Source organism: Bos mutus, chromosome 29 (assembly GCF_027580195.1).
Source record: "Bos mutus isolate GX-2022 chromosome 29, NWIPB_WYAK_1.1, whole genome shotgun sequence".
Lineage (NCBI taxonomy): Eukaryota > Metazoa > Chordata > Mammalia > Artiodactyla > Bovidae > Bos > Bos mutus.
This window is the reverse complement of record NC_091645.1, coordinates 1,692,651-2,846,083: the sequence shown is the minus strand read 5'-3', so window position 1 is coordinate 2,846,083 and position 1,153,433 is coordinate 1,692,651. Positions and strand designations below refer to the sequence as shown.

Here is a 1,153,433-nt window from a genome sequence, read left to right as displayed (position 1 = left end):
TGCTTATTGACAGAAGGCCTCAGTGCTCTCCCAGATGAGCCTCTCCATGGGACTGCTTGAGGGTGTACACAGCAATGGCAGCTGATTTCCCCCGGACAGAGCAATCTAACGTGTTCTATAACAAATCCTTGGGGATCATATGCAGTCACTCTGCCACATTCGACCAAACAGAAAGACCCTGAAACAAGGTAGAAGGAGACTATGTAAAGGCCTGGAGATTGGAAGCAGAAATTGTTGTAGCTCAACTTGGAGGCTGGCAGCCATAAGTTTAAAAAAAAAAAACACTGCCCCAAATTCACAAAGGCTACAAGCTTCAAAACACAAAGAGATACAAAAATTAAACAAAACTCCCTAACAATTTTTAAGAATAAATACTGTGAATAATATTTGCCATATGGTAAAAAAAAAAAAAATTATGTCTGAAAAACCAAGTGTTGAGAATTAGGAGCAATAGAACCCTTACCTTTCTGTGCTGCTGTGCTGTCTTTAGTCACTCAGTCGTGTCTGACTTTTCACGACCCCACGGACTATCTAGTCCATGGAACTCTCCAGGCCAGAATACTGGAGCGGGTAACCTTTCCCTTCTCCAGGGGATCTTCCCAACCCAGGGATCGAACCCAGGTCTCCTGCATTGCGGGTGGATTCTTTACAAGCTAAGCCATAAGGGAAGCCCAAGAGCACTGCAGTGGGTTGCCTATCCCTTCACTAGCAGATTTTTCTGACCCAGGAATCTAACTGGAGTCTCCTGCATTGCAGGTAGATTCATTACCAGTTGAGCTATCAGGGAAGCCAGTATTATCTACTAAAGTTCTGAATCTCCTAATACCCAGTAATACTGCTGCATAGAATTTCTTGCTCTACCCTATATAGCTTCTTTCATATACACAACAGAGGATATGTCCAAGGATTACTTTAGCCACATGATTTATAATTGTAAAAAAGCTAGAAATATGATCATTTGCGTTTGTTTAGTCATCTCTCAGTATATTGAATGGTGAAACATCAAAATTTTATTTTTCTAGTTTTTTATTTCTCAAGTGTACTATTATGAGTTATATCAGAAACAAAAAGCCCAATGGGTAAAACAAAACATGCCTAAAAATAAATTAATAAAAATAAAATAATATGAGCCTAGAAGTAAAGTGAGTGAAAGGAAGAAAGGACTGGAAATAAGTGTTTAATATGAAGTGATTCAGAGACAATGCAGACAATGCTATCCCTTAGCCTTCTGATCCCATGCTAAAATGCAAGAAAAAAGGACCAAGTTTAAATCCAACTTCTTAGAGCTTGGGTGGCAACCATGACCCTTGTCAGTGTCAGTTCTGGGGATTAAAAGGGCAAGATTGAAGTGCAGTTTTCTGATGGCCCTGGGCCTAATGATGGAGTTGATACTAAACAATAGAACCTTCCCAGAAGGTGTATCATTTCCAAAGCTTATGATTCTCTGGAGCAACTTTGACTTGGGCTTCCTGGAATTTAGAATACACACAGCCATTATTCCAAAAATAAGTTTCAAAACCTCAGTGGCTTATAAAGGGTAGTACCTTTCAGGCACCACACGTCTGTTGCTGCCATTGTGAACTGACTGGATGGGAAGCAGTGGTCGGGGATGGAGGGACAGAGACTGGGAGATATGTTCGGCTGCGTCTTCCTTTCTCAGCAGCCTCACTTCCCAGGCCTTTTCCCATGGTCTCTGCCCGGTCCCACCTTCGCTGGCAAGGCCTCCAGGAGGTTCAGCCAATAGAGCGCCTGCTCTGTGTAATGCTGGCCTGGTCTCCTGGATGCTCTTGGCATGGACACACTGGTTCACGAGTGAACATCAGGCTCTGGCATGACTTGACATTAGAGGATGCCAGGCTCAGGTCCTCTCTGGGTCTCAGCCACCTGCGTCCGAGACCAGGATTGCTTCCGTCTTTTGAAGGACAATGGGCATTCTTCACTACTTGTCAGAGTGAACCCTAAGTTTTCACTTTCCTGTAGTTTCTCTAGGGATATATATCTTGTTTCAGATATGTTCTTCAAAATAAATCTGCTTGGAATCTAACAGTGGATATAAACAGTCAGCCTCACAATTATAGTATATGGTTGTGATCATCTAAAATAAAAGCTAACACTTGTAGAGCATCTGTTCTGGTCATTGCTATAAGGGCTTACATAAATCAGATCAGTTAAGCCATACAAAAGTATCCTATTTTATAGATGACAAACAGAAGGCACAGAAAGACCTCACCTCTGAGTTTCTGCTCTTACATCCTACTTGACATTACACTGAGTGCTAGGGAAGCACAGACAAGGTACATTAATGCCTGCTTCAGAAGCTGGGAGAAGGAAATACAAACAGCAGCATTTGAAAAGCATCATTCAGTCATTCAGCTCTTCTGATTGGCTGAACAGAGACCCTCTCCTTTCTCACTCTTTACTCCCACTGATGCACTCTCAAAAATAATAATAATAATAATAATAATAATCTCCTTGTAGATAAAAAGGCTGCTCTTATATCACAAAGGTAAGATGACCTGGTACTCTCCAAATTAGCCCTTGTTTTCCATTTACAGAAAAATGGGGCAGGAAGTTCTCAATACAAGGATGTTGTACATGATAGAAGCTCAGAAACCTCAGTCACAGTTACTACGTTCACTGTGTCTAGACTCAGCTCTCTCTCCATGCTGACCATTACCTATGAGATTAACCACAACACATCAACAACACCAAAAATTATTTTCTTCACTTACTGAGCACTTACTGTGAGCCAAGTGCCAAGCACTTTATATGAATGATGTCTTAAATCCTCAAAACAATAGAGTCAATAGGGTTTGATTATTATAATTTTACAGATGAAGAGTCTTAAATAAGAGAACAAGTGATTTGCTTTAAATCACACAGAGAGGAAACAGTACATCTCCTCTGGGTTATAAGTCCCATCTCCAAAGCCTTTGCTCATGACCATTTCATTTCCTCCCTCCTTTTGCCCCTTGACTGACTCCAGCACTCCTTGTTTGAGGGCGTCATGCCTGGGGCCAGCCTTCCACTTCAAGGAAGCCATCATTCTTGCATACATGGATCCTTTGAGCCTTAGGGCAGCCAATTCAGATAAACTGCAATCCCAAAGGAAGGCACAAACGTATTTTGTGCAAATCAGCTCCCAAGCATTTCCCAAGTAGATGATTACACTGATTTCACTGCGTCTTATTTCTTGTGGCTTTTCACTTGAAGTTTTCCCTGTTTTCCAGGAAAACAAATCTTCCAAATAACTAAATAAATATCTCAAAGGAAAAGCGTTATAAACACCTTCAAATACCAGCAATGGGCGTGTGCGGGGCTCTGAACATCTATAAGCTGTAGTCTCATGTCTTCAGTATCAAGGCTTTTCCATCAACTCCACTCATGACCTGCAAGTCCAAGGTCCAGGAATGCTGATGTATTTCACACTCACCTCCAATAATGGGCATTTTCTCTCTTGTGTAAGTTTTTCTTGCTGTGCCTTCTATTTAGAGTGCCCTTCTCCTTTTTTTGTACATCTTCTGTTTGCCTGAACCAACTCATTTTAAAGACCAGCTTAAATTCATCCCTCTCTATGATGCCTCTATCAATAGTCCCATTTTGAAAGTGATTGCTTTCTATTTCACAGAACCATTGCATTTTGTGTAAGCCTCTTTTTTACCCTTATAACCCTGGGATATGTGTACTGGTCTAGAGTTGTGTATAAGCATGCCTGTATGTATCCCTGGATTTTAATGTCTTTATATGAATCTCTATGTGTGTGTGTGTCTTTACATTTATGATTTTACTCCAGGACTTGCCCCTTCTACAGTTTCTACCACATAGTAGAGGCTAAAATAGATTCATTGAATCAAAGAATAAATGAATGAAAATTTTTCCCCAGTGACCCTTATTAAGGTTAAGAATATAAATCTTGCTTTAACAAATTGGCTAAAAGATGAAAAATTTCACACACACACACACACACACTCACACAGAAGCAAAGAACGGAAGTAGGGAGGGAGGAGTGATATTGATATGAATGCATGCAGCTGCTCTTTAGATTACTAACATGTGATGATTGGCAGATATGGGACACTGTTCTAAATACTTCACCCATATTAGCTCATTTAATCCCTACAAAACCCTAAAAGATAGAGACTAGTAATATTCACAGTGTGCAGATGAGAAAATTGAGTTGCAAAGAGGTTACTAGTTTGTTCAAAGGTAGAAGATGGTGGAGTGAGTGGAGGCCTGCATGTTACAGGCACTGTTGATCCCTAGCATACTAAATGTATAAACCTTTAGTTAAAACACTGATAAACAGAAAAAAAGTACTATTTACAATACATTTGATTTCTCATTCCTGTCACAGGAAGCCTGCTTGAGGCCCTTGACTCTTGTTAATCTCTGTCATCCACCATCACCCAAAACAAAGACTCATTATAATAGTATAACAGAGAAAAGGAACAACAGAGTTAATAAGGAAGACGGGCTTCCCCGATGGCTCAGCTGGTAAAGAATCTGCCTGCAATGCAGGAGACCTGGGTCGGGAAGATCCCCTGGAGAAGGGAACGGCTACCCGCTCCAGTATTCTGGCCTGGAGAATTCCATGAACTGTATAGTCCATGGGGTCGCAAAAAGTCAGACATGACTGAGCGACTTTCACTTTACTTAATAAGGAAGACCCTTCAAGACACCTCTAGTAAAGCAGACTCGTGGACTGGCTTTATATCCTACCATGTATGATTTAGCTTCAAAGGAATATGATTGAAGTCACTCAATGGATGTTTATATTTGTTTAAAAGTATCAATTCTCTTTTTTCTAGGCTGAACTGAGTTAAAAAAAAAATTATCAGGCTTTCCTTTTGGATAGTTTAAGAAATGTCACTTTTTTAGCTCCCCCCCCAAAAAAAACCCTGATTATTTAGGTCGTGACATGAGCTCCCTAGAGAGAATAAGGAAAATTTAATTACATGCTTAATTCAGAATAAAAGAATTATGACTGCCTAATTCCACAGTACTTAGGAGAAGTCTTCTTTTCCCCTGCATCTTTCTTTGAGTCCCTCTTTATCACACACACAGTAGCCCTCAGACTCTTTCAGTGTTCAGAGCTGAGGGACATTCTGCTTTAGGGACATTCTGAATGCACTATACAAATAGCTTTACTTTTACCATATGTGGTAGCCTGTGTCAAAGATGATCTCCAATGACCTCTGCCTCATAGTATTTTTGCTCTTGTATAGCCGTTCTCCTACACACTTACTAGGGCTGATTTTGTAAGCATTAGGATATCACGGAAACGGTAGCTGGTGACTTCTAAGGCTAGGTCATCAAAGACACGGTGGCTATCTTCTTGCTCTCTTTCGGTCACTTGTTCTGGCAGAAGCCAGCTGCCATGTGGCGAGGACGCTCAAGCAGCCCGCCGGAGAGGCCAACGTGGCAAGAGACTGAGCCTCCTGCCATCAGCCAGTAAAGCAGCCAAAGCCTCGTGCCAACAGCCGTGTGAGTGAGCTCTCTTGGAACTGGATTTTCCCATCCCAGTCAAGTCTTCAGATGCCTGCATCCCTGGCCAACATCATGGCTGTAATCTCATTGAAGATCCAAGACAGAACCATCCAGAGGAGCTGTTCCTAAATTTCTGATCTATGGAAACTGCAATAATAAATGTTTATTTTTAAGCCACTAAATTTTGAAATACTTTGTTACACAGCAGTAGGTAGCTAATTTCAGAACTGATGATACTTTTTCCCAATGTCTTTTTACCCATTGTCACATGTTTTTGTCTTCCCAAGAAGTCTTGATGAAAATGCTTTTATAGTATTGATAAATCAAGGTTAAAAATAATCACATAGCTATGAAGTGCTTGAATTTTCCTTGAACCCAGATCTGTCTGCATTCAAATTCCAGTTTCTCAGTCTACTGAAGCATCTCCCAATGCTTGTTGGTGCTACTGTTGTTATTATTGTTGTTCAGTTGCTAAGTCATATCCAGCTCTTTGCCCCCTCATGGACTGCAGCACACCAGGCTTCACTTGTCCTCCACTATCTCCCGGAGCTTTTTCAAGCTCACGTCCATTGAGTAGGTGATACGATTTAACCATCTCATCCTCTGTTGACCCCTTCTCCAGCCCTCAATCTTTCCCAGCATCAGGATCTTTTTCAATGAGTTGGACTCTTCACATCAGGTGTGAAGGCCAATGCCTTATTTTTGTTAAATCATCAAAGTAACCGTCAGGACCAGTAGCTTATCGGTCCAGCTACTGGTCTACAGGAGTTTCCCATACCAGGAAATAAAACCTCTCAGCCAGAGTGTTCAGTGTTTCAAAAGATTGCCTTTGTTTTTTCACTAGCTTATTAACTACTGTGGGGGGAAAAAAGTATTTAAAACAGCCAGCATAAAATTCATACAGTCTGTGTTATGTGGTAGGTTACCCCATAACCTTCTCTCCTGATAGTCACTATAAGGCTGCTATTTAAGGAAGTCATTATTCCAATGCTTTACATTAAACTGGATAGATTTATGAATTGATACTTAGCTGCCAATAGAAGGATTCTTTTTCTCCCCACATTTTCTCTTCTTTAGGCCCAAAGCAACACCAACTGGTAATCTTCTCAAGCAATGTACAGTCATCCCAGGTGAGAGAGACAGAACTATCCGGCAAAATGACAAGACTTCCAAAAAGAATACTTTTTAGGTTCTGCATTTCTAGTTCACTGCCATCTGTGGATAGGGTTGCAAAGTCCCAGGAAAGGCTGACTGATAGAGGAGCAACTTGTCAAATAGCACATGAGATGAGATGAAGGTGGTTTTAAAATAGCAATGATAATGAGTAGCCTTATATAGCTTTTAATTTTATAAAATCTCTTTACATGCATTTGCTTTCAGGATTCTTAACATTCTATAAGAAATTATGATGATGTCAAAGAGGATGACAGTGTCAACTATTATTATCTCTATCTTACAGATCAGGAAATTGAGGTTCAGAGAAATCAGGTAAATCACTCAAAGTCATGAAGCTGGTAATAGGACCTGGGATTCAAACCCCAGGCTTGATTTCATCCCCAGTGGCCTTTTGTGAACCTGACTTATGGATCAATCATCTTTGGGCATGTCGTTCGGGGGCACCTTGACTCGGCAATAGTAGATCCTCAATGTATTTTATTTAGACCACTGAAAATCGGATGGAGCTTACATTGCAAGTGAAGGAGGAAGGAAAAACTGAGTTCACAGGGAGCCAGTCCTATTGTTGCTTTCCTTCCCTTCTTCCTTCTGTGAATATCGAGCAAGCAAACAAAAGATGAGATGCAAATGAACTGTATTGCAACTAGATTCCAGAATGACACCCTAAATGGAGACATTTTCTCATCTGCCTTGTATCATTCTGCTTCCTGACAAATGGTGTGACTCTTCTCTGGAAAACAGCATGCAGTCACTTCTAGGCATGAGGGTCATATACCCTTTCCCCCCTCACCTCCTGCACACTGTCATTTGAATAATCAGAGTGAAACGTGGGCAGTGGTAGCCTGGTTTTCCCCAGAAGGTCTGGCTCGGTTGTGCCTTCGGGACTGTTCTCATTTCAGTTCAGCACAGTTTAGGTGGTAAACAGCTCACCTAAAAAATGTTGCTTCCACGCGATTCAGCCAGGGACATCCAGGCCCATTAATTAAAGCCAGATTCGCAGATAATCTTAGGATACGTATGTGAGGTCTAGGTGAGACCTATTTACGTCTATTTTAAGAGGTAAATAGCAATTTCAGGGCCAGTGTGAGTCCCTGGTTCTTGCCTCCCCCTCCCTCCCAACCTCTCCCTCTCTCTCTCCCCAGAAGCAGCACAGTTCAATGCCTCACCCCAAACAGCAAAACCATCCCATCCAGGGTGCTTGCTCAGTGATTTGCTTGTCCTGGTTGATCTGTTTATCCTGAGTTAAGGCTTTGTGAGGACTTGATGAACACTTTATCTGTGTTCTTTTCATAGGAAAAATAACATCTGAGCCTCAACACGATGGATGTCTCAGGAGTTTTATTTGTGTGAGTCTGTGTGTGTCTGTGTGTATTGTTGTGTTCCTTTGAGACTTCACCAAATTTTGTATCCATTTCACTAAATAAATTATAGAGTGTTATGGTTGATCTTTTTATTCCTTTCCTTACTTTAGAAGGTAAAATTTAAATGCATTCTTTTTCTTAAAAAGAAAAGTCACACTGTGAGAGACCATTGATTTACATTACTTTGTGTGGATGGAAACATATGCTGATGAAGAAAAAGAAAAACCAAATCACCTGTCCATGAAAATATAAGCTTAGATGTGAGCTAATTTGCCCAGCTTTACAGCTTCAGTATTATTTCTCATTGATCAGTGTGCTTTAGTTTTCTTTCACATTAAACAACTATGCCTTTTCTCCCAGGGATTTAGAGTTTTAGAACTATGTGTTCAAACAGTTAATATCTGAGGGACTTGTGGTGACTGCAACAGGCAGCTCTGATGTAAATTGTACTCTCCATGTAAAAATACAGTCTTCAGCTATTAAGTACAATGGATATGGTTTCTGAGTGCCTGTCTAAAATGATTTAAATGCCTTATATGTCCAAACTCAAATAACTACACTTTAAAATACTGCAAGCACATTCATTAATTAGATTAGCCTTTAAACTTCTATTGTTAACTAGAACCCCATTTTGAAATTTGGACTGAATTTTCCATGGCTTATTATAGTCATTACAGCTTATCACTAAGATGTGATTCGCCAGAATTCCAGAAGCATATACCAATCATATGTCCCTAATTTTCTCAATGAACGCCAGCCTTGCTTAGTATTTTCATATATTTTTATATAGCCATTATAAAAGCACAGGATTATTGACAAATGGTTACTTTCTAACTATAGAACTAAAACAAGATTCTAATAAGGGTGTTCTGTTTGCACATGCTAGTATACATTCTGCCCTACGGGTTAAGGGTGTCAGATTATTACCACTAAAGTTAGCTGGCACTTTTAATTGCACCAAATGGTGTTATAATTGTGGGAAAGTCTCCTATTAAAAATGCTATTTTCCTGAGTTTCCATTGTGTGTAAACCAATGGGTATTTGAAGAGTTCTTGCAGAATTAGAATTGATCATGAGGGATCAGTAGAAAATGGGACTAGAGTCTGTGGCAGGGTGACTGGCTCTGTGATTTCAGGTCTCAGCTGTTCTCACCAAAGAATTGTAAAAATGAAATTCACAAAGACAAGTTATCCTGGGCTTCAAAACAAGATTTCAAAAGATCAGGGGTCATTCATTTGCAATACTTTATTTGAGTTGATTGACTTAAAATCAATGCAATAACTTTGAAAACTCATCTTTTTAAATCTTCGCACTATTTTTTTTTAAAGTAAGACAACTTTATAGCTTTAATAATTGCCTGTCACTGAAACATTCTGTGAGGATTTTGCTTCCTTCATTATTAGGTATCTGGCCTTTGGAATTAGCCAGATCCCACTCACACTGTAACTCTTCCACACAAGCACAGTACACTTGGAGCAAGCTGCTTATCCTTCCTCGGCCTTCATTTCTTCGTCAGCCACGTGTGGATACAGTGAATTTCACAGTCTTTGTAAGGCTTAAATGAAGCAGGCTGTTCAAAGGCTCCAAGCAGACTTCTTAGCACATAGTAAAATCCAAAATGATAAAAATGACTATAATGACAGTGAGTCTACTTACCAATTTGCAAGTGGCCTGAATCATTAACAAATATTTAAATATGGACATTTTTATTTTATTTCATAAATAGCATTATTTCATGAATCACAGTATCCGTCACAGAACTGTGAAAAGGTACTATGTGATTCATTAAGAAGATACCCAAAATATAAATCCAAAAGCTCTCTTTTTTAGAATAATATATCACACATACATACACACACACCCCCTCTGGAAAAGAGTAATTCCTAATTTCCTGTAAATGCAGTTCTTCCCAGAGGAGACTCTGAAGAGCCCACAGCCTGGTCCTGGGGAGGGGGTTAAAACTGCAGATTCCCCTCCTCTACTTCTTTTTTCCTATCTGCTCAAAAGGCAGCTTAGCTAAGGCCCAACCAGTACTGTTTTCTCCTCTACCACAAGTTCCATCACAACTTAAGAGGTAGTTTGAGGTGATTTCCTACTGCTTTTAAATATGTGGTCTTCAGGGTCAGCTCTGACTTCTAATTGTAGTTATCATACTAGCTTGCTTTGTGACTTGGGCTAGTTATTTAAACCACTGGAGCCTCTATGTTCTCACTCATAAAATGGCAATAACATTTCAAGGGCTACTGTGAGAGTTAACTATTTAATAAAAAGAAGCTCATATTAAAATGTGTCCCAGTTCCAGGTATAGTAAATGGCAGTCTTTATTTTAAAAATATCCCCAATGACTTTGAAGTGTCTCAAGTTGACTAAGCTAAACTACATTCTTTAGAATGCCCCCTTCCAGTATGTTTTCAGATAGGGTGAGCCACAGGAGATGATTTTTCAGGACAGTGAGAGAATGGAATGTAGCAGTCATTTTGTAGCGTACCTTCTCTTGACGGTTTAATTAAATTCCAGTTGCTGTTGTGAAGATATTTTACTGATGTAATTAAAGTCCTAACTGACTTTAAATGAGATAGATTGTCCTGGTGGGCCTCACTTAATCAGTTGGAAGCCTTTAAAGAGTGTATTGCTCTCTAAGAGAGAGAGAGAGATAGACAGACAGACACTCCCACCTGTGGATAACAAACTCTGCCTTGTGTCCATGGGGTTTTAGTTTACTCATGAATGTCCTGTGGACTGCAGATTTGCTTAGCCATCAAAATTAATTACATAAAATAGTGTACTGTTAGCTCATGATAGAAAGATTCACAATATATCTGTATGTAGGCATATAGGTATGTAAATGTATATACACATTACTGGTTCTGCTTCTCTGGTTGAACTTTGATTGATACAATACTTAATTTGATGGCTATCCTTTCCATTTTATTTTGATCCTAATCATATGTAGATTTTGTTCCTATATTTGACCACGCTGAATAAAATTCAAAAAAAAAAAAATAGATTCAGATTTAAGATAGAAGAATGCTCCAAGCTCACCACTTTTTAGCAGCATGTAAATGTGGGCAAAAATTTAATCTCCCATGTATATATGTGAGTGAAATTGTCACCACATTGTCTACTCCATCATAAAGACTCAGTAAGGGTTATATCCCTTAGCTTCTCTCTCTCTCTAGCTCACAAGATTTAAGAAGAATGAAATGAACTAAGATATATGCTCTTTTTTATTAATTTAAGAAATAACTTTTAAAAATTAACTATATGCTGAGCAGTGTTAAAATAATTTAAAACATTAGCTAGCTTAATTCAAACAGTAATCCTATGGAGGGGGCTTCCCTGATAGCTCAGTTGGTAAAGAATCTGCCTGCAATACAGAAGACCCCAGTTTGATTCCTGAGTGGGGAAGCTCCTCTGGAGAAGCAACAGGCTACCCACTCCAGTATTCGTGGGCTTTCCTTGTGGCTCAGCTGGTAAAAGAGTAATCCTATGGAGTAGATAATTTTATAACCATTTCCATTATATAGATGAAGAAACTGAACAAAGAGGTTAGGTACCTTGCCTAAGGCCACACAAGTGATAATTTGAATCTAGTTTCAGAGTCAATGCTTTTGGCAAATTATGCTATATACTATGAATGTGAAGACAACATGAAAGTTAGAGAATTGTAAATATAGTACAAATTTAAAATATTGCTCTTTTAGTTTGCTACAGCTACTATAACAAAATATCACAGGCTGATGGGGAGAGTAAATAACCATGGGCTGATGGGGAGTGTAAATAACAGGAATACACTTTATCAGTTTGAGGTAAGACCTAGGCGTCAGCAAGTAGCTTCTGCTGAGGTCTCTGTCCTTGGCTTGCAGACGGCCACCTCCTCACTGTGTCTCCACTCGGTCATTTTTCGCTGTGTCAGTACCCCACTGTCTCTCGGTGTTGCCAGATTTTCTCCTCTTATAAAAACACCAGTTAGATTGTATTAGGGCCCATGAGAACAGCCTCATTTTAATTCAGTTACCTCTTTAAAGGCTATATCTCCAAATACAGTCACACTCTGAAGCACTGAGTTCATTCAACGTGAATTTTTGGAGAGCACAATTCAATCCATAACAATTACTGTTCTAAACAGTCATTGTACAGTATTATGTCTCTAACATCGTACCTACATTAGGTAGCTAGTAACTATACAGTGAGAGATTGAGCAGATGAGTAGATAAATGTGGAATGGTTCATCCTGAACTGTGCTAGGATCTCTGCTCTATCTTCTACATTCTGACTTCTGGAAAAATTTTAAAGCATTTTTGTTATTTCCTACCTTATTTATGTCATATCTTATTTATAGAGGATTTCAGGTGGTAAAGGATCTGCTTACAATGCAGGAGATCCAGGTTCAATCTCTGGGTCGGGAAGACCCCTGGAGAAGAGAATGGCTACCCACTCCAGTATTCTTGCCTGGAGAATTCCATGGACAGAGGAGTCTGAAGTACTATATAGTCCATGGGGTCACAAAGAGTTGGACATGACTGAGTGGCTAACACTAGGAAACTGCAGAACTGATTATTTATTTCTTTGATATTACATTCTTAACATTACTAGCCAAAATGCTTTAAGCCCAAAGAAAATGGGCTCTACAGAAACCGACAAATTTCAGAGTTGTCATAAGAAAAATCAGTGCCTAGAGGAACTGAGAAATGTTCTCATAAGAAAGGGGGAAGTGAGGCAAAGGATAACTAAAAAGAAAGATAGCACCTGGAGGGTTTTTTAAAAATATCTTGCAAGCTAGGACAATAGACAGGGGATAGCCAGAGTAACTTAAAATTTCAATAACTAGAAGACTGCACACATTCATAGCCGCTTTAAAGAAAGGAGACTCTTCAGCTCAGAGTTCCCAATCCTTATATTCAAAACAAGTCAGAAGCTAAAATCAACGAACGATCTCTTTTGTAAATTAACAGCACAACGTCAGGGTTTTTTTTCTCCAATATTCTAAGAATTGTTTTGCTTAATACATGGAAGAGAAACCCTGAAGGATTATTAAGGAGGAAAATGAGAGAAGCTTCCTTTTACTGAGCCCCTACTATGTACTAATTGAAATAGCTATTAACAACATTTACTGGATATTTAATATTATCCAGTCACTATGTTCTTTGCGGTTTTGCTTATTCACCATCATAAGAAGCTTATAAAACAGGTATTACTATAATCCTCATTTTATGGATGAGGAAAGGACTGTAAAGATGTAAAATATCTTGACCAGAGTATAATCGGCTTTGGGCCCATGAAGTAAAACTAGAATCTCAAGGCTTAGGCTTCCCTGGCGGCACAGTAGTAAGTAAAGAATCCGCCTGCAATACAGGAGATGCAAGAGAGGCAGGTTCAATCCCTGGGTCAGGAATATCGCCTGCAGCAGGAAATGGAAAACTGCTTCAGTATTCTTGCCTGGAAAATCCCGTGGACAGAGGTGACTGGTGGGCTGTCCAGTCTGTGGGGCTACAGAGAGGCGGACACAATTGAATGATAAGCATACACACACACAGGGCTTAAAGACCTTAGGACAAAGGTTACCATTATTCCACTTGATCCTATCAACACTAGGGTGTTCAGGTCTTAACCTATCATGTCAGTGAAAAAACAAAAACAAGGAAACGCTGGGTGACCATTTGCCTTAGGTCACACAGCTAGTAAGTCACAAAGTCAGAATGGAATTCCAGGTTTCTATCCCTCCAGATTCCTTCCAAGTATGTCATACTGCCTTTCTCTGTGGTATCTCTCAGAATGGTTGATAGAGGGAAATAACAGGAATATTAAAACATTATTTGTTTCTTTATCTAAGAAAGCACTGTATCCTAAATAGAAGGGTATTTCCGACTAGAATATTTATAAAGGTTAATGAGAAACAAAATGAACCAAAAACCAGCAGGGAGATATTCTCAGCTATAAATATCAAACTTATACATTTCTAATTATATAAGAAAATATCCCAGGCAGAAAGTCAAATTTTTCCATCAGATGCAGGTGAATCATCTGAGCAACACTTTCACCATTTTCTATCTCTATTTTGAGGTTAACTCTGACTGAACATTGGCAGCATCACTCTACTCAATCAAATGTTGCTGAATTACAATGTAGGTGCTTAAAAGGGGAATTGAGGACTCAACTGTCTCAGTGAGGAACTTCTCACAAAGTCAAAGAAGATTATCTGTGATTGCGCTTGTCTTTATCTATGGAAATTATGAAGGTGTTTTATATTTTTACTAAAAGTTGAGAAAGGGGTACAAAGTGATGCAGTGAATTGGGCCTTTTTTTTTTTTTAATGGAAGTAGACTTTTGCACATTTGACAGCATGCATCTTGTGAAGGCCTCCTTTTTCACCAACAAGATTCATGATTCATAAGACAGAGGCCCTGGTAACATCTATGAGCATCAATTTGGACAGCTTTGATGACCTCAGTGACAGCAAATCTCCAAGTTTGGGGAGGAGCCATAGGGGGATAACAGCCATGATCCGAAGTGAGTAGAGAATCCAGGGCAAATTCCCTTGGCCCACAAGGAATCTCTTAACAGGTTCCCAATCACTTCATACTTGCCAGGAATTCATCATATGTTAAGCTAGCTTTTATTAAAGCCAGTTCTTTCTGATACTAACAAGGAAAATGAAAAATAGAGGGGGTCAGATGATAAATTGTCTTAGGTCACAGAGCTGGCAACTAACAAGATGCCTTATCCATCAGACTAATGGCATCTTCTTTGTTAGCCTTATCCACCCTCATGTATTACAACTTACTAGACACAGGAGGTTTCACAGTGTTCAAAACACCTAGAACACTGACATCCACAATCACCATCTTTTTCTGATTGCTTCCTGTGGCATTCATCATCCTGCCTTCCCTATTTCTTTTAATGTCATCAGTTCTTCTTTCCAAGTCATACAGGCTCAAAACCAGAGTCATGTTAAACTCCTCTGTTTACCAAGTCCTGCAAATTCTGCTTCCACAGCATTTCTAGAAAGATACCATCACCTTGTGTTCAGTCTTTCACACGTGTCTGACATTTTGCAACCCCATGGAGCACAGCATGCCAGGCTTCCCTGCCCTTCACCATCTCCTGGAGTTTATTCAAACTCATGTCCATTGAGTTCACGATGTCATCCAACCATCTCATATTCTGGGTCCCCCTTCTTCTCTGGCCCTCAAATCTTTCCGAGCATCAGGTTATTTTCCAGTGAATCAACTCTTTATGTTAGGTGGCCAAAGTATTGGAGCTTCAGCTTCAGCATTGATTTCTTTTAGGATTGACTATCTCCTTGCTGTCCAAGGACTCTCAGGAGTCTTCTCCAACACCACAGTTTGAAAACATTAATTCTTCAGTGCTCAGCCTTCTTTATGGTGCAACTCTCACATCCATACATGACTACGAGGAAAACCGTAGCTTTGACTATGTGGACCTTTGTCAGCAGAGTGATGTCTCTGCTTTTTAATATGCTGTCTGGGTTTGTCATAACTTTTTTTCATCCAAATTAAGCTTTCTAACAAGTCATGTCACTTCCCTAATCAAAAAACTTTTCTCCCAAGTTATCCTATGTGAGTTTTACTGTATCCTACTTCATTTAGAAAGCCTTACATCAAACATTCCATGTCATACAAGTTCAGTATGATCCTTTTAAATTCATTAATTTTTAAAAATAACTTTTAGGTGGCACATCTTATTTCTCTTAGTCTTCTTATCTTCCACTCTAGTATTTGGAATTTTTCAAAGGACAGAAACCACATCACATTTTCCATCTTTTGTAATTGCCAAGTAGGTAATCCATAAATGTTCATTTCAGCATAGTCCAACCCAATAAAATAAACTGGAATTAAAGTGTCAAGGCTTGCCTAGAGCTAAACTCTCAAGTTGAAGTGAAATAAAACAAATCCATAAGAACATTAACCTACTACTACACATGATGGTGCATCTATTAACTGTTAGGCACCGACTTAGATGCTTAGGACAAAGAGGAAAAGATGACCCCTGAATGGGTCCTGCTCTCAGCAGCATCCACTCTAAGGGAAAATGAGTGAAAAAATGAATGTTAGACAACACAGAAGTGCTAACTCACACTTGAGGAAAGAAAACCAAGATGGACCAGAAGAATGACACAAATCAATGTCATGGTAAGTACAACTTGGTTTCCTTTAAGCCAGCTCCCTGGTGAGCACCTGGTCCATTATTTTTTAAGGACCTGGAAATAAATAGTACCAGCTCTCTGCCTGATGTTCACTTGTGATGAAGTACACACAGCTTATATCTTCCCCTATTTTTTTCTTTCACGTCAGCAGTATAAAAATGACCTTCCCGCTATCATTGTAAGCAACATGCCTTTACCACATGGGCTTACTAGAAGAAGAAGTCATGAGCCTGGGGTGGGGGAGGGGTGAGCAACAGTTTTTTAATGTAGGGAATCTCACTCTTTCCTGGTGAGAATTGTAGGGGCAGGATAGGAAAGGGAGCACATTACAAAGGCTGGAGTATTACAAGCAATTCAAATGGCTGTGTTAAAATGGAAATCACATAAATATTAGAAGCGTGCTTTTCTGGCTAGAGGCTCTGCAGACCCAATTGCCAACAGGAATGAATTTTAATGACTAGTTTATAACCTCTGAGATGCTTGAAAATCTACCACAGTTGTAGTTAAAATGTAATACTATTATAGACTTGTGCAATTAACAATTCTTCAGGGAATGTACCCTGCTGGAAATTTTAAGTTGGCCTCGCATTGGAAAACGAAGCTATTTCTGATCATTTAAGATGGAATGTGTCTAATTTATTGATCTGTAAATGTTACCAAAATATCTGAACCCCAAATATTGAATCACATTACTACACAATTCAGTCTCTCCATGGGATAAATGTAAATATCAACATAAAAACGGACATTTATGTTGGTTTATAGTTTCCCATTTTTATGAACACAGTCACTTCTTTTTAAATCGCTTGGGTCTTGAAAGCACAGTGAGGAAAACATTACAGACTCCAAATGCAGGTGCCAATAGAAGTGTTATGTCACGGAGCCGCTGCTTTGTGGCCTAAGTAAGCTTCGTTTTCCACGTTCTAATGTATTGCCATGAACTCCCTGGGCAGCATTTCCATTAAAAAGTATGGTTTGGGTAATGGTTGCTTATTAGGAGGAGAGCAGCTCCTAATATTATAAAGACTTAGTCACGACCCCTTGTAGCTTTCACTAAGATCTAAAACTTTATCTCATAAGCTCTCGGATGATAGGGAGGGAAAAGGAAATGGCTTTTAAATCTATACCTCAAAATATCCTTTTTCCTTTTCAGAGAACACAAAAACCAATGCTTCATATAAAATCAAACTAAATATATCCCTGAGATCCAGGGCTCACCATACACAGAGCAAACATATGGAGTTGTATATATAGTCTTGAAATCCCAAATTCCCACCATTCAAATGATTCCTTGGCTAAAGTATGTCTTCACAAGGTCTCTCTTAAAATTTTTTGTTCTCTGATGAGCCACCCTTCTATACATGAACATATTTTAATTTCCATTTTTTTCTCAGTGACCCTTTTACAAGTGAGAAGAGTTCTAAGAAAATGGCCATAGAATGGGTAAATTTTGTTTCAGGACAAAGAAGGAAAAGAAATGAGCTGAATGTGGCATGGGCTCAGGCCAAGAAAATGGACATTCAAAGATCAGATTAGAGCCATTAAAATGTAAGTCGTGAATGTGGGAATTTGTGCAAGGAAAAGAGGTTTCCACAGGAAGATAGGGGTACAAACAAAATGGGCCCAATTTATAACACTGCCCAGAGGCAACCCTGTTAAAAGGAGTAAGACATACACAGAACATTAGCTACATAGTGATCTACCAGGAAACACTGCCCAATTAAAGCATTTGGCATTGTTCCTAGAACCAGTGTTGAGAAAGGCAATCTGCCTTGAGTCCCAACCCCTGCACCTCTTGCTGGATGTACCAAGAATGCAAAGCCCAAATTGTTTTTGCCCAAACATTTCTCCGAATTGTATTTGCAGGGAGCAACTTTGAAGGATGAAGAACTGTCTCCCTCTGTATCTAAGAGAACGCTGTTTACTGTTAGCTGCAAAATGATGAGGTCCCCAAATGTAATATTCCTCAGCTGCAACAAAATTTGAAGATGCACAGAGCATCCACGGGACCCTTAGCACTTCATCTCTGTGAGACTCGGCAAAGGGTGAGGAGAACCACTGCATTTGATGATGCTCATGATGCTTGCTGTACCACAAGCAATAAAAAGTCCTTTATGCTTGATCCAGGAGTCTGTGTCTTCTCAGCATCCATAACACACGCTAATCCATTTAACTAACAAGTAGAGCTAAATCCCTGACCTGATACCTAGGAACTGCTCAACAAAAGTAGCCATTATTATTAGTAAAAAGTACGCATCTGAACAACTCTGCCAGAAGAACACATAACATGGAACAACTAGGGATACATTCAAAGATTTTAAATCAAGGATGAAGGTTTTAAAATAAAATCATGGAACTGTTGTGAAGTACAAAGCAATAAAGTAATCAATGACTAAGCATCAATCCTTTATCTGGTCAGTCTAAAAGTACAAGATCAGTTTTACCTTAAAATATACCTTCATGTGAAGTCCTTATACAAGTCAAGACTTTCTATTACTCTACCTTTATTAGCTTACATAAGATTTCTAACAGTTCTTAGAAATACCGATAATAACAGCACACACTAATAAGGTTTCCCATTCTGTTCTAAGCAACTTATATAGATATTAATATTTCAAATCATACAGTAGCTCTATGAGGTAGGTGCTATTATCATCCCTATTTTACAGACAAAAAAGAAGAGAGACAAGAGGTTAAATAACTTGGTCTAAGCACCCAGCTTGTAAATGGTGGATCAGGGATTTAAACTCTGGTATCATAGTCCCAAAGACTGCACTCTTAAGTAGTACATTATAAGTCTTCCTAGAAAATAATGGTCATTTGTGGGCTAGAAAAAATGGAACTAGCATTTTTGAACCCCTCTTATTGCCAGATGCTTTCATGCTTTCACAAGATTATTTCACATATTAATAATTTTCTCCTTACAGGAAAAATAATGTCACCATTTTTATAGACAAAGAAACTAGGGTTCAGAGAAGATACACAATTCTGTTAAGAACATACAAATAGGCTATTTGGAAAAACAAAAATTTTTGAAGTAAGGTTTGACTTAATCCAAATCCCATGTTCTTTCTATTATGCAATGGCTTAGAGGACGTTTAAAGAAAAGGCTATGGATATATAGCACATTTTTCCAAATAAGTAATCTTGTCTATTATAAGTCCTTTTTAATTTAATCAAAAATAGAAACAAATAAAAACTGTTCAAATGACAAGTTTCCGTCATCACTAGATACTTCCCATATTATTTGAAAGTCTTTGTTTAATGTGACTAAATTTATATAGGACTTCCCTGGTAGTTTAACTGGTAAAGAGTCCACCTGCAAAGCAGGAGACCCCAGTTCAATTCCTGGGTCAGGAAGATCCCCTAAGAAGGGATAGGCTACCCACTCCAGTGTTCTTGGGCTTCCTTGGTGGCTCTGCTGGTAAAAAATCAGCTTGCAATGAGGGACACCTGGGTTTGAACCCTGGTTGGGAAGATCCCCTGGAGGAGGAAACGGCTACCCACTCCAGTATTCTGGCCTGGAGAATTCCACGGACAGAGGAGCCTGACGCGCTACATAGTCCACGGGGTCACAAAGAGTCAGACACGACTGAGCGACTTTCACTTTCACTTTGTACAGAGGATCTCCTTCCCTGGGATATTTGTCAATCAAGTTATCGTTGTTCTTTCATTTCTTGGGTGCCTTTTTTTAACTCTATACTTAAGTATCATATGACTAACACTGGACTGGATTCTAAGACTAAATCTCTCCTAAATATCTAAATTAAATGGCTCCTGTCTTGGGTTAATGTAAAATGACAGAATAGCAGAGCTGGAAGAGGTTCTTGAGGCAATATGGTCTTCCTTATTTGAGGAAATTAAGGCCCTGAGAGGCAAGTGGCCAGTTTTCAAATCTAAAAGCATTTTGGTAAGTATAGTACAATAAACAGCCATATATATGGTATCCAAATCCACCAGCTGCTAATATTTCATTTATGCTCACTAGCTTTTGTTTTATGCTTTTGTATATGGGTGTGTGTGTGTGTATACCTATGCATGTGTGTGTATATATATATGTATACATACATATCACATACATGTTCATGTACCATTGAAAAGGAGAGGAGTGTGGCAAGAGATAAGATGGTCGGATGGCATCACACTCAGTGGTCATGAGTCTGATCAAACTCTGGGAGATAGTGAAGGACAGAGAAGCCTGGCATGCTGCAGTCCATGGGGTTGTAAAGAGTCGGACTCAATTTAGCAACTAAACAATAACAACATTACTCAAGATGATTACGTTCCAAAAAGTCACCTTAAATGCTGAATTAGTAAATACTGAACCATTACTCCAAGGAAAAACACGGGATTCAGTGTCTGAGAGTCTCTGGTCACCATGTTTTTGATCAACCAATCAATATATATGCTTGTTTCATGTGTATTTCTGTTTAAGGATACTTTATTTAATATTCCTGTTAAGAGATTTCCTGGCATCCAGTAGTTAAGAGATGCCTTCATTTCTGTGGGCATCAGTTTGATCCCTGGTCAGGGAACTAAGATCCCACAAGCCTCACAGCATGCCCCCACTCCCCCCAAAAATAGTAAAAAACATTCTTGATCATTCAGTAACAGTGAACTCACAGCTAACAGCACTATAGCTCATGCCTGAAGAAAGTTTATCAATGCAAACATTTTTCTCTTAAGGCATATCACAGCTTTTTTGCATTCAGAACCTAGACAAAGTGTCAGTATTATGCTTGGGGCCATTTTAAGTAGGGAAATCACCAACAAAGAGGACAAAAAAATATTAAAAAGTACTACTAATACAGCTGCAGAAAGAATACTTGTTTACAGGATGAGAAATGAAAAAAGAAGGAAGAGATGCCTTGTCTGACCTCCGCTGGGAGCACGCATGTCAGGCAACTGAAATTTTTCATCACTCTGCACTTGGTTTCGAATGACCATGAAAGCACCATGAGTATTGATCTAAGGGTTACAAATAAATTATCTAGTAGGCAAATTTTCAAATACAGAATCCATGAATAATGAGGCTTGGCTGCATATATTTAAATTGAATCATTTAAATTAAGAAGCTAACCTCATGACATTTCACATTAAATGCATCAAAGCTGGTGGATTTTGAGTACTATGGAGCTGAATCAAAAGTGAAAATCAATACACAAAAACATTTTGGAAATGTTTATAGCCTGAGGGCCCACAGGCTTCCCATTTTGGGGAATCATATCTATCCTTTTCAGGCCTCCCTGACCCACCCAAGCTCCAGCACACCCATCCCAAGTTCATGGTCAGTCAAAACAAGTAAGGCCAACTGTAGATCATGTCCTCATAGTGCTGGAGTTACCAGCAAAACAGTCAAATATCTCGGTTACCTCTACGTGCATGCAGCAGAGTTATCTGTCAACGTCCTTTTTATGTCAATTATGGATTTCACTCTCTGATATACAGCATTTCCCTGAGCAATCCCCAGAGACCATGGACCTGACATTTCCACAAACACCCTAAAGCATATCGCAGACATAGCAGCAATGCTGCGAGACTGCAGTGAAGCAGAAAGAAAGCACACTCCGTGCCTCAGGCTTGAGCACTGTGTTTCCATCTGTGCGGAACTGCCTGGGTGACCAGATGTCTCAGAAGCTAGAGCCAAAAGCAGGCACACAGGTGTCAACTTTAGCTTTTAATCAAGGCCATGCTTTCGTTTCACAAGGACCATCCCATCCCTGAACTCACCAAGCTTCCGTATTTGCCCCCAGCCATTATTGTTGGAAAAGAGGGATGCTGATGAATGAAGAAATAAAATGAGGAGATGAATCCTTGACCTTGAATGAGTAGCACACATATTACAAAGAGAGAAAAAAGGACTGTGGGATTTGAGATGAGCTGGATGGTTACTGTCGATGGTAACAAAAGTCGCATGATTCCTAAATGCTGTGTACTTGGTTTAGCTGGTTTGGAGGAAGTTTCTGATGGTGGCTTGCACCATTAATAAAAGCTATCTTTCCCCAAAGACTTTACTGAGAGGAACTCCACCTAGCCGCTGCCTCTGCCAACAGCGTCTCTCGTAGTTTCCCCATCACACCCTTGGAGGTAGACACACTGCTGTTGTCTTCAGTTCTGTGGTCCTGACGGTGCTGAGTCCTTGCACACGGCTTTTCCAAGCCCCCGGAAGGCCTTCCTCACCCTCCATCAACCGGCTACCTCATCTTCCTCTTTCCAGTCCTGGTTCCTCCACCACTTTCTCATGGAAGACCCTCTGAATGACTCCTTGGAATTATTTACCTTTCCTTCCCCTATCATTCACTAGGGCCCCCTGGCTCCCCTCAACCTAGATTTCTTGCTTGCCCTCGGTCCTGGCACCCACACCGTGAGCCTTTCGGCTCCTGGCAGAGACTCTCCTGTGTCTCGTTTGTCATCGTCTGTGGCTTGCATAGTACCTACTAGGATAAGAGTTCAAAGAATACTTGTTGCCTTAAAAATTGAATAAATGAGTGTGTGAGTGTCAGTTTTCACTTGCTCTCATTAGAAATACTATTTACCCCTGTAAAAGGCCTAACTCTTATTTTATACGTTTAGAATTCCTATAATGAATTCATAAGTGTGCTTTTTCTCTAAATGCCTCCATACATCCCCAGTCTTCCTTATTCAGGAAGGAGTTATTAAATTGCTAAGTTGTGTCCAACTCTTTGCGACCCCATGGATGGCAGCACACCAGGTTCCTCTGTCCTTCACTGTCTCCTGGAGTTTGCTTAAATCCATGTCCGTTGAGTTAGTGATACTATCTAGCCATCTCCTCCTCTGCCACCCACTTCTCCTTTTGCCTTCATCTTCCCTAACATCAGGGTCTATTCCAGTGAGTTGGCTCTTGGCATCAGTTGGCCAAATTATTGCACTTTCAGCTTCAGCATCAGGCCTTCACATGAATATTCAGAGTTGATTTCCTTTAGGATTTACTAGTTTGATCTCTTTCAGGATGGATACTAGGTATTAATTTAAACCGATGTATTTTTAATTATCTGCCAAGTGCAATTTTTCCACGGTCTCGTAATCTCCCTGTAGGGGAGATGTTGCTATACCAAGCACAGCCCCTGGGATGCTCAGGAAAGAAGTGTAAGAAAATGGCCGCTCAGCAATGTCCACAAGCCCATCACTCCTTTCCCAACTCAAAGGGCAATGCTCCAAGCTGACTTCTCCTCCCGAGCGGTTACATATGTCCTCTCCATCCTCTGAGCATCTGAGCACATGTGTCCTTCTTAGGAGAAGTTGACACAGGTCCTAATAAATCTGTGACTGAGTGAGGTCTGGGTCCCATCATTTGAATTCAACCACACTTCATCTTTCATGTAGCACAAGTGAGCAACACCAGGCTTATTTTTTTCCAAAGGAATGAAATGCCTTTAACCATCCCGAACAAATCAGTCTCACCAGGCTCCAAAATGTTCAAACATTTAGCTCATTTCTCATAATCCATAATTAAACCCAAGACCTACTTGGAATGATAAAGAATGATATTTTCACATGCTCAGCAACATTAGTATGGGAAGAGTAAACAAGAAAATTGGGTACAGCAAACTGGGCTTCTCAAGGTGAATAAACATATGGAATGGTTTTTTTAAGACCAAGCATTTGCAGCCAAGGCAGTTAAAATTTAAAAAAAAAAAAAAAACAACTTCTGGTTACATTTGCCTGGTTTCCAGAAACACAGAGGTGAGAATTAGATAGACTAAATAAAAATAATACTGAAAAATAAGCAAATTAGACCCAGCTTCTCCATCATAGCTTACACCATATATATTTTCACAGTATGAGTTTCAATAGGTAATTGATTATAGTCACCATCCACTTAAACTAACATTTATTTGAGGGCCTCCAAGCACGAGGTGCTATGCAAGGAAACTGTGTAAATGCTATCTTGTGTGATCCTTAAAATAACTCCATGAAGTAGGTGTTGTTATTATTCTCATTTTACAGATGATGAAACAAGCTCTGAAAGGTGATTGTCTTGCCCCTGATTAAAACTATCTGGATTGCTCTGTCTTTTGTATTGCATGTCCTTTATCAACTTGGGTTACAAACTATCTTATAATTTCTAAGGATCGGAGAAGATTATTTCATGACGCTAAGTCACTTCAGTTGTGTCCGACTCTGTGCAACCCCACAGATGGCAGCCCACTAGGCTCCCCCATCCCTGGGATTCTCCAGGCAAGAACACTGGAGTGGGTTGCCATTTCCTTCTCCAATGCATGAAAGTGAAAAGTGAAAGTGAAGTCGCTCAGTGGTATCCGACCCTCAGCGACCCCATGGACTGCAGCCTTCCAGGCTCCTCCGTCCATGGGATTTTCCAGGCAAGAGTACTGGAGTGGGGTGCCATTGCCTTACAAAATGAGAATTTCTGAGAGATACAGACACCTGAATGCATTAATGCATAGTGAGCTCAGCCAATACTAAATACCCACCAACACCTATAAACCGACCTCTCCTTGCCACCAGCTACATCTCCAGCTGAGTTCTAACTGCTCATAAAACATCTCTACTTGTGTATTTGTCCATTGCCTGGAGTTTGACATCCTCAATGGGGTGACCTTCTTAACCTCCTCATCTTGAAGAAATATCTGTGTATATGAGGATCAACCCATAATCCAGGGCAGACAAAGAGAAGCAGTGCATGGGGATACAGGTATTTAAAATGTAAGGCTTACTTCCTGGGATAGAGAAATCCCGCCTCAAGCCTGACCTGTTTCTGCCACTTATCTTGAAAAAGCAATAAATTACCTATATTTCCAGTCTGACCTGTGCTGCTTCTGACCTTGGAAATGACTTTGCTGTTTCAGGCTCCAACCTCATTTGCATCTGCAGTATTTCCTCCTACTCTAACCTGATGACTTGACCATGTCTTGACTGTCCCCTCCCCAGACAGTTTTGAAGTTTTCAGTTTGGACTTCAACTCCCTCCAATTAAACCCATAAAAGAATTAATAGATTGTTGTTGTTTAGGGCTTCTTCTCTGTCTCTTCCAGTCAAGCAACAACATATGTAAATATATATATATATATATATACACACACACACACACATATATATGTATATACATGTATATATAATGATATTATGATATAATGATACATGTATATACATGTATATATAATGATATATCATTATATATAATATTTATCATAATATTATGTTTTATAGGTGATAAAATCAAGATACTAATATGCCATGTAATTTGCCCAGTGTCATATAACGTAAGTGTTAAATCCAGAATTTGAATCTCCCGTCACTCTGCCACTAAGAATTCATGCTCTTAACCACTATACCAAGATACTTCTTGCTAAGAAAAAAAATGCCAAACCTCCCTCTCAGAAATTGATGGTTACAAAAGAATCATTCTTCCAGTATCCCAGGCCAGAGCTATGGGATATCTTTGAATCACATCTTTTCTTTATCTCAAATGGCCATTTGTCCACTAGTTATCAATCCTTCCATCTAAAACTTCATTTTTCATTTCCTTTCCACTTTTCTCTAATTGCTATCATTGTAATAGTATTCCAACTAGTCTCCCCAAAGGTAGTTTTCTTCCTGATTTAACATGTCTTACACAGGTTTGCCAAACTAATTTTAAATATCACGCTCACCAGAAAAGACTGAAGCCTGAAGATAGTATTTAAGGAGAATACTTAAGTGGAATATGTTTAAGCAGCTATAGGACTATCAAGCAAAAAAAGGATAAGCTTTGTTTTATGTTCCCAGAGAACCAAAATCATGATGATATACATGGGATGGGAAGGTAGAAGCTTTTTAAAATTAATCTTGATATGAGGAAGTACTTTTTATCAATTAGAGCCATTTAACAATGGAATAGTTTGCATATCCACTCTGGTCCACCCACTAATATGTTCAAGCACAAACTAAATGACCACATGACAGGGTTTGGGGATGTATAGAGGTTGGACTCAATCAGCTCCAATATTTCTTTGGGTTTTTAAAATTCTGTAATGAGTCCCTGTGCAAAGGCCAACAATGACCCTCAAATTCCTATCTCATTATCCATCTAACCTTGCATCTCAATGCTTCCAATTTTGAATCTCTGTCCCAGGCTGGTGAATTAGTACCCACACAGCAAGCTTACTGCCCTACTCTCTGCTTTTGTTCAAGCAAGTTGACCCAGCCAGAATCCCTGTCTCCTAAGTCTCCCCCTAATCAAATCTTCTTGCTTTAGAAATGTAAAACTCCTCTAGAATTTCACCAAAATTACAAAAGCTATCTCAATTTTTATTCTCTCACCTTCCATTTCTTCAAGTCCTAATTCATCCACACAGCCTACCTTGGTGAAAGTATTTTATATGAAATAGGTTTATATGGACACCTATTGGGATCCCCTGGTGGCTCAGCTGGTAAAGAATCTGCCTGCAATGCGGGAGACTTGGGTTCAATCCCTGGGTTGGGAAGATTCCCTGGAGAAGTGAAAGGCTACCCATTACAATATTCTGGCCTGGAGAATTCCAAGGGTTGCAAAGATTCGGACACTTATTACATGAGCTCCTATTTTTGGTGTCATCAATGTGTTTGTTTCCCTGAAGTTGTATTCAAAATTTTATGTGTGAGTGCTCATGTTCTGTTTTCCAGTAAATACAATTTTCTTTGTGTTTTATTGGAAACAAAGATATCTTTGTACCCAAAAATGTTTAAGAAAAATTCTGTTTGCCTTTTTAATCACCCATCAGTTCAGTTCAGTTCAGTCGCTCAGTCGTGTCTGACTCTGTGACTCCATGAATTGCAGCATGCCAGGCCTCCATGTCCATCACCAACTCCAAGAGTCCGCCCAAACCCATGTCCATCAAGTCGGTGATGCCACCCAACCATCTCTTCCTCTGTCGTCCCCTTCTCCTACCCACAATCTTTCCCAGCATCAGGGTCTTTTCAAATAAGTCAGCTCTTCTCATCAGGTGGTCAAAGCTAATCTGTGGCAGAAATTTGACAAAACATAGTAAGATATTTACATATCTCAGGTGTGTGTTAGGAACTAAGAAACTACCTTCTTATTGATTACCCAAATCTAGACTGTTCAAAGAACTTCTAAAGGAAACTGAACACTATTTTAGGAGAAGATGTGGCATCTATTCTTCCAGGCCCTTGTTCACAAACATTTCTAAAATTCCTGCTACACCCAGCTACTTGAGATATAGACATGGTGCTCTTCTCTCATAAAGGCATTCACAAAAATTAATAAAGAAAAAAAATGAATAAGCAAAAAATATAGTCTCTACCCTTAAAGAATTTACAATCTAAGAGAAAAAACAAGTGAAAAATATGAAACAGAGAGAATAGTTAAGCTAAGTTGCCTCAGCTTCAACATCAGTCCTCCCAATGAACACCCAGGACTGATCTCCTTTAGGATGGACTGGTTGGATCCCCTTGCAGTCCAAGGGACTCTCAAGAGTCTTCTGCAACACCACAGTTCAAAAGCATCAATTCTTTGGCACTCAGCTTTCTTCACAGTCCAACTCTCACATCTATACATGACCACTGGAAAGGACCACAGCCTTGACTAGATGGACCTTTGTTGACAAAGTAATGTCTCTGCTTTTTAATATGCTCTCTAGGTTGGTCATAACTTTCCTTCCAAGGAGTAAGCATCTTTTAATTTCATGGCTGCAGTCACCATCTGCACCCATATGACTTAAATATTCTCTCTGTTTCATATTTTTCCACTTGTTTTCTCTCTTAGATTGTAAATTCTTTAAGGGTAGAGACTACGTTTTTTGCTTATTCATTTTTTTTGTCTATTATTTTTTGTGAATGCCTTTATGAGAGGATAGGACCATGTCTATATCTCAAGTACCTGGGGTGTAGTGGGAATTTTAGAAATGTTTGTGAATAAAGGCCTGAAAGAATACATGCCACATCTTCTCCTATAACAGTGTTCAGTTTCCTTTGGAAGTTCTCTGAATAGTCTGCTGCTGCTGCTGCTGCTGCTAAGTCACTTCAGTCGTGTCCAACTCTGTGCGACCCCATAGACAGCAGCCCACCAGGCTCCCCCATCCCTGGGATTCTCCAGGCAAGAATACTGGAGTGGGTTGCCATTTCCTTCTCCAATGCATGAAAGTGAAAAGTGAAAGTGAAGTCGCTCCGTCATATCCGACTCCTACTGACCCCATGGACTGCAGCCTACTAGGATCCTCCATCCATGGGATTTTCCAGGCAAGAGTACTGGAGTGGGCTGCCATTGCCTTCTCCCTGAATAGTCTAGATTTGGGTAATCAATAAGAAGGCAGCTTCTTAATTCCTAACACACACCTGAGATATGTAAATATCTTATCATGTTTTGTCAAATTTCTGCACAGATTAGCTGAGACTCTGCCATTCTAGAGATAACTGTATCCACTGAATTTCCTATTTCTGGAGCTCACAAAGAAACATCTTGAAAAAAAAAGAAACATCTTGGCTATACTACTGATCATTACATGCCTGTCCTGTTCCCATTCTGCAGAGAAAGACCTGGATGCCAAAGGGGGTGAAGGCGCTGCAAAGGAGTCTCCAGTGGTTGCTCCCCAAGGCCACAGGAAGGCTTCCATGGGCACAGCCCTGGGAGAAAGGCTGGTGGGACCAGGACTGCCTTCCGTTTAACCTGGATCAGTTTGACTCTCTCATTTACCGGTTAAAAATAATCACAACGAAAAGTAATGTAGCTCTCCATTCTTACATACATGTTCAGTGGAAGATCAATTACTTAGTTGCCCTGACAGCAACTAAGAGTTCTGGGCAGCTTTGTTTTTATGGTGAATGATGAACTGAATGAAATCAGGTTCCTTAACATTATCAGTGAAACTCTGTGCTAAGTACCCCCACGCAAGTTTGTAAAGGGTACTCACTCTTCACAGGGAACATGCAAGGTACTGAACTCATTTTAGTAGCAATTCTCTGTCTGTGTTAACAAGTAGAATGGCTAACTTATGTTAAATGCTTTCTCTCCTTACCATAGGAGTTGTTCTATTTTAGGTATCTAATATTAGCATTCATTAAACACCAACAGTGAGCTTGAGACTGTGTTGCATAGGGACGCATTTTCCTTCTCAGTTGCTGCACTATATTGGTCAACAATGGAAAAATTAAGCATGTGGCAGACTTATAAGCTGTATTATATAAAAAGACACAGACCTGGTTATGGCTGGGAATTCCCTAAAGAGAAAGCAAACTCTCTAGCATCAAAACGCACATGTTTGAGCACTTAACCTATGCCTGGGAACCTCCTGAGATTTTTTTTCTTTCTTTTCAGCTGATTTTTAGCATCTGTTACTGGCTTCGTAGGGACCAGATGCCTCAATGCAATATATGTTTATTGATGATGAACTCAAGTCTTGTCTTTTATTTCAGAGTGATAACAAAAAACAAAACAAAACAAAAAAAAACCCCTATCATTGCAATTAATAAACTTTGAATTACACTCTCTATATATTATTACACTGAACTTAAGAAGTTAAGTTCAGATGCATTAGGCTAAAGGGGACAGAACCTGATTGGCTAGAGCTTAACACCTCAAAGAACAAGAAATCTTCATTTTCTACATAGAAGTTTAAATATAGTTGATCCTTCCAACTCTCATTTGAGATAATAAGTTATTAATATTAATAATAATAATGGATGAGGATGAGGAATCTGAGGTCCACTAAAAGAAGTAACTTGCAAGGATCACACAATAGCAGAGATGGAAATTTGCTTGGGTCTCATGAGTCCAAATCCTATCCAGTTTTCCCAACTTTAAGGAGTCTCAAGAAGCATATATTTGGTTTGAGGCCTTGTATGATCAAAACACAGATTTTGTTTGGAACAGAAAAGCATAAAATTGGATAATACATAATGGCTCCTCTCAAGAACCTTAGAATTGGGTAGGAGTCGTAAGAAAAATAAGCACGATTGTAAATATCCATGACACGGAGTAGTGTGGAGCAAGTGACACATGAGCTCTTCAGACCAGGAATCACGTGTGTTCAGAAGAAGGCAGGGCTGTCAGAGCCTTCCTGGAGAAGATGCTGGGCAAACTGAATGTTCAGTAAATGTGAAGACAAACAGGATGGGAATATAAAACAAAACTTAACAGATGTCAGAGAATAATGAAAACTTTTTGCTGGCTAATGTGGAGAGTTGTCGGGGAAAAAAAAAAAAAAAGAAACACATAAGGTATCATCTCTGTGCTCAAGGACCTAACAATTAAATTGAGTAGAAAAGAATCTCCCATTCAAAATAATGAAGAGCTATCTAGAGTAGCACATCCCACATAGTAATTGAATGGTGACTTTTGCAGCACAGGCAACAGAATACTGATGGTGCTCAGAGAAAGAGCTCTGCAGGTCTCAAGTCAAGTTCGTCCACAAAGAAGAAAGAAACGGAGCAAATATTGCCAAAGGCAAAGAGAAAAGAGCAAGAGAATAAGGGCTAAAATACTTTGGGGATTATTTGTCTGAATATTTATCAAATTTCTGTGTACTCAATTCACACAGGGCTAATTATTCACCTAGAAATCACAGAGGGAAAGTGTGACTGAAGAAAGAAAAAAAAAGCCAAGAAACCATGGTGACCAGTAAACCTAGAGAGGGTGGTGCACATCTGAGCTGAATGGGCGAGCCCTCAGGAGGAGGCAGCACCCTACCACTAGTTAAGCGGCCTTGAGTAATTCATGTAGTCTCTAGTTCTGCTTTCTCATCTATCAGGTGGATCTAATAATACCTCCCTTGCCTCAATCACAAGTTTGTAGGGAGAATATCATAAGCCTTATTGATTTCATTGACCAAGTGTCCAAGAAATTTGAAGCCCTACCTACAGTGCAAGGCCAATGCCGGATGCTAGGTGAAAAATGCAGAGATAGGAAAACACTGCAACCCATGCCCACACAGTCTGGCCAGCCATTCCAATGCACCCAACGTTAGTGCAACCAAAAATGTGAGAATCTATTAGGTTCCAGATAGCATGCTTTTCATTAAGGATCCTAAGTCAAAAGAGGCAAAGTTTGAGAACACACAAGTATAATAAATCTTCATGACCTCGGATTGGCAATGGTTTCTTAGATATGACACCTAAACTATAAGACATGACATAAAAGTACAAGGTAAACAGATAAAGTGAACTTCCTCAAAGTTTAAAACTTTTGTTTTTCAAAGAACTCTATCTAAAGTGATAAGGCAATGCAAACAATGGAATAAAATATTTGCAAATCATATATCTGATTAAGAATAATATTGAAATACACAATGAACTATTATACCTCTATAATAAAATAGCAAATAACCCAATTAAAAATGAGCAAAAGAATTGAATGGACATTTTTACATAGAATACATACAAATGGTCAATAGCATAAGGAAAGATTCTCAACATTATTAGTTATTACAGAATGCAAGTCAAAATCTCAATGAGACACTGCTTCATAAGCACTAGGTTAACTATGTTGATGTATGGCAGAAACGAACACAATACCATAAGAAAATTATCATCAAATTAAAAATTAAACACACAAAGATAGACAATAAAGATTGTTGGCAAGGATGTGGAGAAATTGGAATCATTATATTTGACAGTGGGAATATAAAATGATACAGCCATTTTGGAAAACCATTAAAGAGTTCCTCAAAAAGTTAAATATAAAGTTATCGTGCTATGTAGTGTGATTAGTTGCTCAGTTATGTCTGACTCTTTGTGACCCTATGGACTGTATTTAGCCTGCCAGGATCCTCTGTCCCTGGAATTCTCCAGGCAAAATTACTGGAGTCAGCTGCCATGCCCTTCTCCAGGGGATTTTTCCAACTCAGGGATCAAATCTGGGTGTCCCACATTGCAGGCAGATTCTTTACCTTCTGAGCCAGCAGGGAAGCCCAAGATTACTGGCGTGGGTAGCCTGTCACTTCTCCAGAGGATCTTCCTGACCCAGGAATCAAAAGAGGGTCTCTCACATTGCAGGCAGATTCCTTATCAGCTGAGCTACCAGGGAAGCTCATAAAGTTATCATAAGACCCAATAATTCCATTTCTGGGCAAATAACCAATAGAACTGGAAACATATATTTACACAAAAACATGCACTCAGGTGGTTCTTAGTAGCATTGTTTATAATAGACAAAAAGTGGGGGGAAATGTTCACCAACTAGTGAATATATAAACAGATCATGGAATACTATTTGGCTATTAAAATGAATGAAGTACTGGTACATGTTATAATATGAATGAACCTGAAGAATATTATGATAAATGTCTGTCACAAAAGACCACTTATTATGTTCCCATTTATACAAAATATCTGAAACAGTCAAATCCATAGACACAGAAGGTGGATTAGCTGTTGCCAGGGGATTGAAGGACAGGGCAATGTGAAGTGACTATTAACAGCCATAAGTTCTGTTTAAGGTGGAAAAAATATTAAGGGATTATATAGTAGAGAGGGTTGCATGGCCTTGTGAATATCTTAAAAGTCATAGAAGGGTACAATTCAAAAGACCAAATTTTATGGTATGTAAATTATACCTAAATTTTCTTACAAATTCAGAGTTCCTTCCAAACAAGGAATTTACAATATGGTAAAAAGGCATCACTGACTCGGTGGACATGAGTTTGAGCAACTCAGGGAGATAGTGAAGGACAGGGAGGTCTGGCGCCATGCAGTCCACGGGGTCGCAACGAGTAGGACACAACTTAGCAACTGAACAGCAACAACAAAGAAGGAAAAAGAGAAATCACTCACAGTACAAACCAAACATATTCACTAGTCAATACAACAAGCATTGCTGAGTTTTTTCACACATACAGAGAGATATAAAGCAACAGCGAACATGCATTGAGCACCTATTATATGCCACTTATTTTTCTAAGCATTTCCCATGTTAGCAGCTTATTTAATCCCCGTGATAGGTACAACTGCATCTTCATTTTTCAAATAAGGAAACTAAGGCATACAGAGGTAAAGAAATTTGTCCAAGGTTATACTGCACATAAATAACAGAGTTAGGATTTGAATCCAAGAAGTGAGAGTACAGTATTTATTTTCTTAATCGTGAGGCTACACAATTTCTAGGAAAAATATAAGGCTGAAACACATAAAAAAGGCATCACCATCAAATGTCAGCTCATGGAAAGATTGACTCTTGATGTAGTTCCTCCTCCTAGTGCCTGCCTGAAGTGCCTACAAAATGCCCTGTCCAGATCTTGGACCCAGGGAGTCCTGTATCCTTCCTAATAAAGGGAGCTTAGCATTGACCCAGACCACTGGTTCCATCTTTAAATGGCACTGTTTTGAAAGTTTTTTCTTATATTTAAGATTGCATGACTCTTCATTGATCAGGTTGCCTAGAAGCACAGCCTGAGATGAGGATTTAGCTGCTGCTGCTGCTGCTGCTAAGTCGCTTCAGTCGTATCCGACTTTGTGCGACCCCATAGACAGCAGCCCACCAGGCTCCTCCGTCCATGGGATTCTCCAGGCAAGAACACTGGAGTGGGTTGCCATTGCCTTCTCCAATGCATGAAAGTGAAAAGTGAAAGTGAAGCCGCTCAGTCCTATCTGACTCTTAGAGACCCCATGGACTGCAGCCCACCAGACTCCTCCGTCCATGGGATTTTCCAGGCAAGAGTACTGGAGTGGGTTGCCATTGCCTTCTAGACAAGCTTTATTAACAAAGTGCTGTTAAGGATGAGTTTGTAACAGGGAAGGAGCAGGGGATAGGAAAGTGGTAAGTGGTCCAGTCAAGTACATTCTTGGTCCTGTGCATGGAGTAAGACTCTCAAGGACAAAAACAATGGCACAAAGATGCCCGCCTTGAAACACCGATGTGCAGCAAGCTGCAATCGTGGGGAAGAACTAGCAAGCCCATGAAGGGGACTCAGGACCGGGTGGGGCATCTGCAACCCACGAGCATCTGCCCAGCAGCTGCGGCAGGGGCACAGCCTGGTGCAGGAGAGTTTGTGGACACCACTGCATCTCCCGCCTTCCCACGGTGCCTAGCCAAGGGGTTGAGGGCGAGAACAGAGCCAGTTTTAAAAGACTGGCTAAATTGACTCTTAAGGCTCCTCTCTTTGCACCTATGAGCTATTTACACCTAGGTGTAAACAGCACCAGGTGGCGCTAGTAGTAAAGAACCCATCTGGCAATGCAGGAGACATGATTCAGGTTCAATCTCCATTCTTTTTTTTTTTTTTTTTTAATTAGAGGCTAATTATTTTACAATATTGTATTGGTTTTGCCATACATTAACATGAATCCGCCACGGGTATGCACGTGTTCCCAATCCTGAACCGCCCTCCCATCTCCCTCCCCATACCATCCCATCTCCATTCTTAACCAGTCAGGAAGATCCTCTGGAGGAGGAAATGGCAGCCACTCTAGGATTCTTGCCTGGGAAATCTCATGGACAGAGGAGCCTGGCAGGCTACACTGATGGAGTTGCAAAAGAGTTGGACACAACTTAGCAACTAAACAACAGGAAAAACAGCAATGCCTGTAGCAATGTCATAGGGGTGGAATGAGAATAAAGAGAAATGACCAACAAAAAACATTTAGCACTATGCTTAGCACATAAGTAATGGTCAAGCAATTATTACCACAGTAAGTATAGTCTCAGTGAACTCCAGGAGTTGGTGATGGACAGGGAGGCCTGGCGTGCTGCGATTCATGAGGTCGCAAAGAGTCGGACATGACTGAGCGACTGATCTGATATGATCTGATATATCAAATGCTTGTTAACATGAAGTTTTCCCCATTTCCTTCCAAAATGAAAGAAGCTGAATTACTTGTTTAACCCACCAACAATTTCATATCTTAAAATTTCCAGTTCTTGTGGTAGAATTTTTAGCATTTTCTCACCATTGTTTGAATTCGCAGAGTGAAATTTTAAATTTTGTCCTGTTGCTATTCACTGAAGTCATCACCTTCAGAACAGGCTTTCTTTCAGCTTTACCTCTTCATCCTACTGGATTAAGCTTTCCTTCTGGACTATCATAAATTCATCAGTATCTGATGTTTCCCTTTGTGGCTGTGAATACCAAACCTGCCTATGAATCCAAGTCCTGCTCTAATGATTTCAAACGCATGAATCCATGTTAAACATACTTGTATTAGAATCTGGCACTTTGCCAGGAGAAGACTTGCCGTCCAACTGCCAAAACTTGAGGGCAAGCATCGGACAGCAATTCAGTGATGGTTTGTTGACTTCCAGAATGGCAGTTCCATCAGTGATAGTAGAACTGGTCAGACTGCACTTTGATCCTGAGCTGCTTAAAAAAAAATGGTGCTATACCATGATCAGTACAGAGCATCCTGCGGAAAGCCTTCTCATCTGCTGAGGGTTGAAAGGCCCTTGCATTGAGGAAGCAGCTGTCCGCACACAGCATTGGGGGGTACATATGTCATTCATAAAGTTGCTCAGTAACTCCACAGAGATGGCAACAGGAAGCTCTTTCTACCAAAACATGCCCTGGAATTCCATGGCATGTCAGGTAGTGAACTGACTAGACATTTTTAACATCCTCCCACGCCAAGCCTCTCTGCTCCGTACATATGCCGAGGGATGCATTCTTAACCAGTGCTCTTTCGATGGAGGCTGGTCATATTCTTTTGTTCATGCATTCAGCCATTCAATTACTCATCAGTGAGCAATGAGTGCTTAGTAGGTACTAGGGATACCTAGGTGAAGATGGATATAAAGCAAAGGAAACCAAAGGCTGGGTCTCAGTGTTAATCCTTGCACACTATAAACTGTGTTCCACCCATGTAACATATGAAGATTTCAAAGAGAAATTTTGGAGGAAAAGTTCCTTACTTCAAATCCTAGATCAGCAATGGTGGAAATGCAGGCACTGCTGCATAGAGAGACAGTAGGGGACTTTCCTGGCCCTTCTTGAACCAAACCACAAAAGCAGCTGGCTACGCAGCTGCAGAAAGTCTGGGCTTGTCTCTGCTTAGACAAGGTAGAAAGCAGCTTCAGATCCCAGTGCCTTGAAAGAACACTTGATGTTGTCCATCTACATCCAAGAGGCCCTGTGCAATCAGTATCCGATGGCTCCATCTCCCATTCTGTGAAATGCGAATGCTGTCACGTACGAGGCTGGTAGGTGCCTGGACAGCAGAAAAATACTATTTTCATATATAAAGGATTCTTTTCAAGTTGTTTGTTTTCTTTGTATGTTTGAAATATCCAGCTAATAATAATGAAATGGGATGTGATGATGAAAACTCTTTCATTTAGCAAGATTCATTTTTCACAATCATCCCAGAGCATCTGAATCACTGCCTAGCAGAGGAGAACAACAGCTGGCAAACAAGTGGTGATGTATTACAATGTTTTTAGCACCATATGGCAATATGTCTTCAAAGTCACCTGCTGGGTGGAAGGAAAACCCTTTTTACAACTACCCCAAGAGAATAGGGGATCGAGGAATCAAGAGGTACATTGGAGTAATACTGTATGGTCACCAAATCATGTGTTGCTAAATATTAAAGTAAATATTGAAGCAGCAACATGCTATTAAGAAGCTAAAATGACAAGTTGTCTAAAGCCTTTAATTGCCATAAAGTGTAACAAAACAAAGCCTCATCTATTGAAGCACAAGATGGTTTTATCTAAGTTCAATTAAAAGTGATTAATAGTTATTGTGGTAGGCCTTAATTAGGATTCTCGCCCTTTAATATGAGAAATGAAATCAAGAAGTTGGTGTCAAATAGGATCTAAGTGTTAGTTAAAGGTTTTTTTTTTTTTTTTCCTGTCATTTTTGTTAAAGAAATAGACCTAGCTGATCTAACATTTTCTTTCCTCTGACAATGAAATGTCTTGCCCACATTCTTGGGAGGAGAATCCAGCTTGAAGAATCAGAGGAAACTGTCTGCTCCAATCTCTCCCCCAGGCTCTTCCCCTGCACCCTGCTATCCTCCCAAACCTGGTTCTGTTCTCCCACCTCAATGTAACGAGTGTTACCCTACATCACATCAGCTTGGGGCAATAGCTGGGGTTGGGGGTCAGGGTGGAAGGCACAGAGGTAAAAGAGGCCCAGAGTAGTCACTAAATAGTAACTGACTACCTCCTAGCCTAGCTTCCTCAGATTTCTCCCTGAATGTCCCTAAGTCCTCAGAGACATGATGGACATACCATCTCTCAAATTCTCCCCTAAGCAATAGGCTCCCTTCCACCCTTTTTCCCTCCTTCTTTTCTGGATCTCTGAAACGCTGCTGCTGTAGGCGCCATCTATGGCTGTCACAGAGGGGCCACTGCACTGTATCATGCTCTTCGTTCTAAACATATTGTGTGCGCTCGGTGGCTTTGACGGCTGGTTGCCGGGTTCAGTGGGCTCCAGCAGCCTTCACCCGTGAGCACCCCATCAGTCTGCCTCGTGGACTGGTGTGAGTGCTCCCTCGTGAGCCTCTCAGATTCACTCTCCTCATTTTCACCCACTGTACTATTGCCACACCTCTCCCTGGATCTCAGGCATAACTCCACGGCACTGCATTAACCAGAAAATACAGCTGACTGGTACCTCTGCACCCCAACCCTGCCCCTGTCCTGAAAGCAAGCATAAAAATAATGGTAACACTAAAAGCATTAATGATACTCCTAATTTATTGAACTTGTGATAGCTGCTAGGCATTCTATTAAGCATTTGAAGTACATTAATCATTACGTCATTTACACCAATCATTATCTCCATCCCTGAGAGAAATTGCTTAGCTTATCAGCACTAAGGAGTCAAGATTCAAGCCCAGGTTTGACTTCAGAGTGTGTACTCTTATCCACAGCATATACTGCCTTTCATTCCTCAACCCTTTCTTCCTTTAGAACATGTTGTTTTCCTGATAACTCTTTGGGGGCACTCAGAAATACATTTCAGGAACCAAAGCATGGCAAGAAACACATGACTGAATTCTAGTTGAAAAACATAGCTGAGTTTCTCCAGCTGAGACCCTCCCAACATACAAAAAATCATTTTTATGTGTGTGTTTCTTTAATCTTTACATTTGCTCCCAACACCAACTCTCTGCTCCACTTATTCCTTCTTTCTAGAATGCTTCCTGCTCCACTGCAGACCCGAAACCCCAGTGGCCATGAAGGAAGTCTCGACTTGACCCTACATGAGGTCCCCCAGTTGTACATTTTAGGGCATTGTATATACCCCTCAGGAGATAGTTCTAAATTTTTGGTCACTGAAGTTACTTGAATAGTTTTCTTATCACCACCATTTTGGATTGTAAATTCCCTTAATGGAAAGACTTGGCCTTGCATCCTGTATGCTTTGCACTAGCTGAGAGAGCTTTCCATGTTCTGAAGAGGCACTTAATAACCATTTGTTGAATTAAAATAACTTTAATTTTTGCTCCTTTATTAACAGATCATATTTATTGTTAACTATTCTACATTCCATTTCCACTTGTGGGTCTCCATGTTCTCCCTCGAAACAAGGGCACTTTGAAGTCATTCTGAGCTTTTAATTTAATCTTCTTTTAATGGAGTTTGCCTCCCAGTTAGTTCAATATATTCTCTAGCAGTCTATTTCCTTATAGATTTATAGCCCTGAAAAACTTATTTTTCTACCTTAAAAATCTCCTGGATTATTTATTGGGGCTGATTCATATCGAGTGCATTTATATTGTTTTCTTATCAAAAGAGAACGTCCTATTACATTTCAGCCAAACTATCTCCGTTTTTCTCAAGCCTCAAGTGATTTATGGTATATAATATACATTGGGGAAAATTAAAAATTTTTATAGATCAAACAAATATATTGGGCATGGCTCTTTTGTAAGCCTTGAATGTGAGAATTTTTCTGGACAAGGTTTGGTTTTCTGTGCTGCACCCAGTAGTAGCAGATTGCGGTTCACAGCCAGTGCTACTGAGTGAGCTAAATAGGAGATTCCTGTTCCGGCACCAATGTTTCTCCAGTGGATCCATCAGTGCTTCTGTTGAGAGCTCTTGGTTTGCCAACAGATAGAAAGAGTTTAGATAAAGACAATGTGTGGGAATGTGCAGCCTTTTAAAATCACCTTGCCAGAGGGTTTTTTTTTTTTTTTTAATACTTTTTGTCTTTATTTACAATTTTATTCCTGTACATAGTAAATTATTTACACCAAAGGTATACAAAGGAAAACATGCTCCCCTCCCACCTGGTTTCCATTCTCCGACTCCAGAGATCACCACTGTTAGTGTTCTTGCCACATTCTAGACTGGGGGTTTAAAGAGAGAGCAGAGAAATTACAATCCGACTCAACCACAGTTGGGCTTCCCTGGTGGCTCAGTGGTAAAGAATCCACCTGCCTATGCAGGAGAGGCAGGTTTGATCTCTGGGTTGAGAAGATCCCTTGGAGAAGGAAATGGCAACCCACCCAAGTATTCTTGCCTGGGAAATCCCATAGACAGTGGAGCCTGGTGGGCTACAGTCCATGGGGTCACAAAGAGTTGGATGGGACTTAGCGACTGAGCACGCATTCACGCATGCAACCACAGCCAATCAGTGGTCTGCTCTGAGCACTTATTAGGCTCCAGGTGCTATCCTGGGTGCTACAGATAACCCCTCCCTCCTTCACAAGGTTTACAGCTATGGATAATACAGTAAGCAGGGCTTTAGGATGCATGTAATTAGCACCATAACTGTAGAAGTACCAGGTGCTAAGGGAAATTGCAGACTTCCCAGAGGTAGTTAAAACTTTTCTGATGGCTCCAGTAGGGAGAACTTTATCAGACACTGTGAAAGGAAGTAGTGATCTCTGATAACAACCTGTGCAAAGCCAGGAGGTGTGAGAGAAGGCATGATAAATTTAACAAACTGGAAAACGGTCAATGCAGTTAAAACTCATGTTTGAAGGAAAACAGACAAACCAAAAGCCATAGAAAGGGAAAAGTCACTCAGAGGCCACTGACCACTTTTCCCAGAGTCCTTCCTGTCATTTTATAAAAAGAATACTGCACATGAACGAACAAGAAAATCTGATTTCAAATACTGGTTAATTACCTGAACATCTCGGTTGCCTCATGTGTAAAAGAAGAGAAATCAAAGCTACTTCGCTACTTCACATGGTAACTGAGAGAATTAGTCAATTATCTAATTCATGCAAAGCTGCCTTAGCAGAGTGCCAAGCATATACAAATAACAGAACAAAAAAAAATGTCAAAAAAAGGGGGGGGATTATTCTAGGTCATTGTGGTCACTGTGTATCTAGGTCACTGTGCATTAGCATTATCATCTCTGCAAGATTCTGAATTACCAGGGCACGAATCAAGAGGGATATTTATTTTTTTAACTATTTTATGCAATTGGAGGCTAATAACACCCCCTCCCATCCCAGATCATGGGAGATCCTAGAGCTCACACTCTCCTCCACCACCCTGGTTCCACTTTGAAGACTGGAACACTTTGAAGAATTTCCAAAGCATATTAAGATACATATTGCTTGCCTCCTAAGACCTGATATTCTTTAAGATATTTTTAATATTAATTGCATCCTGCCTCCTGAGAAATCTGTATGCGGGTCAAGAAGCAACAGTTAGAACCAGACATGGAACAATGGTCTGGTTCCAAATTGGGAAAGGAGTACGTCAAGGCTGAATATTGTCACCCTGCTTATTTAACTTATGTGCAGAGTACTGCATGTGAAATTCTGGGCTGGAGGAAGCACAAGCTGGAATCAAGATTGCCGGGAGAAATATCAATAACCTCAGATATGCAGATGACACCACGCTTATGGCAGAAAGCGAAGAAGAACTAAAGAGCCTCTTGATGAAAGTGACAGAGGAGACAGAAAAAGCTGACTTAAAACTCAACATTCAGAAAACTAAAGTCATGCCATCCAGTCCCATCACTTCATGGCAAATAGATGGGAAAACAATGGAAACAGTGACAAACTTTATTTTTCTGGGCTCCAAAATCACTGCAGATGGTGACTGCAGGCATGAAATTAAAAGAAACTTGCTCCTTGGAAGAAAAGCTATGACCAACCTAGATAGCATATTAGAAAGCAGAGACATTGCTTTGCTGACAAAGGTCCATCTAGTTAAAGCTATGATATTTCCAGTGGTCATGTATGGATGTGAGAGTTGGACCATAGAAAAGGCTGAGCGCTGAAGAACTGATGCTTTTGAACTGTGGTATTGGAGAAGACTCTTGAGAGTCCCTTGGACTGCAAGGAGATCCAACCAGTCCATCCTAAAGGAAATCAGTCCTGAATATTCTTTGGAAAGACTGACAGTGAAGCTGAAACTCCAATACTTTAGCCACCTGAAGTGAAGAACTGACTCATTGGAAAAGACCCTGATGCTGGGAAGATTGAGGTCAGGGGGAGAATGAGGTCAGAGGATGATATGGTTGGATGGCATTGCCAACACGATGGACATGAGTTTGAGCAAACTCTGGAAGTTGGTGATGGACAGGGAAGCTGGGCGTGCTTGGTGTCACAAAGACTCAGACAAGACTGAGTCACTGAACTGAATTGAATATTAATTGGATAAATGAATCTACTCTTACATTTGTGGGGTGGAAAACTATCTCAATTGCCTGGGAAGCAAATTCAGATCTTAGTCACTGACATAACTCTCCTGTTTTTCAGGGTTAAGTTGTGAAATTGGCAAAGTAGTTACTTGTTAAAGATTGCTTGTATTCTTCTTGCTTACTTGCTTTTGTAGCCATGGATAAACAGAAATTCTGGCAGAAAGGTTATTTTTAAATGGATCACCTTGAGAGTGACAGAAAACTCAAATTCTTTGAATGGTGGTGCTTGCTTTAGCATCTTTACTGAGAATTTCAGTGGAGCAACTGGTATTGTACAGAAGACTGAAGAATTGTGTAGCTGTATATTATTACCCCCTAATTACTATTTAATTTGCACTTCAGTGCTTGCAAAATGAGTGTGAAAAATGAAAATTGAGTAACAATTAGAGGGTAAGAGACATAATTGTGTGATTTTTGACATCCAGCACAGACTTTCAATAGTAAGAGCAAATTAACTATGACAGTTCAGGCGTCTGACCCACTTTGGGCCTATAGCTCAAGAACTTGAAATGCCAGGAGCTATGGCTTTGAAAGAGTTGAAGAGATCATACTTGACATGGGAATATATGAACCTATTGTCAAGTCCATAGGCTTTCTCTGGTAGAACTGTATAACTCCTTTAAAGAATTCTCTAGGTATTGCCTAGGCATACCAAGGAAAATGCAGACCTCTGTCTAATACAGTGTATTATCTCTAGCATGCTAAAAGTCATTTAGTATTCAATCCTGGCTATGCTACAGAGAATTATCCATTTATTCATTTATCCACTCAATTTGTAAGCAATTCTAGAGCACCTACTAAAAAGTCAGGAAGAACACTAGACCTTGAAGATTTAAAGGGGCTTCCCAAGTGGCTCAGTGGTAAAGAACCCACCTGCCAATGCAGGAGCCGCAGGAGAGGCAGGTTTGATGCTGGGGTCATGTAGATCCTTTGGAGGAGGAAATGGCAACTCACTCCAGTATTCAAAGATAAATAAGTCATACTATCTGACTTCAAGGTATTCATAGTGTAGTGTATTGGGTACCATAGAGAATAATAATCATTACAGAAAATAATTTTGTGTATAGAGGTGGGGAGGGTTAAGATTGATCTGCTTTAGGTGTCAAATACTCTAATATGCACTTGGTAGAGATATAAAACTAAATAAATAATGATACATGCAAAGTGAAAATGTTAGTCACTCAGTCATTTCCAATTCTTTGCCACCCCATGGATTACAGCCTGCCAGGCACCTCTGTCCATGGAATTTTCCAGGCAAGAATTAGTGAAGTGGGTTGTTATTTCCTCCTCCAGGGGATCGTCCATACCTTGGGATTGAACCCAGGTCTCCAGCATTGCAGGCAGATTCTTTACCACCTGAGCCACCATGGAAGCCCAATAAATGTGTAGTTACTGTCATTGTGATCCTTTAATTAGAACATCAAGGCCATTTCCCACCTACCCTGACCAACAGAAAAAAAAACAGATGATTGAGGTGGATTAAAGGTCTAGTGATTGTTGCAATTTCAACAACACAGTTGATCTGAATTAGTCAAGGAAAAACTTTATTTACTCTTTAAAAGAGAGTGTTTGGTGCTTAGGATCCAATATTCAGTTCTGCAGCATTGCTCCCACTGCAGTTCTTTGATCTCTGTAGCCCAAGCTTGCGACCTCTATATATATGGCCAGTGCTGGGGAAGAAGGCTCCTGATTTTCAAAAGCTAAGATGAAAGACAATGAAGAGCCCCTGTGCTGGATAAACACAGTTTTATTTTTTAAAGCCAGTATGACTGCAATAAATATCATCACTTATGACTGCGGCCACTCACCTTTGGTCTTTCCCTGGAATCAGAAAAAACGTCTCTGACCACCAGTCAGAAAGTCATAGTCTGGGGAAACCCTAAATTAGGCTCTGTATCACAGCACATCTTCCCTTAGATTAAGAAGAAAAAAATCAATTGTACTTTTTTCTGATTTATTTTTTCTTAATTTTCTTGCCATAGTTTGGATTCCAAAAATTCCTTTGAAGCTCTTTCAGGGTCTCTTAGAGCTCTTTTTCCCACTTTGAATCAGAATATATCTTTTCCCAAGATGGAAGGAAATTCCTACTTCAAAAAGAAGGTTTGAAGATTCAATCTGGCCTTCTTTCTAAAGGATAGACTCGTTATGTTATAGGGATGAATCCATGAGATTCATTAACCACACATAACTCATGGTGTAATCTAGAGATTTGAAGTTGTAAAAAAAAAATATAATGATTATGTTAACCCTCTGTTACATCATTCTTTCACACAATCTCTGGAGGTGATGCTTAGAGTTCACTAAGTTTACTAAGCACTCTTTTTATGTAGATATTAAGATGTATAGTCAGTGACCCACAGACAAAAGAGATTGCAGCACAAAATATCTCCTGCATGCAAAATATTCAGTGTGATTTTAAAAGTGAAATATATGAGATGTAATATGGAAAAGAATTAAAGACATCAGTGTCATGTAGTCTTTTAACAGGCAGGTACCTTAAAGATTGTATAGATCCCTCATTTTCAAAATTAGAAAATTTAAACCAAGAGGGAAAAAGAAATCAATATTTTGCCCAGGGCCACACATTTAGTTCATAGCAGAGTAAAACTAAAAGAAGCTCTTCTGACTCTTTTCCCAGCGTACTGTACCCCTCATTGTATTTTATATTTAAAGCATAACAGTGATTGAGGCATGATATATTTCAAAGCCACCTCTAAATTAACACACAATGCTAAAAACACACACTAGCAATAAAGAAATTCAAGCAGAAGACCATTCATGATGATGGAGATAATAAAGCAAGATTATATAAAGAGATTGTCTTTGAGAGTAACCTTAAGAGAATAATAAGATAAGTTAGAGAGAGGGAGAAGAGTATTCTAGATAAGAACACTTCAATTTAATTCAGCAAGCATTTTATCTAGTGCTTCTTATATGCCACAGTAATGTGCTTTAAGCTGCAAATATACAGTCGATTAAGACAAAATCTCTGCCTTCAAATTTTCCAACAAGTAAACACACAAAGGATTAAAACTCTATTGAGGGAAGGTGGGTTAGAAGACGATCCAAGCTATTCTCAAACCACAAGATGGGAATCAATAGATGAAGAATCGGAGAAGACTTCATCAGGGTAGTAATATTTGAACCAAGTTTTGAAGGACGAGTTGTCTTTAGCTAGACAAAGACAGCAAGAAGGAATTCCCAGCAGAGGAGACACAAAGTTTGCAGGCACCAAAGAAGCCACCCATCGCTGAAGAACTCCCAAGCATCTGCATGACCAGAGCCCAGCGTCTGTGTGAGGAACTGCAGGGAGGAAGGCTTGAAGAGCGACCGCAAATGTGGTCCCAAAAGGTGGCAGGGCTGAGCTTCAGGAGCAAATAACCATTTGGTCGCAAATCTTTACCTAGAAATTTCTGTTTCCTCAAATCCGTACATGAGTTCAAGGCCTAAAAAGGGCCCATCCCAGTAGGGAAAGGGATAGGTGGGGGAAGACCGTGGTGAGGTTTGTGCGCTGCTGTGCTATGTTTGAACTTCATTCTAAAATTAAACTCTTAATTCTAAAAGTTATTGAAGCATCCAAAGCAGGGGAAGGACATGATCAGATTTGCTTCTTCAAAACATCAGTTTGGCAGTAGAGTGGAAGATATACTGGCAGGAAAACAGACTGGAAATAGGGAATCTGATCAGTAAATTGTGACAATAATCCAAAGTATCAGAGATTTGGGCCCAGAGAAAAACAGTGCCAACAATACGGAGATTCAGGAGATAGAGGCGATAAGACCTGATGTCTAAGGAAATGTTGAGGATGAGAGAAAGGATTAAGGAAAGGGAAAGATTTCATCCTGTCTAACTTCCAGTGGTGGGGTGGTGTTGTCAGTAAATGTGAAATGAGAAGAGCTTATCAGCCTGTAGATGCTAGCTGATGCACAGGAGGAGATGCCACTTCCCATGGACTGCTCTAAATAAGAAGGGGGCTGAGTGGGGAGGCGTGCAGAGCCAACTTTCAGACATAGGGTGGGGCTGTGAGGAGAACTGAAAAAGAGTTAGGAGGAAACTAGAAACAAAATACAGAAAATGTGTACATGGGGATGAGCAAAATGTGGTGTGGAAAGAAATGTCATGGGAATAGCTTTGCTTATCAATCCCAGGCAAGGGATTGATAACAGTTCCTCCTAAAGTCAAGTCCAGTTGAAAGAAGGATTTGGAAGCCTGGATGAGAAGTTCATATTTGGTAGAGAGACTATTCTGTTGCTAGTGAGTTAGTTGATAATACTATCCTTTTCTTTTGCTCTATAAAGCTTTCAAAGTTCTTCTTCATTCATTAATGTTCTCATTTGGTACTTGTCATAATCTCTTTGAGGGAGATAGGGCAGGACTAATTATCCCTACTTCACAGATAAGGAAACCAACTCCCACAGAAGGCTGAATGATTAGACCTCACTTACATAGCAATTAAGGCAAAGCTAGGACTGGAATCTTGATTTCATGTTCCTCCATAAAGACTCCTTTGAACTTGCAATCTTGCCCAAGCTCAGGCCTTCTGATGCTCAGCAGGATGCATGTAACTGTCTCGGACCGCAGACAGAAGCACTTCCTCTCTGTCACGGTCCTGACACTTATGTGGTTGTCCTAACCCCGCTTGGTGTCTTGAGAGAAATCCTATGGATTCTCCTGCATCTCTGTACTTTCCCCCCACCTCCCTGCCCACCGCAGCTGCTCTGGATATCCTTCAGAACAGTTGAGTTCTGTTCAGTTCAGTCGCTCAGTCATGTCCAACCCTTTGTGACCCCATGGACGGCAGCACACCAGGACTCCCTGTCCATCACCAACTGCCGGAGTCTACCCAAACCCATGTCCATTGAGTCAGTGATGCCATCCAACCATCTCATCCTCTGTCATCCCCTTCTCCTCCTGCCCTCAATCTTTCCCAGCATCAGGGTCTTTTCCAATGAGTCAGCTCTTCACATCAGGTGGCCAAAGTAGGAGTTTCAGCTTCAACATCAGTCCTTCCAATGAACACTCAGGACTGATCTCCTTTAGGATGGACCAGTTGGATCTCCTTGCTGGCCAAGGGACTCTCAAGAGTCTTCTCCAACACCACAGTTCAAAAGCATTAATTCTTTGGCACTCAGCTTTCTTCACAGTCCAACTCTCACATCGATACATGACTACTGGAAAAACCATAGCCTCGACTAGACAGACCTTTGTTGGCAAAGTAACGTCTCTGCTTTTTCATGTGCTGTCTAGGTTGGTCACAGCTTTCCTTCCAAAGAGTAAGCGTAGGCGGCCACTGCTGCTGGTTTTCACATTCTGCCTTACGAATGGCAAGCAGCCACTAGACTAGATGGGTGATGAGCAGGTCTGCTTTTAAGATCACACCAGGCTGACTCACAATTCTGCCTAGTCCAATTCATAAGGTGAAAACAAAGCTCAGTTCTTCCCGCACTGGCCTGTTATCACAGCTGTACCATGTGGCTACACTCTCAGATCAACCCCTTTCACTGGAAGGCACACCACTGGTCAGAAAGACTGACAGTCGAGGGACTGAGGAAAAGTCATTGTGTGTGTGTGTGTGTGTGTGCATGCTCAGCTGTGTTGGACTCTTTTGCAACCCAATGGACTGTTGCCCACCAGGCTCTTCTATCCTTGGAAATATCCAGGCAAGAATAATGGAGTGGGTAGCCATTTCCTTCTCCAGGGGATCTTCCCAACCCAGGAATCAAACCAGAGTCTCTTGCATCTCCGCATTGGCAGGTGGATTGTTCATGACTGCACCATCGGGAAAGTCGTTATGTGCCTGGAAATCTATTCCCTCCTCTATAGAAGAAAATGGCATATTTTTTTTCAAGTGTCAGAACTTTTGGACAAACTCCAGAACTCTACACAATCAAGTGTGTGAATCTGGAGCTAAAAGCCCTGAACTGTGTCTTCTCTATGTTGAAGCCACATTGAAGTAACTCAAATCTGGATGAGAACACTCCGATGTTCTGGTTTCTGCTGTGTGTGATTTAGAGGCTAATAAATCTGGAAGTCCAAATGGATTTCATTCCTGATCTCCAATTAGAGTTTTTAATGGCTTAAAAATATAGGCACCAAGTCCAGGTCCATTTTAAAAATAACCAATAATATAAAACCAAAGCTTTAGCTATGAGAGTAAATGAAAAAATATCTATATACAAGATACAAGCTGGAAATGAAGCAATTTTAATCTATGTTCTGCCTAACCCACACTAGTCAAATAAAGAAAAGCTAGAATCTGGAGAGCAAGCCCTCTGTTCTGAGACCCAAGAATGAGCAGTAGATTGAATGAGGGAAGCCTAAGTACAAGAACGTACAGGGAAGAGTCTGGTAGGAGAGGGAGGCTCGTGCAGGGGTCTTAGAAGCCCATTGGAGCAGGGCAGTTGCATCTGTATGTTTCTGAAAAGTCAAGGGTGCCTCCTACCTAGAGCCTTGGTGCCACTGGGTTCCTGAACCAAACCTAACTAGAAAAACAGCATCAACCTTATAGCCAAGGAGATCAGAAATTAATCTTGTGACCATAGACTCACTGCTTTGAGTCATTTTGATGAGGTAAAACCTGAGTATGTAATTATACTGACTGATTCCCTCCATTCACCAACTATTGTTGGGTTAGTCCAGTCTACATAATGAGCTTCTAATTCAATGTTCTGTTCCTGATTCAAGCTTCTGTAGAGTAGGGGTCTGGAAACCACGGCCCCTGAGCCAAATCCTGTCCCCAATCTAATTTGTAAATAAGGTTTTATAAGAACCTGGTCACATCCATTTGCTTAGGTGTTGCCTATGGCTGCTTTTGAGCTATGATGAGAGTTAAGCAGTTGTGACAAAGACCATCTGACCTGCAAAATCTAAAATATTTATTATGTAGCATTTTGCATAAAGTTTGCCAGCCCCTGCTATAATGGCTAAAATCCTGTCCTAACTATCAGAACATAGAGTGAACGCACTAACACATCAAGGGTTGTCCTTGGAGGCACTCCCCTCAGGAGCTCGCCCCATTTCCTGTCCCTCCAGCCTCTCTCTAGGTGACAGCATGAAGTGCATAGATGGTTGAAGTCAAGTCCTGGATTTCAACCGTTTAAGAGAGTAAGTCCAGCCCAATCAAGCTAGAATATACCTCAAGATGAAAACTTAGCCTTTCCATCTCCACAGCCCACTCAAGAGAAATCCCCTGCACTCCAGAAGGCTGATTTATAAAGATTATAGCAATGAGTTCCTTTGTCTTTTAGTTAAGTTTAATCCATGAGGAACCCCTACAGGGGATCAAAATAAGGGCTAAAGATGAGATAAGGGTATTTATTTTCCTGCTGTTACTAATAGCCCTGGCAGCTGGCTCTGGTCCACAGCCAAAGGTCCCAGATTCTGTTAAATGATCTTTTTCCAGAGTTTTTTGTCTCCAGGTTCTGCTAACTGTTCCCACTCCTTACTGTTTCAGAGTTAGAAATGGTAACAACCTCCACTATTACTAGCCTTGTGAACTGCTTTATCCTTTGTCATTTTTCTACACTAGGCACTTATTTTTAGAAATAGCTTATTAAAATTTTCTCTAATTACCCAATTTTAAATAATTTGTTTCAGGATGCCATTTTAAGATGCTAACTTTGGTTTGTCATTTATCTCCTGCCCTTGTGGCTCAGCTGGTAAAGAATCTGCCTGCTATGTGGGAGACCTGGTTTTGATCCCTGGGTTGGGAAGATCCCCCAGAGAAGGGAAAGGCTCCCCACTCTAGTATTCTGGCCTGGAGAACTCCATGGACTGTATTGTCCATGGGGTCACAAAGAGTCGGATGCGACTGACTGACTTTCACTTTCAGACTTGGGAATCCCATGTATGTTTTGTACTTTTTGATGCCTTGACATCTTAGAGTCTTGTAGGCCTAGGGAGAAATTGCCCTTCTGAGGGTTAAGTCATTCCTAGAAACAGCGAAAAATTTGACTTTGCGCATACCTTTGATATGCAAACCAAACAATACAGAAGCCATAGACTCCCAACCACCTCCTTTTATCAAATTCTCACACATGAAACCAATATTGCCCCTGCCCAAAATCACCCCAGAACTGAGTACCCAACACCTAGGAACTGCCCCTAAAGGCCAGCGCCTCAGAAAATGTGCAAACTCTCCAAACATAAGTTTACTCAGCATACCTACCCTACTTTGTCTATTTTCTTCCCTTACAAAAATATCATAAAGCCTTGGGTCCAAGCTTCCCTTTGGTCCCTTTGCCTCCTGACTGACTCAGGTGCTTCCTCATACAGCCTCACACGGCATGACCTGCCCGTCCTCTCAGGAGCCGTGAGTAATAACCCTTCTTTCAAGATAGTAGTCTCATATCTGTCGTCTTCTCATATTTGATTAAAACAAAAGCTCAGGTATGTTTTAGAGTGAAGACAGAAGGCTTCAGGAAAGGGAAGCAGTGGAGTGAATCATCTTTGTTCTCATCAATCCCCTAAACTATATCTCATTTGGAAATTCAGAAAGCAGGTCTTTCTTATTATGAAAAATAATGTTAGTGTTAGGGAAGACTGAGTGCCCAGTTTCCTGAAGAGCTCTGTTTAGTAGACTGAAGAGAATGGTGGTAACTGCTGCACTGTAACTGCTGCACTGAATGGTCCCTGGCCTCAAAGGGACTAATGAGGTGCTAGTGAAGTAAACCGAATGACTGTGAGTATAAGTGGTAGTAGCTCAGCACTGTCTGGCTCTTTCAGACCCCATGGGCTATAGCCCACCAGGCTCCTCTGTTCATGGAATTCTCCAGCCAAGAATACTGGAGTGAGTAGCCATTCCCTTCTCCAGGGGATCTTCCTGACTCAGGGATTGAACCGTGATCTCCCACATTGCAGGCAGATTCTTTACCATCTGAACCACCAGGGAAGCCCAAATAGTGGCACTTAACTCTTAGAGTAAAGGTGCATGCAATTGCTACAATAAGATATGGAGTATTGGTGATCAGAGTGTTTTGGTTCTGATTAACTGCCATAGGGTTCTACGACAATAGTTAACTGATCACAAGTTTCCTAGAAATAAAATGGATGTGCAGTCCACAATGATATAGCTTGGCACATAGAAGTCTGGTAGACGGAAATATAATTTAAGCATCAGTAGTGAGGATCTGTGGGCTTGTCTGCCAATGTAGACATGAGACACAGATTCAGTTCCTGAAGATTCCCTGAAGGAGAGCATGGCAACCCTCTTCAGTATTCTTGCCTGGAGAATCTCATGGACAGAGGAGCCTGGAGGGCTAAAGTCCAGAGTCACAAAGAGTCAGACATAATTGAAGCAACTCAGCAGGCAGGCAGGCAGTTAGGATCTATACCCTATAAAGCACAGTCTAAAGATTTAAGCCAGTTCATACACTTGGGGCTATTCAACTAAGGGAAAACTGGATACTTTATTCAACAAGAACTAACAGCTTTGACTTCAGGTCCTTTATCTGTTGAGTGTTGGAGCTTAGCTGAAGTTCAGATATGGTTAATTCTCTTATAGTTTCTGAAGATGGTTAGTTTAACTGTGCTCTTAAGCATCCATTTAAAAATGCTAGCTTCTTTACCTGCTAACATGATATTCCGTTTAAAAAGAAATACAAAGCTATAAGTGTACTGGAGTTCTTTGGATGCTGAATACAACCATGCTATCGGATCTGTTCCTTGGTTCAGTTGGGTGTTTGTTTCTACTCCTCTTTCAACCCCCAAATTGTTAATGTCTATCTCAAAATTTAATACCAGTGATTTTTTAAAGTGATGGTAGAAATACCAAAAGTATGAGATATTTCAATATATGGTAGGTTTCTTACATTTTATTACACTCTAGTCAATCCATTTTTTTATTTTAGGAGGCTTGATTGATTGCAAGAGAAAGGATCAACTTTATCAGCTAACTGGTCTAATTTTCTTTGAGTCAGATGTATATAATAAAGTTTTGATAACAAAACCTTATCATGGCTTTAATAATTTAAAAAAGAAAGAAAAAAGAAGAGATGCCAGTGACAAGTGTGTGCTTAAATGTAAAACTTTTGGCAAATGAATCAACGCAATCTCTGGAATTTTCCGTGTAACTTTTAAGTTAATAAACGCATTTTTCCTAATTCCCATCAGTTTTATGAAACAGTCAAAAAACACTTTTCCGTTACATGCCAAGGATAAGAGTATATGCTTACTATCTTGCTTTAGGGCTCACCAACTTCCCTGTTTTCTAAAGTGACTTAGCAGCAGCAGCAGCAGCAGCAAGGTGAAAAGAACTTTATCTTAAAATTCATGAAACAGTAAGTGAGCCAATCAAGCAATGACACTATACTAACTGGACCTGTGGAAATTACTACAAACTTTCTCAAGTGCAACTTGGCAATAATATATACCAAAGCTAAAATACTGTAGGTACCTTGTGATCCAAGAATCCTAATTATAGGACTTTATCTTTGAATTTATGCTAATATAATAATTGATTGCATGCAATTAGATATCTGACAAGAAGCATTATTGTATCATTGCTCCTAAATGTGACAATTTGAAAAAACTTAGATATTCTAAAGCAGAAAATCATTTAAATAAACTGGAATATTCTTATTTTGGAATGCTATACAGGCATGATAAAAAAGATTGTATAAGTATATGTTTATTAACCTGGAGAGGATTTCTTAGTATGTCATACGGAAAAGTATGTTATAAATTAGTTTTAGTACTGTGATAATATTTTGCCATAAAATGTTTGCTTTTTTAAGTCTGAAAGAGGTATATTTAATAGGTCATATTTAGATTTATTATGGCTGATTTTGCATTATCCCTGTTTTACCTGAATTTTTATAATAAATATAATTGACATTTATAATTTAATAAAACTAATTCCAATTTGGAAAAACAATAGTCACCTTCCAGAATTTGAGTCAATATGTGAGAAAGGCTTTACATCAACTGAGCATGCTGAACCTATGGAGAATTTCACCAAGCTTTCTATAATCTCCTGAACAACAGACTTAGGCCATCACTGGGGCTGCATTGCACCTGTACATAATGACTAAGTGAACCCCCAGGGATGATTGGAGGCCTACAGGAGCAAAGAGGGAACAAGGCCATCATAAGTCCTCTCATTAGAGTCCCTAAGGCGTATGCATTGGCCAAAGCTCTCCCAAGATGAACAGAACCATGAGCACTGGAAACCAAATACACAGGAAGCAAACAAGATGTGCCTCCATGATTCTGGGACCCCTGGTTCCCAAAGAAATTAGATATCAAGTTATTTAAACCTTTGTACCTACCTTATTAAGCTTAATTTGATCTTACTATGTATCAAATGCTGTACTAGACACCAGGTATAACAAGATGAGTAAGACAGAAGGTGAAGGGATGGATAAATTAGAAGTTTGGTTAACAGGCACACAATACTATATATAAAGTAGATAAACAAATTCTTACTGCATAGCACAGGGAATTATGTTCATATCTTATAATAACCTATAGATAGATATATATTTGAATCACTTTGCTGTATACCTGAAACTAACACAACATTGTAAATCAACCATACTTCAGTTAAAAAAAAAAAAAAGATAGAAGGATAGAGCTTGCATAAAGCTTGCATCCTAGTGGAGGACATCCTAGTGGAGGACAGTCAGGTAAAAGGAAAATTAAAATGCACTCTAAGTGACAAGAAGAGAAAAGTGAGATGGCTGTAAGAGCCATAAACAAAAACCAGTGTTCGATGAGTAGTTGGGGAAGTGCTCTAGAGAGAAGTAACATCAGAATGGCATCTGAAAGTAAGAAGGAGTAGCTCACACTGAAAGGAGAGAAGATGTAGACGGTGATGTTGGGGAGGAAGGGGAGGCGAGCCTGCTTAGCAGAGAAAATCTGCACTTAAACCCAGGCAGGGTCTTATTCTGCATTATGGATCTTTCTATAATTAATTTTGCTTGAACATTTTTAGCCATAGTGAGTTGCTTATCATCAAGGGAGTCAAATCCATTTTGGATAGCTAAAGTTGTTTTAAAGTAGTTCTTTAAATAGAGCCTGCACAGTTCCTTTCTATAAATTGCATCCACAGATCTATTTCTTCACTTAGAAGTTGTACAGAATGAATAAAATCCCTCTTCCCATGTTCAAAGCCAGTTATCAGATCCTTTGCTGGCTGCTCCTCCAAGAGTTCTTCTATCATGCTTTTTCATGACATAAGTTCAAATTCCTCAACATTCTAGTCACTCTTCTCTAGACACGCTCTAAGGTGCCAAGGTCCTTGATAAATTAAAAAAAAATGATATCCAGCATTCAACAAACATTTATTGACTACATACTACAAGATTGCTGGGAGAAATATCAGTAACTTCAGATATGCAGATGATACCACCCTTATGGCAGAAAGCAAAGAACTAAAGAACCTTTTGATGAAGGTGAGAGAGGAGACTGAAAAGCTGGCTTAAAACTCAACATTCAAAAAAGAAGATCATGGCATCTGGTCCCATCATTTTATGGCAAATAGATAAGGAAACAATGGATACAGTGACAGACTTCACATTCTTGGGCTCCAAAATCACTGCAGATGGTGATTACAGCCATGAAATTAAAAGACACTTGCTCCTTGGAAGAAAATCTTTGACAAACCTAGAGAGCATATTAAAAAGCAGAGACATTACTTTGTTGACAAAGGTCCATATAGTCAACCTATGATTTTTCCAGTTCATGTATGGATGTGAGAGTTGGACTATAAGGAAGGCTGAGTGCTGAAGAATTGATCCTTCTGAACTATTTGAGAAGACTCTTGAGACTCCCTTGGACTGCAAGGAGATCAAACCAGTCAATTGTAAGGGAAATCAACCCTGAATATTCATTGGAAGGACTGATGCTGAAGCTGAAACTATACTTTGGCCACCTGATGAGAAGAGCTGACTCATTAGAAAAGACCCTGATGCTGGGAAAGATTGAAGGCAGGAGGAGAGGGGGAAGATAGAATACAAGATGGTTGGATGGCATCATCGACTCGATGGACAGAAGTTTGAGCAAATTTTGGGAGATGGTGAAGGACAGGGAAGCCTAGCATGCTGCAGTCCATGGATCACAAAGAGTCGGACATGACCAATGACTGAACAACAGCAAAACTATATGACAGACAGTTTTCTAGGATCAAGTAAAAGCATCAGTTCAGTCACTCAGTTGTGTCTGGTTCTTTGCGACCCCATAGATGTAGCCTACCAGGCTCCACTGTCCATGGATTTCTGCAGGCAAGAATACTGGAGTGGGTAATACACCTGGATTCGATTCCCTGGCTCAGGAAGATTCCCTGGAAGAAGAAATAGCAACCCGCTCCAGTATTCTTGCCTGGAAAATTTCATTGACAAAGGAGCCTGCCAGTTTTACTTGCAAAAAGTCAGACATGACTGACCAATCTTAGGGTAGATTCTGAGAAGCAAAAAAGCAAAATTCTTGTATCAAACAGCAAGCAAGCTTTTAAGTCTGTCAATACATCTTACCAAATTACCTTCTGAAATTTTTTCTCAAACTGATTCCCCACCAACAAGGAATGTGATTTGTAATTTCCCACTGCCTCAGCCTTCTACTTGCCATTTATTTGTTTTTGTTTTTTTAATTCATTTATTTTTAATTGGAGGATAATTGCTTTACAATATTGTGTTGGTTTCTGTGATACATCAACATGAATCAGCCACAGGTGTACATATGTCCCTTCCCTCTTGAACCTCCCTCCACCCTCCCACCCCATCCCACCACATCCCCCGCCTCATCCCAGTGCTCTCGGCTGTCACAGAGCACTGGGTCTGCCCTGCATCATACAGCAAATTCCCACAGGCTGTCTGTTTCACATACGGTAATGTGCATGTTTCAGTGCTGTTCTCTCTATTCATCCCACCCTCGCCTTCCCCCACTGCTACTTATCATTTTAAAATATTTCCAATTTAGTTGGTAAATAATTACATTTTAATTTGAAAGTTATATTACCTGTGAGCCTAAACAATTTTGTGTTTTCCTGAACTGCTTCCTTATATCCTTTCCCCATTATTATGAAAGTATTTTTTCTTTAGGAAAAATAGTTGTAAATATTTTACCATGTAATAAGAATATTAACCTGTTCTCTCTTATATGTCTAAAATAGTTTACCATCATTTCATGATTATCTCAAAGTTGTGTTTTTGCCAAAAGCTGTTTTTAAGCTTTAGATTTTTAGTAGTCAAATCTATCCACCAGTTTCTTCATGCTTTCTGATTTGGGGCTTTGATATAGTTCTTGGAGATTTCCTTCCCTTCGAGTCATATAAATCTTCTTCATCTATAGTGATTTCTGGTCTTAATATGAATTTTAAAATGTAATAATATTTAGGTATGTATTTATTTTGGTGAATGGAGTAATCTAGAGATCTTTATTGTTTCCACTTACAAAAGAATCCAATCATTTCACTAACATTATATCCTCATTCATGTTTTTTAAAAAATTTTATTTTGTATTGGGGTAATCAATTTGAACCAGAGGTCACATTGCTAACATTTGCTATGATTTCTCTATAATTTGGATCCTAGAGAAAATTAGGGAATTCCAGCAAAACATCTAACTCTGTTTGATTGACTACGCCAAAGCCTTTGACTGTGTGGATCATAATAAACTGAAGAATGCTCTTAAAGAGATCAGAATACCAAATTGTTCTACCTGTCTCCTGAGAAACCTGTATGTGGGTCAAGAAGCAAGAACCTTGTATGGAACCAACTGATTGGTTTAAGATTGAGAAACGACTGTTTAATCTCTACACTGTGCACATCATGAGAAATGCCTGGCTGGATGAGTTACAAGCTGGAATCAAGACAGGTGGGAGAAACATCAACAACCTCAGATATGCAGATACCACTCTAATGGCAGAAAGCAAAGAGGAAATAAAGAGCCTCTTGATGAGGGTGAAGGAGGAAAATGAAAAAGATGGGTTAAAACTAAACGTTAAAAAACCAAGATCATGGCATCCATCCCCATTCAGTTCAGTTCAGTTTAGTCGCTGAGTCCTGTTCAACTCTTTGCGACCCCATGAATCACAGCACGCCAGGCGTCCCTGTCCATCACCAACTCCCAGAGTTCACTCAGACTCATGTCTATTGAGTCAGTGATGCTATCCAGCCATCTCATTCTCTGTCGTCCCCTTCTCCTCCTGCCCCCAATCCCTCCCAGCATCAGAGTCTTTTCCAATGAGTCAACTCTTCGCACAAGGTGGCCAAAGTACTGGAGTTTCAGGTTTAGCATCATTCCTTCCAAAGAAATCCCAGGGCTGCTCTCCTTCAGAATGGACTGGTTGGATCTCCTTGCAGTCCAAGGGACTCTGAAGAGTCTTCTCCAACACCACAGTTCAAAAGCATCAATTCTTCGGTGCTCAGCCTTCTTCACAGTCCAACTCTCACATCCATACATGACCACAGGAAAAACCATAGCCTTGACTAGACGGACCTTTGTTGGCAAAGTAATGTCTCTGCTTTTGAATATGCTATCCAGGTTGGTCTTAACTTTCCTTCCAAGGAGTAAGCGTCTTTTAATTTCATAGCTGCAGTCACCATCTGCAGTGATTTTGGAGCCCAGAAAAATAAAGTCTGACACTGTTTCCACTGTTTCCCCATCTATTTCCCATGTAGTGATGGGACCAGATGCCATGATCTTTGTTTTCTGAATGTTGAGCTTTAAGCCAACTTTTTCACTCTCCACTTTCACTTTCATCAAGAGGCTTTTTAGTTCCTCTTCACTTTCTGCCATAAGGGTGGTGTCATCTGCATATCTGAGGTTATTGATATTTCTCCAGTCCCCATTACTTCATGGCAAATAGAGGAGGGAAGGGTGGAAACAGTGGCAGGTTTTCTCTTCTTGGGCTCGAAAATCACTGCTGATGGTGACTGTAGCCATGAAATCAAAAGACATTTGCTCCTTGGCAGGAAAGCTACAACAAACCTAGACAGTGTGTTGAAAAGCAGAGACATTACTGTATCAACAAAGGTCTGTATAGTCAAGGCTATGGTCTTCCGAGGGGTCATGCACAGTTGTGAGAGCTGGACTGTAAAGAAGGCAGAGTGCCAAAGAATTGGTGCCTTCAAACTGTGGTGCTGGAGTAGACTCCTGAGAGTCCCTTGGACTGCAAGGAGATCAAACCAGTCAATCTTAAGGGAAATCAAACCTGAATACTCATTGGAAGGACTGATGCTGAAGCTGAAACTCCAAAGATTGAAGGCAAAAGGAGAAGAGGGCATCAGAAGATGAGATGTCTGGATGGCATCACCCACACAATGGACATGAACTTGGGCAAACTTTGGGAGATGGTGAGTGACAGGGAAGCCTGGCGTGTTGCAGTCCTTGGGGGTTACAAAGAGTCAGACATGACTGGGCAGCTCAACAACAACAACAATAATTTGGATAATCAGCAATATCCCATTAAAAAAAAACAAACTTATTTTGTATTGGAGTAGTCAGCTATACCCCAATACAAAATAAATTTTAAAAAATGAATGAAGATACAATGTTAGTGAAATTATTGGATTTTTTTAAATAAGGTAAAGCAATAAATATCTCCACGCGCACACACACACACACATAGCTGATTAACAATGTTGTGACAGTTTCAGGTGAACAGCGAAGGGAGTCAGCTGCACATACACATATACCCATTCTCCCCTAGACTCCCCTCCCATCCAGGCTGCCGCTAAACATCCAACAGAGTTCCATATGCTATAGAGTAAGTCCTTGTTGGTTATCCACTTTAAATATAGCACTGTATACATGTCATCCCAAACTCCCTAACTACCCCTTCCCCCCAGACAATCCTAACTACATCCTCTAAGTCTGTGAGTCTCTATCTAAATAGTGACTGCCTCCATTAGAGGAAGCATAAGCTCCCCAACTTGCCAAGTCCTTCTCATATTGGACACATCTACTTACCATTCCGGCTTCGTATATGAGTTTGGAATCCTGTCACAGTTGGACATTCTCCTGATAATCAATGCTTGTACCTCTGCTAAACATTCATTTAGCCTCCCAAACATATCTCACAGATATTAGGAAGAATGCCAAAACCTCTGGCAGCATCAGCAACATCTATAAATCTGGGGAAGAACACCTCATGCCTCAGGGTGTACAGCTTGGTCCCATATGGAAGTAGATATGCCCAATGTTTAAGAGGTTTCCAAACAGAAGGGAAGGAGTCCAGGCTGCCACACAATGCATGTGTCTAATTCAGTCTTACAGAATAAATTGGAGAATAAACCTAGATGAGAATTGCAAGTGGGTGATTTTTTTCTCTTATTTGTTATGTCTTTCCTGTATGTATGCACCTGGAAGCTACTCCTCTGAGGCACTCTGATAAAGAGTGCCAGCCCAGTCACAAAAGTGACTCACTCAATACAGGCAAACATTTCTAAGTTCTAGGGAGACCCAGAGAGACATCAGAGAAAGTTAGTGACCTATGCAGTGATAATTCTGGAGACTGAGGAAAAATCCCTTACTCAAAAATCCCTTTTATTGACTTTCCAATAGGTTAATTATTATCCCTCTTGAAATGCATTATTCAGGAATGACTGGTAAAAGGACATGATGGTTAATATTATAAATCAATATGGAAAGTTTTTTGAATGATATTAACAGTTGTATCTGTTAACTTTGAGAAAGCCGATTGCCCTACATACCGTGGGTGAGCCTCATCCAATCAGTTGAAGACCCGAATGAAACAAAAAGTCCAACCTCCCTGAGCAAGAGGGACTACCCCAGCATATTGCCTTCAGACTTCATCTGCAGCATCAGCTAATCTGGGTCTTTACCTGCAGCCCTTCAGACTGGAGCCACACCATTGGCTCTCCCGGTCTCCATCTGCCAGGCAACAGTGCATATTTGGATTTTTCAGACTCCATAATTGTAGGAGGCAATTCCTTATAACAAATCATATATAATCATATATATGTGTACACACACACACACACACACATCTCTTTGCTTAAATTTCTCTGAAGAATCATGAGTAATATGGTCAAATTTTAATAGGAAAAGCAAAAAAAAAAAAAAGGCATCATATTGCAATACCAAATTACCTAGTCATCTCTCTAGATTCTGAAAGAATGATATACAAGATACATACATTTTATGGAGATGATACATGATAGAAAAGAATAGAGTAGAACAAGATAGAATAAAACTGATTTTCACCCAGTGCAGATATCTGAGCATCAGAAGGGCATCAAGGAAATGATGGACATGGTTAATGAAACAGAACACTAAAAGCAAACTGTTTTATATTATTTTTCCAGGAGCAGGACCTGAAGGTGGTGAATAAGAAGCTGAAATGCCTCAGAGGCAAGTGTTACTGGGCTGTGCCACGGCCCAGTGATAAGAGTTATGTGAGCCACAGACCAGAGAATTCATAGGCATTTGGTATGTGTCAGAGTGGGACCACTGGGCAAGAACAGGACTGCGGAAGAAACCAGAGCAAGTGCTCAACCTTTAAAAAATCACCTTTTTAAGTAAAAAAGAAAAATGTAGGAAAAAGCAACATTGGCCTCTTTGGTGGTCTGAAATGCACTGAAATTAAAGTCAGAAGATGTCTCTGTCATTTGCCATCTGTGTGACCAGGGATAAATTACTTTCCTCATCTATATATGATAACTGGAAAATAACTCCAAGTCAGGTCAATAAGTATTATGAACTACGTAAATTTATTGAACACTTTAGACTTGCAACAGACATCACATTCCTGGTTTTTGATCCTAATGTTAAAATGGATATCATGATATTTTCGTTCTGGAAATAGCTGGGACTAATTCTGAACTCATTTTCTCCTCACATATTCCTCACATAGGATCAAGTCCATTTTGGGCCTTTCAGTAATCCAATGACTGGTGCGTCATAACCTTTCTTGGTGAGTAGCCTGCTGTATCTCCAACCCATATCAACTCAAGGGTACAAATACAAATAGCTGGTAGAATTTAGTTTTTAGCTATGAATCAGTCTTCTCTCTCCAGTTCCCTAGGTTTACAAGCCCAAGGAGACTAATGGTATCTGGCCCCCAGGTGTCCTCTGTATTTTCTTGGTGATTAAGTCATGTGAGTGTTGCCTCCACAGAGGCGCCCACAGCTGTCCTCTTTCTTTACTTCATTCCTAAACCAATTCAGGCTTTCCCTATCTGTTCTTTTGACTACAACTTCAAATTTTGGCTCCAAGATGTCGTCTTTCAGTCACTCAGTCTTGTCCAACTCTTTGTGACCCCATGGACTGCAGCACGCCAGGCCTCCGCATCCATCACCAACCCCCAGAGTTTACCCAAACTCATGTCCATCAAGTTGGTGATGCCATCCATCCATCTCATCCTCTGTCGTCCCCTTCTCCCGCCTTCAATCTTTCCCAGCATCAGGGTCTTTTCTAATGAGTTGGCTCTTCCCATCAGGTGGCTAAAGTATTGGAATTTCAGCTTCAGCATCAGTCCTTCCAATGAATATTCAGGATTGATTTCCTCTAGTATTGACTGGCTCCCAGATAAACCTTTCTAAAACATTGGTCAAATAATGTCACCCTGTTGCTCAGTCTCCCCTTTAAAATGGAGTGCTTATCTCATGGGGCTTTTGTGAGGATTGATTGAGGGGGTTTTTTTGGCTGTGCTGGGTCTTCACTACTGTGTGTGGACTTCTCCAGTTGCAGCGAGTGAGGACCGCCCTTTGCTGCGGTGTGCGGCTTCTCGCCGTGCTGACTTCTCTGGTTGCAGAGCATGGGTTCTAGGCCACACAGGTGTCAGTAGCTGTGGCTCCAGGGCTCTGAAACATAAGCTCAGGAGTAGTGGTGATGGGCTTAGCTGAATTCACACACTGATTCATTTACTGAGCTACCTTTTGCCAACTACAAACTGAAATGACTACCCTGTGTTTGGCATTATTCAAAAACAAAGGAAGGTGTAAATACATCACCTGCCCTCAAAGGAAATGATAATAGCAGCACACAATGACACAACCAGAATATAGGTCTCACTATTACCTCCCAGGATGGTGCCCACTGTGGATCCCAGTCTTTGCATCAAACGAAACTTCAGGTCACATATGACAACCTTACATCATAAGAGTCTGCCGAGACCCCCTCAAAATACATGAATGCTATGGAAAGAGTTATTCTAGGGAAAATAAAGAAAACAAAAATAGGACAAATTTTTGGATCAGGGGACAATAAAAAGCCAGATTTCTGAAAGTTCTGTGATGCCTCCCTTTTCTCTCAATTTCTCACCAGGATTATCACTTATCATTTGACATTGCCTCTTGAGGGTCTCAAGCGTATTTCAGACCTATGTGTCCAAAGTCCTATCATTACCAGATAGCCTCCTGGCCCCAGCCTTGGGTGCTGACCGATATTCCTTTCCTCGAAGGGTGGTACCAACACTGTCAGTACTGATGCAGGCAAAACCGTAGTCATCTTCTTTGAGCCTCCTCTCCATCAGCCCCACATCCACTTCATCACCACACTGATCGCTCTTTATTGAAGTATATTCAAATTACAATGTTGTGTTAGTTTCATGCATATGGAAAAGGGTTTCATATTCTTTTTCAGATGTTTTTCCATTATAGATTATTACAAGCTATTGAATATGGTTTTCTATGCTGTACAGTAGATCTTTACTGTTTATCTATTTTATTCATAGCAATGTGTATATTTTAATACCAAAGTCTTCATTTGCCCCTCACTCCCACTTTTCCCTTTGGCAACCAAAGTTTGTTTTCTATACCTATGCAACTCTCCCTGCTTCGTAAATAAGTTCATTTGTATCACTGACATCATACGTTTGTCTCTCTCTGACTTACTTCATTTAGTATGAAAATCTGTGGGTCCATCCATGTTGCTGCAAATGGCAATATTTCATTCTTTTTTATGGCTGAGTAATATTCCTTTGTATATTGTCACCCTGCTTATTTAACTTCTATGCAGAGTACATCATGAGAAACACTGGACTGGAAGAAGCACAAGCTGGAATCAAGATTGCCGGGAGAAATATCAATAACGTCAGATATGCAGATGACACCACCCTTATGGCAGAAAGTGAAGAGGAACTAAAAAGCCTCTTGATGAAAGTGAAAGTGGAGAGTGAAAAAGTTGGCTTAAAGCTCAACATTCAGAAAACAAAGATCATGGCATCTGGTCCCATCACTACATGGGAAATAGATGGGGAAACAGTGGAAACAGTGTCAGACTTTATTTTTTGGTCTGCAAAATCACTGCAGATGGTGACTGCAGCCATGAAATTAAAAGACGCTTACTCCTTGGAAAGAAAGTTATGACCAACCTAGACAGCATATTCAAAAGCAGAGACATTACTTTGCTGACAAAGGTTCGTCTAGTCAAGGCTATGGTTTTTCCTGTGGTCATGTATGGATGTGAGAGTTGGACTGTGAAGAAGGCTGAGCACCGAAGAATTGATGCTTTTGAACTGTGGTGTTGGAGAAGACTCTTGAGAGTCCCTTGGACTGCAAGGAGATCCAACCAGTGCATTCTGAAGGAGATCAGCCCTGGGATTTCTTTGGAAGGAATGATGCTAAACCTGAAACTCCAGTACTTTGGCCACCTCATGCGAAGAGTTGACTCATTGGAAAAGACTCTGATGCTGGGAGGGATTGGGGGCAGGAGGAGAAGGGGACGACAGAGGATGAGATGGCTGGATGGCATCACTGACTCAGACGTGAGTCTGGGTGAACTCCGGGAGTTGGTGATGGACAGGGAGGCCTGGCGTGCTGTGATTCACGGGATCGCAAAGAGTCGGACACGACTGAGTGACTGAAGTGAACTGAATATTCCTTTGAATATATGTACCACATATTCTTTACCCATTCCTCTGTCAATTAACATTTTTGTTGCTTCCATATTCTAACTATTATAAAAAGTGCTGCTATGAACATTGAGGGACATGTATTTTTTTCAAATTAGAGTTTATATTATTTCTGGATATGTGCCCAGGAGTAGTGCTGTTGGATCATGTGGTAGCTCTGATTTTAGGTTTTTAATGAGCCTCTGTACTAAATTAACTTCTCAAATAACGTTCAAGTGGAATTCCCTTTCTCCCTCTCCACTGCCATCACCATGTGGTTCAAGGAAAGCTCCTCTCCTACCTCTCTACTTCCTCTTATTTTCATAAGATTATAATTTTTATATCTGCATCCATTCAGGCCTTTCTCTGCTGTGTCTTCTGCAAGAGTCAGAATTACCTTTTCAAAAGGCAATTATTCACATCTATGCCTGAAAGCACTGAAAGCTTCCCATGGTTCTTAGGAGGGGGCTGGGAGGGAAGAAAATTTCCTGCATCCTTCTAGGTTACTCTAGTTGGTGTAGAATTAATTTGACATGAGATGGATTAACAGAAGAAAATCAAGCAAAATTTTAATAACATGTGTACATAGGAGAGATCCAGTAGAACTAAGTAACTTGTCAAATGGCAGAAAACCTCACCCTAATACCATCTTCAGCTAAGTATTTCTATGGGGAGGAAGGTAATGCACAGGGAGATGGAGAAGCAAATGTTTGGTAAATGAGTGTTCACTGGGCCAGGCAGTGACAGGCACAGAGCAGAAATTCTGATCCTAAGCCCTGCCTAGATTCTCCCCACCACAGAAGGCCAATGTTCCTCGCAGATATGCTTGGCTACAGCTCTATTAGTGAACAGGCCCTCTGTCTAAATTCTTTTAGGCAGTTAGGGTAGAGTCAAAGTTTCTTCCTGAGTCTTTTAGACTCTTGTTGTTTTCAGTCTGAAATAATCCACATGCCAAAGAGATGGTATGAAGTGGCAAATTTTGCTCCCCTACAAGGGATTGAGGCAAATGTTAAAACGGACTTCAAGGACCTATACTATCCATTTCTCTTACCTATCTGTGGGCCTACACTTGGCATAATAGCCCCTCATTTGCTGCACTTTATCTACTCTCCCTTCCCTCCAATAGCCCTCTGCACCCATCCTAATTCTCTCTGACAGGCTCACTGTCTCTCTTATACACACTTGCCATGGTGGCAATTTTTTGTATGGGCGATTACAGGGTTGTTCATCTCCCTGTGTTAACTGTAAGCCTCACTAAGGCAGGACCTACGTTTTTTCCCAGCTTTACTGAGACATACTTGACGTATAATATTATGTAAGCTTAAGGCCTAAAACATGCTGATTTGATACACTTATACTTTGCAAAATGATTAGTTCCTTAATGTTAGCTAACACCTGCATCATATCACATAATTATTATTTTTTGTGTTGAGAACACTTAAAATTAACTCTCTTAGCAACTTTCAAGTATACAATACAGTATTAATAACTGTAATCACTATGTGTGCATCAAGTTCCTAGAAGGGAACATATTCCTTTTCACTGCTGTATATTTAGTGCCTACCCCATAGTAGGTGCTCAGAATATACTGCTAGAAAACAAGTAAATGAATAAATCATTAAAAGAGATTGTTCTCAAATATGCTGCACCATTTCCTATCGTTTTTAAACTAGAATATGCTCATATAGTAGTTCCATGATGGCTCAAGATGGTAAAAGATGGTAAAAGTATCCACCTGCAATGCAGACAGCACTGAAGACTTGCATTGATCCCTGGGTTGGGAAGATCACTGGAGAAGGAGATGGCAACCCACTCTAGTATTCCTGCCTTGGAAACCCCATGGACAGGGGAGCCTGGAAGGCTACAGTCTATGGGGTCCAGAGTCAGGCATGAGTGAACAACTGAGCATGCATGCTCATACAACCGGTCTGTCTTTCTTTTTAATGCTTTCCTTATAAAATACATAGAATTCACTGACAAATGTTTACCATCATTTGAACCTTTATTCCATTTTAACACATAAGTATTATCTGTTCTGTCAAAAAGGAAAATAATTTTTAAAAAAGCATTGAAAATATAAAAGCCAGTCAAATCCAGTACTCAAAGATTATTAGTAGTATTTTGATATATATGTTTCTATTTTCTGTGTTTTTTTGAAGGCCAAAGAGGAGGGTGAAAAAGCTGGCTTGAAACTCAACATTCAAAAAATGAAGATCATGGCATCCTGTCCAACCACTTCATGGCAAATAGATGGGGGAAAAATGAAAACAGTGACAGCCTTTATTTTCTTGGGCTAGAAAATCACTGTGGATGGTGGCTGCAACCATGAAATTAAAAGGCACTTGCTCCTTGGAAGAAAAGCTGTAACAAACCTAGACAGCATACTGAAAAGCAGAGATCAAATGCTGACAAAGGTCCATCTAGTCAAAGCTATGGTTCTTCGAGTAGTCCTGTATGGATATGAGAGGCTGAGCACCGAAGAATTGATGCTTTCATATTGTGATGCTGAAGAAGACTTCTGAGATTCCCTTGGACAGCAGTAAGATCAAACCAGTCCATCCTAAAGGAAATCAATCCTGAATATTCATTGGAAGGACTAATGCTGAAGCTGAAGCTCCAATACTTTGGCCACCTGATGCGAAGAGCTGACTCATTGGAATAGACCCTGATGCTGGGAAAGATTGAAGGCAGGAGGAGAAGGGGATGAAAGAGGATCAGATGGTTGGATGGCATCACCAATTCAGTGGACATGAGTTTGAGCAAACTCCGGGAGATTGTGAAGGACAGGGAAGCCTGGCATGTTGCAGTTTTGGGGTCACAAAGAGTCAGACATGACTGAGCTACTGGACAATAACAAAGCAGAACTTGAGCTATACTAGTAAATTTCTTGTGACTTGTTTGTTTTTTCCACTTAATTATCAGGAAAATCTTTCCATATCAATAAATAATTTCTTTCATATTTAGTAGTGACTTTGCATTATTTTACTTGGCTAGATTCAGAATATTTTTCTTTTGCAACAAGAAATTCTCTGCTAACAATCTTTGAAGTCAAATTTTCATGTTTTAATTTTGCTAAATCAACATTTGTTAAGAGGAGAATAGGCTCTGAATGGTGAACTGGGGTTCCACAAAAGATCACAGGAGAATTTGAAACTGAGAAGATTATTACTCACCAATCCTGGAGGAAGTTCAGGCACACCTAAAGGGTCCCACAGGGAAACAAAGGTAGAGTGTACACAGATGGAGGGGCAGGACTGGGGTGCCTGCTTTTACTGGGGTCCACAGATGAAGCGCCTCAGGGTTCTCAAACTAAGGCAGCGTTCAGCAATCCAAAAAGAAGGGGATTTGATTAAGCTCCAAGGGAGGTCTTACCTAGGGGATGCACCTGGCCCTGGGAGGTGGGTAAACTGTGGATCACAAGGGCTATTGGGAAGGTCAGATCAGGAACTTAGGGCTCGTGGCTCTGTGGACTGTGTGATCTAGGGTATCAGCTTGCCCAGGGGGGCTAGAGTTGTGTGAAGGCCCCCAGGGGTCACTTGGCTAACTAAATGGATGCTGAGGCAGCAATACCATGATGTAGCTCAGCTGAATTCCTGACACATTATGAACACACTTAATGTTTAGGGGAATGAAGTCTTACATTTACTGGGTCAAAAGATTACACATTTTAAAGGTTTTCCCAACCGCTGCCAAAGCACCCACTAGCAAGCTTCACTCTGTGCCCAAGACAGCTGAGAACGCCTGCTTCTTTGCCCCTTGGGCAACCTTGGCTATCATCTGTTTTTTAGAGTTTTGTCCATTTGACAGATAAATAAATACGTTTTTCAGAGTTAATTTGCATTTCTTTGGTTACCTGTGGCAAACATCTCTTTGTTGGCCATTTGGGAATTCTTCTTTTGTGAACTAAATCGATACTGTTCTTGACGATACAAGGCTGTGGTTCAGAATGTGGAGTACTCTCTGCTGAGCTCTCTTGAGGGGGAGGGCGGGTTTTTGCCTCCATGTTCTCAGTGGTTGAGCCACGGCTCTCAGACCTGCTGCTGTGTCTGCTTATTCTCATCTCTCTTAACGGCGTCAGTGAGCCCTTCTGACCCCTGTCTTTACACATCTCTAGCAGTTGCACTGTACTTACCATCTTCACATTTTCTAATCTTCCCTGGGCTCAAATGAGTGAGTAAATAAACAGCTTGGGGGGAAAATAGACCAGTTAGAACTTTGCCAAATGAACGCAAAATTAACTTGGAAATTTGCTCCAGGGAGATCATTTAGCTCCTCAGAGAACTTTGTGTTCTGCTTCCGGGTGTTGACTGTGCTGCAGAGAATGGACTGTTGTTGTTCAGTCACTAAAATCGTAAGACTCTTTTGTGACCCCATGGACTGTAGTCCACCAGCTCCCCCTTCCGTGGAATTCTCCAGGCAAGAATACTAGAGGGAGTTGCCACCTCCTTCTCCAGGGGATCTTCCTGACCCAGAGATGGAACCCACACCTTCTGCTTTGGCTGGTGGGTATTTTACCAACTGAGCCACCAGGGAAGCCCACAGAGAATGGATATTTCCAAGTAAATTCATCTGAATGACTAAGAATCCGCTGCACTGGCATTTTATTTATTTTTGTCTTTTCAATGGGAACTATCTGAGCTCTTGCGTCCCACAAGACTCTGGGAAGTTTTGAGTCAATAATTATTGGGGAAAAGGCCCAGGTAGAGCCAAGAAGTCCTGGGAATCCCCTAACAGCTTGTTCACAAGAGCCATCTGGCCAAAACAGGGGAAATCAAAACAATTCCTCTCTGCCTTCACCAAGGGCCCAGGTTAGCAAAGAAGAAGAAAAAAATTTTTTTTCTTCTAAAGAGGATTTACCACTAAATTTAGTCCCTGACTTTCAAACACCTTCAGTGCATTAAGTAGGCTAAGACAGATTGTTCTGAGAGCTTCCCAAAAAGAAAGTCAGATAAACTGTAACAAATTTGAAAAGAAGCCAAAATAATTAATAGAAACTGTTTTATTGCTGTCTTGTTTCTCCTCCTAATTAATATTTATGCACACACAGTCCAGAGAAGTTGCTGTTTGCTTAAGAATACGCTATTGCAATATTGTTGGCTACAGCTGTTTTTGCAATAGGAATTCACTGAACAGCCTGAAATTGACGGGCTAACACTGGGGCAATTAAATTTCCTAAAGAGGAGAAGCTGTATCTCTCTTTCTAGAAAATAAACAAAATGATTATAGAAACCATGATAGAGGTAGAGAGCTACCACAGATCCTAAAATGGCAAAAGGAGTTTTAGGAATCAAAAGTGTGTTGCTTTTTCCTCTTCAAAGAGCTGTCATGGGTGAAGAATGACCAGACTGTGAGCTCTTGTTCCTAGGGGAAAGGACAGATGTCTACGGAAAGCCGCAGCCTTTTGCAAAAGGAGGTAGGGCTTGAGTTGGTAGTAAATGCTAGCTGTCTTGACAGTGAGTTTATTGTGACAGCTCTACGTGGATAAATCATAGCCAGTGCAGCCTCTAATAGGGAAGTTTCATTCATACCAACGAGACACGTGAGCTTGTCCCTGGAGCAGGCCAGTTTGAATGCAGTGACAAAGAACCCAGGAGAGTAACAGTGCCCCCTGGAGTGCAATACCCCTAATGAAACCACAGTCAATTTGCCCCCGAACTCAACACCACTTTCAGCTGCAAGCCTAAGGAAACCAGTTGTGATTTATACACTGAGAGTCTTAGAGTCATACACACCCTTCCCAAAGCGAATAACCTTCCTAGCTTTCCCTGGCAGGCTAGATTTGGCTGCAGTCCTGAACCAAATTCCTGCATTTTTTTGTTATTTAGCATTTGTAGAAAACTTACTAGTTTCCAAGGGCTTTGCAATCATCGATTAGTTATTAGCCAGCCCGTGATGGGTGAATGTGCAGTTCCTAAATTATACTCTGTACCAAATGCAGCATGTGTCTTTCCCAGCATCTCCTTTCCCCCACCCTCCCCTCTCCATGTCTCTCTGTCTTTCTCCCCAGGGTGGGATTGATTAGGTCCTCCCTAATCAGTCCAGATCACACTCCTGTGACCAAGCTCTCCATTCCAGCAAAGCTAGGGCTCCCAGAGCTCTAACCACCTCCCTTCAGCTGCTCCTTGATGCTGCACAGTCACGCCCCTTTTCTTCTTCAGCCTGTCACTCATACGGAATCACTGAATCGTTTCTCTCATCAGAGGTTTCAGCTGGGCCTCTCCTGCCCTCCCAGACTCAGAAAGTTGGGAACAAATAGTGCTCTAACTGCCCGTTTATTAATAAAACATTTGCCTCCCCTAATGCAAGCAGTAAGCAATTTGAAGTGACATTGCTGTTACATTCACAGTTATTTTTCGGGGCTGCTGAGAAATGCATGTATTTATCTCTGTTTGGGGAAGCCCACATCGACACCCTGGGTTTTTCATTAAAGGCACACCGTCTCCCCTTTCTAGTTTGCCTGCCTCATTCAGCTGCCTGTTCTGGTTGTGTGACGTCCATAGGTACCTGTCGCTAGGGAGACCAGAGTCATGCCAAAGAGGGACACTGGGCATTCTGGAAACTTGCTACCAGCACCGTGCCATCTTTCACAGGGTGTTTAAATGGAATTCTTTAATCACATAAAGATGCCAAATCCTAGTCAAGGTGTTATTTTGTTATGTACCCTGATGGTCTTTGATCTAATTTCACACTTTGTCTAAAAATTGCGTTAGCACCGATTGCAGTTGTTTGTAGCAGTATCCAGGGAGCATACTGGCTGCAAGCCCATCCCCAAGTCTCAGCAGTCAGATGGGTCTCTGCGACGTGCCAGGTAGCCCACCTTGGTTCAGTCATCATTGCCTCCAGATGGGGAGGAGATAAACCCCCTGCCCAGTGAAGCTTAATGCCAGAAGCACTACCTTTTACCAAACTGCCAGACTTTCATTTTCCCCCTCTCTTGCTAGATAACACCGTGTGTTTAATTCAAGGAAGCCTTCCTGCAGTATTCCCACTGACTCCAATTAATGTACATCCATAAGGGGCTTATTTTCTGGCATCCTGACTAATTGCTTATACCCAGTCTCCACTTGAACCAGGCGAAGAGGAAAAAAAAAAAAAACTTATTAGGAAAGCTTCATCAATGCTCTCTGTTTGAATTTTTAGCTTCCTTGAAATTTCTGAATACTCTTTTCCCAGAAGGCTTCCAGACCAAAGAGATCACCCTTGAAGCAGAGATGGGTTGCATCCATAATATTCCCAATAATGCATGTGTTAGCAGTGCTGTCAACTAATTAGCCAGGGTTGCACGGCAAGAGCACATCTTGTTGCTTCACCTGCACACCGAGTAAGCAGCTCAGCTCAGCTAGGAAAACTGATTAACCTTTATCCTCCAATTTGAAAGTCCAGAATGTTACAAACAATTACCCCTCAAATCAATCATTATTAGTCCATTTGTGTTCAGGGAAACACCACCTCCAAATTCTGGTATTCTAGCACCTTTATGCGTGTATGTACTCAGTCATGTCCAACTCTTTGTGACCCCATGAACTGTAGCCCACCAGGCTCCTCTGCCCATGGGATTTTCCAAGCACGAGTACTGGAGTGTGTTGCCATTTCCTTCTCCAGGGGATCTTCCCCATCCAGGGATCGAACCTGCATCTCCTGTGTTGCAAGTGGATTCTTTACCTCTGGGCCACCTGGAGCCCTTAGTATCTTTATACATTTACTCAAAAATATTTATTGAGTATTCACCATCTGTCAGGAATAGGTCAGATGCTAGAAATGTCACAGAATTTATGAAGCAAGGCTAGTCTGGAACAATAAGTTTATGGAAATAGGATCAAAAGGAGGGGTGCTCTGCAGAGTAATGTCCCCATATGTTTGTGTTCCAGTCCCAGGAACTTGTTACTATGATATGTTACACGGCAAAGGGACTCTGCAGATGTGGTTCAGTTAAGAAGCTTGAGATGCAGAGATTCTCTCAGGCCCAATCCTCCTACTAGGCCCCTAAAATCCGAGAAACTTTCCTAGCTGTGGAGAGAAAGAAGCGCTATAATGGAAACAGAGTCAGAGACGTTCAGAGATGCTAGCTTGAAGATAAAAAAAGAAAGCCACAAGTCAAGAAATGCAGGTGGTCTCTAGAAGCTGGAAAAGGCAAGGAAACCAATTTTCCCAGAGAGTCTTCAGAAAGCAAAGTTCTGTGGATACCTTGACTTTAGCCCAATGGGGACCATGTTGGATTTCTGACCTACAGTACTGTAAGATGGTAAGTTTTATTTTCTTAAGCCATTCAGTTTGTGTAATTTGTTATGACAGCCCTAAAAACTAATATAGGAGTTTGTGTTTAAGAATAACTGTGCCACTCATTAGCAACTTAATTTGAGCCCACTGTTTAACCTTCTCAGCACCTCAGTTTCTTTACCTGTAAACTGAAGGTAATAACGCTTACTTTACTGGTTAGTGATGAAAAAATAAGATGAAGCTTTTGGCATTGTGCCAGGGACAACAGGTATGCAGTGAATGGTTGCTGGACATACTGTTGACAGACAGCTCTGAAAGCCATCCCTACCAAGTTAGCCAAGGGTTTACTATCACATCCTGCCGAGCAGACTAAGAACCCCACCAGCTCCAAGCAAGCAGTGTAGATGTGGAGATACTACATGGATGGAGGAAGAGCACCCAACCACAAGTCCAATATGTTTCAACATCCTGCCTGATAAAATCCTGTTGTAGCTTTCCTCATTTTCCAGAAGGTGCTAGCATGTCCTGTGGCTTGTGCCAGGAGCACTACTATTGATCAGAGCTGGCAGTTCATATTTAGCTGCAGCCCTGAGCGCTTAAAGCATGTGTCTAGCTATATTGTGGTTGATGATTTCTCTCTATTCATGTTTCATTCTGACCAATCACAGAGAGGGAGCGGAGGAAGCGTCCCAAACAGAAGAACCCATAGGAAAGAGCGAGCTCTGGATCTCTCAGTAACGAATGAGGATCTCTCAACATTGGTTGATCTGCCAACACAGCTAGAGCAGAGGTCTGCTGACATCAAAGTTTCAGCATACTCCCAAACCACTGGCTTCCAAATAACCAGAGAGTTTTTGATTAGGCAGTGATCTTAAAGGTCGCTGACTTTAACTTCCTGTTTAAAAAAAAAAAAGGAGGAAAGTTCCTAACTGTTCAGAGGAGACTGCTAAGTTGCTAAAGGGGGCAAGGTGGTTGTAAAGTTCATCAGGGCCTTCTTTGTATGGAATTTGAAGATAAATCGCTTAAACTTCAGAAAGTTCATAACTTTTCAGTTCAGTTCAGTTCAGTCGCTCACTTGTGTCCGACTCTTTGTGACCCCATGGGCTGCAGTACAACAGGCCTCCCTGTCCATCACCAACTTGTGGAGTTTATTCAAACTTATGCCCATTGAGTTGGTGATGCCACCCAACTATCTTATCCTCTGTTTTCCCCTTCTCCTCCTGCCTTCAATCATTCCCAGCATCAGGGTCTTTTCAAATGAGTCAGTTCTTCACATCAGGTGGCCAAAGTATTAGAGTTTCAGCTTCAGCATCAGTCCTTCCAATGAATATTCAGGACTGATTTCCTTTAGGATGGACTGGTTGGATCTCCTTGCAGTCCAAGGGACTCTCAGGAGTCTTCTCCAGCACCACAGTTCAAAAGCACCAATTTTTCGACACTCAGCTTTCTTTATAGTCCAACTGTCACATCCATACATGACTACTGGAAAAAACATAGCTTTGACTAGACAGACCTTTGTTGGCAAAGTAACGTCTCTGCTTTTTAATATGCTGCCTAAGTTGGTCATAACTTTTCTTCCAAGGAGTAAGCATCTTTTAATTTCATGGCTGTAGTCACCATCTGCAGTGATTTAGGAGCCCCCAAAAATAAAGTCAGCCACTGTTTCCACTGTTTCCCATCTATTTGCCATGAAGTCACGGGACCAGATGCCATGATCTTAGTTTTCTGAATGTTGAGCTTTAAGCCAACTTTTTCACTCTCCTCTTTCACTTTCATCAAGAGGCTGTTTATTTCTTCTTTGCTTTCTGCCATAAGGGTCATGTCATCTGCATATCTGAGGTTATTGATATTTCTTCTAGCAATGTTGATTCCAGCTTGTGCTTCACCCAGGCCAATGTTTCTCATGATTTCTGCATATAAGTTAAATAAGCAGGGTGACAATATAAAGCCTTGATGTACCCCTTTCCATATTTGGAAAAGTCAAATGTGCTAGAATTGTCTCAAATGGTGTTACTTACAAGAAATAAGAACATTTAAACAGAAGTATTAGATATAATGTAGAAAATATTCCTGATTGGTTAAGAGGATCAGACAAGATGACATCTAAGAGAATTCCCAAAGAGAAAAGGTTATTTTATCCTTAATATTCTTCAGCTATTTGAGATCCTGTACCTAGAAGAGAGCCATTAAAATAAGAGGTTTAACCTACTGAGATATTTTCTTGAGAGACAATGTGGAACCTTAAGCAGTCTTTGTAATTCTCTTTGTTTAATGTTAAACCCTACAAGTAAAAGGTGACCAACTTCCTGATGCTTTAGTGCGTCGTGTTAGCCACTCAGTCGTGTCTGACTCTGCCACCCCATGGTCTGCAGCCCAGCAGGCTCCTCTGTCCATGGAACTCTCCAGGCAAGAATACTGCAGTGGGTAGCCATTCCCTTCTCCGGGGGATCTTCCCAACCAAGGGTACTGGGTCTGCTGCACTGCTGGCAGTTTCTTTACCCTTTGAGCCACCAGGATTTAATGCACATAAGAATGCTAACACAGGATTTCCTGGTGGTCCAGTGGTTAAGACTCCATGCTTCCAATGCAAGGGATGCGACTTGGATCCCCGGACAGGGAACTAAGATTCCCCCATGCCATGTGTTGCAACCAAAAGATTAAAAAAACAGAATTTTTTTTTTTAAAAGAATGCTGACGCAAATGTTTATTTCAAATTCTGATGGAAAGAAAGGAAAATAATTGATATTGGCCAAATGAACCAGTACATCCTTGCTGGACGAATACCATCACAGACACTAGATGGTAAATGATTAAAGGATAATGAACAAACTTTAGCTTTTTTAAAGTAATATTAGTGGTGGATTCATTTTGATATTTGGCAAAACTAATACAATTATGTAAAGTTTAAAAATAAAATAAAATTTAAAAAATAAAGTAATATTAATTACACAACTCAAATGCTTCAAATGTGTACCTTCTCTTTAGCTCAAATATCTTTGCAAACTGTATTCTATGACTTTCACCGAAGAGCTGCTCTGAAATCTCCTCTCCCACCTGCACCCATGCTCCTAGCATAGATATGAAAGTCCTGCCATTCCATTTCTTTGGTCTTTTCTTCCCACTCTAACTTGTTCATATGCATTTCCAAATTTGCAAAATTATTTTCCTAGTGGCAAGGATTACGAGTATTTATGATCTTGCTTAAAATACTCCACTTTGAAGATTGACATAAAATATATTAACTATTTTTTATAACTGAACTATTTGAGTTTTCTGAATTCTTTCTATAAATACTCATGACAATTCAAAACAGCCTATGTGTAATTCAAGTTCCAAAAGTAAGAGCCTCCATTGCCTTCCTTGCTGGTAACTGGCAGATTCACAGCTTTGTCAGCGACTTCCATGACACTGTCTCCAGAAAAACGCGTCTGTGTCCTTTCAGCCCAGCTCTTCTCCCCTTCCTGATGGGCCGCCGCTGATTGCTTTTGCTGCCAAAACCTCTGAGAGCTCACTGCTTCAGTGTCCCCAGCTGTCCTTGCTGGTTACCTAGGTGTGATTGCTACTCTTGTCTCTGGAGAAACACTGTTAACTACTCCTTTCTTATATTCTTCCAAGGATGAAATATGCCCTTCTCCTTAATCTCTCACAAAATAAGACAGATTCTTCTATTACTCTTTTTTAAACTTATTTCTTTTTAATTGGAAGATAATTTCTTTGCAATATTGTATTGCTCTCTGCTGTACATCGACATGAGTCAGTCCTCTGTAGATGTGTCCTCTGGAACCTCCCTTCCATCTCCTGTCCTATCCCACTCCTCTAGGTGGTCTCGGAGCACTGGGTTGAGCTCCCTGCATCATACAGCAAGTCCCCTGGCTGTCTGTTTTACATACGGTAACGTGTATATTCCCATGCTGCTCTCTCAACCCGTCCCACCCTCTCCTTCCCCTATTGTGACCTCAAGTCTGTTCTATCTGTCTGCATCTCCAGCACTGCCCTGCAAACAGGTTCATCAGCACCGTCTTTCTAGATTCCGTGAAGTGGAGGAGCAGTTCAGTCGTGTCCAACTTTTTGTAAACCCATGGACTGTGACCCGCCAGGCTCCTCTGTCCATGGGATTTTTCTAGGCAAGAATACCAGAGTGGATTGCCATTCCCTTCTCCATGGGATCTTTCTGACCCAGGGATCGAACCCAGGTCTCTTGCATTGCAGGCACATTCTGTACCATCTGAGCCACCAGGGAAGCCCTCTAGATTCTATATATATGCATTAATATACAATAAAGGTTTTTCTCTTGACCTACTTCACTTCATGGATGGTCCAGGGATAATGCAAAAGCAACAAGCAAAACACAGAATAATTTACAACAAACTGCCAAAGTGTAGGCAAATCCCAATGTTCCTTTAAGAGCCATCTTCTTTTTATGGTAGTATTCTGTTGTATTACCATAAAAAAAGGAGATGGCTCTTTGAAACAACAGTACAGATGAACCTATCTTCAAAGTAGAAATAGAAACACAGACATAGAGAACAAGTTTATAGACACTGAGTGGGAAAAGGGGAGGAGTGGAACAAATTGGGAGATTGGAATTGACATATACACTCTACTAGCATGTATAAAATAGAGAGCTAATGAGAACCTTCTATATGGCACAGGGAACTCTACTTAATGCTCTCTGATGACCTAATTGGGAAGGAAATCCAAAAAAGAGGATATACGCATCCTCTTTGCTGTACAGCTGAAGATAACACAACAGTGTAAAGCAACTGTAGGTGGCGCTAGTGGTCATGACTGAGCATCTGCTGCTGGTGTTGCTGCTAAGTCCCTTCAGTCCTGTCTGACTCTGTGAGTGAGTGAAGTTGCTCAGTCATGTCCGACCCTTTGCGACCCCATGGACACCAGGCTCCTCCGTCCATAGGATTTTCTAGGCAAAGAGTACTGGAGTGGGTTGCCATTTCCTTCTCCAGACTGAGCATCTGAGCAGTCTTTAACAACACTCCAATTAAAAAAAAAAGAGCCGGTCAAGGTTCGAGCGGGCACTCCGTGGTGGCGGTTGCTGGGAAACCGCGTAGACACCAGAGAGCCCTGCTGGTGTTTAGGTTTGCCGCTGGAGGTTGTAGCCGCCCCAAAAAAAAAAAAAAAAAAAGAGCCATCTCTTGCACCATCTGGGCTGCCTCCCTGGAACAAGTGCACGTTCCCATCCCCGTTGTCAGAAAGGCTCTGGTCATCTCTATGGCTCCATATGTAGACCAAACTGTCATTCAGCTCCAGGAAAAAGAAATAACTTTTCTCTTATTTTATAACAAAACCCGTCTCTTATGTAAGATTTCCCATGCTAAAATTCACTTCCTTTTAGAATGATTAACATGGTTTGACCCCTTGGAATACCCAAGATAGGTAAACAATAATCTCAAACTTTACATTTATCAAGGTATTCAATATTGTAGTTTAAGTAATAAAGCCTAATTGGGGCCAGCCAGTAAGAGCCCTAAGAGAAATCCAGGTTTTTTGCATTTTCTCCTTATGACTGATTCAAAAACTTTGTGCCCTGATGTTATACATATCACACAGGGCATCTTGATATGTGAGTAAGGATCCCAAGTATGTGGCCAAAAGGAGTGGAGATAGTTTGTTGGGCTTCACAGTTTGCAATGAAAGTATTCTTTTTAATAACATTAAGAGAAATGCCACAATGGCATACATAGTTTAAGTGAAAAATGTTTTAAAATTATTCTATTTATGCAGTTTCAATCACTGCAGAGATCTAGTTTTCATGCTAAAACTTTAAATTAAAATTCAGATTCAGAAATTGTATGGATTGTTAGACCAACACAAATGACCAAAATTTGTTGTTGGTGTTGCTGTTTAATTGCTCAGTCCTCTTTTGCAACCCCATGGACCTTAGCCCACCAGGTTCCTTTGTCCATGGGATTTTCCAGGCAAGAATACTGGAGTGGGTTGTCATTTCTTTCTCCAGAGGATCTTCCCAACCCTGGGACTGAATCTGCATCTCCTGCATTGAAAGGCAGACTCTTTACCACCACGCCAGGGAAGCCCAACCAAAATGCAAGATACATTTTTTTTTTGGTCATAAGACTGAGCACATTGGTTTCTAAATTCCAGGAAATCTTTCAAGTTGTTATTCAGTAACATAGATCAGAGGTGGAAGAGAAAAGTGGAAAGGCAGTTAATATTTGATTGACAATCAAGGGTGAACATTTTTACATAGGCTACCTCTTTTAATCACGACAAACATCCTGCAAGGCAAGTGATGTTATTCCTATTTAATGAGGAAGAAAGATGAGATTCATGAAGAATAGGTAACTTGAGTGATGGCATGCGGCTAGGAAGTAGAAAGATTGGGAATTTTATTCTGTTTCCCTCTGGCTTTAGAGCCTGTGGTCTGTCTTTAAAAATGGCTTAAAAAAGCCTACTAAAATGTGACCTTTGAATGAGATCTATAGCAGAGTAAAGAATTCAGACATTTGCAAAACAAACTTCTGTTTTCCTTTGAGAAATGCCAAATGTCACTCCCACATGACTTGGTTAATATGAGATAGCCCGCTGGCTCCAATTACCTAAAGGGTGGCATGGGCTCTCTTCTCAAGACAACATTAATTATTTGGAAAAAAAGAAGAGTTTGTTTGATAAATCAACTCCAGTGAAAAGAGAATCTATTACTTCCAGGTTTCCTGATAGTTAAGTGACTAGATTTTATAAAGAATTACAAATATTATACACTTACTAAGAGCTCCTACCTTGGGTCATAAATTCTTCAAGGTATGTACCTGTGTAGGATATATGAATGATATTTATGATTTGAATCTTACTAGTGAGAAATCTCGGAGAAGGCAATGGTACCCCACTCCATTACTCTTGCCTGGAAAATCCAGACGGAGGAGCCTGGTAGGCTGCAGTCCATGAGGTCGCAAAGAGTCGGACACAACTGAGCGACTTCACTTTCACTTTCATGCATTGGAGAAGGAAATGGCAACCCACTGCAGTGTTCTTGCCTGGAGAATCCCAGGGACGGGGGAGCCTGGTGGGCTGCTGTCTATGGGGGTCCCACAGAGTCGGACACAACTGAAGCGACTTAGCAGCAGCAGCAGCAGCAGTGAAAAATCTATGGTTTATAGGGTCTACAAAGCTTGCAAGCAATGAAGCCAAGAACCAAATCCAAGTTTATCTGATTCCATGTTCCGTGCACTTTCCACTGTTTCTTACTGTATCAGAAGTTTCAGGCACCATTTAAAATTTGATATGACTGAGAATAGGAGCTGTGTAAAAGTGTATCTGAGAGAAGAATTTAGTCATGAAGCTAAATGATCAGTGGTGCAGCGTTGAGTCAATGTCCCATGAATAGATCTTTCCAGGAGTATTTCAGGATGGGAAGGCTCGCTGGTATGTCTGTTGACAGACCTCGGATTATTTTTCTTCCTCAAATGGGAAAATTGCCAAAATGGGTAGTGTGCAGAGAAACTAAAGGCAAAAGAATTGTATTAAAATTAGTAACTCAAACTTTTGTGTTTTGATGCCCCATTGCCAGGAGACTGATGGGCAAATATCCAAAGTATTATAATATGAAACAATAAATATAAAAATTCAAAAAGAGTAAAATTTCTCTATAAATGTCTGAAAGTGTCCCACAACAATAACAAATAGGTATATTGTGCTATGAAAGTCATACTGAAAATCAATTGCATAGTTAAGAATTGCTTGATTTAACATTTTAAAATAAAGACATCTTTCTTTTTTCAGGCATTGCTCTTCCAGATCTGACTCAGAGGCTTAAATAGATGGATGCTTCCTATAACTTGTCAAAAGGAAGACCATTTCACTGTTGATTTAGAAACTGATTTAGATATTTTAAAACGTCTTTAGTTATACCCTGATATAGTGGTTAAAGGTCGAATAAAGTATATAACCACTATATCAGGGTATAACTAAAGACGTTTTAAAACATCTAAATCAGTTTCTAAATCAACAGTGAAATGGTCTTCCTTTTGACAAGTTATAGGAAGCATCCATTTATTTAAGCCTCTGAGTCAGCCTGGAGAATCCCAGGGACAGAGGAGCCTAGCGGGCTGTCTATGGGGTCGCACAGAGTCGGACACGACTGAAGCGACTTAGCAGCAGCAGCAGCAGCAGAGTATATAAAGCAAGGAGAAATAGAGCAAAGACTAGATGTATATCCAATGATTAACATTAAAGACAAAAGAAAAAATAAACACATAAAATGAAGGAAAGAATTAGAGGGAAAGTGGGAGAGGGGATAAGAAAAGGATTGTTTGGTTCATATAGATGGGCAGTTTAAAACGCTTACTACAACATTTCTTTTTTATTTTTTTCCTAACCATTCACAGAGAACACAATAAAATCAATTTTCCTGTTATAGGGTTAACACAGGCTGGCCATTTCCTGCCTTGATCCTGAGCTATCCATGAAAATCTCTGTCACACTCTGAAGATAATTGTATAATCTGGGAATAACAGAGAAAGAATCTGAATTCAGAAATAAAATTCATATCAACATAAAAAATTGTCAGTGCTGCAGACCCATATCTCTGAACGAATACTGATTTCTCGACTTTGCAACTCAAGGCTCTCCTATAACCAAGTGGCATATGCACTAAAGTTTAATAAAGCTGACGTAGATTCCTATCATCAAAGATAGTACCCAACTGAGAAATGCAAATCAAAACTCAATAAGATATCACCTCACACCAGTCAGAATGGCCATCATTTAAAAAATTGACAAGTAATAAATAATAAATGTTGGAGAGGATGTGGAGAAAAGGGAACCCTCTACAGTTAGTGGGATTGTAAATTAATGCAGCCACTATGGAAAATACTATGGAGTTTCCTTAAAAAATGAAAACTAAAGTTGCCATATGATCTAGCAGTCCCACTCCTGGGCATATGTCAGGACAAAGCTATAATTCAAAAAGATACATAGCATTGAAACATGTATGTTACCATATGTGAAATAGATCACCAGTCCAGGTTCAATGCATGAGACAGGGTGCTCAGGGCTAGTGCACTGTGATGACCCTGAGGGATGGGATGGGGAGGGAAGTGGGAGGGGGTTTCAGGATGGGGAACATGTGTACACCCATGGCTGATTCATGTCAGTGTATGGCAAAAACCACCACAATATTGTAAAGTAATTAGCCTCCAATTAAAATAAAATTTTTAAAAAGGATACATGCACCCAAATATTCACAACAGCACTATTCACAGTAGGCAGACATGGAAGCAACCTAAATGTCCATCAACAAATGAATGGACAAAGAAGATGTGGTACACACACACACACACACACAACAGAATACTGCTGCTGCTAAGTCGCTTCAGTCATGTCCAACTCTGCGCGACCCCATAGACGGTAGCCCACCAGGCTCCCCAGTCCCTGGGATTCTCCAGGCAAGAACACGGGAGTGGGTTGCCATTTCCTTCTCCAATGCATGAAGGTGAAAAGTGAACGTGAAGTCGCTCAGTCCTGTCCGACTCTGAGCGACCCCATGGACTGCAGCCTACAGGGCTCCTCCGTCCATGGGATTTTCCAGGCAAGAGTACTGGAGTGGGGTGCCATCTCAGCCATAAAAATAAATGAAATAATGCCATTTGCAACAACATAGAAGGACTGAGAGATCGTCATACTAAGTGAAGTAAGTCAGAATGGGAAAGACAAATACCATATGATATCACTTACATGTGGGATCTAAAATATTACACAAAATATTACACAAAATTTATTTACAAAACAGAAACAGATTCACAGACATAGAGAAGAGACTTGTGATTACCAAGGGGGAAGAGAGTGAGGAAGGAATACAGTGATATTCAGGGTTAGCAGATGTCAACTATCATATATAGAACGATAAACAACAAGGTCCTACTGTGTAGCACAGGGAACTATATTCAATGTCCTTAGATAAATAACAATGGGAAAGAATATGAAAAACAGTATATGTGTATGTGTGTTTGTGTGTGTGTATCACTTCACTAAGTAGCAAAAATTAACACACCATTGTAAATTAACCATACTTCAATAAAATAAATTTCTAAAAGTAATACTCAGTTGAAAAATTCCTCCTTCCTGCATGTTAGATTAACAGGTACCAGACTTACCTTTCTGCATTAAATAAAAACTGGACAAAATATATAAGGCTACCACTTTTAGGCACTGGATGACAAGCCATATGTGTGCGTGCTCAGTCACTTCAGTCCTGTCCAACTCTGTGCGACCTTATGGACTGTAGCCCTCCAGGCTCTTCTGTCCATGGGATTCTCCATCAAAGAATACTGGAGTGGGTTGCTGTGCCCTTCTCCAGGGGATCTTCTCAACCCAGGGATCAAACTTGCATCTCTTCTGTCTCCTGCAGTGGCAAGTAGGTTCTTTACCACTAGCGCCACCTGGGAAGCCCAGAATAGGCCACAGAGTACTGCAATTCTTGACCCAGAGGGGGAAAAAAGGTAAGCCCCAAGATTTACAGTGCTCTCTGCAAAGTATGGTCTGTAAACCATTTAATATCACAGTAACCCAAGTCTATGCCCCAATCACTAATGTTGAAGAAGCTAAAGTTGAACAGTTCTATGAAGACCCATAAGACTTTCTAGAAGTAACACCAAAAAAGTTGTCCTTTTCATCATAGGGGACTGGAAAGCAAAGTAGGAAGTCAAGAGATACCTGGAGTAACAGGCAAGTTTGAGCTTGGCGTACAAAATCAAGCAGGGAAAAGGCTAACAGAGTTTTGCCAAGAGAACTCACTGGTCATAACAAACACCCTCTACCAACAACACAAGAGAAGACTCTACACATGGATACAGCCTGGCGTGCTGCAGTCCATGGGGTCGCAAATAGTCGGACATGCCTGAGCAACTGAACTGAACTAATCTGATAGATATGGATACATAAAACTTCTTTCAAAACCACAGCACAGGGAATTAGAACCCAAGCACAGTTCAGTGGTCCCTCTAATGAGGAGGCAAAGGTCCGAGCGCAGGGCTGCAGAAGCACCTGAATAGTAGCAAAGAAAAGCAGAGAGGAAGAGGTAACCGAGTACCACATGTAGGTGATTAAGTGCTAGTCACTCAGTCGTGTCCAATTCTTTGTGACCCCAGGGACTGTATCCCGCCAGGCTCCTCTGTCCATGGAATTCTCCAAGCAAGAATACTGGAGTGGGTTGCCATTTCCTTCTCCAAGGAGTCTTCCTGACCCTGGAACTGAACCCAGGTCTCCTGCATTGCAGGTAGATTCTTTACAGTCTAAGCCACCAGGGAAGTCCCAGACCCCTGGACAAGTCCTAGCCTGTGTATGTTCAGTGTGAGATTCTGTAATGTCTATCCAAGTGACTGCTATTGGGTTGATAGTGTTATGGAGATATTTTAGAATAATATGAAACATTGGCCAGTGAGAGCAAAAAGGCATTGTTAATATACTGAACACATAGCTTAAACCACAGAATGGCAACATTTCAGGAGTTTCTTAAGAACCATGTCTTAGTTTAAAGCTACTCTAGACACACCTTTACAAACACTAAGCAGAGCTTCAGTAAGATGAATGAAACCTTCCAGTAATCAATTGCCTGTCAGAAAAAACTCAATGTTCTATAACGGAAGACAACATAGCCCAAACTCTACAATATGTACTCCAGAACGTCCAGCTTACAATTTAAAATTTTTTCTATGCATACAAAATGCAGGAACAATATTGTCCATGATCATGGGAAATGTCAATCCAAGAGAAATGACCCTGCATTAAAATTGGCAGACAATGACTTTAAAGCAGCTGTGAAATATGTTGAAGGATTTAACCAAAAATAGCTCTTAATAAGTGACCTGGAGAAGAATTGCAGCCAAGAAACGGAAATTATCTTTTTAAGATGAATAGAAATATACCAATGGAAAATTATAGCTTCTGAAATTTTAAAATAGTCACTATTTGACATTAATAAAAGATTAGAAATAGTAATAGGAAAAGTCAATAAACTTTAAGTCATTCATAGAAATAAGCCACTGGAAAAAGCAGAGAAATAGGGTAGAAAAAAAAAAAATCTTCACTGACCTATGGACATAGTCTCGTAATAAGAGGAGAGAGAAAATGGGGCAGAAAAAATATTTAAAGGAGCTGTGACCAAATTTTTCCCAAATTTGGTGAAAAACATCAATGAACAGACCCTACAAGTTTAGTAACTTTCAAGAGAATAAGTACAAATGAAACCAAATCTATTCACATCACAGTCATGCTGCTAAAAATCAATCAAAGCAAAAGAAAACCTTAGAAGCCCCCAGAGGTAAACGGCATGTCATGTACAAAAGGAAAAAAAAAAGGAACAATTGATTCTTCGTTAGAAACAATGGCGGTCAGAAGACAAAAAGAGTGTCCATATTTAAAGAACTGGAATTTGGGGAAGGGGAAAGGGAACAGAGGGAAAGACTGTCCACAAAGAACTTTAAGTTTAGTGAACATATTTCAGGGGCTTCACAGGTGGCTCAGTGGTAAATAATCTGCCTGCCAATGCAAGAGACGCAGGTTCAATCCCTGGGTGGGGAAGATCCCCTGGAGGAGGAAACGGCAACCCACTCCAGTGTTCCTGCCTGGAGAATCCCATGGACAGAGTAGCCTGACGGGCTACAGTCCATAGGGTCCCAAAGAGTCAGACAGGACTTAATAACACATCAAACGCACATATTCTACAAAGTGAGAAGAAAACAATTTCGTGTTTAGAGGGATGAGACCTGAAGGGCGTGCCGCCAGCATATCTTTTTCATATGGATGTTAGAGGGATACTCTTCCAGGCTGAAAGAAAATAGTGCAGGGTAGGGACTGATTACATAAAGAATAGAAAAGCCCAGGAAAAAGTAACCTGTGCCTAATAAAAAAGACTGGTATTTTTCTTATTTTAATTTTTTAAAAAGAAAAGTGAAGGTTTGAAACAAAAATAATAGCACTGTAATATCCGTCTATAACCTATAAAGAATTAAAATATATGGAAACCACAGCATAAAGAATGGAGCAAATGAAATTAAACTATTACAAGATTTATAGCATTTATACGTTTGTGAAATATGATTTTTGTAGAGTGACATGTAACATGTTTCAATATAATTCTGACTGTAATAATTTAAAATGTCATATATTAATACTAGTATCTAGAGGAACTAATTAAAATGAATTTTAAATGCTATTTAGCAATCAAATATCCTTTAATAGGTGAATAGATGAACTATATAGTTGAATACTAGCTAGAAACTTTTTAAAATGAATTTCTGATACAGAAAACAACATGAATAAATTTCATAGACTTTATTTTGCCCAAAGAAGCCAAACAAATTCTGCAAAGTTTATGGTGCTAGAAATCACATCAATGTTTGAGGCAGAAGGTATATTTCAAATCCAAAGGCACACAAGCAAATATTGTATGACATTAATAAAGGTGATGTTTCTATGGCTTTATACATTTGTAAAAACTGATTGAACTGTGTACCTAAAATCTCTGCCCTTCATTATATGTAAATCATATTTTGATATAATTGATTTTAAATAACACCTTTTAAATGTATAGGAAGCTAAAAGAATCATGGAGGAAAAATTACTCATAATGCCATCACCTACAGGTCATGATTTAAACTTTGATGTATACATTTTTGTACTGTTTCTTTCCACAAAATTTTCATGCTATAGAAAATATTCCATGGCCTCCTTTCCATTATAAACTTTAAAGGTGACAAAGTGTTTTATATCAATGTGCTCTGTTCCAGCATTTAAAAAAAGATTACATAATATAAATGCAGCTGGATTAAAGGTTTACACAGATATACAAAAATATTAAATATATCAATAAATGCCCAAAATTTTCTTTTCCTTCACAGATCTCTATGCATCATTGAGCTCTCATGCCCACTGAGGATTAAGCATTAAATTTGCCAAGTGAAGGTATCCCTATGGCTTCTTGTTTAAAACATGCATGCATGCTAAGTTGCTTCGGTTGTGTCTAATTCTTGTGACCCTATTAACTATATCATGCTTCTGTCTCCATGGGATTCTCAAGGCAAGAATACAGGAGTGGGTTGCCATGCCCTCCTCCAGGGGATCTTCCTGACCCAGGGGTCAAAGCCAAGCCTCTTATGTCTACCTGCATTGTAACAAGGAAGCCACCATGACATTTGGGTCCCTGGTTTTTATCTCATCTTCTTCTCTCTCTTGGTTTTATCCTACCCACTCACAATTTTACAAAGCAATTTCCTCTTTAATAAATAACAAACATCTTTTTATCACATCCTCCTCTTGGCTTTTCTTTGACTTTCGGTAAAATCAGGAGGAGAAGGGGATGACAGAGGATGAGATGGCTGGATGGTATCACCGACTCGATGGACATGGGTTTGGGTGAACTTCGGGAGTTGGTGATGGACAGGCAGGCCTGGCATGCTGCGATTCATGGGGCCACAAAGAGTCAGACAGGACTGATCGACTGAACTAAACTGAACTGAAAATCAAGTTTCTACGTAATTTATTTTTGTATGTAAAATCTTACCTGTCTGAGTTGAAAGTCTACCTACTAACTTTAAAATAGAATTGTTTGAAACTCAAAGAAATGATGTCTGATGTCTCTGTTGTCTTTTAAAGAGACATAACCTCAACCTGAAAGCCCAGTTGTAATTGAAGTAGGACAGGGGCAGACACAACAAGGAAAGAAAATGCATTTAGTTCCATGTCAAACAGCATTTACTTTCAGTAGCAGCATTTCACTGCCTTCGTGTGCCAATATGCGTTCACATATCCCATGCTGTTGAACACAGGTTGCTACTATTTTTTCATTATTTTCTGAAGTTCATAAAGGGAATTTTTAAGAAGACTTGAGAATGAGGCTTAGTAAGAGGAGATACAGAGATTTGGGTAGAAGAAAAAGCCTGTTACTGCTCAGCCTCCATTCTCTTCCAAACCACTTGCTGTCTTTATTGTAGGAGCCTGATTTGCTGCACAGTTAAGAGTTCAGTGTAGAAATATGTTCATCCAGAGTCCATCATAACTTCCTTTAATGAGCGCATCCGTCCATGCTCCAGATGTGTGTGCCTGCATCTTCAGATACGGTGCTTGAAGTATCTTGGCAGCTTTAATCAGCAGTTGTCTACCAGGGGAAAAAATAAATCCACTATCCATGATAATTTACTATTTTTAATAAAGTAAAAGTCAGGCATGGAACCTATAGACATTTTTGAAGGCATTTCAATCATTTACACTTCTTTTATTGAAAACAATTTCTATTGAACATACTCAACCTCTCATCCCCACAGCTAATCCATCATTGAGTCCTACCAGCACTGTTTTCAAAAGCCTTCTCGCATCTTGTCCACTGCTCTTCATACCCTGTTCCATTATGCTAATGTCAGTCACATCCATTTCTTCCCTGAACCTTTGCAAAACCTGAGGATGGCTTTTCTCTTACCCCCCACTCCCTCACATGTAGCAGCCAGTCATCCTTCAAAATGTGAAGTAGGGACTTCCCAGGGGCCCAGTGGTTGAGATTTGACCTTCTAATGCAGGGGGTGAGAGTTGATCCCTTACCAAAGAGATAGGATCCCACATGCCTGCAGACAAAATGCAAAACATAAAATAGAAGCAATATTCTAACAATCCAATAAAGACGTTAAAAAACAATCCACATCAAAAATACCTAAAAAAATTTTTTTTAATTTAAATAATAAAATGTAAAGTAGATGACATCCCTCTTCCACTCCAGTGTTCTTGCCTGGAGAATCCCATGGAGAGAGGAGCCTAGGGAGCTACACTCCATGGGGTCACAAAGAGTTGAACATGACTGAAGCAGCTTAGTATATATACACACACTTGGAATAAAATTCAAACAGCTCACCATCGGTAAGTCAGTAAGGTGGTCTGGCTCCTGCCTTCTGACTTCAGATCATCTTCCCTTTGCACATACTGTCCCTTAGCAAGATGGGTTCTTTTCTGTCCCTTGAGCAAGCCAGGCTCTTCCCTGCTCTGAAACTTTATACTTACTTTCCCCTCTGCCTACAAACCTTGTTACCATGTTATCAACAGAGCAGATTCTTCTATCCTCAGGCCTCAAATCAAATATCACTTCCTCAGAGAGGACTTTCCTCACCGATCTAATTAAAAACTCTTCACAAAGCTGTCTTCTCACATTGATCATCTGAAGTTATTTTGGTTGGCTTCATTGTTTATTTATTGTTGTTTTCCATCTGTTTCCAACAGAGATTTTTATGGTCTCTAAGAAAATAAACTGACTGACTTACTATTGCTTCCCTAACGTCGATCTGGAATCTGACTTATAAAGATACCTAGCAAATATGTATTAAATGAATATATGAGTCACTTTGTTGTGAATTTCAGACAGCCATGATTCTCACAGTTGATCCCTTGACCATCTTCCTGAGCTCCTCATTCAGACCGACTAAATCCTTAATTCTGGTGTGGTCCAGCCATCTGTGTTTTACCAAGTCCTCCAGTCACAATTAACCTTGTTATCATGCCCATTTTACAGATGAAGAAACTAGGGAAGGTTGAATACTTTGTGTGAGTTCTTGCTCAGCTGCTCAGTCCTGTCTAACTCTTTGGGACCTCATGGGCTGCAGCACTCCAGACTTCCCTGTTCTTCACCGTCTCCTGGCGTTTGCTCAAGCTCAGGTTCGTTGCGTTGATGATGCCATCCCACCGTCTCATCCTGTTGTCTCCTTCTCTGGGGTAGTCTTTGTTTGTATATGTGGCTGCTCCATGTCCTAGCTGTGGCACTGGGATCTTCAGTCATGGCATGCGGAATCCTCAGCTGTGGCCTGTGAGCTCTGAGCTGTGGCGTGCAGGACCTAGTTCCCTGACCAAGGACTGAAGCCAGGCCCTCTGCACTGGGACCATGGAGTCTTAGCCCCTGGACCACGAGGGAAGCCCCTTGTCCAAGTTAATCACTGAGAGATCTATAGGTGTTGAGACCGAAGTCCCAGACCTTGACCCCTGAACCATGGTTCCCTAGGAGTCCAGAGAATTTAAATACCAATAGAACGGTATGGACCTAACAGAAGCAAAGGATATTAAGAAGAGGTGGCAAAAATACACAGAAGAACTGTACAGAAAAGATCCTCATGACCCAGATAACCATGATGGTGTGATCACTCACCTAGAGCCAGACATCCTGGAATAGGAAGTCAGCGGGGCCTTAGGAAGCATCACTACAAACTGAGAGAATGGAGGTGATGAAATTCCAGTTGAGCTACTTCAAGTCCTAAAATATGATGCTGTTAAAGTGCTGAATTCAATATGCCATCAAATTTGGAAACTTGGCAATGGCCACAGTACTGGAAATGCTCAATTTTAATTCCATTCCCAAAGAAAGGCAATGCCAAAGAATGTTCAAACTACTGCACAATTGCATTCATCTCACATGCTAGCAAAGTAATGCTCAAAATTTTCCAAGCAAGGTTTCAACAGTGCGTGAACCAGGAATTTTCAGATGTCCAAGCTGGATTCAGACAAGACAGAAGAACCAGAGATCAAATTGCCAACATCTGTTGGATCATCAACAAAGCAAGAGAGTTTCAGAAAAAACATCTAATTCTGCTTTATTGCCTATGCCAAAGCCTTTGATTGCGTGGATCCCAGTAAACAGTGGAAAATGCTTCAAGAGATGGGAATACCAGACCACCTTACCTGCCTCCTGATAAACCTGTATGCAGGTCAATAAGCAACAGTTAGAACCAGACATGGAACAACAGACTAGTTCCAAATAGGGAAAGGAGTACGTCAAGGCTGTGTATTGTCACCCTGCTTATTTAACTTATATGCAGAGTACATCATGTGAAATGCTGGACTGGATGAAGCACCAGCTGGAATCAAGATTGCCAGAAGAAATATCAATAACCTTAGATATGCAGGTGACACCACTCTTATGGCAGAAAGCAAAGAGGAACTAAAGAATCTCTTAATGAAAGTGAAAAAAGAGAGTGAAAAAGCTGGCTGAAAACTCAGCATTCAAAAACAAAAATCATGGCATCCAGTCCCATCACTTCATGTCAAGTAGATGGGGAAACAATGGAAACAGTGACAGATTTTATTTTCTTTGGCTTCAAAATCACTGCACATGGTGACTGCAGCCATGAAATTAAAAGACACTTGCTTTTGGAAGAAAACCTATGACCAATCCTGAAAGCATATTAAAAAGCAGAGACATTACTTTGCTGACAAAGGTCCATCTAGTCAAAGCTATGGTTTTTCCAGGAGTCATGTAGGGATGTGAGAGTTGGACCATAAAGAAAGCTGAGCACTGAAGAACTGATGCTTCTGAACTGTGGTGTTGGATAAGACTCTTGAGAGCCCCTTGGACTGCAAGGAGATCAAACCAGTCCATCCTAAAGGAAAGCAGTCCTCAATACTAATTGGAAGGACTGATGCTAAAGCTAAAGCTCCAATACCTTGGCCCCTAATGGGAAGAGCTGACTCATTGGAAAAGACTGTGATGCTGGGAAAGACTGAAGGCAGGAGGAGACAAGGACGACAGAGGATGAGATGGTTGGATGGCATCACCGACTCAGCAGACGTGAGTTTGAGTAAACTCTGGGAGTTGGTGATGGACAGGGAGGCCTGGCGTGCTGCAGTCCAGAGGGTCACAAAGAGTCAGACATGACTGAGCGACTGAACTGAACTGAACTGACAATCAAGTTTTACCTTCATGATCAGTATAGTGAGTCAAATACTTGAATCAATAATTGTATAACTGTGTGAAAAATGACTATCATCTGAGTTATGTGTAAAGCTCGAAGGGAACATGGCAGCATGATACAAGTCTTCTGTCTGGAGTGAGGAGGGAAATCTGCTACAAGTTACATGTCAGATGTGCCTCCCATTACAGGTGAGAATGAACTAAAATAGAAAAAAATAGCATGGATAAATCCAGCCTCCTGGAGGTGGGGTTAAAGGTGAAAGGGTAAGGGGGGCAGGATACATTTGAGAGGCTACAAATGTAGTCCGAACGGTCCTAATCCATATTACTCAGAAAGAACTGCCACAAAGAATACCCCATCTGGGGTGGCTAAAACAAGAGAAACTTATTTTCTCACATTTCTAGAAGCTGGAATTCCAAGACCAGGGTACCAGTGAGGCCAGGTTATTTTACCTGACACACCAATGTCCACCTTCTCTCTGTTTGCTAACAGAGCCTTTCCTCAGTACGTGAGCATGCAGAGTGATCTCTGATCTCTCTTTCCCTTCTTATAAGGACAACAATTCTGTCAGAATAAAATCCCGCTCATTGGGGTATAGGATTTCATGTATAAACGTACAGGGGACACAATTAGGTTCATAGCATTCTGCCCCTGGCCCCCCAGAATTCATACCCTTGCTGCAAAATTCATTCATTCTATCCCTACAACCCCCAAAGTCTTAACTCATTTCAGCATAAAGCATTTCAGTCTAAAGCCTTATCTAAATACGGTCTATACAACATTGAAAAGTAATCTTCCTCCAAGTAAAAAAAAACAAATATGATCTAAATCAACAGCTTCCATTATAACTCAGTCGGTAAAGAGTCTGCCTGCAATGCAGGAGACCTGGGTTTGATTCCTGGGTCGGGAAGATCCCCGGGAGAAGGGCATGGCAACCCACTCCAATATTCTTGCCTGGAGAATCCCATGGACAGAGGAGCCTGGCGGGCTACATTCCATGGGGTTGCAAGAGTCGGACACAACTTAGTGACTAAATCAGCACCACCTATGATCTAAATCAGGAAGGATGAGACTCAAGGTCCAATTCACCCTCAGGTATAATTCCTCTCCACTTGTGAACCTGTGAAAACAAGCAAGTTCTGTGCTTTCAACATACAATGATGGGAAGGACACAGGATAGACATTCCAATCCCAAAAGAGAGAAAGAAGAAACAGGTGACAGGTCCCAGGCAAACCCAAAACCCAGTAAGACAAATTCCAGTAGATCTTAAGGTTTGGGAATAACCTCCTTTGGCCCAGTGCCCCTCCTCCCTGGCCCGGGGTGGCAGCGTCACCCTGAAGCTCTCAGTGGTGGCCCTTCCCTCTGAAACCAAGATGGAAGCCCTCTTACCCCAGGTCACAGTAGACAAGGCAGCTTTGATGATCTCTGAATTAACTGTGGGGTCCTTCCTCCCTTTTCCTGGAGAACAGTGCATGTTCCCAGTGGACTAGGCAGATGACTGGGTCCTGTACAATCCAAGAAGCCTGACAGCTTTCTTTCATTCTGTCCCACTGTCTCTGTCCCCGGTGGTCCACACTGGCAGTTTCTCTGCTGGCATCGTCCCATCTTTATCCCTGGCTTCTGCTGAGAAGGCTGATGAACATCATGGGTGATCTCTCTGTGGAGCGATTAGCCAGCTCCATCTTTGGTGCTCTCTCCAGAACAAAATGCTCTCTCTTCTTCATTTTTCTCACAGTAAGGATCAGCTGATAATTTTGTAAATCTTTCATCCCAGTTCCTTTTTGCTTAACAATTCTTTCTTCAATCCATTTCTCTCCTGTACATTTTCCTAAACTGATCAGGAGGAACCAAATTGCTCCTTCAACACTTTGCTTGGAAATTTCTTCAGCTAAATATTTCATTTCATGGCTTGCAAGTTCTATTTTCCACAAACTACTAGACCATGATTTAACCAAGTCCTTTGCCACTTTGTGGCAAGAATCACTTTTTTTCCAGTTTCTGATAAGCTGCTCCTCATTTCTACCTGAGATCCCTCCAGAAAAGCCTTTAATATTGTATTTATATCAATATTCTGTTCTAGGATTTTTCCAGCATGCACCTCCAAACTCCTCCAGCCTCTACCCATCACCCAGCCCCAAAGCCCTTTCTACCTTTTTAGTTACTTGCTACAACAGTACCCAGACTTCCTGGTGGCTCACAAAGTAAAGTGTCTGTCTACAATGCGGGAGATCCAGGTTCAGTCCCTGGATTGGGACAATCTCCTGGAGAAGGAAATGGCAGCCCACTCAGTACTCCCATGGATGGACGATCCTGGTAGGCTATACAACATGAGGTCCCAAAGAGTCGGACACGACTGAGCAACTTCACTTTCACTTTCACAACAGTACCCAACTTCTTGATTTTAGTATTAGTCTGCTAAAGCTGTCACAGCAAACATGCACCAAAGACTGGGCAGCTTAAATAACTAAAATTTACTTCTAACAGTCTGGAAGCGGTGAAGTCTAAGATCAAAGTGTAGGTTAAGTAGGTGTCTCCTCTTATAAGGATATCAGTCTTATTAAGTGAGAGTCCAACCTGCGTGACCTCATTTGATTTTAATTACCTCCTAAAGTTCCTCTATCCAAATGCAGGCACATTGAGTGTTAGGGCTTCCACAAAGGAATTCCACAAATCCACCATTTTGTCCACAGCACCTTGCTATAGGGGCTTCTCTGTGGCTCAGAGGTTAAAGCGTCTGCCTGCAATGCAGGAGACCCGGGTTCGATCCCTGGTTCGGGAAGACTCCCAGGAGAAGGAAATGGCAATCCAGTCCAGTATTCTCGCCTGCAGAATCCCATGGAGGGAGGAGCCTGGTGGGCTACAGTCCACTGAGTCGCAAAGAGTCGGACTCGACTGAGCGACTTAACGTTCACTTTCTCACCTTGCTGTAGTTTGCCTTTTACCCTAAGGAATATAAAAAGTAGTTTTAAAAATTTTTAATAAAAACATGAGACCAAGAACTTTCTATTCTTTTCCGCCAAGCACATAACATTTACATATTTTAAAGAGGGATTCAGAATACTTTTTTTTTTAAATGATGTCAGCAATGCAATCAAAGGCACTTTTATCCAACCAGAGTGTGAAGTAAAGTTTGCTCCATGGCACCTGTCAGTGGCACCTTCAGTCACTGGATTTCGCTCGGGCTCCTCTATTAATTTTTAATCGTGCCCCGCTCCTAATTGGGATTTGTGTGGTATTTGAGCCTTAAGCTTGAATTAAATATTATTTCACACATACACACACACAAAAACCTGACAACTGATAATAAAGGGAGAGGAACCACTCTAAATTACCTGTGACAAAGGCAGACACTGGAGGCTGACTTTTCCAAGTGAGTTGGGTAGAAGATTCAGCATTTTTGCCTTGTGGCCATGGGATACTATTTTGAAATAGGTTTGCATAAAGAATTACATGTCATTTGCAAATAATCTGACAGACACTTAAGTTTGTATGGATAGCTAAAGCTTTCTATGTCTATTTCTAGTGTTTAATGTTCCATCTATGCTTAATATTCTATCTATGTTCAATCTATTTGGAACATGTTGTATGTGTTCCAAATTAAAGAAATAGCAAGCCATTATATACAGGACGGATAAACAGCAAGGTCCCACTGTACAGCCCAGGGAACTATATTCAATGTCCTATGAGTAACCATAATTGGAAAGAATATGAAAAAGAATATATATACATATATATATATATATGAACTGAATTGCATTGCTGTACGCAGAAATTAACAACATTGCAAATCAGCTATACTTCAATAAAATCTTTTTAAATTGAGGAACTATTACACTATCCAGAAAGTGTCTTGAAAAGAGTCTGAAAAACCTCTATACACACAAGGGTGTTTTAATATCAGGCTTTTCTGGGCTGAATGTTATCTTCTTAGATCACAGAGCTCTTTGATGCATGGTGATTATGGGTCTGTGCAAGTTGAGAAAATGAGTCACATCATTGGATTGGAGTATGAACATCTATATAGAGATTCAATTCAGATGTGAAGAGAACACAATGAAAGACATTAATGAGCTCTGGTACTCATGGCTGCACTGCAGACTGGAACACAACCGTGCAACTCCTTAAAAGTTAAAACAAGTTTAACCTTCACATGCTGCAAAATGTATGGTTCATCATGGGCCCTTTTTCTCCCAAGATGCTCTTTTCATTCATTCCGAGTTTCAGTGAAGCATGCTCTTAAACCTAGTATTGCAGAGTTAGAATCAATTTGTACATGGACCTTCTTGGGAATTTGATGTGAGCAATTGCTGGTCCCTTGTACATTTTTCCCATGCTATCTAGACAACTTTGTACTTTGAGCAAATATAGACTTACTGAAAAAGATTATATAAGCAAATTGCTAATTTTCAAATTTTACACATAGTTAAGTGGGGATATACTAACTGAAGAAAATTATGTTTTCTCCCCTAAATTTAAAATCAATAAGGTATTGATTCTTTGGAAAAGACCCTGATGCTTGTCAAGATTGAAGGAGGAGAAGGGGACAACAGAGGATGAGATGGTTGGATAGCATCACCAACTCAATAGACATGAGTTTGAGCAAGCACCAGGACTTGGTGATGGACAGGGAGGCCTGGTGTGCTGCAGTCCATGGGGTCGCAAAGAGTCAGACACAACAGAGTGACTGAACTGAACTATTGGTTTAAAGAATCTTTTAAAAACCTGATAAGACAGGCCTTAAAAGCTCTGACTACATCCAGGGCAGGTAATAAGGATGGTACAAGTTGAAGAACAAACAGTCTAGCTTTTGCTTTCCTGTCAAGTTCTTTTCATCAGTCCTAAAGCTTTATTTTTCCCTATCACCTTATCTTAAACTTTTTCTATCTCTATAGATTTTTGAGAATAATAATCATAATCTTATAGCAAGAATTAAAATTTAATAACAACTTGCTGTGTGTCAGACTCAGTGCTAAGCTCATTTAGTCTGTAACCCTAAGAAGTCAGTGCTAATATTAAGGCGTTTAACTCCATCTGAGATACCATCTTAGCTTGTTTGTGTCTCTATACTGGGTCCAGTTGCATTCTTCATCATGTCTACTCAGTCTCACTAGTCTTCACAACAAATAGAGTGATGAACACACAACAGATACAGTGACAAATGAATACGCTGTAAGTATGCCAAAAAAATATAGTAAGGGGGAAGAAGGGCTTTCCAGGTGGCAGAGTAGTCAAGAATCCACCTGCCAATGCAGGAGATACAAGAGACATGAATTCAACCCCGCAGCCCGGGAAGATCCCCTGGAGGAGGAAGTGGTAATCCACTCCAGTAGTCTTGCCTGGGAAATTTCATGGACAGAGGAGCTTGGCAGACTATATAGTTCATGAGGTCACAAAGAGTGGGACATGACTGAGCCACAGAACACCCAGGAAACAGGGAAGGAAAGTTATTTTATTGCAATGTTGATTCTCCTACTTACATATTTTTTTCTGGGGCTTTATTTTTTAATCTTCTAAACTTGACCTCTCTGGTCACTTTTCCAGCGTAAATAGAAATTCTTGGAAGGGTTCAGTATGTAACTATTTCATTATTTTTTACCCTCTTATGGAAATTTTGCTCAGAATTCTTACACTTAGATATAGCAGCCAGTCCCTCAGACTGTGGAGAATAATTTCCACATTTACTATAGCACATAAACACTAAAAAGGACTCGATAGAGAAACATTTATAAGTAATTCATTATCAAAACAAGTCTATGGATGTCAAGGTACAGCTGATGAATGAATTATTTGGATTTTTAAAATCAAACCAGAATTTGGACTCTCAATCTTTTAAATCCAATCATAATCCCTTAAGACACTAGACCAACCGTTCTCAAACCTCTTGGTCTTGGCCATGTACACAAAACCCTAAATCTACTTAATTGCCAGCTGGCATTCGGATGTATGCACAGCGCTGGTGGGCTCACGTTGAGTTTCTCCTACGGAAATTGATCTGTTTTTACACAGAATAAGTTTATTCCTTTGCCTCTAATCACTAGGGAAATGCAAGTTACTTACTCCAGAAAAGATTAATTTATTCTTTTCTCTTTCATTTTTGTTAACTACCAAGTCATTTTCAACGCATTAAATGATACACATAGCTGTGGAATGAGACGTCCCAGAGATAAAATTGCAAATTCTGCAGGCCTGTCTCCCACCAAACTGGCAGCTTCTCCAACACTACAGAAAAATCTGGGGGAGGTGGGCTGCATAAATTGATGAAAATGGAATAGCAGTAGATGAAAAAGAATAATAGTATTTTTTTAAAGATATTAGATTATATCTCAAATAGTGTGGCACTTAAGCTAGTCTCCTTAGCCAAAAATAGCATGAGCTTATTTTGCTTGCCCATTACAAGTCCAAATCTAATTTATCATCTACTAGCAAGACTGTAAGGTTTTGTTTTTTTTTTCCGCCGTCAATGCTCCCTGGGTTTTTCTAACCCATTTAATACCTGTAGTTCACCTGATTTTTAGCCCCATCCATATCAGATCTCATTTACCAAGACTGAATCTCATTCTACCAGTTCCTACTTCTGTTACAGACTTTTCAGGGTCTTTCATGTAACTTTCCCTACCGCACTTCAGCACAAAGCCCTTGTCCTTTCTGACGCATGGCAACGTGCTTGATGAAGAGCGGCCCTGGGTGGCAGTGAGTATAACAGCCGTTCAGCCTCCACACCAGCGCGGAAGTAATTCAGGTCCCTGGGCACACATCAGACACAGAGCAATCCATGCCAAGGGACTTCCTCCTGAAGGTATGCATGGGTATGCCCTGGAGTGAATTCTCTGCCAAACCATGGGCATTATCAGACACTGCAGTGTTCAGTAACAATCATTGACCTTGCAGACACATTAAGCTGAAGACATAAAATGACTTTACTATAAATTCCCAAATCCTAAAATTAAATATTTTACAAACTTTCCAATTTAGTTCTCAAGTATTAGTCAAGTTCTAAGCATTAGCTTAAATATTTTCTTCTCAACTCAAATCAAATATTAATTCTATAACCCTGATACAAGCTACATGATATAGCAATCGCAATAACGTGTAAGTGTAGCAGAATGATTCAGGTGACCTGAAACACTGATACTCCATTAGCGCTCTAAACAGAGGGATTGATGCTGAATCCTTCCTTTGTATAAATGTGTATGCCCACTCTGAGTCGAGTTAATTTTCTAGTTGCTAATTATAATATTAAGTCCAATAGTCATGTATGGATGTGAGAATTGTATCATAACGAAGGCTGAGCGCCAAAGAATTGATGCTTTTGAACTGTGGTTTTGGAGAAGACTCTTGAGAGTCTCTTGGACAATAAGGAGATCAAACCGGTCAATCCTAAAGGAGATCAACCCTGAATATTCATTGGAAGGACTGATGCTAAAGCTGAAGCTCCAATACTTTGGCCACCTCATGTGAAGAGGTGACTCATTGGAAAAGACCCTGATGCTGGGAAATATTGAAGGCAGGAGGAGAACGGGGACAGAGGATGAGATGTTTGGATGGCATCACCGACTCAATGGACATCAGTTTGAGCAAATTCCAGGAGATAAGGAAGGACAGAGAAGCCTGGCGTGCTGCAGTCCATGGGGTCACAAAGAATCTGACACAATTCAGCAACTGAACGAGAACAACAAGGTTCAAAACATTTCACAATTAGCAGGTACCTTGATGGAAGGAGACTGAACACCATCATTTAGACAAAAAAGAAAGGGATCCTAAATCTAGCATATATTCCCACCCCGAACATGAACCCACTATCTTTTTGGCCAAGTTAACACTTCTCTGGGCTGTGTTTTCACCACTAAGTACTGAGAGGGGCTAGACCATCATAAAAACAGACAAAAGTGTAGCATTATACAAAGTATTTTCAATCTACTACTTTCCAGAATAACTCAGTAATACTGGATAATTAATTTTTCATATACTTGACCAATGAGAAGCAAAAGTACTTCAGAAATGTGGGTCTATTATCCACTTTCTAAAGGTTTTTGGCTTTTTGAATTAATCATATTTTATAATGGTAAATAATATTCATCTTATAACCAGAGAGTAATGAGCCCTCATTATATAGAAATAAATCTTAATTTTGAAATGTCTCCACTGGGGAAATTTTCATGTAAAACTCTGAGCAAGGTTGATCTTATGGTTGGGGGCAGGTAAAACAGCAAACAATATACTGTGTGTCTGGTTTATTTTAGTTAATGACAATAAAAATTCTCTAATTATACTCTCTGTGAATTACATGAAATGAAATCAATTGATACATATATATTCTACAGCTCTAATTATACAGTTATTCCAATAACTATAACCCATGTTGTTTTGAATTGAGTCATTGCATAGTCTCTTAGTAAAATAATACTTAAAAAAGACAAAAGACTATCTGGCTGTTGTTGTTCAGTCGTGTGTCCAGAACTTTGCAACCCTGTGTGTTACGCACACCAGCCTTCCCTGTCCTTCACTATCTCCCAGTTTACTCAAGTTCATGTCCATTGAGTCGGTGATGCCATTGGTAGAGAGATACAAAAAGCATCTTGCTGTTGTTTTATATTTTCAAAATAAAACTTAGTAGAAGGCGGATCACATCGGCTGTCAGATTGTGTATTAGGTTGTGTGTTTTGGAAGCAGACCTGTGGTTGGTGTTGCGATGTTCCTTATTGCCAACGGAAGGTAGTGCTGAGCCAAGGATGACTCTGGTGAAGAGGCCTCTTGGGGGTCTTCATCTTCCCTTGCTAGAACAGACGAGAGGGTAGGGTGTTCTCCACCCAGGACCTTCCTCCTGGTGTCCTCTCCGGCATCTGATCTCTGATGGGAGGATACTGTGGGGGACAAGCATTCATGCCGCCTCTTCCTCTATCACATGGGAGAATTAAACAGATTGCTACGTGAGGATCGCCAAGACAAGCTCCGTCTTGTGGGGACCTGCCAACCGAGGATGAGGTCGGTCACACTGGAGGGACTCTGGGGAGCAGTCCACTTCCCTATCCTCAGCAAGACTCACCTACAAGTTTGACCTGGCTTTCTTTATTATGAAAAACTCTCCTCAAAGACAGTTTAGGGCTTTCTGAACCTTTACCCACCACTTTAATAAATCCGCCCACTCTTTCCTTCCATTTTTCAGATTCTTGTGAAAGTAACTTTCTTTCTCTGAAGATGGAAACTCTCTTCCCAAGCCCCTGTTAGTGATGTCCAAACCAGGTATCCATTCTTCTGATTGGCTTTTAAACATATTTGATGCAAATAATGAGTCTCCGAGGGATAAGTCTCACCTGTAACGTTAGTCACCAGCCAAACTTGTCATAAACTTTAGATTTCTCTTATTTCTATAAGAATTGAATTAAGACAAAGTAAAGTGGTTTCACTTTCAAGCACTTTATTAACAGTCTTTCTGTTTCCTAGGTCTGAGAGATTTTTCACAGTCTAACTCCTAGAACAGTGAATTTAAGGTCTCTCCAAATCCTCTTTAATGTGGCTGTGTGAGTGTGTGTGTGTGTGCATGGGCCCTCAGTTGTGCCCAACTCTTTGTGATCCTATGGACTGTAGCCTGCCAGGCTCCTCTGTCCATCGGATTTTCCAGGCAAGAATACTAGAGTGGGTTGCCATTTCCTTCTCCAGGGTAATCTTCCTGACCCAAGGATCAAACCCATGTCTCCTGCGTCTCCTATTTTGCCGGTGGATTCTTTACTGCTGAAGCACCAGGGAAGCCCTTTAACATGCCTAAGCATACCAAAATATTAAGTTTTCCTTTACAAGGGCAGAGACTCCAGTGGCCAATTCTGTCTTTCCTTGCATAGCAACATAAAGCTTTAAGCACAAACCCGTCGGGTGACTATAAAATCACTGCTGTCCCCGCCCTCTTTGGGGATCAGACACTGGGCTAAGCTACCTAGCAACACTGCCAACACGGGCTCAGGCTGTCCATAACTGACAGCAAAGGAAGCCTCTGAGCCCTCAGCGGGCCCTCAGTGTCTCTCAAGGCCACTGCGAAGTCACCTCGTATTCCCAGGATCCTGTGGCCACAACAGACAACAGAGGTTATGGTAAACATCCTTTTCAGAGCCTCCCTGGTGTTTGATGGACTTCCCAGGTGACGCTAGTGGTAAAGAACATGTCTGCCAATGCTGGAGACATAAGAGACCAGGATTCAATCCTTGGGTCAGGAAGACCCCCTGGAGGAGGCCATGGCAACCCACTCCAGTATTATTGCCTAGAGAATCCCATGGACAGAGGAGCCTGGCAGGACAGTCCATAGGGTCGCAAAGAGTCAGATCCAACTGAAGTGACTTAGCACAAGTGCACACTCAGTGCCTGATGACCAGGACAGAACTCAGCGGAGGGGAGTGAGGGAGGAAGAGGAACAAAAGCAGCATCTCTTGTAGCTTTTTCACAGCTTGATCTGCAAAAACGGGGATCATAACCCATGACCCCAGGGCATGGACTCGGCTCTGTGGGCCAAGGAGGATGCCTGTGGCTCTGGCCATCCTCAGCGCATCCCGGCTGCTGTAAGAATAGAGAAGGTCAAGGGGTGTCCATGCCCGTAATTAACCCAGGTCACTGGTTGGAAGCTCCAGGGTGGAGCCTTTGCAGGCCCCCAACACTGACAACTGCACTTCTTTCTCTTCAGTAAACTTTTTATTCTACAACCTAGGTGACCTAACCCAGATGGTGATGGTCAGAAAGTCTTGCATGAGTTTCAACTCTCTTTGCTAATTTCACCATAAAAAATAAAGAAATAATCAGAATTTTCAAGTCCCTATTTTTCTTTAATAGACTTTGTTTTTTAAAACAGTTTCAGATTCACAGAAATACTGAGCAGTGGGAGGAAGGTCCAAGATGGAAGGGATACATGTATACGTAGAGCTGATTCACTTCTCTGTACAGTGGAAACTGACACAGTGTTGTAAATCAATTATACTCCAATAAAAAAGAGATATTGAGCAGAGGGTACAGAGATTTCCCGTATGCCTCCTGCTCCTGTACATACATAGCCTCCCCCACTACCAACATCCCCACTAAAGTGGTACCTTTGCTACAACTGAAGAACCTACATTAATAATTCCTTATCACCCAGAGTTCATAGTTTATCTCAGGTTCAGTCTTGGGTGGTGTCTATTCTATGGGTTTGGACAAATGTATAATGCCATATATTCACCATTACAATGCCATGCAAAGTAATTTCATTGCTCTGTCCTTTGCTTCTCAATCCTCCTTGCCCCCTAGTCCTTGACAACTACTGTTTCCATAATTGTGCCTTTTTCAGAATGGCATCTAGCTGGAATCATACATTATGAAGCCTATTCAGATTAGTTCTTTTGCTTAGTAATAGGCATTTAAGTTTCTTCCATGTCTTATCATAGCTTGATAGTTCATTACTTTTTAATGTGAAATGATAAGCCATTGTCTGGATGTACCACAATTTATTTATCTATTCACTTACTAAAGGACATCTTGGTTGCTTTTAAGTTTTGACAATTATAAATAAAGCAATTTTTGACAATTATAAATAAATACCGTGCAAAAGATTTTCTCTGGGCATTTTCTCTTGTCCTTTTATAGCTGAGGAGTGGAAGGCTCAGATGCTAAGCAACCTGTCTAAGACCATCTGGGTCAAACATAATAGGAGCAGAATCTGTACTGACATCTGACTCCCAGGCCTCTACTGAGTCGAATAACCACCCACTGTCAGCTGTAATCTCCTCTTAGCTGCGTGATAATGGGGGAAAAAACAGCAAATACTGTATAATGCTCACCTGCTTTCTTCCTGCAGGGCTTAATCCAAAATTTAACAGGAAGAGCACTTCTGAAAGAATCCAAACACCAGTCCATAAGACTAGCCTAAAAAGAGTATGGATGCAACCTGCAACAGAAACTGCATTGATTGACATTTGGTGGCCCTGCATTAGCATTCTAGCTCCACAACACCCTACTTTAACTCCCTGAACCCCTCAGTTTGCTCACCCATTAAATGGGAATATTGTGAGAAGCACCAGGCATGATAGGTCTTAAGTATAATTTAACTTCTTCCCATCATTCATTTTTATCCAGATACAATCTGCACAAGATGAAATTTTATGGGCTAATAATAGATTTTAACAGTAGTTCTCATCCTTGGCCACACATTAGAATCACCAAGGGACATGTTAAAAATTATTGATATCTAACACCAGACATTCAGATTTAATTGATTTGGGGTGTGGCCTGGCCACTGGGATTTTTAAAAGCTCCCGGGATAATTCTCATGTGTAACCAATATTGAGACTATAATATGTTAAAGGCTAGTAAGAATGAATGCTTATGGATGCTAAGTAAACATGGTCACATCATTAAGCATTTAATCCTCTCAGCTCTACATGGCAAGCACTATTATTTCACTCATGAAGAAACAGAATCAAAGAGATGAATAGTTCCCCAAAGTCCTACAGCTATAAAATGGGAATGTAGAGATTTGAATTTGGGTGTCCGTCTTTGAAGCCCAAGCCGGTAGCCCCAGCTAAGGCTGGGAAGACATGACTTCCACGGGTCATTCCTGTTGTCTTTGTGCTGGGTCTTCATTGCTGTGGGCGGGCTTCCTCTAGTTTCTAGGAGCAGGAGCTACTCTTTGCTGCAGAGCACAGGTTTCTTTCAGTGGCTTCTCTTGTTGCAGGGCACAGGCTCTAGGTGCTTGGGCTCAGCAGCTGTGGCTGTCAAGCCCTAGAACTCAGAAGTTGTGGCACACAGGCTTAGTTGCCCCAACTCGTGTGGAATCTTCCTGGACCAGGGATCGAACCCATGTGCCCTGCATTGGCAGGGAGATTCTTATCCCCTGTGCCACCAGGGAAGTCCCCACAGGTCATTTTAATTATAGCACATGGTACACCCTTGCTTCTCTAGAGTCACATCCACTGTCTCTCTGAATTTTTAGCATCATATTCACACTGCACTGTTAACCGTCATCCCACTTGGTTTGGAAAAGGAGCTAAGCCAGACAACAGAGATCAAAATTCCAGGCCAGCTAAAAGTGGGAGGTGGCAAAAATCTTAGCTAACTCACTTGCAGAGTAGATTTCCTTCTAGTCTTCTCACCTTTGCCCACCAGCCCATTCCTCTCCCAACCACATTGACAAAGGGATCAATGGGAAATCAGCCTTTGGAAACACTCACCATCCCTCCAAATATACCTGGCAAGAGGGAGGGCAGGTGGAATGAAACTGGTGGCAAATGAGGTTGAATGACAGTCGTCTTGTCAGAGAGACCAGAACCTGAAGGCAAGTGATAAATGCCCAGTCCTGGCAAGAGTCAGGTAGAAGACATGTTTCCTGATGGTAAGTGGCAGGTCTCCCTATTTCCACCGCCTCCCACTAAGCATCTGAAGTCCCCACTGGTTCCACTCTAACTCCTGTTCAATGTCTAAAACAGATATGGGCAGGGAATAAGGACTCAACCACATTCAGAAAGCTTTCTCTTTGAGCTTTCTTTTGGAAGATTCTGAGTTTCTGTGTCATTAGTCTCCATCATAAGACTAAATTAAAAACTTAATAAGAGACAGAAACCTCAGAGCAGTCAGGCAGTAGATTAAGCCCCGAGTTACTCAGGCTTCTGCCTCATTAATATGTGAATCCATCAATGAAGGGAGGAGGAAGACCAGGATTCATGAGAGCACTGAATCCATCCATCTGAAGACTGACATTGTTTAGCTACTTTTATTGGGGAAGGGAGGTGACATGGTGAAACAGTCTTCATCTTTGTCACTGGGAGATGGGGCTGTGCATTCCAGTGACTCTTTGTTAGGTCTACTTCTGCGTACTGAGTCACTTCAGTTGTGTCCAGCTCTTTGCAACCCTATGACCCCTAGCCCACCCCTAGGATCCTCTGTCCACAGGATTCTCCAGGCAAGAATACTGGAGTGGGTTGCCATGCCCTCCTCCGGGGGATCTTCCCGACCTAGAAATTGAACCCACATCTCTATGTCTCCTGCATTGGCAAGCGGGTTCTTTCCAACTAGTGCCCCCCGTGGGCTCAGGCAAGTCACTTAAACTTTCTGAGCCTCAGCTTCGTCACTAAATTGAGGGTGAAATAACTTCCTCACAGTTATTGGGAGGAGCAAATGGATTAATATATATATATATATATATATATATATATAATATAAGAAGGTATTTGTAAAGCAGTTGCCATCATGAAAATTAGCTGGCTGTCTCCTGTTGCTAGAGAGAATCACTAACCTGTAGTTAAATTAAAAATCCCTGCTGCTCATTGTCCTGGAGCAGGCAACGCAGGGATGCCCTGACCTGCACCCAAGAAGCAGCCTGGACACCAATCAGTGCTGACAGTTCAAAGCACCTACCCCAGTGACTCAGCTTTGGGGATCTGTTTGAAAGCACAGCGTAATTTCTCATACATGTGCCGTGTTTCTCTGGGTCTAAAGCATCAAGGGCTCTTCACTTTCAGTTTCAGGTACTCCAGAGACCAACTCTGACTTCCTTCCTGGGGCTCCTGCAAAAATAACTCTTGCATGTGTGTGTGCACATTCAGTCACTCAGTCATGACTGACTCTTTGCGACCCCGTGTGTCAGTGGAATTTCCAGGCAATAATACTGGAGCAGGTTACCATTTCCTCCTCCCGTGAATCTTCTTGAGTTAGGGATCAAACCCATGTTTATTGCATCGGCAGCTAGATTCTTTACCACTGCACCGCCTGGGAAGCCCAAGTCTTGCATACACTACATATATATATTTTTAATTTATATAATACGTGGCAACCCACTCCAGTATTCTTACCTGTTGAACCCCACAGACAGAGGAGCTTGACAGAATACAATCCACGGGGTCCCAAAGAGTGGAACACAATTTAGTGACTGAACCACACAACAGCAACAAACACATTTCCAAACACAGGATCGAACAAATGGTAAAAATCTATTCAGCCATTTCGTATATACTCTGACAATTGTCAAAGAAATAAAATTAATGTCAATTAGTAGACATTCAATTAATTTTAATAAACTGTAATTGATTATTCTGTACCAGACTTTGTGATATGTGCTAGAAATACAATGAGAAATAGTTTTAATCCCCAGAGGCTCCCCAAATAGTAGGAGATACAGACAAAAAGATAACTTTTCTACCATGGTATAGTCTAGATTGACATTTGTCCAAGAAGCTATGGGATCACTCAGGTGGATGGAAAACAGTAGGACAGTCAACAAGCCAGCCTGAATTAATACATTTTGATTGAACTATTTTTGAATCCTAGAGTGAGTGACTTCACTTTCACTTTTCACTTTCCTGCATTGGAGAAGGAAATGGCAACCCACTCTAGTGTTCTTGCCTGGAGAATCCCAGGGATGGGGGAGCCTGGTGGGCTGCCGTCTATGAGGTCGCAGAGTCGGACACGACTGAAGCGACTTAGCAGCAGTAGCAGCAGAGTGAATCTATGCCTATAGTACAAATACCTAGGTACATCTAGATTCTGGCAAAGTAATCCTCTTACACAAGTTCATGCATTTCTTTGCAACTCCTTTCATCCATTAAACAAGTGATATTAAATATCCACTAGGGCTTCCCTGGTGGCTCAGTTGGTAAAAGAATCTGCCTGCAGTTTAAGAGACCAGGGTTCCATCCCTGTGTTGGGAAGATCCCCTGGAGGAGGAAATGGCAAGCCACTCCAGTATTCTTGCCTGGGAAGTCCCATGGACAGAGGAGCTTGGTGGACTATAGTCCATGCGGTCACAAAGAATCAGACATGACTGAGCAATTAATATTTTCACTTTTCAGGTGCTAGACACTGTGCTAAAAATTGACGATAAGGAGAAACACAACACTTGTCTTGCCCTTGAGGTAATTACTGTTGAAGGGCAGAGTCAGACACACATTTTAATATCAGAAATACAATGCAATAAGTGAAATCATCGAGAAACATACAAAGTGCATAGGTGACCTGGATTATCTTAAGAACAGGTCTACTTTGGTAGGTCAGGAAAGGCATCCCTAAGGAATAGAATTTTCACTGGTTCTCTGAGCTAGGGTTGGACAGAGAATGGGGCAGGAAGCATCAGGCGGAGAAGTGCAAGGAGCAGAAACAATGCTTCACAGCATCTCCCAGAAAATTTGAGCCTGCGCTCCAAGAGGGAATGTTCGACTGCTTACCTTCTATGTCCTGCTTCTCTCAGTGTGTGACAGTAGGTTCTTCCACAAAGCCTAGAAAAGTAAGAGCGGACACTCCGACACGTGAGATGGGGTCCCTGCTTTGACCTGGACAGTCACGTGCCATGTGTAAGTCTGTTTCTCCTTTTAAGCCTCGGTGTAGCTGACGGTCTCTGAGACATCTCCAACTTCTGAAGTGTTTCATAGCACTCTTCCCAGCATCCCAAAGAGACTAAGGCACAAATAGGATGCTGGAGAGTCTGTTCTTCTTTGACCATCCTGCTCCACTCTGCTCTCTTCAAGGAGGCTGTTTTCTATGGATTGTATCAACCAGTCTCTTCTGAGGCCAAGCTTCCCGCTGGATTCATCGGGAACTGTGGGGAATGGCTCAGAAGGTGAACGGACACAGAGGGCCGAGTTTCACACCCTAGGCTCCCTTCCTGTGGGGCCATTCCTCTGTCAGACCCTCTTGCACTGCCAAGTGGCTCCCTCCTTTGGCTGCATCTAGAGCTCCAGCTATCTCCCTGTCCCAGTGCTGCTGTGATGCTTCTGTCCTAGTGATGCTAATGGTTCTGCATCATCGCTGGCAAAAAGATGCCTATGTTACTTTCTTGTGGCTGCCCCAATCTTAGCACAAAATCAGGTGACTTAAAACAACAGACCTTTATTTTCTCAGCTTCAGAGGTAAGAGTGTGAAGTCAAGGTGCCAACAAGGTCACACTCAGAGGCTCGAGGGGAAAACCCTTCCTCTGCCTTTGTGAACTTGGATGGCTGTCCACATTCCTTGGCTTATGGCCTCATCACTCTGATTTCTGCCTCTGCCTTCACATTGCCTCCTCCTCCTCTGTTATCTCCCTTCTGTGTTGTCTCTTTCTTCCAAGGACACTTGAGAAGGCAATTAGGGTCTGACTGAGAGTTTAGGGTGTGGACATATACTGATATTTGGGGGGAGGCTTCCATTCACTTTCATGCATTGGAGAGGGAAATGGCAACCCACTCCAGTGTTCTTGCCTGGAGGATCTCAGGGATGGCGGGGCCTGGTGGGCTGCCATCTATGGGGTTGCACAGAGTTGGACACGACTGAAGCGACTTAGCATAGCACCATTCAACCCACTATAGTACGTCACTATTCTATGTTGGTTTTCCTTAACTCTGCCTGTCTGCATTAAAAATGATGCCTTCATGGGACATTCTTCAATTCCTGTTTGTCTGCATTGTCTTTTGATTCAATTTAATACAAATGCTTTCTGGTTACCCATGCAGCATACATGAGGGTACAGGAAGCCACACACAAAAAATAATATATCAATCTTCAGTTCAGTCACTCAGCCATTTCCAACTCTTTGTGACCCCATGGACTGCAGCACGCCAGGCCTACCTGTCCATCACCAATGCTTGGAGCTTACTCAAACTCATGTCCATCGAGTAAGAGAAATCATCCAACCATCTCATTCTCTGTCATCCCCTTCTCCTCCTGCCTTCAGTCTTTTCCAGCATCAGGGTCTTTTCCAATAGGTCAGTTCTACACATCAGGTGGCCAGAGTATTGGAGTTTCAGCTTCAACATCAGTCCTTCCAATGAATATTCAGGTTTGATTTCCTTTAGGATGAACTGGTTGGATCTCCTTTCAGTCCAAGGGACTCTCAAGAGTCTTCTGCAACACCACAGTTCAAAAGTATCCATTCTTTGGCACTCAGCTTTCTTTATAGTTCAACTCTCACATCCATACATGACTACTGGAAAAACTAGCTTTGACTAAGCGGACCTTTGTTGGCAAAATAATGTCTCTGCTTTTTAATATGCTATCTAGGTTGGTCAGAGCTTTTCTTCCAAGGAGCAAGCAGCTTTTAATTTCATGGCTGAAGTCACCATCTACAGTGATTTTGTACCCCCCAAAAAGAAAATCTGTTGCTGTTTCCACTGTTTCCCCTTCTATTTGCCATGAAGCAATGGGACCAGATGCCATGGTCTTAGTTTTTTTAATGTTGAGCTTTAAGCCAACTTTTTCACTCTCCTCTGTCACTCTCATCAAGAGGCTCTTTAGTTCTTCTTCACTTTATGCTGTAAGGGTGGTGTCATCTGCATATCTGATGTTATTGATATTTCTCCCAGCAATCTTGATTCCAGCTTGTGCTTCATCCAGTCCAGCGTTTCTCATGATGTACTCTACATATAAATTAAATAAGGAGGGTGACAATATACAACCTTGACATACTCCTTTCCCTATTTGGAACCAGTCTGTTGTTCCATGTCTGGTTCTAACTGTTGCTTATTGACCTGCATACAGATTTATCAGGAGGCAGGTAAGGTGGTCTGGTATTCCCATCTCTTGAAGAATTTTCTACAGTTTGTTGTGATCCACACAATCAAAGGCTTTGGCGTAGACAATGAAGCAGAAGTAAATGTTTTTTTCTGGAACTCTCTTGCTTTGTCGATGATCCAACAGATATTGGCAACTTGATCTCTGGTTCCTCTACCTTTTCTAAATCCGGTTTGAACATCTGGAAGTTTAGGTTCACATACTGTTGAAGCCGGGCTTGAAGAATTTTGAGCAGTACTTTACTAGCTTGTGAGTTTAGTGCAATTGTGTGGTATTTTGAACATTCTTTGGCATTGCCTTTTTTGGGGATTGGAATGAAAACTGACATTTTCCAGTCCTGTGGCCACAGGTGAGTTTTTCAAATTTTCTGACATATTGAGTTCAGCACTTTAACAGCATCATCTTTTGGATTTGAAATAGCTCAACTGGAATTTCATCACCTCCACTAGCTTTTTTTGAAGTGATGCTTCCTGAGGCCCACTTGACTTTGCATTCCAGGATGCCTGGCTCTAGGTGAATGATCACACCATCGTGGTTATCTGGGTCATGAAGATCTTTTTTGTATAGCTATGTATTCTTGCCACCTCTTCTTAGTATCTCCTGCTTCTTTTAGGTCCATACCGCTTTTGTCTTTTATTGTGCCCATTTTTGCATGAAATGTTGCCTTGGTATCACTACTTTTCTTTATTTTTTTCTCCTTATTTATGAATTTATTTTTTAATTAATTAATTAATTTATTTTACTTTACAATATTGTATTGGTTTTGCCATACATTGACTTGAATCTCCCATGAATGTACATGTGTTCCCCATCCTGAACCCCCCTCCCACCTCTCTCCCCATCCCATCCCTCTGGGTCATCCCAGTGCACCAGCCCTGAGCACCCTGTCTCATGCATCGAACCTGGACTGGCAATTTGTTTCACATGTGATAATTTACATGTTTCAATGCCATTCTCCCATATTATCTCACCCTCGCCCTCTTCCACAGAGTCCAAAAGACTGCTCAGTACATCTCTGTCTCTTTTGCTGTCTCGCATACAGGGTTATCGTTACTTTTTCTTGAAGAGCTCTCTAGTCTTTCCCATTCTATTGTTTTCCTCTTTTTCTTTGCATTGATCACTGAGGTAGGCTTTCTTATCTCTCCTTGCTGTTCTTTTGAACTGTGCATTCAAATGGGTATATATTTCCTTTTCTCCTTTGTCTTTCATTTCTCTTCTTTTCTCAGTTATTTGTAACGCCTCCTCAGACAACCATTTTTCCCTTTTCCATTTCTTTTTCTTGGGGATGGTCTTGATCCCTGTCTCCTGTACAATGTCACAAACATCCATCCATAGTTCTTCAGGCACTCTGTCAGATCTAATCCCTTGAATCTATTTGTCATTTCCACTATATAATAGTAAGGGATTCTGTTTAGGTTGTACATGAATAGTCTGGTGATTTTCCCTACTTTCTTCAATTAAAGTCTGAATTTGGCAATAAGGAGTTCATGATCTGAGACACATTCAGCTCCCAGTCTTGTTTTTGCTGACTATACAGAGCTTCTCCATCTTTGGCTGCAAAGAATATAATCAATCTGATTTTGGTGTTGACCATCTGGTGATGTCCATGTGTAGAGTCTTCTCTTGTGTTATTGGAAGAGGATGTTTGCTATGGCCAGTGCATTCTCTTGGCAAAACTTTGTTAGCCTTTGCCCTACTTCAATTTGTATTCCAAGGCCAAATTTGCCTGTTACTCCAGGTATCTCTTGACTTCCTACTTTTGCATTACAGTCCCCTATAATGAAAAGGATATCTTTTGGGGTGTTAGTGCTAGAAAGCCTTGTAAGTCTTCATAGAACCATTCAACCTCAACTTCTTCAGCATTACTGGTGGGGGCATAGATTTGGATTACTGTCATATTGAATGATTTGCCTTGGAAATAAACAGGGATCATTCGGAAGTTTTGGGGATTGTACCTAAGAACTGCATTTCAGACTCTTTTGTTGACTATGATGGCTACTCCATTTCTGCTAAGGACATCTAGCCCACAGTAGTAGATATGATGGTCATCTGAGTTAAATTCACCCATTCCAGTCCATTTTAGTTCACTGATTCCTAAAATGCTGATGTTCACTCTGCCGTCTCCTATTTGGCCACGACCCATTTACCTTGATTCATGGACCTACCATTCCAGGTTCCTATGCAGTATTGCTCTTTACAGCACTGGACTTTACTTTGTCACCAGTCACATCCACAACTGGGTGTTGTTTTCACTTTGGCTCCATCTCTTCATTCTTTCTGGTGCTATTTCTCTATCACATGGACCACAGCCTTGTCTATCCCAATGAATCTTTGAGCCATACCCTGTAGTGCCACCCACAATGGGCAGATCATGGTAGAGAGTTCTGACAAAATGTGGTCCTCTGGAGAATGCATTGGCAAACCACTTCAGTGTTCTTGCCTTGAGAACCCCATGGAGAGTATGAAAAGGAAAAAAGATACAACACTGAAAGATGAACTCCCCAGGTTGGTAGTGTCCAACATGCTCCTGGAGATCAGTAGAGAAATAACTCCAGAAAGAATGAAGAGATGGAGCCAAAGCAAAAACATCAATCTTACTTAATAGCAAATCATTTACAACATTACTTTTTGGTTGTTAGAAAGCATAAAAATAATGTGGAGTAGAATACAAAATTCACATGAATTTTATAGACAAAACATAAGATTTTAAGGAACTTTATTACCCACTGAAGGCCATTTTAGATTCAGTCCCTGATTCTTTCATCCAGCTGCTAGATCATGTTGATTCCTCACTGCTGTAAGATTTGAGAGTTTTAAAATATTGCCCTATAATAGCTTTATTTTTTTAATTTTGATTGGCATATAGTTGATTTATAATATTTTGTTAGTTTCAAGTGTACAGCAAACTGAATCAGTTAGACAAATACATACATCCACTCTTTTTTAGATTCTTTTCCCACATAGGTCATTACAGAGAAGTAAGTAGAGTTCCCTGTGGTATACAGTAGGTCTTTATTAGTTATCTATTTTATATGTAATAATATGTATATGTCAATCCAAATTTGACTTCTGTTTTTAGTGCTTAGCCTCTAGACTTGAAGGATATTGTTCATGAAAAGCAGAGGTTTTGTGTTGATTTGACCTCTTCCCCTGAGGGCTGGAACACTCATCTCACCTCTTTCTCCAGTTTCCCGGCTGTGCATGAGTAAGATGATCAGGTAGTAGAGTGACGTTATGTTGGTCAGGATAATGAGATTTGCAGTTTGGGACCACACCTAGGCCTTCATTAAAGGAACTCTAGATGAGTACACATTTTAATATTCTAGTCATAGCTCTGGTCTCCATGGATAGCAACTGACAAGTCAATGGCAAAAATGAAGGACTTATAACCTAGCAGATGAGTGACAAGCAAATGGTGTATCTTTGCAAAATCTGACAATGTACGATTAGCCTCCATGCCAACAAAGATGGAGAAAAGAATCACGGACAATGTGTTCAAACACCACCTCAGAAAACTCTAATACCTCATTCTCAATCCATCCCTTTTTTATTATTTTCACATGCAATTCATCAGCAAATTCTGCTACATTAAAAAAAAAAAACAAACGTATGCAGTTTCCAGCCACTTCTCACTGACACCGTGAGAGGCAGCTGTCCTGGCTGATCACAGAACCCCTGAACAAAACTTCTGCATCTGCCCTTCCTTTCTACAGCCTGTTGTCAACACAGTCTTCTTTTAAAACGTCAGTCAAATCATATTATTCTCCTGATGGAACTCTTCCAGTGGCTTTCCATAGCAGTCCCTAGAAATGCCAAAAACCTTTAAAATGGCTTTCAAGGCCTTCAGTCAGTATTTCTCAATGGAGGTGTAAGGCAATGAAACTGTCCTTTTGTAAATTTCTCCAGGGTGTTTCTGCTAAGACCATGAGTGGCCTTCTCCTTCATCTAGGGAGCAGGGCACCGCTACTGAATGATAGGAAATGCATGGACAGCCCACACAATGAGAGTCTCCTTGCCTCCTGCCTGGCTTCCTGGCATTTTCTCTGGATATTATGCATCACTTCCTTCAGAATTTTACCAAGAATTGTTCTTTTCACAAAGCCATGTCATCAGTGGCATTGCCATTCATGATATTTGAGTTACCATTGTATCAGGTCTGTATCAATATACATTTTCATGTCATGTTTATAGATATTTTGACCAAAGGTGAAGTATTTGACTGCTTCATTATGTCCTGTTTTTTTAATACTCATTTTGATTTATTTATTTGGCTACACTATTGGCTGCAGAACGTGGGATCTTCAGTCTTCACTGTGGCCTGCAGAATCTTCATTTGTGGCATATGTGGAATCTTTTTTCAGTTGCAGGATGTGAACTCTTAGCTGCAGCACATGGGGTCTAGTTCCGCAACGAGGGATCGAACCTGAGCCCCCTGCATTGGGAGCGTGGAGTCTTAGCCACTAGACCACCAGGGAATTACCCATTATGTCTTATGAGGTAATCATGCACTAGAATTTACATATATTTTTAGAAATTTCTCACATATTTTCCTATCAGAGAATTACAGAAGCTTTTTTGAAATTATGTACGAAGTCATGAGTGTGAGTGTGTGATCAGTTAGGTCCAACTTTTTATGACACCATGGACTGTAGCCCTCCAGACTCTTCTGCCCATGAAATTTTCCAGGCAAGAATACTGGAGTGTGTTGCCATTTCCTCCTCCAGGGAATCTTCCTGATCGAGGGATCAAACCCAAGTCTCTTGTGTCTCCTGCATTGGCAGGTGGGTTCTTTACTACTGCTCGACATGGGAAGACCACTGTTATCATATTATCTATGAATTTAGTTTCAGGAAAGTATAGGAGGTATTCCAAAACATTTGCTATGGTATAAGTCACTGGGTCTAATAGGTGCACTTTATATAATCTGGTCAATGTCACCTCTGAGGTCATCAAGGCCCAGTCACTTACATCCCTACTTCACCTCCTCACCTAGCAATCCAAGCATGGTTGTGCCTCAGGGCCTTTGCATAGACATTCCTTTTCCCTGACTATCTCCTCTCATATGTTCACATGACTCTACATCAGAGTTTTGTGGGGTTTTTGATGGGATTTTTTGTTTTTTCTAACAATTCCATTTAATTTTATTTTATTTTAATATTTTCTCGGCCACAGCACATGGCTTGCAGGATCTTAGTTTCTCAACCAGGAATTGACTCTGAGCCCCTTGCTTAGGAATCTTATCCACTGGGCCACCAGGGAAGTCCCCTTCCATCAGTTACTTCAGATCTCTGCACAGATGTCACCTGGGCAGTAAGGACTTCCCTGATCACCCTTTATAAAAGAGCAACCTCCCCCATTCCTGGTGTTTTCTCCCTTACCCCATCTTACTTCTCCCATGCACTTCTTATCCAGCTGATCACCCCTGTGTTTTACTTGTATTTTCTTATTATCTGTCTCTGCCAACTGGAATGCAGGCTGCTAGAGAACAATGCCTTCCATCCATCTGTGCCTAGACAGGTGCCAGGCACATAATAAGCACTCCAAACATGTTTTCTGCATAAATAAATGGCCTTTCACTTTAATTTAAAATGTTAATTTAAAACCCCAAAATTTTAATTTTCAGGAGTCCTTTTTTTCATTTGTTAAATAATATATTTAACATTTCACTCTTGTTTTATGAATGCAATATATATTCATGACTCTTCAAAGATATTAGTGGTAATCTTATTTGTTTGTGATATTTTCTTCTTCCTGCATTTGCTATCACTCCAACCTTCCCTTTTATTATCTATTTCACTATTTATTTAGTTTTTTAATATCCTTGTTTCTTGGACTGCCTCAAATGTCAATGACCCTTGCTATTCTACGTTTTCCTGAGTGGAACACAGAAACACTGACCAGCAGTTCTGCGGGAGGAGGTGAAGTAATGCCATCGGCCAGTGTTTGTCTGTGAGAAGTGATCGGGTGATCAAATCAGGTGGCCAGCAGCCCTTCTCAATGGTGTGGTCAAAAGCAAGTACACGCTAGAATTTTCTCAGTGGTGGTGCCAGTTTTCCAGGGAAGGTCTCTCTCAACTCTCCCTGAGAAATATCAGGCTGGCTGCTAAGATCTGGAAAGGGGCCCTGCTCAACAAGAAGACCTGTACTTAGTCCCTCTACTAATACATGCTGTTCCAGGCCTCAGTTCCTCATTTCTCCATGCATACCATTCACTCTCATCTCTCTTGTTCCATTCTACTGGAGCCATTGCTTCTTCTGGGTAAGGAGTCAGCATCTAGGGATCTCAGTCAGTTCAGTCACTCAGTCATATCCAACTCTTTGTGACCCCATGGACTGCAGCATGCCAGGCTTTCCTGTCCATCACCAAGTCCCAGAGCTTGCTCAAACTCATGTCCATTGCGTCAGTGATGCCATCCAACCATCTCATCCTCTGTCCTCCCCTTCTCCTCCCACTTACAATCTTTCCCAGCATCAGGGTCTTTTCAAATGAGTCAGTTCTTCACATCAGGTGGTCAAAGTATTGGAGTTTCAGCTTCAGCATCAGTCCTTCCAATGTACATTCAGGACTGATTTCCTTTAGAATGGACTGGTTGGATCTCCCTACAGTCCAAGGGACTCTCAAGAGTCTTCTCCAACACCACAGTTCAAAAGCATCAACTCTTCAGCACTCAGCTTTCTTTATAGCTCAGTTCTCACATCCATACATGACTGCTGGAAAAACCATAGTTTTGACTACACAGACCTTTGTTGGCAAAGTAATGTCTCGGCTCTTTAATATGCTCTCTACATTGGTCATAGCTTTTCTTCCAAGGAGCAAGCATCTTTTAATTTCATGGCTGTAGTCCACATCTGCAGTGATTTTGGAGCCTAAAAAAATTAAGTCTGTCACTGTTTCCACTGTTTCCCAGTCTGTTTGCTATGAAGCGATGGGACCGGATGCCATGATTTTCATTTTCTGAATGTTGAGTTTTCAGCCAAGTTTTTCACTCTTCTTATTCACTTTCATCAATAGGCTCTTTAGTTCTTCGCTTTCTGCCATAAGGGTGGTGTCATCTGCATATGTGGATTATTGACATTTCTCCTGGCAATCTTGATTCCAGCTTGTGCTTCATTCAGCCCAGCATTTCTCATGATGTACTCTGCTTATAAGTTAAATAAGCAGGGTGACAATATACAACTGTGAAGTAATTCTTTCCCTATTTAGAACCAGTTTGTTGTTCCATGTCCAGTTCTAACTGTTGATTCTTGACCTGCATACAGATTTCTCAAGAGGCAGGTCAGAGATGATATTCCCATCTCTTTAAGAATTTTCTACAGTTTGTTGTGATCCACACAGTCAAAGCCTTTGACACAGCCAATAAAGTAGAAGTAGATGTTTTTCTCAGAGAAGTCAATGCACCCCAGTCCAGTACTCTTGCCTGAACAATCCCATGGATGGAGGAGCTTGGTAGGCTGCAGTCCATGGGGTCGCTAAGAGTCTGACACAACTGAGCATCTTCACTTTCACTTTCCACTTTCCTGCACTGGAGAAGAAAATGGCAACCCACTCCAGTGTTCTTACCTGGAGAATCCCAGGGACAGGGGAGCCTAGTGGGCTGCCGTCTATGGGGTCCCACAGAGTCAGACATGACTGAACTGACTTAGCAGCAGCAGCAGCAGCAGCAGCAGCAGATGTTTTTCTGGAACTCTCTTGCTTTGTTGATGATCCAACAGATGTTGAAATTTGATCTCTGGTTCCTCTGCCTTTTCTAAATCCAAATTGAGCATCTGGAAGTTCACTGTTCATGTACTATGGAAGCCTGACTTGGAGAATTTTGAGCATTATTTTACTAGAACGTGAGATGAGTGCAATTGTGCGGTAGTTTGAACATTCTTTGGCATTGTTTTCTTTGGGATTGGGATGGAAACTGACCTTTTCCAGTCCTGTGGCCACTGCTGAATTTTCCAAATTTGCTGGCATGTTGAATGTAGCACTTTGAATGCACTAGGTATCTCATTGCTTCTAAAAAGACTTCAAGCAAATCCTCTGTTCCCAAAAAGTCCCTCCTTAACCTCCCCCACCACACACATACACCCCCATACACTCTCTTTATCCATAACTTATGCTTGGTGCCTTATTGATGTTTGTGGATTAAATCAGTTCCAGGGCCTTATCACAAGTTCCAGGGTCTTATTATAAATAAGTTCCAGAGCCTTATGAAAGTTTGTGGATTAAATCAGAATGGTTCCAGGACTTCCCTGGTTGGCCAGTGGTTAAGAACCCACCTGCCAATGCAGGGAACACGGGTTCCATCCCTAGTACAAGAAGATGCCACAAACCGCAGCTAAGCCTGTGCATTGCAACTACTGAAGCTTGAATTCTACAGCCCATGCTCTGCAACAAGAGAAGCCCCCACAATGAGAATCCCACGCACTGCAGCCAAGAGTGGCCCCCACTGGTTGTAACTAGAGAAAGCCCATGTGCAGCAACAAAGAGCCAGTTCAGCCAATAATAAAGCACAAAAGAAATCTGACAAAAAAGGCAGAATGTTTCTCACTGCTGCCGTAATCCGTAGGCATTTAACTTTCATTTTCCTCTGTGCCATGGATTAACTTACCATTCTTTCATTTGTCAGAGTTTCATTGCAGATGGTATTTGTGTTTTGCCTTTAGTTCTTGTTTTTGGGGTGATTTATGAGTAGAGGAAAAAACAGTGGAAAGGTCTTTACCATTTGAAATCATTTTTCTTCTCCAATGATTTATAATGGCATGAAAGGTTTTCTTGTTTATTTTCATTTTGATCTACTCAAATCTCTGTTTGCCTTGGTTTCTTCCCTTGATCTAGTCTTCAAGTGCCATCATATAACATCAAGCAATGGTTAAAGTAGCAACAGCAGTGAGCCAGACCAACCTGGGCTCTGCTCTCATGTAACTTTTAATTACACATATGAGGATCCTAAGAAAGGAAACATTCAGAATACTGCACAATCACACCCCCCAAATGGTATTTAACATTATATAAAGTATAAGGTGTGATAGCTAAGCTGACTAAAACAAGGTTTAGGGGCTGGGGAGTAGGGGTGAGGGTAGAGAGGAGAAATAGAGCATCCAGACAAAGTAACCACCAAGTTAGGATATTTGAGGGACTGAGAGAAGTCCCCTGAGAAGGATCACAGAGTAGGGTGGCAGAATGATTTTGATTAAGAGCGTTAAGTTAGGATATTTGAGGGACTGAGAGAAGTCCCCTGAGAAGGATCACAGAGTAGGGTGGCAGAATGATTTTGATTAAGAGCGAAGTACCAGGCAGAGCTGAAAGAGTCTCTTAAGCTGTATTAAAAAGTTTAGACTTTGGTCTAAAAGCAGTGGGAAATCATCTCTCTAACCAAAGAGCAAGGATTTGGTCATACGTGTTTTGTGAGTATGTGTGTGTATTTCATATTTAGACCTTAATTCACAGGGGGTGCATTTTTATATAGTCTTCAAAAAGGGGTATATGTTGATTTCACTTTCCAAATAGCCAACTTCCCAACACAATTTACACAGTTCATTCTTTATTAATTTGCAATGTCTCTTTTTTCATATATAAAGTTGTATAAACTAAAGTTATGTCTGAATTGTCTATTCTATTTAGTCATCTGTCCAATTATTCTTTTACCAACATCATGAATTTAAATGGTTTTGGCTTTATAATATCTCTTCATGTTGACAGAGCAAATTCTCTTTAATTACTCTTCCATACAGCTTGGAATTGAATTAGAACATACTGACTTGACAAAAAATTATGAATTTTCATACTGTCATGAGAAAATCCTGAATCTAAATATACAATTAAGTTCTGTCAAAATCTGTCCCATTGCAAAAAAATGCAGGGGCCAATACACTTCAAAGAATTATCTCAGGTTTGGATACGTACAGCAATAGGAAACACTTACTCAACATTTATCACTGTGCCAAGTGTTCTGCAGGCATCGGATTATGTATCCAGTTCTCTTGCTGCTTGGCATATGGTTGCAGTCAACTCCATTCACAGAGACAAGTACTTTAATTATCCCCATTTTGCAGTTGAAGAACACAAGGTTTGGTGGTGGTGGTGGTTTTGTCGCTAAGTCGTGTCCAACTCTTGCGACCCCCTGGGCTGTAGCCGGCCAGGTTCTGTCCACAGGACTCTCCAGGCTAGAAGACCGGAGTGGGTTGCTGTCCCCATTTTGCAATTGAAGAACACAAGGTTTAGACGGGTTATTTCATCTCCTCATGGCTACCTGGCCAAGAAGAGATAGAGCCTTGTGATTTTTCTGTTTTGACTTTTATCAAATACACAACTACTAACCATCCTTACTCTATCATTCCACACCTATCTGTACCCGGCAACACTCCTGGTATTGCACATTTGTCCATCTCTCGTACCACACGTGAGAGGACGGGCCACTTCTTGCTCACGTCTGTGCCTGAAAGCCTAACACAGTGACACCAATATCAGTGGAATAAGTAAACACTTGGGGCTTTTTTTCCATTCTATTTTGAATTTTAAAAAAAGAATTACAGTAGGTTCTCATTAGTGATCTATTTTATGTGTGTGCCGAGTCGCTCAGTCGTGTCTGACTTTTTGTGACCCCAGAGACTATAGCCTGCCAGGCTCCTCTGTCCTTGGAATTTTTCAGGCAAGACTACTGGAGTGTGGTGCCATTTCCTCCTTCAGGGGATCTTCCTGACCCGGAGGTTGAACCTGCATTTCCTGCTTATCCTGCATTGGCAGGCAGATTCTTTACCACTATGCCACCTGAGAAGTCCTTTCTATTTTATTCATATCAATAGTGCACACATGTCAATCCCAGTCTCGAAATCCATCTCACCTCTCTCCACCCCTCGGCACCCATACATCTGTTCTCTGTATCTGTCTCTATTCCTGCTTTGCAAATAAGTTCATCTATACCATTTTTTTCTAGATTCCATACATACATGTGCTAATATACACTGTGTTTTTCTTTCTGACTTAATTCATTCTGTATAATAGTCTCCAGGTTCAGCCAGGCCTCTGCAAATGTCACAATTTTGTTCCTTTTTATGGCTGAGTAATATTCCAGTGTATATATGTACCAAATCTTATTTCTTGATTCCTCCAGTGATGGGCATTTAGGTTCCTTCCATGTCCTGCTTGTTGTAAACAGTGCTGCAATGGACATTGGGGTGCATGTATCTTTTTGAGTTATAGCTTTTTGTTGATTGCACTATTTACTAATACTTTCACTTAAACTATACAGGAAGACTGAGAAAATAGAAATGAAAGTCAAGAGCAGGTATAATGAACAGCAAAAAAAAAAAGTTAACATCTTTCACACAATCTGGAGACACATAAAACTGACTGGACTGATACCAGAAATGATGACCTCAGTCCCATGGCCACATTATCTGATAAAAGTAAAGGAATAACATTAGCCCCAGAAAGGGAAGCTTCTTGGGGCCAAAACTGATGTGCCCCACAGGGCCAAACCCTAGAAGCAGAAGCAGATTTGTGTGACAGCTCCACTCTGCCCAGCGCTGGGAATGTTCTGTGATTGGCAGCTGCAGATTTGGAGTTTATCTAAGTTTAAATCCTTGGTAACTATACACCCTTCATGAACTAGCTGGTGCCCTACACAGCTGTGACCCACGATGGAAAAGGAACATATTATCCTCAGTTTAAATGTGTTGTTTATATTAGTTTCAGTGGCTTTTTACAAAGTTTCCATCATCTAGCACTCATGAACACTTTGTCCTCTCCTCGGGGCCCGTAACTGTCATATTAAAACTGGTTATGAGTTTTAATATCTCAAGAAATCTCTATCAGACCAATAAATGTTTGAGAGGAAACTCATGGCTGACAGCATATTTATCATGACAGCATATTTATATCTAAGAGCAGTTCAGAATAGAAAAGCAAGCCATCAAGATCTCTTCTGGAAAAGATCTCAGCCTCCTATGCTACAAAGAAATGGATGTATTTACTTATTATATATTAAAAATGTACTGAGCGCTTACTTCCTACCAGTGAATGTGTGGCACATCACGAAGGATCCTTGGATAAAGAGACAGTGCCCCTGAAGTTGTGTGGGGGCTTACAATCTGCTAGAAAATGAAAACACAAAAATCTTTATGTTATAATGTGATGAGGAATTTTAAAAGAATGAACTAACTTTTGTGAGAAAACATAAGAAAAAGTTCCTATGGATTTGATTAGAAAGGAGGAAGGCTTCAAAGGGAGCCTCTGTGAGATGGGTATTAAAATGTGGCTAAAAGTTTGGCCATGAGACATGAGGGGGGATATATCTACTGAATCATTTTAATGTCTAGACATGATCATAGTAACAGCAATTGCTCGTTTTTATTGAAGAGATTCCATGTATCATACCCTGGGCTAAGGACATTCAGTTCAGTTCAGTTCAGTTCAGTTCAGTCGCTCAGTCGTGTCCAACTCTTTGCGACCCCATGAATTGCAGCACGCCAGGCCTTCCTGTCCATCACCAACTCCCAGAGTTCACTCAGACTCACATCCATCGAGTCAGTGATGCCATCCAACCATCTCATCCTCTGTCGTCCCCTTCTCCTCCTGCCCCCAATCCCTCCCAGCATCAGAGTCTTTTCCAATGAGTCAACTCTTCGCACGAGGTGGCCAAAGTACTGGAGTTTCAGCTTTAGCATCATTCCTTCCAAAGAAATCCCAGGGCTGATCTCCTTCAGAATGGACTGGTTGGATCTCCTTGCAGTCCAAGGGACTCTCAAGAGTCTTCTCCAACACCACAGTTTAAAAGCATCAATTCTTCAGTGCTCAGCCTTCTTCACAGTCCAATTCTCACATCCATACATGACCACAGGAAAAACCATAGCCTTGACTAGACGGACCTTTGTTGGCAAAGTAATGTCTCTGCTTTTGAATATGCTATCTAGGTTGGTCATAACTTTTCTTCCAAGGAGTAAGCGTCTTTTAATTTCATGGCTGCAGTCACCATCTGCAGTGATTTTGGAGCCCCAAAATATAAAGTCTGACACTGTTTCCACTGTTTCCCCATCTATTTCCCATGAAGTAATGGGACCGGATGCCATGATCTTCGTTTTCTGAATGTTGAGCTTTAAGCCAACTTTTTCACTCTCCACTTTCACTTTCATCAAGAGACTTTCATGATCTCAATCAACCCTCAAACAACCATCTATGAAAAGTACTTTCACTCATTGAACAAATGCCTTTTGAATGCATAATGTGTGCCAAGTAGTCTCATTATCATTATTATGTGTGAAGATGAAGTTGAGGCATGGAGAATCAGTAAAGCTGGGATTTGAACCCACAGGATTCAGAATCTGCTAGCAGAGAGCTATGTCACCTTGACAATGAAGTGATCTAGATTTCAGCTGTCCAAGAGAAAAGCCAGTAGCCACATGTAACTATTGAACACTTGAAATCCAACTTGTCTGAATTGAAATGTACCACAAGTGTAAAATACAAGTATACCACAAGTATAAAATACATACAAGATGTTGAAGACCTTCATTTTTTTTTTTTAAATGTGAGACATCTATAATAGTTTCTTATATTGATCTCAGGTGGGCTCAGCCTACAGTGACTTGAAGCAGACTTTAGATTCCCAGCCAGAGATTGAGGTCGGGTCATGGCAGAGAGAGAGCTGAATCCCAGCCCCTAAATCAGTGGTCAGTGACAAGGCCCCTGGTCCTTCAGTTTTGCAGAAAATAATTCCTACAAAGATAGAAAGCAGTGAAAAAAGTAAAGTGTTTATTAGGAGGAAAAAGTACAGCACGTGCAGACAGACACAGGGCTGGACTCAGAGTTGCGCCCTTGCGGTAGTTTGAATCACTTTAACGGGGCGTTTCCTCCAGGTCTCCTCTGGCCAATCATCTTGCTTTGCCTGGTTCTAAGTCCGTGTTTGGTGTATTTCAGGATCCTCCCATCTAGGCGAGTGCCTCTCTCAGCCAAGATGGATTCCAGAGAAGAGACCTATGGGTAGAGTTGGCATCATTCCCCGTTTGACCTCCAAGGAGATTTGTAGTTAGGAGGGTTTCCTTGACTTCAAGAAGGAGAAATGAGTGGTCTCTTCCCTCTAATCTGGGCAGGGCCCAGCGTCCTCTCTCTGTTCCCCTGCTGTTGATACTTTGGAGTTTCTGCCCACAGGGAATGAACTCCAGCTGCTTACCCTGGGCGGGCGAGGCGGGGGCAGGGGGAGGCTCATCTACTTCGTGCCTCAATATCACTTACATGTTATAATGATAAGAATTTGGATGGACTGGCTTAAGCAAATATATTGTCAAAATTAATTTCATCTGTTCTTCTATTTTTATTTTAATTAATGTGACTACTAGGAAATGGTAAATTACAGATGGGGCTGACATGATAGTCTTCCTGGAGATGACGAATACGAGATGCCGTCAGGGTGCCAGCACTACAGTCCAGTGGGGGAGATGCTCTGTGTCCAAAACAGTATAACGCAGGGCATGTGGGAATTGCCAAAGGAAGACACACAAATATTTATTGCTAGTTAATAAGAGTCCAGAGCAATCGGAAGCTTCTTCTGACTAAGATAATTGGATATCTCTCCTGGTTTGGTTACAATTGAATTTTCACAAAACTCCAAATCTGAATATTTTCTCTAACCCATGGGCTATCATGAAAATACAAAGAGCCCAAAGGAAAACCTCTAATTATGACTTCTAAGGGCTCAGTTACCTATATAGGGAGTGAGAATAAAATGGATTAGCAAACTTCATGGCAACCCCAGAATCTAATTAATTCAGAACTGCTCAGAAGTAGCAGATTTCCTTCATCTAGTATATATCTCATAAGTGCATACCTGCTGCTGAGACAAAGCTGTTAGATTATAGTAATAGTTCACTTCCTCGGTCCCCTCTGCCTTCTCTACCCACACATTCCAGAAGATAGCGTTAGGCAGAGAACTGACAAATACATCAACAACTGGATGTAAAAGGGGAAAGTAAGGGTCTTGGAAAATCTACAGAGGCTAAGTAGCCTCTGAATAAAGAGAATTAATTATATCATCATAGCCTCATTGGGGTGCCACTGGTTTTTCGTTTTGATTAGTTTAAGGAACACAATCTAATTTATGAACCAGCAGGATGTTTTGAAAGATAAACAAAGCTGTCTGCAATTTGAATTTCTCCTGACTTTGTCCGGCTTGAATTTCACATTTACCTCATTTTCTCCACTGTTATGGACTACTTACTCCTTGACAACTCAAAGAACCAGATGTGCTTCAAACCGGGAGGCCAAATTCTTCTCCTGAGAATTCTCCTCCTCGGGAATTCCTATAAAAAGTGCTATAAAAAGTGAATCTTCCTGGCAGTGTTTTGAAGGCGAGCTTCTTACTCCAAACAGCATCAAGTTACCTGGAGACCTTTCAGCATTTATGGATCCGGAGCTGTAACTTTCAAATGCAAATGTGATACAAGCAAGACTACTTGAGACATAAAAACATATTGAGATGTCATTGTAATTACAGAGGACTCAGTCCTGGCCAGCCAGCCAGGACTCTGTACATGCGAGGATGGTTTGCCTCAAGCCAGTTCCTCTCTCTCCTCAATTCCCAGAGGCTGAGCCAAAAATAGAGACAAACCAAAATGGTGTGAGCACCTTTCTGGAATCGTAAACACTGACCACAAATCTCCACTGTGTGATCCAGCCTTGAGTCTCTCCCAGCTTCCATATACCAGACACAATATTGACTTCAGTTCTTAAAACAGTGCTAATTAGAAGTTATCCATGCCCAAATGAAAAATTAGGACACTGAGCTATAGAAGGATGAGAAACTAGGATCAAAACCAGAAGAGCTGGGACTTTCCGGCAGTCCAGTGGCTAAGGCTTTGCCTTCCAATGCTAGAGGTGAAGGTTCAGTCCCAGGTCAGGGAGCTGAGACCCCACATGACTCACAGCCAAAAAACCAAAACATAATGCAGCAGAAGTGTTGTATTGTTACAAAGCCTTTTAAAATGATCCACATCAAAAAAAATTCTTAAAAAACAAAAAAACAGAAGAGTTAAGTTCTTCTATAGGAGAATAAGGATTCAAAAAGGCTTTTCACCCATGTCCATGCCCCCAAATCCATGACATACTTCCTTCCACAATCATTTTATTCTAACAATGCACAAATGCATCTACTCCATCACTCTGAAAAGTATTTGATATAATTGGGCAAATTAAGGCAGGATTGTTAGCCATGTTTTCTCATCTGTGAAATGGGTTGATGGTAAAAGTCCTACCATACATCTGGCTGTTAAGTGATCATATGTGTTTCCTACTATTTAATGCATGTGTATTATTTTGCTTGGTTACTTCCTGTTTCATTCAGCAAAATGTTTGGAATGGCTTGAAAAGTTACCCAACATCTTTAAGATAATAACACCAGCCACGTGCTGACACATGCAGACACTGGAATGAAACAGTGCATCTGAAAACACCATATTTATTGCAGGGTGCTGGGAGAAGGCAATGGCACCCCACTCCAGTACTCTTGCCTGGAAAATCCCATGGACGGAGGAGCCTGGTAGGCTGCAGTCCATGGGGTCGGGAAGAGTCGGACACGACTGAGCGACTTCACTTTCACTTTCCACTTTCATGCATTGGAGAAGGAAATGGCAACCCACTCCAGTGTTCTTGCCTGGAGAATCCCAGGGATGGCGGAGCCTGGTGGGCTGCCGTCTATGGGGTCACACAGAGTTGGACACGACTGAAGCGACTTAGCAGCAGCAGCAGCACAAAGATGACTTTGCAAATGGGTGTTGAAGCTGAAAAGGCTTCCCAGGTGGTGCTTGTGGTGAAGAACCCTCCTGCCAAGGCAGGAGATGTAAGAGACCTGAGTTCAATCCCTGGGTCGGGAAGATCCCCTGGAGGAGGGCATGGGAACCCCTCTCCAGTATTCTTGCCTGGAGAATCACATGGACAGAGGAGCCTGGTGGGCTACAGTCCACAGGGTTAAAAAGAGTCGAACACATGACCCCTCATGCACATGCTGAGTCGCTCAGTCATGTCCAACTCTTTGTGACCCCGTGGACTGTATCCCACCAGGTCCTCTGTCCATGGGGTTCTCCAGGCAAGAACACTGGAGTCGGTTGCCATTTCCTTCTCCAGGGATCTTTGCAACCCAGTGATCAAACCTGCATCTCCAGCACTGCAGGCAGATTCTTTACTGACTGAGCTACCAGGGAAGCCTATTGAAGCTGAAAAAGAGTTGAAGAGTCAAAGAGTTTTGTTTTATTCTCTGACTCATAAGAGTATATAGTGAGGCCAATAAAACTACCATCCCTTTGTTTCTAACTTTCAGTTACCCACACACTTACATGCTTCTTTGCATTAGTTCACCACGTGCCTGGTGTTCACAGCTCCAAGACTCCAAGGGGAAGTGGCGGCAGACTTTATTTCAGAGCCTGCTACCTGGAAGAATGTTTCTGGAAAGACAAGTGAATCCTTAGTGTTCAGCTTTGGGATTACTTTGTAGCAATCCCCAAGGTGGCATCATCCAGACAGCTCCCATTCTGTGACTAAGGTCAGAGAGAAAAGTGAAGCCCTCACAGGTAAATATTGAACCAGGTGTTAAAACACCAGCAGACACCATACATTAACAGCAGCTGCTGGAAAGAACGTGGAGACCTCATTCCTGGGCAACAGCTCGGATTAAGGCTTCCTCAAGAGACATGGTAGGAGAAGGAAAATCTAACATCCCTGGTGTGTGGCCAGGACTGTGTCCACACACATCAAACTTTCCTCAAAAAGTGCAGGGAGGATTACTCAGAGACTGTTAGAAAACAGAAAGCCAAGAGAAAGGAATGTTGGGGGGCTTCTGGAACAGGAGGTGGGAATGGAGACAGTCTAGACCCCTCTCTGCAACTCTGATCTTCCTGGAATTGTTTGATGGTCCGGAGATATCACCTGGGGAATTTGGTACCAACGTGGCTCAGATTTTAACGTGCAAAGTTTGTGCCAGTGTCACACACATAGGAGAGAAGAGGAGGAAGCTGGCGCTCATAGAACCAACCATGATCTGTGTCACGGGCAAGGTGGTTCCTTCCAGGGACCTCACTTCATTCTCACATGAGCTTCACGGTCACTCCCAAAACACAGAGCAGGGAACTGAGATGCAGAATTGTGCTCAGGTTATACGACTAGTAATTGATCACATCAGGGTTCAAAGCCAGGTATCTGTTCTTCCATGCTCTTTCTACCGTACCACAGTCTGACACAGTCTCAACAGTAGCTCATCCCAGTGAACGTTCCATTTCCACTCACCCACCGTGAAGCCCATGACACTCCAATCAGACTGGCTAGTTCCAACCCCATTAAGCCAGGAACTCTACTTCCTAAAGTTTTCCCCTTGTGCTATTCAGGTCTATTGATTCTAACATTTTTGTCCTCAAGTATAACTTTATAACCTTGGAATCAGAGATTGGTATGTGAAAGGGTTATAGAAAGAAAGTGGCCCAAATCCTCTAATATGGCAGATTAGAAAACTGATATTTGTTTAATGTCACACAGTTAGTAGTGGGGACAGTAACAGAGTCCAGGTTGGTGTCTGTCTCAGGGTATCTTGAGATTGTGAGCCCTGTAATCTAAGAATCTAAGAGCCATAGAAACAAATGGGAAAATGCATATATATGTATTTATATGTATACATATATGTCCCCATTTGTTTCTATCCATTATATATATATGTGTGTGTGTATATTATATATACGTGCTTCCCTGATGGCTCAGTGGTAAAGAAACCACACGTCAATGCAGGAGATGTGAGTTCAATCCCTGTGTCAGGAAGATCCCCTAGAGAAGGAAATGGCAACCCACTCCTGTATTCTTGCTTGAGAAATCCCATGGGCAGAAGAACCTGGCAGGTTGCAGTTAATGCAGTTGCAAAAGAGTCAGGCACGACTTAGTTACTAAATATATATAAATATTATATATACATATACATATATGTGTGTGTGTATTCTAAGCAACCTATATTTAAAACTTATTTTCAGTTGCTTTGTGATCTTAAAAATCTTATTCAAACCCTCAAAACTTTGGTTTCTTTATCTATAAAATGGAAATGTTAATCTCTACCTTCATGATTTTGAGAATTTAATGAAACAACATGGGTAAAATACTGGGTACAACCTGGCACATAGCAGCTATGTAGTAAAAATAAACTTTTCCTCATACTTTTTACAAACTTGAGAAAAGAATAGAAAATAGTAAGAGCACTGTTATATGTGTGTGTTTTTTTTTCCTTTAGCATACTTAAACTCTAGAACTGTAGGTCAAACTTGAGTGAAACAAAGACCCAAGACATTAGACCTATAAACAAACAAACAAAAAAATGTAGCCCAGTGACTTCTCTGGCAGAAACATCCACAGTCATTACATAATTTATCTAGCTGTCGTCTGCCCCTCACCACCACATTTCTGCACGATTGAAATTGTTCACTGCGTAACTGCTCGTCTCACACTCACAGGCCAGGTTCTCATGTAATCCAATCAATGCCGCTCTTCTAGTACCAGCCCGGCCTCACACTCTGTCTCTTCTTTTTGCAGTAGACTGCTCTCCTCCTATACCATATTCCCCAACTTCCTAAGACATTATATGTACTCAGTTGCAGCAAAGATTGATGTGAATGAACTAAAATGTGGCGCACACCTATGAGAGCACCCCGGTGCATGCCCATGAGCAGCCTGCTCCCGGCTCCATCTGCGACTGGACTCCAACAGACCACAGGTCTACATCCGCTCTCCCATCCTAAAATCCCCAAGTCATCTGAGTCCTACGTACACAGGCTACATCCTAGGAAATGCACCTCTTTCTCACTTCCTATTTCCCTTCAAAGTGAACAAGGGTTTGTTGGATGATAAATGAGTATTCCAAGAATGAAGCCTTTTCAGGACACATGTTAGGGATCAAGATTTAAGGTGTTTTCAGTTTTTTTTTTAATTTATGGATTACGTCTCTAATTTAGTACTGTCTTCTTCAATCAGAATCACTGCATTTAACTTACAGAAAGCGGCAGGTCACTTTCCATTCTAGGACATTAGTTCAAATCTGTCAGCGCCGATAGTGACAGACAATTGTCTTCATCCGTGTGTGCTCTGTCTGTTGGTTTTAACTGAGTGTATATTGAACAAATAGACATTGTCACTAAATTAGCTTTGCTAGATCTTTCTGGAATTTTCATCTGAGAGAATGAAGATCAAAAAAGAAGGAAGAGGAGAGAGATGGAGGGAGAAAGAAGGAAAGAAGGAAGGGAAGGAGGAAGAGGAAGGGAGGGAGGGAGGAAGGGAAGGGGAGAGAGCGGGGAAGGTGGGAGGGAAGGAGAGATGGAGGCAGGAAGAATCTCAGGTCCTAAGACCCACAGAGCACTGGGTGTCAGCAGGAAGTACAGCAGAAACACAGTGGAAAGCACAGCATCACACTTTAAGCAGGTCCCTGCAGGTCACCCCAGACGGGTGCGATTTGCTCTCCAGCTCTGCACCATCTGCGCATCTCCCACTTGGGGCCACTGGAGTCAGTCCACAGTAGCTTCAGTTCAGAGACCTCAGCATCATGACTGGTCACAGGGAATCCTCTAATGCTACATCTTAGTTCGAATTATTAGGCTTCTTTACTTTCCGTGATGAAGCCTCACCCCTGCCTTCCAACTCTAGAATTTGGATTCATATCACTTTCCATGGTTAATATTTCTGCCCCTTGCCTTGATTACCTCCCAATGTACTGTTTCCCTTTAGAACAAAACTGAGTCATTGTTATGAATTAAACATCATGTGAGCTAAACCTTCAGAGTCCAGATGGAGATGATGGAGGCTTACCCGGTCTGTTGTAGCCAGTAGTCGAGGGGAACAATCAGAAGGGAAGATTTAAAGTTCTATAATTGGTGGGCAATTGGGTGCTGAGGATTGAGAGCAAAGATTAGTTGAAGATTCCAAAAATCTTATCATCCTCAACCTAAGAGATACTCCTTGAAGGACTGAAAAGTGAAGTTAGAACAATGTGAGAGAAATCACTTCTTGGCCTTTTGGCTAAGAACAACTATAGAACACTGTGACGAACTACCAAACCATAGAGCATGCTTATAAAATGTGTAATATCAAGAGTAGATACTTTAAAAGAGAGATTTTCAGATTTTAATGTGCATAGAAATCATTTGGAGATTTTATTAAAATGGGGGCTCTGGCTGAGCAGGTCTGTTCTGAGTCTAAGCATTTCTAACAAACTCCCTCTGATGCTGATTCTGGTCCACAGACCACACTTTGAGTACCAAGGTTGTAAAATACAAAAGGAGGCTTTCAAGATTTTACTCAGATGGGCATGATTTTTTATTAACTACAGATCAGTAAAGAAAAGTGGCGGTGGGAGTTTCGGCGGAGAGCGAGGGTGGGAAGAACAGGTCTTATCTTCTGAGAGTGCTGCATGATGGCCCCCCGTGTGGCCACAAAGGTCCTAGTGTTGCTTGAGGCGTCCACGTGTGCTGTGGACATCTTGGCAGCTCTTCCTGGGAGGTCTTTTCAATGTATGAGATGGAAATAATGAGCCCCATGTAACTGCAGAGTTACCTCGATCACAGCCAAGAACATTCACCTTCTGCAGAGTAAAGGTTCCCCTGGCTTCTTCCTTTGCCAAGACTTAAGACTCAAGCTGGAGCTGGAGAGAAAAACATTCAGCATCAGTTCCCTTAAAGAATGTCGGAAACACACACCAGGGATTTTCCTCCAAAAGTAAATAATTATTGTTTGGCAAATGTTTAGAACAGTGAACGGAATTGTACATAAATCCTGTTCTCTCCATACCGACTACTTGCCTGCTTTAACTTGCAGCCGTGTTGTTGTTACTTGTTTCTGTTTAAATCTAGTTCCATAATGAAAGTATTCGATAAAATTACCTTTTAAGAAAGGTGTGCTAACACCCACTCTGTAAATACATGGCAGTTTCTATAATATTAAAGACTCCAAACACTGAAAGGAAATTTAAAAGTTAGCTGAGACTACCAGTGATTTTATACTGGTTTCCAACTAAGCGATCAGCTACCTTCTACTTGAATACCTCCAGTGCCTGTCAGCTCACCACTACGCAGAGATTCCAGTACACTTTCCAACAGCTCTGTTGGAAAAATTTAACTTATGCTATGCAAGCCGGCTTCATGATACTTTAAATTATTAGTCTTAGTTCCATTCTGTGCAGTCACAGAGGAAAATGTATCCTCTCTTTCATATAATAGTTCTTCAAATGTTAAGCTACCATGGGCTCAGTTGTTCAATCAAAAATTCTTAGTTCTTTGGATTATTCCTCATGTAAAGTAAATTCAAATTTCTTCTTCATCTTGTTACTCTAGAAATCCAGCTTTCTTCTTAAATTGCAATGTTCTCAATCAAAGGGAAAACTCCAAATGGAACTCTAAATAGTTTAAATTAAAATGTGCCTATTACATCCTTTATTTTAATTATTTTTTCTACCTTACTGCTCAGTTGTGTCCGACTCTTTGTGACCCCATGGACTATAACCCACCAGGCTCCTCTGTCCATGAAATTCTCCAGGCAAGAATACTGGAGCAGGTAGTCATTCCTTTTTCCAGGGGATCTTCCCAATCTGAGGATTGAACCTGGGTCTCCTGCGTTGCAAGCAGATTCTTTACCATCTAAATTCTCACTTTAATATGGTATTTTTCTGTGACGGTTCAGAAGGTTAAGAATCTGCCTGCATTGCAGGAGACCCAGGTTCAATCCCTAGATTGGGAAGATCCCCTGGAGAAGGGAGTGACTACCGCTCCAGTATTTTTGCCTAGAGAATTTCATGGACAGAGGAGCCTGGTGGGTTACAGTCCATGGGGTCACAAAGAGTCGGATATGACTGAGCGACTAACACACGCACACCTTAATGCACTCTGCAATCACAGTAATGAGGTGGAAAGAAAAAAAGAATCTTGTGAAAAAAAGAATCTGGGATCAGTAATCTTAGTCCCTACTCTCATTAGCTTTGTGAGCAACTTATTTCATTTCTCTGAATTTAATATCTTAATTTATAAAATTGCAAAACTTAACCTTAAAAATTAAAGATGGACATAAAACTGACAGGCAAATGTATCCAAAATTGATCTAATAACGCTTGGCATATGATAGACATTCAATAAACTATAACTATTACTACAAATTTTGGTATTTTGGAGAGGCATATCAATGATTAATATATATTCCATTTTCAATTACCTTAAAATCCTTAAGTATTTTTATATGTCACATTTCACTAGTACAATAATTTCATTGTGAAACCAGTGGCATGAATTCACCTTTGCCTATTTACTTTTATTTCTTTCAAATGTTCACCTGTTATTTAAGAGTAACTTGAATTTCTTATGGATAACAATTTCAGAACCAAATATTTTAACTATCCTCCTCAATTTTGAACCATATGAAATTCTAGTCAGCATGACCCTGGGCTTCCCTTGTGGCTCAGCTGGTAAAGAATCCGCCTGCAATGCAGGAGACCTGGGTTTGATCCCTGGGTTGGATGATCCCCTGGAGAAGGGAAAAGCTACCCACTCCAGTATTCTGCCCTAGAGAATTCCATGGACTGTATAGTCCAGTGTCACAAAGAGTTGGACACAATTGGGTAATTTTCACTTCACTTTCACTCTGAAATTATTTAAAATATCATATTTAAATAATAAGTCCTTGTGTAAAGTATTTTCTACGAATAGAAGAACTTGTTTAAAAAAACAACCTGACATTGTTTAAAATGCAAAAAAAAAAAAAAAAGGCAAATAAAAATTACACACACAAGGTTAAATGAAGGGCCCCATGTCTCTAGAAATATCCCCATTCAGATAAACATTGATCCTTTGAATCTAGCCCTTGGACTTCCTATGAATTACTCTATTTATACTAAATTATCTTCTTACTGTTCCGTCTATTCAAAGATATCATAGGGGACTCCAACATCATGCTGAAATTTAAACAAGTACTGTATATACCTACCTCTCCAAAGAAGGAAATGATTCTACCGTGGGTGATTTACTCTTGGACAATCCCTGAATTCTAATAATAGGCACTGCTTCCTTTTCTAAATGCTTATAACATCTCCTTTTATTGAAATTTGTTCTTTCTTCATAATGATTTAACCTCTTAATCATTAGCAAAATTCCCTTATTATCATGGGTAATATTTGTTATTTTAGAGAACACTTGGCCTGATACTAATATAGCTATTCCTATTTTCTTCTAATACATGTTTGCTTTGCATTAATTTACTTTTAATTTATTCAGGGATTCATATTTAATTAGACTTTTTTTTAATCCAGTCCAATCATCTCAGCTTTTAAATGCCATGTTTAGACAACATATAATGTAGTTATCAATATGACTGATTTCAATCTATTATACTGTTATTTCAGTTATTTCTATTTGTAATAAAATAATCTATTATTTTATATTCTCTGTCTTCTTTGGTTTAAGTGAATTTTTAATCGTAGGACTTCTTTTTTTTTTTTTTTTTTTTTTTCTTCCAATTTTATTTTATTTTTAAACTTTACATAATTGTATTAGTTTTGCCAAATATCAAAATGAATCCGCCACAGGTATACATGTGTTCCCCATCCCGAACCCTCCTCCTCCTCCTCCCTCCCATACCATCCCTCTGGGCCGTCCCAGTGCACCAGCCCCAAGCATCCAGCATCATGCATCGAACCTGGACTGGCAACTCGTTTCCTACATGATATTTTACATGTTTCATTGCCATTCACCCAAATCTTCCCACCCTCTCCCTCTCCCACAGAGTCCATAAGACTGTTCTATACTTCTTTTTAAAAAACTTTATTGCCACGTTGCTTGTGGGATCTTAGTTCCCCATGGGCTGAACCCTGGCCCCAAGCAGTGAAAGCCCACCAAGTCCTAATCAATCACTGAATCACTAGGGAATTTTTGAATTACGTAAAATTAAATTATAAAATGCTGCTAATAAGACAGTATTCCTCTTCTTACCAACAAGAAATTAAGTTTCTATAGAAAGAGATTCACAGGCTTAAAGAACAGACTTGTAGTTGAAAAAAAAATTCCATTTTATGTATGCTATAAGTTTATTAGCTGTATATTCCCTTTTTTCCTTCAAGCAAGTGTCCTGGGGTGTACATCCTAAGCAGATCGAATATTCCGCCACTTCACATTTAATGTAAAAAATGTGTTTTCCCTGTCCTGCTCTGTGACTTACAATTTACTATGATATAAACCCTATCTTATTTTATTAGAGATAAACACTGAAGTATTTTTTAAAGAGATAAAAAGAAAAATCTCTAATGCCTGTATTTCTACTTTTTATTTTTTTACACAGATCTATAATTCCATCTGGTATTGTTTTCCATCTGTCTGAAGAACTTCCTTTAATATTTTTTATAATGCAGATCTTCCAGCCACGGAATCTCTCAGATTTGGTTGTCTGAAGAAGCTTTCATTTTTGCCTTCATGTTTGAAATACGATTTCACTGGCTATAGTTTTCTAGGTTGAATTTTTTTCTCTAATCATTTTCAATATGTTTTTCTATTGCTTCCTGCCTTCCCTGATTTTGAATAGAATCTGAAGACATTTTTATCTTTCTTTCTTCTCTATGTAATTTGTCTTTGGTCTGTTTTTTGGAGTATACCCTGCTTGAAATTCATTGAAATTTATGGATTTGTGTATCAAAAACTATAGAAGTGTTCTTCAAATATGGAAATTTTTAAACTATTTTTTCCTTCTCCCCTTGTCCTTAGAATTCAATTACATATTAGCAAAGGTAAATTCCTTGTTACTGCCCACCAGGTTACTGCTGCTGCTGCTGCTGCTGCTGCTAAGTTTGACTCTGTGCAACCCCATAGAAGGCAGCCCACCAGGCTCCTCCGTCCATGGGATTTTCCAGGCAAGAGTGCTGGAGTGGGGTGCCATTGCCCTCTCCAACCAGGTTACTGAGGTGTTCTTAAAATTCCTCATTCTTTTTCTCTCTGTTCTGCATTGTCCAGGTTTTCTACTGCAATGGTTTCCAGTTCAGCAATCATTTCTTCAGTAGAATCTAATCTTCTACTACATTCATCTACTAAAGTTTTATTTCACAGTTTACAAGGCACCATGCTCTACCTGACTTCTTCCTCCTTGCACAATGGACCATAAACTGCTTCCAGGTAGAAAGCCAGAGCGATCACAGGACACTCCTCAGCACGCTTCTCTAGGCTGGGGAGAGGGGGGTGGGCTGAAGGGGGTGGTGGAGGGTGGGGTGGAGGGGGGGTGGAGGCGGGGGAGGGTAGGGTGGAGAGGGGGTGGGGTGGAGGGGGCATGCAGGGAAGGGTGGCTGCGGGGGTCACAGCCCGCACAGCCTCTTTCTGTTCCAGTGTCTGAACCTAGTTGCATCATGGGTTTTGCCCAGTGTGCTAGTTCCTCACATTGGAAGAGCAATTCCTTATCAGTTTGTCCTTCTTTTGTGTGTGTGTGTGCTCAACCACTTAGTTGTATCTGACTTTTTGTGACCCCATGGACTGAAGCCCACCAGGCTCCTGTGTCCATGGATTCTCCAGGCAAGAATACTCGAGTGGGTTGTCATTTCCTCCTCCAGGGGATCTTTCCCACCCAGGGATCGAACCTGCGTCTCTTTTTACCACTGCTTCACTTGGGAAGTCCTTCACAGCCTGTAGCAAAAATTTCATCCTGTGTAATTTGGGGAAATAAAAACTAGAGAATTTATCTAGATCCTTTAGTTTGTTTTTATATTTCTGGGCCATTACCTTGCTGCTGCTGCTGCTGCTGCTGTGTCGCTTCAGTCGTGTCCGACTCCGTGCAACCCCATAGATGGCAGCCCACCAGGCTCCCCCGTCCCTGGGATTCTCCAGGCAAGAACACTGGAGTGGGTTGCCATTTCCTTCTCCAGTGCATGAAAGTGAAAAGTGGAAGTGAAGTCGCTCAGTCCTGTCCGACTCTAGCGACCCCATGGACTGCAGCCCACCAGGCTCCTCCGTCCATGGGATTTTCCAGGCAAGAGTACTGGACCATTACCTTACTAACAATTAATTAAGAGAATGATAATTAATTCATAGGAATTTTAAAAATGAGAACTCTCTAACTCAAATTGGTATTTAATAACCAGAAGACAAATTGCATGAGTATCATTTGAGAAGGAAAAATCTGAAATGAAGTCAGAATATTTTAAGTACCATTGATACAGGACACACAATAAGTAAGACTATATTGTGCTTAATTTATCAGGAATTCTTACTTGTATATTAAAGAAATGGTTCTTGCCTATTTCAGCAATTAAAGCATTAAAATCAGGCATCAAAAAAGCCATTCAATATTAGAAAGAAAGTATATTACCTTTTCCAACCTTCAAATTGTATAGCTTTGGAGCGGGAAGTCAAAGAAGTTAAGTAACTTTTTCATTTTCTCAAGACAACATAGCTTATAATTGGAAGAGCTGATGTTATCTGATTCCCAGTTCCATGAGCCTCACTGTTAATGTTGCCTCCTTCCTCAGAATTGAGAGTGTACTGAAATATATAGTGTTGTAAAACTAATCAATATAAACAAATAGGGTGTTATCTTTTGAAACTTAGAATTATTTTTTCAATTATTTTCATGCCGTATTGTCTTTAAATTGTTAATTAAGTAAATAGATTAAATTAAGCAAACTAGATTAAGCAAACTAGATTAAATTCTACTATGACACGACTGAGCAACTAAGCATATAACTCACATAAGTGCATGGGTTTAAATTCTACTACATATTATCCTTTATAGCCATTTATTGCTTTTATAAAAATCAAGCAACCAAATTATGGTGCAAAGGAAGTGAGATCTTTAGCTTATAGAATATTATATTGAGTTAAAGTTTTAAAAAATAGTTATTCTTTGAACCCATGGAAAAAATTTTATTTTATTTTTTTAAATTTTATTTTATTTTTAAACTTTACATAATTGTATTAGTTTTGCCAAATATCAAAATGAATCCGCCACAGGTATACACATTCTTTATCAAGAATCCTGTTATCATTTAGCTGCTAAGTCTTATCTGACTCTTTGAGACTGTGTTGACTGTAGCCTGCCAAGCTCCACTGTCTGTAGGATTTCCCAGGCAAGAACACTGGAGTGGGTTGCCATTTCCTTCTCCAAGAGATCGTCCCAGCTCAGGGATTGAACCCATGTGTCCAGCATTGGCAGGCAGATTCTTTACCACTGAGCCACCAGAGAAGCCCAAGCAAGAATCCCAAGTCCTTGTAAAATATCTTATCCCCTCAAGAGTTCTCTTAAGGTTTTATTTTTACACTTGTACTTAGCAAGCATTTAACCAAATAATTCATCTAAGTTTTCTACATGTTGAATTTAGTCTTCAGCAAGCTTGTATTTAATTAAATAATGACCTGAATTATGTTCAAGCAATTCATAATTCCATTCACTTATTAACACTGTATTATCTCACTTGTTTGAAAAATGGACCTTAATTCAAAGAGAGGAGATGCTATAATAAAGTGAAAGCTAAAAGGTGACCCAAGGTTTCTGAGCCCCAGCTTCAAACTGGCTCTACCAATGCTCCATTTCAGTGTCGCATTTTGGTTCAGTGTTAACCAAAGTTCTGCTGAAATGCACATTTAGGACAACATATGTTGGTTCAACTAAGTTATCTGTTGAAAAAAAGCAGAGTGTTGAACTCTGAGGAAATGAGTTTCTAGGTATCCATTTATATGTTTTGGTCAACAGATAATTGTTGTACCTACTACAGACCTACTACACACTAGACTTCGTGCTAAGGAATACATCAATGTACATAGGCCACAGTGATAATTAGCAATCTGTATTATCTCATCCACTTGTTTATTTAGTGGTTGACTGCTTCCCCATTCACCACCACCAGCAAACACTGGAATGGAAACTCCTTCAGCACTCGTAGTCTTATTCATCATTGTATCACTAGCCACTTGACTGGTTCCTGCCATACACTTGAAGTTCAGTTCAGTCGCTCAGTCACGTCTGACTCTGGAACTCCATGGAATGCAGCACGCCAGGCCTCCCCGACCATCACCAACTCCTGGAGTTTACTCAAACTCACGTCCATTGAGTCAGTGATGACATCCAACCAGGTCATCCTTTGTCATCCCCTTCTCCTCCCACCTTCAGTCTTTCCCAGCATCAGGGTCTTCTCCAGTTAGTCAGTTCTTCACATCAGGTGGCCAAAGTATTGGAGTTTCAGCTTCAGCATCAGTCCTTTTAAGGAATATTCAGAACTGATTTCCTTTAGAATGGACTGGTTGGATCTCCTTGCAGTCCAAGGGACTCTCAAGAGTCTTCTCCAACACCACAGTTCAAAAGCATCAATTCTTTGGTACTCAGCTTTCTTTATAGTCCAACTCTCACATCCATACATGATTACTGGAAAAACCATAGCCTTGACTAGACAGACCTTTGTCAGCAAAGTAATGTCTCTGCTTTTTAATATGCAGTCTAGGTTGGTCATAACTTTTCTTCCAAGGAGTAAGCATCTTTTAATTTCATGGCTGCAGTCACCATCCACAGTGATTTTGGAGCCCAAATATGTAGTAGGCACTCAATTAATATTTGTTTATTGATTGAATGAATGACACGTCCCTGCCCTTATGGTGTTCCATTGCCCAGTTGTATCCGTTTATGCAACCCCATGGACTGCAGCACGCCAGGCCTCTCTGTCCCTCACCATCTCCCAAAGTTTGCCCAAGTACATGTCTGTGGCATCGGTGATGTCATCCAGCCATCTCATCCTCTGACCCCCTCTTCTCCTTCTGCTCTCAATCTTTCCCAGCATCAGGGATTTTCCCAATGAGTCAACTGTTCACATCAGGTGACCAAAATACTGGAGCTTTAGCTTCAGCTTCAGCATCAGTCCTTCCAGCAAGTATTCAGGGTTGATTTCCCTTAAGATTGACTGGTTTGATCTCCTTGCTGTCCAAGGAACTTTCAGGAGTCTGATATTAGGGAAATGCCTGATAGCAAAATATGTGGTTCAAATGAGGGAAGGATTGGAAAAATTTCAGAATGTTTCTATCATGATCTATCAGTATTTTATGACTCTGAATTTTTTGGTTTTCAGATAAGCATTTAAAAATAATTATATATATATATATACAAATAAATATAAATAATATATATATATAAATATTATATATATAATATAAATATATAAAAATAAATATATAAATATAAATATAAAATATAAATATTATATATATATAATTATTATATATATATTTAACACTGCATATTTTAGTGGTTTTTCTGCTTCTGTGTGCTTCACCTTTCTCTCATAGCAAAAATAATGCCAAACAGATATTAAAATCTCAGAACCTAAGGATTAGAAGGGGAAGCAGGACAAAGAATCTTGTGCTATTTGCATGGTGCAAGGCCCTCGGGCAATCTTTGCTCTTACTTTGAGTGTAGCTTGAAGCCAGATTCACCAGTGTGCTGCTCCTCAGAAAAAAATTAAATTCGAAACAATTGGTGAATAATACAAAAAGTAGACAGATCTCTTTGTGCAGCAGAATTCCAAATAATTTATGTGGATGCTCTGCCCTTACAGAAGTGGAATGTAATTCCCAGTGATCTGAACTGCCCATAGAGACTTCCTTCTGAAGAGTTCAGTAAGGAAAGATGAAAAAGAAGAACTTTACAGAATAGGAACCTGGAAAATACCACCTCAGCTAGGTGATCAAGGTCAACACTGACAGAGCTAGGTCATACGGGTAGCATATGGCCTTGACACGGAATCACGAGAATGGCACTTTACTTCCATGGCCTTCCTTGCAAAAACTCATATCCCCACTCTAATCATGAAAAAATGTCACACAAACCCCAATAGAAGAACATTTTACCAAATACCTGACCATACAGTAGTGCCTCAAAAGTGTCACAGTCTTAAAAAACAAAGAGTCAGAGAAAGTATCACAGCCAAGAGGAGCTTAAGAGACAGGATAAGTTAATATCATTTGGTCTCCTCTCCAGAAGGCTTCCCTGGTGGCTCAGCAGTAAATGCAGGAGCCACACAAGATGTGGGTTCATCCCTGGGTGAGGAAGGTCTCCTGGAGGAGGCCATGGCAACCCGCTCCAGTATTCTTGCCTGGAGAGTCCCATGGACAGAGGAGCCTGGAGTCTATAGTCCATGGGGTTGCAAAGAGTCAGACAGGACTGAAGTGACTTAGCATGCACTCATGCATCCTACACAGAATCCTGTAAGAGACAAAAATGATGTAAGGTACCAACTAAGGAAATCTGAATAAAGTATGAACTTTTGTTAATAATAATGCATCACAATTGGTACAGTTAATTGTTACAAATGTTTGGTACTAATGTAAAATATTACTATTAGGGGATATTTCATGTGAAGTGTATGTGAACTCTGTACTATTTTTCCAACTTTTCTGAAAATTTAAAACTATTCTAAGATGTTTTCAAAAAATAAATAAAAAGAAGCCCTTATCTGAAGCTGCAGATCTGGTCTTAAGAGTATTTCCATCAGAAAACTCTGCAGTAGGAAGAAGATACCCATTTGTTTCTCTATCTTTCAGCTCCCTGAGCAACCTCATCATCCCTGTAAGTGATTTTCCAGAAACATCCTAGCCTCACAATCTGTGAACTTGCTGACCTTCAGAGATCTTCCCTCAGCTTCCAGCTGGCCTCACACATTGCCCTGTGTCACAGGAAATATCTGCTGTTGTTGCTGTTCAGCTTCTAAGTCATGTCCAACTCTTTGTAAACCCATAAACTACAGCATACCAGCTTTTCCTATCCTTGACTATCTCTTGGAGTTTTCTCAAACACATGTCCATTAAGTCTATGATGCCATCCAACCATCTCATCCCCTGTTGTCCCCTTCTCCTCCTGCCCTCAATCTTTCCCAGCATCAGGGTCTTTTCAAATAAGTCAGCTCTTTGCATCAGGTGGCCAAATACTGGAGTTTCAGCTTCAGCATCAGTCCTTCCAATGAACAGCCAGGGCTGATCTCCTTTAGGATGGACTGGTTTGATTGCCTTGCTGTCCAAGGGACTCTCAAGAGTCTTCTCCAACATCACAGTTCAAAAGCATCAAGTCTTTAGTACTTAGTTGTCTTTATGGTCCACTCTCACTTTCGTACCTAACTTCTGGGAAAACCATAGCTTTGACTATAAGGACCTTTGTCAGCAAAGTAATGTGTCTGGTTTTTAGTACCTTGTCTAGACTGGTCATAGCTTTTCTTCCAAGGAGCAAGCGTCTTTTAATTTTGTGGCTGCATCCATCGTCCACAGTGATTTTTGAGCCCAAGAAAAAACCTGTCACTGTTTCCACTTTTCCCTGTGCTGCAGGTGTCCCTGACATCCTGTTCTCCTTCTTCTGCTCACTGAGTCTGACCTTTGGCACCGTGGTGAATTCCTAGTCCTCGCCACTTCCCCTGCCATCCCAATGTATCACCTGTCTTCCTTACACTGCGCCTCTCAGGAACTCGCCTGGCTCCAAGACCCCCAATTACCTGTAAACACCCCGTATTCTTTTAGGCCCTTTGCATTCGGCACCTGCTGCTTCCCTGGCCCCTAACTCAGCCGGTCTTTCAGTCTTATTTCCAGAATGCTCGGGGCTGCTGGCAAAAATCAAAGTACTCAGTTGATTTGCCCGAGAGCAACCGTATGCCATTTCTGCCGCACTTCTAGCGGAGTCCACTGATCCCTCTTCTTTTTCCTAAATACCCTCGTACCAAGTGCTCTCACGCCTTCCCAACCCTTGTCCACCGCCTCTGACGCCCTTGCTGGTGCTCCCGTTCCTTCATCTCCTGAGGCAGAATGGCCTCCTGCCTTAGAAGAGTGCGATCTCCCCCCTCTAACCTCCTCAGCTTCCTTTCTCCTCCTGCGGCAGAAGCACCCTTTCCGACTCTTACCCTTCCAGCCTCCCCACCCTAGCCCTGACAGCTCTTCACCCTCTCTCCATCCCCTCACCTGTCCTCAAGGAAGAACTAACTGCCAACCCTTGTTTCCAACCCCTCTCACGCCATAAGGGGCCTTGTCTTCTTACTTCTCTTGCTCTCTCCCTCTCTTACGACTTTACTGCCTTCACTGTTCACTTCTCCTCCTTGGCTTTCCAATATTTCCCCATCCAACAAACAAGCTTTGCTTAACTGTACTTCTGATCGCCAGGCAATAACACTGCATTCATTAATCACTTGTAAATAATCCTGTTTGATAGGCAAATTTTTTCTAAAGTATTAGTGGAGGCAAAGAAAAAGCAGAATAAGGAAGTGCATCACTGGCACAGAAGATTTGAGCGTGACCAGTGGGGATGGTTTTGGCTCCATCTCGGTCAAGTTGTACGGTTCTCAGTTCATCTGCCACTGCCCCGTGTTTCCAGAGCTTCTGCACAGGGATTCTGTTTCAGAGTTTACTTTATCCTGTCTTCTGTTATACTCAGTTGTTGACTTGTCTAAAAAATTTCTTGAGGGAAGAGTTCACATTTTACTTATCTCTAACATAATGTTTTGTAAATCATAGGTATTCATCTTTATTAAAAGAAAAGGGGGGTGAACTGGCTTTTTCCAGGCTCACTGTAAATGTTAGCTTTTTAAAGATAAGTTCCAATATTGTTTTCCTAAAAGGATTTGAGGTTTCTCTTTTCCTTGTTAAAGACAAAAAGTAAAGATAAGGAACGCAGCCTGAGGACCTAGGGGACATGGAAAATCACACCTACAATTCATTTGATACAGATTCTGCCTGCTGCCAAGGTAGGTCCTTGCAAGCAGGGTCCCATTTTGATGTATGTTTTGTACAGTGCCTAGGTCAGTGGGAATTCATGGTGAATAAATTGAGGGTGAAAGCTAAGTGACATGGATACAGCGAGGAACGAGAGTCCCAGCATCTATTTTCAGCTCTGGAATTACATAGATAGCCTTTGGCCTCTAACACGAGCCTTTGAAAGTTAAATTCTTCAGCCTTGGAATCAGAAATAATACCCACACACCTAGATGGCTTCAAAAAGGTTTTGCTTAATAAAATGGCCACAAAAGATGAAAGTATTGCTCTTTACTGAGGAGAATAAATCAATAGCACAGCATTCCAGAGAGTTCTGCATTAATATGACAAAAATACATTCTAGCCATTCTCCTAGATTCTCTCCTTCCAAATAATTGTATTTGTGTCCCTCCTTAATTAGAGCTACTGGGTTTTCATAGTTGCTTAATTAAATTTGGGGAATATCAATTTTACGATGCCTTAAGGAAAGTGATTCCAATTATAGGGCCAGTCTGTCAGTAAAAGTGAAGAGGCCAAAACATTTTCATAGCAAAGTTATAGCGAACAGAAGGTAACTATAATAAGGAGGCAACTTAATAATTAGTCTTTCTACTACTTAAGTTTTACTCTGAGCTCAGATAGCTCAAGTAGTTATTTGGTCTCTTTTAGGGACAATATTCGGAGAAGGCAATGGCACCCCACTCCAGTACTCTTGCCTGGAAAATCCCATGGATGGAGGAGCCTGGTAGGCTGCAGTCCATGGGGTCACTGAGGGTTGGACACGACTGAGCCACTTCACTTTCACTTTTCACTTTCATGCACTGGAGAAGGAAATGGCAACCCACTCCAATGTTCTTGCCTGGAAAATCCCAGGGACAGGGGAGCCTGGTGGGCTGCTGTGTATGGGGTTGCAGAGTCGGACACAACTGAAGCGATTTAGCAGCAGCAGCAGCAGCAGGAACAATATTGTGGATTTTCCTGGAGGTTCAGTGATAAAGATCTGACTGCCAATGCAGCAAATGCAGGTTCAATCCCTGGCTCTGGAAGATTCCCTGGAGAAGGAAATGGCAACCCACTCAAGGATTCTTGCCTGGGAAATCTCACGGACAGAGGAGCCTAGAGGGCTATGGCCTATGGAGTCACAAAGGAGTCGAACATGACTAGACAACTAAACAGCAGCAGGGACATATTGAAGAGTCCGCGCTGCCTCTGCTGTGACAGGTCGCACATCCAGCAGCAGAAGTAGCCAGGTCAGCCGCGGCAAGAGGGGGCCCCTGCTGTGGACATGCATGATCCCTGTCTGTGCCGCTCAGACTGCCCTGTCACTGATGTGCTGTGAGATTCTGGGGAGTGGAGGACCAAACCTGGCTGGCATTACCTGGATGAGTTACCAACTCACCTGGCTTTTCAATACTTCTTCTGTCATACATGCTCTCTGTACTAGTTGCTGAGTGTTGCATAACGAATTGCCCTAAAGTTAGTAATTTAAAACCATACATGCTTATTACATCAGCTTCCATGGGCTAGGTATCTGGGTGCTGATTTTGTGGGTCCCTTACTTCCAGTATCTCACAAAGTCACAACAAGGTTTCTACTGGGGCTGGGATTCATCCCATGTGAAGGCTCACCTGGGAAAGGATCTGCTTCCAAACAAGGGATTGTTGGCAGGGCTCAATTCCTTGCAGGATTTTACACTGAGAGACACAGTTCCTTCCTGGCTATTGGTTAGAAATAGCCTTCAGCTCTTGCTAAGTGGGTCCCCTCACTATGGTTGTTTATTTCACCAAAGCCAGCAAGAAAGATGGACATAGAGAGATAGAGATAAGTGTGGGGAGAGAAACTGCCAGCAAGATGGAAATAGCTATCTTATGTAACAAAATCTGGAAAGAACATTACAGTCTTTGCTACAATATATCAGATATAGTAGCTGGGTCAGCCCACAACAAAGAGAAGGGTGTTTGTTACACAGGGCATAGATAACAGGCAGACAAGGATCAGACAAGGATCATTGGAGCCATCTTAGCATCTGTTTGCCACAGTCTGATGGGCATTGTCATGAGACTCAGAGACCCACACGTCTGTGGATCCACACTCTCCCAGGCCCGTCTACTTGCCCCTTCCCCAGGCCTTCCTGACTCTTGTCTTCCAATACTGCTCCTTCCAGGCTTCAGACCGACCAGCCAAGCCACCTTCCACTTCCCAGGAGTATGTGCATCATTATTCTTATCTCTGACTACCCTTCACAGAAGGACAACTCTTCAGATCTCCGTCCACTAGGAAAAGTCCCCTTCACCATGTCTTTCACCTCGGAGTTGGGAAGAGCACTATCTTTTAGTTCATACTAGCATATTAAGTTGGAGAAGGAAATGGCACCCCACTCCAGTGTTCTTGCCTGGAGAATCCCATGGACAGAGGAGCCTGGTAGGCTGCAGTCCATGGGGTCGAGAAGAGTCAGACACAACTGAGCGACTTCACTTTCACTTTTCAATTTCATGCATTGGGGAAGGAAATGGCAACCCACTCCGGTGTTCTTGCCTGGAGAATCCCAGGGACGGGGGAGCCTGGTGAGCTGCCGTCTATGGAGTTGCACAGAGTCAGATATGACCGAAGTGACTTAGCAGCAGCAGCAGCAGCATATTAAGTTAATGTATTCATGAACTGGGCCCTAGCTTTATTTGGGGCTTTGTGATTTTTGCTTGTTTTAATTTTAAAAGTGCATTTTTTGCTTTATTCCTGATTGTAAAGAATTTGTCAGTTACAAAAATGAGAAAAATAAGCCTGAAGCAATGTTATTACTTCTAGAGATAATTATGTTTGCTTATACAAATATATATAAGTATGTATTTAGACATACATAAGCATACTTCCTATACACGCACATATGTAGACATACATATGTCACGTATACACGTCACTGGATCTGGCGTTTGATTTGCCTGCTGCTGCTGTTTAATGGGCACAAGCAGAAGATACCTAATTCCTGGACCAGAGACCAAGAGCTTTATCATTCAAGGCACAGCAAGCAGCATGAACATCAAAATCATTGCATTAGTTCCCGTTGCCCCCAGAGCCCATGAAGATAATGTGTAAAAACCGAGATTTTTACTTTCCATCAGGCCATAGAGAGAACACCATGGGACTTCAGGCATGAGCTGAAGGAAAGATGCCAGTGCACCAGATATAGGTAATTTGGAATTCTTTGCTACCTATCCAAGTAAATCACCTTGCCCTCCTGCTCAGGTCTGATGTCTCATTACCATATCCATCATAAGTGAAAGTGAAGTCGCTCAGTCGTGTTCGACTCTGCGACCCTGGGGACTGCAGCCCACCAGGCTCCTCTGTCCATGGGATTCTCCAGGCAAGAATACTGGAGTGGGTTGCCATTCCCTTCTCCAGGGGATCTTTCCAACTCAGGAATCGAACCCAGGTCTCCCGTATTGCAGGCAGACACAGGCAGACGCTTTAACCTCTGAGCCACCAGGAAGCCCATATCCATCATATAGGCATCATTTAATGGATTACTACTCCGCTTTCCCAAACTGATGACTTGTTTGTTCTGACAACACTCTTAACAGGCAACTCCAGCTGCACAGTCACTGACGGTCCCCTGGTCAGTCATTTCATCTCTGTTAAGACTCAACATCACAGTAGGAACTGCCTTTGAGCAGTGACTAGCTCTTGCTGTGGACGCCCTGCCCTTGCTCTACGACTTAGCAGTATGTGTTATGATTTTGGAGAAGGCACTGGCAACCCACTCCAGTACTCTTGCCTGGAAAATCCCATGGACAGAGGAGCCTGGTAGGCTGCAATCCATGGGGTCGCTAAGAGTCGGACACGACTGAGCAACTTCACTTTCACTTTTCACTTTTCACTTTCATGCACTGGAGAAGGAAATGGCAACCCACTCCAGTGTTCTTGCCTGGAGAATCCCAGGGACGGGGGAGCCTGGTGGGCAGCCGTCTATGGGATTGCACAGAGTCGGACATGACTGACGCAACTTAGCAGTTATGATTTTGCCCTCAGCCTTGCCAGAGATTCCACTCAACCTTCTCATCTAAGACAGATACCTTTAGCACCATTGCATCTACTAGGTTTTATGGTCCAAAAGGCAGAATTCCTCTTACCCTGTTGCTCTGAGGCTGACTCAAAACTGGTGGCCTTCTAAGAGTCACTTTAAAATAGGTTGGAATAATATTTTCAAGTATGGCATATATATGTATACAATCCAGAAATATTCTCTAAGCTTCTGTATGTGTCTCTAGTGGTTAAAGGTGCACATGTGCTCAGTCGTTAAGTCATGTCTGATTCTTTGGGACCTCATGGACTGTAGCCCACCAGGGTCCTCTGTCCATAGGAATTTCCAAGCAAGAACACTGGAGTGGGTCACCATTTTTTCTTCTGGGGGATCTTCCCAACCCAGGAGTCAAACCCACATCTCCTGTGGCTCTGGCATTGACAGGAAGATTCTTTACCACTGAACCGCCTAGAAAGTACAATGTTAAAAGTGCAGGACCAGGAAGTTTATCTTAAAAAGGAGCATCCTGACTTGCCCTAGACTACTTTACTAAAGCACAGACCCCTGAAACATTATACGTTTTATCCTCCACACTTTAGTGCCTTATATAGGACTTTATAGTGCTTGCCACTTCCTACTCATCAAGTCAGATTAGCTTGGTATCACCAACATAGTAGACCAGCACGATATTGGATTGGAATGAATAAGAATGGTGAATGCCAAAAGGGTATGGTTAGGGCCCTGGAGATAGACTAGCCCTAAGCTACTTTATCTGGGGGGGGGGGGAATATATAAAAATCAAATAACAATAGATTTTATGCAGTATTTATCAACTTTGTGGTAGGGACAAAAAAAAGTGCTGTAAGAGTTTTGTTGCTGTTCAGTCGAGTTCAACTCTTCTCCAACCCCATGAACTGCAGCACAAGAGAGATAAAAGAATTGCAAGCCAGATGGTTACTATGGCCCCATTACACATGGGCTGAAACATGAATTGGTGTGTGTATATTTTTCATGTATGTTCTGCATACTGTCCAAACTGTGTCCAAATCAGTTGGAGGACTTGTTACCAAAACAGCACTTAGGAATCTAAACACATAGAGGCTTTGTCATCTTGAATATGTGCTTTCCTAGGGCTTCCCTGACTAAGCTGGTAAAGAATCCGCCTGCAATGTGGGAGACCCTAGTTTGATCCCTGGGTTGGGAAGATCCCCTGAAGAAACAAATGAACAGCTACCCACTCCACTATTCTGGCCTGGAGAATTCCATAGACTGTATAGTCCCTGGGGTTGCAAAGAGTCAGGCACAACTGAGGGACTTTCCCTTTCAGGACGCCTGGAACTTTGATAGGCCATTCGCAGGTTCAGAGGGTCTCTCAAGGTGCTCTCTCAAGCGGGAAAGGAAGAGTTTCGTGTGTGTAATAAATAACAGTTTTACGAACTTGAAAGCAACACCCATCCCTTTCTTTCATATTCTACCGGTGGGAACTCAGTCACAGAGCTGTACCAAACTACAGTCAAAACTGAAAAATGGATTCTAGCCTGTTCAAAATGAAAAGGTGGGGACCTTTTTTGAAAAAGCAGGAAAATATGCTGTAAAAGATACCAAAATATGAAGCTTTTACTTTTCTTCTGTGCTCTCTTTTTCATAATGTTTTTTTAAATTTGATTTCCTTTGACAGTTGTTCTAAGGAAAGAATATAAATTCTAGATTAGTAGCATGAATTTTCCATTCACCTCTGTATTGTACAATACCAGCTCTCTGTGCAAATATGATAGTTAATTCATATGTGGAGTCCCTGAGATTCCCAATTTGGTTTTGGTAGCTTGCACACATGTGCATGTATGCATATTCTGTTCTTGTCAGAACAGTGGAACCAGTGCACAGAATGAATTCAACTCTTTTTATTTCACTTCCTGATACATTCTGCCAACACTCTCTACCTTTGACTTTGTGAGGAGTAAGGAAGAACTGCAAGGAAAAGGAAGTATAGGTTAATCTATCTTTCCCTTTCTTTCTATGTTGTCATTTTCAGAGTAAGCTAATAACAGGAAGTAAGAAAGGATATGATAGTGTTTCTTGGTCATTTTTCTTAGATCATCACTGGCTTCTGTTTTCAAAACAAGCTCAGGTTCTAAAGGTCTCTCAAGGCGGTCTCATCAGGCTCTCAGTGACTTCTTTTACATACAGCACATTGGCCTTGCACTTGCTTTGAGTCTCACTGAAGTCCCAGGCGTGGTCAGTGAATCAGAATTCTGTGCTCGTGAGGCACTGCAAAAGCCATAGGCACACGGGACAGCAGAGAGCAGCGGGCATGCCAGGTACAGGTAGTCCCCCTGCTTGTGCACATGCTCTGCTTTCCCACTGGACTTGACTTACAAAACACAAGATCAAAAACAACATCATCAGGAATTTTTAGGCCAGCCACAGCAGAGAGGTGACTGAGCACAGGGCCCTCTGAGCAAGGCATTCGATAACACATCCCAGGCTGCACACCCTGTCTAACTGTGCACCCAGAGAGAGGCAAAGAAGAAAGCAGGTTTATGAAAGGAAAGTCTTGTGAAAGAGTTAGTTTTTAATAAAATCTAAGTGTGTAAACAGTATGGTTTCTGTGGTTTAACTATTTACCATTTTAATTGTGTTAGTCATATGCCAATATAATATATTGGTCTATGTCAGGGACTTCCCTGGTTGTTCAGTGGTAAAGAATCAGCCTGCAAATGCAGGAAACACGGGTTCAATCCCTGGGTCGGGAAGATCACCTGGAGAAGGAAATGGCTATCTACTTGTTTCCTTGCCTGGAGAATCCCATGAACAGAGGAGTCTAGTAGGCTACAGTCCATGGGGTCACAAAGAGTCAGACATGACTTAGCAACTAATCAACAACAACAACATATGCTAAGTATCAGACCTTTGCAGGAATTATGTCTAACTAAACAATTATTCTGAAAGGCATATTAGTATTATTCCCAACTTGCAATTCAGAAATTAAGGCTCAAAGAGGGTAAATGCTTCCCCAGGGCCACTAAAGTATGTCTGCTGCTGCTGCTAAGTCGCTTCAGTCGTGTCCGACTCTGTGATACCCCAGAGATGGCAGCCTACCAGGTCCCCCCATCCCTGGGATTCTCCAGGCAAGAACACTGGAATGGGTTGCCATTTCCTTCTCCAAGGCATGAAAGTGAAAAGTGAAAGTGAAGTCGCTCAATCGTGTCCAACTCCTAGCGACCCCACGGACTGCAGCCTACCAGGCTCCTCATCCATGGGATTTGCCAGGCAAGAGTACTGGAGTGGGGTGCCATTTCTACTTCACTCCCAAAGTCATATTCTTTATGCTGCTATATCCACTCCATATAGATTACTAGTGGCCAAATTAAATCATTTTTAAAAGATCTTTTTTACTACCTACAACATATTCATTCTCCATATCATTTTTTCCTAATCTGTATGTAACTGGCCCAAGATCACCTCACTAAAGCTTATGGATGAAGCATTGAGGGTAATGGAACCCAACTTCAGTCATGAAATACAATGTTCTATAACATCACTAAGTGGATATCTATCTGTTGTTCCAATGTTCCAAGTGTCATTTATTCCATTTGCAGTAAGTCCTCAGCAAAGTAAATCTGAATCAAATCAAATGCAATAAAAATACCAGATTGCACATTTTCATGACATAAAGCACTGTTGCATGATAAAATTAAACAAATATTATATTTAGGAAACCTCTAGGCAATGCTATTGTTTGTGAGCATGAAAAATTTATCTTCCACTCATTATTACACATATACAATCTAGTAATTTCCCAGTGAGAAAATATCCTGACTAGCAGACAGCTGGGGGACAGGTGAGGGAGGCTGCAAAGACTTCGGTCTCTGGTACGTCCTGTCTTGCATTTTGATGAGCTGATGGGAGACAATGTGAGCAATAGGAAAAGACAGTGTGTAGAGTTTTAAAAACATCTGGATTCAAATCTCAGTTACACAACTTGTTCCAGGTCTCACCAGATATATGAAGTTAAAGTGGAAGCTTAAGCTCCCTGAGTCTCTGCCTCATCTGGAAGCTGAGAACAATAATAACTACTTCGCAGAATTGTTAAGAGTATCAGACAAGTCATGTGAGCTAATACAGGTAAATGTTCTTTATAAAAAAGAACTATGTGCTATGCAAATAGAAGAGGGTGTTTGCTATGATCAGTACACTCTCTTGGTAAAATTCTGTTAGCCTTTGCACTGCTTCATTTTGTACTCCAAGGCCAAATTTGCCTGTCACTCCAGGTATCTCTCAAATTCCTACTTTTGCATTCCAGTCCCCTATAATAAAAAGGACATCTTTTTTGGGTGTTAGTTCTAGAAGGTCTTATAGGTCTTCATAGACCCATTCAATTTCAGCTTCTTCAGCATTACTGGTTGGAACATAGACAGATTACTGTGACATTGAATGGTTTGCCTTGGAAGCCAACAGAGATCATTCTGTCATTTTTGAGATTGCATCCAAGTACTGCATTTCAGACTCTTTTGTTGACTATAATGGCTACTCCATTTCTTCTAAGGGATTCTTGCACACAGTAGTAGATATAGTGGTCATCTGAGTTAAATTCACCCATTCCACTCCATTTTATTTCACAGATTGCTAAAATGTAGATGTTCACTCTTGCCATCTCCTGTTTGACCACTTCCAATTTGCCTTGATTCGTGGACCTAACATTCCAGGTTCCTATAAAATATTGCTCTTTATAACATCGGACTTTAGTTCCATCACCAGTCACATCCACAGCTGGGTGTTGTTTTGGCTTTGGTTCCATCTCTTCATTCTTTCTAGAGTTATTTCTCCACTGTTCTCCAGTAGCACATTGGGCACCTACCTACCTGGGGAGTTCATCTTTCAGTTACTGGAAAAGGTCAGTTTTCATTCTAATCCCAAGAAAGGCAATGCCAAAGAATGCTCAAACTACCACACAAGGCTCAAAATTCTCCAAGCCAGACTTCAACAGTACGTGAACTGTGAAATTCCAGATGTTCAAGCTGGATTTAGAAAAGGCAGAGGAACCAGAGACCAAATTGCCAACATTGGTAAGATCATCAAAAAAGCAAGAGAGTTCCAGAAAAGCATCTATTTCTTCTTTATTGATTGCGTCAAAGCCTTTAACTGTGTGGATCACAACAAACTGGAAAATCCTTCAAGAGATGGGAATACCAGACCATCTTATCTGCCTTCTGAGAAATCTGTATGCACGTCAAGAAGCAACATGGACATGGAACAACAAACCGGTTCCAAATTAGGAAAGGAGTACATCAGGGTTGTATATTCTCACCCTACTTATTTAATTTATATGCAGAGTACATCATGTGAAATGCCAGGCTGGATGAAGCACAGCCTGGAATCAAGATTGCTGGGAGAAATACCAAAAACCTCAGATATGGAGATGACACCACCCTTATGGCAGAAAGCAAAGGAGAACTAAAGAGACTCTTGATGAAAGTGAAAGAAGAGAATAAAACAGCTGGCTTAAAACTCAACAGTCAGAAAACTAAGATCACGGCATCCAGTCCCATCACTTCATGGCAAATAGATGGGGAAACAATGGAAACAGTGACAGACTTTATTTGGGGGGCTCCAAAATCATTGCAGATGGTGACTGCAGCTATGAAATTACAAGGTAGACAGTACATTAAAAAGCAGAGATATTACTTTGCCAACAAAGGTCCATCTAGTCAAAGCTATGGTTTTTCCAGTAGTCATGTATCAATGTGAGAGTTGGACTAGAAAGAAAGCTGAGCGCCAAAGAATTGATGCTTTTGAACTGTGGTGTTGGAGAAGACTCTTGAGAGTCTTCTCCTTGGACTGCAAGGAAATCCAACCAGTCAATCCTAAAGGAAATCAGTCCTAAGTATTCATTGGAAGGACTGATGCTGAACCTGAAACTCCAATACTTTGGCCACCTGATGTGAAGAACTGACTCCTTGGAAAAGACCCTGATGCTGGGAAAGATTGAAGGCAGGAGGATAAGGGGAGGACAGAGGATGAGATGGTTGGATGATTTCACTTACTCAATGGATATGAGTTTGCGTGAGCTCCAGGAGTTGGTGATGGACAGGAAAGCCTGGCATGCAGCAGTCAATGGGGTCACCAATAGTCAGACATGACTGAGCGACTGAACTGAACGGATGCAAATAGAGATATCATTATGCCCTCCAGTATTTAAAAAACATGAGTGAATGTAAACTAAGCTGAGAATGATTGAGAAATTGACTAAAAACATAGCAAGATATAAAAGGAATGAAGGAAAAAGTGAATAAGAGGAAAAAAATGATCACTAGGAGAGTATAAAATCTGTTCTTCCCTCTGCATTTGTTCAGAGTAACATCTTTTTATCCACCATCATACTCCATGTTATCAGAAATTTTAAAAAGTAATAATTTAAGGCAGTAGAAAAGATGATTCTCACTTGAGCAAGTGTTGCCTATTACAATTTAGAAGCAAGAGACCTGGCCTTATCATTTACTTGACTTGTTCTGTGATTTTGGTTAAAGACATGGCCAATCTGAGCCTCATTTCCTCATCTGTAAGATGGGAATGGTAAATCTCTCTCTTCCCAGATTTTGTTTAATACTTTAATTTATTTATATTAGTTGGCGGACAATGACTTTACAGTATTGTGATGGCCTCTGCCATCCACATGAATTGGCCATAGGCACACCTGTGCCCCCTCCCTCCTGAAGTCCCCTCCCATCTCCCTCCCTGGCCCCCATCCCTCCAGGCTGTCACAGGGCACAGGCTTCGGGTTCCCTGCATCATACATCAAACTCCCCCTGGCTGTCAGTTTTACATATGGTAATATATACGCTTCAATGTTATTCTCTCAAATCATCCCACCCTCTCCTCACACTGTGTCCAAAAGTCTTTTTGTCTGTGTTCCTTTGCTGCCCTGCATGTAGGATTTCCCAGATTTTTTATGAGAATTGACTGAGAAAGCAACTGTTCATACGCTGTGAACGTGTGAGCTACTGGTGTGGTTCTGTTCATCAGCAAAGATAATAGGAGAGGATGATGATTATTGATAGGATAACAATTCAGTAGACTTTGCAAGGAGCTGCAAAGCTGTGCTACTGCCTATGGATATTTGAAGCATGACCTAGGGAACAGCAGAACAATAATCAGGATGAAGACTTTTTAGGAAAGCCTATTTATTTTCCTACTGAAATCACTATTACACACTGTAGATCAAGGAGAGAGACCAAGAGCTCATGCCATCAGGCTATGATCCAGAGTTTCAGATCTCCATATACACTCGGAACTCAACAGCTCTGTTTGATAAAAATGGCCATAAACCTGAAACAGGACAGTCTAACATAGCTAAAGACTAAATGACTATTCTGCAATGAGAAACAAGTTTTTTCTCTTTTAACTCTTAACAGCCTCAAGTGTTGTGGTAGGGCTCAAGGAGACTAACATAGGAATACAATTCAGGTGAAAAACAGCAACTTCAAAGACATCTGTACCACTTTTTACATTTCTTTTGGATCCAGTTCTTGGATCTCAGATTCTCCCCATGAAGAGGTGATAATTGCTAATTCACAGCATGTGGACTTGGGTTGGTTGGTTTGATGTGTTTGTGTGTTTGCTGCATAGTGAGTTCCCTTTCACTGTAAAGAGCACTTTATTCCCTTTGGTAGAAAGAGGTCTTGAACCTTGGTCTTGGTGGATCCTAAATAAAGATATCATTTCTTTCTTGAAGGGAAGACTGGGAGATGCACGATTCATTCTTGGCCAATACAACCTTGAGTGTAGAGACGGAGGACTCGAATAGGTGACTGGAGCTGACTGGTCCTCAGTGTTTTCTGATGAGACAGGAGTTAACTCTTGCTACCTGATTTCCCAAGAGCTCCCTTGTTTCCAAACCTTTCCCACAGTGGATCCTCAAATGTCCTTTTGCTTCTGTGAGGCAACTCATATGCTATTAGTATAGCTTAAATTATTCAGAAACCAAAGCCTAAGAACACTCCAAAACAACCAAAAACAGAAAATGCAATGATACCCCAACTTTGCAGGGCTTAGAGGGAATAATTTCAGTCAACTGTAAGATTTGTGGGAAGGGGTGCTGTTCAGATGTATTTTGCCATTGTGAAGTCAGCACAGGAGACAGTGTGTGTGTCCACCCATGCTTGCAAGGCACAAACCCCAGCTTAGTAATATGAAAGAGGAACCCTTGATAGTATTTAGACCTGTCACAAATAGAAATTTCGATGTAGCCCAATTTATTTTTTTGCTGTTTTATTGCCAGTGCTTTAGATGTCATATTCAAGAAACCATTGCAAAATCCCATGTCATGAAGCTTTGTCCTTGTTTTCTTCTAAGAGTTTTGTAGTTTTTGGTCTTACATTTAGGTCTTTGGTTCATTTGGAATTACTTTTTTTCATATTATGTAAGGTCACAAGTAGAAAGGTAAACATTATTATTACTCAAGACATCCTGCCATCACTGAGTAGAATTCTAATAAAGGTGGTTTACTGAATTAGGATTCCCGAGTAGGAGGGGACACTGGCGATTCGGGTAGTGCTTCAGGCCCAATGTAAGGAAAACTGTGGGTCTGGTAAAGCGTGGTTTGGGTTTCTCCCCACATCCTTTACAACAGCTCTTTGCCCTTTGACCACCCAAGGCCTGTCCTGCTCTGTGTATTTCCAGATTCCACTCTCCTCAGAATTCAACCAAACCCCCACCAAGGTATGCGGTGGAAAGAGAGCTGGCCTCTGGGTGGCACCTGCCGTGTGCCAGACACGTTGCTGGGTTATCTCATTTCCTAGCACCTGAAAACATGTGTTCATATCTGCACCAGGAAAGACTCCATCTGCCCTCGTATGAGGAATTCGAAGACTCAAAACTTTTCAAATCCATTTATTCCTTCAGCCACTTGTTTATTTATTCTTGTGTTTTATTTTTTAATAAATGTGCATGTGCTAAACTGCTTCACTCATGTCTAGCTCTTTGTGATCCTATGGACTGTAACCCACCAGGCTTCTCTATCAGTGGGATTCTCCAAACAAGAATACTGGAGTGGGTTGCCATGCCCTCCTCTAGGGGATGTTTCCAACTCAGGGATCATGTCTCTTGTCTTCTGCCTTGGTAGTTTGTTTCTTTATCACTAGCGCCACCTGGGAAGCCCTCCTTTTCATATGTGCTGCTGCTGCTGCTAAGTCGCTTCAGTTGTGTCTGACTCTGTGCGACCCCATAGACGGCAGCCCACCAGGCTCCCCTGTCCCTGGGATTCTCCAGGCAAGAACACTGGAGTGGGTTGTCATTTCCTTCTCCAATGCATGAAAGTGAAAAGTGAAAGTGAAGTCACTCAATCATATCTGACTCTTAGCGACCCCATGGACTGCAGCCCACCAGGCTCCTCCATCCATGAGATTTTCCAGGCAAAAGTACTGTAGTGGGGTGCCATTGCCTTCTCCATTTCATATATAACTATTGATAAAAAAATAAATATGGATACATGAATAACTCTTAAGTACCTATTCAGCCTACACCATGCTTAGATCTTGAAATATAATTAACAAGCCCTAAAAGATTGTTAACAAGCCTTCCAAGTCTTCCAACTGTTAACTAACCTTCCAAGCCTTCCAACTGTTAACAAGCCTTCTACTGTGGAAGGCAGAGATAATGCAAGTGAGTCATTAAATGATTCCAAAGAAATCATGGACAAGGGTAGGTTCCCAATTTGGTATTTTGCATGTGTGCTAAGTTGCTTCAGTCGTGTCTGACACTTTGAGACGCAATGGCTGTAGCCCAACAGGCAACTCTGTCCATGGGATTCTCCAGGCAAGAATACTGGAGTGGGTTGTCATGCCTTCCGCCAGAATATCTTCCCAACCCAGGGATCAAACCTGTGTCTCTTATGTCTCCAGAATTGGCAGGCGGATTCTTCACCACTGTTGCTGCTGCTGCTGCTAAGTCGCTTCAGTCGTGTCTGACTCTGTGCAACCCCATAGACAGCAGCCCACTAGGCTTCACCGTCCCTGGGATTCTCTAGGCAAGAACACTAGAGTGGGTTGCCATTTCCTCCTCCAATGCATGAAAGTGAAAAGTGAAAGTGAAGTCGTGTAGTCCTTCGTGACCACATGGACTGCAGCCTACCAGGCTCCTCCGTCCATGGGATTCTCCAGACAAGAGTACTGGACTGGGGTGCCATCCCCTTCTCTGTTCTTCACACTACTGCCAAACAAATCCTTAACCAGGAAATTTTGGACTCAAACCTCACAGGATCTGATTCATGAGGCCAGTGCACCTTCTGTTGAGATTATTTATAAAAGAGCCAGATTTGAAGCCACAGTTTTAGAATTTTGATCAGATGTGAGACTATATGGCATAGGCATGAGCAGAGGGAATGACACCACATTGTCTAGTGACAATTCAGTAGTATCTCACTGTCCCTCTTTTTCTCTTCAAGAGATGACTGCTCATTAAAATCCAATGGAAAACATTATAGAAATCCATTTCTTTGCTAACAATCATAGATGCTACTTGCAAGAATGGCTGATAAATTGCCAATTTTGTGCAATTATGGTACCCTGACTGCCCAGACACTTTTCAGTTGCAATCTCAGACATTATAAGAACATGTCCTTATCCCCCTATTTTAAAGCAGAAGTAAATTTATTATGTAGACTGCATAAGGTTTCATGAAGACTGTTGTCTGAGATAGAGGATGAAAATCACCCTTTCAGATCAGATCAGATCAGATCATTCGCTCAGTCGTGTCTGACATTTTGTGACCCCATGAATCTCAGCACGCCAGGCTTCCCTGTCCATCACCAACTCCCGGAGTTCACTCAGACTTATGTCCATCGAGTCAGCAATGCCATCCAGCCATCTCATCCTCTGTCGTCCCCTTCTCCTCCTGCTCCCAATCCCTCCCAGCATCAGAGTCTTTTCCAGTGAGTCAACTCTTCACATGAGGTGGCCAAAGTACTGGAGTTTCAGCTTTAGCATCATTCCTTCCAAAGAAATCCCAAGGCTGATCTCCTTCAGAATAGGGGTTTTAATTTTTTAATTGGGATTTGTTTTTGTTCTTGTTCCTCCACTTTTTATTTTCGGGGTTTTGTTTTTTATTTGTTTGGTTATTTATTTATTTATTTTTGTGGTGGAGGTTTGGTTTTAGTTTGCTAAAGGTGAGGGTTTTTTCCTCAGAAATCTCATTGTCTAACTCCAGGAGGTAGTATCTGTGAGGATTTTCCTGTTAGAAAAGACAAGAAATTAAAACTGAACCAGATGACACTTTCATCAGCTACTGAGCTACACTAAAAGCCTCACTGCTCTGTAACCACTGAGAAAGAAGGTGAAGTCACTCAGTTGTGTCCAATGTTTTTCGACCCCATGGACCGTAGCCTGCCAGGCTCCTCAATCCTTGGGATTTTCCAGGCAAGAGTACTGGAGTGGGTTACCATTTCCTCCTCCAAGGGGTCTTCCTGATCCAGGAGTCGAACCCGGGTCTCCCGAATTGCAGGCAGGCTCTTTACCATCTGAGCCACCAGGGAATCTGCAACCACTGAGAATGAGAAGGTAAAAGGTTTGTGATGAAAGGTTCTTTACAGACAGTGGAAAGGTATCTAGAGTGGATCAACAGGACAGACTCACTCAGACTTCGTGTTTTACGACACTGACAGTTTAGCAACACAATAGCTTGCATTCACAAGAAGTCTGGCTATTGAAAGCTTTCTTTAGACTTTTTGAAATATCTCTGTAATGAGAAATTAAAGCTAAAAGAGTGATGGTATCAGAGAGATTTTCTCCCCTACTTTCTTTCTATTGAGAAACAAAATCCCTGAATACTCTTTTGTGACTGGACGTATTGCCCATTTCTGGAGTCTTGGAGGAATGACTCTATGTGGGTAGTTAGAAGACTCAATTCAGGTGGGAAAGGTTGGGACCTGTCAACTAACCCGTCCTCCCTTGGGGAGAGTTAAAAAGGAAGAGGAGAGTGAACAGTGATACGCAGTACTTAGGAAGTGCCATTCACCTGAGTTCAGAGGTCTCTTTACCTTGACAATATCCTATTTTCATTTATTGAGCAACTGCATTCCACTAGGCACCTGAGGAAGCACTGATCCAACTAGGATTTCAGCTCCTAAGTTATAAAAAGAAGACAGAAAGCAAAGGTGGAGAAAGATGAGACTTGCAAATTCAACCCACCTAATCACGTAGGAATTCTGGGTAAGTCATGGAGAGCCAGGCTTTTGTCTGCTTCCTGAAGAAGCAAGAAGCATAAATGACCCAGGATGGAAGTACAGCCATTCAAAAATTCAAATCACATTTCTTCCAACTAGGTAAGCTGATTCCCACATGGCATCCCAATTGGTATAAATCTAACACTTTAAAAGTCAAATTCACAGGTACTCTCAGAATCTGTGAGAGTATGAGTGAGAGAAATGAATCAGAATACATTTAAGACTTGGAGGCCACTCGTCTTTGAAGTAGTGGTATGACCTAGTGTCTGGGGCTTACTTTGTGCCCGGCAGAGAGTCTGACTGACTCATTAATCATTGTGTCCCCAGACTTGGCATTGTGCCTGAAACACAGCAAATGCTGAATAAACAGGTGATGAATGATGGAAAGAATAAAAGGGAGAGTAAAAATATTAAACCTCAAATTATCAATATGTACTTGTAGGGAGAAATATCAATAACCACAGATATGCATATGACACAACCCTTACAGCAAAAAATGAAGAGGAACTAATGGCTCTTGATGAAGGTGAAAGAGGAGAGTGAAAAAGCTGGCTTAAAATTCTACATTCAAAAACTAAGATCATAGTATCCAGTCCCATGACTTCATGGCAAATAGATGGGGAAACAATGGAAGCAGTATTTTATTTTCTTGTGTTCCAAAGTCACCTCGGATGGTGACTACAACCATGAAATTAAGAGATGCTTGCTTCTTGGAAGAAAAACTATAACAAAGCTAGACAGCATTTTAAAAAGCAGAAACATTACTTTTCCAACAAAGGTCCATCCAGTCAAAGCTATGGTTTTTCCACTAGTCATGCATGTGTGTGAGAATTGGACCATAAAGAAGGCTGAGTACCTCACAATTGATATTTTTGAACTATGGTGCTAGAGAAGACTCTTGAGAGTTCCTTGGACAGCAAGGAGATAAATCTAGTCTATCCTAAAGGAAATCAACCCTGAATATCCATTGGAAGGACCGATGCTGAAAGTGAAGCTCCAATACTTTGGCCACCAGATGCGAAGAGCCGACTTATTAGAAAAGACCTTGGTGGTGGGAAAGATAGAAGGCAGGAGGAGAAGGGGACAACAGAGGATGAGATGGTTGGATGGCATCACCCACTCAATGGACGTGAGTTTGAGCAAGCTCTGGGAAATGGTGATGGACAGGAAAGCCTGGTATGCTGCTGTCCATGGGGTTGCAAAGACTCAGAGATGGCTGAACGACTGCACTGAATTGAACTGTGCCGTATGTCACTAACGTCTGTTTAATTAGGATTTTGGGTTTTATTGTTGTTGTTGTTCTGAATTTCCATGTGTCTAACCTGATAAACTAGCAGTCCTGAGGTTAAGTGTTCCTACTCTTTTTGAATTTTTAGATTAAAGCCCAGGACCGATGCCATGAATGTGTTATTTTTGTCCTTCCTGCTGTTAGTTTCCAGCAGAATCTGGGCCTTCTCTTTATTTCTCTTCCCATATTATCCCCTCTCTCTGTCCCAAAGATGTGGACAGACCCAGGTTTCCAGGGGAAGAGTCTTCTAGAGTAACATAGCAATCAGCCTCTAATGGGCAAATACCTCCATGGGTCAAAGCCATAACAGAACACAAAGGATGCTCTGGCCACCTGCTTCTGCACCCTGGGGACTGTCCCACTCTTAGACCCAAGGGAAGTAAGGCAAAGAGCAGAGCCTGCTTCTCCTTTTTCCCATTCACGCCCCCTACCCTTCTCCACCCCACTCCAACTTTTCAGTCTGTCTTTCTTTTTTCTTGCTTTTCCTCCTGGCTAGATGAGTGTACCTTTCATCCTGTCCTCAGACACTCTCTCCTCCCAGGAGGTGGGAAGCACAGAGCGGTGCAGCTCTCTCCCCAGCTCTCTGGTGCTGACATGCCCGAAGCTGCTCAGCCCACTCAGAGCTAACCCTGGGTGAACTGGATGGCTGTCCTCAGGTGGTAAAGGATCTACCCGCCAATGCAGGAGACCCAAGGGACTCAAGTTTGATTCCTGGGTCGGGAAGATCCCCTGGAGGAGGAAATGACTACCCACTCCAGTATTCTTGCCTGGAAAATCCCATAGACAGAGAAGCGTGGCAGGCTACAGTCCATGAGATCTCAAAGAGTCAGACATGACTGAGCACACACACACACATGCACACACCTCAAGATGAAAGTTATATTCTCTTAAATCTCTTCTTCACAAAAAAAATCCCTTCCCATCAGGCTTCCATATCAGGAACTTGCTTTCTTTGTAACTAGTTCAATATTCTATCACTCCTGCACTGAAACAGCAGTGTGGAAGGTCATTATAGAAAGGTCCAGGCTACCTGTGATGCAAGGATGAAATACCTAACAGACGACTTCATTGTCAACCAGTACAGGAGAGCGATGACTCACGTGGACTTCGGCATCAGACTTCCTGAGACTGAATCCCAGGTCTTTATGTGTTAGCAGAAGGCTTTGAGCACATTACTTCTCTCTGCTTCTTGATTTCATCATCTATAAAATGGAAATAACTATAATACCTATCCCAGAGAGTTGTTGTGATTATTAAATGAGCATAGATAGATGACTGACAGATTGATTGATAATAGAAAAGAACCATCCATAACATGTGGACTCTGGCCAGGCACTCACAGCCAGGCCATGTTAGTCTCCCGTTGGGCACTAAAAATTCTCATGAAATACCAACCCCAGCCAAAGTTACTCTGAGACCATGAGAGAGTAAGAGAAAGAAAAGCCACTATATAATTTTGTCTGTGCTTTGTCACTTCAGTCATGTCCAACTCTTTACGACCCTATGGACTGTTCCCCACCAGTCTCCTCTGTCCAAGAGATTCTCCAGGCAAGAATAACAAACTGGGTTGCCATTTCCTCCTCCAGGGAATCTTCCTGACCCAGGGATTGAACGCACGTCTCAAGTCTCCTGCTGCCTGCTTTGACAAGTGGATTCTTTACCACTCAGTTCAGTTCAGTTCAGTCACTCAGTCGTGTCCGACTCTTTGCGACCCCATGAATCACAGCACGCCAGCCCTCCCTGTCCATCACCAACTCCCAGAGTTCACTCAGACTCACATCCATCGAGTCAGTGATGCCATCTCATCTTCTGTCGTCCCCTTCTCCTCCTGCCCCCAATCCCTCCCAGCATCAGAGTCTTTTCCAATGAGTCAACTCTTCGCACAAGGTGGCCAAAGTACTGGAGTTTCAGCTTTAGCATCATTCCTTCCAAAGAAATCCCAGGGCTGATCTCCTTCAGAATGGACTGGTTGGATCTCCTTGCAGTCCAAGGGACTCTCAAGAGTCTTCTCCAACACCACAGTTCAAAAGCATCAGTTCTCTGGCGCTCTTCTTTACCACTAACTTTGCCTGGGAGGCACAGACAAAATCAAGGTGACTGAACTGCCTAGAAAAATGCTACACACAGCACCCTCTTGACTAAAATGAGTAGCTTTACCACAACTTGATTCTGCCTCTAAAATCCCCACTCTGTATAAGATTTAAAGAGATCCTCCATCATAAGTATGACCTTGTTTTTTGACAGCATCCAATTTAGGAAAAATTCCTGCTTCTTTAGACCTTCCCCCTAAATCCCTCAATTAGATCCTCAGTTCAGTCAGTTCAGTCTCTCACTCATGTCCAAATCTTTGTGACCCCATGGACTGCAGCATTCCAGGCTTCTGTACTTTACCAACTCCTGGAGCTTGCCCAAATTCATGTCCATTGAGTTGGTGATACCATCCAACCATCTCATCTTCTGTCATCCCCTTCTCCTCCCACCGTCAAACTTTCCCAGAATCAGGGTCTTTTCCAATGAGTCAATTATTTGCATCAGGTGGCCAAAATATTGGAGTTTTAACTTCAGCATCAGTCCTTCCAATGAATATTCAGGACTGATTTCCTTTAGGAGGGACTGGATGGATCTCCTTGCAGCCCAAGGGACTCTCAAGAGTCTTCAACACCACAGTTCAAAAGCATCAATTCTTCGGCACTAAACTTTCTTTATAGTCCAACTCTCACATCCATACATGACTACTGGAAAAACCATAGCTTTGACTAGATGGACCTCTGTTGGCAAAGTAATGTCTCTGCTTTTTAATATGCTGTCTAGGTTGGTCATAGCTTTTCTTCCAAGGAGAAAACATCTTTTAATTTCATGGCTGCAGTCACCATCTGCAGTGATTTGGAGCCCCCAAAATAAAGTCTGTCACTGTTTCCATTGTTTCCCCATCTATTGGCCATAAAGTGATGGGACCAGATGCCATGATCTTAGTTTTCTGAATGTTGAGTTTTAAGCCAACTTTTTCACTCTCCTCTTTCACTCTCATCAAGACGCTCTTTAGTTTGTCTTCACTTTCTGCCATAAGGGCGATGTCATCTGCATATCTGAGGTTATTGGTACTTCTCCTGGCAATCTTGATTTCAGCTTGTGCTTCATCCAGCCCAGCATTTCACATGATGTACTCTGCATATAATTTAAATAAGCAGGGTGACAATACACAGCCTTGACGTACTCCTTTCCTGATTTGGAACCCGTCTGTTGTTCCATGTCCAGTTCTAACTGTTGCTTCTTGACTGGCATACAGATTTCTCAGGAGTCAGGTCAGGCAACCTGGTATTCCCATTTCTTTCAGAATTTTCCAGTTTGTTGTGATACACACAGTCAAAGGCTTTGGTGTGTCAATAAAGCAGATGTTTTCCTGGAACTCTTGCTCTTTCAATGATCATATAGATGTTGGCAATTTGATCTCTGATTCCTCTGCTTTTTCTAATCCAGCTTGAACATCTGGAAGTTCACAATTCACGTACTGTTGAAGCCTGGCTTGGAGAATTTTGAGCAATTAGATCCTAAATACTTTATAAGTACTTTCTAACATCCTATAATTGAGACACCCCACCGTTCCCTTCTCCTGTTCCCCTGTGTTCTCCCTCTAGATAACTTTAATAAACTCCACTTGGTCAATTTTGGGGTTCATGAGGATTTTGACTGAAGTGCATTGATGATAGATTAAAGAGAGAGAATAATTCTCAGTGGCATGTAGTAAGCATCTGAGTAGTCTTTCCTATCAGGATTATTATACGTACCTTGGGAGTATTAAGCACAGGACAGAGAAATCACGTGAGAAATAAGAACTGAGAAGGAGATCCAGAAGGTCAGACCTATCAGCCAAACAATAAGAATAAAGTATGTGTCTAGGACAGAAAGTCAGTCCGGAAATAATGAGATAACCATTGAAGAGCTCACGTGAATTTGAGGTCAGTAAACAAGGCATATTAAAATCATTAGCACAATGCTTAGGAAACATGCAAAAATGTATCTATATTTTTTGTCATCATCAAATGCTTCAGAAGCCACCTGCCAATAAGATGATGCCTGCTCTCTTTGTACAGTGTGAGTCCATGGTGGACAAGAACACTCCTACTCTGAAATAGCACATGACAAAGTACTCAAAGCTTCTACATTCTTGCTGAAAGCTCTTGGCATTCTGTCTGTAACTGGAAAGCACAAATATGTTTTTTCACAGCCATCATGTCAGCATCATTTGCCACTTGGTAGTACGGCCCCGTGACAGTCATTTGCAGTGTAAATTCAAGTCACATCCCAGCAATTTTGCTATCATTCTTACTGTGAAGTCACCTTGTAGGTTTCTTCTATGAGGCTGTGATTATTTTTCAACTTTATTGCTATGCTGATTTGTTTTCCACTTGCTTATTGATGAATTTTGCTGTTAACCAGAAATATGTGTTCAGTGGCTAGTAGCATGCCCAGGGAAACTTACAGGACAAATCTTACAAGCTGGCAGGAATAATAGGGGAAACTAATGTGGATCTAGCTCACACAGTTTATTCTACAACCTGGGTTCCAGGAATTTCTCAGTTTATCCCACTGATAAGAACAGCATGCTCACAACAAAGTCTCAGAGAGACCAAACAGTATATCTGCGTCCATTATTTATTCATGCCCAAGTCACATAGACAAAAAGTACTAACTGCTAAGACCAAAACTAACCAAATACTAACCGCTAAGACCAAATACTAATGCTAAGACCAGATAGAAGGAGAAATGTCAATAACCTCAGTTATGCAGATGACACCACCTTTATGGCAGAAAGCGAAGAAGAACCAAAGAGCCTCTTGATGAAAGTAAAAGAGGAGAGTGAAAAAGTTGGATTAAAACTCAACGTTCAGAAAACTAAGGTCATGACATCCGGTTCCATCACTTCATGGCAAATAGATGGGGTAACAATGGAAACAGTGACAGACTATGTTTTGGAGCTCCAAAATCACTGCAAATGGTGACTGCATCCATGAAATGAAAAGATGTTTCCTCCGTGGAAGAAAAACTATGACTAACCTAGACAATATATTAAAAAGCAGAGACATTACTTTGTCAACAAAGGTCCATCTAGTCAGGGCTATGTTTTTTTCCAGTAGTCATGTATGGATGTGAAAGTTGGACCATACAGAAAGCTGAGTGCCAAAGAATTGATGCTTTTAAACTGTGGTGTTGGAGAAGACTCTTGAGAGTCTCTTGGACTGCAAGGAGATCCAACCAGTCCATCCTAAAGGAAATCAGTCCTGAATATACATTGGAAGGACTGATGATAAAACTGAAACTCCAATACTTTGGCCACCTGATGAGAAGAACTGACTCATTGGAAAAGACCCTGATTCTGGGAAAGATTGAAGGCGGGAGGAGAAGGGGATGACAGAAGATGAGATGGTTGGATGGCATCACCCACTCAATGGGCATGAGTTTGAGTAAACTCCGGGAGTTGGTGAGGGACAAGGAGGCCTGGCATGCTGCAGTCGATGGTGTCACAAAGAACTGAACATGACTAAGCAATTGAACTGACTGAAGACCAGAATAGCAATCCTTTATCTTATTTGTACTATATCTTTCTTTATGTTCACCCCCGTGCTGTGTTACATGCAGCAAAGGGGAGTTTGGTAATTAGTTCTGAGTGACCCCTCCTCCAGAGGATGTGGGTATCAGAGCATGTAGCACCAGACTTCCGATGTCCATCTAGTTGGGCCTAACACGTACAGAGTACAAGTCAGTCCAAACACCTTGCCACGGTTTATATCCTAGGTTTGTAAAGTTATGTGTCATTCTAATGTGACATAGTATATTGAGAAAACAAAGTAGAAAAACATTAATTGTTTTATTGTTTCACATTATTCCAAAAAATAGTCATCATTAATATCTTAATGTATGTTGCCTTTTTCTAATGCCCAGGGTTTGTTTTACACATATACATAAACATACACATGTATATGTATGTTTGTATGTTTACATATGTGTAGGAAATGGCAACCCACTCCAGTATTCTTGCCTGGAGTACAGAGTCAGACACGACTGTAGCAACTTAGCACAGTTGTCTTCATAAGTAACCACGTAAGTGTTAGTGGCCCATAAACTGTAGCTCACTGGGCTCCTCTGTCCATGGGATTCTCCAGGCAAGAATACGAGAGTGGGTAGCCATTCCTTTCATCAGGGGATCTTCCAGACTCAGGGATCGAACCTGGGTCTCCTGCATTACAGGCAGATTCTTTAGCATTTGAGCCACCAGAGAAGACCAGTTGCCTTTATGTTGTTACTGAATTCAAGTTTGTGTGCCTGATGCACAGTGAGGCCAGACAATACACTGAGACATCACAGTTTGGAGCAAAAAAAGTTTATTGCCGGACCATAAATCCTGCACTCCCTAAAGGAGCGCCAAAGGGTTTTAAAGGCGAGGTGACAGAGGGCTGGCAAGGTGACCAACGTTGCTGCAAACTCCCTGGTGTCAGAATCGTCGGTTCTTGCAGCTGTCCACGGAGGTCAGGTCATGATGTTCCTAAACCTTCCATAAGACAAGTGTTAGTCTGTATTCTGCAACTTTTATCGCTATTGGATGGAAAAGTGTTACACCCTTAAAGATGAGAGCCTTGAGAATGGGCTGTCATGTATGTTTCAGGTCATTCTTAAAGAAAAAGCCATAGAATACCAAAGTTAAAGAAACAGATCTAATATGGATTCAGATTTGTTTTTTCATATTAGGTTATTATACATACAATTTTAAGAAAAAAAATATGGTCTGGTGTATTCTGGTCATACCTTCCAAGTGTTTGACTGGAGATGCAGGGGATATAAGTATTCAACCCAGATCTTTTTAAATTAAAAAAAAAAATTTCTTCATGTTTATTCTTATTATTATATAAATAATGCAATAGAATTTTACTATGTCCCTTTAATTTTCTGTTATGTCCCCCAAACACATGTTGTCTTGTTTTTTAAAAAACAGACATAATTCTCACATTGCTTTTATGTCCTGTTTCTCCAAAAGCATTAACAACATTATGGGGGGATTATTCGTATAATTTTCTACACAGCAGTGGTAATTTCAACACTGAAATTTTGTACTTCTGTGTGCCATAGTTGAAAGGCAGCAAGTGTTGTCTAAGTCTCTGCATGGGTAGGCACTCCCAAGACTTCAGAGCTCCTGTGACAAACACGTGGAGAATCACTTGTATCATTAAGCTAGAGATCACACGGCAGATGACGCCCAAAGAACAGGGGAGAGTGCAAAGAAAAAGGTATAACCAAAGAATCATTTCTCAAAAAGAAATCCATCCACCCAAAGGAGTGCTGTAGCTTGTCACACAGCTTCCCAGGGCTGGAAAGGATTAGAAAAGTTTCTGTATAATGAGGGGGCAATTACAGTGAGTTGAAAGCAGCCTTGTTATTTATGATGGAGCAAGGTCAACGTGATTAAGTCTCTTCCATTATTTATAAGTTTGTTTGTAATTACTCTAAATCCTAGACGTTTCATATGATATAATAGAACTCATGGTAATGTTATTTCAGGTTCTCTTGATGCATGCATCTGTTTCCCCCAAATTTCAGTCATTAAACCAAAAATGCACACAGTATACTCTGACATTAATCAAGAGGAAAAGCAAAATAATTTTGGACACACTGAAATTTTGTTTAAATAACGTAGAATCATGAAAAGCATAGTCATTTTATTTCCTAGCATTTGCTTATGGAAAGCAATTTTAAAAAGAGTTTATATCACACTATTGGCTTAAATCATTTTTTAAAATGTCTTTTGGTAGCCACTTATAGTTAAACACACAACTCTTATGAGTAATGTCAGTGTTTGTGGTTAAATGAGTCAATTGTTAAATCAGCTATAGCCCTGAAATGCAGGAATGAACAATGAGGGAACTCTGTCCTCTAAATTTGCATGACTAACATTTCCACTTTGATGGGGGAGTTGGCTTATAGCATCTGTTTCAGACACATGAAAATTCAATTAAACTATCAGCTCTCAGAATTACCGTGGAGCAAATATCAACATAGGAAACCATGACCTAATTATATTATGAATTTTAAGCTGGAGATAAAAGCTACATTCCAAGTTAGTCACATTGACTGACTCATTCTCCAGAAAGCTAATAAATATATATTTTTTAATAAGATATAAAGGCAAAGGAGAAATCTCTTATTTATTACTCATTTTTGTCAGATGCTTCTAAAATGCAATTTAATGATACCTCAAAATATAAAAGTTTAGTAAAAGAAGATGTGACTTAGAATAAGAGACAGAAATTTACTTCAGAAGGTAGGACTGAAGTTTCTTCAGTTCTGCCCTAGGAAATAAGCAGGAAGTTGAGTGAAAAATGTCATAGCCTTGGAACTCTATTCCCACTTGCTCTCTGATGACCAAGGAGAGAAGTGCTCTGTGATTGGAACAGAGATCAGGTCAGAGAAAAAGTAGGTTCTGCCATGAGGGACTCTGCCCATGCAGAGCTAAAGGCAGACAGCCAGTGAGAAGACATGCCACGACATCAGGAGCTTCTCTCGCTGGAACTGAACAAAAGAATGTCTGAGTAGGACCCTGTGGGGCTCCTGGGCACAAAAACCTTTATGGTTACAAGAAATAGCCTTCATTCAGCTTCCACAAACTTCTCTGAGTTCCAACAGGCAGGTTCAAAGAGTTGCTAATCAGGGAAGGGAGGGGATACAGAAATCAGGGAAAAATAATCAAGAAACGCTAGTGCAGCCTTGGGGCAAGGTCCCAGTGTCCCATCAAGGGACACACTCAACAGAATTTTTGAGTGTTTTGCAGATACTGAAACCCCCACCAGGTGGGAGAAATTACCTGTATGCTGCTCAGAAGCCTGCAGACGCCAAATCACTTGAAAACAAAAGGTTGAGATTGCTGACTCCCACTTACTACACCATCAACCAATCAGAAGAATGTCCATGAGCTGATCACACCCTCACTGAACCGTTACTATAAGACTCTTCATTACCCATCCAGGTCAGGACCCCTCGTTTGGAGGGTATTAGCTTGCTCTGGCCCCCTTTGCTGGGCAATGGAACAAAGCTGTTCTTTTCTACTTCACCCAAAACTCTGAGATTTAATTCAGTGTTGGAGTACAGAGGCTGGATTTGGCTTCAAAGGATATTAAAAAGAGGTCATCTGTCACTCTTCCTATTTAAATTTTAAACTTGTAGTCATGGTCACAGAGGCATGGAGAAACTCTGGGAGATGAAAGTGTCATGCCAAGGCAGAGCCCCAGAAGCCAGCTGCCATCTTTAGAGAATATGCCAAGGAGGATGGCTCCTCCCAGTCCTCAGGTATGATGTCCTTTCATTCTGCCTGACCCATAGAACTGATGAATTCTATCTTCTTTGCTAATTGATGCTCAGAGTTGATTAGCCTCTTATTAAAGAAACGACCAAAATAGTTAACTGAAGACAAAACCTTTGATGAAGTGACGTCTCGTGTGTCTCGGTTCAGTAGTAATCCAGCAATAAGACGATAAGCCTCACTGCATGCACGTCCATCCTGCACACCCACTGTCCCAGCACATATGTCTGGCGCCACCTCCAAGCCTCTGTTCGTGCTTGCTGTCAGTCCCATCGCCACATGTGCTATGACTCTTGTCCATCTGGTCAACTACTAGCCTTGCTTGAATATCTAGTTCAAATGTCTGATGGTATTTGTTGCCTTCCTTTATGTCCCCACAGCCTTTTCACATACAAACTCAATCACAGTTTTTAACACAATATATTCCAACTTACATATGCATCCCTGGGCTCTTTTGCTTATGAACTTGATGACAAAAAAGACCGACACACAAAGATGAGTCAGTTACTGTAATAAGGTTCCCAACAGAGGTACCTTGAACTGCTCTGGCCTTTAATTAGAGGAGGTATATCTGAGGGAAGGAAAAGAAATTTCTATATCCTTGCTGAGATCCTTTGCTTGGGCATGAGTAGATCAAGCTGCCATTCTAGCATGGAATGAAAGTGAACCCACAGGACAGTCCACTAAATGGACTAGACACACTTGGGGGCAATGCTCACAGAGGCACTTGTGTGTTCAATTTACTTCCAAGGACCCTACACAGTAGAAATAGCGAGTTTCAGACTAATACCCGATCATTCACTATGGGCAGCTACTTAGAGCTATAAGAGATTGATACTTATAGCACTAATCTAAGGAAGAGATCCCATCCTTGGGTCAAATACAATCTCTTAACTTTGTGACCATGACACAGACAGCAGGCTAATGAAAAGCATGCCTATTTCAGAACTGCCACAATAGCTAATGAAACTCAGGGCATTTTTCCATTCTTACACTGGTCCATAAGGTCCTCTTTAAGCCCAATAAGCATAACAGGAGCCTTTTATATAATGTGAAAGATATTAAAATAGCTGAACTGACACTGAACAAAGCAGTTAGATACCAGATTTCAGGGGAAATAGACTAGGAAAACCAGGAGACCCACAGTCTTCATGAAGACACTTGATATATTTCTGCCAATATGTTCATGGCAAATGCCATTTAAAATAAAATTCTTCTAACCAGCAAGCTTGTAGGTGGGTTGTAGTATTCTTAGCAATCATTAAAACCCATATGCTTCTTCACTGCTGCTCACGTACATTGTATTTTTGTTACTAGGGAATTGTTTTCATTGAAAAAAGAGTGATTCTAGTTCCATGGAACATTTAATATGTAAAAACTCAGAAAAATATCATTCAGAATTAAGTCAAAAATGCTTTTAAATACATGCTACAAGGATTATAGAAAGTGGTCTACACTTCCGGTCTAAAGTTCCTTTTTTCCCAGTCTCTCTTCAACCCACTCTACTCAGAGTCTTGTTCTGTCTTCCTTCATTCCTCCCAAACTCACCAGTGACTCCACACTGCTAACCTAATGGTAAGTTCTCAGCCTTCATCCCATGGCTCTACAAACAATACACATATTAAGCACAGAAAATCACTTGCTGCTCCTCAATACACTTTCTTCACTTGACTTCCCAGACACCACTCTCTCCTGGTGGTTCCTACTCCCTCACTGGTCCTCCCATCTCACTCTCTTTGACTGTTTCCTCCTCCCCTACCTTTAACATCGGAACATTCCCAACTCCCTCCTTATTCCTCCCCCCTTCTCTATCTACCCTCATTTCCTTGGGTGATCTTACCTAGAGCTGCAGGTATCATTTGTATGCCTGTGAGTCTCAAACATGTAGAATGTTGTACTCAAGGCACAGATTTATTTCCCCAAATCCAGACTCATCTATCCCCTGCCTACTCAACATCTCCATTTGCATGTATCTTAGCATAACCGCAGCTGAATTTCTGATCTTCTCCCCCAAATCTGTTTTATCTTCAGCCTTTTTTCTCCCTTTGGTTAGCAATGCCATCTGTCCATTTGCTCAGGCCAGAACTTATAGGCATCTTTGACTGATTTCTTTTTCTCTGACACCCACATCCAATTAATCAGCCAATCCCTTTGGCTCTAATTTCAAAGTATTAAACCAGAGAACCAACCATTCCAAAAATATTGATAGATTAAAAAAAAATACAGTTCAAGTTCCTGAAAGATAATTTAAGTATTGCCCCATGCCAATCCTCACATGGATTTCTGTACAATGTCACAAACCTACTAAACAATCAGCATATGTCATCTGAAACTATGTTTTTGAGTTTCTTCTCTGAACATATTAAACAAAATAAAATTATGTTTTGGTTTAATCTCAGCTTTATTTTTTTCTAAATCTCTTTCTCCACAGATGCTGATGTCTCACAGCTAGTTCATTATTAGAAAGTAGCTATTTTTCCCCCAGAAGCACATAAGAGAGCCCTCCAGAGAGCCTATTAATACAATTCAAGGATGTACCATTTTTAGCTTACTGTGCCTGTATGGTAATTAGTGAAAAAAGAAATCATTCGTTTATTACCATCTCTTAATACTCACATATTTCTCTCTTCTGTTTCTGTTTCCTATTTTCTCTGTATGTATAAAATGCATTTTACAGGAGACAGTATAAAATTGAAAACAGTACAAAGTAGCACAGTCACCTTCATGTTCTATAGATAAAGAATGAAGGAGCCTAGTGGGCTTGCCTGGTGGCTCAGTGGTAAAGATTCTGCCTGCAAATGCAGGAGACATGGGCCCAGTCCCTAGTCTGGGAAGATCCCTCATGCCCCAGAGCAGCACAGGCTGTGATCCAGAGCCCAGGAGCCCCCACGGGCCTTGACTACTGAGGCACGCGCCCTCTAGAGCTTGAACTCTGGAGCGAAAAGCAGCCCCCCGTCACTGCAACAAGAGAAAAGCCCATGCAGCCACAAGGACCCAGCAGAGCCAAAATTTAATTAATCATTTTTTTTTAAAAAAAGAACCTAGCAACATCCTCCCCTCTAGTGCATGTATTAATATGTTTCACAAATATACATAGCATGCCAGGCACTTTGCTAGGGACTAGTGATTCCACAATGGTCAAGACGAATGTAGCTCCTATCCTTTGTACAGTCTAGGGATTGTTATAGATAAAGAAGTGGGCTATTGCCCTCCAATGTAAAGCCTGCTGAGATAGGTGAGGAAGAGAAGACGAATGTATCTCCTATCCTTTGTACAGTCTAGGGATTGTTATAGATAAAGAAGTGGGCTATTGCCCTCCAATGTAAAGCCTGCTGAGATAGGTGAGGAAGAGAGGGCCACAACAACACTAAATTCAGCACATCGGCAATGGCTTACTAGAGAAAACAAGTTGCAAGGTCTGGCCTAGGATGAGTAGGAAGAGTCAGTTTGTCAGGGAAGAGAGACTAGCATTTTGTAGAGAAAGAATGTCACATGAAATAGGTGAGAGAACATCTGAAAATTTCTAGAAGTTCAAAGTGTTCAAAGAGGAAAGGAGGAGTGAGGAAATGAAGCTTGAGAAGTAACCTGGAGCCAATGTTTTTTGTGGTTTTTTAGTACTTTCCTTGTCTTAGCTGGGGCACACGGGATCCTCACAGTGCTCAGGGTGGGCCCCGATCTGTGGCACAGGCTCTGGAGAGCGCAGGTCCAGTGGCTGCGGCAGAGGAGCTTAGTTATCCAGAGGCACTTGGTTTCTTGCTCAGGGATTGAACTGTGTCCCCTGCACTGGTGTGTGGATTCTTAACCACTGGACTGCCAAAGAAGTCCCTGGAGCTAATTCTAAGCGATGGCAAAGAACCTGCAGCTTTTAGTAAGGGAAGTAGAGGAAGAAAGCCGTAGACTGAGCGGCCTGAACACCAACGTCTACTCCTCACAGCTCTAGAGGCTGGAGCAGACTCTGTGTTTGGGGACGGCCCGGTTCCTGTTCCATAGATGACCCTCTTCCTTGTGTGACCTCACGTGGCAGAAGAGGTGGAGGAGCTCCTTGGGTGCCTTTGATAAGGGCACTAACCCCACTCGTGAAGGTTCCATCCTCCAGCCCTAATCACCTCCTGGAGGCCCCAGCTCCAAATAACATCACACTGGGTTTAGGACTTCAACATACAGAGTGGGGGGTCGGGTGGGGAAGGGAGAGAGAAATTCAGTCTATGGCAAAAACTTCAATCTTGAAAATGACAATCAAGTGTGTGCTTCAGAAAAATCACTCTTACTGTGCTGTGGAAAAGATATAAACAGAGGGGTAAGATCAGAAGTAGGAAAACAGGCAAGTTGACATAATCATAGAGTGTGATGATAGTGATTTGAACTAAAAGAATGAGAAGAGAAATAGAGCGAACAATTTTATTTGTATGGTTGCCAAATAAAATTTTGGCTGCACAGAAGATTTTACATTCTACTGCACTCATTGAACAGTACTTGCTGATCTTCTATTATCAAAGAATTCGAACCAACATCTGAAAACTAAGACCCAAAGAAGTTAATTTAATTAATTAAGGTCACAGGTAATTACTGATACAACTGAGTCTTCCAGTCCAGCATTAGTTATAGCTCAATGTTTTACACAGAAGGACGTTCTAGTTATCTCAGTAAAATGAATTCAGACTCATCCCTCTAAAATGCTACAAAAATAAGGCTATGGACTACAGTGTTTAAAATGAGCTTAATTCTGATCCTTAAAATTCACACTGTAGAAACGTAATTTGCTTGAGCACCTTCCCTCGAATAGTTTAGGTCCCCTTGAATTAGTCTGTACTTAAAATTGCATCACCAACCAAGAGCCTAATACTGTTTGCCAGAGACTGCTGTAGCCATACCAGTCAATTGTTAGAGCCACCGGCAGAGAAAGTTACCATACGCATTAACCTGAAGCCTTTGAGTGGAAGGTTACTGGAAATAATGACTGGGAGTATCAAAATCATGAATAAAATATGGGAATCAGGGTTGCAAGTTATAAAACTCTCTTATCAAGGCTGCAGACCAAATGTGCTCTCAGAGGCAGTTCTCCCACCTTGGGTGACATAGATGAATGATGATGCTGATTAAAAAAAGGAGGCAAGAGCAAATTAGCACCTGAGGATGAATTCTGTTGATGTTGTTATCAGTAGGATCCAAATAAAATGTGTTAATTTTTCTGTGTTTTCTCAGAGTTCAGCTGTGAAAATAGAGGTGTCTCTTGGAGTAGAAGATAAGAAAAAAGTGAAGATAAAGTAGGTCCTTTCAAGAGATAATAAGAAGTATGGCAAGAGCCAAAGGAGACAATATTTTGATTAAAATCAAATACTTCTTAGGACTAAGATATATTCTCAGTTTGCTTAGGGAGAGTGAGGAACGGAAATTCCAAGGTACTTTGTTGGAATTACACGTGGTGAGTGGAGGAAAAGCGTAGCATAGGCCTATAAAAAGGGCAGGGATTTGTGTCAAGTTTAACATATAGAATATGTGTTGAGACTCCTGGGATGAATGATCAAGGCAATCCTTGATGAAGCCGTCAGTATTTTTGAGTGGTTCTGACAAATCTCTCCAAATTTAAGTGATTTAAACACAGAGAAGCTAGTGATTTCAAAAAGGCACCAAGTATTACTGAAAAAGTTCCAAGTAGAAGGTAGTGTCCGGGTTTTCCGGGTGGTGCTAATGGTAAAAAACCCACCTGCCAATGCAGGAGACCTAAAAGGTGCTGGTTCGATCCCTAGGTTGGGAAGACCCCCTGGAAAAGGGAATGGCTACCCACTCCAGTGTTTCTAGTTTGGAGAATCCCATGGACAGAGGAGCCTGGTGGACTGGGTCCACTGGGTCGCAAAGAGTCAGACACAAGTGAAGTGAGTGAGCACATGGGCAGAGGGTACAGTCCAGGGGTCTCAAATATCACAAGTCTTACTTCAGATGAAAACGTCACCAGAGGGCTGGCTTGCGAGTAACTCAGGTGATCCGTGGTTCTTCATCGGGTATCTGGGTGAACTTGTGTTTACACAGGGAGGAAAAATTCACTAATTCTTTACTTATTTTGAAAATGGGATTATTCATCTTTGAATTGGTGTGTTTGTACTTAGCAAAGAAAAGAAGCAGACAGGTAAAATAATCATGCACATAAAATAGTGAGGAAGAACTTTTCTATTTCTTTGGGGAACTAAGTGCTTGAAAGCACTTTAAAAGCACCTATTGTACATGAACATAAGAATATCAGAGTGGTCGTAGCCAATCAGAGGACTGCACAGTCTCACTCTTCATTAGATTACTGACAATAGATAGCAAAAGAACTTGCTCCTTCTGCCATGTACCTCAACATTATCAATTAAGAACAAAATGTCCTAGCAAGCCTTTTTTCATCAGTCAGAATTTATTTCAGCCCTTTAAGAGTCTTACTATACACCCACCTATCACTTATCTTTTATCTATATCATTTAATCTTTACAGCAACCCTAGGAAGTAGGGATTACTTATTCTTGGGCTAGGAAACCTGTTAACTTCATCTGGGACTTTACTCATCCAATAGCTTTTTATTCATCTGCTTTGCTGGAGGTCAAGCAATGAATCATTGGTGGCACTGGAATTATTGCCAAATCTGGTTTGGGAGTCAGACTTGTGGTAGAATCTCCATGGCTTACTGATTCTATGAATTGGGCAAATTTCCCCAATTCATTGAAGTTCAGTTTGCTGCTGCTGCTGCTAAGTCACTTCAGTCATGTCCAACTCTGTGCAACCCCATAGATGGCAGCCCACCAGGCTCCCCCATCCCTGGGATTCTCCAGGCAAGAACACTGGAGTGGGTTGCCATTTCCTTCTCCAATGCATGAAAGTGAAAAGTGAAAGTGAAGTCGCTCAGTCCTGTCCGACTCTGAGTGACCCCATGGACTGCAGCCTACCAGGCTCTGCCGCCCATGGGATTTTCCAGGCAAGAGTACTGGAGTGGGGTGCCATTGCCTTCTCCGTAAATGTTGTCACTTAGTAGAATTAAACGATCCTTGTTCCTAGTAGGAATTCATTCTCTTCTCTAGCTTTTCCATTGCATCTGAGTGGGAAGAATATCCAGGGCTTATTAGCTTTTGTTCTCTTTCTCTCTGTCTGTCCCTCTGTCTGTCTTGCTCTCTCTCCCCAGCACGGCAGGGCAGAGGAAACAAGCCTGGGCCACTTCAGCCCACACATGAGGGAAGCCACCTTGCCCCTCTGTCCTAGCTCCCCTTGCTGTCTCTGATTTGCTTCAGATGGCTTCTTTTCCCACTAAGAGGAAAGATGGAAAACTCCTCTTTGCACTTAAAAAGTAGCAAGACTAGGTCTTACATTTCACCTTCTGTGTACTTTTAATCCTAAATATCCTAGGAAAAAGAAACCCTCCTTATGGTTCCAGCTTAACTTACTGGACCAAAATCCTAAGTAATAAAGGGTAGTGTCCCCTGCAAAAGGGGGCATGCCCTTTGTACATGGACCTCCGCAGAGACTTCCAACCAAGGAAGCAAAGCTGGGCCAAGACCGGACTCGTGCGATCCTTAGTGCTTGGCCCAAGGCCACTGTGATACTTTCTCCCTATAAGTTTGATATCTGTTATCATGATTAATCAACTATTCCTCCCTTATTTTTAATTTCTATGAAATGTGGGGAAACTCAGTAGTTTAGCTTAGAATTTTAGTGACTGCTCTCACTTATAGGATCAATGTTGCATAAAATCAATTTTAATTCCAACTCCCTCTGTCTTATTATCAAATAATTTGCTAAGTAGAACATATCAAGGAAGATTTTCTCTGCATAATTTTATGTCACTGGAAATAATAATCTTGTACTTTTGTAATACATATTCAGATTTCACTAATTTACACAGACCTTTCCCCTTCATTAATCCAAAATAATATTGTATGGATGCCTGGGCTTCTCTTTGACCTATACTCATTTTAGTCTCAGTCTCATTTTTCTTTTACCCCTAAAATAGAAATAATGGAGCAATGTACATTTCCCCATCCTTGGAATTCACTAAATTTTTTAAATCCTGTGTTTGAGTAAGATGTTTTACAGTAAGGCTTTAATGTGATTGAATGAAGCATGAAGAAATGGTCACACACTTAGACCTCAAGTAAACAAAACAATGTAGACATTTCAGTTCAAATCACCTTCTCATTAGAGAAACTCTGCTGACACAAGCTCTGTTGCAATTGTAGCAAACGTGATTTTATAATCGAGTATGAGCCGTATGGGTTTTCCAAGAAAGCTGCAGGCTTTCACAGTACCACTTTTGGCTATATAATCAAATGGCTATAACCCAAGACAGTCAAGCGGTTTGAAATGACATTCTTAATACAAAGTCTTTCTAAATTATTGTTTTCTAAGCAGATAACAGCTCTGGAAATGAAGGAGACTCGGGAGATAAGATCTAATCTGATGGTGAAGAAATTCAAATGCCATCATAAAGATAAAGTCATTGAGGTGCTTGGCATATAGCAGTGGGGTTCTGAGATTGAGACATCCTTTAACATAGCAAGCATTTAGGAAGTGCCCATAACATGGCAAACCAGAACTGAGCTAAAGATACAAGAATAAATTGACTATGACTCTAGCCCCTCAGGATTCCCAGTCTGGTGGACAGAGCTGGCTGATCATTCACTCGCTCCTTGTGAGGGTAGAGGATAAACTGGGCCCAGTTCAGAAGGATTTTTTTCTATCTTGAGTCAAATATTTCCAAACATGCTTTCCTGGGGAGCAAAAGAACTGCTGTGAAACTAAGTAATTGCTTGAGGTGTGGGCGATGAACATTTATTTCCTTTATCGCATTAATCCTCCCACCTGACCTCAGGGGCAAAGTTTACCCTTTTTTACAGAGGAAGTAATCCCTGTGGCTGAGAGATTGTCCTTCATCGCTGACTAACATGTGGCAAGCCTAAGATGCATTCTCAGATATGTAGGCTTTCTGTCACATCACATTGCCTAATAAGGGTGTGAATATCCAATATCCCGTGATTTGATTACTTAGTAAAGGACCCTGCAGTGTGAGGTATATGAAGGAGGTTGGCTGATAACAGATGGACCATGTGTACTGAATCATTATCCCTCCTTGTGCAGAGTGTTGCAATTTTGTGTGTGTGTCTGTGCTCAGTTGTGTCTGGCGCTTTGCGACCTCACAGACCATAGCCCGCCAGGCTCCTCAGTCCTTGGGATTCTCCAGGCCAGAATACTGGAGTTGGGTTGCAGTGCCCTCCTCCAGGGGAACTTCCCAACCCAGGAACGGAACACACGTCTCTCGCGTTTCTTGCACTGGAAAGTGGATTCTTCACCACTGAGCTCTCTGGGAAGCGTAACTCACTGAAGAACTCTAATTATACACAGAAGCAGAGCAATGACAGTCACTGTGCCCAAGACTGTCATCACGTGAGTGAGGACAGATGAAAGGCAGTGATGCTTTGTATCTCAACAGACACACCTGTATTCAAGTCCTTCCCAGGTTTGTATCTGGTTCAATGGTGTCAGCTCACCACTTAACATAGACTCTCAATGCTTGTTAAAGAAATGAATGAATAGGGACTTCCCTGGCGGTTCAGTGGTTAAGACTTTGCGCTACCAATGCAGAGGGCCTGGGTTCAGTCCCTGGTCAGGGAACTAGATCCTGCATGCCATGGCACAACCAAATACTCTACTGAAAAAAGAGAAATGAATGAACGACAAAATAAATAAATGAATGACCACGGCATCTACCTCATTGCAAGTTACAAGCCACACTTTTCTCAGTCTGATGATGTGAGGCCAGAAGATAGGCCTGAGTGTGAGCCCTGGACACTGATGGAGAAGCTCCTATTTACCACCTGGGACCCCCACAGGCTTCTGGGTGCACTCGGCGTCTTCTTGTAATTCCTCCAGGACTGAGCTGCAGCCCCTGTTCACGGGGCAGCCTGATGCTTGCCTCAGAATTTAAATGCCCAGTGGAGTACACTCTGCAAGCTTAGCTGGGTTTTATTACAAGGAGTCCCCACTTTGTCTCAATGCACATCTAGCTTAGAGATCAGCGTAGATGAATCGATGGTGTAGTGCATTAGGGCAGTGATTCGGAACCTCCGTCAGCACGTACTGATCTGGAACCTCCAGCTTCGTCAGTTCCTAAGAATCAGTCTATCATGGTGAAGAATCACAGGATAATTGTAGGGCCCACCCAATGTGAAAGATGACGGGGATGCAGTCTGCGGGTGTTATACGCAGGGTGTGGCGGGGGAGAGGTATGCAGGGGCACTGGGGAGTGTGCATTGGCCTCTGTGTGGTCAGGAGAGGTAACAATGTGAAAACAAACATTTCAAGATGCTAGTGTGATAGGGGAGAGCACAGACCTTGGTGACCAACAGACTTCAGTTTCCGTCTTCCTCTCACATTGAGTATGTCGTATGACCTTGGGCTTGTGGCTTCACTTCTCTGTGCTTAAGTGAACTTCTCAGTGAAACAGAACAGTCCCATGTACCTTCATGCTGATGGTGAGATTTAACAGAGAGAATCACGCAAATCAAATGGCAAGGTACTTGACCTACAGCCAGCACCTCACAAACTTTAGTGTCTTTTCTCTTTCTCCCTTCTGAAGGGGGAAGCATCTCTCAGAAGTATACTCCTTAGTTTGAGAGACCTCTCCCCATTCACCCAAGGCCACTTTGCCATTACAGTCATTAAGAACCCAAACAGCCAGGGTTAGTTATTAGGAATGTCACCATCTAGCTGAGATTGTTTCAGAGATACTGACACAGCCCTTACCATAAAGCAATGTCATTATCATTTAGATTGTCAGATACCTTTGTGTGGATCTGGTCATGACAGTGTGTCTTCCCTGTACAGAGCACCAATGATGGAGGGAGAATTTTAGAGAGATTGGGTATGTGGATTTTGAAGTCAGAAATCTATAAAATTTCACTCCACTACCTTTCAATTATATGTACACTGGGAAATTCATTTAATCCTTTTAAGCTTTGGTTAGGATATCTACGACTATCAATTTTGCAGGGTTGTTGTGAAGATTAAGTGAGATACTTATATAAGTCAACAATCAGAGTAGTACTTGCCCATAGTAAGGGCCGGTATGTGCCAACTCTGTGACCCCATGGACTGTAGCCCACCAGCGCCTTTGTCCATGGGACTCTCCAGGCAAGAATCCTGGAGTGGGTTGCCATTTCCTACTCCAGGGGATCTTGCTGACCCAGGGATGGAACCCTGGTCTCACGTCTCCCGTCTCCCACATCGGCAGGCAGGTTCTTTACTACTAGTACCACCTGGGGAGCCCAGTGAGGGCCCAGCTTTTGCTACTTTTGCTACTTTTTATTGCTATCTAGCTGCTGTCATGGAGACTTTTCTAATGGAATCTTTCCAGCCCAGTGCAGCTGAGGCAGTGGAAATTCAGAGAGGTTAAGGAACTGTCCTAGGTTCCCATACCATCTTCATTTCTTTATGGATTGCGTGCCCCTCTAAGAAATTTCTTCAAAACTACCTGTAGGTGGGAGGTTCCCACAGAGTGGAAAGGGCAGAAGACTGGAGCTGTAAGAGCAAGTTTAAGCAGGAGCAGCTCCACTTATCAGCTGCATAAAAGGGCAACTCACCTCCCCACGCTGTGAAGGAGGAGGTTTGACAAGGTGTCTGCTAGGGTAACTCTGGGTGCTGACACCTGGGTTCCGTGTGACAGGCTCGGAGGCCTAGACCCGCGCGTGCATCTCCTGGGACCTCTGTGGACCTATGAGATAGTGCTGGCGTTACCGGGGTCGCCACCCTGCTTCCTTACTTTTCCATTCACAAGGCGTGGAATGGGGTTCTCTTCATAATTCAGTGTCCTTATCTGCAAATGAATATTCCCAAACACCAGTCACGGCTCCAAACATACAAAGACCAGTTCATTCCCTCTTTTCCCTTCCTTTGATTTGTCATCTTCAGTCTGGGGTTGTCACAAGATAGACTTCCTCAGCTGTTTTTCAGGCTGTTAAAAATGATCACAAGAGTCATGGGCATAAATATTGAAATCATAAATAGAGTTCTTAAGTTCTCTTTGTTTTCTTTTTCCTTGACATATAGTTGATATATAATGTTATGACAATCTATGCTGTACAGCAAGGTGATTCACTTAGACATGTACATGCACTCTTTTTTATATTCTTTTCCACTGTGGCTTATCCCAGGATACTGGATGCATTTCCCTGTGCTGCAGAGTAGAAGCGTGTTGTTAATCCTTTCTACATCCAGCGGTTTGCATCGCTCCTCCCAGACGCTCAGTCCTCCCCGCGTCCACTCCTGGCTCAGCCTGGGCAACCACACATCTCTTCTTTGTGTCTGTGAGGCTGTTTCTGTTCCCTGGATAGGTCCTTTTATGATAAATATCCTACTGAATCCTCATTCTAAGGGCAGACTTTGGTTGCATTGATTCTAGGGAGAGAAGTTTTCTACTTTTTGACTGAGATTACATGTGTAAAGATAGTATTAAGAGTAGATAAATTCTATTTAAATTTAAAATGCTGATAAGCTCATCACACTAGCACAACTATACTTCTTGCCTTGCAATATTTATTATGTGTTGGTCTTTTGTTATGTGTCAGACACTGGGCTTAGACCTTTATAGAACTTATCTCATTTAATCTTTAGAGCACCCTGAAGATATTAAAACTATAATTAACTCCATTTTACAAACTGGAAAACTGAGGCTTAGCATGGTTAAGGAAAAAATCCTCAAGATCACGTAGAGATGAGACGGATCAAGTTTTGAACCCAGACGTGTCAGACTTAAAGGCAAGTCTATATGGCCAAACTATTCTGCCTTCATTTGTAATCATTTTTGTGACTTTTCAACAGTAGTGGATATCACCTTTTACTATTTTTGCTTAACAATTTTGTAAATATCTTCTGGAATCACTTGAAAGAGTTTTTAAAAATAAAAGGAACAATCAACAGCAACAGTCCCAGGTGCTGTGGCTAAGTGCATAAACATTACTCTTTCATTTGACCTTCAAAATAATCCTATATGGTAAGGAATTACAAACATCTTCATTTTACACACAAAGGCACAAGTTCAGGAAGGTTAAACAACTTACCATGGTCACAGAATCCAGACTTGGCAGAGCCACACTTTAATCTCAGATCTGCCTGAATATAGAGTCCAAGCTGTTAACTAAAGAGATGCACCGAGTACCAGCCTGATAAAACTGAAACATTCTCAGTTTTCTCAAGGAGATGACAAGAAGTAGCAGGACTCTTCAGAAGTAGCATTTCTTTCCATTGTCACCTCATTATTCAGAGACTCTGAGCTTTCAGTAAAAGCCCAGGTTCTCTGCAAAGCTACAGATGAGATATTGAGCAGCCATGGTTGGAAAGGGGGCTTCCCAGCTGGCACAGTGGTAAAGAATCTACCTGCCAACGCAGGAGACACAAAGACATGGGTTCAATCCCTGGGTCGGGAAGATCCCCTGGAGAAGGAAATGGTAACCCACTCCAGTATTCTTGCTTGGAAAAGTCCATGGACACAGGAATCTAGTGAGCTACAGACCATGGGGTCACAAAGAGTCAGACATGACTAAGCGACTGAACACACACACACACACACAGTTGGAAAGAGGTTTGTGATGAAACCACTTCCAGCAATGCTCCAAACAAGTCCACCACCAACCATCCACATGGAAGCCCCTGGTAGGTGGGAAAATGTGTGATTCCTTTAGTTTGGGCCCCCAGTGACATCAGTTCAGTTCAGTTCAGTTCAGTCGCTCAGTCGTGTCCGACTCTTTGCAACCCCATGAACTGCAGCACACCAAGCCTCCCTGTCCATCACCAACTCCCGGAGTTCACTCAAACTCACGTCCATCATCTACCCCCAAGCCAGCAGCTGCTCCATGAATCGCCACGTGGTCTTTTCACATGTACCGGTTCTCTTCGTTGGTGGAGATGGCGTTCCAATCCCTCGCTCTAGCAGTTGGACAGAAGAAAAAGGTCAACAGGGATCATCTCACACCTGTCAGAATGACTGTCATCAAAAACACAAATAACAAATGTTGACAAAGACGTGGAGAAAAGGGAACCCTCATACACTACTGGTGTGAGTGCAAATTGGTGCAATCACTGCAGAAAACAGTACGGAGGTTTCTCAGAAAAGTAAGAGTAGAGCTATCACATGACCCAGTACTCCACTCCAAGTTATGTGTCCAGAAAAAGAAGAAAACACTACTTCAAAAATATAACACACCCCAATGTTCATACGACATTATTTACAATAGCAAGATATGGGAGAAACCTAAATGTCCATCCACAGATGTGTAGATAAAGAAGTCGTTGTATAGATACACAATGGAATACTACTCAAGCATAAAAAAGAATGAACAATTTGTAGCAACATGGATGGAATTGAAGGGCATTTTGCTAAGTGAAATAAATCAGACAGAGAAAGACAAATACTGTACAATAATTTCATTTATATGTGAAATTCTAAAAATAACAATAGAGAATATAACAAAAAAGAAGCAGACTCACAGATATAGAGAATCATGTAGTAGACCAAAAAAAGTCAGCATATGTGCATTGGTGGAGTCTTGAGTTCCACAAGCGATATGTAGAGGAAACTTATGAAGTTATAAGGTCTTCAGTATCTGCCATAACACTTCCTAGGTATGTCACTGCATCCTTTGACCGTCAGTTTTGTCATCTATAAATCTGGGCAACAATGCCTCTCTTGAAGGTGGCTCAGACACTAAATAATCTCGCTGCAATGCAGGAGACCTGGGTTCGATCCCTAGGTTGGGAAGAGCCCCTGAAGGAGGGTATGGCAACCCCCTTTAGTATTCTTGCCTGGAGAATCCCCATGGACAGAGGAGCCTGGCGGGCTACAGTCCCCTGGGGTCACAGAGTCAGACACAACTGAGTGAGTAAGCACACGTGCATACAAGACTCTGTAGGGATTATTTGAGATAACCTAAAACAGACAACTGGACCACTCTGTGTCCGTGATGCGTAAGGAAAACAAAGTCTAGACCTTTGTGCTATACCTGCCCTTCCTTGTGGACACACACCCTTGTAATTAGAAGACTTCCTAATCCAAATTGACCACAAAAGCTGACTCAGAGCTTTGAAAGCCACTGAGATATCCAGCAGTGCTAACCAGCCTATACAATATTATTGCAAGAAGCATGGCCACATTCTTTGTAAAATCAGCCGTCTAGGGTCTCTTTCCTAGCTCCTATTCATTTTCTTGGGCAGATGATAAAACTTCAAGAAAGAAAGCTCAGTAGTACCAGGGCTTCAGACAGTAAAAGCCAAAAGGCAAACTCCCTCTCAGCTGAATTCACTTACACACAGATTATGCTTAAACACTGGTCATTACACAGGCCTAGATAATATTTCCAGATGTGCACATTTGGGAGACCAATCCTGTGTGTGAGAAGACGGAAGTGAATTGTGTTTTCACTGATGATGAATGGTCTGTTCGCCCATGGAATAACTTTCAGGAAAGATAAAGATGAGCATGTCTGGTCTCCCCACGGCTAATCCCCTGTTTTTAGCCACACATGAGCCTCCTACCCTGGCTAAGGCAAGACCCCCATCCATCAGTGAGGGAAAACCTGTGCTCTTTAATACTTCGAGACACTTCCAAGGCTTGGCATGCAGACCTCAGAGGTGGGACACTAGAATTCTGCATCAGACCCTAATGTTCCCTTTCCTTGGGCAGACTCTGAATCATTCCAGAAACAAAACCCTACCCTTTATCTCCTTTGCTACTTTTTAATCCTGCTAATAAAACTGGAGTTGTAACAGTGATACCTGTGTCTAATCATAGCAAGGGAGAGGATTATGTAGCACAGTTCAGTGAAGATGGTAAAAGCACTTTTCAAAATACAGCCTAGCCATTCTCTCAAGTTTCTTCCATTCTCATAAGCCAGCTCCTGAATGCTAAAATTATTTTAACAGGCACAGCACATGATACATTAATAAATGATCAAAGGGTGTGCATTTGCTAATGTCCCTTTGGCCTTGATAAAGCAACCAGCAAATATTCCATTAACCACAACCCATGAAGTCATTTTTTTAGACTTGAAATATATTTTCCCCATCTCATGCTGGAGGTGGGTCACCAGGATTGCTTAGTTTATGCACTTGAAAACTGAATCCTTAAAGAAAAATGTTGAGATGGATTATTTATGAACATGCCTAAATTATGTAGTGATTTCATTGAGATTTCTGGGACTTGTATGAAGTAGAATGTCCCCTGAGGTGGCCACATCTCATTTAATCTGTCCGTTTCATCTTTTCCTCCACTTCAGAGACTTCCCATATTTTGAGGTTCACTTTGAAACAATAGCTCATTTTGAAATGTAATTTAGAAATATATTTATTATGTATTGCAGTGTAGCACAAAATATTGCCTTATAAAAAAAGAAAGCAAGCCACAGGACACAGACAAACAGAAAAGAAATTATACTTTAGAGTCACCACTCATTCATAAGATGGGAGGGGCCGCAAAAATACCCCAAAATTACAGTATAAAAGAACAATAAGAAAAATTTTAAAAATAATAATCATGAAAACTCTATGTAGCAACATACTCCTCTGTGCTTTAATACACTCTCCTGTCTTCCACAAAAGTTGGAGACAAGTATATTAGTAGTTCCATTGTATGAGTAAAACATTGAGAAACATAAAGTTATGTTCCTTACTAATCTTGCACAAATGAATCACTTACAAATCACCACCAGGAATCTGCAAGGAAGTATTATTTTCATCTGAGCTACAAAATTGGAAATATGTATCATCAGGGGCCCCTTTTGGTCAACGTTCCAAAACACTCATCAGTGTAAACAAGAGAAGATTTTAAACTGTACTTGCATGGTTAAACTCTATTTTCATATGTATATGTAAGTACCCCAGCACACAAAAATATCTAAATAGGTATAGCAAAAGTATGTGGATAAAATTTGTATTACAATTTTTAGAAAAGCTTCAATGTTTAATAATAAAGGATTTAATATTTAATAAAAAGGATTATATCCACACAATAAAATAGTTTTAAAAAGTAGAAATTTTAAAATAGCATTATAGCCAAATCTCTATTGACATGGAAAAAATGTTTTTGTTATATTGCTAAGAGAAAAATAAAACAGACTACAGGACAATTCTTAAATCATAGTACTTATACAGAGAAAAGTTATGGAAAATCCTGATAGATCATGAAGCAAATTTTAACATTTCAAGTATCTTTGTGGTAGAATTGTAGCTAATTTTTGTTTTCTTTCTCTGTGAATTTCCATGCTTTCTATGTATAATTTTACATATTGAACTTTCCAATCATTGTAATTAGGGGAAAATGCAAACCACAATTTTTACAAGTAAAAATAAAAAATACTTTACAGTCTACACTTTATAGTACTTACTGGTAAATATAAGGATTCTGGGGATTCTAGTCTAGAATCTGTTGAATTTTGAACCAGATACTTTGTTCTACGTACTTTGATGTCTTGTTCGTCAAGTTGAAAATGGAAAGATCAGCATCTGAAAAGACATCCTCCTTAATTTTCAAAATACACATAGAATCCAACAGAAAGAAAATTTAATGGAGATCTATCTGTGGTTCTATAACTTAAAAGAGTTCAGTTCTGAAACATTTGAGGAGACACGGCACAAGGTCTCGAGGTTATCACTTAGTATTTAAACTGAATCAATAGTTTAGTTTAATCCAGCTAGTATTTGTTGTATATACAGTATATGCCAGGCACTCCACTGAGTGAAACGCAAACAAAGATGAGTAAGACATAGTCCTTGAAACTCACAATCCAATGTAGAAGGCTGTGTGTGATACAAGACAGCTTGGGACATTTTGCTGAAACAGAGAATAAAGATCCAAATCATTTGGATTAGGATTAGGAGACTGAAGATTCTTGAAGAACATGAGGCTGAACTATGTGAAGAATCAACAGAAAATGAAGCAGGTAAAGAAAGAAAGGAAGAGGGCTCTAGGCATAGGCGCACAAGAAAAGAGAGAGAGGGAATTTTAAAATTCTCAAATAAGTTAGTCCTCCTAGAACAAACTTCACGAAGCAGGGAGTGGTAGGAGAGAAGGATGGGCAGGCAGGCAGAGGCCAGATTTCGCAGCTGTTGGGTTATGAGGGAGAAAGAGAGGCTTGGGGAAGATGGGGAAACTCGTGATGGCCTTCGATATTCAGGCTGGAGTATGTGGTCCCGGGATACCACTAGGCAAGACAAGAATCAGTCAGTTCAGTTCAGTCGCTCAGTCATGTCTGATTCTGCGACCCCATGAATTGCAGCACACCAGGCCTCCCTGTCCATCACCAACTCCCGGAGTTCACTCAAACTCACGTCCATTGAGTCAGTGATGCCATCCAGCCATCTCATCCTCTGTTGTCCCCTTTTCCTCTTGCCCCCAATCCCTCCCAGCATCAGAGTCTTTTCCAATGAGTCAACTCTTTGCATGAGGTGGCCAAAGTACTGGAGTTTCAGCTTTAGCATCATTCCTTCCAAAGAACACCCAGGACTGATCTCCTTCAGAATGGACTGGTTGGATCTCCTTGCAGTCCAAGGGACTCTCAAGAGTCTTCTCCAACACCACAGTTCAAAAGCATCAATTCTCTGGCGCTCAGCCTTCTTCACAGTCCAACTCTCACATTGATACACAACCACTGGAAAAACCATAGCCTTGACTAGATGGACCTTTGTTGGCAAAGTAATGTCTCTGCTTTTCAATATGCTATCCAGGTTGGTCATAACTTTCCTTCCAAGGAGTAAGTGTCTTTTAATTTCATGGCTGCAGTCACCATCTGCAGTGATTTTGGAGCCCAGAAAAATAAAGTCTGACACTGTTTCCACTGTTTCCCCATCTATTTGCCATGAAGTGATGGGACCAGATGCCATGATCTTCGTTATCTGAATGTTGAGCTTTAAGCCAACTTTTTCACTCTCCTCTTTCACTTTCATCAAGAGGCTTTTTAGTTCCTCTTGACTTTCTGCCATAAGGGTGATGTCATCTGCATATCTGAGGTTATTGATATTTCTCCTGGCAATCTTGATTCCAGCTTGTGCTTCTTCCAGTCCAGCGCTTCTCATGATGTACTCTGCATATAAGTTAAATAATCAGGGTGACAATATACAGCCTTGACATACTCCTTTTCCTATTTGGAACCAGTCTGTTGTTCCATGTCCAGTTCTAACTGTTGCTTCCTGACCTGCATACAGATTTCTCAAGAGGCAGGTCAGGTGGCCCTGGTATTCCCATCTCTTTCAGAATTTTCCACAGTTTATTGTGATCCACACAGTCAAAGGCTTTGGAATAATAACACAGTAAATCCCCTACATGCCTACCCTCAAGTTTCAAACTCTCACAGATGCGAACAGGCATCACTGGATTGTTTTTCCAGAGTCTCGGTAGAATGGAGCCCAGCAAGCCACGGGAGCCTGCGCCATTACCAGGCGCGAGTGAAACTGCAGCAGCGCTCCGCCTCCTACCGCGACGATCCTCCAGCTTCACCCTGCTCCAGGCGGTACCTCTTCTTGCCTGTTCGCTCAGTGCCGGCTGCTATACTCTTAACTTTTTTTATGTACTGTTCTGTAAGAACTAAAATGTTTTCTGTATTTTTTGTTTGTTTTTTTCTGTATTATCTGTTGGAAAAGTATTATAAGCCTACTAGGGTACAGGACTATATAGTCAATTGTGTTAGTTTTTACCTAGGCTAACTTTGCTGGACTTTTACAAACAAATTGGACTTATGAACATCCTCTCAGGACAGAAATTGTTCGTAGGTAGGGGATTTACTTCCCTCATAGCTCAGCTGGTAAAGAATCCACCTGCAATGCAGGAGACCTGGGTTCCATCCCTGGGTTGGGAAGATCCCCTGGAGAAGGGAAAGCTCCCCACTCCAGTATTCTTGCCTGGATAATTCCATGGCCTGTATGGTCCATGGGGTCACAAAGAGTCAGACATGACTGAGCGACCTTCACTTTCACTTTCAGGGGACTTGCTGTAGCAATAATAGACCACATTTGTTCAGATGCAAATATATGCCAGGCCCTGTGATAAACACGATCACATATTGACTCACTTTACGCCCACTAGAAGCCTGTGAGCCAGAGAGTGACACTGAGAAGTTAGGAGATGGTGAATAAAGGGAGGTGAAGAGGCTGGGGTCAGAGGAGCAGACAGTGAAATCAATTTTTTCAGTTAATCTATTAATTTTCGGCTGTGCTGGGTTTTTGCTGTGTGCGCAGGCTTTCTCTAGCAGTGGCGGCGGCAGCTCCTCTTCGCTTTGGTGCATGAGGCTTCACTCCAGCAGCTTCTCTTGCAGAGGAGCATGGGCTCTCGGTGCACAGGCTCAGTGGCTGTGGCGCAGGGGCCCAGCTGCTCTCTGACATGGGGAATCTCCCAGGCCAGGGGTCAAACCAGGGTCCCTTGAATTACCAGGTGGACTCCCAACCACTGGACCACCAGGGAAGGCCCCAGTTTTAAACGTGTTGAATTCAGAGTAAACCTGCAGGCGCCAAATGGAGATTCATCATCAGAAAGGAGCTGGAGTCTTCAGGTAAGAGGAGAGATCAGGGGCAGTGATGTAGACTTGGGAATCATTTGCATACAAGAATTTTTTCAAACTCACGCCCCAGTTGCTGCTACTTCAGGATTAATAGGTAGTATGAAGAAAGGTGGGTTACAGACAGAGCCTTGCTGGGGATGGGGGCATCAACCCTGGAGGGAATGAGAAGAGTGTCCTGGAAGGTATTGTGCAGGAGGGGTAAGGAGCTGGGGAAAAGAAGGTGCCACAAAAATCAAGACGAAAAGAGTTCTAGAAGATCAGCACAGTGTGCCAATGCTGCAAGAAGTCCAATGAGATGAGGATCAAAATGCGCCTGTTACATTTGACAACGTGAAGTCACTGTTGACTGCATTGTCAGTTCACAATGTTGCTGATGACTTAGGGTTGGAAACAAAAGGACGAAGTGAAACTAACAAGGTTTATAGAGATTCACACTTCTGAAATGCTTGCTTAAGGAATACGGAGTGAGATAAACTGGTAGAGACAGGCTAGCAGTAGCTAAGTTAAAGACAGAGAGCAAGGGTTTGCTTGTCTGTCTTACTAGACAAGCAGAAAACTGAAGAGGTTCTTGTTGGGAAGAGCTAGTATAGACACATAGAGTGGAGGCTGAAATGAAGTAATGTTTTAACAGATTTTATTTTTCAGTTTTAGGTTCACAGCCATACTGAGCAGAAGTACAGCACATTCCCATATATTCCTGGCCACCACATGTACAAAGCCTCCCTCAATATCAAAATCCCAAGCCAGACTAGTTCATTTGTTGTAATTTGTGAAACCACACATCATTATCACTCCAAAGTCCATAGTTGGTGTTGCATATGCTATCGGTTTTCATAAATGTATAATGACATATATCTATCATTATAGATACCTTTTTTTGAATATTCATTTATTTGGCACTCGGGCTTAGTTGCCCCAAAGCATGTGGGATCTTAGTTCCCTGACCATGGATCAGCCCTGCCACCCCTTCACTGGAAGGCGGATTCTTAACCACCAGACCACCAGGGAAGTCCCCGATCGTTATAGCATCTTACACAGTAGTTAAAAGTCCCCTGTGAAACAAAGTATGAGGAATTCTCAGAAACACGTGGAGTTCCATATAGATAGTCACCACCAGACGTGACTTAAGGAATGACTGTAGAAAAAGGCAAAAAACATTCATGAACATAATGAGCTTGTTTCCTCACAATAATAAGATATTTTGAAGAATGTGTGCTTTAGAAACATGATTTTGTTACAAAGAATAGAATGGAGGAAAACCTGGCATGTAGGCCTTTGTAAATATTTAATACAATAATCCATTTGGTTAATAAAGCTTGACCTAGAGCAAGAAAGATGACCTAAGGTGGAAATGAGCAAAAGTAGACAAATGGGACCTAAACAAACTTATAAGCTTTTGCACAGAAAGGGAAACCATAAACCAAATGAAAAGACAACCTTTGGAATGGGAGAATATATTTGCAAACAATGCAATTGATAAGGTCTTAATTTCAAAGATATAAAAACAGCTCATACAACTCAATAACAAAAAAACCAACCATCCAATCAAAAACAAAAAAACAAAAAGGGCAGAAAACCTAAATAGACATTTAAGTCTACAAAATGAATGCTGGAGATGATGTGGAATAAAGGGAGTTCCTTTTCCACAAAGAAATGGGGTACAAGGTAGATTAACTGAGATTGAAGAATAACTAAGTGAGGAAGAAAAGACAACTTAGAAGTCAAGGGGAATATAAAAGGCAAGAGATGGAGATCTCTGTTAAAAGGTGAAGGATTTTCTAATGATATTATTTTATATTAATGGAAGGAAATGAACATTTTTTAGGCAGAGAGACAGGCAGTGGCCGAGCTTGAAGAAACAGGACAGAGGAATAGCTGATGAGTTGAGTCTCTGGGGAATAGAAGTGCCAGAGCCCAGATGGGCTTCACGGGTTGAGAAGCGGTAAAGAATCTCCCTGCCAATGCAAGAGATGCAGGTTCGATCCCTGAGTCCGGAAGATCCCCTGGGGGAAGAAATGGCAACCCACTGCAGTGTTCTTGCCTGGAAAATCCCATGGACAGAAGAGTCTGGCGGGATACAGTTCATGGGGTCGCAGGGTCAGACATGACTGGGCACACACAGACGGCAGATTTAATTAACCTCCACCTCTTGGAGCCACTGCTCATCTACCAAGATGAGAATGAGGTAAAGAAAGGGGAGGTGGCATGTGAGACTTTCCCCCCAGTTTACAAGTTAATCACTCTACATGCTGCATGGATTATGCCATGCTCACCAGACCCTGTGGGCTTTATAATTACTTTAAAATGAAAAGAGGTCTCAGCATTATATTTCTTAAAGGCTTTAACATGTTTAAATGAATTTATTAAACTACTTCCCCACCGCAGTGTATTATTTTAATTGCTAATAGTCTAAGGAAAAAAAAAAAGTCAACAAGTCAACATATCAAGTCTCTCATGAACCCTGCTGATCTTTATAAAACAGACACTTTCTGAGGCCAAAACAATAATTAAAATCATAAATATGTATTGCTACATCAAGTGAAACAATTGGAAAATGCAAGCTCATTAAGAATATTTTAATCATCTCATTACTTCTGTGGCATGGTTGTAGATAAATAATTTTAATTGTCCTACAGTTTAAGTAAAACATTTGAAAAGACAAGTTATTTTTGTGTGTCTTCTTTCCCCAAGGCAAAATCAGAACTTGACTGAAACTGGGCTACTTCCTATGGGATAAACCTTTCAACAAGAAAATAAGATATGGAAAGGCATATGGATCTAGTGACATTTTGGTTTAATTATTGAGACCACTGTACAAACAAGTGTTGTGAATAACAAAACAAGTCTAATTCCAGGTTGCTGTAAACAAAGAAATGAAAAACCCCATCCACAGATGATACCTCTAATATGAGATGCTGAAAGTGGCCTCCTCAGAATACACAATTAAACTGGGTAAGGAAGATTCTCTTACAGAAGACTCACAAGCCTCCAGGAAAGGAGTGGAAAATAGACTCATTCATCCAAACTGCATCAGAACCAGGAGATGGATCAAGGCATATATATACAACCCAACTATCTCTCTTCTCCCTCCTCATCACCGCACTTTCAGTTGATCATCAGTCTTGCTTTCCAGCCTCGGCCACAGGAAAAAGGAGCAGCTTTGCAAAATGCAAATAAATATTCATGTTAGAGTGTCAGTGTTTAACGTTGGAAGATGCTGGTTATTTTGCATTATTGGCCTCCAGTCTGGTTCGACAAGAAGTATGTTCAGAGCTGGTAGGCAACAGCAATACTGGGAACAAGAGGCTTGCCTGGTGGTCCGGTGGTTAGGAGTCCGCCTTGCAATGCAGGGGTCATGAGTTGGATCCCTGGTCCAGGAAGATCTCACACGCCAAGCCTGAGCACAACTGCTGAAGCGCATGCGCTCAGAGCGCCTGCTCCGCAACAAGGGAAGCTGCCACAGTGAGAAGCCTGCGCGTTGCCCGTAGCGAGGAGTGCTTGTTCTTCGCAACTAGAGATAGTCCACAGCCAGCAACAGAGACACAGCGAAGCTAAATAAATAGGTAAAAGACTGGGAGCAAGGCCTTGCTTCACACTTAACCAGGGAAACGAGCAAGATTCTTTGCGAACCCAACAGTGCCGTTGTCACAAAGCAGCAGGCTCTCAGTCTGTGCCAAGTGAGGCATTCATTCATAGGTGACGAGAGGTCAATATTTCACAGGACACATTGCCAACCCAGGTGAAGGCTGCTTCCTCTCATTTATGTAATCAGAAAAATTAAAAAAAAAAAATTTAAGCTATTCTCCTGAGCGGCCCAAGGACTGTTTAACAAATAAGCATATTTTAAATTTGCAGATTATAGGCTTAGAGAATGGGCCCCCAGGTGGCAGTAAAGAACCCACCTGCCAATGCAGGAGACATAAGAGGTACCAGTTCAGTCCCTTGTTCCAGAAGATCCCCTGGAGGAGGGTATGGCAACCCACTCCAGTATTCTTGCGTGGAGAATCCCAAGAACAGAGGAGCCTGGCGAGCCACAGTCCATGGGCTTCCAAAGACTGAGAAAGTGAGCACAAGCCTAGAGAATGAATTCTTTGTACATTGAGAACATAGTTGACCATCCCAATGATCATACCTAGTACTAACAAGCCAAAAGAAACACAAAGGCTACCCGATTTCTGACCAGACTATGGAAAGTTGCTTGGCATAGAAAACTGTGTTCAAAAATGAAGGATCTCTACTTCCTAGGGAAAAAGAAAAAAAGAAAGATGATGACATAGGATTTTAGCTTCAAGTGATGAAAACAGAGTGCATGTGTCAAGTGGAGAGCAAAGGGAGGACTTTTTCTTATGGCTAAAGTCACTGCAATGCTTGAGGTAAAGATGGCAGCTCTGCCCTGAAATGACTTTCAGTTCAGTTCAGCCGCTCAGTCATGTCCGACTCTGCAACCCCATGTACTGCATGCAGCATGCCAGGCCTCCCTGTCCATCACCAACTCCTGGAGTTTACTCGAACTCATGTCCATTGAGTCGGTGATGCCATCCAACCATCTCATCCTCTGTCATCTCCTTCTCCTCCCGCCTTCAATCTTTCCCAGGGTCTTTTCTAATGAGTCAGACTTTAGGCCCAACTTTAATAGAAGCCCAGGCCCTCTGCCCATCCCTTCCCAAGCCTGTCTCTCCCTTTGTCCTACCATCAGAAGACACTCACTGATCAGCCTTAGACAACCTGCCCAGCAAGGGCTCATCACTCCTGAGACAGGTGAAAGTCACCATCATGTCCATCATTTTTTAAGAAAAGCCAGAAAAAACCTAGCCAGTGCCTAACACTTGTTCATTCATTCCATCAGCCAGTCAGCAGAAAACTGGTTTGAAAATATTTACCAAATACTTACATGCTTGGCTCTGTGCTGAGAAGTGATGGGAAAAAATGGACACAACTGCCTCCTTGATAGGGCTCAGAGTTTAGTGGGATTCACAGGAACTAAAGCAATAAAATAATCCAGGGGTTTCGAGTGCTTACTCTGTGGGCTCTGCTTTAATCTAGGATGAAGTGTCAGTGGTTGTAGCTTTGAAAGTGCTAAATTTGAACTGCAGTCTCAACAATGAACAGGAGTGAACTAGAATAAGTGTTCCAGGCTGAGGACAGAAAATATGGAAAAGCCTTGAGACAGGAGGGAGCAGGCAACAGTCAAAGAAATAACCCAAGTGACTGGAGAGCAGAAGGGCAGAAAGGGATCTAGACCAGACAGTCGGTAAATCTTTCTTATGAACAAACAATGGATGAGTGAACACGCGAGTGAACAGGTGTCCGGTTCCACAACCATCCAGCATTCCAGCCATGCATTCACAGACGGATACTCAGAAAAAGCCCGCTTCTTCATTCCTTATGCTTTCTCCCAGTTTACTATTTTACAATTCAAGTTTAGCAAAAGAGAAGACATGAGAGGAAAGTAAAACCCCAGAGTCATCCTCTCCAGGAATTTCAAACTGAGATCCAAGGCTTCCTGAATGGCCTTCATTACAGTATGAGAGAGAAGTGCCCCCCAGCATTCATGAGGGGGTCCTGTATGCTTATCTTGTTTAACCCATACACTAGACCTCTAAGGTAGCTAGTATCAGTTCTATTTTTTGAAGATAAATATCAGAAAGATTCAGCTACCTCTCCAACATCCTGAAACCTGGATCCTGCCTAAGCACTTGCTCTAAACTCTCGGCCAGTGATTCTCAGCCAGGACTAATGTTGCTCCAGGGAAATATTTGGCTGTGTTTGGAGACACTTTTGGATGTCACAGTTGGAGGGGTTCTCTTGACACAAAGCGAATGGAAGCCAGAGATGCTGATAAACATCCCGCAACGCTTAGGACAGCCACTTGCAATATAGATTCATCAGACGAGGAATACCAATTGCTGAAGTTTAAAAGCTCTGCTTTATATCACTCTGTCTTTGAAAATATATATTCTTTTGTAGCATTTATCAGTGCCCATGGGGAATTGTGAAACCTTTGAATGGTAGTTTGGTGTCAGACCTCTTACTCTCTCCAGGAATAGATATATTACATGGCACAAAGTAGACACTCACTTATCCTATGTTCTTATTGCTATTGAAATTAGATAGTGCAAATGTGACAAAGAGAACTGGAGAGTTCCCAGTGGAGGAAGAATATGGGAAATAATTTCAAGGTTGAGTGGTGTGCAGTAGCCGAAGGCCTTGTCTCACTCTCTGGCTTAGGCCTTTTCTCAATATAATCGGACTGCCTATAAATGTTTATGAGGGGGACTCTGCCAAGGCAGAGGGAAGAGAGCCAGAATGGGTGAGGTTTAATACCCTCAAAATGTGATGGATTTTTTAAAAAGACACAGTTCTAGGACAACATGGTCTCCAGGGCAGAATAAACTTCTTCATCTACACAGGAGATTAAAAAGACATTATGTATTTATGTAAAATGGTGCAGTCATTTCAATGAAAACGGTTTGTCAGTTTCTCAAAAAGTTAAACATAGAGTTATCATGTGACCCAGTAATATCACTTCTATATATATATATATATATATGTATATACACCCAAGAGAATTGAAAAAACTTATGTATGCACAAAAACTTGTACATAAATGTCCACAGCAGCTCTACTCAAATAGCCAAAAAAGTAGAAGCAAAAAACAAGGTTTCCATTAACTGGTGAATGGATTTTTTGAAATATCGTATATCCACATAACTAAATATGTTTAGCCATATAAAGGGAAAATGTACTGTGTATGCTACAACATTGATGAACCTTGAAAATATTATGCTAATTGAAAGAAGCCAGACACAAAAGGCCAGGGATTGTATGGCTCCATTTATATGAAATGTCTGGAATAGGTATATCCACAAAGACAGAAAATAGGTTTGTGGCTGCCAGGCGCTGGCAGCAGACAAGATGAGGAACAACTGAACGTGGCTGTGCGTTTCTTTCGGGGGTGAGTGAAACTGTTCTAAAATTAGGTAGTGCCGGTGGTTGTACAACTTTGTAAATACACCAAAACACACTGAATCGTACACTTTCAAAGGGTAAATTTTGTTGTATGTGAATTATATATCATTAAAACTGTTATTTTTAAAAAGACACTTTAAAATGTTTGACTTTCTTCAGTGGTGAGATCCACTAACTTTATTATTCACATCATTCTTGGTCCTGGATCTTAAAAGTGCTATTGCAAATACTTTGAGACTGAATTCATTTAGAGATTTCATTCCTTCTGAAGATGACCTTGCCTGACACTTAGGTCTGCAAATCCTGCAAAAACTTCTCTCACTGCCATGTATGGAATTAAGTATTCACTTGCTTTCTTCAGGAAGTTCACATCTCCAGTGATATTACCCATCATGAACTGGCCTGGGGATGTTACAGGATCAGAGCAGATAGAACAGAAAGCTGAACAACGGAGGATTTTATGTTATTTGATCAAATGTCATTACATTTTGCCTGCTTGAGAATACCTTCGCCTACAATAAGAGTTTCTGTTTTATTTTCTGGTGACATCAATGCTCAAATCCTTTCAGGATCACCAGAAAGATTGTATTATGAGAAAAAGCCCATCTAGTCTCAATTTCAAACCAGCTCTAATTTCTTGATGTTCCCATCTTAGTTTTTCTTAACTACATCAGTGAGGAGAGCTTTAAAGATTAAAATTTGAAGGATGCTATGATCCTTCCAATCTTCACTCTTTCTCAGGACCAGAGCTCTCCCTTCATTTTCCTCCCCTTACATTTGTCAGCTGAAGCCTGCCAGGAAGGGTAGAAAGAAGAAAGAGACTCTGCGACGTTCCCTTAGGTCCTTACGTGGGCCCAGAAGGTTCGATTCTTTTACCCAGGGAGAAGTGGATTTTGACATTTCCATAGCCAAGAGAGTTCCAAATAGGAGGTTCCAAATAGGAAAAGGAGTACATCAAGGCTGTATATTGTCACCCTGCTTATTTAACTTATATGCAGAGTACATCATGAGAAACGCTGGACTGGAAGAAGCACAAGCTGGAATCAAGATTGCCGGGAGAAATATCAATAACCTCAGATATGCAGATGACACCACCCTTATGGCAGAAAGTGAAGAAGAACTAAAGAGCCTCTTGATGAAAGTGAAAGAGGAGAGTGGAAAAGTTGGCTTAAAGCTCAGCACTCAGAAAACGAAGATCATGGCATCTGGTCCCATCACTTCATGGCAGATAGATGGGGAAATAGTGGAAACAGTGGCTGACTTAATTTTTCTGGGCTCCAAAATCACTGCAGATGGTGACTTCAGCCATGAAATTAAAAAATGCTTACTCCTTGGAAGGAAAGTTATGACCAACCTAGATAGCATATTGAAAAGCAGAGACATTACTTTGCCAACAAAGGTCCATCTAGTCAAGGCTATGGTTTTTCCAGTGGTCATGTATGGTTGTGAGAGTTGGACTATAAAGAAAGCTGAGCGCTGAAGAATTGATGCTTTTGAACTGTGGTTTTGGAGAAGACTCTTGAGAGTCCTTTGGACTGCAAGGAGATCCAACCAGTCCATCCTAAAGGAGATCAGTCCTGGGCGTTCATTGGAAGGACTGATGTTGAAGCTGAAACTCCAATACTTTGGCCACCTGATGTGAAGAGCTGACTCATTTCAAAAGACCCTGATGCTGGGAAAGATTGAGGGCAGGAGGAAAAGGGGATGACAAAGGATGAGATAGTTGGATGGCATCATCGACTCAATGGACATGGGTTTGGGTGGACTCTGGGAGTTGGTGATGGACAGGGAGGCCTGTAGTGCTGCGGTTCATGGGGTCACAGAGAGTCAGGCATGACTGAGCGACTGGACTGAACTGAACTGATAGCCAAGAGAATGACCATGGATAGACATCACGGGCAGTGGGAGTTGCAGTCCCTTGGGCAGCTCCGTGCTACCACCTGGACCTCTGGAGTCCTTATCACACCTGTGGTCTCACAGACGTCTGCAGATGTAGGGGCTCATGAGAGTTGTGGTCATCTCTTCATGAAAATACAGACTCTCACAACTGAGATAAAACTAATTATGAGATTCCATTGTGTCTCCTCCAAAAGTCTTTGCCATGTGCATGCCACCATTAATGAGGAGCTCATTACATGGAAAACAATGACTTGAATTTTATACCGTATTTCAGGATTAATGCAACCAAAATACAGAGCCTGTTTCGGCATAGACTTTAATGGCAGTTTTATCTTTTACCAACTGTGTCATTGACGTCACTATTATAATTCTCTGCCCTCCCTTCCCATCTTTACCCCCATCTTCGCTCTCAGCAAAACATCAGGAACCAGAGAGAAGAGACAGAAAGGCTGTTAGACTCACCTCTCCCTTCACGTGCAGGATGCGTCAGCTCTCTTATATACAAGCCTTCCGGTTGTGAACCTTCAAACATGTGAACATGCAGCTGGTTCCAGCACAGGGCCAGAACCTGTGCCATCAGTGTCAGGCGTGAGTGAAGCTACAGCTCACCCCCGTCTCCTGTCACTGACGACTCCCGGTTCCATGAGCTCCCACGTCCGCTCCCTCCTCCATCGGTCGCTCTTCTCCCCTGTTCCCTCAATGCCTGCCCCTGTGTGCCAGCTGTTGCACTGGGCTACTGTACTTTTCAAGGCCCTGCACTGTAAAATTAAAAATGTTTTCTTTATTTTTTGAGGTTTTTTCTTTTTTATGTATTATTTGTGTTAAAATATTACAAGCCTATTACAGTACAGTATAAGATAGCTGATTGCATTAGTTGGGTACCTAGGCTAATTTTGTTGGCCTTACGAACAAACAGGGACTTCCAAACGTACTCTTGGCACAGAACTCATCTGTATTTAAGGGACTTACTGTAACAGAGCAGAGCAGCTGATTAGCAAACACTAGAGAGAAATACACATCCCGAAGAAAACCAAGCAGGGAATTTTCTCCCAACTAAAACGTATCCAAGAAATGAAGCCACCAGGCTGATGTTGCCTGGTAGTTTGTGGGCCACTCTTCAGAAGCCAGAATGTGATCCAGCCATCGACCTTGAGAAGGAGGCCTTGAGTGGGTATGGAGCAGACGATGCTTGAGGCTGTAGAGCGGACCTGAAGTATGGCAGTGGCACATTCCAACCACTGTGTCTCAAGATTTCATGCACGTTTTTGGAGAGAGAGATTATTCTTTAACTATATATGCTATTAATATGCAACCAGTCCTAAACTGGTTGAGTGGTGGGAAAGGAAAGAGGGTAGTCTCAGTTTTATTGAGAAACTATGATATTCCAGACCTGATGCCAGACACACCACTATTTAGCGCTTACAAAGACAATGACAAAACCTATCAGGTGAAACGGGAGCCTGGGCATGGAGCCCAAAGCCAGGAGTCTGCTCAGTTCCTGAAGAGCTCCCCAGTGCTCACTGCCCCCAGAGGGACTGCCACCCCACGGCTCCCTCAAGGTTTCTGGTTTTAGAGCCCATTGCAAGCAAAATGACTTATGCAAGCCACCTAACAAGAGCTCTAATTCTGAGATGAAGAAACCCAAGAGGAATTCGTTCCACTTGCTCATAACACTGAAATGAGGCACAGAACCCCAAACAAGCCACATCTTGAATCAGCGAAAAAAACACCACATTGAAAACCACTGTTCTGTCCCCAGGACATGCTGTGCTCGTGAAGTCATTCCGTTAACATCTACTGAGCCCCAGTATGTGACAGGTCATCTACTGATAAATAACAGTTAGTCAGTGTCTTAAGGAATTCATATCCTTTGAAGGAAGGTAGGAACATACAGCTAGCTATGTGTGTTGAGAGGTCGCTGAGTACTGTAATAGAATATAAATGAGGTGTTGGAAGGATGGATGAGATCAATTCTGTTGAGGCATTTCAGAAAGCCTCCACAGATCTGACCACTAAAAAGACCAAAGATCTTGAAGCAGTGTAGAACATTCCATGTGGAGAAGAGAGTGTGAAGAAAGCACAAAAGTACACAGCATGCTTGGGAAATCATGGGGATGACTTGGTTATAAAGACTGCAGCCCGCCAGGTTCCTCTGTCCATGGGATTTCCCAGGCAAGAATCCTGGAGTGGGTTGCCATTTCCTTCTCCAGGGGATTTTTCTCATCCAGAGATCAAACCCAAGTACCCTGCACTGCAGACAGATTTTTTTTACGGTCTGAGCCACCAGGGAAGTCTGATTATAAAGGGCATGTCTGTTAAAATGCTTAGACTTGATTCACCAGGGAAGGAAAACCCAACAAAGTTCTTGAGCAGTATTTTAACATGATCAATACTATATCCGAAAAAGAGTGATGAGGCAGCAGAATCAGGGAGGGCTTACCAGAAGAGGTGACATTTCAGCTAGGTCTTGAATATTATTTCAGGAAATAAGAATACTAATCAAAGGAAAGGTAAAGATCGTTTTCCCTCAAAGATGTCTAAAGACACAAAGGCAGCAGAACCCAGGAAACATTTACACAACATCCTGGAATATGGTTTATTCAGAAACTAGGCAGTACAAATCATAAAATGGTTAGAAACAGGTTATGATACACCTTGAATATAAAAGCAAAGTATTCAGAGTTTCTCAAGAGATGCTGAAAAGCTAACAAATGTTTTCTTAGATTTTGTTCAGTAAAATTTTGCTTAATGAGATTGAAACTGACAGCCAGAGATAAGAGAGCTTAGAAAAAGACAAAGAAAGAGAGGAGCTCAATGGAATTTTAAAATAACAATAGCTAACTTTTTTTGAGTACATAATTCCTTTTATGTGCATTATTTCATTCACTATTCACCTATGAGCTCAAAACTTATTTTATCTGAGTTGAGGAAGCGGAGCATTTGAGAGATTAAATAATTTTTACTAAAGCTCACAACCATAAAACAGCAAAGCTGATATACGATCTCATTCCCTCTGAAACTGTATCCCTAGGACTTAGGATAGCCCCTGACGTCTGGTAAGGATATAATGGAAAACACTTGAGCTACTTTTGCTGGATCATCTTAACTCTGGCCTGAACTCAGCATCATCTTCTCAAAGAATATTTTCCTGACACTTTCAGCTCAAAATTGATATATTTTCCGCATCCCAAATTCTATGGAATATATTCATTTAGGAGTATTCTGTACTCCAAATTTTGGAAGGAAGTCAGGGAATTCATCTCATTTATCCTGTTATCTCTCACAAGATGTCCAGCAAAGCATCTACCACATGAGATGAATGAATGGATGAATAAATGAGTTATATTTTCTAAGCGGTCTCTTCTCCATTTCAGCACAGGTAAATTTCAGTGACTTCTCGTGGAACACACAAGGCATGTAATTGACTCAGAGTTCTCAATCAGATAACTCCTTCCATTTTCTTTTCTGATGAGAATCTTTATTGGCTGTGACTTAATTTAATCATTGCATTCATATTCTCTTTAGAGAAGCCCAGGAGCTCTAAGGTGGTGGGTTCTGTTTAATTAAATTTGATCAAATAATAATGATCTTTAATTTCCTAAAACTCAGGATCATTGAGGATATGAGAGGCATTATTTAATGCACTATTATGATAATGTTCTTATTTCTGTGTTAACAGAAACACAGATGGACTAGGTGTGACATTTAGTGAAACTGGAGTGTCTCCTGACTTAAAAATAATTCTCACAGTAATTCTCACTCCAGTCTGCCTTCCTCTCTAAAACTCCACGGTCAATATTTTATTCCTTTTGGTTTACAAGGGATCCCTTTTAATTTGCATCAAGATAAGAGAAACATTTGTGTATAAGAGATTCATTGCATCTCTTATACACAAAGAAAAAATAATCAATATTTACTGACCAACAGCTATATACTAGGCATTGTAGTAGGAATTTTGCACTCATTATTTAATTTAACATTCACAGCTCTGTGAAATGTGTGTAGTATATCTTTATCTACAGATGAGAAACCCCAAAAGTCAAAGGAGATAAGCAATTGAACAAAATCAAACAGGAAAGAGCAGAGTTGAAACTCAGGCTTTAGTTTCTCCGATTAAGTTGCTCTTTCTACGTTTTTATGTAGAAAATGGAGCTGTGAGGGTAGATGGGGTATCTAATGCTGGAATACAAAGAAGACGGTGCACACCGAAATGAGTGTCAGGGCAGCATGAGAGACTCTGACTGCCACTGGACAACTGTGGGGATTCATGGGATTCTATGAGAATGGGAAGTGGCCATAGGACTCACTGGCCTTAGACCTACTCTAGTGCAGCTGATTTTATAGGCTGGCTAATGGACTGTTAACTTTTACACATGCAAAAAAAAATCATAAATTGGAAAATACATTTAGTAAGGTACTTTAGCCATTTAATCTCTGTTTTTGAAGCCATATACTGAGAGATTTTCCAACATTGTTAACATGTTTGCCATCATCCATGATGAAATAAGTGTATGGGGAGAAAAAAATCTTTAGAGATTCACAGTGTGGATTGTGAAAAGACACAACTGAAAACTCTCCAGCCATATGAAAAAGTCACCATGCTTTTGACTTGACTCAGAGTCATGGACCTCTTAACCTATTTCTGAAAGATTATGACATTTGGTCTGAGTCTTACAGATTAAACATGACCCCCAAAAGACTGGCCTGGGTAAAGCTCATAAGATGTTATAACTCTGTGTTCTCTTTAATGCCTGTAGAGCCATGAGTTAAATCAGTCTACATTTCTACCAATTGCAATTTCTTGGTGGCTTTTCACCTTTCATTTTAGAAAAAGTCACTTTGGAAAAGCTGTGATTTTGTTTTTCAGTGTAAATTAATTCTTCACTCTTAATTTTTATACTCACCAATAATTGTTGTAGGACTTTTGGGAGGGATTGTTAAGAAACTAGTGAAATCAGCAAATTTAAAAGAAAAGGAGAGCATGGATAAAATGCAGTATAATTTCATCCTTGACTTACATTCTACATCCGAATGGACTGCGTCAGCTCAAGCCCTCCTACAACCTAGCCCACTGAGTGGGAGAGGGCTCTGCTGAAAAAGCACGTCCATCATTTGGTGGCAAATGCACTGTGAGCTCTTGCTTATAGAAACACCACAGGATCGATGCAACAGGGCACCCCATGTACTGCAGTATTGTTAACATCCTGCTGGCTAGAATTCAGATTTCCATTTAATTGTGTTCTTATTTAAACTGTCTGCTGCACCTGCAGTCAACACGATCAGTATTAGCTATTTGTCTGGTGTCAAGTACATTTATGAACAATGAAAACTTTAGAAAAAAATGTCAGCCGAGATGCATAGTTCACAAATAACAAGATGATAATATCTCACGTGGAAAAAAAAAGGCTCACATGAAAACAGCCCCAGTGACATAAATATTGAGTTTACCAGCAACGCCATTTCCTTACAGAGGCCGGACAATAGGCCATTTCTTAAATGGCAAAAGGGATGAGCTCTCTTCTTTATCTGTATTCACTTTTCCTTTTATTTCATTCCTGGGAAAGAGAAATGCCAGAGGAGAAGCTTAAAACAGATTAGGCTGTGAGTACTGTATATAGGCTATTACATCATAACTGTCTTTGAAAACTCTCAAACAGCTGACCTGTTTATATTACAAGACAGGGTCAATTTCCATTCTAGCGACTCTTTTGATGTTTGTGAATACTAATGCTCTCCCCAGAATGCTGGCTTTAGGATAGCAGCAATTGAACCATTCAGCCTTCTCTGATGCAATCTTTCTGCAGCTAGATAGGATTCTATACATGGATTTCATTGAGCCACACAGCTTGGCATGATCAAAAGCTTTGCCGGAGCCGTCAGTAAATGATGTTTCAAATAATAGAGTCACGTTAATACCTACAGTTTCTACACTAGTCACTGTGGCTGTGTGTATGAATGTGTGTGTGTGTGTGTGTGTGTGTGGATATATGTAACACAAGCCACAGTTTTGCTTCCATTGGAACTCAGAATGGTTAAACATCAAAATGAAATAACAGGGTCATTTTAAAGGCAAACGTCTGAGAAAACAAGAAAGGATGCTACATCCACATGGAATACCAAAGAATCTGGAGGCTTTGGTATGAGAAAGACGTAGTCAAACACTTTCATTGCTACATCTTTCTAACTACAGGAACTCAAGCAGTTTATTTGACGTAGAGGCCTCTACTGCCTTATTTTTTAAAAGGTGATAACATCATCAAGCTCACAAGGTTATAACGCAGAATAAATTTACGTATAATAGCAGCAACAATAATAATAGTTAGCACTTATTAGTGAATTATGATGTGCCAGGTTCTGAACACTTGACATGTGTCATCTCAAATTCCCAATCGCCTTTTGAAGGATGCACAGTGGTTTTCCCATTCTATGTATAAAGAATCTGAGACTTAGAAAGCAGATTTTTAGAAAGGAGTAAAACGGCTTTAATGGGCTTCCCTAGTGGCTCAGCAGTAAAGAATCTGCCTGCAATGCAGGACCCACAGGAGACATGAGTTTGATCCCTAGGTCGAGAAGATCCCCTGGAGGAGGAAATGGCAACCCACTCCAGTGTTCTTACCTGGAGAATCCCTTGGAGACAGGAGCCTAGTGGGCTACAGTGCACAAGGTCACAAGGAGTCAGACACAACTGAAGCGACTTAGTACAACACAGCACAGAAGGTCTTTAATATATTGGAGGAGGCAATGGCATCCCACTCCCGTACTCTTGCCTGGAAAATCCCATGGCCGGAGGAGCCTGGTGGGCTGCAGTCCACGGGGTCGCTAAGAGTCGGACACGACTGAGCGACTTCACTTTCACTTTTCACTTTCATGCATTGGAGAAGGAAATGGCAACCCACTCCAGTGTTCTTGCCTGGAGAATCCCAGGGACGGGGAGCCTGGTGGGCTGCCGTCTCTGGGGTCGCACAGAGTCGGACACGACTGAAGAGACTTAGCAGCAGCAGCAGCAGTTACTCTTGAGACAAGTTAAATGAGCAAGCCATTGCGTTCTGCTTAAATGGATTCAATCCTGTCTATTTTAAATGGAAAGACAATTCCTATCAACATGTTATCTTTGAACATTAACAATAGAAGAGACCTTAAATTTGGGATAGTCCAAGAAATGGCAACTCCAGTGTTCTTGCCTGGAGAATTCCACAGACAGAGGAGCCTGGCAGTTTGCAGTCCATGGGGTCGCAAAGAGTTGGACACGGCTGAGAGACTAACACAGTGACACCACACACTGGAAAGCAAGATTCAGACATCAACACCACTGGTCCCCACCTTTAGCCCACGGAGCCCCACGTCACTAACCAACCCGTTTCATGCTTGGGTAACGCTCCTTGTTACTAAGGGTTTTTAACTGCTTTCCTTTTACAGTCTCCTCACGGGCCCTCTGAAGGTAAATATTTACCCTTCAGATACTGAAAAATCATTTATTTCCTCTGAGCCCTCCTCAGGCTGATCATCACCAGCTCCTCAGCTGTGACTCTTACAACAGGGTCTTCACAATCCTAAAATGTTGCTCTGGTTTGTCAATACCATGCTGAAACTATGGTAACCAATTTCTAGTCTCAATACAAACTGCATTCTCTGCGCACTTTAATTTTAAGTTAAAGCCGTTTGTAAGCCGTTAGTTTAGAGATTCAGAAAGGAAAGATATCAGGTCCCCTTGTCTGCCAGTCTACTTGGAAAATCAGATTCCAAATAGTCTTCCTCTCCTAACTCAACCTTCTATTGAAGACTTTGCCACTACTTCTTGCACTAGAGAAGCTTTGCTATTCAGAGGGAGGCAAATTATGAATTATTTAAATTTTATTTAAATACCTTTCCGGAGTTTAATCTTCCTCAGCCAGCTGGGCACCAAATGTTTGATAGCTTCAGTTATGTACTGGCAGGTGAATCAGACACAGAGTCTTCCAATGGAAATACTGACTCTAAAAGCTTAATCACTGAAATTATAATTTGCTCCCTTTAGGGCAGTAAGGGGATTTGAATTAAAAACATTTCTTCCTGCAAGGTAAGGGATTCTTTTTAATGGCAATGGTTCCAGGGTTCAAATTGATTAAATTTTTATAATTTTTTCTTCCACTTCGATATAGTAAAAGAATACTCCAACTCTATTGTTAACTGGATATATTATTTTGAACACCTCTGTGTGTCAATTCCTCATCTGTGAAATGGGCATAATATGTATATAACCAAGCATGGTCCGATGATTAAACAAAATATTGTATATGAGAACACAAATGTTTTAGCATAATACCACTGGAAAGGAAAAGGAACCGTGAAGCGGGCAAAAGAGGAGGAAGAGATTAACACTCAGGAAAAGGGAAAAGCAGTTCTTTCTTTGCAAAAAGTCATGAAGTTCATTTCTTCCTTAACAATGAGTTATATTTGTAGAGTTGTTTTGCTTTCACCCACTTCTCTCACTGAACCTTAAAACAGTCCAGGGGATGGGTTTAAATCAAGAGCCATTGCTACCACACTTGACACATGAGGAAAGGGAAAATGTGGGAGGCTGGGACCAAACCTCTAAGACCCCTTTACCCAAAGAGACAAGGTTGGACTAAAGAGGCTTTCTGACTCAGAAAGAGTCAGCATTGCAGAGCAGAGAGCAAGATCTGTTTACCGACCTGGTCTAACACTTACCTCCTGGGTGTTCTGAGATCAGTTACTTGCTAACCTTGTCTATTTTCCATAAAATACTAATGATTGCTACCTTTTCCAGTCAGGGTGCTCCACAGAAATAGAACCAACAATATAATGTTACAGGGTGTATGTGTGTGTGTGTGTGTGAGTGTGTACACTGAAAGGCAGAGATAGAAAAAGATTTATTTTAATGACCTGGCTCATAAAACTGTGGGGGCCAGCACGTCTTACAGCCACAGGGCAGTTCAGTGTGCTGGAAACTCAGAATTTTTATATTATACTCTTTTTGCTTATTTTAACCATTTAAAAATCAAAATATAGTTAATTTACCATGTTCTGTTAATTTTAGGTGTATGGCCAAGTGATTCAATTATATGTATATATATCAGTCAGTTCAGTTCAGTCACTCAGCCATGTCAGACTCTTTGAGACCCCATGCACGCCAGGTTTCCTGTCCATCACCAACTCCCAGAGCTCACTCAAACTCATGTCCATCGAGTTGGTGATGCCATCCAGCCATCTCATCCTCTGTTGTCCCCTTCCCCTCCTGCCTTCAATCTTTCCCAGTATCAGGTATGTATGTATATATCTAGATATAGATACATGAATAGTGAGAAAGCCAGTCACTCAGTCACGTCCAGCTCTTTGCGATCCCATGGACTGTAAGTCGCCAGACCCTCTATCCGTGGAATTCTCCAGGCAAGAACACTGGAGTGGGTAGCCCTTCCCTTCTTCAGGGGATCTTCCTGACCCAGAGACTGAACCCCAGTCTTCTGCAGATTCTTTACCATCTGAGCCACATGGCAAGCTATATATCTTTTATTTATATATTTATATATATTATTTTTAAGATTCTTTTGCATTCTAGGTTATTCCAAGATACTGAATATAGTACCCTGTGCTATACAGTAGCTTATATTACACTTGAGGCAGAATTCCTTCATAGCCAGAAAACCTTACTTTTGCCTTGAAAATATTCAGCTGATTACATGAGGTCCACTTACATTAATCTCCTTTACTTAAAGACAAGTGATCATAGATACTAATCACATCTACAATGTACCTTCAGAGTGACATTCAGGTTAACATTGAGCAAACGACTAGGCGCCACATCCCAGCGAAGTTGACACATAAAACTGTGTATCACACCACCTCATAGAATTGTTGTAAGCTTTAGGAGAAAAAGTCTGCATCTGGTTTGGAGTGGTGAGCTCTAGAAATCAGCGCAGGACAATTTGGAAATCAAGAGTGCTCAACCTGGGCTTAAGAGCCCCTCTCCCCCACGTCCTGACAGGAATAAATCCAGTTAGGAATGAGACCTAAAGCTTCTGTAATTTGGATGTCCTTCTTTCTTTAATAAAAGGAAGCATTCAAAATTTAGGTATATTTTTTATAATTTCAAGATACTTTATTTTTTTAAAGATGAGCTGCATCACTAAGTTTCTGGCCCATTCTCCCAATAGACAAGCTGTGAGTGTGCTTCCTTGCTCGGCAGTTGAGGGGCGCTCTTTAGCAGCAGGTTTGAAAAGTGAGTGAAAATCCATATAAAACAAACATTCAAATAATTTCTATGGAAACACAGTTAAGTGTGACCGCATCTCCCAGTCTTCCACATTGTTGCATCTGGGCCAATCCTACGCACATAGGCATATCAAAACTCGCAGTAATTAAGTGGTCTCCCCAAAACCCTACTGCTGTGAATAAAAGCATTCAAAATTAGATATTTTTTCTTTCTTCTCTACAATGAGAAAAACATCACGATCATTAAAAATTTAAATCAAGTGAAAAATTACGTGGAAGCATACCTTCTTTGTTGTCTTATATTTACTTATTAACGATTGGAGAAAAAATCAAATTAAAAGTTAATGAAATATGAAAGGAAAGCAAACAAGATAAGCACTGAAATCAATAGAAACTGTTTTGACATGAAGAGGAAAATTGTAAAAATAATTTTGTCAAATCGTACCCAAGGCAATAATTTATGAAAAGGATGAGATGGATTTTGAATAGCGTTAATAAATAGACTTCGGTGTTGTTTGGTAATCTAGTTAATGAAGAGGAGTGAATCATATAAAAACATTGCAAATGAGTTTAATTTCTTGCTGACTTGATGCTTAAATAATAAAACAATCATGTTATTCTTCTTGATTTTGAAATGCTTGAGCTATTTGTCAACTTTTAATCGTATGCATTTAGATTTGTATACACTGGATTGAGAATTGAGTATCCCCCTGATGGAAGAGTATTTCTCTTTTGACCAGGTATCAGTGAGAATGGAATCCAGGGCTTGCAATTCCATGTCTTAGATTGAGAAGAATTTTCCACAGATCAGCTCCTGGCCCCATGCATATTAAACATGCTTCTCTCTAACTGCTAATGAACTTCCAGTGCAAACTATCTCACAACTTCAAGTTCTGAACTTTTGTTTCACGACTTTGGTTGAGTCAGGACAGTGGGTAGCAGGAGTATTCCTGGAAACCATTCCCACACCAGGGTAACTAGCAATAATTTAACTGGAATCCATGTTCACATGACCCACTAATGTCAAATCAAAAGCCTCCTCTTAGAGGATACCATAAAGGTCATGACGCCTCCAACACCACCCAACAGGAGGGGAGGAACAATGAGGGAGAAACCGGAGCAGAAAGAAACATGAGCTGTGAGGATGAAAAATGTCACCTGCCACGTCAATAAACAAAGGATGCTGCCGTCATCAAGCCAAAGACACTGTAGCCTCTGCCAACATTGAGCCCTGAGGGGACCCAGGACGGAAAACAACAGGATGGGACACTGGGCCTCGAAGGTTATGGTGTCTCAAAAGAATGATTTCAACGAGCCCAAACTCTTCCCGCACAGAAAAAAGCACTGAAATCCTTAACTTGAGGTATCTGGTTTTCCTTAATTAACCGTAACCTTCTGATGTTCCAACCACCTGGTTTTTGTTGCAAAAACTGTGTATCCTAACGCCTTTCTTACCTCATCAGAGCAGTCCCTCAGAGCTATCTGAGAGGCTGTCTTCCAGGCTTACATGCTCGGAAAGTCCATGGAATAAAGCACACTTCTCAGCTTTTAAGTCGTACATCTTTTTTTCAGTTAGCAATTTCAAATGCTTTCAGCTACAATATCTTACTTTTGCAAATTATACTGTGTATATATATATACATAAATATAGGCATATATACATATGTACATAGTTATATATATATATATATATTTTTTTTTTTCCCCAAAGGGAAAGAATAGCTTGGTAAATGGATGGCATCTTTGTACCACGTGGCTCTTCTTTATATACCTGTAAGCCTGTCATCCCAGGTAGGCTCCAAGTGTCATGACGTCAGGGACTGTTTTTGTTTCTTCATACCCCTTGCAATTAGATCAGTTTGGGCAATGAGTAGGCACTCAATAAATATTTTATTTATTAACAAAGTGATTAAAGCTAAACGTTCTAAGCAAAATGGAATAAAACACTTTTAAAAACAGCTGCCATGATAGTCTTATATCAAAGCACCTGGGGCTCCACAGATGTTCTAGTTTTTATAGCTGAAAACAAAATTCCCCTAAACTTAGCAGCATAAAGCAACAATAATCATTTCTTTTCATTCATGATTACTGTGGGCTGGCAAGCTGTGTAGACCAGCTCCGTGGTTCTGTTCTCTCATAAGGCTGCAGTCAGCGATGGTGGCTGGGGGTCATTTCAGAGTCTTCTTATCTCAAGTGTCTGGGGCCTGAAGTGGAAGATTCCAGTAGCAAGGGTTGAAACAGCTCAGACTCAGGTCTGTCCACATCGTCTCTCCAATAGGCAGCTTCTGGAGGGCTAGACTTCTAATATTAGATCAGATTCTCAAGATGCATGTGCCGAGAGGGGGAGTATTTTGCCTTTTATCACCCAGTCTGGGGGGGAAAAATGCAGCATCACTTCCACTGTGCCCTATTGGGTGAGGCAGTTACAAAGTCCCTCCCCGAGTTTTAAGGGGTAGACTCTACCTCCTTATGGAGGAGTATCACGATTACACGGTAAGTAGGTCATCTGAGATAAGATATACATTAGTGTGGCCATCATACTATAGGAGATAGAGGTTTCTAAATTTATAAGCATTTGTTTAAATAATGTACAATATAATTCTTGCTCCTGCTAGTAGCTCCCAGCTACTGTTCTTCATGTGCCAGACCACTAAGTTCCCCTGCTAAGGAAATGAACGTCACACTTGAATACCTGTAATGGCCTTGCCTTCAGAAACACATTGGTAGATGATTTTGTTTCTCAGAGGATCTAATACACGTCAGCTTTTGTGATTTTGAAAGTGCCTTCTAGAGTTCCACTCAGCAGTCTGTCTTCCTGTTGCCACCACTATTCAATCCAGGATGGATGAAATTTACTAACTAATATTAGTACAGCCCACCTATTATAGACCGTACTGTATTTTGTGTGTCCCCAAATTCATATGTTGAAATCCAGTCCCCAGTGTGACGGTGTTGGGCTGTGGGGCCATGAGAGGTGATTAAGTCATGAGGCTGAGTTCTTATAAATGGGATTAGAGCCTGTTTAGAGACCCCAGAGAGTTCCCTTGTCTCTTCTGCCTTGTGAGCCGACAAGAAGACGACCATCCTCTATGAAGCAGGAGATGAACCCTTACCAAACTGAATCTACTGAAGCTTTGATCTTGGGCTTCTCAACCTTAAAAAAAGCTATGAACAGATAACAAAGCTGTCAACAGGTAACAGTACTCTTGCCGGGAATATCCTATGGATGGAGGAGCCTGGTAGGCTGCAGTCCATAGGGTCGTCAAGAGTCGGACACGACTGAGTGACTTCACTTTAACTTTTCACTTTCCACTTTCATGCATTGGAGAAGGAAATGGCAACCCACTCCAGTGTTCTTGCCTGGAGAATCCCAGGGACAGGGGAGCCTGGTGGGCTGCCGTCTATGGGGTCACACAGAGTTGGACACGACTGAAGCGACTTAGCAGCAGCAGCAGCAACAGCCTATTCTGTCGGCAATAGGAATAGCAGCCCATACTAAGCAAGCCCTGTTGCCCTCTGTGGATGTAACAGGCCCATCTGGAGACCCTCCCCAGACCCCTGGACCCCTGGCTGCTTTGCCCTCACTTGGGACAGCCAGGGCAGAGACCGCTGTGTGGGCCTTGGAGATGCTGCCTCCACACACTGACGAGTCGCATTCCCGTAGCTGCTCTCTCTTCCACCACTTCTGCTTCCAGACTCTGCTATGCTGCCAAGTGAAAGAAGGTGAGCTCTGATTCTCTGAGCAGCTGTCAGAGTTCGCTCCCTGTGGGATAAGGTGTGGCCAGCTGCAGACAAGCTACCCCTCTCCCTCCTCTCACCGATGGCAGGTCTGGAAGCACAGTGCTGTTTGTCTGGAGACATCCTACAAGGCACACCTTCCAAGTGACTGGCTGGGTCTGTGTCGATCATGCCAGAGGGGCAGGCATGCTGCTTCACCCTGTTGCCTATTTTAATTTCACTTTCTTACCTGCTTATACTTCTTTTTTCACTGGGAGTGCCCTGGGATGGCATCAAGCAATTAATCCTTTACTCAGGCTCTGCATTTTAAAGCACCGAGGCTAAACCTGAAACCATCCATACTGTCATCACTACCTTCATTTTAAACATGAGGAAACCAAGATTCACAGGTTTCCAACTTCTTACAGATTCCTAAAAAACCTAAATTTGCAAACAAGGATTATTTTTTTTTCTCAGCTACAATGCCTACATTTTTTCCTTCTCTCCACACTACTTTCTCAAGAAATATAGGATTCAGGAAAGCTGGAAACAGGGTTGTAGTCTTACCACCACCAGTGGATTAAATAAACCTTGAAAGTTAAGAAATATAATAACAGCTAATATTTGTTGATTCCTTACTATGTGCCAGGCTCTGTTCAAAGTAATTTATATGTAATTTCTTTAATGAATTGCATAAATTCCCTTCTGATTTAATAGTATCCTCATCACTACTTTATAAATAAAGAAACTGAGCCATAGGTTTATAGCCAAAAGTTCCACAGGTACTATGTGGTGGAGTCTATTTCCTTTTCTCTTTTTCTTAAATTAAATATACTTAAATTAAATTTTTTCTTGGGAAGGTATTTTATTTTGAATACAGTGGTGTGTACATGTCAATCCCAAACTCCCAATCTATCCTTCCCTCTCCACTAATAACCATATGTTCACTCTCTAAATCTGTGTCTCTGTTTCTGGCTTGTAAATTAAGTTCATTTGTATCATTTGCTTTTTAGATTCCAAGTTTATAATAGCCAAGACACAGAAACAACCTAAATGTCCATTAAAGATTAATGGATAAAGAAGATGTGGTACATATATTCAGTGGAATATTATTCAGTTATTAAAATGAATGAAAAATGCCATTTGCTGCAATATGAATGGACCTGGAGATGATCATACTCAGAGAAGTAAGTCAGATAGAGAAAGGCAAATATCATATGATGCCATTTATATGTGGAATCCTTGTCTCCTAAATGTATATAACTCTGTGTCTACCTCACAGTATTCTCATAAAGACTGATGATGATATAAAATGCTCAGAAAAGAGCAAGTGTGAAGTAAGTTTAATATTATATCTGCCTTTTTGATAAATGAAGGGAAAACCAAGTCAATACATACGCAGCATTGGAAAAAACTCCTAAAACATGAGCCTCAGCAAAAGACAGGCTCTAGCAATGACAGCTACACGCTTAGTGGTCCAGATGCCCATGCCTGTGATGAGGACAGGGTCACTACCCTCCTTTCCACCTTCAGATCACACATACTTGGGCAGCAGAACTCTTGAGCCTTCTGCTCCTTCTCCAGCTCATCCTACCCATTTCCTGAGATTTTTAGGTATTCTAAAAATTACCTTATATTCTTGGAGTAGGAAATGGCAACCCACTCTGGTAGTCTTGACTGGAGAATTCGATGGACAGAAGAGTCTGACGGGCTACAGTCCATGGGGTTGAATAGAGTCAAACACAACTGAGCAACCAACACTTTTCTAACTCCCCTTAATCTGATGTCATCATTATCCTGTTTTCCCAGCTTTGCAAGTTAATTATTTCTTAATTATGCTCACTGTAATTTCTATGAGAACAAGAAAGTCTTGTTTTGTCCTACCTATGCTTTTACAAAACACCTGAATATGTCTGATACTCAAAAAATCACTTCTCTAAACCTTAGAAATCACTGAAAATCTCATTGAGCCATGTTTCACATGGAATTTCCCTATTAGGTGCATCACCCAAGAGCACTCAGGGCGATGATTAGTTCACATTAAAATAAATACGTGGGCTGATTATATAAGAAAAGAAATTAACTTGAAATCACTGCTTAGTTGCATCTCCAAGTCCATGATCTGGCTTTGGTGGCAGTTAACTACAGTTTTCCATCCAAAAATTGAAAATATAACATTCTAACAACATGAAAATTGTTATTTACATTATTGTAAGCCTTTGTGTGGATCAAAATAAACTGTGGAAAATTCTGAAAGAGGTGGGAATACCAGATCACCTGACCCGCCTCTTGAGAAATCTGTATGCAGGTCAGGAAGCAACAGTTAGAACTGGACATGGAACAACAGACTGGTTCCAAATAGGAAAAGGAATACGTCAAGGTTGTATATTGTCACCCTGATTATTTAACTTATATGCAGAGTACATCATGAGAAACGCTGGACTGGAAGAAGCACAAGCTGGAATCAAGATTGCCGAGAGAAATATCAATAACCTCAGATATGCAGATGACACCACCCTTATGGCAGAAAGTCAAGAGGAACTCAAAAGCCTCTTGATGAAAGTGAAAGAGGAGAGTGAAAAAGTTGGCTTAAAGCTCAACATTCAGAAAACGAAGATCATGGCATCCAGTCCCATCACTTCATGGGAAATAGATGGGGAAACAGTGTCAGACTTTATTTTTTGGGGCTCCAAAATCACTACAGATGGTGACTGCAGCCATGAAATTAAAAGACACTTACTCCTTGGAAGGAAAGTTATGACCAACCTAGATAGCATATTCAAAAGCAGAGACATTACTTTGCCAACAAAGGTCCGTCTAGTCAGGGCTATGGTTTTTCCTGTGGTCATGTATGGATGTGAGTTGGACTGTGAAGAAATCTGAGCACCGAAGAACTGATGGTTTTGAACTGTGGTGTTGGAGAAGACTCTTGAGAGTCCCTTGGACTGCAAGGAGATCCAACCAGTCCATTCTGAAGGAGATCAGTCCTGGGTGTTCTTTGGAAGGAATGATGCTAAAGCTGAAACTCCAGTACTTTGGCCACCTCATGGAAAGAGTTGACTCATTGGAAAAGACTCTGATGCTGGGAGGGATTGGGAGCAGGAGGAGAAGGGGACGACAGAGGATGAGATGGCTGGATGGCATCACTGACTCGATGGACGTGAGTCTGAGTGAACTCCAGGAGTTGGTGATGGACAGGGAGGCCTGGCGTGCTGAGATTTATGGGGTCGCAAAGAGTCGGACAGGACTGAGTGACTGAACTGAACTGAACCGAACTGTTATTACATTGCAGAGACTGTTTCTCTACTCTAAAATCTACTTTATCTAATATTGGAACCTCTCCTGATTCTTTTTTAAATTATGGTTTGCATAGTGTTAATTTTTCCATTCTTTCACTTTCAGTACACCACTGTTGTTATATTTGAAGTGAATTTCTTGTGGACAGTATATTCTTGGATCTTGTTGCTGTTTTTGGTTGTTGTTGTTTTTTTTTTTTTTTTGTCCACCTGGCTATTTTTTTCTTGTATTTTAATTAATTCAGAAACTTTTATGGTCATTATTAAAAAGCAGAGATATTATACTACTTGGCCAACAAAGGTCCAACTAGTCAAAGCTATGGTTTTTCCAGGAGTCATGTATGGATGTGAGAGTTGGACTATAAGGAAAGCTGAGTGCCAAACAACTGATGCTTTTGAACTGTGGTGTTGGAGAAGACTCTTGACAGTCAAGGAGATCCAACCAGTCCATCCTAAAGGAAATCAGTCCTGAATATTCATTGGAAGGACTGATGCTAAAACTCCAATACTTTGGCCACCTGATGCGAAGAACCAACTCATTGGAAAACACCCTAATACTGGGAAGAATTGAAGGTGGGAGGAGTAGGGGATGACAGAGGATGAGATGGTTGGATGGCATCACCAATTCAATGGACATGAGTTTGAGTAAACTCCAGAGATTGGTGATGGACGGGGAGGCCTGGCGTGCTGCAGCCCATGGGGTCCCAAAGAATCAGACAGGACTGAGCAACTGAACTGAAACTGAAACTGATAGGGTCTGACGGTCATTATTGATACAGCAAGGTTTAAGTCTACTGTTTTATGTTGGATGGTTTGTTTCCTCTGTTTCCTCCGTTCCCCATTCTTGCTTCCTGTTTCTACCTTCCTAGGAGTTATTTGAACATTTTTCACTACGTTTTGATTTATTTTTAGTGTTTTTGAGGATATCACTTTGTATAGTTTTCTTAGTGGTTGTTCTAGGTACTTCAATATACCTACATATATATTGCTGTCTGTGACAGTGATATCAGTGCTTCAGCACTTCAAGTAAACTGTGGAAACCTGTTCCCATATAGGTGTCTTTACATTTCCTACTTTTAACATATAATTATCCTCAGTATTTCCTCTCCATACATTGAAAGCCACAACAGATGTTTATAATTTTTGCTTCAGTCATCAAATGTTCATTTAAGAAACTCTCGCAAGAAGTAAGATGACCTGTTACATTTTTGCCTATGTGTACCCATTATGGTGTTCTTTTTTTCTTTCTGAAATTTCAAGCCTCTTTCTGCTATCATTTTCTTTCTGCTCAGAGAATTTTCTTTAACTATTCTTCAGGTTTCCTAGCAACTAATTCTCTGTGTTTCTCTTCATCTGAAAGATGTCTTTTCCCTCCCCTTCACACCTGAAGGCTATTTTCGCTGAATACGGAACTCAGACATGACCCTGCTTTTCCATCGGTCCTCAGAGAATGCTGCGCCACTTCCTACTGGGTCAAGGTAAGAATCATGGGTCGAGATAAGAAATGTACTTCCATTCTAACTGGTGTTCTCCTAAAAAGGAATGCATCACTTCTATTTCTTTTTTTTTTTTTTGGTTTCAGAAGCTCAATTTTGATGTGCCTTTCAAGGATTTCATGCTTTGACAAACTCGGAAAGTTTTCGGTCATTATTTCTTCACATACTTCTTAAGTACCACTCTTTCCTCCCCTTCAAGCTCTCCAATGGTGAATGTTAGCAATTTTTTTATGGCCTCACAGGTCCCTGAGACTGTTCATTTTTGTTTCAATCTGTTTTCTCTCTCATATATATCCAGAATGGGTAAATTGTATTGATCTATCTTCAAGTTCACTGCTTCTATCTCTTTCATCTCCATTCTATTTTGTGAGCTCATTCAGTGAGGTTTTATTTTTTTACTTCAAATATTGTACATTTCAATTAAATTATTTATATCTGGTTCTTTATAACATTCATTTCTTTGCTTAGATTTTCTAATTTTTATTCTGTTCCAAGATCACTGTTGAATCATTTCTATGATAACTGCTTTAAAATACTTGTCTGATAATTTTGACTTCTGATTCGGATTGTCATTGGTTTCTGTTTATTATCTCCTATCATTCTTGTGGTTTTCCTCATCCTTGGTGTAATAAGTGATTTACCTGAGCATATGAGATATTATGAGACTGGACCTTATTTAATCTTTTCCTTGTTTTATCAGTTTGCCCTTCTACTGAGCTGTTGCATGAGGGCCAGGAGGCCCACAGCACCATCCAGCAACAGAGGAGTGCTGACTCACCCCGCCCACTTCAGGGTGGAGAAGACAGTCAGCCCCCTCTTTGCTCCTCTTTTAAAAACACGGCATCGATGATCATACTCCCTTGTTGTCTCCAAGGAGGAGTGAAATTTAGGTCCTGCCTCTGGGCTGCATACAGGACAAGCAGAGGGTTGACTCCCAACACTTGGTTGCTGCAGGTCAGGCTTGGAGGCTCAGGTCCCCAGCAGGCCCCACTGACATGGGCTGGGAGTGGGGAAATCAAGTGGCTACTCTCCACTTTGACCACCTTGTCAGCTTTGTTGACGCCAGGTAGGGGTGGAGGCTCAGCTCACCAACAGACAGGCAACAACATTAAGCTGGTGCGAGAGTCAGATACTGCCAGGTCTGCTGGGATGTGGATGGAGGGCCAGCTTCCCACTCAGCCTGCCAGTGTCAGCTGGTGGGGAAGCTGGGCTGTTGCCACCAGCTTCTGGCAAGCAGGAAATGGAGAGGCAGGTCCCTGCCCCACCTGTGACATCAGCCAGTGGGGGATTGGGGCACACCTTCTACTCCCAGAGGATAAGGACTAAGAGGGAGCATTAAAGATCAGCTCTTGGCTGGCCAGCAGAAGTGGAGGGAAAGCATGACAGGATTTTTTTGTTAGTATTTGACTGGACTAATGTCAATATTGCCACAAGGCTTTCTATTGTTAGGACACTTTTTCCCCTGTCCTTTGACTAAAGGGAATAAGACTTTCTTATTGAATTTTATTTGTGTTTGTTGATGTATCTGGAACAGAGGCTTCTTCAAAACTCTGTTGGGGATATATTGGAGGCAATAAGGAAATCTTAGGAACTTATCATTGTGCTCCTTCCCAAATCCCAATATTAATATGCAGGTCACCTTTTTCTTTCAATCTTTCAGAATCTCTCTGGTCTTTTTGTTGTTTTATAACCTGGGAGGACTAGGGTTACTCCATCTTGACAGAACCCAGGAAACTATTCACTATTCTGTGGGTTTTCCTATCTTTTATGAAAGTGCCTGGTACAGATAGTTTAAAACTATCCAAGGCAATCTGTAGATTCAATGAAATCCCTATAAAAATACCAACGGCATTTTTCACATAACTAGAACAAATAATCCTAAATTTTGTACAGAAACACAAAAGACTCAGAATAGCCAAAGTAATCCTGAGAAAAACAGAGCTGAAGATATCACATTCCTTGACTTCAAACTGTACTACAAAGCTACAGTAATCAAAGCAATATTGTCCTGGCACAAAAACAGACACATAGATCAACAGAACAAAACAGAGCCCATAAATAAACCCATGCTTATAGATCAATTAAGCTATCACAAAGTAGGCAAGAACTTACAATGGACAAAAGACAGCCTCCTCAGTAAATGGTGTTGGTAATATTGGACAGCTACCCTCAAAAGAACGAAACTGGACCACTTCCTCATACCAGACACAAAAATAAATTCAGGATGGAGAAATGCAAACCTTGAAACAATAAAACTTTTAGAAGAAAGCATAGGCAATACCTCTTTGACATTAGAAACAGCATTTTGGATATGTTTCCTCAGTCAAGTGAAACAAAAGCAAAAATAAGCAAATGGTACTATATCAAACTAAAAAGCTTTTCTACAGAGAAGGAAACTATCAGCAAAACAAAAAGACAACCTGCTGAATGGAGAAGATACCCAATGAAGTGCTAATATTCTAAATATACAAAGAACTCGTACAACTCAATAGCATAAAAGCAAAGAAACTGATTAAAAATCGGGCAATGGAATATTATGGGGCCATAAAAATGATGAGATCTTACCTTTTGTCACTATATAGATGAATTCAGGATGTATTATAGTAAATGAAATAAGTCAGAGATAGACAAATACAGTAGGATTTCACTTAAACTGTGGAATCTAAAAAATGCAGCAAAACAAAATGAAAACACAATCATAAATACAGAGAACAAATGAGTGGTTGCCAAGGAGAAGGGGGCGGGGGGGTTGTGTGAAATATGAGAAGAGAATTAGGATGTTCACACTTCCAATTAGAAATCGAATGTCTTAGGGATGCATCATACAGTATAAGCAATGCCATCAGTAATACTGTGAGAACTCTGTGTGGGGACAGGCGATTGATGACTAGACTTATGGTAATACGTTCATACTTTATTTAAATGTTGAATCACTATGCTATACACTTGAAATCAATATGATATTGTTTATCAACTATATTTCAATTTTTTATAAACTTCATGTAGCTCTATTTTGGGTTTCTTGAATACCATTATGAATAAGAACTGTCAACTCCAGTCCAAATTAACTATACCTTTCAAAAATGTAATAATATTTCAGATATTTTTCATGGCCTCTCTTCTACTAAACAGTAGATAGTTATTACAACGTGTGCCTGTCTGATGTTCTGAATATACAGACTTTGGGCCAAAGTATATGTGCTGTTTTTCTTTTTAACTGTATTCATTCCCTCATCCCCACTTGCTTTCGGAATGAGGATATCAAATGACACTAAAGTTCTTAGCAAATGACAAAGGAGTTGATGAGCGATCTTCAAATGTTCCATTTGTCCTCATGCTAACAGACCTAGAGCACCCCAAGATTGAGTATTTTAGTCAGAAGATGATGTTATCAGCTTCTTCCTACTCCTCCCACTCCAATTCACCCGATCCTCTCCATCCACTTCCTATTTGTCTCCTTAAAAGAAGGTTGCGCTGTTTTCTAAAGCTCTGCTTTCCAGTACAGTAGACTCAGGTCACAAACGTCTATTTAAATTTAAACTAGTTAAGGCACTTCCCTGGTTCTGCACTGGTTAAAACCTTGCCTTCTGATATAGGCGATGCAACTTCAATCCCCGGTCGAGGATCTAAGATCCCACTGGCCTCGCAGCCAAATAACCAAAACATGAAACAGCAATATGGTAACAAATGCAATAAAGACTTTAAAATACTAAAAAAAAAAAAAACTGAAAAATAAACACTAAAAATTTAGTTCAGTTCAGTCACTCAGTCATGTCTGACTCTTTGGGGCCCCATGGACTGCAGCACGCCAGGCCTCCCTGTCCATCACCAACTCCAGGAGTTTACTCAAACTCATGTCCATCGAGTCTGTGATGCCACCCAACCATCTCATCCTCTGTCGTCCCCTTCTCCTCCTGCCATCAATCTTTCCCAGCATCAGGGTCTTTTCAAATGAGTCAGCTGTCTGCATCAGGTGGCCAAAGTATTGGAGTTTCAGCTTCAGCATCAGTCCTTCCAATGAATATTCAGGACTGATCTCCTTTAGGATGGACTGGTTGGATCTTTTTGCTGTTCAAGGGACTCTCAAGAGTCTTCTCCACCACCACAGTTCAAAGTCACCATTAAATAAAAATCAGTGCCTCCTTCCCACCTACCACATATCTACTGCCCCCTGGCCACACATGGCCCTGGTGATTATAGTGGACTGCACAAACAAAGAACATCATCCTCACAGAAAGTGCTCTTGCACAGTGCTGGTCGAAAGGCCTTCTTCTGCCCCCACCTCCAAAGGCAACAACTTCCTCTAGAGTCTGATTCAAGCTTCCTTCCGCATGCATCTATGTTTTAAAATTCACCAACAGGAAGGCAACAATCTTTTCAGAATAAGCAACAGGCAGGCACGGAGCTGGTGGGAAATGTCCGGTATCTATTGTCAAAGGCGCAGACTGATGAACGCGTCTGGAGTGTGGCTGTGCTCCACATGAAAATCAGTTCTCTAGGACCGGTGTTATTGGAGCAATTACACGTCCAGGGTTAGATGATTTGCATTCTGATGGGGTTGAGAGGTCAGGTCAAAGAACAGTGCATCTCTCCATTCTTCTCCTAGATAAGAGGGATTTGTGTGTGAATCATTTATATACTCTCCATAAATATTCATGGAAGATTATATGTGTGTATGGATGTGTGTATATATTTATTCTATGCATACGGTTAAAATTCATCTACATTAGACTCGAAAGACCCAATGTTTGCTATCCTAGAACAACTGTTATGCAACTAGAAATCACTCTGAAGACAGGAGGGCAGGGAGGCTGCGTTTGCTGAGGCAGAGAGGACAAGGGTGGGCAGCTTGGGAGCAAGATACATTTTCCCAGCCATTTTTTTCCCATCCTGCCACTGCTGATATAAGGACTCGCTGCCTTAACATTATGAATGTGGCTGACAACTCCATCAGGGGCTCTCTCTGGTGGTCAGGCTGTTCCCTCCCATCCCTTCTCACTGTGGGAATGAACCACACCACTTCTTTCTATCCACTCATTTAAACATTGCTGCAATGAAAAAAAAAAAATTCTTTGTTAAAATGGACTGTTTCCAACATGCTTTTATCTATCTCCAATTGAAACTCTGCTTCATTAGTATTAATGTATCAAATGATTACTGTAAACTAAGCTTACTATACCCATTAGTTTATTTGATCATAACAATATTCCATGAGGGCTGGATCAGTAAGAGACCCATTTTAGAGATGAAGATACTGAAGGTAAGTTCAGGTTTTTCCAAGAGCACACACACAGCAGGTAAGTTTTAAGAATCTGATTCACCATGAAATCCATCATTTCAAAGAAGTTGGGGAAGTAGATGAGTTAGGATGGAGAGATGATCTGCTGTTGTGTATCTTAGTGATTTATGTTTGCAACAGAATTGCCCCTGTCTCGGGACACCTGCCTAATGTGGTAAGGCCATCTTTGCCTTAAACTTGACACTCAGTAGTGTGCTTTCCTGCTGTGTTATTCCCCCAAAGACATGTTCATTTTCCAAACATGGTCTTCCTTCTTTGCTCTAAAATTGGGACTACACAGTAGCAGAGCAGGACACCAGGTTTTTAGATTGGTGAATTCCCTGTGGGCATCCCTTAATTTCCTCAGCCTTCATTTTCAACATCCCTAGAAAGAGGCGCTGACAGATACCCAGACAGAGCAACCAAGAACAGGACCGTCTCTGGTTTCAGATAAGATTATTCACAAAGACAAAAGCCTGGAACATTTAACAAATGCAAGTGCAAGCAGGCAGTTCAGCCTACCAGGGGCAGAGAAAATAGATTGCAGTGTCAACTTAATCAATGGTTCATCGCTGTACTTTTTCAGTGCTTGAACCTTATTAGGATTGAGGCTGTACTGCTCGGCTGAAAATCAATCTGGAGTTTTTCAAACAGCTGCAAAATGCAGAAATACAATTGCAAATAATATTATGAGTCTTCCAACTGCCTTGGAAAAACCCATGCAGAGCTAAGTGGGGCTGGTACACGGATGTGCTTCTGGCTGGGGATCAGGGTCCAAAAAAGAGGATGAGGAAGAGAGGCGAGGGCATAGGAGAGTTTCAAATCCAGGGTGGACTGACTGAACTCATGTCTCAGGTTGGTTTTGAAGATGCAGTGACTGAATACAGCAGTATGAGAATTAGGCTTTCTTCATACAAAAACTAACTTCAGGCTAAAGTTGGAGTCCAGGCAAGATTCATTGAGTTTCTCTTTGACACCTGACCTAGCATTTAGAAATGGCTTCAGGGATGATATGGATTACCAAGACAAAGGGAAGATGAGTAGAGAGGCTGATGGATGAGCTGACCTAAAGAAGGAGCAAGATAGACTCTTAAAGAACTTAATCAGGCAACAGATAATCTGTGTACCTGACCTCTGTTAGGTTGTGGCTGAATATATGATGGAATAATTCTCAAGGCAGACATTAGAAAAAGAGTTCTTTAAGTTTTAAGACAAGGAATCCCAAAATGGTTTATAAGGTTGTTGTTTTTGCTGTTGTTTAAAGAAAAAATGCTTGCATTTGAGGTTAAAACCTACAAATTAGTGAGGGCTTAGTTAAATACTGGCTTTACCATTAGTATAGGGCCTCATATGAGGTATTCAACAGCTTTAACAATGTGAGTATTTCCCATCTCTCAGGTTTATTGAGAAGAAGTGTATGTGTGTGTGTGTGTGTGTGTGTGGGTGTGCGCATGTGCGCACGTGCATGCGTGCGTATGTTCAGTCATGTCTGACTCTTTGTGACCCCATGGACTGCAGTCCTCCAGGCTCCTCTGTCCATGGGATTCTCCAGGCAAGAATACTGGAGTGGGCTGCCATTTCCTCCTCCAGGAGATCTTCCTGACCCCGAAGTGAACCCACATCTCCTGTCTCCTGCATTGCAGGCAAATTCTTTACCACTGAGCCATGAGGGAAGACCCTGATTTTCAGTATAGATATAATGCAAAAAAATATGATTTAGTATTTTGTATTAATCAGTTCAGGCTGCTGAAACGAATACAGATTAGATGGCCTAAAAACACAGAAATTTATTTTGTCACAGTTTTGGAGGCTGGAAGTCTGAGATCAGGGTACCAATACAGTCAGGTCCTGGGGAAGGCTCTGTGACTTTCACGTGTCTGCCTTCTTGTTGGGACTTCACATGGTCTTTTCCCAGTGCCACGGGCGAGGAGGAGAAGAGGAGGGAGGGGCAGGGAGGAGAAGAAGAAGAAGAGAGAGAGCTCTGTGCTGCTAAGTCACTTCAGTCGTGTCCGACTCTGTGTGACCCCATAGACAGCAGCCCACCAGGCTTCTCTGTCCCTGGGATTCTCCAGGCAAGAACACTGGAGTGGGTTGCCATTTCCTCTCTTCTTATAAGGGCACTAATCTCATCAGACTAGGGCTCCACCCTCATAACCTCATTTCACCTTAATTACCTTCCAGAGGTCCCATCTCCAAATGCCATCACACTGAGGCCTAGGGCTTTAGAATTCGTGTGTGTGTGGAGGGGAGAGGTCAGAAAACATTCAGTCCATAACATATTGTATTAAACCAGCAACCTATATATAATTTACTTTCTCCCTGGAATAGCAGATCAAATAACTTGGGACATGGGGGAAAGGGACAGGATGTGTCCAGTGATTAGAGTCTGTGCCCTCAAGTGTCTTTCAGACTCACAAAAGGGAGGGATGGTCAACAGGACACTACAGAGTAACATGGCAGTCATACTGCTGGAGGTGAGCCCAAGGCAGCAGAGGAGGTTCAGGGGAATCTGCAGATGACGGAGGAGTCAGGGGAAGGGGCTGTGTGATCCTTCTGTTTCATCCATGGGAAAGGCTGTCAAATTTCAACAGCTATGACATGTACTTAATACTCGTGCTCAAGAATGAATGAATAGATTAACCATATTGCCATTAATAAGAACACCCAAATTCCTTCTCATGGTCAAGGATTCTTTGTGTTAGAATGCCATTATAAAACTCGAAAATGTAAGTTGAGGTATTGTAAAGGAAAAAACATTTAATTAGGAGTCTAAAGAAAGAAAAGAATTTTAGAAATCTAAAATCTAACTGCTTTCAGCCCTAGGACCTTGGGTAAGAGAGGAAGAAGACATTTAAGAGTTAAGGGGGTTTGTCTGGCCCCTGTCAACTCTCAAACTATTATTCTGGGATTCCCTCCTTGGATTTCATCTAAGGAACATTATTAATAACATCTGGAGTGCTAAAAGGAACTCATTACACTGTGTAAGGTGGTAACCTCTGGAAAAAGCCTCAATAATCCAAATAATAGCCATGAAATGAACATATGTTTAAGGTGTAAGTAGTATAATGTAGCAGCTCTAAGTGGATTTTATTCATTCATTCAAAAGGGTTTATTCAACTACTACTAAATGTCAGGCTAGGGGCAAGTTAATGATACATTCATCTATATCTCAAGAAGTGTATATATACATATATTTATATAAATTTTTAAACACTAAAATCTATTTCTCCCAAGTAACTTTCTAAAACACTCTTTAAACTTTTCAACCTAAGTTCTCTGTTGCCATAATCTCATGTTAGCAAAGCTCTGTGGAAAGAAATTCCCCCTAATGCTTTTAGTGCTTGGCTCTTATAGCTGAACCATGTGGTTATTGCACTTGACAAAAGCCAAAAATAGCTTTATAAAGTGCAGCCTCTTTATTCCCCTTAGAATTTGAAAAGTATTAATAAAGTTTATACTTCACTTCCAGTTTGAGGGGAAAGTAGGTGTAATCTGCAATTCTTTCTGAATTCAAGTCCACTTCTGTATCATTCCAGGTTCCTTTCCCAGACGTTCCTACATCCTAAAGAGATAATAGAATGTCATTTTATCAAGCTAATATCAGGCCAGGCCTTGCCTCCTCTCTGCCCTAGCCTTCAGTTCCAAAGAATCATAGACCATTGGCGATTGAATGACCATAGGACTGATTTGATCCAGCTCCTTCATTTTGCAGATAAGTAAGTTTGCCTAGAGGAACAGAGTGATTACCCAAGGTCATTCAGCTAACTGCTAGAGAGGGTGAGACTGTCACCCAGGTCTCCTGACTTTAAGTTCATAGCCTCTCCACTAACCCACGCAGTGCAATGACTTTGTTTCTCTTTTCTCCTTCATGTACCTTTGCTTACAGATGTAGACATTCTGAGATGTACATCATGCACCCAACTGGCTCATATCTGTTTATATCAGGAGACAGCCAACTCTTTATATAAAAGGCAAGATATCAAATCTGGCTTTATGTCTTTTGCGGCAATGACACAACTCTCATTGTAATGTAAAAGCAGCCATAGGCAATGTGGAAATGAACAATCATGCCTGTGGTCTGATAAAACTTTATTTACAAAATCTGGAAGTGGAGTGATTGGCCAGTGGACTGGAGTTTGCCAAGCCCTGGTTTAGATCTGCATTCACTATCCTGATACCAGGAGCCCTCTTCCTCACATTATCAGGGTTGTGAATAAAAGATACCATCTTTCCTCCCTTATTGTAACAATAGGAGCTTGTAGATTTTATATACTCAGTCAACAGAAATCTACTGAATACTCACTTTATGGAAAAAGAACAAGGGATTAAATTCACTGTAATAACAATCAGCTTCCTTGGTAGCTCAGATGGTAAAAAAAAAAAAAAAAATCTGCCTGCAATGCAGAAGACCAGAATTCAATCCCTGGGTTGGGAAGATTCCCTGGAGAAAGGAATAGCAACCCACTCTGGCATTCTTGTCTGGAGAATTCCATGGACAGAGGAGCCTGGCGGGCTACAGTCCATGGGGTCACAAAGAGTTGGACATGACTGAGTGACTAAGACTTTCACTTTCAATAATAATAATAATAGGGTATGTTATTTACTGAGTACTTACTATGTCCCAGTTGCCAAGCAAAGTACTTTTATGTACATGTTTCTCATTATCCTTACAAAATCTTATTTTACAGCTAAGGAACGTAAGGCCAAGCAGGAGTGGGAAACTCTTTCAAGTATAAAGTTCTAGAAGCAAGGTTTGAATCCAGATTTGCCATCTGCAATCTCTTATCACTGCCATGCTTCTTGAGGTCATGAAGGTCTGGTCTCATGTTACAGAGGAAGTGTAGCTCTAATCCTGGGCCTTCACTGGGGACCCTTCCATCTGTTCCTCCACGCCAGCTCTCTTATTTAACAATAATTCGTGTCCACATAGATAACTGTGAATGATGTGAGTTACTGAGTAAAAAGAGCAGAGAATTACACAGAAAAATTAGTCTGGGTTTCCAAAGAAGGGTAAAGGCCAGGCTAAAGACTAGATAAAAAGATAGACAAGGATCCAGGTCTCAGTCTTGTGGGGTTTTGATATGTGTGGTTGGCCTGCTGTGATCAGCACAGCACCAGGCACTGCTGTTCACCAGGCAGTGTTTTGGAGTCCTGAGACTAGGGCTGACTCTTCAGCTCCTTACCCGAGAGAAGTTGGGCCATCACCTCACACTGTGGTCCTGATATCCCCTTTAATAAAATAAGAGACTTATTTAACACTCACTCTGAAACTCCAGTACTTTGGCTACCTCATGCGAAGAGTTGACTCATTGGAAAAGAATCTGATGCTGAGATGGATTGGGGGCAGGAGGAGAAGGGGACAACAGAGGATGAGATGGCTGGATGGCATCACCTACTCGATGGACGTGAGTTTGAGTGAACTCCGAGAGCTGGTGATGGACAGGGAGGCCTGGCGTGGTGCGATTCATGGGGTTGCAAAGAGTCGGACACGACTGAGCAACTGAACTGAACTGAATAACCCTTCTGGCCTGGACAGTCTAGTTAAGGAGTCTGCAAGGAAGGTGAATTACCACATAAACATCCCTCCTGGGGTCTGTGAGCTCTGAGGAACTACATCTGCTCCATGAGGCTCATGTGAAAGACATTTCTAGGGACTGAAATTTAACAAGGAGCACCTGACTTGATGGAAAGATAAACAACATGGTGTGAGCACACGAATGCACATTTTTGGCCCAACACTATAAATGTCATGGTTGGGAGTCCAGGCTTGGGACTTCAAACAACCCTGGGATCCCATCTTGGTTTTATCACTTGTTAATGACACGGTCCCTCACAAAGGGAGGGTTAAAGTGAACTGGATAACAGATCTTCTCTAGAGAAGATTTAAGAAGGGGGAGGAAAGAAGATGAGGAAACTGGGGGCTCCATGGAGCAATAAATCAAAACACTGATAACTCCTGGGGAGAGGTGATATCATAATAAATTAAAAAAGGAATGCAGTGACTAGGAAGGTAGTGAGCTCCTTGATTCAAATAATAGCGGGACAGTAAATTCTGAGACCTTAATGCTGGGAAAGATTGAAGGCAGGAGGAGACGGGGGCGACAGAGGATGAGACGGTTGCATGGCATCACTGGACATGAGTTTAAATGAACTCCAGGAGACAGTGAAGGACAGGAAAAGCTGGTGTGCTGCAGTCCCTGGTGTGGCAAAGAGTTGGACATGACTTAGTGGCTGAAAAACAACAACAACTTCTTGAAAATTATAAAAAGGAATTTCAGGTACCAGACAAGAGTACGGCCAGAAAGTCTCCAAGAGTCTTTCTGATTCTAAAATTCTGTGACCCTAGGAAATGTGAAAGAGATCTGTTTGCTTATCTTCTGCCAAGTGTAAAGGGAACCCCAAGGTCCTCAGACTTAAGCTCCTGCTCTCTCAAAGCATCACAGAGAACACTTAGCATAGCCTTTCAGTATTCCCAAAGGGGATATTCTTCCTTCCACAGAGCCTATACATCCCCTCATGTCATTTATTTGCTCAGCATCTGTGCAGTGACCTTGAATTCACTGTTTTTTCAGGTACGATAAACTGCTCAAGAGCTGCCCAGGTGGAACCATGAAGTCTACACCTCAGTGTTCCCTCACCTTCATGGTCACAATCCCCAAAAACTTGAAAGGCTATTTGGAGTTTGCAATCAGAATCCTCAGTGGAATAAACTGCCCCTAGAAGCTGTGGGGCTTTGACATTGAAGCATAGCTGTTGGATTAAATAGTCTTTCATTTATGTAACAAATCATACAATTGCACTTTCTACATGACAGGCACAGTACAAACCACTGGAAATACAGGAGCGACCTGTAATTTGCCTTTTCTACTCTTAGTTCCCGACACTAGTGTTGTGAGAATATCCTGTATCTAGATCTCTGTGGACAATGCCAGCACCGAGAGGCTGGTCCTGAGTGTGGCAGGGAGAAGCCTGACTGCCGGAGGCAAATGTGATGAGATGACATGGGATGTAGCATCAGCAATAAAAGCCCCAGAGATGATGTTCTCTACAGGATAATCTCTGTTTCTGACATTTTTATCAGTTTTGAGAGGCTTAGCAATATATTGCCCAAGAACATCCATAACAAGGCTTTTGGCATGTCTTCATTAGACAACCATGTCAGCTCTATTTCTGAGCTTGCTCATTCCTCTCTGCAGATCAGCCAACTATGTAACCACTCAGAATCCTCTAGGAAGGTTCTGGTGCTCACTTCCAATTATCACATCCTCTGACTTCCATCTCAGGTTTCCCTTTACATGACTTCTAACACATTAAAACTGGAGAAGCAATCATTTTAAAAACACCAACACCACCACCACCACCAACAACAACAACAACAAAAACTGTGGCATTTATTATCTATTGATCCTTAGCACCATCCATGCATTTCTTAGCACCCCTGTATTGCAAGGACTGAAAACTTAGAAGCTATGATTTTTCATGATTCTTCCTTCAAGATTTATACTCTTCCAGTGAGGTACTTGCATAAGATTCATAAAAGAGAAAAGAAAAAAGTCATTTTTTCAGCTATATATGGGCATATGGGCATTGAGAAGTAGAGCACTTTTCCAGAAACTTCTTAGCAAACACCTGACAGTCACTGTCACCCACTTCCTTGAGGCTGGCTTCCACAGGCGGTGGCTGCTCTGTGGTTCCTAAACATCAGTGTGTTCTGAAATTTAGCAGTAGCAGCTAAATCTTCTTGCCCCAGGTCCTTCAACGTGGTAAAAGCCTCTTTCTCAGTGTGTCAAATTTCCTTCTGCTTGAAATTCCTAAGGTGGCTTTTGTTCTCCTGACAGACCCGCACCATAGATTGTAACAACTAATTCACAAGAATAATTCCCACTATTGAGTGATGCTATGTTAGGCACCTTTCTGGAAGCTTTATGAATATTTTCTTGTTTATTCTCCATAAATTGTCAGTCCTACTTATTCTTTAGATGAGGAGATGGGGAACTGAGATGTTGAGTAACATTCACAAGATCATATAAAACTGAGTGAAAAAGCCAAGGAGGGACAAAGGGTTTCTGAAATCTAAGCAGCACCCATAGGGATGAGCCAGTCCTTGGACAAGGTGCCTGCAGGGAGCCCAGGCAGGCAGGTGGGACACAGGACCCAGAAAAATATGCTGTAGTGATAGGATGGTCTAAGAAGTGGCACAAGGGCTGGTTTCAGAGGAGGTGAAACGAGAGATCCAGGCACACAACAGTTAGCATCAGTGCAGCTGTGTGTCATGAAGACAGACATCACAGCTCAAATAGGATTCAAAGCCAGGGCTGTGGAAGCAAGCAGGACTCATCTAAACTATGGCACTTCTCAGTCTTGAGGGAACATAAGTACCAGGCAAGGTAGAAAAGCAGGAACTTAAGTTTTAGCGGTGAGACTCAGATACAGTGATTTGAAGTAGAAGGTGAGGAACCCTCAAAATGTGAAATATGATGGCATGCCTTAGTAGCTTCTTAACTATCCCTCCTTAAGCCATTCTAGAATTAAACCAGGTTGTTCTGAGAGACTAGTAAGGAAATGAGTTTAGAGGTGGGTGTCAAGAGGCCTCAGTTTGGGAGTTTGTAAAAGTGAAAAGCTGGAAAATTTATTATGACCATATCATGCTTTACTTTTCCCCTTATATTTTAGCACAAAGAGTTACCATTCTTTTGTATTTGATTAGCCAAATATTTCCTTTGATTTTTAAGTAAAAATAAAAGACACATTTTTCATTTTTACCAAGAACTTTATTGAACAGCATATTCACCATTTTGTTCCAATACTTTCTGCCATTTTCCAGGCAACTTCATAATTTCATCTTCCCAAAACTTTTTGTCTTTTTGAGCAAAGAAATGTTCCAGATGCCTTTTACAGTCTTTCAGGGAATTGATTGTCTTTCCATTAAAAGAATTTTGTAAAGGCCAAAATAAATGGACATCCAAATGTGCAATGTCTGTCTGAAGGTGCAATGTCTGGTGAATATGGCAGATGAAATCAGAACTTCTCAGCCAGGTTGTAACAGTTTTTTCCTGGTAATCAAAGAAACATGTGGTCTTGTCTTATCCTGATGGAAAATTATATGTTTTCCTTTGACAAATTCTGGGTGCTTTGCATTGAATGCTGCCTTCAATTGGGAGCAATACTTTTTGGGATTAATTTTTTGGTTTTCCAGAATAAATTCATAATAAGAGACTGCCTTCCAATTCAACCATACACAGAACATCACTTGATTAGGATGAAGACTGGACTTTGGTGTGATTGGTTACGATTCATTTTGCTTACCCCATGGTCTCTTCCATTCCACAGTATTGTACAATACCCACTTTTCATCACCCATCACAGCTTGTTTTAAAAATGGAACATTTTCATTACCTTTAAGTAGGGAATCATATGTAGAAACATGGTCAAGAAGATTTTTTTGCATAACTTATATGGAACCAAACACCAAAGTGATTAACATAATCAAGCTGGTACAAATGATTTTTAATGCCTGATTTGGATATTTTGAGTATATGCACATGGCAGAACGTTGACTGTTCTCAGTTAATGTCTTCATTTGATTGCTGTCAACTCCAAATGGTCCACCCCACCATGGAGCATCATCCAAAGAAATCTCCAGCATGAAACATCACAAACTACTTTTGACATGTTCGATCAGTTATAGCACCTTCTCTACTCTTCTGCACAAATCTGTCAGGTGGAGGGGGAGGGGTGGGTTAGAGTTTCAGTTGAACTTGTACTTTTCTTGAAGAAAGTGTACTATGCCAAAACGTTGCTTTTTACTTCCATCTTCAATATTAAAATGGCTACACAAAAATTAACTAATTTTGATGTTTTTTTTTTGAATGCATGTTGATATGAGAGCTGTCATAATATAATCTAACAAAGTCATGTCAAATGGAGTTAAAGACAACTAAGTGCTTCTAGAGCCACCTTATGAGAAAACACACACACACACACACACACACTTTGGCCAGCCCAATACAATGAACAAGGAGTGAAAGTTATAGGACGTGTTGCTGCTGCTGCTAAGTCGCTTCAGTCGTGTCCGATTCCGTGCGACCCCTGAGACAGCAGCCCACCAGGCTTCCCCATCCCTGGGATTCTCCAGGCAAGAACACTGGAGTGGGTTGCCATTTCCTTCTCCAATAGGATGTGTTAGGGTCCCCCAAAAATATATTCAAGTGATTTATTCAAGAAGTATTTTCAGGACAGGGAGTAGACTGTGGCTCAGATCATGAACTCCTTATTGCTAAATTCAGGCTTAAATTGAAGAAAGTAGGGAAAATCACTAGACCATTCAAATATGACCTAAATCAAATCCCTTATGATTATACAGTGGAAATGACAACTAGATCCAAGGGATTAGATATGATAGACTGCCTGAAGAACTTTGGACAGAGGTTAGTAACATTGATGAGGTGGTGATCAAAACCATCCCCAAGAAAAAGAAATGCAAAAAGGCAAAATGGTTGTCTGAGACCTAAAAATTACCTAAGAAAATAATAGAAGTGAGGGCAAAGGAGAAAAGGAAAGATATAAGCATCTGAATGCACATTTCCACAGAACAGCAAGGAGAGATAAGAAAGCTTTTTTAAGTGAACAATGCAAAGAAATAGAGGAAAACAATATAATGGGAAAGGCTAGAGATCACTTCAAGAAAATTAAAGCTACCAAGGGAAAAGTTCATGCAATGATAAGTACAATAAAGGACAGAAATGGTATGGACCTAACAGAAGCAGAGGATATTAAGAAGAGGTGACAAGAACACACAGAAGAACTGTACAAAAAAAGATCTTCATGACCCAGATAATCATGATGGTGTGCTCACTCACCTAGAGCCAGACATCCTGGAATGCAAAGCCAAGTGGGCCTGAGGAAGCATCACTATGAACAAAGCTAGTGGAGGTGATGGAATTCCAGTTGAGCTACTTCAAATCCTAAAAGATGATGCTGTGAAAGTGCTGCACTCAATATGTCAGCAAATTTGGAAAACTCAGCAGTGGCCAAAGGACTGGAAAAGGTCAGTTTTCATTCCAATCCCAAAGAAGGGCAATGCCAAAGAAAGTTCAAATTACTGAACAATGGCACTCATTTCACCTGCTAGTAAAGTAACACTCACAATTCTTCAAACTAGGCTTCAACAGTTTGTGAACCATGAACTTCCAGATGTTCAAGCTGGATTTAGAAAAGGCAGAGGAACCAGAGATCAAATTGCCAACATCTGTTGGATTATAGAAAAAGCTAGAGAGTTCCAGAAAAACATCTACTTCTGCTTCATTGACTATACTAAATCCTTTGACTGTGTAGATCACAACTGTGGAAAATTCTTCAAGAGATGGAAATACCAGACCATCTTACCTGCCTCCTGAGAAATCTGTGTGCAGGTCAAGAAGCAACAGTGAGAACTGGACATGGAACAATGGACTGGTTCCAAATTGGGAAAGGAGCACATCAAGGCTTCTTTAATTTATATGCAGAGTACATCATGTGAAATGCTGGGCTGTATGAAGCACAAGCTAGAATCAAGATTGCCAGAAGAAATATCAGTAACCTCAGATATGCAGATGACACCACCCTTATGGTAGAAAGTGAAGAAGAACTAAAGAGCCTCTTGATGAAGGTGAAAGAGAAGAGTGAAAATGCTGGCTTAAAGCTCAACATTCAAAAAACAAAGATCATGGCATCCAGTCCCATCACTTCATGGCAAATAGATGGGGAAACAGTGGAAACAGTGAGAGACTTAATTTTTCTGGGCTCCAAAATCACTGCAGATGGTTATTGCAGCCATGAAATGAGAAGACACTTGCTCCTTGGAAGAAAAGTTATGACAAACCTAGACAGCATATTAAAAAGCAGAGACATTACTTTGCCAACAAAGGTCCATCTAGTCAAAGCTATGGTTTTTCCAGTAGTCATGTGAGAGCTGGACAATAAAAAATGCTGAGTGCTGAAAAACTGATGCCTTCGAACTGTGGTGCTGGAGAAGATGCTTGAGAGTCCCTTGGACATCAAGGAGATCAAACCAGTCAGTCCTCAGCTCAGTTCAGTTGCTCAGTCATGTCCAACTCTCTGCAACCCCATGAACCGCAGCACGCCAGGCCTCCCTGTCCAACACTAGCTCCGGGAGTTTACCCAAACTCATGTCCATTGACTTAGTGATGCCATCCAGCCATCTCATTCTCTGTCGTCCTCTTCTCCTCCTGCCCCCAATTCCTCCCAGCATCAGGGTCTTTTTCAGTGAGTCAACTCTTCGCATGAGGTAGCCAAAGTTGGAGTTTCAGCTTCAGCATCAGTCTTTCCAATGAACACCCAGGACTGATCTCGTTTAGGATGGACTGGTTGGATCTCCTTCCAGTCCAAGGGACTCTCAAGAGTCTTCTCTAACACCACAGTTCAAAAGCCTCAATTCTTCGGTGCTCAGCCTTTTTCACAGTCCAACTCTCACATCCATGCATGACCACTGGAAAAACCAGTCAGTCTTAAAGAATATCAAACCTGAATATTCACTGAAAGGACTGATGGTGAAGCTGAAGCTCCAATACTTTGGCCACCTGATACAAAGAACTGACTCATTAGAAAAGACCCTGATGCTGGGAAAGATTGAAGGCGGGAAAAGAAGGGTACGACAGAGGACGAGATGGTTGGATGACATCACCGACTCAATGGACATGAGTTTGAGCAAGCTCTGGGAAATGGTAATGGACAGGGAGGCCTGGCGTGCTGCAGTCCATGGGGTCACAAAGAGTCAGACAGGACTGAGCGGGTAAACAACAGCACATTCTCAAGCGAAACGAGCACATGACCCCAGATGAGGCAGGGAGAGCAAACGGTCTCATCTAGATGTCTCATCATTCAGACGTCACAGGGAAGCTCTGGAGAACAAATTGCATCATGTTGTTAGTCCCACCTTGAGGCAAGTGGGCTGGCTGACCTTTTATAACACTATGCCAGTGAGTCTTTTGTCTCAGAAGAGGGAAGGAGAGATAGCCTCCAAGGTGAGGTGATCCTTTGGCAATTCTCCTAGAAAGAGAATATCTGTGCAGTATTCTCAGGCCGCCATGAGTGTACTGGTTGACTTTTTTAAATCTAGGCAAAGTAAAAAGCATCCACTATAGTTCACCCCTTGCACCACTTGTATTCATGTGATTCTTATGTTAAGTTTACTCCTTCTGAGTATAGTTTCTCAGGATTCTCATTGGTCTCGATTTCTTGGAAAAATTTCCAAGATGAACTATATCTCCACCTGCTGCTGAGGCATAACGGAAATTGTCATCATCCCTAAACTCTAAAACCCAGGAGACTTCCCTCCCCTTGGGCCAGTGCTTCTACTAGGGGCTTGTCTGATGAGTTGCCACAAATGCTTAACCCTATACAGTCCATGGAATTCTCCAGGCCAGAATACTGGAGTGAGTAGCCTTTCCCTTCTCCAGGGCATCTTCTCAACCCAGGGATTGAAACCAGGTGCCCTGCATTGCAGGTGGATTCTTCACCAGCCAAGCACCAGGGAAGCTCTTTCTCAGCCCTGCTGCTGCTGCTGCTAAGTCGCTTCAGTCGTGTCCGACTCTGTGCAACACGATAGACGGCAGCCCACCAGGCTCCCCTGTCCCTGGGATTCTCCAGGCAAGGACACTGGAGTGGGTTGCCATTTCCTTCTCCAATGCATGAAAATGAAAAGTGAAAGTGAAGTCGCTCAGTCGTGTCCAACTCTTAGCAACCCCATGGACTGCTGCCTACCAGGCTCCTCTGTCCATGGGATTTTCCAGGCAAGAGTACTGGAGTGGGTGCCATTGCCTTCTCCTTCTTAGCCCTAGAGGGTCTGAAATCTTGATTACTATGCTACTATTAGGATGTCATTATTCTAATTGTCAACTTGAATTTACAAATGGGCATGAAAGCAGCGAGAGATACCTATGGGGATTGTCTCTATGTTATGTGTATTCTCCTTACCTTAATTATCTATGAGCAATCCTACCACTTCATGATTAGCCATTATGGTTACTCCTTTATTTTGTTGATGGTCACCCGGCTTGAGGATCCCAAAGTGAGCAGATGACAACCACAGCTTTAGATGAGAAGTACTTTAGCAGTCTACAGATGGAAGGAGCCCCCTTAGCAATCTGAAACCTCAGAGCTCAAATTTGCAGAAAAGGTTTTCAAAAAAGTCCTTGGGTTATAGGGAGTCAAAATGTGCCTTTACCACTTCCACTTTTTTGGTTTTCAGAGCCATATATTCCATAATAACTATTCGAAAGACAATATGTAATGCTTAACGGGATAAGTACATGCTGTTAGCACTCCATCTTTGCATGAGGTCTTCTCAATACTTATGATCCAGCTATAGTAACAAGAGTTTATTTTCCTTGCTCTACTTAGGCTATAAGCTTCTGGATGGTACGGTATGAGGTAAGACCCATGAATGCCATAACCATGTGCGGCCAGCCCCATCTCCTTTGCTGTAAAGTGAATCCAAGGAATGTCACAGGAGATTCCACGTTGGTAAGTCAGATACTCTATGAGGTCTTGGATAGTGGCACTGCCTAAGGCATGGCAGACAGGCAAAGGCAAATCTAGATTATTATCAATCCCAGTAAACATGAATTACTGGCCTTTTCAAGATGAAAGCGGTCCAGTCTGTCAATTTGCCAACTTGTTGGTCTCTATTAAAGATGACACAGTCTCAGGTTTTCTGTTGCTGGAAGGTTGGACATTCAGCGGTAGTAATAGCTACATCAGCCTTGGTGAACCCGTGAATTGCCTCCATCTCTGCCATCAGGACTAATCTGGTTACTGGAGTCCTTGATGATAGAGGCTGCTTCACACCTACTGACTGTATTAGCTCATCTGCTTGGAAGTTTAATCCTCTTCCACCATGTATGTTTTCTAATAGGTGATGACATGTGAAACATATTTTCCCCACTTTCTTGGGATTATCTATATACTCTTTCTAGGACTCTGTCTGCAGGTATCCAACCTTGCACTTTCAAACTCCACCTCTGACCAACTAAGATATTCACTGCGTAAGTCTACATATACCCTTGCTCCAAACTGTTTCTCTCAACACAATATGGATAACAGGGTTCAAAGCCCAAAGCTCTGCCCATTGTCCTTACAGAACAGCAGTACCGTTGCATATATAGGCCACTGGGCGATTTGTCTAACTTTTCAGTAACGTTTTAAGATTTTCATGTGTTTTCAACGTGTGTGTGTGTGTGTGTGTGTGTGTGTGTGTGTGTGTTTCTCTCTCTCTGCTTCTCCTTTTCCTTCTTTCTCTCATTTCCTTCAAATATAGTACATTGGAAAGATGGTTATGTAGCGCTCTCTTTTAAGGGCACTTCTGAGCAAGGCTGTAGTGAAGCAGCAGTCTCCGTATGATTCATGCTTCACATACACAAAGCCAGTCCGTTCATGAACTGAACTGGGGCTTTTTCTTCTGCCACCAGCTGATCCTGTGGAGTCCCCACCTTGCGGATCTGGTGTGAGTTGAGGGAAAGGTGACATATAATAAGTGACATTTGCATCTTTGATCCCTCTAGGCCTTCTGGAACCTGATCCTGGATGCACCACTTCTATGTACTGATGGATTGCTGCTGGAACTTCTCATTCTTACACCACGGTGGGTTTGACAGGACACATCGCTGAATCTACCGCTCTGGTCACATGGTCAGTTGATAATTCACAGTCAGGGGATCAATTTCAATCAGGGCCCAGAAGCACATCAGAGAGATTTTAGAATGATATGTAGTGCTCTGCTGCAGATGGCAGAGCCTTGTTCCAGAACAAGACTCTGTGACTCTCCTACTGGGTTCTGCCAGAGATTGCACATGAGTCTCAGCTCCATCTCCAGTCAAAGCTAAAAGACTTCTGAGTCACCTGGTGAGCCGGTTGTGCCAGAATTCCCATGTGTGAAATGGATTGGCTCCAAAATCCAAAGAATGCTATTAAGTGCTGTACCTCTCTCTTTGTGGTAGAAAGAGCAAGGTGAAATAACTTGTCCTTTCCTGTGAAAGAGACATCCTGGCATATTACAGAACACTCAGTCCCTAAAATCTCCAATGTGGCAGGCCTTGAATCTTTGTAAGGCTTATCACCCACCTTCCGCAGTGCCTATGTCTTTTCAAGGCATCCAACGTACTTGCTACTTAATGATTATCGGGTCAAATAACATGATGTCATCAATTTTGTAGACTAATGTGATGCTCTGAATCGTCCAGACAGTCAAGGCCCTTTTGGAATATATTATGGCAGAGAACAGAAGAGTTCATGGTGCTGTCACTAGACCATGAATGTGTGTTTCTACTTGTCCCTTGTGAATGTGAACCGCTCCTAATCATACTTCTTGATGAGTATGGACAATTAGTTAATTAGCAGCATCATACCATGTACCTAAGTCTGTGTGGGCTTTTTTAACTAATTGAAGTATATTTGATTTATAGTTTTGTATTAATTTCTGCTGTACAGCAGTGACTCTGCTGCTGCTGCTGCTGCTAAGTCGCTTCAGTCGTGTCCGACTCTGTGCGACCCCATAGACGGCAGCCCACCAGGCTCCCCTGTCCCTGGGATTCTCCAGGCAAGAACACTGGAGTGGGTTGCCATTTCCTTCTCCAATGCATGAAAGTGGAAAGTGAAAGTGAAGTCGCTCAGTCCTGTCCGACCCCCAGCGACCCCATGGACTGCAGCCTTCCAGGCTCCTCCATCCACGGGATTTTCCAGGCAAGAGTACTGGAGTGGGGTGCCATTGCCTTCTCCACAGCAGTGACTCAGTTATACGTACATGTACATTCTTTCTTACACTGTTTTCCATTACAGTTTATCCCAGAACACTGACTACAGTTCCCTGTGCTGCACAGTAGAACCTTGCTGTCCATCCATTCTATATGTAACAGTTTGCATCTGCTAACCCCAGCTCCCAGTCCACCCCTCCCCCACCCCGTCTCCTCCGCAACCGCAAATCCTTTCTCTACGTCTGTGAGTATGCTTCTGCTTTATAATAGGTTTGTTTGTGGCATATTTTAGATTCCACATGTAAGTGCCATCATATTGTATTTGTCTTTGTCTGGCTTACTTCACTCTGTATGATTATTTCCAGTTGCTTCCGTGTTGCTGGAAATGGCCCTATTTTGTTCTTTTTAATGGCTGAGTAGTATACTGTGTTAGGCTCTAGGAAAGTTACCATACCAGTATAGAGTTGCCATTGGCACTAACATTTGGTTATATTTGAATGATCCACCATGATCCACTTGGATTTTGCAGGGTTCAGACTGGTGAAGCAAACGGGGATAAGACAGGGACCACCAATGGTGAGGGTGGCGTGACTAGCTAACATTACAACATGTGTAAGGACACATGTGCGAACAATTTCATTTCCTCGAGGGGAAGTTTGGAGAGCTTCAGTTTGGCCTATTTCACTGTACAGAACTAGAAACCAATGCCCAGGTTCTGCTGAGTGCCAACCACATCTATTACACTACGCACTTGGAACCAGGATCACAGCCCCAGCAATAAGCCATCCTTTTGCCACCTGTATCTTGACTCTGATTATAGTGAAAGGAAGTTCAAATTTGGGGAGAAAATTACGAGGAGAGCAAGGAGGAATCACCTCAGAGGACAGAAAGGTCCTACCATAGAGACACCATGTTTCTCTAGAACCCAGTAAACCTCAGCTTCATGTCAGCAGCTCAGAAACAAAAGAAAAGGCACCCAGCCCCTGTTACTCATGGACTGAATGGTGAGGGTGGGCCTGACCTGCAGGAGATGCCCTGATGCGATTGTTTATTATGACTGCATTGATGTGCTCTGTTGGATAGAGCCAAGGAAAGGGCTTCATGCTTTGTCCAAATGACTTCCTCACTTGCCAATTAACAAGCTGGGGGCCCAGAGCAGAGAAGTGTCCTGCTTGAGGGCGGCCTCGGTTAATCCTGTGCAGAACAGAAAGCAGAGAGTCTTGAACCAGGTTGCCTGGGGCCAAATCCTGACTCTGCCAGGTACCTGTTGACCTGCAGTTAGACAGGTAACCTCGCAGTTCACTTGCACATAAAATGGGGAGAGTGTTATTATGAACATGAAGAGCTGGTATGGAACGGCTTAGCACAGGCCTAGTGCATGGATAAGGTTCAGGCAATATTACCTCCTCCATGGTCATGTGAACAAAAGTCATGCCAAATCTGGTGTTTTCTTCAACAAAGAACACAGCGTTCAAAGTCTGAATCCTTCATCTACCAACTAGGTGGGGGCACTCCAGACTCATGACTTACACTCTCTGCAGGCTCTATGGAGTAGATAAAGATGACAGTACCCACTTCATGGATAAAACAAAACAATGCATGTGAGGATAAAGCAAAATAATGAGTGTAAAGCACTCTACATTTTAAACTATCCCACCTTCCATGACCCTTTCCCTAAAGGCCTGTGGTTTAGAACTTCATAATATAAGAGTGTCAATGGTAGAGAACTCACTGAGCAGCAATGATTTTTTTTTTTTTTTTTTTTTTACTATTTGGCTGCACCATGTGGCCTGTGGATTTCATTTTCCCAACCAGGGATAGAACTCACACCCCTTGCCTTGGAAGGTGGACTCTTAACCACTGAACCACCAGAGAGGTCCATGAAATAATTTTTATACAGATTTTCTATATGCACTTTTACCTGTAGCATCTTCATTGTCTTTAATCCAAAACTGTCTACTAATATCCCCATTTGACAGATGAGGAGAAGAGTCAGGGAACTCATCAAGATTAAGGCCGCAGTGCTAACACAGAGTCGGGAGTCCCAGCAAGGTGCTGGGTAGAGGAGCCCACACCAGGCTTCTGCTCTGCACTCAGGCAGTGGGGAGCCACAGACGAAGGAAGAGGAAGGGATCCTTTACTGGATGGGCAGAGCCCAGGCTCTACGGATGCTAACACATTTCAGAAGACATGGCAGCCTGCAAGCCTGGAGATGCTCTTGAAGAAGACAGTACAGTGGCTCGTAGTCTTGTCTTTCATTCACCACTGTTTGATTTTTTTTTTTTCCTTAAACAGGAAGGTAAACAACACCGGTGAAGGGGCTCCCAGGTCTGTGCACACGGATGTTTACTCAGACATCATTCCTCAAACAACTGCATTAAGTGGACTTCAAGTTGAGGAATGAACAGCCAAAATCAATTGCAGTTGCTGACTCCCTGTGGATTATCTGCACAAATATTAAAATGCCATTCATGAATTTAGAACTACTTCAATTCCAATAAAGAGTGATGTCCAGAATTTACTGGCCGTCAGTGCAGAAGCCATGAGCTGGAAACACCAGCACCCACTCAGATCTGGCTGTGGAGAATTAAGGCATTGAAAGTCAAATTATCTGAGCTATGCTGCTGCTGCTGCTGCTAAGTCACTTCAGTCATGTCCTACTCTGTGCGACCCCAGAGATGACAGCCCACCAGGCTCCCCCGTCCCTGGGATTCTCCAGGCAAGAACACTGGAGTGGGCTGCCATTTCCTTCTCCAAAGCATGAAGGTGAAAAGTGAAAGTGAAGTCGCTCAGTCGTGTCTGACTCTTAGCGACCCCATGGACTGCAGACTACCAGGCTCCTCTGTCCATGGGATTTTCCAGGCAAGAGTACTGGAGTGGGGTGCCATTAACATTGCTAATTTGGCCATTTCTTGAAGAAATCACAGTTGTTATAAACGCAATGATACAGCTGTTGTGCTCCTAGGCAGCTCTTCTCATAACTGTGTCCATAGATTGCCAAAATGGGACTTTAAAAGGGAAAAAGATGATTATACCCACATCATTGGTGGTCATTTTAGCTACATATCTGTATAACTGACTTACTGCCATATTTATAATAATTAGTACTTGTGTGTTATTTTTCTAAAGGACATTTGAAAGTCTTAATTTATCCTCACAACTCTGGGAAGTGGGCTTGAATTATTATTCCCAATTTACAGAGAAGGTAGCAAAAATGTAAAGAAATTCCTCAAGATTACACACTGGAAAATTCAGATGTGCTTAAAGTAGTTCTGAGTGTTTCTACCTAAAATGTTAAGTGACTATGTTAAGAGACTAGATACTAATGTTTAAACGTCAGTTTGTTCATCTGTACAATGGAGAAATAAGAGGACCTGAATCAAAGTATTGTAAGAATTAAATGAGATCATAGATGTAAATCACATCAAACGGTGCTTTGTGCATTGTAAGGACTCACTGCATTTTAAACATAATATAAATATTTCATAAGTGTAGCAATGGACTAAGAAAGCACTGACCTTCAAGCCTGACCTAGTGTTTTCTAACTGCATGATTTTGGGTAAGTGTCTAAACATAATGTGTTAAGGGAGATTAGGTTATTCTTGCCCTATCAGCTTCACAGGACGCATGATGTGATGAAAGCGGAAATGTTTTGAAATTTTCAAAATGCTATGAAAGTATCAGAAGTTATTATGTTGGTGTCAAACAAACTCTTCCAGCAGCAGAAATAATATTAGTCAATATAACATGGACTCCTCACATGCCTGCCAGACTCAGCCTGCTCAGGGTTTTACAAGCTGACCCCATGCTACTCTCACTGTCATCGGGGGCAAGGGTTAATACCCCCATCTTATGGATGAATATGCCAAGGCTCAGAGAAATGAGGCGATGTGCCCAAAGTCACTCAACTAATACAATAATGGATAGATGAGAACCCAAAAGAAAATCCAGCTTTCGAGCTTAAGCTCTTTGCCATTGCCTTCTCCGAAGCTCTTAAGCACTATACGATAAACATGAGCTAGTAAACTTTATGGCTTCCCTAGTGGCGCAGTGGCAAAGAATCCACCTGCCAATGCAGAAGATGTGTGTTCCATCCCTGGGTCAAGAAGATCCCCTGAAAAAGGAGATGTAACCCACTCAGGATTCTAGCCTGAGAAATTCCATGGACAGAGGTGCCTGGTGGGCTAAAGTCCATGGGGTCGGAAGAGAGTTGGACACAACTTTGCCACTAAACAACAGCAGTCAGTACATTTATAACGGTGAAGACAGGACCAAAAGGAAAAGAGTAGCATACTTTTTAAATGAAGACAAATTGGCTTCGTGTGAGTGAGACTGAGAAGACGGGCTTTGCCCAGCCCTGAGTGCACTATCAGAAAATAATAAACTACGCTGAGCTAATAGTTGCACCATCTTCACATATGGACACTGCTCCCATCTTGGGCTGTTACTGGGAAATCCCAAAGTGATTTCTAACTTAATCTACCTAAGTATTTGTATCTCTTGCAACTAGAGCCTACCACTTGGGGTGGTGGGGGGAAGCAAAAGAAGAAACGATTAAAAGACAGTGACCCCTCCCCACCCTGGAGTAGTCTAGGAAAAGAAATTAAACTAAATTTAAAAATTAAATTTAAATGAAAAATAAATTTAAATAAAAAATTAAAATAAAATAGTTTAAAAATCAAAAATAAAGATTTTGCAATTCAAAAGAAATTAAAATGGAAAAAATTTTTTGAATTTTTAATCCTGAGTAATTCAATCTGTTCTTCTGGAACTTGGCAGTATTCAAATTTATTGGCATCTTTTTTAAGGAAAATACTGTTGGAAGTCCTATTGGATTTATTTTTAAATAGCCATGCCCCTACTGACCCTATTAGGAGAGGCCAGTCTTGAGAGATATTTACTTTTTGTAGCTTAAAAACAAATCAGATTAATTTTTCCTGCTATTTACAAAAAAAAAAAGTTTTTCAATGCATTTTAATAAGGCTCAAACTGTCTCCCTGTGTGTGTTCCCTCAATTTATCCATTTTTAATTGTCTTTGCGTCTTGGCATCTTGCTGCCACGGGAAGGAACTGTGGTTCTCTTCTGCCAGTCTCTCCCACCCCCTTCCCTCTCTGCTCCCTGAAATAGGCTAGGCAGCCATCTGCATCTCCGGGTGGAGGCAAGCTGAATGTCAACCGTCCTGTGGGTCTCCGCAGAGAGCAGAGCTCCAGAAGACCTGCTGGGCTCGCACCCAACGTGTGTGCCCTCGCCTTTCTGTCTTTTCCTATTAATATTTCAGCAGGCGGCTTGCATGGGCTTGGGGAGCCCTTTTGTCTCAGTGGGGAGCAGAAGACAAGCTCCATAAGGAGTCTTTTTCCCGCAGGCAGTTGAGAACTGGTATTTAAACCTCAGGAGCACAGTCTCCATCACCTGTCTTTCAGTGGGCGAGAAGATCTAGGTGTTTAAATAAAACCTTCAGAAAGGCAGAGGAGCCAGGTACAGGGTGAGCTGAATGTGAAGTAAAAAGAAAGTCAGAATAGAGGTGCTGAAGAGAGAGGCTAAGGGAGAAAAGGCTGAGGAAGAAGGAAGCATTGGAGGATGAGGAAAGAAGAGAAGACTGTGGGTCCTGTGTTGAGTGCTGAGGTGGCAATGACAGGTAAATGGCCAGTAGGAGGGAGGGCCTGGGACAGGGCAGGAAGGAGGAAGAGAGAAATAGAGAGACCTGCAGTGCCTACGTACCCAGTGTGTGCCGGGGCTTTGGTACCACTCTCTCATTTGACCTTGGTTGTTGTTGTTTAGTCACTAAGTCGTGTCTGACTCTTTGTGACTTCATGGACTGCAGCCCGCCAGGCTCCTCTGTCCGTGGATTCTCCAGGCAAGTATACCAGGATGGGTTGCCATTTCCTTCTCCAGGGGATCTTCCTGACCCAGGGATCGAACCCACATCTCTTGGATTGGCAGGCAGGTTCCTTACCACTGAGCCATCAGGGCAGTCCTCATTTGATGTTTACCACAATCTTATATGTCACTTCCCTGGTGGCTCAGACCGTAAAGCATCTGTCTACAATGCAGGAGACCTGGGTTCGATCCCTGGGTCATGAAGATTCCCTGGAGAAGGAAATGGCAACCCACTCCAGTACTCTTGCCTAGAAAATCACATGGATGGAGGAACCTGGTGCAGGCTACTGTCCATGGGGTCACAAAGAGTTGGACACGACTGAGCAAATTCACTTCACTTCACTTCAAAATCCTATATAGTAGGTGTCAAGAAAGTTAATTCAGTGTCATTTTCAAAGTTGCCTAAATCTCAAAGCTAATAGCAGGGTCCAATCCTCACAGGCCATTATGTCATCAAGCAAATATTTGTTGGATCAGTTATAAGAGGTGCCTGTGTGGTGCCATTTGTTCAAGAAAGTGATGGATAGTCTCTGCTCTCCAGAACCCCACAACAAATTATAAGATTTATATGACAATAGGGGGCCTCAGGGTGACCCGACAGGGCTGACACTCTGGAAAAGTCTATATGATACGATGTGCTCTTGAGTTTCAGAATCACATTAGGAGTTAGAGTTCATTCCAGCTTGGCTAGAGCATCTCTCAACTCTAGACTGTTGAGGGAAGTTGCTAGGCTGTAGGTCTGTGTTGCTCATTTTTTCCTCAAGCTGGAAGGATGTTCCTGAGGTGAATGCTTCCAACAGTAGTAGGGTCTATCTTTTCAAGACAGATCTTTTCCAGATCTTGGACAGATGTCAAAAAGATGGTGGGCCAGAAGGTCCCAATGTTTGTCTCCCTCAGATCAGATCAGATCAGATCAATCGCTCAGTCGTGTCCGACTCTTTTAGACCCCATGAATCGCAGCACGCCAGGCCTCCCTGTCCATCACCAACTCCCGGAGTTCACTCAGACTCACGTCCATCAAGTCAGTGATGCCATCCAGCCATCTCATCCTCTGCCGTCCCCTTCTCCTCCTGCCCCCAATCCCTCCCAGCATCAGTCTTTTCCAATGAGTCAACTCTTCGCATGAGGTAGCCAAAGTACTGGAGTTTCAGCTTTAGCATCATTCCTTCCAAAGAAATCCCAGGGCTGATCTCCTTCAGAATGGACTGGCTGGATCTCCTTGCAGTCCAAGGGACTCTCAAGAGTCTCCTCCAACACCACAGTTCAAAAGCATCAATTCTTCGGCACTCAGCCTTCTTCACAGTCCAACTCTCACATCCATACATGACCACAGGAAAAACCATAGCCTTGACTAGACGGAACTTTGTTGGCAAAGTAATGTCTCTGCTTTTGAATATGCTATCTAGGTTGGTCATAACTTTCCTTCCAAGGAGTAAGCGTCTTTTAATTTCATGGCTGCAGTCACCATCTGTAGTGATTTTGGAGCCCAGAAAAATTAAGTCTGACACTGTTTCCACTGTTTCCCCATCTATTTGCCATGAAGTGGTGGGACTAGATGCCAAGATCTTCATTTTCTGAATGCTGAGCTTTAAGCCAACTTTTTCACTCTCCACTTTAACTTTCATCAAGAGGCTTTTGAGTTCCTCTTCACTTTCTGCCATAAGGGTGTTGTCATCTGCATATGTGAGGTTATTGATATTTCTCCTGGCAATCTTGATTCCAGCTTGTGTTTCTTCCAGTCCAGCGTTTCTCATGATGTACTCTGCATAGAAGTTAAATAAACAGGGTGACAATATACAGTCTCGACGAACTCCTTTTCCTGTTTGGGACCAGTCTGTTGTTCCATGTCCAGTTCTAACTGTTGCTTCCTGACCTGCATACAAATTTCTCAAGAGGCAGATCAGGTGTTCTGGTATTTCCATCTCTTTCAGAATTTTCCACAGTTTATTGTGATCCACACAGTCAAAGGCTTTGGCATAGTCAATAAAGCAGAAATAGATGTTTTTCTGGAACTCTCTTGCTTTTTCCATGATCCAGTGGATGTTGGCAATTTGATCTCTGGTTCCTCTGCCTTTTCTAAAACCAGCTTGAACATCAGGAAGTTCACGGTTCACATATTGCTGAAGCCTGGCTTGGAGAATTTTGAGCATTACTTTACTAGCATGTGAGATGAGTGCAATTGTGCGGTAGTTTGAGCATTCTTTGGCATTGCCTTTCTTTGGGATTGGAATGAAAACTGACCTTTTCCAGTCCTGTAGCCACTGCTGAGTTTTCCAAATAGCTCTGAGAAAGTTCTAGATTACAATGAAGCAGCAGCAGAAACCCAGCTGAGCTCAAAAACCAAAGATGGCCACATGGAAAAGGGTAGGGAAGACTTTTCCTGCTTCACCCCACCCCGGTCTAGAGCAGCTGGGTACCGAGAGGGAGCCCCTCAGGGAGCTTCTGCCCTTCACAGGGAAGGAGAGCGGGAAAAGCACAGCAAGCCTCGTCACTCCGCAGCGAGCGTCGCCTCCCTACAGAGGACCCTGCAGCTCTCACCAACACTGCACCCAGCAGGCAGAGCTGCCCAGGGCCCCGTTGCTGCGCCTCCTCCCTGGGGCTGGAGCTGCAGACCGGGACGTGAGTGGGAGGCTCACAGATACACAGGAAAAGGAAGAAGGGCTGGGAAGGGTGAAGAAGGGAAGATGAGAAGAATGCAGTCTAAAAGATGGCTGTCCCCTCCTGAAGGACCTTTCAGTGGAAACCTGGCCTGTTCCCTTTGGGGAACCTGTTTCTATTGTAAAGCATGGGATTGCAGTCCGAATACATTTACTGAGCACCTGCTACGTGCTTGTCATGAATCTCAGGGTTGTACAGTATGATTTGCAAGCAGGCAGTGAATGTCTGGACCTTCCTGCACTAAACTGTGTGATTTCCTTAATAGGCATAAACTTATATATAATACAAAAACAAAAATTAGAGAGTACTGAAAGGCTTTAATCGTGCCTTCCATATCCATGCAACAATGACCTGATTTAACCTCAAGCCCTGAGTACTTACCTGGAGTTCAGCAGAAAGCCAATGGTTTCTTTCTTTCTGTCTCTGACCTGAAATAAAGATTTTGCAATTCAAACTCTGATGACAATTTGGTTGTTGGTCTGAGTGAGATAATGGATTCTTCCCCTCCCACTGTTCTATTGATGGAAGAAGAATATAACTAACACCCACAACTTGCAGGAAGACGCAAAAGGATTATGCAAGCCAATTTCATATACCCACACCACCAGCTCTAAACACACATTCAGTCCCCAGCATCGGCGTTCTGCTTAGTGACGAGATTACAGAGATGAATAAGATACATCCCTGCCTTTGAAAGCTGGACAAAATCCAAAGATAACAGAGAAACATGTCACACCAGCAAACATCAACTTATAATTATGTGAATCCAGCCTCATCTCTCTTCTACCCTAAGAGAATTGCTCATTAGCGTTTATGCGGAGCAAGATTGTGACAATAAAGAATCCTTATACTCACTTTGTGATATCTCCCTCCTTCTCCAAAGCCAGGACTGTCGATGTATTTTAAAACCTCATGTCCTTAAACAAGTTTTTCAAACTGACAATGCTAGAGTGGTGGCCATAAGCTCCAGAACAGCTCTAGCCTATCTTAAGCCCCAGCTCCACAAATACCCTCGTTTCTAGGGCACCTCAGATTCAGGGTGTGCGAAGCATGTGCGCAGCCCTCTCTTTCTGTCAGTCTCCAGGCACAGCCTCAGGGTAGCTTCACATGACGGGGTATTTCATCACAGTGAAGTGCGTGGACGTCATTAGAAGAAAGGACGGTCTACTGCTGTGTTAAGTGAATTGTCTCAGGGAGTAACCTGAGCCAGCATTATTCAGAACTGTCACCTGAAGGCTCCTTCAGCCTGCAGACAGCGTGGAGTTCTGTGGCTACCACTGCCCTGTACGGGAAGCAGGGCCCCTTCCAGGGCCTGAAAGGGGGCTCCGGTCTAACACTCAGAAGCGAATTGCCCAAGGAGACACACGTGCTGACAAAGCAAGAGGCTTTACTGGGAACACGCGGCCGGGCAGAGAGCAGGAGGCTGAGGGACGAAGAACCAGGGGGACTGCTCCTGCCACACGGAGCTCTCAGGCCCTGCGCTGACGGGATTCATTTCCGGGTTGTCTCTGACCCGTCATCCTGATTCAGGGTCCTTCCTGGTGGCCAGCGCGCTGCTCAGCCAAGATGGAGTCCAGCAAGGAGGATTCTGGGAGGTGGCCGGACACATGGCGCCTCCTTTTGACCTTTCCTGAACTCTAATGGTTGGTACTGGCTTGTTAGCTCCCTGTTCCTTACAGGACCTCTTGTTTTAAAATAACTAATGCAGACGGCGACTCTGGTGCCTGGTCAGGACAGGGGTTTCAGTCAGTGTGCTTCCCCCAGCATCCCCACTTCAGAACTCAGGCTCACCCAGCACGGCTCTCCAGAGCACAGAGCTGTTGAAGTTCCCCAGGGCCACTGTAACCAAGTATCACAAACAAACTAGGCAGCTTAAACAAAAGAAATTGATTGTTTCAAAGTTCTAGGGGCCGGAAGGCTAAAATCAAGACGTTAGCAAGCAGGTTCCTTCTGAGGGTTGTAACGGAAAATGTGGTCCGTGTCTCCTGAACTCTGGTAGCCTCAAGCATTCTGTGGTTTGTAGATGTCACTCTGCCTGGGTCTTCACCTTATTTTCCCTCTGCACGTGTACCTGTGTGCTCAGTCCCTTTAGTCATGTCCAACTCTTTGCAACTCTCTGGACTGGCCCTCCAGGCTCTTCTCTCCATGGGATTCTCCAGGTAAGAATACTGGAGTGGGTTGCCATGCCCTCCTCCAGGGGTTCTTTCTGACCCAGGGATGAAACCCGGGTCTCATGTCTCCTGTGTTGGTGGGTGGATTCTTTGCCACTAGCACCACCTGGGAAGCCCTGTTTTCCCTCTGAAAGTGAAGTCACTCAGTCATGTCTGACTCTTTGCGACCCCATGGACTGTAGCCTACCAGGCTTCTCTGTCCATGGGATTTTCCTGGCAACAGTACTGGAGTGGATTGCCATTTCCTTCTCCAGGGGATCTTCCCAACCCAGGGATTGAACCCAGGTCTCCCACATTATAGACAGACGCTTTACCGTCTGAACCACCGAGGAAGTCCTAGACCCTCATTTCTGTCAAAATTTCCCCCTTTTGATAACATCATATTGGATTAGGACTCACCCTAGTGATTTCATCTAACCTTGATCATCTTGATCAGCTGCAAAAACCCATTTCCAAATAAGGTCACATTCACAGGTGTCGAGGGGTCAGAACTTCAACATCTTCTGGAGGGACAAAATTCTACCCATCGCAGCCACTGAGAGCAACAGCTAAACCCCTCCTGAGACTGTCCTCTGCTGAGGAAAGCCACCTCTCCCAAGTCACACCCCCTCCCTGTAACCCACAATCCATGGTGGTCGATGAAGGGAGTGTAAAGGGTCTGAATCCTTTGCCCCAAGTCAGAACAACTTTGTAAAGTTATCCCAGGGACGAAACTCCCTGCAATATTGGCAGAGATCTCTGCCTAAGCCTTCTTCCTTCACTTCCCCTGCAGGCATTAAACTGGAAAACACACCCTTATAAACTCCCGCATGCAAATAGTTGAATCAAAGGCTGCTTCCCAGGTCGTGCCACTTGTAGCAAGTGCTGCCTGCCCTGGACCAGCTGGTGGGGAATCAAAAGCAACACGATATGTTCCTACCCTCCAAGCTTCCTCAGAATCAGAAAATGTTGGAAGGTATAGAAAGAAAGGCTTCCCCCAAACACAACCTGCCTTTGAGACCTTCACTATTTTATGGTTTGTCCCCCTTAACCTGCTCCACCCCCAAATCTCAACCAGTGACCACACTCTCCTTCTCCTCATGAACTGAACTTCTATGAGGAAAAAGAAAAGAGGAGAGACTGTCGTTTATTAGGTAGGATCGTGAGTTAGACATTTTGTATATGTGGTCTCTTATTTAATTCTCTCAACGACTCTATCGCCTTTACACTGTGTGCGTGCCTGCTAAGTCACTCAGCCGCGTCCGACTCTTTGTGACCCATTGGACTGTAGTCTGCCATTCTCCTCTCTCCAGGGGAATTCTCCAGCAAGAATACTAGAGGGTGTTGCCATGCCCTCCTCCAGGGGATCTTCCCAACTGGGGACTGAACCTGTGTCTTCTGCAGCTCCTGCATTGCAGGTAGACTCTTTACCACTCTGCCAGGAAGGAAGCCCTCACCTTTACATGACCACTGGAGAAACTGGAATTCACAAAGAACCAGTAAGGACTCAGCTCATCTGGTCTTAGCAAATCCAACAAGGAAGGAAACAGAGGGGCTTCTACTTTCAAAACCTATGCTCTTTTTACCACACCAATGATTTCTGCTGCTGCTAAGTCACTTCAGTCATATCCGACTCTGTGTGACCCCATAGACGGCAGCCCACCAGGCTCCCCTGTCCCTGGGATTCTCCAGGCAAGAACACTGGAGTGGGTTGCCATTTCCTTCTCCAATGCATGAAAGTGAAAAGTGAAAGGGAAGTCACTCAATCATGTCCAACTCTCAGCGACCCCATGGACTGCAGCCCACCAGGTTCCTCCATCCATGGGATTTTCCAGGCAAGAGTACTGGAGTGGGGTGCCATTGCCTTCTCTGATGATTTCTAGATTTGCATTATACAGGCCAGTAAATTAACAATAACAAGAAAAATGGCAGACAGAAATAGAGATAGCAACTTTGGATATTGCCAAAAACATGAGAAGCAAAAACTTAAGTCTACTAATACTACCATTTCATAATAAAATACTACCATTTCATTACAACACAAAGTATTTTGCAAAGTCAGTTCTCAAAATAGAGGTCAGCACTTTCACTGATGTATTTAGCATCATGGAAAATCTGCCACATCACCCTTCTTTTTTATTTTTTTTCATTTTGCCAAAGATTTGTGAAAATTTGTCTAGGACTAGTACAGATATGGGAGGAAAAAGATTGGCAATTACTTCTAATAGATCTAGATTTTATTCACACTAAAATAAATGACCTCTCTAGGTTATTCAGCAAAATGTTTTGAGAGTTTCAAAAGATGTATCCAAGCCAGCTTTGATGTGATCAAATGTAACTGAGAACTACATGGGTATGTTACGTTTGAAGAAACAAAGTGAAAGCAAACAGAAATCATATTTTATATCTTGGCTATTTTTTCCCCCAGGTCTTAGATCTCTCTCAGAACTCAAGAGCTGGCAAGGGGCCAGTTTCCAATCAGAAGATTCTGCTCTGGTGTTATCCATTCGCATTTGAATGTTGAAGTTATAGTCAACGATTTTTATTCTGCTATCTGTTACCTCCAGCAGGGAGCAAGAGTTCAAATTCACATGTTAATAACTGGATGCTTGTAAAATGCCAGCTCAGGGTGTGAAATGGATGCATGTTGCAACGTTCATTGTACATGTGCTCTCAGTATTCCAGGTAAACAGGATGAACTAATACATTCAGTATTAGTGGGAACAGTAGAGGGAACACAGTCGTCTTGTGCAGAAATACTGACTTCCATTTGCAGCCATCCTTCATCCAGAGAGCTGTCAGAGCACCTCATAGATGGTATAGAGATCAGCCACCCACTCGTGAAATGCAGATGCCTCGGGGCAAGAACCCTGCTGTCTGAGGCGTGAGCAGTGCAGAGAGCACACTGCAACATTACATGAGATGAGACTCTAATTCCCCAAGTATTACAGATTTAGAACTGACGTGAGGGATTTCGTTTAAAGAACAGAAGTATTTTAAGAAGGCTGAGTGCCATTCTGAAGTGGCAATCATTCCTTACAGGCAGCTTGTCATAGTGGCAAGAATGAAACCTCAGAAGTTCATCAGAGCTAAGTCTGAATTCCCGCTCCACTGCTCACCCAGCTGGGTGACTGCAAATACAGCCTGGTTGCTCTTGGAGAAAGCAGGGGTGATCACCATGCCTCCCCACAAGCCTTTTGTAAAAATTCAACAAAAGATTGCACCCAATAAATGATAGTGGCTGGTGTTACTTTATTTGTAAAATGAAGGTATCATGACTCTCAAAATATTGTGAGAATAGAAGTAATAATAAGTGAGGAGTTATTATGTGCTGGGGTGTGTGCTCATGGCTTTACCCCACAGAATCCTCACAATTAGCATATTTTACAGATAAAGAAACTGAGTTACTGAGAGAGAAGGTAACTCATCCAAAATCGTTCATGCCTGCTTAGTTGCTCCGTCCAACTCTTTGCAAACCGATGGACTGTAGCCCACCAGGCTTTTCTGTCCATGGGATTCTCCAGGCAAGAATACTGGAGTGGGTTGCCATTTCCTTCTCCAGGGGATCTTCCGGACCCAGGGACTGAATCTATGTCTCCTTCATCTCCTGCATTGGCAGGCGGATTCTTTACCCCTGCGCCACCTAGTAAGGGACAGTCTATCCAAATTCACATTGTTTAAGTGTACGGTCAGGACCAAACAATGACATTTACTTGATGTCTTTATAGTTTCTTTGCTTGTTTTTTTGGCCACACTATGCAGCATGGGGGATCTTAGCTCCTTGCCCAGGGATCAAAACCCATTCTCTCTGCAGTCTTAACCCCTGAACCAGCAGGGGAAGCCCAGCCGATTTCTTTAGAGAACGACTTGGAAAGCCCAACTCTTCTCCCTGCACCTATTTACATCATTGGCAAGTGATTCTGAATGGACGCAAAGTCAAGTTCACACTCTTTTAACTTGCCCTCTCTCAGAATGACTCCTTCAGTTCCATTCAGCACACCAAACCATGGTGGAGCTCCTGCAAAGACTGCTGTAGCCTCTACTTGTGTTCAAATGTTTCCAAGATGCAAGTCCAGTGCTGTCCAATGGCAAGGCCATGATAACAACTGATTATCAAACAGGTGACGCTATGATAAGCATTGGTATTAGCAGAAGTTTATGGACTCAAAGGAAAAAAGTAACTAATTCTGCTTGGGAGAAGAGGAAATCTGTAGAGTGGAAGGGACAGTGGAGTGAACGTCAGAGACTGCACCCTCTCTCAGCCATCCTTGACAGGGGTCAGTCCTTTGGGCTCAGCTGTGCCCTTTTCAGGTGTTAGAGAAGACTCTTGAGAGTCCCTTGGATTGCAAGGAGATCCAACCAGTCCATTCTAAAGGAAATCAGCCCTGAATATTCATCGGAAGGACTGATGCTGAAGCTGAAACTCCAGTACTTTGGCTACCTGATGCAAAGAACCGACTCATGAGAAAAGACTCTGATGCTGGGAAAGATTGAAGGCAGGAGGAGAAGGGGATGACAGAGGATGAGATGGTTGGATGGCATCACCGACTCAATGGACATGAGTTTGAGAAAACTCCGGGAATTGGTGATCGACAGGTAAGCCTGGCATGCTACAGTCCATGGGATCACAAAGAGCTGGGCACGACTGAGCAACTCACCTGAACTGAACTGTACTCTCTTCTAAAATGCAAAAACTGGAAAATAGAAATATCACATGTCTTACACAGTCATTTTTAAGATCATATTCTGCTGCATCTGAAAGGCTCTGGGAATACCAGTACACTGGGTTGTCAGAGAAAAGAGAGGGTGGGATGGAAAGGAAACAGGAAATAGTAATCCTGAAAGCCCAGCTTCTCTTACACTGGTGACGAATTGAAGCCTGGAGACAGGGTTTTGAATGAAGTAGAAAAGAATAGCTTCACTACTTTGCCAGGCAAGGCGGGGCACAGCAGTCTTCTGCCTTGGGAAACTGAGTGCCCCAACTTGAAGAGGGTAATGAGAAGGTTTATATTAATGGTCCAAAGAGGGTGTGATCATCTTGTGAACACTTTGATGGGCTGGAAGGGAGGTAAGTAGGAATCAGCATAATCGACCCTCAGGTTCCAACTGTTCTGTGATCTATATGCTTGTGGGCAGTTAGTCATCATCTCCTCCCACCTGGAGGGTGTTTCAGTATCTGCAAAACAGCTCAAAGATATTGTCATGTGTATCCCTTGATGGGGAACCGAGACCTTGCCCCAAGGTTGCACTATTGGTTCTCCTGACTGTTTATTCCTCCCTGGTCTTACATCCCCTTCCTTCCCTAACTAACAACTGCTTGAATCTGCCCATTGGAACTCAGGGAAGATCATGGAGGCTACTGCTGCTGCTGCTGCTGCTAAGTCGCTTCAGTCGTGTCCGACTCTGTGCGACCCCACAGATGGCAGCCCATCAGGCTCCTCTGGCTAAATGAAGGCTATTTCCTGTAATCAAAGAAATAGAGGCACAGAAAGGCCTTGCCCTCAAGAGCCCCACAGGGCTGGGCTAGGTATCAGTAGCGTGTGAGTGAGAGGTTGGGAGGATAACTTTTCAGCTACTTGAACAACATGCAGGACTTTTAACGTGGAGCAGGTTGGCTGCTTTATAGGCAGGTGTGCAAAACTCTTCCCAAAAGAAATGGGGAGAAATGTCAGAGACAGGAGTGTGTTTTAGATACTAGACATGTCCAAACACCATGTAAGTTTCCAGTTCAACTCGGTTTCTAAGAAATTAACTGGAGTCTTGATTTCCACACAGGGTGCAAGAGACGGAGTGATCCCTTGTTTGGCACCTTCTCAGTTCTTCACATTACCTAAAGGCAGTTTTTGAAGAAATTCACTTCGATTCCAAAGGGTGACCAACATATCAAGAGAAAATCAACACACAGAAATCCCTTGCATTCCTATACACTAATAATGAGAAAACAGAAAGAGAAATTAAGGAAACAATTTCATTCACCATTGCAACGGAAAGAATAAAATACTTAGGAATATATCTACCTAAAGAAACTAAAGACCTATATATAGAAAACTATATAACACTGGTGAAAGAAATCAAAGAGGACACTAATAGATGGAGAAATATACCATGTTCATGGATTGGAAGAATCAATATAGTGAAAATGAGTATACTACCCAAAGCAATTTATAGATTCAACGCAATCCCTATCAAGCTACCAACAGTATTCTTCACAGAGCTAGAACAAATAATTTCACAATTTGTATGGAAATAAAAAACCTCAATAGCCAAAGCGATCTTGAGAAAGAAGAATGGAACTGGAGGAATCAACCTACCTGACTTCAGGCTCTACTACAAAGCCACAGTTATCAAGACAGTATGGTACTGGCACAAAGACAGAAATATTGATCAATGGAATAAAATAGAAAGCCCAGAGATAAATCCACGCACATATGGACACCTTATCTTTGACAAAGGAGGCAAGAATATACAATGGATTAAAGACAATCTCTTTAACAAGTGGTGCTGGGAAATCTGGTCAACCACGTGTAAAAGAATGAAACTGGACCACTTTCTAACACCATACACAAAAATAAACTCAAAATGGATTAAAGATCTAAATGTAAGACCAGAAACTATAAAACTCCTAGAGGAGAACATAGGCAAAACACTCTCCGACATACATCACAGCAGGATCCTCTATGACCCACCTCCCAGAATATTGGAAATAAAAGCAAAAATAAACAAATGGGACCTAATTAACCTTAAAAGCTTCTGCACATCAAAGGAAACTATTAGCAAGGTGAAAAGACAGCCTTCAGAATGGGAGAAAATAATAGCAAATGAAGCAACCGACAAACAACTAATCTCAAAAATATACAAGCAACTCCTACAGCTCAACTCCAGAAAATAAACGACCCAATCAAAAAATGGGCCAAAGAACTAAATAGACATTTCTCCAAAGAAGACATACAGATGGCTAACAAACACATGAAAAGATGCTCAACATCACTCATTATCAGAGAAATGCAAATCAAAACCACTATGAGGTACCATTTCACACCAGTCAGAATGGCTGCGATCCAAAAGTCTACAAATAATAAATGCTGGAGAGGGTGTGGAGAAAAGGGAACCCTCTTACACTGTTGGTGGAATGCAAACTAGTACAGCCACTATGGAGAACAGTGTGAGATTCCTTAAAAACTGGAAATAGAACTGCCTTATGATCCAGCAATCCCACTGCTGGGCATACACACTGAGGAAACCAGAAGGGAAAGAGACACGTGTACCCCAATGTTCATCACAGCACTGTTTATAATAGCCAAGACATGGAAGCAACCTAGATGTCCATCAGCAGATGAATGGATAAGAAAGCTGTGGTACATATACACAATGGAGTATTACTCAGCCATTAAAAAGAATACATTTGAATCAGTTCTAATGAGGTGGATGAAACTGGAGCCTATTATACAGAGTGAAGTAAGCCAGAAGGAAAAACATAAATACAGTATACTAACGCATATATATGGAATTTAGAAAGATGGTAACAATAACCCGGTGTACGAGACAGCAAAAGAGACACTGATGTATAGAACAGTCTTATGGACTCTGTGGGAGAGGGAGAGGGTGGGAAGATTTGGGAGAATGGCAATGAAACATGTAAAATATCATGTAGGAAACGAGTTGCCAGTCCAGGTTCAATGCACGATGCTGGATGCTTGGGGCTGGTGCACTGGGACGGCCCAGAGGGATGGTATGGGGAGGGAGGAGGGAGGAGGGTTCGGGATGGGGAACACATGTATACCTGTGGCGGATTCATTTTGATATTTGGCAAAACTAATACAAGTATGTAAAGTTTAAAAAATAAAATAAAATTAGGAAAAAAAAAATCGGCCTGAGGCTGTAATGATGTCATAGAAAATATATGAGTTTGGAAGCCAAACAGATGTGGGAATCTGTCTCCTACAGACTTCACAAATTCCTAGCTGTCTGACCTCTAGCAAGCTGACTTTTCCAAGCTCCAGTTTCTCATCTGTCAAATGGAGATTATATTATCCACCTAGAGTTGACATAAAATAACAGGCAGCACTAGAAGATAAGCTACATGAGGGCAGGGATTTGTTTTTTGTTCCTTGCTGCATCTCCTGTGCCTGGAACATTGCTTAGTGTTCACTGATTGATTAACTGAATGAGTCTGTCAACAACAGTCTTCATTCAAGGACTTTCCTGCTGGTCCAGTGGCTAAGACTGCACTCCCAGTGCAGAAGGCCCAGGTTTGATCCCTGATCAAGGAACTAGATTCCACTTGCCATAACTAAAGATCCCACAGGCTGCAACCAAAAAAAAAAAATCCTGCATGCCAACTAAGACTCAGCAAAGCCAAATAAATAAAAAATAAAATATTTTAAAATATTTATTCAAACCTTACTGTGTGCTTGGTATTATTCTAGTAATAAGATGCTATCTATAAAACATGAGCTATGTTAAATAAGTGCTGTTTCTCTTTATGATATCTCAAACAAAGCAAGACTGGTGAATAAGGGGAGAGAGAACCAATCCAAGCATTGCTAACTGGCTCTGCCTACTCACTGAGGTTCTGAGTTAATCTGAAGGAGACTCTCTTACCCTGACCACTGTCATTTCATTTCACCAGCTGCTGTCCCTTTATCAACAGCCAAAATTTTTTAGATATTCCTGACTCAAGTCTTACCAGGCTTGCAAATCAAAGTCAGCCTTACTCAAAGCAAATGCTAAACAACTTTTCCATAAAAGGCTCACCCTGAAATAGCACTGATTTTCTGCCAATGCTTATTTGGAACAGACACATATTCTAAGACCTTCAGGTATGTCTTTAAGCCTACAGTGTCCGTGAAAAACATTCAGCGGCGTTCTGCACACATAGGTGCTCAACAAGGGAAGTGTTTCTTGAGTCAGAGAAGACAGAGGAAGAGAAACAGAATTTGGAAAATGAAAGGAAAAGGAAGAGATGATCAAGAAAAAAGATGATCAAGTCTTACCCATAAACTCTGCATCTATCTGTTCATTTAAGCATTCCTCAAGGCAGTGGTTTATGAATATTTGTGCACAAAAGAATCACTTAGGGAAATTGTTACAAATGCAGAGTCCTGCCCCCACTCCCAAAGATTCTAATTCTGTAGAGCCCTCAGAAGATGCATTTTAACAAATCTCCCCAGTTACTTCCAGTGCCAGCAGCCTTGTGAAGCTCTTTTTAGAAACCCTGCCCTAGGGAAAGCGGGCTGGAGACTGCTCTGAGGAAGGCGAGTAGTTAGGAAGAGACTAGCCACAGGCTGAATCAGAAAGCACCAGAAACCAGGAAAGGCATGGGCGCTTCTGAAAACACCATGCAAAGAGCAGAGTTGAAAACAGTGCTATTATTGCTGTGCTAAGGGCTTCCCAGGTGGCTCAGGGGGAAGACCATGACCTGCCAAGCAGGAGATAGAGTCGATCCCCGGGTCAGGAAGAAGGAGATGGCAAACCACTCCAGTAGGCTTGCCTGGGAAATCCCACAGACAGAAGAGCCTGGCAGGCTACAGTCCATGGAGTCACAAAAGAGTCGGACATGACTTAGCAACTAGACAATAACAACAACTCTTGCTAAACTTGCCAAATAGCTCCCCAGTTAGTAAGATAATTTCAAGAAGGCACTCCACAATCTGGCTCCTACTTTACCAACTTGATCTCTCTCCTTAAGAATCTGCCTAAAATGCAAGAGACCTGGGTTCCATTGAACGCAATGGCAACCCACTCCAGTATTCTTACCTGGAGGATCCCATGGACAGAGTGTTGCAGAAACTGGCTGTCGAGAAACCAAGGGACACTCTGAGAGTTGGAGAACTCAGGTTTATTATGCTGGTGGGCCCAGAGGAGTTAATACTCCAAGCTCTGAGCCCTGACCGTTGGGTGCACAGTTCCTTCTTAGGGTCCTATTCCAGGTTTGCGTTCTGTATGTTGTATTGGATACTTTAGGCATGCAGGATGGGGAGGGGCCAGGGAACTACCTGACCTTCACACAGACAAGCATGGCTAAGCAAGACTACAGAGGCTGGGTAATTGCAAGAGGCAGGGTGAGTGAAGTAAGTTTAAGCTCCTGGTATTGCTGTTTTTCCCCAAAACTATAGTGAGGATCTATAGTGATCATGCAAGAGGCAAGCTGAGTTACAGAGGCAGAAAGCATATATTAGACTCTATTTTGTTTTTATAAGGGCCTCTACTCTTGAGAAGACTCCTGAGAGTCCCTTGGACTACAAGGAGATCCAACCAGTCCATTCTAAGGAGATCAGCCCTGGGTGTTCTTCAGAAGGAATGATGCTAAAGCTGAAACTCCAGTACTTTGGCCACCTCATGTGAAGAGTTGACTCATTGGAAAAGACTCTGATGCTGGGAGGGATTGGGGGCAGGAGGAAAAGGGGACGACAGAGGATGAGATGGCTGGATGGCATCACCGACTCGATGGATGTGAGTTGGAGTGAACTCTGGGAGTTGGTGATGGACAGGGAGACCTGGCGTGCTGCAATTCATGGGGTCGCAAAGAGTCAGACAGTACTTGGTGACTGAACTGACTGACTGACTCTTGCCTGGAAAATCCCATGGATGGAGGAGCCTGGTAGGCTGCAGTCCATGGGGTCGCTAAGAGTCAGACACGACTGAGCAACTTCACCTCCACTTTTCACTTTCATGCATTGGAGAAGGAAATGGCAACCCACTCCAGTGTTCTTGCCTGGAGAATCCCAGGGATGGGGGAGCCTGGTGGGCTGCCATCTATGGGGTCACACAGAGTCGGACACAACTGATGCGACTTAGCAGCAGCAGCAGCAGCAGCCACAAGAGGAGCCTGGTGGGCAACAGTCTACAGGGTCGCAAAGAATCAGACACAACTGAGCACCTAACACTTTCCAAGCAAAAGGAACTCTGCCTCATTCCAAGAATACAAGCAACATCATTTCTACACCTCTGGTGGAATATAAAAATGTTTTAAATCATTTCCACCATTTAGAGTGATCTAACATGTAATTTCTTCAACTCCCAGGACTGATGACACCCTCAGATTTCTGGACGGCTCCTGCAAGGCTGCTTTCTAAGCCCTCCCAAGCTTGATGTCCAAGGCCTCCAAGCAAGACTCGATACTTCCTGACAAATCTGTAAGTTCCTTGCTGTTTTTCAGCTGCTCAGTCGTGTCTGATTCTGTGAGTTCCTAAAATTCTTCAAATAAATTATCTTTTGCTCAAGTAAAGAGCATTATTGTTGATTTGAATCAAAGAACCTTAACTCATACCCCCTCTTCCCTGTAACCTCTCTTCCCCTGTCTTTCACTTGGCACTTTCCAGATACTGCCTTGCCCCATTCATTTTTCATCCACTTCTGAATTTTTCTGCAAATAAATGCAAGCTCTTTGGCCACAGAGACTGTGTCTTATAATTCTTAAGGTGCCTCTCTAAAGGCCTAGGGTGGTGTCTTGAATAAAACAGCTGAGGTGTGGTTAGGTAATTGGCTACCCCCAGAGGTTCAAAGTCATCTTTCTGACCTCAGCATAAAGTGTTCCTAACACCAAATTCTGGAATTTCCCAAATCCTTAGTAATTCTTTGCCAAACCAATCTATCTGATGGACAAGAAGCATTCCTATCTATAACAATTCCCTAGTGCTGGTGTTTAACAAGATTGTAGTCCTGTGAGCATCTCCTTAAAAATAAAAACAAAATTCCTCTAGGGTAACTTGATATCTGAAATTCATCAAGAAATATCCTGGACTCCAGAATGCATCAGATCACTAGTGAGACCCAGGCTGTAATTACAGAATGAGATCCTACCCTTTTCCCTCTGTTGAGGTGGTGAATGGGTGGGCTTTGAGGAACCCACGCCCCCAGCAGCTCACCGAGCTCCATCCCCTTGCTCCCTTCTGCCTAATTTTCCAAAATATCTACTCTTCTATCCATGGCTGCTTTCCATGAGCAAAAGAACATTGCCAAATCAAATGAATTTACTGTGGATGTCTGTTAGTTGCTCAGTCAAGTCCAACCCTTTGTAACCTCATGGGATGTAGCCCACTAGGCTCCTCTGTCCATGGGATTCTCCAGGCAAGAACATTTGAGTGGGTTGCCATGTCCTTCTCCAAGGTATCTTCCTGACCCAGGGATCGAACCCCATTCTCCTGCATGGCAGGCAGTCTGTATACCATCTGAGCCACCAGGGAAGCCCTGTCAATGTTGCCTTTCTAATTTCCACAGAGAAAATACACAGAAAACATGCCATACAGAGAAAATACTTTTACTTTGCCCTTTGCAATAATGTCACATTACCCACAAAGTAATTCATATGTAATTTCATATATACTTAAAAAGTACCTGTTCCTAAAATAGACTGATATTTGGAGAGGAAATGGTAAAAGTAGTTGCATATAAACAATTGTGGATCCTGTCTGCAAAGCTAAAAGCTTAAAACATTTCTTTGCAGTGACTCAGGGATACAGACTCAAGCAGGTATACAAACATCTTTCATGTACTCAGACTTGGAAAATGCTATCGGCCAATTTATTTATGGTTTTTTCTTAAGGTAAAAGTCACATAATATAAAACATACCCTTTAACCATATTTGACTGTACAGTTAAGTGGCACTAAGTACATTCACATTGTTGGACACTTCTTATCAATCGTCTCCTGAATTTTTCACTTTCCTAGACCAAAACTCTATCCCCACTAAATACATTCACTCCCATTCCCCTATCCCCCCGCCCTGGCATCTACCAATGCACTTCCTGACTCTATGAGTTTGACTCTATCAACCAATTTTTAGTATTTTTCAATATAAGAATAATCTTTCCTCCCACTTCTCCTCGGTCTTTCAGTCCCAGGGAAATGGAAAGAAGAGGGGGATATATGCAAACACTGATAACCTTCAAGATTGGACTTAATTTTTTGACAAGAAATTTTGTGCTCAAGCCTGAAGCAATCTCCAGGATATTTTCTGCTTTGGGGTAACATTTCTTCTGTGATAACCTGAGAGAATTCAGCCTGAGGTTACATGAAGAATCAACAAATTATCTTCTAAAGATCTGAATGCAAAAACTCAGACAGTGAGTGACACAATTTAGACTTCCTGTGAAGTCTGTCTCCATCAAGAATTCCTCAGACAACCAAGCACCGCATTTAGAGCTCTCTTCTCCCCACACAATTGAAAGTGTCATGTGCACAAGAGAGCCAAAGTTGTTTTTTTTTTAATTCTAGGGAAACAATGTGACAGTGTCTCGCCTTCAGCTTCTTCAGCTGAATCCCTCACTGCTTATTACTATTATTATTGATAATAGGCATTTCTGTGCCACTGAAATATTCACAGGGCTCAGCAGCATCATTTTCTCTCTAAGCTGCGCTTTAACCCCTGCGTGAGGTGAAACAGTTGTACTCTGATTTTGTTAACAGCAACAACTAAGACCTCAAGTAAATAAGGAGATTGCTCCTTCTGAAATTCTTTTACTTAAAGACAATCAACATGGATAATTTTTTTTTATCACACATCACGTTCTTAAATGCTATGTAGATAAAAGCAGGCTTCCCTGATGGCTCATGAGGTATAGACTCTGCCTGCAACGCAAGAGACGAGGGTTCAATCCCTGGGGCAGGAAGAGCCCCTGGAGGAGGAAAGGGCAACCCACTCCAGTATTCCCACCTGGAGAATCCCAGAACCAGAGGAGCCTGGTGGGCTACAGTCCAGGGGGTCGCAAGAAGAGACAGACACAACAGCACGTAATGGACGGGTGGATGGGTACAGATAAAAGCACCAAAACTTCCTACCAATTATGGGGATAATGATTATTTTACAAATCCTCCAAGGTCATCCTGTGAGTCTACAGCTTTATTTTCTTTGAAATTTTATCAAAGGAAACATATTAACCTTGCACTGAGTCGTAATTTAACCTGCTCCAAGCAACTGCTAAAAAACTTCCTTGGAAATGCTGTTTCTTGTTCTAAGAATTATGATGTCTGAAGTCATGTGTGACAGAAACCTTGTTTTACTAAGATCAAGGGAGCAATCTAGCTGTGAAACCAACTGTCCTGCCAATGCATCACCAAAATACGGCCACCGGCCAGAGAGGGCAGGTCAGCAATATATAATGTGCAATTGTTGGGCTACAGTAGATTTGTCAATTGCATATTCCTAATGAACCCCTCAATGCTAAGAGCAGAACTACTGAGTTATTTTCCCCTCTTTTATAGATCAACTCTATTTCCTTTAAATATAAAATGCTGAAAGAGAGAGAGAGGAAAAAGAAGGGAAGCAGCTTTGCTGTGGATCTCTCCTGCAAAGATGGTGAGCAGTTTCCTCCAGGAAGAAATTATTAAGCATCTAAGACAGTCTATGGCTCACCGACAGAGGTAAATAATTGATAGATAATTAAAATTAAGATGAAAAGGTCAGCGAGCCCCTCCTCCAACAGGCATTGGCTGATGTAAATGAGATAGGCACTTACTCTTCTTGTCCTGTAAGTGGTTGCTTCTAGCTGGAGTCACAGAAAGGCTGACTGTACCTAACTGAGTTGTTTGCAGACACTCTGTTTATGTTTTCTCTAATTTACCTGTTTCAAACAAGGTAAGCAATGTGTCATGCTTATATTTTAAAAGGGGGGAAAGAGGCTTATTATTTGGAGTTGGGATAAAAGGAAGGAGTCACACCGCCTCCACGATTGCCATGTGTCCAGTCCTGCACCCCCCAGGGAAGGTCAGGGCTGCCCGTGGCCACACTGCTCCCTGAGCCTCCAAGCAATGCTCCAGTGGTCAGCAATGGGAACGGCCCTTCCCGGAAGCTTGGCACGTGGTTATGCTATAAACCCTGGCCACCAAGCATGAGACCGTCATGGTAGACACAGGTCAAAGCAGACGCAGCTCCGACGACCCCTTCTGGACTAGGGTTCACTGTGCTGTCTGGCTTTTCCTGCCCTGGAAAGAAATGGAGACGGAGAGTTGGGTCTCAAGGGGCCATTTGAACAAACGTGATGACAACTGTGAACGTCAGTCCCAGGCTGTGACAAGCGCTTAGAGCTTTGTAGAGTGTTCAATGACCACTTCCTTACCAGCTCACTTAGCTGTCTCCTTCCACCGAGGCCGTTACCTTAAATATGAGGGCTTCCCTTCTGCTTCTGTTGTCTCTTCTGAAACCTACAGCAAAGGGTTAGGGTCTTACTGCTATTGGCTTAACTGCTCTGTCTTAACTAGAGAACTATAGTAAGCTAAAACACTTTTCTAGCTGGGTCATGCTGACTGATATGAATAAATTGTGGGGGGTGCTGGGTCACGCTGACTGATATGAATAAATTGTGTGTGGGGCGGGGCAGTTGCTCTGTTTATTTTAAGTCAAGATACACTATCTGAAACCTATAATGTTCATGACTTCTGCTACTCTTTGCTTCCAAGGGGAGATCACAAGAATATAAGAAAATTTCTGGTATATAGACTGATATCTACCTTGTTTTTTGTTATTCTCTGGAGAAGGCAATGGCACCCTACTCCAGTACTCTTGCTTGGAAAATCCCATGGACGGAGGAGCCTGGTAGGCTGCAGTCCATGGGGTCTCTAAGAGTCAGACACAACTGAGCGACTTCATTTTCATTTTTCACTTTCATGCATTGGAGGAGGAAATGGCAACCCACTCCAGTGTTCTTGTCTGGAGAATCCCAGGGACGAGGGAGCCTGGTGGGCTCCCATCTATGGGGTCACACAGAGTCGGACACGACTGAAGCAACTTAGCAGCAGCAACAGCAGCAAGTTTAAATAACAGAACTTTAAATATTTATAAGAAAAATTTTAGATAACACTATCCAAGAAGTCTTTTTTTTTAATTCAAAAATAGTAAACACTTTTGGAAGTGCCACGTAAATACAACTGAACAAGAGACAGCCACTGTCCTCAACAAGCAATAGAATGTCCCCAGGATCTTGAAAGGACAAAGAGATTTTGCCAACTAGAATTCCTTCTACAAGGAATACTCATCCCAACCAGTGTTAATCCCATCTTAGGCATTCAGCAGGGGTTAATTGATGAAGAACAATCAGTCCCTTGTGAAACTGACTCAGTACTCCAGAAATGCCACTATTAAATGTGGCTCACATTTTTCCTTCTCACAAAAGTGACATTTTGTCTGAGTACGTTGTCTGCAGGCTGCACACAGGTACCTTCCTGAAAGTGTAGACGTGAACCCCTCAGCATGCTGAGGATGCAGAGGCTGACATTTATTTTGCCTGTTCTCTCAGGATAGCGTTAGAGCCCCACAGACAAGGAGAAATGAGGTCTGGGTTGCATTGCAGATAGACATAAGCCTGAAAGTCACGAGCAACTGATGCTCCACCTACTGCATTAACCCAGGACTTGAAGTTTACTTAAGGAAAAACTGGGTCCTTGTTGATCTTCAGCGCAGGACCTCAACAGACTTAGGACCCAGATGTTTCAGACTCAGATGTCTATTATCATTGAAGATATTGCTCAGTAAGTCATAATCTTACACACTGGAAATTTCTTAGGCTTTCCAAGAGGGCTCCAGGAGCTGAAACTGATTGAGGTCCAACTGTCCAGCTAAAATGAACTAGGATGGGCCTCCGTCTCTGGCCCAACACTCAAGGCTTCAATAGCACTTTATCTTCTCAGTATACCATTTCCTCTTGTACTCAAGACACAGTTGGGGTTTGTGAAAACCCATTCCATTTCCAAATTCAGGAATACACACAACAATGACCCCTCCACACACACAGACACTTTTCTCCATATGGAAAATTTTTAATTATGATCAAATGCTCAGACTAAATATCCATTTCTCCATGTCAGTGTCCTAGAGGCAGGGCTTCTGTAGCACACTATTCATAATCCGATTGTGAAATTTAATACACTACATTATAAGATATGTATTTACATTTACTACACATTCCGCAATCAGTGAATCCATCCTCAAGGATTGAAACTTCTTTATACTTTATCCACAAAACCTTACAGGGTGCTTAGAATGCTCTAAGTGCTTAATAAATACCATACTGCTAGGTCACTTCAGTCATGTCCAACTCTGTGCGACCCCATAGATGGCAGCCCACCAGGCTCCCCTGTCCCTGGGATTCTCAAGGCAAGAACACTGGAGTGGATTGCCATCTCCTTCTCCAATGCATGAAAGTGAAAAGTGAAAGTGAAGTCACTCAGTCATATCCGACTCTTAGCGACCTCATGGACTGCAGCCCACCAGGTTCCTCCATCCATAGGATTTTCCAGGTAAGAGTACTGGAGTGGGGTGCCATTGCCTTCTCTGATAAATATCATAAGTGCTTACTAAATGCTGAATGGTTAAAAGCACAGTTGAATGGAGCAAACTCGCCCCATCATTGATTATTCCATCACTCCACCACTGCTGGGTCACCTGCCAGGGCAACTACTCTCAAGGAGAGCACTTTGAATCTAAAATGAGTCCTTAGAAGGACACTCAGAACTTCTGGCCTTCTGTGAGATATAGGATGTTAGGTGAAGCCATTGGGGTGTTTTTTTTTTTTAATAACAGCTGAAATATATATAAATATTAACAGATATTCCAAGAAGCTCTGGAGCTTTGGGCAAAAATATGTGGTTTTCAAGGAAAAGAAATATCCCATCTCTGGCACAACTTCAAGTACCAAGAGCCCCGACTCTTCTTAATGAAGTGTTAATGAAATGTCAGCACAGACTAGACCAGTGTTGATTTGCATACTTCTTAGTTAATAGTGTGAAAATAGCATTGTGTGGATGTTAAATCCTGTTTATGTTATAGAGCTAAAATGCCTGTTAAGATTATTGATTCTTTTTTTGGAGTCTTTTCATACAGAGCAGTCTAGTAAGTTAAAACAGGATTCATTTGATTACTCTGGAATGGTTACACTTTTCAAACAGAACACATTTCTTTGTTAGAAAATAAAAGGATGGGAGACCTGGAATTTTACAGACAACCCCTTGTTCCTAAAATGTGAGGAGGGTCTGTGAACTAGAGGAAGGGTTAACAACCACTGGGCCCGAACTCACTAAGCCCAACCATTCACTCTTGGCTGAAGGAGTATTAGAAGTGAAGCATAGGGCCAAGGACCACATTGCATCCCCGTTTGGGGGGAATATAGAGTAATTTCCTTCTAAAATATGCCCCATCAGAAAAGTAGCTTAAGTGTAAATACAAAAATGTAAATATTAAACATATATATATATATATATATATGCGTTTAACATACAAACATGAGCTTCTCTCGTGGCTCAGTGGGTCAAAAATCTGCCTGCAATGCAGGAGACCTGAGTTCCATCCCTGGTTTGGGAGGATCCCCTGGAGAAGGGAATGGCAACCCACTGGAGTATTCTTGGCTGGACAAAGGAGCCTGGTGGGCTGCAGTCCATGGGGTCACAAAGAATCAGACATGACTGAGTGACGACTACACACAGACATACAATATACAAATATATATAATCCACAAATCCATATTGTATTATAATATATTCATTTAGTACTGACAATATTACATGTGAATATATAAATATTACTTCTGACATAAATATAGCAAATTATATACTATAATATACAAGTATTTAATATGTACAATATAAAACAGTGTACAAGGTTGTTCTTCTGGTGATTTCAAACTGTATACTGATGGCATATATAAATATATATGTTTTCTTCCTCATCTGTTAATATTACTCCCATATATTCAGCAGGAACGTCAGACTTCTCTGTTCAACAGCCACAAACTACACTCACCCTCTTCTCTGTCCTCCTCCTGTCGCTCCCCGTTCATGTCAACATCTACCCTCGGAACCAGCAGCAGGCATCCACACCTCTACTTTCCTCTCATCCCCACATTACAGTGAGTTATAAATACTTCCAGCTGGACGTCTGCAGTGTCTCCCAGAAGATGCCCTTGTGTTCCATTCCTACAACCACTTCCCAGGCCTACACCCTCATCCCTTCTCTCAGGACCACTTGCACATCTCCTTATCTTCACTATTTTTTCTCTGGTGTCCATCGTCCAAACAGTCACCACCCCCAAATATGCTTATGTAACATCCAAATATGTTTCTATGGTTTAAAACCCTTCAATGACTCCGCATGATTTACATTGTCATGAGGAGTCACTGCTCTAACATCCGGATCTATTTTCGTGGTTTAAAACATCCAGATAAGTTTCTGTGGTTTAACACCCTTCAATTCTCTATGACTTACACTGTAGGTACAAGATCCTATCACGGTAACAAAGAAGTGACTCTGCTTGCCCTTCAATCTCATCTCCAATAACTCCATGTCTTGATCCTTACTTTCCAAAACATTGGACGTCACATTTTCTGCTCTCTGATCTTTCAAGATGCAGTGTTTCCCTTCTATGTACTATTTTATGCTTAAAGTAAAAAAGTCTTATTAGCCTTGCTTTACTACTTACTTTCTGATTTTGTTTTAGTTTTGTCTGTTCCTTTCTAGACAATGCACTCCATGAAGCCTTAATTACTCTTTTTAAATCCCCCGAACCTAACACATTGCCTGGAAAATAGTTGTTGAATGAACGAATGAAGACATTATTCTTCACTTTAACTTCTCTTGAGAAGGGAATTTGTGAACTCCAAGAAGGAGTTTGTGAACTAAAGTTCTCTGACCTGATCTTGCTTCATTCTTTTTTGCACCGTTCACTGATTTTACCAATTCCCATAAGGAAACCTTTCCCCTTTCTTTATGGTTTTTGAAACTAATTCTAGAAATTAACAATGTCAGGAGAGTCTCTATTTCTATTTCTGTAGCTCTCAGTATAGTGATGGTGGTGGTTTAGTCACTAAGTCATGCCCAACTCTTGTGACCCCATGGACTGTAGCCTGCCAGACTCCTCTGTCCATGGGATTTTCCTGGCAAGAATACTGGAGTGGGAGGCCATTTCCTTCTCTAGGGGAGTTTTCCAACCCAGGGATGGAACCTGGGTTTCCTGCATTGCAGGCAGATTCTTTACCACTGAGCCACTGGGAAGTATGGTTGTACTTAATTGTATATGGTTGTACTTAATTGGATATGTCTGTGCAGTGCAAGAACCTGGGTACAAGCTCTCCAGCACATACCTGGTGACACCTCAATTCACTTCAGGCACTCAGTTGTGTCCGTCTCTTTGTGACCTCATGAACTACAGCACGCCAGGCCTCCCTGTCCATCACCAACTCCCAGAGTTTTCCCAAACCCATGTCCACTGAGTTGGTGATGCCATCCAACCATCTCATCCTCTGTCGTCCCCTGCTCCTCCTGCCCTCAATCTTTCCAGCATCAGGGTCTTTTCAAATGAGTCAGCTGTCCGCATCAGGTGGCCAAAGTATTGGAGTTTCAGCTTCAACATCAGTCCTTCCAATGAACACCCAGGACTGATCTCCTTTAGGATGGACTGATTGGATCTCCTGCAGTCCAAGGGACTCTCAAGAGTCTTCTCCAAAACCACAGTTCAGAAGCATCAATTCTTTGGCACTCAGCCCTCTTTATAGTCCAACTCTCACATCCATACATGACCACTGGAAAAACCATAGCCTTGACTAGACGGACGTTGGTTGACAAAGTAACATCTCTGCTTTTTAATCTAGGTTGGTCATAACTTTCCTTCCAAGGAATAAGCATCTTCTAATTTCATGGCTGCAATCACCATCTGCAGTGATTTGGGAGCCCCAGAAAACAAAGTCAGCCACTGTTTCCACTGTTTCCCCATCTATTTCCCATGAAGTGATGGGACCGGATGCCATGATCTTAGTTTACTGAATGTTGAGCTTTAAGCCAACTTTTTCAGTCTTCTCTTTCACTTTCATCAAGAGGCTCCTTAGTTCCTCTTCACTTTCTGCCATAAGGGTGGTGTCATCTGCATATCTGAGGTTGCTGATATTTCTGGTGACACTGCCTGCTATAATTTTTTGTTTCTGCTTAGTTACAGAAGGATAAGGACGTGTTCTTGGCTTCATCATCTTCCTGATATAACTTCCAAGTTTAATATTACCTGAGAAATCTCCCATGCTGAGCAGAAATAATCACTTTACATTACTTCTTGTATTACATCAATGCATGCGGAGCTAAATCACAACAATGAGCAGGATAAAATCATGGTTCAAGGGGTTTGTCACTTCATGAAGAAATAAGACAAGTAACCAGGCAATTATAATTCAGTTGCAGGAAATAGTGTTAACTCTTACTGAAAACTTACTTTTTGAGTGGAGGTCCAAAGGACAGGCAGGTGAAGTGCGAGGGGCCCGCCCATCTCCCACAGCAGCAGCACGGCTGCCACTCAGAGGCCGTGTTCTGCCTTGTGCCCCATACAGGGGATGCCCACCAGCGTCCAGGCAGTGATCAGCAGGTTCTTTCTGTCTCCAACCTCAAAGCAAAATAAGCCAGGTTCTGGCCCTTCCTTAATAGCATTGCCTGTTAAGAGGATATGCAGCTCTTGAGACAGAGTTCTACATGATACAAATGAGAGGCACCCTCTTAAATTCTTACATGTGTTTGTTTAGAAGGGTGTCAACTCAGTACATAGCTCAGAACAATAGCCCCCCCTCTCTGAGAATCCTCAAAGTCATGACAACTGAGACGTGTCTCAGAAGACAGCAAGCTAGCCTTCTTAAGCATGTTTAGTGACCAGTGTTAACAGTTTACAAAACCCTGAAGCTAGAGCTTGGAAGCTATTCATGAGGTTGGAAGTTTTAGTAAACATTTATTTGTGTGTTTATATATTTATTTTCTTGGTAAATACTTATGGAGATACCACTATGGGTCAAGAAATGTGTTAAGAGATGGGGAGACAATCATTAATAAGACAAAATTCTTACCTTCAAAGGGCTTACAGTTTGGAAATTCAAGTAACCTGCAGTGATTATAGAGTGTTCTCTGTGCACAGGATACCATGGAAACTAGGAGATGCAGTTAACCCAGGCCTAAGGGATCCTGGAAAACTTCTCAGTCTCTACACTCAATCGAAAACGAATTACAAAAGGATTTAGAGACCTTAGCTTGCATTTGTCCCTGATTAACTCAGACCTTCATCACACACCTCTGTGTTTTCTTTTTGTGCTGTAGGGGTCCTGCTGATCCTATCCTGAGATAAATGGAGATGTTTTGCAAAGGCTCAGAGCAGGGCTATATGTCATTAACTCACTGTGCTCAATCTTGCTAAGTGAATGCCCGTCCCAGTTGAAACGTTTACAGAGTAGATAAAAATATGCAGATGATTCATCTGCACAAGCTTATTAGTGAAGACATTCTTCTTAAAGACCAGAAAACTATTCTCTAAATTTCTAAGGCAGAAGTTTTTATTTCAGCCCTCGAAAACTCCATCTACTTGTGCCTGATGGAGTGAGCCTGCAAAAAGGAAGAATAAAATTCCTTCTCAATGACTTTGCTGATTGGTTCTGGAATGGAGAGTTGTTGGAATGGAGATTCTTCATGTTTTACTATTGGAGGGTTTTCACATTATTTTTATTTGATATATTGGTTTTTAATCAGAGCTTAAAAATCAAACACTCACCTATAAAAATACTTCACTAACCAGCTATCATTGTTCCAAGCACAAAATATTTTATGATATTTTATGTAATCTATTGAGTGAAAATATTTATGAACATATTCTTTTTGTGATAAATCCTTAAACTGAGACAAAATATTAATCAAAAAATTTCAAGGGATGGTATTGGAGTAAGAACTATTAATAGCTCCATATTTCACTTTGAACATTTCAGAACGTGGACTTTCATGTTTGCAATAAAAAACCATAAAGATGGAGGCAATAACTGCTAAATTTTAATTCTGTGATGAGACTCAGGAGAATATATTTTGCATGCCTGGGAAATTTTCTCTTACAAAAGACAGATAACAATAAAGAAATACTTCGTTAACTAGGAATCCAGGTGCAACACTGGATAGAAAATTAAGCTCATGTATTATTGCCATAATCCCACTTTGCATTGCATGTCAGTATTAGCATATGGAAGTTGCAACACCATCAGGTAAAGAACCTTACAAATAAGTGAGCAGATATTGTACAAACATCAGTTTATTCTTTCAGACAAATGCCACCTGCACTGACATAATTCCACTTGTGTCATACATGTGCATGAAGTGGCTGCCTTTAAACTTCCAAAGCACGTCCTGTCCTGCAAATCTTGGAATTACCATCTCTTGAAAGAGAAATCATAAAAATACTTGGCAATATTTATAGGAGTGGGCGCCCCGATGACTCAGTGATAAAGAATCTGCCTGCAATGCAGGAGACACTGGAGACGTGGGTTGGATCACTGGGTCAGGAAGATCCCCTGGAGGAGGGCATGGCAACCCACTCCAGTACTCTTGCTTGGAAAATCCCATGGACAGAGGAGCCTGACAGGCTATATAGTCCATGGGGTCACAAAGGGTTGGGCACACTAGAGCTTGCATACACACACACACACACACACATTTATAAGAGCAACAGAAATAGGTTTTTTTTTTTTTTTTTCAATTGGGTCTCATTCTATTGTTTTCTTCAATTTCTTTACACTGATCACTGAAGAAGGCTTTCCTATCTCTCCTTGCTATTCTTTGGAACTCTGCATTCAAATGAGTGTATCTTTCCTTTTCTCCTTTGCCTTTCACTTCTCTTCTTTCACAGCTATTTGTAAGGCCTCCTCAGACAACCATTTGGCCTTTTTGCATTTCTTTTCATTGGGGATGGTCTTGATCACTGCCTCCTGTAAAATGTCATGAACCTCCATCCATAGTTCTTCAGTCACTCAGTATATCAGATCTAATCCCTTGAATCTATTTGTCACTTTCACTGTATAATCATAAGTGATTTGATTTAGGTCATACCTGAATGGCCTAGTGCTTTTTCCTATTTTCTTCAATTTAAGTCTGAATTTGGCAATAAGGAGTTCATGATCTGAGCCACAGTCAAAAATATACCCATTGAAAGCAGAGTTCCAAAGAATAACAAGGAGAGATAAGAAAAACTTCCTCAGTGACCAATGCAAAGAAATAGAGAAAAACAATAGGATGGGAAAGACTAGAGATCTCTTCAAGAAAATTAGAGGTACCAAGGGAACATTTCATGCAAAGATGGGCTCAAAAAAGCACAGAAATTGTAGGGACCTAACAGAAGCAGAAAATATTAAGAAGAGATGGCAAGAATACACAGAAGAATTATACAGAAAAGGACTCCATGACCCAGATAACCAGGATGGTGTGATCACTCACCTAGAGCCAGACATCCTGCAGTATGAAGTCAAGTGGGCCTTGGGAAGCATCACTATGAACAAAGCTAGTAGAGGTGATGGAATTCCAGTTGTGCTATTTCAAATCCTAAAAGGTAATATTGCTGTTAAAGTGCTGCACTCAATATGCCAGCAAATTTGGAAAACTCAGTAGCACCCACAGGACTGGAAAGGTCAGTTTTCATTCAATCACAAAGAAGGGCAATGCCAAAGAATGATCGAACTACCACACAATTGAACTCATCTCACATGCTAGCAAACTGATGCTCAAAATTCTCCAAGTCAGGCTTCAGCAGTACGCGAACCATGAAATTCTAGGTGTTCAAACTGCATTTAGAAAAGGCAGAGGAACCAGAAATCAAATTGCCAACATCCGCTGGATCATAGAAAAAAACAAGAGAATTTCAGGAAAACATCTACTTCTGCTTTATTGATTAAGCCAAAGGCTTTGACTATGTGGATCACAACAAACTCTAGAAAGTTCTTCAAGAGATGGGAATACTAGACTACCTTACCTGCCTCCTGCGAAATCTGTATGCAGGTCAGGAAGCAACAGTTAGAACCAGACATGGAACAACAGACTGGTTCCGCATTGGGAAAGGAGTATGTCAAGACTGTATGTTGTCACCCTGCTTATTTAACTTATATGCAGAATATGTCATGTGAAATGCCTGGCTGGATTAAGCACAAGCTGGAATCAAGATTGTCGGGAGAAATATCAATAACCTCAGATATGCAGATAACACCACCCTTATGACAGAAAGTGAAGAAGAGCTAAAAAGCCTCTTGATGAAAATGAAAGAGGAGAGTGAAAATGTTGGCTTAAAATTCAACATTCAAATAACTAAGATCATGGCATCCGGTCCCATCACTCCATGGCAAATAGACAGGGAAACAGTGAAAACAGTGACAGACTTTATATCTTGGGCTCCAAAATCACTGCAGATGGTGACTGCAGCCATGAAATAAAAAGACGCTTGCTCCTTGGGAGAAAAGCTATGACCAACCTAGACAGCATATTAAAAAGCAGAGACATTACTTTACCAACAAAGGTCTGTCTAGTCAAAACTATGGTTTTTTTCAGTAGTCATGTATGGATGTGAGAGTTGGACTGTAAAGAAAGCTGAATGCCAAAGAATTTGATGCTTTTGAACTGTGGTGTTGGAGAAGACTCTTGAGAATCCCTTGGATTACAAGGAGATCCAACCAGTCAATTCTAAAGGAAATTAGTCCTGAATATTCATTGTAAGGACTGATGTTGAAGCTCAAACTCCAATACTTTGGCCACCTGATGCTAAGAACTGACTCCTTGGAAAAGACCCTGATGCTGGGAAAGATTGAGGGCAGGAGGAGAAGGGGACAACAGAAGATGAGATGGTTGGATGGCATCACCGATTCAAGGGACATGAGTTTGAGTAAACTCCGGGAATTGGTGATGGACAGGAAGGCCTGGCATGCTGCAGTTCATGGGCTCAAAAAGAGTAGGACATGACTGAGCAACTGAACTGAATTGGGTCCTCCCTACATGACTGGACCAAAGTCCTTGAAAACATATACTGACACCAGGGTAACCAGCCAAGTATGAAAAATATCATCCGTGGAAACACACATCCCAAGCAAGCAGAATTTTAGGACATGAAACAGAATTATTGAGAATTTGATCTGAAATGGATTAAACCAGAAGGAATGCCAGAGCAATAAACTGAAGTCTTCATAATTGGGTTGTTTCCACAGCTTTACCCAGTGTCTACTACTGTAAACCCCTCTGGTCCAGGGAATCGGAGAAGGAAAATTCTAGTAACACCTATGCTGCTGGTGTATGAAGATGATACTTGTCTTTCCTGCACTGTAAGTCACAGAACTTGAGGAATGCAAGCCCACAGGGAAAAGTCAGTGCTTTCTTGTAAGGGAAAGAGTAACCTTACCTATAAATCCACCCACTTTCCAAGCAGCTACTGAAATGGGTTGGTCCTCCAACTTGGCCAAAATGTAAGTAAAGCTCTTAACATTCATGACATAACGATAATGCTGCCTCCCTCATGTCTGGTGTCTAAAGCACACAAGCCAGTAGTGTAGAACAGCTGTGTCACAGGCAGTTGTTCAGTCAGGGTTTGTCTGTGAGCCAGTACCTGCCCAGGGCTGCCCAGGTAATGCCGTTGTAAAGAATCCACCAGCCAAAGCAGGAGATGCAAGAGATGTGGGTTCGATCCCTGGATTGGGAAGATCCCCTGGAGGAGGAAAGGGCAACCCACTCCAGTGTTCTTGCTTGGAGAATCCCATGGACAGAGGAGCCTGGTGGGCTACAGTCCATGGGGTCATACAGAGTTGGACACAACTGAGCGTCTACACACAACACCTGCCAAGGGCTGACTTAAGGCATCTGATATTTGAAAGAGAAAGTGTAATGGACATGCTAAGTACCCTTTCTTCTAGACTCTCTAAATCTTGCTGCTTTTTAAGTTAGATCATCAAGAAGTCACGTACTTGGACCAAATCATCTCAGTTCTCCATAGAAATGCCTTCACTGATTGATGATGGAAGGTTTTGCCTGAGCTGTTGCAGAGGGTCGATAGGAAAGTTGTCTCATCTGTATTTCTGTTGAATTTTCAAAGCTGGAGCCAAGCAATGTCCACTACACTTGCAAACATCAATTTTCAAAAGGCCCATGGAAATGTACTTCATTTAACATAATTCCAAGCTTTATTTCTTGCAGTAAATGTGTGCTTTCTTTTGTCTGAAGAGAACATTAGGTAACTAATGAGCTTCCTTTCAGATATCAGGAAACTCAGAGCTAAATCCATACATACCTCAGGAATTAACTCATCTTCAGTTGATGGCACTATCTATTTGGTGGTGGCTCTTTTTTAGATAGTGTTTCTTCTGTTTCAGTCATACCCATTTTACACAAGGTTTATCTTGGAAGCTGTCTTTTATCTTTTTTAAATTTGGGAGGCATATAACTGAAAGTAAGTAGAAAAGTCACTCAAATTTGCTAAACATTAGGATGAATTGATGCTTTTGAACTGTGGTGTTGGAGAAGTCTCTTGAGAGTCCCTTGGACTGCAAGGAGATCCAACCAGTCCATTCTGAAGGAGATCAGCCCTGGGATTTCTTTGGAAGGAATGATGCTAAAGCAGAAACTCCAGTACTTTGGCCACCTCATGCGAAGAGTTGATTCGTTGGAAAGACTCTGATGCTGGGAGGGCTTGGGGGCAGGAGGAGAAGGGGATGACAGAGGATGAGATGGCTGGATGGCATCACTGACTTGATGGATGTGAGTCTGAGTTAACTCCGGGAGTTGGTGATGGACAGGGAGGCCTGACATGCTGCAATTCATGGGGTTGCAAAGAGTCGGACAAGACTGAGCGACTGAACTGAACTGAACTGAACTGAACTTTGGGTCAGGTAGTTCGCATTCACAGCCTTAGGTGGTATTCATTAAGACCATATTCATTTTAAATTCCTCATTTTAAAATGAGGTTCAGGTGTGTCCAACAGCATCCTCAATGTTACCAAACCAGTAAGAGTCAGGATCAGTGCTTGAGCCCAAATATTTTTTCTAATTTTGTCCAAAGTACATGCTCATATTTGTGACTCAACTATGTATCTGTTTAACAGCATTAATTATATAGAATACATATATGTTAATTTTTATAACAAGCTTATTTTGAGCTTGATTATTAAGTTCATTAATGAATTAAATACCTATTCCCCTTTGCAATATTACTGTGAGGGTAAAATAAAATTAAAAACACGGAAGTACATTGAAAGAATTCTAGAGTAATGTACAAATGTGAAGCGTATTATTGTATGCTACACCATCATATTGGTCATTGGAAGGTTTGAATTACTATCTTAAAATTGAATGGCTGTATGTGAGTATCTAATTCCGAATCTTGAGTCCCCCTCTATTCACCTATTAGCACTCAGCAATGATTTTTAATCAACTGGAAAACTGAAAAGGGCTTTGGTAAATGTCCCTTAGATATAAAATATTTTGCTGAAGTTCATCAACAAATGACATTCTAAATTAACTTTCTGCTCATAAAATTCCTGTTCTGGTAAAGAGATTATTCTTATGCCAAACATACAGCACTTTCCTACAAGCTGAATGAAACCACCCATTTGAAAATCCTCCAGTGGGCCACTGACCTGAAAACACGCATTTCAGAAAAGAGACTCTGCACCTCCCCTGTGTCCTGAGAAGCAGCCTTAGCCTTTCTGAAACGATCCACTGTCTCTGCACACATACATGAACAGTCCCTGCCTCGCTCATCCCAGCTCAGATCCTCAGCCAATATTAAAATGCAACCTCAGCACACCTGATCCTACTTCATTAATAAGTTTCTCTCTTTCTCCTCATTCCCCTCTTTATCCTTTCAGAAAATGACTTTGTTTCAACTCTTGATGGTAATTATATTTTTCATTTTCTGTGTTAGCCCTACTTCTTCCTTTATTTTCTCAGTAAGAAGAAAAATTTAAGCATACTGCATTAGAAACCATGAATATCTTTCTAAGCATCAACTGCAAGTAATCACGAAAGGAAGACACCCCCATCATGGGAAGATTTCAGTGCTGTTTCATTAGCATAAAGGCAGGCAACTCAGGAGGGAGGTGGCAGGACTGGGTGCTACTTAAACAAAACTTCATTCTTTCTGTGTGATGCTTGACAAATGGTAGACAAAATATTTTCTCCTTCTTATTTTTAATATAATTAATTGCAACAATATCCTTACCTAATTCTTGCCCATACTTTATCATTGGGCTTCCCTGGTGGCTCAGTGGTAAAGAATCTGCCTGCCAATTCCAGAGACATGGGTTCAATCCCTGGGTCAGGAAGATGCCCTGGAGAAGGAAATGGCAACCCACTCCAGGATTCTTGACTGGGAAATCACATGGACAGAGGAGCCTGGCAGGCTATAGTCCACGGGGTCGCAAGAGTTGCACACGACTTAGCGACTAAACAACAACAACTTAATCATTACTGGCAGTTGGGGTGAGAAATTTATATTCCCAGAGGTCTTTGGACATGGGCTATAGCATGCATCATATGATGATAAATGCCATGGAGGCTCCCGGTGATCTGAAAAATATTATAAATGCAAATGAAATAATAATAATCTGTGATTCTTGAAACCAGGGTAACAAAGATCATTCTGGGCAATGAGTGTCACTCTATCAGAGAAGCTGTAGAAAGAAAAGTTAAGTTTGCAGAAATGATGAGCACTTTCCCTTTCTGAGAAGAGCATCACTGATTCAAAAAACCAATTGGGAGGGAGCTGATTGCTGAGCAATGTCAGCACGTGGGTCTGGGACACTCCCCTTAGAGCCAATGGAGACACAAAGAAAATAGCAGGAAAATGAAGAAGCGTATGAGTACATGTGTTAGTCTCCCTTGTCAGAAAGCAGAGCCTGACGACGAGATTTGGGTGCAACCTGTGAGGGCGGAGAGGAAGCAGGACAATAGAGGAGGGAGCCAAGCGAGAGTGTGGGTGTCTGGTGGGGTCTTCGATTGGGAATAAAGCTCTAGAACAAGAGTCAGCAGGTTTCATCATCTCGCAGCTTCTCAGCTCCACCTTTGTAGCACATTAGTAACTGTAGGCAATAAAATAAAGGAGCCTTGCTTTGTTCCAATAGAACTTTGTTTACAAAAGCAATCAGATTCGGCCAAGGGGCCATGGTTTGCTGACTCCTTCTCTAGAGTATGAATCACATCACAGAGTTGCTGCCTTCTCCCTGCTCCAGAGGCAAGAAGTTCGGCCGTCTGTGCCCTGTATCAGCCAGTCATCGGTCAGTCATCAGGTGTGGACCTGGCCTGGGGGTGGTGCCAGGACCTCCAAGATCACATGGTTTCTCACAGCTAGGAGGAGTTCTCCAAGTTCACTGTGAATCTGTGAATTCCGTGAAAAAATCTTAATTTGTGTTTTATGAAGCAAGTTCTCTGAGTCACCTACAGTGTGAAGGGGGACAAAAAAAAAAAACCACCAAGTCCTAAACTGTCTAAACCTCAATTTTATCTTTCTTAATATCCTTGAAGACTAAGAAGAGAAATGCAGTTGGGAGTTGTGAATAGTTAATTACTTAAACCGGTTTCCAGAACAAAATTAAGTCTACCTAAAGGACAGTAATTGGTAGAGTTATTTCAACTTCATGTGTTTGGATAAGAATACACACGCGTGCACATGCACAAACGCATGCCCTCCCCACCAACACACACACAGGAGGCCAAAGGGTAAATACTAGGTCGGGATGCTGGCTCCGCTACCGAGAGCTGGGGATGGGGATCAGGGGCTGAGTAAAATGAGGGCTATTACAATCTATAGCTCAACACATATTAGCTATTTCAATGTTAGCAGATTCAAGCAAATGTTAGCAAATACAAGCAAAAATATGTTTAAAAAAACTAAGAGATAAAAATCAAGACGTGAAGTAATAGCATTAATATGGGGGCTTCCTGGTGGTCCAGTGGTTAAGAATCTGCCCTGCAATGCAGGGGACATGGTTTGACCCCTAGTCAAGGAACTAAGGGAGAAGGCAATGGCACCTCACTCCAGTACTCTTGCCTGGAAAATCCCATGGACGGAGGAGCCTGGTTGGCTGCAGTCCACGGGGTCTCTAAGAGTCAGACACGACTGAGCGACTTTACTTTCACTTTTCACTTTCATGCATTGGAGAAGGAAATGGCAACCCACTTCAGTGTTCTTGCCTGGAGAATCCCAGGGACAGGGGAGCCTGGTGGGCTACTGTCTATGGGGTCGCACAGAGTCAGACACGACTGACTCGACTTAGCAGTAGAAGCAGCAGGGAACTAAGCTCCCACACATGTGTGTGTGTGTGCATATGCCACAGAGCAGCTAAGCCCATGCACTGCAGCTACTGAGCCTGTGCGCCACGTCTAAATAATTCATGCGCTGCAATGACAGACCCTGCATGCCGCAACTAAGACTTGATGCAGGCAAATAAAAAAGTAAAATAGCATTAAGATGAAATAAGAGCTGAGTCCTAGGCTGCATGAACCAAATAGAAAAACAGAAGGAATTAGAAATCCAAGAGATCGTAAGGAAAGGAAGGGAAGACATAGGTGATGACAAAAAGAGAAAAGGATACGTGTCAGTGATGCACGCAGGTTTGCTTTATTGTTCAGAAGGTGTGGGGGGTAAATTTTTAAAAAGCATTGTTTTGTAAGGTTGAACAAATAGCTTACATACATGCATACATGAACAAATAACTTCCATGCATGCATAATTTACAATCCAGTAGCACCCTACTCTAGTACTCTTGCCTGGAGAGTCCCATGGACGGAGGAGCCTGGTAGGCTGCAATCCATGGGGTCGATAAGAGTCGGACACAACTGAGTGACTTCACTTTCACTTCTCACTTTTATGCATTGGAGAAGGAAATGGCAGCCCACTCCAGTGTTCTTGCCTGGAGAATCCGAGACGGGGGAGCCTGGTGGGCTGCTGTCTATGGGGTCGCACAGAGTCGGACACGACTGAAGTGACTTAGCATAGCATAGCAGAGCACCCCTTATACAGGCTAGAGAAACTTGCAAAGGTAGATCAACAGACAGGACTAAGAGTGTTCAAAGCAATGTTGTTTATAAAAATAAATTACTGGAAACAATTCAAATGCCTATTTACAGGAGAATTTGTAATATATATATCCATAGTAATTTGTAATATATATACATAGTAGAATATTATACATCAGGAGAAAGAAATGAACTGCAGCTACATGCATTAACATAAATCTTAAAACTTTGCTACTGAGTGAAGAAAATAAGCTTTATAAACCCCATTTCTGCATAAGCTATAGAAAGTTGCAAGAGAATGTTTCTCCCATCCTAATAACAACAAAAAAAAAGATAATATGTAAAATTATAACTTATCTTGAACCCATCAGGGAGCTGAGGTCACAAGGCAGCCATAAGAACTGAATTTCAAAACCAGACAAGTCTCTTTAAAGAAAGACAAGACATGGAAATTATTTCACCTTTGCAGAGATCAAGAAATATAGGAGATCACTCCAGCAGAGGGTAAGGCATCAGCTAAAATTTTAACAAATTCCTAAAGTCCAAATGTGGCCTAGGATATAAGTTTAGAATAACTAGGAGCCCCAGATCCAGGGTAGTTCTCAGTCACACACCAGCTCTTCTCCATGGTGCCAGTGACGCCCTCAAGAAAGATTAGGGGCGGGACAGGAGACCAGAGAGATCTCCCTTCAGGGGTGTACATGGATGGAGAGCAGCTTCTGCTTGATTCAGGGGCAAATCCATCTCTCATCAAAAACAAAAGCTGCTTTGGGAAGAACAGAAAATCATCTGGTGTCCAGGGTCACTGGAGAAGAGATGGCAGCAAAAGCCATCAGCCTCTTGAGGCAGAGTATGACACTCCCCTTCCTGCCACCAGAAAGCTTCTTCGGGAAGGGTAGGAACAATTGAAAATCTCTGTGTCCGTGCTTTGCACCAACGCAGAGCAGAAGGCTGATACCCTAGGCGGGGGCAGGAATTCTTCTGGATGCCTGCCGCAGATCCAAGGCAGAGCTCTATTGCCACAGGTGGGACTGATGGAAACACCAAGCATGCCCTATCCCCAAGGCCCAGGCACAAGGGCACTGACTAAAACTGAGATGACTGCTTAATCCCATTTTTTCATAGTTATTTCATTTATTTTATCTTAAAAATTTGTATTGATGTATAGATGATTTACAATATCATGTAAGTTTCAGATGTACAGCACAGCTATCCAATTATACACAGACTGTGAAGAAAGTTAAGCGCCGAAGAATTGATACTTTTGAACTGTGGTGTTGGAGAAGACTCTTGAGAGTCCCTTGGACTGCAAGGAGATCCAACCAGTCCATTCTGAAGGAGATCAGCCCTGGGATTTCTTTGGAGGGAATGATGCTAAAGCTGAAACTCCAGTACTTTGGCCACCTCATGTGAAGAGTTGACTCATTGGAAAAGACTCTGATGCTGGGAGGGATTGGGGGCAGGAGGAGAAGGGGACGACAGAGGATGAGATGGCTGGATGGCATCACCGACTCCATGGACGTGAGTTTGAGTGAACTCCAGGAGTTGGTGATGGACAGAGAGGCCTGGCGTGCTTCGATTCATGGGGTCGCAAAGAGTCAGACACGACTGAACGACTGAACTGAACTGAACTGAACTGTATATGTGCTATATATATACATAATGAAGTATTATTCAACCATTAAAAAAGATTGAAATAATTCCATTTGTATCAACATAGATGGACCTAATGATTATGATACTAAGTAAGCCAGACAGAGAAGGACATATCATATGATGTCATAAAGAAATCTCATATGATACCACTTATATGTGGACTCTAAGACAAAAAAGGCACAGGTGAACTTATTTCCAAAACAGACAGGGACTGAGAGACACAGGAAACAAACTTTCAGATACCAAAAGGAAAAGGGGAACAGGTAGAGAAATTTTTTCTTATTCTTAATAGTTTTAAGAGAAACATGTTGTCTAAAGCATAAGTTCAGTTCAGTTCAGTCGCTCAGTCATGTCCGACTCTTTGCAATCCCGTGAACTGCAGCACACCAGGCCTCCCTGCCCATCACCAACTCCCAGAGTTTACCCAAACTCAGGTCCATTGAGTCGGTGATGCCATCCAACCATCTCATCCTCTGTCGGCCCCTTCTCCTCCTGCCCCCAATCCCTCCCAGCATCAGGGTCTTTTCCAATGAGTCAACTCTTCCCATGAGGTGGCCAAAGTGTTGGTAGTAACACTGTATTACAAACTTTATAATATATGAGAAGTAAAACATATGACAATAGTACAAAGGATGGGAGGGAAGAAAGGGAAGAATCCTGTTACAAGGCTCACATAATCTGTATGAAGTGATATAATAAATGTGAAGATAGACTATAGTAAGTTAAAACACATATTTTAAACCTTAGCTGCTGCTTCTGCTGCTAAGTCGAGTCAGTCGTGTCCGACTCTGTGCAACCCCAGAGACGGCAGCCCACCCGGCTCCCCTGTCCCTGGGATTCCCCAGGCAAGAACACTGGAGTGGGTTGCCATTTCCTTCTCCAACGCATGAGAGTGAAAAGTGAAAGTGAAGTCGCTCAGTCGTGTCCAACTCCTAGCGACCCCATGGACTGCAGCGCACCAGGCCCCTCTGTCCATGGGATTTTCCAGGCAAGAGTACTGGAGTGGGGTGCCATTGCCTTCTCCCTTAAACCTTAGAGCTATCACCAAATATTATAAAGGAAATTTAATTAGAAGAAACAAATGGAAGTGAAAGAGAATCTCAAAAATATTCTATTAATCCAAAAGAAGTCAACAAAAGCCAAAAAAGAAACAAAGAACAGATCAGACAAACAGAAAGCAATTATGGTACACTTAAGGCAAATGATACCAATAATTATATAAAATGAAATTGTCTGAATGGCATTATTTCAAAAATCATTTGCAGACTCTTAACTATATGATACCATTTTTACAAGCTTCAAAAATGAGCAAAATTATATAGCAGAAACTAATACAGCATTATAAAGCAATTAAACTAATAAAAATGGGCAAAACTAAACAGTGTGTTTCTTAAAGATGCTTCTAAAAATATCTAACAACATCATGGACTGACAAAGATACAGAGTCTACTTATGTATATAGCTATTAAAAATACGAATGATAAAATTCACTATAGAGATTCCTTCTAGAAGGAGATAAGGAGTACAGAACCCCCAGTAATCTTGTGAAATCCTGGTTCCTGAGTTGGGTGTTGAGTGTACATGGCATTACTATGCTTTGATACATATGCATTAATATGTTTTGTCATGAGTTTTAAATAAAATATTTTCAAAACGATTATATAAGCAACTAAATATAGGAAAGGACCTCAAAGTAAACTAGATGGATTTTCAGAAAACAAAGGGAGAAAGGGCATTTAGAACTATACTGAAGTGAGAGATTCCACAAAAATTTAGTTCAACAATAATATCTTGAAAATATACTCCATGTGCAAGGTGTTGAGCTCTATAGTGGATATAAAATTATAAGTAAGACAGCATTCCTTACTTTGGATAGCTTATAGCATAGTGGAGGTGTTCACTATAGTATCTCTATCTGAACACACTATGCTGTTTAAAATTACCCAACGGTAAGCACACAAAGAGGAAGCCAGTGACGGTATAGAAGAAGCAAGAGTGGCCACGGGTTGGTAACTTTTGATGCTTTCTGATTGGAGTGACGTGTTCGTTGTACTGTTTCCGCATAGCTATAGATGCTTTCTGGAGAAGGGAACAGCAATCCACTCCAGTATTCTTGCCTGGAGAATTCCATGAACTGAGGAGCCTGGCGGGCTACAGTCCACGGGGTCACAGAATCGGACACGATTGAGTGACCGACACACACATAGAGGCTTTAGGGCTTCCCTGTGGCTCAGTGGCCAAGAATCCACTTGCCATGCAGAAGACAAATTTTCAATCCCTGGGTCAGGAAGATCCCCTGGAGAAGGAAATGGCAACCCACTCCAGTATCCTTGCCCGGGAAATCCCAAGGACAGTGGAGACTGGTGGGCTACAGTCTATGGGGTCACAAAGAGTCAGACACGACTTAGAGACCAAACAACAACAACATAGATACTTCAAATGTCTCCTAATAAAAAGCAAATCTATTTTGTTTACAAAAATTATCTAGTTTGGTACTTTAAAAACTACAATGGGAACTGGTGAACTTTCTGGTCAACAGTAAAAAAATTAGGTGCCAGTTTCATGATTCCAAGATTCTTAGCAGGCTAGTGCATTCATGCTCAGTCATGTTGGACTCTTTTCGATCCCATGGACTGAAGCCCACCAGAATCTTCAGTTCATGGGATTCTCCAGGAAAAATACTGGAGTGGGTAGCCATTCCCTTCTCTGGGGGATCTTCCTGATCCAAGTATCAAAACTGTGTCTTCTGTATTGCCTGCATTGGCAGACAGGTTCTTTACCACTGAGCCACCTGGGAAGCCCACTTAACAGGTCAGAACAATGGGCTAAATATGTAAACAGATATAGATACGGGTATGGATGGGCTTCCCTGGGAGCTCAGCTGGTCAAGCATCTGCAATTCAAGAGACCCTGGTTCAATTCCTGGGTTGGAAAGATCCCCTGGAGAAAGGATATGTTACCCACCCTGTATTCTTGGGCTTCCCAGGTGGCTAGGTCAGTAAGGAATCCACCTGCAATGCAGGAAACCTAAGTCCAGTCCCTGGGTTGAGAAGATCCCCTGGAGGAGGGCATGGCAACCCACTCCAGTATTCTTGCCTACAGAATCCCCATGGAGAGGAGCCTGGTGGGCTACCGTTCGTGGGGACGCAAAGAGTCAGACACGACTGAGCAACTAAGTACAGCACAGCACGTGGATATGGATACGGATATACAGATATAGATAAAACAGATGCAAGGAAAAGTAAAAGGCATAAAGATGGGAAAGAAAGACATAAAACTGTCTCTATTTGCAAATGGCATAACTGTATAGAGACGTTATAGAAAACTCAAAGGCCTTTTAAAAAGCTGTTAAAACTAATTAGTGAGTATCATACTTGAAGAATATAATATCAATATAAAAATTTAATGGTACTTCTATATACTAGAAGTAAATAATGAGAAGTTTAAATTTTTTGAAGCACCATTTTCAGTAGTACCAGAAATGAAATATTTGTAAAAAATATCACCAAGTAATTATGTTAAAAGCTATATGTATGTTAAATGTATGTTAAAAACTATAAAATATTAATGAATGAAACCAAGAGGATCTAAATAAATGCAATGATATACTATTTCAAGGATGGAAAGATTCAAAGTTGTTATGTCAGTTCTCTCCAAATTGGTCTACAAAGTTAATGGAGTCCTAATCAAAATTCCAAGAGGATTATTTTTAAAAAATAAACATTCTAAAATTTATATATACAGGCAAAGAAATTAGAATAATCCAAAAGTTTTCGGAAGTTGGAAGTTTCACATTACCTGATTTCCAAGCTTACTATAAAACTACAGAAGTCAAGACAATCTGATGTTGGTGAGAAGAAATACATAGAAATAAATGGAACAAAATAAAGACTCCAGAAACAGGTGCACACATGTACTATCACTTAATTTTTTATGAAGATGCAAAGGTAATTCAATAGAGAAAGGAAAATAAGTTCAACAAATGGTCCCGGGACAATTAGGTAACAGTGGGGAATTCCGTTTTGTTTTTTTTAAATGAACCTCAATCCATACCTCTCACTATACAAAAATTATCTCAAAGTAGATAATAGACCTAAATGTAAAACCTAAAGCTATAAAACTTCTAAAAGAAAATGTATGACAGAAATCAAACCAATATTGTAAACTTATCATCAATCAATTAAAAATAAATACATATTTTTTAAAAAGAATTATAATAAAAGGCAATCAAATAGAAAAAAAAACAAAAATGTAAAAAAAATGCTGTTTTGTTGAGCTAAACAATGATTTCTTAGATACAACACCTAAAGCACAATCCATAAAGAAAATACTCAATAAATTGGACTTCATCAAAATTAAGAACATTTACTCTTTGGAAGCCAATATCAAAATGAGAAGCCTTAGAGAGGGAGAAAATATTTGTAAATCATATTTCTAATAAAGAGTTTGTATCCAGCTTATAAATAGAACTCTCAACATTCAAAAATAGCCAATTTAAAATAGGGAGATATCTGAGTAGACACTTCATATAAGAAGATACAAGTATGGCAACTAAGTACATAAAAAGATGCTCAACATCAATAGTCTCTAGAGAAGTGAAGATTAAGACCACAATAAAATACAACCATTGATATATACCTATTACATGGAACAACAGACTGGTTCCAAATAGGAAAAGGAGTATGTCGAGGCTGTATATTGTCACCCTGCTTATTTAACTTATATGCAGAGTACCTCAGGAGAAAAGCTGGACCAGAGGAAGCACAAGCTGGAATCAAGATTGCAGGGAGAAATATCAATAACCTCACATATGCAGATGACAACACCCTTATGGCAGAAAGTGAAGAGGAACTCAAAAGCCTCTTGATGAAAGTGAAAGTGTAGAGTGAAAAGGTTGGCTTAAAGCTCAACATTCAGAAATGAAGATCATGGCATCCGGTCCCATCACTTCATGGGAAATAGATGGGGAAACAGTGGAAACAGTGTCAGACTTTATTTTTGGGGGCTCCAAAATCATTGCAGATGTTGATTGCAGCCATAAAATTAAAAGACACTTGCTCCTTGGAAGGAAAGTTATGACCAACCTAGATAGCATATTCAAAAGCAGAGACATTACTTTGCCAACAAAGGTCCGTCTAGTCAAGGCTATGGTTTTTCCTGTGGTCATGTATGGATGTGAGAGTTGGACTGTAAAGAAGGCTGAGCGCTGAAGAATTGATGCTTCTGAACTGTGGTGTTGGAGAAGACTCTTGAGAGTCCCTTGGACTGCAAGGAGATCCAACCAGTCCATTCTGAAGGAGATCAGCCCTGGGATTTCTTTGGAGGGAATGATGCTAAAGCTGAAACTCCAGTACTTTGGCCACCTCATGCGAAGAGTTGCCTCACTGGAAAAGACTCTGATGCTGGGAGGGATTAGGGGCGAGAGGAGAAGGGGACAACAGAGGATGAGATGGCTGGATGGCATCACTGACTCGATGGACGTGAGTCTGAGTGAACTCCGGGAGTTGGTAATGGACAGGGAGGCCTGGCGTGCTGCGATTCATGGGGTCGAAAAGAGTCCAACACGACTGAACGACTGATCTAATCTGATCTGATTAGAATCAAATCTAATTTTTTAAAAATATCTGACATCAGGTACTGATGAAGATGCAGAGTAAGTGGTACTCTCAAACATTTCTCAGAGGAATGCAAAATGGTACTTCATGTTTGGGAAACATTTTGACAGTTCCTTACAAAGTTAAACATAGACTTACAATGCAACTTAGAAATTCCACTACCAAATATTAACCCAAGTAAGTAAAAACTTATGTTTTAACAAAAAGATATGCACAGATGTTTAGAACAACTTTATCTGTAAATTGCCAAAATCTAGAAATAGCTCAAGTGTCTCTCAGCTGAGGAATACATAAACTCCCAGTATATCTGTAAAATGGAATACTGCTGCTAAGTCGCTTCAGTCGTGTCCGACTCTGTGCAACCCCAGAGACGGCAGCCCGCCAGGCTCCCCTGTCCCTGGGGTTCTCCAGACCAGAAAACTGGAGTGGGTTGCCATTTCCTTCTCCAATGCATGACAGTGAAAGTGAAGTGGCTCAGTAGTGTCTGACTCTCAGCGACCCCATGGACTGCAGCCTACCAGGCTCCTCCATCCATGGGATTTTCCAGGCAAGAGTACTGGAGTGGGGTGCCAATGGAATACTGCTGCTGCTGCTGCTGCTGCTAAGTCGCTTCAGTCGTGTCCGACTCTGTGTGACCCCAGAGACGGCAGACCACCCGGCTCCCCCGTCCCTGGGATTCTCCAGACCAGAACACTGGAGTGGGTTGCCATTTCCTTCTCCAATGCATGAAAGTGAAAAGTGAAAGTGAAGTCGCTCAGTCGTGTCTGACTCCTAGTGACCCCCTGGACTGCAGCCTACCCGGCTCCTCCGTTCATGGGATTTTCCAGGCAAGAGTACTGGAGTGGGAGTGCCATTGCCTTCTCCAAATGGAATACTACTCAACAGCAAAAAAGAAACAAACACACACGATGCACACAACAATATTATTTAATGTTAAGTGAATTCTACTGTGTGAAAAAAGCTATAATCAAAAGCATACATACTATATGATTTCACTGAAAAGACATTCTTGCAAAGGCAAAATTGTAGGAACTGAAAATAGATCGGTGATTGCAGACGTGAGAATGGGAGAATGGTTGGCTACAAAACTGTAATGGGAAAAATTTTGGAGCAACAAAATTCTTTATCTTGATAATGGTAGTAGTGGCTGCATGGCTGTATAAATTTGTCAAAACTCAAAGAATTGTACAGTGAAGGCAGTAAATTTTACTATATGCAAAATACACTGAAATTTTTTAAATGAAAAATATTTCCCTTCAAAAATATAACATGGGTAACCATGGACTATTTTACTTCATTTACAAAATTCATAAATACAAAATGAGAAAGATATTATTGCATACATGCAGAAGAATGAGAAATAATTATGAATTCAGTATGAATAAACTCCTTGGCATGAAGGACCAAAAGTCAGTACACTCTTAATAGACACACAGAATTCAAAAAAAGGCAGGGGAGACTTCCCTGTGCTCCAGTGGTTAAGAATCCACCTGCCAGTGCAGAGGACATGGGTTTGATCCCTGGTACGGGAAGATCCCACAACACCACGAGGCACCTAAACCAGGCACCACAGCCACTGAGCCCGAGTGCCCTGGAACCCAAGCGCTGCACCAAGAGAAAGCACAACAGTGAGGGGCCGGCACGCCATGCTCAGAGAGCAGCCCCCGCTCCCCACGCACAGCAGTCAGAAGCCAATACAGCCCAAAGTAAAAGCAAATATGCAGATAAGTAAACAAGCCGTTTTTATTTGTTTTTAAGGCAGGGAGCAGTGCCTTGTTTTCTACTGCAGAGGTCATCTGGGGCAGTAATTTGGATCTGGGCCCACAACATAGGAAGGGTAATGACTCATGTATCACCATCTACAAATAGGATCTCCTTTCTTCAGCCAGTGTGAATTCACCATCATTGAAGGGGCTCAGAGAACAGTGAGATCAATTCTGAAGTGAATTAATAAGTCAGAATTTCAGCATTTGTCTTCTCTTCCTAAAACGCTATTGATCAATCACCTGCTCTGGGCCAAGAACTGTATAGCCTGGAAATATGCTAGTAAACAGGTACATGTGTTTCCAGCCTGAGAAAGACCTGGTTAAAGTTATCAAATGAAGTGTTCTTTCCTCCGAAATGCAAAACGTATAGTTGAGAAAGTAGAAATGCAGAGAGCATCCTGACTTATTTTACTTAATTATGTCCAGGAAACTCTCAGGTAGTCATGATCATGAGAAGACAGCCAAATTCTAATTGACTGCCTCTGCTTAGAATTCAGTTCTGTTCTTGTTTTGTTTCTGTATCCTGGATACTAAATCTGGACTTCCTCAGCATGGTTGCTTATTACCTTACCTTAAACCTCTTTCCAATTAGTATCTGAAATGATGTGAGTACAAAGGGCAGAGACAAGTCATTCATCACATACCTCTGTTTTTACTGAGCCTTATGTGCACTCTGTGATTTATAGAACACGAAGCTGATAATGGCCGTGTCCTATAGCTTTGGCATTCAGTGGGGGGGCTTTTTCCACTCTATGAGCCCATTTGTCATATGGTATGTTGATGTATTTTATATATCAAGCCTGGAGAAGGAAATGGCAACCCACTCCAGTATTCTTGCCTGGAAAATTCCATGGACAGCGGAGTCTGGAGGGCCACAGTCCACAGGGTCGCTAAGAGTCAGACACGACTGAGAAACTGAGCACAGCACATATATCAAGCCGTGACTTTGTTGCTGTACATTTGCACACTTTCCTAAAGTAATTCCTTAATCACAAGTGATTCATTCACTCATTTATTAATAATTGCCTCACCTGTACTTACCAAGCAGCCACTGTGTCACTCAACTTGCTAGGTGTTAGAGGTACAAAAATGGTCATTTTTAATTATTTCACTACAGTTTAACTGCATTTGATTTTTACAGCTGTCTCTGACCAAAGGACAACACATTGTTTATTTCGTTCTCAAGGCAACGGTTTTTGTTAGTGTAATTATTACATACACATCTCGCTGTGGGTACACACACCCCCCTAAAATGGCTTGATCCTAAATTTTTCTTCTTAAAAGAAAGAAATTACCTTGGTTTAAAACTCCTTACTTCCTGAAAGTTTCTCGAATTCTCTTAGTCCTGATGATCGCTCCCCGATTGATTCCTCAAGCATATTTTACTGTTTGTCTCTCACTTCATAACGTGTCTCATTGTATTTCTTTGTGCGTACCTTTCAAACGGTTTTATTTTATTTTGTGTCAAGACAACTAAATCAAATAATATAAACATATAATGATGATTTTAAAATCATACAAAATGAGTCCTCATGAAAAGCAACAGTGTTTGATCCTCCTTATCTTACTAGGCAACCCCCCAAACCTTGCCAATGCCTGCTGCTGCTGCTGCTGCTAAGTCACTTCAGTCGTATCCGACTCTGGGAGACACCACGAACGGCAGCCCACCAGGCTCCCCGTCCCTGGGATTCTCCAGGCAAGAACACTGGAGGGGGTTGCCACTTCCTTCTCCAATGCATGAAAGCGAAAAGTGAAAGTGAAGTCGCTCAGTCGTGTCAGACTCTTATCGACCCCATGGACTGCAGCCTACCACGCTCCTCCATCCATGGGATTTTCCCAATGCCTAAAGGTAACCATTTTTCAGGACTTGTATACTAGTACTTCTAGATATTAGCTATCATATTTTTTGAGTTATAAGCTTAGAATATTGTATGTTAGTTCCTGCCATGAGAGAATAAATTTCAACTTACTTACCTTGTTTTCCATATTCTTACTCTCTCCCAGTTTTTTTATTTTTGCTAATCTTTTTTCATCAACTTTGGGAAGTACACCTTGACTCTCCGTTATGTGCAGTGAAAATAATGCGTTCCTGGCATCGGAGTCAGTTCTAATGAGGTGGATGAACCTAGAGCCTATTATACAGAGTGAAGTAAGTCAGAAAGAGAAAAACAAATATGCATTAACCCCTGTACGTGGAATCTAGAACAATGGTACTGATGACCCTCTTTGCAGACTGAGACGCAGAGGTAGAGGACAGACTTACGGACACGGTAGGGAGGGGGCAGGGAAGGTGAGTGGAGAGAGCGCCGGGACTCCTCTTCACGGCCCCAGAGCCCATGGAGACCTGCTGCGTGCCTCGGGGACTCCGACTGGGACTCTGAACCAGCCTAAATGGGTGGGAAAGAGTGGGAGGTGGGGGAAGTCGCAGGGAGGTTCCAGAGGGAAGGCACACGTACACCTACGGCTGATTCCTATCCATACATGGTGGAAATGAAACCAAGATCGTAAAGCATTTATTCTTTAGCTAAAAATAAATACATTTTTACAAATATTAATGTTCCTACCTTTGATTCTGCTGGATCATGGAAAAAGCAACAGAGTTCCAGAAAAGCATCTATTTCTGCTTTATTGACTATGCCAAAGCCTTTGACTGTGTGGATCACAATAAACTGTGGAAAATTCTGAAAGAGATGGGAATACCAGACCACCTGACCTGCCTCTTGAGAAATTTGTATGCAGGTCAGGAAGCAACAGTTAGAACTGGACATGGAACAACAGACTGGTTCCAAATAGGAAAAAGAGTACGTCAAGGCTGTACATTGTCACCCTGCTTATTTAACTTATATGCAGAGTACATCATGAGAAACGCTGGACTGGAAGAAACACAAGCTGAAATCAAGATTGCCAGGAGAAATCTCAATAACCTCAGATATGCAGATGATACCACCCTTATGGCAGAAAGTGAAGAGGAACTAAAAACCCTCTTGATGAAAGTGAAAGTGGAGAGTGAAAAAGTTGGCTTAAAGCTCAACATTCAGAAAACGAAGATCATGGCATCCGGTCCCATCACTTCATGGGAAATAGATGGGGAAACAGTGGAAACAGTGTCAGACCTTATTTTTGGGGGCTCCAAAATCACTGCAGATGGTGACTGCAGCCATGAAATTAAAAGACGCTTACTCCTTGGAAGGAAAGTTATGACCAACCTAGATAGCATATTCAAAAGCAGAGACATTACTTTGCCAACAAAGATTCGTCTAGTCAAGGCTATGGTTTTTCCTGTGGTCATGTATGGATGTGAGAGTTGGACTGTGAAGAAAGCTGAGTGCTGAAGAATTGATGCTTTTGAACTGTGGTGTTGGAGAAGACTCTTGAGAGTCCCTTGGACTGCAAGGAGATCCAACCAGTCCATTCTGAAGGAGATCAGCCCTGGGTATTCTTTGGAAGGAATGATGCTAAAGCTGAAACTCCAGTACTTTGGCCACCTCATGGGAAGAGTTGACTCATTGGAAAAGACTCTGATGCTGGGAGGGATTGGGGGCAGGAGGAGAAGGGGACGGCAGAGGATGAGATGGCTGGATGGCATCACCGACTCGACGAACATGAGTCTGAGTGAACTCCGGGAGTTGGTGATGGACAGGAAGGCCTGGTGTGCTGTGATTCACGGGGTTGCAAAGAGTCGGACACGACTGAGCGACTAAACTGAACTGAACTGAACCTTTGATTCCACCTCACCTCCCTTCTGAGGAGAATGCTTCCACTATCCAGATCAAGTTGATGCACTCATGTTTACCCCATATGTTTTTAATTCATCTAATACCTTTTATTTCCTTCACGTTCGGACCATGACTTTCAACACAACCCTCTATTTAATTTTCCCATAAGTTTCTAATTGCCTGTCATTTTTCTTCTTGACAAAATAGTTCATAGTTTCACTAATATTGCCAATTTTCAGCTCCTTGATTATTCCCTCTGCGGCTTATAATCCACTACATTTTTTTCATGAGGACTTTCTTCATGGAAACTTCTATCTTTGCCATTTACAACTTTTCTTTTTAGACCTCTGCACAAATTATCATTACAGGGTAAGTTTTAATCATACCCTGGTTTAGTCCCACAATATTTTGAATTCTTTATCTTCTTTCTTGGTTTTCACCTAAGTTTCCCTAGAGTCTCACTCTCTGCAAAGGGTGCATGGAGATGTGATAGGAAAAACTGATCACATGTATGAGTATATGAAATGTTTTTATTTTGCCCTCAAAATAGCTTGGCTGGGAACAGAATTCCAGATTTAAAATAGTTTTCCCTCAGAATAATATTTAAGGCATCTTTCTGCTGTCATCTCTCAGCCAGTGTTGTTGAGAATTTTGGCTAATTTGTCTCTCATTCTTTTGTAGATACCTACCATAGGTTTTTTCCTTTCTGAAGCTTTCAAGTCCTTCTCTGTTTCCTTGATATTTTGAAATTTCATGACAATTGACCTAAGCTTATCAGTCAGGATTCTCATAAGAACAGATGACCGTTGTGTGTAACCTGAGGAGTTCTCCTGTACAAAGAAGAGACCAAAGAAAGAGGCTCACCACTCCAGACTGGTAGGTGGTAGGTTTAATAAGCAAGGGAACTCACATACAAGGCTCATCCTGGGCGGCCAAAAGATGCATAGACTTCCCCTCCCACCCACTGGAGTCTTACACGTTTATTTAGTGTCCTTACCCTGGTTCAGTCACATAGACTGTCTCAACAACATGTTGCTCCCTCAAGTCTGTGCCTTGTCTTGAAATGAGTCCAGAGATGTGGATGGGGGGCGGGAAACATACACTCCAAGGACCGGGAAGGGTAAAGAGCCTTAGGTTGCCTGGGCCCAGGTCTCCGGTGACTTTGCAGCCATGCCTTCTCAGTGACCTCCTCCAGCAACGGCCCATTCAAGTTAATAAAGAAGTATTGAGGAGGAGTAGTCTGGAGGATGGGCTTCCCAGGCAGTGCTAGTGGTAAAGAACCCGCCTGCCAGTGCAGGAGACATAAGAGACTATGGGTCAGGAAGATCCCCTGGAGGAGAGCATGCAATCCACTCCAGGATTCTTGCCTGGAGAATCCCATGGACAGAGAAGCCTGGCAGGCTGCAGTCCATGTGATTGCACAGAGTCGGACAGGACTGAAGCAGCTTGGCAAGCATGCACACAGCCTGGAGAATATTTACGACAGTATTGGATAAGGGAGATGCGGGAGAGTCACAGAGGATGCTGTCGTGACTTAGGATCATTACAGAGCTGCTACCGCTCCTGAGCTCAATGGGACAAGGAAGGACAGGAAGGCCAGGGAATCCCAGAAAAGCATCCTGACGGCAGGCTGGTCGAGGGACAGAATCAGCCTGAAGAGACTCCACACAGAGGCAGCCTCAGATAAACACCCCAAGCTTACCTTCTTCCCCTCTGCATCTCTCACTAGGACTCCCACTGGCCAAACCCACCCACGAGCCAAGGGCTGGGGACCAGATGGTGTTATCCATCATGTTAGAAAGTGGTGAATAGTGGAGAGTGAATATAGAGAGACGAACAGGTAGTCAGCACATCATTATGGTGCTTTTCTTTTTCCTTCCTCTGTACTGATGGGCTTTCAATCAAAAGTCTTGCCCTAACTCGGCTCTAAGTTTACTTCTATTGTTTCTTTACAACTTCCTCCTCTCCTCATTTCCCCCCTTACTTTCTGAACTCAACTTTCTTCTTCTGTAGCGCTTCACTTTTTGTTATCTTCACCAAATCATAAACTTCTTGAGGTCAGAGAATCCACAGATTATTTACTTTTTGTCCCTTACAGTACCTGGCACAGCGGCCTGAACATGAATGGTGTTAAGAAAATGAGTTCTAAATTAAGTATAAAAAATGTTCACCTTAAGTGTTGGTTGCTATACAATGTTTGAATCATGAGAACTTAGATGAGAAAGGCTTTCCATAGCCTTTGCATTTCTTTAACTGTGGCTGCAGTTATGCTTTGATATCCACCTTGACATAGAAAAGAACCCCGAGGGGTTTGTTACATTTCTGAATTAGGATGAGGAATGAATGTATATTCTATTTTGACTTAAAATGTAAAAAACATAAAAACATTTAGCTCTTTAATAAAGAAGAGTTAAATAGCAATCACCAACAAATCATTGAATTTAGATAGGAAATGGCAACCTACTCCAGCACTCTAGCCTGGAAAATTCCAAGCACAGAGGAGCCCAGGCTACAGTCCATGGGGTCTCAAAAGAGATGGACACGACTAAGCAGATATGCAGATGCCACCACCCTTACGGCAGGAAGTGAAGAGGAACTAAAAAGCCTCTTGATGAAAGTGAAAGAGGAGAGAGAAAAAGTTGGCTTAAAGCTCAACATTCAGAAAACGAAGATCATGGCATCTGGTCCCATCACTTCATGGGAAATAGATGGGCAAACAGTGGAAACAGTGTCAGACTTTATTTTTGGGGGCTCCAAAATCACTGCAGATGGTGACTGTAGCCATGAAGTTAAAAGATGCTTGCTTACTCCTTGGAAGGAAAGTTATGACCAACCTAGATAGTATATTGAAAAGCAGAGATATTACTTTGTCAACACAGGTCCGTCTAGTCAAGGTTATGGTTTTTCCTGTGGTCATGTATGGATGTGAGAGTTGGACTGTGAAGAAAGCTGAACACTGAAGAATTGATGCTTTTGAACTGTGGTGTTGGAGAAGACTCTTGAGAGTCCCTTGGACAGCAAGAAGATGCAACTAAAGGAGATCAGTCCTGGGTGTTCATTGGAAGGACTGATGCTGAAGCTGAAACTCCAATACTTTGGCCACCTCATGTGAAGAGTTGACTCACTGGAAGACAGTGATGCGTGGAGGGACTGGGGGCAGGATGAGAAGGGGACGACAGAGGATGAGATGGCTGGATGGCATCACTGACTCGATGGACGTGAGTTTGAGTAGACTCCATGAGTTGGTGATGGACAGGGAGGCCTGGCGTGCTGTGATTCATGGGATCACAGAGAGTTGGACACGACTGAGTGACTGAACTGAACTGAACTGAGCAGAGAAAGCATAACAGTACCATAACCCTTGAATTTCTTGCTTTTCATTTACCTTTTAATTGGGGTATTTGCTTTACAATGCTGTTAGTTTCTGCTGTACAACAGTGTGAAGCAGATACATATATAAACTCTAAGTGTGTGTCCCCTCCCTCTGGAAGTCCCCTCCCATTGCCCTGTCCCACCCGCTACATCATCACACAGCACCGAGCTGACAAATTTGTTAAAAGAATTTTCTGGGATTCTGCATTACAATTTGAGGTAACATGATGATATTAATGGGTAGAGTCCTTTACGGTTACTTCTGTTAAAATCTTCATTTTTTTTTTACACCAAGAGATGTTTAGACAACAAAATGAGATATGAGAGAAAATGCCTCAGAACTCTGACAGCTTTTCCACACACTTTCTCTACTTTTCTCCCTCAAAAGCAGGTGTTTATTCAAGGACTACAAAACTGGACTTCAAAACCTTTTTAGTAAACCTTGCCTAGATAGCTTGGTACCTCACTCTATTATAGAAGAGTGTTTGTATAATAGGGAAGAACAAGCCTGAGTCCATATTGGATATGTTTCCTTTAATTTAACCTCTATAGTCGATTGCTTTTGCTAAAGGTGAGAATGTTGCCTATATCCTGAAATATACAGGATAGCCCATTCTGAAGGCTCTGACCATTAAAGGTATAGCACTTATCCCATTCATACAGAGATAAAAAATTGCAGAACAGAGAATAACATTTGTCTCATTGGAGGTTTACAGGAACCTGAACACTGTGACCTGACCCTGATGAACAGATGCAAGAACAGAGGATTCTGACACCGAGAAGTTTGAAACAACCAATCATATCCTATCTTCTTTTAGTAAAAGACGCCTAAATTCTAATTCAAGGAGATTTGTTCTTTGGGACCCTACTCCATCATTTTCTTGGTCTGCTGACTTCCCAAATAAAGCTGCTATTTCATGCTCCAACAGCTCATCTCTCAATTTGTTGGACTGTCATCTGACAGACAGTCTGGGCTTGGACTCTGTAACACTCACACCTACTGATCTGGGGCCCCGGCTCAAACTGAGGCAGGAATGGTCCATTTGAAACATCCTCTAACGCATGGTAGTGACTCAGTAAGTGACAGCCTTGCAGCAATGTGTGCAGAAGAAAATTCCAACACAAGATAAGCAGACATTATGGAATAAAGTGACAAAAAGATCAAACTCTAGTAATGCTTAGAAAACAAGGGTTTTAACAAGTCCTTATTGAGAAAAATTTGAGATAAAAGAATGACAACACAGACCTCAGTAAATAAAATAATAATAGTTACTAGTTATTAAGGGTTTACTCTTTGCCAAGCACAGTGAGAAACACTTTATAAACAAGATCTCCTTTGATCCTCAAGTAACCTTATGAATTACATATTACTGTCCATACAATTCATATAAGGAAACCCAGTCTGAGACAAGCCAAGCAACTCGTCCAGGAACATAGCTCTGTGATATTATGTGTATTTTCCTGAACACTTGTATATTTATTTTTATATATTGGATGTCTTCCTGAAGTCCCCCATAAAAAAACATTTTAAGATATTGTTTGAGGGAAGACTTTGAATCTGTGGGACCCAAATAGCAATCACAACCAATGTTCTAGAGCCCAGAGCAGACAGATCAGCTTAGAAGTACCAGTAACCACAGAGTAACCAAATCTGTTGCTGCTGCTGCTAAGTCACTTCAGTCGTGTCTGACTCTGTGTGACCCTATAGACGGCAGCCCACCAGGCTCCCCCGTCCCTTGGATTCTCCAGGCAAGAACACTGGAGTGGGTTGCCACTTCCTTCTCCAATGCATGAAAGGGAAAAGTGAAAGTGAAGTCACGCAGACGTCTCTGACCCTCAGCAACCCCATGGACTGCAGCCCACCAGGCTCCTCCATCCATGGGATTTTCCAGGCACGAGTACTGGAGTGGGGTGCCGTTGCCTTCTCCAAATCTAGTCTGTTCATATTTGTGGTATTACTCTGTAGAAGGGCTTTTATTTTTAGAAAAGAAACTGAAAGTATCCTTGCAATTTATTCAAAGTTCTTATAACTCAGATCATCTTAGATATAACTTCAATATAAGCTAAATCACTTTTAAGGAGTTTTTCCCTTTTTATGACACTATGTAACTCTTTTACGGTTTAAGCAAAAGCCAACTTTATTAAGTAGGAAAAATTACATGCAAGAAACTTATAAGCTGCCAATCACTGTATGCCAATAACAAGCTGGTTCTTACAGAATTTCATAACACAGTATATTTCTGATGATTCTTTGTGATTTGACAGAAACTTTCAAACTTTTTTCTTCTTTCTTCTCTCTAGTAGTTTTCTACGCTCTTTTGCTTCTTGTATATCTTATTGCCTTTAAGATGTATCCTTTAATTTGCTCTCTGAGACTCTAAGTTTACTTTATATGTTAGTCATCAGAAAAGAAAACAGGTAGAGAGATTAACCTCATCTTGCCAAAATTTGAAGTAGCAAATATGCTTAAATTAAAAACAAACACCGTGAGTCCTTGACCCTCCACTGCCAATGATCGCAGCCCCTGAAGTGTGATCCTACCCCGCTTTCTCTGAATTCTGAACGGCTCCTTCCACATAGCTCCTCGAACCCCTCTGTCACATCGCTTCCACATCCCGTCAGTGCTAACCCCAGAGGACACGTCAGTTAACTCCGCCTCCTTCCAGCCTTGCCCCAGACCACAGCTCTCCCCAGCCTCCAGAGTGATCCCTTCACTTACGTTCTTGCTCCTCTCCCATTCTCCAAAGGACAGCCACAGAGAGCTTTCAAGATGTAAACTGCATTCCATCTAATCTCTACTAAAATGCTTCAAACAGAAGGGGAAAAATGAAGATGAAGAAGAGGAATATGCACTATTAAAATATGTTTTTATAAAGGCTTTTTAATGTTATGAAAGAACACTTGTGAACATTTACATCCATATGTATAATGCAAGTTAGACATATGGTTTACTCTTAACTATGTGAAACAATATTCAACAAAAAAAGACTAGAAGGAAATAAATCAAAACATTGAGTATTAAAAAAAAAAAACCTTCAAAGACTTCCCATAATACTCAGAATAAATAAAATTTAATCTTCTTAAAATGGTCTGCAACCCTACATGGTCTTGTCTCTGCTATTCCTTCCGAACATGTGCTGAACTTTCCACTCAGCTTTCAGGCCAATTTCTAAGTAGTTGTGTGTTTGCTACAATGTCTCTCTCCTCCACTAGACTGTGAGTTGCAGGAAGGGGGATCATGGGACTTTTATGCCTCATTCATGATTTGCCTGCATCAAAAGACTGGCACATAGGTCCTCCATAAATTTTTTGCTAAATGAATAAATGAACTTCAGTTACTATAATAAGTAGGAAACATTCTATATTATATACAGCCAGTGAAATGGAAATTGCAAACCCAATAGGTAAATGTATACAATACATTATGTATGTAAGTCAAGCAAAATAGGAAATGTTATGTAAATTACAGTTGTATATTACATTTACAATGTGATTAACATAATGTTTACAATATATATACCTTTAGGTACACAGAACGCTTACAGTGCAATTGAGTCCATTAGAACATAGAATTCTCTTGCATATTTTTAAAGCCAATCCTGATTGTAAAGAGAGGAAGATCTATTTTAAAAGTTCTAAGCAGGGTCCGCCTTCTAAGATGAAAGGAAAGTTTGCCTTTGGAGCAGATGATTCATTTGTCCATAAAGGAATGTTTTGGTGGAGATTTTAGTTACACAGAGTGAAGCAAAAATCCTTCTGTGAAATGGGAAGATGTGTGGAGGTTAACTGCTCTGTGTAATAATGATCTGGTCGTTAATGCAAGTAGAGACGTATGTATCTCTGTAGATTTTATTTCCTTTTTTAATAACATCCTGAGCCTCCCATCCCCTCTCCTCCATCGGGTAGCTGTGGAAGAGAGGGTCTTTCAAAGAAGCTGGAGTTTAACCTCTGTGTAGAAGCATGGGTTAGGGAATAATGCACTGAAGCCAGCTCATGGTGGCTCCAAAAACCCACTTGCTAAATTCTCAGGAATCTTGTGAGATCATTGTTAAAAGCAGCCATTATTGAAAATTCATGATATAATTATCCAGTTAAATGTTGTCATATAATCTTACAATTTAACACAATTAAATTACATTATATACTCTTACAATTAAATAAATTTTATTAAAAATAAAGTTAGGAAATTCCCTGGTGGTCCAGTGGTTGGTACTCCTCACTTTCACTGTCGAGGGACTGGGTTCAATCCCTGGTCGGGGAACTAGCATCTGGCAAGTTGTGCAGTGCAGCAAAAAAAAAAAAAAAAAAAAGATATAAATGAATAAATAAAGTTAACAAATACTCAAAACTCATCACTTCCTATTTTGTTATATTTTACTACCACCTGTGCTCTTGAAGTTACTTACACTCCCAGTATCTGTATGGTGGAAATAACGTATAATAGATAATGCTTCCCAGGTGGTGCCAGTGGTGAAGAACCCACCTGCCAATGCAGGAGACAGAAGACAGCAGGGTTCAGTCCTTGGGTGGGGAAGATCCCCTGGAGGAGGGCATGGCAACCCACTCAGTATTCTTGCCTAGAGCATCCCATGGACAGAGGAGCCTGGCAGGCTACAGTCCATGGGGTTGCACAGAGTCGATCATGACTGAAGTGACTTAGCACACACTCACACTGCACACAGCTCTCTCCAACTCACGTTTGATGGTGTCTTGTTAATAGCTTGAAATCAGCCATGGTGGTTCCATTTACACCACGAAATTGGCAACTTCTATAAAATAGGGTTTGATTTATTGTTTTGTTGACTTGCAGACCGAAGAAAGTGATACAGAAAATATTTTAAAATCCAGATTAACCTTTAAATTGTGTTATGTCTGTAGCCATTACATTGTGAATAGCTCCAAACATTGCCAAAAACGAAATGATTGAAGCTCAGCCTATGTTTTCATTGTTTCACTTTTGCTATATTCCTTAATATAACCCAAAATGTCAACCACTTATGTTAGAAGTACACTTGTAAATTGCAAGCATATGTTATCTAGGGCACAACAGTTCTGCAAAAATCAATGAAATCATTCCTTGAGAACCAATTGTGATATGGAATTTACTATAAAAATATTGCATATTTTATTGTTATTGTAAATTGTGTTACATCCTTTATATCAGTAAAATTAATAATAAACTTATGTACATACAAGCTTCCTGCATAGCTCAGTCGGCAAATCATCTGCCTGCAATGTGGGAGACCTGAGTTCAATTTCTGGGTCGGTAAGTTCCCCTGGAGAAGGAAATGGCAACCCATTCCAGTATTCTTGCCTGGAGAATCCTATGGACAGAGGAGCCTGGCGGGCTACAGTCCATGGGGTCGCAAGAGTCGAACACGACTTAGTGCTATCTTTATGTACATATGTATGAACACATTTTTTTTTTCTCCAGCAACCCAGTTGTTGATACAAAACATCACTGGGTCTGGGCCATTTCTGTAGCAGAATGGAATTTGTGGAACACTTTTGAACTGTGGTATTGGAGAAGACTCTGGAGAGTCCCTTGGACTGCAAGGGGATCCAACCAGTCCATCCTAAAGGAGATTGGTCCTGCGTGTTCATTGGTAGAACTGATGTTGAAGCTGAAACTCCAATACTTGGCCACCTGATGTGGAGAGTTGATTCATTTGAAAAGACCCTGATGCTGGGAAAGATTGAGGGCAGGAGGAGAAGGGGACAACAGAGGATGAGATGGTTGGATGGCATCACCGACTCAATGGACATGGGTTTGGGTGGACTCCAGGAGTTGGTGATGGACAGGGAGGCCTGGGGTGCTGCGGTTCATGGGGTTGCAAAGAGTAGGACACGACTGAGTGACTGAACTGAACTGAACTGAAGCCTTCTTTGGGATTCCCAGATGTGATAGTGGTAACGAACCTGCCTGCCAATGCAGGAGACATAAGATCCCTGGGTCAAGAAAATCCCCTGGAGCAGGGCATGGCAACCCACTCCAATATTCTTGCCTGTAGAATCCCATGGATAGAGGAGCCTGGCGGGCTATAGTCCATAGCGTTGCACAGAGTTGGACATGAATGAGCATGCACATGCAAGCTTTCTTTGGGATATGTAGAAACTTTGGAGAAAAAGAACCTAAAAACAGACTTCTATTCCTGGGATATAGTAGGAATTAGTATTGGCTAATACTAATATATAGTATTAGTATATGGATATGTAGAAACTTTAGAGAAAAAGAACCTAAAAACAGATTGCTATTCCTGGAATATAGTAGGAATTACTAATCTGGCTATTAGTATTTGGGAATTAAAAATGAGAGTAGGACCTAAAAGCTGGACTGTCAAATACACATGTATAAGATATTTATTCATGCAAGGACTAGCATGTTTATTAAGCAAGGACTAGCAAGTGATAACTATCATTAAATATAAAGTGATATGTTTATTAGTCATGTTTTCCATTATATTAAATATTTTTAATTCTCTTGTAAATATATACATGATTGTGAAGAGAAGCAATTGGCTTAAAGAAAGAAATATTCAAATTCAGGTTTTACACCCAGCTCTCACCTTGTAACTGACATGAGTTACATAGTCTGGCCTCACCGATTCTGTTTCTCACCTCCAAGGACTGAAATAGCAACCTGGCTCACCAGGTATCCGTGAGAAATAAGCAATTCTGTAGCTTGTCATCATAGTTTCTTGAAAGAGTGATAGATGGAACAAAGCTCAGTCTGCATTGTAGAAAGGCTACAGATAAAGCTAAACAGTGCTTAAATAGATTACACTTCCTTGGGTGGTCAGCTGACATCCTTTATCAAATCTGATGTTTTGAAATAGCTATGGTCAGTCTCTGAACATTCCTTCTTTAATCCCCTTGAGTGTCATCTCTGTCATTAACTAGGAAAAGTGAAAAATACGTTCTAGTGAGGCTGTTAATTAAATAGAAAATGCTTTATTTCTAACTTGGGTATGCTTATAAATTAAATGTTTTTCCTTCTATAGGGACAGAAATAAACAGTTGTTCTTTTTACAAGGCCAAAAGTAACAAGCAAAATTTCTGAAAATGCCGCCAGATGATAATGGTTCCTAAGACTGCCCCCATTAAACCTGGAAGAGCTCTCCTGTTGTAATGACATGGCTTCTCGCATGCCAATTTACATAAAATAAATTGATGGTAATATTTAAAGATAATTGCTATGCTAGGGGAAGATAGTGTCAAATCGACATTCCTATAGGTAAAAGAAAGTTGCAATTCGTCAGGGGAAAATGTTATTTCCTTTAATAAGTAGCCTTTTACCCTCTCATTGTTTTTGTCTCCTCTAATTGGTGTCAAAATGAGATCAATATCCTATCCTTACTTCTTGTGAGGTCTCTTGTGAGAATTACCTGATACATGCAGTGCTCAGTATAGGCATACAATGCATGCTATAGAAATGCAGCTATTTTTAAATCATCTTTAAGGCTGTTATTAGATTCTTGAAAATGTGAATTCAACTCTGTTCCTGCCTGGGATCCATTCCCCAGATACTGCTTCAGCATCTCTTTGCTGCCTTTCCTGCCATCTCCTTGAGTCACGTTCACACGTCTGACTTCTTTCTTGTTGCTTCATCCAGATTTCTCCAGGATTATCTGGCCACCTTATAGAAATCAGAGACAGATATTCACCCCACTAGATGCATCCACGCAGCAGATCTCCTATGATTTTGTGCAGTTAGATGTTCATAAAGCCCAAAAGATAGCCTGTGATAGTTTCTCAGGCTTTTATCTCATGGTCCAGTTATCCCAGATAATTTATTTTTCCCTATTGCATTTTATTTTATTCATTCTTCTTAATACTAAATACACAATATTATTTCTACTTGGTGTGTTTTTAGAACAAATGGCCAGTTGCTTTTGAATGATGAAATTAAAGGAATGGGAAGAACCTTAAGATTAGGAGGTCAAAGGGCTCATTGAAAGCTGGGTCTAGCCTAGCAGGGCTTCCATCCTGTATCTTTCCCATCAGGTGTAAATGAATAGGGAGTTTACACTTGAATAAGGAGTTGTTTTTTATCTGTCTACGCTGCCTACCACAGGAGTGGTCAAATGATGTAGGCTGCTCCAAGTGCCTCTTCACTCTAGTCACTGTCTTGGTCTGAGGGTAGACATGCGAGCAAAACAGGACTGGTCAGTGTGCTCTGAAGATTGATGTCGATACCAAGAGATGGGCCACCCTCTTGTCTGTGGGATCACTAGCACTGAGGACAGATCACGGCCGGAGCCGTCTTCCTCACCAAGTGGAGAAGGCCTTTCCAGAGAACTCAAGTTAAATGAACTAAATGTAATTTCTAATTTAATGATGTAATTAGCATTTGTTTCATTCATTGGGTATGCTAGGCAATGTGCCTGGTGAAAAAAGTGAAAATGTTAGTCTCTCAGTTGTGTCCAGCTCTTTGCAACCCCACGGACTGTAGAGTCCACCTGACTTCTCTGAACATGGAATTCTCCAGGCAGGAATACTGGAGTGCGTAGGCATTCTCTTCTCCAGGGGATCTTACCAACCAAGGGATCCAACCTGGGTCACCCGCATTGCAGGCAGATTCCTTACCCTCTGAAATGAAGCAATTAGCATTGGTTGCATTCTTCGGATATGCCAGCCACTGTGCCTGGTACTTGAAACATACTGTTTTATTCAGTCTTTGCAACAATTCTTTTAGATGGGTATTGTTTTCCCACTTGTAGATGAGAAATTTAAGGCTCTGAAAAGTTAGGTAATTTGCCCAAAACCAAATCCTCTGTACTTGGTGGAGCAGGGACAAAAAGAACTCTTTCCATCACACCACATGCGGATAAGCCTTCTTCATGGAAGTGAAAAGTGTACAGTGGCTAGAACCAACATTCTTTGATCCAACAGAAAAAAAATGGGTATTCCTATGAAAAGGGCAGATTTGGGGAGAGGACATATATAACCCTATTGCTACCTAGAAGAGACATGTTCCTCTGAAATGTACTGAAGGTGAGAGATGCCTCCATCTAATTACTAGCTCATGTCACCAGACATACATACAAGGATAAGAGCCTGAACATTGCAGACAAGGACTTAAGGCAAATTCAGGCTGGTGGGCATTCCCTGTGTCTTTCAACCTGTACCCTCTAGAAGCTGCTGAAACAGACAAAGGTCAAGATGGTCTTGTGAATAAAACAATAACAACAACACGAGGAAATGATGCAATTGAGTAACAACCCTCTGTGAAGCTGAGAACTCTACCTCCTATTTTGATTTCTAACGTTCTTTTGAGTTAATTTTTCCTGACCTAGACCGACGGAATTCTCTTCCAGTGATTTCCTCAACAGAGTAGAACAAAACATCCTTCCCTTTAGGCAAACACACACACACACCAGCTCTATCTCTCCCGTCTTTTGTTCCCCTTTCTTTTTTTGGTGATAGAAATTCTTCCCAGACGTTGCTTTGTCTACGATGCCACTAACTGTGCTTCCATGCCTGCCTCAGAGCATTGCTGAAGACACACGACAGGAAGAGACAAGTCCCAGCCCTGAGTGCAGAGCCTGGCAGCAGTGTATGCCAGATTTTCCTTCCGAAGAGATGGGAGAAGCGTCATTTTTCTCCCAGTTCAAAATGCTCTTTTCCCAGAGAGTTTCTCCAAGTGCTTTCTTACCTCCATCAACACTCCATTCCATCCCAACACAATTCATCGAAAGGTCTCTTCCTTGCCCCTCATTTTTTTCATCTATTACCTTACAGCACTGAAGGCTTCTTTCTACACCATGCGAGGTTCAGGGCAGAATGTGCCAGCAAAAAGTGTCCTCAATGGCAGTGCAATCTGCAGGGTGCCCCTGGTGGGTCTGGACCACTGCTGCCTCCCCACATGAACATTTCCTAGAAAATCCTTACCACCTACAGCAATCACCCAACATTGGACACAGGCCAGCCATGGTGTTAAGTAAGAGCACAGCATCTCTAGTGATGCTCAAAGTGATCCTGTGAGATAGGTATGATTACTACCATTTGCAGATGAAGCGTCCATGGTCATCAAAGAGAATCAATGGAAGTTCACGGAACAAGTGGCAGAGCTTGGGCTCAAACTTCGGTCTGTCTGACACTAAAGCCTGTGTGTGTCTTTTTTATTTTTTTTTTTCTTTGTTAAGCCTGTATGTTTTATTCCTTCCCAAGGGAAACACTGAAAATTTGACATCAGTGTGACTCACAACAGAACACTTCAAGTCTGCTACGCCCTTGCTGATTTTGCTTTTTCTGCCTGGAATGCCCTCCATGCCCTCTGTGCTTGGCTCTGAATTATCTGTCCTTTGGCTCTCACCCTTGACTTCCTCTAAGCTGGATTGGGTGCTTGCATGCTAAATTGCCTCAGTCATTTCCAACTCTTTGCAACCCTATGGACTATAGCTTGCTGGGCTCCTCTGTCTGTGGGATTCTCCAGGCAAGAATACTGGATTGGGTTGCCATGCCCTCCTCCAGGGAACATTTCCAACACAGGGATCGAACTTGCATCTTCTGCACTGGTAGGCGAGTTGTTTACCACCAGTGCCATGTGGGCGGAGAAGGCAATGGCACCCCACTCCAGTACTCTTGCCTGGAAAATCCCATGGACAGAAAAGCCTGGTAGGCTGCAGTCCATGGGGTTGTGAAGGGTGGGGCACAACTGAGCAACTTCACTTTCACTTTTCACTTTCAGGCATTGGATAAAGAAATGGCAACCCACTCCAGTGTTCTTGCCTGGAGAATCCCAGGGACGGGAAAGCCTGGTGGGCTGCCGTCTCTGGAGTTGCACAGAGTCCGACACGACTGAAAAGACTTAGCAGGAGCACTTAGCAGAGGAGACTGAGCAGCAGCAGAAGCAGCAGCAGTGCCGCCTGGGAAGCCCTCTAGGCTGGACTACTTCTCCTCAAATGGGCTTCCCTTGTGCCTCTTCACCCACCTGTGTCAAGTGCCCCATCACTTTGCACCATAAGCATCTCCTCCATGGCATGGTCTCCACCTTTATTTGATACCAGCCTCCTATCAGTGAACCACACTTGAAGTAGAAGTTGAATATATGTATATGTGTTTGCAATATACTTGCAATGCTATTTTTCTGAAAAATAGCATATGTTGTAAATCTACATGTAGTATAGATCCCTTACGATTATACAGTGGAAGTGGGAAATAGATTTAAGGGACTAGATCTGATAGACGGAGTGTCTGATGAGCTCCTTCTGATGACAGAAGTTCGTGACATTGTGCAAGAGACAGGGATCAAGACCATCCCCAAGAAAAAGAAATGCAAAAACGCAAAATGGCTGTCTGAGGAGGCCTTACAAATAGCTGTGGGTATACCTGTGGCGGATTCATTTCGATATTTGGCAAAATTAATACAATATTGTAAAGTTTAAAAATAAAATAAAATAAAAAAAAAAAAAGAAAGCAAAGCAGAAAAGGAAAGATATTCCCATTTGAATGCAGAGTTCCAAAGAATAGCAAGGAGAGATAAGAAAGCCTTCTTCAGTGATCAGTGCAAAGAAATAGAGGAAAACAGTAGAATGGGAAAGACTAGAGATCTCATCAAGAAAATTAGAGATACCAAGGGAACATTTCATGCAAAGATGGGCTCAATAAAGGACAGAAATGGTATGGACCTAACAGAAGCAGAAGATATTAAGAGGGACAAAAATACACAGAAAAACTGTACAAAAAAGATCTTCATAACCCAGATTATCATGATGGTGTGATCACTCACCTAGAGTGGGCCTTAGAAAACACACTACGAACAAAGCTAATGGAGGTGATGGAATTCCAGCTGAGCTACTGCAAATCCTGAAAGATGATGCTGTGAAAGTGCTGCACTCAATATGCCAGCAAATTTGGAAAACTCAGCAGTGCCCACAGGACCGGAAAAGGTCAATTTTCATTCCAATCACAAAGAAAGGCAGTGCCAAAGAATGTGAAAATGACCACACAGTTGCACTCATCTCACACGCTAGTAAAGTAATGCTCAAAATTCTCCAAGCCAGGCTTCAGCAATACGTGAACTGTGAAATTCCAGATGTTCAAGCTGGTTTTAGCAAAGGCAGAGGAACAAGAGATCAAATTGCCAACATCCATTGGATCATCAAAAAAGCAAAAGAATTCCAGAAAGACAATTATTTCTACTTTATTGACTTTGCAAAGCCTTTACTGTCTGGATCACAACAAACTGTGGAAAATTTTGAAAGAGATGGGAATACCAGACCACCTGACCTGCCTCCTGAGAAATCTGTCTGCAGGTCAGAAAGCAACAGTTAGAACTGGATATGGAACAACAGACTGGTTCACAATAGGAAAAGGAGTAGGTCAAGGCTGTATATTGTCACCCTGCTTATTTAATTTATATGCAGAGTACATCATGAGAAACTCCAGGCTGGATGGAGCACAAGCTGGAATCAAGACTGCCAGGAAAAATATCAATAAAGTCAGATATGCAGATGACACGACCCTTATGGCAGAAAGTGAAGAAGAACTAAAGAGCCTCTTTATGAAAGTGAAAGAGGAGAGTGAAAAAGTTGGCTTAAAACTCAACATTCAGAAAACAAAGATCATGGCATTCAGTCCCATCACATCATGGCAAATAGATGGGGAAACAGTGGCAGATTTTATTTTTGGAGGCTCCGAAATCACTGCAGATGGTGACTGCAGCCATGAAATTAAAAGACACTCACTCCTTGGAAGGAAAGTTATAACCAACCTAGATGGTGGATTAAAAAGCAGAGACATTACCTTGCCAACAAATGTCTGTCTATTCAAAGCTATGGTTTTTCCAGTGGTCATGTATGGATGTGAGAGTTGGACTATAAAGAAAACTGAACACCAAAGAACTGATGCTTTTGAACTGTGGTGTTGGAGAAGACTCTTGAGAGTCCCTTGGACTGCAAGGAGATCCAAACATTCCATCCTAAAGGAAATCAGTCTTGGGTGTTCATTGGAAGGACTGATGCTAAAGCTGGAGCTCCAATACTTTGGCCACATGATGTGAAGTGCTGAGTCATTTGAAAAGACCCTGATGCTAGGAAAGTTTGAAAGCAGGAGAAGGGGATGACAGAGGATGAGAAGGTTGGATGGCATCACCGACTCAATGGACACGAGTTTGAGTAAGCTCCGGGAGTTGGTGATGGACAAGGAGGCCTGGTGTGCTGCAGTCTATGGAGTTACAAAGAGTCAGACATGACTAAGCAATTGAACTGACCATGTAATACAAAAAAATTTAATATATCATTTTCAATAATTTTCTCAGTATCTTGATGATTACAATGGCTTCCAGCTACCATAGTGTTAGATTTTCAGACACAATTTATACTTAGTGTTCATCATTAACAGAATAGAAACAGATCAATATTTTAAGTCATCTTGATTTTTACATTTTTCTCTGGCTTCTCAGCAGATCCAGTTCAAATTGGCACTGCTTGGACCTCCTAATGTGATAATGTGTCCTTCAGTTTCCATAACTATACAGCTATATAGGGACTCCAGTCTAGAAAGCAGTTGACAATTCCTTTTGCACATGTTTTCACCAGTGGGGGATGCCAGTGGGATTTCTCCTGCCCCTTATCAAGTAGTGAAGCTGGCTCAGGTCCCCACCTCCTGGAGAAGCACTTTCAGTCCAGTCGTCCTCCATGATCTGGCCTCCTGATGGGTTCTGCCTATTTGTGGACAGGCGGCCAGGAGGCCAACAGGACAGTCTCTCAGCCTTGCTCCTGATTTTGCACTTACATTTCATTTCTGGTCCTTGGGGATAATTGTCTTATTTTTTAAAGATTTATTGTTTTGCATGTAGATCATTTTTAAAGTCTTTATTGAGTTTGTTACAACATTGCTTCTGTTTTATGTTTTGGTTTTTTGGGGTCTTAGTTCCCCAACCATGCAGGTATGGAGCCCGCACCCCCCTGCGTTGGAAGGCAGAGGCCCAATCACTGGACCACCAGGCAAGTCCCTAATCATCTTGTTTTAAAACACAAAATCTCTTCTAAAAGTTCTCATTCTATGTTTCTTTTTTTTTTCTATCTGGAAGAGAGAATGGCACTTAAACGCACAATTCACAGCATTATGTCAACATAAGGTCTCTTATCTCTGTATTCCCAGTGATGAACACAGCTTATCCATGAGTCAGTGCAGGCATGAAGGACTCCCTTCAAGGAGAAGGTCATTCCTGCTTACAGGACTATCTTGAGGCTTGAAGTAGTTGGGGCTGACCCTTGCCTTTCATGTTTGAATTTCTCAGCTAGTTTTATACCATCGGAGTTAGTACCCTGAGGAATATCTGATTATTAGGAGCTCTTGGGAGGAAGGAGATTGCACGAAACCCTCCTAATCTGAGCTGGCTTCTGCCTGAGGACAGATTTTGGGAGATGAATCAAGTGACTTCATAATTGGAAAGGCGGCGTGAACGCCAGATTTACAAAGGAAACCACTTGGCTGGGAGAAGGCAGTGTGGGAAGACTAAAGCCAGATCTTCTGGGTTAGAGTAAAGTGAGATGCACTGTGAAAGAATTCGAAAAAGTGTAATCTTAAACTTGTAATATGGGGATTAACAATCAGGAAACTCAGTCAACCTCTCTATGGTCTGGTCGCCTTCTACACAAATCAGGAGAAATAAGTTCTGTGTTTTCCACACCCTGTAGCATGTGTTAACGTTTGGCTAATAGTATCCGTGAAACAGTTTCAGCTTCCTGGAGGAAAAAGGGCAGCACTATGTAGGTATATAACGTTAACTGTCTTATATTAATATTAATAGCAAAAGCTTCAAATATTATTTTTATGAGCCCTTCTGATTTAGAGGTGTTTATTTTATATGCTCTGCAACTCTGTTATTTACATTGCTTTTCTTTAATTTTATTTTTCTCATATGTAATTTAAAGAATTTAATAGGAGATCCTGGTTAGGAAAGGCACTAAAACTCACATTCTCTTTTTTATACACAGTAAAACTTAAACCTCCGGGGATAAATATATTTTAAATATATTTGTAGTCACCATAAAGCAAAGCTTGGTCTCTACCCCTTCTTTGAGGCTGAGAGCAATCCGCATTTGGAAGGTGCCTCTGGAGTGACCCTGTTGAGTAGAGGTTGACCCAAGGCTATAAGGACACTCAAGCACCTGGCATATCTGCCAACCTGTTGCTGAGTCTGTATTTGACTGTCAGAAAATCTCTTCTAATAAATAAAAATAAATGAGCACACGAAGGAACCAGATGCTACGGAAATAATTTTGCTCAGTTTGAAAATAGGTTTCATGAACTGCAATTTTTAAGAACAAGATTTGCCCCTGAACAGGCTTTTATAATGGAAATGGAAACTCTTCTAAAGACGAAAGGAAGGTTGGTGTGTTTGAGTACCCACAGAAAGATGTATTTCCTAATGCAAGGTGACAGGTATGAAATGAGACCACAAAATTGTTGGCATTTATAAATATATTATTTATACTCTTTCCTGAGTCCAGGTACCATACAGCGGTTTTTTTTATCCAGCAGTGAAAAACCTGTGAACCCTGATAAAGTTTAACCAAGGGTTACTGTGCTTATATCATTACAAAAAGAGGCCCCTTTTATTGCTTGAGTTAGAAGTCTGTCCATTTTCATTTTAACCTTGATTTCTGTAAGTTTTCATCTGTAAAACTGTATCAAGGGTTGAACTTGATGTAAATTATTCAGAATTGTAGGGTTAGCACACATTTTCTTTTCTGTTCTCTAATCACTTTCATATATTTTACTGTGAAAGGCACAGGATAAAGCAATGTGATCTAAAGATCAGAACATTCTAGTGGCTTGTTCTTGTTGCCAAAGAGGCAACATTCCTGTTCCGGATTGAATTATTCATTGATTAGGCCTAAAACAGGCAAACTGATGTTGAAGAATACCGTCTATGCTCCCATCTCTTTCAGATGCTGTGTATACTTTGATCCTTACAGTGGCTTTATGAAGCAGAAAGTAACATCTCCATTTTTATAAATAAGGAAACAGAGGCTCAGAGAGGTTAAAGAACTTGATCAAAGTCACACAGCAGACAAGTGATACAAAGGAAATTCCAACCCCTGTCTTCCTGACTTCAAAGGCCCTGCTTGCTGTTTATTCCTTCATGACTGTGTATTCTAATAGGAGACCTCCAAGAAGGGGCATGCAGCCCCCTTCATTTTTTTCTCTTCAGTGAGAAACTTCCATCAGCAACAATCAGGTGATAAATGTACAGACGAGAACCAGAAGTGCCCCTTTACTCACACTTTGCTGTGGGGAGAGTTGGACTCTCCCTTAAGAAAAAGCTTGAGTAGCCAGCCTGTATGTTCCTTTTTGTCCACCTCTCCAGCCCCATGGAATGCCTTCTCCCCATGGACACCAGGCTCCCTGGCCACCATGTAGGTGTCCTGTGGCCACTCCTAGCCTTTGTTCCCAAAGGAAACCTCATTCTGTAAGCCTTTGTGGTCAGTCAGCAAGTATATAACAAGGACTTATGTTGGAAACTATAGCAGATCTGGAAGATGTAAGGAGAGATAAATATGCATAGGTCCTGCTCTACAGGAGTTCAGTCTTTGGGGTTGTGGCTTGTAGTTAAGTTGTGTCCAACTTTTTTTGCAATCCTATGGACTTGGGTAGTCCATCAGGTTCTTCTCTCCATGGGATTTCCCAGGCAAGAATACTGAATGGGTTGCCATGCCCTCCTCCAGGGATCTTCTCCACCTAGGGATCAAACCCACGTCTCCTACATAGGCAGGCAGATTCTCTACCACTAAGCCAACAGGGAAGCCCCGTTTACAGTCTTACAAGGGGAAAAATTCATTCACAGATAATGAACTACAGTATGACAAATATTGCAAGACAGTTATGAAGCCAAAAAAAAAAAAAATAGTAGACAGACTTCCCTGGTGGTCCAGAGGATAAGATTTCACCTTCCACTGCAGGGGGTATGGGTTCAATCCCTGGTCAAGGAGCTAAGACACTCCATGTCTCCTGGCCAAAACACCAAAACATAAAAGAGAAACAATATTTTAACACATTCAATAAAGGCTTTAAAAATGGTCCATATCAAAAGAAAAAAAACAAAAAGGACATAGGGTGAGAAATGAACTATCCCTGCAGTAGATCAGGTTTCACAGTGGAGGTGAGCTTTCTGTTGAGTTTGAAAGCTGAATAGGAAGTTAAATAGCTGAGGAAGACAAAGAGTAAAATTCCAAAACCAGAATTTCATGTATTCAATAAAAGGGCAGAGAGGACTGCATGGATGGGTTTCCTGTGGCTGTTCTAAGAAAGTATCAAACCTTGGATGTCCTAAACAGTAGAAATGTATTGTCTCACAGTTCTGGAGGCTAAACATCTGAAATCAAGGTGTTCCCAGGGCCGCACTCCTTTGAAAGCCCTAGGAGAGAATCCTGCTTTGTATTCTTCAAGTTTCTAGAGGTTGCTGGCAGTTCTTAGTATGGTGGCTCAGCTGGTGAAGAACCCGCCTGCCAATGCAGGAGATCCAAGAGACATGGGTTTGACTCCTGGGTCAGGAAGGTCCCCTGGAGAAGGCAATGGCAACCTGCTCCAGTATTCTTTCCTGGAGAATTCCATGGACAGAGGAGCCTGGTGGACTACAGTCCACGGGGTCGCAAAGAGTCGAACAAGACTGAGCACATACTCACACTTAGCTTGTAGATGCTTCAGTCTAGTCACCTGGCCATCTTCTTACCAGTGTCTTCATATCTCTTTTCTCTTGATGTGTCTGCCTCTGTACCCAAATGTCCCCTTTTCATATAACATCAGTCATATGGCATTAGGGTCCACCCTTCTGATCTCACTTTAACTTGATTACACTGTATAGACCCTATATCCAAATAAGTTTTCATTCTAAAGTACCAGGAGCTGTTACTTCACCATTTATTTAGGGGTACTCAGTTTAACCTATAATATAAAGTTAAGGTTGAAAAGGTCAATTGGGAACTATTGTAAAGAATCATTCATTCAACAGACAGTCATCAATCACATAACAAGTGCCAAACACTGTGCAGGAGGGAAAAAAAGTGGTTCCTGTCCACATGATGCTCAGTGTCATTTGAGCTATGAGCCAGTGGACTTAGGATGTAAGGGGAAAAAAAAGAGCACTGTATCACCCAGCTGCTGCTGTGTAATTGATCACTTCAAACTTGGGGGCTGAAAATAACGGTCATTAATTACTGATCATCCCAGGGACAGAGGTGCCTGGCAGGCTACATTCCAGGGGGTCGTAAAGAGTTGGACACAACTGAGCATACCCCCATGCACGCTTGCACCTGTGGCTCGGCTGGGCAAGCTGATCCAGGCTGTGCTTCTCTGCACAGGCTCTGCTTCAGACAGCTCTCATCCTGGTTCCGTCGGCCGGTTGCTGCATACTCTTATCTTGACAACGGCAGAAGAGAAGGAGAGCAAGTGAAATAAGGGAGGGTTGCCACATCTGTTCATACATCCTTGGTCAAAACAAGATTTGTCACCTAGTTCAGAGTTTCAAGGGAGCAACTGTAAAGTCACATGGCAAAGGGAACAAATAAAGAAATGGTGAAGAATTGGGGGCAATCTACCCTATGGGGTTTACAGTCAAATAGGCATTAGGGTATGTGTGGATAGATTTATGATCCATAGATTGGTAGATAGATAGATAGAGTGATGTAGAAATATGTGCAATTATTACTTTGGTAATATATAGTCCCTTGGGTCTCTTTACAGTAGGCAATAGCTTGCTCCTATGCAGCAGTCCCCAACTCTTATGGCACCAGGGTCTGGTTTCATGGAAGACAATTTTTCCATGGACTGGGGTGGTGGGGGGATGGTTTTAGGATGATTAAAGCACATTACACTTATTGTGCCTTTTATTTCTATTATTATTACATCAGCTCCACCTCAGTTCACCAGCATGAGTTCACAAGCTGGAGACCCATACATGGAGTATGTGACGTCAGACTCCCTCCTTTTTTCACTCTTTGTCCTTTTAATCTGCTCTTAATTTGCTGTCCGAGATGAAAAAAGCTGATATTCAGTATAAAACATGAACTGATGATGAGATAATATGATGTCTTCTCAGGACTACACTGAGGCACTCTGTCTCAGCTGACAGTGGATACCTCTCAGCCTCTCACAAAGGGGTAGTAATGGAGGGGTTTGGCACCTGTGAGGGACTGAGGGCTTAGGCACAACCCCGCCACCGCCCTACATGCATGTGTGCATGCTGAGCCACTCTGCTGCTGCTGCTGCTGCTGCTAAGTTGCTTCAGTCGTGTCCGACTCTGTGCGACCCCATAGCCGGCAGCCCACCAGGCTCCCCTGTCCCTGGGATTCTCCAGGCAAGAACACTGGAGTGGGTTGCCATTTCCTTCTCCAGTGCAGGAAAGTGAAAAGTGAAAGTGAAGTCGCTCAGTCGTGTCCGACTCTTAGCGATCCCATGGACTGCAGCCTACCAGGCTCCTCCGTCCCTGGGATTTTCCAGGCAAGAGTACTGGAGTGGGGTGCCATTGCCTTCTCCAGCTCAGTCACTCAGTCCTGTCCAACTCTTTGTGACCCCATGGACTGTAGCCCACCAGGCTTCTCTGTCCGTGGGATTTTTGCAGACAAGAATACTGGCGTGGGTTGCCATGCCCTCTTCCAGCGGATCTTCCCAACCCAGGGATCCAACCTGAGTCTCCTGCATTGCAGGCAAATTCTTCAGCACGAGCCCCCAGAGAAGCCCCCACTCTCCTTGGGCAGCCACCTATTTTACCCATATATAAAGGGATTAAGATGCTAAAGGCCCCAAAAAGTCTCTGTACCTATGTCTCCTCATAAATCTTCAGCAACTGAGGGTGGCCCTCGGGGCTGTCAGGATGTCCTGTGTAAACGTAAATTAAGTTTAGACCTCAGACCATCTGCCTGTGCTCTGAACACATCCTCATGCCGTCCACACTCACTCCGCGTGTCTTTCCCCACATCACTGTCATTAGCATTACCCTCCCACCCGCACACGTGCTGTCCGCCTCCCTGCCATGGAGGCTCCCACACACCCCAAGGGTGACGCCATCTCTAGGCTTCCACCGGCAACTGAAGTATCACATAAACCGTATCAACTCTCGACCTGGAAAAAAAGAAGGCTCTGGAATGCTCCCTGTGGCAGAAACACACATTTGTTTTTATGGAGAAAAAAATCTTAAATGAAGGAATAAAGGATTCTTTAGGCTCACTTCTACTAACAAGATGTTTTTTGCTCTAATTTTAAAGATAAAGGGAATTCCCTGGTGGTCCAGTGGTTGGGACTCAGCACTTTCACTGAGGAGGCCCTGGTCAGGAAACAGATCCCACAAGTCCTGTGGGGCAACCAAAGACAAATAAAAAATAAGAGGAGAGCACATCATAAACATTAGGGAAAATTATAAAAAGACTAAATAAATCATCAGCCCTAATGCTATCACCCAGAGATAACCATAAGTAAAGCATTGGCATCCTTCTTTCATGTTACTCTGGCATACACATAAATGCATATTTTATAGAAAAGATAGCTTACTTTTTACTCATCTTTTTAAAATTATTTAATTTATTTTAATTGGAGGCTAATTACTTTATAATATTGTAGTGGTTTTGCCATACAGTGACATGAATCAGCCATGGGTATACATCTGTTCCCCATCCTGAACCCCCCTCCCACCTCCCTCCCCATCCCATCCCTCTGGGTCATCCCAGTGCACCAGCCCTGAGAGCCCTGTCTCATGCATCAGACCTGGACTGGTGATCTGTTTCACATATGGTAATATACATGTTTCAATGCTATCTCTCAAATCATCCCACCCTTGCCTTCTCCCACAGAGTCCAAAAGTCTGTTCTTTATATTTGTGTCTCTTTTGCTATCTCGCATATAGGGTCATTGTTACCATCTTTCTAAATTCTGTATACATATGTTAATATACTCTATTGGTGTTTTTCTTTCTGACTTACTTCACTCTGTATAATAGGCTCCAGTTTCATCTGCCTCATTAGAACTGATGCAAATGCATTATTTTTAATAGCTGTGTAATATTCCATTGTGTACATGTACCACAGCTTTCTTATCCATTTGTCTGCTGATGGACATCTAGGTTGCTTCCATGTCCTGGCTATTGCAAACAGTGCCATGATGAACATTGGGGTACACGTGTCTCATTCAATTCTGGCTTCCTCAGTGTGTATGCCCAGCAGTGGGATTGCTGGGTTATAAGGCAGTTCTATTTCCAGTTTTTAAGGAATCTCCACACTGTTATCCATAGTGGCTGTACTAGTTTGCATTCCCACCAACAGTGTAAGAGGTTTCCCTTTTCTCCACACCCTCTCCAGCATTTATTGTTTGTAGACTTTCTGGTAGCAGCCATTCTGACTGGCGTGAGAGGCTACTTCATTGTGGTTTTAATTTGCATTTCTGTGATAATGAGTGATGTTGAGTATCTTTTCATGTGTTTGTTAGCCATCTGTATGTCTTCTTTGGAGAAATGTCTGTTTAGTTCTTTGGGCCATTTTTTGATTGGGTCATTTATTTTTCTGGAATCAAGCTACAGGAGTTGCTTGTATATTTTTGAGATTAATTCTTTGCCCGTTGCTTCATTTGCTATTATTTTCTCTTATTCTGAAGGCTGTCTTTTCACCTTGCTTATAGTTTCCTTCACTGTGAAAAAGCTTTTAAGTGTAATTAGGTCCCATTTGTTTATTTTTGCTTTTATTTCCATTACTCTGGGAGGTGGGTCATAGAGGATCCTGCTGTGATTTATATCAGAGAATGTTTTTCCTATATTTTCCTCTAGGAGTTTTATAGTTTCTGGTCTTATGTTTAGATCTTAAACCATTTTGAGTTTATTTTTGTGTATGGTATTAGAAAGTGTTCTAGTTTTATTCTTTTACAAGTGGTTGATCAGTTTTCCCAGCACCACTTGTTGAAGAGATTGTCTTTTCTCCATTGGATATTCTTGCCTCCTTTGTCAAAAATAAGGTGTCCATAGGTGCATGGATTTATCTCTGGGCTTTCTATTTTGTTCCATTGATCTACATTTCTGTCTTTGTGCCAGTACCATACTGTCTTGGTGACTGTAGCTGTGTTGTATAGTCTGAAGTCAGGCAGGTTGAGTCCACAGTTCCATTCTTCTTTCTCAAGATTGCTTTGGCTATTCAAGGTTTTTTTGTATTTCCATACAAATTGTGAAATTATTTGTTCTAGTTCTCTGAAAACTGCCATTGGTAGCCTGATAGGGATTGCATTGAATCTATAGATTGCTTTGAGTAGTATACTCATTTTCATCATATTGATTCTTCCGATCCATGAACATGGTATATTTCTCCATCTATTTGTGTCATCTTTGATTTCTTTCATCAGTACTTTATAGTTTTCTATATATTGGTCTTTTGTTTCTTTAGGTAGATTTATTCCTAAGTATTTTATTCTTTTCATTGCAATGGTGAATGGAATTGTTTTCTTAATTTCTCTTTCTGTTTTCTCATTGCTAGTGTGTAGGAATACAAAGGATTTCTGTGTGTTAATTTTATATCCTGCAACTTTACTATATTCATTGATTAGCTCTAGTAATTTTCTGGTAGTGTCTTTAGGGTTTTCTACATAGAGGATCATTGGAGAAGGCAATGGCACCCCACTCCAGTACTCTTGCCTGGAAAATCCCAGGGACGGAGGAGCCTGGTAGGCTGCAGTCCATGGGGTCGCTAGAGTCGGACACGACTGAGCGACTTCACTTTCACTTTTCACTTTCCTGCACTGGAGAAGGAAATGGCAACCCACTCCAGTGTTCTTGCCTGGAGAATCCCAGGGACAGGAGAGCCTGGTGGGCTGCCATCTATGGGGTTGCACAGAGTCGGACACGACTGAAGTGACTCAGCAGCAGCACATAGAGGATCATGTCATCTGCAAACAGTGAGAGTTTTGCTTCTTCTTTTCCAATCTGGATTCCTTTTATTTTTTTTTTCTTCTCTGATTTCTGTGGCTAAAACTTCCAAAACTATGATGAATAGTAGTGGTGAGAGTGGACACCCTTGTCTTGTTTCTGACTTCAGGGAAAATGCTTTCAGTTTTTCCCCATTGAGGATAATGTTTGCTGTGGGTTTATCATATATGGCTTTTATTATGTTGAGGTATGTTCCTTCTATGCCTGCTTTCTGGAGGGTTTTTATCATAGATGGCTGTTGATTTTTGTCAAAGGCTTCCTCAGGATCTATTGAGATAATCATATGGTTTTTATCTTTCAATTTGTTAATGTGGTGTATCACAATGATTGATTTGTGAATATTGAAAAATTTTACTCACCTTTAATGTTGTCAGTGTTAACCCAGATCATTTTCACTAAATATTCTTGAAGGGGATGATTTTTATGCTTTTAATTCAACAAACTAAAGAATTCCTTTTCACGTCTACACCTCTCATGGTCACATTTGGTATTCATCAGTCAAAAAAATAAAGATCCCATTTTAAGGATATTCATGGCTAAGATACTGACCTCCCATTCTTGATATTTGTTATAAACTGAGTCTCTCAGAAAGCAGAGTCAGTGACAGAGTGTATATATTCTCTCAACTTACTGGGAGGGAGGGGAAGAGGAGTAGAGGAGTGGGGGAGGAAAAAGAGCCAACATGAGGAGGCATCATCAAGTTGGCCATCACAGGACAGTTCAGCAAGCTATACACCAAGAATCCCAACGTTATCCATAGGACAGAGGAAGAGCCTTTATCCACGAGTACCCATCTCCCATGGGATGCAGTTCAGTCCTCAGAGCATTAATCCTGCACTTTGGGTTTGCACATACATGGACACCAGGTGAATCCCTGGTCATCAGCCAAAGGCAAGGCATGGTCAGCTGGGACCACATGAGGTCCCAGCAGCTGGTGCTGAGTGGAAAAAGACAGGGAAGTGGGGCAGCGTCTGATCTAATGCCTTGTCTACTCTGTCGGCGACTTCACCACCGTTTAAAATACAAAACAAGATCAAACACCAGTAAATGTTTAAAAGACCGACCAGTTTTACAGTTAGTCTTAACAACGTTAGGAGGCCAAGAGAGGTATGAGTTAAGAAAACCAGGGAAGAGGGGTTTGTGTGTCATATCCCAAGCGGACAGTCGTTCCTGCCATTCCAGCCTCCAGCCATTCCTTCAAATTCCTCCTAAAAACAACCGCACTGGGATGCCTTTCATCATTTATTCCCCCTGAATGATCATCGCTTGCTTGGTTCTCCCCTGGCATTTTTGTGCTCTCTTCATACTGCAGTCATGACAGTCTTGTAGGGTGGATTCTCAGTTTGACAAGGTAGAAATTCCTAACTCTGACAGCTTAGCCTTCTACAGATATGCATGTCCTCAAAATTGAGTAGGAATTTAAAATAGAATTTGAGAGCTAGGGACACTTCATTTCAGTATGTAAATGACATCCACTCTCCATTCTGTAAATAGCAATGTTTGGGGCAGTTCGGTGGACATGGAGATTAATTTGATATGGCAGTGGGGCTGGGAATAAGGTAACACAGGTATACAAATATTTTGTCCATCCAGTACGCCTTGACCACCCACTGGTTCACACCAAGAATGGATAAAATACACATAGGAATCAGATACAACCCTTTCTTTCAAAGCTTTTACAGTTGAAAAAAAAAAGCATTTTCTACACTGGTTACAAGCTCCAAGTACACTTTTATATATATTAACTGGCTAGATGTTTATAATAACCCTGGGGAATGAAGGCTAAGCCTCAGGGCTCTGGATTTAGAGGGACATAGTTTCAACTTTGGTCTTTCCATTAGTGGTCGTGGGGTTGTGGGGGGAGGGGGGAGGTGTGTGTTCCAAGCCTCACTTCTCTAATGTATAAAAAAAGAATAATGATAATATGCACTTCATCCGGTTGCTGTGAGAATAAGATAAGATAATATATGTAAAGCACTTAGTACTTCAAGCATATAGTAATTCAACGAATGTTAACTGTTTTTACATTGTTCAGATTTCACAGTGAATTTAAATGCATTGTTCAGGACCATGCCATAGCCAGGGCTAGAACCCTTGTTGTTGTTGTTGTTGTTGTTGTTTTTTGCCTCTGAGTCTACTGATACTTCCTTTGAAGTATAACAATGAGGAATCCGGACTTTTCCATACTTTCAACCCTAACATCCAGCACAATATTCTGCACATAATGGACAGTGAGGAAATGTTGTTTAATAACTCACTGGCAGCCGACTCCAAGTCAAATTATAGAGCTGCAAATGCAGAATAAAAATAAAATGTATTTCAGTGCTTTCCTTGGCATCGCTTTGGGGGATATCAAAGATATCAAACATAGCTTGTTCTTTTGGTCCACCAGCTGGCGAGGGAAAATATAGGTGCTCACATCATGAACAGATCCTTTAAGGATACATCTTGCTTTAGCAGAGTTGGCCTGACCACAGGGATGTTGAGGAGATAATCCCAGTTCTCATCCTCTTCTCAGGTGGAATGCAGGAGGTGATGGGGCTGTCCAAGGGAAAGAAGGGCTCTGGGCTTGGGGCTGAGGGAAGGCCTGTGGCTGATTCCACAGCCCAGGCATCCAGAGAGGGGAAACGCTTCCTGGATCACTGGTCTCACACAGTGGGTTTGCGACGAGCAAGATAAGTCCATGCAAATGTGAGAGGTTCAAGTGGTTGAAGTCCAGCCCAGATGGAATAAAAGGATCAAGGCTTCCTTGAGAAACAGCAAGGGCCGTGGAATCCAGATCCTGAAAGGTATACACGTGTTTGTTCCCTGGCAACCAATGGCTCTAGAAAAGCACGCTGTGAAGTTTTCCTGCTTCATTACCAGCCTTCAAGCACCAGGGAGTTTCTTGTCACCACTTACTGAGCATCTACTGTACCCCATGGACACCACATAACCTCGTATCATCCTCCAAGTTCTACAGCCGTGGAAAGCTGGAGCTCAGGGTAGGGGAATCTGTTCATCTTCCCTCCACTGTATTCCCAGCGTCCCAGGCTTCCCAGGTGGCACAGTGGTAAAGAATCTGCCTACCATTGCAGGAGACACAGGAGACCTGGGTTCAATCCCTAGGTCGGGAAGATCTCCTGGAGAGGGAAATGGCAACCCACTCTAGTACTCTTGCCTGGAGAACCCCATGGACAGAGGAGCCTGGCGGGCTACAGTCCATGGGGTTGCAACGAGTCAGACATGATTGAGCCCATACACCCACATATCCCCAGTGCCCAGAAAAGTACTTGGCAGAGCAGGTTCTCAGGACTTTTCACTGAATGTATGATGAGGACACAGGTGATTACACACACCTGAGTTTCAGAAGGGTGAAGTAGCCTGCACAGCTAGGACGTGAAGCGGCTGAGGCTGAACCCAGACCCACTGAGTGCCAGGCCCCCTCTCCCGGCCGCTGCCCTCCTCACTGCCGCCAGCTTCCCTGACTGTGGGCTCGTCCCTTCTCCAAGCAGGGCACGCATACCACCACTGGGGCCCTGAAACGCTGTCTTCCTGTCATTCTGTAACTAAAAATCCTCAGTGTCTCTCAGCTGCCTTACGATGATGTTCAGACTCCCTTGCCCACCTTCCCACGATCTTTAAAATCTGAACTTCACGTTATTATTTTCCACTAAAACTCCCACAGAAAAGCACTAGCCTGGTACTCTCACCACCCTCCATACTGATCCTTTCATCCAGGCCATTTGAAATGATCCATTTGTCCTGCCCATCTCTTTGAATCCCCTCTCATCCTTTAGGATTTGCCCATGCTGCACCTCTTCAATGAAGCTTCTGACTGTCTCAGCATGCAGTAATTTCTCATTTCCCAGAAAGGACAAATCTCTCATTAAGTGTCCTACTCTCTAGGCAGCTAGGAAATGTTCCTTGTGATTGTTGGTCTTTGTTAGGAGTCTAACACATGTCTCTACAACTAGAGGCTAAGCATATTGAGAGTCAGGAATACAGCCAGCAACAAACAAAACTATTTCTATCTTCTAAGAACAATTGGTTAAATGGTTAAGGCAACTAAATATTTTAGGTTAAGCTAGCTAGATGGCATATAATGAAAATAGCTCTGAAGTTTTGATTAAGAACAAAAAAAGACTGTAAAAGGTCCCTCCCCTCCTCTCTTTCTCTGCCTCTTTGCTCTTTTTGGTTGGGTGGGCGCTTCTGTGTCTCTGTTGCAGGGCAGAGACTGTCAATGCTGGGAGACAGCCATTAAGGAGACAAATCCAAGTTCACGGTAGCCTGGAGGCCAGTCTGGAGTTCAAAGATCCTGGGCAAGATTTCAAATTGGCTCCATTCAAGAGCTATGGACTTGTGAGTGGCAGACTCTGCTTCCAGGTCACTGCTGATGCAGTTTCTCAGTGTCTTCCCCAGCAATGTGACGGAGGACCACCGACGATGTTTGACCAAGTTAGGGAACAGCACCGGCAAAAGCAAGAACTGGGAAAGACTGTTATTCAGCAAGACTTGTTAATGCAAAACCACAATGATCCACTGTTTCTACTTAGGATGAAAGGATCATTCAGACTAAACACTAGTCTTCCTTCCAAGTTAATCAGTTGTTGCTTAGTCACTAAGTCGTGTTTGACTCTTTGTGACTTTATGAACTGTAGTCCGCCAGGCTCCTCGGTCCATGGGATTTCCCAGGCAGGAATACTGGAGCCGGTTGCCATTTCCCTCTCCAGGGGATCTTCCTGACACAGGGATCAAACCCAATTTTCCTACGTTGGCAGTGGGTTCTTTACCACTGAGCCACCTGGGAAGCCCCAGTCAATTGTTAGGGAAATGCTAAGGAAACTGACCAAGGAGGTGCCCTGTCAGAGTGGATGTAACCACACGTGCCACCTCAATAAAGAGGCTGCCAAGTCCATTCTCTGAAGGGCTATTTCTAACCCCTCGGGGGCAAGACAATGGTTTGCGCTGAGCAGTCGCCCATCACTAGCTCTTTCTGTTTCACGGCGATCACTACTGGGAATAATCCCCTGGGGACTGTGCAGGACCCAACCCTGGGGCTTCCAAACCACATGAAGTAGTGACACACACCTGAGACCCTAGTAGCTGCTCTGGATGTTTTTTTATTTTTTTTTTTTATTTTTATTTTTTTTAAATTTACTTAAGATTTTAATTTGGCCACACACAAATAAAACAATCATAGTTCAGAGAAGCTACTGTCTATCTGAAGACAGATGTCAAATTTTGTTTTGATGTAGTCAAGTTCAAGGTCAAGGTGCCCTTTACAATAAGCAGCCTTTATTCAACTTGGAACAATGCTACACAAAAATGCTACTGGACAAAAAAAAAAAAAAATGCTACTGGATAAATTGCCCCAGTGCTAGTAATATGGTCAAAACACCAAAAAACCTTAACATTGACACTGATTACCTAATATCAGTTAGCACTTCAGAGGAGCTTTTATCAGAACGGGAAACTGGTAAACCTATCTTTCCACCCCCTTTCCTTCCTTCCTAATCTAGCTGTTGAAGGGCCTTCATCAATTTCAAAGCCCTTCTACCGGTCTCCCCTCATTCAGGCGGCTGCCGTCTCCATGTGCCCCGAGGTCCCCACTCGGGGACATCCCACCAGGCTTTCCAGACACACACCTGGGGCCTAGGAGCTGTGCTCAGCTGCAGACTACCGATGGTAACACTGTGCTATAGCCTCCTGCTGCTGCTGCTGCTAAGTCACTTCAGTCGTGTCCAACTCTGTGTGACCCCATAGACGGCAGCCCACCAGCCTTCCCCGTCCCTGGGATTCTCCAGGCAAGAACACTGGAGTGGGTTGCCATTTCCTTCTCCAATGCATGAAAGTGAAAAGTGAAAGTGAAGTTGCTCAGTCATGTCCGACTCTAGCGACCCCATGGACTGCAGCCTGCCAGGCTCCTCCATCCATGGGATTTTCCAGGCAAGAGTACTGGAGTGGGGTGCCATTGCCTTCTCCGTGGAGGTTTTTTTTAAAATAGTAAGCAAGTTAGGGACTTAGAGATACTCTGAAAAGGACAGGACCCTGCGGAGGAAGCAAGCATAAGCTTAATTAAAATCCCTGTTAACATGTTCCGGGACACAGAAAAGGTGAGCAGATACAGTTAGAGTAGGATGCAAGCTCCTTGAGGCAGGAACTCTGTCCCATTAACCTCTGGGCTCTCTGCTTCTGAAGCACAACAGAAGCTCAGCGATGTGTATAGCATGCATTTATGTTTGCACAAGGGAACACATGGCTAGTAAATGGATACAAGTAGTAGTCTTTTCCCTTCTTGGTTCTTCTGGAGCTTATTAGTCCAGTCTTAACCTTGTTGTTGTTTAGTCACTAAGTCATGTCTGACTCTTTTGCTACCCTATGGACTGTAGTCCACCAGGCTCCTTTGTCTTTGGGATTTTCCGGGCAAGAATACTGGAATGGGTTGCCATTTCATTCTCCAGGGGATCTTCCTTGATCTAGGAATAGAATATGTGTCTCCTGCTTGGTAGGCAAATTCATTACCTCTGAGCCACGTGGGAAGCTCCAACCTTAACCTTATCAGAATCCTCTATCAGAATTAACACTCAAACTTCCAGTAATTAATGCTGGTGTTTCATGAATTCTCTAGCGCTTCCAAATATGCTAGCCATCATGGGCTACAGCATGCATATCCACTAGAGTTAAAACAAAAACAATACTCTGTCTCCACTTCAAAAATACTAAGCAAAAATCTGACGTGATCTCTAAATGTTGTTTGTCAATAGCAAGAGGGGGCCAGCTTCTGTGAAAATCACTCTGTGCTGCCCTCATGAGCTGGAGGACATTCCGCAGATCCGCTGATTTCCACACCGCTCCGGCCTGTCCTCCTGCTTCCAGGAGCAGCGCTTCAATACCTTGTAATGCCATTACTGTCACTCCCAAACAAGCTTAGAAATATGTCCTGAGGAATGAAATTTTCTTCAGACATTTCTTCACCTAAGCCTTCCAACTTGGAAAGATAGAAAGCTCTATAAAGTGAGTCAATTTTGTCTTAAAGGCAAATAAAAAGTTATTGGCACCAGGTTTCCAATATCTCAAGGAAGGTAATACCTGCAGCAGGGCTAAAAAAAAGTTACTGATTTTAGGCACAACTTGAAGAAAATGAAAATAGTTTCCATGTAACTCCTGAAACAGTCTTTCAGTTTTTTTTTTTTCAGGTGTCTAATCCATGTAACTAATCCGACTGCTTCTTAAAACCAACCAGGATTACTTGTAATTACCTGCCTCAAAACTGTCGTCTCAAAAATTCACAAATCCAGTGACTATTATGGCTACAGCATTCATAAGGTACAGAGACAAATTCAGGTTCATATCCATGCAAAACTGCACTTAACATTGACAGGAAAATCAAAGCTGCTGAGGCAGCAGCAATTTCCCCAGTCTAGTCCATTTCCCCTCTTTTGATTCTAATGGTGGGGGAGATGCACCCGAATTGTACATGATTCCATACAGGAAAGCACTTCCTTCCATCATTCAGGTGCCAGACCCTGGTAGCATAAAATCGAATGAATCAGGGTGTAAAGGAGAGAAACGTGTAAACAGGGCCAAGTAAGGGCAGACAGAAGTTCTGTTCTCTCTGCAGATGGGGCGTGCATATCCCCTTCCCAGAAGCTCTGCAGCTGGCTCCAACCTGAAGAGAACGGGCTAGAACACTTTTCAGTTCAGTTCAGGTGCTCAGTCATATCCAGCTCTTTGCGACCCCATGGACCAGGCTTCCCTGTCGATCAACAATTCCCAGAGGTTACTCAGACTCATGTCCATTGAGTCGGTGATGCCATCCAACCATCTCATCCTCTGTTGTCCCCTTCTCCTCCTGCCCCCAATCCCTCCCAACATCAGGGTCTTTTCCAATGAGTCAGCTCTTCACATCAGGTGGCCAAATTATTGGAGTTTCAGCTTCAGCATCAGTCCTTCCAATCAATATTCAGGACTGATTTCCTTTAGGATGGACTGGATGGATCTCCTTGCAGTCCAAGTGACTCTCAAGAGTATTCTCCAACACCACAGTTCAAAAGCATCAATCCTTTGGCGCTCAGCTTTCTTTATGATCCAAGCCTCACATCCATGACTACTGGAAAAACCATAGCTTTGACTAGACGGATCTTTGTTGGCAAAGTAATGTCTCTGCTTTTCAAAATGCTGTCTAGGTTGGTCATAGCTTTTCTTCCAAGGAGCAATCATCTTTTATTTCATGTCTGCAGTCACCATCTGCAGTGATTTTGGAGCCCCCCAAAAATGAAGTCTCTCACTGTTTCCATTTTTCCCCTTCTATTTGCCATGAAATGATGGGATTGGATATCATGATCTTAGTCTTCTGGATGTTGAGTTTTAAGCCAACTTTTTCACTCTCCTCTTTCACTTTCATCAAGAGGCTCTTTAGTTCTTCTTCACTTTCTGCCATAAGGGTGGTATCATCTGCATATCTGAGGTTATTGATATTTCTCCTGGCAATCTTGATTCCAGCTTGTGCTTCATCCAGTCCAGCATTTCTCATGATGTACACTGCATACAAGTTAAGTAAGCAAGGTGACGATACACAACCTTGATGCACTTCTTTCCCAATGTGGAACCAGTCTGTTTTTCCATATCTGGTTCTAACTGTTGCTTCTTGACCTGCATACAGATTTCTCAGGAGGCAGGTCAGGTGGTCCGGTATTCCCATCTCTTGAAGAATTTTCCACAGTTTGTTGTGAACTGTAGATGGTTTCTCTACCAGCTGTGCCTGCCTAAGCAAGATGAATTGGTTAACTGAAGCAATTACCTGGCAATTCAACTGCAAACACTTCCCCATCATTGGGAGCAGAGAGAATAATGTGGAGCTTTGCCAAATGAGTCAGACTAACTGACTGCAGCCTGTGCACTGATTTCCAGATAAAGGGGCGTGGCACTTCCATCCTTGAGGATGCAAGATCAGTCTTCACATGGGCTTATTCTGATCTCTGAACCCTTGTGTGCATGTGAAGAACAGTGGTTCTCAAGTTTTAAAAAGCATCAGAAGAGTGAAACAACAGGAGGGTTTGTTAAAACTCAGATCCCTAGGCTCCACATCCAGAATTTCTGGTTCACTAGGTCTGGCATGATGGTGAAGAACGGGGAAGCCTGGATGAACAGGAAAGCCTGGCATGCTGCAGTCCACGGGTTGCAAAGAGTCTGACACAACTGAGCCACTGAACTAAGCTGAGGTCTGGCGTGGGGCCTGGGAATGTGCATTTCTAATACATCCTTTTACCAATTGATGTGAATGCCCCTGGTCCAGGGACCACATTTTGAGAAACACTGATCTAGGCCTCTGTCTCAGAAAAATGACAACTCCATGCTCTCCCACATCCTGGAAACCCGAACAAACAAGGCTGAGATGATTCATTCAACTTGCAAACATTCTCAATGAGCACGCACCATGTGATGCCCACCTTGGTGATGCAGAGAGAGATAAACACCACTCTTTATCCTCAAGAGTCTCCCTTTCTGGTGGAGAGATGGAGACAAAACCAGAGGAAGGTGAGAATGAGGCAGAGTGAGAAGTGGTTTCATAGAGGTAAAGACCAGTTGCTGCTGGGAACACAGACCACAGACACTCCACTGGGATTGGAGGTTCATTAGGAAACGCTTCCGGGTTGGTGTGGTAGCAAAGAACTGAGAACAAATGTGCTCAAGTCTCAGTCGCTCAGTCGTGTCCAAGTCTTTGTGACCCCATGGACTGTAGCCCACCAGGCTCCTCTGTCCATGGAATTCCACAGGCAGGATTACTGTAGTGGGTGAACAATCCCTTCTCCAGGGGATCTTCCTGACCCAGGGATTGAACCTGCATCTCCTGCAATGAAGGTAGATTCTTTATCAGGGAAATTAAGAAACAGAGATTCCCATTTCTGTTGACATCCAAAAACATCAGCCTTACTGAATCCAAGGGCTGGTTGCCATGGGTAAGCTTCCTGATATCAGGAACCATTTACGCCACAAAGACTTCCAACATCTGCCCCTCAGCACATAGTAGGGTTTCAGTGTGTTAATGAGTTGCTCTCAATGCTGCGATGACTCAATCTACTCAATGAAAATGTACGGAGAGAAGCAGCTTGCTTCAAATTGATCCTTGAATCAGAATCTAGGGAAAAGAACATTTAATCACCACAAATCTGGTGTGAATTTGGACTGGCAGATTTTGAAATTTGAAAACAAAAACAAAACAGCTGGGACTTCCCCGGTGTCGCAGTGAATAAGATTCCGCCTGCCGATGCAGGGGACACAGGTTCGATCCCTAGTCCGGAAAGATTGCCTATACCACAGAGCAGCTAAGCCCCTGCGCGGCAACTACTGAAGCCTGGTGCTCTAGGGCCCGTGCTCCGCACCAAGCGGAGCCAACACAGTGAGAAGTTTGCGCACCCCGACTAGAGATCGGCCCCGGCGTCACAGCTGGAGAAACGCTCACGCAGCAGCAAAGACCCAGCACCGCCAAAAGTAAATTAATTAATCAATTTTAAAAAACCAACCTAATCCTACGATCAAATCCTTGAACCTGCTACTTCCTCAGAGTCAGTAGTTTTCATTTTTTTTTCACTTTACTGAAAATTAACTGTATTTGACAAGTAGTTATTTGGGGATGAACAAAGTTATCAGATATAAAAATAGATGATGCTCTTACAGCTTCCTCTGACAATACCAGGGGCAGCAAGGTGCTGGTTCACAGTGACATTTTTGTTATGCAAATAGTTTGATGCAGTTCATTTTTGAAAAATTATGCTAACATTCATGGCTAACATTCCGCCCAGTGAAATGAAATAGGTATTAATTTGTTGAGCTAAAGTATTCCAAAAATAAGAGTAAGTAGATCTCTTCATGAATTCAAAATGAAAAGGGGGTCTATGTTCCTTAATTTAAGGCAATATGCCAACATTTATTTTTAATAATACTGTGCTGATTCAATTAAGATCAGGTAATAAAATCAATTGCTATAATTTGTTCACTAACTTCTTGAAAAGGCTTTTTCCTTTTCTTTGGTTCAGGGACCCCTGAGTTTAGATGGATTTCTTTTTCACATTCCTTTTTGCATTAGTCAGTGAATGGGTAGAAGATAGTATATTTCTTCCTTTTAGCAAGTAGACAAAAGTCTTTCTTTGTTCTGCACCTAGACTGCTTTTTTCTGAGATGCACTAGAGGCGAAGCAATAAGACGCTATGACTTACAGGTAAATTAAAAGACATAAGAGAAAACTCTACTTTTCCAACTTTTAAGACTTTATGGAACTTGTAATAAATGATTACCTCACTTTTATGTTATATAGCAACTATGGGAATGGGACATCTTTTATAAACAAGCCATGTGCAAAAGTTTGTAAACCAGTTGTTTTGAATGTGAAATACTTTTCCCACAGAAAAATATTATAAATAGTCATCTGATTAGATTAGTGCACATAAGCATATTTTATTTATAATATAAAGTATGTATTTTATTGAAATACAGGGGAAGACAATATGTACCAATACTGTATAATTTGAAAGGGAGTGGTTTTGAATAAGAAACCTCTGAAATTAAAAAAAACTCTAATATCTTAGTGTTTGATGACATTTATCATGTATTACAATCTCAAAACATAAATCAGATGTAGCATTGAATATCCTGTTTGCTTATTAGCCATAGTTAGTGTTCAACTTTAATTTATGAATAAAGAAAAAGGATAAATGAAAGTTCCCTCTAAGTGGCAGTGATCATTAAACAAACAACTTGAAGTATTCATTTGCAGTTTTTCTGTTACATTTTTTGTATCATCCATTTAATAAAGAGTGACTTCTCCAGTGGCCCAAAGATCCAAGGAGGCAGATATTGCATTATTTTTTCTTAACCATTAAAATCTTAGTACTTAGCAGACAGCCAACTGTGTAGAACTTTTTGAAATGAAATTTTTGAATTAACAAAAAAGAAAGAGGGAGTGGTCTAAAAAATGTAGAATTGTAGATGTGTTAAAAATTAGTGTCTGATATTTCATTTATTATTAGTCTCCATGTAGCCAAAGAGGGGATAGCTGCAGCTAAAGACAGATGTATAAAAAGAAATTTCCAAAGGATAAGGAGAATAAGACAGTTTGCTTGGTGAAAGCCAAGTGGTTAGGACTGCCCAAGTTTTCTTTGGTTGTTGTTCCAAAATAAGGGAGATTGGGATTAGTCAGCTTTAGAATAGTTCTGGCAAAAAAAGGACCCCTGCAAGAATAATCAGTGGCTTGTGTTCAAAAGGTGGGGCAGTAGGAGAGATCTGACCCGCGTGCAGGTGTTGGATTGAATGGAAGTGCTAGCTGTATGGAGAGAATTTGAAAAAAGAATTCAGCCTTCTCTTTCTCTCCTCATACGTGCTCACTTGTGTCCAACTCTACGGACTGTGGCCTGCCAGGTGCCTCTGTCCATGGAATTTTCCAGAAAACAACACTGGAGTGGGTTGCTATTTCCTCCTCCAGGTGATCCTCCTGACCTAGGGATCACACCTGAGTCTCCTGCATCCCCTGTGTTGGCAGATGGATTCTTTACCTCTGCACTACCTGGGAAGTCCTGTCTGTTCTTCAGTATTACTATAGACATGCAACTCGAAAAACATCAGTGATAAAATATTCTTCTGTAACAAGATCTCTCTTTTTCTAAATTCTGAAAAAACCCTGCAGTTAAATTATTGTAGTTTAGTTACTGTTGAGTTTTAATTTGGAGTTTGTAAACTCCAAATTAGCCCATTTTAATTCCTTGTCTTTTAATAAGCTTTTTTGTCTAAGTGGAAGTTAATTCAGATAACTTCTTGTTGCACAGTGGGTCCCCCAACACACGTGGCCTTGGGTATACATGTATATCTTAAGAGTCAGTTCTTAAGAGTTTGAAATAATCCAAGTTCATTTCAGGTACAGTTTATGCCTCCAAACCCTGGAGCTAAAGTGAAGTCACTCGGTCGTGTAGGACTCTCTGTGACCCCATGGACTGTAGCCTACCAGGCTCCTCCATCCATGGAGTTTTCCAGGCAAGAATACTGGTGTGGGTTTCCATTTCCAAACCCTGAGATATTACATATTACTTCTAGTAAATCTGCAGGAGCAATGCTAGCTCAGTGACTAAAATCTTGAAGAAACAGAACTTGAATTTCAGGACAATTTTTTCATGCACAACCTTTCCCTTAATCTGGATTCTTTGGAGGGACCTTAGAGGGACTCATAAACTACTGAAACAGAAAGCAAGATGCATATGTGTGTGTACGTGTATTTTTAAAAAGAGGTTCTGTAAGTTTAATCAAAGATGTGCGTGACTCAAAAAGCATAACATGTATCCAAAAATCTCGTCTGTATTCTTTGATGTTTATAATACGCAGAGTCAAATGAGGAAACGTTTTTCTATGATAATACTTGAATTATAATTAGTCATATATGCACTATATGATGGCCACTTCCCAGGTGGCTCAGTGGTGAAGAATCCACTGGCCAACGCAGGAGACTCAGGTTCATCCCTGGGTCAGGAAGATCCCATGGAGGAGGAAATGGCAACCCACTCCAGTACTCTTCCCTGGGAAATCCCATGGACAGAGGAGCCTGGCGGACCACGGTCCACAGCATCACAAAGAATCAGACACAACTGAGTGACTGAGCACTCATGCATGCACTGTATGTCATTGTTAATTATAATATATAATCTTGCAAAAGGTGAATTTGAAATCTAAGGAAGATGAGCTGTCCATGGTGGTCCAGTAGTTGAGAATTCACCTGCTAATGCAGGGGATATGGATTTGATCCCTGGTCTGAGAAGATCTCACACGCCATGGAGTAAGTAAGCCCAAGGGCCAGAGCCACTGAGCCTCCATTCTAGAGCCCCGAGCTGGAACTACTGGAGCTCACATGTCCACAGAGCCCACATTCTGAAACAAGGGAAGCCAGCCCAATGAGGAGCCCATGCGCCACAACTAGAGTGGCCCCTGCTCGTCAGAGGTAAGGACAGCCTGTGCAGCAGCAGAGACCCAGCACGGCAAGCCCCACCAAAAGAAACCTGAGCAAGTCTGTTTATCAATGAGGTGCAAACTATCCACAGATGTCCTCATCCACCTGTGAGTGATCCCCTTATACACACAGTTTATGGACTGCATGATACTGAATATCTGGAACATCATTTTGCTGTATTTAAATAAAATTTTGGCCTTCACTGGCAAGGTGAATAGTAAGATACCCTTCCAGGTCTGAAGTGAGTATCACAGAATTTTAGCATAGTAAGTCTGAACTTTGTTCTGGCTTCTAGCACTGACTTTAAGCTCAGATGCTATAAAATAGTTGCCTAATGATTTGTCTCTAAAAGAACAATAATAGCTAAGATTTTTTGGGTACTTATTACAGACTGAGTACATGCTGTTATGAATTATCTTATTTATTCTTACAATTAGAGAAGGAAATGTCAACCCACTCCAGTGTTCTTGCCTGGAGAATCCCAGGGACAGAGGATCCTGGTGGGTTGCCGTCTATGGGGTCACACAGAGTTGGACACGACTGAAGTGACTTAGCAGCAGCAGCAGCAGCATTCTTACAATAATTTTATCATTGTACTGCTCCAAGCTGTATATGAAGGAACTAAAATCTAGGGAAATTAGGTAACTTATCCAAGATAATACAGAAGATAAAGATGGGAAGCCAGGATCCTAACTCAGTCTTTCTGCCTCCCTCCAGGGCCTGCTCATTTCACACCTCCCTGAACTGACTCCCTGCCATCGCATAACTTGACTTTATCTGTTTCCAAAACATCCTAGTACCACAGTTTCTGGACAGATCCACTCCTATCCCAAGTTGATAAACACCTATCCTTTGATTAAATACTTCCAGGGAAGAAATTCCATCACGTTTCTCAGTAGTCCAATAGGCAAACTGTTGTGAAATGTTTATGGAAGGTTAGCAATGAGACAGACAAGTTCCTCTGCAGGTTTTTATGAGCACAGAAACAAAGTGAATGGGGTTATTAAGAACAGGTCTGTGTGGGATTTAATTGATCACAAAGAGGAGCCAGTGTAAGTGTGTGTGTGTGTGTGTGTGTGTGTGTGTGGGCGCGCGCGCGCATGCGCTACAGCACATTTGGAAACTCATTTGCTCCTTAATGTAAATATTTAAGATTGATGGTGAGTGATTCTCTGGGATCATGATAAACAAAGAGCCTGATAACAAAGACTGACTTGAAGTACTTTATTGGGGTGTGTGACCTCAGGGAGCATGTGCGGGACAGCGGAAGGGACCCAGCTAAGGATGGAGAGCCAGTACAAGGATGCGTTATCAAGCTGGCCACTGCTTCGGAAGACTGCCTCTTCGGGAAGACCACCCGGGAAGCTCTATGGAATACATTTCAGGATCCTTTGTTGGAGGATGGTAAAGGGAACATTTATCTATGGGCTCCCATTGGTCAAAGATTTATCACAAGTGTTTAAGTTCTCACACTTCTTTTGGGGCTTCAGTCTACACCAAAACTTCAACCAAAAAGCCTCTGGGTGGGAGGAAAGATGTAAGAGAGGTTGAGGGTCAGACACTGTCAGACTAAACCTAGCTGGAGCCCGTTTAGAACTTGGCTAAAAGACACGTGTGGAGCCCAAAGGATAGGAAGTGGCAAATGGGAGATGTGATATAGCAAGTAACATAACATTATTTTCTTATAGGTTTACATTTTTTCAATTATATCCTATGTCTCATATTCGTTGGGTCTAACAGGCGATTATCAAGCTTTCATTATCTGTTTACCCTTTGAATATTTATTGAGTTTTATTAATATTCATTGAGTATGTTGGGCCTCGTTGTAGGGAACTGGGGATAGAAACATAATTATTATAAACAGATTCCCCACTGTCATAAAGCTTACTATGTTATCAACACTGAGCCTACTACAGTACTATCACACAGTAGGCACTTTTTAAAGAAATAAAACAGCCTTTTAAGAATGAGTATTTAATGTTATGCAGATCTTAAATGACCAGAGGGGTGTCCCACTAGATGAAACATTTTATCATTCTTGTAGGAAGTGTCTCACCCCCTGCTGTAATGGCTTATGTCTTCCAAGGGAGTGAAGACTATTTACTTTATTATCTATGTACTGCCTGGGGATAGGAGAAGTTGAAACCTAGACAGATTTCTGTACTTATCTGTAAGGTGCCTCTGAGGCATAAGTGAACATTCTGAGGAGCTGAAATCCAGGAAGGGTAGCAGCTGTAGCAGTAGCCACACCTATATTCACCTGGCAGTCTTCCCAGGCAGAGGGTGGAAGATGCTTTGTCTCCTTGCCAGCACTCTTTCCTTGAGCATCCTAGTGGCCAAACAACTGCTAGCTGACCAAAGTGCCTGGTTTCAGGAGCCAACTTGTTTCAACACTTCCATAGAAGTACCTGGGTGGGAAATGCACTGATTTGTTAAAACCTCTGACGCAGTTAGCTGAACTCTGCTGGTCACAAGAAAGATGTCATGCCAGGGACAAGTATACCCACTATATATATATATCTTTGTTATCCTTGTTTAGTTGCTAAGTCGGGTCCAACTCTTTGCGACCACATGGACTGTAGCCTGCCAGGTTCCTCTGTCCATGGAATTTTCCAGGCAAGAATACTGGAGTGAGTTGCTCTTTCCTTCTCCAGGGCACCTTCCCCACTCAGGGATGGAACCTGGGTCTTCTGCATTGCAGGCAAATTCTTTACCATCTGAGCCACCAGGGAAGCCACCAGGAAAGCCCCTTACATATACATACACATATATATGTTTGTATATGTACATATGTATATGTTCATATATATCACACACATGTAATAAACTTCCCAACGCCTTAGAAAGGTAGTGAAATAAACATAAAATCAGAACTAAATTATTCAATTGATAATATTTTGGAGGACTGGAACGTTTTCCTAGCCACGTTGGTGGTTTTCCCTCCCTCCAGACCCATCTTCCAGCCTTCCGAGACAAGGAAGCCCTAGGTAACATCATGCTGATGGCCTCAGAGTTAGCTGATGTAAGGAGAGCCCTCCCTGTTCTTCAGTATTCACATTAAACTCTCCAGGCGATGACCAGAGCGTGCTGGTACTTTATGGGACAGTCAAGGCGGCGAGGCTGCTGCAGGCCTTCGCGGGAAGTCCTCCACCTGCGGAGGGCGGTGGGGCCACTGTGCAGCTGCGACAAAGCAGAGGTCACAGGCCGAGAGCTGGAAGGGCAGAAAGGCAGACTCAGCTGATTCTTCCAAGGGCTCGCTCTCGTGACTGAGCACAAAGTCCCCAGTGGCTACCCCTACCTCATTCCCCAAGGAGAATTTTATGGTTTTTAAAAAAGTAACGATTTCTTTTGGAGAATAGATCCGCAGGCCTGGGGCACCTCCCTATGATGCCAGCGGTAGTCAGTGGGGAAACTGCCTGGCAGAGAGCATCCCAGGGAAGGCGCCAGCTTGTGCGCCTGCCGAAGGGACAGACATGCGCTGCTGCGTGTGGGGAGTGGGAAAGGGGCCCGGGGCTGGAGGTTCTCAGGTGGCTGCTCAGTTTTGAGGGGAAGAAAGGCCGGGATACACAGAACAGGGGTGAGTTAGGCCCCGTAGCAACAGGGCGTGCGTGGCAGTGGGGTGAGAGCGTGGGCTGGGATCCTAGGAAGGGTGAGGGCGCAGAAGTTACTGGAACAGGCGGACTGATGGATTGGCCTTGCAAATCACCAAGCCCCAAGTCACTCCCTCACTCCACCGAGAGTACCTCTCCTCCATTTCGACCGAAATGATTTAAAACGATTTGGGGAAAGGGAAGAAGATGGGCCACGGAAAAATACCCTTCCTCCACAGGGGAACCCCAGGATCCAAAAATGTGTGGGCAAGTACCAGGAGCCCAGTCTGGGAAGCAATATAAAATCAAAATGCGCAACATCTTATGGTTTCCAGTTACAAAGTCACCTCAGGATCTTAGATAAGCTGTGTAAACCTCGACGTGCCTCAGTTTCCTCCCCGGTCTCGTGAGAGCAGCACGTGTGAGACCTCGGCGCAGGGCTGTGGCGGGGCTGAGATAGCGATGAGGGTGAGCTTCCTGGAGCCAGCATCACCAACACCACCCGCGCCAGGAAGACACGTTCGCGGTGTCCTGGAGCCCCAGGGAGCGGCTGGGGAAGCCAAGATCTAAAATTAGTCCCGCTTCCAGGCCGGGCGCCGGGAGCACCCTCCGGCTCGCCGCGCCGCCCCCGGGCCCCTCCCCCGTCCCCCCGCCCGCGGCGCTCCGAGCCCGCGAGTCATCCGGGCTGCCGCGGCTTCTCCCCCCTCGCCCTTTGCGCTGGCGGTTTGGGAGGAGGAGACAGCGGGAGAGAAGCGCGAGGGGGGCGGCGAGGGAGAGGGGCTTGGCCGCGCGTCGGCGTCGGCGGTGATGGGGAGCGCGGAGCAGCCGGGCGGCAGGCACTAGCGGCGGCGGCGGCGGCTCGGAGCAGACGCGGAGCCGGCGCTCCTCCCGGCAGCTGCGCCGCGAGCTGCGCTGCGGATCGGGGTCTGGCGCCCCCGGCCCCCTCCTCCCGGCTTCGCCCCTCCGCCCGGGAGCCCCCGCGGCGGCGGCGGCGTCCCGAGCGCCTCTGCTAGCGGCTCCAGCCCCGGCGGGCGCGCGGCGGGCACTGCGGCGGCCGCGGCCGGGTGGCCGGCTCGGCCCGGACCGGAGCGCCGGCCGAGGAAGAGCTCGCGGACAGCGCCTGGTGGAGCGGAGCGTCGCCGGCGGAGGCAAGGGTGCGTGGGCATCTTGAACGCGATGCTTTGGCTGCCGGGTGCCTCGGCTGGAGGGCGCCGCCAGACACACAGCTGCAGCTGCCGGATTGGAACGGGGGGCTTGGGGGTCTCGGGGAGGCGAGAGCCGGCGGGGCGCGCGGGGGAAACTTTTCACCTGGTAAAGTTCCTGCCTCGGCACGGCTCGGAGCAGCCTTGGCTGCCGCCGCGAGGAGGAGGGGAAGGAGGCTCGGTCTGGCGGCGGTAGCCGGGAGGTTGGCATGGAGAGTTGGCCAAGTTTGGGGCTCAGGATTTGGAAAAGGGGGCGGGGGGCGGCTTTCAGAACGGTGCACCCGGCCCCCGACTCCCGGCCGCCCGCCCGCTGCAGGTGGATCGGAGGGCCAGGCGGCGAGCCTGCTCGGTGGCCGCTGCCGGTGGGGCGCTGTAGGGACATTCAGAAGCCAAAGGATGCACTTCGGGACCCGAGGCTCAAGTTGGGTCGTCGCCTGGCGAGGCGCCGGCTGTAGCAGAGCCCAGACTCCACTCTGAGCAGGGAGGGGAAAGGGTTACGAGACATTCTGCGGGTCCGCTCCGCGTGTGACTCTGGTGTGCGGGGGTCACGGGCGGGGTGAGGTGTACCGAGCGGCAGAGACTCTGGGACTGGGGCGACAGATTTTTTTGTGGAGTGGCGGGGAGGTGGGACTTTCCTTGCTCTCCTGGGGACAGGCAAACGGAGTGCCTTGGGAGAGCACGGGTTTTGGCGGGCGTGCGTGAAGGTGGCTTGTCTTTGAAAAGAAAGCCGCGCGGGTTTGGGCGTCCTAGCGGGTGCGCTGCGGTCCGCCCTGGATTGCCGAGTGGGATCGAATGCAAGCGTGCGCCAGCTCCACTCTCAAGGCCCCTTCCCGGGCGGTGCCGGGTGGACGCCTGCGCCGGGACCAGTGTGGGTGCGGGGTCCCGGCGGGGGTCTGCGGAGCGCGGGCGCGGCGGCGGAGGTGGCCGGGAGTGTGTTCGCCCGGCGCGCTCGTGCGCCGCCAGTGGGGGTCGCTGAGCTAAAGTGCATCGGGCTCCCAGGCCGGCGCAGGGCGCAGAGCCCGGGTGTTTTTAGCCTTGCTGTGGTCTGCACGCCTCTCTCGCCTACTCGCGTCGCGCGTGCTTTCCGAGACAGTTAAACAGAGACGGCGATGAGGCTTCGCGGAAAGCAACTTTCATTGTTCGCTTTTCCTAGCCCCGCTTTCGTGGGCTGGGGATCGCTGGGGGCAAGGACGCGGGGGTGGCGGGAGTGTGGCTGCGGGCTCAGCGAGCCTCGGGGTAGCTTGCAACGAGAGGAGAGGAGCCCCCCACCCCCCCGCCCCCGGTGTGTGTGTATGTGCTGGCGGCATCCTGCGGCTGTAGCTCCACGTAATAATAGGGGCAGAGCTGGCAGTGGAAGGGGATCCCTGGAAGGCTGAGGACGGAGGGGGCGAGCCTGCAGGGACGTGGCGTGGGGCTCGGGGAGGCTCCCGGGAGCTAGAGGTGCCGGTGGCCTGGAGAGCGGGCGCTCGGTAGCCTCGGCTCGCCCCCTCTGCCGGCCCAGCCCGCCCCGGCCCCGCGCCCCGCTCCCCGCGCGCCGGTCCCGGCTCGGCCTTGGGGCCGGGTAACCTGCAGCCGCTGCGGCGAGAGGCCGGCGGGGAGCTCGCAGCGCGCCGCCGGATGAAGAGGCTTTTCTTCTCCTCTCCCCGGTCTCCCGCCCCTCCCCGTCCCAAGACCCCGGCGCGTTTGTTTCCCAAGTTGGATCCCACTTCCATTTACAAGTGTCAGACAAACCCGCGCGAGCCTCCTCGTTCACCCCGGGCCCGCCAGACGGGCGGTGGGCGAGGGGCGAGCGGTCTGCGCAGCGCCCGGGGCGGTGAGGCTCCCGTGGGGCGCCCGACTCGCCGGGCTCACCTCCGTGGGTCCTGGGTGTTTAAGAGACACGTAAACAAACCACGACCCCCAGACCACTCAGGCCACTTGTGTCCCGCTGCTTCCGTCCTCCTCGCCTCGGACGTATTCCTTTTCTGGCCCCAACGCCTGTCTTTTCAAAGGCAAGTCGGGGAGGGAGGAGGCAGGGGTTGGGGGGCAGGCCGACCGGTTCATCACGGCGGGTTTGCGCCCCCGGCTTTGTTGCTGGGATTCGATTCTGAGCCCGGGCTGAGTTACAACACAGGCAGAGGCTGAGAACCGGCCTGAAAGACTGCGGACGACTTTGCCCCGGATCCGGGCGGCAGGGCTAGGTGGTGGACCGAGCAAACCCGCCATCTAGGAACGCAGGACTGAGGTACCCCCTTCTCGGTGTCGATCAAAGTCAGCCCGGATTTCGCTTCCCCTGGCAGGCGCGGAACTTCTCTTAACGTTTATGGAAGGCTTGAATGGCGTTCTGGTTTGTGACGTGGAGATTTGAATCTGAGAAGGAAAGAAAGGGAGGGGATGGAAGAGAGGGAAGGAAAGAGATGGAGAGACTGAGATTCTGCAGAATCCTGGAAACAGCACCAAGCCAGCTGCTCCTTTTTTTTTTTTTTTTTTTTTTTTTTTTCTTATTCCTAAATTGGAGCAGCTGAGCAGTGAGAGAATAAAGGACAGCCAAGAAAACCAGGGCACCAAGAGACAAAGGCCAAAAAAAATGCATAGTAACTTTAGCGCTTTGATGTGCATTTTTTCCCTCTTGGATTGGAGTGGGGGAAGGGCATTTCACGTTTTACCAGGAGAAAAGTTGCCTCTCAGAATTAGGGGATGCTGGTCTTCAATCATGGATCCCTGTTGCCTTTTTGGAACTCGGACAGTGAATGGTGCTGGGGCCAGTTTCTGAACACAGTGAACCGCGATGAGAAAGTTCCCAGCACTGCCCAGTTATAATGTCTTCATATTGGAGGCACACGGAGAACTTCACATCAAAGGCAGCTGGTTCGGAGATCAGAAATCGCTCAGCTGCTAGGCTGGCTTCCTGTCTTGGAGTCCCGGGATTTTCACAGCCAGTGTTTGTTGACCAGTGACTGGCTGGGTGTCTCCCCACCCCCCACCACCGCCCTTTTTCAAATTTATTTATTCTGCCTCCTGGCAGAGTCATTTTGAGAATTTTTTTTTTTTTTTTTGATAGTTAGGACCCAGTCTATCTGTTAACTAGCAATTACAGTTGTGCTGAGCTACTCAAAAATGAAATGAGTAGCAATAAACAGACTGACTGCCCACTGACCTGTAGGCAGACTATATGGTTATTTTGCTTGCTCACAGCTTTTTGTAAACAACAGCTCTTCAGGCTGTTCGCAGAAGAATATTTTTGATGTGTCAGGTTATGTTATCAGCCTTGCTTTCTTCATATGCTGCAGAATGACCTACTCTAATCTGGCTGATGAATTACGTTAAATAGAAAGCAGTAGGCAGTTACCAGAGAGAAGATACTTAGGCATTAGCAGCTGGTCTGAGGCTGCTCCCCATGGCTCTTGTGTTGTTATGCTATCTTAATGGAGGCCAGGAGGACCAGGGTGGCTTTATTTTCCTGTTGGCAGAGTTAAGTGTGGCATTCCTTCTGTGCAGCTGACTGTAGGTTGGCTTTTTCCTGCGAGCACAGAGGGAAAGGGCCACATTGAAGGGTTTGGTTTCTTGCATTGGGGTCACTCCTTGGCCCTTTCCTTCTGCAAGAGCACTCAGTGGGGATCTTCTGATGGGATCAGGTGGGACCATACATTTGGGATTGATTTCCTTTGATTGCTGGGGAAGGGCTATTGATGAACCCTTGTCTTTGCTGATTGTGACAGACACCAGGAAGGAATGATAATTAAACAGAAAGAGCCCTGCCAGACCTAGTGGAGGGTATGTCTGCCCCTCAGCTCCTTCCTGAGGAAAAGACAGCCCCGATTTCCCCAGATGTGCAGGGTCTTAAAGAATTAAAGACAGCCAACCCCAGTGTGAATTGTTTTGCTTATTGATAAAATTTTCTGAAATGCTTTTCAATCTCTAATTGTTGAGTGTATCTTTATAAGCATCTTTCTCCTACATTTCGAGGGTTGGGTCTCTTTTTATAGTCCGTCGTTTGAGAATGACCACAGTCCCTACTGCCTAATAGACTCAGAAGAAGCATTGTGGCTTGGGTGACTTCCTCTATGATGACCCCAATGGTACACATCTTTCTGTATTTCACTCAATTTGATTCTGCATCCTTCTCAAACTTAGTGATTTTTTTCTGTCGGTTGAAGAGTATCTGCTTCTTTAATGAGCTTTTTTCTTCCCTTGTTTACACTGACCCTTTCCCCCAAATTTCTTTCCAAGAATAACTTTAGGAAAGCTAACCTTTCCTTAAAGAAATTAAAACATAAAGATTCAGTTTAATGCCACAGATTGAATTTATTGAGAACGTATTTGACACTTGTCTAGTGGCTGTGAGCCAGTTCCTGATCTACTAGAATAGGCTATCTGCTACATAACAGTAACAAATGACCATTCTAGTAGTTCTGGATTGGAATGGCACTCCCCGGTTAGTCTTAATATTAGTCAATTCTAGGATTGAGATATTTTTGTATTAAAGTAGAAAGGATGAAAATTTGAGAATGGATTTCCTGCCATGATGATGGTTGGGGAAAATAGAGAACAGATTTCAAAACTTAATGATCACACTTTTCATATAACTAATGTGTTGCTTCCTTTGCTAGATAGATATGTGTGAATGTGGAGGCCTTGGAGGCGATCTGGGGAGGGTTGTGAATTGTCCTTCTTTAGAAAATGCTTTATGAAAGAATATTGCCTTGCCTGAACAGATAAGTCAAGGTCCCTCACGAGACCCTGAAAGGGATCTGTGAGCAGATTTTAGTACTTCATCTTTCTGATCTTCCAGGTTCCAAGATTGTGGATTACAACCTCTATTTAATAAAGTGAAGTGAAATTCACCCAGTCTTGTCTGACTCCTTGCGCATGGACTGTAGTTTGCTAGGCTCCTCTGTCCATGGGATTTCCCAGGCAAGGATACTGGAGTGGGTTGCCATTCTCTTCTCCAGAGGATCTTCCCAACCCAGGAATCAAACTCTGCATTGCAGGTGGATTCTTAACTGTTGGAGCCACCAGGGAAGCCAGTATTTAATAAAGAAGATTCGTTCAATTAATTCTTGCTCTTCTATGTCTTAAATTTATCCCTCAATTTTTATTCTGTTAAATCACATTGAATTTAAAGTTCTTTCAGTTTTTCTCTTTTAAAAAAAACTTTACGTTTTTGATATTTGATCAATTTTTATTCTCTTTCACGTGCTACTTTTTCTCTGAGCTCTAGCTCCATGTCTCTACCTGTCTTCAGAACCTCTCTTTCTTAACTGCAATGTCATCTTCTGAAACTCAACATGTTCTATACTGAAGTGAACATGAGGCTCCTCATATCCATTTAGTTCTCAAGTGTTAGAAATTAGTGACAGTACATCATTTATGTTGAAAAGGGGTAGAAGCTAACATCGACAACCTTCCCTGGTGGCTTAGAATCTGCCTGTCGATGCATGAGATGTGGGTTCGATCCCTGTGTTGGAAGGATCCCCCACCCCTGGCTCCGAGAAGGGAATGGCAACCCACTCCATTATTTTTGCCTGGAAAATTCCATGGACAGAGGAGCCTGGTGGGCTGCAGTCCATGGATTCACAAACCGTAGATATGATGTAGGGACTGAGCATACATGCATTAAAGTTGAGAAAGTAGGAGGTGAAGTTACGGAGAACTTAGAATGTCAGGCTGAATATAAAAATGGAGTCACTGGGAGGGTTGGGTTGAGACAGGATAAAACTGCTTTATTCTGATTAATTCTGGAGTAGAACTCACTGTGGAAATGTGGGAAGAAAAATAATGCAGAGAAACCGGTTAGGAGTTTCTAGTACTAGTCGGAAAGTCAGTGATGGTGAAGGAAATAGAAAAAAGAATTGCAATTCTTTATTTTTTTAAGGAATTTATTTCACTGAATTCTTTTCAGTAGTATTTACTGACCCTACGTCCCTTTGAAGGCATCACACAGGATTCAGATATACCCTTTGTCAAAGTAAAATATATCCTTTGCTTCTTTGTATTGTTGGGGAAATGGGAGATACCCCTGTGTGCAAACCAGAAATCAACACCAGGACATATTACTTGACAAAATAGTGTCGCTGAACAGGGTCCTGGAGGAAGAGAGATTAATGTGAGCTGGAGCAAAGTTTTAGGAGGAGTATTGTTTCTGTTTAGTCGCTCTGTAGTGTCTGACTCCTTGCAACCCCGTGGATGCCAGGCTTCCCTCTCCTTCACCATCTCCCAGAACTTGCTCAAACTCATGTCCACTGAGTGGGTGATGCCATCCAACCATCTCGTCCTAGGTTGAGGAGAAGGTCTCCTCTGCCTTCAATCTTTCCCAGCATCAGGGTCTTTCCTGATGAGTCAGCTCTTAGCATCAAGTGGCCAAAGTATTAGAGCTTCAGCTTCAGCATCAGTCCTTCCAATGAATATTCAAAATTGATTTCCTTTAGGATTAACTGATTTGAGGACTATAAAGTGAATCAGTTCAGTTCAGTTCAGTTCAGTCACTCAGTCATGTCCGACTCTTTGTGACCCCATGAATCGTAGCATGCCAGGCCTCCCTGTCCATCACCATCTCCCAGAGTTCACTCAAACTCACATCCATTCAGTCGGTGATGCCATCCAGCCATCTCATCCTCTGTCATCCCCTTCTCCTCCTACCCCCAATCCCTCCCAGCATCAGAGTCTTTTCCAATGAGTCAGCTCTTCCCATGAGGTGGCCAAAGAACTGGAGTTTCAGCGTTAGCATCATTCCTTCCAAAGAACACCCAGGACTGATCTCCTTCAGAATGGACTGGTTGGATCTCCTTGCAGTCCAAGGGACTCTCGAGTCTTCTCCAACACCGTAGTTCAAAAGCATCAATTCTTCAGTGCTCAGCTTTCTTCACATAAAGTGAATATAATCCAATTTAATAATTCTTAGTAAAACTCTAATGTAGTCAAGACAGTACAGAATTAATCAAGTCTTTGATTTCCTTAGGACAGTGCTCCTTTTGGGAAGAACATACTCATGGATCAGGCCAAATAGACTGTTGGAATGTTTTTCAGTATTTTGGTAAGACACCTGAATTATTCAGGCCCTTTTCTCCATTATCCTTTTGTGGTATCCCCACCCCCAGCTTCAGAGAAGAGCTGCAGGTGTTTGAAGCATGTCTGGGAGCCTGTACACCAGTGCCCACGTGGGCCCCTGCTTCCAGCCCTACCTGCACACACTGGCTTCCTTGTGTTTCTGTCACCAATTCTGGGGTTTTTTGAGTTTTTTCCCTGTTGATAGTGTTTAAAAAGTATGGGTGCAAATAAAGGACAAAAGGACTGCCCTTTAGGGGGTCCTTTAAAGAATCATTCATTTTTGCTGTTTGCATCAAACTGACTGGGTCCTCTATCACAGTCTGTTGCTGTTCAACAGTTAACTGGGAGACTTCTCATACCACCCAAAGCTACCCCGAGGGATCCTAAAGTGAGAGTCTTTGACCTCGATTGCGCTTTTGGAATCCCCCAGGGGCTTTTAAAACAAATGACTCACAAGTCTCGACCATTTTTTTAATTAACGGTTAATTGTATTTTATTTTTTATTTTTAATTGGAGGATAATTGCTTTATAATGTGTTGGTTTCTGCCGTACATCAATGTGAATCAGCCACGTGTCCCCTCGCTCTTGGACCTCCCTCCCACCCCTGCTCCATCCCACCCCTCTGTTGAAACGTGTGTTACCACAGTAAAACAGACAGCCTGTGGGAATTTGCTGTGTGTCGCAGAGACCTCAGCCTGGAGCTCAGCCTTGGCCACCCAGTGGCATCCAAACCATTCAAACCGGACTCTCTGGGGGTAGGACCCAGGCACCGGTATTTTTAAAGCCTCCCGGTGGATTTTGCTGGTAGCCAAGGTCGAGGACCACTGCTATAAAGGCTGTGCCTCCTATTTGGAGTTAGAGTTCACTCTTTCAGGAAGCTCCCAGGCCCCGGGGAGTTTGAATGAAAATCATAAACACATGGTCTGCCTTCTCCTGCTGTGAATGTAACCCCTGGGACTCTGCACAAAGTTGAAGTTAAGCGGGACTCGCGCTGGAGGAGGTGGCTGGGAAGGTTCATGGCTTCTTACTCCAGTGTTCTTTTGGTTCTCTGCTTTGCTGGCGTTTAACGCTTTCTGTTGCCTAATGTGGCTTTGTCCTCAGTTTGACTCTAGTTGGCCAAGATGCCGTCTCCAGCTACTAGTCATGATATGGTCCAGGAACTGGTAAATGATATTTGCAAAGTTTGAAACATCTTCAGGAGCAGAAATTCTTCCCGTTTTTATATTGGACTCATCATATCTGGAGTCTTTATGTAAGTCTGAATTTGAAAAACGACTGAAATGCAGTCCATTGATACATGCTCAGTTTTCTTTTTATTTGTGAGGAGTATAAGAAATACACTGCACAAAAAAAAAAAATGAATCATGCCTTCAAGAAGCTTACAGTTGTTAGAGCTCAAAATGTGTACACTTAAGGAAAAACAATCACAGCACTGTTTAATATTGGGGGTCAGAGGCATGCATGCTTCTGGCATGTGTGGGGAAGATACTTAATTCCCATGCATCTTGTAATTGACATCTTCTTATTTCCATTTCCCTCTGCCCCTTAGTCATCTCACAGTTACCTCTAGCATAGAGAACATTGAGGTGTTCGGTCCTTTAGAAATTCAGCATTCAGGTCTGTTTCTGGCTTTTTAATGTTCAAAAAAAAAAAAAAATTAAAATAAATGGTAAGCCTTGTAATGCTAGCTTTCAGAAGATGGGTGAAAAGGCCAGAACTTTTACCTTGGAGGTTCAGCATGAGTTGCTGATATTTTTACTTTGCAAAGCAGTTGCAAATACTGTTTCAGTTATTCTTTATTTCTTTTCTTTTTCAAGATGTCAGAGATAAGCCCAGCTGTTGAGTGATGCACAGATAGGAAAGGTTAACTAGAAGTTTAAATGTAACTTTAGGACTTCGACTAAATTAAATTCCCAACAATCTGATAAAAATTATAGCCTTTACAGTAGAAAGGTTAAAAAGTGAGCGCACTGGAGCAGCTATTACATTTCACATTTTGAAATAAACTCAAAATTATTAGTGCTACTAAATATCGTTGAACAGTACTTAACACGGGTAAACATCTGAAAGCACGCCCCATAATACAGATTACATCTAGTGACAAATGCGCTTAATGACAGTATAAATATCACTTTTTTCTATCAGATAAACAGTGAGTGTGTACATTTTCTTCAAAAGCAGGAGGAGGCTGTATCTCGGGAGAAGAGGTAGCTCGGCCTTTTTTGATACCTAGAGCATCTATTACAAATGACGTTTTGTTGATGTTTCCAGAATCTGAGCGTCTGATTAATATTTTGCGGCATCTGAAGTCTGTTTTAAAGACTGTGGCTTGAAATTCTCTGGCTCTACGTGGTGGCTAAATGATGGCCCTTAGCGCCACGATTGGTTGAGAAGGGCCTTGTGGGATGCGTGTGGCGTGGTCCCATACCAGGCTGGAGCATGTGGCTACGGTTTCATCAGATTGGCCTGGCTGTAGAGAGCCTCTCCATAAAGAAATGTACACAGGAAAGTGGGCCAAATGCAGACGACTTTAACGTTGCTGGAGTTAGGGAGAAAAACGTGAATCTTTCCCACATTTCAAAAAAGAAAGTTTCATACTAATCATTTCAATCAGATGAGCCAAAAGTCAGAAGTGTGTCGTAATATCCCTTGAGAACTTGGTACCTATCTGATAGGACTGTAAAGGCATTTCAGGATGTCAATTAAATGGAAAGATATGCCTGGAATTGAATATAATTAAGAAATGTTGAAGTCTGGTGTCTACGTATTCAGACACTGTATTCGATGGTTCAATTAGTGAAGCAAGGCTTGGATTTATTGACAAAAGGTCTCTTTCTCATGGCATGCTTCACTCATTAAAAGCTCATAATGTCTTGGATCTTTTTAGCTGTTGGAACTTGACCATTTGCCATTTTGTGCTTCTCGACTTTATTATTTTTTTTTTTAACTTTGCAACTGATTCAGATGATGTTGCTTCTCCCAGTGGATGCGTATTCCTGAGGACTGAACCTGTGATATTTCCTAACATTATGAAGTGTCACCAGACCATCACACAGGGCTTCATACTGAAAAACAAGGATGGGAAAGTGAAATTATTACAGTGGGATGTGCGCTCTAGCAGTTTGAAAGTAATTTGTGAATTTGTTGAGATGAATTTCTTCCTCATACTGTCAGCTCTGTATTATATTTATCTAATAGTGAAATTCACACTTCTCTGTATCCTTCTCAGTTTTATGGTTGGTCAGTTGGTAGGACAATCCTTTCTACTCCAGATTGTGGCTGGAGTTTCCCCAGACATGTAGGAGAATGGGACTTTTTTTTTTCTTTTTTCATATCCTTGCTGTGTGATCTATTTCTTTTTCAGCTGCATTTGATGATTCTAAATGCTTGAAAATACTGCAAATAATAAATAATTTGGGAATGTTGACACTGAGTGAGGAAGAGGGCGAAACACAGTTCACCTGATCCTTGAGGATTTGTTGCTACCTGTTTACAGTTCAGATTTTAGCTGCCTCCTGTACTGGTATGAATGTGAACAGCTAGTTTGACACGATTTCTTAATTCCTTGTCTTCATGGGTTATGTTCTCTAACTAGGAGCAGTTTAGCATACTCTAGCATTCCATCTTTCCTGTAGACATAGCAGATCACGCACAGTCTGGGAAAACTAAGTACACATTCCATTGTTAGCCTTTCTGATGGCCTGTGCCGAGTTCTTCAGATTCATGTCATTGTTGGCAAACGTGCATTGACGTGCTCTTATTACCTTGGACTGATTTTACATGGAGCATATTAAACAAATGTGGTGCCTGATCCTTCGAAAGTTAGCTTTTTCAATTGACTCTTATTTCTCTAGATAGGCCCAGAAAAGAGCAAAATGCATGTGCTACCCAAGTCAGAAAGATGGCACCAACATCTTTTATTGAGATGAAGTGATGTCACCTACTTGGAAATGCCCGCATTAGCAAGGGGACAGAATGCCTTCCATTTATATTTAGAAGACAGTGACTACAGTGAGGAAATTATGCAATCTAGGCGATTGATTAGGAAATGTAAGACAAAAACATACTACCTTGCCAAATCAATTTCCTAGATCTCCTTGAATTATCCAATAATTAGATAATCTTTTACTTTGGAAGTGCAAATTTTATATGTGTAATTATTTGTCTTAATCACTGCATTCCCAAGTTGTATTCAGTGGTAACACACAGCCTGTTCAATTTATACTCTATTTCTGTTAACTAGATAGGATTAATATCATACTTCCTCTCAAAAGAGAGAGAGGGAGATACAGGTATTTTATAAGATTTGCCACTGTCATAGAGCTCATCAGTGGTTATTATAATAATCAAAGTGAATAAACTTAGATTGCTCTTATACAATACATATGTTTTAAGTGGAAGTGTAAAACCCATTTTTTAAAGCAAATCACATTTTAACTGCATTCAATTAGGGAAAACTCTCCACTATTTGAGCAGATCCTGTGTCACATTCTTTTATAAAGTAAAGAATATTTTGTTTCTCCTTAATTTATGTATGTTTCAACTTTAAATGTTTGTATATCAGAGTTCTCAGAGGCAAGAGCATATACCTATGGGAAATATATTTGCTTTTAAACATGTGATGAACTGAAAGTTTGACCTTCTCCCTCTGCACTGCTTTGAAGAGAGGCATCACAGGGGAAGCTAAATAGGGAAGACACGCCAGGATTTAGAGAGGGTGGGGACATCCATGTCAATCGTGGAGGTTGAGGAAATGTTAGAAAGCTTGAGGATTTCTGTGCCATAGAGCCAGGCCAGTGCAACCCAGAGTTACACCTCTGATGATACCTGCTCCTTTGTGACATTGGCTGAAACAAACAAAAAAAATCACAACCTAAAATTTGAGAGTTATGTTTTATTCGGTGGACAAAACTGAGGACTTAAACCTGGGATCCAGCATCTCAGGTAACTCTGAGAGACTGTTCTGAAAGGTGAAGGAGGAAGTCAGGATATACAGGGGTGTTTGTAACAGAGCCCAAGTAGTCAGAATGTCAAAATATGACTATTAATAAAACAGAACCAGATATCTCAAGGAATTTAGAGCTTTTCTCTGTGTGGGAAGATGCAGGAGTCTGGGCTCACTGAAATCACACCTTTGATGTGGACCTCGGCTCTCTGGGGCAGGTATCCTGTGCCTTTTCATCCTCAGTCTTCCCAGGGCATGCATGCTGGGCTGAGGGGTGCAGCGTCTGACAGCTTGATGACTGGCATCCTCTTCCCAGCCTCAGCTCTCACCTTCGGGGGCAGCTGTGGCGTCTGATGGCTGCAGCGTCCATCCCAGCACAGTAAGGATGCCGAGTGGGACCAGCCCCCTCCCCAGCCTTTGGAGCATCCGGAGAAGGGTCCCTTGGCTCAGGGCTCCTCAGCTGCCACGGTCCCTTCTCCTGGCTTTTGTTCTCTGTGCTTGTTGGTGTCTTTGTCCCTGCCCAGCTCCTGCAGCCACTGTTTAGAGCCCTGTGCCATCCTGAACGTCTTGTTTCAACCTAACCTGCTGTACTGCTTTTTAATATTTCTATAGGCAGTTGCCCACTACAGTTGGCGTTACTATCATGACAACTACTACAACTAATACTGCCTTGCAATGAACTTACCTGTGTTGGTGTCTCTTGTCTCCTGCAGACCTGCATTCCACGGGCTCAGTGACATAACACGAATCTTTGAACCACCACTCTTATCACTGCTGTAGCTTATCAGTGCTTACTATTTTAAACTATATGACCATATCTGTTGATGTTCCAGCTTGAATAATGTATCATTGACTTTCACAGTGGAACATCTAAGACCAAACCTTGAAAATCATCCCCTGAGTGTTGAGACTTCCTTATGATTCTTGTAGGATTTACAGTCGGCCCTCCATATCCATGGGTGTTGTATCTGTGGATTCTACCAACCACAGAGAGAAAATATTTTTTTTTTCTAATTTTATTTTATTTTTAAACTTTACATAATTGTATTAGTTTTGCCAAATATCAAAATGAATCCGCCACAGGTATACATGTGTTCCCCATCCCGAACCCTCCTCCTCCTCCCTCCCCCATACCATCCCCTCTGGGCCGTCCCAGTGCACCAGCCCCAAGCATCCAGCATCGTGCATCGAACCTGGACTGGCAACTCGTTTCCTACATGATATTTTACATGTTTCATTGCCATTCTCCCAAATCTTCCCACCCTCTCCCTCTCCCACAGAGTCCATAAGACTGTTCTATACATCAGTGTCTCTTTTGCTGTCTCATACACCGGGTTATTGTTACCATCTTTCTAAATTCCATATATATGCATTAGTATACTGTATTTATGTTTTTCCTTCTGGCTTACTTCACTCTGTATAATAGGCTCCAGTTTCATCCACCTCATTAGAACTGATTCAAATGTATTCTTTTTAATGGCTGAGTAATACTCCATTGTGTATATGTACCACAGCTTTCTTATCCATTCATCTGCTGATGGACATCTAGGTTGCTTCCATGTCTTGGCTATTATAAACAGTGCTGCGATGAACATTGGGGTACACGTGTCTCTTTCCCTTCTGGTTTCCTCAGTGTGTATGCCCAGCAGTGGGGTTGTTGGATCATAAGGCAGTTCTATTTCCAGTTTTTTAAGGAATCTCCACACTGTTCTCCATAGTGGCTGTACTAGTTTGCATTACTATCAACAATTATATGCCAATAAAATGGACAACGTGGAAGAAATGGACAAATTCTTAGAAAAGTACAACTTTCCAAAACTGGACCAGGAAGAAATAGAAAATCTTAACAGACCCATCACAAGCATGGAAATTGAAACTGTAATCAAAAATCTTCCAGCAAACAAAAGCCCCGGTCCAGACGGCTTCACAGCTGAATTCTACCAAAAATTTAGAGAAGAGCTGACACCTATCCTGCTCAAACTCTTCCAGAAAATTGCAGAGGAAGGTAAACTTCCAAACTCATTCTATGAGGCCACCATCACCCTAATACCAAAACCTGACAAAGATGCCACAAAAAAAAGAAAACTACAGGCGATATCACTGATGAACATAGATGCAAAAATCCTTAACAAAATTCTAGCAATCAGAATCCAACAACACATTAAAAGATCATACACCATGACCAAGTGGGCTTTATCCCAGGGATGCAAGGATTCTTCAATATCCGCAAATCAATCAATGTAATACACCACATTAACAAATTGAAAAATAAAAACCAAATGATTATCTCAATAGATGCAGAGAAAGCCTTTGACAAAATTCAACACCCATTTATGATAAGAACTCTCAGAAAGCAGGAATAGAAGGAACATACCTCAACATAATAAAAGCTGTATATGACAAACCCACAGCAAACATTATCCTCAATGGTGAAAAATTGAAAGCATTTCCTCTAAAGTCAGGAACAAGACAAGGGTGCCCACTCTCACCACTACTATTCAACATAGTTTTGGAAGTTTTGGCCACAGCAATCAGAGCAGAAAAAGAAATAAAAGGAATCCAAATTGGAAGAGAAAATATTTTTTTTAAATTCCAAATGATTTCAAAAAGCAAAATTTGAATTTGCTACACTGCGTGTGTGCTAAGTCGCTTCAGTCATGTTCGACTCTTTGCAACCCTATGGACTGTAGCCCACCAGGGTCCACTGTCTGTGGGATATTCTAGGGAAGAATACTGGAGTGGGGTGCCATGCCCTTCTCCAGGGGACCTTCCCAACCCAGGGATCAAACCCATGTTTCCTGTGGCTCCTGCATTGCAAGTGGATTATTTACCACTGAACCACCTGGGAAGCCCATGCCACACTGCTAAGTCGCTTCAGTCGTGTCCAACTCTGTGTGACCCCATAGACGGCAGCCCATGAGGCTGCCCCGTCCATGAGATTCTCCAGGCAAGAACACTGGAGTGGGTTGCCATTTCCTTCTCCAGTGCATGAAAGTGAAAAGTGAAAGTGAAGTCGCTCAGTCTTGCCGACTCTTAGCGACCCTATGGACTACAGCCCACCAGGCTCCTCCGTCCATGGGATTTTCCAGGCAAGAGTACTGGAGTGGGGTGCCATTGCCTTGTCCGATGCCACACTGGCAACTGTTTATTATGCATTGCATTTACATCACATTTATAATTGTTTACATAGCTTTTGGGGCTTCCCAGGTGGGTGCTAGTGGTAAAGAACCCACCTGCCAATGCAGGAGAGTTAAGAGACCCAAGTTCGATCCCTGACTTGGGAAGATCCCCTGGAGGAGGGCATGCAACCCACTCCAGCATTCTTGCCTGGAGAATCCCACCAACAGAGGAGCCTGGTGGGCTACAGTCCATAGGGTTATAAAGAGTCAGACATGACTGAAGATACTTAGCACAACACAACCTAGCTTTTACATTTTATTAGGTATTATAAGTCAGAGAAGGCAATGGCACCCCACTCCAGTACCCTTGCCTGGAAAATCCCATGGACAGAGGAGCCTGGTGGGCTGCAGTCCATGGGGTCGCTAAGAGTTGGACACAACTGAGTGACTTCACTTTCACTTTTCACTTTCATCCATTGGAGAAGGAAATGGCAACCCACTCTAGTGTTCTTGCCTGGAGAATCCCAGGGACAGGGGAGCCTGGTGGGCTGCCGTCTATGGGGTCGCACAGAGTCGGACACGACTGAAGTGACTTAGTAGCAGCAGCTGGTATTATAAGTAATGTAGAGATGATTTAAAGTATTTGGGAGGATGGTATGTAGGTTACACGCAATCACTATGCTATATTATATAAGGCATTTGAGCACCTACGGATTTTGGTGCTCAGGGAAGCCTTGGAGCCAACCCCCTGTGGTTTCTGAGGGAAGGCTGTAGTAGACTTGAGGTCCTTCTTGTCTAGTTGAAGAAAAAACCCTCCAGGCATGTATACCCAAGTTCTTGATTGGCTTATCAATCTGTGACTCTTTCCAATAAGTTCTCAGCGAGTGTAATAAAGACACTGAAAAGGCATGTATATCCAAATGTTTGTCACTTTTTAGGAGCATCACTTTGTTTTCCAGGAGGTTCTGATAGGCAGTTACTTAGCCTAATGGTACATACACGTGAATATTGATGTACACAGTCAAAGGTCAAATTTATGGGGAGGTGGAGACTTCTTAGTGCTGAGTCTTCTAAGGACAGCATAGACTACATATGTGAGAATGTTTTTATTGCAAGAACATTTGGAGACTTTTACATTTATATTTAAAATGAAATTATTTGTAAACCTTTTTGCTGTAACTCTTGTTATACTCAATTATAATCAATGCACCATTCCAGTGAGTACCGAGATACAGAGCTTCCCCAGGGATATCGCTCACCCCGTTCTGACCATCCTGGGTAAGAGAATCCTACTTTAAGGGCTGAATTTACAGTGTCCGAGACATAATAAAGCTTGTGCGTGTATACATGAATGCACAAGGTTACCTGGCAGTTAGAATAGATTAAAAGCAAGTCTTGTAAAATTCCAAGTATTTTTTCTTTTTTAAACTACATTGCACTAGAAAGCATTCTTTGAGGAGCTGGCCGGTAAAATCAACATGTGACCAGATGTGCATCTCAGGAATGTCATATTACAAAACATGTTCACTAACTATATCTTGAATCAATGGAAAAAAGGCTGTGTCTGTCTTTTAGACACTCCATCATTCTGTGAGCTTAACAAACAAAATCTCATTAACACCGAATGCATGGGAGCATGAGAAATGTGTAATGCTTTTAATTTCTTATTAAGTGATTTGTGTTTATTGAAAATTGGCTTGAAGGTACACTGAACATAATTCATAATATTGGATTTAGGTGAGTCTAGATATCTGAGTCTTTTCTGTACTTAGAATGTGCTTACAAGTGCACTATTGTTATAGGGGGTGGAAAGAGTGATAGCTTATTCCTGGAAGGATTTGCTGAAATGAGAAGATGAGTCAGACTTGGGGCATCTTTTTCTGAGGCTCCTGTGCCTTTTAGGTCTGTGTGAATTGTGCAAGGCCCTTATTCGTGCAGGCACACTCCGTACGTGTCTACAAGCAGATGAGAGGCAGCGAGGGCACTTGGGGGCTGGTAGAGGCAAATGTGAATCCCGTTTTTTCGCTGGTAACTCACGAGACCTGCTGGGTAGCAGCAGGCACTAGCAGACATTTAATTGTGTGCTAGGTAAGGCTGGCACAGCTCCAGCATCACGGTGGAGTCAGAATTACCCTAATCAGCTGGGATATACTGCATATATTGATTAGAGTTGGATTTTGTTATGCAAAAAAAAAAAATCTTTATAAATAGTGGGAAAGTAATTGAGAGTAATTAAAAGGCAGAGAGTTTAACTCACAGTTCTTTAGATGAAAAGGCATTTTGATCCTTTGCTTCCATGCAGATTTCCGGGCAGGCTGGAGCAGTTTGTGAGGGCCACGTCTGAATGGTGGGATGACTGTCCCGCTGCCCCGGAAAGAGACTGAATGGGCAGGCTGTGTAGTTAAGGCACGGGGGACCAAGTTCCAGCAGCTTCCTCTCGGTGGCTCTTTGCTGTGGGAAGCCTTCTTCTTTATTTGGGTCTGGGGCCTTTTCTTTTTCTTGGCCTCACTAATAGCTTTTGGTTATTACTAATATCCCTGATGAGAACTGAATTGAGATCCCAGTGTCCTAGTGAACACTGATGGGAACATTAACCACACTGGAATTACCTAGAATTTCAGCATGTTTTGTCATTGCTTCCCTCTTTCCTTAAACTGAGAAGGCTCTGTAGCCATTTGGTATCATGGAAGCTACTTCATCTCTGGAGTGATGACCTGAATAGTTATATGCCTGGGGAATTCCATGGACAGAGGAATCTGGCAGGCTACAGCCCATAGCTTCGCACAGAGTCTAATATGACTGAAGCGACTTGGCATGCACACACACACACATCCTTTCTTGCTTCCTAGTCCTTTCTTTCATATGCAATGTCTGCCACAAAATGTATGCACAAAATACCTGCCGGCTGGATGGGTGAATGGTAGCTGCTGTATACGTTTGGGATGCTGGCATGATGTAGCATCTTTGTGAGAAATTGTAGATCATGTATTGTGGAGTTCCAAGATCATTATGATCAGAGATCAAGAATAACAAGGAGGCAAGGGGAATGGGGTATGAAAGAAGAAAGGGCTACGATTTATTGAGCATTTACTATTTCGGGCTCTTTGCATGTGTACTTTCCTTCCATCATCCGTCATCTTCTTGGAGGTGGTTGTTACCATCATCTCACAGGTGACAAATACGTGACCAGGAATTGAACCAAGGCGACAGACCTTAACCGGCAGGGTCAGGATTTGAACCAACAGCCCTAGTTGATAAGCAGGGTTCTCAAATGAAGCTGTACAAGTCCCCTTACCAGCAGAGGAGGATGTCGGAGCTTGGTGGTGCAGCCCAGAGATAGGCCATGAGCACCAGGCAGATTTCTTTCAAGGCCGAGTGTTTTTCTACAAATATTTATGGGAATTTTATAGTCTCTTCCATACTGTGTTTGGTTAAATGTGAAATCATATTTTAAATTACTTGGTTATCAAAGTACCAGTACTTAATTTTTCTGTCCCAAGTCTTAACTTACAATGAACCCACCTAAAGTTGCTCCTCCTGTGTCCTCTGGGACTCCTATGGGCGTTCCATGAAGAGAGAATCAGAGCTGGCAGTTTGGTTGGAAGAGCGATTGAGGAACCTATCTTGAAATTTTGTTCCATTAAAGTGTGGTTTTTTACTTAGACTGCATGTGTATTTGCAGTGACCTGGGGCTGTTAGTGAGGAGAAGGGTGCTAAAACTTCCCGTGACTTTGTCTTATTTATCCAGGAGCTTTAAGCTTCCTGATGTAACTGCTGTGGATCCAAGTTTGAGAAGCAGGCACAGAACCCTACTTCCCTGCATTATTTGAGTGATAATTATGATGCCCCAAACAATTGCTGTGCCTGTGATTAATTGGTTAGTTATAAATGGCATTTTATCCTAGTTTTACTGTATGGATGATAAAACTTATAGGAGACACTTGAGAAAAGGAGAATCTGGATTAACAATCCTTGAAAAACAGAATACTCCTAAAGTTCCACTGGTCAGCAGGCACTGAATTCATGGAAGATTCTTAGAAAGTAATTCTTGACAATATTAATAATAACTGCATTTTTTAGAACTTTACTATTTATAATTCATCATTCATTTTTGCATTTGCTTGCAACAGCTAACATTGATAAGAGATTTATATATAGTATCTCATTTGCCTATCAGCAACTCCTTGAGGCAGGTATCATTATTTTCTCTACAGATGAAGAAATCGGGGCACAGAGTTGACAAGTGACTTGCCCAGGATGACAGACTTTGGCAGGTGTCAGGGTCAGGATTCAAATTCAGCTTTATCTAACTGTGTAATCTGTGCTCTTTATCCCTCCACTGGGCTACCAGCTGTTTCTTTCCTTGGTGGAGTTCTGAGTCGCTGGCCTGTCCTCAGCCTCGGTCATTGTTTATAGTGACCCTTAGTGATCCTGGGCTTCCCTGGTGACTCAGATGGTAAAGAATCTGCCTGCAATGTGAGGGACCTGGGTTTGATCCCTGGCTCAAGAAGACCCTCTGAAGAAGGGAATGGCATCCCATTCCAGTATTCTTGCTTGGAGAATCCCCACGGACAGAGGAGCCTGATGGGCTACAGTCCATGGGGTCACAGAGAGTCGGACAGGACTGAACCACTAACACACAGAGATCTGTGGAAACATCCAGATGTCTCCAGGCTACAGTATCCTTGAAAACATCTGCCGGTGCATGCAAATCTGGTTTGAGTTTCTAAAACTTGAGAATGCAACTCAGGACAGAGGAAGCAAATTGAGTCTGGGTCTGGGTGAACTCTGGGAGTTGGTGATGGACAGGGAGGCCTGGCGTGCTGCGATTCATGGGGTCGCAAAGAGTCAGACACGACTGAGCGACTGAACTGAACTGAACTGAACTGAGAGGGTCATAGGAAGAGCTGAGATGTTCCCTCTTGAAAATTAGTTTTCCCTTCCAGGATAATAGGGCAACACAAGCGGAAACAGAAAGGTTAACCAGTACCTGTAAATGTGGGTTGTTGCAACCTTGCTGGAACTAACCAGAATTTCTGTGCTGATCTGAGTTGATCTGACTCCTGGGAGTTGGGCGATTAGATTCCTGGTGACCGTCATACAGTTATCCATGGCTGTTGCTTACCCAGGACGGTTTGCATCAAGAAGCTGGAAATCTGCTATTTTCTAATTTTGATTTCTCAGCTGAATGTAAATAAAAAGATGGAAGATAAAAATGCAGGAAATTGCATTAGCTTGATTAGGGGCTTTATTTGCATAAAAGAGTCTCTGAATTACAATTACCCTCTGGCTTTGGACCCCAGCTCTTCTCGCTTTTTTATTATCCGGTCCAAGGTCGTTACTAAAAGGCTTCCCGTTTCATGGACGAAGACTTACTGAAATATTAATTTCATTGCCCAAAGTAGATTCATATGGTCTGTTGAATAACTCGAGGTTCTGTCAAAATCACCAAGTGGAAGAGTTATTCTTATGCCTTTGGAAAGGTGGTTCAGAAATTTAACAGGCAGCTAAAACCCCACTCTCATTTTGCCTGTGTTGTTGACAGAAACGGGTAAAACTCTTTATGTTCTTTGGTAATTATAGCAGTGAAACAACCGTCTCTGGGTAAGTTGCATCTTTAAGGCATCACGCAGGAAATGTTTTTGTTTATTTTCCTTTAATTGCACTGTGACTGGATTTAGATTTGCTGCTTAAGACTCTAAGAGGGAAATGAACTTGTGACATTTGAAGTTTGGAAGTATTTTTTTTAAAGTACAGGTAGAGCTTCAATATTCATTATTTTAATGCATGCCTTTTCAGTTTGTATCTGTTTTAACACAAAAACTTGACTTCAGTACTGTTTTTTTTTTCCATTGTTCTTTTGCAGCTTTGACTGTATATGTAATTTAATCCAATGTATTTAAAAGAAGTTGCATTCTTAAGTGGTAAAGAGCCCTTCAGTCTCCCTTAGTGGTAGCTAATGATAATAATACTTGCAAGCACAATTCTTTAAAGCAAACTAAGGCAAAACAAAAACAAACCTCAAACTGCAATTGAAGGTTTTTGCATCATTACAGGCAATAGCCTAAGGCTGTAACAGATAAGCTTGGTGAGAGTTTGGCTTGTTTTATTGACTTGTTGTTTTGTCTGTTGTGAGCAGACAGGCATTATTCTTGGCCCAAGTAATACACATCGGTTGACAGAAGCCAGCAACTTACCTGGTCTCACTTTGGAAATATGCTTGGAAGCTACTATTTTATTGTTCTTTTCAGCTGGTTTTGCTCACAGAGTGACTCAGTAGCTCTTTCCATAGCTGTTTTCCAGCCTGTTTTATAATCCATACTTGTTCCCTCGCTGCCCCCCCAGCCCATCCTTGCACTGCTGGAATCATTTCTGTTTTACTTTAAAAACCAGTGTGCTAAATGTCACAACAAAATAAAGCATGGATTAGAAACAGCATTGCAGTTGCAGACTTAATGCCTTTGTGACATCTCATTGCTATGTAAATGAGATTCAAGGAGGTCATCTCTTTAGCAGTCACTCTAGCCCTGGTATCTACTTGATATTCCTTGGCCAAACTTACTAAGCATTCATTACTGAACTGGCCTAGGTGTTTAACTGTTTGTTGACTCTGAACCTGCTAGTCCAGGCTGCTGAGTTCAACAGCTCCTTCTTTCCTGGATGTTTTCATTTTAAGGACCTCTTTGCATCTCCACGCTGCTTCTCAGTCTGTGGGTACCTCAGGAAACCCATACTTCTGTTCGCAAGATACACTTGTTTTTATGCCAAGACAGTATTGGGAAAGCTCATTTGTGGTGTTTCCTTTACTGTCTCAGGTATTTTTATCTTTGCTAACTGCTATATATTTAGGTAGATGTTTTATTCACTTGCATCTGTCACAAATTCTTGCATATACTCTGTAGAAAAATGTGTCTGGGCTGGTAACTGTTCACATAATACTTCCTTTAAAATTGATTGTTCACAATTCAAACTTGATTTCGTCTGATTTTGCAGATGCGTTAATAGTAAGTACACTTGTTACTGAAGGCAGTGGAATCTGATTTTAATTCCGTAAGAAACTTTAATGAGTACAGATTATTGCTGGTATTACATTTGCTTGGTTAAAGGGAGGCTTTAATTCACTACTGTGATTTGTTTTTTTAAATATGATTATAAAAGTATGATCAATTTGTCTCATAATTCCAGTTTTGAAGGAGCCTTTTGCAGTTTGAGCAACTGGCTATATTTTAAATGGCTGATTCATTAAGTCATTATTCTCTCAGTGGTTATTTCAATATAGTGGGTTTTCTTTACACACAGGCAGATGCTGAGCTGTGTAAACACTGAGTTCTGAGATTTTGGCTAGAATAACTGCTAACTCAAAGAAAGCACACCTTACACTCTGTGTTTGAAGGCCTAGGCATCTGGAGAAGAGCATTCATTTGGCACCTCGCTCCCCTCCACATTAAGAATTGAAATGTTGACACTGATGAGAGGGGTGATTTGAGCAGCTCTGTGTTCACATGAGGATTCCAGAATGAGGATTTGACCCCTTTCATGGATTAACACATGTCTTTGGATTAAGGTACTGAATCAACTACAATAATTTTTTAAAAGCTATTTTGGCCTTTTATAAACCAGTACCTTTCAAACTGTCATATCTGACTGCCTACTGGCGTGAAGGACTGCTCAGACGTCTGATAATGACAGGTTATCTGGAATTCTGCTGAGAGTGGCATTACACCTTCATGATTTTGATCAAGGGCAGTAGGAAGTACTAGTAGTTAAAATAGTGGAACAGTATTTCAAGGGGTGGTTCAATGCAGGATTAGAGTGAAAGCTTAGAACCACCCTTCTCTGTGCTTTTCCACCTCCTCTCCTGTTCTTTACTGGATCCTAAACATTCATGGTGACCCTGTTACACTCTGCATCTTACTGGGTGCTGGGAGAGTTGAGGATGTAAATACAACACTGTTCTTGGCCTCTGGAAAGCTAAGATATGGGGGTGAGATAAGGCCTACCAGTAACCATCAAGGAGTAAGTCATGGTTTTGCTACAGTGGCTGTGCTCTGCTGGTTTGGACACAGAAGTGTTTTCTCTGAACCTCCCCTGGCAGTTGATTTCTCATCTGTCTCTTGTGACCACCTCTGAAGACAGCAGGAGAAGGGGACAACAGGATGAGATGGTTGGATGGCATCACCGACTCGATGGACATGAGTTTGGGTAAACTCCAGGAGTTGGTGATGGATAGGGAGGCCTGGTGTGCTGCAATTCATGGGGTCTCAAAGAGTCAGACACAACTGAGCGACTGAACTGAACTGAAGGCAGGACTCCCTGTTCAATGCTGAAAGATTCTGATACAGAAACTATGGGTGGCCAGTTATCTAATAACTAATGCTTGAAGAGTCCAATTTCTCAACTTGATGTTCCTGATCTATCCTGACAATTGCTGTTTATTCAAGGAGCACTTAGAAGGAAATCTTATTTAGGAGGTGTGTTATGAAAAGTATTAGTTGCTCAGTCATGTCTGACTCTTTGCAACCCCATGGAACCCCTACCAGGTTCCTCTGTCCGTGGAATTCTCCAGGCAAAAATACTGGAGTGGGTGGCCATTCTCTTCTCCAAGGGATTTTCCTGGTTCAGGGATTGAACCCAGGTCTCCTGCATTGCAGGCAAATTATTTACTGTCTGAACCACCAGGGAAGCTAGGGAACAGAATATGTCATTTTCAGAGATTTTTTTTTAATTTTAAAAAATTTTTAAAATTTAAAATTTTTTAATTTAATTTAAAAATTAAATTAAAAATTTTAATTGTTTTTGTTATGAAATCTTTTTATGTAAAGAGGCCCTCCAAGTTATTGTTTTATCAAGAGACAGATATCATTTATGAGTTGTAAATTTGGGTTTACCAAACAGTGTTCCATATTTTAAAATCCGGGGATAACCTGAGTTGGTCTGCAGACCATCTTGCTGCCTGGCAGCTGCCCCTTCTCCATAGCCATCATTCTTCTGCCTCAGCCAGGTGCTGAGTGTAGGACCTGTTGAATTGAAATCAGCCAATATTGATTAAAATGAAAAGAGGAGACAGGGCTAGAGAATGTAGAAGCTAAAATGAGATAAAGTCTGAATATCATTTGTTTCTGCTGTCATTGTTTCCATTAGCACAGATGATTCAATGGAATGCTTTCAGGCATGGGTGAATTATCACAGTATAAGTTTTCTTCTGGGGCTTTTGAGGAAAGTTTTAAAAATGAGTTCGCTCGGAGTTAAGAGTTAGACAGAGATGTTCTTTGCTGGAAACCCGGGTTTTTGTTGTTTGTTGTTGTTGTTTTAATTGCCTTGCTCTATGTTTTAGAAAACTGTCAGAAAATAAAAAATTAGCAGGTCAAACATTTTGCATCCTCCCCAATCCATTGTTTCAGAAATCGGCTTTCTTTTTGCCAGAGATGCTGGTTGATAGACTGTTCTACGTTCACTGTTGTCATCAGGGTTCGTAAACCCAACGTCAAAGAGCTCTCCCTGGATCCTTGGCCTGCTAATAGGGAAAAATGCTACCAGATGAGCCACAAGGCTTCAGTCTGTGGTCCGAACCGTAAGCCAAGGACTTTAACTTTAGATCCAAATTCCAAATCATGAAGTTTTCACTGGGTATGATTTTTTTAAACTATGGATCCAATCTTTATTAAAATGCCTTTAACATATAGTAAATAACAGCTCTGTTACTGTTCATTATATATAACAATGGATAAAGATCAGAGTTTAAAGAAATGAGCACCCGAGTTAATTTAAGGCCTTTATCTTTCCACTGTGATTCATATGTCAACCCTTTTCTTATACACACACTTGATTAGAATGCTCCTCTCTGCCTTACAATTTTTCCCTCAATTCTAGGGTCAGAATCTCTTTTTGGGGAAAATTTAGAAGAGGCCTTTGAAGTAGCTTAGCCCAAAAAGACCTTGGAACTGTTAACCTCTTCCCCCATAAGAAGAGGGGAGGAATATTTTTGAAATGTGAGAATTTGAGGGTAACTGTATTTTTTATACTGTGTTTATGTCATTGAGTTCCTGATTGAACTCTGTACTACTCGAGTAAAAATTTACTCTTTTATGTTCACTTTATAGCTCCTGCTAGGTGGAGTAAATAAAAGCACAAATCTCTCATTGAATTTGAATTGAACAACCAGCAATTCTTTTGCATAAGTATATCCCCAATATTACATGAAACATATTTGTATCTGTCCATTCAACTCCTGCACAGATCACAGTTCATCCTATAGAGAGTATTGAGAAGGGGTTTGTTGAATGACTGAATGAGCCTCCAAGGGGAAATATCCAGGCGTTAGTTCAAAATGCTAACTTAGAGCACAGTAGAGCTTGACTCAAGAGTTGCTGGCACATGCAGGGGTGGTACTTGAAGCCCTGGAGATTGCCTAGGGTCATTGTGTTGATCTAAGGTTCCTAAGGGGCTTCCCAGGGTGGCATTAGTGGTAAGGAACCTGGCTGCCAGTGCAGTAGGCTTAAGAGACATGGGTTTGATCCCTGGATCAGGAAGATCCCCTCAAAGAGGGCATGGCAACCCATGCCAGTATTCTTGCCTGGAGAATCCCATGGACACAGGAGCCTGGTGGGCTACAGTCCATGGGGTCTCAAAGAGTCAGACACGACTGAAGTGACTTCTCGCACGTGCACACAAGGTTCTTAAACTGCAGTTTGTATCAGAATCTCTGGGAGGGTTTGTAACGCATAGATTCCTGTGACCCACTCCATAATTCACGATTTTGTAAACTTGCGGTGGGGTTCAAGGACTGCTTATCTGGCAGGTTTTCAGTTTACATCAGTGCTCCTCATCTGGAACCACACCTTAGGAGCTACAGCCTAGACTCTTAGACAGGGAACTGCAAATGTTTAGGTAAAGGCCCGATTGTAAAGAGTTTAGGCTCTGTCGGCTGGACTGTCTCACCCTGACTCTGCCTCCTGCAGCTGCTGTAGGTGGTGTGTAAGTGAATGAATAGGGGTGTGGCTCTGTTTCAGTCAAGCTTTCTTTACCAGACTTGGATGCTGGCCTGACTGGGCCCCTGGGTCAGCCTCAGTTTGCAGCCCCTGCTCTAGGCTGCAAGAAAGGTAAGCACTGAGGATGTCCAGGTTTAAAAGCCAAGTGGAAGAAAAGGAGATTGAGGACAAATGATCTGAGCCATGGTAGGATACCCAGGCAAGTGGAGTAGTCCCAAAGCCAAGGAAGCCGAGCTTTTCAAGAATGGACGCCTGATCACCCTTGTCTGTTGTCTCTGGGCAGCTGAGGCTGTGGGAGGAGATGGATGCTGGAAGAGGCCTCTGGATGGGCGGTTAGGCTGTAATGACACTGCTAGCTGAGTAGTCTGAATGGAACGGTGGGAGGGATGCACCAGATGGCGGTGGGGGGAAGTGCAGGAGGTGGAGGCAACAAGTGCTGAGTCCCCTTTTAGGAAATTTGGCCGTGAAGGACATGAGGGCATCGAGGCCAAAGCTTCAGGAAAAAATTGGGTCCGAGAAGCTTTTTCTGAGCATAAGAGAAAAACAAGTATGTTTGTGGGCAGAGAGGAAAGGGCCAATAGAAGAGTCAACCTGGGCTGCAAACACAGGGTGTCCTCAGAAGATGGTGCCCGCCGGGTTGTGCAGAGGGAGTGAACAGGGAGCGGATGAAAATCCAAGAGAGGAGAGAGCGTTCATGGAGGAAAGTTGTCAAGGCAGCAGTAGGAAGGCAGTGAGAGAGCCCGCGGAGACTGCCCTGGACTGGAGAAGGGAAATGCTTCCTCCAGGACAGGAGTGGGTGAGCTCGCTTCTTTCCCAGGAAGGAAAGAGACTTCCCAACCCACAGCCTTGGTTTCCTTGGAAAGGCTGGGAGCTCCGCGAGAGTGAAAAGACTGTGGGAAGCAGGGATTTTAAGGAAATTGTGATGGTTTGGAGTAGGCAGTAAGGCAGAAAGTACCACATTTACCATGCAGCGTGGAGACTCTGCTGGGATGGAAGCTTATTTGTGTACATCTAGAGTCGGACATGACTAAGCAACTAATACACACACATACACACACACACACACACACGTCACTCTGATACATGGGACTCTCCTGTAGTCTTAGCTGCCTGGAAAATGCAGAACATGTAACAGATGGAGGGTTATGCAGAAATTGCAGGTTGTCAAGAGATGTTGGTCAGAAAGGCATGAGCTGATAGAACTGAGATGCTTGTGAATGGGAATATGAAGAAAAATGAAGTGGAAGTGGAAAGGAAAGGAAACCGAGAGTGTCACAGGCTGAAGTCTTGGTGAAGATGAAGAAGAGCAGGTGTGGAGGGAGACGAGAGGGGGTTGAGGCGGGTTGGAAGTTACTGGAGACGCTGGGGTTTCTTAGTGGTTTCGGGGATGGACAAGGGTTTGGGGTGTGGCTGTGGAATCAGGCTCTGAAGCTGAGCTGAAGGGTGTATCTTCAGGGATTGAGGTGAGTATGCTGGGTAGGTTAGCACGGTGGATTTCTTTTTTAAGCATTTACTTATTTTAGTATTTGGCTGGGCCAGGTCTCAGTTGCCTCATGTGGGATCTTGCACTGAGGCTGTGGGCTCAGTGGTTGAAGGGCATAGGAACGTGGGATCTTAGTTCAGTGACCAGGAATCGAAGCTGGGTCCCTGCACTGACTGGAGCACTGTTTAACCACTGGACCACCAGAGAAGCCCCAGCAAGGTGGATCTTAAAGTCACAAAAGATCCTGGCGGGAGAGGAGGCAGCTCTTTCTCCAGCAGGGGGGACCTGCCTCCTCTTGGACCTGAGGGAGCCCGCAGACGGCCTTCTTCTGATCTTTGTGAGGCTCCGCAGCCCTTGCTCTTCTGGGCTGTCTCTGCCCTTGCTGGGTGTGGCGTGTCTTCTCTGTGGCCACTGAAGCGACTCACTGCACATTTTCCTGTTTCTTCATCCCCACCCTGGCAGAAGCATGAAGAAAGATGATAGACTAACACTGCCCCACCTCTCGGGTGCTTCTCTCTTGGACACTTGAACTTCCATCACTATTTTTTGCAAATCAGAAGAGAGCTGCTTTCCAGGTTCCTCTGTGAAAGAGAGAGCACTCTTTCTCCCTAAGTTGTTGCTAAGTTTTGGGGCATTGTTGAACACTTACTGATACCTTCGAGTCTGTGTTGTGACTGCCTTCTTTGAGGAAGCCTGTCTGTTGTAAAATATTTGGGCTCACTTATCTTTTTACCAGCTTTTGGTTGCAAATTACCCTCTAAAAGGAACTGGATCCTTTTCTACTAAAAAATGCAAGTTCATGTATGATAACTTTAGTAAACTAAATAAAAATAACACTTAAATGAAAATTTAAGAGGAACCTAAAAGAAATAATTAAATGGTTTCTCTCTATAGAGAAGTTTCTCCCCATTGGCCCCAATCCTTCCCCTTTTCTCCTCTTTTTCTATACAACCATTATTTTTTCACCTACAGAAAAGAGGACTGTGTTTTAAATTTACCTTTGTTTCTGAAGTTTTTCTTTTTTTTCCTACAGGAATGGCTTGATTTATATCTCATGCTGTCTCCTCTATCAGTTGAAAAATCAGAGAAAATGAATTGAAGAGTATATCATTTTTTAATATTTGAATCATCACATCTCACACTAGATTTCATATCTTATACAGATAGCATTATCCTTTGCATATTTTCCCTCCAGTTTGGAATTGCCAAAGGAAAGACTTGAATATGAAAGGTAATGAATGTTGGGGAAAGATTATTAGAATAGCTGTCAGATGTTATGAATGCCCTATCTGTTTGGCTGGAACGTATAAATGTTTTCCCTTTGACGAAATCTGTGCAGAAAATTTTACACTGCACTTGACATCCATCAGTATTTTCAGAACTAAAGCATTAAAAATAAATTTAAAGTTTTCTTTCAATACTCTCTCCCAACTTTATTTATATTGTCATCGGGGGAAATAATAGATATTGGAAGAAAAGAAAAACAACTGATGTTTTTCTGACTGTATTCAACAGACAAATAGGATCCCAAAACTGACTACATGATGATGACATTTCGACACACATTTTGATAAGGCATAGAGTTTGTTTGGCATTTGAATAATCTGTATTAGATAGGCAATTCCTAAGAGACAGAGTGAGTTCTAACACCATAGTTCCATTAGCGTCCTGAAGAGATGTAACAAGTGTGGCGTTTTAGGACTGAAAGAAACTTTGGAGAGAGTCTGACTTAATCTCCTTTCTTTACAGATCAACTGAAATTTTGAGGGCTAATAAATTTCCCAGGATCGTGAAACTAGTTTGGGACCTAGTGAGGGGCTAGACTCGAATATTCTAAAATACAAATTCTGCACTCCATCTAGGTCCTGTATTAGTTCCCTGATTAGTCATCTAGGTTTAAGCACTTTAGCACTTGCAGGCTGAATTTCAAGTTGTGGTGGGCATGTTACAGGGCTTACTTGTGATTTGAAAATAAGTTAAAGTACCTGCATTTAGCTCACAAAATACGGAAACATTTTGACAGTTCCAATCATTCTGGAAACAAACTCTATCCCCTCAGATGAACTTGAAGGGAGTATATGAGATGAATGTGATGCTCAGATGGGGAATGGGAGACAGGAACAAGGCAGCCTGTGTCTGTGACCACCGAGCCACCACCTGCAACTTAGAGGAAAAGTGAAAACGCAGAGGCACGTGTCATCCAAGATGTGCTTCTCACTCATCAATCCGTGTTTATCAGAACTGGAGGTCTTCGTAAGAGAACTGAATGTTTTCAATCCAGACATGTCAGTAATTGCGATCGACCGAGCGTTCTGTCACACCTGCCTGCTTTTCTTTCTCTTTCTCTTTACTTCATTACATATTGATTGACTTCTTGGGTTTTACAAGTTCATAAATCACCTTCTTTAAAAGGCTTTTTGGCTTTTGTGTGTGCAGACTGAGAGTACTAGAAAAGATTGATACTTGAATCAGAGTAACAAAGAACTTCATCTTTCCTCTTTCAGCTTCATATGCAAAAGGGAAGCATCAAAAGACAGTGTCATTATGATGAAACTGATTTAAAAGCAGTGGAAACACCTTGTAAAAACCTGGATTCGTAGCAACCAGCCCTCCTGAGTTTAGTGGAAGTTTACACTCACTGAGAGATTAGACAGATCTGGAGAGACTTCACAACCAAGAAAAGAATTCAGCACTAATCATGTCATGAAGTGCCCCCCTTGCAAATAATAGCAGATATTCTTGGGTACATACTCAAGAATGCTCAGTCAAGTCCGACTCTTTGCTACCCCATGGACTGTAACCCACCAAGTTCCTCTGTCCATGGAGTTTTCCTGGTAAGGATACTGGCATGGGTTGCCATGATGTCTTCCAGGGCATCTTCCTGACCCAGGGATTGAACCTGTGTCTCATGCATTGCAGGCGGATTCTTTACCACGGAGCCACCAGGGAAACCTGCAGGTATTTCTACTTGATTGCAAATCCATAATCCTGGTACAGGATAAAATGGATTTTTGTATGTCATGGAGGGTTATGTGCCCTCTGTCTGTCATGTGCCTGCAATAGAATAATAAAAGGCTTGATACTTGTGGTCTCGTCTGCTCCTAAAATTTTTTCAAATTCATAAATCTTAGAAATCAAAGTTTGTTACTATGCTTTTCGCGAAAAAAACAGTCCTTGTTCTCTTTGCTGTGAACATTTTAAATTTCTGTTTCATCCTAAAACATTCACTTCTATTTCTGGATACAAACAGATATTTAAACTCTGTAAGAATTTTTTTTTTCTTTTTTAGCACCTGTTTTTCATTATAATATAAAGTTATTTAAAATTCTTATTTTGCAGATGAATCCTAAAATACTCTTTTTTAAAAAATGTACTGATACAAAGTGGGATGTTAACACTGAAGGTATAGTTTCATGTTTTTGGCATCTAAGCATTTTTTATGCTAATATAAAACAGGCATGTGGAACTTTTATGGAAAGGCCTATGAGGTTGTATAATAATAATACCTATTGTCCTCTTAAATAACAAGGAAGTCTACTCTGTAGATTGGTCGCCCAGCATTAGCAACAAAAAAATCATATTCCAGGCATTCTTTCATAGCTGATTTAATTTGGAGATATTCAGTCATTCCTTTCTGAATTAATTTAATTTCTGACAGCCAGTTTAATGCATCAAAAGGGAAAAAGAAAGCAAAAACTGCCATTGAGGTTGTCTGTAATTAATAGAGCTGACTTCTGAAGCACTCCAGACCACTAAGCCCTCACATGTGAGAAGTGGCTTATTCTGAAGGGACCGTAATTTGAAAGAGCAAAACAATTGAGGCTGGAGAAGAGAGGCTGGGAACCAGTGTATTCTTTGGTGATTCAGAGCCACGGCTTCTATTTTCTCTGTGAGGCGGAGGCAGAAGGAGGATGGGAAATGTTCTGGGAATGGCTGTCTTTTCTTCACAGCATTTGCAAAGAGCATTTACAGGCAGAAGTGTGTCTTCCGCACTAGGTTAGTAAAATGACATGAGCCCTCACCAGGTTGCTATGGAAGGGCCCATCGTGAAGTGAGGTGATAAATGGTGGCCACGTTTACTGTGGATCAGTGTCTGCAGTTCACGTGGCTTTTTCTTGAGATGGTTTTTAGTAAATAAACAGAGCCAGAGGAATTCCCTTGAAACCAGAATCTGAAAAACCAAAATAGAGTGTGTTTCAAGACTTTAGTACAAATCAGCATCCTTGTTACCTGAAGGGCAGCACAGTTACCTGAAGGATGTGGTGGTCCAGGTGGTCTCACGTAAGCATCCTCGCCTCTGGCTGCTGCTGGTGATCCTGTCCTTCATCTTTATAGATGAGGAAACCGAACCTGAGGTAGGCACCTGAGTTCCACATGTGATAAGTAATGGAAACCAGGTATGCTGCAATCACAGTCTTTCTTCAAAATCTGTAGGATAGATACTTACCTGGTGGTCCCAGTGGTTAAGAACTCACCTTGCAATGCAAGGGATGCAGGTTCGATCCCTGCTCCAGAAACTAAGATCCCACATCCTGTGAAGCGACTATGCCTGACTACTGCAACTAGAGAGTCTTGAGTGCCGCAGCCAAATAAATGTTTTAAAAAAAAACTGTAGAATGTATCAGGTTATACTATTTGAATTCATCCAATTATTCATCTTAATTTTTTTTTAATTTTATTTTATTTTTAAACTTTATATAATTGTATTAGTTTTGCCAAATATCAAAATGAATCCGCCACAGGTATACATGTGTTCCCCATCCTGAACCCTCCTCCCTCCTCCCTCCCCATACCATCCCTCTGGGTCGTCCCAGTGCTCTAGCCCCAAGCATCCAGTATCGTGCATGGAACCTGGACTGGCATCTCGTTTCATACATGATATTTTACATGATTCAATGCCATTTTCCCAAATCTTCCCACCCTCTCCCTCTCCCATAGAGTCCATAAGACTGTTCTATACATCAGTGTCTCTTTTGCCTTAATTTTTAATGAACTTTTAGACATTTAGGAACCTTTAACATTTAAGGAGGCATCAGAGGATGAGATGGCTGGATGGCATCACTGATGCAATGGACGTGAACTTGGGCAAACTTCGGGAGTTGGTGAGGGACAGGGAGGCCTGGCATGCTGCAGTCCATGTGGTCGCAAAGAGTCGGACACGACTGGGTGACTGAACAACAACAGCATTTAGACATAAAAGCAGGCATTCAGTTGTTAAAACAAAGAAAAAGAACTGACGGAGTAACTGAAGTACAATGACTTCATGGTTTTCCACAACCAGATATTTTGTCTACCCTGGTTTTCTTACCTCTTATGTCTCCAGTAACATGTTTAAGGAATTCATATTTATTTTAGTATTAATCAAAGTAGAAATTAATTTAAAAGAGATGAATCTGTGGGAAAAGGCCACAAATTATATTTCATAATTAAAAGTTGCCTTTTCAGTAATTCATTGAATGAACATGAAATTTGAGTGCCTACTTTGTTCCAGGCTTTCTGACGCTGCCAGGGATACATGGGGATGAGACAGACAAAGTCTTGTCCTCATGAAACTTACAGTTTTTTGAGGGAAAAGATAGCTAATAACTAGATTTGATTTTTTTTATCCATTTGAATTAACTGTCATTTGGAAAGACTCTGCTGCTGCTAAGTCGCTTCAGTCGTGTCTGACTCTATGCAACTGATGTATTGATAAGTATTATTAGTTTACTTGGGAAAATCTTCTCTCCCATTTTGCTTTAACAAACTTGAAAGGTCCATATAAGTAATTCATTGGTTACTTTTAAAAATGTGATTAGATTATCTGGAGTTGCATAATACTCTTTTTTTTTTAATTGAAGTATAGTTGATTTAATGTTGTGTTAGTTTCAGATATATAGCAAAGTGATTCAGTGACATCTATGTGTTTACACACACACACACACACGCACACATACACACACACATATATATATGTCTTCTTTTTCAGATTTTTTTTCTCCCTTATAGGTTATTACAAAATATTGAGTAGAGGACCTTGTGCTATATAGTAGGTCCTTGTTCGTTATCTATTTTATTTATTTTTAAAATTATTTATGTATTCATTTAGCTACAGCTCAGCACTTGTGGCGTGCAGGCCCCACAGCATGTGGGATCTTAGTTCCCCAACCAGGGATGACCCCCAAGTTGCGTGCGTTGCAAGGCGGATTCTTTACCACTGGCCTATCAGGCAAGTGCTATAGGAGTGTGTATATGTTAATCCCAAACTCCTGATTTTTTCCTCGTCTCTTTCAACAACTAACACTGGATGGATTAACAAGGCTTTGAGTGTTGATCATAAATGTGTAAATGCATCAGAAGCCACTCGGTCAGGTGGTGCTTCTAGAAGGCCCTGGGGTGTCAGCGACCGCTTATCTGAGGAAAGGAAGTGCCGAGGAAAGAACGCAGAAAATACATTTAGCGACTTTGCCAAAAACCAGCTTTTCACAGTCTTTGGAGCTGAGAGCTCTTTCTCCTAGGTTGTGTATCCACGTCAGGGCTGGGCAGAGACAGGCTGGACTGGAGGGGATCCTGTGGATCCCCTGCCCACTGTGGCCCCGGCGGCTGCACTGCCCTGAGGGACACAGGCACACAGCTGCCGGGCCGGGGGCTCTAGACCGTCTCTCAGGGACCCTGTGCTGTGGTTCTTCTTGGAGGGGACATCAAGGAGAAGTAAACCATGTTACTGAACATCTCAAACAGTCTACTGGGCTGCAAGAGCTGCGTCGGAGCCTCAGGTCACTCCCTTTCCTTCCACAGTTTCTTGGCCCCATCGCCTGAGGTCTCTAACCATCTCTGACAGCGTGTTAGTGTCAGAGCTGTTTCGTAAGCCATGGTTCCCAGACTTGGCTATGAGTTAGAATCAGGGGAGCTCTACGATTGAGATTCCTGGGTCCTGCTGTCTCAAGTCAATTTCCTTGGCAAGGAATAGCAAGTAAGTACAGGTAATCTTTCCAATGCATGCTAAGTTGCTTCAGTTGTATCCAATTCTTTGTGACCCTACGGACTGTAGGCTCCCACCAGGCTCCTCTGTCCATGGAATTCTCCAGACAGGAATACTGGAGTGCATTGCCATGCCCTCCTCCAGGGGATCTTCCCTACCCAGGGATCAAACTCACCATCTCTTACGTTTCCTGCATTGGCAGGCAGATTCTTTACCATCTGAGCCACCAGGAAAGCCCAATCTTCCAATAGCAATAAGTAACTCTCTTTCTCTCAACTCCTATGTCAAATTTGCAGGAAGGGCATCTTCTCTTCACCTCCCTCCTCTACTCCTGCCTGTAAAATGTTGGATGTGGAGTAAGTTGTATAAGTCACACATACTCCATCTTGCTCTTCCCAGGGGATTTGACTGTCACTCTGAGATCAGTACTCAAGCCCAGGTACCTCCTGCTCTTTCTAAAATCATTGCATATTTTCCTTCTGCTGCTGCCTTTTTGCAAGCAGTATTTTGCAGGCACCTGGGCCTGTTGCATAAATTCAGTCACTCCCAACCCCTCCACCCACCTCACCTCCCCCAGCCCCGCTCCAGGGAGCAACCTGGAGGTGTGTCTTTTATTCCCTCTGGGCAGTTGCGAATGGCCCTGAGCAGGACCTTCACACGTGTGCCCAAGGTTCTCACTATGATGCTCAAGGGCTCTCCCTGTCCCATGTTGCAGAGTGGATCTGGGTAATACATCCACTGAGAGGGAGGAAAATTGGTCCATCACACCATAAAGGAGCTACCCCTTTTCTTCGCCTCCCTGCATCCTAGATGGCTTCTATTTGTCTTTTTCCCACCGATACATTTCAGATTTGGTCCTTCCTCTTTTTGGGGAGAGCTCTCTTCAACTGATATGTCAATTGGTATATTTAAACCTATAATGTTAAAACACCAGCTTAATAGTTAAAAGCATTGCCCTTCAGTCTTGCTTCCCTGGTATCAGTGGGTAAAGAATCTACCTGCAGTGCAGGAGACCCTGGTTAGATCCCTGGGTTGGGAAGATCCCCTGGAGCAGGGAAAGGCTCCCCACTCCAGTATTCTGGCCTTGAGAGTTCCACGGCTGTATGGTCTGTGGGGTTGCAGAGAGTTGGTGACTTTCCCTTCACTCCTCTTCCTTCTTGCTAGGTTTTCCTGCTTCTTTCCTTGGTTTCTACTCTGAGTTGGGATTTTTTTTTCCCCCAGGTGACAGGACCTGGTGCCTTTGCTTGCTAAGGGCACCTAGGACATATTTATTGGCTCTTTGAAAAGGAAACCAGCTGGAAAGGTTGAGGATAATTACTTAGTACTTGGAATTTATAGAGACCATTTTTTAATAGTAATTCAGTTTCTTTTAATGTGAAGTAATAGTGTTCTCAGATGGGAAGAACCTTAAATTGCAACTGTGAGTTAGCCATATTTTTTCTTCCTAGTAGTTTTTTTAAAGGAAACTTTTAAGAAAGTCAGCCTTTGTGGGGATTTTTTTTTTTTTGAACTGCAGAAAAGTCCAAGGTAAGTGGTCCAGGCTGACAACAGATTCGAGTCATGGAATCTCAAGTTCGAAGAGATTTAAGAAAGATTGTCTGTCTTCTACTGTTGAATTCTGGACTGAAAAGATCACATTGCAAATTCCTAGATCAGTCTGAGAGTTAATTCATTTGGGTTTGGACACTTGAACTAATTCCAGTCAGGTATTGATAGTTTTCTAACCCCTGAAAGCAGTGGCCTCCTTACTTAACATTGAAATTCTCCCTGGAAGCTCCAGATTTGAAATAGATGAAAACAAAATTCCCTAACTGCAGAGGAAGAGGGCTCTGAACTAAGGCTTCTTACATCATCCCCTGGTGCTTTCTGCCTTGTATGTGTGCTTCTGACTGAAAGATGGAGGGCGGAGGACAAGTGGAAATCCAGCAACTCTGCCTGCTCACTGTCATCTAGTAAACTATACCATCTTTCCCATGCCAAAGGTCCTATTCTGCACACCCAAATATGGTCATGAGACAAGATTTAAGAAATGTTGACATCCTGAGAAATCCCACAGAAGAATCCAAGATCCTGAGTTAATCAGATATCAGTTTTATTTTAGTCACCAGACTGTTACTAAGATACAGCACTGTGTTAATGCAAAAGAAGGATCTTAAAGGACAAAGTGTAAAAGAAAGTTTCAAAGAGTGAAGACCTTGACGGCTAGAAATATTAACCCTGTTCACAAAGCATTTGGGAAAAATAGGGCATTGCAATATTTTAAAGCCATTATATATTGAAACTTCCAAATCCTTAGCTAGGGAGGAGCCTTAGATAAAGTCCAAACTAGTGATGGATTCCAGGCTAGATGGTAGAGAGCTACTTGAAATTTTAGGGCTGGGGAAAGCATTTTATGACCAACTATTTTATCAGACTTTTAGAGGAACTTATCTAATCTCTAGGCATGTATAGACAACCAGAAAGGAGGGGGGGAGGTTGGCATTTTGAAGTTTTATTGACAGCCATCCTATATTTTTTTTTATTTTTTAATTTATTTTTCTTATTTATTTATTTTTTTTTCCTTTTCTTTTTTAAATTTTATTTTATTTTTTTAACTTTACATAATTGTATTAGTTTTGCCAAATATTTTTAAAAATTAGCAAATGACTGAACAATTCTACTGGACTGGAATCAGGAATCCAGGTGTTCCAGAGACAAATCCAGTGCTACTTTGCTTTTGTTGATGCTGTGGCTGAAGTTAGACCTGACATCAGAAATCTGTGTTTCCTGGCCCTCCAGACCAGGGTGGTGCCCTCCATCCTGGGTGTATGCATCCTTTCTCAGGGTCCTCCCAGGCTTGTAGCAATGATTTTGACTGTATTTAATTAGTTACTTACATAATTCTTAATTTTAGGGCTTTCTTGGTTAAGTTTTATTTAATTATTTGTTAAATTTTAATATTAGAGGTTTTGAATAAAATTTCTCAGTAGTTGCCTTGAGGGCAGATACAGTGTTTGTCTTCTTCGTTATTGGAACCTTGTTATCTTGCACGGCTCCTGCCATATAATAGAAACTTAATCAAATGAGCATATTGAATGAATGAACGAGTGAGTGCTGAAACAATCAGATTTCTACATTTTTATTTGGGCAAAGGAGCTGATGTGGGCATTTTGGATACAAAGGAGGCGGGCTACCGGAGTAGTTATAGGCATTGTGCTCAAAGCAGGAGGCACAGGAGACGCGGGTTCAATCCCTGGGTCAGGAAGACACCCTGGAGGAGGAAAGGGCAACCCACTCCAGTATTCTTGCCTGGGAAATCCCATGGACAGAGGAGCCTGGCGGGCTACAGCCCACAGGGTCACAAAGAGTCGGGCACGACCGAACACATAGGCACATGCACTCTGGATTGAGTCTGACTCTGCCACTCCCCAGCTTTCAGGGCTTTGGAAATTAACTTAACCTTACCGTGTCTTAATGTTCTGTGTAAATAGGTGAGAATAATAGCCCCGTATCCTGTAGAGTTTTATGAATAGGAAGTGGGACCTGACACATAGAGAGTGCTCGAGAGGATTGGGGTAAGGATGAATGAATGGGCTCTTGACTAAGCAGGGACAAGCTTCCCTGCCATGTGTGTTTCAGACTGGCACTAATTAGAAACAGGGCCTTTACTAGGACAGGGACGTCAGGAGTGGGTGAAACCAGAGAAGGCATTCGTTGCCCAAGTAATTAATATGGAGGTGACAGCTACCCCATTACAACAGGGAAAATCAAGTACAGTTGACCCTTGGACAATATGGGGGTCAGGGGCACAGTGGGAAATCAGGATATAACTTATCCCTCTGTTTCAGCAGTTCCTCCCTATTTGAGGTTTTTCATCCATGGATTCAACCAACTGCAGACCACGTGGTACTGTAATATTTGCTATTGAAAAAAGTAAGTGGGCCCATGCAGTTCAAACCCATATTTGTTGTTCAAGTGAAAGTTAAACAGTGAACATGTTACTTGATCGGCCATATCCAACTGTTTGCCACCCCAGGCTCCTCTGTCTGCCAGACTCCTCTGTCCATGGGATTTTCTAGACAAGAATACTGGAGTGGGTAGCCATTCCCTTCTCTAGGGGATCTTCCCGACCGACCCAGGGATCAAACCCACGTCTCCTGCGTTGCAGGCAGTTTCTTTCTTTACTGTCTGAGCCACCAGGGAAGCCTCTTTGGGGTTGATTGTAAAACTAGAAAGTTGAGCTCCTATGCAAATACCCTTCAGTTCAGTTCAGTCACTCAGTGTCTGACTCTTCGCAACCCCATGGACTGCAGCATGCCAGGCCTCCCTGTCCATCACCAACTCCCGGAGTCCACCCAAACCCATGTCCATTGAGTCAGTGATGCCATCCAACCATCTCATCCTTTGTCATCCCCTTCTCCTCCTGCCTTCAATCTTTCCCAGCATCAGGGTCTTTTCCAATTAGTCAGCTCTTCGCATCACGTAGCCAAAGTATTGGAGTTTCAGCTTCAACATCAGTCCTTCCAATGAACACTCAGGACTGATCTCCCTTAGGATGGACTAGCTGGGTCTCCTTACAGTCCAAGGGACTCTCAAGAGTCTTTTCCAACACCACAGTTGAAAGCATCAATTCTTCGGCGCTCAGCTTTCTTTATAGTCCAAGTCTCACATCCATACATGACCACTGGAAAAACCATAGCCTTGACTAGACAGACCTTTGTTAGCAAAGTAATGTCTCTGCTTTTTAATATGCTGTCTAGGTTGGTCATAACTTTCCTTCCAAGGAGTAAGCGTCTTTTAATTTCATGGCTGCAATCACCATCTGCAGTGATTTTGGAGCCCAGAAAAATAAAGTCAGCCACTGTTTCCACTGTTTCCCCATCTATTTTCTCATGAAGTGATGTGACCAGATGCCATGATCTTCGTTTTCTGAATGTTGAGCTTTAAGCCAACTTTTTCACTCTTCTCTTTCACTTTCATTAAGAGGATCTTTATTTCTTCTTCACTTTCATAAGGGTGGTTCATCTGCATATGTGAGGTTATTGAGATTTCTCCCGGCAATCTTGATTCCAGCTTGTGCTTCCTCAAGCCCAGCGTTTCTCATGATGTACTCAGCATATAAGTTAAATAAGCAGGGTGACAATATACAGCCTTGACATACTCCTTTTCCTATTTGGAACCAGTCAGTTGTTCCATGTCCAGTTCTAACTGTTGCTTCCTGACCTGCATATAGGTTTCTCAAGAGGCAGGTCAGGTGGTCTGGTATTCCCATCTCTTTCAGAATTTTCCACAGTTTATTGTGATCCACACAGTTAAAGACTTTGGCATAGTCAATAAAGCAGAAATAGATGTCTTTCTGGAACTCTCTTGCTTTTTCAATGATCCAGCAGATGTTGGCAATTTGATCTCTTGTTCCTCTGCCTTTTCTAAAACTAGCTTGAACATCTGGAAGTTCATGGTTCACGTATTGCTGAAGCCTGGCTTGGAAAATTTTGAGCATTACTTTACTAGTATGTGAGATGAGTGCAGATACCCTTAACTTTTGTGAAAAACTGATGTACAGTATACAAAAACCCATGATTCATATCTGGATATTGAAGTGTGCTAATGGTTACCTTTTTGTCCCCTAACCTAAGTGACACTGAGTATCTGTTCTGACACTGAGTGACTGTTCTGTCTGAGTGACACTGAGTGACTGTTCTGTCTCATTGTTGCTGAGTTTCACTTTGAAAGGATTTGGCATCCATTTGTTAGCACAGCGGTAGGTGCTTCGTGGAGCAGGGCGTGTTGCTCTGGGAAGAGGAGGGCGTCCAGAGGAGACCACCTGGGAAAAGTGCACACTCAGTTCACACACACTCATGGTTTCCTTCAGTGACATAGGAATGCTTTAAATGTTTGGAATTTATGATCAACGGGTTTCCAAGTGAGCAAGGTTGTACATGACTCATCTGTAAAGGTTATAAAGCACTGTTGATCATAAGATACAGAAGCCCTCCAAATTTAAGATTGCTAATATTATGAACAAACAAGGAGACAAATAAATAAAAAGGAGATAGTGAGTTAGAAAACCAAAGTACGAAGCCAAAAGAAAATCCAGGCGTCATTTAGCATGTATGAATCAAGCCTTTTCTTCCTTTTTAAAAAATAATCAGGAGTGTATTTGATTTACAATATTGTGTTTCAGGTGTATAGCAGAGCGACTCAATTATATATATTTGTATTTTTCAGATTATTTTTCATTATGTGTTAGTAAAAGAATAATAGTTCCCTGCATAATCTTTGTTGCTTATCTATGTTATATATAGTATGTGTATCTGTTAATCCCATACACCTAATTTACCTCTTCTCTCCTCCCTTTCCTCTTTGGTAACTGTAAGTTTGTTTTCTGTCTGTGAATCTGTTTCTGTTTTATATGTAGATTCATTTGTGTTACTTTTTAGAGTCCACATATAAGTGATACATAATACTTGTCTTTCTCTGTCTGACTTCACTAAGTATCTCTACGTCTATCCATGTTGCTGCAAATGCCAGTATTCCTTCCTTCTTACATTTTTAAAATTAAATAAAAATGATTTATTTGGCTTCCCAGGGTCTTAGTTGTGGCATGTGGAACCTTCACTCTTCCTCCAAGCATGGGCTCTTTGGTTGTGCCGTGTGAATTTGTGGTTGTGTCCTGTGGGATCTAGTTCCCTAACCAGGGATTGAACCCAGACCCCCTGCACTGGGAGCGTGGAGTCTTAGCTACTGGGCCACCAAGGAAGTCCCATATTTCATTCTTTTTATGATCAAGCCTTTTCTAGGTGTAAGATACTGTGATTCTTTTGGGTTTAATAGTCATTGAGAAGCCTATATGCAGGTCAGGAGGCAACAGTTAGAACTGGACATGGAACAACAGACTGGTTCCAAACAAGAAAAGGAGCATGTCAAGGCTGTATACTGTCACCCTGCTTATTTAACTTCTATGCAGAGTACATCATTAGAAACTCTGGGCTGGAAGAAGCACAAGCTGAAATCAAGATTGCTGGGAGAAATATCAATAACCTCAGATATGCAGATGACACCACCCTTATGGCAGAAAGTGAAGAGGAACTAAAAAGCCTCTTGGTGAGAGTGAAAGAGGAGAGTGAAAAAGTTGGCTTAAAGCTCAACATTCAGAAAACGAAGATAATGGCATCTGGTCCCATCACTTCATGGCAAATAGATGGCGAAACAGGGGAAACAGTGTCAGACTTTATTTTTTTGGGCTCCAAAATCACTGCAGATGGTGACTTCAGCCATGAAATTAAAAGATGTTTACTCCTTGGAAGGAAAGTTATGATCAGCCTAGATAGCATATTGAAAAGCAGAGACATTACTTTGCCAACAAAGTTCCGTCTAGTCAAGGCTATGGTTTTTCCTGTGGTCATGTATGGATGTGAGAGTTGGACTGTGAAGAAAGCTGAGCGCTGAAGAATTGATGCTTTTGAACTGTGGTGTTGGAGAAGACTCTTGAGAGTCCCTTGGACTGCAAGAAGATCCAACCAGTCCATCCTAAAGGAGATCAGCCTTGGGTGTTCTTTGGAAGGAATGATGCTGAAGCTGAAACTCCAGTACTTTGGCCACCTCATGCGAAGAGTTGACTCATTGGAAAAGACTGATGCTGGGAGGGATTGGGGGCAGGAGGAGAAGGGGATGGCAGAGGATGAGATGGCTGGATGGCATCACTGACTCGATGGACATGAGTCTGAGTGAACTCCAGGAGTTGGTGATGGACAGGGAGGCCTGGCGTGCTGCAATTCATGGGGTCGCAAAGAGTCGGGCACAACTGAGCAACTGAACTGAAAGGAACTGAATGGAGTCCTTTAAGCATTTTTTTGTTAACCATTTGCATTTACCCTGGATTTCCTCTGAGCCACAGGATGTTTTGTGTTTAACATTTCACTTGTGCTGTGTCAAGATTATCGTAGTTCTCTGAGGTTGGTGTTATTATACCCATTGTATAGTTGAGAAACAGAGGCCAGGGCATTATCTGGTGTGTCTGAGACTGTATAGTCAATCGGTTGTGGAGTCTGCATTGGAACCTGGGTCTGCCCTGATACAGTGCTTCACATACTCTCCACCCTTGGGAAGTGTGGGCTTTTGGTAACAACAAGCAACTGATCTTAGGTTGATGAGCAAATCTTGCTTCTCTCCTTTAGTAATTTTTTTTTTCAGTTTTAGAAGTCTATAACCTGCATTTGACCATTCAGGTATTGACTTAAACGAATCTAAGTGAAAACTGCATACTTTAGCTCAGGTTGTTACTTATTTTGAGAATGACAACACTGAAAAATAAATTGCCACGTGTGGAACCTTGCTGGGGAGAACAGCTATGGTGAGATTAACTCAGAAATGCACGGAAACCTGACGTGGTCTTTTCCATTTGTGCCTAGGATTGTTTTGCCCCCTTGCAAAGAGCAGAGGTCCTGGTTTTCATGGCTGTTTGCAATTTCAGCTCAGGTCTCATTATGAAGTTTACATTTAAAGCTTTACAGGGGTACCAGGTTCAGTCTAAATTTGAAAGGAGCTGTGGGGGAGACAACTTGAGCATTTCCCCAGGGAAGTGGACTGGAAAATTGCTGGAGGGTGAACTGTAGGGAGCAAGCTTGAATTGGTCTCTTGGGTTGGCCATAATTACCTAATGGATTTTCCATTTCTTAAAATTTTAGGAAAGGAAAAATTGCCTTAAAAAACAACAACAGAAACGTGAAATGGAACCACCTCGATTTCTTTTCAGGATTGTAAACTGCTGGCCTGTCTCACCTCTGAAGAATGGGTGTGTTCTCAGACAGAGACAAGCCAGGAGCGGCGCATGTGGAAGAAAGAAATGAAGTGTGATTGAAACTCACAAATTCTGTAGCCTCATTTCCCCCTTCTGAATCAGTGCTGTGTGCTGAGATTCTGCACTATTCAAGATGGCTTTGGGTACAGCTGAAAGTATATTTTAATGACCAATATAACCTAATGATGATGGAGCATTTTGTTTTTCCATGGAAGGAGTATATGGATATTTGTTGAGTGGCTTAGCTGTTTGTATACTAGGGTTTCCTGCTCAAAGAGGCTCATTATGCAATCTGTTTTCACCTAGAACACCGTCCACCCCCCACTTCCATTTTGCTTGGAAATTGTATCTGAAACCAGGAATGTTAAACCCAGTCCCCCACCGTGATACATCCCAATAACTGTTCTATTTTAATGCATTTTGTTGTTATTCAGATTGTCCCAGGATGACACAGTATCTCTTGCTGTCCTCAGTTCAGTTCAGTTCAGTCACTCAGCCATGTCCGACTCTTTGAGACCCCATGCACGACAGCACACCAGGCCTCCCTGTCCATTGCCAACTCCAGGAGTTTACTCAAACTCATGTCAATCAAGTCAGTGATGCCATCCAACCATCTCATCCTCTGTCGTCCCCTTCTCCTCCTGCCTTCAGTCTTTCCCAGCATCAGGGTCTTTTCGAATGAGTCAGTTCTTCACATCAGGTGGCCAGAGTATTGGAGTTAACTTTTATTATTGACCAATGTATATAAAACTGTGCATGACTTTGGGGATAAATATGCTCCAATAGGGAAGTAGAGCCATTACTTTACCGACAAAGGTCCATATAGTCAAAGCTATGGCTTTTCCAGTAATCGTGTATGGATGTGAGAGTTGGACCATAAACAAAGCTGAGTGCTGAAGGATTGATGCTTTTGAGCTGGGGTGTTGGAGAAGACTCTTGAGAGTCCCTTGGACAGCAAGGAGATCCAACCAGTCCATCGTGAAAGAAATCAGTCCTGAATATTCATTGGAAGGCCTGCTGCTGAAGCTGGAGCTCTAGTACCTTGACCATCTGATGTGAAGAACTGACTCATTGGAAAGACCCTGATGCTAGGAAAGATTGAGGGCAGGAGGATAAGGGGCTGACAGAGGATGAGATGGTTGGATGGCATCACTGACTTGATGGACATGAGTTTGAACAAGCTCTGGGAGTTGGTGATGGACAAGGAAGCCTGGTGTGCTGTAGCCTGTGGGGTTGCAAAGAGTTGGACACGAGTGAGTGACTGAATTGAATTGACTGAATAGGGGCTTTCCTAGTGGCTCAGTGGTAAAGCACCTGCCTGCAGTGCAGGGAACTGGGGTTCGATCCCTGTGTTAGGAAGATAACCTGGAGGAGGAAATGGCAACCCACTCCAGCATTCTCACCTGGGAAATTCCTTGGACAGAGGAGCCCCGAGGGCTACAGTCCATGGAGTCGCAAAGAGTTGGACACGACTGAGTGAGTAAGCAACAATAGAGGGAGCCGGCTTCTGTGATTCCACATACGCTCTTCAGACCAACGTGTGAGTGCTTGCTGTGTGCCTTATGTTGTGTTACAGCTGCGAGGGACCCACACTTGAAACAAACACTGACTTGCTGCTTTTGTGAGCAGGAGAAGTAACTCATTTACGGAAGAACGAAAAATACCAGATATATAGCATAGTCAAATTCATAGAGTCAGAAAGTACATTGGTAGATGGCAGGGAGTGGAAGGGTCGGGAGGGGAGTGGGGAGCCTGGTGGGCTGCAGTCCATGGGGTCGCTAAGAATCGGACACGACTGAGCGACTTCACTTTCACTTTTCATTTTCCTGCATTGGAGAAGGAAATGGCAACCCACTCCAGTGTTCTTGCCTGGAGAATCCCAGGGACGGGGGAGCCTGGTAGGCTGCCATCTATGGGGTCGCACAGAGTCAGACACGACTGAAGTGACTTAGCAGCAGTAGCAGCAGCAGGGAAAGAGTTTCAGCTAAGGAAAATGAAAAATTCTGGAGGCAGATGATGGTGAGAGTTGCACAACAGCGTGAGTGTACTTAGAGTCTGTATGTGTGTGTTCTAAGTTATATCTGGCTCTTTGCCATCCCATGGACTGTAGCCCACCAGGCTCCTCTGTTTATGGGGTTCTCCAGGCAAGAATACTGGAGTGGGTTACCATTTCCTTCTTCCTGACTCAGGGATCGAACTCGCGTCTCCTGTATTGGCAGGTGAATTCTTTACCAGTGGGCCACCTGTACCTAGTGAATATACTTAGTGCCACTGAAATGTACAGTTACATGTTTAAAATAGTAAGTTTTATAATATGTGATTTTAACACAATAAACATTTAAAAAATAGCCGGTATGTTATGGCAAGGACTTTGAAGGATCCAAGTGGTGTGAAGTTCAGATGAGGGAGACTTCGCCTTGGGAGGAGAGATGGTTTGAATTAGTTACAGTCTTGCCCGTGCCAGGAAGTGAGGGTTCAGCTGGTAGAGCAGCAGAGGCCCAGGACTGGGGAGCCCAGGCGTGACTGGACGGGCACTGTGCACGCTTTCCTTTGACTGAAGTGTTGGTTGTGTGGAGGATGGTAGTGGGAGAGAAAATCGGAGCCAGATTTTGAATAGTTGTGAATGCCAGGGAGGGAGCTTGGACTTGATTCCTCTGGCTTTGCTGAAAAGATGTGAGCCTCTTGGCGTTGTTGTGAGAACCATGATTACTGTAGAGTTACCCGGAGGCAGTGTGGTGTGCACCGTGGGAGGAACGTGAGGGCAGGAGAGACTGACACAAAGAATCAGATGAATCAGGATGCAGACGATGGGGGATGGACGCAGAGGAGGTAGGATGCAGGTGGGGACCGAGCCCAAGGGTGCTTCGGCCGCAGAGCCTGTGGTGGAGGGCCTGGTTCTGTACGGTTAGAGCACAGTGGGGAGCAGTCTGGACGACAGAGAGAAAGGCTGTGGCAGAGTTAGGTGAGAAAGGAGATGAGTGTGTGTGCGCGTGCGTGTGTGTGTGTGTAAGGGGGAGGTGGGTCTACTGAATTGGAAAGAGCTGCGGCCACGCTGGCCGCCTTTCAGAACCTGATCTGATGCTTCCTTAGCTCTGTAATCTTGGGCTGGCAGTTCCACACCGCCCCCACCCCCGAAACATGTGTCTACATCTGCAAAAAGACATCTTTAATTTTTACTACTTATTATTTCAAATGTTATTTGTTTAAAAAAATAGAGAATGGAATGGTTCCAGCAATTCTCAGAAAGTTAAGAGGAGAGAGGAACAGGAAATGGAATATGAAAATCTTCTGAACTTTCTGCTGCTGCATAAGATTTAAGCTCTTGACATTTAAAGCGAAAAAAATACAATTTAAGTGAATGGTGGAAGGATATGTTAATTAATGAAGAGGAAGTTTCCGCCTTTGTCACTTATGATGGCTATATTTTGGGGTGGTATCTACATTGGCCAGCTTTATTATCAAGGCTAATTGTGCATTGGGTAATAAATAGGAAATGGGTTGAAATTTCCAAAGAGACCCACACTAATGGACATGCAATGAGTATTACAAGCTGAAAAAAGCCTACCTTTAAGTTCTTGTCTTGCCTTTGTATATGGTAGATGACATAAGAAGAAGAGGACCACCTTGAATTGGTGGTATAGGTGGGTGTATTTAGTGCTCGAAACAGCACTTCAGGAAGAACTGAAATCTTTTTCTACATCTAACAATTTGTAAATAACCTTATGGCTCTAAGCTACTTGAAGTTTTGTTGAGTTGAAATAATTTGGAAAGGAAACAGACCTGTCATTGAAAACGAATGGATTGAGCTTCCTTAAATACTGGAGAGCACCTAAATGACCTTCCAGGAGAAAGTTTTCAACCTGCTTTCATCTCCTTCCTCTGGGTATTTTTCATGTAAGGGATGGAGAACAGAAGACTTGGTTGGAGTGTTTCTAAGCTGGGACTGGGGTTTGCCCTCCAGTCATTCAAGGATAAGACAGTGTTACTTACCAGGGATTGGATCTATTACACCCTGGGCAGCTGCTATTTTTGAGGCAGGAAAGTGAGGCTGAAGAGCTTTGTACAGCTGTCATGCAGAATTCTAAGCACCCCATTTATAAAACCTGTCAGTGTGACCTGGTTTCTTGGGCGTATGCAGCCCTTGGCGATCTGGCCTCTTTTCCCGCTAGCCATGTTCCTTCGTCAGTCTTGTTTTTGTTTCCTATTAGGAATGTTTCAGATTTAGCAGCTTGTAAGAGGGATGTGTGTGAGTACGTGTATGTGTGTGTTTTTAAGAGTCTCCATTTGTGTGCTTGAGCTCAGACTCCTATTTGTCTTCCAGGAGTTATAAAGAAAAGAATAGAAAAGAAAAGAAAAAAAAAAAAAAAACTTGATTCAGGATTCTGAAACTTTTGCCCCATAGGGAAAAGGAAGAGCAGAAATCCTTATCAGCTTTCATATTTGGTTATAAAAGTGGTAAGGCATGAAATTGGAACAGATGGCATAAAAATAGCTAGACTTATTTCCTTTAGTTGAATTTTGCTGAGAGTTTCTTTAAAATCTTTGTAAACTCCTGCTTTCAACAGTTCTTTTAGGGCCTTAAAAGCCCTGTGGGTAAATGCATCAGTGTAATAAGCTTCCGTCCAGGTATGTTACAGGAAAGGACCATAAACTAATTCAAGACACGAAATCTAGACCAGGAAGCCTCTTTTATGCACCCCTAATAAATAGAGCATCACGTTAACTTATCACCTCATCCTCTGTCATCCTGAGGTCGAGACAATGTAGTTACAACCTGAGGCTGTACGTGAAGGCGGACGTGCACTGGCCAGCCTGTCTTTGATAAGTTAAAGGGGACATTAGAAAGTCCTTTAATAGAAGACTTGAGATTTTGAGAATTGCAGGTTGAGTATGCCAACACATGGGACATCAGATAGACAGCAAAATAACTTAAGTAGTGGTTATCCTATTCGCTTTTTGTCTGGAGATATTAAGCAATATGAATAGCTGGGGAAAAAATGTTATATCATTATCCATGGGTAGTGTGATGCTAGTTTATTGTAGGGCAGAGTTACTGGAAAAGAAAGAGCCATATCATTATTCATATTAAAAAATGCTGTGACAATGTTCTACTTCAGATGAGTGTTGCTCCCATAAATCATCCCAAATCCCTGTGCTCAGGGGATTTTTGAAAAGATAGTATTTTCAGAGGCAAAATTATTTCAGTTTCTTCATGGGAGGAATTTTAGACTGTAAGGAGGAATTCATCCAAGCAAGAAAGCCATTTACTGAGTTCCTATCATTAAATAGGGAAGGTAAGGAGGAATATACCCAGTTTAAAGATATCTCAACACAGCTCTCCCCAGCCTGGGGCCTCAGACCTCCGGGTTATTTCAGTTGTGTCAGACCTCCATCGCCCGCAGGCTTAATGAGTAAAAACTGAGTCCTTTTCTGTTTGTGGAAGGGGAGTATTAAAAGGGCCTCATATGCACAAGGGTTGAGAATTGTGCTTTATGGTGAGGAATTCTAAGAACCGACCTTTAGTTTGCTCTGTCTTTGTTTTTTGATTTGGCTGTTGTCTTACTTATGGACATTTTAGCCCAGCTCAGAATAGAACAGCAAAATTGCAGTCACCAGCTGAACCCAGTTCAGTTACAGCATTCAATCTTAGGGTTTTGTAATTTCCAAACCTTTGTATTATTCCAACCCCTCAGTGTCTACATATCTTATATATTGGTACTGTATTTCTCAAAAGATTTCTTTCTAAAAGCAGAATAGTGCCAGAACTAAGTTAAGGGCAGTGTATTTTGAATCTCCAAAGCAGTGGTTCTTTGACTTACTCATGCTGGCTGGACGCCAAGGCATTTTAACCATTCCTTTCATTCAGGATTCTCCAAATTAATGCCTTCTAATTAATTTTCCAATTAAATTACATTATCCTCTTTCCCCTGAATTCCAGATTTTCTTATGCCTATATTGCTTCCCTTTATTATATATTTGCTTTTTTCTCTACATTAAAAAAATGCTTTAGTCTTTAGAAAGGTAAATAAACATTATTTTGCTTCCATGTGACTTAAAGAAACTTGCACAAAGGCTACCATATTAGATGTGGCTTTTGCTACTAGAGGAATCTGAAATGACAGAATTATGATAAGAATGTCCAGAGAAGGAGCATTTAATTGGAAATTCCTTTCTTGAACAGATCACAAAATAGAAGGAGCCCTTTTTAGTTGCCTGCAATTGGTAATAACTGCTTGTGGGTAGTTTTAATATATTTCAAGATTCTTTGTCTTTCCTTCTATATTTTCTTGTGAGTAGATGTCAGAAGTAGTTTTAGTGACTCTTTTGAGGATTGGATAGAAAGAACAAATATATACCCACTTTCACTGAATTCAGAGGAGTCACTTGATATATTAAACTCTTTCCATCAACTGAAGAAACCTTAGCTTAGAATTTGGAGAGTCCAATCCCTGAACTATTAGGAGAGACTTTGAAGGTATCCGTGGCCTGGTAGACCTTTTAATGACACATTCACTGTCTCAGTGAATTAAATCTGTTTCCCCATCCAATGGGACTTTTGCTAGTCCGTTATGAAATGGGCAGAGCATGATATATTTCAAATAATTTAATGGAAGAATTGAATCAAGTTTTCTTTTGATAATTATTTGGGAGTTTCTCCATACCCTTCTTGAGGAAATTAGAAGATTCCACATTGGACCAAAATAATACCAGGGTTAGGGAACATTCCCAGAAGAAGGGAGGGTGCCAGTGACCGTGGTTCCAAATCTGTAACACCTGGTCCCAAAGCAAATGATCATAAATGCTTCTGAAGGATGCTTGTCAGTTCTGTCCTGTAAAGAACAGGATAGTAGAAGCTCAGAGAACTTGAGACTCATTCTGGTCAAAGTCACTTCTGAAATGCAGGCATGCCTCTTTGGGCCTGCAGTGCCCCTATAGAGTTACCTTTGACCTTCTTTTCCTTTTTAATGCCCATTCACCTTGTAGCTGGTTGCTATACCCCATGTTGTTTCTTCTAATAAATGGAATACTGGTCACACCCACCTGGGAATTTTTGGTGGCTCTGTTCGCAATGTTTAAAGTACAGTGCTGAAGAGATAATGGTTTGCGTGTGGGGCGGCATCTTTATGTAACCCTGCCAACCCTTGCTGGGCTCCACATTTATTGAGGTCTGTCCATCATTTTCTTTTTCAATTTTTTAACCTAGTTTTCTTCAGGGTTTTTGTGTCAGATCACAGTCTGGAAATATATATATACATATACATACACACACACACACACATATATATATATACATATTCATATATATGTATTATGGAAGTGTTAGCTGCTCAGTCATGTCTGACTATTTTGCGACCCCATGGACTATAACCTGTCAGGCTCCACTGTCCATGGAATTCTCCAGGCAAGAATACTGGAGTGGGTAGCCATTCCCTTCTCTGGGGGATCTTCTCGACGCAGTGATTAAACCTCCATCTTCTGCATTCCAGGCAGATTCTTTACTTTCTGAGTCAACAGGTTCACTGTATGTATAGTGTTGACATTATGTACATTCAGTTCAGTTCAGTCTCTCAGTCGTATCTGACTCCTTGTGATCCCATGGACTGGAGCATGCCAGGCCTCCCTGTCCATCGCCAACTCCGGGAGTTTACTCAAACTCATGTCCATTGAATTGGTGATGCCATCCAGCCATCTCATCCTCTGTTGTCCCCTTATCCTCCTGCCTTCAATCTTTCCCAGCATTAGGGTCTTTTCAAATGAGTCAGCTCTTTGCATCAGGTGGCCAAAGTATTGGAGTTTCAGCTTCAACATCACTCCTCCCAATGAACACCCAGAACTGATCTCATTTAGGATGGACTGGTTGGATCTCCTTGCAGTCCAAGGGACTCTCAAGAGTCTTCTCCAACACCACAGTTCAAAAGCATCATTTCTTAGGTGCTCAGCTTTCTTTATAGTCCAGCTCTCACATTCACACATGACTCTTGGAAAAACCATAGCTTTGATTAGACGGACCTTTGTTGGCAAGGTAATGTCTCTGCTTTTTAATATGCTGTCTAGGTTGGTTGTATTAGACAACTGTAAATAGAAAATTGATTTCTTGAGAAAGATTTCATATCATCAAGTCTGTTGGAGTAGTAACCATATCACTGCTTTATGAAAATTTTAATGGTTTGCAAAATACTGTTTATCCTTTGTCTCAAATTTCCTTTCTTATGTCTACATAAAATGTGAAGATTGGATCTGTTAGGTAAAATTCCATTTATAATAAAGTGTGATATGACAAGTGTGGCACTTAAATATAAGTATATATGCATATTATGGAGATAACCAGATGGTCAACACCGAAATCAGATTGATTATATCCTTTGCAGCCAAAGATGGACAAGCTCTATACAGTCAGCAAAAACAAGACCGGGAGTGGACTGTGGCTCAGATCATGAACTCCTTATTGCCAAATTCAGACTTAAATTGAAGAAAGTGGGGAAAACCACTAGACCATTCAGGTATGACCTAAATCAAATCCTTTATGATTATACAGTGGAAGTGAGAAATAGATTTAAGGGACTAGATCTGATAGACAGAGTGCCTGATGAACTATGGACGGAGGTTCATGACATTGTACAGGAGACAGGGATCAAGACTATCCCCATGGAAAAAAAATGCAAAACAGCAAAATGGCTATCTGGGGAGGCCTTACAAATAGCTGTGAAGAGAAGAGAAGTGAAAAGCAAAGGAGAAAAGGAGAGATATACCCATTTGAATGCAGAGTTCCAAAGAATAGCAAGGAGAGATAAGAAAGCCATCCTCAGCTATCAATGCAAAGAAATAGACGAAACAATAGAATGGGAAAGACTAGAGATCTGTTCAAGAAAATTAGAGCTACCAAGGTAACATTTCATGCAAAGATGGGCTTGATAAAGGACAGAAATGGTATGGACCTAACAGAAGCAGAAGATATTAAGAAGAGGTAGCAAGAATACACAGATCAGATCAGATCAGTCGCTCAGTCGTGTCCGACTTATTGCGACCCCATGAATCGCAGCAGGCCAGGCCTCCCTGTCCATCACCAACTCCCGGAGTTCACTCAGACTCACGTCCATCGAGTCAGTGATGCCATCCAGACATCTCATCCTCTGTTGTCCTCTTCTCCTCCTGCCCCCAATTCCTCCCAGCATCAGAGTCTTTTCCAATGAGTCAACTCTTCGCATGAGGTGGCCAAAGTACTGGAGTTTCAGCTTTAGCATCATTCCTTCCAAAGAAATCCCAGGGCTGATCTCCTTCAGAATGGGCTGGTTGGATCTCCTTGCAGTCCAAGGGACTCTCAGAAGAACTGTCCAAAAATATCTTCATGATGCAGATAATCATGAAGGTGTGATCACTTTCACTCACCTGGTGCTGGATATCCTGGAAGTGAAGTCAGGTGGGCTGTAGGAAGCATCAGTATGAACAAAGGTAGTGGAGGCAATGGAATCCCAGCTGAGCTATTTCAAATCCTGAAAGATGATGCTGTGAAAGTGCTGCACTCAATAGGTCAGCAAATTTGGAAAACTCACAGTGGCCACAGGACTAGAAAAGGTCAATTTTCATTCCAATCCCAAAGAAAGGCAATGCCAAAGAATGCTCAAACTGCCACACAATTGCACTCATCTCACATGCTAGTAAAGTAATGCTCAAAATTCTCCAAGCGAGGCTTCAGCAATACGTGAACCGTGAACTTCCATATGTTCAAGCTGGTTTTAGAAAAGGCAGAGGCACAAGAGATCAAATTGCCAACATTCCCTGGATCATCGAAAAAGCAAGAGAGTGCCAGAAAAACATCTATTTCTGCTTTAATGACTATGCCAAAGCCTTTGACTGTGTGGATCACAATAAACTGCGGAAAATTCTGAAAGAGACAGGAATACCAGACCACCTGACCTGCCTCTTGAGAAACCTATATGCAGGTCAGGAAGCAAAAGTTAGAACTGGACATGGAACAACAGACTGGTTCCAAATAGGAAAAGGAGTATGTCAAGGCTGTATATTGTCACCCTGCTTATTTAACTTATATGCAGAGTACATCATGAGAAATGCTGGGTTGGAGGAAGCACAAGCTGGAATCAAGATTGCTGGGAGAAATATCAATAACCTCAGATATGCAGATGACACCACCCTACGGCAGAAAGTGAAGAGGAACTAAAGAGCCTCTTGATGACAGTGAAAGAAGAGAATGAAAAAATTGACTTAAAGCTCAACATTCAGAAAATGAAGATCATGGCATCTGGTCCAATCACTTCACGGCAAATAGATGGGGAAACAGTGGAAACAGTGACTGACTTAATTTTTCTGGGCTCCAGAATCACTGCAGATGGTGACTGCAGCCATGAAATTAAAAGGCTTGCTCCTTGGAAGGAAAGTTATGACCAACCTAGACAGCATATTCAAAAGCTGAGACATTACTTTGCCAACAAAGGTCCATCTAGTCAAGTATGGTTTTTCCAGTAGTCATGAATGGATGTGAGAGTTGGACTATAAAGAAAGGTGAGTGCCAAAGAATTGATGCTTTTGAACTGTGGTGTTGGAGAAGACTCTTGAGAGTTCCTTGGACTGCAAGGAGATCCAACCAGTCCATCCTAAAGGTGATCAGTCCTGGGTGTTCATTGGAAGGACTGATGTTGAAGCTGAAATTCCAATACTTTGGCCACCTGATGCAAAGAGCTGAGTCATTTGAAAAGACCTTGATGCTGGGAAAGATTGAGGGCAGGAGGAAAAGGGGACGATGGAGGATGAGATGGTTGGATGGCATCACCGACTCGATGGACATGAGTTTGGGTAAACTCCGGGAGTTGGTGATGGACAGGGAGGCCTGGTGTGCTGCAGTTCATGGGGTCGCAAAGAGTCGGACACAACTGAGCGACTGAACTGAACTGAACTGAACTGATGTGTGTTATAATATTCTAAATGATTCCCCATGAACAAGTGATGAAATAATCCCCCAGTTTATCATCTATTAGCATTTGGCATATCCTACTTTGTATTTCTTTTAGTCTTCTGACTCTCTTTTTCAACTTGACTTACTTTTCTAAGGCACCCCAAAGCAAGGAACTACAGTTGGTATTATTTCTTAGGAGGAAAGAATACTGACATATCCTGAACAGCCACTGTTTTTCTAGGTTTTGTGCTGGAAAGGCAGTGCTCAGAGAAGAGTTAGGAGGCAGGTATTATTACTTCCACTGAGAAACTGGGCTGCAGGGTAGTTAAGTACTTCAGGGCCATAGTTATCTTTGGACTACAGACCAAGCACTGCCAAGCCCACGGTCTCATTTCAATTTCACCATTTCCCCTCTTCTTGTGTATTGTAAGGTGTCATTTTGTTGGTCTTGGCTAATTTAACTATGGAAGTGATACATAATAGAAACCAGGGCAATGTGATGTTTTTCTTGTCTCGAGACAAACCAAGGGAGATTGTGTGTTTGTGTGTTTGTGTGCGCACGCGCTCAGTCCTGCTGACTCTTTGTGACCCCCTGGACTGTAGCCTGTCAAGTTGTTCTGTCCATGGAAGTTGCCAGGCAAGAATACTGGAGTGGGTTGCCATTTCCTTCTCCAGAGGATCTTCTGGACCCAGGAATCGAACCTGCGTCTTTCGTGTCTCTTGCACTGGGAGGCAGATTCTTTACCACTGTGGCACCTGGGAAACCCCCAAGGGATGTTATCCTAATGCTAATATTATATATTTATTTCATATTTGAATCTGGAACAACTTGGGACTTGAATTTTGAGCCTTGTTTTCTTCTTATACCTATTTCAGGATAGTGGGTCTTAATGCATTGATTTCCACATCTAAAGAACTGAGCCTGAAGTTAATTATCTGTAATGTAAATGAAATGTGTATTGAAATGGTTAAGTTGCAGACACCAATCTTGGGTTGTTCAAGGACATTAAAGTCATCTATTCCCCTTTTCCAGTAGAACACACAATGCATTTAGAGGGAGCTTAACCAGTAATTCAGGATGACCACTGTCACATACCATATACTTACTGTGGGTGAATCCAGGTTACTGTGACAATGGATATATTTTTATTTTCTCCTTTTTAGAGTATAAACACACAAAGCTGAAATACTCCTTAAGTTCACAGTTCATATTTGTCTTCTCTAACTTCATATTACAAAGAAGTGAGAAAGACATTAGGCATATTTCTTCAGAGTTAATGCGATTATTTCTCTTTTTCGCTCTCATCTCCTAGTGGAGGTCCTGGAACTCAGCTTGGATGTCACTCAGCTATGCTGCCAACTCCTCTTAAGGACAGTTATGATGAGAGATTAGACATCTTTCCTCACTGTTCTTATTCAAAGATTAGCACATATTTATTTCAACTTGGATTTCAAATCTAAATCTTGGGTAAAGAGGATTCAGAATCAGAGATACCCAGACCCCCATTTATAGGTGGTAAGGACTTCAACCTGTGAATATTTTGTGTGAGTGTTGAGGGGAGATTCTTGGCATTCGGGAAAGAAAAGAGAAGAAGAGAGGAGAAAGAAACGAAACGGTTACTAAGCCAAGTATCTGGAAATTACCCCAAGGTTCCTTGGGGCTTTTTCTCTTGGGGTTCGTTCTTTGGGACCCACAGTATGAATTAAGAGGACTACTAAAGAATCAAATAGCTGTAGATGATTCAACAATTTTTCAGCCGTTTGCATGCTGAAACCCTGTGTTTATATGAAAGACAGCACGCGCACTGGCTTCTACTCTGCTAGGCTAACAATAAATGTTGCTTATGTGACTGTGTGCTCAGTCATGTCAACTCTTTGTGACCCCATGCACCGTAGCCCACCAGATTCCTCTGTCCATGGGATTTCCCAGGCAAGCATACTGGAGTGGGTTGCCATGCCCTTCTCTAGGGGATCTTCCCGACCCAGGGATCAAACCCGTGTCTCCTGAATTAGCAGGAAGATGCTAGACCACTGTGCCACCTGGGAAACCCATACGCTGCTTAGGAGGTGTTAAGGAGTACAGCGCTGCTGCCCGATGCTTTCCCGGGCCCTCTCCCTGCAGCCCCTCCATTCTCTTTTCTTCGCCTTCTTTCTCCATCCTCCGGTATGGACTGAGCGCCAGGCACTGTTTTGGGAGCTGTGGACAGCGTGGCGCTTGGGGCAGACGTGTCTTTCTGTCTTCATAAGTCCCCGGTCTCAGGGGTAAGCCGATGGGTAGACAGAAGACCACAGCATGGTACTCAGCATTCCCTGAGCGGGCAAGGGGAACCCAAGGCCTCTGGGGCTGGAAAGACTTCCTGGAGAATGGCTCAGGGGGCAGAGCAGGAGACTCCAGGATTCTTTCCCCTCTTCTTTCTCCCTTCCCCTTTCCTTCCCTCGTTTCTTCCTGTTTTTGGAGATTATCTTGAATATTTGTCCCAACTTAAGTTATGGCTTCAATAACTATTTTTTATTATTAAACATAAGGCATGATTTGCAATATTTTCCTCCCAGTCTTTAACTTAGAAGGAGATTTATCTCAGGTTCTAAATGCTGCTTTTAGAGAAATACTGACTAGTTTTTCATTAAGAGAAAGGGGATAATAAATAAGCTACATTTCTTTTCAAAATTCATCAACATAGCTCTCTGAGCAGTTCATGCTGTTCATCTCGTTCTCTAGTTTGAGAAGCTGGCCTCACAATGAAAAATTATGCCCAAACATCCTTGAAACTGTATTTTCTCTTTAGTATGGGCAGGAGCTAAAGGAGTGTCTTCAGACCCAAAATGCTATTTATTTTCGTGTTTGACACGTACAAATCCTCCTTGATAAAATGTCATTAGGGAGGCATATTGAGCTGTGTGGCCTCAGTTGGTAGGTACGTTTCAGCTTTTATCACTGTCTGTGTTAGAAAATTAAGTGTAATCTAGGGTGCTTTCATTCCTTTATTGACTCTAGTGGGTAGGTTTTATTTTAGGGAATTTAGTACAGCATTTTGCCTTGGAGAAATTCATGTCCCTTTCCACTCTGACAACCTCAGCCTGCTCTGTCTAGGGGGTTGTGACTGAAAACCCTTTTTATCTACCCTCTGGTTGAAAGCCTTCTGCTGAGGGGTAGCAGGAATTGTTCTCAGATACTCAGCTCATCTGCATTTCTGTTTTGCAGAGAGAGTATATCTTCTTTTTGTAGGGTGACTGTTTGCCCAAAATGTTATGGAAACACCATCAGAAAATTTGGGTATGCTTTTTGAGTGCCTTTTCCTGATTTAATCTGATGATTTTCATACCCTGTGACTCATGCCCCAAGATTCTTAGTTAATTCTAGCATGTCACCCACAGAGTAATATGCATAAGCAAATTGTCCATTGGCATGTGTCTGCATGCTCCCCTGTGCTGATAGGAAACTTCTGGAAGAACCTTGGAGTCGGCCACCGCTCGGCTCTGCTGTGGAAAGGCGTTGAAAGGCTGTCCGCCTGATAGTGTCCTGCCTGTCACCAGCCAGAGCTCCCTAAATGCACGCCACGCTGATGCTTTGCACCACCTCATTTATTGAAAACATTTACTGCAAAAGAAACCTACTCAGCCTCTGTGAGTTCATCATATTACTTGTTATTCAGAACAGAAGCAATGGGACAGAAAACAATTTTTTAATATGTCCCTCCACTCCTCAACCAGTCCATCTTAAAGGAAATCAAACCTGAGTATTCATTGGAAGGACTGATGCTGAAGCTGAAGCTCTAGTACTTTGGCTACCTGATGGGAAAAGCTGACTCATTGGAAAAGACCCTGATGCTGAGAAAGATTGAAGGCGGGAGGAGGAGGAAGTGGCAGAGGATGAAATGGTTGGATAGCATCAACCATCATGTCCATTGACTCAATGGAGATGAGCTTAGCTAAACTCTGGTAGATAGTGAGGGACAGGGAGGCCTGGCGTGCTGCAGTCCATGGGGGTTGCAAAGAGCTGGACATGACTGAGTGACTGAACAACACCACCACCACTTCTCAAAGGTGAACACAGTGTAGAGATTGCTCATTATAGGTTATTCATTTATGTTTGTAAAGAATTTCTAAATGAATGCTGAAACCTCTTACCAGAAATCTAATTAGTTAATCCATTCTGATTAGTTAATCTTATGTATAAAAATAATACGATAGATGTGTTTTGCTGGGGTTAGGGGAAGAAGAGCACAGAAGCTAGAGGTCCCCTTCCAGCCTGAAGTGCTTAGGAGTTGGGGAAGGTCCTTGGGCCGGAAGTGATACTTGGGAGCAATTGCTTTTAGGAAGGAACAACTGAAGGGTTTTGGAAGTATGGAAAAAAGCAATGATGTCATGTGATGGTAAATATGTGTGTGTGTGTGTGTGTGTGTGTGTTCAGTCGCTCAGTAGTGTCCGAGTCTTTCTGACCCTATAGACTGTAGCCTGCCAGGCTTTTCTGTCCATGGAATTTTCCAGGCAAGAGTACTGGAATGGGTTGCCATTTCCTGCTCCAGGGCATCTTCCCAGCCCAGGGATCTAATCTGCTTCTCCTGCCGTGTCTCCTGCGTTGCAGGCGGATTCTTTACCCCTGAGCCACCAGGGAAGCCCGTGATGGTAAATGAACCCCCTAAATGCATCTACCAATTAGACCACTCACATCCTGTCCATTTTTTTTTTTTTAATCCTCTAAGTGGCTTTATGTTAAAGGGAAGTAAAAAAGCAAAGCTTAATTCTGACAGTTCTTGACAGAAGCTACTTGTTACCCTTATTTATTTGGGGATACAATTGACTCTTGAACAATACCAGTTTGAACCTTGAGGGTCCAGTTATATGTGGATATTTTTTTCAGTAGTAAATACTACAATACTACATGCTCCATGGATCACTGAATCCACCAACACAGAACTGGGGATATGGAGGGCTGATTATAAGTGGATTTGGGAGTGTGCAGAGGTGCCCTTCACCCCCCTGTTGTCCCAGGGAATTGAATCCAACAACACATTAAAAAAAATCATACACCATAATCAATTGGGATTTATCCCAGGGATGCAAAGATTATTCAGGATCCACAAATCAATCAGTGTGATATTCCACATGAACAAATTGAGGGAGAAAATAGATGACCATCTTAATAGATTCAGAAAAGGCTTCTGATAAAATTCAGCATCTATATATGATAAAAACTTTCTAGAAAGTAGGCACAGAGGGAACATGCATGTGTGCTGAGTTGCTTCAGTCCTTTCCCACTCTTTGTGACCCTGTGGGCCATAGTCCACCTGGCTATGTCCTCCAGGCAGGAATACTGGAGTGGGTTGTCATGCTGTCTTCCAGGGGTCTTCTAGACCTGGGGATCGAACTGGTGTCTCTTACATCTTGGAATTGGCAAGCGGGTTCTTTACCACTAGCACCACATACTTTAACATAATAAACGTGTCCTGAAATTCTTAAGTAATCGAGTCTGTGAAAATCTTTTTATGGGGCTGTGTAAGGGTACTTCCTTTGCATAATGATGTACATGAACACTTATTTGTTAGGATTTGGGGAGCTAGTTCTTCAGATTAAATGAAATAGCACTTCTTCATGAGATCCTTAAATAATTGGAAAGTGAATCTCCTCTTCAGTGTGCATTACTAACATAGGCTTTTAGAATATAAAGGAAATTGAGTTATTTGCTCTAAGTCCCTCATTAATTAAAAAAGAATAGTTAAAACAAGAAAAGGGAAGGAGAATAATTTCTGGTACCAGCTTTGTGCTAATTATTTCGGATCAGTAACTTTTTTAATCTTAGCTTTGAGTGTGGCCTATTATCCTCATTTCACATATTGGGAAACTGATACTCCAAGATGTTAAGGAGCTTGTTTAGAGAAACACAACACAAGGCAGATTTTAATTTTAAATTTAGATCTGTCTAGTGTCAGTGCCTCTGTTCCTTCCATGAAGACCCCCAAATTAAGGCTATTCAGCTAGTCAGTGATAAGAAGAATGGACTAGATCCAGGTATCACATTCCCCTAAACGATGATCTTTCCAATATATTATATATTAGTTAACTTGGAAAAATTTGAACATATATGTCATTTGTAAAAAAGATTAATATAGAATTCCTTTTCTTAATTTTTTCAAAAATAAAAATAATGTTCCTCAAGACTATAATTTCACAATTCTCCTTCCCTATTTTTAAGCTTGGTTGTTTTTTTTTTTTGCATAAAAGCTAATTGAGCTTTCAGATGCTTCACTAACTTAATTTTAATCTCTGGTTGCCCTTCTGTATATATTTCTTTTCCATTCAGATGATAAGCATGCAATTGTAGTTAGCCTGATTAATATTTTACATATTTCCCCAGGCATTCATACAGAATTGACTAAAATATAAGTTACCCTTGGCTTCAGAAAACTTCTGGCATTTAGAAAACATGCACAAATATACCCCTTGGTAAGCAGTGCTCCAACTTACAATTTTCTTCCTTTTAAGGAAGGGGAAAAGAGACATTTTCAAGGGAGATTTTGGTTACAGTAAAGAGATTCTGGTTTGAAACCATTATTTTTTTCATTTCATTCCACTTCAGCCTTTTCCTTGGCATAGGAGAAATTTAAAAATGGATGTATTCAGGTGTTTTTAACACGATGAGCTGGAATGGAATGCAGAATCAGCTCTTTTCTCCTTTTCATCTCAGAGCAAAAATATCACCATATCTTAAATTGCTTTGGGTCAGAACACTGTTTGTTGAATTATTCAACAGTTTGAACTGGTAGAATTAGAGGATTCATTAGACTGAAGGTCAAAAGTTAAGTTTAAAACATTTCCTTATAGTTATGATATGACTCACAATGTTGACAGATTCCAGAAAGGCCGCAGGAGCTGAGAGATGTGTGGTCGTAATGAACTAAAAACACTCTTGCCTGGCCATTTAGCCCCTCGACCACTCAGAAGTACCCTGAATTCAGATCACTTGCGTGTATGTTAGATCTGTAGGCAAGTGTGTACTGGGTGAGATTCCCACTGGTTTTTTCCACAAGCTATTTACATGAGAATGGAAATTGTTCTATTGGTTTATTTTCATTTTCCTGTTTTTATCCACATCCCATGAAAAAATAAATCTGGGTCATACCGGGTCATATAATTTGAACAAACAGAACTTTCTGCTCTTCAGTTCATCTTTAAGTTAATTGTGCATGCATGCTATGTAGCTTCCATTGTGTCTGACTCTGCAACCCTGTGGACCACAGCCCGCCAGGCTCCTCTGTCCTTGGGATTCTCCAGGCAAGAACACTGGAGTGGGTTGCCATGCCCTCCTCCAGGGGATCTTCCCCACCCAGGGATTGAACCCTCTCCTGTTACGTCTCCTGCATTGGCAGGTGGGTTCCATACCACTAATACCACTTGGGAAGCCCGAAGTTTATTTGTCGAAGAGCCTATGGCTTGAAGTCATAAGATGGAAACTATTTCTCATTAGAAATGATGTCAAAAGAAAGGACAATATACAATAGTGTGCATATGCAGGGAATGCTCTCAGGCAGTGAAATATTTACCTGGCTTCTTCCTTATCCACATGTACCTAATGCTGAGTATCACCGTTGTGCTGCTGCTGCTGCTAAGTCACTTCAGTCGTATCCGACTCTGTGCGACCCCATAGACGGCAGCCCACCAGGCTCCCCCGTCCCTGGGATTCTCCAGGCAAGAACACTGGAGCGGGTTACCATATTCTTCTCCAGTGCATGAAAGTGAAAAGTGAAAGTGAAGTTGCTCAGTCGTGTCCCACTCTTAGCGACCCCATGGACTGCAGCCCACCAGGCTCCTCCGTCCATGGGATTTTCCAGGCAAGAGGACTGGAGTGGGGTGCCACTGCCTTCTCCGATCACCGTTGTAGAAACAAGTAAGATGATTTGCTGAATCAAACTAAGAATGCTGTTCTCTCGACATCAGTCTGCCCACTATGACCCACTTCCCCTTCCCATTTGGCAGCTTTGGGAATTTGGAAAGTTGGGCTTTGGGAAGTGTTCTACCTGACATCCTCTAGTGCTCCCCAGTAATTCATTATCTTGATGTCTGTTGCAACTCACTTTGTAACTTGCATTAAGTTATTAGTTTGGACACTTCAGAAATAATTGATGGTGAAACCATCTGAAGAATAAAGATGTTCCCTTACTATTTTGGCTATGGCCACTCTCCTCTCCATTAAGGCTCCTTCTCTCCAGGTGATTGATGACATCTGGTTGATATGTATTTTAAGGTTCTAAGCTGCCAGAGGTGGTGAGATTTATTTCTCAGCAGCTTTGGTATAGATGACCACTTCCTTTGCCTTGAAACGTCTTCATTTTTGGTCTTCAGTGATATTACCCTGTCCTGGTGGTATGGAGCATTACCCTTCCCTCTCACTGGCCATTCGCTCTTGGTCTCCTTTATTGACCTGTGTGCTGTGCTTAGTTGCTCAGTCATGTCTGACTCATCGTGACCCATTGGACGTTAGCCCACTGGGCTCCTCTGTTCACGGGATTTTTTTCAGGCAAGAATACTGGAGTGGGTTGTCATTTCCTCCTCCAGGGGTTCTTCCCAACCCAGGGATGGAACCCATGTCTCTTATGCCTCCTGTATTGGCAGGTGGGTTCTTTACCTGCTGAGCCATCGGGAAAGCCCACTGACCACCTACCAACCACTAAATATTGAGAGTGTTTGGATCTTGAACTTGGACCCTCTTCTCTCTTCATCTGCATTCTCCTTCTTTACCTCTAGTGATATCGTTTAGTCCACTGGTTTTAATACCATCTGTAGGTTAATGGCAACCCACTCCAGTGTTCTTGCCTGGAGAATCCCAGGGATGGTGGAGCCTGGTGGGCTGCCGTCTATGGGGTCGTACAGAGTTGGACACAACTAAAGCAACTTAGCAGCAGCAGCCGTAGGTTAATTACACTTCAATTTACATATCCAACCTCTCATGTGCATGTCTGAAGGACTTTGTGTACATATGTAGCTAAAGAGAACTCCTGTTCTCCAGTCCCCATCCTGAAAGCTGATTTTACCCCCTTGCCTTTTCAACCTTCATGTATGGCACCATCATCCACCCATTTTTTTCAGGGTAAAAACCTAGGAGTCACCGTCAATTCCTCCCTTAACCTCATTTCCCCCATCCATACCATTATCAACTCCTACCTGTTTTACTTCCCAGGTATATCCTGAACCTCACCACTTCTCACCATTTCCATTGTTACAACCCTTGTTTAGATGATGGGCATCTCATCCCTGGACCACTGCAGCAGCTCCCGTCCAGTCTCCTACTTTTAAAATTCCTCCTCCACACTAAACCAGAGGGTTGATCAGGCACATCCCTGTCTTGCTTCAAGCCTCTCGGTGGCTTCCCACTGATAGCGGTATAAAGCTTAGACTCCTCACCGCAGGTTGAAGGCTTCTTGTGACCTGGCCTGTCTCTGTCTGACCTCCCTCCCTCCACTACATGTCTCTGGGTGTCACGCCGCAGATGTCCTGCTCCGCCACCTTTGTCTCCACTGCACCATCTGCTTCCTTTTCCTCCGGGTCATCTCTCTTCTGCGTTCTATCACTTATATCTTGACTCACTCCCTCCAAGCACACATGCCTGACTGTCCTAGCTGAAATAATTCCTCCAACCCTCTGTCTTTGAATGATCCTATTTCGTCTTCTTCACAGCACATCTTAATACTGAAATGGCTGTGTTTATATGTTCTGCTCTGTCAGCCACCATAGCAGCTCTGGTCCTTGGGCGCCTGTCGGTTGACTGCTGCTCCCTCAGTACTCAGAACAGTACACTGTGCAGTCCGTAGTGCTGCTGCTCGGTACATAGTAGCAGCTCACTAAGGACTGCTCGACTATATTTGCCTCTTGGTTTCTGTAGCTCTTTTGATTTATTTATTAAAAAGAGAGGTAACAATTCCCTTTGATATGCTAGACTAAGTTAGATGTGCCGCGTTCATCTAAAGCATTACCCTGCCAGAGGCTATTAATCTTTTTAACGTAGCTTCCCCTTTTTTGTCTTCTTCTTATACCCGTTTTGGAAGTGGATTTATTTTACGTTGTAAAACCATTGCCCCCTTTTTTCACCTGTGTGTTACAACTGTTAGAAGCAGACTATACTGACTTCTCTCCCTTCTCTCCTGGATTGGGAGTGGCTTGCCTCGAGATTGCATCTTTTTCATTATGAAGTTGTGTAAGAATTTAGATCCCTTCTCTGAAGGAGTCATCATCCTTCAGCTCACTGCTCTGGGGTTGCAGAAGGGAAAATCCCTGGCTTATTCATCAAAGAGAGCTCTTTCATTGATGTTGCTGTGAATTTCTGCTCACATCAGATGTAGAGGTGATGATGGGAAGGAACAGGGAAGCCACTGAAAGGTGTCAGAGGGGAAATTGAGGAGGGGTACTATTGTTCACAGTTCTCTGCATCCTTGCGAGTCCCACCTGGTTACAGATGGCCAAGCAGGATAGAAATCCAGCAAGTAAGGCTGAGTGGTCTCTGCCAGCTTGCTGGCTAAGGTTTCCCTGTTCCAGCATAAACTTTGCATTGCCATGGCACAATTAGACTCCTCTCTGCATTGCTCATAAATGTGTGATATTTTGTGAGTTACTGAGGATGGGTGGTGACAGTGGTTGGGAAGATGAAAAAGAGATGGATCGTGTGCTCAGGGAGCTCTTAATAAATATGAAAATAATCAACATAAAGGGCATAATGTGATTTAGGCCAGAAGAAAGAAGGAAGCAAAATGTGGTGGGAGTGTGAAAGGGGGAGAGCCCATGTAGGTTGGCGGAAGGATGCCTGTAGGGAGATGAAGAGGGAAGGTTTCATGGAAGAGGGGTCATTTGAGGAGCTCGGGTGCTGTGGGGGTAGGGCAGCTGGGGAAAACGTGCCCCAAATGACTGAAATGTTAGGGAAGGGTAACCCTCAGGGGTCCTTCTTGTTGTCCATGACCTTGGACAGCCTCATTAAAGAAAGGATTGCCAAGGAAGCCTGCTAGACCTGTTGCAGTAGTAAGATCTGTTGAGCCCAATACACTCAAAATCTGCAAACCTGCTGTCCAGCTTCTGATGGAGATCCGACCCTACACCTTTGCAGTATTGTATTTTTGAGCAGGGAAACTGGGAGATGCCTACCCCATGGACTCTGAGGTCTACTTCTTTTTTGCAGAAGATAGTCTTATTTATATTGATATGAAATCATTTTGCATTCTTAGATCCGACACTGGTAGGTGCTTTATTTCAGTAAGTTATGACGGCAAACAGAAAGGAGACCAAGTGTTCTCCATTAGCTCACCTTACCACAGTGGGAGCATCTGGAAACACAGTGGAGCTGGCATACCCTACCAGCCAGGGCCAGGGAAACTTTTGCTTTGGCTGGATGATGGAGAACCTTCAACTGCTGAGACTGTGCTTTCCTTTTCTGAACAAGCATTAACGAAGGAAAAGATGCTTCTTAGCACTGAATAATTTAAACACACTTCCGAAAGCAGAGGTTAACAGTATGAGTGGTTTCCCAAGTCAGGTTTTCAAGTGTCCCCTTCTCCTGAAATGTCACTGATGGGTACCCTGTCCTCCTACTTAGGTCACAGTTTTCTATAAATTGATCTTCTGTTTTACTTAAGTAAACTGAATCTCATCCTAAAATAGTATTTGGAAATCATGAGTCTGATGCACCAGTTATATGTTTTCACAAATTATAAACCACCTACCATTCATCTCATGTCTTTTATTTATATGTGATGCTGAGATGCTGAATCTGTTTATATGCAACTTATGTCTTCTGCCTTTAAAATCATTACAGCTTTGGGGAAAAAATAAAATGACTTCTTCACCATCTTTGTAGCAGTCCTATTAAGTCCAGCCCCTTCATCTCTCCCCTCCCCTGCCCTTGTCGTCCTCCCCACCCTCTCCAGATTCTGTAACATTCTAAGCCTGCAGGGATCGACATAATAAAAGATCTTGGGTATTTTGAGGATTTGAAGTGCAATGAAAGGAAATTACTGACACACTGAATCGCCTTTTAATGGGAGATGGTGATATCGATCTGGTAATGTTTCCTGTGGTCCTAGTTGTAATAACTGTATAATATCATACACTTTATCAAAATAATTTAAAAGCTGGCAAATGAAGTTGTTATGGAACCTCTGTGTAAAATGAAAGTCACAGGGTCTAGAAATTGGTGAAGGAGGAAGAACAGACTATATTTAGTCCTACAGGGCTAACTTAGGGGAGAAGTATAAATTTCTGTAGCCAGAATAAATTTATGAAAATCAAGTTCATGTCAACAAGGGTCTCTGAGTCTCTGGGCCCCTGTTATTCTATAGGGAGTAGAAAATGATGGTCTGAACCCCTCATTTGATTTAACCGTTATTATTCTTCCTTGCTGATGTAAGTTAGTATGCAAAGTTGCTTGATTTGTAGAATATGATTATGTTTATTACAACATTTCCGGTATAATAAACTGACTTTATGAGGGGCCTGCTATCAGCAGGTTTCAAGTTTAGTGCATAGCTCAATGCGTTGGTTTTTATAGCGTATAATGAAATGTCTTCTGTTATCAAAAATTTAATGAAAATTATGATGGTATTTCTCAGCTTTCTTATTAAAAATCAGGTCTCAATATTTCTAAGACTCATTATTACTTTAATCAGTTTGTGCTCCCATTATCTTCCTCGAGCACTAAAATTCTTGAAGTTTCACGTTTTCATCGGCGCTGTGCTGTCACTGTTTCCTTCACATGCGTAATCTAGAATGTGATTATAGAGGAAAGGTGGAGCCTAATTAAGGGAGATTTCGCTTTCTTTTTTTTAGAAAATAGGCACACGTTGGAAAAAAACACTTTCCTGTTATTTCCTTTACTCTCATATTACTACCACACTTCATATCCAACAGCGGATGTGTGGGTTTTCCACACGGCAGGCATTTCTGCAACACCAAATGTGTATCCTACAATTCAACTCAGTTCTGACATTGCCTGGAGGTGGCATCACTTTCTTTGAAGGAAGGATTCAGTTTCACAAGACTATCACAACTCAGGGCACCAATGGCTCCTCTCAGGTTGTCTTCTGATGGAAAGAAAGTGAATGTGAATGTTGTTCAGTCGTGTCTGGCTCTTTATGACCCCATGGATTATAGTCTATGGAATTCCCCAGGCCAGAATACTGGAGTGGGTAGCCTTTCCCTTCTCCAGGGGATCTTCCCAACCCAGGGATCGGACCAAGGTCCTCCCGCATTGCAGCGGATTCTTTACTTACTTAGTCACGAGGGAAGCCTGTCTTCTGATGGACTGGGCTGTAAATCTGGGTTCCTATGACCCTCTTCTAGAATTCCATAATTTGCTAGAACAACTCACATAAGTCAGGGGGACACTTACATCTGCTAGTTTATTATATAATCAAGGATACAGATGAACAGCAAGATGGAAGAAGTACACCAGCTTCCATCTCCCCTCTGGGAACACCACTCTCCCAGCATCTCCACATGTTCCAGTCTGGAAGCTTCTTGAAACCCATTCTTTGGGTATTTTCATGGAAGCTTCATCATGTGGCCATGCTCAGTCATTAACTCAGTCTCCTGTCTGCAAAGGATGAGGGTGGGGTGGAAAGTTCCAGGCTTCTAATCATAGCTTAGTTTTGATAATTTCAAGCTTCTAATCACTCCTTAGTTTTTTTTTGGTGAAGCTATACAGGAGCTATACAGGAACTCACCAAGAGTCACCTAATTTGAATAAAAGGCATCACCATTGATCAGGAAATTCCAAGAGATTTAGGAGCTCTTTGTCAGGAACCAGTCAAAGACCAAAGATTAGAACAGAATGATGCTCCTAGTGCTGTTAACACTTAGGAAATTAGAAACTTGTTAGTAACTCTGTGCCAGGAACTGGGGGCAGAGACCAGTGTGTGTGTGTGTGTGTGTGTGTGTGTGTGTGTGTCTGTGTGTGAATCTCCAATACTTTAGCCACCCGATTCAAAGAGCTGACTCATTGGAAAAGACCTTGATGCTGGGAAAGATTGAAGGCAGTAGAAGAGGGCTACAGAGGATGGAATGGTTGGAGGGCATCACTGACTCAATGGACATGAGTTTGAACAAGCTCTGGGAGATAGTGAGGACAGGGAAGCCTGGCGTGCTGCAATCCATGAGGTTGCAAAGAGTCGGATATGACTTAGCAACTGAACAACTGAGACATATATATAATATGTATATGTATATGTATGTATACGTATGTATATGTATATACATATTATATATATATAATATTTATGTGTATTTTTATACACATGTACATGCATATGTATGTATACGGGAGAAGGCAATGGTAACCCACTCCAGTACTCTTGCCTGGAAAATCCCATGGACAAAGGAGCCTGGTAGGCTGCAGTCCATGGGGTTGCTAAAAGTCGGACACGACTGGGCGACTTCACTTTCACTTTTCACTTTCACGCATTGGAGAAGGAAATGGCAACCCACTCCAGTGTTCTTGCCTGGAGAATCCCAGGGACGGGGAAGCCTGGTGGGCTGCCATCTATGGGGTCACACAGAGTTGGACACGACTGAAGCGACTTAGCAGCATGTATGTATACATATAATATTATATATATATTATGTATATATAATATTTATGTGTATTTTTATATTATTTCACAAAGTAACTTCTTTTGTAACTATATTTGTAGTAATACTGCACATTTTCTTGATTTGCTCTTCAATTAAAAATATCTGATTACTCGAAGGGTCACTAATGTTTGATTCAGAATTATTGATAAGAAGAGTGTTTTCTAAAAAATTAAATAATATTGCAGTTAATTGCAATTACATATTGCAAATTTTGATTTAAAGTCCCAGAGTTTTGAGCACTTTAGATACATTAATTTGTTTTATTACTTCTGGTTGATTTTCAAATCTCATTTCTGTGAATGCAATATGCCAAGTTATAAAGCATTTTTAAATAATTAAGTTGTGTAGGACTTATCTTCTAGAAAATATTTTGGCCAAAGGTTTTTATATACTTTTAAATCTCTAAAAATGTTTTATACTTATGTTATTTCATTGTATTTCTGTGCTTCCTTTATTAGCTTAGGGACAAAACTATAGTATTTTGACCTTGCTATCATCCTAGGAGTCTCATTTTACCCATTCTGATAAACCCAGAGGAAAATAGAACACAGAATTCCTGACCTTTCCTGTGACTCTGTAGGCACTCACATTTGTCTAGCCTTTCCTATGTTTATTTTGCTGTGTTATTTGCTTTTATGAATGTTAATATAAAGAGCTTTACACAGCTGTTGGAAACCCGTAGATCCATATGAAAGAATGACGACTTTGTAAATGGGCATTAGGAGACATTTTTCATAAAAAGATCTGTTTGCGCACATACATGATGGTCACTTCTGCATTTTAATAATGCGTATCAGATGTTTGATGCAGTATAAATCAGAGTGGTAACAATAACCCGGGACTTCTGCTGCAAGACGAACCCTGCGTGCTAAGCCTTGACTCTCCCGTCTTCTCTGGCATCATACCGGAAGCCTTCTTCACCCTGCTCTCCCTCCCTGAGAGGCGCTGCAGACCAGCCAGCCCCTCCTCTCCTCCTCTCATGCTGAATTAGGGACTCAGCCTCTGCAGGACTCCTCTTTTTCCTTTCTTCCTAGTTGTCATTCCCTGTTGCTAGAGGGAATTCTCCCTTTCGGCTGCTTTCAGCATTTAAATTCCCCACCATAGTCAATCCAAACTCTGGTGCCTGGGTTTCCCAAGCTGCCATCATTGGTCTCAGCTTCTGTATTCCCCCTAATTTCTCTGTAAATGCTGAGAGACCCTGTTTCAGTCTTTGGTTCTACTGATGGCAAACACACCAAGCTTGTTCTCATTTCCGAGACATCAATTATGGCTCCCTTCCCCCAGCCTTTCTGGACTATTTCCTAAGTCATCTTAATTTTACCAAAACTTGTCTATCTTCTAAAGTCCATCTCGATTCTTACCGTCACCATGTACCCAAATCACTGCTCTTCCTCACTTGGTAGACAGACATGAGTCTCTATCACTGATGAACACTTCCAAGGCGGTCCCTTGGTTAGGACTCAGTGTTCTTACTTCAGGGCTCCCAGCTTCCATCCCTGGTCTAGTCGGGGAGCTAAAGTACCATAAGCCACTGCTCGACCAACCAACCAACCAAACGAACAAAAAACTTACTGACATATACACACTGCTATGAATAAAACGGTAACTAATAGCTTACTGTATATCAATAATCTATAAAGATTTATATGGGAAAATAGTCTAAAAAGAGTGGATATATGTACAAATGATTCACTTTCCTGTCCAGCAGAAACCAACACACACTGTACTCACTATACTCTATACACACTGCACACACTATACTCAACAAATAATAAAATAAATAAATAAATAGATATAGCATCATTAAAAAATAAACTACCAATTGAATGATTACTTTTCAGGAGCACATGCACTTTGAAAAATAAGGAGCACCTTTTAAGTGTCCAATTTGATGATAATGATTCCCAAATTTGAGACTTATTTACATTTATGCTTATTAATCTCAATCTTTCATTTTCAATAATTCAAGTTTTCCAGCAACTTTCCTAAGCTATAAAATGAAATGTCTCATCTTTAGAATATTTTCACCATTAAAATTAGAGTCAAATTTGTGTACATAGTTTATCATATATTTATAATATTATATGTATGTGGTACATGTAGGGTAAGATTTTTTGAAAGGACCTGATATCTCAGAAAGTTGGCTTAAAGCTCAACATTCATAAAATGAAGATCATGGCATCCAGTCCCATCAATTCAGGGAAAACAGATGGGGAAACAAAAACAGTGGTAGACTTTATTTTTCTGGGCTCCAAAATCATTGCAGATGGTGACTGCAGCCATGAAATTACAAGACACTTATTCCTTGGAAGGAAAGTTATGACCAACCTAGACAGCATATTAAAAAGCAGATACGTTACTTTGTCAACAAAGGTCCGCCTAGTCAAGACTATGGTTTTTCCAGTGGTCACGTATGGATATGAGAGTTGTACTATAAAGAAAGCTGAGTGCTGAAGAATTGATGCTTTTGAACTGTGGTGTTGGAGAAGACTCTTGAGAGTCCCTTGGACTGCAGGGAGATCTAACCAGTCCATCCTAAAGGAAATCAGTCCTGAATATTCATTAGAAGGACTGATGTTGAAGCTTAAACTCCAATACTATGGCCACCTGATGCGAAGAACTGACTCATTTGAAAAGACCCTGATGATGGGAAAGATTGAAGGTGGGAGGAGAAGGGGACAACAGAGGATGAGCTGGTTGGATGGCATCACTGATTCAATGGACATGAGTTTGAGTAAACTCCGGGAGTTGGTGATGGACAGGGAGGCCTGGCGTGCTGCAGTCTATAGGGTCTCAGATTCGAATACGACTGAGCAACTGAGCTGAACTGATACCTTACTACATCAAGTTTTGAATGTGAAGAGGAGGCTGCTTGGCTGTCATGATGGAACATTTTTATCTACTACATTGCATATCTCTGTGCTTGAATCTGCATGGACAACTAGACCTGAATTAAAATGTCTTTAGCTCAAACTGTTTAACAAAAACAGTGCTGAGAACACTAATTCTTTTTGTTTCTATTAACATTATCAGTCAGTCTAGCAATGCATTTTTATCTAAGTAGTCACAAAATTGTGAGATCATAAAATGATAGAGCTAAAAGTGACTTTAAAAATCAATTTTAACCAGAATTTTGACATATTCAGGACTACAAATAAGCCTTTTACTTTGGCCTGTGAGGTAGATTAGATTATTGTTGAAAATATTCACTCCATCTCTGTCCCCATGGGAGAAATATATTTTCTCACTCTGGAATCTTGGACTGACCATTCACTTGATTTGTCCTCAAGGTTGGTAGAATCTGCTACCTGTTCCTTGGTAACTTGCTCCCTTCAGCCACTGGAATATTAACACTCATGACATGAAGAGAGGTTTGAAAGGTGTCTTGTGCTTTGGCTTTGCCATAAGAAGAACTTCCACCCCTCCCCGCCCCACCGCAGGTAGCTGGGTGCCTGAATGCATGTGTGCAGAGCAGACCCAGCTCCACCTGCAGTGAGGAATCAAGCTCAGCTGGCCCACGATTTGAAGCAGAGATGCTGACCTGCTGAGATAGGAGCTGGCTTGTGGACCTATGGGCATGAGAATGAAATGCTTATGATTGATCGTATTCCATTGAATTTGGTGTATTTGTTATATAGTATAATTGTGACATTATTTAATTGATATAGACTCATAGGACAACCATATTTGTTATTAAGTCATTTCTGTTTCTGGCAAAATCTTTCCTAACTAACTCACTTTCCGAGTTCCTTTCTGGGCTCACAGACACTCCCTTCCCACTCTGATAAAACAGTCTGACTGATGCTGGTGACTCACTGATCACAGGCAGCTGGTAGCTTCTTCTTCAAGGTGCCCACATGCTTCTGCTCAAAACAGTCATTAGGTGCTTCCAGTAATAAGTTTTGGTTGTGCTCAAGCTTACTGATACCAGTTGTACTTATTAGTGAAATACATTTGTGTAAAGATAGTTGTTTCTTTCCATATTAAATACTGGGGGAAAGCTAGTTTCCAAAAAGTTTCTGTCAAGGCAAGTGAGGTAACTGTATAAGGATGGAAAACAATTGTAAGCTCTTGAAGATTGCTTTGAAAGTATCCCTAACTTATTACTTTACTTTAAAGAATGTTGTTGGTGGTGGTGTTTAGTCCCAAAGTTGTGTCCAGCTGTTTTGTGACCCCAAGGACTGTTGAAACTGCCAGGTTTCTCTGTCCATGGGATTTCCCAGGAAAGAATACTGGAGTGGGTTGCCATTTCCTTCTCCAGGGGATCTTCCTGACCCAGGGATTGAACTTAGGTCTCCTGCTTCTGCCTAACTAGAAATCATAGACAACAACCTGTGTGTGCCATTCATATAAAACAGAGCTGAGAGAAGACTTGGTCTTCTCTAATGATGGGTAGAGGAACCTTTGCCAACAAAGGTCCATCTAGTCAAGGCTATGGTTTTTCCAGTAGTCATGTATGGATGTGAGAGTTGGACTATAAAGAAAGCTTAGCACTGAAGAACTGATGCTTTTGAACTGTGGTGTTGGAGAAGACTCTTGAGAGTCCCTTGGACTGCAGGGAGATCGAACCAGTCTGTTCTAAAGGAAATCAGTCCTGAATATTCATTAGAAGGACTGATGTTGAAGCTGAAACTCCAGTACTTTGGCCACCTGATGTGCAGACCTGACTCATTTGAAAAGATCCTGATGCTGGGAAAGATTTAAGATGGGAGCAGAAGGGGATGACAGAGGATGAGATGGTTGGATGGCATCACCTACTCAATGGACATGGGTTTGCATAAACTCCAGGAGTTGGTGATGGACAGGGAGGCCTGGCGTGCTGTGGTCCATGGAGTCGCATAGAGTCGGACACGACTGAGGGACTGAACTGAACTGAAAGGAACTTATATCCATGTATTTTATGTTAAAATTACATGTTTAAGACATGATTTCCTATTTTACTCTCCTATCACCTTTTTTGATCCATTGACACAACTATTGGATTAAAAAGAAGCTTTATTAGGAATATTTAATTGGAGTTTGCTTCCTTGTAGACAATTTTTGGGAAATTTGTGAGGTTTTGACTATTGGAATAAACATTTCTTCCTGTTTGTTCTTTATTATAGTATTTCTCCTTGTAAATAGGCATTTATTTGGATGCTCCACACATTTAGAATTTGCTGGGGCTCTTTGGATTTTCAGTGTACAATTTTAAGGGTTGAAATTTTGGACTTATTAAATCTAGAAGTAATTTTAGAGAATATATACTAATAGAAACTGGAAGCTGAGGTGGGTGAATGATTATATATAAATATTTTACATATGTATTCTTTATGAAGTACATCTAGATACAACCATAAATATACTTCATAAATTTATAGTGTGTATATATATCTATATATTCTGTCCCTATATGAGGAAGTCATAAGCACATATCAAAATAAATGGATGAGTAAAGACAGGTTGTGATTGAGCTCTATAGGTTTGAATCCTGTTTGTACAAAGTTAATCTGCATCACGCAGTGATTCATGTTAGGTCCCCTTGCCATGAGCGCCAATTAGAAAAGATCCGTGATTGAGTAAGGGACATTTTTCTGGAGACCAGCCCATCCCAAGAGACAGTCTGTCTCAAGGATGATAAATACAGTGTTGGTTGATTGTGTGGCCAGTTAATGTTTTCATCATGGGTGGCTTCCTGTCCTTTGTGCTGGACACTACTGGATTCCAAGGACCACAGGAACATCAGGAGAAGAGGTAAGGGAAACAAAAGCTCTGCATTAGGAAATGCCTCTCCCACGAGGATGAATTCTAGTCTGAGCAGTACAGAGACAGGTCTAAAGAAAAGTGGTATCATTTATAGTCACACTACTATTCATTTTATGGCAGAATTTTTAAGCTTTTTATACCATCCATAAGATGATCGTAGGGTATGCAGGTTTGTCTAAATACCCATCAGGTACCACCTGTCTCCCGTCCTTGGTGTGACCCATCCCAACATATGGCTCAGCCTCCCTTCACTGACTACTGCTGAGGCCGTCTGTATACAGGGCAAGTATAGGTCAATTTGGAGGCCAAGCTCTAAGGTAGTGAACACATATCTGTCAGAAGTAAGGAAGAATATTGAATAAATGTCTACAGAGGGAAGGTTCTGGAGAGAACCTGAACAGTGGATTTGGGAAGAGGGACTTGGAGGTCCTTCTAGAACTTCATCAGTCCGTGCCACCCTCTCCCTCTCAAATGGGACAGGTCACCTACAGGTCTTCTTGTTAGCAGTGCTCTGTCTTTGAAATCGGTCTCCACATCTTGCAGATTCTATCAGCTTACTATGCTTTGTATGTAGCCCTTCTGTGCCTCTTCGTTGCCTTGCTCCAGGGCATTCTTTTTTTTTTTTTTCTAATTTTATTTTATTTTTAAACTTTACATAATTGTATTAGTTTTGCCAAATATCAAAATGAATCCGCCACAGGTATACATGTGTTCCCCATCCCGAGCCCTCCTCCCTCCTCCCTCCCCATACCATCCCTCTGGGCCGTCCCAGTGCACCAGCCCCAAGCATCCAGCATCGTGCATCGAACCTGGACTGGCAACTCGTTTCCTACATGATATTTTACATGTTTCAATGCCACTCTCCCAAATCTTCCCACCCTCTCCCTCTCCCACAGAGTCCATAAGACTGTTCTATACATCAGTGTCTCTTTTGCTGTCTCGTACACCAGGTTATTGTTACCATCTTTCTAAATTCCATATATATGCGTTAGTATACTGTATTTATGTTTTTCCTTCTGGCTTACTTCACTCTGTATAATAGGCTCCAGTTTCATCCACCTCATTAGAACTGATTCAAATGTATTCTTTTTAATGGCTGAGTAATACTCCATTGTGTATATGTACCACAGCTTTCTTATCCATTCATCTGCTGATGGACATCTAGGTTGCTTCCATGTCCTGGCTATTATAAACAGTGCTGCGATGAACATTGGGGTACATGTGTCTCTTTCCCTTCTGGTTTCCTCAGTGTGTATGCCCAGCAGTGGGATTGCTGGATCATAAGGCAGTTCTATTTCCAGTTTTTAAGGAATCTCCACACTGTTCTCCATAGTGGCTGTACTAGTTTGCATTCCCACCAACAGTGTAAGAGGGTTCCCTTTCTCCACACCCTCTCCAGCATTTATTATTTGTAGACTTTTGGATCGCAGCCATTCTGACTGGTGTGAAATGGTACCTCATAGTGGTTTTGATTTGCATTTCTCTGATAACGAGTGATGTTGAGCATCTTTTCATGTGTTTGTTAGCCATCTGTATGTCTTCTTTGGAGAAATGTCTATTTGGTTCTTTGGCCCATTTTTTGATTGGGTCGTTTATTTTTCTGGAGTTGAGCTGTAGGAGTTGCTTGTATATTTTGAGATTAGTTGTTTGTCGGTTGCTTCATTTGCTATTATTTTCTCCCATTCTGAAGGCTGTCTTTTCACCTTGCTAATAGTTTCCTTTGATGTGCAGAAGCTTTTAAGGTTAATTAGGTCCCATTTGTTTATTTTTGCTTTTATTTCCAATATTCTGGGAGGTGGGTCATAGAGGATCCTGCTGTGATGTATGTCGGAGAGTGTTTTGCCTATGTTCTCCTCTAGGAGTTTTATAGTTTCTGGTCTTACGTTGAGATCTTTAATCCATTTTGAGTTTATTTTTGTGTATGGTGTTAGAAAGTGGTCTAGTTTCATTCTTTTACACGTGGTTGACCAGATTTCCCAGCACCACTTGTTAAAGAGATTGTCTTTAATCCATTGTATATTCTTGCCTCCTTTGTCAAAGATAAGGTGTCCATATGTGCGTGGATTTATCTCTGGGCTTTCTATTTTATTCCATTGATCAATATTTCTGTCTTTGTGCCAGTACCATACTGTCTTGATGACTGTGGCTTTGTAGTAGAGCCTGAAGTCAGGTAGGTTGATTCCTTCAGTTCCATTCTTCTTTCTCAAGATCGCTTTGGCTATTCGAGGTTTTTTGTATTTCCATACAAATTGTGAAATTATTTGTTCTAGCTCTGTGAAGAATACTGTTGGTAGCTTGATAGGGATTGCGTTGAATCTATAAATTGCTTTGGGTAGTATACTCATTTTCACTATATTAATTCTTCCAATCCATGAACATGGTATATTTCTCCATCTATTAGTGTCCTCTTTGATTTCTTTCACCAGTGTTTTATAGTTTTCTATATATAGGTCTTTAGTTTCTTTAGGTAGCTCCAGGGCATTCTTCGTTTGCTCCTGGAATGTTCAAGTAGGTCTCCAGGATGCCTTTTCCTTTTTAATGTACCCCTCATCTATCATTTCCACAAGCATGACCTCTAAATCATGAATACAAGCATGTTCATCACGTCCTTAAACTAAACTTAAATTTCAGAGTTTCTGGTAACTAACTCTGTGACGGAGTTAAATCCTAGTACCTCAACCCCCGAGACAATTTGTGTCTATGGGTTGGTCCTTGGCCGTCTCTTCAGCTTCTCCTCCATTCAGCTACTCCCTTGTCTCATCATACGTACCCCTTTGACCTGGCCTTGCCCAGTTTCGACTTGAAGCTCCTGAAAGTTGTCAGGTTGTTTCATGTCCATGTACTATTCCTTGTATCAACATGGCCCTTCCGTGCCCTACTGTGTGCGTGCCCCGTCGCGTCAGTCCTGTCTGCCGCTTCGCGACCCTATGGGCTGTGGCCGCCAGGCTCCTCAGTCCGTGGGATTCTCCAGGCAGGAATACCGGAGTGAGTTGAGATGCCCTTCTCCAGGGGATCTTCCTGACCCAGGGACCGAATCCTCATCTCCTGAATTGCAGGTGGATTCTTTACTGACTGAGCCAAGTACTTGTGGCTCTCTTTTCATAATACTTGTATTTCCCCTTCAAAACTCAAGCGTGGTTAAAATATGAGTATTCTATTTGACCTAATAATTCCACTTCTAATAATTTACATTAATGAAACAAATATTTATGTGCAAATATGTTTATTGCTACTGTTTATAATAGCAAAAGTACTGTCTTTGAAACAACTTAAATATCCAGTAGTTGGGAAATGATTTAATAAACACCATGCAATACTGCATTTACCTTCCATTAGACTTGCATTTTCATAGATTTTTTTATAACATAAGAGAACATCTGTAATATTAAATTAGAAGAGTATGACACACAAACATATGTATATTTATTCTCATTTATTAGTTTTAGTGTCTGTTCCTCTATTTAATGAGGAGGGGAAGAGACAGATTGGAAAATATCACTAGAAGGAAATATCTTAAAAGTGATAGAAGCTCTTTGGGTGGTAGAATTATAGGTGATTTTAATTTTTCTTTATATTTTATTTATGTAATAAATACAATTTATATAAAATATTTATATTAATTTATTATGTTTTCCAAGTTTCCACTTCGTATTTTATATTTCCACTTGTACATGTATTTTATAATCAAGAACACAATTCTAATTAAACACATGCAAATGAGCTCAAGGGTCCACCTGCCTGGGAAGCCTTCCAGGACCTCCGCTGCCCATGGGGCTCTCTCTCTTTCACATTTCCTCAGGCTCTGTGCTCAGCTTCAGTTGTGCATCTGTGCTACCGGATGCTAGTCACTCATCTGTTCATTTCTCCCAGTCCCAGACTGTGATATTCTTCAGGGCAGACAGGAGCCTTCAATGACATAGCTTCCCTATGATGAGTGCTCAGTCAGAGGTCATGAACCCAGAAACCAGCAAGGACGCCTCCTCCAGAGTTAGGCAGCTACCTCCTCGTTCACTGGCCTGCTGTGTGATAACAGGAGACCTGGAGAGCATGGGGACCTGGGAGCAAAGACGGTGGGTTTGGAAGGCTGCTTTTCTTGGAACTTAACCCAAAGTCCTCACACTTAAGGGTGTCCTACTATTCAAGTCCCCACCCCCACCATCTGACCTCTACAAACTGCCTCTTCTTTCAGCTCTGTTTCAAATGCCATCAGCTCCCTGAAGCTTTTCCTCATGTCTTTGGTCTTATCAGAGATTTGAAATCTCTTTATCAGGACTGCCTGTCTCTTGCCTTGTATTTGTTATTTTTGTTTACACCCTTTATTCTGTGAAGGTGAGGAGACTTTAAGGATCCTCAAGGGTGTGAAGCATGTCTTGTTTAGATTTCAGTTCTTAGCAGTGAGTGCCTGTTATATTTTGTACATTATTATAATGTACTTATATTTTACATCATTATTATAATAATTATAATTCTTAAAATTATAATTTTGTACATAGTTGGTGCTCTGTAAATGATTGTGTCCTTGTGTCACCAATTCTGCCTTAGGGATTTTTCTTACCTGAATCTTCCCTAACCAGTCAATCTAAAACTAAAAATTTTATTTGCCCAAGAACTTGAGTGTCTCTTGCATGCTAAGTCACTTCAGTGGTGTTTGACTCTTTGCAACCCTATGGACTGTAGCCCACCAGGCTCCTCTGTCCATGGGGTTCTCCAGACAAGAATACTGGAGTGGATTGTGATGCCCTCCTCCAGGGGATCTTCCTGACCCAGGGATCAAACCTGTGCCTCTTATGTCTCTTGCATTGGTAGGCGAGTTCTTTACCACTGAGCAACCAGGGAAGCCCTATCTGATTTTTATTTTATTTTTCTGTATAATCATTGTCACCAGCAGACATATATAGTTTACTTATTTATGTCTCTCTAACCTCCAGTAGATGGAAAGATGAATGGTAGTTTTGTTCACAGCGGTTTCCCCGGAGCCTATGACTGTGTCTGGTATGTATTAATAGAAGGCATTCTGTCCATATTTATGGAAAACACAGTGAAGGATAAATACATTCAGTTCCATTCACTTCAACAAGAAGGTACAAAATGCTTGCCGTTTGTAAAGCGCTGTGAGAAGAACTGTAGAGAAGGATGAGACAGCACGACTCCTGGTCCACAGAATTATTTCTCAGTCTCATAGGAGATACTGTGTATAGACGTGATACAACATGGACTTTGATAAGTACAATGATAAATATATAGTGTCCGGGGGACTCTGAGGAATAGGTGTATCTTTGATTTCTTCTAGGTGTATCTATGAGGGCTTCTCGGAGGAAGTAACATAGCTGAGTCTTGAAGCATGGGTAAGGTGTGGAGAGTGGTATAGAAAATGGTAGATGGTGGAGATGGCTGGAGGGAAAAATAAAAGTGGTGGATGACAAAATGAATTGGAGGACAGCAAAGAGGTCCTTTGTCTTAGTTTAAAAGAAGAGGGTGGGAGGGGATGACGGAGGAGGCAGTTTGGAATTTTGCTTAAAGCCGTGAGCCTCCCTGTGGATGACAAGGCCATGTTGTGAAGCCTGGGGAAAGGTTCGTGGGGAGGAAGACCGGGAGTCAGGGGGATACCGAGAGGAGAGGGACCCACTGGGGGGCCACTGGACTCCGCCTCATGTGAGTGGGTAAGAGGCTAAGTGTGGGTGGCAGGAGGTGTTATGTCCATGGAGCTTGAGAGTTTACAATGTAAAATGGTGCAGGGATGTTTGGAAAATAGAATGAGTAGAACTTAATCCTTCCTCTATTGTTTCATTTGTGCAAAAAGAATAGTAATATTCTTTGTGCTGTGCCTCATCACTTCAGTCGTACCCGACTGCGTGTGACCCTATGGACTGTGGCCTGCCAGGCTCCTCTATCCAGGGCATTCTCCAGGCAAGAACACTGGAGTGGGTTGCCATGCCCTCCTCCAGGGGGATCTTCCCAACTCAGGGATCGAACCCGTGTCTCTTATGTCTCCTGCATTGGCAGGCGGGTTCTTTACCACTAGCGCCACCTGGGGAGCCCCAGTAATACTCTTTGACCCCCTCTGAAGAGGCTGCTTGGGAAGTGTGAATTAATTTTTGTTGAGCATTAGCTTTGCTGTGAACGCAGGAAATTTCAGCACCGCTCGGGACTTCAGTAACCATCATTTCTCTCTTTTCTGTTTGCTGTTACCTGAAATTTACCTGAAATTTCCAATCTGATTTAGCTTTTACAAAATAAGCCTGTGATGTAAGTATGCTTATCTTTGTTTTATAGGTGAGAAAACTGGGGTGTAGAGTTGAAATGATTTCTCCACAGTCAAAATTAAATTATGGGGCTGGTACTGGAACATTACCTTCAGAATTCTACTCCTGTGCGAATCCTAGTTCAGTGCTCTGTCTACAGCTCAGACCAATTCTTTGGAAAACCTACCTCTCTCATCTTGGTGTTATCTCCCCAGAAAAGATCATACCAGTAACTATTTTATCGCCATTAAAGCAAAACCAAATCTGAGGCTTACTTATCTGTGGCAAGCTTTGCCCCTGAGTTGCGGGGCATTAGGAGTTTTTTTTTTTTTTTTACTTGACAGGTAGGTTGGAGTATTATAAAATTCATCAGACAGAGTTTTTGACACCAAACTGCCACCTCAAGAATTAAACCTTAGATCACTTTCTGAATCATCTTGCTACTGTGACAGTCAGGTAGGCCTGGTTCTATCAGAACATGGGCTCTGTAATACCTCTTAGATTCTCTACTCATTGGTTTTCCTAGTTTGGGTTTCAGAGAATTTTTAGCTATCAGTTCAGTGAATGCCCTAAAGAGTTGAATCCAGTTTCTTTTGCAACATTTGCAGTTAATGATGGCCTCACTCACTTGAGTAAGCTTCTGGTCTCACCTTCAATTCAGGAAGAGCTAGTGATGCCCTCCGTGCAATTGGAATCCTGGTGCTTTCTGAAAGTCTTTGCCTTGAACAAAATGAGAGCCACAGGATGAGTTGGCTATGTCATTCATTCATGCATGCATTTATTCCTTTATTTCACTGTTTACTGGGCTACTGTACCTTGCAGAAACTAACCAGACCCTGACCTTGCCCTAAAGTAAATTCAAAGTAATTTAAAGCTGACTTCTGCTTTAAAGCCTTTGCTGACTCATTGAGGTAGATGGTAATAAAGTCCCAAGAAACACAAAAGGTTTCTTGGGACTTTATTAAATCTTGTATCCTATTGTATTGCATTTCTGTATATCCAGATCTCTGAGTTTTGTGAGAACTTGGCACAGATTCTGTTCATTCATCTCTACCTCCCTAGTAACCAGGCACAACACAGCACAGGTTTTTCATAAATGTGTGATGAATATGTAAACATATACCTGTGGGATGAAATACAATTCTGTTGGGAAGATGGTGGAGGAGGTGGCATCTGAGCTGGCTTTGCAGGATGGACGTGAAGAAAAAGGAGAGAGGGCATCACAGCAGTGGAGGCAGCACGTTAAAGATACAGAAATGGAAATGCGTTCAAACCTCTGTGAATGCAAGAGGGGTTCCTTCTGTATGCAATGTGGGATTCACCAAGGTAAGAAAATGGGAATCATGTTGGAAAAGGAGCTTGGGATCTGATATGGGCTTTGCAAAAAAAGGCAACAAATAGCTGATAAATTTGCAGCTCGCTGACCTTTGCACCAGTTCTAAAGACTCCATCTCTTAGGTTTTAAGGTACAGAAAGGTGAGGGACGAGAAAGGGAATATCATGTTATGAGGATCAGAGCCTGGCAAATCCTCAAGGAGTTCAGGACTGAATAGGACTAGGATGGGAAGAAAGCCAGTGTGCTTGGAAAGGGCCCATCCCAGCGGAGAGTACTTGCGTGTTATTTTCATTTGTCAACCTTGGGCCATGCTGTGTTTGAGCAAACCTGCGCTGGATTTTTTTTTTTTTTAGATGAACTTTGCAGAGGTTGAATGCTTGGAAGACTTGGTCACTCTGCCCCTCAGCTCTTTGCACGTGCTTCCAACATAGCACCTCAAATACCATTGTCCAGGGGATGCTTGCAGATCAGTCTTTGGCACAGAGGACTACCACTGGCTGAGACGACTTTGTCTCCCCAGCTTGAGTGCAGTGCTGGCACGAGGAGGAGCCTCTGTCAATATCGTCTGAGTGGAATTGAGTTGCTGAAATATAGCCAAAGACAGTATTGCTCACCTCAGGGGCATCAGAAACAGAAGTTTCCATCCACATCAGAGGTGGATGCTCCTAGCTTATGGGTAGTAGCGTTTTCTCCTGGGAAAATGACACTGCAGGCATTCTGTTCCTGCAGCCCTCATGCCACGGGGACTGGGGGAGCAGAAAGAGGAGGGCAGGGGGCGGTGGGCTGTCATCAGCCCAGTGGCTCTCCCTGGGACGCAAACGGGGGGGTTTGGAAAAGTGGAGACAGCATGGAACTGATGTCTTCCCTTTGTCCCAGGGGAGGAGTGAGAGAGCCCAGTGCAGTGGAGACAGCTCGGCAGGCTCTGCTTGTGAGTTGCATGTACACAGCTCCACGTGCAGCTGGGTCTTCGGAAAACCTACCCAGTCTGTTTGTTTTTCCAGTTAGACACACATGGGTGTACACATCCAGTTTTTTCCTGGGAACAAGCTGTTATCTGTTAATGTGGTATTATTATTACCATTGTTTTGCCAAACAGACTTTCCAGAATGGGAGTAAGTGGACTATGCAACTGTATGCAGAGAAATGGGAGAGAGTTGGCATACTGGGGCTGAAGTGATGGTGCGCTTGTGAAGTGCTGGCCGAGTTCTGTTCAGAGGGTCTTCCCTTCCTTGCATCTCACTTGAAGCATCTACTCGAGTGGCTGTTTGATCATCGGTGTGACACCTGGGCGCAGGCAGTTAGGTCTTTTCGGTTTCCATGAAGTGATCTCTTAGTCCAATTTGGAATTGTTTCCTTTATACATGGGGAAAAGCAGGATCTTGGCAGAAGGGTCTTCGATCTGGCTCCGTTGTGCATGGCAGTGTTTTGTCTAAGGGGAGGCATTCCTGTATTTTTAATTCCATGCCAAAACGAATAAAAATTCTCTCTAGGCACTTATGCGTTTGCCTCTGTGTGTTGAATTGAGGCAGTAGAGGGTGGAAATGGCAGCATATTGAGGGGATTCTGTGTTTTGTTTTCTAGAATGTCCCAATTTGCGTGCCTGCCCCTCCTCAGAAGATGATCGGGCCCGGTGGGCAGGATGGCAGGCAGCGGGTGAACAGCTTGGCAGCATCTTGAATACTGCTGCGAATGCTCTTCCCCAAGATGGGAGTGCTGGCAGAGGCTGCTCCTCGACAACAGCGTGACTCCCTCCTCTCCCCGGGGAATGACTGCCTCCCTTTCCTGCTGGCTCCAGGCTTTAGATCAGAGACACTTCCTAATGGGAAACTCTCCCCAGTTTTGGCAGTGGGGATACACTTCGCTGGTGATGCTTTGTCACTCCAGTAGATGATTTATTACAGAGATTCAGTGTGCGGTGTCGGTGGATTGGAAAAATTCAGGGTTCAAGCCTATTTTATCAACTTCTAGGCAGGCAATCACTGCCAGTGACAGCATCGGTCCAGGCTTTTTGATTATTCTAAATTTCATGTTGCAGAAGCCTGGATAATCTGGTGGTGGGTGAAGGATGTGGGTGCCCAAATTCTGGAAATAGCTTTGTGAAACCTTCCCTTATACTCACGGGAGGGAACGTACTGTATTTGTTCGCTATGTAATCAACAAATAGTTACTGGAGTGGAATGGGTCCTGTTATTTAAATTTGGGACATGTTTTTGGTGTAGCTGTGTTCCTAAATGACCGCATGTGCAGCAGCAATATTCTCTGATAACTAGTTTGTTTTGAAAAGCCTCACAGTTCCCTTGTCTTAATCACATATTAAACACTTAGGGGCCCGATTATGAGCATTTTATTTTAGTGATAGCATGGGAGAAAACCTCTAGCTGTTGCCAGCCATTTTTTTTTTAGGTTACATACTAAGAGCTCACTTGCCTTTTCCTATTAAGGCTTGTGGCATGTATTTAGGAAAAGCTACTCCTGGTGGTTTGGGCTGTGTTAGGGGTGTAGCCTGAAGTATTCAATGAATCAATCTGTGACTTCACGTTGGCTCTTTACTTCCTCTTGAGCAAAAGACAATACGTGAAGAATTCTGATTATAGCTCAGATCTTCAGCCTTAAGACATTGCCCTTTGAGCTTGCTCTGTAAATACTGATTAGTCACAAACCTTCAATTTTGGTCCTTCACCACCCAGAATGGTGCCTGGGTACAGACAAAAAGTGCTTTTCCCATTGCAGGAGCATTTGAAACACTGGGTTCTTCTGCAGGGAGACGAAAATAGGTTTCCTATTGTTCAAATGGGTGTTTTAAGTGCTTTGCAGGTGTATCTTAGAAAATGGAGGTATTTATTTTTAATGAGAAGTGCTGAAGAATAACAATAATCGAAGCCTTGGAGAATTGCAGATCAAAGCTTTTCTTTCATTATAAAACAAATGAAGGCCTCTATCTAGGAGCTAGTAAATTTATTAATTTTTAATAGAGGAATAGACTCATACATGGTCATTTGATTCTTTGGGGAGAAGATCCTTTAAGTGGTGTTTAAAAATCTCCATCCTGAGGTGGTTTGGACTGAGAACTTGCTATGGCGGTATCACAGGGTAGTCGACGTGCAGCGTGGTTGAGAAACTTACTCAGAAGCATCAAGAGTCCTAACTGTTCTTCTTCTGCCCGATGATGTACAGTGTAGTATCTTCTACTGTAGCCATATTTAGCTCTTACTTTGGACCTGGGTTTCCTATCTTGCTTTTTGAATCAGAAATGCCACTGTCAGGAAGTAGAATTTTGTGCAGAGTAATAGGCAAACTCCAAATCTTCCAAGTCTAATTTGTAAAAATTATGTGTTTATTTATTGATTCATTCCTGGCTGCACGGGGCCTTCCTTGCTGCATGCAGGCTTTCTCTAGGTGCGGCAGGTGGGGACTACGCTCCAATTGCCGTGTGTGGGCTTCTCACTGTGGGGCTTCTCTTGCAGCAGAGCACAGGCTCCGGAGCGTGGGCTCAGTAGTGGTGGCTCATGAGCTTAGTTGCTCCGTGGCATGTGGAATCTTCCTGGACCAGGGATTAAACCCGTGTCCCTTGCATGGGCAGGTGGATTCTTAACCACCACACCATCAGGGAAGTCCTCTTCCACATCTTCTATTTCACATTTTTTTCTGCTGTGGTTAAGATCTCCCCTCACCCTTCCAAATACTTGTGGTCCCCTCTAAGTGATCCCCATCATTTTTTCTCTTTTGGTTTGCGACTAACAGCCATAATACTTCTTGAAGAAGCCAGCTTTGCTTTCCATGAGTTGCTTTGTGGAGTTGGATTTTTAAGCCGCTGAGCTTAGTGACCACTGCTCTGAGCCCTTGCGGCCATCTTCAACATTGTGGTGCTGGCTTGGAAGGAGCCAGTCTGCTCCAGAGTGCCACATGTTGCAGGGGGCAGCTTTTCCAGGATGTGTCTGCTGTCAACTGGACACGTTGGACTAGCCATGGAACTGAAGGCTATGGCATTTGTTTAATTGGCCTGAGTATGAAACCATTTGCAGGAAAGCTGCAGAGCAAATACATTGTCTCTGATCTAAGTGTGTGGAGGCATGCATTTGTCAAACAGAAGTCACTCCTGGGCTGAGAAATACTTTTTGGGAAATAAGATGAATTGTGAAGTCAAGAAAGCATTGAGGTAGGGACTTTCATGCATTGGAGAAGGAAATGGCAACCCACTCCAGTGTTCTTGCCTGGAGAATCCCAGGGACGGGGGAGCCTTGGTGGGCTGCCGTCTATGGGGTCGCACAGAGTCGGACACGACTGAAGCGACTTAGCAGCAGCAGCAGCAGGGACTTCCCTGGTGGTGCAGTGCTTAAGACTGTGCTCCCAGTGCTGGGGCCTGGGTTCAATCCATGGTCAGGGAACTAGATCTCACGTGCTGCAACTAAGGCCTGCTGCAGTCAAATAAGCAAATAAACAAATATTCTAAAAAAGCATTGAGATCGAGAAGACCCTGTTCATCAGGTTCTACCTGCTGCTTTAGCCATGAGACTATGACTCAGAGGGACAGAGGGAGAGCCTGGAGCTGATCAGGACCTGAGCCTGCTTCTCACCTGCCCTGTTCTTCAGCTCTGCAGCCTGGCTTTTTTACGCATTTCCTCATTTCAGATCTTGCCTGGAACAGGGCAGTACATCAGTAAGTGAATGAATTTATGCCTTCTGTGTTTTAATGTGCATGTTTGCGTTCATTCTTATCATCTGTTTGTTTACCCATATTGTAAATCTGCACGTGTTTGCCTATCTTGCTTGCTTTCCTTCCTCCACCCCTCAGATTGGGGTTGCAGGAAGATAAGGACCTTGCTGCAACTAAAACAAAACCTATAGCATCTAAAATTCCGTTTTGTGTTATGAGTTTTAAAAAAATGTTGCTAGGGAATGAGCCTCATAAATCAGATATTTGCATTTTTAAAAAATCCTCCTGGTTTGCTGGGACCACGCTTGGTTAGCTCTTTGGTGAAGGGTAGTTAAACCTGATCTGGGAAAAGAAAGGTTTCCCATGTCATTCCCTCCCTGTCCATTCCTTGTGAATGTACTGACAACTCCTCCTTTGAACTTCTGGAACCTGAAGATAATCCGCTGTGAGCACCAGGCCTGGCTTCCTGGGCTCTGGAGTCACGGCAAGAGGTCAGGCCTCGAGGCGAAGAGGGGCAGAGCTGTAAAAACAGTCATAGATAACCCTGTGGGGTCCACACGAGAGCAGGCGTTCTCTCCATGACCTCTCCTGTGATTTCAGTCACACACGTTGGCTGGCGATTTGGAAGCTTCCAGTGTGGGAAGGGTTAGTCCCCCAGGTCCGACTCTAGGGCTCATCAAGGTGGGGACAGTTTTCCTTGCCTCTCACCTGTGTTTTAGTTCCAGGCTCAGGTGTGGGGACCAAGTTCTGGGTCGCCTGATTCTGAATGAAAATTCCTATTGCACTGTCTCTTTCCTGCTTTCCTGTACTTTCTAATGGCATGCATAGATGATGGAATTCCTTTCATCTTAAAAAAATAAATAAATAACCTTTCTTTTGATTTCACATCTTCCTCAGGACACTGCCCCATTTTCTGCTCCTCTGTCACTGAACCTCCTTAAAGATTTGCTTATTCTTTTTTTTTTTTAAGCAGAGGATCATTCTAAAAATTGTTTCATTTTATTGATTTATCTTGGCCATACTGCAAGGCATGTGGAATCTTAGTTCCCTGACCGGGAATTGAACGCAAAACCCAGGTTCTCTGCAGTGGAAATGCAGGTTCCCAACCACTGGACTGCCAGGGAAGTCCCAATAGTTGCTTATTCTTGTTTCTCTCGCTTCCTTTCCATTTCATCCTTATCATGCCCCTGAAAATACTCCTGTCAGTGGCCCCGTGATCACTAGATCCAGTGGTCAGCACTCAGCCCTCCTCTTCGCTGGCCCATCACCAATATTGGACACAATCCCTCATTTCTTGCCTCTTGATACTCATTCTTCCAGCAAAGAGACACTGACTTTCCTCCCACCACGCAGCCCCTCCCTTCTCATCCTCCCTTGCTGATGTCTTCTAGGTTCCCTTGTTGCGAAACAGCGGGATACCCTGGGGTCAGTTCACTTCTTTTCTGAAGGAAGATGCATTCCTTAGTGATGTCTAGTCTCGTGGCTTTTAATGCCATCTATATAGATCCTACTGAAGAGCTCTGGCCTAACACTCCCTCATGCTCCAGACTCATATATATTCAGTGGTTGACTCAACATACAGGTTGGATCTTCAGAAGGCATGCGAAACTTCACATGGCCAGTATGGATCTCCAGGTCTTTATCCCACATACCTGCTTCTTCTGCCATATTCCTCAATAATTGCAGCTCCGACATCCTTCCAGCTTGGAGTCTCAATTATATAAATTATGTATATATATACATATATATATGTATATGCACATATATAGTACATATATGTAAATGTATGTATCAGTTCAGTTCAGTCTCTCAGTCGTGTCTGACTCTTTGCAACCCCATGGACTGCTGCATGCCAGGCCTCCCTGTCTATCACCAACTCCCAGAGCTTGCTCAAACTCATGTCCATTGAATCTGTGATGCCATCCAACCAGCTCATCCTCTGTCGTCCCCTTCTCCTCTTTCCCTCAATCTTTCCCAGCATCAGGGTCTTTTCAAATGAGTCAGTTCTTCGCATCAGGTGGCCACAGTATTGGAGTTTCAGCTTCAACGTCAGTCCTTCCAATGAACACTCAGGACTGATCTCCTTTAGGATGGACTGGTTGGATCTCCTTGCAGTCCAAGAGACTCTCAAGAGTCTTCTCCAACACCACAGTTCAAAAGCATCAATTCTTAGGTGCTCAGCTTTCTTTATGGTCCAACTCTCACATCCATACATGACTACTGGAAAAACCATAGCCTTGTATAGACAGACCTTTGTTGGTAAAGTAATGTCTCTGCTTTTTAATATGCTGTCTAGGTTGGTCATAACTTTCCTTCCAAGGAGTAAGCGTCTTTTAATTTCATGGCTACAATCACCATCTGCAGTGATTTTGGAGCCCCCAAAAATAAAGTCAGCCATTGTTTCCCCATCTATTTGCCATAAAGTGATGGGACTGGATGCCATGATCTTCATTTTCTGAATGTTGAGCTTTAAGCCAACTTTTTCACTCTCCTCTTTCACTTTCATCAAGAGGCTCTTTAGTTCTTCTTCACTTTCTGCCATATGGGTGGTGTCATCTGCATATCTGAGGTTATTGATATTTCTCCCTGCAATCTTGATTCCAGCTTGTGCTTCCTCAAGCCCAGCGTTTCTCATGATGTACTCTGCATATAAGTTAAATAAGCAGGGTGACAATATACAGCCTTGACATACTCCTTTTCCTATTTGGAACCAGTCTGTTGTTTCATGTCCAGTTCCATGACATGCATGTATATACATATATTTATGTATATATATTTAATAACTGTAATAAATATAGTATGAAGTTGTAAATTATAAATTTATATATTAAATATATTTATTATATATTTTTAAATTAAATAGCTCCAGAATCTGACCACATTTTATTGCTCTCACCTTGGTTCAGGTCACCATTATCTCCCTTTTGGATTGTTGCAGAAACCTCTTAACTATTGGTCTTCACTTTTCCCCTTCTGTGCTGTGGTCTTTTCAACACCTCAGCTCAGTATTAATGCTAAACCTTTGTCAGATCATCTCTTTTCTCTGCTCAGAACGCTAATGGCTTCCTCTCTGACTCTGAGTCAACTTGGCAAAGACTGCAGATCGGGACCTGGTTTCTCTCCGACTTCATCTTCCCCTTTCTCTATCTCGTTGACTCCTGCCACAGTGCTGTCGTTCCTGCCCCCAGGCAGAGCAGCCTGCTCCACCCCAGGGCCTTCCCTTGGGCTGAGTCATCAGCCTGGCACCCTCTCCCCATCACGCCCACATGGTTCCCTGCACCTCCTTCATTCGGGCGATGCCGTGAAGACTCTTACCTGCCTGCAGAGTGGTGTGCCTGCCTCTCCTGCCTTCTTGCCACAGTTCCAATCATCAGATTTTTTATTTTCTTCATTTCTTTTTTGTCTCTCTCTACCAGAATGTAAACCCCTCTGGGGCAAAGATTATCATCTGCTTTCTGTCTAGGCCTGTACCACTAACTCCTTAATGGTACCTGATCCATAATAAGCCATCAGTGCCTTGAATAAATGAATGAATGCTTTCCAGCGAAACCTGCCTTTTCATGGCCCAAAGGTTCTGTTTTTGGAGATGTTAATTCTTAATAAGAGACATTCCAAGCTCACCAGCAGGAGTGCATTCAGTTTATATAATGGCTTCTTAGCTGCACACTGGCCACCTTGGAACATCAATATGACTTGTCTAACTAACCAGGGAATTTTCACATAGTTATAGAGGTGATATTATAAATATTAACTTGAAAAGCTTGGACTTGCAAAGATATATGAGAAGCCAGATGCCCCCTAACTGTCTTTTAAAGAGACCAACCATAACAAAACTAGCTAACACTTGGGACTTGCCTGGTGGTCCAGTGGTTAAGAGTCTGCCTTCCAGTGCAGGGGTGTAGGGGACGCAGGTTCGATTCTTGGTTGGAAAACTAAGATCCCACATGCACAGAGCAACTAAGCCTGAGTGCTGCAGTTAGAGAAAGCCCGTGCGCACCACAAGGAGGACCCATCCCAGCCAAAAAAATGAAAAACTAACAGTGAGCCTTTACTCTGTAGTTTACTCTGCTAAATACTTTTTGTTATCTCTCACACACACCTACACGCACAGTGAGGTAGAGGGCATTTTTTTTTTCTTCATTTTGCAAATAAGGACCCTAATGTGTAAAAAGCATAAGTAGCTTGTCACGTTCAAAGGTGAGTAAGTGGCCAAGTCAGGAGATGTCTTAAGCACTCTGCTCTGCTGGAAGGATGGGCTCCTCAGGGATCACTGGGCAGGTCTTGCCTTTCTCATCAGGTAGGTGCTTCCGCCCCTAGTGGGAGCCTGATGCATTCATGACGTCAGGTCCAGTGGGAGAGGAAAGAGGCAGGCTAAGAACAGTAGGGATCCCGTGCTCAAGGTTTGGGCTGGTGTCCGGCCCAAACCCTCAGCCTGGGGGCCCAGCTCTGTGCTTCAGCCTGGGGAGGGAGCACTTTAGAGGCTCAGCTGGGAAGAGAAGCTCAGTCTCTGACTTTGCTGAACTCAGATATAGCACCTGCCTCCTACCTGTGTCTGGACAAAGCAGTTTGGTCTAAATGCATGTCCTGCTCTGGGGGCCCAAAATTATTTCTGCTTTCCTAAGTCTGAGCCACAGAAAAAGCCCAGATCTGCTCTGATCACCCAAATCAGAGGATTTCAGAGCTGAGATGGATTTTAAAGATCCTGCATCACTTCTTCTGAAAGGGGGACCCTTTCCAGGGCCTGAGAGTAAGCTATTGACTGAAAGTGAAAGTCGCTCAGTCGTGTCTGACTCTTTGCAATCCCTGGCCTATACAGTCCATGGTATTCTCTAGGCCAGAATCCTGGAGTGGGTAGCCTATCTCTTCTCCAGGGGATCTTCCTGACCCAAGAATTGAACCGGGATCTCTTGCATCGCAGGTGGATTCTTTACCAGCTGAGCTACCAGGGAAGACCAAGCTGTTATCTAACACTCAGAAATGAACTGTCCCAGGAGATACATGGGCTGACAAAGCAAGAGACTTCATTGGGAAGGGGTGGCTGGGGGTGGAGAAGCAGGGTGAAGGCACCTCATGGAACTGCTCTGCCATGTGGCTGGCAGTCTTGGGAGTTTTTGATGATGGGATTAGTTTCGAGGTTGTCTCTGGCTGATCATTCTAACAGGGTCCTTCCTGGTGGCCACGGGTTGCTCAGCCAAGATGGATTCCAACCAGGAGGATTCTGGGAGGCTGGTAGAACATATAGCGTCTCCTTTTGACCTTTCTTGAATTCTTCCAGTTGGTGGTGCCTTGTTAGTTCTGTGTTCCTCACTAGGACCTCCTGTCCTAAAATAACTCATGCAAATGGTTACTATGGTGCCTGGCCAGGGTGGGCCATTTAGTCAGTGTTTCCCTGAACACTTCCTTATTGTGTGTGCTCTTCCCACCCACTTCTCTCTTCTCACGCTGGCCCTTGGCTTGCTCTGCTCCCTCTCCTGTGATATAGTCCCTCCGTTGTCTTTCTGGCAGATGCTTTAGGATTTAGCCTCTATTGAGAACACAACTGAAGATTTGCAATTTAATATAGAGTAAGGACGGTAAAGAATCTGCCTGCCAGTGCAGGAGCTGGAGCTACAGGAGACCCGAGTTTGATTCCTGGGTTGGGAAGATCCCATGGAGAAAGGAATGGCCGCCCACTCCAGTATTATTGCCTGGAGAATCCCATGGACAGAGGAGCCTGGTGGGCTACAGTCCATGGGGTAATTGCAAAAAGTCAGACATGACTGAGTGACTGAGCACACACACACACACACACACAAGGATGGTTAGCGGTATCATGATTTGCTTTCATGTTTGAAGTTTATTTCCTGAAAAAATACTGATTTATGTAGAAATTGCATGTGTGTGCTGGCATCAGAAAGTTTGGTTAGTCTTTTAATCCCTCTTTTCTATTACAAGGCAAAATTTAGCCACAGATGTGAAACCCAAATAAGTGTTATTAATTAATGGATATTGATGGTCTGTAATCAAGGCACAACCTGTTGGTTAAACATATTCTTAGATTAATGATAAACAGAATATTTTTTTTTTAAATATACTCAGGGTGTAGCATAAGAGTGTGACTACATTAAGGGTGGGTTTATCATTATTATCCTTAGGGAGAGAAGGGGCTAGGTTATTTTTTAATGAATCCAGATGTCCAGAACTATATTTTCTCTCAAATTTAAACATACTTCCAGCAGTAGTTTCAAAGCTGGAGCTGTTGAACAGGACCGTGGGGATGGGAAGTGAGGTAAGACAGCTGCTTTTGTCTGTGAGGAAACTTAATTTGTGTGACAATCGCCTTCTGTCTTCCAGAAAATTAGCATGCAGAGTTTTCAACAACAGAATGGAGTGCCTCCATGTTTATTAAGCAGATCCAGTTTGTACTTCTGCATAGCTCTGTGACTATGTACAGAAAGTTTTAGACTGTGCTGTGTATAGCAAATTTCTTTCTCTTGGAGGAAGGGGGGCAAGCTGAGTGGCACGCGGGATCTTAGTTCCCAGACAAGGGATGGAACCCGTGCTCCCTGCAGTGGAAGCTTCCAGTCTTAACCATTGGACCACCAGGGAAGTCCTCTATAGCAAATGCCTCTGCACCAGAAATGACACTTTTATCTAAAAGGGAGATTTCTGTGTGGGGCCCAGTAAGAAGGGAAAACCACATTGACTGAGCACCTTCTGTGTGCCTGGCAGTGGGCTACACGTGTGCTTTGGGCATGAGCTGGCATTTCCTTCTGAAGGCAGGGGTGTTTTAGGAAGGGCAGGGGGTTGGAGTTGGACATCCTGGACATTTGGGAAGGGAAGCAGCTCTCAGTGACCTGAGCTGATGGAGAAGAGAGTCTGGGAGTGTGGCAAGTGCTCTCGGGTTCGCTGAGGGAAGGCCACAGGGAGAGGGAGGTTCCTGGAGGGGCGTGCGGTCCTCCGCCAGCTCCAGGGCTGTTCCTTTCTCTGTTCAGCTGGAGGGAGTGGCCGTGTGAGGTTGTTGCAACAGGGATATGGGTCTTTTCTTTAGAAGAATCAACAGCCTGCACCCTATGTTGGTTTCTCTTTCTCTTCATTCAAAAATGATTCAATTGTTTGTTGAAGATTTAAAGAATGTCCACGAATATAAAAAAGAAAACTATAATCATGCCCATAACCACCTGACCCTGACATAACCAGTTACCATTTTGAAGTGGAGCCTCAGATGTTCTTTAGGTAGTTTTTTCCTCATCCACTTTGAATATACAGAACATACCGCTTTAGTTAACATATTAGCCATCAGCTTTCTTAATTAAGCAATTAGCAAACAATGTCCCCAGGGACGGGAGAGCCTGGTGGGCTACCGTCTATGAGGTTGCACAGAGTCAGACACGACTGAAGTGACTTAGCAGCAGTGGTGTGTAGAGAGGGGCCTCCAGGAGAGGCTCCAGAGCCCGCCCAGGCCTCAGGCCACTGGAGCCTGATCGTCAGGGTGCTCTGGAAAGGACCCTGGCTCTGCATGTAATAACAATGCTGCACAGCCTTGCGTTCATGAAGCTCTTTAAGATGATTCAGAGGTTCTCTGCTCCTGTAGTGTCACTAAGAGTCAATAAAGTGGTCTAGACTTGTCCATATTGGAGATGAGGGAACAAAATATTGGGCTAAAGTCTTTTACCTCCAAGTATATAGTTGGATGGACTTCCCTGGTGGCTCAGTGGTAAAGAATCGACCTGCCACTACAGGAGATGCAGGTTTGATCCCTGGGTCAGGAAGAGCCCCTGGAGGAGGAAATGGCAAAGCACTCTTGTATTCTTGCCTGGAAAACCCCATGGGCACAGGAGCCTGGCGAGCGACAGTCCATGGAGGCACAAAGAGTCGGTCACGACTTAGCAACTGAACAACAACAACTTCGTTGGATAAAGATCCAGATTTCAAATGGAGTAGTCTTTTTCATCATATCACTAAGTACATCAATTCCTGGTTGTCTAATCTCAGGCTGCTGTAACAGAATACCATAGACGGGGTGGCTTAAGCAACAGAAATTTATTTTCTGAAAGTTCTGGAGGGTAGAAGTCCAAGATCTAGATTTTAGCCAATTCAGTTTCTAGTGAAGGCCGTGTTCCTGCCTTCTCACTTTTTTCTCACGTGCCGTTCTTTGGTGAGTGCACACACGGAGGGGAAGGGGGAGAGAGAGGGAGGGACAGGTACTGAGTGTTCTCTGGGCTCTAGTGTCCCTTCCTGTAAAGGCACTGAGTCTTATCAGTTTGGGGCCCAATCTTTAAGACCTCATTTAACCTGAATCATTTTTTAGAGGCCCTATCTCCAAATACAGCCACACTGTGGGATGGGTCTTTGGTATAACATTACCCAACGAATATTACTAGGTATCCACTGCTGTTGTACTGCTAAGGGATCTAAGGGACGGAGACACATCCATATGAAATTGCCACGTGACCAGATCAGTCACTCAGTCGTGTCCGACTCTTTGCGACCCCATGAATCGCAGCACGCCAGGCCTCCCCGTCCATGTGATGCTATAGTGTAATTGTAAATTTGCATAGGACTGTATGTTAGAAAGGACATCCATTGGGAAGTGACGTGTGAGTCACAACTTGAGAGACAATAGGTGTCAGGGAGAAGAGGAGATGGCAATTAAATGTTGACTCTGTAGTGCTGTCTACATCAAGCACAAAATACAGAACTTATTTTTGCCTTTGCTTTCTTATTTTATTGTATGTAACATCATCTTGCTGGATTAACAAGATTTGGTGAGCCATGAGAATCCTTTACTCTCTCTCCTGCATTTTTTTTGTGGAAAGATGGAATATGAATAAATAAAAGAAAATGCAGAGCCTAGAGTCAGGCAGTTGTCATGATGTTAATTCCAGGCATGTGCTCCTCTCTATTCCCTCTTCTAAGCCTTGTCTGTTTAAAGAGATCGTTGGGCGATTTCGTGGAGCTGCGTAATCTCTGTCAATCCCTATTGATCTTTCCTAGTGTAGTTTGCTTGCTTTATTCAGTGGCCATAGGCATGGTTTCTTCGTTCAAGGTCTTTCTGATCACCTGGTCAGGAGCAAACTTGAAATCTCAGTTTGCTAAGAAAAAGACATCAGAGTGCTGAAGATTTTGTATAAAATGCATTTCCCATGTTGCTGCCTCGTTGACTCATTCAACTCACATTTACTGAACATTTGCAGCTTGTCATAAGCGCTTCTTGGTGGAACTAGTAGGTACAAGGCAGAATGAGATAATTCTTCACCTGGAGGTGTGTGTGGACTAGTACAAGGATGGAGCGTCTGCAGTTCATATACAAGTCTGGTTCATAGGGTCTGCTAGGAGCAGCTATTGATAGGTTAAATGTTTCTGAAGGCTGTGTCCAGACTTGACCAGGAGGTTCTGCTGGATCAGTAGGGCTGTGTGTAAAGAGAAGGCTTGTTTGATCCCTGGGTCAGGAAGATCCCCTGGAGGAGGGCATGGCAGCCCACTCCAGCATTCTTGCCTGGAGAATCCAACGGACAGAGGAGTCTGACAGGCTGTGGTCCGTAGTGTCGCAAAGAGGGGCTTCTCTGGTGGCTCAGACAGTAAAGCGTCTGCCTGCAGTGCGGGAGACCTGGGTTTGATCCCTGGGTTGGGAAGATCCCCTGGAGAAGGAAATGGCAACTCACTTCAGTATTCTTGCCTGGAAAATTCCATGGATGGAGTCAGACGTGACTGAAGCAATTTAGCACGTATGCACACATGCACATGTGTGCAGAGAAGAAGTGATGTGCAAACTGCATATTTGCCATCCCGGGCTGGGTGATGTCTGAATACAATTTTTTCAAAGAATTATGGATGCAGGGTCAAAAAATGCATCGTCTCAGTTGGAAAAAAAAAAAAAAAGAGTTTCCCCTGATGATCATTTATTTTATGTTTAATCTAAAAACATATGTTACTCTTCTGAAAAATTTTCCCTTTGTTGCTTTTCTTCTACTTCTCCTTAAATTTTAGGTTACAGTCAGGAAATTGCTTTCTTCTTGCGAGAGCAGTCCCTCATCAGCCAGGGTGTATATATATATATATATATATATATATATATATATATATATATATTCATGTACTTCCACAACAGCATGAGATAAAGCTAGCTGCTCTGCTGACTGTGGAAGAAGGGGCTTCAGACTCTTGACTTTTTCTTTTATTCAGTAATTCTGATTCTCAGATGCACAGTGAAATCACCTTGGATGTTTTGAACACCCAGGTCCTGCTCCAGACCAGCAGGGTCTCCGGGGTGGTACCCAGCCCTGAGGTTTCCCTGTGCGGCAAGGCAGAGGGCCGCCATCTTACCGGGTTTTCACCAGGGTTTGGTTGGTTGGATGACTGATCACGTGCAGCTGCTCCTGGTAAATTGGAGGGAATGGCTGGGAGGAGTAGATGAAGGAAGTCACTGAGGGATTCTTCCCGGCTCAATAGTCACGGCCAAACACACAGTGTCTAAATATAGTTGAAATCATTTGTCCATGTCTAGACCCACATTTTTTTTTTTAATGAGGTATGGTTGATTTACAATGTTACATAAATCTCAGATGTACAACATAATGATTCTCAATTTTTAAAGGTTATGCTCTGTTTATGGTTATTATAAAATATGGCTATATTCCCTGTGATGTAAAATATATCCTTATAGCTTACTTATTTTATGCTAGTAGCTTGTACCTCATAATCCCCAATTCCTGTCTTTCCCCTCACTCTTCCCTCTCCCTGCTGGTAACCACTAGTTTTTCTCCATGTCAGTTAGCCTATTTTCTTTTCTATTATATTCACTTTGCTGTTTAGTTACTATGTCCCGTTTGACTCTTTGGCAACCCCATGGACTGTAGCCCACCAGGCTCCTCTGTCCATGGGATTTCCCAGGCAAGAATACTGGAGTGGGCTGCCATTTCCTTCTCCAGGGGATCTTCCCAACCCAGGGATCGAACCTGCATCTCTTATGTCTCCTGCATTGTCAGGCAAGTTGTATATCATGAGGGCCACCTGGAAAGCCCATTATATTCATTAGTCTGTTATATTTTTTTGATTCTACATATAGGTGATATCATACAGTGTTTGTCTCCCTTGGGCTTGGAGGGTATTATGCTTATTGAAATAAGACAGACAGATTCAGACCTGCATTCTCAACAGTTTCCCTAGGTTAAAAGCTCAGAAATTCACCTCTGATTCCCACACAGTCTCTGAGAAGCATTACAGAGTTGTGGCTCAGAGCACATGATCAATGTCACAGGCTTTGAAGTTGGAAAGAACAGGATTCACATCTTGAATTTCACACTTACCATTCATATCCTGGATTTTACACTTACCAAGTGTGGATCTGGAGCAGCTACTTTCTGTTTTCGTGGCTTAGCTCCCGCTCTGGAAAAATGGTAGAATAAATGCATGTAGCATCATAGGATTTTAATGGTTAAAACAGACCGTGCAGAAAGAGTAAGCCCTTCATTCTATTGGCTGCAGAGAGAAGCTCACTAGACATTGAATTTCAGGGTCGTTGTGTGTCTAATATGAGGGTTAAACAGGGATCCTGGGCTCTGAGTGCCAGTCCCAGCAGTAGCAATGCTGGGTGTGTGCACGTGTGCGTGCTCAGTTGCTTCACTCTTTGCAACCCCCTGGACTGTAGCCCACCAGGCTTATCTGTCCATGGGATTTTCCAGGCAAGAATACTTGCGCGAGTGTTTTCGATGCCTATGTACTTCCCAAGCTGTACATGAAACTACGTTACTGCGTGAGTTGTGCCATTCACAGCAAGGTAGTCAGGAATCGCTCTCGGGAAGCCCTTAAGGACCGAACACCTCCACCCCGATTTAGACCTGCGGGTGATACCCCACGTCCTCCACCAAAACCCATGTAAGGATCCGTGTCCTTAAAGACTGAAGAAATATTGGTTTCTCTGAAAAGACAATAAAATGGAAATTATACTTCAAAAAAAAAAAAAAAAAAAGAATACTTGCATAAGAAACTCAGACGTGTGAGTTGCCCTTTCCTCCTCCAGGATATCTTCCCATCCAAGGGATAGAACCTCTGTCTTCTGCACTGGCAAGCAGATTCTTTACCACTGGTCCACCTGGGAAGCCAGTGAGGCTGGCTACCACCCTCTAACTGATGATCTGAGAGTGGAAAGCAAGTTCAGGCAGCTGCTAGCGGCCAACTGCACATCAGGTCCAACTTTCCATGACATGTCTGTTTCATGGGTTTTTGGCAATCAGTGGAATAAATGGATGATATATCTCATAGGTGTTTTGAAGCCCAGAAATGGAGCTGAGCTAGGCTTAGCCTTTTCCCCTCACGACTGACCTCCCTATTTACCAGGATGGGGTGTGAAGGATGACTGCATTGTACCTGCTGCCTGAAATCATAGCAGATCCTATGCCTTAGCACTCTCCAGGCTTCGAACCTAAAAAAACAGACTGACCCCTTTCCTGGATTTGACTGTGTCTCCTGTGTTATTTAGACCACTCAGTGACCCAGAGCAGTAAGTATGAAGTGATCCTTAGATTTCATTTTAGTAATAAAAACCTCTGTAGATGTCAACATTATCCATGCTTCAAATAAGCAGCAGCATACGAGCTTGAATTTTAGTTTTCTTGCTTTTGCCTTGTCCTCTAGAAACAAGCAAAGTCTGAAAGGAGAAAGAGGAGCAGCCCTAGAAGTAGATGGGCCACAGCACTGGAATATTGTAGTTGCCGGATTTAGTCATCACTGGTAAAGTCCTTCTCCTTCATGATGCTGTCCTCGAATTCTTATCCTGCTCCAGCCAGATACAAGGTCTTGCGTTTTCTGAATTCTCATATTTCAGTCAATTTTAAGGACTAGTTTTCTGTTATTAAAATTATTTATGTACAGATTTCTACAAGCTTCTTAAGGGGAGGGACTTATATTAGCTATTTTCGTATCTCGCTTAATATCTAAACCTTTTTACAAAGTAAATACTCAATGGGCATCAAGTGAATGGATACATGTTCTGGGCACAGTTACAAGAAATTAATCTGTACTATCAAGACTCACCATTGTAATCCTGATGTCTGAATGACAGCCATCATTTACTTTTCAGACTATTTAATAGCAATACTGATGTCCAGACCTTCTAAAGTCCTTTTAAGAATTTTTCAATACCTTAGGATGTCCAACCTCCAGACAAAAACCCGTGGCCAAAAGCAAGGAAGAGTTTCCACTGTTTTTCCTCCAAATCTGCAACTATTATGTAAGCATACATTTGCAAACGTACTGTTTTCTTTATTCTTCTGGTGTCTGAGTGTAGTAATCGTTTAGAATTCTCCCACCTGCTTCAAGATGTCAAAGGTGGGGGAGGGATTGCTCTTGAGAGCTCATCAATTCTGCTTCACTGGACACTGGGAAGACACACGATGTAAATTCTCTTTTGAAATTTTAAATTGTTTGCAATCTGTGGCAGCTCTGGCTTTATTTGAATATGTTGGAATGATTGGGATGGCAGTCATTTGAGTCAGAAATTCTGTCCAGTAAAAGCTGGACATTAAAAAAACCAGCATTTGCCTGCCTGGTGGTAAGCTCTTTTGGGAAGAATAAGCTTGTTTCTGTGTGCACAGCAAGGAAATGGGGGTGGTGAAGACATCTAGGATGAGACAAGTGGTGATTGACAGCCCAGCTGGTGGAGATGGGTAATTGGAAATTCATGGCACATAAATCTCCCAGTACTTATCTTGAAGCCCGGGAAGAGAGGAGATCTGAGCAGGGGAACATTTAACTCTTTCAAAGGGCACTAATAATGCAGCAAATCTTTAAGTTCTTCATTTTAACTTTAATTAAATTACGGTTTTCTGTCTTGGAGAGATAAATGCGTTCTGCTTAAGGAAATGATTCTGTGCATAGTAAATGGAAATGTGCAGAACTGTGGAAAAAAAAGTTCTTCATGTGTTAGTCTACTTTGAAGGTGTGTTTTCCCACGGGTCCCATTCCTTTCGAGAGCAGTTGTTTCCCTCTCTCTCGTTGGGTTTCTAGTTTCTCTGTGTACAGTGATGTCTCCTCTATGCATCTTAACTTCTAATTTCCAAACTAGTGTTTTGTAGAATGAGGTGATAGTAGATAATTAACAAGTAATTTGAACTAAAACCGCTAGCATAAGTGGAAGGGACATTCATCATACTTATTGAAGTTTCACGTTTTCTCTGAGGATCTGAATTTGGTTCAACATCTTTGATCTGGACAACTACGCTTGCATTATTTTGCTTGTGATAATCCATTGTACTATTAAAGATAATCACTAAGTTCCTTTTTAATTTTTATGTCTAAGCCAGGCAACTCCATGCAGACTAAATAGCTAAAGATTTTCATCCCAATAGATTATTGAACTTGTCAGGGAATGAGTGAGATTGGGAAATTTAGGATGTCCAGTTTGAACCTGAACCTGATCAGTGGAACTCCCTGGTGCCTTTGCATGATTGGGATGGGTCTCTTGGGAGAGTGGATCTATTTTATCAGCTGGGCTTGACCCATGTCTGCCTCATTTGTATTGAACTTCAGTCACTTATCTAATCTTAGTGCCTTGTATGCTCAAAGATGTGTGGCCACATTTGGGTTATTTCTGGTTGGCCAAATGTTGCATGTGTTGCCATGCCGGAGTTCCTGCTGGTGAACAGAGTTATGCCATCGGGGGCCAGCTCTCTATGGCTTTAGGACTTTCATGAGCCTGATGCCCTGACATCTGAAAAGGGAATAGAGATTGAAGAGGTACGCTGGGCACAGACATGAGAGTTGTTACAATGGTAGGGCATAGGACTTCCCTGGTGACTCAGACAGTGAAGAATCCACCTGCAAGGCAGGAGACACGTGTTCAGTCCTTGGGTTGGGAAGATCCCCTGCAGAAGGGAATGGCAACCCACTCCAGTATTCTTGTCTGGGAAATCCCATGGACAGAGGAGCCTAGGAGGTTACAGTCCATGAGATCACAAAGAGTCAGACACGACTGAGTGACTAAGCTCCTATAGGGTGTATTAATTAATCTGAGGAAATACACTGAACTTTTAAGTTCTGAGCCCTTGTGTTAGGCAACCTTTGACATACCTAAGAAGGACAAGGCATGGCCCCTTGATGATGTGAAGCCAGGAAACGCAAGTGGACATTTGAGCTCTTCCAGGAACCAACCAAGTTACCTGGGTTGGACTAGATTTGTAAGGTGAGATGAAAGAGTTGGACTGATAATCAAGCACAGTAGGAGGAAACATCCATAAACTTTCTTCCTCTATTCAAAGGCCATTAAGGCTACTTTACAGTTCTGACGTGTGAAGGATGCCCCCTCACATGATGCTCCTTGCCGTGCATAGAGGAGGAAGATGATAAATACATGTGGCTTGACTGATTCGGTGTGAGCCAGGTGATGGCAGAGGGGTGGCTCCCAGGGAAGGGGTGAAGACTTAGGTTTGACAATCACAGCAGGAAACCTTTAGCAGAAGAGATTATCAAGCTTTTAAAACCATGTTTCATGCCTTAAAAAGCACTGTAATTAATATACATCTCTTCAGTGAAGGACACAAAAAGCCATATCTTCATTTAAACAACATCAGCAGCGCTCTGTCAGCACGACCAGTATAGGCTTTATAAGGGCAGGTTTCTGAGTTCACTGGTAGGTTAAGCTCACGGCTGTCATCCTTGGGGTCTTCTTGTGAATTGCAAAACCTTTAATGGCCCCCATACCTGCAGAAAGAAGTTCAGCTGTCTCCAGCCTTCACCTTCCAACCTTCACAAACTTCCGTGAACCGATCTTTTTACTCTTCATCCAGTACAGAGTGCCAGAGGATAACAATTCAAAATGAGCACGTTTGCTGTTGAAGAATGTGCATTCTAGCAAGCGGGGGAAGACATAGAACAATTAAGTGCTTCCGTGCCAAAAGAGTAATTTCTGCAGGATGCAGATGTCATTCATAGACATGTCATGCATTCCCAGGCCACTGTTCTTTCCCACATCGTATTTCCTGGGCCCAGAATGTTGTTTCTAGCAGGTCTGGTGGCAAAATCCAGCTCTTCAGTCAAGGTCATGGTCAAAGGTCACTTTTTAGAAATTTTCATGGACTTTTCCCATTGGGGTTCGGGTGGCAGTTTGGGGTACACTTATTGTGTCTCTGGGTCTCCCCCACTGCACCATGGGGCCTTCAAAGGCAAGGGCTTTGTCGAGTTCACTTTGTTGAAGAATAGGAGCTTAATGAAAATTCGCGGGCATGCAGGCCCACCATGACGGCGGGCCTTTGTCATCGTGTCCTCGCTGTCCGTGATGTGTTTGGCCCAGATCTCTGAACTGATGACTCGGTCTCAGAGAGGCCTCTCCTGACCTTTTAGAGGCCCTCTTCTCTAAAACAGACCCTTCCTTTCATCCAGGTTTCTCTTTATCGCTTTGTCAAGGTGTGTTGTCTTTGTAGCAGGCATCACTGTGTGAAATTATTTTGCAATTGCTTTTTTAAAATTGAAGAATGGTTGATGTGTTAGCTTCAGGTGTGTAGCAAAGTGGTTGTGTACACACACACACACACATATGTATATGTCGTCAGTCACTAAGTCATGTCCGACTTTGCGACCCTATGGACTGCAGCATACCAGGCTTCCCTGTCCTTCACCACCTCCCAGAGTTTGCTCACGCTCACATCCATTGAGTTCGTGATGCTATCTAACCATCATTTTCAGACTCTTTTCCATTACAGCTTGTTATAAGTTACTGAGTAGATTTCCCTGCGCTATACAGTGGGTCCTTGTCCTTGATTGGTTATGTCTGTTGCTCCTAACTGAAGCTGAGCGGGGATGTGGTGTGTCTTATTCACTGCCGGATCACTCTCACCTCGAACAGTGCCTGACCTGTCAAGAGCCTTCATCATGTATTTGTCTAATCCATGAAGGGCATTTTGTTCCCATTTTACTTAGTTTGCATTTTTGGTCCAACATACATTTTTATTATTTAACAGTGAGCTCACAACAGATTTTCACCGTGTTTCTTCTTTCGCTGGGCTGGCTGGAATTTTCTGGCACCTTGAAGATAAACACAGCAGGATGGCATGTTATGCCTGACCACATTTGGCTCTAGGCTGCTGACTTTTCAGGGCTTGTCTTCAGTAGGTGCTGCACAGACATTCATGGGGTCCTGGATCCTCCACTCACATGCTTTTGGGGCCTGGCTTCCCAGGGTCAGGGTTTGGTCTGATCTCTTTTGTCTTTTTCAATTGTCTCCATCAAGTCAGCTGCCCACCCTGATATATGAGTTACATTCATAAGAAAAGAAAGTGAAAGTAAAGTCACTCAGTCGTGTCCGACTCCTTGCAACCCCATGGACTGTAGCCCACCAGGCTCCTCCATCTATGGGATTTTCCAGACAAGAGTACTGGAGTGGGTTGTCATTTCCTTCTCCAGGGGATCATCCCCACCCAGGGATTGAAACCAGGTCTCCCGCATTGTAGGCAGATGCTTTACTATCGGGACAGTGGTAATTTTTTTTCTTCTTTCTTTAATGACTGTTCCAAAGGAAAATAAGTTCATGGAGTTGAAGGAAGAGGAGAGGATGGCAAAGGAGAGAGCACCATGGGGGATAAACCTGTGACCAGGAAATCCTGGGGTTCCAACCACTCGAGTATCCTGTATGCACGAAGCCTCGCCGACTTGGGTGGGGGTGGCTGCGTGCACACCCCTTGCCCTCTCCCTCACAGAATCTGCTCTTTTCAGTAAGATAAAAGCAGAATAGACAGAGAATGCCCCAGTTCTGGGCCAGCCAGTCACCTTTACCTTAACCACCCTCTTCTTCATAGTTTGAAGGCGGGCAGTGGGGTAAGGGTGTGGAACTAGCTTTGCTGGATGGCCAGTTCATCACTGTCTCCAGTGGAGACAGTTATACCTACTGTTCTTGGCCTTGGGACTCAGAACAGCCAGTTAAGCTGTTATTATTGTTCCTCTGCTCCAACTGAGCTTGTAATTTCCTGCAGTTATTACAGGGGAGTGTGAGAATCAGAATGATTGAAGTGTCAGATGTCATAACTGGATCATCTTTGTATGCCTTATATTAGGTCGAGTATGTGTGTGTGTGTGTTTTACATTAAGCTACATCCCTCTTTCTAAAGGGTCCATAGAAGCCTTGAATAATTCAGGGTACAGCCTAACTCTGCAGAACCTTCTAGAATTCCACTGACATGTCCTAATGAAATGTCAGGGTATTAACTCCTGTAATCTCTGCTTTAGGGATGGAGATGTGCACGTGTGTGCACACACCCACATACACGCACAAATATGCACAGTTGACCCTCTGGCCTTCCTTAAAAATCATGTATAAGTGGACCCATGCAATTCAAATCCATGTTTGTTCAGGGATCAACTGTATATATAACCATCTCCCCATAAGAGAGTGCTATTACCTTATTTCTCATTAATGATCATTAGCTTAAGAGGTTGAGACTAAAAAAGATGGAAATATTTTTCCATGAGCTTTAAAATACTATGGGATAAAAATTAAAGGAATAATTAAAATAATTTAAAAGTGGGCAGAAGCCCTAAACAGACATTTCTCCAAAGAAGACATGTAGATGTTAATAAACACATGAAAAGCTGCTCAACATCACTTATTATTAGAGAAATGTAAATCAAAACTACAATGAAGTATCACCTCACACCAGTCGGAATGGCCATCATCAAAAAGTCTACAAACAGTAAATTCTGGAGGGAGTGCAAAGAAAAGGGAACTCTCTCGCACTGTTGCTGGGAATGTAAATTGATGCAGCTATGGAGAGAAGTATGGAAATTCCTTTAAAACTGCCATATTGTAAAGTAATTAACCTCCAATTAAAATAAATAAATTTATATTAAAAAAATAAAACTACCATATGACCTGACTATCCCACTACGAGCCAATACCCTAAGGAAACCATAATTGAAAAAGACACATGAGTTGCAATGTTCACTGTAGCACTAATTACAATATCTAGAATATGGAAGCAACCTAGCTGTCCATACACAGATGAATAGATAAGACAGCAAAAGAGACACAGATGGATAGAACAGTCTTATGGACTCTGTGGGAGAGGGAGAGGGTGGGATGATTTGGGAGGATGGCACTGAAACATGTATACTATGATGTATGAAACAAGTCACCAGTCTAGGTTCAATGCATGATACTGGATGCTTGGGGCTGGTGCACTGGGATGACCCAGAGGGAGGGTATGGGGAGCGAGGAGGGAGGAGGGTTCAGGATGGGGAACACATGTATACCCGTGGTGGATTCATTTCAATATTTGGCAAAACCAATACAATATTGTAAAGTTTAAAAATAAAATAAAATTAAAAAAAAAAAGTTGTGGTACATATACACAATGGAATATTACTCAGCCATAAAAAGGAACACATTTTAGTCAGTTCTAATGAGGTGGATTCTTGAGAGTCCCTTGGACTGCAAGGAGATCCAACCAGTCGATTCTGAAGGAGATCAGCCCTGGGATTTCTTTGGAAGGAATGATGCTAAGGCTGAAACTCCAGTACTTTGGCCACCTCATGCGAAGAGTTGACTCATTGGAAAAACCTCTGATGCTGGGAAGGATTGGGGGCAGGAGGAGAAGGGGACAGCAGAGGATGAGATGGCTGGATGGCATCATCGCCTAGATGGACGTGAGTCTGAGTGAACTCTGGGAGTTGGTGATGGACAGGGAGGCCTGGCGTGCTGCAATTCATGCGGTCGCAGAGAGTCGGACACGACTGAGCGACTGAACTGAATTGAACTGAATGAGGTGGATGACCTAGAGCCTATTACACAGAGTGAAGTAAAGCAGAAAAAGAAAAACAAATATCGATGCATTAATATATGGAATCTAGAAAGACGGTCCAGTGGAGACAGGGACAAAAATAGAGACCTGTGGACACAACTGGGGAAGGAGAGAGTGGGGCGAGTTGAGAGAGTAATACTGGAACATATATATTGCTGTCTGTAAAACAGATAGCCAGGGGGAATGTGCTGTATGACGTGGGGAGCTCGAATCCTGGTGCTTGGTGAAAATCTAGAGCAGTGGGATGGGGTGAGAGTTGGGAGGGAGGTTCAAGAGGGAGAGGACATATGTGTACCTATGACCGATTCATGTTGGCGTATGGCAGAAACCATCACAATATAGTAATTATCCTCTAATTAACAATAAATAAATGAAAAGATACTATGGGATAATATTCAAACCTCCTGCTGGTTTCATGTCACAGAAACTGAAATTCTAAGGAAAAAAATTGGCCTTTGTCTGCAGCATGGCTATATAATGAACTAGAGTACCATTTAATCAGCTGAGAAACTCTGGCAGTTCATTGTGTAGATGTAAATTGTAATTATCTATCTAACCTTTTCTCATGTAAGAGTTGTTATTGAAAAGGTTGTTTTATTTCCTTACTTTTTCTTTCAGGTTCAGTGCCATTTATATGTATATTGAATTTAATTTAGGGAAAAGAAGAAAAATTTGCTAATACCAATGGGTAGAAATCACCCCTTTGTGGACTGTTATCTAACTTCTATAGTAGCACAGAAGGCACTGCATTTACAGTCTCTCCATTTATAAACATTTTTTTCTCAGGCTGGCAGGAAAATCCAAACAGAACTCATAGGTTGATTCTGAATGAGAAATAGTCTCAAGTTAGAATGTATTTGTATAATCACTATTTTTATTAATCATTTAACAACTGTGTTGATTAATTTTCTGGCAGTGTTAAGTTAATAAGATTTTGAAGAAAGGGAAGAAGTCATTTTGTGTATGTGGGTTTAGTTTCATTTTATTCACAAAAATGGTGTTTACTTAATAACACGGGTGGAAATAAGCAGAGATTCAGGGTTTGTCATCTTCTATTTTAGTGCAACAGCTAATGAATGGAGTGGATGCTTGTAGAGAAATAGATTGTGAGTCACAGGGGTGCTGACCTCTCTGGGATGTTTGCAATTTGGATCAGAGATCTTTAGCTTCTACCAGAGTATCATTTGTTCATGGATGCTTGGTCCATGCCAATTACTGAGGACTGAGATCCCCAGTATAATTTTAAGTTTGTGCTGATTTTTAATGTGTGAAAGTGTTAGTTGCTCAGTGGTGTCCAATTCTGTGACTCCATGGACTGTACCCGCCAGGCTCCTCTGTTCATGGAATTCTCTAGGCAAGAACACTGAGGTGGGTTGCCATTCCCTTCTCCAGGAGATCTTCCCGACTCAGGGATCGAGAACCCACTTCTCTTGTGTCAGGTGGGTTCTTTACCACTAGGACCACCTGGCTTAATGCATGGATTCCCCTTTAAATGAAAATCAGTTTCACAAGGAATTTATGTACTACTTTGTAGATAAAATGTATTTTAAAATTAAGATTGGTGATAGTTTTAAAATTCTGTTGTGTTGTTTTCGCTTCCATTTTCCCTCTCTTAATTGCGTGGTAATGGGGTTATTTCCCCATTTGTTGAATAGAGATCTGTCTCATGCACCAGCCCACATGGTTGTATCTTGTGACTGATTTTCAAAGGTTCACATCTGAGAGTGCTTAGTTTTCCAACTCTTAAAAGTGCCGTTGGAATACTTTACTAACATAGTTAAAGGGACTAACAGTCTGCATCACCTTAGGCCCTGAAGAATTTGAACCAAGTGGTAGGCATTGCTTCTGTAATTTGCTCTTATAGAGTCTAGAATTCTCACCGTATAAATGGATTTAAGAACAATATTTGTATGGTTTAGCTTAGAATTCCAGTAACAGAGCCTAGGTGCTGAACTAGCTCTTTAATTTTGCCCCCTTATGAAAGATTTGTTTCATGAGATGAATAGTCAGAGAAACCATGCTATCGTAGCAGGGGGTGGACTGGCTTCACCTCATCACATAATCATTTCATGTTGGATGAAAATTTAGCACCTGGTGTTGAAAACCTAGAGAAAGTTTTGACAGCCCATTAAAATGTAATTTAGAGGGTTTTCCATCCTATTAAATATAATCCATATAGAAGCTTGTTTCAGCAGTTGCATGGTTATGGAGGGATTTTGATGGAGAGTCCATAGGGTTTGGTGACATACTGTTTGGTGATCTATTGATTTTAAAGGTTTGTAGAGTATGTACCTAAAAAGTAAGGGAGCTGTGTGATGTGGTTTTCAAGGCACTCTCTCACCTTTTCCTCAGAAGACTTTTCCCTCCTTAATCCTCTCCAGGTGGTCTTCTGGTCCTTCAGCTTGAGGAGTGAGCCATAATGCAGGTCTCCGTGGGGGCTCCAAAGGGGGCTGGCTAACTTCTTTGCTGACCTCCACCTTTCTTTCTGCCTGATGAATCAGGGTCCCTCTTGGGTCTACATGTCAATGACAGAGTAATTTCTCTGGAAAGCAATTACTTCTCAGTCCCCTTCTCAGTCTTTCTGACGGGGTTTGGTACAGGCCCAAACCTCAGGGCCCGTATGTCTCCTGTATAGGTGTTGGGAGAGAGAATGAGAAGCCGCGTACAGGGGGTGAGAGGGCGCCCCAATTTTGGCCATGACTATCTACTCTTGCTCTCACAGAATTTCCTCTTGGCTAAGCTTTCTTCTATGTTTGTATGACTGAAGTTTCAGTCTAAAAGCCAGTCAGGTCAATCAGCGCTGTGGTTGTCTCTCAATTGTTTGTAGACGTGGAGGGGCAAAGAGGGCGAGTACCTGGCTCCTGTCTCTGATCAGGACACACCCGGGTCAGAAAGATGAGGTCTGTCCGGTTCTGCAAGGGTGTTATTTGAAGAATGAAAGGGGATGACTTCGTCTGGGACTCAGAGAAGCCCGATCATTCATAGAGCTGCAGGAGGTAGGTCGAGGCACTTCCTGGATGTCGCACAGACGTGGGGATCCGTGGTGGGTGGGGAGCTGTGGGCAGGAGGCATGAGGTGTCACATGTAGGCCATTCTGTGGGTCTTTTTGGCAGGGTGGGCACATATGCTAGGCGGGAATAATCTTTTAAATGGATCAGGCCAACCCAGGCATGACAACCAAATGCAGTGTGAGTTTCAGAATTCAACTCTGGACCGGAAAAAGGACATAAATGGGACATATTGGCTAAGTTTGCTTGCTCAACCTTTGTAGGAAAGATTGTCCATTTGTTTCGAAGTTCCCTCATTGTAAGCCTCAGTTTCTAATGGGAAACTGTTGGCATTTCTCTGTCCTTTCCTTGCATCTTGTACCCTCTCCTTCTCTGCAGTGGAGCTGCTGAAAAATATTGAAATGCCAACAGAATGTTGAAAGCAAAGTCTTCAGAGATTTCCCATCATCCAAAATTCAGGTGGTCCAGAGAGGTGATATTATGTGTGTGTGTGTGTGTGTGTGTGTGTGTGTGTGTGTGTGTGTAATATAAATCAACTAGGTTGTTTAGGGAGTAATTACATTTTTATAGTTTTTTCTTTTAAAAGTCCATGTTTTAGAAGGGACAGCTCCTTCATACTGTAGAATTCTAATTCATAAATGGAGAAGGAATAATATAAATAGAAAATCGTCCTTTGGCAAATGTCATAGCAATAATCGTCACAGATAATCATCAGTGGGGCTAAAAGTAGTGCATGAATGTATGATGAGAAATGGGATATTTGCATGTTCCCACAGTATCTCCCTATGAGAGACGAATACATTAAAAAGGGAAAATAGTAATTCTACGGTGGAGAAACCTAGCAACCACAACCTTAACCAGATGATCAGTTATTTTTGCCTGACATATCAGTATCGTGTAATGCTTGCTCTGATGCAGGAGAAAGGAGAGCATCACTTCTATGGTATTCTTTCCAAAAATACACACCCTGAGTTAGTCATCAGGAGGCACAATGTAAACTCAAATTGAGAGACATTCTACAAAATAAGTAACCAGTACTCTTCAAATGTCTAAGTGATGGTTGTTGAGGGAATGCCACAGGTTTAAGGACACAGGACACAGATGTAAGGAGTAAGGACACGGGACAGCTAAATGCAGTGGCAGCTCCTGAATTGGATTCTGAACCAGCAAAGGGTTGACGACAGGCAAAAATTGAGTAGTCTGTTGATTTGTTAACAGTGTAGCATCGGTGTTAATTTCCTACAATTGTTATATGGTTGTATAAGATGTGAGATCTAGGAAACCCGAGTGACGGGTATATGGGAACACTTTGTGCTAGTTTTTCAACTGTTTTATAAATTTGAAATAAAAAAAAAAACAAAATTTTTCTTTTTTTAGGAGACATTAAGCTCCATTGAGCCAATGGATTCATTGATTCCATCATATCCTGTCTCTGCATATACCTAGTCCCTCTTCTAAGAAAATTAAAGCACATGCAGATGCCCCTTTGCTGTTATAATTTTACTTGAATATTCAGACTACATTTTTTAGCTTCTCAAGGTTGCTGTCTCCTCTCATCATTACCAATAAGAGAGGAGGGCTGGTCCGGGTTTTCCACCCAGGACCAGCCCTCCTCTGGTCTTCCCACCCTTAGGCTGTTCTTAAGTGAGATCCCAATGATAATAGTGCATATTTACCATGAAGTCATGGAAGCTTCAGCTTTAGAACACTTCACTCTCAGGGACCTCTTCGAAAAACCTCTGACTTATTTTTTTTTTTTTTATTAAAAATGTTTTTTGCATGATATCTTTAAATTTTGTTTTTTAATTTGGGGGATAATTGCTTTACAATGTTGTGTTGGTTTCTGCCATATAACAATTCAAATCAGCCATAATTTTGTATATATTTTATCCCTTCCCTCTTGAGTGATGGTTTTGAATTCATAGTTTTATATTTGTTTCTTAAAGAGGGTCCTGCACGTGGTGTAACAGGTCACACAATACCTGAAATATTCCTGCTTCCTGGGAATTATTTGGCCTGAGGCAGCCCCACACAAGATGATACAGTCCATTTATATCCTGACTCACATTTCAGAACAGCCTAGAAGAAAACAACATCAAGTGGAAGCTGGAATCAAGTATTTAAAAGTTTTCCTTCACTGGGTTTGGTTCACTATTCGACTAAGAAAAGTTAGAATCAAATAAAAGCAAATGCAAATAAAAAGCACCCTTGTCAGCAGTCACGTTTGGTCGGAAGATCAGCTTTGCTGCATCCGAAAGGTCACTGCCCAGAGGAGCACACTTTGGACCCTGACAAGCAACGTGCCATGAATTGACTTGGAGGCACAGCTGACACTTGTAAATCCCACCCCCAGCCCGGCCGTCAGCTCATCCCACCTCATCATGCCTCTCAGATACGCTCACAGCCCAGATTTTCAAGTACCAGACCTCACAGGAAGAGGCCAATCATCCGCATGTAGAAGTCTGTGTTAAATGAAATACAGGATCAAGCCAAGGAGCCTGAGTTAGGGACTGGTGTTGACAGCTCCTCATTCCCGCCACTTACTAATTTTATTTCCCTGCTCAGCTGGTGTCATTGCCTAAAAACCTTTTAAGCACAGGTTTTCATATTCTGTGATTTAACTCTTTAGGACCTTCTGTAACAGGGGAACTAATGACCTCTTCTCTATGAACATTTTAAATTGAGCTTATTCTTATGGAAATTTGATGTTTAGTGGTTTTATCAGAGTGATTTTGTTTAAAGCTGGGTATAAACCTAGGTATTCTAACCCTGAGTTTACCACGGACAGTTGAAGATTAGACTTGTAACAAAAGACACAGGTATTTATTTTGAAGTTGCCTTCTCTCCTGGACTTTACAGTTGGGGTGTGTGTGTGTGTGTGTGTGTGTGTATTTTGAGAACGTTTTACTGCTATACCCTCTCTTTCTCTCATGGGTTGGTTAAATATCTGTGTTTTCAGAGTAAGCAGAGGACAGAAAGCAGAAAGAATTTGAAATTACAAATTAAACTAGTTGTGCTAGAAGTAAAATGTTACTAAGTGAAGAGCTGATGGGTTGGAACCCTCATTGACAATGGTTCCTATTTTTATATCTAGCAAATTTTAATTGAAGTATAGTTAGTTTGCAATGCTGTGCTAATTTCTGGTATATATATATATAGCAAAGTGAGTCAGTTTATATATATATATATTTCTTTTTCCTATTATTTTCCATTATGGTTTATTACAGGATATTGAATATAGTCCCCTCTTCTATACAGTAGGGCCTTGTTGATTATTTTATATATAGTAGTTTGTATCTTCTGATCTCGCACTCCTAATTTACCCCTCCCCAACCCCATTTCCCTTTGCTAACCTTCAGTTTGTTTTCTATGACTGTGAAACTGTTATTTTTTCTTAAATAAGTTCATTTGTGTTGTATTTTGGTTCCATAAATAAATGATATCATATGATGTTTGTTTTCCCCTTTCTGACTTACTTTACTTAATATGATCATCTCTAGGTGCATCCATGTTGCTGCAAATTGCATTTCATTCTGTTTATGTCTGAGTAACATTCCACTGTATAAATGTACCACACCTTCTTTACTTATTCATCTGTCAGTGGATATGCAGGTTGCCTCCATGTCTTGGCTATTACAAATAGTGCTGCAACGTGTCTATTTGGGGTACTTGCATCTTTTCAAAGTATGGTTTTCTCCAGATATATGCCCAGGAGTGGGATTGTTGGATCAGATGGTAGCTCTATTTTTAGTTTTCAAAGGAATTTCACACTGTTCTCCATGGTGGCTACACCAGTTTACATTTTCACCAGCAGTGTAGGAGAGTTGCCTTTAGCAATTTTGGTTTTGATGTTTTATCTTTGGGCTTTGGAAAAAAATCAGCTGTTTGATAATCAAATGTGTCAGAACCCGAAAGAATACCATTTCTAAGGAAGACTTGCTATGAAAAGTATTGAGGGAACCAAGTCAGGTTCTCTAAAATGTATATCAATGAATCATTTGAGAGAACGCTGGAATTCTGCCATGAAGAAGCCAGTAATCATGACAGTCCTTTGTGAGTCAAAGTTCAGAAAACTTTGCATGTGTAACAGTCTGCAGCCTTGAGAGACCTGAGGATACAGCAGAGATGATTTCATTGGCCGAAAAGCTCTATTAGAATTAAGGTTCTTAAATACGTCCAACAAACTCATCACACCCTTTCTGTCTTTCTTTACTGCCTGATACGTGTGTGGCTCCCCGTCTGAACCCCCCTCCACTGCCCCCAATTTGGCTGTCACTCTACGGAGGAAATAAAAACGCAGCAGACCCAGTTTCCGGGCTGTGTTACTTTATGGAGATGCTAAAAGGCAGCTTATTTCATATTGATCATCCCAGGGAGCTAGCCAAGTGTGGTGTTAATTGGGTCCTCTGGAATTCTAAACCCTTGGGACTGAAAGCTTTCTAGTGAGAAGGGGAAATAAGCCACAGGCTGCAGAAAAATGAATCTAGGAGCCTGCCTTGTCCCAATTTGCTGTGATCGGGACGGTGCATTGTGTACCCAGTTGCTTATTTCAATTAGCTGGTTTGTGTTGTGTTTCCCCACACCCCCCTTTTCTGCAAAGCTGTGAAGCCTTGTTTTGAAAACTGCTGCCCCAGAGTGCACTGGTTTGGCTGGCCTGCTCTCATTGTTCTAAGGCTCATTCCATATGTGGGTCACATCCGAGCTCTCCCCCTCCTCTCCCCCGCATCCCTTCAGTCATCTCCCCTTCCTTGTTCAGGCATCCAAGCACTGGCATGCACTTGCTAGTGTGCACATGTGCGCACACACACACAGTTTCTCTCTCACACATACACACACTTTTCTTCCCTTAAGAGGCAGAGGTAAGGGGCAGATTCTTTCAGGAACTTCCAGGCAAAGCCATTCAAGCTTCGAACGCTGGTTGCTGTGCATTTAGCTTATGGCATACACCTCTTCACCTTCATGAAAGTCATTACTCTGTTCATCTCCATTTTTCCCTCTTCCCAGCCCTTGCTCTTTTCCCTTCTCTTTTTCCAGGACAAAGGTCCTTAAGAAACTGAGATTGCTGCTTAGTTCGACCCTTTCTTGTTACCGTGGTAGCGAGTGGGTATCTCAGACAGTGAAGGATGGAGCAGGCAGGCTGGAGTTTTTATGCACAGTTCTTTGGGGGCTGCAGAAACAGTCTGCTGAGAAATGTGTGCCGCAGGCATGCCTGCTGAGTCCATTCTGCTGGTTATCTGTCACTTACTCTGACTAAAAGGTAAGGGCTTCTGTAATTTGCTGCTGCAAAGAATTCACTCATTGTTCTATTTCTAAGGCCTTCAACTAATTGACTCTTGAGGGAAGATGGGAATGAAGAGTTTTTGTTTGACTTCTTTAGCTTATCTATTAGATCTCTCTAATTTTTAAAAAATATCTGAGAGAAATATAATCTTGGCAATCTATGGTCACTAATGGAATATCTATGTGTCTTCAAAGAAAAAAAAAAACAACTTTGATTCCATGATGTTTCTTTCCATCTAAAACTTTTTATTTACCAGTGAAGAGTTGTGGGGTACATGCGATCACCATATTCGATGATTTCTGTAAACTTTGGGAATAAGAGTTGTAGTCTTGTCCCAAAATGAGAATATTTTATTCTGGCAGGCTGCATTTTCACCCAATTAGAATTATAGTGCAGTGCATTTGAGTAGTAAGATTGAGGAGAGTTAGAGACCATTTAAACAAGATGTAGCACTTGCACTGATGGGTCAATTACTGTAGTGCGAGTTAATACATGTTGATAAATACAAACCACCAGCTGTGCCTCTAGTTCTGTGTGTATTTAGAGGCAACTTTCCACTGTTGTTCAGAAGTCAGATAGGAACTGAAATAACTTAGGATTCTCAAACTTGCCCACTTAAAGTAATAGGAACTATCAAATGCCTATTATCTTGGGAAAAAAGCTTAACTTTGGTTAAAGAAACATAATCTCAAAAACAGATTGTCCATCATTGTGGAATCTGTACAGTTGGAAACCAGCTGAGTTTTATTGGGAAAAAAAATATGATTACACATTATTTTCTTAAGCTCTGGTGATTTATTGGGATTCTTTGGTAGGAGTATAGGCTGTATTTTCTTGGAGATGGAGATCTCTTTAATGATGTTTTCTTTTATAGCTACTGCTCAGGACATGTGATATGTATTGCAATCTAACTGTATTTATCAATCTGTCTCATGAGCCATAAATGAAGGAAAGGTGTATATTTGGATATCCAATTTGAGTCAACTTATTTTATTTATTACTTTATAAAATTTGGGCCAAAGAGCCTTGGGAAATGTTTCCTCCAATGTTGGTGCATATTCCTCTAACATACTGATGTATCTGCTTTAACAACCTCCAGTAAAATAAACTGGATTTCTTTAGTGATTAGACTTTGAGAAGAAACAGAAAGTAACGTGTATACTAAAGGGAGGATGTTGTGTTTAAAGGGGAAAGTTTTATTTCCTTCATCTTAACTCACAGTTTCTTAGTGGGAGTTTTGGAGATTGAGTCAATGGGTAGGGCCCATTGAAGGGCTTCCCAGGTGGCTCAGCGGTAAAGAATCCACCTGCAATGCAGGAGACATGGATTCGATCCCTGGGTCAGGAAGATCCTCTGGAGAAGGGAATGGCAACCCACTCCAGTAGTTTTGCCTGGGAAACCCCATGGACAGAGGAGCCTGTTTGGGCTACAGTCCATGGAGTCTCAAGAGTCAGACATGACTTAGTGACGACACCACCACCACCCAGGCCCACTAATCTTGTCCTGCAGAATGTGCAGAACTTCTCCAGGGAGTCGAAAGTGATGACTCCAGAGTTTGGAGCCACACGTGGGGCCCGTGCGTTGTCAGTTCCTCTGCTGGTTTCCAGCGGCGGTGCCTGTCAGACCACACAGCCAGCTCCTGTCCTGACCCAGGCAGCTGGCTCATCTTCCCCGACTCCTTAACAAGGCCTTTCCCTTCCAGCTGCAGCCACTGGGCACATGTTTCCTGGGCAGATGTGCATCCTCGGTCAGATGATGGTGCTCAGAACTTACTCACTTGACTGATGCTTTGACCATTATATGTACCTGACTTGCTTTTACTCTTCAATATCCTGTTAGGGACTGAACATTTGTGTGCCCACCTTATATGTTGAAGTCGTAACGCCAGTGTGGCTGTTTCTGGAGATAGGCTGTATGAAGAGGTGAGAAAGGTTAAATGAGGTTGTAAGAGTGAGACCCTAGTCCCATAGGTTCTGGTGCCTTTCAAGAAATGACACCAGAGCTTTCTCCGTGTAAGGACTCAGAGAGAGGATGGTAGCTGTCTGCAAGCTAGGAAGAGTTCTCACACGGCATTGAAAACGCCTTCACTTTGATCTTGGTCTTGTCAGCCTCCAGAACAGTGAGAAATAAACTTCTGTGGTTTAAGACACTCATCCTGTGATATTTTATTATTACAGCCATAGCTAACTAATACACATATATAGTTTAATTTTTAACCTTCATGAACTTCTGGTTGAAGAGAGGAAACAAGAAAATTGATGTTGAAATACAAATAAGCTGACCAGAAGCGTAAAAATGATAATCCTGCTAATAACCTTAAGATTGTACTAAGCATATCTTCAAGCTGAGTTGATCGGGGTTCTTATATAGCATTTGTTAAGTAGCTTCAGTCGTGTCCAACTCTGTGTGACCGCATAGACGGCAGCCCACCAGGCTCCGCCGTCCCTGGGATTCTCCAGGCAAGAACACTGGGGTGGGTTGCCATTTCCTTCTCCAATGCATGAAAGTAAAAAGTGAAAGTGAAGTCACTCAGTCATGTCCGACTCTTAGCGACCCCATGGACTGCAGCCTACCAGGCTCCTCCGTCCATGGATTTTCCAGGCAAGAGTACTGGAGTGGGGTGCCATTGCCTTCTCTGCTTATATAGCATATTAGGTGCTAAAAATATAAGACCCAGTGCCTGCTCCATCCACTATGGCTCTTCATTTACTTAGATTAAAAATTATTTATATCCACTCTATGGTTATTTATTGAGATGTGTGTGCTCATAAAAATTACCCAAAAAAGTGGGTTAAGCATATGATGAAAACATTTCAACTATCAGATCACAAAGTTAATTTTTAAAAAAAATTTTGACACAATATGGTGCAGTTAAGCCTCAATGTGCATGTTAATGTGTCTGTAATCCTTTAAATTTAAATTGTATACAAATGATTATTTTTCTTACACTCAAGGTAAATGAAATAGCACTTCTTATTAACTGGAGGAAAATGTGAAATTTGTTTTCACACGTAACGAATGTAATTAAAATTGTATTAAATGAACTTTATGATAATATCTTTAATAATATATTGATCTCAAGTGAAATGCTTTATTTTAAATCTTTCTTAATGTACTCTGTAAAAAGGATGAAATGAATAAAAGATTTCCTAAGGGGTTTCCAGTGATGATACATTATAGTGAATTGTGTTCCTAAGTAAAAACGAATGGACAGTGCTAGGCTGAGAGGTCCCCAAAGGCCTCTGTAGAGTCTGTAGCTCTCTGATACGCCTGGAACAGAGCAGAATTAGGAATATAAAGAAGGATCGGAAGAAGGGATACCTTAAGAAGCATAAAGAAGACCCTCCTCTTGGAGGTCCACAAGTGTAGAGGGTTTCTTTGAGATGAAAAAGAGAGGTTTCAGTTCTCAGACATAGGCTGCAACCTAGGATAACATTGCTGTGGGCAGTACTATAGCTGTTGGTCACTGAAGAAGTATATAAAAATGTGTATTTATTAGTTGCTTTGATTTATAAAAATAATGTAAATGTCTGTTTTTCTATTTACAATGGTCCTTTTAATATGCTTTAAAATGACCCATATTAAAATTACCAAATTACCCATATTAAAGCATCTTAATATGCTTTAAAATTTATTGCTTAATAAATTGAATTCATTTATCTCTTGACATGGGCTTCCCAGGTGACATAAGTGGCTAGGAACCTGCCCGCAATGCAGGAGACATAAGAGGTGCGGGTTTGATCCCTGGGTTGGGAAGATCCCCTGGAGGAGGGCGTGGCAACACACTTCAGTCTTCTTGCATGGAAAACTTCATGAACAGAGGAACCTGACCGGCTACAGTCCATGGGCTCACGAAGAGTTGGACACAACTGAAGTGACTGAGTGTGCACCTCTTCACTACTTCACAATTTAACTGCTTCAGTTAGTCTTGGCAAACGACACAACCAAATTATTGATCTGTTCCTAGCATCACTGCAAAATTAAGCTGACAGCTAGAATTGCATGGTGCCCACCTTCTCTGTGTGTTGAAGAAAAAAATGATTAGATCACACTTTGGACTCACTGGGTTTTAGATCAACTCTCTTTTTGACCATCAGTCTCGGTTAAGGAAAGCCCGAGGGAGCCCATGCTGCGGTGTGCTGAGCTGATGCCCTGTTCAGTAGTGCCTCACTGTGGTTCTCGAGCAGTGATTTCCCGCATCCTACCCTTTCTCCACTCTGGAGGCAGGTGCCTTGGGAAACGGGAAACCTGTGGCTTGATTTGAGCAAAGAAGGGATTAACCAGACTGCCAACCCTAGGACACATGGAGCATATTGGCTGTGTCACTAAGGAGGTGGCCGAGGAGGAAGTGGGACGTCAGGACTGCTGATGCTGAGGAAGGAGGAAGTGATGAAAGAAGGAGAAAAGGAAGTAAGGAAAGAAAGAGGGTTGTGGCGCAGGGGGTTGAAGGAGAAATGAAGGATGAGAAAACCAGAAACATGCACTTTAAAAATGCTTCCATCCGCTCCCTCCAAACATGGACATGGAGACTCACAGGCACTCTTTCTGGATTTAGTTATATTCTGTTGTTTGCAGGATATAAAGGTTAATTTTTTTTAGTTGCAGTTTTGTTATGCCTTTTTATTGCTGAGTGACCCCAGGTAGGCAATTTTGCTGGGAAATCAAAGGATTTGGTTGTTTGAGCTGCATTAGCATGGGAAAGGAAAGTGGCCTGGTATCCCCTATCCCTGGCCAGGGTAGACTTGCAGGAAGAGGCGGAGCTGGTGGTGGGGAAAGAGCTTGTTCTTTGTGATTTAGAGAGAAGTGGGAGAGTCTTTGTTGGGCAATCCATCAATCAAGCTCTGCTCACAGGTTTGCCAAATATCACGTTCTGTTTGCCAGGTTGGGTAAAGCCTGTCCCAGTTGACTGTGGCTTCTCCCTGGTTGTTAGTAAGTATATACTTGAGAGTAACTAGAGGGGCTTTACACTGCTTTACTGCTCACAACTCTTTTGAAGGCTTTCCATATCTTCAGACTGCTAGAATTAAAGGATGCAGGGAACATGGTGGAAGGAAATACTCCGGTCGAAGTCAGAAATGCAGTCACTGCTCTTAACCAACTGCTCTTGGGGAGTTCTGTTACCTCAGTGGCCTCAGCCTTGCCGTTGTTTCCTGCTAAGTCATGGCCAACTCTTTTGCTACCCCAGGGACCATAGCCTGCCAGGCTCCTCTGTCCGTGGGATTTTCTAGGCAAGAATACTTGAGTGAGTTGCTATTTCCCTCTCTGGGGGATCTTTCCAACCCCGGGATTGAACCTGTGTTCCTGCTTGGCAGGTGGATTCTTTACCCCTGAACCATCAGGGAGGCTTGATTCTAATAGTCTTTATTCTTCTCTTTGCATTTATTTAATACGAAAGCTCCCACCTGTGATCAAAGTTGGCCCAGAGTGACTGGAGGGAAAGAGTTATTCCAACTCATCTGCCACTGCTAGAAAGCTTTTTCTTTAACAGAAATTATCTACCTTTACTTTGAAAATATTTTGTAAAGTACTTTGCAAAGTCCAACTCACATAACTTCCCATGGGGGAGAGGAAATACCATTTTGGGCCTGGATTTCTAGAAACAGACAAAGAGCTACAGACAGGTAATGTGGCAGCCTTGATATCCCACCTTGGGTTTAGAAGCATTATGGGAATCTTTTCCTGAAAGTCATTTAATGATTCCATATATATATGTAAATAATGAGATTCTGAAAATGTGAAGATTATGAAAACAGGGCATTTGCTAGTATCAGTGCTTTCTGAGTTTAATTCAATGGAAAAACATTAATAGTTATGGGGGAGGGGGGTGGGGAAGACAGAGTTTTCCTGGTCAAAGGAGTTTAGCAAACATTGGGCTAAAGAAAGTTAGCTGGGTTTCCTTACACATGCTTTCTTGTGACCTTTAATTTTTTTAACATAATTTGTTTGTTTATTTTTGGCTTGCTGGGTCTTTGTTGCTTCGTGAGTTTTCTCTGGTTGCAGGATGTGCCTTTTCATTGCTGTGGCTTCTCCTGTTGCAGAGCACGGCACTAGGGCACGGGGCTTCAGTACCTGAGTTTGGATGTGCACTCTGGACCAGCAACCTGCGTTATAGCCGTAGTTCCCAAATCTGAAATCATAATCACAAATTCCTAGGCTCCAAAGACTCAGTGAATCAAAATTTGGGGAAGTGGGGATTCTGGACTTTCATTGAAGACACCTTTGGGAGACCAGCTTTAAGCAGCTAGTTTAAGCGGCTAGCTCGTCTGCTCCATCAGGCTCCAAGGCATGTCATGCATAGTGCAGCCCTCCTCGCCCCAATTTATATAACTGCACAACTCCTTTTATCCAAGAAATGCATGTTGATATTTATGGAACTAGCAGATTAGAAAATGCTGGTCAATGCATTTCTCATACTAAAGGCTTAAAGATTAAAAAAAAAAAAAAGATCATCAAGTATTGGTTTGGGACTTTCCTTTGAATTTTATATTTCCTATGTGATGGCGGTTCAGATAGCACTAAAAATCACACCTGTTTTTTGAGTCCACATTGACATGTTATTTAAATTTTTTGTAGTGGTGTTTATTTCATTTATATTATCCTTATAGTTTTTTTTTTTTTTTCCTTTTTTGCAGCAGACGTTCCCAGGAGATTGAATGTAATATGTAGTAAACTGTTCTGTTCTCTCCTTCTGTTAGGGAATAATGCTTAAACTTATTTGATTTATAAAAACCCAAATCCCCAGAGATAGGAAATTTCGTAATGAAAATGGGTTTGATAAACTCTTGGCATAAAATAGATGTCTTCTAAGAGAGGAGAGAGTGAAGGATCTCATTTTTTAAAAATCCTGGTTGTTTCTAGGGCTGGACTCTAGATTGTTAATTTGTTGTGCTAAAGGGGATTATGACAGTGGCTTAATTAAAATGATGTGATTAGACAAATATAAAGCAAAAAATTCTGGTTCTGAAAAGGAGATGATTTTTTGGAGGGACAAGAAAACTTGGGAAAACCCCTCTGAAGAGGTTTACCTTTCTCCCCATAACTGCTCTGATGGCACATCTCAGAGAGCTGGGCGGTGGAACCGGATCAGTTCACTGCAGGCTTTGCATTCCTGTGTGGACAGCCTTGAAGGTGTTAGGGGTGCAACTGTATTTTGAGTGGAGAAAACATGCTCTAATGGGTAACTCCTGTCACAGCCATTAGAATCAGATTAAATGTAAATACAATCTTCTTTTCATTTTGAATATCCTTTTGTGTGGAAAGCTGTTTTTCATATGCTCATACTTGAGTGTCTGTTCTTTTAATAAGATGTTGCAAACCAGATCACCATTTCTATGCAAGCGACTGTTGCTTAGTTTCAATACCATGGACCTTTGCAGTCATAGGTGGACGAAAGAGCTTTGGACATTTTTGTGCAGTTATTGTCAAAAACCTGAACTGCTGAAGATTCAGGTTCAATATGGGTTTTGTGTTAGAGTCCCAGGAAACCATGTGCGTGTAAGATAACAAAGCACTGATAACAGTATGTGGTGTTAACTCATCTCATGATGATAAAAATTGATCTAAAGATTCTCTGAAGAAAAGACCAATTATTGCTGACATTCTGCAAGCTAGAACTCCCTGCAGATTAGACGGAGGCCCTGGCTGAAGACTGCCACCAGGAATTTGAAGATGATTCTTGCAGAAATCTTCCAGGAACTAGGGCCTTTAATCTGATCACATTTAAAACCCATTTCAGGCATGTTAGGTAAATTATGTCAAGGCTCTGGGGAGATGGCTCTGGCATCTGCGCATTCTCTGGGGATTGTTGTTTGACATTTGGAGCAGGTGAGGGGCCTACAGCTTGTGAAGTCATTAAGGTGCAATTGTGACAAGCCTGACTTGATCCTTTCTGATGTGCCTGCCAGACTCGACAGCTCCAAACAGTTGGTGGAACCCAAAGACACTTCTTCTTGGCTCCTTAGCACAGTGACAGTATGCTGTTCCTGTGGCCAGAACGGCATGAAAGACATTTTTGCTGAGAAAAGGTGGAAGCTCTCGGGTTGGCGTTTGCTGTTAAGTTAGAAACTTGAGCCTATTATCAATGACTCCCTTGGTGTACAGAATGGGTATATTTCCCCTTTTTCTGTCTTTAATTGTGCTTTAATTGACAGTAGGTGTCTCCTTATTCTGACAGATAGCTCCTTGCCTCAACGCTCCTTTGATATCCAGCTAAGATGGTGTCTGTGCTTTTGGAATGCAGGATTGTGGTGTGTCTACAGTAGCTTGAGTGACATAGATTAAGGGTCCTTCTTTATTTGTCGGGATGTGTGTATTTCTTTTATGCATGCCTAAGCCTTTGTAACTTAGGGTCTGGCTCCCATGCCATATCCAGATTGGTAAAGTAGTTCAAAACAAACGCATCTTGAGTAGGCAACATCATCTTACTAAGAACTCTGAGCTCTGGGCACACTCAGGGTGCATCTTTTACTAGTTATGTGAATGAACACAAGTAATTTACCTTCTAAGACTCAGTTTTCCCAGATGCCCGTCTGTGAAATGTGGCTCATTTACCCTATCTCTAGGATCAACTGAAGGTGAAGTGAGACATTGCATTGGAAACACTTGACTAGTGTTGCATACATATTAAGTACTTCGTAAGTGGTGCTGTGGGGCTTCCCAGTTGGTGCTAGTGGTACAGAACCCATCTGCCAATACAGGAGACACAGGAGTTGTGGGTTCAATTCCTGGGTCGAGAAGATCCTGCAGGAGGGCATGGCAACCCACTCCAGTATTCTTGCCTGGAGAATCCCATGGCCAGGAGAGCCTGGTGGGCTACAGTCCACAGGGTGGCAAAGAATTGGAGATAACTGAAGCAGCTTGGCATGCATGCACACAAGTGTACTATAATTATTGCTTGGAGTCCATTTTATTAGCATAAAATAAATATATTTTGAAAATATTTTTTCTTTGACAGCTTAAGTGATAAATGATATGGATATGAACATGGAATAGAATTTCTGAATTAATGCATCTGCTCTCAAGGAATTTTGTTGGTGGCTTGTCACATCAGCAAGCTTTAGATTACCGTTCGTCTTTGGTTTCCTTGGCTTCTCTTTTTTACTTTGGTTGTTTTTAGCATCTATTTCATCTTTGTTATGTATAAAAGTATTTTATCTAATGTTTCATTTTGTAAGAAGATAGGAAATGTTTATATTCTTCAGAAATGCATTGTGGCAGCAAATATTAATAATAAAATCCCAACTATAACAGCTTAAACAAATAGAAGTTTATCTTTCTAATTTAGGACTTTGTGTACAGGTTTTTAACTTTGGTTAAGGACCTCAGCCATATTACGGTCAATGCTTCTATGATTCTCATAGACTTCCCTCTTTTCTTCCACATGGTTGCAAAATAGCTACTGAATTTCAGACATCACATCCCTTTTCAGGTAGAAGAAAGAAAGGTCATGCTTCCAGTCACCTAATATCATCCCTATTTCTGCTCGTTTCATTGGCCTACCCTGACTCACATCCTAGTTGCAAAGGAGATGAACTGTGGTCCTCACCTGGAGTTGGACATATTTGCTTTTTAAATAAATGTGGTGTTAGCTAACAGCAGGATGACGACTATTAGATAGACAAAAAATAGACTTCAACAACATTGCATCCCTCATCTTAGTTTCTGTACAAACAGCCTTCTGTACTAGAGGAATTAAATGCAGGGGAAGCAGTTAATCCTAATCCCTCTAGCCCTTCTCCATGTTGAACTGACCATGCTTAAAGTCTGTATTATCCATTTGGTACAATGGAAAAAGAAAGAAGCATTTGCATCAACCAGTTGCCTGCCTTACGCTCCATGCTTTGGTTGAGGATGACTTCCCTTCTCTTGATTATATCCATCATGATGGTTGTAGTTTATGATGAATATAATGCATGTGATGTGGGACCGTCTTTGACCATGACTGGATCGCCATCCCAACAAGCGTGCTTCAGTTCATGGGGTTGCAAAGAGTCAGACACAATTGAGTGATTGAACTGAACTGAGCTGAACTGAAGTTCTTTGCTTCAGGTGGCCAACGTATTAAAGTTTCAACTTTGGCATCAGTCCTTCCAAGAATATTCAGGATTGATTTCCCTTAGGATTGACTTGTTGGATCTTCTTGCAGTCCAAAGGAAAGCAAAGTGAAGTCTCTTAGTTATGTCCGACTCTTCGCAACCCCATGGACTGTAGCATATCAGGCTCCTCTATTCATGGGATTTTCCAGGCAAGGGTACTGGAGTGGGTTGCCATTTCCTTCAAAGGATCTTCTTGCAGTCCTAGGGACTCTCAAGAGTCTTCTCCAACACCACAGTTCAAAAGCATTAATTCTTCAGCACTCAGCTTTCTTCACAGTCCAACTCTCACATCCATACATGACCACTGGAAAAAGCAGAGCTTTGACTAGATGGACCTTTGTTGGCAAAGCAATGTCTCTGCTTTTTAATATGCTGTCTAAGTTGGTCATAGCTTTTCTTCCAAGGAGTAAGCGTCTTTTAATGGCTGCTATCACCATTTGCAGTGATTTTGGAGCCTAAAAAATAAAGTCTGTCACTGTTTCCACTGTTTTCCTGTCTATTTGCCATGAAGTGATGGACCATTGCCATGATCTTCATTTTCTGAATGTTGAGTTTTAAGCCAACTTCTTCACTCTTCTGTTTCACTTTTATCAAGAGGCTCTTTAGTTCTTCACTTTCTGCCATAAGGGTGGTGTCATCTGCATATCTGAGGTTATTGGTATTTCTCCCAGCAATCATAATTCCAGCTTGTGCTTCATCCAGCCTGGCATTTCGCATGATGTACTCTGCATATAAGTTAAATAATACACAGCCTTGACATACTCCTTTCCTGATTTGGAAACAGTCTGCTGTTCCATGTCCAGTTCTAATTGTTGCTTTTCGACCTGCATACAGATTTCTCAAGAGGCAGGTAAGGTGGTCTGGTATTCTCATCTCTTGAAGAATTTTCCACAGTTTGTTGTGATCCACACAGTCAAAGGCTTTGGCATAGTCAATAAAGCAAAAGTAGATTTTTTTTTTCTGGAATCCTCTTGCTTTTTCTGTGATCCAATGGATGTTGGCAATTTAATCTCTGGTTCCTCTGCCTTTTCTAAATCCAGCTTGAACATCTGGAAGTTCACGGTTCACGTATTGCTGAAGCCTGGCTTGGAGAATTTTGAGCCTTACTTTGCTAGCATGTGAGATGAGTGCAATTGTGTGGTAGTTTGAACATCCTTTGGCATTGCCTTTCTTCGGTATTGGAATGAAAACTGACCTTTTCGTCCTGTGGCCACTGATGAGTTTTCGAAATTTGCTGGCATATTGAGTGCAGCACTTGCACAGCATCATCTTTTAGGATTTGAAATAGCTCAACTGGAATTCCATCACCTCCACTAGCTTTGTTTGTAGTGATGCTTCCTAAGGCCCACTTGAATTTGCATTCCAGGATGTCTGGCTCTAGGTGAGTGATCACACCATCATGGTTATCTGGGTCGTGAAGATCTTTCTTTGTATAGTTCTTCCGTGTATTGTTGCCACCTCCTCTTAATATCTTCTGCTTCTGTTAGGTCCCTACCATTTCTGTCCTTTATTGTGCCCATCCTTCCATTGAAATGTTCCCTTGGTATCTCTAATTTTCTTGGAGAGATCTCTGCTAAGTCACTTCAGTCATGTTCGACTCTGTGCAACCCCACCAGGCTCCCCTGTCCCTGGGATTCTCCAGGCAAGAACACTGGAGTGGGTTGCCATTTCCTTCTCCAATGCATGAAAGAGAAAAGTGAAAGTGAAGTCGCTCAGTCGTGTCCAACTCTTAGCGACCCCATGGACTGCAGCCCACCAGGCTCCTGCATCCATGGGATTTTCCAGGCAAAGTACTGGAGTGGGGTGCCATTGCCTTCTCCGGAAGAGATCTCTAGTCTTTCCCATTTTTTGTTTTCCTTTATTTCTTTGCATTGATCACTGAGGAAGGCTTTCTTGTCTCTTATCCTAGTATTGCGTTTGAGAAGCAAACTTGAAGTTCCCTTTCCTTTCCTCTATCATTTTCTCAAAGTGAAACAAGCATAATCAGAGCTTTAAGATATTTCTTACGCAGTCTAGATAGCTTTTTCATAATGTTTTTGAAAAGATATGGAGTCACTCTTTTTCTTATCTGCATGAACAGAAAAATGTTACTTCTAAAGTCTTCCTATATAAAAGCACCTAGGCCGAATGGGTGACTTCCTTCTTTCATTATTGTCAGTTTTCTACTTGCACAGCCAGGATTCAGAACCGTGGAATCAGAGAATTCAGGTTTCTTTGTAGTTCAAGCAGAGGGCGGTGGGGAATGGACAGAAATAGGTCACCTTGTGTTCAAGAGACCAGGACGATGGAGAGTTTCCTGGAATGCTCAGACACTGATGGACTCTTATTTGGGGGGCAGAGTGTTTCAGAAAAGTCAGAACTGAAGATTTATAGTGTATGGCAGCCTGTTAAACATCAAAAAACCATTTACTAGTCTGTTTTTTCCTAGTAAAAGGAATTTGGCTATTTTCTTTCATCATTTGTCAAGAAGAGCAAGAGGCTTTTCCAAGCTAATTAGAACATGGGTTGAATGTGTCTTTTCTGTGGCATGTAGCCCTTGAATGATGTTTGGCCATCACCAGGTCCCCATGTGATTAGGTGACAGAGATAGCATCAGCCCTTTAGCTGAGAGCCCTGGGTGCCAGCCATTGGTTTTGCCAGTAGCAGTCATGTGGCAATGACTTTAGAGAAGTCACTTAGCTTGAGGGAGTTTATACCAATGAAACAGTGGGTGTATTCGACCTGTTCAATTTCCAAAATCAGGGTCTTGCTCTCCCTTTGGAGTGTGCAGTTTTAAGGTAATCTGGGAATGTTTGGAATATTGCTCTGAGCAAGTATTAAAAATGGGGAAGGAAGAGATGGAAGCCTCCATGGACCCCTGTCTCTACTTTTGTTTTCCTCTTTCCACAAGAGGACAGGGTGGTGCCCAACAAGCTTGTGATTCTCAGTTTTCCAGACTAACTCAGAGTGTTAGTGGCTCTGGCTCCTGTCTTGTCCTTGCCGCCCCCCATCTTGGGTTTGGGGGCTCTGCCCCTTCTGTTTCTCCTCGGTTCTATCTAGACGTTACATGCTTTGGATTCGCACCCTCCCTCCCGCTGGCCCCGCCAGACATGGCCTCCTTCCCTCTTCAGAATGTCACTCCCCTTCACTGACTTCAATGTCACTGACTTTGTCCAGTCACCTTCTGCATTCTCTGAATATTAAGCCAAACTCAGCTAGTCGCATGTTATTTGATGACATGATGGACATTAGGTTGCCTCATGGTGCTCGACTTCAGCAAGCTATTTGCATTTTTTACAAGTATCGCATTCTCCTGAAAAGGATCTCTAGTTGGTGAAATAATGTGGAGGTAAGACTAACATGATAAATAATGCTGTATTCCCTGCAAAAGGCTTTCACATTAATCATATTTACTGTCATTCTCATACCAGGCCAAGGAACAAAATAGGGACATCCCTCTTGGATTTTATTCATTTCATTTGAATAGCTAAGACTCAGAGAGATTAAGTAGGTAATGCTCAAGGTCAACTAGCTAAAAAGCGGAAAAAAAAAAACAAGACCTTGCACCTACATCTTCCCATCCTGGGCTCTGGCTTCTGTAGGAGCCACCTCTTCACAATTTCTACTTCCTGTTCCTCATGTTTTTCCTTGTTGAATCAAGTACCGGCCAAAGGCCCACCATAACACATGGGACTTTAGAAGATGACTTGTAAATTAGATGGACCTCAAGTGTATGTAGGCTCAGCTTTGCAGCTGTAAAACATCTACCGCCACCTGCTTTTTTTTTTTTAGCTTTTCTTATCTTGTAAAAGTGGACTCAGTGAAGACAGGTGTGTTCACTCGTGTCTTGGATTGTGTGGCGTAAAGAAACTGGGACGTTTTACACCATGACATGGGCAGTTGTCTACCTCGTGACAGCACTTCATCTGACCCATGGAGGACAGTCAGTCGGGACGGTACAGGCTGCCATCTGCTTTGACATTTAGAAGATTGCGTTTAAAGCACCAAATAAAAAATCATAGCTCTTCATTCCTCAAATAGTGTGTTTTAACAATTCTTCATTCGTTAAACAATAAGGAAGATATGAAGCAAAGTGTAAAATCTCCTACCCCATTCGAATCCTTCTTTTGGGTGAATTTTGACTGCATAAGCTTCTGGACCTTTTTCTATACCTTACAATGTATGTATGTATATACATTTTAAAAAATGAATCATGGTTCCTTTAAAAAAAATGCTTCACTGTTAGTCAAAAAGAGTTACTTGATTCTTCTTAATGAGTGCCTGACATTCTACTGGATGGAGTCACTAGAGGTACTTACCATTATGTATGGAAGGGCATTTAGTCTTTATTTGGTATATCACTACGAAAAACAGTCTAGTAAAAAGTATTATGACAGTATTTCTGTAGATTGATTCAAAGAAGTGAAATTTCAGAGTCAAAGAATATGCAATATTAAAATTTTAATTTAATAAAAGGGCGGCTCACTGTCGTCCAAAGCTGTCATCCTAAATTACTCTTTTATTAACAGTTGCAGTGTTTGAGTGTGCCCAATTCTCCGCATATTCACCATCCTTGGGGGATACGACTCTCATTTCTCAATTTGAGAGAGAAAAACAGGCCCTCATTTGACTTATATTTCCTTGGCCACGTGATGGCTGTACATCTTTTTCATAGTTTCTGTGTGTGTGTTTTTTGCTACTTGCATGGCTTTTGCTGTGAAGGGCTAGCTCGTGTCCTTGCTCCAGATTTATCAGTGCAGTCCTTTCTCCCCACTCTCTCCATGAGGGATTGGTTTAGCCCCCAGCTCCCCTCCTTGGATACCAAAGTCCCCTGATGCTTAAACCCTTACATAAAATAGCTTACTGTTTGCACATAATCTAGGCATACACCCCCCTCCTTCCGCTATATTCTTTAAATGAATCTCTGGATTACCTGAAATACCTTATACACTGGAAATGCATGCAAATAGTTAGAAATGCAACATGACTACTATGTAAATAGCAAGCAGCAAATTCAAGTTTTGCTCTTTGGAATTTTGTGCAATTTTTTTTTAAAATATTTTTGATCCATGGTTGAATCATGAATAGCACTCATGGATATGGAGGACTGACTGTATTTGCCTACCTCTGAGTCCAAGCTGTCTCTGGTCTGTCATTCAGTTCAGTTCAGTCACTCAGTCGTGTCCAACTCTTCATGACCCTATGGACTGCAGCACGCCAGGCCTCCCTGTCCGTCACCAACTCCCGGAGTTTACCCAAACTCATGTCCATTGAGTCAGTGATGCCATCCAACCATCTCATCCTCTGTTGTCTCCTTCTTCTCCTGCCTTCAGTCTTTCCTAACATCAGGGTCTTTTCAAATGAGTCAGCTCTTCGCATCAGGTGGCCAAAATATTGGAGTTTCAGCTTCAACATCAGTCCTCCCAGTGAACAGCCAGGACTGATCTCCTTTAGGACGGACTGGTCGTTAGTCTGTCATGAGTCTTTTGTTTATTGCATCTTCTGCTGCTCAGATGTTTTTAATTTACATGCAGTCAAATCTGTTAGCTTTTTTCTTTATGCCTTTCTAAGCATTGTGTCTTCTCCCCAACAAGATTGTGGAAATACTATAATTTTTTTTCTACCAATCCAGGAACATGGTATATCTTTCCATCTGTTTGTGTGTCTTTGATTTTTTTTCATCAGTGTCTTATATTTTTTGCAGTACAGGTCTTTTGTCTCCTTAGGTTTATTCCTAGATATTTTATTCTTTTTGATGCAATGGTAAATGAGATTGTTTATTGAATTTCTTTTTCTGTTAGTGTATTAAAATGTAACAGATTTATTTGTATTAGTTTTTTGTAACTTGCAACTTGAGCGAATTCATTGATGAGTTCTAAATAGTTTTCTAGTAGTGTCTTAGGATTTTCTATGTATAGAATCACATTATCAGCATAAATAGAGACAATTTTACTTCTTCTTTTGCAATTCGGATTCTGTTTATTTTTTTCATCTCTGATCACCAGAACTAGGAGTTCCATAACTATGCTAAATAAAAATGGCATCAATAGACACCCTTTGTCTTGTCTAACATCCATTGAGTATGATATTAGTTGTGGATTTATCATATATGACCTTTATTATGTTGAGATATGTTCCTTGTATGCCCACTTTCTGGAGAGTTTTTATCTCAAATGAGTTCTAAATTTTATCAGAAGCTTTTTCTGCATCATATGATTTTTATTCTTCGGTTTGTTGATGTGGTGTATCACACTAATTGATTTGCAAACATTGAAAAAATCTAAAACCATGGTCCCAAAGGATACATACACCCCGATGTTCATTAAAGCATTGTTTATAATATCAAGACATGGCAGAAGCCTAAATGTCCATCAACAGAGGAATGGGTAAAGAAAATGTAGTACATATATATACTGGAATATTACTCAGCTATTAAAAAGAATGAAATAATGACATTTCAGCAACATGGGTTGGACATAGAGATTGTCATGCTGAGTGAATGCAGACAGAGAAAGAGAAATGTCATATTATACCACATATACACAGAATCTAAAAAGAAAGATGTGAATGATCTAATTTATTTACAAAACAGAAACAGACAGACTTAAGAGAATGAATTTGTGGTTACCAGTTGGGAAAGACAGTGGGTAGGGACAGGTAGGGAGTTTGGGATTGATGTACACACTGCTATATTTAAAATGGGTAGCCAACAAGCACCTACTCTACAGCACATGGAACTCTGCTCCGTGTTATGTGGGAGCTGGGATGCGAGGGCATTTGAGGGAGAATGCACGCGTGTATATGCCTGAGTCGCTTTGCTCTGAATCCGAAACCATCACAACACTGTTAAGCAGCTTTTCTCCAATATAAAAGTTGAATTTTTTTCCAGTCCTTTTAAAGTTTTTTTTTTTGCTTTTGATTGTTTTAGGGTATAGATTCCTGATTCATGTATGATTGTAGGTAGACTTCTCATTTTACTTTGAAGTTCTAAAAATGGACAATTATTTAGGAAAGAAAATAAAATTTAAAATTGTACCAAAAATAAAATGAATTCTTAGTGATCCAGGATCTGGAGGCCTGTATGGCATGAGGTTGGTGATCCAAATCATCTAAGGGTATTGGTTTCTCTTGAAGCCATCTCCCCACCAAGATCTGAGAAAAGTGAAAGTGAAGGTCGCTCAGTCATGTCCAACTTTTTGTCATCCCATGAACTGTACAGTCTGTGAAATTCTCCAGGCCAGAATACTGGAGTGGGTAGCCTTTTCCTTCTCCAGGGGATCTTCCTAACCCAGGGATTGAGCCCAGGTCTCCCACATTGCAGGCAGATTCTTCACCAGCTGAGCTGTGAGGAAAGCCCATGATTTGAAAAGCTATAAACTATCCCCTGTCCCTACTTTAAGCCTATCAAAATGTGTTTTGGGACCAGTCCACAATGGTTTAGTGACTAATGAAAGAGAATGAGTCAGTCATTTGAATTGGTTTCTTAGTAGACAGTGTGAAAGAACATGCTTGATGACCAAGAAGATATTTGCTAGAGGAAGCATCTTGAGATGAAGAACAGAACTTAGTGGAGTGTGGCAAAGACCTGCATTTACACAGGGTTGCAGAATTTAGTGTATTTCTTCTGGAGGAGAATCCCACCCACAAACAGATGCATTATTGTCAGTATGGAATGAGAAAATAGCAGAATTCATGAAAAATGTCTTCAAGTAGTATAAGTGCATGAATGACTAAGGGATATATATAGGTAACTGGCTTAAAGGATTGCTTTTAGGAGAAATGAGGTCAGGACAGAAATGTAAGTAGAAGGTATTTATCCTCAGCAAGTCTTTCTTAGAAAAACAGAAACTACATCTTACGTTAGGAAGATGGTGGGCTGCAAGGCAGTTGAAGATCACTGGTGAAGTGTTGATCTATTTTGAGTCCCCTTTTCCTGAAGACACCCTTAAATTCATGAAAAGGAACAGGAATGGATCTCAGGGTGAGGAGGATGTGGTCCTCCCAAGGTCAGAGCAGTGAGGGAACCAGACCCCAAGCCTTGCCGTGTCTCCGTCAGGAAGGAGCAGACACATGTCGATGCTCGCCACATCACAAAAGGGCATTCAAAATCTTTTGCAAGATAAATCTTCCAACATTAAATTTTCACTAAACCAGTTATAACTTAAGCTAAAATGTACTAAAGAGAAAAAAATATATATCCATGAATGAATACTTTTCTCCTCTAACTAAAAGCATGGCTGAAGTTATTTTGCTTGGGGGTCCATAATAACCAAGTTCTCTGTAAATCAAGACCCTGGGATGTTAGTTCTTTTTGTGGGCCTTCAGTTCAGTTCAGTTCAGTCACTCAGTCATGTCTGACCCTTTGCGACCCCGTGAATTGCAGCACGCCAGGCCTCCCTGTCCATCACCAACTCCCGGAGTTCACCCAAGCCCATGTCCATCGAGTCGGTGATGCCATCCAGCCATCTCATCCTCTGTCGTCCCCTTTTGGGGCCTTAAGAGCTGATTAATTTTCCCAAGTCACTTAGTCTCTCTGAGCCTCATCTTCCCGCCCTATAAATTGAGAAATAATGCCTGCTTCAGAGAGATGCTATGAAGAAAATGCTAACTGGTCCATATAAAAATTACCCGAGTAATTTGGAAAATTCTGTGCAGAGGGTGAGATTTTAAGATATGTGATACTAGTAGTGTAAATGTGAACCCTTTTTTGGAACTCTTTCTGATATAGATTGTTTCCTCTGAGGCCAGAAAAGGTTGTATCTTGATTCTTTGTACCCTGAAACACCAGGCATTATAGATACATTTTTAAGATCTGTGGCATTAAAAGTGAAATTTGAATTGTATTTTTCACACTGTCAAGGTGGGTGGTGAGGTAAGCTCTCTGAAGTGATGATTTCATTGTCTACTTTATTTTTAATCCCCCAGTGTCCAACTAGCATAGTGCTCTGTGCATTAAAGACACTGAGCAAGAGGTTCAGATTATCTCTGAAATGTGCTCCAAATTTACCTGTGGCGTGGAGAGTTAGGGCTTGTCAGTGTATTCTTGTAATCTCATCATGCTTCTGTGTTGCTTCTGCACCAGCTCAAACTAAAATGCTGGAATTCCAGCTGAAATGTCAAAAAGTCCCCACCACCTCCCATTTGGGGGAGAGGAAGAGCTGCTCAGAGACAGGCACCAGGGCGTTCATCCACCCTTTGGCTGTGTTTTCACTTACCTGCCACAAAACCCAGGACTTCTCATTTACTCTAGAGCTCACATTTCCACAAACTAGACCTTGGAGAACTCTATGGGAAATGAATCTTGGCAGGCAATTTCTGAACAGGCACTAGGCTTTCTGCTTTCTACCTTCATAGATCCTTAAGAGTTGTTTGCACCTAACACAGTCTTGTCAGTTAAAACCTCAAGCCCGCTGAGCCCTAAGGATTCAGGCAGTTGCTGGGGGAAAACTGCCTCTGTTTGCTAACTTGTTTTAACTGCAGCTTCTGAAAGATGGGGGCCAACTCAGATTCTTCCTGCTGCGCTTCCGTTGCTGGGCACCTATCTTTCTTTGTTTCTTGTCTCAGACAGTAAACAGAGGGTAATGGTTGCACAAGCATCCAGTTCTTTTGTGATAGCCTGGGAGCTTCATACAAGGAGATCTGAACAGGTTACAAAAAGGAGGCTGGTGCTAAATGCAAAAAAAAAAAAAAACCCCCAAATAAAATGAGTGCACACACATACATATACACCCCCAAACCTCTCCCTTCCTAGCTTGTTACTCCAAAACCCTTGTGAGCCTTACCTGTCAGTGAGTCAGTGTCTTGACAGTTTCTGCAGTCATAAGCTGCAGAGGAGGACTGAAACTTGTACACTTGGTGATATCATAGGAAGCTGTTGTTGCTGTTTAGTTGCTTAATCATGTCTGACTCTTTTTCAACCCCATGGACTGTCACCAGGCTCCCTCTGTCCATGGGATTCTCCAGGCAAGAATACTGGAGTGGGTTGCCATTTCCTTCTCCAGGGATCTTCCCAAACCAGGGATCGGTCCAGGGATTGAACCTGCATCTCCCGTGCTTGAGGCAGATTCTTTACCACTGAGACACCTGGTAAGCCCAGGAAGTTCTTACCTGGGCTTAATAAACTTCAGCTTCATTTGAATGTATCTTTCCATAGTCACTGGGCTTCCCTAGTGGCTCAGTTGGTAAAGAATCTGCCTGCAATGCAGGAGACCAGGGTTTGATCCCTGGGTCGGGAAGATCCCTGGAGAAGGAAATGGCAACCCACTCCAGTACTCTTGCCTGGAGAATTCCTTGGACAGAGGATTCTGGCAGGCTATGGGATCACAAAGAGTCAGACACAACAGTGTGACTTTTTTCTTTCATAGTCATTAGAAATTGGGTATAGTCTTAAAGTCAAACATTAAAATGACTTTGGACTTTAAATGTTTTTTTTTTTTCTATATCATTGCACTTGAAATTGATCAAATATTAATTGATTTATTTAGTACAGAAAATCACAAACTGGTTTTCCAACTCAAGTTACCTATAGGTTGGTAGATCACTAACACTTTTATTTGAATACCACTTTTGAATTTAACATTTTTTCCATGCATTATCTCACTGAGACTTTAAATATTTTAAAGCAAAGGTTGTAAATTCTTAGCAAAGAATTTTGCTAAGAAGAAAACTAACAGACAAACCCCAAAGCAACTGTAAGGTAGTGGACAGAAAACTGAAGGAAAAAGTAGAATTATTATCCTAGAGATCATATATAAATTAAAATAAAATACTATCTGGGGAGAAATATCACAGGGCTCCATGAATGTTGAAATTAAAATAATGTATTTCTTGACTGCTTGATTGAAGGACTTGGCATGGACTTGGCAGCTATTCTCTTCTGCTTCCGGCATTGCCGATGCCCCAGCAACCATGAGTCTGCTTATTGGGGAATGCATCCCAGCTATGTTGGCTCTGTTGTCCTCTGGATTTTAACTTTGCAATACATTTCCTCTCTCTTGTGGATGGCTTCCTCCTCAGTACATTGAGGAACAGTTCATAGGTTACTTTTCAGGTTACTTTCAAATACATAGTTTCACAGTAGCTCTGTAGAATAGGAGAGGTGGAACAGTTGAAACATTTTGCCCAGGATCATAAGCAAGCAGTGACCCTTGCATTCACTTCCCAAATCCAGTTTCTTCAGCTTCACTGCTTGGCTAGGGTTTATTATAAACCGTGAGAACCTTACACTGGGTAAAGGATAAGACTATACAAATAATTCAGTTCAGTCGCTCAGTTGTGTCTGACTCTTTGCGACCCCATGAATTGCAGCATGTCATCCTCCCTGTCCGTCACCAACTCCTGGAGCCTACCCAAACCCATGTCCATCGAGCCGGTGATGCCATCCAGCCATCTCATCCTCTGTCGTCCCCTTCTCCTCCTGCCCTCAATCCTTTCCAGCATTAGGGTCTTTTCCAATAAGTCAACTCTTCGCATGAGGTGGCCAAAGTATTGCAGTTTCAGCTTCAACATCAGTCCTTCCAATTAACACCCAGGACTGAACTCCTTTAGGATGGACTGGTTGGATCTCCTTGCAGTCCAAGGGACTCTCAAGAGTTTTCTCCAACATCACAGTTCAAAAGCATCAATTCTTCGGCACTCAGCTTTCTTCACTGTCCAACTCTCACATCTATATATGACTACTGGAAAATGCATAGCCTTTACTAGATGGAACTTTGTTGGCAAAGTAATGTCTCTGCTTTTCAATATTCTATCTAGGTTGGTCATAACTTTCCTTCCAATGAGTAAGCATCTTTTAATTTCAATATCATAGTAATCCAAGCCTATGCCCCAACCAGTAATGCTGAAGAAGCTGAAGTTGAATGGGTCTATGAAGACCTACAAGATCTATTAGAACTAACACCCAAAAAGGATGTCCTTTTCATTATAGGGGACTGGAATGCAAAAGTAGATATTCAGGAAACACTTGGAGTAACAGGCAAATTTGGCCTTGGAGTAAGAATGAAGCAGGGCAAAGGCTAAGAGAGTTTTGCCAAGAGAACTCACTGGTCATAGCAAACACCATCTTCCAACAACATGAGAGAAGACTCTACACATGGACATCACCAGATGGTCAACACTGAAATCAGATTGATTATACTCTTTGCAGCCAAAGATGGAGAAGCTCTATACAGTCAGCAAAAACAAGACTGGGAGCTGACTGTGGCTCCGATCATGAACTCCTTATTGCCAAATTCAGACTTAAATTGAAGAAAGGAGGGAAAACCACTAGACCATTCAGGTATGACCTAAATCAAATCCCTTATGATTATACAGTGGAAGTGAGAAATAGATTTAAGGGACTAGATCTGCTAGACAAGAGTGACTGATGAACTATGGATGGAGGTTTGTGACGTTGTACAGGAGATAGGGATTAAGACCATCCCCATGGAAAAGAAATGCAAAAAAGCAAAATGGCTGTCTGAGGAGGCCTTACAAATAGCTGTGAAAAGAAGAGAAGCTAAAAGCAAAGGAGAAAAGGAAAGATATTCCCATCTGAATGCAGAGTTCCAAAGAATAGCAAGGAGAGATAAAAAAGCCTTCTTCAGTGATCAATGCAAAGAAAAAGAGGAAAACAACAGAATGGGAAAGACTAGAGATCTCTTCAAGAAAATTAGAGATACTAAGGGAACATTTCATGGAAAGACGGCCTCGATAAAGAACAGAAATGGTAAGGACCTAACAGAAGCAGAAGATATTAAGAAGAGATGGCAAGAATACACAGAGAAACTGTACAAAAAAAAAAAAAAAAAGATCTTCAGGACCCAGATACAAATAAATGGAGTACTTTATTGTTTAATTGTTATTTATTTGAGTAAACATTTACATGTTGCTATTATGTCTCCAAAATTTGTAATTGTTTTATTATTGGGAGCATTAGCACTTTGGAAGGAAAAGCTTTAAATATCTGACAAACATAGCAAATATTGAATAATGTGAAGCATTTTAATGAGTTTCCATTGACTTTAGTTTGCAAATTATGGTAATGGAATAAAGGAAGGGATTTCTTGTTAGTGGAACTGACAGGAGTACAGTGTGTATGCGTGTGTGCGTGTGTGTGTGTGTGTGTGTGTGTCTATGTAAAACATCTACAACCACAGTTACAGCTTTTCAGATTCTTTTATTGAATCTGTACACAGTTGTGTAAATAAATGTTAAGAAAATGAAACCTGTAATAAAATCCTTTATCATGTTAAGTAAAATGTATACTTAGGAGTGCCATTTGAGATAAGTTTTCAGGCTATCTCTAGATGTAATAGATCAACAGTAATTTAACATTGTTGAGCATTCCTATTGCACAGTTAAACATTATCTATGGTTGAATGGATCATGAAATGCAGTGTACATAAGATATGTTTTCTTTCTTCCCTTTTTTTCTAAATGTGGTTTCCATTGAAACCTCTCTACGATATCAAAAGTCCTTCTCTGATCTGTATAAATATTTTCTCTTCAGGCAGGTCATATATTATAGTTTGTTTGACCAAATAAAGGCCTGTGGCAGAGGCACATGAAATGCAGATCATAGTAAAATAGCACTGGACACAGCCCCCCAAGGCAGGTGCAGGCTGTAATTTCAGCAGAGAACGCCTCCTTATGAAAGTCTGCCACAGAGCTTCAGGAGCAGCTGATGTCTGTAGTGACTATAACACACATCCTCACTTCTTTGCCCTGATCATGGACTGAGACATTCCAGTGGTGAGGTACTGGCATTCTTGTCTTTAGCTTGTGAAATTCATAATACAATGAAACCTAATGTGAATGAAAAACAGCATTGGAACTTCGCTTTTAGAAAAGACTTCTAATTCTTCTACTATATTCTTGTATATAGTCAATCTTCAATCTTCAATCAGTTTTCACTCTGTCAAGTAGAGTAGTATTGCTATGTAATTGAAAGTGAAAGTGAAAATCACTCAGTCGTGTCCGACTCTTTGTGACCCCATGAACTATATACTGTTCATGGAATTCTGCAGGCCAGAATACTGGAGTGGGTAGCCTTTCCCTTCTCCAGGGGATCTTCCCAACCCAGGGATCGAACCCAGGTCTCCCACATTGCAGGCGTGTTCTTTACCAGCTGAGCCACCAGGGAAGCCCAAGGTATGTAACTAGGGGGCTTTATAAATGGAGAAGTAATACATTAAATAAGAATGCATATACTAAAGCTGAGATGAATTAACTAGACTAAGGGCTATTATATTATGTTTTTTAAAATCGCCTTCTCCTAGCTTAGCGTTTCTTATCAGACTTCCTTGGCTCTTATCTCTTCTTCTTTTTTTTTTTTAGCATTTTAAAAAGATTCAATTATTCATTTATTTTTTTTAAATTAAGTAATTTATTTTAATTGGAGGCTAATTACATTATAAAATTGTGGTGGTTTCTGCCATATATTGACATGAATCAGCCACAGGTGTACATGTATCCCCATCCTGAGCCCCGCTCCCACCTCCCTCCCCATCCCATCCCTCAGGGTCATCCCAGCGCACCCGCCCTGAGCGCCTTGTCTCACGCATGGAAACTGGACCGTTAACACATTAGCTACAGAGCTATAATTTTCCTGAAGCAGCTCTTCCATCATGATTCTTCCCTGAGCAACAAAAATAGGCAGGGAGAGGGTTCCAGAACTGCCTCTAAAGTTCATGGTGTTCAGTGTGACACTTGCGGCTTGGAGGTCAGTCTCTTGAGCTTTATTCATCTCTTTCCTCATTGTGGCCTCTTGCTTTCTCTAGTCCAGCTGCCCTGGGACACTGGTTCTTTCCAGGTCTCCACTGTCCCACCTGTGTGTTTTCACTTCTGTGGAGTTGATCATTAGGATTCTCTCTGCACTTTATGAGCCCTGCATGTGAGAGTGTAATTCTGTGGTGGGTGAGAGCCTGGGAAACATTGCAGTCTGGCACACCAGATGGAATTGTAGTTCCATCATAGGTGAACGAGAGCATGGGCCCAGACCTGAAACTTTTCAAACCTCAGTTTCATCATCTATAAAATGGAGATAGTGATACCTCATGAATTTATTGTGAAAATGAAATAAAATGATACAGGTAAGGTGCATAGGAGAACAATGCCTGGCATTTAGTAGGCACTCAGGAAAATATTATTAAACACCTCCTCCTCCATGGAGTTTCTCTGTTTTTCATCCTACAAAGCAATTAGCCTCCTATTTGAATTCTGATAACATTTACATCTTTAGAGTGTTACCATGTTCAGTTAGCATTTTCCTTTCTTTAAGCTCCTTGAAGTTTATCTCTGCTAGGTGTTTCACTAATGTTGGTTGAATAAAGTTGAGTTGCTGAACCACTGTACTTAATAACAGTGGGGTTTAAATTATTTCATCATAAAATAAATGGGAATTTTAAATAATTAATGGTTTCTAAGTCATGTCAAAACTCAAGCATCATTTTTAAAGTGTAATGATTGAAACTGAGATGAAAATAAGCAGCCCTGGAGGCCAGATCCTTAAATTATAAACAGCTGGGAAGGATGAAGAGGGCAGGTAACTGATGCAAGGCCATTCAGCATGGAATTCTGTGTAGGGTGTTTGGACATTAGCACCCGTGATTTGACCTGCACTCTTTGTAAAGTTACAAATGTTTACTGTAATGGTGATTTCTCTGTATTTTACATTCTCATTAAAGGGCCTCCCTGGTGGCTCAGTGGTAAAGATTCCACCTACAGTGCAGGAGCCACAGGAAACTTGGGTTTGATCCCTGGATCAGGAAGATCCCCTGGAGAAGGAAATGGCAACCCTCTCCAGTATTCTTGTTTAGGAAATCCCATGGACAGAGGAGTCTGATGGGCTGCAATCCATGGGATCACAAAGAGTCTGAAGGGACTGAGCACAGGTCATATTAGCAGTGCTAGCTTTCCATTCATCCTGACTTGCTTAACTCACTGCAGTTGTGGTGTAAGAGAGTCAGGCAGTCAAGTCAAGCAGCAGCTGACCCCCCAGCCTGTGACCCAGAGGGAAGGGGAGTCAGCCTCTCTCTGGCTGTCCTGCCCCTCTCCTCTTCTTCTCTATGCACCTGTGGTTTCTCTCTGAATTTCCTTATCTGGTGGGGAGTTGGGAGCCACAAGTCCTGGAACACATTCAGGATTCTCCAGATTCTCATCTTGAATCATCAAAGTCAAGAGAAACTGTGAAAGTTTTTTCCAACCTTAAATCATGCTCTAATTATCATCCTCCCTTTATCTACCTCTTAAATGTAGGCTTTACTTTAAAAGTATTTTTTTTCCTCCATTAAGGCAGCTTTGAGATGTATTTGAAGAAAGGACAAGATGTTAGGGGCTCGCCCCAGTTTTAACCCACACATTTGAGCTTCAAGGCATTAATACTCTTCCTAAAACATCTCTTTAATTGTAACTCTCCCCTGATTCCCACCTTTTACTCCCCTAACCCCCGAATCAAAAGGGGAGAAAACTTTTCACTTGGTTCCCCATTAAGTAGATTACAATTGGTAAAGGACTGAGGGTGAAAATTGAACTGTTAAGCAAAGGAACTGACCTGTACTCCAATATTTCCGTCTTGCCTTTCTTCTCTTTTAAAGTGACTTCGTGAAACAAGAGTCCTGACTTACAGAGAGCAACATCATTATCTTTGATAGACTTTGCAAAATGCCTATCAAAATGGCTTATGACTATTACCAGGCTTCACTTCACACTCTTACCTAAGAGGCTAATCTGTAGCTGATGGTTTTCCTTCTTTCTCCATTTCTAAACTTCACTCATCTGTAGAGGGATTCCGGGTTTCCCTGCTGGCTCAGAAGTGAAGAATCTGCCTGCAATGCAGGAGACACAGGAGACACAGGTTCTATCCTTGCGTTAGGAAGATCCCCTGGTGGAGGGCCTGGCAACCTGCTCCAGCGTTCTTGTCTAGGGAATCCCATGGACAGAGGAGCCTGGCTGGCTACAGTCCGTGGGGTCGCATGGAGTCAGACACAACTGAACTGACTGAACGCATAGAGGGATTCCAGAGTGCAGTTGATAAAGGCGTGCCTTTCCGTGAGTTAGGAGGGCACATCTCACATGCAGACAGTGCCATTCATATTGAGCTTATAATTCTCTCCCTGGAAAATAGGAAGACGCCACCTTGAGGAGAAAAGATACCTGCCTTAATTATGGGAAGACTTTGAGACAGCCCTGGGCTAGCATTTGTGAAACCTGTTCAGAGATGCTCTATTCTGTCAGTGAAGAGCTGACTCAGATAAGAACTGGTCACAATTAAATTAGGCTCCTGTGAGGGAATGTCGGGCTGGAAGGACTGCCCTGTATGTCCACCATTGATTGGACCTGTGGAAATTCTTACCCTGAAGGCACTGTATGCCAGGATCTTGAGGAACCCTGCGTGAATTAGAAAGAAGAAGCGCCGACCGTGTTAAATGCCTGATGGTGCTGCACCGGGACGTGCGTCAGGAGACAGACGCCGCCCCGTCATTGGCTCGCTGTGAGACTCCCCATTTATTAGAGACTCCCCATTTATTGTAAATTATTAGCCCATTTCCTCCCAGCTTGTGTGCTGGAGTCTTCTCCTGTTGATTTATGTGAGGAAACCTACATACTTGTTTTTGTTTTAAAAACAGCAAAAATTTCCCAACTATCTTTTACCCCGACTCAGCCACTGAATGTATGTAAATTCCCAAATAACTTGAAATGGAAGGTTTCACTCCTTTGACTTTTTATTTGGGCTCAGTGGTTGATTATGGCTCTTTTGACAGGCAGGGGAGTTTTGTGATCCATTGGATGGGTGGTAGACAGAGATGATATATTAGAATTATTGTATACTTCCTTGGTTTGAGTGCAGTGATTGTTTGCTATTATGTAATCTACAACAATCACTCCCTTTTTCCCAAAATATGTTGCTTTTCTGAAAATCTCAATGGCTTTGCATAGTATGAAAGTGAAAGTCACTCAGTCGTGTCCAACTCTTTGCAACCCAATGGACTGTAATATGTGGAATTCTCCAGGCCAGAATACTGGAGTGGGTGGCCTTTCCCTTCTCCAGGGGATCTTCCCAACCCATGTTTCCTGCATTGCAGGTGGATTCTTTACCAGCTGAGCCACAAGGGAAGCATCAGTGTATAAATTTGATGCAACAAAGGAAGTCTAATTTTATAAAAAACATATAATATTTACCATCATATTCATTTTTAAATATATCCTTCAGTAGCAGTAAGTGTATTCACATTGTTTTCTAACTGTAAGCTAATGATACTAAGGAGGTCTCAGTCCAGAAATAAGTGGATATAATGTGACAGAGATTGTGAACATGCTGTTCAAAAAAAAAAAAAAAGGATTCTGGAACTGAAACTAAAATTGAATCAGTGGAAAAGGAACTAGCTAGAGCAAGAAGGACAGTCCAAAATTGCCCCCAAAATCAAACAGAATAAAGTCCAACATTTCAAAGGCAGGTTGATACATGGTGAATCATATGAGTATATATTCTATATAATCTGTATGTAAACTGTGGAAGGGCAAAGACATACAAGTCATTTATTCATTGGCTTCACTCTTACTTAGTGGAGAGATCAACATTTTGATAATCTGGAACAGAACTGACTTTTGGGAGCCATTTTTAAATAAAATCAAGTCACTAGTAGATATTTTATTATAAAACTAAATAACCTCAGCTACCAAATAATGTTTCTTGACTGTTTCTTAGTGACATGTAGAATCCAAATACACTCCAGAGTGGGAGAGGCAGGGTCATATGCCATATGGCTTCCATTTGCAATTCTATGAGAGTGTGGCAAATAAGGGAGAAGGCAATGGCACCCCACTCTAGTACTGTTGCCTGGAAAATCCCATGGACAGAGGAGCCTGGTGGGCTGCAGTCCATGGGGTCGCATAGAGTCAGACACGACTGCAGCGACTTAGCAGCAGCAGTGGTAAATAAGCATTCTCTTTGTACCTCGACATGTACATGGACGTGCAGTCATGGGGTCACAAAGAGTTGGACGTGACTGAGCAACTGTACTGGACTGTACTTCTAGAAACTTATTTTAAAAGCTAATAGAATCATAACTGTTTATTTTTGGTTTAGAGTTTGAGTTCTCATCCTGCCCCTGCCTTCAGCAAGCCCCTGTGATTAGTACTGAATTCTTACCATCGCCATTCAACCTCCATGCCATGATTGCTGCATCAAACTGTTACTGAGCACAAGTTCAAGGGCCTAATGCACAGTGAGGCCAAACAATACCAAAATGTCAGAGTTTGGAGCAGAGAAATGTTTATTGCAGGGTCATGCAAGGAGACAGGTGGCTCACGCCCCCCAAACCTTGAGTCTCTCCTTTAGCAAAGCATTTGTCAAGGCAAGGTGAGGGAGGGGTGTGGTTAGTTGTTGCAAAACTCTAGGTGTTGGAATCCTTTGTTCTTGTAGCTGTCCTGGTAGATCAGGTTCTGATCTGTTCCTGTAAAACTCCAAGATAAATCTTCTTCTCTCTGTTCTGAAATTTTTTATCTCTGTATAAGTGGAAAAGTGGTATACCTTTAAAAGTCAGAGACCTGAGAATGGGCTATCCTGTCTATTTCAGGCTACAGGCAACATTCTTTAATAAAAGGCACAGAACCAGCAGGACAGGGCACAGAGGTTAAAGAAAGAGAAGGGGATCTAATACAGAGCCATATTTGTTCTTCCCTATTATAAAACTAGGCTTTTCTGGTGGCTCAGTGGTAAAGGACCCGCCTGCCAATGCCAGAAACATGGGTTCAATCCCTGGATCGGGAAGATTCCCTGGAAAAGAAGATGGTAACCCACTCCAAAATTTTTGCCTGGGAAATCCCATGGACAGAGGAGCCTGGCAGGCTATATTCCATGTGGTCCCAAAGAGTTGCACAGGACTTAGCAAGTAAACAACAAAACTACTTCTAAAGTTCCTTTTTTTTTTTAAGTTCCTTCTTTCTTAACCTTTCTAACTCTATCAGTTATCAAGTTATCTTAGATAACAAAACAGTGCACCCAGACTGGCTATGTGGTAGGCACTCATCCTGTGTTAGCTCTTGTTAGTCTTTCCCAAGTCAACAAATATTTTTTTAATGTCTGGTATTTGATCTTGCAGAATATATGGGAGGCACAGGGTAGTGATGCCTATGATTCTAGTTAGGGACATTTAATGTAAGTAATTGCTCATTAATATCAGTTGTTCTTTCTCTTAAAAACATGTTTAAGTAGTGAAAGGACAGTATTGTTCCCCTGTAGGCTGAGAGCTGGCATCTTTCTTTTTGATGTGGAAGGCAAGAGATTTTTGAAAATAATAGTGTAGCCTAGTGAATTTTTGAAGCTCGGAACTTAGAGTGTTTGGCATACAGACTTTTCTGTTGCTAAATTCTTTATTAATAATGTTTAGTTTGTTCGCATTTACTAATAACACATGGCCATTGAAAAGCAAACTTCTGGGCTTACATTTGTAATGGTTGGATGACATTTGCTCGTAATGGGCAAACCACTGGGGCTTCTTTCTTTAGTTAAAAAAGGAAGTGGGAAAGGCATGTTAAGCGCAAGAGAAGTCTGTTCTCAAGGAAAATTCAAATCTGAACCCCTTAAGTAGAATGGTTTGGTAAAGGTTAAACAAACCTTCTCTCACTCTTGTGGGACTTTAAAGTAAATTTCATCTGAATTCTCGTCAGCTCTTCTGTGCAGCTGTCCCTAAACATCTGTCATGGCTGCTCGGAATGGCGGCTTCGCCCCTGACGGTTTACATATGCTTGTATAAACTGTTTATTTGTAATACATAATTAGTGGCAAAATGTATACTTGGTTTTTAACTACACATACTCACGGGTAGACAAGAAGAAAGCTCTATTTAACTTCAGGGAATGGGAGTAGTTGGTTTAAGGCTTGTAAGTGTCTCAATCCCATTGACTTGCCAGCAGCTGTTGACATAGAGGGGTGTTGAAAAATCTGTTTGGGCTTTTGCAGCTTGGGGTAATTGTGGAAGTTATGCTTGGTCTCTCCATCCAGGACTGGGTTTGAGACCCCTGCCTTGTACACCATGCTGCAGAGGAAAATGATTCCCTCAAAGCCATGGAAAAGTGAAGCTGCTCAAAGACTGGGGAGTCTGTGGTCTTAGTAGGCATGCAGAAAAAAATTATGTAAACCTCAAGAGATGTGGCCCTCCATTGACCTGGAAGGATCAACCTTCCAAGGTCTTGATTTTGTTGGCAGAATAAATGCTTCTGTAAAGAGTGAGATCCAAGTCAGGTTGGTGGAAAACTGGAGCGGGGAGTCTGGCTGTCAGAGTGACTGATGTCCTGGCCACACGTGACTGCTTCCTGGAGAAATCAGGTCAAATGGTCCTCCCCCTGAGAGGTGAAGGTTTCTTCATTCTCGTTATAGATGGGGAGCTGAAAACCCAGCAGGGCTCATATTCTAGGCATAGGAGTCATCCCATCCCACACAGAAAGAAAGTGAGAGTGTTAGTTGATCAGTCATGGCTGACTCTCTGCAGCCTCATGAACTGTAGCCTGCCAGGCTCCTCTGTCCATGGGATCCTCCATGCAAGAACACTGGAGTGGGTTGCCATTCCCTTTTCCAGGCAATTGTCCAGACCCAGGCACTGAACCCAGGTCTCCCACCGTGCAGGCAGATTCTTCACCAACTGAGCCCCAGGGAAGCTCATAGCAGAGGAGAGCTCAATTCTTAGTACCAGACACTAAGAGCTGGTCTCCCTGGGTATACCCTGGGCATATCTCAAGGGCAGCAGAAGGCTTTGCACGGTGTCTCTGCTATGAACCGTGCTTCTCAGGAGTGGTTTTATTCATACGCGTATTCTACCCCTCTCAATGGGGGCTTCCCAGGTGGCACTAGTGTTAAAGAACCTGCGGGCCAGTGCAGGAGACATAAGAAATTCAGGTTTGATCCCTGGGTCGGGAAGATCCTCTGGAGGATGGTATGGCTACCCACTCCAGTATTCTTGCCTGGAGAATCCCATGGACAGAGGAGCCTGGTGAGCTACAGTTCATGAGGTCACAGAGAGTTGGACACGACTAAAGGGACTTAGCATGCACACATGGACGGAGGAGCCTGGTGGGCTGCAGTCCATGGAGTCGCTAAGAGTCGGACACGACTGAGCGACTTCACTTTCACTTTTCACTTTCATGCGCTGGAGAAGGAAATGGCACCCACTCCAGTGTTCTTGCCTGGAGAGTCCCAGGGACGGGAGCCTGGTGGGCTGCTGTCTATGGGGTCGCACAGAGTCGGACACGACTGAAGCGACTTAGCAGCAGCAGCAGCAGCAGGCACCCGTTATGTGCCAAGCAGCAGTTTTGATGTGGGACAGCAGTGATAACCCTAAGAGACCATCCCTTCCTTCATGTAGTTTAGAGTCCAGTTGAGAGAACAGATATTAATTGAATAGTCTTACTAAAATATAACTAAAATAGTGATAACCGTTAGGAAGGAAAAGTTCTGGGTGCTCTGAAGACCAATACCAGGAAGCCACAGCTAGACTTGGGGACCAGACAAATGTGCCTGGAGAGAGACACAAGCTGTAAGGAATGTGCCCGGGATTCCTGACGGGGAATCGGGGACAGGAGCTCAGCGCGGGGTGGTCACATGAGCAGAGCCCCGGGGTGGGAGGCAGTCCGCCGGAAGCAGGAGAAGGCCCAGGGGGGCTGGGCACGCCCTGGCTGGAGGTGAGTCCAGACAGGAAGTGAGGGCCGGGGGGGGGGCTGGGCACGCCCTGGCTGGAGGTGAGTCCAGACAGGAAGTGAGGGCCGGGGGGGGGCTGGGCACGCCCTGGCTGGAGGTGAGTCCAGAGGGGAAGTGAGGGCCGGGGGGCTGGACACGCCCTGGCTGGAGGTGAGTCCAGAGAGGAAGTGAGGGCCGGGGGGCTGGGCACGCCCTGGCTGGAGGTGAGTCCAGACAGGAAGTGAGGGCCAGGGGCTGGGCACGCCCTGGCTGGAGGTGAGTCCAGACAGGAAGTGAGGGCCAGGGGGCTGGGCACGCCCTGGCTGGAGGTGAGTCCAGACAGGAAGTGAGGGCGGGGGGGCTGGGCACGCCCTGGCTGGAGGTGAGTCCAGACAGGAAGTGAGGGCCGGGGGGAGGGGCTGGGCACGCCCTGGCTGGAGGTGAGTCCAGACAGGAAGTGAGGGCGGGGTGGGGGCTGGCACGCCCTGGCTGGAGGTGAGTCCAGAGAGGAAGTGAGGGCCGGGGGGCTGGACACGCCCTGGCTGGAGGTGAGTCCAGAGAGGAAGTGAGGGCCGGGGGGGCTGGGCACGCCCTGGCTGGAGGTGAGTCCAGACAGGAAGTGAGGGCCAGGGGGCTGGGCACCCTGGCTGGAGGTGAGTCCAGACAGGAAGTGAGGGCCAGGGGGGCTGGGCACGCCCTGGCTGGAGGTGAGTCCAGACAGGAAGTGAGGGCCAGGGGGGGCTGGGCACGCCCTGGCTGGAGGTGAGTCCAGACAGGAAGTGAGGGCCAGGGGGGCTGGGCACGCCCTGGCTGGAGGTGAGTCCAGACAGGAAGTGAGGGCAGGTTCACTTGACATGCGTAATGTTGGCATCACTGGTGAGGCACAGTGACAGTTCGGGTCTTTATCATCCTGAAAGCCCAGGAAATATGCCCTCAGCAATATCCTCCTTCTCATCAGCTGTGAGTTACCTGTAATCTCTTCCAACTCCAGAGTCCTGGATTTGAACTCACAGCCTTCTGGTAACATTCATTTTCTTTTTGAACTTACTACATTTGGCTGCTTTTCTGCTTCTGGTTCTCAGGATCCAGAATGATACCAAGGTCCCCAGAAGATGGGGGACGGGGTGGGGGGCACTGAGGGAATGTCCCACCACTTCATTAACCACACCACAACACTGGGTCTTCATTCTTCCAAAATTAGAACGTACGGCAGGATTGACAGAGATGGGGAAGCAGTAGTTTAGCGTCTCTCAGGGTGACTCCGTTGAGCGGCACAGTCTGTGTGCTTAGAAGCTGTTCTCCAAAGGGAGGCTCTGCCCTTGGCCTTTTGGCTTCGTTTGAGGCCCAGAGTCGTCCTCAGACCAGTTCTGAGGCTTTGAGTGTTCACACCTAGTTCATGTACAGCTGGTTTGGGGTAGTCACCCTGCCCTGCACCCAGCATGTCAGAATAAGGTTGGTTATGCTGAAATTACTATCTAGGTGTTCAGAGGTTCTTTGGCAAGTCCTTCAATCTGGGTCTACAGAAATGTTCACAAATGTCTCAGCTCTCTCTGGAAACACGTTTTCTTTAGTGAACATGAGGACCCCACAGACACATGATTCTGCATCCCTGGGCATCTCAAGATGAAGAGTAGTCAATGCTCAGCAATCCTTGTTGACCTGTTCTTAGGAACACTCTGGGTAATCCCATGTGGGGACTGAACTTGTGACCCTGGTCTCATTAGCACAGGGGACTAATCCAAGCAATGTTGGCCTAAACCCGTGAGTTGATAATAAATAACCTTAAAGGGGAGTGTGGGAGAGCTGAAGGAACGCAATTTGCATTTGTGCCTTGTTTGCTGAGACCCAGTTGTCAGTGATGGCAACGTGAGGAGACGTGACTGACAAGATTTCTGGATTGTCAGCAAACTTCAAGACAGCATTTCTTGAACTACATGTGAGCTGTTTTAAATCCTGGACAGTTTTTTTCATTGCCTATTCCCAAATCATCTGCTTTGCGGTTTCTTACTTTTTTTTTTTTAATCTCTCACCATAATGTGTTTGTCTTTCATAAATTAACCTGTTTTGTCATTTCTTTTCCTTTTTGAGTTTATTGAGATTGCTGCCTAAGATGCTGTTTTCTAAGAGTCTTACCAATTTCCCGATATATTGTTTTTTTCATTTCTTGCCCATGTATTCTTCTTCCACCCCCATCTGCCTGTTCCCCAGCCTTCATGAGGAGACACGCATAGTATCACTCCATTGTAGAGAATTGTTCTCTTGCTACCTTCATTTAGCAATGCTGTTTTGTGCATAATATATAGGGCTCAGGGCTGCTGCCTTATATCAGCTGGGCGGTGGAGGGCGGGGGGTGGGGTGGGGCGGGGTGGAGGGGTGGCAAGTATTTACCCAGACACATAGGCCTTTCCAGAACTGCCTTCTGAACTTGTGACCTGCTTTGTCTAGAGTAAGACCTGATCCTGTGTGTGATTTTGGAAAACTATGGAATTGAATTGAATTCTCCCAGAAGACTTCCAACAGTGTTTTGGATGTTATTTTCTGCATCTTCCTTTGGTGATTCAGTGCTGCAAGAAGAGGGGAGCCTGATGCTTCTCCTCACCTTGCTTTGGTCCTGGAACTCTGGGTCCCTCACCCCTCAGCTCTCCCAAGGATGCCCTTCCTAGCATTACCGTCACTTATCACTGAGGGAAAAGGGAGGTAGACAGAGATTCCCCATACTCTCTTTTCCTGATGCCTGATTTTACTATTCAGAATACTCTTTGCCTTAAAGACCACTTTTCAAGGGCAACAGCAATTGGGATGGAGGAAAGGATGTTAACTTTTACAAGTAGTCAGACCACAAGGACTTAACACAGCAATAAGTATTTGTTTTTGTTGAGTCACTCGGTCGTGTCTGACTCTGTGCGACCCCATGGACTGCAGCATGCCAGGCTTCCCTGTCCTTCTCCATGTCCTGGAGGTTGCAGTAAGTATGGGTTGTGTCAAAAGGTAGTCAGCAAAGGGCTCTGGATTTCTTCATAATGCCTAATGCAACATAAAAACTGTGTTATCTTGTGCTAAGTCTCTTCAGTCATGTCCGACTCTTTGTGACCCCACGGACTGTAGCCCATCCAGCTTCTCTGTCCGTGGAATTTTCCAGGCAAGAATACTGGAGTGAGTTTCCATGTCTTCCTCCAGGGGATCTTCCCAAGATGGGGCTCAAACCAGCCTCCCCTGCACTGCAGGTGGATTCTTCATCACTGAGCCACCAGGGAAGCCCTTAGAGAACACATTTCCCTTCAACTGCATTTTGCCCCATAACTATTGGGATGAACACTATTTAAAGGTATTCTTTCAGCTAAATTATTTGGGTTCTTTTTTCTTTTAGGCGGTTATCCCAGAGTAAATGTTATTACTCGGACAGTCTCTCTCTCTCTCTGTTTTCTTTTTTCCCTTGCTTTTTTTTCTTCATTAAAAAAAAATCTTGGGAGTAAGCAAATACTTATGTATTTACTCTTTGGTTTCTGTCAGTGAAGCTCACCAGAGAAAATTGAAATCATGCATTTTTCTGGAACATTTTCTTAGACAGCCAAGCGTAGAAGCAAATTACATCCTCTCTGTATATATATATATATATATTTTTCCTCTTACTCCATGATGAATTTCTTTCTCCAGAGGGAGAAGTGATTTTTAAAAGGCTTGAACAACATGCTAATCTTGCCTTCTGATAGCCCCTGGTTGAATTACCCCTGAATTTGAAGCATTTACTGATGAAATGATACTTGACATTAACCACTGTTGTATGGAAATACTTGTAGCACCTGGGGAGAAAATACAGGCGGGTGTTCACAACACTGCCGCTGTGTGGCTGAGCCTTCCGTTTTTTCTCAGAACCAGCTTGAATTACACTTGCTTCATGCTGACTGACTTTTCTCCTGAGAGACCACTTTTAGACGATAGAAAGATTTGCACCACTGGGAAAAAAATGAGAATTTACAGTATTATTATAAGGAAAAAGATTGAGTTTGGGTAACGGTCTGCTTGGCTAGTTGACAGAACCAGCTGGAGGCTTTGGTTTGGGACTTACTTAGTCCTTGTTCAGAATGACAGATATCTTATCCTTGTCGATGAAATACTCTTTTGCTTATAAAACCCTGCTTAGACTTGGGGCTCAAGTAGACAAGCAGAATTTTCCAGTGAGGTGTGAAATATGAACTTGGTTTTAAGGTTTTGCATCTCAGAGTATTTTTTGATTTGGCAAAATGCTTTATGACTGTTGGATAAGTAAATACAGATAATAAAAACTATGAAATGATTAACATAGAGGACTGTGAAAATTCTTAACTTGCCTTTTTTCAATGAGAAAAGCAAATGTACAGCCTTCATGTGAAGCATGGAGATGTGTTTATGTGATAAGCATTGAAGCAGTTTCTTCAAGGATAAATCCCTGCTTAGTTGAAATGAGAATGCATACCTTGTGCTATGATGTAGCAAGAATAATGAACCAGTCTCAAGAATCCTGGGATTACCTCCCACCTTCAAAGCCTTCCGGGCAGCTGTTTGACCTGTCTAGGCCACAATATCTAACTTGGACTTGATCAGTGTTTCCCCAACTGTATTCACAAAATATTCCTTCTTCTCTTGCCAGTGGCAGTGTGGGGAGAGGAATGGGGAGGAAATTCATAATCAAAAAGATTTTAGAAATTGTGTATATAATATTCCTTGGAATCACAATTTACATAATATGCCTGTACACACAACAAGCATTTACTGATTCCTGACCGAGTATCAGGGAACTTTATTTCTATAGTGGAAATGATAAATATAGATTGTGCTTTCCTATGGAGATTACAAAGCAGGAAAAATTGTTGCAGGATGAAATCGTTAGAGATGACTAAGGAAGGGAGATGGGGGAAGTTTATTTTGGAGCATACTAAAGACTCCAAAAAGTTCTAAATGAAGAAATCTGTTTACCTTTGTTTAACCAGTGTCTCCGTAAATGTTTTTAGTTACACACATATTCACAAGTCCGTAGAGTGATATGGGATACAGTTTGGGAAATCGTGGACTAGCTATTTCACCAGGGTCTCTAGTTTCGATGATTGTAATCTCTGATTTGTCTAAGGCTCATTTTCATTCCCTCCCTGGAGCATGTTGTGGAGTTGCAGCGTACGCTGGCTAGACACGAGTTACTCCACAATTTGATTGAAGTTTTGCCTTTTCAAGGCATTTGTTAAATACTCTAAGAAGAAGAAACAAGGCAGATTGCAGTGCACTATGTAATTTACAAATCCTTGTAGGAAATTTTAACACAAGGAAGGCAATGCTATCAAGGGAGGTGCATATAGATAAAATACAGACAGAGTTTAGAGAAGTGGTCCTCAGAGCGCTGATTGCCCGAGACCACCTTCTCCTGGGAACCTGTTAGAAATGAGATTCCTAGCCCCCACTGGAGACCAACCGATCCAGAAACTCTGGAGGGGAGCCCGGCAATGTGAGCTTTAGCAAGTCCTGCCATGTTTCAGATATTTGCTCAAGTTTAAGAATTGCGACCTTAGATGTGGAGCTCACTGTGGATTGAGTAGAGGGGTATCTCTGGGATTGCTTCATTGAGTATGTACAGTTTAGCTAAATCAAGGAAGAAGAGTCACACCAGTGGAGACCTATATTATAAAGGAATTAACAACAATGAGACAAATTCACAGTAGAAATCTAAGGTCTAGTTTTTAGCTTTTTTGCTTTAAACTGGCAATCTGTGTGACCTTGTCCAAATCACCTAACCTTTCTTGGTGTGTTTCCCCAACTCTAAACCTGGGGTGTTGCATGAGACAGTTTTGTGGTCCTCAGTGGGTTTATGTGCCTCTGGTTTAGTATATCATAATATCTTCTGAGTAATGGCATGACATGGATTATTTGTGACCCAAACACCTAGTATATTATCCTGTAGACTCTCTAGCTACAACGGTTTGTATTAATAAAAACTATACAACAAACATTTTTTTCTACTTTTCAGGCAGCCATTAGCATCAGCCAGAGAGTAAAACTTTATTCCCAAGTGTGTTGTACAGACAGTCTGAAACTGATTTCAGGAGCAGGGACCCAGAACATCAAGTAATGTCATGAGGGTGGTAATTTAAGCCATATTGGAATGAGCTGCTCTAGAAGATAGGGTTTAGCAGTATCTGGCTGTGCTGGGTCTCATCGTTGCAAGGAGAAATCCTGCTAGAACTCCCCAGGACTTAAATGCCAAGTCTAAGAAGTAGCTCCTAATGCAGCTCTGGTTTCCTAAGTTTGAAAGTGTAAACTTAGGAGTTGGAAATAAGTTACAGAACTGTGGCAAGAGTCCTTAGCCCAAGTCACCATGCGTGAGACCTCTCCCTGGCTCTGCCGCCACCCATGGCAGGGGCCTGGGTCTGTGGAGGAGTGGCTTTCCTATTAAGGATGGACTGCTCCCCGCCTGCAGTGCAGGAGCCAAAGGAGACACGGGTTTGGTCCCTGGGTTGAGAAGATCCCCTGGAGGAGGGCATGGCAACCCACTCCAGTGTTCTTACCTGGATAATCCCATGGACAGAGGAGCCTGGTAGGCTACAGTCCATAGAGTCACAAAGAGTCAGACACGACTGAAGTGACTCAGCATGCACACACTCCATGAATCGTCTTCTTCTTGACCCTTTATCCTTATCCCAGTTTTCAGTTACGTTCTGCTCCGTATCCCTTCTTATGAACACTTTAATAATTATACAGTAGTCCCCTACACACAAACCATTGAGTTACAGATTTTCAGAGATGTGAACCTGTGTGCCAGCCCCTGTATGCCAGCTGTTGTGCTGTACTACTGCACTTTTCAAGGTGCTGTATTATAATATGAAATATGTTGTCTTTATTTTTTGTGTTTGTTTCTTATGTACGTATTATTTGTGTGAAAAGTATTAATAAACCTATTCTATTACAGTACTGTATAGCTGATTGTGTCACTTGGGTACCTAAGCTAACTTGGACTAATGAACAAATTGGACTTATGAAGGTGCTTCAGAATGGAACTCGTTTGTGTGTAGGGGACTTACTGTAATGCCAGTTCATATTTGTGGAACATTTACTGTGTGCCCAACACGCTTGTAAGCCTGTTTCATGAGAGTGGGAACTGGTATAAGCCCCCTATTTTAAAGATAAGCCCTATTTGAAAAGCTTTAAGTGTTACCCCAAAGTCACCCAGCCAGTAAGTGGCAAAGCCACCTTTGGGTCTCATGAAGTGGCCCTTTGCTGTTAGTAAAACGTAATCCTTTCCTTTACCTTTGATGTGGATTCTCTTGTTGAAAAAGAAAATGTCAGGATAGGTTGCAAATTTCCTCCCTCATCCTGCATTTGTGACTCACAGATTTGTGTCCTCTCTAAAAACTGTCTTAGCTAATGATATTAATGGATAGCAATTGTACCTTACCATGTGCTGTGGACTGTTTTAAGTGCCTTATATTTATTAACTCAAATCCAATTCAGTAGGCACTATCGTTCTCATTGTATAGTTGAAGACAGTGAGGCACTGACAGGTTAAATACCCTGCCCAAGGTCACACAGCTACTCAAGAGCAGTGCTGGGATTCAAACCCAGGCGGTCAGGCACCAGAGCGTGTGTTCTGGAACCACTGTACACACAGGGTTTGCATAGGTTCTGGACTCAGTCACAGCCCTCACCTGAGCTTCCTTTGCGTTTCTCACATAAGGCATCTTGGTCAAGTATGCCTATGAAGGGGAAGCCCTTTGGATACTGACTTTGTCTCGCAGGCTCTCAGAGCTCATTCCCCAAGCACCATCTCTGTCTGGCTTATCAACTGCTTTCAAAAATCTGTAAGATAGGAAGAGATGAACTAAAAATAGAACGCTTTTCTAAAGCGCTGTTTTACTGTTCCGAAATCCCAGCTGTTTCAGGAGCCCAGTTTAATGGTGGCAAAATGGAGCTTCCCCAGGTTCCCCAAGCAAGCTGAGCCTTACTCCGAGCCAAGGCTCACAGAGAGGTGGCTTTTGTAGGAGCTGTTCTCTGCCCTGGGGTCTGTAGTGTTTTTTCATCCCTGGAAAGGAAACCCCCTGCCCTTCTGCAGCCCAGCCTGAGAACCTCCATCTGAGCGGACAGGGCCGGGCGGTGAGGCACGCCGCGCTGCCTCGGGAAAGGAAGTGTCTCCAAGATTGATGACTCGATGATCTCTTCAGAGATTATATCAAAAATTATTGATTATGTTACTAAGTCGGAGAAAATAGGCTCCAAGGTTGGGAACTAAGTGCTTTCTTTAAAATAATCCAGAAGCAGTAAAATAAATCAATGTGCAGAGCTTCTCAAACAGCATCAGTCTCATACTCGGGTTTCACAAATAGCTTGTCCCCAGTGTGGAAAAGCAGGACTCTTTTCTTTTTTTAAGAAAACATCTTAGCAGTCATCTTTGCATACTAAAAAAAGGAAGCCAAGTCTTATTTTAACACTTACTTTACAGAATTTTACAGAATTTCTCGCTTCTGGCACTCCTTTATTTTCTAAATTGATGGAGAAAACTGCAAGCTTTTGAATTAATTTGTGCCATATAGGGTTTTGTATATATTTTTTTTTTTACAAAACTAAAAATACTAAAACCTCATGAGATATTTTCGTTTTAACAACTGAAGTTGAAAACTCAGTCCTGCTCCGGGTTTTGAAGTTAAATACAGATTTTAGAACACAAGAATACAATTCAATTTCGGTATGGTTTGAAAGTCTTTTCATTTGCATTTAAGATCATTAATTCTGCTTTATAAGAAAAATATTCCGGCGGTGTATCTTGCTAAAAAAAAATAAACTCAGTATGCAAAAATATCATTTTCGAATAGTTAAAATGAATGATGTTTTTTTCATATTATGACAACATTTTTTGTTTTGACGGATTCACCAGAAGGGTTTGTAAAAGTAACTCTCCCCCAGGGCACTTAAATGTTTATTTATAAACAGTTAACTACTTAGAGGAGGGAGTAACTCTAGGGGGAGTAATAAGATGTTAGAAAACAAAGATGACTGCAAAATGATGATAAACCACAGAGTGAAAATTGTAATAAAATTCAAAGGAAAACTAATTCAGTTGGCAAACTTTTCCATTTGGTATTGTCTAGAACCTGGGAGATCTGAGACCTTATATTAGGGGATCTCATCCTATATTTGGGTAGCAGTTTCCTCACCTGTAAACTCAAGAGAGTGAAACAGATTATCTTTTAGCCTCCTTTGTCTGTGTGTGCTCAGGCCCTCAGTGATGTCCGACTCTTTTCAACCCACGGACTGTAGCCCCCAGGATCCTCTGTCCATGGGGTTCTCCAGGCAAGAGTACTGGAGTGGGGTGCCATTCCCTTCTCCCGGGGTTCTTCCTGATCCAGGGATCAGACCCGCATCTCTTGTGCCCCCTGCATTGGCAGGCTGGTTCTTTACCACTAGTGCCACCTAGGAAGCCCTTCGGCCTCCTTTGAATTTGTATAATTTCTTCATTCTCTTTCCTGAAGTAAGATGTGCTTATTTGGAGGATTTAGGAGCTGAGCATACTACAGGCCTCTGGGTCTCTATTTACTTCCCTCCCTTAATATTGTGTTTAGCGGGGACTTCCCTGGCCATCCAGTTGTTAGGACTTTGCCTTGCAATGCATGAGGTGTGGTTTGATCCCTGGTTAGAGGGCTAAGATCCTATATGCCTCACAGCCAAAAAACCAAAACATAAACCGAAAGCAATACTGTAACAAATTTGGTAAAAACTTTAGAAAGAGTATCGTGTTCAGTACACCAGTACTGTACACCTTCTTCGTGGTACGTGGTTCTTGGTATATGCTGGTATCGATGCTGGGAATAGGACTGTGTCCAGTTTTGGCACATCCTAACAGCTTTCCTTCAGGCTGGGCTTAGGGTGGAAATGTGGGGACAGACTAAGAAAACTTTAGTTGAACTGAATTCACCATTGGAGTGGTTTTCTTTTCTGGTGACCGAAGAGTCCAGATTCCTTGGGTGATGTATTGGGTAAAACCACAGGAAGTGCCCTGGACATAGACTCTGTTGAAAAAATGAAAGTGTTAATCACTCAGTCATGTCTAACTCTTGGAGACCCCATGGACCGTAGCCCACCAGGCTCCCCTGTCCATGGAATTGTCCAGGCAAGAATACTGGAGTGGGCTGCCATTCCTGTCTCCAGGGAATCTTCCCTACCCAGGGATCGAAGTTGGGTCTCCTGCATTGTGGGAAGATATTTTACTGTCTGAGCCACCAGGGAGGACTGGTGAGTAGGTAATGAGGCAGAAACAGAATTTGCATTTCCCCGGAGATGCTGGGAGTAACCTCTTTTCTACCTTACGAGAGTCTGCATGCCTTCGATTATTTTCTTATAAACACCCGTCTCCTTCCACTGTGTTCATAGTGAACGTAAAAATGCCTCTTCTGTTTTGGAAGTTCACCATTCTCAGATGGTGAACTGAAAGAGTTTCTTAAGTCATGTGGGTTCTTATTAAAGCTTCTCCTGGTTTCTATCTGTAATCCCTAAGGATCCCTTCTTTCAGCTGAGCGTGCTCCACAGATAGGTACCCCCAGTTGCACTGGTCCCCTGGGGTTCACTCTCCTGGGAGGGATATTTGAACTTCTGCCTCCAAGCTGCTTCTTTGCACATAATACCACATGGAGCATTTCCCAAGGACAGACAGCCAGAGGAACTGCCTATGAAATTAACTTCTTATATGAAAGGTCATTATATCAGCACGCTTTATTTTTAGTCTTTATTTTGATTATGAAATTCCTATATTAAACTGTACTCTTTTTGCTCACCTATTCAGTGTCTCCTAGGTGCTGTATCTGATGATAGCAGCAAGGCGTATTTCCATCTCAGGTAGAAGCGTGCAAATGCAGGCCCAGAATTTCACTTATGAGAGTTTCCTGGAAGGCAGAATTGGGGAAAAAATGAGAAAGCACTGTGGAGTGTGGAGAGAGTCAGAGTTCTAATTCAGACTCTGCTATTAGGAAAGTGAGGTCTGGTGTTCTTATCTACAAAAAATTATAATAATATGTGCCTTGCCAACCATGGATATTTTTATAAGCTACAGAAAAGTTGGTAATATTTGAAGATGCTAAATTTCCCCAGGGGATTTTTCAGCTTACAATCAGTGACTGTAACTAGTTTAAAACCAGAATGGAGGTAACCAAATAGAGAAAGTGGGTGAGTTTTATGTTTTTCCATCAGTGATAAATACTGACTAGTTCTGTAGAGTTAAAGTAATATGTGCTTCTGGGAAGCCTTAATAATTTCTTTCTTGCTTATGTTCATAGAGAATTTAGGAAGACTGATGGTGTGATGGGAAAAAACACAGATTTTGGAGCAGGAAAGATCAGGGTTTGAGATGCTGCTCTGCTGCTGGGAGAAACTGGATGGGCCAGTGTTCCAGCCAAATGGGTTAACAGCCTTCTAGCTTTCAGTTTTCTAACATGTAGTTGGGTGCTGTAGTACTTTAGGTTGTTGCGGGGATTAAATGTAACAAAGCAGCTAAGTCACAGAATGCCTGCAGAAGGGTTCATTTCCTTTCTCCTCTTCTCCTCCATTCTGTTTCCCATACAAGAGACAGAGAAAGGAAATGTGAGGGTCTGGTGAGTATGTCTTGGTAGAAGAACTCATACATTTGGTTGTTCTAAAAATCTGAGCCAAAGCGTATAAATAGATAGCTCTTTCCTGTTAAATAGCATTCCCCTTCTCTGTTTTTAAAGCACTTGACAGATTTTACAGTTAAAATAGGAAAATATTTTTAATCTTTTCTTCTGCACAGTCATAGAGCTGTGGTGACTGTGGAAATTTAATAGTAGCTGATAAAAATAATTGGAAGTAATTCCTTCAATTACTCGTAAGAAGATAAATCTCTTGTCATTCTTTAAATTTTCCTTGCACAAAATCTTCCTTTCCTCTCTTGTTCTGAGAGGCACAGTCCACTCGTGAATATCGCTTAGATCAGGTAACTCCTTAGGGATGGTCCTCCCTGCTTGGTTTGTTAAGTGATGTTTTGTTAATCTTCATCATATTGGCTTATGCCTAACTCTTGATCAGTTTAAAATTCAACACGACAGAAGATGGTAACACTTGGAATACATTTCTTTAAAGATCTAATTATAAAAAGTAATTACACAACCATTGATGTACAATGTTGATTTAAGAAATATTAGAAGATGCAAGATGCTCCCCAAACTCACAACATAGTTAATTCATTTTAAAGGTAAAAATGCAGTTTATATATAAATGATTAAGTCTAATAGAATCATATCACATATAGTGTTTTATGCTCTTTTTTCCATGTAGTATTATATTCTTACTGCATCTGAAAATACACAGCTTTCAGTCATTATTTTTAATGGCTGCAGAGTCTTTTGTTTTCTAGAATGTGCCACAAAGCATTTGCTTCTCAATTGATAAGCAATTAATGTTTTTTCAATTTTTGTATTTTAAACTGTCCTGTAAATGTACACTTGTCTAATTATTTCCCTAGGATAATTGCCTAGAATTTAATATTATGTCAGCCGTAAATGAACTTCTTAAGCCTTGCAGTATGTATTTCTAAACTGACCTTCAGAATGCAAGAAAACTTACACCAGTGGACAGTCAATCCTATCAGCACTGTAGACGTGTCGCTCAAAAAAATCGGGCATGATAAGTGTAAATCCTAGTGATTTTGAGTTCCTTGTCATCTAGTAGTGGGGAGTGTTCTACTTTTTTTTCTTGTATTGATGTTTTAGTAAAAAGATTTTATAATAAAGTTTTCAAAACACACTGTTTCATAATAGTTACTTCTGTTCCTTCTCTTATGATCCTCTAGGTTAATTTATCTCTTCTCTCTCTCTGTTTTTCCCCTCCAGGATGGAAGTATGATGTGATGGATCTAACTATGGGATACTGTGTGGGCACACGGCCTCCCTGTTGCCTCATTCTCCTGCTTCTCAAGCTTTTGGCTACACTCTCTCAGGGGCTTCCTGGGACCGGACCCCTGGGTTTCCACTTCACACATTCCATTTATAATGCTACCGTGTATGAGAACTCGGCAGCAAGGACTTACGTCAACAGCCAGAGTCGCATGGGCATCACCTTGATCGATCTGTCCTGGGACATCAAATACAGAATAGTGTCTGGAGACGAGGAAGGCTTTTTCAAAGCCGAGGAAGTCATCATTGCAGATTTCTGTTTTCTCAGAATAAGAACTAAAGGTGGCAATTCCGCCATATTGAACAGGGAAATTCAGGACAATTATTTATTGATAGTCAAAGGCTCTGTCCGAGGCGAGGATTTGGAAGCATGGACCAAAGTGAGCATACAAGTTTTAGATATGAATGACCTGAGACCCTTATTTTCACCCACAACCTACTCAGTTACAATCGCAGAAAACACAGCCCTAAGGACTAGTGTCGCCCAGGTGACGGCAACAGATGCAGACATTGGCTCCAATGGCGAATTCTACTACTACTTCAAGAACAAAGTTGAGCTGTTTTCAGTCCACCCCACGAGCGGGGTCATCTCCTTAAGCGGACGATTAAATTATGATGAAAAGAGCAGATACGACCTGGAGATCTTAGCCGTGGACCGGGGGATGAAGCTGTATGGGAATAATGGAGTGAGCAGCACTGCCAAGCTTTATGTTCACGTTGAACGGGTAAACGAGCACGCCCCCGCTCTCCACGTGGTCGCTCACGTTCCTTTCTCATTGGACACAGAGCCTGTATATGCAGTGGTGACAGCCGATGACCTCGATGAAGGGGCCAATGGAGAGATTGAGTCTGTTTCCATCGTGGCTGGGGACCCTTTAGACCAATTCTTCCTGGCCAAGGAAGGAAAGTGGGTGAATGAGTACAAGGTTAAGGAGAAGAAGCCGGTTGACTGGGAGAGCTTTCCCTATGGCTACAACCTCACTCTTCAAGCCAAAGACAAGGGGTCACCTCAGAAATTTTCAGCAGTCAAGATAGTCCACATCTCCAACCCCAAAAGAGACACTGTCCCAATTAGATTTGAGAAAGACGCGTACGAAGTGAGCATTAGTGAATTTTCCCCTCCCGGTGTCGTGGTTGCTATAGTAAAATTAAGTCCCGAACCACTAGATGTGGAGTACAGATTATCCCCTGGAGAGGATGCCCAGTACTTCAAAATCAATCCCCAGTCAGGTCTGATTGTCACCGCACAGCCACTGAACACCATTAAGAAGGAGGTTTATAGACTGGGGGTGACAAACAAAGAAGGAGATTTAAAAACGCAAGTCACCATCAGCATAGAAGACGCCAACGACCACACCCCAGAATTTCAGCAGCTGCTGTATGAGGCATTTGTGAATGAGAGTGTTCCCGTAGGAACAAGTGTGCTGACAGTTTCAGCTTCTGATAAGGATAAAGGAGAAAACGGGTACATCACCTACAGTATTGCCAGCCTGAACGTGTTGCCGTTTGCCATTAACCAGTTTACAGGCGTCATCAGCACCACTGAAGACCTGGACTTTGAATCCTCTCCGGAAACGTACCGGTTCATCGTCAGAGCCTCTGACTGGGGCTCGCCATACCGCCACGAGAGCGAGGTCAACGTGACTATTCGAGTCGGAAACGTCAACGACAACAGCCCCCTCTTTGAAAAAGTGGCTTGCCAGGGAGTGATCTCCTATGACTTTCCAGTTGGGGGTCATATCACGGCTGTCTCAGCGATTGATATTGACGAGCTGGAGCTTGTAAAGTACAAAATCATCTCTGGAAACGAACTTGGTTTCTTTTATTTAAACCCAGACTCTGGTGTTTTGCAGCTTAAAAAGTCACTGATGAATTCTGGCATTAAAAATGGAAATTTTGCCCTCAGGATTACAGCCACTGATGGAGAGAATCTTGCAGACCCCATGTCTGTTAACATTTCAGTCTTACATGGGAAGGTGTCTTCAAAGAGCTTCAGTTGCCGAGAAACTCGAGTGGCTCAAAAGCTGGCAGAGAAGCTCCTCATTAAGGCCAAAGCAAATGGGAAACTGAATCTAGAAGATGGATTTCTTGACTTTTATTCAGTTAACCGGCAGGGACCACATTTTGACAAGTCATTTCCTTCTGATGTGGCTGTGAAGGAGAATCTGCCAGTTGGTGCTAATATCCTGAAGATTAAAGCCTATGATGCCGACTCTGGCTTCAATGGGAAGGTGCTATTTACAATATCTGATGGGAATATGGATAGCTGTTTTAATATCGATATGGAGACCGGGCAACTTCAAGTCCTTATGCCCATGGATCGAGAACACAGAGACCTCTATCTCCTTAACATCACCATCTATGATTTAGGGAATCCACAAAAGTCCTCATGGAGGTTGCTTACCATCAATGTGGAGGATGCCAATGACAATAGCCCGATTTTTCTTCAAGACAGTTATTCAGTTAACATTCTTGAGAGTTCAAGTATTGGCACTGAGATTATTCAAGTGGAAGCCAGAGACAAAGATTTGGGTTCTAATGGTGAAGTGACTTACTCAGTCTTGACAGATACGCAGCAGTTTGCCATCAATAGCTCCACTGGAATCGTGTATATAGCGGACCAATTGGACCGGGAATCCAAAGCGAACTATTCTTTAAAAATAGAAGCCAGAGACAAGGCAGAAAGTGGCCAGCAGCTCTTTTCCGTTGTCACCCTGAAGGTTTTCTTGGATGATGTCAATGACTGCTCCCCAGCTTTCATTCCCAGTAGCTACAGTGTGAAGGTCCTTGAAGACCTCCCCGTTGGCACCGTCATTGCTTGGCTGGAGACCCATGACCCAGATCTGGGACTGGGGGGTCAAGTGCGCTATTCTTTGGTCAATGATTACAACGGGAGATTTGAAATAGATAAAGCAAGTGGCGCCATCCGCCTGAGCAGGGAGCTTGACTATGAAAAGCAGCAGTTCTATAACCTCACAGTTCGGGCCAAGGACAAAGGGCGGCCTGTCTCTCTGTCATCCGTGTCCTTTGTGGAGGTGGAAGTGGTGGATGTCAATGAAAACCTCCATACTCCCTATTTCCCGGACTTTGCTGTTGTTGGCTCTGTAAAAGAAAACTCACGGATTGGAACCAGCGTGCTGCAGGTGACTGCCCACGATGAGGACTCGGGGAGGGATGGGGAGATCCAGTACTCCATCAGGGATGGCAGTGGTCTTGGAAGGTTCAATATTGATGACGAGAGTGGTAAGTTTCATGTTTTGTGCCAGAAGTGTTGTTTCATGTCTCTTCAGTTGTCAACACTGGGAAAGTGAAGGGCTATTCTTGAACTCAAGCGGAATGACAAATGAGGTTGCATTGGTGCAGAGGTGACCAAGTCAAAGCTTTTCCTTAGAATTCACCGACTTGTAAGAAGACCTCTTTATACATGAGAGCTGATGGTTTTCAGTGGGAGTCCCTGGTTTCTTTCCTATTCAGCTACGCTGTCACCAGGTTATCTTTTGATAAGTGTAGGTAATCCTCACCTCTGCTGAGTGTACTCATGACCTTCACTAAATTAAGGGTCCTGATAAAGTAAATTACATTTGCGTTTGTTTTACATTAGTAGTGTGAAATGAGTTTTCAAGTGGCTCTTGTTTCCCTCTACAGACAGGCTCTGCTGAAGCGATCTGGCGTTAGTTGCTTGGTCTCTCGTGTCTCATAGGCACTTCTGGCCCTTGACTGACAGGCGTTTGCACTGTATTGGCCCCATTGATACATGGAGGCATCCTTCTACAAATACTTTCATGATAGACTAGAGGAGGCATGCTGTGGATTTTATTTATTTAAAAAAAATGGTTTTAAGATTTTACCTGTAAGAATTTACATTTTGTAGAAACATTTTAATATGTGGGACAAAATTGTCCTGATAGTTTTGTTGTCCCCTACCTGTTGATTTACACATCATCATAGCTACAGATATGTATTTTATTTCATTCTTATTGTCATTATTTGCCTTTAAACATACAGGTGCTTGGCCGTGTGTGTGCGCGCGTGCGCATGCCTTGATCAGCAGAGTAACTTTTTCTTTTTTTAGTATTTATTTTTATGCATTTACATGGGTGCGCTGGGCCTCAGTTGCAGCACGTGCATATCTTTTTCTAGTCTTCTCTAGGTTGTAGACATCTCAAGACAAGGGCTGCGTCTTCTCTATTCCCGTGTGAATGGTCCTGTTGGCGCTTTTCATTTGCAGGGACACATTTGGATCCAGTACAGTATTTTCTACAACACTCACAGGGTGTTTTGTTCCCAGTAAGGAAGACGGTGTTGATGCTGATGAGACGATCATGAGAACAGGTAGAGGGTAGGGGTTGTCCTAAAAATCCTAGTTTACAGTAGTTATACCAGAAAAAGGGCTTGAGAAGCTGTCTCAATATTGGATAGAAGTAGCAAAACTTTCTGTACCATCACGGATTTAAACTTTAAATTGGAAATTTTTAATGTGTGGTTTCTGATTGTGGCCAGTGTAAACCGTAAAAGTGATCCATAGCCCCAAAGAAGGAAAGGTAAATGTCAGGAAAACTGGGTTCTGATTTAATCATATACTCTATCTTTTATATGTAACTTGTCATTCAGTTAGAATGTATTTTTACCTTTGAAATACAAAATGAGAAAGGAAAAGCAGCGATCTTCGCTGCTGCTAGTTTACTGTTAACAGTAATGGCTTCATTGAGTACCTGCAATGGGCAACATACTGTATGAAGGGTTTTACAGTCAAGTCTCATTTAATTCTTCCAATAGTCCCATTAATCTTAATACTCAATTCATGAACCAATATTCAGAGAGGATACATAACTTGGAGCCTAGTTTCAAGTTTAGCTCTGAGTAACTGTGAAATACACTGCAATCTCCAGTCTAAGGACAAGCATGGGCTTCCTTGCTTGTTTCTAGACACACTTGAATTTGGAGTTGATCTAAAATCTGTAAGAATAAAGTGTGAAATGTGTGTCAAAATCCTTAGAGTCCTGAGCTCAGAGATGGCTGGCACCAGCCATTACTCACCGTCCTTTGTCCTTCCAGTCCCATTGTTTGTGTGCTTCTCCAGTGTGAGAAGCTTACCTTGGGACTCAGGTGGATATAGGTAGGTAGGTCAACAGTAAGGTGTCAGGCTGAACCAGTAACCGCTGCAGCCTAGATGGCTACATCAAGCCACAGTGGGTTGTTTTGTTAGGAAGTTTCACCTTGGTGTAGCTTGATGCAGGCAAGAGCAGGAGCAGTTTGGTGAGAGTGGCCTAGATTTTCTAAGTTTGTACTGTTCTGTTTTCATCTTGGGTATTACTGCATAAAATGTGTGTATAGTTATTTGATGCTATAGCTGGTTTTATAATTCTTTATGTAAATTATTTTAATTGAAGTATAGTTGATTTGCAATTATATATATGTATGCTGCTGCTAAGTCACTTCAGTCGTGTCTGACCCTGTGTGACCCCATAGACGGCAGCCCACCAGGCTCCCCCGTCCCTGGGATTCTCCAGGCAAGAACACTGGAGTGGATTGCCATTTCTTTCTCCAATGCATGAAAGTGAAAAGTGAAAGTGAAGTCGCTCAGTCGTTTCCGACTCTTAGTGACCCCATGGACTGCAACCTACCAGGCTCCTCCATCCATGGGATTTTCCAGGCAAGAGTACTGGAGTGGGGCGCCATTGCCTTCTCTGATATATATGTATATACATATATATTCCTATTTACATTCTTTTCCATGATAGGTTATTACAAGATATCAAGTATAGTTCCCTGTGTATACAGTGGGTCCTTCTTTATCTGTTTTGTATACAGTCTACGGGCTTGCGAAGACTCAGATGCAGCCGAGTAAGCACAGCACAGCATATGTAGAGTAGTGCACATCTGTTAATCCTAAACTCCCAATTTATCCTCTACCCACCTTCCCCTGTGGTAACCATAAATTTATTTTCTATGTCTCGTTCTGTTTTATAAATGTGTGGATCTGTATTACTTGTTTAGATTCCACGTATAAGTGATATCATATGACATTTGTCTTTGTTCGTTCACTTAGTATGATGATCTCTAGGTCCATCCATGTGGCTGCAGACGGCATCATTTCATGCTTTGCATGACTAACACTCCACTCACCTTTCTTTATCCACTCATCCCTCCTCCTTACCTGCTCATCTGTCTGCGGGCGTTCAGGTGGCCTCCCTGCTTTGGCTGTTGTAAACAGTGCTGCTGTGAGCATTGGGGTGCATGTACCTTTTTCAGTTAGTGTTTTTGACTTCAGGAGTTTGGTGTCTTTTGCCTCTGTTGAAAAGTCAGCTCACTGTTTTGCATTTGTTCTCTTATATTCTGGATTGCATAAAATAAATTTTGCCATAAGTGATAATAATGTCACTTTCATTTTGACATTGCTTTGTGACTTAATCTCTTTTCTTAGGACATTAACTCCTCTGGGGTGAAGAGTAGCTGAGTGCATTATGTAAAGTCACCTACCTGTTTGAGGATATATCTAGAACCATTTCCTCTCAGTCTTAACTCAGTACTCTGTTCTTTGCATTCAATACCCATGTTTCTGATTTAACTTCTAGAAAATTACTCAGTTTTAAAACTATAGTGACTATTTATTTTTCTCCTTTATATTTCATATGGTTTCCCTGTTTAAGGAATTAAAACTATGTTTTTCTCTGGTTATCAGGAAAGAGGCTTGGACTTAATGTTGAAATGTTTTAATGAAGACTAGAATTCCTATATGGTAATATTCTTAGCCATCTTTCTTCCGTCTCACTTCTTGTAGATTTTAACATCCCAGCCTAAGGAGCTGATGAGGAATGATTGCCTTGACTTGTGCCAGGGCTTGCTAAGATTGGGGATAAGTTTGGCAAATGTATGAACAACAAGAGAAGCCATCCCTTTGTACTGTTTGGCTTATGCTCCTGTTGAATGATCCATCAGCTCTGCCTGCAAGCGCTAAAAATCATGGCTTGAGCCACTGGCAGAATGAATGAATGGCTGTTTAGCCCTACAACTGTTACTGGTTCTGAAGTCTGGACTCTGCTCTTCATTTGACCCCCAGGCATAAAACGGCTTAAACTTCTTTGGAATTTTGTCTTTCAAGAACCTTGAAGACTCCTGCCAAAGCTTGTGTCATGGCTTGCGTTGATTCATGGGTCTCAAACTTATGCATGCACATGAATCAGCTGGAAAGTTTGTTCACAATGCAGGTCCCCAGGCCTGATTCCCAAGGATTCTGATTCCGTTGCTCTGGGATGGGAGCCTAAGAATCTTCACGTGAGCTCTTCAAGCTGTTCTTCTGCATGTGGTTCAGAAACACTACCCTAAATTTACCTGGGCTCTTTAGAGTATGTTTACAGATTCTCTTTCCTATAAATTCCTTTTCCTTATTCTTTGGAAAGACAGGGAATTGAACTCATATTTTGGATGAATTTCTTTTTTAAGTAAGCTTTCCAACCCCAATATATTACTCATTAGTAGTAATAGTTTTCTGAATGCTTTCTTGATGAATCAAAAATCTATTTACATGCTTTAGTAACTGCAGTGCTCCTGTTTTGTGAATCAGCTTATGCTGGGATTAGTTAATCCACTTAGTAGTTTTAGGGGCTTCCCTGGTGACTCAAATTATAAAGACTTTGCCTACAATGCAGGAGACCTGGGTTCAGTCCCTGGGTTGGGAAGATCCCCTGGAGAGAGAATGGCATCCCACTCCAGTATCTTGCCTGAAGAATTCCATGGACAGAGGAGTCTGGTGGGCTACAGTCCACGGGGTTGCAAAGAGTTGGACACGACTGAGCGACCATCACTTATACTTTAGTAGTGTTATGTTCTTTCCTATTTTGGAACTCAGTGAACGAAACCATACCTTTGAGTTTTTTACCAGGTACAGGCACTTATAAATGTTTAATAACATTCACTGTAATGGATTAACTGAGCGGCCTTCAACTATAGTGGATTCAATCACAGTTTAAATGACCAGTGACCAGTCTGGAAGATGGAACCTGCAATTTAATCATTTTTTTTCTTCACAAATAACACATTCTTATTCTTTGACACAATAAAAATTCATATTCTTGGCTACTCAGAAGTTTTAGATAGAGTACATTGTACATTTTAAACTGTAATTTTCTGTTAGATTCTTTTGTAAGCTGCAATGACTTCACTGTTTTATTTAGCTGGTATTAAAGAAATATTTAATCCAAATAGTTTCTAGTTCAGAACATTAATCATGGATACTTTGGAAGATATTTTACCATTCATTATTACTAATTATATTATTGATCCATTTATCAAGTACCTGTTGTGTGCTAGGCACTGTGCTGAGTGCTTTGTAGGTACTTTCCAATTGTCACATTAATCCAGCAAGGTGGGGTTCAGTGAGATTTGCCTAACCAGGGTCAAGCATTTGGGAGCTGTCTGAGCTGGAATTGACAGTCTAGTGAAGTGGACTCCAAATCTCATGTTAGTCCCCTCTTTTCTGCTCCAGTCTGCCACTGTAACCTTGCTAAGTGTATGTATCAGTCAGGGTTTTCTGTGTTATTGCTGTGTAACAAACAATCAAAATTTTCAGTGGCTTATAGAAGCAGATTTTTTTTTTCTTGTTCTTGCTGCTAAGTCACTTCAGTCATGTCCGACTCTGTGTGACCCCATAGATGGCAGCCCATCAGGCTCCCCCATCCCTGGGATTCTCCAGGCAAGAACACTGGGGTGGGTTGCCATTTCCTTCTCTTGCTCTTGGGTCTGGCAAAATAGTTGAGGTTGTTGCAGGCTGTAGTGTGAGTTATGGTCTGTTCCACATGTTTTTCCTACTCCAGGACCCAGGCTGAAGGGAGTACTCACTGTCTGGGCTGTAGCGTTCTCAAAGTCAGGTCAGGAGTGCCAGAGGCTGACGGAAGCTTGCAGTGCCTCTTGAAGTCTTAATTCAAGACTGGTCTGCATTCCATTGACCAAAGACCATCTTGGGATCGAGTTGAATATTGATGTGGGGCAGAGAGGACTACTTCTCTTACAGAGAAAGGGAGGAAGAGGAATGAATAATTACCGAATAATAACACAGCCTGACATAGCATATGACAGCTGTCACTGCTGTCTTCACAATCTGCTGTTGTTTGGGCACTACCTTTGTGGAAGGCACTGGGTCAGTTTGCGGTGACACAGAAGGCCACAGGTGTCAGACTGGGCCTTCTCCAGTGCGATCAGGATCTTTCTAGCTCTCCAGTGTTGAGATGCTATACTTGATCTTTTATAGGGAGAAGAATTCATTTCAACTGGTGGCCAGGGAAAGAATAAAGATACGCAACTATGTAGCATTTATTTATTTAGTTAAACGAAGAACTGTTTGCTAGCTGCCAGTGCTGAGTCTAATACTCTTTATCTGCAGACTCTAATCAAGTGTCAAGAGTGGGTAAATCAAAACCAGGAAGAGAAACATTTGTATTGTTAGAAATTTGAGGAGCCTTTTATCATTGCAGAAGTCAGATATTGAAAGAGCTGGGTAATTTCCATATGATCATGTTTCTTGCATAATGTCACAAAATATAAGCTTCCCTTTTCTGATACTCAGAGGCATTGGAAATCATATTTTGTCTTATAGACGGCTGCTAACCGTTGAAGCTTCTTTTCCAAAAACTTGCCCTTTCAACTTTTTTTTGACAATTTGAGGAGTAAGACAGATATTACTCGGCAACTTTGGTGTAGTTCACGATAATACCAGACTAAATGGCGTTCCCCATCCTCATTCTCTTTTTCCAGGTGATATTTGTATCCCCTAACCATCTAGGTCAAAAGAGATTTGTTGAATTTGGCTTAAAATTTGCCCCTGGGACCAGAGCAAGTTAAGGAGAGGAGTGAAGTTAGGGTCAAGTGATAGCAGAAATTTTGTTGGCTCTGGAGTTTTACCCTTAGCTCTAGACTTTTTGATCATAATTATCTGAGAGAAATACAATGTTCCCGGAGGAGCTCTGAACACTCCACAACATTCAGATGAATGTAGTAGTTGTCATGTAAATCAGGCAGGAGAGAGGATTGGAAGCTTCTGGAAGATAATGAACAGCATGCTTTTATTGCTCTTTTCAGCAGGTGCCTTCTTCTTGACCTTTTCTTAGCAGTGGGCTGAAGGCAATTCGGGCTTTAATAGAGGACCCTTGGTTCAAATCTGTAATTATTTCTGCCTTGTGTATCAACTCTGTGCTGCCATTGTCCCCATGTAACTAGTAAATGATAAATATAATGACCAGCATAAAGAGGAAATCCACGCTGGGGGGCAAGCCAACAATCTGGAAGCTTGTGTGGTCTTTTCTCTGAGCCCATCTTCCTTTTATGTTTTTATAATAGAGGTTTCCCATGGTTTACCTGGCCCTTCCTGTCAGCAGCATCATGATTTCCCCAGTGTTAGGTGATACTGAATGATATTTACTTCTTCAATTAGCAAAGCATGAAATTTCAGAGGCCAAGTAAGCAGAAGTTACAAAAGCAATCATATGATTGCTTCATGTATCACTGGCTGTCTGGAAGAGGTATTGGGATAAATTTATTGTTTGTAACTTTGGGTAGCTTGTATCTCATTTCAGTCTTCTAAAAAAAATTTTTTTGCAGGTGTTTTATATGCACATTGAAGGATACTTTCATTTATCATTACATTTGGAAGAATTATAGAGTTTGATAAATATTTATGTGATGCCTCTATATTCACAGTGTTTCATTGAAAAGAAAATGAAAATGGGCTGCAGTCTGTAGTTTTAGCTTGCCAGTTTTTATGAAAGCTTGTTTTATCGACAGAATCTACGAAGAGTTGTGTGTAGGATTCAATTCAATTTATATTAAATTCTGGGCACTGATACGCGAATTATTGAATATACTAGGACTCTCGAAATTTTTCCATTGGACGTTTGATGATTTAGTGGCTCCTCTAGGACAACTCTGCGTGATTAAATTCACCGATTTTCATTTGCATAATATAGGTAACATTCGAGTTGCTTTTAAAAAGCAGTATGCTGGTGAGAATAATGCCAAGTAAAATAATATACTGAAAAGAAATATTTTGAGTCTAAAAGTTTGAATAAGTTTCAATAAAAATTGAAGGAATTAAGATAAAAATTTGTGGTGCATACAGGTCAGCACCCACCCCCCCCACACACACACACACACACGGATGTTATGGTAAAAACATAAAGGCTTTGTGATTTAGCTGCATGATATATGAAACAGAGCTTAAATCATTTTCAATCTTTTTCTACACTTTCGTCCTTAAAAGTCTACCTCTTCACTCTCGCTGCTTCTCTGCTCCCTTTTTTCTTCATTTTCCTCCTCTTCCTTCCCACCTTGCCACATTTATATAGTAACGGGTTCCCTGCAGGCTTTGGGGCTGAAGAAGATGCATAGATGTTTAAGTCAAGGATGAGTAGTAGAGACAGAGAAGCACGTAATTGCTACTGTGGGATACACAGGTGACGTAACATAAGTGAGAGCCGTGTGCTGGCCATTTATCCTGTTCACTGTGGCCTCGGCATCACCCTTTGGCATTATGCGATGGTTTTTACAAATTCTAATTGGAGACAGGACAGTCTGAGAGATAACCAGAGCATTAAAGTCAGTTGATGATGATATATCAGCAAGGCTTAATTGTCAAGGAATGCGTAACCCCAGAAATGGATCAGGTTTTATGAGGCTTGAAACTCATACAATTTGGGTGGCTTCTTTGAGAAAAATGTATAAACAGTATGACTACAAAGTTTTTATATTTGCTTAGAATGAGGAAAGAAATAACAGTAATTCATGAGTTTGAAAGTCAACAAACACGTGTATCACAAATCTCAGAAAAAATATATTTTGTTTATATTTTTATATTTATTTTAAATATAAATGTGATTTATAATTATATTATATAATATTTTGTTTGTATTTTATAAAGTGTCTACCACACATTTCTAATACATTTTTTCCTGTATACTTTTTGGTTGCATTTTTTCTTTGATTGCTCTAATAAGATAATAATCTCATAATTGTTTCTATAAAAAGTTCTGAAAGATTATTTTTCCCCCAGTGTGGTTTATTCAAATTTTTTTTAATTTGGAGTTTAGAAATGTTTTTCTAAAGACAGAGCTTGTTATTGATAGTGCTATATGTGTTTTGTAGTTTTAGCTTGCTGTCAAAGTTGCAAAAAATCTCTGTCAAGTTTATTTCTCATACTTGCTGTTAATAATAACTGACTGCTATAGGTCTGTGCTCTGTAAACAAACAAAAATATTCTAGTAATTTCCATTTCTGAGGATCTAATCAACGAAAAGAAATAACTTATGGTGCACTTAAAATTCATTTGCTTCTTTTCAGGAGAAAACTTTCAGAACTAAATCTTCCAATTACAAGCTTGCATGCCTGATGATTGGGGAATTTTCCACAGGCTAACTCCTGGCTCTGTACATCTGGTCCCTAGTTTCTCCTCCCCAGTGGCCGTAATTCTAATACCAGCCACCCCAGGTTATGGTCGTGTGGTGATGCAAGCTCTGTCCTGTCATGTCCATGTGCTGGGTGTTTCAGTGCAATGGGTAGGAGAAGGGTTTTGGTAAGCCGTTCCTACCCTGGGCAGCTGGTAACAATTTGTCTGTACGTGGCATTGATGGTGAGCTGTTAAATGTAAGCCTAATATATCTTCAACTCATTCTCGCTTAGATCCCTAGTGTGCCTGCATGTATGCAAAGTTGCTTCAGTCGTTTCCAACTCTTTGAGACCCCTTGGACTATATCCCACCAGGCTCCTCTGTCCATGCAATTTCCCAACAAGAATACTGGAGTGGGTTGCCATTTCCTATTTCAGGGGAACTTCCCTACTCAGGGATCCAACCCGAATCTCTTATGTCTCCTGCGTTGGTAGGCGGATTCTTTACCACTAAAGCCAAATGTGTAATCTTGTGAACCATTACTTGGGTCCTCCCTGGGGCTTGGAAGCTTTGATGGCTTCATATTAAATGTACATTTGTGATGAGTACTGGTAAATGAACATTTTTTCTGACATTTTTAAGGTCATTGGTGGGAAGAACTGGAGGGTCACTGGAGCTGGGCCAGGCCACAAAGTCTAGTGTTGCTTTGTAGTTTGCTGACACCTCGACCAGGTTTAAGGTTTTTGTCTCTCTGGTGTGTTACTGAACCAACAAATATAACATTGCAAAGGACATAAGATCAAGGTTGCACGTGAGTGGATCCAGGTTCCCTGATATCTCCAAGTATCTAAAGGAGGTGCACTGAAGTTGTGCAGCCAAAGCAACATTCGAAGAATAAGTCTGAGAGTTCAAGAAAGATGGTCTTGAGCGCTCTGCCTTTTCTGAGTGGTTGGCTGCTCAGGGAATTGCATTATTCCTTGGGCCCAACTTTTTTTTTAACTCCTATTTGGGAATTTACTAGGAAGAATATCGGAGAAAGCAATGGCACCCCACTCCACTACTCTTGCCTGGAAAATCCATGGATGGAGGAGCCTGGTAGGCTGCAGTCCATGGGATCACTAAGAGTTGGACACGACTGAGCGACTTCACTTTCACTTTTCTCTTTCACGCATTGGAGAAGGAAATGGCAACCCACTCCAATATTCTTGCCTGGAGAATCCCAGGGACGGGGGAGCCTGGTGGGCTGCCGTCTATGGGGTCGCACAGAGTCAGACCCGACTGAAACGACTTAGCAGCAGCAGGAAGAATATACCAGGATCTGGAAGTCAAGAAAAATGGCCTTTGAGAGCTGTCCTAATGATTGTCACAGAGTTCTTTTTCTTCAACTCATCTTATCCTAAAAGCATGACTTTGAGGTTTCTCTAAATCATTAGGGGTTTCACTTAACCATAATTTCTACTATATATATATATATATATATATGTATACACACACACACACACACACATATATGATCTTCCCTGGTGGCTCACACACTAATGTATCTGCCTGCAATGCGGGAGACCAAGGTTCGATCCCTGGCTCAGCAAGATCCCTTGGGGAAAGGAATGGCTACTCACTCCAGTATTCTTGCATGGGAAATCCCGTGGACAGAGGAGCCTGGCGGGCTACAGTCCATGGGGTTGCAAAGAGTCAGACAGGACTGAGCGGCGAACACTTCATACTATATACAGATAAATCATTTATTTAGGTTGCCCCAGGTCTTACTTGCAGCATGCAAACTCTTAGTGGTAGCATGTAGGGTCTAGTTCCTTGACCAAGGATTGAACCCGGACCCCCTGCATTGGGGTCATGGAGTTTAGCCCCTGGACCTCCAGGGAAGGCCTCCAGATTATTATTACAATGTTTTTTGATAATCTAATATAATACTATTATATTGTACATGTCAGCAGCCCTTCTCACAATTGGTCATTTCCATCCCCATGGGCTGCTGGCATTGGTAGGATGTTTCTGATTTCCTTGACTGCACTTTGATAAAGTCTTATTATTAAAAATAAACATTGACGAGATCAGCTTTGATAGAGAATTCTATACTTGGAATATCATGTCATACATGAGCCAGCATGAGACTCTGAGATCTTGAGTGAGACTGTGGTGATGGAAAGCAAGGTTAAGGCCTTCTTTTGTGTATATTCATCCTCTCCTCTCATGCATATCAGTTTCTCTCCCCAGACCTGGGTAGAGTTCTGTATTTCTTTCTCACACCTTGAGGATACTGCTAAAGAAATTTTTGCCGCATCATTAAACTGAATAAGCCTTGCATTGACAACATGGTGATTAGTTTTGGATAACAGTTTCCTAAAACATTGTTCTAATTGCTAAAAGTGCAGCCTTTGTCCATCTGTCTGGCTGGTAGTTTTATTCAAGAAGGCAAATAATCAGAATGAGCCACACTTTCATTTATAGTCACTAAACTCCTGTGTTTCACAGCTAAGACAAGGTAGGCACTCAATGGTGTTAATGCTAAGTCAGAACTCTTATTGTACAGTCATACCACAAGACTCAAAAATGTACAGTTAGCTAATTTGGAGCTTGATAATTTGGTAGAATATGATCAAGAAGCAGAGTGTAAAGAAAAATTGCTGTGGGGAGCCTTTTACTAAACTTTAAAAATAATTTGTTCTGATATATGTTAACTCTTGCATTTTTTCCTGGATCTTACTTACTTTTACTTTGCACACAATTCTAGTAAGCTAGACTTCTCTTTTTTTATTGGAATGTAAGTACTTTACAATGTTGTATTGGTTTCTGCTGTACAACGTTGTGAATCAGCCATTGTTCAGTCACTCAGTTGTATCCAACTCTTTGTGACCCCATGAACTACAGCACGCCAGGCCTCCCTGTCCATCACGAACTCCTGGAGCTTGCTCAAACTCATGTCCGTTGAGTGGGTGGTGGCACCCAACCATCTCATCCTCTGTCATCCCCTTCTCCTCCTGCCCTCAATCTTTCCCAGCATCAGGGTCTTTTCAAATGAGTCATGTCTTCACATCAGGTGGCCAAAGTAGTGGAGTTTCAGCTTCAGCATCAGTCCTTCCAATGAATATTCAGGACTGATTTCCTTTAGGATGGACTGGTTGGATCTCCTTGCAGTCCAAGGGACTCTCAAGAGTTTTCTCCAGCATCACAGTTCAAAAGCATCAATTCCTCAATGCTTAGCCTCCTTTATGGTCCAGCTCTCCCTTCCATACATGAACACTGGATCAGCCATGTGTATCTGTATATCCCCTCCCTCTTGGATCTCCCTCCACCTTCCTGTCCCACCCCTCTGTGACCTCCCAGAGCACCAAGATGAGCTCCCTGTGTTTACAGCGGCCTCCCACTAGCTGTCTTACTTACATATGGTAGTGTGTATATATATATATGTCAGTGCTCCCCTCTCAGTTTGTCCCTCTCCTTCCCCCCGATTTGTCCACAAGTCTGTTCTCCATATCTGCGCCTCTATTCCTGCCCTGCAGATGGGGTCATCAGCACCATTTATCTAGATTCAATAGATATGATCCTATGGTATCTTAGAGATTGTACAGTGTAGAGGATTGCTGTATGGTGGCATAGTAGCAACAATGAGGACTAACCCTGTTAATCAGACAGTGAGAGAACTCAGTGGCTAAGCCCCATTGAGGGTTAATTGTGTGTCAGGCATTTAAAAGCATTAAATCATTTACTTTTCACAAGGATTCCATGAGGTCGTTACTTGCTTACCCACATCTAAGGATGAAGAAACAAAAGCTTGGTTTTCAGTTACTTGTCCAGGTTTCCCAGCTTGTGATAAAGCTGGGATTGAATGAGGCAGGCCAGCCCCAATCTGAGCTCTTAATCACTTCCCTACACTTCAGACATTTGCTGGATAAACAGCTAAGTGTCTCCTTGAGGGCTGACCCAAAGGGAGCCCATCACTTCATTAGAAGCCAGTATAAGAGCTGGTCATTATAATGAAGAGTCCCAATCATTGTAGAGGCCCAGATTCCTCAGGAAACAGCCCAAGGCAAAATTTACAGCACATGTTAATGTTTATTAAGGGTGCAGTCCCAGGGGAACATGTATGAGGGCAAAAAGGAAGTCAAGACCTGCAGAAAGGGAGACCAGATATAAATGAGTATGTAATTAAATTGGTCACAGCTTTACAAAAAGTGCCAGCCTGTTTCTCAGTCACCCTGCTTGTCTCTAGGGAGGTCACATGGAACCTCTGCGTCGTGGGCCAGTCAGCCTGGACAAGCAGCTTTTCTCTTGATTCTTTCCCTCTTTGACCTTCTATTGATCAGATCTGCCACCTGGGGCATCAGCTCCTCAACTCTGTTGGGGTGGGTAGTGGACCGGGCTGAGCTTAGTGGATCTTGGCCGTACACAGAGGCTGGGCAGAGAATTTCAGTGTATTCGGGAAAGATCTTTGAGCTTAGTGGATCTTGGCCGTACACAGAGGCTGGGCAGAGAATTTCAGTGTATTTGGGAAAGATCTTTGGTCAAACAAAGTCTAAGCAGAAAGAAACACAACCCATACTATTGTGATACCTACGTAGATGCTTAGCTACTTGGAAAACAACATTACCCAAAATGGCACTTTCCCCACTGGCTCTGTTTTGTGAGGGTGTCATGGTTCCTGTTTCTCTGATCCCTGGGTGTGAAGAACGACCCTGGAAGAACTGCCAGCGCTCCATATCTTTGATCGATATGGGCCAAACCTCTTTGCAACACCTCTTCTTTCTTGAAACCTGAGTGCTGTTTTATCAACTGTCTTTGTGTGCATGAGTCTGGGGGCTAGAAATGTAGGGGGGGTAGAAGAGAGACCAAGGTCTGAGGATGCTGTGAAAGAGTGTCTCCTTCACCTACATCCCCGTATCATTCCTTGGCACAATGTAGTCATCTCCGTTGTCCTCCTCGTTGGGACCACCGCCACCATCTAGCACTGTTTTGTCTGTTAGATACTCCGCAGGGTGTGGCACATACTGGAACCCATGCAGTCCTCACATTAAACTTATGGGCAGGGTCTCATGACCCTAGATTTACAGGTGTGGGAACTGAGGTTTAGAGAGGTTGGATAACTTGCTTAATTTCAAAAAGCTACAAGTAGCAGAGCCAAGGATCATCTCACTTCACAGTCCTTGTTCTTGTCCTGACTACTTGCTGCTCTTGGAGCCCCCATGTTGGGGCCTCTTGGAAAAATGCCTCCCCCACTGCCACTCTCGCCCTGTGCACCCCTTTTTTCGTGTGCTTTTGTTGCTAGGAGCTTAAAGGGAATATCTGCAATATTCAGCAACCCATTATAATATGTGCTGCGTATTATACATGTAATACTTAATATAATGATCATATAAGAAAAATATAGTACATATTAAATATATTTACAGTATGCTGTGCTCATTTGTTTCAGTCGTGTCTGACTCTTTGTGACCCCACAGACTGTAGCCCGCCAGGTTCCTCTGTCCATTGGATTCTCCAGGCAAGAATACTGGAGTGGGTTGCCATGCCCTCCTCCAGGGGATATTCCCAACCCAGGCATCGAACCCATATCTCCTGCGTCTACTTCATTGCAGGCAGATTCTTTACCACTGAGCCACCAGGAAAGCCCCCCAAAACAAACTATATAACACATAATATACATCATATAGTATCATATGTTATAAAGGTATAATATGTTATATATTTGATAGTATCAGATAAGGTATGCCATTATATATTTGTATATATTGAGTACCTACTATGTGCTGAGCTTTGTTCTAGGCACCAAGTTAGACCAGTGAGTCAAGTGGACAAAAATCCTTATCCTGTAACATTCTTATGGAGAAATGGAGAATAATCAAGATAAGTATAACATGCAATGTGTTAGACGGGTTAAGTGCTAAGCACCTAAAATAATCCTCAAGGAAAGAAGAAAGAATGTGTGTAGGTGGCAGAGGGTTTTAGAGAAGGCCTCACTAAGACAGCCTCTGGATTGAGTCATAAAGGGGTTTTAGATGTGGAAGCTTTTTACTTCAGCTTGCAGGAAAGCAAGAAAGGGCACAAACTTGGCTGATGGTCATAGCCAACTCTGATAACTGCTCTTCGTGATTAACAAAACCACTAGGAACTGTAGGAGGAGTGTAATTTAAAAGACACAATTGTAAATGCAGATTTGTTCAACCCAGAAGTTTTAAAGTATTTTACAATGAATCAAAAGTCTTGGTATCAATGTGTATGTGTTAATTGCTCAGTCCTGTTTGACTCTTTGCAACTCCATGGACTGTAGTTCACCAGGCTCCTTTGTCCATGGGATTTTCCAGCCAAGAATACTGGAGTGGATTGCCATTTCCTTCTCCATGGCGTCTTCCCGACCGAGACTGAACCCAGGTTTACTGCATTGGCAGGCGGATTTTTTACCAGTCTGAGCCAAGGAAGTCTGATCCATCTTAAAAATTTTTTTTAACTCCAACATGCCCACATCTTAAGAGGAAAATCTATTTCCCTTGGTAATGATATAATTATTTCCCATCCTCCTTCTAGAGTCTATTTTTCTGCATACTGTTTTACAGCAACTCTACTTTGATTTTTATCAAATGTGTTGTCTTTAAGGGGCTTTCCCAGTGGCACAATCAGGAAAGAATCCACCTGCAATGCAAGAGACCTGGGTTCGATCCCTGGGTCAGGAAGATCCCCTGGAGGAGAATCCACTCTAGTATTCTTGCCTGGAAAATTCCATGGGCAGAGGAACCCAGGAGGCCACAGTCCATGGGGCCACAATGAGTCAGACATGACTGAACAACTAAGCACTTGCTGACTCATTGTCTTTCAAACCGTCGAACTGAGCAGGTGCTGAATCAGGTGTGATGTCTTAGCTGCTGGGTGAGGTGCTTGGTGCCTTGCTTGGAGAATTTCTATTCTAGTTGGGAGGATAAGGCATGCTTGTGGGAAAAGAGGAAATGTGCTGTCCTGTTTTATAAAAGAAACATGTATATACCCTGTACCTAAATTACTAATTTTCAAAGAATTTGAGTAATTTAATATCCCTTTTTTGGCCAAAGTTATAATTGAACTGGATATTTAAGTACTCTTTGATGATTCGTTGGAGCATATTTAGCCCAGTGCCCTGCTTTGAAATTTGAGGACAATGAGACTTATTGAGATAAAGTGACTTTTCCACCATCCCAAAATGGTCAGTGGTACAACTGAGCCTAGAATCCAGGACTTGCAATCATGTGCCACTGTTTTGCTGAGATCTGTCTCCCTGATTCAGAAGATGCTGTTAAGTCTTGGGTTGTCATTGTTAACCTATTTACTACCGAGATGTGGAGTTACCGACTTGGCCATAAACAGACATGATCTTTTACTAGAATGGCTGACACCAGATTTGACTGTGCACTTTATACTTGTGAGGATTCTGGCTGACCATGCTTTATGATATTTTGCAACTTATTTTACATTCTGTTGTTTACTGACCTAAAAACATCACACCTACCATTTGAAGCAAAGGGCAGGACACACTTTTCTTTTTAAATCACACATGCTCAGTTTTTAGTCACAGAACTCTTGAAATCAATAGCATATGCAAACACTCCTTTTCCCAAAGTGGTTTTCTACTCTGCAATCACTATGCTGTTTGGGGTAAGATAAATAAGTCCAACATTAGAACACTACACATTAAAATGAGAAACAGTAGCATTGTCGTTCTAAAATATTAGGGAGCTATGAAAACCACGAACACAACACATCCCCCTGTGGCTTCTGGCAGTGCCTGGTAAACTCACTGATGCCCAGCCCTGTTCCTCTGGCTTCCCTGGGAGAACACTGGGCCGCTGAAAATTCTCTGCTGAAACTGGCTGCCCAGGCCGCTAGTGTGGGTTGGTGAAAGGGAGAGGTTTCTGCTTTCTTTTTTCTGATCAGACTAAGTGCAGTTTCTCCAGCTGTGAGGTCGAATTTCCAGCCCTTTGGTAAATTTAAATCGTCGTTTTGTCTGGTTGCCAGTGCTGGTCTCGGGCCGCCAGGGCTGCAGTGGGAAAGCACAGGGGTGGGGAGCGTGCAGGTGGGATTGGCTCTGGGACAAACACTGAAGCGTCCTGGGGACCTCGGACGCTCAGCTGACATGAGGAGCTTGGTACCCGGGTTTATGAGTAGATGCCCTGTCACTCTCAGGAAGGTTTCTCTGCTCGCAGGGAGGCTTTCCTAGTTGGCCTGTGGGATTCTTAATGAAGATGTTGGAAAGAGCAGTGCTGCTGTGTTTCAGCTTCTAACCAGAAGCTGAATGAAGATCAGAAGTTCTCTGTCCCTCTCAAATGGATCCTAGCATTTCTCACTTCCGATAACGAGTGTGGTTTTCTTTGCTTGTGTGTTTCTTGTTATTGTTTTCTGTCTTTCAGTGTCTGTGAGTCCCTCAGATTTGTTAGATCTTGAATAGACATATGAACCCCAAATAACTGTAGTAAGAAATGCAGAAAATACTGAGCAGGAAGTTACTGGATTTCCTTTAGTAAGCAAATGTATCCTAGAAGCTCATGGTTGAAAATTGCTTTTTATTTAATGAGTCATTTTTATTGGAAGGTAATGATTATGTCCAGGCCATAAATACAGTGTAAATTCCCTTCAGCAGACATTAAAAATATGACTTTCCATTGCAAGCAGCTTTAAAAGCTTAAGAATATTGAAGTACAAATTTTCAAACCTGTGTATTCTGTACACATATGGATAAAAAGAAATGAATAAAACCCAAGAAGAGTTCATGCATAGAAAAACATGTTTCTGACCACCATCTGTGGTTGAATATTGCAAGTTGAATGAGAACATGTAACACTGTAATGATAAAGGCTTTTAAAGGTGTTGCTGCATGTGGCAGCTCATTTATTGTTGCAGTATTCTGTGTGTTACGACCCTCTCTCCATTTTACAAATGAAGCACAAGATGGTTTGGTGATTTGCCCAAATACTTCATCTTTCCAACATGTTGCCTTTTTGTGTTTGCTACTGCTGCTGCTAAGTTGCTTCAGTCCTGTCCGACTCTGTGCGACCCCATAGACGGCAGCCCACCAGGCTCCACCATCCCTGGGATTCTCCAGGCAAGAACACTGGAGTGGGTTGCCATTTCCTTCTCCAATGCAGGAAAGTGAAAAGTGAAAGTGAAGTCGCTCAGTCGTGTCCGACTCTTAGCGACCCCATGGACTGCAGCCTACCAGGCTCCTCCGCCCATGGGATTTTCCAGGCAAGAGTACTGGAGTGGGTCGCCAGTGCCTTCTCCCTTCTTGTGTTTATGAATATGTAATTTTTAAGACTATCAGTTTGAACAATCCAGTTTCAACATTTAATTATATTTTTCTTCCAGGAACACTCAGACAACAACAGGAGTTATTACTGGTGGTTAAACTTAATAGTTTATATAGGAATAAATTTTAAAAATCCAACTGTGCTCCAAATTTACCTAGGAAATAAAAACTGTATGTATCAACATTCTGTTCAGCTGCCCAGAGGGCAGATGACAAAACTTTTTCAAAACGTTTTTATACTTATAATACCAAGATACTGAACTGACTGTTTCCAGCTAGCTCTGTGATTTTGTTGGATTAGCCAGGCATGTGCAAGATTTGGGTGTATAGGCCCAGCTTGAACTATATCCCTCATCTCAGTTCAGTACCAGCTGTCTATCTGTCTTACTCTTTCTGCTTAATTGTAAGCTCCTTTGCAGGATTTATTTTTCTTTTTTTCCCTTTTTTAAAAAAAATATTGAAATGTAGTTGATTTACAACATTGTATTAGTTTCAGGTATACAGTAAAATGACTCAGTTTTATGTATGTATATATTTCAGATTTCCCATTATAGAATATTATAAGATACTGAATGTAGTTTCCTGTGTTATATAGTAAATCCTTGTTGTTTATCTATCTTGTATATAATAGTTTGTATCTGTTAATCCCGTACTCCTAATCCAACAAGCCTACTCCTGGGCGTATGTCTGGAGAAGACTCTGATTGAAAAGATACACACACCACAATGTTCATAAACAGGGCTATTTACAACAGTCAAGACATGGAAGCAACACAAGTGTCTACCAACAGATGTTAAGTCTGCTGCTGCTGCTGCTAAGTCACTTCAGTCGTGTCCGACTCTGTGTTACCCCGTAGACGGAAGCCCGCCAGGCTCCTCTGTCCCTGGGATTCTCCAGGCAAGAACACTGGAGTGGGTTGCCATTTCCTTCTCCAATGCATGAAAGTGAAAAGTGAAAGGGAAGTCGCTCAGTCATGTCCGACTCTTCGTGACCCCATGGACTGCAGCCCACCAGTCACCTGCATCCATGGGATTCTCCAAACAAGAGTACTGGAGTGGGGTGCCATTGCCTTCTCCAGACACCAGATCTAGGTGTAGGTATATACACCACAAAGGATTTCCAAAGATTGATTTCTTAAGCACAGTTGTGTCCTGTGCTCACCCAGTCAGAGGTTGAGTGGGGATTTTTGGAAGAAAAGGAAAAGGAAAGGGCTGGCTGTGTACCTGCAGCCGCAGCTCTGCGTTTCTGTCTCATTCCTTTGCAAAGGTTGGATGAGGTGAAGGAAACATGTTTTCTGGTAATCAGCTTCACCTCTGAGCAGGTGGGGATTTGACCCAGGAGCTTTCTTGTTCTACTGTGGTTCAAAGATTTGAATAACCAGTATGAAGATAAAGAAAATTGAGACACCAATACTCTCCTGAAGAGCTTCTTTGCCAGTGCTGGAGATCCATGGCTTATTTTCTCCTGGTTATTGAAGGTAGAGACAAAAATAAAAATAGGTTATATTTAAAAGTAATTTTACTTTGTAATAACGTTTCATTGTCCCATTGACCCCAGTAGGGTTTTTTAGCTTGTATTTAAATGTTCTTTATCCCTACGCAAACAGAGCCAAAAGACAAAAAAAAAAAAAAAAATGTCCACAGAGCTGCCAATCACTCTTTGAAAATATTTTGGGCACATCAGAAGGCATGTGAGATCTTAATTCCCCTAACAGAGGTTGACCCCAAACCCCCTGCATTGGCAGCCAGAGTCTTCACCACCTGGCCAGCAGGGAAGCTCCTGCCGCCGCTTCTGTGTAAGCGTCCTCTCTGATTCCCAGTGCTTTCTCGTCACCTGGCTGCTTCTCTTGTTTAATGTCCTCTTGGCCATTTCTTTGGCTGACTCTGTTATCTGAAGGACTTTGTCATCCACATAATTCCTTTAGCTTTCTTTTCTCCACTCTGTTTTTTCAGTAAGGCCCTATCAACTTATTATTGGCAACCTCAGCTCACCAAGCCCTGCACGTCCCTGTCTCTTTCATCAGGCGCTGCCTCAAACCCTGGCTAGCACTTTGGGATCATTTCAGGCAGAGGTTGTTATCTAAGGTATTCCATACTGTTTCTACTGTGCCAAGGGCCTCCAGTTTCACCACTCTCTTTTGGGCAATTTTTTAAAAAAATCTTCATCCTCAGCTTCTGCTTTATGTGGGTTGCCTTCTTCTGCTGTTTCTTTGCAAAAGTACTTCACTGCTTTTCAAAGTTAGGCTTCTGTCACCCGCTGACCATCCTGCCACCCATGTGCTTTGTGTTGGCAAAACTTCCCCGACCTCTTTAACAATTCTGTCTTCTCCTTAATTCCACTTTCTTCTTCAGCAGGAAATAATCTACTTTTCTTCTTAGAATAGCATGGTTTTAAGCTTGTTCCACAACTGATTTTGTGTATATAGTAAATGAGTTATTTTATATACCACCCATGGTCAAGATTCCTTATATATATATATATATATATATATATGTATGTATAATCTTTAGCCTCTCTCATTCCAAAAGGAATGTAATGGAAATTAATGGTGCTCAGTTGTACCTGCCCCCAAAGGCTCAAACATTCATATATTTGAAACACAAGAGCATTCAGTTATCAAACATTTCTATATTTACCAAGACATGACTCCTGTTTTTCTGACAGGTAGTGTATACTGCTTTTGATGAGTTACACTGTTTAATGCAGCCAAGAAAATGGTCCTTACAGATGGGGAATCATCTCTTCTGTACAGACCAGGCAGTTCTCACTGGTGCTAACCCAGACCAAGGCCTGGCCCCCACCAAAATGACTTTGTAGAGTGAGAGATGAGAAAGCAGCCTGATACTCGGCTAGGGCGGTTCATGTTCTGTTAGCCAAGAGACTCTTATGGACAAATGAGAGAGAGGTTTGCAGGTCAGCCCTTAGCTTTGGCTTCTTCATCTGTTTATACTCAGGGTAAGAGTCTTCACTGATGTCATCAAAAACAACCTAAGTATCAAAAAAAAAAAAGCAAAATTGTGCATTTGGGTTTGAACTTTGTCACTGTTTTAGAATTGCCAACATGACTAGAATAGGGTCTTTGGAGCAAAAGAATGTGGGCTTAAGTTCTCTCTGTTTGAGGAAGGAAGAAGCTTGACAAGGAATCAGAGCAGATTCTGAAAGATGGATGTCCCAGGATGGGGCTGTGGGGTGAGGTCAGGTTGAGGGGGCTGTTTAGGTCATCATTGGAAGAACATTCAGAGGAAGCAACCATGAGGGATAGCACCATTGTTTGATGAGGTTGTCGGGATGGAATGCTGTCATGTAAACAGATTCCTTTGTGTGTGTGTGTGTGTGTGTGTGTGTATGTGTGTGTGTGTTCAAGGGAGAGCCAGGAACAAAACAGTACAGGTAAGGATCTGTTCTCGAGATAAATGGGGTTAAATTTTATAATAGGAATGATATGCAGGAAAGATTTGGGTTGAAAACAAATGTGAGTATGTCTGTTACAAGGAGTGGCATCTCTTATCCTCACAATTCCCATTTGACCTTGGTGACCTTTGACACTTACTGTGCCTCTTGCTAATAGCTGGAGTGCACAGTCTGTACCTGGGGTGTGGGCATCACACTTGCTCTGTGGCCTTCAGTGTTCTGTGGCTCTCATTCAGTGCTCCCTTTTCCAGGCTGACTCGACTGTCTGCTTGATCTGTCTCCTGTGATTATACAGCTGTTTCTTTTCTTCTTTTCTGAGCACCCTGAAAGAAACCATGTTGAGTGTGCCTCCCCATGTGAGGTGGTGCCCGTGTGACCTTGACAGCCACAGGCATAATTACGCACCCTTCAGGGTTAAGGATAGTCAGTATAATGTATCGGTCTTCATAGGGCTGCCCTGGTGGCTCAGACTGTAAAGAGTCTGCCTGCAATGCAGGAGACCTGGGTTCAGTCCCTGGGTTGAGAAGATCCCCTGGAGAAGGGAATGGAAACCTACTCCAATATTCTTGCCTGGAGAAGCCCATGGACAGAGGAGCCTGGTGGAATATAGTCCATGGGCTTGCAAAGAGTTGGACACGAATGAGTGACTAACACTTTCACAGAGCCGAGGCAAAACCCAGATCCCTTTCTCTTTAAGGCAGCTCCCTTTTGCGAGAGAATGTCTTGGTAACACACCAGTCTTTGATTTAGCAGCTAGAATTCGTTCACTGGTTGAGAGAGGTGAGGGTTGGAGGGGCGTCACATCTCCATGTGTGGGTGCCAGAAAACAGACTCTGCTCCACGCTCCCTACCCCAGCTGACCTCTTCCTGTTGATGAGCTGTTCGAGGGATGACGTCCTTAGGGAAACACGGGCATCTTCCTGGTTTTGATTTTGGCTTTTGTTGTACCGAGGCGAAACTCACATAACATGAAATGTACCATTTTGAAGTGTTGGATCCTGTGGCATTCACACTGCGGTACAGCCAAGACCTCTCTCTAGTTCCAAACCGGGTGCCCACTGAGCGGTGACTCTCAGTCCCCTCTCGCCTTCGCCTGCAGACCGCCAGTCTGTCTTCTGTCTTCCGTTTCTAGTGTTCCTAAGCACAGAGTGTAGCCATGTGATTCAGGGACCCCACGGTTAAAATAAGGTGGAATCTTAGGGACTGGGATGTATGTTACCATAAATCCAGGAGGTGAGTTTCAAGGATAAAACCACATCTTGCTTTATCTTCCCTTTAGTGATAAAAGAAAGATGTTATATTTCTGAAGCACGTTTGATCTGACTTTGAAGGAATAAACCTATACATTTTGTTCGAGTAGATAGCCAGATAGCTGAAAGATAATGAGTTGATGAACTGGTTGTTTTTTTTTTCATTTTAAAATTGTATATTCTGATGAATCCTAGTAACAGTATGAAAGTGTATGGATTAATTGCCCATTTTAAGTATCCCATTCTGTTTTTTTTTTTTTTCTTAAAGGGAAATATTTTTGAAACACTAAGTATTCGTTATGAGAAAATAAGCATGCCAGGCCTAAGAAAGAGAATGAAAGAAACATGAGATGCTGCCTTTTTCTCAAACATTGGAGGGGAGTTTGTGTGCTTGCAGCAGGATTTTTGTTTCATGAGCTTTTGTTGGTTCTTTATTGCAGTATTAGTTACTTTCAGAGGACCTGATCTTATAAAATGCCAAAAGATCCAGGAGAAAATTGAATGCTTTGGCTCAGACCAATTGCATATTATGTTAGAAGACAGAAGACTTCATGAAAACACCTCCTGTTAAGGGGGCAGACGCTGAATTTTCCTTTGATTCTAGATTTTAATATTGACTTCCAGTATTTAATAATTAAAAAAAAACACGTTTTCACATGTATTTTTAATTTTCTCAAGTTTGAAAGTTGCATGAGTCTCACACTGACCCTTGGAAGTGGATTTCAGAGTTGGTATTTAAAATACAAGATTCACAGAGACCAAAATGGTGGGGTGGTCAACTGGAGTGTCATTTTCCAGAATAAGCAGTATTTACATTATCATATTTCAATATTTCCTTTAGTTTTCATTTGGTGAATCTGGTTGTTATTAAAGTGACAAAGCTAATGGAGTTACCTGCTGGGGTGGCTTCTCCCAGGAAGGCACCTGGAATAAAACCTTTCAAATACTGAGAGGAGATTGTTATGAGGTTCTGCCTCACAAGAGGGTCCCCTGAAGGTTAAAAAGGAACATTCTCTGATTCTTCGAGAGTGTCCTTTGGTGTTAATCTTTCTTCCACCACCTAGATGCCTGTCAGCCCCAACTTAAATCCATTTTGAGATACGCCTTGGTCTTCCATGAGTTAACACAAGAACAAACAAATACCTTGGAGGGTTTTACCTCCTTCAAGTTTTGCTCATCTTGAGATTGCCATAGTCTAATGGCCTTTTTCAAGTGTGTATCAGGAAGGATGTTCATGGACACACCAAATCATAGATCAAGACGTACTATTTCAGGTGACTCTGTTCTTCGGTTTTTTGTTTTTTTTTTTTTAATTGAATGACAACATTTCACAATTCCACAGTGCTTTACAATTTTCCAAGTGTCACACACATGATTTTATATAAACCCACAATAAGCCTTTATAAAAGTCCTCTACCTTGGGACTTCCCTGGTGGTCCAGTGGTGAAGAATCCGCCTTCCAATATGGGGGACACGGGTTTGACCCCTGCTTAGGGAACTGGGATCCCACCTGCCGTGGGGCAACTATGCCAGCTCATTGCAACTAGAGAAGCTCCTGCTGAGCCCACGGGCTCTGGCGCTCATGCTCCATGACAGGAGAAGGCCAACACTGCAAGGAGAACCCCACGGGTGGTGCAGCTAGGGAAAAGCCCCAGGGCTGCAACGAAGCCCTGCTGCTGCTGCTGCTGCTGCTGCTGCTGCTAAGTCGCTTCAGTGTGTCTGACTCTGTGCGACTCCATAGATGGCAGCCCACCAGGCTCCCCCTTCCCTGGGATTTTCCAGGCAAGAGTACTGGAGTGGGTTGCCATTTCCTTCTCCAATGCATGAAAGTGAAAGGTGAAAGTGAAGTTGCTCAGCCGTGTCTGACTCTTAGCGACCCCATGGACTGCAGCCTACCAGGCTCCTCCGTCCATGGGATTTTCCAGGCAAGATTACTGGAGTGGGGTGCCAGTGCCTTCTCCAAACGAAGCCCTAGTGCAGCAAAAAATAAAAGAGATCTGAGAGTAGAACCCTTACATTGCCTTCTCATCCCTCTCCCTGCTGGTAACCACTTGTTTGTTCTCTGTGAGTCTTGCTTCTTTTTGGTTTTATTCACTAGCTCATTTACTTTTTAGATTCCACACTTTTGTGATATCATGCAGCATTTGTCTTTCTCCGTGTGGCTTATTTCACTTAGCATAATGCCATCCAAGTCCGTCTATGTTACTACAAAAGGCATTATCTCATTTTTTTATGTCTAAGTAATATTCCACTGTATATATATACCACTTCTTCTTTGTCCATTCATCTGTTGATGGACACTTAGGTTGCTTACATATCTTGTCCATTGCAAATAATGCTGCAACAAACATTGGCGTGCACGCGTTTCTTAAAGAGTGTCTGCAGCAAGATAGCAGGTGTAGAGAGAACCAAACAGCCGCATTTAAAAGTGGATAATTCATTCTAAATCAGATGATTCTGAGATAAGTGATGTCAGAACACACTTGGAGGACCGCCGTCCTAGCCTATTGAAGCCACTGGGGGCCTTGCTTTATTATTCAGGACATTTGCTGTTCCTCCTGATGTTGAGCCATGAGAAAATTTGGTGAGATGTTCAGGACCTAATTCCAGTCATTAGAAAAATGTTGACAAAGGCAAGTAGTCTGGATTCAGAGTCCAGACACAAAGCCCTGGAGACTCTTATTCTACATTGGCACTGCCTTCCGTATACTGAAATTGAGACACTTTTATACCCTTTCCCTGGCTTGTCCTTCAGCCCACATTTTCCCTGTCACATCCTCTGGGATCTCATGAGAGATTTTGTCAGATGCCTTGCTGACATCCAGCTATGCTAGATCTACAGAATTTCCCTGATCCACAGTTCAGCAAACACATTTTTTGAGAGGAAAGAAGAAAAGGGATGGGCAAATAAAATTTTTTTAAAGGAAAAGAAAAATGAGATTAACTTGGCATGTTATCTCTTTGCCTGCTGATCCAAACATATAAATTTGAACCAACAAATTTCCTCTGGAATGCACAGATTGTAAGGTATACTTCCCAGGAGTCGCTGGAGCCTAACAAAGAAATTTACATGTGTTTTACAGGAGGTTTTGCCTCCCCACAGGAACATGTGCAGACACAAGTGTGATAACTCATTAATAGCAGCTTCCCTTTCTGTGTGATTGGAAGTGGGGGGAGGAGGCGTTGTCTTATAACAGCGATTTTTGGGCAGCGTGCAGAGATGGCATTTCCTTGTAAAAATCTCTGAGGGTTTCACACTGGTCACCCCTCACTTTCCTCCCATCTGCATGCCCCCTGCTAAATAGCCTTCACCGTTTCTCTGTCTGGTGTATCTGGGAGGAAACAGGGAAAGGATGGCTTCCCAAAGAAAAAGGGAAATTCCTGTAGTGCATTTGAATGACAAAACTGTATTTCTCCGAGGGTTTATTCCTAGAAAAGGGAAAGAGAATAGTAGGGATATGTGTGTCCCAGAATTCTGACCATGAAACCATAGAAAAGAACTTTGACTCACAACTCACTTAAGCTAATCCCTCCCCTAGAGCCCCCCTCCCCATCCCCAGCCCCTGATATGGTGATTCATTGTGAAAATCTGAAGTGAACTGAATTTAGGTGCATGCAGAAGCCAGAGTACCAGGTGTCTGGGGATCATGCAGTGCCATCATCCCTCTCAAACTGATGGCTCAAAAGCACTGCCCTCCTGATGCACAGATTCTAAAAAGTGGGGGAAGCAAATTAATGATACTCAAAAGGAATTTAAAGTAGACTAATCAGGGGAGCTGTTTGCAGATGTGCTGATGTAGAAAAATCAGTATTGGCTTTGTCTGAAAAAAGGAGTGGAGTTTGTCTTCTCGAGCTAATTAAAATGGGCTTATCTGTAAATTTAGTTATTCATAAATCTTGCTTCCACAGAGCTGCTGTTTTTCTAATAGGATGGGAAGGCTGGGTTTCTGTAAATGTGGGTCACCCATGTGATTGAGTGACCCAGATTTCTGCAGACACCCAGAAGACAGAGCAGAGAGAGGATCTGCACAGCACAGCATGGGCACCCGGAGTGCCTATTCCGTGTGCTGACCACAGAGCTTGAACTGGACTGTTTTCACTTGGAAATCATGCTGTAGTTTCCTCCAAAGAAAACAGCACCAACTTCCAGGTCTTCCTGGGTTTTTTTCCCCCTCGATCACCTCTCTCTCTGAATTCACGAAGGGATCTTTTTTTAAGCAGTGAAATTAGGTAGCATCTTTCTTGGCTGTGGCTCCAGTTGGGATAGCAGGCAGCACAAGATGCAGGCTGGTGGCCCTGAGTGTCCATCAGTGGAGAGTCTGGAAATGGATTCATGCTGATTTTAGACAGCTCATCAAATTAGCATTTTATGATCTCTCTGCATATTTTCTTTATAATGTAGCAGCAACTGTTTTCACTATGTGGTCAGCCAAATCATTTTTTTTTCCTGTTATAAATTATGCTCAAAATGACAGGGCTCAATGTAGAAAAAGTAGAAAACACACAAAGAAAGCAATAAAAGGGGGGAGGCAGAAATTAAAAAGTGAGAGAAAATAACTTCTTATTCTTCTGAAGCCATGAGCAAGATGTGGTTTTGTTTAGTGGATTACAAAAAAAATAAATAAATAAATGAGCTCTGGAACCAGCTGTGCTGTGCTGTGCTAAGTTGCTCAGTCCTGTTCCACTCTCTGCGACCCCATGGACTGTAGCCCACCAGGCTTCTCTGTCCATGGGATTTCCCATGCAAGAATTCTGGAGTGGGTTGCTGTCTCCTACTCCAGGGGATCTTCCCAACACAGAGATCAAACCCAGGTCTCCCACATTGCAGGCGGATTCTTTACTGTCTGAGCCACCAGGGAAGCCCATGAATACTGAATTGGGTAGCCTATTCCTTCTCCAGGGGATCTTCCCGACTCAGGAATTGAACCAGGGTCTCCTGAATTGCAGGCAGATTCTTTACCAGCTGAGTTACCAGGGAAGCCCTTGGAAGCCGATACCTGCATTGAAACAGAAGCTCTACCATTTCTCAGCTGTGGGATTTGGGGCAATTATCTCATCTCACATGCTAGTAAAGTAATGTTCAAAATTCTCCAAGCCAGGCTTCAGCAATGTGTGAACCGTGAACTTCCTGATATTCAAGCTGGTTTTAGAAAAGGCAGAGGAACCAGAGATCAAATTGCCAACATCCGCTGGATCATAGAAAAAGCAAGAGAGTTCCAGAAAAACATCTATTTCTGCTTTATTGACTATGCCAAAGCCTTTGACTGTGTGGATCACAATAAACTGTGGAAAATTATGAAAGAGATGGGCATACCAGACCACCTGATCTGCCTTTTGAGAAATTTGTATGCAGGTCAGGAAGCAACAGTTAGAACTGGACATGGAACAACAGACTGATTCCAAATAGGAAAAGGAGTTCGTCAAGGCTGTATATGGTCACTCAGTTTATTTAACTTATTTATATACAGAGTACATCATGAGAAACACTGGACTGGAAGAAACACAAGCTGGAATCAAGATTGCCGGGAGAAATATCAATAACCTCAGATATGCAGATGACACCACCCTTATGGCAGAAAGTGAAGAGGAACTCAAAAGCCTCTTGATGAAAGTGAAAGTGGAGAGTGAAAAAGTTGGCTTAAAGCTCAACATTCAGAAAATGAAGATCATGGCATCCAGTCCCATCACTTCATGGGAAATAGATGGGGAAACAGTGGAAACAGTGCCAGACTTTATTTTTCTGGGCTCCAAAATCACTACAGATGGTGACTGCAGCCATGAAATTAAAAGACGCTTACTCCTTGGAAGAAAAGTTATGACCAACCTAGATAGCATATTCAAAAGCAGAGACATTACTTTGCAAACAAAGGTTCATCTAGTCAAGGCTATGGTTTTTCCTGTGGTCATGTATGGATGTGAGAGTTGGACTGTGAAGAAGGCTGAGCACCGAAGAATTGATGCTTTTGAACTGTGGTGTTGGAGAAGACTCTTGAGAGTCCCTTGGACTGCAAGGAGATCCAGCCAGTCCATTCTGAAGGAGATCAGCCCTGGGATTTCTTTGGAAGGAATGATGCTAAAGCTGAAACTCCAGTACTTTGGCCACCTCATGTGAAGAGTTGACTCATTGGAAAAGACTCTGATGCTAAGAGGGATTGGGGGCAGGAGGAGAAGGGGATGACAGAGGATGAGATGTCTGGATGGCATCACTGACTCAATGGACATGAGTCTGAGTGAACTCCAGGAGTTGGTGATGGACAGGGAGGCCTGGCGTGCTGCGATTCATGGGGTTGCAAAGAGTCGGACATGACTGATCGACTGATCTGATCTGATCTGATCTCTCTATAACTCAGTTTCTTCTTTGATACAATAAGAATACCTACTTCAAGAAAATGCCTTGATCCCCTTAAAAGACCTCAACATAGTAAACATTCAGTACATGTTTGTGGGAAAAGACACTGAATGAATACATAGGTGGAGTGCTTCCCATTGGATATGAAGTTGTGTATCTGGTCCCTGGGCTTCCCAGGTGGCGCTACTGGTGAAGAAGCCCTCTGCTAATGCAGGAGATGTAAGAGATGCAGGTTCGATCCCTGCATCAGGAGGCTCCCCTGAAGGAGGACACCCCAGGATTCTTCTCTGGAGAATCCCATGGACAGAGGAGCCTGGCGGGCTATCACTGCATTGGGTCATTTAAACTCGAGTGAGAAGAAGATAAGATTTATGAAATAATACGTATGTTGAATAAATAAGTTGTGATCTACTCGGTACCCATTTGAGGGGAGGGCTCCCCAAGAGCTGTTTTATTTGGCAGTTTTTCTTTTTTTTGGTGTGTTCATCTGATTAAACTGCTCCCATTATAGCCTGATTGTTAGGCCCAGATCATTCCATCACAGAATAAGAAATATGATAAGGCTCCATGGCATTCATCTTTTAAATTATTTTTAAATAAGCATTTCCCGAGTTCTTACCAAGTGGCAGGAGCCATGTCAGATTCTGGAGCTGCAAAGACATTTGCAGGGGGACACAGTTAAGGAAACCAGTAACTCAGAGGGGAATTACAGTGTACTGCGATGCATGCTGAAAGTCAGCAGTGCCCAGGGCCTGTGTGTTTGTGTATACGCTTATGTGTGTTGGAGAGAGAAGTTATCAGAACATCCTTCCCCCAAGGAGGTCCAGTGGGAACTACATCCCAGTAAAAGGCTAGGTATTACTTTCAAATGGTGGGTGGGGCTCATTGCAACCTAAAGTCACAAGAGTAGCAATTGCAAAGATTGTGAAAAGGAAGACAGCTGAGAAGGTGAACAGTCATCCTCAGTTCAGCATGGGTAGAGGTCTAGGGGGATGAAGGGTATGGGGCTGTATGCCGAATAGGGCTGGTTGTCATCTGATGGTTTTTAAGTAGAGAGTGAGTTGGCCAGGACAGCAGTTTGGAAAGCTCGTCAAGAGCCATGTGTCTTTGCGGTCAGGATGATTTGGCACCAGAAAGACTAGTTATGGAAAATCCAGAATTAAGTGGCTGGAGTAAGGGTAGGGCAGCAGGGATGAAGGGAAGGAACCGATTCACAGGATGTTAAGGAAGGAGAAGTCACAGAATCTGGCAACCCATGGACGCCTGTGTGGGGAGCGACTAATGACAGAATTAGTGACGGTCCTCAGGCTTCTGGCTTGTGATGTGCGTGGGCTGGTGAGACCATTTATCTAGATTAAGTATGTAGGAGAACGGTCACTGTTCAGGCGGAAAGATGCCAAACACACTGGTGGGTTTTATGAACCTCTGACGCATCAGAGGTGGCTTCCCAGGTGGCTCAGTGGTAAAGAGACTGCTGCCAGTGCAGGAGACGCAGAGGTGTGGGTTCAGTCCCTGGGTCAGGAAGATGCCCTAGAGAAGGACATGGCACCGCACTCCACTATTCTTGCTGGGAAAATCCCATGGACAGAGGAGCCTGGTGGGCTACCATCCACGGGATCACAAAGTCAGACAACTGAGCACACGGGCTCGGACGTTGACGCATCAGATGGGGCTTCCAATAGGAGTGGCACCGCGCAGGCTCTAAAGCATGGATTTCTGCACGCAGGCGATCATCCTGGATCAATATACGTCACTTGGCTTTTCCTTATTAAGCGGTTTCGGGAGTGACTGGTGTACATCAAGTTCTGTCTTCTTAGAGAACCGTGGTGTGCTCTGCTTGTTTTAAATACACCACAAGGATGTTTTCTGGTGAAGGGAATTAATCTGAACAACTCGTTTCCACTGGGGGCTTTTGCTAGGCTATTGGAGGCAGCACTTAGAAGCAGGGAAATGGAAATTGGCACTGCTAGTTTCTGATGCTTTTGCTGCAAACTGATAAAGTAACAGAAGTTTTGTGATTTCAACATGGTTTTGTGGATGTATCGTTATTTATGCGTTTTTTTTTTTTTTTTTTTTAAGTGAAGGAAATACCAGTTCCTAGCGGGAAGTATGCCCTCACCTCATGGCCGAGTCTGGCCCTGTGCTGCCCTTCCTCTGCCAACAGTGGGTCAGGTCATTTTAGTATGTTCCTCAAGAGAAAAAGTGACAGCGAAAATCGCTCAGTCTTGTCCAACTCTTTGAGACGCCATGGACTGTAGCCCGCCAGCCTGCTCTGTCCGTGGAATTCTCCAAGCAAGAATACTGCAGTGGGTAGCTGTTCCCTTCTCCAGGGGATCTTCCCAACCCACAGATCAAACCCAGGTCTCCCGCATTGCAGGCAGATTCTTTACCAGCTGAGCCACCAGGGAAGCCTTAGAAGATGCTGCCTTATCTTCTGACCATCCCCGATGGGGTGGAAAGTAATACTTGCCCATCTGCCTTATGATGCTCAGTGCCTTGGAGAAGGCAATGGCAACCCACTCCAGTACTCTTGCCTGGAAAATCCCATGGATGGAGGAGCCTGGTGGACTGCAGTCCATGGGGTCGCTAAAAGTCAGACAGGACTGAGTGACTTCACTTTCACTTTTCACTTTCATGCATTGAAGAAGGAAATGGCAACCCACTCCAGTGTTCCTGCCTGGAGAATCCCAGGGATGGCAGAGCCTGGTGGGCTGCCGTCTGTGGGGTTGCACAGAGTTGGACATGACTGACGCGACTTAGCAGCAGCAGCAGCAGCTCAGTACCTCAGGCCAAGAGACTTCCTGGAAGAGATGTGGTGGGGAAGAAAAATTAGGAGTTTGAAATTCACATAAACACACTGCTGTTTATCGAATAGATTGCCAACAAGGACCTACTGTATAGCACAGGGAACTATATGAATATCTTGTAATAACTGATAAAGGGGAAGAATCTGAAAAAAAAAAGAGATATGTGTACCTGCATCTCTTTGCTGTATACCTGAAATTAACACAACATTGTAAATCAACTATACTTCAGTCAGAAAAGCAAAGAATTATTCAGAAAAATGAAGCTGTGACTATAATTTACTTCCTCATGTTTCGTATGTTATGTATATAGAGGCAGGATAGAGAATTGTTCATGTTTCAGTCGCGTTTATTTGGAGCTTACTGTTGTGTATCAGATGGGCTAGTGAGTTTCCTGCTGGGGTGATGAAGGGGCTGCATGTATAAACTTCTTGGGGAAGACGGGTTTCCAAACAAATACGAGCAAAGCAGTGAGTAGAGTACTGTACCAGAAGTATATCCAAAGCAGCTTGGGGCTTCAGAGCAGAACTGCCTAGCAAGTGCTAAGGCGTTTTTTATTCTGAATTTGCTCACTTCTAACTGAAGGGTAATTACCTATTGTGTTGGTTTCTGCCACGCGTCAGCGTGGATCACACGCGTGTCCCCTCCCTCTTGAGGCCCCCCCAGGTTGTCACTGAGCCCTGGTCTGCGTCCCCCGGGGCATACGGCAGCTTCCCACTGGCTGGCTCTTTTGCCTGTGTTGCTGTGTATGTTTCCGCGATGCTCTCCATCAGTCCCACCCTCTCCTTCCTACCAGGAATTCTGCAGAGAGGAGTCTCTCTGGGCAGCCTGCAGGCTTGCTTACCTTGTTTAAACGACATGGCAGACTTGTTGAAGGTCATATCCTTTTCCCTGAATTGGACTTTTCTTTACATTTCATCTGTGCCTCTTTGTATTGCAGTTTTTCAGGTCTGAGTCTTGTCTTCTGCACTATTCTAGAGCCTCTTCCGGGTAAGACCTGTCTATTCAACTTTTCTATTCCCTGCTGTGCCCAGCAAATGCCACAGTAACACACAGAGTTTCTCACTTTATTCTCAGAATAGCACTGTGGCACAGATGTTATTGTTAGCCCCATTTTTATAGATAAGAAAAGTAAAATTCAGAGCATTGAAAACTATTGTTAAGGTATTTTAAACAGTTCCAGTTGCTTAAATGAAATGCAGTAAACTAAATGGATTAAATAGAAATTCATTCTTTGACAGTTCTAGAAACTAGAAGGCCAAGATTATGATGGTAGCATGATCAGAAATGGCAAAGTTATTAGGATATCATGGAGGCCCTGGCAGTGTCTCCCATGCCTATCGATTGTTCTGTTGGTCTTTGTCCTGGCATTGGACTAAATACACTTCTGTTAATGCTTATAACTTCAGAAGGCAAGTTATTCTTATTTTTGTTTTACAGATGGAAAAATAGTGGACAAACTTAAATCTAGTCTGGGGAGAGAAAGGTTATGTTCAAGGAAAGTGAAACAAAAACAGATTTAAATAATAAAAACTAATAATGTTAGATGTACCTTAAGGTAAAAGGGAAAGAATCTGCCTGCAGTGCAGGAGACCTAAGTTTGATCCCTGGGTTCAGAAGATCCTCTGGAGAAGGCAATGGCTACCTACTCCAGTATTCTTGCCTGGAGAATTCTATGAACAGAGGAGTCTGGCATGCTAAGCCCATGGGATCACAGAGAGCTGGACATGATGTAGTGATTGACACTTTCACTTTCAAGGTGGGCTGTCAAATGCATGGTGCATAATAAAAGCTCTCATTTACTCAGTGGTATGGACGTGCTCGTCCTGGTGAGACGCCTTATAATAATCTTCATAGTAGCAGTTAGAAATGGGTACGATTACTTTCCCTTTTACTGAGGATGAAATCAGACAGAGAAGTTAATGATCACATATTAGTAAGTGTCAGAGTAAATGTCATGTCTGTTTGTTTCCAGTGCTATTCTCTTAAACACTGTAATTACAGCAGTGTAACACCCTGACATTAAACTGGATTGTGCTTTTCCTCACTGCCTCACTTTTTGATCACTCTCATCAGCTGGTGGTTTTCACTGCCTTGTGGAGAATTAGGGCATTCTAGACAGGGAGCAGAGTAAGCAGGAAGCATGTCCATAGAAAAGCAAAGAAAGCAGAGAAAAATGGGGGAAAGAGCTATTTTTTAACTTCCAAAATAGGTTTTTGAAAGCCACATCAAAAATAACAGTTTTAAAAGCACAGGTTTTGATCCTAAGAGCTAAGTTTTGTTGAGAGAAGAAAAGCCTCCTGAGAATAAAAAATAAAGGTCTCTGAAAAAGCTGGTCATAGGGTTTATGCCATATAATGGATTGGAAAGAGACTAGAGGAAGATTTATAAGCTTCCCTCTCCCCACCTGATCCTCGCCAGCCTAGCTGAAGATCTTCAGGTAGGTAGAGGAGGAGAGTTAGTTAGGACCTGAGCAGGGAGAAGGGGTCTGGGTTCTGCAGTGATGGAGCCAGACCTGGGCCATCCCCTAGGAAGGTAAGCAAAGCCGCCAAGTCTGGAGAGAGTGCCAGGGCCAGCCAGGGCCACGTCTGCTGGCCTTCCCCTTTCCCAGGGGCACACGTGTCACCTCCGGGAGCCACGGTGGTTACTCCACGCTGCTCCTCAGGACCTCCTCAGTGGCTACCTGCATGCTGCCTGTGTACCATCCAGTAGAACCCATGTTCCCCCACACCCTGACATTCTGCTGAGCCTTCATGTGGGCCATCCAGTCCGTGGGGATGCCTCTCTTCAGGGCCCAGGATAGTCAAAGCCTTGCAAAGGAGACCTAGATCTTACCTGGGTGGGACTGACTATATTTCCAAAGGAGAAGTGAAACTCCTCTGCGATAGCTTCCAGGGGCAGCTGGAACCAAAGCTGGATCTTGAGGATGAGGAGGACCTCGGAAGTGAGGGGATAAGACAAGCTTTCGAGGAGGGTGAGCAGAGTGCATGGCTATGGAAAAGCATGATTCGTGTTGTGAAAATACTTAAATCCTGAAGTTACAGTTTGGGGCTAGCATCTGCCATGGGGGACCTTGAATGTGAGAATAGAGTTTCGACTTCAGCCTGCAGGCACTGAGGAGTCATTGAAGGTATCTTTTGTTTGTGATCTTTACAATGAAATCCTCTACTAAGCATTTTGCACACATTTAAGAATGACTCACTTAATATTCAAAAATAGCTCCAGAGAGGCTGAGTAACTGACCTGAGGTTACACAACTGGGAAGAGCTAGAACTCCGCAGATTTGAACCCTGGATTTGTCTGCCTGAGACAGAATCTCATGTTCTTCCAACTCTACCCAGCTGTGAACCTCAGCCTGTGAGTGCAAGTCGGGACTAGCATCCTTGGTCATGCTTGGCTCTAGAGCAGTCAGACTCCAGGCTCCCTCCAAAGGGGATACCTTTGCAAACTTGCAGATGAATGTACCACCCCTGTCCCCCCAAAGGTTTCCTAGCCTAGTCATTCCCAAGTTGGCTCCTCATGCTCTTAATCTGTGTTTTGACTGAGGTGTTAAATCACTGTCAGTCACCCGTTAGTTTTGGTCCCAAGGCTGTAGACGAGTGGTTCTTTATCTTGACATCTTAGCTCCTGCGTCTGTGCTTTGTAAAAATGTGTAATGTTTTTCTTCTTGTTCTTCAGAGTGACTTAGTTCCTGTGCCAGGGGAGGGCAGTGTGTAAGCTTTTACTCTGAGCTCTTCTTATTTATGCAGAGTTTAGATCTGCGTTCTGTCAGCTCATTAATTGGTCTACTTTTCATCCAGTTAATGACAAATGCGGACCGTGCGGAAGTTTGACATTCAAAACGGACAGCTCCACGGTTTCGTGCTTTTAGGTCAGTCACTCCCTCCAACTTGGAGATTTATCTCCATGAGCCTGACAGTTGACCTCTTTGCAGGCACTTACTTCTACCTGTCCTTTCTAGAGTTTTTCCTGGCACCTCAGAGTGAGGGATGGGATTTGTTAACATCAACAATTCTTTGAGATAGACAGGACAAGCGTCCTGGTGCTCTCTTCAGAGGTGAGGTGTCCACAGAACCTAGAAGTTGCTCCGCTGTCCCGTGGAGTGGTGCTGGTTGTCCGGAATGCTCGGTCGCGTCCATTCCATTGGCATTCAGCAGTTCAGCATCAGGCTCAAGTTGGAATAACCCAGACACCTACCTTCAGATTATCAACCGCATCTCTCTTCTGCTTCTCCCTCCTCACGTCTTCTCTTTGTCTCTCACACACATGTACACAAATATATATCATATTCCAGCCCAACTGAAGCATGGTAATTTCCCAGGATGTCCCGTTTGTTTTCTTACCTCTGAGCATCTGCCATTGTTGCGGTTATTGTTAGCATTGATATAACCGTAATCACGACAGTGATGGCTATCCATTCCTCAGTCCCAGGTTCTTTCCTCACATTCTTCCATATAGTAGATGAAGAGGGAATGCTGGGAACATCGGACGCTCCAGGACAAATTTCTGCCTGGCTCCGGGGCTGTTCCCTCTGCCTCGGCCGGGCTTCCCCCCATCCACCCGGCTGCCGTGGTTTCTCTCTGGGACTCAGGGCTCTGCCCGCCCTGCTGTGTCTCTGTATCCCCAATGCCTTAGTGTGGCAGGATGCACGCTGCCTGGTGTGGGTCAGCGGACCTGGCTCTCTCCTCTACTTGAGTCAGGGACCGCAGCGTCTGTCTTGTTTGGAACTGGGTTTCCAGGTCGAGTCTAGGGCTAGACTGCCGCAGCTCGGTCATTACACTGTCAATTACTGTCTGGATCAGAAGTAAATTCAACACTATTTTAGTACCTATTGTTTCTGAAATCAAAAATGCAGAGCACCCCACTCCATTCCCTCCGTTCTGAGAGCCAAGCACAGGCTGTGCTCACCCCAGCTGAGATGCCAGTCATTGATTCACGATGCCTCACCCCTAAAAGACCTGGGGTGTGGGTGTTACTGCTGATGAGAGCATATGGTCCGGTGGTTTGGCAGGCAAAGTCCTGGCAGAAGAGTCTCGGGGTGACTGCTTGTTTCTGAGTGGGACCTGTATGTCAGTGTTATGGAAAGCAAAAGGGAAAGTGTTAGGCGCTCAGTCGTGTCCGACTCTTTGTGACCCCATGGATTGTAGCCCACCACACTCCTCCATCCATGAGATTCTCCAGGTGAGAGTACTGGAGTGGGTAGCCATTCCCTTCTCCAGGGGATCTTCCTGACCCAGGGATTGAACTCAGGTTTCCTGCATCGCGGGCAGATTCTTTACCATCTGAGGCAACAAAAAACGAAATAGTTCTCCATGTTGCATTCCCTTTCCAGGGGACTTTCCACTCTAGGCAGATGACAGGGACCTACGGAAGGCTGACCTCACCTGATTGTGTGTGCACGTGTGTGCCTGTGGTTCGTGTGTGTCTGTTCTCTGTGTGTCTGTCTTGCGGACTGGGAAGGGTGTCTGTTTTGCCCCCAGCCTCTCGAGGAAGGCATGGCTGTCATCGCAGGGAAACACGTGCGTCAGAGCAGCAGCGGCAGGCACGCCGCCGTTTGCATGTCTGCGCTCTGGCAGCATCTGCTGACACTCGAGACTCTTCTGCCAGGACTTTGCCTGCCAAACCACCGGACCATGTGCTCTCATCAGCAGTAACACCCACACCCCAGGTCTTTTAGGGGTGAGGCATCGTGAATCAATGACCGGCATCTCAGCTGGGGTGAGCACAGCCTGTGCTTGGCTCTCAGAACGGAGGGAATGGAGTGGGGTGCTCTGCATTTTTGATTTCAGAAACAATAGGTACTAAAATAGTGTTGAATTTACTTCTGATCCAGACAGTAATTGACACTGTAATGAATGGATTAACTAATTACAAAGAGCTGCAATATTTTTCCAAGGCCTAATCTACTGGCTTGTTGTTAGTGAGAAGCATCATTAAACAGAATAGCATGAAGCAGTTGTTTTCCTAAGTGGCAGAAAAGAGTGTCTAAACTTCTGGTTGAGCAAGGTTCTACTTTCTATGGGCACTAGCACATGAATTTTATATGCTATAAATTGCTCTTGATTGATAGCTTTCTAGTTGTTTCAGATGTATATTTTCTGCCCCTTCTTCCTCCGAGAGAAGTAATGAGTCTGTTAAAAATAGGGGCTACTTATGTTTTTCTTTTCTACTCCTAGGAATGCACTACAGCATTGGGCCCTGAGGAGGTACCCAAAAAATCACTCAGTAAAATAATAACATTGGCAGATAAGATTTATTTAGGAGGCATTACAGTATGTTAAGAGGGGAGGGGAGGGAGGAGGGTGGAGGGTTCAGGATGGGGAACGCAGGTATACCTGTGGCGGATTCATTTCGATATTTGGCAAAACTAATACAATATTGTAAAGTTTAAAAATAAAATAAAATTTAAAAAAAAAGAAAAGAAAAAAAAAAAGTTGAGTTTTCAGCAAATGAATTATACACAAGACTTAAAGCAGAAAACTTTTATCCCAAATTAGATTCACAGTCTTTCCCGAGTTTCTTGGACAGTCCACAATTGATAGGAAAGTCATAGTTTCATAGGCCAGGGGGGCAACGAGAGGAGTTACCCTGCATCTGAGGTCAGGGGCGGCAGCCGGGAGGAGCTACCCCACGCCCCTAAGCCCGAGGCCAAGGGCGGCAGTGGGGAGGAGCAACCGCATGACCGAGGCCAGGGGCGGTGGCCGGGAGGACCAACCCCACGGCCAAGGAGCCGTGGCTGCGTGGGCACAGGAGGGCCTAGAGGAGCTATCCCACGTTGAAGGTCAGGAAGGGTGGCGGTGAGGAGATACCCCTCGTCCAAGGTAAGGAGCAATGGCTGCGCTTTGCTGGAGCAGCCGTGAAGAGATACCCCACGCCCAAGGTAAGAGAAACCCAAGTAAGACGGTAGGTGTTGCAACAGGGACATCAGAGGGCAAACACACAGAAACCATACTCACAGAAAAGTAGTCAATCTAATCACACTAGGACCACAGCCTTGTCTAACTCAATGAAACTAAGCCATGCCTGTGGGGCAACCTAAGACAGGCGGGTCATGGTGGAGAGGTCTGACAGAATGTGGTCCGCTGGAGAAGGGAATGGAAAACCACTTCAGTATTCTTGCCTTGAGAACCCCATGAACAGTATGAAAAGGCAAAATGATAGGATACTGAAAGAGAAACTCCCCAGGTCAGTAGGTGCCCAATATGCTACAGGAGATCAGTGGAGAAATAACTCCAGAAAGAATGAAGGGATGGAGCCAAAGCAAAAACAATACCCAGCTGTGGATGTGACTGGTAATAGAAGCAAGGTCCAATGCTGTAAAGAGCAATATTGCATAGGAACCTGCAATGTCAGGTCCATGAATCAAGGCAAATTGGAAGTGGTCAAACAAGAGATGGCAAGAGTGAATGTCGACATTCTAGGAATCAGCGAACTGAAATGGACTGGAATGGGTGAATTTAACTCAGATGACCATTATATCTACTACTGCTGGCAGGAATCCCTCAGAAGAAATGGAGTGGCCATCATGGTCAACAAAAGAGTCCAAAATGCAGTACTTGGATGCAGTCTCAAAAACAACAGAATGATGTCTGTTCGTTTCAAAGGCAAACCATTCAATATCACAGTAATCCAAGTCTATGCCCCGACCAGTAACGCTGAAGAAACTGAAGTTGAACGGTTCTATGAAGACCTACAAGACCTTTTAGAACTAACACCCCAAAAAGATGTCCTTTTCATTATGGGGGACTGGAATGCAAAAGTAGGAAGTCAAGAAACACCTGGAGTAACAGGCAAATTTGGCCTTGGAATACGCAATGAAGCGGGGCAAAGACTAATAGAGTTTTGCCAAGAAAATGCACTGGTCATAACAAACACCCTCTTCCAACGACACAAGAGAAGACTCTATACATGGACATCACCAGATGGTCAACACCAAAATCAGATTGATTATATTCTTTGCAGCCAAAGATGGAGAAGCTCTATACAGTCAGCAAAAACAAGACCAGGAGCTGACTGTGGCTCACACCATGAACTCCTTATTGCCAAATTCAGACTTAAATTGAAGAAAGTAGGGAAAACCACTAGACCATTCAGGTATGACCTAAATCAAATCCCTTATGATTATACAGTGGAAGTGAGAAATAGATTTAAGGGCCTAGATCTGATAGATAGAGTGCCTGATGAACTATGGAATGAGGTTCGTGACACTGTACAGGAGACAGGGATCAAGACCATTCCCATAGAAAAGAAATGCAAAAAAGCAAAATGGCTGTCTGGGGAGGCCTTACAAATAGCTGTGAAAAGAAGAGAAGTGAAAAGCAAAGGAGAAAAGGAAAGATATAAGCATCTGAATGCAGAGTTCCAAAGAATAGCAAGAAGAGATAAGAAAGCCTTCTTCAGTGATCAATGCAAAGAAATAGAGGAAAACAACAGAATGGGAAAGACTAGGGATCTCTTCAAGAAAATCAGAGATACCAAAGGAACATTTCATGCAAAGATGAGCTCGATAAAGGACAGAAATGGTATGGACCTAACAGAAGCAGAATATATTAAGCAGAGATGGCAAGAATACACAGAAGAACTGTACAAAAAAGATCTTCATGACCCAGATAATCATGATGGTGTGATCACGGACCTAGAGCCAGACATCCTGGAATGTGAAGTCAAGTGGGCCTTAGAAAGCATCACTACGAACAAAGCTAGTGGAGGTAATGGAATTCCAGTGGATCTATTTCAAATCCTGAAAGACGATGCTGTGAAAGTGCTGCACTCAATATGCCAGCAAATTTGGAAAACTCAGCAGTGGCCACAGGACTGGAAAATGTTAGTTTTCATTCCAATCCCAAAGAAAGGCAATGCCAAAGAATGTTCAAACTACCACACAATTGCACTCATCTCACACGCTAGGAAAGTAATGCTCAAAATTCTCCAAGCCAGGCTTCAGCAATATGTGAACCATGAACTTCCTGATGTTCAAGCTGGCTTTAGAAAAGGCAGAGGAACCAGAGATCAAATTGCCAACATCCGCTGGATCATAGAAAAAGCAAGAGAGTTCCAGAAAAACGTCTATTTCTGCTTTAGTGACTATGCCAAAGCCTTTGACTGTGTGGATCACAATAAACTGTGGAAAATTCTGAAAGAGATGGGAATACCAGACCACCTGATCTGCCTCTTGAGAAATTTGTATGCAGGTCAGAAAGCAACAGTTAGAACTGGACATGGAACAACAGACTGGTTCTGAATAGGAAAAGGAGTTCGTCAAGGCTGTATGTGGTCACCCTGTTTATTTAACTTATATGCAGAGTACATCATGAGAAACGCTGGACTGGAAGAAACATAAGCTGGAATCAAGATTGCTGGGAGAAATATCAATAACCTCAGATATGCAGATGACACCACCCTTATGGCAGAAAGTGAAGAGGAACTCAAAAGCCTCTTGATGAAAGTGAAAGTGGAGAGTGAAAAAGTTGGCTTACAGCTCAACATTCAGAAAACGAAGATCATGGTATCCAGTACCACCACTTCATGGGAAATAGATGGGGAAACAGTGGAAACAGTGTCAGACTTTATTTTTCTGGGCTCCAAAATCACTGCAGATGGTGACTGCAGCCATGAAATTAAAAGACGCTTACTCCTTGGAAGGAAAGTTATGACCAACCTAGATAGCATATTCGAAAGCAGAGACATTACTTTGCCAACAAAGGTCCATCTAGTTAAGGCTATGGTTTTTCCTGTGGTCATGTATGGATGTGAGAGTTGGACTGTGAAGAAGGCTGAGCACTGAAGAATTGATGCTTTTGAACTGTGGTGTTGGAGAAGACTCTTGAGAGTCCCTTGGACTTCAAGGAGATCCAACCAGTCCATTCTGAAGGAGATCAGCCCTGGGTTTTCTTTGGAAGGAATGATGCTAAAGCTGAAACTCCGGTACTTTGGCCACCTCATGCGAAGAATTGACTCATTGGAAAAGACTCTGATGCTGGGAGGAATTGGGGGCAGGAGGAGAAGGGGGCGACAGAGGATGAGATATCTGGATGGCTTCACTGACTCAGTGGATGTGAATCTGAGTGAACTCTGGGTGTTGGTGATGGACAGGGAGGCCTGGCCTGCTGCAGTCCATGGAGTCGCAAAGAGTCAGACATGACTGAACGACTGAATTGAACTGATGTCATAAAGCATTTGTATCTATCTACACACAGATGAAGACTTTTAGAATCCTTAAAAGGGGTTAAAAGTTTTTAGTATTTCCTTACCTCTCTCTAACTTTTTAAATGAGAACACATTAACTATATCCATAGAATTCAGCTCCCGTTAGGGCAGGGATGTGTGTCTGTTTTGTTTTTCTGCCTTGCCCATTAGCTGCAAGAGTGCCTGGCACAGACTAGATATTGAATATTTGCTAAGTAAATACTTGAACCCCAAATATTTTCTAACCTAGTGCTATAAATAACCTTTTTTTCACTTTAAGATACTATTAATTAAATGTCAGTAGTTTTCCAGTTGCTCAGTCATGTCTGACTCTTCGTGACCCCATGGACTTCAGCATGCCGGATCTCCCTGTCCTTCACCATCTCCCAAAACTTGCTCAAACTAATGTCCACTGAGTCGGTGATGCCATCCAACCATCTCATCCTCTGCCATTCCCTTCTCCTGCTGCCTTCAATCTTTCCCAGCATCAGAGACTTTTCCAGTGAATCAGTTCTTTGTATCAGGTGGCCAAAGCATTGGACCTTCAGCTTCAGCATCGGTCCTTCCAATGAATATTCAGGACTGAGTTCCTTCAGGATTGATTGGTTTGATCTCCTTTCAGTCCAAGGGACTCTCAAGAGTCTTCTCCAACGCCACAGTTCAAAAGCATCAATTCTTCAGCACTCAGCTTTCTTTATACTCCAACTCTCACATCCATACATGACTACTGGAAAAACCATAGCTTTGACTAGACGGACCTTTGTTGGCAAAGTAATGTCTCTGCTTTTTAATATGCTGTCTAGGTTGGTCATAGTTTTTCTTCCAAGGAACAAGTGTCTTTTAATTTCTGGCTGCAGTCACTGTCCGCAGTAATTTTGGAGCCCCCAAAAATAAAATCTCTCACTGTTTCCATTGTTTCCCCATCTATTTTCAGTAGTACTAGATACTTTTTTCTCTACAGTTTCCCTAGATATATCCCCTTTTGATCTTTATCAATTTCTTTTGTCTTTCTATAAAACAAAAAGACTTATGGTTGAAATATATACTTGAATAGTTTAACAGTATTGACATCATTTAGCACTTACTGGGTGCTTAATAAATATTTGTTGAAATACTATAGCACATCTGATTGACTCTCAGTCCCCTTCTGTATATGGATAGCTTTTTACTCATTCATATTTTACAAAATGATACAGCATGTCTAGGTCTTCCTGTTTTATCTCTTAGTGTTGTCTAAGAGTCCTATATTCAGCTTCACCACATTTAACTGTATTTCTTTCCATTCTTTACAGATAGACTAATTTTTCATGCCTCCTTTTAGCTCCCTTTGGGCTTCCCAGCTGGCTTAGTGGTAAAGAATCCACGTGGCAATGCAGGAAATACAAGAGACATGAGTTTGACCCCTGTGTCAGGAAGATCTCCTGGAGGAGGAAATGGCAACCCACTCCAGTATTCTTTCTTTGGAAATCCCATGGATAGAGGAGGCTGGTGGGTTACAGTCTGTGAGGTCACAAAGAGTCAGACATGGCTGAGTGACTGAGCGTGCACACACATTTTTTCATGCTTTCTTTCTGCTCCTTACTCTGCATTGTCGTAACCTGGGTTCAGTGTCACCTGCTCTTGTCTTGGACATCTCTGACTTCTGGTAATATTTAACCAGCAGCGCTGTGGTCTACAGTGGTCTAGGAGTGTCTCTCAGGAGGTGCTGAGCCTGTAGAGCTCAGGGAAACTCGCTTTTTCACTCTCGTCTCCTTTTCCCTCTCCTTTGCTGACAGCTACCCCATCCTGAAGCCTACTCAGTCTCCAGCCCAGTCAGGACACTGAAATGTTTACAGCGTGACTGGGTGAGAGCTTCCTTATATAGATGGGTAAGGGATCTCAAAATTGCATGTAATAAATCTGAGCTCATCCCTGAGCCAGGCATTTTATAGTTACTGTCTCATTTAATTCTCAGAAACTTTGTGCAAAGAGCATGATCACAAATCCACCCTCTTTCCCACAGAACCAGAGATGTGCAGCTGCTGAGTAGAGTGTTGCAGTGAATGATTTGTTTTCTTGTCTAAACCTTTGTCTTACTCGCTCCGCTGCCCCACTGTCTCACATGCGGGTATTTTATAGGAGCCAGAGCCACAGAATTTAATGGTCATCTGCTTGCTCTCATACCAGTCATGGTTCTTGGCTTTCCTTAAGCAATAGAAATTGATCAGAGGGCAGATAAATTCAGGCGAGGTTTTACTGGGGCGCTGCTGCGGGAGCACGGAGCTAGAACAAGTAACAGGTTACCTTGTTAGCTCACTCGCCGAGGGAAACTGAACTGCCCCTTCTGTGGGTGAGGGTGGTGGAGACTGAACTGCCCCTTCTGTGGGTGAGGGTGGTGCTGAGTCCAGGGACTTGGCCAGGGGGGCGGCTGAGGTGTTTTGCCCACCCCTTTGGTGGTGTTGAGTGCACGGGGCATGCAACAGTACCCTGCTTTTGCTCCCAGCTTTTCAGAAATTCGGCAGTTGACTTTTTGTCAGCAGTTTTAGGCTTGCTGTTGTAATGCACATTGTGACACAATTTAAGTGCCTATAATTAGCACCGTATTATCATTCATAGAGGAAAAGCTGCATTATTACCAAATCTCAGTCACGCACAAATGTATGTAGCCAGTAAGGGTGTCAAAGGGACAACTGAAGAAACCCAGTGACTTACTCAGTAAGCAGAACAGGTCGTGTGATGAGCCAGCCTGGCATGCTGTCATCCCGGGCTGCACCTGGTCGTCTGATCGCTGTCCTTGCCCAGAGTCCTGGGCTGGGCCAAGTGGCTGATTCACGCACACCTCAGTCCCGTTACCGTTATGCTGGCCACAAACCACCCTATGAATCTACCATTGTGTACAAACCAGGTCTCCCACTGCCAGGTCCGATTCACATAGGCTGGGACCTGGGACCTGGGACCTGGGGCCTTTGCTGCAGAGCTTATACTTAGACATATATCTCCTCCAGAAACTATGAGGGATTAAAAATAGTTGAGTGCAGGTGCAAATTATGGACAGCAAGATACAAAGTGACCAAAAAGTCAACTGCCAAATTTCGGAAGAGCAACAAAAGAAGGGTAACTGTCAAATGCCTGGCTTATGTTTGTTTTTTTGTTTTTTTTTAACAAAAGGACTAAAATTTGGGGGATTTGGGCATTAAGCAATACATTTGCCCAGATGTGAAAAGTTAATTTTAAGGGATCGGAAGATCTTGTTTATGGTATGTGAATGCAGCTTAAAGGGAATTAGTTTAATTGTGTAAGAATATTAAGCAATCTGCCGTCTGCTGTCAACGGCACATGGGTCCCTGAAGGTCTGCTTTTCCAGTACTCCGATCTTCTCCCTGTCTGGATGGAGTTCCCAACATCATTAACACGCCTCACATGGTTTTTTTTTGGTTTTTTTTGAAGCTGGGGCTCAGTTAAATCGTTTTCACTTATGCATAGTGGATTAGCGAAAACCTTTTCCCCAAATACCCGCAAAAACAGCTATTTTGGTTTTCTCTTGCACACGACACACAGCCAGTTTCGTGCAGCATATTGGCCTGATCACCAGCTAGTCTGTTTAACCGTACTGCTCTCCCTGCCCGTCTTCCCAGCAAAGCTCCTTCTGTGCTGGCACCACCCTCCATTCACCACCCTGCAAATGCTCCATCTCTCTTCTTTTTTACCCCAGATTTTTTTTTTTTTTAATCTCTGTCTTCAGGAGATTGCCCGATAGGTTTTTATTTGCCTGTGTTATGGAACAGTATTTCACAAACTGCTTTGGGTCACAGTCTACCGTAGGAATTAAATTTTACCTGTGAACCAGAATATCCATTGTCAGCCACACAAGCACAGGCTCCAAAGGGACTCTGCAGAGGCTTTTGGAAAACAGTGCCGGGTTAGTTTCCTAGGTGCTCTAAGAGTGGACCCCAAACGGGGTAGCTTAACATAACAGAAATGTATTGTCTTAGCTCTGGAGGCCAGAGGTCAAGGCTGGCCTAGGCGTGTTCTCGCTGATGACTCCAGGGGAGAACGTCCCTTGCCTCAGCTTCAGGGGTGCGTGGCGATCTTTGGTGTCCTGGGTTCTCCCTGTGTGTCTTTGCGTGGTCTTCCTTCTGGATGTGTCGGTCCCTGGTCAGATGTCCCTTTTTCATTAGGGCACCAGTCGTATTGGACTAAGACTCACCCTAACAGTTTCATTTTAACCTGATCACCTCTGTAAAGACCTTCTATCCAAATAAGGTCACATTCTGAGGGACTGGAGTGAGGGGTACCCCCAGTTAGGATGTGACTGTATCTTTTTTTGGGGCAGACATGATTCAATCCATCATGATCACCAATCCTTAAGTAATATCTTAATGTCTATTTTCTTCTTTCATGAAAAATGTTGCTTATTTCTTGTGAAATTAGCTTCATGTAAGTTTGAAATACCATTGAGGACAGTGGTTTCTGAATTTAAACCTGGCTTGTCTGATCTTCGTTTCTTTCTATTAAAAAAATGGGGATTTTAATCCATAATTTACAGGAAATTGTAGTGAAAATTAAGAAGAAACTATGATAAGATACTTGGTAAGTTAATTATTTGGCTTCCCTGGTGGCTGAGTGGTAAAGAATTTGCCTGCCAGTGCAGGATCCCCTGGTGGGAAAGATCTCCTGGAGAAGGAAATGATAATCCACTCCAGTCTTCTTGCCTGAAAAATCCCATGAACGGAGGAGTCTGGTGGGCTACAGTCCATGGGGCTGCAAAGAGATGGATGCACTTAGTGACCAAGTAACAAGTTAAATATAATAAAGATAAGTGAAAATGAGTAGGACATTAGGAGTGAAACTACACAGAATCCATTATATCTGATGTAATCTGGATCTGTAGTTGTTAATCAAAAAATCCATAATACCAATTATATATGCATATCATACAAGATAGAAATTATTCATTTATTCTCCAGCCTTTTAATGTTGGACCAAGAATTGTGTTTGTTGCTGTTACTGTTGTTTTAATGGTTGACATTTTACATCACTTTTCTGCATAAAGCCCATATGCAGAATTTTTCTGCATAAATTTTCTGCATAAAGCCACATTTTTTCTGCATAAAGCCACAGTTTCCTTTTGGAGATTTTTTTAAAATAATGGATTAAGTAATAGAGTGAGAATTAAAAACACAAGGCAATTTGAGTGTAGAATTCTGAGCAGAGCTTTCTCTACTGATGTAGAAAATAGTTAAGTATTTTCCTGGAAGTTTCACAGTGGTCTTGTGTGTGTATGTATATGTGTGTGTGTGTGTGTGTGTGTGTTAATTGCTCAGTCATGCCCAACTCTTTGCAACCCCATGGACTATAGCCTGCGAGGCTCCTCTGTCCATGGAATTCTCCAGGCAAGAGTTTGGAGTTCGTTGCTTTCTCCAGGGAATCTTCCTGACCTAGGGATCGAACCTGGGTCTCCTGCTTTGCAAGCAGATTCTTTACCATCTGAGCCACCAGGGAAGCCCCCAGAATAGTCTTGCTCATGTCTGATTTGATGGCTAATTTAACAAAAATCGACTCTCATTCAACTTAATTTTCTTTTTATTAACACTCATATTCTATTAGCTTTTGCAGTATTTAATTAAATTGCACAGTTTTGTTAACAAGTAAAACTGGCATACATTGTTTAGGGCACAAACCCAGCTGTTTCTCATTGAGCTTAACAGCTCAGCTGGTGGGTTCAAAAGAGGAGGTATCGTGGAGAACTGTCTCCTGGCTAAGGCCCTTCAGTCTAGCCATGTGTGTGGGTTCCTATTTTATGAAGAAACCCAGAGCAGTGGTTGATTTGCTGAGCTGGGTAAGTGCTGGTGGGTTAAGGAGCTCTCACATTTTGAGGAGTGCTTACCTGAATCAGTTCTCCATTTAGGGCCTCTTGTCTAAACCTTCTGCAGCCCTCCCCATCTGTATATCTACCACAGGTACAGAATGCATGGCTGGGAAAGCAAAACCCAGCTGCTAGGGTACACTCTTCAAGCCTGTATGGCCGGCACTTGCCCAGTTTTAAGACTGAATAAAGAGCCTAGAGGCAGCAGCAGAGCCGTCAGTGGAGAGGAGGAGCTCACAGGCTTGAAGCAAGGTCCCAGAGCAACACTCCACCATCTACTGTGGATGGTGGCGGGACATGGGTGTAGCTTTTGCTCCTGGGGTTACGGGGAGATGGCCAGTTAGAGCAGAAATTAGCCTCAGGTTGGCTCATCAGTTACCAGGGAAACTGGCAGAGGGACATGCCCCCCCCCCCACCATCCTTTTGATAAGAACAGTCTCTAGCTGGGGTGGGGTGAGTACGTAGGCAGGTGAGTAGGGTGTAGGTGAACCAGGCCCTGGTTAAACAGGAGAACAGCCACCATGAGTGGCCTGACCATAAACCAGATGACAGGAGGTGCATTAAAAGTGAGACAGCATGGAGAAATATAAGGAGCTTGCTAGACTTGCTTCTTTGTGCCTGCTCTGCTTCAAGGATGCTCTTGGTGTGGACTTGGGGTGTCTGCTCTTATCTTGGAGCAGGGCATATTGGCTCATCCCGGCTGTTCTCAGCATCTCCCAGATTGTTAGGAAGAGAATGCATCCCTCACCATGAAAGAGCTTTCTCTACTGATATAGGTGACTTTTGCCTGTGTCAGTACTTTTGTCGAGCAGAATGGGTTTAAGCTGAACTTTAAAAAAGGCAGATATGTATCTCCACTAGGTATTTACTAGGAAATGTCAAGTGGTGTTTTATTAACTTGGTGAGATAAAGCCAGAGAAATACGCGGGAGGTCGGCAGCCTGGCTTGAAACAACTGAGAGCCGTTTTCTTTGTAACTGTCATAGCCTTGATCGCTTATCAGCACAAGGAATATGCTTTGACTCTGATTGTGCTCTTTTAAGTGTTTTCTCTGCAGATCATAGTGCTCAACAAACAGGCCTAATGCTCAGAAGATAAAGTTGGTCAGAAATGGTTAGCACTGTACATGAGCCAGATTATGGAGGAATTTAAAATAAACATATCTGAAAGCAAAAGTGTTATGGTGGCTGGGCGGTCAGTGGTTGTATCATCTTCCACTTTGGCATTACTTATTCTTTGTCAAATGTGCATTTTCCTACCAACATCTTTATGAGAAAAGTGCTGTCTGTAGTTTTATTCCCAAAGACACTGAAACTTGGAAATTTAAATGCTAGATAAATAACAATAAGATGAAGCACTCAAAAGAGGGAAGATAAAAGTACAAATTAAGTAAAATATATGACAAAACAATGAATATTGACATGATCAACAAATGAGAGGAACCACAAATCAGTAATATTCAAAAATGCCTATTTACAGGGTCACGTGCACGAGTGCTAAGCTGCTTCAGGTGCGTCTGACCTTTGTGATCCTAGGGACTGAAGCCCACCAAGCTCCTCTGTCCATGGGATTTTCCAGGCAAGAATACTGGAGAGGGCTGCCATGCCCTTCTTCAAGGCATCTTTCTGACATACGGATCAACCCAGGTCTCTTTTGTCTCCTGCACTGGCAGGCAGGTCTTTACCACTGGCGCCACCTGGGAAGCCCCATTTAGAGGATTAGTAGAAATTTAAAAATTTGTGTATATTTATAGAGTCACAAAGAGAATGACGTGAACAACTATGTGCCAATATTTTAAAAAACCTAAATGAAATGCACAAGATTCTAGAAAATATATAGATTACTTAGTTCAGTTCAGTTCAGTCACTCAGTCGTGTTCAGCTCTTCACGACACCATTGACTACACCATGCCAGGCCTCCATGTCTATCACCAACTCCCAGAGCTTACTCAAACTCATGTCAGTTGAGTTGGTGATACCATCCAATGATCTCATCCTCTGTCCTCCCCTTTTACTCCTATCTTCAATCTTTCCTAGCAACAGAGTCTCTTCCAATGAGTCAGCTCTTCGCATGAGGTGGCCAAAGCATTAGAGTTTCAGCATCAGTCCTTCCAATGAATATTTAGGACTGATTTCCTTTAGGATGGACTGGTTGGATCTCCTTGTAGTCCAAGGGACTCCCAAGAGTCTTCTCCAACACCACAATTCAAAAGCATCAAATCTTCTGTGCTCAGCTTTTTTTATAGTCCAGCTCTCACATCCATCTCATATCCCAAAACCATAGCTTTGACTAGACGGATGTCTGTTGGCAAAGTAATGTCTCATATCCCCATCTACTTGCCATGAAGTGATGCGACTGGATGCCATGATCTTCGTTTTCTGAATGTTGAGTTTTAAGCTTACATTTTCACTCTCCTCTTTCATTTTTCATCAAGAGGCTCTTTACTTCTTCACCTTCTGCCATGAGGGTGGTGTTATCTGAGTATCTGAGGTTATTGGTATTTCTCCTGGAAATCTTGATTCCAGCTTGTGCTTCATCCAGCCCAGCATTTCTCATGAGGTACTCTGTATATAAGTTAAATAAGCAGGGTGACAATATACAGCCTCGATGTACTTCTTTCCCGGTTTGGAAACAGTCGGTTGTTCCATGTCCAGTTCCAACTGTTGCTTCTTGACCTGCATACAGATTTATCAGGAGGCAGGTCAGGTGGTCTGGTATTCCCATCTCTTTCAGAATATTGCACAGCTTATTGTGATCCACACAGTCAAAGGCTTTGGCATGGTCATTAAAGCAGAAATAGATGTTTTTTGAACTCTCTTGCTTTCTTGACCCAATGGATATTGGCAACTTGATCTCTGGTTCTTCTGCCTTTTCTAAATCCAGCTTGAACACCTGGAAGTTCATGGTTCACGTACTGTTGAAGCCTAGCTTGGAGGATTTTCAGCATTATTTGGCTAGCATGTGAGACGAGTGCAATTGTGTCGTAGTTTGAACATTCTTTGACATTGCCTTTCTTTGGGATTGGAATGAAAACTGGCCTTTTTCAGTCCTGTGGCCACTGCTGAGTTTTCCAAATTTGCTGGCATATTAGTGCAGCACTTTCACAGCACTATGTTTGAGGATTTGAAATAGCTCAGTTGGAATTCCATCCCCTCCACTAGCTTTGTTTATAGTGATTCTTCCTAAGGCCTACTTGACTTCGCATTCCAGGATGTCTGGCTTTAGGTGAGTGATCACACCATCATGATTATCTGGGTCATGAAGATCTTTTTGTATAGTTCTTCTGTGTATGCTTGCCACCTCTTCTTAATATATTCTGTTTCTGTTAGGTCCATACCATTTCTGTCCTTTATTGTGGTCATCTTTGCATGAAAAATTCCCTTGGTGTCTCTAATTTTCTTGAAGAGATCTCTAGTCTCTAGTCTTTCCAATTCTGTTGTTTTCCTCTATTTCTTTGTATTGATCACTGAGGAAGGCTTTCTTATCTTTCCTTGCTATTCTTTGGAACTCTTCATTCAAATGGGTATATTTTTCCTTTTTCCTTTGCTTTTCGCATCTCTTCCTTTCTCAGCACTTTGAAAGGCCTCCTCAGCCATTTTGCCCTTTTGCATTTCTTTTTCTTGTGGATGGTCTTGATCTCTGCCTCCTGTACAATGTCACGAACCTCTGTTAATAGTTCTTCAGGTGCTCTATCAGATCTAATCTCTTGAATCTATTTCTCACTTCTACTATATAATCGTAATGGATTTGATTTAGATTATACCTCAATGGTCTAGTGGTTTTCCCTACTTTCTTCAATATAAGTCTGAATTTGGCAATACGGAGTTCATGATCTGAGGCACAGTCAGCTCCTGGTCTTGTTTTTGCTGACTGTATAGAGCTTCTCCATCTTTGGCTGTAAAGAATATAGTCAATCTGATTTCGGTGTTGACCATCTGGTGATGTCCATGGGTAGAGTCTTCTCTTGTGTTGTTTGAAGAGTGTGTTTGCTATGGCCAGTGCATTCTCTAGGCAAAACTCTGTTAGCCTTTGCCCAGCTTCATTTTGTACTCCAAGGCCAAATTTGCCTGTTACTCCAGGTGTTTCCTGACTATCTACTTTTGCATTCCAGTCCCCTATAATAAAAAGGACATCTTTTTGGGGTGTTATTTCTAGAAAGTCTTGTAGGTCTTCATAGAACCGTTCAACTTCAGCCTCTTCAGCATTACTGGTCAGGGCATAGACTTGGACTACCATGATATTGAACGGTTTGCCTTGGAAACGAATAGAGATCATTCTGTCATTTTTGAAATTGCACCCAAATACTGCATTTTGGACTCTTGTTTTCTGTGATGGCTACTGCATTTCTTCTAAGGGAATCTTGCCCACAGTAGTGGATATAATGGTCATCTGAGTTAAATTCACCCATTCCAATCCATTTTGGTTCACTGACTCCTAAAATGTTCATGTTCACTTTTCCCATCTCCTGTTTGACCCCTTCCAATTTACCTTGATTCACGGACCTAACATTCCAGGTTCCTATGTGATATTGCTCTTTACAACATCAGACTTTACTTCCATCACCAGTCACATCCACAACTGTGTGTTTTTGCTTTGGCTCTGTCTCTTCATTCTTTCTGGAGTTATTTCTCCACTGATCTTTAGTAGCATATTGGGCACCTACCAACCTGGGGAGTTCATCTTTGAGTGTCCTATCTTTTTGCCTTTTTACACTGTTCATGAGGTTCTCAAGGCAAGAATACTGAAGTGGTGTGCCATTCCCTTCTACAGTGGACCACGTTTTGTCAGAACTCTCCACCATGACCCGTCTGTCTTGGGTGGCCCTACAGGGAATGGCTCATAGTTTCATTGAGTTAGACAAGGCTGTGGTCCATGTGATCAGTTTGACTAGTTTTCTGTGACTATGATTTTCATTCTGTCTGCCCTCTGATGGATAAGAGGCTTATGGAAGCTTCCTGATGGGAGAGACTGACTGAGGGGAAACTGGGTCTTGTTCTGATGGGCAGGGCCATGCTCAGTAAATCTTTTATCCAATTTTCTGTTGATGGGTGGTGCTGTGTTCCCTCCATGTTGTTTGACCTGGGGTCCACAGGTCCAAAGCCCACAGGCAGTGAACTAGAAGCCAGGTCTCCCAACTGGCTTCCACACCCTTCATGCTGTCCGTGACTAAGCTCCTGAGAGCAGCAGAACCACTTCCTGTTCTGGGTATAGAAAATGGTTGGGTCTTTGATCAAACAGACTCTAATTTGAATAGATTAGTTAAATTGACCCTATAAGAAATAGAAAACCCCAAAAGATTAAAACCATGCAAAGGAGACTTCTAACTCCATCTCTGAGATGTAGAGAGTTAGGATATTTTCACTCTCAACATTACAGTGTTGACTAAAAAGTATACACGACCTAAGAGTTGAGAGTTATGCTTTTTACTTGGCAGACAGAACTGGGGACTTAACCCTGGGACATAGCCCATCAGATAACTTTAAGAGACTGCTCTGAAGAAGTAAGGGAGGGACTCAGGATATGTAGGAGTTTTTGGAATAAAGATCAGGTTGTTGGAACATGGACAGATTAGTGTTAATTAAAGAAAAGCAGATACCTCAAGTTAAGGAATTTAGCACTTTTCTTTGTATGGGAAGATGCAGGAGTCTTGTATCACTTCCTTTGATATGGACCCAGTATCCTGTGCCTTCTGCTCCTGAGGGTCCTCAGGGTACGCCATGGCCAGGGCTGGCTGCTGTGTCTGATGGCTTGATGGAGGACATTCTCTTTCCATCCTGAGTTCCCTCAGGTCTTACCTTCTGGGCTAACGGCTGCAGTATCCTTTGTTTACTGACCTGGCAGGCAGCATCCTTAGTCCACAGCAACACCGGATCCAACTGGACATTGACTTTTCTTGGAATTTGGTTACCTGGAACGGAAAGCAGCAGGTGCCATAAACTAGTAGGATATTTTAATAGTGATTTCGATGAATTCCCGAGGGCTGAGAACAGGCAAGTGGAAGACTGAAAAGCTCCTGGGAGCTGAGGTCTAAGTGGGTCACCGCTGTTCACAGCCTTTACCTCTGGAACCTGGGTTTCTCAGGTGGCTCAGTGGATAAAGAATCTTCCTACAATGCAGGAGACCTGAGTTCGATCGCTAGGCCAGCAAGCTCCCCTGGAGGAGGGCTTAGCAACCCACTCTAATATTCTTCCTTGGAGAATCCCATAGACAGAGGAGCCTGGCAGGCTACAGCCCATGGGGTCCGAAGAGTTAAGACAAAACTGAAGTGACTGAGCACACACACCCACACCTCTGGAACCTACCTAGTGCTTAGGAAGAGGACACTGGAAAGTGCCCCTCATGGCCTCGGGAAGGGAACGGGCGCAATAAAGGGGCTCTGCCCAGGCCCTTCTCCTTGACACAGGTCTGCTCTTCAGCGGTGAGGGCTTTTCCAGAGGGCAGTTCTGACACCTTATCCCAGATGAGCAAGGAGAACTGGCCCCTCTCCAGCTGCCGCAGGCCTCTCCCCTCACCTCAGGGAAGAGGAATAGTGGGCTGGCCAGAATGTTCCAATAGCCTGATATAAGCCGTAGTCAACAGGGGAGGGAGTTTGAGGAAAGAGACTGGAAATGTTACAGCCAGGAAGATGATTAGGAGGAGAGAGGCGAGAAAAAGGCCTCTGCTCCTGGAGGGGGACAGAAGGCACAGCCCTGAGACAGGCTCACCAGCCTGAGACACAGGAGCGCGTCTGAGGACACTGCTTTCCCCCACACCCTGCCCCTGCACTAGCCAGCCTCCAGTAGGGATACTAGTGGAGTAACGCTGAAGAGAACACGAAACACGGGCTCTCTCTGAGAAACAGTAAACAGGGAAGTCCACACGCCCAGAGAGGAGGGACGGGGACACCCAGCGCAGGGATCTGAAGCCTCGGGTACCCAGCAGCTACACCAAACATGAAACACAGCTTCCCTCCTCGCCAGATTAATACAGATTCTCACACTAAAGTCCCGTTTCTTTCAATAACTATCATCCTATGTTCCACGTCTTGCTTTCAGTAAGAAATTATCATTCCGAAAGGCAAGAAAAAATTTTCTCTCATACTCAGACACATGCACACGTGTGTGTGCATACATGCGTACATTCTGATGAGACAAACATTCATCAGAACAAGGCCCAGATATGACATGGATTTTGCAATGATCAAAAAATTTAAAATAATTATGGTTAATATGTTAAAGGCTCTAGTGAAAAAAATAGACAAAATACAAACCCATGCGGTTAATGTCAGCAGAGAAGTGAAAGTTGCTCAGTCGTGTCTGATTCTTTGTGACCCCCTGGACTGTATAGTCCATGAAATTCTACAGGCAAGAATACTGGAATGGGTAGTTTTCCCTTCTCCAGGGAATCTCCCCAACCCAAGGATCAAACCCAGATCTCCCACATTGCAGGCAGATTCTTTACCAACTGAGCCACCAGGGAAGCCGAAGATTACTGGAGTGGGTAGCCTATCCCTTTTCCAGGGCAACTTCCTGACCCAGGAATTGAACCAGGGTCTCCTGCATTGCAGGCAGATTCTTTACCAACTGAATCACCAGGAAAGCCCAAAAATCCTAGAATACTAGAGTGGGTAGCTTATCCCTTTTCCCATGGATCTTCCCGACCCAGGAATTGAACCAGAGTCTCCTGCATTGCATGCAGATTCTTTACCAACTGAGCTATGATGGAATGATACAAAAAATGATAACAGAAACAAAAAATGCCTTTGATAGATTCATAGGTAGATTTAACATCACTAAACAAAAAGAATAGGTGAATTTTAAAGTAAGTCAATAAAACTTCCAAAACTAAAATGTAAAGAGGAAAAAGAGTGGGGGGAAAAGACAAATACAACCTCCAAGAAGGGTAAGATAGTATAAAAGATACAATGTTTCTTTTATGAGCAGCAGAAGAGACAAACAATAGGGCAGAAGAAATATTTGAAGTAATGATGGTTAAGAATGTTCCAAAATTAATGACAGACACAAACCAAGAGATCCAGGTAGCTCAGAGAATATCAAGCAGGATAAATACCAGGTAATCAACTAACCAATCAACCAGACAAATACCAAAAGCCCACACCTATACCTGGAACAATAGACTGGTTCCAAATAAGAAAAGGAGTACATCAAGGCTGTATATTGTCACCCTGCTTATTTAACTTATATGCAGAGTACATCATGAGAAATGCTGGACTGGAAGAAACACAAGCTGGAATCAAGATTGTCGGGAGAAATATCAATAACGTCAGATATGCAGATGACACCACCCTTACGGCAGAAAGTGAAGAGGAACTCAAAAGCCTCTTGATGAAAGTGAAAATGGAGAGTGAAAAAGTTGGCTTAAAGCTCAACATTCAGAAAACAAAGATCATGGCATCCGGTCCCATCACTTCATGGGAAATAGATGGGGAAACAGTGGAAACAGTGTCAGACTTTATTTTTGGGGGCTCCAGAATCACTGCAGATGGTGACTGCAGCCATGAAATTAAAAGACACTTACTCCTTGGAAGGAAAGTTATGACCAACCTAGATAGCATATTCAAAAGCAGAGACATTACTTTGCAAACAAAGGTCCGTCTAGTCAAGGCTATGGTTTTTCCTGTGGTCATGTATGGATGTGAGAGTTGGACTGTGAAGAAGGCTGAGCACCGAAGAATTGATGGTTTTGAACTGTGGTGTTGGAGAAGACTCTTGAGAGTCCTTTGGACTGCAGGGAGATCCAACAGTCCATTCTGAAGGAGATCAGCCCTGGGATTTCTTTGGAAGGAATGATGCTAAAGCTGAAACTCTAGAACTTTGGCCACCTCATGCAAAGAGTTGACTCATTGGAAAAGACTCTGATGCTGGGAGGGATTGGGGGCAGGAGGAGGAGGGGACGACAGAGGATGAGATGGCTGGATGGCATCACTGACTCGATGGATGTGAGTCTGTGAACTCCAGGAGTTGGTGATGGACAGGGAGGCCTGGTGTGCTGCGATTCATGGGGTCGCAAAGAGTCGGACACGACTTAGCGACTGAACTGAACTGAACTGATACATGTCATATTCAAACTGCAAGAAACCACAACAAAGAGAAGATCTTAAAGGAAGTTGGGAAGAGTGGGGTGAGCATAAAACAGTAAAATCAGAAATCAGAACTCTTTCCCTCTCTTCCCACTTCCACCCAACCTTCCCTGCACCACCAAGATACTGACCCATAGTCTTACATCAAGCTCACCTAACTTTCAAGTAGTATATAATCTCTATTCTATTCAAAGTCTTCTAGGAACTTTTAAAAAGTGGGGATGGGGAGTGAAGCAGATGGCACACTTTGTTTTATAAGGCTAACGTTTTTACCAAAACTGGATAAACCTAAGAAATAAAAGTGTGGGTAACTCTCACTTGCAAATATAAATGTGAAAATCCCAAATAAATTATTAGCAACTGAACCCAGAAGTGTAACCTGCAAAAATATATTATGTCTAAGAAGTATTTCTCCTAGGAGATAGTGCAACACTAAGATATCTATCAACTAAAAAAACTGGTTAACAGATTAAAGGGATTAGTTAAGTGATTTGCTCAGTCATATAGCTATTAATGGACTTCCCTGGTGGCTCAGATGGTAAAGCATCTGCCTACAATGCAGGAGACCTGGGTTCAATCCCTGGGTCAGGAAGATCTCCTGGAGAAGGAAATGGCAACCCACTCCAGTATTCTTGCTTGGAAAATCCCATGGATGGAAGAACCTGGTAGGCTACAGTTCATGGGGTGGCAAAGAGTTGGACACGACTGAGCGACTTCACTCACATAGCTATTAATGGGTGAGTGAGATGCATAATTCAGAGCCTAAGCTCCCCATCTACTCTTCTGTTTCTGAGCAAAGACAAAAAGAGTTGATGAGGATAGAGGGGAAAAGAACACCTTAATGGCAAGAAGTAGAAACAGACTGTGGTAGCTGAGCACGATGTCACATTACAGCGGTCCCCTATTCGAGGTCTTGCATCTTCTCTGCTTTACCCAGTCTTCTAAGTCCCCCACCCTCACCGTCGTCTTAAATTGTTCTGCTTCTAGGTTTCTCACTGACTATCTGTGTTTCCTTTAGCCACTCCCACTCCTGCTTATTCCATAAAAAGGAGGGTTGCCTTTTGGACCATAGGCTCCCAGAAGAAGCATGCTAAATACGATTCATTGCAACATGTGATTGTGGACATTACAGACCAGGAGAACAGTAGATGTTTAGAGATGAAAGCTGGGGATAACATCTAAGATGGCAAAATAAAAGAGTTAGATTTGAACTAGACCTTCAAATTTGGAGTTGCCATTTTCAGAGGTAGAGCAGATCTGTAAGAATGTTCTAGTCTGTTATTAAAGGTTTAGAGATGGGAAGGTGTGGGTCCATGTAGGTCAGTCTGCTGCAGTGAGAAGAAAGAGTTTGCATTAAGAAGTGGTGGAAGATAAGTATGGGAAATATTGGTAATGAATTTTATCCCAGAAAGAAAAACAGCTAAAGGTTTTGGAGCTTTTATCTATGAATTTATTCATTTGTTTTTCCATGTAGCAAGTTGTTGTTGTCCAGTTGCTAAGTGTTGTCCTAATCTTCGCAAAGCCATGGACGGTAGCATGACAGGCTTCCCTGTCCTTCACTGCTCCCCAGGGTTTCCTCAGATTCATGTCCATTGAGTCGTGATGTTACCTAACCATCTCATCAAGCATTGATTCTATATTAATCTCTCTGCCACTATTCCAGAGTTCAAGGGTTAAAAGGATGCAACTCATGCTTTCAAGGAGCTTTGCAACTGAAAAGACAGATGTGTCTGTAACTGAAATGCTCTGCAACAGGTGCTGTCCTGGTGGACTGTATGACTGGGGATGGGAGGCACCGAGCGGGGAGTGATTAATTTTGTCAGGCAGGAGAAAGAATAGCAAAGAATGGGAAGAATCTCATCCCAGGTAAACTATCCTGGATGGCTAGAATAGACAATCTGTCTCTGTCAGGTCCTCAGCCCCATTCCTCAGTGAGTTCTGGTGGATTTGGAGGTCTTCCCACTGCATTTGGTCCCAGCTTGATCCTTCTGTGTGTGGGTCGTGGCCTCCAAGCCCAGCATGGCCAGTAGGTGAGGCTGCCTTACTGGCAGTTGTCCTAAAACATCTCTTATTTACTGCTGCTTCCTGTGTTCTCATGGCCATTTCTTCCCAAACAGAACTCTCCTGTTTGACAGATCCTTCACTTCCAAGTGTAGAGGTTGCTTCTGTTTTCCCCAAGTTTACATATATCATTCTGATCGTGTAGGATTCCTTCCTAATGCCTTCCTGTGGTGCTTCAGAGAAGCAAAATGATCTTGAGGTACATCCAGGGGCGGTATGTGACATTCACGGCAGCAGAGCCTCTCAAACCCTGTTAAAAGAGGTCGTATTATTTGGGACGAACTTTCTCAATATCATGCTCTCATCCAGTCTTCTTTTGAGTGGTATCAAAGGATGGGCTTCCCAGGTGGCGCTAGTGGTAAAGAACCAAGCTGCCATGCAGGAGACATAAGAGATTCAAGTTCCATCCCTGGGTTGGGAAGATCCCCTGGAGGAGGGCATGGCAACCCACTCCAGTATTCTTGCCTGGAGAATTCCATGGATTGAGGATCCTGGCCGGCTGCAGTCCACAGGGTTCCAAAGAGCTGGACAGCACAACCAAACCCACAGACACACGCACGCAAGGGATGGCATGAGAATGAGGCTCCCATTTATTTATACATTGACATCTTTGAACTAATTGGAGAACTTTTCAAAAAAGTATGCATTTAGTTGGGTAGAGAAAGTAGGAAATGGGAGTGGCCACAAATTTTCTATTCATAGGCAGTTTGCAAATATTTAAAATTTTCTATGACCAGTAACATTTTGCTTTTTGCAAAATCAGTTTGAGCTTTTCCTATTTCATGACTTAGTTAAAGTCATGAAAACTTTGGCTCTTTTAGGATGTAATCTTGACACTTTAAATATGACTTGTTATTGTAAAAGCGGTTTAAAAAAAGCTTCATGCTTTGGTTCATGCTTTGGTTCATGCATACATGCCGCTTGATTTATATATGGCTTCTTATATATCCTACCCAGGCACCACTGAGAGCTCAATTTCTTCCTTTTAGTGTGGCAACAGCAGAATTTTTAAAAGGCCTCTCTTTTACCATTTGAGCCATACATTCTATGACTCCGTCTTAATGTTTCTATGGAGATTGTCTTGTTCTTTGAGAAATTGTTTCAGGAGTTAGTAATCTAGAGAAAAAGAGCTATTTTATTTCTTATTCCTTGTGTTACCCCAGTCCCTGATAAAACCATATTTTAGTAACAGTTTAAACACTTCCTTTCTAACTGTATATTTAGCACATAAGGGATCCTTAAAAGTTATTTTGTAGCTAATTGTTCCCTTTCTTAAATAAATACCTTAGTGCTTCCTAAATTAGAGTAACCAAGGGAACAGCATCTGATTTCCCCAAACATAATCTGATTTCTTTGCTTTATGCACATGATTAATTTGCTGGCCGGAAAGCTGTGCAGACTGCACGGACTTCTAGAATTTTTTCCAAAGGGAAAGATAACTTACGTGGAGTCTTTACAGTCATGGGCTCCATGAGCCTGGCCTGGAGGGGCACTAATTTCATCCCTTTCTGGGAACCAGGAACAGCACATCCTAGTAGCTCCCAGTGGGCGAATTCCAGGTGCCTCTGGGTCCCTGGCACCCGAAGTTGCCAACGTGGATTAGACAGACACATCCTTCTAGGCAGCAACAGATTCTCCAGATCTGTGCCCTTTTCCCAGACAACCGACGAATCTACCCTACAGACCCAGGAGAGGCCTCTGTTTTTTCATGACATTGTCAAGTTAATGACTGAAGAAATTTTCCCCTACTATCTTAGAAGGCTTGACCTCTGGAGATAATTAGAGAAAGAGACCCTGGAAGACTGAACTTTTCTGAAGATGACAATTATTCTACCTGCCAGAGACCTGCCTCAAGGGAAGTCTCTCTGTTCAGGCTTAAACCAGATGATTTTATTTGCTAGAAAAATTAGTTAGGAGATATTGCAAGAGAGTAAAAGGGGCAGAGTAGGTTTAAGAGAGAAAGATAGGGAGATGGAGATTGACTGGTAACACTAAAAGGATTCTTTTTGAAAAAACGTGTTTATTCATTGGATGATGGAACAAATACTAAGTGTTGGGTGCTGTTGAAGAGTCGAGGATACAGAGGTGAAAAGAAAGGCAGGCACGTGCTCTAGAGCTTCTCAGAACGATGCTCACGTGCTATTACTTCATCGTGCTCAGTCGTGTCCGACTCTCTGTGACCCCGTGGACTGTAGCCCGCCAGATTCCTCCTTCCATGGGATTTTCTAGGCAAGAATACTGGAGGGCGTTGCCATTTCCTCCTCCCCTATTACTTCATATGTCTCCCAAATACCCAGAACACTGCCTCGTGCTTAATAGGTACTCGATAAATAGTTGTTGAGGGAAAGCATGAATAAATAGTAAGAGTGAGATTCTCTGCTGTCGGTAAAGTGTTACCTTCTGAGTTTTCAATAGTCAGTACCTTGGCTTCTGTTCATGCTTGTAGTTCAGTTTGCCTGCAAAACCCTGGGTTGATTTGAGAGGAAATGCCCTTGATTACAGACATACAACTAGTCAGGACTGATCAGATTGAAATCAAATGTAGACCCTTAATTTAATGAGGAGAGAAAAAATTACCCAAACAAGAGCATGTGTAATTATGCTAAATTTCATGACTTCAGGGTCATAAATGGATTTTTCTTGATGTTCATCTGACACGAATTAATTCCAGTTGTGGCTGATTGTGAAGCAACGGCTTGTTGGGTCTTTTATAATAAGAGGGCATTAATTCCTGTTAAATTATGATGAGCCTCCTACAGAATCATCTATTTCATTCATATGGATGTAGCTAATAAGGAGACAATGAAAGTCCAAGGGGATCAGAAGGAGGCTTCTGCTGTAGAAATTGAGGGGGAATGAACCTTTGTATCCCGTGAGGCAACGTGGCAAGGGAGAGCTTTAAACCAAGTGTCTTAGCCAGCTCGAGCTGCTGTAACAATATTCCACAGACTGGAGGCCTTAAAGAACAGAAATTTATTATCTCAGAACCCTGGAGGCTGGGAAGTCCAAGATCAAGGTTCAGGCAGGTTTCAGTCTCTGCTGAGAGCTCTTTTCCTGGCTTGTTCGATGGCCCTGTCCTCGTGTGCATTTTCCCTGTGAGTGCTCACCGAGAGAGATGGAGAGAGGATGAAGGGGCAGGGGCCACGGGGGAGGAGAGGTGACTCGCTCACGTCTCACCTTATAAGGACACCAGCCCTGTTGGATCCGGGTGCGGTGCTCATAACCTCATTGCATCCTGATTACCTCCTGCAAGGCCCTGTCTCCAATACACATGCTTTGGTGGGTTGGGGCTTCAACCTATGACTTTGGGGGACACGGTTGAGCCCAGGCCAGTGGGACAGCTTGCAGTGCTTTCTCTGCTTAGCTGTATCCACCCTGGCTGGCTGCTTAGGTTCTCTGAGTCCAATTCTCCTAACTCCATGTGCTAGGGGAGCAAGAACCACAGCCTGAGTCGAGAGATTGAGTTGGATCTATCAGTAGCTGAGAGATGTTGTCCGGGGCAGGGTGTGTAGGGAGCACTCGCCAGAAGCCAGCCCTCCCCTGCCCTTACCACTGTGTCCACTGGGACTGCGTGCTTCTCTCCCTCATCAGGCTGGGCTCCAGGGTTATAGGCAAACTTTTGGTGTGGATGCCCCTTTCGGTAATCAGTGCATCATATTCTAGTGGGGCAGAAAAATCTTCAGAAGCAGGGATTCAATGCAGAACGTGTGACAACTGGAATAAGTGGTGATGTTGAGAAAATGAGAGGATTAGCAAATACATTAACACCAATGGAAATTGTGGAATCATGAGGCTCAGGAAGGCATTTTTAATGACTTGAGTAAATGAGAGAGTGACTTTAATTCTATTCTTTCAAATTATGGGATTAGGCTAAGGCCTTTCTTTGATGAGAAAATAAAACGGAATCATTTTCAGCAGGACTCCATCTTAAAAGTATGCCCATCTTTAAATATTTTTCTTTAATAATCCTGTCAACTGTTAATGAATTAAACATTATGTATAAAAGTGTTGTTTTTATTTCCTGCTCTGCAAATAAGTCTCCTGAGAAAAGAGTCCCTGTTTTTTTCTGGCCTTTCTTCTTGTTGTATTTGAAATTAAATTCCTCTAGGCAAGTGTTCTTGCCTGGAAAATCCCATGGATGGAGGAGCCTGGTGGGCTGCAGTCCATGGGGTCGCTAGGAGTCGGACACGACTGAGTGACTTCACTTTCACTTTTCACTTTCATGCATTGGAGAGGGAAATGGCAACCCACTCCAGTGTTCTTGCCTGGAGAATCCCAGGGACAGGGGAGCCTGGTGGCTGCCGTCTATGGGGTCAAACAGGGTCGGACACGACTGAAGTGACTTAGTAGCAGGAGCAGCCGCCAAGTGTTACATATAATTGTTATTCCTGATTTTAGCACCGATGTTAATAAATGTCACCCCAGTATATTCACTTTCTTTGTTAACCTGATTTAATGAAATTTTCATATATATATGGGGACACACAGTTGAGCCCAGAGCAGTGAGTCACTGCAGATGGTGACTGCAGCCATGTAATTAAAAGACACTTACTCCTTGGAAGGAAAGTTATGACCAACCTAGATAGCATATTCAAAAGCAGAGACATCACTTTGCCAACAAAGGTTCGTCTAGTCACGGCTATGGTTTTTCCTGTGGTCACGTATGGATGTGAGAGTTGGACTGTGAAGACGGCTGAGTGCCGAAGAATTGATGCTTTTGAACTGTGGTGTTGGAGAAGACTCTTGAGAGTCCCTTGGACTGCAAGGAGATCCAACCAGTCCATTCTGAAGGAGATCAGCCCTGGGATTTCTTTGGAAGGAATGATGCTAAAGCTGAAACTCCAGTCCTTTGGCCACCTCATGCGAAGAGTTGACTCATTGGAAAAGATTCTGATGCTGGGAGGGATTGGGGGCAAGAGGAGAAGGGGACGACAGAGGATGAGATGGCTGGATGACATCACTGACTCGATGGACGTGAGTCTGAGTGAACTCTGGGAGTTGGTGATGGACAGGGAGGCCTGGTGTGCTGCGATTCATGGGGTCACAAAGAGTCGGACACGACTGAGCGATTGATCTGATCTGATCTGATCTGATATATATATGGACTTCCCAGTTGGCACTAGTGGTTAAAAAAAAACTGCCTGCCAATGCAGGAGACATGAGGTGCAGGTTCGATCCCTAGGTTAGGAAGATCCCCTGGAGGAGGGCCTGGCAACCCATTCCAGTATTATTCTTGCCTGGAAAATCCCATGACAGAGAAGCCTGGCAGGCCTCAGTCCATAGGTCACACAAGTCAACATGACTGAAGCAGCTTAGCACGTCTGCAGGCATTCACACACACACACACACACACACACATACACACATTTATAAACACAAATCTTACAGCCTGAACCTTGATATTCTTAAAGAGATAAGCATATTTTCCCCTTCCTTTCTTTGTACTAAAGAAAAAAAATTCATCTAGTGTTACGCCAGCTGCATTCCAGTACCTTTGTAGATTTTCGTTAAACGTGCTGTTCGTGCCTGCGTATTAAGCCCTCTAATGAGCTATTATCAGTCCTCTGCTGTAGTTTATCAGTGGCATTTCCTCAGCTCAACAAATGCGTCTTCTTTCATTCATCCAGCCTATGGAGTAGTTGTCAGTTGGTGCTACTTACTGTGACAAGTGGAAGGAAAATAAGCTGTGCTTGAAAGTGCTGTCAAATTATTATCAATTTTTGGTCCCAGTCCTGGTGTTTGATATTCAAAAGAAACCCATTATATTAGGGCATTGAGTACAAAATTAGATCAGTTCCATGAGATAATGACCATATTTCACGGTTACGAGCTGGTGTGCCTGCAGACCAGCACATGCAGCTCAGAGTCACTTCTTGCTATGGTTCTTCATTGGAGTGGACTCGGATTTTTAATTTTCTTTCATGTTTTGCCTGTCTCAGACAGTGTTCTGTGCTGGCAGTTGGGATAATAGACCTTGAATTTCCCTAAATGAAGTCGAGTGGAATGGACATCAGTTTTTGACTGCTAAATTGTGCTGTTGCATTGGTTTATCTACTCACTGGTAAGAAGTAACGAAGAGCATGCATTCTAGGAAAAGAAAAAATGCATGGAAGAAGCAAGGGTCAAGATATAGGGAATAAAAGCAAGTCCAATTTTTAGATTGTTTTTACCTGAGGATCCTTTTTAGGATTATGAGTCTTATCTGCTCTGTGTAAGGTGCTCTGTGAATTTTTGTTTGTTGTCATCAGATGTACTGCAGCTTAGAGATTCCACAAATCCAGAAATCCTTTTTACTGTGTTCTGTCCTGGCTTATTCACCTACATGCTAATTGCTTTTTGTGGCCATTTAAAACTTTACTGTAGTAGAACTCTTTGTAGTGTGTGTGTGTGTGTGTGTGTGTGTGTGTGTGTGTGTGTGTGTGTGAATAATCACTGGAACTGGTTTAAGGGAAGAGTGGAACTTCAACCATCCTGTTGAGACATCTGAGAGATTATGATATGATGACCCAGTTGCTGGGCATATAATCTGAGATTTGTTGAATCAACTTGAGTTAACCTGAAGCCTAAGAGGCATGTCCCCACTTTTTCCATTAGGGCAGGGGGTCCATATTTTTGCTGCTGTGTAAATTCTTGTGTCATTTGTTTTGCATTTAATTCTTAGCTGATGCACAGGAGGGGGAGTTTATTGAGTAACTTTCCAGATCAATTTCTGACCTGTACTTCAGCTGCAACCAGCATGATTTCAGACATGCTAGGTCCTCATTTGCTCATTGGCCTCCCTGCCTTTCCTGCCAGAACCAGGCAAAATAAATAATAAATTAAAAATATGTCTCCTTTCCTGCTGTTTTCTTGGAATATAGTCTTGAGGACATAAGCCAAAACTCAGAGAAAAAATTAATCTTATCAGAAGGAAATTTTAATATATCACACTAGATTTTTTTCTTGATATTGAATGTTAGATACAGTTGGTATATGTGAGAATTTCATGTGCATAGATTGGAAGCTGTTAACGCTGTGGAGTCACTTAGGCAAAGAAACAGGAAAAAATAATACATGAGAAATGAAGCTAGGAAAACGTCTAGGCAAGTTACAAAGTCAGAATGATACACTTTTTAAACACATTTGTTTAACTATAGTGGGTTTACAATATTGTATTAGCTTCAGGTTTATAGCTTCAGATTTTTTTCCATTATAGGTTATTGCTGGATATTGACTATAGTTCCATGTGCTATACAATAAATCCATGTTGCTTATCTATCTTATATATAGTAGTGTGTATATGTGAACTCCATCTCCTAATTTATCCTTCCTCCTCCCCCTTCTCCTTGTGTAGCCATAACTTTTTCTGTGTCTGTGAGTTTGTCTCTGTTTCACAAGCTGGTTTGTATTATGTTTTTAGGTTCCACGTGTAAGTGATACCATATAATATTTGGCTTTCTCTGCCGGACTTAGTTCACTTATATGATCATTTCTAGGTCCATCCATGTTCCTGCCAATGGCATTATTTCATAGAATGACCCACTTTTAAGGGAACAGTGAAAGGTGGTATTACTTAGGGCGTGCATGCTGTTCACAGTGTGCTAGGTACTGTAGAAAGTTCAAAGTTGAATCAGACCAAAGTTTAATAGAAAAGTACATTAGCTGCCATGTGTGCGTGTGCTAAGTTGTATCCGACTCTTTGTGACCCTACAACTTTAGCCTGCCAGGCTCTTCTGTCCATGGGATTCTCCAGGCAAGAATGCTGGAGTGGGTTGCCGTGCCCTCCTCCTCCTTCCTGACCTAGGGATCAACCCAGGTATTGAACCCGCGCCTCTTATGTCTCCTGCATCAGTAGGCAGATTCTTCACCACTAGCGCCGCCTTGTATGAGAACAGTGACAGTTGCCCAGAGAAGTAGATGTGTTTTTATGAGACCTGAAGTAGGGAGAGGCTGCATCTAGGTCATCACTTCTGGAAGTGTGTCTTCTGATCTGCAGCTTGTTAGACGGGCAGTTTCATTGGCCCCCTCCAAACCTATTCTGGGGATGGGGCCCAGGAATCAGTATTTTAATAATCCCTCCAGGTGTTACTGATGCTCGCTATAATTTGAGAAATATTCTGTGTATAAAGAGAGACTTGGGGTTTCGTGGGGGAGGTGGTATTTAAATTGAGCAAGAGGAGAAGACAGAACATGAGTAGGCACTGCAGGAAGGCAAAATTTGCAAAGTCCTCAAGACATCATCTATTTTAGTGCCTCTAACTCTTAGAATGAAAGATTTATTTTATACTTAATCTATATTCGTCGTGCTTTTCCATAAGGCTGTTTCCTCTGTCTTCATTCTCAGTGGAATTGTGAATCATGGTGATCATATTTTGTATAGCAGCCTTTGCTATATTTCAAGGAGAATATTAAGTTCCCCACTGCCTTTTCTTCACCAGGCTAATTAATCCTTGTTCGTCAGCCTTTTCTCCTACCTTCTAGCCCTTTTATCATTTTCATTGCTCTTGTCTGGGCTTTCCTCAAATTTTCCATATTTCTCCAAAGTTACAAAGACCCAAATTATACCTGGTGCTGGTTGAGGTCTCTGGCTCAGTGAGCAAAGTGGATGAATATCTTGAGTCCCACATATTATTTTTTCTTTGTGAGAATTTACCTACAGAAATAAGAGAGTGTGGGGCAGTGTTTTTAACACACTGTCCTTGGATTCATGGGGAACTTGGGATTGATTACGTGGAATCTTAGCTCCATGTATGTCCTGGCCTTTGTCTGCAGACTCAATAGCGATCGTGATTTCTACATATAAATGAAAATGCATTTCTTTTTTTCCTAACTTATTTAAGTATAATTCAGTTTGTTTAGGGACTCAGTTGTGTCCGATTCTTTGCGACCTCATGGACTGCAGCACACCAGGCTTCCCTGCCCATCACTAACTCCCAGAGCTTACTCAAAACTCATGTGATTAGCAAAGGTCAAAAAAAAAAAACTTTTTTAACTTCTTATGTTGTCTTAACAAAGTAAAAGTTGAACTCCCACAGTATGAACCTATGCAGTTTTTAAAGTCAGCAAAGGAGCCCTCTGGGTTTGAAAACACATTTATTGGGGCAAAAGTCCAGTCAGCCCAGTGGCCTGTCTTCATCGGTACAATGGGAACAATAGGATCCATCTTGCATGATATCAGCATAAGCCATGTGGCGATCAAGTGGTTAGTGTGCATAAAAGAACACAGGCGGTGATTAACAGATGACAGTTATTACTTCTGTGGACTGTCTCTTGGATCTCATATGTGCCTTTAAGCCACCACGATCATTTGTTCTTCTAGTCCTAGAATCCTGAGATGGTGTCGGTCAGTGGTGCCACATGTTTGTCCATCTGCACCTCTGTTCTTATCTCTCTCTCCTGTTTAAGTTTCTATGGGTAGGGGACGAGGAAACATCCGTTATGGAGAGCTCCTCAGTCGGAGTTGGGCTTCCCTGTGCTGTATCTTGCCATAAGAGGCCCCTTCACACACGACTGGAGGTCTAGAATTTCAGCATTTCCTGCTTGAACTAAAAGCAAGAAAAGAGGAAATAGTGTGGGTGGGTTTGCTGAATAGCACCAAGTTGAAAATTTAAGACACTTTTCTGTATGGTTATTTGAGTTTTCACCAAGAACATTATTTCCATATATGTTGACAGGCAGGAGAGGAAAATTTCTGACCCATGAGTCTGTAAAGCATTGAAGACTAAATAAATGTTCTTAGCAGAGCTGAGATGAAGGTGTGGCCAGTCTCAATGGAGCCTTTCACGGAGGAGAGGGCGTTTTCACGGCCCAGGCTCACTGGAACTCTGAGACCTATGTGTATTATCTTGGTGATGTTGGCATAGGGTATCCTTTCATTTTTTGCTGTAGGAACAGGGGACGCCATACCTGCCATCTCTGTCTGCTTTGCGTGTTATGCAAGGAGGTCTGAGAGGGCTCTTGGACACGTGCTTCTTTGAGACGTCACTACTCAGTGAGTAATGCTCAGTTCTCATAATTTATTCTTGTGCTTCACGCTGGGATATCATCTCCTATCTTTCTCCTTTCTATTCGTCTTCTATACTTAGCCTTTGTCTTGAATTATTTTGCTTATATGAAAATCACTTATCTAGAAACACAGCTTCCCAGGTGGTGCTGATGGTACAGAATCTGCCTGCCAATATAGGAGACATAAGAGATGCAGGTTCGATCCTTGGGTGGGGAAGATCCCTTGGAGGAGGGCACGGCAACTCACTCCAGTATTCTTGCCTGGAGAATCTCGTGGACAGAGCGGCCTGATGGGCTGCAGTCCATGAGGTCGCAAAGAGTTGGACACGACTGAAGTGACTTAGCATGCACATCTAAAAACAAGATGGCAGAGATCATCACCCCCAGGCCCCTAAGTCTTACACAGGGCACTAGGAGCTACAATGAAATCAAGACCTCCCCCAGATCTAGTGAACAAGTGAGAGTCTGCTGTTTTTTGAGCAAAGCAGAAAAATGCGTCCTGGGTTGGTGTTCTGGCCAATACAAAATACTTGATGTTGATTAGAAAGTTAGACCCCCTGGGTGATTTCTCTGGCATATGCAGTTTTCCATTGCAAAATAAAATGTAGTTGCGTTCATCGAATTTTAATTTTAGCCTGTTTTTTCTTATTTTGCCTTTTTAAAGCATTGCATCAGTTTTGTATTTCTTCACTATCTCTTCGCCTACAAGAAATACAACACACGGGCTTAGATGATGCTCTTTCTTGGAAACATATTTGACAAAGCTGCATATAGCAATGGCATAATTTTCTCAGCAGGAGAGCACCACATACTACCCTCTTGTAACTGGGCTTTAAAAAAATCTAAAGAATACACTTACTTGGATAAATGTGGCTTGTGTTTTAATATTTTTGCAGTGACATCTTTGATTCTGAACATTCCCAGTTGAAAAAAAAATATGAAACTTGCTTTTCCTGATGTGTGAGGGGAAAAATGGATCCTCTGGCCAATTTCAGCATGAAGAACCGTGGTGCCTGTTTAACTTGTGCTCTTTGTAAAATTATAAGCCTAGAATAACCCTGTCATTTCCCAGCTCTGAAACATGTTTTCGTCTGATCTAATTTATTCAGTGGTGAGTGCTGACCGCGCTCCACAGATTGACCAGCCTCTCAGTTTTGTGCTTGCCTTGGGTCCTGCATTCCTGGGTGTCTGTGTTCTTGGCGTGTCTGAATCAGGATGGGCATAGAATCAGAAGCCCTGGTGTAGGAACGGATGCCCCAGGCCCTTAGCTAATCTGTCCTGCATCACTGGAATAGCAGAATTATATTTTATTCCCCTTGTGCTGGCCACAGTTTCCGAAGAGTGGAGTCTCACTGGAGCATCTTGCTCCACACTTCATATATCCATGACTGTGGTTTAGGAAGATGCTGCCTTGTAATGGTTGAACAAAAGAACACCTAGTGTCAGAAAGGAACAAAAATGCCACTAGGCACAAGGCAGGTGGTTCAAAGCATCTGAAGTCTAGGACTGACTTTGGGGGTTTACCTGGTACCATTGATTGGCTTTGCAAGGTCCAAGTGATGCCCTGAAATATACTTTGTTATAACCTCCACCACTTTGCTTTTAATTTTAAAAAGTGTTATTTGTGTTTGGCTGCACTGGGTCCTCTCTGCGGCACGTGGGCTTTCTCTGGTTGCGGTGCTCAGGCTGCTCACCGCAGCGACTTCTCTTGTTGCGAAGCATGGACTCTCGGGCACACGGGCTTCAGTATTTGCAGGGCGTGGGCTCAGTCGTTTTGGTTCCCGGGCTCTGGAGCACAGACTCAAAGAGCACACAAGCTTAGTTGCCCCAAGGCATGTGGAATCTTCCCGGGCCAGGGATCGAACCTGTGTCCCCTGCCTTGGCAGGCAGATTCTTAACTGCTGGATCACGGGGGAGGTCCACGCCTCTACCACTTGAAAGGTAAGAAACAGCGTAAACAACCACATGGGTCAATGTATTTGTCTTCCAGTATAAGATTTTTTTTTCTTTGTTGTGTTTTAAACAAACCATTGTCCCACAGACAGAACCCCTTAAAACCCGTTTAACTTTTCATGTTAACATTAATGATAATTAATTTCTATGACCCTTGAATTAGTTTCTTTTACATTTTTCTTTCTTTGGGAAAATGAACATGCTGTTTTGTTAAGTGTGTGTAAGAAACCACTGACAGAGCCACCTGGATCAGGTATTGCTAAGCTTCATCAGTGTTTTATCCAGTACAGGACACTGAGTTGGCTCATGACATAAACAGCTCACATGGTTGCCACCAGTCCCTTGAAAGCAATTAGCATTTTAGCAACCCACCCCAGATGCTGCCTGATAGATGAGGTTTCCGTGAGGCGCGAGGTCACCTGCGAGGCACTGTTGTTGAGCGGGTCCCGGTTCAGAGGCCAGCACACAGAAACTGGAGAGATGCTTCCTCAGGGCCCCTCCACATCCTTCCCAGGTGCAGATCTGCCCACATCCTGCTGAGAAAGATGGACGTGTCTGACCTTTGGTGGGAGCAGAGGGTGGGTACCAGGACAGATGCTGGAGGTTAGGCAGCGGCCAGGGAAATTTGGCCAAGGCAGCTTGGATGTGTGCCTTAGATAATACCAACCATGCAGAATGATCCTGGAGATGGAGCAAGGGAGTAGAGGATAAAAAGGCTATTGAGACAATCGTTTGATTAGTTTCCCTTTTCAAGTTTAGAAATGAATTCCTAGTCATCATTGCTTTCATACAACCTGCTCTTTTGATAGTTCTTACAAAACGGTGGTGATTTTGTTGTTGAGTTGAGTTTAGTTCCTACTTTAAGACTGTTAACCTATTATGAAAGTCGTTTCTAAGTCACAGCTATGGGGAACAGTTTGCTGTGAGCTGGCTTGTGTTTCTCATTAGATAATTAAACCCATTCCATGGACTTGATTTTGAATTGTCCACTCTCAAATTCAGCATTCAGTTCAGTTCAGTTGCTCAGTTGTGTCCGACTCTTCAGCATTAAGATACACATATTGGATATCGCTTAGATACTTTGCTGGATTCTGGAACTAGCAAAATGAAAAGAATGGACTGTGCTCTTCTGTAAGATATCATATGGAAGGCATAGGTGTAAACCAGTAACTACCAAAGGGTGTGATGGGTGAATGTAGCCACAGAAATGCTAAGGTAAAAGCTGAGCATGAAAGAGGTCATTACCAACTTTGCAGGAGGAATGTGTGACTCAAAGAAGAGTTCAGAAAGGAAATAATATCTGAATCATGTTACCAGAAGGAGAGAAATTTACCAGAAAAGGAAAAGACATGATGGAGAACATACTGGACAGAGCCACACAGCATGAGTGGAGTTGCATAGATGGGAATTCTTATATAAGTTAGTCTTTTTTCTTTTAAATTTATCTCTATTGAATTGTAGTTGGATTATAGTGTTGTGTTGAACTGCCGCTTTAAGCAAATTGACTCAGTTATATATATATATGTATGTATATATATGTGTGTGCTTACATATATATGTATTATATGTTACATACATGTAGTATGTATATGTATGTATGTATGTATTCTTTTCCATTATGGTTTATCACAGAATATTGACTAGTTCTCCTGCGTTATGCTGTGGGACCTTGTTTATCCACTCTATATGTAAGAGTTTGCATCTGCTAACCCCACACTCCCACTCTTACTGTCTACCACTGCCTCCCTCTTGGCAATCACTAGAAGAATATATAATGCTTCATGAATTTGCATGTCATCCTTGTTCAGGGGCCATGCTAATCTTCTCTGTATCATTCCAGTTTGTTAGTGTATGTGCTGCCAAAGCAAACACAGTTTTAAACCACTCTGGATGGGAAAGAATTGACTTACAGAATCTAAAAAAAATAAAATAAAATTGAAAGCAAAAAGAGCCAACTGAAGCACTAGATTCTGGCTCTATTAACAATGGCATAGAGTATCACTGGCGCTCCCTGTGGATATTTAAGCAATAGCTGTTCTTAAATGTAGGTGAGAACCGTCTTCCTTAAATTTAGGAGAGGGAATCGTAGTAGTAGGTTTAGAAGCTGCTTTCCCCTTAAACCAGCAGGTGCCTCGTGTGTACCTGTTGAGTGGGTGTGCAGGGGGGTTCCGAGGTGAGAATTCTAGCCTCCTTTCTACAGTCACCAATGGGGGGTGTCACCTCGGGCATGTCACTTAGCAGAGTCTCTTTCATCTTGATCAAAATTAGCTGTTTGTGTGTCTATCTAAATTCTCCTTCCAACTCTGATCTCATTACCTATCAAAACACCTTGTAATATAGTTTGACACATGAAGGACAATAATTCACGTGTCTCAACAGTTGCCTCATACTGGATAACTGTATTCCATAATACAATTCCATATCTTTTAGATTACTTAGTAAAATGTATTTTATGTAGTGATAACCTCATACCCTGCAGAAGCCATTTACTAGGCTGGAGAAGCAATTACTTTAAAAAATAATATTTAGGGGCTTCCCTGGTGGTTCAGTGATAAAGACTCTGCCTGCCAATGCAGGAGACTTGGGTTCGGTCCCTGATCCAGGAAGATCCCACGTGCCTCGGAGCAGCTAAGCCTGCACACCACAATTAAACCTATGTGCTGGAGCCCGGGCGCTGCAACTGCTGAAGACCCCAATCCCCAGAGCCCGCACTCCACAAGAGAAGCCACTGCCCTGCGAAGCCCACGCTGTGACTCGAGAGAAGCCCAGGCAGCATCAGAGACCCAGCACAGCCACAAATAAATTATCTTAAAAATATATTTAGGAATAACTATAACAATAACTAGCTTCGGTGAAAGAGTTAAACAAGCTTCCTCTCTCCCCAGCAGAGAACACAAACTTGTCCATTATAACACCACCAAGCATCTCCTCGACTTGGTGTCTTGTTGTAATTCAGTCGCCCTCCGTGTGTGATGGGGTGCATCATGTCATCAGAAGGCACCGTACGCCATGGCAAAGATGCAGCTTTGAGCAGCATCTGCCTCTTTGTGCCTATAGGTCCCCAGGAAGCATCTGATTGGCTTACTGACCCTGCTGCCCCGGGGACCACTCCAGCCAAGAGGGCTCATCCCCGCCTGCAGTAACAGATGCATAATGTAGTCTGCTTAGGGAACGTGTTCAGGTTCTTTTCTGAATCAAAATTCCATTTGTTTGTTTGTTTTTATTGATATAACTTTGCTGGGAATTGCCTTTGCGGTATGTGTTACTAACAGAGCTGGAACCACCACACTAGAGTGCTTTCAGTCTTTGCAAAACATAGGTGTGCCTGTTACAGCTTTTAGGAAATCACTCAGCTTGGGGAAGAAAACATTTGTTAATATTTGGACCTCCTGGCCAAACATCATTCTAGTTTTCAGAAATTATCAGCAAAGCAAAGGAGTGTTCAGAGAAGGCTCTGGCCTCTCTCTGGCCCCCTCCACTTGAGCCTTCTGACTTACATTCACCAAATCTGAAAGCCCTTTAGTGCAAGCTTCCTGCTCCCCTCCCCATTCCATATTCTATATTAAATTATTAGCATTCTCTATATAAACTCCTTGGGAAACCAGAACCCTTATTATGACTTCTGGATTTCATTTTCCTTACATAAGCATTTAATGATAAAACAGCTTTCATGAACACTTAACATTTCAGTTCCTGTTAAATGTTCTTAAATTTCATAGTAGAATGCTATGTTCATTTCCATGTAGCATTCTTAAAAGTGGCTTAAGGCAGCGAGCAGTCCCCAACCGTTTTGGCACCAGGGATTAGCTTTGTGGAAGATAGTTTTTCCAGGGACCAGGGGTGGGATGGTTTCGGGATGACGGAAGTGCATTATGTTTATTGTGTGCTTTATTTCTATTATTATTATATCAGCTCCACTTCAGATTAGACCCCAGAAGTTGGGACCTCTGGTTGAAGGGGCTTGCACATTGCTAAGTCAACCTGACTTCCAGGAAAACCTTGTATAGCTTGCAGGTGATGGATATTTATATTGACCTACAAAGATCCAGGAAGTTCATGGGGCCCTAGTTTGTGTTAATCCCACTATAAAGTGTGCTTGAAGCAGAGAGTTTGGGGCTTAAAAAAGCTGAAGATCCCCATGAAGATTAATAGTAAGATATAAAGCAGAGATAGGAAGATTGTATGACATTTCTTTTAGACCTTGGATTTCTTTAATCCCCAGGTGTGTTGGGTTAGTGCTTATCTTCATGAATGGATTTCCAAGGTGAATTTCACTCTCTGCCTCTCTAATGCTTTATTTTTATGACTGCTGTTACTGGTGTATATTTGTTCATCTCAACTGTGTACCCGTCACTAAAGCCAAGGCCCCTGACTAGTCTTAAATGAGATAAGTACAAGTTTGGAGCCAGCAATTCAATTTCAGGTATACTCTTTTTAATTTGTTTGAAGACTTTATGCCATCCCTCAAGCTAAAGGACAGAATCACAGTTGACTCAAGGGATAACTTGCCATCTTTCAAGGGTAACCTCATAGAGTCTTTAAAGAATTTGGGGAACTTGTATAATAAAAAAGATTGTTTCCTTGAGGATGTCCAAGGCAGAAAAACATGGAAAGCTCACTTAGATTTTAAGCTCATTTTTATTTCTTTATTTGATTGTCAGAGCAGTGGTCAGCAAAGCCCAACCTGTAGGCTGGCTGCCTGATTTTGTTGGTTTTAAAAAATTTATTCATTTATATTTATTTGGAGGATAATTGCTTTACAATATTGTGTTGATTTCTGCCGTACATCAACATGAATCAGCCACAGGTAAACATATGTCTGTTCCCCCTTGAGAGGGAGGGCTGGGAAGGGAGGAGGGAGGGAGGTTCTGATTTTGTTCAGTTTTAATGGGACACAGCTTTTACCACACAAGGCACAGTTGAATAGCTGCCACAGAAACCTTCTGAATCACAAAGCTTAAAATATGTACTCTCTGACTCTTAAGTTTGCAGAACCCTGCCTGAGGATATCATTGATGCTTAATATTTATGAGGATAATTTAATTAATAATTATAGATTGTAAAAGGAAGAGTCTTAGATTAACATACACACACTACTACATATAAAATAGATAGCCAACAAGAACCTACCATCTAACACAGTGAACTATACTTAGTATCTTACAAGAACCTGTAAGGGAAAAGAATCTGAAAAAGAATAGATGTATTTGTGTGTATTGGAGAAGGAAATGGCCACCCACTCCAGTCTCCAGTATTCTTGCCTGGAGAATCCCACGCACAGAGGAGCCTGGCAGGCTGCGTCCATGGCATTAGCAGAGTCAGACGCGACTGAGCGAACAGACCTCCAGAACCAGCAGCACCGCATGCATGCATAACTCAGTTGCTTTGCTGTGTGTCTGGAATGAACACCACATTGTAAATCCCCTATGTTTCTTTTCTTTCTTTTTTAAAAAATGCTTATTTGTTTGGCTGTGCTGAGTCTTGGCTGTAGCACGTGAGATCTTCAGTGTTTAGCTGTGGCGTGAGGGGTCTTCAGGTTGCAGCATGTGGAACCTCTAGTTAGGGCATGTAAACCCTCAGTTGCAGCATCGGGGGTCTAGTTCGCTGACCAGAGATCGATCCCAGGCCCCCTGCATTGGAGCACAGAGACTTAGCCACTGGAACACCAGAGAATTCCCCCAAATCAACTGCATTTCAATTAAGAAAAGGAAGTGGTCTTGTCAGTAAGTCCACGCATTACGATTTCTGCCTTCCCCAAAGTGAACACAGCTTGATGCTCATAAAGGATGCAGTGGGGAAAAGCCGAACCAAGACTGCCCGTGGATGGCTTCACTCAGCCTTAGTTCATGGAGATATTCTGGAGTCTCCGTTCTCATTTTCCATCCAGTTTCACAGTGAGTGGGATTTCACATCCGAGTTCTGGTCCCAAAGGATTCAACAGTTCCAGAAGTCAAGGTTAGAGTGAGTGGTGATCAGCCTCTCAATTCCGACGGGGCTTGGAGGACAGAGAGAATACCCATCGTAACCAAATCTGTAATAATAATTTAAATTCTACAAATTCCAGGACTCTAGCAGCTTGATTTAGGAAATCTTTCCTGTCTTTTTTTTTTTTAAACAAGGGGAAAATACACAAACAGATTAAGGTACACTTAGAAACCCAGCTGGCTTGTTTTTCACCTCCCAAAGGAGCACTTGACTCCCTGTTACACTGTTTTCCCTTTTTATCAAATTGCTAAGAAACAGTAACTCAATTGATTTAAATGATTTCTATCACACATAGCCTTTAAGACAAGTAATCGGTTTATTATGCTCAGTCATAACGGTGGTATTTTACTTCTATGAATTGTATTTTCAGCAGCGCTCATAAAATACCCAGTTTGACTTCATTTATTAACTTTCTCATTTTTCCATTAACTGATGTTTTTCTGTCTCAGATAATTTGCCTGCCCATTGATATTGCATAACTCAATAGAAATATGTCTTTCAAAAGAATGAACAGATCATTCTTTGAGGCTTAGATAAGATGATTTTATCTGAATATATCATGAAGAATAATGCTTCGGTTGTTGTTTTAGTCAAATTTCACATTTAATGTTGTAATCTGAATATCACTTTGAATTTAATTACATTAATTTTGTGGCTTGCTATTTAGTACTTTCTTATTGCTGAGAGCCTAGATATTTAAACAAAATCATTTTCTACTTTTTAGATAAGAAGATATTCAGTTTTAATTTATTCAGCTCTTATCTGCAAAATTAATTAGAAAAGATGCCTGGTTTTGTATTAATAAGTTTCAGTTTGGTGTTTTATTCTCTGTTGAGTCCCTCTCAGTCTGTTGCTGAAGCCGTCTAGGCCTGCATAAGGCATTTGCATTATTTTTTTTTAGCTTCCTCCTGTTTTATTGGCAAGTGACCATGTGTATGGTAATTGAGCAATTGTCTGCTTACTTGGGTTTATGGAATTTACATCAGCAAGTTTTGGAGATCTTAAATTTTGGTCTCCAAACAGACTTGAAGAGGGAGCTTTCTGAAACACTGTCATTTGGTTAAAAATGTATTTGCATTTAATTGAGTGACAGTCACTCTCAAAACACTGAAGCTGAGTGTCCCTTTCCTCTCAGCCACACCTTGTGCCTTTGTAATCACAGAGACTGGAGACGGGCAGCTCTCCAGTCTCGCGGGGATGCCCGACGGCCTGGGAGAGGCGACGGCTGCGGACCAGGCCCCGGGGAGCCTGCAGTCAGCCCACTAGACCTTCTCATGCGGCCTGTTGCCTCTGCTGCCCACCAAGTGCTGGTTTTCCTTCCTGTCTGACAGCTGCAGATCCTGAAAGTGAGATAGGGAGGTGGCCTTTGTCGGGTCCCCCAGCCAGTGCAGCAGAACAGAGCTTTGAGCTGTGCCTGTGACTTGATCACTTTGTGATACACCTTTCTGTCCCCTTGGCCTTGGCCTTTCTTATCATGTGTGATTGACTCTTCATCAAGAGCACCTCTGCCCTGGCTGCGTCCCAGCGGCGTGTCTCCCTCTGTCTCCACCCACTCTTTCCGGAACCGCTCATGCCCTGCCCCCTTCACCTGACACTTCCGGTCCATTCCCGCCCGTCTCTGCCTTGTGCTTCCCTGACCCCCCTCACTTTTTCACCTCCCCAGGGCAGCCTTAATTTTTGGTTCTAATTCTGTGACCAGTGCAGCTGGTAATATGATAGGGATTGCACTGAGTCTGTAGACTGCCTTGGGAAGCATAGTGACTATGACAATGCTCATTCTTGCAATTCAAGAACACAATACATCTTTCCATTTGCGTGGTCTTCAGCTTCTTTCATCAGTGTCTTATAGTTTTTGGAATATAGGTTATTTGCCTCCTGAGGTGGATTTATTCCTAGGCATTTTATTCTTTTTGACAAGACGGCAAATGGGATTGTTTCCCTAATTTCTCATTCTGGTATTTTGTTGTCAATGTATAGAAATGCAACAGATTTCCAAATATTAATTTTGTATCCAGCAACTTTACCGAATTCATCAATGAGCTCTAGTGGTTTTCTGGTCCCAGTTTTAGGGTTTTCATGTCATCTGCAAACAGTGGCAGTTTTAAGAAGAAGGGATGCAGTCTTTGATAAGGAGAAACTTGGCAGGGCGCCTGGGGTTGGGGAGAAGAATACATGACCCGAAGCTGCGGCGAGATGCTGGGACCAGGGTGCACGTGTGGACGAGTGTGTTAACAGTGGCCGTGGAAAGGTGTGCAGCGAAGGAGACAAAAGGCCAAAAGTACTCTGAAGATGGGCCAAGGAGCCTGGCATACAGACAGGCAGTTATGGCTGCTGAGAGCTGCTGGGACTTGGTGGCTAGGGATGAACAGGAAAAGTTCAAGTTTTACATCACCATCTGCTCTTTCTGCCTCTGTAACTCGGCTTGCTCACGTGGTCTCAGAAAGTGGGGACTCACAATACTAGGAGCTGGAGCTTATCTCTCTCGCCCTTGTCCTGCTCGTTGCAGTCACCCAGCCCCTGCCAACCTGCTTAATCATGCCTGTCCGTGTAAAGGTCGGGCATCTCCCTCCCTGTCTTGACTGCTGTTCCCATACATGTGAAACTGCTTAGTTTAAACCAGCCACTAGAGTCTGTCTATAAAAACTCTGTAACCCCTTTGTTCAGAGCTCAGAGCTTGGAGTGTTAACTCCTCTGGGCCTGCCAGCATAAGAAACCTGAGTTCTCCAACTCTCCAAGTGTGGTGCTTGGTTTCTCGAGTACTGGTTTCTGCAACAGGGAAATTCTGCCTTGCCCTGTGTCTGACAGGCAGTCCATGGATATTTATTGAATGGCTGCAGATGGAATCTGGACTTTATAGGTCTTCCTGTAAGGGAAATTAACTGAGTTGGAGAAAGGAGAAGCTAGAGACGGCATAACCCAGTAGGATTCCAGTATTATTCATTTTGCCTCTTCTCTGTGTGTAAGATTCACAAGGAACTGGAGATTCACTAAAGGAAAACACTTCAGAATCATATTCTTAATTGATGTGTTTTATTTCGTTCACTGTTCAGTTAAGTCGTATCTCACTTTGCGACCCCACGAACTGCAGCATGCCAGGCTTCCCTGTCCTTCACCGTTTCTCAAGTTTGCTCAAACCTTTGTCCATTGAGTCGGTGATGCCATCCAACCACCGCATCCTCTGCTGCCCCTTCTGCTTTTGCCTTCGATCTTTCCCAGCATCAGGGTCTTCTCCGATGAGTTGGCTCTTTGCATTAAGTGACCAAAGTATTGGAGCTTCAGCATCAGTCCTTCCAGTGAATATTAAGGGTTGATTTCCTTTAGGATGGACTGGATTGATCGCCTTGCAGTCCAAGAGACTCTCAAGAGTCTTGTCCAACAGTTCGAGAGCATCAGTTCTGGAGTGTGAAGTCAAGTGGGCCTTAGGAAACATTACTACCAACAAGGCTAGTGGAGGGGATGGAATTCTAACTGAGCTATTTAAAATCCTAAAAGATGATGCCACTAAAGTGTGTTTATGTATACTTTAATATGTATGGGGACTTCCCTGGTGGCTTAGCTGGTAAAGAATCCACTTGCAGTGCAAGAGATCTGGGTTCCATCCCTTGGTTGTGCAGATCCTCTGGAGAAGGGAACGGCTACCCACTCCAGTATTCTGGCCTGGAGAATTCCATGGACTGTACAGTCCATGAGGTTGCAAAGAGAGGGACACAGTGGAGTGACATTCACTTTCGCTTATTTATACCTAGGAGAAGTGATATTGAAGACTGTAGGGAGCTTAGACCAAGTAGAATCTCTGATACATGGGCCTTGCTCTTGCCTCTTCTCTGTCACCATGTGTCCCTGGGGCAGATACGAACACTGCCTGCCAGCCAGCCCTGCATTAGTCTAAGTCAGTGCTTTTCAAACTGAGTTACGATCCCATCCATGGATCATGCTGTGAAGTCAGTGGGTTGCAGAGAGCATTTGAAATGACACATTATAAAATATAATAGAGATCATTGCATTGCACATCATGAGCGTCAGTTATGTTTTGTGACAGAAAATACATTTCTTATTGCAGGTCACAGGAAGTTTGAAACACAACATTTTAAGTGAAAAGAGCTCATTACTTAGGAATATCATAAATCTATCTTTAGCTCTGTGTGTAAAGAGATCATGTGATTTATTACACCAGCCGGGACACATTTCGGAGGGAAAAGGGGAGCTCTTAATTAGACCACAACAGGGGTAAACTGGGCCTGCCTCAAGCTAATTAAGAATTATGGCCACTCTGCCTGTATTAGCCAGAGTTCTCCAGAGAAACAGAACCAATGGGATATATAGATCTATATACATCTAGATCCATCTATCTCTGTATGGAGCAGAAGGGACGGGGGGAAAGGGGGTGAGGGGATACTGAGATTTATTTTAAAGCATTGACGTACATTCTTATGGGGGCTGGCAAGTTGGAAATGCATACTACAGGCCAGCAGTAGGCTGGATACGCAGCTGAAAGTTGATGCCTCCATCTAAGTCCAAATTCTGCTACAGGCAGTAGGCAGGGTTTCCATAGTTCAGGCCTGGGGGAATTCCTTCTTCCTTGGGAAACCTTTGAAGATCTTGAAGCTGATTGAATGAGGCCCACACACGTTCTGGAGGGTAATCTACTTTACTTGAAGTCTATTGATTTAATTATTTATCACATGAAGTAATACCCTGGGACTTCTGTGATGGTCCAGTGGTTAAGAATCTGCTTGCAGGTGCTGGGACACAGGTTCGATCCCTGGTCCAGGAAGACTCCACATACCTTGGGGCAACAAAGCCTGCCTGCCCTGGATCCCAGGCTCCCCAACAAGGGAAACCACGGCAGTGAGAAACCCACGTACCACAACCAGAGAGCAGCCTTGGCTCCCCACAGCCAGGGAAAGCCAGGGCGTAGCAACGGAGGCCCAGCGTGGCCGACAGAAAGGAAAAATTCAGGATGAAAATACACCTTCACAGCAACATCTAGACTGGTACTTGACCACACAGCTGGGCGTCATAGCCCAGCGGAGCTGTCATAGGAAATTACCCAGCACACCACTTAGGGAGGAGAGGTGGTGGATGAACATAGCTCAAAGCTTTCCTTAATGCCCTAAGCCTGTGCTGAGGCCGGACAATTTGTTAGGAGTTTTGTCGTGCTATTTAATTTGTAGTTATTGGCAATGGATTTATTGAGTATTGCCAATTTGACCTTGTGGCTTCTTAAAATAATTTTTTAGAGAAGAAAAATATTTTTTCACTTTGGTGGTTTAGATCACTTTTTTACTAAGCATGAGTTATATGTAACTTTGTATTTGAAACTGTTTTAACATTTTATAAAATGTTTATAATGAAATATTTCATGAAATATTTAGAGAAGAATGTTCCTAAATAGCTTTGCTGTTTGGGACACATTGTTTAAACTATAGAAACTGCTGTAAAAGTATTATTTTCCATGTCTCTTGCTGCAAGAGAAAGTATGAGGTGTCTCAAGTGCCCAGAAAATCCACAAAAGCATTAATTTTCACCAAATGGCAGGAACTCACCACTAGGCAGCTTCGCCCTGTAGTAGACTGCAACAGAGTAACCAGTAAACCCTTAGCAGAAACCTGGCCTTGTTAGGATCTTTGGAGAAGGAAAGAGAATTCTGCAAAGTTCTATATTGAAAAATATACAAATGAATCGCTCATCCTTCATCTTTGCTGACCCAATAGTCAACCTAGTGCTTAATTCCTTAAGTGTTGCATTTCCCCTACTTTTAGAAGGATTGTTTGCCAACTATAGATCATTTGGAAGCTGTTGAAGAAGCCTGAAAAAGGAACAGAAATGAAAAATAGTAACTCTGATCAGAGTGATCAGAGTACAGTAGGATCATTAACATTTGAGCGTTTCCTTTCCACCTCATTTTCTGTGAGCTTTTAACAAGTGAAAATTGCATGGCTTACATACGTCTGTGCTTTGTGCTTTTGTCAAGTGACTTTATAAGGGAACGTTTTCCAGCGACAATAAGTACCTCCCGTAAGTCTTGTCTGTCGTCTTCATCATGTGAGATGTAGTCTTCATCATGTGAGAATGTCACATTTAAGTCATTCAGAGTTCTTCCCTGCCGGACATTTAATACATTCACCAGTTCTCTCTTGTTATTGTAAATAACGCTGCAGTGAACTGCTTTGTGAATGAAGCTTTTCTCTTGTTTGGATTTCTTTAAAAGAACTTTCTGGTTGCTTAGGAAAATTACCATCATGAGCTTCCTACTGAGCCCTGCCTGTTCTGGGTCCTGAGGTTGGCCGGGAATGACCCAGCCCTCAGCACCCTTGGAGACCTTTATGGAGGGCTGAGCTGCTTGCTAAGTGGCAACAGAAAGCTACTTTTTTCAGGGGAGCCATTAACTTGGGTTGAGAAGGATGAGATTCAGTGGATACTGATCAGGTGAGAGGCCCTATGGGTCTTGGAATGTGTCACTTCACAAGGGATTAAGGGAGCCTTGTGAGTTGAGGACTTGAACTCATAGGCCAGGAGAGCAAGGTGGGTCTGCGACGGAAATTCTTGCTGGGATTGCTCCCTGGCAGTGCATCACAAATGTGATGTTTGGGAAAGAGGATGAAAGGAGACTGTCACGCTCATGGTCGTGTTTATGTGCATCATTTCCACTGACAGCAAAAGCACAGTATGAGCTCATGCCCAAGTGCTCCTCTTGACTCTTGAAAATAAATCTGTTGTAAGTAGGATCTTCATCAGCAGTTAGTCTAAAGAACTCTCATACTGCCTTATTTCTCAGAGCATGTGGCCAGGCAAGTTTGAGGTCACCGCTCTAGAAGCCCCTGATCATGATGCGATGTGGAGAGAACTCAAGTCACATTTTAGGGACCCGGAATCGCTCCTGTATCATCTGCTGGATGTTGTATCTGCATTGTCGTCTCGTGCAGCTGTTGTCAAAGCTTTGCTTCCTTCTAGAGTCTTTGATGTTGCTTCAGAGCATTTACCTGGCTTAATTCTCAAGCCAGGTAAATCTTGACCTAAAAGGCAGTCTCCTCTGCTGATTGGCTGTGTGACACAGACTGTCTGCCCTCCTGTGTGTCTGCTCCTCTGCAGCATCAAGTGTCACATCTACTTCTGAGAGTTGTGTTGGGGATTGGGTAAAAAGAGCAGTGCATGCAATACTCAATACATGCCTGTGTTTGCTACACAAAGCCATTTTTATATTTATTAATGGCTGTCCCTAATTCTCTCTAGGTTTTTGTCCTTATGCATGAAATTTCAGTGCCCTGGTAGGTAGCTCTTCCCAGGTATCTATACTGGGACTGATGCTAACTGACATGAGAGTCACAAGAAAGCCAAAACTGGCAACACAGCTCCTAAGGACTTCAGTCTTTGGGATTCTCTCTCCCTTCCTGTTTTCTTCATATTTTCATTACTGACTTTGTATGTGCTGGGGATTTTAACTTGAATAAAATGCCATTTCTGACCTCACAAAGTCTTTGTGGCCTAGTACTTCCCAGATTTCTAGCATGTAGATGCATAAATTAAAGTATTCTGAGGATGCTCTCATTCACTTATGAGACACCCTGGGAGTTCTCTGGTGTGAAAAGCTCTTTACACTCCCTTTAGTTTGATACCGAGAGTTATCTCTGCTTTGACAGGAATCTTTTCTGGAAGGAATGGGTTTCCACCCTTCAGAGTTTAGACACTGTCTGTCAGCTGAGCAAAGCTTCAAGAACCTGGCTTTTCCTGGCGTGGTTCCTGGTTCTGTCAGCTGCCACTCTTCTTAGAGATGGAGATGAAAGTCCGCCTCTCAGATCTGGGAACAAGTCTGGGAGGGACAGAGGTCCCTCTGTTCCATTCTGGCCTCTGACTTCTGATTTCTGATGGGCCCACTCTGCTACTCTGGTGCCTGTTCTGTGTTGTTTTGCCTCCTGAGTACAAAGCCTGGAGACTGTGGAGTGTTGCACAGCAGTCCTCAAATGAAAAATTAAGAGAAAGCATATTTTTGCATTTGTCATGGAAGCTTCCAGAAATTTCAGTCTTGGATGGAAAGTAGTTTTATGACACTATTTCCTCAGTGCTGTCTTGATTCCTGTCTTTGGATTTTGGGTTAGTCAATGAGTCGATCACTGGGAAGTGTAATAATAGCTATGACATTGATTTAGGGTTGGACTTCTCATTCTGGTCTCCTGGGAAACTTAGTGGATGGAATCTTAGAATGTCTGAGTAGGCAGTAAATAAACACTCATCCTCATTTTGAAGAATGCAAAGGCTTGCAAACTGAGATGTGAAATATTTAAGAAACTCTTAAAATCTCATAGCATATCAGAGTTGAAAATACTTTTGTGGTTATCTAATTTACCTTTATGCATTTTAACAATGAGAAAACTTCAAGCCAACTTAAACTATTTCCCTGTGTTAATTAGACAGTGATTAATTGGAGGTAGAGACACTGGGTTTGGAGCCAGCTCTCCCTCTTATTAGCTTTTTGACCTTGAGCAAGTTATTTAGCCTCAGTGTCCTCATCTGCATGCAAGGGGGAAATAGTTTCAGTGTAGCTCATAGGGCTGTTTTCAGTTAAATGAAATAAGCCACCAGGTCAGTTCATTTCAGTAAACTTTAGCTATTATTATGATGGAGTGTGGAGAATCATGAAACAAATCCTCTCTGAGCTGATCTGCAAAATTACATTTTCAACAGGTGTTCGTGGTGGGTGAGGAGGATATTCCAGGAAGGAAGGACACAGAGACAGGACTTGAGAGTCTTAATGAGAACATTAGGAGTAATCCAGCTTGACTCTGCTGTGTAATGCATGAATTCAAGAAGGGAGATTCAGATCCGAAAAAAGTAGTTGAAACCTAATCATGGCTGGTCTTGGATACCAGGACATGGAATTTAGAGTTCAGTCGTGTGTGTGTGTGTGTGTGAATGAGTGTGAGAGAGAGAGAGGAAGAGGGACAGACAGACAAAGATATTATTATACCTGGACTAAAGGAGAGTAATTGACAAAGTTGTACAGGAAGGGAAGTTTTCTTTTGATAAAGTGGAATTATAGCTTGTAGCCTGACAGTGTATGTTAAAAACTTACAAATATGTCTCATTCTTGCCTGGCGATTCTTGATTTTAGAAAAGTATGCAGAAATAATAGGTTAAAACTAACACCTTAAGTATCTAATAACGGGGGCGTGGTTAAAAGATGGCAAGTTTATATAATTCAATATTATCTAGTGATAAAATGATATTTCTTTTTAACTGACATAGATCACTGAGATAATGCTAAAATGACTCAGAAGGTGTAAAATACTATGTTTATGTGATCTCATAAAAATATATGTGCATGTATGATGGCCCATGCCTTAATTCATAAAAGTCTGGCAGGGATTTAAACTGAAATATCAATAATGGTTACATTTGGGTGACTTTTTAATTGAATTAAAAATATATATAACATATCATTTCCTATTTAACCATCCTTAAGAAAACAGCTCTGTGATATTAATACATTTACCATCTTCTGCAGCCATCTCCATCTCTAGAATATACGTGATTTTTCTTTATTCTTCATACTTTTATCTAGTGTTTGAATTTTTTAATTTTATAACTGAAACAAAATTTGAGTTAAAAAATACACAGTGAGGTTCCAGTGTTCACAGGGATACTATTGCTGGGATGAGGAAAATCACGCCCTAACTCGGTTCACGACTGGCAGAGTGGAGAGGAAGCACGGGGACTGAGAGCGGGCCAGGCTGTCCTCATGATTTTATTACAGCGTCTGATCCCCCTGGATCAGATGTGCTTTTCTCTGAGATACATTTGGGACACCATATTTATGGGAACTGGACTTAGGAGCTGCTGGGGACCTGAAGGCATTTGGTATGCACCGTAGACTGTATGGCAAGCAAGCCACCAGATCCATGATCAAGCTGTCACACCAGCTTCAGGAAACCCAGGGACCCAGGGCTGGCCAAGGTCACATATCTAAGGAAATGTCCACAGAGGCCCCAGTCCTCGCTTTGGCACATCGCTGCTCGTGCCTCTGTGAGAGCATCAGGGATCTCCATATCAGTTTCATGCTGCATATAACTGAATTCTCTGATGCCCAGATTCCTTCACTTACAGGGACCTTTGTTGCATTAGTATTAATAAAAGGTCTCAAAGTAGCAAAACACCATGCTATTTAAATTTATTTTCTGCAACACATGGGCTCCAGTGCTCTGTTCTAAAGCAGAACTGAGAATATTTTAGCACTTTTCTCTTGTATGCTCTGTCTTACTAGGTATGTTTATTATACAGTGTAAAAGCCAGATTTCCCCATAAGATAGAAAAATAACTCCATAAGGAATCGTCCTTCAAGGAAAAACACATGGTTTCATTTAGGGACATTTCTCAGAAGTTCACTTCGTCTCCGCAGACATGGAGCAAAGCTACTGCACAGAAGCGCAGTGGCTCTGGTGGAGGTGAGAAGGAACATGACGGGGTGTCTGACCCCAGGGCTTCATGATTTCCTCTGTGGATGGCAACTGAAGTCAGTACACATGTAAACATCTTCACGGGAGACCTGTGCATCCGCGAGGCACACAGTTCTTAGGATGGTGGCAGTGTCCCTGGGTGAAGGGCTGACGAGGACTGGGAGGGTGGAGCCTGGCCCAGAGCCTTGAATGACGGGTGACAGACAGGGAGGTGACACATCAGAAGGTGCCTTCTGGATGGAAGGAAGAGCCCAGTAGAAGTGCAGAATCGGGGACGTACATTGTAATGTTTGGATAATGGGTTCCCCGGAAGTAGAATTAGAGGCAAGGATTGGAATGCAAGTCTTCTGGATGGAAGGAAGAGCCCAGTAGAAGTGTAGAATCGGGGACATACATTGTAATGTTTGGATAGTGGGTTTCCCCGGAAGTAGAATTAGAGGCAAGGATTGGAATGCAAGCCTTATATTAGCGGGTGATCCCAGGAAACAGTAGCAGGGGGTTAGGAAATGGGGACAAGCGGGGAGAGAAGCCAGTGAAGGGCGGGTCATGAAGACGCTGAGCTCGTACACCCAGAGGAGCTCAGCCCTGCCGGGGAGCTCTGGGAGACGTGTGTGACATACCCCAGACTTAGCCCAGCCGAGGCCCAGGCAGCCCCTGTTCACAGCACTCGGACCCCTGCTGCTTGAGCACGCTCCCAGGGGCATGGATGCTGGCCCTTCCAGAGTGCCGTGCACAGCTGGAACGCACGTCTGTGGTGGGAATAAAAATATCTCAGCTGTTAGGCAGAAATCTTAGTTTCTCCAACCAGACTCCTGGGACTAGAAACAAAATATCACATAAATGGTAATGTTAAATTATTTGGCTGCTATGAACTGAAAGTTTCTGTCTTTCCAAATTCATATGTTGAAACCTAACACCCAATATGATGATATTTAAAGGTGATCAGATCAGATCAGATAGGTCGCTCAGTCGTGTCCGACTCTGCGACCCCATGAATCACAGCACGCCAGGCCTCCCTGTCCATCACCAACTCCCGGAGTTCACTCAGACTCAGATCCATCGAGTGAGTGATGCCATCCAGCCATCTCATCCTCTGTCATCCCCTTCTCCTCTTGCCCCCAATCCCTCCCAACATCAAAGTCTTTTCCAATGAGTCAACTCTCCGCATGAGGTAGCCAAAGTACTGGAGTTTCAGCTGTAGCGTCGTTCCTTCCAAAGAAATCCCAGGGCTGATCTCCTTCAAAATGGACTGGTTGGATCTCCCTGCAGTCCAAGGGACTCTCAAGAGTCTTCTCCAACACCACAGTTCAAAAGCATCAATTCTTCGGCACTCAGCCTTCTTCACAGTCCAACTCTCACATCCATACATGACCACAGGAAAACCATAGCCTTGACTAGACGGACCTTTGTTGGCAAAGTAATGTCTCTGCTTTTCAATATGCTGTCTAGGTTGGTCATAACTTTCCTTCCAAGGAGTAAGCGTCTTTTAATTTCATGGCTGCAGTCACCATCTGCAGTGATTTTGGAGCCCATAAAAATAAAGTCTGACACTGTTTCCACTGTTTCCCCATCTATTTCCCATGAAGTGATGGGACCGGATGCCATGATCTTCGTTTTTTGAATGTTGAGCTTTATGCCAACTTTTTCACTCTCCACTTTCACCTTCATCAAGAGGCTTTTTAGTTCCTCTTCACTTTCTGCCATTGGGTTAGAGGTGAGACCTTTGGGAAATGATTAGATTTAGATGAAGTCATGAGGGTGAGGTCCTCAGGATTGATTTAGTGCACTTGTAAGAAGAGATTAGTTAAGTTAACTTCAGTCACTCAGTTGTGTCTGACTCTTTGCGACCCCATGAACCGCAGCACACCAGGCCTCCGTGTCCATCACCAACTCCCAGAGTCCAACCTAACCCATGTGCACTGAGTCGGTGATGCCATCCAACCATCTCATCCTCTGTTGTCCCCTTCTCCTCCTGCCCTCAATCTTTCCCAGCATCAGGATCTTTTCAAATGAGTCAGCTCTTTGCATCAGGTGGCCAAAATATTGGAGTTTCACCTTCAAAATCAGTCCTACCAATGAATACCCAGGGCTGATCTCCTTCAGGATGGACTGGTTGGATCTTCTTGCAGTCCAAAGAACTCTCAAGAGTCTTCTCTAACACCACAGTTCAAAAGCATCAATTCTTCTGTGCTCAGCTTTCTTTATAGTCCAAATCTCACATCCATACATGACCACTGGAAAAATCATAACCTTGACTAGACGGACCTTTGTTGGCAAACTAATGTCTCTGCTTTAGCAGTCTAGGTTGGTCATAACTTTCCTTCCAAGGAGTAAGCATCTTTTAATTTCATGGCTGCAGTCACCATCTGCAGTGATTTTGGAGCCCAGAAAAATAAAGTCAGCCACTGCTTCCTCTGTTTCCCCATCTATTTGACATGAAGTGATGGGACTGGATGCCATTGAGCTTTAAGCCAACTTTTTCACTCTCCTCTTTCACTTTCATCAAGAAGCTCCTTAGTTCTTCACTTTCTGCCATAAGGATGGTGTCATCTGCATATCTGAAGTTATTGGTATTTCTCCCAGATTCCAGCTTGTGCTTCTTCCAGCCCAATATTTCTCATGATGTACTCTGCATATAAGTTAAATAAGCAGGGTGACCATATACAGCCTTGGCATACTCCTTTTCCTATTTGAAACCAGTCTCTTGTTCCATATCAAGTTCTAACTGTTGCTTCCAGACCTGCATACAGGTTTCTTAAGATGCAGGTCAGGTGGTCTGGTATTCCCATCTCTTTCAGAATTTTCCACAATTTATTGTGATCCACACAGTCAAAGGCTTTGGCATAGTCAATAAAGCAGAAATAGATGTTTTTCTGGAACTTTCTTGCTTTTTCGATGATCCAGCGGATGTTGGCAATTTGATCTCTTGTTCCAGTGCCTTTTCTAAAACCAGCTTGAACATCTGGAAATTCATGGTTCACGTATTGATGAAGCCTGGCTTGGAGAATTTTGAGCATTACTTTACTAGCGTGTGAGATGAGTGCAACTGTGCAGTAGTTTGAGCATTCTTTGGCATTGCCTTTCTTTGGGATTGGAATGAAAACTGACGTTTTCCAGTCCTGTGGCCACTGCTGAGTTTTCCAAATTTGCTGGCATATTGAGTGCAGCACTTTCACAGCATCATCTTTCAGGATTTGAAATAGCTCAACTGGAATTCCATCACCTTCACTAGCTTTGTTTGTAATGATGCTTTCTAAGGCCCACTTGACTTCACATTCCAGGATGTCTGGCTCTAGGTGAGTGATCACACCTTCGTGATATCTGGGTCATGAAGATCTTTATTTTATAGTTTTTCTGTGTATTCTTGCCATCTCTTCTTAATATCTTCTGCTTCTGTTAGGTCCCTACCATTTCTGTCCTTTATTGAGCCCATCTTTGCATGAGATGTTCCCTTGGTATCTCTAATTATCTTGAAGAGATCTCTAGTCTTTCCCACTCTACTGTTTTCCTCTATTTCTTTGCATTGATCACTGAGGAAGGCTTTCTTATCTCTCCTTGCTATTGTTTGGAACTCTGCATTCAAATGGGTATATCTTTCCTTTTTTCTGTTCCTTTTCATTTCCTTTATTTTCACAGCTATTTGTAAGGCCTCCCCAGACAGCCATTTTGCTTTTTTGCATTTCTTTTTCTTGGGGATGGTCTTGTTTCCTGTCTCCTATACAATGTCAGGAACCTACGTGCATAGTTCATCAGGCACTGTGTCTGTCAGATCTAGTCCCTTAAATCTATTTCACCCTTCCACTGTATAATCATAAGGGATTTGATTTAGGTCATACCTGAATGGTCTAGTGGTTTTCTCCACTTTTGGCAATAAGGAGTTCATGGTCTGAGCTGCAGTCAGCTCCTGGTCTTGTTTTTGCTGACTGTATAGAGCTTCTCCATCTTTGGCTGCAAAGAATGTAATCAATCTGATTTCGGTGTCGACCATCTGGTAATGTCCATGTGTAGAGTGTTCTATTGTGTTGCTGGTAGAGGGTGTATGCTATGCCCAGCGCACTCTCTTGGCAGAGCGCTATTAGTCTTTGCCCTGCTTTGTTAACAAGCTCTTGTAGTTTCACTCTGCCGTGTACAGCAAGAAGGGGGATGTCTGCCACCTAGGAAAGGGGATCTTGTCAGACACCAGTGTTGCAGGTACCTTGATCTTGGTCCTCCCAGCCTTCCAAATTGTGAGAAATAAATTGTTTAATCTAATCTATGATATCTCTTATAGCAGCTTGCACTGACTAAGACAATGGCAAAAGAGGTTTTGCAGATATAATAAGGACATTCATCAAACAATATAATTGTTTTTTAGTTAATAAACTAAACTATATTTGGGCCTAATGTAATTCTGTGAGCTCTTGAAAATGAGGGTGTTTTCTCTAGCTATCAGCAGAAAGAAACCAGATTCAAAGCACAGGAAGGACTCGCTATGCCATTGGTGTCTTTGACTGTGGAAAGGACTATGTGGAAAGAGTCTGAGGGTAGTCTCTGCCTGCTGAGAGCAACCCAAGCTGGGCAACTGGTAGCACACCAGGGATCTCAGTCCTGCAACCATAGGAAAAGGATCTTGCCAACAATCCTTTGGGCTACAAAAGCGATTCTTTCTCAGAGCCTATAGAGGAGAGTCCAGTCCAGCTGATAACTTGATTTTGGCCTTGTGAGACCCTAGGCACAGCAAGTCCACTTGGACTCTTGAGACAGTAAATGGATAGAATCTAGGATAATAAGTTGGTGGTGCTGGAAAAAAAAATGCTCTTGGACAGTGATGCTCAGAGGTGTTTGTACTTAGAACCTTTAGCACGTAACAAAGAAAGAGATAAAACATCAAGTTATATCCATAACATGAATGGTCACGGTGGAGAGGTGTCAGTGGAAGAAACTGAGAATAGAATGGATCAGAACGGGCTTCCATGGTGGCTCAGACAGTAAAGAATCTGCCTGCAATGGTGGAGAATCAGGTTCGAACCCTGGGTTGAGGAAATCCCCTGGAGAAGGGAATTACAACCCACTCCAGTATTCTTGTCTGGAGAATTCCTTGGACAGAGGAGCCTGATGGGTTACAGTCCATGGGGTCACAAAGAGTCAGATATAACTGACCAACTAACACACACACACACACGCACACACGCACACAGAGTAGATTGCCATGCAGTGTCTTAGAAATCAGTCAATGTGAAGGAAAATTTCAGTAAGGAGGGACAGTCGAAAGGAAAGTAGTATTTTACCAAAAACATAGTCATGATTGTGCTTTCATGATTGGATAACCCCAAATTATCCAAATATGCATTAATTGAACAGTCTGATGGAATAGGCTTGCTCTGAAAGTTGCTTCTAATTCTGGCTTTGCTGTTCGCTAGCTCTGTGACCTCAGGAACATCCCTCAACTTTTCTGGATCTCAGGTTCCTGTTGGATAAAGTGAGGTGGTTGTTTCCAGTCTCTCCCAGTGCCAAGAGGCAATTTATTTGGATGCAAAGATATGGTAGCTCCCGCCTCACTCCTTGTCGTCTATTAAGTTCATAAGTGTACTGCACGTTAGTCAGAGAAGTAATCTAATTTCACAGTTAAATAAAGAGCTAATTTAAATGACTATTGAAATTAAAATGTTCATGGAATTCATCTGCTGGCTCTAATAAATGCACTCTCCAGCGTTCCCCAAACCCCGCCCATTCTCGAAAGCCCACACCCTGTATCTTCTCTGCGCCTGTTCCTCTGTCTCCAGATGGACTCTAGAATCATATTGTTACATGCTGTTTTACTTTTATCTATGGCCATTTTGGCAGCAGGAATTATACATGTTTCCCTGACAGAGCTTTACGTGGAGCATGTGTTTGAAAGATTAATATAAGCAATTGCTTCTGAAACAATTAATCTTGTTTTCCCATAGTAATGAAAAATGAATAATCAAAAGCAATAAATTGTGCCTGGAAGATGATAAATACTTCTTCAAGCATTTTAACACTGACTGTGAATTACAGCTGACCCCCAGATGGGGAAGGATGAATATGGCCAATGGAAATTCCACAGCGGGTGCCGCTGAGCTTTAATAATGGTCTTTAGCTGCTTGATTGATTTCATCGTTCCCTATCAGAACCTGGAGGACTGGCTGTCTGTCCTGCTGATTTAAATCTCGAAATGGCATCTTGTGCCTATTAGGGGAATCTGTGTTTGTTGTCTTCTTTCTGTTCCTTAACTAATGTACGGACACAAGTGGAGCTGTGTTAGGGTTTTAAATATAAATAGTAACAACTGAATAATTCTAGATCCAGTCCCTGCAGATGGGGAACCCCGGAGGGATGTGTTTTATCCAGAACGTCATCAGTTTCGGATGTGAAGCCACTTGAGTAAATTCGAGAAGGAACCCTCGGAGACTTACTTTTACTTTCAGCTTCTTTTACTTACCATCTTCTACAGGCACATTCATGAACCAGGGCTTACTGTAGATGTAATATGTTTTGGAAAAAACAGTGCATCTCTTCCATGAGAGATTCTGTGAGGTAACGAAGCCCTGAAATAAGTGATTGGCCTTCTTTTGAGATGTAACACTTCAGAAGTTTATGTGGGCACATGTGGCATTCAGACTGCTATGTGCAATGTCTCCATCCATGCATACATACGTGTGTGGGGGTGCATGCTCAGTCCTGTCCAACTCTTTGTGACCCCATGGACCGTAGCCCACCAGGTTCCTCTGTTCATGGAATTTCCCATGCAAGAATACTGGAGTGGGTTGCCATTTTCTACTCCAGGAGCGCTTTCTGACCCAGGGATCAAATCCATGTCTCCTGCATCTCCTGCATTGGCGGGTGGATTGCTCACCACAGCATCGCCTGGGAAATCACATGCATGCATGCATACACATATAATATAGCTGTGTCCATACTTTCTCCACATTGAAGAAGCAAAAATTACTTGGCAAGTGTAGACGCAGCGTACTTTACAAAGCAGCAGTCAGGTGCAGAGACCCCTGAAATTTTCTGCAAAGCTGATGGCAAAGGGAATCAAGACAGGACCCCAGTCAGGCTCCTTTTCACCATGTGCCACTGCCTGCATTTAATGTGTTTTAATGTGTTTGTATCTGCCTGCTGCTCTGGTACCCAGAGAGGCCATATTTTTACGCTACTGAATCAAAAAGCTGATGTGTCCTCCTTCTCTGATGAAGCTTGGCAGGTAATCGTGAATCCCAAACTACATCTGTGGACACTCTATAGTGCAGTTTTTTTCCATACTACCTATTAGCTGAGATTTTGGGCTGATGTGCATGATTTTTAGAATCCTCTGAAACAAAGGTAAGCCTTCCCTTGTATTTCCAAGAAATGCTACTGATCACAAATGTAACAGTGTGTGATACATGTAAGCCCTTTGAAAAGATACAGTGATAGGCAAACACAAATCAATGGTTGTCTCTTGATGGACAGGCCAAAAGTTGATCCTTCTCGTGTCTGTCTTGATTCTATTGTACTTGTAAACGTAACTATATTAAAAGTTTTGTCAAGGAATAGTTTCATGTCTTGTACACTTTTCATGAGTTTGTATTTTCAAAGCTGGAAATATAATTCTGAAATCTAAATCAGGGAGAGAAAAATCAATTCAGCTGATCCGTCTTTTGAGAGTAGAGAGGTTCTTCCTAGTTTATTGTTTCTAAAAATAAGCTTTCCAAACTTGGTACTGCTGCTGGGGAGCAGGGATGTGATGTCAGCAGCTGAAAGTCCTCCAAGTGCACGCCACACACGGTACTGTCAGATGCTTACGGAGCTACTGAGAAAATTCCTGACATACGTGTTTTGTTCTAAGAACTTAACACAGCACGCTTTTTTTAAAAAAAATTGCTTTTATAGAAACGTTCTGATTCTCCTGGATTCTTTTGAATTGTTGCCAGCATGTGATTTGGATCCTTGACTTGGCCCTGCGAAGAGAAGTTGAAAACCAGAGATGAATAGCCACGCAGTCTCTTACACTTGAGGACTGTCCAGTTAATATTTCAAGTCGCCAAGGCCAGCCTCACAGAAAGCATGTATTTTATTTTCGTTCTAAAACATTATGTTCTGAGCTATTTCCCGAAGGGCTTTTGCAAAAACCAATTCATTCTGTGTGGGAAGATGACTGTTTCTCAGTGAGTTCTCTTTCAGGTCCTTGTTCCAGACTGCTATTGGTGATAGGCTTATAATAATATTAATAAGAAAAAGGGATAATGAGAAGATGAATAAGAAATTAGGAAGAAGGTAAGGATGAGGAAGAAGAGAAAAAGATCATAATGATGTCCTTCCAGTAATTTGAAAGTGTGTTAGTCATTCAGTCGTGTCTGACTCTCTGCGACCCCATGGACTGTAGCCCACCAGGCCCCTCTGTCCACAGAATTCTTCAGGCAAGAGTACTGGAGCAGGTTGTCATGCCCTCCTCCAGGGGATCTTCCTGACCTAGGGATCAAACCCAGGTCTCCTGCATTGCAGGTGGGTTCTTTACAGTCTAAGCAACCGGGGAAGCCCTCAAGTAGTTTATTCTTTTATAATTTACAAAGTGAGTTAGTGAGATAGTTGATGTCACAAGTGAGGAAACTGACTCTTTGGTGTGACATTGTTTTCTTAAGTAATAGAGCTAGAGCTTAAATAACAGAGCTAGAGATTAAGTCGGAGAAGGCAATGGCACCCCACTCCAGTACTCTTGCCTGGAAAGTCCCATGGATGGAGGAGCCTGGAAGGCTGCAGTCCATGGGGTCGCTGAGGGTCGGACACGACTGAGCGGCTTCACTTTCACTTTTCACTTTCATGCATTGGAGAAGGAAATGGCAACCCACTCCAGTGTTCTTGCCTGGAGAATCCCAGGGACAGGGGAGCTTGGTGGGCTGCCGTCTATGGTGTTGCACAGAGTCGGACACGACTGAAGTGACTTAGCAGCAGAGCTTAAGTAACAGAGCTAGAGCTTAAACTTCTGATTCAAAGGCTGATGTTTTTTCTATCCAACATTCCTAGCTTTATAGGTACCATGTGATGTTTACAATGTGAGCTAATCTGTTTGTAAAAAGACTTGAACTAGGGTTCTGCACAGAGTGAGTGCTATATTGAAATATATGATAAAGAAATATAATAAAAATTGTGCCATTCAAAGAATGAATGAAATATAGTTAATTGTTAGAGTTCAGGTCAGTCAAAGCAGAAAATATCCGCTAGGTTCTGAAGAAGAAAAATATTTTAATGATGTTAAAGGACTATTCTTGGGGAAAATAATGCAGAATATGGCTTACATTACTTTCACAGAAGCACAGTGCTCTTTAAGAATGGATGAGTGGGTTTCACAGACATCAGATAAGAATGCTCAGGACCCCTGATTATGGCAGGAGTCAATCCACACACCCTTTCCTTTCTCAAAGATGCTTTGTGGGGAAATCAGTGGTCACTGAAGAACTGAAGCCCTTCCCAGGTAGCTCAGTGGCTTCTATCTTTCAAGGAAAAGGTTCTGTCACTTTGATAATACACAACAAAATTCAAAAGTCACAAACTGTTATTAGCTGACTTATATTTATATACTGAAGTCCTAACTTCTCGTATTTCAGAATGTGACTATATTTGGAGATTGAGTCTTTAATGGGCTAATTAAATTAAAACAAGACCGTTAGGATGGCCCCTAATACAATCTGACTGGTGACTTTATAAAAAACGAGAAATTTATACATAGACATATACTTCAGGAAGACAATGTGAAGACACGAGGAGAATGTCATCTACAAGCCAAGGAGAGGGGCTTCTAACGAAACCAGCAGTGCTGACACCTTAATCTTAGAATTCTTTGCCTCTGGAAATAAAATCTGTTGTGAGAAAATAAGATGTGTTGTTTAAGCCACCCAGCCTATGGTACTTTGTTATAGCAGCCCTAGTAACTAGTGTACTGTTTCAAATCAGTAGCTGTCAAAACTGGCTGTGTTTAGAATCACATTAGAATTTTTTTTCTTAATTGATACTCAGGGTACCATCCCAGAACAATAGAATCAGAATTGCAGGGGAGAGGACGTGAGTGGCTGTGTTTTGCAAAGACTTCCCCAAAGATTCTGATACAGTTTAGGTTGAGAATCACCATTTACACTGTCTGCCCCCAGATGTGTCCCCAACTGATTCCTTTCAGGAGGGATAACAAATCTTACATCCAGGGTCTGGGTTATGGAGCTTGTTACTCAGAGTAAAGGAAGTCATCCCACAGGATCCAGTAATAGTCCAGTATGACTGATCTTTCCAGTCATTTGAATATCTGTTTAAAAATAGAGATTCACAGAAATTTTGATTTATGAATCTGGGAGTTCTAGGACAGGGGGCAGGAGTTTGTGTTTAAGACTGTCTGTGAGTGATTCTGGTGATATTTTAGATTAAGAATGGCTGAATATTTATTCCTAGGTATGTGTGTATGTATGGGCTTCCCTGGTAGCTCAGCTGGTAAAGAATCTGCCTTCAATGCAGGAGACCCAGGTTTGATTCCTGGGTTGGGAAGATCCCCTGGAGGAGGGAATGGCAACCCACTCCAGTATTCTGGCCTGGAGAATCCCCATCAACAGAGGAACCTGGCAGGCTACAGTCCATGGGCTCACAAAGAGTTGGACACAACTGAGCGACTCAGCACAGCACAGCACATGTATTATGTATGTATTGTCTTCAGCAAGGAAAAGGTACCATAATTCCACCACCAAAGGAACCTGTTCAGGTTTCTGATCTGTGATTGTTTCCCCGTGTCCTTTTCCATCATTAGATAGTTCAAAGATGAAAGTGTTAAGGACACTGGGAGTGATGCTTCCTAAGGCCCACTTGACTTCACAATCCAGGATGTCTGGCTCTAGGTGACTGATCACACCACTGTGGTTATCTGGGTCATGAAGATCTTTTTTGTATAGTTCTACTGTGTATTCTTGCCACCTCTTCTTAATATCTTCTGCTTCTGTTAGGTCCATACTATTTCTGTCCTTTATTGTGCCCATCTTTGCATTAAATGTTCCCTTGGTATTTCTAATTTTCTTGAAGAGATCTCTAGTCTTTCCCATTCTATTGTTTTCCTCTATTTCTTTGCACCGATCACTGAGGAAGCCTTTCTTATCTCTCCTTGCTATTCTTTGGAACTCTGCATTCAAATGGGTAAGTGAAGTGAAGTGAAGTGAAGTTGCTCAGTCGTGTCCGACTCTTTGCGATCCCATGGATTATAGCCTACCAGGCTCCTCCATCCATGGGATTTTCCAGGTAAGAGTACTGGAGTGGGTTGCCATTTCCTTCTCCAGAGGATCTTCCTGACCCAGGGATCAAACCCCGGTCTCCCGCATTGTAGGCAGACGCTTTACCGTCGGAGCCACCAGGGAAGTTCAAATGGGTATATCTTTCCTTTTCTCCTTTGCCTTTTACTACTCTTCTTTTCTCCGCTATTTGTAAGGCCTCCTCAGACAACCATTTTGCCTTTTTGCATTTCTTTTTCTTTATAGATGGTCTTGATCACTGCCTCTTGTACAATGTCACAAACCTTTGTCCATAGTTCATCAGGCTCTCTATCAGATCTAATCTGTTGAATCTGTCACTTCCACTGTATAATCTTAAGGGATTTGATTTAGGTCATAACTGAGTGGAATTTTGCAGTTTGGTGTTTTGTGGTAATGACCTGAGGTTAATCAGTGCTTTCTCTTTCTCAAACCTGCAGTTAGGGCAAAAGGTCTGATGCTAACAAATTATGTGTTTCACAGTTGAAGTGTAAATTGAACTTCTAATCCATTTGTTTGCTAATCATCCCTCCTTATGAATACACTAATCAACCTCTTCGGGAAATTTACCTGTTATGTATAGTCATGTATGCATGCAACATTTCATTGACACAAAGCTATTGCTCCCCAGCCAAACAAGATTAGGTTGGAAGAAAAAAAGAAAAAGTCTATGACAAGTGAAAGTCAATGTCAAAATAATAACTGACATGGGTCTTGAATGATAAATGCTTATGTTCATCATCTCAAAACAACCTGTGTGATGGGCTGCTGTACCCATTTTACAGGTGAGGTCATCGAGGCTAGGAGAGAGACGTTAGCTCAATCACCCTAAGTCCTGCAGCTGGGAAGTGGCAGAGGCAATTTAGCTCCAGAGCCTATGTACACTCTTAACAGTTATACCCTCTACTGCCCCTAAGCTTACCCATCAACTCCTCCGTGAGCCCCTTTTCAGTCTCTTTTACTCTCTTTTATATTTAGTTTTGGAGAAGGAAATGGCAACCCACTCCGGTGTTCTTGCCTGGAGAATACCAGGGATGGGGGAGCCTGGTGGGCTGCCGTCTGTGGGGTCGCACAGAGTCGGACACGACTGAAGCGACTTAGCAGCAGCAGCAGCATATTTAATTTTGAGCTGATTTTGGAGTGTACGTTTCCTAACCAGTATCATATTTCAAACATGCTTCCTAATCAAAGACCAGAAATTACACAAGAAATATTTTTAGAGTAAGGGGTGCCTCTGCACAGTTCTCTTATTTTCACTTACGAAAAACTAATACACCATGATTTTCTTGAATATAATGTGTTTTTATAATAATTTTTCCTATGTATTAAATTGTAAAGATATCCATATGTCCATAAGCTATATTCATAATCCCATCCTAATATGAAAACTATTTTTGTTTTCCTACTATCTTTTAGTCTTCAACCTGCTGATGTTTTTTTTAATCATTGCAAATGGAGCATATTTTTTTATATTCAGTTTTTCACTTATGTAAAGATATTTTGTGTAGTTTTGAATAGTTCCAGGTAGTCATCAAAGTAAATATCAGAAAATAGTCCTTGGAGTGATGCATTTGGATGTGCAATCTTGTGTCTTCACATGTTCAGCACCTCCTATCTTTTAAAATCATTGAGACTATAAACTTTTTGAGGTTGACTAAAGCAGAGACATTACTTTGCCAACAAAGGTCCGTCTAGTCAAGGCTATGGTTTTTCCTGTGGTCATGTATGGATGTGAGAGTTGGACTGTGAAGAAGGCTGAGCGCCGAAGAATTGATGCTTTTGAACTGTGGTGTTGGAGAAGACTCTTGAGAGTCCCTTGGACTGCAAGGAGATCCAACCAGTCCATTCTGAAGGAGATCAGCCCTGGGATTTCTCTGGAAGGAATGATGCTAAAGCTGAAACTCCAGTACTTTGGCCACCTCATGCAAAGAGTTGACTCATTGGAAAAGACTCTGATGCTGGGAGGGATTGGGGGCAGGAGGAGAAGGGGACGACAGAGGATGAGATGTCTGGATGGCATCACTGACTCGATGGACGTGAGTCTGAGTGAACTCCGGGAGTTGGTGATGGACAGGGAGACCTGGCGTGCTGTGATTCATGGGGTCGCAAAAAGTCAGACACGACTGAGCGACTGAACTGAACTGAACTGAATCCTCTCTAAAACCCATCTCTAAATTTACACAGGTTGACATACTGCAGAAGAAATTTGTAGCAAATAAATGTTTATTGCATGTAGCCTAATAATTGTTATTCACATATTCTATAGCTAGAAATTCCATACACACACAAAATATATATTTATATATAAAAGTGAAGTCGCTCAATCGTGTCCGACTCTTTGCAACCCCATGGACGGTAGCCTACAAGGCTCTTCCATCCATGGGATTTTCCAGGCAATAGTACTGGAGTGGGTTGCCATTTTCTTCTCCAGGGGATCTTTCTGACCCAGGGATTGAACCCGGGTCTCCCGCATTGCAGACAGATGCTTTACCATCTGAGCCACTAGGAACTCATATATATACATATATATATATATATATATATATATATATATATATAAAATGTAATATATGTATATATTTATATTGTTAGTTTAGAGCACATATTTCAGAGTCAGGCTGACTTGGACTAATACTCTTTTTCTGTTATTCGCTCCCTGAGTCACTTTGGGGAAACCGTTGAACTCCCCCAAATTGGTTTTCTTTTCTGTAAAGTGAGGACAATATTTACTTGCAGGTGGCAATTAAATAACAAAATTAAGGTGGAGTTCTTCCAGATGTCTCAGCTTGGCCCACTAAATGCCTGGTAACAGCTAAACAGTATTATAACAAAAATTCCTTTGAGGCCAGTCTGACATACAGTAGTTGTACAGAGCAAGGTAACAGTTTTATATAGTCCTAGGAGGACAAAGCACAGAGTGAGGTTTTCCTGGTCTTATTTGGAAATAGACAACACACTTCTTTTGCTGAATCTGGGCAAGGTTTCCCTGTGTGCGTTGCCAGAGCAAGTGTCTTCATATAAGCATGTCCATCCACTATGAGCCAGGACCTATAGTCAGGGATGTGGAAACATTTCTGGAAGGAGGAGTGGAAAGAAAAGAACCAGAATGGCTCCTTTCATCCAAGGCTAATCTCTTGAGCAGTAGGAGGGGAAGACAGGCCTGCCTAGAGCACTGGTACCTTTATAGAGGGTGGAGGCTGACTGTAATCTTGCAAACACACTGACAGGTAGGCAGGATTCAGAATGAGGTTCACATCTGCTTGCAGTTTTAAAGGCTCATTCTAGAGCCAGAGGGAGGGCTTGTGGGTGGCTGAACAAACTTATTCTGGGGCCAGATAGCCTGGGTTTGGCTGCTTGTCTCAGCCTCATACTAGTTATATGACCTTGAGCAAGATTTTTTGCTTTACTGTGGCTGATTCTCTTAATTGTGAAGTGGGGGTAAAAATAGCACCTACCTTCAAAGTTTTTTGTGAAAATTAAGGAAATTAATTTATGAAAGTGCTTGGAAAATATATGGCAAAAAACAAGCATTCAGTAAATGTTAGCTTTTGTAATCTACCTACCTGTAGAGAGCTGAATGGTTAGTTTTGCTCTTGCCAAGTTTTCCTTCCCCTCTTTTTTTCCATGATTGCACCTGAATTTATGTGCCTTTCCACTTAAGAGGTGACTCTTGAAGGTTTCTTGTTTTCTAGGGGCAGGAAAATGTATAGCATTATGAATGATAAGTCCTGAGCCTGTTCTGTTATTAAATTAAAGTCATGGAGGCAGTTACTTTTTATATTAAGAATGGTTCATCTTTCTAACTAATCATTAAGGTGTAAAATCTGCACTCCGATAGACCTGGGCAGTACAGAACATAATTGCAGGCAGAACAGGAATTACGCTTCCACACATTTCTGAGATTAGAACATGAATTAGTTTTTAGCAGATGTGTTTGCTCAGGATTCCAATTTCTTTTCTCATTCTCCATGATAGATTCCTTCAACCACAGCTGGAGTATTTGGTGGGGCTGGACTCCCTCCCCACCCTTAATTTATTGTCCGTGTTGCCTGCTGAGAGCGGGCTGTGGAAACAGGGCTGTGCTTTCACACTTCCTCCTCCCCAGCTCTTTTCATTCAGTCTCTGGGATTTGACTTGTCACTAAGCCCACTTTGTGGGCTTCCCTGGTGGCTTAGATGGTAAAGAATCTGCCTGCAGTGTGGGAGACCTGGGTTTGATCCCTGGATTGGAAGATCCTCTGGAGAAGGGAATGGCTACCCACTCCAGTAATCCTACCTGGAGAATTCCATGGATCTGGAGACTGGCAGGATACAGTCAATGGGGTCACAAAGAGTCAGACATGACTGAATGACTAACACTTTCACTTTCAAACTCAATTTAGAGCCACTGATCTCTGAATTCTGTTGTTAAGTTTTTTGTGCTCTTGCTCTAAGATATACTACAAAGATCAGATTTTGCTGCCTGGATAGTTCCCAAGGGCAGCATGTGGCTAGGCAGGTGCCAGGCTAGTGTTGAGTCTGGAGATCCTTGTGGCTGGCTGGCCTGTTGGCGTGGAGGTGAACAGTTCAGTAAGAGGATGCAAGATTCTGATCCAGCCAACTTTTTTGTGAAATCTGACTCTGAATGGGACTTTGTGATAGGTGGTTTCAGATGCTGCCTCATTCACTCTTCACACCAACCTGATCTCTAGGCTGCAGATTGGTGGGGATACCTGAGAGAGACCACGAAAGAGCATTGCCCCTCTCAGCCTGAATTCTGAACAGTTTGGGAAATAAAAGAGCAAAGATGGAGGCCAGGATATCATCTTCATTTTAGAGATGCTAAGGTGGCTGATGTAGGTTACTATCAGAGCCAAACGAGCTTCCAAAGAATGAACCCCAGATTCAGGACTTGAACATGCCGGTCCCAAATGCAGTGGAAGCTTCTTTACCTGGTCCCCTGACCCCAGCGGTGTCCAAGGCCCTCTCTGTGGACCGCTCAGTTTCAGGAGGAAGGGTGTGGAGCTGAATGGAGTGTGTCCAGTTTTCTTCCCAGTGTGCTTTAACCACGTGTCACTCCAACTGGAGATGAATGAAATGAGTCAAGTGTTGGAGAGAGGCCATAGGAGCATGTTTTGGGAAAATATGTCCCCGTGAAAACAGTGTAGGGTAAAGTTCAGATGACAAAACCAAGGCACAGAGAAACTCGGTAACTTGCAAAAGGCTTCAACCGCTCCTTAGCAGTGGAGCTGAAATTTCAATACAATCCTTTCACTCTCCTACCTTAGGCTGAGTCAGAGATTTTCTCCACATGGAAAAATTGGAATCTTGACATAGGAAAGAGCTGTAAAAGGTCATTCATCCTTTAGAATCCAAAGCATAATTTTACATAAACTGTCCAAGAAGAATAGGTCGGTCTTTTCTCCTTTAATTTTGCTACCTCTGCTTTTGTTGTTAACTCTCTGTTGAAAGTTCTAGTGGGCTTGTCTTCCATAATATGGGTCACTTTCTTCTCATGAAATTCTCCTGGCCACTAGACTTCTTTCCCTCCAAACTGACTGATCTGGTACACCAAAGCCCACGTCTGAGAAATTTGCTTTTAGACCACAGATTATCAGCTTTCTTCCCCACCATCTTCACTAGTGGCCAGACAGTAAAGAATCTGTCTGCAATTCAGGAGACCCAGGTTCGATCCCTGGGTTGGGAAGATGCCCTGGAGAAGAGAATGGCTACCCACTCCAGTACTCTTGCCCTGTAAATTCCACAGACAGAGGAGCCTGGTGGGTTACAGTCTGTTGGGTCTGAAAGAGTCGGACACAACTGAGCAACTAACACTTTCACTTTTTTTTCCTTCCCCATGCCATCTCTTGCCCAGCAATGCCAACTCCTTAGCCAGAGAGGAATGCTGCCCTAGCACCAACAGACTGTGACAACCATCTGTATACCTCCTGCCTGACCTGATGTTCTCAGCTTTGACAGGCCAGCTGAGGACCCAGTAAATGTTTTGAAACGTTTTATTGTTTTAAATTCCCTTCTTTCCCGTGTGATTATCATGGTGCTTACTATTTACATTTTGAATTGCATTTTTTAAACTTTTGGCATTAGATAGCTGAATGGCATCTTCTTTAAGGACAGCTCACACAATATCCTGCAGGGATGAGAACTTGCTCTCAAATTGTGTTCATGTTCAGACCTCGGCTTCCTTGGGGCTTTGTGGGGAGGGGTGGGTGATGGTGGAGGGATTTATGGGTGCAATTTCCACTAGGAGGCTTCCTGGAAGATCTTTATGAATGAGTTATATAAAGGCCCTAGAGGAAACATAGTGTCACAGCCTCTGGGTACTGAAAGGCTTTATGAACCACACAGGGCTGGAAGCAATTAGCAGCAGCAAGACTTGGAAAATAGGAGGAAAAAGGTAAATCTTATAAGCAGAACTCGACATGGGAATTTAGAATCTACTTCCAGTGAATAAGAAGTTATATTCCAGAAGCCATGAAATCCCAGAATTGTACTTACATGCATGTGAGCTAAGTTGCTTCAGACGTGTCCAACTCTTTGCAACCCCAAGGACTGCAGCCCACCAGGCTCCACTGTCCATGGGATTCTCCAGGCAAGAACACTGGAGCGGGTTGCCATGCCCTCCTCCAGGGGATCACCTGACCCAGAAATTTACCCCAAGTCTCTTCTGTCTCTTGCATTGGCAGGCAGGTTCTTTACCACTTAGATACCACTTAAAATTTACCACTTAAAATTACTCTGGAGCTTAAAATATCTTTTGCTAAACTGAAAGTGTGTTCACTTTTTATGTTATGTTCCCTTGACATATTATTATCCAGATAGATGTGCATTGTTAGAAACTCATCTTTTAATTACAATAATGAAAATCCAGTAATCTTGGGCTTCCAGTTAAGGATTCCTCAAGAAATCAGGACGATTTAAAACAGGATTCTGATTCTTGCTGGTCAGTTTCTGGAAATCTACTCTGGAGTTACTTTTTCCGAGAAACTGTAGAACAACTTTTATTTGAAATTCTGCAGAGCATTTCCTTTCTTTCTCTCTTTTCTGTCTTCATGGCCGAAACCTCAGTGGTTAAGCAAGAAGGTTTAAGTGGTTTTGCAAAGGTAAACTCTTGCCTGTAGGAAAGAAGTTGCAGCTTTGAAGGACCCTAGAAAGAAAACTGCCCTCCCACATGTTGCAAAGAAATGTTTCCTATTTATGGCCAGGGTCATTGGCCGGTCACTCGAGGGTAGCTTGTCCTGAACAATTTAATTCCGGTTGGGAAGCTAGCAACCCTGCACTGCTCTGTGGATAAGCGTGTAAGCAGCCTTCCACGGCAAGTTCTGCTTCTGATTCCCTTGAGCTCGGATATTCTTTGGACTGTCAAACTGGCACCTTTGGATATTTCTATGACCTTGAAAATTAGAATAATTAAGTTTCCTCTGGCATAGCGGGAGTTGATATGTGTAATTAACAGCAGCCAGCAGTCCCTGGAGAACAAATTTATGAAAGACATTAAAGGAGGCAAGAAGCAGCCCTTTTTGAATGAGGGGAAGTGAGCATTAGTTATGTGAGCCTGGTGGTATTTGGATGTTCTTATCACAGGCATATCGCTACTTCTCTGAAATTTAATAATGCATTTGCCTTTTATTTTTCTTGGTAGTATCCATCATGTGAAGTAGAGGGATGTGAATGATTGGCAACCAAATTAATGAACAGGGGTGAGAACTTAAAAAAAAAAACTTCTTTATAGGGGAGAAAAAAAATTAGTTGGAGGCTACATTAAATTTTGCAACAAAAACTTTGAGACCCCAGTAATTGTTGATGTGTATTTTCTTTTCCTAAGCTGTGAAAGTGCCTAGTATGAATTGGTCACAAGTTCCTGCCTGAAAAATGGGCAAGGAATATTTTGAACATATGTCTTTTTAAACGTTTCTCCAAACAATTCTGACTCTTTATAGCACTGTTTTCTCAGCAATTGTCTTTAAATGTATATAGATAGTTAGGCTGACGGACAAATGAGAGAGGGGGAAGGAGAACAGTCCATTAGGATGCGGTTCTGTCTGTCTGGGTCTTCCCTGGTGGCTCAGAGGTTAAAGCGTCTGCTTGCAATGCAGGAGACCGGGTTCAACCCTGGGTCAGAAAGATCCCCTGGAGAAGGAAATGGCAACCCACTCCAGTATTCTTGCCTGGAGAATCCCATGGACAGAGGAGCCTGGTGGGCTACAGCCCATGGGGTTGCAAAGAGTCGGACACGACTGACCCACTTCACTTTCACTTTCTGTCTGTCTAGGCAGACTGTAGGTGTGGTCTCAGCTGATGCGCATTAGGGTTCTATCTGTACATACTCTCTGTGGCTGAGCTCTTGTAAAGGGCCTGTGCTTCCTCTAGACTCATTCTGATCTTTATTTCACAGTGTTGGAACTGCTGTCAAAAAGAATGCAAGTGATAGTATCTGTCGGTAGGATATCCTTCTAGCTGTAAGAACACAGATTTTACAGTGATATACACACCTTCAAGGAAATGATCAAGGCGTCTAGTAGTCTGTGCTCCTACTGCTTAGTCACTCAGTCTGTCTGACTCAATGCTGCCCCATGCACTGTAGCTTACCAGGTTCTTCTGTCCATGGTATTTTCCAGCAAAAACAGTGGAGTGGGTTGCCATTTCTGTCTCTGGGGGATCTCCCAGCCCAGGGATGACCCTCATCTCATGTCTCCTGCATTGGCAGGTGGGTTCTTTCCCACTGGCGCCGCCTGGGAAGCTCCCTGGGAATCTCTGCCAAGAGGCAGAGAAAGATCAATGAAAGTCCTTAGTCTTTGTGAAGAGCATCATAGACATCTTTGCCACTGAGGATGGGTTGATCAGTAACTCAACCAAGTAACTTTACCAAGTGGTGGTTGGTAAAGGTTACAGCCAAGGGTGGGCGCTGGGCGGGTGCACTGCGCATGGTCAGTTGGTCTTAGTTCTCTGGTGAGTCCGCGATTGACGAAACTTTGCTAAAAATGTCTAAGGAACAACCAACTCCATTTATAAATCCAGAAACTCCTGGATATGTTGGATTTGCAAACCTTCCCAAATCAAGTTCATCGAAAATCAGTGAAAAAAGGTTTTGAATTCACACTAGTGGTGGTCAGTGAATTGGGTCTCATAAAATCGATGCTCATAAACCTCATCTTGCTGACTGACCTCTACCCAGAAAGAGTCTTACCTGGAGCTGCAAAGAAAATTGCAAGAACTCTTCAAATTGAGGCTTCAACTGTTGAAACTGAAGAGCAAGGATCAAGCTGCGTCTGACCATGCTGGACACACCGGGCTTCGGGAACACCATCAACTGCAGGGACTGCTTTAAAACAGTCATCTCCTACATCGATGGCAGTTTGAACAGTGCCTGCAGGATGAGAGTGGTCTGAGCAGAGGCGCATCATCAGTAACAGGGTGCACTGCTGCTTTTACCTCATTTCCCCTTTCAGACACAGACTTCAGCCGTTGGATGTTGTGTTTGTGAAGGCAATACACAGCAAGGTGAACACTGTGCCTGTCGTTGAGAAAGGCTACATGCGCACACTGAAGGAGCAGGAGCACCTGAAGAAAAGGATTCTGGATGAAATCGAGAAACATGACGTCAGAATCTATCACTTACCTGATGCAGAGTCTGGTGAAGATGAAGATTTCAAAGAGCAGACTAGACTTCTCAAGAGCAGCATCCCTTTCTCTGTGGTTGGATCCAATCAGCCGATTGAAGCCCAAGGCAAGAAGGTCAGAGGCCGCCTCTACCCTTGGGGCATCCTGGAGGTGGAGAACCTGGAGCACAAGGACTTTCTGAAGCTGAGGACGATGCTCATCACTCACGTGCAGGATCTCCAAGAGGTGACCCAGGACCTTCACTATGAGAACTTCTGATCAGAGAGGCTCAAGAGAGGTGGCAGAAAGGTGGAAAATGAGGACATGAATAAAGACCAGATTTTTCTGGAAAAGGAAGCTGAGTTCCACCACATGCAAGAGATGATCACCTCGATGAAGGGGCAGCTGTAGCTGCAGGGCAGTGACGGTGATGGCAAGATCCACGGGCACCACGTGTGAGGAAACACTTTGCAAGATAAATATTCCCATGAGCAACACAGCTGCATATTTGCAAGACTGTTGGAGGGGTGCCTGTCCACATTTCATAGTGCCTGTGCCTGAGAATGTATTTATTTTTTTTTTAACTTTTGATGTGTTATTTTGTATGAAGTACCTTAACATTTACATTACATTGTGATGTTATACTTGGTATTTTGTGAAGTGAACTGTCCATCTTCCTTCTTCTTCCACTTGAAGTAACCACTAACACTGGCATTGGTTCCCAGGGACCAGTCAGCACGTATAGTTAGTAGGTGAATTTGGTTTGACTGGCCTAACCGACTAATCATGATTTACTTCCAGAACATTCAGATTTTCAAGAATGTTCCTGAGCAGTAGAGACATGAACACAGAAGGACAAGCTGCCCGGGTACGAGGCCATTTCTCACCAAGCCCTGGCACCTGCTTCCCTGCCTTGCTTTTGTCTGAGCACAGCATGTAAAACCAGTTTTGCTGCTATAACTCCATACTCTTAATTCATCTGCACATTATCTGTTTACCAAATGAAAAGAAGTCTAATTAGATACATGTTTATACTTAAATAGCTTTTCCACAAACAGGCTGTTGGGGTGAGTTTTTTAAAAAGTCTTTGAATTCTGAGGTCATTTTTTTAACTCCTGGTTTGGCTTCACTTGGACTGATCCCGTCCTGAATGGTTTTCAGGCAGACAGCAGTGTGTGGCCTGTCCCATCCATTTTTAGCCACCATGGTTTCCTTCCTTACATGTTACACAGACTTGTCCATAGGTGGCTTGAGAGTGAAGGCTCTTTCAGACTTGCTCCGTGGGCTGGCTGACAGCTGTCACCGTGCTGGCTGGTTTCCTTGCCCTGCGGTTGATCAGTCCCCAGAAGTGACACATGGAAGGAGACTGGAGCGGGTGGGTGCTGGCTCAGTGTTCTCATCCCACTAGAGCCCGGGGGCTGATGTGGAGAAGCGCTGAGCTCCAGGGCTGAGGCCACCCAGGCAGGGAGGGAGATGGTGACAGCCGGCCAGGTGTGCTGCAGAAGGCCGTCTGGTGTTCTCCTGACCGCCCTTGTACTGCTGCCTGATTGCGAGCAGTCAGAGCCATAGCTTTAGGTGCAGTGTACAGGTTTAACCAAGTGTTCCATGACTTTAGGGTACCTCCCTGCAGGACCAGTTATTTGGGTTATTTTGGCATTTATCAACTATGCTAGTAAAAGCTGTCGTTTAAAAAGGGGGCGGGGTGGCAGTACTTGAAAGCAGTAGACGTAGTAAGCCCGATATAGTCTACTTAGTGCCAGGTGCCACTAAGGATGCATGGGCGTGGGTGGACCTACGCTTTCAAACCCCCTTTTGTTTTGCTGCCCCAATCTAAATACCTTTGCTAATAGATAATCGCTCTTTTACTAAGAGATAAAACTTTACCTATAAAAATGTATTTTGAAAACTTATTTTACACAGCAATTTTGTGTCCATTGAAACTAACCTTTTACCAATAAAGCACTACTGTTTAGATATTTAAAAAAAAAGATTACAGCAGAGAAGAGATTTTCTAAAAAGCATGTAAAGGTTGCTGTAGTGCTGTGATGGGAACAAGTACCCGCAGGGGTGGTGCTGTAATGACCTGTACACTGTGATTCAGTTAATGCTAAAGGAGACAAGCACATACTAGTTCTTTGATGGAAATAACTAACAAGAGGGCAGATGATAACTTCCCCATAAACATCCACTGTGGTAACCCTAAATTGATGTCCTTGTTTTATTGTTGATCTCTACCAACTGCTACTCACATTACTGCTCATTAGCTGTCTTCTCACCCAGAATGAATCAGCTTTGAGAAGATGTGAATGTTTAAGAAATTAATCAAAAGATATCCTTAGAGCCTGGGCTCAGTGAATCAGTCAGAGTAAGACAAATTATTGCTCAAATGCTGCTTTTCATCCTGTTCACTAATAAAAACAAATGCTATAAATTGATTATTTATTATGTACCACAGTGTACTGTGTATGTTAGGCCCGGCAAAATGTCATTTCCACTTTCTTTGGATTATTTAATTGTGCTAATCAAATTTCAGGTTCTCTGGTTCTAAATGGAAGATTCATCGTTTTTGTCTCTTTGCAGTCCAAATAAAGACTAGAGTCCCAAAACATTAAAAAAAAAAAAAGTCCCTTAAGGCACTCAAAAAGAAAGAAAGGATACAAATGATGTGATCAAATGAGTCTGAAAAACACTAGCCACATATCTTTTTTGAGTTTGAAATTTCATATAAAGTAGAGCAGTGGCTCAGAGAAATCTTGGACCAAAGAACTTTTTCTTATTTCAGCCTACACTTTTACTTTTTAACTTATTCAACTCACTTTTGCTTATTCAACATAAGAATTATACATAAAGAGCTAACGTTTATTGACGGGGACTCTTGTCCAAGGTATTATTTTATTGCCTATCCCAATTTTGTTTCACTGTAACACATATTAACTGTCTGATAAACGATCACCCATTTAAGGGAAACAAAATGTGTACACCATGTATGACTTGTGAACCTCATGGTCTGAATCAGCACTACCCAATAGATAGACAATAGATCCAACAGATAGACAACCACACTATGTGATTTTTAGTTTTCTAGTTAAATGGGCAAAAAAAAAAAAAAACCTCAGGTGAAAATAATTTTAGCAATAGATTCTACTAACCTACTGAGCTTCCTTGGTGACTCAGACAGCAAAGAATCTGCCTGCAACTCAGGAGACCTGGGTTCGACCTCTGGGTTGGGAAGACCCCTTGGAATAGGAAATGGCAACCCACTCCAGCATTCTTGTCTGGAGAATTCCATGAACAGAGGAGCCTGGTGGACTACAGTCCATGGGGTCACAAAGAGTCAGAGATGACTGAATGACTAACACTTTCACTTCACTTATTAACCTACTAGGTATATTAATATTAAAAATATAAAAGTTATATTAAAATATCTTCTTAAAGATACTTTACATTTTACCATTTTTTCCTACTCAGTCTTCAACATCCAGCACGTATTTTGCACTTAAACATTCTGCAGTTCAGATGGCTCCATATCAACAACTCAGTAGCCGCATGTGGCCAGTGGCCACTATTCTGGATGGTGCAGGTCCTTCCCAAGATGGCCTCAGTGGGAAAGCCTTCCCTGAGCTTGTTTCCAGGAGTTCTGTGTGACCAGTTCTCCTTGACTCCCGTCAACTCATCTGGAATGCAGATCAGTTGATAAGAGACCTGTACGCACACATTTTCTGTTTCTTTGATTGTTTCAGCTGCATTCAGCTCCAGTATCAAGTTTTCCCAATGGAGAGGGAGCATGATTGGGTAAATCTTCATGAGTTAATGAAAATCAGCAGGAAGACATCCATAAACCTCGTTTAACCTTGTCAGCATAACATTTAATTTTACTTAGGGTAGGCCCTTGAGTGTGCTGGAAGCCTGACAGACAGTTGGATGTGTGATTTTAAAGAAAGGTATTTTGCTGGAACATTGTTCTGGTCTTTGAGGGCTAGAAAAATTTCAAATGCAGTATAATTTAAGCAGGTATGTGTACAGGTATTTATGGAAAATAGCTGATAATAGTCATAGACAACCTTTCTTTGTTTTCCATGGGCCAAGCCCTATTAATATTCAGTATCTCTTTTAATTGTTACAATTCTATTAATTGCCTCATCGTATAGATAAGAAAACTAAGGCTTAGTCAGGTTAGGAAATTTTGACTGATCTTTCACCATTGTGAGTTGTGTTTAGTGCTGGAACCCATGCTGTTACAGAACATGGGATCCCTGTGTGCTCTTCACTGAAGAATTCACAACCTTCCAGGATCTGAATGAAAGCTGAGTTTGGGTAGTCATGGTAGGATGGCTGTAGACCAACTACTGCAAGAGAATGTGCTTCAAGGAACATCTCTGAATATCTTTGTCACTGAGGTGTTAAAATACTTTCTTCCTTTCTGTAAATGTGATGGTTATAACATTTCTTTTCTAAAAATCAGGGAATAGTTTGAACTTAGGCTGGGAGAGTCAAGATAATTCTCTGAGTCTACTTTCAGTTTATCCAGACCCTGCAATTTCAACATGATGGCTCTCTCTGTTACCAGAAATTGTGGCTCTGACAAGCTCCTGCTGCAGTCACTTCATTAATCTTACTCTACCAGGACACCTGTTCACTACTGTGCAGTGTCGGCTGATATCATGCGGTAATTATGTTGTTAATTCATGGGCTGATGTTTTCCAGACTGAAGCATGGCTTCCTGTAGGCAGTGATCTGGGAAATCAAATCGAGGAAAACATTGACAGTTTGCTTCTGCCAGCTTGGGAATATGGCGTGAGTTTGGGTGGAAAGAATTTCATTTTGTGAGTGTGGTGTTTTTCATTGAGGCTACTATTCAGCACAAGTTCTGTTAACTGACTGGTGGTACAAAATATGAATTCTTGAATGAGATGACCTAAACGGAGCTAGGATCTAAACTCTGGCTCCATTCCTTAGTTTGGGATCTTGAAATTGATTTGCAGATAGTAAACAAATTATAAAAATAATAAGCAAAGTGAACAAAGTGATGGGGAACATTGAAATCCATGATCACACTACTCACTCAGAGATAGGTGTGGTAGGGCTTCCCTGGTGGCTCAGATGGTAAAGTGTCTGCCTGCAATGTGGGAGACCTGGGTTTGATCCCTGGGTTGGGAAGATCCCCTGGAGAAGGAAATGGCAACCCACTCCAGTATTCTTGCCTGGAGAACCCCACAGACAGAGGAGCCTGGTAGGCTACAGTCCACAGGGTTGCAAAGAGTCGGACACGACTGAGCAACTTCACTCACTCACTCAATACTTTGATGTAGAGCTCTTCATATCTTTGTCTTGCTGTGTACATATATGAATTTTCTAAAAATGGAATGATACTATGCATCTTGTTTACAACCTATTTTTATCATTTGTGGGTAAATTTTTATCTGTTAATAAATGTTTCTCAATAACAAATGACTTCATACTTTCTTAATGACTACATACTACTCTGCTGTATGGATGCACTGTAATGCATTCAGTCAACACCCACCTCTGAGCATTTGGTACTTTTTCTGTGCATGTTCCTTGGCAAATAGCACTATGATGAAACTCTTATGCCTAAAGAGCATGCAGCTCTTTCCAGTGTTGGTCTCCATGTAAAGCGCTGAGGATGGTCACGATCTGCAGCTAGGAGGTGAGGGCCAAGGTGGAACTGTCACCACTTCCTGGACAGAGGAGGAAGAAGAGCAAGGCTGTTCCAGGAAGCAAATCTAAGAGTGAGGGCAGATGGCGTAAAGGATATGATACAGACAACAGGCAAGGCAAGCCAAACCGGAGATCCTGCAGATGAGGACTAGAAAGAACTTCTGTTAGCAGCACAGACTTTCTCTGTGTTGCCTGTTGCTGGAACCCTTGTCTCTTTGAGGCTGTGACCCTGTGCCCCAAGCTGTCAGAGAAGGTCCAAAAGCTGTGTGAGTGGGGGCATCCAAGAAACATCCTTGAAGTTGACACTGTAGGTGATAAATATGATATATAAATACAAATAGGCCAAGAGGAAATGTGAAAGTGTTTCATATGGGAATACCACATGGATGGCCTGGTATGACTTCGACCTGTGAGCTTTGAGAAGCTAGCCGTGCAGGTGTGTGGTTGTAACCACTCCTTGGAGCTTCTGGTAGCTATATGTGAGTTCCTTTGCAGTGAGGAGCCTGCCCAACTTGCTTGCCCAGAGAAGTGGGAGAGAATGGCTGATAAATGGATATCAATGTCCTTGCCTTAAAAAAGAAAAATCATCAAAAGGACCTCGTTTAGAGGGCTTCCCTGGGGGTCCAGTGGTTAAGACTTCACTCCCAATGCAGGAGGCCCAGATTCGGTCACTGGTCAGGGAACCGGATCCTGACTGGTCAGCTGAGAGCTGACATGTGCTGCTGCAGCCAAGACCCAGTGCAGCCAGATACAATTTTTAAAATATATTTTTAAAGAGACATCATCCAACTTAGTCTGACCTCCCAGAATAGCACTCTACTTAATATAATTATACATTAAAATAGGGCTTCCCAGGTGGCTCAGTGGTAAAGATCCTGCCTGCCAATGCAGGAGACACAGGTTTGATCCCTGGGGTGGGAAGATCCCCTGGAGCAGGAAATGGCAACCCACTCCAGTATTCTTGCCTGAAAAGTCCCATGGACAGAGGGCAGACTACAGTCCACCAGGTCACATGACTTAGAGTCGGGCATGACTTAGTGATTAAACAACATTATAATGAACAAACTGAAACATCGTATTAGAGCATTGGGTCAGAATTAAGCCAGCAGTGTACCTACCTCTCACAGAGACAGGTAAGAGAAAAAGCGTCACCTCCTCCTTCAAAGCCTCTTACTTATGACCAGAAGGAAATCCCCAGTTTTCCCCCAAACACCGCCTCTTGTTAGGTGGTTTCCAATCTTTTTCTCCCATGGTAAACAGTGTTATAATGAGACTGTGCTATTCTAGCTCGGTTGTTCTGTTTTAACTAATGGAATTTCATTGTATTTTTGCCTAAGGGATTTGAAGCAGTGGGTAGAACCATACAGGGCTTAACTGATAAATAATAAATGCCACAATGCCCATTAATCTATATTTGGAAGCAGCATTTCACTTGCTCTTTCCAGGTTCTTACATTTACCTGTACACTTTGTCCCTGACTATGTAGGTTTCTATAGTTGCCTTTTCTATGGAATCATTTTCTTTATTTAAAAAAATTTTTTAAACTTTTTATTCTGGATTGTAGTATAGCCAATTAATGGGCTTCCTTAAAGAATCCACCTGCCAATGCAGGACACATGGGTTCGATGCCTGGTAAATCCCATGGAAAATCCCATGGACAGAGGAGCCTGGGAGACTACAGTCCATGGGGTTGCAAAAGAGTCAGACACGACTTAGCGATTAAACAGCAACAAACAGTTGAGTAACAAGGTTGTGATAATTTCAGGTGCACCTCAAGGGGACTCAGCAGTACATAGACATGTATCCTTTCTCTCCCAAACTCACCTCTCATCCAGGCTGCCATATAACATTGAGCAGACTTCCATGTGCAAGTTCCAGTAGGTCCTTGTTGGTTATCCATTTTAAATATTAGGAGTGTGTACCTGTCCATCCCAGACTCCCTAACTATTCCTTCTCCTCAGCAACTAAGTCTGTGAGTCTGTTTCTGATTTGTAAATAAGTTCATTTGTCTGATTTCTTCTTAAGGAATATATATTTTTTTAGTTTCCAGAATTAGTAATGTATATTTTTTTACACCACTTTCTCAGTAGGGAAGAAAGAGCATATGCATGAGGTCGAACTTGTTTTCTATATTTTGCCATGAAAATTGAGAAATTCAGTACTGCCTCTGCACCCCCTTTTTTATGACTGCCCTTCCCAGCCACAGCAGAAAGACTTTTCGTCTGTGTCCCTCACCCTAAGTGGTGCGGGCCATTATGATTGTCCTTTGAAAGATCATTTTCATTGGCTTCCCAGAGGTGTCTTACCTGTTGGGCTTTTACACGGTGTGATGCCCTGCCGGGGGAACTGACAAGCGGCAGCATCGCTTTGTACGGTCTGGGCTCTGAGCAGGCTGTCGGACAGCTGAGCCCGGCTCAAGGAGGACACAGGAGTCCTTGCACTGCGATTCCATCAGCCTTTAGCCCATTGCTTTCATTCAGCAAAATTCATCAACCAGCATTGCGCCTGACTTCTGGGGGCCAAGCGCAGGCCCTTGATGACTGCTCGCTACATTTGAATTGAAGCAGCATTTGCAACTATTTATCATAAAGTGTTGAGACAGTTGGTTACAGATCCCCATATTAAGATGACATTGGTGACAACCTTGAAGTGCAGACTGTCCTCTGTTTCAGTCCTGTGACCCTCTGTGCAGGAGTGTGCTGGGGCGTGGCTCCATCTGTCCGGGAGCAGGGCACGGACCTGTTAGAGCGCAGCCAGGCGAGGACGGATGCCTGAATGGGGTGGCGCTGGTGCGTGATTGCGCCGCAGGGTGCATGCTCCGCGGGCAGAGCCTGCGGCTTCAGAACCTGCTTTATGCACGTGGAGGGTTCCGAGCACCCCGTCGCCCATGGGGTCAGTTGGTCCTGACAGCTTCTCCCATAGTGCTGAGGAGGTGAGGAGCGTTGAATCAGGAAACGTGCAGGGGGCTTTGGGGGTCTGACTCCCTCCCCTGGCCAGCTCTGCAGCCTGGAGAAACCACAGTGCGCCTCTGAGCCTGAGTCGTCTTCAGAGTCCGCCGCAGAACACCATGCGTGGCCATCTTCTGGGCTATTGTCAGCTTCCGTTGAATAAGCTCCTCCTGTTCTTGGAAATGCTCTCTAACTTCCCTGTCTGCTCCTGGAATAGAGGACGGGCTTGGAAGTATTTGATGATGGAATGAACCAAAAGTACTACACGGATCATTCTGGTCAAACCTTTTCAAATTCGAGCAGATGGGGTCTCATTGCCTTCCTGCTCATTTGAGGGGAGAGCGAGTGCCTCACTTGCTCAACCTGGGGAACAGCGAACACTGGTGTGATGTCACTATGCATTTCTCTGGTGAAACATCAAACCCACGTTTCCAAGGCGGTCCAGAGGATCAGGAACAGGAAGCTGGCTGGTGCAGGGATGTGTTTCTGCAGTTGCTTCAAATGCTGGTTGATCTTGAACTTTGCATGCCTGGTCTGCAAGCCTGGAGCTCCTTCAAATTATGATACTAAACAAGAAGAGCTACGGTAGTGCAAGACAAAGAAAAAATATGTTTTGCTTTGTTTTGTCTTTGGCCCAGGGTTTATTGCTGCCAGAGACCTACTTATCAGCCAACTTTGAAAAGCAGCTGTTCTCTGTCCTCGTTTTGCCTCCAGTGATGCCTGTCTTGGATTCTTGGGCACAGCTGAATTTTAGCAGTGCTCTGTAAAGTGAGTCCTGGGAAATGGATTTTGAATCTCTTTCAGAGGTTTGAGAAACGGAAGCGTAAATACTGAATCCACACATTAAAGGGAGAACAGATAATTAAGCTCGTGTTTGTTCCCCGGCACTTGTTGCTGTGCTCTTATTTTCTAGTGAATGAGTGATGTGTTTCAAAGGGAGGTGACACTTGGGAAATCAGGTCTCTGCTGAATCACAGCACCGGTCTGTTCACTGTCGTGTTCGGCACAGGTCCGACTCCGACCCACAGGCAGGCGGCAGGGCTGGACTAATTACGCAGCTGTCAGAATCACGCAAATGGATGGGTTGGGAGTGCTGCGGCCTTACTGGGAGTGTTTGTGGGTTTGGATCTCACTTTTTTAACAGTGATCTTTTAGCAAGAGTGCACGCATGTGAAATTGACAACCGTCTGAAAACAGTATTAGAAAGTATATCTGTCTGTATTTAAGGTCCCATGATACAGAGCGTGCTTGCTACCAATCCAAAGAACCACTGCTAGTGAGACAAATAGATGAAATGTAGAATCACACTGCGAGGCAGCGACCTTTACACCTGCAGAAACACGCTCATTCACACACAGGACGCATGCACCCAGTATTTCCCCTCATTAGATACGTGTTATGGATGTTGTAAAGGTAAAGCATTGTGTTATAGGTACATAGGGCTTCCTGGGTGAGGCTAGTGGTAAAGAACTCGCTTGCCAGCGCAGGAGACACAAGAGACTTGGGTTCCATCCCTGAGTGGGGCAGATCACCTACAGGAGGGCATGGCAGCCCACTCCAGTATTCTTGCCTGGGGAATTCCATGGACAGAGGAGCCTGGTGGGCTACAGTCCATGGGGTTGCAAGAGCCAGACACAACTGAAGCACCTTAGCATGCACACACCATGGTTACATTATGGGAAACTTCATGTTTCTCTGTGAATAACGGAGGGAATGCCCCTCCTGAGAAGCCGTCACCACTGCCCTGCAGATACATTGTGAAGTCACCCAGAAACCAAATAGCAGGTTCTTTTTGTCCTGAGCTGTAAGGACCAGAAAAATGTTTCAAGAGCTATGCCATGCCTCACTATACTGCAGCCTGTTGAAGGAGCAATCAGTAATACCCATCTTGTCTTGATTTCAAATTTTGATACTTTATCATTAAAAATGCTGCCTTAGGACAGTGTCTGTCTAGATTATGGTGGCTTTTTGGGCACCCACTTAAGTTTCATAACTGGGACAGGTCCCTTGCTGGTCTCACCCTAATCCTGGCCCCTTGGAGGCTCCTTTGCATCTTCCTAGAAGACAACAGAGCAGACGTAGGAGCCTCCCTGGTGCTGGCCCGCCTACCACTGTTTTCTCCCTCTCCAGTGGGCCTGGTTGTGAGATAGTAACGGAATTGGAGTGTAGTCCTCACGTCCATAGAGTTAATGGTCTGGAAGTAATGATAGACAAAATCAGAGTAAACACATTTATAAAGTCAGAGTAAACACATTTATAAAAATTAGAGTAAACCCATTTATAAAAATTAGAGTAAACACATTCATAATTTGTTTTTACAGAATGCAAAGCACTGTTTAAAAAAAAAAAACAAAAAACGTGCATTGTGATGTGAAAAAGAACGGGGGTTGTGAGGATGCAGACTGTCCTTTGGAGCAGAGTTGGGAACAGCCATGTGGGGCAAGGGGGCCTGGCACCCAGATCAACGCCTGAGGAGGGGATGACCGAGTGGGGAGGGGACCCCAAGCAGGGGCGCTGGTGGGTGAAGAGCTAGCTTTAAGGGGAAACAGAAGGTGGTCTTTTCAGAGAGGGGCCTGGAGTCTGAGGCACAGACCAGAGGAGCGAGGCCTTTGAAGGTTCAGGTTGGAAGTCGAGGTAAGGGAGCACTGCGGTATAAGGTCGCCTCCTCTGAGGCACAGGCGCCCTCCTCTTGGTGCGCCCACAGCGCCCGTCATGGCACTCGTCACAGCCTTGTTGTTCAGTCACCAAGTCGTGTCCAACTCTTGCCACCCTGTGGACTGCAGCATGCCGGGCTTCCCTGTCCTGCACTGTCTCCAGGAGTTTGCTCAAACTCATGTCCATTGAGTTGGTGATGCCATCCGACTGTCTCATTCTCTGTCGTCCCCTGTTCCTCATAAGAATGTGGTAGGTACTTTTTCATGTACCTAGTCTAGAAACTCCACAAGGACAAGGAATGTGACTTAATTGTTCACTGGTATTTCTTGTATCTACTTGGAGCTCATTAAGCATTTTGACATAACTAATCTTTAGTGCTCAGGAATACATGCTGGTAGCCAGAGATTAACCTGGCTGAGAATAAAACCAAGAAGCCACTTGATATACTCCCTTTGGGACTGAGGTATCAGTCTGTCCAAAAAAGGTTTGGGACTTAGGAAAACTTTTAGCTGTATCCACTGAGAGCCTTAGGACAAGAATCCTATACTCCCAGTTCCATGAGTATTTTTACATTGTATACATTTTCTTTTTCATTCTCTTTCCCTTTGCTTATAAAGCAAATGCCTGCTCACCTTAGCTTTAAGATTTTATCTGGGATATTAAGGCAGATTCATCATCCTTCTATGTTTAGAAATGGCAGGGGAAGGCAAAGCAGATAAACAAACAGCAAGGGGAAGAGAGAACCCAAGGGAGAGTGGAGGACCATGTTGAGAAGTTCTGAGAAGTGCAGCCTCCTCCCTTTTTATTCTCAGAGAAAATTTAGGATGCTTTGTGCCTGTTTTACCCAGAATGATTCCTTTGTTCATGCTGGAGAGTTCCAAATCTAAATTATTAGTTAGCTTTCAAGTTTGAACATCCTGATGCTGCAATGACTAACTCTTCTTTGTGAATGCTTTTCATTAAGAATTGTGTTTTATAGCCAAGATGTAGAAACAACTTAAGTGTCTGTCAGCAACAGGCAAAGAATGATGGGCAAAGAAAACATAGAAGACCCTGATGCTGGGAAAGACTGAAGGTAGGAGGAGAAGGAAATGACAGAGGACCAGAGGGATGGCATGACTGACTCAATGGACATGAGTTTGAGTAAACTCTGGGAAATAGTGAAGGATGGGGAAGCCTTGTGTGCTGTATTTCCTGAGGTTGCAAAGAGTCGGACACGACTGAGCGACCGAACAGCAACAACAGTAAGCACCTGGCAGGCCCCAACAATAATATATGTCTCCAGATACAGGCAAGCGTTGGGCTAGGGTAAGAGGGGTCACCATCCTGATTATAGTTAACAATACTGTGAGGTGTACTTGAAAATCACTAAGATAATCTTAAAAGCTCTAACTACGCATACACATGCATCATCATTGTTCAGTGATCGCTCAGTTGTGAAAGACTCTGCGACCCCATGGACTGCAGTATGCCAGGCTTCCCTGTCCTTCACCATGTTGCAGAGCTTGCACAAATTCATGTCCATTGAGTCAGTGATGCCATCTAACCATTTCATTCTCTGTCATCCCCTTCTCCTCCTGCCTTCAGTCTTTCCCAGCATCAGGGTCTTTTCTAATGACTCAGCTCTTTGCATCAATTGGCCAAAGTTTTGGAGTTTCAGCTTCAGCATTAGTCCTTCCATTGGATACTCAGGGTTGATTTCCTTTAGGATTGACTGTTTGGACCTCCTTGCAGTCCAAGGGACAGTTGGAGAGTCTTCTCCAATATCACAGTATAAAAGCATCAGTTCCATGGTGCTCAGCCTTCTTTATGGTCCAACTTTCACATCCATACATGACTACCAGGAAAACCATAACTTTGACTAGATGGACCTTTGTCGGCAAAGTAATGTCTGTGCTTTTTAATGTACCATGTAGGTGTGTCATAGCTTTTCTTCCAAAGAGTAAGCGTCTTTTAATTTCACGGCTGCAGTCATCATCTACAGTGATTTTGGAGACCCCAAAAATAAAGTCTGTCACTGTTTCTATTGTTTCCCTTTCTATTTGCCATGAAGTGATGGGACTGGATGCCATGATCTAAGTTTTTTAAATGTTAAGTTTTAAGCTAGCTTTCTCAAAGTTTTTTTGTGTGTGTGTGTGTGTGTAAGGCAATGGCACCCCATTCCAGTACTCTTGACTGGAAAATCCCAGGGACAGAGGAGCCTGGTAGGCTGTAGTTCATGGGGTCACTCACTAAGAGTCGGACACGACTGAGCAACTTCACTTTCACTTTTCACTTTCCTGCATTGGAGAAGGAAATGGCAACCCACTCCAGTGTTCTTGCCTGGAGAATCCCAGGGATGGGAGAGCCTGGTGGGCTGCCGTCTATGGGATCGCACAGAGTCGGACATGACTGAAGTGACTTAGCAGCAGCAGCAGTACACACATACATGTTGTTGTTCCGTCGCCCAGTCTGCCAGGCCTCCCTGTCCCTCACCATTTACCAAATTTTGCTGAAGTTCATATTCATTTCATCAGTGATGCCATCCAGCCTTCTCATCCTCTAATGTTGTCTTCTCCTGCCCTCAATTTTTCCCGGCGTTAGGGACTTTTTCAGCAAATCAGCTGTCTACATAAGCCAAAGTACTGGAGTTTCAGCTTTAACATCAGTCATTCCAATGAGTATTCAGAGTTGATTTCCCATAAGATTGAATGGATTGATCTCCTTGCTGTCCAAGGGACTCTCAGGTCTTTGCTAACACCACAGTTCAAAGGCATCAATTCTTTGGCATTCTGCCTTCTTTACAGTTCAGCTCTCACAAACATACATAACTACTGGGAAGACCATAGCCTTGACTATACTTTGACCTGACTATACTTTATATAACTTTATATATATATATATATATATATATATATACACTTTATATACTTCATACTATACTTGACTATACTTTGTCAGCAGAGTCATGTCTCTGCTTTTCAACACACTGTCTAGGTTTGTCCTAATTTTCCTGCCAAGAAGCAATTGTCTTTTGATTTCATGGCTGCAGTCACCATCCACAGTAATTTTGGAGCCCAATTAGAGGAAATCTGTCACTACTTATACCTTTTCCCCTTCTATTTGCCATGAAGTAATGGGGCCAGATGCCATGATCTTAGTTTTTTTTAATATTTAGTCTTAAGCCAGCTCTTTCACTCTTCCCCTTCACCCTCATAAGAGGCTCTTTAGTTCCTCTTCACTTTCTGCCATTAGAATGATGATATCCGCGTTTCTGAGGTTGTTGATGTCTCTCCCGACTGTCTTGATTCCAGGTTGTAACTCATGCAGCCCGGCATTTCTCATGATGTGCTCAGCATACAGGTTAAACAAACAGGGTGACAGCAGACAGCCCTGTCGTACTTCTTTCTCAATCCTGAACCAGTCAGTTCACCAGTTGGTGAACCAGTCACACGTACATACAAGCACAAAAAACAGAACCATGTGAGGTGATGGATTTCTTAACTAACTCTATTGTGGTAATTATTTCAAAATATAAATATGTCAAATCATCAGGTTGTATACCTTAAATCTACATTTATCATATTCCAGTTGTACCTCAATAAAGCTGAAGTGGGGAGAATTGTTTTAGAAATTGAAATTCCAATAAGATATATTAGGTTAAAAGATTGCTTGTTTTATTCCCTGGCCAGCAAAACTTCTAACACCTTATGCTCTGTTTTGTCTCAGAAAGAAATACAATTTCCCTGCAACCAAATCTGTTGTCCATTTGGCATCTTTTATGCCCTTTATACGGAGAAGGCAATGGCAACCCACTCCAGGACTCTTGCCTGGAAAATCCCATGGACAGGGGAGCCTGGTAGGCTGCAGTCCATGGGGTCGCAAACAGTCAGACACGACTGAGCGACTTCACTTTCACTTTTCACTTTCACGCACTGGAGAAGGAAACGGCAACCCACTCCAGTGTTCTTGCCTGGAGAATCCCAGGGATGGCAGAGCCTGGTGGTCTGCCGTCTATGGGGTCGCACAGAGTCGGACACGACTGAAGTGACTTAGCAGCATGCCCTTTATTTTTCCCTTTCACAAGCACATGCTGGTGTCTGCTGAGAACTGTGCTGAGTGCCCAGACCCACAAGTCCCCTGGGCTATGGTGAGACCCCCACCAGTGGGGCTGGGTGGGGGCGAGGACATAGGGTGATGTGATGTGCTTCTGAAGCTCTGCAGTGTGAGAGCTGTATTTTTCATAGGTATTTGGGGAAGCTTCACAGAAGAGCAAACATTTGTGCCAGCACTTAAAAGGTGCCTAACAAATGCATGCAAGTTTATATGTTGTTCAGTCACTAAGTCGTGTCTGACTCTTTTGCAAACTCATGGACTGTAGCCCACCAGGCCGCTCTGTCCATGGGAATCTCCAGGCAAGAACACTGGAGTGGGTTGCCATGCCCTCCTCCAGGGGGTCTTCCTGGCCCAGGGATTGAAACTGCATTTCCTGTGGCTCCTGTGTTGCAGGCATATTCTTTACCACAGAGCCATTCAGTGAAGCCCTGAATAAGCAAATAAGTACTTCTAAATATTTCTCAGACTATTCCAAGCCTTAATCTCAGGCTCCAATTTCTGTTTAAAGTTATTTCTTAGGAATGTTGAAATATCTGTAGCACATAAAGCTTGCCTGACTTCACTCTCCTCATAAATAGAAATGCACTCGGACCTGTTTGAGAAGAGAATGCCATTTAAACCCTGAGAGCTAATGAGAAGGCCAAAGCACACATTTGATAAGCTTTGTCATCTTTTTGTCTACAGATCATAGACCTTGCATTTTAATTTACTGTACATAATGCTTTCTTAATGAGTTCCAGTGGATGGCCATTGAAAAACACGCTGGAGCAGCTGCAGACATGATTATGGGGGGAGGGGTGGGAGGAGGAAGCATTTATTTGATTTATGTGATATGCAGTTAGGGTACCTAATATTTGCAACCAGAGTACAATAACGGCAGGGGAAAAAAATCTTCAGTATTACTCTGGACAGGAGAAAGGTGCTAAATCAATTTACTTTTTCCTGTACGTGTGAAAACTACTAATTGCAAGCTAATTGAATTGCATTTTAAATGTTGTCTTGCTAGACTATGGTTTGCTTTATGCCAGAAAGTTCATATTAAGCCAGTGTAATTATCAGAATTATTTTTAAAGTGAAAATTGAATTGAGTCTTGCTAGTACTGATTTTGGCTTTGTTTTAAGGCTCTGTCTTCAAAACTAAATTGTGGCTTGGCAAAGAAAAGAAGAAGGACTGGGGATGATTCCTTAGAGTAAAACATGAAGAAAGTCACACGTGTAGTTGCCACAGATACAGGCAGCAGTTATAGGGCTTTAGTGTTAGTGAATGTTGAAAATCACTTTCATGTATATCACCTCATTGAAATCTGCTAACTGTTCTGTACAAGAAGTATTATTGTTCTCATCTTCCAGATGAGGAAACCAAGGCTTTAATAGCTTAATTCATTTATCTGAGATAGGAGTGATAACTGTGATTTGAACTCTGACTGTCTGAACTTTGGTTTCATTTTTAAGGGTAATAATACTTGTGCTTGGAATATCATTGTCTCAAAAAATCATTTTTTGGAAGTATTTACTAAATTACAGAGTATTATGCAAGTAGACATACAGGGTGATTACTGTTATCAATTGTACAGTTAGACCAGAGAGTAGGCGCACAAAATGGACAAGGAGCAACCAGAAACCTAACATCGAGGGGTCTCCAGGCATACCTCAGAGGCGCTGCAGGTTCAGACCACTGCAATGAAACAAATGCTGCAGTAAAGGGACTCACAGTTTTTTTGATGTCCCAGTGCATATGAAACTTACATATGCTATAGTCTGTTCAGGGCTTCGCAGGTGACTAAGTGGGTAAAGGACCTACCTGCAATGCAGGAGACATGGGTTCAATTCCTGGGTCGGGAAGATCCCCTGGAGGAGGGCATGGCACTCCAGTATTCATGTCTAGAGAATCCAGAGGAGACCGGAGGGCTACAGTGCATAGGGTCACAAAGAGTCGGACACGACTGAGCAACCGAGCACACATGTGCATAGTCTATCGAGTGTGCAATAATATTATGTCTAAGAAACAAGATACGTATCTCAGTTAAACCATACTTTATTTCTGGGAATTCCCTGGCCATGCAGTGGCTAAGACTCAATGCTCCCAAGGCAGGGGGCCTGGGTTCAACCCCTGGTCAGGGAACTAGACCCCACGTGCCACAACTAAGAGTTTGCATGGTGCAGCTAAAGATGGAGGATCCTGTGTGCCACAGCTAAGACCTTGCACAGTCAAATAAACAAACAAAAATACGTTTAAAAATCCTTCATTTCTCAAATACACCATCTGACAAAGCAGGGTTGCCAGAAAACATCAATTAGTAAAACATGCAATAAAATGAAGTAAGCTTATATATAAATAAGAGAGAAATCATTCCTGGATGTTGAGTCATTAGATTTTATCTCTAGGTTCTGAAAACATGATTCAAATCTATCTCCCATGTATTCAGCATTCCTCACCTTGTCTCCATCACGCCGTCCACTCGGCATGGGCGCGTCGCCACATCTGTGACTCGTTTCATAACGTCTCTTGACATGTATCATGACTCTCCTCTTCTCTTCTGTGAATGAACACATAGAGACTCGCACACACCTTGGGGACTCTGTGGTTATTGTCTTGCTTTTTCTATTAATCCTTCCCTTCCTGGGGTTAATGAGAAGAGTCATGATCTCAGCTTCAATTTCTCTTCTGTGTAAAGAAGCCAGCCCATGATGACTTTGCTCACCAGTCCTTGGTGCCCTTACCCCGGGCCTCTGTATAATTTGATTATCCACGTCTGCATGTGTCCAGGGCTTGGCAGTCACAGGTTTGATCCTTTCGTTGCCCTGTTGCCCACTGTCAGTTCTTCCAGGCTGGGCCTGCATCCTGTGCCCCGGATGAACTTCAGACTTGATGATGAATGTTGTTGAGGGTGACCTGACCACGTGCCCTCTAACGTGGAGGCGAGTGCATCACTATTTTTGAACATTTGCTGAGGTTTCACTGTTTCTCCAACCCTAGGGCTGCAGCATTAACTTCCTTCTTCCCTATCAGAAGAAAGAAAAATACAGCTGGTAACACAGGTCCATTATCCTGTATCCAAAGCCATGGGGCCAGCCAGGTGTGTTTCAGAATTCAGAATTTCCCATCATTTTTGAAAGGCAACAAGAGGGAACATTTACTGTAATGTTTACATAATGTCTTCAGCTGAATGCAGGGTAGTAGCTTGTAATCAAATACTTGAATATTTCCGTGGCAAAAAAATACAGAGAATGACATTGGTGGGCTGACTCTAATAGCCTCACATTGGGCCAGGTTGTATTTAATCATGAAATGATTTCTGGTTCGCTAACATTTTGCAGTTTAAAAGAGTTTTTGAACATTTTGGGATTTTAGAATTGTGGATAAATCAGAGATTGTAGCCCTGCACTAACAGAGGGGTAACTCTGTAACTTCTATATAAAGCACTCTGCATGCCACATGCCTTGTTATGGAAATTTGACTTTCTCTTCTTGAATTAGAAAGAAGTACATATTTTTCACAATAAAATGCACCAGATTAAAATACGGCTGGCCTGCCTTGGTGCTTTATAGACTTTGACAGGGTGTGTTCATTTGGCAGCACTGGGTCTTAGCGGTGGCACTTGGGGTCCTCCGCTGCAGCACGTGGGAGCGCATTCCCTGACCCAGACGCCTGCCTCGGGAGCTCCGAGTCTTGGCCACTGGATCGCCAGGAAAGTCCTGATGCTTTACAAAGATCACAGAAGCCTGAGAAAGTTTTCCTGTCCTATACACTATGTCTTATAGCGTCTATAAGGTACCAGCTCTCAATATGTTCAGAAGAGAGGCACAGCAAAATCCCCCCACTTTTCCCTTTGAGAGATGGAGATAAGATCAACAGAGGCAAAGAGCACGTGGAGAGAGTGGGTTAGATTTAGAGGCCTGTGTCAATCTTTATACATCATGTTTCTTTCCTGGTCATTTATTTTTCTTGGATGTGAGGCCGTACCCAAGCTACCAAGGTGTCTCATCATCCCAAAGTCATCTTCAAATGTGTTGACTTTTAATGCTGAATAATAATTTCTCAGCATGGTTTCACTGTCTATTAGGGCCATAGCTTAACGAACCATAAGGCTGATCAAGGTCATTGTATATGTTAGTGATGATTAAAAGAGAAAAGGCAGGCATGTGGGATCTTGATTGTTTCATTCAAAACCCCCAAATTGTTCAGGAACTCATAAATTAGCCCGGTTTAATGTTTATGAAGATAATTAGGGAAAGATTGCTTCAAAGTAATAACTGTTATAAAAACGAGACCTTTTTAAAACCTTGATTTATAAAGCACTTATTTGCCTTCAAGAATTTTGGGGGCTGATTTATAAGCTGATTCACCATCTGTCTCTTCTTGGCAAAACAAAGGAGAAATGGTTGGATACTATTTTAGGAGCTGGATTAAAATATTAATTGTATATTTTACATGAACAAGAAACCAGGGGAGCTAGGATTTGCCTATGACCATGGGTGACTCCTTTTTATAAAGTATCTTAAATTGTCCTACCTTGTGATCATTTAAGATGAAAAATAAATATACTATAAATAGAAAAAGTAAAGCTTGAAGCCAAACGGTGTTGGTAGTAAGCTTTTAGAGTTGTATTTAGTTTACATGCTGTGCTGTGCTGTGCTTAGTTGCTCGGTCATGTCTGACTCTTGGTGACCCCATGGACTGTGGCCCGCCAGGCTCCTCTGTCCATGGGGATTCTCCAGGCAAGAATACTGCAGTGGGTTGCCATGCCCTCCTCCAGGGGATCTTCCTGACCCTGGAATCAAACCCAGGTCTCCTGCATTGCAGGGAGATTCTTTACCCTCTGAGCCACCAGGAAAGCCCTTAGTTCACATAGTGTGGCAGTTAAATATCCAGGATGTATTATCCGGTGATGTTCCAATTCCATTTACAGAAGAAACCACTATATTCCTGGGATTCATATATTCCCCTTTTTGAGTGCCTCCAACATGCTGCCTATGATACTTATTCTCATTATTTCTAAAGGTCCAATAGCCATGAATGGCTAACACTGTGTTGTTACCCCTTTTCTTGTGATGAGTAAATTGAGTCTAAAGAGGTTGAGAAACATGCCCAAGGCCGATTTGAATCTAACGCTGAAGGATGTTCTCTCTCTTCCTTTCCACATTTGACTTTGATGCGTTCAAAATCCAGTTAATTATAAGCTAATGTTTCATAAACTAAAGACAGTCACGTCAGTGGTTCACACCATCTGATTTCCGGTCAAGGTGTTTTACAGTCAGCCTTTTCATCCTGTGTTATTGACTTCTAGCATCAGCTGCATGAAGTATACCTCTTATAACCCTCAAAACCCAGTTCTAGCTGTATTTTCTACTTAAATCTGGCTTGGCTCTCCTTAAACTGTCCTCAAATGTAAGCATAGACCTAGAAACCATATGCCCACTTCATGACTGGGGTACAAATTGCCTTTTTCATCCTTTGTCTGTTTGTCTTAATTGTCTCATCTGTCTTACTTAGATTGTAAATCTTTTGGGAAACACTCAGCCCTCTGTACATGGATCCCACAGAACTTCTCGGGTTATTATTTTCCATTAGGTGAGACAGCAGTAATCCAAGGGTGATCAGTTGCAATGCGTTTGGCTGAAATATCTGGCCTTAGGAACAGAAGTCTTGCATACATGTACACACTGGTCTTATTTGTAGTTTCCAATGCTCTTTGCAATCTGGTGCTTTTCAAAATTGTCTCTGATTAATTTTTCTCCTGATCATTCAATTTTGAAAGCATCTGTCTGTTATATTTATATCCATAACTTTAAGAAACTGTTTGATTACTATATCCTTTATAGAAATTTTGGAAAAAAGAAGACAGTGCACTGATCGCATATTTTTACTTGAGAATTTTTGCCACCTGCTTCTCCCATTATATTTTAACATTCTTCTACACTTTAAATATTCTTCTAAAAATGTCAGTTTTAATGTTTGGATGGTAACCTGTTTTATGGATATGCCAATTCCTTTTTTTGTTAGGGGAGATTTGTATATTTTATGGCTATTACTTAAATATATTGCATGTAAGTTTTGTTATTACAGTGTTTTGGTGAGCATCTTTAAAGGCTAAATCTTTAAATATGCTTTTATTACTTCTTTACTTTTAAGTAATTAATTGTAATCATTGGGTTAAAAGATATGAGCATGTTTAAGACCTTTAAAGGTCTTATTAATAATTATACATAATAATATATATTATTATAATATATATAATGCATAATAATAATTTATTTTCTGTAAGATTTTTGAATGAAATCTTACAATCTTACAATCTGACTCTTAATATCAACATGTAAAAAGAAACTACAGAATCATAGTCCAATGGAAAAAATGTCAAATGTCTTGCTCGAGCATCTTACAGAAGAATAAGCCAATGGTCAGTGAACATGAAAAGATACTTACCATCCCTGGTAATCAGGAAAACAAATTAAAATTGCAAGAACCATTTCACACCTATCAGCTTGGCAAAAATTAAATTTGGCTCTAACTAAGCAATATTGAGGCTGTGAAGTAAGAAGACACTTGTGCACTGCTGGGGAGGGTGTAAATTGTTTCAGCAACTTTGGACAACAATTCAACAATATCTTTAGTAAAGAAGAATTGAAAATGCACTGACGCTTATCATTATTGGAGAAAACTCTCCTAAAAGTGCACAAAAGTTAATTATAGTGTTGCTTCTGGTTGCAAGAAAGTGGGAACATCTAAAAAGTCCATTTCTGGAAGAATGGATCAACATAGTACAGTGTACTTATACAGTAGAATACCATATAGATGTGAAATGAATAAAGCAAAACTATATTTATCAGCACAAATAAATCTCAAAAAACATACTGTTGATAGAAAAAAGAGGATTTAAGAGAGCCAGCTTTTGGCATATTACATATATCATTTAAATAATATTTAAAACAAACAGAGCATCAATTTATATTATTTTTGGAGATAGTCACATGGAGTAAATATATTAAAAAGCATGCATGAAAATGAGATATAAAAGCAGTGATGTATGGAGGCAAATGGAGTGTGATTTTAATTATATCTGTAGAGTTTTAGCTCTTAAGCTAAATAAGCAATGTATAGTGTATATATTATTCCACTATACTTTTTAGTGTTCTGAAGTATAAATGAACAATTTTTATGTTCACCATTAGAATGGTGGTTATCCATTCCCCCTATATTTTCCAATACTGATAACAGCTTCATTTCTGATGGCAGTTTGGGAATCTGATCTCTATAGCTTAATTTTAAATATTATTTATACCAATCATGAAGGGTTGAACCCACACTCTCTAGTCTGTCTTGTGATAACCAATAAGTCATTGAGAACTCTGACAAGAGTCAAAGGTGTTTTGGAAAGCAATGGAACAAATTTTTATCTGCAAAAAAATTACCTGGCCCTTGGTTAGACATCCAGATTGTTTCCAGCTAAGCTAATAATGCAAGTCAACACATGTTTTACAACATACAGTGCTGTGAGCCTTCCTGGCAACTGAATTTTCTGCATAAAAATGGAACTACTAACACCTTTTCAGAGTCTGAATCCACTCTTCAGTGGAAACGCAATGCAACTGTCACGGCTTCCAGACTGCCTGCCACCCTCTTACTCAGCTGTCACTCTGCAGGCTGGATCAGATGCTGCTGGATCAGATGCTGGATCAGATCAGCTGCTGGATCAGCAGCTTCTTAGAAGCTGCTCACTCTTCCATTCACCAGTGACTTCCAGATTGTTCATTCTGCATGTTTGACACTTTTTTTTACTCTTTATCTGCTATCCTTTAAGATTTAACATAGAAGGAAATTCCTGGGGACAGTCTTCCTGATCCTCATTTCTCCTGCATGCTCGTGGGCCCCTGTGAATATCCACATCTACAGGCTTTGGTCCTCAACTGTGACCCTTGGTGTGTGTATCCATCTCCTGAATTAGGTTTATAAGCTTCTTAGAGTCAGAGACTGTGTTCTTCATGTTTGTAGACAGTTGGTGCAGTGCTTACCATAGAGCAGGTGCTCAGTAAATGTTTGTTAACTTAATTGGAATTAGCAATCATCTCAGTCATGTGTCTGTGTGTGTGTATGTGAAGATGGCTGTTCAGGAAGTGAGGTGGAGAGAGAGAGATTGAGTTAGTTAGCCACCGTCTTACATTTTCACTTCTTCTGTCTCTCTGGTATTTAATCCTTTTCCTCTAGGATCCTTTTTCCATTGATTGCAATTATTTTGAAGTTTTATCCAGTCATTTATAGTATTGGAATATTATTGTTGCTGTTGTTTAGTTGCTAAGTCATATCTGACTCTTGTGACCCCATGGATTGTAGCCCACCAGCCTCCTGTGTCCATGCGATTCTCCAGGCAAGAATACTGGAGTGGGTTGCCATTTCCTTCTCCAATGGATCTTCCTGACCCAGAGATCAAATCTGTGTCTCCTGCATTGCAGGTGGATTCTTTACCGCTGAGCCACCCAGAAAAGCCACAAGTATTGGAATAATTTAGTTTAACATCACTTGCATATTCAGTAAGCACAGCTTGGATTCCCACATTGTGGTCATCAGTACAGGCAGACATAGATTGCACAGGGCATATACCTGGGACAAAGCCTGGTAAACCTCTCCAAGTGCTTGTGAGACAGTTCCTTTGATTGGTTTTGCCCTGAAGTTAAATACTAACTCCTAACCCCGAGTGTCCCAGGAAGAGTGTATTTTATGCCTCATACAAGAGATAGGAGGACTTGGGTCAGCAAATCCTCTCACAGACAAGATGCTGTGTGAAGATTGGGGCTGGCTAGAAGCTTAGAACTTTTTTTTTTTTAGGTTAAAAAAATATGCCATTTCTATAGTCCTATTCCAGAAAGATTTGGGTTCTTCCTGGGCCTTTTGTATAGAAGACTGTTAAAGGAGCGATCTCCTCAGGTCTCCATAGGGCTTTTTTTAATCTACTGCTGTCACTTAAGGCTCTTACCAAGACATGTCCACCGCCAGCATGCTTATGGAGCCACAAATCACAAACATCACGTGGGTACTGTGTTACGGGGTGATGTTAACTCAGACCGGAGGTCATGATGTTCAATTGTCGGGAGATAAAGGAGTGGTCTTCTTTCCCTTTGGGATGGAAGATCCTTCTAGACTACCCCAGTGGTCCCCAATAAATCCTACCCTGAGGCACACCCCTCTAATTTCCCACCACAAGAGCAGGTATAACATTTTGTACAACAGGGGATCCTAAGCCAGCTAATGAGCTATCATAATTTCTCTTCTGACAACACATATCTCTATCAGAAATGTATTGCCAGGAGGAGATATAGTAGATATACAAATATGTTCCCTAAAATGAGCTTGCATAAAATATTGGGTTAGCCAAAAAGTCCTTTCAGGTTTATCTTTTCATTTGTAGAAAAACCCAAACGAAGTTTTTGGCTAACCCAATATAAAGATTAAGAACCTGCCTGCAGTGCAGGAGATGCCAGAGACATGGGTTTGATCCCTGAGTTGGGAAGATCCCCTGGAGGAGGACACGGCAACCCACTACAGTGTTCTTGCCTGGAGAATCCCATGGACAGAGGAGCCTGGTGGGCTACAGTCCATAGGGTTGCAAAGAGTTGGGCATGACTGAGTGACTGAGCCCAGCACACAGCAATATAAAGATGAATGAAGAATAAGCTAACTCCTGGGATGGCCTCTGCAGCCTAACTAATTCTGAGAGCAGTGAGAGTTTGACAGTAGTGAGGTGGGTACAAATTCTACCTGAATTGGTTAGAACCTGTGGACTGAGCGTGTGTTCTGCATCCTGGGAACCAGGAGTGAAGGGGTAGATGTCGTCTCTGCACTCCAGGTGTTCAGCATGGAGCCAGGACAAGAGGCCTTAGACACGGACTCAGAGGGCGGGCAGGCATCCCAGTGAGAAGAGGGCACTCTGGACACTTCGAGCGTGGCGACTGCTGTAACCTCAGGGCCCTTGGGAAGGCCACCTGAGACAGAAACCAGAGATCAAAGCTGAACTCTGAAGTTACCCAGTGAAGTGGGAAAGCGGAGCGTGTATCTTTCCATTTGGGCCATGTCGAGGTGAAGACTGATGTTAGGTTACTCCGAGGCTGGAGACACAGGAAGAACCCAGGAAGTGGGGGAGACACTGAAGGTGCCCACGCACGTGCTTTGCTGCCCCGGGATCTCTTCTTACTCACTGGCTGTACTGTAAACAGTAACGTCATCTCAGTGGCCCATGTATGGAAGGCCTCATGGGTGTATCGCCTCTCTTAGATGTCTAGGGATCTGCAGGAATTCTCCCTTCTCAATACCCACCCGGATATGGATGGCTGTTTTTAGACCTTACCACTGTAGGTCTTGTTTAAAGGCTATTTTTTATCTCACCATTTTCATGGCATGGTCCTTGAGTGTGGAAAGTGTGTCTCCCTTTTAGTTCTGGGATTCTGCTCTTCCTTAATTCACCTGTCTCTTCGGAGAGTCTAAGATTTTCTTTTTTTTTTTTTTTCAGTCCTTGTGCTGTTTTTAGTGACCTCTCCCAAACTATGTTGCTCCTCTCCTAGCGGAGAACTCCATGCACCAGTACCACTCTACTGGTTATTCTGTCTGGACTGTCTGTTTATTGGCTGTGGGTCACTGATGAACAACAGCCATGGGTGTTCCCTGGGATGCTGCTGTGAGCTGTTATTCACTGTGGGGAGCCCAGGGTCAGGGGGATGGGAAACAGTTCAGAAAGAATCCACATATACATGTGAAAAGCTGCCTGCATGTTCCCCACAAAGACCAAGCCTGACAATTCTGTCTCCTACAGGGCAATTTTTCAGTTCTCAACTTTACCAAATAGTAAATTCTTTGTTCCTTTTTCAGCACTTACTCATTGACCAAAGCAAGGCAGAGTGAAGAAACAAGCAGAGTACTTCGGCAAAACAAGAAATATATGACAGTATTTCAAATCGTTAGAATCTTGATTATCTTTCATTCACTTATTTATGTGCATGTGTTAGGAGCGTGATAGTTTAAATCTACCATTATGGACTAGAATCATCATAGTCATGTATAAGTTGAAATTTGTTTTTAGGGAGTCACCTTCATACAAATCCTTATAAAACAGCTTTATTGAGAGAGCAGGTCATAAAATCAAGTGAAAAGGAAGAAATTAAAGACCGAAGGTTAATGTGGAGCAGAGGAGGAAGGTTAAGTGATTTATGAGACAACTCTAGTGAGAGATCACCTCCCTTTCAAGGTTCACGTATCTGGTGGAGGCATCACTGGCCAGCAGTGAGCTAGGCACTGTGGGTACCCGAGTGTGGGTTAGCCTGCGGAGAGGCTGGGAGAGGATCTCAGGACAGGATGAGGGGGCAGCAAAGAGTATCTGCGCATCACTAAGACTGTGGCCACAGGACGCGTGCCGAGAGGGCAGCCTTTTGTTTTGTTTCAGCTCTGGCTGCGTTGCCACCGTCTTCCTGTTGAAGCCCCCTGCCCAGGTCCACTCACAGAGCTGATCGAACGGCAGTGCTCCGGTGAGGATCTTTCTCATCTGTGTAACCCAATTGCGAAATCATTTGTAGAAGCCATCTAAATACATCAGGGACATAAAATTGCATCAAAGTCTGCTGTTTGTTCTGTCTCTTACTGCAGAGGCAGAACGAGAATTTGGGATTTTATGGGACTTCTCAGCAGAGTAGCGCAGACCCCGAATGCTAGATACACAGGAGCACGCAGAATGTGCAGAATGCCGCAGTGGCATCGAGACTGGAGAGTGCAGCATGAATGACTGAGCAGTAGCGGCACGAGTGCCACATCACTTCAGTCGTGTCTGACTCTGCGACTCCGTGGACTGTAGCCTGCCAGGCTCCTCTGTCCATGGGATTCTCCAGGCAAGACTGCTGGAGTGGGTTGTCATGCCATCCTCTAGGGGTTCTTCCCCATCCAGGGATCGAACCCACATCTAGTACATCTCCTACAATGGCAGGCAGGTATTTTACCACTAGTGACATCTAGAAAGCCCTGGAGTAGCGTCAAATACATTGATTGCACTGAGTTGATCAAATTGAGTGGGTGATCTGTTAATTAATGAGTGAACTTTTTGAGAAAGAGAAGCTAACTCCTGCTCTCATGAAGCCCCAAAGCTTTAGCCCATAAGCTTATAAACTAGGACACCCAAAGTGTTTTGTGGGGGGAACGTGAATGGAAATGGGCAATGTACGTTTACTAAAATACACCAGGTGTTATGAGTACTCTGTACCGGAGATGAAGACAGTGGTACAGAGGAGCTCAAAACTAATTAACTTTGTTCCGGAAAGGTGTAGAATATTGGCCATATCAAGTAAATTTGCTATGGCTTTCTTTTCTGCTTGTTTATTTCTCCTGTCTCTGACTATCATGTGAAGCCTCACTTTGTGAAACCAGTTATTTAATTCTGTTCAGACTGCCAGCAGCCAAAGATAGTAATGTAAAATGTAAATGGTGTGCTTGAATTGCATTGAAAATTCCTCCATATGCTAAAATTTTTGTTTCTGAATACCTGATGGAAAGTTCATTGATGAACTTTATTAATGAATCCAGAGGGACCATGATTGGTCTTTCGTTTATTGTTTTTAATTGAGACTGTCTGACAGCTTTATTGAAAATACTTCCCCACAGAAAAGAGTGGGGATTTCTATGGTAGCATGAGGTTGCTTGTTCTGTATAGCAGATGACAATGTAGGTTTCACTGTTCAGGGTTTTCTGGTACGAAGTGTATTTTTGTGTGTGGCCTCATACTTTTTGTAGATGGCGAATGCAGCATTCTAAAAATACAAACCGTCAAACTCCTACTTCAGGAATTGAACAAATTGGTACAAAATGAGATATGCAGCCTAATCTCCCATATTAGTGTGTCTCTCCCCTCTTTCCTGAGTAATTCATATACCTTTCATTTTGTAAGCACTTGTTCCTATAGACGTGTCTTTAAATATTCCATCATGTTCTTTCCCTGACCTTGTTTATTATCTCACTGGAATCAATTACTCTTTCACAGTATCTACATCTCCTCTAGCACTTCATTTGTGTTAGTGTACTTGTTTATTCTGTTGTCCATGCGCAGGCTTGGATACGAGCTTCTTGAAGGCAGAAAATATGTTATTCAGCTTCGTAGCTCTTACACTTAACACAGCTGGTGCCTGGCCCCAGAGCAGATGCCCAGGATATGTGTATGGTTGAATCCATTCAAGGTTCACTGAATTTTCTGTGTCTGTATGAGAACTTGAGATCGGTTAGACAGCTCTGAGTATGCAAGTCATAATCAGCCTTGACCTTGGTTAACTTACAAGAGCATGCCTTGTGAGGTCTGTCAAAATGGCAGCTCGGCGTGGGGTCTGTGAAGCCAGGTGGCTCATTAATAGTAATGCTGTCCTTGGTAACAGCTTTTGGAGTAGAAACCAGAAGGCCTGGTAGACTGGGTGGTCTAGCAAGGTGTGTTACTTCTCTGGAGTGTTCTTATGGGGAAAATTACAGTGTAGAAAAGTTATTTAAGGCCTCTAGCTATTGGTTAAGCACTGGCTATGTGAGGCCAGGCAAACATTTTCAAAATAAAATGCTTCCCTAGGCCTGGAAAACACTAATTTCAGTATTTATGTCACAGAGAGTATCATGAGCTGGACATTCATCACCTTAGCGCTCTCTCAAACTGGTTGACTCTGAAGTTTCTATAGAGGCTACATCAGTTTCTCAAGTCACCCCAACTTGACATCCTGAAAGCCATTTTTCCCTCTTCTTTAAAAATTTCTTCCTAGACTTCCTTATTGTGGCACATGTCAAATTCTGCAGGTTTCCCTTCAGCGTCATGCTTGGTATCTGTTCCTTCCAGTTTTACCATCACTGTCCTTCAGCTCATTGAGTGAATTCCTTTGATCGCCTCCACCACGGATCTCAGGCTCCTTGCTTAGTAGAGGGAGCATGTAAGTCTCGTACTTTTCCATTGGCCAGCAGATGCCTCATGGGGATAGCTTCCAACTCCTCTGAACCTCAGACTTTTTCCAATAGAAAATAAGGTAAATAATAGTGTCTAATTCTTAAAAATATTGGGAGTATTAATTGGGATGATACTGGGAAAGCAATGGAAACAGGACTGGCTGAAGTTTTTAATAGATAAAATCACTAGAATTGACTCAACCCTGTCATTAAGAGTCAGGAAATGGTGATTTAACAGGGGTAGTGGAAAACAGTTGTTCAAAGAGTAAGCGATTTGCATTTACACCCCATTACAATGTAAACTCATGACGGTAGCTGCATAGCAACGCTGCACAGTGTAGTCCCAGCCTTCTCCTGCTCTGGGTTGTTAGTTTTCTATTCTATAGCTCTTTTACTTTTATTTCCAAGAAGATAGCAACTTCTTGAGGGCAGAAACTCAATACTCTAGTTCCACTTGTGGGTAACGTATGAACGGGTTGACCATGATAATATCAGATTATTTCAGATGATTCAGCTTAATTACAGACAACCAGTGTATGTCAGTGCTTAGCTGATAATCAAAATTAGTACATTTTAATCTTTCCCACTCATTCACTTTCTGATGAAGAACCTCCCTTGAGGAAAAGGTTTTACCCCTTATGGTGGCAAAAATACCTGCAAATATTTATAAGCATGCATATATATTTTTAACTCACATCAGTGGAGCTTGGAGGAATTATGTTGCTTTGCTTCTGTTTATTTTCTTGTATGTCAGTATGGGGACCTGCCATCTTCAATATTATCTCTCAAACACACACATGTGCGCATGCACAAAAAGAAAGAACACTGTGGAAAATGCAGGAAAAAGTATATAAGCCTAGAGACCTGAATTTCACTCTAGCTTAGCTGCTGACTACTGGTGTAAGTTTGAGCAGGTCATTTCTGGGCCCGTATTTCTTCATCTTATGAACCAAATGATGAGGTCAGATGCCGTCCACAGCTTCTTCCACCAGTAAAATTATTTAATTTGTGTAGAACTCTCTAAAAACTTAAGAATTTTTCATGGTAATCTGTAACCTATGACATTTGGGAGAACTGGTTTCTTCCAGACTTTTCTGGTTGTGCCAAATTCCATTTACACTGTAAAAAAAAAAAATGTAGTCATCTATTCATGCTGAAAATTCTGCTCTTACTCAATGGGTGGTTGATGGTTGCTGTGGCAAAAGCCCAGCTCTTGGGCAGGGAAGGTAGAAAGGTTTGGGTGAGCTGACCCACGAGCCCAGACCAGGCCTCCCTACTCAACAGGGCAGATAGCACCGCAGCTGTGAGACTGGGGTGGGGAGGCGGGGTGGAGGGCCATGTAAGGGGATGCTCCCCACAACTGAAGGGGGAGACAAAAGTTATAATAATCTTGCCCTTTTAATCATGTGTCAAACTTCTTCTAAGTATGCCTTTATAGTGGTACACCATTATATTCATTTATTGTGCTCACCTTTTTTTTTTTGATTATTGGAAAAATTTACTATTTTGTTGAACATTTACTATTGCCAGATATTTAGGAGACGTATATGAAACAGACAGTTTCCACTTAAGTTGTAGATGAAATTTGGGGTGTTCTGAAAGCATGTAACAGATCATGTCTTCGCCTTCCTTGCTAATGAGGCATGACGGCTATGGAGCCATCGATGGAAATTGACCCAGTGTGCCTAGAGTATGAGGAAGGTGGATGTGAGGGGACAGATCATCGGTGGAGGATCTTTCAGGCCTTTTGAATGTTTGGGGATGTTGTCCACATATGTTAATGATTTTATTCCCACAGACAACCTCCTGTGATAAACAGAAAAGTCTCCATTTTATAGACTTTATAAATGGCTGCAGTACAGCTAACATGTTCAATGTCTTGCCCAAAGTCCCACTTTTCAACACTCATTCACTCACTCATTTAACAAATATTTATGAGTAGTTACTATGTGCCTCCAGGGTAAGGCCTAAAATTAAGGTTCAGTGTTCTGCTAACAGCCTCTGGTCTACTCAGGAATGTCTTGAATGGCCAGACAGCAAGTGCCTCTCCCCACCCTGCTTCTGAAGATAAGATTCCCTGGTCAAATACTCCCCCTTACCAAAGGGACCAGGTCCAGTTGCAGTTCATTCCTGCCAGCCTGCACAATTTTTCAAATAGGCCAATCACTTCGTCTGGTAAGAAACGGGGTGCACACTGTTGTCTTGGTGTTACAAAGCCTGCCTCCCACAGGCCCTTGTTCACTTTGTTCCCACACAGCCCCTGTGTCGTCCTGCCTGACGCCCATTCCCCTCCCCTGACCTGCGAGTGGTTGGGACCAATAAACTGCAGTTGATCTCATCCATCCGTGTTGAGTGTCCTGTGTCCCGCCATCCCCATGATGGGAACACTTCCCTTAATAATGGGGTGAATAGGCGGCCATTAAAACAGTGCCAGAAACACACATTTTAAGTGGAGTAAGTTCAAAGAGTTGATGTATTTTGGAATTGGCTGCTTCTGCATACTTGAATGATGAAGCAAACTAATACTGGAGCTTTTACTGTCAAATTAAGGAAAGCCTTTGCATCAAAGGACTCGCTATACCAAAATTGCATTGGGGAGCGTGTTGTTGGGATGCAACCCACAGGGTGAAAGGCAAGGGGACAACTGACTGTGTTCTTTCTTGGCAAGTTTATGCAAAACGGATTTTCCAGTGTCCTCAAAGATTACCAGCAAAAGATACCTAAGCCTCCATATGCCCCCTTTCTGTAGCATTACATGATGTATGTGGATTTTGCTGGGAGATCAGAAAGGCTCCAGGATCATGTAAATGGAAGCAGTGCCCATTTTATGGTGACTGTAAGTGCATGTAAATGCTTTGTTATAAGCCCCAGAGGAGTCAACCAGTTGCTGACTGTGACTTTAATAAAATCCTTTCATTGAATGGTGCATAACCAAGTAAAGAAATGCATAGGTCATGTGGAATGAAATGATCTTTGTAGACTAGGCCATAAGGGATGTTGAAGGAAGTTCTTACAAAGTTGTCTGAATGGAGCTTCGGGAAGCAACTAAGCTGCTGTTACTATTGTCCAGTTCCTTTTGTTCATTCATACGAGCAAGAAAATATTATTGCAAACTTAGGAGTTTCTTCTTTAAACATGAGTAGGAGGGTTTCATTTAAAAGAACCTAAACAGGTAATCAGGAAGGAAGACTTGGATGGTCAGTGTGATCTTTGCATCATTTAAGCATTTGTTGACTTGACGTTTTTATGTGACCATACATTGCAAGGAAAATATTCAGTCATTCCAATCAGTTAACTTGGAATCATGCCATTTCTACCCTTTGCTCATCCTAATAAAATTTCTCGGCAATGATGATATTAAAATTATATATAGCTTGAAAAACCATGTTTGTATAGAATATTTACCTCTTTATATTATATATTGGGATCCTGGTGATATTTTAAGCTTTACATTATTGCTTCAGAAGTCAAATCTTAAATCTCTAGGGGGGAAAAGCAATCAGAGCACAAACTATGAAGTTAGAGGAAACATAAATTCAAGGGAATAGTATATTACCAATTTTAGTGCATTCATCCTGTTTATTTCCTTTTGAATCCTATTTATTTTCCTTTTTTGAAGAATCTATTTAATTGAAGGTGAGCTTACATTTGCTCCTTTAGTATTATGCAAGGAAGACTACAGAGTAATACTGAACTGGCTCTGATCATTTCTCAGGATTTAAAGGAGCAAATTGACTAGTGAAATTAATTAAGTCAGCATCTAAAATACAAATGTTTCATGCTTGTAGCTCTCGTGCTATTACTGCACCTTTTGATTTCTCTCCTTTGTGAGATATCAGACCTCAGTGGCTTTAAATTGCTGACCAGAAAGTAGAAAACACCAGACACATGATTCAGTGCCCACTGGGACACCAGGCAGCAAGCAGACTATTGAGAATAAGGCTATTAAGAAAAAGATCAGCCATCTCATCACCTGCTCCTTAAAAAATAATAGTAAAAAATTATGTTTACACAATGCATACATTTTTGTTAAAACACACAAATATGCAAAGTATACTTTAGAAAATTAAAGTCTCCTTTAATTTCACTCCACAGAGATAACCATTTCTAATAACTTGATGCCTATACTTTTCAGATTTTTAAAAATGAATTTAACTTAGGGAAATGGGCCAATGCTATATGTATCATTGAGCTTGGTCTCTCTCTCTCTCTTTTATTTTACTGAATTATCCATTTGGGCACCTGCCGTGTCAGCTTACATAGGTGGATCTCATTCGTTTTAATATAGTAAGGATGTACTACACTGCAAACCCTGCTTCTGCTAGTGAACATTTGGATCGCCTTCCGTTTTTCATCGTTTCCAACATTATTACAATGGGTAGTCTTTTCCACTTTCCCGTGGGTAGATTCCACAGAGCATCTCTGTGAATTAAAATCTTTGCAGGGGGATCACAGGTCTAATCGCAGCAGCAGTCACTGTTGGTAACTTTGCGGTCTTGCCTGTGCACTGGGTCTTCTGCTGGCAGTGTGCAGCGTTCCTTCTAATCCTTAGAACAACTGTGGTGGGGAGGTTCCTTTATGTTTCCCCATTTTATAGCTAAGTTTTAAAGAAAGTAAAAAACTCCCCTGAAGCCACTTAGCAAATGAGAAACAGCCTCAGGACTTTAGCCCTGCTCTGATTCTACAGCCCGTCACTGTCCTCTGACCCCATTGCCAGGCCTGCCACAGTACTGGAGTTGCTTCATCCAGTTGCATTCTTGTATCTCAGCCTGAGCTGCTTCTCCACCTTGCTGTGCTGCCAGCCTGGAACAAACCCTTCCAGACCTTTGCTTTCACCCTCACATCTGGAGACAGGCCTGGGCATCCTGTCCGTCCCTCCTCCTTTGTGCCTGGCCCTTCCCCAGCTCCATATTGGCCTCATTGCTGAGACCACATTCCTAGTAGAAAGTGCAGCCTCCCTAGGTCCCAGAGAAAGAGAGGGAGCAATCTCTTTAGGTTTGCTGGATTTATAATGCCTTTGCTGTCAGCCAGCAGATTTCAGTTGACCAGCAATCTCAGAAGCAGTCTCAAAGAGCAGCTGTCATCATAAATTGGGGAGGGGCAGGGAGAAAGAAAAATTATTGCATGAACAATACATAAAGAGTCATAGATGCTCTTTGGTGCTTGGAATTACACGTACAACCAGGTATTGGGAACAGCCAAGTAAACTAACTGGGAGACATTGCTGTGTCATTCGGTAAAACTCATATTGCAAAATAACCACCAGCTGGTGCTGATGCTTAGACAGGCTACGTGAACTGTGGGGTACAGATAGCAGTGTTTGATTGACCTCCGGGCACCATGTGGGAAGAGTACATTTTTCTGGAAATTTTCTGCATATGCATCATAACCCAATTTCTTCCTTAAGCTTTCTCCACTTCACCCATCAAACACTTTCCCCTGTCTTTTATTTTCTTTGGTTATTTTTAAGCAAAGTTGTGTTCTATATTTATATATGTAGCTCTCAGACTGTGAGACTGTGCAGGTATGAACCCTATCCCATTTCTCTTTTATCTTCACCTCTCTCTTCCTCTACCATTTTTTGCTTCCATCTTCCATCCAAGTGTATTAAGTACCTCATCTATGTCAAGCGCTGCCAAGCCACATCACACCCTCAGAGGTTACAATGAGGTTACCTGTGCGAAATATAGCCTTTTCTGTCACTATGCTCATCATCTAATACAAAGGGCTGGGTGACCTAGACTCCTGCATAGAATCTGACACAGAGAAGGACCCCATGCTCTGTAGCCTACCAGGCTTCTCTGTCCATGGGATTCTCCAGGCAAGAATACTGGAGTGGGTAGCCATTCCCTTATCCAAGATACCTTCCTGGCCCAAAGACAGAACAATGGTCTCCCGCATTGCAGGCAGATTCTTTACCATTTGAGCTGCCAGGAAAACCCCATTCTGTAAATACTTACTACATTCATCTATCAATGTCTAACAACAATAAAAAAACTGAATTTCAAGACTATTAATTGATTCCCCACTTACTTATAGAAATCAAGTTGCGATTGCGTATGGCCATGGTATAATTCCCAACTAGCCTGTCCAGTTTTCGAAAAAGCAAGAGAGTTCCAGAAAAACATCTATTTCTGCTTTACTGACTATGCCAAAGTCTTTGACTGTGTGGATCACAATAAACTGTGGAAAATTCTGAAACAGATGGGAATACCAGACCACCTGACCTGCCTCTTGAGAAACCTATATGCAGGTCAGGAAGCAACAGTTAGAACTGGACATGGAACAACAGACTGGTTCCAAATAGGAAAAGGAGTACGTCAAGGCTGTATATTGTCACCCTGCTTATTTAACTTATATGCAGAGTACATCATGAGAAATGCTGGGCTAGAAGAAGCACAAGCTGGAATCAAGATTCCCGGGAGAAACATCAATAACCTCAGATATGCAGATGACACCACCCTTATGGCAGAAAGTGAAGAGGAACTAAAAAGCCTCTTGATGAAAGTGAAAGTGGAGAGTGATAGACTTGGCTTAAAGCTCAACATTCAGAAAACGAAGATCATGGCATCTGGTCCCATCACTTCATGGGAAATAGATGGGGAAACAGTGGAAACAGTGTCAGACTTTATTTTTGGGGGCTCCAAAATGACTGCAGATGGTGACTTCAGCCATGAAATTAAAAGAAGCTTACTCCTTGGAAGAAAAGTTGTGACCAACCTAGATAGCATATTGAAAAACAGAGACATTACTTTGCCAACAAAGGTCCGTCTAGTCAAGGCTATGGTTTTTCCAGTGGTCACGTATGGATGTGAGAATTGGACTATAAAGAAAGCTGAGCACCGAAAAATTGATGCTTTTGAACTGTGGTGTTGGAGAAGACTCTTGAGGGTCCCTTGGACTGCAAGGAGATCCAACCAGTCCATTCTTAAGGAGATCAGCCCTGGGATTTCTTTGGAAGGAATGATGCTAAAGCTGAAACTCCAGTACTTTGGCCACCTCATGCAAAGAGTTGACTCATTGGAAAAGTCTCTGATGCTGGGAGGGATTGGGGGCAGGAAGAGAAGGGGATGACAGAGGATGAGATGGCTGGATGGCATCACTGACTCAATGGACAGGAGTCTGAGTGAACTCCAGGAGTTGGTGATGGTCAGAGAGGCCTGGCGTGCTGCGATTCATGGGGTCTCCAAGAATTGGACACGACTGAGCGACTGAACTGAACTGAGCCTGCCCAGTTGAGGTTTAGGTAGTTTTTATTACTGTTACACACTAAGATAAGGGTGGTATGTCAGTGTCAATGATCCTAAGAATAGCACGTGGGATAGAATAGGTGGTCAGGAGCTGTTATTCCTTTGCTTTCTCAATGTGACCATTGCACAAATTTTCTAAAAGATCACCTTCTGTCTCAAGGTCTGCCTTCTTGGCATAGAACCGAACTTTGGCCCTCTGTCTATGCTACCTAAATTATCAAAACAAATATTTGTTACATCCCAAGTTCTGCTGTGATATTCCCACACATTAGCAGTTTTATTTTCTGTTGTTTTTCTTTTATATTTTATTTCAGTTCAGTTCAGTCACTCAATCGTGTCTGACTCTTTGCAACCCCATGGACTGCAGAACACCAGGCTTTCCTGTCCATCACCAACTCCTGGAGTTTACCCAAATTCATGCCCATCGGCTCAGTGATGCCATACAACCATCTCATCTTCTGTCATCTCTTTCTCCTCCTGCCCTCAATCTTTCCCAGCATCAGGGTCTTTTCCAAGGAGTCAGTTCTTAGCATCAGGGGGGCCAAAGTATTGGAGCTCGAGCTTCAGCATCAGTCCTTCCAATGAACACCCAGGACTGATCTCCTTTAGGATGGACTGGTTGGATTTCCTTGCAGACCAAGGGACTCTCAAGAGTCTGCTCCAAAACCACAGTTCAAAAGCATCAATTCTTTGGTGCTCAGCTTTATTTATAGTCCAACTTTCACATCCATACATGACTACTGGAAAAACCATAGCTTTGACTAGACGGACCTTTGTTGGCCAAGTAGTGTCTCTGCTTTTTAATATGCTGTCTAGGTTGGTCATAGCTTTTCTTCCAAGGAGCAAGTGTCTTTTAATTTCATGGCTGCAATCACCATCTGCAGTGATTCTGGAGCCCAAGAAAATAAAGTCTCTCACTGTTTGCATTATTTCCCCATCTATTTGCCATGAAATGATGGGATCCGATGCCATGATCTTAGTTTTCTGACTGTTGGGTTTTAAGCCAACTTTAATGTTCCTCTTTCACTTTCATCAAGAGGCTCTTTTAGTTGTTCACTTTCTGCCATAGGGATGGTTTCATCTTCATATCTGAGATGATTGATATTTCTCCCGGAAATCTTGATTCTAGCTTGTTCTTCATCCAGCCCAGCATTTCTCATAATGTACTCTGCATAATGAGTTAAATAAGCATGGTGACCATGTACAGCCTTGACATACTCCTTACCGCATGTCCAGTTATAAATGTTGCTTCCTGACCTGCATACAGATTTCTCAGGAGACAGGTAAGGCGGTCTGGTATTCCCATCTCTTTAAGAATTTTCCACAGTTTGTTGTGATCCATACAGTCAAAAGCTTTAGCGTAGTCAATAAAGCAGAAGTAGATGTTTTTCTGGAACTCTCTTGCTTTTTCCATGATCCAGTGGATGTTGGCAATTTGATCTCTGGTTCCTCTGCCTTTTCTAAAACCAGCTTGAATATCTGGAAGTTCACAGTTCACGTATTGTTGAAGCCCAGATTGAAGGATTTTGAGCATTACTTTGCTAGCGTGTGAGATGAGTATAATTGTGCAGTAGTTTGAACATTCTTTGGCATTGCCTTTCTTTGGGATTGGAATGAAAACTGACCTTTTCTAGTCCTGTGGCCACTGCTGAGTTTTCCAAATTTGCTGGCATATTGAGTGCAGCACTTTCACAGTGTCATCTTTTAGGATTTGAAATAGCTCAACTGGAATTCCATCACTTCCACTAACTTTGTTCATATGATGCTTCCTACGGCCCACTTGACTTCACATTCCAGGATGTCTGGCTCTAGGTGAGTGATCACACTGTTGTGGTTATCTGGGTCATGAAAATCTTTTTTGTACAGTTCTTCTGTGTATTCTTGCCATCTCTTCTTAATATCTTCTGCTTCTGTTAGGTTCCTACCATTTCTGTCCTTTATTGAGCCCATTTTTGCAAGAAATGTTCCCTGGGTATCTCTAATTTTCTTGATCTCTAGACTAGATCTCTAGTCTCTAGTCTTTCCCATTCTATTGCTTCCCTCTATTTCTTTGCATTGATCACCAAGGAACGCTTTCTTATCTCTCCTTGATATTCTTTGGAACTCTGCATTCAAATGGGTGTATCTTTCCTTCCCTCCTTTGCCTTTTGCTTCTCTTCTTTTCTCAGCTATTTTTAAGGCCTTCTCAAACAGCCATTTTGCCCTTTTGCATTTATTTTTCTTGGAGATGGTCTTGATCACTGCCTCCTGTACAATGTCACAAACCTCTGTCTATAGTTCTTCAGGCACTCTATCAGATCTCATCCCTTCAATCTATTTGTCACTTCCATTCTATAATCAAAAGGGGTTTGATTTAGATCATACCTGAATGGTCTAGTGGTTTTCCCTACTTTTTTCAATTTAATTCTGAATTTGGCAATAAGGAGTTCATGATCTGAATCACAGTCAGCTCCTGGTCTTGTTTTTGCTGACTGTATAGAGCTTCTCCATCTTTGGCCGCAAAGAATATAATCAGTCTAATTTCAGTGTTGACCATCTGGTAGTATCCATGTGTAGAGTCTTCACCTGTGTTGTTGGAAGAGGGTGTTTGCTATGACCAGTGAATTCTCTTGGCAGAACTCTGTTAACCTTTGCCCTGCTTCATTCGGTACTCCAAGGTCAAATTTGCCGTTAATCCAGATGTTCTTGGCTTCCTACTTTTGCATTCCAGTTTCCTATAGTGAAAAGGACATCTTCTTTTGGTGTTAGTTCTAGAAGGTCTTGTAGGTCTTCATAGAACCATTCAACTTCAGCTTCTTCAGCATTACTGGTCGGGGCATAGACTTGGATTACTGTGATACTGAATGGTTTGCCTTGGAAATAAACAGAGATCATTCTGTCATTTTTGAGACTTCACCCAAGTCCTGCATTTTGGATTCTTTTGATGACTGGGATGGCTACTCCATTTCTTCTAGGGATTCTTGCCCACAGTATTAAATATAATGGTCATCTGAGTTCAATTCACCCATCCAGTCCATCTTAGTTCACTGATTCCTAAAATGCCAATGTTCACTGTTGTCATCTCCTGTTTGACCCCTTCCAATTCACCTTGATTCATAGACCTTACATTCCAGGTTCCTATGCAATATCGCTCTTTACAGCATTGGAGTTTTACTTCCATCACCAGTCACATCCACAACTGGGCGTTGATTTTGCTTTGGCTCCGTCTCTTCATTCTTTCTGGAGTTATTTCTCCACTGATCTCCTGTAGCATACTGGGCACATACCGACCTGGGGAGTTCATCTTTCAGTGTCCTACCTTTTTGCCTTTTCATACCGTTCATGGGGTTCTCAAGCGAAGAGTACTGAAGTGGTGTGCCATTCCCTTGTCCAGTGGCCCAGTTTTGTTACTCTTTTATAACACATTTTGTTACTTTCTTATATAACAACTGTTCAGTTCAGTTCAGTTGCTCAGTCGTGTCAGACTCTGCGACCCATGAATCGCAGCACGCCAGGCCTCCCTGTCCATCACCAAACGGAGTTCACTCAAACTCACGTCCATCGAGTCGGTGATGCCATCCAGCCATTTCATCCTCTGTCGTCCCCTTTTCCTCCTGCCCCCAATCCCTCACCATAAGGTAGACTCTGAGGTTGGGCAAATTGTACCCATTTTAGAATTTTCACCAGTGTTGACTATTATGAGAAAGAAAGAAACCTTGGGAAGACAGTACTTAAAGACTGTTGTTGATAAGGGTGCCTCTTTGTACTGTGTGGATAGATACAGGTATAGTGTGACACTCAAGATGAAATCTACCTGGGAAAGGGAGAAGATGAAAATTACTTTAGAACAATGAAATATTGCTTTCCTTAGGCCTCTTCAGGGAAAGGAAAAGAAAGATTTAAAATGCTGAAGTTGATAATGACGATGCATCAGTTTTATCATACGTAAATTACGGAACTACAGGAAAAAATCATTTAATCTAAAACCCTGTTTATTGTATGTAAATTAGATTAGAGGGACTGGGTGATTCTCACCATCTCTCTTCAGACAGTAACTGTAAATTCACTCTATATGTTCACCTCTCCTTTGTATCTTCAGCTAATAACCACCATTAATAAGATTCTGAAATCCGACACCCAGATGCTAGATTGTAACTGTAGCTCATCCATAGGTGAAGAGAATTTATTTGTTCATAAAGAAGTTAATTAGACGAGTAATTTTTGAAAAGTGTCTCTGAAAATGTGTGTGATGAAATTGAATGAGGGGAGTGTTCATGTGTATATTTATACAGCCTCAGTGTACTGTTCACTCAGTGTACAATTTTTGGAAAACAAGATTCACGGCTTAAAAAATACAGAAGTAATACAGAAGTAAGCCTGTAGATAGGTTCCTCTAAGGGAAAAACAAGTCATATTTAATTTCAATTGAGTGAAAATAGAACAATACATCAAATTAAAGAGAAGCTCCCTGGCATCATGGAAGCCAATAATGTAATGAAAATATGCCATTTTAACTGCTTGGAATCCTACCGGTAGATCGTATGTACGTTCTCTGGAAACTCTAGTGGATGTATCACTTGTCGTAAACATCTATTGAAGACTGAAATATATGTTGTTCATCTCTTTTCCACTCTGATTTCATTTTGGAAAACTTAAGGGAGCTTGGAGTGACCCAGGTGTCCTGGAAAAGTCCAGAAAAGCGATCTCTTACATCATGCTTCTCTCACAACAGAAAAGGACCAGACTAAACCTGTGTTTAGACAATTGAAATAATTGGACCACATATTGATAGACTGGCTTATTTTAATCATCTTAATGAGAGCACCTAATCCAATAGATTGCACAGAAATGAAGGGCCCCAAACCCCAAATTAGTGTCTGAAAAGCTAATTCTATGGTCATGTATATATGATGAATGAAAACACTTGTGCCCATCCTGCCCTGACCCCAACACAAGCACACAAGGTCACATGTGCTACACAACCACAGGTCCCATGGGAATGCTTCCCAGCCACTGAGGCACCAGAAGCAGAGGATCCGTTCTCACGTGCAAAGAATAAAGTACCAGTTTTATGCACCCTAGGAGTTCTACTGTTTTAAAATAATCATTAATGATTTGATGAAAGGACTTCTGATTGGGTAACTGGCTCATTGCAACCTAATCAAAACTCTGACTCTGTTCCTAGATCAATACGGCTTGTAAATAGTTAAATCTGAACATATTCTGCATCAAAGCAATAGTGTAGAGCCCTGAGCTCAGAGTTAATCCAGTGTAGCTGCACTTGAACAAAGATTTTGGGTTGACTCTGTACTCTGCAGGTAGGAGATACGGAAAGATATAGATAATTTCCATGACTCCCTCTCAGGACTCATATGAGAAATAGAGGAGAGTCTGCTGTGTTTTTGGTAGACTCATCTTTGTCTTGCTTTAATTTGCTCTCAGAATAAAACACTCCAGAATTGTCCTTTGGGGGGTTGTTACTACGGATTGGTTAGTTACTTTATTGACTGTGGATTAACATTCTCGGAACTACGTGTTCTGCCTGTTTCTTTACTAAATTATACTTCCCAACCTAGGCAGATGGCAGTGCTTGTTTCAGATGGGCAATTTTTGGTGCTGCTTTTATGTTTCTGTCTGCTATTTACTGGGGCCATGTCCATTTCATATTTTAGTAGTCAATAAAGAGAGGTCAAATTACAAAGTACAGGGGGGAAATTTAAGATTAGATTTCCTTCATTTATTCATTCTGTAGTTTAAGCATTTTAAAGTACTGTCTTTGTGCCAGATACTATAACCATGTATAATTTAAAAATCCCAGATCTTCGGGCTTTCCTCTTTGCCTTCCTGAAGAACACTACCCAGAGCTGTACACCGAGGGCTGTATGATTGGTATCGTCTAGAAGCTTGCTCACATCTCCTCTAGGCATCCTCATCCCTCTCCTCTGAGTCTTTGTTTTACCTTGGCAATGTTAAAAGCCTATTTGGGTGGTTTGCCTAACTAAATAGCTTTCTTTGCACAAAGATGAACTCTGATCTTTACCATTATGGGCACAGATAACTAGACGGGGTTTGAAATTGAGTTTTCCTTTATCTTCTACCAAGATCTTACCCCACTGTCTAGCTCCCTTCTGATCCCTACTGGCAGGCACTCTCTTAAGTGTACAATTTTTCCCAGTTACTGGGAAGTGTAACTTTGGGGAAGATGGAGAGGATGCAAGAGCACAGAGGAGAAGGGTGAGTCAGAAAAGGCATCACCTCTTTCCAAGAGAAGCTTCTCCTCTGCCTTTTCCAGGACAGGGCAGGGTGGTGTCTACTTCCAAGGAGTTTTTAGTCAAGTAAGGGAGATGGAAAAGTAAGTCTGTAATTAACAATGTTTTGTGATAAGTGCCCGAAGCACAAGTTCCCATGGAACGGAATTCTCACTTAGTAATTGTTTAGGTACTTCCTTGAGGGTGTTCTTATGACTTGTTTTAATCTATTTCAGATTATCTCTTTCAAAGGAGGCAAGTATAGGAACTGGGTCCCTGGAGGGTAGACAAAGCACTCAGGAGGTCTACACCGAAATTATTTTCTAGCAAACAAAGGGAGGCTGGTAGGGCTTCATTCCAATAACACAGGAGACGAAAAACTCATAGTCTGGATGGTCCTATTACCATTATAGAAAGCAGAGAAAAAAAAAAAACCCTTCTGTAAAGCGAGATCTTTTATCTATAATACTTGAATTCTAGAACCAGGAGACATATATTATGTGGTCTAATCTCATTTTTACAGAGGAAGGTGAATCCCACAGATATTTTAAATAGTAGGCTGTTTAAATAGTAGGCTTTTGTTGAGTGTCTCTGTGTCAGACATTCAGACATACTTTACACTGGTGACCAGTTCTCTCTCACCACAGCCCTAAATTCTCAGAAGCAGATTCTTTGGGAATGCCATAATATAAAATGAAGAAAGAAAAAAAGAAGCTGAAGCTGCTTGAAGTTAAGTAACTTGCCTAAGGTCACATAATTCAGGAAGTGGCAAAGACTTTAACCTATATCTTGATGGCTCCAAAGCTCATGCTTATGATCACAGTGCTAAACTAAATAATCTATAGCGCTACTGCAGCTCCTAGCTCTTTTGATTGAAACTTCTAAATGTCCCTAAAATCCATACTCTGGACTGCTGCTGCTGCTGCTGTCGCTTCAGTCGTGTCCGACTCTGTGCGACCCCACAGACGGCAGCCCACCAGGCTCCCCCGTCCCCGGGATTCTCCAGGCAAGAACACTGGAGTGGGTTGCCATTTCCCTCTCCAATGCATGAAAGCGAAAAGTCAAAGCTAATTCGCTCAGTCGTGTCCGACTCTTAGCGACCTCATGGACTGCAGCTACCAGGCTCCTCCATCCATGGGAGTTTCCTAGTGCTTCTTACCTCTGAGCACGCATCATTGTTATCTGGAAGACACCTTAAAATACAGAGTATGGGGTCTATGGTGGACAGACTCTGAGGTGGTGCCCCACAATTTCTGCCGTGTGGGGTTCGTGCCTTGGTATGTGCAAGGGATCTGTGACTTGTGTCTTACCAATAGCGTCTGGCAAAGGTAATGAGTATCACCCCCATGATTAAGGTACATTATAGAAGATTCTGATGGCTTCCCTGATAGCTCAGTTGGTAAAGAATCCGCCTGCCATGAAGGAGACCCCGGTTCGATTCCTGAGTGGGGAAGATCCACTGGAGAAGGGATAGGATACCCACTGCAATATTCTTGGGCTTTCCTTGTGGCTCAGCTGGTAAAGAACCTGGGTTCTATCCCTGGGTCGGGAAAATCCCCTGCAGAAGAGAAAGGCTATTCAATAGGCCTGATGTGGGTCCTCAAAATTTCAGTTTATAAAAACGCCCCCGCGGACAGTCATGCCAATGGCCCGGAGACTACGCTTTGGGAATCACTGGCCTGGACCCCAGATGACTACACTTTATCCTGCTTGTTCTCTCCACACTCCTTATGGGCCTCACTGCTCCACTGCACACACTGTATCTAGAGAATTTTTTCAAACACAAATCGTAGCAAAGAGTTGGACATGACCGAGCGACTAAGCGCGCGCACACACACACACAAAGCAGCTCTTCAGCAACTAGTCGCTGCCTGTGGATGCAGATTCTGCTTTCCTGGCACTTGTGCTGCATCACAGGGCATGAAAACGAGTAACAGGTACCCTGTCAGCTGGCTGGGCGGTGGCGAGCTGGTTCCTTCCCGGGTGAGGGTGGGGCTGACCCCCAGCGCGGGTGGAGGGTGGCTTCCTGGTGCTGGGCGCGATCCCCCTGCACAGGACCCTGCTCTTGCGTCATCATCTCAGAAGTGGCAGTTGGCTCTTTGATCTTTTTGAATCTTGTCCATGATGTGCCCCACTGCCAGTTGTTTTTAGTCTCATATAGTTCCTTCCTATTCTGTTGCTCCAGGAGACGTTTGCCCAGGTGTGAGCACTGCAGCAAAGGTTCCGGTCCTAGCTTATCTCACATGTTCTGCTGCTGCAGCCACTTAAGACCCCTCCCCATTTTCCCTCCTCTGCCTAGAGCAACCCCCTTCCCCTGGATTAATTTCTGATCTCTCTTTAGATGAACCCATACTCACCTTCCAGCTCAAAGGTCACCTCCTCAGCAGAGCCTTTGTTGACCTCAGCCTGGATGAGGAGTCCTTGTTATACACCACCTTGGAGGTTAAAAGTACGGGCTCTGAAATCCACATGTCCAGGTTCTAATCTCAGCCTCACTGTTTACTATCTGTGGAAGGAACCTTGAATAACCTGTGTTAACCTTTCTGTGTCTCCATTTCTTCAACACTGCAGCGATGAGGAGCAGTTGCGTGCGTGCGTGTGTGTTAAGTTGCTTCAGTTGTGTCTGACTCTGTGCAACCCCATGGACTGTAGCCCACCAGGCTCCTCTGTCCATGGGCTTTTCCAGGCAAGGACACTGGAGTGGGCTGCCATGCCCTCCTCCAGGGGATCTTTCTGGCCCAGAGATGGAAACTGCATCTCCTGAAACTCCTGCATTGCAGGCAGATTCTTTACTGCTGAGCCACCAGGGAAGCCCTGAGGATCAGTTACATCATCAAATTAGGAATACATCATCATCCTCATTAAAGAGGGGGATGGTGACACGGGGTCACTTCATCAGGTTAGGAAAACCAGATGAGTTAATGGTACTTGGTGTGCTCTCAGTCAGCGGCTGTGGGTGCTTGCCGTGTTGTGACTGTTGTGATCACTTCACTGCTTGAAATTTTCCATTTGTTAACACTCATGTCTGTCTTCCCTTCTAGATTATAAGCTGTGTGTGAATGGGAAACATGAGCATTCTTCCTTTTCATTTCTGCCCCTGTGCTCCCTGCAGTACCTGGCATGATGTGGACAGTCACGCGGTCCAGTAACAGGTCCGGGACCCAATCCAGGGGGCCTGTTCCCATGCCCACGTGTGTTCTCTCCACTTGGGTGGAATGCGGTTTCCTCTGTATTTCAGTCTCTCATTGCACTGGCCTGTGAGCCCCATGCCTCACCCGCTGGGTTGTGTTGAGATCGCATGGAGAATCTGTTAGGCTTGTTCTTGATCATGGGTTCCAGTGAATTCTGTACCATCGTCTATAATTTGTTGTTGCCATGGAATAGAGAGGAGAGGGAGTCTTGAACGACTGTATGAGGTTAAACACTTGAGCGTCTTTGCTTCTTAATACTTTACTTCTTCCTTAATGTATTCCCAAAGCTGTAACATCCACCAGAGGTTAATAGGACTTTACTGCTCTAAACCAGACTATACTGGCCTCTCTATGAGACGGAGTGCTGTGTGTCTGGAATTCAGCTCCTCTTTGCCAGGGTTGGTCAGAGTGCTGGAGAAAACATCACAACATAGTTCTCTCTGCAGTGTGCTGGAGAAGAGCTTAGTTCCAGTCTTGATTCCAAAAAGAGAAATGCATTTTGTACATTTTTATTTTGTTTACTTATCCTGAGAGCAACAAAAGAGCTGGCCCAGAAAACTAGTCTGCAAGCTTCTCTGGAGATGTTTTCCCTCCCTCCCCTATTTCATTAACCTTTTTTCTGAAAATACTTTGGAATGTCTGGGTTTAATTAAGAGTTTTTACATGTAGTTATGGCAGGAGCCCATCTCTCCCCTTGGTTTATTCCTTCATCTGATTTAGGTTGAACATATACATATTTTGAGAATTATAATTGCTTTTGACAAAAGAAATAGCTCTTTTTTATGTATGCAAATCCTTAATGCTGGCTTATGTGCAACTAATGATGATAGCCATTGACATAATCAGTGCTAATGGTCTCTACTATCTACCTAGTTTTGCATATAGGGATGTAATTCAAATTTCAGAAAGACTGGGCTGAATGGCTCTTTGTTCTGTATTTAAAATATTACTTCAGTGCTCACTGGAAAGAGGTCTGTTCTCACAAATTGGATTTGAGTGTTTGCTTTCCGGCTCTGAGAACATGGGGTGTTTCTTTAGTTCTTTAAGGTCATCTCCTCACTTTGCAGACAATGCCATCCTGAGCAAGAGACCATCAAAAGAGACCATGTGTGTGAAAGGAGGTCATTATTATTGCTAATTCATAGGACAGGGAGTTTTAAAAATTTGTTTGAATGCTACATTGAGAAAAGAAGCTCAAGTTTCACTGCTGATTTTTAAAAATCAGATAGTAACACTTCACAAGTGTTTAGCACTTACGATTTATAAAGCATTTTGTCACACATTAACCCATTCCTAACCTTCTGGGGCACAGGGAGATGTGATCTTACTAGGCAGCTTTATGTGAGTATTTAACTTAACCCAAAAACCTTAGGAGGAAGCAAAACTTAGTTCCACTTTTAGGATAAGTAAACTTAGAACAAGGTCCGAGGTCCAAGCTTGAATTCATCATTCTCTTGTCCTCAAACACAGGCAGGGATCTTGAGTTCGCAGAATGGACCACTTGGCAATCTTTTTAAATCTCAACCTTCAGTTAGCATAGAAACATGGAACTAGGAGGGATTTCAATGATTTAATCATTTGCTTAAATCCAGGGCTCAGCCAGTATGACCAAGGTATAGACCTAACACCCAATGACTCTAGCTCAGTGGTTCTGAACTGAAGGTGATCGCTCTTACCCCAGCCCAACATTTGCCTATATCTGGAGACATCTATTATGTCGCAGCTGGTCAGGTACTACTGACATCTAAATGGTTAGCAACCAGGGACACTGCCAAACATTCTGCAATGTGCAGGACAGTCCTACTTCTCACAATAAAGACTGACAAGGCCTCAAATGTTAATAGTGCCAAGGTTGAGAAACCTTACTCAAGCTGGAGGAGTCAGGGAAGGCTTCCTGGAGGCAGTGACATCAGAACTGGCATTTAAAAAATAACAAAAAAATCGGCCAGGCAGACAGAGGAAGGGGAGGGCATCCCTGACAAAGAATGTGGCATTTGCAGAGTACAGAGGCCTGGAATCATGCCTCACATGTAAGAAATCCTGAGCTCTTGGCACTGCTGAAGCGTTTCTGAGAGAAGTAGTGTTGTGTTAAGTTCCTTTTCTCCAGCAGTAATTCACATTGAGGGTGGGATTGTAAGTTCATTTTATTCCTGAGAATAAATACTTCTTCCTGCCAGACAGCCCGTGAATATCATCACAGTTCTTAAGATGCTCATGCGGAGAGTACTCTGTAGTGATAACACAGGCGGATAATCAAACCCAGCCTCAGGACTTCACAGACCCGGTCTCGTTTCCCCTTGATGAGTGTTTCTAGGAATTAGACCCCATGAAGGTGAACATTTGAACATGTGAGCCAAATGCTTCTTTCCTACTTTGGCACCTGGTACAATGTCTCCTGCGTAGTCTATACTGCAGAGAAGACTGATGCGCCAGCATGTGGAAGTGGCACCCACAGTGCCTTCAGCAGTAATGCAGGGCTGTGGATCTCAGCTGATGCAGTATGCCAGCCCTTTCTGCTTCTAATTGTTATTTTTGTTCAGTCTCTAAGTTGTGTCTGACTCATTGCAACCCCATGGACTGCAGCACGCCAGACTCCTCTGTCTCTACTATCTCCCAGAATTTGCTCAAATGCATCTCCATCAAGTCAGTGATACCATCCAACCATCTAATTTTCTGCTATCCCCTTCTCCTTTTGCCTTCAATCTTTCCCAGTCTTCGGGCAAATGCTTTCAACCTCTCTAAGCTTTGGTTTCCACGTCTCTAAAATGGAGCTCATAATACTTAAAGAGCAAGATTGGATTCAGGATGAGAGATAGTACCCAAAGGATCTAAAACATGGGCTTCCCTGGTGGCCCAGATGGTAAAGATTCTGTCTGTAATGCATGAGACCCGGGTTTGACCCCTGAGTTGGGACAATCCCCTAGAGAAGGGAATGGCTACCCACTCCAGTATTTTTGCCTGGAGAATTCCATGGACAGAAGAGCATGGTGGGCTACAGTCCTTGGGGTCGCAAAGAGTCGGATATGACTGAACAACTAACACTTTACTTTTCAACAGCAGTTATGCTAATTGATAGTAGCTTTAGTTTTACTGCTGTTATGACAGGGATGATGATGGCATGCAGAACATTTTGATTGGTGCTTTGGAGAAAAGTAGGGTTGATAAGATGACTTCCTGTTCTTTGGAACTCACACTGAGAGCTTCCCTTGCCAACCTACCACAACAATTGCTACTATGTGTCCTGCCATCCCAATCTGGTACCAGCTCTGCAGAAGCAGCGGTAAGTCAGAGCTTTGTGACCTTGGGTAAGTCATTTAAGTTCTCCAAGCACCACTGGGTGATTTGCAAGAACTAAATGAAATAAAACATTTAACATTCTTGGCACACAGTAGATACTGAACAAATGCTGGTTCCCTTCTCCCTGAGGCAGTCATCGTCAAGATGTTCTCTGGGTTTTACTGCTGGCAAAAACAAATGAGGTTAAATAAAAGTCAGGGGTGAAAATAAGGGGAATTACAGAGATTTTGTTTTGTTTGGCCTTGTTTTCTTTAACTTTTGCAAAAGATACAGAGATTCTTCTCTCCCTCAAAATTCAGTGAATTTCAGAAGACTTGTCATTCTCCAAGGTGAAATTTTTCTGCTTTGATCTCTAGACATCTCTAGATATTTCTTATGGATGGTTTTGACCTTGGATGGAGGCTCATCCCTGTCTGCATCAATCTCCTGGTTGCACCCCCTTCCAGTCCTAGTTTGAACTCCAGAATTTCTTCTCTGGCTAAGTCATTTCTTCTGTGACCTCTGGGGGTCTCCTTGAACTAGACCGCCCAGGAGGTGGACAACATTTTCCTACTTACACCCAGAGCTGCAGTCATTTGACTCCTGGCCTTCCTCTGGCACTTCACTGATGGTGTGTGGTCTCCCCTCTCAAACTCTTCGAGCTCCCCTGGTCCAAACTGAGCTCCACGTGGAGATCAGGTATCTTAAGTAAGCTTCACCCCAATCTTCTGTTACTTCCTCAGACACCTTCCTCTGCTTGGTGTTCTTGAATATGCTAATGCTCCTTCCACTCTGGTTGAATTGCACTTCCACCCTCGAGGACAGGCACAGCTATCTTTTCTAAGGCTCAACCGAGAGGGAGAATTTTCCTCCCTCATGTAATCACATGGCATATGTGATCATATTTATTATGCTACTTACCATGCTTGTTAGTTTCCTGTGTGTCCCCAGGAAGACTTTGAGTTCACAGGGCCAAGAGGCTATGAAAAAGGAATCATCATTGAATTCACAGGCCTGCTATGATGTAAACATGGAGTAGTTGTACCTCAATGCATATAAAAAAGAAGACAGAGAAGGAAGTAAAAAGTGTTTACAGACATGCTGAAGGATAATGGCAGGAATGGAACTATACGTAGATGCTTCAAACTTCATTTTCTTGGTGCCCTGGGAACTGAGCGTATATGAAGTCCAGGAGTTTCAGAAACTTAGCTAGAGTCAGCAGTGGACTGGGAGAATGGCCTCCTGGAATCCGCAGGAGCCTCCAGACCTGCGTGGAAGTCTTCATTCTGTCAATTAGTAACTTTACAATCTCATGCAAATTGTGTAAGTTCTCTGATGGTGACTTGCATTTTTGCTAAAACTGTGGTTAGTATCACCTACTTAGAGATAATGCATTTGACCCACAGTTGGCACTTAGTGAAAAGTGTTTTTATGGTTAACATCCCCGATGTGTCAGTGACTTTAGGGTGTCCCTTGCGTGTGTCTACTGCATGGTCTGAGTTTACTGCGTCTGCCCTCTGGTTGCCATCATCATGATCATTAATAAACATTATTGTGTCAGGCACTGTGGTGGACACTGTCTGTGCATTTTCTTGTTTGATTTTTTTGCCCCAGCAATCCTGTAAAATAAGAGGATCTATGGTCATACGTGTTTCGCAAACGAGGAAACTGGGGATTACAGAATGTGGGTGATCTGCCCAATATTTTCTGTAATAAGTAATTGAGATTTAAAGTCAGGCAGTCCTACTACAAGACCCCCTTCCTACCGTCCCTTATGTTACATCGGGTGTCAGAATACACTTATGTGAAGCTGTCCTGGGTTAATATCTGTGCATATAAATCAAAGTTAATATCTGTGCAATTTAAATGCCACCAGCAGGCGCCTAGTGCAGAACTTTGGGTTGAGGACATATCATTTTAGCATGGAAAATTTCATACAAATAAAAACTAAAGTTGATGCAGGTCTGGCATATAGACTTCTACTATGGGAACTTTAACAAAACCTGTGGAAATTATAATTTCTACCTTAATGAAACACTGTATATTTCAGGTTCCCAAATTTACCCAGGAATGGGCCAGAGGGCCAAATAATCCTAACACATTAATAATACTAAGACAGAAATAATAAGCACAAATCAGGAGACCACTAAGCATTATTTAGAGGCAGCCTGAAAACTACTCTGGGAGATTAAATTTAATGTTGTTTTTAATTTTTTTTTTAAGTGCTCAGGTTACTAGAAACTTACTGCAGTCTGATTTGCTTTTTTCTTCATTGCTGGTCTATAACCTCCTCGAAGATAAGAAAGCATCCTCCGTTAAATGATGGATCATTGTGTTTGTCTAGCTAATTGTACCTTCCGAAGTGCTTTTGTAAACTCATCTCGTTTGCTACTCACAGCAACCTGGCGAGGTAGGCAGGGCAAAAGACATCCTTCTTTGTGAACAGATGAGGTGGCTGAGTCTTATAGCAAGGGTGAGTTATCAGAGATTGCATAAGTACTTAGTGACAAGTGTCTGGGCTCAGCATGTATCTTTTCCTAAATGCCTATTTCTGTGTGATGGCACTGGACAGTTGCAACAATTTGAACACAATGGAATCTTCAATAAATGTTGACTGGCTGATCTTACTCAAAACAATTGGAGATAAATATCAACTGTCACTGTTTTCCACGGTTTCTCCTCAAGTACCTTAGAAGCACATTGTTTGCCATTTGCCCACACGCAGGAAAGAAGCAGAAAGTAAACCACTGGTTATCCTTGAAAGTCTTTTCTTCAGACACCTAAAACTTTTCAGAGCAGAGTTTACTGTTTGAGTCAATGGCTAACACACACTCTCATTAGTCATCACTGGGAATAATCTCCTTGCAGCTGGTAAATGGGGCCCAGCTTCATGTTGGAGAGGTCGTCCAACCAACTCCAGTGACTTCTGAGACATAACATCCACAGGAGGGTCTTTAGAGAGTAATAAAGCTATGTACACAGTATGCTATTTTTTCAGGCCCTTGATAGGCCAGTTTAATAGAGTTCTTTGTAGTACGAGCCACGTGGGATGGAGATAATTTTGGTCATTAGCTCTTAGCTATTTGAATCTACATCAGCTGGTTTAAATCAGAGTTGAAGAGACACTTCCAAGTTTTAGCTCTTCATTTTGGTAATCTGTAAAATCTTCCTTAGGCCTGCATTTGCTCTGCTGTGGATCCATCCAAAAGATGAGCACTGACAATTTTCAGTGAAAAATGGGGGCGGGGGGAGGAACTGCAGATCGATTAAATCTATTGTGCAGAGTATTGGGTGAAGGCTTGGATTAGGATCCCTTTGCCAGCCCAACCCACTGAACGTATATTTATTAAAAGCCAATGGATCTTGCAGCATATGTAACCTCTTACTTAGAAAATATTCCAGCTGAATCGAGATTTTTCTCCTGATTCTGTCCCCAGTGTCTGGCACAGAGTGGTCAGTGAATATTTGTTGCATGAGTGTAACGTCATGGACCTCCGCCGTCTGCTCACCCCAGGCCACCTCTCCACCGCACCCCTGCCCCCTCCCGCCCCACTTCTAACCCAGGTGGCCTCTGTTACCAGCGCCAGACTTCTGCTGCCTCTTGGAAAATCTCTACTCCCATAACCCCTCTCTTGCCTGGAGATCTTATTCATCCTGTGAGCCCAAATCGCACGGTCTTCCTCCGTGGGAACTTCTGTGACACCTGCTGGAGTTGGAGTCCTCAGCATGCCCATGTGTGCCCTTGTACAGAATTCCCGCCATATCTCTCATACTCCATGGCCACCTGTCAGAGGCCCCTAGGCTGTGCCCATGAGTGCAGGGCCTCGGCTCTGCTCATGCAGGTGCTGCTCTCTCTACAGTGGGGATGGGCATGCAGCAGACACTTGCCGATTCCTTGTTGAGTGTAAGGAAGGAAAGAGTTCAGCGTCTAGCCCAAAGGTATTAGGTTTGCAAACTGCTTTAGGAAAAGAGGGCTGCTGCTGCTGCTAAGTCACTTCAGTCGTGTCCGACTCTGTGCAACCTCATGGACTGCAGCCTACCAGGCTTCTCCATTCATGGGATTCTCCAGGCAAGAACACTGGAGTGGGTTGCCATTAAATTTTACTTTCTGAGAGCAGGGTTTGAAGAAACCCTCCTGTGCTGTTGGAGAGAGCCAGAGAGGCTGAAGGCAACACTCCAGAGCCAGAAGTGCTAATATTTGCAGAGCATTCATGGTGGTAGGTGATAATCATCGAGTGAATCACACATGCGCACTGCATCCTCCACCCCTTCCCTGGGATTACTTAAACACATGCCACAAGACGGCCTCTGTTTAGCCTCTTTACTTGGGGAAAGTGTTTTTTTTTTTTTAATTTACTTATTTTTAATTGGAGGATAGTTGCTTTATGATAGTGTGTCGGTTTCTACCGTGGTCAGCATGAATCAGCCACAGGTGTACATCTGTCCCCTCCCTCTTGCACCTCTGTCCCACCTCCTCCCCCCACCCCTCCAGGTGGTCACAGAGCACCAGGTGTGAGCCCCCTGCATCACACAGCGGCTCCCCGCTGGCTGGCTGTTTTATGCATGGTGATGTCATGTTCCCACGCTGCTCTCTCAGTCCGCCCAGCCCTCTCCCACCTCCACTGTGGCCACAAGCCTGTTCTCTACATCTGTATCTCCATGTTGCCCTGCAAATAGGTTCATCAGCACCATCTTTCTAGATTCCATATATATGCATTAATATATAATACGTGTTTCTCTCTTTCTGACTCACTTCACGCTGTATAATAGTCTCTGGGTTCGTCCTCTTCATTAGAACTGACTGAACCTGACTTTGGTGATGGAGTTCAGTTGAATTTGTCCAGTTTCTGGAATTTTGTAGCCCAATCTGCATCTCTGCTACCTGTTTCCTTAGGCCCCTGGGATTCCCATTCCTTACGAACTTGATGTTTGACACACTTCATCACACTTTTCCATCGTGGTGGGTTTGGTTTCCATCCCCTCTTAGTCTTTTTACTCCATCAGAGAAGCGACCACAGCTGTCTCCCTGCTGCCTGGCACTTAATTGAGGTCTGAGCAGATTTTTTTAAGTGAAACTCTCTCAGGAGGATTATTTTTAAATTTTTATTTATTCATTTGAGCAGTGCTGGGTCTTCGTTGCTGCCTGGGCTTTTCTCCAGGTGGGTGAGCAGGGCTGATCTGTCACGGGGCACGGACTTCTCCTTGCAGTAGCCTCTCTCTTTACAGAGTACAGGCTCCAGATGCTCGAGCTTGCGTAGTCGTGGCACACAGGCTTGGTGCCCCAAGGCATGTGGGGTCTTCCCAGACTAGGGATCAAACCCATGTCCCCTGCATTGGCAGGTGGATTCTTAGCCACTGGACCACCAGGGAAGTGCCCCAAGAGGGTTATTTTTGGTCAAAGGATTCAAATCAAGGTTAATATCTAGGCATTTTAAAATACCACCAGCAGGTGCCTCGCGCAGAGCTTTTGGGTGGGGACATATCATTTTAGAATGGAAAACTTGATACAAATAGAAACTAAAGTCGATGCAACTCTGCCATATACATGTCTTGCTCAACTCTTCTGTGAAGTAGGTGCCATTCTCAGCTTGATTTTACAAAGGAGGAAGCCGAGGCTCTTGAGAAGTTTAATCATTGGTGCAAGGTCACACAGGCGGTTCAGGACAGAGTCAGACCTTGACCCAGGTCTGTCTTCGAGATTTTATGATGTGACATCATCTAGCAATTATCAAGGTGACACAGTTTAAGTTGGTCAGAAGCCTTCGATCAACCTGACAAGGATACTGCATAAAGGAATGCAGTTTTGGGTCTTTTTGTAAGGTCTTGCTTAAAAGCCAAGGTGGACTGAAGGGTTTCTCAGAATTTACCCTTCTCTACTGTTTTGCAATTTGGTGCAACTTTGCATGACTGCTCATCTTTAGTGCAGGCATACTTACAAAGGCTATTTTGGTGTCATTCATTTAGTAAACACTTGTTGAAGACCTATTCTCTTTTTGATACAGAAGTGACTACTACATGTCCTAGGGCCTTGAATAGATACATTAAAAGGGATCATTGCTGTTTAGCACATGAGTGCTTCATTGTTGCTGCTGTTTAGTCGCTAAGTCATGTCCGGCCCTTTGCCACTCCATGGACCTGGAAGCCTTGAGTGCTTTATTAATGACACAGAAAATTTATTTTGGAAATCTAGTAGATGGAGTGACTGATTCTGCTCGGGGAGGGGGTGAGGGAGGGAGGCAGGTAAGGAACTGGCCAAGTCTCCATATGGTACGAGCTGATCCAGTCACTTAAGATGATCTCCTGAGTGGCAGCTCAGGACCACGTATTTATCGCATTTTATGTGCAACTGTCGTCTACCATCCAAATGTTAACTCTAAGTGACAAGCAAATGAAATCTTGCTACACAGTACTCAGCAGAGTATACCTTTAATCATCAAAGATATAACACCAGCGGTTTTGATTATTCAAGAGCTGCTTTGAGGGTACCTGATATGAGCAATTCCTAATTTTGCTGAGAATCCAGTTGGAATCTCCTGGCTTTGGAGTGCTACATGGAAGCAAGGGATTTGCAGGGTGAGGGAGCCTGCCTGACTCCCCAGTAGTCACATCTGAACTTGGCTTTGCTGTTCTCTGTGACACTTTGAGTCATCTCGTACATGAGCAAAGCTTTGATTGCTTTATTGGAAATGACCGTCATGTGAAATACTAAATCTTAAAAAACTTAGAAAGCAGTTATTTACTCATGTTGGAAGGGAACACATCAGAAACGTGACCTTTATCAACAAATGTGATAGCATAGAAGTCAAGGAACCTATAACAGCATCTGAGACTTGGAGTGTTAATGCAAAACATCCATTCCCTTTATGTATGTCAAGCATCTGACGTAGAAATTTTTGAAATTCAGATTGGAATTGTACTGAGGCCTATGTTATGTTAGAGAAAGCTTAAATAATATTGTGAAATGGAAAGTGCTTTTAATTCTCTTTGGGCTTTCACATTCCATGCTGTATCCACAGATTGAGAAAATTCATGAAGCATAGTACATGTTCAATAAATACTTGTTGGCTATAATTTTCAGGGCTTATTGACACTAAAATGCTAAGACTAATCACACACATTACATATTGATGTTTTTTCCTTTAAAGATCAATTCTCGAAGATTTGTATTGGGTCATAGAGCATTGGTTTAGATTAAGTTATTGCATTTAATTTTAAATACCTTATTATCAGAAGGTACTTTTTTCTTCTAAGAACAGATTTATGTTGGAGATGAAAAATAATCTGCACCTACCGAAATGGCACTGATGCTCTAAAATGCTGGCCATCAGGATTAGACTGACTGTAAAAGGAATTTGAAGAAGGAAAAACAAGATGAAATGTTTTCAGATAATGACATCTGGTCATTCACATTAAGTGCATAATGTGCATTTTTCTTTTGTGTTTTGCTTTCCCTCCCAGAAAGCATCCTTCTTGCAAGATTTCCCCTTATCAGAACAAAGTAGTAAGAGGTATTTTTTTTCAAGCCCAATGTGACAGAACACACATCAGCATTCAGAAATGAGGTTTCTGCAGTAGGTAATAGTGTGATCGGTTTGCAGAAGCAGAATGTACAATCCTATTAGAGATGGGGAAAACGAAAAGGATCACCTTAATTTACCTCCAGGCTACAGAGCAATAACTCGGGGTGCCTTGGGCTGCCTGTGTAAAGATACTTTAATCATATAGTAAAAACAGGTTTAGTCTGCTGCCTGTTTTAGATGAGGGAAGGCTCCCCTAAGTTAATAATGGAAACTCATCCACCACACAGTCTGGCAATGGTGATATGCTATTCTTAATCTTTGTCAACATTAAATCTGAGAAATTTAGCAGGCTACAATGCAATGCATTTCCCCCCTACATTCCCTGTGTTCACGGTAGGAAAAGAAATGGACTGTGGGGCTTTGGATGAAGTTGATACTACACAAGAAAGAATTGCTCTAAAATGAAGGGATTTCTGAGTTTCATGCCACAACCTTCAGACAGAAGCGGCTTTCTATTGTCTTGTCCCTTTGGGACTGAACTCATTATAGTAACCATCAAACTAGAAACTCTTCAGCTGAGGGGTATTTCTCGTGTTTGCTCTCTGGCTGTATGGAAAATGTGATCTTTAATTAGTTCAGGTTGTAAAATATTGCAGAGAATTTCCCAGGCACACTTGGCTTTGTCGTCTAGGTCAGCAAATGCAATTGTGTTTTAATTGTGGCTGAGCTATTGTCTTAGACTGATATTCCTAGAGTACCTTTTACCAATTAATGGTAATATACTACTGGGAAATCATGTTGCCTTGTGGAAACCCGTAAATAGCAAGGCCCTAATAGGCTGTCTATTAATAGTAATACAAAGTCAAGGATCTAATGCCATTAAATGGCAGTATTCATGTGTGAAAGCCTTCTAGTAACTAAATCTCACCAGTCAGTTGTGTGTGTGTGTGTGTGTGTGTGTGTGTGTGTGTGTATGTGTATGTGTAGGCGCGTGCATATGTGTGTTTTCTTCCTGTCTCTCTCTTCTTTGTCTTTCTGCCGGATTCCTTTCTCGTATGGATTTCCATTCTCTGTCACGTCTCTGACTGATTGGGTTCAGGGAAACAACATGTGCCAGTCCTTGCCTTTGAACCCACACTTAAGATGTGTGGTGTTTTATTTCCTCTCCTGCCTCTTGGCTTATCATCAATTCTAGCAGTGAGTTTTGACATGTGCAAATTAATAATCATTCAGTCAAAATGAATATGGTGACCTTTGTGCCCACACAATGTAGTTAAAGGAGAGGGCGCAGGGCTCAGGAGCACGTGAGCTCAAGATTTAATGAGAGGAGCAAAAATGGGTGCTTTTGTGGTTGTATACATACATTCCCATCTGCTTGTCTCAGCCGTCAACTTATAGCAATTTAACGTAACCACATACTTTTTACATTTGTACGTGATATACTCCTGAGAATGAGTTAATTTTATGAAAGACAGAATTAAGAATTGAAATGACCTCTCTAGGCTGAAAAGCTGGGCCAAAAGCAAGGCAAGGAAATATTACAGGGATGAACATAAAACTTTCGTTGAGGTTCAGAAGTGTGGTTGTAGAAATGAAGGGTGGAAGCATGGCCTAGAAATTCATTTGAATTGACTCTTTAGGTGACCAAAACCTGGAGATGAAATTGTGACGTAGTTTGTTTCTATTTAGCTTAACATGGCCTCCAAGTACAGTGATGCCCAAGCGTGGTTTTAAATGAACCAGCTTTGCAGTACTCTGGGCAGGCTTCGTGCATTGGGCATAGTGCATCACAGGGTGTTTTCAGGTTGAGTACTAGGGGAGTAGATGAACAGCATGTGAAGAATGGGTAAAAGCCATCTTATAAGAGTGAAATCCAAAGACAACTAGGATTGTTGACTCCAGAGAAGAGAAGACAGAGAGGAGATAGATTCGTTCATTGTATTCAGTTATGTGAAATAGAAGAGGCTGAATATGTATTCTGTAGTGTTCCAGTGGGTGGAAAGTGTAGGCAGGCAAATATGCAGGTCCGATATGAGAAGGAGCTTTCTATCAGTTACGTCTGCCTATCGATGGAGCAGAAGGGCTCGGAAAGAGGGAGCTCATGAATGTAGTGATCCTTCACCTGCTACAGAGGATGTGTGAATTTGATGACTGTGATGTTCTTCCTGTGTTGAGATTCTCAAGATGCGCCAGACATGAAAGCAAAGCATGATTCTCTCACTTACAATGATATGACCTTGCAAACATCATTGCAAAACTTTCAAACCTGTTTTCTCATCTCTAAAATGGGTTTAATATGGTACCTGTGAGTAAGTGCTACAGTACAGTCAGCACTCCATCAAAGGCAGCTGGCACCGCTCTAATCTTATATACCTACTCTGCTTCTTTGCTTTAGTCTGACCAGTGAGTTTAACTTCAGCTGATAAAATGCTAATGTAATGTTCAGTTCTCAGTTTCTTGGTATTGTTAGCCAGGGTTAAATAATGAATTATTAGCTAAATTTTCAGCTGAATGTCAAGAGATTTGAATCAGAAAGCATGTCAATGACAAGAGTGCCAGTCTTATTTGCCTAGTTATGTCCATTGAACTTGGAATGTAATACTTGATTCTTGCATTTTAGGCAATTTTTGTTGTTGTTCTTTAGTCGCAAAGTCATGCCTGACTCTGCAACCCCATGGCCTCTGCATGCCAGGCTCCTTTATCCTCTCATCTCCCACAGTTTACTCAAATTCATGTACATTGAGCTGGTGATGCTATTTTAGGCAACACATGATCATAAAATACATATTGCCTTATAAAACAATAGTAATATTTTAAAAATATAATATAAAAACAATAATTACTAGCATTTAAAGAGTACTTAGTACATACCCTGGTGGCTCAGACCGTAAAGAGTCTGCCTGCAATGCAGAAGACCCAGATTCAATCCCTGGGTCATGAAGAGCCTCTGGAGAAGGGAATAGCTACACACTCCAGTATTCTTGCCTGGAGAATTCCATGGACAGAGGCACATAGCAGGCTACAGTCCATCAGGTTGCAAAGTGTAGGACATGACTGAGTGACTAACACTTTCACACTTTCTATTATGTACCAGGCACTGTGCTAGGCATTTTAAATAGTAAACAATCTGTGTTTCCTACCATTATTATAATATGAGTTAAACACATTTATATTCTTTAAACCTCAAGTAACTTTATGAGGTGCCATCCCTATTTTATAGGTAAGGAAACAAGCAGAGAAGTTATTTGCACAAGGGCACATCACTAATAAATGACAGAGATAAAATCAAGACTTTTTACCTGAATTTTCACTATGCTTCCTGACTTCAAAATTAGAGTCATTTACAGTCAATTTGTCAGAGAAGGTAATGGCACCCCACTCCAGTACTCTTGCCTGGAAAATCCCATGGACGGAGGAGCCTGGAAGGCTGCAGTCCATGGGATCGCTGAGGGTCAGACACGACTGAGCGACTTCCCTTTCACTTTTCACTTTCATGCATTGGAGAAGGAAATGGCAATCCACTCCAGTGTTCTTGCCTAGAGAATACCAGGGACGGGGGAGCCTGGTGAGCTGCCATCTACGGGGTTGCACAGAGTTGGGACATGATTGAAGCGACTTAGCAGCAGCAGCAGCACAGTCAATTTATGGGGCTTCCCTGGTGGCTCAACTGGTAAAGAATCCGCCTACAATGCAGGAGACCTGGGTTTGATCCCTGGGTTGGGAAGATCCCCTGGAGAAGGGAAAGGCTACCCACTCTAGTATTCTGGCCTGGAGAATTCCATGGACTGTATAGTTCATGCAGTTGTAAAAAGTCAGACACGACTGAGAGACTTCCATTCACAGTCAATTTATCAGCCATTTTCAGCCTTTTTTTGGTCATCACCCTCAGTAAAAAGCACATTTAAATGCATTTTGTATCATAGCCCACTGTACTCTCTCTGTCATTCTCACACATATAAGTTTTACAAAGCACTATTTACCCTTATTATACACAACACTGATTTTTCCCTCCTATTATATTTCATTTAAAAAATACACAGATTGGACTTACTAAATTGATCTTAACTCAGTGATCATTACCAATTAAAATAAAAAAATAATACACACTTGTTCTTTTCCTGTAGGAACAAAAAATTCTATACATTGGATAAGTAATAAGACTCATATATGTAAAAGGATTTGCCTCTTACTCTTTCGAGGTGGTCTCATGAAACAGTGTCATTTTATAATGCAAAGGTTACAGTGAAGGAGAAGCACATTATATGAATCATGTTGTCAAAATGAATTACTGCTGTCATCTGAATTAAAACAGATACATGGTTCCAAATCAGAGTCCTAAGTGACTTGAACATTTCCATCAGAGATTGTGAATTATATGTAATGGAAGCTAAATAGTTGTAGTTTTTCATTTTAGAACAGCCATAGCTGTCAGGTTCCGATCATACACAAAAGCCAGTTGTGCCATGAAAAATACAATGTAAGAGCCAGGAGACCGCCCAGACTCCAGGAACCAGCCAGACTTCTTGGGAGGTCAGTGCTCAGACTTGGGCATGGAGGGAGGAGGTCTAACTCATTTTAGTGATTTTTTTTCCACCCATTTCTTCTGGATGCTTCCCAGCGAATATGACCATTTATTTAATGGGCATTTGAAACCTTTCTGGTCTCTGCTCAGGGCTTTGGTTTGATAGCAAAAACAGAAGTTAGGTATTCCAAAGATCAACTGGTTGTGAACAACTGTTCCTTAGGAATTTAATATTGGTTCTCTGCAAGAAACCGAGCAAAGGACTGATCAGCTCTACTCACTAAAAATAAAGCATTTTTATAGCTGGTTTAAAAATCCTGTGTCGGCATGTCTTTGAAGCATTCCTTGAACTGGTTATGAATAAATATATTACACATTTGCCTCCCGTTCCTTGCTATAATTTCTCTTTGCACAAGAACAGTTATCCCCTTATCCTGGACTTTACGATCTTCCAGACAAGATTTACCTGTTGGCACATTCCCCACCAGGACCTTTCTGCGAATGGCTGCAGCTCAGGAATGGGTTTCCCTTTCATCCAGTTCGCATTGGCTGAGTGATTCTGTGTGTCAGGGACCGAGCACGCAGAAGATGAATAAGACACTGGCCCCCTTTAAGACCCTCGTTGAGGTGTCAGACATACAAGGAAAACTGCAAAATGGTGTCTTCAATGCCATAGTAATGGCGGCCATAAATACAGTGGGAGAGTAAGTGGCCAAGTCTGGGTTGGGACTTACTGACTTCACAAAGCAAGAAGCGCTGAGTCTGTGTCTCCAAGGTGGGAGGCTGTTCTTCCAGGCCAAGGGGCCAATGTGAGCGGTTTTGAGGTGTCTGGAGTGTGCAGATGGGTGGGTGCAGGGGAAGGAAATGGGGTGGCAGAAACGGTCATGGTGCGCTCGCTGCGGCTGCGGACCGACTTCCGGTGCGGGAGGATCGACTTCCGGTGTAGGAGGGCCCACCCGCTCCTGTCTTCACCAGGTCTCCCTGGGCCGGGGCTCTCAACCCTCTGCAGGAGAGGATGGCTCTGGCTGCTCCGCCCTCTGCAGCTGGCCTTTAACTTAGAGACTTTTTGCTGGAGGCTGAGCAGACACTACAGGTGATGCGGAACTTGGGGTAGAGTCTGTTTACGCCGCCTGTCCCAGCTCCTGGTCGTACACAGGCTGCACTCAGAAGGAGCTGAAGCAGGACGTCCAGTCTGTGCCGGCGCGGTCACTGCCCTCTCTGGCTGTCTCCACAGTGGGGCAGGCTCACCCACCTACACCTCCTGCAGCCTCACGTGGGTTATGGAAGACTTTGCCAACCGGGGAAGATTAGATGTTCTCAGTGGGGCCTCCTGCCATCTTAATTAAACTTTCTTTCAGCAGCTCTTCCTGTTTCCAGTCTCCTGGGGCTAACTCGGTTGCTTTTTTTTTTTTTTTTTCCTTTTTAGCACGTTGCCATATGTTGGACGCTGTTAATGGAATTATAATAATTCTCGGCTGGGTTCTTTCTGCGCAGCCATCAAAACTCCATTGGAAATAGAAACACCATTCACTCGTTCAACACATATTTAATGTCCAAGCATTTTGTGCACAAAGCTTCAGGGGCTCTAAAGGTGCTGGGATCTGTGTGGAGGAAGACAGGAAGGATCCGCTCTGCCCTGGGGGGTAGTATAGTCTAATGCGGAGATAGGCACTAAGTCCAGAATTAAGGTCACCTGCCATGAAATCTGCTCCTCAGAAAGGCAAGTGCCTTTTTAACTACAGAGCATGTCTAAGACTTTGAGCAAATAGCAGGCCAGTATGGACCCCAATACAAAAATTCTGTAGGCAACCTGCAGTCCAGGATGATCTCCTGAAAATCCAGGGTTATTCCTGCATTCTATTTTAGTTTTTTTTTTTTTTTAATTTATTTTATTGACAGTTGATTTACAATGTTGTGTTAGTTTCTATTGTGCAGAAAAGGGATTCAGTTCTACATATACATGAATTCTTTGTTATATTAATCCCCCAATTAGGACGTTGCTGTTTATCCATTCTCTACATAATACTTTGCATCTGCTAATCCCAAATTCCCAATCTGTCCCCCGCCAACTCTCCCTCTTGGCAATCACAAGTCTGTTCTCTGTGTCTTTGTGTCAGTTTGTGTTTCATAGATAAGTGTATTTGTGTCACATGTTAAATTCCACATATAAGTAATACCATATGGTATTTCTTTTTCCCTGCATCCTCTTTCTTTTTTTAGCTGTTCTCATTTTATTCCTGCATCCTCTTTAATATCACAGTTCCCATGCTGTCCTTTGCTGTTGCAGCCTTCCTTAGGGACCTGGGATTTCAGCTCTGTTGGACTATGCAGTGTAGACACGTGAAAGGAGGAAGGGAGGGCAGTGAAGGCCATGACAGCCCAGAGGCCTCCTTTCTGAACTCCCCTCCTCTCTGCTCTTTGATCCTCCTGTGTTCCTAGTATCTGACAAGGAACTACCCTAAGTTTAACTTGGAGCCACGTTTGTTGAGGGATACCTCCCAAATACCAGTCTTACACATTTTAATGTCAGTGATTCAACTTTCTTTGGATACTGGAAATTTATCAGTAATGTACATACACTGTCTATACCTAACTTCAGAACCGTTCTTGGGAGCCACTCACATACATGTCTTAATCAGTGTGTTAACAGAATATAATAAAATAATTTTCAAATTATCTTGAATTTTCACAGTAATGCAGAGGTCACGTTATTACTGCTTTATTTTTAGAGTTTCTAAAATAGTTGTTTCTGATTCCTTGCATATTATTTGCATCACAGTATGGGCAGTATCTTAATTAATGTTCTTACAAAGGGGAGAAAATTCAACATGATTTTTCATCTTCATGTTGAGAAAACGGCATAGCAATTTGTTCACAAATCTCAATAATTTGTCCTAAAACTAACATTTACCTGTATTGCTATTTGCACAGCTTAGAATCACTAAGCACTTTTAAATATAGAAATTTTGGAAAAGAGTTCCTAACCGAGGCATAAAATCAGCATGGTAACAACACACTAGGCTTAATAGCAGTCTTTTTTTCTTCTTCCTGCAAGTCAACAGCTACATGTTTATCAAAAATGCAAGCCTTGTGCCTGCGCACACTGATGTTAAGGACTCCAGCTAGACGAGGGGTCTGCTTTTGTTTTCTTCTCAAAAGCTGGCCTAACAGCCTGAGTATTTCTCTCTGTCTTGTCAGTGCCTCTGGTACTGTCCACAGAGCAAGTGGGCACATTTCATCCCAGTTATGAATAGAAGATGAATCCAGGGTGGCGTGCACGTGTCAGAGGTTAGAACTGTTTAATGGGATGAAATGTGAATGAAAATTGGAAAACAATCCCAGGAATCTGTAGAAGATGAGAATGGAAGAAACTCAATTAGCTGAAACCAGACACTTCCCTCCTCTGGGCCCTGGTTTCTCTAGGCTATTGTAGGTGCTTATTTGGTTATAAATAGGAAAGCAAAGAGTTTATTGTTTCCACTGTAAAGAAAGGTAAGGTGGATTCAAGGATTTTATTCATGTGCATGTATAGTCCCTATAACCTAATCAGCCTAACTTAATTACCTAAGTATGGCATTGTCTGTGTAGTTTCAGCAAAACTGGTTAAAGGAAAAAGCAATCTAGTGAGATTTAACCTGAAAGGATGAAAGAAGACACAAGTTCTGGAGGCTGTTTTTCTCCTAGATAAGCTTTTATAAACTTGTCATAATAAACGTAGTTATAAGTTTTCAATCACATTCGGGAAAAAGCAACCACAATACTAAACTTAGACTCCAATCCAGCTTCCTTTGTTTACTCTATGCTTCACTTCCATCACCTAGAGTGTGTTTTTGCCAAGGAAATCATTTCAGCTTTTTGGGGTATCATATACGCAGTTATCTCTGCAACTTCAGTAAAAATATTTTCTTGGTAAATATCCACTCAGCTGTGAAAGTCAGTGTGCATTCACTTGAGAAAAAGAATAAGGGAGCTGTATGCTTTCATTATTTTATTAAGAAGTTTCTGAAGGCTTTTGCTCTTTATGGAATGGTATGACAGTGCTTAGTCATGTCCAGCTCTGCAACCCTATAGACTGTAGCCCACCGGGCTCCTCTGTCCTGACCTAGGGATTGAACCCGTGTCTCCTGCATTGCCAGTGGATTCTTTACCACTAGTGCCACCTGGGAAGCTCCCTGTGGAGTGGTAGATAAGAGCCTTGTATCTGGGTGAGTACAATGTGACTTATAGTTGCCATATTCTGATATAGAAGAAAAGAAAAAGGAAGAAGTGTTCCCTTTAACTTGGAGAAAAAGTTTTCCAAAAGAGAAAATTTCCATAAAGTTCAAGTGGTGCAGTCCCAGTTTTAAGAGTGAACTTTGTACCACCCTGCATTGCTTTCAAGTAAACACAAGAGGTTTTGTGACTATGTCTGTAGTACACACTTTAACGCATTAGCCCAGACATTTTGGTTCAGGAGATCTTTCTTCAAGTCTAGTCTAACTTCTTGGAAGTGAAAAGGCTTTTCTAAGCAAAACTTAAATTCCCAGTCCCAGATTTTTTTTTTTTTTTTGTATATACCATATGAGGTCGTGGATGCTAACTAAACTTACTGTGGAAAACATTTCACAGTATATGTGAGTAAAGAAAATATGCCATACAGTACAGTAAAGTACAACCTTAAAAGTATACTGGGATGTATGTCAATTGTATCACAATGAACCTGGGAAGGAAAAAAAAAAAAAATCCCAGTCCAAATGAAGACTCTTATAGAGCTAGTCTGCTCAGAGAACCCAGGTCCCTTTGTCCTTCGTGCTAAGTTAAGTTGGTAGTAGATAATCCTAAATATTGGATTAAAGTATGACTGATATCTAGTGTTCTTTCTTGAAGAGCTAAAGGTTATGCTCTGACATTTCATTTAAAAATACTACAGCATTTTTTAAAGCTGAAGAATTTGTCTTTGTGGACAGATGTTAATTTCATTTAAGGTGTGCCTCATATAAAGTCTTTCTTTACAATAAAATGTTTAGCACCATCTTGCTGTCAACAGTGTTTTGTCTCACCACAAAAACATGGCATTTGGTTATTGAGTCGAATGGTTAAAATACAGTGAGGAATGATTTAAAGGGTTTTATAAGGTCAGCTGTTAGCTCTATAGAAAGTAAATTGCAGATTTTTTTTCCATTAACAATTATACAGATTTTTTGAAGATTTAGTAAAAAATGTGGTCAGAAAATGCTGGTAACATTATAAGTAGTGTAGACTTTTTAGAAGACAGTTGACTCAAATGCATTTAAAAATATAAGACCCTTTGACTCATTATTTCTCTCTCTAGAAATTTATTCTAAGAAATAAGTGAAAAAAGACGTAGATGCAAGGTTATTCATCTAAGTATGAGTTATATTAACAATAGCAAAAAATAAAATATGACCTAATAAATGACTTAGCAAAGAGGCTTCATTAAATAAACGATAAACATTGTGTGAGTATTTCAACAGGTATTTAATGAGCATGTAGTGTGTACTAGCCATTTCTCTAGGGTAGACAACAGTGATGCAACAGAGAAAACTCTTGCACGGAGGGAGCTTATATTTTTTGTTAGTTGGCTAGTGGGCAAGTGGGCATTACCACACAACCATTAAAAGCTAAATGTATAGAACTACAGGTATTGGTATGGAAAGCTGTTCAGTAGATGAGTAAGTGAGGATCCACAATTCCTGAGAAATATTCTGCTTTGGGGAGAAAATAATCTAGAGCAAAGGCAATACATCAAGGACATTAACAGTTATTATCTTTGGGTCATGAAATAATGGGTGTTTTAAAAATGTATTTATTTTGCATATTTTCTTCTACAATGAAGTCTTTTTATTTTTAACACAAAGATTACCTAGTAACCAATTTGAATGCTCTAAAAGTTTCTGCCAGGCGAAAGATCGCCTCTTTCTTTTTCTTCCTTCTTTTTCTCTCTTTCTTTCTTCTTTCCTTCCTTCCTTCTTCCCTCCTCCCCCTTCCTTTTCTTTCTTTCTCCCTGTTTCTGCCTCTCTGTTGCTCTGTCTCCTGTCACTGAAGCACAGGAATAGATAGGAAGTCCAGCTTTCCCCATAAACCCGTTTCTTTGTTCCTCTCCATTGCTACCAGAAAGTATTTCTGTGTATATAACCAAAACGGTTTGTGCTGAGGTGTGTGCTCATTTCTTCGAAAGATTCCAGCAAATTACTGCTCTTTGTGAAATAACCTCTATGCATTTACACACTTAACAAAACTAACTCTTGACTTTATTTCATATATTTCCTGAAATCATTTTCTCCTGGTTTAAATTTCAACCTTCCTTTCTACTTGACTGTGTGAATCCAGTCATTGTGCTTAGGGGTGGTATGCAAATTAGCACGGACCACAGAAAGGATCTGAGGCTGGGAACAATCTGCGATACAGAAAAGAAAAGAAAAAACAATGAGAGCTGGATGTGTTGCTACAGATTGGTCCTCTGTCCACTTCCTGTTTTCAGGCTGTTGGCATCTGGTGCTAGCTACACAGACCAGATTTACTGTAGAGAGAGAACAGGTATACATTTTCAGTCCATTCAAAACTGGTCCTGAAAAGTTTGTCTTTGAAAAAAAAATACCAAGCGTATGTTAGTACTGAGTTCATAGAACTTCCTGGGAGGCTTTTGAGCAGGCAGCTAAGTTTTAAAATTCGTGGGTCCCAAACAGACGAGGAGAGCTGTCCATTTTCATTAACTCCAAACAAAAGCTTGAAATCAGCCTGCAGTCTTTTGCCTTAATTTCATGTGCTGCTCTCCAGCCTTGAGCCTTGTGAAATAACAGGCAATGAAGGCGGCTTGCATTTCAGGACATAATTGTTTCCTGCAACTGTGCTGTGGCTTTTTCTTCTTCTGCAAAGATGAAAGATATCTCAACAGGAGTTGGTATGAAGAGGAGGGAACAGAGTAGAACAAAAGTGTTGGGTGGATGAGAATCAGCGGAGGAGCGGCCAGTGAGAGAGTGAGCCTTGCGGGCTCTCTATCTGGGGCCCAGGACTTTAATTCCGGCTGTCTGTGGTGCGAATCTGTGTACAGTGCAGTGTGTAAGTGAATGATAAAATCAACGGATGTCTTCATGAAGCTGCATCTTGGCTTCAAGCCTTGAAGACAATACCGTGGCACCATCCACATTCTTGGTAGTAAAGGACGACTCAAAACTGCACATGTTTTTTCAGAAAACCGTCTTATCCTCAGGGCACCAAGAACTGGCGCTCTGTGACACCTGAAGGGGTGGGGTGGGAGGGGAATTCAGGATGGGGGGACATGTGTATACCTGTGGCTGATTCGTGTTGATGTATGGCAAAAGCCATCATAATATTGTAAAGTACCTATCCTCCAATTAAAATAAATAAATTTTTTTTTAAAAAAAGAAAACTGTTTTATCAAACAGGATAGTTCACAGATGGAGAGTTGACTTTCAGAGCTAGGTAACTCTGCATGTACACTAGAGAAATCTAAAACAGATGACAGGCTCAGTCTATCCCATTTTACTTTGCCTAGTGATCACAGGATGGCGAGATGACTCAGTTTTGTTTTTTTTTCAAATGAAGCTATTCCTCAGAGTGCTTGTCTGTAAAGAGCCAGACATCCCAACTTGCTTGCATTTTTCAAATGTTGTGATGTTATCCTTCATTTATTTATCAAACATTTACAGTGTTCCAAATTTCTAGCCACCATCCTAGAATAGAGAAAAACAAGACAGAATGCTCTGTATTCATAGGGAGGTCGTAGTGGATTGGTAAAGGGACAAAGTAAAAGCAGAGGGGGACGCCCCAGACCCTGGCTGGCTGGGGGAGGGTGTTCTCTGAATCTGAAACTTCCTTAAGGAACAGAGAAGATGGTTTGGTTCCTGGAGGCAGGGACTGAAGGAGCAGGGAGTGCAGATGCCTTTGTACAAAAGCAGAGGGGTGATGGGGTATTTAAGGAAGAAGTTGTCTTCCAGTTCTCCTGGTCTCCAACCATTCCAGCAACTGAGGATCTTCTGAGGAGATATAAAAATGGATTCAGAATAATATATTAAAACAACTTAAATAGAGGGAAGCAAGGAAACTATTGAATTTCCTGCTACCAAAGAGCTGATACCAACCCACTGTGAGGGATGCTGGGGCACGGGATTGCCTTCTTTTTCATGATAATGGGCACATGCGGGTAGATCAGCAGGCAGCTCCAGTAATGAAAAGAGAGTGTGCTCCAGTTCACAGCTCCAGATTCCAGACCCGACTCTGCCACTCAATTAGCTGGGTGATTCGCTTAAAATTTTCACTTTTAAAAGTGCTTTAAAGCGTATGTTTAAATATATTATGTGTCAAATATGTGACATATAAAGCGTATGAAAGTATATGTGTGTGTAGTATGTATATACTAAAATGTATCTGAAGCATTTTGAATAGCTGTTTTAAGATTCTGTCCTCCCACAATTGCTTTGTGCCTCTTGGCTCCTCCCATTTTAGCTGATTGCCGTTGATTTTAGTCTGTTTCAGAGTGGTAAAGGTTATAGGGATGACCATGGGTGTGAATGGAGTGACCTGGGTTGAGCTATGAGGATAAAATCCCTGTTCTTGCCCTAATTATCACCACACGCGGCTCAGAACAGTGATCCTTCCTAAGGCCATAAGAGCTTTATACAAGTCTAGGAATGAATAGGAAAAGAAAGAAAAATAGTTATCTGTGTGATCCTCTTAAATAAAGTCAAGCAAGGGTTGGCTAAAAGGGATTATGAAGCCCATGAAAGAATTCCATGTTCTCTCAGATATAAAAGTAGTAAGTGTTTGATTCTTGAAGAAATAAGTAATTTAAAAATACACTTAATGTTAACACTGGGGGAAGGTGGGTGAAGGTTGCCCAGGAACTCTAGTTCATTTCTTTGTACCTTCCTATAGTTTATAATTATTTCAGAATAAGAAGTTTTATAAAATGTAAGTGCACTGAGCATTGGGAGTTAATATTTTGACTAACTGGGAATAAGAATTAAAGATATATATATGCACAAGGAAACAGGTAAACCTCTATTAGAAGTATTTACAAAGAATATACTGCCAGGGTGTTTTTAAAGGTTTGTGTGTGTGTGTCTTTTTTTTAACTGCCTCAAAATCTATAATACTTTTCCTGGAAGAGGGGTTTTCATCATGTTATGTAGGCACATGGCCACCAAAGCATTCCCTAAACCATTTGTTGACAGTTTTTTTATTAGAGTAGTTGCGGATGTTTGGGTGTCATTTTTCTGGGGCAAGATATCATTTGACACCTTGGTTGCTCCATATGGAGATACGGCTGGAAAATGATGAGTTGAGTAACCCAGCCTGTGATAGTCATCTGCTTTGAACAGCTCCATGAATTTTTCCTCTCATTTCCAATATTCAGAGCTTAGTCGATAAGAACAAGGTATATATAGTTGTTTTTTTTCTTTTAATAATTTGTTTGTCAAAAAGAAAACAACTATAGCTGGCATGTGCTTCATGCTGGGATCAACTTATTCCATTTCAAACTGTGCACAGTTCTAATAAATAAATAAATACAGTTTATGTACCTGCTTATACTATTAAATATTGTTACCTAAATAATTCCAGTCTGCCTTTATTATACAGTAAGAAGAAATAGATGGAAAAATTTTTTATAAACCTAAGCATATCTCAAAGAGTATAAAAAATCCCAACTGTATTTCTAAAGAACTTTTTAATGGGCATCTTAATAAATATCAACATAAAGCTGGGTACCTCAGTAGGGTCTATGTTGTGTATTTCTGTGATAGGTGAAACGTGAGGAGAAGGATGTATCTGCTTTTGGGATATTCTACCTGAGTCCTCTCTACTGAGCAGCACCCCCAGAAACTTGCTTTTAGAAGCTCACTGTAGACGGTTTATTTTTGTTTTAATTGTTGTTCAGTCACTCAGTCGTGTCCAACTCTTTGCAACCTCATGGACTGCAGCACGCCAGGCTCCCCTATCCTTCACTATCTCCTGGAGTTTGCTCAGACTCATGTCCATTGAGTTGGTGATGCCATCCAACCATCTTATTCTCTGTCATCCCCTTCTCCTTCTGCCCTCAATCTTTCCCAGCATCAGGGTCTTTTCCAATAAGTCGGCTCTTTGCATCAGGTGGCCAAAGTATTGGAACTTCAGCTTCAGCATCAGTTCTTCCAATGAATATTCAGGACTGATTTCCTTTAGGATGGACTGATTGAATCTCCTTGCAGTCCAAGGGACTCTCAAGAGTCTTCTCCAACACCACAGTTCAAAAGCATCAATTCTTCCACGCTCAGCTCTCTTTATAGTCCAACTCTCACATCCATACATGACTACTGGAAAAACCATAGCCTTGACTATATGGACCGTCATAAATAAAGTGATGTCTCTGCTTTGTAATATGCTGTCTAGGTTCGTCCTAGCTTTTCTCTCAAGGAGGAAATTCATGGCTGCAGTCACTGTCCATAGTGATTTTAGAGCCCAAGAAAATAAAATCTGTTACTACTTCCACATTCTCCCCTCTGTTTCCATGAGTTGATGGGACCAGATGCTAATCTGTTACATGGGGAGGAGGGGTAGGCAAAATCTGAGAGCATTTTAATTAGATTAAAAAACACAAGAAGGATTCCTTATAATTATGTAATCACCAAAATGTTGTCTGATTTTGCTTATTATTAAATACTATTTAAATTTAAAAAAATGGGATGAAGAATACTTTTGGAAATAATGATTGTATTTGTTGTCTTGATGGTGGTGATGGTTCAAGGGTATCAAAACTTACAAATTGTTTTCTTTGAATGTGTATAGTTATTGTATGCCAATTATACCTCAATTGAAAAAGTAAAAAGGAATGCATGGTAGTAATTTAAAAAAGCAATGGGCTTATATGATTTTGGTAGTCTTTGGAAACCTCAGAAGCGAGTTTTTGCTTGATAGAAAAGCTCATTTTTTAATTGTGACCATGTGGATCATAATTAGCTGTGAAACACTGAAGAAAGTGAGGAAATGCTATCGCTGGGCATTAGTTGCTTAATATGGTTAATATGGAGCCTTGGATGAATCTTAAAATAATTGTCAACACATTTCCCAGTCATTCTTTTCTTTTTGTCCTCAGATTTTTGGATCAGGAATGATGCCTGAACTCTGTGTTCCAAGATACTCATTTGCACTTCAACTTAATGAGTAAATAGCCATAAACATATTTCATATTAATGAGAGAGAATTCTAACTTCTAGAGGACATGTCTGATGTTTCATTAAAAAATAGAGTAAAAATTCACCCATATATTTTAATTTACATTAGTGGGTGCCTCTCATCCAAGGATTTTTCAAAATCACCTAAATGTCCAAAGCCAGTAATACACCATCTCCCAGTTTGACAGGTGCAAGAAAAGAGATTTAAGTGATTTCCAGGGACCACAGAACAATTCTGTGACTATAAATCTGTGTGTGTGTGTGTGTGTGCAGATGCTTGCTGTCTGTGCATGTGAGTGCATGCATGGTGGGTGATCAGGCAAGGTACAGACAAAGCTGACCTACCTTCTTTGATTTTGTTCCTTGTTAAATTTTCTTTTTAATGGACTAACTTTGCTGTTCCCCAAACCAGCCAGATATTTTCATGAAAAGGTATCATGGGCAGTCACAAAGACCAAGCAATAATATGCCACATGACTGGAGAAGAAAATAATATCTAATAAGACTTTCCATCCCAAACTTCTCACCTTCTCTCCTCACCCTTACTTTGGGGTGTGGCTACTATTTGCAAGGCTTTGGGGTACTTATTTTGATTCATCTTGGTTTAACATATACTCAGTATCTATTAACACTATAATATGTTGCAAACTTTGTGCCAAACACTCAACATGCATTTAATTACATGATCATCATGGCACTGAGATAGGGGTGATAAAACTAGGCTTGCTGGGTTTAAACACATTGTACAAGGTCAAAGAGGTGGCAAGTAATGGAGTCTGGATTTCGAAGCGGAACATTCAAGGCAGGCAGACCTGGGTTCTCCAATTAGCCATGCAACCTGGAACACGTTACATACTCACATTTGAGACTTAATGCCCTCATTTATGGAGAAGGCAGTGGCACCCCACTCCAGCACTCTTACCTGGAAAATCCCATGGATGGAGGAGCCTGGTGGGCCACAGTCCATGGGGTTGCTAGGAGTCGGACACGACTGAGTAACTTCACTTTCATTTTTAACTTTCATGCATTGGAGAAGGAAATGGCAACCCACTCCAGTGTTCTTGCCTGGAGAATCCCAGGGACTGGGGAGCCTGGTGGGCTGCCGTCTATGGGATCGCACAGAGTCAGACACGACTGAAGTGACTTAGCAGTAGTAGCCCTCTATGAGAGAATTAGAAAGTTTGCAGGGTTCTTTGATGGATAACTTTAGACCTAAAACTTCAACATCTGTTGTACAATCTCCCTTTGAATCACTTAGCTGTTTTGAATTTTAGGCAACTCTATTCTGGCCTGTTTCTGGACAGATGCTCTCCTCCCTCCACTTGGCAGTTTGCTTAGTCAAAATCTGTAGGCCATATTATGTGCCTAATATGGTCAAAACTCTAACAGGAGAACCAAGGATAGAAGATTCAGGCCAGAACAGGAGAACCGCTTCTTCACCCCGTCCATGGATGTTTTTTACAGTGTAACAGTTTACAGGAATTCCATGCTTTTCATGAGTATCCTAATTACTTTTAGAGCTTTTATAAGCTGAGCCCCAGAGTTTTCCCATCACAGTGGTAAGTACTTAAGAGTTCTTGCAGTAAGTTTCTGCAGCTTTGGTGCTTTGGGTGAGGGCTGTAATGATATTCAAGAACACTGTGTTTTCCTTTGACTTTTCTGGCACATGTTTGATTTCCTGTTTGGCGCTTGTTTCAACCCTGAAATGAGAAAGGTGGGAAGGAGCAGGCTGGGCATTTTTCTGCTCCTAATTTAAAATGCTTGTCCACGAATATCCCTCAAAGTGGCTCAGAGTTTATTTAGGGCCCTCTGTAGAGTTCTTGAGGGACCTAGAGCTCATGCAGAAAGTATGTTTGTATGGATTACGGTGTCTTCTCTGATTCCTTTGGAATAACTGTGACATTTGATTTGTAGGGGAATTGCATCAAGGAGGCTTATATTTTTGCATGCAAAGCAGTTTCCATCCCAATAGGCTAAAGAACACTTGAAAGGTCTTTTTCACTTTTGTGAATGAACAGATAAAATATTGTGTCCTGGGAAAGCTTTTGGTTGCATAAGAAATCAATGCAACCTCAGGGTAAATGGGAATATTGCTGTGATTGTGCACTGATTTCCCAGGCATCATGGGAAGTGTTTTGACCTCTGCCCACTCTCTTCCCATTGCTCCCAGCTGTCTCGTGTGTGTGTATGTGTTTTGTCCATGCTGGAAATTCAAATAAAGTATTTGTGAATGTGATTATACGTCTCAAATGGTAGACGAACTAGTTAGTATAGTTTTGCGGAAAATAATGTTCTGATGTAAAGAGAAACATCTTGATTTTGTATTTTTTTTTTTTTTCATTTGCCATTATTACTTAGCACAGCCCTTCTCTATTGGAGATGATTGGCTTAGTCTCTTCCCGGTTTGCTCTCTCAGTCACTCTTTCCCTACTCTCTCGTAGGAGTCATCTCTACAGCAGACATTCTTGATCGAGAGACAACGGGGTCGTACTGGCTGACCGTGTACGCCACAGATAGGGGTGTTGTTCCACTCTATTCCACTATTGAGGTCTACATTGAAATTGAAGACGTGAATGACAACGCCCCTCTGACCTCGGAACCTATTTATTATCCTGTTGTCATGGAAAACTCTCCAAAGGATGTATCGGTCATTCAGATCCAGGCTGAGGACCCTGACTCTAGTTCCAATGAAAAACTGTCCTACAGGATTACAAGCGGGAATCCTCAGAACTTTTTTGCCATCAACGTCAAAACAGGTAAGGGGATGCTTGTATGACTTTTTTTTCAGTTGTTAGTCCACCTTTTAAATTCACAACTCTGGTATTTGCTGTGCCTTTTTATTTATTTCATTGTGTGGAGAAGAGCATCCTTCTTTCTGGGAACAGTTTCTGAAAAGGTGAATGTTCTTCCAGTCTGTTTCGGTATGTTTTAACCTCAGCTGAATGGAAGTGAAGTGATCTAACAGAAATTAAGAGGCTTTCTCAGAAAGCCTTAGGTTTGCTTTAGTCATAATTATAACAAATGGCTCCTAGACCATTCAGAGAGCTGGCTGCTTGCTCTCGCTTTCTTAGGAGAACATAGCCTAGGCTATGCTGAGTTCTCTGGCTATCTGGCTTTGTGATGCCTCTCCTTCGAGACTGCCTCCCTCACTTGGCCTTAATCCAGCTCATTATAAATAATCTCCTTAAAGCCTTAACTTTAAGGCCCAGATTGTTGTGATTTCTGTATTACCCATCAATGAAGTGTTATGTTTAGAAGAGCTTCCAGTATCTAAATCTTTACATAAAACACACATTTTTAATTTTCTGGGTTTTTGCTTAAAAGTTTCTAGAGATTGCAGAAAACTATACTTGTTGGCTAAGGATCAGAAAGGGCAGGTGTGGAGTTGGTTGAGTGTATTCTGAAGCAAGAAGCAAGTATATAGCACTGGAAAAAAATGCTTTGCAGAGGAAATCTCAGAAGTTCGTTGCTTTCTTGTGATTTGCCTCTTCTTGATATGTACAAGAGGGTGAAATACTCAGTGAGAGCTGAGATGGATGCAGTTTTAATTAATTGAAATTTAGAAGAATATAAAGATATTATTGCTGTTTCCCACTGGGCAAGTTGATGTTGGTCAAAGTTAGGCTGGGTGATGGAAGTATGTTGGTGGGGATGTGTTCTGCTTTCTTGACAAAGTCCTGATGAAGTTGATAGTTGTTTTTCCTGCCTGTATTTGTTCGAGTAGAAACATACCGCTGACCCCAAGCATTTTATAACTGCCAGATTCCCATTAGCATAATGTAAAGAGAATGCCAAGGATTTTTTTTTTTAACTATTGATTTTTTTCCTAACTATAATATGAGTAGGTTAGTCATTTTGTTAAGCAGAGTTCAGCATTTGAATAGCTTTGAATCCGGATCCGACCCTCATTTCCTTAGAAGACAGAGTAGTCATCAGCCACCAGTGTCTGATCAAGGCCTCCCTGAACCTGAGGAAGGGCCCAGAGAGCTGGAGCCATGCGCATCCCTTCAGCACTGCCTTAAACCCACGCAAGTGAGGATGCCTGCCCTCCTGATTCACCTCTCACTGTAGCCAAGGACTCTGCAGTATGGTGAAAGAGAAATGAATTCAGATACTCCAGCAAATTAACAAGAAGAAAGGACAAAGACAAAAAAAGTCACAGAAAAGAAGTTGAGGACATGGCCATCTTCACATTTCACTCCCCTGTGGAATCTGAAACACCCCAGCTAGATTCTGAGTCTTCTCTCTTGATTCCATTGGCATTTGAGTCAGTAAGGGCAAGCCCAGTGCCCTCTTTTGCAAAAGACACTGCACAAGGCCAATGTCAACTGGTCTCTTCCCACACTCATGGCTGAAATTAAGGAAAGAATACATGTCACAGGAAAAATTTGGGTTGGAGGTGAAGACCATAGAATGAACATTAGTTGCAGAGAGCATGTAGACTCCTGTAACTAAAGATGTCTTTTATACAGCTTTGAAAAGTTTATGCATAAATTTTCAGAAAGTCCTGTATTATCAAAATTTGGACTGCATTACATGATAGGAACTTCATCATAGTTATAATTTCCCTGTCCTTGTTGTAGATTTTTAAAAAGGATTTGTTCCAAGAATGACGATTTAGACCAACTTTTCTAATAGTCTAAAAGGAACGCATGGCACACTTTGTAATTCTCAGACTCATGATAAAAAAACATTGGATTTTGTTTCTCCATTTAGTCATTCACCAAGCGTGTACTGTGCCTTCTGGTTTACAAACAAGATCTACTTTATAGAGTTATAAACTCAAGAGATGGCCCACGCTTATCAGGGACCCAAAGGTACATGAAATTAGTAAAATGACAAACATTTATGATAGAGTGAAAGTAGAGTGAGAGAGTGCAATAACTGGTTATGGCGGAAGAGTTTCACTCAATATGGGGCAGGTGAGAGTGGTGGTCAGGGCATACTTCACGGAGGAGGTGACATTTGGGGTTAGAAGTCCTGGTTTTCAAAACCTTGCTCTGTACGTCTAACTGGGAAGCACCATAAACTGCAAAGAAAAACATAGACTAAATCAGACTCTCTGTGCTTTATGAGCTCGGGCAAGTTATTGAACCTCTCTGAACTTCATTGTTTAGTGAGAAAGGATTGTTGCAAGGGATAGAGAGGCTCTCATGTGAAGTGGTCACCACAGTGGCTGGCACATTGAAACTGTGCAAAGAAAGTTGGTACCCCATCTGACTGCTGTAACTGATTACAGGCACATCATTTAATCTCCTAGGGCCTCAAGTTCTTACCTAGAGAAGGAAAATGCCTTGCTTTCTTCATACGAATTGCTCATGAAGTTTCAATGTCATGATGTGTTTGAAGGCCATTGGTGAAATACAAATCTCCAAAAGAATCATATTATGGCTGTTCCTATTTCTGTTGGGGTGCATGGAACCATAAGCCTGGTGTAACTCTTGTTAAGTGTGTTGCTCTAATAATCCTGTCCATGGAGAAATTTCCCTCCAATTCAACAAACCCTCCAATGAGACGCTTTAATTTTGGGCATACCTCTTATTTCTCTAAAGCCCTTTGTCTGCAATGGTTACACTAATGTAACATTTTTCAGGAATGCAGGGGAGATGTACCTAACTGGTATATTTAGGTAAGATTTATGCTTTAGATTTTTTTCAACTAGATGTGGACCTGGGTAAACTGACCTTTCATTCCTCTGTGGTAGAGCTGAAATTTAGAGAGTTTCGTTTTGCTTTGGCAATGTGCTCCATAATAAATAAGGATTAAAATGATTAATGCAAACTCAAATAATGTCAATGCTTAGGGTCCACAGCTTGCAGCAGATAACAGATGTCCTGAACTTGAGAAGGGAGAGAGAGACAGAGATTTCTCTGATGAACACTCTGTTCTCTACCTAAAGAACTGTTTTGTTTTGTTTTTTTTCTACCAGACCTAAAATCACTTACAGTCAGTAGTCTGTGGACTTTCTCCAATAATTCCTGTGGCTTAAGAAGGAAAACAAAAGCTGTAATGCTCCTAGGTCCTTTCTGGCTTGTACAGAGAAACCTTGATTGATTCCAGGCTGAGCAGTTGATTTCAATCAAACGCAGCTTCCAGGCAGGGCCCTGCCTTGGCTTGTCAGTAACCGGAGCCCTGCTCACGTGTTCTAAGCTGGAGACACCCAGCAGGCTGGTGTTCACCTGTCTCTCTGGGTGAGCAGGAACTCGAATGCTTTCTTCCAGCATTTGTAGTGAAATCCAAGCTGGCCACTGAGTGGTCGTCCAGGCTGATTCGGGGAACAGGTGTGGGAAGTTCCTCTAGGATTTCAGAGTGTTTACTGTAGTCTTGTCTATAGTATGGAAACCATTTAGCACAGTGCCAGCATGCTAGCATTTAGTAGAGCACTCAGTAAATGTTGTTATTATTATTCAGTTCAGTCTCTCAGTTGTGTCCGACTCTATGTGACCCCATGAACCGCAGCACGCCAGGCCTCCCTGTCCACCACCAACTCTCGGAGTCCACCCAAACCCATGTCCACTGAGTTGATGATGCCATCCAAACATCTCATCCTCTGTTGTCCCCTTCTCCTCCTGCCCTCAACTTTCCCAGAATCAGGGTCTTTTCCAATGAGTCAGCTTTTCGCATCAGGTGGCCAAAGTATTGGAGTTTCAGCCTCAACATCAGTCCTTCCAATGAACACCCAGGACTGATCTCCTTTAGGATGGACTGGTTGGATCTCTTTGCAGTCCAAGGGACTCTCAAGAGTCTTCTCCAACACCACAGTTCAAAAGCATCACTTCTTCGGCGCTCAGCTTTCTTTATAGTCCAACTCTCACATCCATACATGACCACTGGAAAAACCATAGCCTTGACTAGACGGACCTTTGTTGGCAAAGTAATGTCTCTGCTTTTTAATATGCTGTCTAGGTTGGTTATAACTTTCCTTCCAAGGAGTAAGCATCTTTTAATTTCATGGCTGCAATCACCATCTGCAGTTATTTTGGAGCCCAGAAAAATAAAGTCAGCCACTGTTTCCACTGTTTCCCCATCTATCTGCCATGAAGTGATGGGACCAGATGCCATGATCTTCATTTTCTGAATGTTGAGCTTTAAGCCAACTTTTTCACTCTCCACTTTTACTTTCATCAAGAGGCTTTTTAGTTCTTCTTCGCTTTCTGCCGTAAGGGTGGTGTCATCTGGATATCTGAGGTAATTGATATTTCTCCCAGCAATCTTGATTCCAGCTTGTGGTTCCTCCAGCCCAACGTTTCTCATGATATACTCTGCATACAAGTTAAATAAGCAGGGTGACAATATATAGCCTTGACATACTCCTTTTCCTATTTGGAACCAGTCTGTTGTTCCATGTCCAGTTCTAATTGTTGCTTCCAGACCTGCATACAGGTTTCTCAAGAGGCAGATCAGGTGGTCTGGTATGCCCATCTCTTTCAGAATTTTCCGCAGTTTATTGTGATCCACACAGTCAAAGGCTTTGGCATAGTCAATAAAGCAGATATAGATGTTTTTCTGGAACTCTCTTGCTTTTTCCATGATCCAGCAGATGTTGGCAATTTGATCTCTGGTTCCTCTGACTTTTCTAAAACCAGCTTGAACATCAGGAAGTTCACGGTTCACATATTGCTGAAGCCTGGCTTGGAGAATTTTGAGCATTACTTTCCTAGCGTGTGAGATGAGTGCAATTGTGTGGTAGTTTGAGCATTCTTTGGCATTGCCTTTCTTTGGGATTGGAATGAAAACTGCCCTTTTCCAGTCCTGTGGCCACTGCTGAGTTTTCCAAATTCACTGGCATATTGAGTGCAGCACTTTTGCAGCGTAATCTTGTTAGTCATCCTGTATTCCCCATTAGAATTGTTTGTGTAAGTTGCAAGCATACTGCTCCCTAGATGTACACACACACACACACACACACACACACACATATATACATGTGAAAGTGAAAGTGAATGAAGTCGCTTAATTGTGTTCGACTCTTTGCTACCCCATGGACTGTAGCCTACCAGGCTCCTCTGTCCATGGGATTTTCTAGGCAATAGTACTGGAGTGGATTGCGATTTCCTTCTCCAGGGGATCTTCCCGACTCAGGGATCAAACCCGGGTCTCCCACATTGTAGATAGACGCTTAACCATCTGAGCCACCAGGGAAGTCCCCTATATATCAGATCAGATCAGTCACTCAGTCGTGTCCGACTCTTTGAGACCCCATGAATCGCAGCACGCCAGGCCTCCCTGTCCATCACCAACTCCCGGAGTTCACTCAGACTTACGTCCATCGAGTCAGTGGTGCCATCCAGCCATCTCATCCTCTGTCGTCCCCTTCTCCTCGTGCCCCCAATCCCTCCCAGCATCAGAGTCTTTTCCAATGAGTCAACTCTTCGCATGAGGTGGCCAAAGTAATGGAGTTTCAGCTTTAGCATCATTCCTTCCAAAGAAATCCCAGGGCTGATCTCCTTCAGAATGGACTGGTTGATGTACACACACACACACACACACACACACACACACACATATATTCTTTTTCTGATTCTTTTCCATGGTAAGTTATTATTAGGTATTGATGGGCTTCCCTGGTGGCTCACTGAATATGGTTCTCTGTGCTGTACAGTAGGTCCTTCTTGTTTATCTATTTTGTATGTAGTAGCATGTATCTGTTCATCCCAAACTCCTAATTTTCCCTCCCTTTTGCATTTTGTTAACCATCATTTTGGTTTCTGTGTCTGTGAGTCTGTTTCTGTTTTGTAAATAAACTCATTTATATCCCTTTTTTTTTAAATTTTATTTTTAAACTTTACAAATTGTATTAGTTTTGCCAACTATCAAAATGAATCCGCCACAGGTATACATGTGTTCCCCATCCTGAACCCTCCTCCCTCCTCCCTCCCCATACCATCCCTCTGGGTCGTCCCAGTGTACTAGCCCCAAGCATCCAGCATCGTGCATCGAACCTGGACTGGCAACTCATTTCATACGTGATATTGTACATGTTTCAATGCCATTCTCCCCTCTTTTGGATTCCCCCTGTAAGTGATATGATACGATGTGATATGGTGTTCTCTGTCTGATTTACTTCACTTAGTGTGATAAGCTCTGGGTTCATCCACGTTGCTGCAGTGGCTGCCCTTCCTAGTCAGTGTGTAGCGCTGGAACCTTCCATTGGGTTTTATAAAGTGTTAAGTGGGCTGTGTGTGCCTCTGCTATTCTAGACCTCAGGCATTGGTGGAATGGATGATAGAACAGAAGTATAAGACATTACTGCATTTAGGGAATTTATTCTCTTGGGAAAAATAGGCCCATCATGCATACAATGCATTTTAGCAAGAGTGTAAGACAGATTATTAAAAAAAAATAATAAATGGCCAAACTCTGTGGAATATAAGTTGTGAAGAGAGTGATACGTCAGGGTGGGGCAGAGTTCAATGCCAGCTGGAGTGGGAGAGGATGGTGTGAGGACTTGAAGACCCCGGAAATGGGAGGCCTGAGGAATGGATCAGTCTGCAAAGAGAGAAGTGAGAAAATTACTCAGGGACTGTGGACACGTTAAGCTGACCTTGAAAGCCCATCCGTTGCTACTTGAGCTAGTTGGAGAGGCTTTATATCATTAAAGAAGGAATTTTAAAAGACTTATAAATGTCTGGAATGTTGGAAGATATTCGAGTAGCAACTATGCACATCTCTTTTATTTTTGTTTGATAATATTTAGATTTATTAAAGCCTTGGGTTTTATGTCTACCTTCTGAGAGGCCTAGTAAAATATTTTAGAGAGTAAAAATCATGCCTAAGAGAGACCCCTTTATTCTTTTCTTTGCCTCTGTCAAACATCCAACCAGGGTTAGCTTATGCTGTGTTGAAACCCTGAATCTCTGGAAGTGAGCCTTACTTAATCCAGACCTTTTGACGGTTGACTATCCACGGCATAGACTTTCTAAACTCCTTCCTGCAGTTGTGATATCTCCCTTTGGCCCGTGTTCTGGCCAATGGCATCTCCAGCTACCTTTGAGAGGAGGTGGAGGCTCAGCTTTCTTTCACTTTGTGTGAGCGTCGTGGCGTTGACCTGACCAAAGACCCCTGATGTGCAGGATGACTCACTGCCATCTCTTCTTAGGGGAGTTGAGAGGAAGATTCTCTTCAAAAGCATGTCTGCTTTAGGAATATATCAAAGCCTAACCTTACCTATTGATTCCCTTGGGCTTAGACAGTTTCCCTATACAAATGGGAGGGATACATTATTAAAACATTGGATGTCATTAGTTTCTGAACTAACTCTGATCAGCTTGGGACTTTCCTGTGGCTCATTTGTTAAGACACTACGCTTCCTGCTCCCACTGCAGGGGACAGAAGTTCGATCCCTGGTTGGGTGACTAAGATCCCATGTGCCCTGCAGCGTGGCCAAAATACATACATAAATAAAAAGCACCAGTGTGCCTTTTGGTATATGGTTTAAGACAAACCTGGAACATGTTATTCAGAGGGGTAACTGAGAGAGGAAACTCTAGACCATACTTCAGCATGATGATCATTGCTTGTTAAGCTTGTTAGACTACAGATTCCTAGGGAGGAGCTCAATAATTTGCATTTCTAAGAAAGTCCTATGTGATGCTGACATTGCTCCCCTGAAAGCTTGGTTCCCAAGCTTCAGGACTTTAGTATCCAAAGAGAAACAAAGAAGGGAGGTAACACAGTGCTGAGGGATGTACCTGAGACAGGGCAGCCAACTTTATCCTTTATCCATACATTCTTGCCTTCCAGAGCTGGGATTCTGAGACTTGACCATGAATGCAGAGTGCTCTCTGTACCTACCCCTACAATCAACTCTCATAGCTGTCAGATACTCTGATGAAGTAGGGAAAAATGAAAATCCTGTCTCTTTAATGGTCCATGAGCTAAAACATTGTGATTCCTAAGACTGGTTAATAAAAATCTGGGCTATATCAATGTTTGGTTACCCTTTTATTATTTCCAAATATATAGAATTAAGCAGAAACCATTGCTAAATGGAATTCAGAACTACTTTAATGAATAGACAAACCTTCGGAATTAGTTTATCATCATAAAAAGAATGATGACTCAGAAGACAGGGGTGCTCAAAAAATAATCTAACATCTTAGGTAAGCTAAGCCTTCTGTTGATGCCCAGCTCTCTTCAGTGATAATCTGCTTAGGAAAATACTTTTTCCTGGAAAACAGAAGAGGACCTTGCTTTATAACATCAGAGATTAACACACACACACACACACACACACACACACACATACACACACATTGAGGAACAAGGGGACAAATATTGATGCTTTTTTTTTTGAGTGAACATTGCAGAAATCTCTTATTACAGTCTCTTGTTGCTTATGCCTTCGTAGTGAAAAGCTAAATTCTCCTGAATGGGGAGAAATGACCGCTGGGTGATGAGTTGATATTCATAAGTCCGGGCACAAAGCAGATAATGCAGCGAATGAGTATGTATGAAACTGTAAATCACCCTCGCCCCTTCCTTCAGCCATGAAAGGAGGCCTTGTCCTATAGAACATTAAATTGTGTTCATTTAATCCAACAAGTCCAGTAGAACAAATCGGCCTCATGCAGATTTATCACAGGAGGTTATTTAAATTCAGCGGTGACCTTTGCATCCCTGTGAATGTGCTTCACAGGAACAAGGACAAAGGGAACTTTTCTGCACTGTCGTCGTGTCTCTGGGGAGACTGCGTTTCCCCATGAGATCGACTCACAAGTGTGGACTAGGGGTTCGGGGCGGTTCTGAGGGTGCAGAGGGCTTGCTGAGGAGGGGCGGGTACATCACAAGGGGGGTGTGTTTTCACCTAGTGTGGACTCTGGCTGCGCCTTCCTGTGGCCTGATTGTTAGAATGGCTGTGGATTTAAGTACGGATTTCAGGGTTACTCAGCTTCAATCCCTTTGACGTTGGGGACTGGGTAAGTCTTTGTTGTGGGGAGCTGTGCTATGCATTATAAGATGTTTAGTGACATTTCTGGCCTCTCCAAAATGCCACTAGCACCGCTTCCATGAGCTGTGACAGCCAAAATACCTCCAGACATTGTCAAACATCCCCTGGGGTAAAACTCATTGGAATATTTGGAACTCATTGAAAACCATTGAACTCACGTGGCATATTTTCTGAGACTCTGTTTCATATGCCCTTAACAAAAAAACCCTGTGCCAGATGAGTGACTTATTAGGGAAGTGTGACGGTGTTGTTAACATTTTCAAAAAGTGCATGTGTGCATATATCAATATATAGATACAGTTGCATATATATTAATAACAATCAAGTGAAATAAAATGAAAAAGGAGGAAATCCAAAGGTACCCCTAATTTTCCTCTGACTCCAGGTTCCTTGTATTTTAAAGATTTTATGAGTATTTGAAATCAAATTTATTGGCAAAAAAAGAACAAAACAATAACTTCTAGCAGAATGAAAGTGGATGAAACTATCGTTTTCTTAACTCTCAGTATTTGGAAAGGATTTGGCTGGTGACAAAATCCTCATCAAAGTCAGTTTTGTGCAGCGTTCTTCAGGAAACAGCATCAAGAGATTATTTTGAGGGTCCCAGGGTTTATTCCCTTGAAATATTTAAGCAGCTCCATATCCCGTTTCTGCTTAATGTCAGCTTTCTAACGGATAAGTGTGTGGATTGTTTCTTCCCTGGAATAAAAGTGGGTGAAAAAGAAGAACCCAAATCCGTTGGCCCTCAGCCAGAGATTCTGCAGTCCTATATCTAGATTAGGGCTCTCCTAACTACGCAGTGTTCATTTATAAGCCCCAGAGAACTGCTAGATCTGTGGGGACTCAGAACCAGTGTCTGAGATCATCGTCCTCGGATACACCATAGGATGAAAAGACTCAGCTAGGTGAGAATTGGTGTCTCTGTAAGTATTAGGAAGGAAAACTTTGACCACCAAAAGTAAGTCAAGTTTTTACGGATGAGGCTGCTAGTTAGGCAACAGCATTCATGAGAAACAGATTCGGTTCTTTGAGTTAATAAGACTGTTACTTGGGAAAAGGATTTTCAGGTGCTGAGTTCTATGAAACCAATTCCAGGGGATCTTGGGCAAAACGGACAGAAGCCTGAGCAAGCACAAGCTGGAGGGAAGAGATGGCTGTCTGGGAACAGACCCTGGGCATGCAGGTGGCTCAGAGGCCCCTCCCTGAGGGGTGCGTGCATGCTAAGTACCTTCAGTGGAGTCCAACTCTTTGAGACACAATGGACTGTATCCTGTGACCATGGGATTCTCCAGGCAAGAATCCTGGAGTAGGTTGCCATGTCCTCCTCCAGAGGATCATCCCAATCCAAGGACCGAACCCTGTTCTCTTTTCTCTCCTGCGTTGGTAGGCAGGTTCCTTACCGCTAGCACCACCTGGGTTGGATGCTGCTTGTTCTGCCTACTGCTTATTCAGCAGTGCTGTGGTATTGCTCATGTCTCTGTGCTGTTGCATAGAGAAAAGCTATGACAAACCTAGACAGCATCTTTAAAAGCAAATTCATTACTTTGCTGGAAAAGGTCCATCTGAATCCCAGGGACAGGGGAGCCTGGTGGGCTGCCGTCTATGGGTTGCACAGAGTCGGACACAACTGAAGCGACTTAGCAGCAGCAGCAGTCAAGGCTATGCTTTTTCTAGTCATCATGTATGGATATGAGAGTTGGACTATAAAGAAAGCTGAGCGCAGAATTGATGCTTTTAAACTGTGATGTTGGAGACTCTTGAGAGTCCCTTGGACTGCAAGGAGATCCAACCAGTCCATCCTAAAGGAAATCAGTCCTGAATATTCACTGGGAGGACTGATGCTGAAGCTGAAGCTCCAATACTTTGGCCACGTGATGCGAAGGGCTGACTCATTAAAGAAGACCTTGATGCTAGGAAAGATTGAAGGCAGGAGGAGAAGGGGACGACAGATGGATGGCATCACCGACTCAATGGACATGCATTTGAGCAAGCTCCAGGAGATGGTGAAGGACAGGGAAGCCTGGCATGCTGAAGTCCACGGGGTCACAAAGACTCGGACATGACTGAGTGACTGAGCAGCAATGCCTACGCTGCTGCTCGGCCTCTCTCGTCCTCCAGCCTCCAGAGGAGGGATGGGGGAGGGGCAGGTCCCAGATACCCAGAAGATGCCCATCCTGCTCCTGGGGCTCAGCTGCTGGCATAGCTGTTGCTGGAAATTACTGACAATTATTTGGGAGGGGGACACAGTCATGTAAATAAAGCAGATGATGGAGTTTTATATATACATATATATAAAAATGAAAAAAGGTTGATTAAAGTCGTAAATTTCCCTTTTATATCTTTTATCTGGGCATTAACTCCACATCAGTAATTTACTGCACTGGTTTATTACTTTCTTCTGTTCTGAGAGAAACAGTGAATTTTAATTGAAATCACTGCCCGCTTCTCTTCATTCTTTCCGGACATTGTTAAGGGGGGACTCTTGCATATTCCCCCGGCGTGTGCTTCCTTCCTCCAGGGGGTGACAGCAAGAAGGGGAACCTTAACCAAGGAAGCCAAGCGCGGATCTGCTCTGTGCCCCAGCCGTGCCCGGGTTTTCACAGATTGGCTAGTTCACCTCTCATCACGGTCCTGAGAGGGCTTCCCTGGGGGCTCAGCTGTAAAAGAATCTGCCTGCAATGCAGGAGCCACAGGAGCCTTGGATTCCATCCCTGGGTCAGGAAGACCCCCTGGAGGAGGAAAGGGCAACACACTCCAGTATTCTTGCCTGGGAAATCCCATGGAAAGAGGAGCTTGGCAGGCTACAGTCCATGGGGTTGCGGAGTCAGACACAACTGAGCACACACACACACGGACCTGGGAAGGAAATGGGCCTATGGGTACCTTGGTGACCTGCCCAAGGTCACCCAACTGATCGTGCAGAGCTAGGGTTGCTCTGATTAATGGTCCCCAGTGCCATGGACAAATGCCACAGAATGTGAAAATGTGAGCAGCTCCGGGAATGCATCAAGGATCTGAGGACTCGTGCTCAGTGAATTCTTTCAGATGAGTGTACACACACTTTATTTTGTATGCATTTATGGGTTGAATTGTGTCCCCCAAAAGACATCGTGACGTCTTAATCCCCTTCTACGCATGAATGTGACCTTATTTGGAAATAAGCCCTTGTAGATGTAATCTAGTTAAAATGAGATCCATGAGTGTGTGTGTGTGTGTGTGTGTGCTCAGTTGCTCAGTTACGTCTGACTTTGTGGTTCCATGGACTGTAGCCCACCAGACGACTCTGTTCACGGGATTTCCCAGGCAAGAGTACTGGACTGGGTTGTCATTTCCTTCTGCAAAGGATCTTCCTGACCCAGGGATCGGACCTACATCTGTTGGCGTCTACTGCCCCGGCGGGCAGACTCTTTACCACTGACACCACTTGCACGTCCCAGGTGGCTCAGACGGTAACGCAGCTGCCTGCAATGCAGGAGATCTGGGTTCGATCCCTGGGTCGGGAAGATCCCCTGGAGAAGGAAATGGTAACCCAGTCCAGTATTCTTGCCAGGAGAATCCCAAGGGCAGAGGAGCCTGCTGGCTACAGTCCATGGGGTCTCAAAGAGTTGGACACAACTCAGCGACACACACACACACACACACACCGCCACCTGGGTAGCCCCCTAATTGCATAAGGGTGGACCTAATTCAGTGACTCCTGTCCTTATTAGAAGAGGGGCCTGACTCAGAGAAAAGACGGCCGTGGGGCTGGAGGTGGAGGCAGAGGTTGAAGACATGCTCCCACAGGCCACGGAGGGCCAGGGGTCCTCAGCACCCTCTGCAAGGCGGAAAAAGCAGGGCCGATCCTCCCCTAGAGCTTTCAGAGGAAGGTGACTCTGCTGACACCCTGGCTTTTACCCTGAGACCTTCAGTGTGATAATACATGTCTGTTGTGCTCAGCAGCCAGTTTGCAGTTCTTGGTTATGGCAGCCCGCAGAGACTCCACAGGCTACTGTCGAAGGGCACAGATGGGAAGGCTGAGTTCTCCTAAGGGGCGGAGGTAGCTGGCATAACCAAGGACTCTTGATACTATGCTTTTCTTATTACACCAAATGTTAACAAGTTAGCAGGGATTTTTTTTCAGCCTTTGTTCAGTTTTTTTTTTTTTCCTGTTGAAGTATGGTTGACTTACAACTTTGGGTTACTTTCAGGTATATAGCAATGTGACTCAGTTATATATGTGTGTGTGTAAATATATGTTTAAGCTAAGTCCCTTCAGTTGTGTCCGACTCTGTGTGGCTCTGTGGATTGTAGCTCACCAGTCTCCTCTGTCCATGGGATTCTCCAGGCAAGAATACTGGAGTAGGTTGCTGTGCCCTCCTCCAGGAGTTCTTTCTGACACGGAGATCGAACCCTCATCTCTTCCGTCTGCCTACATTGGCGGGTGGGTTCTTTTATCACTAGCGCCACCTGTAAAACAGACACACACACACAGATATAGATTTGAGATTCTTTCCCCTTATCAGTTATTAAAAAGTTCTGAGTATAGTTCCCTGTGCTATACAGTAGGTCCTTGTTGTTTATCTATTTTATGTATGTTAGTGTGTATGTGTTAATGGCAAACTCCTAATCTGTCCCTTTCCCCCTGCTTTCCTGTCTGGTAACCATAGTTTGTTTTCTATGTCCGTGTGTCTATTTCTATTTTGCATGTAAACTCATTTGCATTTTGATTTTGATTCTGCATATAAACCATACATGGATGGACCTAGAGATTATCACAGAAAGGGAAGCATGCCGGACAGAGGAAGACAGGTATCCTGTGATATTGCTTATATGTGGAACCTAAGGATTTAGCAGGTTTCAAGATCGTCAATCCAGGCTTTACTTAGGTCTCTCATTTTTGTTGTTTCTTGTGCAGTACTTGTGATTTGGTTACGTTTAATGATTTCGGGGAGTTCTAACAGGTACAAGGGATTTGATGAGAGATTTGTGTGGCCTTAAGTTGTCCAGTACTTTTGCCTAGAAAATCCCATGGACGGAGAAGCCTGGTAGGCTGCAGTCCATGGGGTCGCTAGAGTCGGACACGACTGAGCGACTTCACTTTCACTTTTCACTGTCATGCATTGGAGAAGGAAATGGCAACCCACTCAGTGTTCTTGCCTGGAGAATCCCAGGGACAGAGGAGCCTGGTGGGCTGCCATCTATGGGGTCACACAGAGTCGGACACGACTGAAGCGACTTAGCAGCAGCAGCAGCAGGCCATGTGGAAGTTACTATTGAGCATCACTGGTGTGCTTCATAAATGAGAATCTCATCAGAGTCTCATTTATTTGATCACTTTTGAGTCCTTTAAAGTAAATTCTCTGCACTTGCCTTTCCAAGCGCTGGAAATTTCTACCTGAAAAGTAGCTACAGGATGAGGTGTAGTTTCACCACTGACCTTGAGAACCCAAAGTCCAGGTTTACTATTGCTGCCACTTTACATTCTGGTCTCGGCATTTCCTGTCATTTTTAAATGACTTTGTTCCTAGCTTCTCGACATTGTTATAAAAACGTTCAAATGTTTTAAAAATTCATAAATTTTATTCACATTGAGGTAGATTATTCTAGGAAAGCATATGAAAATCTGACAATAAAATGACAAAACCAACCTGTGGTGAATTATTGATGGCAGTTTCATGACTTAATAGCACAAGGACCAGTGTCTGTTTAGCTCTTTGCCATTTATTCTCAGGATCAGACTTCTAATCATGGGAGGGGAGAAGCCAGATAGAATAATGTCCAAGAGCTTGGGCACTGGAATCAGATATGTGTGCATTTGAATCCTAGCTCTACCACTTTCTCAGCTGTGTGAGGCTGGGCACATTACTTAACCTCGCTGAGCTGCAGTTTACTTTACTGCAAAAATGAGAGTATGTACATTAAATAATGAATTAGCTTGCCACCAAGGATAGATGAGTTAATATATGTAGAGTACTTTAGTAAGAATTTAGCACATAGTAAATTCTCAGTAAATGTAGAATGATGTTGTCTTCACATGCATGGAGTTTATTTTAGCTAATTTGACTTCCACATTACATGATTAGTCTTTGAGTTTCTAAAACACAGTGATATTGAAGGGAGGGAAAGAAGGGGACTGACAGGAGACAAAGCATAGAAATACAGCTAACCAGAACTTGGTGAACGTGAGCGTTGAAAACCATCTTTGTGATGTGGTACAAAGTAGCATCAGACCTGAAATCTCACAGAGAAGATATGTGCATGCGTGCTCAATCGCTTAGTCTTGTCCAACTGTTTTGCAGCCCCAGGGACTTGGGGTTGCAAATCCCACTTTGTAACCCACAAGGCTCCTTGGTCCATGGATGTTCCAGGCAAGAGTACTGAAGTGGGTTGCCATTTCCTCCTCCAGGGGATTTTCCCGACGCAGGGATCAAACCCAAATCTCCTGCATTGGCAGGTGGTGTCTTTACCACTGAGTCACCTGGGAAGCCCCACAGAGAAGATTCCTTGTTAATGGCTTTGGAGGTATATGCCTAGCCCAGAACATCATCCCTTTTCTCTGAGAACTGCCCACCAGTCCTTCCCTCCTTGACCCTGGGACCAAGATTCTGTCTTCCCAAATTTATTATTGGGATTCACAGGTAATCTCTGGGTGTGGTGGAACTGAGGAGTTTTAAACCTGACAACTGTGGGTGAATGTTTGTATCCCCCTAGAATGCATATATTGAAACTTAATTCCTGATGTGGTAGTATTTGAAGGTGGGGCCTTTGGGAAATGATTCTTTCATGATGGTGGGGCCCTTATGAAGAGGATTTGTGCCCTTACAAGAGGAATCTCAGGAAGATCCCTCTCCCCTTCTGCAAAATGAGGATGCATCCAGAAGACACAGTCTGCCAACCAGGAAGTGTGACTTCACCAGATACTGAGTCTGCTGCATCTGGATCTTGGACTTCCAGCATCCAGATTGTGAGAAATAAATCTCTGTTGTTTATGAAACACCAAGCTGATGATATTTTGTTAGAGCTATCCCAATGGACTGAGAGAGAGGCTGTGAGCATGAGGCAGCTGAGGGACAGACAGACAGGCTCTGATAGGCTTGATCCTGAAGGCTTTCCACTGGTTGGTCCAGAGGTTAGTGACACGCAGCTGTACTCTTTGCCCTTAGATTCTCTAAGGGACCCTACAGTAATAATACATACTTTTTCCATCAGAGTTTGGAGTGTCTCTTTTGTAAATGAAAGGACCATAACAGACTATTGCTGTGGAAACCAGGTCAGGAGGAGGCTCAGGACAGAAGAAACATTCTCCAATGTCAACAGTGCACACAGGTTAAAGACTAGAAGAAGCCTTTAGATTTGGTAATCTGGGGAGAAACCAGTGAAAGGCATTTGTCTTTTTAAGTCACATTATTGCTAGGATTGTTCATCTGCATTAGCTTGAATGTCGACCACCACTTTGCATCTTTTATTTGTGGAATTCTGTGAGTCATGACCTAAAATACTTGTGGTCTCCAGCATGTGCTTGAATTAAACCCTGTCTCTCTTCATTAATAGTTCTCAGAGGGATATTAGCTGGCTTGAATTTTATCTGTAGGAAAATTTGCCAACAATTTGGTTAAAAGCACATTATCCTGTTTTAGACAACCCTGTTAATCCTTAATGTTTGGAACAAGATGTGCATGATAACCACCTGTTTTCTCATAGTTTCACCCTGTGAAATTCGCCAAATACACCCATGAGAAGCAAGGATTCTTCCTGGATTGGCAGCCTGTCTTGTCACATGCTAAACTTATGGCAATAGACAAGTTTCTTAACTTCTTATGACCAGGTTGTTCATCAGGAAAATGGAGATACTGAATTGGTGCTAAGATTTAACAGATTTATGTACTTTATAAAGCCTTAGCTTAGCCTCTTACAAATAAAATGCTCAAGAAATATAGTATGAACTGCCACAGTCATTATTAAGGGACTTCCCAGGTGGTGCTACTGGTAAAGAGTCCCACCTGCAAATGCAGGAGATGCTGGAGATGTGGATTCGATCCCTGGGTCAGGAAGATCCCCTGGAGGAGGAAAATGGCAACCTACTCCAGTATTCTTGCCTGGAAAATCTCATGGACAGAGAAGGACTGGTGGGCTACAGTCCATTGGGTCACAAAGAGTAAGACACGACTGAGTGACTGAGCATGCATGCATGCAGCCATTATTAAATGCATTCAACATTTTGCCTTTCATCAGGATATGCTTATAAAGAATCCTTTCTTGAAAACTGACAAGAATCAGTGTAAATAGAAGCCTTGAGGGAACTAGATATATACTAAATGTTTCATTTTTTATGACTGTTTGCTGTATACCAGTGTCCAAGGATGATAAAACAAGCACGCTCTTCTTTAGGATCTCACAGTGCAGAAGTATTTCACCATCGACTGTCACTCACTGCTGCTGTCACATAGCTTGAAAATGAAGAGATTAAGTAAATAATATTAAAGGCTTTTATGGGACTTTTTTTTCCCGGCAATAATAGATGGTTACAATATTTATAGGTTATTTTCGGAAGGAAAACATCTGAGAACATGAGTGAGGAAATGTAAAATAAATACATCACATTAGAAACAGAATATTACAAGAAAATGCTGAGCTTTTGCCAATGAACCATTTTTAAATATGTTGCCATTACAGATACTTCAGTTAAGGAAGACAAATCCAATTTTACCTCCTACCACTTTAGTTAATTTCTCTATAAAATTTCCTATTTTATAAAGACATACTTCATCTTGGCTATGTACATACTAAATTGTTCATTTTTTAGTTAGTTAAATTGTTTTCTGTCACAGTGAGCAATGCTTTTCTCTGAAGAAATGATGTTCATGCACGGGAAATGGGGTTATTTATTAAAATGGTTTATTATGAAACTAGATTTAGACATATTTCTCTCATTTTGTATTTAAGTGTTTTTAGTGCCCAATGAAATGGCTTTTAGTGTAAAGTGGGCTTTGACAGTCCATTCCCAAAGTCTAACTTTTACAGTTAATCAAATATACTTGGTGGATTTATATTTATGTGCATATGTTTAGAAATATCAGAGATGGTTTCAGTTGATCACTATCAGTGCTTTGCTGGGTTATCATAATTAGTAAATGGCTTAAGTTATTTTGTGTTTTCATTCCTGTCTGATTTAATAAGGCTTTGTGGTCTGGGGACTCTGTACATAGGTGTGAGAGGAACACAAAGAAATAGGAAACTTCTCAGCCCTAAGAGAGTGAACTGTGTGTTTTTACAATATTGAAAACCACTTTTAACAAAAGGAAGGCGTATGTTTGGGGTTGAATCCTGAGCTTGTTACTGAAGCTGTGTGTTGGAAGTTTAGTCATATCCAGTAACTTCCAGGACAGTGAAATTACACAGAAGTGGTTTTCCGTATAACTGAATTTTAACCCTTTAACATATCTGCAAAACAGAAGTAGACTCACAGACATAGAAAGCAAACATATGGTTACCCAAAGGGATAGGTGGGTGGGAGGACGGTGGAGATAAATTAGGAATTTGAAATGAACATATACACACACTACTATGTATAAAATAGGTAAATAACAAGGATGTACTATATAGCACAGAGAACTATACTCAGTATCTTATAGTAACCTGTAATGGAAAAGAATCTGAATCACTTTGCTATATAGCTAAAACTAACACAATGTTGTAAATTAACTATACTTCAGTTAAAAAAAGAAAAAAAAAAAACTTTAAGAAAACATCTCTGGCTTTCGGGTCCACTTGCCAAAGTGTGTTAAATTTATTCTTTCAACTTGCAAGCATAGTATACTTAAATTGAACACGATGATACCAGCAGCTCTGGTGTCATGGTCCCACCTGGGGCTTATGTTCAGAAAGATCACAAGTGTGGTTTAATGCTCTGCTGGCACTATCTGAAAATTCTTAATAATTTTTGAAGAGGCTTGGTGCCTTCATTTTACACTGGGCTCTGAAAATTACATAGTCCATTGTGGACACAGGGTTTCCCTTGGGAAGTCTGATGGTCATCTAGGGCCATCAAATGACTACTGTTTGCGCCTCCTCATGTGGGCTTCCCAGGTGGTGCTAGTGATAAGGAACGCACGTACCAGTGCCAGAGACTTAAGAGATGCCGGTTCCATCCCTGGGTCAGGAAGATCCCCTGGAGGAGGGCATGGCAACCCACTCCAGTGTTCTTGCCTGCAGACTCCCATGGACAGAGGAGCCTGGCGGCCTATGGTCCACAGGATGACAGTCACACACGACTGAAGTGACTTAGCACGCACATGCCCGTATCTGAGCTCAGCTCGCCAGCACTGGCTTCTGTTATCAGCATGCCTTTCTCTCCCAGGGCTCTGTCTTCTAATTTGCTGCTTCTCATCTGCTGAGACATCATATCAATGAGGGATTCGAATAATAAGTAGGTTGCGAATCACCAGGCTTTGAGGGGTGACCTTGAAGCCTCCTCCCCTGGAGTGACAGTGTGCAGTGCAGTAAACAGGCTTCGTGGTGTCGCTGTTAGTGATCACAGGCCGTTTCTGCTCTTCCCTTGGACTGACTGCTGTGGTGAAGAGGCTGCTTCTGTATAAACACCAGGTAAGACTGTGCGATCCTGGTCCATTTCTATTAAAGGGAAATTGTTGGCAGCAAGCTCTTTTCAAAGCCCACTTAATTTTCAAAATTAATCATAGACAGAAAGAACATAAGTGAGGTTTCTTTCATGAAACTTTTGTCAGATAAATCTGATGAGCTATGACGTTTTCCCTGTCGACTTAAAACACTTCAGATTTAAAGATTTTAGATACGTTAAAACACTTTAGCTTTTTAAAGTGAAAGCACTTTAGATTCCAGTAATTTCTATCCTTTCAAATTGTCCATGTACCTTCAAAGCATTGTTCTTGCTTGGTGCCCTCTTATCCTAAAGGAAACCATGTTATATATTTTTTTAAAATTATAAGTACATTTGTATATCACAGTATTCTGCATGATTTTCTTTCTTTCTTTTTTTTTTTTTTTTTTTGACACAGGTCATAATTGCTAGGTTTTCCCTACAACCATGCAACTTCATTTTTCAGTCTACTTGGATTTCTACTAGCTCATCTTTGCAGTGATTTCTAGTTTTCTTCTGGAGTAGTTTTCTGCTTTCCAGCATCCAAGCTCTGTCTGGCAAAAGCAAGCAAAACCACGTAAATATTCTGTTATGTCTTAGGTTCATCGTAGAAGAAATGTGCTGACATTTGTATTATAAGAAAAGTCTTCAGAGTGGAAAGGGATGTTTCTTGTTCATCATTATTTTTTAATTTAATTAACGGATTGATTCATGCTTGGCTACTCTGGGTCTTTGCTGCCGCCGTCTGTTGCTGGTTGCGGTGAGTGGAGGCTGCGCTCCGGTTGCACGCGCTGGCTTCCCGTTGCCGTGGCTTCTCTCGTTGCAGAGCACAGGCTCTGGGCACCTGGGCTTCAGTAGGTGCAGCCCGTGGGCTCAGCAGTTGTGACTCACAGCTCTAGCGTTCAGCCGCAGTAGTTGTGGCCAATGAGCTTAGTTGCTCCCCGGCATGGGGTGTCTTCTTGGATGAGAGATCGACCCCGTGTCCCCTGCGTTAGCTGGCGGATTCCTAGCCACCGGACCATCAGGGAAGTCCCTCATCATGTTTACTTGTTCATTTATTCACCATTCCGTGTTATTTATTGAGCACTTACTATGTGCCAGACACTGCAGTAGGCACCAGGGTACAGTGGGCAATGGGGAGTTGTTTTCCATTCGGAGAACAGTGCTTTACACACAGCAGAACTCTAAGGAAATGTGGAAAGAAGGAAAAGACGTACATGCTTTGCATAATATGTTTCATTTGTTAATATTGCATAGGGATTTCTGAACTCCTTTTGTAGCAAAAAGCACTTAAACGTTTCTGAAATCCAACCATGGTTGAAATTCTCCTGACTAATTGCTTTTGTTTAAACTTCCATTTGACATTTGAACTATTTTCAAAATGTCATCTCTGGATTCACTTGCCTTGGAGAAATTGAAAGAAATTTTATGTTGACATAGCCTTCAAGTCATCAAAATGTGCAAAGTCCTGAAAATTTCATGTGTTCATAAAGGAAAACTAAGCAAGTTAGTCTTTTTTACAATCGGTTTATTCTAGGTTATCAAAGTGCTTTGGAAATTGCAGCTTCAATTTTGTGCCAGGTCTTAACATTAACTGGTGTGGGCATGGTTAAAACAGTGTCACAGTGACCTACCTCTATGATGCTGTCCTATTATGGTGGATTTTAGTGTGATTTGACATGTGGAGGGGGACAGCAGGTAATTATTTGGGATATACCTTTTACTTGCATAAACAGGAGGAAAATGGGAGTTGGTCTTTGCTAATAGATGTCATAGTAATAATTATGATCATAGTTATAATTTATATGATGCTTCACAGATTTAAAACTCTCACACATTTTATCTATGATAGGCTTAGAATAACCTGTTTCACAAGATAAAAGTCCACCTAGGTAACCTACAGAAAAGTTCTCTAGATTTAGAATTGTATACCTCAGAATCAAAAACAGTGGACATATCTCAGTTACTAACCAATCCTACTTAGATCCTTTATTTTTGAGGAAGGCCAACCATTGTATTGAGAGTTAAAATAAAGAAAGGGTTGGGGTAAAAGTAAGGCCAGTTGTCTATAAACTCATTAGAAACAAGTTATTGGGAGCAGTGTGTTGTATATCTATGGATTTGGTCTTTATCATAAACATCGTAAATAAATTCAGTATTCTCTAGCCTCCCATGAGTTGATATTGTTTCGTCTTGACTCATGTAATAATTGTTGATGTTGGTGGTGGTTTAGATGCTAAGCTGTGTCCAACTCCTTGTGACCCCATTCACTGTAGCCCACCAGGCTTCTCTGTCCACGGGATTTCCCAGGCAAGAATACTAGAGTGGGTTGCCATTTCCTTCTCCAGGGGATCTTCCTGGACCAGGGCTCAAACCCATGTCTCCTACATTGGCAAACGGGTTTTTTTTTTTGTTTTTTTTTTACCAGTGAGCCACCAACGAAACCCCCATGTAATAATTCTGGGTTAATTAATTCAGCAAACACATAAGGAAAATCTGCTGTATGTCAGGCGTTCCAAAAGAACAAAAGCAAGAACATGTCATTCCTTAAGGTAGGCAGGATCTTCAGACTTCTGTTACAATTTTTGCAGTACTTCATGTCATTTTTATTGATCCCTACTGAACAAATGGTCCCTTACCTATAAATAGATTTAATCTCCTCTGCATCCTGGATTCTTTGTCAAGACAAGAATGATTGTAAACCAATACTTCCTTGCACTGGAGGAGCATGTGTGAACCCTGCTGTCAGCCCTCTTGGTAAAGAAGACTCTCAAATAGTTGTTTGGAGCATACAGTCCTCAGTTACACATTAAAGAACACATTTCCAAAAGGATGTTTGTGAAGAGAAACTGGTTTCTTTCCAGAAGTAAATGCAGAGCCAAAATAGAAACAGACTCAAGATGTGGAGAACAGAACAGACTCAAGATACGTAACTTGCGGTTATCAAGGGTTTGGAAAGAGTGGAGGAGGTTTGAGGAGAGGATTGAGAGTTTGGAATTCATACAGTGCAAAGTATTGTATATATGATGGACAAGCAACAACATCCTACTGTGTGGTACAGGGAACTTTATTCAATATCCTACAATAAACCATGATGGATAAGAATATATATATATATATGGAGAAGGCAATGGTAAGCCACTCCAGTACTCTTGCCTGGAAAATCCCATGGATGGAGGAGCCTGGTGGGCTCCAGTCCATGGGGTCGCTAAGAGTCGGACACGACTGAGAGACTTCACTTTCACTTTTCACTTTCATGCATTGGAGAAGGAAATGGCAACCCACTCCAGTGTTCTTGCCTGGAGAATCCCAGGGACAGAGGAGCCTGGTGGGCTGCCATCTATGGGGTCGCACAGAGTCGGAAACGACTGAAGTGACTTAGTAGCAGTATATAACTGAATCCCTTTGCTGTACACCTGAATTTAACACTACATCGTAATTCAAGTATACTTCAGTAAAATTGAAAACAACAACAGCAAGTAAATAGAGAACCAACAATCTGTTTTAAATTTTTAATTTTAAATCTGGTTCCAAATTGGGAAAGGAGTATGACAAGGCTGTATATTGTCACCCTGCTTATTTAACTTATATGCAGAGTACATCATGTGAAATGCCGGGCTGGGCTGGATGAAACACAAGCTGGAATCAAGATTGCCGGGAGAAATATCAATAACCTTAGATATGCAGATGACACCACCCTTATGGCAGAAAGTGAAGAAGAACTAAAGAACCTCTTGATGAAAGTGAAAGAGGAGCATGCAAATGTTGGCTTAAAGCCTAACATTCAAAAACTAAGATCATGGCATCTGGTCCCATCACTTCATGGCAAATAGAGGGGGAAACAATGAGAGACTTTATTTTCTTTGGGCTCCAAATCACTGCAGTTGTTGACTGCAGCCATGAAATTTAAAGACACTTGCTCCTTGGAAGAAAAGCTATGACCAACCAGACAGCATATTAAAAAGCAGAGACATTACTTTGCCAAAAAGGTCCATCTAGTCAAAGCTATGGTTTTTCCAGTAGTCATGTGTGGATGTGAGAGTTGGACCATAAAGAAAGCTGAGCGGCAAAGAACTGATGATTTTGAACTGTGGTGTTGGAGAGGACACTTGAGAGTCCCTTGGACTGAAAGATCAAACCAGTCAATCCTAAAGGAAATCAGTCCTAAATATTCATTAGAAGGACTGATGCTGAAGCAGAAACTCTAATACTTTGGCCACCTGATGCGAAAAACTGACTCATTGGAAAAGACCCTGATGCTGGGAAAGACTAAAGGCAGAAGGAGAAGGGGATGACAGAGAATGAGAGGGTTGGATGGCATCACCAACTCAGTGGACATGTGTTTGAGTAAACTCTGGGAGTTGGTGATGGACAGAGAAGCCTGGCATGCTGTGGTTTGTGAGGTCGCAAAGAGTTGGACACAACTGAGTGACTGAACTGAAGTGAATGTGTTTTAACCAGAAATGAAGCACTCCCTGGTATAAACCAACTCTCATCACCTGCCCTGTCTCCTCCAGCCCAGGAAATAAATCACACTGTGACAGCTGGACTTTTAGCAGAGTCACCCTTAGTTGAGGTTCTCAGAGTCCTGTCCCCAACTAGGAATGCTCTTGTGTGCATGCTAAGTCTCTTCAGTCATGTCTCACTCTTTGCAACCCTATGTACTGTAGCCCTTCAGGCTCCTCTGTCCATGGGATTCTCCAGGCAAGAATACTGGAGCAGGTTGCCATGCCCTCCTCCAGGGGATCTTCCCAACCCAGGGATCGAACCCACATCCCTTATGTCTCTTGCATTGGCAGGCGGATTCTTTACCACTAGTGCCACTGAGGACGCTCTTAGGATCAACACAGACCCCTGGTGCTCTCAGAGGGCAGCCCCCCTCCAAGGGCAGAAAGCAGTGGCCAGAAAGGAGTGGCCAGCTGCCTGGGCCCTCGGGGAGCTCCTGGTTGAGTAACAGCTGTCACTCTTGTGGTTGCACCCTGAGGCAGTGCAGTGACTAACTCTTCAGACCGGTTTGGAGGTGAGGTGAGCCAGACACTGTGCCCATGACTTGTGGAACTGTCTGAGGCACGTTCTGTAATTAATGTTCACTGTTCCACAGATGCTCAAAAAGTTCGGTTTTACTAGGTCACAGCACGAGTTCTTTTGGCCTCGAAGGACAGGTGTGCCGGACCCCCTGGTCCCCACGCCTGCTTGCCATGTCCTCCTCTGCCCTCGGACACTTGGCGCTCCTGCTCTGGGGCCGGGGGTGCACGTCCTCTCAGCCTGCCGGGCACCAGTCGCTCTTTCTAGGGTCCTGCCCCGGTGTCAGCCCTAGAGGCGGCCTTCCTTGACCCCCTGCTCTAACCCTGCCGGTCCTGTTCTTTCTGAGCCCTTCCCCGCTCCATTTCTCTGGTGCACATTTCCTGCTGTCTAACAGAGAGCGTATCTGTAACCTGCTTATTTGGCTTCTTCTTTATTTACCCACTAGGATAGACGGTCCAGGAAGACACCCCTGTATGTTCTGTCTTAAATAGTGACTGGCAAGTAAGTAGATGTTTAGTAAATAATTTTTTTATTCTCCAGTCCCTTTTATTTTTTTGGCTTTGATGTGCAGCATGCAGGATCTTTCTTCCCAGACCGGGTGTGGAACCTGTGCCCTCTACAGTGGAAGTGTGGAGTCCTAACCACTGGATCTCCAGGGAATTCCCAGTAAATATTTGTTGCATGACTGAGTGAGTAATCAGATCATTTAATGAAAGGATAAATTTGCTAGAATCCTTACTTGGAGGAATCACAAATACTGAGGTCCAAATTTGTACCCTCTCTGTTGAGAGGCCATGCACTAATTTTCCAAACCAAAAGCCTAGGGAGTAGGCATGATATGAACTTCCTCATTTAAAATGTGCAGATGTTGGCAAGTGGGTCAAAGAGAGAAAAGCCAAGGTGTACATGAAGGTGTGGAAGCAGAGGTGGCCAGGTACATTCTTTCCCTCTGTCCTGGGTTTGTATGGGAATTTGCTTTGCCAGGCTTCTATTTAAAGACATTTTCCCCTGTGCAGTCATGGATGTTTCATGCTTTATACCAAAGCCATTTCAGAGCCACTTCTGGACATGTTGTGGCTTAGCAAATAGCCTTCCCATCCTGAGATGATAACTGATAGTAGAATGTGAGCATTTCTAAAATTAAGCTTTTGATCCTAGAAACGTTCACAACTGTACTTAGAGAAATTGTCATTTTTTCCCCTGCTTCTCTCTCCGTGTGCTTGTTAGATTTTCCATACGTTGTTTATAATAACTTTTCCCTGCGGTTGAAGATAACAGATTTTTGCTTTTAATTCAAGAAATGTCGTCTGCCGTAATGTTTTGCAACACGATACTTTCCAAGTTTCAAAGTGAGAGTGTGTTGTCTGATTGTGTTTTTGCATGTGAGACTATAGAAGTGGTGATAATAGCCCCGGAACTGCCGTGTGCGGCTCCCCTGCCCTTCATCCTTGTTGGTGTGCTTAAGCGCCTGTACAGGATTTTTTTTTTTTTTTGTCATTGTAATTTAAATTCAGAAGGAGTCTATTTGCATGGTAATCATAAACTAAGGGAAGTACTGTTTCATTTCTCTCTGGGATCTGTTTTCTGGCATCCTCGCATTCTCTAGCACTTTAACCTGGCAACAGCATATTAACAGCAATTCCTACACCGTATTTTAACATGTAGAATAACCCCCAGAAGATTAATACATGATGAGGAGAAAAAAATTAAGAAGGGATGTTGAGGCCATCATTAATTTTGCTTTCATAATCATATCTTGGTTCTTTCTGATCTGAAGTGAAATTAGAATCACCCTAGAGCTTTCAACATCCAGAAAAAAATATTATTGTTACAATGAAGCGCAAGCATCATTGCCCTTCTTCTAAAGACTGAGATTCCACCGTGAGGATGCAAATGACAATCTCATTGTTTGGATTCATTATTTTTCAATAAGGCTTTTTAAGAGGGTTATTTTCTTTCTGTGAGCACGATCAGGAAAGAACTCTTTAACTAACTGTTCATCTGGTGTGCCCTGAACCAGAGAAAGATGGATAGTTAAAGAGACTTCTCTCTCAATTCAAGTGATTACCCTGTGTTCTTGTCTTAAGTGAGAGAGTCGTGAGGCCAGGGGTTATATCTTCAATCACATCAAATGACACTTATTTGTTCACAAAACAAGCTCGATTAGATTAATTTCCCCAGATGATCCTATTAGGTGAGGTGATTCAGCTAATGCCTTAAGATTTCTTCAGATCAGGGATGCCTGCTCAGATACCTGCCAGGGCAGAGAGGGAACACAAGGCAGTGAGGTGGGCCTGGTCAGGTAGCTGCTCAGAAAGCAGGACGCTGGCTGCACAGGTCCAGCTGGACCATTTACCTGGAACCCTGGTGGCTCAGTCGGTAAAGAATCTGCCTGCAGAGCGGGAGACCTGGGTTCAATACCCAAGTCAGGAAGATCCCCTGGAGAAGAGAATGGCTACCCTCTCCAGTATTTTTGCCTGGAGAATTCCATAAACAGAGGAGCCTGGCAGGCTGCTGTCCATGGGGTTACAGAGAGTCAGACACACTGAATGACTCACACTTTCACTTATCACTGAAGGTGGCGAACAGCCCATCCTGCCCTGCCCACATCTAACAGGGGGCTGCCTCTTTTCATCCCTAAAGATGATTGAATCCAGAATGTTGCATTGGAGCGGCTAGCTCTTTCTTCAAGGGATGCGATAAATCACTGTTTCCATGCGAAATCCCTCGAGTTTTATGCAATGTTAGTTCAAACCTAAAAGAAGCAGTTGTAGGCGCCAGCCTAAGAAAAACGTGCCTACGGCCTTAACTCTGGCAGGTCTGAAGTCAAAGAGAGAACAGATAGAGGCCCACATACCACAAGTGTAAATATTTAAAACTAATAAATCAAGCTAGCACAGCTGTTAATAAAATATGTTCCGTCCTCCTCCTCTGACAGATATTCAAATTGGAAAGGCCATGTTTGAAGCGGGAGGTCTCCGCATCCTACGAGTGTCAGACCAATGTGGGGGCAGCCAGCCCTGCCAACCCCTCCCCAGCTCCCCTCTCACCCCTGGCCCGGTGCAATGCTCTGCTCCCTCACACGCCAACACTTGCCCCCAGAAGCAGCTGCCACTTAAACAGCCTTCTGTCCTGGGCACTGGAGGGGCATGGCCTACCCAGGGAGAACGGATCTACTGAGGAGACCCACCCCGGCCTGGAAACAGGCTACAGGTGGTGACTGAGACAAGGAATCCCAGGATCCCCAAAGGCAGAGACTGGTCTAGAATCTAGACTTCATTCCAAGAGTGCAAAGTTATACACCGACACCAAGTGGGCCCAGCTCCATGGCCCCTCAGGCTCTTGGTCTTGTTGGGTGGCAGCGAGGGGAGGGAGGTGGCAAGGCTGAATGAGGGCAGGAGGCTCCCCTCCTGCCCTGTAGGGACAGCGGCCTCGGTGGCTGCAATCTCAGGGGGTGTTTAAGCCCTCCATCCATAGAATATTATTTGTTCCCAGTGAGATCTTAGAGGTCATCTTATTAGTCTCAAGGCCTTAGTTTACAAAGGAAAGTGAAAGTGAAAGGCACTCAGTCGTGTCCAACTCTTTGTGACCCCATGGACCGTATAGTCCATGGAGTTCTCTAGGCCAGAATACTGGAGTGGGTAGCCTTTCCCTTCTCCAGGGGATCTTCCCAACCCAGGGATCAAATCCCGGTCTCCCACACTGCAGGAGGATTCTTTACCAGCTGAGCCACCATGGAAGCCCATTTACAAAGCAGTATCCTGGCTAATGAGAGACAGCCTCCATTCATGTAGAGTCAAAGGCTTTTTAGTCAACTGAATCTGACGTATCTGAAAGTCCAGTCACTTGCCAGATCAGTGACAGTTTACTTAGCTTCCTGAAGCCTTGGTTTTCCCCTCAGGAAGATGGAGATGAAATAAAGTTTATTCTGGCTTATTAAGGTCTTTTCTAACCAGATGAGACCTTTGGTTCCTCCGAGCAGAACCTCCTTTCCAGGGAATGTCTGTTCCATGGAACTCTCTTAGCCGCAGTTGTTTGCTTTAGGCTCTTACGGTTAAATGCAAAGACCATCTGAGGCTACCTTTCTAGTCCTTGAAATCTTTCACTTTGGCTTGAGAATGGAGCAGCAGACAAAATCAGCATGATGGTGTTGTTTAAATATGAAAACGTCCATGTCTTTCCTCTGAATCTGATAACTTTTTGATTTTTAGGGCCCTTGTGACCATTTTCAAAGCTATGTATGATTTCTAAAATTAATTTGTTCAAAGGACTTGGTGCTTATATTCTTGCCTAAGTTTCCCTGGAAGTATACACCCATGTAGCTTTTATGTAACAGTAAAGGGTCTTTTCAAAAACAGATTACTGTTGATGTTTTTGTTTAGGAAGGCAAGTGAGAAGAGGGAAAGAGAGTTTCCTTACTAAGAGGAAGATATTTTAAACACAGTTTAAACTAAAGCATTTTGTAATTATAAGACTGGTTATTTGGTGTGGGATGTAGAATTTAATACTGAAGTCAGTTAAATTGGCGTTTTCAGGCTTCAATGACCATTGAGTATTGGCATCAGACTTATATGCTCTTCTATTTAGTGTATTAAATCAACTGTTTAAAAAAAGAAAGTCTGGCTAATTGGGCTGCCAAGATCATAATACTGTCTGGTTCTAAGGCTATATAAGCCTGAAAACCCCATTATGGAATACTTCTTTTATGTGCAGAATGGTTTCTAATGCCTGAAAATGTCATAATTGCCTCTTCATATTAGAAAGACAATAGATATTATTGGATACCCACTTCCTCACAGACTCATTCACATTTTTCCTATCTTAGGCATTGTCTCCGCTATTAGGACATTTTCATTTAGGACAAGTAATAAGCCATATTTTAGTACAAGCAGATCTTGGTGTGTGTGTGTGTATATATATATATATATGAATATTTCAAATTAAGAAGCTCATTCAAAATCTTTCTGCTCTTTCAGTCATAATGCAGCTTGTATTATGTTGTAGATTAAGGTTGTTATTTTTCGCCTGCTGTCAGTCTATCAGTGGAATTTCTTTCTCTCTTCATTGGTTCCATGACCAATTGAGCTGGATTAAGTAGTGGATCCCAAATAATAGTAGAAGAAGATAGATGAGAATGCTGTGATTTGGGGCATTTAGTGAAGGTATAGGTGGACGATGATGATGACTTATATCTTGGTGTATATGCCAAGCATGCTTAATGATCAATGTGATTGTTCCTAGTTTATCATTTAAAAAATGAAATTCAGGAATCTAACTTGGCAGGGTCACTCGACTAGTAAGTAGCAGGGTCAGAACTCAAGAACAGATCCACGGACTTGAGAGCAAGTGCTTTTGTCTAATGCTCCGTGAGACAGACATAAGACACACATGATAGCCAGCATTTTTTAGTAATAGGAATGGCCTTACGTATATACTCTGATTCCATTTCATTCCAGCAAGCCAGAGGAGGGTATTGTGATTAGCTGCATTTTATAGATGAGGACACTGAAGCTTGGCGAGCTTTTATAAATGTGCCCAAATCACACAGCTTGTAAACACAAGAGTTGGGGCTTACTCCAGAGCCTCTAGAGTGCTGGGCCTTTTGACCAGAAAGGGGAGAAATCTTCAAGAACTTAAAGCCAATTTTTGTTTTAAATCAGTTTCTGTAGTATTTAGCAGGTAACACTAGGTAATTAAGCCATAAGAGAGATGCCACAGTGTCTATATTTACGTTCACCAGACAAAAATTTCCAAATGGATTCTTTCATCCGGTTGTATGGTGTATCACTGCCCAGCTTAAATGAAGAGACCACCAGCCAAGCGAGAAGAGCCAGCGGGCTGCAAGCTGTGGTTCTGTAACTGTTCAGTGATTAGAGTGGGCAATTTTTAATATTATTTTATGGTTTATTTTGCAAAGGGCATCATCCACCTACATATATGTGTACACAGATGGATATACATATACCTACGCATATGCATATGTACGTATATATTTACGTTTGCCCAAAGATTCAGGAAATCTTTCAGGGAGATTTTCATAGGTGTATGCTTTCTCATGTTGCTCTCCTGTGACTTCTCTACAAGGCAGTGATGACCCTTGCAAGCATTGGCCAGACCCACTTCCCTGCTGTCTTGAGTAGCCTCTCTGCTGAGTTCCTGCTAAGACAGAAATTCACAAACAATAGGTGGCCATTGCCAGCAATTTGAACACAGCAGTCTTGGTCCTTGGCAGCAGTAACCAGCAATTGGCAGGCTATTACCCAAATCCCCTGCCAAGAAAAAGCTAGGACTTTGGAAATTACCTTGTTCCTTCCACCTGGTTGCCATATTTCCATCTTTAAAAAAAAAAATAGGTTTTGTATGTGCAAGTATGTTTCTTGATAGCCTTCATGCTAAAACAGTCCTTGGCATGAACGTCTTTAGGTCTTTGTGGGTGCCTAACGAAATGAGTGCCTTTCCATGTGAAAGGCAGTTCTTTCCTTGATACAGGACTTGATTTGGGAGTCCTTTGCTTCTTTATATCCTATGATACCTTAATTAAAAATTATAAGAGGACAGACTGTATATGTGGGTCTGTGCTTGAATTTTCCTTTCAGTACACTCACAGAATCAAAGGTGTTCAGAGCTTATGTAGACATTTTACAGAGAAGGAAACTGAGATGCACAAAATTTAATTGATTTGCCAGGAGAAATATCAATAACCTCAGATATGCCGATGACACCACCCTTATGGCATAAAGTGAAGAGGAACTAAAAAGCCTATTGATGAAAGTGAAAGAGAAGAGTGAAAAAGTTGGCTTAAAGCTCAACATTCATAAAATGAAGATCATGGCATCGGGTCCCATCACTTCATGGCAAATAGAGGGGGAAACAATGGAGACAATGAGAGACTTTACTTTCTTTGGGCTCCAAATCACTGCAGTTGTTGACTGCAGCCATGAAATTTAAAGACACTTGCTCCTTGGAAGAAAAGCTATGACCAACCTATATAGCATATTGAACAGCAGAGACATTACTTTGCCAACAAAGGTCTGTCTAGTCAAGGCTATGGTTTTCCCAGTGGTCATGTATGGATGTGAGAGTTGGACTGTGAAGAAAGCTGAGTGCCAAAGAATCGATGCTTTTGAACTGTGGTGTTGGAGAAGACTCTTGAGACTCCCTTGGACTGCAAGGAGATCCAACCAGTCCATCATAAAGGAGATCAGCCCTGGGTGTTCTTTGGAGGGAATGACACTAAAGCTGAAACTCCAGTACTTTGGCCACCTCATGCGAAGAGTTGACTCATTGGAAAAGACTCTGATGCTGGGAGGGATTGGGGGCAGGAGGAGAAGGGGATGACAGAGAATGAGATGGCTGGATGGCATCACTGACTCAACGGACGTGAGTCTGAGTGAACTCCGGGAGTTGGTGATGGACAGGGAGGCCTGGCGTGCTGCGATTCATGGGGTCGCAAAGAGTCGGACACGACTGAGCAACTGAACTGAACTGATGAACCTAATTTTAATTCATTGGATGCTTGTTGACCCCCTGCTATATGTAGAAATGGGTGGCATCAAGATAATAAAATTTTTAAATTTTTCGTTTGGGATATACCTGCATATGTGCAGGTATAAACCACATCATAAATCTGGGTATAATTAAGAAATGCAATATTATCATGGGTAATAGCTACTTTAGTTGAGGAAAGGACAGCTCAGTATTGTCTGAGATATCACAGAGGATCTAGACCCTTAAATCATTCACTGGTTTATTTTTTCCTTTTGGTTGGAAAGGAAAAGTTGCTTTACTCAGGAGGTGGGCAACCTAGGGAGAAGCTAGTGTGTGCTGCTCAGTCACTTCAGTCATGTCTGACTCTTCGGACCCCATGGACTATAGCCCGCCAGGCTCCTCTGTCTATGCGATTATCTTGGCAAGAATACTGGAGTGGGTTACCATTTCCCCTTCCAGGAGCTCTTCCCAACCCAGGAATTGAACCCACATCTCTGGCAGCTCCTGTGATGGCAGGTGGATTCTTTACCACTAGTGCCATCTACGAAGCCCAGGAAGAAGGTAGACTAGTGTCCAAAAACTAACTCTCTCATTTATTCATTTATGAACTTGGCAGTTAATGCTTCACTTTCTATGTGCCAGGCACTTCTTTGAGCCTGGAGTTAGCCCAGCAAATACGGTGCACATGGTTACTGCTGTTGCAGAGCTCAAGGTTCAGTGGGGCTCAAAGATAGATGGGGAGGGCAGCACAGGGTGATGGGTCCTGATGAGACCAGATTCTGTGGAAGTTCAGGGTTGGGGGACACACCGAACCCAAACTCCAGGAGTCTGGGGTGGGGTGTGTATAAACCTGTAGATGGGGGTGTGATAGAGGGCCTTCTGGGAGGGAGCCAGCATAAACAGAATGAGAACTTGGGATGTCTGGGGAGGAGCCCTGCGCTGGGTACTGGACTAAATACTTTCCATGTGGTGTCTGTTCTGAGTCTCACAACAGTGTTAAGTGGTATGTATCTGTTAACTGAGGTCAGCTGGATCTGCCCAAGGTCACATAGCCAGCAGATTAGCGAAGCAGGATTCCTACTTAAGTCTGTATCAGGGAGAACGGTACTCTTAAGAAACCACTTATGGAAAAAGATTTTAACATTTGAAACAGTTAAAATTAAAAGCCTGGTTTTAAACATGGCTTGATATGATGACGTGTGGATGTGTGTGCATACATGGATCCTCAGGTTATCCAGGCTCCTGAATGATCCAGAAGATACTTGTCTTTGGGCCCACCTGGAGCTTGTTCTTGGTCTTCTGGACGCTCATTAATAGACTTCTTTTCTGTCCAGCAAGGCGCTCGCTTGTGCCTCTGACCTTCCTCAGCAGCGTTCCGTCAGTTGCCTCTTTGGCTCTGTCTCTCCCACCCTGGTTGCTGCTTGTAACCCGCTCCATGAGCCAGCACGTGTTTCCACCCTTCTCCCGGTACCTGAGTTACCACTTGGGTCTGACCTCAGCACCGCCCCTGCCTTGGAAACTGCACCAGCGTCACTGTTAGAGTATGGCCCAGCTTCCAGATTCCCAAATGCTGTGGCTCACATGAGGCTGAACCTCAAACAAAAGTTCATTTACCTTTGCACCCATCATCCTCTCTGTCTTGGTTCTGATCCCTCTGGGGCAGGGCTAAGCCCCAGTGGTTTCTGTAGAACAGCTGGAGGCCAGCAAGTGTCCTCACCTTCAGCAGATGTCTAGGTGCAACCTGGGGCTCATTCTCTGAAAGGCCCTGAAGTGGAAACATCAGGGTCAACTTTGCCTTCCTTGCTGCTGCTGCTAAGTCGCTTCAGTCGTGTCCGACTCTGTGTGACCCCATAGACGGCAGCCCACCAGGCTCCCCAGTCCCTGGGATTCTCCAGGCAAGAACACTGGAGTGGGTTGCCGTTTCCTTCTCCAATGCATGAAAGTGAAAAGTGAAAGTGAAGTCGCTCAGTCGTGTCCGACTCTTGGCGACCCCATGGACTGCAGCCTACCAGGCTCCTCCGTCCATGGGATTCTCCAGGCAAGAGTACTGGAGTGGGGTGCCATTGCCTTCTCCTGCCTTCCTTGGGACTTTCTAAATCTCTATGAAAACTATTCTGTCAATACCAACCCTCTCAGCCAACTTTAAAACATGGGATCTTATTTTCTCTCTAAAACAGGGAGACGTATTCCTTAGGCTTCCTCCCTCCTGAACTGTTCCACTACTGCAACTTGCTCAGACAACCTTTGCCTTTTTCTTCTGATGTGTGTGTGTGTTTTCACAGCAATTAAGTTTTCCTCAACATCTCTATAAAATTTGGATAAATATCATTTTCATGGACTCTGAAGTCCAGCCTTTCACATTTTCCCCCCTACTTTAAAACAATAACAGTGATGGAAGAAACAAAAGACAGCCCAGGAATTTTTTGTCTTTTACAATTTTCTATTATGTTAGAACATGCAGGGAAACAACTTCTTACTGAAACTGCTACATTTGGTCGTGTTATTGCAGGAAACACATTATGGATTGTTGGTTTGACAGTGAAACATCTTTAGACTAAAATTTTAAATTATTCATCCAGATTATTCAGATAATCATTCATCCATTATATATACATACATATAAGGTAATATTTCTCAGGTATCACTTATTTCAAATTTTAGGATTTTTCTTAAAAGGCTATCCAATGATATAATGTGACAAATTCAGGGAGGTATAAGATAAGCCTTCTTTATGTTTCTCAGGGCAAATCATATTTTGTCTTAGCACAGACTTCTTGCCTTTGGTATGCTCAAGGAAATTAATTTGACTGTTTATGATGTTATTTAATTTTCAGTAAGTATTCAAGCATATATAACCACAGACATCTATGTAGTAGGCAGATGGATTAGCAATTGTGCATGTAATTAGAAATAACCCTTGAAATACAAAAGTAGATTTTAATATTCAGCATCTAAAGAATTGCTAACATTACAAATTGCCCATACCCTGGGGTTACAGCCAGCGATGTAAAAATTTAAATAGAAGAATTCAAATGAAAATTTCAGCCTTCTCAGCACCAAGCAGTTATTGAATTGCAGTAGAAAATCATGACAAAATCACTTAAAGGGACACTGTCTCTTTCTTTAACATAAAAATAAAATGTGTTTGTAACTAATTATAACATGAATAATTAAATGTGAAATATTTTGAGTGTCTCTCTTTATAACAAGTCACAGACTTGAATATGAAAAGTCATATTTAAGAATCAGATTAATAAATACCAACTCACTTTAAGATTCTTACAGAGAGGAAAACAAAATATTCTATTTTCTGCTTTTAAAATTAAGGATAGCACTTGTGTTTACTATTGTCAGTAAATATAAGGAATGTGCTTCATTGGCCGTTGAGAGAGCGAGAGAGGCAGACTCTTACTCTTACGGGGGGAAGTGAATTCTAGCTTTAGATTAATGAGTTCTGGATTCAAGTCCTCTGTGTGCTATTTGTAAGAAATAAGTTGAAGAAAGTTTCTCAAAGTCTCAGGATTTGTTGGTATTTCTGCTTGCAGTTGTCGTTTAGTCGCTAAGCGGTGTCCAATTCTCTGTGACCCTGTGGACTGTAGCCCGCCAGGCTCCTCTGTCCGCAGGATTGTGTCAGGCAAGAACACCGGAGTGGGTAGCCGTTTCCTTCTTAGGGACCTTTCTGACCAGGGAGCAAACCTCCATCTCCTGCACTGCAGGTGGGTCCCACCACTGAGCCACCTGCTTGTACAGGCTATGCTTTTCTTTTAACATGATCTCTAACACCCTTGATAAAGTATTACTAAGAAATTTACTAATGAAAGAAAAGAAAGAAGAAATTAGAAGTGGGAGGGAGAATAAAAGAGAATAGAAACAGAAAAAGAAAGAAGGAAATCTCCAGCTTATAAGGAATAGTATTACTCCTTTATGGTATTTGATAATATAGTGGCTAAAAATTAACATTCCAGTTGTACTTTTGCAACTTTAAGCATCACCTCTTTACACTTAGTTGAAAGGCTAAATTTTGTCCAAATATCAAATACTTTCCATCTTTTCTTTTTGAAGTAATATAATAATAATATTTGGGGAGTTTCTACATGGATCTAGGATAACAAGACGCTAGTACTGGCTTGAAAGAGCTTAGAGTTTGGAGAGGTTGTCTCCTTCCAGAAAGACGGAATTCACAGTAGGGATTCTCTGTGCCTGAAGTTACCAGGCACTTTTCGGCTTTACTGTGTGGGAAGACTGATATTTCCCATGAAAATCAGAAGTTTATATGCAAAGTGGAGAATGAAGCTGAGCTTTCTGCCACAGTAGGGACAGATCTAAGTCCTAGAGAGGAACTGATGGGAAAACCGAGTCATACGTTCTAGAATTCATGATTTCTTTATCATCTGAGAGGCAAGGTGGGATAGGATTCAGTTCGGGAAAGAAAATGGAGGTCTTGGCAACAGTGGTTGTGTATTTCAAACCCATAACTACACAATATTTAGCCGAAGTAAATGGCTTAGTGGATGATATGAATGCTTGTAACATCTACAGCCTAATTCTAACCCCAATCTTTGATCTCACATCTTTTGAATGTAAAGAGGTGTGTCCTCCTAGGCCCAGCTTTTGTGCCAGACTTTATATTTCCTGTGGCTCATGGGTGCTGGTTACAAGGCAGACAAGCTCCGTCTCTTTAAGAGGAGCCACGTGCCACATGTGTCGAGTGTTGCTGCCAGTCCCTGAGTTGGCTGCGAGCACTTCTGGGGCTGGCACTGGGGAAAGCATGAAGCATCATCTCTTCACGCTCTGATCCTCATGTGCTGGCTGCCCATAAGCTCGTGATTTAGGGGGAAGATTCCACTGGGGATCAGAGCACTGTTGCTGCTACTGCTACTGCGCAGTCGCTTAGCACTTTTTATTCATTTGTCTGACTATGCTCATTCACTAGTATGTTAGCAGAGAATACCTTTTATTACAGAGGCAAATTTTTCAATCCTTTGGTCATCACAGAAGCTTTGAGACCAAAAAGTTTTTTAAAATCTCATTCCAAGTTTCCTCTGTGTTATCTGAAGCTAGTTGGTGCTTTACCTTGGAAATTTGCTGAGATACCATAAGCCCAGATGCACTTCTCATCCTGGAAAACATGATGTGAAATGATTCGGAGTTTCTGTGATTGTCACTGCCATGGGGTAGTAGGTATTTACTGCAGTGTGAAGGAGGTAAGTGCAGAAAGGAGAAAGGTTTCCCTCGGTTATGGTTAGGAATAATATTCTTATATAACTTCATGTTGGAAATAACTTGAACTGCGGGCCATAAAATTAGTTTTAAATGAGAATGGGAAGTTGTGGTTGCTTGAAGCTGTTTTCCTTTGTCGTGAAGCCAGGTGCCTTCCGGGATAAAGGTTTGCATGCTCTCACCTCCCGGGACGGATTTGCTCTTTCTTTGAGGCTTGTATTGCTTTGTTCACTCAGGCGTGTCTAGGCCACCTTCTGGTCAGTGTGTTCTGAGCTGATGCCCACAGCCCGGCCAGGCAGGGAAGTTGCTTCTGTCACTGCCCCGTGGCGCTTTGCGCTCTGAGCAGACAGGCGGGGCAGCGGCCTGGGCTGACTGATCCTGCAGCTACCCACCCTTACGGCTGGTCCACGGGGGACTCGGCGCAGGCCTTGGAGGGTTGGCAGAATGCACAGTCAGTTTGGAAGGTTGGTGCCGTTTTATATTTTTAATCAGAAATATATGAACACACATGAATTATCCCATTCACCCCAAATCTTGCATTTTATCCTCCTTCTCTATAACCTGTTGGTTAAGAGTAGAGAAGGAAATGGGGACTCACTCCAGTAGTCTTGCCTGGGCAATCCCATGGCCAGAGGAGCCTGGCGGGCGACAGCCCATGGGGTCACAAAGAGTCAGACACGACTGAGCGACTTAATAGCAACAATTGGTTAAGAGAGAGCACTCTGTGTTGGCATCCTGGTTCTGCTGCTATGGGCTTATGATCACGTAAGTTCAGGAGAAATCCTGAAAGCCTCAGTGTGCTCGTTTTTAAATGAGGCAAATGATGGTGCTGTCCATTCTTAGGGACAGGAGGAAAATGTGCGGTAATGCACACACAGTGAATAAATAAGTGTTAAACAAATGTTGGCTATGACTCTCATTGTTTTTATGAGTGTGCCCATGGCCAACTCACTGTAGAGGAATTTGCTTTTCTGGAAACCAACTCAAGTAGAGGCTTCTCTCTTATTCGGCATAACATGGAGGAGGAGGATTGAAGAACATGTTCAGTCTCTTGCCCTAAATTCTATCCGTGCTTTTAGCTGTTATCTACCAGCCTCCCACACGTTTTCCCATAAACTATGTGTTTTACCATACCATCATCTTCTCTATCTTTGCCTTCATCATTATCCTCAGAGACTACAATGACTTCATGTGATTATCAAAAGTTCATCATTTCAAACAAAATCAACTTCTCTGTTCTCTAGGTCATTTACACGTGCAAAGCAGGAATGTTTGCATTGAGTCCTACCCCTGAAATTGAATTCTCACAATCCTTTGTCTTCTTTCTCTGTTCACATGCCTCCTGCTCAGTGAAGAGCCATGGTGATTTATTACTTAATTCATGAAATTGTCTTCTAATTCCTGCACCAAAGAGGGGGAAAAGTCAAAGCTCTTCTCTGAGCCCGGTACTCTCCAAGGTGCTGAAACAATAAAGACCACACTGTTTCCACACCCAGTTTATCAATCCAAACCTCTGGGTCACTGAAATCCTCAGTCCTGATAGTTTTAAATTGCCAAGCCCCACTAGAGGAAGGAAAAAAAAAAAAAATCACAGCTCCAATACAGATTGTTATTCACAAATGCCCTGTGTTTGGCATAATCACTGACCACACACTGAATTGTAACTTCCTGTTTACATATCTGTCCCAACTGAACACTGAGCTCTCTACATTGCTTTGTATGTCTCTGTGCCCCTATTCAAACTTAGCTTATAGTAGGAATTCAATTAAAATTTGAATTCATGTCAATTAACGCATTTTCACTTTCAACTTTGTAGGTAGTACCTAACTGTTGGTTGGCAAACCCACTTTTCATAGTTTTTAAATCTTTATTCTCCATCTCAGTCCTCCCCATTTCTCTTTCAAACATTTCCACTGAGTCTTCCCCTCTTCCATCTTCACTTTCTACAGAAGAATTTGGCTCATATTTTGTTAAGGGTGTTGATACTGACCTGTGTGAGTTCCCTTGCCTTCCCATTAAGGGGTATACCTTCACTGTACCCCATTACCACACATATTGGGAGGCAGTGGGATGGATCCTGGGTTCTCTCTTCCTCCCAGGATGCTCCTCCACCTATGTTTTCTACTGTTGTTAGCTTGATGACTTACAAAATAGTGCAGGCTCTAAGGAAGTTTAATTTTAACTATTAAGTTCCTTCCCCCAAAGCTGTTCAGAGTACTGACCTTAAACCAATTAAAATTCTTCTTGGCACTGCGGTCCATATTTAGTGTCTCTCTGCCTAACTGCCTGCTTTGGGCCATTTGGTCTGTGACCAAACCTCAAGCCAGAAGTCAACTCTGACTTCTCTCCTATTTAACCCCACCCAGCTTATCTCTATGGGGCTTCCTAGGTGGTGCTCATGGTGAAGAACTGGCCTGCCAGTGCAGGAGACTTAAGAGATACAGGTTCGATCCCTGGGTGGGGAAGATCCCCTGGAGGAGGGCATGGCACCCATTCCAGTATCCTTACCTGGAGAATCCCAAGGACAGAGAAGCCTGGCCTGCTATGGTCCATGGGGGCGCAAAGAGTCGGACATGACTGAAGCAATTTAGCACTCTATCTCTGTAGCCCTGACCTTTCCAAGGTAGGGTTGCTTCATTCTTGATAAATTCTGTGTTGATGCAGGACCTGCCTTGAACTCAGCCATGGTCTGGTGACAGCAAAGAGCTTGCAGCTCTTTGCCCAGTTCAGCCTGCAGGGAGCCTTTGTAAATTCATGAGCAGTAGAGGGAGTGATAAAACTTGTACTTTAGTAAGGCTGTCTTGGTTTGGAAGGGAGGAAAATAGAATCATAGGATGCCTTAAAATGTCTGGAAATCTTGGCCTCTGATGTGCTAGGAACCAAGAAATGTTCTGAATTTAATAAGGGAAATAAAAAGTTCATTCTCTATTCCTGAGGGGTGACTTATTTGGGGGTAAAGATTCGCCAGGATTGCCTTTGACAAAATGTGAAAATTTCATAGGCCTGAAGGCTCTTGCCACATGTTTTATGGGCCTTATTTTGGAATGGCTTTTTTTATTTGGCCAAGGTAGATGTTTCATGCTATCATAGCAGGTATTCTCTGCCAGCCTCTGGCTTGTGAGAAATGCTTTGAGATATGAAGCATCCCATCCCGGGCCATCATTCTCCAGGACGGGTCTGGGCATGCAGAAGACTTGGCTCGCTGGGCTAGATGGTGAAGTTCTCTGTCCTCTCAGAGGCGCGGGTTGTCAGGGGCTCATTCCATGGACATAATTACTAACCGCTGATAGGAATTTATTTGAATAACTCTAGAAAATGTTTGTTTAGGAAAGAGGGAGTTTTCTTTTCCTAAAGATAAGCTCTTGCCTAACCAGCATTAAATTACATTTCGAATGGTCTCTTAAAAGTCAAAGCATGAGTGCAGAGTGTGATGTATTTGCGTGTGCTACTGGTGCGTGTGTGTGTGTGTGTTTAAGCTGCTGAGTGCTAAACCTGCTTTTGTATTTGAGGGTTATTTCTAGGAGATGAGTCTGTCCAATTTATCTCTGGCACTGAGCAAGCCCTATTTGTCTCTGGCATGAAACAGGCTTAGCTCGTCTGGTACCGTCTCTGGTTATCACACTACTCAGCAGGGGTAATTTGTTTTGTTTTATTTCTGTCCTGAAAGGTAATTAATAATACAGGGACAAAATTGTTTGTGTGAGCTTTTTTTTTTTTAATATTTTTGATTACCCAGAGAAGAATTTTTTAGGAGCCTTTCCAAATAGCTACTCTGCACCTGGCTGGGGAATTGCTTTCCTCGATGGCGAAGAGCTGACTTTGGGGAGACCTTTGAGGGTCTGTTCCTTCACCCCCACGCTCCCCAAGCCCCATTACTGTGGGTCAAGGAGAACTTCAGTTGGTATTAAAACTGATCAGTGAATAGTAACACTGAGCCAGAGCCTTTATTGTGTAGCACAATTTTCTGGCTTTTGCCAATGCTTTTAAAAAATCACTCAGAATGCTCTAACACACTGGGCGTTGTCTGTGTTCCGTTGTTTCCATGTGTCTTAATTCATCTTCATAACAACCAGTCAAGCCATTACTGTTATTCTCCACTCCAGAGCTGAGGACCTTGAGACTTAGTAACATAGTATTTAAAACCTGATTTTTCATGTTAAGAGTAATTCTTCCCAATCCTAAGATCATAATGACTGTTCCGAGAGTGGCACATTTGTTGATCTAGAGCAGTAGTCTCCAACCTTTTTGGCACCAGGAACCAGTTTCGCTGTAAACAGTTTTTGCACAGATGAGGTGAGGGGATGCTTTCAGGATGATTCAAACACACTGCATTTATCGTGCATTTTATTTCTGTAGGTTGCAGTCATAACTCATTGGCAAGCGCTTGTTCCTCTTAAGGAAGCTGTTTGTATTTTACACTTGCTGGTGGTTGTCAGAGAATAATGTGGGACATTGACACCAGATAATTCTGTTTTCAGTGTGAACTGGAAATACAGTGCTCATCATTATACTTCTGTACATTTGGCATAATTGTTACTTTCTTTTCAAATCGAAAACTGAGGTTTAGGGAGAATAAGTGACTTTTTCAAATTCATTCAGACAATAAGTATTTTAATTGGAATTCAAACCTATGCTCATCGACCTCAAAAGTCCCATTTTGTACTGTATTCCGTCCATTTCTGTGATTCCTTGTTTATTTCCACCTTCAGTCTCAGCCCCTGGGAAGCTCCAATAATTTTTTTAATAAGAACTTTATTGAGATATAATTCATATATCATGCAATTTATGTTCCTATTTATGTACACATTCACATATTTATGTACCGTTTTTTGATGTATTTACAGATTTGTGCAGCTCCGACCATGGTCAGTTTTAGAACTTCTACAGACTTGTACCTTATGGCAGTCACTCCCCTTCCCTTGTGCCTCGGCCCTAAGTAACAGCTAACTTCTTTTCTGTCTCTGTATCTTTGCTTAGTCTAGACATTTCTACAAGTTGAATCATATAACATGTAGCCTTTTGTGTTCAAGGTTATTAATATTGTCATACACATCAGTACTTAATTTCTTTTTATGGCTGGATATTATCTGCATATACCACATTTCATTTATCCATTCATCAGCAGATGGACATTTGGGTTGTTTGGGCTGTTATGAACAATACTACTATAAATATCCATGTACACTGTTTTTTGTGGATATATACTTTCACTCTCCTAGGAATATATATGGGAGTGTAATTCCTAAGTCATATGGTTATTGCTAGGTTATATGTTTAAAGTTTTTAGGAATTCCCTACAATTTTCCAAAGTGAGTGCTTCATTTCACATTTCCAGCAGCAGTGTGAAGGTTCTGGTTGCTCCATATCCTCTCCAACAATTGTTATCATCTGACTTTTTGTGTTCAGTCATCTAACAGGGTGTTCAGTGGTATTACATAGTGGGTGTTTGTTTGTTTGATTGATTTTTATTTATTTTTTACTGAAGTATAGTTGATTTACAGGGTTATGTTAGTTTCTGGTATAGAGCAATGTGATTCAGATATATATATATATATATATATATGTATATATAATTCATATTCTTTATGTTGTGGTTTATGAAAGGGTGTTGAGTGTTGCCTGTTGTATGCAGCTGGACTTCATTGTTTATCCATCTCATATACAGTAGTCTACATCTGCTAACCCTCAAATTTCACTCCTTCCCTCTGCCACCCCTCTCTACCGTGGCAACCACAAATCTTTCCATGTTTGTGAGCCTGTTTCTGTTTCATAAATAAGTCATCTGGGTCACACTTTAGATCCCACATATAAGTGATATCATATGCGATTTGCCTTTCTCTTTCTGACTTCACTTAGTATGGGCTTCCCTGGTGTCTCAGATGGCAAAGAATTTGCCTGTAATGAGGAAGACCTGGGTTTGATCCCTGGGTCGGGAAGATCCCCTGGAGAAGAGGATGGCCACCTACTCCAGTGTTCTTGCCTAGAGAATTCCATGGACAGAGGGGCCTGGCGGGCTACAGTCCATGGGGTCGCACAGAGTCAGCCATGACTGAGCAACTGACCACACATTCCTTCATTAAGTTGAGTGATTAAAATCTCTACCCAAGGTAACCTTTCCTTTTGCCCTATTATCTGGGTGCTCTCCCCTCCCAGCAGCCATGTTAACTGACCTCTCACCTGGCTCTGTTTAACTCTGATGATTGCTTTCCAGCCTTTCACCATTTAACATGAAGTTTTTTTCATACATTAGTCACTACTCGGATATTTGGGCTTCCCAGGAGAAGGCGATGGCACCCCACTCCAGTACTCTTGCCTGGAAAATCCCATGAATGGAGGGGCCTGGTGGGCCCTCGTGTCACTAGGAATCGGACATGACTGAGTGACTTCACTTTATTTTTTCACTTTCATGCATTGGAGAAGGAAATGGCAACCCACTCCAGTGTTCTTGCCTGGATAATCCCAGGGACGGGGGAGCCTGGTGGGCTGCCATCTATGGGGTCACACAGAGTCAGACATGACTGAAGTGACTTAGCAGCAGCAGCAGCAGGTAGCTCTAGTGTTGAAGAACCCGCCTGCCAATGCAGAGACACAAGACACGTGGGTTCGATCCCTCGGTTGGGAAGATCCCCTGCAGAAGAAAATGGCAACCTACACCAGTATTCTTGCCTGGAGAATCCCCACAGACAGAGGAGCCCGGCGGGAGTCCATGAGGTCGCAAAGAGTCAGTTGGACATGACTGAGCGACAAAGTACACATGCACGCACTTGGATATTTATGTTTACATGTGATGTGTACATGTGGTTGTCTTCTATAGGGAGCCACCACATAAACTGTACAAAGCAGGGATTCCTTTATGGAAACCATCCTGTCTGTGTAGATCACAATAAACTGTGGACAATTCTTCAAGAGATGGGAATACCAGACTACCTGACCTGCCTCCTGAGAAATCTGTATACAGGTGAAGAAGCAACAGTTAGAACTGGACATGGAACAACAGACTGGTTCCAAATCAGGAAAAGGAGTATGTCAAGGCTGTACATTGTCACCCTGCTTATTTAACTTGTATGCAAAGTACATCAAGTGAAATGCCAGGCTGGATGAAGCACAAGCTGGAATCAAAATTTCCGGGAGAAATATCAATAACCTTAGATACGCAGATGACAGCACCCTTATGGCAGAAAGTGAAGAAGAACTAAAGAGCCTCTTGATGAAAGTGAAAGAGGAGAGTGAAAAAGTTGGCTTAATACTGAACTTTCAGAAAACTAAGATCATAGCATCTGGTCCCATCACTTCATGGCAAAGATGCGGAAACAGTGGAAATAGTGACAGACTTTATTTTCTTGGGTTCCAAAATCATTGTAGATGGTGACTGCAGCCCTGGAATGTAAAGACACTTGCTCCTTGGAGGAAAAGCTATGACAAACCTGCTGCTGCTGCTGCTGCTGCTGCTAAGTCACTTCAGTCATGTCCGACTGTGCGACCCTCTAGACGGCAGCCCACTGGGCTCCTCTGTCCCTGGGATTCTCCAGGCAAGAATACTGGAGCAGGTTGCCACCTAGACAGCTTATTAAAAAGTAGAGACATTACTTTGCCAACAAAGGTCCATCTAGTCAAAGCTATGCTTTTTCCAGTAGTCATTTATGGATGTGAGAGTTGGACTATAAAGAAAGCTGAGCGCCGAAGAATTGATGCTTTTCAACTGTGGTGTTGGAGAAGACCCTTGAGAGTCCCTTGGACTGCAAGGAGATCCAACCAGCCCATCCTAAAGGAGATCAGTCTTGTGTCTTAGCACTCTTTAACTTTCAGCCAAGAGGTATGAACCCAGGATTGGTTTTATGACAGGTGACTCATTTTTAACTGAGAAATTTGATGAATTCTTTTTCCTTGCCATTGTGCCGCAAGGGCTCCTTGTTGCAGAACACGGGCTCTCTCTAGTTGCAGCGCACAGACTTTCTCTAGTTGCAGAGCACAGGCTTAGTTACCCACAGCCTGTGGGAGCTTAGTTCCCCAACCAGGGACTGAATCCATGTCCCCTGCATTGGAAGGCAGATTCTCAACCACTGGACCACGGTAAGTGCCTTCTACAAATTCTTGAGACTTACTATCCACCTAACCTGCTTTAAATCCAGTTTAAAGTTCATCCTTTTCACCAGTGGGGAGGGGGTAAGAACAGAATTATAGAACTGGGGGAGAGAGAGGTGGGTACGTGATAAGCTCAAGGATGTGTTTATACAACATGGGGAATATGGCCAATATTTTACAATAATGTAAGTGGAAAATAGCCAATAAAAATTTATAATTTTTTTTTAATTAGAAATGGAAACATTCACTCCCTTCAGTCCGTACAGCAAGCTACTGAAAACCTGCTTGGCCTCTCGACACTACTGCAGGCACTGAGAGCATAGTGAGGAGCAAATGCCTCCAGCCTGTGTCCTTCAGGCAAGCCCACCTGCTGTTCATGGAGCAGCAGCGTGGGCACAGCAGCACAGTCTGTAATTTCTAAATAGACTTACCTTCGCCCCCAAGATCAGAAGAATTAGAATTTTACTGATATTTAATGTGCAGATAAACAGTATCACTGCCCCTTCTCCGCTTCTCCAGGGGAGGTGGTGACCTGCCACTTGTAATATTCACAGTATCCTGAGGGCATCAGCAGGTACTGGGGAAGCACACAATTAAGCCCTTTTTATATTGTGCATTTGCTTTAGCGTGAACCAAAAATTGCAGGTGATGAGGCTTTGTTGTGACTAATGCCAGCAATGCAAAGAAGAGAAAATGTGTTGCTATTAGGCCGAGATACACAAAAGTGTAACAGATCCTCAGGCAACCATTAGCTCACTGTGACTAGACTGGTTATCATAGAACTCTTTAGTCCTTGAATATTTCCCCATTGCTGATGGAATAAAATCCGTACTCCTTGGCCTGGCATTCATGCACCTTCACTCTCTGGTTCCTACCTGCCTTTTAGTCTTGTTAACAATATTTTTTTTTGCATTTATGCATGCCTTGAATATTATCCTCACCCTATTTACCCAGTGGTTTCCAGCTTGTCCTTCAAAACTGCTGAAAGATCATCCATCCCCTTTATGAAGTCATCCCAGATGTTTTCAGACTGTTACTCACCCTGCACTCTGACCTCCAGTGGCTTTTCTACCTGGGTGCCTGTCAGCCCTCAGCTCACTGAATTTTAATTATCTTTACTTGTCTTTTCCATGACCAAACTGTGACTAGTGGCACCACCTGGTCCTCATGAAAACTGGTGGTTTTGGCCAACATGCACACGAAAAGATTCTCAGCATCACTATTAGAGAAATGCAGATCAAAACTACAAGGAGATGTCCCCTCACACCAGTCAGCCCGGCCATCATCAAAGAAATCTACAAAGGATAAATTCCAGAGAGAGAATGGACACCTCTGCAGTGTTGGTGGGAATGTTAACTGATACAGCCACTATGAAGAACAGTGTGGAGGCTCCTTAAAACCTAAAACTGGATCTGCCATGTTGTTGTCATTTAGCTGCTCAGTCGTGTCTGAGTCTGCAACCCCATGGACTGCAACACACCAGACTTTCCTCTCCTTCACCATCTCCCAGAGCTTGCTCAAACTCATGTCCATTGAGCCAGTGATGCGATCCAACCGTCTCATCCTCTGTCATCCCCTTCTCCTCCTTCCTTCTAGCTTTCCCAGAATCAAGGTCTTTTCCAGTGAGTCATCAGCTCTTCGCATCAGGTGGCCAAAGTATTGGAGTTTCAGCTTCAACGTCAGTCCTTCCAATGAATATTCAGGGTTTATTTCCTTTAGGATTGAATGATTTGATCTCCTTGCAGTCCAAGGGTCTCTCAAGAGTCTTTTCCAACACCACAGTTGGAAAACCTCAGTACTTCGGTGCTCAGCCTTCTTTATCCACCATATGAGTCAGCAATCCCACTCCTGGGCATGAGTTCGAAAAAGACAAAGACCCTACTTCAAAAAGATACATGCACCCCAGTGTTCATTGCAGCACTATTTAAAATAGCCAAGTCATGAAAGCAACCTAAATGTCCATCGGTATATACATGTGTAAAGAAGATGTGATAGGTCATGGAATGTTTCTCAGCCAAAAGAGTGAAATCATGCCATTTGCGGCGACATGGCTGGACCTCGAGGTTGTCATACTATGTGACGTGTCAAACTGAGAAAGACAAATACATGATATCGCTTATATACGGAACCTAGAAAAATCATAAAAATGAACTTATTTACAAAGAGAAACAGGCTCACAGATGAAGAAATCAAACTTGTGGTTACTAAAAGGGATATATAAATTGGGAAATGGGGTTAACAGATGCACATACCATATATAAAATAAACAATAAGAATTTACAATATACCATGGGGAACTATATCCAATATCTTGTAATAAACTATAATGAAAAAACAGAATAAAAAATATATATGTATACACACACACACACACATATATATAACCAAATCACTTTTCTATACACCTGAAACTTAACACCATATTTAAATCAACTGTATTCGAATTTTAACAAAAAGAAAGAAAACCAGTGGTTTTGCTTTGGAGGACCTTGTGGATATAGCTTGATGTTCTGGAGTTAAAAGGTCTCTCCCTCGTTGTGTCTACACCATTAGGTGTCACAGGACACCTACATTGAGCAGGTAACCATGCCCTCTGTTTGCACATAAACTAGAAGCTTCCACTGGCCCTCCACCTGCTTCTGGGGGCTCCGCCTGGTGGCTGTCACATGGGAGCAGCCATTGCTCTCCCACATACTAAGTCTGTGACCTGCTGTTACTTAACCTGTACGTGCCTCAGTTTCCTTTCCTGTAAAATGAAGGTAACAAACATTGTTAGGAGGTAGCAGGAATATGGGAATCGACACACCTCTTAGAATCAGTTTAGCTACCATGGTCAAAATGCCAAGTCTGTGCAAGTCCACATAAGTGTATGTAGCCTTCCGTTAAAATCTGAATGACGCTGTCATTTATGGCATCGAGTTCTTGCTTGTTTTGAATATTTGATGTGACTAATGCATGGAGGCGATGCCAACCACAGGAAGAAGGGGAGAGAAAGATGAGACGAGACTGGGATGCTAAAAACAGTATTACCCCTATTTTCCCAAGAGAAATTGGTAGGTTTGGTAGATTTCCAGCTGTACTGGTGGGAAATTGAGCAGAAACACAGTTGCTCATGTAATTTTTGTTGTCGTGCCTCTTATTGTTGTTTTCCCCAAGAGAAATGGCTAACTGCCCTACATATCCTATTGTATTCATAAGAAGTCTAGTGGACACATCCCCGCTCAATTAAAGTACCCCCCCTTTAATTTGATCATTTTGCATATTTAATAAAGCTAGCATGCTCGCTGCCTCGTTAGGAGACTGGTGTCTGCTGTGGGAATTTCAAGCCTTTACCACCTCAGTGCCTCATTGCAATAATTGGTGGGAAAAGTGATTTCCAGCAGCTCACGCTATCTGCAGCTAGAACTGAGCGCTGCATCTCACCACAGGCCTCCTTGTCAGCCTGTGAGGTGTTATTGCTCGCTTTTGTCTGACTACGTATGTTCCTTTAATGTCTCTGCCAGCAAGGTGTCTGAAATCCACAATTTCAGTTGGTGATGAGAAGAACTGAGATCAGTGCATCCTTAATAGTTGTGTTGGGACCATGTAGTAAAACTGGATTTGGGCTGGTGAGCAAAGGATAGAATGAGTCTGCAGTAGTTGATGAGAATAAAAAATTGTAATTGACTTAAGCTGAATTCACTCTTTCACTGCATATGCACTTGGCAACAGTTTTCAGCTCCTGCCATGGATAATAATAATAATAGATGCACATGTTGTGTCTTTTCTCCAGCTCCCTAAGACAGCCTTGGTCACCAAGTGCTTGCATATAAGCACCTTCAGCATATATTACCCCTCAGAACACAGCTGGTCAAGGACTGTGTGAGTGAGAATCTGAGCGTGGTGTTGGATAATCATTAATGATGGGGAATTAATGTTGGGGAATTTTCAAAATGTTTTGATTATGGAAATTGGTAAACAAACACCACACAAAAGAGAATAATATAACAAACTCCTATGCACCCAGCATCCAGCTTCAACCACTACTGAAATGAAATGAAGTGGTAGTCCATCAGTCATGTCTGACTCTTTGCAACCCCCTGGACTGTAGCCTACCAGGCTCCTCTGTCCATGGGATTCTCCAGGCGAGAATCCTGGAGTGGGTTGCCATTCCCTTCTCCAAGGGATCTTCCTGACTGAGGGATTGAACCTAGGACTCTTGCATTGCAGGTTGGTTCTTTACTGTCTGAGCCACCAGGGAAGCTACTAACCCTTGGCTAATCTTGTTTCATCTATACCCCTAGCATGCCTTTCACTCATCAGACTAATTTGAAGAAAACATATAGGAAAGATTGTGACACATATATGCAGATCATGCAGTAAATTAAATAAATATATAACTTACATTGCATTGTCTGCCTTCAAAGAATATTTTCTAAGAGCAAGCTCTGCTTGTAATTTTAATGCCATTGATTCAAAGTGGCATAGTCCCTGTCTGTATGGACCCTGTTTTGATCACACAGAGCCAGTCTTTTCCAGAGTTTCTCAAGATCCTCGTTTAAAAGCTAGTGGAAGTGACAACCAGCAAGGTGTAATTTCCATGTCAGGAGCTTGTTAATTTGTTGGTTCATTTATCCTCCAAGAATGAAGTTCCTGTCCTCTATCGAGTGTTCAGTGAAGGTCACTGACTACCATTTTATATCTGTTCTTTGCCAGGGACTGTACTGGGTGCTTGGATTAAAAATAAATAGCAAAAGTCTTCTTAGCTCTTTCTAGAACTCTCTAGCTGGAATAGATTCCATCAAGGGGGCCTGGAAGTGAAGAATAAAAGAGGAAGGAGGGGAAGACCGAGGCATGACCCAGGGACGGAGGAGCGGGCTCAGTGCAGGGGGAGGAGGGCTCCCGGAGGCTTCCCCGCTCCTGAGGGCCAGGGGCCATCCTGGGCTCTGAAAGTCAGCGACAAGGGGCATCACTGCTCTCGGGATCTGCAGCCCAAACCACACCGTCAGCAGTCTGCTTCCTACTGTGATGAGCTCAGTGAAGCCATGTCACCCCGCACTGAAGGCTGCTCTTCCAGAGTGACTGTCACCACCATCCCTGCCGTGCAGCGCCACCTCACTTCTCTCTGCAGCTTTGCCCTGACTTGAGACAAGTTTGTCAGTATTACTTCTGGCCTGAAATTTGAACGTGTGATACTGAGGGCTGGTGAGACCAGGACAGCTGCTGTCCTTTTTGCTTTTGCTCTATTTTTTCCTGTCCCTTTCTCCCCTAGGAGTTAGCTTCTCTTTTGGGACCTGGGTTCTCTTCCTTGGTCTAATTCTCACCTCTCTTTTGTTGCTCATTTTGAGTTACTTCCACATTTGATTTCTTCTTTTTCTCTCACCATCCTTCTTCCCATTTTCTCCTGACTTTGCTCTTGGGTAGCCATGTGAGAGTTTTCACGGAGGTAGCATTTTTGTATGTCGGAAAACATTTGAACTTCAGCATTGCCTGTCACATATTTGGGGATGGAAGGAAGGCTCGGAGTCTCGCCCTCATTCTGACACTTGGCTTTTATAGCCCTCATAGGTACCTGGCCATAAATCCCTTGTTTATTCGGACAGTATTGGCTGAGTGTCACTTATGTGTAGGCATAGAAGTTCATGTGGCATTAAGGAGACACAGCCTCTGCTTTCATGGGGCTCAGCACCCATCCCATTGTGATTTATGGTAACACATCGTGTCTCTAAAAGACGTCATTCATCGTACAGTTTAAATGGAAAGATCTTAGAGGTCTGGGCTTCCCTTGTGTCTTAGCTGTAAAGAAACTGCCCACAATGCAGGAGACATGGGTTTGATCCCTGGGTTGGAAAGATCCCCTGGAGAAGGAAATGGCAACCCCCTCCAGTATTCTTGCTTGGGAAATTCTATGGACAGAGGAGCCTGGTGGGCTACAGTCCACACGGTCCCAAAGAGTCAGACACAACTTAGTGACTAAACAACATTAGAGATCTATATTTTTAATGATACTGAGTTAGCCAAAAATTTTGTTTGCGTTTTTCCAGAAGATAGTAGGAAAAACCAGGTGAAGTTTTTGGCCAACCCAATAATATTTAACTAAGTTTATATGTTATTCTACCAACAAGTTTTATGGGTAATTTTTGTACTCAAAAGCTGATAGATTCTCAAATGCAATTTAGCCTGAAGCCAGCCAGGATGAAATGGTAACCCTGAGCATCTGATGACAAAAATAACATGAAATAAGTACTGTAGACAGTTCAGCATTTTCTCATCCATGCACTAAATGTCGGGGGACATTTTTTAAAATGCCACTTGCTCTCTGTGCTATTCGAGCAAGAGTATCAACAACTGACCATGGTTTTTAAAAAATCTGTCAATATTGCAACCTTAAGAAGATAGTTAAATGAAAGGCAGCGTGTGGTGATGCATCCGTAGGACCTCTTGCATGTCAGGAGAGGTATAAAACTGAAATCTCTCCCAGGAGTGAAAGAATGAAAATGACTGTGTACATTGAGGTGTTTTTAACTAGTTAACCAGTCACTGAAGTAACTAATTGCTGAATGGGGGAGTTGTTCAGCCTGTTCAGTTACCATGACAACAGAACCCTTCATCTTCTGTAATATACATTGAATTTCCACTACTTACAACTCAAGCATTTGATTTCCTCATGGGTGAACTGATAAGCATTTGGTGTCTTGCTAACCTAATTAAGAAGCTGACGCTGTGAGAAGATGGTACCCAGCATGCCAGTGAAAAGAGAGAAGGGAGATTGAGTCTTATCAAAATTGAGAAATGCCATAGCTTGGTTTAGGCAACACTGCTGAGTTGTACAAAACTGGTGCTCTTTTGTCTTCTGTCTACTATTCCAGTTTCTTAATTTCCCCACCTTCCCTGGAGCTTAACTGTCTTAATTATTGTGTCCCGGGACCTGTGCAGGTGCTAAGGCACAGAGATGAAGAGGGATGTTCTTGTTTCTCATGAGCCAACAGACTAGTCTTGGGTCATAAATGCTTAAATGTGCTGTCGGAGGATCCTGAAGAGGTAGCCACTTCAGCCTCTGCTCCCTGAGCCCCTGGGGTGACTATGCTGGTAGGGATAGGAGTAATTTCCTCAAAATATCAAACCTTACCCCAACAGGAAGTCTCTCCATGAGTCCTAGAAACGCCCCTCTACTTTCCATTTTGTTGGAATTGCTGGGAGTGAACACAGATTGCATGCATGCTCAGCTTTAGGGATTCTCCAGGGAAGAATACTGGAGTGGGTTGCCATGCCCTCCTCCAGGGGATCTTCCCGACTCAGGGATGGAAGCTGGGTCTCCTGTGGCTCCTGCACTGCATGAGGATTCTTTACCACTGACCCAGCTGGGAAGCCTGAACACAGACAACCACTGGTTGTAGTGGTAAGAATAGCTCATGTAAGACCCCTAAAATGTGTGTCCACGTCCTAATCCCAGCACCTGTGAGCATGAGCCTTTTTGGGAACAGACGTAATTAAGTTAAGGATTTTGAGATGAGATCATCCTGGATTTAAAGTGGGCTCTCCAATTAGATATTTGGGTTTATCTCAAATTAAATATATAGTAGATATACATACTGCTGCTGCTGCTAAGTCGCTTCAGTCGTGTCTGACTCTGTGCGACCCTAGAGACGGCAGCCCACCAGGCTCCCCCATCCCTGGGATTCTCCAGGCAAGAACGCTGGAGTGGTTGCCATTTCCTTCTCCAATGCATGAAAGGGAAAAGGGAAAGTGAAGTCACTCAGTCGTGTCTGACTCCCAGCGACCCCATGAACTGCAGCCCACCAGGCCCTTCCGTCCATGGGATTAGCCAGGCAAGCGTACTGGAGTGGGTTGCCATTGCCTTCTCCGAGATATACATACTCCTGTATATAAAATAGGTAAACAACAAGAACCTGCTGTATAGCACAAGAATTACACTCAATATTCAGAATAACTTGTAATGGAAAAGAATCTGAGTAAGAATATATATATATATATATATATATATATATATATATGGTGGTAGTGGTTTAGTCACTGAGTCATCTCCAACTCTTGTGACCGCATGGACTGTAGCCCACCAGGCTCCTCTGTCCAGGGAATTCCCTAGACAAGAATACTGGAGTGGGTTTCCATTTCCTTTTCCGGGGATCTTCCTGACCCAGGGGTTAAACCTGCATCTCCTGCATTGCAGACAGATTCTTTACCCCAGAGTCACTAGGGAAATCCATTTGCTGAATTACTTGGCTGTACACTTGAAACTAACACAACAAATAAAATAAGCTTCTCATTGGAATAATTTGAAAATAAATAAATACAGTGGGCTTTAAGTCCCATAGTAAATCTTCTTATAAAAGGGGACAGGAAAGAAGACACAGAGTAACCCAGGGAGAAGAAGGCCATGTGAAGACACAGGCAGAGGTCAGAGTGAAGGAGCAATGCTGCCCCAGCCAAGGACACTCAGGGTGCCAGCAGCCACCAGAAGCTGGAGAAGCTCCCAATTTCAGACCCTCCAAAGGAAACCAACTCTGCTGACACCTTGATTTTGACATCTTCGCCTCCAGAACTATAGGAGAATATATTTCTGTTACCTTAAGCCACTCAGCTTGTGGTACTTTGTTCTGGCAGTTCTAGGAAACTAAGATACTGACCAATTAAAACAACTAAAAAGGAAAATTGAAATCACCTACAACGAAGGGTCTCCATCCAGCCACATGTAACCGACACATTCCACTCAAGGCAGGTTTCATAAAGGAGCAAATGCTGGTTTTCACGAAGCTGACGTGCCTCCAAACATTCCAAGGGCCTTTAGGGGAAAGAGAAATTTGGTTTATTTCTCCCTGCTGGTTGAAAATAGTGTAGCAGTGAATGAGGCTGGTCACCACAGAGCCGTGTCACACACCTGTTTTATGTGTTGCGGTCTCTGGTGGCCAAGATCAGATCAGTCGCTCAGTCGTGTCCAACTCTTCGTGACCCCATGAATCGCAGCACGCCAGGCCTCCCTGCCCATCACCAACTCCCGGAGTTCACTCAGACTCACATCCATCGAGTCAGTGATGCCATCCAGCCATCTCATCCTCTGTCATCCCCTTCTCCTCCTGTCCCCAATCCCTCCCAGCATCAGAGTCTTTTCCAATGAGTCAACTCTTCACATGAGGTAGCCAAAGTACTGGAGTTTCAGCTTCAGCATCATTCCTCCCAAAGAAATCCCAGGGCTGATCTCCTTTAGAATGGACTGGTTGGATCTCCTTGCAGTCCAAGGGACTCTCAAGAGTCTTCTCCAACATCACAGTTCAAAAGCATCAATTCTTCAGCGCTCAGCCTTCTTCACAGTCCAACTCTCACATCCATACATGACCACAGGAAAAACCATAGCCTTGACTAGACAGACCTTTGTTGGCAAAGTAATGTCTCTGCTTTTGAATATGCTATCTAGGTTGGTCACAACTTTCCTTCCAAGGAGTAAGTGTCTTTTAATTTCATGGCTGCAATCACCATCTGCAGTGATTTTGGAGCCCAGAAAAATAAAGTCTGACACTGTTTCCCCTGTTTCCCCATCTATTTCCCATGAAGTGATGGGACTGGATGCCATGATCTTCGTTTTCTGAATGTTGAGCTTTAAGCCAACTTTTTCACTGTCCGCTTCCACTTTCATCAAGAGGCTTTTGAGTTCCTCTTCACTTTCTGCCATAAGGGTGGTGTCATCTGCACATCTGAGGTTATTGATATTTCTCCCGGCAATCTTGATTCCAGCTTGTGTTTCTTCCAGTCCAGCATTTCTCATGATGTACTCTGCATCTAAGTTAAATAAGCAGGGTGACAATATACAGCCTCGACGTACTCCTTTTCCTATTTGGAACCAGTCTGTTGTTCCATATCCAGTTCTAACTGTTGCTTCCTGACCTGCATACAGATTTCTCAAGAGGCAGGTCAGGTGGTATGCTTTTCCCATCTCTAAGTTTGAGATAACAGTGTAGCTGCAGAACAGCAGGAAATAAAAATCCCTCCCCAAACTCCCCCTTCCCACATCAGACTTAGAATTTGAAATGTGTTCATGGCACATGCCAGAGATAACAGAAGCGTCCGCTCCCTTGATGGTGTGCCCCAAATCTCTTGTGCCTACATGCATGCTCGGTCACTTCAGTCATGTCCAACGCTTTGCAAGACCATGAACTGTAGTCCGCCAGGCTCCTCTGTCCTTGGAATTTTTTAGGCAGTATTCTGCAGTGGGTTACCATTTTGTTCTCCAGGGGAACTTCCTGACCCAGGGATTGAACCCGCATCTCCTGCATTCTAGCCGGATTCTTTACTGTCTGAGCAAATCTCTCAATGGAGTCCAAATGCCTTTACCCGGCAGCAGACTCACGTAGCAGGAGCCCTGTGTCCTGCTCAGTCTCTCATTGTGCTACTGAGCCTGGAGTTTGACTTTGAAGGGTTTTGTTTCTTTGTCAATAAGATGCAGATAATAATGCCATTACAGGAAGCATTGTCATCAGCCTCTTTAACAGAAAGGGAAAGCAGCTGTGTATCTCTTCAGTGGTTGATTTGTTTTCTGCTAATACAACCTGTAGATCTTGAAGCAGATTTCTGTTCTTCCTATTTCAGTGTGTTTGAGATTGAGCCTCCTGCTGGTGAGCTTCTAGTAAATATACTGTGTCTTTGGCAACCTCGTTGAGCCCTATGTATCGTGCATTGTTTTTCTATCGATGGCTAATGTGTGTGGAGCCTTGCTTCATTGTAGTCACTGTGCGAAGCATTTAGTATATATTCTGACTGTTTGTCTTATCCCAGCTCTGGGTGGGGATAGTGATGCTCCCATCATCATCTCCACTTTGCCAAGAAGGGGACTGAGGCTTTGAGTGTACCACGGTCACTGACTCAAGATTCCACCCCATTACAGAGTGGGGTTGCCAGCTGGCCTGCCCTCGGATCCAGACCTGGTGGCTTTGGAGCCGAGGCTCCCGCCCACACAAAATATATGATTATTATAATGCCTGTGACTTGCTTTTTAAAAACTGCCCTATCATTGTTCTCTGTTTACCCTGATTTTCTCATTTATTATTTATACTGTTGTCAGGCATGGATATCATTTAGCTACTTCAGGAATTTTGAGGGACAATATATAAAGCTAATACAGGTGATGTAAATATTATCTGAGAGAATATGCTGCTGCTGCTGCTGCTGCTAAGTCGCTTCAGTTGTGTCCGACTCTGTGGGACCCCATAGACCGCAGCCCACTAGGCTCCCCCGTCCCTGGGATTCTCCAGGCAAGAACACTGGAGTGGGTTGCCATTTCCTTCTCCAATGCATGAAAGTGAAAAGTGAAAGTGAAGTCTCTCAGTCGTGTCTGACTCTTAGCGACCTCCTGGACTGCAGCCCATCAGGCTCCTCCATCCATGGGATTTTTCCAGGCAAGAGTACTGGAGTGGGGTGCCATTGCCTTCTCCGATTAGTCGCTCAGTTGTGTCCGATTGAGAAGCCCATAGACTGTAGCCTGCCAGGCTCCTCTGTCCATGGAATACTGGAGTGGGTTGTCATTCCCTTCTCCAGGGAATCTTCCTGACCCAGAAATTGAACCCGGGTCTCCTGCAGTGCAGGCAGATTCTTTCCCATTTGACGCATTAAAGGAACATAGTAAACACCATCCCTCTGGCCTCTTATTCAGTGCCCAATACCAGAACCACCCTCAGTCTGGTTGCTTCTGCTGCCTCTTTCGACTTCCCAGGCAACACTGTAAATTGATTGTAAACGATGCTGAAGAAATATAATAATAATATACTACATATGAATCTGTAATGAGATTTCCTGAAATGAATCAAATTTGGAATTAAACTATATATTTTGTCTCTCATACTTTCAACTTAATTATCCAAGTATGTAATACATAAGACCCTTCTAAAGATCTTGTAAGAGAATTGGTTTAGATTTTTTGTTGGTTTGTTTTATAGGGTAGGCAGAGGGGGAGGATCTCTTTTTAATAATATTAACACTTCTCTAAGTCTCAGTTTCTTTAACCATAAAGTGGGGCTGATAGTGGTTGCTTCACCAAGTTGTCATTGTATGATTCAGTGCTAAGAGCATGTGCTGACTCCATGCTTGGCACTTCTAAAAGGTGCAGTCTCAGCAATAACGTGAATAAATTTAAAAATAAAGAAAAACACCAACACAGTATACTAACACATATATATGGAACTTAGAAAGATGGTAACAATAACCCTGTATACGAGACAGCAAAAGAGACACTGATGTATAGAACAGTCTTTTGGACTCTGTGGGAGAGGGAGAGGGTGGGATGCTTTGGGAGAATGGCATTGAAACATGTATAATATCATATATGAAATGAGTTGCCAGTCCAGGTTCGATGCAGGATACTGGATGCTTGGGGCTGGTGCACTGGGACGACCCAGAGGGATGGTATGGGGAGGGAGGAGGGAGGAGGGTTCAGGATGGGGAACACATGTATACCTGTGGTGGATTCATTTCGATATTTGGCAAAACCAATAGTTTAAAAATAAAATTTAAAAAAATAAATAAAAAATCCAGATGTGTTAGAAGGCAGAAGGAAGAAGACTTTTCTTCAGGACCATTTTCAGTTTCTTGAGACTAGAAATGGAAAGTCAGCGTTTGCGATAAAGCAGAGATACTTAAAAGTATCAGAGATCCAGACTTCTAGGTTGTGCTCAAATTTACCACAACTAATTTCAGGTTCACATGCGAATAAGAGGGCATTAGAGGATGAGATGGCTGGAGGGCATCACCCATGCAATGGACATGAACTTGGGCAAACTCCAGGAGATGGTGAGGGCAGGGAGGCCTGGTGTGCTGCAGTCCATGGGGTCGCAAAGAGTCAGACCCAACTGAGCAACTGAACAACGGTAACGGCAATACTGAGCTGTCATAAAGTGAATTATAACTTGAGAGCTTAAAAATGTGTGCTGATTCCTAGTATCATCTTTGCCAGCATAAGTGGTTGCTCTGACCCAGGACAGGACTCTGTGGTATACACAAATGATCAGAGTAGTTTTTAAAGGAAGAGGCCTGGTGGCTCAGCAGTAGAGAACCCGCCTGCAGTGGAGGAGATCCGGGTTTAATCCCTGGGTCAGGAACGTCACTTGGAGAAGGGAATGACAACCCAGGAGATCCAGGTTTGATCCCTGGGTTAGGAATGTCGCTTGGAGAAGGGAATGACAACCTGCTCCAGTATTCTTGCCCTGAGAATCCCATGGACAGAGGAGCCTGGTGGGCTGCAGTCCATGGGTCACAAAGAGTCGGACACGACTGAGTGACAGTGTCGTGTCCTTACGGGGTGAAACTGAAGAAGCAGTACAGCCTCCACAGTTGCCCGCTTTGCCTCTCACGGAGCTGCGTCCATTTCTCTGGAGGCAGGGCTTCCCAGAGCTGATTCCTAGAGAATACTAAATATTCTTCGTTTGGTTTCAGCTACTTGTTGGTCTCAACCTCAACACAACCTTGCCTGTGTCATTAAATAGCATCTGGTGGTGAGGTCTTTGGGACATTTTGACAAACAGATGGATTGTATCACAAGTAAATTTATAAATTTATAGCCTGAAAGTTCATATTTCTGTTTTTATCATGTGTTCATTCCCAAGCATGATGTGTAAGCTGTTCTTATTTCAGTAAGTACAGTTCGAGAAGTGCTTTTGTGCTATTGGGACATCCATTCAAATTCTAGCCTCTGTTCTCAAATGCTAAAAGTGGCAGATGTGGGCAAAACATACCAAGTTGGCATCCTGTGAGGAATACTCCTCTGAAAATTGGCATTAACTTCGAGGCCAAAGTTCCAATCAGTTGAATGTTTGTCACATGATGGAGGAAGAAACATAGTAAGAATTATACCTTTCCTGTGAGTGATAAAGGAGCAGCTTAAATACCAAAAACAATAACCAAAAAATACCCCTTTTGTCTCTAACTTAGGTTTTGCTTTTGATAACCACCAGGAAGAGATAGAAGCAGTATGCTCATTGCACTGAAAGTTTTATGGTCCTCAAGAGAGGAAAGTGGCTTTATGTGAAATAGATGGCTGGTCCCAGCTCGCTGCATGAAGCAGGGCACTCAAAGCTGGCATGCTGGGACCACCCAGAGGGATGGGATGGGGGGAGGGGGAGGGGAGGGTGTTCAGGGTGGGGGCCACACGTACACCCGGGGCTGATTGATGTCAGTGGATGGCAAAAACCATCACAGTACTGTAAAGTAATTAGCCTACTCCAGTACTTTGGCCACCTCATGCGAAGAGTTGACTCACTGGAAAAGACTCTGATGCTGGGAGGGATTGGGGGCAGGAGGAGAAGGGGATGACAGAGGATGAGATGGCTGGATGGCATCACTGACTTGATGGACGTGAGTCTGAGTGAACTCTGGGAGTTGGTGATGGACAGGGAGGCCTGGCGTGCTGTGATTCATGGGGTCGCAAAGAGTTGGACATGGCTGAGCGACTGAACTGAACTGAAACTAAATAAATTAAAAAAAAAAAGAAAATTAATACCGTGGCACTGAAATTCCTGCATTCAGATTACCTGGAGCTCAACAAAGAACCTCACAGGGTTCACAGGGCATCCAGATGCTGGGAGATAGCATCCATTTCCAAAGAAAAATGCAGATCTGTTTGTGATATAAGCTTTTTGTGATATAATTTTTTATTGTTTTATTTCCTTCGATTGTGTCTTGTGGGAAACCTGGGAGATAAAGAAATTGAGTTTTAGAGAAAGAGAGAAGAGAGAGAAAAGGAGAGAACAGTGAACTAGAGAATAAACACACTGAGAAGTAAATCATTTACAAGTAATCCTTCTACTAGGAATGGTCCAGCAGATTCTTGTGACATACCGAAAGTATACATGGTGTAATGGGACACATAGCTATTATGTAAATTCTAAGCTTCACATTGAAAAATTATATGCAGGCTAATCAGTTATGGACTCAAAGAGATACTGAAGTGTTACCAGAAAAGAACTATCCGAGTACTAAATAGTAAGGATAAGAAAAAAGAAAAACTAATTTGACCAACACTGACTAGTAGTGTTCACATGGTTACTTGATTCTCTTTATTGACAGATTGTACATGTGCCAAGTCATTTAAAATAATTATACAGCGCCTTGAAGAGTCAAAGGTTTGAAGGTGGTTTGCTCATTGCAGTGATAAGGCATATACCTAGCTTGGAAGTGCTGCTGTGTACCCTCTCATTTACCCTATGGTCACTTTTGTTACCAAGTTGTTGTGCTGTTAGTCACTGAAGCATGTCTGACTCTTGCGCGACCCCATGGACTGTAGCCCACCAGGATCTTCAGTCCATGGGATTTCCCAGGCAAGAATATTGGAGTGGGTAGCCGTTGCCTTCTCCAGGGGATCTTCCCGACCCAGGGATCGAACCCACGTCTCCTGCATTGGCAGGTGGTTTTTCTACTGCCGAGCCGCCACAAGACCACTTTACAAAACAAAAACCCAGAGTTTGAGTGATCAACTGGAAGTCACACCTCTAAGAAGCTTTCCAACTGCAGACCTCATGGGCTTTCCACCAGGCCGTGTTGTTTCCTGCAGCACAGTTACACGGGGTTGGAGATATTTACTCTTTTGATAATGGACTGCAAATTTGAGAGAGTTATTACCAAGGCAATCTTCTGATTGCATTAGGCAGCAAAGAACCAGGAATACACAACCCAGTTCTTACCTCTGTTCTAACCGTCTGTCAGACCCTAATCATGTCCTCCTCTGAGGCCTAACTTTGCCTGTTTATAAAATAAGGAGTAATAAAAACTTCCACCTCTCAGAGATGAGAGCTTTAAGGAACATTAGATCACTTATGAGAGAAGCTTTGTGTTCTTTAGAAGAAAAGTACATGACAAAGTAACATTTTTCACTGTAATTGTCTAATATGTCATAAAAAACCAGTGCTGGAAAGATAATTAAGTATGTGGCTTTGACAGAGGAGTTGAAAGGAATGAAAAACTGGTGAAAATAAAAATAGTCTGTTATCTTGGTGACTGGATGGTATTGCCTTATAAGGGCATTTCTGAGCCCATGGTTCTAAGACAGATCTTTATTAAAAACCAGATGAGTATCTATAGCCCCATTAATTGTGTTGTAAGCTAAAATCCAGACTCCTCTGGGAGTAAAATTTGTAACATAAAGATCAGTGGTCTGTTCTTATTAAATTGCTATGTCAGGACCCTACGATAAATGAAATATTTGGAAAAGGTCAGGAATGGATCAGTGAAAATGACTCCGAATTAGGAAGCAGAACTTGTTAGGGAAAGGTTGGAGAGAGAGAATAAAATAGAAGACAAGCTATAGGCTGAGAGATATATGAGAGGTGGATGGTGACTGGAGGCCAGAATGAAAAGAAATTGCTTTAAATTATGACCAGAGGATTATAAGCAGTGCTCTAGGGAGACCCTGATGCATCTGAGAGTTGTAAGCTACTGGAATGCAGTATTGATTGAATTTATAGAATCTCTCTTTTTTCTGGAGATATATTTAATAATAGGCCACCTTTCCATCTCAGCAGATTGCTAGAGGCAGTAGATAAAAGGGCACATTCTATCATAGTGTGTGGTCATGCCCTGAGATAATTAAATTTGGGGACAGGGTACTTCAGTATGTAGAGTCTTTCACTCGAAGAGTGGCAGCCGTGCAGGACCCCATGAAATGCTACTTGGCATATTAAGTAAAGACCTTATGAGAAAACATAAGACTGTTTCTTTTTCTCATAGCTACAGAATTCTGACTACTTTAGCAGTAGCATCAGAAAAGCTGCCCCATTGCCAGTACCTGTTATGGACAGATTTTGGAATTCAAAGGAGTTGCCACATTCTATCACCTTATGAGGGCTTCCTCCATGGCGCAGTGGTAAAGAATCCGCCTGCCAATGCAGGAGACTCCCCAAGAGTAGGAAATAGCAACCCACTCCAGTATTCATGCCTGGAAAATTCCATGGATAGGAGAGCCCGGTGGGGTGCAGTTCATGGGGTCGCAGAGTCGGACATGACTGAGCAACTGAGCATGCACACACTTTGGTACCCCAAATGGCAAAGAGTGTGGGATGCCTCCTTTGAACATTATTAAATGTTTATAAAAAGCAGTAATTATGTAATCTCGGAATATTTCTATACAATTAATATGCTTTTAAAGTGCCAGTAGTGGGGGTAAACAAACAGTTTGGCATAGACTAGAACATTACACAAGGCTAGTTATCCCGGGTACGTTAAATGCCTGATAGTTGCTTGAATTGCTTAAGGTGTGTAAAGCAGCCTCCAGTGTATCTTGCTTTTGTTATTTTTTGTTAAGTTGGCATGGAAAAAAATTTAAATTAAGCTTTTTGTGTTAAGTAGAAGGTTAGGTCGGGAAGAATAATGACTCATATCTCTTACTGATGTTCTCATTTTCACTTTTAACTCAAGCTCTGTTTCTCCAGCGAATTCCAGAGCAGCCTTATTTAGATGGCTCACTGGGCCCTGGGCCCACTGTTCCATTTCATCCAGCAGTGCTACCGTGACTGTTTGATATCACCTTTGTTAGAGATACTCTTCCCCCAACACTAGCGGCACCCGTTAAAACCCTTCACATTCTTTAAGATTCAACTCAAGGATTCTTTATCCAGTTCCCTCCTCGTTCCCAATTTGGAAGGACAGTTTCCTATCAGGGGCACATCCATGGTACCCGGCCTTCCCTGGGGTCTCAGCTGGTAAAGAACCCACCTGCAGTGCGGGAGACCTGGGTTCTATCCCTGGGTTGGGAAGATCCCCTGGAAAAGGGGATGGCAATCCACTCCAGTAGTATTGCCTGGAGAATCCCCATGGACAGAGGAGGCTGGCAGGCTTGGGGTCACAAAGAGTCTGTCATGACTAAGCAGCGAAGCACAGCACAACACCCACGTGGTGCCTAGTTCATGCCTTCTGCTTGCCTTATCAGAATCGGGCTGTTTGTATCTCTCTATCCTAATCTTAATCTTTCCTTCCTTAATCAGAAGCATTTTGAAGGCTTTGATGTCTTGTTTATGCTTGTCTTCTTTGCAAAGTCTAGAACCCCATCATGCATATATTGGATATTAACTAAATATTTGTTGAATCTGTTTCCCCTCTTGACGCCTCTTTACCCACCATCAGTGGTCTTGTCTTTATGCCTTTGAATCGAATGTCTTTTGCCCACTCTCACTCTTGTCCTCTTGCTCTGGGCTTCTCTTGATGATTTATAGCTGAATTCCTGCCCCAGCTACCTCATCTGAGCCTGTTCAGATTTCTTGGCAGTCTTGCCCTCTCCTTCTAAGCTTTGGGAAGCCATCAAATCCCACAGGTGCAATTTAGAGCTCAGGGAACTTTTTCAGCCTTTGCCTTTTTCATTGCATTCCATCTTCCCGTGTTTGCTTTGGGGTTCCTAGTTTCTAACGTGTTTCCACGTGCTTGAGTTTGGCCTCTGGATCATTCCATCATGTCATGGCCCTCACTGGGCAGCTCTTTGCTTTGTTTTCTGTTCTCATTCTGCCAAGGAACTGACTCTTGGCTCTACTTTCCCTGTCTGTTTTTCAGCCCAAATGCACGTCACCATCCAACATATCACATATCCTAGTAGGGACATAGAGGTCTGCTGTTCTCCTTGTAGGAAAGGGAATTATGGCCCCTATGAAATTAACAAGTCAGAGTCTTATATCAGCACCCAAAACCCTGTATAATCTGCCCTCACCCTCTCTAGGCAAGCTTCTTTGCCCTCTCCCACCAAGTTCCCCCTGTTGGGTGGCTCTTTTTGGTGACTTTTGAGGACCACGGGCTCCTGTCCCCTTGGGGAATTTGCTTGTGCTGGGATGGCCCGTTATCTAAAACAGTGTCCTTTTTACTCTCATTTTTCCATCGCACTCCATTTAGAACCCAATTCAAGATATATTCTCTCAATGATTTTATTGTCCCACAATTCAGGCCATCTGATTTTTCCCCATCCTCACCCACACAGTGCATTCATGATTTTGGCCTTGACTGAATTGTTATCTTACAGTTGTTCCGGGAACAGGTATCTCATCCTACCATCTAGCTGATAAACTCTCCTGTGGGTTAGGGCAGGGAGGAGATGCCATAGTCTTCTCTTTTGCCCACTGTACCTCCCTCAGAAAATATAATTGCACTTGGGTTTACATATGCATATGGGTATGCACACACACACATATTGGTATGTGCCAGGCTGTCCATGATTTATTTAACTTAATCTATACAAGTAGGGTTGCCAGATAAAATATAGGATGAAAATACTGAGTCATGTAATATGCTAAAGAGTTATCTTAAACTTTATTTGTTCTTTATCTGATGTTCAAATTTAACTGAGCAGCTCATATTTTAATTTGCTATATGTACCAACCTTTTACACAAAGTATTCATTACATTTATTATTTTGGAATGAGGAAACTAAGGGTCCATGACATTCAGTCACTTGCTCAGAGCTAGATATCAGATGAAATCTTTGGTCTGGAAAGGTTCTCTAAGCTTAGTAAGTGTGAAATACTGTGATGGCGCACAGAATGACGTGACGCCCTTCAAGATTACCTCAATCCACTTTGTCTTAAAGGAGTAAATCATATGAACTTCAGCTCATCTTCAGATCTTCTATTGTGAAGGTAAAGTCCTGTTCACTAGTTGGAAAATGCATTTCTCTAAATATTATCTTAACATGGAATTGGACCTCTTCGAGCATGGAAGCAAACACCTAGGCGTAAAACTTAGCCACAGTAGGTGCCACAGAAAGCAGTGGAAGTGAAATATATCGTGCATGATAAAGCACCTGTTAAATACCCCTTAACAATTTTTGTGCTTCACTTCATATACTTCCCTGTAAATATTGGTTTCCTTTATTAGGCTGTGATTACGGTGAATCACATTAGCACTTTGCAAAATATTTTTTTAAACCACCCATCTCCTACAATTATGTTAAATTAAATTTAATTCAGGCTCTCTTGTCTAAAAGGAAATCTTTGCATTTAGCAAATCTAATTAGTGTTACACAGACCTTTCCCATTAAGGGAAGCGTCTTGGAATATTCCCCTTGAATACAGACACTCTTTTCTCTATTAATGAAGAAAAACATGGGAAAAGTTTAGGAAGCTTCACCAGATAGCCTTCCACTTCTTTTGTATTTTCCTCCTTTCTGTTGAGTGAAGTCAGGGGTTTGATAGAAAGCTTTGCTCTGAGTTGGTCTATGGAAATCACACTTAGAGGGAAATGGAAATTGATAACCTCTCAAATTAATATACTAATACATTAACTCAGACATGACCAACCTAGGATAAAGTTCATCTGACATATAGTCTGCCTTTAGCATCCTCAGCAAAACTAAAGAGTGTAACTAATATGTCTTTTTGGTCTTCTTGCTTCACATTCTGAGTCATTCTCCTTTCTCTGCCTCTCTTTTTTTTAATTGGACTATTCAGCTCAGTTCAGTTCAGTTCAGTTGCTTAGTCATGTTCAACTCTTTGCGACCCCCTGGACTGCAGCACGCCAGGCCTCCCTGTCCATCACCAACTCCCAGGACTTACTCAAATTCATGTCCATTAACCTGGTGATTCCATCCAACCATCTCATCCTCTGTTGTCCCCTTCTCCCACCTTCAATCTTTCACAGCATCAGGGTCTTTTCCAAGCAGTCAGTTCTTCATATCAGGTGGCCCAAGTATTGGAGTTTCAGCTTCAACATCAGTCCTGAAAATGAATATTCAGGACTGATTTCCTTTAGGATTGACTGGTTGAATCCACTTGCAGTCCAAGGGACTCTTAAGAGTCTTCTCCAACACCACAGTTCAAAGGCATCAATTCTTTGGCACTCAGCTTTCTTTATAGTCCAACTCTCACATCCATATATGACTACTGGAAAAACCATAGCTTTGACTAGACAGACCTTTGTTGGCAAAGTAATGTCTTTGCTTTTTAATATGCTGTTTAGGTTAGCCATAGCTTTCCTTCCAAGGAGCTAGTGTCTTTTAATTTCATGGCTGCAGTCACCATCTGCAGTGGTTTTGGAGCCCAAGAAAATAAAGTCTGTCACTGTTTCCATTGTTTCCCCATCTATTTGCCATGAAGTGATGGGACTGGATGTCATGATCTTAGTTTTCTAAATGTTGCGTTTTAAGCCAACTTTTTCACTCTCCTGTTTCACTTTCATCAAGAGTCTTTTTAGTTCCTCTTCACTTTCTGCCATAAAGGTGGTGTCATCTGCATATCTGAGGTTATTGATATTTCTCCCAGCAATCTTGATTTCAGCTTGTGCTTCATCCAGCCCAGCATTTCTCATGATGTGCTCTGCATATAAGTTAAATAAGCAGGGTGACAATATATAGCCTTGACGTACTCCTTCTTGATTTGGAACCAGACTGTTTCTCCATGTTCGCTTCTTAACTGTTGCTTCTTGACCTGCATACAGATTTCTCAGGAGGCAGGTAAGGTGGTCTGGTATTCCCATCTCTTGAATTTTCCACAGTTTGTTGTGATCTGCACAAAGGCTTTGGCGTAATCAATAAAGCAGAAGTCGATGTTTTTCTGGTATCCCCTTGCTTTTTTGATGATCCAACAGACGTTGGCAATTTGATCTCTGGTTCATCTGCCTTTTCTAAATCCATCTTGAACATCTGGAAGTTCATGGTTCACATACTGTTGAAGCCTGGCTTGGAGAACTTTGAGCACTGCTTTGCTAGTGTGTGAGATGAGTGCAATTGGTGTGTAGCTGCTTTATAATGGTATGTTAGCTTCTGATGTGCATACAATAGCTAGGACATGGAAGCAACCTACATGTCTACTGACAGATGAATGGATAAAGAAATGAGATACATATATACAATGGAATATTACTCAGCCATGGAAAGGAATGAAATTTGGTCATTTGTGGAGATGTGGTTGGAGCTAGACTCTGCCCCTCTTTTTGCCAACAGTTTATCTTTTGATGATCTCTGGTCTGGAAAGTTATCTGACTTACCCAGTCCTTTCTCTAAAGCACCAAAAAGACCTTCTGTGCTCTTTGACCTCAGGCCACACCCCCACTGTCATTGTTATCAGCTCTCTCTGAAGTTGATGTTCCGCTTAATTTTGTCTAAAATTTTGATTTTAGGCAGCTCCCAGGCAGCTCAAGAACTGGTTAGTCTTCCTCCTTCCCACCCTCCCTTCCGTTCTCCCTTCCCTCTTTCATTTTTAACTGGAAGGAATTTTAGAATTGGTGTTACCTGATGCTCTGTACCTACAGAAAATTATTTCAAGCAGCATATTGAAAACCAGTAGACAGTAGATGAAGTATTTTAATTGAGTCATCAAGGTTAGAGAGAATTCTTATGGATATTGCAAAATGCAAATTCTTGTGGCAAGGCAAGGATCACCCTTAGATGGAAAAGGGTTTGAATTCCAGCTCTGCCTGTTGCTCTCTTGGTGATGACGTCAGACAAGTTCAGAAACTCTCTGATTCTCCTTTTCCTTGTCTAAAAAACTGTGATAAAATATAGCTGCCCCTCTGGATTTCTGAGATTAAGGGACACTGTGTGCCTTGGCTAGTTTTGAATAATCTCTGTAGACAATGGCTCTTACTGTCTTGCTTGTTGTGCATGGTGGTGGGGATCAGGTGCGCCATCTTCCCGGCAGCCGCTTGCCCATTGCTTCCTCAGCCTCTTCCCAGGGCACAGAGACTTCATTTTTCAAAAAGACTCGGCATTAGGGATCATAGTGGTGGGCCCTGAATTCTGCAAAGACCTAATCTTTGTCTTTTCAGTCATAAAAAAAATGATTTAACTGTGATTCGTGGAGTTCATTGAAGTGATTTTTATGGTACAGAAAGCCCTTTTTTTGCCACTTGACATTTAGCTAAGCCTAATCCTAAAGGCTATACAATACATTTGGAGGAACTTTTCTGCCTTGTAGCTTATATGTGCATCTTAGTCTGTTCTGGCTGCTGTAACAAAATCTCACAGACTGGGTGACTTACAAGCAACAGCTATTTATTCCTCAAAGATTGGAGAACATACACGTGCAAAGTCCCAGACCACGGTGCCTGCAGTTGCAGTGTCTGGTGAGGGCCTGCTTCGTCATAGGTGTCTGGCTTCCCACTGTCAGCACGCAGGGTGGAAAGGGCATGGGGACCCGCTCCTGGCCCTGCTTGTTAGGTTCCCGTTCATGCCATCATGACCTAATCACCGACCCAAGGACCCATCTATGAACACCATCAGACTGAGGGTTAGGTTTCAACATATGGATTTGTGTGGACACAAACATTCAGTAAATAGCAGTTTATGAACCCATTTATAGAGCCAAGGGTTAGAGCACAGGCTGAGTGAGTGTTTCAGTTTGTGGCCATGTTAGTGCCATTAACTGGTGAAATAGTCATGTCCAGGAATATGGAATAGAGGTGGGAATGGATCTTAGACAGGCTACTGACATGGTGAGGACGATAGTGGAAAGGCAAGTATTACAAAAGAGTGGCAATGCATAGATTTTAATTTTTTGGTAGTTTGTTAGCCCTACAGAGATGTGTGTGGTAATTATTTGTAAATTAGAATATTTCACTTCATTTTCTAAACATGCAGAGGAACATTTTCAGTGGATTGAAAAATGGCCAAAAAAAGAAAAAAAAAAAACCTGATTGGAAAATTAGTCATTATCTCAGCTGGAGGGCAGTATTTTACCTTGAGCTGCGTTTTGAATAGCCTGTGGAATGTACTTTGATGATTTGAGCTACAGATTTAGAATTTAAAATGATACCACTTTGTATTCATGTAGAGGCCTTCGTTTTAGAAATTTTCACTGCTGAAAAAAATACCTTAACTATCATCCTGTGGGAAGAAAAATGATGAAAATGATAATAGCAGTCATTGACAATGAAGTTATTGGGACCATAATTAATATTTGCACGTCTTCAACAATCAAGATAACCCAGTCTCTGTTCTTAGGATGTGGCTATTCTGTAGAAATGAGGGATTGGGGAAATATGAAGGAGTTAGGACTGGATATGATCATGAGTTTTGTTTTCATTGTTTCAAATTCTGGTGACTGTAAATTTTATTTTGCATTGTCTTTCTGCAGTTTCCACAATCAGCATACTTGCCAGGACATCTTGAGGTAGAAAACTTGGCTGAATGCATTAAAAGAATTGCCTCATGTTCAGGAGAGAAATTTTTCACTTCTATAGATAAGTAATAGTTAGCATTCAGTTATTCTTACAACATTCCAAATGCTTTTCTATATGCTTTAAATATGTGAACATATTAGTCCTATATGATAGGTACATGATTTTTGTCCTAACCTTGGGGAAACAAGGCACAAATTGGTAAAGCAAATTACCCGAATTTTTGCAACTACTAAGCAGATTCAAGATTTCAACCCGAGTTTGCTTCTAGAGCCCAGGATCTTACTGAGTATTCTCTGCCACCTCTTGTCCCTTCCTCCTTTTTTAAAATTTTCCTTATTTTTTTTGTCCCTGAAATGCACCATACCTACTACCATCAAAAACTTTTTTCTTCTTTCCTTTCTTTCTCTTTTCCTTTCCTTTCCCTTCTTCCTTTTTTCCTTCTTCTTTCGCCTCCTTTCTGTTTCAGAATAAAGAGGGGAGAAAAGGCCAAGTGAAGAGGGTGGCTGGTAAGAGTTGGCCCCACTGAGGTCAGACACAGAGAGAGGAAAGTGCTGAGATCAATGGCTGGTCGGGTCGGTAGATGAGACCGGCGACATATCGGCTAGTGAGCAAAGAAGTGGATAATGAGCCAGTTTTCTTACTGTCAGAGGAGAAGGATGTTACAAACAGTAGAAGAAGAAGGCTAGAGTGACTCTGTGATGTTGGATTGGAATTAGAGGTATTGCTATATTCAAGATATATAGGTAGCCGTAGAAATAAATACAGATGCAAGGGCACGTGTGTGTATTTATATACAGATATTTCTTAGCTCTGTTCAGGAGGGACACCTCAGTATCAATAAGCACACCTGAGCCCAGCCTGCATCATCGGAAATGATAAGGTCATGAAGGTGAGCAGGGACTGAAGAGTATCTTTCTGACTGAAGAAGAATAAAGAGCTGTGACCATTAAGCGCCATGTCTGGTCCTAAATTGGATCCTTCTCTGTAAAGGGAATTATCAGGACCACTAGTCAAATCTGAGTAGTGTCTCTGAGTGAGGGACATATGAAGGTTCATTATGCTCTACTTGTAGCTTTTCTGTAAATTTGAAATTATTTTGAAATAAAAATTAAAAGAAAGAAGTAATAGTATTGGCCAGGATCACAGTTGTCTTGTTACTTTCTGGTTCTTTTTGTCAGTAAATTTAAAGTTTGGAATTTAATCAAATCCCCAGAATCAAGGATTATTAAACTCCACTAATTGTGGATTAAATAAGAGTTTCTTTTAATGGCAAATAGTAAGTCTGCATAATGGTAATATATTTATATGGTTTTCAGAATGTACTCTGATTCACTGAAATACCATGCTTTTACGAAATGGGCTGCATTTCAGCAACCTCTTTTCCTAAATTGCTTTTGTAAAAATCGTGTTTCTGAATGATACTAACTGGAGAGTTTTTTAGAACCTTGGTTCCAGGTAATTAAGAGAAAGATGTTTTCCTTGTCTTGGAATAATTTCAAATGTGAGAGATGGCAAATGGCAAAAATGAAATGTGCAAAGCTGTACAACTAATTTCCTGTTAGTATAAGTTTACCTGCAATCTCTGGGTCAGAAAGATCCCATGGAGAAGGAAGGACAACCTACTCCAGGATTCTCGCCTAGCAATCCCATGGACAGTGGAGCCAGCATGCCGTGGTCCATGAGTTAGCAAAAGAGTTGGCACAACTTAGCAATTGAACAACAATAAGATGAGAATATTTACAGATGATGTGTTCTTCCTTTTACTTAATTTTCTTCTAGACATGAGAGAATGTCAATGTGACATTTTCTAAGGATTTTTTACTTGATGTTAAAGTGGGCCTACTTTTATAATCTTCTTAAACTCAAAAGAATTCAGTACATTATATTCAGGATCCTCAAGACAGGGACCTGTATCTGTAGAAAATGGAGTGTTTAATTATACTAACTTGGTTATTAGTGTAATTTCATTTCAGCAGGTTCCATGTACTGCCTTTTCTTTTGTCTCCAATATCCAGGATGGGACTGGTTTTAATTTTTTACTCTTATTAAAAAGGTGGTTTGGTTATTATCTTTGTAAATCTGTTTCTATTTTCCCTTTAGAAAAAAAATTCCTAGAGGCAGACTTGGAAGTCAAAGAGATTTTTGAAGTGTTGCCAAAATACTTGTAGGCACATGAACTAAAATGCCCCTCATGACTTTAACTGCTTAAGCTTTTTTTAATAATTAAAAATGCTAAAGTACAGCATATTTAACTTAGCAAAATGAAACCTTGATCTTGAATGTGGCATCATAATAGTATGTCTACTGACTCAGACCACATCATGATATTAGAACATAGAACTTCTGATGCCTAGGGATCTTGAAGAAGGTGCGATTGCAAGCTCTGCCAAATGCCAAATCTCACCAAGGAACACATTTGTTCATTTTTTCTAATCGGTGGATTTGGAGCAAGGTTGGTCAGCAACACAAACAACTCTCCAGGTATTTAAAGTCTGTTGTCGAGTCCTCACCGCATCTGAGTCACTTAGAAACTTCTAGGACTTGAAGCAGTCAGTCTCCTGCTTTGCTTTACCATCAAGAGGATGACCGTATAAGGTGAAGGATCTTTTCCAATGGATTTGTGCTCAAGGCTTACAGAGCATACATGGTTTCAACAGCGGTGTCCCTTTGCTGTGGCTCTCTTTGAATTCTCTGGTACAGCAATGGCGTTTCTAGCAATGGCCTCTGTTCAACTTCCTTTTTGGTGTTGTTTGGCATGATCCACAGATAGTTCATTTGTGTTTTGCAATAAGATGCTGTTCCAGGGCAAAGATGGAATGTTTTCTTCTTCCAGTAACTTGCCAGTGTGGTACATCCATTAAATCCAGTTACACATGTAACAGAATATACTATTGTTATTGGCAGTGACCTCATTGACTAATTACAGGCTGACCCTCTTGACGACTTCCTACTGATTTTACTTCCTGAGTGATTAGTTCTAATGTTGCTTATACAGTTGGAGTAAAGGAGGCTTACAGTAATAGTCCTGCTTTGGAACATTCTCTACTCTACTGACATTAATTAACAAAATACTCCACAGAGGAAAATGGGTATTTTTGCTGTCACAGATGAAAAGAGTTAAGAGGCTTGTTCTGGACCATTCAGCAAGTCACTGGTATTCATAGATGAGGTGAGAAAGAAGTCAACCATTTTTTTTTTTCAGATATCAGCCAGATGAGTTTGGAACAAAAGTAGACAAGGACCCACAGAAAAGCAAATAGTATTTGACACATTTCCCACAAAATAAGACCACAACGGCCTGGCCCCCATTCTGACTCTGTGCATACTAGTCTCTTCAGTCACATCTCTTTGAGATCCCATGGACTGAAACCCAGCAGGCTCCTCCGTCCATGGGGACTCTCCAGGCAAGAATACTGGAGTGGGTTGCCATGTCCTTCTCAGGGGATCTTCCTGACCCAAGGATCGAACCCGAGTCTGTTTTGTCTCCTGCATTGGCGGGCGGGTTCTTTACCACTAGCACCACTTGGGAAGCCCCATTTTGACTCTGCTGCTGCTGCTGCTGCTGCTGCCAAGTCGCTTCAGTCATGTCCGACTCTGTGTGACCCCATAGATGGCAACCCATCGGGCTCCCCAGTCCCTGGGATTCTCCAGGCAAGAACCCTGGAGTGGGTTGCCATTTCCTTCTCCAATGCATGAAAGTGAAAAGTGAAAGTGAAGTCGCTCAGTCGTGTCCAACCCTCAGTGACCCCATGGACTGCAGCCCACCAGGCTCCTCCGCCCATGGGATTTTCCAGGCAAGAGTACTGGAGTGGGTTGCCATTGCCTTCGGCTAGGTAGGATAAGAATTAAGCTGTCATAAAGAAGAAGCTTCTAAAGTGCAGTAGAATAATGAAGACAGTTTGCTTGCCTTTAATGTAACAGCACTGAGGTGACAGTTGAGGCAGGTGCGGTGGTTCTGTTTCATGTGACCAGTCAAGGACTAGGAGTTGTCCATCATACGACCCCACTATCTCCTTGGGTTTTATCTTTCTGTCTGTGGTTGAAGCTGAGTCCTAGGCACTTCCATTTTGCAGCTCATAGGGAAAGGAAAGGAAGGAAGGGCGAACGGCTTGACCTCTTAGTTGGAAATGACCTAGGAGTTACATTCCATTGGCCAGAACTCTCCATACCCAGCCGTGAAGGAGGACGAGGAATGTATGTGGTTTCTAGCTGAGTGGACAGGCTTTTCTATTACTGCAAAAGGAGAGAACAGACAGTGGTGGGCGAGAGGCAGTTTCCACCTCGGATTTATTTGCTGTAGCACTCCCCCTTTTACTAGTAAAAGTTTTGTCAAACAGCATGTAACTAGCACTTATGGGTGAAAGTTGTGTCTGATTCTTTGTGGCCCCATGGACTATAGAGTCCATGAAATTCTCCAGGCCAGAATATTGGAGTGGGTAGCCTTTCCCTTCTCTGGGGAATCTTCCCAACCGAGGTCTCCTGCATTGCAGGTGGATTCTTACACTTACGGGTACTCAGTATATTTTCATTGAATGAGTTGATTCAGTTATGAATTCAGGTATGAAGTATAGTAGGTTCTAATCAACAGATCCCAGTTCTCTCTCTCCTCGCACCATCTCGGCACAATTTTCTCCTCCTTATTAAGTTGTGTTTCTTGCTTAAGCTTAAACTTGCTCATGTGTTCAGCCAAGTGGATATATCATGCTTGCTTTATTTGAGTGAGCATATCTTTTAGCATGACTTCTGATGTTCTCTCTCTCTGGCCACGTAGACGACATTTCTTCCCCTCTGATCTCAGTAACAAAGATGTGACACGTCTAACTGAGCCCTAATTGAGGCTATTCATATTGTGAAGCTGCTGTCTCCTTCCATATCAAGCCCCGTTTGTCATAAAAGTATGCTTAAATACAGGAAATCAATCTTGTACCGTCAGTAAGCCCATGGAGTACCAGCCTGCTACTTCAGACCAATACAAATAGGTGCCTAATCTTCATGTTTGTCCCCAGTTAAATTTCACTGGAATTCTAAATTGGAACAAATTTCTCTCCCTTTAGAAACTCATCTTTTCCTTCATTATTTTCTTTTGGTATGATCTCAGTAAATATTCTTAAGCAGATGCTCAGATTCAAGTGCTTAGGATTCAAGATACTCATATTCAAGTATATGATTCAACTGCCTCGAACACGGATGCTGACACATAGAGATTTTTTTAGTCCAGGGAACTTACTCATGAGTGACATAATCAAAGTTTCAACAATATACTGTAGGAGGTCGGGGAGTGACAGATTAATACAAAATGAGAGAGTGCGGCAGAGGCTTCTTTGGAGAAGGGACACTTAAACTTGGCCTTTAAGCCTTAGATAGGGGCGTATGGTAGGAAGGCTTTTCCGGCAGGAGTAGGAGCTGAGCTAGGACATGGAAAAGTTCAGTCACAGAGGGCACTAGAGTATTGAGAAGGAAGGTGGAGTGGTAAGGAAGAAAAACCACGTGTGTAAGTAGAGAAATCAAATTGTAGATGGATAAGCAGCTGACAAGCTGTGTGACAAAAGGTGGCCAGGCTCACAGGATGCAATTTCTTATCATAAAACCAAACTCAGATTTTAACTAGTTATCACTACTTCTGTTATCCTCTAAAAATAGCCGACTTTATATAAAAAGGTTGAAAAAAGAGTGCTCGAAAACTAACATTTATTCATTCATAAGAACACTCTGTTTTACAGTAGTTGTCTCATTTGATTGGGCACAAAAGCTTCAGAAGCACTTGCTTATCAAACAACCACTGTAATAGATTATCAGCATTCACTGTATGTGCTGGTCTAGCTGCTGCTGCTGCTAAGTTGCTTCAGTCGATTCCGACTCTGTGTGACCCCATAGATGGCAGCCCACCAGGCTCCTCTGTCCCTGGGATTCTCCAGGCAAGAACACTGGAGTGGGTTGCCATTTCCTTCTCCGCTAGCATGCTGATGTACAGGTGAAAAACAAAGGAGATGTTTGTTGCCTTTATCTTATATCCCTTCTTTTCTTTCATCACTAACAATCCCTCTATAATTTAGTATGGTCAGAGGAGCTAGGATTTTGACACAGAGGCTAAACTGTGCCTAAAGCAGTCTGTTTACAAGATTGGTAACCAGTCTTGACTTGTAAGCAGTCTTGGTTACAAGACTGGCTCCTTCCCAATTTCTATCCCTTACTCAGTCCAGCACAACCCATTTCTACTGCTGGAATTATCTTTCAACCATAAACCCAAGGAGACTGACCTCTGTGTGCCTTTAAATCAAATACAAAAGAAGGAAAGCTAAGGGCCTGTATGTTTTCAAATTCAGGCCCCTTTGAAAGAATTCTATTACCAAGCCAAATGTAAATTTACCTGCCCTAGGAAAAAAACAATAAAACCCACTTAAAGTACTAAGGATGGCCTTCTGGCTTTGAAATATGGCTTTGGTGACCTCATATCCTCTAAGGCTGAAGTTTAATATTTTAATATCCCTCATCTCTGCAGTAACTGCCAGAATAGCTATGGTTCTTAATGGACCCCTGTGCCTCCCACAGCTGGTTTCTGCACTGGCTGTAGCCACAGTGCAGGTCTCATGTGTAAGGAGCCCTATAAGAGAGCCACATTCTGGGAGAGGATTTTGGAAGGATTCTGGAATACTGTGGAATGTGTTCATCTATTTCTGTCAGTTCCAAGAATTCACTCACTCAATGCAAACAACCACATCACAACAAGAGAAGCATAACAGCTAGGACTTTACTGTGTTAATTGTATTACCCTTGGACTTCCCTGGCAGTCCGGTTGTTAAGACTTGGCCTTAACAGGTAAGCTGTTAGTTTGATTCCTGCTCAGGGAGACAAGATCCCACATGCCTCGTAGCCAAAATCCAAAACGTTAAAAAAAAAAGAAGGAATATTGTAGTAAATTCAATAAAGACTTTTTAAAAATGGTTAATATGAAAAATTGCACCCCTCTTAATTATCTTATTCCATGTAGAACATTATCGTCTCCTAAAGAGTTTTGTTTTGTTTTTTTAATGTCTAACACAGTATCTCTAATGCAGAGACTGCTAGGCATACCAAGTCAATTTTTGCTAAACTATAAGCGTATCAGTTATTTTACAAAGCTCATGACAGGAACTTAAAATATTTTTGCTTCTAAAAAGGCATAGAATTTTATCAGTTTAGCTGCAGGCAGAGCAGTAAGCATCCAGCTTCTGACAGATGGATTTTTACAAAGGAAAAGGAGCCTTTTCTGTCAGTTCCTTTAGACCTATATCTTGTTTCCGCAGTAGTTAAACTGAAAGAATGCGCTATTTGGTCATTTATTCAGTATTTCTTCTAAGGCTTTGGGGACGCAGAATAATAAGACCACAGCTCCTGCCTTCAAATCCTTCTTAGTCTTGTAATCAAGGAATATGTGTCATTTTAAAACTTATCTAGACACTACTTCTTTTACAGACCACAATATTGCCCAACAATAGATCAGGAATCTTCTAAATCTTCTAATTATTTTTTAAAAATAGTATGAACCATATTTTGGTACTGATTAAAGCAAATTTATTACATTTATGGAACAATTGGGCTGCTGATGGGTATTTGATGATATTAGAGCATTATCTCTCTTTAGTTATTGTGGATATCTTTTTTGTTTTTGTGGACATATTTTTTAACTGTGGCAAAACACAAAACATAAATGTTACCATCCTCGTATTTTTTAGTGTACATTTCAGCAGCCTTAAGTACATTCCCATTGTTTGTCAATCAATATCCAGAACTCTTTTCATCTTGAAAAACTGAAACACAGCACGCATTAAGCAACTCTCCATTCCTCTTTCCAGTGGCTCTTGGCAGCCACTGTTCTCCTTTCTGTCTTCATGAATCTGACTACTCTAGGTGCCTCGTAGAAGTGAAATCACTGCACTGTTTATCTCTGTGACTGGCTTATTTTGCACCGCATAATGTCCTCAGGATCTGTCTGTGTTGTAACATGTGTCAGAATTTCCTTCCTTTTTGAGGCTGAATAATATCCCTTTGTAGGTGCGCAGTCCTGTTCAGGTCTTTGCGACCCCATGTACTGTAACCTCTGTCCGTGGCATTCTGCAGGCAAGAATACTGGAGTGGGTAGCCGTTCCCTTCTCCAGGGGATCTTCCCAACCCTGGGATTGAACCTGGGTCTCCTGAGTCACAGGCAGATTCTTCACCATCTGAGCCACCAGGGAAGTCCAAGGGTGAGAGGCGTCCCTGGCTGGGCTACACAGGAAAATGCATACATCACATCTTGTTTATCCATTCGTCTGTGGATGGATGCCTGGGCTGCTTTCATCTTTTGGATGTTGTGAATAATACTGCTATGAACACAGGTGTGCAAATAGCTCTTTAAGGCCCATTTTCAATTATTTTAGGTATATATCCAGAAGTGGGATTTCTGGATCAGGTGGTAATTGCATTTTCAATTTTTTGAGGCCCACCTTCCTGTTTTTATATGAGTTTCACCATTTACATTCCCACTAACAGTACTGTTAGGAGATCAAACTAGTCTATCCCAAAGGAAATCAGTCCTGAATATTCATTGGAAGGACTGATGCTGATGCTGAAGCTTCAATACTTTGGCCACCTGATGCGAAGAGCTGACTCATTAGAAGAGACCCTGATGCTGGGAAAGATTGAGGGCAGGAGGAGAAGGGGAAGACAGAGGACAAGATGGTTGGATGGGATCACCAATTCAATGGACATGAGTTTGAGCAAGCTCTGGGAGATGGTGAAAGACAAGGAAACCAGGTGTGCTGCGGTCCATGGGGTCGCAAAGAGTCGGACACAACTGAGCGACTGAACAACAGCTACAGTATATACGAGTTTCAGTTTCTCCACATCCGCACCAATAGTTGTAATTTTTCTATTTTTTTCTCCTACTAGCCATCTTCATGGGTGTGAAGTGGCCTAATTTGGTTTTACTTTGCCATTTATCAAATGTTTATGTAGCACTTGCTAGCTAAGGACCCTGGGCTGGGTTGTACTGAGCTCTAAGAGTATTTCTCTTGTAGTTAGTTGACTGATCCAAAGTTGCCTGGTGACCTCAGCTTACAATCAGGTGCATTCTCTTCCTTGAACATTCTAGAAGGGCGACTGCAGCAGGTTAATGGTCTGTATGTAATCCTGACCCTGTTGCATGATGCAGCACTTTGTCTCATGACCTCATATGAAAGGAATCTTATGATTATGAGCAAATTGTATATTGCATGTGTTTACTAATGTCTTACTGGAACACATACCATTATAATATAGTATTTGATTCCCAAGTTAGATCAGGAAAGCCTATGTGCAAAAAGTAGTAACTTGGTATGATGATATTTATTACAAAGCTTTATCTCAATTACGTATGTGCCCACTTCGAGGATGTGGCTTCAGAGACACACCCTGAACAAACTAGGAGGAACAGGGACCCCTTCGCCCCAATGTCCGTTTCACCCACTGATAAGCAGTGGTATGTGTCACAGTGAGGGCTCAGCACTAGAAGCAGAAGGAACAAGAGGCAGGATTCAGGGAGCTGGGGGTGGTGGGCACTGCAAGGACTTTGGATCCCAGTTACTTAACTTGCACATCTGTGTAAGTGAATATGAGAATGACTGAATAATCTTCCTTAGTCCCTTGGTGTTTAGAAGCATGAAAACAAAACCGTTTGTCACTTCTATGTACCAGTTGCCCTCGAACCTTCATCGGCCTTCACTTAGTCAGTGGCCACACGTGTATGGAACTCATCCTTTTAGTGCCTCATGGGTCAGGTCCTCTGCTGGGCACGGGAATGCGGTGTGGGGAAAAAGGTAGCTGAGCTTATGGTGGATACTTAGGGTCAGTTGTTATTTATGGATTATTCATAAGGCAGGCGTTCTTAGTTGAAAGATTGCCTATACATTTTCCAGTGATACCCCAGATTGCTTTACCGTAAAACCCAGCCCCCTTTCCCCACCCTTAATGTTTGCTGCCAGAATCCACAGCATGCTTCAGAATGCTTTCTATTTTGGTAGTGCTTCTGAAAACGTGTGAGGTGGATTGCTTGCAGGGGAAAAATATATTATATATAGTAAGCATCACTTAAGATATACTGTTAGAAAAAGCATACATCTTAAAGCACTCATTCAGATACATAGTATTTTTTTGGAGCTAGGAATAAGAATCTTTTTGATGCCCACGTGTATTCTACATAAACCGTGTGAGCTCTTTAATTTCACCCCTCCTCTTTTCCTTGGTAAGACGAATGCTGCTTTTTGGCAGGAAGGATGGGACTTGTCAGGGATGGAACCTCGTGGCTGAATCTGTTGTAACAGTGTATGAGTTCAGGTGAGGGTCGTGGGGGCAGAGGGACTGGGGAAGCAAGTCTGGAGGGGCCCACGTCCCCACAGGCTCCTCTGGACACTTCCCTTCCCCAGCCTGCGTGTCCTCTTTGGCTTCACCTTCGATTGCATTTCTGAGAAGCTCGAATCTGCTGAATTGAGTACAAGGATGTGGGCAGCAGAACAAAAAGTGTTTTATTTATTTCCTGACAGGCTTTTAACAGGCTGTGGTTATAATGGGAGAGAAATGCATTCTGTCCACAACACAAATTGCTTTTCTTCACGAACATTATGGTGGTACTTCCTGGCGCAGGATTTCCATGGTTCTTGAATTTGCTCTCTCTTTTGTTGGTTTGTGAGCTAAGAAAGAAAAGAACAAGAGCTTTGTAACCCTAATAACGAAGTAATAATTAAGTCCTTTATAAAGGCAAGCTTATTCCCACATCTTATTCCAAGGTACAAGACATACTTTCTCATTAGGAGGCATTGTAAGTACTCAGTGGTCGTGTACAGGCGTTAGATGGCATAAATAAATATGACCTCATTCATGTGGAGCTTCACCCCTGAGACTGATACTTCGTGTGCTTACAGGCCCCTCTTGAACGCTGTGAGTGTGGTACAATAACGATGTTGGGAGACTCCGAGACCAGCTCCCCACCCCCAACTAGCAGGTTTTCATGCTTGGCATCCAGGTTTCTGGGGTCTGCAGGGGTAACTGACACCCGCTTTTTATTGATCACCCTAAAACAAGAGAGAGCACTGGGTAATGTTTGTGTGTGTGGTCCAGGAAAGACTGGAGGTGGGGGGATACTGGGTGGTGGAGCGAGAGCTCAGCGGTGTGCGGAGCCCTGTGAGAGTGATGTTTCTGAGGTCACCCTCATCAATACACAAGCCCCACAGGGTAGCCATTCTTTTGGTAAGAAATATACCACATTTTAACATTTGCTGTCATTTAGTTGCTGAAGTCACATCTGACTCTTTGCAACCTCACGGACTGTAGCCCACCAAACTCCTCTGTCCATGGGCTTTCCCAGGCAAGAATACTGGAGTGGGGTGCCATGCCCTTCTCCAGGGGGTCTTCCCCACCAAGGAATCGAACCCACAATTCCTGCATTACAGATGGATTCTTTACCCTGAGCCACCTTGGAAGCCACATTTTAACATATATTCCGAAAAAAACAAAATTCTGGGGAGAGCCTAACCTTGTCAGGCCAGTACACGGCTTGTGAGGCCTCCCCACTGTGGAATCCAGCTCCACCACCTTCTCCCCCTACCCACCCACCCCTTGCACCCTCCAAAAGACACACGAGCAGCAGCGCTAGAACTTCTGGATGGGACAGGGTGGGGGTCAGTCAGATTGATGGGGACTTCAAGAACTTGCCTTGGACCACATTTGCAGAATCAACACAATCTTGTTCGGATTGCATGTGTATTCCAGTCTATCCCTGAGATGGATGGTGGTGTCAGACACCGTGCTTCGGGGACATGCTCTTCTGGACTGAGTGGCCCGTGGATCCCATGTTCCAGTGTATGATGGTATCTGATGAGAGATATAACCATCTTGCTGTTGGCCCTCGCAGGCACCATGCAGGGAGTGAGCCATGGGTACAATGAGACTGGGCTTCCTTCTCTATTCTCTTGAGTCAGATACTTGCTCCTTCATCTCCAGTTACCAGAACAACAAACTTGCTTTCCTCCCAACTTCCTAGTGACCCTGATTATCAAACTGTTTTGACGAAACAACCTACACTGGGCTTTACTGCTGTCAGACATCCCTCCTGGCTTAGTACGATCGGTTGCTGGGGCCCCGTCTGCCCAGTAAGGCCTCAGGAGTTCTCATGAGCTTGCCTGCACTCAACTGGGTAGTTCTCTTGCACTGTGCCCACCCTGTAGTGCTAAGAGTTTGTGGTTTTCTTTCCCACCTTCCTCCCTTTTATCCCTTGAAGACCAACCTTGACATATGTGTGGATTTTGTATCCTTCACTTTTTAGTTTAACTCTTTTCTTCTCTGTGCCTTACTTCACTCTGTCCCTTTTATCACCTCCAACATCTCTCCCTCAATACTCTTTCTCATTAAACCTATCTCATTGCAGCCTCTTGGATGTGCTAATGCTTTACAGAGTGTTTTCATAAATCAGCTGGATTGCTAAGAACTTGTCTGATGTCACATTTAACTGTGTCATTTATGGACAGATGGTCTGATTAGAAATGATTCTACAGAGGTCTTCCCTTCAGTTCAGTTTGGCTCATTCACTCAGTCATGTCTGACTTTTTGTGATCCCATGGACTGCAGCACATCAGGCCTCCCTGTCTATCACCAACTCATAGGGGTTACTCAAATTCATGTCCTTCAAGTTGGTGATGCCATCCAACCATCTCATCCTGTGTCATCCCCTTCTCCTCCTGCCCTCAATCTTTCCCAGCATCAGGGTCTTTTCAAATGAGTCAGCTCTTCACGTCAGGTGGCCAAAGTATTGGAGTTTCAGCTTCAACATCAGTCCTTCCAATGAACACCAGGGCTGATCTCCTTTAGAATGAACTGGTTGGATCTCCTTGCAGTCCAAGGAACTCTCAAGAGTCTTCTCCAACACCACAGTTTAAAAGCATCAATTCTTCAGCGCTCAGCTTTCTTTATAGTCCAACTCTCACATCCATACATGACCCCTGGAAAAACCATAGCCTTGACTAGATGGACCTTTGTTGGCAAAGTAATGTCTGTACTTTTTAATATGCAGTCAAGGTTGGTCATAACTTTTCTTCCAAAGAGCAAGTATCTTTTAATTTCATGGCTGCAGTCACCTAATGCAGTGATTTTGGAGCCCAAGAAAATAAAGTGTGTCACTGTTTCCATTGTTTCCCCATCTATTTGCCATGAAGTCATGGGACTGGATGCCATGATCTTAGTTTTCTGAATGTTGAGTTTTAAGCTAACTTTTTCACTCTCCTCTTTCACTTTCATCAAGAGACTCTTTAGTTAATATCTGAGGTTATTGATATTTCTCCCAGCAATCTTGATTCCAGCTTGTGCTTCATCCAGTCCAGCATTTCTCATGATGTACTCTGCATATAAGTTAAATAAGCAGGGTGACAATATACAGCCTTGATGTACTCCTTTCCTGATTTGGAACCAGTCTGTTTTTCCATATCCAGTTCCAACTGTTGCTTCTTGACCTGCATACAGGCTTCTCAGGGGGGCAGGTCAGGTGGTCTGGTATTCCCATCTCTTTAAGCTATAGCTTAACTGATAGCCTTAGATTGTGATCCATCAAATCTTTTCAGTGTAAATGAATGCATCCTCTTTTCTGGCTAACATTTTATTGAGCACCCACAAGTGACAGATAATTTACAGGATATCATTATTCTCATTTTATAGTTAAAGGAATTGAGACTCAGAGTTTAAGTGAGTTACATTCATGTTGCTGATGAAAAGGATAGAGCCATAATTTAAACTCTGGTCTCTATGATTTTAGCCAAGCCGTACTATTTGCGTTATGGAGACTCCTTCGTGGATGGAAAGTCCTTGGATAGGGAAGCCCCCCTGATCATTTCTCAAGCAATTCTTCCTTAGCTGCATATCTGCCTGGAGAACAGGAGTAATTCTAAGAAATGTAGGCTTTTATTCTGAAGTAGGTCTCGTTATATAATAGTGATAACAGGATACAAAACTAAATGACCCAGGCATCCCAGGCTAGTCACAACTTTATAACTAAGTTCAACATGTCAGACCGATATGGATCAAAGGGAGAAAAGCCATAGGGAAAATGCTTGAAATATGGAAATAAAAATGCATAAGTAACCCACGGGAATGCAAATGGCCTCATTTATTTGAAAGATTTGTATTTTATTTGGAGTTTCCTAAGAGAATAGTCTCCACAGAATAGCTTTCTTAGAAGGTCATAGTTGGAAAACAATTTTGAAATCCATTTGAAGACTGATGAGGGGGAAAAATCACGTCAACTTGTGTAAAGTTGAGGTACACTTTCCTTTTTTAAATGGGCTTCTCAGGCTTCGGGAAAACATGGTTTTGTTGCATAGGTGTTTACATAGAAATCATCTGTGTAATCAGATATATAGTGCTTTTGTATGTCATGTAAAAGTTTCCACAGGGGTTTGCAGGCATCATTTGAAGTTCACAAAGATCTGTGAGGGAGAGACTGTGGATTATTCCATTTTATAGATGAGAAGACTGAAGCCCAGAAAGTTTATGTGATGTGTAAGACATCCAACTAGAAAGTGGTGGGACCAAGTCAGTTCGAGACCTGGCTCCTTCTGCCTACTAATCTTAGCCAGGCCTAAGCTCTCTGTTGCTCAGTTTATTCTTCTGTGTGGTGATGATGGTGACCTGATGGTAATGATTGTTGTGTTGGCCGTGGTGGCAGTGGTGTGGTAGTGACAGAAAAGACCTGCTAGAATTGTTCTTAACATGAAGTGAAAGTGAAAGTCCCTCAGTCGTGTCCGACTCGTCGCGACCCCATGGACTGTATAGTCCGTGGAATTCTCCAGGCCAGAATACTGGAGTGGGTAGCCTTTCCCTTCTCCAGGGGATCTTCCCAACCCAGGGATGAACCCGGGCCTCCTGCATTGCAGGCAGATTCTTTACCAGCTGAGCTATGAGGGAAGCCCCCATATGAAGTGAGCTAAACGCACAGTTTCCCAGCACAAGGGAAACGACAGGTGTCAGTTCCTCTTGAAATGGTTTTGCTTCCCAGCCCTCTGCTCTTTCCTCCACACCATCCTGCCCCTACCGGCTGCAGAGGAAGCTCCCGAGAAGAGGACACCCTCCAGAGCGCCTCCCGTCTGGAGAGGAGGACAGCCCTCTGCATCTCCTCACCTCTCTGTTTGCTATAAATTGCCCAGGGAGTTCATTGCTTGCCCAAGGACATGGTCTCAACATGCCAGAAAGACACGTTAGTAGAAAGTTCAGAAGTGCCAGTCAACAAGCTCCACGCTTTCCCAGCAAATACCAGATCAAATAATTGTCCCTTAGCAAAGAGAATTAGTGATTACAGAGATTACATTTCACATTCTAGGCTGCTTCCCCAAGGAAATGGTTCCGTCAGTAAAAATTATGTGATGTGCCCAATGCTGTGCTAAGCTTAGAGCAAGAGGGCCTTATTTATTTGACCTCATGGGAAAACAGTGTTCCACCCAAAGGGGAGAAGTCTTGACAACTGGAACCTATACCTCAAAGGACTTCTTTTTTATTTATCCCAATAATATCTTTTTTACTGAAGTACAACTGATTTACAGTGTTGTGCTGGTTTCATAATTATATATATATACATATATATGTATATATAATTTTTTTCATTTTTGCCAATATAGGTTATTACAGCATATTAAATATAGTTCCCTGGGCTATATGGTAAGTCTTAGCTGTTTATCTGTTTTATATCTAGTAGTGTATATCTATTAATTCCGAATTTCTAAGTTTTCTCTCCCACTGCTTTCCCCTTTGGTAACCATAAGTTGGTTTTCTATGCCTGTGAGTTCATTTCTGACTTGTAAATAAGTTTCTTTGTTTCATTTTTCTTAGATTCTACACCTAAGTTATAGCATATGATATTTGCTTTTCTCTGTCTGAATTACTTCACTTAGTATAATAATTTCTAGAACCATCGACTTAAACCATCCATTGCTTTGAGTGGCATTATTTCATTTTTCCTTATGGCCGAGTGGTTTTCCATTGTATATATGTACTATTGATTTGTCCTCATTATTAATGTATTGTTTGTCAGTGGACACTTAGGTTGCTTCCATGTCTTGACTATTGTAAATAGCACTGCTATGAACATTGGGGTGCATGTGTCCTTTCGAATTAGACTTTTCTCTGGATATACGCCCAGGAGTGGGATGGCTAGATCATGTGGAAGCTTTGTTTTCAGTTTTTCAGGAAACCTCCTTAATGTCTGTTCTCCTTAATGTCTTCACCAATTTGCATTCCTACTAACAGTATAAGGGGGTTCCCTTTTCTCAACACCTTCTCCAGGATTTATCAAAACACTTCTTTTGATTGTAAGCTTTTCTATAATACACAACACTTTCCTGTGCCTTTTACAGTTGACTGTGATCCACAGCCCACCCATGATCGCATGGGCTATCATGAAACAGCTTCCATGATTCTTTGTGGTCGAGTGCTGACTCTTACCATGTAATGCCAACCCCCGACACATGTGCCTTTGACCTCTTACACCTTTCTTTGTCCATAGCTGTCTTCTTTACCTCTTATTGCTTACTGTTATTTCTTGTTGTCAGAATCTGTTGGGATGCTGAAATTGTGCCTAAAATAGGAGCGTGTGGATAGATCCTTGTCTTAGGGGCTTGGTGGCTCAGAAGATAAAGAACCTGCCTGCAATTCAGGAGACCTATGTTTGATCCCTGGGTTGGGAAGATGCCCTGGAGACAGGAATGGCTACCCACTCCAGTATTCTTGCCTGGGGAATTCCGTAGACAGAGGAGCCTGGCAAGCTACAATCCCATGGTGGGAGTCCATGGGGTTGCAAAGAGTTGGACATGACTGAGTGACTAACACTTTCACTTTTACAGACCCTTAGTGTGGCCCAAGCATCTTCTCCTCCAATATGTGTGCCTGAACTTCTGATAACTCCTGACCTACAGCTGCATTTGAGACAGTCAAGGTTGCTGCTGTCAAGGTAGTTAGAAGCCAGTGGGAAGAGAAAATGCACGTTTTTACAGATGAAATAGAACGCGTTTGTTCACAAGAAGACGCCTAGTCATGATAGTAGGTGCACTGGGAATTCAGATTAGATAAGAAACCTTAGGGAAGATTTCATAGAATAGGAGAAGCTTTAGCTAGACCTCAGAGAACCGTGAGAGTTGGCATATCCCCTCCGTCATGCATCCACTCCTTCATGTATGTGTTCAGTAAGTATTCATGGAGTGAGACTATATGCAAGGTTGTGTTGCAGGAGCAGAAGACACAGTATATATGCCATACAAGGTTTCTGTTCTCATGGTCATGTATGTGAGAGTGAAGACGATAAAAGGAAATGAAACGAGCACATCAGAGGGTAGAAACTGCTGGAGACACATACATGGAGAAAAGGAACCTTCTGATACACATAGAGGGGAGGGTCTCAGGGGCTGCATCTGAGAAGGTGACTGGGAAAGGCCCCAGGAGGAGCTTGGACGGTGGAGGGTCTGCCCAGTGGCACAGCGGAGGAGCAGCACTCCAGTAGGGGGCCAGGGAGCAGGAGCCCTGAGCGTGGGGTCCACTCAGCAACACCACGGGCCAGAGGGGGGCTGTGAGGTGAGGGCAGGGGGACACCCAGGGCAGAGGGGGGCTGTGAGGTGGGGGCGGGGGACACCCAGGGCGGAGAGGGGCTGTGAGGTGGGGGCGGGGGGACACCCAGGGCGGAGGGGGGCTGTGAGGTGGGGGCGGGGGACACCCAGGGCGGAGGGGGCTGTGAGGTGGGGCGGGGACACCCAGGGCGGAGGGGGGCTGTGAGGTGGGGGCAGGGGACACCCAGGGCAGAGGGGGGCTGTGAGGTGGGGGCAGGGGACACCCAGGGCAGAGGGGGGCTGTGAGGTGGGGGCAGGGGACACCCAGGGCAGAGGGGGGCTGTGAGGTGGGGGCGGGGGACACCCAGGGCGGAAGGGGGCTGTGAGGTGGAAGTGGGGACAGGTGGGGAGACGGATGTAACACAGGCAAAGCATTCCAGGCAGCATATTTGAAGGAAGGATCATAGAGTGCAAGGGGTCTGTGTGTGTATGTGAGAGAGAGAGATGGAGGGAGAGAGAGAGAAGGGGAGAGACAGAGATGGAGAGAGAGGGGGAGGAGAGAGAGGGAGCGGTGCAGGGAGATGGTCTGGGCAGAGTGCTGGTGAAGGATGTAAGGCTGGAGGGAGGGACACGCGTGTGTGGAATCTTCGAATGGCATCTATTACATATGGTATAAACTTCTGTAGCTGAGAAGGCTACACTTCTGTGTTTATCCTTCTGCAAAACAGCTTAGAGTTGAGATTCACACCATTAGTGCCAAGGCTTGATTGCCTCTGCGAGTTCACGTAGAAGAAACTGCACTAGTCCAAAATAACTCATCCTGAAACTCTGCTGGCTCGTGCGCTCTGTGAATCTGGGGCTTTGGAAGACCAACCTGGGCTGGTTCCAGCCAGGTATTTACAGCACACTTGGTTCTGCTTCTCTCCCTGGAAGAATAAGCAGAGCTGACATTTCCTGAGTGTACACCACGTGTAAGGCCCAGGCCTCCTCGCTGACGTGTGTTCCCTTGTGTGAGATTCCCATACCTTTCTGTCTCACTTTTGCACAGCACACTGGGGCAGTTCGATTGTTCAAGGTGGCAGGTAGTGAGAGACGAGTCAGGACTTGAACTCCCGCCGCTTGCCTTCTGAGTCCCTGCCTCCCCCCAGGCTGCCTCCCCCAGGCTTTATGTTCCGGCTCAGACGCTCAGGGACTTGAGTGCGGATGAAGCATGTGGTGCTTCTAAGAGGCCCAGGCCAACTGCCACTTGGTACTCCTGGCTCGCTGTGCAGCCCGACCCTCATCTGCTTGTTTCCTTCTTTATTAAACAGCTTCTGGAATCCCCTCCAACCCCAAAGCAGCTTCTTCCTTGATAGAAGGATAGTAGATATCTAGTACTTGACTTATTAAAAAGAAGAACAGAGTACAAGGTTTGTGAGCTCTTGAACAAAAGATTCAGTAGATCCAGGGTTGATGGAAATTTTCATTTCATTTAATTGTTGGCTCTGCCAGGTGTCAGCCAAAAAATAAAAATAATCATCCTGGCAGCTTTGACATGCTTTTCAACAAAGATTTACTAGCCATTGCTGTAAGGAAGGTTCATATTGCAAAGACTTCATTACTTTCAGTGTGAATACGGTGAGACAAGGTGATAAATCATTTACCTCAGACCTTACTAATCAGAATTAATGTACAGAAGTCTTGTGTTATGGCTTACGTTTTCTCAGTAGTTCTTGAACTTTGGTAAACTCCACTTTGGTAAGCTTCCAGGTCATCAGTGAGAATTGCAGGCTCTCTCCAACTCTCTGGCGTTGCCCGATCCACCCCCGTGGCACCTCTTTGGTCACATGCCATCTTAGGAAAAGCATTTCCAGGATCACGCAGTTCCATAGTGATTTTTGCTTTCCTTCCAAAGGACTATAATGTATATGAATGAATTTGGCCAAGTTTGCAAATCATCAAAGTCTCCACAATAGGAGAATAATGTTTGTTCACCTAAATTCTCAAGGTTAATCGCTTGGCCATTTCAGTTAAAAATTTTTGCTTTCTATCAGAGCCCCATGAAATCAACCTGTGCCTCAGTTTCAACAAAAAATTGGAATTTCAGAAGTTTTACATTGCTCATAAACGGATAAATTCCATTTAAATCTTTAGATATTTAGATTGCATTAAAAAATTTTTTTCCACTCAAAGAGTCTGATTCTGTCCCAATAATTTCTGTACCCTCAAGATCTCGCCTTATCTTTGGATTTTCACAGCACCAAACACCAAGTTTTGTAGGTTAATAGGTGTCTATGATATGTTTGTGAAATTGAACAGTTCACCAGCTTGCACTTAAATAACTAACATCTCCTACCAAAAAGAAGCATAATGTATGCTTTTATGATACATTTTTCTTCCTGACTTTGACCCATTACAAGATATCTATTTTCACATGTACTAGACTCTTATATTCTGCATCCTGAGAACAAACAAAAGATACCTATTTAATCTTGCCCTCAATGCTCAGTCTGAAATACCCTCCCTGGGACTGTGCTGGTGGTCCAGAGGTTAAAACTTTACCTCCCAGTGCAGGGGTATGAGGGAGAGTGCCGGTCAGGAAGCTAAGATCACCCGTGACTCGAGGCCAGAACACCAAATATGAACAACAGAAGTCATATTGTAACAGATTCAATAAAGGCTTTAGAAATGGCACACACCAAAAAAAAATCTTAAAAAATAAAGTACCTTCCCAGCTACTTATATATAAAATGCTAATTTACCTATGTAGAGGAGAGGAGTTTCCATTTACAGTGAAATGGATGTCATATATGTATTTCCTTGAGGGTCCACCTCAGGATTTATATGTGTTTTGTTCTGTGAATGTGTCCATCCGCTGTGCTGAGTTTTCAGTATTCCCACCCAGAGAGGGAGATCCCTGAGAGTGTATCTCCCAGGTTAACATTGCTGAACAGATAGAAAAATATTTTTAAAAATACATTATATAAAAGCAAATGTTAATATAGACCAGTTTGCTGGTAAGGATTATTTTCTTCCTTTTTATTATGAATTTGTGTTTGAGGAGTGCAGAATAACCTTGTAAACTTAATTATATTCAATTACACTTTAATATCTTCTACATCTCAGCACCAGCTGAGACTCACAAAGAAATAAATGACACAAGAATTGACCTCTTTCAGAGGTGTTTAGTTTGTAACCCTCCCTAGGTGTCCTCCAATCCCAGTCTTACCCCCAAACCAAACTGCGCTGTACCTCATGACCAATCACTGCTCCAGGAGGATTTCCTTCCAGTGTTTAAAGTTTGGCATTTGCTGCTCTTTAGTAATATTTGCTCATCCTAAAAGGCAATGGCAACCCACTCCAGTACTCTGGCCTGGAAGATCCCATGGACGGAGAAGCCTGGTAGGCTGCAGTCCATGGGGTTGCTGAGAGTCAGACAGGACTGAGTGACATCACTTTCACTTTTCACTGTCATGCATTGGAGAAGGATATGGCAACCCACTCCAGTGTTCTTGCCTGGAGAATCCCAGGGACAGGGGAGCCTGGTGGGCTGCCGTCTCTGGGGTCACACAGAGTCGGACACGACTGAAGTGGCTTAGCAGCAGCAGCTCATCCTGCATCATCTTACTCTGTTTCCAGCATCAGGGCTGGACTCCGGGGGCGGGTCTCTGGCCCCTGCCTCCTTCCCTGGATGGCACCCCCAGTCCTCAGAAAAGGCAGGGAGTGGGGACAGGCAGCAATGCTTGGGGCAGAGGGTTCCAGGTCAGCCAAGCCTGAGCTCAAATGTGGGCTCAGATATGTACCAGCTGAGAGTCCACGAGCAAAGCGTTTACACATTTTGAGCTTGTAATTCCTCATCTGTAAATATAAGGCCTCCTGCAAGCTGTTCATAAAGAAGGCAATGAGATCAGTGGGCACAGCCTCAGACAGGGTGCCTGGCCCGCAGTCTGCGCTCGGGGCCTGGAGCTCTAACAGGACCAGGCGTGTCCTGTGAAATGCATTACCCTAGTGCCTCCAGGATCGTGAATAAGTCCCCTTCCAACTGCCTTCTGCAGAATTCCTGAGAGACAGAGGCCTACATCATGCCTTCTTCTGAAGTCTCACACCCACCTAGTCTGACAGACAAGAGGGGCTCGACAAAGAAATCAGCTCTTGTCTAGGTGACAGAAGCAGGCCAGCTTTCTCCCACCAAGGGTTTAACCATCAGCAGCATGTGTGTCAAGGATGGGTGTCCCGGCACACCTGGGGGCCGTGCTTCTCTGACGCCCAGGGTGGGCTGGGCAGTGACTGGGCTCGACGGGCCCTCATCTTACGGTATTTGCCAAGCGCTTACTCTTACCCAGCCGTGGGCACAGCCTGCACAGCAGTGATGGATTGAGCAAGCCTGATCTCCAGCCCTAGACAGGTATCAACTGTGGGCAAGATGCTTCAATAAAGCGGTTAGTACATACTGGGAAAGAAGAGGGTGCTGTGAGAAAAAGTAAAGGGAAAGTGCTTTCTCTGGAAATTGCTCCCTGGAAATTCAGAGAAATCCCCTTAGAATGTACAAATGGCATAATAATAGTTGAAACGACTCACAGGTCACTACTTCGTGTACTTTATACAAATCACAAAAATTATACTTTGCAAAAAATTAAACTTCACAGTAATGCACTGAAATAGCTACTATTATCCTGTTTTTACAAATGAGAAAACTGAAACTCGGGAAGGGTCATTCTTACGTCAACTCAAATGAAGCCCGGACCGGGACTGCCACCAAGACAGTCCACAGTCCTGGCCGATAGTCTGGTGATCTCTGCAGTGCTTCTTGCCTGGGTCCGTTTGCCCCCATTGCCGAAAAGCGTCAGCTTTCAGAACGGGTGACCAGCCAGCATGCTAGAGTGAGGCAGACAGTAAATTCAGTGCACACAGAATGTCATCTTTTCACCGAAAGCTCATGTTCTCTCCTCTTTTACAAGCTGAATGAGCTGGTTGTGTGGTGAAGTGTCTGCTTTTTCCCTCATTAGGCCGTCAGCAACTGGTGACTGAGTCCCGGGCCTCAGCCCCCTCCAGTTTTCTACTTAGTTCTTTAAAGTCAAGAAAGCTTCAGTGTTTTCTCAGTCCAGCAAGTTATGAGGTTTCTGTGACTGCAGTGTTTAAGCCTCATAATTTTGTCCCAAGAGTTTCTTAATGAGGTTTTTTTTTTTTTTTTTTTTAATTACTAAGCAGAGGATTCTGTTCCCATTCGGGATGAAGCCACATCCTCCCTTCCAAGCTCACCCAGCCTGCATCATCCCTCCTCCTCCCAGGACAAGTGGGCAGTCTGCATGTCCTCCCTAGAACGGCCGCTCCTCTAGGTGAGGGGCCCAGCACGCCCGAGACCCTGGGTACCGCCTGGCCCGCCAGCCTGCAGGAGGGGTGGGCTGCTTCTGTCCCCTGCCTCCTCTTGCCAGCTCACCAGGGGCCACGCATGTCCATGCGCTGAAGATGATAACAGCAACAATGAAAGCACTTTTCATTTGTTGAGTAAAGCACTCTGTGCCCGTCACTCTAACGGCTTCATGTGCATGGTTTCATTTAATCGTCACCAGTTTTCTGAGGTCTCCATTATTCAGTCACATTTGCAAGTTGAGGAAACTGAGACTCAAGATGGTCAACTGATTTGCTCATGACTCAAACCTGCTGCTCTTGCTGCTCAGTCACTCAGTTGTGTCAGACTCTTTGCCACCTCGTGGACCGTAGCCCGCTCAGTCACTCAGTTGTGTCAGACTCTTTGCCACCTCGTGGACCGTAGCCCGCCAGGCTCTTCTGCCATGGGATGCTTCAGGCAGGAACACTGGAGAGGGCCTCCATTTCCTCTTCCAGACCCGGGGATCACATATACGTCTCCACGGCTCCTGCGTTGACAGGCAGATGCTTCCCACTAGTGCTGCCTCAGAAGCCAGACCCAAACCTGGCTCTCTTATCCCTGCCTGGTCCTTAATGAATTTCTGTGGACTTTGGAGCAGATGTGGGTGGGAAGTACCCATCCCCCCCTCCACTTTCTTATCATTTGGTTCACTGTAGGTCCCCCTTCCCAACAAAGACAGGGACGTGGGGAAATGGGGGCTGTCGCAGGAACCCTAATGCATTGTTGGATTACAGAGCAGCTGGGCAGCTTTCTACATCTTCATCCTCTGTTCTAAGCCACCCGCCGTCAGCAAATAAGACTTGTCCAACCACACCATCCCACTTGCGACCTTAGTTTTCACTTGAGTAGTCTATTTTAGTGTCTGTATTTCTTCATTGGGAGCCCACTTGGTGTTTTTGGTAGATGTGAATTTTCTGTGATGCTTAGAAAATTTTCTTGGTGATCAGTGTAAGTACTGGCTGGGATATACTCAATGAAAATTTTCCCCATGGAGACCCATCATTTCTCATAGAATCTCTCACCTCTTTCTGTACCGCCTTGGAAGCAGAGTACGGTGGATGCTGACAGATGAGACTAAGAGAGAGGGAAAATGACCAGCTCCAGCAGCTAGCTGTCATCCATTTGATCAAAGAAACATGGTAGCAATTACACGGATTTTTTAAATTAACTTCTAGAGACATTTTCATACAATAGTTGGTTAGTAACAGGGTACCGTGTCTCCTTGGGGAATTTTATTTGTTTTTCCCACTGTTTTCAAACCAGCTTAGAAGCAAATGTTTAGGAATTTCTAGCATATATGAAGGGATAATTATTGTTTTGCTGTTCAGTCTCTAAACAAATTAACCAGGCAGGACTATATTTTAAACATGTATTTAACAATAACAATGTTGTTAATTACAATTTAACAATTCAGTGTTGATCATCCTCTTGAATACCATGGGATTAAAATCACCCCCATATTTCATATATTATCATAAACTTTTCTTGGCATGTAAGTCACATTAGTAAAAAATGATTACTGATTTCTCGTTTACATTTTCTCACTTCTCAATTTTCCATTTTAAAGATAATTTACTTTTCTTGCTGATTGATTTGTGAATCAAGTTCTATATATACCTGTGAGTAAATACAAGTATGTGTTTGGTCACCCTTAATCTTACTGATTTCCAGTCTCCATAGCCCTGTCCAATTTCCTTTATCCCGATAAGACTCTGAACCAGCATCTCTCATATCTACCTAAATTTCCTTAGATCTGTGGTCCAGTAAACAAAGAGTACCTTTCACTTTGGAACATTTATCTTTTTCACCTTAAAATGAAATACCATGACATCTAACTTTGTGGTTGAGGTTTTAAGTGTGTTCAGGAAATTAAAAGCTGGGATGCCTGCAGGAGCCATAAGATAATGATACATGGATGATAAGTGTAACAAATTTCACATATATCTGAAGGAGCTGAGTCATCACTGCCTTTTTACTGTGAACAAATACCAATTCCCTGACCTTAAAAATCTTCAAACGTTAAGTTAATGCATTTTATTTCCATTTCCAGTGAGTTGTTTGAGGCAGTATTACACACATGACTTCTGATGGGTTTTATATTACTGGGATATTGATACTTGCCAACACTCAGTTAATTTACTTTTCATTTTCAGCTCCTTACAGAATGATATGCTGTTAGTTGTTACTTTTCAATCTGTGTTCACGCTTTCATATTGCAATTACTCAGCTTTTAATAGAAAACGAAATGGAAAAATCCTGCTTGGGTGTGAAATATGTGAATTTGCAGGTTACATATTTTCCGCCTGTGTCTTCTTTTTGCATCCTACCTCAAAACTTCTCCAGTCTACCTCTCTCTCCTGACAGCATCCTGTCAGGAGATGAGGATATAGCTTTTCGATCGGGCTAGCTGATTGCATAGGTGCATTCCTGGGTAATTATGCCTGTAAGAATGAGGGAATTAAACAAACAAACAAACAAACAAACAAAAACACAACCTGATAGCAGGATAATGATCTTTATGAAAATACAGTCCCGAGTCCATCAATTAAAAACAACTTGTATCTAACTGGGCAGTTTGCTCGCTGCCTAGGGAACAGCATCTTAGCCAGGGAAGGCAGAAGTAACCACAGAGAGCCAGCCAGCCAGAGAACACTGGGAACCTCCCCTTTGCAGAAGTCTGGAAGTAAACGGTTGCATGGCCCAGGCTTCCGGAGGCTACAACTTTGTGGCACAGAGCAAGGAAGGGAAAGTATTACATGGAATCCTTTGCCAGAGGTGTCTCCTGTTTTTTATTTTTGTGTCTGAGGTTTAGAAATGCCACTGTTTATAACATAGCTGTTTCACTTTGCCTACATTTTGAGCAGATGTATCCTTGCGCACTTACTGAGCAAAAGGCCTTTGCTTTCCCACTGGTCCTTATTTATTCATGATTGCTGAATAATTAACTGTGGGTCCTTGGGTTCTCAGAACTGGAATGCACTGTGTACAGCGCTTGTTCCAAGGCGTGTCTCTGCCACTTCCGTAGCAGAAATGAACTTTTAAGTAACTCCTTGGGCTTCCTTGGTGGTTCAGATGGTAAAGAATCTGCCTGCAATGCGGGAGACCTAGGTTCGATGGTTCGGTAGGGAAGATCCTCTGGAAAAGGAAATGGCAACCCACTGCATTATTCTGTCTGGAAAATTCCATAAACAGAGGAGTTTGGCAGCCTACAGTCTGTGGGGGTCACAAAGAGACAAGACTGACAGACCAACACTTTAGTAATAATAGCAAAGCATTTACAGAAGCATCAAGTGGGGGTCTGAGAGTTTCTGGTTCATATTTAGTGTAAACATAGGTGAAAACCTTGTTTGGAATTTGCAGGTTGCTCCATGTATCTGCTTTGTGTGTATCTGGGGGTGTGTGTATATTTGAGGTGAAGCACACGATCCCTGATAGAACCTGAATGTGGATTTGCTTTGTGTGTTCATGAAAACAAGTGCACCAAAAACTCAATCTAGCTCAGATACTATACTGTCTGAGTGACCTGGTGGCTGAAACAATGTATTTGGGTATCAAAGATTGTTTGGGGATTAAAAACCAAAGCTAGAGATCAGATACAAAAGTGAAAACCAGTGATTATGACAGTTGTAAATAAAAGTCAGTTTGTCTTAAATAAACTTATGGTTACCAAAGGGGAAAAGGGGATAAATTTGGAGTTTGGGATTAGCAGATGCAAACTACTATATATAAAATAAATAAACAAGTCCTACTGTACAGGGAACTAGATTCAGTACCTTGCAATAAACCATGGAAATGAATATGAAAAAGAATATATAACGTATATATAACTGAATCTCTTTGCTATATGCCTGAAACTAACACAACATTGTAAATCAACTATATTTCAGTAACTTTTTTTAAAACTTTTCAATCATCTTGTGGCTAAAAGAGCAGACTGGATGGATGGGGTGTGTGTGTGTGTGTGTGTGTGCATATCTACAATTTAAACACATCTTTTCCTAGTGACACTATTTCAGTTCCATTGTATAAATGGGCCAGGAAGATGTATCATTTCTCAATCTCTGGGTTCAGACATTGAATAATTGACATTGAACTACTTAAAATTGGCAGACTAAAGTTGTCTTTCTTTGTTAGTAACTGAAACGAAGAAATTTTTATTAAGTTTGAAGTGTCGATAATTCTAGAAATGATTTTCCATTCAGCCTTTACCTTTTTCTATATTAATAATGCATCTTTATGCAGATTCCTTTTGAAATTTTTCTTTACTTAATATAAACTTTATTAAGTCAATATTATGTGAAATTGAGCTAATTTAATTTTGATTGAGCTCTAATTTACTATTGCATTGGTATAAAAAATTGGTAACTAAACTAAAATAGTACAGTAAATTAGGAGTAAAATCTGTACTAGAAGGAATTTTTTAGTCATCCTTAGAGTAGACATTTACTGAGCATCTAGTCTATACACAGGTTTTTTCAGATTATTCTTAAAGACACTGTCTTTTTTATTTTTATTTTTTTAGATACTGGTGGGACTCTGCAGAGTAATTCTAATGAGTTCTACCTTGGTCCTTAAAACAAGTTTGTGTTAGCTCTGAAACATCCTGATAGCACTGATTTTTTGCTGTATTATATATTTGATATATAATATCAAATTATTATATATTGTGCCTTTAAAGATATTCTAAATTTCAATAATTCACATATTTCAGGCCAGTATTTAGGCTCAACTTCTCTTTTTTAGACCTTTTAGTGTCTTTAAAACATTTTATCTTTTAAGTTACAAGCTTCAGATCTCACTCTCTTTAACTATAAAATCTTGATTTAAGTGTCTTGTCCTCAGGGAAACTGTGTTTAGCATTTCAGAGCAAGTGAGGTTCCCCCTTCAAGATCTCAAACCACCTTACAGTGGTTTCAAAGCACTTACCATAATTGAAATCACACCATTAAATATATAATTTCTGTGCTTCCCTCTCCCCAGCCTAAAAACCTCACTGGATAAAGACTATATCTGTCTGACACCAAGAGAATGCCTGGCACCCAGTAGGCACTTAATAGATACTCCCAGAGGAAGAAAGTGAATGTGCAAAAACTGTCGCTGGTCCCAGTCCTTGGCTTTCTGCTGGTCTCTCCCTTGCCTTCCTTCCTGGCCGATCCAATTTAATTGGAGAATATTTCAAAATCCAGGATTAAAGAGTGATTAAACCAAGGTTGGTTTCTTTCTTTGACTTTGAATCTCTAACATGTCCTATTTTGCTTTTGATCTTCAAAAGTTTTTTTTTTTTTTTCTTAATGAAGAATTAGCAAATGGCCACATAAAATTATCTTCTTTCTGAAGTTTCTTGATACACGTTGCTGAAAGTGAAAGTCACTCATTCGCATCCAACTCTTTGCGGCCCCATGGACTATACAGTCCATTGAATTCTCCAGGCCAGAATACAGGAGTGGGTAGCCTTTCCCTTCTCCAGGGGATCTTCCCAACCCAGGGATTGAACCCAGGTCTCCTGAATTGCAGGCAGATTCTTTACCAGCTGAGCCACAAGGGAAGCCCAAGAACTGCAGTGGGTAGCCTATCCCTTCTCCATTGGATCTTCCTGAGTCAGGAATCAAACCAGGGTCTCCTGCATTGAAGGCAGATTCTTTACCAACTGAGCTACAAGGGAAGCCCCTAAAGTTGCACAGTCGTGTCCGACTCTTTGCGACCCCATGGACTATACAGTCCATGGAATTCTCCAGGCCAGAATACTGTAGTGGGTAGCCGTTCTCTTCTCCAGGGGATCTTCTTATCCCAGCGACTGAACCTAGGTCTCTTGCATTGCAGGCAGATTCTTTACCAGCTGAGCCACAAGGTGGTGTAGGAATAAGTGGAGGAGGGAAGAGATCCAGTTGCAGTGATATCAACAGAGATCATTCAGGAGGAGGCCCCAAGGGCCAAACAGCCCCTTACCTCAGAAGAAAGAAGACTAGAGAGCTGAGACTGCGTCAGGAAGCTTGCACATCTGCCCTCACTGTGAGGCCTCTAACACGGTGTCTTACCTCGTAGTGTCTCAGTTTCCTCATCTTCAAAATGGGGGGAATAGGACTTACTTCACAGGGCGGTTTGAAGGCCAGAAGAGATATACCTGAAAGTTGGCTATTTGACACCGTACTAGACACGCTGGGGCCTCCCAGGTGGCTCAGCGGTGAAGAAGCCGCCTGCCACGCAGGAGACCTGAGTCCAGTCCCTTGGTCGGGACAATCCCCTGCAGAAGGGCATGGCAACCCTTCCAGTAGTCTCACCTGGAGAATCCCACGGACAGAGGAGCCTGGTGGGTGACCGTCCATAAGGTTACGAAGAGTCGGACACGACTGAAGCAACCTGGCGTGCACACGCATGCAGGCACGTTGGGGACACTATTAGCTACTTTATTGTTCTCCTATGTTTAGAGTTAACCAAAAATAAGACCATCTCCACATTTTTCTCCCCTTGCTTTACTTGTTGAAGTATTCCATACAAAAACATTTTGATTTTACACTAAACCGTTTTTTTTTCTCTTTGTCCCAGAATAACCATAAGAATGACAACTGGTTACTTATCTCTCTATCCCACCCCTACAAAAGCCCCCATTTTGCAAACTGACTCTGACTCTGTACCTGATAATGAGAGTGATAAGAATCCATTTTATCACTTTTACGAATGGGGTTTTTTGTTGTTGTTGTTGTTGTTTTCCTCAGTTAGAGGAACGGGAGAAAGCTGCATACTGAAATAGCAGGGTTTTGAGAGCTGGTTAATTAGGGAACATAGACACAGCAGGGGAAAAAAGACACAGAAGAAAAACAGAAAGAAATGAGAGCAGGGACTTCTTTTATCGGAATTAAGCCAGGATTTAGACCCAGTTCTGTCAGAAGGCTTGTCTTGACGTGGGGAACTGAGTTGATAAAAGCTGGCTGAAGAGAAGGGACCTCGATGGAGTCAGAGAGAAACGATGGCATCCTTTCTCATTGCATAAATGTCTGAGCGCCTGTTCAGAAGCAAACCCCTGCCTAAGTTAAATTCTAGTGAAGGGACAATTTACGTGCATACTTTTTGTGGCATGAAATTAAATTGGAGATGTTCTAAGGAAGTGCGACGTGCAGTTCACAGGTTGGAAAAGGTGGCCGCGATTGGAGAAATCAGGAGACACCGCCTTAAAGACAGTGGCATCGCAGATGGGCCTGGAATGGTTTTTTTTTTGTTTGTTTTTTTACTTCTGATTGAAGTATGTGGCTGATTTACAGTGATGTGTTAATTTCTGTTGTAGAGCAAGGTGATTCAGTTTTACACATATACACGTTTTTCTTTATATTCTGTTCCATTAGATTTATCTCAGGAAATTGACTATGGTTTCCTGTGCTATAGAGTAGGGCCGCGATGTTGATCCCTTTGATATGCAATAGCTTGCATTACTAAACCCAAACGGCCAATTCATCCCTCTCTCTCCCGTGGTAACCTCCTTGGTAAGCACAAGTCTGTCCCCTGTGTCTGTGAGTCTGTCTCTGTTTTGTGGATAGATTCATTTGTAGAGTCTGTGGTTTTGATAGGTGAGGATAAAACGCTGAGAGGGCACTCTAGGCAGAAGGCAGCGTATGAGCAAAGGCACAAAGGTAGGCAGTAAGGGAGAAACAGTGGTGCTTCCGTTAGATGTGAATGTGTATCATGCAGGTACTGGGAGGGAGAGACTCAGTTCAGTTCAGTTCAGTCACTCCGTTCTGTCCGACTCTTGGCGATCCCATGGACTGTAGCACTCCAGGCCTCCCTGTCCTTTACCAATGCCCGGAGTTTACTCAGACTCATGTCCATTGAGTCAGTGATGCCATCCAACCATCTCATCCTCTGTCATCCCCTTCTCCTCCTGCCTTCAGTCTTTCCCAGCCTCACGGTCTTTTCAAATGAGTCAGTTCTTCACATCAAGTGGACAAAGTATTGGAGTTTCAGTTTCAGCCCTTCCAATGAACACCCAGGACTGATCTCCTTTAGGATGGACTAGCTGGATCTCCTTGCAGACCAAGGGACTCTCGACAGTCTTCTCCAACACCACAGTTCAAAAGCATCAATTCTTTGGTGCTCAGCTTTCTTTATAGTCCAGCTCTCACATCCATACATGACCACGGGAAAAACCATAGCTTTGACTAGATGGACCTTTGTTGGCAAAGTAATGTCTCTGCTTTTTATTAGGCTCTCTAGGTTGGCCATAACTTTTCTTCCAAGGAGCAAGTGTCTTTTAATTTCATGGCTGCAGTCACCATCTGCAGTGATTTTGGAGCCCCCAAAAGTAAAGTCTGTCACTGTTTCCACTGTTTCCCCATCTATTTGCCATGAAGTGATGGGACTGGATGCCATGATCTTAGTTTTCTGAATGTTGAGCTTTAAGCCAGCTTTTTCACTCTCTTTCACTTTCATCAAGAAGCTCTTTAGATCTTCTTTGCTTTCTGCCATAAGGGTGGTGTCATCTGCATATCTGAGGTTATTGATATTTCTCCCCGCAATCTTGATTCCATCTTGTGCTTCTTCCAGCCCAGCGTTTCTCATGATGTACTCTGCATAGAAGTTAAATAAGCAGGGTGACAATATACAGCCTTGACCTACTCCTTTTCCTGTTTGGAACCAGTCTGTTGTTCCATATCCAGTTCTAACTGTTGCTTCTTGACCTGCATACAGATTTATGAAGAGGCAAGTCAGGTGGTCTGGTATTCCCATCTCTTTCAGAATTTTACAGAGTTTGATGTGAGCCACACAGTCAAAGGCTTTGGCATAGTCAATAAAACAGAAGTAGATGTTTTTCTGGAACTCTCTTGCTTTTTCCATGATTCAGCGGATGTTGGCAATTTGATCTCTGGTTCCTCCACCTTTTCTAAAACCAGCTTGAACATCTGGAAGTTCACGTTTCACGTATTGCTAAAGCCTGGCTTGGAGAATTTTGAGCATTACTGTACTAGCATGTGAGATAAGTGTAATTATGCAGTAATTTGAGCATTCTTTAGCATTGCCTTTCTTTGGAATTGGAATGAAAACTGACCTTTTTCAGTTCTGTGGTCACTGTTGCATTTTCCAAATTTGCTGGCATATTGAGTACAGCACTTTCACAGCATCATCTTTTAGGATTTAAAATAGCTCAACTGGAATTCCATCAGTTCCACTAGCTTTGTTTGTAGTGATGCTTCCTACAGCCCACTTGACTTCACATTCCAGGATGTCTGGCTCTAGGTGAGTGATCACACCATCGTGTTATCTGGGGCGTGAAGATCTTTTTTGTATAGTTCTTCTGTGGGGGAGACTAACAAAGCTTAAAAAGTAGCATGGGGTCATGGAGTAAACTGTACTTACTCTGCTGAGAACAGCTTCTATATTTGGAGTCTCTAAAGTTCTTAAGATGAAAATCTATAGCTCTTATCAAACTTAAGGATCACCTTCTTGGGTTCTAAGGCAAGAGCTTCCTGCAGCTCATGTTGGAGTTTAATAGGTCTATATGTGCATCATTTCTATGTTGTTGGTCTTAATATATATAATTGTGGAATGATGTCTCTTGTACTTCTTTGGTTGCTGCTGAGTCACTTCAGTCGTGTCCAACTCTGTGCGACCCCATAGACGGCAGCCCACAAGGATGCCCCATCCCTGGGATTCTCCAGGCAAGAGTACTGGAGTGGGGTGCCATTGCCTTCTCTGACTTCTTTGGTTAGGAAGACTTTTGAAGTCACTGGACTAGGTCACTGACAATTGTTAGTTTTTAACCTCTTCCTTTTTCCTCATTTGTGGAGTTTTCTAGGTTTTCTATTTAGGACTTAAGAAAACCAGAGAGTTCATTTAAAACACCTTTATTGAGGGTGAAAATATTGAGTTCAAAAGCAATTAAGTGTAAAGAAATGAACTGTTCTAAAATAATGCAATTAACTTCTAAGCTAACTTTAGATTGATTTAAAAAGCAATGGGAAGGGGAAAAAATGCATCTAACTCCTTTTTAAATCATTATCTTTCAGTATTCATTTTTAAAAATCGAATGAGCACATCACACACATGCACACACGCATACATTCATATTTAAGGATCAATGAACTCCTCTCTCATTACTCCTCTAGGGTTACTCTCCAAACATCTTTCAGCATCTGTTTGGGAACTGGCAAAGGAGAATGAGGCAGCTTATCCCTAAGAAGTTCCCTCATCAAAGTATCAGCTTTACTGAGAAGCACATAGCAATCAATGAGTAACGAAATACTTGTTTGCTTATTTTTAAGTTGCACAATTCTGTCATTTTTAGTGTATTGACAGTTGTACACCCATCAGCACAACCAATTTTAAACCATTTTCATCAGCCCATAAACAAACCCTGCACCCATTACCAGTCTATGCCCACCACCGTCACAGCCTCCCACACTTTGGCAACCACAGACCAACTTTCTGTCTTTATACATTTCCCTACTCCAGACATTTCATGTATCAATAAATAGTCATACCATATAATGTGCGGTTTTTATGACTAGCTTTCTTCACTTAGTATAATGTTTTCAAGGATCATCTGTGTTGCACTTTGTAACAGCTTTTCATTTTTTTATTGCAGGATAATATTGCATCATGTGGAATGTTTTGTATGTCCTTTCATCAGTTGACAGACATTTGGACTTTACTACTTTCTGGTTATTAGGAATAATCCATGTACAAGTTTTTATGTGAATATACATTGCCACTTCTTTTAGGAATATACCTAGGAGTGGATGTGGTCATATGCTTAATTTTCGTTCATCATTTTGAGTAACCGCTAGATTGTTTTCTAAAGGCGCTCTGCCCTCTGACCTCCCCGCAAGCACGGTGTGAGCAGTCTCCTTACCTCCTCACCCTGGCTTGTCTTTGTCTGTTATTGTGATTCTAGCCATCCTGCTGAGTTGGAAGCAGCGCCTCACTGTGGCTCTTACTTACATTTCCCTGTGGCTAATGATGTTAGCTGTCTTTCCGTGTGCTCATTGAGGATATACATTTCCTTCTTAGAGGAATGTCCTTTAGATTCTTTGCCATTTTTAATTGGCTTGTTTGTTGTTTTACTGTTGAATTGTAAGAGTTCTTTAGATATTCTGGATGCAAGTTCTTTATCAGGTAGATGATTTGCAAATGTTTTCTCCTAATCAATGGATTATCTTTTCACCTCCTTGATGACAGTCTTTGAACAGCAAAAGTTTAAAATTTTTATGAACTTAAATTTATCTTTTTTCTTTTGTCACATGTTTTGATGTTGTATCTAGGAAGACTTTACCTAATCCAAGGTCATGAAGATGTAACCCTATATTTTCTTCCAGGAGTTACATAGTTTTAGCTCCTGCATTTAGGTCTATGATTTATTTTGAGTCTTTTTTTTTTTTTTGGTTATAATGAGAATAGAGATTCAATTTTCATCATTTTCATGTAGATTCTCAGTTGTTCCTTTTCATACTATCCCTGGGGTTCTCCACGCAAGAATACTGGAAATAGCATCACCAACTCAATGGATGTGAGTTTGAGCAGGCTCTGGGAGATGGTGGACAGAGGAGTCTGGAGCGCTACAGTCCATGGGATCTCAGAGGGTTGAACATAACAACTCAGCAACAACAACACATTCAGTTGTCCCAGAAGCATTTGTTGTATACACTGTTCCTTTGAGTTGTCTTGGCTTCTTTATTGAAGTTCAGTTGGTCACGAATGGAAGGGCTTAGTTCTGTACTCTCAATGCTAGTCCACAGAATTCTATGCCTATCTTAAGGCTAGTACCTCACTGTTTTGATTATTGTAGCTCTACAGTAAGCTTTGAAATCAGCAAGAGTGACTCATCCGAGATTTTTCTTCCTTTCTGGGTAGTTTCGGCTATTTTGTCCCTTGCACTTCCATGTGAATTTCTAATATCAGTTTGTTAATGTCTTAAAAAAAAAAAACCAACAACAATAATAACTGGGATTTTGATGGATATTGTATGAATCCTTAGGTCAGTTTGGGGAGTATTGCCATCCACTTTTTACTTTCATGCATTGGAGAAGGAAATGGCAACCCACTCCAGTGTTCTTGCCTGGAGAATCCCAGGGACAGGGGAGCCTGGTGGGCTGCCGTCTCTGGGGTCACACAGAGTCGGACACGACTGAAGCGACTTAGCAGCAGCAGCAGCAGCCATCTTAATAGCATTTAGTCTTGTGATCTATGTATTAAGGGTATCTTTCCATTTATTTGTTTTCTTTAGTTTCCTTTAATAACATTTTTTAGTTTTCAGAATAGAAGTTAAGTTACACATTTGTTGATTTCCAAGGATTTCATTCTTTTTGATGCTATTGCATATATAATTACTTTCTTAATTTTGGATTGTTCGTTGCTAGTGCGTATAAATTCAATTGATATTTTTGTGTTTCGTCTTGGATCCTGTAGCCTTGCTGAACTCATTAGCTCTAATGTTTCTTTGTGTATTCCTTAGAGCTTTCTATATACAAGATCGTGTCATCCACAAATAGGCGTGGTTTTAATTCTTCTTTTCCAAACTTGATGTCAGTTGTTTCTTTTTCTTGGCTAATTGCCCTGGCTAGAAGCTTCAGTACAATGTTGAATTAAAGGGCATACATCCTTGTCTTGTTCCTGAGCTTAGAAAGCATCCAATCTTTATGTATTATGTTAGCCCTGGGGATTGTTTGGGTGACTTTTATCAATTTAAGAAGGGCCCTAATATTCCTAATGTGTTTATTGTTCTACTGATGAAAGGGGTATGGAATATGTCAAACACTTTTCTGAATCTGTTAGTATAGTCATGTGGTTTTTGTTCTTTAATCTATTGAAATAGCATATTATATTAATCGATTATCAGATCAAACCAACCTTCTATTCCTGGAATAGATCCCAGCTCAACATGATAATCCCCTTTAGACACTGCTTGATTCAGTTTGCTAGTGTTTTGTTGAGAAGTTTTGCATATATATTTATAAGAGATATGAGTCTGTTCTGTTCTTATTAGAGTTTTGGCATCAAGATAGTACTCTATAATGAGTTGGGAAGTGTTCCCTCTTCCCATATTTTTTGGAAGAGTTTGTGAAGATTTGAAATTAATTCATGTTTAAATATTTGGTAGAATTCACCAATGAAGCCATCTGTACTTGGTCTTTTATTTTGCGGAAGATTTTTAAAAATTAATTGTTATTAATTCAACCTCTCTATTATTATAGATTTATTTTTATGTCCTACTATCTTCTTTATTATTTCCTTCTTTCTACTTGCTTTCAGCTTAGATTTATCTTCTTTTTCCAACTCCTTATAGTAGAAGTTTAGGTTATTGATTTGAAATTTTTATTCATTTTAACCGTGGTCATGCACAACTATAAATTTCCCTTTAGGCACTAATTTAGCTGCAGCTCATAAGTCCCACTTGGGGTAAGGTCACCTTTAGGCTTCCCTATGGCTCAGACAGTAAAGAATCCACCTGTAATGTGGGAGACCCAAGTTTGATTCCTGGGTGGGGAAGATCCCCTGGAGAAGGGAATGGCAGCCCACTCCAGTATTCTAGCCTGGAGAATCCCACAGACAGAGGAGCCTGGTGTGCTGCAGTCCATGGGTTGCAAAGAGCCGGACACGACTGAGCAACTAACACTTTCACCTTCATAAGTTTTGGAATGTTGTGCTTTTGCTTTCATTTATCTCAGAGTGTTTCTAATTTCCCTTGTGACTTCTCCATTGACTTATGGGTCATTTAGGACTGTATTAATTTCCACACACATTAGGAATTCCATAATGTCTTTTTATTGTTGGGTTCTAGCTTCATTTCATTGTGATCAGAGAATACATTTTGCGTGATTCTAATCTTTTTAAATGTATTGGGTCTTGGCTTATATCCTATCCTGTTCCATTTGTTCTTGAGAGTACGTAATTTGTTGCTGAGTGATGTGTAGACGTCTCTTTGGTCTGGTTAGTTAGTTTATAGTGCTGTTCAAGTCCTCTGTCTCCCTGTTGATATTTTCCCAAGTTCTATGGAGTGTGTACTTTGACACAGGAATCTCAGTAGTATAAATTTTATATTGACTTAAGCCTCATTTTTTTTCACCTTTCTCTTCAGTAGCTTCCTGTAGCAAAATTAGCTTAGCTTTACATTTTTTAACCAAATTTCAATCATATTACCTCCTCAGCTAATGAGGGGAAATTTTGGTTGATTTATTTTATTTAGTACACTCTCAACATACTATTACCTTTTAAAATTCTTCTTGCAGTTCACATTTTTAATTGAAGTTTTAAATCAGTATGCTTATTTCCTTAAGACTATTTTTTAAAATTTTTGTGCCACTTTTTTGTTTCCTCTGTCACTGCCTTAGTCTTTTTAGGCTGCTGTAACAAAATACTGTAAACTTGATGGCTGAAACAACAGACACTTATTCTGGAAGTCCAAGTTCTGGAGGCTGGAAGACCAAGATGAAGGTGCTAACTGATCCAGCGTCCAGTGAGAGCTCTCCTCTTAGTTTGCAGACAGCCAGCCTCTCATTATGTCCTCACAGGATGAAGAGCAGAAAGAGGCTTTTTTTTTTTTTTGGCCGTACCATGTGGCATGTGGGATCTTACTTCTCTGACCAAGGATCAAACCTGTTTCCCCTACATTGGAAATGCAGAGTCTTAACCACTGGGCTGCCAGGGAAGTCCCAAGAGGCTTTTTTTCATAAGTACATAATCCTGTCATGCAGACTCCACCCTCGTGACCTAATTGCCTCCTAAAGGCCTCATCTCCAGAAAGCACGTTGGGCACTGGGGTTTCAACCTATGAATTTGGAAGGAACACAAACATAGTCATAACAAGTACCATCCTAAAGCAAGGCTTGACCTTGGAAACTGCTTCCTAACTTCTCTACAAAATTTAGCTCTGCCTCATCCCTGAAAACCTCTTCCCAGTCAACCAGGGAATAGATTTACATATGCTCTGGGTTCATCAGGGAATCAAGAGTATCCAAACAGAAATGGAGGTAGCAGAAGAAATTTTATCTTGTGTAAGAAGTCGGGGAAAAATAAAAACTTTTAAGATGAACACAAATAGATTAAATTAGATTAAATAGATTAAATCACCAAAGCTTCTTGCTTATGATTGAGGTTTATATTTAATTTTATTCCCTCACGTTCCTCCTTGAAATGTTGAACCTCCTCTAACCAGATCAGTTCTTTGGGGAGGATGGAGAGAATCACCCACAAGACACTTGGCAAAAGCATCACTGTGTTATCTGGCTCTGTCTTCCAAATGCTGTTGCAACATCATTAATTTCCACAGCAAAAATAGCTCATGACCATCTTGTTTCCTTTACCATCAATGATCAGGATGGTTCTTCTACTTATCCTTTTACCTTTAAGGCTTAATTTGTATTTCTGTGCTGTTCTCTGAATGTTCATGGTTTCTAAAGTCTGTCCTTTGAATTGCTTGTATTCATATAAGAAGGACATGAATGTTATACGAGCCTATAGCCAAACCCATGCTGTATAAATATTCAGAGTTGTTTCTTATGACTGGATCAGCAGAACCCCTCTATCAGAAACCCTGGGCTTTCTGTTTAAAAATCAGATTTAGGCACGGTGACTCTGAGTAGGGACTCAGGAGTCTGCATTTTAGCAACCCACAGAATTCTAATATATTCAAGTTTTAGACCTACACTTCATGGCTCATCATGTACGTACCCCATCGTGGGTAAGAATTCTGCTCTCACCGTTAGCATCCAGCACCTTAAACTTTTTGTGGAATATAATTATGGAAGAATTCCTGAGAATGTTGTTGTTCAGGCTCTAAGTTGTGTCTGACTCTTTGTGACCCCATGGACTGCAGCACGCCAGGCTTCCCTGTCCTTCACTGTCTCCCTGAATTTGCTCAAATTCATGTCCAACTGAGTCAGTGATGCCATCCAACCATCTCATCCTCTGTCGCTCCCTTCTCCTTCTGCCCCCAGTCTTTCCCAGCATCAGGGTCTTTTCTAATGAATTGGCTCTTTGCATCATTTGGCCAAACTACTGGAGCTTCAACTTCAGCATCAGTCTTTCCAGTGAATATTTGGGACTGATTTCATTTAGGGTTGACTGGTTGGATCCTCTTGCAGTCCAAGGGACTCTTAAGAGTCTTCTCCAAAACCACGGTTCAAAAGCATCAATTCTTTGGTGCTCAGCCTTCTTCATGGTCCAACTCTCACATCAGTTCATGACTACTGCAAAAACCGTAGCTTTGACCAGATGGACCTTTGTTGGATCTTTGTCCTGAGTTTGGTCTCTCTTATCAGTGCCATTGTTTTCATACTCTATGTTGGTTATTGATCCTAGACAATATTCCCAATAATCTCTTGCTGAGCAGTTCTTTGGGGGCAGTAGAGTATGTACAGCAGCAGATGTTTACACAGGCAGATAGAAAGACAGAGGGTGATACCATTGCTGAGAGATTCTGATTGTGAATCCATCATTGCTGCCTCCTCAGCCTTGACTTCTGGGGAGCATGTGAGGCTTTCCCTTGTGATAAGAAACAGACATGCTGTGTGTATTTCTGTATCAACCTTTGAGCGGAAGCATCACAGATCAGAAGTCACGCCTGACCTGTTTTCATGATGTTTTAGGAAGAAGTAGTGAAAAATCAACTAAAAGTAGAGAAAAGAGGCATCTCGAGTGCAGGGCCACGCAGGGTTCTCCTCTGAGCCCTACTAGTTTCACAGTGAAGCCACAGAGGTTAATAAAAGGGAGTTTAAATCTTCTGCCTGAAATGATGTGCTTCTTCCCTGAGACTCTCTGTAAGAAACTTGGCTGCAGAAGCAACCTCATGTCCTCCTCTTCCATGTGAACGAGCTTCTGCTTAAAGGATTCTGGCTGTGTTCCCTATGGTTCCGTGATCAGTCACTGACCGAGGGCACCCCCCTCCCCGCCCGCCCCGCCACCCCAGGGTGGCCTCCCAGCAAGTTTGGATTCAGGACACCACCTCCCATTACAAGGCTGACCCCAGGGATGTCTGAGTGCTGAGTGCCTTTGACTCTTTACTCTTAAAAGGCTTAGAGTTCAGCCTGACTTCATCTTAAAAACTTAGCAAAGAACACGAACATAGACTATTTCTGTTATGTCTGCCTTACCTCGTGCGATGTAACAGCTTATTGCAGAGAAGGACACGTGCCTGCCCCAGTGATCCGTGAACTTACGATGCTGTGTGATCTCACACAGAAAACAGGGCCCTTGTGGCCCACTTTGGTATTTCTAGTCTTCCCCATCCCACCTGCCTTCCTCACTCCCACCTGCTTCAGTCCCTCACTTGATGTGCAACATATCAGCAGTGCTCACAGCACACGTGTACTTAGAGAATCGCTTCGAATTGACTTAAATCAGATTGGTCTTGTTAGTCTTAAATCAGATGCGTTAGCAGAGGATATGTGAACTCATGTTTCCAGAAACAACTGAGACATTACTGTACCAGTATTGTAGGAAGACAAGAAGATCTCTTGCTTATTCACTGCTGTATGCTATGCTATGCTATGCTAAGTCACTTCAGTCGTGTCCAACTCTGTGCGACCCCAGAGACGGCAGCCCACCAGGCTCCCCCATCCCTGGGATTCTCCAGGCAAGAACACTGGAGTGGGTTGCCATTTCCTTCTCCAATGCATGGAAGGGAAAAGGGAAAGTGAAGTCGCTCAGTTGTGTCTGACTCCTAGCGACCGCATGGACTACAGCCTACCAGGCTCCTACATCCATGGGATTTTCCAGGCAAGAGTACTGGAGTGGGGTGCCATTGCCTTCTCCGTCACTGCTGTATAAAGGATGCTAAACTGGGGTGGAGGTGGCTACTGTGATGGCTTTTTAAATTGTAGCATTTACAGTGTTATAGAATTGGTATCATCTGCTTTTAAATGGTAAAACTTTTACCCCATGCAACAGATATATATGAACTTCTAAGTAGGTGCCCACTAGGCTAAACACTCAGTAAACAAGGGTAGGAGAGCAAACAAGACGGGGCCTCTGCTCCCAAGTTGCTCACAGGTCAGACATGATTAATGAGCAACATAGCAAGTCTTTTGATGGAGCCATGCAACTATGAAAGAAGTTTAGGAACAGAGCAAAGCCCTTCTGAGATGAAAGAAGGCTTCTCAGAGAAGCCCCCGGAAGTGATAACAGCCGGCTGTGGTTGGGCAGTATTTTGCCAGGTAAAGAGCCAGAAGAGGGATGTTCCCTGCAGAGAGAACAGCAACAAATGTGTAGAGAAGGGGAGCCTGGCAGTTCTAGGAAATCAGGTGACCCATGACTTTAAGGGACAGGAAATTAACAAGATAAAAATCTTGGAGAAGCTTACTGGGTGCAATCCCGAAGGGTTTTGCCTGTATAGGCTAAGCATACTTTCTCTACCCTGATGCCATGAGGTGTGTGGTGAAGGTTTAGAAACCGTTTGCATTGAGACCACCTTGGCAACAAGGAGAAATGGAGGATGCTGAGGTTGGAGGCCTACAAACCAGCTGGAAGCCTCTAGTGGGGACCCACATGAAGGATCATGGTGGTCCAAACTAAGGTCGAACAACAGGGTGGAGAAAAATGAACAGATTCTGAAAATATTAAGAATTAGTGGACCAAGCACTATTGGGCTATAGGTCAAGAGAAAGAGAGGAAATGTCAGTGTCTGGCTTGGTGGGAGTTTTCCTTTGCTAGGGGTGCTGTTAAAAGTACAACCAACTGGATGCCTTAAACAGACATGTATTGTCCAGGAGTTCCAGAGGCTGAAAGTCTGAAATCAAGGAGTCAGCCAAGCTGTTAGGACAGAATCCATTCAGAGCATTTCCCCCTTGGTTTGCGGATGGCTGTTGTCTCTCTCGTCTCTCCACATCTTCGTTCCTCTGTGCGTGTCTCAATGGACATAAGTTCAGTTCAGTTCAGTCGCTCAGTCATGTCCGACTCTTGGAGACCCCATGAATCACAGCACGCCAGGCCTCCCTGTCCATCACCAACTCCCGGAGTTCACTCAGACTCATGTCCATCGAGTCAGTGATGCCATCCAGCCATCTCATCTTCTGTCGTGTCCTTCTCCTCCTGCCCCCAATCCCTCCCAGCATCAGAGTCTTTTCCAATGAGTCAACTCTTCGCATGAGGTGGCCAAAGTACTGGACATAAGTTTGAGCAAACGCCGGGATTTGGTGAAGGACAGGAAAGCCTGGCGTGCTGCAGTCCATGGGGCTGCAAAGTGTCAGACGCTGCTGAGTGACTGAACAACAACATGCATGTCTCTGCCTGTGTCCAACTTTCACTACCCCCCTTTCTGTCATATATATTTTCACATTTAATCCTAAGAACAACATTATACATTGTGGTAAATGTCTCCATTTTATGAACCTATTGAGGTCCATTGCAAGAAAAGAAAATTATAGGTGAATCACTCTAGGATAATAGTACAATGATTCCAACAAAGTATTAGCAAACTGGCCCAGCAATATAAAGAAAAGATAATACATCATGATCAAACTGGCCTCACATAGGGAATCAATGTTGGTTTAACATTAGAAAATTAGTCAATGCAGTTTACTAAATCAACACAGTAATGGAGAAAAGTCATAAGTTCAGTAGGTGAAGTACAACATTTGGCAAATTTCAGTAGCCATTCATGACCAAATGAGGGGGAAAAAAAAAATCCTCAAATCACTTAGTTAACTAGTTGTAAAAGGAAACTTCCTTATTAAGATAACAATTTGCCAAAAATAATAAAAATCTACAGAGAGCACAATTAATGGTGAAATTTTGAAAGTTTTCCTGAAAGACTGGGAAAGAGACAATGATACCCCCAACACCAAGTCTCTCCTACTGAAAAGAAAGCATTGTACTGAAAGCCCCAGCCAGGGAAATAAATCAAGGGAACAAAAGGCAAAATGAATGGGAAAGGAAGAAATACAACCCCTCCTATTCAGAGGATATGATTATGTACACAAAGTTCCGAAGATTCCACAGATGTGGGATTTGAATTATTAGATGAAATTGGTTCACTCCCGTTTTCTAAGGATACCGGTCTTACTGGGGTTATTGTTATTTAGTTGCTAAGTCGTATCCAACTCTTTTGCGACCCTATGGACTGCAGCCCACCAGGCTCCTCTGTCCATGGGATTTTCCAGGCAAGAATACTGGAGTGGGTTGCCATTTCCTTCTCCAGGGGATCATTTCCTTCCCAACTGAGGGATCAAACCCACATCTCCTGCATTGGCAGGTGGATTCTTTACCACTGAGCCACCAGGGAAGACCCCTTATTTGGTTAGGACTCATCCTAATGACCTTGTTTTATCTTGAAAACCTCTGAAAACCTCTCTCTTCCAATCAGATCACATTCTGAGGCACTGGGGGAGGGGGTGGAAACCCAAGGTATACTTTTTGGGGAAACACAACTCAGCCTATAAGGGTGGATATGGGGCCATTAGCTGAGAAGGAGATTTGGTAGGTGCAGGGGTGAGAGAATGAGATTGGTTTCATGCTATGCGGCTGCCCATGCCACGTTTGCTTAAATATAGGATTATGATCGCAGAAGCTGCTTGCTCTGGTGACTTTTCCTTTACGCCTCTACAGCACCTTTGTTCCTGCGTTTATCTTCCTGTATTGGTTTAGTCTCTGACAGTGCCTAGAGGAGTGGTCCTGTGGGGAAACCATGGGCTGCCCAGCTTACTCAGGGGCTGTCAGATGCTATGGCCTTGAAGGCATTCTTTTCGGATGACATTAATCCGTGCTTCAACTCCCCCTTCTCAAGACAGTAGCTGTCATTACCAGGAATGACACCTAAGGCCAGCAAAACCAGCCTCTCGACACTCTCTACAATCACAGTGTCAGCTGGAGCCCCCACAAACTCAGACGGATAGCCCAGAGAGCAAAGACGTCAAGCTCAGCAGCTGCGTATGCTCAGACACCATGCTGACTCTTTAGAGTCTCATTGGCTGTGGTCATCTGATGCTCCCTGGGAGTGAGGCAGGGTGGGTAGATTGTCGGCCCTGAAGTCAGTAAACCCAGGATCTGTCCTTCACTTTTTTTTTTTTTAAACAGATTAGTCAGTTGTGCCCAAATCCTGAGACATACTTAGCTCACCCCAGGCCTGAGATTCCACGCCCTTTAAAGCACTGGGTCTTGCTGAAGGCAGAGATAAACTGCAACCCAGAGAGGAGGCTCACGTTCGGCACACGGACTTCCTGGGTTTAATTAAAGTACTGAAATTGATGAGTATTGTAAGTGACTTGCCAAATCGCCTGACAAAATCATTTCCACAGACAACTCCTTGTTTTCAGAAAAATGCAAGAAAGTAGCCAGCTCTTTGAAGTGAACCAAACAAATGACATCCTAATGGAGGGTTAGCTGGAGGATGCCTGAGGTTTGGAAAACGACCAAGTGTTACTCTGGAAAGCTCCTTTTATTGTCGCCCCTGGAGTAGCCCCAGCGTCTAACTTGGGATTTATCCAAGGTTGTTTTTCTTCCCAACTGAAGAAAGACACTAGTATTGTACTTGCCTACATTATTGTTATTGAAAGTTCAAAGAAAAAAGATTGAGGTAATAGTTTCGAAAGTTAAGATTTCTTTTGGTAACCTGATATAATTCGCCTGATTTCATCAGGGAATTTAGAGAAATAATATGCTGGGCCCTTTTAGATTAGAGAGTTATAAGGAAAAGAATTTATGTGCATCGTTTTTTTTGGCTAAGCAGAAAGATATTTTAGACCAAGGAAAAGAGAGTTTGACATTGCCATGACATATCCCAATTTGGGGATTCTTCCAAAAATGAACCTGATGCTTTCCTTAATGAGTTCATTTGTCAAATGACTCTGTGGCTTCTGCTTCTGATACTCACTTGGGTCCTTTTGGAGCCAAGGATTATATCCCAGAGGACTCTAAAGTTTCTCATAGATGTCATCTCCAGAATGAATGACAAGTAGTTCTAGAACTTTGTCTTGACAGAGAAGTGACAAGGAACTAGGGTGATTGTGAAGAGGTTTGGGTTTTCTCCTCAGTCCAATAAGGAGTCAAGGAGGGTGTGGAGTAAATGGGGTGGCTGCCCCCAGGCTGTCGGAGCAGATATGCTCTGCTCCATTGGGCCTCCAGGCTATTACGGTTGCTTACTTTACTTCTCATAAACTATGCATGGTTCTCGTTCTGGTACAGGGGGAGCCCAGTCACTAAGGCTCTTCATCCCAGTAAGAGCCATCTCATACAGCTACACTTTTAAGCCACCCAGTGACATACAGTTAAGAAAAAAATGAGTGAATTTTACTAATGAAGCTGCAACTTTGTTGAAATAGACATAGATTGCCTCTCCCTGTGAATTTTAATCAGCCTGCAAATCCCCATTTGTTAGCGACGGGTAATCTACAGCCATCTCACTTTTTAAAGGTCTTCAGAGGAAATTGAATGTTGTCAAGGCATTGGGGTCTTCTTTGATATGCATGTAACTCATGTCAACATTAATCATTGTTCCTGCAGATTAATGAAAGAGACCTCTTTATATAAAGGTTAGTAAGGAAGGCAAGCAATGATTTCAGTGGCCCTGTATGAGCAAATAAGGTCGATGGCTTGATTCATAGGTGAAGGTTCTATTACATCAGAGATGATAAATACAACCTAAAGATGTACGACTTTATGATGGGCTGGGGAGGAATGGAAAAAAGGCAGCTGGCTCTTCTGAAAGTCTCCTTTATAGCAGTTAACAGAGAGAAAGGGAGCCCTTTGTGAAACAAGTCCCTGAGATTTAAGCTTTTATAGTATAAAATGTCTCCTAAATCTCCAGAAATTTATAGTTGATAGAGGCAAAGCAAGAGAAAGGAAGAGGGGATAAAGAAGCCCATTTAGGAAAATAATTTATCAACAATAACAAAGGTTAGGTCATGGGGGTGTAGTGGGGAGAAGCTGGGGTTTGAGAACCAGAAAAGACTGTGACTCGAGTCTCAGTTCTGTGGAAGGAACTGACTCTTCGGACTTTGGTTTCCTGAGCAGTGAAAAGAGATCCTTGGACAGGGTCTCTTGAAGTTTCCCTTTCCTCTAATAGTCGGTGATTGTAATGTAGAGAGCAAAATGTACACGCCGTTGATAAACATGGTGACGGCATTACAAAAATGAGTTGACATTAATCATGACGGGACCATAGGAAAAGGCAGGTGTGAGCAGCTTTGTAAGTGAGCCACAGAACCTCGAGAACAGAGCCGGGGGCTTTGGAGTCAGGAGGTGGGTCTGAACCACAGCCTGACACCTACCGTGTCCTGGGAATGTTTGCTCCTACAGCTATCATCTCTCACGTGACACACAGGATGATACAGTCTCCTCCTTCTGGTCCTTGAACGGGATAACTCAGGTACTGGTGCCCAGGGCGTAGCAAGTGAGTGTGCATAGTGGGCCACCAGCAAGTTGGTGTTTACTTCTGCATAATGCATGTCAGCAGGGCTTCCCAGGTGGCTTAGTGATAAAGAGTCTGCCTGCCAAAGCAAGAGATGCAAGAGATATCGGTTCAGTCCCTAGGTTGAGAAGATCCCCTAGAGAAGGAAATGGTATCCCACTTCAGTATTCTTCCCTGGAAAATCCCACGTAGAGCCTGGAGGGCTACAGTCCATGGGGTTGCAAAAGAGTCGGGCATGACTTGGTGACTAAACAATAACGTGTTTGCCACAATGTCATTGGCAGTTGAGCAAATTATTCCCTAAAATGGTTTAAATAATTCTCAGATTATGCATTTTATCATCCATTCATGAGGGATCTTGCTATTTCAAAGAAAACTACTGTGATTCTCTTCATAAGGAGATTTTTTCTAATGCTTATTATCTACTCAGAATATATCTGGCTGCTTAAGTTTGGCTTCTGTTCTTTGGTGTTATCTTAAAGCAGGAGCAAACCTGAACTCTTAGCTGTTGTCTTTCTTCATTCCCATTTGCCCTCTTTTGTGAGAAGCTGTGATGATACGTGGTGACCAACTTCAAGAAAAAGGCCTCTGCCCTCTTTCTCTGGAAGCATTGAACCAGGGGAAGCTTTTCTTCCAATGATTATTCTCATAGGGTGAATGGTCTTTAAATTGCAATTGACAGAGTGCTTAGTGAAATGCTATATTTAAGAACTATTGTGTACCTATGTCTATTATCTGTTTCCTTTTCTCTTCCACGAGGTGGTGTTTCCATGGAAAAAGCGTATTTGTTGCTTAGGAGATTGCCCACTCCTGTCTTCTTGCTTATCTTTCCCATTTAGTCCCAGACAGGTTTGTAATATCATTCACAGTTGCTGTGGAGACTATTATGATGTCATGTGTGTGGAGCTATTATTTAAAGTGGTGACTTAGCAGCCGGATCTCCTGAAACAAGAAGAGCCCATAGGCATGCGCGCGCACACACACACACACACACACACACACATACTGCATTGCTGGAATTCTTCTCGAAAGAATCCCGTTACAGATTTTTGAGGGAAAAAGTGCATCAGATTTTCTTTTCATAATTTAGTCAAACATACTTCTTCTCTCAAATAGCTTGGCTTCTCAAACATCCAGGATTTAAATAGTGACAAGAAAAAGGATGTACAACTTTTCTTACATAAGATACTACCTAGAACTGTAGCACTCCCTAGCAGAGCCAATTAATGCATATGGAGAATACAGCCAGACCTTTTCCTACAAGCTGGTCATTCTTTATTAGTGTAACTGGAAATGAATCAAGATACAGTAGCAGAGAGAATTCAGTTACTCGTAACTATGCTAGAAATTTTGTTCTGCTAAATTATGTTCGAGATGGTTGGATGGCATCACAGACTCAGTGGACGTGAGTTTGAGCAAGCTTTAAAGGAGGGTGAAGGACAGGGAAGCCTGGCATGCTGCAGTCCATGGGATCACAAAGAGTTGGACACGAATGGCCGACAGAGGGAGGGTATGGGGAGGGAGGAGGGAGGAGGGTTCAGGATGGGGAGCATGGGTATACCTGTGGCAGATTCATTTCGATGTTGGGCAAAACTAATACAATATTGTAAAGTTTAAAAATAAAATAAAATTTAAAAAAAAAACAGAAGGGAAAATGAAAGGAGGAGTGGCATTTTGTTTAATTCTTCCTGTGATGAGCCGTCCACATCACCAGGATCTTATTCCTGCCTCTTCTTTCCCTCACCTTGACCTCTGCTCTCCCCCAACACCAACGGATGAGGATGCTCCGGTCTCCCCTGTCTTGACCCCTGCTTCCCTCTCCCATCTCGGTCAGACTCCTGCCCATCTCTCTCATCCCATCTTGTGCCTCGTATCTTAAAAGAGTAGTCTCCTTGTCCCAACCAACCTATGTATCAGAATCACGAGGGGAGCCTGATAAAATACAGATTCCTTGGTTCCCCTTCAGAGATTTTGATTCCAAAGATTCAGAATGTGGCTCAGCAACTGACTTTTTAGCATGCTTTCTGGGTGATTCTGGTGTGCTGTCAAGCATGGGAGCACTGCTCCGTGCTCACCGCTTCTTACGCCCTCTCTTCCTGTCCACCCACCAGCCCTCCTCCACCTGGCTTTCATCTCTCACGCCAGTGAAGTGTCTGCCAGGGCCACTGCCGTCCTCCCTAACTTCTGGGCGCAGGGGCATGTGGGCCTGCTGCTGAGCAGGCCCACGGTGGCCACCCCACTTTGGACCTCTCTCCCCACTTGGCACACGTGACACTCTGCTGTGCCTCTTTGATGGTTCCTTCTTGAATCCTTTGTGGATTCTAATTTCTCATCCTTATCCTTAAATGTTGCTTCTCCCCAGGATACAATGCTCAACCTTCTAGTCATATTTCCCTACAGACACTGGGTGGGCTTCCCAGGTGGCTCAGTGGAAAAGAATCTGCTTACCAAGCAGGAGACTGAGGTTCAAACCCTGGGTCAGGAAGATCCCCTGGAGAAGGAAAAGGCAACCCACTGCGGTATTCTTGCCTGGATCCCATGGACAGAGGAGCCTGGCAGACTGCAGTGCATAGGGTCACAGAGTCATTAGTGACTCAGCGACAACCGACTATGAGAACACTTTGTGTTGGCACCCTGGTTCTGTGACTACTGGCTTACGATCAGGCGAGTTCAACAAAATCCTGAAAGCCTCAGTCTGCAACTGAACAACAACAGACACTGAGCATTTAATTTCACCCATTCTTTTGGTATAACGACCACAGATATGTTGACGACACCCACATGTTCCTACAATGCTATGCTATGCTATGCTAAGTCACTTCAGTCGTGTCTGACTCTGTGTGACCCCATAGGCAGTGGTCTACGAGGCTCCCCCATCCCTGGGATTCTCCAGGCAAGAACACTGGAGTGGGTTGCCATTTCCTTCTCCAATGTGTGAAAGTGAAAAGTGAAAGTGAAGTAGCTCAGTCATGTCCGACTCTTCGCAACCCCATGGACTGCAGCCTACCAGGCTCCTCTATCCATGGGATTTTCCAGGCAAGAGTACTGGAGTGGGGTGCCATTGCCTTCTCCGCATGTTCCTACAGCCCTGACCATCTCTTACCTAAGCTCCAGAGTCTCGTTGAAATTTCCGTGTGTAGACACATGCTCAGCCCTAGCCTCAGTCTGTCCATAGATTTTCTCCTCCCTAAATCATCTACAGCACGTTTTATCCCAGGAGAGATCCCACTGTCAAGCAAGCCGAAACTTGAAGCCGTTCTCATCTAATTTTTGTTTTTTACCCCGAACACTAAACATTGCCAAATCCTTCCAATTTTCCTCCTGATTATTTGATCATATTTTCTTCTCTCCCAGCTTCAGCCCTTTGTTATTACCCTTTGTGACAGACTTTGGACAGTTCTGCCAGGTACCTAGCTGTAATTCATGCTCTCGCCGCCCCTGTTGGATGGTTAGAACCGTGAACTTAGAAAATATAGCTGCTTCATGCTGTATCCTCAGCATCTAGCTGAATGCCTGGCAGGTGATCGATAGGGTTAGGTAAATGAAAGCGTGAACCATTCAGCCCAGAGCTTCTTTGCAAATTTCTTACTTACAGATCAAATGCTTGAAATGATGAGCTTTGGGGCTAGTGTTAAGCCTGAATCGCCAGCCATCACATTGGTATTGGTATTAAGTTGAGAATTTCCGCTCCTCTTCATGTCCCCAACACCAAACTAGGTCAGCTGGATGCTTTCCCTCACACTGCAAGAGCCAGCTATTTTGTTTAAAAATGACCTTTCTCTGGTTTCATTGCCACAGATTGCAACTTGACACAATGAGTTACTCAGACTTGTGTTTTCTCTCCAGACCTATTCTGATTAGCAGTGAATTACAGGCATGGTCAGTGGGACTTAAGGCTTCTATGTCCAAAGAATCACTATGCAGCCTCCTCGCTGAGTCTTTGATTTCTGGGTTGGACCTGTCACAGAGTAGGAATACTTGCTGCAATAAAATATCATGGAAAAATTAAAGCCTGTCATCCCCCTCACCCCCCAGGCACAGGCAGAAAGCATAGCTCAGGGCAGTAAGCCCTTGTTCAATCAGGTGATGACTCAGGAGAATTGAAAGTTTCCATCTTTTCCTTTGACATTATGGAAGCTTCCCTCTGCCCCTACCCCTCCCTCTATAAAACCTGCTGGTTTTCTGGCCCTTTGCTGGATAACTGCCTTTGGAGTTTCTTGGAGAAAATATGTCAACTTAAATAAGTGATTATCAGTGTAGCCATGGGTGATAGGTGAAATTTGAGAGCCCATGTTTCAGCTACTGTGTTTAGGATTACATCTGCAGTATTTTTCTTGGCTTCAGGCACTCTTTACAGAAAATTATCCACACAGAATATCTGTGAAGACCTGTAGGCCCGTTTGCTGCTTAACCTGCCATGTAGTAAACATAGCCATTCTAGCAAGATTTCGACTACCCATGCTAATGAGCACGAGGCATGGTGTGGGCAATTTAAATCTACAGATCATAAGAGAATCTTGAATCACTCGGAATTATCTATCCTTTCTTACTATCAGACTGGCAGTCATCTGAATTCTACAACCTCTCCCTTCCCAGGTCACTTCTGTGAAAAGTGCTAATGAGAGGCAGAATGGCCCAGAGGCAGGCAGGTTCAGGGGACGGAACTGGAGCTGGAGGGTGAGCGGAGGCACCAGCTGGATGATCAGTTCCTGAAGGCGGTTTCCAAAAGCATCCTTCAGTTCGTCTGGCCTGCTCCCGAAGGCGAGGCAGTCACTTCTATTCTGCAGATGTTAACTGAGGCCTCCTTCGGGCCAGCTTCTGCTCGTGGGGCTCCAGAAAAATCAAGAAGGTAAACAAGTCATTGAACACAAATGCCTGTAATAGAACCACAGCCCCATCAGGGTCACTGGGGAAACTGCACGTGCTGCGTAGTCAGAGACGGGAGGTAGAGCAGCCGTGGCAGGCTTCACCTTCTGGCCTGTAAACGTCTTCTTCTAGGTTTCGTGTGATCAGAGGTTAATTTCTATTCTGGGCCTGAGGTCATTCTTCTGTCTTTGAAGAAACACGGGTGTTAGAGCGCATGGACGCCGTGGGCTGGGAAGTATATGCAGCTGTCCTCATGGCCTCTGCAACAGCGTCTCATGTTTGAGGGGACATGCCACCTAAGCTCACTGCCTACACTCTCCGCCTTATTTGGAACCTGCTGCCTTGACTGATGGTAGTTAACTGGAATCTTGGTAGTATAATTGACTGCATTTATTAAGGCTGAGCGCCAAAGAACTGATGCTTTTGAACTGTGGTGTTGGAGAAGACACTTGAGAGTCTCTTGGACTGCAAGGAGATCCAATCAGTCCATTCTGAAGGAGATCAACCCTGGGATTTCTTTGGAAGGAATGATGCTAAAGCTGAAACTCCAGTACTTTGGCCACCTCATGCGAAGAGTTGACTCATTGGAAAAGACTCTGATGCTGGGAGGGATTGGGGGCAGGAGGAGAAGGGGACGCCAGAGGATGAGATGGCTGGATGGCATCACTGACTCGATGGACGTGAGTCTGAGTGAACTCCGGGAGTTGGTGATGGACAGGGAGGCCTGGCGTGCTGCGATTCATGGGGTCGCAAAGAGTCAGACACGGCTGAGTGACTGATCTGATCTGATCTGATTTGAGAAATTAGTTGTCCATTCCTGGTTACTTTCCTTCATTCTCTAATACTTTGTGACACATTTGGGGGTTGAGTCACTCACTCACTAAGTCACTTCAGTCATGTCCGACTCTGTGTGACCCCATACATGGAAGCCCACCAGGCTCCCCCATCCCTGGGATTCTCCAGGCAAGAACACTGGAGTGGGTTGCCATTTCCTTCTCCAATGCATGAAAGTGAAAAGTGAAAGTGAAGTCGCTCAGTTGTATCCAACTCTTAGCGACCCCATGGACTGCAGCCTACCAGGTTTCTCTGTCCGTGGGATTTTCCAGGCAAGAGTACTGGAGTGGGGTGCCATCGCCTTCTCTGTGGGCGGCGGGGTTGGGGGTGGGGGGGTGGGGTTTGACTAAATACCACCAATTCTGTGCATAAGAAGGTTCACAAGCATAAGCAGCTTTTCACTCACAAAAGGACTACAGCTGAGGTTTGTTTTTTTCCAGTTGAGGAGATTTTAATCCCTTGTGGGTTGACAGTTTTTAATATAAAACGAGTGTTCTCCCAAGTTTGAGGTAAGCGAGTGCTGGCTCTGCTCTGAGTGGGCTGAGAGAGCCATTTCTTGTCTGATAGGTGTTCTTGGAGGACAGTGAATTCTGTGGTTATATTTTCTAAGCCAAAATAAGCCAAAGAAGTTGTCAGAGTATAACTTTGAGAGCATTGTTGGCCCTGTGAACTCTACAAATGTCCGCAGTTGCGTCCACTCAGCACAGTCCAGTAGGCTTCTGAGTAATTCCGTAGTGTGTTATGCATCCTCTGTCCTCCAATTCAGGAGACTGACTTGGTTTCACAAAGGAGAACAGAAAGTTCTGAACAAAAGAGTAAAAGGCAATGAACTCTCCCTTTTAAACAATACATTGAGCAGCAAAGCGAGTTCCGTTGGGCCCTTGTTCATCTTGCTACTTATTGGTCTTGGAGGTGAAGGATAGGAGGCAATGGGCCACTTTATAAACCTGAGTCTGATCACTTCTGACCTCATTCCAATGATGGTCCTCCAGAGAGCTTCAATAGGTGAGGTTAAAGAAAAAGGAAACATGGAGCCTGCCAGAGTTCAGCTGGGTTCCTCATCTGCCTGTAGGTGTCGCTATTTTTATTTTATTTATTATTATTATTATTTTTAATTTAAAAAATTACTTGTCCCTGCCTGTGTGTACTGGGTGCTGGGCTAAGTGCTGTGAATGTCGGCATTCAGTGAAATGCTTCTTCTCTCTGGGGGCTTGGACTAAAGCAGAGTTGGGTTCAGGAGCATATAAAGATCCTGGTACAACATAACTTTTCATTCCTTATGTCAAAGAATTGAGGCCCTCCGTCCTCTGCTTGATAGAATTTTGTGTCATAAACAGCCTTCTTCTTGAATGTAGCAGCCCCGCCCAAGCCAGGATAGATTTGGAAAAGCAGAGCTTCCAACAGTGAAGTCTTAAATGGATAGCGTTTCAGACACAACAGAACTCTGGACAAGGGTGGTCTGAGTCCTAGTGCTTTGCTTCTGATCTGCTGCTACTTCTTCCTACCAATTTGGACACCCTCTGCAGGTGTGGTGTCCTTTTCTCCACACCCTCTGCAGACTTTATTATTTATAGATTTTTTTTTGGTGGTGGACGTTTTGACTGGGGTTAGGAGGTGCTTCGTTGTGGTTCTGATTTGTACTTCTGTGATGACTAGCACTGTTGAGCATCTTCTTCCTCCATTTCTTTCCTGTTTTTTTTTTTGTTTGTTTTAAATTGAAGTACAGTTAACTCACAATGTTGTCTTAGTTTCTGGTGTTCAGCAAACTGACTCAGTTTTAAATATATACATATGCATATATTGAAGAAGAAAATGGCAACCCACTGTAGTGTTCTTGCCTGGAGAACCCCAGGGACTGGGGAGCCTGGTGGGCCACCCATGGGGTCGCACAGTCAGACACAACTGAAGCGACTTAGCAGCAGCAGCAGTATACATATATATGTAAGAATCTGAAGAGCAAAATATATACATATGTGTGTGTGTTCATACATGTATGTTCCTTTTCAGGGTCTTGTATATCATCGCCTTGTTCTTTTTCATGGCTGACGCCTCACTGTGTGTGTGTCGCCTCTTCATCCATCCCTCTTTCAGTGGACATCTAGGTTGTTTCCATGCCCTGGCTGTTGTAAATAGTGCTGCAGTGAACACTGGGGTGCATGTATCCTTTCAAATTAGATTCCTCTCTGGATATATGCCCAGGAGTGGGATTGTTGGATCATACGGTAGTTCTGCTTTTAAATGTTTTAGGGACCCTCCATGCTGTTTTCCATGGTGACTACACTAATTTCCATTCCTACCAACAGTGTAGGAGGGTTTCCTTTTCTCCACACTCTCTGCAGACTTTATTATTTATAGATTTTTTTTTTGGCGGTGGACGTTTTGACTGGGGCTAGGAGGTGCTTCGTTGTGGTTCTGATTTGTATTTCTGTGATGACTAGAACTGTTGAGCATATTTGCATGTGTCTTCTGTTGGCCACCTGTATGTCTTCTTTGGAGAAATTAGAGCCCTATTTCTTACAGCTCCTTGGAGCCCAAGATCCCCTTCGTCACCTATTTCCCCCCATCTCTCAGTCCTCACGGTCAGGTGGCAGATTGGTGCCGTCCAAGAGTCTGTCCGTTCTCTCATACATATTTCCCCCAGTGCTCCAGCTGAGTCCTCTTCCTCCTGACCAGTCCCCAGCATCAGAAGAGAACAGCTGGTCAGAAGGCTGTGCGTCCTCTCCATCTGTGTGAGACGTTGTTACGTCACCTGCAGCTTCTCTTCTCTCAGATATACAACTCGCGTTCCTCTGACGTCTCCTCGTGAATTTCCTTTTCTAATCCTTGAACCATGCACCGCTCACATCCTCCGGGGAGCGGCCTGTGGGCCCACTTGTGGACTCAGCAGGCAGAGGTGATGAGACAGCCTGGGCTGCCCTGAGCCGGTGGATAGTCCTGCACGCGGGGGCCTGGCCCTCCACTCAGGATGGGAATGCAGCAGAGGAATGAGATGAACAGCAGTACAGCCTGTGTGTTTGTGTCCCCCGGCTCCAAACCCCTGTGTTGAAGCCCTCATCTCCAGTGTGATTATGTTTGGAGAAGGACCCTCCAAGGAAGTAACTAATGTTAAAGGAGGTCGTAGGCCGGGGACTGATCTGATAGACTTAATGACTCTATGAGATGAAACTTGCCATCTCCTGCACACACGTGCACCGAGAGAAGGGTGTGCAAGGACCGCCTGGGAAGACAGCCGTCTGCGAGCCAGGGAGAGGGCCCTCGCTGGAAACTGACCGCGCCAGCACCTCGACCGCGGACTTCCAGCTTCTCGAGCTGTGAGAAAATGAAACTCTGTTGTTAAGCCACCCAGTCTGGCCTTTTCTTGGGGCAGCCTGAGCACATAAATGCAAGCTGTTCCTGGGCAGTCCTTAACTGCTGCTCTCTGAGTCTGGATCCTCCCAAGGCCTGTTCCTGCACAAGCCTGCCAGCATGCTGGGTTCCCTGCCTCCCCTGTGTTTCTGACCTACTTCTCCAGAAGAATATTTAAGACTGCATTTTCAACAGGGCATTTTCCTGTTACTGATATTGAGGAATCCATTATGCAGATGAGTTGGTTGAACCAGGCTTTTACTTGATGCTGTAGCTAGTTTTTTCCCCACTGGAATTGATTTAGTCTGTAGTATATTCAAATCTATTTAATAATAAGCTATACCATGAGGACATTCTACATTATTATTAAAATATCAGGAATCATTGTCTGATGAGGTCTTCAGCATTATGTTTTAATTATACATAGAGAAAAAGAATTCTTAGGCTTCAAGTCAGGGTATAATTTTTTTAAAATTATTTAAATTGACTTTGAAGCACCTTCCAGTCATTTGTTCAGTGGTTAAATTCCCCAGAATGCCTGCTGTTTTCTCGCTAATTTTTTGACATTATTATCTTTCTGGAAACAGAGCTGCTATTTAACTCAGCTAGCACTGAACAGAAACTGATTATTCTCTTTTGATGTAACTGGAGTGACTTAAATACTTACAGTCTTTTGTGTTAAGGTAAGATTAAAGCAGAGGAGAGAAGTGTTCTGTCTTACAGCTCAAAGTAAATATTTCAATATGAAGTGGGTGTAATTTCTTTAGGAAAACATACGTAAAGGATGGGTCATTGTGTGTTCAGTAGCACAGCCTGAGAGAGAGATGTAAGCAGTGCCTACAGCGTTCTTTATTCTTAAATGATGCAAAGGCATCCTTTGACTCTGGTCATGATACATGACTGAGCCGGAGAAGGTGAAGCTAAGTTATACCCTAGACTCTTCTTTCTGTAAATCAGAGACTTGTCATTATCTTATCCATAATCCATATTCCTGTTAGAGTTCCTTTTTTGTTTTTTTTTGTTTTTTTACATATTCTCTCTTTTTTAGTTTTTTCACATTTTCTCCTTTTTATATTTTATGTTTTTTTTAAGCATCTTTTCAAATTAGAGAATAATTGCGTTACAATGATGTGTTTGTTTCTGCTACAGCAATGTTCGTATCACCTCCCTCTCGAGCATCCCCCCAACCCAGCCCCATCCCACCTCTCTAGGTCATCGCAGAGCACCTAGCTGAGCTCCCTGTGCTGTACAGCAGCTTCTGGTACTAAGTTGCTTCAGTTCAGTTCAGTTCAGTCGCTCAGTCATGTCTGACTCTTTGCGACCCCATGAATCACAGCACGCCCGGCCTCCCTGTCCATCACCAACTCCTGGAGTTCACTCAGACTCATGTCCATCGAGTCAGTGATGCCATCCAGCCATCTCATCCTCTGTCGTCCCCTTCTCCTCCTGCCCCCAATCCCTCCCAGCATCAGAGTCTTTTCCAATGAGTCAACTCTTTGCATGAGGTGGCCAAAGTACTCGAATTTCAGCTTTAGCATCATTCCTTCCAAAGAAATCCCAGGGCTGATCTCCTTCAGAATGGACTGGTTGGATCTCCTTGCAGTCCAAGGGACTCTCAAGAGTCTTCTCCAACACCACAGTTCAAACGCATCAATTCTTCAGTGCTCAGCCATCTTCACAGTCCAACTCTCACATCCATACATGGCCACAGGAAAAACCATAGCCTTGACTGGACGAACCTTTGTTGGCAAAGTTGCTTCAGTTGTGTGCAACTGTTTACGACCCTATGGACTGTAGCCCGCCAGGCTCCTCTGCCCATGGAATTGTCCAGGCAAGAGCACTGGAGTGGGTTGCCGCACCCTCCTCCCGGGAATCTTCCTGACCCGGGGACTGAACCCCCGTCTCTTGCGCCTCCTGCATTGGCAGGCGGGTTCATTACCACTGGCGCCGCCTGGGAAGCTGATGGCAGCTCCCGCCAGCCATCTATTTTATGTGCGGTAGCATATGTATGTCAGTGCTACTCTCTGTTTGTCCCTCCTCCTCATTCCCCTGCTGTATGCACAGGTCCATTCTCTACGTCTGCTCGGTTGGAGTTCTTTGTGAATTATAATCCATTTCAGTCACTGCAGCTTGTTAAAGGACTTATGGCAGGAGAGACGAGTATAGCTTGAGAGCTTTAGGTAGAATTTAGACAAATTAGAGCTTTCGAACTATTGGGCAGTGAGTTTAAGCAGCTCTCTAAAGCATCCCTGGTATCCTCTAGTTTCTGAAAAACAAAGATCCAACAATAAAGGAGAGATCAATGTGCTATTAAAAAAATAATATAGTCAGCAAGATTCATAACGGCTCCTGGGCTTCCTATTGACAGCGCCATTTGGAAGTCACTAAAGAATTTGCTCGAACTGGACTCCAGGCTTCAGACGTCTTCACTTTTGTTCAGGCGAAGGTGCAGAGCAGATTGCTCAGTAAGCCCTCTCCATCAAAAAGAACTGTGGTGACAACCCAGCTATGTCCTTGTCGTTGTCAGCCTCAGCTAGTTCATTCTTCAAATGGCTAATGACCAATCCTAAGTAAAATTAAGTCTTCTTGGCTCCAAATACCAGGATCTCCCAGGACTTCAGTGCTAACCCTGTCCATCCTTTTTAGCAGGGCATCTGGCTGGCACTATAGACTCAGCATTTCTTATTTCTGCCGTTCACCTTCTCTTCTCAGGATGCGGGCTCCACCCTCCCACTTGCCTCTATCTCTGTCCGTGTCCGAAGGGTCCCTCAGGCAACTACAGCAGACCCTTACTGGGTGAAGATGCAGTGCTCGCATTCGCAGTTCAGAGCCGGTGCTCTGCCAGGAAAGTCAGGGCCAAAGTGAGAAAGGGGGCATGCTCTGAAGGCTTATGACAAGGAAAAGCCAGACTCTGTCTTGGAGAGGCTGACAGTCTGCTAAGGAGGGTGGTGTAAGGCATAGAATGAATGACTGGAAAAGCAATGTTCCATCAAATACTGGTTTAAGGAAATGTACCAAACTTCTTGCATATCCCTTCTCCTCAGAACGCCTCATGTTATCTTGGAAGAGAGAATGGCCAACAGGATGGTCACTTGATAACAAAATTAAGAGAGTATAACATGCTACGTATCTGCTGAAAATAAGTAGTAGGTTATCTGTTATTAATACTTTCTCTCACTTTTGCAATGCATCATTGCAAAGACTAAGAAACACTATATGGTATCTCCATCATTCTCCACAGCAAGGCTTGATAAATAGCCACACAATGTTCATCTTCACCGCGTAGCCAAGTAACTTATGATCAGGCATCAACATACATTGTTAAGAGCTGAAAGAGCCGTAGGTCTTTTGCGTTCACTTCCATGTGGTTTATGAAAATCTCCCAAGTAAACAAGAGCAAGGTAACTGTGAAGAAGGGTTGTCTTACATTGCTGGGCTTGAGAATATTCTCTGTAGTGTGGAAATAATTCTGACTCTGTCATGTCTCTGGATAATGATGCTTCTTCCTTCTACATTCTACATGGGGCTTTTGTTTTTAAGATAAATAAGCTAGTATATCAGGCATAGGAGGCAACTGGAAATAAAACTGCCTCAGGAACCTGCATGTTGTGTGAACATCACCTTCTTACCCTCACACAGTGCGTACCTCTCCTGCAGGGAACGGGCACACTGATGCTCAAGGAGCCCATGTGCTCCCTGTTATGTGTGGTGCATCTGCGGGCCTGGGTCATGGGAAAACATGAGTCTCTTTACATGGATTTAGTTTGATTTACAATAGCCAGAGCTTACTAAAATGCCTTTTTAAAAGTTTGAAAAGGATCTTCCCTGGTTGTCCAGTGATTAAGACCACACTTCCAATGCAGGGATGCAGAGGACATGGGTTCAATCCCTAGTAGGGGATCTAAAATCCTGCATGCTGTGTGGCATGGCCAAAAAAAAATTTTGAAGTACTCATTGGAGTAGGTGATGACTATTTGCATTATTAAATTTAAGCTACTTTTGAATAATGTGGAAAACAGATAGGCATGTGTATGCAAGTATGATATAAAAATAACCTTGAACTCCTATGTGTTTTCATAATCTGTTGACCATGATATTGACCTATTGACCCAAGTGCAATAAAGTCATCAGATTCCTAGTTTAGGACTTTTTCTGAGTGTTCTTGACTCCTATTTCCATATCTGTTGGCCTTAGCTGAGGTCTCAAGTGTATCCCGTCATGACTGTCCATCTTGATAGCAACTCTTGGATTCTTGAGCTTTACTCTAAGTGAACTGAGTAAGCTCCTTTGCATCATAAATTTGCACTTTATGGGGAAAGCCATGTTTGACACCATGGGATATGTCTAAATGAATAGGAGTTCAAAAATGTGGTTTTTGAACACATTTGGACTCACTGGATTTTGCAGTTGAGCTGAAAACGTATTGGCATGCATCACAGCAAATGTCAGCATCGGTAATAGTTTTCATAAGTCATGAAGACATTCTGATGTGATTTTTGCTTTTCTGGATTGTATACATACACAAAGAAGTGAGACTAGACTCATTATAGGATCTAGACCTGGTTTCCAAGATTCATTACTCCCTTCTTTCAAAAGTTCAACCTGATACAGTAGAGGACCTCGATGGTGATCGGTCTGGTAGTGCGTTTAGTCATGTTTCAGAGCAAAGGGGTACTTGTTCACTGATTTGCCGTTTGCCTCTTAGAGCCCCTGCTAGGCTGACTTTAGCCCTGTCTAACCGAGAATGTCCAGATCCCATATTCCCATGCACAGAGTATCTCTAGGAACCCACGTTTCTCCAGATTAATGCATTAATTAGTTTTTATAGTATGGTGAGTGTACTGATGCTAATAGCCTGAGGCACAGACACAGATGAGTTAACTTAGGCTGCCTTCCAGACTGAAGCCCTCCTGTCCTGGAATCAACCCTGCTGCTGCTGCTAAGTCATTTCAGTCGTGTCCGACTCTGTGCAACCCCATAGATGGCAGCCCACCAGGCTCCCGCAACCCTGGGATTCTCCAAGCAAGAACACTGGAGTGGGTTGCCATTTCCTTCTCCAATGCATGAAAGTGAAAAGTGAAAGTGAAGTCGCTCAGTCGTGTCCGACTCCCAGGGACCCCATGGACTGCAGCCCACCAGGCTCCTCCGTCCATGGGATTTTCCAGGCAAGAGTACTGGAGTGGGCTGCCATTGCCTTCTCCGAATCAACCCTGCAGCCCTTCCCTAGTATGTGAGCCAGCACCTGCTCGTGAGGGGAGAAATAATCGTGACAATGCCATCCTAGAGTCCCGGGGCTTCAGATTTAGCGTCTGCCCCTCGACGGCAAGATTCCCTGGCACTGTCGTCAATGTTTCTCCACATTCTCCTCACCTTGGAGAGTAAACAAAAACTGATTCCACTAGTCTAATCAATTATACTCTAAGGACTGTGAATACGCAGAGAGCTGGGTACCTGTTCCTGCAATTTAGGGAGTATTACAGTGTCCTGTGGTTCTTAGCAAATAGCACTGAGATGTGGTTGTGAAAAATTCAGCATCACTCCCTGATGTCCCTCTCCCTCCCCCACCTCCCTCCCTCCCTCTCTCTCTCTCTCATGTCCCTAGCCCCGATAACCTGCCTAATCTGCTGGGAACCCCTTATTGTCTGATCATTGCACTCAACAATATACCTGCACAGCGACACGCCCCTACAACAGAAGCAGCCAGTGAGTGTGAACCTGCTCAGCCCGTGCGGAGCGGGAGTTTGAGGCCTCCGGGGCCTCGGCTTCTGAATGCACTGTGCTTTTCAGCCCTTACCCACCAGCTGGGGGGCTTATTTGCAGGTAGTTCCTGTTGCCATTGAGAATAACCGCTTTATCTTGTGAACTGCATGGATTTTACTCACTCTCAACCTCTTTACAAGTACGTTTTCTGGATTGGAAGTTCACGTAATCGCCTGAAGAGAAGAAGCTCGGGCTGACCTCAGGTGATGCGCTGGCGGCTTAGGTGCCCGAGGCCGGCGGGACAGTGCCCCGTGAGCCTGCAGGCTCCTCCTGCCGGGCCCTCCTCGGAGCGCGTTCTCCTCCACTCTCCCAAACCCTCCTCATCTTTGCAACACCTCCCGGGGCCTGAAAGTCTTCATCTCAGTCTCGTGGGGTTGGTTTGTTTACTTTTCTGTCTTGCACTGAGTTGGGGCCGGGAGTGTAGAGGCTCTGTCAGGATCTGGTCACCAATTAAAAGTACACAAGAGGATCTTTCAACAGGCTTTAGGTTCCAGGTGCCCCAGGTCCACCATGTGCTTGTTAGGGTCGGGGGCTCTGGAGCCCAGCAACAGAAGGCCAAAGGCCTCCTCAGCTCAGTTCAGTTCAGTCGCTCAATCGTGTCCGACTCTGTGCAACCCCATGAATCGCAGCACACCAGGCCTCCCTGTCTATCACCAACTCCTGGACTTCACTCAGACTCACATCCGAGTCAGTGATGCCATGCAGCCATCTCATCCTCTGTCGTCCCTTTCTCCTCCTGCCCCCAATCCCTCCCAGCATCAGAGTCTTTTCCAATGAGTCAACTTAGTCCTGTTCATTATGGCGACCACCAGCTTGGATGAGTTACTTCTCTCGGTGAACATGACATTTGCTTCTTTACCTGAAAAACACATGTAGTGATGCATTCCTCACTGGACTTTGATATAGATTCATTAAACTAGATAATGCACGTAAATAGTTTGGCCTGGTGCCTGAATCAAAGTAAATGGTCTGTAATCATTAATTAGAACCATCGTAACTACTGTTTTATTATTTATGGTGCTGGTTTAGTCTGTAAGTTGTGTCCAACTCTTTGAGACCCCATGGACTGTAGCCCACTAGCCTCCTCTGTCCATGAGATTTCCCAAACAAGAATATTGAAGCTACTTCCTTCTCTGGGGATCTTCTTCACCCAGGGATTGAACCTGGGTCTCCTGAATTTCAGGAGTATTTCCCTGGTGGCTCAGACGGTAACGCATCTGCCTGCAATGTGGGAGATCCGGGTTTGATCCCTGGGTCAGGAAGACCCCTGGAGAAGTAAATGGCAACCCACGCCAGTACTCTTGTCTGGAAAATTCCATGGACAGTGGAGCCTGGTAAGCTAAAGTACACGGGGTCGCAAAGAGTCGGACGTGACTGAGCAACTTCTCTTTCACTTTCTTTCTCCTGAATTGCAGGCAGATTCTTTACCAACTGAGCCACCAGGAAAGCCCTTATCATTTATAGAACAGGTTATAAACATACCAGGACATTTTACTCTAAATGCATACACATAAAAATAAGGACAAAATACTTTATGTGAACTGTTACTCTAAGTTTCATGCTGTATAATTCTTTGAATGTTGAGCATACTCAACCTTTGCATTTGCATATATATTATTAATGCATTTATCTTGAATTCTTTCAGGTACCCCAAGCTTGTTTAGTGTTTAATGATTCTTTCTGAGTAAGAGATAACCCTGTATGGTTTTCTTTCTATTCAATTCCCATTTTAAGAGTCCCAGTGTCGTCATTTATGTCCTCCACCTAAGCCACAGTTGTTGAATGCAATTGCTCAAGGGCTGACAACCTCTCTTGCTTTTTGTTCCATCATTCAACCTGCGATGATGAAGGAATTTAGATCCTATGTGATTTGAATGTGTCATCAACATATCCATTGTATAATACACACACACACACACTGGAGATATATGTAGATATAGGTGTGTAGATATATAGATTATTTATATACACATTATAAACATATTGTTTTAGTTTCCTAGACTTGCTGTAACAAATTATCACAAACTTGATGATTTAAAATATCAAAAAATCTATTTGCTTACCATCCTAGAGACAAGAAGTCCAAAATTAAGATGTCAGAGACAAAGGCTCTCGCTGAAGACTCTAGGAAACAATTTCTTCTTACTTCCTTTAGCTTCTGTGGCTCCAGGAATCCCTTGGCGTGAGGCTGCATAACCATTTCTGCCTCTATCTTCACAGGGACTTCTTCTCTGTGTTTCAAATCTCTCTCTGCTTTTTTTCTTTTAAGAACTCTTTCATTAGATTTAGGGTACACCCAGATAGGGCTTCGCTTGTGGCACAGATGGTAAAGAACCTGCTTGTCAATGCAAGAGACATGGGTTCAATCCCTGGGCCGGGAAGATCCCCTGGAGAATGAAATGGCAACCCACTCCAGTATTCTTGCTTGAGAAATCCCATGGACAGAGGAATCTGGTGGGTTAGAGTCCATGGGGTTTCAAAGAGTCAGACACAACTTAGTGGTAAATAACAACTCTTTTTACAGAGTAGACAAAATCCACAGGGGATGATAGAAAGAAGAACACAGCTAGTCCTTACTCTGTGCATCATCCCAAGTGTCTTATCACCTGCTCACTGTGAACTTAAAATGATATGAATGAGTAAATGAAGTCTTTTTTTAATTTTTTTAATATAAATTTATTTTAATTGGAGGTTAATTACTTTACAATATTGTATTGGTTTTGTCATATGTTAACATGAATCCGCCACAGGTATACACGTGTTCCCCATCCCAAACCCCCCTCCAACCTCCTTCCCCATACCATCCCTCTGGGTCGTCCCAGTGAACCAGCCCCAAGCATCCAGTATCATGCATCGAACTTGGACTGGTGATTCGTTTCATATATGATATTATACATGTTTCAATGCCATTCTCCCAAATCATCCCACCCTCTCCCTCTCCCACAGAGTCCAAAAGACTGTTCTATACATCTGTGTCTCTTTTGCTGTCTCGCATACAGGGTTATTGTTACTGTCTTTCTAAATTCCATATATATATGTTGGTGTTAAATGAAGTCTTATATGTGATGTCAGCCCCAGGATGCTTTTGATTTACTATTAATTGCAACAGGTATGATTACATGTGAGGACCAGACTCCCAAAGAGGTGAAGTTACTTCCTGAAGCTCATCCAGGCCAGGATGAGATTTGAACTTACGTCTGCTCACAGGAAGCCTTTGCTTGTTCTGCCATATCACATTACAAGCTAATTAAGGCAGGTGCCTGGTCCTGCCCCGATTCAAGCTCCCTGGGCTTCTGGATATGGACCTCAGAAGCAAGAGGAACACTTGAGATGCTGAGCAGCCTTGACACCAAGATTTTTGTTCAGAGGCTTCAGAAAAAGCCCTTTTAGACAGAGAAGTATCTAGAAATCTGTTTATCTTGAGAAGATCTGAGTGTGAGTCCTGCTTAGACTTCTTACTTGCTGGACTTGTCCAGTTCTTGGCAAGTCCTTTCATGCCTCTGATCCATCTGTGTGTCTGTAAAATTAGAACCTTAGCACCTGTCTTGCTTCTGAAAAGGATGAGGATAGTCAAGAGACACTGTAAAAATAGCTGTACCGATGTTAAGATGTGATCACGAGGAGGTGTATGAACTCAGTGACAGACAGGCAGCTCCTTGCACGACAAGTTCCGCAACCCAAAGACCTCAGCACTGCTTGTCCACCCGCCCACCAGGCCATGAGCTCTGCTCCACGCACTTCGACTCTGCCATGGTGCTGGGCTGCAGCTCTAACTCCTTTTATGGTGGGACACTGATGACAGGATTTGCAAGGCCAGTGTCTTCACTGACAGTTGAACTCACATAAATCATCTCACACTGTGCATAGCCCTAGGGAGAAGCCTGGTAAATATTTGTTGCTTCAGTGAAAGAGTGGACACAGGCCTTCGAGATTGTTTTCAGTGAGCTGTGAGATTAGGCTCCCCGGGTGGTGCTAGTGGTAAAGACCTGGCCTGCCTATGCAAGGGATATAAGAGACAAAGGTTTGATGCCAGGGTTGGGAAAATCTCCTGGGAAGGGCATGGCAACCCACTCCAGTGTTCTTGCCTGGAGAATCCCATGGACAGAGGAAGCTGGCTGGTTACAGTCCATGGGGTCACTAAGAACTGGACACGACTGAAGTGACTTAGCAGCAGCAACGGGGGGTTACTGCCACCCTATCAGGGACTATAAAGTCTGAACTTGCAGGCATCCTTGTCAAAGACTGTGCTGCTGCCTGCCAGGGCAGCCCAGAGCAGGCTCAGGGGGCAGGACCCGGGTGACAGGCCTGCAGCCCTCCTCTGTCAGGCAGGCCAGGGGCACCTCTGAAACCTGCATCGACATTCAGCATCCCCCTGTAGTGGAAGTGCCTCTCCAGGGCCAGGCATCCTCCTCAGCTCTGCTTATCATCTGGCTTTTTCCCTCTGTCAGCTATTTTTGGATGTTGCCCTCCAGACCAGTCATCATGATGCTGAATTTTGAGATGTCAGCCAGACATTCTGAGTATTCTTGACCCTTTTCCCAGGGAGCTGTGGTGAGAGAGGCGGTGTTCCTCATCACTTGTCACTGCCCATGCTTTGCCCTGTCAAGGAAGACACACATGCCCCCGATCACCTCTAATCGTTGGCCTTGTGGCTGAAATGAAGTGGTTGCTTGTCGACAATGCGCCCCCCCACCCCCCCCGCCCCCCCACCTCCCCCCCGCCCCGCCATGTACTTCTCACTGGAAATAGATTTAGGTGCATTCTCTGTTATGAGTTCACTGGTGCACATGATCGCGTCTCCCTCGACTTGCAGTCTAGAGATGTTGTTACCATGTGACTTCACTGTCCCGAGGCCAAAAATCCGATAAAGATGACTTGCCAGCCTTGTTATGTGTGCTGTTCCTTTTCCATAGCTCGTTGCCAGCCCAGGTATCACCCTTTGGGGGCAGAGTCACAAGTTAATTGAACGCTGCCACATTGCATCTCACAGAGAATCTTTTCTCTAACACGCGTGACTGGTTATGTCTCCATGTAGAAATTCTCTTCTGCTGTGCAAAGCGTAAGTGGAAATATAAAGTTGCGGAGAACAGGGGCTTTATTCTTGATTGGAATGGAAATGTGACAGAAACAGGACTCTGGTTGAGAAAGTGCTTCAGTGCTTGTCAGCACTTTCCTCTAATAGAGTGATGCAATTTTTTTAAATGTTTTCTTTTTTTTTTTTAAATCATCCTCCTGCACTTTATATACTTCAGTTCATGTTAAGATGAACTGAGTAGATGGCAAAGAACAATTCTTAAAATATGTGAATACCAAATGTAAGATTAAAAAACGTAATTGCAGTTTAGACTTCAGATTTATTTGAAAAGGGGATAATGATAGTAATTACCCAGTTTGAGTTTTGTAGAAGGCTAATTAGATCCCCAAAGCATTTGTATGCACAAGGAGAACCATAAATACAAAAGACCATCTGGTCCTTATCAGCTTACAACACTAATGCTGTCTGTAATTATTTTTTTTATATTGTTTTGATGTTGACATTTCACGGAGCGATACATTCTATCCCGGTTAGGGAAACCTACATTTCTGAAGACCTGGGGGTTTGCCCCCTTGCTCCTAATAAAAGTTTTAGGATGCCACAGGCAAAAGAGACACTGCTTTTGAGAAATAGGTAAACATCCATTCATTATACCTATTGTTCCAGAAAGGTGTTGTTTATAAACTTCTCTGGTTTAGCTGACTTGTCTTGTTAATAACTTCATCTTCCAAATACTTGGATTCAGTTAGGTTTGGGGTTTTGTTTCGGGCACAATGAGAGTGACAGGTTGAGCTGTGTTGTAGGGCACAGGTGAACAGTGTCTCTTTGTCACTTTCTATAGTTAGCTCTATACCTGGCAATTTGGAGATTACAAATTAACATGATCTGTTTTCATGTTCATTGACTGTCTCCCTTACTGCTATGTCAGCTTAAAAAGGGCAGAGATTGTGTCCTATTTAATTTGTTGTATCTCTTACCTTTTATAATAGTACCTGGTACATGGTTGATATTCCATAGCTATTTGTTGAAGTGAATTAAGAAATGAAGTAGAATGCATGATTTCAGCTTCAGGATGTTTATGTTTTGCTATCAGATGTTACATAATAAACCACCCCCTAAGTTTCCTGGTGGCTCAGATGATAAAGAATCTGCCTGCAACATAGGAGACTCAGGAGATATAGGTTTGATCCTGGGTCAGGAAGATCCCCTGGAGAAGGGAATAGCTACCCACAACAGTCATTAACAAACACACAAAGTTAAATGGCTTCAAACAACTAATATTTCATTAGATCTTAAGATTCGGTTAGCTTAGGATTTGTGCATGACTGCACTGGGAGTTCTTTTTTCTGCATGGTGTTGATGGAGGTCAGTTGGTGGTACTTAGCTGGCAGATGAACTGGTCTAGAAGGTTCAAGAGAGCCTTATCATATCTAGTCCTTGAGGGGACGGATGGAAAAGTGTGAAGTGAAAGTGTTAGTTGCTCAGTTGTGTCCGATTCTTTGTGACCCCATGGACAGTAGCCCTCCAGGCTCCTCTGTCCATGAGATTCTCCAGGCAAGAATACTGAAGCAGGTTGCCATTTCCTTCTCCAGGATGGACAGAAGGCTTGATCCAACTGGGGCTATTGATCCTAGCACCTACATGACTTTCCATGTGGTTTGGGCTTCCCACAGGGTTGTGACACTAGGTTTTAAGAGGACGAAACAAAAGGTGCCGATTGTCTGAGAGGATAGGCGTGGAATGGCCATAACAGCCCATTCACCATATGTAAGTATTTAAGCGAGTCCCTGAAGTCAGCCCAGATTCAGTGCAAGAATAGCTGATTCCCCTTTCAGTAGCCGTCTTGAATCTATCACACCATCCGATTTGAAAGCATAGTTACTGAACAACCTAAAAGACATATTTAGGTGACAGTGGTATGTGCTATATATGTGAATATCACATGCATATGGAGTAGGAAATCCGCAGTTTGAGGTTAGACTTCATGGAGCCCATGGGTGAGTTGTTGTTTTTTTTTTTAACTTTTTATTTTGTATTTGGGAGAGCCAGTTGACAGTGTTGTGATAGTTTCAGGTAAACAGGGAAGGGACTCAGCCGTGCATATACACGCATCCATTCTCCCCCGAATTCCCCTCCCATCCAGACTGCCACATGGCATTGAGCAGAGTTTAATGTACTGTAGAGTAGGACCTTGTGGGTTAGCCATTTTAAATACAGCATCCTAAACTCCCTAAGTATCCCTTACCCCAACCTGGCAACCGTAAATTCATTGTGTAAGTCTGTGAGTCTCTTTCTGTTTGTAAGGAAGTTTATTTGTGTCATTTCTTTTTAGATCCCACATATCAGGAATGCCATGTGGTATTCTCCTTCTCTCTCTGACTTACTTCACTCAGTAGGACGCTCTCTACATCCATCCATGTTGCCGCAAATGGGCTTATTTCCTTCTTTTTAGTGGCTGAGTACTATTCCGTCGTATGTATGTGCTACATCTTCTTTACCCATTCCTTTATCGATGGCATTTAGGGTGCTTCCATGTCTTGGCTGCAAACAGTGCTGCAGTGAACACTGGGGTGCATGCATCTTTTCAGATCGCGCATTTCTCTGGATATATGTCCAGGAGTGGGATTGCAGTGTCATGTAGTAGCTCTGTTTTGAGTTTTTAAGGAACCTCCTCTGTTCTCCATAGTTGGCTGAACCAATTTACATACCTACCAACAGCGTAGGAGGGTTTCCTTCTCTCCACACTCTCTCCAGCATTTACTGTTTGTGGATTTTTCGATGATAGCCCTTCTATCTGGTGTGAGGTGAATCTCACTGTAGTTTTGGTTTGCATTTCTCTAATAATTAGCAGAGACATTACTCTGTCAACAAAGGTCCATCCGTCTAGTCAAGGATATGGTTTTTCCAGTAGTCATGTATGGATGTGAAACTTGGATTATAAAGAAAGCTGAATGCCAAAGAATTGATGCTTTTGAACTGTGGTGTTGGAAAAGACTCTTGAAGTCCCTTGGACTGAAAGGAGATCCAACCAGCCCATCCTAAAGGATATCAGTCCTGGGTGTTCATTGGAAGGACTGATGTTGAAGCTGAAACTCCAGTACTTTGGCCACCTGATGAGAAGAGCTGACTCATTTGAAAAGACCCTGGTGCTGGGAAAGATTGAGGACAGAAGGAGAAGGGGACAACAGAGGATGAGATGGTTGGATGGCACCACTGACTCAAAGGAGATGAGTTCAGGTAGACTCCGGGAGTTGGTAATGGACAGGGAGGCCTGGCATGCTGCAGTTCATGGGGTTGCAAAGAGTCAGACATGACTGAGCAACTGAACTGAACTGAATAATTAGCAATGTTGAACATCTTTTCATGTGCTTCATGGCCATCTGTATATCTTCTTTGGGAAATGTCTGTTTAGGTCTTCTCCATTTCTTGATTGAATTGTTTATTTTGACATTGTAAAGCATCATGAGCTGTTTGTAAATTTTGGAGACTAATCCCTTGTCTGTCACATCATTTGCAAATATTTTCTCCCAAACTGTGGGTTGTCATTTCATTTTGTTTATTATTTTCTTTGCTGTGCAAAAGCTTTTGAGTTTAAGTAGGTCCCATTGGTTTATTTTTGTTTTTATTTCCATTATTCTGGGAGACAAATCAAAGAAGATATTGCTGCGGTTTATATCAGAGAGTGTTCTGCCTATGTTTTCCTCTAGGAGTTTTGTAGTGTCCAGTCTCACATTTATGGACGTGAGAGTTGGACTGTGAAGAAGGCTGAGTGCCGAAGAATTAATGCTTTTGAACTGTGGTGTTGGAGAAGACTCTTGAGAGTCCCTTGGACTGCAAGGAGATCCAACCAGTCCATTCTGAAGGAGATCAGCCCTAGGATTTCTTTGGAAGGAATGATGCTAAAGCTGAAACTCCAGTACTTTGGCCACCTCATGCGAAGACTTGACTCATTGGAAAAGAGTCTGCTGCTGGGAGGGATTGGGGGCAAGAGGAGAAGGGGAAGACAGAGGATGAGATGGCTGGATGGCATCACTGACTCGATGGATGTGAGTCTGAGTGAACTCCGGGAGTTTGTGATGGACAGGGAGGCCTGGCGTGCTGCGATTCATGGGGTCACAAAGAGTCGGACACGACTGAGCAACTGATCTGATCTGATCTGATCTGTCTTCTTTTCATGAGGGCTGGTGGCAGGACAGACTATTACCAGAAATCTGAATCTGGTAGAGTGTTCTGAGTGTTCAGAGTGTTCTGCCTATGTTTTCCTCTAGGAGTTTTGTAGTGTCCAGTCTCACATTTAGGCCCTTAATCCATTTTGAGTTTAGTTTTGTGTGTAGTGTTGAGAATGATCTAATTTCATTGTTTCACATGTAGCTGTCCAATTTTCCCGGCACCGTCTGTTGAAGAGACTCTTTCCAACATTGTGTAGTCTTGTCTCCTTTGGACTGACCACAGGTGCATAGCACACGAGTGAGTTTTAACCTGAGCCTGAACTAAAGGAGAAGGTTTCAAAAGCTGAAAATGGTGAAGGAAGGTATTCTCAAAGAAAGAACTTTTGCTAAAACATGGGTGTAGAACCAGGATCATCAACAGTAATAGCATTTCTTTATTTAGAAGCTGTTTACAGTGAATTGTGGGCTTCCCTGGTGGCTCAGAGGTTAAAGCGTCTGCCTGCAATGTGGGAGACCTGGGTTCGATCCCTGGGTCGGGAAGATCCCCTGGAGAAGGAAATGGCAACGCACTCCAGTATTCTTGCCTGGAGAATTCCATGGGTGGAGGAGCCTGGTGGGCTACAGTCCACGGGGTCGAAAAGAATTGGACACGACTGAGTGACTTCACCTTCCCTTTCCATTTACAGTGAATTAGAGATAACAGGACATAACCAACACCATTTTTGGAAGGACACCATTGGAAGCAATGTATATATATATTTTGAGTCATTTTCTGTGAAATACTGACTGCTACCTCTCCTTACAGAATCCCTTGCTGAGAACTATCTCTCAGAATTGTGCTAAAAAGAGGCTTTCTTCTTTCTGACGAGAACTAGGACAATTCCTGTTCTCTTTGTTTTACTGGCTTCTGGAGGCTCCGACCTGAAAGTGAACCTGTGGCAGTTGTGCTCAGCCGTCCACTGGTGTTTTTGCACTGTCTCCTTCTCTTTGGTCCTCGTGTTCTAATTATCTTTCTGTTCATTGTGTGACATCTTGCTTTAATCTACCTCTGTGTCCACAAAATAAATTAAGCAAGAAAGAGCTTAACAATGTAAATTGTTAGAGTTAGAAAAAGTTATAGAAATCATAATAAATAACATAGATCCTTATTTAAAGAGAATACATCATTTAGTTTAGGAGCCAGGTACAGGAAGATGTTAAGAAAAACAATAAACTTGAAGAATGGGCTTCAGATGAGATAATTGCTAGAAATAAGATGAACAAGGTGAGTTGTGATCACCCGATTGAGCCCTTGGATGCTAGAGTAAAGAGGCCAGGCTCAGCTGGAAAATTGGAAAAGTCTGACATCAACATGACAAAGCATTTCAAACTGATACAGTGTGTACATTTATCAAGGAGTTGAATTTTCACATGGAGTTTTTCTTCTAAATTATTTCCTCATTCAGAGAGTAACTCAGAATTCTTATAACATTTTTCATTCCCCTGAGCTGAGCAGCAGCCTCTGCTGGGAGGTCTGGAAGGTATCAGGACCAATAAGATAACATTTTGTAGTTTCAGCCAAGTGCGGAGTAGAGTTGGAGAGACAGCAGTTTGGTTTATCACCAACCAGCAGCCTATCAAATAAGTTGTATTACCTTTATCATATCTCTGGATCTTAATTTTTCTGGCTTTCTAAACAAGGAACACAGGAAATTGTAGACATCTGTCTCATGTTTGATGGAGCAAATAGACTGCTCCAGCATGAGCAGGGTTTTTTAATAAATGTCAAATGTACAGAGCAGGAAATCACTAAATGAGTTGATAATGTGCTTATTTCCCAAGCTGTACAGTCGCCCTGTCTGTGGAATTCTCCAGGCAAGAAGACTAGAGTAGGTAGTCATTCTCTTCTCCAGGGGCTCGTCCCAATCCAGGGATTGAATCCAATCTCCTGCATTGCAGGCAGATTCTTTACCACCTGAGTCACCAGGGAAGCCCTTCATAAAAAGTCTAATTAGACCCATTTCACTGGTACACCTGGATATTAAAAAATCCCCTTCTCCTATGGTTAGAATAGCCTGAATGGAGATTTCAGTAAAAATTCACCTGGTAATGTCCCAGGAAGAGGAAAGTGGTCAAGACACCAGGGATACTGGAGGGTGAGAAGGCATGTTTGTCTTCATTCTGATGGCTTGGTCTGCCATGTCTGTTCTGATGAGTGGAGGGGTGAGTGGGGTAGGAAAATAGTAACATTCTTTCTGGCTTATAGAGAAGATAGCAGATGAATCACATTGCCCAATTTTTGTTGGGAGAAATGAGACTTTCTGCAAAGAAGGGACATGAAGACAGGACTTGAAGGGTGACTACAGTCATTGACACCACTGGAAACCATACTGGACACTTTGACGGTGTCGTGCGTGCTTGGCCTCCTTGATTGCCCTTCACTCTAGTGGATGTTATGGTTGCTCTGCAGGCCCCTCAGGGCCAGGACCCCAGCCCTTCTGCTTCTGGGAGTGCTGGTGGCTGATGGCCCTCAGCTGATTCCATCTCTGGGAATGGTCTTAGCTGAAGAGAGCCACCTGGCTCTCCCAGTTTGCCTCCAGGGATATGCCAAGACCCACTTCCCTCAAGGTCAAACAGCTCTGCAGGGTCATCCTGCCTCCAGAGCGGTCTCTGGATCCGCTGAGGCTTTTGCTGCACGTCTGTTCCTGTCTGCCTGATCTACTCCTGTTACAGCCCTGTGACTACTGATCCCAAGAGGCCCCCAGTAAACTGTCCACACACAGAGCTTCATCTCAGTCTGTTTCCTGGGAATTGTTGTTCAGTTGCTCAGTCGAGACCGACTCTGCGACCCCACGGACGGCAGCACACCAGGCCTGCCTGTCCCTCACCATCTCCCGGAGTTTGCCCAAGTTCAGAGTCCATTAAATCAGTGATGTCATCCAACCATTTCATCTCTGCTGTCCTCTTCTCCTTTTGCCTTCAGTCTTTCCCATCACCAAGGTTTTTTCCAATGAGTTGACTCTTCACATCAGGTGACCAAAGTACTGGAGTTTCAGCATCAGTCCTTCCAGTGAGTATTCATTATTCGATTAGCTTCCTGGGGGACCTACCCCAAAACACAGGCTGTCTTCAAAATTGTTTTCCAGAACCAGGATCCTACAATCTGTTGGAGACATACTTTTGACCAGGGATCAATAGTAGGCATGAAGATGCACATTTAAGTGTGGCCTGTGACGACTCCACAGTTGAAAGACATCACAAGACCACAGGGGTCACCCAGGATTGCTGCAAATACCCCTGGGTGACCCCTTTCCTTCTGTCTCCCATCCTTGCTCTCTTTAGTCCCATTCTGAGTCCCTTTCCATCTATTCATCTTTCTAATTCAGCTTCGTGTACCTGCCCAGCAAGGCATAAAAGGTGATATTTGTCTTTCATAACTAGTGTGTGGAACAGTGTCTGGGCACGTGATGAAACAGATCTCACCCTGGATTGTGATGAAGACCGGCATTTCTCACTAATTATGAAGAATATAGGATCACTGGGTCTATTGATTTCCATTAACTTGTAGAGAGTTATGAACCTCAAAATGGAAGTCCACAGCTACTGATACCTTAGGATGGTGTTTTATAGCAAGCAAGACTCTATAGAGTACCATAAAAATCAGCCTCTGATGCTTGTCTGAGGGTTTATGATTTAAAGAAATTGCTTGTGCTTTATCTGCAAATGCCTCCCAGCCATCCTTGGGAAGACTGACCTGACGGAGCCAGAGGCTACACCTGAGTTGCATGCAGAGCTCAAGAACTCTTCTGGAATTAGCTGTTTGCTTTCTCTGCTGCCCTTTTCCTGTACCTGTTGTTGAGGGCCTATCTCCTTGTCATGTTGCCAACAAGTATCATGTCTGGACATCCACCCCACATATTTTGGAAAGATCCCCCCCAAAGCTACAGAGCAGGCATCAGCATCTTGGCTGAGTGCCTTGTTGTTCAGACTCTGATCTCAGAGGGCTTCACAGATTTGCCATGTGGTGCAAATGATACCAGATGAAGGAAAATGGACCTTGTATCCCCATGAAGCCAGGTCAGTCTGTCTTAGATAAGTTTTCATATCAGAGATCTAGATATGAGATAGTTACAGATCAAATTAAAATAAAAGTTTCTTTTCTCGTTACCTTTTCTTCTTTGTTCATCAAGCAGGGATTGAACACCTACTTTGCACCGAAGTGCATATGACCTTTTCCTTTCTTGCCTTTTGCTTTCTCCCTTGTCACTTTGTTTCTAGAGCAGATAAGCAAAGAGGAAGTCAGGTCCTTTCGAGGAGACTGCTGAGTGCTTACCTTTGTGTGGAGATGAGCACTTTCATCAGACCTCCTAGGAGGGTCAAGCGTGAGAGAAGGAGTGAGCAGGCCCACTGAGAGCCCAGAGAGTCATCTTCTGTCATCACCAGTGAGCATATAACCTTCAGCAACCGGAGTGCTAGTGTTAGCTCTGCTCTCCAGGTGTCAGAAGCCAGCTAGGAATCAGACAAGAAGCACTATATGGTCTTGAGAGAGATTTGTTCCAGCCTGTGGCAGAAACTTATGAACTGCTCCTTCTGCTTTACAAGAACATAGCTTTCTAGTGGCTTGGGTCTTCCAGCTACAGTGTTCATCTACCATGTGGGGGAACTTCCTGGAAGATTTTAATACTCTGTGTTCCTTTTCCAGTCTCCCCCCATACTTCCGTCCTTCTGTTTGCACTCAGCATTGCCCCCAGCCCTTGTCATGCCAACGTGCAGTCATGGTCAGGTCCATGTACTATTGATTGTTCATTACATAGGGGTAGTGGTTCATTAGCGCAGAAACTTTGAAATCAGACAGCCCTAGATGGCGGATGTGCTGCTGGTAAGAATTAGCTGTCACACACTCAAACACACACATACCTAAAGACCTGATTTATAGTGCTTGCTGATTTCCATGGTGTTAATACTCCCACCAAAGGCAGGAGGAGAAGGGGACTACAGAGGATTAGATGGTTGGATGGCATCACTGACTCAATGGACATGAGTTTGAGAAAGCTCCGGGAGTTAGTGAAGGACAGGGAGCCCTCGCATGCTGCAGTCCATGGGGTCACAAAGAGTGGGACACGACTGAACAACTGAACTGAACTGAATACTCCCACCACGGCCAAGTTTAAGGTACCCAGGTGAAATCATTCAGTGCAGTTAGCAAAAGATGAGATCACAGTTGAGTCTCACTCGCTGGTACCAGACACCATCAGTCCTAGGACTGAGCTCTTTTCAGCCCTGGGGGACATTACTTTCCCTCTCCACACCCCATGTCCCTCACATGTGAAATGAGGTTAATATGAAAATAATTGCTTCAAAGGGCTATTGTGAGAATTCAGTGATATTTCACATACAGAATTTAGGTAAGCAGGATGAACATCATAACCTTTCACTGAGGGATACCTAGTTAGCTAGGAGTACTGCTGCTGCTGCTAAGTCGCTTCAGTCGTGTCCAACTCTGTGTCACCCCATAGACGGCAGCCCACCAGGCTCCCCCGTCCCTGGGATTCTCCAGGCAAGAATACTGGAGGGGTTGCCATTTCCTTCTCCAATGCATGTATCCTTGGTAAGTCTCTTCAGTCATGTCCAACCCTGTGTGACCCCATGGACAGCAGCCCACCAGGCTCCTCTGTCCACAGGACTCTCCAGGCAAGAATATTGGAGTGGGTTGCCATTTCCCTCTCCCAGCTAGGAGTGCTAGGCACCTTTGTCTCATCAGTAATCCAACTCTCTCTCTGTCTCTCTCTCTCTCTGTGTCTCTGCAATAGGCATTACTTCTGTTGAACTTTGGGCTTCCAGGTAGCTCAGTGGTAAAAGAATACACCTGCAATGTAGGAGCCACAGGAGCCTCAGGTTTGATCCCAGGGATAGGAAGATCCTCTGGAGGAGGGCATGGCAACCTAACTCCAGTACTCTTGCCTGGAGAATCCCACGGACAGAGGAACCTGGGGGGCTACAGTCCATGAGATTGCAAATAGTTGGACACAACTGAAGCAACTTAGCATGCACACATGCACACTGGTGAACTTTATGGTAAACAACCCAACTCATAATGTTGGTTTTGGTTATGGAAAGAGACTGGCCTCCTTTGGCTTAGGGGCCTCACTTGAGAAGCAAAGTAGGGCTGGCAACCCTGACCATCTCCTGTAGTTCCATCATCCTGTTTGACCCCATGGACTGTATTCTGCCAGGCTCCTCTGTCCATGGGATTCTCCAGGCAAGAATACTGAAGTGGGTTGCCACGCCCTCCTCCAGGGGATCTTCCCAACTCAGGGATCAAACCTGCGTCTCGTGTCTCCTGCATTGGCAGGCAAGTTCTTTACCTCTTGCACCATCTGGGAAACCCTATTAAATGGCTGCTGTTCTCAAAAGAGACACACACTGTAGGGAGAATACCTGAGCAGTTGTAGACCTCACTCAACCAGCTTACTGTTCAATGGAGGGAGACAGATGTGTGCACGGAACACAGAACTGTGAAGCCAGCTGGGCTAAGGAACATCAGAGCAGCAGTCTTGGTGCTGAAGGATGAGTCCTCCCTAGAGGACTCCTGGGCTTGGTCGACACACCCAGCTTCAGAGACAGGTAAAACGTGAAACAGGCTTTCCTGCTGTATAAGCCAGTATGGAGTAAAGAAGATCTGCTTGAACTTCTAATCCAATCTAAGACTGTGCATTGCTTGAGGCTATAGTCTCAGTTTTTATGCTTTTGAACTGTGGTGTTGGAGAAGACTCTTGACAGTCCCTTGGACTGCAAGGAGATCTAACCAGTCCATTCTAAAGGAGATCAGTCCTGGGTGTTCATTGGAAGGACCGATGCTAAAGCTGAAACTCTAATACTTTGGCCACCTGATGCGAAGAGTTGACTCATTGGAAAAGACCCAGATACTGGGAGGGATTGGGGGCAGGAGGAGAAGGGGACAACAGAGGATGGGTTGGCTGGATGGCATCACCAACTCGATGGACATGAGTTTGAGTAAACTCTGGGAGTTGGTGATGGACAGGGAGGCCTGGCATGCTGCAATTCACGGGGTTGGTTGCAAAGAGTCGAACACGACTGAGCGACTGAACTGAACTGAACTGATAGTCTTAGTTGGGTGTCCCTCATGGCTCAGTGGCAAAGAACCCGCCTGACAGTGTAAGAGACACAGGTTCGATCCTTGGGTCGGAGGTTCCCCTGGAGAAGGAAATGGCAACTCACTCCAGTATTCTTCCCAGGGAAATCCCATGGAAGAGGAGCCTGATGGGCTATAGTCCATGAGGTTGCAAAAGAGTCAGACTGAACTTAGCAACTCAACAATGATAACAATAGAGTCACAGTAAAGTCTTTTAATATGAATTAAGATCTACTTTTTAATTCTCAGAATACAGTGGTGTGGCCCCTTTCCATAGAGTTCTACCTTGGTTAATCAGAGTCAGGAGGTGCACACTCAGTTTCTGGAAATAGAGCCAATGATGTTGTGTGGGGGAATGAGCGTGTAACAGGTCAGCCTTTGTCTCCCTTAGGCAACATCAAAGCTGTGCTTGTCAAGTCTTAGCCAACTCCAAAATTTCTAAGATTTTGAATGTTAACATCTAAGTGATGCTTTGGCTTAAAGAAATGGAAATGGACTTGATAATTTACATAGTATATTCATTTTAATTCTCTGTCTTCCTGTCTGGACTACAAGCACTTTGAATGTAAGGGACTTACTTACGCATGCCCTGATATTGTCTAACACATAGCCTCACTGTAGTCACACCAGCAATCTTAGGAGGGAGATGCTGTTATGATTCCTTTTACATACACATTAAAATGCAGTGTTTCTAACCCTCTGGAAACAGTGACAGACTTTATTTTCTTGGGCTCCAAAATCACTGCAGATGGTGACTGCAGCCATGAAATTAAAAGACACTTGCTCCCTGGAAGAAAAGTTATGACCAACCTAGACAGCATATTAAAAAGCAGAGACATTACTTTGCCAACAAAGATCCATCTAGTCAAAGCTATGTTTTTTCCAGTAATCATGTATGTATGTGAGAGTTGGACTATAAAGAAAGCTGAAGGCCGAAGAATTGATGCTTTTGAACTATGGTATTGGAGAAGACTCCTGAGAGTCACTTGGACTTCAAGGAGATCAAACCAGTCAGTCCTAAAGGAAATCAGTCCTGAATACTTACTGGAAGCACTGATGCTGAAACTCTGGCCACCTGATGAAAAGAGCCGACTCATTAGAAAAAACCCTGCTGCTGGGAAAGATTGAAGGCGGGAGGAGAAGGGGCAACAGAGGATGAGATGGTTGGATGGCATCACCAATTGATGGACATGAGTTTGAGCAAGCTCCAGGAGACGATGAAGGACAGGGAAGCCTGGCGTGCTGCAGTCCATGGGGTCACAAAGAGTTGGACACAGTTGAGCAACTGAACTGGACTGAACTAACCCTATCAACATGCCACAGTTCATCCTTGGTGAAACCTGGACAGCCTGACCCCAAAGCTCTGCTCCTAACACTGGTGCTCCAGTGACCACTTCTCACTGCCACTGCCAGCAAGGCCCTCCGATCCAGCCCGAAAGGGGCTTGGTTCTCATGAAAGCTGTAAGCCCTATCCAGATGTGTGCATGTCGAGTTAAGGAGGTCATATATTGAAATTAACATAATTCTAAAATATTTAATTCCAATACTGTTTTTAAGGCCATCAAACTGATTTTGCTTTTAAGAATTTACTAAGTTTGAAGAGATAAACTTATGTAAAACTCTGGCCCACATTTTCTAATAAAACAGGCCCTGTGTTCCTCAGAGCTACAAATGAAGCTTTGATTAAAATCAGAATACCACTAGCTTACCCAGGATAAAGAGCCGTGAATGCCATGGTTCTCCTGTCTCTCCCAGTTACCCAGAAGGCTGCCTTCATTGCTTGAATGTTTCCCTTTGTTTTAACTGCTCCTCAGAAACAGAGGGACAAAAGAGTCTGGAGGCACTCTGCTGGGCAATGATAGTCATCCTTTTGTATATGTGTATATTACTGTAATGATTTTGCATCTTCCATTTAAATATGGAAGTTGGGGAGATGCTCCCTGAAGTATTACATCTCTGACTCTGGCTTCTGCCTCATTTCCTTTGCATTTGGGCTCACAGTCTGCTTAAAATCCCCTTCTCTACTTGTCATAAAGTATGTGTGTGTGTTTGCATCTTTCAATAACCAACTAAAATGTTCCTCCTCTATGAATCCTATTTTAACCCCTAAGCTAGAATTTACTGAAACCACTTCTGTGTCCCAGTGGCTCTTTCTACCATCCCAGCGCCCCTCATCTCCTGTGGTGTTACAAATTGGGTATATCAGACTTCCTGAACCCCACTCTAAGCTGATAGATAAGCTCCTTGGAAATGGGAGACCTGAATCTTCTCTGCAGCCCACCTTCTGACCAATAAGATGCTTTGTGTGTATTAGTACCCAATAAACACTATCAAAACCCAATCTCTGCTTCCCAAAAATGTATTCAATATAAGTGTGTTGGGGAGCATCCAGAACTCTCTTAATTAACACAGTTGGTTGCTCGAGCAGTATTCAAAAGCAATGGAGTCTGGTTCACAGTCAGTCTTAAGTCATTGCATTGCTCACTGTTCCATAAATTGTACTTGGAAAGTCCAGTTCCCTGTTATACCTTCCTACTGTGAACCTAACAAATTACATCTTCTGTTCTTGGCTGCCAAAGTATGGCTCTAATTAGCATTAATTCCTCAGTGAATTTTAAATATATTCACTTTCCTTTTTTAAAAAATTTTCAATAGATTAGATTATTTATGCTGCCTCTACAAGGCATCTCGTGGTTCTAGAAAAAAGGACTCCTCCACACATTGCCCACCACTTTTCAAAGCTCTCTGGAAGCCTCATGGGCATGTTGCAGTATTTCTAAGCCTTTTGATATTTAGTCTTAAAATGTGCTTGCTGCTGCTGCTGCTGCTAAGTCACTTCAGTTGTGTCCGACTCTGTGTGACCCCATAGACGGCAGCCCACCAGGCTCCCCCATCCCTGGGATTCTCCAGGCAAGAACATTGGAGTGGGGTGCCATTTCCTTCTCCAATGCATGAAAGTGAAAAGTGAAAATGAAGTCGCTCAGTCGTATCCGACTCATAGCGACCCCATGGACTGCAGCCTACCAGGCTCCTCCGTCCATGGGATTTTCCAGGCAGGAGTACTGGAGTGGGGTGCCATTGCCTTCTCCTAAATGTGCTTATAAATTACTAAATGACTCCATTTTTAAACTATTGTTCCCTTATTTTCTTGTGTCGTGTTTGCAAATTGGTTTGGCTCTCTATCTCAGTCAATGCTGGCAGAGATCTGCTTACTTAAGGGACTTTACATATCATTCTCTCTATCTTCCCCTCTGGACATTCAGGAGATAAATTAATGAGGGGAATGCTTTATACATTTCCTTCAGAATTCCAACCCACTGGGAGGGCAACAACAGTATCCGTTTTGTAAAGCTCTATATGCCCAGCACCTAGAACACCTTCTGGCGCTTTGTAGCCACTAAATGAGTAGTAGGTGAATGAAGGGGTACTGGCTCTGTCACTTCGTGTCTATGGATATACTGCTTCATTCTTTTGTATTTGTTCCTTTCTCTGCACACAGGTTTGTTCTCAGGACAAAATGAAACAGTTATATAAGCCTCTTTGCAAAATAAGCAATCTTGAATGTCTGTTATCGCTGTTGTTTCTTCTCTGTACACGCGTGTCTCATGCCATCAGTCTGCTTCAGACCACTCAGGCTCAGCTCTCACTACAGCCCTCCACCAGCGTTCCTCGGGGGGAGTCTCTCCCCTTACTCAGACCTGCCAGAGTGTGTGCTTTGAACCTGGTGTTCACCCCTCTCTGTCTTGTGCGCAGCTATTCAGCTTCCTTTAACTACCCACAGGTACCGAGCTTTATGCTGAATGCAAACATATTTATTTCTGTAGATTGCTATGGGCTTCCCAGATGGCGCTAATGGTAAAGAACCCACCTGCTAATGAAAGAGGCATAAGAGATGAGGGTTCATTCCCTGGGTTGGGAAGATCCCCTGGAGGAGGGCAGGGCAACCCACTCCAGTATTCTTGCCTGGAGAATCCCATGGACAGAGGGGCCTGGTGGGCTACAGTCCATGGGGTTGCAAAGAGTGAAGAGACTCCATGACTGAAGAGACTTAGCATGCATGCTGGCTTTAGTTAATTTGTGAAGTTTGACAGTAAGCTCCTTGAGAGTAGTTTTGTGTCAGGTTCAGCTTTGTAACCCCACATTGTCCAGCAGTATACCTTGCATTTAGTCCTCATTGCATATATATTGAGCGACTTCACTTTCACTTTTCATTCATGCACTGGAGAAGGAAATGGCAACCCACTCCAGTGTTCTTGCCTGGAGAATCCCAGGGATGGGGGAGCCTGGTGGGCTGCTGTCTATGGGGTGACACAGAGTTGGACACGACTGAAGTGACTTAGCAGCAGCATATATATTGAATGAGTGAATGAAAGAATAAATGAGTGAGTCACTCTAACCTAATCTAAGCTTCTAGATGCACTGAATGCATCCCACCCCGTCCATCACTGCACTTAGTGGTGGCAGTGAAGTCCCAGCATTGTAACAGTAAAGACAGCTCCTCCCGCAGTCCCGTGGAAGAGGCTCTCTGTGCTCTGCATGTCGATTTCATAGCGCTCGCCCAGAACTTGGCTAACCCACACTCCAGGCTGTGCCCAGCCTGTGAAATGCTTGAAATCTCTTCTGAACACTGGCCAAGACTCACGGACCTCTGGATTTGGGGTTTATGAGTCCCTGGGATTGGGTTCCTTTACCTCATATTTGATTCAAACCATTGCCTCTGCTCCTTTGACAAATGTTCCTTCTGGGAAACTATGAGTGTTTGGTCATCTTGGGTATAGAAGCAAAATTATATAATGTTCAGTGATGTGAAGATGGGATTTGGGTTTTAAAGTTCCGTTCATTTCCACTGTAAAATATAGATAGCCAGCTATGATGAATTTGCTTTGTTCCCTTAAAATCCACCCTATAGATCTGGTCTAGTGACCTGGGGGCTCTAAAGTGATTAGTTTCCTTGGGCTAGGTGCATCGGTGTCCAATATATAGATGCCTTATTTTCTACTTTATTCTTCGCACCTGCATGCATGCATTTTTGCTGCATATTTATTTTTATAACCCAAGCTACCTCCTCTTCACAGATAGCCCATCTTCTTGATGTAATGACACAACAAAACCACCACACATCGACATAAAATTCCCACTATGGTGGCTTAGACCACCATTACTTCAGCGCTTTTTTTTTGCCATCCCAGTAATAGATTCCCAAGTTTAAATTTACTTTCTAATTCACAGTGTTAGTTTTGCTAATTACTTTAAAAGGTTTCTGTGTAAAAACAAACAAAAAAAAAAACCTAGCAAATACTTAGCATTAATGGCTTTCTTGGAATTTTTAAGGGTGAGTTATAGTCATTAATTAGCCAATTGATATAGCATCCCTGGGTGGAAGACTTTATCGGCCTGGATCCCATTTTATAAATGGAGGAACTGAAACACATCAATTCAGATGTGCCCCTTGGAGCTCTGTCTTTTCCTGTTTGTTTCTCTGCCCCCTCCTCTGCTGCTCATTTTAGCAGATTTTCTCCCCCGAACACCTACCTCACAGATTCCTGTGTGTGTGTATATATACAGGACAGGGAGAGGTGGGGAATACCTGTGGCACAAAAGAAAATTGGATGACTACCAAGAATTAGGCTGGAGAAGACTGCCCTAGGAGAGAATAGGATGGGAGTGAATCAGGAGTCTATTTCCCCTGGAAAGTCACTCTGCTAAGCATTTGCCAGATCTCTTTGTATAAATCATGTCTGTTTTCTTACTGGCATCACCAAGGACTCACCCCTATCCCCAAAACAGGGACTAGGCTGATCCTCTGTTACACTGAGTGGTTGGTGGGCCACAAAGTGTGTCTCCTGCAGTGCATCCAGTCATGTGCCCAATGAACTTAGAGTGAGCAAATTTTGCTCAATAAAAATAATCATGAAAGGGTAAAGATATGCATTTAACGTTTCTTGGGTAGCAGAAGGCACCATTTGATTTTTATTTGCACTGTGGACACGCAGAAAGGAAATAGTGGGTATAGCCCTGGAGTCTGAGTTAGCCAGGTTCTTGGTGAGATCGACATGTAGAGTTCAGAGGGTCCCCTCTTTGGGCTGTGGAAGGCGGTCTTCACTGCTGTAAATGATGGCGGAAAGCTGGAGTGTGCAGTGGAATTCACACGTTTTCTTTGAAGCCTTCCCAGATGAATTCCACAACATTTTGTCATTCAACCAAATAGTAGAAGGCATATTTGTCAAATTTTCAGAGGATGTAGAGATAAAAGGGAAAGCAAATATTTTCGAATACTGCATCAGGGTTCAGGGAGACCTCAGACAGCAATAAGAAGCTGATGATGTCTGTTATAAATTAGTAGAAGCCATATTCAAATTCAGCTTGTGTGTGCGTAGTCAGTCCTTAGGTCGTGTCTGACTCTTTGTAACCCTACGGACTATATAGCCCACCAGGCTCCTCTGTCCATGGGATTCTCCAGGAAAGAATACTGGAGTGGGTTGCCATTTCCTTCTCCAGGGAATCTCCTCGACCCAGGGATGGAAGCCCTGTCTCCCAAGTCTCCTGCATTGATAGGCATATTCTTTACCACTGAGCCACCTGGGAAGCCCTCAAATTCAGCTCTAGGCTCCAAAGCCCATGCCCTGTTAGACCCAACAAATCCATTTCAAAGGATATAATATTTTCAGAGCATTTTTAGCAGTCAGTAATATCGGAAATTTTATGTCCACTTCTGTAGGTCAGTGCTGTTAAATAAAAATATAATATAATATACGCATACAATTTAAATTTTTCTACTAGCCACATTAAAAAGGTAAAAATAAACAGAGAAAACTAAGGTTAATAGTATATTTAACTTGCTGTGTACAAAACATAATTTTGATATGTAATGAATGTAAAAATACTAAAAAGATATTATATTATTGTTCACACCAAATCTTCAGAATCCAATGTGCATTGTATACTAACGGCACATCTCAGTTTGAATGCTGTTTGCATCAGAAATTCATCTGTATTTAGATTTACAGTAAAATTTACAGTTGAAAAGATAGATTCATATATCCAGGTGGTTCTAAACCTATTTAAAAGTTTTCCAACAATACCATCAGTTTCTCAATTTTAATTTGATTTATTTAAAATTAAATGAAATTTAAAAGTTAGACCCTCAGTTGCACTGGCCACGTTTCATGTGGTCAGTAGTCACATGAGGATGCTTGCTAGTGCGTTGGGCGGCATGGGGCTAGATTCACAATCATTCCCCATGTGGGCATTGGGAAGAAGCAGGGTCTTAATCAGAAATAGGGGGCAGAGCAGAAGGACTTGCTTGGCATCCATTGGCAGCATGGTGGAAGAAGCTGGACTGAAGAAGGTCTGGCTTGCTCTGAGCTCATCCAGATTTGTAAAGCTCTGGTCCACTGATCTTGCCACTCTGCCTTGCCACCTTCCCAGAGGCTGTTGACTCAGTGATTACTTGAAACACAAACCTGAGCACTGTTAGTCCTTGTAAAGTTATCATGCCACCTGTTTTGTCAAGTTCTTCTCTACAAGTCGATATGTTTACAGCTCTTCAAGAACCCATTGGATTTTCTGAATAGATAAATGCCCTTTTGCAGAGACAGCTGGCTCAGCCTGCTCCATCAGCTTAGCCTACAGCTTGTTGAATGAATTGTAAGTGCCTTCTGGTTAAGGGGGCTTCCTCGGTGGCTCAGATGCTAAGGAATCTGCCAGGAATGCAGGAGACTCAGATTCAATCCCTGGGTCAGGAAGATCCTCTGGAGTAGGGAATGTCTACCCACTCTAGTACTCTTGCCTGGAGAATGACGTGGACAGAGGATCCTGGTGGACTACAACCCATAGGGTCACCAAGAGTTAGACATGACTGAGCATCTAGCACTTTATGGTTGAAGTGTCTAAAAAGTAGTTCCTATCCTCATGATCTTGGCCACTGTCTTCACTGTCATCATCATCAGTGTGGCCATCACTCCTTTCCCCTTTGCAGTCCATCAGACCCTCACAATCCAACTGAAGCTCCTGTTTGAAGATGGAGAACCTGTATTCTCATGCTATGGAGAAGGCACTGGCCACCACTCCAGTACTCTTGTCGGGAAAATCCCATGGACGGAGGAGCCTGGTGGGCTGCAGTCCATGGATCGCAAAGAGTCGGACATGACTGAGCGACTTCACTTTCACTTTTCACTTTCCTGCATTGGAGAAGGAAATGGCAACCCACTCTAGTGTTCTTGCCTAGAGAATCCCAGGGACAGGGGAGCCTGGTGGGCTGCCGTCTATGAGGTCGCACAGAGTAGGACACGACTGAAGCGACTTAGCAGCAGCAGCAGCAGCAGCATTCTCATGCTATGTATCAAACTAAAGAGTTTATGGAAGAGAAAAGAACCTAAAATACCTAAGCATGCTTATATAATACTCACTGAGGGAAGTCTGGCTAGCTCTCCCTGCCCTGTTTTACAGTTGGGAATACTAAAATTCACAGAGGTGAATTTGCTTGCCCAAGATCACCCAGCAGAGCTCATATGTAAATCCAAGATAGCCTGTCTCCCAACTCCATGCTATTTCTGCTGTTCATCCTTATTGGAGGACAGAGCCTAGGGAATGTAATAACACAAGTTCTCAGTGTGACACAATTGTGTTGAACATTGAAGTTTCTACTCCCAAATGAGAGTGACATTGTTAGTGCAGAAAGGAAAACTGTCTTCCAACCCATCTGTTATGGGCTTCCCTGATGGCTCAGTGGGTAAAGAATCTGCCTGCAGTACAGGAGACACAGAAGATGCAGGTTCAATCCCTGGGTCAGGAAGATCCCCTGGAGAAGGAATGGCAACCCGCTCCAGTATTCTTGCCTGGAGAATCCCATGGACAGAGAATGCTGGAGGGCTGCAGTCCATGGGGTCACAAAGAGCTGGACGCGACTGAGCCACTAAGAACCAGATGCACTTCCATCCGTTATAAAGTCGTGCCCACATCAGTGAAGCGTTCTCCTGTCACTTTCTCTAAGAATGCTCACAGATACTCTCTTACAGTTGCCCTCAGTTTCCTCATCACCACCCTGATTTTGCCAATGAGAAGTTCTGAGAGGAAAGATAGTCAAGTGTAGAACCATCCTAGAGAAATAATATCTTAGGAGGGCTGCTACATCAGCTGGGCTCCCTATTGTAAAGCCTGGAGCCTAAAAGGAAAATAAAAAAGGTGTGAAGCTGATGGTAGTAGATGGCCTTGTTCCCAAAACGTGAGTGATGGCTGATGACTGGCAGAGAGGAGGATGCCTGCAGGGGCAGCTGAGTGGGGCGTGGAGCGCCTGCCGGGGGCGTCTCAGGGCACTCGGACTGGGGCCCGGTTTGTGTGGGCACGGACCTTATATATACAGATGCTGCTATTACATAGTGACTCCTGGAGGAGTGCTGCGAAGGTGCTTGGAAAACAAAAATAAATAAATAAAAACAGCAGCAGCCGAGGTTAGAGCTCTTTCCTGAGCCTCTCAGAGCCACCTGTTGAGAATATGGTTGTATTTCCCAGGTGGCATGTGGAAAACATGAAAAGAGAATCAAGGAAGGTTCAGTGCAGCAGTAGGGGCTTCCCTGGTGGTTCGGACGGTATGCGTACCACTTAGGATTTTTTCCCACTGTCTAATAAACTGTAGTGTGCTCCACATACATATGAGTAAAATATAATAAAGACCCCACATGACTCACTGGATTTCTTGTTATTTATTTATGTATTTCAAAGTGGTTTTAAAAAATTGAAATATATTTGATTTACAGTATTATGTTAGTTTCAGGTGTATAACAGAGTGATTTAAAAAAAATTTGTATAGATTATACTCCATTTAAAGTTATTATAAACTATTGGCAGTATTCCCTGTGCTGTACAATGTATCACTGTAGCTTACGTATTTGATTGTATTGTATTATTTTTTAACATAAAAACAGTATATCTTTTTTATTGAGGTACAGTTAGTTTACAGTATTATTTTCAGGTGTACAACAAACTAATTCAGAATTTTTATAGATTATACTCCATTTAAAGTTATTATAAATTATTGCTGATGTTCCCTGTACTGTGTATCTTCGTGATTGATTCATTTCATACAGACTAGTTTGTACTTCTTACTCCCTGCTCCTGTTTTCTCCCTCCCCCTTCCCTCTCCCCTCTGGTAAACCACTAATTTGTTCTCTGTGCCTGGGAGTTTGTTTTTATTTTGTTATAGTCACTCTTGTGTTTTATATTTTAAACTCCACACTTACATGGTAACACACAGTACTTTAGCATCTAACCTAAGAATAAATCAATTTGAAATATATGAACATTTGTGCTGGGAATCTGGAGAAGGAAATGGCAACCCACTCCAGTGTTCTTGCGTGGAGAATGCCATGGACAGAGAAGCCTGGTAGGCTGCAGTTCATGGGGTCGCACAGAGTTGGACACGACTGAAGCGACTTAGCAGCAGCAGCAGCAGCTGGGAATCAGGGAAGCAGGGTTTATAACGGTTTCTTTAAACTCATGAAAGAGATGATTTCCTCATTAACGTTAGAGTCCGGACTGAATAAAGATCTCAAGAGCATTTCATTTTCTTTGACATCTTCTCAAGTGGTGGTGGTGGGGAGGGGTGGCAGACGCCAGCAGGGCCTGGATGGTGTGACAGCCTTGTCATTCGGAGTTTCCGAGCAGAGGCCTGTCCACTAAGACCCAAAGTGATGCTCAGCCCCGCAGCAGAGAGTGATCCTGCGCGCCCCACACGGCCTGCTGCCGGCCAATGAAATCTTGTTTCCAGCGTGGTCAAGAGCTGTCTGTTCACAGCGGCTCCTCTGTGAGTGCGATGGTAATTATCGTGAGAATGAGCGTTATGCTAAGAGGAAAGCAGGGGATGAGCAGCCTGGGTCTCGTGCAGTGTTTTGAACTGTGCTTTTAACCTGGAGCTCTCGTTTCCTTGCTCTGGCTTTCAGGGCTTTGGGACAAAGATAAACAACAGCTTCAGCCTGCCACCGACTTCATGGGCTTAAAGGTTTTCATCATGTAGCTTTCACCTAAATTTTTCTCCAAAATCATAAGCACATAAAATATATCTTGTTCTAGATTATGTGTTAAACAGCAACAGCTGTCTTCACAGTGGGGCTTCTTCAATATTTAGGTCCCATGGCAAAGAGAGTAGAATCAACAGACCTAGTAAAAGTAAATCTTTAAAAAAATATTACATTACTCTGTTTTGCTACCTACACACACACACACACACACACTAGTCTAGGCACTTCATTTTTTTAAATATTTGATCACTTCAGTTCAGTGGCTCAGTCGTGTTCGACTCTTTTCAATCCCATGGACTGCAGCACGCCAGGCCTCCCTGTCCATCACCAACTTCTCGAGCTTACTCAAACTCATGTCCATTGAGTCTGGTGATGCCATCCAACCATCTCATCCTCTGTTGTCCCCTTCTCTTCCTGCCTTCATCTTTTCCAGCATCAGGGTCTTCTCTAATGAGTTAGCTCACATCAGGTGGCCAAAGTATTGGAGCTTCAGCATCAGTCCTTCCAATGAGTATTCAGGATTGATTTCCTTTCAGATTGACTGGTTTGATCTCTTTGCAATTCAGCTTCATTATCAGTCCTTCTTGACATCTGAGTCAAGGGTACGCAAAAAATATCCATAAGATAAACTTGATATGTGGTCACATTGAGGGGACAGAAAAGTGTGTGGTCTTTTGAACCCTGGCTGTGGTCCATGATGTATCTGAAACTGCCCTGCAGCTCTGAATGGGAGATGCTGTTACCATTGGGCAAAGTCTTAAAGTGAATTCAATTGCAAGGTCCACATCCTGCCTCCAAGGACCCCCTAGAGTCATGCAGACAGTTTCATATGTGGTTCTGAGGCATAATGGATGGGCATTAGAGTGTGGTTGGCAGTGCTTCTCAGAAGCAAGGGTGTCTTTTCTTCTCTCTACTTTTACAGCATGTTGACACATGTCCACTCTCATCAATAAATGTTCCCATCTCCACTGATCTGTTTGGAAGAGGCAGGAAATTCATGTTGGGGGGACAACTCATTTGTCTTTAGAAATTGAAAAAGCGAGTGCTTCAGAAAGAACTGGGGAGGGAATAGAGGCGTTTTGGAAATGATCGATAAATCTGCATCTAATTTTTTACTAAAATAAGCACCGGCTATTTATAGAGTCCAGGCAGAGATTGTGAGGAAGGAATTATAAGATAGAGAAACACAAAGAATCTTTGTATTTTGTTTGACAGACAGAAGCTCTTCGGGCAGATGTAAGACGCATGCCTTACATATCTGTGAATGTGGGTGGTTATTATACCAAAAAAAGTGGCTTCCTCGGTAGCCAAGCAGATGATCTGTGTTTCTTCTACCTCTACATCAATATTATTATTACTGTTACTATAATTATTGGGATACTATTAATATCAACTAACATTGACTGGTCTACACATAGAGGGGCTATATTTTATGAGCAGGATCTAAGGACATAATCTTTCCTCTTGGCACCGAGAATCTCCTTTGCTAGTATCTTGTCAGCTAATATGAAGTGAGAACAGGGTACCTTATGCCAGGGAGCCATTATCAGGAGCAGCCTTGCAAACAGCAGAAATGAGAAGCAGCTTTTGGGGAGCGGGTAGCATCTTTTGCTTGCTTCTGCACCTCTAACTCTTGGGTGATGAGAGAATTTACAAAGAAGAAGAACCTGTCTCTACTGTGAGATCCACCCCTCATTAACCTGATTCCTTTCTAGAATAGTTCCTTGAAAATTAGAGGTCAAGTTATGTGTTTTCCTGGAAGGACCTTGAACTGTTGACAGCTGAGGTCACAGCCTGAATTTAGCCACCATCGGGTCACACGTGCTTCTGTTTTCACACAAGTGCCAATAATCTTTTTTTTTTCTTTTCAAAATATCTAACGGGTACATAAATGTGAAAATCTCTCACTTAAATTTTCACAGAAAACACATTTTCCCTCTTTTTGGGGTCCGCACACAGAAGTCTTCATGCTCAGGCATGGCAGGAAAGGGTCATGACAAGTAGAGAAGTCGGATGAACACCAGGAAAGAAGGAAGGTCTAATCTTTGCAATTTTGTCAGTCCGCTAAGTCATTTGTCATGTTTCATCACATCATCCTGAATTCTCTATTCCCCGCTGGGGCCCGAGCGATCAGCCCTGAAGCTTTTAGCTTCCGATGTGATAGCAAGACTGCGTTCCCAGGAGCAGAGCAAAGGACGTCTGTGCTCGAAGCCCGAGGAGCCTGCACGCCTTGATGTAGCACATCCTGTGGGGCTGACCCTGCTCGGATAAACTCCAGTCCAGTGTGGGGGAGTGCATTAGGGAGACAGTGACGGGTCAGGCTAGAGGAGGCCAGACACGCATCGGAGCTGTGAACTGCGGGTTCCAGGAGCCCCAAGGAAGAGGAGACTGTTTATCATGGAGGAGTACCAAAATAGGGTTTGGGTTGAAACCTGAAATGGGTCCGATTTCAACCAATGCAGTGAATGTGGGCAGGAGGGGAGCCCGAGGCTGGGGAAACGCAAACACCTGAGGGTGTGTTCAGGAAATGGAGGGGTGGTTTTCTTGGCTTGAGCACCTAGGTTGAGAGAGAGAAGGCTGGAAAGGGAGGCTGAGACAGAGGTCTCTGAAAGCTGGAGTAAGGAATCTGTACCTGATTCTGTGGCAGTGGGGAGCTGAAGGAAGTCACTGCATAGAGTGGCAGGCCTACAGTTCAGGAGGAGGGTGGATGCTGCCCAGCTCCCAGAGATACTGCCCTGCCCTGTCTCCTGAGCTGGGGACCTAAGTACTCACTGCTCTATCGGGATTTCTCACGTACAGTCGGTATCCAGCGTGTCCAGAAGTTCGACCAATCGAAACTCATTACTTTTTTTGAGAAACAGCACATTCATCAACTCATTAGGTCAAACTTTAAAAACAGGCATCTGACCATCCTAAGTGCTCCATCTCTCCCTTCCCACACACCACCACTCAGCGCCCTGATAGACTCTCACTCCTGCTGCGTGAATCCGTTCCTTTTACTCATTGTCATCCAGTGTCAGCTGAGTCTTTTTTTTTCCCCCTCCCCAGTCCAGCCTTCTGGTTGTGGTTCAAAAACAGATAAGTTCATATGACTTGGAGATTCTAAACTCACCGTTGGCTCTCTGTTACCAAAGCCCAAAGCTCTGCTTCTCACAATATCAAGAACTGTCCCAGGAACTATTACAATTTGGCCTTCTCTGCCTCTCTCCTGTTAATCCTGCACCTCTGCCCGGTTCCCAATCCCTAACACACCTCGCACCATGTCGGGCTTGTGTTTTCTGGTGTACATGCTGGTTCTCGTGTCCATACTTCTGCACTAAGTGTGCGTTCAGCGTGGCATGTCCTGTCCCTGCGTGGCAAACTCCTACTCATCCTGCAAAGCCCCACTGGATTCTTCTCTTCGTTTCCTCTTCACAATGATCAATCCACTCACTCCTCAGTGCTCCTGTAGTGTTAGTGTGTATAGTGAGTAGTTTAGCACTTTTAATCTGTGACATAGTCTGTTTAACATTGGTTCTCCTTCTGCTGCCTAATATGCAGGAGACTCTAATCAATGTCTGTGAAATGAATGTGTGATGGATTACTGATGTGCCATTTCTTAACCCAACTCTCAAATCTTTAAATTTACTTTTTATTCTTCTGTGAACTGATGTAGCAGAGATAAAACACATTATCTGCACTTGGCAAATGTGTCTTTCCTACCCCACCCTGCACACACACAACACATGCACATACACTTTTTGAGAGAAATTTTATATTTCTTTAAAGAATAAAAATTACCATTCTAGCTTATCGATGAGAACATGAAATATATAATGCATTTGATATATACTTTTCTCCCAGAATTTTGATCATTGACTTAACTTCCGATCCTTCAGGAAAACATCTTCCTTACATAAAATATGCAAATATTAGATTATTTATCTGTTTGCCGTCTGAGTGCTTTTATAAATTCCTCTTCCTCTGTTAGTCTTTCATCCCCATCTGCATCCATCTTCATTCCCAACCAGAGTGAATTAGTTATTTGTTTGGGATTGTGTTTGCAGTGTTAGACTGGATGAAGAAGGAACAGTTTTATAATTTGGTCATGTGTTTGGTCTGAAATCTGTGTCCTGAAAACCCTCAGCAAGGAGTTGTATCTGTCCCATTTGTCATCCAAGACAGTTGCTTGCTGATTTCTGCTCAGACTTCCCAAGAGTTTTTTGGGACATTTTTATCCAATTACGATCAAAATCGTTTTAATACTGTGAGACAGGAGAGGTTAGAAGAGTCTCTGTTTGCCTCAAAAATAAATTGTTTCCTTGAGAACCTCCCACAAATGCATGCTGGTGTTTGGTCTGAAAGCCACAGCCCCAGCCTTCTGACCTCACGCCATCTCTGCTGAGCCAGAGACGAATGCTTGTCCAGATGCATCTCACAGTGTGATGTTGTCAAGTACGGAAGAGAAACTCCAGTAAAAATAACAGATTTTTTTAAATGTAACTAGTACCAGCTGTAATTATGTTTATCTGGTTCTACTGACAGTAAGGTTTCTCTTTCTAATTAATAAAAAGAAAGAGAAGACAAATACTCAAGCTAGGGAACATTAGTGATAGCAATGGACATAGTTCTCAAAGAAGCCCCAGGAGAGTTCTTCTAGGGTTTCTATGACCTTCCTCCACTTAACTGTGAAGGAAATGGTGTCACCTCAGTTCCTGGTCACTGAACCCCTAAAAATTAAGGGAATAACTAGAGATCAATCAAGCGGGAACTTTGTGTTCTCATTTCCTGATCGCAGCTTCAAACTCTGGCAGGGAAATGAGCCATGCGCACGTGGTCTCCTTGCTGACCCACTGTGGTCCTTGCCTTCTCTTTCTTCTCCACTGGCCACCTTGAGAACCACTCCACTTCTGCCTGAAGAGCGAAGCTCTTCTGAGGATGCTGACATTTTCTCTGGGTGAGAGAAGCAGATTTCTCAAAGTGCGTCTTCTCTTTGTTTCACCTCAAAAATTGCTTGCGCTCCAAGCTTATCTTTTCCTTTTTAGCACTCTGTTCTGAAACACCTTCTCTGCCTCATTTGATGCAAATTTTATGACATTGCCTGTTGGCAACATCCTGCTAAAAAGAGGCTGAGAAAGGGATTGAGTTATGAATGTAGTAAAAGCAGTGAACTAAGAACCTCAAGCTTGAGAGGAGTCTGGGTAAAACATTTGTGTTTGATGATTTAACTGATCAAGATGTTAATTTGGCAGGGAAACAGATAATACTTGATGGATTAATTTATCCAGATTTTATTTTTCTTTTTAAATTTTATTGAAGTATAGTTGATATACAGTGTCGTCTTAATTGCCACTGTACAGCAGAGTGATTCAGTTATACATGTATATATCCTTTTTCATATTCTTTTCCATTGTGATTTATCACAGGATATAGAATATAGTTCCCTGTGCTATACAGCAGGGCCTTGTTGGTTATCCATCCTAGTGGTAAAAAATGCACCTACCAATGCAGGAGACATAAGAAACGTCAGTTCAGTCCCTATGTCAGGAAGATCCCACGGAGGAGGGCATGGCAACCCACTCCAGTGTTCTTGCCTGGAGAATCCCATGGACAGAGGAGCCTGGCGGGCTCCAGTCCCTAGGGTCACAAAGAGTCAGGCACAACTGAAGTGACTTCGCACACATTGAATATCATTCTCTGTGCTATATACTCTGGGACCTGTTTGGTTATCCATCCTATATATAATAGTTTGCCTAGCCAGATTTTATCTTTCATCTGTAGTTAAGGAGGAATTTGAGGGGTATTGAAAATATATCCTTCAGGGACAGGTTGCTTGTGTAACTTGTTCTGAAAGGAGGAGGGGGAAGGTAGGAACTTACTGTCCAGCCTTCATGTTGAGTGCAGTGAGCCAGCAGAGGGGGAAAAGCGTGACGCCAGGGCACAGAAAGTTATTCTCGGGCCAGTCTCAAAGGGACTTACAGCGCATCTCCTCACACTCTGCTGACTAGCCATGCCCAGCTGCCAGGGGAGCAGGCAGCCTAGTCCAGCTGTGCCCAGAAGGAAGAGGAGCCAGCTCTGCGGAGCACTAAGTAGCGGCGGCAGTGGGTGAGGACTCAGCCAAGCCTCTCTGCACCTGAGTGTGCTGCTCACCCGGAAGCAGGAGGGTGGCGCCTGAGACTCCCCTGCCTGAGTGTGCTACTCACCCGGAAGCAGGAGGGTGGCGCCTGAGACTCCCCTGGGAACACTCACACCTGCGATTCCAAATGGACTGGGGGTCTCTCATCTGCCTGCTGCACCATTGGCAGTTGATTCTTTTTCTGTTACTGTTTTAATTGGAACATGTGTGTTACTTGCTCAGTCGTGTCTGACTCTTTGTGACCCCATGGACAGTAGCCCGCAAGGCTCCTCTGTCCATGGAATTCTCCAGGCAAGAATACTGGAGTGAGTTGCCATTCCCTTCTCCAGGGGATCTTCCCAGCCTAGGGATCAACCCCAGGTCTCCTGCATTGCAGGCAGATTCTTTACTGTCTGAGCCAGCAGGGAAGTACAGTTTATTTACAGTGCTGTGTTAGTTTCTGGTGTATAGCAAATTCAATTATACAAGTACACACACACACACATTATTTTTCAGATTTTTCCCATTATAGGTCATTACAAGATACTGAATATAGTTCCCTGTGCTATACAGTAGGACCTTGCTGTCTATTTTATATATGTTAATCTTCATCCATTGACAGTTAATTCCTAAAGGAATTTTCCAGCAATTAAAATTTAAAAAATAAAATACAACTGTGAAGTGGACTTCAGCAGTTATGTTAAAAGGAAGTATTTCATGGGACCTCTTTTTACTGAGTGACTGAATCCAAGTTTGTGTGCCTGATGCACAGTGAAGCCAAGCAAACCAAAATGTGAATGTTTGAGGCAGAGAATAGTTTGTTGCATGGTCCTGCAAAGAAACGGGTGGCTCATGCCCACCCCCGCTCCAGTGGAAAAGTGTTATATTCTTAAAGGTCAGAGCCTTCAGTTCAGTTCAGTTGCTTAGTCTTGTCCGACTCTGCGACCCCATGAATTGCAGCACGCCAGGCCTCCCTGTCCATCACAAACTCCCGGAGTTCACTGACACTCATGTCCATCGAGTCAGTGATGCCATCCAGACATCTCATCCTCTGTCGTCCCCTTCTCCTCTTGCCCCCAATCCCTCCCAGCAGCAGAGTCTTTTCCAATGAGTCAACTCTTCGCATGAGGTGGCCAAAGTACTGGAGTTTCAGCTTCAGCATCATTCCCTCCAAAGAAATCCCAGGGCTGATCTCCTTCAGAATGGACTGGTTCTAAGGGTTCTAAGAGTCTAAGGGACTCTCAAGAGTCTTCTCCAACACCACAGTTCAAAAGCATTAATTCTTTGGTGCTCAGCCTTCTTCACAGTCCAACTCTCACATCCATACATGACCACAGGAAAAACCATAGCCTTGACTAGACGGACCTTTGTTGGCAAAGTAATGTCTCTGCTTTTAAATATGCTATCTAGGTTGGTCATAACTTCCCTTCCAAAGAGTAAGTGTCTTTTAATTTCATGGCTGCAGTCACCATCTGCAGTGATTTTGGAGCCCCCAAAAATAAAGTCTGACACTGTTTCCACTGTTTCCCCATCTATGTCCCATGAAGTGATGGGACCGGATGCCATGATCTTCGTTTTCTGAATGTTGAGCTTTAAGCCAACTTTTTTACTCTCCACTTTCACTTTCATCAAGAACCTTGGGAACAGGCTATCCTATGTAGTCTATAGGTAACATTCTTTTACAAGAAGTGCAGGGTCAACATGACTAAGCACAGGCAACAAAGCACAATGGTTAAAGGAAAAGAAATAAATCTAATATGGAGTCAGATTTGTTCTTTACTATTACACTTTTTCCTGTTCCCATTACATAGGATGAGGTAAGTTTTTCTCCTTCTTTTCAGCCACTTATACCCTTTCCCCTTGCCTCCTTAACCCCTACAGGCTTGTAAACAAACAGAACAGAGACAAAAAAAAAAACCCACAAAACTTAGAGATCGTCCCACACCACGCTCATCCCTCCCCCCTGAGGTAACTTTGAATGCTGGCCAAGGCCCCTCAGGATGCAGGCTGGGCGTTTGGCAGATCCCTTGGAATCCTGAAGCCGAGCGCTGACAGCTGAGCCCTTGGTGAACTCGGCTGCAGAGGAGCCCGTGCTGACTGACGACGCTCACTCAAGCTGCCCAAAGAGTGCTGGCGCCTGCTGCGCTGGTGATGTCACTCCTGGCGGAGGGTGGCAGCCCGCTTTCCCCCAGCCCTCCTCTCGGGGGTCCCAGTGTTCCCCATCATGAAAGAGGAGCACGAAGGTCCCCACAGGGTTAGCTGCCACTCTCACTCACGCCTGTGTGGAGCGGGCGCCTTTCCCATAGAAATGTCATCGGCTCAAACTGATGTCTGTTTGCTGCCCAAATGTCAGACTCTCATATAAAGTGGATCACGAGCGACTTTTGCCTCCAAGGCCCTTTCCAGAGCAGCTCGTGATGTATGTGCTTTCCTTGCGCAAATGTAACCTGGCTCGGGGACAGGCGGAGGGCGGGGAGGCTGCCTCAGGCTCCCTGCTGAACAGACCATCGGAGAAGCAGGAGGCGCACGCTGCCTGCCGGTTGGCTGGTTTGCTTTTTGTCTCCTCCATTTGGGGAGCACAGCGTGTCTTCAGGACTGGGTGGTGGGACAACAGAGTTGTCAGAACTCACTAGGATTCTTACAGAAAGTTGCTCAGTAAATCTTTCCTTAGTCACCTGTCCCAGGATTGAGGTTGGCTCCATGTGACCTGTGCTGATGGATCTCCATCCTGCCAACCAGGAAGGGCGCCTTTTACAAATGCACATCCTGAGTAGTGCAGAAAGTGGAAAGCTCAAAGAGGAAGGTGTGATCCTTGCCTGAAAAAAGTGTTAGTTGCTCAACTGTGTCTGACTCTCTGCAACTCCATGGACTGTAGCCCGCCAGGCTCCTCTGTCCATGGGATTCTCCAGGCTAGAATATTGGAGTGGGTTGCCATGCCCTCCTCCAGGGGATCTTCCCGACCCAAGGATTGAACCCGGGTCTCCTGCATTGCAGGCAGATTCTTTACCATCTAAGCCAACAGGGAAGAGCCAGGAAGATCCTTGCCTACAAGAAGTTAATTCTGTCTGTCGGAGCAACCCTGGGAATCTGTGGTGATCCAAGTGGTTCTGAAATACTCTGGCCTCATGCACTTGTCAGGGCCTCCAGGGCAGAAAAAGTGATTGCAGGAGACAGGGAGAGATAACATGGTCTTCGGGTTCTCACAATGTAAGTTGGAATCTGAACTCTACTGCCTGTAAGCTGCATGGCCTTGATCAAGTTATCTCAAGTTCCTGTATCTCTCCAGTGATCTGTAAAATGAAGGAAGCAATACCTTCTTCTCAGATCATTGTGCGGTTTAGAATAAATGTGTGTCAAGCTCCTAGTATGTGCCTGACATCAAGTAAGTTGCTTAGTAAACAGATCTGAGTTTCTTCAATCTCTTATCCGCAAAGCGTGAGAGTTGGACTAGATGATGTAAGCATCTTCTAATAGTCCACATTGCTACTCTGGCATTGGGTCTGCTCTAGGAGTGGGTTGGGTCCAAGCTGAATGAAAAGGTCCCCCACTGGGGAAGGAGTCCCTTGACTGGGCTAAAGTACAGAGCTCAGAAGGCAAGCAGGGTACTAGGACAGTGCCAAGGGCTGCCTAGTGAGGACATGGCTGTCTTCAGTGGTTTTAATTCACAGGAGTGCAGGGGGTCCTGTAGAACATCCCTGACTTTCTGAGACACATTTTATAGTGCCTTCAACAGTGATTCAGCTGGATCTTTTTTCAGTTTTTTGATGGTTTCACACTATTCTATGGCCTAAGATAAAGGATTGAAGTTGACTCTTGCCATCTCAAGTAATCCTTTCTCTTGCTTTCTATAAACTAATTCCTTTGCCCTTTAGAGCTTGAGTTTGGTTTCAGAACAACAGATCTTAGCTCCAAAGGTTTCTAGCTTTGTGATATTACATAGTCAGTCAGTGCTCCTGAGCCTCTAAAGTAGTGATCACAAAATCTAAGCTGAACAATTGTGCTAATTAAATGAAACAATTCACGCCCTGCCAACAATCTCCTTCTGAATTTCATGGGCAAGCCTGTGTTCCTTATGTCCTTGGCTTTGTCAATATACAGATTTTTATCATATCCCTTCTCTGGTCTGTCCTACAGACCTGGTCTTTCCTACACAGAATCCCCACTTTGGACATGTCAATTACCAGTTCCTTAATCCTTGGCCTGTCTCTGTTACGGCTCATGTGAGTAAATGGCTCAGTCTTCCTATCTGGGTTAGCAAAAATTGGCTAGCCTTTTTATCTGGAAGCTGTGTGGCTATAGGACAGCTTAAGAGCATATGCTTTGCGGACAGGCAACCCTGGCTTCCAGTACCAGCCCCAGCACTCACTGGCTACAGGCCCTAGGCAAAGCATTTTATGCTGTTCCTGATCTATCCAGTGGGAACAATCATGCCAACTTTGCAGTATGATGGTGGAGATTACATGACAACAGGTAGGTGAATCCCAAAGCAGCTAGCTAGTACGACTGTCTCTCCAAACAGGCAGCGTGGGCTGTAGGCAGGAAAGGAACCAGAAGCCAAAACCTGGTATCCTCAACAACAGGCCATGTGGCTACAGTGTGCCAAGTTGCTCTGACTCTCTGCAGCCCTTGGACTGTAGCCCGCCAGGCTCCTCTGTCCATGGGATTCTCCAGGCAAGAATGCTGGAGTGTGTTGGCATTTCCTCCTCCAGGGGATCTTCCTGACCCAGGAATGGAACCTATGTCTCGTATGTCTCCTGTGCTGCAGGCGGGTTCTTTACCACTAGCACCACCTGGGAAGCCCATGTGACTCCAGAGGAGCCTTTTAGCTGCTCTGTGTATATTTTCTCTGTTGTCAAAAGGCATAATATTTCTTCTCTTATAGATTCCACAGTGGTGCTCTCTGACTAAAAGGAGAAAATAGAAGTTGTGTCTTTATTTTTATTAATATTCTAACTCTCCTTCTTGGTTCTGCCCCCCTAGATGGCTTTCTTTCTTGATGACTTAGCATCTGCTTTCTAGACATGCTTTTAAATCGTGGGCAACCTCTCGTTTATCTTCAATGAACATGTTTGTGATAGGAGTGTCTCATTCCTTTGGGTTGAAATAACTGCTTTCCATTCTGCAGTGTTCCTTAAAAGCAGACTTCCTGTTTCACAAATTTCACCTGAGCTGATCCTGATCGGCACTAAAACCAGTGCTGCTCCTTGACCAACTCGACAAAACCGCAGCGCAGCCTTTTCTAGATACAGATCTGCAACCGCATCACATGTTCCTTTATTAACGAAACACAGCAGATCGCATGCTTTCAGAGGATACTCGAGTTCCCTCCGAGAGGAAGCGCTTTGTTAATGGTCTGAGCTGCGTCGTTTGGGGATGAGCTGTGTTGGTGTATCAGGTGTCTTTTTGAGGCAGCCTGCCCCAAGTGCCTGGGAATTGGGACCAACCCGTGTTTCATGACACGGTTTCCTGAATTCCATTGTAGCAGAGTGGGTGCTAGATTATTTACACTGTGATCACATCTGCAGAAGAGATGGCTTGAATTTCAAAAGAGAAAAAAGCATTTTATAAATGGGTCACACCTGTGGCGGGGAAGCGAGACAGGTTAGGGTAGACAAATTGTCTGGACACAAAACCACTCTGTGTCTAGCCAGAGCTTACTCATCGGACACGAGGAAGGCTCCGGAAGCCTCTGGTTCCCGAGCTGGTAATCAATCATGTCACCCCCTCCATCAGAGCCCATAAGTAGCTTTCCATCGCTGTGAAAATGAATTTGAAAAGAGCCTAAATATAGCATACGTCGCCCCTGCCTGCTCCTCCAGCCCCAGCCCGCCCCGTTACTCCTTGGCTCAAGTTTCTGCAGCTGCACTGGCCTCCTCTCCGTTCTCACTCATTCACCAAGTTCTTGTCCCATCTCAGGTTGGTACTATATGCCGGTTACTGCCCAGAATGTTTCTCCCCTTCTCAGGCTGATTAAATTGTGTCCATTCTCCAGGACTCGCCTTTGAGGTCCCCTGTTCAAACAGGCCTTCGCTCTGCCCTCCAGTCTAAATTTGGTCCCTTTTTTGTCCATTTCATTGCACCCATTGATTTTCCTTCAAAGGACTTACTACAGCATCCCGCCCTGTATCTGTGGGTTTTTTGTCTAATGTGCATCTTTCCTACTGGACTGTGAGGGCAGGGATTGTATGTGTTTCACTCTTTGTTCTATTCTTTTTATATCTGAGTAAAATGTCCAGGCAGCAGGGCTTCCCTGGTGGCACCATGGTAAAGAATCCGCCTGCCAGGGCAGGATACCTGGGCTCCATCCCTCGTCTGGGAAGACCCCATCTGCCGCGGGGCAACTAAGCTCGTGCATAACTAACAGGGCCTGCCCTCTGGAGCTTGGGAGCTGCAGCTGCTGAGCCCGCACGCTCTAGAGCCCATGCTCTGCAACAAGAGAAGCCACTGCAGTGAGAAGGCTGCTCACTGCAACTAGAGAAAACCCCATGCAGCGATGAAGATCCAGCACTGCCATAAATAAATGAATAAATAAATTTATAAAAAACGCTTGGCTTCCCTGGTGGCTCAGATGGTAAAAGAATCTGTCTGCAATGCAGGAGACCTGGGTTTGATCCCTGGGTCAGGAAGATCCCCTGGAGCAGAAAATGGCAACTTACTACAGGTTTCTGGTCTGGTGAATTCCATGGACAGAGGAGCCTGGTGGTCTACAGTCCATGGGGTGGCAAAGAGTTGGACATGGCTGAGCAGCTAACACTTTAACTTTTTCATAAAAACTTCTTAGGGAATAATAGAGGCTTTATTATAATTTTAAATATTTAGTTAATATCTAAATATTAGATAATTTCTGGAATAAATGAATTAATGAATGAGGCCTTTGGCAGGGCTACATGCTAAGCAAGAAGAACAAAATATGCAGCAAGCACCCTCTCCTCCTTGGACTCTCCACCCATCTAGTCATGCTCACGTGACTTGGCTCCCTGGCAGCAGTATCCCACTGTGAAACACCCTTTCAGAGTCAGGCTGTCCATCCATGTGGTCTGCAGGCTGCCCGTTGCTGGATGGGCAGGAAAATCTAACAGAAGCATCTTTTGAGCAGAAATGGGTTTTGCAATGTTTCCTAACACTGGAAACCTTCAAGTACCTACTGCTGAAGACTGTGCCCTCTGTTTCAAATGGTCCTGATTTATGGTGGAACGTCTCTGGCAGCCATGGCGTCTTTGAGGTCAAACCAGAGATACAGATTGGGTAGCTTGTTTTGAGGAGGGTAACCATGATGGAACACGATCTGAAATTCTTGAATCAGAGGGAGGAACTGGGACATAATGATTATGCTTGAAAAAAAAAAAAAAAGGAAAATGCAATGTTTATCATGAAGTATTCAAATAAGTACCATGCAGAATAGGAGAGGACTTCCCAGGCGGCTCAGTGGTAAAGAACCCATTTGCCAATGCAGGAGACTCAGGAGATGTGGGTTCTGTCTCTGGGTTGGGAAGATCCTCTGGAGGAGGAAATAGCAATCTACTCTAGTACTCTTGCCTGGAGAATCTCATGGGCAGAGGAGCCTGGCGGACTGTAGTCCGTGGGGTCACAAAACAGTTGGGCATGACTGAGCAAATGAGAATGCATACAGAACAGGAGAAGATTTGCCTGTGTTTCGCTGGAGGGCTGACATGAGCATTATAGGGATTCATTTTTATCACTACAAGTAGGAGCCTGTGACCCCTTTTTGGATTCAGAAGTGGAGGGTGACCTGTGAGGAGGACTGACGTGAAGCTGTGAGGAGAATCCAGGTGGAGGTTGGTTGACCATCCGGTAGGAATATTGCAAAACATGTTCATGTACTGATTCTGAAATGAACTCTAAAGCTTTTCCAACTCAGGGAGTTAGTAATTCTTATTGTGCTTGGGGTTATTATTAAAAACTGTTCATTAGTTTGATTCGCTTTGGTTTTAGGCTACTTTACTTCAGGCCTTGGGATCAGAAGGTCAGGCTACTATTCTAAAGTGATTTAAAAGGGGAATTAAATTGAAATTAGATTATTTCCTCCATTTCACATGAATAGCTCATACCAATACTTGGCAAAGAAGTCATCAACTCTCAAGCTTTTTCCAAGTGTCAGTTTAATTTTAATTTTTATTGTTAAATATCCAATTATGTTCAATTCAACAAACAGTAATGAATACCTATTGTGTGGTGATAAGTGCCACGGTAGACATTCACATAGGATACTATGTGAGTGCAAAGAAGACTGTATAAGACATCCTGGGAGAGAAGCAGCAATTAGGGAGACTTCCAGCTGAGGTTAACTGGTAGGTCATGCTAAGTCTCTTAGTTGTGGCTGACTCTTTGCAACCCCATGCACTCTAGTCCGCCAGGCTCCTTTATTCATAGGATTTTCCAGGTAAGAATACTGGAGTGGATTGCCATTTCCCCCTCCAGGAGATCTCCCTGATCCAGGGATCAAACCCTAGTCTCCTGCATGGGTACTGAGCCATCTGGAAAGGCCTAACTGGTAGGTACCCAGATGCAAAAAAAAAAAAAAAAAAAGGATGAGATATAATTTCTCTTCTCCAGGAGTTTGCATTTCGGTTGGTATTTTGGTGCCTGCTGCTGCTGCTGCTGCTGCTAAGTCGCTTCAGTCCTGTCCGACTCTGTGCGACCCCATAGACGGCAGCCCACCAGGCCCCGCCATCCCTAGGATTCTCCAGGAAGAACACTGGAGTGTGTTGCCATTTCCTTCTCCAATGCATGAAAGTGAAAAGTGAACGTGAAGTCGCTCAGTCATATCTGACTCGTAGCGACCCCAGGGACTGCAGCCTACCAGGCTCCTCTGTCCATGGGATTTTCCAGGCGAGAGTACTGGAGAGGGGTGCCATTGCCTTCGGTGCTATGTGACTTCTTTATGTATTGGTCTGTTATCTTATTTCGTTATCTTATTGTCTTTGCTAGAGTGTGATCATTAGGTATTACTTTTCAACTGGACTAGTCTAGACTCTAGTCCTGCAACTGAAAAAAAAAAGTCTTTGGAGTATAGAATGGAAATGGTCCCACATCTGAAGACTGGTGTAAACTCAGGTAAGGGAGGAGCCCTTCTTGACTTTTCCTGGCCTCTTCCTCATTTACCAAGAGGGACACTTACTGTGATCTGGAGAAGGTGCTGGATGTGATGTGGGAGGCGATGAGGAATTGGAGATGTAGAGGGCGAAGTACTGTGATCTTGGCACTTCCAAGGACTGAGAGCTCCTGAGGTCCAGGGCAAGGAGAGAAAGGAAGGGGTTTCTGGGCGTGTGCCCTGGCATGCAGAGAGGTGTGGACCTGAGTGCAGAAGCACTGGGAACCTGGTGTCAGTATGTTCCTCCCCAACCTGCCTCTTATTCTGAATTGTGTTCTTTTGTCATGCTTCTGAAAGGCAAAAATGATCCAGGAAAAAATATATAATTAGGGGGTTGGAAGGAGCGGGATAAATAAGTTATGTTCATTAAGATGTTTTCATAATTAGTACCCTCTCAGAGAATGAGATCTGCTAGATTTTATTCCTTGTTCCTCCTCTATAACTGATCTTTCTCTGACTCAATTTCCTTATCATTTTAATGCTTTAATTTTAATGCTTGCTGCCCTCACAGTTTGAAGAGGTGTCCTGAGAATTCACTTCCTACGGCTTGAGTGGTTGAGAAATCTAATTCTCTAGCCGAAAACATGAGTGTTACTCTCTTTATGATCCTTGAGAAACATTTATCATCCAGTTGCTCTACTGAGAAGCCAAATGAGCAGCAAGAAAAACTCATCTTTTTAGATTCAAGGAGAATCTCACTCCCTCCACTGCAGGAAGAAAACAGTTCCTAAGAGCACAGCTAAGGTCATTTGAGAATCTGCACTTTACCTTTGATAGCTGTGAACTTCTCAGGATGGAAATAGGACCTAAGTCCATCACAACAGCATTTAAACTTAGAACTCAATGGATAGAAATTAGGAAAAATTTAAAGCACACCCTGGAGGCTCCAAAAGTAAACATTTCTCTGGGCAGATGTGTTATAGCTGAATTAACTGGGTGTTTGTGCAACTGCAATGAATCGGAGAGATAACAGTCTTTATTGCCTGTAGATGTAGCCTGTGATTTCAAAATACAAGTGGTGTTAAATGTTCCCAGTAGAGGTTCAGGCAGTTTGCTGAGCAAACCATTATTGCTGCCAGGTTATAATCATACTGCCTTAGGTTATTTGTCCAATTCTAAGTAATGAGGTTCCCATCACCCTCCATTTGGGGTGTGTTTATCTTATGAGACCTTGGGTCAAATTGAACTTAAATTTCATTTGATTGTATTCTCTGCTAAGAATCATTCCTAGAGGAGTTAAACCCAAGATTGATTTTGCTCATATTATTCCTTGTTAAAAGTTTTCACAGGAGAAAAACAAATGGTCTCCCCTTTTAGGTCGATGGGTTGATTTGGAGTGATACCTCCAGCCTGTGACTTTCACAGGTGGAAATGCTATAAAGAGGATGCTGCTGCCTGGATGGCCAGGCCTTTTCCGTTTTCATCCTGAGACCATTTAACAGGTCTTTAAAGGAGCAGCCTTTTGTGACATCCCTTCTAGGATATAATAACAGGAGAGGGAGCGATGAGCATATAGGTAGGGGTTACAAAGGCCAGAGAAAAGAAACAGGGAGTGCCTGCAAAGCGCTGAGCCACAGCTGTCTGTCCTGGCCTGTGATAATGGTTGTTACCTTTGCTGCAATATGATGCATTTCACCAAGATAAAGCCTCCACTACAAATGGGAGCGATTTAATTTTGATGCAACCAAGGGCGAGGTATTCACATGGACTCATTCCCTACTGTGCTCCAACCCTCATCCTTCATGCTTTTATATGTATGATCATAATTTATATTTCCAGTAAGACATACAATGTTGGTATTGTTCCTTACCTAACAGGTGAGGAAAGAGAGGCTGTCCAGTGGCACATGGGAAGTAAACAGTGGGGCTTGGACTGGCATCCACTCTGTTTGATGCTGGTCATCTTAACCGAGATTTGGCTGTAGTTGGCATCATTGCCACAAAGCCCCTTCCCACCCACTCAGGCACAAGGAGTGGCAGACATTGGACCCAGATGGTCCTACCTGGAAACTTCCCGAAGGAGTTGAAGATCCTTGATGCATAGCCTGAAAGCACTCAGTACATTCTTGTTGACTCAATAAATGAGATGAAAGTCAAACTGGGTTTTGAAATAGGTAAGTTTAAGCAGAAGTGAATCTTGGTCAAAGCATGACTGTTTAATTACAGAATGGCTAGAGAGTCTATGATTATATATCTTTTTTAGTCACATCTCTATATTGAAGTCTGAAAAACAAGAGACTTTAATCACTGTCCTAATTTTGTTAAAGTAGTACTTTTTATTTGAAATAACTCTTGTAAGGTTGTCTTACTCGAAGCCTCTCATTTTCATTCATTCTCTCAACTGGTATTTATTAAAGCCTATGTCTAGACACTACAGAGGAGATTTAGGGCTGGAAAGAAAGGCTGGGAGCGGATCACCAAAGGCGCTGGACATCAAGTGAGGTTGAGACTTTGGTCTTAATAGGCTGCGAGGATGACAAATGGATGAGCTGCGTGGCTGGAAGTTGTTGTTATCCCTGTGAGAATGCAGACACTGAGTCAGAGTGGCTATGTGACTTACATAAGATCGAAGAACATCTAAGGGGAGAAACTGAGGTTTAGCCTTGTTCTCTGGGCTCTGGAGTTTTCTCCACTATCCTCCACTGCAGTCTCTCTTACTAAAGGCCACTTAGCAAACAACAGGGGCAGGGTCAAAAAAAAGAGAACTGAAAACTTCGGCCTATTGTCAGGTCTCAGGTAGGTACCATTTACTCAGGTAGAAGATTACAGCTGAAAGACTTTCCTGGTGATCCACTGGTGACTACTTGGCACTTTCACTCCCAGGGCTCAGGTTCAGTTCCTGGTCGGGGAACCAACATCCTGCAAGTCACATGGCACAGCCCCCTGCAACCCACCTACCACCTCCAACAACGAGATTACAACTGAGCAAAAGGGATATAAAAAGAAATGCTTGCCCAGAGGACCAGAGAACTGTTTTGATGATCTCATTTGCTGGAGATTAGTATCAGTATATTGACTCCAATATGAGATTAGGTCACTTAACCTTCACACTAACCTCTTTGGTCTCCTGGTAGAAGTTACATCCTCCCTGGAATTTTCTGCCAGCAGAGTGCTGACCTCCAGACATTGCTATGGAACCAAACTTCTAACAGACCTTTCTTGACAATTGTTACTCAACGTTCCAGGGTTTTTGAAAAAAATTCTAAGGCTTTCCTGAACTTCCATATATTCTAAACTCTGTTTCCAAATTCATCATTGACTTGTTCCATGTAGACAGTCAGGTAAAAGTTTGTAGTTCAGTCACTCAGTGGTGTCTGACTGTTTGTGACCCCATGGGCTGCAGCACACCAGGCCTCTCTGTACCCGCACCATCTCCCAAAGTTTGCCCAAGTTCATGTCCATTGCATCAGTGAGGCCATTCAGCCGTCTCATTCTCTGACACCCTCTTCTTCTTCTGCCCTCAGTCTTTCCCAACATCAGGGACTTTTCCAATGAGTCAACTGTTCGAATCAGATAGTCAAAATACTGGAGTTTCAGCTTCAGCATTAGTCCTTCCAACAATTATTCAGGGTTGATTTCCCTTAAGATTGACTGGTTGGATCTCTTTGCAGTCCAAGGGACTCTCAAGAGTCTCCTCCAACACCACAGTTCAAAAGCATCAATTTTTCGGCACTCAGCTTTCTTTATAGTCCAACTCTCACATCTATACATGACTACTGGAAAAACCATAGCTTTGACTAGACGGACCTTTGTCGGCAAAGTAATATCTCTGCTTTTTAATATGCTGTCTAGGTTGGTCATAGCTTTTCTTCCAAGTAGCATGGGTCTTTTAATTTCATGGCTACAGTTTCCATCTGCAATGATTTTGGAGCCCAAGGAAATAAGGTCTGTCACTGTTTCCATTGTTTCTCCATCTGTTTGCCATGAAGTGATGGGACCGGATGCCATGATTTTGGTTTTTTGAAGACTGAGTTTTAAGCCAGCTTTTTCTCCTCTTTCACCTTCATCAAGAGGCTCTTTAGTTCCTTTTCACTTTCTGCCATTAGGGTGGTGTCATCTGCATATCTGAGGTTATTGATATTTCTCCTGGCAGTCTTGATTCCAGCTTGTGCTACATCCAGGCCAGCATTTTGCATGATGTATTCTGCATATAAGTTAAATAAGCAGGGTGACAATATACAGCCTTGATGTACTCCTTTCCCAACTTGGAACCAGTCCATTGTTCAATGTCCAGTTCTAACTGTTGCTTCTTATCCTGCATACAGGTTTCTCAGGAGGTAGGTAAGGTGGTCTGGTATTCCCATCTTTTTAAGAATTTTCCACAATTTGTTGTGATCCACACAGTCAAAAGTTTTAGCAAAGTTAATGAAGCAGAAATTTTGAGCATTACTTTGCTAGCATGTCAAATGAGTACAATTGTGCAGTAGTTTGAACATTCTTTGGCATTGCCCTTCTTTGAGATTGGAATGAAAACTGACTTTTTCCAGTCCTGTGCCCACTGCTGAGTTCTTCAGATTTGCTGCCTTACTTTCACAGCATCATCTTTTAGGATTTGAAATAGCTCAACTGGAATTCCATCACCTCCACTAGCTTTGTTCGTAGTGATGCTTCTAAGGCCCACTTGACTTTGCACTCCAGGATGTCTGGCTCTAAATGAGTGATCACACCATCATGGTTATCAGGGTCATGAAGATCTTTTCTTGTATAGACCTTCTGTATATTCTTGCCATCTCTTCTTATTATCTTCTGCTTCTGTTAGGTCCATGCCATTTCTGTCCTTTATTGAGCCCATCTTTGCATGAAATGTTCCCTTGGTATCTCTAATTTTCTTGAAGAGACCTCTAGTATTTCCCACGCTATTGTTTTCCTCTATTTCTTTTTCATTCATCACTGAAGAAGGCTTTCTTATCTCTCCTTGCTATTCTTTGGAACTCTGCATTCAAATAGGTGTATTTTTCCTTTTCTCCTTTTCCTTTTGCTTCTCTTCTTTTCTCAGCTGTCTGTAAGGTCTCCTCAGACAACCATTTTGCCTTATTGCATTTCCTTTTCTTGGGGATGGTCTTGATCACTGCCTCCTGTACAGTGTCATGAACCTACATCCATAGTTCTTCAGGCACTCTATCAGATCAAATCCCTTGAATCTATTTCTCACTTCCACTGTGTAATCTTAAGAAGTTTGATTTAGGTCATTCCTGAATGGCCTAGTGGTTTTCCCTACTTTCTTCAATATAAGTCTGGATTTTGTAAGAAAGAGTTCATTATCTGAACCACAGTCATCTCCTGGTCTTGTTTTTGCTGACTGTGTAGAGCTTCTCCATCTTTGGCTGCAAAGAATATAATCAGCCTGATTTCAGTATTGACCTTCTGGTGATGTCCAGGTTTAGAGTCATCTCTTGTGTTGTTGGAAAAGTGTGTTTGCTATGACCAGTGCGTTCTCTTGGCAAAACTCTTTTAGCCTTTGCCCTGCTTCACTTTGTACTCCAATGCCAAACTTTCCTGTTACTCCAGGTATCTTTTGACTTCCTACTTTTGCATTTCAGTCCCTTACAATGAAAAGGACATCTTTTTTGGGCATTAGTTCTAGAAGGTCTTGTAGGTCTTCATAGAACTGTTCAACTTCAGCTTCTTCAGTGTTACTGATCAGGGCATAGACTTGGATTACCATGATATTGAATGGTTTATCTTGGAAAGGAACAGAGATCATTCTGTCGCTTTTGAGATTGCACCCAAGTACTGCATTTCAGAGTCTTTTCTTGACTATGAGAGTTACTCCATCTAAGGAATTCTTGCCCACAGTAGTAGATATAATGGTCATCTGAGTTAAATTTACCCATTCTGGCCCATTTTAGCTCACTGATTTCTAAAATGTCAATGTTCGCTCTTGCCATCTCCTGTTTGACCACTTCCAATTTGCCTTGATTCATGGACCTAACATTCCAGGTTCCTATGCAATATTGTTCTTTACAGCATCGGACTTTACTTTCACCACCAGACACATCCACAACAGGGCACTGTCTCCACTTTGGCTCAGCCTCTTCATTCCTTCTGGAGCTGTTCCTCTACTATTCTCCAGTAGTATATTGGACACCTACCAACATAGGGAGTCCATCTTTCAGTGTCATGTCTTTTTGCCTTATAAAACTCAGATATACTTATTAACTATGTCAGGGACATATCAAGTCCTTCCTTGTTAGCAGTTCAGGTAATTTATAAACCGCATCTCATTTTATAGTCAGAGTGGTCCCATGAAGTAGAGATGAACATTCCCATTTTAGTAGTCAGGAAGGAAACCGAAGCTGAATAAAGCAAGTTTGAGTCACTTGCTCAAGATCATTTAACTGGGAAGTGGGGAAGCTTAGAACCAAACCTAGATCTTTCTTGACTGCTGTCCACTGTCCTTCAGGCTGGTTCTTGGATGGAGAACATCCAGAAACTTACTCATAGAGTCAAGACCCATACTGAAAACACTCACTGTGAAAATAAAAGTAGAACAAAAAGCTTGCAGAATATTTAAATGTAAGGGCAAGAGGGCTTTGGCAATGTATATAAGTATTTTGCATAGAGGCATTCCTTCTGAGACAAGAAGGGGCAGGGCACGGCCTTTAAAAGAATGACACAATTTGAGGATAAACCGATCTGAACCAACCAGGCCCAAGATGGCGGGTGAGCTGACCTCCACTGGACCTTGAGCCTCAGTGTATGCACATTAGCACGCTAAGTGGCACCCCACAGGCATCATGATAGTCCTAAGGCCAGCTATAAAGGTCAAAAAAGTGGACAGTGGCCCAATTCCTAGCAATTCTCACTCCTTCCCCAAAATAGCTATGACAAGGAAAATTCAACAAATCCTCCAAATAATGCTCAGTTTGGCATCTTTGCTCCTATAACTCAGCTTGCTTATTGCATCAGCCAACCACCAGAGATGGCGCCCAAAGAAGGGAGTTTAAATTGCAGACCTGATTGAGAACGGAAGGCACAATGCGTGTTCTCATCCCTGATTGGCTCCCCTTAAGAAATACATGGTTTGCATGAAAGTTCTGCCCTGCCCAATAGCTTGTGTGTATATAAGAGCAGCAAAACCTGAGTCGGGTGCTCAGCCTTTGGAGGTGACTCTACTGGGCCAGCACCAGTTTGAAATAAAGTCTTTTCTGATCCTCCGAGTGCGTGTGGCTTGTCTCTTCCCATGAGCCAAATATCCGCTGTCACACTGCTGTTAACAACTGGGATACCAGTCCTATTCATTAGCTTATGAGATTGCTCACCCCTATAAAAGCAGACAACCCCATGTCCTTATGCCTCTCTTGCCTTCCAAGATGGCCCACACTGTCTGTACAGTGTGTTTCCTCCCCGAATAAACCTTCTTTCACTTCACTGTGGCTCGCTCTTGAGGGAAGCTGGGAACCCACACTTGATGGCTGTCTCAGGGACTCGCCTGAAACCCGGGACTGACCATCTCTAGGGCCCCACTCTCCTTCCTGCAACACTTCTTTCCTTCAACAGTCACTTAGTGGGGGACTACTCTGTGCCAGGCACTCTTCTAGGTGCTGCAAGGGCAGCAGTTCATCAGGTGGAGTCAAAGCTCCTACCTTTGCGAGGCTTACATTCTAGAGAAGACGACAGGCAATAGATAGGTAAACAAGTATGCAAAAGTTAAGACAATAAGAGCAGAAGAAAATAAAACAAGGAGGAGGAGACTTTAGGGGTGGTGGTCTGAGAACGGACGTGCGTGTTCTCTTGAGAGATGGTGTTTGAACTGAGGTCTGTGTGATGAAGCAGGAATCAGCCTTGCAGGTCTGGGGGGAGTGGAGGCAGGTAGGGAGATGGATCCTGGCCAAGGCAAGGGGGAGGACAAAGGCTTAAAGCAGAAACAAGCTTTACGTGTTCAAAGAAAACAAAGAATTGCTGACTGAGTAGCTGGAATCTGGTGACAAGTAATCAGTGTTTTGGAAAATAGAGTTGAATTTGTTAACTATTTGAACTTGTTAAGATTTTGCTTTCAAAAGATTGGCAAGGGGATACAAAAGAGGACAGAACCTCAGAAGAGAAACCCTCTGATAGGATCCAGCAGAATCTAAATGCTAGTGGTCTGGTCTTGGCAGAATTCTTAAGAGATGCATGGATCCCTGTAGGTCTCCTTCAGGTAATGGGGGGTCCCAATGACAATTTAATTGATCATACAGCGGCTCAGTGGCTTAAGACAAAAACGCTATCTACATACCAGATTTGCACTTTTCTGAAGCAGTTTTGCAATGAGATTTAATGTGGCCCTGAACCCACTGGGAACTGAAAAGCAAGTATAAACCCTTATAGATGCTTTTCCAGTGAATGGAATAGAACAGGAGACAATTAAAAGAATAAAATCATTCTTAAGCTTGTTCAAGTATTTTGGTTAAGTGCCGGAGTCATTTTACTTGAAGTAGTGCAAAGTAAAATTGAATAAGAAAAGAAGCGCTCTGTCTTTGTGGTTAAGAATGAGGATTCCTGAGTCAGAAAACTTGCTCGAGATTCAGAGCTCTCACTAACTGTGTAACCTCTGCAAGTTGCTTGGTCTTTTTTGTTGTTGTTGTTGCAGTAAAATTGCTTTACTGTGTTGTGTTAGTTTTTTATATACAAAAAGTAAATCAGCTATATGTATAATGAGTACATATATCCCCTCCTTCCACCCCCGCCTCCCATAAGTCACTTGGTCTTTCTGAGACTCCATCTCTTCTTCGTCTGCCAAATGGGGATGATAATAGTATTTATAATTTAGGAGCAATATTTTAGAATTGCCAGGATTCAATGAGATGTTGCAGGTAAAGTGCTCAGCATATTACCAACCACATGGAGAATAACTCAGGAAATGGCATCAGTTGTTAGCTATTTTAGAAAAATGTGTGACTGTGTGAGGAAGACAGAAAAAAAAAAAAAAAGAAAGTGGTTCTGAACACGGCCGTTGCCTAATCATGGCTAAGCACTGTGGTATCTGACAAGATGCTGCTTCTTCCTGGGCTTTAGTTTCCTCATCTGCAAACCCGAGGGATGTCAGGCCAGGTAGTAAAGGCCCTCAGATGCATCCGGCCTTGAACATCTACTGTTTGAATAAGTTCATCACAGAAACCTGGTGTTCAGTTTTGATCTAAAACTATGTGACCATTGATCCTGACTTGCCTAAGACTGAGGGGTTTCTTGGGATGTAGAACTGGGATTTTCAGTGCTAAAAACCAGGATTTCTTGGGAAACAGTTGCTCACTCTCCAAAAGTGTTGCTTCCAAGAGGAGGCAAAGGCAGTGGAGAGGAAGCTCTGGTTAAATGATATTTGACTGGCATTCTCTTAGCATTAGGGGCTTCCCTGGTGGCTCAGAGGTTAAAGCGTCTGCCTGGAATTCAGGAGACCTGGGTTCAATCCCTGGGTCTGGAAGATACCCTGGAGAAGGCAATGTCACCGCACTCCAGTACTCTTGCCTGGAGAATCCCATGGAGGGAGGAGCCTGGTAGGCTACAGTCCATGGGGTCGCAAAGAGTCAGATACAACTGAGTGACTTCACTCTCACTCTCTCTTAGCATTACCTATCGGTCACTTTATTAGGTTCAAGTACTTGCTTGCACCGTGGGCCCGGTCCCTTTTCTGAGCCTGACGGGAGTGGAGAGAGGACTTTTCCCATCGCCACCCACCATGCTGTTTCATGACATGTAAAAATGCTTCCATGTTAAAAGTGAAGAGAGTGCCTTGCAGAGCTGACTGATTGAGTGCTCGTAAGCAGAAAGGTATTATTTTCTTTCCATTTCCAACAATAAATAATACAGAATTTCAAGGTTTCCCAGAAGATGTTCTGAAATAACTTTGGAATAGGACTGGGGTCCTTCTTTCCTGTGTGATTTTGTTACCAAGTCCAAACTTGCACTGATCTCTGCGTGACAGGACAATAAATCAAGAGGTGAGATGTTGGTGCTTTATGTGGAAAGCAGCAGACTGAGAAGATTGTGAACTTGTGTGCAAAAGAAGCCTCTTACTCCAGCCGGAATTCAAGCATCCCTTGAACTAATAGGAGAAGGGGTGTGGCTGGTTGTTGCAAACTTCTTGGTATAGGAATCCTTTGTTCTTGCAGCTGTCCATGTAGGTCGGGTCATGTGTTCTTACAATTATTCAGCAAGACAAATGTTACTCTCTGTTCAATAGCTTTTTATCTCTATATGAAAGGAAAAGTGTTATACCTTTAAAGGTCAGAGCCTTTAGAATGGACTATCCTGTATATTTCAGGCTATAGGCAACATTCTTAACATGTAGCAAAAGCAACAGAATACAATGTTAAGTAAAAGCAACAGATGTGATATGGAGTCAGATTTGTTCTTCACTATTACACCTTCCCTGTCTCATCTTAATACCATGAAAGGTCCTCTCTTCCTTGTCTAGCTGACAAACTGCTTGTTTCAACCAAGAAACTCTATGCTGAGACGGCTTCCCTTGCTTTCCCAGGTAGCGTTCAAGGCGGACTCCTCTGTGCCCCCATGTTGCCTTTCTTCATAATTCTACCTGCTTCTCCAACATTTTGCTAAGTCACTTCAGTCGTGTCCGACTCTGTGCAACCCCATAGACGGCAGCCCAGCAGGCTTCCCCATCCCTGGGATTCTCCAGACAAGAACACTGGAGTGGGTTGCCATTTCCTTCTCCAATGCATGTAAGTGAAAATTGAAAGTGAAGTTGCTGAGTCGTGTCCGACTCTTCGCGACCCCATGGACTGCAGCCTACCAGGCTCCTCCATCCGTGGGATTTTCCAGGCAAAAGTACTGAAGTGGGGTGCCATTGCCTTCTCCTCCAACAGTTTAGTTATAATTATTTATCCACTGCCAGTACCGTCAGCATTCTCAGAAGGCAAGTACCCTAGTTGCAAGCAGCCCTGGGACAGGAATAGTAGTTCACATAATATTAAAAAATCAGAGCCCAGAATGGCTGATGAGACAGTGGAATGTATCCTTCCCTCTGTCCTGTCTGCTGCTCTGGTTTTTAAATGCAGAACCTTTTAGTGATTTTCTTTCCATGGGAAAAATGAAACTCATTACTCTAATTTCAAACCTTAGTCTATCTAGCATGAGTTCCAGGTTTTCTAGGGCCAGGGTACCAATGTGACTCACAAGAATGAAAATTGCAGCAAAATTAAATAATCCTGTTGAATGGATACTAAGCCAGGCGCCAGTTCCATGACACATAGCATTGACATGTACAAGTACTAATTATCCACTAATTACAACCACAGCAGAATTGAGCTCATTTTCACTGAGAAAGAAGGAATGACACAGTGTTGTGAATGGTTTAAAAATCCACTGTCAGAGTCTGTATGCACAGCCATTTGTTCAGAAGATACTGAATTTCTCAGTGTCAGCCAAGACAATGACATTTTCTTTTAACCTGGGTGGCACGTTTACTTGGCTTGCTGGTTTTTAAATCAGTGTCTCATCTTACTCATCCACTACAAACTGGTAGCCCCAAAGAGGGGATGCTGAATTGCTGAAAATGTAGAAGAAACATCTTAACGATTCTGCTTCTGGCCTCTTTGCCGGGTGGCATGGGAGGGAAAGTCAACCTTGGGATGACAAGAGAAGGAGTAAGACAGAAAGCTGAACATGGCCGGGCAGCTGACCCAGTGCCAGAGGCAGCCCTGAGTTTCCAGGTTACTCCACTTCAGGTCGGCCCTCACTGTTCCCACACCTGAAACAGGAGGAAAGCCTAGGCACGCTTCCGCCACCTCTCCAAGGGAACCTGTAAGAGGAAAGCCTAGCAAATGACTACGGTATACCAGCTTAAGGGCACACATTTGAAAGTCATACAGAGCTAGCTAGTGGCAATGTAACTCTTAATAAATGACATGCCTTTACCTTTATGTTGATGTTTTTAATAAACATGGAATAATCAAGATCTAGAGACAGATGCTACAGTGGTCTTCAAGGCTGCCCACCTCCCCACAATCCCCACACCAGCGCCCCCCTGTAGAATCAGTATTTACTGCTCTCTGATTTTTCCCCAGCTTTTATCGTTTCAGTGATTCACTTACTTGCCAAGTCTATCAGGTTTCTTGTGTTTTGATTTGTTTTTCATTTTCTGAACAAGAAACTCAAATGGCACCCAAGTCACTCTGTCACTAAGACGTGGCTGAGCTACCCCACTAGTACACCCCTGTTACTAGATTATCGGTTGCATTTTGGAAGGATCAACAGGTTAGCGTCCACCCGGGAGTGCAGTCCTACAAGGGCCTGTGACTCCTCTCCCATTTCGCTCTTCACTTCGGCGCGCCTGGTGGGTCCCGAGGAAACAGGGCTTGGCTGCTTTGTCCAGGCCCCTCTCTGTTTGTCGCAGCCCCCCGCCACTCTTTTATTGTTCTTTGGAAAGTGAAACATGGGCTGAACCCGCTCTGGCAGGTTGGCAGTTTCTGCTTCTATGTGACAGATTCTTGGATAAATAACATAACTTAGTTAAACAAAAAGTAAAGCAAAAAAGAAATAAAATACACGTTGGAAAGAGTCAAGAAAAACTCATTAGCATTGGCAATCTGCCATCTCCCCCCATTAACCTCAATTAACCACGCAGACTGCAGACTCTGACATATAATACCAAAAAATGTGGCTTTGTGAACTTGTAATATTGTATGTTGAAAACCCAAAATACTAATTATCACAGCACATAATTTCATTTTAAATTTATTTGGAAGCTTTTCCCCAAAGGCACGGAAGCTTTTGTAAGTCATAGTATAATGCTGAATGCTCCTCTCAAGTGTGTGGACCATTCCCTGCTTTGGGTGGTACTACACATATGTGTCCACACACACTGCCATGCACACTTTCTGTCGGATAGTTCATTCATCCAATAGACTAATATATATTGATCACCATCCATAGTCCTTTGAAAGCTATAAAGATTAGCATAGGCTCTTAAAAGCTATTCCTTTAATGAACATTAAATGAATGAAAATATAGTGGCCCTGGAGAAGCCAAACTCTGTGAAGAAAACAAACATGCAAATAAAATACAAAGTGATGAAGCTATAATGGAATCATTCATAAATTTCTCTACAAAAGAACAGAGGGAATATTCAACTCCTCCCTGAATTGATAAGGCATTTTTTTTCCTCAAGGAGTTAGAAAGGATTCTAATTCATCGTTTATTTCCACTTATATTTTTAAAGGAAAAAAATAGCATATATTACCTGTAGCATGGAAAAAGTTAATTGCTTCCTCATTAAATCGCTACTATGTTTACAGAGGAAGAAACTGAGGCACATAACATTTTTAAAGGCTTGCACAAAGTTGCTGCATTTATTGATAAATGATTAACTACAAATTTCATTACCCTTGCAAGAGATGGTAGGGCTCCCCAGAAAAGAGGAGCACCATAAACTTCCATTAATTCAGACTGATTTTGAGGCAGATTTTACAGAGGTCGAAAATGCATATTCTAGAATATTTCAGGAAATGCGGGTTTCCTGCTTTCAAATACACACTTCAGGTTAATGCTACTATTAACAAAATGTTGCCAAACAAAAGACCTGCTTGGACAGACTCTAATGAATAGTTAACGTAGGCCATTTGCAATTAGAAGATCAAAATGGGAGTTGTTAAAATTAAAGTGCTTTGCAAATGGTTTGTCTGGAGTACATTAAATATTCTCCTGGGACCTTTCCACCCTATTAATTTACCTGGGTAGTACAAAGGTAAACTTCAACCAGCCACAGAACTATTACAGATTCTCAGATTGCGAGAATGAAAAATAATGAGGTTTTATAGTGTATAAAAATGTAGGACAAAAGGAAACGATTGAATTATGTGAAAATTAACTGGAAAATGTGTGATATTTTTTAAAAAGTGTTGTCAGTCTTCTGATAACTTTGAAAGCTCTCCATAACAAGTGATGTTTTTCCCAGATTTTTTTAATTGGGTTTCAAAACATGGCTCCAACCTAAGACCTTGTAGAGCAAAGATGATCTTAAAGGACTGCATGCCTGCAGAGGACCTGTGTGTTTTCAAGACTTTGCACATCCTCTGAGTAATTTGCACTTTACCCATCCTCCTGATTTTATCTGTCATGTGAAACCAGATGTAGAGAAAATTATTTGCAGTGAAATCATTTCTACGGGGAGTGCAGTGGTTGTTTTTCACACCTCTGGAGTATGGCAGAGACGAAACAACTCTGTGGTGTTCATTTGAATAAGCAGAAGCAAACTGCAGCTTTTAGTTTCTTGGCTAAAAGCAACTATTACATTTTCAAACATTGTCAGAGGTGACCAAACTAGAGACAATAAGGTTTTCCTTTACAGTGTAATCAGAAATAGCATCCCATTGCTCCTTGGGTTTTTAATAAAAGTAAAAAATAATGCACTGCTTTTATAGATGCTGTTCCTATTTTTAAGAACAGCATCTGCTACGTGCAAGGCACTGTGCCAAACAGTTCATCTGGATCACTTCTAACCAAAAGCCTATTAGGGAGTTATTACATCCCCACGTCAGACCTGATGAGACTGAGATCAGAGAAGTGCTGTCATCTGTCCTTGGTCACACAGCTAAGAAATAGCAGAGCCAAGTTTTAAACCTAGATTTCCCTTTTGCATTAACCTTCTGTCTCATGATTCTTAGCTACAGGTGTGACATTTTAACTTCCTCCAACGTCTCTGTTAGAATCTGATTCACCGTTAAGGGCCCAGGACAAATTCAACTTATTCCCTCATCTTTTCTAATTGTACAATTCAGCAATCTTTCTTTCTTCAGGCTACCCACAGTCGTGCAAGGCATGTATTAGCTCACACCTAATGTCACAGTTATTTGCACGCCTGTCTGTCTTGCTTTGGAGAAGGAAAAAGAAACCCACTCCAGTATTCTTGCCTAGAAAATTCCATGGATAGAGGAGCCTGGTGGGCTACAGATACGACTGAGCGACTTCACTTAAATTGTTAGTTCCTTGAGGGCAAATATGGGAGCTTACTGTTGTAAGATGCTGTTGTATCCTCGTGGCTCTTGCCACTGTATCTCCTAGAAAAATATGCTTTTTTTGGGAAAGAGGTCACATCGTGGGGTTTAACACTCTGCTATAAGGATCCCGGGGCTTCCCTGGTGGCTCAACACTAAAGAATCTGCCTGCCAATGCAGGAGGTGAGGGTTTGATCCCTGAGTCAGGAAGATCCCCTGGAGGAGGGCGTGGTAACCCACTCCAGTAATCTTGCCTGAGAAATCCCGTGGACAGAGGAGCCTGGCAGGCTACAGTCCATGGGATCAGAGAGAGTCGGACATGACTTAGGGACTAAACCGCAGCGAGGATCGTGAGGGCCAGGAGATGCTAGGCGAGGAGCAGCAGTGTGAGAGAGTGTGCCAGGGCCAGGACGCCAGGTTGTGACTGGGATGATCCAGAGTTAGGGGGACACGCCAGGCCTGCAGCAGAGCTGAAGTCAGAAGAAGCCCAGCAGCCAGAGCTCAGTCGTTTTCCCTGAGAGTTCACGACAGAACCGTGCAGAGTTCAGAGGAAGACATGCCGGAGGCCATGGGCCAGGTGCCTCACTTTACTGACCTTTCATTGTTTTGTATTATAAAGTCAAGTGTTGTTTATTCTGGGGAAATGAAATGATTTAGATAAGCCAGAAAACCTGACTACCACAACCCCAATACCCACTGGGGCTTTCTTGGTGGCTCAGATGGTAAAGAGTCTGCAATATGGAGACGGGGGTTGGATCCCTTGGTTGGGAAGGTTCCCTGGAGAAGGAAATGGCAGCCCACTCCAGTACTCTTGCCTGGAGAATCCCATGGATGGGGGGGCCTGGTGGGCTACAGTCCATGGGGCCTCAAAGAGTCGGACATGACTGAACGACTGACACTTCCACTTTCGCAATACCCCTTGATAATATCTTTATATACAGTGATTCTCACCTCTGGCTGACTACTGCAATCATCTGGAGCATCTGAAAAATCCCTAGGCCTCTACCCATACTACATGATTCAGAATGTGTGGCCATGGGACCCTGGCATCAGTCAAGCTCCTCAGAATTCAGCGTGAGGCGCATATCCTCAGGGTCTGGGAGGGCCTGCGTCTCTGTGTTTCTGACCGAGCTCCCAGCTGGTGTTGATGCTGCTCTGCCATGCCACACTTTGCTACTCACTCTCCTCTCAATAAAATTTAGCAATGCTTGGATGAAGGATTTCTCACGAATAAATCTTTGAACAAGTTGTTAATATTGAAAGTGCAAGCATCAGTTTCTCTGTCAGATAATAGGGTAAGAAATAGAAATTTTACAATTTTTGTTGCCCCAATATTTAGACTCTAGTGTTGGAAATTTCGAGATGGCCAGGAAGCAAGATTAGACCACTGGACACATATGATACCCCAGGGGTGATTCTTGGAGCTAATAATAAGAGTAACATTTTTGAGCTTTTTCTTTTCTTTTTTTTTCCATTATTTTATTTTATTTTTTAACTTTACAATATTGTATTGGTTTTGCCATATATCAACATGAATCTGCCACAGGTATACACGTGTTCCCCATCCTGAACCCTCCTCCCTCCTCCCTCCCCATACCATCCTTCTGAGTCATCCCAGTGCACCAGCCCCAAACATCCAGTATCGTGCATCGAACCTGGACTGGCGACTCATTTCATATATGATATTATACATGTTTCAATGCCATTCTCCCAAATCATCCCACCCTCTCCCTCTCCCACAGAGTCCACAAGACTGTTCTATACATCAGTGTCTCTTTTGCTGTCTCGCATTTTTGAGCTTTTAATGTGTCAGGATTAACTTAAAACTCAACATTCAAAAATCTAAGATCATGGCATCCAGTCCCATCACTTCTTGGCAAACAGACAGGGAAAAAATGAAAACAGTGACAGACTTTATTTTTTGAGCTCCAAAGTCACTGAGGATGGTGACTGAAGTCTTAAAATTCAAAGACGCATGCTCCTTGGAAAAAAAGCTATGACAAACCTAAACAGCATATTTAAAAACAGAGACATCACTTTGCCAACAAAGGTCCATCTAGTCAAAGCAAGGATTTTTCCAGTAGTCATGTACAGAGGTGAGAGTTGGGCCATAAAGAAGGCTGAGCGGCGAAGACTTGATGCTTTCGAACTGTGGTGCTGGAGAAGACTCTTGAGAGTCCCCTGGACAGCAGCGAGATCAAAGCAGTCAATCCTAAAATAAATCAACCCTAAATATTCATCGGAAGGACTGATGCTGAAACTGAAGCTCCAATACTTTGCCTACCTGATGTGAAGAACTGACTTATTGGAAAAGACCCTGATGCTGGGAAAGATTGAAGGCGGGAGGAGAAGAGGACAGAGGGTGAGATGGTTGGATGGCATCACTGACTCAGTGGACATGAGTTTGAGCGAACTCCAGGAGATGGTGAAGGACAGGGAGGCCTGGAATGCTGCAGTCCATGGGTTCACAAAGAGTCAGACACGACTGAGCGACTGAATAACAACAGATGTGCTAGGAACTGAGTGAAGCATTTTAAATTAACTATTAGGGCATAGCAACCCACTCTAGTATTGTTGCCTGGAGAATTCCATGGATAGAGGAGCCTGGTGGGCTACAGTCCATGGGGTCACAAAGAGTCAGACACGACTGAGAGACTAAGCACAGCCCAGCATTTAATTTAATAAGCCTCATTTTACTTAAAGAAGCTAAATAATTTGTTAAAAACAGAAAGCTGCCTTGGGCTGGTATTGAGTTGTGAAGCAAGGCAGTCTGATGCCAGAACTTAGGACAGGTTACTTGATGGTATATGATGCGCCTCAGGCTAGATAATCTTTACAACCCATCCATATAATGTAATTTAAATTGCCAGCCACTTCCTTATTTTGATCATCCAATATTCAGAATTCTGCAAAAAAAAAAATATCTTGGCAGAAAGAGAAAGGGGTGGCGGGCGCCATATTGCACATCTGAACACACACATCAGTGGTGTGTTAATGGCACCTAAAATGGCATCATTGCATGCGACATCCCTAATGTTGGTTCACCATCTGCAGCTTAATTTCTCTGAAGAAATCCAATATGGCATTCAAGGTTTAGCTAAATCACCTAGAGACTTCCTCAGGTGTATAAATACTTCTTCATCTAGGCTGAATCATGAGGCTGAGCCGAAGGGCTGTGTGAGCCCGGGAGGGAAAGAGCCATGAGGATTGGTAATGAGGCGAGGAACTGAGGGAAGGACAGATGGGCCTGGTAAGTATCCAGGTATTCTGACAGAACGGGGCTCATACACAGCATCTCTCAGTTCAGTTTAGTCATTCAGTCGTGTCTGACTCTTTGCGACTCCATGAACCACAGCACTCCAGGCTTCCCTGTCCATCACCAACTCCCGGAGTTCACCCAAACTCATGTCCATTGAGTCCTAAGTATATGTGTGTGTACACGTGTATGTATGTGTGCATATGTGGGTATATGTGGCAGGACCACCTGGTATAAGAATTACTCAGAGGAGGCAGCCGTTGGAAATATTCTTAACCATACAGCCTCAACTGTACTCCTCCCTTGTTAGCTACTGTCTTATCTTTCACCCTGATGACAAGTTGCTGCTGGTGCTACTGCTAAGTCGCTTCAGTCGTGTCCGACTTGCAACCCCATAGACGGCAGCCCCCCAGGCTCCACCGTCCCTGGGATTCTCCAGGCAAGAACACTGGAGTGGGTTGCCATTTGTCTTGACCCAAATCCCTTAATCGATTTTGTCTGTAATGAGTGGTACAGAGAGGGAACAGGGTTTGCTTGAATCTCAGAACTCTCCCTCCAGGCTGCAGACAGGTCCATCTGTCCTCTAAGGCTGATGGAGGTGCAACGTATGTACCAGCGTCAGCACTTACCTTCATAAGCTGGCTTTCCCCCTTTGCTACCTGTGGCAGCTATGGAATCCAAAGAGGGAAGTGTTTCTGGCAGAAGAGCACTGCCTGCAACTTCCCTGCTACCCACTCCAGTGTTCTTGGGCTTCCCTTATGGCTCAGCTGGTAAAGAAGCCACCTGCACTGTGGGAGACCTGGGTTCGATCCCCGGGTTGGGAAGATCCCCTGGAGATGGGAAAGGCTACCCACTCCAGTATTCTGCCCTGGAGAATTCCATGGACTGTATAGTCCATGGGCTCACAAAGAGTTGGACACAGCTGAGTGATTTTCACTTTAATTTTAACTTTTCAAGGCAGAATTGGGAAATGCTATCCATTGGCTTGCAAAGAAAAACAAGTGAAACTTACCTGTGATGGAAAACCAACAGCTGTGAACCATATTGGACACACAGCGTCTTCATACTTATGTTTAAGATGCACTCTCACATATGCAGCTTAAAACTTGTATTAGCATTTTGGAAATCACTATTTATAAAGAAACATCCAAGTTGCAGGCTTAAAGCTCCACCAGTGATTTTCCCTATCAGATTTTCTGAAGGAAATTTAATAGCAGCACTGTGCACCTAATTGAGTAACTCCAAATCTTATATCAGATAAAACAGCTCCTACTTAAGAAAATACCCTGATGGGGCCAGTTCCCAGAATCCTTTTGTTAACCTCCCTCATAACTGGTGTTGTATATGCTTTTGTCTTTCTGGTTGTTCTTTTCTTTTCAAAGAAACATCATATAGTCCAAACACACATTATTTAGTCTTTTTTTAAGCAAACCTAATGCATGTCTTCACTTAAGCTTTAATTTTTTTTCTACAATACTGAAATTTGCATTTACTGAGTCCCTTTCATTCTCTCCAAATTCAGTGAATAGTCTTATGTCTGCATGTAAATACTACAGGGAATAAGGCTTTCTAATGGGCTGAAATGAGATGTAGAAATAGTTTCTGTTACAGAGTCCAAGTTCTTACTGCTCGATACAGGTTAGACCAATAAATCAAAAGATGAGTTGTTGCAACAAGGAATGGTGACTTTATTTGGATAGCCAGCAGACTCAGAAGATGGTGGACTAATGTCCTCCTAAGTACTGTTTTACCTGAGTTAGAAATTGTGTTTATTTTAAAAGAGGAAGGGTTGTGGCTGGTTGGTGTGAACTGCTTGGTGCTGGATTCTTTGTTCTTGTACCTGTCCACAGAAGTCTAGTCACAATGTTCTTATAAAGCTCCAACAAGACAATTGTTACTTTCTTTTATATAGTGTATTAATCTCTAGATGAATGTAAAAGTGTTATATCTTTAAGGGTCAAAGCCTTGAGAATGGACTATCAGGTTTATTTCAGGTTGTAGGCAACATTCTTTTACAAAGGTGCAGAGCCCTGGAGCCAAAGGCATAGATCCAGTATGGAGTCAGGTTTGTTCTCTGTTTCTAGAAGTTAGAATTTTGTAGAAGAGACAGCAAACATGAAAATAACTAGCTTTTTTTCCCCTACTTAAAAACATGCATTCATAGACAACTGATGTTTTTACTTTGCTCATTTTGAGAAATAGACATGTGGGTATTAAGTGTTAATTTCATGAATAAATAAAAACCAGAACACAACCCCTCTTGCTTTACCTGGGTGACCTTCCCGTGTCCTACACAGCTGGACTCAGTTTCATCAAGGAGAAAGTGGGGTCCAGTGAGGGAGCCGGAAAGGAAGAATGATTGCTTTTAATGTTTCTGTATTACTGTAGACTCTTTACATTGAAAAGAGACTTTAGGACATGGCTAGATGAGGAAACAGTTCTAGAGAAGAAAAAATAAAAGATGTGACCTCTCTAATCTCATAACCGGTCACTGGCAGAGCTGAAACTGGGTTGCAGGTCTTCTGGTTCCTGGTTGGGTGGCTTTGCCACAGCTCTGCGTTCTTATCTGCTATGAAGACAGTCGAAAAGCTTCAGAGTCAGAGTCCCTGGGTGCAGGTCTTGGCTGACCTTGGGCAAGTTATTTCTCATTTCTTCCTCAGTTTCCAGAGTCAAAATAGCTCCTATTTCTCTGAACTCTTGTTCACTTAAATGAGATCGTGTATGCCAGCTGTTTGGTGCTAGTGTTTGGCACATAGTACTCAATAAATGTTGGATACTACTGCATTATTATTTACCTACCTTTCTCCATGAATTCATTAGAAACCAGGACATGGGAGGACTATGGAATGAGCACAGAGTTGCTGTGTCTAACATTAAAAATCTTTAACCAACTTCTGAAAATAAATAAAGTCTATCAGGAATGGTTTTAGTGACCTCCAACTATCAGCACGGAAGAGTGTCCAAAAATTGGGAAAACATTAAAATTATTCAAAGAATAGAAGAAAGCATTCAGATAACCTTACTTCTATGCTTAGGAGCTATGTGACCACTCTGTATAAGGCAATACTGAGAGTCCTGGGGGACTGACCACTCCGTATAAGGCAATACTGAGAGTCCTGGGGGACTGACCACTCCGTATAAGGCAATACTGAGAGTCCTGGGGGACTGACCACTCCGTATAAGGCAATACTGAGAGTCCTGGGGACTGACCACCCGTATAAGGCAATACTGAGAGTCCTGGGGACTGACCACTCCGTATAAGGCAATACTGAGAGTCCTGGGGACTGACCACTCCGTATAAGGCAATACTGAGAGTCCTGGGGACTGACCACTCCGTATAAGGCAATACTGAGAGTCCTGGGGGACTGACCACTCCGTATAAGGCAATACTGAGAGTCCTGGGGGACTGACCACTCCGTATAAGGCAATACTGAGAGTCCTGGGGGACTGACCACTCCGTATAAGGCAATACTGAGAGTCCTGGGGGACTGACCACTCCGTATAAGGCAATACTGAGAGTCCTGGGGGACTGACCACTCCGTATAAGGCAATACTGAGAGTGCTGGGGGACTGACCACTCCGTATAAGGCAATACTGAGAGTCCTGGGGGGACTGACCACTCCGTATAAGGCAATACTGAGAGTGCTGGGGGACTGACCACTCCGTATAAGGCAATACTGAGAGTCCTGGGGGACTGACCACTCCGTATAAGGCAATACTGAGAGTCCTGGGGACTGACCACTCCGTATAAGGCAATACTGAGAGTCCTGGGGGACTGACCACTCCGTATAAGGCAATACTGAGAGTGCTGGGGGACTGACCACTCCGTATAAGGCAATACTGAGAGTGCTGGGGGACTGACCACTCCGTATAAGGCAATACTGAGAGTGCTGGGGGACTGACCACTCTGTATAAGGCAATACTGAGAGTGCTGGGGGACTGACCACTCCGTATAAGGCAATACTGAGAGTCCTGGGGGACTGACCACTCCGTATAAGGCAATACTGAGAGTGCTGGGGGACTGACCACTCCGTATAAGGCAATACTGAGAGTGCTGGGGGACTGACCACTCCGTATAAGGCAATACTGAGAGTCCTGGGGGACTGACCACTCTGTATAAGGCAATACTGAGAGTGCTGGGGGACTGACCACTCTGTATAAGGCAATACTGAGAGTGCTGGGGGACTGACCACTCCGTATAAGGCAATACTGAGAGTGCTGGGGGACTGACCACTCCGTATAAGGCAATACTGAGAGTCCTGGGGGACTGACCACTCTGTATAAGGCAATACTGAGAGTGCTGGGGGACTCTATCGATGTTACCCTCATTCAAACAAGTTTTGCTTGATACCTTCAATGTACCAGGTTCTATATTAAATATCAGAGACACAGGATAAATAAGATCTATTAACTACCTTTTGCTTATATCCTGTTTGGGAAGATTGATTGCTTAACAAAAAACTAGAGCCATATCTATACTGTATGTGTGTGTGTGTGTGTGCGCGTGTGCATGCGTCAGTCACTCAGTCATGTCCAACTCTTTGCAACTCCATGGACTGTAGCTCACCAGGCTCCTCTGTCCATGGAATTCTGCAGGCAAGAATACTGGAGTGGGTTGCCATTCCCTTCTCCAGGGGTTCTTTCTGACCCACAGATTGAACCTGGGTCTCCTGCATTGCAGGTGGATTCACCATCTCAGCCACCTGGGAAGACCTTCTATACTAGTAGTATTTCTTTTAATTACTTTATTTTTCAATTGAAGGATAATTGCTTTACAAAATTTTGTTGTTTTCTGTCAAACCTCAACATGAGTCAGCCGTAGATATACATATATCCCATCCCTTTTGAAACTCCCTCCCATCTCCCTCCCCACCTCACCCCTCTAGGTTGATACAGAGCCCCTGTTTGAGTTTCCTGAGCCATACAGCAAATTCCCATTGGCTATCTATTTTACATATGGTAATGTAAGTTTCCATGTTACTCTTACCATACATCTCACCCTCTCCTCCCCTCTCCCCATGTCCATAATTATATTCCCAATGTCTGTTTCTCCATTGGTACCCTATAAGTAAATTCTTCAGGACCATTTTTCTAGATTCTGTATATATGCCTTAGTGTACAACATTTGTCTTTCTCTTTCTGACTTACTTCAGTCTTTATAATAGGCTCTAGGTTCATCCACCTCATTAGAACTGACTCAAATGTGTTCTTTTTATGGCTGAGTAATATTCCATTGTGTATATGTACCAAACCTTCTTTACCCATTCATCTGTCAACGGACATCTAGGTTGCTTCCATGTTCGAGCTACTATAAATAGTGCTGCAGTGAACAGTGGGACACATGTGTCTTTTGCAGTTTCGGTTTCCTCAGGGTATGTGCCTAGGAGTGGGATTGCTGGGTCATATGGTGGTATACTAGTAGTATCTTTATATTCAACAAACATAATGGCACTAATCTAGGTTCCTGAGCTCAGCTGGTGACCCACCCAAACAAAGCCTTCCTACCACTAGGGTCCAGAGAGAGGTCCAGACAATAGATGAATTACATGCAGCATGCTGGAGGAGGGAAGGTCAGAAAATGATTTGCAGAGAAGGTGACATTTGAACTTTCTGGAAGCATGATGAGAGGGTTTACCAGATAGTCGGGGTAGGCATGGCAACATGGTAAGAAGAGTAAATGGAATGTGGAAAAAGAGAGTAAACACTAATTGTAGCTCACAGGGCTGTTATTCCAGTTGTATTTGTAATACCAATCTCAGCTTCCAACAGTTCTGGAAAATTATGCTGAGCAAAGACCTACACAGCTTCAAGTAGCACTTAAAGAAAATGTCAATGTCATGGCACTAGATTACACAGCTGCGACCCAGGACACCCACAGGGTGGAAAAGCAGGAAAAAGATGTCATCCTTTTGAGTATCACTTCTCTGACCATAACTACTTAGAACATTTTGAGTTCTTTTCTGAGCAGGCAGCCCCATTTTCATGCTCAGCCTATTTCTCAGAAAGGTTTTTAGATTCCCCCATTTCCACAACAACAACAAAAAAAATCAAAAGCAGTTCTTTTTAAAGTAATTGCATGGTTCCAACCATATGCTCTCCCCTTCTCTTTACTGAGTATCATTCACTTAGGACTGGCGTAATCCCCTCCTAAATTGGAGGTTTGCATATGTAATTATATCAAATGATGTGTTTGTTTATATCTCCAAACCACTTTCAAAAGCTTGCCTATGATTTATCTTTGAAATTCAATTTCCTCATGTCAGTCCCCAATTTACTGCGCCCAATGGGTCTACAGTTACATGTGTGATGTGCATGCCTCTCTCTTGCAGAGATTGCACAAGGAGGATGCCTTCCACAGTGATGAATCGGAGCAGTTGAAGAGGGAATGGCTCTGTTTCAGGCTCTGCCCTGTTCTAAGGCCCAACTGCATTCAGCTACAACAAAGCTGTTAGAAGGGAAGACGCAGCTTTGGCAGCTTTGTCTAATGCCTCTGGTCTGTGGGAGACGGTCCACCTCATTCCCGTGTGACTGCAAAGTGCACTGTGCTGCTGAAGCCCCAGAGCTCATCCTCAGTGTGTGCCTCTAGACGGGAGAAAGCTTTTTCCCCTCCTTGGTTTAGCTGACCCTGTCTTGACAACAAGGTTTATTTTCAGTGCAAATAACCACCAATTGTGACTTTAACCCAAAATGTTCTTTTCATTATATTTATGTTCCAGATTCCCCATGGACAAACCTGATGGATCTATTCATTCCAGTCCTTCTTCCTACCAGATTTGTAGACTAACTCACTCATTCATTCATTCAGTCTTAAAAAATATAGTGAAATACAGTGAAAAATACGGGTGAGATATATTCATTCAGTCATTTAAGTATTTTTAAAGATCTGTCTCCTCCAAAACTGAAAGACTTGTTAAAATCTAAAAGGCAGAGTTTATGATCTCCTGCTGATTTTTAAACAGCTTTCCTGATACATAATTTATATAGAATAACAATCACCTATTTAAAAGATACAATTCACTGGCTTTCAGAATACTTAGGGAACTGTGCAGCCATAACAGTAATCTGTAATTTTAGAGCATTTTCATCAGCCCCAAAAGAAACTTTGCACCCATTAGAAGTCACTCTGTGTCCCTTGCCCTACTTCGTCCCATTTCCTACTAATTTTCACTTTTTTTAATTGAATAATTCATTTTCGGCTCCGCCCGACCTTTTGCTGCCCTTGGGCCTTCCCTGGTGCCCGCAGGGCTGCTCTTTGTCGCGGGGGCGAGCCGCTTACCGCTTGGTGTCTCTTGCTGCAGAGCGGGGACTCTCGGCGCGCGGGCTTCAGTACTTGTGGCACAGGGGCTCAGTGGCCCTGTGGAATCTTCCCAGACCAGGGGTCAAACATGTGGCCTCTGCATTGGCAGGTGGATTCTTTACTACTGGGCCACCGGGGAACTCCAGAATTTCACTTTGACTTAGAGTTTTCTCCTATGTTTTACTTTCAGTTCAGTTCAGTTCAGTCACTCAGTCGTGTCCGACTCTTGCAACCCCATAAATCGCAGCACGCCAGGCCTCCCTGTCCATCACCAACTCCCGGAGTTCACTCAGACTCACATCCATCGAGTCAGTGATGTCATCCAGCCATCTCATCCTCTGTTGTCCCCTTCTCCTTCTGCCCCCAATCCCTCCCAGCAGCAGAGTCTTTTCCAATGAGTCAACTCTTCGCATGAGGTGGCCAAAGTACTGGAGTTTCAGCTTTAGCATCGTTCCTTCCAAAGAAATCCCAGGGCTGATCTCCTTCAGAATGGTGGTTGGATCTCCTTGCAGTCCAAGGGACTCTCAAGAGTCTTCTCCAACACCACAGTTCAAAAGCATCAGTTCTTCGGTGCTCAGCTTTCTTCACAATCTGTGAAAATAAAGGTGAAAGAAACCCCAAGAACTGAGCCCGCCGGAGGTTCCCTTGCCTTTTCCTTCAGGGACGGAGACTCTTTGTCTTTCTCATAGCTCTGGGGTCACTGCCGTGTGTGTTTTGGTCAGACTCTTCAGGAAGCCCACCTTCCTCTCTGTGGGCTGATAAGCAAGTGAAAAGCACACCCTGGGGAAGGTAGGCAGGTGGAAGGGAGCCACCTGCCCCCCACTTGCACACGGGCTCTGTGACAAGTGGCTCTCCTCAAGAATTACCCTCGGGATAGTGGGGAGGGGAAGCTGACCTCCTTCCAGAGCGCCGTCACCGCAGTGGGCCGACTGCCCGACGTGCCCGAGGAGGACCTGGACTGACTCAGGAACCCACGGAGGGCAGAAGGGAAGGGCAGCAGGCAAACAGGAGCAGAGGCGGTCAGCCGCTCACACCTTTATAGCCTCCACATAACAAGCATTTCTCATTCCCACTGGCGCCTCTCACAGAAGAGGCTCCCTGAAGAGGGGGTGAGGGCTGCAAAAGCCTCCCGACCCCTTTCAAGAACACAGTTACTTCTCACTTAGAAAGAGCTTCCGTGACAAATGAGCCTGTGGAACAGCCTAACCTGAAAGTGAAGGCGTCAGATTTGTGTGTTAGGCACTCGCTGGTGTGATACGCTGACCCTGAGTCAGTAGGACTCAGAGCAGGCTCCTCTCTGTTCCCCCCGATCACCTCACCCACCAGTGCATTCACACATCTCCATGTCCCCTTTGCTCACACGTCTCTCTCTCTCTCCCTCTCTCTCTCTCTCTCACACACACACACACACACACACACAATGAGCCCAAGGCCTGACCCAGATGCTAAAGCTGCTCAGTGTATTTCATTCTTGGATGGGCAGAAAAACTCATGTCAGTAAAAGGTCATGCTGAAATTCAACACAGAATACTGGCATTGCAGAGAGCCTTCTCGTAGAATCAGAGCACCATCTCAAGGCATCGTCCCAAGAGATTCAGAGACAGGAAATGAGGGATGGAATGGGGCACAGAACCACGTGTTCTGAGTTTCCCAGGAGGTTCTGATGGGCAGCTAAGGAAGGGAAGTTACTGATTCTCTCCCTGGAAGTTTCTTTTTTTTAAATCTATCTACCTCTCTGCCTAGTTGGCTGTGCCAGGTCTTTATAGCATGTGGGGCCTTCGGTCTCTGCTGCAGCATGCAGGATCTGTGAGCTGCGGCATGCAGAACCCTCAGTTGCAGCATATGGGATCTAGTTCTGTGATCAGGGATTGAACCCCAGGCCCCCTGCGTTTGGAGCACAGAGTTTTAGCCACTGGACCACCAAGGAAGCCCCCTACCCTGAAACTCTTGATGGCAGTCTTTCCCCACCATCTCTGACAGTAACTCATTTTTATATGCAGAAGTGCCTAGCACTGCACCATTCACATGGAGGAACTCAGAAAATGGCTTTAACTGAGCACTAAAGACACACGCCTCCTCCCCACCCGCAGATACTCTCCCCACACACAAAACAGTACCTCCTAAACAGCCACGTCTAAGCCTGTAGCAAAACTGAGGATCAGAATATGAGTGATCTCCCTTTCCCCAGCAGCTTTTGTCCACTGACTGCTAATGAGCCTCCAGTTTTAGTTTTTCTTTTAGGCCAGGTGCTTAGGTGGACAGCAGGGCTTCTGAAGCAGAAGGCAGGTCTTTCCCATGAAGTCACTCTGTCTAGTGGGAAAATACAGACCTGTGAGCAAAGAAGTGTAGTAAAAGGCCTAGAATGATAGTGTGGTGGAGTATACTTGTGCTGGTAGTATTTATCAGCCCCCTAACCCTGGGAGAGAGGGTCACCTCTCTAACACCTGAGCTCAGTTTGGAAAATCTGTGGATGAAGCAGAAAGGTGGGGGCACATTCCAGGAAACTTTCATGGAAAGGCAGATCATTGGTGCAAGGGGAGTGTGTGTTTCCCTCCCATGGGAGTGTGGATGGATGAGAGTGGAGTGAGTGGGGTTCAAACCATGTCCCTCTGTTTGGAGCTCAAACCTAGGCACGCCTCATGAAACCTGGACCCTGTCAAACCTCAGATTGGAAATTGAACCCTCTGTCTTTATAAAAATCACTCACGTGGTATCTGGACTTAACTAAAGTTCCGGTTCTTTATGTCTCAGTGTAGAAGGAATTCAGCAAGAGACAAAGTGACAAGTAAGAAGTAGATTTAATTATTAATGCAGGATGTTTGTGAAGGATACAAGCAGGCAGGCAAGGGGACTCTGCCTCAAGAGCTAAGTGGGAAAGCAGATTTATGTAGAGAGAGACACATTCCACAGAGAGAAGGCAGTCCATCTCAGAAGGCAGCAGAGACCTCGAAATTAGTTCGAGAGACTTCCAGTGGTTAGTTTTTACAGGCCAAGTAATTTCATGGGCTAACAAGTAGGAAGATTATTCCGACTACCTGGCGGGGATTTCCACAACTGGGTCACACCCACTCTTTGGCCTTTTATGATCAGTGAGGCTGTGAGTGTGTCATTCAGCATGCTAATACCTTACAATGAGCCTATAATGAGGCTCAAGTTCTACTGGAACTCAGATCTTCCTAACCCTAACCCTAACAGCCATGTTACTTTTAGTAGGATTTTATTTTCAAGGCCATGGGGAGCCATTTAACCCCACTGTAGTCTTTTTGTTTGTTTTTTTTGGCTTTCTCTTTGCCAACAAAGGTCCATCTAGTCAAGGCTATGGTTTTTCCAGTGGTCATGTATGGATGTGAAAGTTGGACTGTAAAGAAGGCTGAGCACCGAAGAATTGATGCTTTTGAACTGTGGTGTTGGAGAAGACTCTTGAGAGTCCCTTGGACTGCAAGGAGATCCAACCAGTCCATTCTGAAAGAGATCAGCCCTCGGACTTCTTTGGAGGGAATGATGCTGAAGCTGAAACTCCAGTACTTTGGCCACCTCATGCGAAGAGTTGACTCATTGGAAAAGACTCTGATGCTGGGAGGGATTGGGGGCAGGAGGAGAAGGGGACGACAGAGGATGAGATGTCTGGATGGCATCACTGACTCGATGGACGTGAGTCTGAGTGAACTCCGGGAGTTGGTGACGGACAGGGAGGCCTGGCGTGCTGCGATTCATGGGGTCACAAAGAGTCGGACACGACTGAGTGACTGAACTGAACTGAACTGAACTGAAAATCCCATGGGCAGAGGAGCCTGGTGGGCTGCAGTCCATGGGGTCACTAAGAGTCGTACAAGACTGATCGACTTCACTTTCAATTTTCACTTTCATGCATTGGAAAAAGGAAATGGCAACCCACTCCAGTGCTCTTGCCTGGAGAATCCCAGGGACAGGGGAGCCTGGTGGGCTGCCATCTATGGGGTCACACAGAGTCGGACATGACTGAAGCGACTTAGCAGCAGCAGCAGGAGCAAAATCATGTACTCTATCCACCACTGGAAAATAAACACATGAATGCCTCAGCGGATTTTGATGACATACCTTTTCCATATTTCATGCACTTCACCAGCACTGAGAGTGAGCTTTTCTCTTCTCTCATTGATCAGCATAGGTCAACAGCCCAATCAGAGGGTCTTATTTTCAGGGACAGTGTGGAATCAAGAAATGGAATGTAAATTTGACCTCCTAATTGCCATTTAAGAATAATCATGATAAAATCTGCAAAAGACAAATTGAATGGCCTTGAAAGTTTTGTCTTCTCCTTCCCTTTTCTTTGTCTCTCTGCTCAAAGGGATGATTCATTTATGAGAAATGCCATTCATAGGAAAGAATGTTATTTCCAATGCAGAACTTATTTTGTGTAAAGATTTAAACAAATTAAGAGATAAAGCTACAGCATGAGATATTTCATATATTAGGTATTAAAGAAAAAAGAACTTGTTTTGTGTAAAGATTTAAACAAATAAAGCAACGTGATAAAGCTACACCATGAGATCTTTCATATATGAGTAAATTTGAAATAATTATGTGTACAAGTAGTCATTGCAAAAATAACATTCTTTGTCAGTATAACCAAAATATTATATAAGCATAAAAAAGTTAAATAAGAAAGTTCTGTTTCATAGCCTGAATCTAATCAGCAATCTATTAATTGTTCAAGAACTCTAAAATCTTCAATGAGGTTTCTATGGCAGAATTTCAGTTATATATGCAAATAAATTATTGAAATTCCTCATTACCAGAAAAACAATTGTTCTTTAGTGAGGTTCCACATCCCCAAAGTGATTAAAATACCTCAACAGTGGAAAGCAGAACCCAGAAACAAATTTTTGGGGTTTTCTTTGTCAGTTTTATTTTGTTCAGAGTAATTCTGAAACCATCTGACTGTCGCTGAGGACTGGTGAGTTATACTGTTCCCCATGGCTTTTGCTTTTCCTTTAACTGGACTTGCTTCCCACACTCAGTAAGCTGCTTGCCCCAGATATTTACAAGTCAAATATTCTCATTTCTACACAGGTCTGATTACAACAACTTCAAGGAAATTGGATCGAGAACAGCAGGCAGAACATTTTCTGGAGGTAAGCGCATAGAGGGAGCTGATATTCATTAAAACTGACTTTCCCTCAACTACTTTAACCTTCCACGTGAACTGGAGCTTGAACGTGTGTGAACAGTGGGTTGCAAAGTGAAACTATTTCTCTTGGGCTGATTGGTTCTGAAGATGGAGATTTCTGGTGCCTTCCTGTGAATGCACTCTGGTGTGCCAAGAGTGGATGGTGGGACCTTTGCCCTTCCTGAAAAGCAAGCAGATGTATTGACATCTCTGCCTTGACTTTGGGCTCTTTGTCAATAATCAGAAAAGAAAGTTCAGGAGCAGAGACTTGTAAGCCATCGTGGCCTCAGATGTGAAAAGAGAGAGAGAGCACGACGAAGTGCAGCAATTAGCCTGAAGCACGCCCTTTGTGAAGAAGGGCACTGCCAGGCTTCTCATTTCTTTTCTTGGGAGAGACCAAGGAAGGGAAAGCTGGCTGATTCACAGCCAGAGAGGACTCTTTCTGAAACCATAAATTGTGCTCCTATAATTCATTAAGACAGAAGCAGCAATATAAACTGTAAGAGCATTATTTCTGGAGGAAAAAAACACAAAAACATAAGGCAAGGGATGAGAAAATAGATATGAAAGAGTCTTTTGGAACATTCTTTCCATACATATCAAGTTTCTTTATTGGGAAGCTTGAAGGTGGGTACTATGTATGATGCTGTGATTTAAGTGTGACAGTCTCGATACTGAGCGGATGACGATGCTTAGAAGGTAGAGTTCTGTTATATTGTGTCTTTGCTGCTAAAATGATCTGTCAGTCCCAGGAACCACTCACTGGAATCCACCATCCTGTATACGCACATACACACACACACATACCTCACATCTCTTCTGATAGTCTCCTTTAAGTCAGTTCTCCAGTAATGATTTATTTAAAGAACACTGGACTAGGAATCAGTGCCTTGGGTCCTAGGACTTCCCTGCCATGATTAGCTTGGAGCCTTAGAAGCCATTCAGCTGCCCTAGACCTCAGTTTCCCCTACTGTGAAATGTGGCAAGTAACTGCTACTCCATATATCTCAAAGGATCATTATTAGGATCAAACCTGACCTTTTATATCAAAGTATTTTTAAAACTCTTACAGCATTACACCTAATAAAAGATTATTATTATTATGCAGTGCTATGATAACCCTTTTAAAACATTGCTATCATCACATAAAGATAAAAGACTCCAGGCTGCCAAAAAATAATTATTGTAATTCTTTTTTCAAAATCATCCTAATGGGCTCCAGTATGTACCTGGTCCAAAAATAGAATAGGTTTGCCAGAATAATAGCCTTTATATTATATTCATGGCCCTCTTTCCTCTGCAGCAGAGGCCAGGCCTCCTGGAGGGGCTGGGTTCTCAGATAGTTGAACATATTACTTCCCAGCAGGGAAGAGGGACGGTGTCTCATTAGCTGGGAAATCTGCTGAGATCACTTACTGCCTTGTCCCCGGAAAGGCAGTGTCCTGGGGGTATGTGGGGTGGTGCAGAGTGTGACTCTAGGGAGAAGAGGCAAAAGTGTTTTCCAGGCATTCGAATTCACTCCCAAAGGAATCCTTAACAGTTCCCCATCCTTTACAGACTTACATGAATACCAACCCAACACTTTGGGCCTTTGGACTAACAGGTTAAAATTGTTGTGGTTTTCATTATTATCATATGGTGTCACAATGCCAGACCTTTCCTAAAGACTCAGCTTCATCTGCACACTCCAGGACAGACAGAGCTCCAGGGCAGAAGGAGCCAGCAGCACTGTGCTTAGCTGTTTCTCCAGGGCTGAGCTGCGTACCAGGGGTACAGAATGTGCAGTGAGGATGAGCAAGCAGGCAGGTGATGAGTGAATGCTGTCACTGCCGACACAAGCTCTCTGGGCCGCTCAAAGAAGGCTCCATAGCAGTGCCTGTAAAAGAGGAGCAGGTAGGCAACATGCAGCGGAGCGATTGGGAGGGCCTCTTTGAGGAGGTGACGTTTGGTGACAGGAATCCAAGCTTCTGTTGGAGACACCGAACCAAGCCAGTGTGACTGAGGGTGTAAAGTTAGAAGGCTGTAGAGGTGGTAGGAAAGCAAGCTGGAAAACACAAATAGGGCTTCGGTAAGGATTCTGAACTTCCTCCCAAGTTCGGTGGCAAGCCATGAAGCAGGGAGAAGGGGTGGGGCGTGATAGGGTTGGCAGAGGGAGAGACTGCGGGTCAGACAGGGGCTGGGCCAGGGCCTTCGTGGCTGGCAGACTGGGGAAGGGGGTTCTCTCAGAAGGACCCAGGTGAGAGATGATGAGGACTTGGATGAAGGTCTCATACAAATCCCATCATGGTTCTAGCCAGCTAAGAGCATAAGGCTTTTCTGAAGTTCCCGGGGTAGAATTTGAATACCTGCAGGTCATCAAGCTTATGCTAATTTGCCCTCCAGCTCTGCCCACTTACCAGTATTCCCCATTAGAGGTGCTCTTCAGTAAACCCTCTTCCAGAGGTTTTCAAAAACCGCTTGAGTACCTGTCTCCCTCTTTCTGTCTCTCTTCTTTTTTCTCTCTCTCTTTCGCACATAACACTCTTCCTTTCACTTCCTAAATTATAAAATTCTTACTCACATTTCTGTATAATATTTCTGCGACCATCTGAATGTCATTTCTTCCCTTGTTCTGATTGGATCATGGAAAGAATATTGCTTTAACTCAGCCCTGCAAGAAGAAGGAATAAAATAATATCATTCAGAGTGCAGAAGAGAGTTCTCTGCTGTACACAAATTTTTGTAACTGCCAATACATTGTGTGAGTTTTAAGTCTGGCCTGTGAGTAATTAACCTCCTAGAAGGTCTTTAATCACCAAGATAACCCTATGCTCCTCTTTAAACTCATAGTAACCTGTGGCTCTATTTCATCTTTTTCCTCTCCAATCAAGTAAATTGGACTCTTCTTGAAAGGCTCTGTTTAGAAGCTGACTTGGGAGATACACTTCTGAATAGGAAACCAGGAGGGCATTAATGATTTGTTTATAGTGTGCTGGCCCTGTTACGGAAGGCACTTTAATTGCATACTGCTGGTACTACGCCTGTACTTTAATTTCGGATATTTACCTTGACTGTGTATACACTGCAGGGCTTCCCAGGTGGCGCTAGTGATAAAGAACCTGCCTGTCAATGCAAGAGACTCAGGTTCAATCCCAGGGTCTGAAAGATCCCCTGGAGAAGGAAATGGCAACCCACAGTATTGTTGCCTGGAGAATCCCATGGACAGAGGAGCCTGGCGGGCTACAGTTGTCCACAAAGAGCTGGACATGACTGAAGCGACTTAACATGCATGCACACACACTGTCAGGGTTTTGGAGTTTATAGAACATTTGCCTTAAATCTGAGACTATAAGAAGGAATTGTCATTATCCTAATCAAAGGGACTTGCTAAAGAAACAAGAGCAGCAAAGGACTATAGAAAAATTCACAAGTACAGCTTAAACTACTCTAGTGAGCTCTAAGTTTTACCTCTTGCCTAATCAAGAAATATGTGAAAATATTGGCATGATATTTTCTCCCTACTATGAAATGCAAAAATCTGGAATTTTCAGCTCATTTATTCAAAGTCATATACATCCCTTGATAGCCAGTTATGACTGCAGTGGAGGTAGAAGGCTAATTCCAGCAAATAGATGCACAAAGTTGAAAATGATGCATAAACTAAACTGTGAATTAACGTTTTACCTTAATGGCTATGACTTTAGCCTTGATTACCTCGTTATCAAAAAGGCAGCTGTGAAATAAAGAAACACATTAATTCTTTCTTATAATTACTTGTATAGATTTTTTTCTTCACCTACCATATTTAATCTCTTTATAGCCTGAAACTTGATTTATCAAGATAGAGAATGGAAGTGGTGTGGAAAAGTGTGGGTGATCCATTCAGTCAGTCCTGAGATTATTGTGGAGACTGCTCACAGAGTCTAGACAGGCTATCACACTCTCTGAATCCCCTTTCCTTCATCTGTTAAGTGGGAATGATGGTTTTTACCATCAGTTCAGTTCAGTTCAGCCACTCAGTAGTTTCCGACTCTTTGTGACCCCAAGGACTGCAGCACGCCATGCCTCCCTGTCCATCACCAACTCCCAGAGCTTATTGAAACTCATGTCCATTGAGTTGGTGATGCCATCCAACCACCTCATCCTCTGTCGTCCCCTTCTCCTCCCGCCTTCAATCTTTCCCAGCGTCAGGCCTTTTCTGATGAGTCAGCTCTTTGCATCAGGTGGCCAAAGTATTGGAGCTTCCACTTAATCATCAGTCCTTGTAATGAATATTCAGGACTGAATTCCTTTAGGATGGACTGGTTGGATCTCCTTGCAGTCCAAGGGACTGTCAAGAGTCTTCAACATCACAATATGAAAGTACCAGTTCTTTGGTGCTCAGCCTTCTTTATGGTCCAACTCTCACATCCATACATGACTACTGGAAAAACCAGAGCTTTGACAAGATGGACCTTTGTCAGCAAAGTGATGTCTGCTTTTTAATATGCTGTCTAGGTTTGTCATAGCTTTTCTTCCTATTAAAAAAGCAAGCATTTTTTGATTTCATGACTGCAGTCATCATCCACAGTGATTTTAGAGCCCCCCAAAATAAAGTCAGTCACTGTTTCCATTGTTTCCCCATCTATTTGCTATGAAATGATGGGAGACCAGATGCCATGATCTTCGTTTTTTGAATATTGAGTTTTAAGGCAGCTTTTTCACTCTCCTCTTTCACCTTCATCAAGAGACTCTTTAGTTCCTCTTCACTTTCTGCCACTAAGGTGGTGTCATCTGCATATCTGAGATTATTGATATTTCTCCCGGCAATCTTGATTCCAGCTTGTGCTTCATCCAGTCTGGCATTTCGCATGATGTACTCTGCATATAAGTTAAACAAGCAGGATGACAATATACAGCCTTGATATACTCTTCCAATTTGGAACCACTCCATTGTTCCATGTCCAGTTCTAACTGTTCCTCCGTGACCTGCATACAGATTTCTCAGGAGGCAGGTCAGGTGGTCTGGTATTCCCATCTCCTGAAGAATTTTCCAATTTGTCATGATCCACACAGTCAAAGGCTTTAGCATAGTCAATAAAGCAGAAGTAGATGTTATTCTGGAATTCTCTTGCTTTTTCAATGATCCAGCGGATGTTGGCAATTTGATCTCTGGCTCATCTGCCTTTTCTAAAACCAGCCTGAACATCTGTAAGTTCTCGGTTTCTAACATAGGGTTGGTGTAAAGAGCATATGAAGTTGCATCACCGACTCGATGGACATGAGTTTGAGCAAACTCCAGGAGTAGGTGATGGACTGGGAAGCCTAGCATGCTGCAGTCCATCAGGTCGCAAAGAGTCAGACATGACTGAATGACTAAACAGCCAAGTTCATCCTGCTCCTTCCATGATAGGGCAAAGAATCAAGGGATAACATGTGGTTGGGGCAAGGAATAGTGACTTTATTTGGAAAGCCAGCAGAGATAAGAGGATGGTAGACTAGTATCCCAAAGATACATTTTACCCCAGTTAGAATTCGGGTTTCTTTTGTACTGTAAGGGGTGGGGGTATGGTTGGTTGCTGGTTGCTGCAAACCTGGTTTCAGAATCCTTAGTTATTGTAGCTGTCCACATAGGTCAGGTCACAAGTTCCTGTAATCTTCCAACAGGACAAATGTTATTCTCTGTTCTGAAAATTTATCTCTATGTGAATGGGAAAGTGTTATACTCTTAAAGGTCAGAGGCTTTGGAATGGGCTGTCCTATCTATTTCAAACTGTAGGCAACATTCTAAACTTATAGCAAGAGCAATGGAATACAAAGGTTAAAGTAAAAGAAACAGATCTCATATGGAGTCAGATTTGTTCTTCCAGATTACAGAATGACAAATGAAAGGTACCGAAGATGATGTCTGTCAGATAGTGTATTCCAGGAAAGTGGAATATGGGGGTCGGTGTTGTCGGTGCCCATCGACTGTCTTATTTGTCTTTCTGTTCAGAGCATCTAGTTCAGTACCTGAGAACCATGGGACTCCCAATAAAGGGTGTGTGAATGAGTGATTACTCTAAGACACCATTATTTTCCCTCTCCATGAGACCGCAGAGGTGGGTATCAGCACCGGGGAGAGTGCGTAGGCTTGCAGACAGAAGGGACAGAGTATTCTGCCTCTCTCCATCTGCTTTGCTAAATTAAATTAACTCTGATCCTCCATTTTGTCATCTGTAAAATGTGTATACCAAGTTGCTTCAGTCGTGTCTGACTCTTTGCAACCATATGGACTGTAGCCCACCAGGTTCCTCTGTCCATGGGATTCTCCAGACAAGAATACTGGAGTGGGTTGCCATGCCCTCCTCCAGGGGATCTTCCCAACCTAGGGATCTAAGCTGGGTTTCCTGAATTGCAGGCATATTGTTTACCATTTGAGCCTCCAGGAAAGCCCATAAAATGGGGACACAATTTAAAAAATAACTTCTGGCTGCTTTGGAGCTTTGGTGCTGTGTGCAGGCTTTATCTAGATACGGCAAGTGGAGGCTAATTTCTAGTTGTGGAGGATGGGCTACTCATCGCGGTGACTTCTCTTGTTGCGGAGCACAGTCTCTAGAGAGCATGGGCTTCAGTAGTCGTGGTGAACAGGTTCAGTTGCTCCATAGCGTGTGGAATCTTCCCAGACCAGGGATCAGACCAGTGTCCCGTGCGTGGGTAGGCAGATTCCGAACCACTGGACCACCAGGGAAGCCGGTGCACAGACACTTTAGACCACTGTTCGCCCCTCCCCCTTCCCTTGCCTGCTCTCCTTGTCCTCAGTAAAGGCTTTGTCAGTTCCCTGTTTTCTTTTTAGTACTGGTTGCAGTATTTGAATAGCTTATAGCAGTTGATTATTCTTAAAAGATATATCTATTTAAAGAATCCTATTGTCCCGGCCTAATTATGTGTGAATCTTTATCTCAATTGCTTAAAGAGTGTGACTTTGCCTCTCTTTTGATCTTTAAATGCTCCTCTGTTCAGGGGTGGATGGCTCTGATAAAAGTCTCTGGAAGAGCACAGAGAGAGTATTTTATTTGCAAATGAAAAAGATGACAAGGCCCAGTAACCAGTATAAAGACAGAGAGTGAGAAATTGCATTGTCTGTGTGGGTATATCTGGAGGAAGCTCAGAGAAGGTGGTGAGATTTTATAGTGCAGACAGTATAAATAACAGAACACATTATGGAGGAATATGCTAGATCTATAGGAATGTAAATTATTTAGTATCTGTCTCTTTAGCATACTCATCCATCGTCCTTGGTACGCTGAATCTCCTGCGACTATTTTTTCTTCCTGTCTGAAATTCTCATCCTTTTTTATAGTTGTATTTTCTGAGGGGAAAAAAAAATATTGCTCTTCCGTAAGTTTTTATAATATTTCCTCTTGCCTTGGGATGCAAATTGATTTCTTTAGTGAGTGTACATCCTTAGTGGTTTCTTACTTTGGTAAGCAGCTGCTTTTGAGATGACGGTAATTTCTGGTGGTGAAGAGTTGCAGGTCTATTTCAACCCATTAAGCCGTCCATATTTTGATAACTTGACTCCTAGTGAAATGGCCGTTTGTCTCATTAGGCTCTTTGCCACCCTCAAAAAACTTTGCAGGAAGTACCTGTAGGCCATCAAAAAAGCTGTGTGTCTGTGCACACAGACAGCGCCTGCAGCAGGCATGGGTCTCTAAAGGAGAGTTGGTTGTGACTTTTGTTTTCCAGAACTCCCAAAACAGCCCCAGAACCCTCTCTTCCTGTTCTTTACTTCTAGAACTGTGCCTTCACCAGTCTTCGTTGTTCTTTGTATGTATCAACTTCCGTGAAGTTAATGGAAACTCAATTCCGTGTTCTCTCCTTTCTTAAATGCTTATTCTGAGCCTGGTATTGGGCTAGCACCAAGGTCCTGTTACTGGGGTTAGCCTGTTTTTCCCACTGGATGTTTGTTTCATTGCCTTTCACGCTGATCTCTGTTAGAGATTACACTGCCAATCGTTCATGAACTACTACAATTAGCTTCTGTCTTGGAGTCGAGGGGCTGTGTTTCATTCATGTCATCCCAACTGCTTCTCTCCTGTTTAGAAACTGAGATGCAGAAACTGAGACCTGGAAAAGAGGAGAGAGATCCAAAGTCACACAGTCACTTCGTAGTGATGTCCCGCATAGGTCTTCCGCACTCTACAGGACATATACAGCCCTGCACATCCGTCAGTGTGTTAAAGTGTGGCAAATCAAATCATCTTTCCCTTACTCTCATTTTATAACAGATTTACCCAACAGTCAGCTCAGTGCCCCCCTCAAGGATCAGGGTACAGATGTAGGGGAAGAGGAGGTTTTCTGTTCTATTCTTTGGTCATCTTTTCACCAGCCCCTCTGCTGTTTGCTCCTGAGTGGCAGGCCCCGCATTGGGCAGGGCTCAGTCTGTCACTGGCCCTGCCCCAGCTCCAGGACAGAGTCCATCTGAGAGGATGCTGTGCCCCTGTGGCGAGTGCTGCCTGGACTCTAGCTGAAGGATGACTGTATGCCAACTGTTTCAGACCAAATCGTAACCCCTTACAATTCTTATGTTGGGGGATTCCCTGGTTTTCCAGTGGTTGAGACTCCATGCTTCCAAAGCAGGGGACTCCAGTTCGATCCCTGGTCAGGTAACTAAGATCCCACTTGCCACACAATGTGGCCAAAGGATAAAAATGAATAAATAAATGTTAAGAAGGTGTGAAGGCAAGAGCCAAAAGAAGAGCTTAATAATAAAAAAAAAAAAATTCGTATGTTGAGGCTTGAATCCCCACTACCTCAGAACAAGACTATTTGGAGTCTTTAAAGAAGTAATTATATTGAAGTGAGGCCTTTAGGGTAAGCCCTAATCCAGTGTGACAGATGTCTTTACAAGAAGAGGACATTTGGACACAGACACACCCACAGGGAAGACCATGGGAAGACAGAAAATGACCAGCTGCAAGCCAAGGAGAGAGGCCTCAGGAGGAGACAATCTGCTGACTCCTTCCCTGTATACTCCAGAAACCGAGTGCCCCTAGAACTGAGCTCCTCTGCTGAGGTTACAATCAACCTCTCTATCCAAATCTTCATCTCCTCTCTTTTCCTGAACCTGTTCCCCACAACACTGAGGAGTATCAAAGAAAAGACGGCATTGAAACTATATACAAGCCCCTGTGCGCTTTTCCAAAAGTCATTTTTATTTATTTATCATTAGTTTGATTTTGGCTGGGCTGGGTTTTCATTGCTGGACGTGGACTTTCTCTAGTTGCAGCAAGTGGGTGTCTCACCGCGGCGGCTGCTGCTGTTGCAGAGCACAGGCTGCAGGGTGTGAGGCCTTTAAGGGTGAGCAGGCTCTAAGGCACGGGCTCAGTATCTGTGGGCACACGGGCTCAGTACCTGTGGGTACAGGGGCTTAGTTGCCCCACAGCATGTGGGATCTTCCCGGACCAGGGATCAACCCATGTTCCCTTGCTGGCAGGTGGATTCTTAACCACTGGACTATCAGGGAAGCCCCACTGTATTCTTTTGAAGGAAAAGGCTTTTGCCTTAGTCTCCTAGGCCTCCCTTGGGTCTCCAAAGACTGGTTCAATAGTCAATGATTAGGAAATGTGAAGATGCACAATAGAAACAGAGATGGTTGATGATGCTCGAAACTTCACCTTGATGCCAGCCAATCCGAGGACTGTGCACCAGCTGCCTTTAAAGTCTCTTCCCTGAAATCCATCAAAGATTTCCATGTCTTCTGAGCGTGAGCTGCCTGTTCTCCTTGCTGGGTGCCCTGCAGTAAAGGCTGTACTTTCCTTCAACGCCACCCAGGGTATCAGGAGATTGGCTTTACTGTGCAAGGATGAGCAGACCCAAGGCTGGTTTGGTAACACTCCTAGCCTCCGAAACTGTGAGAAAATAAATTTCTGTTGTTTAAGACACCCAGCCTGTAGTCCTTTGTACTGGCAGCCCTCGTAACTAATACAGCAGCCAGCCTTCACTCACTTCGCGTTTCTCCCTGACCCCCTTCTCTTCTCATACCACCACCTCACAAGGCTGTGTACACGCATCAGATACCAAGGGACCAGGGCAACTATGCTTACAGCCTAGAAGGCTAAAGCTTCCGTCTAAATATGAGTATCTCCATACTCCTTGCTCCATAGTACAAGGGAGGCATACCCCCGAGTTACAATTCTTCACTGAAGGCTCTTCCTGCTTCCCTAGGCTGAAGCACATGCCTTTCTGACCGCCTGCTTCTTCCACTCTCCTCAGGAAGGATTTCCAGTCCATCTTTCCCAGAAATCTTGTCCCTTTACCCACAGGAATTATTCTCATTCAGAAACAAACCCTTCCTTATCAGCTGTGTTGCAGTTTAGTTCCCAAGTCGTGTCTGACTCTTTTGCAACCCCATGGATTGTAGACCACCAGGCTCCTCTGTCCATGGGATTTCCCAGGCAAGAATACTGGAGTGGGTGGCCATTTCCTTCTCCAGAGAATCTTTCCAACCCAGGGACTGAACCCAAGTCTCCTGCATTCCAGATGGATTGTTTACCACTGAGCCACCTGAGAAGCCCATTGCGCATCAGTAGATTTTCCTAAATTGCTGTCATTCCTATGCCTTAAGCAGTGCCCCAGCATGCCAGGCAGGGATGGCCTTGGGCACTCCAGTACAGTTAAAAAGGAGTGTTAGTGGTGGTGGTGTATGTGTCTGTGTATGCACACACATGTGTATGAGGTAAGAGCAAGACTGATGTTCCGGTTCCTGCAGAGAAGTCCAGCTTCCTGTGGCTCCTTGAGAACCATCTTTTATGAAACTGCCCCCAGCAATGTGAATTGCTGATGGACTGCTGTATTTTCCTAATTGAGCAAAGAGTAAATATTGAATCAGACACACAAGCATATTTTTCAAAGCAAATATTAATTCTAAGATAGTTTGTTCAAAACAGAGTTTCCAAGATGTTCACAGGGCTGGGAAGGTAATTCAGAGGAGTGGTATTGTGAGCTGGTGGGGATGGAAGGGGGACTACGGTGGGTCTTACGTGCCCCTGACACTCAGTCAGTGGCAGCTGTGGGAGCAGGCCATTTCATCAGAAAGTCTTATTTTTAACAAAATCAAATTTACAGGCCAAATCTCCCCATATTAAATTTGACACCTCCATTTTTTAATACTCTGTAAGCCAATGAGCCCCTGTTTGGCAACATTTGATATAAAAAAGATTTCTTTCCTTACTTGCCTCATAATATATAATCCTCTCACAAAGGAAGTAATTCACATGGATTGTAGACTGCAATTAATCTCTTGTCATCTCTTCACCTCACATTTTTTCACAATGTGCCCCTTTGGACCCATAAAAAAAAAGAAAAAGAAATGAGCTCAGGGCTGAGTTTTAAGACAGCCTGTTGAGGTTGAAAAGGATAGCATGTAAGGAGTTGGGTTGGCAGCCAACTCCAGTATCCTTGCCTGAGTGTCCCCTGGACAGGGGAGCCTGGCGCACCACAGTTCACGGGGTTGCAAAGAGTCGGACACGACTGAAGTGACCTAGCACACACACACACATGTGCGGAGCTGGTTGGGATCTTGGCTGAGAGTGTTCTTCTCACTTGGCCTCCGTCTGAACTGAGGGCGGGAGGGCTGCTGTGGGTCCTTGAATGACATAGAGTTGCTTGGGCATCACGTCTGCCGTGTCCCCCGTCAGCTATCTGTCTCTCAGCCTTGCTCCTCTGAGCCCCTGGTCAGCCTCCAACTTCATGATCGGAAGACAAACATGTACATATGCTTGGAGAGTTGTCTGAAAGCACTCTTTGATTCCATAAATTGTTCTTATTGTTTCATCACTAAGTCATGTCTGACTGTCTGTGACCCGATAGACTGTAGCCCACCAGGCTCTTCTGCCCCTGGGATTTCCCGGCAAGAATACTGGAGCGGGCGGCCATTTCCTACCCTAGAGGATCTTCCTGACCCAGGGATCGAACTTGAGTCTCTTGCGTTGGCAGGCAGATTCTTTACTGCTAAGCCACAAGGGAAGCCTCGATTCCATAAATAACAACCTCTAATTTACCTGTTTGCTAAATGCTGTATTTATTTCCTCTTAAATCTGAACACTGATCAGTAGAGCCACAGTGAATGAGACCTGTCCCCTCGTACCTGGGGAGCCCTTCCGGCCAGTGGCTCTGGAGATGAGGGGGCTTCTGCGCTCCGCTCTGTGCTCTGCAGGCAGCTGATGGCTCCAGACGGGTTACAGCTTGTTGAGCCAGCACTCGGGTTTCAGGGAGCTGAGAATCTGCCTTTGTTTCTCCGTGGAGTGATGTGCTGCTGCTTCCTTCAAGCCTCCGGGGCAAGCCTGTGCTTGGGGTCCTGTCGGCGGGTGCCAGCTCTCACCCCACAAGGCTGGCATCACACAAATGGCTTCTCCCTTTTCAGAGAAGAGGTTCAGATCTCCCTGCACGGCTCTGAACAATCATGAGAGCTCCCAACTGTACGGCCTGGCAGCCCAGACTGGCTTCTCCATAGTGCAGAAATGGTAAATTGCCCCTCTGCCCTTGGCTTTCCCAGTTAATTTTTCCTCTTCTCCCACCGTGTTGCTTTTCTAATTTATTTGTGCAACACACTCGGTGAGCTACAGAATGATCCATGCAGTCTGATTTCATCGGGCCCTTCAGAAACCATCCACACTTGTACCTAACACCATGTATGACCCAGTTGAGCACTGTAAGTCTGTCTGTGAGAAAATAAAAAATAAAATGGCAACAGGTTCAGAACTTGAGATTTTAACTGAAGTACCTCTATGAATAAAAAGGAAAATTAGGCTTGCCTTCTGCATGCTGCAGAGAGCTTTATTCAAATGAGCTATTGTTTCAGGACCTTTCAAGTGACTCACTTCTATGGCAAATCAGGGGCTACCAGCCTCATCTATTTTGCAGCAGGACTGGCTTAGTAAGATGCTGAGAGGGTTGTCAGCAGGACACAGATGACTGTAAGGAAGAGAAGTCAGGAGAGTCTCAGGTTTCAGAGCCAAGGAAAATAGGTCTGTATGTCCGGGCAAATACAGTGCCTTTAAAATTGAGAAAACCTGTAATAACTTTGGTTGTTTCACATTTTGGAAATGTATTTTAGACAATTATTTAATCTTATTTACTGAGAAATAAACACATCCACATGTATGGATGTGAGAGTTGGACTATAAAGAAAGCTGAGCGCCAAAGTATTGATGCTTTTGAACTGTGGTGTTGGAGAAGACTCTTGAGAGTCCCTTGGACTGCAAGGAGATCCAGTCAGTCCATTCTGAAGGAGATCAGTCCTGAATATTCATTAGAAGGACTGATGTTAAAGCTGAAACTCCAGTACTTTGGCCACCTGTTGCAAAGAACTGACTCATTTGAAAAGACCCTGATGATGGGAAAGATTGAAGGTTGGGGGAGAAGGGGACAACAGAGGATGAGATGGCTGGATGGCATCACCGACTCAATGGACATGGGTTTGGGTGGACTTCGGGAGTTGGTGATGGACAGGGAGGCCTGGCGTGCTGCAGTCCACAGGGTCGCAAATAGTCGGACACGACTGAGCAACTGAACTGGAACTGGAATCATGTGAAACAAATTTAGACAGAGGTAGTTAAAGCATAGCATTTGGAAGCAGACAAGCTTAGGCACGCACTAGCTGAATAACCTTTCTTAGTCTACCTAGTCTGAGTTTCCTGTAAAATTGGGATAAAATAATTATATTCTCTTTTTCATAGGATTTTGTGAGGATTGGCCTGGTGCGTGTGCACGGTGCATATAAAGTGTTTGCCATATGATTAGAAGCTTAAAATTTTTCTCTTTTGACTCCTGAAGCTGTCTTTTTGTGGCAGAATTCAGAACACTGAGAGCATTATATTATGCACTGTATTTATAGTTTGGCCCATGGTTGTTGGATGTATTTGCAGTACTTTAACAAGACAGCATCTGTAAGTGTACCTGGATCCTGGCATATGGTATGCACTCAAAAGGGCACTAATTTCTTCCTTCCTTTTCTCAAGATGAGCCCAAAGTTTCAGAGATTTATCATCTTCCTTTTGCCAACATCCACTAAGTGGACTATGACCATCTAGGTTGCAGCAGCCCATTCTCCCAAGATAGGCAGAATAATGAGTCAACCATGGATCTGGCCTGGTTATGAAGAAGGTTCCGGGGCTCTGATGGAGGATCTGTGGTCCCCCTGACTTTCTAAGTCAGAATCTGAGCTGGAGACAGAGGGATCCTGGCTCAAATGGTGGAGCTATACCTTTCCCAACAATCCAGGGACTCAATAATTATTCTTGAGACTAGCCTGGGACAGATGGCTAATTTCTCCAGGTTAACCACCTCTAGGCCTATCCAGTCTCATCACTAACTCCCAAGTTTTCTCCAGAATTATAACTACTTTAAGGCCTTAAATTATGTGTGGTTGTTAGTGCAGAGTATTTAAGACTTAAACACATAATGGGATTTTTTTTTTTTTCTGTTTCATTCAGATGTCAGCACCTCAGTTGTGTGGAAATAATAAACTGACTGTGAATAATCAAAAGATTCTCAGTGGATGGAGGTCATCCACAGCATAGCTAATACTCAGCGACAGATACCTTAACTCACAGCTCCTTACGCTCGGTGGTTTCAAGCTCTGCCTGTCCTCAGGCAGTCTCAGATCTGTTAGCAAGCTGCAGGATGGGCTTCCCCCAGAGATTAAACAATGCCACTTCCCGGCCCTCTCTTTAGTGAAGGCCAGTGGTGGGATGGGGGCCAGAACTGAGGAGTGCTCCTCTTTATACTCCCAGCACTTGGGATGATACCTGGGACATCATGGGCACACACTGAATGCTGGTTAAACTTTAGGCTTAGAGCTCCAGGTAATCCACAAAGCAGATAATCTGTATTTCCCAGGCTGCTGTGATCTGTACTGCCAGAAATCCACAAAAAGTAAGGGCCTAAGCAAAAGGAGGGCATTACCCCTGTGATGCTGGCTGACCTTCAGAAAAGGGAAAGGCTTCACCCCACTGCACCCCAGTCAGTACAGAGGCCTCTTGCAAACCCCAGTATATGTTTGGAGCCTAAAAGCAGTTCCTAAATCACGTTTCTCTCCCTGAAATCTATCATCCTCAGGAGGTCATAAATACATAATTCAGAAGGAAGATTGTATATTTTTCATGAGGTACCCTGTTATAACTCTTGGCACGCCACTATACATTTTTAAAGATGCTGATAAATCTTCAAATTGGACATGGGGCTCAGTTCCATGCTAAGGTATACTTTGCTAATATGTAGTTGAGATAACTTGGGATACTATTTCAAATAAAATAGGAAAAGCTCATTTTTTAAAAAAAATGTATAAGTACTCATTAATAGCCCTCTTAAGAAGCTTCACAAAGACATTTTTAAACTACAAAATAAATGCCCATGGGTCAGGAGCCTCTGACCAATCAAACTCCATGTTCTAAAAAAGCAGAATGTCTTCCAACTTTTTCCATTTAGAGGGGACTTGATTTTCTCATGTGCTGTTCTTAAATGGAGTATTTTATAAGCAACTTTGGGTATCACAAAGATACCAAATGACTAAATTTTTTCTCTTTACATTGTGGGGGCATCCTCTTTGCCATTGTTAATAAATTTGGCCAAGTCTCACCTTTACATGGGGCTTCCCAAGTGGCACTAATGTAAAGAACCCACTTGCCAATGCAGGAGACAAAAGAGACACAGGTTCAATCCCTGGGTCGGGATCTTCCCCTGGAGAGGGGCATGGCAACCCACTCCAGTATTCTTGCCTAGAGAATCCCATGGACAGAAGAGCCTGGCGGGCTACAGTCCATGTAGTCACAGAGTCAGACACAACTGACGCGACTTAGCAAGCGCATACGCACCTTTACACGCTCCATCGTTACCATCCAAAGGCCTTGGACCCCTTCTCATTAGACGAGGAAGTCAAAAAGGCTGCAGTTAAATTTAAAGCACATTATAACATTGCCAGCAGGGAGACAGGGCGATGGCAGACAGACTTGTGGTGTCTAGGAATTAGAGATGTGCTTTCAGCTAAAGAACACAAGGCGGGTTTTATTTAGCATTTTGACAACAGGAGACCTTGTTCTCTCTGTCAGTGGGAGCTGAACATGCTTACTCCACTTCGGGATGAAGAATTACAAATCTTTCTGTGCAAGGCTATGACAGACCCATGATATGTGCTTTGATACATGCATAAAACCATTTACCTGTCTTCAGAAATGATGCTTCCAGGAGCAACTCATTTAAAAGTTCCTGTCATATCACAAGGACATCCATATGTAGGAAAGAGTGAAATCAATTTCTTATGATCTAAAGTGTGTTAACTGTATACTTCAATGAAAGGGAGAAAATTCGAGTTCATTTTCAAAACTCTTCTTTTAGAAATTACTTAGTGCCTATGGTAAGCTTTTTAAAAAAAAAAAAAAACATTTATTTCTAATTACAGAATAGGTAAAAACATGTAACTATGATGCACCAGAAACATAATATTATATAATATGTATTTGTTGTTTTAAAAAAGAGATAAAGCAAAAAAAAGAAGAAAAATGTAATATTCATAATTTCCCAATGAAATGATGATTACTTTTTACATTTTGGAATATAAACTGTATGAAGTTTTATTTTGCATTTATGTGTATAAGCTCATAAATGACTTATAATCCAGTTTATCAAAGAGATTGAAATCATACTATAGGTATAGTTTTATAACCTCCTTTTTGCATTTATCAGTTTACTGTGGGAAATTTTTTACATTAAAACATTCAGATTCAATATGGCCCTTTTTTGGGGGTTGCATACATGACGATCTGTGTTAGGGTTTTTAATGATCTTAAGAAGTGGACCATCCATCACTTATTCTGGAAGACTGTAATGGGTACAGCCTAGACTCCCAGCTCTCCTATTCACACTTCTGTAGTGTTGGTTTGGTGCCTGCTTGAAAGCAGTCTCTTTCTTAACCTCCTTCCTGTAGATCGACTGAAAACAAGACCCTGGACATGATCAAATATCACTTAACAGATTGTTTCAGGCACTTGACCAGACTGCATGCAAATACAAGCAAAACGAATTCCCTTGGATGGAGTTATGAAACCCTACCTTAGAGCATTCACTTTTTGAAGGAAGAAGTATAAAATGTAAGAACATTTTTACTTCAGTATCTCTAAAACACTTGAAAAAGAAAGAATACTGGATATTTATTCATGTAATTTGAAAAATTATATCAGAAACTTGAACATGTAACCTAAGTAGGTAACATTAGACTTCTGAATATTTTACCCACAAATATGAACTATTCTCATCTCTTCCACTATAGATTAATGTTCTCCTTTGTAACATTTTCTCAGTGAAAGCAAAATGGCATATCATCGGCAGCTTTTCACAAAAGTGCCAATAAACCCCATAGAATTACAAAATTTCAATGCTAAGTAGTACCTTAGATATCGTCTGTTAGATGATGAGGGCTTCCTAGCTGGCTCAGTGGTAACGAACCTTCCTGCCAATGCAAGAGATGCAGGTTCAGTCACTGAGTGGGGAGGATCCCCTGGAGAAGGAAATGACAACCCAAATCTTTCCTGGGAAATCCCACTGACGGAGGACAGGTGGGCTACAGTCCATGGGGTCCCAATAGAGTTGGACATGACTTAACAACTAAACAACTAGATGATCAGTTGTTTAACTCTCAAAGTAAAGATCTGGGTAAACATTTGCCAAATGTGCGCATGCAGGAGACATTCACATTTGGCATGGCTATCTGCATTCTCTACTGGTGACAAATTGTGGTGTCAGAAGGGGGAAAGGATCCAAACCAAACCGTGTCTGACATGTCATTTAGAGGGGGCATATGCCTTCCTGTGCTTCAAAACAAAATCCCATCGCAGGACACAAGGAGAACTAGTAGGAACAAGGGCAGCCCTGACTCCCTTACCCATGTCATAGCAGCTCCAACTTGGCACTGGGAAGTAAAAGGGACTGTGGAAAGGCTGGTGTGCATGCCAAGAATAAGTCATCTTTGTACCCAGAGAGACTCCACTTTCAGACAACCTTGAAGTGTGGTTTTCAGTGATGGAGGGCAGGAAAAATAATATGCTTCTATGAAATATCCCTTCTTAAGGTAAAAACAGAAAGGAATATATCATTCATGAATATGTGTCTATTATGAGACCATAGTTTGGAGAAAGCAATGGCCACCCACTCTAGTACTCTTGCCTGGCAAATCCCATGGATGGAGGAGCCTGGTAGGCTGCAGTCCATGGGGTCACTAGGAGTCGGACACAACCGAGGGACTTCACTTTCACTTTTCACTTTCACGCGTTGGACAAGGAAATAGCAACCCACTCCAGTGGTCTTGCCTGGAGAATCCCAGGGATGGGGGAGCCTGGTGGGCTGCCATCTATGGGGTCGCACACAGTCGAATACGACTGAAGTGACTTAGCAGCAGCAGCAGCATGAGACCGTATATTACAAAGTCTTTAATGACAATTTCTATTTTCCTCTTGGCACTAAGGTTATACTTATTAGACTCCAAGTAAGTATGGGCTGAATTGGATTAAAAAAAAATTGTTTTCCCCCTCCTCTTTATTATGGTTAGACCGAGGAAGGAAGGAATCCCAACTCAGTCAGTTCTTATCCAGAAGGAACTTGAGTTGCATAGGCCAGTGCCAGATATTTCCAATGACATAAATATGTGACTCTACTCATTTTACAAATGACAAGGCCAGTCCAGAAACCATAGAAGGAAGCGCCACCTCTGAGGTTACCTGTTGGTAAGACAAATGTATCTGAATCTTGTTTCCCTATAGTTCAACTTTATGTTGTCCACATTAGGGTTACTTAGATTTTGGGCTCCAAAATGACTGCAGACAGTGACTGCAGCCATGAAATTAAAAGACACTTGCTCCTTGGAAGAAAAGCTATGACAAACCTAGACAGCATATTAAAAAGCAGAGACATCACTTTGCCAACAAAAGTTGGAATAGTCAAAGTTACGGTTTTTCCAGTAGTCGTGTACTAATGTGAGAGTTGAACCATAAAAAAGGCTAACTGCGGAAGAATTAATGTTTTTGAATTGTGGTGATGAAGAATAATTCCTGAGAGTCCCTTGGACAGCAAGGATATCAAACCAGTCAATCCTGAAGGAAATCAACCCTGAATATTTATTGAACGGCTGAAGCTGAATCTCCAGTACTTTGGCCACCTGATGTGAAGAGCCAACTCATTGGACGAGGCCCTGATGCTGGAAAAGATTGAAGGCAGGAGAAGGGGACAACAGAGGATGAGATGGTTGGATCACATCAGGGACTCAGTGGACATGAGTTTGAGCAAATTCTGGGAGATGGTGAAGGACAGGGAAGCCTGGCGTGCTGCAGTTCATGGGATCTCAAAGAGTTGGACATGACTTAATAACTGAACAACAACAATCCCCAGGACAAGATGGACAGGACTCCGTGTTTGTTAATAACTGGAGATACTAATTCCAAAGGCCAGACCTAGCCTACAAGGTTGAAACTAACACTGACCCATTTACATGAGATATTACTCACTTCTTAGCATAGGGGTTCAGGTGTAGGCCTGATGGCAGATGAAGGAGACAAGCTAGTGGAAAGGACAGCTGCTGAAAGTGGTAAGCAGGCCCAGACGTGGCTCCTATGAGCAGGAATGATGGAGAACCACTGAGCAGAGAGCTGCCCCTGACTGCCAAGGTTTGGAGCAAGAGTTCAAAACCGCAAAGAATCAAAAGCAAAGAAAAGCATTGTTCCCGCTGCTTTTCTGTTCTCTCCTTGACTGTCATAGATTTCAATGGCATCCAAATGTTCCATTATTTTAGCTACCAACTTGAGAAATTACATTATAGTTACTTTCAAAGTTGTCAGAACATTAAACTCAACAATGACAGTTTATAACCCATTTTCTCTAAAGTGCTTAATTTTTTTTCTTCTAACCCTGATGGACTGGCATTTAAATAAAGAAAGTTAGGTTTCTGAAATTCAATTAGTTTCTGTGTATGCAAAGTTATTCTTGTAGCTCATCCACATGCATATTGCTTCGTGCACATACATATTGAGTATACTGTACTTGAACTTTGTGTCTAGATTTGTTTTAAAAAATAGGATATTTGCTTCATGCTTCAACTGTGAGTATTTTCACTCATTAATTTTTAAATTCTTTTGACATTCAAATGCATGCATCTTTTCAGAAAATTGAAGGCTAGTTAGAAAGAGCAATATTGTTAATTTTGAAAACTATTTCCCCTGTTGAATGAAAAACACAATGGTATGTATATCATATTTTACAATTGATTTATTTAAGATTTCCCAGAAAACTTCACTTATAATTACCAGTTGCAACGGAATGAAGTTCTTCAGTTAAATGCCTGCAGCATTCTTATGGTAATTTTGAAGTTGGGAGACTTGGCTACATTCATACATGGTAACTGTAGAAAATCGGCCACTTTCCAATCAAACAAAAGAATGGAAAACCTTGAGGACACTTTTGAAAAGAGGAGACTGTTTCTAAAAAGTCTAGTTATACTGTCTGTTCCTCAAGCAGATGAATGGGAGACGGTTATAAGACTATTTCTGTTGCTTTTTTCTGTATAGGTTGCTTGTATTATCTGTCTGTACAGTACTTAGCACCCTGTTGAACTCAATAAATATGCAGTGGTAATAATATTATTGCCCAGAATTCAGTTAGCACTTCCACATCTTTTGAGTGTCACAATGTTCTGCCTACTAGGGAATTTTAATTTAATGCTCATTTTGAGGCTTAAAGCTTAGAAGTGTAATGACCCATGTGAGATAATCCTCCACTGCAGCTGGACATTTTTGGAACAAAGCCATTGGGTTGTCCAAGAATTCATTTAAACACAGGAGAACTTTACTTCCCACAATAAAATTTGGAGGCTCAATATTCTGGCTTTTCCAATCTGTATCTTCCAAGCCATCTACATCATAAACCCCTAACACACACACAAAAGGGGAGAAACAGAAAATTCTAATAGATCTGTGACAGTTAAATAGCTCTGACCAGCCTCAATCTGTGTCAATGGAAGAGGATAAAGTAGAAATCAAATGGAGCTGGAATATGTTTTTGTTTTCTTTTAATCAGGACTACCAAGTTTTTCCACTGGCCTAATTTAACTATCATTAGACTCTTTCGAGTCCCTTGGACTGCAAGGAGATCCAACCAGTCCATCCTAAAGGAGAGCAGTCCTGGGTGTTCATTGGAAGGACTGATGTTGAGGCTGAAACCCCAGTACTTTGGCCACCTCATGCGAAGAGTTGACGCATTGGAAAAGGCCCTGATGCTGGGAGGGATTAGGGGCAGGAGGAGAAGGGGACGACAGAGGATGAGATGGCTGGATGGTATCACCAACTCGATGCACATGAGTTTGGGTGAACTCTGGGAGTTGGTGATGGACAGGGAGGCCTGGCGTGCTGCTATTCATGGGATTGCAAAGAGTCGGACACGACTGAGCGACTGAACTGAACTGAAACTTTGGGATATCTTGACAGTGTCTACATATTTTTCCTATGAAATTGCATTTTCCTTTTGGCTTAATAGAAACTACCTTCAGATAGTTCTGATACGAATAGTGTCCTTGATACTTGACACAGTACCTGGCATCCAGTGAGCATTCTGAAACTATTTAGTTGTGTGAATGAATGAATGAATCATCTATGAAGGGAAATTCACAACTGTTCTAAAACCCCATTTAAAAGGAGAAAACTGTTGCGATTACCTTAAAAAAAAGTCCTTAACTGTTTTCATATCTCATTTGAGACTTCTAGGGCAACTAGCGGAGAAGGCAATGGCACCCCACTCCAGTATTCTTGCCTAGAAAATCCCATGGGCAGAGGAGCCTGGTGGGCTGCAGTCCATGGAGTCGCTAAGAGTCAGACATGACTGAGCGACTTCACTTTCACTTTTCACGTTCATACATTGGAAAAGGAAATGGCAACCCACTCCAGTGTTCTTGCCTGGAGAATCCCAGGGACTGGAGCCTCATGGGCTGCCGTCTATGAGGTCTCACAGAGTCGGACACGACTGAATCGACTTAGCAGCAGCAGCAGCAGGGCAACTAGCCAACTTAAAAATCTATTTTATCAAGAAGTGTGATAAAATTACTCTGGAAATATTTAAATTGACATTGAATCTATGTAAATTATCATTCATGAGAATATGCAAATATTTGGTGTGAAATTAGGTTAACAATAAGTGGTTAATACAGTAAAGAAATAACAATAGACTAACATATTTGTAAACACACACATATATACATAAATGTGAGTATTTCCACCACATAAAATGTAATTACATATTAGTTTACCCTAGAACAATTAGGGACACCAGAATAACGCAAGTGAAGCAATGATTAACTGTAGAACAGTATGTAATACAATTATGCACCCAATTGTGAGAACAAATTTGCATGTCCTGTAAGAGTTAAGGGCTGGGCTTATCACAGAAAGCTTGGTGGAAGACAAGAGACTTAAACTGAGCTCTGGCTGAGAAGTGGAGTGTGAGAGAAGAGGATGTGCATACTCTAAGTACAGATAGAGAGAGAGATGGGGATGGCACCCTTAGACTTCTGAACCAAGAGTCTGCCAAGAGCAATAGGATTTGGAGAGCAATGGAGTGGAAAAATTAAAGACTAGTTTGGCTAGAAACATGAGGAAATACAAAGCCTTGAAAGATTTTTGTTCATTTGTTTTCATTTATTTTTGGCTGTGCTGGGTCTCTGTTGCCGCACAGCTTTTCTCTAGCTGTGGTGAGCGGGGGCTCCTCTCAGGCTGTGGTGAGCGGGGCTCCTCTTTATTTGTGATGAGTGGGGGCTCCTCTCTAGCTGTGGTGAGTGAGGGCTCCTCTCTATTTGTGATGAGCGGGGCTCCTCTCTGGCTGTGGTGAGCGGGGCCCCTCTCTAGCTGTGGTGAGCGGGGGCTCCTCTCTGGCTGTGATGAGCAGGGCTCCTCTCTATTTGTGGTGAGCGGGGCTCCTCTCTGGCTGTGGTGAGCGGGGCCCATCTATAGCTGTGGTGAGCGGGGCTCCTCTCTATTTGTGGTGAGCGGGGGCTCCTCTCTGGCTGTGGTGAGCGGGCTCCTCTCTATTTGTGGTGAGCGGGGCTCCTCTCTGGCTGTGATGAGCGGGGGCTCCTCTCTGGCTGTGATGAGCAGGGCTCCTCTCTATTTGTGGTGAGCGGGGCCCATCTATAGCTGTGGTGAGCGGGGGCTCCTCTCTGGCTGTGGTGAGGGGGCTCCTCTCTATTTGTGGTGAGCGGGGGCTCCTCTCGGGCTGTGGTGAGCGGGGGCTCGTCTCTAGCTGTGCTGAGCAGGGCTTCCTCTCCAGTTGCGGTGTGCGGGTTTCTCACTGCAGTGGCGTCTCTTTTTGCAGCACGTGGACTCTGGAGTACGCAGGCTTAAGTGGTTGTGACTGGCAGACTCAACAGCTGTGATGCTCGGGCTTAATTGCTCTGCAGCAGGTGGGATCTTCCCAGACCAGGGGTTGAACCTGTGTCCTCTTTATTGCCAGGCAGATTCTTAACCACTGAGCCACCAGGGAAGCCCAGCAATGAAAAGGTTTTTGAGCAGAAGACTGCCGTGATGGAAGTTGTACACAAAGAATTTATCTGGTAAAGGGGGACTTTGGAGTGAGAAAGAGACTGAGGGCATGCTGGCCAGTTCCGAGAAGGTGGGTCCAGATGTAGGGGGACTGCTACCTAATCCCACGCGGGGCCATCACTCACCTGGGAATGCTATGGGGCTAAAGACACATGGGCATATGGGCGAATTACTTGGGGATTAACTGGGAGACTTAAGGGAGGACTTGGGTAGTTATTTCCCACAGCTCTCAGAAGCTGGTATCAGTAGCAGACCTGGGTAGACATCATTTGCGTTGGCTTCATTTGTGTTTCTTCCCTTTAGCTGAAGTGACGTGGTCATCATGATGGCTGCTACCTGCTTCATTAGCCCCTTCAGGGTCTTTCCAGCTGGCACTAGTGGTAAAGAACCTGCTTTCAATGGGAGAGACATAAGAGATGTGGGTTCAATCCCTGGGTTGGGAAGATCCCCTGGAGGAGGGCCTGGCAACCCACTCCAGTATTCTTGCCTGGAGAATCCCATAGATGGAGGAGTCTGGCAGGCTACAGTCCATAGGGTTGCAGAGTTGGACACGACTGAAGTGACTTAGCATGTATGCACACATGACCATCAGGGCTTCCTGGCGACAGGGAATGTGACAGACTTGAGTTCAATCCCTGAATCTCTGGAAGATTCCCTGGAGGAGGAAGTGGCAACCACTCCAGTATTTCTTGCTTGGAAAATGCCATGGATAGAGGAGTCTGGTGGGCTGCAACCCATGGGGTCAAGAAGAGCTGGACACGACTGAACAACTGAGAATGTATGCATCACCATCAGACTATGATTTCGAGATTTGTGTAATCTTATCTTGTGCAGAAAAAGAAGCCTTTCATGAGCATTTTCTGAAAGAAAATGAAAGATGATTTTCTTTCTTTTTATTGTGAAGATATGTGCATTCTAGTTTTATTTCTTTTCATAGAATTCTTGATTCTGCATGTTACAACCACTCTGGAAACTGCACTGTTTCTAGCAGAGGTGAATTTGACTTGGGGGTCCACATATTTTAATTTCCTTCTTCACTGTGTGTGTCCTTGAGGCGTGGGCGCTCCACTGGCCATGGTTACTTTGTTAGGTGAACCCACCATCCCAGTGGAGTCACAGTTGTGTGCAGATGGAATCTAAAGAGAGATTCATTGGGGGAAGGAAGGGAGGTGTTCTTTTAATAACCGTGTTTGCATAGCTGGAAGAAACATGTTGTTATAGGCTGGAAAGAGCCTGGGTGTATAGGCTGAAACTGACCAGGATTTGAATCAAGAGTCTGCCATATACTTGATGAATGACTTAGAACAAATTTATAGTCTATATTAAAACCTCACTGGATTGTTCTAAGTGCTGTGTAGGAAGGATATAAAGAGAGGCTAGCATAGAACACTGTTAGTATCCTTCTTCTTTAAGGCAGGAACCCCTGTAGGCGTCATTGTGCTTAAGGCTTAGCACAGTCCTAGCAAAGTCAGTAAGTATTTTGCCCAGTGGATACCAAAGTCAAAGGGCTTTGTGAGGACCAGGGAAGGCAGCAGCATACATAGTCAAATACACATGCCTGCCTTCCAGTGGCGGAAGCTTATGCAGCCCTTCGGCTAGCATGCACCCATAGAACTGTGGGTGTGCGCATTGCCCTCCCCATGGTGAGCCATTCTCCTCATCTCACAGGTCTGTCAGGAGGTTCACGATGACTCACCCTCCTACAGATCTGGTGCCTCATTAAGCTATTAGAATGTCAGAATATCTCCAATGCCTTTGCCACCCACCTGACAAGAGGCCTCAGTTTGACACTGCTGGTTTCAAAATGACTGAAAAATGTGAATGATGTATGAGATAATGTATGAACATATATGGAAGATTTTCCAAATGTTTTATGTCAGGCTTTTCCCCCTCTTTTACTCCTATGCTTTAGCTATTACAGAGTTCTTAGCTTAAGATTGACTTTAGTTCATTTCTATAATAATTCTGTATACACACATACATGTGAATACTTGCAACACATAAAATAACAGTAGTGCCTAGGACATGCAAGTTCTGTGCTCAGTGTCCTAGGGAAATAAGGAGGTAAGACTTGGCCCACTGGGACCCCAGCCCCACCTCTTGCAGCATGGAGAAGCCATGCTGAACCATCAGGAGGCACAATTACCAGGAATGATATTGGTCAAAAGATTTTTACTCACAGTGTAACAAAATGGATGAACTGGGTGTGGCCAAAGTGCTTTCAGCTGGATGGTCATGATGGATTGCAAAGGTGGAGACAAATTTTCACAGCTCCTCCTAGCAAGAGTGAAGACTTGGCTTGAGGACTTGCTCTGACCAATAACCATCTAGCTGAAGTGACACTGTGCAGTTTCCCAGCCTGCCTTTGAGAGACCTGGTTGCTTTTCTTACTGTGCTTGTAATCCTAGGGCTTTGCCTGTTTTCTGATATGATCACTTCTCAGAGGAAGACGGCTCCTCCATCCAAACTTTGGTTCAAATGTCAAGACTCATGATGTCACACATTGGCCAGGAGGGGATGAAAAGTTCATTGTTAGAATAAAGTGCTTTCTGGGGTGAGAAGGGTAAATGCCTAAGCTGTTCCAAAAATGGCTTGAGAAAGGAGGGAAAGGAGATGAGCTTGGGGTTGCATAAAAGGTGAGGGTTCCTGCCCTTGAGGAAGGGTTGCCATGGCTTGAACTTTTTTCTAAAAGCAAAGGCTGTGGTGGATTCATTTTGATATTTGGCAAAACTAATACAATTATGTAAAGTTTAAAAATAAAATAAAATTAAAAAAAAAACAAAAAAGAATAAAAAGTGATTCCAAATTAAAAAAAATAAATAAAAGCAAAGGCACACTTGAGCTTTCTCACCAGCTTACCCAGATGTAGAATGTAAGAGCAAGATGATATGGTAGAGCCTGAGAGCCATCAGCAAACTGAAACATGGAGTCAGACTCTCTGTTACTCTTTGTTGCAAGTATCTTCAAAGCGCTGAGCATTTGAAATTATCTTTTTAAAACATTTACTTATTGTTTTATTTCTCTACCTTCTCTGCCCTCTGCAGATCATAAACTCAGGAATGACTGAGACCAAGTCTGTGTTGTTCTCCCCTGAATCTCAGCCTTTAGATTAGTGTTTAATACATACTAGGTGCTCAGTTAATACACAGATGAACTTCTACTACTGAACATTAGCTTCTCTGTATTTAGTTGTGATACTTGGTGCCCCATCATAGAGCAGTCGCACTGCAGGTAATTCTAATGATCTGAAGTTTGAGTGACCTGCTCTGCATCTCTTGTAAACTGATACTCCCAAAGGAATGACTAAGAAATGTTAGCCTCTGGTTGTTCTCTAAGCTTTGAGCTTTACCCTGTAGCAAGTCAGATCATCAGGACACCATCTACCTGGATTGGGTTATTCTGGCTTCTCATGGAGATATTTTTACAACACTGTGTTCTTGATTTCCTTCTTATGTTCCTATGCTACACAGCCATATCCAGTATCTCTGAATATTTTTTTAAAGTGCTGCTCAGAATGCTGTTCTGTGTTTTTCATTATTTCCTAGGAAGGATCCACACAGGAGGATCTCAGACTTTACATCGGGGGCTAAGGGACAGTTTCTTCTCTCTGAGATGACAAGTTTAGCTCTTTGTTACAGAAGGAACTGTTGTGCTGAAGAGTAGTAGCTCCCCTTATTCTAGATTTTCTCATGTTATTATCCCCCAGCCCTTTGCTTTTTACCTTTTTTATAAATACATATATACAATTCATTCTTTTGTTTTTCACTTTTAAATTTTTATTATAGTTGATTTACAATATTGTGTTAGTGATTTTAAATACATACATATATGTGTGTATATATATGCGTGTGCGTGCTCAGGTGCTTTAGTCATTCTCAGGCAAGAACACTGGAGTGGGTTGCCATGCCCTCCTCCAGGGGATCTTCCTGACCCAGGGACTGCATCTCTTATGTCCCCTGTTTTGGCAGGCAAGTTCCTCACCACTGGCACCACCTCTTCTTCAGATTCTTTTCCATTATAGGGCTTCCCTGGAGAACGTCATGGACAGAGGACCCTGGTAGGCTACAGTCCATAGGGTCGAAAAGAGTCAGACACGACTAAAGTGACTGAGCCCACACACCTAGGGTATTACAAAATGTTGAATAGAGCTCCCTGTGCTGTACAGTATGTCTTTGTTGTTTATCTGTTTTATATACGTTAGTGTGTATCTGTTAACCCCTAACTCCTAATTACTCCCTCTCCTCCTTCTCCTTTTGGTGACTAGAAGTTTGTTTTCTGTGTTCCTGAATCTGTTTCTGTTTTGTAAATGAGTTCACTTGTATCATTTTTTTTGGATTCTGCATATAAATAATATCATATATTTGCCTTTCTCCCTATAACTTACTTCACTTGGTATCAATCTCTAGGCTCATCCATGTAGCTGCAAATGGCATTGTTTCATTGTATACACACACCACATCTTTATCCGTTCATCTGTCAGTGGACGCTTCGGTTACTTCCACATCTTTGCTATTGTAAATGTGCTACTATGAACATTGGCGTGCATGTATCTTCTGGAATTAGAGCTTTCATCTTTTTTTGGATATATGCCCAGGAGTGGGATTACTGGCTCATATGTTACATATATACATAATTTTAACAATTACATGTATACACATGCTTTTCCTATTAAGTCTTCTCAAACCTTCTTTGGAAGTAGGTATAATATTGGTAATTAGTAAGTGGATGCTTACTCCCAAGACACACAGAACAGTCCGAGGAGAACTTGACTTTCCCTTGTCCCTCCTCTGTTTGAGAGAAACCTGGCCCTTGGGGGAAGCTGAGTCATGCCTTCAGGTTATTCGTGGGAGGCAGATTATTCTTCACCCGGTGTTTGCCATAGCACATTTGAATGGTTGATAAGTGTTGTTGCGTGAGTCTCTCTTGAGGTTTCTTCTGTTCCACTGGGCTTAGTTAATGTTCTTAATTATAACCAAAACCTATAGAGTACGGGGATCTAGAATTTGAAATCCATGCACCTTACAGAGAGATCCCAGGCGACAGCTCTTAAGTAGACTCAGAAGTTGATTGCCGTCTGTATCCTCCCACTGCATCTCATAGCATCTAATTCTTAGACCCTAAAACCTGTTGTGAATAATTACTAATTGATCTTCAGGAGCACTTTAATATCTTTGAAACTCTAGGATTGATTATCTTCTTTTACCCAGAGCTTGATATACTGCAAATGAATCAAGAAGTCACTGATAAGATAACTGTTTTAACCTATAATTTAAAATGCTTTAAACATGTAATCTTGTTAACTTTTCTTTAGGAAATAGATAGGTACACCTAAGGAGAACTATGGAGTTGACTCTATAAACTGAATCTATTTTCCTGCCATTTTTTTACCATGCATATGGAGATATGTTTTCATTAAAACTGTCTTGAAATACTGAACTGTGAAATATTTGGTGAAGGAAGACCGTTAATTAGGCAGTATTGCACACTGGGTAAGGGAGTGGCTGACATTTTCTAACACTTTTAGGAGTGTGCGACATATCTCAACTCTATTCTGCACCCACATTTCTAGATTCCACACTCCAGCTTCTGGAACTTAACTCTTCTTTGCCTTGTTAATAGCAATTTGAAGTGCAATCTAAATGTGTTTAATTTTTCTGCACTAAAAATAATTTACTATAGGATTGAAACATACACATTACAGTATATAAAATAGATTACCGGTACAGGCTTGATGTATGAAGCAGGGCACCCAGAGTGTCCTGTGCCAACCAGGAAGGACAGGGTGGGAGGGAGGTGGGGGTTGGGGGCGTTGAGGATGGAGTGCACACGTGTCTACCTCTGGCTGATTTATGTTGCAGTGTGGCAAAAACCATCACAATGTTGTAATTATCCTCCAGTTAAAATAAATAAGTAAATTTTAAAGAAACAAACAAAAGCTTACTAAGCTACACAACGGCTTCAAATTCAAAATCTGCTGAATAAGCCCTTTTAATGCAAATAGTGCTTGAACTCAGCAGTTGTTATGCCCTTCAGATTCTGTGTGACGGTCCAGGATTCTAAATTTTGGTTTTTAGTAACAAGGCACACTGGGTGTGTTGCAATATGGGTTAATTGGCTGATGCAGGAAACATGTTATCATGAATTAACTAGAATGCTAAAGGTCCTTTTTAGCTATCAGTAGTAGAAAAATATGAAGCAAGAAACTGTGTGCCTTTTGGGGTGATGTAAATGTCCTAAAAATTAGATTTTGGTAATGATTGCACAACTCTCTAAATATACTGCTACTGCTAAGTCACATCAGTCGTGTCCAACTCTGTGCGACCCCAGAGATGGCAGCTCACCAGGCTCCTGTCCCTGGGATTCTCCAGGCAACAATACTGGAGTGGGTTGCCATTCTCTTCTCCAATGCATGAAAGTGAAAAGTGAAAGTGAAGTCACTCAGTCGAGTCCGACTCTTCGCAACCCCATGGACTGTAGCCTACCAGGCTCCTCCATCCATGGGATTTCCCAGGCAAGAGTACTGGAGTGGGTTGCCATTGCCTTCTCCTCTAAATATATACTAAAACCCATTTAATTGCATACTTTAAACAGGGGAGCTTTATGATATGTGAAGTATTAACAATCTCAATAAAACTGGTTATTTTAAAGCTGTATCCTAGTGCAGGAATGAAATGATGGTTTCATTTACATATACTTATAAAGGCATCCGTGATCCTAACAAACCTTGAGCTGAAACAAGTTAGCAACTGCAACATGAAAGGTGAAAACGTCAACTGCCTAAGGAATTTCCTGAAAGTTGTATCTTGTCTGTGGCTATGGCTGCATCCGGAGAAGGCAATCCGCCCCACTCCAGTACTCTTGCCCGGAGAATCCCCTGGACGGAGGAGCCTGGTAGGCTGCAGTCCATGGGGTCGCTAAGAGTCGGACATGACAGAGCAACTTCACTTTCACCTTTCACTTTCATGCATTGGAGAAGGAAATGGCAACCCACTCCAGTGTTCTTGCCTGGAGAATCCCAGGGACGGGGGAGCCTGGTGGGCTGCCGTCTCTGGGGTCTCACAGGGTCGGACACAACTGAAGTGACTTAGCAGCAGCAGCAGCAGCAGCATGGCTGCGTCTCCTGAGATATAGATGCTGCATCCCTGATGCTCCTGCCAACCAGCAGGTATTTATTAAGTCCCACTGTGATGGGGCTGCTTACAGAGACTCAAAGGTGTAAAATATAAAGCACGTTTGCATCAGTTACCTATTGCCCTGTTACTTAGTGGCTTAAAACAACCGTCATTTCGTTTAGCTCACATTTTTGTGGGTTGCTAGGTGATTCTTATCTTGGCTGGTGTGGTTGATCCAGAGTTGGACTTTTTCAAGAGATTGCGTTCAGCGGATGAGAAGGCTGGTTGATCTGGGACAGATTCACTCACTCGTGTAGCAGTTGGCAGGCTTAGCATCCAGGGATCTCGCTTCTCCTCCATGTGGTCTCTCATCCTTTAGCTTCAGACTTTGGATTGGAGGTTGCACAGTGTTACTCTCACTGTGTTTTACTGGTCAAAGTAAGTCACCAAATATCTTAGTCAGTTTGAGCTGCTATTAAAAAAAAATGCCGCAGAATGGGATTCAAAGAACCCAGGATGGGATTAAAATTATGCTATAATTAGTACACGTTGGCTAATTGAAAATCAACTTCATTTTACTTTATGTTCTGATTCTGGTTATTTACCAGTTAGAACTTCTCTCACAGCAACAGGTCTCAAGAGTAGACCAAAGCATTCACAAGAATGCAACAAGAAACACATCAAGACAAGAGTGGTCAAAGCCATGCTTTTTCTAGTAGTCATGTATGGATGTGAGAGTTGGACCATAAAGAAAGCTGAGCATGAAAGAATTAATGCTTTTGAATTGTGGTGTTGGAGAAGACTCTTGAGAGTCCCTTGGACTGCAAGGAGATCCAACCAATCCATCCTAAAGAAGATCAGTCCTGAATATTCAGTGGAATGACTGATGCTGAAGATGAAGCTCCAATACTTTGGCCACCTGATGCCAACTCATTGGAAAAGACCCTGATGCCAGGAAAGATTGAAGCAGGAGGAAAAGGATGAGATGAGGATGAGATGGTTGGATGGCATCACAGACTCAATGGACATGAGTTTGACTAAGCTCAGGGAGGTGGTGAAGGACAGGGAAGCCTGGCGTGCTGCAGTCCATTGTAGGTTGTAAAAAGTTGGGCACGAGTGAGTGAGTGAACAGACTGAACTGATCCTACTGACTGATATAAGAAAAGAAATTGATGAAATCCACCATTTTTAAGCTACTTGTCAAAAGGAAAATCAGCAGCAGGTAGTCTAAAATTGCTGAAGATGTCACAACCTTGTTAAAACAGTCCCATCATCATCTCACTGTCAACTGTCCCTAAGAGAGGGCCCCCTTAATAGGTGGAGAGCAGCCTGCGGGGTCTAGCCAGGAAAACCACTTAACTCCACAGATGCGACCTTACCTAAAAGAACCAGAAACCTTTGTCCACAGTCATTAGAAGTTTTACAGTCCAACTTTGAATTTCCTCTTCAAGTTCAAGCTTGTGTCTCAAGTAGAAAAATCCATCCCCCAGCTACCTGGGGGAGTGTTCAGTTTGATTTCCTATCCCTAGGCCTTCATTCTCTATAAACACAGCCCTCCATGTGATGGCATCAAATTAAATGCCTGCTTCCGAAATACCTGATAAAAGAGGAAGGAAAAAAAAGGGGCCTTCTTACTTTAGACTTCTTAATAGCTGATTCTGTAGATATAGAAGACTAGTGTCTTAAATGGCATCTTAAATGGCCATTTTCTTTCTATAATCTGTTGCCTCAGATATGCTTAAGACTTTCCTAATAAAATTACTAGACAAATTTCTTAATAGCATGTTAGTTTAGGATTATAAAAAGCTCTTATTTTTTTCTTCAAAACATGACCCCCTTTTTTTTTTGCTTTAATTCTGAGGGTTTATATAGAGACTCCTGGTTGAGATGGCTGGATGGCATCACTGACTCGATGGACGTGAGTCTGGGTGAATCCCGGGAGTTGGTGATGGACAGGGAGGCCTGGCGTGCTGCGATTCATGGGGTCGCAAAGAGTCGGACAGTACTGAGCGACTGATCTGATTTGATTCAACATTTATATCTATTGATTCAAGAGTTAAATAGTGGCAAAACTATACCAGGCTGCCACACTGGAGAGAGACTCTCTCTCTCCATTATCTCTCTCAAATAGACAGTTTATTTTTTTAATTTTAAGAATATTTTGAAATTTAGGGCTTCCCTGATGGCTCAAATGGTAAAGAATCTGCCTGCAATGCAGGATACCTGGGTTCAATCCCTGGGTCGGGAAGATCCCCTGGAGAAGAGAATGCTACCCACTTCATTAATCAATTACAAAAAACTTATGCTATCTAAAGCTTTAAGCCACTTCATCAAATTTATTAAAATACCAGCAGTAAGGGTTACAGAACTTCACACTGAATAGAATTACTTTAACAGCTTTGACAGTTTCTACAAAGTCCAAGCTTTTCTGTTCTATATCCAGCTCTTTAAAAATACTTAATTTCTCTAAAACTAAGGGTCACAGGTAGTCGATATGGTTAATTTTTAGAAAAAATATATTTTATTGCCAACAACTGTAATTTCAGGATAGCACTCGTTTCCTGTATATTCATCATAAATATGAATTTGCTGTGGAAATATCCAGAGTGACCAGGTCAATAGGATATGATGAGTTTGGTTACTCGTTGTTAGAATACAAATCTTAAGCTGAAACACCCTTTGTGTCATTGGTCAAAGAATGATTAAATGATGAAATCTGAAGTATTTTTAATGGCAAAGGGTAGAGGATCTTCATATGCCCAAAACAACCCTTTCACACATATGATACAGTAAAATTCAACGAATTGTGAAAAGCACCAAATGAAGGCTGATTATTCGTTCTGGTAGAAAGTAGGAAAAACAACTAATGAAATCTAGAATGTCTAAAGCCATTCCGTCTCCAATGATAAGCTCTTTTGTTATTATCTAGCAGCTAAGCTATAAGATAAACGGGCTATGTCACCAGGGTAGCAGTGGGCAGACAGATTCAATGTGAAAAGTGAGAACTATCCAAAGCAGTAGAAAGGAAATGGGATGGGACAACTCAAAAGATTGGGGAACTATCAAATTTATCTTACCATTAAATCTATTCAGTGGAAATCTAAATCACTCTGATTCTTAACTCTCAATAAAATGAACATTCACTAAAATGCAGCTCTTAAAATGGAAAAACAGGCATGTAATACTTCCTTAAGGCTGTCAAAAGCTAGTAAAACCACCCAATGTAATAGAATTCCATTAACTTTGTAAACAGTTACAAGAAATAAGATGTTTTGGTAAATTTAGCACATTGATTTTTGGCAAATTTGCTTTGGCAAACTGGTCATTCTGTGTATTGTTTATTTCAGTGTATTGATTTTTAACAATTTGGCTTTCTTCTGATATGTCATGCCCTCGGAGAACAAACTAGGTCATCAAAGACTCATTTTATAAAATAAATACGGAGTGCCAGAAGTCACTGGCCGGGAAAGTAGGGTATAGAGGTGGCTGACACAGATACTGCCCCTCCTGGGAGCTACAGTCTGTAATAGGGAAGACAACACTAAGCAAAAGGTATTAAATAATTGTTATGCTTGAGTTTTAATGAGTGCTTTAAAAAAAAAAAGCATGGTATGAAATGAGAGAGTTTGAGAGGAAGACGTGGTATCGGAAGTTTTTATTTTTAATTGACCAGAAATAGAAAATGCAGGATTCTGTGGTCTTTCAGTGGTTAAGACACCCGTGCTCCCAGTTCAGGGAGCGTGGGTTGGATCCGGGGTCGAGGAACGACAGGCGCTCGTGCCGCATGGCACGACCAAAACAGAAACAGAAATGGAAAATGCAGTCTGCTTGTCAAAACAACCCAGGGGGTCGAGCGACCATCGTCACCTCCGCGCTGTGCTGGCGCAGCTGCCGGCCCGCGGGCGCCGGTGGAGCGGGGCTGCCGGCTTTCCAGGCTCTCGCGTTCACTTGTGTGCGGGCCCTTCTTGTTTCCTCACATGCCTTGTAGGTAATCGCCGTGATATCCTGAACTCCCCACGTGTTTCTGTCTTTTGTCTCACTCGCCGGAGGGCTCCTAGATTCTCTCTGCCTACTGCTTGCTGTTCTGTAACTGCTCCCCATTGCCCTCACCGAGGCCAGTCCCCTTTTCTTTTCTTCATTTTTATGCTTGCGGTTCTGCCGGCTTCTGCTCTCCGCAGAGTTCTTAGTCTTTGAGAGAACATCCTGGCTGGTCACAGCATTCCCGGACCTCTACACAAGAGAATTGAACAGTTAAAATTCATCAAAAGTGGCCTTTGGGTCTCTGACACTTTCTAAAGGATGTATTTTTATACTGTTGCAGTATTGTAGAACTTTTTATTCTTGGAAAGACTTTTTTTTTAAGAACTCTAATGATGGGCAGAGTCTAGATCTGAGAACACTAAGGGTGTGTAACAATTCTAGAAGACAGTTTATTCATATGTAAAAAAAAAATTTTGGCCATGCCATTTGGCATGCATGATCTTAGTTCCCCAACCACAGATAGAACCTGGGTCCCCTGCAATGGAAATGCAGTCTTAACCACTGCACCACCAGGGAAGTCCCAAGTTATCCATAGTATTAAGAGAGATCTTAAATATTTAGAATTTCATAGCAAAGGTAAACGAATGACCATAGATGAAACTGTACGTGTAGTGTAACTAAGACGTACCTATCTATATATAATATAGAAATAACTGTCAAAAAATCTCAGGATAAAAATCATTAAGTAAGGATAAGTGTTTTATTGAATATAGAAATGCATATGAGGAAGCTAATTGATGGTTTCCTTTTTGGTTCTGAAACCTAGAGATACTTCCAAAGCACAGCATACATCACATGTTCTCAACTGGGGACAATTTTGCACCTGGGGGACATTGAGTAATGTCTGGGAACATTTTTTTTTTTTTTTGGTTGTCATAATGGAGGGGACTGGCATCTAGTAGGTTCAGTCCAGGAATGCTGCTAAATATCCCCAAATGTGCAGAGGAGCCCCCCACAACACAGAACTTAATACTACCCATGTTCACAAACCCTGGCATAGATTAACAGCGCCCATCTTTCAGCTCATCTCATAGTTGGTCCCAGCTCTTTTCCCACTGAAAGGCACGGAGATGCAGGCTTTACAAAACATGCATTAAACCGAGGTCCAGCAACACTCAGGATACCAAGATTCACCCTTACTTCTCCATAACCTTTGCATAGCAAAAGGCTCTCACAGCTCAAACCTATGGAATGAAAGCGGCTTGCTCTCTGGTGACTTGAGGATTCCTAGGAGATCCAACCAGTCCATTCTGAAGGAGATCAGCCCTGGGATTTCTTTGGAAGGAATGATGCTAAAGCTGAAACTCCAGTACTTCGGCCACCTCATGTGAAGAGTTGACTCATTGGAAAAGACTCTGATGCTGGGAGGGATTGGGGGCAGGAGGAGAAGGCGACGACAGAGGATGAGATGGCTGGATGGCATCACTGACTCGATGGACGTGAGTCTGAGTGAACTCTGGGAGTTGGTGATGGACAGGGAGGCCTGGCATGCTGCGATTCACGGGGTCGCAAAGAGTCAGACACGACTGAGTGACTGAACTGAACTGAACTGAACTGAGACCTCAGATTAATTTCTTTTGGTGGGGGGAAGCATTTAGGTCGGTACGAAGACCCTCAAGTACAGATGGTTGCTCCTTTGTCTATATCCTCTCTTTAAAGCTCTAATAGAATAGGTTTTTGGTTGTAATTTAAAGGTGATGTTTTGTTTTCGTCAGCTCAGTAAATTAAATTACAGTATAATGCCAATACCTAGGGTAATGGTATTAACACATAAAAACTGGGTAATAAATATTTACTGAATGCATGACTTTCATTGTATTGTTCAGACTTTTGAATTCAAGTTATAGGTCATAAATTTCAGTTGCCTGTATTTTCCCATCGACTTCCTCAGAATGACTCTACCTTCCAACTTCAGTTTGTTTTTTTTTTTCCATTGGTTTTATTTTTGCCAGGTGGTGATCTGTTTTTCATCCAGTTAATTCATTCATCAATTTACTAATTATGTTTTATGCTAAGTGCTTATAACATGGCCATAAAGGTGTAAGAAGCCCGCCTTTCAGTAATGAGGAATAAAGACGAGTAAAGACAATATGGCATTATATAATTCAGTTATAACACACAGAATGACTGAGTGCTATAGAAATCTATTCATAGCAATACTGAAATACAATTGAACTGTAGAGGAACTTGTGGAAGTGAATTGGTCCAACCTTTTTCCTGAAAATAGGAAGAGATTCAGAGACAGGTATTCTTTTTGTCTATCAGTCATGTACTAAATAAGCATAATTTTGAGTGTCTGCTCTATGTCTAGAGATTATAAAGACAAGTAAGATATTGTTTCCTTCCTCAAAGAGGTCATGATTTGGTGAGAAAAAATAGACAGTAGGCAAACCTTCCGGGATAATTTGATAAATGCCATACAAGCAGTCACTGAGCAGCTTTGCTGGAAAGATGACAAAGGACAGCTTCCTGAGGAGAAAACCACGAATTTGATGCAATCTATAGATTCAATGCAATCCCTATCAGGCTACCAATGGTATTTTTCACAGAACTAGAACAAATAATTTCACAATTTTTATGGAAATACAAAAAACCTTGAATAGCCAAAGCAACCTTGAGAAAGAAGAATGGAACTGGAGGAATCAACCTGCCTGACTTCAGGCTCTACTACAAAGCCACAGTCATCAAGACAGTATGGTACTGGCACAAAGACAGGAATATAGATCAATGGAACAAAACAGAAAGCCCAGAGATAAATCCATGCACCTATGGACACCTTATCTTTGACAAAGGAAGCAAGAATATACAATGGAGAAAAGACAATCTCTTTAACAAGTGGTGGTGGGAAAACTGGTCAACCACTTGTAAAAGAATGAAACTAGAACACTTTCTAACACCATACACAAAAATAAACTCAAAATGGATTAAAGATCTAAATGTAAGACCAGAAACTATACAACTCCTAGAGGAGAACATAGGCAAAACACTCTCCAACATAAATCACAGCAGGATCCTCTATGACCCACCTCCCAGAATATTGGAAATAAAAGCAAAAATAAACAAATGGGACCTAATTAAAATCAACAGCTTTTGCACAACAAAGGAAACTGTGAGCGTGGTGAAAAGACAGCCTTCAGAATGGGAGAAAATAATAGCAAATGAAGCAACTGACAAAGAATTAATCTCAAAAATATACAAGCAACTCCTGCAGCTCAATTCCAGAAAAGTAAAAGACCCAATCAAAAAGTGGGCCAAAGAACTAAACAGACATTTCTCCAAAGAAGACATACAGATGGCTAACAAACACATGAAAAGATGCTCAACATCACTCATTATCAGAGAAATGCAAGTCAAAACAACAATGAGGTACCATTTCACACCAGTCAGAATGGCTGCGATCCAAAAGTCTACAAACAATAAATGCTGGAGAGGGTGTGGAGAAAAGAGAACCCTCTTACACTATTGGTGGGAATGCAAACTAGTACAGCCACTATGGAGAACAGTGTGGAGATTCCTTAAAAAATTGGAAATAGAACTACCATATGACCCAGCAATCCCACTGCTGGGCATACACACCGAGGAAACCAGAATTGAAAGAGACACGTGTACCCCAGTGTTCATCACAGCACTGTTTATAATAGCCAGGACATGGAAGCAACCTAGATGTCCATCAGCAGATGAATGGAAAGGAAACTGTGGTACATATACACAATGGAGTATTACTCAGCCATTAAAAAGAATCCATTTGAATCAGTTCTAATGAGGGATGAAACTGGAGCCAATTATACAGAGTGAAGTAAGCCAGAAAGAAAAACACCAATACAGTATACTAATGCATATATATGGAATTTAGAAAGATGATAATGATAACCCTATATGTGAGACAGCAAATGATACACAGATGTATAGAACAGTCTTTTGGACTCTGTGGGAGAGGGCGAGGGTGGGATGATTTGGGAGAATGGCATTGAAACATGTAAATTATCATATGTGAAATGAATCGCCAGACCAAGTTCAATGCATGATACAGGGTGCTCAGGGCTGGTGCACTGTGATGACCCAGAGGGATGGGATGGGGAGGGAGGTGGGGGGGGGGGTGGTTCAGGATGGGGACACATGTACACCCGTGGCAGATTCAAGTCAATGTATGGCAAAACCAATACAATATTGTAAAGTAATTCACCTCCAATTAAAATAAGTAAATTTATATTAAAAAAAAAAAAAAACAATAGAAGTTCCTGGAAGAAACTGAACAGGGTGTTTCAGACATAAAGACAGCAGGTTTGTTAGAGGTAGGTAGCTGACTGAAATCTAGAAGAGATGGGAGACAGAGAGAGGAAAGGGAGCGGGGAAGCAAAAACAAAACACACACAGGGCTTCCCCAATGGCCCAGTGGCCGAGACTTTGCACTTGCAGTGGAGGGGGCCCGGCTCAGTCCCCAGCCAACGCACTAGACCCCACACGCCACAGCCCAAAGGTTCTGCATGCCCCAGAGACCCCACATGCTGCAACTAAGGCCTGGCCCAGCCAAATAAGTGAGAGAAAGTGAGTAAATGAGTGCTTTCTAAAAAGAAGAGAGAGAGAGGAAAGGGACGTGGATTGAGGAGCAAAGGTTGAGAAGCAAAGCTGAAAGTCAGTGGGACTTATTAGAGAGTTTGGGTACAACTGGGAGCCAGCCATTGGGAAAAACAGAGTACTTGGTAAGCATGTAATAGATGAATAAAATAGTCTTATGTTCTGGAAGGGTCAGGGTGCAGACTCAAGGAAACGTGGCACATTTTGGGGTTACTCACCCAGAGCTCATATTTGAAAGTTCAGGGAACCAATTTGAATAAGTAGGGTAAGGCAGGACTATGATGGAATTTGGTCATCTCGGTGGTCTCTTACCTACCAAGTGATACACCCAACATGACGATTTAGCACCATGTATCCAGTGTCCTAGATGAGAAAGAGACTTGAGGCTTGATGCCAGATATGTAACTGTTATTCAGTTATCAGACTCTAGACCAGGTGTATGGGAGAGCAACCGAAACAGAAATGAGATGGATAGAAGTCTTCTGGAAGGAGAAACCAGTAGTGTGACAGGGGAAGGGGACAGCCTGCTACTTCCTCTAGCTGAGGAAAATGAGGGCGTGGTGGTTCCAGGATGAAGGAGGCAGATGTGGTTTGAGAGAGAAAATAGTAAGTTGAGTTTGACTCATTGTGTTTTAGACACAAGAGAGTCAAAAAAGTGAAACTTCCTGCTTGGACCTCAGATATCTGTGAGGAAAACAAGAAATTGAAGCTGGAGGAGCAGATTTGGGAAACATCAAAACACAGATGCTTGTTCAAGAGTAAGTTGGTGCTTCTCCACGTGCTTTGGACTTCCCTGGTAGCTCACACGGTAAAGTGTCTGCCTAGAAGGCGGGAGACTCTGGTTCGACCCCTGGTTCAGGAAGATCCCCTGGAGAAGGAAATGGCAACCCGCTCCAGTATTATTGCCTGGAGAATCCCATGGATGGAGGGCCTGGAGGGCTGCAGTCCACGGGGTCGCAAAGAGTCGGACACGCCTGAATGACTTCACTTTCACTTTCATGGGCTTTATGTCAGTATTTTAAAAGAGGTTCTCTAGTGGTAATTAGTTGCTTTGGTCTGACGTTTGATTACCAGAGAGGTACTTAAAAGTAAACTTTTCTTTGCTGGAAAGCATCTGTTTAATAAATGCTTCTACTTAATAAGCCAGCACGTTCTGGGTCCTCAGGAACTCCCTTGTGATAAACTGGCACTTTTGGAAGCTGTATGGTTTTCCAGCCTCCGAAGCACTCTCTGAGTATCTAATGTTTTAATACATAGGGGAACATCACTAGTTTAATTGTGGTGAGAGCTCTTTAATAACCAGACCCAGTGTACCTACTTCTTCTAAAAAAAAAAAGAAATCTCTGGTAGAGAGAGAGAAGCAAGTTGAAATTCAGTTTAGTGATAGAGAGGTCAGTAAGACCCGCACATATTTGAGTGCCTACTACGTATTGGACACTAGGTCAAATACTGGGGACACAGCAAATTCTTTTGGGGGCAAGTCAAGCAAATTGTCACAGTGAACATGCGTAAGGGCTCAACCAGAGGTCTGTACCAAAGGCAGAGGTCTCCTTGCCGAGGGAAGTCGGGTAGAAAAATCGGTCATTTGAATTGAACTCAAAAGGTTAAGTAATATTTGCAGTTAAATGAGACAATGTCAGCTGCCACCAAATGAATATACTGAGCATCTGGTTTGCTCCAGGCACTGTTTAGGCACTGAGGATAAAGCAGTGAGACCATCTCAGTGCCTGTCCTCATTTAGCTGGTGCTAAAGTTGGATGCGACGGACAAGAAATATGTTAATCAGCAAAGTAATATAGTTGAGTGAGTAGGGGACTTGCTTTAGCAAATATATAGTCAGCAAATGATGTCTCTCAGGATATCTATTTGAGATAAGACCTAAATGAAAAGAAGAAGGTGGGAACAGGAAAAGATTTATAAGCTGAAACAGCAGCAAGTGGAGAGCCTCTTTTCATACTGTTCATGGGGTTCTCAAGGCAAGAATACTGAAGTGGTTACCATTCCCTTCTCCAGCGGACCACATTTTGTCAGAACTCTCTACCATGACCCGTCCATCTTGAGTGGCCCTGCATGGCATGGCTCATAGTTTCATTAACTTATACAAGACTGTGATCCATGTGATCATTTTGGTTAGTTTTCTGTGCTTATGGTTTTCATTTTGTCTGCCCTCTGATGGATGAAGATAAGAGGCTTGTGCAAGTTTCCTGATGGCTTAAAACTCAACCTTCGAAAAACTAAGATCAAAGCATCTTGTTCTATCCCTTCATGGCAGATAGATGGGGAAAAAATGGAAATAGTAACAGACTTTATTTTCTTGGGCTCCAAAATCACTGCAGATGGTGACTGCAGCCATGAAATTAAAAGATGCTTGCTCCTTGGAAGAAAAGCTATGATAAACCTAGACATCACTAAAAAGCAGAGACATCACTTTGCCAAAAAAGGTCCATCTAGTCAAAGCTATGGTTTCTCCAGTAGTTATGTATGGATGTGACATCTGGACCATAGAGAAGGCTGAGTGCCGAAGAATCGATGCTTTTGAACTGTGGTGTTGGAGAAGACTTGAGAGTCCCTTGGACTGCAAGGAGATCCAACCAGTCAATCCTAAAGGAAATCGGTCCTGAGTATTCATTGGAAGGACTGATGCTGAAGCTGAAACTCCAGTACTTTGCCCACCTGATGCCAACTCATTGGAAAAGACACTGATGCTGCGAGAGATTGAGGGCTGGAGGAGAGGGGGCAACAGAGGATGAGATGGTTGGATGACATCACCGACTCAATGAACATGAATTTGAGCAAACTGCAGGAGATGGTGAAGTGCAGGGAAGCCTGGTGGGCTGCAGTCCATGGGATCATAGAGTTGGACAAAACTGAGTGACATTTTCTCTCTCTCTCTCACACACACACACACACAGTGTATGTTACTCCAAATGTTACGGGAAGCCTCTAAAGTATTTTATACTGGGAACTAGAGCTCTAGGCAAAGATCCAAGTCTGGAGATCCACACCTGGGGGTCATCAGCATATGGATAGGTTTTGAAGCCATGAGACAGAGAAAGCAGATAGACTAGAGGCATGTGCTAAAAGCTTTGGGCAGCCCAATATCTTAGTGAGACTGCAAAGGGGGAAGCGGTGCAGGCAGAAGGGAAGCCGGCAGGCGGGGGTGGCTTGGGAGTGCAGAAAAGATAGGGTTTCAAAATGGCTATAATTGGAGGGTTCAGAAATAGTGAGGAGTTGCGTTAGATGAAGACGGAGCACACCATCGGCTGTGGCTGGGGTAGGGTGTTGGCGACACTGATAGATCTGTGGAGGCACAAGCCCAGTTGACTGGGAGAGGGGGTCAGAAAGTGGAGAGAGGGAGTAGACCCAATTCTTCTGGGGTTTTGCTATGAGTGAGAGTGAAGAATAAAACAATAACAATAATAACAAAGCTTTGAGTTAAGGAAGGTTTTGTTTTGTTTGAAGATGATTATTGCTATTACTTATTCCTAAGTATATGATCCAGTACTGAGGGAATCAAAAATGGTGGCATAGCTGTTGATGGGAATATAAACCAGTGCAGACAGTATGGAAAGCAGTTCCTCAAAGAACTAAAAAGAAAATTACTGTATGGCCCAGAAATCCCACTCTTGGGCATATATCCTGACAAGACTATAATTCAAAAATATACATACACCCCTGCATTCATAGCAGCACTATGTACAATAGCCAAAACATGGAGGCAACCTAAATGTCAATTTATAGGTGAATGGATAAAAAAAAGATGTGATAACCAATGGAATACTACTCAACCATATGAGAGAATGAAAAGAAATGCTTTTTGCAGCAACATGAATGGAAGTAGAGATTATTGTACTAAATTAAGTAAGTCAGAAAGAGAAAAACAAATATCATATGATATCACTTACATGGAATCTTAATGTGACACAATGAACTTATTTACAAAACAGAAACAAATCCATTAGACACAGAAGGCAAATGTATGGTTATCAAAGGGAAAGTGGAGTGGGGAGGGAAGGATTGGGAGCTTGAGATTAGCAGATACAAACTGTTATGCATAGAATAAATAAAAACCCAGGTCCTATTTATAGTGCAGGGAACCATTTTCAATATGATATGATAAACCATAATGGAAAAGTATGAACAATTTCATACATATGTATAACTGAGTCACTTTGTTATAAGCAGAAATTAATATAACATTGTAAATCAACTATATTTTGATAAAAGAAATTAAATGGTGGTGCAGGGAAAAGCAGTGAAAATTACAAGAGGAAAGCCCTTGAGTAGGCTAGAGTAGAATCCAAGCTGAGTAAGAAAGGGATGAATGAAGGACATGGTGGTTAGTGAACCTATGAGGTCAGTGAATCCGGGGTCTCACAAGTAATAATGCTGTTTGAGCAGGAGTACTGGAGAAGGTGCTGATAAAGAATCCTCCTGCCAAAGCAGGAGACATGGGTTCGATCCCTGATTCAGAAGATCCCCCGGAGAAGGAAACGGCAACCCACTCCAGTATTCATGTCTAGGAAATCCCATGGACAGAGGAGCCTGGTGAGCTATAGTCCATGCTTTTGTGAAAGAGCCGGATAGACTTAGTGACTAAACAACAGCAATAACCGGAAGAGGCAAGCTGGAAGAGTAGGAAATGACATCACAGAGGATTATGTTTGAATTGAGAGATTCAAGGCTATTATCAAATCTTGGGTATATTCATTATAAATAATATCTAGCTATAATTAAGTTTCAGGCTTCCCAGGTGGTTCAGTGGTAAAGAATCTGCCTGCCAATGCAGGAGACACAGGTACAATCCCTGGGTCTGGAGGATTCCCTGGAGGAGGACGTGGCAACCTGCTACAGTCTTCTTGCCTGGAAAGCTCCATGAACAGAGGAGCCTGACAGGCTACAGTCTATGGGGTCACAAAGAGTCAGACAGGACTGAGTGACTAAGCACAGAACACAGCCTAGCTAAGCTTATGCTTGTTTATCTGACTTAGTTGACAGTGTTATAGCTAACAGAATATTCATAAAGCACATAAATGGTAGCTCTGTGCATGCAGATTTCTGAAAATCACACTCGTCATAAAGGTTCTAGTTCAAGAACATCAACACCTGAGATGAGAGCTCTTATAGGCATCGAGTCCATTACGAAGGTAGAACAATTTGACCTGACTTTCAGAAAAAAAGAGGAGGTAATCAGCAATGAGATACATGCTACACACCTGTCAGAATGGATAAAATTCAAACACAGAATTATTTGCTGATAAGGATGTGGAGAGAGAAAGTGAAAGTGAAGTCGCTCAGTCATGTCCGACTCTTTGCGACCCCATGGACTGTAGCCTACCAGGCTCCTCCCTCCATGGGATTCTCCAAGCAAGAGTACTGGAGTGGGTTGCCATTGCCTTCTCCAGGGGATCTTCCCGACCCAGGGATTAAACCCGGGTCTCCCACATGCCAGGCAGATGCTTTAACCTCTGAGCTCCCAGGGAAGCTGGAGACAAAGGAAGTCTAATTTACTGCTGGGAATGTGAAATGGTACAACCACTTTAGAAGTAGTTTGGATGTTTTTTACAAAACTAAACATAGTATCTAGCAATCATGCAACTTAGTGCTCCCCCAAATGAGTTGAAAATTTGTGTTTACAAAAAAACCTACACACACAGATGTTCATAACAGTTTTATTCATAATTGCCAAAACTTTAAAGAAATTATTATGTCCTTCAGTAGGTGAATGGATAAATAAGGATATATAGTTATATCCTTAAGGATAAACAAGTTATAGTGTATTCATACAATGGAATATTACTCAATAATGAAAAAAGGAAATGAACTATCAACACAAAAAGATATGGAGGAATCTTTTTTCAATTAATTAATTTTAGTTAGAGAATAATTACTTTGCAATATTTTGATGGTTTTGCCATACGTCAGCATGAATAGGCCACAAGTATTCATGTGTCCCCCTCATCCTGAACCCCTTCTCCCAGCTCCTTCCCCACCCCACCCCTCTGGGTTGTCCCAGCGCACCTGCTTTGGGTGCCCTCCTTCATGCATCAAACTTGCACTGGTCATCTATTTTACATATGGTACTGTATATCTTTCAGTGCTATTCTCTCAAATCATCCCACCCTTGCCTCTCCTGCTGAACCCCAAAGTCTGTTCTTTACATCTGTCTCCTTTGTTGACCTGCATGTAGGATCATTGGTACTGTCTTTCTAAATTCCATACGTGTGCATTAAGTTATTTGTCTTTATCTTTCTGACTTACTTCATTCAGTATAATAGGCTCCAGGTTCATCCACCTCATTAGAACTGACTCAGATGTGTTCCTGTTTATAGCTGAGTAATACTCCATTGTGTATATGTACCACAGCTCTGTTGTCCATTCATCTGCCGATGGGCATCTAGGTTGCTTCCATGTCCTGGCTACTGTAAACAGTGCTGCGGTGAACACTGGGGTACATATGTCTCTTTCAGTTCTGGTTTCTTCGTTGTGTATGCCCAGCAGTGGGGTTGCTGGGTCATATGGCAGTTCTATTCCCAGTTTTTTAAGGAATATCCACACTGTTCTCTGTAGTGACTGTACCAGTTTGCATTCCTACCAACAGTGTAAGAGTGTTCCCTTTTCTCCACACCGTCTTTAGCACTGATTTTTTTGTAAACTTTTTGATGATGGCCATTCTGATCAGTGCGAGATGATACCTCATTGTGGTTTTGATTTGCATTTCTCTAATAATGAGTGATGTTGAGCATCTTTTCATGTGTTTACTAGACGTTTATTAGATGTCTTCTTTCAAAAAATGTCTGTTTAGGTCCTTTGCCCACTTTTTGATTGGGCTGTTCGTTTTTCCAGTATTGAGTTGCATGAGCTGCTTGTATATTTTTGAGATGAATTCTTTGTCAGTTGCTTCATTTGCTATTATTTTCTCCCATTGTGAAGGCTGTCTTTTCACCTTGCTTATAGTTTCCTTCGTTGTGTAAAAGCTTTTAAGTGTAATTAGGTTCCATTTGTTTGTTTTTGCTTTTTTTAAAAACAAAAGTGGAGGAACCTTGAAAGCACATTGCTAAGTGGGAGAGGCCAGTGGGAGAAGCCTATGAATGATTCCAGCTGTGTTACATTCTAGAAAAAGGCATACTTTGGAAGCAGTAAGACGTTCAGTGCTTCTGCTATATTTAAAATAGATAATCAGCAAGGTCCTACCGTGTAGCACAGGGAACTCTATTCGATGTTAAGTGGCAGCCTGGATGGGAGGGGAGTATGGGAGAGATTGGATACACATATATGTACAGCTGAGTCCCTTTGCTGTCCACCTAAAACGGTCACAGCATTGCTAATTGGCTGTGCTCGTTCGTGTGTGCTCAGTCATGTTCAATTCTTTGGGACCCTATGGACTATAGCCCACCAGGCTTCTCTGTCCATGGGATTTTCCAGGCAATAATACTGGAGTGGGTTGCTATTTCCTCCTCCAGGGGATCTTTCAACCCAGGGATCGAACCCTTATCTCTTGCATATTTTGCATTGGCAGGCAGATTATTTAGCACTGTGCCATGCCTGTACTTCAATATAAAATTAAATGTTTTTAAAAATACAGTAAATACAAACTCAAAAAGTAGATCACCTACAAGCAAAGGAAAATAAAAACCTTTCATATCCCCACCTTCCCAGAAAAGTTCAGTGTTTGCCAGAATGTTTCATGGAGTAAGAGAAGGATGAATAGGTAGAGCACAGGGGATTTGGGGGGTCATAAAACTAACCTATATGATACTGTAACACTGGAGGACACAGGTCATTATTCATTTGTCAACCCACAGAATATACAACACAAAGAATGAACTCTGATGTAAACCAGGTACATTCATTAATAGTAACATATCAGTATTGGTTCACCAGTTATAACAGAGGCACTGCATATAATAGGAGAATTGGAAAAGGAGGCACTTTTTTGTAGACCTAATTAAAAAAAAAAGCAATGCACTTGTTTCCTTGCAACATTATAAGTGCTCAAAAATAATAAAAGAAATGTTTGTCAGACAGGCAAAGAGATAAAGGAATAAAGTGTGTTTATCCCAGAAAGAAAGATTAAGGCATGCGGTACAAAAATATAGAAAAAGAAAGAGTGGGCAAGGTGTACAGGTGTGTCATGCTGAAAATATTGTCAAGCAAATGATCAGATGTGCTGTACAAAATGATCGCTGAGCCTGCAACAGGGAGCATGGTTACAGTCGGAGCAAGACTGGAAAAAAAAGAGACAAGTCAGGAGATTATTGCCCTGGTCGAGAGGAGAATGGATAAGATCTGAACTGAAGTAGAGATGGAGAAGAGGAGATGCATTATAAATAGATTTGGCTGCTAGAATTAAAGGAACTTGGTGGCTGATGGAACAGGCCAGGGTTCTCAAAGCCACCATACGAGACTCCCAGTCGAGCCTGAGGGCATCGTGTTGGACGTGGAACTTGCATATCTGACCCCACCTTGTGCTGAATGATGGGCCTGATTTTTGCAGCACCAAGGCTCTTCTCCCTGATTGTTTGGTTGGCACTTTGGGAAGTAGCATTAACACTTTCAGGTCACTAGGGGGCTAATCATAGCCATTTTCGTGATTGTAGAACTGAATTGCCGTTCAGAAAGAATAATCATAGCAGTTCACACAGGGGTCTTTCCTGGAAGATTTCACTATCTTAGGACAAAGTCATTTGCATTAAGACCATTCCATGAGGCTAGTGTCATGAAAGTCATTATTTATACAGCTTTTGCTCTCAAATTTTCAGGCACCTTACCAGAAGTCCACCGAATCCTCTGCTCATTGCATATGTGTGTGCGTGTTAAACTGATGCACACAGGCAGTATATGAAGGTGATTGGGAGGACTAATAGACAGATGTGCTGCTGCTGCTGCTAAGTCGCTTCAGTCGTGTCCAACTCTGTGCGACCCCATAGGTGGCAGCTTACCAGGCTCCTCTGTCCGTGGGATTCTCTAGGCAAGAATGCTGGAGTGGGTTGTAATTGCCGTCTCCAGTGCATAAAAGTGAAAAGTGAAAGTGAAGTCACTCAGTCGTGTCCGACTCTTAGTGACCTCATGGATTGCAGCCTACCAGGCTCCTCCCTCCATGGGATTTTCCAGGCAAGAGTACTGGAGTGGGGTGCCATTGCCTTCTCCGAATAGACAGATGTAGATAGAGATAAATATTAATAGACACATAGACAAATAGACGTGAATGATAGCAGTTACTGCCTTGTTTACATGAGCATGCTAACTATTTTAAAAGAAAATTATAAAAATAATAAAAATTTTTTAAAATTTAAATAACTTTTAAAAAATTTAAAAGAAAATGATTTCATAAAAGGCAAACTTAAATTTATTAACAATCAGCTCCGTGCAAGACACTATTTTGTATACTTACATACACTACTAGACTCAAAGCTGTTTGTTGTAAGTTTACATTCCCAATAACGGTGCACAAAGATTCTCTTTTCTCCACATCCTCACCAACACTTCTTATCTCTTGTGTTTTTGATGGCAGCCATTCTAACCAGTGTAAACTGATAGCTCATTGTGGCTTTGATTCTAATGATGGGTGTGGGTACCTTTTCATGTACCTATTTGGACTTTTGTATGTCTTCTTGGGAAATACTGTATTATATACTTGAAAGTTGTTGAGAGAGCAAATCGTCAATGTTTTCACCACAAAAAAGAAGTGGTAATTACGTGATGCAATAGGAGTGGTTAGCTACAGCAGTAATCATGTTGCAGTGTGGGGAGAAAGCTCTTGGGAGACAGAAGTAGAGGATCTTTAATATTGGTATTCCTAGAGCAGGAAGCTGGTGTTGTGAAAATGTTTGTGGAATAATTAACATAACGTTTCATTTAATTCTAGTAAAATCTCTATAAGGTAAATATCATTGTCCCCACATAGCAGACGTGGGCATTGAGGCACAATTTAAATAAGTTTCTGACTTCCCTGGTGGTCCAGTGTCTCCTGCCAGCGCAGGAGACGTGGGTTCCATACCTAGTCTGGGAAGATTCCATATGTCGTGGAGCAAAACTAAGCCCATGCGCCACACTGCTGAACCCGTGCAGTCTAGAGCCTATGCTCTGCAGTAAGAGAAGCTGCGACAGTGAGAAGCCGGTGCCTCGCACTAAGAGGAGCCGCCACTTGCCACAACTAGAGAAAGCCCGCACGCAGCAAGGAAGATCCAGAGTAGCCAAAAATAAATAAACAAAAATAATCTAAAAAAATAGAAAGTTTTAAATAATTTCCCAAATGTTGTTAAGCTCAGAAGCAGTGAAAATGCTGGAATCACGCGCAAACCTCTGTGATCCAGAAGCAAGGTTTTTCTCCTGCTCTCCACTGTCATCGAGGCAGCTCTCTGAAGGCACCTTGTGACCCTCCTCAAGTTTCTGCACAGTGCCCTACTTGGGAACTGAGTGATTCTTCCAGGTCGTGGAGAAGTCTCACAATTGGCAGCCGGCTGGTTTGTGCCGACTCGGACATTTTGCATCTCCATCTGGAACTGCTGTTTGGGAAGCCCCAGCAGAGCCCCTGAGCTGTGGTGCCCCCAGCCGCCCAGCTCTGTGAAATGAACACAGTGATAACGTTTACGACCCTAACCTTGCAGGATGCTCCCCAGGCCCAGACGTGCAGCTGTAATTCCTCACCCACAGGCCACCAGACTGTGTTCAGATAACCATGAAAACGATTCCCGTTGAGTCAGTAGAACCTGATTACACTGCAAGAGAGTGAAATGGAGAAGAAGAACGGCATGTGGAGGCAGAATTGTTAAGTGATAGGAAATAAATCATGCCAATTACCCTTTAGGTGTTTGGGCAGACCCACGTGAGATTGCTAAAAACAAATTCATTTTGAGACTATACCTATACCTTCTCTGAATCCCTGCTGCCAGAGGCCATTAGCATTGTCCAACCAAAATTTCCAGAAAGTCCCCAGGCCTCATTTAGCTACAGAGATTTTAAAAAGTTTGTCTTTGGGAAGAAAGTCATACATAGAGCAACACTTACACCCTGTTGAAAAGGAGTGATTCCTGGTGTTTGAGCTATTCAGTCAGAATCTGATCCATTTATTTAAGAAATCTGTTACTCAGATGCAATTTCACTCACTTGCAAGGTGGTCTTTTTTTTTTCTCCTTTCATAAGTGTAGAAGGCAATATGATCCTCCCACTCCACCCCCTGCTCATCTCACTGATGCCTTTAGAAAGCTGGAACCAGACTGATTACAGACCTTTGTTGCCATAAAGATACAACAGAATGTGGTTAAGGGAGAAGAAAGAGCCTTAACTATGAATACGTTTCCTCTGATGGCTAATTTTTTTCTCTTATACCTTTCCAAAAAGGTGGCAAGGTGACATCTACGTAGAGCATATTTAATTGCAACTTTCGGAAGACTGAAGCAGTAATACCTCACAGAATTCTCAGTCACCATTCAAAATGTTTGGAAAAGCACAAGATGAAGTGTACTGTCAGCAGAGGGGGAAGAAATTGGAATTTCAAGTAATCTGCCTGGTCTCCTGATTACACTTTGTAACAAAGAGGATATATCAGCCCTTGATTTCAGTCTCTGATTTCCATTCATCTGGGGTCCTTTCATTATGAACAGGGTTTCTCTCTGGGTAGCCACAGTACTTATAATCTAAAGAATAGCAAAGAGCATTTTGTTCTATTATGATGTGGTGATGTCAGATGCAAGTAATTTGATCCTAATCCCTGCCTGCAGCATCCAAAGGCAGGTTAAGGACCTCACCCAGAGCATCTTCCTAAACCACAGTTAAAGAGTGTGTGCATCTGCATCACTCCATATGTGTGGGCAAGCGTGTGGGTGTGTATGAAAGTTGTTTATTCATAAAGGAACGCATGATAAAGTCATGTGAATAACTGAAATTGATGACCCAGCCATGAGATAAGAATTTACTTGGTTAGTTTAATTTTCCAATAGTTACTAAACATGAGCAGTCAGAATTCTCAGTATATTTCAAATGAAATATAAACATAAAAATTCAGATATTTGCTATTTTAGCTTTTTGTTTAACTCAGTGGAATTAGTTACTGAAATTTGGGAAGAATAAACTGCTTCAAGTTAAAAACTGTATTGCTCACATAACTCCCAGGAGTCCAGAAGCCATGCACTGTGCGGATTTGCTCAGCTGTGTAAAGATGCAGAGAAACCTCGTTCCCTGGCCCTGCTGCCTGTGTGTCGGGTCGTCCAGAAGTTGGCGGTGCTCTTGGCCATCTCGGTTCCGAGAAGGCTATGAAACAGGTGGACTGCTTATTTTCTTGCACAGGAGCTGAAAATCAGTGGTAAATGATCGTGATATCCTACAAACCCATTCAAAAGGGATACGTCAGGCTATGATCTTTTCTTCTGTAGCATTTCATGAGAAGTACAACTCTTAAGGACAAGCAGGACCGTGAGGAAGCTTCTGGGCAGCTCTCCAAAACAACACAACTGTATCACTCCAGATATACTTAAAAACATCTGTCTTTATGAGGAAGAATTCCATAGTAGCCTTAGGAAAAAAGACATCAATAATATAGATTTCTTTTCTGGGAATCTGATTTTCCAGAAGTAAAGGGCGTTCCTTTGAAACACTGGGTTCCCTAGGAATACCCCAGGCGCCATTGCATTGATGATGCCGCTCGGAGGTTTCAGATGGACTATTCCATGCACAGCCTACATACAGAGCTTTTCTCTCTTCTGTCATCCCTTCTTTATCTGTAAACATACCTGTTGTCTCTTCCAGATGGTAAGTTCATGTAGGGCAGAGAGTGTGTTCTTATTCGTCTTCATGGTCTGTCTCCCAAACAGTGCTTTCTCATTGCAGGTCCCCAAGAAGTAATCATAGAACACACGATACATATTTCAGATTGATAATAGTGAATACAAAATATTCTTATATACATGGTACACTTTCGTATATAAAGAAATGATGGATGGACGGACGGATGGATAGATGGATGTGTGTGTGCTCCGTCGTGTCCAAGTCTTTGTGACCCCATGGACTGTAGCCCACCAGGCTCCTCTGTTCATGGAATTTCCCAAGAAAGAATACTGGAGTGGGTTGCCATTTCCTTCTCCAAGGGAGTTTCCTGACCCAGGGATTGCACTGACACCTCTTGCATCTTCTGCACCAGTGGGCACATCGTTTACCACTGAGCCACCTGGGAAGCCAAAAGACACGATACTTCCCAACTTTTAGCTGATTTTCCCTAGGAATGTATGTGAACTTGAACTGATATCCTGTGAGTCTGTGAGGGTGTTGCAGCATCAGCCTGGATTTCACACCATGTGGGCTGGGTCTTCTATCTGCTGTCAAATGGCTTGACCCACTTCCCTGGTCATTTCATTGGGAAAACAAATGAGGTCACAGATGTGAAAGTGCTCCAAAGGGGTGGCATGAATGAGGTGGCCTCAGTGTTGTTATTATAGTGGTTTTGGGACCTAGAATATGAGGGGTCCCTGTCACCCTGTGGTTTTCAATAATAAATCACCCTCACGACAGACCCACCAAACTCAAAAGCACTGAGGAGCCCTTAGACCTGATCTGACTCAGAGATCTAAAATGTGTGACGGGAGCATCTTTGTGAGTGCACAGGTCATCTCCCGCACAGGTCATCTGCCCTGGGCTGCAGTGGTGTGTCGTGGGCCCTAACTGTCAGATTTGAAAACCAAAAGGCCTAGAACCAGGCAAACAGCCATACATCATTATTGCCTTTCTGATTCTTTGGCTTCAGGTGGCGTTCAGCTGCTGCCGACACAGTGTCCTGATGCCTTGTGTGGTCTTTCTCTTTGAATGATTTCTGGAGGTTTTCAGGAAGGGCTGTGAGCCTATATATTATGGCAATGGACAGAGGAGCCTGGCGGGCTACAGTCCATGCAGTCGCGAAGAGTCGGATATGACTGAGCACACAGTGGGCCTATTCATTAAAGCATGGAAACTGATAACTTAAAATATATGTATATATTCTATTTATTTACTTTATTTATCTACTCATCTGTTTATCTTCTTTGGCTGTTCCAGGCCTTAGTGGTAACACAGGATCTTTAGTTGTGGCGTGGGAACTCTTAGTTGGGCGTGTGGGATCCCACTAGAGGAGCCTGGGACACGTGCATTGGGAGTGTGGAGCTTAGCCACGAACCACAAGGGAAGTCCCAGCAACTGATGATATTTAATGATCAGTAGACATTCCCACTGTGTTTAAGTCTATTCAAGAGTCAGTTTTATCATAAGCTCTCTGCTGAGCTTTTTCTTTAAATTAAAGGGTAGTTGATTTTACAGAGTTGTGTTAATTTCTGCTGTACAGCAAAGTTATATACATTCTTTATATTCTTTTTCATTTTGATTTTTCCAAGGATACTGAATATAGTTCCCTATGCTATACAGTAAGGCCTTGTTGTTTATTCATTCTAAATGTAATAGTTTGCATTTATCAACCCTAAACTCCCAGTCCATCTTCCTGCCCCTTGGCAACCACACATCTATGGCTTTGTGTCTGTTTCTGCTTAGTTTTTTATTCTAGTAAAAGTCTAATCCATTTGGGAGCTTCGTAAGCTAGTTCTTCTCACTGTCAAGCTATAAGACTTTCTAGAACATTCTCCATACGTTTTACTGAATTCTTTCTTCCTACCTTGGGCAAGTATTGGGATTCCTGAAACACTTCTTTAACAAAGCAACAAAGCCAGAAGGAAAAGATAGATACTCGTTCACAAAGTTCCATATTTATGTCCAGAATAAGATTTTTCAGGACAATTGGAGCGAAACAATTGAATCTTTCCTGAGTGTGCACTGTGGTGTTAAATCTCACCCAGTGCTTGGCAATCTCTGCTGCCTCTCACACATTTTGGAACGTGGTTTGGGAATATTTCTCTTGAGTGCTTTTGCCATAAAGTAAAAATAGTTTCAGCTTCCCGCTAAGTAGAGTTCTTGCAAAGAGGCATTCATTATTCATTACTCACTTTTCTCCAGTGCTGCCCACCAGGGATCTCAAAAGTTTTCCCATGTAGGTGTTTGTGGTCATGATCTTCTAAGAAGAAAGTTTGGGATAGAAATCGAGAAAGGACAACTTCCCTGGCAATGTCATGCCTTGGTTCACAAAATAAAGTGGGAAGGGTGTAGCTGCTAAAAGCAGACGGTGGCCTATGTGAATATGGCACACTGTAGGGAGTTATATCTGATCATCATAAGCTCACTCTGAGAATAAAATTCAAGATTATAAAGTATCATCTGTGAAAACTACCATATTAGAGAAACCGAGTACATCTTGGAAGTCTTTTGTTTCAAATGCCTTTGCAATAGTTTTGGCTAGACAAAAAGGCAATTTCTAAAGTTTACAGATGCAGAACTGAATTATACATTTTTAATTGCCTCCTGGGGCAGTGTGACTTATTTATCTTCAATGATTTAACACATTTAATCTATTTTGCTTTTGACATGGACAGAAAGTTCACCAGCCACTGCTCTTCATTGCTTAGGCCTAGCGGTAAGGGCTGCCTGGGGCACTAATGATGAGAATGTTTCTACTTAGCCCTTGGTCTCCACTGTTGGAAACTGTGAAAAGTAAAGAATTAATCTTTAAATGGGATTTCAATAGGTAGTGTTGACGAGGAACAATGTGGAAGTTTTAGACTTTTTTTTAATTTATTTTTAAAAATTCACTTTCTTAAATTATTGGATTTCTCAGCCTTCTTTATGGTCCAATTCTCACATCCATACATGACTACTGAAAAAACAAAACAAAACAAAACATAGCTTTGACTATGTGGACAGATTTTATATTTTTTTATTTGTGATTGGCTTCATTTTCTTGATACAGTGTGGAATTACTTTTTGCTAATATTTTTCATGGCTGAATTTTCATAACTTTCAGTCAGTTTAGTTCAGCTACTCAGTTGTGTTCGACTCTTTGCAACCCCATGGACTGCAGCACACCAGGCTTCCCTGTCCATCACCAACTCCCAGAGCTTGTTTAAACTCATATCCATCAAGTCAGTGATGCTATCCAACCATCTCATCCTCTGTCATCCCCTTCTCCTCCTGACTTCAGTCTTTCCCAGCATCAGGGTCTTTTCCAGCAAGTCAGTTCTTTGAATCAGGTGGCCAAAGTACTGGAGTTTCAGCTTCAACATCAGTCCTTCTAACGAATATTCTGGACTGATTTCCTTTAGAACTGACTGGTTGGATATCCTTGCAGTCCAAGGGACTTTCAAGAGTCTTCTTGAACACTACAGTTCAAAAGCATCAATTCTTTGGCACTCAACTTTCTTTATAGTCCAACTCTCACATCCATACTGACTACTGGAAAAACCATAGCTTTAACTAGACAGACCTTTGTTGGCCAAGTAATGTCTCTGCTTTTTAATATGCTGTCCAGGTTGGTCATAGCGTTTCTTCCAAGGAGCAAGAGTCTTTTAATTTCATGGCTGCAGTCACCATTTGCAGTGATTTTGGAGCCCAAAAAACTAAAGTCTCTCATTGTTTCCATTGTTTCCCCATCTATTTGTCATGAAGTGATGGGACTGGATGCCATGATCTTAGTTTTCTGAATGTTGAGTTTTAAGCCAGCTTTTCCACTCCCTTCTTTCACTTGCATCAAGAGGCTCTTTAGTTCTTCTTTGCTTTCTGCCAGAAGGGTGGTGTCATCTGCATATCTGAGGTTATTGATATTTCTCCCAGCAATCTTGATTCCAGCTTGTGCTTCATAACTTTGGCAGTTTACTTTTCTGTACATTGCTTTCATTCTGCTCTGAAAATGGAAAAATGAAAGACACATTTCCTGCCCTCAAGGAACTCATAGTTTTAATGTAGCCTTTTAGGTGGCTTGATAAAAATGAGCATAAACTCTGAAGGCTCCCAGAAGATAGGACATAGTTTAAACCTAGGTCTGAGTACATATATCTTACATTCTCCCAGGAGGCTAAAGCTGGGTGAATGCAAATATATATCTAATAAATTTGCTAAACACTGATACAAGATAAATACTTCCTAAATATTACATCATGTGCTCATACACTCAGTCCTATATGACTCTTCACAGCCCCATGGACTATAGTCCATCAGTCTCCTCTGTCCATGGAATTTTCTGGGCAAGAATACTGGAGCAGGTTGCCTGGAGCCTACTCCAGGGGATCTTCCCAAGCCAGGGATCAAACCCAAGTCCGTCTCCTGCGTTGGCAAGTGAATTCTTTACCACTAGTGCCTCCTGGGAAGCCCTAAATATTGCATATTGATTGTTATATTCACCCTTGAATTTAACTTTGTTAATCTATTTTAGTCTACTGAATTGATCTTTATTTAAAACTTGCATATACTCCCTTTTGTCTTATGAAAGTAATTAAGATGCTTTAAGTATCTAAGATGAACCATCTTTCTCTTTTAGTAGCTATATCCTAAGACATGTTTCCCCAGGGATTTTTATTTTATCACATATAAAGAACAAACAGTACCTGTTCTGTGATGAATTCAAGAGAACACGGGGTTCTTAATAGCTGTGTTAATGGGATAATGAATAATGTTTGTTTCTAACCCACAGGATATCTACCTAATTTATTAGCAACCTAAGATATCTGTTATGATTCAAAATAAAAATAACATCCATTAGAAGCAGAAAAAAAGCAGGATAATTTCTTCCCCAATGCAGGGGCTTTTTCCTGTGTCTCTTATGAAAACCAAAAGAAATTGATGTTAGTTTAACCTTTATTATGTACCAGACATCATGCAGGATGCTACCCATATAGTGATTGATTGCCTTTATCTACAGGGAACTTGCAAAGCTAGTTTAAGGCAAGGGTATAAAAAAGGACAGACACGTAATCATCAGATATGTGATCAGTAATGTATTAGTATATGAAATCAAGTCAAGTGAATCATGGAAGGAAGTAATCCTACCTGAACATGACCTCTTGAGAAGAAATCATAAAAGAACAGACATTTGCATGAGGCCTCAGAGGATTTTGTAAGAGCTGCAAGAACAGGGAAGTTAAGGGGATTCTATACTGAGGGAATCCCAGTAAAACTGTGAGCAAGTTGAAGTACACAGTCCACATTAGAAGAACAGGTTGATAGGGAGCCCCTGCAGGGAAGGGAGTTCATCTTGCTCATCACTGTTTACCCCATGTCTAAAACCCTGCACGCTGTAAGCACTGTATATATTTGTTGAATATGTGGTCTGATTGTGTGATTAAAACTTTAGGTAAAGAGTGGGTGGAAACCAGAAGCTGAGAAGAGCCCAGTAGATAGGCTGTATCAGTACTAAAGAATCTTATAATTTAATACTAAAGAGTATGGATTTTATCCTGTAATTCAGTACTTATCAAAGTATGTCCCTTAAAAAGTCAACTCTGAAGGACAGTAATAAGCATCTCTCAACAAAAGCATTCTGTTGTCAAATAAGCTTGGGAAATACTGGTTTAAATAGTAGCTTCTTTGCTTAGATTTCTTCTGAGCCATGTCTCTAGTCATGTGCTTTATGAAGCTCCAAGAAAATTCTATAGAATTCAAACTTCTAGGATCCTAGACCCTCTCCACCCTGCAGGACTGGGGTTCTCCATGGCACATTTTATGGAAATCTGTCCTAACAGAGGGACTTAAAGACCTTTCAGCAATGGACTGATCTGAACTTCATTTTAGAAGATTTTCTGGTCTTCTAAAAACTGAAGGCTTTCCAGGTAGCCCTAGTGGTGAAGACTGTGCCTGCCAATGCGGGAGACACTAAGAGCTGTGGGTTCGATCCTTGGGTCAGGAAGATCCCCTGGAGAAGAAAATGGCAATCCATTCCAGTGTTCTTGCCTGGAGAATCCCTTGGACAGAGGAGCCTGGTGGCTGCAGTCCATGAGATCGCAGAGTCAGACACAACTGAAGCAACTTAGCATGCACTGGTTTTCTAAAGAATGGACTGAGAGGAGGCAGTTTGATGATAGGCGTGATAGTTTCAGCAGGAGATAATGAGAGCTGAACCCCAAGAAGCAAGGAGAAAGAACCAAGAGCCACCAAGGACATATCAGAAGTAGAACTTATCAGAGCTGTCACTGGAGTCAGACATGTTATACACTGCCCAGGGCTTCCTGGCCAAGGTCCCTGGGCACTGAATCTAGTCTGTACTCTGTTACCGAGCTGAGCCTCCAGGAGCAGGGCTGTGCCCGTCTAGATGAAGGACAGGGTGTGTCACAGCTGTGGGGTCCCTAGTTAATGACTGATGAGATGTGGGGGGAAAGCAAGAAGAGCATTCACGATGATTCATCTTTCTTGTTTAAGTGATAGCATGGCCAAAGATGTCTTCTGTAAACTTCTAATACTTCTAAAACTATAATATCTGCAATCACAGTACCTGGAGAAGGGATGATGATGAAGATGTGTTTCTATTTGCCCTGAACAGCCTCTCCCAGGAGTTACATTTTCCTCTCCACCACACATGAAATTAAATATCCTATCATTACGGAGAGATTTTACCAACACCTTAAACCAAGGATTGCCAACCCAAATGTCTCCAGAGTCTACTCGGGCACGTTCAGTGAGTGAAGTATAGAGCAAGCGGAGTGTTTGCATGTTAAACTTACAGAAATGTCCTTCACTTACCAAAAGACAAGCTGTCTTTCGCTTTTGCTTTTGAATATGCAGTTTCCACCATCTATATTTTATAACCATTTTTGACAGGAATGTAGATAGTGAGAAATGTTTCTCTACTCCAAGAAAAGTGTCTGCACAGTACTGATGATGAATGACACCTGACATGGTGGCAGTTAAGAAATATAGAGAAGGGTGGGCCAGATATTGTGATTTTTCAGGAGAAACTGGGTATTTGACTTTTTGTGTGATATCTCTCTAGTTTTTAATGTAGACAGAAAACTTTCAATAGTCTGTATGGGCCAAATAAAAGCATACCAGTCCATGATTCCTCTCTTAGCCCGTATGTGCTTTGTACACATATACATGGGCGCCCCCCCTTTTTTTTTAAGTTAATAAATTTAAAATTCATATACTTTTAGGTGGGCTTCCCTGGTGGCTCAGAGGGTGAAGCGTGTGCCTGCAATGCAGGACACTTGAATTCGATCCCCGGGTCGGGAAGATCCCCTGGAAAAGGAAATGGCAACCCACTCCATTGCTTTTGCCTGGAAAATGCCATGGACGGAGGAGCCTGGTAGGCTATAGTCAATAGGATCTACTTTTAGGTAGACAAGGTGTTAGATGACCTGCTAAGTTGCCCTACAAACCTAGGTTGAATTGCTGGGAGGAGAAAAGCCAAATTTCCTGTGCTGATAATTAGAACAAGGTCCTTGCTTTTGCAATAAGTCTTTACCATAGAAAGAAAGTCCCAAAATCTGGTGCCTGGAGAGTGTTAGAGAGCTTTCATTCAAATCACATCACCAGTGGTGCTAAGGCATGAGAGTCTGCCAGGATAAAAGTAATATAGAGTGTGATGTCCGGTGCTGTGAAAGAGAGGGGAGGCTAATACACACTTCCCATTGTAATTCATACCTCGTGGATTCTGTTTCACAGAATGGGGAGTGTGGAATCATGAATTGACTGACTAAGGCCTCCATGTCAGGGAGATTGTGAAGTGGTGCAGGGGGATTTAGTCCTGGGGCTAATATGATGTCACCTCTTGGTTCCTGGCAGAACTTTCTTAATGGCCCGCATATAAGCACACAGATTGGACCCATCTGTTTGAAAGGGGGAGTTAGCACATGTGTGGTAATCACCATCGCTCTAAAGAAACTTTGAGGAGGTGTTTAGTTCCTGCTGATAGGGAAGATTAGAATCAAGCAAGTTTTATGAATAGAAAATGATGAGCAGATGAGCCTGGCAGGAAATGGAAATGTGATGAGATTAGTAGCTGATGTATACCTCTCTGCAGGGAAAAAAAAAAAGCTCTAAGGGATGTCAGGCTGAGAAATACTTTACTTCCTGAAGTGCAAAGAAGAGATTTGGACAAAGTGTAATATTAGCAGCCACTGCCAAAGTGAATTGGTCAAGGATCTTTCTAAAAAAAGCTGCCATTTAGCTTTTGCTGGGTCTCAACATGGTGAGGAAAAAGTGCCTCCTTGTCCTGAGATACAAGCTTCGAAGGTGCATTCAGCCAACAAACGTTTCCTGAGCACCACCTATGTGGTGGCACTGCACCAGCCCCAAAGCGGCTCACAGACTCATGGGAATCATCACGCTGTACTCTCTGGGTGGACTGTGAGCAGACTGTCCTGGGGCTCCCTGATAATGGGCGTCTTTGCTCAGAGAGAAATAGCACAAAAATAAAGAGTGTGATTCAGTGACCTGAAAGCCTGTGTTCCATGGTTCTGTGGGTCATGGAGCCCCTTTGGTTTGTGCCATTTGAAAAACAACTTTTTAGAAAAAAGAAACTTTCTGAAAGAAAGTTCAGAGCAAACTCATCAGATTTTCCCCAAAGGTTGACAGTCTCAGCGTTTAGAGAATGGATTTTTTTTTTAATTGAGGTATAGTTGATTTACAATACTGTGTATTATTGTATATATATATAAAGCTGTATATATATATACACACATATATATTTTCAGATTCTTTTCCACTTTAGGTTGTTACAAAATATTAGATAGGTTCCCATGCTATACAGTAAATCCTTGTTGCTTATCTACTGTATATACAGTAGCCTGTATCTGTTTACATCACACTCATAATTTATCCCTTCTGCTCCTCCTTTTCCTCTGTGGTAACCATAAATTTGCTTTCAATGTCTGTAAGTTTGTTTTGTAAATAAATTAATTTGTATCCTTTTTTAAAAAATCCCACATATAATTGATGTCATGTGGTATTTGTCGTTCTCTGAGTTACTTCACTTAGTATGATAACCCCTAGGTTCATGTTGCAAATGGCAACATTTAATTTTTTTATGACTAAGTAATATTCCATTGTGTATGTATAGCACATCTTCTGTATCCAAGTGATTGGACTTTATTGTTTCCATAACTTTCTCAATGGCTTTCTCTGGATGGAAGGTAAAGTGAAAGTGAAAGTCGCTCAGTGGTGTCCGACTCTGCAACCCCATGGACTACACTGTCCATGGGATTCTCCAGGCCAGACTACTGCAGTGGGTAGCCTTTCCCTTCTCCATGGGATCTTCCCAATGCAGGGATCGAACCCAGGTCTCCTGCATTGCAGGCGGATTCTTTACCAGCTGAGCCACAAGGGAAGCCCAAGAATACTAGGCAGGGTAGCCTATCCCTTCTCCAGCAAATCTTCCTGACCCAGGAATTGAACCGGGGTCTCCTGCATTTCAGGTAAATTCTTTACCAACTGAGCTATCAGGGAAGCCCATGGAAGGTAATACACCCCCATTCTCTTCAGAAAAGAATCCTGTTTATTCCTTCCAGATTCACCTCTTCTGAAAGGTTCCCTACCTACTCGACCTTTTATGTCCTTCCTGCCCCTCTTTCCTTCCCTCCCTCACACCATACTTTAATGTTTTCTTCCTCCTCTTTTTCTCCTCCATTTCATCTCTTCCTCTCTTCCTTCCTTTCTTTCCTTTCATTCCCCATTCCTTCCTTTTTAAAAATTTCAGATAGAGACTTTTCCATATAAAATAAACCACTCTGTAAATGTATGCAAACTACTGAGTATACTTCTCCTGAAATGCCCGAGAATAGGTCCTGCAACATGGGATGGGGAAGACAGGGTGGGAAGGGACTAGGACACTTTCCCATCCCCGCTTGGGTTATTAATGCCCTAATGCCAAGTTAAAGGTCAGATAAGAGAAACTGCGTACAGTAAATCCAAAGGCAGATGGTTTAGGGCATTTTTTTATTATTATTATTTCTTTTCTTCCATGGAAAGTATGAGTGACTGTGGAGGTTCCAGAAAGTTTATCTTCAGGTTGCTCCTCCTCTGAGACGTACCCTTTAATTAACTATTGGCTAGTAGTTTCCTTTCTAGAAATGGTGGGAAGCCCTTGTCTTCCCAGCAATGCAGTAGACTGAACACATAGGCAGACAGGTCTAAATTCCAGCCCTTGCCTTCATATCAGCCCCTGAGTATTCTTGAGAAGGTTGCTCCCCTTGTGAGGAAGAGAGAAATTGGTTTTCAACCTCTCTGCTGTTTTGGAAGGATTAAGGATTTAATGGTTGTGGAACATTTTGAAGATAATAAGTAAACATGAAAAATAAACATGACATCTACTCTACACACACTTCTATTTTTTTAAGAGTCTAGCATTTTGAAAAATACCTAAATTAAAGCCTCTGCCATACTGAAATCATGCCAATATCTGTATCTGAGAATTTGTGAGTGCATGCTTCATTTGAAGCTCAAAGGGCAGCTTGGAGTCATGGAACTAATCTCTTGGAAACATTGAGGTTATTGCCAGTAATATGATGTTGGGTTAAGAAACACATCAGTCTACATCTGTTTCCTCATCTGTAAAGTGAGCAGATGGAACCAGAATGGTGCCTAAACTCCAAGGACTCGAGCTCTTAATGTCTAGTGACTATGCCTTCCTGAATATAACGGAAGTGAGGAAAGCCAGTCTCTCCTTAGCCTGAGGTTCTGCAGTCTGTAAAGCAACATGGCAGGGGTAAGAAAATACTCTGCAATGGATCCCTTCATCCGTTGGTCTACCTGTGTGGTGACCATAAATACAGATACCCAGCACACGTAAGTGGTGAAAACTGTGCCATCCACAATGGGCCCTGAAGTGAAACAGTGAAAACAGATAGGCATCCTCACTAGAATTTATTGTCAACAGCATCTAATATCTTACCCATGAAGCACGTGTCTTTTGAATCCAGGGACCTCTAGACACATTGTGTTGGAATATAATCAAATCCAAAGAAGGGTGACATTATTAGTATTTGTAATTTACTACAAGGCTTTCTAACCTTTTCCCCTTTATACTGCACAAAGAAGATGATAACATGTGTACGATACCTTTGGGCAAAGGGCAAGGCTAACCCAAGGTTCGAGGTGACCAGCCCTTAGATTCAGCTAGAGGAGGTGACACGCATCTATCAAAAAGTTAGGAGGATCCATATTGCAGTACATCTGACACTGACTTGCCACATGTGGTTGGAAACTGCCTTAGTTTAAATAGCTTTGTCTTTCGATTTCTTCCTTGCATAGAATCTATTAGCCAGGCCTTGAGACTTTAGATGATGAAATAAGGGGAGGGAAAAATAAATTTCTTTTAAGCTTTGTCTTTCACTTTAGAAGAGTATCAGGTGCTGAAACAGCTCAGAGCAATCAGGAGACTCAGAAAAAGGGCACGGAGTACTTGGGAAGAAGAAAAGGTATTGCCAGACGGGCAGGAGGTGTGCGGCAGCCAAGGCAGGATGCCGAGATGTGGGGACTGGGGTGTGTTCAGCGGGATGGAGACAGCTGGGTTGATGGGACGGTGCTCCGGATAGCTGTACCCTGGCTATGCGAGGCCCCACAGGCGGCATGAAGAGTGACCTGCTGACGCCCACGGTGGCCTCAGGCTGTGGCTGTCAGGGTGGAGAAGCAGAGCCCTCATGCCATAGGCTTGCCAGCTTTGCTCGAGGCTGAACTATGGTGCCAGGGGCTGTGAGAGAGCATGTGCCAACCACGTTCGCAGGAAGGAGTTGGAGCAAGCATTTAGGTGAGATGCAGCATAGGGTAGAGAGGTGAGGAGCACAGACCCTGGCGCAAGCTGAGTCCACTCTACTTTACCACACTAAGCCTTTTCCTAATCTGCAGTGTGGGGATGACTATCCCGCCTGCACCCGGGGCTTATTTAAGGGTGTGTGTGTGTGTGTGTGTGTGTGCGCCCATGCACGCTCAATCGTGTCTGACTCTTTGTGACCCCATGGATGTAGCCCAAGTTTCCCACAGGTAGCTCAGTGGATAAAGAATCTGCCTTCAGTGCAGGAGACATAGGTTTGATCCCTGGGTCAGGAAGATCACCTAGAGGAAGAAATGGCAGCCCACTCCTGTACTCTTGCCTGGAGAATCCAATGGACAGAGGAGCCTGAAGGGTTACAGTCCATAGGGGAGCAAAGAGTCAGACACGCCTGAAGCGACTGGGCATGCAAGCATGAACCGTAGCCCATCAGGCTCCTCTGTCCATGGAATTCTCCAGGCAAGAATACTGGAGGATTGCCATTTCCTCCTCCAGGGCATCTTCCTGACTCAGGGATTGATTGAACCTGCATCTCTTTCATTGGCAGGCATATTCTTTACCACATGAGCCACCTGGGAAGCCAGATGTAAGGATAAATGAGTTAATATTTACTAAAGATTTAGAAGAGTGTGTGCACAGAATAAGCACTAAGTGCCTGATGAGTAGGAGAGAGCAGAAACTGGGGACCACTCAGCTTCACCCTCCTTCCTCCCATCACCTTTACCAGGGAGAAGGGCCTGGCGAATTCTGTGAGAGGGGAGCCAGAGGTATAGACACATATCGAAATAGGAGGAGAAGCTGGATCTCCAGTAAATAAGGCTTAGAGAGCTGAAACAAGCTCCAGCCATGGGCCATGGTCTGGTGGCAGTCTTTTAGCAATTGAGGACGACAGGAAGGGTGCCACAAGGCTGGAGATGGGGATGTGCCCAATTATTAAAGAAGGGAAAAGCTTGATTCTAGAAGCACAGCCACGAGCTTGATGCTGATCCAAAGCCACGCTTGAGGAGAGATTTTTAAACAGATGGTTAACAGATGCTTCTACACAGGCTGTGCAGGGTAGCAAAAGAGCAGGAGCTGGGAAGCCAAGCTGACTTGGGTGCAAACCCAAGTCCCGACACTTCCTGGCTGAGTGGCCCTGCAAAACGTACATCACTTCTGAGTCTTACTGTCTCCAGCTGTAGAAATGGCAGCGTCTCCAGGGCTCCTGTGAAAGACAGTGACAGTGTAAATGCCCACGCCAAGGACTGAGCAAAACAAACACACAGTCAGCGATTTCCATGAACCGAAGTGGCAGCAGAACATAAGGCTGAGAACAGAGATGGGCAAAATTTTTCTGTAAAGGACAAAATAATAAATACTTTAGGCTCTGTGGCCTATATACTCTCTGCTTCAAGTATTCAACTGTACCTTTAAAGCAGGAAAACAGTTGTAGATAATATGTTCTTAGATGATGTGGATGGACATGGCTGCATTCCAATAAAACTTTATTTACAAAAACAAGTGGCCAGATTTGGCCATTGTGTGCTAATCCAGTGTGTAAAAACCAAACAGCCAGGATTAAAATAAAAACCTTTCCACTATGAGCAGTGTGACCTTGGACAAGGTCATAAATTGAGCTCCTTTATCTATCAAACGGGTATGATAATAGTGTGTGTGTCCTGAGATTTTGTTTCTTTTTTTTTAATAGTGGATAGATCCTGGCTTTTAAAAATAATTTATTCATTCCTTTATTTGCCTTCTCATGCTATTCATGGGGTTCTCAAGGCAAGAATACTGAAGTAGTTTGCCATTCCCTTCTCCAGTGGAAGTGGCAAATAGATTCAAAGAATTAGATCTGATAGACAGAGTGCCTGAAGAACTATGGACCAAAGTTCATGACATTTTACAAGAGGCAGTGATCAAGACTATCCCTAAGAAAAAGAAATGCAAAAAGGCAAAATGGTTGTCCAAGGAGGCCTTACAAATAACTGAGAAAAGAGAAGCTAAAGGCAAAGCAGAAACGGAAAGATATACCCATTTGAATGCAGAGTTCCAAAGGATAGCAAGGAGACATAAGAAAGCCTACCTCAGTGATCAATGCAAAGAAATAGAGGAAAACAACAGAATGGGAAAGACTAGACATCTCTTCAAAAAAATTAGAAATACCAAGGGAACATTTCATGCAAAGATGGGCACAATAAAGGACAAAAATGGTATGGACCTAACAGAAGCAGAAGAGATTAAGAAGAAGTGGCAAGAATACACAGAAGAACTACACAAAAAAATCTTCATGACCCAGATAACCAAGATGGTATGATCACTGACCTAGAGCCAGACATCCTGGAATGTGAAGTCAAGTGGGCCTTAGGAAGCATCACTACGAACAAAGCTAGTGGAAGTGATGCAATTCCAATTGAGCTATTTCAAATCCTAAAAGATGACGCTTTGAAAGTGCTGCACTCAATATGCCAACAAATTCGGAAAACTCAGCAGTAGCCACAGGACTGGAAAAGGTTAGTTTTCATTCCAGTCCCAAAGAAAGGCTATGCCAAAGAATGCTCAAACTGCCACACAATTGTACTCATCTCACACGCTAGCAAAGTAATGCTCAAAATTCTCCAAGCCAGGCTTCAACAGTACACAAGCCATGAAATTCCAGATGTTCAGGCTGGATTTAGAAAAGGCAGAGGAATCAGAGATTAAGCTGCCAACATCCATTGGATCATCAAAAAGGCAAGAGAGTTCCAGAAAAGCATCTACTTCAGCTTTATTGACTATGCCAAAGCCTTTGACTGTGTGGATCACAACAAACTGTGGATAATTCTTCAAGAGATGGGAATACCAGACCACCTGACCTGCCTCCTGAGAAATCTGCATGCAGGTCAAGAAGCAAAAATTAGAACTGGACATGGAACAACAGACTGGTTTCAAATTGGGAAAGAAATACATCAAGGCTGTATATTGTCACCCTGCTTATTTAACTTATACGCAGAGTACATCATGAGAAATGCTGGTCTGGATGAAGCACAAGCTGGAATCAAGATTGCCAGGAGAAATATCAATAACCTCAGATACGCAGATGATACCACCCTTATGGCAGAAAGTAAAGAAGAACTAAAGAGTCTCTTGATTAAAGTGAAAGAGGAGAGTGAAAAAGTTGGCTTAAAACTCAACATTCAGAAAACTAAGATCATGGCATCCAGTCCCATCACTTTATGGCTTATGGATGGGGAAACAATGGAAACAGCAAGAGACTTTATTTTGGGGGCTGCAAAATCACTGCAGATGGTGACTGCAACCATGAAATAAAAGATGATTGCTTCTTGGAAGAAAAGCTATGACCAAACTAGACAGCATATTAAAAAACAGAGACAGTACTTTGCCAACAAAGGTCCATCTAGTCAAAGCTGTGGTTTTCCAGTAGTCATGTATGGATGTGAGAGTTGGAATATAAAGAAAGCTGAGCACTAAAGAATTGATGCTCTTGAACTGTGGTGTTGGAGAAGACTCTTGAGAGTCCCTTGGATAGCAAGGAGATCCACCAGTCCATCCTAGAGGAAATCAGTCCTGAATATTCTTGGAAGACCTGATGCTGAGGCTGAAACTCGAATACTTTGGCCACCTGATGCAAAGAACTGACTTGTTGGAAAAGACTGTGATGCTAGGAAAGACTGAAGGCAGGAGGAGAAGGAGACGACAGAGGATGAGATGGTTGGATGGCATCACCGACTTGATGGACATGAGTTTGAGTAAACTCTAGGAGTTGGTGATGGACAGGGAAGCCCGGCATGCTGCAGTCCATGGGGTCGCAAAGTGTCAGACACAACTGAGTGACTTCACTGACTAACTGACTTATTTATTTATTTTTCTTGTGCTAGGTCTTCGTTGCTACAGGGCTTCTTCTAGGTATGGTGAGAGGGGGCTACTCTCCATTGCACTCATGGGCTTCTCATTGTGGTGGCTTTTCTTATTGTGAAGCACGGGCTCTAGGCACCCAGGCTTCGGTACCTGCAGCAGGCTCGCTCCATGGCATGTGGAGTCTTCTAGGACCAGGGATCAAACCCATATCTCCCATATCTGCACACCCATTCTCATCCACTGGATCACTAGGAAAGTCCCCATGAGGTTATAACAGCAAAAGGAACAATTAAAGGAGCATGGACTATGCCTCTCAGAGTGAGCCCTCCAAGCACAGTAACCTTTTGATACCTGCTCTTTGTCATCATTGTGACTCTCCCAGCAGCCTAGAAGATGGAGCTAAAACTTTCAGTAAGATGAAGTTGAATAGGAAGCACTGTAAAATCCATCACTTTGGCCTTCATAAGGAAACCACACACTTATTGCTTCTCTGAAGAAAAAGACCTAAATGGTTTAATTGAATCATGTGTCAGAGCTGTGTGACAGGACTGCTACTTAGCGTGAGTAGAATGACGAGCTGAATAAACAGACTTGCGATCGTCTCTAAGACTACAGCAATTTGCGCAGATCTGAGTAAGTTTGATGTGCTTTTTTGTCCTGTTTTGTCTTGGCTATCATGTTATAAGAATGAAGCTGATATATAAGAAAATATCCTGACAAAGGCAAGCACTATAATTAATAGAAACTCATTACACATAATGAATGACCTGAGAGATGATTATATGAATTTGAGTTTTTTCAGTCTGGGGTGAGGATTCTCAAATATCCCTAAGAATTTTATCAGTATGGTAGTTTTTTAAATTAATTTATTTATTTTAATTGGAGGCTAATTACAACATTGTAGTGGGTTTTGCCATACATTGACATGAACCAACCACGGGTGTACATGTGTCCCCATCCTGAACCCCCCTCCCCCCTCCCTCCCTATCCCATCCCTCTGGGTCATCCCAGTGCACCAGCCCTGAGCACCGTCTCATGCGTTGGACCTGGACTGGCGATCTGTTTCACATATGATAATATACATGTTTCAGTGCTATTCTCTCAAATCATCCCACCTTCCCTTCTCCCACAGAGTCTATAAGTCTGTTCTTTACATCTGTGTCTCTTTTGCTGTCTCACATACAGGGTCACTGTTACCATCTTTCTGAATTCCATATATTTGTGTTAATACTGTATTAGTGTTTTTCTTTCTGACTTACTTCACTCTGTATAATAGCCTCCAGTTTCATCCACCTCATTAGAACTGATTCAAATGCATTCTTTTAAACAGCTGAGTAATATTCCATTGTGTATATGTACCACAGCTTTCTTATCCATTCATCTGCTGATGGACATCCAGGTTGCTTCCATGTCCTGGCTATTATAAACAGTGCTGTGATGAACATTGGGGTACATGTGTCTCTTTCAATTCTGGTTTCCTCAGTGTGTATGCCCAGCAGTGGGATTGCTGGGTCGAATGGCAGTTCTATTTCCAGTTTTTTAAGGAATCTCCACACTGTTCTCCATAGTGGCTGTATTAGTTTGCATTCCCACCAACAGTGTAAGAGGGTTCTCTTTATCCACACCCTCTCCAGAATTTATTGTTTGTAGGCTTTTTGATAGCAGCCATTCTGACCGGCGTGTGATGGTACCTCATTGTGGTTTTGCTTTGTATTCCTCTGATAATGAGAGTATGGTAGTTTTAAAAATGCCCCCTCCCCCCCTCCACCACGGGACCTTCCCTGGTGGTGCAGTGGTTAAGAACCTGCCTTGCAATGCAGGGGATGTGAATTTGATCCTTGGGCTTGCCAGGTGGCTCAGTGATAATCTCCCTGCCAATGCAGGAACCACAGGAGATGTGGGTTCAGTCCCTGGGTTGGGAAGATCCCCTGAAGGGAGAAGTGGCAACCTCCTCCAGTATTCTTTCCACAATAATCGCATGGACAGAGGAGCCTGGTAGGCTACAGTCCATGGGGTCACAAGAGTCAGACAGGACTGAGGGACTGAGCACAGGGAATTGAGACCCCGCATGCTGTGGGCACCCCCCACCTCTCTCTGGCGCCTCTGTCCTAAAGTGAAGATCCCATGTAAGACCTGATGCAGTCAACTAAATGAATATTTTTTTAAAATGCCCCTCCACACGTTACTTAACCCTCCCTTATTTAGAGGTGGGATTTATGACCCCTCTGCTTGAATCTGGACTCTGGGACTGCTGCCCAACAGAACATGGATCAAGTGAGCTATGCCAGGCTTTGGGTTCAGGCCTGAAGAAACTGCCACTTACTGTCCTCCAGGCCTCTTGCTCATAGAACCCAGCCACCATGCTGTGAGGAAGCGCAGGTCACACGAAGCGGCCACTGGTAGATCCTGGGCCTGTTGACCTCAGCCCCAGCTGAGGTCCCAGCCAGTGACTGCCATCAACCGAAAGACGTCACCAGTGCCCACAAGCCGAGTGACTGATGACTTCAGCTGCATGAGAGACTCGAAGGAAGAAGGGCTCCGTTCAAGCCCTAGCAGGAGGCGAGTTAATAAAAGAATTCTGGTTATCTTAAGACACCTAGTTTGGGGTTACTCAGCAGTAGATAACTGGCACAGTGTGGAGGAGGAACTTGAGTCTTTTTGTATAGTTTCAAAGAGCGAAACAAAGGCAGTCTTTAGGAAGCTACCATCTCTCTAGGCTAAGAATAGATGGATAGATCCAGGTTCAATCAGAAGAAGAACTTTGGGAAGACTGAACCTATCAAACAGCACATGGAGTGCTTCATAAGGCACTAGTTCTTACTGAAAATATCTGAATAAGGCCAGATGACCAGAGGTCAGGAACAGCAAGAAGGATCTGGGGCATCGGGAAGGGGTGAATTTGATAGGAATCCATGCTTGTTGGTTGGTTGATTTCCCAATTTGCCTAAAAAGAAAAGAGTTTTGTACCTAGAAGGCACTGGATGAGTATTTTGTTAATTAATTTAATAAGTATTTATTAATGCCTATTACATCCACCATTGTAGGTGCTCAGGATATATCTATGAACAAAAAAGATGAAAATGCATGTATTGTAGAGTTCATATTATTTTAAAAAAATATTCATTTATTATTGATTTGGCTGCACCAGGTCTTAATTACAGAATGTGGGATCTGGTGTCCTGACCGGGGATGGAACCCAGGCCCCTTTCATTGGGAGCACAGTTAGCCACTAGACCACCAGGGAGGTTCCTGGAGCTTATATTCTTAAAGAAGCCGACCTGCAATAGACAAGCTTACATGTGAAGTGTATATAATATATCAGATGAAAATAAAGCTTCCAAGACAAATGTGAAGTGGAGCAGGAGAGATATGTAGTCTCTGAAGAAAAGTTTACAATTTTAAATATAGGGGAATTCCCTGGCAGTTCAGTGGTTAGTGACCTGGAAGTAGTCATTTTTGATAAATCGAGGGTTGAAGAGAATGACAGAATTAAACTCTTCATCTTAGAAATGTTGAATATATTCTCAGACACTCTTATAATCCCTGGGACAATACTGCAGACAAGACACTGCATCTCAGCTCTCAGGAAATTTATGTACTTAACTTATTTTCTGCCATGTGGAGAGAGAAAAGTAAATACATCATGCAATTTAAATGATTGAGAAGCATGGCCTTCTGGGATTTTCCTGTGGTTCCGTGGCTAAGATTCTGTGCTCCCAGGGCAGGGGCCTGGGTTTGACCCCTGGTGAGGGAACGGGACCCCACGTGCCGTAACTAAGAGTTCACATGCCACAGCGACCCAGATCCACGTGCCATGACTAAGGCCCAGTGTGGCCAAATAAATAAATTAAATATTCTTTAGAAGGAGAGTAAGAGAAGTATGGCCTTCCCTCAGCGGTGTTCGCCCACTTTTGACCCTATGAAGCTCTTGCCTCTTCCGAGGAGAGACATAACCCAGACTCCTCTGTGCCCTGTGCGGTCATCATGCACCGGGCCATGCTGCATGCCTTCTGGCTCTGCCGGGTCTTCACAGATCACAAGGGGAGCGTAGAAATTTGAAATGAGCTTTGCTGTCCTTCAGTGCCACTACATTATTTGTGGTTCCTTGTTAGCTGTAAATAATGAAAGAAATTAAACTTTCAGGATTGTGATTGATTGCCGAACCACTGATTACTGATCGATTGTGAGAGTAGAAAATCTGGGTTAGGGTGGCAGAGAGAGGGGACACATGGATAGTTTCTAAACAACGGCTAATTCCTTACACGTCATTTATGAAAAACGATGCAGAGGAGGTGATGAGGATTTATCTCAGTTGGGCTCAGTCTCCAGGGTTGCTCCTTCCATGTAGGCTAATTCCACGTGATGGACTGAGGTCTAGGGTGGCGTGAAGTGTGAAGTTTGAGGATCTGATGGAATTGTCAGTGATTGCTTCTCTGGTGGCTCAGGTGGTAAAAGTGTCTGCTTACAGTGCGAGAGACCCGGATTCGATCCCTGGGTTGGGAAGATCCCCTGGAGAAGGAAAGAGCACTCCAGTATTCTTGCCTGGAAAATTCCATGGATGGAGGAGTCTTATAGGCTACAGTCCTTGGGATCGCAAAGAGTGGGATACGACTGACCGACTTCACTTTCACTTTCAATATTTTAGATACCAACGTGGCTGGAGACATGAGTGGGTCTAGAGAAATGATAACAGACATTAAGACTTTGAGGTTATAGGGAATGTAGTTCGGGTCAGCAAACATTTATTAGGAGTATGCTAGGTCCCAGGAAAGAGATGAAGAAGACAAAGTTCTTGCCTTGAAGTAGCTCACACTGTCCTGAGGGAGCCAACACACAAAAAGATCTTTGGAGTAAATTGTAGACAAGTGTCCACACTGATCAGCACAGTTTTGGAACTAGCTAGAAATTGTTACAAGTAATCTTGGGCTTAGCAGCAGTGTAAGCAATATAATGAACCCCGGTGTATGGTTAAATGGAGAAGGCAATGGCACCCCACTCCAGTACTCTTGCCTGGAAAATCCCATGGACAGAGGAGCCTGGAAGGCTGCAGTCCATGGGGTTGCTGAGGGTCTGACACGACTGAGCAACTTCACTTTCACTTTTCACTTTCCTGCATTGGAGAAGGAAATGGCAACCCACTCCTGTGTTCTTGCCTGGAGAATCCCAGGGATGGGGGAGCCTGGTCGGCTGCCGTCTATGGGGTCGCACAGAGTCGGACACGACTGAAGTGACTTAGCAGCAGCAGCAGTATGGTTAAAACTGTGTCTACCTGCAACTTCCCTGGTGGTGCAGTGGTTGACTCCACACTTCCAATGCAGGGGACCGGGGTTTGCTCCCCAGTCAGGGAACTTAGATCCCACAAGCCATATTGTGCCAGCCAAAACAGAACAACAACAACAACAAATTCTGTCTTCCTCTACCTGACCCCATTCAGAGAATCATAGAGCACTTAGGAGATCTTATGTTACCAGTCTCTTCATTTCCTACAGATAAATAAGCAGACCCCTTCACTGTCTGAATGTTTCCTCCATTCGTTATCACAGGGCAGAGTTGGGAGTGGATCACTTCTTAGTTTCATTTAACAACATTTATTTGGCACTTAGAGCTGTACAGGGTGTCAGAACAGAACAATGAATGAGACAGTCCCTGACCTCCACTTGCTCACAATCTGGAAGGATTGAGCACAGACCAACAAGACAACAGATGATAAAAACTGCATGATGATAATTAATGTCCTGGGACGGTACACCCAGTGGAGTGGGAACATGGTGAGGGCATGTAGAGCTGTCTGCAGGGGGCAGGAACGGCTTTGCAGAAAAAATAGTGCTTGAATTGAAGCTTCTAGAATGAGTCAAGTGTATTCTCAAGAGAAAGGCTTCCGTGGAAGCCAGCAGATATGCAAAGGAATGGAGGTGTAAGAGCACGGCGTACTCAGCGCCGCCCCAGGCTCGCTGTGTAGCTGAGCGTGGAGAGTGGAGACGAGCAGGCAGAGCACGGTGATAATCACGGCAGGCCAGACCCTCAGCCTCAAGAGCCCTTGAAAAATGCTAGGCAGGCTAGTGATGTGATCAGATGGAAGGAAGAAGTTATTTCTTTTGAGGAAGAAATAATGCTTTACAACAAAGGTGAAGGCTGAAGACGGGGAGACCAGAAGGCCGGAGGGTCTCCAAGCAGATGCAGATGAGGCCTGTTCCAGAAGAGACAGGTGTGAACGGCGCACATGAGAAACGCCTCCTGGCCTCCACGTCTGCTTGCACATGAATAGTTAGATCGAGCAGGGACACTGCGTGGATGCCCAGGGTCCTGGTGCAGACCACTGTGTGAGTGAGTGAGGGGTGGGGGCTGTCATTCATTGAGACAATGTAAAAGGGAGAAGGAGAACATCTGAGGATAATGATTTTTTTCAGGATGGGGCTCTGGGGATGTTGGGGTGCATGTGTGAGGTCCAAAGAGTAGATTTCTAGTAAACAGTTGAACGTGTTGGTTTGGAGACAGGAGACGAGGCTTGAGCATGAATAATCAGCATAGGGGTGGTGGTTAAAGCGAGGGATGAGGAAATGGAGGCGTTATGGGCAGAGAGGCTGCTTAGGGTTACTCCTTGAATGATCCACAAAGGTCTTATGAGGTGAGACTGCTTCGGCTAAAGAGATTGTCCAAATAGGACCTGAGTTAGTCTAATGTATTAAGTAAATACCCAAGTCACACCTGTGTGACTTGACATGCACAAGAGTAGTGAACACAGCAGGCAAGATCAGTTTTTGCCCTTAACCAACTTATCAGCTTGGTGGAGAATCATGTGCTTAATTAATTCCCATGACAGTAAATGCTGCAAAAGGAAGAGTATAAGGTATTTCAAGAGTGTATAATTCAGAAGGGAGATAGAGTAGCCGGGGGAGGGGTTGAGGGGCGGCTGGTACTTGATCCATGTAGTCAGGGAGCATCCTTGAAGAGACAGCATTTCAGCTAGATCCAAAGGCTGAGTAGGCAAGGTCAGTGAAGGGAGGGGCAGAGGATAGCATAGGCCAAAGCCCTGAGATGGAAGCAAGTATGCTGGAAGACCCGAAGGATGCCCGTGTGCCTGGGGGAGCATGGAGGTACCCAGGGAGAGATGGCGATGCAGGTGAGCCTGGAGGCTGTTCATGAGCCTGTGCAGCTGCCGCCCTTCCCACCTGTAAGCAGACACCTCAAGAACTTGGGTTTGTACACCCGGGAGAACTCTAGAAGGAGGCAACTTCATAGCGGCAGGATCCTCAGGTGAATGGCCCCAGGAGGGCCTGTCTGTCCCTTGGCAGCCTCCCGGCCCTGAAGTAGCTGCAGAGCTCCACTTGGACCCCTTTGCAGGGCACAAGTTGACAAGCAATGAGGTGATTCTGGGCACAGGGAAGACAGTGGGAGTTATCTGGATTTGGAAAGGGGCCATTCAAGCAGAAAAGAGAAGCGGAGGAGTTGAGCGCCAAGAAATCAATGTGTTTTGGTCAACACAGCTCACCTGGGAGTGTAACAGTTTAGTTCAGCAGCAGCAGCAGAACGTGCCTCTTCAGAACTCGTCATGTCCAGGAATTAACTCAAGAGTCAAAATCCAGCCTTGGCACATAGTGGCCCCAACAGTGTTTCTTTTGTGAAATGTAACAAGCCAACTGGGAAATAACCTTGGAAGGAAACTTGATTGATTTTTCGAAGAAAACAAGAACTCCTGTGAAAATTTACCTGAAGTCTATTAAAGCCATCCTCTAAAACCCCTTGTAAGAGAAACTAGACTAGATTGGGGTCCCATTTTGCAAAAAGCCATTAATTTGGTTTCTCACACTTTGAGCCTCTTTTCATTTTTCTTGTCAGGTTGCTTCATTAGGTGGAAAACTGGATGATGAGGGGCTGTGACTCACTGTGGTTTTTCTCCTGTTGATGCCAAGTACATCTTTATGTCCCTTCTGGCCTCAACTATCTTACAGTTAGTCTTAATGTTAGTTCAACCAAGAGAATAATTGAAAGATTGAATAGAGGTTCCTCCAGGTTTTGTGATTAAACACAATACCAAGTATTGCCAGCATCAGAGTCTTTTCCAATGAGTCAACTCTTCTCATGAGGTGGCCAAAGGATTGGGGGCAGGAGGAGAAGGGGACAACAGAGGATGAGATGGCTGGATGGCATCACTGACTCGATGGACGTGAGTCTGAGTGAACTCCGGGAGTTGGTGATGGACAGGGAGGCCTGACGTGCTGCAATTCACAGGGTTGCAAAGAGTCAGACACAACTGAGTGACTGAACTGAACTGAACTGAAGTATTGCCAAAAGTTCAGTACCTGACTTTAGACCTAGTAATGATGGGACCTCTGTTTTCTCATCTGTAAAATGGGAATAAATTAACCTGCTCCACTTACTGAGGAAAGATAGGAGAGTGCTTTATATGTCACCATCCACATGTTAAGTATTAATAAGATAATAACTACCATCACTGTGACCAAGAAGATTATTCATCCTAAGACTCAAAGACAGTTTACATCTGCCATGCAAATTCTTTATCTACAAGTTCCTCTTCTCTCTCTGCTCTCCATTTCCACAGACATGCATAGGAATAGCATCTCAGAGCTATGGGAAAGGGTGGCCATTCTCTTCCACTTCCCAAAGAGGAAGAAAAAATATTTTATGACTGTTAAAAACATACTGTAACTGTCAAATGTACTTACGAGCAGCCATCAAAATTGTAAGTTATAATCAGAGTTTTCCTTTTGTTCAGTGACAATGTAAAAAAAATCACAAATTTTCCATGAAGATGGAAAAGAAAGAAAAGAGCATGAGTACTGAAAGAATTTGGATGGTGATGGCATTGCCCAAGGATTAGACGAAACACCCATGGCGTAACACATAATAATGGTTGTTGTGTTTTTGGTGTCTGTTGAAAAGGGCATTAGAGTAGGAAATGGCAAACCACTCCAATATTCTGGCCTGGAAAGTTCCACGGACAGGGGAGTCCGAAGAGCTACAGTCCACGGGGTCACAAAAAGTCGGATGCCATTGAGCGAATTTCAGCAGAGAGGGGCACATTTTAGGTCTGCTGCGTCTCTGTAACCTGGTGCATTTTGTAAAGTCAACCGTATTTCTTCTGCCTCTCCTCTTCACACCACGACAAGAGCCTCCTTCCTTCCTACGTTTTTATCAGTGATTTCCATTACCAGACTGAGGGTCTTCCCTGCTCTTCTGCATGGACGATGAAGAGTTATGCATTTGACATGAACTACAAGACAAAGAGAAGCTGAGATGCCCTCCTGCCCAGAACAGACCTTTCATGGGGTGGCAAGGGGAGGAGGGGCGAGAAAAGTGTTTCTCTTTTCTGATTGTAAAACACTTTCTCTTTCGAAACTCAGGTGACCGTGACAGATGGTGGCTTCTCCCCGAAACAGTCGACCATCTGGGTGGTGGTTCAGGTTCTGGATGAAAATGACAACAAGCCCCAGTTCCCAGAGAAGGTCTACCAGATCAAGCTGCCCGAGCGTGACCGGAAGAAGCGGGGAGAGCCCATCTACAGGGCATTTGCATTCGACAGAGACGAGGGCCCCAACGCTGAGATCTCCTACAGTATCGTGGATGGGAATGATGACGGGAGGTTCTTCATCGACCCTAAGACTGGCATGGTCTCTTCCAGAAAGCAGTTTACAGCAGGGAGTTACGACATTCTCACGGTAAGATTTTCCTGAACCTCAGTAACATTAATGAGGGGGAGGAAGTTATTTTCTTATTCATATATACGTTTCAAGCAAAACCAAAAAAAATCTCTGGACTAAAAAGTGCAGCCAGATAACAATGGAAGGCTACTTTCTGTTGCAGTGACATTCCTAAATAACGAGGCCATTTTCTTTGGTTGTGTCCTAACACCTAACCTCCCCATTTCCAGTACACAGCCTGCTCCATTTACTCACTCACACTTCCTGTAGCCCCGGATGGTTTCGAGGTACTGAGCATAGATGTAAACTGAGGCGAGGGGAGCAGCAGAATAACATAACCTGCCCGCCACTCAACATGTCTTGAAGACATCCTAATGAAAACAACTCTTGTCATTGTTGACAATGTGATAGAACATGAATTTAACTGTATAAATTGAGGGACACAAGTCATAGCTAGGCTTATTCTGCAAAAAGAAAAAAATCTTAAGTAAAACATAACATTTTTCATTGTTAGAAAATAAAAAATAAAAACAAGTATGAGCACCATCTCAAATAAAGACTTAAACTATTAATACCAATGCCTAAGGCACCATCCTGCTCCCCTAACCCCAAGCACTTTAGACATGCAGCAGCTATGCCTAAAAGGAGACTGGTCAGCCTCACTGGTGATGGGCACTTTCCAGGGTCCCAACAACTGTCAAGAGTTATCACCCATCTGCCATCTTTTTCTCAGTCTTCAGTCTTCTCCATTGTGTATGGTCAGTCCTTTGTTATTTTAAAGGATGGTGTGAGTCCCTTTATTTTTTATGCCTATGGACTGGACTTGGGCTCCATTCCCTGCTCAGTAGTGTATTTAGAAGAGTGAATAAAGAAAAGAAAAGAACTTAAAAACCAGTTCTGTTTCTACCATCAGCAGCTCTGATGTAACAGGTGCTGCTGCAGTTGTCTGAGACTTGCCAGTGGAAATCTTTGAGGACCAGGTGGATCGCAGTGGATACTGTTGGTACCCTGCCCAGATCCCCTTTATCAGGCTGGTCCAGCCATCCCCCAACTGCTGTGAGTGTTGACTGCTAAGGGCTCAAAGCTGATTCCTTCTTCAGAGAGTCATCCTTGGCTACACTTCTCAGCCAAGATGATCTATACGCCTACACTAGCCCAACAGCCCACAGCCAATTCCTAACAGACACCAGATATAAAAGCCCAACCTCCTTGCCTCCAGGTGGATCCAACTCAGTAGTACAGTGAATGATTCAGAGCTCCCTTTGGGATCAGGCTGAGGTTAGACTTCAACTGAGACCACGTCCTTGCTTAGCATCCTACTCTGTCTATCTTGTTTTCTTCACTCCCTTTCTCATGGGAACACTTCCTCTTGAAATCATTTGTACTCACATCCCTGTCTCAGACTCTGCTTCTGGGAAGCCCGACCTAAGACAACTATCTTCAAGGGCCCTTCCTCTCACAGAAACTGGGGCAAAGTGATCACGCATGAACACAGCACTAGGGAGCTATGAGTTGTCACTGTTTTTAAAGGCTACAACTATTAGCAATGCATCTGGAAATGGTATTGTTAATGTAATAGTTTACAAAACTTTTTTATTTTGGTTTTTGTATTTTCTGTCACTGATGGTTTGCTTGTTAGACTTAACTGCAACTACCCCCACCTCTCCAACACACACACACACACATTTACATCCAGGACAGCATAGCAGTTAACCCTACATATCTGGGCAAGGAAACATGCTTTTCTCAGCCCTTATATCAGACCATAGAGAAGAGCCATTAACACCCCCTTCCTTACTCCACTGCCTCGAGGGACCCACGCTTCCACCGAGAGAGATCTCCTTCACTCCTTCAGGGTTGGCTTAACCAGAGGCCTCTGAGATGAGTTTTGCAAGGTTGATGCCTTTCCCCTGCCTCCTCCCATCTCCCTCTTGGAATCCCATGTGACAATTCTACGTGACAATGACAATGCATTTGTTCCCTTTTCAACACTACCACCACAGCTATAAGAAATCAAATTAGCTCTTCTTACTTTTGTAGCTGTCATTCATGTCCATACAACACTAAAATTTGCAAGTGCACCATTTGCTTTTCAAGTTTCCCACATCTGCAAGGTTGGCAGTGATTCAAAACAGCTTATGGCAAACGTGCTTGGGGCCCCATGTGCCCGAGTTGCTTCCTGCAGCCCCTGAGCCTGTTGTCCTCAGATCGCTCCCCGCGTCTTCCCCTTGCCAACCCCGTCGTGAGGATGGACTCTGAGCCCCACAATATACGAGTGACAGATGCAGGCTTCCACCAGGACCCAGGCTCTGAAACAGCTCTCTGTCCTCTCCGTGTGTGAGTAGATCAAGGCCGTGGACAACGGGCGCCCTCAGAAGTCCTCCACGGCCCGCCTCCACATCGAATGGATTAAGAAGCCGCCTCCTTCCCCTGTACCGCTGACCTTCGATGAGCCATTTTACAACTTCACAGTCATGGAGAATGACAGAGTCACCGAGATTGTCGGGGTGGTGTCTGTGCAGCCAGCTAACACCCTTCTGTGGTTTGACATCGTCGGTAAGTCTGAGTCCCCCAGGGCAGTATTGGGCAGCGTAATCACTGACTGTTCAGAGCAACTAGCAAAAAAGAAAAGACAATAACAACAACAGCAGCAACAAAAACGCTTAAAGACTATGCTAAGATTAAAAGATGTATAGTGCTGGAATGCAAAAGAGCCAGTAAAATGAATAGTCGACCTGTGCTTTCGTTCTGAGTTCTGTAGCTAAGCTGAACCGAAAGTGCTCTCTGGCTGGAGTTTCCATAGTATGTTATTTACTGCAATCTTAATGTCTTTCTGTGTGTCATTTAAATTCTATTGTCACACTTGGCTAATCTCATTTCTAAATGTATTGATGGTACTAGACTTGCTGTCCTTCATTTCTCTCTTTTTCTTCACCTTTTTTCTGCATTCTGTTCCTTTTTTTTTTTTTTTTCTGCTCCCGACTGCCCTGCTTCAAGGTGGCAAGCATGCTCGAGAGATGTTCTATATTCTACAGACAGCTTGTGGGCAGAACTGTTCAACAGAAGGTACCCTTAGTGCAAACACATTTGCTAAAATACAGCTATCCAATCTGCCTTTTACGGGGTTTTTTTTTTCTTTTTAAGCAAATTAAATTACATCTTTCATAACTGCCTGTGACAGGCTGAAATGCAGCCCACAGATTTCGTACATGCCTCTAACAGCGATTGCATTACTCATATCCAGTGACTCCTTTGTTTGAGGTTCGATGGGGTTTGGATTTGGGGTGGAGGGGGGTTGTTCTGATTTCTTTAGAGAAACTTTTTTCTCTGCTTTTGAGGTATGTGGGCTTTTTGTTGTTTTGATCTTTCCATAGGTTAGTTTACCTGGGCCGTTTCCAATTGGAAAGCAAATTCAAATAGATCCCAGCCCCTCAGTTTTGTAGGAGTGTCATCCATAGACCCAAACCCCCGCCCCCAGGAGAGGCCGGGCTGTGGTCCAGAATAGGAAGGACAGGAAACAGAGCCCGGATATATAGCCAGCAAGAGCTTCCTGTGAGAGCCAAATACAAAAAGCAGATGGACGCAGGCAGGATAGACCTTAAAAGCCAACCTTTAAATTCCTTGAAAGAAAGCAAGAAAGCACACCAGGCTGCAAAAAGAGAGGGCAAAACTGCCCCTTCACCACCCGGTAGGGAGAGGCGGCGGAGAGGAAATAAGTGCTGAGGACCAGGAATCCAAGCAAAGGGAAGAGTGCACGCCAGCCCTGGGTCTGACGCTGGGTTCAGCTGAAGCTGACTTCCCACGGTCGTCCGTGGGAGGCGGTGACTCCAGAGAGCTGGTCTGGGGGAATCATTTCCTTCACGTATCAGTGCCTAGGATGGGCAGGAACCTGCCTCTCTTCCCAGGAATGACTGGGTCTGGGGAAAGCATTTAGAATGTTCCACATCTGTTTTAATGAAGCATAGAAAAGAATGAATGCCCCATGGCCCCCAAATGGAACATCAGTAGAGTGTCCCCTGAACTTCCCCCAAAGAAAAGGCTTGTTTTCTACCTATTTCATTTTCTAGAATGCTGGTAGAACGGCTATCTTTCACTTAATGGGCATCTATCACAACATCCCTGTGCATGACCATCATCATTCCCAGCTTTCCACTCCATCTTCATTTCCACTTAACGCCTTTGAAATGGCACCTCTTCTGATCCATGAAAGATCTCTCTGCTCCTCCATCTTCTCAGTCGTGTTCTCACACCACAGGCATCGCCTGGCTGTCGGTGCTGCATCACCTTTGGTAATTCCTTCACCACCGCCCCATCAGGGTCACAGAAGATGCATCTCAGTTTCAGCGTGTCTCCCGTGCAATCATGACTTCTTTTCGGTAATCCGAGGGAGAGTGCAGTGGAAAGCCAAAGGCCGAGGCTCCTGCTGCGCTGTCCTGAGCCGTGGGAGGACTCGCCCTCTGCCATCAATGATCACTTCATCTCCTTCCTTCTCCGACACTCCAGTTTGCAAGCGCCTCTATGGCCTGAAAGCACTGTTTCTCTCCCTTGCATGATGCGTTCATACAACCTCTTGGCATGCGGCACATCCCACCCACCCCAGGATGCCTTCAGTAATCTTACAAGCACACCTTCCTCTGATGCTCCGTCTGACCGGCCACCTGACCCCAGTTATCCAAGTCGTTTGTGCAAATCCTTAGCATGCCTGCATGTGTGTATGACTGTGTATAGGAAAGCATGCCTAATGATGCTGCGTGTGACCTGACTTGCATGCACTCCATTCAGCAGTATTGGTGCTGGCGTACGTGTTCATGGTGTCTATCCTGGCTTCAATCTTAACCCTGAAGGTCAAGGTCTTTGTGTCCTCCCCCTTCCTCCTGCCATTGCTTTGGTTGATCTCCACCCAGGGTGAGTGGGGTAATGAAGCCAGCCGATGGAGATGCCCCGGGCAGCCCATGTGTTAAGCCCACTGATCCCTCCTGAGACCCGTCCAGAGTCACTGTGACTTTCCACTGTGTTCTGAGCCTCAGCCACCACAGCACCTTTGGCTAAATGAGAACTGGTCCAAGAAGAGACAAGCAGTTGACAGACCAGAGTCCTCCCAGGGAGGAGTCCCTTTAGGCTGCTCCAAATCATATCTAGGAATCATGATCAGAAACATGGCATCCATTTTCATGTTTCTCCATCTTTATTCCTAAATCTATGCTCCTTTTATAGAATCTTCCCAGTTTTAGTGCTCAGATGCTTCTCTTAACGGGCCTCCCAGGTAGCTCGGTGGTTAAGAATCTGGTTGCCAATGCAGGAGACTTGGGAGACACAGGTTTGATCCCTGGGTCAGGAAGATCCCTGGAGTAGGAAATGGCAACCCACTCCAGTTTTGTTGTCTGAAGAATTCCGTAGACAGAGGAGCCTGGCAGGCTACAGTCCATGGGGTCGCAAAGAGTCAGACACGACTGAGCATGCATGCGTGCACTTCTCTTAATATAGACCTACCAGGTTGTCCCTCTAGTCTAGATGCTTCTATCACAGATTTCACTGTGTATCTGGTAACATCCAGTCAAGCTTCTCCTGCAAATTAAATTTACTGGGCCAGATGCCCAAACAGAACTTGATTTTATTTCCATCCCTGCATCCAGCCAGCCTCTTGAAATGTCAACTCTTTAAGTCATGGAGAAAGTACAAACTTTTCCCCAGGTGCTGGCTGCATTTAGAATAGATATGGTCCCCCTTCCACCAAATCCCCCCTTTGAAAATTTTTTCTGATCTCAGAGAGCCATATTTTTCCAACCTGCTGACAACATCTTTTCCTCTTCTCTAAAAACCTATTGTTTCCTTTATCATATTCAGATGTTTCACTCTTTCAAGATTTCTTGTTTATTTGTCATTGGCCCCCAACACTCTCCTCTGTCTCTTTCCTTCTTCCTTACCCAAATATCTTTCTTGGCTAAGCCAACATCAAGGGGAGATAAGGGAAAGGGCTTCTCAATGCCTAAAACTTAGCAGTGTGCTACACCTGGATAGACACCTATACACACACTCACGGTTACAGGCCATACCTCCTGCCAGCCTAACACAACTTACAGATGCTCTAATGAATTCACATTAAATAAGCAGAAATAGTGTTCCGGCATGCCTTTTCCCCTGAGAGTAGTGTCTGCTTATTTCTATATTCCCAATCTCCCTGATTCTTGTTTACCTGCATTTCTTTTCCTCCTACTATCATATGAATTCACAAAAGCCATGTAGAGAGCAAGATTTTGTCCCCAAGCCGGAACCCCCGCCCCCACCCCCCCCCGGCATCAAGGACCTGCCAGATACTTTCTTGTGCCTCCAAAGGCTTACAGTGTCACAGAGCTAGACTGTCTTCAGCTTCCAGAAACAGAAGCCCACTTGTCACCAAGAAAGCTGTAATTAAAAGGAAACGTTATAGAGTTCAGCTGTTCTGTGTTTAAACAGCCCATTGCACAGCATGTTCCTTTCCTGCGCTAAAAGGGAGAGAAGACGAAAGGAACAAAGCTAACCCACAATCCTTTGTGGCTTTGTCGTGTATCTTCACACTTCTCAGGAGACTAGGATTTCAACTCGGCCCATCTTGATTTACATACTCTCTGATGTGCATGCAATCTGGTTCACAGTCCCCATCTCTATCCCGCTGACAAATATTTGTAATGTAAAGACCACCGTTACTACATACTCCAAACGATTCCTCTTTACTTCCAGTCTGATGGGAGATACTACCACCCACTTTTCTAGCTTTTCCCCTGACTTAGACTAGGAAAACTGTTTTTCTGGTAGGCAGTAAGCACTTAACCTATCTCTGTTTATTTGCCTCACCTAATGCGTAGAGAAGAGAAAAGTTGTTCTTTGAAAATAATCCCCTGATGGCATAAGGTGGCATGTGGGTCCAGCTCAGCTGAAACACATTTCTGTGTTGCAGGAGCATGAAGACAGCCTGGGCCCTTAGTCTGTCATTGCTTCCTGGGGAATCTGGCTTCTTGACTGCTTCTGTCTTGCAAGCTTAGACCTGTAACCCCTGATGGGGCCATCCCCTATTACGGTTCCATCAAGTGTGTGTGTGCTCAGTCATGTCCCGGCTCTTCGCAACCCCATGGACTGTAGCCCACCAGGCTCCTCTGCCCATGGGATTTCTCAGGCAAAAATACTGGAGTGGGTTGCCATTTCCTCCTCCAGGGAATCTTCCCGACCCAGGGATTGATCCTGTGTCTCCTGCATTGGCAGGTGGATCCTTTACTACTGAGCCACCAGGGAAGCCCCAGGGTTCCATCAAGTAGGCAAGTTAAACTCTTTGATGGCACCCTGACTAGCATTAACCTCTCTGGGTCTTCTCTAACTCAATGGCCACATTTCTTAATCACTGAACTCTCCCCTACCCCTCCCAAGAGGGCTGTCCCATTTCTAATACAGCTCTCCCTCCATCAGGGCGACACTTGGTCAGAGTCATCAACAACATCATTTCTTCTCACTGGATCCCCAACAAGCCTCTCTTTTCTCCATAGCAGCCATGTGGGCCATAGGAAAACACCTGAAGAAACTTTAGGAAAATAATAAAAATCTTAAAACTGCTTCAGATATTATTGTAAGAAAATGAATTTTAAACCAGATTCTAGAAGGGATTTTCCTTCCTACCACTGTTTCTAACCTCCAGCCTGCTTCTCCTGCCTCGCATGTAAATATCCGTTTTAGCCCTGTACTGTGCTTTCTTCCTTCCAAGGCAGACAGTTATTCATGATCAAATCACAGAAATAGTGTGTAGTATTTTCCCTCAAGTTTGGTGTGCACGCTGAACTTGAATGAACAGCTTGCAAACAACTCCTATGGGAGTTCACTGAGATTCTGCGGCTCAGTGTTTGGGAAGCTTCTCCCATAGCTCCTCCCTCTTGATTGATTTTGAAATTTTGATTGGTAGTTTTACCATTGCGAGTAGGGTGGATTGGAATCAGAGCTAGGGGAGGGGTCTGGAAGCTTTTCTAAAGGGAAAGCTGTGAGATAGTCACCTCTGGGTCTCGTAACCCAGAGAGATGGGTGATTCTTTAAAGGAAAACTTAACTGGTTTATGGCCCAACACCCTGCTGCCCACACATTCCAGCAGTAGCTGCTGGCTCCAAGTATTTTCATTCCCATCCCATTTTTTGAAGCTTTTTCGGGACCCTCCGACTTTTGATGTTAACTTTAGAATCCAGTAGAGATGCAACACACCCCTCGTGGCTCTCTGTTTACTCCTTTGCACCTGTCTTGACCGAAAATGGTCAAAGAGAAACGTCCCGACATGAATTCTGTTATGTGGGCTGTTCACAACCTCGCTTACGACCATCTCTGCCGCACGCCCCTGCAGCAACGCTCAGGCTGTGACTTCTCTTAACCCCCACGTTGTTGATCAGCCCAGCTGGCGGTGTCTCCCCCTCCCCACCCTGTGCTGAGCCCAGCGCTGCCACCCCAGCACACTCTGGCTTTGCATGTTCTTACTGGCTCTGAGGAAGCACGTCTTCTTTAAATGGGCACTGCTAGTGAAAGCAGACTCATTCCGTCTAATAGGCTCATGCCAGATGAATTGGACTTGGGATCCAATGAAATGCAATCACCTTTCAGGCTAGAAGGGAGCCTGAGAAATGAGGCCTGGGGGAGAGAGACAGAGTCGTTCATGAAATGGGAGGCTTAAGTGGTAGGTTATGAAATTGCGGGAGGGTTGATGGTGAACTGCTGGTCTAGATTCTGTGTCCCTTGTCAGAAATTCATTGTAAAACTCAGGGACGATTTGGGAAACCTGGTTTTACATGAAATCTTGGTTTCACTAGGAGCAAAAGCCCTAGAAGTGAGCGTCAGAGGCTGCTAGCCTTATTGATGGATGGAGAGATACTCACAGGGTTTCTCCAGCTCACCGTGATCTGCTTTCTCCTTGCCCATCTCCCCTGCTCCTTTCAAGGTTTCTGGTCTAGAGTATTTGAAACAACAGAGGTGAATGGGGGAGATACAACACACACATGCACGCACACGCAGAAGGAGAGAGAACTGTAAAAAATCACCCCCACATTGAGCAGCACTCCCTGCGCTGCTTAGTATTTGATAATAACCAAAATGGGAAAAAAATTTGAGAAAGAATAGACACATGTGTGTGTATAACTGAATCGCTTTGCTGTACACCTGAAACTAACATAGCATTGTTAATCAATTACACTCCAATATAAAATGAAGTTTTTTAAACTACCATAAAAGTAATCAAAAATGTTTTTTGATACCAAAAAAAAAGAATAATGCACACAATCTATATGCCATATGTAAAATATGTAATAAGTTTTATGCCACTAAGCATAATGATGATGTATTTCTGCATAGGGAGGGTCCCGAGGAAAATGTGGGCCTTAGGCAGTGAGGGAAAGAGTATATAATCGTCCCACTGAAACTGGGAATCATTGCTTGCGTATCCTCTAAATTTCATTTTTATTTGTCTTTGGAGCAAACCAAAGTTTTATCATTTGCAGAGCTTCCATTTTACGTTGACCTACAAATTTTCACCTTCTAAAATAACTGGCCCACTCTTAACCCCCACCCCCCAAAACCAAGGTCCTCAGGTTTAAAAAAGTAAAAATCTTGGTAAGGAGGCATTCTAAAGATGATTTTTTAATGTGATTTAAAATATGACTTAATACCCACCAGAAATAGCTTGAGAAGTTGCTTTCTCATCTTTCCTTCTATGCAGTCTGAGGTGATTTTTCATCTTTCTTTTGAAAGTTTCCATGGCAAAGTTTCTTTTCAGAATGTACCACTTGATAGCAAATGACTTTTCTTTGCTCATTAGGATGGTTATTCAAGACACTTGAATCAGCCATACATTTCATTTCATGTGGTTATCAACATGAAACATTCCCTTTGAAAAAGGCATGGTGACCTAAGGCTTGCTTCTCTTTCAGCCTAGATCTCCTCCCCTTTCTCTTTATCCCATTCTTCAAAAGACATTTTTTTTTTTTCTGGAGTTAACATTTAGTATTTCTCAGTAAATCAATTAAATATATTAATTGGAAGATGAGTCTCTTTTTAAATGAAATTTTTGAAAAATATATCATCTCCAAGCAATTCTCTGGTACCCCATATCTTCATAGCTTTAATTAAATGTCAAGGGCAATTATGTTCTCTCTAGCAATTAAATAATCTTAAGTGTATATGGCAGCTGCAAGCAATAAGTATTTGAAATATATATGACCAGTTTTTTTTGTAAGTACACCACATTATTTATTTCATGTCATTATATATCAAATTCTAGTAATTCACATAAAATTCTTCTTCCCCTTAACTCATCTGCCCATTTCTAATTGTAATATCATAGAAATTGTATATAACATTGTTCATTGATCAGCAAAATGAAATGCAGAAAACAGAAGCCAAGATTACCTTTCTAAAATATGAAATTCAGTAAACACATTGCCCTATGTGCTATAGTTAAATAAAATTACTGCCCAGGAACAAAATTGACATAGTGAAATTTCAAGCTAGAGTAAATAGAGCTTGTGAATGTAGACTGATACTTACTTAAAATTGTTCCAGCATTTCTAGCAGTATCTTCTCTCCCCCTTAAAAAAGATCTTTCATTTCGAAAAAGATCATAAACCACACTTTGATTCTCAGAGATGAAAACATCTACAGTAATTTCAACAAAGTCTATATTGTCTTAAGCACATTAGTCATAGATTATGGATTATACCTGGTCCAGTGGTAGAAAGTAAATTTTCCTAAACTTTCATATGAAATGTTTTATCAGTTGTTCCATAGGTGATGTTTCCCTCTCATTCTTTCCAGATTTCATTTTGTAAATCTCCTGCAAACTTTCTACTTTGGGCAGAGAAAGATAATTCACACTGTCAAGATGGCAAAAAAAAAAAATTTTTTTCTATAAATACCCCAACTTACAGATAGAGAATTTTTAATATGAAATCCAATTTTGTTGCTTTTCCTTATTTTCTAGTATTTATAACTTCATTTCTGACATCAAATTGAGGGAATCTGAACTCTAAAAACCACATGTTTACCATCAATCCTGGTACAGATTTCAAAGTGCCTACTCATTTTTGTTAATAATGATTGGACTGTTTGTGTACTTAGAATGTAATCTACTTTGGAAAAGTAAAAGGTCTACAAATTCCTAGCTCATAAGCCACAAGGGGTTGAATGGGACTTTACCTTTCTAAATATTTTATGGGGTCAATTTATGTGCTGAGGGGATTTTTGGCAATACATTTTTTTTTGTGGCATTTGTTATGCACTGTAGAGGCTGTGTTTTGAAATATGAGTTAAGTTAGAAAATAAAGGGTTCATTTAAGAAGTACAAATTGAGCCACAGGGGTGCCTGTCCAGAAAAAGCGTTTCTGTATACGTGCTCCCTTTAATACTGTGGGCTGCAGTACGTGTAATAACTTCTCAGATATGCTAATTTCATGTTGTTTCTGTGAACTCGTCAGGGGGCAACTTTGACAGCTCTTTTGACGCAGAGAAGGGTGTTGGGACCATTGTCATTGCAAAACCTTTGGATGCAGAGCAGAGGTCCATCTATAACATGAGTGTGGAGGTCACCGACGGGACAAATGTTGCTGTCACTCAGGTAAGACGTCAACTTATTAAACAGTGAGAATGCTGAGAAATCTGCTGAAGTTAGAGATGCAAGCAACTAAAATATATGTTGAAGTAGTAAATTATGTCCATGGATTTTTAGTGTCTAAAAAAAAAGAAACAATTTGCAAGAACAACCTAGACAAAGGATTCTATCAACAGTACAGTTAAATCCTCCTACATACAAATGAGTTCCGTTCCGAGAGCATATTCACAAGTCCAATTTGTTTGTAAGTTCAACAAAGCTAACCTAGGTACCCAGCTAACACGGTCGGCTATGGTGTGTGTTAGTCACTCAGTCGTGCCTAACTCTTGGCAACCCCATGAACTGTAGCGCACCAGGCTCCTCTGTCTGTGGAATTCTCCAGGCAAAAAGACTGGAGTTGGTTGCCAATTCCTTCTCCAGGGGAACTTCCTGACCCAGGAATTGAACCTGGATCTCTCTCATTGCAGGCAGAATCTTTACCATCTGAGCCATCAAGAAATCCCTATATAGTACTATGCTGTTTGTAATACTTTTCACACAAGTAATATGTAAAAAACAAACATAAAAAATAAGATATTTTTGACCTTACAGTACAATACCTTGAAAGGCACAGTAGTACAATACAACAGTTGGCATACAGGGGGCATTTGCATCTTCAAAAGTTTGCAACTTGAAAATTCTTATGTAGGGGGCTTACTGTGTTATATAACTGAGCTGCCTCTTTCAAAAAATTATGACTATTTATACATAAATGGCGGAGAAGGCAATGGCACCCCACTCCAGTACTCTTGCTTGGAAAATCCCATGGACGGAGGAGCCTGCTAGGCTGCAATCCATGGGGTCGCTAAGAGTCGGACACGACTGAGCGACTTCACTTTCACTTTTCACTTTTCACTTTTTACTTTCATGCATTGGAGAAGGAAATGGCAGCCCACTCCAGTGTTCTTGCCTGGAGAATCCCAGGGATGATGGAGCCTGGTGGGCTGCCATCTATGGGGTCCCACAGAGTTGGAAACAATTGAAGTGACTTAGCATAGCATAGCATACATAAATGGGCTTCCCTGGCGGCTCTGTCTGTAAAGAATCTGCCTGCTTACCCAGGTTTGATCCCTGAGTCGGAAAGATCCCCTGGAGAAAGGAATGGCAATCCACTCCAGTATTCCTGCCTGAAGAATCCCATGGACAGAGGAGCCTGGCAGGCTAGTCAGTGGGTCTGCACAGAGTTGGACATGACTGAGCAAGTGACGCACAGGTGCATGAAAGAGTTATGTGTGTTTGTTTCCTGATCATTTACTGCAAGATTTATCGGTTTGACCACAAAAGGAGCTTTCCTTGAATTTGCAAAGAAAAGGACATCTAGCATGGAGTTAACACACCGTGATATTCTTCACCTCTTCATGTTTTAGTCACAGAAGGTTAAAGTTGGAAAATCCCTGAATCCAAATTCATTTTACAAACTAAGAAAAGTAATATGTCCAAGGTCACACAGCTTTAATAAAAATGAGGACTGAGGGCAGGGGGCCCTGACCTCGCTCCCTGTTCCAGCCCCTCTGCCAGCGGGTCTTTGTCCTCCCTGCCTGGTGGAAGCTCTGGCTGGGGAGGCAGGGCTGTTAAACCCAGCGAAGCCTGGCCTGTTCCCAGCAGTCCTGTGTGTTACTGACATGCGCCAGGGTTGCTGACCGTCACTTACACTCTGCCACCTGAGTGCTTATGGAAGGCCACTGAGAGCAGGGAAAAGGACAAGAATCCCTGGGTGAGACTCACACTGTGTTAGATACCAGTATGAAGCAGATTTACCCTAAAGCTGTGTTTGGTTTTTCTTGTGTTTTATATTTTAGTACCAGAGACCCTCGGCCGGCCCTGGCAGAGAATGGGCGCACACACGTAGCCCGTAACCCCTCCTGTCCTCTTTGCATCTCTCTCGTGTCCCCATGACCCCAGAAACAATCACTAACTGGTTGAGGTTTGTTTTTTGTTTTTCCCTCATGAGCCCAGGTGCAGCCTCAACACGATGCTTCAGGTGGCACAGATGAAATGTTTGCCAACCCTGAAGTCGGCTTATTGGTTTCTTAAGCTGATTTAAAATATGATGTAAGCTTTGGTAACAATGTGGTTTTTAAAAGGGGTGAGTTTTTAAAAAGTGTTTCATGTGCTTGTCTAGCCAACTATCTCTGAATTTGAAGCTGTTTCAAAAACATGATGAGATTCTTTCCTTTGGGTCTATTTGTAATTGTCAAGTGGTGAAGTTTGAACGAAGCAGTAGGGTGGGTTTTGTTGTTGTTCAGTCTCTCAGTTGTGTCCAACTCTTTGCAATCCCATGGACCACAGCACTCCAGGCTCCCCTGTCCTTCACTCTCTTCCCGAGTTTGCTCAAATTCACATCTAATGATTCAGTGACGCTGTCTAACCATCTCATTTTCTGCCGGTCGGTTTTAGTACAACGCTTTTCCTTTTCTTCATTCCAATAAACTGAAACCCAAAAGGGGGATGTGACAGGCACTGATAAGGCAGCCAGTGCATATCAACTCCAGATCCTTCCACCAGTGCTCTTTCTTAAGGCAAACCCAAGACCCTGTTTGTCCAAGAGAATCCCCTTTATACCTATTGCACTAATGCAATCGTCAACAGCACCCAGTTCACACTCAAAGTGGTCCCAGTTGGAATAATAAACTATGCAGTCACCCTACCTAAACCCAGACTGCTTCAGAGGATCTTCAAAAGATAGTGAGAACCGAAAGGGGCCCAGGATTGAGATCCTGCAGGAATCACACACTCTAAGGACTAATTAACAACCCACGTGTAGTATTGCTAAGTCTTTAGTGCTAATTCACTTTAAATGAGAATTTAGAGTTTTTAAATTAGACATGGCTAACCATGTCTTGGCATATCCAACTTCAACTCCTTAGCACCACTTAAAAACATAAGATGTATTTGAATAAAATACAAATAAAGCGTGGAACCCTATTCATTACATACTTGTCTTTAGAGTTTTGTAACGGTTGAATTAAATGGTGATTCATTGTGCCCAGAATGTTATAGATACATGTTAAATATTTCACAACGAATTAATGAATAGTAGATGTTACATTTTCAATAGGGTCTGAGTGGCAGGTATGCTGGATATCCAGAGAACACAACTGATTCATGTTAACCTAAAAAACTTAGCTAGAAACTTTTATTTCAGAATTTCAGTAGGACCAAATGGTAAATCATTCAGTAGCATCTACTCCATGAATATTTCTTGAGTTCATGCCATGTGTAGGGAGCTTACTACATGCCTGAAGTCAGAGTGCTTCAGAGTTTTAAATCGAGACGATTGATGTGCACCTATTTTTTAAAAAATTAATTGAGAGAATGTGTTACAAGCCTTTGAATGGGCACATTGTTCACATCCTGCTTTCGTTGATCTTACTTCAGACCAGTATACAGTTGACTTGTCTCTAGGGCAGTTCCCTGGTGGTTCAAACGGTAAAGGATCCGCCTGCAATGCGGGAGACCCGGGTTTGATCCCTGAGTCAGGAAAATCTCCTGGAGAAGGGAATGGCAACCCACTCGAGTATCCTGGTCTGGAGAATTCCATGGACAGAGGAGCCTGGCGGGCTACAGTCCATGGGGTTGCAAAGAGTTGGACATGACTGAGTGACTTGTACTTTCAATTTTCACTAGGGCAGTTCAGAAATTAGAGCATTAGGGCAAACTTAGTGGTTCCCCTTGGCAAGGCCAAGCTCAGTAGGTTACTAAAGAGTATCAAGAGATTTTTCTTATCAAAAGTTTCCAAGTTACTCTGTGTCTCCAGGGCCGTGAGCTTCTTCTTTAAAAAAAAAAAAAATTATTTATTTATTTGGCCTCACCAGGTCTTAGTCGTGGCATACAAACTCTTGTTCTTTTGTTTTTTTTTTTTTGAGGCATACGAACTCTTACCTGTGGCATGTGAGATCTTGTTCCCCAACTGGGGATTGAACCTGGGGCCCCTGCATTGGGAGCTTAGAGTCTTAACCACTGGCCCTCCAGGGAAGCCGTGGGCTTCTTAAGAAGTGAGAACAGTGTTCAAGGTACAGATTTGCGTGCCATCATTCTTACCATCAGAAAACCAGTCCTCTGTCTCTCCGTCTGTATTTGGGATGAAGACCTCTCCAGCCTCTGCCGTTCAGGCCTCTGCCCACCTGAGCCATGGCTCCTGGTGGTGCCTACAGGGGCAATTTCTGGCTTAGTCACAGCCCTCGATATCAAGGACGTTTTTACAAGAAGGATATCCGGGGAAAAGAAAAGCGTTCTAGATTTTTTTTAGCAACCGCTTATGCACACTCCAACCCATGACCCAAGGCAACTTAATGACTTACCATCAAACGGAGATTCTTCACCCCGTAACTAAAATGTCCTGTAGTCTGAAAACACCTGTTCAGTTTTCTTTAGGGAACTTTTCTCGACTTTGTTCCTTTGGAACCATAAAACATGGTATGACAAGGGCTTCAAATCAGCCATAAACAACCTGTTGAGTTTCACTTCACAAATGTCAAATAAATCAGAGCCTCAGGGACCTCTGTGTCTACATGAAAGCCCTCCCTTCATCTGCGGTTTTGTCCTGTTCTCCCAGGATTCTTGTGCCTCAGAGCTACAATATCTGGTGACGAATAAACATCTTTTTCTCTCTGAGATTCTCCAGCACAAGTACAGAATGTAAAAAGGTGCTGTGGACTTCAAGTTATAAAGACTCAGATGTACTAAACAAAAGAACAAGCATCCTCTTTACAAAAACCTCCTGCCAAGATGGACAAGGGCCTCTGTATAAAAGAGGTGTTGATTTTATGTGTTAAGAAGTGCTGATATTATTGTGCTGTATATAATATAGCTTGTGTGCTCAGAAGCTCAGTCATGTCCAACTCTTCGTGACTCCATGGACTGTAGCTCGCCAGGCTCCTCTGTCCATGGGATTCTCCAGGCAAGAATACTAGGGTGGGGTGCCATTCCCTTCCCTTGTGGGATGGCTACCTTTGATGGTTCTTTAACAGTCTTCTCTTTGCCTATAACCAGCTACCATTTTTTAGTGCTGTCTGTATTCCAAAATTGTCCCAAGTTTTAAGAGCTGACTTCCAATTTCTACACATAAAAGATCATGGAATGGTAGCAAATAATTCATGACTGGCACCAGAAATAACCTTCATTGCTATAGACCAGAGCATGAATAATGATGAATGGAGAAATTTAAAACCTCCACCCTAGTTCCAGCTGTGTTCCCATCTGTCCCCACCCGCTCCCAGCTTCCACATCCAGCTGCCTCCAGCAAGTCCATGCAAACCAGAACCTAGTTGTCAGGATGTCCCTGGGGGTCCAGTGGTTAAGACTTTGCCTTCCAATGCAACGGGTGCAGGTTATATCTCCAGTCAGGGGCTAAGCTCCTACATGCCTTGCAGCCAAAAAACAAAAGAGAAACAAAAAGGAATCAATATAATAACAAATTCGATAAAGATTTTTAAAATGGTCTACATTAAAAAAGAATCTAGTGCAAACAAACTAAACTCCCCAAGACAGCTTGTTGGAAACTATCCAACAGGTCCTGAAATTCATGAAAGTGTTGATAAATTTTGGTATGCTTGTACATATTTTCAGAGAGTAGCTCCTCAGTATTAATCAGGTTTTAAAATGGGTAGTTGCCCTAAAAATGGTTAAGGTAAATTAACTCTTCAACACTTTCATTACTGGGAAACTCCAGTTAAAAATTTCAGTATGCAACCACCCAGACTTCCTAGGAAACGCCACATCGTGTGTGCAACCCCATGGACTATAGCACTCTGGGCTCCTCTGTTCATGGATTTTTTAGGCAAGAAATACTGGAGTGGTTTGCCATTTCCTCCTCCAGGGGATCCTCCTGACCCAGGAATCAAAACTGCATCTCCTGTGTCTCCTGCATTGACAGGCAGACTCTTCACCACTGAGCCACCAGTGAAGCACACATACCTGAGGGAGTTATTGGCTTTGTAACACCTTCGTAATACCTTCCTGCTCCGGTGATGGGGCTGGCTCTTGCCATACCATTTCAAAGCACTGTCATTCTGAGTTAAGAAAGAGAATGAGTTTGCTTACCAAAGCCCCGAATAGTGACAGCCTATGGTGAACAGTGTCGGATTCATGATCTTCAAAGAAGATGCACCTTTGGGACCAAGGGTCAGGCTTGATCACTCAAGAGCTTTTGTGTAGTAGAGTTTTATTAAAGTATAAAATGGCACAGAGAAAGCTTCTAACATAGACACCAGAAGGGGGATGAAGAGTGCCCCATCGCTAGTCTACGCTAGGGAGTTATATACTTTTTAATTAGTTATTACAGTAAATCAAAAGAGTGTCTCAAGGTTGTAAATATAGTACTAGATCCACTCTTATAATTTACATTTTAAGATAAGAGGATTAGCCAGAAGGTTTTAAGGAAAGAGAAACTGTCCTTGAGCAGGATACATTGTTTTTATATAATCCTTAGTACAGAGTTTAAACTGAGTTATTTGTTGTGTAATCATCAGTTCTGGGCTTAAAGAAAAAGAATTATGAACATTTTATGTGACTAAGACTAAGGAACGTAGAGGAAAAAAAAGACATTTGTCCTTTCCTCCTCCTTGAGAATTCCAGATCCCTGTCTCCTCCTGGAGAGCCCCAGACCCCTCTTGCCTCCTCAGGGACCCCAGACTTCTTATCAACCTGCCTAGGAATTGACTTTCTCAGTAGCAAATAGGAATTTAGCTTCCCTGAAGAATTTTTTTTTTTTAATAGAAACATTCTGTAAAAAAAAAAAAGGTGGGGGTGGGGCGGGCGGCAGGTGCGGTATTCTTCAGTGTTATGGAAGTGTTCCCCACTTTGATGCCATGCCATGCCAGGCCAGAGGTGAGCAGAGGTGTCTGGCCTGGCAGAGAATGATGAAAGGATTAGGAGAAGGGGGGCCTTCTGGCTGGTGGGAACATGAGGCATCACAGGAACACTGGCTGTTGTAAGAGGGGAAGGAGGAACATCAGGTGGAATGGAAGGCTTATAAAGAGCAGAAATAATGAGCTGCTGAGAAGGATGAGGTTGTCCATGCATACATGAGCACTACAGATCCATGTGAAGAGAGATTCTATTCTTAGCACCCAGACTGTGGTCTCTACACACCATTTTCCATGGGAAAGAAACCAGGATTCCTTGTAGAACTAGCTGATTCCAGGTCTGGGACAGAAGCCTCGGCATCTTATCCTGCCAGAAAAGGCTAGTGGAATATTGTTTGACAGTAACAAGAGACAATTCAAACTGCATTCTACTAAAGATGGAAATGTTTGAGCGTCAAAAAGAATTATGACTACAATGGACAGAAACAAACGAAATAGATAAAACCTGTGTTTATACTATAATCAAAAACAAACAAACTCATTTAACTCTCACAGTGCCTCCATAAGGCAGGTACTATTTGCCGTGAACAGAATGTACCGCCATCCCACACCCGAGGTGCCTGTGCCCTCCCAGCCTTTAGAATTCGCAAATATGTCATTCCATGGCAAAGGGGGCCCTGCAGATGTGATTAAGGTTACAGATCTTAGCTTGTGAGACTCACCTAGATGACTCCAATGGATTCAGTCTAATCACATGAGCCCTTAGGCAGACGATCCTGTCCAGCTGAAGCTGGAAGCAATACAGCTAAATGAGAAACCAGAGATGTCCGAATGGGACAGGATTTGAAATATCATCACTAGTCTGAATAACTAGTCACTCATTCATGTCCAACTCTTTGTGATCCCATGGACTGTAGCCTACCAGGCTCCTCCATCCATGGAATTTTCCAGGCAAGAGGACTGGGGTGGGTTGCCATTTCCTTCTCCAGGGGATCTTCCCAACCCAGGGATCGAACCCAGGTCTCCCGCATTGTAGGCAGACGCTTTAACCTCTGAGCCACCAGGGAAGCCCCTGTCTGAATATGGAAGATGCAGCAGGCCAGGAAGGGAGGCAGCCTTTTGGATCCTGCTGAAAGCCAGCAGGGACGCAGGGACCGCAGGCCTTGAACCTCAAGAAACTGAGCGCAGCCAACAACCCAAGTGAACCTTCGAACTGGTTCATCCTCAGACCTTCCAGAAGGGGACACAGCTCTGAGGACCCCTTGATTTGGGGTTTGTGAGACTCAAAGCCATACCATACCTCAACATCTGACCTGCAGAACTAGGAATAATACATGAGTATTGTTTTAAACTGATAAAACTGTGATGATTTATGTTGGAAATAGGAAAATAACCCCCTATTATCATCCCCATTTTACAGATAAGGAAACTGAAGCAAAACAGCTTTAAGTAACTTCAGTATATGAGGGTTCAGATATAGGTAGTTGGATTCCAGAACCTCTTCTGTGTTCTCAACCACTATACTGTGATGCCTCTCAAAAGGAAGATGATGTCTTTGCTAATTATTCCAAGGCAGGAAGAGACACTCAATTGGCTCTGCTGTTATTAGGGGGGACACTTTTAAAGATGACTGCCTGGTAAACATGGCGCTACCTTTGGCCATTAGACTGTCTCATAGCCAGTCGTATATGCTAGGAAGACGGCAAAACACGTCAACCACCTCGTAGCCCCGCTTTCCACCCACTGAGCTTACGGGCCACAGAGACACACATTAGCAAGGAAGAGAAAGGAGCGGTTCTTAACAGTTTTTTCCATGCATCTACCAAACACGTATGAACTGCTGTATCTTCATAGGGAAGTGAAGTGGTAGTCACACAGTAGTGTCCAACTCTCTGCAACCCCATGGACTGTAGCCCGCCAGACTCCTCTGTCCATAGGATTCTCCAGGCAAGAACACTGGAGTGGGTTGCCATTATCTTCATAGTAGGTTTAAACAAATCTACAGCCTGCCTTTGTATCTTCAATTTTCTTGAAGATATCTCTAGTCTTTCCCATTCCATTGTTTTCCTCTATTTCTTTGCACTGATCACTGAGGAAGGCTTTCTTATCTCTCCTTGCTATTCTTTGGAACTCTGCATTCAAATGGATATATCTTTCCTTTTCTCCTTTGCCTTTTGCTTCTCTTCTTTTCTCAGCTATTTTTAAGATCTCCTCAGACAACCGTTTTGCCTTTTTGGATTTCTTTTTCTTGGGGATGGTTTTGATCACTACCTCCTGTATGATGTTACAAACCTCCGTCCATGGTTCTTCAGGCACGGGATCTCATCCCTTGAGTCTATTTGTTACTTCCACTGTACAGTCATAAGGGATTGATTTAGGTCATACCTGAATGGTCTAGTGGTTTTCCCTACTTTCTTCAATTTAAGTCTGAATTTTGCAATAAGGAGCTCATGATCTGAGCCACAGGCAGCTCCTGGTCTTGTTTTTTCTGGCTGTATAGAGCTTCTCCATCTCGGCTGCAAAGAATATAATCGATCTAATTTCAGTATTAACGATCTGGTGATGACTATGTGTAGAGTCTTCTCTTGTGTTGTTGAAAGAGTGTGTTCGCTATGACAGTGCATTCTCTTGTCAAGTCTGTTAGCCTTTGCCCTGCTTTATTCTGTACTCCAGGGCCAAACTTGCCTGTTACTGTGGGTATCTCTTGACTTCCTATTTTTGCATTCCAGTCCCCTATTATGAAACAGACATCTCTATTTGGTATTAGTTCTAGAAGGTCTCGTAGGTCTTCATAGAACCATTTAACTTCACCTTCTTCAGCATTCCCTGGTGGCTCAGATGGTAAAGTGTCTGCCTGTAATGCAGGAGATCTGGGTTTAATCCCTGGGTTGGGAAGATCCCCTGGAGAAGGAAATAGCAACCTACTCCAGTATCCTTGCCTAGAAAATTCCATGGATGGAGGAGCCTGGTGGGCTTCAGTCCATGGGGTCGCAAAGAGTCGGACACAACTGAGCGACTTCACTTTCACTTTCTTTCTTTGGCATTACTGGTTGGAGCACAGACTTGGGTTACTGTGATATTGAATGGTTTGCCTTGGAAACGAACAGAGATCATTCTGTTGTTTTTGAGAGTGCACCCAAGTACTGCATTTTGAACTCTTGTTGACTCTGACAGCTACTCCATTTCTTCTAAGGGATTCTTGCCCACAGTAGTAGATATAATGGTCATCTGAATTAAATTCACCCATTCCAGTCCATTTTAGTTCACTGATTCCTAAAATGTTGATGTTCACTCTTGCCATCTCCTGTTTGACCACTTTCAATTTATCTTCATTCATGGACCTAACATTCCAGGTTCCTATGCAATATTGTTCTTTACAGCATCAGACTTTACTTCCATCACAAGTCACTTCCACAACTGGGCATTGTTTTCTCTTTGGCTCAGCCTTTTTATTCTTTCTGGAGCTGTTTCTCCACTCCTCTCCAGTAATATATCAGGCACCTACTGACCTGGGGAGCTCATCTTTCAGTGTCATCTTTTTGCCTTTTCATACTGTTCTTGGCGTTCTCAAAGCAAGAATACTGAAGTGGTTTGCCATTGCCTTCTCCAGTGAACCACATTTTGTCAGAACTCTCTACCACGCCCATGCATCTTCGGTGGCCCTACACGGCATGGCTCGTAGTTTCATTGAGTTAGAAAAGGCTGTGATCCAAGTATTGTTTGGTTAGTTTTCTGTAACTGTGGTTTTCATTCTGTCTGCCCTCTGGTAGACAAGGATAAGAGGCTTGTGAAAGCTTTCTGATGTGAGGGACTGGCTGTAGGGGAATCTGAGTCTTGCTCTGATGGGCAGGGCCATGCTCAGTAAATTTTTAATCCAATTTTCTGTTGATAGGTGGGGCTATGTTCCCTACCTGTAGTTTGGCCTGAGGGGTAATGGCAGGAATAGTGACCTCCTTCAAAAGGACTTACACCAGGACTGTTGTATTCAGTGCCCCTGACCCCACCCCAGGCCACTGTCAACCCATGCTTTTGCTAGAGATTCCTGGACACTCACAGGCAAGTCTGGCTTAGTCTCTTGTGGCGCACAATAAAGGACAGAAATGATATGGACCTAACAGAAGCAGAAGATATTAAGAAGAGGTGGCAACAATACACAGAAGATCAACAATACACACAAAAAATCTTAATGACCCAGATAACCATGATACTGTGATCACTCACCTAGAGCCAAACATCCTGGAATGTGAAGTCAAGGGGGCCTTGCTGCTGTTGCTGCTGCTAAGTCGCTTCAGTTGTGTCCAATTCTGTGCGACCCCATAGACGGCAGCCCACCAGGCTCCCCCGTCCCTGGGATTCTCCAGAAAAGAACACTGGAGAGGGTTGCCATTTCCTTCTCCAATGCATGAAAGTGAAAAGTCAAAGTGAAGTCACTCAGTCGTGTCCGACTCTTAGTGACCCCATGGACTGCAGCCCACCAGGCTCTTCCGTCCATGGGATTTTCCAGGCAAGAGTACTGGAGTGGGGTGCCACTGCCTTCTCCACAAGGGAGCCTTAGGTAGCATCATTAGAAACAAAGCTAGTGGAGGTGATGAAATTGCAGCTACTGCTGCTGCTGCTAAGTCACTTCAGTCATGTCCAACTCTATGCTACCCGATAGGCAGCAGCCCACCAGGCTCCTCCGTCCCTGGGATTCTCCAGGCAAGAATACTGGAGTGGGTTGCCATTTCCTTCTCCAGTGCATGAAAGTGAAAAGTCAAAGTGAAGTTGCTCAGTCGTGTCTGACTCTTCATGACCCCATGGACTGTATCCCACCAGGCTCCTCCATCCATGGGATTTTCCAGGCAAGAGTACTGGAGTGGGTTGCCATTGCCTTCTCCAAAATTTCAGCTGAACTATGTCAAATCCTAAAAGATGATGTTGTTAAAGTGTTGCACTCACTATGCCAGCAAATTTGGAAACCTCAGCAGTGACCACAGGACTGGAAAAGGTCAGTTTTCATTCCAGTTGCAAAGAAAAGCAATGCCAAAGAATGCTCAAACTACCACACAACTGCACTCATCTCACACACTAGCAAAGTAATGCTCAAAATTCTCCAAGCCAGGCTTCAACAGTACATGAACCAAGAACTCCCAGATGTTCAAGCTGGATTTAAAAACGCAGAGGAACCAGAGATCAAATTGCCAACATCTGTTGGATCATAGAAAAAGCAAGAGAAATGCAGAAGAACATCTATTTCTGCTTCATTGACTATGCTAAAGCTTTTGTGTGGATCATAACAAACTGGAAAATTCTGTGGATCACAACAAACTGGAAAAGAGATGGGAATACCAGACCACCTGACCTGCCTCCTGAGAAGTCTGTACGCAGGTCAAGAAGCAACAGTTAGAACTGGACGTGGAAAAAAGACTGGTTCCAAATCAGAAAAGGAGTACATCAAGGCTGAATACTGTCACCCTGCTTATTTAACTTATATCCAGAGTACATCATGAGATATGCTGAACTGCATGAAGCACAAGCTAGAATCAAGATTGCCAGGAGAAATACCAATAACCTCAGATATGCAGATGACACCACCCTTATAGCAGAAAGCAAAGATGAACTAAAGAGCCTCTTGACGAAAGTGAAAGAGGAAACTGAAAAAACTGCATTAAAACTCAACATTCAGAAAACTAAAATCATGGCATCCAGTCCCATCACTTTATGGCAAATAGATGGGGAAACAGTGGAAACAGTGAGAGACTTTATTTTCTTGGGCTCCAGAATCACTGCAGATGGTGACTGCAGTCATGAGATTAAAAAATATTTGTTCCTTGAAGAAAAGCTATAACCAACCTAGACAGAATATTAAGAAACAGACATTACTTTGCCGACAAAGGTCTGTCTAGTCAAAACAATGTTTTTTCCAGTAGTTACATATGGATGTGAGAGTTGGACCATAAAGGAGGCTGAGCAGCAAAGAAATGATGCTTTTGAACTGTGGTGTTGGAGAAGACTCTTGAGAGTCCCTTGGACTGCAAGGAGATCCAACCAGTCAATCCTAAAGGAAATCAGTCCTGAATAGTCATTGGAAGAACTGATGCTGAAGCTGAAACTCCAATACTTTGGCCACCTGATGCGAAGAACTGACTCACTGGAAAAGACTCTGATGCTGGGAAAGATTGATGGCAGAAGGAGAAGGGAACGGCAGAGGATGAGATGCTTGGATGGCATCACCAACTCAATGGACATGAGTTTGAGTAAACTCCAGGAGATAGTGAAGAACAGGGAAGCCTGACATGCTGCAGTACATGGAGTCACAAAGACTTGGTCACGATTGAGTGACTGAACAGAAACAAACAACAAAATTTACTTTACAATGTTGTTTGGTTTCCACCATACATTAACATGAATCAGCCACAGGTACACATATGCTCCCTCCCTCTTGAGCCTCCCTCCTACCTCCCACCCTATCCTGCCCCTCTAGGTCGTTGCAGACCACCAGGTTGAGCTCTCTATGTTATACAGCGACTTCCCATTAGCCATCCATTTTACATGTGGTGATCCATATATTTCAATGCTTCTCTCTCGGTTCTTCCTGCCCTCTCCTGCTGCAGCTTGTGATCTTATAACCACTGTGTTGGTGATGGACAGAGAAGCCAGCCGGGCTACAGTCCATAGGGTCGCAAAGAGTCAGACACGACTGAGGGGCTGAACTGAACTGAACTGAGAGCCTGCCTCTCCTAAAAGACCGATGGACAAAAATTTATAGTAATATATAACATTTGTTATTTGCATAATTAATTAGCATCATTCTAAGTTTCATTTGCCTGACATCCTGGGAGTAGTTAAATCAAGTTTTATCATGACATTGATTTTTCCAGTGAGAAACTGAGGCACAGACAGGTTAGGCGGCTGCCCTAGGTGGACACAGGTAAAGAGATATCGTACAAGTCAAAATCAGGTACCATCTCAGGAACTTTGCCCTATATATCTATATATGCAAAGTATACTGGGTAATTCATTAGGGGAAGAATTTTCTCTAGTGGAAGCATTGACCCTAAATCAGGTGACCCTTGTTTAAAGTCAACCCTAAACCAGTTTCTTACCACAGAAGGGAGCCTCATCCCTGTGAGACTCTGTTTCTCCAGCATAATCAGAATAAGATCTTACATACTTCATGGGTTATTGTTAAGAATAAAATAAGATACTATGAGGTATCTTGAGATCTGTGACCTGCCAGACACATGTAGGTTTTATTATTATCATTTTTTCTCAACTTAAAATTGAATAATATACCTACTAGCTATAAAATCCTATGTGTGGGGGCTTTTTATTGTTATTTATGAAAGGCAGCAGGGATATGCATGCCCAAATAATAATCTCAAAATTACACTGATTTGATTCAGGGACTCGTGATATGTGCTTTTGTGGTTTTAATATACTCTCCTTATTCGAGTCCTGCTTTGATTTATAAAGATATGAAAGTCAGCTTGTGTTTGTTTGCTCCACAGCCAAACCTGAGATTAAAAGTCTCTTTCAGATCATCCCCACATTTCTTAAGCCCCACAAAGTAGTTAATTGAGATTGACCACTAAGTCTTCCTGCCAGCAGGTCTGTGCTCTCTGGGGCTTGGAGGTCCATGATGTGAATTCGTAGGTTAGCCTTGCCCATGACAACCACAGGGATTCCATTCCTCTTTTATCTCTAGGTGATGTTGGGAGTTCCTGATTGGCCTCCTTCCTTGTAAAGAATGGCTCAGAAGGTAAAGAATCTGCCTGCAATGCAGGAGATCGGGGTTCCATCCTTGGGTTGGGAAGATCCCCTGGCCAAGAGAATGGCTACCCACTCCAGTATTCTTGCCTGGGAAATCCTATGGACAGAGGAGCCTGACGGGCTACAGTCCATGGGGTTGCAGAGTCAGATGTGACTGAACGGTTAACACTCTCACTTTTCATCTTAAAGATTCGAACTTTGTCTTAGCCTTTTCCTCCAACTTGTACCTGCTTAACAGGGGGTGGAGGGTAGAAACAGATCACTTTTGTTAATGCTGCTTCCGGGCTTCCCTGGTAGCTCAGTTGTAAAGAATCTGCCTACCAATGCTGGAGTCTCCGGTTCTATCCCTGGGTTGGGAAGATCCCCGAAAAGAAATGGCAACCTGCTCCAGTATTCTTGCCTGGGAAATGCCATGGACAGAGGAACCTGGTGGGCTACAGTCCATAGGGTTACAAAAGAGTCCTAGACAACTGAGCAACTACACAACAGAAATGACAGCAACTAATGCTGCGCCATGGTCCCCTGGACCGAGGGATGCTCTCTTTTGGGTATATCTTTTGTTTCCTTTAACATCATCTCCTTCTTAGCAGATGAAAAGGGCAGGGGCCCAAAGCTTCCTTGTACATTTAGGTTAGGACAATGCTGGAACAAGTGCAATTAAAGAGATGAAATAAGGCAGCAAGCCAACTCTACCATGAGACTCTATGTTAAAAAAATAATTATAAAAATCTCACTGTATGTAATAGATCCATGCCTGACAACTTATGAGCAAATCAATTCTTGAAAATGGATTCCGACTTTAAAGGCAACAGGACACTTTCTGTTCAGAATAATCTCAAGATTAATGTTCCTTAAATGAGAATGGTCATATCAGTTAGCTGTTTTGTAAATTAGGATGTTTGTATAACGGAACATCATGTTTGCACATTTATAATTAATGCATATATAATTTAAGTGTGGGCTTCCCTGGTGGCTCAGCGGTAGAATCCGCCTGTTAATGCAGGAAACGCGTTTGATCCCTGGGTCAGGAAGATCCCCTGGTGGGTGGAATGGCAACCCATTCCAGTATCCTTGCCTGCAAAATCCCATGGAGAGAGAAGCCTGGCGGGCTACAGTCCATGGGGTGTCGTAAAAGAGTCAGACATGACTAAGCAACTAAACAAGAATTTAAGCGCACATGGACATGATATAATGGGATGCTACAGAATTTGGCTCCCTGAGACCTAGGTATGAGTGTGGCCTTGCCGTTATGACTTGGGCAAATTGCTTAACATCTCTGATTCTCATTTGTCATGTTGATAAGCTAAAGATAGTAAAGTTGAAGAAATGAATGAATGTAAGTTGATAAACTGGAAAACAAGCACGTGCTGATGTGATTTTTCTTCTTAATGCATTCAAAAACAGGTCTTGCAAGGTTGGAGGGGATACCAGAGGCATCATCCCTGAAACTACAACTGTGGAGTGTTTTAAATATTGTTCTGAATGCAAACAGAGGCAGAATTTTCAGTAATTCAGGATTTAATTTGTTCTAATAAAAGACAGAGGCCTTACCCTTCAGCTCACCCCATGGACACTTCATGCCATGAGTCTTTGTAAAGCGAGGATCGGCATCTACCCAGACTTGGCTCAGACAAGCCTGCAAAACCCGGAGTGTTTGCAGTGGGCAGCACTGAAACCAGAAGAGACTTCCCACACTCAGGGTCCCTCCTGCTTGGAGTCCATTGTGCTTCTCTAGGCCTTTCAATTACCATTTTGAACACAACATCTTTGAAAGTTACTTTGCTTTGTTTGGTTGTTCAGGAGCTCACAAATGGCCCCAACTGTGGGAAATAAAAAGCAAATGAGGAAAAGGAAGTCTTTTACAGAGAAACACTTGTTCTGACTGTAGATTAGGCTCAGGACAAAGCAAGCAGAAAGAGGCAAGCTTTTCAAGAGCACATCAACTTTGAAACTTCAGGAAGGTCAGGGCAGGCTTGCTGGCCGGAAAGGCTCTTTTATCCCATTAATATAACAGCTTCTGTGAACACAAATATTTTAGCATCTTGGCTAAGTTAACTGGAACTTTTTAAAGGAAATAAATGGCATTCAAAGAATCTAGAATGGCTTTCCAAATACAGTGGAGATAAAACAATGCCGCAGATTCCTCCATCACACTTCTCTGAAATTTTTCTACCATAAACTAGAAGCAAAGATTGTCTGCATGTCAAGCTCACCCCCATGGCAAGTCATCCTGGCACATAAGTCATGCTACCACCCTTTTCCTCTCACTCAAAAACGATCTCCACCAGAGTGGTGTATAGTACAGGTATTTATACGAACAACCATGGTCCAACTAAATTTAGTTCTAAAAGTAAGTAATTGTTTAGACTACAGCCAAAAGCCTGCCTATTATTTAATGGAGAACCAACTAAAGGCTTTCTTATTAGGGATAAGATAAGAATATCACTGTTTGTATCCACCAATGCAATTAGCTAAGATAAAGCAATTTGTATTATAAGAATTGTAAAGAAAAAGGTAAACTGATCTCTATTTGTATATAGTGTAATTATATATCTGAAAAGTTCTAAGGAGTGAATGGAGCTACTTCAAAAGATAGGAAAATCAGTAAAGTAACAAGTTATAAATTTAACAAACATTAATAGCCTACATGTATAGCTCACCTCCCCCCAACCAAAAAAAAAAAATAAAAAAACAGTGAAAATGTGTAATGAAAAAGAACCCATTTAGGTTAGCACATATATATGTATGTGCTATTTGTGGAAAACTAAAACACTACTGAAAAAATAGTAGATTTGAACAAAGGGAAAAAGACAAACTATATTCTTGGATAGAAAGACTCTATCATCAAGAAATTAGTTCTCCCTTAATTATGCTGTACTTTTAATATCTAAATTTAAAATGTTATCATTTTGTCAGATGCAATAAGTTGATTATAAATTAGTTTAGAAGAGCAGCAAGCAAGAATAGCCCGGAAAATCCTGAAAAAAAAAAAAAAAAAACACCTTAAAGAGGACTTAGCTTTTCCAAATAATTAAAATGTATATAAAGAAAATATTGAATCACTATTTACACACCAGGAAGTAACATAGTGCTGTAGGTCAATTATTCACGCTAAGTCATTTCAGTCGTGTCCAACTCCTTGTGACCCTATGGACTGTAGCCCACCAGTCTCCTCTGTCCATGGGATTCTTCAGGCAAGAACACTGGAGTGGGTTGCCATGCCCTCCTCCAGAGGATCTTCTCTACCCAGGGATCGAACCCAGGTCTCCTGTGGCTCCTGCATTGCAGGAGGATTCTTTACCACTGAGCCACTGGGGAAGCCCCATAGGTCAATTATACTTCAGAAACAAACAAACGAATTCACAGAAAAATAGGTCATACTTGTGGTTACCTGAGGCAGGTGGTAGGAAGAGGGGGAACTGGATGAAGGTACAAAAAAAGGTCTTGTCTTTTCCTGTGTGCGTGCTCAGTCGCTTAGTCGTGTCCAACTCTTTGCAACCCCATGGCCTGTAGCCCACCAGGTTCCTCCATCCGTGGGATTCTCCAGGCAAGAATACTAGAGTGGGTTGCCATTTCCTTCTCCAGGGGATCTTCCCAACCCAGGGATCAAACCCACATCTCCTGCACCTCCTGCACTGGCAGGCAGATTCTTTGCCACTGAGCCACCTGGGAAGCCTAAGCAAAAGGTACAAACTTCCAATTATAAGATAAATAAGTCCTAGGGAGGTAATGTTCAATACAACAAATATAATTAATATGTCTATATGTTATACATGAAAATTGTTGAGAGTAAATCCTAAGAGTTCTTATCACGGGGAAGAATGTATTTCCTATTTCTTTAGCTTTGTATCTATATGAGATGATAGACATTCACTAAACTCTTTCTGATAATCACTGCAAGACTTACATGAAGTGGAATCATTACACTGTACATCTTAAACTTACATGGTGCTTTATGTCAGTTATGTCTCCAGAAACTGGAAGGAAAAAAAATACTACGAAGGCTCTATAATTAAAACATTTTGATGTTGATGCAAGAAGACAGATAAACCAATGGAACAAAATAGAAAAGCCAGAAATATACTACTTGCATATGTAAATTTAGTATAGAGTAAAAGAGGCTACTCAAATCCGTGGGAAAGTGGTAGTTTTCTAAAAATTATCATTGAAATAAATGGAGAGCCATGTGGAAAAAAAATAAAACTGGACTCATTCCTCACATAATATAGTAGGAGAAATTCCAAATGGATTAGAGATAAAAATGTAAGAAAAAGAAGCATTTAAATTCTATTTTTGAAAAATGTGTAATCACCAAAACCTGGAAATGTAAAACTATGATTTAACATCCAGAAGCAATCAGGGAAAAGATTGACGTGTTCAACTACATGAAAATAAAATAAAAACTTTTGCATGACAAAAAAAATAAGGTTTCCATGAACAAAGTAAAAATAAATGACAAAGTTGACAACATTGGAAATTTATATCATGCTTCCAAAATAAATAGAACAAAGGACTGTCTAACCCACAGGAGAATGAGCTGATAGTTTTCACAGGAAAGGAAGTGCATGTGTGCTGCTGAGGGGAGGTTGGGGTCTTGTGGACAGGGCACTAGAACAGTGGCGGGGCAGGGGCATCCGGCTGGACGTAGGGTCCTGCGAGCCAGGAACACGCCTCCCCCAGGGCACCATCAGGCATGTCCCCTCAGCTCGGGATGGGAGAACTGAGGCGGGAAAGTGCTGCTGTGGCTCCGGCCTTTCTCGGAGGTGGTGGAGCCAATGGTTCTTAAACATTTGAAAAGATGCTCAACCTCACTCGTAATAAGAGAAAGGAAAATTCTAAATAACATTGAGCTGCCATTTCTCATCTATTAGACTGGCCAAAAATTTTACTGCATGCTCTGTTGGTAAGGCTGTGAGAGGGCAGTCATTCTTGTATATAACCATAGAAATGCCAAGTGATCAAACTTATGGGCATGGAAATATAGGAAGTGTTTCAGAAAATCATAAGTACGTCTCCTTTGAGCTAGCAATCCCAATTTTAGGAACACAAATACATGTTAGCAAAACTATGAAAACATACAGGCACAAGGCTCTTTATTGCATGCTCATTGTAAGAGCAAAAATAGGAAACATCTTAAATGAACGTCAGTAGAGGACTGGTTGGATTAATTATAATACATGTACCCTTGGAAGATTATTTGTACACTGTTGTGGCATGGTCTTCGTTATATAAAGCAGCAACGTTATTGACCTTTTGAGTCAGATGGCTCTTTGTCGTGAGTGGCTGACCTCAGCTGGCCTCAGCCTGCAGCAGCTAGAGGCGGGGCTTCGGCCCCGGCCAGAGATGAGGTCGGGCTGCAGCAGTCAGAGCGCTGCATTGTAGCCGCTAGACCAAGTGTCAGTGAAAGGCCCTCACCCTTTGGCTTTGCAGAAGAAAATTCCCACAAAGAAAGTGGTGAGCAAGTATTTATTCGGAGGAAAATGTGTACAGTACATGTGGACAGGCACGCGGGCGGACTCAGAGAGTCACGCCCTCGTGACAGTTTAAGTGACGTAATGGGGCGTTTCCTCCAGGTTTCCCCTGGCCAGTCATTCTGACTAGCCTGGTTCAGAGTACGTATCTGATAAGTCTCACGGTCCTCCCACATGTGCACACACGTCTCTTAGCCAAGGTAGGTTCCACCAAAGAGGCCTAGCCTGGCATCCGTTAGCATCACTCCCCTCGGACCTCCGAGGAGCCCCTCTGTGCTTGTGTAGCTGGGGAGGTTTCCTGACTGTGAGAATGAGAAGTATGTGAGCCATTACATTCTGTCTGGGCAGCCTCCTCTCTCCGTCCTGCTATTGCTGTTTCGGGGTTTCAGTCCACAGGGAACCAACCTCTACTCCCTTCACACTGGTGGGAGGGGCCCATCTGCCTCCTGCCGCAGGGCTAGCCTGTGCGTTCCAGAAGGTTGAGCAGCTTCCCTGCCCTCTACCCGCCAGGTTCTAGGAAAACTTCCCCCCCCCCACCCCAGCTTGTGACAACCAAAACCATCTCCAGACACTGTGAAATGATCCTGGGAAACAAGGTCCTCCTTGGTTGAGAACTACTGACAAAACGTTAGGTGAAATAGCTTGTTGAGGGCAAGTGTATACAATATGTTTATACTGATAAAGTAAATGGATGAAATATAACATTATTGGAAAAAAAGGTTGCTTGCAGGAGAAGGGAATACAAGAAAAGAAAAAATAATGAAGCTAAGCTTGACTATAACTTTTCTGTAAATTTAACACTGGTAATTTTACATGTAATAGAAAATGAAATTAAATGTTAAAAAGGCAAGTCAAAAATTTGAAAGTAAATGGAAGCAAACAAATTCATATGTGTATCTAGTTGGAAGCATGTATGCACAAGGTAGACTATTCCACATGACTTTACACGCACTAATTTGACTACATATCCCTGCTGCTGCTGCTAAGTCGCTTCAGTCGTGTCCGACTCTGTGCAACCCCAGAGACGGCAGCCCACCAGGCTCCATCGTCCCTGGGGTTCTCCAGGCAAGAACACTGGAGTGGGCTGCCATTTCCTTCTCCAATGCATGAAAGTGAAAAGTGAAAGTGAAGTCGTTCAGTCGTGTCCGACTCTTCTCGACCCCATGGACTGCAGCCCACCAGGCTCCTCCATCCATGGGATTTTCCAGGCAAGAGTACTGGAGTGGGGTGCCATTGCCTTAGTGGAATAAATCTAAAGGACAAAAAGAACTGCAAAAGAATATTAGATCAATTTGAATGACCATACTGTAATTATAATAACAATATTGCTGTTATTCAGACACTTTGTGGCTCATATTTCAGATAAGTGAATATTCAGACAGGTGAATATGTATGATAATGTCACTGAGCATGAGAAATGTCATCATGGGAGAAAGAAGATACACATGTGAAAAGAACGAGATTACGTAAAAACCTTGACAGGCACCTTAATATTGTTTTTGTTTTGTTTTTTACTGTAGTATAATTGACTTACAATATTGTATTAACTTCAGGTGTACAACATAGTATCTCAGTATTTTTCTACATTACAAAATGATCACCACAGTAAGTCTGCCTTCAACTTGTCACCATGAAAAGCTGCTATAATATTGTTAACTCTATTCTCTTTGCATTACATCACATTACACCCTTGTGACTTATTTTGTTACTGGAAGCTTATACCTCTTAATCCCTGTAACTTATTTCCCTTAAATCCTCACTTCTCTCCTCTCTGGCAACCACCAATTTATTCTCTGTTTCTATGAGTCTGTTTCTGTTTTGTTATGGTTGTTTTTGTTAGGTTTGTTTTCTGTGTGTTTATATTTCTTCTGTTTGTTTTTTTCTGTTTTGTTATGTTTGTTTTTCAGATTTCACATATAAATGAAGTTATGGTATTTGTCTTTCTCTGAGTTATTTCATTTAGCATAATAGTCTTTATGGCTATCCATATTATCACAAAGGGCAAGATTTCATTATTTTTTATAGCTGAGTAGTAGTCCATTAAAACAATCTGTATCTATATATATATATACACACATATATATACATGTATCTGTGTGTGTATATATATATATGGTTGCTTCCGTATCTTGGCTATAGTAAATAATGCTGCAATGAGCATAAGAGAACATATGTCTTTTTAAATTAGTGTTCTTGTTTTCTTCAGAAAAATACCCAGAAGTGGAATTGTTGGATCATATAGCAGTTCTATTTTTAATTTTTTTAGGAATCTGCATACTGTTTTCCATAGCAGCTGCACCAATTTACATTCCTACTAATAGTGCATGAGGGTGTCATTTTCTCAGCCTCCTCACCAATGTCATTCTGACAGGTGACAAAGGAATCTGACATTCCTTTCAGGTGTCTGTTGGCCAACTGACATATGTCTGTATGTCTTCTTTGGAGTGTTTCTATTCAGGTCCTCTGCTTAGTTTTTAATCAGATGGGTTTTTGATGTTGAATTGTATGAGTTCTTTGTATATTTTGTATATTAACTCCTTATCAAATATATCATTTGCAAATATCTTCTCCCATTCGGTAGGTTGTCTTTTTGTTTTGTTGATAGTTTCCATCACCACACAAATGTTTTTCAGTTTGGTGCAGTCCAATTTCTTTTTGTTTAGCGTTTTTTTTTTTGGGGGGGGGGGGCTTTCATTCCCGTAGTCTAAGGAGATGTATACAAAACATACATTGCTAAGCCCAGTGTCAAAGGGTATTTTCCCTATGTTTTCTACTAAGAGTTTTATGGTTTCAGGTCTTACATTTAAGTCTTTAATCCTTCTGAGTTTATTTTTTATATAAGAAAGTATCTATAATTCAGTTTAATTGTTTTACATATAGCTGTCCAGTTCTGCCAACACCATTTATTGAAGAGGTTGACCTTTCCCAATTGTATAGTCTTGCCTCCTTTGTCATAGATTAATGGATCATATAAGCAGAGGTTTATTTCTGGATTCTCTATTTTATTTCATTGATCTCTCTGTCTCTGTTTTGGTGAGGTGCCATACCTCATTGATTAGTGTAGCTTTGTAGAATAGTTTGAAGTCAGAGAATATGATGCCTGCAACTTTGTTCTTTCTTCTCAAGATTGTCTTGGCTATCTGTACAAATTTTAGAAGTATTTATTTTAGTTCTATGAAAAATGCCATTTATATAGGGAGGGATTGCATTTGAATTTGTAGATTGCCTTGGGTAATATGGTCATTTTGGCAATATTAATTCTTTCAATCCAAGAAGATGATTTGTTTTTCCATCTTTTTGTGTCATCTTCAACTTCCTTTGTCAGTGTCTTGTAATTTTCTGAGTACAGGCCTTTTACCTCATTAGTTAGATTTATTCCTAAGCATTTTATTCTTTTGATACAATTGTAAATTGGATTGTTTTCTTACATTCTTTTTCTGATGGTTCATTGTTTATGGAAATGCAGGTTTATTTACATTAATTTCATATCCTGAAACTTTACTGAATTTAGTATCATATCACGTGTAAACAGTGACACATATTTCTTTTCCATTTGAAGTATTTACTTTCTTGTCTGATTTCTGTGGCTAGGATTTCTAAGGTGTAAAAGGATTTCCAAATTTGAAAGTGTCAAGAGTGAGCATCCTTGTCTTGCTTCTCATCTTACAGGAAATGCTTTCACGTTTTCACCATTTATTAATGATATGGTCTGTAGGTTTGTCCAACGTAGTCTTTATTTTGTTGAGGTGTGTTCCCTCTATACCCACTTTGTTGACCTTTTTTATAATAAATTTATGTTTAATTTGTCAGAAGCCTTTTCTGCATCTACTGAGATGATCATATGATTTTTATTCTTCAATTTGTTATGCGGTGGATCACACTGATTTATGGTTATTGAACCACCCATCCTTCCATTCCTGGGATAAATCTAACTTGATCATGGTGTATGATCTTTTTAATTTATTGTTGAATTCATTTTGCTCATATTTTATTGAAAATTTTTCCATCCTTGTTCACCAGTGATATTGGCCTGTAATTTTCTTTTTGAGGGGTGTCTTTGTCTGGTTTTGGTACCAGTGTTCTGCCAGCCTCATAGAATGAATTCAGTTTTTTGGAATATTTTGAAAAGCATAGATACTGACTCTTAAAATGTATTGTAGAGTTCTGTGATGCCATCTGGTCCTACACTTTCGTTTGTTGGCAGTTTTTTTTTAATACTGACTCAGTTTCAGTGCTGATAATTGATCTGTTCATATTTTCTATCTTCCTGATACAGTCTTAGAAGATTATAAGTTTCTAGGAATTTATGTATTTCCTCTAGGTTGTCCATTTTACTGACACAAAATTTGTCATAGTAATCTCTTATGAATGATCCTTTGTATTTCTGTGCATGAGTTGTAACATCCCTTTCATTTTTAATTTTATTTATTTGGGCCTTCTCCCTTATTTTCTTGATGAGTCTGGCCAAAGGTTTTTCTTGTTTCTTGAGGTAGATGTATATCATTATATACTTCCCTCTTAGAATTCCTTTGGCTGTGTCCCATAGATGCTAGATCATTGTATTTCCATTTTCATTTGTCTCCAGGCATTTTTTAATTTCTTCTTTGATTTCTTCAGCATACTGTTTCAACTCTACATATTTGTGTTTTTTTTGCAGTTGTTTTTTTTTCCTTGTGGTTGATATCTAGTATCATACTGTAGTGGTTGTAAAGGGTGCTTGATATGGTTTCAGTGTTTTTAAACTTGCTGAGACTTATTTTCTAGCCTAGCATGTGATCTGATCTGGAGAATATTCCATGTGCATGTGCATGTGAAAAGAATGTGTATTCTGCTGCTTTTGAGTGGAATGTTCTATATATATATACATATATAGATAGAGAGAGGAGAAGGCAATGGCACCCCACTCCAGTACTCTTGCCTGGAAAATCCCATGGATGGAGGAGCCTGGAAGGCTGCAGTCCATGGGGTTGCTGAGGGTCGGACACGACTGAGCGACTTCACTTTCACGCATTGGAGAAGGAAATGGCAACCCACTCCAGTGTTCTTGCCTGGAGAATCCCAGGGACAGGGGAGCCTGGTGGGCGGCCGTCTCTGGGGTCGCACAGAGTCGGACACGACTGAAGTGACTTAGTAGTAGTAATGGGGAGAGAGAGAGAGATAATATTATATATATCAATTAAGTTCATCTGGTCAATGTGTCATTTAAGGTCAATGTTTCCTTACTGGTAGTTTTCTGTCTGGATGATCTATCCGTTGACTTAAGTGAAATGTTAAAGTCTCCTACTATTCTCTCCCTTAATGTTTGTTAATATTTATTTGCTATATGTATTTATTTGCTTAATTGGCTTCCCTGGTGAATCATTGGTGAAGAATCTACCTGAAAATTTAGGAGATGTGGATTCAATCCTTGGATTGAGAAGATTCCCTGGAGAAGGAAATGGCAACCCACTCCAGTATTCTTGCTGGGAAATCCCATGGACAGAGGGACTATAGTCCATGGGGTTACAAAAGAGTCGGTCACAATTTAGCAACTAAATGATAGCAACATCATGTTGGATAAATACCTATTTGCATTTATTATCTTTTTGTTGGATTGATTCCCTTAACACTATGTAATGTCTTTCTTTGTATCTTGTTGCAGTCTTTGTTTTAAGGTTTATTTTGTCTAAGTACTGCTACTCCAGCTTTCTTTTGATTTCCACTTGCATGGTGTACCTTTTTCCCTTGTGTCACTTTCAGTGTGTATGTATTTCTAGATATGAAATGAATCTCTTGTAGGCAGCAGGGATGTAGGTCTTGTCTTATTTTATCCATTCAGTCACTCTTTGTCTTTTGTAGGAGTGTTTAGTCTATTTTCATTTAATTATTGATAGACATGTACTTACTGCCATTTTGTTAATGGTTTTCTGATTGTTTTTGTAGTTCTCCTTTATTCCTTTTCTTCCCTTGCAATCTTCCCTTGTGATTTGATGACTGTCTTTAGTGTTTATTTGGATTCTTTTCTCTTTATTATTTTGTGTGTGTGTGTGTGTTTATTTTAGGCTTTTGATTTGTGGTTACCATGAAATTTATATATAACATCTTTATGTATGGGTATTGATTTTAAGTTCATTATTTCTTAAGCTTGAATGCATTTTAACAGACTTACATTTTTTACTCCTTTGCTCCCACATTTTTGACAACACATTGTACATCATTTTATTCCAGGTATTACTTATCTCCTTATTACAGATAAAGACGATTTATTACTTTTGTCTTTTCGCCTTCCTACTGAGCTTTATAAGTGTTTTGATCCACTACCTTTCCTATATTTTGCCTTTTCCAGTGAGGTTTTTCCAGTCGTTTCTATTTGTGGCCTTTTCTTTTCCACTTAGAGAAATCCTTTCAACATTTCTTGTAAAGTTGTCTTAGTGGTGATGAACTCCTTTAGCTTATGATTGTCTTTTAAAACTTTCCTTCAATTCTGAATGATACCTCACCAGATAGATTATTTTGGGTGATAGATTTTTTCCTCCATTTCAACACTTGACTATATCATGTCATTTACTTCCGGCCTGTAAATTTTCTGCTAAAAAGTCAGCTGATAGTGTTATTAGAGTCTTCTTGTTTATAACTAGTTGCTTTTCTCTTGCTGCTTTTAAGATTCCCTCTTTATATTTAATTTTGGTATTTTAATTATAATATGTCTTGCTGTGGACTCTCTGTCCTTCCTGTACATGGATGTCTGTTTCCCTTCCAAGGTTAGGAAAATTTTCAGCTAGTATATCTTCAAATATACTATCTTCCCCCTTTTTCTCTCTGTTCTCTTTCTGGGACCTTTAGTGTGTTTATTAGTGTGTTTTATGTTGCCCCAGGGGTCTGTTAAATTATCCTTATTTTTTTTTTAATTCTTTTTTTTGGTTTGTTTTTTCTGTTCAGCTTGGAATTTCCACTGCTCTATCTTCCAGTTCCCTGATCCTTTCTTTCATATCACCTAATCTACTGTTGATTCCTTCTGCAGTATTTTTTTATTCAGTTATTGTATTCCTCAGCTGTTTGGTTCTTCTTTATATTTTCTAAATCTTTGTTAAACTTCTCACTAGGCTTGTCCATTTTATTTTCCCAAGGTCATTAAACGTCTTTATGATCATCGTCTTAAACTCAATGGTGGAAGATTGCTCTTTTCCACTTTGCTTAATTCTTCTGGGGTTTGGTCTTGTTCTTTCTTTTAGGGCATATTCTCCATCTCCTCATTTTCTATATTTTCTATATTTGTCTTATGTATTAGGTAGTTCAGTTATGTTTCTGAATCTTGGAAAAGTCACATTGTGCAGGAGACAGCCTTTGCAGCCCAGCAGCATACTAGCCTCTTGTTACAAGGGCTGTATGTTCTAGTGATGCCTCCTATGTGGGTTGCATGGGCTCTTTTGTTGCGACAGTCAACTACTGTGGATGTGCTGGTGGGAAGGCTGGCTGTCATCCCTGTTAGCAGCCAGGCCCTGCCACACGCAGTGGCCAACGGCCCACTGTGGACAAGGTCGGATCCCAGTGGAGTTGGCCACGTGGCTCAGGGCGGGGGTGGGGGAATGGGCCCAGGCTGTGCCAGTCCACTGATGGACAGAGTTGTTAACAGCTTAGTTTTGAATTGGAAGTATCAATATGAACTCATGATATGATTATTAAAAATGCTTTGCTGACTCTGCTAAAAAATACCAAAACTGACAGCAATAAGCATTCCTAACACCAGATCATGGTTTCTAAATGCCACTTCTAACTAAAAAGAAACCAAGGCTTCTTGAAGTTATAGATAAATCAAGAATGGAGCAGGGATATGTATAAGAAGACTGAAAAAATTACCAGTAGCAGTTACTGGAAAGCAAGAAAACTATCCAAGACTGCTTGGGTTGTGTCAGAACATCACAAGAGCCAACTTGAAAAGGTCAAGGAAGGACTGTGTGTACATCAATAAATATAGTCCTTTTCTACATGAAGTGTGTATACATGTGTGCATGCTAAGTCACTTCTGTCATGTCCTAACTCTGTGCAGTCCCACGGACTGTAGCCCACCAAGCTCCTCTGTCCATGGAATACTCCAAGCAAGTCAGTTGCTGTGCCATCCAGGGGATCTTCCCAACCCAGAGATAAAACCTGCATCTCCTGCATTGCAGGCAGATTCCTTACTGCTGAGCCACTGAGAAAGCCCTTACATGAAGTGTACTTCAAAGTAACCAAACAATTAAAGAGAAGTTTATTTTTAGAACTATTCTAGCTAATAATTGAGGAAGAAATCATAGAATTAAAATGGTGCTGTTTTGCACTTTAATGAATTAGCATTGCATCATGATCATCAGTCAGAGAAGGCAATGGCACCCCACTGCAGTACTCTTGCCTGGAAAATCCTGTGGACGGAGGAGCCTGGTGGGCTGAAGTCCATGCTAAGGGTCAGACACGACTGAGCGACTTCACTTTCACTTTTCACTTTCATGCATTGGAGAAGGAAATGGCAACCCTCTCCAGTGTTCTTGCCTGGAGAATCCCAGGGATGGGGGAGCCTGGTGGGCTGCCGTCTATGGGGTTGCACAGAGTCGGACATGACTGAAGTTACTTAGCAGCATGATCATCAGTGGCCAATAACACAGAATAAGATAGAGAACCAGATATTATGTATCTCCAGGTGGAAATACAGTTTCACCCATGAGGGGCTTTTGTCAAAAAAAAAAAAAAAAAAAGAAAAGGAAGAAGGAAATTGAATGGGAATTTTATTAAGTCTTCTACATAAATGTGCCAAGATAAGAAATACAGGGGACAGAGGAACATGTAAAACAAAACTATAGGGATACAATAAGCAAAAATTCAGACTGTGGGAACAGAAGAAGAAGTGGCTCGGCTTTTTGATTAACAACAACAACAACATGAAAACTGCAAGGGACAAGTGTGGGGAGAAGCTACAGATTAAGAGATGACTGCAGGAGACATCAATCAGGTGCAGTGCGTGTGCCTTATTTGCACACCTTGGTTAAAAGAAACTATGAAAATATATATTCCCAAGTACACAAGCATATCAGTGAAAGTGAAACTGCTCAGTCATGTCCAACTCTTTGCAACCCTATGGACTGTAGCCTACCAGGCTCCTCTGTCCATGGAATTTTCCAGGCAAGGGCACTGGAGTGGGTTGCCATTAAACAATTACAGAAGTATGAACACCAACTGAATATTTAAAGACATTAAGGAATTGTTGTTTTCTGTTTAGATGAAGTAGTGGTATTGTGAGGGTGTCAGTGTGTGTGTTTACTTTGACTCCCTGTCTTTTAGAGGTGTACACTGAAATTACATGATGGCTAGGATGTGCTTCAAGATAATACAAGGGAGCAGATGGGAATGAACGGGCATAAAGATAAAGCAAGATTAGTCATGAACTGATCATTGCCAAAGCTGAGTGATGAATACTCAAGGGTTCATCAAGCTATGACTTTTATAAAATTCTCCTGAAAAGTTTGGGAACAAAATACTTTCTAAAAAGAAACAACTTGGGACCGTGCTCTAGCTACCATTAGCATTAGCACCATGCTCTTCGGTAGACCTCTTTCCTAAGGAGAAGCGCCTCTGCTTTCTCCTCTTTTTCCTTTGCCTCTTTCTTGTTGCTTATCTTGTCATTGCCTCCAGGTTGAGTCCACTATAAAGCAGTCAGAGCACATAACCAGAATGTAAGATAATGGGAGCTTAACAAACTGAGGTCACCTTGGGATGTCCTACATTGCGCCTCAGATAATCTTCCGGAATTATCATCCTCCTGGGGTTGTCTCATCTGTTCAATTAATAGTGAGAATATTGATCCTCACAGTTTATATTCCTGTTATTGTGAACTGCTGGTTTATTGTCTATCTCTAATTACAATGCGCTTTCGTAAGAATCTCCCTACCTATTAAAACAGCTGTTTGAAGCTAGGATCCAAGGACACGGAGGGAAGAGAGAGGGAGGGGCCTCTTTTATTATCAGTGAGTAAATTGGCATTGGTCATCATTCTTGTCTTCTTTTAACTATAGGTATTTATCAAAGTGCTGGATAATAATGATAACGGCCCAGAATTCTCTCAGCCAAATTACGACGTGACCATTTCTGAGGATGTGCTTCCAGATACAGAAATCCTGCAGATTGAAGCCACAGACAGAGACGAGAAGCACAAGCTGAGCTACACTGTCCACAGCAGCATCGACTCCATCAGCATGAGGAAGTTCCGCATAGACCCCAGCACTGGCGTCCTCTACACGGCCGAGAGGCTGGACCACGAGGCGCAAGACAAGCACATCCTGCACATAATGGTAGGACCAGCCTGCTTAATGCTCTCCTAGCAGAAGCACCTTCTTAAGGCGCACGCCTTAGCCTCCAGGCGGGCAGGGCCCTTGAATTTTGTAAGTAGTAGTAAATTTGATCTTTTCACAGCAGGGTTGCCTTCATTCTTGCCTTTTTACTTCAGAGAGGAATTACTGTTGTTAGCTACTGACTCCCTATTTTTGCCAAACTGAAATTTAGACAAATTGTACAGTAAAGGCTCATGACAGCCTGACTCAAAAGGGAAGTAACAGACCGTGTTTCCATAAATCTCCGAGGCTGTGGTATTGGTTCGTGTCCAGAAGATTTGGTGGAAATTTTAAAAGAAGCTCCCTGAGAAGATAATCACAGGGTAATCCTTTATTTGACCTGTGCAGTCCTTAGTCTTCAGAAGCATTTAGAGGACTGATTTATTACTTACTGCACTGCATTGGACCTAGCGATAAATACTGGCTCACAAAAGAGATCTCAGAACTCACCGAGAAGCCTGGAGAAATAAGTCTAAATTTGGGTTCATAGGGTCTCCAAATTGTGTAGAAGTCGCTTTCATTATAAAGAAAAGTTTGACGAGTTTGCATAAATGAGAAGTAAAGATTAGTAGGAAAACACCCTTGTTTATGACCTAAAACCTGTCCCTTTAACTATCCAAGAGCCCCCTGGGAAATTTCACAGCTACTCCCTATCATAGGCCCATGAGTTCCTTAAGACTGGGTAGGAGGACAGAGACTTAATTTCTGTACTGATTGACTCCAAGATGCACTAAGATGCTGTCAATTCCCAAGCAGCTGAAGTAATGTTCCAGTAAGTGCTGCTCTTTCTTTCCAAGTCTGGAAACCTCTCTGAGCAAGAGGAAAGCTGAGTGCCGTGGTGCTGGCTGTGGTTGCCAGCTGAGAGTGTGGGGAACGGAGGAGGGACTCGGGTTCATCAGATGCATTGCTCTGGCTGCTCATTCATGCGTTCATTGAACAGATATTTCTCCAGCACCCACTGTGTATTACATTCCGTTCTAGACACTGAGGATATAAAAGAGACAAAGTCCTTGCACCCTTGGACATTCGATTGGAAAAGACCTAGATTTCAATAATCCCAAAGTACAGAGTCCAGCGTGGTCCTTAGTGGGGCAGGCTGGTCGATAGACAGGGAACTTAGCATGCTAACTGGCTAGCGTTTACATGTATCTCTTCAGGAACAGAAATCCCCTCCCAGCGACTAACACCATTCTCCAAGCCATGTCTGTTCATTCTTTCCTTAAATAACTCAGAGTTCAGTGTGCTCACCCTGTATCATTTATCATTTAGGTAACTGAGTGTTTAGAGCAAACAACTCCTTTATACTGCCTTTCTCCAAGCTAAGCCCTTTTAGTCATTTTGCTCAACTCCCTTCAGGTACTATTTTTGAAAACCCCTTCCCCTTATACGTAAAGGTAGGGTAAGGGATAGGGCCTTTCTTGGTAGATTTTCTAATTTCTTCAAATCTCTCTGAAGTTAGGGGATCTATACCTGAACGCAAAAAAAAGCACACATTGGATTAATGCTGCATACAATTATAGCAAAATCATGTGTTATATAATTGATTAGTTGCAAGCTTCTGCCATAGGACTGGAAAAGGTCAGTTTTCATTCCAATCCCAAAGAAAGGCAATGCCAAAGAATGTTGAAACTACCGCACAAGTGCCCTCCTCTCACAAGCTCAACACCTGTTGGACCATCAAAAAAGCAAGCGAGTTCCAGAAAAACATCTACTTCTGCTTTATTGACTACACCAAAGTAGACTGGTTTGACTGTGTGGATCACAGCAAACTGTGGAAAATTCTGAAAGAGATGGGAATACCAGACCACCTGACCTGCCTCCTGAGAAATCTGTATGCAGCTCAGGAACCAACAGTTAGAACTGGACATGGAGAAAAGGACTGGTTCAAATTGGGAAAGGAGTACATCAAGGCTGTATATTGTCACTCTGCTGATTGAACTTATATGCAGAGTACATCATGCGAAAAGCTGGCCTGGATGAAGCATAAGCTGGAATCAAGATTGCTGGGAAAAATATCAATAACCTCAGATATGCAGATGACACCACCCTTATGGCAGAAAGTGAAGAAGAACTAAAGAGCCTCTTGATGAAAGTGAAAGAGGAGAGTGAAAAAGCTGCCTTAAAACTCAACATTAAGAAAAGTAAGATCATGGCATCTGGTCCCATCATTTCATGGCAAATAGATGGGGAAACAATGGAAACAATGACAGACTTTATTTTCTTGGGCTCCAAAATCACTGCAGATGGTGATTGCAGCCATGAAATTAAGACATTTGCTCCTTGGAGGAAAAGCTATGACCAACCTAGACAGCATATTAAAAAGCAGAGACATTACTTTTCCAATAAAGGTCCATCTAGTCAAAGCTATATTTTTTTCCAATAGTCATGTATGGATGTGAGAGTTGGACTATAAAGAAAGCTGAACACCGAAGAATTGATGCTTTTGAACTGTGGTATTGGAGAAGACTTGAGAGTCCGTTGGACTGCAAGGAGATCCAACCAGTCCATCCTAAAGGAAATCAATCCTGAATATTCATTGGAAGGACTGATGCTGAAGCTGAAACTCCAATACTTTGGCCACCTGATGTGAAGAACTGACTTGCTGGAAAAGACCCTGATGCTGGGGAAGATTGAAGTCGGGAGGAGAAGGGGATGACAGAGGATGAGATGGTTGGATGGCATTACTGACTCGACGGACATGAGTTTTACTAAGCTCTGGGAGTTGGTGAGGGACAGGGAAGCCTGGCCTCCTGCACTCCATGGGATTGCAAAGAGTCGAACATGACTGAGCAACTGAACTGAACTGAACTGAACTAAGCTCCTGCCATATGCAAACCAGGGAGAACTTTAAAGCAGTCAGGCAAGGTTCTTTGGTATTTCACAGTGTGGGGGTGTCACATTTTAGAAATTAAGATTGGTTCATCTTCCCAGTGGTTAGGGTTCTCTCTTAGCTCTGGACCTTTATTTACGTTGGTTCCTCTTGCCTGAAATATATGCCACACACCACCTCCCCCAGCATTTTACCACTTCTACTTGGTTTTATAAGCTAGGCTACATTCTTCTTACTGCTTACTCATATTTTGGCATTTATCTTTTTGCCTTTTATCTGACTACTTACTTGTTTGCATTCCCTAGTCAACTACTGGGGGTGGGAACTGTTGAAACACCTGGGGCCATCTTGGGGCTTAAGAGATAATAGATGATAATAAATGTTTGTTGAATGAATGAATGAATGACAGTGCCTACATTGCATTCATTACTTCCACATGTCAGTTTCCCCTTTAGAAGAGCCGCCATCCACCGTTCCATTAGCAACTGTTGAGGCAAATTACAGAGGGCTGGGTGAGGGAGACCAGAGGGAAGCGCTGTGTTTGAGATATTCAGGCTTCAGTTCCGGCCTGAACCAGACACAGGCCAGAGGCCAGGCATAATGCTGAGCAATACAGCGTGGCCCCAGCTCTTACCGTGTTCACAGTCGATGTCCCCACTTGCTGGAAGCACGGTTAGTTACTGAGAACCTACTCGGCCTGGGAACGGGTCAAGCACTTTCCGTGCATGATTTCATTTTGATTTCACTGTAGGCACAGGCATGTGAATTCTTTGCAACTTAAAGATTTTAGTCCTATTGCTTCTTGTATTTTGCCTCAAGGTCAGAGATCAGGAGTTTCCTTATCGAAGAAACTTGGCCCGAGTCATTGTGAATGTGGAAGATGCTAACGATCACAGCCCTTATTTTACCAACCCACTCTATGAAGCGTCCGTGTTTGAATCGGCTGCTCTGGGATCAGCTGTACTGCAGGTGACGGCTCTGGACAAAGACAAAGGGGAAAATGCAGAACTCATGTATACCATAGAAGCAGGTGAGAGCTGTTGCAGACAGCAGCATCATGCATGGCACTGGACCCTCAGGAGTATTTATCACCGTGTAAAATTCTCATAGTTACCACTGGCATGTCTCCAAATGGATTTTTTGGCCAAGCAACTGCCCTATTTGCTCAGTGATGGTGTATTAAGTTCTTGGCATTTCAGTAATATGTTTTCCATCATTGACAGCAAAGAAAGAGTTTCCTTTTATTGTGTTCAATCTCAGATTTTTCTGGAATGGAGAAGAGTGGAGACTGCATAATAAACTCTGTGGCTTTTTCTGATGGGTCAACAAGCCCGTGGCCTCAGACTGAAATAACCAAAGCCTCCCATCATAGGAGGGCTACCAGACAGTTCTGTGAATTGAAGCTTAAAGATCATTGTTTTCTTGTCAGCAGGTGGGCTGTGGGCTGTGGACTTCAAAAATGCCCACACTCCTCACACCCCAGTTAGTACAGACTCCCTTCATTGGAGGTGGTATGAGTAGCATGGTAGTGGGTAAGGACCCAACAGCCTGCTCAACCTGACAGATAAATAAATACAGGCTCTTGTGTTGTTAAAACTTAAGAGTATTTTAAAAATTCAATTTTAACATCTAGAAGGCAAGACCGTAGTTTACTGATGGTCTGAAGATGGACACTTAGAAAACACTTATGGTAGAGAGATGAATGTCCAAGCAAGGAGAGGACCGTAAGCCTAAAAATTACACAGATCCTTTTTCTGCTCAATTTTCCCTTTCCCTGTTCTGTCTTTTTTGGACATTTAGGCCACATATTTCCAAAGTGTTCTGCAACATTATGTCTGCCGTGCATAATGCCAAATGCTGTCTCCTTTCATGCTAGCACTGGAAACGCTTCTTTCTCTTGGTTTATATAAGGAACATTTTTGAGAGTGGTTGAATTAAAATATGAATGCTACAATGACAACTTTGGACTAAAAAGTTTTAGGAAAAAAAGCTAACAATCTTCTTTAAAAATAGCCCCTCTATTGAATGACAATATAAAACTATTTCCTGTATTAGACACTGACATTTTACATGAGACTGTGTAAACTCTATACCAAAAAAAAAGGACATGGGTTCATAACAGCCAGGTGCCCCAAGAGAATTTGTCCATTTCTTTTCCAATTTTCCATAGAGTTTCCTTTCACCCTAAAGCTTGACAGTGCGTGTGTGCGTAGATGTGTGCTAAATCACTTCAGTCGTGTGCAACTATGTGCCCCTGTGGACTGTAGCCTGCCAGTCTCCTCTGTCCATGGGACTCTCCAGCAAGAACACTGGAGTGGGGAGCTGTGTCCTCCTCCAGGGGATCTTCCTGACCCAGGGATCAAGCCCACGTCTCCCATGTCTCCTGCGTTGGCAGGCGGATTCCTTACCACTAGTGCCACCTGGGAAGGCCAGGCCTGACAGTACTTTTTTTAAAACGCTTTTTTGCATTTCTTGTTTATCACAGGCCATTTTAATTATTTTGTTATTCATTCCTTGTTCCTTTAGTTTCACAAATAATATAGGGAAACTTAAAAAAATAAATATTTAAATACTGCCACAGGAAATGTGGCAATTCAATAACTCTTTATATTCATTCTGTAGTTCTCCCCTAATCATATGTGTTTTTTTCTTTTCTCCTCATTCATTTATGCATATACCTTCTTTTATGTCATTGTAATCATTTAGGTATATGGTTTTAGTTCTACTTTGCTTAACATCTTCTAAGCATTTGTCCGTGTGTCTACTTGTTTTTTGTATTTGTCATTAGGGATACTACTTCTCCTCTCAGATAACCAGACAATTTCAAAACCAATTTGGGGGTTCTCAAAGAGTAATTTAAGGGTAATTTACCATCCAGCTGAAAGTTCTGTGTTGTTTATCTTTCAGCTTCCAAAGACTGTAGCCGAGTGCTAATCATAGAGAAATAATTCAGTCATTTCTTCAATTAAAGCTAGGCAGAAAAATTTTTTTTTCCCTTAAAATTTCTTTTATACAGAAAACTTGAATTTCCAGAAAACCCAAGGCATGCTATGTATCTCAAAGAATAAACTTTGATTAGATGTATAAAAAGCTAATGAGAATTACAGGACAGACCGACCTATGCTTGACCTGGATTGGTTCTGGTTAAGCCAAGTTTCTTTGCAGATCATGGTAAAAGACAGGCAGATCCTAGCTAGTTCAGGAGTTTGAAGCAAATAACAAGAATTTGGTGTAAAGTATTGTTGTTATTCACTAAGTCATGCCCAACTCAACTCATTTAAGTACTCTCACAAAACTCAATAAGGAAGATTTCACCCTCTTTATTGGTGGTTCGTATTTAAGGCTTCCCTAGTGGCTCAATGATAAAGAATCTGCCTACCAATGCAAGAGACACACAGACTTGGGTTCCATGCCTGGGTCAGGAAGATCCCCTGGAGAAGGAAGTGGTAGCCCACTCAGTATTCTTGCCTGGAAGATGCCATGGACAGAGGAGCCTGATGGGCTACAGTCCATGGGGTCACAGAGAGTCGGACATGACTCAGTGAGTAAACATCAGCAATGCATTTCCTGTCCCCTGACTGGCCTGAAGTAACTACTGAAGCTTTTTTTTTTTTAAATATATTTGGCTGCACCAAGTCTCGGTTGTATCCTGAGGGATCTTTCATTGTGGCATGTGGGATCTAGTTCCCCAGCCAGGGATCAAACCTGGGCCCCTGCCTTGGGAGCTCAGAGTCCCAGCCACAGGATCTCCAAGGAAGTCCCTGAAGCTTTTTGTTTTTACCCAAAGGACTGAGGTAGAATCAAGTGCAGAACTTCAGGTCTTATATCTAGTTCAGGGTTGACGTTTGGTGCCGGCAGTGGTTCATGAGTGGCTTGGAGAGAGGGCAGTACAGGAGAGACCAGGACTAGGAAAGAGCTAAATTACGACGGGAGGGAGCGTATTAGACCCCAAGATGGATACAGATGGAAAGTTAATCTTTTTTGAGTCTACCTCTCTCGGTCATTCAACAAATATTTATTGAGCTCCTTTTTTGTGCCAGGCACTATGCTGTATACCAGATTCATAATGGTAGGTAATGTCAGCACAGGTTTTGCCCAGTTGCCCAAAGTCTATAAGAAGCCATGCCGTTGTTACTGCTGAGTCACTAAATCGTGTCTGACTCTTTGAAACCCCATGATGTCACCCACCAGGTTCCTCTGGCCCTGGGCTTTCTTAGGAGGAATAATGGTGTGGGTTACCATTTCCTTGTTTAGGGGATCTCCCCGATCCAGGGATAGAACCCACATCTCCTGCATTGGCATAGATTCCAAGAAAACAAGCAGAGATTAGCTTCCAAAGGTTGAAGTAGAGCAGAAGAGAGTAAGCAGGACAGTGCGCTGAAGAGAGAGAGAGACAAAGCAGCCGCTGGACAGCATCCTGGGGCGGGGTACCAAGGAGATCAACAGCTACAGGACCGCAGAGGGGAAGAGAGCTACTCAGGGTCAAAGGCTGGGCCTCTTTCATCCCTGCCATGTGTATCTTGCTGTTATGTCCTGAGCCTGGAAGAAGAAAGGTCTCACATAAAGGAAGAAAAGTCTCACATGAAAACTCCACATGGGGCCCCGTAATGAGGATGTAGCATTCAGGCCTACATGTCATGTATCTCTCTGTTTGCCTCCCCTGAGATGCTGAAGTAAAATGATTCCTGCCTTCTTGTGAGGGTCTGTGAATCAAATATTGGAGCACACTCAATTCCACAGTACCATTCATTGAAAATTTGCAAGCTTGTTCCTGAGCTCATTGGCCTTCTTGTTGTCATCCTGAAATGGTCATGTTCAGGTGGCATGTCCACATTTGGGGTCAGAATCAAATTCTTTACCTCTGTTAGATTTGCTCCCTGTCGAGAAATAAACAAACATACAAATAGACTTCACAGGAACATGACATTTTTGTTTTCAGACTTGGAAAAGTTTAATTAACAAGTACATAGTAAGGAGTGTGTAAATAGCTGTATTTATTGTATATTTTGACTCTTGTGACCCCATAGATTGTAGCTCACCAGGTTCCTCTGTCCATGGGATTTCCCAGGCAGGAACACTGGAGTGGGTTGCCATTTCCTACTCCAGGGGATCTTCCTGAGTCAGGGATCGAACCCATGTCTCCTACATTGGCTGGCAGATTCTTTACCACTGAGCCACCAGGGAAGCTCCATATTTCAATAAGCACTGTACTTACCTGCCTTCTCAATCCTGGAGCCTATTGTCATGATAATGACATTTAAACTCTCTGTATGTTGCCATGCTATAGAACTTCAAAAAGTAAGAAAAACTCAGATATATTTGAATAACCTAGATTTTTAACTTGTGATATAAAAGAGCTGGGGACCCAGAAGTATGTGTGTTGTTTGAGAAGTAGGGGAAAGCCCCAAGAGAGGCAAAAAGCCATTTGGTGAAGGATGCTACTCCCCACTGTTCATGACCTGTGAGCCGCGTTCTTGGTGCTCTTTGCGTTTTGTGTTCCGCACTCTCTCCTCCCCTTTCCTCACCCTCCACAGTCCCGGATGTCACCCCCACCTGTCTCAGAGGCAGGCCTCTCAGCTTCCACAGTGTCAGGGGTCAGAGTGCACAGCGGGCTACAGCCTCTCAGTCTCCTGAGGTTTATGCCTCAAGTTCTTGGTTTCAGTGCCACTTCTGATGAACAGTTCTGTACTTCACCAGAAACCTCTCAAAAGTTTAGCAAATAGAATGGCTACCAATTGAAACAAGTGCCTTGTCATTTTTTATGTCCACTGTTACATCCATGTGTGCATGTGTGTGTGTGTGTGTTGGCGTGTAAGGGATTCGGAAAAAAATTCTCACAGCTTACAAAGCAAATGATGACTTGAGAAGAATTCTCCATGCCTGAGCAGCAAACCCCCTCCCGCTCCCCCAAGTACTGTTGGGAATGAAGTTGATCCTGAGGATATGAAACAATACCAATTCCACGCAGCAAAACTTACCTTTGGAATAATCTTAAACCAAATGATTATGATACTGTTCTGACACGATTCCTACGACCTTCTTTCTTACAGCATAGAGCATGGAATTGTGGCACTGATTTCGGGATAAATGCCTTTTTACCAGTGTGACTGGCATGTGCCATCCCAATCTGGGAATAAGAAAGTCCTAAGCATTCTTACTAGAAAAGTCTTTCCTACAAACTCTTATTTCCCAATTTGAAACTACATAAGTGCTGGGCTGTTTTTCTTGTTAACATGGATTAAGAAGATACTAATCTGAAATTCACAATGTACTGGAAAATTCATTTCAAAGTCTTTTGAATATCCTTTTAGGGAAGTCTCTCATTTTATTTCAGGATAAGGTGGAGTGAAAACAAATAATTGCTTCTATTTGCCATGCTATGTAAAGTAGCCTCAAGATGAAGAGTTACTCTTCAGAAAATGACCCACTTGAACTCATTTTCTTGTTGATTTCTCTATTGCAGGGAATACTGGAAACACATTTAAGATTGAACCAGTCCTGGGTATCATCACAGTTTCCAAAGAGCCAGACATGACGACAATGGGTCAGTTTGTCCTGTCAGTCAAAGTCACGGACCAGGGTTCCCCACCGATGTCTGCCACCGCCATCGTGCGCATTTCTGTCACCATGTCTGATAATTCTAACCCCAGGTTCACTCACAAAGACTACCAAGCAGAAGTGAATGAAAATGTTGATGTTGGAACATCTGTCATTCTAATCTCTGCCATCAGTCAATCCACTCTCATTTATGAAGTGAAAGATGGAAATGTTGATGGGATCTTCACCATAAACCCCTATTCTGGAGTCATCACCACTCGGAAGGCGCTGGATTACGAGCGGACTTCCTCTTATCAGCTCATTGTCCAGGCCACCAACATGGCAGGAATGGCTTCCAATGTCACAGTCAACATTCAGATTGTTGATGAAAACGACAATGCGCCAGTTTTTCTCTTTTCTCAGTATTCGGGCAGCCTCAGCGAGGCAGCCCCCATCAATAGCATTGTCAGGAGCTTGGATAACAGCCCCCTGGTGATTCGAGCCACTGATGCCGACAGCAACCGGAATGCTCTGCTTGTGTATCAGATTGTGGAGTCCACAGCCAAGAAGTTCTTCACGGTGGACTCCAGCACAGGGGCGATCAGAACAATCGCCAGCCTGGACCACGAGGCCATTGCCCATTTCCATTTTCACGTGCATGTGAGAGACAGTGGTAGCCCTCAGCTGACCGCGGAGAGTCCCGTTGAAGTCAACATAGAGGTGACGGACGTGAATGACAACCCACCTGTATTCACTCAGGCTGTGTTTGAGACTATCTTACTTCTACCGACCTATGTCGGAGTGGAGGTTCTGAAAGTTAGTGCCATGGATCCTGACTCCGAGGTACCCCCTGAACTGACGTACAGCCTAATGGAAGGCAGCTTGGATCATTTCTTAATTGACTCAAATAGTGGAGTGCTCACCGTGAAAAACAACAACCTCTCCAAAGATCACTACATGCTGATAGTGAAGGTGTCTGATGGAAAGTTCTACAGTACATCGATGGTTACCATCTTGGTTAAAGAAGCCATGGACAGTGGCCTCCACTTTACTCAAAACTTTTACTCCACCTCCATCTCAGAGAACAACACTAACATAACCAAAGTTGCTATTGTCAATGCAGTTGGAAATCGCCTTAATGAGCCCTTAAAATATAGCATCTTAAACCCAGGAAACAAGTTCAAGATAAAATCTACCTCAGGGGTCATTCAGACCACCGGAGTCCCCTTTGACCGTGAGGAGCAGGAGTTATATGAGCTGGTGGTGGAAGCCAGCCGAGAGCTTGACAATCTACGGGTGGCGAGGGTGGTGGTCAGGGTTAGCGTTGAAGACATAAACGACAACTCTCCAGTCTTTGTGGGTCTCCCTTACTACGCTGCCGTACAGGTGGATGCTGAGCCTGGCACTCTGATTTACCGAGTGACGGCCATTGACAAAGACAAAGGTGCAAATGGAGAAGTGACCTATGTCCTACAGGATGACTATGGCCACTTCGAAATTAACCCTAATTCAGGCAATGTTATTTTAAAAGAAGCATTCAACTCAGACTTGTCCAACATTGAGTATGGAGTCACCATCCTAGCCAGAGATGGTGGAAAACCCTCTTTGTCCACATCCGTGGAACTTCCCATCACTATTGTCAACAAAGCAATGCCTGTGTTTGATAAGCCCTTTTATACAGCATCTGTCAATGAAGATATTGCCATGGATACCCCCATTCTAAGCATCAACGCCACCAGTCCAGAAGGGCAAGGCATCATATATATCATTATTGATGGGGATCTGTATAAACAATTTAACATTGACTTTGACACCGGGGTCCTGAAAGTCATTAGCCCTTTGGATTATGAAATGACATCAGTTTACAAGTTGACAGTAAGAGCCAGTGATGCGCTTACTGGGGCCAGGGCTGAAGTTACCATTGACCTGCTTGTTAACGATGTGAATGACAACCCCCCTATTTTCGGTCAACCCACATACAATACCACATTATCAGAAGCGTCCCTCATCGGGACACCTGTTTTACAAGTTGTGTCTACTGATGCAGACTCAGGAAACAATAAAATGGTCCATTATCAGATTGTCCAGGATACTTACAACAGTACGGATTATTTTCACATAGACAGCGCAAGTGGCTTGATCCTGACCGCGCGGATGCTGGACCACGAGTCAGTGCAACACTGCACTTTGAAAGTCAGAGCCACAGATAATGGCTTCCCATCACTGAGCAGCGAGGTCCTGGTTCATATCTACATCTCAGACGTAAATGACAACCCTCCAGTCTTTAATCAGCTCATTTATGAGTCATATGTGAGTGAACTAGCCCCCCGGGGCCATTTTGTAACCTGTGTGCAAGCCTCCGATGCAGACAGCTCTGACTTTGACCGGTTGGAATACAGCATTTTATCTGGGAATGACCGGACGAGCTTTCTGATGGACAGCAAGAGTGGCATCATTACACTGTCCAACCACCGCAAGCAGCGGATGGAGCCTCTGTACAGTCTCAACGTGTCGGTCTCTGATGGGTTGTTCACAAGCACCGCCCAAGTGCATATCAGGGTCCTTGGAGCCAACCTGTACAGCCCTGCCTTTTCACAGAGCACCTATGTAGCTGAGGTGAGAGAGAACGCAGCCGCTGGGACAAAGGTAATCCACGTTCGAGCCACGGATGGGGATCCGGGGATGTATGGGCAGATCAGCTATGCCATCATCAATGACTTTGCTAAGGATAGATTCCTCATAGATGGCAATGGACAGGTCACCACAACAGAAAGGCTCGATAGGGAAAACCCTCTGGAAGGAGACATCAGTATTTTTTTGAGGGCCCTCGATGGCGGAGGAAGAACAACTTTCTGTACGGTGCGGGTGATTGTAGTGGATGAAAATGACAATGCCCCCCAGTTCTTGACAGTGGAATACAGAGCCAGCGTCAGGGCAGATGTTGGGCGGGGCCACCTGGTCACACAGGTCCAAGCCATGGACCCAGATGATGGCGCAAATGCAAGGATTACTTACTCCCTCTATAGTGAGGCCTCGGTCTCAGTGGCTGACCTCCTGGAAATTGACCCTGACAATGGCTGGATGGTCACCAAGGGCCATTTTAACCAGCTGAAGAACACAGTGCTGTCCTTCTTTGTCAAAGCAGTGGACGGGGGCATCCCAGTGAAGCACTCCCTCATTCCTGTCTACATCCACGTCTTACCCCCTGAAACATCCGTGCCCTCCTTTACCCAGTCTCAGTATTCCTTCACCGTGTCAGAAGATACAGCCATTGGGAGCACGGTGGATACCCTGAGGATTTTGCCCACTCAGAAGGTCACATTCAGCACAGTTAATGGGGAGCGGCTGGAAAATAACAAAGGCAATGTCTTCATCATAGAACAGGAAACAGGCACGATCAAGCTGGACAAGCGTCTTGACCATGAGGTCAGCCCCGCTTTTCACTTCAAAGTGGCAGCCACTATACCCCTGGACAAAGTAGACGTTGTGTTCACGGTGGATGTAGACGTCAAGGTACTGGATCTGAATGACAACAAGCCGGTCTTTGAAACTTCAAACTATGAGACAATCATCATGGAAGGGATGCCCGTGGGCACCAAACTAACACAGGTGAGAGCCATGGATGTGGACTGGGGAGCCAACGGGCAGGTCACCTACTCCCTCCACTCGGATTCCCAGCCCGAGAAGGTGATGGAAGCGTTCAGCATCGACAGCAACACAGGCTGGATCAGTACCCTGAAGGACCTGGATCATGAGACGGACCCCATGTTCACCTTCTCCGTGGTGGCCTCCGACCTCGGGGAAGCCTTCTCTCTTTCTTCCACGGCACTGGTATCTGTCAGGGTGACAGATATAAATGACAACGCTCCAGTCTTTGCCCACGAGGTGTACCGAGGGAATGTGAAGGAGAGTGACCCTCCAGGCGAGGTGGTAGCTGTCCTCAGCACGTGGGACAGAGACACGTCTGACATCAATCGCCAAGTGAGCTACCATATTACAGGTAAGGCTGCCACCCTCGGTGTTCACTCTATGCTTTGCTTCCTAAAGAAAGATGGAAGGTGACAGGGGGCAGGCTTCCCCAGTGGCTCAGTGGTAGAGAATCCACCTGCAGTGCAGAAGCCACAGAAGACACAGATTCGACCCCAGGGTCAGGAAGATCCGCTGGAGGAGGGTGTGGCAACCCACTCCAGTGTTCTTGCCTGGAGAATCCCACGGACAGAGTCTGGCGGGCAACAGTCCATGGAGTCCCACAGAGTCAGACATGACTGAAGCGACTTAGCACACACACATGCACAGCAGAGGGGTAAGAATAGGGGAGAAAGACGTGAGATGAGGGTTTGAGGAGTTATCTTACCTCTCTGGGGCTGAGACAACTCAGTTCTTTAGTTGTTACTAACTCAGCCAGATTTTGCAGTTCATTAGTTTGCTTGTGACCAGAGAAGGCAATGGCAACCCACTCCAGTACTCTTGCCTGGAAAATCCCATGGACGGAGGAGCCTGGTAGGCTGCAGTCCATGGGGTCATGAAGAGTCTGACATGACTGAGCGACTTCAGTTTCACTTTTCACTCTTATGCATTGGAGAAGGAAATGGCAACCCACTCCAGTGTTCTTGCCTGGAGAATCCCAGGGGCAGTGGAGCCTGGTGGGCTGCTGTCTATGGGGTTGCACAGAGTCAGACACTACTGAAGCGACTTAGCAGCAGTAGCAGCAGCAGTTTGCTTCTGACAGATGACCCAGGTTGATAGTCAATTTTTGTCATTTGAAAAAAAGTCCAACTTTGCTGGCGGTCCAGTGGCTAAGACTCCTTGCTTCCAGTTTAAGGGACACAAGTTCGGTCCCCAGTCAGGGAACTAAGATCCCACATGCCACACAGAGTAGCCAAAATAAAGAAATAAAATTTAAAAAGAGTCAAGCCAAATATCTCAGTTGAAGAAATAAAAATAACAGAATGCCTAAGAAGCTTTTTGTCTGAAATGAATATAAATAAATCAAAGTGATGCTTTACTCACCTTTCTTTCCTTACCATTATCACTCATGTCTTTACTGCAGAAATATACATTTTAATGGAAAAAAAAAACAACACTTCCCTTCCACACTACTCTTCTTTTTCTTTATGGAGCTGTTTTCTTAATGTTGTTTTCTGTTTAACGGTCTTAATGCATTTGTGCTTTGATAGAGGACTTTATTTTTAAGCATATTCCTTTTTCCTACTTTTTGTAATGGTAAGAAAATAAATAGCTTTATTTACAAGTTTTTCCTGATAATAAAAACTCGGATGCATGCACACACACACACACACGCATGCACGCATACAAATCAGAGGGCGTTTTTTGGGGGGGTTTTTTGGCTGAAAAATCTTAAATTATAACTCCAAGTCAAAGGGTATGTGTCCTGACATGGCAAATCTTTTCGATCCCTTTTCTGTCTTTCCAAATAGTAAATAGCAGTTCAATAGGAAAGCCAAGATAGACAAGTGAGGTCACACAGAATGCACACACACACATGTCACCATTGCTCTGAGCATCTTGTGTCAGAGTGAAAATGGGGTATCTCCGATCAGGGGTCACTTTCCAGGGGTGATGGCCTTCAATTTCTAAGAGGAGAGGTTGGTGTTGTGGGAGTAGTCTTCCTGTTTGGGGGTTCTAAAGCTAATATTTTGATGTTGTGCCATTCAAAGGCAGAACATAAGCCAACTGCCAAAAAATTTCAAAGAATCCATCCATACTTGTAGTCAGGTGGCTTCCCTTTAGAAAAACAACATTATTCAAAGTGAAAAATGAATTAATTAGAATGCCCTTAGGATGCAAAATCTTCTTAAGTACTTTAGTGAGAAAGTTAATTAATCACTGCAGAATAAGACCCACAGGAGAGCATCTGTGCCTGTGCTCAGGACCCTCACATCTCCCTGCACACTCCTCTTCTTTATGCAACTGCTTTCTTGAGGCTGTTTTCTGTTTAAAAGTCTTAATGCATTTATGCTTTTTCTGATACCTTCCATTGTGTGTGTGTGTGTGTGTGTGTGTGTTTTCATTAAAATGTATATTTCTGCAATAAAGACATGAGCGATTGTGGTGAGGAAAGAAAGGTGAGTACAGGATCACTTGGATTTATTTGCATTCAGTTTCAGACAAAAAGCGTCGTAGGCATTTGGAGGGATACTTTTCTATTTGGAAGAAAAGTTAAATACTCGGCTTTAATTATTTACACGTTGTCTCTGAATTCTCAGTGGATGGTTTAAGGGACCATCCCATCGACTTTACCAAAGTAATGAGAACAGAATAGCTTCAAGCTACTGTTACTATTAGCCATGCCAACCACCAACTGATTTTAATTAGATTTAACTTTTGCTCTTGATGTAACACAACTTGGCTGTGCTGCCACAGATGAACAAAGGACCATTAATCATTTCATTTCACAAAAGAGCAGTGTGGGCCTACACTGAAAGCGTTTAATAGAGAGGTTACATTTGTGCATGCTGAAATCATATTCCACTGAAGCCTAATTGAATCCTAGTCAGTGGTGGAGGAAAGTGATATCCCAGGGAGAACCCGTGCCTCACCAGAGCATTTTTCTCAACCTCAGCAGATTGGCCTTGAGGGTCGGATAAGTCTGTACTGTGGGCGGCCGTTCCTTGCTGCAGGTGGCAGTGTGGGATGGTTACCAGCACCACTGGCTCCTACCCGGTAGATTCCAGTAGCCCGGCCATTGGCATCCCCCTTAATGGGACATTCAGAAATGTCTCTTGGCATTGACAAATGTCCCGGGGATATGGGACTAGCCACTCTCAGTTGAGAATCACTGCCCTGGAGAAATGTGCAGCTCTCAGCTTCTCTGCATTGTCTGTCCACTATGGTTCATTTAGCCCATGGTTAAATTGCCAAAATCCAGCCTCTGTGCACCAGTGTTACAGGGGAGGTAAAAAAGTTGGCTTAAAGCTCAACATTCAGAAAACGAAGATCATGGCACCCAGTCTCATCACTTCATGGCAAATAGATGGGGAAACAGTGGAAACAGTGGCTGACTTTATTTTTCTAGACTCCAAAATCACTGCAGATGGTGACTGCAGCCATGAAATTAAAAGACGTTTACTCCTTGGAAGGAAAGTTATGACCAACCTAGACAGCATATTGAAAAGCAGAGACATTACTTTGTCAACAAAGGTCCATCCAGTCAAGGCTATGGTTTTTCCAGTGGTCATGTATGGATGTGAGAGTTGGACTATAAATAAAGCTGAGTGCTGAAGAATTGATGGTTTTGAACTGTGGTGTTGGAGAAGACTCTTGAGAGTCCCTTGGACTTCAAGGAGATCAAACCAGTCCATCCTAAAGGAAATCAGTCCTGAATATTCATTGGAAGGACTTATGCTGAAGCTGAAACTCCAATACTTTGGCCACCTGATGCAGAGAGCTGACTCATTTGAAAAGACCCTGATGCTGGGAAGGATTGAGGGCAGGAGGAGAAGGGGACGACAGAGGATGAGATGGTTGGTTGGCATCACCAACTCAATGGCCATAGGTTTGGGTGGACTCCGGGGGTTGGTGATGGACAGAGAGGCCTGGCGTGCTGTGGTTCATGGGGTCGCAAAGAGTCGGATATGACTGAGCGACTGGACTGAACTGAACTGTGCACCAGTGCCATATTAAATCTCAAAAACAGTTTGAGGTAACGTGGAAAGAAATAGCTTTATTGCTTTGCCAGGTAAAGGGGGCCACAGTGGGCTAATGCCCCCAAGACTGTGTGTTCCATCCTGGGGAGTGGGCAGTGAGGAGCCTTATAGTGTTTAAGGCACAGGGTATGATCAGCTTGTGGACATTCTTCCAGTTGGTTGAGATGGTGATGACGAGTCAGCATCATCAACCTTCTGGTTCCAACTGGTTTGGGCTCTATGTGCTTGTGGGTAGCATAGTTAACTTCTTTGACCTGGGAGGTGCAGTATCTGCAAAACAACTCAAAGGACATGGCTCAGAATGTTATCTATAGTCTCCGAGGAGGAACTAAAGGTCCTTTACTTTGTTTAATGGCTAATGCATTATCATTTTTTCTTGCTTGTTTTCCTTTCTGCATTTTCTCACTTCTCAGATTAAATTTATTCTTTGACTAAAGTACTGCCACAGAGAAAAGGCAGGCAGATTTAAAGGAGAGAAATGGAGAAACAGATGTAGAGAATAGACTTATGGACATGAGGAGAGGGTGCTGCTGCTGCTGCTAAGTCGCTTCAGTCATGTCCAACTCTGTGCAACCCCATAGAGGGCAGCCTACCAGGCTCCCCCGTCCCTGGGATTCTCCAGGCAAGAACACGAGTGGGTGGCCATTTCCTTCTCCAATGCAGGAAAGTGAAAAGTGAAAGTGAAGTCACTCAGTTGTGCCGACCCTCAGCGATCCCATGGACTGCAGCCTTCCAGGCTCCTCCGTCCATGGGATTTTCCAGGCAAGAGTACTGGAGTGGGGTGCCATTGCCTTCTCCGGAGGAGAGGCTGAGATGTATGGAAAGAGTAACATGGAAACTTACATTACCATATGTAAAATAGATAGCTAATGGGAATTCGCTATATGGCTCAGGAAGCTCAAAGAGAGGCTCTGTATCAACCTAGAGAGGTGGAGTGGGGCGGGAGATGGGAGGGAGGTTCCAAAGGGAGGGGATATATGTATACCTATGGCTGATTCATGTTGAGATTGACAGAAAACAACAAAATTTTGTAAAGCAAATTATCCTTCAATAAAAAAACAAATTTAACAAAAGCAGGCAGAGGACAGGACATGGGTGGGGTCTATTCTGGAAAGGCCTCGTGGGACCCTGCTTGGTTACAGCTGTGTCCAGGCTGGGGCTTCCCAGGCGGTGCTAGTGATGAAGAACCCGCCTGCCAGCGCAGAAGACGCAAAGAGGCGAGGGTTCGATTCTTGGGTCAGGAAGATCCCCTGGAGGAGGACATGGCAACCCACTCCAATATTCTTGCCTGGGGAGTCCCATGAACAGAGGAGCCAGGTGGGCTATAGTCCATGGGGTCACAAAGAGGCGGGTACAACTAACTCTTAGCTCGCACTCTTTTAAAGATTCATTGTAAGAAGGTGAGATGGCTCCACTTTTTCAGTGCAGCAGCAGCCAACAGGCAGTAGGCTTTCCTTATTTATTTGTTTATTGTCAATCTTTCCCACCAGAAAGTGAACTCCAGCACAAAAGCAGGGATTTTTGTCACTTTTGTTCACTGCTGTAGCCCCACTGCGTGGCACAGCGCATGGTCCTGAGCAGGTGACAAATACGTGTTGAATGCCCCCAAACCAAAGAAACCGTGAGGCTCTACCTGGAGTCTGGGCTTCAGGCCAGTCGTCTCGTCCAGTCTTCCTCCATGCTTGAAGTGACGTCATCTCCTTCTTCACGTTTGGAAGGTCAAGATGGTTTTCTTCTTCCTTCTTCCAAGCTGCTTTTGTCTCCATGTAGTTCAGCGATGTGGGAAAGGAATATTGCTGGGACCACTTTCATTGTTTCAGCCGCATCAAAAGTGGTTCCGCTCCACCTCTTCTCCTTTTCTTCCATTTTCACCAGCTTCCCTCTGATAAATTTGATCTAATTGCAGTGCTTATCTTTGAGCGCCTCCTTCAATAACCCCTTATTGGGGCTCTTTACTCCAAATGGGTCTTTCTCTGTCACACAAACTTTTCTCCCCCAGATTTTAGTCCTTAAGAGAAGAGCCGCGGTATGATAACGCCTTCATTAACACATCCCTTAATAGAGCTGACTGCCTTTCCTTGATTGCATAATCAACGGCTAATGAAATTGTCTGGGTAACAAGAGCTATAGTGTATTACATCCTCTCTTGAGACGGAATGGAAAGACAATTGTATCATCTGAGAAAAAGATTGATTGTTCACAGTTTGAATTTGATTGTCCTTAAGGGGAGCTAAACAAGAGATCATCTCCGGCTTCTCTAAGTGCGTTTTCTTCCCTTGGAAAGTTACTGTTTTACTTTCCACACAAGCCAAGCATATAAATATCATGCTTTGTTGCAGGAGAATCAAAAGGAAGTGTCAGTTTTTTTCCAGTCTCGTAAATGATGCAGTTTGAGAAGCACCTGGTTGACCTTGCACAGGCCTCTCACTGTAGGTGGAGATCAAAGCTTTTCATTGCTCATCTTCAGAAACTCTCTTTTCACTGCAGGAGGGAACCCCCGAGGAAGGTTTGCCCTGGGCCTGGTGCAGAGCGAATGGAAGGTCTACGTGAAGAGACATCTGGATAGAGAAGAACAAGACATTTACTTCCTCAATATTACTGCCACCGATGGGCTCTTTGTCACGCAGGCCATGGTGGAAGTGACTGTCAGTGATGTGAATGACAATAGCCCTGTGTGTGATCAGGTGAGATCTGTGGCCATGTCGGATTGCTGCTTTTCACTCTGCTTCTCTAAAATTAAGTCAAAACCCATTTCATTTTTCTCCTTAAAACCTGGCTACATTCTGTTCCTTTCTCCTTAATTAGTGCGGTCCAATTTTATATAAGCATGTAAGAGGATGAAATACTATAAACATGGAAAGAGTACAATTAGTACCTAATTCTGCCCATTAAAAAATACAAACAAAAAATAAAATCAGGACTCTTAAAATAAAAAGCTTTTTAAGGAATCATAAGGAATATTGTGATTTTTTTCATATCTAAACTACTGATTTCATAAAAGAAAAATGGGCCGCTCAAAAGTATGAATTACTTTTGTTGTGTTAAGTTTATACAGCTGGCTGGCAGCAATGTTGGTAATGAAGCTGGGTCTCCAGGCTTCTCATGAAGTGTCATTTCCCCATGGTTCAGAGCATGAGAGCCAATGCAAGGTGTCAATTATTGACTTTCTATTCTTTCTTACCAAAGTTAAATGACCCTTCATTTACCTTTCCCTTACATGTGGACTGCGAGACAATATTGGTGTTCTTTAGCTTAGAAAATTTTTGCAAATCTTACTAATGCCAGATGTTAGTAGTGGCTCTTTAAAGTTGAAGGGTCCCAAGGACTTCCTGGTGCTTGATCACTATCTGATACGATCATTATCTGATGCGTATCACAGTTCCTCAGGGGCAGGGATTTTTGTCTGTTTTCTTCTGCATTGTACCCCTAGCATCTCAATACATTGTACCCCTCCCCCATAGTAGCAGCTCAATTAGCATTTGTTGAATGAATGAGCATGCGAGAGGCAGGGCAAGAGATATTTTATGTTTCATCGGATGGTGTAAGATGATTCTGCAGTAAAGGAAAAACGTAACTGAAGATAAATTATGCGAGTGCCTTTTTAAAGAAATCATTTATAAGGCTAATATGGCAATCGCCCCACACATACTAATGATTTTGCCTTTGCCCAGGTTGCATACACAGCATTACTTCCCGAAGACATTCCATCAAACAAAATCATCCTGAAGGTCAGTGCCAAGGATGCTGACATTGGACCCAATGGAGATATACGATACTCACTCTATGGACCTGGAAACAATGAATTTTTTCTAGATCCAGAAAGTGGTAAGACAAAATTTATTCTCTGAAATTACATTGTTAATCCACAAGAGAAGTTAAGTTTTCACTTGGTCTTATCACTAGGGGGTAGTTGGTATCTAAGAGCCTTAATGTGACACTCTGTTATCTTGGACTCTTAAGAAATGCTAGCGGCACATTGTGTCTGCAAGACACAAACCTCATTTGACTTGTAAACTTGCCCTGACTTTACCTACGTGTAGTAGCACCAGGGAATCAGATGTGTCTGTTTGCTTCTCCTCTTTCTCATATCCATGAGTTAAAGCAGCTGCCCTGTTAAGTGTATATATAGAATTATATCATAAATGCAGGTTTCCATGCAAACCAGCCAGCAGTGCACAGCAAGGACAGTTTCACCTTGTTGAAACCCTTTTTGGGTTCCTATGCTTATTAACACACTTATCTGGCTTTTATTCATCATTTCTGCTTAGTTGTGAGACCTCAGATTTGCTTCCATGTTAAGGTAAAGTTTATAAGGTGAAAGGTTATGTACACTGAAGGCAGATGCTCGCATTGAGGGCCAAAGCTTAAGGAAAAGACATTTTCTATGGAGGTAAATTATTACAGTGCTGTTTGGCCCATCCAGTGACAATTTTGAATTGAAGTGTAATGATTAAAAAGTTTGCATATTTCCAGCATTGTATTGGTTGCAGTGAATAATCACTAACTACTGAGTTTCCAGAAGGTATTGGTTTCTCAATAACCTACTCCCATGTCAGCTATATCTTACTGCGAAGGGCTTAGTTGCATAACAATATACTACTTGGATATAGAGGCCTGGCACTTTTTTTATTGAATAGCTAGCATTTATTAACTACTGGATCTAAAAACACTTTATGGAATATTTGTGATAGACTCTGACATGAAGCCCTCAAAGCATCTCTGAGCAATACTGTAACCCAGTGGAGAAGACAGAGCAGTGAGTCAGTAATAATAATAACAGAAATAATAATAGTTATGAAAGACAGAATGACATGAGTGCCTGCGAGAGATATCAAGAGAGTTATGTCTGAGCACAGAGGAAAAAGCAGCTAATGTTCTGATGAGAGGGAAGAGGAAGCTTGTAAAGAAGAACCGGCGTTTGAACTGAGCCAGGATTCTAGGGGCTCAAGCAGGTCACTGCCGCCCCCGGGCGCGGCGTGGGCAGAGAGCACAGCACCTCCAGGAAATGCCGTGTACAGCCCTGTCAGTGGTCAGAGGAGCCACAGGATGACTCGCCAGAAAAGTAGTGGGAAAGATAACTTTAGGTCGGATCTTGGAGGGTCCTGAATGCCCAACTGAAAACTCCCTGGATGTTTTTGAGGAGGGGGAAATGATCCAGCCTGTAGTTGAGAACTGCTTGCCTTCAGGAAGCTGTAGGAAGAACAGCTTTGTAAGTACTGATGACGTGCTCCCAGTGATATCTGCTAATTTTACTAAGAGTACATAATAATATTTCATGAGTCTGACTTTTCACCAAACGGCGTTTATTCAGGTCTGTCATTGTGCTCATTGCCATTATCCATTGAAATTTAAGTAGCAATGAAATCCCCACAGGGACTGACACCCAGGACCAGTGTAGCTATTCCAGTGATTAAAGTAATAATCCCTCCATGGTTATGAAATGCCCTTCCTGCATGTCTGCTCTGGGCTCCTCAGTTATCCCCCACTGGGACCTCCCCCCAACAACTGCTGGCCCTCCACTCTCCCAGCAAGTGGGATTTGCCGGGCACGATAGGACTCCTTTGTAACCTCTTTCTGCTGGAGCCAGCCTGTTTGGACTGTTTGTTTTCCTCTAGAAGACGGGGTTAAAAAAAGATTAAGTGTCTGGAAGCAGAGAGACTAACCCTTCTGGGTATAAAGACCATTGACCTGATTGACCATCAGAGAACTGAGCAGTTCTTGCAAGGTTTAAAGAGGTGTGGAGCTTCTCCATCCTGCCAAAAGAAGGAATCCCTGACACAAGAGACTTCACAGTGGAATTAATTCCTTTGAAAGTCATGCTGTTGGTTTCTTGTTGCATCCAGAATCCCATAAATTTTTCCCTGATGCTTAAAAAATTTGAACTTGCTCTATTTTTCAAAGTATGAAGCTCTTGAGCCAAATATCAGCAGTCCTTCCTACACTCGGGTTCTGTATGTAATTGATTCTCTGCTCTTTGAAGAAAGACAGTTTTGAAAAGCCAGGCCATTTATTTTCACAGGTGAGTTAAAAACTTTGGCTCCATTGGACCGGGAGAGGGTCCCTGCGTACAGCCTCGTTGCCAGGGCCACCGACGGGGGCGGCCGATTCTGCCAATCCGACGTCCGTCTGACCCTGGAGGACGTGAACGATAACCCCCCGGTGTTTTCCTCTGACCACTATAATGCCTGTGTCTATGAGAACACGGCCACCAAGGCTCTGTTGACCAGAGTTCAAGCGGTGGATCCGGATGTTGGTAAGTCAGCCGCCCCGATGGGGGGCCTCCCTGTCTGTGCGTTTCACACATTCAGGTGCTGCCTGTCCTCTAGCTCCATCAGCCAACCTGGGTTTCTCTTTCCCATCAGGACAAGTACAGTAAACCACATTTCGGCTCTTTGGCTGATGTACTTCACACACGTGAAAGAAATCTGCAAGAAATCTTCCCACCTTTTTGTAGGGTTTAGAGAAGTGATACTGTAAATTCCTTTAACTTTTAACAAAGGGTTTTGAGTTTGTGGGTTTTTTTTTTTTAACCTTTAGAATGAAAAACAATAGCTTTCCTACTTACTCATTCCTCTTGAACATAGTTAACTGTTGTGTGGTGGGGAGAATTCGTTTCTATTTCTATAAAGAATTGCAACCCACACTTTAGCTGAAATATGACAGTCTCGATTTATGGTGGTGCCCCATAGTGCAAAGACCAATTACTAAGTGTGCTGCCAGCCCAATGTGGATTTTTTCTAACTGCCATTTTCCAGAGTATTTTGGTCACATAAACTGACATTACTCGGAGGGGTGGGAGTGGCAGAGGGAAATAAGGAATTAGAATTGAAAGTTGCTAATAAAGTTTGTCTTCAGATCCACTTTACATAATGAGATGGTGAGTTAGAAAAGACTGGAGTTAATTGCTAGGTAGCCTTTCTGAGAATGCATAAGTTATTGAGGTGACTGCATGATGGAGTCTAAATACAAAAGGGCATACAGACAGCCCCTTGGCTGTGCATTTTAAGAGCTGTAAATCAGAGGACTGGGGAATGATGGGGTGTGTCTGTTATGATAAACAGGCCTTTATATAATTCAGTGTCTTATTGCTTAATTCTGAATTGAAAGAAAAATTATTGGACTAATGGAAAAGTAAATACATGATAATTAGTTGAAAACAAACGTAGAGCCCAGGGTCTCTGCATATTTCCCCTTAGAGAAATTAGTGACTATACTATGAATTATTGTTCTTACCTTATTAGCATAATTTTTGAGGCTGAGAACCAACCCTTTAAAAATCTGCATATTGTAAAGCTTGGTAAAAAACATAATAAATAGGAAAAGATTTTTTTTTCAGCTGCACTATGCAGCTTATGGAATCTTAGTTCTCTGACAGGGATTGAACCCAGGCCCTTAGCAGTGAAAGCACAGAGTCCAAAACCCTGGACCACCAGGGAATTCTGGAAAAGACTCTTTTATTGACCTATAATCATGAATTATTTGCAAATACTGCTTTTTAAAGGAGGATTAGAAAACATTCCCTGGACTCTTGACAGCAAGCCTTTGAAGAAAAGAGGACAGAAATTGTACAGATGAATCATTAATAATTTAATTTTGAGAATGTATAATTGGGCCAGAGATGAAATTTTAAGATTGAAAATTTTTTAAATTAGAATTTCAATTTTAAAAATTGGAGTTTTTCTATTTACCTCCTTCCTAAAGGAATTGGGTGTGCTCTGTCTGCTAGAGAATTAACACGGAGAGAGTCTGATCAGTACGTTATGCTTCAGACAGGAGGTGGGAGGTTATCCAGCGACAGATGTGATTGCGGTAGAGGGCAGGCAGCTAGCTTTGTGCTGCTCAATTCTGCTGAGTCAGCTGTCCCGGTTGGCAGTGGGGAAGAAGGGTTGACTGGACTCTTGCAGGGGCAGAGATGATGAAGCCTTTCAAACACTAGATCCAGAATAACCTATCAGCACCTGTCTCTGCTCTTTGCACCAATTAGCAGAAGGCTTACATTCTGGCTTCAGACCAACATGGAGGTTATGAGTGCTATTCATATTGTGTGTTCATCAGGCCATTGTATCCACTTCCAGAAAACTCTAGCATAGGATACCAGATTCTAGATCATATTCTCAGTTTTTTTAGATCTCATTTAGCTTTAAAAATAAAAACTAAGACAGCTGGGGGGGAACAAATAAGCTCCTCTAAAAAGGCAAACTGAGCACCTGCTGTTTCTAGGCACCATGCTCAGGAGGTGGGGGTGGAGGTCTTGCTCAGAGCCTGCAGGGAGAACCATAGTCAAATCCATATTCTCCAGAATCCAGGTATCAGTGACTGGGGGGTGCTCATACCATTTTTATCAGTGGCCTGATCCCCGCTTCTCAGTCTGCTGTAAGTCAGCACAGAGGAGCCTGAGCCACACATTGAGATGAGCAGTTTGGGGTGAGCAGGGCTGGGTGAATCATCTGGAGGCCAAACCTAACCTCTGGCCTAAAGCTGAGTTTGCTCCTGTCATTAAGACTGAATCCAACCCTACTGAATCCAGCCATCCAGTGTCTTTAGTCTGACTTATATAGAGTGTTCCAAACAGTTTGGATTAATTGTCAATAAAAGTCAAGAGATATTTATTTGAATTTTCAATTTCTGGCATTTTCTAAAAACAGCACTCAGAAGACTCAGCAATTTCAGGCACATAGTCACACCATGGCTGGAAGCTGCCATCAGCCAGTTCTCACCTTCCCAGCCATCTCACTTAGGTTTCCGCCTGACCTGCATAGGCCCCTTCTCTAAAGTGACAAGGAAATTCTGATGTTTAAGAACTTTTAACTTTGAAATAATCATAAGTTCACAGGAATTTGTCAAAAAAATGTACAGGAGGTGGCATGTACCTTTCACACAATCTTTTCTCCCAGTGATACCATCTTATGTAACTATAGTACACTTAGATTTTGGCACAGGTGTGTGTGTGTGTGTGTGCGTGTGTGTGTGTGTATGTAGTTCTGTGCAGTTTTATCACCTGTGTAGCTTCATGTAACCACCACCCCATTCATCTACTTGCTGCCCCTTCATAACAACACCCACCTTCTCCCCACACTTCCTTCCCAGTCTCTAATCCCTGGCAACCACTAATCCCCATATCTATAATTTAGTTATTTCAAAAATGTTATTTAAATGGAATGGTGCAGCTTGTAACCTTTTCCAAATGTCCTTTTTCACTCAGCATCATTCCCTTGAGATCCATCCAAGTTGTCTAATTGGTTTTTGATCCTAGTGAAGAACATTGTCTCCATTTGTATAAATGACAGGGCTATTTGGTTCATGAAACTTCTTTTGTCAAGCATATTCCTTTGCCTAAAGTTACAAACGATTTCATCAGTATTTGGCTACAGCATATACTAAACCACAATAAATTGCAGAAAAAAGACAAAGATATATTAACCTGAAGTCCGATTCCATTACTTCATAAATTCAAAATTCTTACAATCTCTTGCTAACCTTTCAGTATCCTGGTTTTCTAATTAGCATATATATATATATATATATATATATAATATATATGTGTATCTATATCATTATTTTTAGCCAAACAACTCTTTGCTATGCCAAATTCATTATTCATAACGAACCAATGCTAATGTTAGAGTAACTGCCTCAGATCAGATCAGATGAGATCAGTCGCTCAGTCGTGTCCGACTCTTTGCGACCCCATGAATCATAGCACGCCAGGCCTCCCTGTCCATCACCAACTCCCGGAGTTCACTCAAACTCACATCCATCGAGTCCGTGATGCCATCCAGCCATCTCATCCTCTGTCATCCCCTTCTCCTCTTGCCCCCAATCCCTCCCAGCATCAGAATCTTTTCCAATGAGTCAACTCTTCACATGAGGTGGCCAAAATACTGGAGTTTCAGCTTTAGCATCATTCCTTCCAAAGGAATCCCAGGGCTGATCTCCTTCAGAATGGACTGGTTGGATCTCCCTGTAGTCCAAGGGACTCTCAAGAGTCTTCTCCAACACCACAGTTCAAAAGCATCAATTCTTTGGCACTCAGCCTTCTTCACAGTCCAACTCTCACATCCATACATGACCACTGGAAAAACCATAGCCTTGACTAGATGAACCTTTGTTGGCAAAGTAATGTCTCTGCTTTTGAATATGCTATCTAGGTCGGTCATAACTTTCCTTCCAAGGAGTAAGTGTCTTTTAATTTCATGGCTGCAGTCACCATCTGCAGTGATTTTGGAGCCCAGAAATATAAAGTCTGACACTGTTTCCACTGTTTCCCCATCTATTGCCCATGAAGTGATGGGACCGGATGCCATGATCTTCGTTTTCTGAATGTTGAGCTTTAAGCCAACTTTTTCTGCCTAGATCAGGAAAAAAAAAAACAGGAAGACAAGACTACTTTAGCACCCATTTTATGAGTTCTAAGCAATAGCATGGCAACTATCTAGATTTTAGCATTAAATTCTTCGTTTTCCTGTAAAATGGAAACATCCTCCACCCCATGAACTAATGAAGTGACTTTATGACCTAATATTTATAAAAATTTAATCCTTTCAGTAAACATTAGGAGACTTTTTGTTGCACCACCTCTTTGGGGTTCATATTTTGCTATTTACTCTACCTCTTAAGGCAAGGTTAGGTGTCCAGGTTCTCAGTATTGAGGGTTTTTTAAACTAACAAAGGAAATATGCAGTGATAAAAATCAGAGCTAAAATCTGTGACCATTTTAGGCAAAGTGACATGAAAATCAAATGTAAACTTGTACTGGAAAATGTGTCAGAGCCCATGATTTATTGAGAGGCCAATGTCCAGATGTTTGAGATTCAAGAGGACATATTTTTCCTCTTACGCATCAGGGACATAAAGCAAGGAAATGTTCTAATGAACATGTTCACTCCTTTCCTGTAAAATATTTCCTATACAGTTTAGACCTGTTGTCATGGATTTTGGAGAAACTTGGAAGCTTGTAACACACATTAAAATTATTTTCCATTCAATATAGCTGATATTTAATGAGTAGGTACATAGCAGCTATTATAGAAGGAACTATATGAGGAATATGCAGTGACAGGCCCAGGGTCCATGCAGTAGTGAAGGGTATAAATCTGGAACACACAAACCTGGCATAAAAGGAAGAACTTCCAGAATCCAGAATGAATGAGATTCAATAGGCAGAGGGAGGAAGGCCTTCAGGAAGACAGGAACCAGGAGGATAAATTTGCAAAGTCGGGAACGTGCTGTTTTTGTTGAGTCGCTTAGTTGTGACTCCATGGACTGTAACATTCCAGGCTCCCCTGTCTTCACAGTCTCCCTGAGTTTGCTTAAACTCATGTCCATTGAGTCTGCAATGCCAACAAACCATCTCATCCTCTGTTGCCCCTTCTCCTCCTGCCCTCAGTCTTTCCCAGCATCAGGATCTTTTCCAATGAGTTGACTCTTTACATCAAGTGACCAAAGTATTGGAGTTTCAGCTTTAGCATCTGTTCTTCCAATGAGTATTCAGGGATGATTTCCTTTTGAATTGACTAGTTTGATCTCCTTGCTGTCCACAGGGCCCTTAAGAATTTTCTACGGCACCCCAATTCAAAACCATCAATTCTTCAGTGCTCAACCTTCTTTATGTCCAGCTCTCATAGCCGTACATGACTACTGAAAAAACCTTTGTTTGACTATATGGGCCTTTGTCTACAAAGTGATGTCTCTGCTTTTTAGTATTGAAAACGTCTAGGTTTGTCATAACTTTTCTTCCAAGGAGCAAACCTCTTTCATGGCTGCAGTCACCGTTCACAATGATTCTGGAGCCCAAGAAAATAAAGTCTGTCACTGTTTCCATTGTTTCCCCTTCTATTTGCCAAGAAGTGATGAGACTGGATGCCATGATCTTAGTTTTTTGAATGTTGAGTTCTAAGGGAGCTTTTACATTCTCCTCTTTCACCTTCATCAATAAACTCTTTAGTTCCTCTTTGCTTTCTGCCATTAGGGTGGTTTCATCTATATATCTGAGGTTATTGATATTTCTCCCGGCAATCTTGATTCTAGCTTGAGCTTCATCCAGCCTGACATTTCACATTATGTATTCTGCATATAACTTAAATAAGCAGGGTGATAATATACAGCTTTGACGTATTCCTTTCCCAATTTTGAACCAGTCCGTTGTTCCATGTCTGGTTCTAACTGTTGCTTCTTGTCCTGCCTACAGGCTTCTCAGGGGGCAGGTAAGGTGGTCTGGTATTCCCATCTCTTTAGACCCAACTAAATAGTTGGAAGAGCATCACATGGTTCAGAACAGAAAGCTGGACAGTGAGATGAGACAGTGAGATCTGGGCCCCATTGTGGGGGTTCACAAAGGCCAGGAATTGTGCTTAAACCAAAAGATGGAAAAGAACCACTGCATCCATAGACAAAAGAAAGTCATCAGTTCTGGGTTTGGGAACTGCTGATCTGATGGAAGCCCCTAACGTGGATGTGAAGAAAGCTTCTAGGAGATCATTGAGAAAGACCACAAAGACCAAAATTCAAGTGATAGGTTGGGATTTAAAAGGAAGAAGCAGATGAGAGAGAGATTTTATATGTGAAATCTGCCAGTTTTGGCAACTGACTGGACTGAAGGCACAAGGGACAGGCCAGGCAAGAACTCAAATTCAGGTACAAGGTGGACAGAGATAGCCTAGGTGGCCTGAAGCAGGACCTCGTGTAAAAAAGATAAAAAATTGGAGACACATCGGGAATTAAATTACAGTCCTTCAGGAGTGAAGATAAGTTTGCTAATCATGACAGAGTAGGAAGGCTTTGCTGTCAAGGGGCTTCCATTATGGGAAACAGAAAAACAGAAATGAACATTCAGAGAGACAAGCACAAATGAATATTCAAAGACAATGAGATCAATGTTATAACAGAGTCACTTCATCTGTAAAAGTAGGGATTTTTTAAGGATTAGTCAGACACATGTGAAATGCTAGCTCAGGTCTCTGTGGAGACATGAAAACATGAGCAGTGAATTTTCAAGTGGGACAACTCAGAAAATATTCACAAAATGGTATTTGCATTCAAGTCAGGTATTAAGGGTTGGGGCTTGATGTTGGGGCAAGAAGAGGGGAAAGATCTGGTAGCAAAAGAGGAGGATTATATTAGCTAAGATAGCCTTGACTAGACTGAGGTAACTTTTCAAAAATCTCAGTGGCTTAGTGCAGCAAAAGTTTAATTCTTGCTCCTGTGGGGGGCAGGTCAGTGCAAGTCCATTCAGCGATGTGGAAATCTGGTCCCTCCATTGGGTCAATACCACCTTTGTGACCTTTGCTTCACAAGGTCACTGCAGCAAAAGAAGAGAGGGATGAAGAAGGCATGTCAGCTCTTTGCTGCCTCAGCCTAGGAGAGACTCGCGTCACTTTGTCACTATCCATTGACTAGAACTAGTCAGATGATGCTGGGAGGTACAGGAGAGGCCACAGGTATTTGGTGAGCTCTCATGTCTCTGCTACTGTAATGAAAGCAGGAAAGAGAAACCGCCCCATCACATTTCAAAGGAGTGGGAAAAGATGGCGTTCATCTTGTGGTTAGGGAGGGTGAGCCTCAGCAACAAGGAGAGCCCACAACCACTTAATCCTCGACGTGAAAGGAAGGGGAGAAGCAGAAAGAAAAAAGACTGACTTTCAAAGGAAGAAAAAGAAACTAAGAGGGAGAGGCTGAGGAAAACTCAGTTGGGAGGCACACATCTGCTTTCAGACATCTCCATGTGATAAGAGAGTCTGTCAACTAAAGAGACTAACATGGCGGCAGCCAGGCTGGGCACTCTGAGGCGAGCACAGGGAGTTAGTTTGGAGTCACTGAAAGATGGGGAAGAAAAGTTCTTCCCCCACTGAGGGCTCTGTAGGTACGGGGTTACAGAAGTGAACAGACCCAACCAATAGAGTGAACTTCATGAATAGAAAAGATAGAAGTTTTCTCTCAGAGCTTTCCACAATGATGCCTTTCCCTCTAACATCAATAGATCCTCTTATTAGTAGAGAATAGGAAAGAAACAGAGAAAACGTATCTCTTGACAGAACTTTTCCATTTTTACCCAAGAGTTTGTTTTCCAGCAGCCCTCAACGTCCTTAATTTTGCACTGCCATTCACTGTAGTGATGTAAGCTTGCAGTTCTTGTTGGGGATTCATTTTCTGCATATTTCATGAGGGAGACAGATGGCATCCTGACCCAACATGGGCTCTCATGGGACAAAAGCTGGAACGAACTTGGTTTTCCAGAGCACAGATCTTGTCAGACAAAAAGGCTGGCCCAGTGTCTGAGAGCATCATCAGATCTGAGTATGTTGTGCTCCATGAAGGAGCAGGAACTTGTTTACCTGAGAGGAATGTTCACAAAAGTAACTGCTGAGAGCTATTAAAGGGAGGTCTTCCTCCCCAGGCCGCTTTAAATCTCTCCCGCCGTCTCTCGCCTCTTCTGACATGTCCTCACCATGTGTCCCTCACTCCTTAGAACCATGAGAAGACTCAGGAGGAACAGCTAAGAGACAAGTGAAGTGCACCGCGAAGCGCTGGGAGGCTGGCGGAGATGCACGTCAGCCCAGCGCTCCAGGCTGGCTGTCTCCTATGCTGTCACGAAGTCTGAGGGAGGGTCGTGCATGCCACCCCGTCTGTCAGAGTCAGAAACATTTGTCTCCGTTTGGAGCTCTCCTTTACCGTCAGTGTGGTGGCTAAAGTTTCAGTCCCTGGGATGAAGTTAGATCTTCAGTATTCCCTCATCGCCATTCTGGTCTCATGGAAGTCCCCGTAATGGGGTTTGATTTGAAGTCTTTCATCACCACCTTTTAGTCTCATGGAGGAAAACAAGTATTCACTCAGCATGTACTCTTGGAAGGGCTTAGCTTACCTTTGCACCGGGCCCACCCCAAAAGCAAAAGAAAAATGTTACACCTGACCAAACAGGTAAACTCTGAAGCACCTCTTTTTCACCTGGCTGTGTGGGAGAGAAGGGCCAGGGTGTGGAGTCTGTGAAGGAGGTTAGGTGTGCCCATGAACCCCCCCAATGGAGGTGTGCAGGTGGACGGTCATTTTTCTGTTTTAGGACTTTCCAAGGAGAAGCTTGGGAAGCTTCTTGGTGACATCATACCCCAGCCAAGCCAGCAACCCTTGACTCCTCTGGACCCTGCATATCCCCCCAGTGTCCTGAAGGGGCACATCTCATGACCAGAGGTCAAGAGGCCGTGTGGGCAGGGGGAAGCCTTGGGTGATTCGTGCCCTGCACTATGCAGGCTGTGTGACCTTGGGCCAGTCACTGCTCTCCCTCAGACTGTTCACTCTTCTGTAGTGTTAGGAGCACAGGAGGAATGCTTGCTTTGCCAACCCAGCCCTCTTTGCAGCTGGGTCTCCAGCAGCATCTCGAGATTTTCCTTCTGTGGAACTGCTCACATACCTCTTCTCTCCTACTGTTAAACCCTGCTAGGCAAAGCTGGGGTTTGGAAAGAATTTTAAGTGGTAATAAACATAATGTGACTAATGACATTTGCTTTTTTGAGCTTCCATTACATTCCAGGCACTGTGCCAAGTACTGCAGATCCATTATTTCCAGTTCTCACAGCAAATTCTGAAAGTTGGCAGATATTTTTTGTTATTGTTCTAGTTAACATATGAATAAACTCTGAAGGGTTAACTTGTCATGAACAATAGACTAGTTAGTGGCACCAAAGGAGACTTGGTTAACAGATATCCAGCTAATAGTCAAGATGGTTTATGTTTTAGTCAAGAGCACTGCTCTCAAAAAGTGGTCCCCAGACTAATTTCATCAGGGAGCTTATTGGAAATGCAAACTCTGAATGAAAGACTCTAGACCAGTGGGTCTCAGCCTGCAGTGCGCACCAGTCATCTAGAGGGCCTGTTAACCTGGGGATTTCTAGCCCCACCCCCAGTGTTTCTGATCGGGTCTGGGAGGAGGTTTGATCATCTGTGTGTCAGAGTAATTCCCAGGGCAAGTTAATGCTGCTGTTCCCAGGACCATACTTGCAGAGCCACTTGCTTAAGGATTCCTAAACATTTTATGCCACCAATACTTTGACAGTTTGGTGACACCTACAGATTTTTTCTCAGAATAATGTTTTACACTTCATAAAGTAAAATGCAAAAGGTCAGAAATGAAATGGTGCATCCAGGTATTTTTTGGTCTTAGTGCGTAGTAAAATGAATGTCTGCTTTAGTAGATTAAATACGATCTAACATGGTAGATCTCATAATTTTGATATTTTGGAGTGGTGGTAAACAGGGATATGTGCCACAACTGTAAAACAGCATGAAAATAGCAGTGATTGGTTACCAGATCGAAGGTGCTTCTCATCCTGTAGTGACTGCTGCTACTGCTGCTAAGTCGCTTCAGTCGTGTCCGACTCTGTGCCACCCCATAGACGGCAACCCACCAGGCTCCCCCGTCCCTGGGATTCTCCAGGCAAGAACACTGGAGTGGGTTGCCATTTCCTTCTCCAATGCATGAAAATGAAAAGTGAAAGGGAAGTTGTTCCATCGTGTCCAACTCTTAGTGACCCCATGGACTGCAGCCTACCAGGCTCCTCCGTCCATGGGATTTGCCAGGCAAGAGTACTGGAGTGGGGTGCCATGATTGGTTGTCTGCATTTACAATTGAATGTGATGCTAAGTCCAGTTAGAGGTTAATCAAAGTAAAGATTTAAATTATTCCCAGTGTTGTAGGCAGCTTCTAAGGATGACCCTCTATGACCCCCCACCTCTTGGTAGTCCCATGTCTCTTCTTGAAAGTTGAATGGATGAGTAATACTCCATTGTGTATATGTACCACAGCTTTCTTATCCATTCATCTGCTGATGGACATCTAGGTTAAATAATGCATTTGAATCAGTTCTAATGAGGTGGATGAAACTGGAGCCTATTATACAGAGTGAAGTAAGCCAGAAAGAAAAACACCAATACAGTATACTAACGCATATGGAATTTAGAAAGATGGTAATGATAACCCTGTATGTGAGACAGCAAAAGAGACACAGATGTATAGAACATTCTTTTGGACTCTGTGGGAGAGGGAGAGGGATGATTGGGAGAATGACATTGAAACATGTATAATATCATATAAGAAACAAATCGCCAGTCCAGGTTTGATGCAGGATACAGGATGCTTGGGGCTAGTGCACTGAGATGACCCAGAGGGATGGTACAGGGAGGGAGGTGGGAGGGGGGTTCACGATGGGGAACATGTGTACACCCGTGACGGATTCTTGTTGATGTATGGCAAAACCAATACAATATTGTAAAGTAATTAGCCTCCAATTAAATACATAAATTCAAATTAAAAATAAATAAAATAAATTTATATTAAAAAAAAAGAAAGTTGAATGGACTTAAACTGCCTCCAGATTCACCTTTTTTTAATATTTTTAAAATCTTTTTAAATAATTTTTTTTTCTTTTAGCCAAGCCATTCAACATTTGGTTTCTTAGTTCCCCAGCTGGATATTGAGCCCACACCCCCTGCATTGGAAGCACAGAGTCTTAACCACTGGACCACCAGGAAAGTCTCCTGGCTCACTTCGGATGAATAGCATGTGGTAGAAGTGATGGCTGGTATCCCTCCTGAGATCAGGTTACAGAAAGACTGTTCCTTCCCCCTTGGTCATGCTCTCTGTTTTAGTCTGCTCGGGCTGCCATAACAAAATACCACAGACTGAGTGGCTTACCCAGCAGAAATTCACTTTCTCGGTTCTGGAGGCTGGATGTCAGCTCAGGGTGCCAGCACAGTCAGTTCCTGGCCTGCAGGTGGCCGCCTTCTCACCAGGCGCTCACATGACCTTTCCTTGGTGTGTGCAGGGAGGAAAAGAGCACTCTTTGTCCCCCTCTTCTTCTGGACCACCAATCTTCTTGGGTTAGGACCCTACCCTATGACTTCTTTAACCTTAATGCCTCAAGAGCCCTAGCTCTAAATACAGTCACATAGGGGGTTGACTCTTCAACATATGGATTTATGGGTGGGGGTGATACCAACTAGGATTCTTGGCTCTCCCTGGAGGAAGTTGACTAGAAGCCAAACAAGAAATTCAGGCAAAATTTTACTGTGGCTCCTGTGCAGACTGCAAGAGGGAACAAAAACAAGCAATATCCTCCCTTGCTTGCTTCCCGAGGAGGGGTGAGCATCACTTCTCCTTATATTGGGGTCCTCAACCCCCAGACTGAGGATGGGTACCAGTCTGTGGCCTGTTAGGAACGGGGTCACAGCAGAAGGTGAGCAGCGGGTGAGCTGGCTGAAGCTTCATCTGTTGCTCCCCATCACTCTCATTGCTAACATGACCCCATTTGAACCATCCCCCACCCCATCCATGGAAAATTGGCTTCCACAAAACCCGTCCCTGGGGCCAAAACGGTTGGGGACTGGTGCATTACATGGAGTGAGGGAAGGGGTGTGTCCAGGGGTTGGGCCAGATGGGTGGCTTGCGTAGCTTGCCCACCCCTTTGTGGTGCTGAGTCCAGGGAGCAGGCACAGCACCCTCTTACACGCCTGCTCCCAGCTTCTCAGAAATGGCAATTGGGTTGTTCTTGTTTGTTTTGTTTGTTTTTTGTCTTTTTGAATCTTTTTGGTCCAGAATTTGCCCCAATTACACATGCACACAGTTACTTTTAGTTGCATATAGTTTCTTTGTATTATTAACTCAAACAGAGGTGTGTCCAGGTACAAGCTTTGCAGCACTGCAGCCAGGAACCCCAGGTCCTGGGTCTATCTGAGAGGGACACAGTTCAGGGCAGAGCAGGCCCTCTAACTCTGGCTTGGATCACTCCCCTGGGGAGACAGCTAGGACATGGGAAGGCAGGTCTGTGAGGGGCCTACAGCTCAAGGGCCTGAGGCCTGCCAACAACTGCACGAGTGAACTCGAGAGAACGCAGCCTCCTCTGGGGCCTTCAGATGAAAACACAGCCCAGCCCAGCAGCTTGACTGATGCTTCGTGAGAAGCCTTGAGCCACAGCCAGCCAGCTAAGCTATTCCTGCCCCATGGAAACCATAGGATACTAGATATTTATTGCTTAAGCCGGTAAGTTCTGGGCTTGTTTGGCATGGAGCAATACAGAGCTAACAGACTAGTGCAAGTTCACGGGCCTTCTGAATTCTACCCACATACCCCTAAGGATTCTCCCATGGCCATTCTCTTCCAAGGGCTTTATGCTGAAGGAAAACGGGCCCCTGCACGCGGATTGGTGAGTCCGCACAGGGCCTTCCCTCCAGACGGAGTGGCTCAGCCAGACTGTGCGCAGCTGCAGTGACACAGACTGCGGGAGAGATGACGTAACAGCTGCTGGCTGCTCTTTTGTGGCTGTTCTCAGGGATCCACGCCTCCCCCGTGGGGCACCTGGCCCAGTCCCCTTGTGAGTCACAGCCCCTGCAAATCTTGGGGTGCTATGCGTGGAAGGCTAGATCCAGTCAAACCCTTTTTTCTCTGAGAAGGAAGCTGGGGCTCAAAGATAAAGAGACTTACCCAAGATGACTTCTTTAGTGGCAAAGCTGGATCTAAAAGAAGGGTCCCCTGACACCTCAGTACAAAGTGCTTTTCTATTCTCTAGTAATTTCTACCAGAAAATACTGGAGTTGTTTTGTTTTCTATTTTAATAGCTTTTAATACAATCATTAGTTTTTCTGACAGAAGTGAGAATTGTATTTTTATTTAAAAATTTTTTATTGAAATATAGTTGATTTACAATGTTGTGTTAATTTCAGGTGTGCAGCAAAGTGGTTTAGTTATACATGTGTATCCAGTCATTCAATTGTGTCCGACTCTTTGTGACCCCATGGACTGTAGCCCACCAGGCTCCTCTGTCCATGGGATTCTCCAGGCAAGAATACTGGAGTGGGTTGCCATTTCCTTCTCCAGAGGATCTTCCCGACCCAGGATCAAGCCCATGTGTCCTTGCTGGCAGGTGGATTCTTTATCCCTGAGCCATCTGGGAAGCTTCTCAGTTATACATATATCCATATAAATATACATGTTCCTAAAGATGTTATGAGAAGGATTCAAGTCTGATGTCAACCTGCCTGCTCTTAAGTATTGTATATTCTATGTCTTTCCTTAACACCTTAGAAATTTTTACCTCTAAGCTATACAAGTCAAATGATGTAATATGTTTTTTTCCTTCCCCAAAGCTCTGTTATTTTCTGAAGCCTTAAATCTTTGAAGGCAGCTGAGAGACTATTAAAATGTTTGTAAAAGCTAAATAATTGCCCCTAAAGACAGAGACATGAGCCATTCTTGGAAGCACTTTGTGGGCAAAAGCCTTAGTCTGTCGTACAGATATCAAAACAGATAATCTTAGCCTTGCTCTGCAGAGCCCCAAACCCTCACACCTGATGTCTTGCTACAGCTCTAACAGACCTTGACCTTCCTGCCAGCAGATGGAGAAAGTGCGGTTCAAAGAGGCATGGTGGCCCCTCTCAAGCATCTGTGAGATGAGTAGTAGTCCTGAGTAAATGACTCCCAGCCCGTAAATCGCTCCCTGACCTCTCTACCCACCAGCAGCATCAGCACATCCTCCGCAGGACATCAGGCAACATCTTAGTCTGTGACGCCCCATCATCTCTGGGTCACGTGTCCCGGCACGTTGAAAACTGACATCACACAGTAGCTTTGGGATGAGACCAGATTAAGTATCCCAGTTCCAATCCTTGCTAACTCTCTAGCCTTAAACAAGTCTCCCCGCCTCTCTGAATTCCTCTTCCTCCCTGGAAAAACGAGCTATGAGCTCCTTGTGTTCTCTCCAGACCGCGAGCTCCAAGGGGGCTGATGTGCCGGCCTCTCCACCTCTGTGGCCCAGCAGGGGCCAGGCCCCCACTGCCCAGGATGCGCTTAGTGCAGGTCTGCTGAGCTGCCTGGGTGAGAAGAAGTAAGACGTGCTCAGGCGCTTCCGTGCTGCCCGACTGTTCTGTGACCCCATGGACTATAGCCCGCCAGGCGCCTCTGTCATGGGATTTTCCAGGCAAGACTACTGGAGTGGGCTGCCATTTCCTTTCCCAGTGAGAGAACCATGACTTTCTAGCTAAATTCCTTAATGTCATGTCTAGAACATAGGTGGATTCCTTCCTCAGGGCTTCTCATACATACGGCCTGGGCTGCCTTGAATCTCAGAGGCTGGAAATTCCCCTCTCCAGTTCCATCGGAGACAATATTGGGTTGGTCAAAAAGCCCATTCAGGCTTTTCCATAAGATGTTATAGAAAAACCCCAACAAACATTTTGGCCAGTCACACAGGAGAACAGTGTGATGTGCCCAAGAAAATAGGATGCTTTCAGCTGATGAGGGCCTTAGGGACCACCCCGTCCCAAATCCAGGATCCAGCAGCAGAGATAAAATAATGCATAAAAGCAAGACAAACTGGCTGTCAGCTCTGGATCCGTATCAGAATCCCCGTGTGAGCCTTTAAAAATAACAAACAGGCAGGGCTGCATCTCCAGAGTCTGTTCCGGAAAGTCTGGGATGGGGCTAGGCGTGCATTTTTTTCTGGAGTTGACTGGGATGTCTTCCCTGGTTTAGGAGTCTTTGCATTGGACACATACAAGCTGTTATTATTACTCTTTTTAACATCTCCCAAGCAGGGAGTCAAAACAGTCCTTATCAAATGAAACACCACATTCCTTTCAGAGAGAAGATCTTAGTGAAGTGTTCCAGCAGCAGGCACGGGCAGGGAATTCTGACTTCTAAGAACTGATCTCAGTGATTCATTCCTGCGAGCTCCCCCGTCCACACACTGCCTCATCCATAGACACCACACGCCGGGGACTGGCTTCTGAGCTGTCTGGGTCAGCCGTGCTCCAACACGCAGCAGCACACAAGACAGGACCAAGGGAGTACTATAGTGTCAGGGGGAATTTTTATCTGCCTCTGAGTGATTTATGCAGAATCTGAGGACCCCAGCTTTGGCTTGGTGCCTCTGCAGGATATACTGAAGCTCAGTGGGGTGTGCTTATCAGCTTTGCCTCAGGATATGTGGTATCATTTCACCTTGTGAAGCCTCCTAGACAGGTGCAATTATGTTGTCCATCGTCTGTGAGGAGCTTTTGGAATAACTTCCCCTATATTACATAGTGCTTCCCGCCTGCACACTCACTCCAGTTCACTCCTTCCAATCTTCCTTCTTCTCTTTTTGCTGACATATCCATTAACTTGTGCCCAGATTTTTATTTACTCTAGCTATAATTATTAATAGCAGCCCTGGTAATTTCCTAGTGGCTCCAAAAACAAAAAGCTTCAAAACCTGCCATTCTAAACTTAGAATTTTGAAATACTGATCCCTAACCCTTCTCTGAGTGCCCTGCTTACTATTACATCTTTCTTAACTTCACGTATGTTCACACACCCAAAATGCCCTTTGTTCTTGGCAATTTCCCACTTTGGTACTCCTTTCAACACCTGAATTTCCTTCATGGATCAATTCAATTGTTTCCTTCTCTGGGAAACTTTCCTTGGCCACCCCTCTCCAACAATCTACTATATGCATGTTTGTTTCTTTAGAAATAGGAGATGTTTGAGTATATGCATGTCTGTTTCTTTAGAAATAGGAGATGTTTGAGGGTTGAGATGCTGTGATCCAGTCTGCTTCATATCCCATTGCCTACCTTACAGGAAAGTCCTGTGAATATTTATTGAACGGATAAATGGTCATAGTCAGTGACTCACTCAGGAAACAGTTTTAATAGTTCAGTTTAGAAGTTCTGTGCCCCAGCAAGGATGGACTTTTGAGTACTTGGTTGATGAGTTAATTTTATTTATTTATTGGCTATCCCAGTTAGCAAACTACAAAACCATAGATGCTTGAGTTTAGCCTAATGAGCTGCAGTTTTTGAGAGACCATGGAAAGCAGTCTCAGAATGAGGCCAGCTTTATCAGTGTGCAACTTTTGCAACTGTGCAGGGCCTCCTGCTTAGAAAGGCCCCATGTTGGTTTAATGCTCTGCTCTGGCTGCCTTGATGCCTTGAGATTATTTGCAATTGAAGTATAGTTGATTTACAATATCACGTTAGTTTCAGGTGTGTACAAAAAAGTGACTCAGAGATATATACAAAGATATTGACGTGTGTGTGTGTGTGTGTGTGTGTGTGTGTGTGTGTCTGAGTGTGTATGGGCTTCCCAGGTGGCTCAGTAGTAAAGAATCCACCTCCTAATGCAGGTGATGTGGTTTCAGTCCCTGGGTCAGGTAGATCTCCTGGAGTAGGAAAGGGCAACCCACTCCAGTATTCTTGCCTGGGAAATCCCATGGACAGAGGAGCCTGGCGGGCTACAGTTCATATGGTCTGAAAGAGTTGGACACGGCTGAGCACACATGCATATATAGAGAGAGAGACAGATAGATAGATATACATATGTATGTGTGTATATACATTCTTTTTCAGATTCTTTTCCATTATTGGTTATTAGGAGATATTGAATACAGTTTCCTGTGCTGTAAGAACAGTAGGCCCTTGTTGCTTCTCTATTCATATAGTGTGTACATCTGTTAATCCCAAACTCCCTGTTCATCCTTCCCCCTCATTCTCCCTTTGATAACCATGTTTGTTTTCAATGTCTGTGAGCCTGTTTCTGTTTCATAAATAAGCTTGTTTGTTAGCATTTGTTAAACAAGGGTGCCCGCATTTTTATGTTCCAAGACCTCAAATGGTGTGCCAGTCTTGCCCAGCAAAGCCAGTGCCAGCCCAAGTGACAAGTTCCCAAGAGGTTTATGGTACAGTCAGGATTTCCCTGATTCTGCATCTGGTGCTGCCTTCTGTCTTTTTTTTTTTTTTTTGATTATTCAAAACGACAGTAAAAAGGGACTACTGACCCCCAGAGTTGGTATTTTGCCTGTGGGAATGTGCCAGGATTAGTTATCACCCAATGAAAAACTTCTAAAAGGCACTTAAAACAGACCTAATTAGAGAGTCTATTTAAAAGTCATTTCTGACTTCAGAAGTAATTGCAATTCCATGGACCTCCTCATGGCAACTTTCTGTTTTATTTCCTATCATCTGAAGGCATATTTTAAAGACAGAAAAGAATGGTCAGCTTGAGTTCCTTCACTGTGATGGAATTGTATTTGCCTCCCACAAATGAGGGAAGAATTTTAGGCAAGCAATTTTATTCAACTGCTTAATTAAGCGTAAAAAATGGTTTTACAAATGTATCCCTTGAAATAACTTTATAATGAGAACCTTGACCAAAAAATCTTTTTTCTATAAAAGCTAAAGTGAGGAATGGAAACATCAGGAAAAGAATCTTATAGAACAGATGGGCATCTTTTTCTACAATTATTTCACATAATGTGTATGTTGAGGATTAAACAGGTTTGAAAATAATGTGAAAATGTGGCTACTCTCTAAGACTGATATTAAGAACTGTTTTCTATGCACATGAGTTTTATAGTAGTTCTTTTACTTATTGCAAGCGTGGTCTGTGACCACTGTGTAAAGTCTGGAAGGATAGGCAGAAAGAAAAAATAAGTGAATTCTAATCACTGTTGCCACTTTGATAAAAGTCTCTTCTGCCCTTTCCTTTACACAAGTGCTCCTAAACTCAATACTGTTTTAGAACTCACTTTTTTCAGTAGCTGAATGTATATAATTTACTCAACCAGTTTTTGTTCTTGGAAAATTGAGTGGTTACCAGTTTTGTTTAGTTTTCACAAATGCAGATATCCATTTAGCAGCAACCTTGTATACATCTATGAGTATTTTCTGTTCCTTTTTAGTATTAACCATCCCTGACTTCTCCACGTGGCACTTCTGTGAGGCCTTCAGTTCTTTGGCACGTGCATTTGTGGTGGACGTGCAAGAGCAGTATGCACACCACCCCTGCCTTTGTCATGTTAGCAGGCTCATCAGGCATTTGCTGTGGTCCCTTGGCTGCTTCCTCTGCAGTTCAGCATTCATTCTCTCCTATTATGTGCCAGGCCCTGGGTTCAGTACCGGGGTACAAAGATAAGATACAGTCCTTTGGTCGTGGGTGGACGTGCGAAACATTGATGAAGGCAGTGGAAAGATAGAAGCTCCCAGTTATAAGAAGATTAAGTACTAAGGATATAATGTACATGACATATATAATTAACATCACTGCATGTAATATATGGGCTTCCCTGATGGCTTAGCAGGTAAAGAATCCATCTGCAATGCAGGAGACATGGATTCAGTCTCTGGGTCGGAAAATCTGGAGTTGGGAATGACTACCCACTCCAATATTCTTGCCTGAAGAGTCCCATGGACAGAGGATGTAGCGGGCCATAGTCCAAAGTGTTGCAAAGAGTTGGGCACAACTGAGCAGGCATGCAATGCCACGTCTTATATAAAATCTGTTAAAAGTAAATCTTATGTGAGTTCTCATCACAAAGAAAATGTTTTTTCTTTTTTAAAAATTTTACATCTATATGAGATGATGGATGTTCACTAAACCTACTGTGGTAATCGTTTCATGATTTATGTTAAGTCAAATCATTATGTTTTATACCTTAAACTTATACAGGCTGTATGTCAATTATATCTCAATAAAACTGGGGAAAAAATAAAATGTAAAGGAAGAAAAAGACCCAGTCCCTCTGCCTCAATGATATGTTAATCTAGTGGGAGAGAGGACATAAATATAGCTACTGAGAATGTGAAAATGATGTTAAGGAAGCAGAAAGAAGGGAAATTAAGGAGGCTGTCCCAGAACCTGCAAAGAACATGCAGGATTTTGGCAAGGAGGGGAAGACGGTGATCTGAGTAGAAGTGATAGCGTGAGCAGAAAACTGCAGTAGTGAGTGCGCGTGTGTCCTCAGGAGAGACTCGAACAGACCGTCCCCTGTGGCACTGGAGCTGGGAATGACATGGAGAGTGTGAGTTGCGACCAGACTGCAAAGGACTGGAAAGCCATTCTCGATCTTTTATTTATTCATTTTTTTAATGATCCGTTTGTATTTACTCGGCTGTCCCGGGTCTCAGGTTGCAGCACGCAGGGCCTTCCGTCTTCCTTTGTGGCACTCTGGACTTTAGTTGCAGCATGCAAAATCAGCTGAGGCACACAAACTCTTAGTTGCGGCATGGCTTGTGGAACCTCGTTCCCTGACCAAGGGTGGAGCCTAGGACCCCTGCACTGGGAGCGTGGAATCTTAACCACTGGACCACCAGGAAAGCGCCCCATTTTTACTTCTTGCTGAAAGAAGTGATAAGGCAGTGACAACCTTGAGCAGCTGGGGCAGGACTGGACCCAGAGTTTTAGGAGCTTAACTCTGGTTAGGTTTAGTCAGGAGAGGATGGAGTCTGAGTTTGCAATTAGAAGTCTCTTGCAGCCAGGTAGGTGAGAGAGGGTGGAGCCTTATCTGACTCTAAGCCCCGGCCACAAACAGGACAGCTCTCAGAGGTAGAATCAAAAGAACTCGGCATTCTAACCCTAAGCAAATAGTTTAGGTATTACTTAAATACATAGTTAATAGTATGAGTAATTCCTTGTCAAGTTGCTAAGCTCCTAGAGTTAAGGAGGTGTCTTCTGGGCTCTACTTCTCTCAACAAGGTGCCCGTGATAGTCAAACAAGTGGCTCTTGACAAATCCTTATTAAATGGGAGGGTCATAACCAGGGTCTCCAGTGAGACAGACAGAACTCTTGTGCCTCTCAAAAGTGCTATATTTTAAGGATAAGGCTGTTGCAAAGGAATGTAATGACATATTCAAGAACCAAAGCTTTGTTTAGCATTTTTCTTCGAAAGATAATCCTTATAGCTTAAATAAGAATGTGCCTTAATCACCAAGACTGGGTCATAAAGACTGAAATCTAAATGTACTTGTGGGATTTCAAGCACTGATGAATAGGCAGTCATGCAGGCAGGAGAAAGTGTTGGTTCAAAAACAAGTTATTAGCTTGCCTAGGTCATGGAATTTGGGGGCAGACAGCCACGGGACATGAAGGAACATTAGGGGGCAATTGAAATGCTCTGAGGACGCTGGTTCCATGAAGGTGTACGTTGGTCAGACAAATGCATTCCTATTATTGTGTATAAATTATGACATGTCTATATATCAAGCTGATATAAAAATAAGTGATTAGAACCAAAATGCAAAGTGTTACTAGAGTCTGATTGCTGAGATTATTTCAAATTATCTTCCCCCAGATATCTATTCTGTATAAATTCATGTCTGTTTATAAAAGCCAGTTTATAGCAATTTAGTACAGTCCACATTTTCTGTGTGCCATGGACAGACCAGATCCTGTGCAGCTGCTGAGGGTGGAAGGTGAATGTCACAGAGAAGGCCCTGCCCTGACAGGGTCAGCGCCCTGCCACGTGAGACCCCAAAGTGAGAGCAGCGCTCATGTAGGTTTGTGAAGCTCAGGGAGCTTGCTCTCTCAAGGAGAGGAGACAGTGTTTTTTTAAAGACCAGATTTAAAAAATCTCAGCAATCTTGCTGTGTTGACTGCTCTGGCCATTTGGTTTTGGTGCTGACTCTAACACCTTTAACAATCTCAACTATCAAGCCGAGTTATTCTGACACTAGGTGAGATCCTTGCAGATGATCCTGGCAGTGAACGTTATTTCTTGCTGAGATGTAAAAGCCTTGCTGTAAAGTGTACGTGTGAACTCTCAACACGTAACTAAATGGCATGAATCTGCTGTGTTTAGTTTTCATCCCATCCAGAAGATTCCAGTAGCTCGTCATCACCAGGTTTAATGTGGACTTTTCCTTTGCTAACTCTGCCCAGGGATGCCGCGGTCCAGCGATTTAATGGCCAGTTGGAGGAGAGGATGAGCCCTTTGAAAACAGAAATGAAACCAACACCAATTAATTTAATTTGCAAATAAAAAATAGTGCTGGAAGATCATTTTAGATCTCAGTGGACCTAGGTTCTATCATTTTAAAAATGAAGACACCTGAGACCCAACAAGGTTAAGCTACACAAGTGTACTTGGGTTACAAGCAAGGTCTTCTGTCTTTCAGCATTGGACCACATTGCTCTCATTTTAAACTTTGACGTTTATATGCAGTCCATTTGTTTACCGTTTAGTCACTAAGTCATATACAACTCTTTTGTGACCCCATGGACTGCATGCAGCCTGCCAGGTTCCTCTGTCCATGGAATTTTCCAGGCAAGAATACTGGAGTGGGTTGCCATTTCCTTCTCCATACAGTCCATGCCCCCCCATCCAAATAATCTATTTCCATTTGGCCCAAATGAGAGGAACCTAACTTCCACTTAGAAACCTTTAAAACAAGTGAATATAGAAGCCCTTGGAAACTGCCCCCGACCCCAGGATTTCACAGCCTTCCCTCCTGGGAACTTGTATGTGCTATTTCTTTCCTCCCAGCCCACTCCACAAAATGCCACTACCTATTACTTCCTCGAACAGATTGGGATTTTAGTCATTCTCTTTTTACTTGATTTTAATCCTCTGAAGGCCTGCCTGCTCCATTTGCTACAGTTAACGTGCAGACACTTCACATGCAATGAAAATCATACTTGGTAGTCTGGCATTTCAGCATCTTGAGAAGCTAAATAGCTCCATCCTCATTAAATTAGGTGCAAATTGGAGAAGAGAATTACATACTGAAAAACATAGACGCAAAACGATGGGTTAATGTTTTACCTTAATATAACATGTCATGACATTCAGTGAGAGCATGAGGCCAATTAGCAAGCGAGTCTTCTGCTCGGGTTCAGATTTTCTGCCAGGTACGTAGGGAAGGATCGAGATTTGAAGGATGGCATTTATCAAACACCCTTGGATAGAAAGTTTCCATTTTAGGGACAGGACATGCGTTCATTTAACAAAGACCACCCCTATCGCATAGTAATACAGCAGAGACCCAAGGGCTCCACCAAAATTATTGCCTGCACGTTGGTATTTATGCATCTGACTTCATTGCTAGAAACTAATGAAATGTTTCAATTGTGTCCAAATTGGAGTTTTAATACATTCCAAAAATATATCCTGCTCTTTTCTTCAGCTACCAGATCATAAGTGACACCTCTGAGCAGGTGTGTGGCTTGGGTGCCCTACCCCCACCTTTTCTAGTGCGGCTTTCATGTCAGACTGACTGGTACAGAAAGGTGAGGTCAACCATAACTCTCCCTGCTCCTCCAGGTGTGCATGCCCAGGATACCGTCAGAAACAGTGTATGGGGGGCGGGGACTTAGGGTCAGCAACGTGTGGGACAGGGGATGGTTTTCTGCTGTGCTAAAGCAGAAAAACCCTGTCACCAAGTTTTAAATTAACAGAACCTGCCCAAAGGGGAGCCGTGGTCTTTGCGTCGCTGATTGATGTCAGCCTTGTAAACGCAGGGCTTCCGCCACAGGGCTGGATGCTCAGAGAACACGGCTGTCCTGCATGGGTGTCTGTGCAGAGCCGAAGGCTGGGCGAGAAATCTGCAGGCTGGGGACACAGGAATATTTTTAGATTTCAGCTCTCGGTCCCAGTGAAGGACACACAGGCAGCCATGAGAAGCACCTCGCCTTCGGGTCTTGCTGCCACAGAGAGCGCCAGGGCACCAACCCAGCCCCTGCCTCTCCCAGCTCAGCCGGTCAGAGCAGGCTGGCTTTCAGAACAGTCAGAAATTGCTTTCTTCCTGCGTGGTCTTCAAGCCTGAAGAGGAAGCTTATCCAGAAGCAGATCTCCTGGAAAGAGGACTTTGTCCCTCATGTTTACCTAAAAATGCTTGCGGCAGCGGGCAGATCGCCCAGCCCTCAGCTTGTGCGTCTCTGAAGGGGGTGATCTTGTCGGCCAGTGTTCAGACGAAAGGTCCTGCGTGAATATCCTGCCACGCCTTATTGTTGGGTGTAGTGGTGTTCCATATGCTGGCGGGGAGTCAAATTCCCAGGGAATATGTGATTTGAAAACCCATGTGGTATATTTGGGCTTCCCTTGTGGCTCAGTTGGTAAAGAATCTACCTATAATGCAGGAAACCCAGGTTTGATTCCTAGGGGAAGATACCCTGGAGAAAGAAATGGCAACCCCCTCCAGTATTCTTGGTCTTCCCTGGTGGCTCAGACAGTCAAGAATCTGCCTGCAATTCGGTAGACTTGGGTTCTATCCCTGGGTCAGAAAGATCCCCTGGAGAAGAGAATGACACCCCATTCTGGTATTCTTCCCTGGAAAATCCCCTGGACAGTGGAGCGTGGCAGGCTACAGTCCACGGGCTTGCACAAAGTCGGACACAACTAAGCAACTAACAAGGAGGGAAGTGGTATATTTATGTCAATCGCCGGTGTGTTTCCATGAATGCATCTTTGTGCCCTTTGAGAGTTGTCCCAAGGCCATCAGATCGGTCAGGGCAGCTTCTAGGACATACAATCACTCAGACACCCAGGCAGGGTTATTCTTTTTCAGGTACAAGCTTGATCACCTCTGCAGTCCTCCATGTATTCACCCCAGGAGTGTATGATGGATAATTTAGTCTTGCAGCCACTTCTAAAAATAGCCAGAAAGCATCCCTAAAGCTTTGCTTTGGGGCCTTATTTCAAGGGGCAGCAAGGAAATAGGAATGACTTCTTGTTTTTAATCCCAGCACCAATAAAATCAGAGGTTGGTGTTTATATATCACAGGGTGATGGTTTTGAAAGAGAAATAAAAGTAAATGATGAAACTTTGGGAAAAATGGGCTCTCTGGAATGGAACCAAGAGCAGACTCTCAATGTTGACCTTTTGGTTAAAGCCACATAATGCAGTTTATGTCATTCCCTCCAGATACGTGATTTTATTGGTTTGCTGGGAATTTTGGCTTAAGGGAAATTGTACACTGAGGGAATAAAATGTTTACCTCTTATTAATGCCAAAGACCTGTCGCCATGGTGAGATGCTATAAGAGAAGACAGCACATATGTAGATCCTCCCTCTAAGAGCTTATAGTCTAAGGATCTGTGATTCACAAAAGACATTTTCAGGTAGCTGTCATACTGTCTTCATTAAGAGCATTAAGGACAACATGATGCTTTTCCACCCATGAATTTGTTCTATTTTGCTTATAAACTATAACTCCTAGAGACTTGGAGGCTTATAATAAACCATTTTGAAGTGCTGAGATCCTAGGATAAAAATAGTATAATCAATCTTCAGAACCGAAAGTTGATCCAATCATCATTCACTGATTTGTTGGTCGTTAATGGATATTTCCTGGTTTGTATGTTTTAGCTTTAGTATATATTAAGGTAAAATGACATTTTGATAACGACGGGCATTTCTTTGAGTCATAGAACTAGAAACCACGCTCTGACGAAATCTCTCCCTTCTTTGTTGGGATGCTCTAGGTTTGCTGGCCATTGGATTTCTTTTTTTTTTTTTTTTTTATATATTCCCTTACGATCACATCCATTTATGGCTCTGCTGGCTCTCTGAATGCTGATGACCTTTCAAAATATAACTCCAGTTTGGACCTCTCCTCTGATCTCCAGCCTCCTGTACAAACTTTCTACTTGAATCTCTACTTTAATATAAAATGCCCATCTCGCACTCAGTCTATCCCAATGGGGCCCATGATCTTTTGATCAGATTTTAGTCCTCCTTCAGCCCTCTTCATGGCATGTGTGTGTGCTAAGTCACTTCTGTTGTGTCCAACTCTGCAATCCTATAGGCTGTAGTCCACCAGGCTCCTCTGTCCATAGGATTCTCCAGGCAAGAACACTGGAGTGGGTTACCATTTCCTCCTCCAGGGGAATCTTTCCAACCCAGAGATCAAACCCAAGTCTCTCACGTCTCCTGCATTGGCAAGCGCATTCTTTATCACTGGTGCCACCTGGGAAGCCCTTCATGGTAGCTGATGAAAACATCATCTTTTCAGTGGCTCAGACGAAAACCCAAGAGTCATTCTGGGATCTTCTCTGACATTTACATCCATGCCCTGCCAGCTCCGTCTGTTCTCCCATCTCCGAATTCTGAATTCATTCGAGCCCCTCACTTCTCACTCCTGCCTGTTCAGAGTACACCTGGATCCTGACTGCCTCGCACCCCCAGCTCCACCGTCTGCCCCAGCTGCCCTTATCACTGCCCGTCTTCCTGCAGGGACTGCCAGCAGGTCTCCACTTTCTGTCTTTTTGCTTGTTTCTACATTTTATTGGGGCATAGTTGCTTCACAATGTTGCCTATTTAATAATTAATATTAATAGCTTCTACTCTTCAGCAAAGTGAATCAGCTATATATAAACATATATCCCCTCTTTTTTGAATTTCCTTCCCATTCAGGTTACCACAGAGCACCAAGTAGGGCTCCCCAAGCTATCCAGTAGGTTCCCGTTAGTTATCTATTTTGTACATAGCATCAACAGCGTGTATATGTCCATCCTAGTCCCAATTTATCCCACCCCAACTCCCCATTTGTCCCCTTAGCATCCATACATTTGTTTTCTATGTTTGCAGCTCTGTTTCTCTATTGCAGATGAGATCATCTGTACCATATTTCTAGATTCCACGTATATGCATTAATATCCAATATTTGTTTTTCTCTTTCTGACTCACTTCACTCTAGGTCCATCCACACCCCTACAAATGGCCCAATTTCATTCCTTTTATGGCTGAGTAATATTCCATTGCGTATATGTGCTATATCTGTTTTATCCATTCCTCTCTTGATGCCGACTTCGGTTGCCTGTATGTCTTGACTGTTGTATATAGCACTGCTCTGGACACTGGGAGGCCTGTGTCTCTTCTGCCTCCTGTCTTGCTGTTCTGTTTAGCACCAGCCGCCTGAGCGCCTGTGAATAGCTGAGTCACATCATGTGCCTCCTCCTCAGAGGCACCAGGCCTCCCACCTCACCACCGGGACCACCGCCTGTGAAATCTGCCCCATGCAGTCAACGCCCTGCTCTCGCCTCCCCACTCTCCCTCCTCCCGCCGCCTCCCCCTCCTCCCTCTGCCTTCCCCTCCTCCTCTCGCGTCTCACCTCCTCCTCCCACTTCTCCCTCCCTCCACGTCCCCTTCCTCCTCCCACGTCTCCCTCCTCCCGCGTCCCCCTCCTCCCCCCGCGTCTCTCCTCCTCCTCCTGCATCTCCTTACCCCCGCGTCCCCCTCCTCCTCCCACGTCTCCCTCCTCCCGCATCTCCTTCCTCCTGTGTCCCCTTCCTCCTCCCACGTCTCTCTTCCTCCCGCATCTCCTTACCGCCGCATCCCCTTCCTCCTCCCATGTCTCCCTCCTCCCGCATCTCCTTCCTCCTGTGTCCCCTTCCTCCGCCCACGTCTCTCCTCCTCCTCCCACGTCTCCCTACGCCTCCACGTCTTCCTCCTCCCCCCATGTCTCCCTCCTCACCCAGTCTCCCTCCTCCCCCTGCATCTCTCCTCCTCCTCCCGCGTCTCCCTCCCCCTGCGTCCCCTTCCTCCTCCCACATCTCCCTCCTCCCGCGTCTCCCTTCTCCTGCCTCTCTCTCCTCCCACATCTCCCTCCTCGCACGTCCTCCTCCTCCCGTGTCTCCCTCCTCCCGCGTCTCCCTCCTCCCGCGTCTCCCTCCTCCCACATCTTCCTCCTCCCACCTCTCTCTCCTCCCACCTCTCCCTCCTCCCGCATCCCTCTCCTCCAACGTCCCCCTACTCCCACGTCCCCCTCCTCCCTCATCCCCCTCCTCCCACGTCTCCCTCCTCCTACCTCTCCCTCCTCCCGTGTCTCTCTACCTCCAAGTGTCTCTCCTCAGCTCTGGTTACGCCAATGCGCTCCCGCATCTCCTCAGTCACACCAGCCTGACTCACGAACGCCCCTGCTCCCAGGGGTCCCCACCTGCCATCTCTTCCCCAGATGTCTGTGCTGCCCCCTCCTTCCCTCCTTTGCATCTTCACTCAAGTACAAACTTCCCACCGCTGTATTGAAATAACCACCCCCTTCCCTCCAGCTCCCAAGCTCCCTCTCCCCCAGCACTCATGATCCCCCGACTCACGGCTTCATTTTTCTCCCTTTTCCTCCCTCACATCCCATATATTTTACATTCATTGTTCTTGTTGATGTCTTATTTACACTCACTAGAATGTAATATTTTCCTTCATGAAATGTCAGACCCTTACCGTTATGGGACTCTCTAGCCCCTAGAATAATGTCTGATAGATTCTAGATAAAAATGTGTCAAAGTAATTAATTCATTAATTTATACTTCTCTTTCTGTGGCACATCTTGATCCTTATACTTATTGGTATCTTGGAGTTTAAATTCATGGGATTCTTTAATATATTAAGAAGATTCAACCATTTCTTTTTTTTTTTTTAAGGATCCTGGCTTGTTTATTAGAAGATATGTGGTAATCTTCAGTAGAATAGTTTCAGATGGGGATTATAAATATATAAAGAAATTGGTCGAGGGTTTGAATAATTATAGCCTATATATTCTTTCCTCTTTCCAAATCATTTTCATCTTATTTGACATAGGCAGGTAAGAAAGAATGTGACTTCTGGAAACCACAAGAGCCAAAAGAATTGAAGTCAGTCTCTCTAACATGATCAAGACAGCTAGTCAGTTATTTGAAAACATTAGTTAAAGACTTATAGCAGCGTGACGCCTGCAAGGCATTCTGCTTTAGATCCAGCTCTTTCTGATTTTCGAGGCCAGTGTTTTCCATTTCTTTACCGTTTGGTCTGGGTGTATGTATTTTACAAGCTGAACTTGCTGTGGGACCGAAGCTGTAGGAACCATGCTACAGCTCCCGTGCTCCTTTGCGTGCCCCTTAGACAGTTGGCAGAGCCGTCCTCCTCTGCAGAGGGCGTCCGGCCACGCCCCGGTTCATGCCCGCCCTCTGTCTTCTGCAGGCGTCAACAGGAAGGTCGTGTACTCCCTGGCCGACTCGGCCAATGGGTTCTTCTCCGTGGACAGCTCGTCCGGCATCATCGTCCTGGAGCGCCCACTGGACCGAGAGCAGCAGTCCTCCTACACCCTTCGCGTGCAGGCCACCGACCAAAGCCCAGGCCGGGCGCTGTCCTCTCTGGCCACCATCAGCATCACCGTCCTGGACGTCAACGACAACCCCCCTGTGTTCGAGAGGAGGGACTACCTGGTGTCGGTGCCTGAGGACACCTCCCCTGGTACCCAAGTCCTTGCCGTTTTTGCCACCAGCAAAGATATAGGCACAAATGCTGAGATTACCTATCTCATCCGGTCTGGAAATGAGCAGCGGAAATTTAGGATCAATCCAAAGACAGGTGGGTAAACAGCAACCTACTTAGCATGCAAGGCTTTGCCATAGCCTGCTTCTCCTCCTGGCCCTTTCTAATCAATCACCCTTATGAGTGGGCCAGCAAATCTCCTAGCAGGACCCACACCCAGACTCCAGAGTGCCCTGTGATGCTCTGTTCTAAGGATGAAGTGAAGCTGCTCAGTCACGTCCAACTCTGCAACCCCATGAACCTGTCAGGCTCCTCTGTCCATGGGATTCTCCAGGCAAGAATACTGGAGTGGGTTGCCATTTCCCTCTCCAGGGGCTAGAATCAAACACAGTGGCCGTTCCAGCTGGCTGGGTGCTGAGTTGAGAAGGTCTCAAGGTGACCACGCTGATCACTCTTTAATGTCTGCCTTGGGAGGTGACCAGAGACCCACAGCCTGAGTGCGGACAGGCCAAGTGGAGGCGAATCTCCAGGAGCACTTCACACAGAAAGACATACAGCCCAAGTTAACACAACAAGCCAACAGAAAAGAGAGATACCCAATCAAACTCTTAGGCTCCGTCTGCAAATACTATCTCCCCATCTTGAACCACACTACTCCTCCTGAGCTTTCCTACCTGAAAAATCCTAAGGCAAACCTACAGGCCAAGGATTTGCCCCGTGAGCCCACAGCATGGAGCTGAAATTTGGCAGGGGGCATCCTTAGAAATTCCCTCATGGCTCAGCCAGTCAGGAGTCTGCCTGCAATGCAGGAGACCCGGGTTTGATCCCTGAGTACACCCCACTCCAGTATTCTTGCCTGGAACATCCCACGAATGGAGGCAGCTGGTCCATGGGGTCGCAAAAAGCTGAACATGACTGAGCCACTAACATGTTCACTTTCACTCCTCCTGGCCAGAGCACTTCCATTTCTCACCATACCCTTTGCAAACTTGGGGTATGATGCGGCATCCCCTGGGGAAAAGATGTCTAGAGAGAAACCAAGAGAACAAAAATAGAACCCCAGGGCTTTCTTTTCCTAATGGAGTTAATATGCATTAAGGCTACTTTGAGTAAATGAAGATGGTAATTCAGAAAAAAACTTGCCTGATCTTTGAAAAGTAAACATGTTCATCCTTTTATTTTCATAGTGTTTATATCAATGTTCTCCAAGCTCTTTCATCAGTTCAGTTCAGTTCAGTTCAGTTCAGTCGCTCAGTCGTGTCCGACTCTTTGTGACCCCATGAATCGCAGCACACCAGGCCTCCCTGTCCATCACCAACTCCTGGAGTTCACCCAGACTCACATCCATCGAGTCAGTGATGCCATCCAGCCATCTCATCCTCTGTCATCCCCTTCTCCTCCTGCCCCCAATCCCTCACAGCATTAGAGTCTTTTCCAATGAGTTAACTCTTCGCATGAGGTGGCCAAAGTACTGGAGTTTCAACTTTAGCATGATTCCTTCCAAAGAAATCCCAGGGCTGATCTCCTTCAGAATGGACTGGTTGGATCTCCTTGCAGTCCAAGGGACTCTCAAGAGTCTTCTCCAGCACCACAGTTCAGAATCATCAATTCTTTGGCACTCAGCTTTCTTCACAGTCCAACTCTCACATCCATACATGATCACAGGAAAAACCATAGCCTTGACTAGATGAACCTTTGTTGGCAAAGTAATGTCTCTGCTTTTCAATATGCTATCCAGGTTGGTCATAACTTTCCTTCCAAGGAGTAAGCGTCTTTTAATTTCATGGCTGCAATCACCATCTGCAGTGATTTTGGAGCCCAGAAAAATAAAGTCTGACACTGTTTCCCCATCTATTTCCCATAAAGTGATGGGACCAGATGCCATGATCTTCATTTTCTGAATGTTGATCTTTAAGCCAACTTTTTCATTCTCCTCTTTCACTTTCATCAAGAGGCTTTTTAGTTCCTCTTCACTTTCTGCCATAAGGGTGGTGTCATCTGCGTATCTGAGGTTATTGATATTTCTCCCAGCAATCTTGATTCCAGCTTGTGCTTCTTCCAGCCCAGCGTTTCTCATGATGTACTCTGCATAGAAGTTAAATAAGCAGGGTGACAATATACAGCCTCGACGAACTCCTTTTCCTATTTGGAACCAGTCTGTTGTTCCATGTCCAGTTCTAACTGTTGCTTTCTGACCTGCATACAGATTTCTCAAGAGGCAGGTCAGGTGGTCTGGTATTCTCATCTCTTTCAGAATTTTCCACAGTTTATTGTGATCCACACAAAGGCTTTGGCATAGTCAATAAAGCAGAAATAGATGTTTTTCTGGAACTCTCTTGCTTTTTCCATGATCCAGTGGATGTTGGCAATTTGATCTCTGGTTCCTCTGCCTTTTCTAAAACCAGCTTGAACATCAGGAAGTTCACGGTTCACATATTGCTGAAGCCTGGCTTGGAGAATTTTGAGCATTACTTTCCTAGCGTGTGAGATGAGTGCAATTGTGTGGTAGTTTGTACATTCTTTGGCATTGCCTTTCTTTGGGATTGGAATGAAAACTGCCCTTTTCCAGTCCTGTGGCCACTGCTGAGTTTTCCAAATTTGCTGGCATATTGAGTGCAGCACTTTCACAGCATCATCTTTCACGATTTGAAAGAGCTCAACTGGAATTCCATCACCTCCACTAGCTTTGTTCATAGTGATGCTTTCTAAGGCCCACTTGACATCACGTTCCAGGATGTCTGGCTCTAGGTCAGTGATCACACCATTGTGATTATCTCGGTTGTGAAGATCTTTTTTGTACAGTTTTTCTGTGTATTCTTGCCACCTCTTCTTAATATCTTCTGCTTCTGTTAGGTCCATACCATTTCTGTCCTTTATCGAGCCCATCTTTGCATGAAATGTTCCCTTGGTATCTCTAATTTTCTTGAAGAGATCTCTAGTATTTCCCATTCTGTTGTTTTCCTCTATTTCTTTGCATTGATCACTGAGGAAGGCTTTCTTATCTCTTCTTGCTATTCTTTGGAACTCTGCATTCAGATGTTTATATCTTTCCTTTTCTCCTTTGCTTTTCGCTTCTCTTCTTTTCACAGCTATTTGTAAGACCTCCCCAGACAGCCATTTTTCTTTTTTGCATTTCTTTTCCATGGGGATGGTCTTGATCCCTGTCTCCTGTACAATGTCACGAACCTCATTCCATAGTTCATCAGGCACTCTATCTATCAGATCTAGGCCCTTAAATCTATTTCTCACTTCCACTGTATAATCATAAGGGATTTGATTTAGGTCATACCTGAATGGTCTAGTGGTTTTCCCTACTTTCTTCATTTTAAGTCTGAATTTGGCAATAAGGAGTTCATGGTCTGAGCCACAGTCAGCTCCTGGTCTTGTTTTTGCTGACTGTATAGAGCTTCTCCATCTTTGGCTGCAAAGAATATAATCAGTCTGATTTCAGTGTTGACCATCTGGTGATGTCCATGTATAGCATCTTCTCTTGTGTTGTTGGAAGAGGGTGTTTGTTATGACCAATGCATTTTCTTGGCAAAACTCTATTAGTCTTTGCCCTGCTTCATTCCGTATTCCAAGGCCAAATTTGCCTGTTACTCCAGGTGTTTCTTGACTTCCTACTTTTGCATTCCAGTCCCCTATAACAAAAAGGACATCTTTTTTGGGTGTTAGTTCTCAAAGGTCTTGTAGGTCTTCATAAAACCGTTCAACTTCAGCATTACTGGTTGGGGCATAGACTTGGATTACTGTGCTATTGAATGGTTTGCCTTGGAAATGAACAGAGATCATTCTGTCGTTTTTGAGATTGCATCCAAGTACTGCATTTCGGACTCTTTTGTTGACCATGATGGCTACTCCATTTCTTCTGAGGGATTCCTGCCCACAGTAGTAGAGATAATGGTCATCTGAGTTAAATTCACCCATTCCAGTCCATTTTAGTTTGCTGATTCCTAGAATGTCAACATTCACTCTTAACATCTCTTGTTTGACCACTTCCAATTTGCCTTGATTCATGGACCTGACGTTCCAGGTTCCTATGCAATATTGCTCTTTACAGCATCAGACCTTGCTCCTATCCCCAGTCACATCCACAGCTGGGTATTCTTTTTGCTTTGGCTCCATCCCTTCATTCTTTCTGGCCATTTTCATTTGTTTACCTCCCCCCCATGAATGAGCAAGGCAGCCCCTTATTCACAGATAAGAAAAATGAGTCTCTGACACCTTCTGGCCATTGGACATAATCCCCTTATAACTCAAGGAATATGTGCTTCTTGAGCCGGAGGGTAACGAAGGTCCATTTTCTGTTGGATAATCCAGTAAATATGAACAAGAAACTATCATAATTAGCACTGTCATCTAATATGGCAAATATGCCAGACTCCTGTTGTTTACCAATTCCTGCTAGTTATCTCCCCCTTTTTCCATATGAGAAAATCAGCTTCAGGGAGGTTAAATAATTCCTCCAGTGAGAGTAAGTGGGGATGGGAGTGGGGAATCCAGAATTTGAATTCAGATCTTCCTGACTCTGGGATACATTCTCTAACCTCTACGTAACACAGCTATGCCGTGAGGGTGAAAAAATTGGAGGAGATATAGTCCCCACCCTTAGAATGGGAGGGTGAAAACTACTGAAAGGATTGCAGTAGCTGCTTCTCCCAGCAGTAACCCTGCTTATTAAGGTCATTACTTCAAATTAAAATGTGTGGGAGTTTTCCTCATTTAAATATGTGTTAGCCTTAGCTTGTCTAGTTATGGCCATTGTATATGAATACCATGAGGAAGTGGTTAAGTACTGTTTAAATATGACTCTGGATAACGAGACTGGGATGTAAAATAAAGCGCTAGAGGTGGTAATTGCTAAGAAAACTTAATTATGGCAAGAAAGAGGCCCTTATTATGAGTATGACTTCTGCTTCTCACCTTAGGTAGAGGCAGCCTTAGCCGCTAGAGAAGCTGCCTGTCTGGAAAGAGAACGAATGAAATGTACTCACCTTGATCTCAGTGACTCTTTTCCAGGTGAAAGTGTTAGTTGTTCAGCCGTGTCCAACTGCGACCCCATGGACTGTAGCCCCCCAAGCTCCTCTGTCCATGGGATTCTCCAGGCGAGAATACCGGAGAGGGTAGCCGTTCCCTTCTCCAGGGGATCTTCCCTACCCAGGGGTTGAACCCGGGTCTCCCGCACTGCAGGCGGGTTCTTTACCATCTGAGTCACCAGGGAAATGCCCTTGAGAACTTCCCTGTAAACGGCACAGTGATCAACTACCAACTGCGGAGCTCAGGACTAGGTTGCCCACCAGAAAGGACTAGGATGGATGGGAAAGAGAACTCAGGGAGCCCATTGTGAGGGTGCCACCCAGCTAGCTGCTTTCACCTTCTTTATCTGCTTAAATAACTGTACCATGAGTGTTGGGCTTCCCTGATAACTCAGTTGGTAAAGAATCCGCCTGCAGTGCAGGAAACCCCAGTTCAATTCCTGGGTAGGGAAGATCAACTGGAGAAGGGATAGGCTACCCACTCCAGTATTCTTGGGCTTCCCCTGTGGCTCTGCTGGTAAAGAATCTGCCTGCAATGCAGGAGACCTGGGTTGGGATGATCCCCTGGAGAAGGGAAAGGCTACCTACTCCAGTATTCTGGCCTGGAGAATTCCATGGACTGTATGGACCATGGGGTCGCAAAGAGTCTGACAAGACTAAGCGACTTTCACTTTCACTTTCATGAGTGTTAGCTCTTCTCTGTAGTTGTGGACACTAAACTCACACTTCTTTTGGTTACAGATTCCCAAGTGTTTCCTTCTCCAGCATGTTACAGTATCCTTAACTTTCTTTGTCCTCTTTGTGACCTAAAAGTTTTAGATAAGCACATTGTGAGTAGGTAAGGCACCTTAGTGGGTAATTCAATTTAAGACTTAGGTGAAGTTCACAAGTATATACTAACTGGTCCTTCCCAGGTGGTGCTACTGGTAAAGAACCTGTCTGTGAATGCAGGAGATATAGAGACGGGGGTTCAATCCCTGGGTGGGGAAGATCCCCTGGAGGAGGAAATGGCAACCCACTCCAGTATTCTTTCCTGGAGAATCCCATGGACAGAGGAGCCTGGTGGGTTACAGTCCATAGTGTCGTACAGAATCGGACACGACAGAAGTGACTTAGCACACACACACATACACTAACTGATGAGGGTTGAGGTCATAGAATCACATTGATGCATCTTGGCTCAGTCTCAGTCTGCCTGGTCTTCTGGAGGAATCCTGGGGAGACATTTCTGGGGGCCGCTTGCTCCTGCCCCTCTTCCCATAAGGGTGAATAATGCCAGAGATTTCCAGCTGCTTGAGGGGTTCTGACACTGTTGCAGAAATAAACAAAGACTCGATTTCTTCAGTGTTGTGTCTGATGGGTAGCTGTGTTTTAACTGACAGCGTTAATCAGACTTTGGGATGCTTTCAGCAGGCATTAAATAAACAAATTCCTGAATATCTCAGTCTTGGCTGGAGACGATGTCACAGATATTACCATGATTGTGGAGCTGCTGACCAGAGTGTTTCGTTTTTTCCTGATTAAATCTAAAACTCCCCATTTTTCTTCAAAGGGGGTATTTCTGTATCTGAGGCCCTGGACTATGAATTATGCAGAAAGTTTTACCTCGTGGTGGAAGCGAAAGATGGCGGGACACCTGCCCTCAGCGCTGTGACCACTGTCGGCATCAACCTCACGGATGTGAATGACAACCCTCCCGAGTTCAGCCAGGACGTGTACAGTGCTGTCATAAGTGAAGACGCCTTGGTCGGGGACTCAGTCATTTTGGTAGGTGCCAGAAGGAGGTCTAGGTATTTCGGATGAATGATCTTCAAGAGAGTGAAAAAGTGAGCAAAGTCCATCTTGGATTATCTTCACACTTTCTCCTTTCAGGCTCCCTTTGGTCCCCAAGAACTCTACTCAGACACCAGTCTTTCAGCTGCTCCTCCCCCATTCTGTCTGTTAGAGAGGGTCTGATAAGTTCATTTACAGCAAGGGGTAGGCGATCTTTAACCACTTTCCTCCCAGGAGTGGACGTTTTTCAAGGAAACAAAACAGACTGTGGAATTAATTCCTAATAGCTGCTATAAGTTTGTAACTTAGATGACAAGTCTGAAGACAGAAAAAAATTATTTCCACCTCCCCCACACCAAACACGCACGCACACACACATACACACACACGGTAAGGCAGCTACAAATAGGATCAAGCTTAAGATCGATTGGCCACTCTTAGAGGAGCTCTTTCTGGAAGGAACTTTTTTCTAATAGCAGTAAGAACATGTGTTAGGAGAACACAGGTTCTCTTAGATATAAAAGTTACATCGGGAAACAGGGAGCCCCGTCCTCAGGACCCTCACCACCCCTAAGCTGCAGGGGTGCCTTCCTGACTCCTGCAGCACCAAGTTGGAGATGTTCCTTCTTTACATCTCCCTGGTAGACCCTGCAGGCCCTCTCTCCTGGGGCCTGGAACTATATGAGACTATTTCTGTACATACAAACGCCAAATCAGCAACTCAGAGCAGGAGACAGTGGGTCTGCATGTTAGCCGTGTGGAAAAGGAAGTTCTCTTGGACTTCCTTAACATGGAAGTGCATAGGTTTACAAAACATCCAACTCAGTGGCAGAGATCATTGTTTTGCAGAATTGGGAAAGAATTACTGAAGTATCCCTATCAGTTAGTTTGGGGTCTGTCTTAACTGGCTCAAGGCCTGAGGGAAATCAGGCCTAACAAGCATCAGGCTGCATTCAGATGAAAATGAAGAGAAATAAAATAACAGTTCCAGTAATGGTGCTTTCCTTCTTAGGCTAACCCAAAATCTCTCCCCCTGGGGCCTGATTGCTGGCACTGGTGAGCAATGCACCCAAGAAACCTGCCAGAGCAGTGCCCATTTGTAAAGACCTGGACCCTAAGAATAAACCTTTTCTGGGTCGCCCCTGTCATATCTTTGTTTTGTTTGTGTCCTGTGAAGCTAATAGCAGAAGATGCAGACAGCCAGCCCAATGGACAGATTCGTTTTTCCATTGTGAATGGAGACCGGGATAATGAATTTGCTGTGGATCCTGTCTTGGGACTTGTGAAAGTTAAGAAGAAATTGGACCGGGAACGGGTAAGCTAGTTCAGGCCTGCTCCCTTCCCATCCATGATCCCCACCCCCTTCACTGAAATCAGGCATGGATTCTGTGAGTATAAGTAGGGAGGTTCTCCATTCTAAATGGGCTTCCCAGGTGGCTCAGTGGTAAAGAATCTACCTGTCAATGCAGGAGCTGCAGAGACACGATTTTGATACCTGGATTGGGACGATCCCCTGGAGAAGGAAATGGCAGCCCACTCCAGTATTCTTGCCTGGGAAATCCCATGGACAGAGGAGCCTGGCGGGCTACACAGGACACAGGACTGCTACAGTCCATGGGGTGGCAAAAAGTTAAACAGAGCTGAGCAACTGAGCGTGCGAGCACTCTCCAGTCTAAATAATGGGAGTAAATAGAAATGGGCTGAAATGCAGCAGGGAATATTTGCATTAAAACCTTTGAAAGAACTTGCTGCCAATAGATACTGATGGTTTCTTATTTAGGGAAGTTTTAAAGAAAAAGCAAAAGTGTATATTTCTGAATGGTTTGAATTTCTGTCCTTCCAAAGCAAGAAGGCAGAAAAGTACATTCAGCATTGGGATTCTGTGGTCCTGATTTCATGAGCAGCATTGGCCCTAAGTGAGCAGACACAAAAGGACTACCTGAAGGTATCTAGGTTAGAAAGAATGATTCAGAAGATTCCTCTGTCAAGGTGAAATCAAGTTTCTAAACATTGTCTTTTTTGACCAAAAATGTGTCTTCAAAGTGAAGTTAAAATACGGAAAAAGATGCCATAGACGTGATGCTTAGAAAGATCTCACTGTGTGATAGATCCCCATAAGGTACTCCCGAAGTATCAAAACTGATACATGAGACAGATCAGTGGTGACAACTGTTGTGATTTAAACAAAGGCCAAGGGCCGTGCTTCTAAACAGGAGCGATGTACCTCCAGGGAACATCTGGCAATATTTGGGAGACATTTTTGTTTCTGACAAATGGTCAGAGGCAATATTGACTTCTAGTGGGTAGAGACTAGGGGTGCTGCTAAACATCCTACAATGCACAGATCATCCCCTGGCAACAAAGAATGATCCGGCTCCAAATGCCAGCTGGTGCCCAGGTTGAGAAACCTGGTCCAAAGACTCAAAGCGAAGACAGCTCATCTTTAGCAGAGCATAGCAAGCCCACAGCACCTCTGTGTAGGCCCAGAAGGAAGCAGGCACCATGATCTTTACTGTGGGCCCTTTGTTCTTTGGTAGGTGTCTGGATACTCCCTGCTCGTCCAGGCAGTAGACAGCGGCATGCCTGCGATGTCCTCAACTGCCACTGTCAACATCGATATTTCTGATGTGAATGACAACAGCCCAGTCTTTACACCTGCTAACGCTACCGCTGTGATTCAGGTAAGCAAATCTGGCCTGCCAGGCACCTGTGCTGATTCACTCAGCCTCCATCCTCTGCTGTGGTTTCCTTATCAACTCATCACATCATTTGTTGTTCTTGTTTGGTCCCTAAGTCGTGTCCGACTCTTTGCGACCCCATGGAGGGCGGTGTGCCAGGCTTTCCTGTCCTTCACCATCTCCCAGAGATTCTCAAACTCATATCCATTGAGTTGATGACGCCCCATCTCATCCTCTGTCGTCCCCTTCTCCTCCTGCCTTCAATCTTTCCCAGCATCAGAGTCTTTCCCAGAGAGTCGGCTCTTCACACCTGATGGCTAAATTATTGGAGTTTCAGCTTCAGCATCAGTCCTTCCAAGGAATATGCAGGGTTGATATCCTTTAGTATTGACTGGTTTGATCTCCTTTCTGTCCAAGGAACTCTCAAGAGTTTCCTTCAGAGCCATAATTTGAAAGCATCAGTTCTCCAGTGCTCAACCTTCTTTATAGTCCAACTCTCAGATCCACACATGACTACTGGAAAAACCATAGCTTTATGCAAACCTTTATCAGCAGAGTGATTTTAGAGCCCAAGAAAATCAAGTCTCTCACTGTTTCCATTATTTCCCCATCTATTTGCCATGAAGTAATGGGACCAGATGCCATGATCTTAGGTTTCTTAATGTTGAGGTTTTTTTTTTTTTTAATTAATTAATTAATTTTAATTGGAGGCTAAATACTTTACAATATTGCTGTGGTTTTTGCCATACATTGACATGAATCAGCCATGGGTGTACATGCGTCCCCATCCTGAACCCCTCCTCCCACCTCCCTCCCCATCCCATCCCTCAGGGTCATCCCAGAGCACCAGCCCTGAGCACCCTGTCTCATGCATAGAACCTGGACTGGTGATCTGTTTCACATTTGATAATATACATGTTTCAATGCTACTCTCTCAAAGCATCCCACCCTTGCCTTCTCCCACAGAGTCCAAAAGTCTGTCCTTTACATCTGTGTCTCTTTTGCTGTCTTGCATACAGGGTCATTGTTACCATCTTTCTAAATTCCATATATATGCGTTAATATACTGTTTTGGTAGTTTTCTTTCTGACTTACTTCGCTTTGTATAATAGGCTCCAGTTTCATCCACCTCATTAGAACTGATTCAAATGCATTCTTTTTAATAGCTGAGTAATAATCCATTGTGTACATGTGAAAGGTTGTTGTTGAATCACGCGAATACACCGGGATTCTTGGCCTCCGGAGGAGAAGAATTCAATCCGGGGCCAGAGACGAGGCTTGATCGCTCAGAGCTTTTGTGTAGTAAAGTTTTATTAAAGTATAAAGGAGATAGAGAAAGCTTCTGACATAGGCATCAGAAGGGGGCAGAAAGAGTACCCGCTTGCTAGTGTTAATAATGAGGTTATATAATCCAAAGAATGTCTGGAGGTTGTAAAGACCTCCTCCGACCTACTCCCATAATTTACATTTTAAGATAACACTGTCCTCAGGCAAGATGCATCCTTGTAAAGACCAGGTATACTCCCATAATTAACATTTTAAAATAACAGAAGGTTGAATCCAAAGACTGTCCTTAGGCAGGATACATTATTGGTATATAATCCTAAGGAATGTGGAGAAAGAAAAAAAGTTTGTCCTTTTTTCCTCCTTGAGAATTCCAGACCCCTCTCTCCTTGGGGACCCCTAGACTCCCTATCAACCTGCCTAGGAAATGACTCTCTCACATGTACCACAGCTTTCTTATCCATTTGTCTGCCAATGGACTTCTAGGTTGCTTCCATGTCCTGGCTATTGCAAACAGTGCTGTGATGAACACTGGGGTCCACGTGTCTCTTTCGATTCTGATTTCTTCAGTGTGTATGCCCAGCAGTGGGATTGCTGGGTTGTATGGGAGGTCTGTTTCCAGTTTTTTATGGCATCTCTACACTGTTCTCCATAGTGGCTGTACTAGTTTGCATTCCCACCAACAGTGAAGTGGGTTCCCTTTTCTCCACACCCTCTCCAGCATTTATTGTTTGTAGACTTTTTGACAGCAGCCATTCTGACCAGCGTAAGATGGTACCTCATTGTGGTTTTGACTTGCATTTTTCTGATAATGAATGATGTTGAGCATCTTTTAATGTGTTTGTTAGCCATCTGTATGTCTGCTTTGGAGAAATGTCTGTTTAGTTCTTTGGCCCATTTTTTGATTGGGTTGTTTATTTTTCTGGAATTGAGCTGCATAAGCTGCTATTATTTTCTCCCATTCTGAAAGCTGTCTTTTCACCTTGCTTATAGTTTCCTTCATTGTGCAAAAGCTTTTCAGTTTAATTAGGTCCCATTTGTTTATTTTTGCTTTTATTTCCATTACTCTGGGAGGTGGGGCATAGAGAATCCTGCTGTGATTTATGTCAGAGAGTGTTTTGCCTATGTTTTCCTCTAGGAGTTTTATAGTTTCTGGACTTACATTTAGGTCTTTAAACCATTTTGAGTTTATCTTTGTGTATGGTGTTAGAAAGTGTTCTAGTTTCATTCTTTTACATGCGGCTGTCCAGTTTTCCCAGCACCATGTATTGAATAGGCTGTCTGTGCCCCACTGTATATTCTTGCCTCCTTTATCAAAAATAAGATGCCTGTAGGTGCATGGGTTTATTTCTGGGTTTTCTATTTTGTTCCATTGGTCTGTGTTTCTGTCTTCATGCCAGCACCATACTGTCTTAATGACTGTAGCTCTGTAGTATAGTCTGAAGTCAGGTAGGTTGATTCCTCCAGTTCCATTCTTCTTTCTCAAGATTGCTTTGGCTATTCAAAGTTTTTTTGTATTTCCATACAAGTTGTGAAATTATTTGTTCTAGTTCTGTGAAAAATACCGTTGGTAGCTTGATAGGGATTGCATTGAATTTCTAGATTGCTTTGGGTAGTATACTCATTTTCACTATATTGATTCTTCCAATCCATGAACATGGTATATTTCTCCATCTATTTGTGTCATCTTTCATTTCTTTCATCAGTGTTTTATAGTTTTCTATATATAGGTCTTTTGTTTCTTTAGGTAGATTTATTCCTAAGTATTTTATTCTTTTTGTTGCAATGGTGAATGAAATTGTTTCCTTAATTTCTCTTTCTGTTTTCTCATTGCTAGTGTATAGGAATGCAATGGATTTCTGTGTGTTAATTTTATATCCTGAAACTTTACTATATTCATTGATTAGCTCTAGTAATTTTCTGATGGTGTCTTTAGGGTTTTCTGTGTGGAGGATCATGTCATCTGCAAACAGTGAGAGTTTTATTTCTTCTTTTCCAATCTGGATTCCTTGTATTTCTTTTTTTTTTCTCTGATTGCTGTGGCTAAAACTTCTAAAACTATGTTGAATACTAGTGGTGAGAGTGGGCACCCTTGTCTTGTTCCTGACTTTAGGGGAAATGCTTTCAATTTTTCCCCATTGAGGATAATGTTTGCTGTGGGTTTATCATATATGGCTTTTATTATGTTGAGGTATGTTCCTTCTATGGCTGGAATGTTGAGTTTTAAGCCAGCTTTTTCACTGTCCTCTTTCAGCTTCATCAAAAGGCTCTTTAGTTCCTCTTCAATTTCTGCCATTAGGGTGGTGTCATGTGCATATCTGAGGTTGTTGGTATTTCTCCCAGCTGGTATGAAAAGAGCCTGATTCTTTCACTGCAACTGATTAATAAACATTGATAAGAAAAAATTTGCCAGTGGGGTTCTCTCAAGTGTCAAGTGCTTTCTGTACATCTGTCCCCATTGTGGCCCAGCCCCTGGTTTAGAGTGAAGGAGGTTAGGATCTGGGAGGTTCAGTAGCCCACCCAAGGTCAGGCAGCTGTAAAGTGCTGGAGTCAGCATTTGAATTCAGGTCTGTCTTCAGAAGAGAGTATTCTCTGCCACAATGACAGGCTGCCTTTAAGCACTTTGTGCTGTTCTAGCAGGGGCTATTGATAGGAGCCATCTCGTTTGTCAAAGAGGGATTGGCCATCAGGCTAGAACTGCTCCTCATTAAAATCAGTCTTCCATAAGCAGTTTGTTTAGCACTTTAAGCCCACCTGCTCTCTAAAATTAGACTGCAGGAGACAGTGACTTCCTGCTGGTATTCTGCTCTCAGAGAGAACAACTTTTCATCCTACCTTTTTTATTTTTATTCAAAAGATATCTCATGAATACAAGTCCTAAGCACTGAGCTACTTCAATTTCCTAGCATTTCAAAAGCTGGAAGCCCGACTTCAGGAGGATCAGGAAACCCAATCCAGGAATACTGTCAGCGTGGAGGATTTATAGGAGACAGGGATGGACAGATGTGTACTGGGATGGCTACAGATATTCTAGGAAATCAGCCTCAGAATCACCCCTACGGGTTCCCAGGACTTTGTTGGTAGAAGGGGAGATGAGAGTGAGCCAGGTCTCGAGAGACCCCCTTTGGAGCAACATTCAAGACTTTGAGTCTGGCCATCCATAGCCACCCCTCTGCCCCCCCAGACCCGCCCCACTGGGCCCCCCAGGATCAGGCTGAGCATCTCTGCTCCCTTGTCAGCGCTTCCTCAGGGGAACCGGATTCCTTCTCTGGGGGTGTTTGTTTTCCCTCTCCTCTCTGATGCCTTTTCCAGCAGCTGTGTGTGCCTGCCCCTCCGCGACTCTACAGAGCTTGCTCAGGCTCTGATGCCCTCCCCTCACCCCGGCGCCCTATCCCCTCTATGGTTTGGCTCCCCCCCAACCCCTGTCCCCTCGGGGCCACTGTCTCCCCCTCCCCCGCTCCACACTAGCCCCATGGAAAATGGGCTCTGCCACAGCAACCTGTGCTTTTATGACACGATCCATCAGCCTGATGGCCTGTCCTCACCCATGCTCCAGGAAGTCAGCCAGGGAGGAACAGAGACTCAGCCCTTGAGCGGTGACCATGGCTCCTGTCTGCAACGTGGCCGTCTGCACTGTATTTCACCCTCCTTCCTCACGTGCGACCCCTCGGGCACACATCCTCTCTCCCTCTCTCTTCTGCAGAGGAAATGGCTTTTAGAGAGAGAGCAAACAAATCCATAAATCTATTTGGTGTGGTGCTGAGGCTGCTGTCAGTGTGCCCCGGTAAATCTGTGCATGGCTGGGCGTTTCCATGACTGATCCCAGAGAGAGCCGGTGTCTGGTTCCCAGTGACCCAAAGGCCACTTGAGAGGAGAAGCAAATGAGAGGTCTCTGAGGTTTTCCTCGCCTCATTCTCTTGCAAAAAAAATAATGCTCCTCCCATTGTTCACCCAAAAATAATTTTCTTTTTCCAACACATGGTTCTTATAAGACAAATTCGGCACCTAAAACGTGAGTGCACCCTCCCTGTGCATGACTCCTATCATGCAGGGTGTCACTGTCTCCATCTCTGTGACCCAGACTTGGTTAATCCAAAGTCAATCTCATCAGAAGGCCTGAACTAATGAAGCTGATTCCAGGCCTGCACTCTGGTAATGCTGAAGTCCAGACAGGGCAGAGCAAGGAAACTGGCGCCCAAGCCACTGAGGAATTTAATTTAGTGTTTTCAGAGGACAACCTTGGGCCTGAGAAGGAGTGACTAAGAGTCTCTGTGTTTCCATCTGAGATATAAGGCAAAGTTTCAGCAATATAACATTGGCATAAGGACATCTGGGCTTCCTAAACTTCTGATGAAGTTGTAGATGTCTTTTCTCTTCATTCTCTGATTGAGGAATATCCCATCCCCTTTTTCTTCCCTCAAGAAACAGAGGAACTGTGTTCTGATGGTGGGATTTAAAGCCCTATTTTCCACCCAACACATGCCTTTGTATTTCTACCAGGAAGTTGCCAGTATGTCTCCGTAAAAGTCCAGTATGGTGACACCATGTCACTGTGTTGGACCTCAGCGTAATCGTGTTGTGACAAGTGTGAGGAAAGATTTTCCATCCCAAAAGGTTGATGTTTTCTTGCCTCTAGTGGATTTCTGATGCCGTCATGAAGGCTGATGAGTACCGTGGATTTCCAGAGCCATCTGGGTGAACTCAGGGCAATTCTGGCCTTTCAAGGACAGATGGAGCCAGGCAGCATCCTTGGAACCTGCAAAGCAGTTCAAGGCCAAGTCCTTGTGTTCTCACCTGCAGCTCATTGTCTCACGGGGCAGTCTGGGGAGGCAGCCAATGATGGGATGATGCTTACAGACACCAGCATTTTTCAGAAGACGAGATAATATCACAGGGAATCCCTTCCATTAAAAGCTCTGCTTTCTGGCCCAGCACTCTCAGCCGGTAATGATGGGTTTTTTTTAAATGTGCGAAGAGGTGTAATTTTATCTTCCCTTTTAATATACTCTCTTATGCAGGAAAATAAGCCAGTAGGCACCAGCGTTCTGCAGCTCATGGTGACAGACAAAGACTCCTTTCACAATGGGCCTCCCTTCTCCTTCTCTATTTTGTCGGGAAATGAAGAGGAGGCGTTCGTGTTGGACTCGGACGGGATCCTGAGGTCAGCCGTGGTCTTCCAGCACACGGAGTCTCCAGAGTACGTGCTGTGTGTTCAGGTATGGCCTCATCCTCTACCTGTTGCAGGCCAGCTTTCTCCTCTACTACGGGCTCTGCCCCTTGGTTGTTTTGTTTTGTTTGTTTTTTTTTTTCTGTTGAGCAAGTCAACATAATTCATTACCGTGTAGGAGTGTTCCCCTTTTAATCTCAAATTCAATTTCACACCAGTAAAAGAGGCCTCTGTGTGTGAAATTGAACAGGAAGGAAAGGAAGCATCATTGTTGAAAAGGGACTTTCCTGCAGGGTGTGCTGGGCCGATGGTCTCTGGCTTAAATCTGTATTCTGAACACTTCTCAGGCTCCATATGAAGCCCAAGGACAACTCACTGGTCAAGGTTTACTGCTTGGGGGTGGTTGTCATTTAGTTGCTAAGTCATGTCCCACTCATTGCAACCCTATGGACTGTATAGCCTGCCAGGCTCCTCTATCCATGGGATTTTCCAGGCAAGCATACAGGAGTGGGTTGCCATTTCCTTCTCCATTACTTCTTGGTACTGAGAAGTATTTCCCGGATCACCCCACTTGGGAAACGACCAATCCTTGTCCTGGTGTAATGAAGCTATTAATTTTTCATATTAATATTGATATTTTCATATTAATATTTCATGACCTCTGCTTTTTAAGAGACCTCTGCTTGAGCTTCCCAGATGGCACTAGTGGTAAAGAACCCGCCTGCCAATGCAGGAGACATAAGAGACACAAGTTGATCCCTGGGTTGGGAAGATCCCCTGGAGGAAGGCATGGCAACTCACTCCAATGTTCTTGCCTGGAGAATCCCATGGACAGAGGAGCCTGGAGGGCTATAGTCCATAGGATAACAAAGTTGGACATGACTAAAGAGACTTAGCACACCACACTTCTTGGTAAGTTTCCCCAGAGAGGGGAAACAGGAACAGGGACTCGGGTGGCAGTGGCCTCCCAACATTTCAGCTTCCTCAAGGTCGTGATGTCGAATGAAGGGAGACCAAGAGGCAGAAGTGGCAGTTACAGGAAGGGCATGAACAGAAGCAGGAAACGAGAGAGTGCTAAAAAAACCCCTGGTTGCAAATTTTGCCAGTCCCAAGAAGTGGGTCCCATCAGTGAGACTGAGTGACTGTTTTTTAAGCACAGTTGGCACAGACAGCAACCTATTATTAATAGTGGCAATGATGAGAATAGTCTTTTGTGTACCTTATCTCTTTGGATAAGTTATGGCTTACCCTACCCCACGAAACCTTTCAAATTAATGACTTTTGGCTTGAAGCACATTGATAAACTCTTCAATTGTCACCCACTCCTTCAACAATATTATGTAAATGACTTTATATCACAGTTAGAGGTCCTCAAGGTCAAGGAGAGAGTTTTAGTACCTTCTCACAGAAGCTACTGGGGCTTCCCAGCTGGCACTAGTGGTAAAGAACCTGCCTGCCAATGCAGGAGATGCAAGAGACTTGTGTTCGATCCCTGCATAGGGAAGATCCCCTGGAGGAGGAAATGACAATCCACTCCAATATTCTTGCCTGGAAAATCCCATGGACAGAGGAGCCTAGAGAGCTATAGTCCATGGGGTCGCAGAGTTAAACACGACTGACTGATTTGAGTACACACAGAAGCCAGTACAGTTCTTTGCCTACCTTCTCTGGCTGTTAGCATATTTCACATCTCAGACTTTGTAAACACCATGGAGAGCTTTCTGCTACTTGTCCCTTATATTAAATTTACCACCGAGGCCCACATTCTGTTTCCAGAATGTCTCAGCGTGCATCAGGTATATACCCTTTGCAATCTCCCCCCTTTATTCTAAATTGTCCCATACTGAGACTATTGCAAAACCTCCTGGATGTTCCTCTGGCTTCAGCTTTATTCTTTCTGATCTATGTCTGTACCCTTTCCAGGCTAATCATTCCACTTTGATTATCTTATTCCACTAAACCAGAGGTCAACAGACTGTAACCCCTCAACCACATCCTGTCTTCAACCTGTTTTTATAAATAAAGTTTTACGGGAACTCAGCCTTTCCAGTTCATTTACATATGCTCTGAGCTGCCTTCTTGCTGGAAGTTGAGTAGTTGATACAGATCATATAACCCCAAAACTTAAAGTATTTCTTGTCTCGCCCTTTACAGAAAATGGGTGCTAACCCCTAAACTAAAAACATCTGAGCTCCCTATTGCCAGAAACCTTGTGAATTCTGGCTTGTTCAGACACTGAATTTTAGGGTTTTTAGGCAGACATGACTGTCCAGTTCTTCTTAGCCCACAGGACCATGGGTCTGTTACCTTACACCCAGTGGCTTCTTGCCTTTCTGGCCTCTGATCTTTGAGTGGGCAGCCTCTGACCTATGGGGTCTGAACTCATCATTGTCCTTCAAGGCTCTACACGGTTTGACTTCAAGTTCAGTCCTATTTGCTAAATCAGTCTCCCTGTAAGTGAATTTTCCATTCTAGCATCTCTGGTTCATATCAGTTCAGTTCAGTTCAGTCGCTCAGTCATGTCCAACTCTTTGCGACCCCATGAATCGCAGCATGCCAGGCCTCCCTGTCCATCACCAACTCCCAGAGTTCACCCAGACTCACGTCCATCGAATGAGTCAGTGATGCCATCCAGCCATCTCATCCTCTGTCGTCCCTTCTCCTCCTGCCCCCAATCCCTCCCAGCATCAGAGTCTTTTCCAATGAGTCAACTCTTCGCATGAGGTGGCCAAAGTATTGGAGTTTCAGCTTTAGCATCATTCCCTCCAAAGAAGTCCCAGGGCTGATCTCCTTCAGAATGGACTGGTTGGATAGTCCATTTTAAAAAGCATGTGGTTATGGAAATAATAAAGGTAACAACAATCACATTAACTCTCATGCATCAGGTACTTCTGTGGGTCAGGTCTGTGCCAAGTATGTTGCAATCACGTGAGTCTTAATCCCCACAGTACAAGAATCCTGTGAAGTAGATAGGACTATTTCACTCAAATAAGATACAAAAATTGAAGCTTGAAGAAGTTAAGTGACTTATTCCAGGCCAGACACATAGTTAGAGGAAGAGCAAAGATTTGAACTCGGGTCTGTGAGATGACCAAGCTCCTGCTTTCACACTGCCTTCCACATACAAGGACATATCTCCTGAGGTATCTCCTGGCCGCCCCCATCCTGAGATTCCCACCCTGGGGCCCCAGCTGCTGCGAATCTGCCCTTTGCAGAAGTCCTCCGGCATTGACCACCTTCACGTTGTATGCAGCAGGTCCTCAGTTACGATCTGTCAGGGTGTTGGTTCTGTCAGTCCTTACAGAAAGAAGGAAGACAAAATGGCTTTTTTCAGGCTTTTCTCATTGTACCACCCTTTATTCTAAGCCTCCATATTGTGTCCTTCTCACTTGAAATAACGTTGTTTCTTAAATGTACAGAAAAGTGCTGTCTGGTCCCATGCAGAGCAAAGAAGCCAAAGACAACCAAGATTTCTCTTCTAAGTGGGAATGTCACTTTTTGAGGCTCTGCTGTGGCTTCTGTCCTAAATTAAAACACAGCCAGCCTCTTTGGGGCACTGTGGATCTCACAGCACCCTGCATCCCTCCATTCCAGTTCACCCCCACTGGCTTTATTATGTTGACACATTTTATTCTCATAGCAGAGTGCACTTATGGGCACCAAAAGTGATAAACCACTCCTCTTACTTATATGTACATGCTCAGATTTTGTAGAATAATGACAAGGGATGGAGGGAGCAGCAATGTGGTTAAAGGAGCAGACACTTTCTATCTGGGTTATGTTGCTTTTTTAAAAGTTATCATGGGCTTTTGTCTTACTTCCTCATCTTCCCTCCCTGCTGGGTGATTTTAGGCGAAAGATTCTGGCAAACCTCAGCAAGTGTCTCACTCCTACGTCCGAGTGCGGGTCATTGAGGAGAGTATCCACAAGCCCACAGCCATCCCCCTGGAGATTTTCATCGTCACCATGGAGGATGACTTTCCTGGTGGGGTCATTGGGAAGATCCACGCCACAGATCAGGATGTGTACGACGTCCTCACATTTGCACTGAAATCGGAGCAGAAGAGCTTGTTCAAGGTGAACAGTCACGATGGGAAGATCATCGCCCTGGGGGGCTTGGACAGCGGCAAGTACGTCCTGAACGTGTCGGTGAGCGACGGCCGCTTCCAGGTGCCCATTGACGTGGTCGTGCACGTGGAGCAGCTGGTGCAGGAGATGCTGCAGAACACCGTCACCATTCGCTTTGAGAACGTGTCCCCCGAGGACTTTGTGGGTCTCCACATGCATGGGTTCCGGCGCACCCTGCGCAACGCGGTCCTGACCCAGAAGCAGGACAGCCTGCACATCATTAGCATCCAGCCCGTGGCAGGCACCAGCGAGCTGGACATGCTGTTCGCGGTGGAGACGCACAGCAGCGAGTTCTACAAGCCGGCCTACCTCATCCAGAAGCTGTCCAACGCGAGGAGACACCTGGAGAACGCCATGCGCATCTCGGCCATCCTGGAGAAGAACTGCTCTGGGCTGGACTGTCAGGAGCAGCATTGCGAGCAGGGCTTGTCACTGGACTCGCACGCGCTCATGACCTACAGCACGGCCCGCATCAGCTTCGTGTGCCCACGTTTCTACCGGAACGTGCGCTGCACCTGCGATGGTGAGTGAGGTTTGGAGCGTCCCCTCCGCTGCCTGGGCTGTGTGAGGCGGCTTGGGTTACCGTCTCCGCATGCACGTCTTAGTTCATTCACTCACTGGACCACCCACCATGTGCCTTCTCACCGTGAGAGATGCCGGGGCTGCGGGGTGATCAAGACAGGCTCAGCCCCCCTTTGGTGGAGCATGGAGCTTATGGGCAGCCAGACATACAAGTGGGCGGGCATTGTCCCTGCAATGAGCATCCTTAGGGGACCCAATCAAGGGGGAAGTTTTCCTGAAGGGACTATTCTCTAGGTTGAGATGAAAGATAAGCAGGAATTAGTCTTTGTCTGTCTGACTTACTTCACTTAGTATGATAGTTTCTAGGTCTATCTGTTATCTGCAGATGGCATTATTTCATTTTTTATGCCTGAGTAATGTTCCATTACACACACACACACCCCACATCTTCTTTATCCATTCATCTGTTGATCATAGATTGCTTCTGTGTCTTAGCTACTGTAAATAGTGCTGCTGTGAACATTGTATATGTACTTTTTTCAAATTAGAGTTTTCACCTTTTCCAGATGCATGCTCAGAAGTGGAATTACTGGATCATATGGTGGCTGTTTTTAGTTTTAGATTTTTAGATTCTTCAGATTCTGTTTTTAGATTCTCTGCAGAATCTCCATACTGTTCTCCACTGTGGCTGTATCATATGTCATGTGATATCACTTATATGTGGAATCTAAAAAAATGATAGAAGTGAACTTACAAAACAGAAATAGACTCACAGACATAGAAAACAAACTTATGGTTACAAAAGGGGAAAGGCAGGGGAGATAAATCCGGAGTTTGGGATTAACAGATACACACTGCTGCATATAAAACAGATAAACAACAAAAGATCTACTGTGTAGCACAGGGAACTGTATTCAATATCTTATAATAGCCTATGATGGAAAGGAACCTGGAAAAGAATATATATTATGTACATAAAACTGAATCACTTTGCTGTATACCTGAAGCTAACACATCACTGTAAATCAAGTATATTTCCATTTTTTCAAAAAAGGAAAAGTAGTAATTAGATGTGTGAAAAAGCTAGTAGAGGGACAGCATTCCAGTGGAGAATGTGTTTGTATGAGGCTTAAGGGCAAGATAGTAACCTACACCAAGGGGGTTGAAAGAGCTTTCTGGTGATGACACAGGAGACTTATGAGCAGTGATCACACAAGAGCCATTAGGATGAAGTCCTAGAAATCATCCCGAAGCAGTGGGAGCCATCGGCTGGTTTGAGGTGGAGAAGTCACAGAATCAATCTGTCTTTCACGGAGAGCTTGCTGACTGCTAAGGGGATGGGTTAGACGGGCCGGGCCAGAGGCAGGGAAACGAATTCAGAAGCTACCAGGGTGCGTAAGGGCAGCTGGGTTTGCTTGAGTGAAACCTGAGGGCCAGATGTTCGGGAGCACAATTGAGGGTGGGTTCGGCCCGCAGAGTGGCGGAGATGGAATGGTTCCTGTTTGTCGATGTAACTAGAGTCACTGAACTTTGACCTTCCCTGCTCAGAGGCCATAGCTGCACAGAGTCGACCATGGTGGTCAGCAAGAAGCATTGCTCGCTCCCTCTTTTTTTCTCTGACACGTGGTGCTATAAATTCACTGCCCTTGTCAAAGAAAATCACACCCGGCGTTTTCCTAGCCAGTATGAACTTGACCCAAATGGACTGTGGCCGGAAGAGAAGCCATTCATAAAACACCCCTTTAGATCATTGAGGACAGACATGGCCCTCACCCTCTCCCTTTGCAGAGAGTTTCGAGTTGCCCTTTGGAGAATGAGTTCATCAGAAAAAAGCCCCGGAAATCACAGCTCCCTCCGGGAGACCTTTCTATGACCCCCACGCAGCCTAGAAGCATGCAAGCTACTCCCTCTGTGGTCCCCAGTGAGTTCTGTTTGTGTTTCCATCAGGTGGAGATGCAGTGATGTCCAGACTGTTGAGTATGTAAGTTAGCTCCAAAGTAATTCCAAGCATGCATGCATGCTAGAGGAAATGTGTTTCTGGCAGATGCCACCAACATGCAGAATTTATGAATGCCAGCTGTCCAGACCTCACCTAGGTTCCCTTTGTAGGCAAATTGATTTATGCACCAAAGGTCTGCTAGAGCCTTCCTGCAGGGATTCACAGCACAGTTCAAAAGAGGTTCAAGACAGGACAGGGCGGACCCTGCAGGAGAAGCTAAACCAGCTAATTAATCCTTGCTCTCTGAAAGCTTGTTTCATTCAGTAAAAATCTGCGGTGGCAGCAATGTTTTGTGTTAGTCACTCAGTCTTGTCCGACTCTTTGTGACCCCCTGGACTGTAGCTCGCCAGGCTCTTCTGTCCATGGAATTCTCCAGGCAAGAGCATTACACTGGGTAGCCATGCCCTCCTCCTGAGGATCTTCCCAACCCAGGGATCAAACCCAGGTCTCCCGCATTGCAGGCAGTTTGTTTATCATCTGAGCCACCAGGGAAGTCCATCAGCAATGTCTTAGGTGCTGCAAATTCAAAGTGAATAAAAGACACAGTCCCTTCTCTCCGGAGCTGGCGGCTGCGAGCTCAGCTTTGCAAGTCCCCATTTGCCTTAATAGTATTATAAGAAATGCTGGGGAGGAAAAAGGCACAGAGTCCGTGTCACAGCCAGAGGAAAGCTTTCGGTGACATTTAGATGAGACCAGAGACCACTTGTGTTCTGGGTTTTGAAGGATGAGTATGAGTTCATCAAGCAGAGACAGGCAGAGGGCAGGCTTGGCAGATTTTCTTTACAGCAGGGATTTAGAGGGGTGATTTTGTTGGAGAGAGGGGTCTTCCTCTGCATCTTTCATGAGACACTGATGTTATATTTTATTTTTTCATTTTGGCCACACCATGCATGGTATGTGGGATCTTAGTTCCCCAACCAGGGATCAAACCAGTGAGCCCTGCAGTTGAAACACAGTCTTAACCACTGAACCGCCAGGGAAGTCCCCAGAGACACCAATGGTTTATTTTACTTTATTTTTTGATTTAAAGCAACAAGATCTTATTATCTCACAGTTCTGTAGGTCAGAAGTGCAGGTGGATACAGCTTGTCATCTGGTTCCTCTGCTCAAGCTTTCACAAAGATGAAGTCAAGCTGTCAGACACCTGGGGCTCTCCAGCCAGAGGCTCAGGGGAAGAATCTTTTTCCAAGCTCACTTCAGAGTTGGCAGAATTCAGTTCCTTCTGGTTGTAGGGTTAAGAATACTGTTAGTCTGCTATTAGTGGGGACCTCTCCCTGGTGGCTCAGCAGTAAAAGAATCCGCCTGTAATGCAGGAGATTCAGGTTTGATCCGTGGCTCGGGAAGATCCCCTGGAGAAAGAAATGGCAACCCCCTCCAGCATTCTTGCCTGAGACCCATGGACAGAGGAGCCTGGTGGGCTATGGTCCATGGGATCGCAAAGGGTCAGACATGACTGAGTTACTAAACCACCACCACTCTCAGCCTTAAGGCGCTCCTTAAAGAGACACTGATGTTTTAAATGCAGTGAGTTTCAAGGTGGTAGCCTTGCCCAGGACTCTTGTTCTCGAGTCCCCATAAACCCTTCTACTCACAGGAGACCCAGAATTCTGGAAGTTTTTGTGATTCAGTCCCAGACATCCCAGGAAGAGGCTTTCTCAGTCTAGAAGGGAGCATTTCCTGAGCGGTAACTCTGCAGACTCAGGCCCACCTCTCAGCCTCTTGCCACCTTTAAGTCACTCGTGTAACTAAGCTGTAAAATAAAATACTGAATTTTAGTGGTAAAAGGACCTCAAAACACCACCTGGTCCAGTCCCCATGTTCAGCAGCTTTATATGATTATTTCCATTTTATAAATGCAATAGCTCCCTGCCTTGCCCAGGGCATATAGCTGGTGAGAATGGCATACTGATTCAATGTAGTTTTATGTTGGGTCCTTGTTTTATTCCTTGCATCTTAAGAATAAGAGCTCTTCCATATTTTATTCTTGGGTCCTTGTTTTATTGCGTCCTAAGAACAAGAGCTCTTCCGTTTTGTATACGACTTATAACCCCGATGCTATGTACACTATAAGAATATTCAGATAACCCCATTGTTCCTGACAGACTGATCACCAGTCTCACAGACCCATGGCAGGATGGCAGAGGGACTTGGACTCCAGTAGGCCTGTGACTTACTAGAAAAGCCCACTACTGAGCCCTGCACTCAAATATAACAGAAGGCTTTGAGTGGAGCCCTGAGTCAATATGCATGTAGCCTGGTGACCCTAATTCTGGTGGTTAGGAAAACAAACTCTAATAAATCTCACAGCAAGATAAAATAGAAAAAGTTTTCTGTGGGTTCAGGGGGTGAGCTCCTCATTATAATACTAATAGTTCTCTCACTTTTCCAAAAGTACCGTATCAAATGAAAATACAGTGAAAAACTGTTAAGGAAAGCATTAAGCATTTTAGGCATTTTCTCATATACTGGAAAGGAGAGATAATTGAAGTCAGTAAATGCTCCTAGCCCACTCCCCCACACACACACCGTAGTGTTGGCTGCTGTTTAGCCTGGAAGGTTGGCAGATACAGTAAATGGACTTTCCAACCACTTGGTGGAATAATTAGGAGATAAACAGAGGTAGCGATCCTTTCTGGGCTGTGTAGAAATATTCATACAAACTTGGCGTCAGTAGTCTACCCTCCTCCCAACTTCCGTATCATCTTTCTCTCATGGAGACTTTTTTTGGGTTGAATTAACATCATTAAGCATCTTGAACTAAAATGCTGGTTTGCTTTGACACAATGAAAGCAGGCTTGAAATTTAGTGCCGAAGAGGTTTATTACATTCCAGCCCCCATGGAGCATCATGTCTGAGCAGAAGTTTAAGGGTTCTGCTGTCCTGAGATGGCTCCTGGTAAACCTTGGGTGTTCAGGGAATGTTGGCACTTGGGTAAGAAAACCTGGGGAATGATAAATGCCCTTGAGCTCCAAAGAGGAAATCAGAGGACAGAGTATTGGGGCAGTGGTGATGGTCCATTTGGGAAGATTTTCATTGATTTTTTAAAAATCTGATCTAGATACATATCAAAAAGGAGAGACACTTGTCCAAGAGAATGGACTTGCCCCGAGACCATTAGCATTTAAGATTGGTGTGTTTATGAGTGTTGGTGGAAGTGGGTGCCTGATTTGTCCAGTCTTGGTTCAGACATGGAACCCCGACTTGAAACTGAAGCTCCATTCAAATGCATGGAGCGTCTGTCACGGGTGAGCTCAGTGCTGTGGGGTGAGGTGTCAGCGCCAGGCCCTCAGCCAGGGGCAGCCCACTGTCGGAAGGCTGTGCAGGGTGGGAGGAGAAGGCCTGAGGCTGAGGCCGCTGCCCTCGGTCTGAAAGGATGCCTAGAATCAGACAGGACATGGGGAGGAGTCAGTCCAGGCTGGGGAGCTGTAGAGCGGAGCGATGGAAGTGAGAAGCCCCGCGCAACCAGTGCACAGGGGGAGGCAGGGACCAGCGGCGCAGCTCACACTTACTGAGCTGGGCTGTTGCTATTACTGTACCTGCTGCTGCTTTGTCTTTCACACATGTGTAATTGTAGTTAACCCTCACAGTCACCCTAAAGGATAGGGATCATTAACTTTCCTCAGAAGTTAAGGAAGCTACAACTCAGAATGGTCCGTTGACTTGCTCGGGATCCCACAGAACTAGTGCAGGTCAAGCCAGGATTCACACCTGGCCGTCCCAACCCCTGTACTCTCCTACCTCTGCACAGGTTTGAGAAAACTTGAAATTAACTGACTCCAGCTTCCCACGCACCTCGGCCATCCTATTTACTATCCTCCTGCCGCAGTAATGCAGCCGAGGTTTGAGCCCAGTCCTAGCACTTGCTACCTCTCAAGATGGACCTGAGACAGCTGGCTTCGTGGGCACCGAGTCTCCCTCCTGTGAGGTCACCCACTGCACTCTTTAAGCCACACGGAGCCTGACCTGTCTGACCCTCCCATACAAACCGCCTTCCAGACAGCTAAGGATAGTTACTAGGACCCCTTGAATCCTCTTTTTTGAGACAAACAGCAGAAGGTCCTCTGTTCCTTGGCCATCAAGAATAGGAGCTAGAAAGAGTTGTAGGTGGTGTAGTTGGAATAGAGAGCAAGCATAAAGGAAGGAGTTCTCTGTCTTACTTGGAGGAGTCCGTGAAAGGCACTGGAAGCAGTGAATTGTCCTGGGAAGGCATTTCTGAGCAGAGAAAGTAGTAAAGGAACGTTTCTTTACTACTTTTATTTTCTCATTCACTCATCAGTGAAGCAAATACTTTTCCAAGCCCTGGATGGGCTGCTGAAGTTAGAGTGGTGAGTGAGGCTGACATGGTCCCATCCTCATGGCCCATGAAGCAGCATCGTGCACTGAGCAAATGACAGGGAGCTCAGCTGGACTGGCTGGTGGAGAGACAGTCCCAAAAGGAATGTGCTGGGACAGGTCAACGGGCCTGCGATAGGCAGCCATGGTGACGCAGCCACAGTGACGCACTTCTCACACGCACAGTAAAGTCAAACGATGAAGGCTTCCACGAGGCAGAATGATACGTGAAACTCAGCCTTAACGAGTATTTAAAAAGCATGGGGAAATCTGAGATCGGATTTACACTTAGGCCAGGACTGTTTATTCCAATTCTCTGAGGACAGAGCCCATAGTCCCACCCCTGAATAATTCAGTGTCTCTGAACCTTAACCGGATTTCCCTACAAACTGGGCAGTTTCTATTTCTCATTCATGTTAGATGTCTGTGTGCAGATCCCTTATCTTTAGCATGCATAGAGTCCTGAAGGGCGTGGAGAGGTCTGGATGTGTCCACTGAGGAGGAGATACCAACCTCTTACCATGTGGATAATCCCTTATGTTCTCCGTCCACACACAGCGGCCCCAGCAAGGATGTCCTGAATGAAATGGCCTTTAGCTAGATCATCCCAGAAAACAGGGCTGAACAAAGCAAATACCAATCAAGATGATTCTGAGCTTTGGGGAGAACCACAGGAAACCATTTCAAAGCCAAGGGACCTTAGGAAAATATGTTTTAAAATTTCATGCAGGCCAGAAATTCTGAAGGGAGCTTACTGACGTATGTGGCATTGACTGAGACATGGCACCTTGGCAAAGCATGTGAATTCAGGGTGTAGGATGTTTACCATTAGTTATTAGATTCTCAGTATAATAAGGCAGAGATATAAATCAAGAGGTTGAATAAGCTCAAAGTGGCAGCAGTAATAGTCATAGCTGGATACTGATGTATTAGCCAAAGGTACAGACTTAACCCAGGGAGCCGAGGGAATTCTGGGGAGATAAGGCACATAGCTCAGTTGGTAAAGAATCCACCTGCAATGCAGGAGACCCCAGTTCAATTCCTGGGTCGGGAAGATCCCCTGGAGAAGGGAAAGGCTACCCACTCCAGTATTCTAGCTTGGAGAATTCCATGGACAGTCCATGGGGTTGCAAAGAGTCGGACATGACTGAGCAACTTTCACTAAGGCGAGGAGAGACATACATGGGGCAGTGAGACCCTTCTAAAGCCACGAGAGGATTGCCTTTCTCCTCTCTGCAGGTTCCAAAGCCCTGAGCTTCTGCTCGAGTGAATTACATTTTCAGCTCTGTGAAGGGTGACCGAAATGTCCACCCGAACAAAGCTTCGGGAGGTGGGGAGCCTTGTGATGAGTAGCCACATCGTGTGCACACCCCTCCTGGCGGAGAGTCTTTGTGAAAAGAATCCCTCTGCCTAGGACAGTTATGAAGGGGCTGACCCCGCTGCACGTTGCCTGTGACACTGATTAACACAAAGTTCTCCCAAGCACACGGTATTTCATACCATCTGTCAGTTTACAAATCGTGAATCTGACCCAAAAAGGACAGCAAAGAAGGGATTATACTGGAGCTCAGCTCTCTGCCATGTTTCCCAGTCAGGCGAGTGTCTCCAGTTTGGGGACCCTGTAGTAATTTGTTTTTACCCTCAATTTTTTTTTTTCTGTACAAGTTGCTTTCACATACATTAAACCATCTAATGCTCACAAGTTTCGAAGAGTAATTATCCTCATTTTTCATGAAGGGGAAGCAAGACCCAGAGAAGTGAAGTGACCCCTTAAAAACTCTAACTGAAGGGCATATAGAAAATATATTAATGCATAATATATTTTAATAATATTAAAATTAATATAAATGTAAATATTAGACATATAATAATGTCTACTTCTAGTCCTTCCAGCAGCCATTAACGTTGATAGGTCCCACACAGGAAATGCTTTGAATAACTAGTCAGGAACAACATTCAGGGCCGCCGCTTGTCAGCACCACACCGTCCCCTATTACACTGCCCTGCCTTCCAGAGGGGACCTAGGAACGGGGGACAGAGACTTCTCTGCCTCCTTCCTGCTCTGACAGTTGCTAAAAGCACCTGATCCTTCTGTCCTGCCCTGACTCACCACAAGTGGGCATCACTTGTTTTGATCAAGGGGATGCTTCTCCCTTCATGCTCACCCTGGCCCCAAACTGATGGATGCCTGAAGATACAGAGCAGGTAAAGCTAGAGCCTGCACCCCCGGTGGGCCTCTGTTCAGAGAGGAGAAGGGGACAGCAGAGGACGAGATGGCGGGATGGCATCACTGACTCGATGGACATGGGTCTGGCTGAACTCTGGGAGTTGGTGATGGACAGGGAGGCCTGGCGTGCTGCAGTCCATGGGGTCACAAAGAGTCGGACACAACTGAGTGACTGAACTGAACCGAGCAACCATAAGCTTTGCAAAACAAGGTAACCCCTCCTCATCCATTGAAATCATGCTGCATTTTATATTGCTAGAGATTTTAGGGCTTTGGCTGGGAAGAAGGTTGGTGTCCCCAGGACCCAGACCTAGAGACACAGGTTCAGTCCCTGGGTTGGGAAGATCTGACATCCATCTGAGGTCAAAGGACATGTGGTATTGTTCAGGGTTGGTGTACAAAGGTCAAGTCCCTCTCATAAATATTTCAGAAAGGATCTAACTTCTTATCATAGCGGATAGAGAGGAAAGAAATACAGTGTTGTATATGGGGAGTAATTGGTTTGGGGAAAGCTGTTTCTTAGTAATCGGAACTCTTTCTCTGCTTGAAAGAGACTACGTTTTATACACTTGCTCATTATCTGTCCTCAGCTAAGAAGGACGTTACATTCACACTAACCTCCAGGCTCTAATCTGCCTTTGTACCTCCTTGAGCCGCAAGAGAGCAGATGCGAGCAGAGCGAACTGACAGCAGCAGCTGGGGAGCAAAGGTTTATGGCTCTTTCTGTCCCGGGCTGGGAGGCAGGCAGGAGGCCCCCTGGGATTTTTAAAGCCTCAAGAAACTGACCCCTTGCCAGAACTGTCCCTTCTGCCTTAAGAAACGTATTAAAAAGAAAAAGAAGGAACACTAACCTATCAAAGTCAATGGCTGCTGGAATGAATAGAAATATGTATCATTATATGTCTAATATTTACATTTATATTAATCTTAGAATGCACTTATTATAATGTATTGATATAGCTTCTATCTGTCCACCAGCTGGAGTATTTATAAGGGGGACTGGATCTAACATAATTCATTAGTTTGATGAATTTAATTATCTAGGTTCTATTGTTATGACATGGGCTTCCCAGGTGATGCAGTGGTAAAGAATCTGCCTACCAGTGCAGAAGAAGCAGGAGACATGGGTTTGATCCCTGGATTGGGAAGATCCCCTGGAGAAGGAAATGGCTACCCATTCCAGTATTCTTGCCTGGGAAATCCCATGCACAGAGGAGACTGGTGGGCTATTATAGCCCATAAAGTCACAAAGAGTCCAATCCTACTGAGCAACTGAGCACACACATGGTTATAATATAAGGAAAGAAGAAGAAAAGAACTGTGAATATGAACTCCAGTTGCTGGTCTAAGTGACTCTGCTGTAACGCAATATAAGTGATATGGTTGATAAAGTGAGAAGCCCAATGCTAATTAGCAGGGCAGGACTTGTGACAAAAGGAAAGGTCAAAATATGTGAATAAAAGGTAGAAGTATTCAAATACTGTGTTTATTCTGAAATATAGTGTCTAGCCTTTAATATTGGAGAAGGCAATGGCACCCCACTCCAGTACTCTTGCCTGGGAACTCCCATGGATGGAGGAGCCTGGAAGGCTGCAGTCCATGGGGTCGCTAAGAGTTGGACATGACTGAGCGACTTCACTTTCACTTTTCACTCTCATGCACTGGAGAAGGAAATGGCAACCCACTCCAGTGTTCTTGCCTGGAGAATCCCAGGGACGGAGGAGCCTGGTAGGCTGCAGTCCATGGGGTCGCACAGAGTCGGATACGACTGAAGTGACTTAGCAGCAGCAGCCTTTATTATAAGCCCTTACAGCTTTTTTTTTTTTTTTTTAATGTTACCATAACTCCTGGAAGAAGAAAATAGCTTTGCTATCATGGGTCTGGAAATTATCTAGTCCTCTTTTCCCCCTTTGAAACAGAGGTTTTTAAACATCATTTTTGATAATGCAAGTTTTCTAAGCAGTGAAGCCATTGCATTAGTGTAGAAAAGACTATGAATGTAGTATATGTCGCTATGTCTCAAACACAGACTTTTATAGAAAGGACATCTTTTGGCTGGCTAAAATAGGACGTAGAAAAAGACACATCCATGGAACAGAGAGGAATAGATTTCTTAAATACATAAATTATCATTTCTATGTCTAATTGGAAGTTACTGTCCAATGACTTCAGAGTTAGGTCTATTTGGTGGAATGCACTCTGTGATTCAGTGATGCTCATTACCACCTCCATGTTGCTGACATCGGCCCTGGGCTCAGTTGGCACTTTTGAGTGAATGCTAACTAGCCAACAAGGGGGAGCTACCTAGAGGTGTGCAGGCCTCAGAAACGGAAGTGAAGCCACTCAGGGAGACAGCGCAGAGTGGGCAGTGAGAGTTGTGAACGTACCATGAGTAAACATGCTTGCAGTTAAACCACTAACTATGGTTGATTAAGGGCTTCCCAGGTGGCACTAGTAGTAAAAATCCCGCTTGCTGATGCAGGAGACATAAGAGACATGGGTTCAATCCCTGGGTGGGGAAGATCCGCTGGAGGAGGGCATGGCAGCCCACTCCAGTATTCTTCCCTGGAGAACTCCATGGAGAGAGGAGCCTGGTGCGTTATAGTCCGTAGGGTCACAGAAAGTTGGACACATCTAAAGCGAGTTAGCACATATGCACGCATGGTTGATTCATTCCCAAAAAGCATAGGCCCTTACTACTCAAAAGATCTTATCCTTCAAACCTGAGTTTAAAATGCTTTCTTCCTTTGCAAAGACTTATGACAGTCTCCCAGGAAGCACAATTGTTCCTTCTCTAGGGCTTCCCTTGTACTCACAAATCCCTAGCAAATCAGTTACCTTAGTGTATTCTAATCATGTGTTTGTGCATTGTTTCCTAGGGGGAGGAAGAGATGGGATAATTTTTGTTTTCATCTTTGTATGCCCAGGCCTATCACCTCAGTGGCTTGAAAACTTTTTTCTTGTTGGATGAATGCATCAAAAATTCCAAAACTGCTTATCAAAAGCGCCTTGAAACAGATCATAAGGTGGTTGAACACCTGTCTTAAATTCCATAAATATTGATAAAAACACAGCAGGAATAAAGATTTTTCTGGAACGAACAGAGGAATATATATTTCAGGGCACTTAGGTCTTTCAGAACCATTTGTGAAGATCACTTCAAATTTTCAGTTAAAAATCCCTTCATCTTCTAAGACTTTATAAGCTGGATCCTTGCCAGGAGTATCTTTTATGGCTGAGCTCTCAACTGGTGGAAAACAGGATTTATGAATTCTGAGTCTGCTGGTGCTTCTTACATCACTCCCCTCCAGGATTAAAGTTCCTAAAATGTTTATCTGTTATTGACATTAAGTGTCCACTTTCTCCTGGACAAAGAAATGACTGTACAATGGAACAGTATGCTTAATGAGGAAGAAAGAGTTGGGCTAGAAAGGAAGATGATAATGGACCAGATCTTGCTGAGGAAAGATGCTGCTAAGGTCCAGTGTGTTCTTGGTCCACAGAGAAGAGGGGCTTCTTTAGGCCACTGCCTAACTCAGCTGTAGGTGGCTTTCAATTTGTGTCTTCTTTTCTACAGTATTTTACCATTTAAACTCTCACCTAATTACATTTGAAATACCCAAGACCTTTGGGAAGTGCATTTCCTTCAGGGACCCCGTGTTTGCCATCCACACAGTTCTGAAAATCTCCCTTGGGTCCTGAATTCTACTTTAATCAGCTAATCTGCTTTCCAGAATTTCCTTTCTGAAGAATTAACCTTTCATCTCACTGTGCTATGAACATCGAACAGGTGAAAAGGAAGCCTTCCTTTGCCAAAGATAATTCTACCATGTTTGATAGCCAATGGGGCACATGTACAACCAATCAATACAATAGCAGGGAGCAGAAGGGATTCGGAAACAATGGGAGTTGTGCTTGCACGATTTAGAATGAGTCACTTTTCTTAATAAAAGTCATTTTTTCCTCCCTCTGAAAGCAACAGCTAACATCTCCTGGAGTTGTAGAAGAAATCTAAACACAAGTGATGCATTCAAGTGGCCCCCAATATGCACAAGCCCCAGGACTTCCCTAGTGGCTCAGTGGTAGAGAATTCATCTGCCCACACAAGAGGTGTGGGTTCAATCCAAGGGTCTGGAAGGTCCCCTGGAGTGGGAAATGGCAACCCACTCCAGTATCCTTGCCTGAAAAATCCCACGGACAGAGGAGCCTGGTGGGCTACAGTCCATGGGGTGGCAAAAGCATTAGACCCAACTTAGCAACTAAACAACAAGAACATGCAGGAGTCCCAGCCAATAAAGACTATCATAGCCTATGTTATGTGATCTTTCTTCAGCTGAAGTTACAAGCAGTAACTTCACAACCTTAGTATATCTGATATTTGATTTAGCCTAAAAAGAGGAGCTCCACTGACTCTTTGCCCTCATCCTACCTCAGTCTGGCAGTGAGCTTTGGGAGATGCAGAGACCCCCGATGGGCACCCACACCAGGTGAAGCCCACTCAGGCCTTCCTGCTTCTGGGCAGCACTTTGTCTCTCAGCTCAGAGCCTGTCAAGCCCAGCTCTCAAACCATCCTGTGCTTCCTGGACTTTACAGAGTGTAGAGTGATTGCCTTTTACTGATCATGTGTGTTCCCCTCTGTCATAGGAGGACTGTGTCCAGGGGCCAACGATCCTTGCGTGGAGAAGCCATGTCCGGGGGACATGCAGTGTGTTGGTTACGAAGCCAGCAGGAGACCGTTCCTCTGCCAGTGTCCACCAGGAAAGCTCGGAGAGTGCTCAGGTGCAGTGTGGTGGGATGATGAGGATCTAAATTCATATTCTGCAAGCCCTTGCCCTTGAGTAAATTATGCTGCCCTAGCCCTTCCAGAAGACATTCTGTCTGCATGTAACATTTTCCTTCAGAGTGAACCCCAGCTAGCATCCCCCTCAAATACTTGGAATTTGTTGCAGCTGCAGCCTGTGCTCAGGAAACATGCAATGCCTGTGGGTTCCTTATGTAATGGGAGACCATAGCCTGCGTTTCAGTTGTGTCATGTGGGTGCTAAGACTGTGAAATTCTAGAAAATAAATAAAAGGCTGTTGGTTAGGCAGAGGAGTTGGAGTATCTGTCGCATGGCATTTCATGTTCTGAGCCTATACCTCTCAACAGAAAGTGAAGCTGAGCCAGTTCAGTTGACCTTGGTAGGGTAAGCCCAGCCTAGATCAGGTAAGACTCCCCACTGCAAATGTACAACTAACTGCATGTTCCTGAAAGGCGAGGTGATCACCTCTGTGTCTTAAAGAAAAAAAAAAAAAATCAGTATTTGTGTTATTCCAATCCAGATGATCCTCCATTTCTGATCATCACTCAATTTCAATACTTCTCTTGATTCATATATGTTCTACCACCTCCTTCCTCTAAAGAGAGTAATGTTCACTTTTGTTACCAATAGAACCCTTTTTAGTAGAGGATGTATTGCAGATATAAGCACGCTGATACTGGTTTTAGAATCCAATAAATATGTACTGAGTGATGATTATAATAGCAATTACAATGGGAATAAAAAATTATTATATCTAGTGTATGCAAGGCACTTGCGAAGCACTGGGTTCTAAAAACTCAGGCTTTGCAAAGACAAGCACTATTCTTAAAAATGGAAGCCAAAGCTCTTTCAGAGTCGACTTCAAGAACAGAGCTGTCCCTGAGTCCACATACTTGCTTTTGAAGTCTTCTAAGGCTCTAAGACACTTATGCTGCCCCACCCGCAACACGCCTGCTGTATGCACCACAGGTGGGTCTGCAGGGTGACAGTAGGGTACTTTTCCTAACTTCACATACCCCTTTTTGCCTATCTCCCTTCTCCTTTCTATATGGAAAATTCTTCATTGTCCACAATTATCATCCATTTTGGTGTATTTCCACACTTTCACCCCAGTTAGACAGCTTTTCAGCCATTACTTTGCTTCTTAATACATAAAGTGGAAGGCAGTAAAGAAAAAAAAAAGAGAGAACGAACTCAGAATTGGGCGATATGGGTAGCTACTAAACATTCTAGACAGGAGAGCCTGAAATTCATGGTCAAAGATAGAGCTGTGACTGCACAAAACTTGAACTTCCTTTGTATCATTGCTTTTTTCAACATTTGTGCAAATGACCTAAGTTCGCTGTTCAGCATCAGGATACTTGGGGAATGTAGATATTCTTTGAAAATGGTTTATCTTTCCCTTGTTTCATGGAAGTGAAAGTTTTCAAGTGTCTAAGTGGTGTGGGTGGGCATGAAGGAATATTTTTTTTAAATGCTAATTTTAGAAAGCAGGAATTGGGAGTTTAGTGACTCTAGGAAAATTCAGGTTAGAGAACATACCAAGTTGCCCTTGACATGAGAGAACTCAGATTTGGGGCATCTGACTAGTTAAATATATTTTGTTTTTACTTTGAAATTGGAATGTGACCCAAAATGGAGAAACCAATTTTTAATCCAAAATCGTTTGTCCTCTATGCTTTTGCCAACTTCCCACAGTCTTTAATCAACTTGATTGGTAGTTGTTCTGTGATTCCATGGGTCCCTTCTGGTGTCTGGATGTTCAAAGTATCTATGTCTCCTCATCATGGTCTTTTCAGGACACACTTCTCTCAGCTTTGCCGGAAACAGTTACATCAAATACCGGCTTTCTGAAAACAGCAAAGAAGAAGACTTTAAACTGGCCCTGCGTCTGCGGACCCTGCAAAGCAATGGGATTATAATGTACACCAGAGCAAACCCCTGCATCATACTGAAGGTAATTAAAATGGGTTATCTTTTCCCGCAGTCAGTTCTCATGTTAGTATTTTGGCTCTTGGTTTGGAGTCTGAAATCGTTTTGTCTTTTAAGTTCAGAAACCAGAAGCTGAGTTTAGGGCCAGGGGAGCAGCAGCAAAACTGGGAAGTGTGCCAATACCCCATTTCCTTTTGTACATTCAGCTTCAGAATTGCCTCTTTGGAGACTGGGGTACCTCTCTCTAGAGTGGGTTCAAGGGCCGGCCTCCTTTGAGCTGTAATCACTCAACAGTTCATTAGAGTGTTTCCTAATCAATTCCACGGCAGGGGTGGTCTTTTCAAAAGGCTGACTGTATCCTCTTATATCACATGGGTCTATCCCCAGTGACCCCTGAAGGTCACTTCTATTCTTGCCCTGGAAGGATACGGGAGATCTGGGGTATAGAAGATTCCATATGCCCTCTTCTGGCCCAGGTAACCTAATTTTTAAATCGTTCCCAGCCTCAGAAACTCTCCAAAGGCACTGGATTTCCTTTAGAGCAAGTCTGGCACTTGTATTCACATCAGAACCTCTGATGCCTTCATAAAAACAACAGCAGCAATAATACTAACAGCTTTACATGCCTCATTTGGTTTGTGTTATGAAGTTAATATAATAAATGTGATTTATTTACATATATATACTCAGTCATGTACAATTCTTTGCAACCCCGTAGACTGTATAGCCCACCAGGCTCCTCTGTCCATGGGAGTCTCCAGGCAAGAACACTGGAGTGGGTTGCCACTTACAGGGGATCGTCCTGACCCAGGGATTGAACCCAAGTCTCTTGTGTCTCCTGCATTGGCAGGCAGCCTACTAGTGCCATCTGGGATCCCATATGCAGACACAAGAGACCCAAGTTCAGTCTTTGGGTTGGAAAGATCCCCTGGAGGAGGGCCTGGCAACCCACTCCAGTATTCTTGCCTGGGAAATCCCTGGACAGAGGAGCTTGGTGGGCTACAGTCCATGGGGTTGCAAAGAGTCAGACATGAGAGGATCAGAGAGGTTAGATTACTTACAAGGTTGTACGGCTACAGCGTGCCAAGCCTGGCCCCGCCTCCAGTCTCGCTCACATTACGCTTTCCATCCCCACGCTGTCCCCCAGCTTTCAGTGTTGTTACTACAACTCATTCCATCCAAAACCACATGGGCTTCTATAGACAAGACTAAGCCTTCCGGATGGGAGAGGAAGGGGGCCTAGGAAGGAGCCATGTTTAATGGAACACTGTTTTCCTTTGGACGTGCACTCAGAGGTGGGTGGCGTCTGTCCAAGAGGACCCTCTCATCCACGGGGAAATGGCGGGTGGTTTTCTCCTTCCTGCTGCTCTGTCACTCGGCTTAATGGGGATGGTGGTGGGCCGTGTTAGCTCTTGTGCTTTGGCTGTTTGTTAGGTCCCACCCACGTTGATTAGATGACTCAGGCTTTAATCCTGGAGGGAGGAAAGCATGTAGAACAGGAGGAGATGCGACGGCCCCTCCCGCCACATAGACTTCATACACCTGCTTCTGGAACTCCAGGCTCTGTGCGGAGGGAGTGAGCCGCGAGCTGGAGTTTAAAGTTGGCCACTTTCATGAGGAATCTCCCACTACCCTGACTCACTCAAATCAGAGAATAAGTTCAGCCCCGTTAGGAAAACTGTGTTTTCAAAAGAAAACAAGGGACTTCCCTGGTGGCCCATTGGTCAGGCTCCCACACTTACTGTGTAGTGTTAGGGTTCAGTCCTTGGTTGGCAATGAAGATCCTGCATGCCACAGGGCCAAAAAATAAAAATAAAAAATAAGAAAGTATACCACTTAGAAAAGTTTTGGACAGATTTATTTTAAAAAAGAGAGAGAGAGAGAAACACTCAGGATGCACAGTTTTAGAAAACAGTGAATTCAGATCAGATCTTCATGATGGAAGATGATAAATTCAAAAACCTAAGTGCTGTCTTTTTAAACTCCTGGCTACTGAAGCAAACTTCCTAGCATCCTTAGCTCACTTTCTTTGTTTTTAATTTTATTTTTTTAATTTATTTATTCATTTTAAGGGGAGGATAGTTACTTTACAATATTGCGATGGTTTCCACCATACATCGATATGAGTCGGCTGTGGGTATACATGTGTCCCCTCCATCCTAAACATCCCTGAGAAGCAGGGTTGTATGATTACTGGGAAGGCTCACGTAGAGGTCACAGCTCCAGGGGTCCTGCCCAGGTGTCACTGACCTTCCCCTCTCTCCTTCCATCTTTAACAGGACTGTCAGCTGCTGAACACCCTTAGGAAGCAAATACTTTCTATTAGCAATTCTTTTAAATAGCATTAAATTTGAGAGAGAACAAAAATATGGGATATGAATGGCTTGATCCTAAAACGGAACGTGTCATTTGACACTTCACTGGCAAACGTCTAAAATGTGCAGAACCCTAGGGATGGGAAAGAAGAATAATTCAACCTTTTACACGGCTCTAGCTCCTAAGGTATATTGTATTTCATGAAACAAGCGTGTTTCTGAGAGTTGTGTAAATTGAATCTCTATAAATGGAATTCTAATAAACCAGGGATGCTTGCTATTTGAAGGAACCCTTCCATTAATCCCTTTGTGATGTGAATAGTCACCCCTGCCCCAATCTGTCTGTTGGGTAAGTTTGCTTTTCATATGTTGGCTTTGCCCAAAGCAGGACACAGCTGTACTAAACTACTGCGGATACTCCCCTGCAGTCGCCAGGAATATCCACTGAGGGGATTTGAATCTGTTTGCTTAACATTTTCAGCCTCATGCAAGATTTAATTTCATTGGCTCTGGGTTCAGTGTGCCTTGTACTTTGGTGCAATGACTACACTGCAGTGCTTTGTTTAAATTGCACCTCTTGGTTGTTTATATTTTCCCAGCCAAAGCACGTTCTCTAAAAAGTACTTAAGATGACCTGCAAGGTAGAGGGTACCCCTCGAAGACAGTTGAAGAATTGCATGGAGACCTCAGGAAATGAACGTGCTCATGGACAAGGAGGTGCTCATCCTTCTGTTTACGATTAATACTTTGTCACTTCCAAAAGAGATTCCAGGCTCACTGTAAAAACTCAGAAGGGATAAAATCAAAGCACCATTAAGATGAAAACAGGGATAGGTGAATTAGAGGAAGGGGATCAGGAGGGACAGATTTCTGGTTATAAATAAGCCATGAGGATGTAATATACGGCATATGGAATGTGGTCAATAATATTGTAATAACTTTGTACGGCGACAGATAGTAGCCAGACTCAACACTGATGATCATTTTGTAATGTATAAGAATATTGATTCACCATGTGGCACACCTGAAAGTAATATAATAAGTTAATTATACTTGAACTTTTAAAAAGATAAAAAACAAAAGGCTAACACTCAACTAGTAAAATAGGGATGAACAGACCATTGAAAAATCTAGACCAGGGATTGACTGAACACAGACCATAGCTCTGAATTTCCTGGCAGCTAAAGTCATGATGAAAATGGTGGGATAGGTTCCGTGGCTCTCCTCAAACCTATAAAAGAAACATGTTGGATCACTAGGAGAGATTCCCAAGACACAAGTAATATTTTTTCCTATGTTAGTCTTTCAGGTCCAATATTATAGCAAAAGTACAAGAAGGTACTTGCTCATTAGTGTATGTGCTAAGTCTCTTCCATGGTGTCCAACTCTGTGGCCCCGTGGACTGTAGCCCTCCAGGCTCCTCTGTCCATGGAATTCTCCAGGCAAGAATACTGGAGTGGGTTCCCATTTCCTTCTCCAGGGGATCTTCCCTACCCAGGGATCAAACCTGAATCCCCTGCACTGTGGGAAGGTTCTTTACCATCTGAGCCACCAGGGAAGCCCAGATAACTGCTTTACAATGTTGTGTGTGTTCTGCTGTACAACGTGAATAGTGTGTGTATACCTGTATCCTCACTCTTGAACCTCCCTCCCATCCCGCCATCCCTCTAGGTCATTACAGAGCACCAGACTAAGCTCCCTGTGCTTTACAGCAGCTTCCATGTGTTTTTATTCTCACTCTCTTGTGCACACGTGTAAGTGCCTACTTTTTCACCTCTAAGAAAACTGAGGTTCAGAGAGCATCAATGACTTGCCTTAACTAATCAATAGTGGACCTGACCTCTGGCAGTGGCAGCAGATCAGGGGTACTACACTGTTTATCAAAAGAAGAGATTCAGAGGACTGAGATTTATTCATTGTGTATTCATTAAAACTATATTTTTTGAGCATCACTGTATGTTGTTGTTTTTCAGTCACTAAGGGATGTCCAATTTTTTGCAACTCCATGGACTGCAGCACACCAGGCTTCCCTGTCCTTCACTATCTCCTGGCGTTTGCTCAAGTTCATGTCCATTGAGTCAGTGATGCCATCGAACCATCCCATCCTCTGTCACCCTCTTCTTTTGTCTTCAGTCTTTCCCAGCACCAAGGTCTTTCCCAGTGAGTCGGCTATTTGCATCAAGTGGCCAAAGATTAGAGCTTCAGCTTCAGCATCAGTCCTTCCAATGAATATTCAGGATTGATATCCTTTGGGGTTGACTGGTGTAATCTCCTTGCAGTCCAAGGGACTTTCAAGAATCTTCTCAGGCAAAACAATTTGAAAGCATCGATTCTTCAGCACTCAACCTTCTTTATGGTCCAACTCTCACATCCATACATGACTACTGGAAAAACGATAGCTTTGACTATACGGATGTTTGTCAGCAAAGTGATGTCTCTGCTTTATAATACTCTGTCTAGGTTTTTATAGCTTTTCTTCCAGGGAGCAAGCGTCTTCTAAGCTCATGGCTGCAGTCACTGTTCACAGTGATTTTGGAGACTTGGAGCCCAAGAAAATAAAATCTGTCACTGTTTCCACATTTTCCACTTCTGTTTGCCATGAAGTGATGGGCCCAGGTGCCATGATCTTAGTTTTTTTGAATGTTGAGTTTTAAACCAACTTTTTCACTCTCCTCTTTCACCCTCATCAAGAGGCTCTTTAGTTCCTCTTCACTTTCTGCCACTAAATTAGTATCATCTGCATATCTGAGGTTGTTGATATTTCTCCCAGCAACCTTGATTCCAGCTGGTGCTTCACCCAACCTGGCATTTCGCATGATGTACTCTGCGTATAACAGGGTGACAATTTTGAACCAGTCTGTTATTCCACATAAGGTTCTAACAGTTGCTTCTTGACCTGTATACAAGCTTCTCAGGAGACAAGTAAGTTGGTCTGATATTTCCTTCTCTTTAAGAATTTCCCACAGTTTGCTGTGATCCACATAGTCAAAGGCTTTTGCATAGTCAATGAAGCAGATGTTCTTCTGGAATTCCCTTGCTTTCTTTGTGATCCAACAAATGTTGACAGTTTGATCTTTGGTTCCTCTCCCTTTTCTAAACCCAGCTTGTACATCTGGAAATTCTAAGTTCACGTAGCTTGAGCATAACCAACTAACATGTGAAATGAGTGCAATTGTTCAGTACTTTGAACATTCTTTGGAACTGCCCTTCTTTGGGATTGGAATGAAAACTGACATTTTCCAGTCCTCTGGGCACTGCTGAGTTTCCCAAATTTGCTGGCATATTGAGTACAGCACTTAACAGCATCATCTTTTAGGATTTGAAATAGCTTAGCTGGAATTCCATCAGCTCCACTGGCTTTGTTCATAGTGATGCTTCCTAAGGCCCACTTGACTTCGCATCCAAGATGTCTGGCTCTAGGTGAGTGATCACAGCATCGTGGTTATCCATGTCATTAAGACCTTTTTGTGCAGTTCTGTGTATTCTTGCCACCTCTTCTTAATCCCATCTGCCTCTGCTACTGCTAAGTCGTTTCAGTCGTGTCTGACTCTGTGCAACCCCATAGACAGCAGCCCACCAGGCTCCCCTGTCCCTGGGATTCTCCAGGCAAGAACACTGGAGTGGGTTGCCATGGCCTTCTCCATGCCTCCTTCTTCTTCTGCCTCTACTAGGACCTTACCTTTATTGTGTCCATCCTACTGTATGCCAGATAGCTACTAATGGCCGTCTTAAAAATAGGTTTCGAAACATTCCCTTTCAAAGAGTATCTGTAACCTTCTTACAAGTTCATGATGATGTGCACTTCCAGAGCCGCACACTGACTGCTTCAGATAGCAGTCAGACTTTGCACTGTAATTCATACTTTCTTACTCAAAATCCTGCTTTCTTACAAGGTGACTTATAGCTCTGATAATTTGTCTCCCTAACCCCAAGCCACTGAAGATCCAGGTTAAACCACATTGTTGATTTCAGACAACCCTGAATACCTGCATCTTTTGTGACATTATGCTTTAATTGAACGCATTGCCTGCCTGTCTCCACTTCTCCACCCCGACAAACACACACCATTTCAGATCCTTGCTGTAGACTTTTCTTACAGTTTCTCGTACACTTCAGTTTCTGTTAAACTAACTTGCCCTCTGTTTTGAAGAAGCTTTGTCCTCTTAAAAGAGAGATTCTTTAAAACTGGATAGACCCCATTCTGAAGACAGAAAAACTAAATTTGATCAGAGTATAATTTTCCAAGGTGAGAGGACTCAGCTATGAAAGCATTCTCTCCTCCTCTTGGCATAATATACTTGTAAAATAGCCAGATATTGACTTTTTACAAGGTAGCTTTTGGTATCAGTATTCTACTTTGTCATCTGCTGCTGCTGCTGCTAAGTCACTTCAGTCGTGTCCGACTCTGTGCGACCCCATAGATGGCAGCCCAGCAGGCTCCCCCATCCCTGGGATTCTCCAGGCAAGAATATCTAGACAAGGCTTAAAATTCCAAACTCCTAGAATTTAGAAGGTATAAGTCACTTTTGTTTCCAAAAGCTGGGGGTCATGTAGGTGTCTGGCTTTGTATTCACTCAGCTATGTTGTTGCTGTTATTTTTTTTCAACAGGAAAAAGAAAACAGTAAGCTTAACCATACACTGTATTACCAAGGGATAATTTTGTCTTCCTTAGTGATAGAACATCTATGTATGTGACTACATCAGAGCCACATAAGTTCTCCTGGATGAATTTATAACTCATTATCCCAAGAGATGGGGGTTAGGGTTAGGGAGGGGAATGTACCAAGTAATACATTAATTAAATACACCCTTTTACAAAACCTTAGATGAATTGCACCCTCACCCCAAGATTTTCCTTGATAGACTGGGGACCCCTATAGACTCTACAGCCACTGAACACTACAACAGATGGACTGTGCCAGAGGCAGGTAGTCCCCAAAGTCACATTTGATCATTCTATTACTGACATTGAAATAAAAATATGGATATTATCCAGGAGTTGTCACTGAGCAAGTATTCTGGCATGATTTACAATATTCATTCAGTACATTTTGTTGAACAACGACCAAAAAAATGACAAAAACAACAGCATAGATTACACATGAATGATCTCTGAAAATAAAAATTTGTCTCCAGTCTTTCTGCCTGCATACATTTGTATTACTGAGCACAGGATGTATGTACTGTGTACAAGGTGGCTGACAATTCTGTAATGGTCTCATTCTCCTTGTAAAATAAGCCACAGCAGTTCTCTTTGCTTTCTCTATGCTGCTAAGTCACTTCAGTCGTGTCCGACTCTGTGCTACCCCATAGACGGCAGCCCACCAGGCTCCCCCGTCCCTGAGATTCTCCAGGCAAGAACACTGGAGTGGGTTGCCATTTCCTTCTCCAATGCAGGAAAGTGAAAAGTGAAAGTGAAGTTGCTCATTCGTGTCCGACTCTTCTCGACCCCATGGACTGCAGCCCACCAGGCTCCTCCATCCATGGGATTCTCCAAGCGAGAGTACTGGAGTGGGGTGCCATTGCTATAAGGGGTCTTAAACCCAGAGCTTCCCTGGTAGTTCAGACAGTAAAGAATATGCCTACAATATGGGAGACCTGGGTTTAATCCCTGGGTTGGGAAGATCCCTGGTAAGGGGAATGGCAACCCACTCCAGTATTCTGGCCTAGAGAATCCCATGGACAGAGGAGCCTGGCGGGCTACAGTGCATGGAGTTGCAAAGAGTCAGACACGACTGAAAAACTAACACTTTCACTTTTCAAACCCCCTAGGGAACCTGTGTGATACATGACAAAGCTGGAATTTGATTTCTCATTCCTAAATTCCCAAGGCTCTGCCTGCTTCACAGAGCCTCCTGCCTTTCATATACACGTATTACATGGCATAAACTTTATATGTAGGAAGAAAGGATGCCAATGAGTTCATAGAGTCTCAGTGGCAGAAGTGAGAGTCCCCAGGAATTAGTTGTCTGCAAAAAATGCTGAGACATAGAAAAGTATCCCATTTGTGAGGGTGAGTGCTGTTGTACCCGTCCCTAACAGGTCTGTCAGGAGCCAAATGCATCTTGGAAAGATGGATTCAGGTTATTTCTGTGACACTGTTACCTCCCTGGCACCAGTGCCCTGAGCACCCCTGTGCCTTCCCCTCTGTCCATTTCCCTTTATCTCTCTATAAGCTCCTGCTCTCTCCCCAAGTCCTGGCACAAGACTGCGCATGTCGGCAGATCCTAGGTGAAGGCTGGCTGCCCTGGCGTGACTCAGAGGCTGGCCTCCACAGGCTTCTTCTGCTGGTTCACAAAGGACAGAACCGTAGCTTCTGTTTCATGCTTTCTGGCCGTGAATCCCTTCTTGGCCCAACACTGACTTGTTGACAAGACAGTGCTCTGGCCTTCATTCCCTGGATCCTCACACCATCTCGCATCTCTGAGAAATGCACATGAGGGTGGGCGACAGAGGAAAGGCCAGCCTGTCTCCTCCGCAGCAGCTGATCCTGGCTCTCCCTGGAGGACCAGGACCGGCCCAGCAGCGTTCAGCCCGCTGGCATCCTCCGGTAGCACGTGTCCCTGAGTTTGCTGTCCTTTTGGAGTTAGCCTGCTTGGGGCGGGGGAGCCCTGGGTGCCTTCCCTCACCAGGGCAACAGAAACAGCAGGTGGTTCTCTGTACCTGACCCCAGACCAGGGGCTGGGAGTATCTGCAAGGTGTGCACAGTGAGCCAGATCCTTCTGGAGCTCCTGAGGTCATGAAATACACATCCATTCTTTTCTTCTTAAATTTTTTATTTTGTATTGAGACACAGCTGATTAACAGTGTTGTTATAGTTTCAGGTGAACAGCGAAGAGACTCAGCCATACAGTCTCCCCCAAACCCCCTTCCCATCCAGGCTGCCACAAAACATTGAGCAGAGTTCCCTGTGCTGTACAGTAGGTCCTTGTTGGTTATCCCTTTTTAATGTAGCAGTGAATATACATATGTTCCTAGCAACTGGCCAAGCCCTGAGGACTTTATAAGATAATCTTAACCTAAATGATGAATAGCAACCCTGAAGAACTGTTGTAAGGAGATGGCTAGCATTTAATAAGAGAGTTTTTAAACCTTACACATGCATGAAGCTGGAAAGTAAGACATCTACGTGGCCTCCTTCACCCCCTACAGCACAGTCACACAGACTTTCTTGGGGCGTATACATGTGTTTCTGGGCTTATGTGACTCATGGCCGTGTCCCCACTCAAACAGAAGCCCCGGGAGGACAGAGGTGACAACTCTGCTCAGTGGTCCTCACAGGCACTGCCATTCTGCTTGGCACACAGTAGATGTTCAATAAATATTTGTAAATGAATATTAATGAATTCACAGAAACTCACTCTGTGCTGGTCGTAGTTTGGAAGGGCACACAGAATAAACGAACCCCCTAAAGAGAAAACTGCGGTGAATTTTTAAAGGATGAAATGGACACAATAGGAATATCCTGAAATATTAGTGTGGATTTCTGAGCCTGCACTCCTATTGCTAATTACAAGACAATTTGTGAAATCTCAGGCATGCATCTGCATGGCATATAATGAGGAGAAAGCGTGATTATTAAAAACCAAACCATAGCAGATTTGTGAGTGGATCAAAATCCCAGTTGGGAATGGGGGTTGGGAACAGGGTGCCCAGGAGTGCACGGCCATATGCACGTTGAAAAGCACCCCGGTGTTGGTTCCGCACAGATCGTGGATGGCCGGCTGTGGTTTCAGCTGGACTGCGGCAGCGGCCCCGGCATCCTGGGCATCTCGGGCCGTGCAGTCAACGACGGGAGCTGGCACTCGGTCTTCCTGGAGCTCAACCGCAACTTCACCAGCCTGGCCCTGGACGACAGCTACGTGGAGCGCCGCCGGGCGCCCCTCTACTTCCAGACGTTGGGCACCGACAGCGCCATCTACTTCGGGGCCCTGGTGCAGGCGGACAGCATCCGCAGCCTGACCGACGCGCGGGTCACGCAGGTGCTGAGCGGCTTCCAGGGCTGCCTGGATTCCGTGGTGCTGAATAACAACGAGCTGCCGCTGCAGAACAAGCGCAGCAGCTTCGCCGAGGTGGTGGGCTTGACCGAGCTGAAGCTGGGCTGCGTGCTCTACCCCGACGCCTGCGAGCGCGGGCCCTGCCAGCACGGAGGCAGCTGCGCAGGCCTGGCCTCCGGAGGTGAGCGCCCTGGGCTCCCGGGCTCCGCCAATGGGGGGAAGGGGGATGGGAGGGATAGGGGGTGGGATGGTAGGGGGAGGCAGACCTGCCGGACTGCTCTCTCAAGCATCACCAACCCGAGTGCTCTCCCAGAGAGGTGGATTCCGTGCTGGCTCAGCCTCTTAACCCCCTGATGAAAGCTGGCAATTACAGGAGCCAGTCGCTTTGCAGAATCCCAAGGGCCCAGAAGGCCAGCTGCAGGGGCCTTCAAGGTGCTGTCTGGTGTCCTCTCCCCACCCTCTCCACACCTTCCCAGGTCTCAGCCGCCCAGAGGAACAGGATGCCCTTTGAAGTATCTGCCCGCTTTGGACCACTTGCATGTAACTGCAGAAAGACTGGTAACAATCTGAGTTGTAATGACCACGCACTACCCTTTCACAGGCAGACATGGGAGTTTACTAGAAGCTAATGAGCACCTGAGGGTGAATACGCCACCCTAGAAACAGAAGTGTAGAGGAGATGTTTTGGAGGAAGCTTTTAAAATGTGTGTATTACAAATAAGCCTAGTGCAACTCCAAAAGAACAAGGAGAAGGCAATTTACATGAACCATCAAGACAGTCGATGAGAGCAATGATGCTTTACCCCAGTACAATTTTCCCCAGAGATCATGAAGAGGACAGAATGGAGTAGGCAAAAAAAGAGGGGGAGAGGCAGGGATGGTGTGGATTTATAGAGGGTTTCTGTTGTATGAGGGGAAAGCTAAGACTCTTTCAGTCAAGGAGTCTGAAGATGGAAGAATCCCTAACTTTACTCAGATGCAGGATCTGAGTTAACATAAACTAGGTCAGGCTCTCCTGGCTGAAGGCTTTGCCATCTGGTTCCACTTGAGGCCCTCTGTGGAATCTCTCAGTGGGAGTGTGATTAGCAAATTTAAACCTTCCTCACAAATCACATAGAGATTTCGCTGTGTACATTACCATCTACTGTTGGTGAAGCCCAACTCCAAATTTAGACTCCATTTTATTATTAGAATGTTGTGAACTGCCCATGAAATGATGCGCTACTGAAACATGGACACCGAAGTTATTTAGGCTTGCATATGTTACTGCCGCAACGAGGGCCACTTGCCCTGGGGGGAGATTTCTGCTGTCTCGATTTAAGAAATCTATTTGCTTTTTTTACTGTCTCAGCAGTATATGTAAATAAAGGGTTGTTATGGTGCCATAATTCTCGAATGATGGGCAGTAACTATACTTCAGTGGTTCTATAAAGCAGCCTATTATGACAAGTCATGGCCAGTTTTTCACCAGCCAAAACAATTCTGCTAGTGTGAGCTATCCACGATATATAAAGGGAGCATATAATTAAATTGGGTTGAAATAGAACACCACTCCATGTCAAATACTGGGTCCACAGCCACAAATTGTAACATACTTTTAACAGTGGCAGGATGTTGTTTTGCTGGCAAAGCTATGGGTTTCCACAATGGGTTAGCATGAAAATAATAATAATCACTGTGTTAAGGAAAAAGACTAAGGGAGCTTGTTTTTTCTTCAGTGTATATTTTAATTTTGTTGTTGTTCAGTTGCTAAGTCATGTCTGACTCTTTGCCAATCCATGGACTGCAGCATACCAGGCTTCCCTGTCCTTCACTATCTCCCAGAGTTTGCTCAAACTCACGTCCATTGAGTTGGTGATGCCATCCAACCATCTCATCCTCTGTCACCCCCTTGTCCTCCCACCTTCAATCTTTCCCAGCATCAGGGTCTTTTCAAATGAGTCAGTTTTTCACATCAAGTGCCCAAAGTATTGGAGCTTCAGCTTCAGCATCAGTCCTTCCAATGAATATTCAGGACTGATTTCCTTTAGAATTGACTGCTTGGATCTCCTTGCAGTCCAAGGGACTTTCAAGACTCTTCTCCAGCACCACAATTCAAAAGCATCAATTCTTCAGGGCTCATCCTTCTCTAATTACCATAAAAATCCCTGAACTAAGTCTTCAGTGCAGGTATGTTCATTAAATATCTATGACCCCCATCAGAAACAGCAGTTGTCCTTTGTTTTTTAAAGCTCATTTGGCTTAACCAAAGTTTAGGACTGAGGACCCACCTGCCATATATTGATACTTTTTCACATGGTCTAAAGAACGTGCCATGCTTTCCCTTCCCCAGAGACCCAGCTTTGCCCATAGGTTGCATCCCCTGTCAAACACCTCATTGTCCCTTGCTCTCCAGCTTCCCCCTATACTTGGACTTGGGATTGGGATTCTGTGGCAGGTATTCTTTCTTCCAAGGGAATAAAGTCTTTCTTTTATCAGCTCAAATCTTTGCTTTCTCCTGGGAGCTCATGTTTTCCTAAAACAAAGTATCTTTCCTCATCTCCATCTCCCTTCTCCCAAACCTACTACCTCTTATGAGAGAGTTAGTTGAGAGAACCCCCTGGTCCTTATCTCAGGACCCGCCCCACCAGGCATGGCCCAGAAAGGGCAGTACTGTGCACAGCAGTGCTGAGCCCGGGCCAGCAGACTCCTGGCAACTCACCAAGAAATCCAAGAGGACTTGCTTCCATGGGGACTGCAGAGCCCTCTTCTGAGGAGGTACCTATTTGCTGCCTAGCTATCAGGATTGGGGTCTTAGCTTCTAGAAAAGAGGAGAGAGAATCCATTTTCTTGCCCCACTCTCTGTTCACATGAGAGGGCTTTTTGCTGGGTCCCCATATCCCATCTGCAAATTCCCTTAATCAGGGGCACCCAACCTCCAAGATCTAATGCCTGATGATCTGAGCTGGAGCTGATGTAATAGTAATAGAAATAAAGGGCACAATTAATGTAATGTGCCCGAATCATCTACAAACCACCCCTGGTCCATGTAAAACTTGTCTTCCACCAAACCTGTCCCTGAGTACCAAAAAGGTTTGAGGACTGCTGCCCTAAATTGAGGAGAAGTAGATGGCAACCCACTCCAGTATTCTTGCCTAGAGAATCCCGTGGATAGAGGAGCCTGGTGGGTTGCTGTCCAGAGGGTTGCACAGAGTCGGACATGACTGAAGCGACTTAGCATGCATGCATGCCCTCAGTTCAGTTCAGTTCAGTGGCTCAGTCATGTCCGACTCTTTGCAACCCCATGAATCACAGCACACCAGGCCTCCCTGTCCATCACCAACTCCCGGAGTTCACTCAGACTCACTTCCATCGAGTCAGTGATGCCATCATGCCATCATGGATGATCCAGCCATCTCATCCTCTGTCGTCCCCTTCTCCTCCTGCCCCCAATCCCTCCTAAATTGGTGCTAAATAGTAGGGAGGTGTAGGGGGAGCAAGAAAAGGCAGAAGCAACAGTTTGGCCTTTAACTCGTATCTGTGAACTGTTTAGCTAATTATAAGGTTATTTAAAGTAAGGGAGAAATCATCTCAGTTGTGAGTGATGATTTAAAAAGAACAAGAAAGAAAAAGAGAAAAAATAAAAAGAACAAAGAGACTGTCATTAATGAAAGAATATTCATGCCTGGAAGAATTCCCTCTGGCTACCAGGGTATCTAATCACAGGGAAAGAGTCTTACTTCCCCAGATCAAAGGCTAGAATGCAAGGAGCAGTCAAAGAGGAAATTTGAGCTGGAGAAAGTAGAGCAAGGTGCTTAAATGACTCCTTGCACATGAGAATGTTGATAACACAGTTATCTGAGCATCTTGCTGTTGTTGCAACCCTGAGTTATGTGTCACTCTAAACTTCCATGACACATGTGTTTCTACAGTCATTCTCTTGGGCCTTAGAGGATGCTGGAGGATATTGGTCATTGGCTGTCCTGATAAACCTCTGCTCTCAAATCATGACAATCTTAGCACCAGACTCTTGTTCAGATCATTCAGAGTTTTAAAAGTGGGCAACCCAGAGCATGAAGCATATTTCTTTCAGAGAAGGAGGATTCTGCTCGAACCACTTCCAAGCCCACTCAAACCCTTGACAAGGCTGCCGAGTCTGCTAGCTCGGAACAGCGTGGTCAGCAGATTTGACCAGTGTTATACCTCTGTCTGTCCCACGAGCCGGCCACAAGAACCCAGGGGAGTCAGGGCCCAGAACACTGACTTGTAATAAGAGGGTAATTATGACTCTGAAAATCAACCACAGAGGGAAGGCTCTCTCTTGGCAAAGCCTTAAAATTATATGTATTTCATAAACATGAGCTGGAAATAGCAACCACCATGGAAAAGAACTAGCCTAGTCCCACTGTGACCCCTGTGCTTCCAGACCCAGTGGGTCGGCAGCAGCCCAGGGAGCACCCATGGTCTGAATATGCGGGTCTCAGTCCTCAGAGTCTCGTCCTGCTCAGCTGAAGCCCGTGACCAGAAAACACAGTGCAGATAAACTATAATTTGGCAAAGCAGTGTGGCAACTGAGACTGCCAGGCAGAAACACTCATTGAGGCTGCTTTCATAAGACTGAAAACTTAACTCTTTTTTTTTTTTAATATTTATCTTTTTAATTGATTGATGATTGCTTTACAATATTGGTTTGATTTCTGTCATACATCAACATGAATTAACCATAGGTGTACATATGTCCCCTCATTCTTGAATCTCTCTCCCAGCTTCCACCTTTTCCCACCCCTCTAGGTTATTACAGCTCAATCTTAAAATGAGAAGTTTATAACTTTCAGTGATAGAGTCCTATTTGTTAACATGTCTGTTTGTTACTATGTCCTTGACACTGTGGTAAGCACTTGTAAGTGCTTCTGCACTGAGATACAGTTCTCACCCAAATACCCTTGTTGTTGTTCAGTCGCTAAGTGTGTCTGACTCTTTGCGACGCCATAGACTGCAGCACGCCAGGCTTCCCTGTCCTTCACTGTCTCCCAGAGTTTGCTCAAACTCATGCCCATTAAGTAGGTGATGCCATCCAACCATCTCATCCTCTGTTGTCCCCTTCTCCTCCCGCCTTCAATCTTTCCCAGCATCAGGGTCTTTCCCAATGAGTCAGCTCTTTGCATCAGGTGGCCAAAGTATTGGAGCTTCAGCTTCAACATCAGTCCTTCCAATGAATATCCAGGGTTGATTTCCTTTAGGATGGGCTTATTTGATCTCCTTGCTGTCCAGGGGACACTCAAAAGTCTTCTCCAGCACCACAGCTTGAAAGCATCAATTCTTCTGTGCTCAGCCTTCTTTATGGTCCAGATCTCACACCTGTACCTGGATCAGTGGTATTCTTTGCTCCCCTCAACTCCCATTTTTCTGATGAAAAAGTAACCAGCCCACTGGCACACCGCTAGTAAGGTCGGGAAGCCAGGACTTGATGCCTGTTTGTGGAACTCCTGCCCCCTGCCCCCAGCCTACACTCTTAACCTTTGTTACTCAAAATGTGTTCCAAGCAACAGTAGCAGCAGCATCACTGGAAATGTTAAAAATGCAGCATCTGAGAATAAATCAGAATCTGTGTTTTTAACAAGATCCCTCAGTGACATGCTGCTTTATCTCTCTGTCTCCGAACTGCCCTGAACCGCCCCTCCAAAAAAGAAACAAGTTCTATTCTGCTTTTGCGTGTTGAATATAGTATTTCTCAAACTCCACAGTGCCTCTGCACCACCTGAGAACCTGATTAAAATGAGATCTTGTTCTAGAAGACTCTCTTGCTTGTTAAGGAGAAAGGAAAATCTGTTGACTTGCCCCGGTCATTCTTTTTCCACGTCAGAGGAACTTTCTGCTAGGTCACTGAGTTGTATTTTGCAAATTCCTGAACTTACCACCAAAAAAAAAAAAAAAAATTATCAGTGAAAAGTTTGGAGAAAGAAAAAGATCCAAACCTACAAATCAGAATCTCAGAATCTGCAAGAGTAGAATTCAGGCATCTCTGTTTATAACAAGCCTCCAAAGTCTATGCAGTTCTGAACTTGAGAACCACTGACATTTGAGAATCCCAATAAATTCCTTATTTGCCAGAATGTGAATCAGTGAATTCCAGGAGACATAGGACATTCAGAAATTGAATGTCAGGTGCATAGCCTGCATTTCGTAATAACTGCTTTAATGTAAAGATTGAACTTTGTTCCTCAGAAGTTTGGGGTCACCCTGAGCTCCCTTTCAAAGGTAAAAGTAATAGTGTGTACCTTCCCCCTCTAAGCAACGTGCACAAGGCAGCAAGTTCCCAGATGTTGTAAATAGCTGGGCACAGAAGCATCTTCAGTTACAGGGTGACCTGTGCTACTTTGTGTGATGTTTTGAGCCCCTAACTTGTAAATGTCTAGATTAATTCAGTCTATCAAACTCTAATCAATTGCCTGACTTGTGCAAAGCCCTGTGTTAAGTTCTAGGATCCTGTTGATGTCTCTGTGACCAACGGATCCACTTATGCGGCCTCCCTCCCTTCATGGCGGGCTTAAAAGAATTGGACAGGTTTCCTGGGTATGCTCCGTCCACTGGCCCACTTAGCACTGGGGGACAAAAAAGCCAGGCTCCAAGATAATATACTGTGGACAAATTTGACTAAGATTTGAAGCTTATGAGGGGGAAAATTTTTTTTTTTTTTTTCCCCCCTGGGTGTCTTTCTTCTAAATACTGAATTAACTTTCTGGGGATTACTTTAGAAAAACCTCATAGTAATAGCATTAATAATATTTTATTGATCCTAATAGAAAAACTCAAAACCCTAAAGCACTCAAATTTTGTGCAGACACAAAAGAACATGCTAGAAAGTGAAATGTTACAGTGTGCTTAATGTTGTTAACACAGTAAGTGTTTCTGGATCCTCAAGGAAAGTATTAGAGGCTCAGCCCAATGTATAGTGTGGGAATTGTGACCCACCTTTCCTTGGGAAAGTTAGAGAGCTCCCTTTCAAAAGTTTTCATCTCATGAGGTCTGAAGGTATTGCATGGGCCCTGCTTGGGGAAAGAGGAAAGTCTGAGTGACTTCAGGTTGAGGGGGTGAAGTAGTGACAGAGGCTATAAGCCACAGCTAAGCTCACTCCACTTTTGGGTGGCACCCCACATAATAATTTGGTCAGCAGTTTTCTCAAGCTCACTGAGACTCACATGGACATAAGTTTCAATATTTCCCCATAAATAGCCCACATGCATGTTAAGTCACTTCAGTCATTTCTGACTCTTTGTAACCCCATGGACTGTAGCCCGCCAGGCTCCTGTGTCCACGGGATTCTCCAGGCAAGAATACTGGAGTGGGTAGCCATTCCCTTCTCTAGATACTGCCTACAAGTCAGAGTTAAAAAAAAAAAAACTCATGGCTTTCCGTTGTTTGATTATGAGCAAGAGAAACGAAGCTGATTTCTGAATCCATTCTAATTACAGTAATTACAACAATAAAGCACCTAATGTTTGTGGGCTTCATTGTGGTTGATGAATCCAGAAACCTCATTATCCTCTGAGTGGGTATGAGTGATGCTTAATTATCAGATAAAAACGGAGGTTCCTAGAGGTCAGGCAGCTCAGCTGATGGGAAACAGCCAGAACTTAGATGTGTACCCACCACATCACCGCCCTCTCCCCAAATCATAAAGTTCCTGGAGTGTCTAAATGCAGTCCATAACTGAGCAAGCATAGTGGTTGATGCTGACTTCAGATCCCAAGTGCTAGTTGCACATTTGCCATTATTTCCCTCTTTGTGCAAAAGGCAGATGTTTCCTTATCAAGGAGCCAAAACCGAATCAGGATAATGTTCACCTCCACCAAGCGAGTGGGGCAGAAGGTGGAAGTCATCACTTGGATGAATCAGATCAGAAAACAACTACTAAGTCAAAGGAGTAAGATAGAAATGATCTTGATAATTTGCCTACATGGTCCAAATTCACCCTATAATTGCTGAAACCATTTCCATTTATTGCATGTAATAGGTTTTGCCATGTTCTTCTTTGAGCAAGGAAAGGAGAGGGCATTTTAAGTTCTTCTGGGTGCAGATTTCAAAATCATCTGCATCAGCTGTAACTAGTATCGCAAGCAAGAGCATAGCTTTGAGGCAAGGCTTTAAAATACACTTCTCGTTTCATAAGGATTTGCAAGGTGAAAATTGTGTGTGTGTGTGTGTGTGTGTTTTCACATGTGTATCTCAGTGCTAACAGAACAATTATCTTATTTTTTTTAACTTTTTATTTTGTACTCATGTGTAGCCAATTAACAAACAATGCGATAGCTTCAGGTGAACAGCAGAGGGACTCAGCCATACATATACATGTATCCATTCTCCCCCAGCCTCCCCTACCATTCAGGCTGCCACATAACATTGAGCAGAGTTCCATGTGCTATACAGTAGTAGGTCTTTGTTGGTTCTTGTTATTTAGTTGCTCGGTCGTGTTCAACTCTTTGCAACCCCATGGACCATCACCTGCGAGGCTCCTCTGTCCGTGGGATTTCCCAGGCAAGAATACTGGAGTGGGTTGCTGTTTCCTTCTCCAGGGGATCCTCCTGATCCAGGGATCGGACCCACATTTCTTAAGTCTCCTGCATTGGGAGGTGGGTTCTGTACCACTAGCACCACCTGGGAAGCCCCTTGTTGTTTATCTATTTTAAATACAGCAGAGTACATGCCCCTCCTAAACTCCCTACCCATCCCTTCCTCCCATCCCTCCCCCTTACAACCAGAAGCTCATTCTTTTATATGTGGAATCTAAAAAAGAAATGATACAATGAGTTTACTTACAAAACAGCAACAGACTCAATTATCTTTTTTAAATCTGGAAAGTGGTATAAAGTGGCATCTCCCACTTGTTGACTATGTAACTTTGGGCAAATAATCCTATGTAAGATTCAGTTCCCATTTTTTAAAATAATGGTACTTTTAGCATAGGGTTCTTATCAATTATTAAGTGAGATAATGCATGGAAAGCTCCTAGCATTTTTCCTAGCATGTAAGAAGCTGATGTTCTTGCTAATAGTTTCCCTATTTGATATTTTCCAACCCAAGAAAAAAGAATCCACTGTTTTGAATAAAACTTTGAGATTATCCTCTGAATTTTTTCTTTCATGTACACAAAAGTGTTAAAATATTATTTGTGATCAAATAATGCCTGGCCATCTTTTGAATTCTTTCCCTCTATTTGTATTTTATATATGGTAATGCTTTGGAAAAGCAGAAGCTTTAATATGTTGTTATCTTTATTATGATTATTTGGCTCCCTGAAGGGTGCCTGATGCTGTCCATCTCCCTGCATCTCATTGGCTCCCTGGGGAGTTGTGGGGAGCCTAGTAAGTGGCAAGTTCTAGCTTAGTGACAAGTTCCAATGCCAATACAGTCTTTGAGAAATATTTGAGAATCTGAAAGTCTGGATTCAAGTTCAAATTCATCACTTACTAGCTGTACATACTTGAACAAGCCACTCATCTCTCCAACACTCCCAGGGAGTTAGGGTGTTAATGGAGCCTCTTATTTTCTTTCATGGAATTATTGTGAACCTTCATAGAATGACAAAGTGATTTTAAGCCACTAAAACATTACATCACTTAATATCATTATGGCAAACTTGCTGATATTATAAAAAGTATTATTAATAATAATAGGGCTCAGGCCATGATAATGAGATCATAAATAATACTTTGTTAGAATGAGTTAATTTTATTAACAAGCCACTTTTGCAAAGGCTTAATAGCAAATATAACTTTTCTTTCATAAAAAAAAAAAAACCTGACTACTTTTTAAAATCCAATTGCTTTTCCTTTTCAGCATGTTAATGTAAAAATCTCTCTAAATTTAAAGTTCTGAAATCTTCCCTGGTGGCTCAGATGGTAAAGAATCTGCCTGCAAGGCAGGAGACCCAGGTTCCATCCCTGGGTCAATCAGATCCCCTGGAGAAGGGACTGACTACCCACTCCAGTATTCTTGCTGGAGCCTGGTGGGCTACAGTCCACAGGGTCGCAAAGAGTCTGGCATGACTGAGTGACTAACACTCACAAAAGCAAGATGTCTTGCAAAGGGCTCTGCTCCTCTTGTCCCATGGATTTGAGATCAAGAGAGCAGATCCTGGAGAGTTTGCTTCTGTCTTTAATAAACAGAGAAATTCAGATAGAGAGTGCAATGAAGTGTGACTGTTAAACATGCAATTCAGGAGAAAACTGAACAACTCAGGACTGTGGAGCCAGACTGCTGGGGTTCAAGTCCACTCTAGTTTCATGACTACATAATCTATTTCTCTGTACCCCATCTATAAAATTGGAATAATAATAATAGTCCCTTTATTGTAGGCTTGTTTTGAGACCTAAATGAGTTAATGCAAGTAAAGTGCTTAGAACTGTCCTTTGTTGCTGTTCAGTCGCTCAGTCATGTCTGACTTTGCAACCCCATGGACTGCAGCACGCCAGGCTTCCCTGTCCTTCACTGTCTCCCAGGGTTTGCTTAAACTCATGTCCATTGAGCTTCTGATGCCATCCAGCCATCTCATCCTCTGCCCCCCTCTTCTCCTCCTGCCTTCAATCTTTCCCAGCATCAGGATCTTTCCCAATGAGTTGGCTCTTCACATCAGGTGGCCAAAGTATCGGAGCTTCAACTTCAGCACCAGTCCTTCCAGTGGACATTCAGGCTTGATTTCCTTTAGGATTAACTGGTTTGATCTCCTTACTGTCCAAGGAGTCTCAAGAGTCTTCTCCAGCACCACAGTTCGAAAGCAACTGTCCTTGGTCCATAATAAATGTCACTGTTAGCTACCATCATTGTCATCACCTTCAAAATAGACATCTAATTTTCTCAGGTGCAGAACAGGGCTTCTCCTTGTGCAGGATTTGTAGTGATCTCTGTGCTCATAGGTGGTGTTTTTCTGTCCTTGTATCCCTATCCCCAGTTGTGCTGGTAAACCAGTTCTCTAAAAATAAAACTCGTGATCTGAGTGTTTGCTGATTTCTGTGGTGTAACTCTTCCCAGCCTGGCTGGCATCAGGCTACCAGTGATTTAATAGCTGTCTGCCAACTTCCTGAACACTTAAAGTCAGTACCCTCAACCTTAGATGAGCCAGCTCCAGCGCGCCACTGCTGATGGCTTAGACACACGGTGGCAGTGAGGAGGTTAAACAGTCAGGCTGGCAGCCGCATCGAGTAGTGAGTAGCGCTAAGTGACGAAAAGCAGGAGGAAATGTGTGGGAGTACAACGGTACCCTGGAGGACGGGCCTCGCTTTAAATTCTGATTTCCTAAGGTCAGAGACGCCAAATCAAAGAAATCAAACCCGTGAGCCTCCATAGCAGCCAGTTTCCATGACAGTCAAATGCCCCTTATTTTCAGACAGTCCTTCCTTGCCCCTCCCTGGCCCACTGATGTTCTCAGAGCTTCCTAGCAGATTTCTACTTTTATTCCACCCCATTCTTCAGTATGAACTGATAAGCCAGGATTATCAGACAAGGAATGAAATCCTCTCATTTGGAAGATAGGGACTGTCTTAAGGTTCCCCAGAGAAACAGAAACTATAGGATAGATGAATGGATAGATAGATGACTGATGGATAGATATACAGATTATAGATAGGAATGGAGGGAGAGAAACAAACAGAGAAAGAGAGAGACTGATTGATTTTTAAGAAATTTGCTCATAGGATTGTGGGACTGGCAAGTCTGAAGTTTATAGGGCACGACAGCAGGCTAGAAATTCATGAAGAGTTCATTTTTCAGTCTTTGATTTGAAATCCTCAGAACTGGAAATTCAGCCAGATTTCTGTGCTGCAGTCTTGAGGTAGAATTCCTTCTTCTTAAGGCTTTCTTTTGAATAGGTAAGATCCACCCACATTATTTTTCCAATAGTCACGTATGGATGTGAAAGTTGGACTATAAACAAAGCTGAGCACTGAAGAATTGATGCTTTTGAACTGTGGTGTTGGAGAAGACTCTTGAGAGTCCCTTGGACTGCAAGGAGATCCAACCAGTCCATCCTAAAGGAGATCAGTCCTGAATATTCATTGGAAAGACTGATGTTAAAGCTGAAACTCCAGTACTTTGGCCACCTGATGTGAAGAGCTGACTCATTTGAAAAGACCCTGATGCTGGGAAAGATTGATGGCGGGAGAAGCAGACAACACAGGATGAGATGGCTGGATGGCATCACTGACTCAATGGATATGAGTTTGAGTAAACTCTGGGAATTGGTGATGGACAGGGAGGCCTGGTGTGCTGCAGTCCATGGGGTCACAAAGAGTCATGACTGAGCACCTGAATGGAACTGAACTGAAGCCACATTATGTAAGATAATCTGCTTTGTGATGCATGCTAAGTTGCTTTGGTCATGTCTGACTCTTTGCGACCCTATAGACTGCAGCCCGCCAGGCTCCTCTGTCCATGGGATTGTCCAGGCAAGAGTACTGGAGTGGGCTGCTATGCCCTCCTCCAGGGGATCTTCCCAACCCAGGGATTGAACCCACATCTCATTATGTTTCCTGCATTGGCAGGTGGTTCTTTACCACTAGTGCCACATGGGAAGCCCAATCTGTTCTACTTAAAGCCAACTCATTGTAAATATTAATCACATCCACAGATACCTTCAAAGCAACATCTAGACTAGTGTTTGACCAGTAACTGGGCACTAGAGCTTAGTCAACTGGACATAGGAAGTCTGCCTTCACAGAGACCAAACCTCAGAAACAGATAAAAGCGACTTGGAAGATACTATACAGGGAGAGAGCTTCATTAACATATTATTAATATCTTTAGAGAAATAAGAGAAGATAGTATAACCTCAAAACAGGAGCCGGATGTTATGTGTTTTAAGAAAATAAAAGCTCAGTGAACAAAGTAAGAGCCTTTGGAAAAACTCAGCATATATGAAAATGTCAATAAAAGTTTCAAAAGATGATAAACTCAGAAAGTAAGACAAAACCCCACATAGGTGTAATTTAAGAGAGAAAAATAAAATTAAAGAAAATCCAAAAGATCTGACATCCAAACCATAAAACTTCCATAAAGATAGAACAGAGAAAATAAAGGAAAGGAAATCATCAATGAAATAAAGAAAATTTCCCAAAGTTCTTACGATTTACAGCTTGTGAGAGATCCCACTGAGTACCCAGGACTGGTTGAAGTAAACCCACATGAAAGTGTACATCATTGTGAAAGCTCAGAAAACTGGGAGCAAGAGAAGGCCTTCCAAACTGTTAAGAGAGGAAAAGAAACCAGGTCACACACAGGAACCAAAATGACTTTGGATTTCTCAAAAGTAACACAGAAGGAATTGCTTAGAATTCCATACCTAACTTAATTATCAAAAAAAAAAAAAAAAAAGTGTAATGATGGAGTAAAAATACGTTCAACTGCGTGAGGTCTCACTTTACCTCATGCACACCCTTCTCAGGAAGCTGCTGTGGAAGAGATGTAATGCCATGAGCGCAGTACCTAGATAAAGTCCTACGTAGAGACATCCTGTCTTTACAGTAGCAGTGTGGTGGGGAAAGCATCTTCCTTCACATCCTGATCTCTGTTCTTGGGATCTGTTCCCTGGGTGTCTTTTCACCCTTCTTACTATCATTCATGTATGTGGTTAATTAGATGAATTTTTGTGGACTAGCACGAGCTACAAACCATTACATGGCATTTTTGTGGCAAGATGTGTTCCAAGTTCAAAATAACCAATTTGCTAATCATCTTTGGAATTTGGACCCTCTTCAGAGGAATTAGGAGGCCACATTACTGAAGAGTCTGTGCACGCTGAGCATCAGCAGAAGCATCTGTGGCTCACGAGCTCCTCTGTTTCTCCAGGTTATCAGTGTACTTGTCTCTCCCAATTCACCGGAAGAAACTGTGAATCTGAGATCACAGCCTGCTTCCCAAACCCCTGCCGGAATGGAGGCTCCTGCGACCCCATAGGAAACACTTTCATCTGCAGTTGCAAAGCTGGGCTCACTGGAGTCACGTAAGTGCGACTGTGCAGTTAGTCTTTTTCTACACTGCCTCTTCTTGGTAAGAAAACAAAATTAACTGGGGCAAAATATCTACTACTGATAGGATGGGCAAATGGTTAATGCCTGTACATGAAGAGTGCTTACCAATGACTAGAATGTTATCAGGGATTATCTCTGAGGAGTGGGATTATGGGTAAATTACATTTTTACTTTATTCTTCTCTATATTTTCAAAAAGTTATATAAGTACTATGTGTTATATAATCTGGAAAAAATTCTTTTAAAGAAAGTCATCTATGACCTAATGTTTCCAGGATAATTCTAAGATAGATATGCTATGCATTTCCCCAGAACTCATCAACTGGACTCTACTGCCTAGGGTTTTATGATCATCCTGAGAAACTAAAGACTTACCTTTACTTTGAAAATCTTTTATTCCCCCAAGAATGAGGGAAATTAAAGTGTTAGCCAAATGGAAAGGGAATGTTTTCAGTTCTGAGTAAAACACCATTTTAACCATCCTTGATGGTTTTAGAAATATATATATATATATAAAAATCTCAAGCAAAGTGATATTCTAATTACAGATCAGTCTTATGTATTCATTAAAGCAAATCTCCTGAGGACTTTACCAGGAAATACTTAGCTGACTTTGAATCGTTGGATGTAATTTAAAGTAATAAAGCTGCATTTATTTTTAACTACTCCATGATTCTGACTAATTTCCAGCTGACCTGGCCTCAATCTGTTCACATTAGGGACATTTGACTACATTTTAAAAGGTGGATTACCAAAGATATACGTGATCGGACCTTTTAAAATGAACATGTCAGAACAACTGCAGAAGTAGAGGACAAGGAAGAGGAAAGACTATATTCTTAAATAACGTTAAACTCAGAGGAAGACTTACATGTTTGCCTATTTTAACTATACTCAAAACAAGTCATGGATTGCTTTAAAGAGAGTAAAGTTGATTTCTTTTTCGTTAGAACGCTTTAATCATTTTCCCCCTGGTAATCTGAGTTAGCATTAGCCTTTAACAGAAACACAGGGATTACCCTGGTAGTCCAGTGACTGAGAGACCACGCTCCCCAATAGGGGCCCAAGGTTCCGTCTCTGGTGAGTTAACTAGATCCCACATTAAATAAATAAAAATAAAATTTAAAAACCTAAGCATAGAATCTGGAAGATAAACATTGCTAGTATCCCTCCACCCAGCGCCTACATATGCCCCATTACTCTAGCTTCCCAAAGAGACCAAAAATTACTGTGTTCATTAGAGGGAAATGTCAGAATCAAAAACTTTCTCCTCCTGGGAAACTCTGTATGGGGTGTCTAGGTTCACAGCTCTTTATCTGCAATTCTACAATCCCCAAAGCTCTAAGAAGTAAAAAGATTGAGAATATAATCGTGGCAAACACTTGCTGGCAAAACCAAGCAAACCATTCCGAGGCTATTCTAGTCTTTATTTCCCTCATTTAGTGTGACTATCCATATGCTTCACTGTAGAAACACTGGTATATTTGGTGATAGGTCCTATGCCAGTTTGTGGGATGGGGTGGGTATTTTACATAATATGAAAGACACGTAGTGTATGTCATTTCTAAAATTGCAAAATTTTGCATTCTGAGATCCATCTGGCCCTGAGCATTTGAAGACCAGTATGTCTTCAACAGCATTTCTGGTTTCTTTTTCCATGCCGTCTCTTCTCTCCCAGGACAGCCCTTTCCTCCCCACCCAGCCGGGCAGGTTCAGAGTACGGGAGAGATGGCATTGGCTGGTTGGTAGGAAGCCCTTCACGTGATGAGGATGTCCTAGGGCCCACGCATCTCCCGTGTACCCTGCATCACGTCATTTCTGTGTTGCTTCAGGGGCCCCTACAGGGGCTTTTTACTGTTCTGAAAGATGTCCGTGTAAGAGCAGACGCACGCCAGCCCTGCTGTTTAAGAGGGGGCTTTTGTGTTCTGTTGCAAAGGTGTGAGGAGGACGTCAACGAGTGCGAGCGGGAGGAGTGTGAGAACGGCGGCGCCTGCGTCAATGTGTTCGGCTCCTTCGTGTGCAACTGCACGCCGGGCTACGTGGGCCAGTACTGCGGGCTGCGGCCGGTGGTGGTGCCCAACATCCAGGCCGGGCATGCCTACGTGGGCAGGGAGGAGCTGATCGGCATCGCCGCAGTGCTCCTGGTCATCGTTGCCCTCATCGTCCTCTTCGTCGTCTTCCGCAAGAAGGTCTTCCGCAAGAGCTACTCCCGCAACAACATCACGCTGGTGCAGGACCCCGCCACGGCTGCCCTGCTTCGCAAGAGCAACGGCGTGCCCTTCCGGAGCCTGCGCGCCGGGGACGGCCGCCACGCGTACCAGGAGGCCGGGCCCCCGCAGGTGCCCGTGCGCCCCATGGCCTACACCCCATGCTTCCAGGGCGACTCCAGGAGCAACCTGGACAAGATCGGAGATGGGCTGGGCGGCGAGCCCCAGGAGATGACCACCTTCCACCCCGAGTCCCCGCGCATCCTGACTGCTCGGCGGGGCGTGGTGGTGTGCAGCGTGGCCCCCAACCTGCCCGCCGTGTCCCCCTGCCGCTCCGACTGCGACTCCATCCGCAAGAACGGCTGGGACGCGAGCACTGAGAGTGAGTCCGCAGGAGGAATTCGGCAGCATTGCTTCCACCAGTGTTTAGTGGAACTTTGGGAAGGGAGAGCGACCCCAGAGGCACAGAGCTCTCCTTAGGACAGGCCCTGACACTGAAGGTTCACACCAGCTCTGAAATATTGCTCTGGTTCCTATCCCCATTTACAGATGGGGAAAATGAAGCTTAGAGAACATACATAAGGTGCCCACCATCACGGAGTTCATAAGAGGCTGTTGGTATTCCAACCCAGGGCTGCCAGCCTCTAAAACCCATGCTCTTCTCATAACAACATACTCTTGGCAGTAAACCAAGCAGGGTAGCCACATATGCAATATACAGGAAGTGTGCTCTGGAAGGTCAGGGGGAGTATTTCCAGTCTTAGGGAGAAGACTTGAGAGGAGCAGAGGGACACTGGAGCTGGACCATGGTGGATTAAAATTCTAGTAAAAGAAAAGTGTCCCACATAGAAGCACCCACAAATTCAGAAGAAGAGCAGGTCCTTCTGTTTGGCTGGAACACAGGGTCCAGGAGACAAGCAGGAAATGTGGTCCAGGCCAGATGCTAGTGTTTCCCTCTCCTATTGGCCTCCTGGAGCAGAATTGTAGGCAAAAGGAAGACCCACAAGTGCAAAGGCCCTGGGGTGGGAAAGACTTTAGTTTATTGAAGAACATAAACAAGGTCAATGTAGTTGGAGCTTGGTGAGCAACACTAATGCAGAATTCTAAGCAGGAAAGTAGCGCAATATAATTTCCATTTTTAAACGATGGTTCAGACCAATCTGTGGAAAAGAGACTAAGCAGAAAGTAAGCGAGAACGAAGCAGTTAGTTGGCCTCTGCGAACATCTAGGCGAGAGGTGGTGATTGTTTTCCCCGCTCTAGTATCAGCCAGGCAAGCTCTGTTGTATCCTATGACTTTTCCTCAGGCCTAGTGGCTTTATATTCAAGCAGCAATAACACCCTGGGTGGCTGGAGTTTCCAAAGGCTGGGGATACAGTACTCTGATATATGTTGGAGCAGAAGCGGGGGTAGGCTGGTTTTAAATGAAGGTAGAAAGCACCTGTAGTCAAGGAGATAAAGGGTTCCTCCATGGAGGAAGGGGGCATGCCTCCTGGTGTCTTTAAGCTTTGGCCACCTCATGCCAAGAGTTGACTCATTGGAAAAGACTCTGATGCTGGGAAGGATTGGGGGCAGGAGGAGAAGGGGACGACAGAGTATGAGATGGCTGGATGGCATCACCGACTCAATGGACATGAGTTTGAGTGAACTCCGGGAGTTGGTGATGGACAGGGAGGCCTGGCGTGCTATGATTCATGGGGTCTCAAAGAGTTGGACGTGACTGAGCAACTGAAATGAATAACCTATTACAAGATGGTAGGAAAGACTGAAGGCAGGAGGAGAAGGGGATGACAGAGGATGAGATGCTTGGGTGGCATCACCAACTCGATGGACATAAGTTTGAGTAAGCTCCGGGAGTTGGTGATGGACAAAAAAGCCTGGCGTGCTGCCGTCCATGGGATCGCAAAGAGTCAGACACGACTGAGCGACTGAACTCAACTGAAGATTTGAGAGGAAACTGTCTGAGAGGGCCTTCTAGAAACAGGAAGCAGCTCAGTTAGTGCAGGGGACACAGAAGGGGTCTCCTGAGGGGTGTCTGGCTCTGTTGTTTAGGAGGAAGGCAAGGCTAGAAGTTTGGATGCCAACTACACTCAAGATGATTGAATCTCTGAGAGTGTGAGTTCACCAAGGGAGCAGGAGCAAAGAGTATGCTCAATCTGGGCCACTTGCAAATGCCTGAATGTGCTAGGTAGGCAGGGGCTAGGGCCAGGAAGGGAAACACACACCGGCCACAAAGAGACAGCCGGAAAAGCAGAAAGGGCGGCGAGCAGAAGTTAAGGGTATCCATAAGGTCAGCAGGGTTCAGTCCCATTAAACCATCCAGGAGGATACAGTCTTACACAGAAAAAAATAGATGTACTATGCTTACCACCTGGATGTTTCTTAGTGATCTCAAGAATGTTTCAGTGAGTCTTCAAGACAGAGTCCAGTGTGCAAGGGTTAAGGATGAAGAGATTTAATGAGAAAACAGAGGCAGTGAAGCCACCACTGCTGTGTGCTGAATCGTTTCCTTAAATCCCACACTGCCCCACGTGGGTGCCAGCTGGAGGAGGGATGAGTGAAATAACTTGCCTGCGTTTGATTCCTGGGTTGAAAAGATCCTCTAGAGAAGGGATAGGTACCCACTCCAGTATTCTTGGGCTTCCCTGGTGGCTCAGCTGGTAAAGAATCCACCTGCAATGTGGGAGACCTGGGTTCGATTCCTGGGTCAGGAAGATCCCCTGGAAAAGGGAAAGGCTACCCACTGCAGTATTGTGGCCTGGAGAATTCCATGGACTGTATAGTCCATGGGGTCGCAAAGAGTCAGACACAACTGAGCGACTTTCACTTCACTTCATGAGCAGTAACTAGAAAAGGGAGGGATAGGATTCGAACCTGGTGCATCAGGTTCTTTTACCAAGACTACTCCTGGAACTTTTACAGGGAGGAGGAAGAGGCACAGGAGAGGGAGGGTCTGCTGATGATGGCAGAGAACCTCTACACATGCCAATCTAGTGCACCCCCACTGCTGAGTCCACCGTTAAGGAGACACACTTATACTTCAAGTAGCTGCCCTTGGAAGAAGGCAATGGCACCCCACTCCAGTACTCTTGCCTGGAGAATCCCATGGATGGAGGAGTCTGGTAGGCTGCAGTCCATGGGGTCGCTAAGAGTTGGACATGACTGAGCAACTTCACTTTATTTTTTATTTTTTTCATTTAACAATATATTTACTCATATGCATGTTGAACGTAACTTACTAGACTGAAAGTTTCCTGATAGTTAGAAATTAATCCATCTTTGTGTTCTTTTATTGTAGCTGATATAGTGATTTGCACATGCAACTTCACTTTAAATGGCAACCCACTCCAGTGTTCTTGCCTGGAGAATCCCAGGGACAGGGGAACCTGGTGGGCTGCCATCTATGGGGCCTCACAGAGTCCGACACGACTGACGCGACTTAGCAGCAGCCGCCCTTGGATTTTACCCATAAATATATTCCCTCTCAAATTATCTGTAGAGTTAGACTTCACTGCAGCCTTGCTAAATCCTCTGGTTAATGGAAAGCCTCCTTTTACTTAGCAATGAAAAGTGGGGGCTTAAATAAGTGGAGGAGTGCAGAGAGGAGTCTCTGCCCAGCACTGTGTTCACCAGCGTGGGGCACCTGGCATCTCCTCCCTCCCATCAGCTGTGCTCACGGCTGAGCCCGGTGCCCACTTTGTGCTTTTCCAAGGCACGTCTTGTTTTCTGTGGTGTGGCTGCTGACAGGTGAATTTCTCCCTGGTGTCTCTCTCCACTTAGATCAGCTGTTTATCAACTGATTGTTTTGCTGTGGCTCCAGCATCCGGTGGCAGAGGCCACGCTGCAGTGCCCGCGCCCACCACCACCCCGCGTGGAAGAAACGGTGATCCCTCTAGTCATAGAGAAGAACAACCATTCCTGAAGCACGAGGCCCCTCTCTTGGTGCCGTCACACTCTGTAACGATTGGAAGTTTTCCTGCTGATCAGTTCCCTCCCCCTACTTCGGAACGTGACAGCTTTATTTCCAGACTCCACCTCAGGCCAAAACTCAAGCGGCCCCCTAAAGTATTGTTGAGTTTCTATGGAATACATTTCCTCCTTTGTTAAGCAAGGCAGCGCTAGCTGGCCAGACAGTCTCTGGGTGACTAATTCATTTTTCTCTTAACAACTTGGAGATACGGGTTGTTTTCCATTGCTTCCTTAGTCCATCAAATAAGACAGTAGCCCTGTAGAGCGTGTGTGGCTGTGTGGGTGTCTGTTGGTGTGTGTGTGTGCAGGCTGTCTTTGTGCGGCAAAGAAAGGGGAAGTGTGTGGCTAACAGCACGTCCACACCCCCGACTGCCCTCCTGCCAGAGTGCCGCGTGCTGCCATTCCCAAAAAGTGGTGTGACGCTGCCCTCTAGACGGTGACATGGAAAACTTCACTCACTCCCCAGAGATGAAGTTTGGAGACCTGTAATGATATTCTTGCCTATAAAATATTTATACCCCTATTTTAAAAATAATCTCACTTAACCTGGTGTTGACACCACGTTGGTCCATGCAAATGATTTAAATTAACTCTGAAGGGCAAAACCCAGCCCACTCCATCGTCCCTTCACTCCTCACTCAGTCTCTCCCCTTTGAAGACAGAGCGGTGACTTTTGGCTGTCAGCTATTTGGAAGCTCATTTGCCACGGGTTAAGGGTTTCGAATCCATAATGTAAATCTCTTGATTGACAGACCTTTGCCCCCGATGGCACAATCAATTTTCTACTGTGTGGCTAAATTCTTTTCTGTAAGCAGATGAAAGCGCCCCAAGGAGTGAACTCTGGCAAGAGACGGGGCTGGAAAAATGCACAAGGTAACCAGTGTCATTTCTGCTTTCTCTCTGGCTGTCCGCGAAGACAAAGGGGTTGATGACCCGGGAGAAGTAACCTGCTTTGCAGGCAGTAATAAAGGCAGCAACTCGGAAGTTCAGTCCCTGAGTTCCTTCCAGTCGGATTCGGGCGACGACAATGGTAAGAAGTCCCGGGATTTGTTTCCCCTGGAGGATGGTGTTTCCTGTGCTGGCAGCCGCTGGCTGAGGGGAGGGTGATGGGACCTGTTTCGTTTCCTGACCTGATCTTGGACTTCTGCCCATGCTCACAGCTTTTTGGTGAACTTTGGTGTTTTTGGAAAACACCACTGTTGGGTGTTTTCACAGAAAAAGCAAAGCTCTCATGGAGCTGCCCCAGCTGTGAGCAGGCGCAGAAGGAGATGAGGCTCCCCCAGACCTCCAGCAATGTGTCCTCTTTGATTTGGGTCATGATGGAACCACCTTCTCCCAAAGAATACTCTCTAGCAAACTGTGATTTATTTCCTTTTTTAACTCGTGATGATGTCTTCACTCTTCACTCTACATCCAACCTCCGCATCATTAGAAATTCGTTCAGAGGCAAGACCTCCTTCCAGTAGAACCTGCTTCCCAGAGAGGCAGTGCCTTCATTCAGCTGAGAACCCCTTATGATCGTGTGGGGTCGTGAGCTTTTGGAGACTCTAGTAGACATGATACATCCGCTCCTTTGAAACATTAACATGCACCCAAAATGGTGCATCCCGTCCCATGTGGCTCATGAGCCCCACTGACTCCACAGCCACCGCCTCCACTGCCTACGAGCCCCTGCTTACGGAGAGGGTGTTAATTCTGGACTCGGTCTTCTGACCTGAGGAACCAGGCTTGGAGACTGGGTTGATCCCCCCAGGAAGGGGAGGGGAGCAGAAATGGTCATGAAACAGTGAGAATTTACCACACGGTGATGAACCAAGAATAATTTCCAGTAGTCATCAATAGACAGGCAACCTTATCCTAGTCTATACCTTATGCCGTTTTCCCATTTGTCAACAACTGGTAAAAATGGAATATGTATTAATGTATGGCATCATTCAACCCTAAACCCTTGCAGAGTCTCTCTTGAGTGCTGCCTCCAACACTGGGCATTCTGTACCATGAAGTACAAAATGAAAACAACACAGTCTTTGCTGTCCCCCCACTCCCACCCCACAGGTAAAGATAGAAACAGGGGAGCCCCAAGACTATAACATCAATCACGGAAGTAAAATAGTCTGCTTTCCCCATCACTACCCTCAATCCCTCCCACTTCCTTCCCAAATCCCTGGCCCTCCTGAGAGGTGTAGAAACCATTGGGCAACAAGCCACGCTGACAGCAGACTTCCTCCAGCCTATATCAGAAGGTCAGAGGCAGGTCTCCAGATCTGGTTGCCTTGGTGTTTACCCCCTTCTTCAGCCCTACCAGAAGAAGAGCTGTCTCTTGTTTGTTTCATCTAGAGGCACCCAAGAACATAGTGTTTCCATCTCCGGACAGCAACTCCAGTGACGATGTCCGGTTGACTACTTTCACAGTCTCTGCTCCATGACATACTTGGGCTTTCATGCTTAGCATTCTAGGCTGGTCCATTCCAGCAGGCTTCCTAAAGTGTTAGGAATCTTCTTCCAATTAGTGTTGTTTTTTTCCTCATTCTTGTTTTTTAAATTATGAAAGTATGATAACACATTTATAGGAGACTTAGAAAAGACAGAACAAAATTGCAGATAATTTCACTATATATTACAATTTTTTTAAGTAAATTAAGATTTTTAGTTGGAGTTTCAATATCAAACTCTCAAAAGTTAATAGAATGAATATACTGAAAAGTAGAAGGATACAGTGGACCTTGGTAGCTTGGATGATAAAGAATCTGCCTGCAGTGAAGGAGACCTGGGTTGGATCCCTGGGTTGGGAAGAACCCCTGGAGTAGGTGATGGCAACCCACTCCAGTATTCTTGCCTGGAGCATTCCACGAACAGAGGAGCCTGGCGGGCTACAGTCCACAGGGTCTCAAAGAGTCAGACACAACTGAGCGACTAACACACACATACAAAGTAGACCTGAAAAGCACATGAACCAATTCAATACAATTAAGATTTATACAATTTTCACACAATTCAGTTCAGTTCAGTCACTCAGTCATGTCCGACTCTTTGCGATCCCATGAATCACAGCACACCAGGCCTCCCTATTCATCACCAACTCCCAGAGTTCATTCAGACTCATGTCCATCGAGTCAGTGATGCCATCCAGCCATCTCATCCTCTGTCGTCCCCTTCTCCTCCTGCCCCCAATCCCTCCCAACATCAGAGTCTTTTCCAATGAGTCAACTCTTCGCATGAGGTGGCCAAAGTACTGGAGGGTCAGCTTTAGCATCATTCCTTCCAAAGAAATCCCAGGGCTGATCTCCTTCAGAATGGACTGGTTGGATCTCCTTGCAGTCCAAGGGACTCTCAAGAGTCTTCTCCAACACCACAGTTCAAAAGCATCAATTCTTCGGTGCTCAGCTTTCTTCACAGTCCAACTCTCACATCCATACATGACCACTGGAAAAATCATAGCCTTGACTAGACGGACCTTTGTTGGCAAAGTAATGTCTCTGCTTTTCAACATGCTGTCTAGGTTGGTCATAATTTTTCTTCCAAGGAGTAAGCATCTTTTAATTTCATGGCTGCAGTCACCATCTGCAATGATTTTGGAGCCCCCAAAAAGATAAAGTCTGACACTGTTTCCACTGTTTCCCCATCTATTTTCCATGAAGTGATGGGACCAGATGCCATGATCTTCGTTTTCTGAATGTTGAGCTTTAAGCCAACTTTTCACTCTCCACTTTCACTTTCATCAAGAGGCTTTTTAGTTCCTCTTCACTTTCTGCCATAAGGGTGGTGTCTTCTGGATATCTGAGGTTATTGATATTTCTCCTGGCAATCTTGATTCCAGCTTGTGCTTCTTCCAGCCCAGCGTTTCTCATGATGTACTCTGCATAGAAGTTAAATAAGCAGGATGACAGTATACAGCCTTGACATACTCCTTTTCCTATTTGGAACCAGTCTGTTGTTCCATGTCCAGTTCTAACTGTTGCTTCCTGACCTGCATAATAGTAGGATACAAATTCTATTCAAGTTCCCATGGACTATAAACTAGGAGACCCTGGAATATATCCAGGGACATAAAACAAGGTACAAAAATTTGATGGTCTAAAGGTATTGAAATCATACAGAGTCTGTTCTCTTAATCACTGTGGAATTATGTTAGAAATCAATATCAAAAGATATTGATTGAAAACATAAGCCATATGTTTTCAAGAGTAATATGACGTTTATGAAAAGAGATCTTTGACTTAGCCTTCTACCCATTGGTTTAAGCCTGATCACCTCGCCAAAAACTTCTGGTATCAGATGCTAAGGCGACCCAGGTGGGCACAGAAATCTCCTCCTCATTTTCTGACTATTTCAGAGGCCAAGCTCCCATCTACACTTGGCGGGTGGGAGCCGGGCCTCGGGTCGTCCCAGGTTGCCGTTGGTGCCATGTGAGGGTGAAACCATCAGTCCTGCAAAGGTCATCGTCCATGACTGGCATTTGGCTCAGAGTAGCGCGGCTGACCAGCAAGTAATTATCCCTGGGAATAGTGCGATCTTCCTCGGAGCCTTTGGGAGTTACTAATGAGAAATTAGCATGAGCTTATGAGCCTCTGCCTTCCTAGATTGATTTCCCTGGGCCACGAGGTGTGAATTTATGGCGTGGCAATTCCTGCCGACCATGCCTTTAGATTTGCTGCTGTTTCCCTTCCTCCGAGAACCCCAGGGGATAAGAGTGTCCGCTGTAGTCCAGTCGGTGGACTGTGGGAAGCTCTGGGCATTTGCGGGCAGTTCCTTTGTTGTTGTTGTGCTGTTGTTAAGAGTGTATATTCAGAAGACGTAACTAACCTGAGACTGTCCTTCTCCTCCCTCCTGTCGTCTTTCCTGGCCACAAGCATCCATAGTGACTGTCATTCAGCTTGTCAACAATGTAGTTGACACTATAGAGAATGAAGGTATTTACTGTTTTCTTCCGTAGCATTTCTTTGGGCAACTACCTTTTTAGGAAATACTGCTTCCTTGTTACTTCAAAAAAGGGATGATTTTATTTTATTTTTTTCAAGTATAATTGTACAGTATTATATATGTTTCAGATGTACAACATAGTGATTAATACTTTTTGAAAGTTATACTCCATTTATAGTTATTATAAAATATTGGCTATATTCCCTGGGCTGTATAATACATCCTTGTAGCTTCTTTATTTTATGAACTAAGGGTGATTTTAATCAGCTGGCAACAGTAAAAAGGTGGTTTCAAATGAGACACTGAATGTCTCTCTCTGAATTAGAGTGAATTTTACAGTTTTGAAAAAAAATCCAGTTCATAATTTTTTCAATATGTGAGATACTCTTTTTACAAAATCTCTTCCCAGAGAAGAATATCCACTTAGTTGAAGTCCAGATTAATACTAAGTTCATTCTTACGTTCAACATGATTGAGCACCTACCATGAGCTAGGGATATTTAAGAAATCATTCAAAGCTACAATATTATGGGGATTGATTTCAATCAAGTAACTTTCATTAGTGATTTAAAACTACTAGGGCCTGCTATAGATGGGTTTTTTTGTTTGTTTGTTTTGTAAATAACAACAGGGAGGAATAGGAGCATTGTTAAAAGTCATTTAAAATGTCCTGTTGTACCCTCTTCACATGCCTTGGACTGTCAGTTTCACTTCTCCCTTTGTATTTAAACAGTGTCTGTCATGGATCAAGGACAGAACTTCAACCGAGGTGACACTGCCACGCCCCCAGCACCAGATGTTCCTTATGCATTAGAAATTTCTGAGTTTGCTCTTAACCTGTCCGTCTCCCTCCATCGTTTCTGAGTGTCTTTGACCTGATTTTTGCATGTTCCAGGTGTCTCGTGTGCCCTGACTTTTGCATGTTCCAGGTGTCTTGTGTGCTCAGCACTAGGGGTGAAAGCCCTGCTCACATCTCCCTCCCCAAGCCTCTCCCTTCCCCAGTCATTCATTCATTTGCACGGGTATCTCCCGCCCTCCTGCTGTCCACAGGAAGGCTGGTGCATCTTGCCTCTTAGAGCATGTTGCCAGCCTGGCTCTGCACTTAGCCTACAGCTAGAAAGAGGGCGTGGAGGGGAGAGCCTTCTAGAACTGTGTTTCCACAGCGTGCCCTTGCTCACCAAGGCTGAGAGGGAGACGCGGCAACAATCAGGTGTCCTCAGAGCTGCCGCTGCCTGTACCCCCAGGGCAAGAGCACGGCTGGGCCTGAGAAGGGCCCTATAAAAAGCATGGGGCTGTGCCTGGCTTCTTAGCTGTCTCCTGGGCATTGAAAGTTGCATGCCAGGTCCCCTGCCCACGGCTTTCTGCGCCCTGTGCCCAGCGCCGCCCTGGAGGAAACTAACTGCCCTGGCTTCCCTCTCACAGCCTACCACTGGGACACGTCCGACTGGATGCCTGGGGCCCGCCTGTCCGACATAGAAGAGGTGCCCACCTATGAGAGCCAGGAGGGCGCGGCGCCACCGGGCAGTGCACGGGGGCTGGAGAGCGACTACTACCTGGGGGGATACGACGTGGACAGTGAGTACCCGCCGCCGCACGACGATGACTTCCTGGGGCAGGACCCGCTGCCGCCGCCACTGCCCGAGGACTTCGCGGACCAGTACGACGGGCTGCCGCCCGCGCGGCCCGGCTCGCTGGCCGGCACGCTGAGCCCGGGCTGCCGGAGGCGGCCGCAGTTCCACCCCAGCCAGTACCTCCCTCCCCACCCCTTCCCCCACGAGACGGACGTGGGGGGCCCGCCCGCCGCCGGCGAGTTCAGTACTTTTGCTGTGAGCGTGAACCCGGGCGCGGAGGCCGCGGCGGGCCCCGCAGATGGCGTGGCCCTCTCCTTGCACAACTCCCGGGGCCCCTCGTCCTCCGACGTGTCGGCCAGCTGCGGCTTTGACGACTCCGAAGTGGCCGTGAGTGACTATGAGAGCGTTGGGGAGCTCAGCCTCGCCAGCCTCCACATTCCCTTTCTGGAGACCCAGCAGCAGACTCAGGTGTAGAGGCGGCATCAAGCCCGCGGGCTGGCACAACGCGCAGAGACCGGCTCGGCTCGCAGCTCCGCACAGCAAACAACGTGGTATTTTCAGCTGGAAACTCCTTCCCCGTACTGTCACGAGCAAGCTCGACTCCGCTTGGGTGAAAAGGAAAGGCTCAGAAATTGTTTCTGAGAGGTGAACCATCGTCCGGGCAGCACGTGCCTGCCTACATGACCCAGAGGTGCACCGAGGTTTTCAAGGGGGAATCAAGCTCAGCCGTGACGTTAGACGGCCCGTCTGTCTGCTTTGTGCAGTCTTGTGCCCTGGGAAGTGTTACAGCGTCGGTCTGGTCCTTGCAGTATTAATAACTGGCAGCAAGCCAAGAGGGTTTGTTGCATGTAATTTTGAGCCAATGGGGGGAAGTGAAAATAGTAGTTATGACTGTTGGGAAAGTTAGTCTCTTAGGCAAAAGAAAAGAGGAACGACCATTATTAAATAAGAAAATGGGCTGAAGCCTTTCAAATCAACTTTTTATTTTTTTTAAATAAGCTACCCAATTTTCAGCTATAAAGTTAGGTTTGGGTAACATGTTTAGTATGCTCAGTTATTTTTGTTTGTTTGTTTGTGTTAAGCATCCAAAATAATATAGTTATATTTTATGATCATTGAGAAAGATATCAATGAAGAGGAATACTTGAGATATCTGGGTCCCATTTTGTAAGTTGAGGGGAAAGTTAATATTGTGCAAACATTGGAAAGAATGTGATTATCAGTCTTTGTGTTTTCCAGTAAATATTCTTGACTGTAACTACAGTTTTAACATTGAGGCAGAAATTGGCCTTTGTTCTGAGAATCAGGAAATAAAGAGACAAAAAAAAGGAATATTTTAGTACATTGTTCCCTAGAATGAGAGATATTGAGAGATTTAAGCAGAATTCACAAATTCAAGGGAAAAAAATTTAATACTTCCAAAGTTTTCAGCTAGATAATCACAGTTCTTGATAATGCAGATAAAAGGTGTGTGTTTTAAATTGGTAGCATCATCACTATAGATGCAATTTTGTTTTTTAAAAAAAGGAGAAGAAAGATTAGTTACTGTGTATAAATTATAATAGTGTGTGTATCTGGGCCTATGTACAGATATGTGCTTGCACTCAGTAAGGCTGCTCTTGAGGAAAAGTGACAGGAAGGTTTTAGGATACAACCTGTGTTAAAAATCTTGCCAGCAAGGCCAACCTTCCGATTTCTCTGATCTTGATGATATTAGAGAAACACCAAATGCCATATTTTTTTCCGATTCAGTTAACTTTATTTTGGTATTGCCGTTTATATTAACTTGAAGCAAAACTGAGCTTTTTTAAGGAAGAAGACAAAACAGTATTTTGTTAAAATTTTTCAGAACTAAACTCTTACTTGAAAAAAGTATAAAGTTTCATTACCCCCTGCCCTTTGGTTCTCCTCTCTTCCGACATGCGGGCTTTGACCTTGAGTTTCCAAAATTGCCAGGAGAATCATCTGACTGGGAATACAGTAACTCGAAGCTTAAAGGTGATGAGCTGAGTAACTTTTCTCTTTTGCATCAGTCGGCTCATGGGCACGTGCACAGAGGCCATGGTTAAATAAATGCGTATTTGCACTCTCTGCATATGAGCGAATCTCTGTGTCCACAGTTTCTGGTGACATACGGCGTTGGTGTGTCTCATCCACTCAGACGTATTTTTCAGTTGTTTCACTCATGTTCAGTCCACTTCTTTATAGGAGTGTTTCCACAAGTTTGTGGTTAAAACAAACAAACAAAAATTCCTATTCATTCTCAAGCTTCCTGAGTAAACTGTACACTCATACACTTCACAGATTTTTCAGCTTTTCTCCTCTTCCTATCTCTTAGTCAGACCTACTCATGGAAACATTATCTGCACTGTGGTCTTGAAATAAATGAATTTCACTAAGGCTGCTTGGGAGAATGAAATCTTTGGTATGTTCCTTATGTAAGAAACCCATTTGCAAGAATCACAGAGAAAATGACAAACGAATGGTCTAGAATAGAATCGCTGCTACACTTTCTGTGATGCAGTGGCATAAAAAACAATCAAAGTAAAACCAACAATTCATTTCTTGCCCCAGGAAATATTAGAAGGAGATTAATGCCGATGAGTCACTCCTGCTTGCACAGCATACCCTCCAGGCAGAGTGCCCTCGGAACCCAGTAATGAAGTAATAAATAGATCCTAATGCTGTTGTGAAGTCACCCAAGAAAATTGTGCCCACTCTTGGCTCTGAACTGTATAAAATACCTCTTTCTTCAGGATATCTTCCCCTGGTTTTCTGCAGAGTAGCTCTGCAGCTAAATGTATCCCAGACAAGTGTGTTATGTTTTGATCAATTACCTTTAAACACATGGTATCTTTTCACTTTCTGGATAATTAGCTTTTCCTGTAGATTCTGAAATGGTTTGCAGCCAGGCCAAGATGGAACTAGGTGGGGTGACCAATGATTCAAGAGCTGGAAGGGTCCTTAAGATCTGCTTATCCAATCCCCTTATTTTATCAAAGAGGAAACATACCCAGAGAGGGGAAGGGACTCACCCAAGCTCACACAGAAAGTTAAGTAGCTGAACAAGAACTAGAACTCATCCATTTGACCAGTATTCTTTCTATTACTATTATTCACCACTAATCTGCATGGGGCATGGTATCTGCCTGCTTCTGCTGGAGCTTTGATTTCACCCCATTCCTGCTTTGGGATATACTAGAAGATAGAACTCATGGAGAGTATTTCTCTGGAAGCCTCATGATCTTAGGTTTTTTTTGCAGCCCCCATAGGAAAGGTGTATTGACAAAATTCATACATTTCTTTGGACATCTATCAAAACTGCTTTCACCAAATGAATGTTTTCTAAAATGAGGATGGAATGATAGTTATAAAATGGAACTCAAACTGATCAGTAAGTACAGTAAAGCTCTGATTATATTACCTACCGGGTCCATTTGTTTTTCTTTTTTCTTTCCTCCCAGCCCTGGTATTTATGCCTACCCCATTCACCCTGATGAACCACATGGGAAAGATTTAAGCCAATTAGTGTCTTTCCCATACATGTTTTCCTCACCTGTATGTGCTACCTCTGGAAGCCATTTTCCATAGCCCATTGTAGGCACTTTACTTGTATTGCACACATTCTGATTAGGTTGAGAGTAGCTGGACTAGTGGTGCTTGTCATACAGTCAGCAGAAGCTCTGGGCTGTAAAAGATAAGGTAGGTGTTTAATTTATTTGCTTTCTTCTATGAGGATTCTGTTACTGAGTTTCATTCCATGCCAACTTTCCATGTACTCCTATCCTGCCAGTTCATGAAATGCCATTGTAGAAGACTTGGTGATATGAACAAGTCACGTCCATGCATTTAAGATTTATCCTATCAGACAATTGGGGTGAAAACCTAGAGAGGGGATTGATGCATTCCTGGAACTTACCTGGAACCACTCTTGGGAATCATTAGCAGAGCCTGGGGAAAAGAAGCAAGGGAAACATTGTTGGCCAATTCCTGTTTACTTCCCACCCCCACCCACCCGCTGCCCCGCCGATGCCTGAGTCTACATGATCAGCATCAGGGAGACAAGAGGTAAGCCAACTAGATCATTTAGGACCCAGGGACACCTCCATGGGAGAATTTTGGGAGCTCTGCTGTTCCTTTGGCATGCATTGTCCAGATAATCGTCTGGTCTCTCCTCTCTGCTGCCCTCCCAGTGCACGGATATTGCTAAAGTGGTTAGGGTTTATGTTTTTTGTTTTTAGCTTCCAATCATGAGAAATGGAGATGTGAAGAGGCATTTCTTTAGCGTTATCATTTTGTGTGGTCTGTGACAAGGCGGGTTCTGTGTTTTTGCTGGGGTTTGTCCTGCAGCGTTCAACTGCACATTAGTCTGGTGGAAATCCACAATGTCTTTAAGCTTCTGGTTGTATAATTCTAGGGTTTAAAGTTGCCATATGTGGATTTGGCATCAGTTAATATTTAGCCAGCTGGCTAAGAGATAGGAAAAGAATAAGATTTTCTTTCCTTATGTAATAATGAAAAGCAATAATTACAAGTATGTAATATTACACAAAGGCCATAATTAGTCTCTTCCAGTGTTTAGAATGCACTCGAGAATCGTAGAGTCGTTTGGAGTGTGTTTGGACCCATCAGTATGTACTGTAGTACCCTTCTGGCAAACAAATACCTGAATTGCTACTATTGAACAATTTTATGAGCCCATACTACTGCATTTTGGGAAATGACAAATGTGTTCAGATGTGTTCAGAAATGGAAGCAGTTCTTTTTAAGCACTGTATCAGAGAGATTGTCATGTAAATTTACCTGTTACAAACAGGCTGGTTTGTAAAAGATGTATGTTTCGGTGTTAAAATGTTTATAAAATTGTATATAATGGTTTCAATTTTCCAGGCTTTTGTAGATATACTGTATTTGATGCCTATCAGGATACTTTAATTTGGGGGGTTGAATATAATGTTAAGTCACCCACGCTGTTGGTCTGCAAACTATTGAGGTAACTACACACACACACACATAAAGCATTTTAGATTTGAAAATGGTGTTTTTGAGTCATTTCCAAATGTTCTATAGCCTTTCTTTGGTTCCACTGTTTTCATTTAACTTTCTCTGTTTCCAAGAAAATGTTTTTATTGACATTTTAAAAATCGAGTGTGTTTTGCCCAGTTACTAAGTACCTGATTTGTATGCCATTTCAGATTCAGAATGAAGTACATCATTTCTTCACACTCACATACACTCACCTCAACTTGCACACACATCACACACCAAACCTTATGCAAAGGGAAAGCTAACACTTAAAGTGGATCCTGTCCCTTATGGAAATGAATTGTTTCTGCATATAATGCTGTTGGCAGTATTCAGTCTTGTGTTCTTTTTCTAAAAAAATGAAAGAAAAACAAAAAAGATAACAACAACAACAACAACAACAAAAAACCCACAAAAAAAACGAACAGTGTACAGGTTTGTAACTGCCAAAATTTGATGGTTAAACAAATTTTCAAGTAAAAAGAAAAAATTGAAACTATCAGTCGTGTTGACTTTTTTAAGGGTCGCCTTTCATTTGTCTTCCGTTAATTGCTCACATGGCAATTATATTTGTAGGGATAGTAGTTTCCTCAGAAACTTCTTTCTGCCACAGAGACTCCCACGGGGTCTGGTGCACGCCTACACTGAAATTTGATGTACCTTCTTACTGGGTGCCATCGCCTATAGGGTTTTTTTCCTGATGGGGATGAAAACAGTGCTGGGTCATTGAGCCTCATCACTGCAGAAATCTTTTGTAAATGCATCCCCATGCATTCTAGGCAGCTTTACCAGCAAGCCTCTTCCTAAATAAATGCTGCTGCTGCTAAGTCACTTCAGTCGTGTCCGACTCTGCGCCACCCCATAGACGGCAGCCCACCAGGCTCCCCCATCCCTGGGATTCTCCAGGCAAGAACACTGGAGTGGGTTGCCATTTCCTTCTCCAATGCATGAAAATAAAAAGTGAAAGTGAAGTCGCTCAGTCGTGTCCTCATGGACTACAGCCTACCAGGGTCCTCCGTCCATGGAATTTTCCAGGCAAGAGTACTGGAGTGGGGTGCCATTGCCTTCTCCATCCTAAATAAATAAATAAACCCAAAAATTGGGGACACAATTAGCACCGAAGTTTCCTCCAAAAAGCAGAGCTCTAGACAATTTTGTATACAGACTAAAAGTCAAAATATATACAAGAGAAGTTGAGGAGTGCCAAATTGATCTTCTGAAGAAGTGACATTACAGGAAGTTAACTTGAGACCACAAGGGACTGACTACAAAAGGAGAGGCACAGTCCCCACCCCTCCTGGGCGCGGGAGGGCCAGGCCTGCTGTGAGAGCATCCTTGTCTGAGCAGCAGCGGCACGAAGGCGCCTCCTCGGGCACTGAGAGGCCTGGGGCTGGCCCTGCCCGCTCCAGCAGCCCAGCTCCACCGACCCCTCCCTCCCCGGGATGCTGGATTCTCACTTCCGTGCTCCCCTGGCTGGGCTTTCAGTCTCTCCTGACCAAGTGGGCTGCGATCCTCCGGTTGCCTGTCCATCTGTTTCAGGAAGGGGGACCCCTTCCAGGGCCTGAAAGTGGGTCTTGTCTAACACTAGGAAACGAGTTGTCCGAGGAGACACATGTGCTGACAAAGCAAGAGCTTTTACTGGGAAAGGGCACCCGGGCGAGAGCAGGAGTGTTGAGGGAACCCGGGAGGACTGCTCTGCCCTGTGGCTTGCAGTCTAGGGTATTGTTATTAGTTTCTGGGTTGTATTTAGCCAATCTTTCTGACTCAGAGTCCTTTCTGGTGGCGCAGGCATCACTCAGCCAAGGTGGATGCCAGCGAGGATTCTGGGAGGCGGTTGGACACATGGTGTCTCCTTCTGACCTTTCCTGAACTCTTCTGTTTGGTGGCGACTTATTAGTTCCGTGTTCCTTACCAGAACCTCCTGTCGTAAAAGGACTCCTGCAAATAGTTACTATGGTGCCGGCCAGGGTGGGAGGTTTCAGTCAGTGTGCTTCCTCTAACACATCCATGCATTTGTAGGCAGATAAACAATCAGATAAAAGAGGGGGCGCACCAATTTGCTAGCTTTGCCCACTTCCATGATATTGATGCCAAAAACTTAGCCTCTAGGCACTGGTGCTGAATCAGAGACACAGTTCTGGGTGAAGTAGAAAACAACAGCTTTATTGCTTTGCCAGGCAAAGGAGGTCACATGGGCTTATGCCCTCCAAACTGTATGTCTGGGATTTGGTGAGGAGTTTTACAGCAGTGGTTCAAGGATAGGGTTGCTGATAAGGATCAGAGTATGTTCGGGGCCTGCCCTCCTTTAATCTGGTCTCAGGTGGTCTGTTGATGAGCTTCTGTGATTCCCAAGTTATCGATCTGTGACCTTCTCTCTGGAATGAAGAATGCTTCATCAAGTAGTTAGCATCTTCCATTCCTTGGGGGTTTTAGTTCTACAGGAGAGCTCGGAAACAGTGTGTTCTTCCCTTCAGGCAGAACCAGGATCCTGCCCCAAGGCTACACTATTATTTCTTGACTGCTACTCCTCTGTCTCTGCATCCCTTCCCTTGCCTGATAATAACTAATAACTGAACCTGCCCTTTGGAACTCAGGGAAGGCCGTGGGGCTAAAATCCATTCCCTACAAACTAGGAACAGGGGACACAGAGAGGCTTCCGTGCCCAGGAGCCCCGCAGGGTGCTGCTCGGTTTCAGTATGAACTCTTGTGTCATGGCTGGCTTCAGACCACCAGGATAATGTGAACCAGCTCACAAACTGCTGGGCTCTGGAAACACAGTCTGAGCCAATGTCAGTGGGGCCCTGGCTCCCCCACTGGATCAGAAGCCACCTGAGGGCAGAGTTGAGTCTTTTCTGTCTTTATTTCCTGGGTTTCCAGGACAATACCAGGCTTCCCAGATGGTGCTAGTGGTAAAGCAGCTGCCTGCCGATGCAGAAGACATAATAGATGAGGGTTCGATCCCTGGAGGAGGAAGTGGGGACCCACTGCAGTATTCTTGCCTGGAGAATCCCGTGGACACAAGAGTAATGAGATCGCGAAGAGTCAGACACGACTGAAGCAACTTAGCACGCACGCACAGTGCAGTACTGACCCTCACTAGACATTCTTGATTGAAAAATTAATCAGTGACATCTCCAACTAAATTCCCTTGATCTTATAAATCCTTCCTCATTTTGGTGAATCTAGTAACTGCAATAAGAAAGATGTCAAGAGAGGGAAGCACTGAGAACGCTCAAAGTCTCCTGCCTTTCAATCCAACAACACAGGGATGTGCTCATGAATTGAGCAAGAAAATATTCGTGTTCAAGACTCTCCTGTGGCCACCCTTAGCAGAAAGAGAATGTGTTTAAATCTCCATCCTTACCTCCAAAATGGTAGGGACACCCAGAGATGTCAATTAAGAAATAACGTTGGTCTGGCTAGGGAAAGAGGAAAGAGATTTTTTAATGTCAGTCTCCATTCTCTGCTGTTTCTTTGAAATAATGGACTGGTTCTTAGCTTGGAAACAGATTTCTGTGGAAAGGCCACTTTATCTGTCTGGGTCGGGGTCTCCAAGGCACACCTGAGTTCAGTGATTCCCTAAGATAACTGGAGATTCAGCACAGGGGAGCTCAACACACATTCACCATCCAGGGTTTCACTGAAGGCTGGTCTTGTCAGCACCTCTGCCTGGGATGTACCAAAATTCCAGACTCCCAGAAGAAATGTAAGCGTTCAGCATAAATGACGCTAAAATGGTGGGAACTCCCCCTTAAATTCACTCTTCCAAACACAGGTCAAACGCTGCCGTGAGCAGGGCTTTCAGAGGACAGCGTCAGGGCTGCGAGTCTCTGCACAGACCCTCTGAAGTTTCTATCAGACTGACACTCTCCTGTTTGTCCAAGTTCCTACCAGTTAGCAGCTTCCAGTTTCCGCTGGCCTCTCCGTGTTGCCTGCAGCTCTTCACACCTTGACCTGCCCTTCTCTGTGTGGACAGAAGATCCAAACAAAACACTTCTGCCAAAACAGCTGAAATCAAGCTGGTCAACAGATGATACTATTCAATTGTGATTTCTGTAAAAATTCTCATCTGCGGTCACTAGTTCTCTTCTAGTGCACAGCAGGGCAGTTTCCCAACCTAGATATACATCTTGAAGCACTTTGGCTCGTTTCTCAAAATTCTTCCTTTTTCTCTCCATTCTTTTACTTTCCAATTACTTTTCAGCCACTTATGCTTGTTCTGTACTGTTCTTAATAAAGATTTGGAACAACCTAAATAATTAACAATAATGATAATTTGGAACTAATTGGCCTCAAAATTAAAGCAGCCTAACAGATCAAGCAAGAATAAGGGGATTAAAAATAGAAAACTCTATCTAAAACATTTTTTCATGTCCCTTTAATATTTGTACTGCCTTTTCCTCTTCCTTTCTTGCTTCCTTTATTCTTCTCTTTATCTTTTCCTTTTTCTTACTTCCAAACCAGTGCAGGTTCATCACAAAAATGAGATAAAGGAAGCCAGGCAAAAGAAGGGCTTGTAGAACACTTGCATATGTTTCTAAAAATGGTCATTTGTTTTTCAGAGTATATGATTTTAGGACATTGTCTACATAGATTAATATTTTTAAATGAGAACCTTTATGAATATACTTTTTGGAATTATAAGAAATATTGCCCCAAGTAGTAGATAAGTGCTTTCCACACAAAGACAGACATAATATAAAGACATCCAAAACAAAGCATGAATGGTCCCCAGAACATTTTTCTTTTTGTGAATTTATGTATTTTTAATTGAAGGATAGTTGCTTTACAATATTGTGTTGGTCTCTGCCATGCATCAGCATGAATCAGCTGTAGATACACACATGTCCCCTTGCTCCGGGACCACTCTCTCCCCTGCACTTTTCAACTGATGTTCCCTCCAAAACAAACAAGATCGTTTCTTTAAAAATGTAGGGGAAATTTTTAAAACTTTTTATGTTCAAATTATTCTCTATTAAGTGCTTTCTTGGTGACCTTTTGTAATGATTTCCTTTTTAGATGTTTTCTGATCTACAAGTCCCTCGTTGGTCAACCAGGTTCCACAAGAGTCAAATATCTCTCCTTCCATGTCACTTTCCCAGGCTTTCCGAAATCCTTCCTTCCACCCATTTTTCCAGATGTGCCCTTTCATTTGGTAGCAAGTTGCATTGAACTGGCACTTAGTATGCAGAGCCCTTGATCAGCTAGAGCCAAACCGGCACAGACCTTGACTCCAGGAGAAAGCAGGAAGAGATGTTGGAGCAGACACTATTTTTACAAATTTTCAGTTCATTGGTGAATATTTGTTTAGTGTGAATACTTATGCTTCCGCATTCAACCTCCTAACAGTGAGAGGTTCAGATAATGGCAACTTTTTGTATAGGTGGCGCTAGTGGGAAAGAACCTGCCTGCCAATGCAGGAGGCATAAGAGACACAAGTCTGATCCACGGGTGGGGAAGACCCCCTGGAGGAGGGCATGGCAGCCCACTCCAGTACTCTTGCCTGGAGAATCCCACGGACAGAGGACTCTGGCGGGCTACAGCCATAGCATTGAAAAGAGTCAGACACAACTGAAGTGACTTAGCACACACAGCACAAATACACATATATAGATAAGAGTCACATAATGGGATTCTAAAAAATTGCTCTGAAACTTACTGTGTTCTCTTAACCCTCTGTCTTAGACATCTTTACAGGTCCATGCTGTATTCTGCTTGATGACATTGTTTTCCATGTCATGATTATTCCATAATTTTATGGAATCATGCCCTTCTTTTTAAATTGAAATATGATTTATTTATAAAATTATAGTAGTTTCAGGTGTGCAACATAGTGACTCAGTACTTTTAAGGATTATACTCCATTTAAAGTTACTTACAAAATAATGGCTCTATTTCCCTGTGCTCTACAATATATCCTTGTTGCTCACCTATTTTAAACATAGTAGTTTTTATCTCTTAATTCCACACCCCTACCTTGCCCCTTTCTCCCTCCCTCTCCCTCCTAGTTTGTTCTCTATATCTGTGAATGTGTTTCTATTTTGTTATATTCATTCATTCTTTGTGTTTTTTAGATTCCACATATAAATCAATCATGCCCTTCTAGACTGACTGTTTTAATGTTTGGATATTACAGACAAGACTCCCATGAATATTCTTGTATAAATGTACACACGTTAGGATTCCTGAAGGATGGATTTCTGCAAGCAGAATTTTTAAATCAAAGAAGACCTCCACTTCTGAGTCTGAACCTTTCTCCCATTTTAATTGCTTTCAAAATGGTTTCATCAAATAATAATCCCACCAATGCATGCATGCTAAGTCGCTTCAGTCATGTCTGACTCTTTGAGACCCTATGGACTGTAGCCTCCCAGACTCCTCTGTCCATGGCATTCTCCAGGTAAGAATACTGGAGTGGGTTGCCATGGGATCTTCCCAACCTAGGGACTAAACTTATGTCTCTTATGTCTCCTGGATTGGCAGGTGGGTTCTTTACCACTAGCACCACCTGGGAAGCCCCATTCCACCAACAGTAACACCCAACATGCAGCAACTTATAACTTACTCTCTCCACCAAGTGCATAAAGCTGGCCTCTGTTCTGGAAGCCATACTGCTGCTCCAGATTCTCAGGAGATCCAGGTTAGGCACTGCTATGGCAACTGCTGATGCTGAAGCTGAAGCTCTAATACTTTGGCCACCTGATGCAAACAGCCAACTCATTTGAAAAGACCCTGATGCTGGGAAAGACTGAAGGCAGAAGGAGAAGGGGACGACAGAGGATGAGATGGTTGGACAGCATCACTGATGCAATGGACATCAACTTGGACAAACTCTGGGAGATGATGAGGGACAGGGAAGTCTGGCGTGCAGTCCATGGGGTTTCGAAGAGTCAGTCAGACACGACTTGGCAACTGAGTAAACTTGCTGCCTGCATGAGCACCGACCCATCGAGTCTCGATATCATCTGTAAACGCTGCCTCACGTGCCGCTCGTCTCGGCCTGTTCAGGGAGAACAGGCGCCTGTTGTGCCTGTTCCAACAGGAGGGTCCAGGCAAGACAGATGTTAGCAAGAAAAATGTAAGCAGGTTCTATAGAGTTTGAATGCTGAGGTTCTCATAACATCAGGCCACATCTGAGCCATTGTGATTCCATAAACTTTAACTTTGAGATTGTTTATATCTGCAATGTAGAAAAGCTCAAAAGAAGTCTTAAAATGTGGATTTTTCATATGGGCTTTCATCAGTTGGAAACAAAAAAGATTGACAGAAACTATGATAATTGCCTTAGAGGCTGTGAAGTTAGGCTCTACTACCCTACTCCTTGGACTTCCCCAGTGGCTCAGCAGTAAAGAATCTGCTGGCAATACAGAAGATGGAGGTTCGATCCCTGGGGCTGGAAGATCCCCTGAAGGAGGGCATGGCAACTCATTCCAGTAGTCCTGCCTGGAGAATCCTATGGACAGAGGAGCCTGGCAGGCTACAGCTCATGGGGTCGCACAGAGTTGGTCACAACTGATACGACTTAGCACGCATGCATCCTGCTCCTCAGACGGTGGTCCAGGGACCAGCAGGATTGACCTCACCAGGGAGCCTGCTAGAAACACAGAATCCCAGCCCGAATGAATCAGAATCTGCTTGTTAAGTTCGCCAGGTGATATGTACATCTGTACACGAATGTCTGTGAAGCTTGGCTGGACTTTTGATTCAGACTCTGATACGTACCAGCTGTGAGAACTTGGGTGAGTTACTTAGTCACTCTGCGCTTCAGTTGCTTCATCTGTAAGACAGGCAGGTTACAGGAAGACAATGATGTAATGCATACAAAGAGTGACAAATATGAAGTACTCAAATCGTAGCCACAGATGATTTTTCCTAATTTTCATCCAGGTCCTTTTGTGTAGAAGCAGCTTTCTTCATTTCCAAGAGCTCCAACTAGTGGCAGCTGGAGGAACAGTTTAGTTCATAATGATTAAAGCTACTAATAACAAAAGAAAAATCCTTTTGAGTTTAAAGCGCAGGTGTTCTCTGGAGTCTAGCTTTGTGGGAAAACTCTTCGGAGTGTTATCCATCATCTTATTTAAATAAATGTGTTTTGCACAGATAGGAGGTACAGGGCTTTGATGTGGTTGCCCATCTGTGTGGAGGCTCGTCCTCTATCTTGGCCAGTCACTTTCTGATGAAGCTGAGTCCCTGGCCAATTTCAGGAGCTCCTTCTCCAGGCAGAGATTTTAAAGCTGTATCATTCCTGTGACCCAGAAAAAAAATGTCATTTAACTAGGTCACAAAGGGATTCAGTGACAGGCGACGAGGTCTTGGTGTGTAGGAGGGGCTAAAGGTCTGGATGCTTGTTCTAAATGGTAGGAAATTGACTCTGAGAGGAATGATATTAAAATGACCAAAAGGGCAGCAACTTCAGGCACAAAACTGAAATGCAGTGATAAGCTTTACTGTGTAAATAATTCACCTAGCTTGGGAAAAGGCTCAGGATGGGCTCTGAGCACAATGGGACTTTTTCTTGTCTCAGAATATAATTAATTAAGAATTCAGGATACAAGGTAATTAGAGAAACCATATCCTGGAGGCATTCTGCTGAATTATTCTGATCATTTTTAACAATGAGAAAATTTAATTTTCTTGTCTTGTGGCAGAGATTTTGAATTTAGATAATGTAAAGAGCAATGTTCATACAGTACAGCCAGTAAATTAAATTATTTCTTTTGATTTTGATTTTTGCAGCAAAAATTAGGATCGAGTGATTCAATCTAAATCATGGAAATGATTGTCAGAGCTGAAAAATACTTGAGAGAAAAATGTACAAATTACAATTGACTCTCATCTTCTCTAACATTAAGTTGCCCATGTTGCTTTCTTTGTAATTACTGTGTGTGTGTAAATCTATTTCATGATTTGCCCTGGGACAAAAGGGATGAATAAATTATTCTTATATATAATGGTGGTTATGTTTACTTACCACCAAATTAAACTTGCTTTCCTTAACAGGAAGAGGTTGTCAACAGCTTTTAGTCATCAGTTTAGTACCAGTTAAAAATTAAATTCAGTTTTTTAAAAATTCACTTTTTATGAACCTAGCATTCGCAGAAGATGTGCTACAACCTACTGTGTTTAAATTGTCCATTTTTTACATTACTTTGGTATTGCCTATTTAAATATTTCCTGGGGTATTTGTGATGCTTTTTATTAATATACCATTTATCCAGCATGCGTTTTCAAAACGATTATAATGATATTCTGTTATTGTTGCCTCATTTTGTACCAACAAAAATCTCTAATTGTACCATCAAGATTTCTGATGTCCCACCCCAGAACGTAGTTTTGGTTGCACAGAGACCTGGCTTTGACATCCGTGGTTGTCGGTTGAATTTTGTCTCCTGGAAAGATGCTGAAGTCCTAGCCCTTGGTGCCCGTGAACGTAAGCTTATTTGGAAATAGGGCCATTGTCGATGTAAGCAAGTTAAAATGAGGTCACACTGGATTAGGGTGGCCTCTAAGCCAGTGTGGCTATCTTCCTTGTAAGAAGATGAGATACATGAAGACACACACACACGGAGAAGCCACAAAAATACGAGGATAGTGACTGAGGTGGCCTGACTACAAGCCAGCGGACACCAAGGAATGTTGTCAACCACTAGAAACCAGGAGAGACACTCAGAGCAGATTTGCCCTCGGAAACTCCAGAAGGAACCAACCCAGCTGACACATGGATTTTGAAATCTGGTGTTACAAAATGATATCTACCTTACAGAATTAGTATGCGTGCTCAGTCGATCGTCATGTCTGACGCTTTATGACCCCGGGCACTGCAGCCTGCCGAACCCCTCTGTCCATGGGATTTTCCAAGCAAGAATACTGGAGTGGGCTGCCGTTTCCTTCTCCACACAGAATTAGGGCGGTGGCTAAATGAGATGCTGCTTATAGGTACAAATGTGACAGATGTTTGGCACATGCTAAGATTCTAGTTTCTGGTTCCAGGAGATCTGGAGGTAAGAAACAAGCCCAGTAGAGATAACCAACCCTGTCCTCCTCAGGCAAAACAGCACTTATTTCATTTTGACTGACAAGCAACAATAGCAATATGTAACAAGCTTTATTATAGGAGAGGAGGACTCACCACACTTCCACTTCCTTAACAATTTCTGTTTGTATTTGCTATGATTACGTTACAGTCTTCCGTTCATTTGCATAAATGTCTCATAATTGTAATCACAGTATAGACATCATTTCAGATTCTATATTTTCACTCTGTATATTTAAGCATTTTTCTTGCTTCTACTTAATCGTAATTAAGTGTTAATAATTTCCCTTCTTTGTATTTGAGGGTCATGGATGAATTCATGGAAGATGGAGCTTCCAAGCTGGGAAAGCTGAGGAGAGAGGGCAATGAGAAGTGTCTCAAATCTTCTGAGACTGCTGTCAGAAAGAAGGAAGCCCTCTTCCCTCCGGACATGGGGATTGTCCGCTAGGGTGAGAGAGCCTTGTGCTTGAGAATGAGCCCCCTTGGTGACATGGATGCTTCCATGAGGCCATGGGAGACCTCAAGACCAAAGCCCGGGGCCCTTATGGGCATGAGGGATGGGTGTGGGTGCTTTCTGAAGCTCCATGCCTTGTTTTCCAGAGCAAATCTCTACAATTCTGAAAGCTCCTTTTGTAGGCCAAACACACTTACAGATGTCACATTTATTTGGGGTGACTGACAATTAGGGAGCTCTTGGCACCCCACTCCAGCACTCTTGCCTGGAAAATCCCATACACGGAGGGGCCTGGTGGGCCGCAGTCCATGGGGTCGCCAAGGAGTCGGACACGACTGAGCGACTTCACTTTCACTTTTCACTTTCATGCATTGGAGAAGGAAATGGCAACCCACTCCAGTATTTTTGCCTGGAGAATCCCAGGGACAGGGGAGCCTGGTGGGCTGCTGTCTATGGGGTTTTACAGAGTAGGACACGATTGAAGCGACGTAGCAGCAGCAGCAGCAGCAGCAACCCCCAACCCAAGTTATCCCTTGGTATTCAGGCTGACTACATGTTTAGCCTCAACGACTGCCTGGAGGAACCAACCCTCCCCTGGGAGAGTCATTAATTCACTAAACCCTATTCTCCTTGTATTAGGGTTATCCAGAAAACAACACAGGAGGTATAGAGATATTTATTTTAAGGAACTGACTCATGTGATTATGGTGATTTAGTGGGTCCAAAATGTGATGGGGTAGACAAGCAGTCTGGAGACTCAAGGGTTAAAGTTCAAGTCCAGAGGCAGTCTGCTGGCAGAATTCCTTCTTGCTCTGGGAGGGTCAGTCTTTGTTCTGTTAACATCTTCACCTGGTTAGGTGTGCTAAGTCCCTTTAGTTGTGACTGACTCTTTTGAGAATCCATGGATGGAGTAGCCTGACAGGTTCTTCTGTCCATGGGTTTCTCCAGGGAAGAATACTGGAATGGGTCACCACTTCCTCCTCCAGGGAATCTTCCTAACTCAGGGATCAAACCCACATATCTTACATCTCCTGTGTTGCTGGGTGGGTTCTTTATCACTAGGCCACCTGGGAAGATCAGGCTTTGTCTCTTAATGTCTTCAACTGATTCGACCCACACATATTACGGAGGATAATCTGCTTAACTCAAGTGAAGTGAAGTTGCTCAGTCGTGTCTGACTCTTTACGACCCCATGGACTGTAGCCCACCAGGCTCTTTCCATCCATGGGATTTTCTAGGCAAGAGTACTGGAGTGGGTTGCTGTTTCCATCTCCAGGGGAATCTTCCCAACCCGGGGATCTAACCTGGGTCTCCCGCATTGCAGGCAGACACTTTACCGTCTGAGCCACCAGGGAATCCCTTAACTCAAAGTCCACTGATTTAAATGGTAATCTCATTAAAAAAAAAAAAAAAAAAAAAAAACAGCTTCAGAGAATACCCTTTGACCAAAATATTTGACCAAATATTTGGGCACCATAGCCCAGCCAAGTTGACACACAGGTTAACCTCCTCCAGGGCAGAAATCCATGCTCTCTTAGTCATCTCTGATTATCCAGTGCTCAGAGCTGGGAAGATAATCCACATTCTTCATGTGCTTTTATTTTAACTAAAAAGTAATCTACACAGATTTTAAATCAGAAAACACATGAAGAAGAAAGGTAAAATCTTTCCTACTTTCAACTTACTCCCTAGAGGCACCTCCGTGTAATAATTTGATTCATATCCTTCTGGTCTTTTTAAATAATGAAATGTAAATGTGTGAAATTTGTTTTACAAATTCGGGACCCAACTGTACACACTGTTCTGAAACATGCCCTTTTCACTTCAAGGGAGTCCCTGGACATCTTCCTATAATCAGTACATTCTTTTAGCAGCTGCATAATATCCTGCTACCTGGATGCACCATAATTTATTTAACAGTTCCCTTATTGATGGATATTTTTCATTGTTTCCAGTTTGGAACTGTCACAAACAACACGGCAATGTGTATCATTGAATATATTTTAGCACTGTTTCGTAAGAATATTATATGATAAAGATCTAATAGTGAAATTATGAGATCAAAAGATAAATTCATTTTAAACATTGCTAGATCTTATCAAATTAACAGATGCTTAAGGAGTGTTTGTTGAATTGGTTTGAATAGACTCAGAGTTCTGCAGCAAATTCAGCCTAGAAGGAAAGGACAGAGAAAATGAAGGGAAAGCAAAGAAAGGAGGTCAGGAAAGAGGTGGAGAGTGTTTGACAACCAACCTACATTTGGTTCTGCCTGAGAAGGCAATGGCACTCCACTCCAGTACTCTTGCCTGGA

General features: G+C 42.9%; 1 protein-coding gene, 1 non-coding gene and 1 pseudogene across 3 annotated transcripts; 2 read left to right on the top strand and 1 right to left on the bottom strand.

Moving 5' to 3' along the window:
* The first annotated feature begins 339,509 nt into the window (after positions 1–339,509).
* On the top strand, positions 339,510–1,141,134 carry FAT3 (FAT atypical cadherin 3). Of its 2 annotated transcripts, XM_070365061.1 has the most exons (28): positions 339,510–339,799; positions 500,272–503,577; positions 687,118–687,432; positions 891,253–891,314; positions 968,442–968,756; positions 971,084–971,294; positions 980,204–980,343; positions 1,010,428–1,010,703; positions 1,014,392–1,014,602; positions 1,020,036–1,024,109; positions 1,030,264–1,030,460; positions 1,031,448–1,031,601; positions 1,033,796–1,034,029; positions 1,062,461–1,062,850; positions 1,069,343–1,069,557; positions 1,070,741–1,070,878; positions 1,072,101–1,072,244; positions 1,078,544–1,078,741; positions 1,082,545–1,083,343; positions 1,096,545–1,096,679; positions 1,098,501–1,098,658; positions 1,108,659–1,109,127; positions 1,122,765–1,122,918; positions 1,124,882–1,125,534; positions 1,130,036–1,130,149; positions 1,133,970–1,134,029; positions 1,134,773–1,134,808; positions 1,135,462–1,141,134. In XM_070365061.1, the coding sequence occupies exons 2-28, from the start codon at positions 500,289–500,291 to the stop codon at positions 1,136,082–1,136,084; spliced, it is 13,764 nt and encodes a 4,587-aa protein (XP_070221162.1). In that variant the 5' UTR covers positions 339,510–339,799; positions 500,272–500,288; the 3' UTR covers positions 1,136,085–1,141,134. The 2 variants fall into 2 exon arrangements, with proteins under 2 accessions (XP_070221162.1, XP_070221163.1); XM_070365062.1 differs by lacking the exons at positions 891,253–891,314; positions 968,442–968,756; positions 971,084–971,294; ... (20 more) ...; positions 1,134,773–1,134,808; positions 1,135,462–1,141,134 and adding an exon at positions 885,233–885,528.
* On the bottom strand, positions 576,674–576,782 carry LOC138986286 (U6 spliceosomal RNA). The gene has a single exon (XR_011463142.1). It is a non-coding gene; the product is annotated as a U6 spliceosomal RNA (small nuclear RNA).
* LOC102274362 (septin-2 pseudogene) lies at positions 611,582–612,659 on the top strand (annotated as a pseudogene).
* Positions 1,141,135–1,153,433: the final 12,299 nt, after the last annotated feature.

Excerpts from the sequence above, each read along its gene's own strand:
- FAT3 (XM_070365061.1), top strand. The coding sequence starts at position 500,289 with ATGGATCTAACTATGGGATACTGTGTGGGCACACGGCCTCCCTGTTGC. Across the intron at positions 1,070,879-1,072,100 it reads AGAAATTGGACCGGGAACGG|GTGTCTGGATACTCCCTGCT; the intron begins GTAAGCTAGTTC and ends GTTCTTTGGTAG. Across the intron at positions 1,130,150-1,133,969 it reads GGATTCGGGCGACGACAATG|CATCCATAGTGACTGTCATT; the intron begins GTAAGAAGTCCC and ends CCTGGCCACAAG.